Source organism: Hemitrygon akajei, chromosome 8, assembly GCF_048418815.1.
Source record: "Hemitrygon akajei chromosome 8, sHemAka1.3, whole genome shotgun sequence".
Classification (NCBI taxonomy): domain Eukaryota; kingdom Metazoa; phylum Chordata; class Chondrichthyes; order Myliobatiformes; family Dasyatidae; genus Hemitrygon; species Hemitrygon akajei.
In genome coordinates this window covers 11,057,730-11,967,894 of record NC_133131.1, presented here as the reverse complement: position 1 = coordinate 11,967,894, position 910,165 = coordinate 11,057,730, and the positions used below count along the sequence as shown (strand labels likewise).

At 44.7% G+C, this 910,165-nt stretch overlaps 2 protein-coding genes across 26 annotated transcripts; both read left to right on the top strand.

Moving 5' to 3' along the window:
* Window positions 1–15,130: 15,130 nt before the first annotated feature.
* akap1b (A kinase (PRKA) anchor protein 1b) lies at window positions 15,131–70,518 on the top strand. The gene is made up of 11 exons (XM_073053252.1): window positions 15,131–15,249; window positions 46,994–48,802; window positions 53,367–53,491; window positions 57,224–57,350; window positions 59,387–59,511; window positions 60,920–61,099; window positions 63,088–63,236; window positions 63,842–63,909; window positions 65,289–65,362; window positions 66,739–66,801; window positions 69,126–70,518. The coding sequence occupies exons 2-11, from the start codon at window positions 47,002–47,004 to the stop codon at window positions 69,186–69,188; spliced, it is 2,775 nt and encodes a 924-aa protein (XP_072909353.1). The 5' UTR covers window positions 15,131–15,249; window positions 46,994–47,001; the 3' UTR covers window positions 69,189–70,518.
* Window positions 70,519–245,676: 175,158 nt separating this feature from the next.
* On the top strand, window positions 245,677–867,081 carry msi2b (musashi RNA-binding protein 2b). 25 transcript variants are annotated; one of them, XM_073053228.1, is made up of 18 exons: window positions 245,677–245,936; window positions 246,260–246,300; window positions 246,672–246,753; window positions 247,136–247,220; window positions 254,903–254,944; window positions 440,438–440,530; window positions 579,204–579,252; window positions 666,062–666,144; window positions 687,378–687,492; window positions 715,805–715,879; window positions 731,078–731,128; window positions 777,298–777,414; window positions 782,736–782,828; window positions 821,061–821,237; window positions 848,098–848,160; window positions 850,533–850,741; window positions 858,556–858,637; window positions 866,827–867,081. In XM_073053228.1, exons 1-17 carry the CDS (start codon window positions 245,875–245,877, stop codon window positions 858,595–858,597), a joined length of 1,479 nt encoding a protein of 492 aa, XP_072909329.1. In that variant the 5' UTR covers window positions 245,677–245,874; the 3' UTR covers window positions 858,598–858,637; window positions 866,827–867,081. The 25 variants fall into 25 exon arrangements, with proteins under 25 accessions (XP_072909329.1, XP_072909332.1, XP_072909331.1 ...); XM_073053231.1 differs by having other exon boundaries at window positions 731,075–731,128; window positions 850,584–850,741; XM_073053230.1 differs by having other exon boundaries at window positions 245,678–245,936; window positions 731,078–731,119.
* The last annotated feature ends 43,084 nt before the right edge of the window (window positions 867,082–910,165 follow it).

Sequence of the window (910,165 nt, the reverse complement as noted above, 5' to 3'; positions counted from 1 at the left end):
AATGCACAGCTCAAATTCTTCTCCAATGATACTCTTACCAGTGTGACTAGTTCAATTAGTATGCAGACTGAAGTTACCCATTATAGGTCCAGTTTCCTTCTGGCATGCCCCTGTTACTTCTCCATTTACGTCTTGGCCTACTAAGTGACAATGCTTTGGGGAACTGCAGTTTACTCTCACCCACACCCTGCTATTGTTTATTTCCACCCAAGTTTATTCATATCTTGATGCACACCCAAATAACTTCCTTCAAAATCAACACTACCTCACCACCTCTTGCTAGTGAGGGTCTTGGCCCAAAAAGATGTTGCCTGAATTCTTTTAGCATTTTACGTGTGTTGCACAAAATTTCCAGCATCTGCAGAATCTCTTGCATTTCACCTCCTTTCCCCCTTTTTAACCTATTCTTTTGAAACATTGAATAATCCAAAATACTAAGTTCCCAATTCCTACAGGTCAGGAAGCATCTGTGGAGAGAGGGATAAACAGTCGACGTTTCGGGCCGTGACTCCTTTGAGCTCCTCCAGCATTTGGGGTGTGGTGTGTTGCTCTGGGTTTCTAGCATCTGCAGAATCTCTTGTGTCCCAATTCCCAAGTCATCCTGTAACCACACCTATGAGATCAAGCACCGCCGTACACCATCGGCATCTATCTGCTTACTAATGCGTCACAGAAAACGAGTGGCAGCTGTGAAGGGAGGGACTGAACAACCAAAAGACTCTACCACAAACCACAGCCACCACTTACTCCTGCCCCACTGCATCAGACTGGCCCGATCTCTACAGTCACCTGAGGACAGCCCCTTAGAAGAATATCATACTCAAGTGATCACATTACTACTAAGGTCACAAATGCCGCATGCATTCAGACAAAGAGCCTTAATCTTTAACTTTTCTTAATTCTTACTTAGGATTCTCTTTCTACTCTACCCTTTTGCAGACATTTTCTGCCTTTTCCTTTTACATGTTAATTTTCATTCACCCCCATCATTACTTTGTGCTCCCATGCGCTCATTTCCTTTTGATTCAATTAAACTTTCCTGTCCAATCAATAAAAGCACTCTACTGTCCCAGAGTCAACATTTATCCCTGTGCCTTGTGTAAGTGATGCAGGGCAATGTGCGTTCTTAAACTACAAAGGGTAGCAATGAAAATTCGAAGTCCCACAAACGGATTTTAATTAAAATAGGCAATGACACTAAAGAGTTGATGCACTGCAATAAATCAACCATGATAGGATGGAAGAGCAGACTCGATGGGCTGAATGGCCTGATTCTACTCCTAGGCCTTACAGAATGACTGGCACTGCCTTTGGACTCTGTTTCTGATAGGTTAAGTTTCATTAGCAACACACACAATGTGCTGGAGGAACTCAGCAGGTCAGGCAGCATCAAAGGAGGGGAATAAACAGTCGGTGTTTCAGACCGAGACCCTTCATCAGGACTGGAAAGGCAGGGGGAAGGAGGACAAGCTGGAAGGTGGCAGAGGAAGCCAGGTGGGTGGGGGGGGGGGGGGAAGAAGTAAAAAACTGGGAGGTGATTGGTGGAAAACATAAAGGGCTGGAGAAGAGGGAATCTGATGGGAGAGGAAAGTGGACCATGGGAGAAAGTGGAGGAGGAGGAGAACGGAGGCAAGTAAGGGGTCAGAGTGGGAAATTTAAGGGGGAGGGAAGAAATTACCAGAAGCTGGAGAAATTGATGTTCATGCCATCAGGTCGGAGGTTACCCAGATGGTATATGAGGTGTTTCTAGCTCCATCATGGCAGTACAGGAGGTTATGGATCGACATGCTGGCCAGCAGGAAATCCTGCTGTTTGTGGACAAAATGAACACCCAATCTAATTCAGATTTCACCAATGTAGATGCCACTTCGGGAGTACCAGATACAGTAAACAATCCCAACAGATCCACAAGTGAAGTGCTGCCTCACCCGGAAAAACTGCTTGGAGCCCTGAATGGAGGTGACTGGGCAGGTGTAGCACTTCTGCTTGCAAGGATAAGTGCCAGGAGGGGCAAATGGACAAGGAAATCACAAGAGGGAGCAATCCCTGTGGAAAGTGGCAGAGAGTGGGGCGGCAGGGGGAGAGCAAAGATGTGTTTTGTAGTAGGGTCTAGCTGAAGGTTGTGGAAGTTCTGGAGAACGATGCGCTAGATGTGCAAGCTCAAGGTAGGCGAGGACAAGAGGAAGTCTATCCTTGTTAAGACAGCAGGAAGATAGGGTAAAGGCAGAAGTTCAGGAGATGTGGGCAAGGACAGCATCAATAGGGGAAGAAGGGATATCCCATTTTTTTGAAGGAGGGGGACATCTCTAATGTTTTGGGAAGGAAAGCCTCATCCTGGGAACTGATGCAGCAGAGACAAAGGAAATGAGAAAAGGGAATAGCATTTTTACAGGAGAGAGGGTGGAAAGAGGTACAGTTAAGATGACAGTGGGAGTCAGTAGGTTTATAAAAGATATCGGTAAACAGTTTGCCTCCAGAGTTGGAGATGGATTAAGAAAGGAGAGGGAGACATCGGAAATGGACGGTGAATTTCAGGACAGGGCGGAAGCTGATGAAATTGATGTGCAGGAAGCAGCACCAATGCAGTCATTAATGTAGCACAGAAAGAATTGGGGAGCATTACCAGGGAAGGCTTGGAACTTGGACTGTTCTTAAGTAGCCAACAAAAAGGCAGGCAGGGCTGGGGTCCTGGGGCCTATGGTGACACCGTTTGTTTGGAGAAAGTGGGAGGAGCTGAAAGGGAAATTGTTGAGTGTGAGGACCAGTTCTGCCAGACGGACAAGGATGCTGGTGGGGGGGAAGGAACTGGCCAAGTCTCTTGCTGAAAAAGAAGCGGAGAGCTTTAAGGCCTTCTTGATGATAGAAGTGTAGCCCCCTGGTAAGCCTCAGGCTCACTCAGCTCGCTTTCATCTAGGGGGAGCGGCCTTCGGCCCCGCCAAACTGGGTAATCAGCTGGTGTGGATGCTGTGTGATGTCCCCGCCCTCGCCAAATAACAGACAGTACACCATATGCGATTAAATAATTACACTTTATGGATCTTACTGGAACTATATACATAATAGAGATACAATATAAAAGGAAAAGTAAAAGGTGCCAAACTTATCAAAGTTCAACCACTTCGTGCACAACCGTTGGAGCTCAGTTAACAACGTCTTCTTACCACCATTCGATCCTCTCCGACCTCCTCGACCCACCGCCTGTGACCAACAACGGTGGTCAACCAGACGCACCACACGAATCTGTCCTCGTCTCCTCTCCTCACTGAAACCCTGGGCCTCAGACCCCCGCTCGGGGTCCGTTCCGTCGCCCAGCTTACAACATCGCGGCTTCTCTCTCCAGCCCCCTCACGCCTTCTCCTCCAAAGCCCGCGCAACACTAGCTTACAAACCCACAAAAAAGAATAACATCCATCCCAATTGGTTAACAAATGAATACAATTCTCGTTATCAGTAATTATAACCCAAACAAACTGCAAGAGAAAGCTCTCTCTCACCAGTTAACATAACAAAGAAGCATTTTTACTTTTAACAAAGAAGCCATTTCATTAGCCTTAGCAGTAACATAAAAGAAGAAATCCCTTACAGAAGTGTATAGGGACTGGACAACCATGGTGAAAATGAGATGGTCAGGGCCAGGAACTGAAAGTTGTTGAGATCAAGATCATGTGAAGTGTTGCGGCTGTAAGTGGGAAGGGACTGAAGCAAGGGGGGTAAAATGGACTCAAGATGTGTGTATCAGTAGGGCAGGAGCAGGCAGAGACAATAGACCTAACCAGTTTGGTTTTATTATGCTGTTTTTGAATCCAGGAGCTTAAGTTCTGTGGAGTTCCACAGAATTGTGTCTTCTGCTTTGTCCTTAATATTCCAAAACTTAAAAATCTTAATGCAAACATAGTTGGTTTGTGTAAAACTTGTGTTAAAATGATTGGTTGGGCTCGGCCCAAGCCCTGCACCGACGCCCTTTATCTGTCAATGGACGAAATATTGAAGTTTATGCCAAATCTAATCTTCGCTTAATTGCAGAGCTCAGAAGCACGTTATTTTTAAATGGGGCACCAATTAAATATTTGCTATTAATGTTTACTTGGGCAGCCAGTGTTCACTGAATGATGAAAGAGGGACATAATAGGATGAAGTAGAAAATGAAAGCAAACAGTAGATCAGCCACATATAGGTTTACAGGCACACAAGGGATGCTGCAGATGCCGCATATCTGAAGCAACACACACACAAAGTGTTGGAGGCACTTAGCAGCCAGGCAGCATCTATCGAGGAAAACGAACGGTCAATGCTTCAGGCCGAGGACCTTCATTGCTGATGACACAAAGGTTCGGGGTGTTGTGGATAGTGTGGAGGGGCTGTCAGAGGTTACAGCGGGACATTGATAGGATGCAAAACTGGGCTGAGAAGTGCAGATGGAGTTCAACCCAGATAAGTGTGAAGTGGTTCATTTTGGTATGTCAAATATGATGGCAGAATATAGTATTAATGGTAAGACTCTTGGCAGTGTGGAGGATCAGAGGGATCTTGTGGTCCGAGTCCATAGGACGCTCAAAGCAGCTGCGCAGGTTGACTCTGTGGTTAAGAAGGCATACAGTGTATTGGCCTTCATCAACCGTGGGATTGAGTTTAAGAGCCAAGAGGTAATGTTGCAGCTATATAGGACCCTGGTCAGACCCCACTTGGAGTACTGTGCTCAGTTCTGGTCACCTCACTACAGGAAGGATGTGGAAACCATAGAAAGGGTGCAGAGGAGGTTTAGAAGGATGTTATCTGGATTGGGGAGCATGCCTTATGAGAATAGGTTGAGTGAACTCAGCCTTTTCTCCTTGGAGCGATGGAGGATGAGAGGTGATCTAACAGAGGTGTATAAGATCATAAGAGGCATTGATCGTGTGGATTATCAGAGGCTTTTTCCCAGGGCTGAAATGGCTAGCATGAGAGGGCATAGTTTTAAGGTGCTTGGAAGTAGGTACAGAGGAGATGTCAGGGTAAGTTTTTTACGCAGAGAGTGGTGAGTGTGTAGAATGGACTGCCGGCAGATACGATATGGTCTTTTAAAAGACTCCTGGATAGGTACATGGAGCTTAGAAAAATAGAGGGCTATGGTAGTTCTAAGGTAAGGGCATGTTTGGCACAACATTGTGGGCCGAAGGGCCTGTATTGTGCTGCAGATTTTCTATGTTTCTATGAGGACTGGAAAGAGGGTAGAAAGTTGAATGATTTATTTATTTAGAGATACAGTGCAGAACGAGCCCTTCCAGCTCAACGAGCTGCACCACCCAGCAACCAACCTATTTAACCCCAGCCTAATCACAGGACAATTTACAACGATCAATTAATCTACTAACCCGTACATCTTTGGACTGTGGGAGGATGCTGTCAGCGAAGAGTACATTGACTGGTTGCATCGCAGCCTGGTCTGGAAACAACCAATGCCCTTGAATGGAAAAACATACAAAGAGTAGTGGATATAGCCCAGCCAATCACTGAAGCCTTCCCCACCAATGAGCATGTCAACACAATGCACCACCGAAGGAAAGCAGCATCCATCATCAGCACAATCCACCACCCAGGCCATGCTCTCTTCTTGCTGCTGCCATCAGGGAGAAGGCACAGGAGCCTCAGGACTCACCTAACCAGGTTCAGGAACGGTTATTACCTCAACCATCGGGCTTTTGAACCAGCAGGTGTTCAACGTCACTCGCCTCATCAGTGAACTTTTCCCACAGCCGTTGGCTCACTTTCAGTAATCTTCATCTCATGTTCTTGATATTTATTGCTTATTTGTTTATTATTTCTTTTTTTGTATTTGCAGCTTGTTGTCTATTGCGTATTAGTTGTCTGTCCGTGCTGTTGGGTGTTGTCTTTCACTGACTCTATTGTGTTTCTTGGATTTACTGAGTGTACCCGCAAGAAAATGAATCTCAGGATTATATATGGTGACCTATATGTACTTTGATAATAAATTTACTTTGAACTTTGAGTTGAATTGATAATCTGATTCTGAAGCTTTAAACCCAGGCTCTTCTTGGTAGTTGTGTTCCAACTGGCAATGAGTCTTTAACCCATTATTTCACCTCCATTTTCACCCTCAAAGACTGAGCATCTCTCCCTAAACCTGATGGAAAATATGGTTTCTTTAAGAATAATCTGTGGCTCAGATCTCCCCGATTGTGACGTCTGTATCAGTTTTCTTGAGATACACTATCAGAGGTTTTTTTTGTAGCATCTCTTCTGATTACTGCATGGCATCTGACCTTGAGTGACTTGGGAATAAGAACATTAGAGATAGGAGCAGGAGTCGGCCATCTGGCCCATCGAGCCTGCCCCACCATTCAATAAGATCATGGCTGATCTGACCATGGTCTCATCTCCATCCAGACATACTGTCAGTTCACATGAACCATTGCCTCAATGTTAGTGACATTGATGAGATGCTGGTGTTTGAGTGGCATCAGGCATTAACAATGTTATTGTCAAATTAGTGGGAAGTTAGAGGATTGGGAAACTTAAAAACCAAAACAAGGCAACTAAAAAAGCCATAAAGGGAGAACAGATGAAAATATGAAGGTAAGCCAGCCAACAGTATCAAAGAAGATACCAAAACTTTTTTCAGGTATATAAAGAGTAAAAGAGAAGTGAGAGTGGATATCAGACAGCTGGGAAATGATGCTGGAGAGGTAGTGATGGGGTTTAAGTGAACAGTAGACAAACTGAGTAAGTATTTTGCATCAGTCTTCACTGTGGAAGACACCAGCACTATTCTGGAAGTTTGAGAGTGTCAGGAAGCAGAGTTGAGGGCAGATGCTATTACTAGGGAGAAGGTGCTCGGGAAGCTGAAAGGTCTGAAGGTAGATACATCACCTGGACCAGACGGACTACATCTCAAGGTCCTGAAAGAGGTAGCTGAAGAGATTGTGGGCACATTAGATCTTTCAAGAAGCAATAGATTCTGGAATGGTTCCGGAGGACTGCAAAATGTCACTCCACTCTTCAAGAAGGCAGGAAGTTAAAAAAAAAGGAAATTATAAGCCAATTAATCTGACCTCAGTGGTTGGGAAGATGTTGGAGCCGATTGTTAAGGATGTGGTTTCAGGGTACTTGGAGGCACTTGATAAAATTGGCCAAAGTCACCATGGATTCCTTAAGGGAAAATCTTACCTGAGAAATCTGTTAGAACTCTTGATGAAATACCAAGCAGGATAGATGAAGTAGAATCAGTGGATGCTGTGCATTTGGATTTCCAGAACGCGATTGATAAGGTGCTGCACATGGGACTGCTCAACAAGATGGAGCCCATGGTATGACAGGAAAGATACTAGCATAGACAGAGCATAGGCTGATTGGCAGGAAGCAAAGAGAGGGAATAAAGGGAACCTGCTCTTCTCAGCTGCCTGTGACTAGTGGTGTTCCACAGGGATCAATGTTGGAATCACTTCTTTTTAACTTGTATGTCAATTATTTGGATGATGAAATTGATGGCCTCGTGGCCAAGTTTGTGGTCAATACTAAATGAGTAGAAGCTCGGTTAGTGTTGAGGAAGCAGTGAGGCTGCAGAAGAACTTGGACAGATTAGGAGAATGGACAATGAAGTGGCAGATGGAATACAGACTCAGAAAGTGTATAGTCATGTCCTTTGAGTAAATAAAAGCATAGACTATTTTCAAAATGGGAAGAAATTTCAAAAATCCGAGGTGCAAAGGGACTTGGGAATCCTTGTGCAGGATTCCTTAAAGACTAATTTGCAGATTGAGCTGGTTGTGAGAAAGGAAACTGCAAAGTTGGCATTTATTTTGAGAGGATGAGAACATGAAAGCAAGGATGTAAAGCTGAGGCTTTCTAAGGCTTTGGTGTGGCCTCACTTGGAGTATTGTGAGCAATTTTGGGCCCCTTATTGAAGAAAGGATGTACGGACATCGGGGAGGGTTCAGAGGAGGTTCACGAGAATGATTCCAGGAATGAAAGGGTTATTAATGAAAGAGGAGCATTTGATGGCTCTGGGCCTTTACTCACTGGAATTTAGAAGAATGGGGTGGGGGGGGGGGAATCTCTTTGAAACCTATTGAATGTTGAAAGGACTAGATAGGGTGGATGTGGAGACAATGATTCCTGTGGTGGGGGAGTTAAGGACCTGGGGGGCACAGCCTCAGAATAGAGGGATGTCACTTTAGAACGGAGATGAGGAGAAAATTCTTTTGCCAGAGGGTGGTGAATCTGTGGAATTCGTTGCCACAGCGGCTGCAGAGGCCAAGTCATTGGGTATATTTATGGCGATGGTTAATAGGCTCTTAATTAGTCAGGGCGTGAAAGGTTCCAGGGAGAAAGCAGCAGATTGGTGTGGGAGGGAAATGGGTCAGCCATGACAAAATGGCGGTGTAGACTTGTTGGGCGGAATGGCTTAATTCTGCTCCTATATTTTAGGGTCTAAATTCAGCTGCAGAGTGGCAACCTAGTTAACATTCAATACTTGTTCAATCTATCTTTTTAAATGATAATCTCACAAAAGCAATGCAAATTCAAACCGAAAGCAACCTCACATAACAAATAAACTGCACAGTCTCACCAAATGTTTCACAACCCGAACGGCTGATAACAGCTCAACCCTCCAGAACGTAGCAATTCAGAACTGCAGTCACATAAAGCAATTCAGTGTGATTTAATAGATATGATGTATCTACCTTTAACCCGCAGTTCGGTTGCTAAATCTAAAGTTGCTCCTTAAGAGCTGGATTGCAGCTGATGACAGGTTTCAAGGTGTTTATAGGACTTGGGGACAGTCGAGGAGAAGTTACGGGCATCCTCAGGTGGCGTGTTTGAGGGAGGTGTTGATTGCTGGAGAATGGCTGGACACGGAACTTCAGAGTCACAGAGCACCGCAGGAGAAATAGGCCTTTCAGTCCATCTAGTCCATGCTGAACTGTTATTCTGCCTATTCCTATCGACCTCACCATAGCCCTCCATACCCCTCCCAGATGTCCTGATTGAACCCACATCCACCACTTACGCTGGCAGCTCGTTCCACACTCTCACCACCCTCTGAGTGAAGAAATTCCCTCTCAGGTTCCCCTTAAACATTTCACTTCTCACCCTTAACCAACGGCTGCTAGTTCTAGTCTCACCCAACATCCGTGGAAAAAGAGTGTAGCGTCGCCAGTCTGAAGCCTGTAAATGTAGAAAGAAGAAAATTATGGGTCATGAAACACGACTATCGGGGAGATTTAATAGCTCTGTAAGGAGGAGAAAAGACTTGAGAGTAAAATGGAAGTTCCATCAATTATTGTTGAAACAATACAACTGGTAAAGAGCAGATGATCTTTCTTTCACCTCTGGGTATTTGCTTGGTAATCCAGTCCAGATCATGGGGATGAAAGAAATTCCAATCACCCCTATCCTCACAATCAAATTGCATTGATTCAGGTACTCATTTCATATGTACTGGAACTCAACTAAAGTGATTGGTAAACTGGTTCACTATTGTCACATGTACTGAGTAAAAGTTCCTCCCGTGCCTTGTTTGGTACATCAGGCAACGGCCTTGTCGTTTCTTTAGCCTTTGTCTGTTTTACGAGGCCCAGTTGCTAGCTCAGTTTGTTGGGCTGGGAGGGCTTGTTACCGTGCTGTATCTCTAAGTACCCAGCATGGACGGAAAGCGTGCAAGGACCCAGCTGGATTTGAACTCAGGACCAACACAGGTACTGAGGTACAGAGAGAAAAACTCATCTTGCATACCGTTCGTACAGATCAATTCATTGCAAGCAAGTACACAGCAACCCCCCTGACCCTGAACACCGGTGCACAGCAGGGATGTGTACTGAGCCCACTCCTTTATACTCTGCTCACCCCTGACTGTGTCCCTGCCTATGCCACCAGCTCCTTCATCAAATTTGCAGACGGCACCACAGCGATTGGATTAATTACAAATAACAACAAAACAACATACAGAGAGGAGGAGCAGAAGCTATCTGACTGGTGCAATAAACACAACCCTTCAATCAACATCAACAAAATGATCATTGATTTCTGAAGATCAAGAAGGTATGGACAAGCTCCACTACTCATAGACAGTGAAGCAGTGGAGAGGATCTCCAGCTTTAAGTTCTCTGGAGTGAACATCCCAGAAGGCTCCCTGAGACCATAAACACCTCCTTGATAGCAGGGCCGACTCAGCAGCACCTGTACTATCTTGAGATTAAAGAGAGCAAATCTGCCCCAAAAGCTGCTGGTGAACCTCTATCGATGTGTAATCGAGGGCATCCTGACCTTCCTGAATGACACCAGTTGCAATCAGATCCACCAAAAAGCACTTCAGCGAGTGATCAGGACTGCACAGAACATCACTGGGACACAACTACCAGATATGGAAACCATTCACAACTCACCATGTCTATGGCAGGCTTGTGAAACCACGATGGACTCATCCCATCCCAGTAACCATCTGTCCAAACTCGTACCATCCCGTAGGACTCATCCCATCCCAGTAATCACCTGTTCAATCTCCTCGTATCCAGCACGAGATACAGAAACATCTGTATCAGACAGAAAATGACCTTCCCCCCCCCAGCACAACTGAATAATGCCCATCTTAGAGAGTTTTTAATTCAGTTGTAACTTAGATGTCATTCTAAATAACTCTGACATTATTTTAAATTTAGTTATTGTGTTTTCAGTAATTGAATCGTACGTTGTTTTGCACTGAATGGAGTAGCACGGCAATCTCATTGTCCTCAGCAATGACAACGTCGTAGCTAACTTCAACAATGCATTGAGTTAGTGCTTGGTAAGACAACACAAATCAGCCAGACCATGAGGCACAGAGTCATCAGGAAGTAGATCATTGCGAGCGTAAAATCGGAGGAGGCATTCTCGGAGAAATGCACAGTAGGAATCATGGAGGTTGTTTGGGAAGCACCTGCATGGAGTTCTTTATCTCATTGAGACTGGGAATGGATGGTAGGGTGAAGGAACCATGGTTGACAAGAGAGACGGAACGTCTAGTCAAGAGGAACAAGGAAGGTTTAGGAAGCAAAAATTCAACAGGGCTCTGGAGCGTTACAAGGTAACCAGGAAGGAGCTTGAGAAAAATCTAGAAGACAGAAGAAGGCTTTGGCAAATAGGATTACCCAGCACTGGAACAATGAGCTAAAGAGATACTGTCCCTGTACTATGCTGTTCTAAATTCTATTTGGTTTCATCTAGAAATTGTACAAAGATTTTACAGGTTCTGCATAGTTTGGGGACACAGTTTAGAGATTTATTTCAGTCAAGCGACTGGTAGTGTGTGGCTGTTTTACTTTCCACCTCTCCATTCGTATCTGTCTTTTAGCAAGTGAGAGTTCGCAAACAATCTACTCCCAGTGCCAGCCAGGAACCAGCTAACAAGAAATTCCCCCGTCAGAGAGCAGTGGGCATCGCTTTCCTCTCAAGGTGCACATCACAATTAACACTTTATAAAATATAGTCTTCTCGATGAGTAGATTAAGGAACATAACCCATCAGAAAATTAACTTTGAGCTGACTTACTCACTGTCCCTGATTATCAATAGAGAATTTATTGTACTGTAATTCTGTAGAGGAGCAGCAGATTTCCAACAGTAGTATTTCTGTTAATTATTATTTTGAAGGCAGCACTTTATTACATTTGAAGATAAGATATACTCATGCAAATATCATTTGATCTTTTTTCTAAGTAACTCAGCACTCTGATCAATGGTGGTCAAACAGCATCTGTAGGCTGTGCTAATAAGACAATTGTGATCATCTTGGGAAATGACAATAGGTGACAATTTGAGAAAGCTACCAATCACCCATGATGGATTCAACCATGGAGTCGGGTCCCTATCCAATTACAAATGATACTGTCCCTAAACCCAGTTGGAGTGTGGGCAGGACAACTCAATGAGACTGCTGACTAGGTGACAAATTAGAAACATGATTACTCAGGCGTAACCTTGAAATGATTCGAGGAAAGTAAAGGGGGAGATGTCAGAGTTTTTACCCAGAGAATGATGGGTGCATAGCACACTCAGCAGGGATGGTGGGAGAGGCAGATACATTCGGGACTCTTAGAAAGGCACATGGATGAAATAATGAAGGGCTATTTATTTTTATTCTGTTTTCCAGCACAACAAGCTACACTGCCCAGCAAACCTCCTATTAAATTCTAACCTAATCACAGGACAATTCACAATGACCAATTAACCTACTAACCGGTACGTCTTTGGACTGTGGAAGGAAACTGGAGCACCTAGAGGGCAACCCATGAGCTTATAGGCAGGATATACGAAGTTTTTACAGACGGCGTTGGAATTGAACTCCCAACTCCAATGCCTAGAGCTGTAATAGCATCGTGCCAACTGCTATGTTACCGTCGCACCCTTGGGAGGGAAGCATTAAAGTGGATTAAAGGGTTGGCACAACATCACAGCAAAGGGCTTGTACTGTGCTATTTCCATAACGCTTGGCAAACTATATTTAAGACAAGCTCTTCGTGTCGGTTTTTTGTTGCAACACCACTCAACCAGCTGATCTATCATACTCCTGTACGCCTCCTCAGATTCCGCCAACAATACCTTCAGAATATGCTTCCTCTTTATTGCAGGCTGACGCCAACAAGTGGGTCACTTGTTCTGAAAGGAATACTCCCCAAACCAAAGTTTTTATTATTCCTTATGCTATTTCTTATCTATCTTTTCCCACTCTGTCTCTATCCTGTGTACACATAGACAGGGGTAAGCCTTTTTCACTGTCAAGCTCCTCCACTTTTACCTTATACATACAATGACAAGCTTCGGACTTGTAGTTTTTGGGATGTTGTTAGGCAGTTGTCCAGGGCATGAGTTTACTAAAGCTCACTTTAACCTTCACTTTTTGGTTTGGGTCAGTTTAGAGTCATAGAAAAGTACAGCCCAGGCACAGGCCCTTTGTTCCTTCGAGTCTGTGCTGAGCCATTCGAGTCTGTTTACTCCCATCAGCCTGCACCGGGACCATATCCCTCCATACCCCTACCATGCATGTAGCTATCCAAACTTCTCAAACGTTGAGATCGAGCTTGCGTGCAACACTTGTGCTGGCAGCTCATTCCACACTCTCATGACCCTCTGAGTGAAGAAATTTCCCCTTGCGTTCCCTTTAAATCTTTCAGCTTTCACTATTAACCCGACCTCAGTGGAAAAAGCTTGCTTGCATTTACCCTATCCATTGAATATCTTTGAACAGCTTGAATCTGTTGCCGACTTTCTCCGCATGGTACCGACACTGTAGAGCCCCCCTTTATTTCTCTGCTATTTGATCATCCCCTTGTTCTCTACTACTGTGCTACCGAAACAAGAATTCACCATTCCATGTTACCGAGCAAAAGCAGACAACACAGACATCTGCGAAGGAAGGATCCCCGAATCGAAACATTAACCCATCTCTCTTTCCACGGTTGCTGAGTTTTCTCACCATTTCTGTTTCAAATTCCCAGCATCTGCAGATTTGTTTTTTGGAAATATTGACTGTTTTTCTCTCACAGATGCTGTCCAACCAGTTTCTTTTTTTTCCTGCTTTTTGTTTCAACTAATATTTCTGGTTTGTGACACCTGAATTCATTTTCAGCAGGCAAGGTCGAAGTTATAATTATTGTCACATGCTCAAGTACATGTATGGATTGAAAACCTTACAGGCATGTAACATCGGATAAGCTGAATTCACGAGAAAAGCAAGTTATGCACATTTTGTACAAGAAAAAAATACAATTAGAAGCAAACAAAAAGCAAAGGTGATATTAGTGTGAAGACTTGAGTGGAGCAGCAACACAGAGGATGTGTACAAGAAGGGCCAGAATCACCTCTACTTCCTTCAAAGACTGAGGTCCTTTGGAGTATGCAGGCCTCTCCTTCACATGTCCTACCAGTCTGCTGTCGCCAGTACAATCTTCTACACGGTGGTGAGCTGAGGCAATAGCATGGATGTTAGCATCATGTTAGCATGGATGATGCTAACAGGCTCAATAAACTGATTAGAAAGGCAAACTGGACACACTGGAGGCTGTGGTAGAACTAAGGACCCTATGGAAAATCCCAGCAGTTCTCTGCATGCCACCTTGGCTGAACAGAGGAGCACTTTTCAGTAATAGACTAAGACAACAGTGCTGCTCCAAAGAGCGCTATATGAGGTCATTAGGCTGTATACTGAATCAAACTATAGCCGGGGAAGATGACCTTCTCCTGTTAGATTGTTATTAACCTGTGTTTACCAGAGCTCTGTTTACACACTCTGCTATTGCAGTCACCCTGCGCAATACTGCCTTCACTTATCTGGACAGTCTGAATGTGCTCCCATTATTGTATAATATTATGATAACGCTTGCGCTACCTTCTTATCAGTGTGATCTTGTAATCTTTGACTTGTAAATCTTGTACATCTTATATTTACAGTAACTCGTTTTTTTTCATACTCCTATCCTAATACTTGTCCATTTGTGCACTTGTAATGCTATGTGACACTGCAATTTCCTTTGTGATCAATAAAGTATCTACTCCCTATCTCTATCTAAATGGTATTTGTGTTGCTATACCTTAATGAGTAGGTTTTTTCAACGATTGAATAGTTGAAGGGAGGTAGTTCTTCTTTAATCTCCTGGTGTGGGACTTCAGGCTGCTATGCCTCCTGCCTGATGGTGAGAGGCTGTTTCTCGTTCCATAATGTCATGACTTTCCACGAAGTCATGAAGTTAAACAGGTCCTTCAACCTAACTCATCCGTAATAACTAAGTCCAATTTGGCTCATATCCTTCTAAACTTTTCCTATCCAGTTACTGCCCATACGACGCCGAATTTCCTCGTATTTTCTATTTTATCTCGTCATCTACCCTGCCGAGTCCCTTCAAGACCCAGTGCTCCGACTCTGAAGCTCACAAACTTATTTCCTTTAACCGGTTCCGCGCCCCGCAGCCCCTAACGCCTCGGTTTTACCAAGCCAACCACTGATTGGACAGCGGGTTTGGGCCTCTCCTCCAATCGGAGCCTCGCGCTGAGTTCTCGCGTGAGATTTCCTTCCTCTGCAAATGAGATCTCGCTCGGGGTAGGCGTGGCCTGAAGTGGGGATTTCTGGAGACGGGTAGGGACGGTGGGCGTGTCCAAACGCGAGTTCTCGCGAGAGGAGGCGGTGGCTGCATTAGCGGTGTCTGGCAGACACGTGCAGGCGGCGGGCCGGACAAGCGGAGCGCGGGACGAAGCGGTGTTACTGCGGTAACTGAGTGGCCCCGTGAGTACCGCGACCGGGCCGCCAGCATGAGGGATTGCCGGCCGCCGAACCGAGCGCCTCCGCTATCCCCCGGCTGCCGGGAGGGGGAAGGGGCTTCTCCAGGGTGCGCACGTCACTCGGGGTCCCGGCTGTGGCCTGTCCGCTGCTCCAGGCCTCTCACACTTCACCCCTGGGTGTCTCCTGGCTGTTCCTGGCCCACCGTCTCCCGGGTCCGCCCGGGGACTGTGGCTGGACGGCTGGCAGCGCCCTGTGCCGCAGTGACCCCGGGCTTCTGTATCCAAGGTCGGTCTGGGCCCTGGAGTCGGAACACGGCCGAGTCCGGGGTATGGTTAGGCGGCTGGGGCTGGCGAGTACTGGCCGTCTGCTTAAGGCAGTGTGGAGTCTGGTCTAACTCCCTCGTACCACCTTCCTCCCCGACAGGCTTTCTTACCATTGTCCCTCTTGAGTGTTGTAGGTCACTGGACCGCCCCCGTTCACCTTCACCGGCACCGACGGCAGAACGGCCCTTCTGCTTGCATTTTCAAGTGATAAAAGTCCAAGCTCGCTGGGAGGCTGCACTGAGTGGGTGGTGCTTAGAACCCCTGGCTGCTGAATTTGGGTTGGAGCCATTTCAAGTATTCGTCTCGTCTTTGTATTTTAGTTGATGGAGTGAAGATGCGACTCTAAATGGTTAGGGAACAGTTGCCTTTACTGCCAGCTTGAAGTAAACCGTATAAGTACTTGGAACAAAATAAAACGAGCTATTGCAGGAGCTCAGCAGATCAGACAACAGGAAGAGGGGTGTGGGTAGTGTGGGTAATTGTATTGAATTGGCTTTAGATCACAGGCAGGTCAGTTTTTCTCAATTACAATATTATCTCCTTAATCTAGATTTCCCTTTAAGCTGGCGAGTCCCTCTACTTGCAAAATCATTTGCATGACTTTTTGCCTGTAATCAGTGTATCATTTCTTTCCCTCTTGGGGTTGAGTTTTGTTTTGGCATGCCCTGGTCTGCCCTTTTTTTATATATTAACAGTGTGCCTGCAGCTAAATGTATTCTGCTATTTTGACTTCATGGTTTTGGTTTTAAGTGCAGTGATGTCTTATCATGGTCTATAGTACATTGGACAGATAGTGAGTGGTGTCTTAAATTGGAAGCAGCTGCCTTTTGTCATCTTTTTAAGCACTTGAAAATAGTAACTAAAATATTGACCTCCATTTGACAGTTAAACCATTCTTGGGTTCTTAAACACTTTAGTTAATTTGTTCATGTTATTCTGATTCATGTGTAACAAATAACTGTTAAATCCCAAGCATCGTTTAAAAGATCTTTCTCATGGGTACCAGTTTTGAAAGAGCACCATCTTTAAAAAGTCTGTTTAGCATTATTTTACCAATTGGTGGGAAGAGTCCCCTTCTGAACGGTTGTCTTAAGTTTTTATGCAAATCTGACTTTGGCTGTTGCATATCAGTAAACTTGGGTCAGACAGCAGGAAGAAGGGAATGGGCGGTCATGGGTAATTGTGTGGAATTGGATTTAAATCACAGGTCAGAATTAATACCACCAGCATGTCGTGAAATTCATCTTTGCTTAGCAGTACAATACAAATTGTAGTGGAAAAAATGTGAGTTGTTAAACTAAGTAGTACAAAAATAGATATTAAAAAGTAGTGAGGTAGTGTTCATGGATTCAAAGTCCTTTCAGAAATCTGATGGCAGGTGAAGAAGTTATTCCTTAAATCGCTGAGTGTGTGCCTCCAGGCTTCTGTACTTCCTCCCTGATGGTAGCAATGAGAAGAGAGTGAGTGATGGGGGTCCTTAATGATTGTTGCTGCCTTTTTCTGAGGCATTGCTCCTTCAAGATGTCCTGTTGAATGGTCTTTAGGTCACAGACAGGTCAGCATTTTCTAATTAAATTATCTCCTTAATTTTGAATTCCCCTTAAGTTGTTGAGTCCCTCAGTTTGAATATCAGTGTGTATGTCTTGATGGATTAAGAATTGAAACTAATTTACACAGGGCATTTAATTTGAAACTTATGGAACATAGTTGTCCTGGATTCTTTCTCAGCCTTTTGGCTAAGGTCATGTGTAGTGCAGGTTGGGTGAAGGAAATCTGTAGAAGCAAAATACTACAGCTGCTGGAAAGCTGAAGCAAATGCTGGAAGCACTACAATGTACATTTTTTTTTGAAAAAAGTTCATTCTGGGTTATTTACTGTTTCATTAAACATTTTGAGATACTTTTGGAGGCTGTAGATTATTCTATAAAATTGGAATGAAGATGCTGAGACTTTTCTCCTCTGGTCTAGTCAGGTGAGTTGAAGATGGTGGGTACAACTTGGTATACAGATTTGCAAAAGTCCTTGCTCATCTTTAGATAATTGTGCACCACCTGTTTAATGTATTAAAACCTTAATACATAATAGGTAACTGATATAGGTAAGCCATTGTCTTGGGATTGAGACTGATCTCTATTTAGGGTAGCGTGGTTTATTTGGAAGGTGGCTCTTTTTATTGATATCAGGTGTCTGAGATAAAGAACATTCAATTCTGTTGCATGCCATATCACTCAGTTATCTTTCAGTAACTACACTAAACTTCTATACCATTAAATTTAATTGCTGTTGAAAGTTGGCCTGTCATGTCTGTTCTGGGTCAGTATCGTGGCTGCACGCAGAATGACGTGGGCATCTGTCACACTGGTATTCATTTCAGTTTACAAGTGCTCAAATATAGCTTATTCCTCTGTATTACCAGACAGTAATAATCTGCAGGCCTGTAACATTAAAAATCATTACAGTTGCTGAGCCCCATAAACGAAAGAGACATTTGTTGCCACAAATGACTGGAGGCCAAGTCATTGGGTATGTTTAAGGCAGATGTTGAGAGATTCTTGATTAGTCAGCATGAAGGGATATGGGGAGATTGGGGCTGAGAGGGGGAATGGAGCAGCCATGATCCATTGAATACTTTAACCAACTTCTCCCACTGTACTGTTGAAAGTCAGGAATTACAAGGGACTGAAGTCCCACACCAGGTTCAAGAACAGCTGCCTCCTTCAACCATTTGGTTCTTGAACAATGGGCAAAAGCTGAGTCACTACAGTTCAGCAACAAGGTGACCTCTTTGTGCAAAAGTGGATTTTGTTTTTTATTCTAATTTACCTTTCCTGTAGAAGAAGATTGTATGATTTGTGTAAATTATATGAATACTGCATCTGTTCATGTGTGTACTTGTGTATGTAACAATAAACTTGATTTTGAATTTTTTGCCAAGTCTACTTTGACAGCAATCATTAATACGAGACTCCAGATGCTGGAGAAACTCAGCAGGTCAGGCAGCATCTGTGGAGAGGAATAGGTGTTAACGTTTTGGGCTGAGACCCTTTATCAGGATGTCTGACCTGCTGATTTCCTCCAACAGTTTGTGTTGCTTTACTTTGACAGCACCTCAAAACTCTTGGCATTCACCACAAATCATGACAGAGCAGGATGTCTGGAAGAACATCCACTGACTGGATTTGTTCCTCGTGTGCCTTTGTTAAATATTCTTTCATTATTGCTGTACCTAACTACTGGCACTCCTTGTGCAGTTACTCCAGGCGAGTATTTTTGCTGAAGGACAAAAGTTTATCGTTGAATTCCTGGGAATAAATTAAAGGCTGATTGGTCCATGGATTCTCCCTTCCCCTTTTGGGAACCTGGTTAAGATGAAAGCTTAGCTGCTGCAATATTCAAGTGTATGTCCTGTGGGCTTGTCAGCAGTTTGAATCAAATAGTTAACACAATTATGTATTGCATAAGCATTTAAAATGGAAATAGTTTTGGAGTATATTGTAACACTGGCCCTGATGGGGAAAAAAAGATGGCAGCCATAATTGAGGTAAGGAAGTTGGGAGCTGGCAAGACATTGATCTCCTGTGAGCAGAGTTTAGAACAAAGCAATGTTACTGACATACAGTGGGAGATTTTTTTTTCAGAGCACAGAACAAAGATGGAGGAACTAACCCAGTAGCATAGAGATTACTGCAATGCTACTATGGCTCTTGGTGCCCGAGTTCAATTCCAGTGTACTTTGTAAGAAGTTTGTACGTCTTTCCCAAGAGCTTCATTACCTTTCCCTCTCAAGGTCCAAAGATGTTGTCATTGTAAATTGTCATGTGATTAGGCTAGGGTCATATGGGTGGGAAGGTCCTGTTCTGTGCTGTATCTAAATAAATCAAGTTCCTCACCAGGTATGAATTGAGACTTTAGTGAAAAGGTTAAGATGGGTGAGGTCAGCTCAAGGTTATGCTTGCTGAAGGGGGCTGGTGTTTGTGCATACACAGCTCATAAGATGCATAATTTCAATGGTCTCCAGGCCTTTATTGTTAGAAGCTGTTTCACATCATGCTGCTGGATGTAAGTGAAGCTGGCCATAAGAATTCTCATGTGATTAGTTTTTGACATCTTCCAGCATTTGGGAGGGCATCATCGAGCTGAGGCTGTATTACAAGAAACTTTTGAACTACTGGTAGTGCTGTTGGAAATGCAAGATTACCAGGCACGTACTTGAGCCCGGTCACTCCTACTGTGGCTTAGGCTGCTGACATCGGCTTGCTGGAGTCCTCTGTCCTCGGACGATCTTTCAAATTGTTCTCGGGTGTAGCCGATCTCAACGATCCTTCCCCTTCCAGGGATGAGATCTTTGGAGCTTCTGTTGGCCGTTCTCTAGCCTGGGTTTTTACAGAATGGAGTTGCTAGTCCCTTGTTCAACCCTTTCGTAGTTAGGTGGAGTTTCCAGGCAAGTGGAGTGGGTAAAATTAATCCTCTAAGTGGAATCATTTGTGCTGTTGAATTTGTCCAACTTTATTTTTCTATTATATATGCAAACGACCTGGTGCCACATCCCTTGGCCTTGAAGTGGCTCGTGAGTAGATGTTTACACCTGCTGTAGAAGCATCCATGCTGTTCGCTTTATAAAGAACTTGGAAGAATGTGTACTCCTTTGAAAGCTTATGCAGCACACACTAAGAACAGACTTATTACTAAGCTGAATGAAACATGTTGCTTTCACAGAGCACTGAATCAGCGATGCAGATGATGGTCATACATGTGTTTTGAATGGCTTTCCGCTCCTGATGTACTGGACACAACATCTTGCACCATTTCATGATGCAGTACCACATCCTCTCTTTGATAATAGATGAACTTTGTGACACTAAATCAGTTATGCTCAGTGGTTGCACGCATTATTTGTAAACTCTCCCACTCCACTAAAATGATTTGGGTAAGATTAATACAACTACACCAATCGATATCTTAAGGGGAAATTGACAGGTTTGTTACAGGGCAGAATCAAGAGGGGACCCTGTAGATGCAAAGAGTTGGATTTCAAGAAGGCATTTGATGGTTTGCAAAATCGGTTCATGTTAGCGTGAATTGAAGACATTTACAGTAAGAGTAAATGGGTGTTCTCAGAATGGAAAGACTAAGGATCAGTTCTTGGCCTCAAAAACTTGCTCTCTTTAAAAAGGAAGATTGAGTTGTAAGCTATCCATCTTTGCCAGAGATGGAAAGAGGCCTTGAACTGAGAATATCTGGACTCTGCAACAGGATTTAGAAAGCTTGATTGGGTAAAAGCTAGGCAGATGAGTTTAAAATAAGAAAGTGTTGTTCCTTGATATTCAGTAAGATGAATCAGAAAGAAAGTTAACTAACTGGACATGCAGTAGACCTGTACATGAGTGGTGTACATAAATACCTTATTTATGAACCAACTTGCCTTTTGATACAATAAAAAATTCAGAAAGCAAATGGCCTTTTTGGGAATTTAGAAATAGTTTTACAATACTAGTGTTCGTAAGGTGTGTAGGACTGTGATTTTGCATAAGGATTTTCTGTAGTACAGAAAGGATTTGCTAAGCTGTTTCATGAATACAGAAGTTGCCTCATCACGACTTAAAGCTAGACCTGTAGCATGAGGTGGTATTTTTGAGAGGCAAGATCTTACGAGTCGAGAGGTGGGCGTTGAGATTCCTCCACAAGTGGAAGAGTTGAATGGGGGTAGATTTGTTGGAATTTTTTACACTCATGGATCTCTAGAATTCTCTACCCTGGAAAGTAGTGGTGACTGGAATATGGGACACATTTAAAGATTGTGGAATTGAAGTCAAAAGGAATTCACACCATTTGGCCTTCGGAAGTGTGGGAGGGGGAAGAAACACAATTGTAATCAAAGTGGAAAAACTTTGGAAAAACACAACATTGAAGGGATTGCATTTGGGCATATGGAAAGTTTTTTGACATAGACCTTTATGGACAGTGTCAAATGTCCCTTGTCAATGTGGCCAGTTCCTAGTTACTGAGTCCATCCACTTAATATCTTCCCCAGTGACAGCACAAAACCTTTGTAAGATCCCAGTAAATAATAAACAAGAAATTCTGCAGATGCTGGAATCCAAACCAAAACAGAAAATGTTGTAAGAACTCAGCAGGTCAGGCAACATCCACAGGAACAATCAACATTCAATTACAATGAAAGGGGAACATGACAATGAAATAGTTGGGGGAGGAGGATAGCTGGAAGGTGATTGGTGAAGCCAGGTGGGTGAGAAAGGTCAAGGGCTAGAGAAGGAATCTAATAGTGAACCATAGGAGAAAGGGAAGGGGGCAGGGGACCCAGTAGGGGGGGGGGGGGCTGAAGAAGAGGTAAGAGGCCAGTGTGGGAAATAGAAGAGGAGGGGAGGGAGGGATTTTCTAACTGGAAGGAGAAATTGATGTTCGTACCATCAGGTTGGATGCCACCTGGACAGAATATCGTGTGTTGCTCCTCCACCTTGAAAGTAGCCTCATCATAGCACGAGAAGAGGCTATGGACCAGCGTGTCAGAATATGAATCAGAATTTAAATGTTTGGTCACTGGGAAGTTCAGCTTTTGGTGGGTGTACAGTCTCTGCTTGCTAGTTCCTTGAGGTGAAATCTTATTGGAGCCCAATGGATAACTTTTACATGATCTGTCTCTCTTCTGGTGCTGGACTCTGAGCAATGAGATTACTTTGAGGCATGCACTTAAAATTTCAGTTTCAAGGCAAGACTATTTGAACTACAGATGTAATGAGTCATGTAGTTCTGGCACATACTTAAGCAGTTGGCCTAAATTTTCTTGTCAGCAGCAATACATGGAGCATTAAGTTGATTTTTTTGTGGTCTAGGTAGTCTGGTTACAAAAATGGAGTAAAACCTGTCAATTGACCAAAGTGGTCCTAACCCAAACCTTTTGTGAAAATATTAGTCTCTGGTTGTAAGTATTTTGTATGATTTTTCTATTGAGTCGCCTGCTAAGGGAGCTTGTGGTTTTTCATTTGTTTATTTTAATCAGAAGAACTGATGATGCAATATTATGGTAAAATTTTCTGACTTGGATACTGCTGGCCACAGCCAGGCATATTCAGTTTTTGAGAATTCCTTTCTCGACCTCTCAACTCGCATTGTGAAGCACTGAAAGAAAGCATGTATGAAGCGCAGAATGTAGGTGGCTGTTGACAAGTGACTGTACAAATTTGGTAAATGTTGTGGAGGAAATTGAGTAACGGTGTTTTGGGAAGGAAATATGGTAAACTGTCCAGCCAAAGACTAAACTACTTTTGCGTTTCCTTGTACACTGATTTTAAAAAGTATTCACCTCCCCTTGGAAGTTCTCATGTTTTATTGTTTTACAATATTGTATCACAGTGGATTTAATTTGGCTGTTCTGACACTGAGCAGAGAGGTCTTTCATGTCAAAGTAAAAAGAGAATTTCTACAAATTGCTCTAAATATATTACAATTTTTAAACAAAATTATTGACTACGTAATTACTCATCCCCTTCAGGTCAGTATTTAATAGATGCATCTTTGGCAGCAATTACAGCCTTGAGTCTGTGTGGATAGGTAGGTCTCTATCAGCTTTGCACACCTGGACAATGCAATTTTTCTCCATTCTTAAGAAAACTGCTCAAGCTTTGTCATATTGTATGGGGATCATGAGTGAATAACCCTTTTCAACTCCAGCCATGAATTTACCACTCCAGGACATTAACTTTGTTGTTTTTAAGCCATTTCAGTGTAGCTTTGGCTTTATGCTTCGGGTCATTGTCTTGCTGGAAAACAAATCTTTTCCCAAGTGGCATCGATAGGGAGAAGCGCTGTCGACGTTTCAGGCCGAGACCCTTCGTCAGGATGAAGGGTCTCGGCCCGAAACGTCGACAGCGCTTCTCCCTATCTATGCTGCCTGCCCTGCTGTGTTCCACCAGCTTTTTGTGTGTGTTGTTTGAATTTCCAGCATCTGCAGATTTCCTCGTGTTTGCTCTTTTTCCAAGTCATAGTTCTTTTGCAAACTGCATCAGGTTTTCCTTCAGGATTTCTCTGTATTTTGCTGCATTTATTTTACCCTCTACCTTCACAAGCCTTCCAGGGCCTGCTGTAGTGAAGCATCCCCACAGCATGATGTAGCCACCACCATGCTTCATGGTAGGGATGGTGTGTTTTTGATGTTCGGTGTTTGTCTTATGCCAAACATAGACATACTGATGGCCGAAAAGCTCAATTTTGGTTTCATCAAATCTTAGAACCTTCCAGCTGACTTCAGAGTCTCCCACATGCCTTCTGGCAAACTCTAGCCCAGATTTTGTGTGCGTTTTTTCAACAGTGGCTTTCTCTTTGCCACTCTCCTATAAAGCTACAACTAGTGAAGTACCTGGCAACAGTTGAATGTGCAGTCTCTCCCATCTCAGTCACAGGAGCTCGTAACTCCTCCAGAGTTGTTACAGGTCTTTTGGTGGCCTCCCTCACTAGTCTCCTTTTTGCATGGTCACTTGTTTTTGAAGATGGCTTTCCCTAGGCAGATTTGCAGCTGTACCATATTCTTTCCATTTCTGATTGACTTAACTGTACTCCAAGAGATAGTCACTGACTTGGAAATTTTCATGTATCTCTCTAGACGTGCTTTTGAATAAACTTTACACAGAGTTGCTTGGAGTGTTCTTTTGTCTTTGCGATGTGGTTTTTAATCAGGATACAGACTTGCCAGCAGTTGGACCTTCCAGATACAAATGTATTTTTTTACTACTGTTAGTTCTCCAAAAACAGATCTCCATTTAACTAACTGACTTCTAAAACCAATTGGCTGCACCATTGATTTGATGTGTCATATTATAGAGGAAGAATATTTATGCAATCAATTATTTTGTTTTGTATTTGTAGTTAGTTTAGATCGCTTTGTAGAGATCTGTTTTCACTTTGACGCGAGTCTTTTTCTGTCGATCACCGTCAAAAAAAGCCAAACTAAATCCACTGTGATTCAGTGTTGTAAAACAAATCAAGAAAACTTCCGAGGGAGGGTGAATACTTTTTATAGGCAGTGTACATGAGACAAAGTTAAGAGCTACATGAAGCTTCTCCTTCCACCCAAATGGGCTTGACTCTAAATTAGTTTTGCATTAAATTAGCTGAATTGCAATTTATCTGCTATTTTCACTGGACAAGAAATCCAAATATAACGTTGACGTTAATTGCAACGTGGATGAAGTATAAAATGAGGGAATTTTTTTAGACTCAACGTGAAGTTGCTGAGTTAATGTTTGGTGTACTGTGTACAGTTTTACTCACCAAATTGAGAAGGAATGTTCTCATAATGGCAGCAGTTCAAATTCCCTGGGTTGGGCATGTTAGTCCTGTTTAGATTGAAGCATAGATAATGAAATATGAGCTTAAAATCTGTAATATTGTGGGCTGTAATAAAGGAGATATTGGGAGGATGTTTCAGTGGGTTTTGCAAGCCCATTGCTCTCAACCTTAAATGGACTTTGTTTGAAAATAACAGGAGATACTGAGGGGCATTTTGGAAAATTCGATTTTCATGAATATTGGGAGTGTATTAAGGACAATCTGCCAGTCTAATTAGTAAAATCTGCAGTACAAACAAGCCAACTGCTTATTGCGTCTTCCTGCACTTGTTCAGCCATTCTCATTGTGGTCTATTCACATACTCTTCTATTGTATTCACCCGCTTCATGTTTACTAGTTTCCACCTTGCTACACTTGTCATATCAACTATTTGAAGTAATAGCCTCATTCTGTCTAGGTGAAGGGTCAATGGTCCTTGAGATGGGTGAATTTTATCCATTTAGTTATAAGTAAACAAACACTTGGTCACTGACCCTTAGTTGTACCTTTTGCAACTTTGGACAAGAACCTTTTGGCACCATTTTTGACCAGCCTTTGAATGAAATCAGACCTGAAGCTCAAGCTTTTGCTTACCTGCCATCAAAGCCATATACACAGAAAAGTTCCTGAAAAAGAGCCAGTAACATCATGAAAGATCCTTTTCACATGCTTATTGACAGTTTGGAAGTAGTTTGTTTAAAATAAGACTCCTTTTGCCTGGAAGAAAACGTTCTGACTTGTAATAGACAAACAACTGGCAATTTGCATTCATGGTGATACCAATTTAAAGTTTGGCTCTATAAATTTTATATTCTAGTGATGCACAGTAGTGCATCCTAACATGTTACATCACTGTGGTACTGAAACTACACAGCGACTACAGGAAGGCTCTACAGCTGGTAGTCAAAATGCCCAGTAAGGTAGGGGAGAGAGTTCAAATTGGCAGGTGATGTGCAAGAAGCTGGGAGGCCTCTTTCAAAGTTTGTGGGAATTTCTTGGGCAAGGCTGGATTTCTTCAGTGGTTGATGACTGCAGTCCTGATTCTGTATTAGTTGTTTGGATGGCTATGACAAGATTGCTAAGAAAGTTTCTGAGGGAAGCAATAGTGGAATGATAGTCCATAATATTTTAACATTTGGGTGTCAACTTTAATATGCATTCACTTCCTGACAGTGTCAGAAACTATTATGAAAAGCAGTGCATCTATTAAATATGCATTGGCGCCCCTTTCTGCTGTACATGAATACATGTCAAACTTTAAATTCTGTATATTAAAGTTCATGGGATGTAGGTTAAAAGCTCAGCTCATTGTTTGCAAAGATAATGTTAATATTTTTTGAGATTTATGTAATTTCTGTGGTTTGTAAATCCTTGGTCAAACAAGACAGTTGGCCTTTGGGCTGTTAAAGCTTCCCAAGAAGTTCACTTTAATAGTGAAAGGCAAAGTAGTTATCACAAGCCTCTAAGGTACAGTTCCCATGAAATTAAGACTTTTTGAATACATCAGTTGTAATTTGTTCCATGTTTATTTATAAGCTTTTCAGAGATTATGTGATGAGGCAGAATGGAGTTGTAGATAAGCACTACTGTGCTGCTGGTTTATGTCATGTGGCAATAGGTTGCTTTGATATGATGAATCCATTGAATGTCCACAGTTTGGTATTTGTTCTGTCCTCTTCTGCTGGGAGCTGTTTTGTAATGTAGGCTTGTGGTTACTTGGACATCTCATTATCCCCCAACTTATTTTTTTAATCATTAACTAAAATTAGTAACTTCAGTTTGTATTCCATTTAACTCTTTTTGTAAAAAAAAAAGTTGAGATGAGCCCTTTAGAAAGTGGTTTTGTGTAACTTGGGTCATCAGCAATGTGCAACTGCATCCAGCAGGAGGCACTGTTAAAGTGAGTTGAGTAAATTGCCCTTTAGCCAGTACAGAGAAGACCCAAGTGTGCAGGATCAGGTTACAGATATTAGAGTCGCAAGTAGATGAAGAAATCCACCAGAAAGCACACGAGTCCAATTATCACCCATTACTGTTAATTTTAAGACTAAAGTGCCTGGCATTGATGTTTTTAAAGCACTTTTATTCACATACATCCTTGATTCTACTTGCCAATGAGAGATTTTATTGGAAGATTAGTTATACAACTTTGGTCTGTTGGAAGCTTGCTAATCTAAGAAAACATGAGAGAGTGTGACTTAAAGGTAAAATGGACTAATTCAGGAATTTGGGTAGACCAGGAGCAATGGAAAAGATAGATAGATACTTTATTCATCCCCATGGGGAAATTCAACTTTTTTCCAATGTCCCATACACTTGTTGTAGCAAAACTAATTACATACAATACTTAACTCAGTAAAAAATATGATATGCATCTAAATCACTATCTCAAAAAGCATTAATAATAGCTTTTAAAAAGTTCTTAAGTCCTGGCGGTTGAATTGTAAAGCCTAATGGCATTGGGGAGTATTGACCTCTTCATCCTGTCTGAGGAGCATTGCATCGATAGTAACCTGTCGCTGAAACTGCTTCTCTGTCTCTGGATGGTGCTATGTAGAGGATGTTCAGAGTTTTCCATAATTGACCGTAGCCTACTCAGCGTCCTTCGCTCAGCTATCGATGTTAAACTGTCCAGTACTTTGCCCACGACAGAGCCCGCCTTCCTTACCAGCTTATTAAGACGTGAGGCGTCCCTCTTCTTAATGCTTCCTCCCCAACACGCCACCACAAAGAAGAGGGCGCTCTCCACAACTGACCTATAGAACATCTTCAGCATCTCACTACAGACATTGAATGACGCCAACCTTCTAAGGAAGTACAGTCGACTCTGTGCCTTCCTGCACAAGGCATCTGTGTTGGCAGTCCAGTCTAGCTTCTCGTCTAACTGTACTCCCAGATACTTGTAGGTCTTAACCTGCTCCACACATTCTCCATTAATGATCACTGGCTCCATATGAGGCCTAGATCTCCTAAAGTCCACCACCATCTCCTTGGTCTTGGTGATATTGAGACGCAGGTAGTTTGAGTTGCACCATATCACAAAGTCCTGTATCAGTTTCCTATACTCCTCCTCCTGTCCATTCCTGACACACCCCACTATGGCTATGTCAGAGTGTGCGATGTGAAGAAAAAGATATTTTTGAAATAAAACATAGTTTTGCATCTCAAATATCTCGATTTCTAGACTACTTTAAACTTCATAAGAACCTGCCAATTTGCTCAAGATCAATGTGGTGAGAACTGGGTCAGTTCATTGATAAGGAATGAGTATTGTTGGGGCACAGGATCCCTTTATTTTGACAGTTTTTTAGTCGAGAGGCATTAGACTTGTACTGAGCAGGAATAGAACACTGGCATTTACTTTCCTGTCTTTCCAGGATTCTTCAAGCAGACTTTCTCAATTTTAGTAGTATCTTAAAATGTGTTTAACATTTGGGCAAGTGAGATGCATTTGAATTTAAAATCTTGCTGCCAGATTTCAGCAGGAAATCAATTTCATTAGAGATGATTAACTGCCTTCCAGAGTGTTTAACTGTTTCCCAAATCTTCTCAAGTGTTTGTCACAAGCTGCCATTTCTGAATGGTAGGAAGAGAAGGAATGTACAAATAACTTTTGCAAGCTTCTATTTAATCAGATGGTTTGCTAGAATGGACCTTCTGCAAATATGCTGCTTTTGGTTTGTGCAGTTAATGCTTTGAAAATCATGCTACATTTAATCCTGTGTTGGATAAGCATGCTGATGACCAGAGAACAATTATGATGTCCCTGTGCAGTTGTAATTCCTGATTGCGTTTTTTCCCAAAGCGGTGCCTCTTTGATTCATACCCTATATTGAGCTTGATTTAAAAAATTCATCTCTGCAGTTGGTTTCTTCCAGTTTGTCACTGATCTAGATTGCTAGGAGGGTTTCTTGGCAATCAACCCGAAACCTGTATCCTAGTTGTTTTCAGTTTTTTTCCCCATCAAGTTCCTTGGGACAGTGGTAAGCATTTTAAAGTTGGCAGTTTGGGTGCTGGGGGCATTGAGGTTGTCACAATTTTGTCCCTTAGTAGAATGAAAAATGTTGAATTTTGATTAACTTGCTGCCTCCATTTGAGATGACTGGTTCTGAGTGCAAAGTACTGTTATTGATGTGTTCAAGATGAAGGAAGCTTGTATTGGGCACTAATTGACTAATCCCTCTGAAGCTGTCCTTTTGAAAAGACTTGCTTTGATGTAATGTCCTTAAAGAACTGCTTGGAGATATTCCCAGCTAAGTTTTATTACTATAATGCAAGAGCTACAGGAAGTGCCCACAGTTGTTAATGATCACATTTACCTGTCTAGTGATTAAGGAATGAATACTAGACAGGATATCAGGGGTAATTCACTTGTCTGGGAAAGTAATGTTTTGAGATGTCATTTGTGACAGCATTGGTTAATAGCTCAATTAAGATATGGCATCTGGGTAACATTTCCACCTCCAATCTGCACCCCCCCCCCCCCCCCTTACTGCTGCTGAATCTCAGGCTAGAATTCTTTGGATAGGATACTGCATTGGGACTTGAACTTAGCAACCTTCGATTTTTTTTTTTTGAAACCAAAAGTAAATCTTCCAATCCAATTAGTCTGGACTCTCAACACATAATTCTCAGGACCAATGGCACTTGTGCCTGAGGTGTTTCAACTCCTAACTGGCCACAAACACCAACCCCACTCTCTAATTAAATAGGACACCACAGCAGCATAATAGTGTATTACAGGTAGGGGTGCCGGAGTTCTTACCAGTGTCCTCTGGAGAATGCATGGGTTTTCGCTGGGTGTTCTGGGTCCCTCCCACAGTCCAAAGATATATTGGGTCATTGTAAATTGTCTTGTGATTGGGTTAGGGTTAAATCAGGGTTGTCAAGGGTTGCTGGGCAGTCTGGCTCAAAGACAGAAGGGCCTATTCCACACTGTACAGTGCCTCTAAATAAATGGTGCTAGCCCAGTGTGCTTGCAATAGTATCTGTAAGTCCAGGGCCATCCACAGAAATAGGTGGAATACCAGAGTAGTGATTGCATAAAGCAAAAGTGATCTATTGGTTTCTTCAAATTGATTTCTCCATTTTAGACACGTTGGCATGCCGAAGGGATTACTCAGACTTCAGAATGGTCTGAGCTGCTCTAATCTTGAGCTAGATTCCTCTAACTTTTTAAATGCTTTGTTTATGAAAGGTATTTTTGGGTGTGGCAAGTTTAAAGCTGAATACCAGATATTCAGGCAACAGGGCTCTTCTATTAATGAACTGCAGTGTGATTTATTACAACTGGTACAACTTGGTGAACATGATTTGTCTTAATTCTATTCTGTTTGTCCTGAAACAATCAATAATGAAGTAATGCTGGTGTATTATTTGGTTTTGGTACTGGAGGTCCTGGATTTGGGAAAGTCCAGGAGTGCTGCTAAGCATGGCAAAAGTATTCAAGATTGTATGCAAGTGGCCAGACCAGATTTTAAAGGTCTGTTTTTTTTTTTAAATTGTACCATGGGTTCAGTTGATAATGGTAAAAAAGTTCAAGACCACTGACAGTATCCATAATAGATTATTGAAACAACATTAACCAGTCCTCTTCCCTCAGTATCTGTTTAGTATACAGGTCTTTTTTTCCAAATGGGACTTCTCATTAGGCCTGGAGAATGCTGGAGAAATTGGTGTTCCACTTTCTGTAGTGGAGTGCACTGAAAATTTTTTGTCACAGATTTGTCTTTGCTTTCACATTTCACTGTTTGAAAGTGGATCTATAGTATTTCCCCCTTGGAGCTAAATATATTGAGAGGTAACTTATTTGCCTAAGTGCACAACTTCATTTTGTTAACTTGGATAGCATTAGCCAGGCTAGTCTTTGTTATTCCCAAATTAGTCATGATTTCAGTAAGGTTAATTTGTCATGGTTTGAATATGCATGGATGTAGTTTGGCATTGTTGGACAAGTTCATAGTAACTTGTCCAAATTTCAAATTGATTTTGCTTTGAAGAAAAACTTGTTCCTGAATTCTGTAGATGGACTTTGCACAGCAAAGTGCTGTATAACATTCAAATAGTGTTTTAGCTGTTCAATATTAAATGGATAGCAGGCAAAGACTTTGCTCTTTGTATTTTAGTTCTTGGCTATGTACTAAATTGAAAGTGTTTGCATTGATATTTTAAAAAATTGAGTGAGTTGAAATGTTTTTAAGCTATTTGATTTTTAAAATGTAGTTAGTAACTTGTAACCCTGCTATTAAGATCTTTTTTGCTGTCAAACATTGGAAAGAAAGGAAGCAACAGATGTTGTAGCAGACTTGTAAACTGAAAACAGCATTGCTTGCCGAAGAAATTGTACATGTGCCACATTCTGGTTGTCACAACCTCCATTACTGATGCAGGAAGACTAACGAATCAGATTCGAGCTGTTCGTCCATGAAAGTCATCTTTTAATTCTTGCCAGGATGAGGTAACTCTTATTGGAGTATAAAAGTATAAATTTTGCTGTGTAACCAAAACTATGTAGTCAGTTTTGAAACTTGCTATTTGTTATGCATGTACCCAATTTAGTAGGAGAATGAAATCCTAAGAATGTAGAAGACAATGGTGTGTTAATGAGAGGTAGCCAAGAGATGTAGATTAGAACATGATTAAGTCAATGGGTAGAAACAGTAGTGGCAGGATGTACGTGTGATACGCAACTATAGACCGATTGCATATGCTAATGCAACTGGACCAGGAGATTGCTATAAAGAATGCTGTGTCCGGAGATCGGTGGGCAGTCAGCGACTAGCTCAATGACTGTCTCAGCTTTGATTTGCAAATTAAAGTTTAATACTTCTTGAAGAATCTTCTGCGTCTCCTGGTCGTTTGTGGGGCACAAAAAACCACGACAAAATTGGCGATCGCGGCAGGACCGGAAAGAGACCCGCGGAAAGGAAACGGCAGATTGGGGACGCTTCCCAGTCCTCTAGGGACCCCCACAAGGCTAACAGAATTAAGGGTGCACCCAAACAAAAGGTAAGCGCTTTTTGCAACAATTTGGACTAAGAATTCTGTTGGCTTTGGGGAGGTCTTGGAGTCTCAGAAGTGTGGAACCACTGCCGAAGTGTCTCTCCGGTCCAAGAATCTGGCAGAATTGGGGGTTAACAGGAGGCTCAGAGGATTGATCAAGAACACTGCAGTGAGGGTAAGTACAAATAAGTTAATAAGAAGTTAAGTTAAGAAAAAGTCCACGTGGTGTTGGTAAATCCCTGTGGGTACCGCTTCGTATGAAACGAAGGGCTGAACGGGCAGGGAAAGGAAAATAGAGAAAATCCTCATGGATACCGCCTTAAGAGATAAGGGTCTGAATAGACGAGGTGCAAAGAGCAAGTTCTGTGGGTACCGCTCTGAATAGAGGTCTGTACGGGCAGAACAGAATAGACTAGGCATAGAATTAGAGTAAATAATATTATCCAGTAAATGAACTGTGAATCTCTGAAATACCTTTAAAAAGAGAGAATAACATGACAGGTAAAGAAACAGCAGTAGAGATTCTGAGCAAAAAATTCCCATTAAATAAATGAGATCACAAAAACGTCAGAAAAATGGGAAAAAAGAACCAAAAACCTGGTCACAAAGTGGCCAAGAGAAGGAACGTTTAATGTAAGTTTGTGCGAAGAAATGGAGGGACTAATTAAAAATTACAAACCACGACACTCTCAGGGTGGATGAGCAACACCTCATTGTGCCTGGGTAGGCTCCAACCTGATGGCATAAACATCGATTTCTTCTTCTGGTTCCCTCTATTTCCCCACTTTTGCCTCTTCTCGATTGCCAATTACCTCACTGGAGCCCCTTCTTCCTTTTCTCCTATCGTCCACCCTGACAGATTACTTCCTCTCCATCCCTTTACCTTTCCCACCCAGCTGACTTACCTATCACCTTGCTGTCCTCCTCCTCCTACCTTTTTATTCTGGTGTCTTCCCCCTTTTTGGTCATGAAGAAAAGTTTCAGCCCGAAACGTTGATTGTATAGTCGACCCTTCTTATCCGCGGGTTCTGCATGCGCGGATTCAACCAACCGCGGATCAGGAAAACCAGGAAGTTCTCTCTCCAGCACTCGTTGTTTGAGCATGTACAGACTTTTTTTTCTTGTCGTTATTCCCTAAACAGTACAGTATTAACAACTATTTACATAGCATTTACATTGTATTAGGGATTATAAGTAATCTAGAAATGACTTAAAAGTACAGGCACTCCCCGGGTTATGAATGAGTTCCATTCCTGAGTCCGTCTTTAAGTCGGATTTGAAATCGGAACAGGTACATCTGGTATTATTTAGTGTCAGTTAGTCAAATGTTTTTCTTAGTATATAGTACATATTTTACCTTTCTATGCATATAAAACACTTAAGAAACATACGTATTTCAATAATTAAACCACTGCATTGCTTAGTAATAATTGTAGCTTTTGTCGGGTCGGGGCCTTTCACATGCTCCATTAAAATTGTTCCGATCGTTGACAGACTGTAGCCAAACACTTTTCCAATGAACAATGGCATTTCACCTCTTTCCGATTGCTTTATTACTTCCACCTTATTTTCAATCGCGATTGTGATTATTTTCGTGAACAGAAACACCGCGGATTCAGAGCTACGCTGGGTCCTAATGCCCACCGCTCCGAACATCGTAAATAAAGTCCGGGGTTCCGCTGCGTCCTAAAGACCACCAGGTTAAATAAAGAACTTGAACATCAGCGATTTTTGGTATCCGCAGGGGGTCTTGGAACCAATCCCCCGCGGATAAGGAGGGCCGACTGTATTCATTTCCATTGATGCTGCCTGACTGAGTTCCTCCAGCTTTTTGTGTTGATTTGGATTGTGATTTCCAGCATCTGCAGAATTTCTTGTGTTAATTGACTGCAAAGTGCTTTCAGATGCTCTGAAAGCCCCCTAGTGCTGTAAGAAGGAAGTCCTACAGTGTCGATATATACTGAATAAGATGTTAAATAATTCCAGGCTGGTATAGTGTTGTGAGATCTTTCTGAACAAGCTATTGGCCCTGATTTTGTTTTTTTTAAGAGATATAACGTGGTAACAGGCTCTTTTGGCCCAATGAGCCCATACTGCCCAATTGTATCCTTGTGACTGATTAGCCTGTCTGTCTTTGGGGTGTACAATCAGAGCACCCCAAGAAAACCCTCGCGGTCATGTCGAGCATATAGACTCCTTGCAGACAGTAGTGGGAATTGAACCCTAACCATGCTATTGTACTGCCTCATAAATATTTATTGCTCTCTTAATATTTATCCTTCCTCACTAAAACAGATCATTGTTACTAGTGTAAGAAGTTCCTTAACTAATTAGATACCATTCTACTTAAATTACAACAGTGATTACATTGCAGTAAGTTATATGGATGTAAAGGTAAAACTGCAGATGCTGAAATAACTGAAAAGTTATTTTTGGATCAAATACCCTTCAGAACTGAGAAAGTTGGTCTCTGTAGCTTAGAAAGGGTTGGTGGTGGAGAGGAATAGCAAGCACAAATAACCAGTCCTGATACAAACAGAAACTGATACTGTGTCCCAGGTATGTTTCTCAATTTGTTGAGTCTCTCAATTGTGCAGGAGGCTATAAACTTCAGTGTAGGAAGGTGAATTCATATAGCAGGCAACAATTCAATTCACTTCCTTATTCTAAATCCAGTTCCTCCTGGCAGGACATATCATTCACAAACCCAAATCCAGACTCTGGGAACGGACTTTCTAATCTGACCTTTGTCATAGCAAGGTACAATCCTGTGGATAAGAAAAAGATTCATGGTGTCTCAGCCACATGAGAAAAATAATTCTGTGGGAATCCTTGGTCCACCACTGCTCAGTGGAGGTGTGTGGGATGATATTGAGAACCTTGTTCATAGATCAGCATGTCAAAGGTTGGTGTACCTGGTGGAGCAAGTGCATCACACACCAGTCAAGCAACTACAATACCACTCAAGGTAGTGTGTAGCTTTCTCACTGGCCCCATCAGTCTCTCCAAGAGAAGACAATTATCACATCAGGTGTGACTGGGATGCTGTTTTTTTTATTTCGCCTCCTTGTAATCTCATAAACTGAAGTAGTCAATTACATATGCAGCTGTATTGTAGTATCACATGTGAACATTTGTGGGATTGTAGAGACGCATCAAGTGGCTGCTTCTGAATTCTCTCCACAAAGCTGTTAAAGGGTTCCACTTCAGTTATTTCCCATTCAGTGTTACTTTAAAGAACTACCACTTGTATCTTTGCCTGCTTTTAAAAGCATTTTTTTTTCAAACATGAGCACAGTTCCTTCTGCATTACCCTGCACATTTATGATGTGTTGCACAACTTCAGTTGTCTGCATAGTCTAGTTGTCGTTTTTTTTTATTGCTGGTACGAACAGAATTATTCCTGTAGTATCTTCTGTAGCCTTTAATCATCCTAGGATGTTGCTGTTGCCAGTTGTTAGCTCTGTCAAGTGTTCTGTAATGTAGCTGTGAAGAGGCTTTGTTTATAAAATCAATTGTTTCACATATATTCAGATGCTCATTCCATAGATGCTTCCTTTGCCTTGTCCCACGTTTTGATCTTGACCTAGTAGTGAGCAATGTATGACTTGTGCACGTACATGCTTATCTACCCAAGTGTGAGTACATTATATTTAAGGGAAAATTTCAAGCAGTAAATGGTCTGTGTGCTGCTTTCCAAATCTTGTATTGTGCTGGAAAATTCTTGGAGCAGTACTTAGAATACTCAAACGCTCGTCTCCAACCAACTCTTCAGTTGTAATATTTGCATAAACTGCTTATGGAGTGATCTCAGAAGAATCCATTTAGCCTTCAGTAATTAGATGACTAAAACTTAAACTAGCAAACTTGTCTGCCTTTTGTTTTCAGTTGATGGTCTTGTATGCACTAATTTGCAGTCTGCTGTCCTGTTCTTGAGCCTTAACTTCATAGATCCTATTGATATTCTTTAATAACTGAATTTTCTCAAATTTCTGAAGAACTTTGAGCTGGGCTGTGTAGTACAGTTGTCTACGATGTCAACTTGCAAAGCAGTGCATAACGTATGTGCTATGGAGTCACAATATTCTGCAAGACATCTTTTTCTTAGGGCAGTATTTGAGTTTGTTGGATGAGTATTCAGAGGATCATTGTTGCCGGTCATGTGTGTGCCTGATTCAAAAGTAGTTGCAGCTAAAAAGTGTGGAGAGTCCTGAGATTGGAATCTAGCATTGCGCTTTTACTCTAATGCTTCAAATTGAAAGCATTTTTTAAGTACAAGTTGTATTTTCACACAGATGCTTTACTGCTTGAATTTTTCCCACAAATGTGGAATAAGTACTTGAAGACAGTTCTACTCACGTAAATTGTTAACACTGAGCCAAATACTCGCTCTGACCAGAAACTGGATATAGAACTGGAATTCAAAATTGCAAATATGAAGAATCTTCAAATTAATTTGTAACAGTGAATTTAAAAGAATAATTCTTGACTGATTATAGATAGCAAAATCTATGGACCTAAGATGGTATTATGTAAAATTTTGTAATCTGTACTTCGGAGTAACGTGCCTCTCATCTAAAAGGGAAAGGAATGCACTTCCTTTTTTAGCCTGCAGAGCAGAGTATTGCTGACTGTTTTGGAAGTGAACACAAGTTTCCATTAATAAGTTGATTTGAACTGTTCACTTTGGACTAAATGGTACCTAGATGCACAAAGTGCAGTCAACAGCCCAGAGTTTAACATTCAGTTTATTCTGTACTTTCCAATGAGTTATTTTAACTTCAAACAAGCTATTTAGCTATGTGAATATAGATACCTACCACTCTTGTAAAAGTGGTGAAATCTGCTACAGTGGTCATTATAGTAGCATATTTATTTGTGCTGCGATGTGGAAACCTGGTACAAGCTCTGTGCTCTAGTGCCAGTGATCAGATACAAAACTCCACTCCTGCTGTGGTGCTGAGAACTGATTGCAACCCTTTCCTGTTGACTCCTTGTCCTCTGTCCTTGGCTGCTAAGCTGGAGCCCTAATTTACTGAATTCCTAATGGTAAAGAGATCAGTGATCACTGATATAAAGTTGTGCAGCCAAACAAGTATGGGAGATGGCTGCTTCAGGTTCAACAGGAGATGGAGAGATGCTGTAGGATTTGGGCAGTCTGATAGTTACTCCTGTGGCCCACACTCTTGTCAGCAAGGGTAATCTAGATCCACCTGTACTTTCCCCAATGTGTCCCACACTAGTCCTCTGGCAGATTTTTGACATTGGAGCAGACTGTTCGTTGTGCAAACGTGCCAACGTAAGGTTTTGTTCTATGATCCTTGTGGACAACAGTAATGGCTGGGATATACACCAAATTCCCACCATGCACCCTATCAATACCTGATTGACTGCCATGATCCTGCCATCAATTGCTGCTGGTAGATGATCTTGAGGTTCAACAAAAGGACCTAGTCAGGCAATTTTGGGAATACACTGGCTGATCTAATTTAGTGTTCAGGTCACTTGAATCAAAAAGGTGGCATTTCCTGTGCAGCATGTAAACTTATTTGTGGTTCAACTTTCTCATCTTTCTGTATCCCAAAGAGCAGTAGGAGTAAGCAGACAAGACACTAGCAGTATTTTTCCATTTGGTTCTGTGCTGTTGGTGTGGGTTGAGGATCCCTGTGCAATGCTGTCCCATTAATATGGTTGGGGAGCAGGCTGTCATTTAAACTAGTGCCTGCATTTTCTAAGCCTAACGTCAGACTTCATTTAAAGCAGGAATGAAGTTATGTCGAGTATGGTTGTATCTTGTATGGGGATGCAGTTTTGTGACTAAATCTTGAAAATGGGAATAAGCCATTTGCAGATGTCTATTCTATATCTTTTCAATTATTTCCAAAGGGAAACATGACAGCTAACTTCTGCATACATAGCAAGTTCCACAGTATCAGTGTGAACTGACCAGTTAATCTGCTTTCATTAATCTGCATTGCATGTTAGATTGGCCCAAACTATGGAAAAAGTGTTCTTAAAAGTGGGAGCATTGATTCCTCAGTTAACATCTCTTGCTGTATTGTAGTGTTAGCCCAGGTCTGTAGTGGAATTTGAAACCACATTCTGACTTGGCCAGTGTACGGCTTTGTTTTCCTCTTTTAGGTTTCTGATTTGGTGTGAAATGGCTTGCTGTCATGTTTGAGGGATGTAGAAGTTTTTCTGTTCAAACCTTTCTCAAAATATAACTTGGAGTATAAAATAAAATAATAGAGCTTATTTTTGCGGTTTCTAAGTATATGTCACCATGTACTACCTTGAGATTCATTTTCTTGAAAGCATTGACAGGAAAATTTAAAAACAGAATTTGTGAAAAGCTAAAGGACTGACAACCAATGTGCAAAAGGAGGCAAATGGCAAATAAACTATTTAAATATATACTGTATCTAGTGACATGTATTGTATATAATATGCACTAAGTTGAGTTGAACTGACAAGCAGAACAAAGATCAAATGAACCCTTAATATTTGCTCAAACAACACACACAAAATGCTGGTGGAACACAGCAGGCCAGGCAGCATCTATAGGGAGAAGCACTGTCGACGTTTCGGGTCCCCCCTAACATATCCCTGTAGAAAGAGGAAAAAAGAATGCCTGGATATCGGAAGATCCCCACATGCTCCATGGAGTTCATAATAGCTTTAGTATATATATTTATTTCTTTCCCCAAATAACCAATAATTTTATCTTCGGAGCACCTATATATTTAATCCTATCTTTTGTAAATAAGGGTGCCAAATTTTCAGAAATATTTCATATTTATCTCTTAAATTATAAGTATTTTTTTCAAATGGAATGCAGCTAAGCTATATCTATTTTCATTTTAATGTATGTTAAAATTGGGGGGACATCACGTGATGACGTAGGATCGAGACGCAGGGACCCAGCTCTCCCGTAAAAAGTTAATAAATTAATGTTTAAATGAAGAAAAGTTAGTCAATACTTTCTAAAAGTTACTTATAAACGACTCCGGACTGTGTCAAGCTATGCCTCAAAGAAGGAAGATGAAGAAAACTAATACCGGGAAGACTACGCAAGTTGGAACAAGAACAAGGCCCACGTCTACCGAGGAACCGCGGTCTCAGGTACATTATATCACCGGCGATACGGAACAGGAGACTGTGGCAACATTGGCCACAGGAAAAGACCACCGTGAGCTGCGCAAACACGAAGGATGGAGCATGCGCAAACGGGAGCAACAAGAACTACAAAACCCAGCTACCACTGCAACTGAAAGTGATAGCGAATCGGAGGGAGAGTCAAATCTCTCGGAAGGATCAGCTGAAGAAGGAGGCAAAAGTCCTAGAAATATAGAAAAGACTTTGAGGCAAATAATGTGTAAATTAAACACATTAAAAGTAATTAAAAATAATCAAAAAATACTCGAAAAAAATGACCAATATGGAGACTATGCTTGATAAAATGGCAAAGAGACAGGAAAAAATGGAAAAAAGAATTACGGACTTGGAAACTACAACGGAAGATATGGTTGAAAGAATGGACAAAATGGAAAAGGAAAATACTGCTTGGACATCAGAAAGAAAACAATTTATGGAAAAAATTGATAAGCTTGAAAATCTCAGTAGACGAAATAATATTAAAATTGTTCGACTTAAAGAAGATATAGAAGGAGAAGATCCAATAAATTTTTTTCAAAAATGGATCCCTGAAAAATTGAAAATGGAAAGAGAAACTCCAATTGAGATTGAAAGGGCGCATAGATCTTTAAGGTCAAGACCTCGAGCTGATCAAAACCCACGATCAATTTTGATAAAATGCTTACAATACCAAGACAAAGAAAAGATCCTGAAGGCCGCTGCCCAAAGTGCCAAAAATAGAAACGGGCCATTGATGATAGCAGGGAAACCAGTTCTTTTTTATCCGGATATAAGTTACAACCTGTTGAAGAGAAAGAAGGAATTTAACCCAGTGAAAAAAGCCTTATGGGAAAAGGGTTATAAATTTACAATGCGTCATCCAGCAACACTGATAATTTTTTTGGAGGAGGGAAAATTTTTTTTTTCCGATTATCGAAAAGCGGAGGAGTTTGTACAAGAACTTCCATCTATTTGCTAATTACACATAGAGGCTTCCAAACGTAATGGATTAAAGATGAAGATAGACCCAAGGAACAGAAGTGATGGGACATTTATGGATATTATAGAAGAGAAGCAAAATTTTAGAAATACTAAATGAGAACAGTATTTTTTTTCTCTTCTTATACATATACTGTAGATGTCGGATTATAAGCCGCTACTTTTTTCCCACATTTTGAACAGCTTTGAACACTGCGGCCTTTACTACAGTGCAGCTAATGCATGATTTTTTTTCATGCCGCCAAAAACATTTTGCCTCGTAACAGTAGACCAATAAAATTGATGAGTAGTTCAGAGGTCCAATGAAATTGTACGATAAATCAAGCGCACTTTCACAATTAAATTATTGTAAATCAGTCATTTGTACTCACCCTCATCAACATGGAAAACACTCGAAGAAAAGCATTGTGCTGCCTTTATGGCAGTTATTTAGTTTATAATATTTTCGCTTAGTAATTCATTTGTTAGTTAAAGTTAGAAGTGTTTTAACTATATTTGTTTTCTGTACTACATCCCGGGTTGCTATGACGTCACACCCGGTTTCGCCGCGTCTTGTGGGAAATACCGGTTTGCGATAAACGGGAAGGCAGGGGGCGAGCGGCGGAGCGGCGGAGCCAAAACGCTGCTTTTAAGTTAAAGGCGATCAATAACTTTTCCTGGTAGGCTGCAGTATATATATTTTTTACCAGTCGTTAGGAGATATTGGAATGTTGTTCAGTAAAAAAGTATACACAACGTATATTTAAAAGTAGCCGCGTTACAGGCACGGTTCGAAAAAAAGCATTTGCAATATGTTATTTGTTTATGTTACCATATGGATTTAATTAAAAGTTAAAAAATCCTCACGTGTAATATCTTTCTGTGTAAATATCTCATATTACAACGTGGGACACCTGCGGCCGAAAATCCGGTGCGGCTTGTACAAGTACAAAATTGATTTTATTTCTAAAATTAGAGCCAGCGGCTTTTAATCAGGTGCGCTCTGTAGTGCGAAATCTATGGTACTTTTTTATGTCGCATGGGGCTGGGAGGCTGTGGATCGAGTTACTGCGGGATTCACGTGTGTAATCATGGCGGTTGCCATGACCCGTACAACGGAGGGGGGTAATGTTGTGTTTTTTTTTTCCACAACATTAGTAGGGGGGTATTTTGTTTTTTTTTCTTTATATTTTAATTTTTTTCTATTTTTTTGCCTGGATGATTGGTGGGGACACACATAGCAACATGGAGATTTTTATAAAGATTTCCCAGGATACCACGTAAGTGGAAAGATTAGGTATTATTATAGATTGGAGTAATATAATTTAAAAAATGACTAATCTACTAAATTTTTTAAGTTTTAATGTTAATGGGCCAGTAAAAAGAAAAAGAATTTTAACATATTTTTTAAAAAAATGAGAACTCCGTGGGGCATGTGGGGATCTCCCAACATCCAGGCATTCCCTTTTTTTTTCTTAATTTTTTTAATAGGGATGTTAGGGGGGAGGGGTTAAGGGGAGGGGGGCTGGGTAACACTTTTTTTTCATACACTTATTCTGTAACTATTTAAAAGCAATAAAAAAAGTTTTTTAAAAAATGTATGTTAAAATTCTTTTTCTTTTCACCAGTCCATTAAGCCCATTAACATTAAAACTTTAAAAATTCAGTAAATTAGTCATTTTTTAACAGGGTTACTCCAGTCTATAGTAATACCTAACTTTTCAACTTTCGTAGTATCTTGGGGGATCTTTTTAAAATTCTCCGTGTTGCTATGTGTCTTTCCCCCCTGATTGTCCAGGCAAAGAAAGAAAGATTAAAGAAAAATAGATTATAAAGAAAAAAATAACAAAATACCCCCTACTAATGTTGTGAATTAAAAAAAACACAACATTACCCCCCTCCGTTGTACGGGTCATGGCAATTGCCATGATTACACACGTGAATCCTGTAGCAATCGATCCGAAGTTCCCCCAGCTCCCCCGTAACATAAAGTATATATAAGAGAGGAAAAAATAATATCACTACTCTCGATTAATATTTCTCAAATTTTTACCTTTCTCCCTTGTATCATATAATTAAGAATATATTTAAATATTCTTCTGTCCTTAAACATCCATCAGCTTCATTCACTGTCCCTGTCTTCATCTTTAATCCATTTCACTTTTAAATCTTTGGCTGTGGTTAGCGAATATTTGGGAGTTCTTATGCAAATTCTTCTGCATCCCGATAATCAGTAAAAGATCTTTTTCCGTCATCCAAAAAAATGATCAGGGTTGCCGGGTGACGCAATATAAATTTATAACCCTTTATCCATAAAACCTTTTTCGCTGGGTTAAATTCCTTCTTTCTCTTCAAAAAGTCATAACTTTTATCAGGATAGAAAAGAACTGTTTTCCCTTCTATCATCAATGGCTCGTTTCTCTTTCTGGCACGTTGGGCAGCCGCCTTCAGGATCTTTTCTTTATCTTGATATCTTATGCATTTTATCAAGATTGATTGTGGGTTTTGATCAACTTGAGGTCTTGATCTTAAGGCTCTGTGAGCTCTTTCAATTTCAATTAACTGGGTTCCTTCTTCCATTTCCGGAATCCATTTTTGAAAAAAATTTATTGGATCCTCTCCCTCTATACCTTCTTTAAGTCCAACAATCTTAATGTTATTTCGTCTGCTAAAATTTTCAAGTACATCCACTTTTTCCAACAACCATTTTCTTTCTGATGTCCAGGCAAAAATATTATCTTTCATTTTATTCACTCTATCAATGGTGTCTCCCGTTATTTCTTCCAAGTTTTTAATTTTCTTGTCCATTTTGTCCTGTTTTTTCATCATTTTATCAAACATAATCATATTTTTAATATCTTTTTATTACTTTTAATGCTTTTAATTCATACATTATTTGCACCAAAGATTTTTTTCTCCAATATCACCTCCAACCTCTTCCTGTTGCTCTTCTTTGTTTGTCTCTTCATCTTCGTCTGATTTATCCAGAGAATCTGATTCCACCTCATATTCACTGTCACTTTCAGTTCCGATCATAGCTGGGAATTGTAGTTTGGGTTGCTCGTGTTTGCGCATGCCCCTTCCTTCTTGTATGCGCAATTCCTGTTGCTCTTTTTTTTGGAATTGGTTGATGTTGCAGCAGTTTCCTGTTCTGTATCGCCGGAGGTAAAATGCACTTTCATGGCAGCCGGCCTTGATTCTTTTCCAACTTGTGTTGTCTTCAAAGCAGTAGTTTTCTTCTGCTTCTGTTTAGGAGACATATCTTAAGACAATCCTGAGTAGTTTATAAGTATTTTTTTAAAAAGTATTTACTAACTTTTCTTCACTTAAACATTATTTTACTGTTTTTTTACGGGAGAGCTGGATTTCCACGTCTCGATCTATGTCATCACGTGACGTCCCCCTGCAGTTTGCCAGTTGAGCAAAATTAGTATCTCTAGCAGCTAAACAGTCTTCTCAGTTTCAGTCAGTCACTTAGAGATGGAAGAGACTTCCATCTAATGCTAATTATAGCCTTATTTAGTTAATCTAGTGATACAGTGCAGAACGGGATCTATCAGGCCAATAAGCAGTGCCACCCAGCAACCCACCTATTTAACACTAGCCTATCACAGGACAATTTACAATGACTAATTAACACACCAATCAGCAAGTCTTTGGATTGTGGGAAGAAGTGGAACCACCCGGAGGAAACTCGTGGGGCCATGGAGAGCGTACAAACTCCTTACAGACACCACTGGAATTGAACTCTCAGCTCTGCCTCCCTCAGCTGAAATAGTGTTGCGCTAACCACTAGCTACTGTTTTGCCCTTTTTTGAGCTTGGTGCTTAACAGCCACTGTTAAAAGTACAACTGCAAATTTATACATAAGTTTCCCCAGGCTCAAATGTGATGACTATATAGTTTAGTCTATGGCAGTATTAGTCAGTATGCTAGGAAAGACTGCCTTAATTCCTTTAATTTATCGTTGTCATCTGTCTGATGGTAAATAGAGCCTGGATGTAACAAGTACTTGAAATTTGGTAATCCAGCAGTGCAGTTCCTGGTGCTCCTGTGAAATGTGAGGCTAAATTGTGGAGTAAGCCCACAGTCTCGTGAATGGACAACCATACAATCCATTGAACCATGGCTGATAGAGTAAACTGGCATTCGGAAGGAAATTTCCTACTTTTCCACTCATCCTGTTTGTGGCTTGATGAAACCTGGCAACTGGCCTTTTCTGCTTTGAATGCATCTGAATATTTTAGTTGACGAGCTGTTGGTCTTAGAAATATATTGACACAGTCTATCCATTCAAAACAGGGGATAAGTTTATCTGTTGACCTCCAGCTACTCTGGACAATTAGTTCATTTTTCCCATTTTATTTAATGTGGTTGCAATTATCTGTGGATAGTTTGTTAGTAGGTTACTGCCTGTTAATGCCATCAGTGTTTAAGGCAGCAATGGAGGTACTCCATCTGTCTGTCCTTGGCCATCTTCTCTATTGTGTCCCAAGTGTGGTTCTGTCCCTACAGTATGGTGCCAAGTTGTCTTTGGTATCCCATGTTTCCTCCACCCTTCAATGATGTCTTGATGGAGTTTGCCTCTCTTCTCATGATGTGCCAATCCACATTTAGCATTTCCTCATGGTGATTGTCGCCATGTCTTCTTGATGACACTGAAGAGAATAGAGCATTGTTGGAGATTATTTTTGGCTAGAAAATATGTAGGGTCTTCTGGAGGTTCATGGTGTGGAATGGCAGCTTGGCAAGGTTGCTCTGTCGTACACCAGCATTCTGACCCATGCAAGAGGGTGGACAGAACACAGCTCTGGTATGCCTTCATCTTGGTGTGGATGCTGTACTTGGTTGGTCCCCATATGTTTGAAGATGATCTTAGCTTTGAATCTGCACTGGATTCGTCCTATACTGCTGAATGATGCTGCCCAGGTAAGTGAATCTGCCTGTGCTGGATAAATCAAAGCCATGTTCCTCGATGACAGAAGGACACTCTACATTGTGGGTCCTGGTCTCGGTCTTTCTCTGGCTGACTGAGTCCAGCCTGTCCACCAGAAGTACACAGGTACTGAGTTGTCTTTTGCTTCTGCTGGTATGTGTGATAGTAATGCGAGGTCATCTTCAAAGTCAAGGTCTTCTAAAGTAGCCAATAATGCCTCTATCTGTCAGCCACCAAGTTAAATAGTATTTGTCTTCAGTTCAAATTGCAGTTTCAGACTGTGCTGGTGAAATTAGCATAGATACTCTGGATAAGTGGGATAATTTTGGAATGGATCCCATATGATTTGACAATTTGCCAGGGGCTATCCCTGTTACTGCCTTTTCAAAGTCTATGATATTCATACAGAATTGTCTGCCATTTGTGCACTGTTCTATGTTTCACAGCGTGAATGTGAATAGTTTGTGTACTTAGTAAAACTGGCACTATTTTGGACACAACTTTCAATGTTAATGAAAATAGGTTTGTATAAGCTGTAAAACTCAGGTTTTTCACTATTTTTACTCAAAGCAGCATTTTTTGGTTTAATGTATTGGGGTATCTTTGTATTAAATCTATAACTTTCCTATTTATCTGTGGATGGGGTAAACTCCAGAGGTGATCCTTGATTGGGGCTTGAAATTTGAGCTATTACCTCTGAGCAAGCCAAATCTCGGCTGTTATTTGTACAGCAAAGTTTGGCTAATTGTAACAGGCTGCATGTGTGCTATTTTTCTATAGTTTTTGCAAGCAATTATTGTATTTGGGTGAAGGAAACCTTGAACCTTCAACTATATGTGTAAATACACTTTAAAGCAGTGTTATAGGTTGAGAGCATAACAGGAATTGAAGTTGATTTGGAGTACATAGAATATCACCGTGCGACTTGTATGTTCAGTTATGAAATACTATGTAAACATTTCAAGCTGTTGCATATTACTATGCTTAGTTACTTCATAACACCTTTGTCAGCTCTTGTTCACTAGGCATGGGGCCATTTGGCATTGAATCCTTGCACTGCATTGTTTAGTGGCAAATTACTTTATTAGGCAACTGCTGAAGTTTTCTGAATTTTAACTAATCTTCGTGGGTAAGATCTTGCCCACCAAGATCTGTTAAAATTCAGGAAACTTCAGCAGCTGCCTAATAAAGTAGTTTAGCTGAATATGCATAATTATTTGTATTATGTCCCTTGAATCTTATAAGCAATGATTTTTGCATTGCAGTGAATTTTTGAATAACTGAACAATGCAACTACTATGAGAATTTTAGGAATTCTTCCCCATATCCCAATCAATAGGTTGAATATGACCAAAGAGATAACTGATCATATTTTGGTTAGCTTCTCCATTCTCTCCTAGGGCTTATTTGAGTTTTAAGTATAGTAAAACTATCATAATCCCCGATCTAACTATTTGGAAATCTTTACCACAGCCCCTCTACTGCTTTAATCTGGCTTTCCACTCTCACTCATGTTATACCAGCTATTGTTCTTCCCCCACACACATGCTTCTCAACTTTTCTCTAGCACAAGGGTTCCCAGCCTGGTCTGTGACATAAAAATGGTTGGGAACCACATTGTTTCTCTGGATATCAACATTTGCACTTGTGTCCAGATGCCAAACCAACACTATTAGAAATCACTTGGAAATCAATTCACTTGCTCCTTCTTCCTCATTGCTTTTTGGCTTATTTGGGCCATAGTTCCCACATTATATTTAAAATGACCAGCCCTCATTTCCTGTGCTCCCTTCAAACTTGCAGGTTCACTGGAAAATATACTTTCACGGCACAATGTAGTGAAATGAGTGGGGTATTCAGAGACTAATGGTCCAACAAATTCTTCAGCACCACAGACCTCAACATGTCAGATTGGCTTGCACTGCACAGTAATAGTTCCAGATTTTAATACTGTATTTTCAAGATGTATAATAGAGATCAAAGATTTCCTTCTGAGCAACTGACCATTTACAAAGATCATTTTGTTTTTCAGGTCCCGCGATGGTTCTAAGATTTCGTAATGTTTTTCCGTACGCCCTCCCTGGCGTGTTGGCCCTCTTTGGCTGGTGGTGGTACATCACCCGGAAGAAAAGCCGTGCAAGTAGCTGCAATAAACAGCTTCCTGCTGTGCCAGAGAAGAACAAAAAGATTGGGGAAGAGAATCATGCTACTGTAGAGGAAGGCACGAATGAAACGGTCACTGCTGCCAAGAAATATAACCAGAAGGAAAGTACAGCCAAGTTGCAAGTAGTGCCAACTGTACAGGCTGAAACACTAGGAAAACCAGATATTGCTGCAAATTTGTTCCGGGATGTCAGTGCAGAAAAGAATGCTCAGAAGTTAGTTCTGGACTCATCTCAAACCCAAGAAGCTCTCTTCATGCCCAATGTGCAAGGCCCCATTCAGGTATCACCCAAGCTTGAGAAGGATGGTTACCTCCATCAAATGATGGATAAAACCACTATTGGTTCTTTGGAAACGCGACAATCTTCAGTCTACAATGTTACGAGTTCTCCATTCTCTATTGCAAAGTCTTCTGATAACCTAGAAGCCAAAGGAAAAATTGACAAAACTTTACCAAAACTCACTACAGCAGCTCCAACAGAATGTGAACATCTGGTGTCTGATCACCATTCCATGGAAAGGCCTGAACCAGAAGGTGAAAATTCAGGAAATACAACAGAGCCAGCATGTTTCAAAACAGCACTCAATAGTGTTGGTATTAGTCCCTATTTAATTCAAGCTGGTCTTTGCCAAGAATCTGAGCAGGGAAGCCAATTCAGTAAAGAAGCTTGCTTCACTGATGACAGTGTGTCCACTGAACCAATTGACAAACGAGTTAATCTGGATAAGATTGAAGAGGCTGCTGCAGATTTGATCTCAGAGGTAATAATGGCTGCCAAAGAGGAATTGTTTTCTTCACGGCTGGGTCCTTGTGCAGAGGGAGAGTGCACAACTGGAGTGGAAAATAACAAGCTGACAAATTCCACGGTATTGCCTGTGGCTAGAGATGCACGTGAAGTATGTGCTGAGTTAAGGGAGGTCACTGAAGAGAACTATAAGACAGAAGTAACACCAAAGAGCATGATTCCAAAGGAGAGGGCAGCTAAAGACTTGACTGAAGAGATCTGTAAAGATGAAGAGCAAGGCCATTCCAGAGAGTTAACCACCTCCAAAGTACACGGCAACTCTTTGGAAGAAGCTAATCCAGTAGCAGAAGATTCTGGTTTCGGTGTCTGTCTCTCAGAAGATGGAGTTGATGGAGAATGTCTATCCCAAGACAATGTGGGTCCTTGCAACCAAGAAAACCATAAAGGCTCGTTGAGTAATTGCCAGGCAACCAACGTTCAAAGTGAACTGACTTGCAAGGAGAAGCTTGGAGGGCCAAAGATGTTATCAAGTGAAACTAATGTGAAAGAAAGTGTTTCAAAGGATTGTGCTAAAGTTGCACCTGGGAGCACAAGTCAGGTGTGCACAGAGGAGTTGCAGCCCAGTACAGTTAATGACAAGTCTTCAGAGGAATTGAACATTGTCACAGAGGATTCTGGATGCAGTGTTTGCTACTCAGAAGATGTATCTGGAGGAGATCTGCCACTGAGTCTAGTAGAAAGCACACTAGAAAATACAGACACACTACATAACTCTGTAGCTGGAGAAGATTCCTTGGGGCAGGATCCGAAACATGGACATAAATCTACACTACAGGATGACACTAAACTCTCACATGCCAATGGAGGTCAAGAGGAAGCTGCTGATGGGGCTTCCCACTTTCAGCTTGAAATGGAGTATGATCATTCTGGAGGTAAAATAATAAACTTACCTTAGCAGTAATGTAAATGAGTCTATAAGGTGCTTCTGGTGCATCACGATCTCTTTTGGTCAATTGTCCCAATTAGAATATTCTTCATTCTAGTAGTGTACTCTATCTTTGTGGAAGTGTATGCATAAATCTGGGAAGAGTTAAAATCAAGGAAGTGCTGGTAGGATTGTGAGTCAACAGCAAAACAACCTTTCAGTAAAAAATTGACCATAAGCCCATATTATATAGGAGTAGAATTAGTAAATTTGGTCCATTGCCATTCCATCATGGGTGATTTACTATCCCTCAACTCCATTATCCTGCCTTCTCCCCATAACCCTTCCTTGCCCCATCAGCCTCCACTTTAACCCCAATGATTTGCCCTTTACCACCATATGTGGTAATGAAATTTTTAAAAGCTATTCTAAAAAGTGTCAGATTTAAACTCTGTTCCTGGTTGGGAGATCAACTTAGTTTTCAAAATTAACCATGAGGTGAGGAAAACCCTATGGAATTGTTCCCAGAACTGTTCAAGCCTTCGGTTGTCCTCAAACGTTTTAATAAATCAGGCAAATGCATTGCTCTTAATTGCAACCTTGTCAAACTGCAATATATGAACACAAACTTCTATGATTTGAATCAGTTGTATTCACTCTCCTTTGCCTCCCAGGAGCATTAGTAATAACTCTGTTAAAATAGCCTTTTTACTCAGTATTTTTACTGTATGTTGATTTTAGGCAAACAGCCTGGGTAGATCAGGAAAAGACTTCAGCTCACTTTATCTATGCTGGCCATGATAGCAATTAAATGAATTCCATCAACCTGAACATAGTCTGTTGCCCTCTTCCCTGTCTGTTCATGTCTTAAGATACTCTTAAATGTTGCTATCATAACTGCTAACACCTTCCTTGGCAGCACATCCCAGGCATCTACTGCTAAGTGTGTTTAAAAAGAATTTGCTTTGCTCATCTTTTAAACTTCGCCTCTCACCTCATGCCCTTTAGTGCTTGCCATTTCTACACTGGGGCGGGGGAGACCATCTGCCCTATTTGTTTCATTTAATGCACTTCTGTCAGGTCACCCCCTCGGCCTCCAGAAGTAAACAATCCAAGTCCAATCTTTCATGATAACTAATACACTCCATCCTGGCATCATCCTGGTGACCCTCTTCTGCAAGAAGGCATCGTATTCTTACTAGTGCAGTGAAACCATAATGATTTGCACAATGCTACAAACATGGACCAACTGTGCTTTTGCACCATTGCAATATGACCTTTACCTCTTGTACTCTATAGTCAATGAAGCAAAAGTGCCAAACACACCATGTGCCATCCTAGCCACTCGTGCTGCCACCATTGAGAGCTATGGACTTGTACCCCAAGATTCTTTTGTACATCATTTCTCACAGGATCCTGCCATTTACTGTTAACTTATTCCTCGTGATGCATTTTTGAAGTCAATTACCTCATTTTGTCCGTAACAGGGCTTGCCCTTTCCCTAGATGTCCTCTTGCTCCTATAGAATGCATTGGGATTCACCTAGAACATACTTAAGGATATTTCATGGTCCCTCTTGACCCTCCTAATTTTAAGTTCTTTCTGCTTTTTATTTGTCTGATTTCAGCCTCCTAAACTTCATACTACCTTTAACTTTTTGATCAAACTTATAATATCCCCTCTCAGGGTTCCCAACCTTTCACTGAACATACTGTTTCTGAATTCCACTTAACTGGCTTTTTTTATATTTAAAAAAAAACACTCCCTCATGTCAGATGTGGATGTACACTCAATCTGCTGCTCCCAAAACTTTCAGCCCGAAACATTGAATGTTTATTTTGCACTCCCCCTTCGACGTAGATGCTGCCTGACCTGAGTTCTTCCAGCATTTTGTTGTCCTCAGTCAACTTTTAGTGTGATTAGCCTTCCCCCAATTCAGCACTTCCACCTCAGGATCAGTATTCTCCGTAACTGTGAAAACTTGCAGGATTGTGATTGCTGTTGAAGCTTCATTCACCTGGCCAGCCTCGTTTCCCCAATAAGCTCCTGTGTGGTCAGGTCTCTACTTGGACTGATTACATGTTTTCAAGAAACCCTGGATACGCCTACCAAATTCTGTTTACACTAAGAAGTTGTCTACATAAGGGAAGTTAATTTCACTGAATAAAATAGCCCTCTTTCCACATCTTTCCATAATCTGTATGTCTTGCTAGCTCCTAGTGATTTGGAGGCCTATAGTGTAACACTGTTATTGTGACTGCTCCATTCTTACTCGAGGTTCTATCAATTGATGCTCTGTTAATGCTGCCATGGAAGCAGTAGTGCTGTTGGATGCACTTTTTAATCCTCTAACCAAGGAAAAGGAGACTTGCAAGTTTAATTTTGTCATTCAACTGTACATGTGTATACAGCCGCAGGGTCCAAAAGGTGCAACAAAAAGTCTGTTTGTCACGTGCTGCACCTAAAATAATGCAGTATTATAGGAAAAAGTATTCTGTAGATGTATAAGTTGACAAAGTGCATACACAACATATAGCTAAATATACATAATATTAATAAATAATACTGTCATAAATGTGTGCTGAGCGGTAGCAGTGTTCATAAATCTCTCAGCCTGGGGGAAGAAGCTGTTCCCTAGCCCTGCTGGGGGGGGGGGGGTCCTTTTTTGTATTCTGGGGTGCCTTCTACCTGATGGTAAGAGGTCAAAGATTGTGAAATGGATCGGCGAAGTCTTCACAATGCTGAGGGCTTGAACGCAAAGCTTCTGATGCATGTCCTGGATGCGGTCCATCAGTTAATGTCCTTTTTCATTCTCACAAATCTCTTCCACTGCTCCCCTGATTTTTGTCCAAAGGTGAATGAATTGCAATTCTGCTCACTGAACCAGCAGTCAAGCAGATGTTTGATCAGTGAATATATAGAAATTGTACCAAACCTTTTTTAAATTGGTGCTTGGACATCTAAAAGTCCTATCCTAATTCAGGCCAGGTTATAACTAAGAGCTTGCCAAACTTTCAATAGGATCTCTTGTTTTCCCACTCGTGCAGTTTCAATTAGAGAAACGTTTAAGATTGAAGCATCTACTAACATTAACTTCAGTAGCCTATTTATTGCTGTCATTGAAACTAGGGAAATTGGTTTCAAATGCTAACAAGGTTGTTTCTGATACACAATGAATACTTGGAACTGATTTATCAATTGGGTGACTGTAATGGTCAGACATGCTATAAAAAGAGTAAATGAAGCCATTGGCTTTCTCGACAATGTCTCTTGATTATGGCCAGAACTCCATTTCCCAGCTTGGTACATCAGTACTAGGTCAGTAACAATATAATATTGTATTTGCTTTTGTATTTCACAATGCAAGCTTTGCTGTGAGCTGATCTGTTAGGCACCCTGTTTGAGGTTCAGGTTTAAGAGCAACGTGAGCCTTTGGCAGTTGTTTGTGGAATTATATCCCTGTATTTCATTGGTTTTTTTCTTTCAGAGTCCTTTTTTATATAAATGGACTTCCTGAATTTTTATTGTCTACTATACTGCCATTACTTGCAGCTTAAAGCATAGACAAGTTATTCAGTTCAGTTCTGTTACACTCTCCAACTGAATCATTTCACTGCTGTTACTCTGTTAATTGCCTTGGCTTTGTTATAGAATGAAATTCACAAGCCAAGAAGCATTTAATTCTGTTGCAGTTCTATGTGAACTGAGATTCAGACACCCAACCATCAGATTCCAGGTTTACTTCAGTGCTCCCCCTTGATGACCCTCAACTGCGTTGCTTTAGTTTTCCTTTTGGGGAGATGCATCTTGTATAAACAGTCACCAGGGAGGGAAAAACTGAAGCTAGTAGATAAAGAAGTGGTTTATTCAACAAAAACGAACAGCAGGCATCTTAATGAGACCCTTTCAGAGGAAGAGGCCTGATCGACACAATGTTATGACATATGCTAAAGATCAAAGGAAAATTCTAAATTTACAATGTATCTACAATGCTTATTACATATAACTTTCACACCACCACCTTCATACCCAGACACTAGGCAACCAAAATGGATGTTAGTAGTCATTATCTGGTGTTTCAGTTAATTGCCCAGAGCTGCATTTTAAATTTAATCCATGTTCAGGTCTAAAGATTGGTTGCTGAAGTTAATATTTTGCTATACACCCCAAGTTCAAAGATGTGTTCCAACACATCTCTAGGTTCATCCAACAATCAATTTTGGTTGCTTGATGTGATCTATGAATGATAATGGCTTTCTTTGTAGTCTGTACCTGCACCTGGTCTTTAAGATGGAAAAGAACCTGGCTCTGACAAGTGCAGATAATCTTTGATTCTTCTATGTAGTGGCAGTGGAATGTGTTTATATACTGTCAAAGGATGCTATTGAACCTCGATGTTTGGTAGTGTTCAAATCTTGGTATTCCACCAGTCTAGCCAGTTACTGAATGCTGGGGACTGCACGACTGCATGCTGCTTCATGATAAAACAATGACATTGTTCTAAAGTTCTTAATATATCTTTGCTAATTGAGTATAGTTTCTGGATAACTTAATTTTAATGTGTTTGCCAGCTTCAGATGTAAATAGCATGGATTCAAATGACAGTGGCTGTACAGCAGGTGGTGCAGAATGTCAGAGCAGAGACACTACGAAAGGCAAAACTGAACTTATCATCTGGGAGGTACAGGTGCCAAAGGTAAACTACACATTTCAATGTTGAATTCCTGATGTTCACACATTGTCATATGCCTGTTGATCGACTAAGCAATCAAGTTTACTTAAGAACTAGGGCTTCTTATTTGTCCCTGAAGGCTTCCTTAGCTGAATTGCTTCTGACACTTAGTCTGTTTATTTCGGTGTGACCCCTTGTTTGAATTCTGAGTGATTAGTTTTCAAATCTGCTGACTAATTGGAGCAGATGCTGGTCAAGCTCAAATGTTTTTTAAAAAATACACTGAGGTCACCTTGTGGAAAATGGTTGCTATTGCAAATAAACTTCTGAATCGTGTATAAGCTGGACTTGCTGACACCATTCTGGTGATATTGCTGGGTGACGGAAAGGATAGAGCTGCAAAAGGAATTGGAGTGTTGTTTATTTGTTCCATGGACTGCAGTCATTCACTACAACTCTGCTAACTGCTTGGGCGGTTGAATAGTAAAGGCTGTTTCTGTCTCAGCTGTCAATGAGCCACGATAGACTGAGATTAGAAATATAAACTATTCTTCAGATGTTGGAAATCCAGGCAACAGACAAAATTACCAGAGGAACTCTGCAGATCAGGCACCATCAGTGGAGGGGAATAAGCAGCTGATGTTCCAGGCAGAGGCCCTTCAGGACTGGAAGAGTAGGGGGAGGAAGCCAGAATAAGGTGGAGGGAGGAGTAAAGCTGGCAGGTGAAGCCGGGTAAGAGGGGTAGGGGGTTGAAATGAGTAGCCTTTTATCTTCTCCCATCCACCACCTCCTGGCTAAAGGAGGAGGAATCTGATAGGAGAGGAGACTGGACCATGGGAAAAAGTAAAGGGTGGTGGCACAAGAGTGAGGTGATAGGTAGGTGAGAAGAGAAAGGGATAGGGGGGAGCCAGGATTAGGGAATGGGGGGGGAAGAAGGGGGAGAGAAATTATTGGAAAATAAATCTGCAAGCTGTCATGTTGGAGGGTACTCAGAATGAGGTGTTTTTCCTTCCCACTGGGGTGGCCTCATCATGGCCTTGGAGGCCATGGATCAACATCTTAGAATGGGAAGTAGAGCGCTAAAACGGGTGGCCGCTAGGAATTACACTCGTACACACGAGGAAATCTGCAGATGCTGAAAATTCAAGCAACACACACAATGCTGGTGGAACGCAGCAAGCCCGGCAGCATCTATGGGAAGAAGCACTGTTGACATTTCGGGCCGAGGCCCTTTATCAGGACTAACTGAAAGAAAAGATGGAAAGAGATTTGAAAGTGGGAGGGGGAAACCCGAAATGATAGGGGGGGGGGTGAAGCTGAGAGCTGGAAAGGTGATTGGCAAAAGGGATACACAACTCGAGAAGGGAAAGGATCATGGGAGGTGAGGCCCAGGGAGAAAGAAAGGGGAGGGGAGCACCAGAGGGAGATAGAGAACAGGCAAAGAGTGATAGGCAGAGAGAAAAAAAGGAAGGGGGGAATAAATCAGGGATGGGGTAAGAAGGGGAGGAGGGGCATTAATGGAAGTTAGAGAAATCAGTGTCCATGCCTTTTTTTAAACAAAGGGGCTTCCCTTCCACCATCAACTCTACTCTCAAACGCATCTCTCCCATTTCCCACATGTCTGCCCGCCACCCCACCAGTCTCCGGGTCCAACGTATAATTCTGTAACTTCCGCCACCTCCAACGGGATCCCACTACCAAGAAATCTTTCTCTCTCTCCCCCCTCCCCCCCACTTCTGCTTTCCGCAGGGATTGCTCCCTACGCGACTCCCTTGTCCATTTGTCCCTGTCTTCTCTTCTGTTCCCACCCATCTCCCTCCTGCCACTTACCCTTGTAAGCAGAACAAGTGCTACACCTGCCCTTACACTTCCTCCCTCACCACCATTCAGGGCCCCAGACAGTCCTTCCAGGTGAGGCGACACTTCATCTGTGAGTCAGCTCGTGGTATACTGTGTCCGGTGCTCCCGGTGCGGCCCTTTATGTATTGGTGAGACCTGACGCAGACTGGGGGACAGTTTCGCTGAACACCTATGCTCTGTCCACCAGAGAAAGCAGGATCTCCCAGTGGCCACACACTTTAATTCCACGTCCCATTCCCATTCTGATATGTCAGTCCATGGCCTCCTCTACTGTCAAGATGAAGCCACACTCAGTTTGGAGGAACAACAACTGATATTCCATCTGGGTAACCTCCAACCTGATGGCATGAACACCAATTTCTCTAACTTCCATTAATGCCCCTCCTCCCCTTCTTATCCCATCCCTGATTTATTTATTCCCCCCTCTTTTTTTCTCTCTCTGCCTGTTCTCCATTTCCCTTTGGTGCTCCCCTCCCTCTTTCTTTCTCCCTAGGCCTCCTGTCCCATAATCCTTTCCCTTCTCCAGCTCTGTATCCCTTTTGACAATCGCCTTTCCAGCTCTTAGCTTCATCCCACCCCCTCTGGTCTTCTATCATTTCAGATTTCCCCCTCCCCCTCCTACTTTCAAATCTCTTACTAGCTTTTCTTTCAGTTAGTCCTGACAAAGGGTCTGGGCCCAAAACGTTCTTCCTATAGATGCTGCCTGGCCTGCTGAATTACACTTGTGCTGCTGTTAAAGGAAGGCAAAGGAAAATTGTTTCAAGATGTGGATAGTTGCCAATTTCACTAATGTTGGGTTGACCAAAGCAGCCTGCATAATCAGAGCCTGCTCACCATGGGCATTCTCTCATCAGGCAGAAAATACAAAGCTTGAAAGCACATGAAGGACAGCTTTTGCCCCACTGTTAGAAGACTATTAACAGATTCCCTAATATAGTAAGATGGGTTCATGACCTCAGTCTACCTTGTCAAGACCTTGCACCTGATTGACTATTGTATTTTCCCTCTAACACCTTATTCTGCACTGTTTCACTTTGGATGTCTCAACTCAATGCACTGTTGTACTGAAATGATCTGTATGAATAATATGCAAGAAAGATTTTCCACTATTTTGGTACATGTGACAATTTACCAAGGTTGATTTAAATGTGAAGTGAATAAATTAAGCTTGGTGTCGGTTTACTGTTAATGGTCCTTATTAGTTTGGAATAGACTTGCCATAAGCATGGAGCACTACCCAGGAAGAGGTCCTTTGGCACACAGTCGACCGTTATGCTAAACTGCACACCTGCTATTGATTTGGTGGGCCAAAGTACCTGTTAGTGCTGTACGAAAGATCAAATTTCAAAAAGGTGGATTGGCTGACTTGAGCAGTTTCACGTGTAGATTTCACACTAAAGTTGAAGGAGCTGTGGGATTAATCTTGTATTCAACTACTGTGTCATCTACCTACAGGAAAGACAAGGTTGAAAGAGTACAGAAAATTTGCAAAGATGTTGCCAGGTCTGGAGAACCTGAGTTATAAAGAAAGATTAAATAAGTTAGGTCTTTATTCCTTAGAATGTAGGAGATTAAGATTTGATAGAGGTATATGAAAATGGGTATAAATAGGGTAAATGCAAGCAGGTTTTTCCACTGAGGTTGCGTGGCACTACAACTAGAGGTCATGGGTTAAGGGTGAAATTTTGAACATTGTGAAGGGAAACTTCATTGAGGTTTGTGAGAGTGGAACAAACTGCCAATGCGAGGACATTAAAGACGTGTGTGGTGATTGTATTGCAATTAAGGACACAAGATCTTAGTAATGGATTTGAAGAAGTAAAGTTTTTGTGGTAACGCTTACGGGCAGAATGTTCTGCCTGTAATTTTCTAATTCATGTACTATTCTGTTCACAGCATCTGGTTGGACGGTTAATTGGTAAACAAGGACGGTACGTGAGTTTCTTGAAGCAGACCTCTGGTGCCAAGATTTACATATCCACATTGCCTTATACACAAGATTTCCAGATCTGTCATATAGAAGGTAGGTCAGGAATATGTGTCTGTTACGCACAGGCAAGAACTGACTGAGTGCGAGATGTCTGCCAATAAAGATTCGAGTTTATTTATTGCATGTACATTAAAAAGTCAAGTGAAATGCATTATTTATGCTAACAAACCAATACACCCTTGTGTGCTGGGGCAACTCAAAAGTGTCACCACACATTACCATAGCAACATAGCCTGCCCACAATGCTCGACAGTTATGGTGATAATCGAGCCTCTTGAATCAGTTGAATCACTCAGGACTTAAAATGTCTATGACTCATTTACTGAAATGTTCAGCCGTTAATTTCTCAAAGACAATGGCTTTGTACTTGACGGATGTTTTGATCTGTGCTCTCAGTTCTAAAGGCATTGGTATATTGGGTCTACTTTTATGGGTTGTGTAATTAATGAGACCAGGGTAACCAAATAGTGCTTGAGCATCTGTTTAGAATTCCTTGCTTAAACTTCATTGCAGTTTACAATGCTTAAATAAGATCATGACAGCTTAATGCCATAGGAATTGATGTTGGAGTCTTGTTTTATATTCAGATCATTAACAAGCTATGGCCTAACTAACATGCTTGGCAGAATTTGGTGTAATTCTCTGTATATTAGACACCTACTTAAAGGCCACAGGATCAGAATTAGTCCATTTGCTTAGAGTCCAGCCATAATTCATCATGGGCGATTTGGCCTCTCAACCCCATTCTCTTGCCTTCTCCCTGTAACCTTTGCCTTTACAAAGCAGACTTTGCTTTAAATATACCCAATGCCTTGGCCTCCACAGCCATCTATTGCAATGAATTCCACAGATTTATCACTGTCTGGCTAAAGAAATTTCTCCTCATCTCTGTTCTAAAGGGATCTTTCTTTTCTGATGCTGTGTCCTCTAGTCCTAGACTCTCCCACTATTCAAAACAACCTCTACATGTCCATTCTGTCATCTTTCAATATTAAGTCATTTTCAATGAGATACCCCCCCCCCCACCCCCGCCCAGTCTTCTAAACTCCAGCAAGTATAGGCCCAGGTATACATTAAAACTTATCATTACTGGGATCATTCTCATAAACCACCCGTGGACCCCTTCCAGTGCCAGTGCACCCTTCCTTGGATATGAGGCCCAAAACTGCTCTCATACTCCACATGTGATCTGACCAGTGCCTATAAAGCATCAGCATTACATCCTTGCTTTTGTGTTCTAGTCCCCTCGAAATGAATGTTGACATATTGTATTTACTTTCCTTACTACCAAGTCAACATGCAAGTTATCATTCATTGAATCTTGCACCGGGACTCCCCAAGTCACTTTGCACCAGATTTCTGACACTGCTTCCCACCTAGAAATTAGTTTACACTTTTATTCCTTCCACTAAAGTTCATGGCCATACACTTTCCTCCACTGTTCCATCTGCCATTCTCCTAATCTGTCCAAGTCCTGCAGATTCCTCAACATTACCTGCCCCTCCATCTATCTTTGTCATCCACGGAGTTGGCTAGAAAACCAGCAATTCTGTCATCTAGAGCATTAACATATTATGTGAAAAACAGCACACCCAACTGCAAGGCAACACCAGTAGTTACTGGCAGTCAACCAGAAAAGGCCCTGTCAAGAAAACCCTCAAAAACCTCATCCATTCAGTAATCTCATTGATTTTGCCTTGCCTATTGACTTGAGGGACAAAATATTAAATGAGGTAATGTGATTTTTAAGTGAAATAACTTAAGCCAGTAGTTTTACAAATGCCTTCACTCTGCTGCCCAGTCTTAGAAGTTAAGGATTTAGCTGCAATTGCCAGCTATCGTTGTGCAAGCACTATTGCTTGAGGTGCTGTTTTTCGCATGAGGTACTAAACTGAGTAAGCATTTGTTTGCTGAATTGGAAACACTAAACATCATGAAACCATGTAGAAGACTTTTCCAATAATGTAGTCAACATCCTCTGCCCTAAATTATCTGGTTATTTTAAAGACTTGCCACATTTACTTATTTGACAAAACTGAAGTTAAATTCCAAGTTTTTATTCTAAACAGGGAATCAGCACCAGGTAGACAAAGCACTTGACCTGATCGGAAAGAAGTTTAAAGAGCTGGATCTTACAAACCTGTATGCTGCACCTCCATCTCTGACAATACCAGCACTGCCCATAACCTCATGGGTAAGTATTAACTATGTTAATACTGAAACATTAAGCCTAATTATGTTGCAATGGATACAATATACAATTAAAAGAAAAAAATTGTGTACCTTCTGCAATTACCCGATGATCAGACCACATTTTGAGTATTGCAGACAACCTGGTAATTGCAAAGGGTTCAAACTTTTTCTTGCAACTAGTTTTTTATGGACTTGGCTATTTAATAATATGCAGTAGATTTTCAATCTGTTCTTTTAGGTTTCTGATCCGTGAGTTAATATTCTAGTTAAAAATCCTTATTTGTAATTGCCTAGTCCATTGTGTCAGATAAGATAGCTGAACCTGTTTTCAAATTGTATGATTTCTGCTCAAGAAAAATGATAACTGAACTTCCAGCAAGTTCACAATCAAAATCAGTTTACTCTTTGTTCTCAGGAAAGCTTTGGAGCAGTGAGAAAGTAGTTGAAATGTCTGAACTTAAATTCTTGATGCTTTAGACATAGTATTTGTCAATTGGATCGTGTAGGTATGTCTTAAATCTTGAGCTCACAAGACTAATTCCAAAATGATTGGTGTTGTACAATCGATGTAGCATTAATAACAAGTTTGGAGGGGGGAGCAATATTTTTCAGCCTCTTCCTGATAGATAATCTGAGATGTTACTTATTTTGAGGTTGCCAACAGTGTTTGCAATGTGCCAAAGAATAGCTTTGAAACATAGAATCAAAAGTTTACTGCTGGGTACATAGGTTAGCAGAATGGATGGTCTGCCACAATTAACTTGCTTGAATGCCCAGGTCAATGAGCCATACATTTGTTGTCTTGTTTATGGGTTCTGAAGAATTGGGAGAGACCAAGCGGGTATAATTTATTTTCCCCCTGTGATAGAGGGACCTGAATGCTTCAACTCTTAGGATCTCAGGCTTTCCAATCCAGATGCTAAAATACAATTGTTTAGTGAACTGGAGAAATTAGGAGTAAATTTAAGGAATAGAAGAATGTATTTGACTGAGGTGTTGAGGCAAATAACCTTATTTCAAATGTTGAATTCATCTGAGTTTAGAATGGTTGTTTTGACTTGTATTGGCTGTAATGTTACAGAAATTAACTGAAATGTGATAACTATTGAAAGCATTTGTAGACAACTGAATGTCACCATTAGTAGTAAGCTTTTTTTTAAAAAAACAAGCACTTTTTAAAAAAGCTGCTTAGCAGGGGATGGCCTCAATGTGCAGTGTGAAAAGGTTGCATGCTGTGAGTTTTCTGAAGGTCGGTTGTCAAGTGAATTATTGCACATTTAAATTGTAGGTTTAAATTATAGGGGGCCTTCATGCCAAGCCTGAAAGCTTGAAATTAAATGTCTAAATGTACATTGATTGACCTGGCAAATTCTGGTTTTAGTGGCTTAAGTTTTAACTGTTTTGCACAGCTCATGCTTCCAGATGCTGTATCTGTTGAAGTGCTGGTGGTGAATATCGTCAACGCAGGGCATATGTTCCTGCAGCAGCACACTCATCCAACGTGCCACGTACTACGTAACATGGATCAACAAATGTTTCTTGTTTACTCTCAGCCAGGAATCCCAACACTGACACCTCCATTAGAAGTTAAGTATTTTTTCTTCGCTAACGTAGGCATAATCTGAATTTAAGGTAGAAGCTGTGTAATGTAAAACATATTGACCAGTCCATGGGACTCATCTTGTTCAATGGTCTTTCATGACATGTACATGGGTCAAAAAATGGTATTGGCCAAAATTTGCACTACTTGTATACTTTTCTCAAGTTGCTACTTCAAATTATTTATCTAGAAGTCTTTAAGAAGTAATGAAGCAAAAAGTTTAAAAACTGTTTACTTGACCACTGAATTTGGGAGAATTGCTTTAGTTTTAAGATCAATGATAAATTGCCACGGTGCTTGCCATTCTTTGCGTATGGAAGGAATAGGTATTGTATCTTGGCAACATTAAATGCTACCTATATCATTCAACTTTGTGCTGTATATTGTGCCCAGTTGCATCCTGCATGTTTCTAACCGGTTGTAGTATCTTGGAATCATGTGGTTTGGTGTCACTGAGGAAACATCCCATGGTATCTTATGAAGCCCTATGGACCTTCCTCCCTCACTAGTGGAGTTGCTGCTTTGCTGACTTAGATTCAGGGAGCCTAATTCCCTTGCTCTTTTCAAAATGCATCAGGAAGGATTGCAATTTGATTTTTTTAATCTGCTTTCTCATATTGGTATCCCACTACCTCCCTGCTCCAGGTTTCTCCAGGGTTAACTTTCAGTGGTGCTTTTATTTCTAGCACTTGTCTCTTTGCAGTCAGTGCTTTATTTCATTGGCAGCCTTGGTGCTGAGTGTAGTTTGATAGCCAGTCTCAAAGCATGATATGCCAGTAAGTTACCCTGTACCATTAAGTGCAGTCATTTTCCAGGAGTCAGGTGATACTGTAGAAACTTGGCTTCTGTGGATGCATGTTGCACTTGTCTAACTTTTGCATGGTTTACCACTGGCATGTTTGATTTCATTATCTTGAGAGTTAGCAACCTGGGTGTGAAAATGACAGAGCTATCTAATTGGGCATGATCGCAGTGTAACAATGGGCAGCACTGTAGTTAGACTACAGCTCTCAGCTCCAGTATCGCCAGCATCAGTCTTGATTTCAGAATCAGGTTTTTCACTGACATGTTGTGAAATGTACCATTTTGCAGCAGTATAGTGCAATACAAAAAATACTGTTACAAAAAAATATATTTAATGAAGTGCAAAAAGGGCAAAGTGGTAATGGACCATTTAGAAATATGATGGCTGAAGGGAAGAAGCTGTTCATAAAACATTGCTCGTGCACCCTCAGGCTCCTGTACCACCTGCCTGATGGTAGTAATGAGAAGAGGGCACACCTTGGCGTGTAAGAATCCGTACTGATGGATGCCACCTTAAGGCACTGCCTTCTTGAGGATGTCCTCGATGGTGGGGAGGTTAGTGTCTATAATGGAGCTGGTAGAGTCTACATCTTTCTACAGCTCTTTCCCAACCCTGTGCATTGGAGTCTCCATACAAGGTGGCGATGCACCCAGTCAGCTGTTATGGTACATCTGTAGAAATTTGCTGGAGTCATACCAAATCTCCTTAATGACCTTTGTATGGCCACATAATTTTATTCCGGATACCCTGATTTCCTCCTGTACTGTATTGCTGTGGCATGTGGATTGATCAGTTAATTGCCCATTGTAAATTGCCCTCAGTTTGAAGGAGAGTTGTAGAGTCTGGAAGGAACTGAGAATGCAGGAGAAAGATATGTAATGAAATGGCTGTGCTGTCAAAGGAGTCAAAATAGCTGTTATCACAAGGATAATAATACAAGTCATGATATGGGCAGGTTTGGTGCTGCAGTACAACATATGGTTTTCATAATTATGGTGGTGCTACTCAGTCCCATAGTCCGAACTTGCAATGATCTAATTTGCAGGTCTGCTCTCATCACTGTTCGTCTGTCATAACCTACTAAAGCACCATGTCTTGCGTAACTGTTTGCTTTCACTGCCTTTACACGGATGCAAAAACAACTTGGAATGCTTCTCTTTACTCCTACAGTTGGTATAATTTGTGCAGCTCCAGCAGTAGATGGGGCTTGGTGGAGGGCCCAAGTCGTTGCTTTTTTCGAAGAAACAAATGAAGTTGAAATTCGCTATGTTGACTATGGTGGCTACGAACGAGTTAAAATTGAAGCATTACGACAAATCAGGTGATGTACCTATTGTGCTTAAGTTTATAATTCAACCAAAGGTAAACCAGTAGGAGCCCAAATCTGTTGTTTTTAGGTGTTATAGCCAGGTACTTGAAGTCAAGACAGTGCCTCAGCTTTCATTCTCAAAATACAGCTAAATCAAAATTGATTATTGTACCCATTTCTAGTCATGGATGATAGATGTTAATTTGAGGTTGCCAACTCATCGTCTGCTCACGCACCTCATTGTTAATTTCTATGCTTCATTCTTAAAATATATATTTTACATATTTGTCATTGTTACCTATGTAGATGCATCAGTGGGGGAAATATCTTCCAAGTGGGTCCTCATTAGCTGAAATTGTGGGCCTCTTTATATATCTGGAAAATTAAGAATCCTCACCTAATTAAAATTAAGAATTGCTGTACAAGTCTGTTACAGTAATATGGTCTGGTGATTTTAAATTGAAGAACTTGGCTGTTAGGTTCTGTGTACTCACCTAGCTCAGTGAGTACACACTAAATCAGATGGTTGTCAATTTGAGCCCCAATTGAGACTTAAGTTAGATTGATGTTTAATGCAAACATATGTATTTGCTTTTTCACACTTTTTCTTTGCATAGGTCTGACTTTGTGTCACTCCCTTTCCAAGGGACTGAAGTCCTGCTGGATAATATAATGCCCCTCCCAGGTAAGAAGTCTGCGCCAAGCCTTTTCAAAGCCTATAGTGGAAAATTGTACTTGTCTTTAGGTTCAAGTCATATGCTGCTCAAGTGCCTCTGCCTCAGTTGCAAGTTAATGTTTAATTTTTGCACTACTGTCTACATAATAACTGTGCTGGTGTGCTGAGCGCCAAAACTTACCAAATTCCCAAGAATTCACTCAGCAATGTGGCACCTCTTCACTGTTTGGAAGGGGCAAGATCTAAACATCAGTCTAGGCAGGGGTGCTGAACCTATGGCAGGCATGCTCAAGATGGTACATGCAAAATTTTATTGGCACGCAGTGTTGCTCCTCAATTCTTAAATCCCACCCAGAATAAAAAGATACATACTTTTACTGCTATGTGTTTTTGAGTGAACTAATTCATTAATCAATGATAATCTCTGCTGAAGTTTATAATCAGGTGTGAAAGAAATTTTTAGATTGTGAATTTGGCGCACTCTGGAAGGTTTGCCATCGTGGTTTAGGATCTGCAGCTGTTCAAATGTTGCATATACAAGTTGTGTTTCTATTCGTTAATTCATTCATCCAGTGGCAGTATTTTGCTGTTCCTCTTTTGTTTCCAGATTTACATCCTGGAACTCCTTCCCTACACAGTTCAACATGATCTCAAGCATACTTAATAATGGGCAGTTGACGTTGGAGTAGCTAGCAATGTCCCATGGATATTTTAGAATTTCACAAGTGTTAAAAGTAAATTTATCAAATACATAGGTCACCATATGCAGCCCTGGGATTTGTTTTCTTATGGGCATACTTAGTAAATCCAATAATCATAATAGAATCAATGAAAGATCACACCTGACAGTGCAGACAAACTGCTAGTATGAAAAAGTAAGCAATAAATATTGAGAACATAAAATGAAGTCCTTGAAAGTGAATAGGAGCTGGTAAACCAGTGTCACAGGGATAGCGGGCACAATGCATGCCTGTACAGGTGTGCTGTGGAGGTTTTCCTGTCTGCTGTCATGTAGAACCTACTCTCTCGGCATTACAGAGGCTACAAAGAAAAGAGCCATCAGGACCATCACAAAGGCTGCTGTGTGAACTTGCAGATGAGCGTGTGAAAGGCACGAAACACTCGATTACCCCAGGTTTACATCACTGATATAGGTTGTGGAAACAGTTTAGTGATGGGAGAAGTAAAGTTGTCCCACTGGTTCAAGAGCTTGATGGTTTAGGGGTAGTAACTGTTCCTGAGGCTCCTGTACTACCATCTTGTTGGCAGCAGCGAAAAAATAGCATGTCCTACATAGTGGAGTAATGCATTTTATCACTATAATAGGTCGATACATAACTTGACACCCCCTCAAATAAAGATCTGTGACCTTGTTACTTACTTTACAGGTGAGGACCACTTCTCAGATGAAGCAAATGCTGCGATGGATGAAATGACACGTGGTGCAGCTTTACTTGCCCAGGTGAGAATGGCTCGAAAGGTAGTTACTGGCTTTTCGAACTTGGAATCTGGTATTATGGATATTTTTAAGGAATGCCATTTCCCAGGCAAATTCAAACAGCATTGCTAAGTATGTGCACAGCAATATGCCTTGTTCCAATTCCACTGTGTGTAAATGACTATCAGAATACAAAAACATCAGTAGAAAATGGCCATTTATCTGCTTGTGGCAGCTCTACCAATCAGCAAGGTCATGTTGATTCTTGTACCTCTGCACTATTTGCTAGTATTCTCTTAACTGTAGGTTTTTAGATATTGTCTTGGATAGACAATGCTTGGTGAGTCTATTTCCATGGTTCTGTAGAGAATTCCAAAGATTCATAAATGTCTGTGTGAAGCAGTTTCTTTACTGGCACATTTCTGAGCTCTGATTCCACAATCAGAAGAGCTCATTCCTGCAAATAAATTTTAATGGGATCACCTCATCCTTTTATGGAATATAGACCCATTGACCATGTTCTGATTTGAGACTACTTGACAATTAAGTAAATGTTAACTATTAATAGACTTTTCCCTGTTTATGTAATGGATTCTAGGAAGCAGTCTTGTTTCCATTTCATTTGATAGTCCTTTCGCTGTAATTGATTTTACTGTTAATTGGGTCTGAGTGATGTTGAGGAAAGTGGAGCTCAGAAATCTTGAATGAGATTTTCTACTGTTTGATAATGTCACCTTGTTTACAGAATGAATAAAGGAGAACTTTGGACATGGGGTTTCATAACTTTGGATTTCAGCAATTTTGTAATGGTTTGCCCAGAAAATTATTTCCACTTTTTGTTTCTACATCCTGCTCTGGTAAACTTGGTTGTGTTTCACAGATTGACAGGGGCCCCATTTAATTTTAGTCAAATGTGTGACTGGTTTCAGTTAATGAAAAGTGGCTTCAATTCATATTTTTCTTAGAAATTTTTCTAAGTTTATCTCTGAATCTACTGGATTTTCTCGGCGGCAGGTGGGGGTTGATCAATATTTTAGATTTCAAGGAGTGCTTGCTATGTATCAGAGCAAAGTTCATTCTGGTATAGTCAATATAATATATAAAAGCTGGTCTTCATTTATGCATGAGACAAAGGTCAGTAAATCAGTTACAAAATCACAAACTAATTGACTAGTGTAACTTTCCTATATCATTCATCTTTGTCCACAGGGGCTTCCTCCAGGTGCTTCACTTCCTTGCATGTTCCAGTTAGTAATTGGTAATTGTGTATTTGTCCTTTGATTAGGCTAGGGTTAAGTAGGTGTGCTGCTGATTGGAAGGGCCTGCTCAGTGAGGCACTGTACTTTCAGGAACTCTTTAACGATTTTGGTCTGGAGATTAAATTGCTGTTTTTTTTTTAGGTGACTGGTTATGACAACAGTGGCACACCTCTCATACACTTGTGGAGTATAGCTGGTGATAAGGTGAGTTGAGTCTCATTTGAAGTGTTAAGCTGTATATAGGAAAGGAAATAGTGATAGGAAAATAATAATTAACTAATGTAATTACTAAAATGGTGCAGTTTGGAGGTGTTAATGCTTCCTTTTGAATGAGGGATTGGTATTTTATCCTCAAGGTTTAGGTTATTTAGCCAGCTCAGAGTAATCTCTTTTCCTCACTTATTTCCCAGTAACTATTTCCTCATGCATGTTCATCAATTCCACCCCAATTCTCCTACACTGAGTCAGCATGTCATTGAGATATGGGAGAAGACTGGTGTGGCCAGGGAAACCCAAATATTCATATTGAAGGTCAGAACTGAACCTGAATCGTTGGTGTTAAAATAGCCACTCCTCATTCCTTTGCATTCTCTTGGCTGTATTGTAATCTTAAGGATTTGATAAGTTTATTCCTAATTGTCAGATATTATATATGGGGTCTTTTTAACACCTTAAGTTGTTAATTACACAAAATTCATATAGTACTAGGCAACATGGTGGCACCTTAATGTTGCTTCATAGCTCTAGGTAGCTGGGATCAGTCGTGACTTCAGGCACTGAAGTTTGCATGTTCTCTGGCTGAATTTCTGCTGGGTCATCTGGTTTCCTGTCCCAAAGGTAAGTTGGTAGGTTCAAAGTAATTTTATTAAGATGCATATATCTTCATACACAACCCTGAGGTTCATTTTCTTGTGGGCATTCACAGTAGATACAAAGAAACATTGAATCAGTGGAAAAATTACACACAACAAAAATGGACAAACAGCCCATGTGCAAAAGACAACTGCAATTCTAAAAAAAATAATAAATAAGCAATAAATATCGAACATGAGATGAAGGGTCCTTAAATGTAAGATTCATTTAAGGTTGTGGGAACAGTTCAGTGTTGCGGTGAGTGAAGTTACCCCCTTTGGTTCAAGAGCCTGATGGTTGATGGGTAATAACTGTTCCTGAACCAGTAACTGTGGCTACTGTAAATTATCCCAATGTAAATATGTGTCAAAAGAAAGTTGTTGGAAGTGAGAAGCTCGGGTGGGGGAAAATGAAACTTGACATTTAGCTGCTGGGAGCCAGCATTGATCAAATGAGCTTAATCGCAGCAGCATCATGTGTTGTAGAAAGTATAAGTATTTTAATTTTCCTTGAACAATCTTCAGTTATTTGTCTTGACCTTTAAAAATGTATTCTCTGAATTCATGGCTTCAAAACCATCACTTCCTAATGGCTAAAAATCAGAATTATAAAGGTGAGGTTTGGGTGTTTAGTGCATGTGTCAGGTGAGAGCTGGAACCCCATGATGCTGTTGAAATAATCTGCATTTCTGTACAATAGGTACCTTTATTGTAAACAACTAGTCATTCTATTTGCAAACCATTCCAGTACTGGTCTCTTTGGAGTTAGCCCGTCAAGGTGCAAATCCTTGCTCACCTGGAACCTATATGTGCGCTTGGGGCCAGGGGGAGTCTAGGACAAGAGGGCACAGTCTCAGTACAGAGGGCATCCATTTAAAACAGATGCAGAGAAATTTCTTCAGCCAGAGGGTGATGAATTTGTGGAATTTATTCCACTAGCAGCTGTGGAGGCGGGGTCATTGGGTGTATTTAAGGCAGAGCTTGGTAGGTTCTTGATTGGACACGGCATTGAAGGTTACAGGAAGAAGGGGCTAAAGGGGATAAAAGATCAGCCATGATTGAATTGCAGAGCAGACTCAATGGGCCAAATGGCCTAATTCTGCTCCTATGTCTTGTACAGTCCTTGTGCATAATATCCAGTAAAGTAGGTTTCTTTGTCAAATATGGGCTTGACCGTGTATTGAAAGCTTGATGGTTTAACCATAATGCTATAGTCCACTAAATTTCCAAGAGCTTTTGTGCTGAAATCACAGTTTGAATTAAGATGAGGCCTTGATAGAAAGGATGTGGAGAGGATGTTTACCATGGTGGGGGAGTCAAAAAGATCAGAGGTGCCGGCCTCTGAATAGAAGAGGGACATCCAGTTAGAATGGAAATAAGCCAGAGGAGTTAGTCTGTGGAATTAGTTGCCACAGGTAACTGTGGAGGTAAGTCATTGGGTATATTTAAGGCAGATTAATCAGGCCATGAAGGGATATAGGCAGGAGGTTGGGGCTGAGGAAAAATCGATCAGCCAAAATGAAATGGTAGAGCATTTCCTTATGGTGTATGGGTCATTAGATTGGATCAAATTTAAGTAGTAAAGGCTATATTGATCACACCTGAAGATGCCTAGAGAACTGTAGGAAGTGACCTCTGTTTCTTGTGGTGAATAATCTTTTTCATTTTCCCCTGTAGGTCCTGTTGTTAAATAGATTCCTGGTGGAAAAAGGACATGCACAGTGGATGGAGAACTACTAGTCTGCAGCTGGAAGCCATTTTTCTAAAATCATTTTGCACTGCATTGTAATTCAATCATTTGCTAGCTGTGCAGATGTGTATATAAGTCACTGTATTAATATTTTGTAAGATCTCACAGTACATAAAGGGGACTTTTTTCAAAGTTATGGAATCTATAGGTAAGTGATTGTCACTTAATTGTCATGTCTGATTAATTTGATATTTAAGAGAAGCCTTATTGTCATTGTACAGAATAGTTTTGCTAGATGACTTGAATGGAATGAAATTGTGATCAATGAGTTTGCTACTTGGTTGTACAGACCTGTAAAAAGCACCCAAAAAAACCGACAGAATTCAGCTTGTGTGGCGTTTTTTTTTATTGTAGCTTGGAGCTTTGCTCATTTGTTTTGTCATTTGTAATTCTGTATTTCCAGTAAGAAGGCACTGAAATAATTTTTCTCTGATTTGAGGATCTAATGCACACCAGCTAGAAAAATCTTCTGGTGTGATACAATGTTGTGGGTTAAGGATGTTCACACACAATCTGAAGTGATGCTTCTTTGCTATTTCTTAGTTGGAACTGCTGTCCTTCAGAGGTTAAAACCAAAGCTTTGTGATATACAATCCCAAGAGACTAGATTTCCATAATAAGTTAGAATTCAATTTTAAAATACCTAGATGGGGCAAACACCACAGTAAGATGACATGAATTACTATTTACAAAATATATATTTTGGGGGAAATTCCATATAATTTCTTGCATTCATTTTGGCCAGTGGAATGATCCTTTGTCTAATAGTGGTTGGTGGAGGAAGCTTATTGCTCCTTTAGTTCTAAAAAAGTATAGTACTGTTAAGCTAGCCACTTTGCTAGCTGCCCTAGTTTGCCAAGATGTGGTTTTAGATTTTGATAGTTAATGTAATTATAACTGGGCATATTGATTCAATGTATCTTGCAGTATTTTACCTGCTAATTTGTTCATGCAGCCTAATCTGCTTTGAATTTGTATCCTGAGTTTATCCTTCCAATTAACACCTGCTAAAATGTGCTGAATCAAATAATCGCCCATTGGCTCCACTCTTATCTAATTACCTCATGGTTCATCTTTGAATTTGCTTTCTTTGTGGTGTGATAAAATTGTTTTTGGGATTTTGTGAGAGCTTTGTAAAGACTTGTCATCTATGGATTTTGCTGTTATCCCAGCATTCTACCTCTTTTACCACATTGCTTCAATATTGAAAGTGACAAGTCTTTTACTAGCCCCAGGCACCAAGTATATCAGACTATTTATTCATTGTGTATGTGACATCTATTTTCATTCAATGTGTAATATACTTTGTTTCTCAACACAGTTTCATGTTTCAACCTAATTTGTGTAAAGTTGTACAAGCTTCTAGTTGCCTTTTAATTTAGCTGGGTTATAACTAGGGTTGTAGCATCCATGCAGTTTTGTATAATTAAGACTGGTATTTATCTAATCTCTTGGACAACATCAAAACTTCTCGTCACACTGGGTGGATACCTTCTGCAATTGTAATGCAGCAAAGTCATTTAGCAAACTCAACCCATTGAGAAGAGTTGCAATTTGTTAGTAATGTTGATTCAAGCCCAGACATCACATTTGCAGAGTCAAGACAGCAGGCACCATCTTCATTCTTGAACACCTGTGGTGTCATGACTCTTGTTTTCAAATTAAACTGTGAGTGAATGGGTACAGTACAGCACTTGAGCTACCCATCTCAATGAAGAAAAACCTGTGAATGGGCTGGAGCTGGCCTGCAGGATTGAAGTAGGTGTCTCCTGCTAGTGCCTCCAACTCAGTACATATGTAGTTTTATTCTTTTTCAGCCCATAACTGGTCCCTCTAAACTTGCCAATTTGTTACATCACAACTCATCTTTGTTGTCCTGTGTCATATGGCATGGGTGATCATGATCTTCCATCTGTCTTTAATCTGAAGTTGCAATAAGCTCAACGTTTGCATATCCATCCCATGATGTATCTCATGAATGTCGTGTGCTGTCAACCTCAACTTTTTCTTCTATCAATTTATTTTTTTGCCATCTCTGCAAGATGTTTGAGCTTCTTTCCTTAGTACGTGTCCCAGAACTTCCAGCTGCCAGTTCCTGATTGATATCTGCTCTCCTCTTTGGCTTTAAACAGCACATCCTCATTTGTTACTGTCCTTCACAATAGTTTCACCATTCTCCTCAAAAATCCCATTTCCACAACTTTGACTCTATCCTCGCTTTGCTTTGATATTGTCCAACATTCACTCCCATCTGTTGGTGTGGAATGAACATAGCGCCATAAGAGTTTCATACCCATAGAAATTGTTATTTAGTATCTTGCATTTAGCAATCCCAATCCTTCTAATTTCAATATCAACCCTACTGCCAAATGTTATTGTACTCCCTAAGTAGTTAAATTTAAACGTTTAATTGTTTTGTTGCCCACTTTCAATTTGCATTTCTGTATTTTTGGCAACCATACATTGGCAGTCATCCTGCAGTTGATGGTCAATTGTCTCTTTGCACTTCCTGCAACTTTTTAGTATTCCTTAGGGCTTCTTTATCAGCATTGTCATATGTTGTTCAAATTTTAACCGCCAATGATCACGCTTGGAATACTGCTAATTTCTCTTAGAATCTTCTCGCTATAATGGTTGAATAGGTTTTGTGAGATAACACAACACTGTCTGACTCATCTTAATCTGGACAAAATCACTTGTCTCATTTTGAACTCATTCCTGCTTATTGTTCACAATACAAGTTTCTTAATGATTCTGATTATCCAAGTCACTAGCATCACAATTAGGAGGATTCCTTATTTCCTAAGCAGCATTTCACTGACTCCTGCTCAAGAGCTGGGTATTGGTATTAATAAAATATTTAGTACAGGAGGATTTTCTTTAGCCAGGGCTGGTGAATCTATAAACTTCTTGGCACAGACAGCTGTAAAAGCTGAGTCATTGAATGCATTTATCAAATTACACTTGCTGACATACAGAACGTAGAACATTGCATCAAGGAACCCAGTGTTGTGCTGAACCAGCTAAAGTAAATTTTTAATAACCCAAAAACAAATCTTCTCCCCCATCTTCCTTGTATTCATGTGCCTATCTTAACATCTCTTAAGAGCCTTTAATGTATTAGCCTCTAATGTATTTGCCTCTACCACCATACCAGGTAGCAGATTCTGAGTTAAAAAAAAAAACTTAACCCTCACATCCCCTTTGAACCTACCCTCTCAACTTCAATGCATTCTCTCTGGTATTAGACATTTCTTCTGTGGCAGCAATACATAATTTTAAAAAAACAAAGTGAGGTAATACTCTGGACCACCTCAATGGTAACAATGAGAAGAGGGCATAGCCTCATGGGTAGGGTTCCTTTTGAGGTATTGCCTTTTGAGAATGTCCTCCGCTTGGGAGGTGAGTGCGTATAAAGAAGCTGCCTGAGTTCACAACTTTCTGCAGCTTTTTCTGATCCCGTGCATACCAGACAGTGATGCGACTAGTTAGAATGCTCTCCAAGGTATATCTGTAGAAATTTGCAGAATCTTTGGGTGTCATACCAAGTCTCCTCAAACTCCTAATAAAATATAGGCTGCTGCTATGCCACCTTTGTAATTGCTTCAATATGTTGGGGCCCAGGATAAATCTTCTGATACCCAGAACTTTTAAAAAAAATTTAAATAAAACATGAAACAGACCCTTCCAGCTATGCTGCCCAGCAATCCCCCCAATTTAATCCTAGCCTAATCGGGACAATTGACAATGACCAGCTGGTTTGTCTTTAGACTGGGAGGAAACCCACGCTGTCATGAGGAGAATGTGCAAACTTCTTCCAGGCACGGCAAGAACTGAACCCAGGCTGCCATTACTGTAAGGTGTTGTGCTAACCACTGTTACTGTGCTGCCCCACTTGAAGCTGCTCACCCTTTCCACTTCTGATCAATCAATGAGGACTGGTGTGTATTCTTTCAATTTCCCCTCAAGTTCATGATCAATTATTTGGTCTTACTGATGTTGAGTGCAAGGTTGTTGTTCCAACACCACTCAACCAGCTGATCTATTTCGCTCCTATACAACACCTCATACCATCTGAAATACTGCCAACAATATTTGAGTCATCGGCAAATTTATAGATGGTGTTTGACCTATGCTTAGCCACACAGTCATGAGGCTAGAGCAGTGGGCTAAGCACACCTCCTTGAGGCTCACCAGTGTTGGCTGTCAGTGAGATGTTATTTCTCTCTGCATTGATTGGTCTCCCCATGAGGAAATCGAGGATCTAGTTGCAGAAGGAGGTACAGAGGCCCAGGTTTTGGGGCTTGTTGATTAGAACTGAGGGTATGATTGTGTTGAATGCTGAGCTGTAGTTAATAAACAGCAGCCTGACTGATGTAGGTGTTATTATCATCCAGGTGATCCAAAGCCTATTAGAGCCAGTGAGACTGCATCTGCTGTAGACCTACTGTGGCGATAGGCAAATTGCAGTGTCCAGCTCCTTGCTCAGAGTTGATTTTTAGCCATGACCCACCTCTTAAAGCACTTCACTGTAGATGAGTCCCGCTGGATGCTAGTTGTTGAGGTGGCTCACCCTGCCCTTATTGGTATGATTGTCGCCCTTTTGAAGCAGATGGGAACCTCCAACTGCAGCAGTGAGATTGAAGATACCCTTGAACATTCCCGCCAGTTGGTTGGCACAAGTTTTCAGTGACCTACTAGGTACGCCATCAGGGCCTGATTCCTTGTGAGGGTTCGCCGTCATGGAAGATGTTCTGATATTAGCCTCTGGGACACATCACAAGGGCACCAAATGCTGCAGGGATTCACGAGTCTAATTTTCTCCCTTTCAAAGTGTGCATAAAAGGCACTGAGCTCATCTGGCAGTGAAGCATCAGAGCTTTTCATAGGGCTTACAAACCCTACCAGAGCTGGTGGACATCCGATTCCATCTCTAACCTCAATCTGATTTGATTTTTTTGCTCTTAGAATACCCTTCCATAGGTTGTACCTGGACTTGTATAATTCTGGATCACCGGTCTTGAATGCCACAGATCTAGCTCTTAGCAACCTATGAATCTTCTGGTTCATCCATGGCTATTGGTTTGGGTATATCCAGTGTTCTCGTAGGCACACACTCATCCAGAAGTCAGTGACAATGGTGACAACTCATTCAGATTGGAAGATGGATTCCTGAATAATGTCCAGCCTACTGACTCAAAGCAGTTCTGTAGGAGCTCTTCTGCCTCCCTTGACCGTACCTTCATGGTCTTCACCACTGGTGCTGGGGTCCTCTGCTTCTGCCTGTACGCTGAGAGTAGAAGCTACAGCTAGGTGATCAAACTTTCCAAAATGTAGATGTGGGAGAGCACGGTAAGTGTTCTTGATGGTGGTATAACTGGTCAAATGCATTGGCTCCTCTGGAGAGGGTATTTGGGGAGAAGCGGAGGTTGACCTAAGAAAGCCACAGCAGTCAGGTGCCTGGCTCTGTTGGGCAGAGAAAATTGAGGGGTGGGAGAAGATGCGAACTGTAATGATGAGGGATTCGTTAGTTAGGGGAGCAGAAGATTCCATGGTCAAAAACGAGATTCCCGGATGATATGTTGCCTCCCGTGTGCTAGGTTCAGAGACGTGTCAGTTTGAGTCCATAGCATTCTTAAGTGGGAGGGTGAGAGGCCGTGCCTTGTGGTCCATGTGGGTACCAATGATGTGGGTAGGAGGGCTGCTAAGGTCCTCAAAAGTGAATTCAGCAAGTGAGCTAAGTTAAGGGACAGGAACTCCAGGGTTGTCATCTCCAGGATTGCTACCTGTGCCACTTGCTAGTGAGGCCAGAAATAGAAGGATCATATAGTTTAAAATGTGGCTAAGGAGTTAGTGCAGGAGGGAGGGTTTCAGATTATTGAATCATTGAGCTCTCTTCTAGGGACATTGGACTACTGAAGTGGTGATTTGTTCCTGAACTGGAGGGGGACTAATATTCTAGCGGGAAGGTTTGCTAGTGCTGCATGGGGTGGGGGGGGTGGGGGAGAAAGGAGGTTAAAACTAAATTTGCAGGAGGATGGGAACTAAACCAAATGGTGGAATAGTTGTGCAAAAAGATATTGTTAAGCCTACATACAAAGTCAGGAGTCAAAAGGCCAAGCATAGTGGGACTAACATTCAGACCTGCCTATATTTCAATGCAAGGAGTTTTATAGGAAAGATTTGGGGCATGGATCATCATGTGGAATTGCAGGCGGGGCAGAACTGGCAGCTCAAATGTTACACTGTTCTGTTGCTTTAGATGTGATAGAGTGAGAGGGATTAAATGGGGAGGGTGGCATTACCAGTCAGGGAAAATGACAGCAGTGCTCAATCAGAACAGGCTTGAGCTTGTCCAGTAAGGCTTTGAGTAGAACTGAGGAATAACAAGGTATGATCCTGTTAATAGGATTATATTATAGACCATCCAATTCACAAGATTTAGAGAAGCAAATTTGTCGAGATCACAGACTGTTTAAAGAAGCGTAAGTTTCTGATAATACGTGATTGTAACTTTCGACATTGACTGGAACTCCCATACAGTAAGAGTTGGATGGGAATGGGTTTGTCAAATGTGTTCAGGAAAGTTTGCTTAACCATTGCATAGAAGTCCCAACTAGAGAGAGTGTGATGTGAGATTCAGGAATTATTGAAAAGAATAGGTCAGGTCATTAGGTTGAGATTCTATCACCATCACCCAAGGCAGTGTATTTCAGGCGCCTACCACTCCTTGTGTATATACAAAAGAACTTTGCCCCAAGCATCTTTGAACTTGCCACCTCTCACATTAGATGCATGCCCTTTGGTATTAGACATTTCAACCCTGAGATAAAGATGTTAGCTTTCTATCAACACCTCTCATCTTATAAACCTCTCATATCTCTGGTCAGCCTCTGCTGCTTCAGTTTGGAGCCACTCTAGATATTTTTATGTCTGACATGTTTTTTCCCTTCTGATTTTCTTTTTTAAATGGTGCAGAGGGTAGAATTAAACTGCAAGGATAACAAGACCCTGATGAGAGTTCTATACAGACTCTAAACAGTAGCCAAGATGTGGGCTACAAATTACAACAGGAGATAGAAAACTTATGTAAAAAGGGCAATACTACAATCATCTGAGGGATTTCAATCTGCAGGTAGATTGGAAAAATCAGGTTGGTGCTGGAAACCAAGAGAGGGAAATTGTAGAATGCCTACGAGCAGCTTGTGGCCGAGCCCACTAGGGGAATGGCAATCCTGGATTGGGTGTTGTGTAATGAACCAGATTTGATTAGGGAGCTGAAGGTAAAGGAACCCTTGGGAGCCAGTGATCATAATGTGGTAGAATTCACCCTGCATATTGAGAGGGAGAAGCTAAAGTCAGAAGTATCAGTATTATAGAAGGGAATTTGAGGCATGAGAGAAAAGCTGGTCAGAATGGATTGGAAAGGACACAGCAGGGGATGACAACAGCAATGGTTGGAGTTTCTGGGACCAACTTGGAAGGCATAAAAGCAAGAGAGGGTATATAATACAGCAAAAATTAGTGGAAGTTAGAGGGATGCAAGTTTTTTTAAAAAACAAGGCAACTAAAAAGCTAGCCAATAATGAGGATGCAAAATGTTTCTTCAGACATGTAGAGTGATAGACTGCTGAAAAATGATAACGAGTGAATCTGCAGATGCTGGAAATAAATAAATAACCCAAAATGCTGGCAGAACTCAGCAGGCCAGACAGCATCTATGGGAGAAGGTAGTGATGACGTTTAGGGCCAAAACGTCGTCACTACCTCCTCCCATAGATGCTGTCTGGCCTGCTGAGTTCTGCCAGCATTTTGTGTTTTTATTTGCTGAAAAATGATGCTGGAGAGGTAGTTAGTAATGCTGGACAAACGTAAGTACTTTGCATCAGTCCTCGCTGGAAGACACTAGCAATTGCCAGAAATTAGAGTATCAGAGCAGAAATAAGTGTAGATACTAGCATGAACAGAAGATTGGCTGACTGGCATAGGCAAAGTGGGAATAAAGAGAGCTGCCAGTGACTAGTGGTGTTCTGTAGGAGTCCGTATTGGGACTGTTTTTGTATTATATATTAGTGATTTGGTTGGCAGAATTAATGGCTTTGTGGACGATACAAAGATGGGTGGAGGGGCAAGTAGTGTCGAAGAAGGAGGAAGTCTGCAGAAGGACTTGGACAGATTAGGAGAATGGGCAAAGAAGTGGCAGATGGAATATAGAGGAGTGTATGGTCATGCACTTTGGTAGAAAGAGTAAAGGTCTAGACTATTTTCTAGATGTAATGCTTTATAAAGTATTGGTCAGACCACACTTGGCATGTTCTGAGCAGTTTTATGTCCCTCATTTCTAGAAAAAAAAATGTGCTGGCATTGGAAGGGTCCAGAGGAACTTCATAAGAATGATCCTAAGATTGAAAGGTCAACATATGAGGACCTTCTGATGGCTCTAGGCCCGTACTCACTGGAATTTAGAAGAGAGAATGAAGGGGGGATCTCATTGAAACATATGAAGCTGGATGGGAGGAGGACGTTTCCTAGGATGGGAGTCTAGAACCAGAGGGCACAGCCTCAGAATTGAGGGACATCCATTTGGAACAGGTGAAGATGAATTTCTTTCGCCAGAGGGTGTGAATCTGTGGGATTTATTGCCGCAGATGGCTGTGGAGGACAAGTCATTGGGCAAATTTAAAGTGGTTCTTGATTAGACAGGGTTTCAAAGCTTATGAAGAGAAGGCTGGAGAACGGGGTTGAGAGGGATAATGATTGACATGACATGATTGAATGACAGAGCAGGTTCAATGAGCCAAATGACCTAACTGCCCCTGTCTTAAAGTCTTAAAGCACCCAGGATCCAGATTCAGATTTATTTAAGTCATTTGTGTTAACAACCACCACACAGAAGAATGTGCTGGAAGTCCACACAGTCCAGCACCAACATAACATGGAAGCAGAATGAAGAAGATATTTCAGGTCAATAATTTTATGAAGGAGGAATCACTAACTTGAAGCTCTTTTTCTTTTTCCCTAACAGATCTGATCTGAGTGCATACTTTATACTCAACTATTTCTCACGTACAGTGTATTCATCTTTTGCAGCGTCTCGCTTCATTAATGGGTCATGTCATCCCATAGTTTGAATAGCACCATACTCACTGGCCATTTTGAGGTACAGAAATGGGACCAGGTGTGTTGTGTTGTAGCCCATCCACTTCAACGATCAATGTGCTGTGTTCAGTGATACTCTTCCACACACTACTACTGTTGAAATGTGTGGTTATTTGCCGTACTGTCGTCCTATCAACTTGAACCAGTCTGAACGTTCTGCTCTGACCTCTCATTATCAAGGCATTTTCACCCATGGAACTACCACTCACTAGCTGCTTCTTTTTCTTTTTTTTTGCACCATTCTCTGTAAACTCTGGAGATTGTGTGTGAAAATCCCAGGAGATCAGTTTCTGAGATACTCAAACCCACCCCATCTAGTACTAACAATCATTCTACTGGCAGTCACTTATATCACATTTCTTCCCCATTCTGATTGGTCTGTGCAACAACTGAATCTCTTGACCACGTCGGCATGCTTTTATGCATTGAGTTGCTGTTGCATGATTGTCTGATTAGATTTTTGCATTAATAAGCCGGTGTTCACTGGGTGTCCACTGAGTGTGTATTGGTTCAGTAGCACGAGAGTCCAGGGGTTGCTTTCTCTGTATACAGTGAACTAAGTTACATGTGCTCCCCTTTTTTTTGATTGGCTGAATTCAAAGATTCTTTAAGATGAGCCACAGCATTAAACAAGCTGTATTTGCATAAAATATATATTCAGTAATCTTTGCATTCAGGGCAATCTGTTTCTCTGTGCTTTATTAAAATATGCAATTAATAATCCTAACATGAGCCTTCTTTTGAAGATGAGTTGCTATTGCCACTGTAACGTAATCACAGACCAACATGTTGAAGAGGCCTCTTTAAATTTATCTCTCTCAAGCCCTTACTGATAGTTCCTGTCCTTACTGATTGTTTGAAAACGTCTTTTTCAATGTGAGGTCCTTTCTCATCATTATGGTAATGGAGGCTTGGATTTGTCTGCCTACAAACTAAATCTTTGTTGTTATCTGAACTTGCAGATCTCTTAATTACCAGTTTGTCTCAAAAATTGGGCAGTATATTTACCTTGAACTTAGTTTCGATATTGAAATTTACTTGGCCCCTCGCAAGCTGGATTGTTGTCTCAAATCTTCACACAAGGTGACAGGGTAAAGATGAATACATGGAAATTGTATTCTGCCTCTGGTCTGTACAACTTAGTATTGGAACTGCTGAATAGTTTTGCTTTTGAGGTACTACAAACCCCATTTCCAGAAAAGTTGGGATATTTTCCAAAATGCAATAAAATCAAAAATCTGTGATATGTTAATTCACGTGAACCTTTATTTAACTGACAAAAGTACAAAGAAAAGATTTTCAATAGTTTTACTGACCAACTTAATTGTATTTTGTAAATATGCACAAATTTAGAATTTGATGGCTGCAACACACTCAACAAAAGTTGGGACAGAGGCATGTTTACCATTGTGTTACATCACCTTTCCTTTTAATAACACTTTTTAATCATTTTGGAACTGAGGATACTAATTGTAGTAGATTTGCAATTGGAAATTTTGTCCATTCTTGCTTGATATAAGACTTCAGCTGCTCAGCAGTCCGTGGTCTCCGTTGTCTGATTCTCCTCTTCATGATGCGCCATACATTTTCAATAGGAGATAGATCTGGACTGGCAGCAGGCCAGTCAAGCACACGCACTCTGTGTCTACAAAGCCACGCTGTTGTAGCCCGTGCAGAATGTGGTCTGGCATTGTCCCGCTGAAATAAGCATGGACGTCCCGGGTAGAGACGTCGCCTTGATGGCAACATATGTCTCTCTAAAATCCTAATATATGCCTCAGAGTCAATGGTACCTTCACATACATGCAACTCACCCATGCCGTGGGCACTGATGCACCCCCATACCATCACAGATGCTGGCTTTTGCACCTTTCGCTGATAACAATCAGGATGGTCGTTTTCATCTTTGGCACAGAGAACTCGATGCCCTTTTTTTCCGAAAACTAGCTGAAATGTGGACTCATCTGACCACAGCACACGGTTCCACAGTCCTTCGGTCCATCTGAGATGAGTTCGGGCCCAGAGAACTCGCCAGCGTTTCTGCATAGAGTTGATGTATGGCTTCCTCCTTGCGTAATACAGTTTCAAGTTGCATTTCTGGATGCAGCGACAGACTGTGTTAAGTGACAATGGTCTTCCGAAGTACTCCTGACCCCAGGTGGCTATAATTGTCACAGTAGCATGACGGTTTCTTAGGCAGTGCCGCCTGAGGGCTCGAAGATCACGCGCATTCAACAGTGGTTTCTGACCTTGCCCTTTACGCACTGAGATGTCCCTGAATTTTGAATCTTTTCACAATATTATGTACTGTAGATGTTGAAAGACCTAAATTGTCTGCAATCTTGCGTTGAGAAATGTTGATTCTGTAGAATCAATGATAGAAAAATTGAAGCCCCCCACCCCTCCCTTTGCACAAGCAGCAGTAAAAGCATCATTACCCCCGCCCCCACTTGTGCCAGCAAAGCTTCCCTAAGAGACTCTATCCAGAGTCCATCAAAACTACAGTCCATAACCCAGCACTTCGCTATCTCTGTCCAACGAGGAGGAGAGAGAGGTCATGCCTACAGCAGTAAGCTTGCTGTTCCGATGTTACAATCTTCCCTGTCACTTCTCCAAGCCCCTGAGGACTGGCAGGCTCTCACTCTTTATCGAGAGAGGGAGAGAGAGTGATCTGAGAGAAGCCAGTGACTTGCAAACACACCACCTGCTGTCTTGGCGTTTGTGATGTTCATCTCCCTCGACACTTCAGTCAGTGAATTTGGCAAGGAACCGGGTCATCCATGGGGTTACTCAACAACTTCTGACCTCCCAGTCCCGAGGGCACAGGTCTTCCAGGCTGTTCCTGGAGATAGCAAAGCACTAGGCCACACAGTCAGTCCAAAACCCCATTGCTTGCTAAGAACCATAGTTTGAACTGCAGTTCACAAACTCCGACAGAACCCCAATCACCTTGAAAAGAAAAAGACAAGGAGAAAAATAAGGTGTTTAGTGGACGAACTAGAAGTCGCCTGGGTCTAATAAAATTTGCTGCCACCATCTTTCCTCACTCCTCCCTTTCCTATGAGCAATTAAAATGCTGAGATGTGTTTTCCCCTCTGATGGTATCTTAAAGCTGAATGCTTCAAGTGATAGCATGTAGGCTTTCATTTTTTTTAAATTTGGAGATGAAATTACACAGTGGAAACATTTGTCCTTGATATGCACTTTTCCCCCAGTCACTCTTATTTTCAAAGTTAAACTTAATATCTCATCGTTTCCCTTCTCTCTATGCACATCACCTCTCCATAACCAACTAATTGACATAAACACAAAAGACTTTGCAGATGTGGGAAATCCAGAATAACATGAAATGCTAAGGCAACTCAGCAGATCAGGCAGCATCTATGGAGTGGAACAAAGACTTGGCACTTCAGGCTGAGACCTTTCATGAATGGTCCTGGTGAAGGGTCTTGGCCCGAAACATTGATTTTTTTTCCCTTTCCATAAATGCTGCCTGATCAGCTAATTGACATGTCTATTTACATTTGCTCGTTTCCTTGCAAAATGCGGGGATTGGTGCAGATAGCTTTCCTAAAGTAAGTTGTTAACCACATTGTATGATGTTCCTCCAACCAGTCTAGTTTGTGCTGAAACACCCTTTTGCACATCTGGCAGAGTTATGCTATTTACACTTGTCATGGAGGTGAAGAATAGTTCTTCTGATCTTTTAGGAGGGAAACACTACATCAAAATTCATAATGGTTGGCATAACACTTACTGCTCAACATCAGAGTTAAATTCCAGTGCCTTTTGTAAGAAAATTTGTACGTCTTTCCCAGGAGTGCATGTGTTTCCTCTGGTTTCCTTCCACAGTCCAAAGACCTACAATTAGTCATTGTAAATTGCCCTGTAATTAAGCTAGGGTTGGTCGCTGGGTGCCGTGGTTTGATGTACTGGAAGGATGTACTGTACTGTATCTCTAATAAATACAACTTTAAAAATTGCATTCCCTCTGCACCTCAGACTGATTTAGAGGAACCAGGTGTTATCCAACTTGTTCTAAAATAAGTAATACAAAGGATACAGAGAGTTTGAGAGATGCCTCCTATTTGCCAGAAGCTGGATAGGTAAGTCTGCTTGATTGTGGAGTTATGGCCATGAACTAATGAATTGGAGCATGGGTTAAGAAAAGATTCAGTACCTCTTTGGGAAGACTGGAGATGGAGGATGCTGAAGATTGAGAGGTGGGATAGGAGAGAAAGGTTGATGGCTCCCAAGTGCATGGATAATGAGGGAGCGGAGATGTTAATAAAATTCAAGAGTTCACAATTGAGCTGCTGCAGAGTTGGGGGTGGATATGGGGATATATTGTGATTGGGAGATGGGTCAAAAGGGAGATTTTGTCATTGTCATTGGGTATATTGGGCAACATGGTAGCATAGTGGTTAGCACAATGCTTTACAGTACCAGCAATCCAGGTTTTGCCTATAAGGAGTCTGTATGTTCTCCCTGTGGCTGTAGTTTCCTTTGGGTGCTCCAGTTTCTTCCCACAGTCCAAAGACCTGCTAGTTGATTGTCCCGTGTTTAGGCTAGGATTAAATCAGGGCTTGAAGAGCCAATTACATGCTGTATCTCAATAAATTAGCGGTTGATAGGTTCTTGATTAGTCAGGGTGTCAAAAGTTACAGGAAGTAGGTAGGAGAATGGGGTTGAGAGTGACAATAATTCTGTCATGATGGAAATGCAGAGCAGACTTAATAGGACAAATGTCGTAATTCTGCTCCTATATTTTATGGTTTTAGATATTTGTGAGACGAGGGAGGATGATCAAGTTCAAACTACATCACCATATTCTACCCTGCAACTCGTTTTCTTGAAGGCATTCAGAATAGAACAAAAGTACAACAGAATCAATGAAAAACTACACAGCAAGACTGACTGACAGCCAACGTGCAAAAGACAAAAACAAAATAATAAATAAATACTGAGAGCATGAGATGAGTCCTTGAAAGTGAGGCCTTAGGGTGACAGTTCTGAATTGAGGCCTACTGAGTGGGCAGTGTCCATGGACTGAGGATGAATGATGATTCTGAGAACAGGTTGTAGAAGAAATATTAACTGAGAAGCAAGAAAGGTTTGAAGCGCTCATTCCCAAGATAATGGTATTTGCCATCAGATGGCACAAACTCGGACAGAACTATTACACCAAGCCTTCATACAGGGCTTCAGACATCGTTTTTACCCGACTTTGTGTTCACCTGCTAAATCATTCAACAGTGTAGTCTAAACAAAAGCAGAATTAACAGCTTTGCAGACGGCAGATTAGACTTTTAGCTTTTAAATGGGTTGTGGCTGCATGGAGGGTGGCAGGGGATTGATTGAGTGCGCCATGAGTCTTTGGGCTGGGATCTGAACTGCAGTTAAGTATTAATGTGGCTCGGGGCCCCGGAGCCCTACATAATGGAGCTAAGGTCCACGCCTGAATTTAATTCGGTGTAGGTTGGGCGATGAACACTGTGGAAAGTATTCTCCCCATCCCCCACCCCTTACTTCTCCATGCAGGCAGAAGACAAAGTTGAGGAAATGCTCAGCGTGAGTGCTCCGCAGGTAATGGAACTTTATAAATGCCGACTGTCACGGCTGGTATAGGTGTCCTGGAATCCTGTAGCTATGCACAGGACCCCATGCAGCTGCCGAGATCTAGTACAGTCTGCTTGCTCTTTGAAATAGTAACTGAGTAATTGTGCTTAAAATAAATCTCGCTTCACGGCCATCTGTATTTATCAGCGAGAGCCTGCTCTCAATGATGAAGTCAGTTTTGTGCACCCAGATTAAACATTGCCTGCTGCATTGGAATGAGAGTTTAGAACAAGGGACTATAATGGGGGGAGCACCGTAGCATGGCCAGCAACGAGGGTTCAATTCCTGCTACTGTCTGTAAGGAGTTCGTACATTCTCCCCGTGACTGTGTAGGTTTGCACTGGGTGCTCCTGTTTCCTCCCACGTAGTACTATTCTGTGACTCTATTTGATCAGAGTAGGTAGTTTAATTGGTTTGGCATGGACTAGATGGGTTGAAGGGCCTGTTTTATGCTGTACTTTTCTTTGACTCTATTCTAAAGATACACAATATGGGTTAGGTTAATTGGTCACATGGGTGTAATTAGGCGACATGGGCTCATTGAACCAGAAAGGCCTGCTATCGTGCTGTATCTCCAAAGTAAATATAATGAATTTTGTGTTGGGCTATTTGGAGCAAATCAGGACATTCCCACACATGCCAATAAGAATGTCAAATTTCATGCCTAACACTAGACACTGTGGGGCGGATGGGGACTAAAAAGTTAGAAAAATAGAGGACTATGCGGTAGAGAAATTCCAGGCAGTTTCTAGAGTAGGTTACACGGTCGGCACAACACTGTGGGCTGAAGGGTCTGTAATGTGCTGTAGATTTCTATGTTCTAAGTAACTTTAAACCTGAGATCCCATTCAAAGATTGGTTGTCCATCATAGCCAATGATGGATGAAACCTGTGAAGGGAGAGTTTTTAAAGCAGAAAAGACACGGCACTGGGGCAGTTCCACTCTCTCGACCACGTCCAGTGGGACAAGTAGTCATCAGCACTGGGGTCTTCCTTGGTTGTAGTGGATGACCATGACTACTTCTGTACCTTCTCATCCCTTTGCTGTTCACAAAGTGTTGTAGAACTGCCTCCCTAGCTGTTGGCTTTCGCCGTTGGAATACTCAACAGACTGTTCAACGTGGTGGAAAACCATGGTTCAGATCTGACCTTTCACTGGGTTGTAGGTTGGAAATTGCATACAGGGAAAGGTGCCATGATCTAATGGAATACCAGGATGGACATAAGACAGAAGTCCCACCACCATGTTACAAATATCCATCTGCAGGTCATTATGACAGGTTTAGACCTGATGCACAGGTACAGTATATAAAGAGCTCTGTGATATTTGAACACTACTTAGCAGTATCAGAGTTCTGGTCATCAGGGAGTCTGGAGTCGAGGCCTGGAATTCATTGGTGAGTCCTGGTGTCAATACCAAAGGTCGATGGCCGATCAGAAGTCGAGGCCTGATGGATTCAGGGCCCTGACTACTGTGAATCCACTGGGGAAGTTGAAGCCCAATATCTGCGAATCTAAGTCTACTGGAGGTCAGAGATTGCCTATCCTGGGGCTGGAGGGCTCTGTGGATGAGTGGGCTGGTGGGAGGGAGGAAATGAGTTTGTTTTACTGTTCTGTCGCTTGTGTTCTGTGTAGTACTGCTAAGCATTGTGGGCATGCTACATTGGGGCCAGAGTGCGTTGCAACACTTGGGGGCTGCCCTCAGTATACCTTTTGGTTGTGCTGGTTCCTAATGCAAGTGGTGTGTTTCAATGTGCATATGATAAATCAATTTAAATCTGCCCCTACTTCAAAGACTTGTGCAGGCAGGTACTGATAGAAGCTCTACCTGAATCTTTACACCATTGCTTTTTTTGACCCCCTGGAGAATGATGTAGTCAGAAATTACCCACTCAGGGATGATGCTCAGACTGATGTTGACCTTTGTCTGGAAACCACTAGCAAACGTTACAAGATGTCACCTGGCACAGTGGAGCTCAAGACAAACAAAAGGTTGTCTGCTTGAAACGCAGATCTAAGTTTTGCCACTTCATCACGGTGAAGATGGCTTTTAAAAGGGTACAGATGAGAATTACGTCCACTTCACCATGTTTCATGGCATATGGCTGATTGCTGTAATTACTGCTTCCCTCCCATAGCGGCTGATAATGAGACCATTTCCCTGCTGAGTGAATTGTTTGTGGTCGGATTGGATCGTGCAGCTGTCCACCCAGAAGCCAAACATGCAAGAAGGGTGCACTTAACAGAACTAAAATGCAAAGTTGCAAACTTTGACCGGCACACAGAAGCAATATTAATCTCCTTTCCTCTGGCAGCCAATGTGTTCGTCAGTAAGTGAAATATCAGAAGATAACTGGGCGCTAATACATTATGCAATTTGTTTCCTCTCTCATTTTAAAATTACTTCTGGCCTTTAGCAATACACATAATATGCTGGAGGAACTCAGTAGGTTGGACAGCATTTATCAATAAACAGTTGAAGTTTTGGGCCGAGACCCTTCATCAGGACTGGAAAGGAAGGGGGAAGAAGTTGGGGGAGAGGAGGAAGTACAAGGTGGCAGGTGATACGTGGAACCAAGGGAAGGGGGTGAAGTAAAGAGCTGGGAAGTTGATTGGTGGAAGAGAGAAAGAACTGGAGAAGGAGGAAGCTGATAGGGGAGGACAGAAAACCAGGGAAGGGGTAGGAGCACCGGAGGGAGGTGATGGGCAGGTGAGAAGAGAAGGTGCAAGAGGGAACCAAGAACGGGGAATGGTGAAGGAGAGGAGGGAAGTTTGAGAAATTGATGTTTGTGCCATCAGCTTGGAATATAAGGTGTTGCTCTCCAACCTGAGTGTGGCCTTATTATGGAGGAGCCATGAACTGGCATGTTGGAATGGGGAAATAGAATTGAAATGAGTGACCACTCATTTAAACCAAATTGACTAAAATCGAGTCAAATTAGGAATTTGACTTGGATAAAATATAGGTGCCCGAGAATTGAAAACTTAGGTTCTATTGTTCCACTGCCAGGTGAGTGTAAATTTATGCACGTTCTATGATAAAAAGGAATTAATAATGAAAAAGTTGTCACAGAAAATAAGTGCAGAGTGATGCATCTGCTCCCAAAACGGTGACATATGCTTGATCAATGTGATCATTACATCACAACCTTCATTGGGAATATTTTCATTCATTCATGAAGTGGGACATACAAGAATTAGTTACGTCTGCCACCTTGGAAAGGCTATCTACGCCAACTGGTCCCACCTTGCAGAGAAACTTGACAAGACAGATACCGAAATTATTAGGTTGATAGATATAAAGCTTTGGGTAACCTGGATGGATGAAAAATAGTCATATTGAACAGTACAGTATTGAAACAGGCTGTCATGTTTATCTATACTAATCCCACTTGTCTGCTTTCTTTCCATATCTCTCTATACCTTATTTATTCAGGTACCTGTCAACATGTTGGCTAAATGCTGTTACTGTTCCTGCGGCTGCCTCCACCTCTGGCAGTTCATTCCAGATGCCAGCTACTCTTGTGTCAAAAAATTACCCCTTAAATTCCCTTCTCACCTTAAAAATTATTCCCTCTAATTTTAGATGACCATAAGACATAGCAACAGGATTAGGCCATTCTGCCCATCAAATCTGCTATGCTATTCCAGCATGGCTGATTTATTATCCCTCTCAACCCCATTCTCCAGCCTTCTCCCTGTAATCTTTGGTACCCTTACTAATCAAGAACCTGTCAATTTTCACTTTAAATATACCCAATGACTTGACCTCCACAGCTGTCTGTGGCAATAAATTCCATAGACTTGCCACCCTCTGGCTAAAGAAATTCCTCCTCATCTCCATTCTAAAGGGACACCTCTGGTCCCTTTTGCTGTGCTGTCTGGTCTTAGACTCTCTTACTTTTGGAAACAGCCCCTCCACATCCGTTCTATCTAGGCCTTTTAATATTCGATAGGTTTTAATGAGATCCTTCCTCATTCTAAACTCCAGTGAGCGCCAGTCCAATGCAAGGGTAATACATTGATTATCTACACCAGCTATCGGCCTCCTTTACTCCCAGAAAAAGAAACCTCCACTTTATCCACTCTTTCCCAATATCTCAAGTTTCCTTCTGATCTACATGCTGGACAACGATATTCACAAAATCTTTGAGAAGTAAACTTTAATGATTACATGCTCATTAGTCGAGTGACAAGTTTATCTTCATCACACTCTGCACACATCTCTGAGTGGATTATAAGCCAGCTTCATTGTACTGGAGAAATGTTGGTAGCCACTTTGCACACAGCATAACCTCTACATTCAGCAATATGTTAACAACCAGATTATCTGTTTTGAGCAAGGGGTGAATGTTGGCAGTGGGGACTGCATCCCTAACTTTATTCAAAACAGTATTGTAGGACCTTTGTTTGTCCCTCTGTTTAATGCCCCACCTGTAGAACCAACAGCTCTTCACAGTGCAGCATTACTGCTTGTTAATGCTCCACTGTACCCTGGCAAGAGGGGGCCAGGAAAATCTGGGAAACGTAAGCCTGCAGGTAATACTTTGTTTATTCCAGCCATGGAGAGGGGTGCCCGTAGACTCACTTTCAGGGACTCTGCCTCTGTTATGTATGGATTGCATGGATCCAATTGTATGTCTTTATTTTCCTGTGGGTGACGGAAAGAAAAGGAACCTCAAGGTTGTTTATGTTATACGTACTTGGAAAATAAATGTCCTTTGAAACAGGAGCAGGAAATGCCGGGGAAACTCAGCAGGTCAGGCGCATCTCGGGAAAGGGAGGTGGTCAACGTTTTGGGTTTGGAATCTTCCACTGGAAAAAGTTGAAAGTTGTTCTTTGACCTCTTATTGATCATTGGGTCGTGCAGCATTGAAACAGGCCGGTCAACCCAACTCATCCATGCCAGCTGTGAGGTCCAGCGAGCTGTCCCATCTGCCTGTGTTTGGCCCATAGCCTCTAAACCTATCCATGTACTTATATCTAGATGGCTTTTAAATGTAGCTAATGCATCTGCATCAACCAATAATTCTGGCTCGCTTTGACAATTGCCAAGGGCTCTACAAGGGAGTCAGAACATGTCTGTCTCTGGCACATACTCCCCGTTGGTGCCACTTGAATGAAAATGGGAGCGCACTATTTGTACGGAAGAAGACAATTCCTTGCTACTCTGTGCTATGGCTGATTGGAATATACTTTGTGGCAATGGCATGTAGATAAACCAAGATACTAAAAATATTCCCCCTTTCTTTAATCTTCCTCAATGCAGTGCAATCACAAATAATCAGACTTGTTTGCTTAATAACAGATGATTCCCCTTAAAAGCAACCACAATCAAAGCACTTTAAACGTAATGGAAATAGGAATTAGAATTGGTGCAATTTTCTGAACAGCTCAGTCTTCCTAATTAATTAGTGCTTCAGAATTTCCATCTAATAGGTGCAGATGAATAAATCCGTGAGTCCAGTAAGAAGATATTCGTGCCATGTGGAGCTCAGTATGCGTTAGGTACCGGACTAAAATGTTATTTGTGTGTGTGTGTGTGTGTGTGTGTGTGTGTGTGTGTGTGTGTGTGTGTGTGTGTGTGTGTGTGTGTGTGTGTGTGTGTGTGTGTGTGTGTGTGTGTGTGTGTGTACACATAGACATACACACATACATTTATATATAAAATATATACACACGTATGTGTTATTTTTTAACTAGTCCTCTGAAGTTAATGCTGCAATGTTATCTTAGGGTACGGTACTGGTTAATTGGACTTCACCGTTTTCATTCCTGAGGCTGCTGCCTCGATGAAGGGCAGAGTTACTGAACAAGTGGACTCATTCCAACACAGGTTGTTATTTACAGCATGAGCATCAACTTCTCTAACTTCTGGTAATTTCTCCCACACCCCCTTTCCCACTCCCCATTTTGGTGTCCCTCAAACCCCTTCTCTTCTCACCTGCCCGTCATGTCCCTCTGGTGCCTCCCTTCCCTCTCTCCCATCTCGCATTCTCCTGTCCAATCAGATTCCTCCTCCTCCAGCCCTTTACACCTTTCACCTATCACCTCCCAGAGTCTGTCCTCGCTCCCTTCCTCCAACCACCCGCCTTCCCCGTCACCTGCATTCACCAATCACCTGCAAGCTTACACTCCTCCCCCTCTCTCCACCCTCTTATTTTGGCCTCTGCATCTTCCTCTCCGGTTCCGATGAAGGGCTTGAGCCTGAAATGTCAGCTGTTTATTCCTCTCCATAGATGCTGCCTGACATGCTGAGTTCCTCTAGCATCTTGTGTATATTGTAGTTTACCAGAATCAGATTTATTATCACTGACCAAAGTGACATAAAATTTGTTGTTTTGCAGCAGCACAATACAAAGACATAAAATAACTGTAAATTACAAAGATAAATAATGTATTCCAGATAACTGAGCCAGTGCATTTTGGCCCCATTAAGTGGCTTTCCCAATTAGACAAGTTTCAAGGAAATAGTTAAAAAGGTATATAAAAAAGGCAAACTGTGTAATAAAATAAAATATGGAACAAATTGGAACTATAAAACTATATTAGTTCCTAATTGTTATTAGTGGAGGAATTCATCCAGAGTACACAATGAACAGTGTAGATAATAGACTTCCTTCATACAATGTATTCGATGATTGCATTCTCCAAATCTTCATTTTCATTGTAACATTCAAGGAGATTGTCTATACCTTCAAATTCTTTGTAGGTCTCAACTTGTTGAAGTAGTGAAACTGTTTCCTGATCACTCCCGGACATTTCTGGCATCTCTGACTCTGTATGCTTGGAACCATAGTGAGCGAGACGGTTCTGAATTGTCTGACTGATTATTTCTCGTGAACCATCAATGACAAAAATCACTGCTTTTTGAACACAAACATATACAACTGACACTATTTAAAAGCTGTTCACTTTACGTACAGTGTAGCATCTAAAGGCTACACAAGTGTACACTAGTTAGCCCGCACACACTTACAGTATGTGGCCGTTAGACGGTTCAGCAACAGTCTCATGTCCCCATTAAGCAACATAGTGCATCAAATAAATGAGGGGGGATCTCAGAAATTTTCTCGGTTAGTTTTTGTTCTATAAAAGTTGTCCTAAGTAAGTGGCTGCTCTGATGAACTGAAATCCATTGTTCACGTTTTCATGGGTGCGACAGAATCTGATACTGGAGAGAAAGAAGTTGTTCCTAAATCATTGAGTGTGGGTCTTCAGGCTCCTGTACTTCCTCCCCAATTCGGTAATGAGAAGAGGACGTGTCTCAAATGGTGAGGGTCCTTATTCAAGCACTGCCCCTAGAAGACGTCCTCGATACAGGAAGGGCCAAGCCCCTGATGAAACTGACTAAGTCTACAATGCTCTGCAATCATACGCATTGGACCTTCCCTACTGGGCTGTGATGCAACCAGTCCAAATGTTTTCTATTGTGAACGAAATAACTTTTGAGTCATTGCTGACATACCAAATCTCCACAAACAAGGTGTTGAACTGAGTCCATACCCAAGTCAATATAAAATTGTCACAGCAAGTTGTAGGCTATTCAGCCCAAAGAGTCGATGCTAGCTCCTGATGGTGCAGTTCATTCCCTTGCTCTTTTCACAGTAGCCTGGCAAAATATTGTCAACTTCCTGTTCATATTCCATTTAAAATTCCTGATTTCCACCACCCAATGCATTGCCCATAACTAAGATACCACATAATAAAAAAAAAGAATTCTATTTTTAGGCATGCTTGCATCTCTTAATGATTTAAACCGGTTTTGCATGGTTGAATGGATTTAACCCAAGAGAATTCCAGCTTCTCCCGTAAACACGAGAGATTCTGCAGATGCTACGAATCTTGAGCAACATGCACAAAATGGTGAAGGAGCTTGACAGGTCAGGCAGCATTTATGGAGGGAAGCAAACATTGAGATGTCTCGGGCCCTTCATCAAGACTGGTGAAGAGTGTCAGCCTGAAATATTGACTGTTTGTTCCCCATCCATTGATGGCCCCTGTCCTGCTGAGATCCTCCAGCATTTCGTATCTAACCTTACAGCCGAAAATCCCTCATCCGTGGAACTAACTGTTCTAATCGATGTGAAATCTTCACACAATCTACAATTGTGATAATTGCTAGTGAAATTAATTAAAAGTAATCACTTCAGTTTAAACCAATAACTGTACCATTACCTGAAATCTCCACACAATCTGTTAATGTTAATAAGTGGTGAAAGTCAATGAAGGTTGTCATTCCTTAATGGAAACAATAACATATAACAGAACATTACAAGTACAGGCTGTTCACCCTGTGTTGTTGTGCCAACCTTTTAACCTACTCTGAGAACAAACTAATCCTTCCCTCCCACATAGCTGTCCATTTTTCTATTATCCATCTGCCTACCTAAGAGTTTCTTAAATGCCCAAATATATTAGGGGCATTTAAGAATCTCTTAAATGGCAGGGTGTTCCTCACACCCACGATTCTCTGTGTGAAGAACTTTACCGTAGAGATCTCCCTTGTACTTTCCTCCAATCACCTTAAAATTGTGCCCCCTTGTATTAGATATTTCTGCCTAGTTGTCCACTCAGTTAATGCCTCTTATCATCTTGTCCATCTCTATCGTCACCTCTCATCCTTCTTTGCTCCAAAAGCAAAGACTTTAGGTTGCTTAACCTTTCCTCATAAGACATGCCCTATAGTCTAGGCAGTATCCTGATAAATCTCCTCTCTAAAGCTTCCAAAATATCTGTACCATTAACTCAGAATCAGGTTTAATGTCACTGGCACGTGTCGTGAAATTTGTTAACTTTGTGGCAGCAGTACAATACAATACATGATAAATACAGAAAAAACTAAATTACAGGAAGTACATACAGTATATGTATATTAAATAGCTAAGTAAGTAGTGCAAAAATAGAAATAAAAAAGTAGTGAGGTAGTGTTCATGGGTTCAATGTCCATTTAGAAGTCAGATGGCAGAGAGGAAGAAGCTGTCCCTGAGCCGTTGAGTGTGTACCCTCAGGCTTCTGTACCTCCTTGATGGTAGCAATGAGAAGAGGGCATGTCCTGGGTGGTGGGGGCCCTTAATGATAGATGCTGCCTTTTTGAGGCACAGATCCTTGCAGTCTTGGATACTACGGCGGCTAATACCCGTGAAGGGGCTGACTAAGTTTACAAGTCTCTGCAGTTTACTTCGATCATGTGCAGTAGCTCCCGCCCCCCCCCACCCCCCCCACCACCTGCAGCAGACAGAGAATGCAAAATTTTATACACGTGCACCTGATCTGTGGTGGAATCACATGTTCTGAAACAAAAAGACATGTACTTTTTTTTTAAAAATGAGTGTTTTCAAAATTTTTGAGCTGCTGTAAAATGATTGATGACTAGTTTTATTCCTGTGGTGCAGATGATTGTTACAATCCCCTGGTGTTATTTGAGAAATTTTTCTCAACATCCTGGCTAATACTCTTCCCTCCGTCAACACCAATGAGAAAACAAATTATCTGATCATTTATCAATCAAATTCCCTCTGTGGTTTCTTAAGTAATTTCTATGATTTATTTTGAGTGAAATTTATTGTATTTGATGTTCTTTGGAACATTCATGAGAAAAATAATAGTACTGGTGTGAAAAGGCAGCAGGGGTCCTGATTCATAGCCTCCATCCTTAAATAGAACAATTGCCTTCAGATCCCCGTGGATCGGGTAGGTAGGTAGAACTTGTTTTAAGAAGAAGGCACTGAGTATTTTTTTTTTCCTTATTAGCTGTGGCATAGAATATAGGATCAGTGCCTATCAGGATATCAGAATATCAGGATCACGGACGATGCTGAGGATGTTCTACGAGGCTGTGGTGGCCAGTGCTATCATGTTTGCTGTTGTGTGCTGGGGCAGCAGGCTGAGGGTAGCAGACACCAACAGAATCAACAAACTCATTCGTAAGGCCAGTGATGTTGTGGGTGTGGAACTGGACTCTCTGACGGTGGTGTCTGAAAAGAGGATGCTGTCCAAGTTGCATGCCATCTTGGACAATGTCTCCCATCCACTCCATAATGTACTGGTTAGGCACAGGAGTACATTCAGCCAGAGACTCATTCCACCGAGATGCAACACTGAGCGTCATAGGAAGTCATTCCTACCTGTGGCCATCAAACTTTACAACTCCTCCCTCGGAGTGTCAGACACTCTGAGCCAATAGGCTGGTCCTGGACTTATTTCCACTTGGTATAATTTACTTATTATCATTTAATTATTTCTGGTTTTATTTTGCTATATTTCTACTCTATTCTTGATTGGTGCAACTGTAACAAAACCCAATTTCCCTCGGGATCAATAAAGTATGTCTGTCTGTTTAAACTCAATGCCAGTTACAATACAACCTACACTCAGTGGCCATCTTGTTAGGTATAGGAGTGGAACCTGGTGTAGTCTTCTGTTGCTGTAGCACATCCACTTCCCGGTTCAGAGATGCTCTTCTGCATGCCACTGTTGTAACACATGGTTGCTTGTTTTTAGAAATGTATTTGATAAGGTAGGCTGGTCCAGGAGCATCAGACACATGGGATGCAAGGCTGAAATCGGATCCAAAACTGGCTTGGTGATAGGAAGCAGTGGGTGGCTGTGAAAGGTTGCAGTTCTATCTGGAACTCTGTGGCCAGTTTGTATCACAGGAATCGGTGCTGGGACCTTGGCTGTTTGTGTGTAATAATCAACGATTTGAATGTGAATGTAAGGATTAACTTTATTTGCCGTAAGTCTGGGGACATCAGTACTGGGCCTCGACGCAAGTGGTCCCAGCTTCGAATCCGGCCGGCTCCTTGCACATTTTCTATCTGTGCTGGGTTGAATGTCGAGCTGGCAACTCAGCCTCGGGAAAAAAACCAGACAAAATGCCAAAGAAATGTCTTGTTTGCTGCCCGATGCGCCCCAGGGCACAAAGAGGAATAACAACATGTACAGGTATTAGGAAGTTGCTGTAGTGGGATGGTCAGGTCGCGACATGCAAACGATAATATTCAACTATAATGAAGAATAAAGGATTATTTAAAAATAAAGTTAGAAGTACAGATCTGAAATAAAATGTGCATAAATACCAGCATGTATTTACAATGTAAACAACTTTAAAAAGATTGGTTTAAGTGTTTACGGTGCAGCACAGCGACTGAAGTAATAGATAGAGGAGGTGACTAACTAGAATGGTTGATCAGATTAACTCCCTGGGAGAAGAAGCTTTTCAGATGGTGCGAAGATTTGGTTTTAATAGCTCTATAGCGCTTTCCAGAAGGGAGCTTTTGGAACGGGCAGCTTGCCGTGTGGGTGGTTTCCACAATGATTTTATTTTCCTGCCCACTTCTTTGACCTGGACACGTACCCGTCCTGCAGTGACGGACGACTGCAGCCAATGACCGTCTCGGCTGACCTGACAGCTCACTGTCATCTTCGTACGTTGTGAGGGGACGCCGCACCAAGCCAGACAGTAATGCCTGAGGTGAGGGTGCTCTCTACGATGGCAGTGTAGAATGGGAACTGATCTACTAGGAGTTGGCATGAGTATGATGGGCCAAATGGCCTCCTGTGTTGTGATAAATCAGTTTCATTTGCAAAATATCTGAAATGTTTTTCTTCTTATAGTGGGATGATTAGAGGAATCATTAGCAAATTTGCAAATGTTGCAGGAAGGAAGGAAGGAAGGCTGATTAAGGATGTAAATGAGATGGGAAGTTGGGCTGAGTGCCGGCAGATGCAATTGAATCCTGACGAGTGCAAGGTGAAGCATTTTGCGAAGTCAAATAGGAACAGGTAAATATTGGGGCAATGTGGAACGTTAATGAATAGAGGGACCTTGGGGTTTAAGACAATAGTTCTCTATAAGAGTCGCGTAGTGGGATAGGATAGTGAAGAAGGCAAATTACTTGCTTATCTTCCTAGGTGAAGGCACAGAATATAAACGTAGGGATGCTATGGTGCACTTTTACGGCCCACTGTTTAGACTGCATTTGAGGTATGGTGTGCTGTTCTGGCCCATTATAGGAAAGATGTGGTTGTGCTGGGGAGAGTGTGGAGAAGATTCATAAGGATGTTCCTTGGATTTGACGACTTCCTTATGGGGAGAGATCGAGCAAACTGGGATCGTTCTAGCGTGAAGGAGGATGCCAAGCATCCTGAGAGATAGATAAAATGCAGTGGTATATAAAATCCTGGAGAGGTATATAAAATATAGAATCATAAGCCATACTTAGAATGAAGAGTCAAAATACCTTCCCCATGTGGGGTGTAGTTTTATTTTGAAATTGTTCTTTCAATGATGTGGGCTTCACAGTCTGAGCCGACATGTAATTGCCCATCACTAGTTGTCCTTGAGAAGGCAGCAGTGAGCTGCTTTTATTGATTTAGAGATACAGTGTGGAACGGGCCCTTCAGCTCCAGTGAACTGTACCGCCAAGAAACCCGTCTATTCTAACCGCAGCCGAACCACAGGACAATTTACAAAGACCTACTAGCCTTCACATCTTTGAACTGCGGGAGGAAACGGAAGCGCCCGGAGGGAACCCGCGTGGTTCGTGGGGAGAACGTGCAAACTCCTCACAGAATGGCGCCGGAATTGAGTCCCGACCTCCGGAACTCCCCGAGCCGTAACCGCGTCGCGCTGACTGCTACGCTGTCGCGGAGCAGGTCGTGACGTTACTACAGATTGTGGCTGAGTTCATTTCTGATCATGACACAGTGCATTGAGGTAGAACAAGGCAAAACAATAATAATGCAGAATAAAGAGTAACAGCTATGGAGAGAGTGCAGTGCAGGTAACCAATAAGGTAGCAGATCATAACGAGGTGGATTGTGAGGTCCAGGGTTTATCTTATTGTACCAGGGAACCATTTAATAGTGTTATAACTGCAGGGTATAAGCTGCCCTTTGAGAGCCTGGTGATACATGTTTTCACTTACCCAATGGAAGAGGGGAGGAGAGAGAATGTCCGGGCGGATGAGGAATTTGATTACGCTGGGTGCTTACTAAGGCAGTGAGAAGTTTAGACATAGAGGGGAGGCTTGTTTCTGTGATGTGCTGAGCTGCGTCCTCAACTCCACAGTTTCTTGTGGTCACAGGCCGAGCAGGTGCCACACCAATCCAGCTAGGATGCCTCCTGTGGTGCATTGATCAAATTTGGTCCATGCCGAATTTCTTCAGCCTCCTGAGGATGTAGAACCATTGGCGAGCTTTCTTGAAAAGCAGGAAGCACTTACATCCGACTTTCCGGTATCTAAGAGGTTAGTTTGATATTAGATCCAGGTATGAGTTACGCAGAGTCAACACCCCACTGTGAATTTGTTGAAGTCACTTGAGATGGCTTGATGAAAGCTTTACAACGGGAGGTATTTGTCTCTGGCTGGTGAGCACATAACGCTTTCTGCCACTAGATGGCGGAATTACACCAGCCGCCAGTGCTCACAGATGCACCCAACCTTCAGGCTAGGTTTGACCCTCAAAAGCCATGCGTCTGTGAGTTTACTCGTTCCAGCCTCTTTTACTTCTCATTAAGTAAAGCAGCTGATGAGGCTGGGAATGCAGATTGAAGAATTTAAAACACTTTTGAAAGAACTTGGAAGAACTCCAATTGTTATTGATGCATCACGCTTGGTGTGGCAACTGCTCTGCCTGTGACCGCAGGAAACTGCGGAGGGTTGTAGACACAGCTCAGCGCATCACGGAAACCAGCCTCCCCTCCGTGAGCTCTGTTTACACATACTGCTGGTCAACGTAACCAAAAACATTCTGTATTATCCCTCTCCCAACAGGCAGAAGGAATAAAATTCTGAAAGCATGTAGCACATGGGTTAAGGACAGCTTCTGTCCCGCTATTGAACAGTCGCCTATTACAATAAGATGGAATCTTAGTCTTCCTCATTGTGGCCTTGTGCCTTATTGCCTACCGGCACTGCACTTTCTCTGTAACGCTTCATTCTCCATTCCGTTTTAGTTTCCGCTTGTACCACCCCGACGCACTCATCGTAAGGAAATGATCCAGCATGTTCTTTATTGTTCCCTGCTACATTTGACAATAATAAACTAATTTATCAGATTTCTGGTTTGTGATTCACCAAAAGCCGCATGCTCGCACGTCAAGAGGTTAAGAAGGCAATCAGTCTGTCGGGCCTCATTGCCAGGAAGCTGAGTCTCCTTGGCTGTGATGAGACCATTCCTGAAGTGCCTTTTTGCTGGTCTGACCTCCAAACCTGACGGAGGATATACTCATTGGAAAACAAACTGCTGGAGGAACTCAGCAGGTCCGGCAGCATCTGTGGAAGAAAATGGATGATTGGTGTTTAACACTGAGACAGAAAGAAAACATAGAAAATCTACAGCACATTACAGGCCCTTCGGCCCACAATGTTGTGCTGACCATGTAACATACTCTAGAAGCTGCCTCGAATTTCCCTACTGCAAAGCCCTCTATTTTTCTAAGCTCCATGTATCTATCTAAGAGTCTCTTAAAAGACCCTATTGCATCCAGAGACACTTCACCAGGACTGAAGATTGGGGGTCTTATAAAATAAAACCTTATTTTATGCCGATACCATTAAGCAAGCGGTCCACGGACTCCAGGGTGGGAACCCCTGACTTGGATGTATACAGCAAGCATTCAGTAAATGAATTTCTGTACTGAAAGATCAGAGAGAATGAAATTGGTCAATACTCACTGACATTTAGAAGAATGAGAGGATGTGGAGGCCGACGAGCCTGGTGACATTCATTTAGAAGTGATCTGAGCAAGGATTTCTTCATTGGGTACATTGTGAGTCCTTGGAATTTTATGATCCAGAGAGCTGTGGTTATATTTCTTGATGTTTTACTCACAAAGGGAATCATGGACTATGAGGATGAAGCAGAAAGTGGACAAAATTCTGGAACAGCCTTTATTCTATTTAAATGTTGGAACCAACTAGAGGGACCATAGTCAAAATCAGAATCAGGTTCAGGTTTATTATCACTGACATGTGTCTTGAAAAGCTTTGATCGGAACAGCACGACAGTACAATACATAACAATTACTGTATGTTACATAAATGCTATAAAGTATGAAAGATGACTAGCAAGGTAGTGTTCGTGGGTTCATGGACTGTTCAGAGATGTGATGGCAGGGGGAAAGAAGTTGATCCTAAATAGTTGAGCATGCGTTTTCCAGCTCCTGTACCTCCCCCCCGAGGGTAGTAACGAGAAGAGGGCGTGTCCCAAAGGTGAGGGTCCTTAGTGATGGATGCTACCTTCTTGAGGCACCACATCTTGAAGATGTCCTCGATGGCGGGAGGGTTGTGACTTGATGGAGGTGGCTGAGTCTACAACCCCGTGCAGCCCCTTGCGTTGGACCCTCCATGCCAGGCAGGGATGCAGCCGGTCAGGATGCTCTACACCGGACGTCTGCAAGAGTCAATACCTCCTCAAGCTCCTAATGAAGTAGAGCCGCTAGTGTGATTGCTTTCGAGGCAGGATTGAGAATAACTTGGACTTCTTACTGCCGTGGTTACACTGTGGACGTGGCTTTGATCGCTTCCCCACCGGTCTATCGCTCCAGCACATGCCTGGTTAATTCCAGTTTTGCCCACGTTGGAACCGGAAGCGGTATTGGTTTCTGCCTGGTCTTCACACAGTGGCGCGATCACAGAGTGGGAGTGTTGGCAGAGCGGAGAGGCTTGTGGGTTTGCACGGAGTTATTCCGAGGGGTTAGGCCAGCCGCGGATCTCCGGCTCTGGACTGGAGCTCAGTTCTTCCCTCTTCTTTCTCTGAAGTAATCTGAAAGCTGAGCGAGGCAGGAAGTCTGAATTGTGAATCGGATTTCCCAGAAACCTGTCAACACTTCCATCCCCAGAGCAGTCCATTGGTCTCAAGCAGAAGAAGGGAACTCAGTCGGCCTGCATTATTTCACTGAGTTGTCAGTGTCCGTTATCCATCCAAGCATTCATTATATTATTGTGGGTCGCTTCTAGTAGTTAAAAACAGATCTTGCAGGCTCGAGCATCCTCACTACATCTTGCTGGTAAGAGGAGCGAGTTACAAATCACCTGTCCATCTTGGAATGGGACAGGGAACCGCAATGCAAGTGTGTTCACCTTTTATGTCTTCATTTACTTTTTATCAGTAATTCCTTCACTCTTCCAATATAATATTATCCTGTATTTGAGTCATATAGATGCTTAAGAGACCTGGACTATTGACACTGGGAGAAATTCAGAAATGGAAGTGTTTGAATTCTGTCTTGTCTGCCATATATAAAATCCTGGAGGAACTCAGCAGACCAGGCAACATAGAACATAGAAATCTACAGCACATTACAGGCCCTTCGGCCCACAATGTTGTGCCGACCGTGTAACCTACTCTAGAAGCTGCCTAGAAATTTCCTTCGGCATAGCCCACTATTTTTCTAAGCTCCATTTACCTATCAAAGAATCTCTTAAAAGTCCCTATTGTATCCACCTCTACCATCATCGCTGGCAGTGCATTCCACGAACCCACCACTCTCTGTGTGGAAAAACTTACCTCTGACATCCCCTAAGCACCTTAAAACTATGCCCCCTCGTGTTAGCCATTTCATCCCTGGGAAAAAGCCTCTGGCTATCCACATGATCAATGCCCCTCATCATCTTATACACCTCTATCAGGTCACCTCTCATCCTCTGTCGCTCCAAGGAGAAAAGGCCATGTTCACTCAACCTATTCTTGTAAAGCATGCTTCCCAATCCAGGCAACATCCTTGTAAATCTCCTCTGCACTCTCTCTATAGTATCCATACCCTTCCTGTAGAACAATGACCAGAACTGAACACAGTACTCCAAGTGGGATCTGACCAAGGTCTTATACAGCTGTAACACTACCTCACAAGCTCTTGAACTCAATCCCACGGTTGATGAAGGCCTTCTTAACAACACTGTCAACCTGCACAGCAGTTTTGAGTGTCCTATGGACATGACCCCAAGATCTCACTGATCCTCCACACTGCCAAGAGTTCTACCATTACATAGTATTATATTCTGTCTTCAAATCTGACCTACCAAAATGAACCTCTTCACGCTTATCTGGGTTGAACTCCATCTGCCACTTCTCAGCCCAGTTCTGCAGTCTATCGATGTCCCGCTGTAACCTCAGACAACCCTCCAGACTATCCACAACACCCCCAACCTTTGTGTCATCAGCGAACTTACTAACCCATCCCTTTTGCTTCCCCATCCAGGTCATTTATAAACATCACAGAGGAGGGGGTCCCAGAACGGATCCCTGCAGAACACCACCGGTCACCATCCTCCATACAGAGTACAAACCACCTACAGCCACACTTTGTGCTTCTGTGGGCAAGCCAATTCCGGATCCACAAAGCAAGGTCTCCTTGGATACCATGAGGTCTCAAAGCAAGGTCTCCTTGGATACCATAAGGTCTCAAAGCAAGGTCTCCTTGGATACCATGAGGTCTCAAAGCAAGGTCTCCTTGGATACCATGAGGTCTCAAAGCACGGTCTCCTCAATACTTTCTGAATGAGCCTTGCCTTCCAAATGCATCTATGGAAAAGAGTGAACAGTCGGCGTTCCAGACTGAGACCCTTCATCAGGACAGGCGTGGCGGGGAACATTCTGAGTGGCTACATCACTGTCTGGAGACGCCAATAAGAGGCTTCAGATGGTTATAGACTCAGCCAGCTCCATCACAAGCTCAAGGCTCCCGACCAGAGGACATCTTCAAAGATGGTGCCTCAGGCAGGTGGCACCTATCATGAAGGACCCTCACCACCTGGGACATGCCCTCTCCTTAGCACCAGAATCTGCAGGTGTTCTCGTGTCTGCCATATGTACTGTTTTACCTCACTCAGTACATATGTAAACTTATGTAGGTTTAGCCTGGGCTTAGTCGGTCTTGGACACAGATTGCTTTGTTACTTAGGGAGTTATTACAGTTTCAGCGACTCGGGATTCCACTCTGCAAGGAGTTTCTATGTCCTCCCCATGACCGCACGGATTTCCTCCGGGTGCTTCGGTTTCCTCCCACATTCCGATGGCGTATGACGGGTTAGCGGATTACTTGGTCGCGTGGAGGTAACTGGGCGGCGCCGGCTCGTTGCCAAGAACCTGCAGATGGTCCCTGGAGCTTTCGGACCACAGGGAATCTCAAACCAGACGCTGCTTCAGAGGGCAGAGCACAATATGTCATCGAGAGTCAGAATCCGATTTAGGCCACCGACAGAAGCGTGTTGTTTTGTGGCAGCAGTGCTGTGTAGGCATAACACATTCCAGTAAGTTATAATAAAAATAAACAAACAAACAGTGCAAAAGAGGAATGGTGAGATGATGTATATGGGATCATGGAACATTCGGATGGTGGAGGGGGAGGAGAAACTGTTCCTAAAACGTTGAGTGTTTGTCTTCCAGCTCCTGTAGAGGGCATGTCCTGGGTGGTGAGGGTCCTTATTGATGGACACCATCTTTTGAAGATGTCCTGAATGGTGGAGAGGCTTATGCCCCTGATGGCGCTGACCGAGTCTGCGTCTCTTGCTGTTCTGTGCACTGTCTCCAGACGGTGATGTAACCGGTCAGGGTGCTCCCCAGGGTACACCTGTTGGAATCTGCTAGGGTCTTTGGTGACAGACCAAATCCCCTCCTGCTTCTGATAAAGTATCGCCACTAGTGTGCCTTCTTTGTGACTGCATCAATGCGATGGGCCCAGGATGGATCTTCAGAGATGCTGACGCCCAGGAGCTTGGAAAACTCTTGCCCTTTCCTCTGCTGACCCCTCGATGAGAACTGGTGTGGGTTCCCTCAACTTCCCTGTCCTGAAGTCCGTACTCAATTCCTCGATGTTGAGGGCCGGGTTGTTGCTGCAACGCCACTCGGCCGGCCGATCTATCTCACTGGTGAAGAGGAGGAGGTAGACGCGGCTGTGGAAAGGCAGTGCCTTGGGCTGGATGCCAGCTAGGAAGAGTCAAAGAGACAGAGCTAATGGCTCACAGTGAGGGACTGGTATTAAATTAATCTATTCTTGTTACCTGTACCAAGATACAGCGAAGCGCTTTTGTTTGTATGTCATCCAGACAGATTATTCCATACGGAATTATGTTGAGGAAACATAAAGGAAAACAATGCAAGATATAATGTTACAGTTATGGAGAAATTAACTGTTCGCAAGTAAAGCAGCTGTGGGGCGCTCAGTAGCATGGTGGCTAGCACAACGCTTTACAGTACCAGCGAACTGGGTTCAATTCCCACCACTGGTTTGTGCGTGACCGCATGGGTTTCCTCCAGGTGCTCCAGCTTCCTCCCATAGTCCAAAGAAATACTGTTTGGTAGCTTAATTGGTCACTGTAACTTGTCCCGTGATTAGGCTAGGGTTAAACTTAAGTTCATAAGAAATAGGAGCAGGAGTCGGCCGTCTAGCCCATCGAGCCTGCTCCACCATTCAATAAGATCATGGCTTATCTCCACCTACTGGCCTTCCCCCCCATAACCCTTAATTCCCCTACTATGCAAAAATCCATCCAACCTTGTCTTAAATTTATTTAATAGTAGCCTCCACTGCTTCATTGGGCAGAAATCGGGGGATTACTGGGTGGCACGGCCTGAAGGACTGGGAGGGCTTGTTCCACATTGTGTCTCGATAAACAAATAAAAAAATAAATGGATGGATATCTGGATAAATAGATAGATAAATAGACTGATAGATAAATAGCTAAAGAGCCTTTCCAAGGTGGATTGGCAGATCAAAAGTTCATCTCTTAGTACACGAGAGTTCTGTTCGAGAGCCTGATCACCGTGGGATGGAAGCTGTCCCTGACAATGGTAGTGCATCTATCTTCTACCCATAGAGACGGGAAGTTAAGAGAATGACCAGCATTGGGAGAGGTCCTCAGTTATGTTGGCTGCGTTCTGAAATGGAGGCAAAGTCCACGAAGGGGAGGCTGAATATAAAGAAGCCTGACATTGTAAGATTAGCTTTACATCTGCTCAGCAACGGTTAGTCAAAACTGCCCAGTGCATCACTGGCACCAGCCTACCTGCCATCAAGAGCAGACACGGGTGTGGCTCGGTAGCACGCTGGTCAGCACGACACTCTACAGTTCCAGCGACCCGGCTTCAATTCCCGTCCCGGTCTGTAAGGAGCTTGTGCGTTCTCCCTGTGATGATGTGGGTTTCCTCCGGGTGCTCCGGTTTCCCCCCACAGTCCGAACGCGTATCAGTTGGTAGGTCAATCGGTCATTGTAAATTCTCCTGGGATTAGGTTTGGATTAAATCAGGGGATTACTGGGTGGCTCGGCTTGAAGGGCCACATGTGCCTGTTTGGTCTTGTATCTTGATCAATAAATATATAGAATGGTGGTGGAAAAAGTCCAGCAATATCTTGAAGGAGCCCACTCACCTTGTTCATGGACTGTTCGTCCCACTCCCATCAGGGACGAGGCTACGCAGCATCCACACCAGACTAAAACACAATGACTCTCCCCAAGCAGTTAGACTGATCAACACCTCCACCCACTAACCCACTCCACCAACCTCACGTGCAGACACCCCTGTGCCTAGCATCACTTTATGGACATGCATTCAATCTGTGCGCATAAGCTGTCTGATGTATTTATATTTGTTGTGTTTCTTTGTGCTACATCGGATCCAGAGTATCAATTATTTTGTCCTCCTTTACACTTGTGTTCTGCAAATGACATTAAACAATCCTGAAGCTTGAATCTTCGGTGCTTTCTCTATGGATGCCATCTGAGGCATGAAGAAAATTGAATGAATGAATTTAAATATATAATTATAAGTTAATGCAGTCCGTGTCCTTGAGGTGATTGGGCAATCGTTCTACTTTATTTTTATTTCTATCTGCGAAGAAGCCGGAAGCTATTAAGCCTATAGTTATAGAATAGATAACTTGTGTATGACTCATAATCTATAACTATAGGCTTAGTATCCAGTATGTTATAAAATATTGCTTGCATTCGTATTTGTAAGAAAACATTATCTGACAGAGATATAACATTTCTGTTTATCTGTGGGACGAGATATACAAACCAGTGGTTTGCACTCATAATGTACCTTCAAAACACATTGCAAGGCACTTAAGAGAATCATTATCAAACACAATTTGACACAAAAGCACAAAGGAGATATTAACATGATACTCTTGCAACGGTTTGCTGCTAATGGCCAGAGATTAATTTCTCACCATTTTTTGCCACCATATTCCATTCTTCACAAACCGGGAACCTCAGGAATGAAAATAACTTTAATCCCGTTAATAAAAAGTTCACTCGGTGGCCACTTTATTAGGTACACTCGTACGCCTGCTCGTTAATGCAGATATCTAGTCAGCCAATCACACGGCAGCAACTCAATGGATAAAAGCACGCAGACATGGTCAAGAGGTTCAGTTGTTGTTCAGACCAAGCGTCAGGATGGGGGAAGAAGTGGTGATCGAGGTGATTTTGACCGTGGGATCCAGTGAGCGGCTGTTCTGTGGGCGAAAACGCCTTGTTAATGTGAGAGGTCAGAGGAGAATGGGCAGACAGGTTCTGGCTGAGAGGACAGTAACAGTAACTCGAATAACTGCACATTGAACCTTGAAGCAGATGAGCTACAGCAGCAGAAAACCATAAACGTGCACTCAGTGGCCACTCCATTAGGTACAGGAGGTACTCTGAGTGTGAGATGCTGCTACCTTTGGCAGAGCAATGAAAGAGGCCCAGCTCACCAAGTTCCCATTTACACTAATCCAACAACCAGGCCTACCTTTCTTTTTTCTCTCTACCTTCTCTTCGACTGTCCCCAAATTCTGCCGTTCACTTGGAGCAACTTTCAATCTACCCACAGACCCGCATGTGTTTGGACGTGGGGCAAGGCCTGCGTGGTGACAGGGAGAGAGTTCAAACTCCATGCCAGCGTGACTAGAGGTCAGGGTTGAACCTGGGTCACCGGAGCTACAGGGCGGTGAATCGACCAGCTTTGCGATGGTCTTCGCAGTGGAGGAAGAAGAGAATAGACCAGACACATCAGTGGACCTGTATTTCAAATAACGATGAGTCGGCGATCAGGAAGGGGATGAAGAGCTCAGAGTCCTGGTGTCATGACAACAACCTTTCTCTCAATGTCAACAACAATAAAAGGGCTGGTCATTGACTTCAGAAGGGTGGGGGTGGTGCACGATACACATGCTCCTGTCTACTTCAATGGCTTTGGGGTTAAGGGTTGAGAACTTCAAGTTCCTCGGACTGAACACCACAATCGTCTGCCCTGGTCCAACCACGATGACGTCACAGCCAGGAGAGATCGCCGATGCTTCTGCTTCCTCAGGACGTTGAAGAAACCGGTAAGCACCCGCCCGTCGATTCTTACCGATTTTTATTGATGACCCATAGAAAGCTTTCTGTCTGGATGCATAATGGTTTGGTACGGCAACTGCTCTGCAAGTGACCACAAGAAATTGCAGAGAGCTCGGCACTCCACGGAGACGAGCCTTCCCTCTACGAAGTCGGCCTTTACTCCTCAGTGAAACAGCCAGCATCATCACAGATACCACCCAGCCTGGACTCCCCTCTCCCTTCAGGCAGAAGATACAGACGCTGGAAAGCACATAGCTTCCATCCCACTGTCATCAACGTTTAAAGTGCATTTATCGTCATAGTGTGTATACGTTACACAATGTTGAGATTTGTGTCCTAACAGACGGCCATGAAACAAGAGAAAAAGACGGTCAACCACACAGTGCGCAGAGAGAAAAGAAAGGCAAATCGTGCAAACAATAAAAGTAAGCAAATAGCACTCTGGACGAAAGGGAGATACGGAGCATGGAGCAGCCCACAGCCTCACCTTCAGTTAAGCACAGACTGCAGTAAATGAGCAGAACTGGCCCACCCTTGTCTCTGGTCCCAACGCGCTCGCCTGGCGTTTAGATTGTTCAAACATCGGGTCGTTCCTGGCTCCGAGACCCATGCTCTGTTGCATCGATACGCTTTGGGCCCGGACCCCTCCGCCGTGTTTTGGCCTGTACCCGATCTTTCCAAATCGGCCTGGCTCTAAGATCGATCAAACCTCGCTCGGTTTAGGTGACCACGTGACAACAGGGACTCTTTGTCCTCACAATCTACCTCATTATGGTCTTGCACTTTACTGTTTTCTTGCACTTTTACACTTTTACACTAGCTTTTACACTTTATTCTGATCGTTACTGTTTTATCTTGATCTAGCTCAATGTACAGTGTAGTGACTTAATATATTAACAGTATGTAAGACGAGCTTTTCACTGTGACATTAATAAACTAATACCAATAGCAAAGAAAAGTTAAAAAACATGGAGAAGCTGTACAATATTTACAATATAATGGAGGAAATATTAAAATTAAAAAATCCCCAATCTCTAGAACAGAGTAAGGAAATATTAGATGACTGTCCAAATCATTACAAGAGATTCTGCAGATGCTGGAAATCCACAGTGACACACACAAAATGCAGGAACTCAGCAGATCAGGTAGCGTCTATGGAGAGGAATAAACAGTTAATTTTCAGGCCGGGACCCTTTATACGGACCTGCTTATCTGCACAAGCTGGGAAATTGACAGTGTCATTGAAGAGGTTAAATGGTTGCAATGAAGATGATGCAGATGTGTCACTCAAGTGAAGTAGTTAGAAATGAAAAACAAAACAGTGCAGATGCTGAAAATCTGAAATAAAACAATAAATACTGGAACATACTCAGGTCTGGGTGGCGGGGAGCAGATGCATCTCTACAAAGGAGGTGTAAAGCGCTCCTTCACTCCTCTAGCCTGCAGGTCACCCTTGGGCAAAGTGTACCACCTGCTTAGGCCAGATCAGGGTCACATAAAACCATGGGAGCAGGTGATGGATAATTGTATGAGCAGCCAATATATATCACAAGTCCTGGTTAAACGACTACTGATTCCAGGCAGACAATCCCTGGAGCGTACTGATAATAGTTGTGGTCACCTATCTTGTAAAGACACTGCCCAGAAGAAGGCAATGGCAAACCACTTCTGTAGAAAAATTTGCCAAGAACATGACACTGCATATAATGAACGAACATCAGGTCAGACAACTGTGGAGAGAGAAACAAGGTTAACATTTCAGGTCAATGATCTTTCAATAGATCTGGAAATGCACTCAACTGATGAAGGGTATTGGCCTGAAACATTGACTGTTAGTTCCTTTCCTTATACGCTACCTGATCTGCTGAGTTCCCCCAGCATTTTTAAAACTAAAATAAACTTTATTCTTAAAAATATTTACAAGACTAATCTGTGCAATGCCCTTTTGTTCTTTATATTCATAGTCAATGCTTTCAGTGTCATTCTGTTACATTCAAATTCAAGTTTAATTGTCATTCAACCACGCATGAATTACAGCCAAACGAAACAGTGTTACTTCAAGGCCAAGGTACAAAACACTGTGCCAACCGTCATACACAGCACAAAGCTTATATAGCACATGTGAGATAGCAATACAGTCACACAGAAAAAAATATAGTCCAAATCCCTGAGTCCAGCAGACTGCAGTTGGACACACTATGGCTTGTCTTCTGCTGAGTGAACACTGGGGGGCAGCACCAACTCCATCATGGACACCGTGCCACGCCGGCACCGCCACTCTGCTGGGATGCCAGACTTCGATGCCTCCCTCTGAGCCGCTGCAAACAGGCAACACCCCGGCTTGAGGCCTAGTCCTTGCTACAACCAAGGCCATGCAGCTCCCTTGCTGCTTGCGGATAAGCCAATGAATTAGAGTTGCATAATTCCACACCGCCAATATACGACAGCGTCGCGCGATCACCAGAAAAGCGACTAAAACCATCGCTCACTGCGCACCTCCTTCGCACGCTGACGCAGGCAGCGTCACGGCCCATGCCAGTACCAGCTCCTTCAGTTTCTCAGCCAACGAGCAACTTGCCGATCGCTCTTAATGTCCAGCAGCACCTAGTGAATGTAAAATAAATACATTTAGAAGAGACAGTAACACCTTTGGCTGACCCAGTAGAGGCTGCTGTGCCTGAGCGTCCATCTAACTGGAAGATCTGACACATCAGTAACACTGCCACCACTCGTGTGACCCCCTGAGCTGGTAGATCACCTCTCCTATAGTACCGCCCTTTCCAGTAGCAGAACCCTGTATTGTGGCCTCCGGCTTTTTGGATTTGGATTTTGGCTCTGGATTTCCAGCACCTGCAGAATTCCTTCTGTTTAGGTAGCAGAGCTAGAAAAGTGAGACCAGGATGGTCAGGATGGCTTCAAGTTCAAGTTTACTGTCACAGGCACACGTAGGCAGGGTTATAAATGCCATAATATTAGCATTACAGCTATGACAAAACAAGTAAGCATAAATATAATTTATACATAATTAAAGTAACAAAATAGAGGAGTCTAGGACCAGAGTGCACAGCCTCAGAATTGAGGGATGTCCCTTTAGAATAGAGATGCATAGAAATTTCTTTAGCCAGATACTGGTGAATCCGTAGAATTCATTGCCATTGATGGCTGTGGAAGTCAAGCCATTGAGTATATTTAAAGCGAAGGTTGACAAGTTCTTGATTAGGCAGATTATAGGGAGAAGGCAGGAGAATGGGAATTGAGAGGGATAATAGATCAGCCTTGATGGATGGCAGAGCAGACTTGACGGGCTGAATAGCTTCATTTTGCTCCAATATCTTCAGGACTAAAATAAACCCTAATGACATTAGTACAAGTTGAGCGAGAGAAAGGAGGTATACTTTGAGGTAGTGTCAGGGTTTTCCAGCTCAGCTCAAGAACTCGATGGCAGAGGGGGAGAAGATGTTTTTGAACCTTGAGGTGTGAGCCTTCGGGCTCCTGTACCTCCTGCCTGATGGAAGATTGAGAAGAGGGCGTGGCTCAGATGGTGAGGTCCTTAATATTGGATGTTGCCTCAGTACTTGTTCAAAATTGAACCAGGTAGAAAAAAAATCTAAAAGGTGACCTGGCTGAATTAGCGGCAAAGTTTTCAACGTGTAAGATGAAGGCATCAGTGGCCATTTTCTACATGGAGCCATGGAGAGGCTGTTATAGGACTCCACATTAGAAATAGGCAGCAAAAATAAAAGTTTGAGGAATTGGAGTTGACATAGAGTGGGATTTGGTTAGATAATGGTAATAGGAAATATGCTATCTAACCAAGGACGTTGTCAGGACTTGGGGGCCCCAACTTACATGAAGAGCTTGTCCAGACTGTAGGAGATTGAGGAGGTGTCTTGATGGAGCGATATAAAATTGTGGGTGACATAGACAGTCTTTTTCCCAAGGAAGGCATGCTAAAAAACAAAAGGACGTAGGGGAAAGATCAGAGATGACAGGTTTAAAAGAGACATCGGGGCAGCTTCTTTGAAGATTAAATGTTAACTTTATTTGTCACACATACGTCGAAACATTGAAACAATCAGTGAAATGACTTGTTTGCATCAATGACCAGCACAGTCTTAGGATTACACTGGGGTCAGCAACTTTAAATTGTTCAGGGTTATTATTTCAGAGGACCTGTCCTGGGTCCAGCATGTAAGTACAATTATGAAGAAAGCACCACAGTGCCTCTACTTCCTTAGGGGTTTGTGAAGATTCAGCACAATATCTAAAACTTTGACGAAGTGCTAAAGATGTGTAGTGGAGAGTGCATCGCGACCAGGTATGAAAACACCGAACTCTTGAATGGAAGATCCTACTAAAAGTAGTGGACACGGCCCAGTCCATCACTGGGCACATCTACATGAAGTGTTATCGCAGGAAAGCAGCATCCATCATCAGGGATGCTTGCCACCCAGACCACGCTCTCTTCTCACTGCTGCCATCAGGAAGAAGGTACAGAAGCCCCAGGACTCACACCACCAGGTTCAGGAACAGTTATTACCCCTCAACCATCAGACTCTTGAACCAGGGGGGTAACTTCACTCAACTTCTCTCGTCCCATCATTAAAATGTTCCCTCAGCCTATGGGCTCACTTTCAAGGACTCTTCATCTCATCTCTTCAATATTTATTGTATATGCATTTATTAGGAATATTTCTCTCTTTTTGTGTTTGCACAGTTTGTTGTCTTTTGCACACTGGTTCAATCACTTGGTGCAGTCTTCTATTGATTATATTATGGCTATTAAAGATTTATTCAGGATCCCCACAAGAAAACGAATCTCAGAGTTGTATATAATGACATACATGTACTTAGTAATAAATTTACTTTGAACTTTAATGAGCTGCCAGAAACAGTGGTTGAGACAGGCACATTAGCAACATTTGAAAACCATCTAGATAAATATGTGGATAGGAGAGGTGGAGAGGTTTAGGGGGCTTTGGGCCAAATGCGGGTAGATGGGAACTGCTTACTGGCTAATGCAGTCAGCATGGATGGTTTGGGCCAAAGGGCCTGTTTCCAGGCTGTATGACTGACCTTACAATTCTAGTTTAAATAATGGGTTGGTCAGTGTGACCAGTTGTGCCTGCCAGGGATACACTTATCAAAAACTTGGATGAAAGGATGAAGCCATATATCCAAAATTATTGCACAAATGTGGGGAAAAGGTCAGCATTTAAGGTTAGACCTGAATGTCTCCTGAGTTTTGTGAAGCTAGGATCCATGAAGCAGCTCTGAAAGGTTGTGACTGGGTTGAGAAGCAATCGGAAAGGCAAATGGAATGTTAGCCTTCTTTGAACTTTGAACTTCGAACTTTGTAGCAAGGTTTCAAGAGTGCAGAGAGTTCAAATGTGTCCTGACAATGCATAAAGCTCCTGAAAGTTTACATTAGGAGTATTGCATTATGACAAGTATTAGGATTAGTAAAGTATTAGACAGCAATATTCTGCAACAATTGCAGTTTGTTGTCTTTTGCACACTGGTTGAACAACCAGCTGGTGTAGTCTTCCTTTGATTCTGTTATGGTTATTATAGATTTATTGAGTATGCCCGCAAGAAAATGAAACTCAGGATTGTATATGGTGACATATGTGTACCTAAAGATGTTACTAAAAATACCCCTTCTGAGGTAAATTGTGTTAAATTATCGCTGCAAACAGTGAAGGGGCAAGTTTGAGGGATGAGCCAAGATGGTGTGTTGCAGAATCATTCCAGGTGGAGTTCCGATGCCCATATGACTGGCCTGGGAGTAAGGTTGGATCGCTCCAGGCCCCAAAAGGAGAAGTCAGGGCCCGGGCGGTAAAGTTCCGATGCTCGTTCAATTGGCCCGGGTGTGAGGTTGGATCACACTGGACTCTGACATGATCTAAAGAGCTTGACAACAGCTTCGGGCTGGGCGATGGAATCTACCGGTAGGCCCGGAGCGAGCCGCTGGACAGCGTGGTCTAGGTGCCGAGTCCTTTGAAGTAGCCTGGTCCTAGAGTGAGGTACAATTCACTGTTTAGACAATTTAAACACTGGCCCAGATCAGAGATGAGAATTGATTTCACTCGCTTTCCGTAATCTTCACTCCTCTTTCCAGGGTGCTGGAGCCTTTCACTGCTCCGTTGTTTGGTCAGTTTAAATGCCAGCTGAAAAGACAGGGGTGTCCATCAGGACGAGAGTCTATTTCGCTTGTTATTCGTGATGGTCAACTCCATGGCTCTGAGGCTATGAAGGCTGCCCCAGCTGCTGTGCTCCATGCCAGCTAATGTGATGAACTGATAAGCAGGCTCTGGGCCTACTCCAGGCTGCTCTGGGGTTTGGATCTGAGGTCTCAGTTTTGGCTCGGAATGCTTCAATTGGTTGCATGATATTTCATTTTTTAATCTTTTTCTTGATGTGAGAGTCTTACTTTAATTTTTATTCTTTAAAGTGGATTCTCTCAACTTTCTTGCTTTGTGGCTCCCTGTGAGCCAGCAAATCTCAAGGTTGTATAATTTATATACACTTTGATAATAAATGAATCTTGAATCTTAGCTAATAAATTTACTTTAATGAAAGTAAATTTATTAGCTATCTTTAATGAGCTGCCAGAAACAGAGGTTGCAATGGGCAGTTTTGTGGGTGTGGAATGAGCTGCCAGCACAAGAGGTGCAGGCAAGCCCAATTTCAACGTTTGAGAGAAGTTTGGACAGGTGCATAAATGCTAAGGATATGGAAGGCTATGGGCCGGGTGCAGGTCGATGGGAGTAGACAGTTTAAGTGGTTCAGTACAGACTAGATGGGCTGAAGGACCTGTTTCTGTGCTGTACTTTTCCACCACACACAAAATGTTGGAGGAACTCAGTAGGTCAGGCATCTGTGGTGGGGGAATAAACTCGACACTTCCGGCCGAGACCGTTCCTTTCCCTCCATAGTTGCTGCCTGACCTGCTGAGATCCTCCGCCATTTTGTGCGTGCTTCTCAAGATTTCCTGCACATTGTGTCGCCAGTTTTGTGTTCTCGACAAGCTGACTCATTTCTGAAGGTGGTGGACTATTCGTAGAAGCTCTCCCTAATGGCTACCTTCACAGGACTTCCAGATGTTTCCAAGAGGCGTGTTAATACGTCCCACCCCAAATATTATTCTGGAGCCCTCAAGCTAGTAGCTCTGGATATACGCTGAGAAGCAATAATGACAAACACAAGCCATTCTGCAGAAGCTTATTCCACTCCATTTCATATTCCGTCTAGGGAGCCTCCAACCTGACAGCATGAACATCGATTTTAACTTCCGGTAATTTCCACTGGCAGATGGAGTTCCACCCAGCTAAGTGTGAGGTGGTTCATCTTGGTAGGTCAAATATGATGGCAGAATGTAGTATTAATGGTAAGACTCTTGGCAGTGTGGAGGATCAGAGGGATCTTGGGGTCTGAGTCCATAGGAAGCTCAAAGCTGCTACGCAGGTTGACTCTGTGGTTAAGAAGGCATACAGTGCGTTGGCCTTCATCAACCGTGGGATTGAGTTCAAGAGCCAAGAGGTAATGTTGCAGCTGTATAAGAACGCTGGTCAGACCCCACTTGGGGTACTGTACTCAGTTCTGGTCACCTCACTACAGGCAGGATGTGGGAACCATTGAAAGAGTGCAGAGGAGATTTACAAGGATGTTGCCTGGATTGGGGAGCATGCCTTATGAGAATAGGTTGAGTGAACTCGGCCTTTTCTCCTTGGAGTGATGGAGGATGAGAGGTGACCTGATAGAGGTGTATAAGATGATGAGAGGTATTGATCGTGTGGATAGTCAGAGGCTTTTTCCCAGGGCTGAAATGGTTGCCACAAGAGGGCACAGTTTTAAGGTGCTGGGGAGTAGGTACAGAGATGTCAGGGGTAAGTTTTTCACTCAGAGAGTGGTGAGTGCATGGAATGGGCTGCCAGCAATGGTGGTGGAGGCAGATACAATAGGGTCTTTTAAGAGACTCCTGGATAGGTACATGGAGCTTAGAAAAATAGAGGGCTATGGGTAACCCTAGGTAGTTCTCTAAGGTAAGGACATGTTTGGCATAGCATTGTGGGCCGAAGGGGACTGTATTGTGCTGCAAGTTTTCTATAATTCTATCCATTCTCTGTTTTTCTATTCCCCATTCAGGCTCCCCTCTTACCCCTTACCTTCTTCTCACCTGCCCATCACCTCCCTCTGGTGGCCCTCCTCCTCCCTAGCTCCACTCTCCTCTCCTATTAGATCCCTTCTTCAGCTCTTTCTTCTGCCTATCACCTCCCAGCTTCTCAGTTAATTTCCCCCCTCCCCCACCCACCTACCTCCCCCCTCACCTGCCAGCTTGTACTCTTTCCCCTCACCCCCCTCTCCTATTCCGGCTTCTTCCCCTTTCCTTTCCAGTCTCAGCTCGAAACGCCAACTGTTCCTTTCCCTCCACAGATGCTGCGTGACCGGCTGACTTCCCAGAGCAACGGCAATGTTGTGCTCCAGTTTAGCACTTCTGTGTAATATTTTTATTTTAACTGTGCAGCATAATGTGTGCATATTCTCCATCTTCAAGCACCCTCTCCATAAGGACGTCTCTTCTTGCTGCTGCAGATGGAGAGAAGACACGGGAGCCGTGGGTCCCACACCTCCAGGTTCAGGAACGGCCTTCAACCATCAGGCTCCTGAACCAGAGTGGATAACTTCACTCAACTCAACTCTGAGCTGATTCCACAACCTGTGGACTCACTTTCAAGGACTCCACAACTCACGTCTTCAGTATTATTTATTTGTTTTTGCAAATGCGAGTGGGTTGTTTGTCAGTCCTTGTGTGCAGTCTCTCATCGATTCTATTGTACTTCTTTGTTCTACTGCGAACGCCCGCAGGAAATTGAATTTCACGATGACATCTACGCACTTTGATAATAAATTTACTATGGACTTTGATCTCCTTTGACTCCGTAGGACACCAGCAGGTCAGGCAGCCGTTCACACTCACCCACGCCACCAGACTGCAAGAGCATTCCTTCAGCAGCGCTTTGCAAACCTCCAAACCCCTGGCTTATACCACCTGGAAAGGCAAGAACCGAGAGGAGCTGTCAATACCACCACCTCCAGGTCGTACCCCCGACCAGCTGGTAAATATATCACTTCTGGATTTAAATCTAGAAGGTCCCTATCTATCTTCAGTGAAGGACTACAGTGCTCCAAGAAGGCAGCCTGACAACACTTAGTTAGTGCAGGTCAGGCCCTTCAGGCCCAACGAGCTGTACTGCCCAACAACCCATCTATTTAACCCCGGCCTAATCACAGGACAATTTACAATGACCAATTAACCTACTAACTGGTGCGCCCTTTAGACTATGGGAGGAAACCCTCACATACCTCGGGGAGGATGTACCAACTCCTTACAGGGGAAGCTGCATTTGAACTCCTCACTCCAGCGTCCCTGGGCTATAATAGCGTTGCGCTAACTGCTACACTACACACATGGATGATAGAAAAATGTGGGAGGGAAGAGTTGGATTGATCTTACAGTAGGTTAAAAAGCCAGCACAATATTGTAGGCTGAAGGGCCTGGACTGTGCTGTAATGTTCTATATTCTATGCTCTATCTATGGGCAGTATGGTTATGTAGTGGTTAGCACAATGCTTTACGGTAACAGTGACTTGGGTTCAATTCCCGCCGCTGTCTAAGGAATTTGCACGTTCTCCCTGTGGTGTGTGGGTTTTCCCTGGGTACTCTGGTTTCCTCCGACAGTCCAAAGACGTACCAGTCGGTGGATGAATTGTCCCGTGACTGAGCTAGGAATAAATCAGGGGATTGCTGGTCGGCACGACTCGAAGGGTTAATTCCGCACTGTACGTCAACAAATAAATAAATGAACTCCTTCTCGAGCGTTCAAGATGCAAGATTCAGGATATTTTATGGTCATTCTTCAGTATGCTGGTTTAAAGGAGGACAAAACGATTGTTACTCCGGATACGGTGCAGTGGGTTGATGTTAGGTGGCAGGGATGGTTACTGGGTGGGGGTGCTGGTCAGCCTGACGGCTTAAGGGAAATAACTGTTTTTCAGTCCGGTGGTCCTGGCGTGGACGCTGTGTAGCCTCTTCCCCAAAGGGAGTGGGACAAACAGTCCATAGGCAGGGTGGGTGGGATTCTCAAATCTCTGATTTACTTACAGCCCGTTACACCGCTGGTGTTTAGGACAACAATAAAGGTTCCTTCACCTCTGTCTGTGCAGAAGGATTCTTCATTGCTGTTTCTGTAACAATTGGTTTTCGACCAATCAGGGCTGTTAGCCCTGAGCTGAACCCCCGAACTTGGAGGATCAGTGGACCAATATTAGCCTGACCTCTAGCCTTTGACCTGTTTGGCATGGGTGACCCTACCAAGAGCCAAAGCATCAAGCCCTGACTCCAGCCAATTGCTCTCTGGGTCACCGAGGCACACAAGCCTCCAAACAAACTAGGGATTAAATACTACCTTTTTCGTAGATGCCAAAATCCTGCACATGAATTTTAAAAAAGGCCAAGTGTAAGGTGATATGTAAATGCAAGCTTTTCTAAAGCACAATTTGCTGTAATCTATTTGGATTTTGATAGCAGCCAGTATGATAATGAATAATGCGGTAGGTATTCAGTCTTCATTCAGTGGGCTGTGCACTCTTACTGATTTGTGAAAGCTCATTTGTTTGTCGTTAATATGATCAGTTTCACAAGGCTTTCAGCAGCTGCATTCCCAGTTTGCAAAATACGTACATGAGACAACAGCTGTTGGCATGAAAACTTCTTTACTGAACCTCCCCAGATGGTAGTATATCTGATTCCAGGAACGCTGTGCCCGAACTGCCTCCTGCCATTCATATCTGCCAGCCTCGGTGAATCGGCCACAGAATGCCGGGGCGTTTCACACAAAATGCCGGAGGAACTCAGCGGGTCAGGCAGCATCTCTGGAAATGAATGGTCGCTCGACGGTCCAGGACCAGGGGACCCTTGCTAAGGCACCCGGTGAGCAGCCCACTGGGTCCATTTAGGTCATGGACATCGGCGAGTCCAGAGGTTCGGGCGTCCATCTCGTCAGCGAACCTGGAGTTCGGCATCCCGACACCGGCTGGTCCGGATGTCAATGCCGAAGAGCAAAGCCCCAAGGACAGTCGGAAGTCCGGGTGTGAGTCGAACCCCGATGGCTGAACGAGTTGAAGTCCTCTGGGGGAATTGGAGGCCCATAGTCTGTGAGTCCAATGGACAGCCGGAGACTGGGGGCCTATCTCTGGTTGTTGGACTGTCTGTGTGTGTGATTGAGCAGGAGGGGGGATCGGGGCTTTTTTATTTGACTGTTTGTCGTGTTCTGTGTTGTTCTGCCAAGTATAGTGGGTACACTACGTCATCCTTAGGTTGAGTTGCTTGTTAAAGCAAACAACACATTTCACTGTATGTTTTGATGTACGTGTGAATCTGAGTGTGAATCAGCCCACTCCCTCCAATATCCCTTGTACCATCTGATTGCGGAGAAGCATTCTTTTGACTATTTTACGGATGAGTAATGCTCCTGTTGTACCAAGACAACTGCTTGTGTACTCGGTGTCCTATCAAATATCTTAGAAACTATGCAAAGAGAGGAAAAAGTAAATGTTAGAATTCTCTCAGCGGTTTAAAGTTCAAAGTAATTTATTATCAAAGTACAGTATATGTCATTTTCTTGTCAGCATTCGCAGTAGGTGGGCATCTTTGATGAGTTGGGTCGAAGGGCCTGTTTCTATATTGACTCTATATACTGAACCAACAAGTGGAGAATATTCTCTTGCACCCAGGACATGTGCTTAGAAACATCTGAAAGACCCTGCAAGCTTGTTGCAGAGTCAAACCCTGCCTGGTTGTGTCAGCGTGCTAGTTATGTGAGTGATCCAGTTAGATTTCTGATCAGGGGGGGAATTCAGGGGTGGCCTTGTCACATTAAACAATCCCAGCACCATCATAGAATCAATGAAAGAATACGCCCGACAGGGCGGACAAACAACCTGTGGGCAAAAGACAGCAAACCGTGCAAACGTAAAAGAGAGAAAAATTAATGACAATAAATAAGCAATCAATAAAGAGAACGTCAGGTGAAGAGTCCTGGGAAGTGAGTGCATAGGTTGTGGGAACATCTCAATAATGGGGCAAGTGAAGTTGAGTGATGTTATACCCACTGGTTCTGATGGTTGAGGGGCAGTAACTTCCTGAAGCTGGTGGTGCAAGTCCTGAGGCTCTTGTACCTTCTTTCTGAGAGCAAAAAAGAAACGGGAGCGTGACCTGAGTGGTGTGGATCCTGTTGATGTAGGCTGCTTTCCTGTGACAGTGCCCCTGTAGGTGTGCTCAATGGTGGGGAGGGCTTTACCCGTGACGGACTGGGCCCTATCCACCTCTTTTTGCAGGATTTTCTGTTCAAGGGCATCGGTGTTTCCATCCCAGGCTGGGAGGCAGCTACACACCATGGAAAGGAAAGTTGGGTCAAGAGACAACAGGATCCAGGTGAGGGGAGGTGATAGGCTGATGGATGAGGGAAGAGTGTTAATAGTGTCCGGAATGGAATAGAAGGAGGAAAGAAAGGGCTACCGATGATGGAACCTGACAAGAAAGGAAGGTGGAGCATGGAAACAAATAAGGGAGGCGGGAAATACAAAAGATTCTGCAGATGTTGGAAATCCAGAGCAACACACACACAATGCAGCACCCTTGCTGAAGGGTTTCGACTGTTTTTCCCTCTCTGTTGATGCTGCCTGACCTGCTGAGTTCCTCCAGCATTTTGGATTTTTTTGTCTTTGAAATGGGGCTTGAATCCACATCCATTTGGATAGGTCTGGATTACTGCCTGCAAAGTCACAGCTGAACAACGAAAGCACTTTGTTCTCAGAGAATAACTTAGAAACACATGAGACGCTGTCATTTTGCACCTAACAGGGTCCTGTAAACACTGACAGGATGAAAAGCCAGTTAAGCATTTTGATTGTGTTAGTTGGAAGAGGGAATTTCACCAGGACACAAGCAACATCTCCTGCCCTTATGCCCCACTCTGGTGCAGAAATGAAATGTCACCTTAGATTACACGGTGGGCTCCTGGAATGGGATGTGAATGCAAAGCCTTCTGATGACTTATCCGAAATCAAATCATTCAAAACTACACAATACAGAGCATCATTTCTGGGTGCATCAGGGCAAATGAGCACAAGAAACTGCAGAACGATGTGGATACAGCACACTGCAGAACGATGTGGATACAGCACACTGCAGACCACGGACTCTGTCTGCACTTCTCGCTCCTCGGTGTATCGATGTACTTAGTGCATATGCCTCAGTGACTATAATCAAAGATCCCAGCCACCCCGACATTCAAAGCAAATTTATTATCAAAGTACTTATTGCATATTCATGAGTAATGAGATGAAAATGAGTTCCATTTTCTTGTGGGCATTTGCAATAAATATAGAGAGACCCAACAGAATCCTTGAAAATCCGCACAAAACAAAAACAGACAAATAACCAGTGTGCAAAAGACAACAAACTCTGCAAATACAAAAAAGAGGAAATAAATAAATAAATAAATAAACAAACAAACAGATAGATAGATAGATAAATAAACAAATAAATAAACAAACAAATAAATAAATAAGCAATAAATATTGAGAACATGAGTTGTGGAGCCCTTAAAAGTGAGTCCCTGGGTTGTGGGATCAGTTCAGTGTTGGGGTGAGTGAAGTTATCCATGCTGGTTCAGGAGCCTGATGATTGAGGGGTAGCAATTGTTCCTGAACCTGATGGTGTGAGTCCTGAGGCTCCTGTTCCTCCTTCCTGATGGCAGCAGTGAGAAAGGAGCATGACCTGGATGGTGGGGGTCCCTGATGATGGATGCTGCTTTCCTGCGACAATACTCTGTGTAGATGTGCTCAGTGGAGGGGAGGGCTTTTCCCGTGATGGACTGGGCTGTATCCACTACATTCTGTAGGCTTTTCCATTCAAGAGCACTGGTGTTCTCATGCCAGGCCTTGTTGCAACCAGTGAGTATATTCTCCACCACGTATCTATAGAAGTTTGTCAGTGTTTTAACTTCTTCTAGGAAGTTTTTGCCTTTATTGTAATTGCACTCATGGCTGGACCCAGAACACATCCTCTGAAATGATAACGCAGTGGAATTTAAAGCTGCCGACCCTCACCACCTCTGACCTCTCCCCCCCCCCCCACCCCCCCGGTGAGGACTGGCTCATGGATTTCCAGTTTCTTCCTCCTGAACTCAATATTCATCAGCTCCTTGGTCTTGCTGACATTGAGTGAGAGGTTGTTGTTGTGACGCCGCTCAGCCAGATTTTCAAGCTCCCTCCTGAGTGCTGATTCATGACTGCCTTTGATTCTCATTTCCCCACTCCCCCACCAGGCAGAAGATACAAATGCCTGAAAGCACGTCCCACCAGGATCAAGGAGACCTTCCACCCTGCTGTCATAAGCTATTGAATAGCTCCTTAGTACAACAAGATAGTCTCTTGACCTCACAATCTTTATTCTATATTCGGTTATTGTCCCACCTCAGTGCACTGTGCAATGATCAGCTCTGTATGGATGGCATGCAAGACAAGATTTTCAATGAGTGTTGGTACGTGTGACGGTAATAAACCAATTCCAATTCCACTCATAACTTCATACCAGTTCTGCCTGTCGCAGGAAAACAGCATTCATCATTAAGGACCCCCCACCACCCAGGCCATGCTCTCTTCTCGCTGCCTCCATTGGGCAGGAGATACAGCAGCCTCAGGTCCCACACCGCCAGGTTCAGGAACAGTTATTATCCTACAACTCCTGAACCAGTGGGGATAACTTCACTCATCGCGACTCCGAACTGATTCCATAACCTAAGGAGTCACCTCAAGGACTCTGTTCTCAGTAATTTGTATCCATCTATCTCCCACTCTCTCTCCCTCTCTCTCTATCTATCTAATTTATTTGTTTGCTTATTTATTTATTGATTATTTTCTATTCGCACAATTTGTCTTCTTTTGTACATTGGCTGCTTGTCAGTCTTTGTTTATGTACAGTTTCTCATTGGTTCTATTGTATTTGTTTATTTTCCTGTGAATGTCTGCAAGAAAATGAATCCCAAGATGGAATATGGTGACATATTTTACATACCTTGATAATAAATTAATTTTGAACTTTGAGGGATGCAGCTATAGTTTATTCGGATTTGACGAGAATTGGCGATGATACTCCCATATTTCTATATTGTGTGTGATGTCTGCATGTGCCTATTGCTCTCGGGGTAGGTGGGATGTGTTACGGAGCTGGGATGTGCTGCTGCAGACAAGTTGCGACAGTGCATTTTGAAGATGGTGCACTGCAGCCATGGTGCGCCAGAGGTGCAGGCAATGAGCTGGGCGATGTGGCAGGCTGCCTGGATCTGGGTGTTCAGAAAACAGGCTCCTCTGACCCCCACTGCTATCCACACAGTTCTCACTCACCTCACTTTGACTTCCCGTACATCCCTCGCCACATCCATGACGGAGGAAACCAGCTCTGATTATTAGGGGGCTTAGGATCTGTATACATTCAGTGGCCACTTTATTAGGTACACCTGCTCGTCAATGCAAGTATCTAATCAGCAAATCGTGTGGTAGCAACTCAATGCATAAAATCATGCAGACATGGTCAAGAGGTTCAGTTGTTGTTCAGACCAGATATCAGAATGGGGAAGAAATGTGATTTAAGTGACTTTGACTGTGGAATGATTGTTGGTGCCAGACGGGGTGGTTTGAGTATCTCAGAAGTGGCTGATCTCCTGGGATTTACACACACAACAGTCTCTAGAGTTTACAGAGAATGGTGTGAAAAAACATCCAGTAAGTGGCAGTTCTGTGGGTGAAAATGGCTTGTTAATGAGGGAGGTCTGATAACAACAGATTTTGCAACATAAGTGAGTGATACTAAACCTGATTCTGAGGAGAGTGGCCAGACTGGCTCAAGCTGACAGGAAGGTGACAGTAAACTCAAATAACCTTGCGTTACAACAGCAGCATACAGGAAAGCAACCAGGAATGCACAACACGCAGAACCTCAAAGTGGATGGGCAGAAGACCACGAATGTACACACAGTGGCCACTTTATGAGCTACAGGACGCGCCACTGTGTGTAGATTAACTTGCTACAGGTCAGGGGACAGGTGTAAATGGAGCCTCTGCAAAGAGCGATGGCTGACCCCACTATTGATCGGTGCTTGTGCGGATTTGTTATAGAGATTGCAAGGAGGTGTGAATAGCACCTGCGGAGAGGTAGAGAGCTCCCTCCGGAATGATGTCCAGCTTGTGTTTTTATAATATTGCTTGCCCAAGTATCGCAGATCAAACAAAATGCAAATTGTGCTGATATGAAAATAAAATGTGCACAATTGCAAAATCTTTTAAAAAGCTATTACTGTATATCAGCCACTGAGTACTTTAATAGGTTCTGAGGGCACTTTCAAATTTCCACAATTCCCTTCACATGTGTTAAATTGCTTCATTGATTTTATATGTTTCTTCCACTTTCTCTGCATGCATCGTCTAATTTTTTTTTGATCGTGATAGCAAATCTCCTGTGACACCGCTTACAGTAGGTTAGTGAGTGTACTATTTCCTGCGTGTGCATTGGCAACTCAAGATCAGCGGTAGGGTAAGCGAAGAAAAACTGCAGACATTGGAAATCTGAATTAAAGCATCTGCGGTGAGTTACTGTTACAGCCCACTAATCCTTCACTAGGATTCAATTTTCAGAGAAGGATTCTTGATCAGAAGTGTTAAACGTGTTTCTCTCTTCACAGAAGCTGCTCGATCTGCACGTATCCTCAGATTTGGCATTTTAACTTCAAAGTTCAAAGTAAATTTATTATCAAAGTACGCATATTTTATGTCACCGTAGATCCATTTTGATTTTCTTGTGGGTATTCACAGTAGAACAGTGAAATATGATCGAGCCAATGGGAAACTACTCACAAAGTGTCATGGTTCTGGTTGGCTGTTCCCCTTTAATGCTTCTTTCTCCCTGATTATGCCCTAATTTCAGTCATTAGATCTCCATTTGCTGCTAGTTTACTCAATTACAGTACACCTGGTTTTCATCAGAGACTGTGGAATAAGTACGATGGCGTCACTGTCACAGGTTGCCAGTTTGTTGGTCTATTCCCATGTGATAACTTCGTTTCTCGGCTGCTTAGAACCGTTTGTTCCAAGTTCAGCTCCAGTTTCAAGATATCCCATGAAAACCCCGTCTCCGTGTCAAGACTCCATATCAGAGCTCCGTGTCCAGATTCCTCCGGTTTGCTGTTCGACGTCCACGTCTGCGCCCGCATCCCCAACTCAATCTCCGTGCCCGTGTCCTGCACTTGGGTTCTCCTCAGTCGCTCTGTGCAACAGAAAGACTGACAAATAACCAATGTACAAACTAAAACAAACTGAGCAGAATTTTAAAAAAACTGAGAACCTAAGATTTAGAGTCCTTGAATGTGAGTCCATAATCTATTCTATAATTTCAGAGCTGTTCTAGGCTCAGGAACTGTTAATACTCTACAGTCCCGCGGCTCCTAACCCAGCATGCATAACTTTATTTATCACTACTCTCAACCAGTGCTTGAGTCTCAGTTCCACTTTCAAGGACTTTTTACAACTCACGTTCTCAGTCATTTCTGTTTGCACAATTTGTCTTCTTTTGCACATTGGTCAGTTCTTGCATAGAGTTTCACAGATTCCATAGTATTTCTTTATTTTCTTGTACATGCATGCAAGAAAATGTATCTCCAAGAGGACCACAACCTTGTCGTAGGGTTTAGAGGCTTGTGTGCCTCAGTGACCCGGAGAGCTGTGTTGGCTGGAGTCAGGGCTTTATGCTTTGGCTCTTGGTAGGGTCACTCATGCCGAACAGGTCAAAGGGTAGAAGCCAGACTAAGAGTGGTCCACCGGTCCTCCGGGGTGGGGGGGAATCAGCTCAGGGCTAACAACCCTGACTGGTAAAACAAAATAGTTGCGGAAATAGCAGTGAAGAATCCTCCTACATCCGAGTGCGACGGTATTCCTGAGTCTCCACCCGGAACTTGCATGACTGACAGTAGTGAAAAGTTAGACGAAGCTACTGACACGATGAAGGAAGTGTGGAACATGCCAGAGATGGAGGACCTTCATTGATGCCCTAAACGCTAGCGGCGTAATTGGAAGGAAGGAAGGAAGGAAGTAGAATATAGTAACAAACTTCTAAAGTTCAAAGGAAATGTTATTATCAAAATTTATTATCAATGCTATTATCAAATGCTACTATCTCATATATATATGAGTAATTTTCTTGAGGGCATACTCAACAGATCTATAAAATAGTAACTACTGTATAACAGGATCAATGAAAGATCAACCAGGGGGCAGAAGACAACAAACTGTGCAAATGCAAATAAAATATAAATAAACAGTGGAAACATGAGATGAAATGTCCTTGAAAGTGACTCCATTGGTTGTGGGAACATTTCAATGATGGGGTAAGTGAAGTTATTGAAACATATATGTACTTTGATATACTTTTCCATTTTGCACAGTCGCTCTTCTTTTGCGCGTTGGTCGTTTGTCAAGCTTTGTGTGTAGTTTTGGTTCTATTGTGTCTCTCTGTCCTGCTGTGAATGCCTGCAATAAGATGGATCCCAGGGTGGCCTACGATATGCATACTTTGATAATGAGTTTTACTTTGATTGACTTCTTGTGTTGCTCAAGGTGTCCAGCACCTGCAGAATCTCTTGTATTTAAGACTTCCCTCTTAATGACGTTCCTCCTAAGGCCGGGAAACCAGAAGTACACGCTAACTCTAAGTCACCAACAACTTGCAGATTTCACCAACTTCAGTACTCAGTGTTCTGGCTGATGAACGAAAATGTGCCAAATGCCCTCTTCCCCAACCTGTCCACCTACATCACGGGTGGATAGGAGAGTTTTACGATGGAGCTGTTGCTAACGAGAAGCCGATGGGTTAACATCGAGAGTCTGGACAAGGACAGCACACATATGGATGACTTCAATCTTCAGGGGTAGCAATTTGTAACAAAGCAAAACGGGTTAATTTAAACTGAAGACACTATTCACACCTAGAATTTCAAATTAAAGAGCAAATGGTATTGTCAAACTTATTTGCTGGAGGCCAAGGACTACTCTGTTCTGAGAGGAGATCTCACCTAATCTAGTGTTTCTGTCTGAGGTGTCACCTATCTATTACGTGAATTACAGAACAATAAAATTGTAGTGCCGAAGGCCTAAAAATGTGAAAACTGATCTCCTAAAGCACCACTGTGAATTTGTCCTCCAAAAGACACACAGTGGTGAATTTCTTCAATAGGGATTAGAAAGAGTCGGTGAATGATGCTTGAGCCTCCGTGTTTAATAAGAGCTAGGCACTTTGCTTTGACATTGGTGTCAAAGACTTGGTGCTGTGATTACTATGACTCTGGATTGATTTAAGCACTGCAAATTAAATTGAATTGAATTGTGTTAAGCACAATAGCAAACAGGTTACAATAAATTAGAGAATTAGCTGTTGTACACCCAACAATTGGCTCCTGAGCAGATAATGCCTTAATATAAAGAGAAACAGTAAAACCGTTCTTAGTCAGTAGATAGACTGGAACTTATTTTAGATGATTGGTGGGAAGAAAGACTTTCAATTATACTGGTTTAGAAATTCAGCTGCTCAGAACTCAAGGGATTAAAACAGATTTAGGTGTTTGGATTTCACAAGATCAGGACGTCCGAAAACACTTATTGGCAAAGTAAGTAATTTTAATGTGTAGTCACAATTGCAGTGTAGAACAAAACAGTCAAGTCAGGCGCAGTAAATTTCCTCAAAGAGGAATTCTGATGACGGGCAGATAATCTATTTTAAGGGGATAAATGTTGCCTAGGAGACTAGGAAGAACCCACCTGCACTTCAAAGTACAGCACTCTAGATTCTTGTCCACAAAACCCTGCAGGGGATCATAAGCATGACACTGAGTGGAAAAGGTTGCAGTGGGATCTGGACCAGCTGAGAAATTGAGTTGAAACGCGCAGGTGTGGAATTTAATGCAGACAAGGGTGAGGTGTGGCACTTCAGGAGGACCAACCGCTCACGGTGAGTGTAGGGCGCTGAGCAGAGCGGAAGAACAGAGGGATCTGCGATTACTGATCCATAATTCCTTGAAAGTGGCATCACAGGTAGACAGAGCCGGAAAGAAAGCTTTTGGCACATTGGTCTTCATAAATCAAAGTACTGAGTGCAGAAGTTGGGATGTCATGTTGAGGTTGTATTGTAGAAGATGTTGGTGAGGCCTATTCTGTAGTATTGTGTGCAGTTCTGGTCACTGACCTACAGGAAAGTTATCAAAAAATTAAAAGAGTGCACAGAAAATTTACAAAGGTGTTCCCAGGACTTGAGGACCCGAGTTATAGGGAAAGGTTGAATAGGTTAAGACTTTACTTCCTAGAACATAGGAGAATGAGGGGAGATTTGATATAGGTGTGCACAATTATATGTAAGTTAAATTGTTAAGTTAGGGCTTTATTGTCATTGCTGAGGACAACGGGAATGCAGTGCTCAATACAAACCAGCATATTGGCAATTCAATTACTAAAACATAATGACTAAATTTAAAATAACATCTGAGTTATTCACATTGACATCTAAGTTACAACTGAATTAAAAGCAAGCGACTTGAAAATGAAAAGGAACAGTGGCTGCTCCATTCAACTGTTGCACGTGTCCATGTTATAAAACACACTGTTAAATATAAAATGGCAACAAGCATTATGCCCAGGTATTGGACTTTGAGATTGCCCATAGTGCATATGGACGTTGGGTGGGTGGGGGACGGGATTGTTCTGTAACTCCACAGTTCTGGGGAGAACGATGTCCGTGCACAGATGTTTCTGTATCTTCTGCTGGACATTAGGAAATTGGACAGGTGATTACTGGGATGGGATGAGTCCTACGGGATGGTAGGAGATTGGACAGGTGGTTACAGGGATGGGATGAGTCCTACGGGATGGTAGGAGATTGGACAGGTGGTTACAGGGATGGGATGAGTCCTACGGGATGGTAGGAGATTGGACAGGTGATTACTGGGATGGGATGAGTCCTATGGGATGGTAGGAGATTGGACAGGTGATTACTGGGATGGGATGAGTCCTACGGGATGGTAGGAGATTGGACAGGTGATTACTGGGATGGGATGAGTCCTACCGGATGGTAGGAGATTGGACAGGTGATTACAGGGATGGGATGAGTCCTACGGGATGGTAGGAGATTGGACAGGTGATTACAGGGATGGGATGAGTCCTACGGGATGGTAGGAGATTGGACAGGTGATTACTGGGATGGGATGAGTCCTACGGGATGGTAGGAGATTGGACAGGTGATTACAGGGATGGGATGAGTCCTACGGGATGGTAGGAGATTGGACAGGTGATTACAGGGATGGGATGAGTCCTACGGGATGGTAGGAGATTGGACAGGTGATTACAGGGATGGGATGAGTCCTACGGGATGGTAGGAGATTGGACAGGTGATTACAGGGATGGGATGAGTCCTACGGGATGGTAGGAGATTGGACAGGTGATTACAGGGATGGGATGAGTCCTACGGGATGGTAGGAGATTGGACAGGTGATTACAGGGATGGGATGAGTCCTACGGGATGGTAGGAGATTGGACAGGTGGTTACAGGGATGGGATGAGTCCTACGGGATGGTAGGAGATTGGACAGGTGATTACAGGGATGGGATGAATCCTACAGGATGGTAGGAGATTGGACAGGTGATTACAGGGATGGGATGAATCCTACGGGATGGTAGGAGATCGGACAGGTGATTATTGGGATGGGGTGAGTCCTACCAGATGGTAGGAGATTGGACAGGTGATTACTGGGATGGGATGAGTCCTACGGGATGGTAGGAGATTGGACAGGTGATTACTGGGATGGAATGAGTCCTACGGGATGGTAGGAGATTGGACAGGTGATTACTGGGATGGGATGAGTCCTACGGGATGGTAGGAGATTGGACAGGTGATTACAGGGATGGGATGAGTCCTACGGGATGGTAGGAGATTGGACAGGTGATTACAGGGATGGGATGAGTCCTACGGGATGGTAGGAGATTGGACAGGTGATTACAGGGATGGGATGAGTCCTACGGGATGGTAGGAGATTGGACAGGTGATTACTGGGATGGGATGAGTCCTACGGGATGGTAGGAGATTGGACAGGTGATTACAGGGATGGGATGAGTCCTACGGGATGGTAGGAGATTGGACAGGTGGTTACTGGGATGGGATGAGTCCATCGTGGTTTCACAAGCCTGCCATAGACATGGTGAGTTGTGGATGGTTTCCATATCTGGTAGTTGTGTCCCAGTGATGTTCTGTGCAGTCCTGATCACTCGCTGAAGTGCTTTTTGGTGGATCTTGTTGCAACTGGTGTCATTCAGGAAGGTCAGGATGCCCTCGATTACACATCGATAGAGGTTCACCAGCAGCTTTTGGGGCAGATTTGCTCTCTTTAATCTCAAGATAGTACAGGTGCTGCTGAGTCGGCCCTGCTATCAAGGAGGTGTTTATGGTCTCAGGGAGCCTTCTGGGATGTTCACTCCAGAGAACTTAAAGCTGGAGATCCTCTCCACTGCTTCACCGTCTATGAGTAGTGGAGCTTGTCCATACCTTCTTGATCTTCAGAAATCAATGATCATTTAGTTGATGTTGATTGAAGGGTTGTGTTTATTGCACCAGTCAGATAGTTTCTGCTCCTCGTCTCTGTATGTTGTTTTGTTGTTATTTGTAATTAATCCAATTGCTGTGGTGCCGTCTGCAAATTTGATGAAGGAGCTGGTGGCATAGGCAGGGACACAGTCAGGGGTGAGCAGAGTATAAAGGAGTGGGCTCAGTACACACCCCTGCTGTGCACCGGTGTTCAGGGTCAGGGGGGTTGCTGTGTACTTGCTTGCAATGAATTGATTTGTACGAACGGTATGCAAGATGAGTTTTTCTCTCTGTACCTCAGTACCTGTGTTGGTCCTGAGTTCAAATCCAGCTGGGTCCTTGCACGCTTTCCGTCCATGCTGGGTACTTAGAGATACAGCACGGTAACAAGCCCTCCCAGCCCAACAAGCTGAGCTAGCAACTGGGCCTCGTAAAACAGACAAAGGCTAAAGAAACGACAAGGCCGTTGCCCGATGTACCAAACAAGGCATGGGAGGAACTTTTACTCAGTACACGTGACAATAGTGAACCAGTTTACCAATCACTTTAGTTGAGTTCCAGTACATATGAAATGAGTACCTGGATCAAAGCAATTTGATTGTGAGGATAGGGGTGATTAGAATTTATTTCTTCCCTAAGATTTGGACTGGATTACCAAGCAAATTCACAAAGGTGAAAGAAAGATCATCTGCTCTTTACCAGCCGTATTGTTTCAACAATAATTGATGGAACTTCCATTTTACTCTCAAGTCTTTTCTCCTCCTTACAGAGCTATTAAATCTCCCCGATAGTCGTGTTTCATGACCCATAATTTTCTTCTTTCTACATTTACAGGCTTCAGACTGGTGACGCTACACTCTTTTTCCACGGATGTTGGGTGAGACTAGAACTAGCGGCCGTTGGTTAAGGGTGAGAAGTGAAATGTTTAAGGGGAACCTGAGAGGGAATTTCTTCACTCAGAGGGAGGTGAGAGTGTATATCAGAATTAGGTTTATTGTCACTGGCATGACATGAAAGTTGTTAACTTGGGAGCAGCAGTTCAATGCAATGCACGATAAATATAGAAAAATCAATCAAGCAATCAGCGACAGTAAGTTTATACATGTATATTAAATAGTTAAGTTAAAAATAGTGCATATTTAAAAAAGAAATTAAAAAAATAAGAAGTGAGGTAGTGTTCCTGGATTCAATGTCCATTTAGGAATCGGATGGCAGAGGGGAAGAAGCTGTTCCTGAATGGCTGAGTGTGTGCCTTCAGGCTTCTGTACCTCCTCCTGGATGGTAACAATGAGAAGAGGGCATGCCCTGCGTGTTGGGGGGGGGGGGGTCCCCAATGATGGACACCAGCCTTCGGAAGATGTCTCGGATACTACGGAGTCTGGTGCCCAAGATGGAGCTGACTAATTTATCAGTGATATTAAAACCGATTCTGACGAGGTGGAACTTCGGCCTCACAATCTACCTCATTGTTGCTTCCCAATTTATTGTTGGCCTACACTGCAATTTCTCTGTAATTGTAACACTCTACTCTGTAAATTGGAAAATTCTTCCATTATCGTCACATGCACCAAGGTACAGGGAAAAACTGGCTTCATTTCTTAGAGTTTATTTACTTAGAGATACAGCATGGTAGCAAGACCTCCCAGCCCAACAAGCCGGTACCACCCAATTACACCCATGTGACCAATTAAGCTACTAACCCGTAAGTCTTTGGGTTGCCGGCCGGTGCTGGTACAACGTTACGCTAACCACTGTGTTACCGTGCCACCCAATGCCATCCATTCAGATCATTTCATTATGACACTGCATTGAGTAACTCCTGCCTGATGGTGCCCGTGCCTTTACAAACCCAACTCCCCGCCACCCACCTACATGAAGAATAATTTACAGTGGCCGATGAACCAGATCCTCTTTGGGATGTGGGAGCAAACCGGAAGGTATCCTTACCCGTATCTGCTCCACCAAGGCCAAATCGCTCTTGGCCTCCACTCCATTCCTCATCACACTTTACTTCAGCACGTTGCAAGGACGTGGCAGTGGAACGAACCCAAGTGCAGAACACGGGTGTGGAGGCAGAGTCGGGAGGAACGTAGCGAGCGTGGAGTTGGTATCCAGGAGCGATGCTTGACCTAGAACTGGTCGTCCTAAGAACCATGAAACAAGGTTACTCACACTGGAGTCGACCAAGTCTGAGATTCATGCCCTCGTCCAGCGCTGGAGTCCCACGTCCTGCCCCCACGTCCAGTCCTCACCTGGATCCGGAGTACGAGCCCGAGTCAAGACCCAGGTTCCGGGTCCCTGTCCGGTCTCTGGCTCGGAGTCCTTGTCCAGGTTCCTAGTTCCAAGTTCTTCGTCCAGGTCCCACTTTCCTACTCTAGTCCTAGCCCAGGCCCTGTCTCCTAGTCTCGTCCAGGGCCTGTGTCTTGTCCAGCGTCGTTTCTTCCCCACTTCCCTCGCTTTCTTGACACACCTAGTCCTCTCCCTAGTACTTCAGTGTCTGTGTCTTGCAGTTGGGTCCGTTCCCTATGCCCACCTTATGACACACCATGGTCCGAAGATTTCAGTGAGTCAGCCTTCCCAGCTCTGTGAGCGGAGTGTCCCAGAGACTCACAATCCTCAGAGAAGAAATTCTTCCTCATCCCCATCATAAGTTTAAGGGGGACCTTCGTCTCTCAGGGGTGGTGGGAGTGTGGAATGAGCTGCCAGTGCAGGTGGTGCACGCGAGCTCAATTTCAGCTTTAAAGAGAAGTTTGGGTAGGTACGCGGATGGTAGGGGTATGGAGGGGTATGGTCCAGGTGCAGGTCGATGGGAGTAGGCAGTTTAAATGATTCGGCATGAGCTAGATGGGCTGAAGGGCTTGTTTCTGTGTTGATTCTATGACTGCAAGAAAGTGACATCTTTTCTGAAACCAGGCCAAACCTAGCTCTGCGTTCCACTCTCGGGGGTCCTCACCACGTCATCTGAATGATCTGTGTCAGTCCCACAAAGTAAGTCAGCAGCTTCCAACAAGAAGCTTGGCCAACACAGGCCTTTCATACAATGTCGTCAGACAATTCTATGCCAATTATTTTTATTTTGGAGACACAGCACAGTAACAGGCCCTTCCGGCCCAACGAGCCCGCTCCGTCCAAGACACCCATGTGACCAATTAACCTACTATCCTGTATGTCTTTAGACCGTGGGAGGAAACCAGAACACCTGGAGGAAACCCAAATTGTCGCTAGGAGAACGTAATTCTTTACGGACAGGAGCAGCAAGTGAAACTGGGTTGCTGGCTCTGTAACAGCATTACGCTAACCGCTACCCTACCCTGCCGCCCTAATTATTTAAATGGAGACTTTCATAACGGCACCAACAAGTGTAATGAAGTGGGAAGATGTAGCATCTCACCGAAAATGCTGGGAAAACTCAGCAAGTCAGGCAGCATCTATGGACCGGAATGAACAGCCGATGTTTCGGGCTCAGACCCTTCAGCTGGACTGGAAAGAAAGGGGGCCGAAACCAGAATAAGGTGGAGGGGGAGAAGTATAAGCAAGAGGGTGATTGGCGAGTGGGTAGGTGAGGGAGGGGTGATGATGTGAGAAGCTCGGGGGCTGGGGAGGGGTGATAGATGGAAGAGGAAGGAATCTGATAGGAGAACACAGTTGACCATGGAAGACAGGGAAGGGGGAGGGGAACCAGAGGGAGGTAATGCCCCATCTTCTTCCCACTTCCTCTTCAGTCCCGATGAAGAATCTTGGCTCGAAATGTCGACTGTATATTCCCCTCCAGCGATAATGCGCTGGTCATGAGGACAGGGAAGGAGAAGAGAAGGGGTGACAGGGCCACCAGAATGTGGGAAAACAAAGGGAGGAGGTGTACTTTGGTCATAGAAAGATCCCAGAAACAGCAGATAATCTACTAGACGGCCAATAGCTTTTGAGCAAGGCTTTCAGCGATAGAAACTTTTAAATGTAGTTCTGTCATACCTGTGGGGAATACCTATTACAGGAACTGGTCAGTCTGGCTTTTGGGAACATAATGTACATTGTAGAGAGGAATTTTGCATGGAGTTAATTGTGATGTTAATCATTTGGTGTCCATATTTGATTAACGTTGGGTGTTTACAGGCCTGCAGGCAGGTCCCATGGAAAACAAGAACTTCCATGGATTGATCTATTGCTCAGCTTTCAAGGTAATTGAAAGGATCAAAGGATACACTTTGTGTTGAAAGGACAGGCAGGAAGGCATAGGCGGTGGTGTGGCTGCATTGGTAAAAGTTGGAATTGCATATTTAGAAAGAGGTGACATAGGGTCAGAGAATGTTGAATCTTTGTGGGTGGAGTTAAGAAGCTGAAAGGGTAAAAAAAAACCATTTTGGGAATTGTATATAGCCCTCCAAGTAGTAGCTAAGATGTGGAGTTGAGATTGCAAAGGGAGCTGGAAAAAGCATGTATTAAGGGTAATGACACAATTGTAATGGGAGACTTCAATATGCAAGGGGAATGGGAAAATCAGGTTGAGGTTAGATGGCAAGAGAGGGTATTTGTTGAATGCCTACGAGGTGGCTTTTTACAGCAGCTTGTGCTTGAGCCTACTCGGGGAAAGGCTATCTTCGATTCGGTGTTGTGTAATAGCCCAGATCTTATTAGGGAGCTGAATGTAAAGGAACCTTTAGGAGACTGATCATAATATGATTGAATTCACACTGAAATTTGAGAGGGAGAAACATAAATCAGATGTATCAGTACCACAATGGAATAAAGGGAATTACAGAGGGATGAGAGAGGAGCTTGCCCAGGTGGATTGGAGATGATACTGGCGGGGATAATGGCAGAACAGAGGCGGCTGAAATTTCTGGCAAAACTTAACAAGGAGCAGGATAGATATGTCCCACAGAAGAAGTTGCTCTCAAATGGCAGAGGTAGGCAACCGTGGCTGATAAGGGAAGTTAGGGAATGCATGAAAGCTAAGGAAAGGACACATAAGGCAGCAAAAGTGACTGGGAAGTTGGATGATTGGGAAACCTTAAAAATCCAACAAAAGGCAACTAAAAAAAACTATAAGAAGGGAAAAGAAGAATATTTAAAGTGTGCTTTCAGTTATATAAAGAGTAAAAGGGAAGTGAGAGTTGATATTAGGCAACTGGAAAGTGATACTGGTGAGGTAGTAATGGGGGACAAAGAAATGGTAGATGAAATTAATGGGTACTTTGCATCTGTCCTCACCGTGGAAGACACTAGCGGTGTACCAGAGGTCCATGAGTATCAGGGAGCAGGAGTGAGCGCCATTGCTACTACAAAGGAAAAAGTGCTAGGCAAATTCAAAGGTATTAAAGTGGATAAGTCACCTGGAGCAGATGAACGACATCCCAGAGTCCTGAGAGAGGTTGCTGAAGAGATAACGGATAAATTGGTCAGATCTTGCAAGAACCACTTGATTCTGGCATGGTCCCAGAGGCCTGAAAGATTGAAAATGTTACTCCACTCTTTAAGAAGGGAGGAAGGTGAAAGAAAGAAAGAACATTATAGGACAGTTAGCCTACCCTTAGTGGTTGGGAAAATGCTGGAGTCTATTATTAAGGACGAGGTTTCAGGATACTTGGAGACTAATGATAAGATAAGTCAAAGTCTGCATGGTTTCTGTAAAGGGAAATCTTGCTTAACAAATCTGTTACAGTTCTTTGAGGAAGTAACAAGCAGGGTGGACAAAGAAGAGGCAGTGTCATTTACTTGGATTTTCAAAAGGCATTTGATAAGGTGCCACATGTGAGGCTGCTTAACAAGGTAAAATCCTATGGCATCACAGGAAAGATACTGGCGTGGATAGAGGAATGGCTGACAGGCAGGAGGCAGCGAGTGGCAATAAAGGAGGCCTTTTCTGGTTGGCTGCCGGTGACTAGTGGTGTTCCTCAGGGGTCGGTATTGGGACCGTTACTTTTCACATTGTTTGTCAAAGATTTGGATAATGGAATTGATGACTTTGTGGCAAAGTTTGCGGATGATACGACGATGGGTGGAGGTGTAGGTGGTGCTGAGGAAGCAATGTGATTGCAGAAGTACTTAGACAAATTGAAAGAATAAGCAAAAAAGTGGCAAATGGAATACAGTGTTGGGAAAAGTGTCATAATGCACTTTGGTAAAAGGAACTATAGTGCAGACTATTATCTAAATGGGGAGAAAGTTCAAACATCAGAAGTGCAGAGGGACTTAGTCCTCGTGCAACACACCTAGAAGGATAATTTTCAAGTTAAGTCTGTGGTAAAAAAGGCAAATGCAATGTTAGCATTTATTTCAAGGGGAAGAGAATATAAAATCAAGGAGATAATGCTGCAGCTTTATAAGACACTAGGCATACTTGTAATATTGGCAACAGTTTTAGGCCCCATATCTCAGAAAGGATGTATTGTCATTGGAGAGAGTCCAGAGGAGGTTCAAGAGGATGATTCTGGGGTTAACATGTGAGGAACGTTTGGAAGCTTTGGGCCTGTACTCACTGGAATTTAGGAGAATGTGTGGGGACCTCATTGAAACCAACTGAACGTTGAAAGGACTAGATAGGGTGGATGTGGAGAGGATGTTTCCTATGATGGGGATATCCAGAACTAGAGGGCACAGCCTCAAAATTGAGGGGCGACCTTTTAGAACAGAGGTAAGGAGGTATTTTTTTAGCCAGAGAGTGGTGAATCTGCCACTAAGCCAAACCCGTGCGTATATTTAAGGCAGAAGTTGATCATTTCCTGATCGGTCAGGGCATCGAAGGTTATGGCGAGAAGGCAGGTGTATGGGCTTGGGTGGGATCCGGGATCAGCCATGATGGAATGGCAAAGCAGACTTGATGGGCTGAATAGCCTAATTCTGCTCCTGTGTCTTATCATCTTATGTTAATGTCTTAGTTAAAGCAGTCATCCTGTAGGAGGGGATGCTGTGGCTCAGTAGGTGGCAGATTCACCCCTGAGGTAGATGTCTGTATGTTCAAGACACACTCCAGTGCTTTAGCAAGTGGGTGTTGCAAATTCCTTTCGTGCTTCTCCCCCTTCCTTTCCAGTCCTAATGAAGAGTTTAACCCTGAAACGTTGACTGTTTATTCAGCTCCAGAGTTGCTGCCTGACCTGCTGAGCGCCTCCAGCATTTTGTATGCGTTAGTCTGTAATTTGGGTGGTGGGGTGGGGACACATTCTCCACCAAAAGAGGTGTAAGGCGCTCCTTCCCTCCGTTAGCCTGCACCTTTGATCACCTGCTTAGTACCCCCCCCAAGAGTCATTCTGGAGAGTGTTGGTAATGGCTGGGGTCACCCGTCTTGTAAAGACACTGTCCAGAAGAAGGCAATGACAAACCACTTCTGTAGAAAAAATTTCCAAGAACAATCATGGTCATGGAAAGACTGTGATCATCTATGTCATTATGACATGGCACATAACATTGATGAGAATGACTCTGCAATTTCCAAACGCTATCTTTGGGAGACATTTAAACCAAGCATCTTTTCGTTATCTTACTGGACATAAAACATTCCATATTTTTGTGCTGAAGAGCGCCAGGAGAGATCATTCATATTTTCGCATGACATAGAAAGAGGCTATTTTAAGAGATTCTGAAGATGCTGGAAATCCAAGCTACACACACAAAATGCTGGAGGAACTCAGCAGGCCAGGCAGCAGCCAAGGAGGGGAATAAGCAGTCAATGCTTCGGTTTGGGACCCTTCATCAGGACTGGAAAGGAAGGAGGGAAAGCCAGAATAAGAAGGTGGGTATGGGCGAAGGGGGAGGAGTACAAGATGGCGGCTGATAGGTGAGACCAGGTGAAGGGGAAGGTGGGTGGGTGGGGGAAGGGGGGGTTGAAGTAAGATGGGAGGGGATCTGTGGGAGAGGCTATTTGGCCCATCAAGTTAATGCCAGCTCTCGTGGCATTCCCATCATTCCGATTCCCCCACTTATTTTCCTGTAACTTACTGTCTCTAGCATGTCCATCAACTCCTGCCAGTTCTCCTGACATCCTTCTACACACCAATTAACCTGACAATCGGCCCTCCTTTGTGATGTGTGGGGACACTGGAGCCTCTGAGAGAGACCCACAGAGTTAGATGCCAGAGCAATGGTGTCAGAGGTCAGGATCAAGGCAGGTTCACTGGAGCCGTGTACTGGGGCCGACTGACCTTCAACTGGGAGTAAAGAATCTGCTTAGGGAGACGTTAGTTAGACATCCAGATGACGTGACCTATCCATGCAAATTGGTTTTGCTTTATCATGGCCGAGATGCTGTCCATGTTGTCCTCCTCTACATGTCAATGACCTCTGGCCTCCTCTACATGACAATGACCTCTGGCCTCCTCTACATGTCAATGACCTCTGGCCTCCTCTACATGACAATGACCTCTGGCCTCCTCTACATGTCAATGACCTCTGGCCTCCTCAACATGAGAATGACCTCTGCAGACACGCGAGGACCCTTCGGAGAACATCGTACTCGACTTGAGTGATCACAGAGCAAGCAGTGTCAGCGGCACTAACACTGTGGGGCACTAACCCTCTACATTACTGAGACAGATCTGTCTGATCGCTGCCTCAGGGGTTTCTGGTACAAATTGGCTCTATTTCCTGTGTCACAATACTTCACTGGTTGTAAAGCCACTCTGGGACTTTGTAAACGATGCAATAGGTACTCAGGTCCTTTCTTTATGAGAATTTTGCCTTTGATCCTCTGGGGCTGCCACCTCAAGTGGTGCATGCGAGCTCGATTTCAATGGGTAAGAGAAGTTTGGACAGGTATGTGGATGGTCGGGGTATGGAGGGCTATGGTTTGGGTGCAGGTCAATGGGAGTAGGCAGTTTAAATATTTTAGCACGGACTAAGTGGGCCAAATGGCCTAAATCTGTGCAGTATTTTTCAATGACTCTATCAGGAATACCAAGCATTAAAACAAGTTGGATTAGCCATTCCCTCAGAACTTAAATTAAAGTTGGTTTTCTGTTGAAGAATCCGGTCCCTGATCCACACGTTACTTTGTCTTCAGCTCCTGCAGAACGTGGATCTGGTCCACGTTTTGGGTCTGACCACTATTTCATGCAGTGATTATCAGAAAGCCACTCAGCAGGTCGAGCAGCATCCGTGGAAAGGGAAACAGACTTAGCAACTTCTGTCGGAACTGGGAATGGAAGGAAAATGAGTTGGCTTTAAGCTGCAGAGAAGGTGGGAGGAGGGATGGATAGGACAAAGGGAATATCCATGACAGGTGAGGGCAGGGTTGTAGTGAGGATAAGCCGTTGAGCCATTGGGAGAAGTTAAGAGGTGGTATTATAGGCAGGGAAGTGTAATGTTTTGCAGATACAAGATTTTTTTAAACAATATTTTTATTGAATTTTACATATATTTCACATTTACATATAAACAATAATAATAATTAAACTAAATAGTGAAACATGTCCTCATGTTTTTCACAATCATTAAAGGAAAAGAGATATAACATTTCACATACTTCACATATTTAATAAAGAAATAAGATAAAAACACATCAGAAAAAAAGGTAAAAACACTCAACAACACACAGCTGTTTCAAAATGACTCTGCACCTTGATGTCCAAGAAACTCCAATAAAGGTTTCCACACATTTTCAAATTCTCCTGCCCTTCCCCTGGTTATGTAACTCAGTCGTTCAGACTATATCTGAGATTGTTGGAGTAAAGGTTCTTCACCGAGCAAAAATGTGTGCACTAGGTATTTATCCAAAGAGCTTCACTGTTAGTCCAAAACAGTCAACTTTAATCGACTTTGGACTCCTACAGGCCAGGAGGATGATAACTTTATCTTGGAGAAAAAATGGATATACCTTCGATACATGTATGGGTGAAGGCGATGGCATCTTGTGTTATATTGCAGATACAAGGGTGGTGGAACGTTCTCAACAGGTGAGGCTGAATTACAGGTGAGAGATAAAAACCAAGTCAATGATACATATTTACAGCAGAAATGGTCAGTTGTGATAGAGAAAGTGTAAAGGACTACCTGATGTTGAAGATTTCATTACTGGGTCTGGAAGGCAGCAGGTGGAAGATAAGGTGTCCTTCCTCAAGGTTCCACTGGGTCATTATCACAATACAGGAGGGGGCAGACAGGGAGGTCAGAGTGAGAGTGGAATTAAAGTTACGGGCTCTGGATCACCCCTCAGATTCTCTGCAGGTTTATCATTCAATTTACTTCAGGATTCTCCAGTGGTGAGGACACTACACAGTGAACATTGAGTTGGAAGAAATGTAAATGAGACTCTGCTTCACCTGGAAAGTCCGGGTCTCCCTGGATGCTGGGAAGGGAAGAGGAGGAACAGCGGGTGACCACTTGGGAAAGTGTCGTAAGAAAGGGATCAGTAGGTGGGATGGATTATGGATTAACAATGGGAGCTTTCCCTTCAAATACTGAAGGGCAGGAAAAGATACACTACTGTGCAGAAGTCTTAAGCACGTTACTCCCCTGGCGATCTTCAATACAAAATATGGAATGTTAGCGCTGTAATAGCAGCCGCTATGCTGAGGCTAGGAACTCAGGAGCACAGAAGAACACGACAAAAATAATTGCAAGCAACGTGCTGGAGGAACTCAGCAGGCCAAGCAGTATCTATGGAAAAAAGTACAGTTGATGTTTTGTGCCGAGACCTGGGGAAAGAAAGCTGAGGAGCAGATTTACAAGGTGGGGGGAGGGGGAGAGACAATGTGATAGGTGAAATCGGGAGGGGGAGGGGTGCAGTAAAGGGCTGGGAAGTTGATTGGTGAAAGAGATATAGGGCTGGAGAAAGGGGAATCTGTTAGGAGAGGAGAGGAGGCCCTGGAAGAAAGAAAGAGCGCTGGAGAGAAGTGATGGGCGTACAAGGAGATAAGGTGAGAGAGGGGAATGGTGAAGGAGTGGGCGGGGGGACAATACCAGAAGTTTGAGAAATCAATGTTCATGCCATCAGGTTGGAGTCTGCCCAGACAGAATATAAGGCGTTGTTCTTCCACCCTGAGTGTGGCCTCATCACGACAGTAGAGGAGGCCATGGATTGACATATCAGAATAGAAGCGGGAAGTGGAATTAAAGTGGGTGGCCATTGGGAAATCCAGCTTCTTCTGGCAGATGGAGCGTAGGTGCTCAGTGAAGTGGTCTCCCAATCTATGTCAGGTCTCACTGATATACAGGAGGCCACACCAGGAGCACCGGACACAGTATGTGACCCCAGTAGACTCACAGGTGAAGTGCCGCCTCACATTGAAAGTCTGTTGGGGCCCCTGAATGGTAGTGAGGGAGGAGGCGTAGGGGCAGGTTGTTCCGCTTGCAAGGATAAGTGCAGGAGGGAGATCAGTGGGGAGGGACAAATGGACGAGGGAGTCTGGTAACACACACAAAATGCCAGAGGAACTCGGCAGGTCGGGCAGCATCTACGAATAGGAATAATCAGTCGATGTTTTGGGCACAGATCCTTCATCAGCAAAGCACTCGGCTCACTCTCACAGGTGTGATTATCTCATATTAGCAACCACGTTTCCGATTGTAAAGCAACACTCAAAAGGGACAAACAGAAACAGCCGGGTAATAAATAATGGAACTAAAGAAGACATTACATTGTAATAATAATCCTTTTACAGATACACTATAGTTACAATATAATGCAAAAGTCTAGGGGAGATACTGTATATGTAGCTGGGGTGCCTAAGACTCTTGCACGGTACTGTAGTAATTCTATGTATTGCACTGTACTGCTGTCACAAAAAAATCATGACATATGTGAGTGATGATAAATCTTATTCTGATATGGGTCTCCATTTCGGACTGAGAGTGGGAAGGGGGCAGGGAGAGGGGAATGATGGTTGGGAAAAGGGGAAGGGAGAGAGGAGGGGGTGGGAAGCAGCAGAGAAACATTCTGTAACGATCAATATATCAATTGTTTGGAATCAGATGACCTTGTCTGGGGCCTCCGGGCCGGCTGCGTCTGCACCCACGCCACCCTTCCCCCACCCCTGCACTATTTCTCTCCCACTTGTCCCACACCCCTCCCACGGCACTCCACCCTCACTAACACCCTTTACTCCTGCCAGATTTACCAACTCGCTCTCCGCTCCACGTCGACAAGTACAGGGCTGTGCAAAAGTCTTGGGCGCCCTTGCTATTAATATGTGCCGACAACTTTTTCATGGTACCCTACAGCTGAGGGGGGAGTTCCGTCGCAGCGGATGAGGAAGTAGACACTGACTATTTCTGGGGTGGAAGTTGAAGACCAGGGGAAATATGTTCAGGAAGGAGGGGATGGGAACAGGAAAGAGGTCCCATTGCTCAACAGGTCAAGGGATCTGCCCACAATGGAATCAGGGATTAGAATCAGGTTTATTTTCACTGATACATTTCATGAAATTGTTGTTTTGGTCAGCGGTGCAGTGGAATGTATAAACATTACAATAAATGGCAATAAGACAAATATAGATAATGCAAAAAGAGAGCAAAGTAGTTAGTTAGTATTCGGGGTTTGTGGACCGTTCAGAAATCTGATGATGGGAGGGGAATGGCTGTTCCTAAAACATCAATGCGTTGTCTTCAGGCTCCCATATCTCCTCCCTAATTGGGAAGATAATCACTATGGTAGAAGGACAGCCAGTTGTATAAAAAAGCAGACACTTTTTTTGCGTTTAAAATATTGCATTAATTTTATGGCTACGCAACTATAAGACATAGGAGCAGAATTAGGCCATTCAGCCCATTGATTTGACTCCACCATTCAATCTGGCTGATTTATTGTCCAACTCAACCCCATTCTCCTCCCTTCCCATAATCTCTGACAATCTTACTAATCAAGAATCTATCAACGCAAACACGAGGAAATCTGCAGATGCTGGAAATATCAACCTCTCTCAACCTCCGTTTATATATACCCAACAACAACACACACAAAATGCTGGTAGAACACAGCAGGCTAGGCAGCATCTATAGGGAGAAGCGATGTCGACGTTTCGGGCCGAGACCCTTCGTTTATATATACCCAATGACTTGGCCTCCTCGGACGCCTGCATTACATCCTATTTTTTTTATATTCTAGTCCTCTCAAAATGAATGCTAGCATTTCATTTACCTTCCTTACCGCCAACTCAACCAACAGGTTTTGGGAATCATGCATGGGACTTCCAAGTCCCCTTGCACCTCCGATTTCTGAATTTTCTCTCCGTTTAGAAAATTGTCTTTGACTTTACTCCTACCAAAGTGCACGACCATACACTTCCCTACGCCCTTCTCCATCTGCCACTTCTTTGCCCATTGTCCTAATCTGTGTGTGTCCTTCTTGGACACGCGATAGACGGGTAGGGTTTGGACTGTGATACGATACTGCGTGCTTTCTGTGGAATGGTGATTGGGTTTACCAGCACAGAGTGTATTATCTTGAAGGTGTGTGCTAGGTTTGAGCACTGGGAAAAGTTGGCTCCTATTCTGTTGACTGATATCAGTGAACGTACATTATGTTGGCACCTCAGTGGGTGGTGCTGCTTCTGTGAATGTATCTTACTGCTCTGCTGGAGGGTAATTTTGGCTCGCAAAAGGATAGCTGCAAGAAACCTGTCTCCAGCTAATAGTGAACAGGCACAAGGCAAAGCTCATCTTAAATCTTCACTCCTGCCAAGGTTGGAAATGAAAACAAAATGCGCAAGCAGGTTTAGCGTAAAGTTCAGCTCATGCCAAAGTCTACAATCAATCCCACACTGAGACCCACTGTGGCTCCACGTACCATTCTTACTTTTGCCCTGTCCAGTGATACAACCACACAGATGAGACTGCTCATCAAGACCTGGTCTCCCCCCCTCAGATAATAGTAAAAAGAATTATCTCTTGGTAAATCTTTCATCAAAAGCAGAGTTCTCCTCAGTTTCCTGTGTAATATTTTGCTCTCCATCAGCTTTAAATCCAGACTTGTTTGCTTATCTCAGGAAAGAGCTTTTGGCACGTTGGCCATTGAAAATCAAAGTACTGAGTGCGTGGGTTGGGATGTTTCGTTGAAGTTGTACAAGACATCGGTGAGACCTAATTTGGAGTATTGTGTGCAGTCCTGGTCACCTAACCACAGGAAAGGTATTAATAAGATTGAAAGAGTGCAGAGAAAATTTACAAGGATGTTGCTAGGACGTCAGGACCTGAGTTATCGGGAAAGGTTGAATCGGTTAGGACTTTAATACCTTTGAGTGTAGGAGGATGAGGGTAGGTTTGTAAGAGGTATACACAATTATGAGGGGTATAGATAGTGTAACAGTTTTTCCACTGAGGTTGTATGAGACTAGAACTGGAGGATGAAAGTTGAAGACCCTGCAGCGGATAGTGAGGTCAGCTGAGAAGATCATCAGGGTCTCTCTTCCTGCCATCACAGACATTTACACCACACGCTGCACCCGCAAAGCAAACAGCATTATGAAGGACCCCACGCACCCTTCATACAATCTCTTCTCCCTCCTGCCGTCTGGGAAAAGGCACCGAAGCATTCGGGCTCTCACGACCAGACAATGTAACAATTTCTTCCCCCGTGCCATCAGACTCCTCAATACCCAGAGCCTGGACTGACACCAACTTACTGCCCTCTACTGTGCCTATTGTCTTGTTTATTATTTATTGTAATGCCTGCACTGTTTTGTGCACTTTATGCAGTCCTGGGTAGGTCTGTAGTCTAGTGTAGTTTTGTTGTGTTTTATGTAGTTCAGTGTAGTTTTTGTATTGTTTCATGTAGCACCATGGTCCTGAAAAACGTTGTCTCGTTTTTACTGTGTACTGTACCAACAGTTATGGTCGAAATGACAATAAAAAGTGACTTGACTTAAGGGTGAAAGGTGAACTGTGTAAGAGGAACCTGGTGGGGGGAATCTTCACTCAAAGGCTGATGGGAATGTGGGATGTGTGGAAGTGGTGGATGTAGGTTCAATTTTGACATTTGGGATGAGTACATGGATGAGAGGTCTACGGACCATGAGCAAGCTGATGGGACTTGGCAGAATAACAGACTGCCATAGACTGATGGGCTGAAGGGCTTTCTCTGTGTTGTAAGGCTCTATGACTCTCTGTTACTTTGACATATACAATGAAATAGGGCTGTGACAGATCAGTGAGAGGCATTGATCGTGTGGATAGTCAGAGGCTTTTTCCCAGGGCTGAAACGGTTGCCACAAGAGGGCATAGTTTTAAGGTGCTTGGAAGTAGTTACAGAGGAGATGTCAGGGGTAAGTTTTTTACTCAGAGAGTGGTGAGTGCGTGGAATGGGCTGTCGGTAATGGTGGTGGAGACGGATACGATAGGGTCTTTTAAGAGACTTTTGGATAGGTACATGGAGCTTAGAAAAATGGAGGGCAATGGGTAAGCCTAGTAATTTCTAAGGTAGGGACATGTTCGGCACAACTTTGTGGGCTGAAGGGCCTGTATTGTGCTGTAGGTTTTCTATGTTTCTATGAAATGACTCGTTTGTGTTTTCAACTAATACTACCTTAACAATATGTTGGGGGCAGTCCGCAAGCATTTCAGCACCAACTGAATATATCCAGCGTGTTTGCAGAACACACAAGCAACAAGAGCAATGCAAACAAGAGAAGGTGTGCAGATGCTGGAAGTCCAAAGCAATGCACACAAAATGGCGGAGGAACTCGGCAGGCCGGGCAGCATCTATGGAAAAGAGTAAACAGTCGACATTTCGGGCCGAGATCCTTCATCAGGACTGGTTTAATATCTCATTACCATGGATAGTTGTGGAGGCCAAGTCATGGGGCATCTTTAAAGCATAAAGCAAGGGCAGCAAAGGTTAAGGGGAGAAGGCAGGGCAATGGGATTAAGAGAGAAAATAAATCAGCCATGATGGAAAGGTGGAGCAGATCTGATGGGCTGAATGGCCTAATTCTGTTCCTATGACTTATGTTCTTATGAACAACAACATTACTGTTATGTTTTGTAACTTCAAAACATTGAACTAATTCAAAGAAGACGTGGGAGTTTGGGAATGCGGGTCCAACTTTGTACTTTAAGCAAGCTGCGCCCGTATCACGTGGTAACACGATGATGCATGCAACTCACGTATTTTTCATATAACCAATAATAAATTATTTAAATGAATGCTTAATCAACCAATGTACTGTATACACAAGATTGCTCAAGCATTGTTTAGATATTAAATACACAACAAATACTAAATAATTAATTAATTAAAGACTATTAATTAATAAACAGGAAGACATCACTAGAACACACCGAGCGCCGGAGGGAATCAGTGGCTCAGAGGGGATCCATGGAGGAAAATGGAGCTCCCATTTGGATTGAAGGATTAGAGTGAAGAAAAAGGTTGGAGCAAGTGGCAGCAGGTGCTGGAGAGGGCACGAGGAGAGTGGGAATAGTAACAGGGGTGTGATAGGCGGGAGTGACAAAGGGCCGAGGCAGCTGGAATTTTACGGGAGAGGAAGGCTGAGCGTGGAACGAAGGGAGTGAGGCGGAGAAGGCAACATAAAACCTCACCGGTCCATTTCCCTCCACAGGTGCCGCCTGACCCCGGTGAGTTCCTCCAGCCTTGTTTCGTTCTACTGTCCGTCATCTCTTGTGTCCCCGTTTTACTGGTTATTTAGGGATACAGGCCCTTCTGGCCCATCGAGCCCACACCTCCCAATTACACCCACGTGGCCCACTAGCCTACTGATCCAAACGTCTCAGGAATGTGGGAGAAAACCGGAACACCCGGAGGAAATGCACGTGGACACGGGGGGGTGGGGGGGGGGAAACGTAGAAACTCCTCACAGTGGAATTGCTGGAACGGTAATAGTGTTACGCTAACCACTACGCTACTCAGCCGCCCCTTCCTCAGGCTGTTATATTGTTATTTTACAGAGGGTTTGCAGTAAGCAAACTGTGAGAGCATTAATGGTGTTATATCTGGGCATCTTGCTGAGGTAATCACTCGTTCCTGTTGCTGCCTCTTGAATATTAAGGAGACAAATCCCTGTCCTAAGGCCTATTTTCGTGGCCTTAAAAAGAGATTTTTTGATGCCTTTAAAAGATAACCAGGAGGTCTTCTGATGTTTTGTAATCAATCCGACAATATTTTTCAAGGTATTTCGCTTAAGAAGGCTGAGTGCAAGGAAACCAATCAATCCAAGGATCTGACAATTTACGTCTAAAAGTTTTGAATTCAGGTAGCTATAAAGATAATGGATGCATTTGTTATCTTTCAAATTACTTTAAATTTTGGGTGTTTCCTATTTTAAACGGGTGGCGGGTGGAGGTACATATCTATCAACAGAGGTACAAGGCGCTCCTTCCCACCGCTAGCCTGCAGGTCACCCCCGGGCATGGTGCAGCACCTGATTAACCCTTCACCCTCCCACCCGATCAGGGTCACATGGAGCCAAAGGAGCAAATGGTGGATGGTCATATGAGCGCCTGGTATACATCACAAGCCCTGGTTATGCGACCACTGACCACTGACGCCAGGCAGACAATCTCTGAAGCGTATTGATAACGGCTGGGGTCACCCGTCTTGTAAAGACACTGCCCAGAAGAAGGCGATGGCAAACCAGTTCTGTAGAAAAATTTGCCAAAAGCATGTCAAAGACCACGATCACCCATGTCATAAGACACGGCACATAACGAACAAACCTATTTAAAAATTTGATTTGATGATTTCACTGTTTAAGAGCGGGGGTTGGGGAGAGAGAACCATTAGCCTTATGCAAGGATTAGAGAGAATGCTGGAATCTATAATAAAGGATATAACACAGACACCTTCTGATGCACCATCAATAACTCTCGGAGACGTGAGGTGAGATATAGGCTTTTATTGGCTGGAAGAAAGAACAAGCAGCAATTGACCACCACACTACATCCTGGAGACTGAGGCCGGGGCGGAGTCCCCAATCGCCTTTATACCGGGGTCCGTGGGAGGAGCCACAGGAGCAGTCAGCAGGGGGGGGGGGGGCGTCCAGACAGGTATATGTAGTTCACCACACCTTCAAATGCGCAATAGGTTTGAGTAGAGTCAGCATAAATTTAAGAAAGGAACATTATGTTTGACTGATGCTCTGGAGCGCTTTCTGTTGAATAGATAAAGTGGAACTGGCTAATATGGTGCAATTGAATTTTCGGAGAGCCTTTGATGAGGTCTCAAACAGGGGACTGCAGAGCCTCCACTTCCTGAGGAGACTGAGGCAACTGAGGCTCTGCCCCCTGCCCCCCATTTTACAGGAGCACCATTGAGAGTGTCCTGACAAGCTGCATCTCCATCAGGTGCGGGGGGCAGACAAGCGTCAGACTGGAAGCCCCCACAAAGGACTGTGAGAACAGCCTGAGAGGATCATTGGGATCTCCCCACCATCCATCAGAGACATTTTTCAGGAGTGGGGATCCCCTGCATCCATCCAGCGTCCTCTTTGACTTTCTACCATCAGGCAGGAGACTCTGAATGATAAAAACAGGAACGCTCAGGATGGGAAACAGTTTCTTACCTCAGGCTTCTGAGGTCCCTGCCGCATCGCATTCAAAGTGTCACCGGCTAATTTGTACTGTACCCTGCAATATTTAAATGTCTGCACCTTACTTTGTTTATTTACATGTAATTCGTTTGTAGATTTAATTCTTACTTTCCCAAGTTGTCTATGTGTTATGTATACCACTGTGCTTTACACCCTGGTTCAGTGAACTGTTGTCTCTTTTGACAGTATACATGTATAAAGTTAAAAAGCAATAAACTTGACTTGAAAGGTTAGAGTGCACAGAATTAGGGGTAATTTAGTGAAAATTGACTACTGGGCAGTAATCAATGAATGGGAATAAGTTGATCCTCCTAGCCAATCAGGCTGATTGGAACCCAACTGTTCACAGAACATAGAATAGAGAGTACTACGGCACAATACAGGCCTTTGACCCACCTTTAAACTTACTCTAAGATCAATCTAACCCTTCCCTCCTACATAGCCCTCCATTTTTCCATGTGCCTGTCTTAGAATTTCTTAAAAGTCCCTAATGGATCTGCCTCCACTACCACCCCTCACAGCCCATTCCACTCGCCCACCACTCTCTGTAAAAAAAATTTACCTCCAATATCCTCAGCTATGCTTTCCTCCAATCACCTTAAAATTGGCCATTTCCGTCCTGGAAAAAGCCTCTGGCTATCCGCTCGATCTATGCCTCTTACCCAGAATTGGTTATCGGCCAGTAATCAATGAACGACAATGGATTGATCCTCAGGCGGAATGGATCCCACCTCTTCATATCAATGATCTGGAAGGGTTGTGACCGAGATGTCAACTGTCCATTTCCCTCCATAGGTCCATACATGCTCCCATTGAGTTCTATGCAATGTCACACAAGCTGGATAAGATTTGACCCCTTCCCACCACACGGACAGCAGCTGATCTGCTGGGAAAACTTCATCCATATCTTTTCTCCTTTCCACGTCCCTTTGTTTAGCCATGCTCTCTTCACACTGCTGCCATCAGGAAGGAGGTACAGGAGCCTTAGGCTGCACAACACCCGATTCAGGAACTGTTATTACCCTCCAACCACCAGCATCTTGAACCAGCTTGGATAACTTCACTCACCTACAACACCAAGCTGCTTCTACAACCTGTAGACTCACTCTCTGTCACGTTCTCAGTATTCATTATTTATCACTCTTCTTGTATTTGCACAGTTTGTCTTCTTTTGCACACTGATGGTTTGTCGGTCTTTGTGTGTAGTTTTTCATTGATTTTATTGTATTTCCTTGTTCTACTGTAAATGCCTACACGAAAATGAATCTCAGGGTTGTATATGGTGACATATATGTACTTTGATAATAAACTTACTTTGATTTTGTCTTTATCACTACACTGGCCCGGTTATTACTCTCCAGCCTGGTCTGCTGGCCTGCTCCCACCCTATGTAATTTACTGAGCCTAATCTCCTGCATTCACTTGTTCTACTGTCTTCCATCCTAAAAAGTCTGATTTTTAGATTCCTTGTCCCTCCCTTCGCAACCTTCAAAACTTTGTAACTTCTTCCAGCTTTTCCTGCCTTCTGGATCTTCATGTTCTTCAACCTCATGAGCATCTACAGTTTTTAATCACTTCCCCACTGATTGTCATGTCTTCAGACACCTTCATCCTAAGCTTTCTGACCCCTCGCCTAAACCTGTCTCCCTCTGTACCTCTCCTCCGTCAAGATGCATGTTAGATCTCTTTGGCCATTGCTTTCACAGCTCTTTCAAGATTAACTTTATTTCTCACATAAGCTTCGACACATGCAGTGAAATGTGTTGTTTGTGTCAATGACACACACAGTCTGAGAATGTGCCGGGGGCAGCCCGCAAAACTTGCCAACATAGCATGTCCACAACTTAACTCTAGCTGGTACATCTTCGGAAAATGAGAGGAAACTAGGGACCCCAGAGGAATCCCGCACACAAATATGGGGAGAACTTTTAAACTCCTTTCAGACAGCATCAGGAAATGGACCCGGATCGCAGGACGCTGTAAAGCATTATGGTACTGTGCCACACAACTTGTTATCAAACTTGTGATTAACAATACTCCTATTAAACCCCCACCTAGCAAGATTTCAATGTCTGGTACTGTTAGAAATTGTTTTTTTTTTGTTTTTGTACTGATGCAATTGAGATATTTCTGTGATTTTGAGTTGAAATAAACCATCAACCCATTAGTTTTTTTCACTGAGTTTTCAAGTATTGCTCTGGATTTCCAGTTCTCTGATGTTCTTTTTAAAAAAATTGTCTATGCTAAGGAAGTAATTGGCAAAAGTATTTGATTGACAGGACACTGCGTAACAAGTATTGAGCTGAGTGAAATTGATGTTTGTCTAAAACTTTCTCACTGATTACAGAATGGATTCATTATAACTGTCAAAATGCTTTCTCATTGTTGTCAGCTGTAGCTCGATGCGTAGCAACCTAGATTTGTTTTGGAAGGGTGTGCGCTCAACTCTCACTCCAGAGACCTGATTGCAACGACCTAATATAATGCTGAGTACTGTGCTGAGTATTTGCCTAGTGGAGCCCTGCCCTGGAGTTACAGAGCATTACAGTGCAGAAACAAGGCCTTGGGCTCATCTAGTCCGAGCCAGACTGTTATTCTACCTCATCCCTTTGATCCACACACGGACCATAGCCCTCCCCACCAATGTACTTACCCAAACTTCTCTTAAACGTTGAAATCGAACCCACATCCACTATTTCTGCCGGCAGCCTGTTCCACGCTTTCACCAACCTCTGAGTGACGAATTTCTCCTTAAATAGGTCATCCTTCACCCTTAACCTATGACCGGTAATTCTAGTCTCACCTAACCTTGGTGGAAAAGGCCTGTCTGCACTTATCCGATCCATACCCCTCATGATTTTGTCAATTCTCTCCACCATTCCAAGCCAGCACACTGATGTTTCTACTTCCTTAGAAGGCCATGGATATTGGGTCTGTTCCTGACGGCCCTTACCCATCGATGGTGCGTCTTTCACAGAAGTATCCTCCCCAAATGTACCACAGCCTGGTGTGGCAACAGTTCTGCCTAAGGCCACAAGAAAATCCAGGAGCTGTGTAGTTCCCTGTTGGAACTCCCTCTTCCCAACACCCTCAGAGCCCTCAAACGGTGCCTGGGCTTCTTTTCCTATTACGCCCAATGGGTCCCTCACTACGCAGACAAGGCCCGCACCCTGGTCAAGTCCACCACATTTCCCCTCTCAGCCGAGGCCCGCGCGGCCATCAACCGCATTAAAGGGGACATTGCCAAAGCAACGATGCATGCGGTGGACGAGACCATTCCCTTCCAAGTAGATCGCAGCGACAGACTCGACCGCCTGATAGACTTGACTTGTAAATGTACTTGTAAGAAACTTTGCCCCGTGGGACTCTCTTTTAAAACAAAGGAGGGGTGAATGTGGTAAACTATGTATACCTGTCTGGACACGCCCCTCGGCTGACTGCTCCTGTGGCTCCTCCCACAGACCCCGGTATAAAGGCGATTGGGGCACTGCTCCTCCCTCAGTCTCCAGGATGTAGTGGGCTCCCTTTTTGCTGTTAATAAAAGCCTATCGCTCGCCTCCCGTCTCCGAGAGTTATTGATGGTGCATCAAACTGTGAACAGGCAAGTGGCCAACACAACCAAGGACTCCTCCCACCCCGACTGTTCTGTCTTCCACGTTCCCTCCTGACAGGCTTGAGAGCGAGAGCCACCAGGCCCAACGACACCTTCCTGAACATCAGGTTCCTGAGTGGACCTGAAGGTCAGTTCTTATTCTCCCAGCCTCCCGCGTCGAGGCCCTTGCACTTTGTCTACCTGCGCTGCACTTTCTCCGTAGCTGCATTACTGTATCTGCACTTCTTAATTTTTTAATTTACTTACAGCTACAGCAAGGCGATAGACCCTTCTATGCCATCGATTCACAACCAGGTGACCAATTAACTTACCAACGCGTACAAGTTTGGACTGTGGGAGGGAACTGGAGCACCCGGAGGAAATCCACAGGATCGCAGGGAAAGCGTACAAACAGACTGGGGCAGTGACTGAATCTGGCTCTGTGATAGCATACATAAACACTACTATTTTATTCATTTCGCTGCCTCCATATACTTATGCACAGAATGATCTGTCTGGAAGACAGAAGCTTTGATCTGTATCTCTGCTCATGAAGCAGTAATAAAACTAACCAGACTGTCTCCAGGTACCATGGCGACAAATTCCCCCATCTGTCCCTCCCACATCGCGGTGGGGAAAAGAACCATAGGCACGAGGCCTTAAAAATAAAACTGGCCAAGCATTCTATAAGGCTGCTCTTGGGAGGAGGGAACTCATCAGAGTCTGTAAAATATTTAACGCTGGAGATAAAATAACTACAGGCTTTCAAGGTGAGTTAGGGCCCTGAGACAGAGACAGAAATGTGAAATGTCCATTTAGAACAAATTGCACAGAATGTGAGTGATAAATACTTAGGATGATCGACCAATACAGGTAATAGAGAGAACTCTCTGAGTTATTCAAAATACAATTAGTTGTCATGATGGGAGAGTTAATCGAGTTGAGGGGGAGCTTCGATGAGCCAAATAGTCTTTTATCATCCCTGACCTTCTCTATGTTGTACCTCATCTATAATCTCGATTGTCAGCATGAGCTGGGTTCCAAGTTGTGCAGATTCAAAATCTGTAGCTTCTCTTCCTGCTTTCCCTCGCTTATCTCTGCTTTTTGAACAGAGCTGTAGCCAGGGCACTAACCTTCAACACAAAGCAAGCTCTGTTGGTCGGTCTGTGGGTGACACTGGCAAGGCACTCCACTCACTTCTCCAAGGACACCGGGCGCCACGCCGCTGGCAGGGTTCCTGTGGGCAAGTGAGACCGACTGAGCGTTTGCAGCACATTCTGGAAATTATTTTTCAGTGCACTCATGGCAGGTAAACCTGGATCTCGAACTATCTCAGCAAAGAGAAACAGTAGATGTTTTCAATCTGTGAGAACTCAGCGACATAATGGGCAGGGAGAAGGGGGTGGTGGAGAGAGATAGAGAGAGGGAAATAGGGGAAGGAGGGGGAGCGAGGCGGGCAGAGAGGGAGGGAAGTAGAGAGAGAGAGAACAAAGAGAGAGAAAGAGTACCTCGAACCACTAACTGAGACAACGGCTGATCAACCTCAGAACCACATTCCCTATTTCAAAGGATCAAAGGTCCAACTTAATGTCAGAGAAATGTATACAATATACATCTTGAAATGCTTTTTCTTCGCAAAACATTCACGAAAACAGAGTGTGCCCCAAAGAATGAACAACAGTTAAACGTGAGAACCCCAAAGCCCCCTCCAGCTCCCCCTCCCGCACATAAGCGGCAGCAAGGCAATGATACCCCCTCCCCCAGCAAGAAAACGCACCCGCTACCAAGCACAAGCGTGAGCTAAGCGGTAGCAACAACACTGGCCTTGCAGTTACCCTGAAGACAATCGCATTTCATCCGGCATTCGACAAACCACAGGTTCTCTCTCTCCCTCATAAGGGAGAGGGAGGTGTCCCCCATTTTCACAGCGAGCGGGAGACATGACAACAGCCAGCTGGCTTACGATGTGTTAAAAAGTCCGTTTCGTTGCTCTTTACGAGCGCTGTGCCTGGCGATCGCAAAGATCTTGGGTCTTTGGGCCCAGAGCTAAAGACTTTCAGGCCTCCACGACGACACGAGTCTTCCTGCTGTGACACCAACCCTCGATCCGCCCGGCTCCAGAGCCCTGGGTTCTTAGGCTTCCGAACACGAGGCCAACGCTCAGGCCGAACCCTTAGCGTGCCGAACACCAACGGCTGGTCCTGCAGCCCCAAGAATGGTCCCACTCCCACAAAGAACTGAAGTCTGTGTGTAACTCCAGGTCAAAAGAAACCTGAAAGGGAAAAATAAAGATATGAAAGATGGAAATGGAGCTGTTTCTAAAGATGCAAGCAAAGGAGTCGCTGTTTAGCACCATCTTAACTTATTTCCCTTACTATCTGGAAATATATCAAGTCTGCGTTTTGGTTAAACCCAGTAACTAAGGCTCCACTGCTTAAGGAGAGCAGAGAATTCTGAACGTTCCACACCGAAGACCTTTCTATCTCCAACTTAAATTTTGGAGTAGGTAACCCCTGGTTTCAGTTTCCTCACAGACTGGTGAGTTCCAATGTTTGTGAGTGGCCCAACGAACTCTAAAAAATTAGACGGTGGGTGAGTGGTGATTGAGACACAGTGAGACGTTGTGCTTCGGTCTGGACTTGGGACCATATTGTAGTGTAATGGTTACTGTACTGAATAGAAGCTATAGCCACAACCCTTCCATTTGCTTTTTGCTGTTGTGTGGTGAACTTAACCCAGAAAGTCCCTCTATCCAACGTCCTTACAAACCTTTGTCAACGTTTCCATTTCAATTATACTGCGAATTGGTTTGCATTGAATCAGCATTTGAAATTGTATATCACAGGGGATGAAAACGGAAAACTCACTTTCAAGGACTCTTCATCTCATGTTCTCGATATTTATTGATCATTTATCTATCTATCTATTTATTTATCTATATATATATATATTTATTTATTTATTTATTATTTCTTTTAGTATTTGCACAGCTTGTTGTCTTCTGCACTCTGGTTGAAGCCCATGTGAGGCGGTCTTTCGTTGATTCTGTTATAGTTATTATTCTATAGATTTATTGAGTATGCCTGCAAGAATCTGAATCTCAGGGTTGTATATATTGACGTGTATGTACTTTGAATCGAACTTTAAACTGTGCTGAAGGTTTGGGTATCGCTGCATCTTGACTTGCTGGCAAATGGAGCTAGCTCAGGTGGGTCAGCATGGATGAGCTGGGCTGAAGGGCCAGATTCAGTGCTTTATAACTCTATGGCTTGCTACAGCTTGCAAAGAGCTCCGCATTCTGACATTTACCCATCGGACTTCAATCACTGTCACTTCCATGTCTATGCACAGCTATTCTTAGCATCTCGAGTCCTTGATGCAGACAGCAACTTCAGCCCTGTTAATTTATAAAATATCTTCTGCTGTTTTAGTCCGCGGATCTTAAGGGGATGCGGCTTTAGTTACTGGGAACACAGAGAGGTTGGAACCAGCTCTGAGCTGCGATTTTTGTTTTCACAATGAATTTGAAATCCCTTTGTCACTTTTGGCAGCAGAGGCAACAATGCAAATGGATGCCCTGTTTGAAAGTATCTTACTTAAGTGAGTGGCATTTAGACCTGCAAATCCACAGATCCACTCACCAATAAGGCACCCAAATCTGCTTGTCCCATTATGGGGAGAACGTAGAGGTTCTGGAGAGGGTTCTGAAGAGGTTTGCCTGGATTAGAGGGGTGTACTATGAGAAGAGATTGGACAAAGTAGGGTTAATTTCTCTGGAGCAGAAAGGGCAAGAGGAGACCTGATAGAAGATTATAAAATGTTGAGAGCTAGAGATCGAGTATATTTTCCTCAGGATTGGTTCCCAGCCTACCATTAACCGAGGGGTCCATGGACTCCAGGCTGGGAACCCCTGATCTAACGCTAGAGGTCATAGCTTTATGGCAAAAGGGGATAGTCGAAAGGAGGTGTGTGGGACGAGTTTCTTACACAGAGTGGTGGGTGCCCGGAATGTGCAGTCAGGGGCGTGGTGGGGGGGGGGGCAGACACATTCCAGGTGTTTCAGAAGCTCTTAAAAAGGCACGTGAAAATGTAGAGAACGAAGGGATATTGACCGTATGCAAGCAGAAGGGATTAGACGTGAACTTATTGAATAGCAAAGCATGAACAATGAACCAGACGACCGACTCCTTCCCCTTGTTCTTATGTTCTCAAATGACCTACCTTAATGTTGAGTTGGTGACTCCTGGCTCCCGGGGCCTCAGACATTGGAAAAATCCACTCCACTGCATCCATCCTGTTCACCAATTTAAGAATATCGTTTTTATTGACATTCATTCCAAGCAATGGTCCCCTGAGTGGCCAAGGATTTACTGAGAATAATGTGGTTATAGTCTATCTGTCAGTTTTCATATCAAAGATACACAGTGAAGATCACAACAGAGCTCGAATATGAAACCGCTGAAGTGCAGTTGCTTGCTCTTTGAAACAAAAGTAAACTTTATTTCATAGAAAAATCACTATAAAGATGTTTATACAATTCCAAATGCATAGAAACAAATTGTATGGTTCAATATTAGGAGATTTACAAGGATGTTGCCGAGACGCAAAGGACTGAGTTATGAGGAGAAGTTGAGCAAGCCGGGACTTTTTTTTCAATGGAATATGGGAGAATATCAAGATTCAAGATCGTTTAATGTCATTTCCAAATCACAAGTGTAAAGGAGAAGAAAATATTGCTACTCTGGATCCAATACAGCACAAAAGAAACACGGTAAAGTAAAACAGCACACCCTGGGTCTCAGCCCTAAATGTCAACAAGATTCATTTCTGTAGATGCTTCCTGGCCTGCTGAAATCCACCCGGCATTTTGTGTGTGCTGCTTTGGATTTCCAGAATCTGCAGAATTTCTCGTATTTACAGTAAGATAAAGAACGCAGCAATAAAAAATCACAATAAATATAAATACATAAGATAACTTATATACAAAGATTGTCTGTACGTCCATAAAGTGACGCTAGGCACAGGAGTGACTGTACATAAGATGACTCTAACAGGAAATGATACAGTAGTGGTGGGGGGTTGCTGAACAGCCGTACTGCTTGAGTCTGGTGGTCCTGGCATAGCCTCCTCCCTGATGGGAGTGGGACAAACAGTCCATGAGTTGGGGGTGGGGGGGTGGGTACGAGATCCTTCATGATGTTACCGGACTTCTTCCGGCACCTTTCTGCATATTCTGTGTGTCCTTGAGGGCAGGTAGGCTGGTGCCGGTGATAGAAACATAGAAAATAGGTGCAGGAGTAGGCCATTCGGCCCTTCGAGCCTGCACCACCATTCAGTATGATCATGGCTGATCATCCAACTCAGAACCCTGTACCTGCTTTCTCTCCATACCCCCTGATCACTTTAGCCACAAGGGCCATATCTAACTTCCTCTTAAATATAGCCAATGAACCGGCCTCAACTGTTTCCTGTGGCAGAGAATTCCACAGATTCACCACTCTCTGTGTGAAGAAGATTTTCCTCATCTCGGTCCTAAAAGGCCTCCCCTTTATCCTTAAACTGTGACCCCTCGTTCTGGACTTCCCCAACATCGGAAACAATCTTCCTGCATCTAGCCTGTCCAATCCCTTTAGAATTTTATACGTTTCAATAAGATCCCCCCTCAATCTTCTAAATTCCAGTGAATATAAGCCTAGTCGATCCAGTCTTTCTTCATATGAAAGTCCTGCCATCCCAGGAATCAATCTGGTGAACCTTCTCTGTACTCCCTCTATGGCAAGAATGTCTTTCCTCAGATTAGGGAACCAAAACTGCATACAATATTCTAGCTGCAGTCTCACCAAGGCCTTGTACAACTGCAGTAGAACCTCCCTGTTCCTGTACTCAAATCCTTTTGCTGTGAATGCTAACATACCATTTGCCTTTTTCACCGCCTGCTGTACCTGCATGCCCACCTTCAATGACTGGTGTACAATGACACCCAGGTCTCGTTGCATCTCCCCTTTTCCTAATCGGCCACTGTTCAGATAATAATCTGTTTTCCTGTTCCTGCAACCAAAGTGGATAACCTCACATTTATCCACATTAAATTGCATCTGCCATGAATTTGCCCACTCACCTAACCTATCCAAGTCACCCTGCATCTTCTTAGCATCCTCCTCACAGCTAACACCGTCGCCCAGCTTCGTGTCATCCGCAAACTTGGAGATGCTGCATTTAATTCCCTCGTCTAAATCATTAATATATATTGTAAACAACTGGGGTCCCAGCACTGAGCCTTGCGGTACCCCACTAGTCACTACCTGCCATTCTGAAAAGGTCCCGTTTACTCCCACTCTTTGCTTCCTGTCTGCCAACCAATTCTCTATCCACATCAATACCATACCCCCAATACCGTGTGCTTTAAGTTTGCAGACTAATCTCCTGTGTGGGACCTTGTCAAAAGCCTTTTGAAAATCTAAATATACCACATCCACTGGCTCTCCCCTATCCACTCTACTAGTTACATCTTCAAAATGCATTGGACATTTTGACTACCTGTTGTAGACACTTGCTGTCTGCCGCAGTGAGGTTTCTGTACCAAACAGTGATGCAGCATGTTAGGATGCTCTCTGCTGCACACCTGTAGAACGATGCGAGTCTGGATCTGCGTAGTCCAGCTCTCTTCAGCCTCTTCAGAACGTAGAGGCATTGGCGAGCTTTCCTGATTGCGTAGGATATTCCAGGGGTGATCATATAAAGGCGTATAATATCACAACGGGCTTGGGCAGGGTGAAGATAATGCTTAGATAATCAAGAACCAGAGGACATAGGTTTAGTGTCAGAGAGGAGAGATTTAATTGGAAACTGAGGTGGTAACTTTTTTACCCAGAGGGCGATCTATATATGGAAGTGATCGAGGCAGGTACACTAGTAACATTTTAAAAGTTCTTTCACAGGGACACGGAATATACTTGAGACACAGATGGATGGATTTTTGCGTGGCAGGGTAATTAAGTGCTGTGGGAAAAAGGCAGATTGGTGGAGCTGAGTCCATGGCCAGATCAGCCACCATCTTATTGAAGGCTCAACAAGCCAGATGGCCAACTCCTGCTCCTAGTACTTCTTTTCTTCAGTATCCTAACCTTAATTAGCGTGGATAGGAAAGGTTTAAATGGAATCTGGGCCAAATACGGGCAAATGGGATTAGCTTAGATGGGAATTTTGCTCTGCATGGACGAGTTGGGCCAAGGGCCATGTTTCCATGCCCTATGACCCTATGACCCTATGACTCAATGACTCTAATTGCTCTTGGGCATGGAACAATTTTAATTTTAATGAATATCGCTTAGCCAGACCCTGTCACTCTGTGTGAAGGCGCAGACACACACAGTTGGGATTAGCACTACCCAAGGCTTTCTTCCGTTGTCACGTTCTGTAGACCAACCCTCTCCTCCTTGCAGGAATGTGTCCCACAGCAGATACGTATGGGGCCCTGGAATGTGCTGGTTGGCAACACCAGCTCATAGATTGTTCCTCCTGCAGGAAGACGAGGAACAGCCGTCAGTGGGGTCAAGGTCTGAGTGTAAACTATAGAAGCAGGAATAGGCTGGATACTGTCCCAGTGAAAAATAATACTTACTTTTAGAACACAGTACAGGCTCTTCAGCCCAAGATATCTTGCTAACCTGTTAACCTACTCAATCTAATCCTTCCCTTCCATTTTTACTCATCTGTGTGTCTATCTCTAAGAGTTTCTTAAATGTCCCGACATCTTCTCTTTATTCCTCTTCATGCCAAGCTCCTCCTGCATTTTGTGTGTGTTACTCTGGATTTACAGCATTTGTAGAATATGAGCATTGATTTCTCTAACATTCGGTAATTTTTCTGCCCTTCCCCCTTCTTCTTCCATTCCTCACTCTGGCTCCATCTTCTCTCCTCCTCAGCTGCCTATCACCTCCAGCCGGTGCCCCTCCTTTCCGCCACTGAACTCTCCTGTCATGTTCCTTCTTCGCCGGCCCTTTGCCTTTTCCGCCTATCACCTCCCAGTTTCATACTTCATCTCCCGCTTGGCTTCACCCATCACCTTTTAGCTTGTCCTCCTTCTCCTCCCCACTACCACATTCCTGTTCTGACTTCTTCTCCCTTCCTTTCCAGTCCTGATGAAGAGTCTCAGCCCGAAGCATTGACTGTTCAATAATTTCCATAGACCTGGAGTTCCTCTAGCATTTTCTGTGTTTAACTGTAGAATCTCTTGTATTCTTAAATGTCCCTAATGTTTCTACCCCTGCTATCACCCCTGGTTTAGCAGATGACGTACAAAATTGAAAGTCTTATGACCACACTAATGTTATTTTGGATTGATAGTAAGTCTCTGGCTTTCTGACTGCATTTCTTTTATAAAGAGCAATGTGCTTGTCAGGCACTAACCAGCTTGTTGAGAATACAACAGTTCTTCCCACCATTCTGGCTGTTACAGTCAAATCCATTTATATGCAAATTCCATTTAAATACGAGGTACTTCTGAATCATGATATTTTCTCCCTCCCCCCCCCCCCCCTTGTGTCAATGTCATCGCAATGAGTCTATTACTTATTTTTCTGGAGAACTGTAACAGATGGAGTACAGAAGTAATAGAGAGACCCAAACAGATTACTTTTTTTTTGAATGCTTTACTCTACTCAATCTCTTAATTTTTGCTGGGTTTGACATCTCTTCCCATTCTCATTTACATGGAGTATAGAACATAGAACATTACAGTACAGTACAGGCCCTTTGGCACCCAATGTTGTGCGACCTTTTAACCTGCTCCAAGAACCCTTTGCTCCCACACAGCTCTCCATTTTTCTATCATCTATGTGCCTATCTAAGAGGTATGTAAATTTCCCTAAGGTATAATATGCCTCTACCACTGACCCTGACACTTACCACTCTCTGATGTACCCCCCCATACCCTCCTCCAATCTCCTTAAAATTCTTTAGAACATAGAAAACAGAAGAGTACAGCCCAGGAAAAGGCCCTTCGGCCCACAATGTTGTGCTGAAGCAATTAAATTAGTAATCAAATTGTCAGGGTCCCGATCGTTAATCCCTTTGTCTTGCTCCTAATCTCCTTTGATTAAGCCTTGATTCTGATCGTTAATTTCCCATTTACTGCTAATTCGCTTTGATGACAGCACACCTGGTCTCCGTCAAGAACTGCAGAATCAGAACTGCGGCGTCACAGCCACTAGTTGCCAGTTCGTTGGTCTTTTTTCCTGTGAGAGAACTATGTTCCCTGACTGCTTAGAACCGTTTGTTCTAAGTCTAGCTCCTGTTTCAAGGTTGACCTATGAGACTCTGCTTCTCTGCGTCAAGGCTCCATATCAGGGCTCCGTGTCAAGATTCCTCTTGTTTGGTGTTTATGCCCGTGTAAGCATCTGGACTCAATCTCCGTGCCTGTGTCCTGCACTTGGGTTGGCTTCCTGTGCTCTTGCAGCATAAATAGCCAACTAAACTACACAAGGTCCATAACCCTCCATTTTCCTCACATTCATCTGTCTATCTAAATGACACTTGAAAGTCCCTGATGATTCTATCTCTACCACCTCCCCAGACAGTGCAATCTAGGCAACTTCCAATCTCTGTGTGTAAAAAAAAAAACAACTTGCCCTTCACCTCTTAATTTACATCTTTGAACCTTCTCACCTTAATTGCATACCCTCTTCTATTGGAGTAGTATTCCTTTTGTTTCTTCTCTATGCATCTCTTTCCCCCACGTTAACCCACTCACATAAAATATCTTTTATTTCTGGTCTTTTCAATTTCTTTCCCTTCACGGTACAAACTTGTATGGAGACTGAATGGAAATATGTACTTTCTGATTGGCAAGTTATGACCCAGTGAATCTTTGTCATGAGCCCTGCAGGCCTGTGTGGTGAGCCGTAGAGCATGGGGCTGTAGGGTTTCTAGAGCATCTCTATTTTTTAATTGCTGTCTTGTCCAGAGTCTTTCAGCCCTCGTGCTTAATCTTGTCAAGTTTGTTTTGATTGGTGAGGGTTTTCTGCACACTGATTATTTGAAGAGGTCTCCGAATTAGCATTTATTGTGGGGGTCCTTGTTTCGAGAATGATTCATCTCACAGTCGCTCGATCAAGTTCACCGATATTCTGTTGGAATTCCTATATATGAGCTCTTGATTCTGTTTCTGCATGGGAGTTTGACGTTCCTCTGCACCTGGGCTCAGTCGTTGCCAGAGATTGGGCTTCCAGCCACCGACCCCCAGCTTGGTGAGTTAACCTGATATTTTCCAGTGTATTAGGTACTCTTCCCTCAGAGTAAGCAAAGGTCCCAGTAGACATTGACACGTCAGAGGCAGTTGATTAATTTTGGGGAAATTAACGTTACGGGGGAACAGATTCAGATTAATTTATTCATCACACGTACAGAGAAATGTATCATTTGAATAAACAACTAATACAACCTAAGGACGTGCAGTGGGCGGCCCGCAAGTGTTGCCACACATTCATGGCGAACCTGCCATGTTTATTTTACCAAAACCAAGCCGCCCAGCTTCCGTTCTCATTGTGGTTGGTGGCGGGAAGCTCATCGTGAGTGCTGAACTCTGGAGATGATGTGGCCCTGCAGTAGTTACAGGAAATCACGTGCCTCCGCTATCGAGTTTACGGGGTAGTCAGCAGCTCACGGGAGATGGGAAAGTCCTGATCCATAAGGCAAGTGAGGCCAATCACTTCAAGCATGCAGTCATCTTTCCCCCAACAAGTAAACCCTCTAATTTGTCTGTTATGCCCTCCTGAAAACTGTACCTCATCTCTCAGGCAGGTTGTCTCTCAGACCTGCTCTTACAGTCTGCCTGATGATGAGTACTCACCCCCATCACTTAGTACACCTGTCTAATAGTCTTTATCCTCTCAATATTTATGTAACTACCATCCCCAATGTAACACACACACACACACTCTCTCTCTCTCTCTCACACACACACACATACACCCACAGACAGACACACACTCACACACACACACACACACACTCACACTCACACACACACATACACCCACAGACAGACACACACTCACACACACACACACACACACACACACACACACACTCACACTCACACACACGCATACACCCACAGACAGACACACACTCTCACACACACACACTCTCTCTCTCTCTCACACACACACACACACATACACCCACAGACAGACACATACACCCACAGACAGACACACACTCTCGCACACACACACACACTCTCTCTCTCTCTCACACACACACTCTCTCTCACACACACACACACACACTCTCTCTCTCTCTCTCTCTCTCTCTCACACACACACACACACACACACACACACACACACACACACACACACACACACACACACACACACACACACACACACACACACACACACACTCACTCTGCCCCAGTTCTGGTTTGTCTGGTTGAGTGCTCCCTGCAGTTTAGCTTCTGGCAAAATCCTCCTGTTATTCCCCATAGTCTGTCCACATTTCAATTTCTCTGTCCAACTCCTCCTCTGCCTCCAGTATCTTCCCCATCTGTCCATTACTTCCCACCTCACCTCGCTCGCCGATACCAGACCCCCAACAGTGTACTGGGGTCAGAATTCTCCCCGTACAACCCTTATCCACTGCACTCAAGACAAGGCTCCTCAGAATCACAATCAGGATCAGATTTATTGTCACTTCTACATGACAAAATTCGTTGTTTTGTGGCAGAAGAACAGTACAAAAACATCAAATTACTACAAATTACAAAATAAATAGTGCAAAAAGTTAGGAATAAGAAGCAAATCTCTGGCTGTCATGTAGCTGCTGAGCAGAGCCCACTCCCATCTGGATAAGCAGGGCAGCACGGAGAGGATCATGTTTTGTTGATTTCTCAAGTGCCTTCAATACCAGACGGCCCTCATTGCTGGGTAAAAGCTCCGTTCAGTGCTGGTTGTCACTTCCACTGTATGCTGGATAATGGACTACCTGACTGGCAGACCACAGTTTGTGCGGCTTCAGAGTTGTGTGTCAGACCTGGCTATAAGGTGCACTGGGGCCCCACAGGAGACTGTACTGGCTCCCTTCCTGTTTACCCTGTATACCTCAGACTTCAGAAACAAAACTGAGTCATGTCATCTGCAGAAATTCTCTGAATTCTCAGAAATAGTTGGGTGTATAAAGGGAGGATGGGAGAATGAATTCAGGGCCCTGGTGGAGGACTTTGTCACATGGTGCAAGCTGAATCATTTGCACTTGGAAGACTAAGCCTGGACTGCTCCCTGTTACTATTGATGGTGAGGACGTGGATGCGGTGAGGACCAACAAGTACCTGGGAGTGCACCTGGACAACAGACTAGAGTGGATCACCAACACAGAGGCTGTGTACAAGAAGGGCTAGAGTTGCCTCTACTACCTGAGGGAACTGAGGTCCTTAGGAGTGTGCAGGCCTCTCCTTCACATGTTCTAGCTGTCTGTTGTCACCAGTTCGATCTTCTATGCAGTGGTGTGCTGAACAGAGGAGCAACTTTAGTAATAGACTAAGACAACTGTGCTGCTCTAAAGAGCGCTGTATGAGGTTATTCTTACCCTCGGCCATTAGGCTCTATAATGAGTCAAACTACAGCCAGGGAAGTGATGACTCCTCCCATTAGACTGTTTGAGGTAAATTATTATTTTTATTCTTTCTTACTTCTCTTCTAATATTTATACATCTGCGCACTTATAATGCTACTGTGACACTGTAATTTCCTTTGAGATCAATAAAGTATCTACCTTTCTATCTATCTATCTTGATGAACTATCCAGAAATCTAGTGGAAGAGGAGCATAAACTGTTCCTGAATGGTTAAGTGTGGGCTTTCAGACTCACGTACCTGCTCCCCAAAGATTGTGATGAGAAGAGGGCGTGTCCCAGATGGAGAGGGTCTATGGATGGCTGCCACATTGGTGAGACGCCACCTCCCGAAGATGTTCTCACTGATGGAGAGGATTGAGTCTACAACTCCCTGTAGCCTTTTGCAATCCTGTGCATTGGAGCTTCCAAACCAGGCTGTGACGCAAACAGTCAAAATGCTCCCTACCACACAGTACAATACAATACAATACAAACATCTATTTGAAACAGCTCTTCTTATGCTTCTTTCTGATGTGCTATCTGTGAGTCAGAAGATTGTCCCTTTGGGTTGGAATCTCAGCCTATCAAAATACAGTATTGCTATTTTTACTGAAACAGCTTTGAAAGTAAATACAGCAATAGGAATATCATCATCAATACATCATTAATGCATCATCAATACATTAACAAGTTCATAAGTTGGTGGTATTCCACGCTCTCCATAATCTCTTTTCTGTGTGCAGTCAAATGAAATCTGAAGACTGATCTGGAAACTCCCACTTTCAAGCCTCCCTGTTTGGACCCACTGAAGGTCCCAGGTACGCATATTCCTTCGACTGACTGCCTTTCTCGCCGCTTCTCCCTGCCAGTTCTATGCGTTAATCTTTTCAACTATGCGGAGACATCTGCAGGCCCTATCTCAGTTTCTGCCGCAGCTCTGGGCCTCTCTGTCTTCTGCCTGCCATGGACCTCTCTGACATTTCATCCTCCACCATGCCTACAACCGCCAGTTCTTCCCTTCCTCGCGACCAGGAAGAATCGGAAGATCCTCCATATACAGACCATTATCCCTGCCTCCTCCCACTCAGACCTCAAATCGATCGGATGCCTCTACAGCGCTTCCTGTAAATGTAGTCAGTGGTGGAGAAGACTTTGCCTGTGGGGGAACTGGGCTATATCCATCATTTCTATAGTTTTGTCCATTCCTGGGCTTTGGTCCTTCCAAACAAGACCATGATGCAACCAGTGAGAAGTTTGCTGAAGTTTTTGGTGACATGCTAAACTTACACAAACTTCTGAGAAAGTCGGGGTTCCTTTGTGCCTTCTTTGTGATGGAACTTAATGTGCTGGTCCCAGGGCAGACCTCTGGTATGATAATGCCAAGAATTTAATGCTACTGATTCTCTCCACCTCTGATCCCCTAATGTTAGCGTGAGATCAATTAAATAGAGTGTACAATGATTCATATGTAGTCAAACTACAGGCTATTGTAGTATGCTGTAACTACTGCAGGGAATTTTGCATTAGAGCATGTTTCTTTGCAGGTATTTCGAAGAAGTTCCCGAGGGTGTGTATATATTTATGATATCGCTTCCATTATTCCCCTACCAACATAAAACGAGGCACTTTTAGAAAATAACCGACTGAACCCTTGGAACAGTGGCACCCTCTTCCTTGGCTCTCAGAGATACACTCAGTGGCCACTTTATTAGGTAGACTTGCTCATTAACGTAAATATATAATCAGCCAATCGTGTGGCAGCAACTCAATGCAAAAAAAAAGCACCTAGAACTGGTCAAGAGGTTCAGTAATTGTTCAAATGGGTAAGAAATGTGATCTAAGTGACTGGTCGTGGAATGATTGTTGGTGCCAGATGGGGTGGTTTGAGTATCTCAGAAACTGCTGATCACTTGAATTTTCACACACAAGTTTCTAGAGTTTATAGAGAATGGTAAGAAAAACAAAAAAAAGTGAATGGCAGTTCAGAGGGTGAAAATGCTTTGTTAATGAGAGAGGTCAGAGGAGAATGGCCAGACTGGTTCAAGCTGACAGGACGGTGACAGTAACCCAGATAACCAGGCATTACAACAGTGGTGTGCAGGAGAGCATCTCTGAATTCAAAACAGGTCAAACTTTGAAGTGCATGGGCTACAACAGCAGAAGCCCACAAATACACATAACATTCAGTGGCCACTTTATTAGATACAAGAGGTGCCTAATAAAGTGACTACTGAGTGTATGTTGCAAATTTGTTCCTAATGGGATCTCGAGCACCCTGCCCCGTGGGCCTGCATTTTCTGTACTGATTTACTTACGGTGGTCGAAATCCTAGGCTCAGTAGATTGGCAGGACAAATTGTGCCTCATCCCATTATTCTGGCACCATTCAGGATGTAGGAGTGGAAAAAAGTTCTAACTATACTGCAGGAAGCACCCACATGCAGGCTTAATGTCTGGATGTTAGAAGATAATTACCTTACTCTCTGATGCATAATTCACACTTTCACATTGCTCAGTTCATTGCATGAAAGTATTCAGTTGATTTATGTGACCTCTTTCATTTCAACCAATTTGCTGACCAGTTAGAACAAGGTTTAGCTTCTTTTATCTGTCAATCGCTTACCCTTGCCTCTCTCCCGTGCAGCAGAGTGGGAGGACGAGATGCTAATCTGACGTTCTAGAATCAGACATACGTCATGAAGTGTGTTGTTTTATGACAGCAGTGGAGTACAATGTGTTTGGGTGTCTAATGGCTCTGGACCTAAACTCGCTGGAATTCAGAAGACTGAGGGGGAATCTCATTGAAACCTGTTGGATGTTGAAAGGCCTGGATAGAGTGGCTGTGGACAGGATGTTTCCTATATGGGGGAGTCTGCGACCAGAGGGCACAACATCGGAATAGAGGGATGTCCATTTAGAAATGAGAAGAGGAGGAAATTCTTCAGCCAGAGAGTGCTGAATCGGTGGAATTTACTACCACAGACAGCTGTGGAGTCCATGTCATTGAGTGTATTTAAGTCTTATCAAGTCAATAGATTCTTGATAAGTCAGGGTGTGAAATGTTATGGGGAGAAGGTAGGAAAAGGGGTTGAGAGGGAAATGGATTAACCATGATCGTAAGGGAGAGCAAACTCGATGGACTAAATAGCCTAATATCTTTTTGTTACTTTATGTTTTTCTGGCAAATGTAGTGTAGTTGATGCTGTAGAAAGTTAAAGAAGTAGGGTAAAAACTTGCAGCAAAGCTTTTCACCCCCTGTGGATATGGGTATTTGTGCACTTCACAATAACCTCAAGTTCAACTTTTCAACCATTAATGCTTTGCCATTCCTTTAGAGATTTTGTCCACCATTTGTTGTAGCACTTAAGCATTTCTATTTTGTCGGAATCCTTCCAAGGGGGTATAATTTTAAGGTGCTGGGGAGTAGGTACAAGGGGGATGTCAAGGGTAAGTTTTTCACACAGAGAGTGGTGAGTGCGTGGAATGCACTGCCAGCGACAGTGGTAGAGGGGATACAATAGGGTCTTTTAAGAGACTCTTAGATAGGTACATGGAGCTTAGGAAAATAGAAGGCTGCGCGGTAGGGAAATTCTAGGCAGTTTCTAGAGTAGGTAAGTGGTCAGCACAACATTGTAGCCTGAAGGGTCTGTAATGTGCTGTAGATTTCTATGTTTCTATGTAACTCAATTTACTTACCCTGTCAACCCCATTAGCATACAGGAGAGAGATTGAAAGCCTGGTTGAACGGTGCCACAGAAACAAGCTCTCACTCAATGTCAGCAAAACCGAAGAGCTGATTATTGACTACAGGAGGAAGGACCTGGAGATCCCTGAGCCAGTCCTCGTTCTGAACTCACCTCAACCTATGAGAGTCACTCTCAAGGGCTCTACAATTCATCTTCTCGGTATTACTCTCTGTATTCCCAGTGCCCGCGAGGAGCAGTGTAAGCTGCCTTAACAACTATCAGCCTGTAAGTCTAGAGCAGATGCCATCTCAATGGCTCTCCACACAACCTTGGATCACCTGGACAATACAAATACCTAGGTCAGGATGCTGTTCATTGACAATGGTTCAGCATCTAACACCATCATTCCTGTAATCTTGATTGAAAAACTACAGAACCTGGGCCTCTGCAACAGGATCCCAACCGGAGGACAACAATTTGTGTGTATTGGTAATAACATCTCCATCTCGCTGACAACCAACACTAGCACACCTCAGGGACGTGTGCTTAGCCCACTGCTCTACTCTCTCCACACCCATCACTGTGTGGCTAAACATAGCTCAAGTGCCAACCATAAATTTGCTGATGATACAACCATTGTTGGCAGAATCTCAGACAGTGTTGACAGCGAGATATACCAGCTAGTTGGGTGGGGTTGCAGCAACGTCAGTAAGACCAAAGAGATGATAGTGGATTTCAGAAAGGGTAATACAAGGGAACACAAACCAAATCCTCACAGAGGGATCAGAAGTGGAGAGAGAGAGCAGTTTCAGTTTCCTGGGTGTCGAGATCTCTGAGGATCTAACCTGGTCCCAACATATTGATGCAGCTATAAAGAAGGCAAGACAGTGGCTACAGTTCATTAGGAGTATGAGCAGATATCGTTTGTCACCTAAAACATTCAAAAACTTCTACAGATGTACCATGGAGAGCATTCTGACTGGCTGCATCACTGTCTGGTATGGGGGGGTGGTAAGCTGCAGAGTGTTGTAAAATTAGTCAGCTCCACCATGGGCACTAGCCTCCATAGTATCCAAGACATCTTCAAGGAGAAGTGCCTCAGAAAAGCAGTGTCTCTCGTTAAGGACCTCCGTCACCCAAGACATGATCTATTCTCATTGTTACCATCGAGAGGGAGGTACAGGAGCCTGAAGACACTCAGCATCTCAGGAACAGCTTCTTCCCCTCTGCCATCCGATTCCTAAATGGACATTGAACCCATGAACTCTACCTCACTACTTTTTTATTATTTCTGTTTTTGCACTGCTTATTTTAATTTAACTATTTAATATATAGATGTATATACACTTTCTTTTTCTATATACAAGATTTTTTCTATATTTACCCATATATATATATATATATATATATATATTAGTATTGTGTAAAATGCCTTAAGTACATGTATATAGCTAGGGTGTCTAAGACTTTGGACAGTTCTTATTGCATTCATGATTGCATTTCTTACATTAATGGCTAGAAGATCTATTTTGTTGAATTGGAAAGAAATTAATCCCCCTACCATATTTCATTGGTTTTCTCAAACTTTGTTATGTCTAAATTTGGAGAAAATTAGAAGTGTTGTATTTGACCCTTCTATTAATTTTGAAAATACATGGAGACCATTTATTCAATATTTTCCTATGATGTAATTTGACCCTGTTCCAATCCTATTTGTTTTTTCGGTTTTGATTATACATATGTTGAGAGGATCGGAGTTGGCGACACCGATGATTTTGTACTTTTTTAATAGATACTATAAACAGCCCATTATTTAATTTTTTTTTCCTTTTCTTTTTTTTCTCCTTTTTTTCTCTTTACTAGTGTTAGGTTGTTAGATTAGTTTTTCTTAGGGTTAATTTTTTTTCCTTTTCTCTTTTCTGTTTTTTTTAATATATGATATATCTAGTTTTGTTCTGTTCATATGATATTTGTATCATTCATGATTTGGGAAGACTTAACTATATTGTAATTATTGCTTGTGTATCCTTTCATGTTCAGTGTAACTTTGTAAGTTTGCAATCCCACTATCTATGTATTAATCTTATCATGTTGATGTTGATAATAATAATAATAATAATAATAATAATAATAATAATAATAATAATGAGATTGAAAAAGAAAGACTTTGGACAGTTCTGTAATAATTTTATGTATTGCATTGTACAGCTTGCCACAATAAAAAAAATCATGAAATATGTGAGTGATGATAAACCTGATTCTGATATGGGTCTCCATTGTGGACTGAGAGTGGGAAGGGGATGGGGAGAGGGGAAATCATGGTTGGGAAAAGGGGAAGGGAGAGGGGAGGGAGCAGGAAGCACCAGAGAGACATTCTCTAATGATCAATAATCCAATTGTTTGGAATCAAATGACCTTGCCTGGTGTCCCAGGGCTGGGTGTGTCTGCACCTGCACCACCCCCCCACACTGACACCTTCTCTGCCACCTGTCCCATACCCCTCCCGTGGCACTCCACCCTCACCATTACCAACATATATATGTGTGTGTGCGTGCCATTAAACTTTTGCACAGTACTTTAAATACATATAATTATATTAACATATCTATTTATCATATTTATATTTATCTGTCTGTTTGTTAAAGTATGTATTTATTTGTTTATTTGTATTTTTATCTGTGCACTTCTGTTGCTTGTCAGTGTTTTTATCGATTCTGTTGTATTCCTTTGTTCTACTGTGAATGGCTGCAAGAAAGTGAATCTCAGGGTACCATATGGTGATATAAACATACTTCGATATTAAATTTACTTTGAACTTTGAACAAGGCCACTCTGCGTCACACATAGAGTATTTTAAGGCCCTGAAAGGTACCATTCAATTGCAATCTACTTCTTATTTTATACACAAACCCAGGTATGTGATTAAGTGTTTTGTTCGGTTCCAAAATTGCTTGTATTAGCAAATTTAGGCAGAAACTGTTGGATCGGTTACAGTTTGTGGTTAAATATTTCTTTCTGAAGTGGCTTGGATGGTGTACAACTCTGCTTTAATCTGGGAGCTGGCTTGCCTCAGGAGACCTCCACCTAGAAAGACTGCAGCGCTCTCTCTCTCTCTCTCTCTCTCTCTCTCTCTCTCTCTCTCTCTCTCTCTCTCTCTCTCTCTCTCTCTCTCTCTCTCTCTCTCTCCTTTAATCAATGGTAAGCACAATACATCCTTTAATTTCCTTCTACTTCCATGGCGCCTTCTTGCTCTGAAGCCACTAGCTTCTTGTCAATAAAGTGAAAAGTCAGATTTAGATTTAGATCAGAATCAGGCTTGTTATCACTGGCATATGTCGTGAACTCTGTTGATTTGTTGCAGTAATATAATGCAATACATTAAAAAACTATAAATTACAATAGGAAATATATAAAATTAAATTAAATAAGTGCAAAAAGAAATTAAAGAAAAGAAAAAAAAGTGTGGTAGTGCACATGGGTTCGTTGTCCATTCACAAATCTGATGGCAGAGGGGAAGCAACTGAAACGGTGAGTGTGAGTCTTCAAGCTCCTGTACCTCCTCCCTGAAGGTAGCGTGATTTAGATTTATTGTACGTCAGAACATACAGAGAAGTGAGTCATTTATGTCAACAAGGAACACAATCTGAGGATGACGGAGGGAGGAGGGGCAGCCCGCAAGTGTCCCCACACCTCCTAGCGCCAACATAGCATGCCCACAGTGCCCGGTAGAACAACACGGAACACAAGCTATTAAACCACAACAGCACAAACAAGCCCCACGGGGCCACCACTTCTCAGATCGCTTGTGTAAAGTTACTTCGGCAAATTCTTTGACTAAAAACAACGGCAATTTGCACTTAGAGTATATATCCTGCTGAATGTAGTAACTTGTCCCAAAGTTTGACTTTGAGTCACAAGAGTAAATATTAAGCAACACACGCAAAACGCTGGAGGAACTCAGTCGGCGTCAGTCTGAGGCGTCGACTGTTTATTCATTTCCACAGATGCTGCCTGACCTGCTGAGTTCCTCCAGCATTTTGTGTGCGTGTTGCTTTGGATTTCCTGTGCTCAGAGTAAATATTGAAGCTGGAGATGAAAAGCCTGTCCAGACAAATTGATTGTAAGGTACATCTGAATGGAAGAAATGGGGCAAATAGGTTTAGGGAAGGAGTTATTGCATTACACTGTACTGTTGCCGCAAAACAAGACATTTCACAATGTATGTCAGTGATAATAAGCCTTATTCTGATTCTAGGAATCAGATTAACATCACACGAGTGGGACAGTGCAATACTCCCAACCTGCTCAGATGGTGGAATCGGGGGTGACAACTACAGTATCTGCAGGAGGGATTCAGCCGGCCAGGTAGAATTTGTGGAGGGAAATGGACACTTCGACACTTCAGGTCAACACCATTTTGGGGCTGATGGTTGCAGAATAATGCTGTTTGCTCTCTCATTAACACAAATGAACTGTAATACCAACAAACAGTCTGCTGGGGGAACTCAGCTGGTCATGTAGCATTTGTGGAAGGGGAAGGCATTCAACATTTCTGGTCGAAACTCTGCATCAGGACTGTGAGTAAAGAGGGGGACTGAGTGGTCTAAAGAGAGATGCAGTTGGATAAAGTGAAAAGGTTCGGTCTACCTGCTCCACCACCTATCATCCTACACCCCTTCCTCAGACTACCAATCACCTCAGACTCCTGTCAGACTCAGACCCCTTCCCCTCTGCTCTTCATATTAACCACCTCCCCTCTCCGTCCTGATGCAGGCTATTGACCCGAAGCATCGACTGTTTCTTTCCCCTTTTTGACTCGCTGAGTTCCTCCAGCATTTGTACATGGAGCTTAGGACCTGCTACGAGTTACGTCGGCTGGAGTCAGGGCTTCATGCTTTGGCTCTTGGTGGGGTCATCCATGCCAAACAGGTCAAAGGGTAGATGCCAGAGTAAGAGTGGTCCACCAGGTTTGGGGGTTCAGTTCAGTGCTAACAACCCTGACCAGTTAAAACAAAACTATTGTGGAAACAACAATGAAGAACGCATAAACACTTCTCGGGCTTCAATCCGGGTCCTGGTATCGATTTTAATTGACGTTTCAATGACAAACTCCACCGCCTTCATCAGGGATGATGCCTGGGCATGTCTAGTCCGGCAGTATATATATTCATCTCCCATTGTCCATCTCTCCTGATTGGTTAGTCCTCAACCAATCAGGTTTCCGCTGTCCTATCTTGTTTAAAATTGTATTCCAGTTCTTACTTAAAGCAAGTCTCTGTTGAAATTCTTATTCTCTACTCTTATTTCAATGGCTTCCTTTACCAGGCAGTCTCAAAATCCTGATTGGTTGAGGACTAACCTATCAGGAAGGACGGTGACGGGAGGTGAGTACATATATCATTGGACTAGACATGCCTAGGCATCACCCCTGAAGGAGATGGCAGAACTTGTCATCAAAACGTTAGTTAAAATTGACAACTGGACCCGGCTGGAAGCCTGGGAAGAGTTTATGTGTCAAATTCGCCGGGAAAGCACTCGATCCTTTTTCAGCAATGAAGAAACCTTCTACATCCGAGTGGCCAAGGACAGACAGAGATGGAGGACCATCATCGCTGCCCTGAATGCCAGCGGTGTAATGGCAGTAAGTAGGCTAGGACCTTCACGGATCATGTCTACCAGCGATGGGGCACTTAACATCAAGATCAGAACGAGAAGAGATTTTCCATAGAGAGAGAGAGGGGTAATACCAAGCTGCTATGTAACAACAGGAAAGGGAAAGTTTAAAACTGGGCCATTAAGAGCCCAAATCAGAACGTGAACAGAATTTGGTGAGAGAGGATGAGGCCAGGTTGTATAGAGAGTGGAATGAGGAGAGCTGGTCTGGAGAGTCAGGCCTGGGTGTTTCTGATGATACAGACCAGGGGATTATTCTTCAGACACTGGAGACTCTAGGACGAGCCCAAATGTAATATGTATCATTGAAACCCAGTGGTAGATCGAATGGCTCCTCCAGACAAATGTCAATAAGTGCATTTCTGGTGAATGATTTCTGCCAATGAACCGAAAATATCAACAAAAAATATTGAACTTGTTAAATCAGATGGTCTGGGTTTCATGTTGGGAAGGAACACAGTGACCCACTGAAAAGCTTGTTGATAGTGGTGCATAGAACATTCTAGCACAGGACAGGCCCTGCCTCTACCACCACCCCTGGTAGGGTGTTCCATGCACCTGTCACTCTCTGTGTGAGGAAACTTACCCTATACTTTCCTCCAATCATCTTAAGATTACGTTCCCTGGTATGTCATTTCCATCTTGGCAATCCATTCTATCTTATCCCCCTGTCTACCTCTATCAAGTTTCCTTTGCTCCTCTTGGCTCACTCAACCTACCCTCATAAGACACGCTCTCTAATCCAGGCAGCATCTTGGTAAATCTTCTCTACGCTCTCTCAAAAGTTTCCATATCCTTCCTATAATGAGGTGACCAGAACTGAACACAATATTCCAAGTGTGGCCTAACCAGGGTTGTATGGAGCTGCAACATTACCCCACGGCTCTAGAAATCAAATTATTCTCATGTATACAGTTTATTCAGCAGGCTTCATACTGGCACATTTGGCAATAAACCAACATGGATCTGAATCTGACAGAGAACAATCTGGGGCAATGATTGTCTTTACTTCTGATTGAGTCTGAAAATGAATTAGAATTTATTGGTATTGGAATTAGTTTATGATTGTCACATGTATTGCGATGCAGTGAAAAAGTTGCCTTGCACGCTGTTCATACAGAGCAGATCATGACACAGTGCATTGAGGGAGGACAAGGTAAAACAATAACAATGCAGAATAGAGTGGAAAAGCCACAGAGAAAGTGACGTGCAGCTACATGACAACAAGCAAGACCATAACAGGGTAGACTGTGAGGCCAAGAGTCTGATAATACTGGTTTAGACACCGTCCTTGAGTCAGATGATAGGTGACTTCAGGTTTTTATCTGTGGTGATCATTCATTATGTGTCTTGTCATAAAACGTAGATAATCGTGGTATCTCCATGACCATGATAATGATGAGTGACCCCAGCCATTATCACTACCCAGAAGGCTGAGGGTAGCAGACACCAACAGAATCAACAAACTCATTCGTAAGGCCAGTGATGTTGTGGGAGTGGAACTGGACTCTCTGACGGTGGTGTCTGAAAAGAGGATGCTGTCCAAGTTGCATGCCATCTTGGACAATGACTCCCATCCACTCCATAATGTACTGGTTAGGCACAGGAGTACATTCAGCCAGAGACTCATTCCACCGAGATGCAACACTGAGTGTCATAGGAAGTCATTCCTACCTGTGGCCATCAAACTTTACAACTCCTCCCTCGGAGTGTCAGACACCCTGAGCCAATAGGCTGGTCCTGGACTTATTTCCACTGGGCATGATTAACTTATTATTATTTAATTATTTATTGTTTTATATTGCTATATTTCTACACTATTCTTGGTTGGTGCGGCTATAACGAAACCCATTTTCCCTCGGGATCAATAAAGTATGTCTGTCTGTCTGTCTGTCTGTACTCTTTGGAGACTGTCTGCCTGGTGTCAGTTGCATAAGGAGTTTGCTTAGCCAGTGCCACCTTGATGGGAACTCCATATTTTTTTTTACATTATTAAGTTCCCTGATCATCCCAGTGGGTGGTGGGGAGATACATCTCTACCAAAGTCCATCCATTTGCTAGCCTGCTGGTCACCCATAGGCAAGGTGTAGCTCCCTGATCAGGGTCGCATGAATCCCTGGGAGCAGGTGGTGGATGGTCGTATGAGCAGCTGGTTCATATCACAAGTCCTGGTTGGGCTACTACACAGGACCGAAAGAAGCTTCAGAAGGTTGTAAATCTAGTCAGCTCCATCTTGGGCACTAGGCTACAAAGTACCCAAGACATCTTTAGGGAGTGGTGTCTCAGAAAGGCAGCGTCCATTATTAAGGACCTCCGGCATCCAGGGCATGTCCTTTTCTCACTGTTACCATCAGGTAGGAGGTACAGAAGCCTGAAGGCACACACTCAGTGATTCAGGAACAGCTTCTTCCCCTCTGTCATCCAATTCCTAAATGGACTTTGAAGCTTTGGACTTTACCTCACTTTTTTTTAATTTAGTTTTTTTTGTTTTTGTACATTTTAAAAAATCTATTCAATATACATAATTGATTTACTTGTTTATTTATTATTATCTTTCATTTTATTATTTTTTCTCTCTACTGGATCATATATTGTATTGAACTGCTGCTGCTAAGTTAACAAATTTTACATCACATGCCGGTGATAATAAACCTGATTCTGATTCTAAACATCCCCAGAAAAGTGAAACATTATCCCTACATCTACCGCAATAATTTTATGTTTCACTGAAATCACCTCTCATTCTTCTAAACTCATGTGAGCCTAGTCTGCTTAATGTCTCCATACTTGAGGAAGGATATACTGGCTTTGAAGGCGGTGCAGAGGAGGTTCACCAGGTTGATTCCAGAGATGAGGGGGTTAGACCATGAGGGGAGATTGAGTCACCTGGGACTGTACTTGCTGGAATTCAGAAGAATGAGAGGAGATCTTATAGAGACATATATAATTATGAAAGGGAGAGATAAGATAGAGGCAGGAAAGTTGTTTCCACTGATAGGTGAGACTAGAACTAGGGGACATATCCTCAAGATTTGGGGGACTAGATCTAAAACGGAGATAAGGAGGAACTGCTTTTCCCAGAGAGTGGTGAATCTGTGGAATTTTCTGCCCAGTGAAGCTCTGGAGGCTACCTCAATAAATATATTTAAGACAAGGTTGGATTGAATTTTGCATAGTTGAAGAATTGAGGGTTATGGGGAAGAGGCAGGTAGGTGGAGATGAGTCCACGGCCAGATCAGCCATGATCTGATTGAATGGCGGAGCAGGCTCGACAGGCCAGATGGCTCCTCCTGCACCTTATGTCCTTATGTCTCCTCACTGGGTAATTGAGGAGAGACAACTGAAGCTAATGATCTGATCCATATGAACGGTATGCAAATCAAGCTTTCTGCTGTATTCAGTACATATGATAATAATAATTCAATTCCAATTCAAATTCCAAAAGCCTATCCCATGAAACAATCTGCTTAACTCCTTCTGTCACAGTATACCTTCCTCAGGTGAGGAGACCAGACCTGAACACATTACTTTCTTTGAAGATTCAGCAGGCCATCTAAAACTTCGACAAACGTCTATAGATGCCCAGTGGAGAGTATCCTGACTGGTTTGCGTCATGGCCTGGTATTGAAACAGCAGCATCCTGCAATGGAGAGGTCTAAGTTAGAGAGGGATACAACCCAGTCCATCACGGGCCCTCCTCATCGTTGAGCTCACTTACAAGAAATGCTGTCACGAGAAAGCAGCCTCCATCATTAAGGACGCCCATAATCCACGCCATGCTCTCTTCTCGCTGCTACCATCGGGAAGGAGGGACTGGAGCTTTAGTTCTCACACCACCAGGTTCAGGAACAGTTATTACCCCTCAACTACCGCACCTCTGAACCATCTTGGGTAACTTCACTCACCTCAACGCTGGACTGACTCCACAACCTATAGACTGGCTTTCAAGAAGTCTACAGCTCACCTTCTCAGTATTATTTTTTACTTTTTAAAATTATTTATTATATGTATGATTTCTCTTCTTTTGCACATCGGTGGTTTGTCAGTCTTTGTTATTTATAGTCTTTCATAAATTCTATTGCATTTCTTTATTTTCCTGTAAATGCCTGAAATAAAATGAAGCTCGAGGTAGTATATGGTAACATGTACATAAAATTATATTACTAATACACAGGAAAAAGTCTGTGTATTAAAAACGCACACAAAATGCTGGAGGAACTCAGCAGGCTGGGCAGCATCTATGGAAAAGAATAAATAGTTGACATTTAGAACATCGGGCAAAGAATATAGAAATCTGCAACGTTGTGCTGACCATGTAACCTACTCTAGAAACTGCCTAGACTTACCTACTGCATAGCCCACTATTTTTCAAAGCTCCTTGTACCTATCTAAGAGTGACTTAAAAGACCCTATTGTATCCACCTCTACCACCATCGCTGGCAGTGTATTCCACGTACCCACCACTCTCTGTGTGAAAAACTTACCTCTCTCATCCCCCTTGTACCTACTTCCAAGCATCTTAAAACTATGCCCCCTCATGTTAGCCATTTCAACCCTGGGGAAAAGCCTCTGGCTATCCATATGATCAATGCCTCTCATCATCTTGTACACCTCTATCAGGTCCGAAGGTCTTGACCTGAAACGTTGATTGTTATTCTTTTCCATAGATGCTTCCTGACCTATTAATAATAAATTTTCATTGAACTTCGAGCTGTTTGAGGTTTGGTAAAATGAGGACCCTGTATAGTTGAAATGATAGAAAGGTATTTTGTCCTGTTCTTCTCTACAATATGTCAAACTCTGAAAACGTTCACAAATCTCTGAATAATAAAGTAACACTCTCTAAAGCCAAGAAAGGCATTGCAACTATGAGCAGGAAGGGATTGCGTATTACAGGGACCATGAGTCATGAGTGTTACATTTAGACTAATTACATAGTAAGTAGCGAGAAGTTAGAATCAAGGAACAATTTTACCATTGGAGGTTCAGTCTTTTTAATTATGATAGCTTTTATAAGTATTATAACAAGTTTTTTGACAGCTATAATGTTCTTCATTAGCTGTGAATAAAGACTCTAACATGCTTATATCAGCTGCTAAATGAGTTCAGTTTCAAACGTAGTATGAATGTGTTCTCCCGTTGGCATGTATATCTTGGTGACTTCAATGAAACTGAAGGCAGTGTGGTGAATCATTTCCAGCAGCTCATTGCTACCGGAGGAAAACTACTTTTTCTCCTGTGGGGTGCCATCAGGCCATTCAGATATGAGAAGTCCATGATTCAATCCCTGCTCTGTATCGAGTAAGCTGGAATGAAGGAAGTGATAGACTTCGTATCACGCCGTTCACAACACAGTGTTTCCCAGTACCCTTTACAGCCAGCACGGGAAAACAGAGCAGCTTGTCCCAAAAGCGACGACGACATAGTGACCGTGGAGAAATTCCCTGCTTTTCCATCCATCTGGAAGATGCTCTGTTTAGTGTCTCCATCTGAAAAACAACACTTTTCCAACACTTCACTGCAACCATTTGGTTCTTAAAGCCATGTACACAACTCAGTACAGCAACACTTTCCACTAAGATGGACTTTGCTTTTTTTTATTCCAATTGTGTTATTTTAAGTACAATTGGAATTGTTTATTATTGTCGCATGTACTAAGGTACAGTGAAAATACTGTCTTGCATACTCCTCATACAGATCAAACCATTATAACCATATAACAATTACAGCACGGAAACAGGCCATCTCGGCCCTTCTAGTCCGCTTACTCTCACCTAGTCCCACCGACCTGCACTCAGCCCATAACCCTCCATTCCTTTCCTGTCCATATACCTATCCAATTTTTTTTTAAATGACAAAATCGAACCTACTTCTACCACTTCTACTGGAAGCTCGTTCCACACAGCTACCACTCTCTGAGTAAAGAAATTTCCCCTCGTGTTACCCCTAAACTTTTGCCCCCAACTCTCAACTCATGTCCTCTTGTTTGAATCTCCCCTGCTCTCAATGGAAAAAGCCTATCCACGTCAACTCAATCCATCCCCCTCATTATTTTAAATACCTCTATCAAGTCCCCCCTCAACCTTCTACGCTCCAATGAATAAAGACCTAACTTTTTCAACCTTTCTCTGTAACTTAGGTGCTGAAACCCAGGTAACATTCTAGTAAATCTCCTCTGTACTCTCTGTTTTGTTGACATCTTTCCTATAATTCGGTGGCCGGAACTGTACACAATACTCCAAATTTGGCCTTACCAATGCCCTGTACAATTTTAACATTACATTCCAACTTCTATACTCAATGCTCTGATTTATAAAGGCCAGCATACCAAAAGCTTTCTTCACCACCCTATCCACATGAGATTCCACCTTCAGGGAACTATGCACCATTATTCCTAGATCAATCTGTTCTACTGCATTCCTCAATGCCCCACCATTTACCATGTATGTCCTGTTTTGATTATTCCTACCATTATGCAGTGCCTCGAGGTAGAACAATAGGAGAGTGCAAAATAAAGTGTATCAACTACAGAGAAAGTGCAGTGCAGGTTGACAGTGAAGTGCACGGTCATAACAAGGGAGATTGTGAGGTCAAGAGTCCATCTTGGAAACTTAGTCCACTAGTGACGCTTAAGAGACTACTAGACAGGTATATGGAGGAATTTAGGTGGGGGGTTATATGGGAGGCAGGGTTTAAGGGTCGGTACAACATTATGGGCCGAAGGGCCTGTACTGTACTCTATTGTTCTATACTCTTATATTTTATCATGCTAGGGAGCTATTCATCAGTCCTATAACGGTTACCATACCAACCTGTTATGTATCCAGAGAGGGTGCTTTCTACCCTTCATTGATAAAAGTCGATAAGGGTTAATGGGGACATGGAAACTTTCTTTAAGCCTCCTGAGGAAGTAGAAGCTTTGGTGAGCATTCTTGGCCATAGTGTCTACATGGTTGGACCATGGCCAAGAGAAGCATTGTTCACTCATAGGAACTTGAAACTTCTCAACTCCCTCAACCTCAGCACTATTGATACAGTCAGGAGCATGTTCACTCAGCCCCTTTCTGAAGTCAATGACCAGCTCTTCTATTTTGTTGACCTTGAGGGAAAGGTTGTTGTCATGACACCATATTAACGAGCTCACTATCTTCTCCCCATCCTCGGGCTGATCATTATTTGAAACATGGTGGTATTATTTGCAAACTTGCAGTCCTCTGCCAAAGCCTGAGGCACATCTATATAGCTAGCGTGCCTAAGACTTCTGCACGGTACTGTATTTGTCAACGTGGAGTGGAGAACGAATTTATAAATCTGGCGGGTGCAAAGGATGTTGGGAATGGTGAGGGTGGAGCGCCATGGGAGGGGTGTGGGACAGGTGGCAGAGAAGCAGTGCCAGGAGTGGAGATGGCACAGGTGCAGATACATCTAGCCCTGAGACAAAAGGCAAGGTTATTTGATTCTAAACAATTGGTTTATTGATTATTACAGAACAGTTTCTACTGACAGGAGAAGGGGCAAAGGTGGGTCCTGGCGCCTTAAAACCAGTGCTTCGGGTTGACGGAGCTCGTCAGCCTGGGGAGGCAGTCCATCTAAGAGAGGGAAAACTCTGATTTCAGACCTCTGCTGCCTTGCAGCCATACCCACTCATGGGAAAGGCTTCGGGAATAAACCCCGAGGACAAATCCGGAGCTGGAGTCCCTAAGGCAGTCTGACATTGCCTTCAACCTCGTTCTGGCAACTCCTGCGACGACACTGGTGCCAAGCTGTATCGGCCCTTGCCCTTCCCTTGGACAACATCAGTTGCGTGGAGAGGGGAGACTTGCTGCTTGGGCAACAGCTGGTCTTCCATACAACCTTGCCCAGGCCTGCACCCTGGAGAGGACACAGATCCATGGTCTCACGAGACTAACGGATGCCTCTCTGACGCTTCCCACTCCCTCCCCTTTCTCTACCCCTTTTCACAACCCTAATTCCCCTCTCCCTGCCCACTTCCCACACTCTCAGTCAACAATAGAAACCCAGAACAGAATCAAGTTTATCATCACTCACGTATGTCATGAAATTATTATTTTTTGGTGACAGCAGTACAGCATAATACAAAAAAATCACTACAGTACTGTGCAAAGATCAAAGACACCCTAGCTATATATGTGCCTAAGACTGACAAAGTACTGTATATCTGGAGTTAATGCAGAATCTGGCCACACAGTAACGTGTGTACAGGGGGAAGAGTAGGGGTCTGAGGACACAGCCTTGTAGAGCACCAGTGTTTAGAATAATCGTGGTTGGAGGCATTACTGCCTGTCCTTACTGCTTGCAATCTGGAAGCCTGGGGTTCAGTTGCAGATGGAGGTATTAACTCGCGGGGTCCAGAGCCTGGAGATGAGTTTGCTTGGAATTATAATATTGAAGGTAGAGCTGTAGTCCATAAACAATAGTCTAATGTAGGTGTCTTACCTATCCGAATAATCCAGAGATGAGTGAAGGGCCAGGAAGATGGTATCTACCATGGAACTGTTTTGGCAGTAAGTGAACTGTAAGTGTATAACTTATATTTAATTTGTGTTTTTTTTTTGTGAATATTGTGTCTAAAGCCTGGGATGTCGCTGCAACTAAGATTTTCATTGCACCTGTGCATACTTGTACTTTTAAATATGACAATAAACTCAACTCTACTCCATCGGTGCTGTGTTGGACTAGTAGTGCAGGTTTTATGCTCAGGTCGTTGGGTGGGACTTGAACCCACAAAGTTTAGTGTCAAGAGCATTAATTACAGGACCTCAGTTAATAATGGACCATGGACCAGCAACTTACAGGAGTAACTGCCGGCACCTATCTTCACTTGAGTCAGAAGGTGGCCACATTGGTGAAGGATGCCCTAACTACCCGACCATTGGGTGAACCGCGTCCTTTGCCAGCTGCTTGCTGTGTAGCTGTATCATCCCCTGTTCACTGGGTAGTGTCAAACCTCAGACGGAGAGCTCCGGATAGGAAGGTTCAGTCTGATACACAAGAGAGTCGGGGGGATTTCTACAGGGTGGGTCTGGGGGGGGGGTGGGGGGTGGGGGCAGCGGGATCTCATGGTCACAGTGTCAGGGAGTGACATTGTCAGAGTGCTCTGCATTGGTATCGGCGAGAGGATATTGATCTTCTTACGGAAGGGTAAAATTGGCAGCAAGATTAATTTTTAAAAATGTTTTTGCATATACCTTTGATCTCAGGCCAGTGACAAATTCAGCTTTATCGTCCTGGGCATACACAGCCAGGATGCAAGTGCCATACAAATTAGCCATTTGCAACGGCAGCACAGCAGGTTACAACCACGACAAGTATAAGTTATGTAAATTAAATTGACATAAATTATACATAACCTACAGGACACGGTAAACAAAAACAACCAGAGCGAGTTGAGTAAAATACGGTCGGAGGTAGAATGAAAGTGTTTCAGGTCGGGTTAAGAACTTGGTAATACTGGGGAAGAAGTTGTTATTGAACGTTGAGGTGTGGGTCTTCAGGCTCCTGTAGCTCCGGTCTGATGGAGGCAGTGAGAAGAGGTCATGGCTGACATCAGAATGATGAATGTCAGCTTCCTGAGGCAGCCCCTCTTGTTGATGTCCACGACAGTGGGGAGAGGTGTACCTGTGTCGGATCTGGCTGAGCCCATCGCACTGTTGTGTTCCTGTGCATTGGAGTTTCCACACCAAACCCGCGATGCCGCTGGCCAGAACGTTTTCCGCTGTAGGTCTGTAGAAGCTTGTCAGAGTCTTCGATGGCGTGCTGAATCTCTTTCAGCGTGGGGAACTCTGGCTCCCCAACCCCCCCCCCCCCCATCTTGGGAAGCCTTGGTGCTGTCTGTCTGTTGTGACCTTACTTGGGTTGGGGTCGGGTATGAGTAACTTCCAACGCGAGGAAAGCACAAAACCAGGAAAAGTCTCCAAAAGCATTTCCTTGCCAATCATCAGGGAGGACCAGGCATTTCAGGTGAGCAGCATGGCCAGTGGCCAATCACGTGATCAACCCCAACCCCACCCCCGCGAGCCAATGATTGGTGGGTGGTACAGAGGTCAGTAGAGGCCCAGCTTGCCATTCTTGGGTGTCATGGTCTGGTCCGTGAAGTCCGCATTCCGGTTCATGGTCCGGTTCATCGTTCCTTATTCCAGGTTTTCCGGTTTTGTTCTGTTGGGTGCTCTAATTGAGGCACCTGATTCTCATTTTGGGCTGGCAACATAAATAGCTCCTGGGGTCAGCTTCATTGGCTGGACTGTTCCCTTCACCTTCCTCCTGAAGCTGTTGCCTGTATTGCTGTTAGGTTCTACTGCTGGAGCAAGACCAGAGCCTTGCTGTGTCTAGATAAGGAACTGTCTATTGTTGTTTGGAACTGTCTCTGTGTCCACGCCTTCACTAGGTAGGTCCAGCTGTTTGCTGCTACCTTGTGTTGGGAACTGTCTCTCTGTGTTCTGTGTACGAGTCCTGGCCCTATGTCCTGCTCCCTAGGAGGGGTCCTGACTCTGTGTAGAGCCCCGGCCCCAAGTCCTGTTCCTGAGGAGGGGTCCTGGCTTGGTGTGCCATGTCCCTGTGTTCCTGTCTCTCCCAAGACCACAGCTCTGTGTCGTCATGTCCTTGTGCCTCGCCCAGCCCAGGAGTACCTCGACCTGCCCAGGAAAGCCTCGAAGAACCCAATCCATGTCCAGTCCTGTAGCCATGTCATGCCTTTGCCTAGTTCCGAAATCCGAGCCCAAGTCAAGTCCCAGGTTCTGGAACCTTACCCAGGTTCTGGGTCCTTACCCAATCTCTGGGTCCTTACCCAATCTCTGGGTCCTTACCCAGTCTCTGGGTCCTTACCCAGTCTCTGGGTCCTTACCCAATCTCTGGGTCCTTACCCAGTCTCTGGCTCAGAGTCCAAGCCCAGGCTCCTAGTTCCCACTTCCTTGTCCTGGTCCCACTTTCCTAGCCAAAGTCCTAGCCAAGTCTGTGTTCTGTCCCAGCTCTAGCCCAGTCCAGTTCCCAGTACTTCAGTGTCTGTGTCTTTCATTTGGGTCCGTTCCCAGCGCCCACCTTTTGACATTGGGTGAGTGTCAAACAGATTCTTCAGGCCTGTAAACTGCAGTCATTGCACCTTGTGGCCCAAACCACCATCGTGGGTGGCGCGGTAGTGTAGTGGTTGGTACTTAGCAACTCTGGCGGTCACAGTTGGTGTTCTATTCCCACTACCGTCTGTGAAGAGTTTCTACATTGTCCCTGTGACCATGTGGGTTCCCTCCAGGTGCTTCAGTGTCCTCCCAATTCCAAAGACGTACGGTTTAGGGTTAGTAAGTAATCATGCTATGTTAGCACCGGAAGCATGGCGACACTTGCCCCAAGCGCACGCTTGGACTGCACCGGTCGCTGATGCAAAATGACGCATTTCATTGTGTACTTTGATATTTTGATGTACGTAAGACAAGCAAAGTTAATCTTTTAAACGATCTGTGAGTCATACAGTTGGTAGATATCCAAGTGCACCATCAGGCCCAGTGAAGACGGTCACAAATGATTTTAAACAAACTGGTCACTGAGTCCCTACGTTCAATTTGTGGTTCATGTCAAGTTCCAGTTAAGCAATTGTAGTCATGGTTGGATGAGGAATTAAGAAATAAAAGTATTCAGAACTCTGGACGTTTATGGGACAATGAGAATTACGGAATGTAAGAATTACAGTCTGACACTTCTCAGCTAGACTGAGACTTGCTGAGATAGTTGACTTTAGTTGTGGCCACAGCTGGAATGTTATAGAACATGGAATAAAGGACAGTAAAGCATAGGAAGAAGCCCTTCAAATTCAAAGTACTTTTATTGTTAAATACGTATGTAGTACACAACCCCAAGATTCCTGCAGACAGCCACGAAACAAAGAGATACCATGGAACCTGTTAAAAGAAAACATCAAACACCCAACGCACAAAATAAACAGCCGTGCAAATGGTAAATATCGAGCAAGTAACACACAGAATGTTAAACGTCAGAAGAGTCCTTGAAACAGTCGGGGAATGTTCAGATCTTCAGTTTAGTTCAGTAGAGTGCTGTGTTGTTCGTTGACAAGGCCACAGAGCCAGTCCACCCACAAAGCAAAATTGTGCAAAATCACTACCTAAGTCTTCCGCAAACACAATGCTAAATTAAACCAGGTTTCTTCTGCCTGCACATGGTCCATATTCTTCCAATCCCTGCATATTCCTATGTTTTTCAAAAAGCCTCTGAAGTGCCAGTATCATTGCTATGAGGCTACAATGGAACTCAAAGTGTGTGAGTAATGCAAAGACACATACAAAGACAATCAACAGGGTTCCCAACTTCTAGTCATGATCCAGACAGGATAAGATTGTTCTTTCCTGGATCTTTGGAAAATTAGAGTATTAATAAAGCAGATGACATGAAGGTTGGTGGTTTTGTTATAGGTTACAACAGGACATTGACAGGATGCAGATCTGGGCTGAGAAATGGCGGGTGGAATCCAATCTGGAAAAGTATGAAGTGATACATTTTGGAAGGTTGAATTTGAAAGCAAAGTACAAAGTTAATGGCAGTGTAGGGGAACAGAGGGATCTTGGGGTCCACATCCATAGATCCCTCAAAGTGGCTGCACAGGTTGATAGGGTGGTGAGTTCACTTTCATTGGTCCAGGTGTTGAGTTCAAGAACCACCAAGTAATGTTGCAGCTCTATAAAATTCTGGTTAGACCAAACTTGAAATATTGTGCTGAGTTTTGGTTGCCTCAATAGAAAGACATGGGAGCTTTACAGAGGGTGCAGAGGAAACTTACCGGGATGCCGTCTGTACTAGAAAGCTCGTCTTACGAGGATAGGTTGAGCAAGCCGGAGCTTTTCTCTTTGGAACGAAACAGGATGAAAGGTGATGTGATAGAAGTGTATATAACGATAAGAGGGAGTGATAGAGTGGACTGCCAGTGCCTTTCATCCTAGGGTGAAAAAGGCTAACATAAGAGCATTATACTTTTAATGTGTTTGGAGGGAAGTACAAGGGGGATGTCAGAGGCAGTTTCTTTACACAGAGAGTGGTGGGTGGAGATGGTAGAGGCAGAGGCATTAGGGATATCTAATTGTCTCTTGGATAGGAGCGCAGGTGAAAGAAAAATGGAGGGTTATGTGAAAGGAAGAGTTAGATTGATCTTAGAGTGGGTTAAAAGATCGACAACTTATCATGAGCTGAAGGGCTTGTACTGTGCTGTACTGTTCTATGTTCCACTATCTACTATGATGCTCCACAACCATAGAAACATAGCAAATAGGTGCAGGAGTAGGCCATTCGGCCCTTCGAGCCTGCACCACCATTCAATATGATCATGGCTGATCATCCAACTCAGAACCCTGTACCTGCTTTCTCTCCATACCCCCTTGATCCCTTTAGCCACAAGGGCCATATCTAACTTCCTCTTAAATATAGCCAATGAACCGGCCTCAACTGTTTCCTGTGGCAGAGAATTCCACAGATTCACCACTCTCTGTGTGAAGAAGTTTTTCCTCATCTCGGTCCTAAAAGGCTTCCCCTTTATCCTTAAACTGTGACCCCTCATTCTGGACTTCCCCAACATCGGAAACAATCTTCCTGCATCTAGCCTGTCCAATCCCTTTAGAATTTTATACGTTTCAATAAGATCCCCCCCTCAATCTTCTAACTTCCAGTGAGTATAAGCCTAGTTGATCCAGTCTTTCTTCATATGAAAGTCCTGCCATCCCAGGAATCAATCTGGTGAACCTTCTCTGTACTCCCTCTATGGCAAGAATGTCTTTCCTCAGTTTAGGGGACCAAAACTGCCCACAATATTCTAGGTGCGGTCTCACCAAGGCCTTGTACAACTGCAGTAGAACCTCCCTGCTCCTGTACTCAAATCCTTTTGCTATATAACCATATAAGTCAGAATCAGATTTAATATCACCGACATGTCCTGAAATTTGTTAACTTTGCGGCAGCAGTATAATGCATGATAAACATAGAAAAAAAACTGAATTATGGTAAGTATATATGTATATTAAATAGTTAAGTTAAAATACACAGTGCAAAAAGAGAAACACAGTAAATTTTAAGAAGTAGTGAAGTTGTGCTCATGGTTCAATGTCCATATGATACATAAACCTAATCACTAGCTCAGCATAGCAACACTAGAACCACTTTGCACTACAATGGCCATTCTTCATTGTATTGTTAATTTATGTTTTCTTGTGAATATGCTATGTGCCTTTGAGGCCATTGCAAGCTTTCCATTGTACCTCTGCATATATTTTCCTTATCGAGAGACCACAGTCAGCGCGGGTTGGCAATAACATCTCCGCACTGACAATCGACACAGGAACACTTAAGGATGCGCAGTGAACCTACTGCTCTACGCTCACGACACTGTGGCAGGGAGCAGCTCAGACGCAAGCTATAAACTCACAGGTGTTTTTGGTAAAATCTCAGATGCTGACGAGGTGTGCGGGAGTGACGCAGATCATCTGGTTGAGTGGTGTCGCAACTACAGCCTTGCAAGACCAAGGAAATGATTGTGGACTTCAGGAGGGGAAAGTTGGGAGGACGCACACCAGTCCTCACTGGGGGGGGGTCGGCAGTGGAAAGGGTGAGCAGCCTCAGGTTCCTGGGCATCAACATCTTGCTTGTTGAGGGATATGGGGCAAACACGAGCAAACAGGATCAGCATAGATGGAAAACAAGAGAAAATCTGCAGATGCTGGAAATCACACACAAAATGGTGGAGGAGCTCAGCAGGCCAGGCAGCATCTGTTGAAAAAAGTATAAAAGGTTCTGCGGAAGGGTCTCGGCCCAAATTGTTGACTTTATTCTTCTCCATTGATGCTGCCTGGCCTGCTGAATTCCTCCAGCGTTTTGTGTGTGTGGCTTAGCATAGATGAGCTGGGCTGAAGGGCCTGTTTCTGTAGGAATCGGTCAGGTGTTGGCCTCCAAGTCGAAAATGCCTCTATATTCTTGAGCGATAAGTCATACCATGATCTGTCATTTCTTATATGTGAGTTGCAATCAACAAGTCAAATGTGGAGGTCAGCCTAATTTAACAGGAACAATAAAAGTATTAGAAAAATGCCTGAGGGATTTCACAGAAACATCAACAGGCAGAAAACTGACCCCAAGCCAAAAATGACGCACCGAAACCTTGTGGAACTTGATTTAAGGAATACCTTGAAGAAAAATAAAAAGGAAATTCCAGAACTTGGGAATCAGACAGCAGAATGCCCGGGACAATGGGGAATGAGTTCCTCTGGCATCTTGTCTGTTGTTGCTCAGCACTTCCATCTGTCTATCTGTCCAAGGACGGCAAACAGGAGGAGCAAGAGCTGATCGCTGCTGCTTAGGCAAGCGGGTCCGGTTGCATTCTTCAAGCTGTGATCTTCTGAAACAGCCACTGAGCTGCTGGGATCTTCCTGCGACAGTAATATCTGAACCAGAACATGATCCCTTTCAGCCATAAGACGGAGGAGCGAATTTAGGGCATTCGACACACTGAGTCTGCCACGCCATTCCATCATTCCCTCAACCCCATTCTCCTGCCTTCTCCCCATTAAATTTAACACCCTCACTAATCAAGAACCTTTCAACCACCACTTTAAATATGCCCAACGATTTTATGTTATTTTTCATTTATTTAGAGATACAGTCCAGAACAGGCTCTGCCAGCCCAATGAGCTTCACTGCCAAGAGGCCCACCTATTTAACACTAGGCAGCTTACAACAACTAATTAACCTACTAACCAGTACCTCTTCAGACTGTGGGAGGAAACCAGAGCACCCGGAGGTGTTCCACAGGGAGAATGAACAAATCCCCTACAGGTGGTTCCGGAATTGAACTCTGGAACGCCCTGAGCTGAAATTGCGCCACTACACGACGGTGGCACCTCTCGACAAAAGGCAATATTTAGCCAATAGGAAGGGGACTACTTCCCCATTGGTAACCATGAGCTATCGAGAAGCTTTGCAGTAATCATAAATTTGTGGTCTATACTTAGCATCTCAACATTTCAGCATATAATTTATTGTCATCATTGATTCCTTGTGACGAAACCTTCCCCTCTGCAGTTAAGTACCTTTTTAGTCTTGTAGTGTTTTTCGATTCATCTTTGACAATTATTGCAATTATAACCTATACCAGGCTCTTAATTCTGCTGTAATGTTGCTTCAGAACTGCAAAATAATTCCTTTATTATAATTGCCTGTGAAGCACATGATTCCCTTGTTCAGTTGGAAATAAAATCACAAGAGCATTGATTTACATAACTTAAGGCAGGAATGGGAAAAAGACGTTCAACACATTCATCTCTGCCTGCTATTCAGACTCCTGTGCAGGGCAAACTACATGCAGTGGCCTCTTTATGAGATACCTCATAGTGTGACCACTGATTGTACGCTTATGGTCTTCTGCTGCTGCAGCCCATCCTCTTCAAGGTTCGACGTGTTGTGCACTCAGAGATGCTCTTCTGCACTCCACTGTTGTAACGTGTGGTTGTTTGAGTGACTGTCGCCTTCCTGTCAGTTTGAACCAGTCTGGCCATTCTCCTCAGACCTCTCTCACTAACAAGGTGTTTTCACCCACAGAACTGTCACTCACTGGATTTTTTGTTGTTGTTTTTTCACACAATTCCCTGTAAACGCTAGAGACTGCTGAAATCCCAGGAGATTGGCAGCTTCTGTGATACTCAAACCACCCTATCTGGCACCAACAATCATTCCAGGGTCAAAGTCACTCGGATCACATTTCTTCCCCATTCTGATGCTTGGTCTGAACAACAATGGAACTTCTTGACCGTGCCTGCATGCTTCTATGCATTGAGTTTCTGCCATGTGATAGGCTGATTAGATAACAAGCAGGTGTACAGATTCAAAGTTCAAAGTCCGCTTATTATCAACGTACGTATGCAGTACACAACCCTGATATTTGTCTTCCCCACAGACAGTCACAAAATAAAGGAGAGCCATGGAACTAACCCATTCAAAGAAAAACATCAAACAGCAACGCCCCCCCCCCCACCATCCATGCACAAACAAATTGCACGAACAGCAACTAAAAGGGCCCAAAAACACAGAATATAAAACACGAAGGGCATATTACAGGACAGACCATTGCAGGTGTACCTAATAAAGTGGCCACCGAGTGTATTTTCTATTTATAAGCCTATTTTAAGGTGTAAGTTTAAGTGTTTTGGTATCACAGCTTCAATGTACCTCCTAAAGTGGCCACTCTGCTTATCTCTCTCCATCCTGAAGAAATCTTAGCGCTATGGAAGTATTTGATCATCTGGAATATATCGTTGGAGCTGACTCAACTTTTAAAAGGGAAACTGGATATACGCATACTTGAAAAGGACAAAAAGAAACTGTGAGCCCGGGGGCTAAAGGCAGCAGAGTGGGACTAATCCAGCTCTCACAGAAACGCACACAGAGTGCCGGAGGAACTCAGCAGATCAGGCAGCATCTGTGGAGAGCAATAAAGAGTCCAAGTTTCCAGCGGAGACCCTTCGCCAGGACTGGAAAGGAAAGGGGCAGAGGCTAGGATCAGAAGGTGGAGGGACGGGAAGGAGTACAAGGTGAGGGGAAAGGTGGATGGGTGGGGAGGAGGGATGAAGTGAGAAGCTGGGAGGGGATAGGTGGAAAAGGTAAAAGGCTGAAGAAGAAGGAATTTGATTGGAGAGGACAGTGGACCATGGGAGAGTCAGATTCAGGTTTAATATCACTGGTATATGTCATGAAATTTGCTAACTTTATGGCAGCAGTACAAGGAAATACATGATAAATAAATATAGAGAAAAACTGAGTTGCAATAAATATATGTCTGTTAAATAGTTAAGTTAAAGTAAGTAGTGCAAGATAAACAGAAATAAAAAAGTAGTGAGGTAGTGTTCACGGATTCAGTGTCCATTTAGAAATCGGATGGCGGAGGGGAAGAAGCTGTTTCTGAATCACTGAGTATGTAACTAAAATGAGAATATTTGATCACTCCCATCATTTTCAATGAGAGCTGCAATTTCGGGTTGTCCGCGTTTGGCGCCCCGGAAGAACGGGAGTGGGGAGGGGAACCAGAGGGAGGTGATGGGCTGGTGAGGAGAGAGAAGGGGTGATAAGGGAGCCAAAATGAGGAATGGAAAAAAAGAGAATGGGGAGGGGAAGGGGGTGAAATTACCGGATGTGGGAAAGATCCATGTTCATGCCATCGATGGGCCAAAGGCTCTCTCTCTATGATTCCCCACTGTGAATCTGTGGGTTGCAGAGGATTGGTGCCTTTGTAGTAAACCAGAGGCATGGACTGGTCAATCTGGAGAACCACATTCAAGTCCCACAACGAGTTAAATGTCGTGAATTAATTTAAAATCCAGTTCTGGATTGTTGTAAAGGGAAGAAAAGAAGATGCATTGGGAAAGAAATCTGCTTTCGGCACCCAGCCTGGTCCAGGTATCTCTGCAAGCCCACAGTAAAGTGGCTGGCTGTTTTAAAAAGGCTGAGCTAGGCATTCAGTTCAAAGGCAGGGAAAGGTCAAGATGGCCTTGTCAGTGAAGCCAACCTTCCATGAATAAATTTTTAAAAGTTATACAGTGATGCTGATTAAAAATCTATTTAAACTTATGGGGCTGTGCTGCTCTCTAATACTGACTCCTGAGAAAATAGTGGTCATTACTTGTAATGAGTGTCACTTCAGTGGCCCATTTCTTATGTGAAGTCCCCATTGAATCATTATCAATGCCACAATCCCTTACACTTCTACTCCCTCCATCAATGGTAACAACTTTGATTTTTTAAAATCAAAATAAACTTTATTCATGATAAAATAATATTTACACTACTAAGCCATTCAATGCCTTTTTATTCTTTACATTCACACTCAACGGTTTCAGTGCTGTTCTTTTACACTCCTGCAATGCTGCCACTTGTGACACTCTGCGATGGTATACTATTACAGTAATGGAGGGGTTTTCTCGCACAGCCCAGTCTTTACCTCGCCAATGGCAGAAGAACCGTACACCATGGTCCTTCCTCGCCAAGCTTCAGAACGTCCCTCATCACGTACTCCTGCAGCCAGCAGCGTGCCTCCATGGGCATCTCAAGTCAAGTCACTTACATTGTCATTTCGACCATAACTGCTGGTAAAGTACACAGTAAAAACGAGACAACGTTTTTCAGGACCATGGTGTTACATGACACAGTACAAAAACTAGACTGAACTACATAAAAAACAACACAGAAAAAACAACTACACTAGACTACAGACCTACCCAGGACTGCATAAAGTGCACAAAACAGTGCAGGCATTGCAATAAATAATAAACAAGACAATAGGCACAGTAGAGGGCAGTAAGTTGGTGTCAGTCCAGGCTCTGGGTATTGAGGAGTCTGATGGCTTGGGGGGAAGAAACTGTTACATAGTCTGGTCGTGAGAGCCCGAATGCTTCGGTGCCTTTTCCCAGACGGCAGGAGGGAGAAGAGATTGTATGAGGGGTGCGTGGGGTCCTTCATAATGCTGTTTGCTTTGCGGGTGCAGCGTGTGGTGTAAATGTCCGTAATGGCGGGAAGAGAGACCCCGATGATCTTCTCAGCTGACCTCACTATCCGCTGCAGGGTCTTGCGATCCGAGATGGTGCAATTTCTGAACCAGGCAGTGATGCAGCTGCTCAGGATGCTCTCAATACAACCCCTGTAGAATGTGATGAGGATGGGGGGGGGGGTGGGAGATGGACTCAGCCTTCGCAGAAAGTAGAGACGCTGCTGGGCTTTCTTTGTTATGGAGCTGGTGTTGAGGGACCAGGTGAGATTCTCCGCCAGGAGAACACCAAGAAATTTGGTGCTCCTAACGATCTCTACCGAGGAGCCGTCGATGTTCAGCGGGGAGTGGTCGCTCCGTGCCTCAATAAGGCATCTCTCACCAAGGCAGTGATCTTCCAACAGCCCTTGATGTCTCTGGGAACAGCCTGTAGACCAGAGATCCTCTGTCTGGAGGAACCGTGGTACAGGTCCTGGCATCTTCCTCTACACCCTCTTTGCAAACCTCAGAGTCAGCAAAAAGGTGAGCTGCCGTCCGTTCTGCCATCCTGCTGGCAATACGCAGTGGCGGTGGCATCCGGGCATGCAGAAAGTCTCTGCCCAGCAGGGCCTCTCTCTCTGCCAGCCAGGCAAGTTCTAGGTCTGGTAAGGAGGCATTCTGCCAGGTAACATATACGCAGCCCTACACTAGAGAGCTGTGTAGTGTAGATTCACAGCTACACTATGAATGTAGCTGTGAATTCATAGCTACATGAATTTTTTGAATTCATGAATGAAGATTGGGTTCAAATTTTGAAAATTGTAAATTCTTTTTCTATATGTGCCAGTCACTGTCTAATTCAATTTAAAATTGTCCATCGTTATTATTTAACAAAGGAGAGACTATCTAAAATATTTCCTGGTGTAGATAATTATTGTGATAGATGTAAAACTGAAATAGCTGTTTTGTCACATACGTTCTGGTCATGTTCTTCATTAAAACTGTTTTGGGAATCTTTACGTTCTGCAATCTCTAAAGCTTTGAAAATTAATTTACAACCTAGTGGATTAACTGTTCTATTTGGAATAGTTCTGCATCATATTCAGGGTATTTCATCTTCAGATCAACATGTAATTGCATTTGTTACATTGTTGGCAAGAAGGGCTATTTTATTAAAATGGAAAGATATCTCTTCCCCTACATTAATTGAATGGTTTTCTCAAGTAATGGTATGTCTCAGCTTGGAAAAAATTAGAAGTAGAACTTTTGAACTTTTGAACCTCGATTTGATTTTGAGAGAAGATGGGGTTTGCCAAATATTACCGTTTAATTTGAATTATTCTGCATGGTTTCCTTCCAATTTTATTATCTTTTTTTTAGAAAAATGTGAACTGGTGGTTGATGAATTTTTTTTTCTATATATCTAGATGATGGTTAAACGTATTGCTTCCGGGGGTTGATTCCTAATGGGTTTTTTTGTAGTTAATGGGGTTTGTTTTGGTAATTAGATGGGGTTCTTCTTTTCCCCTTCTTTTTTCAATATATAATTTTTTTTCATTTTTATATTTTATGATTAGTTTTTTCTTCAGCTCTATTAATTGTATACATATTAATTTGTTGAAATTTTGTATTATTCTATAGTTGTAGAAGATTATGTATTAATAAAAAGATTTTTAAAATGAGAATGAGAGTTGGTTATAAGGAGAGGTTGGGGGTTTGCACAGTAGTGCAGAGGCTGCAGCCCAGGTCCATGTTCCACCACTCTGAAAGAAGTTTGTACGTTCTGCATTTCGATGGAATCCGCGTGCTCCGGTTTCTTCCCACGTTGCAAAGACATAGGGGTTAGTAGGTTCATTAGTCACAGGATGTAAGTGGACTGCACGGGCTCTGTTACGCTGCAGTATCTCAAAATAAAAGTAAACATGGATTGGAGAGTCTGAACGATAAGGAGAGGCTGGGGGTTTGCACAGTAGTGCAGTGGCTAGTGTAACACTATAACAGTGCCAACAACCTAAGTTCAATTCCCACCGTAGTCTGTAAGGAGTTTGTATGTTCTCCCCATGACCACGTAGGTTTCCTCCAGGTGCTCCAGTTTCCTCCCACAGTCCGAAGATGTCCCGGTTAGTAGGTTAATTGCTCACATGGGTGTAATTGGGCAGCATGGGCTCATTGGACAAGAACGTCTTGTCTCCTTGCTGTATCTTTAAATAAAAATAAAAGTAAAGAAACCCAACTGGAATTAGAGTTAGAATTGATTTATTATTCTACCATGTACTGAGATACAGTGAAGAGCTTGTCTTGCATTCTTTTCATACAGATCAGATCATTGTCTCACCCTGTCAGAGATACTTCCCTTGCTGTCCATTTCTGCTGAACCTCCTCTGCAACTTAAAACTAAATTGTTTTCTCTCTTTCCCAGCTCCTACCAAGATGATAATTTCTGTTTTTCTCTCCACAGATGCTGCCTGACCTGCCGAGTGTTTTCTTGTGCTTTCTGTTTAGGTTTTAATATTATACAGATTTGTTTCTAATCTCTGACCCAGTACGTAAGCTATGATTTTTAAAAAGATGCCTTCCATTTATATAACATCCTTCTTTATCTTAGGATTCCGCCAAATTTACTGAAGAGTGGTTAGATAGATAGATAGATACTTTATTCATCCCCATGGGGAAATTCAACATTTTTTTTTCCAATGTCCCATACACTTGTTGTAGCAAAAACTCATTACATACAATACTTAACTCAGTAATAATATGATATGCATCTAAATCACTAACTCAAAAAGCATTAATAATAGCTTTAAAAAAGTTCTTAAGTCCTGGCAGTTGAATTGTAAAGCCTAATGGCATTGGGGAGTATTGACCTTTTCATCCTGTCTGAGGAGCATTGCATCGATAGCAACCTGTCGCTGAAACTGCTTCTCTGTCTCTGGATGGTGCTATGTAGAGGATGTTCAGGGTTTTCCATAATTGACCGTAGCCTACTCAGCGCCCTTCGCTCAGCTACCGATGTTAAACTCTCCAGTACTTTGCCCACGACAGAGCCCGCCTTCCTTACCAGCTTATTAAGACGTGAGGCGTCCTTCTTCTTAATGCTTCCTCCCCAACACGCCACCACAAAGAAGAGGGCGCTCTCAACAACTGACCTATAGAACATCTTCAGCATCTCACTGCAGACATTGAATGACGCCAACCTTCTAAGGAAGTACAGTCGACTCTGTGCCTTCCTGCACAAGGCATCTGTGTTGGCAGTCCAGTCTAGCTTCTCGTCTAACTGTACTCCCAGATACTTGTAGGTCTTAACCTGCTCCACACATTCTCCATTAATGATCACTGGCTCCATATGAGGCCTAGATCTCCTAAAGTCCACCACCATCTCCTTGGTCTTGGTGACATTGAGACGCAGGTAGTTTGAGTTGCACCATATCACAAAGTCCTGTATCAGTTTCCTATACTCCTCCTCCTGTCCATTCCTGACACACCCCACTATGGCCGTGTCGTCAGCGAACTTCTGCACATGGCAGGACTCCGAGTTATATTGGAAGTCTGATGTGTACAGGGTGAACAGGACCGGAGAGAGTACGGTTCCCTGTGGCGCTCCTGTGCTGCTGACCACCGTGTCAGACCTACAGTCTCTACAGTTTATCAATTTAGGAAATGGAACAGCCAATCTGCACACATAGATCCTAGAAAAGTCTTATACAGATCATGATAATTCAACTTAATGGCGATGGTTGAAGGATAACTTCCCTGGTCTTTGGATGTTTATCATTCACAAACTGACAGATTTCATCCCAAAATGAACAGAGTGCCCATCCTTCAATGGAGCATCTTCCTGTGTTTCCGCACACATCTTGGAATGTTGGGAGTCTGTGTAATTCACTGCCCTGGAGACGTGTGGGATCTGGCTTAGCGAATATGTCAAAAGTCGAGAGATTCAGAGAGGATTTTGTCTGTGAGGAGTCAAGGCTTCCATGGCAAAAGCAGGTCATGGAACTGAGGCCAAGGGATGGCAGCCATGATGTTATTAAAACTTCTGATGCTCTGGTGACAGGTAAGCAAACTCTCATTTTGGGCTGCCCAGTTTCTGCCTGAAAAAAAAATTAATGATCAATCCTCAGGTAGCTATCACTGGGAGCATGGCCTGGGAAAATGGGACTAGAGTCCACCGTCACATCAGATTTCAAACACAGGAAAATCTGCAGATACTGGGAATGCAGAGTCGCACACGCAAAATGCTGGAGGAACTCAGCAGGTCAGGCAGCGTCTGTGCAAACAGTCAACGTTTCATCAGCGATTCAGGAACAGCTTCTTCCCCTCTGCCATCCGATTCCTAAATGGACATTGAACCCCTGAGCACTACCTCACTTTTTAAATATATTCTTTCTGTTTTTGTGTGATTTTTAATCTATTCATTACATGCTTGCTGTGATTGATTGATTGATTATTATTTTCTTCTTCTATATTACGTACTGTTTTGAACTGCATGACACATGCCGGTGATAATAACCCTGATTCTGATTCTGATCAGCACAGAATGGAAGGAGGAAGAAGCCAGACTAAACCACTTTCTTCAGCCAGTTGTCCCTTCCACCTGTCACCTCCCAGCTTCTTACATCCTTCCCACACTCTCCTTCCCTCACCTGCTTATCATCACTCCCCACAACTGCGTTCGCCCAACTCCTGCCAGCTCCTGATCCACCCCTATATATCAGCTCTCTCCTCTCTTTCTCTGCATTCCTGACAGAAGGCCTCGGCCTAAAACGCCAACTGCCCTTTACCCTCCACAGACGCTGCCCAAACCGTTGAGTTCCTCCAGTGCTTTGCGTGTCGGTCCAACCATTCGCCTTTCTCCTTACTCAGTGTATCTGCATGCTAACTTCCTGGGCTTCATTTACATGTACACTCAGATCCCTCCCCCCTGTAAGCAATATCCCACTTCTTTATTCTTCTGGATGACATTGAACATAAAACATAGAACGCTAGAGCACAGTGCAGAGCCTTTGTCCCACAATGCTGACCCTCAAACCTTCTCCCAGGTCAATCTAACCCTTCCTTCCCACATAGTCCTCAGCATTTTTCATTCATCCTTGTGCCTATCTAGAAGTCTCCAAAATGTCCCGACTATCTGCTATGTTTTGTAACTTCGAAACATTAAACTAATTCAAAGGGAACCAAGAGATCCAGAAAAGTGAGTCTAACCTCATGTTTATTTTAAGCAAATCGCGTACACATCACGTGGTAGTCTGATGACATGTGCAAGTCATAAACATACAATGAATTATTGAAACAAACAAGAATGCTTAAACAAACAATATATTTTTACATTACTACTGAAATATTAAATACACAACAGTATCTGCCTCTACCATCACCTTTGTCATTATATTCCATGCGCCTGTTAATTTTAAGCCTATCTCTGACATCCTGAGCCCCCCAGCCCATAGTTTCTTCAGATACATTAAAATGATGCCCTCTCGTATTAGCTATTTCTGCCTTAAGGGTAGTCTCTGGCTGCCCACTCTATCAATGACTCTTATCATCTTGAACATTTCTATCAAGGCACCTCTCAACCTCCACACACAAAATGCTAGTGGAACGCAGCAGGCCAGGCAGCATCTATAGGGAGAAGCGCTGTCGACATTTCGGGCTGAGACCCTTCGTCAGGACTAACTGAAAGGAAAGATAGTAAGAGATTTGAAAGTAGGAGTGGGAGAGGAAAATGCGTAATGATAGGAGAAGACCGGAGGGGGTGGGGTGAAGCTGAGAGCCAGAAAGGTGATTGGCGAAAGGGATACAGAGCTGGAGAAGGGAAAGGATCATGGGACGGGAGGCCTAGGGAGAAAGAAAGGGGGAGGGGAGCACCAGAGGGAGATGGAGAACAGGCAGAGTGATGGGCTGAGAGAGAAAGAAAAGAAAGGGAGGGGGAAAAAAACTAACCATATCAGGAATGGGGTTGGAAGGGGAGGAGGGGCATTAACGGATGTTAGAGAAGTCAATGTTCATGCTATCAGGTTGGGGCTACCCAGATGGAATATAAGGTGTTGTTCCTCCAACCTGAGTGTGGCTTCATCTTGACAGTAGAGGAGGCCATGGATAGACATATCAGAATGGGAATGGGACGTGGAATTAAAATGTGTGGCCACTGGGAGATCCTGCTTTCTCTGGCAGACAGAGCGTCCACCTCTCAACCTCATTCGGCCCAAAGAGAAAAGCCTATCTTCAATCGACCTATCCTCATATGACATGCTCTCCAGTTCAGGTGGTGGGCTGTAAATCTCCTTTGCTCACTCTCTAAAGCTCAGATCCTTCCTGCAAAGAGGCAATCAGAACTGAACACAATATTCCAGGTATGGCCTGACCAGAGGGTTAACCTTGTATAGCCCATATTGTTCTCATTCACCAGTTTAAATGCTGTTCTGTTATGGTTGTGATTCATCTAATTACATTTTAAAGAACTGGTTCCCTTTCCCCCGAGCGTTGGAGGGAAGCATTGTGGATAAACCAGTGACAGGTACTTTACAGCTGGCAGCTAAGACTCAAGGTTATGTGATGAAGCTCCAGGAAAAGAATGCTTGAGAAATCATTTCACCACCTTTATCTCTAAGGCCAAATAAACTCCCAGCCTTTTTGGCAACCTCCCACATCGTTAGACAGAATGAAGCAGAAGATGGCAGCCATTGTTCTGGAAATGCAGACACCCTAAGCCTTGAAGTTGTCTACCTTCTCTGCCCAAATCAATGCCTTCTAAAACTCAAGAGACTGCAGATACTGGAGAAGCACACAAATCGCTGGAGGAACTCAGCAGATCTATGGGGGTTAAATGGACGTTTGATGCTTCAGGTGGAGACCCATCATCAGGGTGTCTCCTTCCGAAACGTTGATGGTCCATAGATGATGCCTGGCCTGCGAAGTTCCTCTTGTTGCATCTTCTGAAACTGTGACCATAGCACCATAAGACAGAGGGGCAAAATGAGGCCATTCAGCCCATTGAGTCTGCTCCGCCGTTCCATTTAGGAACAGATCACAGCCACAGAGAAGTATAAAAGTATCACACATTTATTTATTTGTTTGCTTATTGAGATACAGAGCAGAATAGGCCTCTCCGGAGGTTCAATTTCCACCACTGTCCGTAAGGAGTTTGGACGTTCTCCCTGTGGTGCCATGGGTTTCCTCCGGGTGCTCTGGTTTCCTCCCACAGTCCGAAGACATATGGGCTAGGGTTAGTGAATAGTAAGCAGACGATGTTGGCACCGGAAACATGGTGGCACTTTTGGACTGACCCAAGCCCATCCTCATACTGTGCTGGTCATTGACACTAATGATGCAATTCGACTGTCTGTTTCACTGTGCATGTGAAAAATAAAGATAATCTTCAAATCAGACCTCTATCGTCCCTATCAGACCATTTTGGATAAATCTTTCAAAGACAAATGGCCTCCCTCCATCCCATTTGTCCCTGTAGTTATTTCTGTATCCGCGATTGTGGAGATGTCGGAAGTTATTGCGACAATGTTGTAATGAACTGGCCGTGGTACAGAGCATCACTTCACTTCGCTAACGTCCGCCGTCCAACTTTTGCAAACCCTGCTTGGGTTGAGATGTCCTCCGATCTTGCAAGCGTTTCTGTCACCATGCGACGGAACGTCGTCAGTGCACTGTCGATAGTGGTGTGCCCTCCGAGTTCTTGGATTTCAGGTAACTTTTCAATCAGGTGACTGGACGTCATTCTGGAAACTCAGCTGTGATGGGGGGAGGAAACGTCCTCACTGATTGGCTGTGCGGTGAACTTCATGCTTTGTGCTCTGGAATTCTGCCCGCATCAGCTCTGAAATAGAATCGAGGGCTAGCTGTTTGTTTACTGAATTGTTTGTGGAAAACCACGCTTCTCGGAACTCTCTTGCACGCCACGTGTTTGGTTGCGCCATGACTTTCACCGATGCCCAGTCAAGTTTCTGCCCCTCTCGATCTTCCTGTTTATGTAGAAGACTGACCATAAGACATAGGAGCATAATTTGGCCATTCAGCCCATCGAGTCTGCTCCGCCATTTTATCCCTCTCAGTCCCCTTCTTCTATTTCTCCTCATAACCTCGAACATCCTGACTAATCAACCTCTGCCTTAAATATGTACAACAACGTCATCCACAGCCACTTGTGGCAATGAATTCCACAGATTCACCACCATCTGCATAAAGAATCACCTCGTCATCTCTGTCCTTCTATTCTGAGGCTGTGCCCTCTGGTCCTAGACTCCCCCGCTATAGGAAACATCCTCTCCACGTCCACTCTCTCCTGGCCTTTCAATATTTGATAGGTTTAATTGACATCCCCCTCATTCTTCTAAGCTCCATTGAGTACTCGCCTAGCGCCATCAGACTGCCACTAAGAGAGCTGTCTTGTTGTTGGGCCAACAGAAACACACTTCTACATAGAATATCACAACATAGTACAGGCCCCTTGGCCCATGATGTTGACCTTTTAACCTAATCCAAGATCAATCTAACCCTTCCCTCCTGCATCGCCCTCCATTTTTCTATCATCCACGTGCTTATCTAAGAGTTTCTTCAGTGCCCCACTCTGCCACCTCTCCTGGAGGGGCCACTGCCACCATTCGAAGCACGATCTCTGTCACCTCTCCTGGAGGGGCCACTGCCACCATTCGAAGCACGATCTCTGCCACCTCTCCTGGAGGGGCCACTGCCACCATTCGAAGCACGATCTCTCTCACCACTCCTGGAGGGGCCACTGCCACCATTCGAAGCACGATCTCTGTCACCACTCCTGGAGGGGCCACTGCCACCATTTGAAGCACGATCTCTGTCACCTCTCCTGGAGGGGCCACTGCCACCATTCGAAGCACGATCTCTGTCACCTCTCCTGGAGGGGCCACTGCCACCATTCGAAGCACGATCTCTCTCACCACTCCTGGAGGGGCCACTGCCACCATTCGAAGCACGATCTCTGCCACCTCTCCTGGAGGGGCCACTGCCACCATTCGAAGCACGATCTCTGCCACCTCTCCTGGAGGGGCCACTGCCACCATTCGAAGCACGATCTCTGTCACCTCTCCTGGAGGGGCCACTGCCACCATTCGAAGCACGATCTCTGTCACCACTCCTGGAGGGGCCACTGCCACCATTCGAAGCACGATCTCTGTCACCACTCCTGGAGGGGCCACTGCCACCATTCGAAGCACGATCTCTGTCACCACTCCTGGAGGGGCCACTGCCACCATTCGAAGCACGATCTCTGTCACCACTCCTGGAGGGGCCACTGCCACCATTCGAAGCACGATCTCTGTCACCACTCCTGGCAGGGCCTTCCATGCACCCACCATTTGCTGTGTATAAAACCTACACTGACACCCCCTATACTTTCCTCCAAGTACCTTAAAGTTATGCCCCCTTGTATTAGCAACTTTGACCCTGGGAAAAAAGCCTTTGGCAATACAGTCAATCTATGCTTCTTATCATCTTAAGCACCCCGTCTCTCTCCCTCCTTCGCCCCAGAGAGAAAAGCCCTAGCTCAATCAACCTATCAGCTCTTCAGAGAGGGATTCTGCGTGTGATCAGAAGGCAGTGGGTTCAGGTGTAGGGAACATCCCTGGTAAGGGTGCATACTTAACCACCAATAGTCGGTCTAGTTTCACCCATAGAGGAGTTGCTAAAACAGGGGCTCCCAATCTGGGGTCCATGGACCCCTTGCTTAATGCTGTTGATCCCTGGCATCAAAACCCCTGTGTTAAAGCATTGCCTGAGAGACTATAGCCCAGGACCAAAAGACAGTAAGAGACAGGAGAAGGGAATAGTTGAAAATATCAGTAAGTTTTGCCATTAGTTCAGCCTGATATATTCATGTTAATATAATCAGGGCAGTTCCACTCAAACCATCTTCATGACTCCATTGCAATGTTGATTTCTGAGTGATTCTTGTATTAGTCTGGTATGGGCTGGGGGAAGTGGAGGTGGCTACTACCCAGGATCAAATAAACTGCGGAGAGTTGTAAACTTAGTCAGCTCCATCATGGGCACTAGCCTCCATAATATCCAGGACATCTTCAAGGAGTGATGCTTCAAAAAGGTGGCATCCATCATTAACGCCCCCATCACCCAGGTCATGCCCTCTTCTCATTGCTACCATCAGGAAGGAGGTACGGAAGCCTGAACGTGCACACTCGATGTTTCAGGAACAACTTCTTCCTCTCTGTCATCCGATTTCTGAATGGACATTGAACCCATGAACACTACCCCACTACTTTATTTACTTCTAATTTTGCACTAATTTAACTATTCAATATATGTACAGTAATTCACAGGTTTTATTTCTATTATTATGAACAGCATTGCACTGGGGCCACAAAGACAACACATTCCACGCCATATGCTGCTGATATTACACCTGATTTGAGTTATTCCATACACTACTAATCTCTTTTCGCTGCAAGTCGAAGCCAGGGCTGGATTTCAGACTGGAATTCTAATGTCAGTACATCCATGCGATTGTGTCAAAGTGCGCTGAAAAATAACTCACCTTATCTGGCCTTTCCAATGTGGCGAGTAAGCCAAAGTGACAAAACACTCCCAGAAATCTGATAAAAGATCCCTCACTGTTCTGGCCCATTCATCCTACAGATAGACTCAGTAAACATATTCTAGTTATCTGTCGGTGAAGGAAAGGGCTGTTAGCACTGCGCAATGTTCCTGCACGAGATGATGTATGCACAAGAATTTGTGTTATGAGGTGATTTTGATAACCATTAGGAACTGGGGAAAACCATTCGACTCTTTGAGCCAACTCTGCCACTCAATTAGATCCTGCCTGATTTGTACTTCAACTTCATTTTCTTGCCCAGGCTTCATTTCCCTTGAAGCTGCTGCCTAACTAATCTCAGCCGATTGCAGGTTTTGAAGGCTTTATTTAAGAACCCTTCGGCTGACCACTTTTCCAGATTGCAGCTAACCTTTGTGTGAATAAGTAATTGCCGATATCCACCCCCACCCCCCCGCCTCACCCCCGTAAATGTTTTGCTCCTGATAAATATTTGTTCTTTACTTATCGTGTTGAATCCTTTAAACAAATCAATCATCTGCCTCCTACCCTTGAAGGAATTACACGTCAAGTTTATGAAACCTGTTGTAATAATTTAACCCTCTGAGCGCTGGTAACATTTTGATATGTATTCACCGATTCCACCTATCAGTCCTTCCAATTATGAAGACTGTGAGCAGTTTCCAGCCCCTTAAATCAGAAAAGGTGTGCTCTCACTGGAGAGGGTCCAGAAGAGGTTCATGGGAAGGGTTCTGGGAGTGGAAGGGTTAATGCATTTGGTGCCTCTGGGCCTTTAGTGGTTGCAGAAGAGAAGAGAAAGAGGGAGGAGAGGGAAGTGCTGGTGATAGGGGAGTCGATAGTCGGAGGAACAGACAGGAGGTTCTGTGGACGTGAACGAGACACCCGGATGGTATGCTGCCTCCCAGGTGCCAGGGTCAGGGACGTCTCAGACCGCATCCACAGCATTTTGGAGAGGGAGGGAGAGCAGTCAGATGTCTTGGTACATATTGGTAAAAGCAATGAGGTCCTGAAAATAGAATTGAGAGAGCTAGGTAGAAAGCTGAGAAGCAGGACCTCCCAGGTAGTAATTTCTGGATTGCGGCCTGTGCCACACACCAGTGAGGGTAGAAACAGGATGATGTGGCAGATAAATGTGTGGCTGAGAAACTGGTGCAAGGGCCAAGGCTTCAGGTTCTTGGATCACTCGGATCTCTTCTGGGGGAGGTATGACCTGTTCAAAAGTGACGGATTGCACCTGAACCTGAGGGGGACCAATATTCTCATGCGGGCAGGTTTGTTAGAGTAGTTGGGGAGGGTTTAAACCAATTTGGCGGGGGGGGGGGGTGGTGGGAACCGGAGTGAAGGAACGGTTGGCGAAAAAGGAAAGATAGCATGCAGTCAGATTGCCAGTAAGGGTAGGCAGATGACAGGGCATAATTGCAGCCAGCAGGGTGAGTATCTGTGCATTAGGGGTGCAGAATCAAAAAGGGTAGCAAATGTAACACTCAGTGTTATATCTCAATGCATGGAGTACAAGAAATGAGGTGGATGATCTTGTTGCACTATTCCAGATAGTCAGGCATGATGTTGTAGCCATCACTGAATTGTGGCTGAAGGATGGTTGTAGTTGGGAGCTGAATCTCCATGGTTACATGTTGTATTGGAGGGATAGGAAGGTGGGCAGAGGGGGTGGCGTGGCTCTGCTGGTAAAGAATGGCATCAAATCAGTAGAAAGATGTGACTTAGGATCAGAAGATGTTGAATCCTTGTGGGCTGAGTTAAGAAACTGCAAGGGTAAAAGGACCCTAATGGCGGTTATATACAGGCCTCCCGATAGTAGATGGTAAGTAGACCACAGACTGCAACAGGAAATAGAAAAGGCGTATCAAAAGGGCAATGTTGTGATAGTCATGGGAGATTTCAACATGCAGGTTAATTGGGAAAATCAGGTTGGTGATGGATCTCAACAAAGTGAGATTGTTGAATGCCTACAAGATGTTTTTTTAGAGCAGTTTGTCATTGAGCCTACTCGGGGATCGGCTATACTGGATTGGGTGTTACGTAATGAACAGGAAGAAATTAGGGAGTTTAAGGTAAAAGAACATTTAGGAGGCAGTGAGCACAATATGATAGAGTTCAACTTGAAATTTGATAGGGAGAAAGTAAAGTCTGATGTAGCCGTTTTTCAGTGGGGTAAAGGAAATTCCAGCGGTATGAGAGAGGAGTTGGCCAAAGTAAACTGGAAGGAGCTGCTGGCAGGGATGACGAGCAGCAATGGATTGAGTTTCTGGGAAAAATGAGGGAAGTGCAGGGTTGATGTATTCCAAAAATGAAGAAATACTCAAATGGCAAAATAGTACAACTGTGGCTGACAAGGGAAGTCAAAGCTAATGTAAAAGCAAAAGAGAGGACATACAACAAAGCAACAATTAGCAGGAAGATAGAGGATTGGGAAGCTTTTAAAACCATACAGAGAGCAACTATGAGTCATTAGGAGGATAAAGATGAAATATGAAAACAAGCTAGCAAAAAGTATCAAAGTGGATAGTAAAAGTTTCTTCAAGTATGTAAAAACTAAAAGGGAGATGAGAGTGGATTTCGGACCGCTAGAAATTGAGGCAGGAGAAATAATAACGGGGACAAGGAGATGGCTGATGAACTAAATGAGTATTTTGAATCAGTCTTCACTGTGGAAGACTCTAGCAGTGTGCCTGATGTTGTAGTGTGTGGAGGAAGAGAAGTGAGTGCAGTTACTATTACAAGGGAGAAGGTGCTCAAAAAGCTGAAAGATCTAAGGGTACGTAAGTCATATGGAACCAGATAAACTGCATACTACGGTTCTGAAAGAGATAGCGATAGAGATTATAGAGGCATTAGAACATAGAACGTAGAAAACCTACAGCACAATACAGGCCCTTCAGCCCACAATGCTGTGCTGAACACATACTTACTTTAGAAATTACCTTGGGTCACCCATAGCCCTCTATTTTTCTAAGCTCCATGAACCTATCCAGAAGTCTCTTAAGAGACCCTACTGTATCCACCTCCACCACTGTCACCGGCAGCCCATTCTACGCACTCACCACTCTCTGCATAAAAAACTTCCCCCGGCATCTCCTTAGTACCTTCCAAGCACCTTAAGACTGTGCCCTCTCATGTTAGCTATTTCAGCCCTGGGAAAAAAAGCCACTGACTATCCAAATGATCAATGCCTCTCATCATCTTCTACACCTCTATCAGGTCACCTCTCATCCTCCGTCGCTCCAAGGAGAAAAGGCCAAGTTCACTCAACCTATTCTCATAAGGCATGCTCCCCAATCCAGATACTGCCTGACCAATTCTTCCATCATTTTAGCCCCAACTAACAATAAAACCTGATTTTATTTTCCTTCCAATTTGCTTTCGATAATGTGTGTTCTGGGACAAAGGGGTTCTCTGGCCTGTTTCTCTTTCCCCAGATGCTGCCTGCCTTCCTGAGTGCTTCCAGCATTTTCTGCACTTTTTGTTTCGGGTTTCCAACACCTGCAGTTAAAAAAAAATCCTCTACTGTGCATAATTAAACTGGTAACTCCTTTTCTTTCTCTGTTTGACATGCACAGGATGGTGAGGGGGCTGGAGGGAACAGGGGGTTGAGTTGGAGGCATAGGAGGAAGCAGAGCTACCCTGAATAATTATCTGACAAATCTACCTATTGTGAGATTATTATTTATTATCAAAGTACGTATATGTCTCCATGGACTACTCTGAGACTTGCTTTCTGGTGGACAAACAGCCAATGCGCAAAAGAAGACACACTCTACAAGTACAATAGATTAATAACATTGTGATATGAGCTTGAGCTTGAAAGTGAGTCCATAGGTCATGGAATCAATTCAGTGTTGAAGTGAGTGAAGTTGTCCACGCTGTTTCACCAGCATGATAGCTGAGGGGTAGTAACTGTTCCTGAACCTGGTTATGTGGGACCTGAGGTTCCTGTACCTCCTTCCCATTGGCAACAGTGAGAAGAGCACATGGCCTGGATGGTGGGGGATTTTGACGGTGGACGCTGCTTTCCTGCGACAGCTCTCCTTGTAGATGTGCTCAAAGATGGAGGGGGGGGGGGAGCTTTGCTTCGATGGACTGGCTCTATTCGCCACTCCTTGTTGGCGTTACTGTTCAAGGGCATCGGTGTTTCCATGCCAGGCCATGGTGCTGCCAATCAGGATACTCTCCACTCGGCATCTGTAGAAGTGGGTCAAAGTTTTAGGTGGCATACTGAACCTGTGTTAACTCCAGAAAGTAGAGGCACTGCCGTGCTCTTTGTAATAGCACGCACACTCATGTTTGTCCCATTGTTTTAGGAATGTTCACACATGCCCCTCCAATTTAAATTCTTGTGCATGTCTCCATTTAATCCAAAAACCTCATAACTGCTAAAGTTAAATAGCAATTGCTTTAGTCTTGCCAGCTCGCTGAAATGGTCTACGTCTCTTTGCACCTTAAAGTCAAACCCAGTTAAATCTATAATTTACTACAGCTGCCAGGACTAGAGGACCTGAATTATAAGGAAAGGTTGAATAGGTTTGGACTTTATTCACCAGAGCACAGGAGAATGAAGGGAAATTTGATAGAGGTATACAAAACTATGAGAGGTACAGAAAGGGTACATGCAAGCAGGCTTTTTCCGCTAATGTTGGGTGAGACTGGAACTAGAGGTCATAAGCTTAAGGGTGAAAGGTGAAATGTTTAAGGGGAACATGAGGGGTAAATTCTTCATTCAGAGAGTGGTGCGATATTGGATTGATTGCACCACTTAAGAGAAATTTAGATAGTTTGTGGATGGGAGGGGTCTTGAAGGCTATGGTCCAGGTGCAGGTTGATGGCTAGAATAATAGGTTTGCATGGACTAGATGGGCCAAATGGCCTGTGTCTGTGCTGTAGTGCTCCAGGATTATGTGACACTATCTGTTTCTCCTTCACTTCTATAATGAAGTTCTGTTCCCATACGTATGAAGGAAATAGACTCTGTCAAATTGCCATAATGTTAGGACCAACAGAGACATTACAGCTCGTGACCAGAAGGGAATGATGTCATACCTGGATATGGGCACTTAAAATAAAATATAAAGACAAGAATAGGATTTGCTTTATACCAAGCTTGGGGAAAGAATTACACTTGTATGCCCAAATGCACCCGCAATCTCGCTGCACTTGCCCTGAAGATGACAAGAACTGCGCCACATGGAATGAGCTGTTGGTTCAAGCGATGCAGGCGAGCTCAATTTCAGCGTTTAAGAGAAGTTTGGATAGGTACGTGGATGGTAGGGGTGTGGAGGGTTACGGCCCCGGTTCAGGTCAGTGGGAGTATGCAAAATAATATGTTGCAACAGACTAGATGGGCTGAAGGGCCTGTATCTGTTTCAATGACTCTAGGTAAGGTAGCCTCCTAATCCTTTTCTATGAGTTGGCTTTGCGATGCAGCTGCCCAGAGCCCAGCATTCCGTCCCTCCCACAAACTCCAAACCACCTTCGTGTAAATCCGATTGACTTCTGAAAGGTCCCCTGGACTCTGAATACATCACCTTGTCAGATAATGTGTCCTAGATCTTAAACATCCTCCGTGAGGAACAGAAAAAAAATCTTCTAATTGCCAGTTATTTTAAATCCTGATCGGTGATTACTGACCTACTTGCCAGAGGAAGTAGTTTCTCCTACTTGTTGGCAAAATCCTGAGCTATTTTGAGGCTTTCGAACCTATAACAGGAGTTCATGGTGGATTGTTGGTCACAGAACCTGTTCTACTGCTCTGCTGTTCAACTGGACAGAATTGCCTCCCGGTTAAAGACTTCTCCACCCTAATTTTGAGGCAAAAGGGAAATGAGGAAAATCTTGATGCAGCTAAATTAAAATTTGCCCCTTGGTAGCATGGTGGTTAGCACAACGCTTTACAGTACCAGTGACCTGGGTTCAATTCCCGCTGCTGCCTGGAAGGAGTTTGTACGTAGGTTTCCTCCGGGTACTGCAGTTTCCTCCCACAGTCCAAAGATTGGTACATCTTGATGTTGTAAATTGTCCTGTGGTTAGACTAGGATTAAATCGGGGATTGAAGGACTAAAGGGCCTGTACTGCTTTCTGTCTCGATAAATCAAATAAAGAAAAAATGGCACGTCAACTGTCATACTCAGTGCCTTAACCAGTGAATGTCTTCTGCTTTCCTTGCCACCACCTCCACTTGTGTTACCGCTGCTAAGAACCCGTGTACTTGCACCTCAAGATCCCTCTGTGCATTAATATTCCTCAGGCTTCTGCCATTACTTCACCATTTGCTGCATTAGAATGCCGCCCCTCACACTCGCCCAGATCCATCTTCACCGGCGTCTTCTCTGTCCAAATTCCCAATTGATCTATATATCCTGCTGCGTCATTTGACGACCTTCCTCACTATCTACTGCCCATCCAACTTACCAGTTAGAACATCTACATTTTCACCCATAGCATTAACGTCATTACAGATGGATAGGGACACCTGAAAGACTTGCTGCCGTTCGTGGATCATTCATGCCCACAGTCACTACTCGAGTATGCAGGGGCTACCCATAGAATCCAAACTCCAGTGGGAGCCAACTCCCTCAGCACAGGAGGTTAAATAATAAAATGGATTTGGGATATGGCTGGTGATGGACTGCTGCTTTGTGAGCTTTTCTTTAAATAAGAAGAGGGATGCATTTTAGGAATTAATAATTCCTCCTTATGTGAAATATTTAAGGTCTGTAAGGTTGTTACAGCTGGGGGTGGTAATGGGGATAAGCTCAGATTACCTGTTAAATGCTCCCAGTAGTGTGTGTCTCAAACAGCCTCTCACAACCAAGTCCAGTTCCTGGCCTTCACGTCTGGCTTGGCTACTAGGCTTGGCAGAACCTCTTCTACTGACAGGAGAAGGGGCAAGGGCAGATTACTGGCACCTTAGAACCAGGCAGACAGGGCTCATCAGCCATGTTGGCAGCTCACCTCGGAGAAGGAAAACTCTGATCTCAAACCTCGGCTGCCTTGTGGGCATACTCAATCGTGGGGAAGGCTCTGAGAGCAAAACCCAAGGGAAAATCTGGAGCCGGAGTCCCTAAGGCAGAGTTCAGCGCTGACTGACAACTCCTGAGGCCAAACAGTACTGGTCTCTGCCAATCCTTTGGATTTATCAGCTGCATTTTAGAGAGGGAGGCTACTGCACGGGCCACAGCTTGCTCTCCATATTGTACTGCCTTGGTTTACATATCATGTAGACCTCTGGGATGAAACAACCATGGTCGACCCTGGCCAATGAAGGGACCTCTTAACATTCTTGCATATTGTCTTAAGTTCAAGGTGAATTTGTTGTCACGTGCACAAGTACAGTGAGGTACGGGTACGAAGAAAAACTTATTTGCTGCAGCATCACAGGAATGTAGAACATTGACCAGTACAGCACAATTCAGGCCCTGCGGTCCACGATGTTGTGCCAACCCTTTAAGCTGCTCCATAATCAATCCACACCAAGTTTTTTACCCACCTACACAAGTCCCATTCACACAGACTCACTCTGTATTCTTCTGTCTATTTAAATACCTGTCTAATTGTTTCTAAAATGTCATGACTGTAGCTGACTCCAACAAATATCTCCTCTGGTCGTGAGTTCCAGATATTAACTTCTGTATGGAAAAAAAAAATTCCCTTAAATTCTCTTAAATTTCCTTCTGTGTGCTCTCTTCTTTTTTGATACTCCTTCACTCATTCACTATGTGCCTTGTTCAGTCATAAAACTGGTACCATTACATTCATTCATTCAATCGTTATGTGCCGTGTCATATATATTTGACTTCACCACGACTGTTCTTAGCAAATTTTTTACAGAGGTGGTTTGTCATTACTTTTTTTCTGGGCAGTGTTTTTATTAGACGGGTGGTCCCAGCCATTGTCTGCCTGGCATCAGAGGTCGCATAACCAGGACTTGTGATATGCACCGGCTGCTCGTACGACCATCCACCAGCTGCTCCCATGGTTCCACGTGACCCTGATCAGGGGGTAAGAGGTGGGCTAAGAATGTGCTACACCTTGCCCAAGGGTGACTTGCAGTCTAGCAGAGAGAAGGAGTGGCTTACACTTCCTTTGTTAGAGACATAACTCCACTCCGCCACCCTTCCTTCCCACATTGCCCTCCATTGCTTCTTTATCTGTGTGCCTGTCTTAAATGCCCCTAATGTATTTGCCTCTCCCAACAGCCCTGACAGCACATTCCACGCACCCCAACTCTCTGTGTAAAAGATCTACCTCTGACATTGCCCCCTATATGTTCCTTAGGCCCCCTCATATTTAGTCACTTCCACCCTGGGAAAAAAATCACTTTATCTACGCCTCTTATCCTCAAGTACGCCTCTATTGAGTCATCTCTCACTCTCCATTGTTCTAAAAAGAATAGCTCTAGCCTGCTCAACCTATCTTCATAAGACATGCTCCCTAATCCAGGCAACAACCTGGCCAATCTGCTCTGCCCCCTCTCTAACGCTTCCCCATCCTTCCTATAATGAGGCAACCAGAACTGAACCCAAGTGCAGTCTATCTAGAGTTCAAAGTTCAAAATAAATTTATTATCGAAGTACATATATGTCACCATATACAACCCTGAGATTCATCTTCTTACAGATTTTCTCAGTGAATCCGTAATAGAATCAATGAAAGACCGCTCCGACAGGGCAGACAACCGGTGAGCAAAAGATCACAAACTGTGCAAATATAAAAAGAAAGAATTAATAATAGTAAATAAATAAGCAATTATTATCGAGAATATTAGATGAAGAGTTTTATAGAGCTGCAACATTACTTTACAACCCTCGACCTTTGAACTCAATACCTTGACAAACACACCATCTTAACCACCCTATAACTTGCGCTACCACTTTGAGCGATCTATGAACCTGAACCCCAAGATCCCCCTGTTCGTCCACACTGCAAAGAATCCTGTCATTAGGCTTGTATCACTTCACTTGTTTCTGGATTAAATTGCATCTACCACTTCTCAGCTCAGCTCTGCATTCCATAAACTTCTACACTATCCACACCCACCAACCTTCACGTCAACTGCCAACTTACTAACCTTTCACTTCCTCCTCCAAATCATTTTTTTTAAAAATCACGAAGAGCAAGGGTCCCAGAACAGATCCCTGTGGAACACCACTGGTCACAGCTCTCCGGGTAAAACATACTCCACCTCCTATCACAATCTGCTCTCTGTGGGAAAGCCAACTCTGTGGGAGAGCCAAGTTTTGCTGGATCCCATGCAGGTCACTTCATGAATATGATGTTTACTGAAGCTGGTGGTGTGGGACTTCAAGCTTCTGAACCTCCTAAGTTGCATCAGGATGGCTAATGGCATTGTCAAAGATGGCTGCATCCTTGGCCATTCCCTTTTCTCTCTTCTACCTTCCAGAGGAAGGTACCGGAGCCTGAAAGCCCAGAAGACCAAACGCAAGAACAGCTTCTGACCAGTCTCCTCTTTCACACCTTCCTGCTGGTGGTGCTGCCAAGTTCGAGATTATAGACGGATTTATGGAGTTAAACAGCACAGAAACACGCTCTTTGGCACAACTTGACCATGCCACCACAGCGCCAGCGACCTGGGTTTAATATTGCTGATATCCGCAAGGAGTATATGTGTTCTCCCCATGACCACGTGGGTTTCCTCCACGTGCTCCGGTTTCCTCCCACAGTCCAGAGACGTACGAGTTAGCGGTTAATTGGTCACAAGGTGTAATTGGACAGCTTGGTCTCGTTGGGCTAGAAAGGCCTGTTACTGTGTTGTATCTCTAAATAAATAGGTAGATAAATAAATAAATCAATAACTAGATAAATAAATAAATAGACAAACAAACAAGTCCATCTACACTAAAGACACTTACCTGCATTTGACCCATTTCCTTCTTCATCCAGGTGCCCGTTGAAACGTATTTCAAACAATGGAGTTGCGCCCACCTTTAGCAGCTCACCTGGAGACTGGTTTTGAAGGGATCGGGTGCTTCAGTGCCCTTCAGAAGCTGTGCCAGTGGAGGTGAGAAACATTTACTGCCCCAGGAACAGGGAAAGTCTAGGATCAACTCTTTTTGCCACATACGTTCACACGTGTCAGGAATTTGCTGTGGTGTGTTGGTGTGACATGCCAACAACAGACAACAATTACAAAGCATAAATAATTATATAGGAAATAATGTTAGAAGTTAAAGCACATCATCATCATGGCTTGGCTTCGCAAACGAAGATTTAGGAAGGAGGCTGCCCCTTGACGTGGGCGTGTCCTTTGGCCTGCGCAACGGTTTTTTAGGTGGAGTGCAGTGTGCGGGGTACTGGCTCCACCCTTTACATCTGGGGTTCATCTGACATAGCCTAGCAAGCTGGGACAGTGACAGTGAGGTCCTCGGGTCGTAGGAGTTACGTCGGAGTGTCCTTCTCCTAGGTGGATGGCCTGACAAGCCAGAGTTGTCCTTCACTTAGGCCGGCTGCCAACCAAGGCTAACGAGCCCAGCCTACTCATCCAGTTATACCGCCGGACACTCGGACACGCCATGAATTAGCAAGCTCGTTGGAAACGGGGGAGGGGGCACCAACGAGAAGGTGTTGCTACGGACGCAGTAGTGTAGGAGAGGCCATTTGCAGTGGCCTCCTGCCTAGCAGGCCAGACAGTGACCACGTGGCGATCACTACACCGGGAAAGGAGAGGTGATGTATTGCGCATGCACTTCCCCGGGGTGAGCGGGACGTCAGGCCCCCGGTTAAAGCGCAGATATGGAATAAAATGTGCATAAGTACAGCATTTATTGCCAATGGTAACATCATTATAATAAGTTGTTTGAAGTGCTTACAGTTCAGAGCAGTGACAGGGTAATAGATAGAGAGGGGTGGGGGGCTAAATAGATTGGATGATCAGATTAACAACTGGGGGGGGGTGGGTGTGAAACTTTTAAGATGACATGAAGTTCTTGCTTCTGAAAAGCCCTGTAGCGCTTTTGGAAAAGGCTACTTTGGATGAGGGTTGTGTGGTTTGGGAAGACATTAAGTGCTCATATTCATGGTCCTTCGTGACTTGTGGTTGATGGCAGCAGAGGTCAGCTATGGGCCACACCCAGGTAATGAACAGGTTCCATTTTTATAAACGTCCATCTCAGTCCTTTAATTAGACTTCTCCAATTACGATCACGTTAGCTTCTTTTTGTGCTATTTCATTTTACACTGCTATACCATCAATTGTTTTTGCCTTTGTCGGTGTACAATCAGTGGCCACTTTATTAGGTACTCCTGCTCGTTAATGCAAATATCTGATCAACCAATCACGTGGCAGCAACTCAATGCATAAAAACATGCAGACATGGTCAAGGGGTTCAGTTGTTGTTCAGAACAAACATCAGAATGGGGGAAGAGATGCTATCAAAGTGACTTTGACCATGGAATGATTGTTGGTGCCAGATGGGGTGGTTTGAGTATCTCAGAAACTGCTGATCTCCTGGGATTTTCACACAGTCTCTAGAGTTTACAGAGAATGGTGTGATTTTTTTTTAAACACCCAGTGACTGGCAGTTCTGTGGGCAAAGATGCCTTGTTAATTGGAGAGGGCGGAGAAGAATGACCAGACTGTTTCAAACTGACAGTAACTTTAAGAGCCACATGTTAGAAAAGTGGTGTGCAGAAGAGCCTCTCTGAATGTACAACACGTCGAACCTTGAAGTGGACGGGCTACAGCAGCAGAAGACCGCAAACATACATTCGGTAGCCACCTTATTAGGTACAGGAGGTACTTAATGAAGTGGCCACTGAGTGGTATTTGTTGTTAGATCTTTATATCGGAGGTAAGTTCAAAGGAGGAGTGGAGGGCAAGTTGCTTCTTTACACAGAGAGGGTGGTGGGTGCCTAGCACGCACTGGCAAGAGAGATCATGGAGAAAGATATCGGACAGGCATTCAATAAGCACATGAATGTGCAGAGAGTGGAGGCAGAAAGGATTAGTTTGGTTAAGCATTTACTTACTTGTTTAATAAGTTTGGCACAGAATAGTGGGCTGAATGGCCGTTTCCTGTGCTGCACTGTTCTGTGTTCCATGGTCCACGTTTAGCGCACTACTACCATGGACACTGGTGGCCCTGTGAGCCTCTGGTCAGCAAGGAATTTCATTGCACCCTGGTGTATGCGACGATAAACTAATCTGGTTCTATCCGAATTCCTCTCCCCCACGGACGCTGCTCCGAAGTTTCTCCAGCTGATTGTTTCTTGCCCCACATCAATGCATCTTCAGTCTTCTACCTCTCTGTGGAGGAACATGAAACCTCAGAACCTCTCCCTTTCTTCCTCCATCAAATTTCCACCGCCATTTATCCTCCGGAGTAACCCCTTCCCGAACAGTTTCCATGCTCCTGGCCAACCTTTGGAAACCCAGTTAGACTCCTGCCCTCTCTCGGGGTAGGCGTCAGAGATCTTACAGTACTAGTTCAAAGGGGGGGGGGGGGAGAGATACTCCCAGTGTCGCAGGAGACGTTTATCAATGTCGCCAAAAAGGTGACTGTGGGATCCTGCTGTGCGCACTTTGGTCGCCCTCGTCCCTACAACGAGGACTCTGCTCTTCAGAGTCACTTGCCAGGCTTTGAAGCTTGGGGACTGTCTGGTAAAGGACACAGAAAGGGGCTAAAGGTAAAGAAGAGGATGAACCTTCATTTTCTGCCTGCTCTTTGGTGAATGCACACACCGGACATCAGTCGAGGCGCGTTAACAGGGGGCGGCGGATGATCTCAGCGAATAAGTGGTCACGTGGAGGCAGTAGCGGGGTCTGGAGACCAGTGAGGAGGTGGTCTCAATGAGATGGGGTTCTTGACTCCCTTCGGGCACTTAAGTTCAACGCTGCTAAATGCAGCGTGAGCGGATCCTCAGAAAGAGAATGCTGATATGAAGTAAATTATAGCAGTTAACAACATCTCTGTAACCGGTGACATGAAATACAAATTAGCTGAAGAGCTGTGTGGTTGTATAATGTCATTCTGAGGAAGGATAAAAACTCGCGCGCTCCGAAAATTAATGATAGATTTGTAGTAAGTTTTTTTTTTAAACAATTGTAATTAGTTTTTGCCATGGTCTAAAACAGTTCCAAAGAAATCTTTTTTTTTTAATGGTGCAAATTGACTCCAAATTATTTGTGGTAATAAGTTTGTGAAATGAGTTTGTGCTCTTTATAACCCACAGTCAGTTTGGCTCTGAGCTTCAGTCCGTGGTGCCGGGATGTTTCACAGAAACATTGGGAACAAGTAACAACAGTTTGGAGTGATTCCTACTGCCGCTCTGGATGCGAGAATCCAGAGCAGAATGGCAGTGTAGTGGTTAGCACAGCACTTTACAGTACAGGCGACCCTGGTTCAATTCCCGACACTGCCTGTAAGCGGTTTGTACACCGTCACTGTGAGGGGTTTCTCCCACAGTTCAGTGACCTAACAGTTGGTAGGTTAAATGGTCATTGTAAATTGTCCCATGGTTAGGCTCGGGTTAAATTGGGGGACTGCTGGGTGGCGTGGCACAAAGGGCTGGAAGGGCCGGGTTCTGCACTGTATCTCAGTAAATAGAATTATATCAATGAAGTGTTAAATTCTCAAGTGTCATGGTTTTAAAGGCAAAGCTGCAGCTTGACTGTGACCGTATTCACTCGTAGAACCAGTAACAATCTCGGGTCCTTACTTGGAGTACTGTGTGCGGTTTGGGTCACCAAATTACAGGAAGGATATTAATAAGGTTGAAAGAGTGCGGAGAAGGTTTACAAGGAAGTTGCCGGGACTTGAGAAACTGAGTTACAGAGAAAGGTTGAATAGGTTAGGACTTTATTTCCTGGGGTGTAGGAGAATGAGGGGTGATTTGATAGAGGTGTATAAAATTACGATGGGTATAGATAGAGTGAATGCAAGCAGGCTTTTTCCACTGAGGCTAGGGGAGGAAAAAACCAAAGGATATGGGTTAAGGGTGAAGGGGAAAAGTTTAAAGGGAGCATTAGGGGGAGCTTCTTCATGCAGAGAGTGGTGGGAGTGTGGAATGAGCTGCCAGATGAAGTGGTAAATGCAGGCTCACTTTTAACATTTAAGAAAAACTTGGAAGGTACATGGATGAGAGGGGTATGGAGGGATATTATCCAGGTGCAGGTCAGTGGGACTAGGCAGAAAAATGGTTCAGCACAGCCAAGAAGGGCCAAAAGGCCTGTTTCTGTGCTGTAATGTTCTATGCTTCTATGGAACAGGTTGATGGAAACGTTGGACAAGTATGATACAAAACCCATGCCATGGGAGAGTTTGCATTACCCTAAGCCCAAGTCTGTCTCTGGTTTTTTTATATTTTAGAGATCCATCTGGGTAACAGGGCCCCTTCCAGTCCAGAGAGCCTGGACTCTCAATTACAACCTACTGACCCTCCTCGTCTCTGGAATGCAGGAGGAAAGCGGAGTACCCAGAGGAGACGCCCGTGGTCACAGGGAGAACCTTCGAACTCCTTACAGAGTTGCACAGGGGCTGCAGATGCTGTAGTAGAATTACGCAAACCGCTACACTGCCACGTCGATCCCAAATTCGAAGTGTGATTGCTCTTTGTACAGGCATTTAGTGAACCGCAGTCTGAAGTCACCCTGTGAGATACCAGCGCGTCCACCCTTCACATATCTGCCCCAAATTCTTCTCACCGTCGTTTTATCTGAGGCTTAAAACCAAAGTGGTGTGGTGTGTACATTTGTACGCAGGATGCCAGGTTTAAACTCTTTTTCTCCATTGTAAAACTTTCACAAACAAGTTGAATGAACCGACACCTAACAGTAGGTCAGGCCAGAGGAGGAAGGAAGTATCCCATATATTCCCACCGCTGTCTGTAAGGAGTTTGTATGTTCTCCCCATTACAGTATTGGTTTCCTCCGGGTGCTCTGGTTTTCTCCCACAGTCGAAAGATACACCAGCTGGTAGATTAATTGAACTGCCCTGTGATTATGCTAGGATTAAATCAGGGGATTGGTGAGTGGCACAGCTCAAAGGGCTGGAAAGGCTTATTCTGCATTGCATGTTACTAAATATATTACTATACCACTTGCATGTCTGGAGTTCATGAGGAAACAAAGGTGTAAAATACTTTTTAACTATAATTTACACTGCAGAAGTACAATGACATTTGCTTAACTCTGCACATTTGGGTACATTCCCCCTTTAACACTTCAATTGAAATAATCTTTTCAAAGTACCTTTTCAACAAAAATTATTTTAGTGTCATATTTACTAGTGTGAACTGTTTGCCCTGCGTGATGAACCGTTTCCAAAGTTATCATCTTCCTAATAGTTCCTGCTTTTAAAGGGACACTGTCCCTTTCTGTCTCTGTACTGGGACACCTCTTAACTCAGTGTAATTATGAATAGTTTTACTGCATATATTCTAAGATTATAGTAAATGACACTAAATTGCATCTAGTCCAAATGGACTAATTAAATAATTACTTCCAGAGACTTTGAGATTAACCCTCAGGAGGTGATTTTGTTGGATCCTGAGCTGCTGTGCAGAATACACTAGAGATTGAACTTAACTCTCAATATGGCCGCTCAGAGTTGAGTCCACTTACAGAAGAGTTGATTTACTTGTCTATTAGTGTTGCAGTTCTGTCCCCTTGATTTTAATTTGCTCCATCTTGGCCTCAATTGTCAAGGTGCTAAGTTAGCCTCTCTCTAACTCCACTAAACCAACTTCTCTGAACAAGTTTTGGTCAGTGGTTTTAATGTCCCGGGGTGGGGGTAATTAGTGTGAAGCTTTACTTATCGCTTTGGTGATGTTGCTACTTTCACCCATTTATTCTGCTTATCGCTACTTTGGTAAGTGTACTTTGAATCTCCCGCTGTTGAAGGCGGTGCATATAAATGCAAAAAATCATAAGCACAAGAGATTCTTCAGATGCTGGAAATCCAGAGAAACACACACAAAATGCTGGAGGAACTCAGCAGGTCAGGCAACTGTCTGGTTTCTTCCTCTTCCTTTCCCCTCCCGATGAAGGGTCTCGGCCCGAAACGTCGATTGTTTCTTCCTCTCCACGGGTGCTCCCTGACCTGCTGAGTTCCGCCAGCATTTTGAGTTACATATAAATGCAAATCGTTATCGTGGGCAGTCTTCCTTGCCTCGAATTTCCTCTCGCTTTGTCTTGCATCACGTACAGGTAGGTCAACTGCTCTGGCCGGGATCGTAAGGAATCGTAAAGAGTTATGAACACATCCTAGTCTATCACACAAACCAGCCTCCCCTGGACTGACTGCCTACGCTTACTGCAAACTCAGGGGAGGAGCCAACACAATCAAGGTCCCTTCCACCCAGGTCATCCGCTCTTCTCCCCGCTCCCATCCGGGCAGAAGATACAAAGGTCTGAGAGCCTGCCCCCACCCAACACAAGGACAGCTGCTATCCCGCTGCTCGCAGGCTCCCGAATGGAGCTCTCATATGCTGGAGATGAGCTCCTGATCGATCCCTCCATCTGCCTCACCTTGGCCAAGCCACTTCAGTTTGTTTACTTGCACTTGTCTCTGTAGCTGCTGCACTGTATTATGAGTAACAGACGTACAATGCTGGAGGAACTCAGCAGGTTTGCCGGGAGATCAAGGAGCCCTGCCGACTGGCACGTTCCAGGCTGCAGGAGTACGAGCTGAGGGATGCACTGGAACCTGGGGCAGCCACTTCAAAAGCTCGGTGAGGAAGGACACCGGTGTAAGGCTATTCTCCTGCAGGAGAGGGTGGCCCTCCCAATTATAACCCCTCAATCATTAAAGTATTTAATATAAATCTCCAGAGTGCCACATGGCTGGTGACAGAGCTACAACTGTATGGGAAGCATTAACCGTATACAGGTGTTCCCACTCCCCCATGGGTAGAGTGTTCCCATGAAACCTTTCTTAAGCCGAAATGGCGTAAAGCAAAGAACCATTAATTTAAATGGGAAAAATTTTCCTAAAAGTGAAAATCCTCTTTGTAATGCGAAAACAGGTTACTAATGTAGGTCTTTTGTAAAAAGCGAAGTGGTGTAAAGCGACCATTCGTAAAGCGGGGGACACCTGTACATAAAGAATGGAAAGATGTGGAACGGTTTGTCCTTGCAAATAATTTTTAATTGTAAATAAGATTTATTTTGTTTAAAAGAAAGACCTCAGCAGGTCAGTGGAGAGGAATAAACAGTCGACTTTCCAGGCCGAGAACTTTCATCGGGACTGTAAAGGAAGGAGGAAGGTGGTGGTGGTTGGGGAAGGAGTACGAGCCGGACGGTGATAGGTGAAGCCAGGTGAGGGGGTGGGACAATGAAATAAGAAGCTGGGAGGAGGGAGGTGGAAAGGGTGAAGGGCTGGGCTGAAGAAGAAGGAAACTGATTGGGAGGAGAGTAAGCCATGGGAGAAAGGGAAGGAGGAGCAGGGCACCAGGGGGAGGTGCCCCTCTGAGGAGAAAAGAAGAGTTAAGGCGGGAGAAACAGAGTGGGGAATGGAAGAATATATTCTGCCCTTTGCTTTCTTTTACTTCTTCGACATACTCATCATGGTCCGGGTGGCGCACGAACAAAACAGTTTTTTCACTCTGTCTCAGCACATGCAACCATAGTAAACCAAAGCACCAACGTGCCATTACAACATCAAAGGATTTGTGTAATCATTACCACCTTTAAAAAATGAACCAAAAACCATGCTGTATAGAGTTTCAGGCCAAAGCTGTACTGGTTAGTGGGCTGGCTGAACATTGTAAATTGCGTTTGATTTGTCTAGGGTTAAATAGGTGGGACGCTGGGTGGTGAGGTTTGTTCGTTCTGTTCCATGTTGTATTTCTAAATGAACTAAAATTACCTCCAAGGGTCTTGTTAAACACCACACAATGGGCTTTTCAGAACAGCAAATGAACACAATGTTGTTATTCCTCTCTCCCTCTTCCAATTTTTTGTTTGTGACTTATAGTCATTTCTGTGACTTGCACTGTACTGCTGCCGCCAAACAGCAAATTTGATGACACACTGCATGTCAGTGAGACCAAACCTGATTCTGATTTCTTACAGCAGAGTTATCGTGAGCTGCGAAGGAACCAAAGCACACAGCCATCATTTAACAGCTCCTGATAACCATGCTCCCGTCACCCTGGACAGGATCAAGCACAACAAACAATAATGTCGATGTCTGGTATCACCGGGCTTTGTGTAAAGGCGCTGTGGATTTTGATAAGACGCTGAGAGCTTAACAGAAGGCTGTTGACTCCTTTTCTGTCTTTCCTCTATCTATAACTGTCATTTTATTCATTCTGTCTTCCCTTCTCTGTTATGGATTAATTTTGTCTCTGCATTCCTGAAATATAAACACATTACTTCTCACTCTCAAAATTCAAAGTAAATTTATTATCAAAGTTCATATATGTCACCATATACAGCCCTATTGTTCACTTCCTTGCAGGCATTCGCAACTGATACAAGAAACACAATAGAATCAATGTGAGACCACACTGAAAGACAGCCAGTGTGCGAAAGCCAACAACTTGTGCAAATACAGAAAGGAAGAGAAGCTGAAATAATAATAACAAATAAATAAGCAATCAATATCTAGAATATGAGATGAAGAGTCCTTGAAATTGAGTCCATAGGTTGTGGGAACAGTTCTGTGATGGGGCAAGTTAAGTTGTCCCCAGTGGTTCAAGAGCCTGATGGTTGAGGGGTGATAACCGTTCCTGAACCTGGTGGTGTGAGCCGGAGGCTCTGGTACCTTCTCCCTGATGGCAGCAGCGAGAGGAGAGCATGACCTGGGTGGTGGGGGTCCCTGATGATGGATGCTGCTTTCCTGCGACAACGCTCTGTGTAGATGTGCTCACTGGTCAGGAGGCATGTACCCGTGATGGACTGGGCTGTATGTACTACTTTTTGTAGGATTTTCTGTTGAAGGTCATTGGTGTTTCCATACCAGGTTGTGATGCAACCAGTCAATATACTCATCACCATACATCCATAAAAGTTCGTCAAAGCTTTAGGTGTCATGCCGCATGTTCACAAACTTCTAAGGAAGTAGAGGTGCTGCCATTCTTTCTTCATAATTGCACTTATGTCCTGAAGCTCCCAGGACAGATCCTCTGAAATGATAACACTGAGGAATTTAATGTTGTCGGCCCTCTCCACCTCTGACCCTCCAGTGAAGACTGGCTCATGGACCTCTGGTTTCCTCCTCCTGAAGTACAAACGTTTGTAATAATCTTCTCCTTGGTCTTGCTGACATTGAGTGAGATGTGGTTGTGGCACCACTCAGCCAGATTTTTTGTCTGTAAGGAGTATGTACATCCCCCCTCATGACCACCCGGGTTTCCTCCGGGTGCTCTGGCTTCTTTCCACGTTCCAAAGATGGACATGTTAGTAGGTTAATTGGTCACGTGGGTGTAATTGGGTGGTGCAGGCTCATTGGGCTGGAAGGACCTGTTAGCATGCTGTGTCTCTAAATTAAAAAAAAATCTCTAATAAATCATGGAATTAAACCATTCAAAAACTTAAATTTGGTTGATAGTATGAGTACAACTCTGACCTCAAAATCCATAACTTGTACCTCTCATTATATATTGCGTATAAAGGATGGAACGTTCACATTGATTGTGAACTGACACCGTAAAAAAGGTCAGGTTAATCGTCTCTGACCAATGAAGAATGTAATCCATGTTGGAATTAAGGAGGCAGAACTTTATGGTACATTTCGTCAGAAACTCTTTTCAAAGAGAATTGGGCAGGTACGTGGATCAGAATCAGAATCAGATTTAACATCACTGGTATATGTGGTGAAATTTTTTGCTTAGCAGCAGCAGTACAATGCGATACGTAATAGTGGAAAAACCATGAATTGCAGTAAGTATATATATTTACTAAATTGTTAAATAAGTAGCGCAAACATAGAAATAGAAAAGTAGTGAGGTGGTCTGCGTGGCTTCAGTGTTTATCCAGAAATTGGATGCAGAGGGGAAGAAGCTGCTCCTGATAGGAAATTTTGGAAGGTTATGGGCCAAACACTGGCAAATGGGAAAAGGCATTTTCACACACAGAACTGCCACTCGCTGGATGTTTTTTTGTTTTTCGCACCATTCTCTGTAAACTCTGGAGACTGCTGTGCGTGAAATTCCCAGAAGACCGTAATACCATAACACGTAGGAGCAGAACCAGGCCATTCAGCCCATTGATGCTGCTCCACCATTCCATCATGGCTGATCCCAAATCCTACTGAAACCCATACACCTGCCTTCTTGCCATATTCTTTGATGCCCTGACCAATCAGGAAATGATCAGCTTCTGTCCTAAATACACCCACGGACTTGGCCTCCACCACAGCCTGTGGTAGAGCATTCCACAGATTCACTACTCCCTGGCTAAAAAACTCCTCCTTACCTCTGTTATAAAAGGTCACTCCTCAGTTTTGAGGCTGTGCCCTCTAGTTCTGTATACCCCCGCCATAGGAAACATCCTCTCCACGTCCACCCTAACTGGTCCTTTCAAAATTTGGTAGATTTCAATGAAATCCACCTTCATTCTCCTGAATTCCAGTGAGTACAGCGCCAACACTGCCAAACGCTCCTCACATGTTAACCCCTTCATTCCCAGAATCATCCTCATAAACCTCCTCTGGACTCTCTCCAATGACAACACATCCATACTGAGATATGGGCCCCAAAACTGTTGACAACACTCCAAGTGCGGCCTGACCAGTGTCTTATAAATGCTCAGCATTATCTCCTTGCTGTTATATTCTATTCCCCTTGAAATATATGCCAACATTGCATTTGCCTTCTTTACCACAGACTCAACCTGTAAATTAACTTTCTGGGAGTCTTGCACAAGGACTCCTAAGTCCCTCTGCACCTCTGATGTTTGAACCTTCTCTCCATTTAGATAATAGTCAGCACTATTGTTCCTTTTACCAAAATGCATTATCATACATTTCCTAATGTTGTATTCCATCTGCCCCTTTTTTGCTCATTCTTCCAATTTGTCTAAGTCCTGCTGCAAACACATTGCTTCCTCAACGCTACCTACCCCTCCACCTATCTCGGTATCATCTGCCAACATTGCCACCAAGTTATCAACTCCATTAACCAAATTATTGACAAACAATGTGAAAAGTAGCGGTCCCAATACAAACCCCTGAGAAACACCACTAGTCACTGGCAGCCAACCAGAAAAGTCCCCTTTTATTCTCACACACTGCCTTCCACCAGTCAGACATTTCCCTATCCACGCCAGTATCTTTCCTGTGATGCCATAGGATTTTATCTTGTTAAACAGCCTCACATGTGGCACCTTATCAAATGCCTTCTGAAAATCCAAGCAACCGACATCCATTCCCTCTCCTTTGTCCACCCTGCTTGTTACTTCCTCAAAGAACTCTAAAAGATTTGTCAGGCAAGATTTCCCTTCACAGAAACCTTGTTGATTTTGACTTATTTTATCATTAGTCTCCAAGTACTCCGAAACCTCATCTCGCCTCCAACATTTTCCCAACCACTGAGGTTAGACTAACTGGCCTATAATTTCCTTTCTTTTGCATTCCTCCCTTCTTACAGAGTGGAGTAACATTTGCAATCTTCCAGTCCTCCGGGACCATGCCAGAATCAAGTGATTCTTGAAAGATCATGACCAATGTATCTGCTATCTCTTCAGCAACCTCTCTCAGGACTCTGGGATGTCGTCCATCTGCTCCAGGTGACTTATCCACCTTAAAACCTTTGAGTTTGCCTAGCACTTTTTCCTTTGTAATAGCAATGGCACTCACTCCTGCTCCCTGACACCCACAGACCTCTGGCCCATTGCCGGTGTCTTCCACAGTGAAGACTGATGCAAAGTACCCATTAAATTCATCTGCCATTTCTTTGTCCCCTATTACAGCATCATTTTCCAGTGGTCCAATATCAACTCTCACCTCCCTTTTACTCTTTATATAACTGAAAAACTTTTAGTATCCTGCTTTATATTATTGAGTAGTTTGCCCTCATATTTCATTGTTTCCCTTCTTATAGCTTTTTAAGTTGCCTTTTGTTGGATTTCAAAAGCTTCCCAATCATCCAACTTCCCACTCACTTTGGTTACCTTATGTGCCCTTTCATTGCAGTCCTTAACTTCCCTTGTCAGCCATGGTTCCCTACCTCCACCATTTGAGAACTTCTGTGGGACATATCTATCCTGCGCCTTGTGAACTATTCCCAGAAACTTCGGGCATCTCTGCTGTGCTGTCATTCCCACCATTGACTGGACTGCCAACACAGATGCCTTGTGCAGGAAGGCACAGAGTCGAATGTACTTCCTAAGAAGGCTGGCGTCATTCAATGTCTGTAGTGAGATGCTGAAGATGTTCTATAGGTCAGTTGTGGAGAGCGCCCTCTTCTTTGTGGTGGCGTGTTGGGGAGGAAGCATTAAGAAGAGGGACGCCTCACGTCTTGATAAGCTGGTAAGGAAGGCGGGCTCTGTCGTGGGCAAAGGACTGGAGAGTTTAACATCGGTAGCTGAACGAAGGGCGCTGAGTAGGCTACGGTCAATTATGGATAACTCTGAACATCCTCTACATAGCACCATCCAGAGACAGAGAAGCAGTTTCAGTGACAGGTTACTATCGATGCAATGCTCCTCAGACAGGATGAAGAGGTCAATACTCCCCAATGCCATTAGGCTTTACAATTCTACCTCCAGGACTTAAGAACTTTTTAAAGCTATTAATGCTTTTTGAGAAGGTGATTTAGATGCATATCATATTTTTTTACTGAGTTAAGTATTGTATGTAATTAGTTTTGCTACAGCAAGTGTATGGGACATTGGAAAAAAAAGTTGAATTTCCCCATGGGGATGAATAAAGTATCTATCTATCTATCTATCTATCTATCTATCTATTATCCACCTTTCTCCTCTCTCGTGCCTCTTGTCATTCCCTTTATTCCATTGCGATACCGATACATATAACTTACGCTTCTCCCTCTCAAATTGCAGTGTGGAATCAGTCTTATGATGATCACTGCCCCCAAAGGGTTCCTTTACGTTTAGCACCCTAATAAGATCTGGGTTATTACACAACACCCAATCTAAGATAGCCTTTCCCTGAGCAGGCTCAATCGCAAGCTGCTGTAAAAGAGCCATCTCACAGGCATTCAACAAATTCCCGCTCTTGTGATCCATTTTCTGGATACTCAAACCATCCAATTTAGCACCAACAATCATTCCAGGGTCAAAGTCACTTAGATCACATTTCCTCCCCATTCCGATGTTTGGTCTGAAGAACAACCGAACGTCCTGGACATATCTTGCTTTTATGCATTGAGCTGTTGCCACGTGATCGACTGATTAGTTACTTGCATTAACGAGCATGTGTACAAATGGTCCTAGTAAAATCACCACTGTGTATATGTTGGTTAGGAATCAGTACTTTTCCATTACACACAAATCTGTTTGTATTTAACTTCCTTTCCATGATATTTCCGTGAGCAGACTTCTGCAGAGATCAAACGTGTAGATTACGTGAGCACTAATGCACTCTTCAAATGAAATCCTGCAGAAAATAACATTAAACCTCTGAAGATGTATAGTGTGTATTGAATCCCAAGTCTTAAAGAAAATCTTTTGTTTATTAGACCAAAAGATACAGGAGCAGAATTGGGCCGTTTCTGCTCTGCCGTTCCATCATGGCTGATTTATTAACCCTCTCAATGTCATTCTCCCCGTAACCCTAGACACCCTGACTAATCAAGAATCGATCAACCTCCACTTTAAATATACCAGTGACTTGTGGCAGTGAATTCCACAGACTCACCACTCTCTGACTAAAGAAATTCCTCCACATCTTTGGTCTAAAGGGACTCACCCACTATACCATTTTCTTATATTGGTTGGCATCCGTCAGTCCCACGAGACAGTGGGTGATGATGATCATCATCACAAGCCTGGGCAGAAGAGATGGAGATCCTGAGACGTTCTTGTTTTCTATTCTTATATAATCACTCCATATAATAATGTATATTATTAAATATAATATAATAAAGGGTGGGTGATTCCCTTTTACAAGGACAACAGATAGTGGATTTGGCCCAGTATATCACCGGTGAAACCCTCCCAAACCATTGAGCACATTGACATGAGACAGTGTCGTAGGAAAGCAGCACCTATCATCAAACAGCCTCACTGCCCGGGCCGTGCTCTCTTCTCGGTGCTTCCAACAGGCAGAAGGTACAAGTGCCTCAGGACTCGCACCACCATCTACTACCCCTCAACCATCAGGCTCTTGGACAAAAAGGGGATGACTACACTCATTGCCCCGCATTGAGATGTTCCTACAGCCAACTGATCTCACTTTAATGACTCCTTATTTCATTATCTCACGTTCCTTGTTATTTATTGCTATTTATTTATATTTGCACTTGTGCAGTTTGTTGTCTTCTGCCCTCTGACTGATCTTTCACTGATCATTAACATTCTATAAATTTGCTGAGTATGACCACAGGAGAATGAATCTCGGATGTATACGGTGACATATACGCTCTTTGATAATAATATTTACTTGAACTTGATAATTGTTGGATATGGGAATAATAAATATTAATGCAGTCAAAAGAAGAGCTCAAGCTGTTATATTCTTTACATAATATTATATAGAAATTATATTCTGTTGATTCCTTCATTCATTGTATGGTTCAAAATTGCTTGATGCTTTTTACACATTGTATCCTCACACGTAGTGTTACCTTGAAGCTTGAATCCAGGTAAAGGGTTTTGGCTCAAAACATTGCCTGGTTATTGTTCTCCATGGATGCTGCCTGACCTGCTGGGTTCCTCCAGCGCTTTGTGTGCGTTGCTCTGGATTCTGAACATCTGCAGAATCTCTTGTGTTTGCGTGCTACCTTTAAACAATGCTTAGACCTAAAGCGATGATTGGGCTTATCAGCATTCGGCAGAGTGTTTAACTGTTCACGTGTGTGCAATGCATTTGGAAGTTTCAATGGGTAAACTGTGGTAGTGAGTCATAATGATGAGGAAGGTATCAATTTCCTGACCTTGGGCTCTGTAGTTCTTTGATGTTGTTGCAGTCGGTCCGGACTGTTTGGGAATCAGCCAGGATCCCTACTGCTCGTCATTTTACAGTGCCCACTGCTTGAAGACGCACGGTTGATTTGGGGTGAAGGTGGCATTAGATTTCCCAGTGAAATTTCTGAAGCTGGATATCCTGGTGACATTGACTGCGTGGATTCACACATGAAGGTTAACCACTTGTGGAACGCTTTCTAGCCCTCAGCTCTTTCCTTAACTTTGGGAGAGTGAAGACAGATTAAAAACTCAGGGAAATAAAAAAAAATCTCAGCAGTAATTAAAAATAATATGTAGAATGAGAATCAGGTTTATTATCACTCACCCATGTTGTGAAATTCGTTGTTTTGTGGCTGCAGTACAGTGCAGCACATAAAAATACTATAAATTTAAGTAAGAAATATTTTAAAAAATTAGTAAGACAAAAATTCAGCAAAAATAGTGAGGTAGTGTTCTCAGGTTAGTTCACTGTCCATTCAGAAATCTGATGCTGGAGGAGAAGAAACTGTTCCTAAGACGTTGACTGGTGCACCTCCTCTCTGGTGGTATTGAGAAGAAGGCACATCCTGGGTGGTGGGGTCCTTAATGATAGATGACGGCTTCTGGAGATACCGCCTTTTGAAGATGTTCTTGATGCTCTAAGTTCAAAGTAGATTTATTATCAAAGTACATATATGTCACCATATTCAACCCTGAGATTTATTTCTTGTGGGCTTTCACAATAAATAGAAGGAAACACAATAAAATCATGAAAAACTACACACAAAGATGGACAAACAACCAATGTGCAAAAGGCAACAAATTGTGCAAATACAATAAAAAAGAGAAACAAAATAACAATAGATAAACAAGTAATAAACAATCTTGTGAACAGGAGTTGTTGAGTTCATGAATGTGAGTCCATAAGTTGGGGAATCAGTTGGGATCTCACCATTGGTGTGGGTGATGTTGTCCACCCAGGTTCAAGAGCCTGATGGTTGAGGGGTAATAAGTGTTCCTGAACCTGGTGGTGTGGGTCCTGAGGCTCCTGTACCTTCTTCCTGATGGCAGCAGCGAGAAGAGAGCATGGCTCAGAGGGTGGTATTCCTTGATGATGGATGTGCTTTCTTGCAGCAGCATTCCTAGTAGCTGTGCACAATGGCGGGGAGGGCTTTACCTGTGATGGACTGGGCTGCGTTCACTAGCTTCAGTAGGCTTTTCTGTTCAAGGGCATTGCTGTTTCCATACCAGGCCATGATACAACCGGTCAGGATACTCCCCACCGTGCATCTATAGAAGTTTGTCAAAGTTTTAGATAACATGCCAAATTTCTGCAAAATCCTAAGAAAGTAGAGGCACTGCCATAACTTCTATGTAATTCTGTGCTGGCTGAGGACAGATCCTTTGAAATGAAAGTAATGAGGAATGTAAAATTTTTGATGTTCTCCACCGGGGAGGCCAGTGCCCATGATGAAGCTGCCCAAGTTTGCAACTTATTTGTTACTACTAATTTTATAGAGGCAAGAAATATAGAATATAAAGTAGAAAATGCTAGATGTCAAGTTCAATGTTCAAAGTAAAATTACTAAATGGCATATATGTCACCAAATCCTACCCTGAAATGGATTTCCTTGCAGGCATTGACAGTAGAACACAGAAGTACAATCAATTAATGAAAAACTACTCACAAAGACAGACAAGCAACCAATGTGCAGAAGAACACAAACTGTGCAAAACAAAATAAAGTAAATAAATAATACTGAGAACATGAGTTGTAGAGTAGGTAGCATCTGTAAGAGAGAGACATTGAGATCTGTTTTAGTTTGGTGACATTATCAGATGGCATAAAGAATGAAATGGGAATTTGAGCCAATTCTATAGTCACCCAGAGATTGTGATCTAATGATGTATTACTAAACACGAAACTCATAAAGTGTTTTATTTGGTTTTCTTCTCAGAAATGTAGGCTGGAACTTTGCCAGACTGAATGGATGATGTGTCTTTCCTCTGCTAACTGTACGGTTTGAAGTGAATTGAGTTAGACATAGTCTAAAACTCATTCCCTCCAGGACACCGCACAGGGCTACCTCGAACCTGACATTAATTGATAGTTTCATTCAGAAGACATACAGAATTTCTAGTTTATGAATTTGAGAAGTTCACACTAATACAGGATTTGGTGGTTGTTACACTAGGGAAAGAGACAGCCTGATGGCCTGTAGCACAACAGCGCCAACATACCTCACTTCAGGTTGGAGAGAGAGAGATACTATTTACATTTTTCATGTTATCCCTGAAGCTGCAAGGTCTGTGCATCGTTAGTGGAAGTCCAGGAGTTAGTAAGCATTATAATTGACCACATCGTGAACATAGCCATGGAGTTCAGTCAACAGTGGTGATGAGCTAAGCCAGGCAGTGTTTGTCCCACTCCCATCAGGGGAGAGGCTTTGCTGCGTCTAGGTCAGGACCAGTCCAAAGACCTACCATTTGTTAGGTTAATTGGTCATTGTAACTTGTGCTATGATTAGGCTAGCATTAAATTGGGGGATGCTGGGCAGCGTGGTGCAAAGGGCTGGAAGGGCCTATTCCATGCTATATCTCTATAAATAAATAATTATGTACAGTGGTATAGGCTCCATCTATTAACCCACCCCTCCACCTCCCCCACCACCATTACATACACATCACTGAGCATCGCCTTGTGCACATCCAATCAGTCTACGTATAGAGCAGTTACTTGTACATGGTGCTTGATATCATTGCTTTAAATTTAATTATTTAATTGTGTTCTTTTATTGTCTTTATAGGCCGCATCAGATCCGGAGTAAGAATCATTTTGTTCTCCTTTACTCTCGGGTACCAAGGAATGGCAAAATAAACAATACTGAATCTTGAATGCCCCTTTTTCACTGGGTCTTTGGCTACTGCCAGCAGGGCAGTTGGAAGTTTGGATAATGAAGCTAACTCTGAGCCCCAGCGTTGTCTTTGGGCATTTACATTTGACACTGGAGGAAGCTCATGGAAAAAAGAGAAACTGTAAGGAGGTGGACTTTCAGAGAAAGGAGTTAGTCCAATGAGTTTCTATTGCTTTTGCTGATGGATCATAAGTAGAACCAATAAATTTTTTACAGAACTGAGAATTAGTCCCCCATAACAGTCTGAAAGTAAGTAGGGACTGCACCTAGAACCTGTGTTGTTGGGAAGGCATTGTGAACATTAATGAAGCTCGTAGTAATTGATCGGTAGCCATAGGCTTAGTGTGTCGACAGCCTGACCATACTTGTGCTAGAAAGTTAGGAAGCCTACAACAATCCTTGGTTAAACAAGGTTAATGAAAGGAAGTATCATCCAGATTTCATTCCTGATCCCTAGCCTGCGATACCAGTGGGATACAGTATGGCTTTGCTCAGCCATGATTTACGGCCTATTTTCCTTCCTTGTTCAGCACTGCAGCTAAATAATTGATAAATGGTGAAAGTACGAGAACATGGCTGGACCAGAAGGTTAAGAGATCTAGGATGAATCTGCTGCCTGACTGACTCCAGTTGATAGGGTTGTTAAGAAGGCATATGGAGTGTTGGCATTGACTAGTCAGGGGATTGAGCTCAGAAACCATGAAGTGATGTTACAGCTCTACAAAACCCTGATTAGACCACACTTGGAAGATTGGCTTCCCTTTTGGTCGCCTCATTACAGTAAGGATGTGGAAGCTTTAGAAAGGGTGCGGAGGAGACTTACCAGGATGCTTTTGGTCTAGAGGTTGAATGAACTCGGTTTTTTTCTCTTTCAAGCAAAGGAGGATGAGAGGTGATTTGATAGAGGTGTACAAGATGATAAGAGACATAGTTAGAGTGGATAGCCAGAGACATTCTTCCCAGGGCGAAAATGGCTCAATACGAAGGGGAATAATTTTGAAGTGATTGTATGAAGTATGGGGGGGGGGGGGGGGTGGTGGATGTCAGAGGTAAGTTCTTTACACAGAGATTGCTGGGTGCATGGAACGCTCTGCCAGGAATGGTGGTAGAGGCAGATACATTAGGGGCATTTAAGAAACTCTTAGACAGGCACTAGGATGTTTGAAAAATTGAGGATTATGTAGGAAGGAAGGTTTAGATTGATCTTAAAATAGGTTAAAAGGTCAGCATAGCATTGTGGGGCGAAGGGCCTGTACTGAACTATAATTTTCTATGTTCTATAATGTGTTATCAAACTGGATCTAAAACTAGCTTGGTGATAGGAGGCAGATGGCACAGGTCAATGGGTGATTTTCCAACTGGAAGTTTGAAATCAGTAGTGGACTGCAGGAATTGGTCCTGGGATCATCATTGTTTGGCATACGTACAAGTGCTTGGATGAGAACATACACTCAGTGACCACTTCATTAGGTACACGTATATACCTTCTTACTAATGCAAATACCTAATCAGCCAATCATGTGGCAGCAACTCAATGCATAAAAGCATGCAGACATGGTCAAGAGGATCAATTGTTGTTCAGACCAAACATCAGAATGAGGAAGAAAAGTGATCTAAGTGGCTTTGACCATGGAATAATTGTTGGTGCCAGAAGGGGTGGTTTGAGTATCTCAGAAACTGCTGATCTCCTGAAATTTTCACACACAACCGTCCCTACAGTTTAGAAAAATAGTATGAAAAAATAGAAAAGCATCCAGTGAGTAGAGGGTTCTATGGGCAAAATGAGACATCAGTGGAGAATGGCCAGACTGGTTCCAGCTGAGAGGAAGGAACCAATAACTCAAATAACTCAAAAAGTAGCTCAAATAACCATTTGTTACAACAGTGGTGAGCAGAAGAGCATCTTTGAACACACAACATATCGAACCTTGAAGTGGATGGGCTACAGCAGCAGCAGACCATGAACAAACACTCAGTGGCCACTTTATTAGGTACAGGAAGTACCGAATAAAGCGGCCACTAAATATAGATGATGACACTAAAATTGGTGGATTAGTAGGTAGCAAAGCAGGTTGTAAAAAGGACACAGAGGTTCAGAGATCAAGTGGCAGATGGAATTTAAACCAGACAAGTGCGAGGGCATGCATTTTTGGATATCAAATGCTATCAGGACATATGGAATAAATTGTCGGACGTGGTGATTTACAAGAAGAAGCTTGGAAGTTCATGCACACTTATTTGCTCACCTGTACTTGGGCACAGGTCGCCGACAGCAGCTTGTCAGAGTCCTCTGCCCTGGACCAGTCTTTCAATTTGTCCCCAGGTATTGCCCATCTCCTTGGTGTATCCTTTCTCTCCCGGAGATGAGGTCTTTGGAGCCTCTGCTGTAATTTCTGCAGCACTTGTGTTTTTATGGGATGGGGTTGCTGGTCCCACGCCCAACCCTGCCTTTTACAGCTAGGCTTGGGACTGTCCATGGCGAAATTGGGAAGCTCATAGCTCCCTGAAAGTGGCATCGCGGGTGGATAGGGTTGATACGAAGGCATTTGGCATTGAGTACAAGAGCTGGGATGTCATGTTGCAGCTGGTGAACATTGGTTGAACCACATTTTGGCTGCTGTGCACAGTTCTGCAGGAAGGATATGGTAGCATTAGAAAGGGCGCAGAAGAGATCCATCAGGATGTTGGCTGGATTGGAGGGCTGTTGTTATGACGAGTTATTGAACAATTGAGTTTATTTTCACTGGAACATAGGAGGCTGGGGGTGACCTTACTGAAGTTCGTAAAACTGTGCTGGGTGTGGATAGGGTAGGTAAGGTATTTTTCCTTCAGTAAGAGGAATATATAACTAGAGGGCACGGGTTTAATGTGAGAAGGAAGACTTGAGGGGAAAGTTTGTAATATAATAATGCAATTATCAATTCTTTATTACTATCTGTGATTAAATAATGAAATGTTTTAGGATGTGGAGCATGTTAAAACAGGGTTGCTGAACCTCCTGGTTATGTGTATAATACCTATGTTTCATCTTGATCTCAGGTGTGCATTCTGAGGTTTGGCAGGACCAAACAGATCCAGGGCAAATTAATTCATGAGTGACTCCTGTCTCGTGGTGGAAGTGGTTTCGGTGAAAAGAAATGACTTGAAGCGTATAGAGATTATGAAGGTAACGTATCCCCCAGTTGTTACATTTCTTCATTCAGCAACCCGCAGTTTGCCAAATATTGTGGCTTGACTATATGTTGAGTTCTTCAAAGAGGTTGAGGAGGGAGGTGGTTGCAGTGACCGTGGAAATGAACCAAGATTTACAGTCATAGGTAGATTTTAAATAATAAATTAGAATAAGAAGGGAAAGTCCCTACAGGTCTCTCAGAGAATCAGGTTGGTCCCAATTGCTTTGTAGCCAAGAAGGAACTTCTCCGCATTTGATCTCTGTTATAATGACAGGCAGACTTCACACAACAAAGAGCAATATTATAATGAAAAAATCATTTTCATTCTCTATGTTGATTTAATGATAAATATTCAGAATAAGAATCGAATTTGTTACCACTGAGTTATATGATGTGAAATTTTTGCGGCAGCGGTACAGTGCGAAGACATAAAGCTACTATAAATAACAGAAAATAAATAAATAGTACACAAAAATGATTAACAAGGTCATGTTCATCACTTCATGGATTGTTCAAAAATCTGATGGCAGAGGGGAAGATGTTGTTCTTAAATTACTGAGTGTATGCCTTCAGGCACCTGTAGCTTCTCCCCGATGGTAGCAGTGAGAAGAGGGCAGGTATTAACAAATACGAGTAGATCCACGGATGCTAGTTAGAAATGCAAAGCAACACGCACAAAATGCTGGAGCAACTCAGCACTTCAGTGAAGCGTCTACGGAAAACAGCAAACAGGCCATGTTTCAGGCCGAGACCCTGAAAGGAAGGGGGAAAATGCCCGATTAAATGGTGGGAGGGGAGGGGAAAGAGTCTAGCTGGAAGGTGATAGATGAAGCCTGGAGGGTGGGAATGGTCAAGGGCTGGAGAAGAAATAATCTGGTAGGAGAGGAGAGTGGACAGCAGGAGAAAGGGAAGGAGGAGGGGACTCAGGGGGAATTAATAGGCAGGTGAGAACAAGTAAAATGTCAGAGTGGGGAACGGGTGGAGGGAAATTTTGTTCACGGGAAGGAGAAATCGACATTCATATCATCCTTTAGCAGGGTACCCAGATGGAATATAAGGTATTGCTCCTCCACCCTGAGGGTGGCCCCATCTTGCCGTGGCCTCAAGAGGAGAGCATGGATCGACACATCGGAATGGGAATGGGAATCAGAATTGAAATGTATAAATTGTATAAAGGGCATGCATTAACTCTTTCTCAACGCAGTACCATTGAATCTTTTATGTCCAGTGCTGTCCTTAAAGTTAAGTCTGAATTCTTATAGTCAAATCCAAAACCTCTGACTGAGAGGTTAGAGTGCTACCAAGTTAAAGTCTGTCCCGAGCCTTATAGGCTCATCAGGCCAGTGCTTATCTTCCCCCGTGGCATGAAGCGCCTGAGAGTACAAGACTTTCCTCCAGATAATTTGCCCGTCTGTCGCAAGGTTAACACCCAGCATTTTGCCGGTACCCATTTTCAGCTGGGTGGAATGGAGCAATGTGTGGTTAAGTGTCTTGCTCAAGGACACAACACACTGCCTCGACTGGGGCTCGAACTCATGGCCTTCAGATCGCCAGTCCAACACCTTAACTGCCTGGCCACGCTGGTGACAGAAATGAAGCCATATCAAACTCAGTGCACGAATATGAGGCAGGGTCATGCACAGGGGGTTAAATTTAAACCTTTTCTGACAGATGTGGTGAGGCCCTAATGATCATTGGACTGGTCAGTTCCTCTGTCCCCTCATCAGCCCCTCCCTGCCACTCCATCCTCTGTGTCTCCAATAAGAGACACACTGTTACTCCAGCTCAAACACTGGGACATCACAACAAACCTTGTGATGTTTGTGGATCTACAGAATTTCTACATTGCACTGAAGAAAAAGTGCAAGCAGATATAAAAAAATAATATTAATTAAGCTGGTAACATAAAAGAAAGAATTGAATATGTAACCACAAAAGATTTGGCAGCTGCTGGAAACCTTGAACAACACACATGAAAAGCTGGAGGAACTCAACGGCTCAAGTCACTTCTATGGAGGGGAATAAACAGTCATCGTTTCATCAAAACTGGTGAAGATATGATTATATAATTAATTATATGATTGAAAGCAATTTAAATTAAGTGAGGAAATGATAATATTAAAAGAAACATTGGAAATGGGAGCATCAATAGTCTATTCAGTCCCTTGGGTTGCTCTGCGAATCAACATTGTAATAAACTACATGAAACAAAAACCTTTTTTTGCACTATTCTTATATACCCGGACTTCTATCCAGTATCCAGAAATCCACCCTTAGGTAGAGTCCTAGAGTTCTGCAGTACAGACAAAGGGCACTCTATTGGTCCATTTTAATGACCAATGTTTTAAATACAATCTATGTCTGAGCCTCCACAGAAATCTGTGGCAGAGAATTCCAGGTTCCCTACACTCTGAGTGAAGAGTTTCCAGATTCTCTAATAATAATAATAATAAGTACTTTATTGATGCAGAGTGGGAAATTATTTCATTACAGCAGCAACATTTAAAACACACACTTAACAATAATGATAAATAATAGTAACAATAATAATATTAACTAATAAAAAAGTACAGAATAATAATACCCACAGTAACAATTTACCAATGTGCATTAATAAGTTACAAAATAATCAAGCAGAGACTATTGTACTATATGATTTGTGTTCTCTTGTCGCACAAGATGAACTGTTGTATATGCTTATTGCATTTGGTAGGAAAGATTTTCTGTAACGATTCTTGTGACACATCAGAGAACTTCTGCAAGTGACAAGACTTAGATTTGAACAGGAAGTCTGAATCTGAGATAGGACAGTCCGTCTGAAGAGTTTCCGGATTCTCTACCCGCTGGGTGAATAGTTTCCAGACTCTATACCCGCTGGGTGAAGAGTTTCCAGATTCTCTACCCACTGGGTGAAGAGTTTCCAGGTTCTCTACCCACTGGGTGAAGAGTTTCCAGACTCTCTACCCACTGGGTGAAGAGCTTCCAGGTTCTCTACCCTCTGGGTGAAGAGTTTCCAGACTCTCTACCCTCTGGGTGAAGAGTTTCCAGCTTCTCTACCCACTGGGTGAAGAGTTTCCAGATTCTCTACCTGCTGGGTGAAGAGTTTCCAGATTCTCTACCTGCTGGGTGAAGAGTTTCCAGACTCTATACCCACTGGGTGAAGAGTTTCAAGATTCTCTACCCACTGGGTGAAGAGTTTCCAGGTTCTCTACCATCTGGGTGAAGAGTTTCCAGATACTCTACCCTCTGGGTGAAGAGTTTCCAAATTCTCTACCCACTGGGTGAGGAGTTTCCAGCTTCTCTACCCTCTGGGTGAAGAGTTTCCAGATTCTCTACCCACTGGGTGAAGAGCTTCCAGGTTCTCTACCCTCTGGGTGAAGAGTTTCCAGATTCTCTACCCACTGGGTGAAGGGTTTCCAGATTCTCTACCTGCTGGGTGAAGAGTTTCCAGATACTCTACCCTCTGGGTGAAGAGTTTCCAGACTCTCTACCCGCTGGGTGAGGAGTTTCCAGATTCTCTACCCGCTGGGTGAAGAGTTTCCAGATTCCCTACCCTCTGGGTGAAGAGTTTCCAGATTCTCTACCCACTGGGTGAAGAGTTTCGAGGTTCTCTACCCTCTGGGTGAAGAGTTACCAGATTCTCTACCCTCTGGGTGAAGAGTTTCCAGATTCTCTACCTGCTGGGTGAAGAGTTTCCAGATTCTCTACCCTCTGGGTGAAGAGTTTCCAGACTCTCTACCCGCTGGGTGAGGAGTTTCCAGATTCTCTACCCGCTGGGTGAAGAGTTTCCAGATTCTCTACCCGCTGGGTGAGAGTTTCCAAATTCTCTACCCGCTGGGTGAAGAGTTTCCAGGTTCTCTAACCTCTGGGTGAAGAGTTTCCAGATTCTCTACCCGCTGGGTGAAGAGTTTCCAGATTCTCTACCATCTGGGTGAAGAGTTTTCAGGTTCTCTACCCTCTGGGTGAAGAGTTTCCAGATTCTCTACCCGCTGGGTGAAGAGTTTCTAAATTCTCTACCTGCTGGGTGAAGAGTTTCCAGGTTCTCTAACCTCTGGGTGAAGAGTTTCCAGATTCTCTACCCTCTGGGTGAAGAGTTTCCAGGTTCTCTAACCTCTGGGTGAAGAGTTTCCAGATTCTCTACCCTCTGGGTGAAGAGTTTCCAGATTCTCTACCCTCTGGGTGAAGAGTTTCCAGGTTCTCTAACCTCTGGGTGAAGAGTTTCCAGATTCTCTACCCTCTGGGTGAAGAGTTTCCAGATTCCCTACCCTCTGGGTGAAGAGTTTCCAGATTCTCTACCCACTGGGTGAAGAGTTTCCAGGTTCTCTAACCTCTGGGTGAAGAGTTTCCAGGTTCTCTACCCTCTGGGTGAAGAGTTTTCAGGTTCTCTACCCGCTGGGTGAAGAGCTTCCAGATTCTCTACCCACTGGGTGAAGAGTTTCTAGATTCTCTACCCGCTGGGTGAAGAGTTTCCAGACTCTATACCCTCTGGATGAAGACTTTCTGGATTCTCGACCCTCTGGGTGAAGAGTTTCCAGATTCTCTACCCACTGGGTGAAGAGTTTCCAGACTCTCTACCCTCTGGGTGAAGAGTTTCCAGCTTCTCTACCCACTGGGTGAAGAGTTTCCAGACTCTCTACCCGCTGGGTGAAGAGTTTCCAGACTCTCTACCCGCTGGGTGAAGAGTTTCCAGATTCTCTACCCGCTGGGTGAAGAGTTTCCAGATTCTCTACCTGCTGGGTGAAGAGTTTCCAGATACTCTACCCTCTGGGTGAAGAGTTTCCAGACTCTCTACCCGCTGGGTGAGGAGTTTCCAGATTCTCTACCCGCTGGGTGAAGAGTTTCCAGATTCTCTACCCGCTGGGTGAGAGTTTCCAAATTCTCTACCCGCTGGGTGAAGAGTTTCCAGGTTCTCTAACCTCTGGGTGAAGAGTTTCCAGATTCTCTACCCTCTGGGTGAAGAGTTTCCAGATTCTCTACCCTCTGGGTGAAGAGTTTCCAGGTTCTCTACCCGCTGGATGAAGAGTTTCCAGATTCTCTACCCACTGGGTGAAGAGTTTCCAGGTTCTCTAACCTCTGGGTGAAGAGTTTCCAGGTTCTCTACCCTCTGGGTGAAGAGTTTTCAGGTTCTCTACCCGCTGGGTGAAGAGTTTCCAGACTCTATACCCTCTGGATGAAGAGTTTCCGGATTCTCGACCCTCTGGGTGAGGAGTTTCCAGATTCTCTACCCGCTGGGTGAAGAGTTTCCAGAGTCTCTACCCGCTGGATGAAGAGTTTCCAGATTCTCTACCCGCTGGGTGAAGAGTTTCCAGATTCTCTACCCGCTGGGTGAAGAGTTTCCAGATTCTCTACCTGCTGGGTGAAGAGTTTCCAGATACTCTACACTCTGGGTGAAGAGTTTCCAGACTCTCTACCCGCTGGGTGAGGAGTTTCCAGATTCTCTACCCGCTGGGTGAAGAGTTTCCAGATTCTCTACCCGCTGGGTGAGAGTTTCCAAATTCTCTACCCGCTGGGTGAAGAGTTTCCAGGTTCTCTAACCTCTGGGTGAAGAGTTTCCAGATTCTCTACCCTCTGGGTGAAGAGTTTCCAGATTCTCTACCCTCTGGGTGAAGAGTTTCCAGGTTCTCTACCCGCTGGATGAAGAGTTTCCAGATTCTCTACCCACTGGGTGAAGAGTTTCCAGGTTCTCTAACCTCTGGGTGAAGAGTTTCCAGGTTCTCTACCCTCTGGGTGAAGAGTTTTCAGGTTCTCTACCCGCTGGGTGAAGAGTTTCCAGACTCTATACCCTCTGGATGAAGAGTTTCCGGATTCTCGACCCTCTGGGTGAGGAGTTTCCAGATTCTCTACCCGCTGGGTGAAGAGTTTCCAGAGTCTCTACCCGCTGGATGAAGAGTTTCCAGATTCTCTACCCGCTGGGTGAAGAGTTTCCAGATTCTCTACCCTCTGGGTGAAGAGTTTCCAGACTCTCTAGCCACTGGGTGAAGAGTTTCCAGATTCTCTACACTCTGGGTGAAGAGTTTCCAGGTTCTCTACCCTCTGGGTGAAGAGTTTCCAGACTCTCTACCCAATGGGTGAAGAGTTTCCAGATTCTCTACCCTCTGGGTGAAGAGTTTCCAGACTCTCTACCCACTGGGTGAAGAGTTTCCAGACTCTCTACCCGCTGGGTGAAGAGTTTCCAGATTCTCTACCCGCTGGGTGAAGAGTTTCCTGATTCTATATCCTCTGGGTGAAGAGTTTCCAGACTACCCTCTGGGTGAAGAGTTTCCAGATTCTCTACCCGCTGGGTGAAGAGTTTCCAGATTCTCTACCCTCTGGATGAAGAGTTTCCAGATTCTCTACCCACTGGGTGAAGAGTTTCCAGATTCTCTACCCACTGGGTGAAGAGTTTCCAGATTCTCTACCCACAGGGTGAAGAGTTTCCAGGTTCTCTACCCTCTGGGTGAAGAGTTTCCAGATTCTCTACCCTCTGGGTGAAGAGTTTCCGGATTCTCTACCCTCTGGGTGAAGAGTTTCCAAATTCTCTACCCTCTGGTTGAAGAGTTTCCTGACTCTCTACCCACTGGGTGAAGAGTTTCCAGATTCTCTACCCTCTGGGTGAAGAGTTTCCAGGTTCTCTACCCGCTGGGTGAAGAGTTTCCAGACTCTCTACCCATTGGGTGAAGAGTTTCCAGATTCTCTACCCACAGGGTGAAGAGTTTCCAGGTTCTCTACCCTCTGGGTGAAGAGTTTCCAGATTCTCTACCCTCTGGGTGAAGAGTTTCCAGATTCTCTACCCTCTGGGTGAAGAGTTTCCTGACTCTCTACCCACTGGGTGAAGAGTTTCCAGATTCTCTACCCTCTGGGTGAAGAGTTTCCAGGTTCTCTACCCGCTGGGTGAAGAGTTTCCAGACTCTCTACCCATTGGGTGAAGAGTTTCCTGATTCTATATCCTCTGGGTGAAGAGTTTCCAGACTCTCTACCCTCTGGGTGAAGAGTTTCCAGATTCTCTACCCGCTGGGTGAAGAGTTTCCAGATTCTCTACCCTCTGGATGAAGAGTTTCCAGATTCTCTACCCTCTGGGTGAAGAGTTTCCAGATTCTCTACCCACAGGGTGAAGAGTTTCCAGGTTCTCTACCCTCTGGGTGAAGAGTTTCCAGATTCTCTACCCTCTGGGTGAAGAGTTTCCAAATTCTCTACCCTCTGGGTGAAGAGTTTCCTGACTCTCTACCCATTGGGTGAAGAGTTTCCAGATTCTCTACCCTCTGGGTGAAGAGTTTCCAGGTTCTCTACCCTCTGGGTACAGAGTATCCAGGTTCTCTACCCTCTGGGTGAAGAGTTTCCAGATTCTCTACCCACTGGTTGAAGAGTTTCCAGATTCTCTGCCCTCTGGGTGAAGAGTTTCCAGTTTCTCTACCCTCTGGGTGAAGAGTTTCCAGATTCTCTACCCGCTGGGTGAAGAGTTTCCAGTTTCTCTACCCTCTGGGTGAAGAGTTTCCAGACACTCTACCCTCTGGGTCAAGAGTTTCCAGACTCTCTACCCTCTGGGTGAATAGTTTCCAGGTTCTCTACCCTCTGGGTGAAGAGTTCCTAGATTCTCTACCCTCTGGGTGAAGAGTTTCCAGACTCTCTACCCTCTGGGTGAATAGTTTCCAGGTTCTCTACACTCTGGGTGAAGAGTTCCTAGATTCTCTACCCTCTGGGTGAAGAGTTTCCAGACTCTCTACCCTCTGGGTGAAGAGTTTCCGGATTCTCTACCCTCTGGGTGAAGAGTTTCCAGTTTCTCTACCCACTGGGTGAAGAGTTTCCAGATTCTCTACCCTCTGGGTGAAGAGTTTTCAGATTCCCTACCCTCTGGGTGAAGAGTTTCCAGATTCTCTACCCTCTGGGTGAAGAGTTTTCAGATTCCCTACCCTCTGGGTGAAGAGTTTCCAGATTCTCTACCCACTGGGTGAAGAGTTTCCAGATTCTCTACCCTCTAGGTGAAGAGTTTCCAGGTTCTCTACCCACTGGGTGAAGAGTTTCCAGATTCTCTACCCTCTGGGTGAAGAGTTTCCAGGTTCTCTACCCTCTGGGTGAAGAGTTTCCAGGTTCTCTACCCTTTGAGTGAAGAATTTCCAGATTTTTATCTCTGGGTGAAGAGATTTTGTTCTTGTTTCAGTTGTAAATACTCTTAGTTTAAGATTGGGTCCCTCCTCTTCAATGCTGTATAGCTGGAGGTAACATCCTTACCAAATCTTCTGGCAAGCCCTATAGACCACATTACATTACAGATGAAATCTAATGTTGATCTGCTGTAATGTTGATGCTGTAATGTCTATAAGTCTGGACTGGAGGCCATGGGTGGCCTCCGCTGGGGTTGGAGGCCTATGTTTGTGAAGGGCTGAGAGGATGGAACAAGAAGTAGTTTATCTGTTGCTGTCAGGTTTTATTTTCTTGTTGCTTGCTTGTGTTGTTCTGTGTTGTGTTGGCGTTGAAATGCGTGAAGGCACTTGCCCCCTGTACATCCTTCAGCTGTGCTGGTTGTTAACACAAATGACGCATTTCCCTGCATGTTTCAGTGTACATGTGATAAATAGATCTGAATCTGAATTGATGTATTAACGACTTTTGGATCATTGGCCAAAAAGGAACCCAGGAGAACAACTTGTAGAAATGTTTATTGCTAGAAGGCAGTGTGAATCTGTAGGATCTGTGCTGCAGGAACTCACCAAGGCTACTCAGACAAACCTTTGGAACCCTTGACCTCTACCAGCTAGGACAAGGAAGGAGGCTTCACCGAGTCCTCCGAATCACGTGTTATCCAGACTTTGAAATATTCAAGATCAGAATTCAGGATTGTTCATCAGCATCCTTCAGCACACAGGTGTAAAGGAGAACAAAATGATTGTTAAGCTGGATTAAAAAAAAATACACAATAAGCACAAAGAACACAATTTAAAAAGTCCCCTCCCCCAAATCTCAATAATTATCAATATAAAAACAACTCTGTAGAAACAATGTACATATAACTGTTATAGACAGTATATACCAGTTACATATTGTATTTACATAGAGTGATTGTATATACATTAAGTGGTGGAGGTGTTGATCAGACTGTGAATAAACACCACTGTAAATACAGCACTGTTCGTTCACCACTGTTGGGTCAGAATCACAGAACTTTCTTTCTAATGGTGTTTTGAATATAACCACATTCTTGTGACTCCTCTCTGGCAAAGGAGTCCAAAACTGGAGGGCGTGGACTTAAGATTGGGGGGGGGCGGAGATTTAAAAGGGACCTGAGAGGGAACGTTCACACAGGATAAGTGGGTATGTGGAATGACCTGGCAGAGGTGGGGACAGCTGGAAAATAGTTTCATGAACACAAGAGATTCTGTAGATGCTGGAAATCTTGAGTAGCATCCACAGAGTGCTGGAGGAGCTCAGCAGATCAGGAAGCAGCTGTGGAGAAGAATAAACAGTTGATGTTTTGGGCTGAGACCCATCATCAGGATTGTTACACAGTTTGGAAAGTTTAAGAGGGATATGGTGAAATATGGGTAAATAGAACTAGGTTAGCACAGACAAGACGGGCAGAAGGGCCTGCTTTCATGCTGTATAACCCTGTGACTGCAGTGGCTCATCACCGTCGCCACTTTCTCAAGGCTGTTTGTGGGTGGGGAATGAAAAGTTGCCTGAGCTTGTGGAACCTGCATTCCATGGATGAATGGGAAAGTTACCTCCCCTACACAACTGGAGAAAGCCTCATGACTACCCTTCGAATGAGGAATGATGTCATGTCTGTGCGGGAGATTTTAGGAGAACATAGAACTCTAATTGAAGAAGAGTTTGGAATTATTCTTAGCGTCCTGGCCAGTATCTCTCCCTGAAACGTCAGCAACAGTTGGTTATTCGTCAACGGCGGTGTTTGGTACAGCTAACGGCTTTTTCTTAACCTGTTAGAACTAGGACATTTTAACCTATGTCGAAGTACTTTCAGATATTTCTGAGGTGGCGTGGGGTTCTGTGTTAATTTAGAATTTCCATTCATTTTGTGAGAGGAGGGAGAATATGAGGCAAAACTTTGCTCAGATCTTCTAAAATAGACAAAAAAAAGTGTGGGAAATAGTGGAAACGAGAAAAACGAGGAACGAATGGGGAGTGAAAATATCTACACTTCCATGCCACAAGGAAACTGTCACCGTGTTTACAAACAACCGCTAACAATGGCTATATCGGCTTAATGGCGAAAAATATATCGATTTCCCTAAGCTCGCTTTATTTCGTGTGACTTTTGCATTTCAGCGTTTGACGGAGTAGTTAAAAACCGCTTGCTGGGTTGAAAAGGGTGTGTAAAACAATACTGTTGAAACTGTACATGTTTCCCCTCACACGATCGGAACATTATACAATAAATATATTTTACTGTATGCATTAATACAAATAATCCTGCGCCCTCGCAATCCTGGTAAAGCCAGCCTGCCAACCCGCCACTCAGACTTAAAACACAGGATTAATTCAAGGAAGCAAAATCTGTGGTAACAAATCAGTGCACAGTGAAATTCCAGGCTTCTACACCGGGCTTCCAACTGTAAGGCTGGAGTGGGTTTTCTTAATATTGGCTGAATAATCAATGCTTTGTTCTGTGCTCATTCTTGAGTAAAAGAATCAAGATTAGATGGAGCCGGAAGGAAAAGACAGTGGGGGAAAGAAGACGTTGTAAAATAGTGTAATTAAAGTCTAAAAGGGCGGCTCGATAGGAAGATTAATTGCGTTAATCACCCACATGCAACAATTCATTTGTCCCTAGCGCGGGGGCTGCAGATCCAGATGTTATTTAATGTGCAACCGATCTTTCACGGTGGATTTTATTATAAAGCACTTTCTGGCGAGTTTGAAATCACTTGGTTCGTTTTTTCAGAGGCGACCTGTCAATCACACCTCTCCGGGACTGCAGGCAGATTCGACGCCCTCCCGCAGTTTGCACCGAACGGTGAGAAGAACAGAGAAAGAAAAAACTTCTTTCAAATATATTTATTTTTTGCAAAGTATCTTTTTTCTCTCTTCCCGAACTGTTGTGCAATGACGTCATTTGCATCGATGCCGCTTTCCATGACAACGGGGCGCGAGCGGACCAATGGCGAGGCGCGCAGGCCGGCTGTCAATCAAACGCGGCGCCGCTCTGACGCAAGGGCCGGGGTGGGAGGGTGTGTGTTTGTGTATTTTTTTGGCGAGGCGGTGGGCGGAGTCTCGGCGCGAGCTGGTGCGGGAGGGAGGGGGAGGGCGACAGAGGGAGCGAGGGTCAGCGATTGACAGCCACGGCCACCAATCGCCAGGCACGGCGGCGCGGCGGCGCGCGGGACGCGGCCAATGGGCGGCGGGCGGTGGGGAAGGCGACGCTTTCGGTCCACGGGCTGAGAGAGGCAGCTGGGGGGCGTGGCCTCGGCTCAGTGCCCGCCCACGTGGGGGGCTCAGGCAGCGGCGGCGCTCGGACCGAGCTGATCCCACGTGTGACGAGCTCATTCTCGGCTGCGAGTCGACTCTCTGAGCGGGGCTGATCTCTCTATTTTTTTGTGGGGGGAGCTCCGCGCGTGTGTCTATGTGTGTTTGTCCTTTTTAGTTGCTAGATCATGGAGGCAGACGGCAGCCAAGCCACCTCTGGCAGTCCCAGCGACTCGCAACATGACCCAGGGTATGTTCTGACCTGACTTTTATTTTTGGTTTTGTTTCTGTCTCTCTCTCTCGCTCTCTTCCTCCTCTCTGGAGACTCTTTCCCCTGCACCTAGTTTTATTTTAAACTGCACTCTGTAGAATGGGCAGGCCCCTTTCTTCCACCTCTCTCCCTCCCTCCCTCCTCCTCTTTCCTCCTACCTTTCCCTCCCTCCCTCCCTCTCTCTCTCTCTCTCTCTCTCTCTCTCTCTCTCTCTCTCTCTCTCTCTTCCTTTTTAGCTCTAAGTTACACGTCAAAATGGCCGATCTGACATCTGTGCTCACTTCTACTGTGTTTCCCCCCAGTAAAATGTTTATCGGCGGCCTCAGCTGGCAGACATCACCAGGTAAGCGAGCCCGGGCAAAGTATTTCTCAATTTATTTCTAGCGCTTTTTAAAATATAAATAACCTTGCAATGGAGGGGAGGGGAGGGGGTGGGGAGGAGAGGTGGGGTGGGTGATGAAGGAATGGGAGGAGAGGAGGTGTGAGGAATTGAGCGATCGCTCTTTAGTTCCAGTTTTACAAGGTTGTTTTTGATTGCGGCCGGGTTATTGTAATGGTAACATCATGGAGTTCCTTTGGTCCTCTAGACGACCCCTACGTTCAATTATTGTCTCTTAAGTGCATCTGAAATCTCCCACTGCCAACCTAGTAACCGGCTTTCCTCCTTGTATTTTGTCTCTCTCTTCCTTTCTTTTCAAATTTATATTTTTACAGACAGCCTTAGGGACTATTTCAGTAAATTTGGCGAAATCAGAGAGTGTATGGTAATGCGAGATCCGACCACGAAACGATCCAGGTAAGATCGCGAATTTTACTTTATTTTTTTTGTTGTTGTGGGGAAAGAATTCACGGATTTAAAACAAGTTTGATATTGATTACATCCTGAAGACCGAAAGTGCGTCCGCTTATAATTGTGGCTCCGTTTCCAACCTGAGAGTCTTTGAGCAATGAGCTTATTTTTTGACATTGTCCTGATGTTTGGAGGTGATACTTTGTGTATATCAGCTTCGCATTTTTTTCGCTACATTTGTAGCCCGTTCTCTCTCTCTCCCTCTCTCTCCCGCTTTTCCACGCTTCGTTCCTCGAAGCGATATTTTGATACTTGTATTTTTTTAACCCCTCTTCCTGTTGCACGTTTAGAGACTCATCGTGTTCTTGTTTCTTTGTGTCATTTTCAGAGGCTTCGGTTTCGTTACGTTTGCCGATTCTGCAAGTGTAGATAAAGTCTTAGCTCAGCCCCATCACGAACTAGATTCAAAGACGGTATGTTTGTGTGTTTCTGTCTCAATTTCCTTAAGTGTAAAATTGTAATGAGCTGTTCCCCCCCACCCTCTCTCTTAAGGTCATTTATGCCCGGTGTGTCTTTTGTTACTGGAAATCAAAAATATCTTCCAATATTGGGTTCAAATGTGAAAATGTACATTGCTACATCTTGAGTTAGTGTTGCCCCCTCTTTAAGAAGGAAGATACGTTTGATGTCCTGCCCAGCCTTTCGGAACATCTTAACTGTCACCCCTCATGTCAGCTACATAAATTGACAATCAAACCACCCAGTGGTCGATTAAATTGCCTGTTAAATGGAGGTCTTGCAATTAAATTCTAATCGCTTTCCAAAGCGGTACGATCAAGATGAGACGCAAATGGCAGACGGTAAGGGGTTGATTCTGCACCGAAGACAGACAAATTCCTCCCCCCCCCCCTTTCCAAGAGATGCGGCTCTCCAACTTGGAGCAAGCAGAAAGTTTACTGACACCCCGAGCTGAGCCTGACTGTGAATCGCATGAATGAGTTGCTTGTTGACCATGCTTTGTTCTTGTGTCTCAGCATTTGTTTAGTGGCGTTCTATACCCTTTCGACTTTGTTTTAAGATTCAGGGCGGGAAACCGATCTGTTGGGGTAATCACCTCGAAAGGAGAGCCTGTTGTTTACAGTTACATTAACGTTTTATTTAGGTAATGACAATCTCCAGAAATAGTTGTTTTTTTTCTGTCTAGTGCCTTCTAGAAGACTAGTTAGTTTAAAATATTCTTCCTGCGTAGTTAGAGCTAACTAACTAATCGTAGTTTCAAAAATAACTAGTTCATAAATTTGCAACGTAATGATTTAGACAGTGCTAATGTTTGTAGTTTAAAAGACGAATGACACAGAAGGCTAGTCATGAGTAGATCATCCATTTCTAGTTTTAGCACATTTTCCCAGTCCCTCTTTTCCCCCCCATCCTCCCTGTGTGTGCCGCGCAATGAAAAAAAATTATTCAGGGTGCGAAATTGGTTTCTCAGGCAACTTCTGCTGACAGTGGGTGAGATAATTAAAATTCCCCACTATTTTAAATTCTGTTTGGTGGACTGGATTAGGTGCCCTCGAACCACACTAGGTATCGGACTGCACGAAGGAGATTGAGTGTTTAGAAACACCTGGGTGTTGAGAACATTGCAAACGTGTTTGAGTTTAGTACATAGTTCTCACTGGAGCATCGCTCCTACTTAAAGGAACTGTGGTACTGACCTGTTTTAAACACTAGAAGGTGCACACTCTGTGTGTGTCTGTATGTGTACAGTTTTTTTTATTAATTTCTTTAAAAGTCTTTAAAATGTCAGTGGTTTCTTCTCTTCTACTTTTTGGCCTCTCTGCTTAGACTGCCCCAGTAGGAGGGCTGCATATTCTGTGCCGCCACTGTTCCCTTTGGAGTTGGGTGCTCGTAAGAGAACCAGATCTCTTTGTGATTGTAATATAGTATGTTGGAACTAGTGTCTATTGAGGAAGTAATATTGTTCCTACAGCATATCTAGTTTGCTTCTGATGTGATGGTTATCTTTTGGATTAATTTATTCTACTGAAAATGACCACAAGACATAGGAGCAGAATTAGGCTATTCGGCCCATCAGGTCTGCTACCCACGGCTGATTTATTTATTGCGATTCGGTACAGAATGGGCGCCTCGAGCTGCACGATCCAGCAACACTTGATTTAACCATAGCCTAATCAGGGGACAATTTATAATGACCAATTATGCTACCAACTGGTACATCCTTGTACTGTGGGGGGAAACCCATACAATCACAGGAAGAACGTACAAACTTAGAGGCAGCGACGGGAATTGGACCCGTATCGTTGGTACTGTAAGGTGTTGTGCTGACAAGTATGCTACTGTGCTGCCCCACGTTATCCCTCTCAACTCCATTCTCCTACCTTCCCCCCCCCATAACTGTTGATGCCCCGACTAACCAGGAACCTATCAACCTCTGCTTTTAAATTTACCCAGTGACTTGGCCTCCACAGCCGTCTATGCCTATAAGTTCCGCAGATTCACCGCCCTCTGGCTAAAGAAATTCCCCTTCTCTGTCCTGACAGGATATCCTTGTTTTCTGAGGCTGTACACTCTAATTCTAGATTATCTCACCATAGGAAACATCCTCTCTATGTCCACTCTGTCCAGGCCCTTCGATATTTGATAGGAGTCATAGGTTAGGTATTCCATGGTGCTGGTCCTGCATTGTACTTACTGTGGGGTTGAAGGGATTGTGGAATTGCCATGCATTTTGGTTATTGCCTAGACTCTAGAGAGTCAGGTTATGGTGATGCTTTCCGTCAGATCCTATATAGGAGTATAGTTTGGTGTGGCTTATGGGGAGAGGTTGTGAAACTTGTGTTTGAAGCTGAACCCATATGTATCCTGTGTAGATTCACAGGCTGGTGCCAGGTTTTTCCAGGTTTATTCCCATGCAAGTGATTAGGGCAGGGACCGGTCTGGATCATATGCTTTGCTGGTTACGGTTTCATGCTCTGATGTTGCTGTAAGAATGAGATTTTTGCAGGTGGAAGTTTACACCTATAAAGACACTTCCAGCAGAGATGATTTACCAGCATGTGCCTGGATTGGAGAGCGTGTCTTGTGCATAAAGGTTGAGCGAGATTGGGCTTTTCTGTCTGGAGCATAGCAGGATGAGAGGTGTGCAAGATGATAGTAGATATGGATCAACTGGACAGCCAGAGACTTTTTTTCCAAGGTTGAAAATGGCTAATACAAAGGGGGCATCATTTTAAGGTAATTGGAGGAAAGTACAGGGAGGTAAGTAACTTTCAGAGTGGTGAGTGCATGAACCACACTCCCAAAGGTGGGTGATAAAGGCAGATACTTAACGATCTCTAAGATAGACACACAGATGATTGAAACATAGAGGGCTAATTTGGAGGAAAGGATTAGGTTGATCTTATAAGTTGGCACCACATTGTGGGCCGAAGGATCTGTACTGTGCTATAGTGTTCTATGTTTTGTGTAATAATGCACAGGTAATCTGTACAAACGACCTCCTGACTTTATTTCAATTTCTGTAGAAAGATTTTAATGACGAACAGAGGCCTCTTTTTGGGGGGTTTGTATTGGTTAGTTTCCTGAAAGTGGTAAAGAAGGACATGTGGCAAGCTTGCCTTCATATGTCAGGGCATAGAGTAGAAGGTTTGTGATGTGACGCCGCAGCTCTACAGAACACTGGTTAAAACTGCATTTGGAGCAGTTCCGGCTAGAACGTCGTAGGAAGTTGTGATTGTCCTTGGGAGAGCGCAGATGAGTTTCACCAAGACTTTGTCCGGATCTGAGGTCTGTGGCTATGGGGGAGAGATCGGATAGGCAGGGCCTTGTGGAGGGTCTCAGACTGAAACGTTGCCTCTTCATTCTTAACTACATAGATGCTGCCTGATCCACTGTGTTTTACTCTGGGTTTCCAGCATCTGCAGAATCTCTTGTAACTAGATAGACAGTTTGTTTCCCTGGAGGCAAGGGGGACTGAGGGGTGACCTGAGAGAGGTGTATAAGATTTTAAGCGGCAAAAATAGCACAAATCAGAAATCTTTTTCCTGTGGTATGGGTATCAAACAGGGTGGTGGGGTGGAGATAATGTCTCTACCAAAGAAGGTGTAAGACGCTCCTTCCCTCCGCTAGCCTGCAGGTCACCCTTGGGCAAGGTGTAGCACCTGCTTAGCTCCTGCGATCAGGGTCAAGGGAGCAGGTGGATAGTCATATGAGCAGCTGGTGCATATCGCAAGACTAGATTATGCGACCACTGACACCAGGTCAGTGAAGTCTCTGAATAGTCTCTGAAGACTATTGATAATGGCTAGGCTCACCCATCTTGTAAAGACGCTGCCCAGAAGAAGGCAATGGCAAACCACTTCTGTAGAAAAAAATTGCCAAGAATGATCGTGGTCAAGACTTTGATTGTCTATGTCACATGACATGGCACATTAACGATACGAGTGAAGGGGTATTGAAAACAAAAGTGCATAGAGAAGACAGATTTGTGAGAGATTTGAAGGGAAAAGTTTTTTTCCCCCTGCACAGAAGTTAATATCCGGAACTCACTACCAGAGGAGATATTTGTTGGAGTCAGCTACAGTCATGACATTTAAGCAACAATTAGACAGGTATTTAAATAGACAGGGCACAGAAGAATACAGATTGAGTCTGTGTGAATTGGATTTTTGCAGAAGGGCAAAAAACTTGGCATGGACGTGGTTGGCTGATACCCTCTAGAGCCATGGGAGGGATGTGAGGGGGCTGTATTTGATTCTCTTTCAGACCACTTGGTAGATGCCAATCCATGCCAGGGTTAATCGATTCTGCCCTGTTGGAGCTGTTGAGCTGGAATTTAGTTCTGTCAGGGCACTAGAGGAATCTTAATGCTTCCTCCCTGTCTCTCCACCACTCCCCCCCCCCCATTGTTCTTGCCCTGACACTGATTTATTAAGTAATTAACTTGCAGCAAACTGGGCAAAGTTGATGAGATTGTGGGAAGAATTTGGGGGGGAGGGGGAATTGAATCTTATAGGATGAATATGAACAGGTAGCTGATGGACTTGCTGGGTCGAAGGACCTGTTCTCGTGCTGTTTTCTAATTCTAAATGATGTTCCTACCAAGGTCCTCTCCTTTGTGAATTTGTTGTTTTGTTTTTGAAGCGTTGTCCCCGTTATGTCAGCAGCTGGTTCCCGATATTTAGAGCATTATTTAGAATGGGGTTGATAGGTCAGCCGTTATGGAATGGTGGAGCAGACTCCATGGGCCGAATGGCCTAATTATGTTATTGTTATGAACATAGAACACTACAGCACAGTAAAGGCCCATCTCTCTCTTCCCCACCCCCACCCACCTCCACAATGTTGTGCCAACCTTTTAACTTCTCCCGATCAATCTAATCTTTCTATCCCACATATCCCAAGATTTCTCTTTCATCTGTGTGTCTATCTAAACATCTCTTAAATGTCCCTAATATATCTGCCTGGCAGGCGTTTCACTCCCTCACCACTCTGTGTAACACTAAATGAATGAAAGAAACCTGGACTTTCTTCCAATCACCTTAAAATTATGTCCCTGGATTTAGCCACTTCAGCCCTCAAAATAAAGTTCTCTGGCTATCCATTTGATCTATGTTTCTTATATTAAAAAAAATTGTGCTTTACCTGCTGATCTGCAGCAGTGCACAGTTGAATCTAATAATGTGCACATTAGAGCATTGTCTCCCAACCAATCCCTACCTCCACCCCAGCATATTTCCCCCCCACACTCCCCATTTTCCAGTGTGAAATTACAGTCTGCATTCATTAACCAGAGAAATTCTGCAGATGCCCAGATGCTGGAAATCCGAGCAACACACACAAAATGCTGGAGGAACTCAGCAGGCCAGGCAGCGTCTATGGAAAAGAGTAAACAGTTGACGTTTTGAGGAGCGGGAGGTCTCAGCCCGAAATGTTGACTGTACTCTTTTCCGTAGTTGCTGCCTGGCCTGCAGAGTTACTCCAACATTTTCTGTGTGTTGCTTTCATTGACCCCTCTGAGATATTGAAACTGATTTATATTTTTTTAAAAAATTGGATCGCGACTTAATTTATTGTCATACAGTGCGGAGTAGACCCTTCCCGGCTCTTCAAGGGCAGCAATCCCCCAGTTTAATCCTCATCTAATCACTGGACAGCTTACACTGACCAATTAACCGACCAACCGGTGCGTCTTTGGACTGTGGGAGGAAACCCGAGCGCCCGGAGAAAACCCACACAGTCACGGGCAGTGATGAGAATTGAACCCGTGTGGCCTGCACCATAAAGCGTTGTGCTAACTGCGGTGCCCCCCTGCAGTTAATATCTTTCTAACTGTAACTCTACATCCTGCATTCTGACCCAGTGTGCAATTTGAAGGACCAGGCATCCAAGAGGGGTTGGTAGGGTAGTTTGTTTTGTGGCATTTCTGCTGGCCCTATGCCTGTATGTACAGAACACCGAGCCACAAGGCTCGGAAGTTCCCAGTCTGCGTGGTGAATTTCTTGTGCTCTTGGAGTGGCGGTTCAGTGGGAAACTTGCCAGGGTCCTGGTGTCATTTCTGCCAACTGCCTCTGCTGGAAGTGAATTTCTATGGTTGCCAGCAGAGACAGGCTCAAGTGCAGTTATAACTTTCCATGGATGAATAGCCGGGGAGTGTTTGTGTGGGAGTTAATACCTTGTTAGTTTAACTTTTGAAGGGTGACTGGGCCCGGAGTGTCCTAGTGTCCCACTAGGACTCAGTAAGTTTCAGACAGGTGTGGGACAAGATGTTCAGATGGGAACTTTTTCACTAAAAGTTAGTTATGCATGATTTGGAAGTGAGAGAGTGCCAGTGCTAATACAGCTTCTATTTAAGAGTTATTCTGGTGAAAATACACACAAGATTCTGCAGATGCTGGAAATCCAGAGTTACACACACATCTAGCGTAGTGGTTAGCACGACTCTTTGCAGTACCGGTCACCTGGGTTCAATTCCTGCCGCTGCCTGTGAGGAGTTTTCACGTTCCACTCCTCACCGTGTGGGTTTCCCCTGGGTGTTCCGGTTTCCTCCCACGGTCCACAGGTGGGGGGTTTGCGACCAGCATGCGGTTAAGGAAGAGAGTTTCAAAGCTGGGGGGAAAAAATGTCAAACAAATCGTGAGTCAGTTGTCATCAAGTATTAAACAGATTCTGCAGATGCTGGAAATCCAAAGACCCACCACTTGGTAGGTTAATTGGTCATTGTAACTTGTCCCATGATTAGACTAGGGTTAAACCAGGGTGGGGAGGTGGGGGAAAGTTGCTGGGCAGCACAGCTTGAAGGGCTGTACCTCAATAAATAAAAATGCAGGAGGACTCAGCAGGTCGGGCAGCATCAATGGGGTGGGTGCGCCACTCGGGTATTACAGTGTAGATGGAATGGATTGGGAAGAGCTATGTACTTTCTGTGCAAGGAAACAGGGAGACTACCCAGATGCACGTTGGCAGTGAATGTGCTTGTGGAATATGCTGGTGGGGGTTTGCAACCAGCATGTGGTTAAGGAAGAGGTATTCAAAGTTGGAAATAAAAACATCAAATGAATCATGAGTCAGTTATTATCAAGTATTAAACAGATTCTGCAGATGCTGGAAGTCCAGACTAATGCGCACAAAATAATGGAGGAACTCAGCAGGTCAGACAGCGTCTATCTGAAGGAATTAAAAGTTGACTTTTCAGGCCAGGACCTTGCATTAGGATTGTTGAAGGGTCTCGGCCAGACACATTGACCCTATTTCTTTCCATTTTGCGTATTGCTCTCTTGCAGGGGAGTTGCCAAGTCCGTCTTAATTCCACAAGCAATGACTTAATTAGCTCGTAAAGTTCAGAATGCATAACCCAACAGGAAAGAGAAGGTTTGAACTTCCTTGATCAGCAATTACCATTGAGTTAAACAACCGGCCACTAAATAGCATCAGGGCTTAAATAATCTCAGCCACGGTCTTTTTAAAGGAAAAGCAGCGTGGGAAGTGAGCAGTAACTAGTTCTCTGTGATGGTTGGGCCTTGCCTTAGAGGTCTGTTCTGTGTTCATTGCCTGAGAAACCCGTGTTAGTATGAAATGGCCTGAAGCACGGATGCTGCCAATGGTTTCCTCACTGTTCTCTGATTTGCTTCAACAGATTGACCCAAAGGTTGCATTTCCTCGAAGAACACAACCCAAGGTAGGTTGAAGGTTCATTGCTTTCAGTCTCTTTCCTGGTTCTGCCTTTCTTCCAGGGCACAGTGATGTTTTGGCAATGCTCTGTTGGAGTGAGTTAGTTTCCTGAGTTGGTGATGAATTCTTTTAATGATTGTGCCCACTCCGAGGTCCTGAGGTGCTATGTTTGTTTGTGTTTTTATTTTATTCTGATTTGCAGCCTTGTCCTGTGGCTTCTCAGCCGTTAACAAGCTAAATGAGGCTGTTTTACTTGCTGTCGTGATTTATTATGCAACTACTTTGAGGCTTCTGATCTTGTTGATGTATAATGACAAGAGATGGATTAATGCTCTGTGTTTAGGCTCAATTAGTGGGGAAAAGGTTGGGGCTGGGGGGTGTTGGCAAGAGTTGGTGCGGAGACCCTGCTAACAAAGGGTGCATTGCCTACTGAACCATGGCCGTCCTGTGAGGATGGGGCCTGAACTTTCTGGTTCCCTTTGACCTCTTGGATTGAGAGGGTCAACATGTGGAGTTGCTTAATGTTTGGTGCTTGGCTGATAGGATGTGAATGGGTCGGGGGAAGATTATGCAAATATTCTCGGAGTCCGATTGCATTAACTATCAGTGACTTTGAAATAATTGGAGTGTTCATGCAAGGGTGTGTTTCCATTGTTCTTTTTATCATAAAAACAATCATCTTCTGGCTATTGTTGAGTAGAGGCAGAGTTTGGTTTACACTTTGTTACTACAGTATATATGCAAAGCATTGTGATGCAGTATAATGACATGTAGTGCCCACCATTTAACTTGGCATCTGCACAATGTTGGGTTTGGGGGAGCAATTACACTTGTTGTATCTATACCGCCCAGAATGGGGAGTCTCTGACTTATTTTGCAAGTGATCGTCTTTAATAACCAGCAGCGATACCACCATTTCACAAAGCTGGAAGCCGCAAGGGGCTACTCTGCATTTTTTTTTAAAGAGTAGGATAATTTTTGAGTGTGTAGTTTGCTCACTAACCTTTTAATGAGGGGAGTACCCCCCACCCCTTCAAACAGATTCCTGGGAATCACGTCTTTTTGTTTAATGGGACTTTTACACACCAGTAACCGCCCATTGAACATAATGCGATGGTAATGGAAAAAAAACTCGCTCAATAGCCCTTGTGTGAATAGCACTGAAATGATGTTAATGTGAGAACTGTTTGATCTGCGATGCTGTGTTCTGCACACTGAGCTCTGTACAATGTGTAATACAACTGGCTGTGTACGAGGAACTGTATATAAACCTGTACTTGGCTTTGTAGTGGCAGCTGAGCAAAGTTGGGTGCATGTAGCAGCAATTAAGTGCTTGAGATGGGAGCATAGATCAGTACATCATAGTACAGGCCCTTTAGTCCACAATGTTGTACTGATCCTTTAACCGACTCCAGGCTCAATCTTATCCTTCCCTCCCACGTAGCCCTCCATTTTCCTTTCATTTATGTGCCCATCTATGAGTTTCTTAATGTATTTGCCTTTACCACCACCTCTGGCAGAACCTGCCACGGTCCTGCTGCTCTCTCTGTTTTTAAAATAAAAAACACACACAAACTACCTCTGAAGTTCCGTAAGACACAATGAGGCCATTCAGCCCATCAAGTCTGTTCTGTTTTCTATCAAGGCTGATTTATTATCCCTCCCCGTAAACTTTGACACCCTTACTAATCAAGAACCTATCAATCTCTGTCTTATATAAACCCTGTGATGACTCCACAGCCATTTGCGACAGATTTCAGCTGTCTCCCCCCACTGCCTTACTTTCCTCCAATCATCTCGTCTCCACCCTGGTAAAAAGGCGCTGACTAGGAAAGGCTTTGCAAACCTCCTGAGGCAGATTGTTTGGCTGCCCATTTAATTTCTCTGGTTCAGCTAGTTTATAGGGTTTCTATAAACCAGCATTGTGCTTTAACCCTTGGGATGCTTCATTGTGGGAACGCAGTGTTCACCAGCGGGCAATGAAAGGCCAAGCAGAATGAGTAACCACAGCTAGAAAGCGACTCCATGGGTTGTGACTGCGTCTGCTGGGAAGTTTTCTCTGGTGAGGACTTGTGTTAAAATTGATAAGGAATAATTTCAATACCACGGGAGTTTGGTTGCTTTCCTAGTCTCTACGGTCATGTGGCATCGTTGGGCAAGATGCTTTTCTCTCTGGAGATGCGAGACTGCAGGTGCTGGAATCAGGAGCAGCACACGGGATGCTGGAGGGAATCGGCAGATCAGACGGAAAACGGGCAGTCGATGTTTCGGGTTGAGACCCTGTGTTGTTCACTAGATGCCAGTCCAGTGCCGCCAGTGTAATGCTTCCTTATTGCATCCTTGGAGGTTGGGCTGCCTCAGAACTGGACAATGCCACTGACTTCTGTCATGTTGCTGGTGAACTTAATTGTGCCCAAACACTTCAACCGTCAGCCTTCTGAACCAGCCATGGATAACTTCACTTACCCCAACACTGAACTGATCTCACCACTGGCAGACTTGCTTTCAAAGAATATATAACTTGTTCTCAATATTATTTATTTACCGTTTATTAATATTATTTTGCTTTTTAATATATTTGCACATTGCTTGTTTGTCAGTCTTTGCTTGTAAGTAGTTTTTAATTCGATCTGTTGTATTTCTTTGTTCTCTTGTGAATGCCTGCAAGAAAATGAATCTTGGGGTATTTTCTGGTGGTATATAGGTACTTCAATAATACATTTTGTTTTAACTTTCACATCTCCTTGTGTGGTGGTAGTGGAGGGGTGAAACTCCCCAAGGCATGTCCCACATGAGTTCTTCATCGTGCAGCAAGCAACCTGCTTGTGTGCACGTGCACAGTGAGATCCCACTGATATTCTGCCGCGGGATGATCAGGGCAGGCTAGAGTTCTTCCTGCCCACCGTCACTTCCACTTGTGAGGACACCCCTGTAGTGTTCACCTTGATTAAATAAATCACACCAAGTTGACACTTCAGGCCAAAACCCTGGTGAAGTTTCTGATGACGTATTTCAGCTCAAGATGTTGTCTGTTTGTCTCCCTTCGTGGATGCTGCCTGGCCTGCTGAGTTCCTCTGGTGTTTTGTGTGTTACTGTGTAGACTGGGCTGCTGGAAAGAGTTCCTGTGGTCTTGGGCATGGTGCCTCTTGCATTTCTTCTGGGTCGACAGACAGAGCCTTGGTTTAATATTGCACCTGGCTCCTTGTTATTAAGGGCCTCAAAAGTTACAGGGAGAAGGCAGTAGAAGGGCGTTGAGAGGGAGAATAAATCAATTATGATGGAATGGCAGAGCAGACGTGATGGGCTGAATGGCCTAATTATGTTTCTTTGTCTTATGGTCACTTTCAGTGCAACTTACATTAAAGAAAGCGACACAAGTGGGTCTAACACAGGAGACCACTGCTGTCATTTGAGACCTTTTTCAATTGAAAGACTCTCAAATCCAAGAATAGACTTTCCAGGTTCTTCTCCTTTGAGTCAGAGGTTCAGTCTGTTCTGTGCAGGTGTGTTTTGGTCCTTTCTACGTCGTCTTCGGGGCGCAGACCTCTATAGGGTTAATGCTCGGGGCTCTTTGTCGGCAATAGTGAGTGTGAACCGTGGCAGCTTTTTTTGTTTTGAAAGGAGAAAGCAGTTGGCATTTGGAAAGGAGTATATTAGCAAATTAGCTTGCTTTTCTGGGTTTGCAGATGTTAAGTCAAACTATCCTTCGCTATGGGAGTCTGCTACTACTTTGCTATTCTTGAGAGAAGACACATAGATAGCCAGCCCTTGCTTAAATCGGCCCCACACCCTTGGAGGTACGTTTAGATGTGACTAGCAAGCTGAAAATTCCCTGACAACCGCGGCTGCTTTTAAGTCCTACCTATACATCAGAAATGAAGCCCAGCTTCCCACTACCTTCCGAGACCTCCGCCTTCTACACCTGTATCCAATTTAGATTTCCTTTGAAGTCTTCTGTATTCTATATGCGCACATTTCTGTGTATTTTTTTTTAAAAAATGTTGTCGAGAAGCCTTTTTAAAGTAAAGCTGGGGCGACCTGGGTGCATAAATCAACTTTGTGCAGTGAACGAGACAGAGAAGTAAGGAGTGGTGGAGCGCTTGAGACTGGTCGCAGGGAGTTGGGGGGTAAAAGGACACTGGGGAGGGGAGCTTAGGTGAGCTTGTAAAGCTTTTTGTTTAGCACCGGATCCAGCTTAATTTCCCACAGTTATTTTATACAGGGCTTACAATGGGACTCTGGCCCAGAGAGAGCAGACAGAACTAGAACTGGGGGGTGGGGGGGGGGGCGAGGAGGAGGGAAAAGCTAATGTTGAGTGACAGTAATGAGGTTACTAGATTGGTTTTTGTATACGTGCACTCTATGATTTTTTGTTTCCTTTCTGGTGTGGTGGGAGTGCACGAAATGTGAGCTGTGTTTTTTTTTCCTCTCTTATTCTCTCTTCTGTTTGTTGTTTTCAAAGATTCCAATCGGGACAGTTTCTGTTGCTGACCCATTTTGCTTGCGGAGAGAACAATGATTTAGGAGCTGTGGTTTGTCTCGTCCAGCTACCTGCGCGCACAGCTCCACATCTTACCTTGATGGATAGCCCCAGTGGTATGCCTGTATAGTCCTTGCTGAATCCCCCACTCCCTTCTGACTTTAACTCTTTCACTCTGGCACTTGTTTGTAAGTACAGCAGAGGCTTACTGAAGACCGAGGGGTTAATGAATGCAGACTGTTATTTGCAAAGCACTGGTGCTCTATTGGTTGTGGGCCCTGAGCATAGCCTTTCCTCGATCCTCCTGAGATTTAAGTGAGGGGTGATGTAAGAGCACGGGATTTAATTCCGTTTCTGCACTGTCTTCAGGGTGCTGACTAAAGAGTTCGAGCAAACTCGCCATTTGTGCAAATGTTAGCTGATTTTAATGATCACGTAACAGTTTAAAATAACGCTGACGCAAGAGCATTAATCATCCCTTTTAAAGGTAGTCTGTGGAGGCAATGCATCTTCCCAGGTGCATTTCCCTGGTAATGGAGCGGCTCAGATCCAGAGGTTTCTAAGCTGACTTCTCTGCAGATGTTGCTGGGATATTTCAGTGGGTTCATTGAGAGCATTCTAACTGGTTCCATCGCGTTTCTGGTAGGGACAGAACAAGTTGCAGAGGGCTGTAAACTCAGCCAGCTCCAGCATGGGCACCAGCGTCGAGGACATCTTCAAAAGATGGTGCCTCAGAAAGGTATTTACATCATTAAGGGCCCCCATCAGCCATCCAGGGCATGCTCTCTTCTCATTACTGCCATCAGAGAGGAGGTACAGAACCCTGAAGGCACACAGTCTTTAAGAACAGCTTCTTCCCCTCTGCTATCAGAGTTCTGAATGGACAATAAACCAGCCCGTGTACACTGCCTCACTATTTTTGATCATTTTTTGCACTAATTTTGATATATCTTGTAATTTATAGTATTGTTAATGTGTCGTACTGTATTGCTGCTGATTATCAGTCCACTGAAGATGAGGAAAAATAGTGGTAGGCTTATGCAGAACCATGCGCGCACACACAGAGTCAAGCAGCATCTGTGGAAATGAATAAACAGTCGACGTTTCGGGTTGAGACTGCGAGTCCTGATGAGGCGTCATGACCCGAAATGTGATTTGCCCATTTCCCTCCTTGGATGCATTGCTCCAGCTTTTTTTTTAAATTTGTCACTGGTAGTTATTGAATCTACTCTTGCAATCTAGAACATGTTTGTTCAGATTGTATAGGGTTCAGTGGCAACAGGACGAGAGCAGGTGGCATCAGCAATCGTGAGTGTAACTTTGGAGAGTGTGGTGACGATTGTGGGCTGCCCCCAGAACATCCTTGAGTTGTGTTGGTTTTTAACGTAAACAGCAGATTTCATTGTGATGCACATGATAAATTAATCTAATTTGAAGTCAGTAGAGCTCGAGTATATTATTGGCACCATATCAGTGTATTGACTTAACTGATTTCCTGTACCTGTACTGAATGCTGTTGTGTCATGGAATGGCTGAGTATTTGCCTGTATTGCTTCAGGTTTTGGATGGCCTACTGAAATCCTATGGGCTTTCTCTCCCTCGTTGCCAATTACTTGGGGGCTATTACCTCTGAGTTTGTTGCATTGGGTATTTCTGACGTAGGGACTTGTTTTCTTTTGCCCCCCCTGTAGATCTTCCACGTTGTCACTGTTGTCTGCAGCAGCTTCACGCTAGTGTCTTATTGACTGACGTGTGATTGACAGTAGCACGCAGCTTCTGTCAGCCCTCGGCTTATCCCCATCTCTGGACGGCATTGCTCATAAGGAGAGCTGCAATCATGTGCGTTAAAAATAACTCTATTATCACCTGACGTTTTCACCCGCCCTCTTCCCCAGAAAGATGTACCAACATTGGGAGGGGCTGAATTTTTAATTAGAGTAAGGAATTTGCTTTTGTAGCATTTCCACCTCTTGGGTTTTAAAGTGCGATCATCAAAATGGCACCTTGGATTGTCAGAAAAGATCCTGCAGATGCTGTAAATCTCATACACACACAATGCTGGAGGAACTCAGCGAGTCAGGTAGCATCTGTGGAGAGGAATCAATGTTTTGGGCTGAGGTCCTTCATCAGAACTTCACTGCCTGCAGCGTTTTGCAGTTGCTTCGGAATTTTGTGTGCGTGTGATGCTCATTTGCATTGGCAGTTGAGTGGCGGTTGATGAGTGCTTGATTCGTAAGGGTGTCAGAGGTTATGGGGTTAAGAAATCGGCCATGATGGAATGGTGGAGCAGGCTCAATAGGCCAGGTGACGTAACTCTGCTCCTGTGTCCGATCTGAAACTTCGGTTTTCAGGTGCTGCCTAACTCACTGAGTTCCTCTGTTGCTCCAGAAAGCATGGTTTATGGACTGGCGGCCAATGTGTGCATCACAGCCATCTTTTATTATCTTACCAGTATAATCCACACCTTGACTTAAGCTCTCTCACTGTACTAATACTTGTGATCTTCAGCCTTCCTTTCACTTTGTGCTTGTGTGCAATTTTCACCACTGTCACTAATGGGGTGTTGCACGAATGTGAAATGCAGCACTGGGATGAGATACCAAATACTTCTACTATCTTGGATGGGAGCATTTAAAGACAAATGAGTGGATGGTGGTGGAGTTTGGGGGGGTGGTGGGAAGAGTCACCAGCAGCACTGAAACAAGTGTATCTGGTTTTTGGTTTGTTGTTCTGTTGGCTGCTTCAGTTCCTAGACCAAAGCGTGAACGACCTTCACAGAGCAAGGTGGGACACCCATGGCTTGACTTCCATAATTGAGGACCTCCTGTCCAAAAATTCAAATTAACATTTATGATTTATTGCTGTCACATGCACTGAGATGCAGTGAAAAGCTTGTCTTGTGTACTGTTCGTACAGATCAAATCGTTACACAGTGCATCCAGCTAGAATAAGGTAAAACCATAACAATGCAGATCTAAAAGTTACTGAAGTTCAGTGTAGGTACATATAATGTGCAGAGTCATAATGATGGAAATTAATTCAAAGATTCAAAGTACATTTGTTATCAAAGTATGTATAAGTTGTACTACCTTGAGATTTGCCTGCTCACAGGCAGCCGCAAAGCACGAGACCTGGAAGAACCCAATTAAAAAATCAAAACCCATTGCGCAGAGTAAGTTGGGGGGGGGAAGCAGAAGTAAGGCAAACAAATCAAAGCAAGCAGCAGCATTCTGAGCCAAATTGAGTCTGTAGACCCAGAGCAGCTGGAGTAGGCCCGTTCTCTCAGTTCATCATATGGCAGGACAAATTCCCTGAAAGCTCGCAAGCACGAAGCGCGTGGCAGCCGGAGCAGTTTCTCGGCCTCAGGGCCAAGGAAAGCAGAGTAATATGTCACAGAGCAGAACCGGTTCGATCCTTGCACCTGGTCCCGACACACTGCCTTTTCAGTCCACCTGGCCTTTTATTTAAATTGTCCAAGCAATGGGTCCCCCCCCCCCCCCCACACTTGGATTGTGAAGATAGCGTCCATCTTATTGTACAGGCGGTCTGTTCAAGAGTCTGATAACAGCGGGATAGAATGTGTCTTTGCGCCTGCTGGTGCGTGCTTTCAGGCTCTCGTATCTTGTGCTCAGTGAGAGAGGGGAGAAGGGAGAATGTCTGGGGTGGGTGAGGTCACTGATTGTGCTAGCTGCTTTACGGAGCTAGTGAGAGAGATTCCCAGAATGCATTGAGGGGAGGCTGGTTACAGTGATGTGCTGAGGCTCTCTGCTGTGTTTTGTGGTCACGTGCAGTGCGGTTGTCACACCAAGCCGTTAATGCATCCGGATAGAATGCCTTCTATGGTGCGTCAGTTTTAAAAACTGGGAAGGGTGGAATTGATGATGATCAAACTTGGGGTGCGATGTCACTCTTCCCTCTTTGAATCTGCACAGTGCTCATTTTGTCAAATGAATAACGAATATCTTTTCCGCACATATTTGCTAACCCCCCCACCCCCACCCCCACCACCAGCTGAGATTGAATTTCAAATGGCTGGTTCTTCCTGGATTGATTTGTGCACTTCTTGTTTGAGGAGAGAAGGTGATAGATAATGGGAGGGCACTGACTCTGACAGGTGGTGGATGTCTCTGGGGAAGCCATTAACTTTGTATTAGAATAGACTTATTGACTTAATCGGAAAGGAGGCTTTCAAAGATGCTGGAGAGACAAATGGAATGATGAGTATGCCTTTGGTATGTACCATATTTGTTATCCATTCTGTGCTCTGCTGCACACGTTACTTCAATGTGCCCCCCCCCCCCATCTTGTGCAGATATGGTAATAGCTTCCATTAGGGTGATGTGATGGTCATCTGGCCAAAAGAGCTTCACCTCTGCACTTGATACAGCAAAGAAGGTGCTACTCTGGAGTTTTGAACTCCACGCTCTCCAATGGCCATGGCCTTTCTCGGCTGCTTGGGTACACCATTGTGGCCTTAGGATCTTGGAGAAGTTCTGTAAATGTATATAAAAAAAAACAGCTGTGGAGGAATGGTACAGAGACGGATGATCTCTCTTGCCAACACATATCTATGGGGGGACAAAAAGTAGAGTCGATATTTTAGGCTGAGATCCTTCAGCAGGACGCCTGAAACATCATCTCTACCTTTCTCCATAGATGCTGCTTGGCCTGTTGAGTTCCTCCAGCTTTTTGTGTGTGGTTTCTAGCATCTGCAGATTTCTCTTGTTTGTGATCTCTCCTGAGCGCTTTTTTAAAAAAAAGTTTAACTATGTGTTTGTGATTGGGGGAGTGAAGGATACAGGTAGAAATGAGGTGATTTATCAAGAAAGCAAGTTGTTTGATTTGTCTTTTTTCAAAATATAGAAGCAAATACCATTAAGTAGAGTAGTAGGAACCATGGAGTACACCTTGTTACATTTTGGAATTTCCATTAATGATTTTTGTGTGGTACTCCTGTTGTTATTCACCCCTTTTGAGTTCATCAGCTTCCTGTTTATCGTCTTGGTTATGTTGATTTCTGCATTCCAATGTTATCATTTCTCTGGAGCATATTGCTGTTTTTATTACTTCCCCTTTTCCTTCTTCCCCATCAGTTGTTTTGGACTCTTGATGAGGTGGGTGTTCATGGGCTGTAGGTGCTGCTCGGTATTCCCCTTATCAGTATATCGAGTTTGCTCCACCATTTGTTCATGGTTAATTTATTTTCCCTTCTGAACCCCAATCTTCATTCCCCTTAACATTTGCTACCCAGCAAGAACCTATCAACCTCAGTTTTAAATGTACCCAGTCACTTGGCCTCCAAAGCCATCTATGATGATGAATTCCACAGATTCACCACCCTCTGACTAAAGAAATTCCCCCTCATCTCTGTTCCAAAGGGTCTGACCAGTGCCTTATAAAGCATCAGCATTACTTTCTTGCTTTTGTGTTTTAACCCTCTGGAAATGAGTGTTAGCATTGCATTGTCTGGCTCAGCTTCGACTCAACCTACGAGTTAACCTTCAGGAATCCCAAGTCCCCTTACACTTGTGCTTTCCGAGTGTGCTCCCTGTTTTTTTAAAAAATATCCTTTATTCCTTCTATCAAAGTGATTGATTAAGCATTTAAAATATCACTCTGGTTGACTTTAACTGGCTCAGCATTCGGTCTGGGAGAATTTCTAGTCTGCATGTTTGTAGCGCATGGGGGTCATTGACAAAGACCCTTTCAATGGGTAAAGCTTGTATCAAATTGTGGTACCGTCGTCCATCTTGCATAGTGGTCCTGCCTTGCATCCATTATTGGTTCTTCCAGCAACCCTGTACGTGCACGAGTGAACTTTTCAAAACTTTCTTCCTGGGGTCTGTCAGTGGGGAGAGAAATTGAAAAGGTGCAGTGATGAAGTTGTTGATCTTGCTGATCCTCTGTGAAGGCCGGTTGTGGTGTTTTGCCTTGAAAGGCATTTATCTAAAGTACTTTCCAGTCAGTGTAATACCTTGGAAGCTCAACACGATGTAGGAAAATCAGCAGCAAGTTCAGCACACAGCTAACTTCCTAGACGGTGGAGTACTAACAACATTATAAAGGCATTAGTCAGACTGCATTTGGGGCATTGTGAACAGTTTTGGGGCCCCTTATTGAAGAAAGAATGTGCCGGCATTGGAAACTGGCCTGAGGAGGTTCAAGATAATGATCCTGTGAATGCAAGGGTTAACATAAGGTGAGTGTTTTTGACGTTCCTTGGTCTGTACTTGCTGCAATGTATAAGATGGATCTCATTGAAACCTATTGAATATTGAAAGACCTAGAGAGAATGGATGTGCAGGGGATGTTTCCAATCGTGGAGGAGTCTAGGACCAGAAGTCTTGGCCTCAATACAAGAACGAGATGAGGATTTTCTTTAGGCACAGGGTGTTGAATCTGTTGTTAGACAGTTGTGGAGGCCAAGCTGTTGGGTATATTTAAAGCAGAGGTTGATGGCTCCTTGGTTAGTAAAGGTGTCAAAGTTTGCGGGGGAGAAGGCAGGAGAACGGGGTTAAGAAGGATAATCAGCTATGGTAGAACAGCAGAACAGACTCAAAGGGCTGAATGGACTAATTCTGCTCCTCTGTCTTATAGTCATGTGACTAGGCAATGTATCGAGAGAGGAAGAAATACTTGTTGGAAGCTGGAGAGAATGAACCTGCGCTGCTTCCAGATGCGGTCTTTTGCGTGTATCTGAGGCAGTCACACGTTGACATTACCGAATGTGACAGACCTTCAGTGCTGCACTTGTGCCAGCTGAAGGTTTTATTCTTGACTCTGCAGTGTGAGTTCAGCACCCAATCTCCTTATCTTTATCCTTATCTTTTTGGTTCCCACTGCAACATTGGAATGATCTTTTGTAAAGAAAAACTCGCATAAAAATCTGCAAGGTGGAAGTGTTGCGCTGTGCAGTAGATGGGGCCATGGTGATGACCCCAAGTCCAGATGGTGATGTTAATGAATCTCTGCTGTTGGTGCCGCCTTAGCCTGGGTGCTCTGTGTTTTCCTCAGTGGAGGTGTAGTTGTTGAAGTCAAAAGAGATACCTCTTCACCCTCTGCTTTCCCCCCCCCCCCCCCCCTTTCCAGGGATTATCTTGAGAGCTAATCTTCCCCAAGCCATTTTGTTTTCCCTGCCACAGTCTCTCTCAACTTTCCCCTCCTCCTCGGTGCAGCTGGGGAATTTATGAGCTTCGCCACATGATCTTGCTTTGTTGCCGCCTGAACTTCTGATTGATGCAGGCTGCCTCTCCTGCGCCGTGAATGTGCACTTTGTGACACAGTTTGTGCCTGCGTCTCCTGTGGGTTCTTGATGGCTCTTTCTGCGGATGCAGAATCACGTCGGCTCCCGTTGTGCAGGCTTATTCTTCACTTGCTCAATTACCATACGAGCTCTGCACCCCTTGTCCCTGTTGTGCCTTTGGCTGGAAGGTGATATTACATTTTTTTTTAAATTGTGCATTTATATACCATGAGGTGATCTGATACGTTTAGCTTTTTGGTATGTTAGGTAATAGAGCTGTATGCAGTTTGTAAAGTACCCAATCCAACACCCAATCTGCTCTGAAATGCAGTTGAATCATAGGAACTTTACTAGTGCTGAACACAGCCACCTCTCTTTGCTATAGGAGCAGCTTAAACCTCAAAACCAGTGAGTGGTCAGGGTCGACCATGGATGTTGCATCCCAGCTGTCTAGACGCGCAAGCCTCGGCAGTACGATATGGGGCAAGCTCCTCCTCCTCCACGCATCTGAACCCAAAGCGTCACAGGGGTTGTATTCAGTGTTGGACTCATCATAGGACTGCCTTAGGGACTCGAGCTCTGGATTTTTTTCGGTGGGGTTTACTCCTGAAGCCTTCCCCATGAGTGGGTATAGCAGCAAAGGTTTGAGATCAGAGTTTTCCTTCTGGATGAGCCCCATCTGTTCGAAGCGACTGGTTTTTAAGGTGCCAGTAAACCACCTTTGCCTGTCCTTCTGTCAGTGGAAATGGTTCCTCTGGGCTTAGTAGCTAAGCCACACGTGAAGGCCAGGAGCTGGACTTGGTAGTCTGAGGCTATTTGAGGTGCATGCCATTGGAAGCGTTTAATAGGTAGTGGGAGCTTATCCCCATTACCACCCCCGGCTATAACAGCCTTAAGGTTGTTACAGAAAATGATGGAGAAACTCTTCAGGCCAGTTAGCATCTATGGAAAGGAATAAATAGTTGATGTTTCAGGCCAAGACCCTTCATCAGTTCTGATGCTGCCTGACTTGCTGAGTTCCTCCAGCAAGTGTAGAATCTCCTGTGTTTGAAACCAGTCAGATGTCGTTAAACATTAAAATTGCCATTGGTGGTGAAATGGTTTTAATACTGTTTTTTAAAGCTGAAGATTAGCTTTTTTTTTGTCATATGTCTGTTGAAACATGTCTATTGGTTTTCTTCATTTGGTACAATTTTGACCCGGAATGTTTTTCAAGAGCCAGTAACCCTGGTTGAAGGCCATGTGACATCAATACATCATGTGGCCTGGGACAGGAGAGGCTTATTAATCTTGAGAAAGCATTACTGCCACGTGCATCTGCCGTGTTCCTGGATCGGAGTCTCTGAAGATATCACTGAGACCAGGTGTTGACGTAGAGGTTGCATTGGCAAATGTTGTTTGTGCTTGTCTTGCAGAGTGGAGGAGCGTTAACCATGGCGGTGCCAAGTGCCCTTCTGCCCTTCTGCAAGGTGGCACGGCAGAGTCGTGATTAGCACAACGCTTTACAGTACAGGCGACCCGGGTTCAATTCCCGCTGCCGCCTGTAAGGAATTTGAACTTTCTCCCTGTGACTGCGTGTGTTTCCTCTGTGTTCCAGTTTCCTCCCACGTATCAAGGATGTACTGCTTGGTATGTTCATTGGTCATTGCAAGCTGTCCTGCGAGTAGGCTAGGATTAAATCTGGGGATTGCTGGGTGGTATGCCCAAAGGCCCAGAGGGTCCTATTCTCCACTGTATCTCAATACATTTATAAGTCCTTAAAAACCTCCTCTTTCAAAATTCAAAGTCAATTTATTATCAAAGTACATCTATGTCACCACATACGACCCTGAGGTAAGTTTTCTTGCAGGCATGCTCAATGAATCAGTAGGATAATGACCTAAAATACCAAATCTATAGAATAATAGAAAGACAGTACCAACTTGGGTGTTCAACCAGGGTGCAAAAGACATTAAAGCAGTGGTTCCCAGCTTTTTTTATGCTCTGGAGCAAAGGGGCTGTAGACCCTGGGTTGGGACCCCCTGCCTTAAAGGGAAATTGCATGCTGTAGATTCCAGTGAGAGTAATTCGAAAGAGGTGCATTTAGAAGTATTGTCTGTAGCCCACAGACAATCCTGGTTTATCGGTGACAATCTTGTCTTTCCCCCAGGGAATGGAAAAAAGAGATTGCACTTTGAACAGCGTGCATCACACTTCCAGTGAATCCTGGGCGGAATTGCGTCCAGTGGGGTGTGAGCATTCTGAACGTACCAGCATTTCTCTGGGTGCGGTCTCCATCTTTTACATTGCGAATCCAGTCAGGTCGCAGGGTGATTCATTCTGTGGTCGCGGGGCAAGCTTGCTTGGCTTGGGAGAGACGGGTGACTTTGGGGCTATGGTTGCCTGGGATGCCCGTCTCAAGAGGTTTACTGTGACTGTGCACAGCAAGATCCCACCAGTAGTGACACTATCAGTTACTCAACTGAGACTTAAGAGGCTGCAGATTTTGGAATCTAGCAGCGTACAAGTTGCTGGAGAAAGGTCACCTGTGGAGGGGGCAAATCTGGCTCCCCTCTGATCTCTTCTCGTGGTCACCTCACCTGGTGCCTTCCTCCTTTTCTCCCATAGTTTACCCTCTTCTCCTTTCACATTCCTTCTAAAGCTCTTTACCTATTCCACTTATCACCTCCCAGCTTTTCACTTCGTACCTGGCTTCACCTATCACTTTCCAGCACGTACTCGTTCCCCTCCTCTTTTACCCCCCACTCCTTTCCAGTCCTGATGAAGAGTCTCGGTCTGAAACCTCAACTGTTCCTCCAGTATTTTGCGTGTATTATCTGTGGTGGGGAATGAACAATCAATGTTTCAGTTATTAAATGGTTTGTTTGTGGCTGAGCCAAGATGCTTGAAAGCTAATTTGTGCCCGTGACTCTAAACCCATTCAGCTGTTATAGTGTGGTGCCTTGTCAATGATGTCAGTGCATTGTGGGTAGGTGGTTAGTAATCTGCTCGGATCAGCGGTAGGAGAACGTGCTGAGATTTCTGTCTCTGATTTGCTAGTATTATGTTGACCGTGGCATACTTGGAACATAGCAAAGCAAGAGTGGTATATTGTCAGAGCAGATGGTATTGGCCACAATGTGGCATAATCTGAAGAGTTGATGGTGGCGCGGGAGAATAGGGTGAGATTGGTCAAATGGGTGACGTAGACTCAGTAGTCTGGGGTCTCTGTTTCCCAGGGGACAAACACAGCATTTCGTATAATGTGTTGTTACCAAAATCTAGGATGCAGATGAGTGAAAGCTTTGCATAGTTTTACATGAAGGAACTGAAGAGGGGTAGTGATTTGTTTGCAATTGCTTTCAAATGTTCTGTTTTGCAAGTCGATTCGTGTTGAATCTTGCAAGGTGTTTGTAGCCAGTAGCCTGATGGAAGCATGTCCATTGAATGCCCCTCATACTGATTTTACCCATCTGAGTTCTGCGCTCTCCTATTGCTCCATTAGGACGTCTGCTCACAACTGTCCTTCACTGCTCTACTCAGATAGGCAAGTCAGTAGACATGGTCACGTAGGTTGCTTTATGCTTCATTGAGTGTTCTGTATAATGTTATTCAAAGGTATTTTTAAATTTCAAATTAAATTTACTATCAAAGTACATTTGTTACCATGTGTTACCTATGGGCATACTCAGCAAATCTATAGAATAGTAACTATAACAGTATCAATGGAAGATCAACCGGAGTGCAGAAGACACACACTTTGCAAATGCAGATCTAAATAAATAACAATAAATAAAGAGAACATGAGATAGTCCAGTCCTTAAAGTGAGATCATCTGTTGTGGGAACATCTCAATAGATGGACCAGTGAGTGCAATTTCTTGTGGGCATTCACAGTAGATACAAAAATACAATAGAATCAGTGAAAAACTGTACATGACAAAGAGTGACAATCAATGTGCAGAAGATGACAAATTAGGCAAATACCAAAAAAAAACAAAATAATAAGAAAATAATATTGGGAACATGAGTTGTAGAGTCCTTGAAAGGTCTCTCCTGTCATAAACCCCAACATTTGTTAAATCAGAACATGATTTTGGAATAGTTTATTGCTTATGTAAAGCTTGCAAGTCTTAGGCTTTGAGGAAGTGCAAATTTTTCTTATCACAGTAGTGAAACAATTTACAAATTAATATATAGTATCTTAACCTTGACCAGTGACTATTGGACTCTTGTTCATTGTCCAGTGTATGCTATATACACTCAGTCCCCACTTTTATTGGGTACAGAAGTGGGCCCCAATGTGGTCTTCTGCTGCTGTAGCCAATCCATTCAAGGTTTGATGTGTTGTACATTCAGAGATGCTCTTCTCTGCACCACTGTTGTAACACAGTTATTTGAGCTACTGTCACCTTCCTGTCAGCCTGAACCAGTCTGGCCCTTCTCCTCTGACCTCTCTCAGTAACAGGCTGTTTTTACCCACAGAACTACTGCTCACTGGATGTTGTTTGTTTCTTGCACCATTCTCAGAAGATCAGCAGTTTCTGAGATACTCAAACCACCCCATCTGGCACCAACAATCATTCCATGGTCAAGGTCACTTGGATCACGTTTCTTCCTCATTCTGAGGTTTGGTCTGAATGACAACTGATCCTCTTGACCATGTCTGCATGCTTTCATGCGTTGAGTTTCTGCCACATGATTGGCCGATTAGCTATTTGCACTAGCGAACAGGTGTACTTAATAAAGTGTAGATCAAGGGTTCCCATACTGGGGTCCATGGACCCCTCGGTTGATATTGAGGCTCCATGGCATAAAAAAAGGTTGTGAACCCCTGGTGTAGATGAACCTTTATTCATTGTCCAATGTGTGTTTATGTACATGGACTCTTCTTAATTGTACGGCAAATGTTTCACATTCTAATAAAACCTTGCAGTTTGGATATAATTGCTGTGTGTAACTCAAATGAGGATAATCCAGACATTATCTAAAGTTTAATTGAATGTTCAAACTCAAAGTAAGAGATTACAGTGTATCATAGGAAACATTATATTATATTACTGTAAACACTTGTGGTGAGAAACTGTTCCCCCTACGCCCCTTGGATTCAGAAGGTTTTGTGAAATTCTGTACTGCATGTGGACGTCTGCTCTGTGTATTAACTTGTAGCCTGCTTGGGGAAATAAGTGTGTCAGTCAGTGCATACCAAGTTAGCAATGCCTTGATTTTAAATTCTCAATCCCGTTTAAAAATTTCTTCTTGGTATTCGCTCTCGCTGCCTCTATGATCTCTGGCATCGCAGCAGGCTGCTTTATCTGTGCTCCTCTAATTCTGGCACTTGGTCATCCCCAAATTTAGTTGCTCTTGCAATTGGCACTCGAGCCTTCAGCTGTCAAGGCCCTGAGCTCTGGAATTCCCAACCTAAACGTCTCCTCTCTCTCTCTCTCTCTCTCTCTCTCTCTCTCTCTCTCTCTCTCTCTCTCTCTCTCCCTCTCTCTCGCACTCCTTTATGATTGACATTTGCTGTAATATGTCCTTTGTGTCTTGGCTCCATGTTTTGTTTGATAATGTTTCTGTGAAGCCGCTAGGTGTGTTTTGTATGTTTTAGAGGTGTTGCTTTGTTTATTGTGTGTCACTTAGGTCTTGCTGTGTAGGCTGGGCCACTGGAAGAGTTGCCATGGTGCCTAGGGGGTCTCTTGCATCTCTTCGTCCAGGTAGATGGACCCTCAGTTTAATGTCTCAAGTTCATTACCACATATAGTTGTGGAGGCCAAATCATGGGGTATAATTAACGCGTAAAACAAGGGCATCAAAGGTTAAGGGGGGACGGCAGGAGAATGGGATTGAGAGGGGAAAATAAATCCGCTATGATCGAATGATGGAGCAGGCGCGTTGGGCTGAATGGCCTAATTCTGCTCCTATGTCTTGTGCTCCTTAGTTCCCTCCACCCTTCCAAAGACATTAGGGTTAGTGAGCTGTGGGCGTGCGACGATGGTGCCGGAAGTGTGGCGACGCCTGCGGGCTCCCCCAGCACATCCTCGAACTGCGTGTGTTGGTCGTTGACACAAACGGCATTTTTCACTGTGTTGCGATGTAAGTGTGACTAATGTCGATCTTTTCATTACACCCGTGTGCACGTACATGTGTATACGGCAATAAACTGGACTGACTTTGGATCACGCAGTGTCTCATTTGGAAAAGGGGAGACGTGTGAGAGATGGGTTGACACACAGCTGCAAGTTTACACTTTGGTTTGATGGGTGAGGTGTGAAGTATGTTTCCACAGGGCATAAGGAAGACTTGTACTTCAGTAGATCGATGAAATTCTGCAGGTGCTGGAAATCCAAAGTAACACAAATGCTGGAGGAGCTCTAGGATTAATTTTCTTGTGGGCCTTCACAGTAGAACAAAGACTTCTGTGCGCCAATTGAAAGAGAAGTCCTTGGGAATGGGACAGACTCAATTCTCTTGGGCCAGTATGGATTTAATGGGCAGAGTGGCATCCATCTATGTCTTTGCGAACCGTGAGAAAATACGGAGAGATAGACAGAAAAGCAGATGGGTGCTGTGTGTTTTAATATTTTATTTATATTGTAAGTAGTCGTGTCTGTATGTGTGGGTTTAATTATGGATTGTACGTAAAGATCCATTAACTGCACACATCACGCTACCATGTGATACGTATGCACTTTGCTTGAAGTAAACTCAAAGTTACACCTGTATTTTTGGACTCTCTAAATTAATTTTATGTTTTGAACTTGCAAACCATAATAATGGGAGTGTTCCCAGAACATGGACAGGGAGGAGGATGCAACAAAGGAAAAAGCGGAGATGAGCAGAGAGGTATTCACCTGGTCCTCAGGCCTGTCACTAAAACAGATCGTCTAGTTAGTATCACATTGCTGTTGTGGTAGCATGCTGCCTACAAACCGGCTGTGAAGCTGCGTTGCAGTCCTCTGTCGGTCAGGGTTGAACATGGATGTTGCGTTCTAGTTTTTTAGATGGGCAAGCCAGGGCAGTACGATATGGAGAGCAAGCTGTGCCCATGTAGCAAGCTCCTGCCCTCTACGCAGCTGATGAACCCAAAGGAAAGGCAGAGACTGATACAGTGTTGGCACCAGTGGCATCGTAGGAATTCCCAGTCGGTACTGAACTTGACGTAGGACTGCCCCCTTGGGGACTTCAGCTTCAGATTTGCTCCTGAAGTACTCCCTGTGAGTGGGTGCGGCTGCAAGGCGGCGGAGATTTGAGATCAGAGTTTTCCTTCTGCATGAGTTGCCAATCATAGCCGATGAGCCCCATCTGCCTGAAGCGACTGGTTTTGAGGCTTGTAACCTGCCTTTGCTCCTCCTCTTGTCGGTAGAAACGTTTCCGCTGGAATTAGTAGTTAAGCGAAACATGAAGGCCAGGAGCTGGACGTAGTTGTCAGAGGCTATTTGAGTCACACACCATTAGAAACATTTAATATGTAGTGGGAGCTGATCCCCATTATCAGCCCCAGCTATAACAACCTTAAGGAACCAACGGCTGCCAAGCTGAGGAAAATGCCTACTTTACAAAATTTCTATGGTTGTAGGATATTTTATGGTTATGAAAACTATCGTAGAAATGTAAGTCTTTATTCTCGCCTTTGGTAGAATGCCTGTTGTACATCTTTGAGCTATAAAAGATAGATTGCATACGAGGAAGGGGCTTAACATTCCTGTGATGGTTGCGTCCATTAAGAGATGGCCTGTTGGTTAGCACTGATCACAGTATTTTCTGTAATTGGAAGTCCTGAGGTTGAATATATTCTGGCATGGTGCTTGGGAGGGCACGTAGTGTAGTGATTAGCACACCACTTTATAGTACAGACGACCAGGGTTCGATTCCTGCTGTTGCCTGTAAGGAGTTTGTATGTTCTCTCTGTGACCACGTGGGATTGCTCCAGTCTTGTCCCAAAATCCAGAAACGTACCAGTTGGTAGGTTAATTGCACATCATAAATGGTGCCATGCTTAAGCTCGGATTAAATCAGGAATTGCTGGGTGGCCTGGCTTGTAGGGCCTGTTCTGTGCTCTCTCTCAGTAGACCATGGAGTGATGAGGCTAATGGACCTTTTGCCCCACAACCCTCAGTGATTCAGATTCAAACCTCCGTGCAAGCTTGTATAGAATTTTCCCATTCTCCCTGTAACCACACGGGTTTCCCTGCACACCCCAGAAGACATGCGCTGGTGTGTTAATTGGCCACCAAGTGGCAGAATCTCAAGAGAGTTGAGATAAACACAGTAGTCTAAAGGGACTGTTCCTGTGCTGAGTGCCCAATTCTGTGACAATCCTCTCTGACACCAGCAATGATGGTGCTTCATTCAATTCCACTTCACAGAGGAATTCGAATTGGAATCGTCTGTAATATCACTGACATGACGAGATTTTTTTTTGTTTTGCAGCGTTATTAGAGTGCAATGCCAATTTAAACAAAAATTACAAATAGGAATGTACTTTTGGTTTCTCCTGTATCTAATAAAATGCCACTGAACATGTATTCTTCATTATTTGCTGCTGCAGTAAATTCTCTTCAAGGTTTGATATGTCATGAGTTCAGCGATGCTCTTCTGCACACCACTGTAGTTATGAGTTGTTGCCACCTTCCCATCAGCTTGAACTAGTCTGGCCATTCTCTACCAACCCCTCTAACAAGCCTTTTTTTTTTGGCTTACAGACCTGCTGCTTACTGCATATTTTTTGTTTGCATCATCTTTTGTAAATTTCAGAGACTGATCTCCTGGGATTTCCATCCACAACAGTAATTTCTGAGATACTCAAACCACCCCATCTGGCACCAGCACTCTTTCCACAGTCAGAGTCACTTGCATCACATTTCTTCCCCATTCTTGTGCTTGGCCTGAGCAACAACTGAACCTCTTGACCATGCCTGCATGCTCTTATGCATAGAGTTGCTGCCACATTATTGGCTAATTAGATATTTGCGTTAACGAGTAGGTATACCTAACAAAGTGGCCACCGTATGTGTATAATTTTAAAAATAGTATAATATGAGTAGTGGAAAAATAGTGAGGTAGTTTTTCGGGTTGGCCATTGTCCGTTCAGAAATCTGATGGCAGAGGAGAAGAAGCTGTAACTAAAATGTTGAGTATGTTTGGGCTCCTGTACCTCTTCTCTGATGGCAGTAATGAGAAGTGAGCAGGTTCTGAGTGATAGAAGATGCTGCTATTTATTTATTTATCTATTTGTCTGTCTGTCTGTCTATTTAATTATTTTTGAGGCATTGTCTTTTGAAGATATTCTCAATGGTGGGGAGGTGGCCCATGATGGAACTGGCTGAGCTTGCAGCCCTTTGCACCCTTTTCTGATCCTGTGCAGTGGCCCCTCCATACCAGGTGCTGATTGCAACCAGTAAGAATGCTGTCCACTGTTCTTCTGCAGAAATTTGCTGGAGCACCTGAAGTCCTCAAATTCCTCTTTGAGGGAGAGATCACCTGATATTAAAAGCCCTTCCAAGTAGCTGGTGGACAGAGCCCTGGAAATGCAACACACTAAACATTTCTGAACATTTTATTAGCTTATAATAAAATCATAAAGGAATTGTAGCAGCTCCAGCTAAAATAATTCGTAACAGAATGGACACATCAATCACTGGTTAAATATAGGCCATTTACTACACAGCTGAGTGGTTGGAAGATTGCAATATTTTTGGTCATCTATAACTTTGGCCATCCTTTATCCGACTGCCTGCTCTTTTCTACAGGGGCCTAATTAAAAGTGGAGAAATTGTGTTTTCCCCATTGCCCCTTGCAGAGTCTGCGGATGTAAGCTTTTTTCCTACTCTTAAAGGTTATGGATTGATTTCCGTTCAAATGCAATGAAACCTGTTCAGTTCTGGCACCTGCCAGGTCACTCCAAAGAATTGAAAACTCGGATTCATGCTGAGGTAAAACGCAGCCTTTAAAAAAAAAGAAGTGCTATTGGAATTTTGCAGGTGAAATTCCTTTCCGAACAAAACTTGGCATTATGTTTGCTCTCTGTAGACCTGGGTTAAATAGATTAGTGGTTTCTTGCGTCACTCTAGTGGTTCATTAGGACAGTAAGTCAGTGAGACACACTGCCTGGTAAGTTCCAGATTGATCCTCGCTGAATCCACGTGATTTAGGTGTGTTGCGATCAAGTTTGGTTGTTTTGGCTTCTAAGGAGGCCACAACTATCAAAGTTTGTATTTGTTTTCTGTGTAATTCATTTTGTTCAGAACGGTTGGCACCACTGGCAAGGTCTTTGTTCATGGTCCATTGTTTACCAGCCTTGAAGCTGGTGCTGATCCACTTTCATGAACAACTGTGATGCTCCCACTGATAGGTGTCGAGCTGTGAGTCATGGCTCAGACTTGAGCTTGTTTTGGGGACAGTGCAGGGAGTTGGAGGCCAGGTTAGAGTTTAGGACCAGGGATGAGGGGCAGTAAGTGAAGTGTTGGGGGCCAAGAACCGATGGCGGAGGTCCTGTGATTCCCCAGGGGCTGGGTTACAGACCCTGATGACAAAGACCAGCATTACATGTGATTGGTGTGCTCCAATGACGAGGGCCGGTGACCATCCCTTCCCCTTGGTGGTTTAGAGAAAGGAGACTGTGTGTGGATGGGAAGCTGAGCAAGGGATCAACGGGAAGGGGAAAATGCTGAGAGCTCTTTTCAAAGGATGGGAAATAAAGTCATAGAGTCTGGCACTCAGAAACTGGTCATCCAGCAAGCCTTGTCCAAACCAGCAAGCAAGTGTTCATCTGTACTAATCCCATTTACCAGCACTTTCTAGCCTGAAATGTTGGACTGTCTATTCCCCTCCATAGATGCTGCCTGACCTGCCAAGTTCCTCCAGCATCTGTGGACTCCTGTGTTATTATTTCATAGGATCTGTCCTGGGTCCAACACCCACATGCAGTTATGAAGAAATTATGGCAGTGCCTCTGCTTCCTTAGGAGTTTGCGGAGACTTGGCACGATATCCGCAACTTTGACAAACTTCTGTAGATGTATATTGGAGAGTATATTGACCTGCTGCATCCCAGCCTGGTATAGAGACATCAATGCCCTTGAACAGAAAATACTACAAAAAGTCGTGGATATGGCCCAGTCTTCCCTACCACTGAACACATCTATATAAAGTGTTTTTGCAGGAAAGCAGCGTCCATCTCAAGGACCCCCACCACCCAGGGCATGTTCTCTTTTCATTGCTGCCATGAAGAAGGTGGTTCAGGACCCTCGGGACTCTCACCACCAGGTTCTGGAGCAATTACTCAACTAACAGGCTCTTGAATCCAGAGGGGATAACTTCACTTGCCCCATCATTAAAATGTTCCCAAAAATAATGGACTCACTTTCAAGGATTTTACATCTCGTGTTGTCGATATTTATTACTTATTTATAATTATTATTTCTTTCTTTTTGTATTTGCGCAGTTTGTTGTCTTCTGCACTCTGGTTAAACCCCAAAGTTGGGCAATTTTTCATTGATTTTGTTATGGTTTATTTTTCTATAGATTTATTGAGTATGCCCACGAGAAACTGAATCTCAGGGTTGTATGTGGCAATGTGTTCTAAGCTCATTTATTATCGAAGTACGTAGGCAGTATCCAACCCTGGAATTTGTCTTCCCCACAGATGGTTATGAAACAAAGAACCACAGAACCAACCAGTTCAACATCAAAGATCAAACTCTTTTTTACTCACCACCCACCTCCCCAACCTCAGCCAGCACAGCTCTCCAGGTCATCGAGGCATGCAAGCCTCCATACCCTACGACACATCATTTGTGGTCCCCTTGGAGGGTATCTCTCGCAACCTTCCCAGGAGGCTATGCATCTGCTACGGGGACAAGCTTCTTGCTCTCTGTTACCCCTGTGCCTCTCAGAATTTTGTATACCTTCTTGGTTATTACCTACGTATATCCGTGCTCCCAAAGCTCATCATGGTTAATTTCATCTTCCACTGATCATCTGTTGATTATGAATAAGTAAGAAAACATCTTTGCAAAAACAAAAGTTTCTTACGTACAATAATTCCTTGATTTATGAACAATTGATTTAAGGGTTTCCAATACACTGCCATTAACTAATGTCTCTGATTTACTGTTATTTTTGACGCAGTTCACTTGGTCTTTTGTTTTATGAAATTTAGTACAATGAAACGTTTTCCAGGAACGCCGTCTCTTTCATAAATCAAGCCATTATTGCATAGCTCCTTTCATCACTGCCATCGAGATTACCTTTGTTTGTCACATGTACATCAAAACATGCATTGAAATGTGGTCATTTGCAACAAATCAGATCAGCGAGGGTTTGCGCTGGGATGCGGGAAGAAACCAGAACACCTGGAGAAAACCCACACAGCCAAGGGGGAGAATGTGCAAACACTTCATTGCTGTCTCTAACTGTTGCCATGTAGTACACCCAGCGACTTGCTTGCACGTAGCAAGCTGCCGAAAATGCCATAATGAAATGCCTTTTATTCAGACAATTTTTATATTTGAAAATTCATTTCTGGGAACAGGTGTCATCGGCCTGGCCTGCAGGAGCATCCTGTTACAATCCTACTGGTGAAGCTGCTCCCACAATATAGTCAGGGTGTCAAAGGTTATGAGGAGAAGGCAGGAGAATGGGGATTGAGAGGGAAAATAAATCAGTCATGATTGAATGGTGGAGCAGCTCCTATGGTTTCCTGGAATTAGAGCCCAGGTCTCTCTGTTACTACAGGAGGGATGTGATGATATTCAAGAGGGTGCACAGGAGATTTAGGAAGAGGTGGTTGGAGCTGGAGGATTGTGGTAAGGAAGGAAAACTGGCATTGATTTGGGTTAATTTGTAAAGGGATTTGGAGAGGGGTTAGGAGGAGATTTTTCTTTTCCCTCAGTGGTGCTGATTTGGAGCACAAGGAGACTGGAGCAAATTTATGCCTTAAGAAGTAATAGGGTAAAATTCTTACAACCCTCCATTCCTTGACTCTGTCTGTATGTGGGTGTGCACATACTTGGATAATAAATGTTCTTTGCTTGTTTGAATTTGATTATTCGACAATGCTAGCTATTCGGCACCTGATACTTTGGGCATAGGATCCCAGCTTCCCATTAACATACAAGGGTCCCTATTCCATGCTCCTGCCCCACTTGTTGAGGTCCAGTCTCCGCACTCCCTTGGATTTCAAGTGCTTCCGTTTCCCTGTACTCCCTTGAAATCTGCTGCCAGATTTGTTGGAAGCTTCGATTCTACTGCATATTGTATTTAAACATTCTTTTCTTTAAACTGTTTTTATGAAATAACATCCAAATGTGTGGGAAATCTGGCTGTCTAACAACACGTCGCATTCCAAATTCATGGGGTTTTTGTGCAAGGATGAGTATTGAAAAGTCTTAAACTTTTTGTATTTTTTGTATCTGATGTTCAAAACCAATTTTATTATCAAAGTAAATATACGTCACCATATACAACCCTGAGATTCATTTTCTTATGGGCATACTCAAAAGATCTATAGAATAGTAACTATGACAGGATCAATGTACGACCACCCAGAATACAGCTTTCAAACAGGGTGCAGACTGCAACAAACTGCAGATGCAAAAAGAAGAAACAACGAATGAACAAATAAATAAATAAATAAACAAACAGATAAACAAACAAACAAACAATAAATATTGAGAACATGAGACGAAGAGTCCTTGAAAGTGAGTCCATCAGTTTTGGGAATAGTTCAATGATGTGACAAGTGAAGTTGAGTAATTGTGTTGGATTGAATATCGGCTGTGATACTGTCCTCTTTGGCAGGAAGAGTTTTTTTTAAAAAAAAAACTTCTGAATGGTAAGCGATTGCGGAGCTCTGAAAAGTGCAGAGGCGCACCAGTGCATGATTTGCAATCTTTATATATGTGGGTACAGCAAGTAGGAAAGTTTGCAAAACTTGTACATCTCGAGGAGGAATTGATTACAGAAAGAAGGGGGTTTTGCTTTAGTTGTTTTGGCACATGGGCCAGACCACATTTGCAGCCTGTGTACAGTTTGGCCTCATTTTAATACAGGTTACCGATGTGACAGTGCACTGGAAGGAGTTCAGAGGTGCTTTACAAGACTTAAGGCCCACAGTGAGTGGGCTGTCTATTGAGGAAGGTTTGGATAAACTTTTGGGCAAGAAGAGCGGTGTGATGGGGTGGATTTGGAAAGGGCCTTTCCCATGTGGGAGAATCCAAATCCTAGGACAGAGGTCCCCAACCTTTCTTATGGCATAGACCACTAACTTTTTGAGCCCCTGTTGCAGTGGGGAGGGGGTGGTGGCTGGATCAAGGTTTTAAATTGGCTGCCACGTAAGATGGAAATGAGTTTAAGATCAGCTCTCAGGGGGTCATGCTCACGAGTTTTTGAAATACACTTGCTTAGAGAGCGTTGAAGCAGAGTTCTTTGAATAGTTGTAAGGAAGAGATAAATAGGTTATTTTTAACCTTCGAAGAGAAAGGTTAATGGGAGTGAGGCTACAACCATGATCTTAATGAATGGAATCGGGCCACGTTGTTTACTTGTACTCCCACACTGCCAGCTGTGGCGAAGAGGGCAGTGTGTGTGCCTCTGAGTCAGAAGGTTGTGGGCTCAGGTTTCATTCCAGGGATGTGAGTCTTCTGTTCCCAGTGCAGTCTTGAAGGAGTGCTGCCTTGTTGCCAGTGTTGTCTGTCGATAACTGGTAAGGTGAGGCTTCTACATTTGGATCAGTTTTTTTTTTATTGAGATACGGTGCGGAAGAGGCCCTTTTACCTAAGAAATAGGAGCAGGAGTAGGCCATCTGGCCTGTTGAGCCTTCTCTGCCATTCGGTAAGATCAGGGGCCGATCTGGCCATGAACTTATCTCCACATACCTGCCTTTTCCCAAAACCCTTAATTCCCCTACTATGCAAAAACTATCCAACCTTGTCTTAAATATATTTACCGTGGTAGCCTCCACTGCTTCACTGGGCAGAGAATTCCACAGATTCACCACTCTCTGGGAAAAGCATTTCCTCCTCATCTCCGTCCTAAATCTGATGCCCCGAATTTTGAAGCTGCACCTGCCAGCAATTCCCTTATTTAACCCTAGTCGAATCATGGGGCAATTTACCAATTAACCCACCAACCAGCACGTCTTTGGACTGTGGGAGGAAGCACGCTGTCACAGAGAGAGCATGCAAACTCCTTACAGACTGTGGGGGGCAGGGAGGTGGATTTGAACCCGGGTTTCTGGTACTGCAAAGCGTTGACCTATCCACTTTGCTTCCATTCCACCCCAATGTACATCACAGCATATAGTGATGGTGCCAGTTTGTGTTGACGGCCAACACGCTCTGTGGATTGGTTGGGGGGGGGGGCAGCCTGCAAGTGGCACCAAGCTTCTAGCGCCAGTGTAGCATGGCCACAACTTACTACTGGTAACCTCCACATCTTTGGAATGTGGGAGGAAACTGGAACCCCTAAGGAAACGCGCGCTATCGTGGGGAGAACATGTAAACTTCTTGTAGGCAGCGGCAGAAAATTGAAACCCGATCGCTGGCACTGTAAAGAGTTGTGCTACCTGCCCGCGAGGCTGATATAAAGTGTCCAAGAGTATTGAATACAAGAGCAGGAAGTTTGCTGCAGTGTTTGGGTCAAGAATTGTAACCAGGTTATTTCCTGTTTGCCTCATTGCTCTTTATGGGTGTTTGTTGTGTTCCCACTGGCTGTACAGCAGCTTAGCAAAGTGTGGGGTGCTATTTGGGCTAATTTGTTTGGCTTGACTCTAGTCCAGTGCTTCACCTATCCTTGTGTGGTATTGCCTTGCCTTTGTACTTGGTAATCACAGCAAAGGACTTCTCTTGCCAGAGGATGACCCCCCGGCTGGCCTGCCCCATGTACAGATAAGCTGGCATTCTAAAATGAGACACGGTCATGAAAGTTGTGCTTTGGCTTTGCCCAGCCCCTGTCGGGGAAATCGTGGGGTTGGGGGTACATGCTGAAGGAATGTATACCTTCACTGAATGGAGGACCCACAAAGGGAATTGCAAGTTGGAATGCAGACCACCGAATGGTGATGGATTTCTGACGATGTCTGTCTGTTTCAAAATTGTGCTGTTTTTGAGGGCTGAGCAGTTGTGTATTTCACTCCCGGTCTGATTCATACTTGGATCAGTATTTTTTTCCTTCTTTGTGGTTCCTCCACAAATAAAAGCAGTCTTGTTCTCCTCGTCATGAGGAAAGGCATTTCCCTGGATGAAAGGCGTCTTGGTAGAGGTGCAAACATGATCAGATGGTTGGCCTTTTCCCAGGGTGCAAGTGGCTAGTACTAGAGGACAAGTTGATTTGGAGGAAAGTATGGGGGTATGTTGGAGTTAGGTTTTGTATGCAGTGTTGTAAGTGCTGGTAGAGGAGGATACATTAGGGATATTTCAGAGACTCTTGGATAGGCACGTGAATGAAGAAAGAATGGAGGCCCAAGTGGGAGAAGTTTATCATAAAGTAGACTAAAAGGTTGGACACCATGGACGGCAGGATCCGAGGTCTGTTCTATAACTTCCCGTATACGTGGGTTCTAAAAGGTAGCTTGCTGTTGAAGATCTGCTCTGTCCCATCAATTCTTTCAGTGATGTCCCAGTCTAGGATTTGTGCAGTCATTTGCAGAGCAGTTGCCATACCAAGCTGTTGTGCATCCAGACATGGTACTTTGAGTTTCTTTTGTGTACAGGTTTTCTTTTGGTCTATCTTAATTTATCCCTCCATCCAGGAAGCTGTGCAGTTTCCCTGGTCAGTGATTGTGAAATGCCAACTGTTGTTTCTTCAATTTAGCACCTGGGATCTGTTGACTAAATTGTGTACTAAAGGACCTTTTTGAAGATGGTGTTAATTCCAGTAATACCGGAGCTGGAGCAATCATGTTTAACTGTTTGCCAGTCAGTCTGATTGCTGATCTCTTATCTAACTGCAAATATCTGCAGTCACCCTTGTACCAATACTAAAATCGACCCAGATCCAATTGCCATTTGCGAAAGTGGGCTGCTTCAGCCAGCTTATGAATGTTGTTGCTTAACCACTTCTCAAAGGCTTGGCTTTTTCATATATATTTTCCAATCTTTGTTACCTCTTGTGTATCTTCACATAATTCTGAACATTGATCAAATACTATCTCTTCCCCACCCCGAACCTAGGATGAGCCTCTAGTTTGTGCAACTCTTTGTAATTTAGCAGTTTTCTTCTCGTGCCATTGTTTATGCCAAGTTTAGGTAAAGTCCTTTGAATTTGTGTATTGATTGTAAACTTAGTTGCAGAGATAAACTCGAGATTCTGAAGATGCTGGAAACCCAGGGCAGCACAGGAGGAATTCAGTAAGTCAGGAGAATAAACAATCAACGTTTCAGGTGAGACTTTTCATCTAGACTGGAAAGGAAAGGGGCAGAATAAGAAGATGGGGAAGGAGTTCAAGCTGGTAAGTGACAGGTGAGATCGGGGGAAGGTGGGTGGGGGAGAGGTGGTCAAAGAAAGAAGTTGGCAGGGGATTGGTGGAAAAGCTGGAGAAGGAATCTAATAGGAGAGGACCATGGATAAGAAAGGGAAGGAGGAGAGGAACCAGAGGGTGATTCCAAGGAATGGAAAAAGAGAAGTAGGGAGAAGGGAGAAATTACCGAAGTTAGAGGAATCGATATTTAGGCGATCAGATTGGAGGCTACCTAGACAAAATGAGGTGTTATTCCTCCAACCGGAGATGGGCCTCATCACGGCAGTAGAGGCCATCGATTGACATGTTGGAATGGGAAGTCAAATTGAAATGGGTAGCTACTAGGAGATCCTGCCTCTTGTGGCAGACGGAGTGAAAATGCTTGAAGATGCTGTTATCGTGCTTTTGAGTTTGTCCTTTCTGTAACTTTCAGCAGCTAAACACCTCCTGCCGCTTTAGTGAGAGCCATAAGCCCTCGACCAGGGCAGGCGGGCAGACAGACATACTTTATTGAACCCGAGGGAAATTAGGTTTTGTTACAGCCGCACCAACCAAGAATAATGAAGAAATATAGCAATATAAAACCATAAATAATTCAATAATAATAAGTTAATCATGCCCAGTGGAAATAAGTCCAGGACCAGCCTATTGGCTCTGGGCAGGGGTGTCAAACTCATTTTAGGTCACGGGCCGGATTGAGCAAAATGCAGCTTCATGCAGGCCGGATCAGTCGGACGCGTGCGAACGCAGCTTTCGTTGCCTCCGTTTTTTCAGCCTGCTCTCGTGTGTCTCAGTCTCTGCTATAACTACAAAGTGTTTCACTTTACAAATTCCGTTTCTTATGAAGAAGACTGCCGAATAAACACTAAAAACCCTGAAAACCTGGTACCTGAATAAACTCAGCATTAGCCATATCATACGCCATAGGCGCTTCGATTACTGGGGCCAGCTTTAATAGTAATTAGATATTATCTCGCGGGCCAAAGATAGTTCCACCGCAGGCCGGATTTGGCCCGCGGGCCTTGAGTTTGACATATATGGCTCAGGGTGTCTGACTCTCCGAGGGAGGAGTTGTAAAGTTTGATGGCCACAGGTAGGAATGACTTCCTATGATGCTGATGCTATGGAGGCACTGTGTCCTCTTCTTCTTCTTTGAATGTAAAACAATTTCACAATCTTGCACATTAACGCGTATACTGTCTGAGCGTGGGGGAATGATAGTGGTATGTGTGAATTCTGATTTCAGGATGATGTAGCCTACCTGACTTAGAACATTTGGTTTTGTAGAAATGTGGCTCAGTTAGTCATAATTTTACCCCCAGAGTCAAAAGGTTGTGGGTCTAAATCCCGCTCCGGTGACTTGGAAAGGAAATGCTAGGCGTCAGCTTCAGGGCAGTAGTGAATGGGGGGGCTGCACTACGTTGGGTGCTGAGCCCTCAGCACAACGTTTGCCCAATTCCTGCTGGTTACCGACAATCCAGTGGAGGTATCAGGGTGGAGTTTATAACCATTCCCTGAATCACCGTTACCAAAATGAAGTGAGATGAGCTGCTCATTGTTGGTTAGTGAATTTATGGATGTGGGATGGACTATGGTAGGCTTTTTCGTTTTGCTGTTGTTGAGCAACAGGAGTGGACTTGGTGCTGCATGAGTACCAGTTCCTTTTTCTCTTTTTGGAACTTTGAGCCGAATGTTATCTGTTAAATTCAGACAGCTATTCCCTTCCTGCCATCAGGTTTCTGAACACATGAATGTCGCCTTGTTATCCCTCTTTGCGCTGTTTGTTTTTGTAATTTATAGTAATCTTTATGTCTTTGCATTGTACTGCTGCTGCAAATCAACAAACATCATGTCATACAAGTCAGTGATAATAACCCTGATTCTGACATGTTGGTGGGTGATGTTAGAAAAGTGCTCTCTCTGCATTACTTATTTGCTGAACAGAAATAGTTTAATTGAGTAGTTGCTGAAGTGGAATGGATTGATTGGGAATGTTCCCTCGTCAGCCACGACCTTCCATCGCTCTGTGCGTGTGTTTGTTTCTTCAAAATGGGCCCTAAGCTGATACTGAAGATGACAAAGCGGGAACGGCTGGAGATGAAAGCAAAGGTTGTTCAATCTGCCGGAGGTGATGAGGAGAAACGTGACAGGACACTTGAGGCCGAATGTTTCCGGGCTTTGCTTTACACTGGTGTACAGGGGAATTTAGAAACTAGTAATCTAGGCATCTCTGTTGAATATCCAGAAACTGCTATGTTGTTAATGGAAGTTTCACAACCCGGTTTAACATCACTGGCATATGTATGAAATGTGTTGTTACGCGGCAGCAGTACATTACAATGCATAATAAACTGCAAATTAGTGTGTGTTCGTGTGTGTGTGTGTGTATGTTCGTTGGTTCGATGTCCATTCAGAAATCAGATGGCAGAGGGGAAGAAGTTGTTCCTGAATCATTGAGTGTGTGCGTTCAGGCTTCTGTACCTCCTCCCTGACGGCAGCAATGAGAAGAGGGCATGTCCTGGATGAAGGGTATCCTTAATGATGGATGCTGCCCTTTTGAGGCGTTGCTTCTGTGAAGATGTCCTGGATGCTGGGGAGGCTCGTGCCCATGATGGAACTGACTGAGTTCACAACTTCCCACAGCTTCCTTTGATCCTTTTCCTGATCTGTACGCGTCTTCAGATCCACTGTGACGTGGTTCACTCGTGAACTACCCTTTGAAAGGGATAATTGGAGTTGGGCAGTACATGCTGACTTTGTTGGTGCTGTCCTCATTCTGTAAACTAATAAATAAAACTTAAGCTGTTAATTATCAAGTGAAAATCTTTTTTTTTTTTAAAAACCCTGCAACTAATGGAAATCTAAAATCAAACCAAAAAACGCTGGCGATACTCAGCAGGTCAGGCAGCATCTGTGGGAGGAGAGTCGGCTAACATTTCAGGTGGCGGGTGCATGGTCAGAGCTGCATGTTGCACTTGCTGGATGTGTTCAGTGAGCTTCAGCTCCCACAGGAAATTGCAGCTAATTTTCTAGTACATTTGGCCTGAAATTGATTAAAATGCATCAAAAGCTACTGTTTGTGGTTCTACAAGACTGCATCAGCAAGATCTTAAATTGTCTACAGAGTGATTGAGAAATATCTGCCATGGGTCGTGAGTTTTTCTCAGGCATGCTTAGATGTATGTCAGGAAGGTGAAACATTTTAGAAGCAAAGGGAGGGAGAGAGAGCCTTGAAGAGCTTTTCATTTCCAAAAGTCAGAACTAACATTTTTCCCCAGCTGAAAAACACTTTTTTTTTAAAAAAAAAAAATTCTCTTTCTAATGACAGTCATTCCACTACAACCATCAGGCTCAGGAACAGTTGTTACCCTACAACCATCAGCTTCCTGAACCAGCGTGGATAACTTCACTCACCTCAATTCCGAACTGATTCCACAACCTACAGACTCGCTTGCGAGGTCGTTACAGCTCTTGTTCTCAGAGTTATTCTCAGAGCCCAAGATCTTAAAGCACAAACTAACGGAGATGGGAGTAGACTCTCACATGGTGGATTGGATAGTGGACTACTTGACAGATAGACCTCAGTATGTGCGGTTGGGAGACTGTAGGTCTGACACAGTGGTCAGCAGCACAGGAGCGCCACAGGGAACCGTACTCTCTCCGGTCCTGTTCACCCTGTACACATCTGACTTCCAATATAACTCGGAGTCCTGCCATGTGCAGAAGTTCGCTGATGACACGGCCATAGTGGGGTGTGTCAGGAATGGACAGGAGGAGGAGTATAGGAAACTGATACAGGACTTTGTGATATGGTGCAACTCAAACTACCTGCGTCTCAATGTCACCAAGACCAAGGAGATGGTGGTGGACTTTAGGAGATCTAGGCCTCATATGGAGCCAGTGATCATTAATGGAGAATGTGTGGAGCAGGTTAAGACCTACAAGTATCTGGGAGTACAGTTGGACGAGAAGCTAGACTGGACTGCCAACACAGATGCCTTGTGCAGGAAGGCACAGAGTCGACTGTACTTCCTTAGAAGGTTGGCGTCATTCAATGTCTGCAGTGAGATGCTGATGATGTTCTATAGGTCAGTTGTTGAGAGCGCCCTCTTCTTTGTGGTGGCGTGTTGGGGAGGAAGCATTAAGAAGAAGGACGCCTCACGTCTTAATAAGCTGATAAGGAAGGCGGGCTCTGTCGTGGGCAAAGTACTGGAGAGTTTATCATCGGTAGCTGAGCGAAGGGCGCTGAGTAGGCTACGGTCAATTATGGAAAACCCTGAACATCCTCTACATAGCACCATCCAGAGACAGAGAAGCAGTTTCAGCGACAGGTTACTGTCGATGCAATGCTCCTCAGACAGGATGAAGAGGTCAATACTCCCCAATGCCATTAGGCTTTACAATTCAACTGCCAGGACTTAAGAACTTTTTTTAAAGCTATTATTAATGCTTTTTGAGTTAGTGATTTAGATGCATATCATATTATTACTGAGTTAAGTATTGTATGTAATGAGTTTTTGCTACAACAAGTGTATGGGACATTGGAAAAAATGTTGAATTTCCCCATGGGGATGAATAAAGTATCTATCTATCTATCTATCTATCTATCTATCTATCTTATTTGCGGCATTCTGTGATGCTCCACTCTAGTCAACTCTGAAGAAGTTCTCCAACCTATAGATTCACTTTCAAGGACTATTTAGAAACTCAGTATTATTATCTTTTTTTATTTGCACTATTTGTCTTCTCTTGCGCGTTGGTTGTTTGTCAGTCTTTGTTTATGTATAGCTTCTCATAAATTTTGTTGTATTTTCCTATAAATGCCTGCAAGAAAATGAATCTCAGGATAGTATATGGTGACATTTATGTACTTTGATAATAAATTTGCTGTGACTTGGACTTAACAGAGCAAAGTTTGCTTCGACAGTGTCCTGTGCTGAATGTATGAGTGAAGAGGTTGTCTCTGAAATTGCTCGACAACTTCTGATCGCATTTATTAATACCCATAGGAGGATCTGAACTTGGTATTCTGGCGTATGATCTGATTGCATTTCCGCAAAGCAGGACAAGTATTTACAACTTTTGAGAGTACGGTATCTTAATAGTTCTAAGCTCTCTTGAAGTCTGAGCAGTGCACTTTTAAAGAAAGATTTTTCAAACAAAGACACCACCTACCCCACCGGACTCTGCATTCCCTCATATCATACAGCAACAGAGATGCACTATTTTCACTTGGTCTTACGAATTTGAGTTTTCTGCCATTGGTGGCTCAGTTGTTGAGTGCATTTGAGGTTGAGAAGACTTGGATGGTTGGGCTTTGAATTTACAGGGTGTAGGGACTGTAGAGAATGGAAAGTGGACTTGTGCTGGAGGGGTAGCTTGAGGGAGGCAGTGGCACAGTGGTATTATCACAGACCTGGGTAGTAATCCAGAATCCCAACTTGGTTCGAATCCTACCAGGGCAGATGGTGAAAAAAGAAAATTTTGGAATTTAAAAATCTACTGTAAGTCATAGTCTATTGTAAAGACCTATCGGGTTCACTGTGGTCATGTAGAGAGGGAAATCTGCCACCCCACCTGAACTGGCCTACATGCGAGTACAGATTCACAGCAATGTGGTTGGCTCTTAAGTGTCCTGTGAAGTGGTTTAGCAAGCCATTTTGTCAAATAAACTGCTCAATCTTAGAATCAGAATCAGGTGTTTTATCACTGACATATGCATGTTGTGAAATTTATCGTCTTGTGCCAGCAGTGAAGTGCAATACATTAAAAGTATGACAAGTTATAATAAGAAATATTAAAGAAAATTAAATTGAGTGGTACAAAGAGCAAAAATTGAGGTCCGTTCGGCAATCTGATGGGGGAGGGGAAGGAGGTGTTCCTAAAGTGTTGAACACGAGGAGGGAAAGCTGAATGGATCACCTGGAATTGACCTAGGCACCGAAAAACCACAATGACGGAAACTGCCCTTTCAGAATAGCTCTCTGTTCCTTTGCTTGCCCCCAGGTCAGGATCCTAAAGCCGCCCTAAGATTATCGTGGGTGTACCCACACTTCATGGGTTGCAGTGGTTCAAGAAGGCAGCTTAAGGGCAACTAGGGACGGACAATGCATTGCTGCCTCAACCGGTAAAGTCCACTTGAATATAAGTGTATATACACGTACAGCATGGGCTGAAGGGTCTGTTTCTGTGCAGTAGTGCTCTATGACTCCAATAGCTCTTACTAACTAGCAAAGGAGCTTTCAGAATCTTTAGGCTGCACTCTTGTTCTGATATCTTGTTTTGATTTCCCAGTTTTCCTGGAACAGACACCTTGGATAGAGTGACAAGTGGCTAGGGGTAGAGAAGGTGGGGAATTCGTCCATCCCAGCAGCTGTCCAGCAATCTCCTCCTCCCTCTGCCGCTTGATACCCCGCCCCTGTCTATAGGACCTGCTGCTGTTACACAAGGGGGGGGAAACTTCTTCTCGTCTCCCAAGTGTATCCACTGAGGAAGTGGAGCCCTTCTTAGAGAGGCTGGGTTACAGATGAGAAGTGGCAGCATTGACTGTTTCCTTGCCAGCCCATGCAGTTATTGCCACATTTTGAGTGAAGCAAATAAGCCTGTTAATAGAGAGGCTATTTAAAGTTGGGGTTATGGGTGATACTACAACCCACCTTCCACTTCCTTGCACATATGTTCTACTTTCAGCAGACTATGTGTCATGTAAAGTGTTATAATTTTTTAAAAAAGAGATGCAGCACAGTAACAGGCTCTTCTGGCCCGTCAAGCCCACACCACCCAGTTATATCCATGTGACCGATTAACCTACTAACTTGTGAGTCTTTGTTACGTGGGAGGAAACTGGAGCACTCGGAGGAAGCTCATGGAGTCATGAGGAGAACGTACAAACTCCTTACGAGCAGTGGTGGGATTTGAACCAGCATTGCTGGTGTTGTAGTAGTGCTATGCTACTGTGCTGCCTCGGAAAAAATGTGTGCCAGAGCCAGAATGGCAGGTTAAACCTCTTGCTGATTGAGTTGGGCCACTTTGAGAGAAAGACAGTGGGCGATTGTGAAGATTCTGGTCCCCTGCAGCCATTTTGACCAAGGCAAGGAGAAGGCTATTTAGGCTTGTCTCGTTTGATCCTTGTGTTGCACTGTTCCAAGTTCTTTGTCACCTCTCCTAAATTACTTTTTCTTTTTTGTTTGCTGTGTTGACTGACCTGCTCGGTTTTGAGTTCTCCGTATTCTGTAGTAGATGCCGCTGAGTCCATCGCCAGAAAAGCTCTTCTCAGCATTGAGCACATCTACGAGGAGTGCTGCCACAAGAAAGCAGCATCCATCATCAAAGACCCCCCTCGCCCTCCAGGTCACGTTCTCTTCTCGCTGCGACCGTCGGGGAAAGTGGAACAGGAGCCTTTGGTCTCGCACCACCGGGTTCAGGAGCAGTTATCACCCTTCGTCCATCAGGCTCCTGAACCAGCGTGGATAACTAAACCTGCCGCAATGCTGAACTGGTCACTATGGACTCACTTTCAAGGACTTTACAACTTGTGTTCTCAGTGTTATTTATTTAATTTGTCTGTCTGTCTTTGGTGTAGTTTTTCATTGACTTTATTTATTTCTTTGTTCTACTGTGAATGTCTTCAAGGAAGTGAACCTCAGGCTAGTATTAAGGTGACATACATACTTTGATAATAAATTTACTTTGAACTCTGCTGCATGGACAGGGTGGTGGATTCTAGTTCCATGCAGCAGCCTGATAAATCCCGTGCTAAAATTAGCACAAGGTCTCTGCCTGGGCTGTAATGCTCATATGAGATTATCACCGAATACCAAAGCTCCTAAATTCCTGTCGGATGGCCTAATAAACTCCACAGACGCAGATCCCTGTTTCATACATGCTGTTTATGCTTGTATGCCCGTGTGCAGTTGCACTCAGATGCAGACTTTTGCTCTCCCTTGTCTTAAGGACCCTTGTAACCGCCTTATCCAATCCAGGGGAAAAAAAATCAAAGATACAGTGAGGTATTTTTCTGCACCATTAGGGGTGTGCATTGACGTACCCAGCAGGATAGATGGCTCAATTTCTGGTGTAATGATGCGTTTTTGACGGATGACACTTCACTTTATTCATTCAGGGGATGAGGGCATAGCTGGCTTGCCCGGTATATATCCCTCTTCAGCAGAATAACTTGTGTGGGCAACTGAGAAATGACCTCGTGCATGTGTCCGTCTGGAGTGATGGAGGCCAGTTAGAGGAGAGTGGTAGGTTTCTTTGCCCACAGAACATTGGTGAGCCAGATCAGTTTATAATTAGAATTTGCTAGTTTTACGATCGCCGATATTGATACTGACATTTTAAATTCCCTGTTTAATTGACTGAATTTAAATTCTACCCGGCTTCTCTAGTGGGATTTGAACTTGTCTCTCGATCAGGATCATAAATCTACATCTCCTGGATTACTAATCCAGTAGCAGACCATTATACTACCGTGCTCGCTCTTGTTCAGATAGGAGACAATTAATACCCTGCCACCACTGAGCTCTCGTTACTAAGACAGCGATCTGTTTACTGTTTACATTTTATCTGTGCTGCACACTATGTGCACTTTGAATTATATTTTTAACTTGTTTGTGGCAATGTTTTGTGTGATTGTGGGTGCACTGTGGTTCAGAGGAATGTTATTTCATTTGTTTGTAAATATGTCGAGTCAGATGACAATGAACTTGAATGCTCTTTCCAATTATTTCAATTCTGCCCATCTCCTTAACTCTCCAAATTCTGTTCATCATTCACCCCTGTGTTTGCTTGTTATTTCCTGTACATTTTGTGCATATTTTCAAATCCTTTACAGTGTCGCTTCTTCCTACTTCTGTAAATTTCCTTGCCCCACAGCCCCGTAAATCTGTGTGCCTGCCTCCTGATAAAGATAAAGTGAATTGCTTTGTTTACATCAAATCCACAGGGATTGTGTTGGGTAGCCTGCAAGTGTTTTCTCGCTTCCGGCACCACTGTAGCATGGAATGTGGGAGCAATTCGGAAGAAACCCACACATTCATGGGAAGAACGTGTGCACACAGTCCTTGCAGATAGTGGCAGGAATTCTGAACCCTGTTCTTCCAGCTGGTGCTGTAAATCATTGAGTTAATCACTATACTGTGCCATCTCATCCTTGGACTGTGGATCACTCCTAATTTTAATTGCTTCTGTATTGACAGTTCAATTCCCAAAGCCTTGAGCCCTCTTGTCAGTTCTTCAGGAAATGCAGCATTCCCACTCACTTCTGGAGAAGGAGCATTTGGGATAGGATTCAAAGCCTCAATGTATTGGGAGCACAGAAAGGCCCTCCATGAGGGGCGAACTACACGATCCATTCCTCCCACAGATGCTGGCTGACCTGCTGGCTTCTTCCAGCAGATTGTTTGTTGGTCCAGATTCTAGCATCAGCTGTTTCTTGAGTCTCCATTGTTCCTTCAGCCACCTCAGAATCATTCTTTATCCCTGGATGTACCCGAGAAGAACGGACTCCCACAGAGATTTGAAGATGTCTTCTGGGCTGTGCTTAGTTATATTGAGTGACAAAGTTCCTCCTGAATTTTTTTTTTCAGGATCAGAATTAGGTTTATTGTCACCGGCATGTGCTGTGAAATTTGTTAACTTGGGAGCAGCAGTTCATTGCAATACATAATATAGAAGAAAATAAAAATAAGTAAATCAATTACAGTATACATATTGAATAGATTAAAAATCGTGCAAAACAACTGGAAATAATATATATTTAAACAAAAGTGAGGTAGTGTTCACAGGTTCAATGTCCATTTAGGAATTGGATGGCAGAGGGGAAGAAGCTGTTCCTGAGTCACTGAATCCTTCAGGCTTCTGTACCTCCTACCTGATGGTAACAGTGAGAAAAGGGCATGCCCTGGGTGCTGGAGGTCCTTAATAATGGATGCTGCCTTTGAGACACCGCTCCCTGAAGATGTCCTGGGTACTCTGTAGGCTAGTGCCCACGATGGAGCCGACTAAACTTACAAACCACTGCAGCTTCGTAGTATCTGCATAATTCATAGTCACTGAGAGGTACGACATTGAAACAGGTCCTTTAGCTTATCGGTCCGCACCAACAATCCGCTTTTCTATCTAAATCCATTTTATTGTTCCAAAGTTCTCAAAAGCTCGTTCTAGATTCTGCCAGCAACTTCAGCAGGGGCAATTCACTGTGGCCAACTGATCTCCCAGCCTGCAGAAATTGGGATGTTGGAGAAACTGGAGTGCCTGACACAAGCCAACCTGGTCACAGGGCAAACTCTGTGTTAGCTCTTGCTGTGAGTCAGCAACACAACCAGTGGCACCGTGGAGTCCTGAGCACTAGAGGACAGGGAAAAGGTCCTTTGGCCCATCTAGTCCCATGCTGACCTGATACTCTGTCCAGTTCCATTGACCTGCAGCTGGACCATAGCTCTCCATACCCTTCCCATCCATGTAGTTATACAAACTTCTCAAGTGTTGAAATTAAACCCATATCCATCATTTCTGCTGGCAGCTCGTTTCACGCGCTCACCACCCCCTGAGTGAAGAGGTTACCTTAAATATTTCATTGCTTCACCTTTTATCCTTAACATATGAACTCTTAGTTCTAGTCTCACCCAACCTCCGTGGAAAAAGCTTGCTTGCATTAAGCCTATCCATACCACTCAAAATTCTATACCTCAATGAAATCTCCCTTTATTTGCCTATGCTACGAAGCTCGTGGCCCCCCCCCCCCATTCCCCTGGATTTGTACGTGGTGACCCCCTAGATTGGGTACATCGCCACCCTCGACTTGCCCTCTCAGCAACTCAACAAGGACCCACCTTTGTGGCCTTGTGTTCTCTGCACTTTTCTCCCCCAAGCTGTTGCGTTCTTTGTCAAGGTTAACGGGCTTGTCCCAGCTAGATGTTGACAGGTTGGAGGAAGGTCAAAGAGGCGCTTGATTGTCTCTCTGTCTCTCAACTGAAATGATTGGTGATAGTGACCTTATTTGTCTGCCCTCTCCCTCCTCCACCCCACCAATCTCTGAAGGACCTCCGGAAACCTTTCGCTAAAGATGAAATGCTATTCTGTCTCAAGAATGCTGTCCTTGTTTGATTCTTGTTGTAATCATAGACTAGTTTATCTGACTGTTGACATTTAGAGAGATCCCTGGAGAGTTGGGTGGAAGGGGAGGGGGGGCAGAAAGAATCTCCTGTGTTCAAGTTGGTGGAACCTTCCCATTTCCTTTGCTATTCTGCCCCTCGCGCTCTCCCTTTTCCCCCTTGCCCCTCGCATATGCTTTCTTTCCGGCTTCTCTATATTAGGGGAGGTGAGTGGCAGGGGCATTGCCCAAAAGTGGCTAACTGGAGCTCACCCCTGCCTCCTGCATGGCGGGGAGAGGGGTGCTCTTTACTGGCGGGTTTCACAGGGTGTGTAGCTTACAGTTGGGGGCAGTTCTACACTGTCATGGAATGACCTAGGTGTTTTGGAGAGAAAGAGCTTACAGTTAACAATTGACGTGAGGTCCTCTGGTTGGGGTCAACCATGGACGTTGCATCCCAGCTGCCTACATGAAATGCTACCAGAGCAGTACGATATAGAGAGCAAGCTGTTGCCGATGCAACAGGGTCCGCCTCTCTATATAGCTCATGCATCCAAAGGAACGACAGATTGATATAGTTGGTATCACACGAGTTGCCAGGCAGTATTGAACTCAACATAGGGATTCCACTCGGCTCCGAAGGCCAGGAGCTGGACCTGGTTGTCAGAGGCTATTTGAGGCTCACGTCATCATCATCAGCTGTGTCATATGACGTAGGTGACCGTGGTCTTGTGACCATGATTGTTCTTGGCAAATTTTTCTACAGAAATGGTTTGCCATTGCCGCCTTCTGGGCAGTGACTTTACAAGATGGGTGACCCCAGCCGTTATCAATACCCTTCAGAGGTTGTCTGCCTGGCGTCAGTGGTTGCATAACCAGGACTTGTGATAGGCACCATTTGCTCATACGACCATCTACCACCTGCTCCCATGACCCTGACCGGGGGTTGCTAAGCAGGTGCTACACCTTGCCCAAGGGTGACCTGCAGATGAGTGGAGGGAAGGAGTGCCTTTCACCTCTTTTGGTAGAGGTATATCTGTACCCTGCCACTCAAGACACACACTGTTGGGAACAATTTAATAGGTGGTGGGAACTTACCCCCTACACCCCCAGCTATGACAACTTTAAGGAAGCAAATGTCAACAATTAAGATGCTGGTGTAATATTTTCCCTCTTTATGAAGGAGCATCAACGTAGATGCTGCCTGACCTGTTGAGTTCTTCCAGCATTGTGTATGTGTGTTGCTTTGGAGTTCCGGCACCTGCAGAATTCACAGTGCTTAAACTTGTTTATCTTAACCAGATTGTCCTTTATTGTTAAAATACCTAAACAGTTTGAAGTCTTTTCCTTTCTGAAAACTGATGGGAACTTCATTACAAGGGAGATGTACTTGATTGAAGCAGGCAAACAGGGAAGAATACTGGTCAGTACAGGCCGACAGAGAAACACCCAAAGCTTTAGTGAGATTTATCAGAGTGGTATTTTGTGCAGTTTTATCGATTAGACTGAGAAACAGATAGCGGAGTGAAGTTTTATAGTGTCCTGGAGCCAATCTCCCAGCTGCTGCCTGACTTGTCTCTCTAACACTTTGCCCTTGACAGTTTATATTAAAACATATTTTGTCTATAATTTGTTGTGCCTTCTATTTTAAAGCAGTAACTAAATAGCAGCAGTGGTGAAGCAGCCAGATTTCCAATACGTACCTGCTTGTTCACAGGAACTCTCGTTCCGCGTACACGCCATGTCCAACAACATCCAATTTCTAGTTGGCTTTTGCCTGTAGCACACTCTGGATCGGGGAGGACAGAGATGCCAAATGTCTACGTGCCAATAGTCGTCTGATTGGATTCATGGAGATCTGTTTTGAGGGGAAGGAATAGTGTTACTCTTTGCTCACTCCCGCTTGCGTGTCAGGAGCCAGCCCTGGATTTGGAGCTCAGCTTGTTGGTAAGATCTGTATAGTGCTGCCTTTATTCTGGCATTGGACGTGCTGAGTTACAAGTTCAAATTGTATTTTGGCATCTTTCTGCAGCCAGTGTTTGTAACTGAAGAATTAACCATGACTACTTCAAAAAGGTGACCATGCCAGTGATATCCTTTCAGTAAGGAGCCTGCCACCTCTCGTAATCTATTAACTTCACAAGGCAGACGGCCGTGTAATTTTTTTTTCGGTTTGACTCTGACTGTAGATAGAGTGGTGGGATTTGTCAACATGGAGCAGAGAGTGAGTTTTAAATCTGGTGGGAACAAAGGATGTTGGGAATGGTGAGGGTGCAGTGCTGCGGGAGGGGTGTGGGACAAGTGGCAGAGAAAGTGCCAGGGTGGTGGGGATGGGGGTGGGGGGGGGGGTAAGTGCAGACACACCCAGCCCTGAGACACCAGGCAAGGTCATTTGATTCTAAACAATTGGTTTATTGATCATTACAGAATGTCCCTCTGGTGCTTCCTGCTCCCTTTTCCCCCTTTCCCAACCATGATTCCCCTCTCCCTATCCCCTTCCCAATCTCAGTCCACAATAGAAACCCATATCAGAATCAGGTTTATCATCACTCAGATGCCGTGAAATTTGTTTGTTTTTTGCATTAAACATAATGTTTTGTGTGTTTGTAATACATAAAATTACTACAGTACTATACAAAAACCTTGGGTACCGTACGTGTAGATATGTGCCGAAGACTTTTGCACAGTACTATAGAAACAGAATTACTGTTTGGCCCATCAAGTCTGTTCTGCCATTTGAACATGGCCAGTTGCCTAGCTACAGAGTAAGGCATAGACAATGCACACAAAACCTTGCGGGTTTTCCAGGGTAAGCACTGGTCCGTGCACTGCAAAGGTGACTGTCTGATGTTCTCCATTGCCAGTTGAGCATTAGGAGGGCTGTGGCTAAGAATCTGCAGGTGCAGTGAAAATATGGGCACACCGTCGGTGTGGTAGGGTGTTCTGTGAGGGTGGGTTCATGTCCAGGAGCCTGACGTGTACTGACTGCATGCAAATCTCTGGCGTGCTGTTCCTGTGCAGGTGTCAGCAAAGTGAGTGTGCAGATGACTGTAAAATTTGATTGCAGAGCTACTGTGTAAACTCCTGACCTTGTCTGTCTTTGACCTCAGACTGGAACCTGCTGAGATTTCTATCATCTTCTTGTGGGTATCTCTCTCTCTCTCCATAAGCCATTGTATTTCCACTGGAAAAGCCTCACAAAATCTCCCCCTGTCTTTATCCTTCTAATAACTTCAAAATCTAATTCCTGAAACTTTTGGTAGTCTTGTCTGCACACTACATTTTTTTTATATAGTACCCCTTTGTTTAAAGGATGCATAAATGACTTTCCGTTTTGTTTGGTTAAAATACATTGACCACAAATAATTGTTCAAAGTACATTTTATTGTTAAAGCTCATGTATGTCACCATGTACAACCCTGAGATTCATTTTCTTGTGGGCATCTCCTGTGTATACACAGTGAAATTCTTTTTTTTCTGTTATGTATTGTACTGTTGCTGGAAAGACAACAAATTTCATGATGTGATATTAAACCTGATTCTTATTCTGATCTATAGAATAATAACTGAAACAGAATCGGTGAAAGACCGACCCCCACCCCCAAAAACTAGGGCGTTCAAACAGAGCAGAAGATAATAAGCTGGGAGAATACAAAACGAAATGATAATAAAAATAAGCAATATATACTGTATTCAGAATATGAGATGAAGAGTCCTTGAAAGTGAGTCCATAGGTTGTGGGAACATCTCATTGGTGGGGCAAGTGAAGTTATCTGAAGTGCATTCAGTAGTCAAGGGACCGTGATATCTGTGGAAAGTTTGGCAAAAAAAACTGCAGATGCTGAAAAGTGGGTATAAAATTTAGTGGGTCAGGCGACATCTGAAGAAAATGAGAACTGATATTTTAGATTGAGGACCCTTCATTCTGATTAAGGATCTCCAAAATGTTAAGCGTTACTCTGCACGAATTCTGACTCCACCATCCGCTTTTATTTTATCCATAATGTCTGTCTTTGTTATTCCTTTCTCAAGTAGGACATTCAAGTAGAGATAACAAATATATCTGACTGTCTCATGCCTGTTGCACCTCTGTCACAAGTTATTTTTAAGTTGATATGTTTTTCTGAGGTTTTTAGTGAAGAAACCCAATAAACCAGCCCTTTAAGTATTTGCAGAATCTACACATTGACAGCAGGGGCTCAGTAAATAGTCGACACACAGGCAGAGAGACACCTGGAGGAACTCAGCAGGTCAGGCAGCATCAATGGGGGGGGGGGGATAAGCAGGTGACATTTCAAGCTGATACCCTTCTTCAGGACTGGAAAGGCATGGGAAAGAGCCAGAAAAAGAAGCTGAGGGGAGGGGATGGACTACAAGTTGGCAGGTGATGTGTGAGACCGGGTAAGGTGTCTCTGAAAGTTTAACCTCTGACCCTTTCTCTTCTCCTGATGTGCCCATCACCTCCCTCTGGTTCCCCTCCTTTTTCTTCCTGGGTTCACGGTCCTCTTCTCTGATTCCCCCATCAACCCTTTCACCTCCCTTACTCGCCCACATTTCCCCCTCAGCTGTCTGTGACAATGAAGTCTCGCATTCTTCTGTCTTCTTCCTGTAACCTTTGACACCCTTACTAATCAAGAACCTATCAACCTCTGCTTTAAATATACCCAATGACTTGGCTTCCTCAGTCAACCGTGGCAATGAATTCCACAGATTCACCACCCTCCTCATCTGTTCTAAATGGACGTCCTTGTCTTCTGAATCTGTGCCCTTTGTTCCTGAACTCCCCCACTACAGGAAACCTCCTATCCTCCCTACGTGCACTATAGGAAACATCCCCTCCAAGTCCTCTAGGCCTTTCACTATTGAATAGGTTTCAATTAAATATCCTCCTCTTCATTCTATTGAGCTCTAGTGAGTACATGCCCAAAGTCATCAGTAAATTATTCTGATTGTGTCAGCTGAGGGTGTGACGTGGACAGAACGTCATAGTACCATTATCCATTAGCACCATAAGATTGTTTTAATCCACTATTGCATGGAGATCTTAATGGTAATAACTGGGGTAATAGAGCAGTCTCACCGTAGATCACAATGCTTCAGGGTAGGAAGGAATTTGCATTCATGATGCACAAGTGATGATGTTTAAATACTTCAGTTAATTAAGCATCCTTTTAAGATGAGCACCATCCTGTTTGTGCTTGGGAAGATCTCACAAACAGCATTGCTTGGCTTGGGCATTTATTCCCCTCTTCTAGATGCTGCCTGATCTGCTGAGTGTCTCTGCTGCAGTGGGATTCCCAGCATCTGCAGTATCTCTAGTGTTTACGATTCCCATACTGCTTTTTGGTTGTTTTTGGGACACTTTCTGGGACTTGACCTCAAGCTACAAAAGACAGTGCCTCTCACAGTGCGGCATATCCCCTGAAACTGCACTTGGATCTTGGGTTTTGTGCTGGTGTTGTGGAGCAACGGAGCACAGTATTGCCACACTCAGTGACATTGAGCATCGAAGGCAGAATACTGAAATCTGTGTAGAAGGTCAAGGATGCTAATGAAGGAAGAAATGATCACTGTTGATGGAGAAGCCATCTTGGAACATGTACAGGGAGTTCAATTAAAAACAAATGTACATCACCTACAAATTACTGCTGCTAGTGAAATTTGTCATCTGTAGCTTCGTGCATACAAGAACGTGCCCGCACATGTACCAGGAAATTGAGAGTCGTGCTGTTAATTGATTCACATGGTGGGGTGTCGGTTTGCAGAGGGAAATCACAAGAAGGTCCAGACTTGAGAAGAATAAATTGCGGTGATGTTTGGTGACAGAGAACTGCAGTCCAATTATTATAATAGTGGGCTAGTAGATTCTTGCCATGTTGTAATTATTTGATGGCAGGTAATGGTGCCTGTGACAGAAGCTACAGTGCCTATTTTTTTTAAAAAGTATTCTTTTACCTTCGAAGTTTTCATTTTTTATTGTTTTACAACATTTAATTGCAGTGGATTTAATTTGGTGTTTTTGATACTGATCAACAGAAAAGACTGTTTCGTGTCAAAGCGAAAGCAAATTTCTACAAATTGGTCTAAATTGATTACAATTATTTAGTAGATGCACCTTTGGCAGCAATTACAGCCTTAGGTAGGTCTCTATCAGCTTTGCATATCTGGGCACTGAAGTGTTTCCCCATTCTTCTTTACAAAGTTGCTGAAGTTCTGTCAGATTGCATGGAGATTGTGAGTGAACGGCCCTTTTCCAGCCACAAGTTCTCAATTGGATTGAGGTCTGGACTCTGACTTAGCAATTGCAGGACATTGACTTTGTTGTTCTTAAGCCATTCCTGTGCAGCTTTGGCTTTATACTTGAGCTCATTGTCTGCTGGAAAACAAATCTTATTCCAAGTCGCAGTTCTCTTGCAGACTGCATCAGGATGTCCCTGTATTTTGCTGCACTTATTTTATCCTGTGTCTTCACAAGCCTTCCAGGGCCTGCTGTGGTGAAACATCCCCACAGCATGATGCAGCCACCACCATGCTTCACAGTAGGGATGGTGTGTTTTTGATTATGTGCGGTATTTGGCTTATGCCATACGTAGCATTTAGTCTAATGGCCATAAAGATCCATTTTAGTTTCATCAGACCATAGAACTTCCTTCCAGCTGACTTCAGAGTCTCCCATATGCCTTCTGGCTGAGATTTAATGTGAGTTTTTTTTTCAACAGTGGCTTTCTCTGCCATTCTCCTATAAAGCTGCAGTTGATGAAACACCCAGGCAACAGTTGTTGTATGCGCAGTCTCTCCCATCTCAACCACTGAAGCTTGTAACTCTTTCACTGTTGCCATAGGTCTCTTAGTGGTCTTCTTCACTAGTCCCCTTCTTGCACAGTCACTCAGTTTTTGAGGACAGCCTGCTCCTGGCAGATTTGCGGCTGTGCCCTATTCTTTCCATTTCCTGATTGACTTCCTTGTACTCCAAGGGATATTCACTGACTTGGAAATTTTCTTGGATCCATCTCCTGACTTGTGCTTTTCAATAATCTTTTTGCAGAGTTGCATGGAGTATTCTTTTGTCTTCATGGTGTAGTTTTTGCCAGGATACTGACTCACCAGCAGTTGGACCTTCCAGATACAGGTGTATTTTTACTGCAATCAATTAAAACACCTTGACGCACACAGGTCTCCAAAAACAGATCTCCATTTAACTAATTATGTGACTTCTAAGACCAATTTGCTGCACCAGTGATGATTTGGTGTGTCATATTAAAGGGGTGGGGGGGGGGTGAACACTTAATCAATTATTTTGTGTTTTAAATTTCTAATTAATTTAGAGGTCTGTTTTCACTTTGACACAAGAGTCTTTTTCTGTTCATCAGTGTAAAAAAAAACACACAACCCAAATTAGATCCATATTTATTCGTCAATACTGTGAAACAATAGGACATGAAATCTTCCGGTGGGTGTATACTTTTGTGGACACTGTTTAAGGATGAGGATTGCAGTGGTTGTGATGTTAGAGCATTTCTGATTGAGGGAATTGTAAAGGACGCTACTTAGGGCAAGTTTGCATTCGGTGAAGTGTGAATGAGAAAGATTAATAAATGTAGATGGGGTGTGTCTGATAGTCTTGCACTGAGGGTGTGGTAGAGATTCATGAATGAAGGTGGGGTATGTATGACTGTTCCAGGGAGAGCGATTTTTTTTTTCATGAGAAACTTCTGGATACAAGTTCCTTTTCATAACATGTTAATTAAATGTACTTTATCAATTCATGTTATTTATTTAGGAGGATTTGAAGCTAATAGTTCAGAATCTGTTTGAAAGAACACTTCTGACTTAAAACAGAAGAATTCTTGTCAAAGAGCAGCATACACAATGCCAAAGAACTCGCAGGTCAGGTAGCATCTATGGAAACAAATAAACAAACGGTCGACAGTTCAGGCTGAGACCCTCCGTCAGGACTGGAGATAAAGAGTAAAGAAGCCAGAAATAAGGTGGGGAGAGGGGGAGGAGTACAAGCTGGCAGATGATAGGCGAGACCAGGTGACGAGGGCTGGTGAATGGGTGGGGGTGTGTGTTGGGAACGAAGTGAGAAACTGGCAGGTGATGGGTGAAAGCAGGTGGGGGGAGAGAATGGATGGGAGAGATAAAGTGTGAAACTGGGATGTGATGGGTGGAAAAGAAACCCTTAAACTTCCAGATTTGCTTCTGGGAGTATAGCTGATCTCTTGCAGCAGTGTGACTCAGTTTAATGAGTTTACATTATTGAACATTAGAAAGGAGGGAACAATGACCAAAATCAATTACTCTGAGGAAACTTCCTTGTTTAGTTCATGTTGATCACACAGCTTTAAGTACTACACAAATCAGTTTGTTTTTAAAATTCTTGTGCCTGTTTTTCTATTCATATATGGCCTTGCTCATAGACTCTGCAATCTCTGCTGTCTTCCAGTTCTTACTTGTCCATGAATGTTACTGTCTCATCATTACTGGCTTTAACTTAAGCTGCCAAGACTTCTTTGGTCTGGCAATCCCTGTGGACCTTTTCTCCTCCCTTAAATTTGTTTGATACTGCTCCTTTGAAGAGCCAGGGATCGTTTGGTGTTAAAGGTGCTCACACTCCCTCCATTTGAGCTTGCACTGTCTTTACCTGATGCTGTTTGAGGAGTAGAATTGATGAAGGACACCGACACAACGAGCGGCTCATTAATCAGATTTCTGTAGAGGCTGGGAGGGGAGGGGTGAGGAAAGAGAGACACTTCAGAATCAGCTTTATTATCACTGACATATGACGTGAAATTTATTTTTTTGTGGTAGCAGTACAGTGCAAAGACGTGGAATCTATTAATTACAAAAAAAAGTGCAAAGAAAAAGGAATAATGAGGTAATGTTGATGGACTGTTCCAGAAATCCTCTGGTGAAGTGGGGACGGTGGGGGGGGGGGGGGGGTTGTGTGAGGAAGTGAGTGTGCGATGGTGGGTGATGGATTTAAACCATTCACTGTTCTGCAATGATGGCTTGATGGAAAGGAATTGATTATTTAGTGTGTAGGAATCTGGGACAAAGAAGAAAGCTGGTTTGCAATTTGATGAAGTTATTCATGAAGATGTCAGAGTGGCACAGCCTGAAGCTCATTTGCATAATGTATTCCGGTGGTGTTTTTTAGGCTTGTCTCTGAAGGAAACTGGGAAGGCCTGTCTTCAAACTAGCCCCAACCAAGGCTAAAGATACACTCTCAGCAGTCGCTTTATTAGATACACCATGATAATAGAATCATAGAGAAGTACAGCGTAGAAACAGGCCCTTTGGCCCATCTAGTCCATGCCAAAACCATTTAAGCTGCCTACTCCCATCGACCTGCACCAGGACCATACCCCTACCACCCATGTATCTATCCAGACTTCTCTTAAATGTTGAAATTGTGCTCACATGCACCACTTGTGCTGGCAGCTCATTCCACACTCTTATGACCCTCTGAGTGAAGAAATTTCCTCCTTGTGCTCCCCTTAAACCTCACCTTTCACCCCTGACCCATGACCTCCAGTTGAAGTTCCACCCAACCTCAGTGGAAAAAGTCTGCTTGCATTTACCTGTATATCTCACTCATAATTTTGTATACCTCTATCAAATTACCTCCCAATCTTCTATGTTCTAAAGAATATAGTCCTAACCTATTCAATCTTTCCTTATAATTCAGCTGCACCAGACATGACATTATCCTTGTCAATTTTCTCTATACACAACTTTTTTTTTTACATCTTTCCTGCAGGTAGATGACTAAAATTGCACACAATACTCAAAACTAGGCCTCATCAACGTTTTGCAAAACTTCAACATAACACCCCATCTTCTGTACTCAGTACTTTGGTCTATGAAGGCCAATGGGCCAAAAGCTTTCTTTACAACCTTGTCTACCTGTGACACCACTTTCAACAAAATGTAAGTATCTGATCAACCGATCATGTGGCAGCAACTGGGTGCCTGAAAATATGCAGACGTGGTCAAGAGGTTCAGTTGTTGTTCAGACCAAACATCTCAATAGGGAAGAAATGTGATTTAAGTGACTGTGGGTCCAGATGGGGTGATTTGAGTATCTTAGAAACTACTGATCTGGGATTTTCACACACAACGCTCTAGAGCAAGGATTCCAAACTTTTTTTAATATATGCCATGGACTCCATTAACTGAGGGGGTCAACGGGCTTTGGGTCGGAGCCCCTGCTCTAGGTTTTACAGAGAAGTGGTGTGAAAATCAAAAAGAAATCCAGAGAGTGGCGGCTCTGTGTGGGGGGGGGAAGAGGGATGCCTTGTTAATGAGAGGTCAGAAGAGAATGGCCAGATTGGTTCATGCTGACAGTAACTCTCATAACCACGCGTTACAACAGCGCTGTGCAGAAGAGCATTTCTGAATGCACAACATGTTGAATTTTGAAGTGGATGGGCTACAGCGGCAGAAGGCCATGAACATACACTCCATGGCCGCGTTATTTGGTGTAGGAGGTACCTGATAATGTGGTCACTGGGTGAAGTATGATGAAAGGTCTTCATTTTTTTCTTGCTTCCCCCTCCCACCCCCACCTCCTTGAAGTTAAGTATCCAGATTCCATTGGGGTTATTGCACTGCAAGTCGGGCTTGGCTTTTTGTTTGTGTGAGGAGTTTTTGGTCACTATGGTGACTCAACAAAAGGCGGTGTCCTGGCTTGACGTAACGTGGTTGCTGTGGAGTGGCCAGTTGGCAGGTGTAGCAGGGCCTTTTTGGTGAGGAGCTGGATTCAGAGAGGGCTGACCTTGACTGGCTTGTTGAGAGATTTAACTCTTTCAGCACCGAGCAGCCTCTCTGCTGGCAGCTCTGGCCAACTTTCCACACCTGTCAGCCCAGCTCTGTTAGGTGATAACTTCTGGGACCCATAAGACACAGTGGCAGAATTGGGGCACTTGGGCCATCAAGCCTACCATGCCATTTCGATCATGGCTGATTTATTTTCCCTCTCAACCTCATTCTCCTGCCTTGACCCCGTTACCTTTGACACCCTTGCTAATTAAGTACCTATGCTTTCAGATATGCCCAATGACTTGGTCTCCACAGCTGTCTGTGGTAATAAATTCCACAGATCCACCACCTGCTGGCTGAAGAAATTCTCCTCTCTTTTCCAATGGGACCATGGTTATTAACTCTTTAACACTTGAATCAAATTGGCTCCACTCTGATTAATCCCTACCTCAACTCTGTGTATGAGCAGGGTCAGTTGCCTTTTATATAGGGGAAAATGTATGTAAATAGCTGATTTAAACAAGCTGTTTCATTGAAAAACGCTGTACAGAAGGACACTGACCAATCAGATTTGAGCTTCATTCTCTTGACCGTGTTTGCATGCTTTTATGCATCGAGTTGTTGCCACCCAATTGGCTGATTAGATATTTGCATTAACGAGCAGATGTACAGGTTACCTAATAAAGTGGTCGTTGAGTGAATATGTCACCATATACTACTTTGGGATAGTAATTCATCCCCTTCTGTAATTTCAGAGGGCAGGTAAGAGTATCAGAGTGCATTGTGTGGCCAGTGGATTTTGGTAAAACTGAGATTAGTCTTGTTGACCCCAAGATCTAACGAATATTATTTGCTTGTCTCTATGTCTGCCCCAAATTTGGGGCTTAGATTTTAGTGGAGAGGGGAAGATTTAAAAGGGATCTGAGAGTCCACTTTTTACCATAACACATAGGAGCAGAATTAGGCCATTTGATCTGTTGATTCTTTTCCACCATTCCATTAATGCTGATTCCTTTTTCCCTCTCAATCCCATTCCCCTGCCTTCTCCCCATATCCTTCGATGCCCTTGCGAATCAACTTCTACTTTAATAGACCCAATGACTTGGCCTGAAAACTGTCTGTGGTAATAAAATCCACAGATTCACAACACTCTAGCTGAAGAATTTTCTCCTCATCACCGTTGTAAAGGGATGCCTGTCTCTTCCGAGTCTGTACCCTCTTGTCCTAGACTCTCGCACTACTGGAAACATCCTCTCCAATTAAGCAGAGGGTGGTGAGTATCTGGGACGAGCTGCCAGAAGTGAATGAATCAGGTACAAGGCTATCATTCCAGAAGCACTTGGATTGGTAGTGGAGAGGGGTGGAGCTTAAAAAAGCTATTGAATATTTAAAGGGCTAGATACAGTGGTGATGGAGAGGACTTTTCTTTATACTAGGGGAGTTTTGAACCAGAGGGGGTTGAACCTGTGGAATTCATTGCCACAGGCAGCTGTGAAGACCAAATCATTGGTTACATTTAAAGCAGAGGTTCATTAGTAAGGGTGTCAAAGGTTACAGGGAGAAGGCAGGAGGATTGGATTGAGAGGGATGGGCCAAATGGTCTAAATCTGCTCCTAAGTCTAATGGTCTCTGGATATCGCCATAATATAGGGACTAGCTGGGTGAGCATTGTTGTTGGCCTGGACTAGTTGCCTTTGAGGGTCTGTAGCTGTGCTGTACGACTGTATAACAATTTAGAATATAGGACAGCCCACTTCTAAACCATAGGCTGTTTGCCAGCCTTGTAAAGTTCATTCAAGTAGCAAATCCCTGGGCAACTGGCATTAAGGATACTTGGCTCTTAATTAGCTCCCAACCGGATTTCTCCTGTTGTCTCGACAGTGTCTAATGTGAGCTGCTGACTTATTTTCAGAGCCATAAATTTCAGTTTTGCTTAGTGCAGGCACCAGTAAATTTGAATAGTTTGTTCACAAGGCCTGTATTTCGTTTGTGAGACTTATTTCAGCCTGTTTTAAAAATTTTGATTCCCTTGGGCATCACCATGACTTCCATTTTAGATTTGAGGATTCTGTGGTGACTGATCTGATGAGGCCAGTATGGGACTTGCAGACTTGTGCACAGATGGGGCAGAAGGTGCTGACAGAGTGGGGGATGTAGCTGGATGAGTAGTTTGTGAGGTAGACGGTTTTACTATTCACGTTCTTTTGGCAAGTCCTTTTGCCAAGGACATTGAAGTTAGAGTTATCTTGAATGCTCCTCTGTTTTGGCTGCTGGTGGTGACGTCCATCTTGGTAAAAGTGTGACCATTTTAGAGAGAATTTCAGGGAAATTTCTGTACTCTGGCTGGTGGGCTGGGAAATCTGTGCTTCATAGTTAGCCAGCTAGGAATTCTCTGAGCATTGAATGGGGCTAGTAACTACTTGATCATCAAGGATTCGGCATCTGGTTGGGAAAGTGGTGTTGAGGTTGACTATCAGAGCTGAAGTTGAGTATCACCACAGGCTTGGGTCTGTACTTCTAATATTTACCACATTTACAACAGTCCCCTAAAATGTGGGGTTGTAGACCACAGAGCATCACAGCACAGTACAGGCCCTTTGGTCCATGATGTGCCAACCTTTTAACCTCTTCTAAGATCAATCTAACGTTTCCCTCCTACATAGCCCTCCATGTTTTCTATCATCCATGTGCCTTTCTAAGAATTTTAAAAAATGTCCCTTCTGTACCCTGGTGGCAGCAGCGAGAAGAGAGCATGGCATGGATGGTGGGGCCACGCATCCAGTGCCAGCATAGCATGCCCCAGAACTTAATAACACTAATGTGTACGTCTTCAGAATGTGGGAAGAAACCAGAGCACCTGGAGGAAACCCACGTGGTGCTGGGGTGTTTCTGAAGGGGAATGTGCTAGCTGCCTGCTGATCTGTTTCCATGATCCTGCTTTAAAAGATAAACGTGGGCCAGGACAGCAGGGAGAATTCCCTAGGAAGTGTGATAGGATTTTTTAAAAACTTGCCTGAGTGTCCAGGCAGTGCTTTGATTTGAAGCCTCCAGTCAGTACGACACGTACTCTCGGGACTTGAGTGGATTGAGCGATGAAGGAAAGAAAAGTGTTAAGTGCCAAAGAGTGGATCTTTTTTCAGAACTGCTTTTTATCACATTGATACAACGTGTGAACACATCTCAAGGAATGAAATGCCTACAAGTGCCTTTTGTGTATCCAGGAACAACTCAAAAGACCATTAGACTTCAGAGCAGAATTGGGCCATTCAGTCCATTGAGACTGCTCTGCCATTCGATCATAGCTGGTTTATTTTCTCCCTCAACCACATTCTCCTGCATTGGAGGATTGTGAACAGTTTTGCGCCCCGTATCTTAGAAAGCATGTGCTGGCATTGGAGAGGGTCCTGAGGGGGTTTATCAGAATGATTCTGGGAATGGAAGGACTAACTTAAGGGTTACTGTTTGATGGCATTAGGCCTGTATTCACTGGTGTTCTGAAGAATGTGAGAGGATTCACTGGAATCTTCCATATTTTGAAAGGCCTAGATAGAGTGGGCGTGGAATGTTCCCAATAGTGAGAGAGTCTATGATTAGAGGGCACAACCTCAGAATCCAAGGACACCTTTTTGTAGAACATAGAAATCTACAGCACATTACAGGCCCTTCAGCCCACAATGTTGTGACGACCATGTAACCTACTCTAGAAACTGCCTAGAATTTCTCTACCGCATAGTCCTCTATTCTTCTAAGCTCCAAGAGTCTTAAAAGACCCTGTTGTATCTTTAGAACGGAGACGAGGAGGAATTTCTTTAGCAAGAGCGTGGAATGGAATTCGTTGCCACAAATTGTTGTGGAGATGGTCATTGGATATATTTAAAGCAGAGGTCGATTGGTTCTTGATTAGTAAGGATGTCGAAATTAATATGGGGAGAAGGCAGGAGAATGGGGTTGAGATGGGAATATGTATCAGCCATGCTGGGGATGGCAGATGAGACTTGATGGGCTGTATGGCCTAATTTTCTCCTATGTCTTATGGTCTAAGTGCCCCCAAAGGATTGTGTGAGCTCTGACTGTTAGTAATGGAGATAATTTGCCTCCCTCCTGGTCCCAGGTGTACCGATAATTATGGTCAATTTGAATCAAAGTGCCTGAAGCTTTCAAAGTGAGGGGAGAGGAGGAGGGAGGAAGGAGCTGATTATCAGTGATAGAGAGACCCGGTGGTGGTGAATCTATGGCTGTGTGAGATGCTGATTAAGGTCGTCAGTTCTCCTTACCGAGTGATGAAGGAAACCACAAGGACAAAAGGCTTTGATCATAACAAGCTGAACCAAGGGGGCTTTCCATGGTATAATTTCTGTTTGGTTTTATTTCTTGGAAACATTCAAAGGCAGTCACTTTGAAACTCGCTGGCCCTGCATTTACTCGTTGTGATGGATTACCAGCTCACCAGGATTGTCCTCAAGTTTCCAGGAATGAAGGATTAGTCTCTTAATTACCGGGAAGCTGGGGAAAGAATCCACTGAACACTGAGGAAATTTGCCTGTGTTTTTATACCTCCTGCTCCTCTCTTCCCTTCTGAGCGTTAAAGTTTCTAGATAATATTTATAAAAGTAGTCTTGATTTTAAAAAATAAAGATTAATTTTAATTGCCGTATGTACATTGAAATGTACAGTGAAATGTGCCATTTTGCATCATTGACCAACGCAGTCAGAGGCCTGATGAAGGGTCTCTGCCTGAAACGTCCACTCTTTATTCCTCTCCTGAGCTGCCTGACCTGCTCAGTTTCTCTGTGTGTGTGTGTGTGATAACAGTGCATGGCTTTCTTTACCTTGTTCAGTACATTTGTAGTGTGGGCATGTTCTGCTGTATAGGACACTTGCCATCCTTGTGGCCCCTTAGGTGGTATAAAACTGGTAGCATTTGAGAGGCTTAGCCCCGTAATTGCCTAGCAACCAAAGCACACTGGACTGCGGCCCTTCAGCACAAACAAAGCCTTTGCGGTGTCTGTGCAGCCCTCGGCTTGTACTCCAGCAGCTGCGGAATGTGCTGTCCTTCCTCTACCCCAGTGACTTCCCCTGCGGACTCGTTGAGCGTGAGATACGGTGCTCCCACAATGGGACAGCTGGCCGCTGATCATCTGGACTTGCACACTTAAGTGCGGCATTTTAAGAGCACAGGCTCTGAAGGGAATCAGAATTGTGAAGAACTGATTTCTGAGGACAGAGAAGGCGACAGGAAAAACCAACATGGAAGAAAACCTGTTGCAGGGTTTGGTCAGGAGACAATTATTAAGTGTGGAGTACAAGTATTTTGTAGGTGTAGTCAGTCATTAAGGACTCTCCCCATCACCCAGGACATGCTTTCTTTTTATTGCTATTATTGGAGAGGGGTTACAGGAGCCTGAAGAGAGAGACATTTTAGGAGCAGCTTCTGATCTGATCTCAGCCATCAGATTCCTGAATGGACTATTACGAACCCACGAATGCTCCCTCACTAATTTTGATCTCTTTTTGCAAAACTTATTTAATTTTTCATGTTTATTTCCTATTGTAATTTATGGTATTTTTATGTATTGAACTGGACTGCTACAGCAAAACAACAAATTTCATGACACATTTCAGTAAAAATATACCTGCTTCTCATTCTAGTAGCAACTGGTCTGTGCAGGAAACCCCAAGTCGCAACTTAACCTTGTGCAAACCTTCTGAAAAGTTGCAGTGAATTTTTAAAAGACTCCAAATAGCCTTTTGAGGCCTCTACCCCAGTTAACACATTAGAGATTTGTGGGGTTGCTTTAGGTTTGGAATTGATAATGGCATCCGCTGTGTGAATAGTAAAAAAAACCTGCAGGTGCTGAAAATTTTAAAACAAATCAGACTGATGATGAGTCACAGACCTGAAGTTTTATAACTCTGTTTCGCTTTCCAAAGGTTCTCCTTGATCTGCCAGGTGTTACTGATATTTTCTGGTTTTACTTCTTACATGCAGTCTAGTTTTGTGGGTTTTAAGGTGGCTAATGTGGGAACAGTTGATTCTTCCACACGTGGGGCAAGGATGATCAGGTGGCTAGTTTGTAAGTTGGCTTGTTCCTTTCATCACTTGCACGTTGTTGTGCATCAAATATGGACTCAATATTTTCTCAAAATGCTTCTTGGATCAAGAGTACCAGCTGTCGGTGACAGCTAGCTGGGCTTAAAAATTAATTATGAATTCAATGCAGAATATGTGCAGATGTGCGATATTTTTTTTTAACATCACCGGCAGCACAGTAGCCTAGCGGTTAGCAAAATGCTTTGCAGTGCAAGCGACCCGGGGTTCAATTCCTGCTGCTGTCTGTAAGGAGTCCGTATGCTCTGCCCCTGTCCGCGTGGGATTCCACTGTGCGCTCCGGTTTCCCCTCTCGTTCCAAAGATGTGCGGGTTGGTAGGTTCATCGAATACATGGATGTTGCAGGGCGGCGTGGGTTCATTGGGCCAGAAGGGCCTGTTACTCGGCAGTCTCGTTGCTACCGTCTGGAGGGAGGTACAGAAGGCTGAAAGTACACACTCGACAATTCAGGAACAGCTTCTTCCCCTCTGCCATCTGATTTCTGAATGGCCTTCAAGCCAATGAACACTACTTCTACTTTTTGTTTCTATTTTTGCATTGCTTATTTTAATTTAACTATTGTATTTATATTGTATTTAACTCTTGTGTGTAGTTACTATAATCAGTTTTTTCCTCTTGCCATGAATTGCATTGTACAGCTGCTGCAAAGTTAACAAATTTCATGACATATACTCACGATATTCAACCTGATTGTGTGTCTCTCTAACTAATTTGCCTAGGCTTAACCAAATTTGAAAAGAAATCTCTGATTGCCTCTCTCCTTGTCTGGGAAAAGTTTAGTTTTAGAAACTGCTCTGCAGTAACTTGGATTTTTGAGGAAAAAATAAAATGACATGGAATTGAAGGGAATCGGGGAGCTGGGAGATTAATTGTCCACCGTACATTATTCTTAATGTGATGAAGACTGGTGGAAATTGGAACAGTTGATAGAAATGTAGGGGAATAAAATGGATTCAGGTGGGATTACTGAAAAGGATGGTTTAGGGTGAGTACAGATCAGACAGACCAGGGGCTTGTTTTGGTGCTGTATTTCTCTATGGCTGTATGACTCAACAGATTAGCAACATCTGTTGAAAAGGAAACAGTTAATTTTTCAGATTCTGGCTCATCTACCTGCGTATTTCCACAGATGAGGCCTGATTTGCCGAATGTTGGCAGTGTCTTATCTTAGACTTCCAGCATCTGCAATTTTAATTCGGAGTCCTTGGAAGTGAGTCCATAGATTGTAGAATCAGTTAAAGTGAGTGAAGTTATCCACACTGGCTCAGGAGCTTGACGGTTCTAGGGTGATAACTGTTCCTGAACCTGTTGGTGAGGGGCCTAGGTCTCCTGTACTTCCTTCCCGGTGGTCACAGCAAGAAAGACAGCATGGCCTGGATGGTGGGGGTCCTTGATGATGGATGCTGCTTTCTTGTGGCTGTGCTCCTTGGAGATGTACTCAGTGGTGGAGGGGCTTTGTCCGTGATGGCTGAGGCTGTATGTACCTCCACACCAGCTGTGATGCAATCAATCAATATACCCTCCACTGTGCATCTATAAAAGTTTGTCAAGAGTTTTAGGTGACATGCTGAATCTGCGCAAACTTTGTTTAAAAAAAAAATAAATTAGAGGCATATTCTCATTCTTCCTTTGATTTGTGAATTGGATTCTTACAGTAGTTGTTACAAATCAAGTTTCACCTTACTGCGATTATGCAGCATTACATGACACGAGTATTTGTTTGGAGAAATACAGGGCAGGTAGCCCCACTCTGTATTGGTCTGGCTAATTTTCTGTCTGCAGCATTGACTGTCCTGATCTTTAGTGAAGATGGGATCATGACACCTGCCAGTACTCCAGTTGTGATCGGCTGAATTCATCTGATGATCTGGCAAATTTCCATTAACAACTGCCCCTCCCCCCACCAACCCCGATCCTCCTTTTTAATGTATTGCTTGAAACATGCCTCTTTGTCCAGCCGTTACTTATTCATGGTCCTAATGTACAGCCAAGTTCACATCTGAAACTTTGGTGAACTTCTATAGAAGGATAGTGGAGAGTATACTGACGAGCTGCAGCACATCCTGTTATGGAAATAGTGATCCACTGGGATGGAAAGTCATGCAAAAAGTGGTGGATATGGCCCAGTCCATCACGGGTAAAGCCTCCCCACCACTGAGCACATCTTCACAGAGCACTGTTGCAGGAAAGCAGCATCAAGGACCCCCACCACCCAGGATCGGCTCTCTTCCCGCTGGTGCAGAAGATTCTGAAACTTTAAAACTCTGATATTGCCCTGCTCAGAGCTGGCAGATGTTCTTGTGATTGAGAGGCAGAGAGAAAGTGGGCAGCCAGAGGCGTTTTCCCAGGGTGGAAGTGGCTAAAACCAGGAGGTCCTAATTTGAAGATGTTTGGAGGATGTCGGAGGTAAGTTTTTTTGCACAGTGGTGGGTGTGTGGACTATTCTGCCAGAGGTGGTGGTAGAGGCAGATACATTAGAGACATTTAACAAACTTTCAGAGAGGCACATGGATGAGAGGAAAAAAGAATGTGGGCTATGTGCAAGGGATGGGTTAAGATTGATCTTAGCTTGGGTGTAAAAGGTCAGCACAACTTCATGGGCTGAAGGGGCTGTGCTGTTCTTCAAAAAGAGTAGCAGTCCTCTTCAATAAAGATGGCCTTTTTGTTTACCTTCACTGAATATTTTTGTAAAAGCACCCATTCAAAACACATCACTGAAAGCTGATGCTTTCCAGCTGAGGGCATGGTGGGTAAGCTGCTCTCAAGTACTGTCCCGATCCTAATGGAGACACTGGCATGTACTGCAGGCCCCTTGCTCAGCCCTGGACTGTGCCTGGTAATAACCCAGTGGCCTTTCAAACGGTGTTTATTTGGATCTGCTGCATACAGCAAGGTTTATTATCCAGCTTTAAGTAGGCCAGTGAAAAGAGGCTCCAAGTCCTTTCTGTATTTTTACAACTGCGACCTCTTTCAGAGAAGTGCCACGCTGCATTAAAATCCCTGCCGCTTGGGTACTGTCGGTGAAATATCTCTCTCAGCTGGATGGAGTTTAATGACACTCCAGAGTCAGTCATTCAGCTGAGATACTAAACTGGCACCTCTATTGTTTTCTTCTGGGGTAGGGCGATATTTTGAACAGTGGTGAGTTATCCTAGATTAGGATCTCGGAGGTGAAATGCTGATTCTGCTATATTCCCCACGGACACCGCCTGACCTGCTGAGTGTTAATAATTTTCTGTTTTGGAACAGTACAGGCAATTCTGCCCATGGGGCTTCGCCAAATAATGTCATGCCTTCCTCCTCCTGTTAATCATCCAGACCCCTCCATTCCCATCATATTCATGTGTCTATCTACATGCCTTTTTAAACTCTTATAAGCTGCCTGCTTCCACCGCTACCCATGGTAACCTGTAAAAGGCGCCTGCTGCTCCCCCCTCTGTAAGATTTAAAAAAAATGCTCTCCTGTTGCCTTCAAGTTCCACCCGTTCTCATCCTCTTCCCCCGCCCCCCACCACGTCCTCTGGTGATTGACATTTCTACCGTGTCTGCCCGTAGAGCTTGTACATCCTCTCCGTGACCACCTGGGTTTCCTCCAGGTGCTCCGGTTTCCTCCCACCGTCTAAAGACGTACCGGTTGGTAGGTTAATTGGCCATTGTAGATTGTACCGAGATTAGGCTAGGGTTAAATCGGGTGATTGCTGAGCGGCATGGCTCGAAGGGGCTATTCTGTGCTGTATCTGAATAAAACAAAACAAAAAAAATAATATGATTCTGATTGTCCTCGCTTTCTGTGGCTCTCATAATCTTAGAAGCCTCTTAATGGGTCTCCTCTCAGCCTCTGCTCCAGGGGGATCACCCAAGTGTTATTTCAGACTTCTAGCAACTGCATTTCTTTCCCCAGGTAGAACGTAGAGGGCATGACTTTAGAATAAGATACCTGGAACGTGCTGCCAAGGGTGCTGGTGGAAGCGTGTGCAATAGTGGTGTTTAAGAGTTATAGAGACAGGCACACGATTAGAATCGGTGCAGTCACTTGAGTTGAGTATCGTGTTCTCCTGAAGGGTTGTCTGTTGGTGGGTCCATAGGTGGCTTATCTGGGATCTGCATATTTAGGGTGGATTCTCTTTGTTTAACGTGGGGAGGCTGATGCAGAGACAGCCACCATAGTGTCCTTGACAGATCGGGGTCAGGGTCGAGTGGCATGGAGTGCAAGATGGCTGGGGACTCTACACTGCTGCAGCCTTCCTCCCCCCTCACTGCCGTCGCGATGTGTCGTCATCTTCCGCCAGCTCCACCGTTGAGGTCTCGGTCGGATTGAACTTTGCCCGGAGCCTCCCCTTTGAACTTGCAGGAGTTAAAGTCCAAACGGCGTTGCGTTCGGGTGCTCGGGCCTCGCCGTCGTGGCAAGGTGACGATGCTCGGAGAAGGGGCGCGTGAATATTCAGGGAATGGAGGGGTTTAGATCTACATACAGGCAGAAAGGAGTAGTTTAATTTGGCATCATGCTGGGCACAGATACCGTGATCTGAAGTGCCTGGTTGAGCTGTATCGTTCTGTGCAGTTTTCTGTTTTGATTTTTCAAATGGTCCCTGGTGCCCAGACTAATTGTTCTTCTCGGCTGTGTTACACACAGATGAACCAGTCATTTTTATACTCTGGGAGTGTATTGTGCACAAATTGGCTGTTTCTTAAATAAAGTACTTCATTGTATCTAATGCATTTGGGAATTTTCATAATTCTTGAAAAGTTACTGTTACAAATGAAGAACTGTGTAGAGTTTTCTTGTCATTCCTGTGACTGTGTGAGTATCCTCCGGGGCTCCAGTTACCTCCAATGTCCCGGAGATGTGCATCAGTGGGTTAATTTACCACTATTGGTTACCCCTGCAGTGTTGGTGAACGTGGGGCAAATGAAATGGGATTAATATAGAACATAGAATATTACAGCACAGTACAGGCCCTTCGGCCCCCAATGTTGTGCTAACCCTTTAAGCTACTCTGAGATCAATCTAACCCTTCCCTCCCACATACATCATTGTCATTATGTACTGTATTACATTGCATAGGTGATCAGTGTCTCCCATGACTGTGATTGTTCTTGGCAATTTTTTCTGCCAAGTGGCTTACCATTGCTGCCTTCTGGGCAGTGTCTTTACAAGATGGGTGACCCCAGCCGTTATCAATACCCTTCAGGGATTGTCTACCTGGCATCAATAGTCGCATAGCCAGGACTTAAGATGTGCACCAACTACTCATATGACCATCCACCACTTGCTACCTTGACTTCAAGTGACCCTGACTGGACGGGCCAAGCAGGTGCTATACCTTGCTCAAGGGTGACAAGCGGAGGGAGGGAGTGCTTTATATCTCCTCTGGTAGAGACTCATCACTACCCTGCCATCCTCCCTCCTGCATAGCCCACCATTTTTCTTTCATCCATGTGCCTATCTAAATTTCTTAAATGTCGCTAATGTGGGGGTTCCCAACCTCAATTAATATTAGGAGTCCATGGCATAAAAAACATTGGGAATCCCTGCCCTAATGTATCTGTCCCTACCACTCCTCCGTTCCATGCATTTACCACTCTGTTTAAGAGATAAACTTGCCTCTGACATTCCACCTATATTTCCTCCCAAACACCTTAAAGCTATGCCCCTCAGATTAGCCATTTCTGTCCTGGGAAGCAGTCTCTCGCTGTCCTTTCTAGTGTACGTGGGTAGTTAATGTTCAGCATGGACTTACTGGGATGAAGGAGCAACAACCAGTCTGCTGGAAGAACTCGGGTAGGTTGGGCTGCCTCTGTGGGAGGGGGGGAGGGATCGTCAAAACCCTGCATCAGGACATCATGACCATCTTATTCTGAAACGTTGACGGTTCCTTTCCTCCCGCGGCTGCTGCTTGACCTGCTGGATTCCTCCAGTAGATGAGTTGTTGCTCCAGATTCCAGCATCTGTCATCTCTTGTATCTCTGTCTGTGGGCCGAAGAGCTTCTTCCTCCGCTGTGTGACTCTCTGACTCTGTCTCTATGACTCTGGTCACGTGTTGGAAAGAAGTCATTATTGCTAACTCTAGTCAGTAAGCAAGTAGTATCTTCCTGAATGGAACGTTTCAAAGTTCAAAGTAAATTTATTATCAAAGAACGAACATGTCACCACACACTACTCTTAAGATTCATTTTCTTGCAGGTATTCACAGTAGAACAAAGAAGTACAATAGAATCATTGAAAATCTGAGATGCTCACCCAGTTGCCTAAACCAACGTCAAAAAATCTAATATTAATTTTGATTTAAGTTTTATTTTAAAATGGACTTATTTAATTGGACCCGGAGCTTGCTGAGCTGTGTACTGTTTAGGTTACTGCAGTTTTTAAATCACTTTAATGTGCTATTTATTAAAAATAAAAATTGCACATTGTACAGCCAATGACTCGGTCAAATGGATTTTTAATGGCATACAAAGGATTTGTCAATTGGAAGTGGCTAGTGAAAGTGAAGTGGTAATAGGGGGTCAGCACAGTGGGTGTCCACAGATTTTCAAAATCACTTTAGAAAAAAGGCGGACTCAAGAGGCTTGAATTATAGAGTGTATTCTAAACCACATATAACATAAACCTCTATTTAGCTGTAATGGGTGGTATTACTGTAACACCAGGTGCTGTGTGCCATAAAATTGTAAGCTGTTTCCAGCAATTGAAACTTGCCATGTTCTTTTCTGTGCTGTCTTTTTAGTGCAGTTGTAGTCTCATTGTTCAACTTGCAAATTCTGACCACAACTGTACATTAAGGATGTACATCCGTAACTGCAGCTTGACAGATGTCCACAGACACCATCGTTTTGAAGAGCGGGCAAATTCTCCCGGGTCTAATCAATCTCTGTCCCTTGCCCAGCGTCTTAAAGAGAGATCATTTGGCACACGCAAACTCACCACTGCTTGTGAGGTGTTTACACGTTTTCTCTCCCATGACTGCGTGGGTTCCCTCCAGGTGCTCCGGTTTCCTCCCACATTCCAAAGGTGTAGGAGGTTAGTGAGTTGTGGGCGTGCTATGTTGGCAGCGGAAACTTGATGACGCTTGCACATCAGCAAGTGACAACACTTGACAACACTTGCCTCCAGCTCATCAGACTTGTGTTGGTTGTTGATGCAAGTGATATATTTCACTGTGATCTTCACTTTCCTTTGAAGGACAGTATAGTGGTTAGTGCATCGCTTTACAGTGGCAGCAGTCACTGATCAGGGTTTGATTCCTGCCACTGTTTGTAAATTTTTAATGTTCTCCCTTTTGATTATGTGGGTTTCCTCTGGGAGCCCCAATTTCTTCCCACATTCCAAAGATGTACCGCTTAGTGAATTGTGGGCTGCCCAGCTCACTCAATTTGTCTTTTTTTTAAATATATACGCTTTTTTTAAGTTTTCCTGAAACTTTGGCTAATTGGGGCAGCCACCTAATTGGGCAAAAAAATGTACGGGTCCTAATGTGTCCCAGTTAACTGGAATCCACTGTGTATATATGTATATGTATGTGCGTCATGAAAGTAAAGGACAAAAATAGGGAGTTAGTGTTCAGGGGTCCATTGTCCATTCATAAATCTGATGGTGGAGGGGAAGGTGGTGTTCCTAAAACCTGAATGTGTGTCTTCAGACTCCTGTACTTCCTGCCTAATGGTAGTAATGAGAAGAGGGCATGTCCTGGGTGGTGGGGGTCCTTAATGATGGATACAGCCTTTTGGGGCATCTCCTTTTGAAGGTGTCCCTGATCCTGAGGAGGCTCATGTCCATGATAGAGCTGGCCAAGTTCACAGCCCTCTGCAGCCTTTTCCAATTATGTGCATTGACGTCTCTACAGATGGTACATCTGTAGAAATTTGCTCGGTCTTTGGTGTCGTACCAGATCTTCTCAAGTTCCTAATGAAATATAGCTGCTGGTGTGCCCTGTTCATAACTGCATCAATATGCCAGTCCCAGAATAGGTCTTCGGAGATCTATTGAGTGTCTGTTGGTTGTTATTGATGGAGGGCAGAAACACTCAGAAGGAAGAATAAAGATGTAATGGTGTCATCGTTACTTTTTCTCATCCAGTTTCCATTCCCCCTCCTAGGTTCAGCACGATGACTCAAGTGCCAAAGGCATGGGGCTCTGGTATTGGCAGCGATCCACACTTCTGCTCCCTTGCTTGTAGGTCCTGACCTGTGACTGGGCTCATCACAGGATCAGTCATCTGCTCCAACGTGTTTGCCCGCCAACATGCTTGAGGTGTTGACAGCAAGAGGAAATGCAGTCACTTAGCCCTGGGGCACCACCTGCTTCTGGCAGGTGATCTGCTATTTTAGGAGCCCTGAACTTCACCTGCGAGTTTGAATGGGCTGTCTACTGTATCCGTTGTTCCCATTGCGGCCTCCTCTACTTTGGTGAGATCCGGCGTAGTTCAGGCGGCTGATTCATTGAGCGCGTTCGCTCTGTCTGCCACACGGACAAATCTCCCGGTAATCAATTCAACTTTCCATTCCCATTCTGACATGTCTGTCTATGGCCTCCTCTACTGTCATGATGCCTCCACACTCAGGTTGGAGGGGCAATACTGCATTCCTTCATGGTAGTCTCCAACCTGATGGCATGAACATTGATTTCTCTTAATTTGTGGTATTATCTCTCTCTCTCTCTCTCTCTCTCTCCCCCCTCCCCCCATCTCTTTTTCCATTCCTCATTCTGGTTCCCCTCTTGCCTTTTTTTTTCTGCTCACCTGCCTATCACCTCCCTCTGGTTCCCCTCCTCCTTCCCTTTATCCCATAACCCACTCTCCTCTTCTATTAGATTTCTTCCTCTTGGCTCTACCTCTTCCACATCACCTCCCAACTTCTTACTTCATCTCCCTCCCCTATCCAGCCACCTTGCCCCTCACCTGCCTGGTCTGACCTATCACCTTCTAAGCTTGTACTCCTCCTCCTTCCCCCACCACCTTATTCTGACTTCTGCCCCACTACTTTATGGTCCTGAGGAAGGGTCTCGGCCCAAAACGTTGACTGTTTACTCCTCTCCATGGATGCTGCCTGGCCTGCTCAGCTCCTCCAGCATTTTGAGTGTTTTGCCCAGGATCATTCGAACTGCTTTGCAATTTGAAAGGATAATATTTGTATTCTACCTTTCACGTTCGTGGGAGTTCCCCAAGGTACCGCGTGGCCAATAATTCACGCTCTCATTTTGAGTAATTTTCATTACTTTATCTTTTTGAGCTGAAGTATTCCTCCGCTGCGCTCTTTCCTCTAGTTTAGAACCTAGCACTGTGTAGGCCCTTCAGCCCACGTGTTGTGCAGACCTTTCGACCTATTCTAAGACCAAATAACTGTTCCCTCCCACACAACCTTTCCATTTTTCTGTCATAAGTGTGCCTATTTAAGAGTCTCTTAAATGTCTTAACATATGTGCCTCTACCACCACCCCGCCAAAGTGTTCCACACACCACCTCCCTGTGTGAAGGGGGTAAAAAAGTTACTTCAGATATTTCTGCCCAATACTTTCTTTCATTCGCTTTAAGATTATGCCCTCTCATAGTAGCTATTGCCACCCTGGGGAAAAGGCTGCTAGCTGCCACTCGATCTATGCCTTTTTATCTTCTTATGTACCTTTCATCTCATCCTCCCTTGCTCCAAAGAGAAAAGCCCAATTGTTCAGCCTTTCCTCGTAGGACACGATCGCTAATCCAGACAGCATCCCGGATTAGGAGGAGAGGTGATTTCACACTGGGTTTGCTGGATTGAGCTCAATGTTGGTGTGAGGACATTTGGGGCAGCTGCCTGCTGAGGAGGAGAACTATGGGCAACCTGCAAGGTCCAACCGTGCCTTTTGTGCCCAAGCTGTAAGGGTGAGAGTTGGAGATACAAGGGCAAGCACGTGCAGGAATCTGGAGCAGCAGGTGAGATGCTGGAGGAACTCAGTGGGCCAGGCAGCATCCCTGGACAGAAATGGACAGTCAACCTTTCTGGTCGAGACCCTTCACCCAGAGTTAGGGTTGTGAATCGGGAATGCACCACGCTTGAGACTTTCTCAGCAGAAAGGGGCAGGCGATGCAATATGGGTTGGTTATCCCCCATTGTTCAGGAGCAGCTAGTTCACCTAGTTCATGGTATGCATTCCTCCAGAGAACAACCTGCTATCACTGAGCCTACCAATTGAAGTAAAATATAAATTGAAATATCAGAATCCTTTATTTTAAAAAAAATCACCAAGTGCTAGAAATACCAAACAGGTCGAGCAGCATCTGGAGTGGGGTTGGAGGGAGGGGGGAATGAATATTTCAGATAAAAGATCCTTTATCGGAGCTGCAAAAAGAGGATAATTCACAATCTGGCTATGGAATAACTCCATTGCATAGCCAGTCTACCTTCTGTCTTTACCCTCCTAAATTGTTTGAATGAAGCTTAACATAAGCTTGGGGAGCAGTAGTTCATCTTCCAGCTTGGCACATTTTAGAACCCGGGAGCCTCATGAAATTTGGAAATTTCAAAATTTCAGATAATTGGCGATTCTAGCCATGTAGCTCACACTGCCAGCTCTCGTGTTTATTTTCTTAGAGGTAATTTCAGACGTTATTCTTCCCTTTACGTCTCCCTAGAGCGTAGCTTCTCTTATTCACCTGTCTTTCCACCCTCTCTCAGCTGGGATCACCACTTCTTGTGTCATTCTATCTCAATGACTCTCTGGCCTTTTATAGGCATTTCTTTTTGTTCCCTCTGTGACTTTAAAGTTATTTAATCCTCAGCTTCTCTCCTGAGGAAATATCAAGAACCTGGAAGCGTTTACTGTTTCTCCTTTTAAAGATGTACCTGTAATATTTTGCCTTTAGAAAGTAAGAGACTGTTTTCTCCTCAGGCTAGATGATCTAGAGCCATTGAGGCTTGATCCTGGGGTCAGAAGCCAACTATCTTGGGAGCCAGCTGAAAGATTTGCTCACTGTGAGGATTAGAGGCTCTTTAGAATTCTCCAGCTTGGCGAGCTGAAGGTGCTGAGTGCGTTGTTTCATTGTTGAGATTTAGTGATTTGGACCCTGCAGGAATTAAATTGATATGGAGATCAGGTAGTAAAGTGGATGAGACGCAGGATTAGGGCAGTTTTGGGGCCCCTTATTGTGCTGGCATTGGAGAGGGTCCAGAGGAGGCTCACGAGAATGGTCCTGGTGATGGATTGGTCTAAGGCTTGCTGAGATTGACTTCTACCTTTGTTTGTAGTTTTCCCATGACCCACTTTACATGGCTTGAGTTTGCCAGAATACACAGCTCAGACTGCAGAGGTGAGGAGGAATTTCTTCGGCCAGAAGGTGATGAATCTGTGGAGGCCAAGTCATTGGGTATACAGGTGGCCCCCGTTTTTTTTGAACGTTTGCTTTCTGACAGCTCGCTGTTACGAAAGACCTACATCAGTACCTGATTTCGCTAACCAAAGAGGATTTTCGCTTTTACGAGAAAAAAGACGCCCACTTTATACGTGTTTACCCCAAGAAAGACTACCATGACCGTGAAGCCTTGTGCGGGCAGTTGTGCGCGCATGCATGTACGTGCCGAATTTTTTTTTTCTCCCAATCGATTTCAGCTCGCTGTCTTCCCGATTTTGATAAGTGAAACTACACCATATATAAAATACTTGTACTTTATATAGGCTGTATATTTATCATATCATTCCTGCTTTTATTATATGTTCGTGTTATTTTAAGTTTTATGTGTTATTTGGTATGATATGGTAGCTTATTTTTTGGGTCTGGGAATGCTCAAAAATTTTTCCCATATAAATTAATGGTAATTGCTTCTTCACGTTATGACATTTCGGCTTACAAACGGTTTCATTGGAAGGCTCTACTTTCGGATAGCGGGGGAAACCTGTATTTAAAGAGGAGGTTGATAGGAAAGGTGACAAAAGTTAAAGGAGGAGGCAGGAGAATGGGGTTGAGAGGGAAGATAGACCTAGAATTAGGGGTCATAGCTTAAGGGTGAAAGGTGAGTATATACGGGGAACCTGGGGGATCCTTTTCACTCAAAGGGCAGTGAGTGTGTGGGATGAGAAGTGGTGGATGTGGGTTCGATTTCGACATTTAAGTGAAGTTTGGATAAGTACATGGATGGGAGGGGTAGGGAGGGCGATGGTCCAGGACGGGATGAGGCAGAATAACAATTTGGCCTGGACTAGATGGGCCGAAGTACCTGTTTCAGTGCTGTAGTGCTCTGACTCTAAAACAGACATGATTGAATGATGGAGCAGACTTGATGGTCTCCGTAGCCTGTCCTAACTCCTCTGTTCATTGACCTACAGTGATTTCCAATCTGGTGATACCTCAGGATAAGGCATTCAGGAACAACTGAAGGGAACTTTTAAGACTGCCCCCTATAGCAGGGCCCCCAGCCTGGGCTCTGTGGATCTTTCAGGTAATGCTAGGGGTCCACGGCATGAAAAAGGTTGGGAACCCCTGCACTATAGTGTAGTGTATGTTACAGGAATATCTCCACTCCAATAACCTACAGAAGTCCCTGCATTTCATAGTTTCTGACATCTGTGCCATCATTGTACTGTTGGTGGGTCGACTTTGGAATACCTTTCCTAAACCCCCCCAGTTTGCTGTTTTGTTTTAGAAAACTGTATGGTCCCCCCTTTTTTTGATGTATCCATTTGAGGCTCAATATTCAATTATGCTAACATAATGGGTCTTGGGGTGTTTCAATGGTGTTATAAAATGATTATAATGATCAAAAGTGGTGCCAAGTTGCAGCCTCTGTTGAGATAGCGGCTTAACGCAGGGATGCTTTTGGGGACAAAGAGGGGCATGAGAGGTCAGGTTAGGGTTTAGGGACAGTGATGTCAGGGAGTTAAGAGGTCAGAGGGACCCCACAGGACTGTAACAGTTAGCACAACACTATTACATTTCAGGGCACTGGAGTTCAGTGTTCAATTCCAACTTCATCTGGAAGGAGTCTGTCTGTTCGTCCTCCCCGTGAATTGGGTGTCCACGTGAGCAGAAGGCACAATGGCTGGTTAGTTGGCTCTTTAGGAGTTCGAGCCTGTCATCAGTTAGTCCTGGGGGCCGATACCAAAGATCGGAGTCTGAAGGGCGATCGGAGGCATGATAGCCAAAGACCGGGGGTCTGCCTTCCAGTTGGAAGCCTGTTTGTGTGGGTGGGGGGGGAGAGAAGAACAGGGCTTGTTTTGCTGTTGTTGCTTCGTTTCTGGTTGTGTTACGTACTGTTGTGTTTTGTGTTGTTCTTTCGAACACGGTGGGCTTGCTATGTTGGCACTGGAATGTGTGGCAACATTTGTGGGCTGCCTCCAGCACATCCCTAGGTGTGTTGGTTGTTAATGCCTCACACTGATGTGTCTGAACTGAACTGGAAGCAGTTTGTCTGGTATTAAAGACAGCAGAGAAACAGGCCCTTTGGCCCATCTAGTCCATGCCAAACTATTATTCTGCCTAACCCCATCGACCTGCACCTGGACCTAGGCCCTCCCTACCCCTCCCATCCATGCATTTAACCAAACTTCTTTTAAATGTTGAAATCAAACCTGTATCCACCACTTCAGCTGACAGCTCTCACCACCCTCTGGATTAAGAAGTTCCCTTGCATGTTCCCCTTTAACACTTTACCTTTCACTCTTAACCCCATGACCTCTAGTTGGACCCATGCCCAACCTCAGTGGAAAAAGCCTGCTTGCATTTACCCCTCATCGTTTTGTATACCTCTATCAAATCTCCCCTCATTCTCCTGTGCCCCAGGGAATAAAGTCGTATCCTATTGAGTGTTTCCCCAAAAGTCAGGTACTGCAGACCTGGCAATGTCCTTGTAAATTTTCTCTGTGCCCTTTCAATCATATGTATATCTTTCCTGTAGGTAGGTTAGGCCTCACCAACATCTTCCACAACTTCAACATTACATCCCAAATCTTGCACTCGATCCTTTGCCTTGTGAAGGCTAATGTGCCAAAAATGTTTCAGACGTGGGACTGTGATCCATTCCAGCCATGGAACCTCCACCTAAGATGATGAAAACATTGAAGTAAACACCAGATTCTCATTAAATGGCTAACCCTGCTCCTTTTCCCCTCTAATGCTGGTGAAAATGACATGATGTATCTCGTGACTGAGCCCTCTGAATAAACTATGAGGAAATGACAGGAATATTTTTTTTCAAAATTGCCAAATTTGCATTCGACATTCCTGGACTCCCTGCCAATCAGCCCCGAGCTGTGTTTGGAAATTCTTGGCGTGTCACTGTGCGCCCTGTTTAAATTGTGAGGGGCCTTTGGAAACGTACTTGTGTTCCTGTAACTGATGGCTGTGGATGTATTTATGCAGGGCTCTGTCACTGGTACCAGTGTTCACTCTGTTTTGCCGGTGAGGATTTGCAGTGGCGCACAGCAGACGTCCCATCATGCAGGCTGGAGTCTGAAGGTCACCCAGCAATGAGGAATTCATGCAAAGCTTCCTTGAGTGTGACATCATCTTAAAGGGGAAGTGCACCACTGAAATCCCGTGCTGTCCTGTGTATAGATCTCTTTTCTCCAAGGAGTTTTCTTTTCTTGCATTTTTTTATTTTGATCCCCTTTTAACTTAGAATATAAAACATAGAACAGTACAGCACAGGAACAGGCCCTTCAGCCCGCAGTGTTGTACAGGACCAGCTAAAAAGTAAATTTAAAAAAAAACCTCAAAAACATATCCCTCCTGCTTAAAACAATGTCCACATCCGCCCATCTTCCTCATAGTCATGTGCCCACCTGACATCTCTTAAAAGCCTCAAAGGTATTTGTCTTTGTCTCTTAATTTCCCTTTCGATAGTCATAGAGCGTTCCGGCCACCACCTAAAGATTGGATGTGTAATGCTCAGCGGCTCACAGGCTATGGTCCAGATGCGGGTCAAGAGGACGAGCCAGATGAGGCAAAGAGCCTGTTTCTGTGCCGCAGCACTTTATCTCTTTTATATAGCGACCCAAACACACAAATCCAGGCGGCCTTGCTTCCCTGTCTGAGATGCTGTGGTGGGCAGGCTGTTAAATAATTGATATGATGATTAGCATTGGAATTTGTGAAACTTCAGCTGCATAAAGAGGGATTAAGCTTGGTCTTGGCTTTGGGTTTCTGTCGAAAGGACAGGAAAGTTAGAAGAGTAACAGGACTCTTGATTTATTCCTATGGTGGAAGTGTGCATCTACATACATTTCGGAATGGCTGAGCTGGCTTGGGATTGGATTTGGAGGGGAGAGTATCGGAATTAGGTTTATTATCCACTCCGTGTGTCATGAACTTTGCAGCACTGTGCAAGACAATGTGTACTTTAATTACATAAATGGTGCAAAAGCCAAACAATGGGGTAGTGTTCATGGTACGTTCAGAAATCTGATGGCGGAGAAGAAGCTGTTGAGTATGGGTCTTCAGGCTCCTGTACCTCCTCCCTGATGGTAGCAATAAGAAGGGGACTTGTCCTGGATGGTGAGGGTCCTTAATGATAGATGCCACCTTCCTGAGGTACCGCCTCTTGAAGCTGCTCTCTGGCACCACCAGGCGAGGGGGAAGGTGGATGGGTCGAGGAGTGGGAGGGCAATTAGCTGAGAAGCTCAGGGGCGTGATAGGTGGAAGAAATAAAGGGTTAAAGAAGAGAATTGTCACAGAAAAGATGCTGTTTGTATTTGCACCCACCTTGAGTCTGGCTTTGACACCCTTGTCCGAGTGATGGCTTCCCTGGCAGTGCAGTGCTCCCTAAATGGCGCATTGGGGCATCAGCCATGATCTCTGCGCGTGCTCTGCAGTAGGACTTGACTGTGCAACCTGCCGACTAGAGGCAGGGATGAACAGTTCACTGTGCCACAGACACAGGTCTAGAGTTAAATAATGGTGCCCTATGCAATGCACACAAAATGCTGGAGGAACTCAGCAGGTCAGAACAGTCTTGGCCCAAAACTTCAACTGTTTGTTCCTTTCCATAGATGCTTCCTGGCCTGCTGAGTTCCTCCAGCATTTTGTGTGTGTTGCTTTGGATTTCAAAGCATCTGCAAATGCTTAATGGTGCCCTGTGTTATTTCAAGCTTGTGTAGAAGGGAAGATCAAGTGCTAAATACTGGTCAGTCAGACCCTGCTGTAAATGGACCTTTTCTGGTGGGCTGGGAAAGAAATGGGGCAGGTTGTTGGCAGAAAGATTTTAAGCAAGCGGTAGCCCCTGTAATAAACTTAAAAACAAATGCGAAAAGCTTCTGGGTTACTGCTGAATCACCGTGCTGATGGAAAATATGGGAGCTATGGATCACGCTCACTTGATTAACTGGTTCGGCTCTGAGATTCTCTAGTTACACGAGGCGGCTCCCACACTGGCTGAAAGCCCAGCATGGCTTCCCAACAGCACTCCTGAAGCAGGAAGTTCGGGAGTGTGTCACACACAGAGCAATCATTGATCGCTGGGTGTTTTAAGGCAGAGGAACAGCTGGCATTCAGTGCATTCAGAGGCTGTCACACCCTCCAGGGGTTTCTGAACGTCATCCAGATCTCTCGAGTATTGTACATCCTTGAACAGAGGCTGAGCTTTCTGTTCTGAGGCTGCTGTCTTCTGTCTGTTTGCAGATGCCATGTTCTTTCCTGATCCGTCTTTCTTTTAATCTCTTGCTCCTGCCCTTGTTCCGCCTATTTTGTTTCCTCACTTTTAATATTTTACTTCCTTGCCAGCTTCTTGCATTCTCCCCACCTCCCACCCCTCACCCACCCCTCCCTCCCTCCTCGCCCACCCACACCCCTCCCTCCCCGTCACCCACCTCCCAACGTTCTCCTTCCATCCCAAGAGCTAATCTTTAATCTCCAAATGACTGCTGCACTTTGCGAGAGTCATATCAAGGGCACTCAAAAGGACGTGCACTCTTTTTCTCTCTCCCCCCCCCCCCCCCATCTTCTTTGAACACATGTTCTGCGCTGAAGTATATTTGGATGTGTGAAGGAGTCTCTAACAGTTAAAGCTCACCCAGTTACATGGTCCTGTCTTGGATTAATGCTCCCAAAGGGACAGCAGTGAGTGGTGAAGATGACACTCCAGGTGACCAGTGATGGGGAGAAAGCAGTTGTTAGAGTTTAGATTAATCACATGTACTGTATATTGAAACAGTGAAATGTGTCATTTGCCTTAACAGCCAGCACAATCTGAAGAAACAGAGATGAGCTTCGTTTGTCACGTGTACATTGAAGCTTACGCTGAAGTTTGTCATTTGTGTCAAATCAGCGAGGACTGTGCTGGGCAAGTGTTCCCGTGCTTTCTACAGAGCTTGCCGGCAACTCACTAACCCTAACCATGTGTTTGGAATGTGTGAGGAAGGTGGAGCACCCAGTGTAAGCCCACACGGCCACAGGGAGGATGTATAAACTCCTTACAGAGAGCGATAGAAAACCTTCTAAACACTGATCCCTAGAGAGATCCTTGCAAATACTTATAGACAGTGATCCTTTCAGAGGTGGGTGGGGGGGAAGGAAGACGAGAGATAGACCCTAGCCAGATCACAGGAAAATTTAGAATGACCAATTAACCAACCAACCTGTATGTCTTTGGACAGTGGGAGGAAACCCACATGGTCACGGGTAGAACATACAAACTCATTACAGATGACAGCGGGAATTGAACCCAGGTCGCTGGTACCGTTAAATATTGTGCTAAACACTGCGCTACCCGCACTACCCTGCCTCAATCACTGGTGCTGCAAAGCGTTGCATTAGCCGCTACCCTAAGATGCGCTGGGGGCAGTCTGCAAGTGTCGCCACACATTCTAGCGCCAGTGTAGTGTGCCCATAATGTTCAGCTGCACAACACGCAACCAGCATAGAATATGCAACAACAGCAAAAGAAACCATTTTCCTACTGCCCATGCCAGCCACACACACAGGTGGGCCGCCAACCTCTGTACAAACCACCTGTGGGTTGTGATCCCAGACTCATAGACATCAGGTTTCCAGCTTCTGAACCAGGGTACCATGTGCTGAATCCTCTTGGAATATGCTTAACATGGTTTAGGAACCTGATCTCTCCATTATTAGTTGTATCCATTATGTTTTCCCCGTCTCCCTCATTTTAATTCTCAATGGCCACTGTATTAGGTACACCTGTTTATTAATACAAATATCTAATCAGCCAATCATGTGGCACCAACTCAATGTATTAAAGCATGCAGACGTGGTCAAGCGGTTCATTTGTCATTCAGACCAAACATCAGAATGGAGGAAGAAATGTGATCTAAGTGACTTAGTGGAATGTTTGTTGGTGCCAGATGGGGTAGTTTGAGTATCTCAGAAACTGCTGATCTGGAATTTTCTAGAATTTACTAGAGTCATTGGATGCATTTAAGGCAGAAGTAGTTGGGTTCTTGATTAGCCAGGGCATCAAAGGGTATGGGGAGAAGGCAGGGGAGTGGGGTTGACTGGAAGAATTGGATCAGCCCACGATTGAGTGGCGGAACAGACTCAATGGGACGAAAGGCCTACTTCTGCTCCTATGTCTTACGGTCTTACAGAGAACGGTGCAGAAAACACAAAAATCCAGTGAGCAGCAATTCTGTGGGTGAAAGTGCCTTGTTAATGAGAGAGATTAGAGGAGAATGGCCAGACTGGTTCTAGCTGATGGGAAGCCAACAGTAACTCAAATAACCACGTGTTACATCAGCAGTGTGCAGAAGAGCGTCTCTGAATGCACAACATGTTGAATCTTGAAGTGGATGGGCTACAGCAGCAGAAAACCGTGAACGTATACTCAGTGGCCACTTTATTCGGTGCAGGAGCTACCTAATTAAGTGGCCACTGAGTCTATTCCTCCTCTGTTCGAATCTGTATCTCCTGTCTTTGGTTGTGAGCCTGTGTATGACACTTACCACAGGGTTAGGAGGGAGTTGGTTCACTTTCCGAGCCATAGAGGGAAAGCAGTATGGATACAGGTGGTGTCTGTTAGTTAATATGTTAAACTAAGGCTTTGCCTGATGAGAAGTTGTCCTTGGTGTTCTAGCCAAAAATTATCTCTTAACCGTTTTATCATAAAAACAAACTGGGTTTGTTATCGTGAACTGGCTGCTGTTTTTCCTATGAAGTGACTTCACTTCATTCCTTGTAAGGCATTTTGGGATGTTGAGGTCATGAAGGATACTCTTGGAATTCCATTCCTTCTCTTGTGTTCTCGTGCCCTTCTGCTGTCTCTTTGAGGCTGTAGTTCTGTGTTGGCAAGACTGTGGGTTGGAATGTAGCGATCGCATAGGGAAATACCAACACCTAATGGATTTAACAAGTCTTTGTTCACTGCCACGTTAGTGCAGCTGTACTCTCCCAGGCCTGACAACATTATCAGCCTCCAAGAGTCTACAGTGAGCATACTTCCAGTGTGGGCTTGACGATTGAGGGCTTGACTCTTAAGGTGGCTCCACTGTCTCCTGAAGGCTCTTTGAGCAGTTGCTTTCCAAAGTTCAAAATAAGATTATTATCAAAGTACGTAGGTGTCGCCATATAGCACCGTGAGATTCATTTTTGCAGGCTTTCAAGGAAAAACAACAGAATCAATGAAAAACTACACACAAACAAATGTGCAAAAGAAGACAAACTGCTAATATAGGGAGGTAGATGGGGGGGGGGGGGGGGTGAGGGGTAGAACAAGAGCTGTAGAGCCCTTGAAAGTGAGTCCATAGGTTGCTGAAACACTTCAGAGTTGAGGTGAGTGGAGTTATCTATGCTCATTCCGGAACCTGGTTGTAAGGCATACCTCATTCCTGATGGCAGCGGCAAGAAGAGAGCATGGTCTGGATGTTGGGGGTCCTGAATGATGGATGCTACTTGCGTTTAGTCCTGTTGCTGCAGGTTCGTAGTCCAACTCTGCCCGTTGGATCTTGAGCTGGAGAATCCGGTCTGGCGCTCTGCAGTGCGGAGAGGATGCTGCAGTGTTGCTTGACGTGCTGAATCAAGGCCCCATCTGTCTTGTGTAAAAGATCCCTTGGTATCTGCTTTAAGAGCTGTGGGGTTCTCCCTGGGGTACGGGCTAATGTTTATCACTCAACCCAACATCGCTATAAATAACAGGCTTACCTGCTCGTTATTATTCAACTACTCGTGGGAACTGCTGCGATTTTTGACATTACAGCAAAGATGACACTTCAAAACAAAATGTTTTATTATAGTCACATGCACCAGGGTACCGACCTGTCTTTCACACGGTCCATCACTACGTTGAGGTAGTACAAAGGGGAAGCAAAGTGTTGCAGTTACACAAAGTGCAGTTCAGGTAGGCGGTAGGCATGAGGACATAATGAGGTAAATTGTGAGGTCAGAAGTCCATTTGGTTGTTCAGTAGGTTGAAACCAGCAGGACAGACCAGACACTGCCCTCCTTGAGCCTTGTGGTACCTGCTTTCAGGCTCTTGTATCTTGAGGTTGTAATGTTCTTTTGGAATTCAGTTCTTATCTTGGCTTCTAGCCCTTGTCCTCTCTATATAGTTTTGCCCCCACCCCCCACCCCCAAATGTCATTTGCTCTCTGGTTTTTTTTCTTCTTCACTCCACTGCTGTCTGTAAGGAGTTTGTACGTTCTCCCAATGGCCGCGTTGGTTTCCTCTGGGTTCTCCAGCTTCCTCCCAAAGGCAGGTTAACAGGGCGGAATAGAACGACGTGGGCTTGTTGTACCAGAAGAGCCTGTTACCCTGCTGTATCTCCAGAAAAAGCACACACAAACAGAAATTTCTCTTCATCCTTCTCCCTCCAAACCCAGCGTATGTGAATGTTCTTGGGGCATTACAGCTGTCATTCATATGTGAGCATCAAGAGCCTATATTCTGTTGGGCGTGGTGTCACAGAGAGTCCTTGTCACGCTTGGCCAACACCCCACGCTTCCCAGGGGGGTGGTGCTGCTACTGACTTTCTGGAAGTTGCTGTTACAACCCTTCACCTTTGTCACAGGGGTGGGTGGAAAATGATCTCCCCATCATTGCCCAGAGCAGTGGGTAATGGGGCTCCCCGCTCTATAGACTGCATATTAGTACCACTTCATGTGGCTGGCAGAGACAAAACTCCATTTCTCAAGTGTAATTTTGTTTTTTTAAAAAAAAATAAAGATCTCATTTTGAAGATGAGAAGCTTATATGGACAGTAAGGCTTTCAGACAAAACACAACGTGTCTAAACTTGTCTCAAAGTGCTGCTTCATTATCCCCAGGCTCCACATAATTAAGCATAAAAAATAGATTATGTACGAGCCCACTCACTGAGATTTATTTTTGTGTAGCTCCTTAGTTACCTCAGGGTCCACTGATAAAATGCTCAATAATAATTTTTCTTTTTCCAAAAAGCAGATAAATATTGTCTAATAGATGCAAATGAATATACCTTCAGAGGCATATTGTTGGATATTATTTGAAAGCAACCAGTTTCACTGCCATTAGCTTTGTCCTCTTGCAATGGATGGATTGCCTTCAATGGAGTAGTTTTCCTCTTTCTTCTGTCAGTTCTAAGTAATATATCACGAGGTCAGTGATTTTCTGTGGGTTTTAGGTGCATGAGGCTAGTTTAATAAGTGAAGGCTTGGGCTTTAGACTTAAACTGGGCGTTGGATTCTGACTGGTTGAATTATGATTTGGTACGACAATCCAAATGTGCAGGAACACAAGAAGCTGCAGAGAGTCACATACTTGTGTCATGGCACGTCCCTCCTCCCGAGGCCTCCGTATGTTGTGGCCTAGCTGTCCAGACACGCAAGCTAGGGCAGTACGATTATGGAGAGCAAGCTCCCCCTCTGCATGCATCTGGTGAACCCAAAGGAACGGCAGAGACAGATACAGTCTGGCACCACCGGCGTCGCAGGAGTTGCCAGTCAGTGTTGAACTCGACGTAGGAATGCAATAGGGACCCCTGATCTGGATTTTTTCCTTCCGTAGTTTACTCCTGAAGCCTCCTCCATGAGTGGGTATAGTTTTCCTTCTAAATGAGCTGCCAACCACGGTTGACGAGCAGTCTCGTCAGCCCATTGGTAGTATGTACAGGAGTTGCTGCCTCAAGATGTACAGGTTACCCCCGCAATTCGAAGGTAGAGCCTTCCTATGGAAACCGTTTGTAAACTGAATTGTCGTAAAGCAAAGAAGCAATTACCATTAATTTATATGGGAAAAATTTTTTGAGCGTTCCCAGACCCAAAAAATACCCTACCAAATCAAACTAAATAACACATAAAACCTAAAATAACACTAACATATAGTAAAAGCAGGAATGATAAATACACAGCCTATATAATGTAGAAATATTGTATGTACGGTGTAGTTTCACTTATCAAACTCGGGAAGACAGCGAACCAAAATCGATTTGGAGAAAAAAAGTCGGCGCGTACACGCATGCACAAACAACTGTCTGCACAAGGCTTCACGGTCATTGTAGTCTTTCTCGGGGTAAACACACATATAAAGCGGGCGTCTTTTTTTCGTAAAAGTGAAGATCCTCATTGGTTAGCGAAAACAGGTACTAATGTAGGTCCTTCGTAACAGCGAGCTGTCGTAAAGCCAACGTTTGAAAAATGGGGGCCGCCTGTATAAGGTTTATAAGGAAGGGAAAATTTGTAAGGGTGTTGTCTGTACTTGAGGACTTGAGCAGTAGGTAAAGGTTGAATCGGTGAGGAATTTATTTTCTGGAGCGTGGGTGAAATGAGCTGAGATTTAATAGAAGTATATAAATTCTGAGTGGCATAGATAGGGTAAATGCAGGCTCTTTACCCTGAAGCCGATGGTCCAGGTGCTGTTTGTATGATGTCTGAATGATTTCCCAGCAACTGCAAGGGTTACTCCAGTACCCTCCCACATACCAAAAAATGAGCAGGTCATTTGGTTAATTGGCCTCTGAGCACTCCCTTGTTATTCCTTTTCCCACTTTATTTATTATTGTGATTTATAATAATTTTATTCCTTTGCACTGTATTGCTGCTGCAAAACAAATTTCATGTCATGTAAGTCAGTGATGATAAATCTGATTGTGATTCTCTGTAAATTGCTTGTAATATTTCCTTTTCAATTTCCTTCAAAGTGGCGTCACGGGTAGATAGGGTCATAAAGAGAGCTTTTGGCACGTTGGCCTTCATAAATCAGAGTATTGAATATGGGAGTTGGAATGTTATGTTGAAGTTGTATAAGATGTTGGTGAGGCCTAATTTGGAGAACTGTTTGCAGTTCTGCTCACCTACAGGAAAGAAATCGGTAATATTGAAAGAGTGCAGAGAAAGTTTACAAAAATGTTGCTGGCACTTGAGGACCTGACATAATTATATAGAGAAAGGTTGAATACATTAGGACTTTATTCCCTGGAGCTTAGAATGAGCGGAGCTTTGGTAATGGTGTACAAAACTGAGGGGAATAGATGGTGTAAATGCAAGCAGGCTTTTCGCACTGAGCTTGGGTGAGATGAGAACTAGAGATCATAGGTTAAGGGTGAAAGATGAAATATTTAAGGGGAACCCGAGGAACTTCAGTCAGGATAATAATGTGTGGGATTCGCTGCCATTGGGAGTGGTAGATGGGGTTGGATTGCAACACTGAAAGAAGTTTGGATTGGTACATGGATCAGAGGGGTATGGAGGGCTATGGTCCTGGTGTGGGTTGATGGGACCAGGCAGATTAACAGTTCATCCGTGGACTAGATGGGCTGAAGGGTCTGCTTTGTGCTGTGGTGTTCTCTGACTGAGAAAACAACAGCTACAATCATTTAGCACACAATTGGACCTTTTACTCTTGGTTTGAATTGTGCTCGTTCCTGCAAAAATTTGTTTAATTTTAGGCGCAATCTGTGTTGTTCTTGTGAAATGCTGCTTAAACAATGCCATTGACGCTGCTGCAAGTTAAGTTTTTCGGTTGCATCTCTGCATGCATACAACAAACTTGACCTTGAGTCTGTGCCAATCGGCAAGCATCCAGTTTTAGACAAAAATACCAGTTTGGCACAGACTAGATGGGCCAAATGGCCTTTTTCTGTGCTCTAAGCACGGATGAGTGGTAGGGTCAGGGACTGGAGGGGATGTAGATGGGATTATGGGGGCATTGTCAGCCAATGAGCATAGTGTCATCATAAATCCAGTATACTGAAGTGTCTGTTTCTGTGCTCCATCTTTCTGTGACTAAATGACTCTTTGACTTCCAATATAGCCTGCACAATGTCGGCATGACATGATGCCAAACCGTGCTGCTTGGATATTACCCATCATTTTAAAAAAAATTGTAACACCAAGTGAAAATGGAATTGTATGTATTCCATAATAAACTAGTTTACTTTCAAAGCCTTTTGAGCTGGTGTCTGTAGTCAATGGAGTATTATTGCAGAAGTCACTGCTGTAAGATGGGAACATTCAAATGCAGTTTTCATAAACAGTTATGCCATAACAGCTAGATTTAAAATAAAAATTGAGTCCTCTTGGGAAAACTTCTCTTCTGCAGCTGATGCCACGGGTTTTTTTTTTATGGCGGTGCAAGGAGTCGTGGTTGAACGTCCCACCTGAAAGGCAGCAGTCTCTGAGTGTTGGCTTCGAAAGTTGTGTATGAAGTGGGCAGCTACGAGCACAGTTCAAGGATTAGCCAGAGTTCTAAGACCATACAGCACAGGAGCAGAATTCAGCCATTTGTCCCAGCGAGACTGCTCCACCATTTGATCCCGACTGATTTATTACCTCTGCCCTGCCTTCTTCCCGTAACCTTTGACATCCTTACTAATCAAGAACCTATCAACCTCCGCTTTAAATATACCCGATGACTTGGCCAGTGAGTTTTAAACAGAATCGGGTTTACTATCACGGGTGTATGTTGTAAAATCTGTTGCTTTGCAGCAATAGGTACAGTGCAAGACTAAGTCACAAAAATAATGACACGGTGCCGAAGATGAGTGTCATGTTCATGGACTGTTCAGAAATTTGATGGCAGAGGGCAAGAAGCTGTTGAGTAATGTAGGTAAAAAGGGAGCAAATAGGGCAGTGCATTTGCAGTGAGAGAAGTGATGGATGTTGAAATCTCAAAGCTAAATTAAGAAAATAGTAAAAAGTTGAAGATGAGAAGAGAGGTTGGACAGGCTTTCTTGCATTGTTGCTTTGAGCTCTAGGGGCTCTCTGACCTTTGCCTGAAGTCGAGCAGGGGTGGATATATCCAGTTGAAATAATTCCTCTCTGCAGCTGGAAGATGTTTGGGGGATAGCTGTGGCTCGGTCTGAAAGAGCTCTTGCTTCTAAGCTGCACTCGAGCCTAAAAATTGCAGTACTGAAGGAAATCTGGACTCTCAGAGCAGACCTGTGACACTCCCTTCAAGAGAAATTTCTTTTTGGTTGCTTGACCGATGTTTTACCCCTTGGCCAGCATCACAAGACCAATTACCTGGTCATTAACATGTTACTGTTTGTAGGAGATAGCCATGCATGAATCGGCTGCTAATTTGTTGTCAAAGTGCATATGTGTCACCATATACTACCTTGGGATTCATCCTACAGGAAAATGCATACAACAGAATTTATGGAAAACTGGCAAAACAACCAGTGTGCAAATGAAGGCAAATTGTGGAAATAAAAAATAAATAATACTGAGAACATGAGTTGCAGAGTCCTGTGTAGTCTTTGAAAGTGAGTGCAGGTTGAAGAATGTGCTGACATTTGGAGAGGGTTCAAAGGAAGTTCACAAAAGGGATTCCGGGATTGAAAGGCTTATGATATGAGAAGTGTTTGATGGTTCTGGGCCTGTACTCGCTGGAAATTAGAAGAATGTCAGGGGGTGAGGTGTGGTTCTCATTGAAACCTATCGAATGTTGAAAGGCCTAGATAGAGGGCACAACCTCAGAATAGAAGGACGTCCATTTAGAACATAAATGAGGAGGAATTCCTTTAGCCAGAGGGCAATGAATCTGTGGAATTCATTGCAACAGATGGCTGTGGAGGCCAAGTCTTTATGTCTATTTAAGGCAGAAATTGATAGATTCTTGATTAGTCAGGGTGTGGAAGGTTACGGGGAGAAGGCAGGAGAATGGGGTTGAGGGGAAATGGATCAGCCACGATCAAATGGTGGAGCAGATATGATGGGCTGAAAGGCCTGATTATGTTCCAATTTCTATTGGTCTTATGAAGTTGGAAGGTGCTGTAGAAATTTCCTCAGCACATCCTTCGTTTGTGTTGGTTGTTAATGCAAATCTTGCTGGATGTTTCCATGAACATATAAATAAATCTGGATCTGAAATCTGAAAATTGCTCATCCTTGAAGAGATATTTCTCAACCAGCCAGCTGAGCTGCCTCAACATTGTTGGTTGTGTTGAGCTAAGCTGAGGCATTGTCTATTTAAAGGCAGCACCCTTGTGCAGAGAGGCAGGGAAGGAAAGGCTGAGGTTAAAAAAAATCATCTGAATAGAATCAAAGACTCCATAGATCTACTTCAGTCATTTGTACCACATCACAAGTAATAGAAAAGTATCTGCTAACCTTGATTCTGATACTGTATATCAGAGGTGCTGCTGTAAACTGAATGGGGATAATGCCTTTCATGACAGATTAGAGCCTTGGCATTAAGTCAGCTTTCTAGTTTGTGATGCCTTCTGTAATGTTTTTTTTCTCTCTATTCAGTGTTTCCTTTTTCATCCATCTCTTTTGTGACAGATAGCGCTTCTCATTTGCACAAAAGCTACTCCAAGGCTATAGTTACTGTCATCGAAACCTTTCCAAAGATCCGTGAGAGCTCTCCAGAGCTTGGAGAGTGAATGTCCAGGAGCTGGTGGGTGAAGCGCTGTGTTTCCTTTCAGAAGCTGCGCTATCAGCAGTTAAGGCCGGCAGGTTCACTAAATAGAGGTTAAATTGAATTTTTTTTTTAAAAAGAAGAGATTTATTGTCGTGCTGTTTCTAGCCAGAGTTTCATTGAGGACTCTCCTGACAGTGTTGTGAGCGCTTGAGGTTTCATTAGTCTCTGCCTGTCTTGCAAGGTGTGGTGACTCATGGGTGAAGAAGTTGGCTAAGTCAAGTCAAGTCACTTTCATTGTCATTTCGACCATAACTGCTGGTACGGTACACAGTAAAAACGAGACAACACTTTTCAGGACCATGGTGTTACATGACACAGTACAAAAACTAGACTGAACTACGTAAAAAAAAACAACAGAAAAAAAAAGACACTAGACTACAGACCTACCCAGGTCTGCATAAAGTGCACAAAACAGTGCAGGCATTACAATAAATAATAAACAAGACAAATAGGGCAGTAAGTTGGTGTCAGTCCAGGCTCTGGGTATTGAGGAGTCGGATGGCTTGGGGGAAGCAACTGTTACATAGTCTGGTCGTGAGAGCCCGAATGCTTCGGAACCTTTTCCCAGACAGCAGGAAGGAGAAGAGTTTGTATAAGGAGTTTGTAAGTCGAGGTTTTGATGGAATTAGAAGGGTGACAACAGGGGAATTGATTCGCCATCTTGGCCAGGGTTGGCTGCACGGAGACCGGTTTGCTTAACCGCAGATGCAGTGTAGGTCTGGATTTCTGAGGCACGGTGGTCAGGTGAGAAAGAAACTAATCAGGGTGGCTAATGAAATGTTGGCCTTTCCAACTGGAGACCAGAATAAAAGCTTAAGCTTGTTGTTCAACCATACATGTATAGAGCTAAATGAAGCATTGTTCCTCTGCTGTCAACGATTGACAGATTCACGTAAAATGCCAGGCGTGTGTTTGTCAGATGGTATAATGTGACTGGCTCATAATAATAAAACAAGCGGTTGTGTACACATGTGACACAGTATCAAAAAGGGATGAAGAGTGACCAGTGAAGGATGAGAATCTGTCTGAGGTGGGGAGAGGGTGGCAGGGCTTTCAGGTGGGGTGCACATGTATGCTGGGTGACAGCAGGGTGTTAAGCTGGGGAAAGAAGCTGTTACCCAGCCTTGATAGTTCTGGTTCTTGTGCTGCGGTACCTTCTGCCTGACAGCAGGAGGTCAAAGCGATTGTGGGAAAGATGGGAGGGGGGTCTTTGAGAATGCTGGAGGCAGTGCTTCTGATTTGTCCTGAATGGGGGGGGGGGGGGAGAGTGGAGAGAGACTCTGATGTTCAATAAGGTGGTTTCAAACAGTTACACAGAGCCCTGTTCAGTACACATCTGGAGTACTGAAAATGGATCAGTTTCACATCATTAAAAGGTTATGTTGGCTTGAAGTGAGTGCTGCAAAATTCAGCCGCATCTTGTGGGTTGAGTGGTTATAAAGAAAAAAGTGGGTGCGAGGTCATAGAGGACTGGAGGATGCCATTTAGCCCATTGTGTCTGTGTGAAATTTGGAAATGTCAACAGTTCCTTCTGCACAAGGCTGCTCGACCCACTGAGTTCCTCCAGCAGATTGTTTGTTGCTCCAATCCCCTTCCCTGCTCCGGGCCTGTAGCCTGACAGTTAGGGACTCTGCTGAAGGACCAGAACTTTCAGACAGTGAATTCCAAACCTACTAGTTGTCAATAATCTTTTAATTATAATGTGCATTTGTCACGTGTATATCAAAACATTGAAACATACAGTGAAATGTGTCACTTGTGTCAACGGCCAACACTGACCGGGGATGTTCTGGGGGGCAGCCAGCATGTGTTGCCATGCTTCTTGTGCCAACATAGTATGCCCACATTTACTAATCCTAACCCGTATGTCTTTGGGATGTGGGAGGAAACCCATATGGGCCAGGGAAGAACGTACAGACGGTAGCAGGAATTGAACCGTGAGCTGTGATCGTTGGCCCTGTAAAGCATTGTGCTAAACCTCCACGTTACCATGCCACCCCATGAATCCTATCAAATAACTTGACCCCTGATTACTGAGCTTTGTACTAAAGAACATGGGTGGTACTTGTTTACGCTTTTGAGGCCTCCTTCAATTTTGATAATTAAAACTTCCTTGAGTCCCCTTCCAAAGAAACCTACCTCAGCTCAGAGCATTTTTGGAGCAGGGGAGAGAAAAAAAAGCCTTTGCTGGAAATCTGAAGTAAAAATAGAAAGTGGTGGAAGCACTTGGTTGGTATCTGTGGGGGGAGAAAGCACAACAGCTCATCGTCACTGACTCTTCAACTGAACATGGCATGGTTGAAGTTGCAGAGAAGGGAAGGTGAAGTGTCCTTGACTCTCTTTTACTCCCCACAGATGCTGCTTGATCTTCTGAGTGTTTTCTGAACATTTTCTGTATAGTTCAGACAGCTTTTTACTGTAGTTCAACATTCTTAAAAACCTCTTCTGCATCCTTTGACTTTCCCCTGAAGTGTCAGATCTAGAGGACGTGCATTTGAGGTGAGAGGGGAGAAGCTTTAAGGGGAACGAGTAGGGCAGTTTTTTTGTTTTTTTAAGAGTATGGTAGATGCTGGGACAAGCTACCCAAGATAGTAGTGGGAACAGCTGCAATAGTGGTGTTTGGAAGCTTTTAGATAGACACGGTGACAGGAGAGACATGGTTCATGTGCAGGCAGAAGTTCAAGTTTAGTGTCATTCAACCATACATGTATACAGCTAAATTAAATACTGTTTCTCTGGGCCCAAGTTGCAAAACATAGTCACACACAGCACGTACAGTTATGATCCGGCACATACAGTCACAAAATAATATTATCACAAGCCCCTGAGTGGCATGGCCTGAAGATTGAAAGGTTGACGTTAAGGTCGAGGTGCCTTGACGTCAACCTGCTGATGTTCAGGCTGTGCCTGAAGAGATTTAATTTGCCATATGTTCAGCACAGACACTGTGGGCTGAAGAGTCAGCTTCTGTTCTGCACTGTACTATCTTCCAAAGAAATTATAGAGGCAATTCAAGATTTCCTGCAGATTTAGGAAGGAATTTATGAGGAATATGGAGCAAAACTGATTTTAAATTTTGTTTAAATCCCCTTTGCCCTCATTTTGGGTATTCCTGAGGGGAAATGTGGCCTTAATATTCTTCCAAAATCTGCCATCTCGCACTTGTCTATAATGATCACTTGCCAATTGCACGCCCACTCTGCCAGTTTATTAATGTCCTGTTTTGTCACGGCTTTCCTTCTCTGCTATTAGCTGTACCCTCCAATTTGATTCAGCTGCAGCTTTTGATGGAGAACGTCTGATTGCTTCTCCAAGGTGCTGTCACAAATGCATCCCAATCGTGGTTCAGTGTCCCGATCCCCGGGAATGCCATCTCGCAGACTAATTATGGGATGATTCAGAGACACTGATCCATTGATGGGAGTCAGCATCATGGCAATGGAAATTTAAATTCAAGAAATAAAATAAATGCACAATACCTGAGGGTTTGGGGGGCGGGGGGCTGAAATCTGACAGCAACTCTGATATCATTTGGATGGGCTAGTAGGACTTCATTCCTCAGAGTGGAGGAGGCTGAGAGGTGATCTCGTAGACGAGCCACAAATTCATGGGGCATCAGTAAGGTGAATGCATACAGTCTCTTTCCTAGGGAAATGGAAACGTCGCTGGAGCGAAAGAGGAAGAGGGGTGACTTGAGAAAGGCGTTCAAGATGATGAGAGGCGTAGATTGAGTGGACAGCCAGAGACTTTCTCTCAGGGTGGAAGTGGCTAATATAAAGGGTATTTGGTGAAAAGAATGGGGGGGGGGGATATTGGAGGTACATTCTTTACATAGAGAGTGGTGGCTGCCAGGGGTGGTGGTAAAGGCAGATACGTTAGGGTCATTTAAGAAACCCTTAGATAAGCAGATGGATGATAGAAAAACAGAGCGAAGGGTTATATTGATCTTGAAGTGGTCATGGGTCAAAGAGCCTGTACTATGCTATAATGTTCTATGTCCTTAATCACCCTCCCCTATATTTTCCTCCCATCATCTTAAAGTCATGCCCTGCTGTACTAGTGACTTACAGCCTGGGGGAAAATTTTTGGCTGTCCACTTTATCTATCCCTCTTATCATTTTGCACATCTCTTAACCTTTGCTCCAAACAGGAGACCCCCAACTTGTGATCTACTTCATCTTCATAAGAAGCGTTCTCTAGTCCAGGCAGGGTCCTGGTAGCTCTCCTCTGCACCCTCTCTAAAGCTTCCACATCCTTCCTACAATGAGGCGACTTGAACTGATCGCAATAGCCCAGTCCTGATGAAGGGTCTTGGCCTGAGACGTTGATTGTTTACTCTTTTCCATAGACGCTGCCTGGCCTGCTGAGCTCCTCCAGCATTTTGTGTGTGTTACAATAGTCCAAGTGATGGACGGTGACAGTTCAGTGTATGAACCCATTAAAGATGCAGAGTGCCCATACCTATGATGCAAATCAGGAGCCTTATTCAAGGGTACTGCAGCTGTACACAAAGCATCGCTGATAGGAAAATGGATTGGGGTGAGAGGCTCAGATTCTGATTGACTCCCTTGGGTGAACTTCCAGAATTTGCCAGACGTTCTCAGGAACCCGAGCTGAAGTCGATTGAATGGCTTTCAAGACTTCATTCATAGAAGCTTCCGAAGTGGGGAGGCCAGCCAGTACCACATGACTCTGAAGGTTATTTAGTGTTTGTTTTACAGTTGGATGCATTTCAGTTTCCCTGATGTGTGGGAGGTTGGAATTTTTTTTCTTCTCTCTCACTGGATGTGAATGAACAAGGCAGCAAGTGGCACTGAGCCTAGGCTGGGGGTTGCTGGTGTGCTGAAGTGTCTTTGAACAAAATGGGGACTCAAATGTTTCCTCGTTAAACCATAGTCAGGGCTCTGCACCGACCCAGGCAAGCCTTAGATAATTACTTGAACACTTTATTTCTAATTTAAATTGTGAGACAAGTTATAACAGGAGTCCAATTCAGCGATCGTTCACACCTCAGTACAGGTACAAACAAGATGGCTTCTTGGTGATCGCAGAAGTAATTAAAAATAAAATTAGATGGTTTTGCCAACTGTGATGTGGAGAATTGGTCTGGCTGCATGTCTGTACAGTCACTGTTTGTTTTGGCACCTTGCACTGGCCCCATGGTTGCAGAAGATGAACACAATGATGCTCAGTTTAAAACTGAACCTGGGGCAGCATCAGTCCTTGAACCCAGTGCAACACAAAATCCTGGGAGAATTTAGCGGGTAATGCAGCATCTATAGAAGGGAATAAACAATCGACATTTCAGACTGAGACCCTTCCCAGAATGTTCAAAGTTAAAGGTAACTTTATCATTAAGATTCATTTTCTTGTAGTTTACAGGAAAAAAGAAAAACTCAAGAATTTTGCAAAAAAAAGTCTTTGCATAAGCTTACAAAGAACTGACAACCAATGTGCAAAAGACAGACGATGCAAATGAAAATAACTGAAATGTGAGTTGTAAAGAGTCCTTGAAAGTGAGTCTGTAGGTTAAAGAGTCAGTTCAGTGTTGAGGTGAATTAAGTTGTCAGTGCCGGTTCAGGAGCATGATGCTTGCAGGGTAATAACTGTTCCTGAACTTGATGGTGGTGTGGGACACACAAGGCTTCTATGCCTCAGGCCTGGGGCAAGAGGGCAAGGAAATGTCATCCTTCTCTCCCCGTCCACTGCTCTGGAATGATTTCAGACTCTCCTCAGGGCACTGCAGATACTTCATGTGTCATGCAGATACCAATTTTTGAGGGAGATGGGTTGGAGGAGGTGGAGTGGGCTTTATGCTGTGTAGAGTGGCATTGTATGGAAAGAGGGGTAAGTATTGTACTGATAACACAGTGAATGGGGGGGGGGGTAGGCTTTTAATTCACTTGCAGACACCTTGTTCGGCCTTTAACCCTATACGTAGTGGCTCTCTCTGCACGGTCCACTGTCCCTTGTAACACAACTATTTTTGCAGAGAGTGTTGAACTTCACACCTTCGATGTGGTGACAGGTGTGGCAGCAGCAATGTGCTGTGAAGTCGGTGCCAGAGATGCATTAAACCAACACTACGATGTGAAGGGTTGATTTTTTTTGCACTTGTTGTAAATTTGGTGCTGCTGGGGGAGCAGAGTGATGACATTTCCTCTTTTCAGAAGTGATTTAGACTTCGCTACCTGGAGAACAAAGTGGTTGCTTCCTGTGGATAAAGTTTACTTTCTGTTATTCGTTGAGGAGTCCCGGAACCCAGTCACCTCGGTGCTGTTACTGACTTCCTGGCCATCCCATTAAAGCACCTTCCCAATACCAAGTTCAAGTTCCATTCGTGTATTCAGCTAAACGAAACAGCGTTCTCTGGGGTCAAGGTGCAAAACGCAGTACATACAGTCAGACCCATACTGCTTACAATGGCACATATAGTCACAAAATAATATTAACACAAGGCCGAGTTTTTTTTAATCATCTCTCAATGTCTTGAAAAAAAAGTCCCTGAGTGACACAGCCTGAAGATTGATGGGTGCATGGGATGTTGTCCTGGAGCCACGTTTCTGCAAGGATAAGCACATAGCAGTTCCTCATCTCCCACAGCAGACAAAGGCAATCCAACGTGTCTTCTAGGGAGCGAACACTAGAGTGCAGCACCTGTGGGAGGGCCAGCCTCAACTGTGGTCCCAACTTGGGGTGTAACTATTGGCTCCCCCCTACTGGAGGACTGAGGTCAGCTGTGATTGGCACCCTCTTTGTTTATCCCTTGCCCCCTCCACCACCATCTATTTGAAGAGGTAAAGCACCTTGGAGCCGGGGAAGTTCGTTTTGAAGTGTTGTCACTGTTCTAATACAGGAAGCATGGCGGTAAATTTCTTGCACAAACAGGGAAACGATGACCAGAAACTTTATTAAAAATTCTTTGGAACAGACTCGATGGGCCAAAAGGCCCGATTCTGCTCCTATATCCTGCGGTCTTAATGATAATGATTGAGGGACAAGTATTGGCATGGACAAGCAGGCATGCTGAGTCCTTTAAAAGAGTGTCAGGCGATCCCTTACGCCCAAAATGAAAAAGCACAAGTGAACTTGGATGTGTATACTTGGGCAGAGATTGATAAATACTTGGCTGGTTATGGTGAAGGCAGGATGGAGATTGGGGGGAGGGGAAGAAAAAGCAGCCACAATTCAATTATGGAGCAGACTTGATGGAGCAGATGCTCTAATTCTTTTCCTGTATTTTCTGGATTTGGTATAAAGGCGAGCACGAAACCCAGTACCTCCAGCAGGCTTGTACCTCCTCAACCAAAAGTAAATGATCACATTTTCTGATTGTTGCCGTAATTCTGTTTGTGAGAGACTGCAGCCTACACAGGAATGTTAACAGCACATTGCAGTGGTGACACGATTTGAAAACGCGTCAAGGTTCCCTGGTAAAACTAGGACCGAGGGGAAAATCTCTCCACTGCCTGGGGTTGCACAGAGCAGAAAGAAAGAAAGATTGTTTTTTTGTTGCTTGGGGGAAATCATGGTTCCTGGAGGTCACCACAGGAGTTTGTCAGGGAAATGTCCTAGGCTTGGCCACCTTCAGCTGCGCTATCAGAATCAGATTTGTTATCACTGTATTGTTTGGTGGTAGCAGTAGAGCGCAATAAAAGTAAATTAATGTAAGTTACAATAAGAAATATATTAAAAATAGATAAATATAGTGCCCAAAAAAAAAACAAAATTGAGGTAGTGTTCAGAAATCTGATGACGGAGTGGAAGAAACTGTTCCTTAAAACTTTTAGATGTGGGTCTAAAGGATCAAGTACCTCATCCCAGGTGGTAGTATTGGGAGGAGGTCAGAACCTGGGTAGTGAGGGTCCTTGAGTGTGTCCTCGAAGGTACAGAGGGTGGGAGGAAGGAGCCCTCTGCAGCTTTTTCTGATCCTGTGCATTGGCTCCTCCATACCTTACGGTGATGTAACCAGTTAGAATACTCTGTGTGGTACACCTGTAGCATCATTGACTCCCCTTCCGTCAGAAGGTCAAAAAGATCTTTATTTACTGTCTCTTTGTAGGCCCCGTCCTGGGCTGAAAATTGGCTGCACAATGGTCATCTCCAGATGGAGGCTGTTTATCTAGCCACCCTCGGGCGTGACCGTCACCAGGTACCCCACCGCTAAGCTCTGGGGTGACCAGAAGCCTAAAAGGGCAGACACCTAATGATAAGGATGAGTTTTATTTCTCACATGTACTTTACATCTGCATGTTTTCTCGTGTTTGTGTTGATACAGTGAAATGCGTGTTTTTGTGTCAGTGACCATCGCAGTCCGAATATTGTGACGGCCACTAGCCCTCACCCTGACCCGTCTACAGACTGTGGGAGGAAACCCACGCGGTCACAGGGAGAATGTACAAACTCCTCCTACAGACAGCAGTGGGAATCGAACCCTGATCAGTGATATCCGGCACTATAAAGCAATTGCGTGAACTGCTAGGCTACCATTTTACCCCGCTGTGTACTTTGGCTATAAGATCGAGTCAGAAGTTTGGTTTGTCTGGTGTGAGCAACTCGCCTACTGACACACAAGACTTTCCACTGTCTACCCACCACAAGTGCAGGGTCTCCGGGAATACTATCCCATCTGCCTTTGAGTAAAAGCACTAACATCAGCAAAGAAAGCGCATACCAGCCAGGGCAAAGTAGCCCAACTACTGGGCAATAGATCACCACCTAGGCATGTACTGCTTTCACCAATGCACTATCAATACTCCTACACCATTTCAACAGCCTCTCCCAAACCTGCAGTCTAGAGGCACCCAGGAAAGTCACACCGTCCTGCCACGGTACTGCTCCACCCCCCACAAAACTACAAAAATCTATTCACACAAAAAATACAAATATGAAGTAATTACAACACTGTGAACAAATTCAACTTAGAATGTGATTATTACTGTCTATAAAACAGGCATCTCCCTAGGGGGCCCTCCCTTTCCAAGGACACCTGGGCAGGAGCGTAAACTCGAAAGAGGCGTCTGGCAGAGCTCTCGACTGCCTAATGTAACACTTTTCCTTTGCTGGGATGAAATTGTGGAATCTGTAACAGCAGAGAGGGGGAGAGAGGGAGGGAGAGGGGGAGAGAGAGAGGGGGAGAGAGTCAGTCCTACCTCACATTTCTGCCTGACACTGTGGTAGTTTTGGAAGGTGGTTCATCAACAGCTACTAATGGACAACTGGGAGAGTGGTAATGATACCTCTAGAGGGGAGATGCTTTGGGTTGATCATGCCAGTGAGGAAATCTACACTTAGTGGCACTTTATTAGGTACCTCCTGTAACTAAGGAGAAGGCCACTGAATGTATGTTTTAGTGGGTTTTCAACTGCTGTCGTCCATCCACTTCAAGGTTCAACTCGTGCATTCAGAATTTTTTAGTAAATAAAATATACTTAATTCAAAAATAAAATTATATACAATAAATCATTCAATGACTCTCAATCCTTTACAAATGTTTCCATTACAATCTTTACATTTCCACACTTTTCGCCACCCAGGTGGCACTCTGTTATTTCATATTTACATACCCTTGTTGAGGGGTATACACCCCCCCCCACCCTTCAACTCCCGTGGGAGAAGAACCCTAAACTGTTCCTTCCCCACCGGGCCCTTGTGGTGGCTGCACCAAGTTTGAGTGCGTCCTTCAGCACGTACTCCTGCAGCCGAGAATGTGCCAGTCAGCAGCATTCTCCCACGGACATCTCCGTGTGCTGATAATACGTTTCGGGCTGACCAAAGAGCGTCTTTCACCAAGTTGATGATCTGCCAGCAGCACCGGATGTTGGTCTCGGTGTGCGTCCCCGGGAACTGCCCGTAGATCAGAGAGTCCTCTGTTACGCAGCTGCTGGGGATGAATCTTGACACTGTCCCTTCCATCCTCCTCCTCACTGCAGTCCTCCTGTGTGCATTCAGAGATGCTCTGAACTGAGTTGTGTTACTGTTGTAATGCATGGTTATCTGAGTTGCTGTTGCCTTCCTGCATAGGTACACCTATACACCTGCTCGTTACTGCAAGTATCGAATCAGCCAATCATGGGCCAACTACTCAGTTCATTAAAGCATGTGGACATGGTCATGAGGTTCAGTTGTTGTTCAGACAGAACATCAGAACATGGGAAGAAATGTGGTCCAAGTGACTTTGACAGTAGAATGATTGTTGGTGCCAGACGGGGTGGTTTGAGTATCTCAGAAACCCCTGGGATGTTGACGCAGAACATTCCCTTGAATTTGCAGAGAATGGCGAAAGAAACAAAAAAAAAATCATCCATGGAGCAGTTCTGTGGGAGAACATGCCTTATTAATGAGAGAGGTCAGAGGGGAATGGCCAGGCAGGAAGGCAACAGTAACTCATAACCATGCGTTACAGCCGTGGTGTGCAGAAGAGCGTCTTTGAATGCACGATGAGTTGAACGTTGAAGTGGTTGGGCTACAGCAGCAGAAAACCATGAACATACACTCAGTGGCCCCCTTAGTTACAGAATCAGTTTTGTTATTGTTGACTTGTGCGACTTGAAATGAGCTGTTCTGCTGCAGCAGTGCAGTGCAAAGGCTGAACCGTTGCTGTTTCAGGTCAAAGACCTTTCATCATTGCCTATGCTGGGGGAACCTTAAATTTATAGGTTCTTGTGAATGAGCAACAAAACACCTCAACTATTACAAGTTATATTTTGAGATTTTTTTGTATAATTTGTTTTTTTTTTGGTGCCTTTAATGCTCTGTGCCAGTGACGCTGCCACAAGCAAATTTTTCATTGCAGCTGTGCACACGTATACTTGTGCAGATGACAATAAACTCGTTTTAAAACTTCAAGAAAACGTATTGTACTTTCTACACTGTTACACCTAGGGAAGATGATGAGCACAGAGGATTCCTGGCAAAGCCTGCTTTTTTCACCCTCGCTCAATTTAAGATGTTGCTGCTGCATCATACCAGCTCTGGCGTGGTCAGACTGAACATTTGACGTGGCGAGAAGGAAGGTTCGTACTCGCCGGTGGAGCTGTAGTAACTGTCAAGCAGAACAGGCCTGTGAGAAGACCTTCAAACGGATGTTACTTTACAGACCCAGGTGCCTGTGGTTGCAGTCTGGCACTGTCTGCTCGTCATGGTTCCATCAGAAGAGACTGGCCCACAGCTGAAGGGCAGCTACGTTGCTTTGCGTCTGGGGGATTTGGGACAATCATGGCTGCAGTTGGCTCCTGGCCTTTGTGTGCAGAGTTGGCAAGGTTGGGGTTGTGTACATTTGTATTAACATTTTGTCTGGCATTTGTGTTCTTGCAGACAGACGCACACATTTGCACACACGACTGTATGCTTTTGTTTATTAGCTGTTAGAGATGAATGCCGATAATGGGAATATGCAGATCGGTGCAGTATTCAATTTTAGGAATGATCACAGCCACAAGACTCCATTTGAATCAAGGAGGGACCTGGTGTTGTACAGCATGGAAACAGCTCCTTCAGCCCAGCTGGTCCATCCTAACCCTTGTGCCCATCTATGCTAATACTGTTTTAAATTCATTTTATTTGTCACACAACCAACAAAAGTATCAGAAGATGCAGTGAAATGCACTGTTTGCAACAACAACCAGCACAGCTCAGCAAGTGCTGCCATACTCACAACTCACTAACCCTAACCTGTCTGTCTCTGGACAGTGGGAGGAAACCAGTGCACCTGGAGGAAATCCACACGCTCCTGGGAGTACATACAAGCTCTCTACAGACGGCGGTGGAATTGAACCCTGATTGGTGATCGCTGGCATTGTAGAAGGATTGTGCTAACCGTTATGCAGTACTCAGTTTTAAGTGTGATCGCAACCACAAGGTTATGGAAGGGTATAAAGTCACATAGGACTGGTCCAGGTTAACCAGCCCACTTAAGCTGGTCTTTTTTGCCTGCATTTGGCCCATATCCTTCAGAACCATTCCTCTCCATGTAACTGTCCAGGTGATTTTAAATCCTAATCAACCACTTCCTCGGGGAAGGTCCTTGGGGTGAAAATCCTGCCCCTCATGTTAATATCGAACCTCTCCCCTCTCATCCTAACCCTGTGTGCTGTAGATCCTGATTTGCCAACTTTGGTGGGGTGGGAGGGAAAGACTGTGTGTACATTGATCCTACCCATGTCTTTCATGATATCATACATCTCTACGAGATTACTTCTCATTCTCCTGCACACCAGTGAATAAAGTCCTAGCCTTCCTGACCCCTGAGTCCTGACAAACCGTAAATCATTACTGCAATCTTCTAGCTCGCTAGCATCTTTCGTACAGTGGGTTGACCAAAATAGAGCATAATATTCTAATGTGACCTCACTAGTATTTTATACAACCACATATGAGGGATTTTTAATATAAATCAGAAGTGCAAGGTGTCTACTGGCATTTATTTCTCAAGGCCAGCCTCCATTTAAAGCTGAGTCTTTGGGCTCCATAAGGAGGTGTCTTCCTCTACAGTGTTCCTACAGACCAGTAAGGGATTGCCTGCATATCCCAGTAGATCTCAGGACTGCAAGATTGCAGGCCCTGGCTGAGATCAGTGCTCCACCGTTTGAGACGCTTCTTATGGGAGGATACAGTTAGGTCGCATGCCCCTATCTCAATTCCCTTCAGAGAATAGTTGCCTTGAGGGAGCAGCTTCAGAGAAATGGGAGAAAACAGAGGAAGGAAGCGTGTGAAGAGAACATCCTTGCTCAACAGACAATCTGCTGGAATAACTTGGTGTGTCAGCACCACGTGTTGCCTGACCTGCTGGGTCTTCCAGCAACTTGTGTGTAGTTCCAAGTTCCAGCACCTGTAGTCTCTTGTCTCAAGTTCAAGTTTATGGGTGTACATTCTGTACACAGGTATACTGCCAAATGAAACGTTTCTCCAGGCCAAGGTGCATAACACAGTACATGTAACTCTCACACAACACACAAGGTAATATTATTACAAATAGATTATCAAGTATTAAAGTGCATTTATGACAAAATCACAAAGTAAACCATATACGTGACTGGCACTTTATAGATGACGAGACCTGGGTGGTGGCAGGGAGTTCAGTTGTCTCATCACCTGGGGGAAGAAGCTGTTTCACATCCTAACAGTCCTTTTCCTAATGCTGCGGTACATCCTGCCTGAAGGTAGGAGAGTGGGAGATCGGACGGATGGAAGGGATCGCTGCTCGAGCATCTTCGCACAACTCCCCTCAGTCTGGTGGCTTCATTGTACACAAAGTGTTGGAGGAACCCTCCACGTCAAGCAGCATCTGTGGAGACAAATGGGCAGTGAAGATGAAGAGTCTTGACCCTTCAGGACAGGTGAAGATGAAGAGTCTTGACCTGAAACACTGACTGTCCATTTCTCCCCATAGATGCTCCGTGTACTAGCATACGCAACCTCCTATGTCTTCATTGATTAGTAAGTTGGATTGCGTTGTGAATAAATATATCTTTTGTTTTTCTACCTAATGAAGAGCATGTTTTATTTTTAATTTCTGATCAATGTTACTGAATATGGAATTCTGAGTTGTATTGCTAGAGTACCAAACAAAGGAAAATGCTTGAAGGCCCTGTGCGTCATTGTTGAAAAGTTTCTTCAAATATTGTCCATGCATCACACAAGGATATAATTAAATATGATTCAGAGGCATCCGGATAGACACTGAGCATGTATTTATGGGGGTTTGATCTTTTGTAAGTCTATGACAGAATGTCTAACTTTCAGCAGGTTGGGAACAGGCCTGTCAGCTAGATTGCTGGTAGTCCATTACAATTCGCTTCTAAATACATGTCTGATGATTTAAAAATAGGTTTTTATTTTTTCCCTGTCGTCATTCAAAAATGTATCATTGGAGTGATTTGATGCCTAAGTCTTTGGCCTACCGCTGGTACCACTGCAACCGACCTCGCATTGTCCTTTGACCTCTATTACGATGGCAACGACTTCACCGAGCAGCAGTATTCGCCTTTCACGACATTCAGAGAAAGTTTATTATCAAAGTGTGTATATGTCACTGTGTACTATCTTGAGATTAACTTTCTTGTAGGCATTTACAGGAAAAATAAAGAAATACAATAGTTTATGGAAAAACTATACATAATTAGGACTGGCAAGTATCCAGTGTGCAAAAGAGGACAAATTGTGCTGAAAATAGATAAAAAGGTAAATAAATAATACAGAGAGCATGAGTTGAAAGTGAGTCTGCAGGTTGTGATGTCATTTCAGTGTTGAGGTGAGTGCAGTTGGCCACACAGGTTTGGGAGCCTGCTGGTTGAAGGATAATAACTATTCCTGGACCTCGGGGTGTGGGACCGAAGGCTCCTGTACCTCCTTCCCGATGGCAGGAGATGAACCAAAATATTCAAGGCCTTGTGACTTGTTGGCCCCCAGCAGGACTTGACGACTCTGGTGTTGCATGGGTTAATTGGATTCCCCTTATGTGGCTTTGCTGCAAAAAAATATTCCTGTGTCTCCTGTACTCATCCTGCCTGCCTTCTGCAGATATGTGATGCAAAATACACAGGCAAGGTACCCACAGAGCTGGTGGAAATAGTTTTGTTCCAGGGGCTTTGGGGCTGGTGGGGGGTTTTAACTGTTGACGCCCTAGCTCTACCTCAGCAATGGAACACTAAGGAGGACTTCTTACATTGCCATGGACTTGTTTCTGATTCTCTTTGCTTATTTGCACTGGGGTCTTGCTTTTTCACCGTCTATTTTTCACTCTATGGTATAATTTTGTGCCTCACATTTTATTTAGTGCATTGTCTATACCTACCTGCCTGTGATGCTGCTGGAAGCGAGGTTTTCATCGCAGCTGTACACTTCACCATAAAGAAGACAAAGTAGGAATTAGATATAATTCAAACACGCTCATTGAAGAATCAAAATATTAAGTGAAATACATTCAAGCAATACGCCCAAAGTGCTGGAGGAACTCAGCAGGCCAGGCAACATCTATGGAAAAGAGTTGAACAGTTGACATTTTGGGCTGAGACCCCTCAGCAGGGGCCTTCACCAATCCTGATGGAAGGTCTCCACCTAAAATGTCACTTGCGTATACTCTTTTCTGTGGAGGCTGCCTGGCCCGCTGAGTTACTCCAACATTTTGGACGTGTTGCTTGGATTTTCCAGCATCTGCGCATTTTCTCTAGTCAGTGAAATGCGCTGCTTTCATCAACAACCGACACAGTCCGAGGGTGTGCTGGGGGCAGCCCGCAAGTGCCACCGTGCTTCTGATGCGAACGTACGCGCCCACAACTTAATACCCCTAACCCATTAGCCTTTAGAATGTGGGAGGAAACTGGAGCTTTTGGAGAAAGCCTACACATTCTTTACATACAGGGGCAGGAATTGAGTACTGCTGACACCGTAAAGCACTTTGCTGCCATACCACTGTACTTGTGTACTTGGCAGTAAGCTCAAATTGGCCTGAAATATCGAAGAGGAAAAAGTTCACATTTAATTGTCATTCAACCATACATGAATACCTATGAATACAGCCAAACGAAACAGTGTTCCTCCAGCGCCGAGCTACAAAACACTGTACCGACAGTCATGCACGTCACAAGGCATATTTTGCACATATAAGATAGCGGAAAACGTAGCAGTTTACTCAAGGAAAATGTGTATGTCCCCAAGTCCCTGAGTGATATGTTTTTGCCATTCACACCCATGCACTACCAACTTCTAGGACATGAAGTTCTCAGCAGTCCACAGATGAATGGGCGCACGCAAGCAAGCAATCTGGCTTGTCTTCCACTTTAGCAAACGTTGGACAGCAACACCAACCAGAGGGGGGGCGGCCCTCCCCAACCCAGCACGCATGCCATGCCACACTGCCTCTGCCATCGCTCCTGCTGGTCTGCTGCAACAGGCAAGCCTGTGGCATGAGGCCTAGTCCTGAAATCGCACAGTTCCCCCCCCCCCCCCTTCATCTGCCTCACCAATAAGCAAGTGAAATGGACTTGCAGCATTGTACATATGATCAGTGTCCTGCGATTGCAAGAGCAACGTCTAAGATAATGACTCAGAATTGGACTGCACACTGCCTTTGTGTACTGACTCCGAGGCCTTCCTATAGCAGGCAGCAACATGGTGTGCACCAAGACCAGCTTCTTTCCCAGCAAGCAACTCACTGATGGGGTAGACATGTAGTACTTTAAGTTCTGAGCATCCAGCAGTGTCCTGTGATCATACAAAAGGCATTTTTTAAATAAAAAGACCAAAATAACCCCGAAGAGGTCACTGCATCTGGGCGGGCCGCTGTCTTACTGGGAGTCAGCAATAGAGGGGTGTACAGTCTGAAGATGTTAATTGATCATTGTAAATTGTCCTGTGATTGGGCTATGGTTAAAATAGGTGGGCTGCAGCTCATTGGGCTGGAAGGGCCTGCTCCAAGATGGATCCAGAAATACAAATAAATAAAATAAAGCCTTTAATTCTTAAAGAGGCAAGGGAAGACGGTGAAAGGCGAGATGTGAGAGTTTGTCGAGTGCTCACTGCTTTGTGCCTAGCAACATATTGCCGAATGTACCCTGGGCCTAAACAGAGGTGACTGCACAATGTGGGAACTGAGAACCTAAAAGTGGCAGGCCATCCGAGAGCAACTAATCTGCCGTTGGGAAAACTCTTTGCCCTTTGTTCTTCTGGGCACTGGGCTAGGCTGAGGACAGGGTTCCTCGGGCAGAAAGCGTGTTATTGTAGACAGTAAAGAGAGATTGATTGCATGTTTTCGAGAGGCATGGGCTGTGGAGGCTTGAACACGTGGGGTAGGGTAGTTGCTGGGGTGTGGATGTGTGTACGATAACACAGTCCCCACTTTGGTGGTGGTATTGGGGATGATGCCAAGACATTGGAGTCTCGAGGAATCTCTGTGGGAATGGTGTGTGGCTTTCCTCCTGTGGGGTTGCTGCTGAGAGTCGGGTGTCTATGGCTGCATGATTTATCACTTAATTTTTTGGGGGGGATTTGGGCCTGGTTGTATTTATTGTTCGTCCCGTACTGTCACTGAGAAACGGTGAGCTGCTGGTGAAGTTCTATTTGGTCAGCAGGGTCGTATCTTGCTTGACGAAAGGACGGCGTTCGTGTTACTGACTCAGGATGGTGTGTGGCTGGGAGGGGAGCCTGCTGGTGTGATAATGGATTCTGTTGGTCCTACTGGGGGAGAGGGGAACCCCCCCCCCCCCACCTGCTGGTTTGCTGCTGGAAGGGAGAGTGCCCCCTGCTGGCCTTGTGCTGGGGGAAAAGGTGCCCCCTGCAGGCCTCCCACTGTGGGAGCGGTGCCTCTGTGGGGCCTGTTGGACAGGTACACAGCTCTTCTGTGCCAACCTCAGTGAGAATGACGTGGCAAATTTTCACATAATCGACTTAAGTGGTTTGTTTCTTTCAACCTGCATATTGTGTGACCTTTTCACCCTGTTTATTACTGAATTGTTTTGTCACCACACTGTTTCCAAGTCAGTGAAAAGTCTTTGTCAATAGAAGAGGTAATTCAGCCTCGCTTACATTGCGTGTGGAAAGAGCATGTGGATGGCTCCTAATGGGCAGATACAAGCGTATTATTTATTTAAGCCTTCACCTCCCGGAGCAGGTGGTTGACCCTCGCCCTCCCACAGGGAGTACAAAGTTTGTGGGTCTATTCCATGGAAGTTAAGCTGATGCTCAAGGAAAAAAGAATATACCTGCATAAGCAACATCTGCAGCCCACTATTCCCCTCTGACCACAAATTTTCAAGCTGGGATTGGAAACTTTTAACCTAAGGAAACGTTACATTGGCTGGGGCATTCTTATTTGGAAACGCAGGAGGCAATGGGGAGATTTAATGAAGGTAAATTTCTCGCTACAAAGAGGTCAAAAACTAGAGGACATAGGCAAAGTAATTGGTAGAAGGTTTAAAAGGCAAATGATTAAATATTATAACACCTGCAGGTGGAAGATTCTGGAACTCGCAGCTGGAAAGATGGTTGAAGTGGAAATTCTTACACTGTTGTTCTTGGATGTGGCCCTCCCTAAACTGTCACTCGTACGATTGGAATTTTGGTAGAATTTTCTTTGCACTGTCTCCAGTGCATTCACACCTCTTCTCTTGTGTGGCCACAAATATAAGAGCTGAAAACATAGGAGTGTTAAGCTGTTTGGCCTAATCAATTCTGCTCTGCCTTTCCGTCATGGCTGATTTATTAACCCCCTCAACACTATTCTCCTTACTCCCTGTTAGGAGGACTCTTGGTATGTCACTTAAAGACTGGCACCATTTTCTCCAGATGTACCATGGAGAGCATTCTAAATGGTTGCCCTTGGTAACGGAGGGGCCACTGCTCCGGATCGGGAAAAGCTGCAGAAAGTTGTAACCTCAGCCAACTCCATCATAAGCATCCAGTACACTTCCAAAAGGTGAAGCCTCAGAGAAAAATGGCATCTGTCATTAAGGACCCCCTTCACCCAGGACCCTCGTTGCATTGCCACCATCAAGGAGGAGGTACAGGAGCCTGAAGTCCCAGAACAGTTTCTTCCCCTCCACCTTCAGATTTCTGAATGGATAATAATCCCTGTACTCTACCGCACTATTTTTTTTCTATTTTTTGCTCCTTTCGCTGTACTTACTTATTTTAAAATTTAATATATACTTTTATTGTAATTTAGAGTTTAAATTTTTTATGTATTGCAGTGCACTGCCATTGCAAAACAACTAATTTCATGACATATGCTAGTGATATTCTGATTCTGGTCTTACCCAACTGTGTTTCAAATATACCCAAAGACTTGGCCTCCTTGGCCATCTGAGGCAATGAATTCCACAGATTCACCACCCTCTGGCTAAAGAAATTCCTCCTCATCTTGTTTGAAAGGGTCTTCCTTTAATTCTGAGGCTGTTCTCTCTAGACTCTCCCACTATAGGAAACATCATCTCCACGTCCACTCTATCTAGACCTTTCAATATCAGATGGATTTCAGTAAGATTTCTCTCCCCCCCCCCCCGCCCCATTCTGCTGAAACTCCAGCGAGTACAAGCCCAGAGTCATCAAATACACGTGTTAACCCTTTCATTCCCAGGATAGTTCTCGTAAATCCCAAAATATGCGCGGTTTTCAAGCTTCGGCTTGACTATTGAACATAAATCTGGCATAGCCTTTGGATTGTTACGGTCTGTTTTTAGGCTCCAGAAGGAATGTTTAAAAAATTTAAACAGATGAGCTGCCTCTGTTTTGGGATCTGTGGACATAGCCCTCTGTTCCCCTTCATCTCTTGGTGTCCTCCCATTTAAATGGACATTTCCTTCTCTTGTTTTTCCCCTCCCCAGATCAACTGCTCAACCATTCTTTGGTTGGAATTCCATTTGCCAGTGCTTTTTGCCAAATAACCAGTGCAATGATACTGTTTTGCCATCTAGAGTTTCCTTTGCTGTTCAGGAGAAGTTATAAAGTTCCTGATACATCGACAAACTTTGATGTACCATTATATACAGATAATCATCTATCATCTGCAGGTTTCTTTCTCACATGCTTTATTTAAGCCTACAATTCAAAAACCAAGTAGTGATCCTTGGAACACCTTCAGTCATAAAAACGCCCATCACATAATACCTTTTGTCTTCCGCCATTGAATTGGTTTTGGATCCATTTCTCCCTTATGCCCTACAAAAGCTTACTTTTCCACAACACTCAATGTAAATTTATTATCAAACTTTATGGGCATTCACAGTAAATATGAAGAATCACAATAGAATCAATGAAAAGCTGCACACAAGGCAAACAAATAAGCATTGTGCAAAAGACAACAAACTGTGCAAAGGCTAAAAGAAAAAAAAACAAAGTAATAAATTGAATAAAAAGGCAGCAAGTATGGAGAAGGTGGGATGAAGAGTCCTTGAACGTGGGTCTACAGTTTGTGTGAACAAACTGGTGATAGGCCAAGTTGAAGTTGAGTGGTTGTCCCCTGCAGTTCTGGAACCTGATGGTTAAGGGGTATTAACTATTCCTGAACCTGGTGGTTGGGGGTCCTGAGGCTCCTGTACCACTACCTTCTTAGTGGCAGTAGTAAGAAGAGAGCATTTCCTGGATGGTGGGGGTGGGGAGGGTCCTTGATAATGGAATCTGTGTTCCTGTGATAGAGCTCCTTGTAAACGTGCTCAGTGGTGGGAAGGCTTTACTTGTGATAGACTGAGCTGCATCCATCACTTTTGGTAGGCTTTTTTGTTCAAGGGCATTGGTGTTTCCATCCCAGACTGTGATGCAGTCAGTCGGGATTCTCTCCACTGTACATCTATAGAAGCTTGTCAAAGTTTTAGATGTCATGCCAAATCTTCACAAACTTATAAGGAAGTAGAGGTGCTGCTGTGCTTTCTATGTAATGGCACTTGCATGCCAGACCCAGAACAGATCCTCTGAAATGATAGCACCAAGGAATTTAAAGATTTTGACCAGCCTCATGCTGAGAAGTTCAGTCCATCTCTCCAGTCATCTTCCGGGGATGTGCTTTATGGTCGCTCCCTGTAAATTGAAGTCTGTCCACCCTCAGTTACATGCGAAAGATTCCACGGCAATTTTGAAAGAAAGCAGGTGAGTTGTATCTGGCGTCTGAATAATATTTATTATATTAACTCTTTTAAAGCAGATGACTTGGCCTCTGTCACATTTTTCAAGGGGGGTGAGAGAGGGATTTACTCAGGATGACATGTTCCAAATACTGCAGCAATCAGTACAGTGTTTTTTTTTTAAAAAGGACATTGTTTGTCTGGAATATAGAGCATTGAACAGTGCAGCACAAGAACAGGCCCCGTGGCCCTTCATGTCTGTACTGAATATGTTGCCAAATTAATCTGTCTCTTCTGCCTGCACCTGATCCATATCTCAAAGTTGATCTAAGTGCATAGACAACACTGAGATTCATTTTCCTGTGGGCATACTCACCAAATCTATTGGAAAGTAACTATAACAGACTCAGTGAAAGACTGCACAACTAGGGCGTTCAACCCGAGTGCAGAAGCCAATGGACTGTGAAAATGCAGGAAGAGGAAATAATAATGAATTAAAAAAAAGCCATGAATAACACGAAAATAAGACGAAGAGTCTGTAAAAGTGAGTCCATGGGTTGTGGGAGCAATTCAGTGGTGGGGCAAGTGAAGTTATCCTCGTCGTCCAAGAGCATGATGATTGAACTGTTCCTGAACCTGGTGGTGTGAGACCTGAGGCACCTGTACCTTCTTCCTGATGGCTGCAGGGAGAAGGGGGCATGTTCTGGATGATCGGGGTCCTTGAAGATTGATGCTGCTTTCCTGTGACTTGCACTCCATGCAGCTGTGCTCAATGGTTGGGAGGGCTTTACCGTAATAGACCTGGCGGTGTCCACTACTTTCTGCCCACTCCCTGCTCTTTCATGTGTCTGCCTACAGTATTCTAAACACTTTTATTGGATTCTACCGCTATCCCTGGCAGCCAGTTTCGTTTCAGGCCTCTTTAAACTTACCCCCCCCCCCCCCCCCACCTAAAGTGCACAACCTCTAGTATGTGACGCATCAGCCCTAAGGGGGAAAGAAATTCTGACTGTCTACCCTATCAAAAGTTTTATATACTTGTTTTGGGGCTCCCCTCAGCCTATGAAGCTCCAGAGAAAACGATCCAAAGTTGTCCAACTTTTAGTTCATGCCATCTAATCCAGGCAGCATCCTGGAAAACCTCTTCTGTACCCACTCCAAAGCCTCGATATCCTTCCTGACAGGGGGCAGCCAGATCTGCACTCAGTAATCTGCACCATTTGGAAAGGAAGGGGAGAGATGGTATAGAAATAAGACTGTACATACAGACTTAGAGATCATCTGAACCAGAATGCATTTAATTATGTTTATTTTTAAGCTGACCACACTCTGTGCACCAACTGCGTTTCCCAAATGAAGCTTTGTGCTTTTGGGTATCTAGTAACATCAATAGTGCTAGATTATACAGTTTCATTTGAGCCTTGCCTTTCCATCAGCAGGACCTGGAATAACAGATCGCTGTCTAAACAGAAGGATCTGTGAGCCTCCAGCTCAGTGATGTACACCAATCACTGTCCCCAAATCCTCTGCTAATGTAAACTGGCGCTGTCCCACCGCACTCTGGTGCTGAGCAGGGATGAGGTTTAGTCAGCACAAACGAATGGAGTGCGGAGAGTGGGCTGGGAAAATTGCGCGGAGCAAAGTTGTTTGCCGAGTCGGGGCTCGGGTCTCTTCCCGCTTTGTGTGCTTTCGTGGCCAAGTGACCGATTCTGTGATTGGGCTGAGCCTGAGTTGCGAAGTGAATCCCATCTCCATCCCTTTCGTGTTATTGGTTCACCCCCAATCTTGGCACATCACTCACCGAGGAACTCCCAGATCCTCGTGTTCTCCAGAAGCAACGCAAGGAGACGTCACAGAATGGCACAAAATGGAAGGAGCCCATTCAGCCCATTGAGTCCATGCCGACTTTATGAAGAACAATCCGTCTGCTCCTATTTCAAATTATTTCCTTTCATGTGCGCAGGTTTGAACTATTTGTCCAGACTTGGTTTGAAAGGTGTGTTAAGTGTCCACTGAAATGGGCAGTATAATATTTAACACTAAAAACCATGAGGTAATGCTGCAGTTCAATAAAACTCTGGTTATACCACACTTGGAATATTGTTTTCAGTTCTGGTCATCTCATTATAGGAGGGGTGTGGAAGCTTGAGAGAGAATGTGGAGGAGATTCGCCGGGATGCTGCCTGGATTAGAGAGGGTGCTGAGGAGATTTACCAGGATGCTGCCTGGATTAGAGAGGGTGCAGAGGAGATTCACCAGGATGCTGCCTGGATTAGAGAGGGTGCAGAGGAGATTGACCAGGATGCTGTCTGGATTAGAGAGGGTGCAGAGGAGATTCACTAGGATGATGCCTGGATTAGAGAATGTGGAGGAGATTCGCCGGGATGCTGCCTGGATTAGAGAGCACGCCTCATGAGGGTCGATTGAACAAGCTACAGCTTTTCTGTTTGGGTGAAGAAGAATTAGAGGTGATTTGATGGAGGCGTACAAGACGATGGAAGTCATAGATCAAGTGGATAGTTAGAGACTTTTTCCCCCCAAGGTGGAAATGGCTAATACCAGGGGCATTAAAGGTGATTGGAGGAAAATAAAAGGAGGCTATCAGAAGTAGCTTTTTAACAGAGAGTGGTGAGTTTGTGGAATGCCCTGCCAGGTGAGGTGATAGAGCCAGGTATATTACAGGCATTTAAGAGATTCTTAGAAAAGCACATAAATGATAGAAAAATGGAAGGTTATATAAGAGGGATTGATCTTAGAGTAGGTTAAAGGGTCAGCATGCCATTGTGGGCCGAAGAGCCTGTACTGCATTGCAGTGTTCTATGAAGCATTGAGGGAGACATTTAAAGACTTGTACATACAGATGCAGAGTAACAACGATGAAGGTAGGCCTGATGACAGAAATGTGCATTGGATGGGGAAGCAGGAGAAGCACGAAGCTGCTGTCTTTGCAATCATGTGCACACTCACACGGGCATTAAAATCCTTTTCCAGAATGTACTTCTCCTAATCCTACGAGCAACTTGCCTCTGGGTGGAGTGGAGAGGTCACCTGGCAGTCCCTTTGGGTGGCGTGTTGTATGGAAATGCCAGAAGGAAACTAATGAGGTCTGTGATGTGGGAGTATTTGGAACCAACTCTGGACTGAAAGTTTAGAGAAGTGATGTTACCCACCTTGGCAAACACAAACAGAAGCTCACAAAATGTCTAATACTGGAGCATATGCATGTGAGTTGAGAGGAGTTAAGTTCAGAGGAGATGAGTGGGACAAGTACAGTATATTTTTTACTCAAAGTGGTATGCTCTTGGAATGCATTGCCGGGGTGGTGGTGGAGGCAAGTAGAAGAGAGACTCAAGAATGTGCAGGGCTTGGGGGGGATATATTCATTGTGATAGATAAAAGGGATCAGTTTAACTCCTAGTTCAGTTAGCTTGGCATTACATTGTGGGCTAGAGGACCTGCTCCTGTGCTATCCTGGGATGGCAGGACTTTCATATGAAGAAAGACTGGATCGACTAGGCTTATACTCGCTGGAATTTAGAAGATTGAGGGGGGATCTTATTGAAATGTATAAAATTCTAAAGGGGTTGGACAGGCTAGATGCAGGAAGGTTGTTTCCGATGTTGGGGAAGTCCAGAACGAGGGGTCGCAGTTTAAGGATAAAGTGGTGAATCTGTGGAATTCTCTGCCACAGGAAACAGTTGAGGCCAATTCATTGGCTATATTTAAGAGGAAGTTAGATATGGCCCTTGTGGCTAAAGGGATCAGGGGTTTCGGAGAGAAAGCAGGTACAGGGTTCTGAGTTGGATGATCAGCCATGATCATACTGAATGGCAGTGCAGGCTCGAAGGGCCGAATGGCCTACTCCTGCACCTATTTTCTGTTTCTATCTCCTAACTTTATCCAATCACGTGTAGTCACTACATAAAGCTTCAGTTCAATAGCATAGACTTAAACCTGCATTGTATGTAAATTAAAAAAACAATGGCTTCATGGGCTTCTCTCATGTGAAGGCCATGGCAAAGACAGACAGCTCTAATCAGTGGTTCAGATTCAGATCAATGTCTTTATCGCATGTACAGTACTGAGCAAAAGTCTTAGGCACATATATACAGCTAGGAAGGCTAAGACTTTTGCAAAGTACTGCTGTAATTTTATTACCTGTACCATACTGCTGCCACAAAAACAAATTTCATGGCATATGTGAGTGATGATGAGCCTGATTTTGATCTGGGTCTCCATTGTGGACTGGGAGTGGGAAGGGGGCAGGGAGAGGGGAATCATGGTTGGGGAAGGGGGGAAGGGATTTGGAAACACCAGAGAGACATCCTGTAATGATCAATAAATCAATTGTTTGGAATTGAATGACCTTGCTTGGTGCCTCAGGGCTGGGTGTGTCTGCACTCGCACCCCCCCCCCCCCCCCCCCCCAAGCCTGGCACACCACCTCTGCCGTCTGTCCCACACCCCTCCCTACAGCATCATATATTGACACATCACACGTACATCAAACTGTACAGTGAGATGTGTTGTTTGCATTAACAGCTAACAGCCAGAAGGTGCGCTGAGACCAGCCCACAGGTGTCACCATACATTCCAGTGCCAACATAACACGCCCACCATGTTCACTGGCAGTGTCAACACAACAGCAGTAAAACTAGCCCCATTCCTATTTCCCATTCTACCCACACACCCACCCACTCACTCACTCAAATAGTCTTCCAACCCCAGGATAGGCCGTCTCCAGCCTCCATTAGCCTAGTGAATTCACAGACATTGGGCCTCCAACTTCCCCAGTGGTCTCGCAGACTCGGGGCTTTTGAGTTCCGCTTGACCTACGGACTTGAATCTTCGCTATAGACCCCAGGACTCGCCAAGAGCGGGACCCTGACTTTCAATCTTCAATCTTCCGATTTGCTGATGACAGGATCCCGAACTCCAGGCCTTGAACTTCGAACTCACGCACCTAAAGGTTCCTGGCCCTCTTGCTCCCTGCTCACATGAGCCTCTGAGTCCTTCCTTATCTTTGTCTGCAGCACTTGTCCGCCCGACATCCATCCGCAGCTGTCGTCTGTCCCTGTTGTTGCTGGCCTTTGGAAACAGATTGGAGGCCTAAACTCAGGCGTGACCTTTCCTAAACCCTAATTCCCCTCTCTGACCCCAAAACCATCCCTGAGAACCTGAAAAAAACCCCACTAGGTCTAAAGCCGTGACCTTGACACAGACAGCAGCTTGGTGCCATCTTGACCATTTGGCAGAAGAGGAAAGTGATTCTTCTCCACAAACATTGGCTTGGCGAGGCCAGGATGTGGACCATCCCAATCTGGCACGTGCTTAAGCTTGCCAATGGCGCATGTGCTTGTGATGAGGGTAGGCTGTTAATGATTCTGTTGTAGTAGTGCACATGCTCCTGAAAAAACTGCCCTGTCCAATCACTTCACAAATTTTGGAACATTGCTCAGATCTGCGTTCATCATCTCTAGGAAACAAAGAAAACTTGTTTTAGTATTTCCTGGAATGTAATTGGAATTTAATTTATTATTGTAACATGTACTGAGATGAAGTGAAAAACTTTGTTATGCATGCCTTCCATAGAAATCATTTTGGCATTTTGGCAGTGAAAAGGAAAAGCAGTAACAAAAGACGGAATACAGTAGGCGCAAGAGATTCTGCAGATGCTGGAAATCCAGAGTAATGTAACACACAGACACCTGGAGCGACTTGGCAGGTCAGGGAGCATTGATGGAGAGGATGTGTTACTCTGCTGATCTGGGTGCTGGAGATCCAGATTAGCACACGCAAAATGCTGGAGGAACTCGGCAGGTCAGGTCAGTCTGTATTCCTCTCCATTGATGCAGCCCGACCCGCTGAGTTCCTGCAGAATGTAGGTTTTCAGTTCAAGAGAAAGCGTAGTGCAGGTAGGGAAATAAGGTGTAAGGGCCACAGTGCGGTAGGTTGGGAAATCAAGTGGTTATCTTTATCGTACAAGACCTCTTTGAAGAGTCTTCTAACAATGGGGTAGAAGCTATCCTTACGCCAGGGTGGAGTGTCCTCAGTCCAATTTGCCGGGGTGGTAAGAAGAAACAATGCCTGGGGTGTGTGTGTTTGACCATGCTGGTTGCTTTCCTTTGGCGGTGCCAAGTGTAGACATGGGTACTTTAAGACAGGAGCAGAGGCCGTTGGGCCCATTGTGCACTCCGCCGTTGCATCATGATCGATTGATTATCCCTCTCAACACATTCTCCTGCCTCGGAGGGAAATCTGCTTTTCCACGCTGTGTCCACAGCTACTCACGGTCTCGGCAGAGCAGTTGTCGTACCAGGCTGTGACGCTCCAGGTCGGATGTTTTCTGTGGTTAGGGTCAAAGGGGACTTTGCCTTTCAAGAAAGTAGAGATCTGGTGGGCTTTCTTGGCCATTGCTGTTACTCACCCTTAGGACGTAGGTGAGAAACAAGGTAAAATTGGTTATTTCCGCTTCCAAGACAGTTGTAGTGAGGCAGGGGTTGTAGCTGTGGTGTCCCACAGATATTGATTCAACATTACTTCCCAGAGATGTCCTGCCACCCCAGCAATAATAGCCCCAGCTATTTTGGTACTAGCAGGAATTGGGTCTCTGCTCAGTTATTGTGCTGAAACCTCTCCTGAGTCGTCTTGTTGCACCTCAGTGCGCTCCAGAAGATTTGGCAACATCAGCACCAGCAACAGTACTCATGCAGAATATTGGGAGCAGCTTGTACGGAAAGGCTCGGCTCGAGTCACAGTGAAGAAGCTGTTCTATTTTAGTGTATCATGCTGAGTCAGGAAGATTATTTGATTTTTTTTTAAAAAAGTAATCATTTTGCAGGGCCCTCTCCCCCTCCCACCACCCTCCCTCTCTCTCCCCACACCCCCCCCCCCCCCATCGTGTGTGCGTGCTCTCTCCCTCTATATCTATCTGTCCGTCTGTCTATCTATTGATATATTCATTATGGTTTGATAATCAGTTGCATCATTCATGTGTTGTAAGATTGGGAAGCCTGTCAATTTGAGTTTGGCAAATTGGAATCTTTTGTATTGATATGCCTGGAGCGTTATTAAAAGAATAATACCCCACAATTGATTTTTGTTTAAACAGAGAGTAATAATGGGCTCAAAAGTCTGTCACTGGCAACACTGGGTTGGTTTAACAGTGCTGCTCTGCGCCGAGTCATACCACAACACATCGCGACCTATAATCTTGTCGGGAAAGGTCACCTATCGTGGAGTTATTCTGTGGAGAAATGGCAGCTGAGCACCGCACTTTGTAGGTGGGGGGGGGGGGGGAGGTGAGGAGGACTGAGGAGAGATTGCAGAGATTTGTTTTTATTTGGAGATACAGCATGTCACGGGGCCTTCCAGCCTGATGAACCACACTGCCTAGTAACCCACAGTTTTAACCCTAGCCTAGTCACAAGATCATTTACCATGACCAATTAACCTACTAACCAGTAGGTCTTTGGGAGGAAACAGGAACACCTCGAGGAAACTGACATGCACACGCAGGAAAAACATACTAAGTTTGTTACGGAGGACGCTAGAATTGAACTCCATACTCCAATGTCCTGAGCTGTAATTGCTATGCTACCGTGAGATGAGCTAGAAAACAGTGGGAATTAAAAGCTTCAAGTGTATGGAGAAAATAAACCAACAGAGACTGTTCTCAGAAGAGCAGGAGAGCTTGTGAGAAGATTTGAAGGAGTTTATATTGTTGATAGTAAGAAATATAGTGGAATGATGGTTAAGTTATTGGGCTGTATTGTGGAAGGAGTCGAGAATCCTGCTCGTGCAGCTGGGAAATGTAAATTTTAATGTTTCTGTAACAAAATCTGGTGTTAATGGTGACAGTAAATTACTGCATAATATTCTAAAACCTGCCTTGTTAACCAAACTTAGGGGAAGGCACAATGAGACCGATCCCAGAGCAGAAGCAATATAATGCAGACTCCATTTTACTCAATAATAACCCTCTCTACACTGAGCTGCAGGTGACTCTCAATTCCCTTTTGAAATGATCAAAACCAAACCTTCCATAATTCCCAAAACTCTAATTGGGTCAGCCCGTAGTCGCTACTTTCTGTGTTGAGTGGCAAGGCAAACTTGGGTTGTTTTCTCAAGAGCAACGGAGGCTGTTGGAAGTCGGATAGAAGTTTTATAAAATTGAGAATTATAGATAAAGTACTCAGCTTTATCCTGGAGTTGAAATATCTAATACTAGAGGGCATACATTGAAGGTAAGAGACAGAAAGTTCAAAGGAGACATTGGGGCCATTTTTTATATATGAAGTATGGTGGATGCCTGGAATGTGTTCCCATGGATTCTGGTGAATGCAGATGGTTGAGAGGGTAAACTGCTTTAAGTTCCTCAGCATACACATCACCGAGGATCTCGTGGTCTGTCTGTACATACTGGCTGTGTGGTGAAAAAAGCACAACAGCGCCTCTTTCACCTCAGACGGTTGAAGAAGTTTGGTATAAGCCCCCAAGTCCTAAGGACTTTCTACAGGGGCACAATTGAGAGCATCCTGCCTGGCTGCATCACTGCCTGGTATGTGAACTGTACCTCTCTCAATCGCAGGACTCTGCAGAGAGTGGTGCGGGCAGCCCAACACATCTGTAGATGTGAACTTCCCACTATTCAGGACATTTACAAAGACAGGTGTGTAAAAAGGGCCCGAAGGATCATTGGGGGCCCGAGTCACCCAAACCACTAATTGTTCCAGCTGCTATCATCCGGGAAACGGTACCGCAGCATAAAAGCCAGGACCAACAGGCTCCGAGACAGCTTCTTCCACCAGGCCATCAGGCTGATTAATTCATGCTGATACAATTGTATTGCTATGTTATATTGACTGTCCTGTTGGATATACTATTTATTATAAATTACTATAAATTGCACATTTAGACAGAGATGTAATGTACAGATTTTTACTCGTATGTATGAAGGATGTAAGTAATAAAGTCAATTCAATTCAATATGATAGAGGTGTTTACGTCATATGGGCCAATGATAATAAATCTGATTCTCGATGTTCAGAGCATAGAGGGATAGAGACTGTGTAAGCAGAAGAGGCCATTAGCTTAATATCAGAGTGTGTATAAACTGTGTTACCATATACTACCTTCAGATTCATTTTCTTGTTAGATATTTACAGAAAAATAAATACAAAATAGATTATGAAAAAACTACACAAACAAGGACTGACACAACCAATTTGCAAAAGAAATCATGCAATTAAAAAAATATACTGAGTACATGAGTTGTAGAGTTTTGAAATTGAGTCCATAGGTTGTTGAATCAGTTGATTTGAGGTGAGTGAAGCTATTTATGCCGGTTCAGCAGCCTGATGGTTGAAGGCTGATAATGTTCCTGAATCTGATGGTGTGGTATCTAGGGCCTCTGTACCTCCTGCCCGATGGCAGCAATGAGAAGAGGCGTGGCCTGGGTGGTGGTGGGTGTGTGGGGATGGTGTAAATCCTTGATGGTGTGCATGTATTTAGAGAGAGAGAGTTCAGCTTGGAACCTGGCACAAATTCAAGAGGAACAGAGCAGCTCGGGCAACATCTGAGGAGGGAAATGGACAGTTGATAGTTAATATTTGGGATTGTGACCCTTCATCTGGGGAGATGCTATCTACGTCCTTTTATTACTTCATTTGCCTCTTCATTGAGCTGTTCCCACAACTTGTGGACTCACTTTCAAGGACTCTGTATCTCATGTTCTCAATATTTAATGCTTTAAAGTTAAAGTCTGTCCTGAGCCTTACAGGCTCATCAGGCAGGTCCTTATGCCGATTTCCGTGGCGTGAAGTGACTGAGAACCCCCCCCGCCCCTGGATAGGATGCCCGTCTATCGCCAGGTTAACCCCCAGCATTTTGCCGGTACCCATTTTCAGCTGGGTGGACTGGAGCAATGTGTGGTTAAGTGCCCTACTCAAGGATGCAACACGTTACCTCGGCTGGGGCTCGAACTCACGACCTTCAGATCGCTAGTCCAACACCTTAACCACTTGGCCACGTGCCGCACTATTTATTGCTTATTTACTATTATTATTTCTTTTTATTTTTCCTCAGTTTGTTGTCTTTTACACGTTGGTTGAACACCCAAGTTGGGCACCCTTTCATTGATTCTATTATGGTTATTATTCTGTTTATGGATTTCTTTTGAGTATGCCCAGAAGGAGACATGTATAGTGACATGTATGTGCTTTGATAATAAATTTACTTTGAATTAGCCCAGGTGACGGGTTTTTGACCTGAAATGTTGACTATCCATTTCCCTCCACTGAGTTCCTCTAGCATCCTGTTTTATTATTTTGCGAGCTTTATTTTGTACTTTCCCAATGGGTACAAACTCTCACTTAACAAATCCCTGTGTTCATCTTTATAACACTCTCTCTGGTTCCTTCATATCCATTTATAATCCTGTACGGGGACTCAAGAGTGACCTAACCAAAGTGACTCAACTGCATGTCAGTTCTCTTCCTCAAAAATAAGATTTTGCCTTTGGTAAGCCATTGTTTTCCAGCACTGCAACTATTTAGTAACTGGGATATTTTCAAATCTTTTGTTTGCCTACCTATTTTCTATGTAATATATGGCTGATTTTTTTTCCCTTAAGAAAGGTAACACTTCACCCTTATCTGGATTAAAATTCATTTACTGATTAAATGCCTGTTCAGTATTTGATTTTTATTGCACTCCTGGTAGTGAGCCGAGCAGAAGATTCAAAGAATGCAGGAGACCGCTGAGGCAACTTAACGGCAAATAGTAGAATCTGGGAAAATAAAGAATCTGGGAATAAAAGAAAAGCAATATTTTATAAGCAGTGAGAAACTGATAAAAGTCATAGAGTCAAAGAGATTGGAAACAGACCCTTTGGCCCATCTGGTCTCTGCCGATCAAGACTTCATCTGAGCTAGTCTCATCTGCGTATATTGACCCACATCCCTCTAAGCATATAGAACCTGCAGGGAAAATGAATCTCATGGTGATATATATGTACTTTGGACTTTGAAACCTTTCCTATCCATGTTCCTGTCCAAGTGCCTTTTAAATGTTGTTAAGGTACCCACCTTAACCACTTCCTCTGGCAGTTCATTCCACATACTGATCACTCTATAGATGCCTGGTGGGCTGCTTGCGTTGTGGCCTGGTATGGAGACCCTAGTGCTTCGGAACAGAAAGTGGTGGATACAGCCCAGTCTATCACAGGCAAAGCCCTCCCCACTTTTGCGCACATTTGCAAGGAATGCTGCCGCAAGAAAACTGCATCTGTCTGCCCATCGAATTACTTGTTTTCACAATTTGTCGCCTTTTGTACAGTTTTAAGTCTTTTTCAATGTATGTGTAATATGTGTGTGTGCCTAAGACTTTTGCACGGTGCTGTATTTGTCAGCGTGGAGTGGAGAGCGAGTTTGTAAACTGGCAGGAGCAAAGGACGTTCGGAATAGTGAGGATGGAGCAGTACGGGAGGGCTGTGGGACAGGTGGTAGAGAAGGAGAGCCGGTCGTAGGGGTGCAGACACACACCCAGCCCTGAGACACCAGGCAAGGTCATTTGATTCCAAACAATTGGTTTATTGATCATTACAGAATATCTCTCTGCTGCTTCCTGCTCCCTCCCCTATCCCTTCCCTTTCTCCCCAACCATGATTCTCCTCTCCCTGCCCCCTTCCCACTCTCAGTCCACAATAGAGACCCAGATCAGAATCAGGTTTATCTTCACTCTTATATGTCGTGAATTTTTTTTTTGTGGCAGCAGTACAGTGCAATACATCAAATTACCCCAGTACTGAGACTTTAGCAGAGTACAGTACATTCACTTTGATTCTCTGGGTGGAAAAACTTGCCCCTCTGGCTCGTACAAAATCTTACTCCTCTGACCTTCAACCTATGCCCTCTAACTCTTGATTCCCCAACCTTGAGAAAAAGCCCACGCATTCACCCCCTCTGTGCCCTTCATAATCTTGGTGCTGGTCATGCCTCGTCAGATGTAACTTTGCAGTGGCAAACAAACGGTATGTTGGATTTATCGCGTAGGAGTTGAAACACAAAAGAAAGGAGAAGTTAACGGAATTAGAATGACCCCTCAAAGCGATGCAATTTTGGTCCTGTGCCTAAAAGGGCAAGAGTGCCTGGATATCAGCAGGATAGATTATATTAGTTTAATTCCTCGGGTGAGACATAAGGACAGGTTGAAAATGATTGTTTTGTAGTTACATTGAAATTCAGAGGAGTGAGAGATGATCTCATGGAGGCATGCATTGTTGTGAATCGAATGATAAGTTAGAATGCTGAGACGCTGTTTCTTAGGAGATTCCAGAATTCAGGGGTGCAGGAACAAGATGAGGATTGAACATTTGGGACTGAGATGGAAAAGAAGTTGCTTTTTTACAGAGTTTTGGAGTTCTCCACTTCAGAGAAATATGGGCATTCTGTTGAATATATTCAAGGCTGTGATGAATGGGTATTTAAACACAAGGGGGGGGGGGGGTGAGCAGATAATCAGAGTAAAACACACAGAATGTTGGAGGCAGTACCTGCAGGAATGAATAAACAGTCAACATTTCAGGCAGAGACCTTTCATCAGGGCCAGGGGGTGGGGGGAGTACAAGGGAGAAGGTGAGTGGGGGGAGGGGAATGAAGTGAGAAGCTGGGAGGTGATAGTTCAAAAAGGTATCGGGGCTGAAGAAGGAGGGATCTGATTGAAGAGGAGAGTGGACCATGGGCGAAAGGGATGGAGAAGGGGTGCTAGAGAGAGGTTGTAAGTGAGGCGAAGAGATAAGAGGGAAACCAGAATGGGGAATGGTGGGCAAATTGCTAGAAGTTAGAGAGATCGACGTCCATGCAGTCAGGTTGGTGGCTACCCAGCTGGAATATGAGGTGTTGCTGCTCCTCCAACTTGAGAGTGGCCGCAGGTCAGTGGAAGCCATGGACTGTCATGTTGGAATGGGGATTAGGATTAGAATGGCCTCTGCGAAATCCTGCTTGTTTTGGATGGAGCGAAGGTGCTCGACAGTAGATATCAGGATGAGGGCTTGAACTGCAGGATCAGCTACATCTGATTCAATGGAAGAGCAAGCTTCTGGGCTGTTTTAATTTATTATGTTGTTGTGCTATTTGACCATTTATTCTTCCTAGATCTTTTTAAAAAAATCTGCGTCATCCAGGAGAATGGAAATTGAGAGAATTAATTCTAAAGTCTCAATCATTTATATAATTCAGCATTGTTCCCAAGGTGAACCCTTACCAAGTGATTTACATTGCTGCCAACTAGATCTCCATTGTGGTGCTGCTGCCCTGGCCCTGTATGATCTGATCTTGGTTGCTACCCTTGTGAAGTAAAAATAGAAAATACCACAAGTACCTGGCACAGTGGTACCCAACCTTTTTTTTTATGCCTCAGACCAATGCCTTTAAGCAAGGGGTCTGTAGACCCCATTGATCTAGCAGGCCAGGAAGCATCTGTAGTGAAAGAAAACGAGTTAACAATTCAGCTCACTGAACTGCTGAGTTTGGGCGTCTTGTGTTTTTACTTCAGATTTCCAGCATCTGCAAAGTTTACCTTTTTAATGAATTGTCACGGTGTATGTACCATCTTATCAAAGGCCTCTGGGAAGTCAAAATTATTATATATGAATAAATTATATATGCTGTTGTTTTTAGTTAAAGGATTCACTGTGGTTCATCAAGCAAATCCACTCTGTTTATTCATTACTCTGTTTTGGTTTTTACATATTTTTAACTCCTTTTTAGCAGGAATTCCATTATCTTTCCTTTGCATACATTAAACTGACCTGTCTTTTTGTCCCTGGATCTGTTCAATTTCCCTCATTAAATTTAGTTATGACGTTTATTCTTCACAGTCCCCTGGCATTACACCACATTCAAACAAATTATTAAACGTGATGGTGCATCTGCTATCTGTTCACTGGATTTTTTTTTTGCAAATTTACAGACGCAGTCCATACGGTTCAGTAGTTTTACCCACATTAATTATTTTAATGTTTCCTTTAATTTTAATTGTGATGATATGATTTCTGAAATTGTCTAATGGTTTCATGCTAACTTGATCTGCCTACCTCAAATCACTGAAGTCAAATAATAGTAAAGTAGCAGAACAATTAATAAATTAAACTATATGAAATCCTATGCCATATAGTTTATCATCAAAAGCTGTATTATGGTCGCTCTTGACTAGATGCTCCCCTCCTTACCATGTGTGATTCATTCCCTATTGCCGCAGCCTCCAATGAACCCTTCCTTGCTGGACTCCTTAAATTGTTGGTTTGAAATTAATCCTGCAAATGTCATTCCCTTCACGTCCTTCCCCACCTTTTGTGTGAAGTTAATTTCAGGGTAGAGGGATTATATGATTTATTTTGCCTTTTCCTCATTTCCCTGACTTTGTTTGCATCCTCCTTTCCGATCATTCTTTCGATCATTCTTCCGATCATTGTTTGCATTCTCCTTGCACCATTTGACGACACCTGATCAATGAGATTGACATTTGTATAATCTTCATCCAGATAGATTGTATATCTATCTCACCGCTGGTTGTAGATAGAACAGTATTACTCTCCACTGCTGTTATACCCACTTCAAAGAATATCACAGCTCTATTTCTGTTTTTGTTTGGTGCCTTCTACATTTTCTAAATGTGTGGTCCACTTCTACCCTCTCTCCTGATCTTTCCTCCTGGCCTGTCTAGTGTTTCTCAAGTATTTCTCCTTTTGAGGTCTCCACTGAATCTGTTCCCACTGCACCAATAAGTGCTACATTCTAGATTGCAACAACTCATTAAGATTGGGTATTTAGTTCTTTGTATCTACTTCCTGCTTCTGGATGTGGTCCTCAATGGAATGAAGGGGGGAGATTGGATGGGATGCATAGCAAGGAAAGCAGATTGATACCTAAAACCTACACGGATGGGCTTGCATGAATAGCTGGTGGATTCTTGCTGCTTAGAAGCTGAGCTCACACTTGGATTAAGGGTTTCACTGATTCTAGGGCTGAAAGGGTTGGTGGGGGAGGTGGCTACTAATTCTACTTTCACCTATGTAATTCAATTCCTCTGGTCAGAAGAGTGAAGCAAAACAGTCTTACTCCGTTTACACAAGTTAGTCCCGATGTCTGTCTGTGTATGTGGAATTCCAGCACTGACCATTGCATGAAACCAGCATCGACCTTCATTACCAACTCAACCCCCCCACTCCTCTGCATGCACCACAATGTGATAATGCAACCGCTCTTCTCTGTTTCCAATCTTATTACCAACTCAGTTGGCTCAGTCCACTGTGTAATGATCTCATCTGAATGAACAACATGCAGGACAAGGTTTTCACCATTTGTGATGATAATAAACCAACACCAGTATCAATTTGAGGAGGAGCAAAGTAATTAATCTCCATGTCCACCCTGAGAATCTTACTTTATTCATCTAAATTACTGAACCATTTCTCAGGGCTTTGTCACAATTGTGTGCAAATTGACTGATGCCTTTTCTGCATCTTTGGCTCTAAGCTTTAACTTTATTTAGAGATACTGTGTGGAATAGGCCCTTCCAGCCCTTCGAAAGACTCCGCCAGCAACCCATTGATTTAATCCCTGATCACGGGACAGTTTACAATCACCAATTAACCTAGCAACTGGTTGTCTTAGGACTGTGGGAGGAAACTTGGAGCTCCCATGGAGATGAACATGAAAACTCCTTACAGATAACGTTGGAACTGAACTCCGAATTTCGACACTCCAAGTTATAATAGCATTGCACTTTACCGCTACACTTTCTAGGTGCCCTAAGTTGTTGACGAAGCTGCTATGCAAATAAATATTTTCTTTTCTTTGAGTTTATTACTGGCATGAGCATTGAGTTCTCCAACTCCCCTCCCCCATCCCAGTTTCACTCTGCTGCCTCCTCCAGCTGCCTCTCTCATGATTCTGCCTTCTTCTACTACCCATAGTGCTTTCCCTTTACGTTCCTTCTTCACCTTTCCTGCCTATCCCCTCCCAGCTTCCCGTCCCTCATCCCTTGATCTTTCCCCTTACTGGTTTTTCACCTGGCACCTACCAGCCTTCTCCTTCCCACCCTCCCCCCCCACCTTCTTTATAGGGCCCCTGCCCCCTCCCTCTTCAGTCCTGACGAAGGGTGTTGGCCTGAAACATTGACTGCTCGTCTCCACGGATGCTGCCCGACCTGCTGGTTTCCTCCAGCATTTTGTGCATGTTGCTTTGACCCCAACATCTGCAGTGTGCTTTGTGTTTCTGTTTCCTTTGGGATCCTTGGTGAATATGACACATTCTGAAGTGTTTCCAGTGTGCCACCAGTTGTTTGGGAAACCGATCAATTTAAAGTTAATGGTTTAATTATAAAAATACATTTTTCATTTTCTAATTATCTTGTCTGTCTCCACCCCCTCCTCCTCCTCTTCGTCTACATGTGTGAGCGTAATTCATTTCCCTTCCCTCAACCCTAACCGCATGCTCCTGGTGATAGAGATTTCTTGGCATCAGAACTTGGATTGGCAAAGGCACGGTGGAGGAGCACAAACTGATGAAATGTCATCCAAATTGTGCGGAATATTCCGGATCCCTTCCAGAGCGCAGCATGTGTTACATTGCTGCTGCCTGGATTGTCACATAGAGAAGCAGCAATGTGTTTGTTTTAATTAGACAATCATATTTTTGGAGTGTGAAACCAAAATGAAAAAGTGGCTTGTGTTTTTTAATTATTACTAATATTTTGATTAATATTTTATCACCGTAGCGGCAGACGCCACTTACTGCCTGGAAGGATGAATGATGTTAGGAGAAGAGTGAGAAAGGTCCTTGCCTCTCACCACTTTGTACCATCTATCTCCCCTCTACATATTCTATCCTGAGGCAGAATGACTACCCTTCCTCCTCAGAGGCTGCCCGACTTGCTGAGTCTCTCCATCGGTTTGTATTCCCCTCCATTTCCATCGATGTCCCTTTTACAGAATAACTGGGACAGTGCAGGAGTGGGCTCTTCAAGGACATCTTCAAGAGGCGGTGCCTCAAGAAAGGCGACCTCCATCACTAAGGACCTGCGTCACCCAGCACAGGAATAGACTCCTTGAGACCATCTTCAAGGGGGGGTGCCTCATGTAGGCAGCATGGTCGCATAGTGGTTAACACGACGCTTTACAGTGCCAGCGACCTGGGTTTAATTCCCGCCATGGTCTGTAAGGACTTTGTGCGTTCTCCCCGTGACCGCGTGGGCTTCCGGTGGGTGCTCCGGTTTCCTCCCGCAGTCTAAATGCTTACCGATTGGTAGGTTAATTGGTCATTGAAAGCTGTCCCATGATTAGGCTCGGGGGGGGGGGGGGGGATGCTGGTTGGTGCGGTTCAAAGGGCCGGTAGGGCCTATAACATGTTACATCTCAATAAATAATTAAGTTGACAGATACATCGCCATTCAGCACAGCAGGAGGCCCTTTGAGGACGTAATTCAGAATCAGGTTTATTATCACCGGCATGTGATGTGAAATTTGTTAACTTAGCAGCAGCAGTTCAATGCAATACATCTTCTAGCAGCGAGAAAAAATAATATATACAATTAAACAAAATAAGAATAAATAAACAAGTAAATCAATTATGTATGTTGAATAGATTTTTTTTAAATGTGCAAAAAAACCCGAAATACTGTATATTAAAGAAAAAGAAAGATTGTCTTCAAGAGGCAGTGGCTCAGTGAAAGCAGCATTCCTCACTGCGGAGCCTCACTGTCCAGGACTTGCCCTCTTCTCATTGCTACCATCCAGGAGGAGGTGCAAGAGCCTCAAGACCCATATTCAACCATTTGAGAACAGCTTCTTCCCCTCCGCCTCCAGATTTCTGAATGGATAATGAACACTACTTTGTTATTCCTTTTTTGTTGTTATTGCTAGATTTTTATGCCTTTGTATTATACTCCTGCCATGAAACAACCACCATTGCGTCATATGTCAGTGATAATTCTGATTCTGAATCGGCTCAGGGTATTCTGCTGAAGTAATTATGCCAGAGATACTTAATCCCTTCTGCCTGCAAATGATCCATATCTCCCTAGACTCTGAATATTCATCTGTCTCTCTAAGAAACTCTTAAACGCCTCTACTACATCTGGCCCCACCTCCACTCTTGGCAGTACATTCCAGGTACCCACCACTGTGTGTTTCAAAAAAAAATTGCCCAGTAAATCTCCTTTGAGACTCCCAGCACCCCCCCAACCCCAACCTTAAACATGTCCCCTCTAGCACCAGACATGTCAACCGTGGGGAAAAAGATATTGGCTGCTCAACAATGATAGATAGATAGATAGATAGATAGATAGATACTTTATTCATCCCCATGGGGAAATTCAACATTTTTTCCAATGTCCCATACACTTGTTGTAGCAAAAACTCCTTACATACAATACTTAACTCAGTAATAATATGATATGCATCTAAATCACTAACTCAAAAAGCATTAATAATAGCTTTAAAAAAAAAAGTTCTTAAGTCCTGGCAGTTGAATTGTAAAGCCTAATGGCATTGGGGAGTATTGACCTCTTCATCCTGTCTGAGGAGCATTGCATCGACAGTAACCTGTCGCTGAAACTGCTTCTCTGTCTCTGGATGGTGCTATGTAGAGGATGTTCAGGGTTTTCCATAATTGACCGTAGCCTACTCAGCGCCCTTCGCTCAGCTACCGATGTTAAACTCTCCAGTACTTTGCCCACGACAGAGCCCGCCTTCCTTATCAGCTTATTAAGACGTGAGGCGTCCTTCTTCTTAATGCTTCCTCCCCAACACGCCACCACAAAGAAGAGGGCGCTCTCAACAACTGACCTATAGAACATCATCAGCATCTCACTGCAGACATTGAATGACGCCAACCTTCTAAGGAAGTACAGTCGACTCTGTGCCTTCCTGCACAAGACATCTGTGTTGGCAGTCCAGTCTAGCTTCTCGTCCAACTGTACTCCCAGATACTGTCATATCCCAATGCCTGTCATAACCAAATTCTACTTGATCTCCACTCAGCCTCTGATATTGTAAAGCAAGGGTTCCCCACCTTTTTTTATGCCTTGGGCCCCTACCGTTAACTGAGGGGGGCCATGGACCCCGGGTTTCTCTACTCTAGAGAAAATATTAACTGATCCCAATTTTGAGTATCCACCAGGTTCTCCATATCTGCTGTATCCAGTCCTTTCTAGAGCCTCAAGGGAGTGCAAATGCTGAAATCTGGAGCTACACACAAGATGGTGAGGAACGCAGCAGGTCAGGCAGCATCTGTGGAGAGGAATAAACAGTTGATGTTTTGGGCCAACCCAGTGCTATCAATTTTAATTCTGTTTCCCTTTCCCATTCTGACATTGGTCCATGGCCTTGAATACAGTAATGATGATTCCACTCTAGGGTTGGAGGAGCAAAACCTCATTTTCCATCTGGGTCGCCTCCAACCAGATGGCATGAACATTGATTTTTCTAATTTTTGGTATTTACTCACCCCCTTTCCCTCTTCCCCCCCCCCCCCCATTTTCCATTCGGCCTCCCCTTCACCTCTTTCCCTCAACTGCCCATCACCTCCCTCTGATGCCCCTCTTCCTTCTCCTTATCTCATGGTCTCCTATCAGATTCTTTCTTAAGCCCTTTACCTATAATTTTCCAGCTTCTCACTTCATCCATCCACCCACCCACTTTCCCCGTCACCTGGTTTCACCTGTCATCTGCCAGCTTGTGCTCCTTTCCCTCCACCCACCTCCTTACTCTGGCTGTCTTTCTAGGGTCTCATTCTGCAGTAGCTTTTTGTTTCTTTCCCTTGATAGATGCTGCCTGACCTACTGAATTCCTCCAGCATTTTGTGTGTGGTTTTACATCCATTAGGTTTTTAAACTCATATTGTGTTACTTCAAGTTGAGTTTATGTCCTAATGAGGGATCTCGGATCGAAATGTTGCTGCTTATTCCTCTCCATAAGATGCTGCCTGACCTGCTGAGTTCCTCAATGTTCTAGCTATCCCTTGTCTTTCTCATTCAGTTCAAAACCCAGCATTGTAAGTTCAAAGTATGTACCGGTATATGTCACCATATACTACCCCAAAATTAATTTCCTTGCATGAATTCACAGGTAGAACAAAGAAATACAATAGAATCAATCTACACACAAAGACTGACAAACAGCCATTGTGCAAAAAAGACAAACTGTGCATATACAAAAAAAACAACAAATGATGATGATAACAATAGTTTAAAAAAAGTTAACAAGTAAATAATTCTTGAGAACATAAGTTGTGGAGTCCTTGAAAATGAGTCCATTGGTTGTGTAATCAGTAGAGTGAAGTTATGCACGATGGTTCAGGAGCTTGATGGTTGAAGAATGCCTGAATCTCCTGCCTGATGGTAACAGCGAGATGAGTACCTGACCTGGATCTTGAGGGTCCTTGATAATGGATGCTGCTTGTGGCAATATTCATTGTAGATATGCTCAATGGTGCAGAGGGCTTTTCCTGTGATGATGCAAGATTTTCAGTCTCCACTAGCTCTTGTACACTTCCGTTCCCTGCCCATGAGGCTGTGGCTACCTGGGCAGCATAATAATATCCTCGGCTTCTCTGGATGTAGAGATTGAATCAAGAACCAGAAAAGCCTGCTTTGCCTTTGGTCAGCTGAAAGATCGAGTTTGGTCACAGGACATCAGGTTGGCCACCAATTGCAAGGTATACAGGGCCGTTGTCATTATCAGCCTTACTATACGGTTGTGAGATGTGGTGCCCATATCAGAGTCACTTACGCCAGCTTGACCAACTGCAGCAGCGTCACCCACGTTCTCTGACAAAGATCACCTGGTGAGATAAGGTCTCCAATACCGAGGTCCTCTCTCAAGCCGGACTGCCAGCAGTTTCAATCTTGGTGTGGTCATCCCGAATGCGCTGGGCAGGACATGTTGTCAGAATGCCTGACGGAAGACTGCCCAAGGACATCTTATACGGCCAACTATCCAGTGGTACCTGAAAACGAGGAGGCCAGTGACTACAGTACAAGGATGTTCTGCACAGGAGCCTCAAGAAAGCTGACATTCTCCCATCAACGTGGGAGGATCTGGCTCAAGATCGCTCACAGTGGAGGGACGCCATCGGAAAAGGTGTGGCCGCAGCTGAGAACAAGCTGATAGAGGCGACAGAGGAAAGGCACAGGAAGTGCCACAACAGAGTTTCTGCCCCTGCTGCCCCTCCAGGCCTCACCTGCCAAGTATGTGGCAAGCAGTGCCTGTCAAGGATTGGCCTGTGCAGCCACTGCAGGACGCACATACCAAACCCCACTGACTGACTGAGAGAGAGAGATTGAGGCTGTGGCTGATGGGAACATTTAGGCTGTGCACAAAAGCTCCTTTGAAAATCACGAGCGTGAACACTACAGAAAGTGAAGGCAGTTTGAAGAGTTCCCTTACTTATCACTCACTTCAGAGCAGAATGGGTTTGAGATACTTTGTGCCTCCCTTTCAATTCATTTACATGCCACAGAGAGTTGAGTGGTGTTAAAGCAGAACAAAAGGGAATCTGTTTGCAAAAGAGTTCTTCAGAAGAACCTTGATGCACACTTGGGCTGTGTGTATCTCGGGGCTTGTATTTGGATGAGACGTGCTGGTAATTAGCATGCAAAAGTTGCTCTCTGAGCTTCAGCTTGGGAACTGACTGATGCGAAAGCATGTTTGATGTGGATCTTAAGGCTCGTTGACGAAACATCTCCATTGCAGAGGAATACCTTAACGAGAAATAAGTGGCATTCAGTGGGACTTGTCAGAGTGAAGTTTATTATCGCTGTCATATGACGTGAAATTTGTTGTTTTGTAGCAGCAGAGCTGTGCCAAAGACACAAAATCTATAAATTACAAAATTAAATAAGAAGCACAAAGAAAAGGAATAATGAGGCAGTCTTCAGGGGTTCACAGATCATTCAGAAATCTGATGGTGGAGGGGTAGAAATCTGCTCCTGTACCTCTGAGTGTGGGCCTATAGGCTCCTACACTTCCTAATAATAAATGCATGCCCCAGACAGTGAGGATCCTTCGGGATGGATGCTGCTTTACTGAAGCATTGCATCTTAAAAGTGTACCTTAATGGTAGAGAGGGTTGTGTTGTCGTTGGGAGTCCACAACTCTGCAGTGTACAAAGACTAGGGGTTTGCGTGGTGAGATTGTAGGTTCCAGGCTTGGCGCCTGTCTGCAGAGAATCTCATGTTGCCTTGTTTTTATCTGAAAGTTTTCATGGGCTAGTTTAGAGAAAAATAGATCAGCTTTATTAGTCACGTGTTCATTGAAGTGTACAGTGAAATGTCAACGATCTACACAGTCCGAGGATGTGCTGGGGGTGTGTGAGTGTCTCCATGCTTCTGGCACCAATATAGCATGCCCACAATTTACTGACCCCTAACCCCCAGGTCTTTGGAATGTGGGTAGAAACAGGAGCGCCCGGAAGCAACCCACGCGGTTACGTGGAGAACGTACAAAACTCCTTGCGGACAGCGGCCAGAATTGAACCCCGATTGCTGGCACTGTAAAGGATTATGCTAACTGCTACGCTACCGTGCTGCCTCGGAACATGATGAAGAAATAATCAGGGATCATGGTAAGCACAGTCTTCAAAGTATAACCCACGGAGTTCCAGGTCCAAGCAGTCTGTAACTTTTGTAGTCTTAGATTATCCGGCCAGGGAATGGGCCATTTGGTCCACGGAGTTGTGCTGACCATTAATCCTCAATTTCACTTTAATCCTAGTGTATTTTTACTCTCTCTCAGTCCCTTCAACTCCACCCAGATTCTGTCAGTCACAATAGGGGCAACTTACAGCGACTAATAGGCGTACTGACCCACACGACTTTGGGATGTGGAAGGAAATCTGAGCATGCAAGCTCCACACAGAAAGCACCTGAGGTCAAGATTGAACCCGGATCACCCTGAGTTGTGAAGCAGCAGATCTACTCGCTGCGTGACTTTACCGCCCCTGGGCTTGTGAAAGGAATGTCTTTTACTTAGGTCACACTTTACACAACGACAGCACTTTCAGCACCACTTTGCTTTTCGAAATATATCAACTTTTATAAGTACACACATAGCAAGCTCCCACAAACAGTAATGGATTAGTGGCTGGCCAGTCTGTTTTCAGTGGTTGGGCTATGGAAGGCATCTCTGTATTTGTGCAGCAGGTATGAAAATAAAATGCATTCCATTGCCTCAAGGCACAGCTAGTTCAAAAGTCTTGATTTTTGCTCATCCCCGCTTTTTGGACTTTGCGTTACGATGCCGAGCTATGAAAGATGGTCGACATTGTACAGCCCTACGTGTTCAGAGCAACGCTGTCTCCCTGCTATCACTGAATGAATAAGAGAAGACAAAACCGTAAGGTCGTTCCTTTTTGCACCTTGTGGCATATCAGGCAGCATTTTGCCATATCCGTAGCATTCTGGCTGTTTATTATGAGGCTGAGTTGCTAGCTCAACGCTCAACCCAGCACGGATGGAAAGCGTGCAAGGAGCCGGCCGGATTCAAACTTGGGACCATTTGACTTGAAGTCTGGCGCTGATGCCACAACAACACCAGTTGGCTACATCGTAAGCAAAATAATTGAGGCCCCTGATACTTGGTTTGAGCAGGTCAGTCTGGAGAAACTCGGAAGCAAAGGAAGTTGAAGGGAGATGTGATGGAGCTGTGGAAGTTCCTGACTGGTTTTGAGAGAGTATATAATAGAGAGAAATTGTTTGTCTTTGGGCACCAGCTTAAATTTGCTACGAACCGTTTAACTTTAGACTCGGAGTAATTGGGATTTAGAATTCCCTGCCTACAAGTGTAATGAAATCGACCAGTCTTTTAGCAAGAGAATTGAGCGTAGTACAGCACAGTCCTGGCCTTTTGCCTCATGATGTTGTGCCAAGCTTTAGACCTACTCCAAGACCCAACCACTTACTCTTGCCCACACAGCACCAGGGTATGTGGATCCTGCACTGGCCTCTACAGAAACCTTAGGACCCACCAATAGACAACCCCTTGGGAGAATTTTATACTCAACTCGAGTTATCACACAGCTACTACTAGTACTCCAAGATCAATTAACCCTTTCCTCCTTATATATCCCTCCATTTTTCTTTCAACCATGTGCCTATTTAAGAGTCAGATGTCCCTCATGTATCTGCGTCTACCACCTCCCACTACTCCGGCAGTGAAGTACAGGCACCCACCACTGTTTGTGTAAAAAAAAAACTTACCTCTGACATCTCCCCCCCCAATACTTACCTCAAATCACCTTAAAATTACGCCTTCTTGTTTTAGCCATTTCTACCCTCAGAAAATGGCACTACCCGCACAACATCCAAACCTAATCCTAAGGTCCAAAAGGGGCACACACCCCCACAAATCGTTGGCACTTCCCGATTAACCCTGGCTTCAGCCCCACAAGCCCTAAGCACACCCCGATTAACCCTTGCTAAACCCCCACAAACCCAATGTTCTATGTCAGGAGAGGCAAGATTCAACAAAGGCAAGTGCTGGACCTGGTTAATGAAGGCGTGGGCCAGATCAAAGTGGCAGGGTCGCGTGAAACTGAATCTCAAGTGACGAGATCAAAAAGCACAAGAGGGCTGATTCGCCCACTGCCCACATTCTCTCACTGGCTGTCCACCCTATCTATGACTCTTGTACATCTCTATCAAGATACCTTTCAACTTCCTTCACTCCAAAGAGAAAAGCTTTAGCTCACTCAACCTACTGTCATAGGACATGCTCTCTAATCCAGGCAATATCCTGGTAAATCTCCTTTGAACCCTCTCTAAAGCTTCCACATCCTCCCTATAATGAGGTGACCAGAATTCTTCTCCCAACTGTGGACCAAGCAGGGTTTTATAGAGCTGCAGCATTTCCTCGCGGCCCTTGAACTCAGTTCCCCGACTGATGAAGGCCAACACACCACAGACATTTTTGAGAGTAATTTGCAGGACTTGGGAGGAAGAATGGGAAAGGACCTGGCAGGATTGATCTACAGGTAACCCGATGGGTCAAATAACTTCCGATACTGTAATAATTCCATGGTATTATTTATTCCGTGGAGTGGTTGGGATTGTGGATATTGGGAGGCCATCCTGTGTAACTTTCTAGCAAGATTAGAATATCCATTGAGTTCCTTGCATACATGACCATAAGACACAAGACCACAATTAGGCACACCTAGTCAGTTCTACCATTTGGTAATGGTTGATTGATTTTCCCTCTCAACCCCACCCTCTGGCTCCCCCCCCCCCCCCATAGCCTTTGACACCCTTACTAATGAAGGGCCTGATGAGATATTAAGAAGGCTCCATCTACCTGGAGAAAGAGATGCAGGAGACCTCTAGCCATTACTCCCAGCACCATAGCATCTCTTTCCAGTAGCTCAGTGTACACAGTATTCCAAACCACTTGTCAGCCTGGGTCTAGAAATTCTTCAGACCCTTTCAGATTCTCCCCTGAACTCTGAAGGGACATTTTTTTTTCATACTGTAATGGGAAATCTTGCCCATGCCCCATTCATCCCTGGCTTTTCATTTGAAGTGACAAACAAACCAGTATTCCACAAGTTACAGGACCGTGAATTCCTGTTAGTTGTTTAATGAGCACTGAATGTGCTCGCACAACCTGTTTGATAAATGGTAATTAGTTTATTATTGTCCTGCATAACGTGATACAGCTTTTGTTTGCGTGCCACGCAGACAGATCATTCCTTACACAAGTACTTCGAAGTGGTACAAAAGAGAGGGGGAAAAAATAAATGCAGAGTATCAGGTGACAATTCAGAATCAGGTTTGTTAACGGAATCAGAATCGGTTTAATATCACCGACGTAGGTCGTGAAATTTGTTGTCTTTGCGGCAGCAATACAATGCATTACATTATAGAACAAAACATGATTAACAGTTATTATATATATTTAATTTAACTATTAAATAAGTAGTGCAGAAATAGGAATAAAACTGTAGTGAGGTAGTGTTCATAGGTTCAGTGTCCATTCAGAAATCAGATGGCAGAGGGGAAGAAGCTGTTCCTGAATCACTGAGTGTGTGCCTTCGGGCTCCTGTACCTCCTTCCTGATGGTAGCAATGAGAACAAGGCATGACCTGGGTGATGGGTGGCCTGAATGATGGACGCCGCCTTTTTGAGGCATCGCTCCTTGAAAATGTCCTGGATGCTACGGAGGTTGGTGCCCATGATGGAACTGACTAAGTTTACAACTCGGTCCTGTGCAGCAGACACCCCACCCCCAAGACCACTCACTGACGCGGACAGCTAGACTGCTCTCCATGCCACACCTGTAGAAATTTGGGAGTGCAAATTCTGCACGGACATATGTTGTGAAATCTGTTGTTTTGCAGCAGTGCATCACCTAAAGATTGCTAAAAGTTGTAATAATATATACTGGCTCCCTTGTTCTGCATGTCTTTCTCTCTGAATTTGAGCTGTGTAAACCAGGGTTCTGCGATATCGCTCCTATGAAATGACCCCGACGAATTGTTCTGTCATATCCACCCAAACGGGCCTTAGGCTCAATATCTCGCTCAGAAGGATAACACTCGTAAACAACGCATGAACACAAGGTGCTGCAGATGCTGGAATCTCGATAAAGCACGCAGAATGTTGGAGGAACTCAGCAAGTCAGGCAGCATCCATGGAGGGGGAATAAACGGTGGACAGTTTGGGCCAAGACCCTTTATCAGGACTGGGAATGAAAGGAGGCAGAAGCCAGAATGGGGGGGGGAGAAGGAGGACAGGTTGGCAGGTGATAGGTGAGACCAGGTGAGGGGAAGGAGAATGAAGCTGGGAGGTGATAGATGAAACCAGGTGAGTAGGGGGAGGGGAAAAGAAGTAAGAATCTGGGAGGTGAAAGGTGGAAGAAGCAACTTGTTTTCTGTTTCCTTTTTCAGCAGCTAATGGCTCAGCCTGCTTCATAGGTAACTCAGCCCTTGGCCAGTGTTCAGATTTGTGAGTCAGTTGGAATTGTCGCTAATCGGAGGCTGTGGTGGAGGGGACGTAACCAGCCTCTCAGTGTATGTCACCAGTTAATTTCTGCCGGCTGACATTTCGTGTCCTTCCAGTAATTTAAATGAGGTTGTCCCTGGATTCTTGTAATTGACTCCTGTAACCAATGGCTTTCTCCTGCGAGTGCTCGTCTGAACAATATCACACAGCAAAGATTTATGGCAGTGGTTCAGAAATGTTTTGGTGTCACCCACTGCAGTGAGTAAGACACTCTGGGACGGTGCCAAGTTTGATCCAATCTTCCAAACCCTTGACATTTGATGGGATGTCGTGTTGGTGACGTTTCAGTAGTGGCTGTGTTTCATAAACAGTTCAACTCGACATCGATTGTGAACGCAATGGGATGTTCAGAGGGTGTGTTAGATAAATCAGTGGGAAATATTTGTTGTGCACTGGGATAGATGCTGAGCGAAGCTCTGGCTGTGCTGTTCCCTTGAGCACATCTGTGTCACTTACTTGTAAGATTTGCCCTTATGGTTCCCAATAACTCATAGCTGTGAAGGAATTGCAGTGAATTGTACCTTTGTGCCCTCTGACCGATACTGGCAAAAAGGAGAGCAGTTCTTCATTGTGCAGTCCCAACCACCAAAATCACCTTATGGCTGGCAGAGGATTCATTTCATAGGACATAGGACATAGGAGTACATTAGGCCATTTGGCCCATTGAGTCTGATCTGCCATTTCATCATGGATGATTTTCCCTCCTGTTCTCCTGTTTTGTATCCAGTGACTTGGCCTCCACAGCCATCTGTGGCAATGAATTCCACAGTTTCGCTGACCTCTGGCTAAATAAATTTCTCCTCATCTCTATTCTAAAGGGATATCCTTCCGTTCTGAAGCTGTGCCTAGACTCTCCCAGTATTGGAAACATCCTCTGTACTTACTCCCTCTCCCTCTCCACACACCTAGCACTCAGTGTTTTTAAAAAAAAAACTTAAATTAGCATCCCTGTCTGCTTCCCTCCAACCACCTTAAAATTATATCCTCTTGTATTAGCCATTTCCACCCTGGGAAAACAAATGTGCTTGTTGTCCACTCTATCAGTACCTCTTATCTTGCACACCTCTATCAAGTCATCTCTCATCCTCCTTCACTGCAGAGAGCCCTAGCTGGGTCAGCTTTTCCTCAGAAGACATGCTCTCTGATCCAGGCAGCATCCTGGTAAATCACCTCTTGCACCCTCTCTAAAGGTTCCTCAGCTTGCCTATATTGAGGGGATCAGAAGTGAACACAATACTGCACAGTACAGGCCATTTGGCCCATGGTGTTATGCTGACCTTTTAAACTACTCCAAGAACAATGTAACCCTTTCCTCTCATATTGCCGTCCATTTTGCGTTCATCCACGTGCCTGTGTAAGAGGCTCTGAAATGCTGCCTCTACCACTACCCCTGGCAGGACATTCCACATAACACAAACCACTCTGTGTGTGTGTGTGTGTGTATGAGGGGGAAGAAAATACCTCTGATATCCACCCCCCCAATTCTTCCCTCCAGTCGTCTCAAAGTTATGCCCCCTCATTAGCCATTCCATCCTGGGAAAAGGTCACTGGCTGTCCGCTCAATTTATCATCTTGTACACCTCTATCAAGTCACCTCTCATCATCCTCCGCTCCAAAGAGAAACGCACGAGCTCGCTCAACCTTTTTCTTGGAGGATGTGCTCCATACTCCAGGCAGCATCCTGGTAAATCTCCTCTGTACCCTCTCTAAAGCTTTCACATCCTTCCTATAATGAGGCCACCAGAAGTGAAGACAATACTGACTGCCTGCTCAGTCCATTTCAGCTGCTTCGCTAATTACCAAGTTTCCAGTCACCTTGTTCCAATTACTGGGTTCCTTTTAAATTTGTGTTAATTTATGTTGTCTTGCAATGTGCTCACGCTTGTAAGGTACAATTAATTCTTGCTTGGTTGTTTGTTCTACTTGTAACTTTGTTTTACCTCCAAGTTGACTAAACAGCCATCATCGCAGAACCTGGTTATTTAGTCACGACGCTGTTGCCCTCTGTGGGATCTTGCTGTGTAGATTAGCTGCTGTGTTTTCCGTGTTCTGACAATGTCTACATTCAAAACAGAACCTTGCTACCTGTCAAGAAGTGGAATTGACGGGGCAGGAGCTGAGAAGGGTCAAGGAGCGGGAAATATTCTTTCATTTTATAGCTCCTAAGCAGTCCACTGGTACCTCCCTTAGAGTTTAAAGTGCTTTCCACAGGAATGAGAAGGCTATTGGAATTGGTCTTAAAGGGATAAATATAGCATTTTCCGCTCAGTGGCCACTTTATTAGGTACCTCCTGTCTGCTCTCTTGAATGTGCACCAAATACCCAACAGTACTATCAGGCAGAAGATACAAAAACCTGAAAGCAGATGACACCAGGCTCAAGGACATCTTCTGTCCCAATGTTATGAGACTGTTGAACACACCTCATGAAGGGGGATCCCATTGAAACCTATCGAATATTGAAAGGGTTAGATGGAGTGGACGTGGAGAGGATATTTCTTATAGTGCGGGTGCCACAGCCTCAGAATAGGTAAATTTAAACCAGAGGTTGATAGGGTTCTAGATTAGTAAGGGTGTCAAAGGTTGCAGGGAGAAGGCAGGCGAATGGGGTTGAGGGATAATAAAGCAGCTTTTATGAAGTGGTAGAACAGACTTGATGGGCCAAATGGCTTAATTCTGTGCCTATTTCTTATGCCTTGTACAATAAGCTGGACTTTTGACCTCGCAGTCCACCTCATGGTGGTCTTTGCACCTTATTGGCTGTCTGCACTGTAACTATACACACAGTATTCTGCTTTCTGGCATTGCTTTTCCCTGTACTACTGATGTAATGAAACTATCTGTGTAAATGGCACGCAAAGCAAAGTTTTCCCCACTCCGTCTCAGTAAATGAGACAATAATAAACCAATTTACCATTTTAGTAGCAAGTTTGGATGTTATCCCTGCCGTCCTGGTTAATAGTGAAGGCCATTTCTAGTTTATCAGGCTATCTTTGCATTGCTCTGTATGGGAATTTGCCCTACAAGACCTTCCAGTAACTTGTGTGTGACAACAATCTTCTCCTCTGAGCTGAATTGGAAGCCAATCTAGCGAGGTTGTGGACAACATGTAACCCACTAAACTGGTTTATTTTACGCGAGCTACATGACTGAACACAGTACTATTTTTTTCAATTTATTTCAATTCAATTTATTTCACGTCAATATGTAAAATGGAAAATAAAAAAGTACATCACTCCAGCCCTATTAGTAAGTTAATCTCATTTCATCGGCAAGCAATGTGTAAAATTGGAGAGAAAATGAGCCTTCTCTGGCTCATTGACTGTTCAAGAAACAATCTTCAGCTCCTCTTTCCTCCCAGCTGGTAAGCAAAAAAAAACAACTTCACCCCATCTCTGGTCTCTGTCAATGATCAGTTTTCCTTGTCACCAATCAGAATTCCGTTAAATGTCATGAAATTTGTTGTCTTTGTGGCAGCAGTACAATACAATCATAAGAATAGGGGAAAGCATGAACTAAGTTAAAATAAATAAGTTGTGCTAAAATAGGAATTTGAAAAGTGATGAGGTAGTGTTTGTAGGTTCAATGTCCGTTCAGAAATGGGATGGCAGAGGGGAAGAAGCTGTTCCCAAGTCACTGAGTGTGTGCCTTCCCGGCCTCTGTACTTCCTTCCTGATGGTAACAGTGAGATCAAGGTGATGGGAGTCCTTAACAATGGATGTGGCCTTTAAAAAGATGTCAAATAATAATGCCACTGTAACGTAGCAGTCAGTGTGACTCTGTTACAGCTGGAGACGTCAAGAGTGAGGAGTTCAATTCCGGCGGTATCTAAGGAGTTTGCCCCCATGAGTGCGTGGGTTTCCTCTGGGTGCTCCAGTTTCCTCCAGCGTACAGATTTGTGGGTTAACTAGTCATTGTAAATTGCCCTGTGATTACGCTAGTGTTAAATTGGCGGGTTTGTTGGGTGGCGCGACCTGTTTGGGGGGGGGGGGGGAGGACCTGTTCCGTGCTGCATTTCTAAATAAAGCAAAAAGATTGTCCTGTGAATACACTGGTTTGTTTGCCTCTGATGCCCAGACAATAGATTTCAGGGAAAGGTCACTTAGTTAAATAGCCTCCAGTTACATAACACCGTCAACATAGCAATTAAATCAGGGATGGTTAAGCAGTCTGAATTAGAAAAGGACAGGCTCTGGGAGTTCACAATCAGCTAGGTAGGGAGGATATAGGCATCATTCAGGTCAGCATATCACCTGACCTGAGGGCGTAGGTTTAAGGTACGGGTAGGAGGTTTAGAAGGTATTTTGAGCATTAATTCTTTGACACAAAGGATAGTTGGAATGTAGAGTGCACTGTCTGAGAGGTTGGTGGGACTAGGTATTGTCACTACATTTAATTATCAAGACAAGGTTTTGAATCGTTACAGTATGGAAGTCTAAAGGAGCAAGTCTGTCACGAAGGACCCTCATCACCCAGGCCAGCCCCTATTTATTTAGTTATTTATTTATAGAGCTACAGTGTGGAAAAGGCCCTTCCGGCCCTTTGAGTCGTGCTGCCCAGCAGTCCCCTGATTTAACCCTAGCCTAATCACAGGGCAGTCTGCAATGACCAGTTAACCATCTTTGGACCATGGGAGGAAACCCACTTAGTCACGGGGAGGACGTACAAACTCCTTACAGGCAGCGGTGGGAATTGAACCTGGGTCGCCGGTACTGTAAAGCGTTGTGTCTCATCAGGCCCCTGTACCTCCTCCCTGACCGTGGCAATGAGAAAGGGGCAGCACAGCAGTGTAGTGGTAAAGTTCAAAGTAAATTTGAAGCTTGAACCTCAGACCTTGTATATGTTTACTTGGATAATAAATTCACTTTGAACTTCACCGCAATGCTACTGTACTGTCTCTCTCTCTCATTGCTTCAGTACAGCAGCCTGAAGAGACACACTCAAATGCTCTAGGAACAGCTTGTTTCCCTTCACCATCAGATTTCTGTCCAATCCATGAAAGCTACTTCACTTAGTCCTCTCTTTTTACACCGCTTATTAATTATATGTATATTTTATTGTAACTTACTGCAGTTTTTTTTTGTGAATTGCACTGTTCTGCTGCCACAGAACAACAGATTTCATGACATTATGTCACTGATAATAAACCTGATTCTGATTCCTGGCACTGAGATGAGTAGAGCCGCATGCTTGTTGGACATGATGGGCTGCCGAAGGATCGATTTCTGTGCTCTATGACTCTACAAACCAGTTTTCTTCCTGTCCTTGCATCTCTCAATATCTTCCATGAGCAAAAGTCCATCCTTATCGATTTCAGATGCTCAAAGGCAAAAGGCCAGTTGATTCTTTTGTGGAAGCCCTTCCCAATTTTCACCATTCTGTCCCTCCTCCCATGTTTCCGTCTCCCAAAACGCTTCGCTCCTTTCTTTTAGTCTGTGCAGCCGACTGCCAAACTTGTCAAACTGTGGTAACAACTTGCAGCATCAACTTAATGTTGGGATAAGAATATATCTTTTAACAGAAAAGGTACTAGCACAATGTCTTTCACAACATCACAGTATCACAAAGTGCTTTGCAATCGCTGGGTTCATGGAATTTACTAATGGGCTTCCTCGTCAATCGTTGTAAACTGACATGACATGAAAGATTTAAAGTCTAGCCTTTTTCACTCCAGGGGGGCCTAATGCCCTTTCTTTCAGTAGGTCTAAGGATTTTGCATCAGGCTGGAAAAGCATTAACTGGAACATTTTTTTCTAGTTAAAAAAAAAAGGAGCTATATAAATGCAAGCTAGTGTTGTTGCTGGCACTCTGAGAATTAATGTTCAATTTTAAAATAAAGGAATTAAATTGAAATAAAGATCCCTTCCAGGCCAATAACTGCACTGATCTGGAGACAAAATTCTCCTGTCAATGCACCATGCATAATTTATCAACCAACCTGCAGTGATAACATCACATTTGTTACACTGCTCGGTGCATTGAGAATGGAACGCACACTACAGGTGGCTACAGTAATGGATGCAAGCTGTACAAAATCAGGCAGAAAGGAGAGTAAAATTAAACCAATACATATTATTAAAAAAAAAGCAACTCCAGGGACAGGGATGTAGGATTGCAATCTAATTTTAGAAATCAGTCAATAGTTATAAACAGCTTGAGTTGTATTAGTAAACAGACAATGCAAACAGAACAAAAATGAGGAACTTTTACATTAGTCAGGTATTAGTAATCGCAGCCATACAAGCATTTCCAAAGGGTTTTCCCCATTCCTTCCTAGATATTTTTAAAGAATTTTAGACATAAAAACATGAAGAAATAGCCTGCTCTGTCATTCAATAAGATCGCAGCTGAACTTTTAACTCGGCGCCACTTTTCTTCGCTAACCCATTGTCCCTTGATTCTCTTAATATCCAGGAGCCCATCAATCTCATTCTGAAACAGACTCCTCAACTGAGACTCAATAGTTCTCTTCGTGTACAGAGTTTTAAAGATCGATTAACTTCTACCAGAAGGAATTTCCTCTCAGCTGATCTCTGAATGTCTGACATCCCGCTTTGAAACTGTGACCCCTGGTTTTAGACAGTCCAGTCTGGCAATACATCACCTCTCCGTCTACCCTTGCACGTCACTAGCTGAGTTTATTGTCAAAAGCACAAGCATTTGTATGCACAAGTGCCCTGAAACCCTTGCTTGCAGGGGCATCTCAGGCACATAGCAGCAGCACATAACATTCACGCAAATAAAATGTAAGCTATTATAAACTATATAAAATGGAAATAATTTGGAAAATGTGTAGCTCAGGTGGTTTATGGTTGAGTTGAGTTGTTCTCCAATCTTGGCAATTCATTTGCAAGCATTTCGTCACCATACGAGGAGACATCATCAGTGCACAGTTAAGTTGTGCTGTGTCCCCTGAATGGTTGGGTTTTATATACTTATCAATGAGCTGACTGGTCATCATCGCAGATACTCAATTGTGATGTAGGGAGAAGATGTTGTTGCTGATTGGTTGCCTGGCGAACTCTTGTGTTGTGATCTGGAATTTTGCCGGCACTGTCGCATAAATAGGATCGAGGTCTACATGTCTCTTTGCAGAATTACTTGCGGAAAGCCATGCTTCTAGGAATCCTCTTACGTGCCACGTGTTTGCTTGTGCTGTGACTTTTCACTGATGCCCAGTTGAACTTGTGCCCCTCTTGATCTTCATGGGTGGAGACAAGGGAGAGGTGATCACGCCGCTTTACAGCCAGTTGAACCTCGTGGATACTTTTCTCCCTGTTTGGCTGACGCAATATTTGTTGCACTCACCGTGTTGGATTTTGCAGACCACATTGGCCTTGTCCAGTAGCCTGGTTCTGAGCCGAACTGGGAGAAAACAACACACAGAGAAAAACTCAACCCAACTATTAATACCCAATCCTGGCAAGAAAGAATGCAATTAGAACCTAAAAGAACCAAATCTATTTTAGTGCAGAGGAATGTCAGCATGTCAGGCAGCAGCTATGGAGGGAAATGAACAGTCATCATCAGGCCTGAAATGTCAACTGTTCATTTCCTTCCATAGATGCTGCCTGACCTCCTTTATTCCTCCAGCATTTTGCATGTGTCACTCAAGAATTCCAGCATCCGCTGAATCTCGTGTTGATTTTAGTGCAAAGTCGTCTTAGTGTTGCTAAGCTCAGTTGACTTAGAGTTTTACTGATGTATTCATTTTGAAATCTCACCGTTACCCTCCCTGTGCAATTATGAAGTCCTGATGCACCTTTGGTTACGTGTGTTTTCCTGATTCTGGGTGCTTGTCCGTCGCTGAATTAAATTGCTGTTCCGATGCTGTGAAGTAACTGGTAACTGCTGTGGGTACAGTTCTGCACAGTTCCAGGGTGGGGGGGGGGGGGGCACGGCAGAAATCATAGTGCCAACCCACAATTTCACTTTGTTGGAACCTTGCTGACTGCACCTATTTCTTCACTGGAGCGCGTCTGAAATAAATCGCTTGAATGTCAGAGTTCTGTCACGCAAAATGTGACTCAGCTGTCAACAAACAGGCGATCAGTTTAACAGGAAGTGTCTGTATTTAATGATCAGGCTTCACTGATTAGTGCAAGGAACGGTGAGCTCATGGATGAGGCAAGGGGTAACGTATGTACTGTACAGAAGGTGGGAATTGTCTTCCCCTCCCTGAAATGGGGCATAATTCTGATTCAACAAAGAGGTCTCTGTTTCCCGCTCCTCCACCCCCCCCACCCCCAAGCACTTCACTGCTTCAGTGGTCTTCCTGGCTCTTTATAGCTTTCAAGGATTAGTTCTATTTGTCACACGTACATCGAATCATACAGTGAAGTCTTTCATTTGTGTCAAATCAAATCAGCGAGTATTGTGCTGGACAGCCCACAAGTGTCATTATGCTTCTGACGCTGATACAGCATGTCAGCAACTCACTAAGCCTGACTGAACTTCTTCTGGAATGTGGGAGAAAACCACAGAGTACCCAGAGGAAACTAGGACCAGAAGGCACGGGCTCGAAGTAGAGGAACATCCCTTTAAAACAGAGATGAGGAATCTCTTCAGCCAGACGGTGATGAATCTGTGGAATTTATTGAGCCGATAATGGGCAGGAGGCTGCAGCTGGTTTCAGCAAGCCCGAGCTGGATAGTCCCTCTTCTTGTGTGTCAATTAATAACACACCCTTTTAAGATTGTTCACTCCAAAGACACAAATACAATAGCCTAACCTGAAATTCCAGAGCAGCCTTTCGTGTGAAAGAACTTCTGGCTGTACTTCAGGGGAGATGTTAACTTTAGTGTTCTGGGTGGTTGTAATATATTGATCAGCATCAAAATTTAAAGATTTTATTTAGAGATACAGCGTGGACCAGGCCTTTCTGTCTGACACCGTCCCAGCAACCCACCTGTTTTACCCTAGCCCAATCACAAGATAATTTACAATGGCCAATTAACTGACTAGCCGGGACTTCTTTGGACTGTGGGAGGAAACCAGAGCGGCTGGATGAAACCCAACGTTCACGGGAAGGACGTACAAACTTCTTACAGAGAATGCCGGGATTGAGCTCCAAGCTCCAATGCCACGAGCTGTAATAGCGTCGCACTAATTGCTGCGCCACCGTGGCACCCCAATTAGTCACATGTACGTTGAAGCGTCGAAACATACAGAGAAATACTTTGTTGGTGTCAACGACCAAAACTGTCCGAGGAGGAAGATCTTCAATGGTGGATGCCAGGCCTTTCGAATTTCATACTAAATCAAATGCTGGAAGAACTCAGCTGGTCAGCCAGCAAGTGTAGAAAGAGAAAGCAGTTAACGCTTTGGGTCAATGAACCTGATAATTTCATAACTTGCTACTAAAGGGAAAGGAGAAAGATATAACCTGGTCACCAACCAATTTTAAAGTGACGACTTTAGTTTATTCAATCTCGGTCTCATCATAGCCGAGGTTAATTCTTAATCACTACTTCCTGCAAATGTGGCAGCTTACCATGGACAGAGTGGTATGCTGCCATAGTGGTTATTATAATGCTTTACAGCGTCAGCGATCTGACGATCGAAGTTCAATTCCCGGCAGGGCGTGGTAGGAGTTTGGACGCTCCCCCCGTGACTGCGTGGATTTCCTCCGGGTGCACCGGTTTTCTCCCGCATTCCAAAAGAGACGTAGGGGTTAGGGTTGGTAAGTTGTGGGCATGCTATGCTGGTGCTGGAAGCAGGGCACAACACTTGCGGGCGGCCCCTGGCACATCCTCAGACTGTGTTAGTTGTTCATGCAAGTGATGCATTTCACTGTATGTTTCGATGTATGTGTAACAATATGGAACAGTACATCACAGGAACAGGCCATTCAGCCCACAAATTTGTGCCGAACCAATTAAAAATTAAATTATTTTTTAAAAACCCCAAAAACTAATCCCTCCTGTCTACGCGTTGTCCATATCCCTCCATCTTCCTCATAACATACCTTAAAAGCCTCTAATGTGTTTGCTTTTGGGGTTTCCATACCAGGCTGTGGTGCAGCCAGTCAATATACTCTTCACTGCACAACTAATCTTTAGCTATAGAGTTCTACTTGCATCCTTCTCCTGATTCAGCATGTCAGTAGTCTCTGGAAAGAGCTCTGAAGAGCAAGAGGACAATGTGAGATGGTGCAGGACGTTAAGCTCTATGACTCACAATGCAGTAGAGTTGAGTGTCAAAACCTCACTCCCCACTAAAAACAGAATATCACTGTGGGGTGGCGCAGAGGGAATATGGCCTTACCAGAGATCTTTTGATTGAGACAGAGAGCCTGACTGCTCCTCCAAGGTGTCTCGTGCAACGTTGCCCAATAATTCTTGATTAACGCCACATTAGAACTGTCATATCTGCCCGTGAATAATCTTGTCATTTGTGGGGACTTGATGCGTGTAAACTGCAAGTTAGGGTCAACACACTGAAAACATACTGAAGTTTTAAAGATCAGCTTTATATGTCACATGTGAATCACAACATGCATGAAGTGCGTTATTTGTGACCGAGATGTGCTGGAGGTAGTACGCAAGTGTTGGTGTGCTATCAGTGCCAACATAGCATGCTATGGTAGCGCCTTACTTCCTTAGGAGTTTGCGAAGATTCAGCATGTCATCTAAAACTTTGACAAACTTCTGTAGATGTGTAGTGGAGAGTATATTGGCTGGCTGCATTGTAGCCTGGTATGGAAGCACCAGTGCCCTTGAACAGAAATTCCTACAAAAAGTAATGGATCCAGCCCAGTCCATCATGGATAACACTCTCCTCACAGCTGAGCACATCTACATGAAACACGGGAAAGCAGCATCATTTTATTCTAACTGGGTATGCCACCAGGAACCTGTTCTTTTATCCGAGCGCAAGGATTAGAGTGCACTTGGAGCTACATTCATTCATGGTCACTATAGCTCAGAAGGATGTGTTGGTCTTTGAGTGGGTGTGGCATGGAATGAATAAAAGATACCAATGCTTAAGGTGCAATTCAGAAGAGTTGTTGCAAAGACTAAGCTTACAAAACTTTGACCTTAGGTTATAGGATGATTGAGTTGAGTTGATTAAAGGATTCGAAGGGGTGGATGATGCAATTTCTTGAGTGGGTGATGGAAATGGGGAGGAACGAGGTTTAAAAGTACAACTGGATTCTTCCAGGGTGGTGTCAAAGTAAATTTATTATCAAAGTGTGTATATGTCACCATATACAGCCCTGAGATCCCATTTCTTGTAAGTATTTACGGGAAAATAAAGAAATTCAATAGAATTTACGATAAATAAAGACTGACAAACAACCATCGTGCAAAAGAAGACAAATTGTGGAAAAAAAATTAAAAATAATATTTAGAACATGATTTGTAGAGTCCTTGAAGGTAATAAGGTGAACTTGTCATGTATGGGTATTTGTAAGACTTCATGTTATGACACCTGACCAGTCAAACTGGATACGATTGGGCAGTTTCCCTGTCAATCAGCCAAGGCAAAATACTGCATATGCTAGAAATTTGAATTACTGGATCCACTCAGATCACACAGCATGCACAGAGTTTTAATTAATTAATTGCTCATTACACCGCTGGTGGTTGGGGCAGCAATGAAGGCCCATCTCTGGCTGTCCTTGGCCACGTAGAAGGATACTTCATTGTAGTTTCCATAACGATTTGTTTTTTGACAAGTCAGCGTTGTTAGCCTTGAGCTGAACCCCCAAACCTGGAGCACCAGTACCCATTGGCCTGTACCCTTTGACCTGTTTTGCATGGATGACCCTGTCAAGAGCCAGAGCATCAAGCATAAAGCCCCAAACCCAGCCAGTTCATTGAGGCATGCAAGCTTCCAAACCCTGCCACAAGGTTGTCGTCCTCTTGGAGGACCCACAGAGTATGAAACAGTTGGCATTTTGGACAGGTGACCTTTATCACTCAATAAAATACTACATTGCTGCAAATGTTTGCTATTGATTTTATGAACCTGATGTATATGTAATAATCTCCCACTCACTTTTTTTAAAGCAATTACCCAGCTTTATTGGAAGAAATTTCTGAAGTTTTAATTTCCTATGTTGCTTGTCTTCTCAGGAAACGCATGCAGTTTGTTTCCCACCCACCCACCACAAACACCTGTCCCCAAACATACCACCTCTTCATTTTTCACTTGTAAACTGTCTTATCTCCCCCATAATCACCTTGCCGTTCGTGGGAGCTAGCTACGTGTTTTGTGTCAAGTAACTCATCCCTACCTCCAACATACTGGCTGATTCCACGCTAAAAATAAATACAATAATTGAAATATAGAAGATACTCTTCCTACTGTGGAGAATTCAAAGTTCAAAGTAAAATTTATTATCAAACTTTGCATATTTTACCATATACTACCTTGAGATTCATTTTTCTTCCAGGCATTTACAGGAAAGTAAAGAGATACAATCATACAGCACTACAGCACAGAAATGGGCTGTTCAGCCCATCTAGTCTGTGACAAACCTTTATTCTGTCTAGTCCCATCAACCTGGACCATAGCCCTCCATACCACTCCCATCCGTGTACTAATTCAAATTTCCCTTAAATGTTGAAATCAGTTCCACTTCCACTGGCAGCTCATCCCACATTCTCATTTACTCTGAGTGAACAAGCTCCCCCTCAGATTCCCCTTAAGTATGTCACCTGTCACCCTTAACCAATGACCCATACTTCTAGTCTCAGTAGAAAAGGCCTGCTTGCATTTACCCTATTTGTACCCATCACAATTTTCTGAAGTTCTATCAAATCTCCCTTCGTTCTCCTCTGCTCCAGGGAGTGAATACAATAGAACTTATGTCAAACCATACATAAACCAAAAACTGACAAACAGCCAATCTGCAAAATCTGGACATGTCCCAACTGACTTAAGAACGTCAAGTGACATTGGACCAATTAAGGCCAATGGAGTTAAAGTGTAAGTCGTCCATGATGTAACTGAACATTGGAACACACACAAAATGCTGGAGGAACTCAGCAGGACAGGCAGCATCTAAGGAGAGGAATTATCTATCTATCCATCTCGTGGAATATGCCCTTCTGGCCCTTCAATCCACGCCGCCCAGCAATCTCCCGATTTAATCCTTGGCCAATCACAGGACAATTTACAATGACACACACAAAATGCTGGTGGAACGCAGCAGGCCAGGTAGCATCTATAGGGAGAAGCGCTGTCGACGTTTCGGGCCGAGACCCTTCGTCAGGACTAACTGAGAGGAAAGATACTAAGAGATTTGAAAGTAGGAGGGGGAGGGGGAAATGCCAAATGATAGGAGACCCCCTCCGGTCTTCTATTATTTCACATTTCCCCCTCCCCCTCCTACTTTCAAATCTCTTAGGACTAACTGGAAGGAAAGATACTGACGAAGGGTCTCGGCCCGAAACGTCGACAGCGCTTCTCCCTATAGATGCTGCCTGGCCTGCTGTGTTCCGCCAGCATTTTGTGTGTGTTGTTATTTGAATTTCCAGCATCTGCAGATTTCCTCGTGTTTACAATTTACAATGGCCAATTAACCAACCACCCAGAGCATCTTTGGACTGTGGGAGGAAACCGGAGCACCCGGATGAAACTCACACAGTCACGGGGAAAACGCACAGACAGCGGCTGGAGCGGAACCTGAGTCTGAGTACTGTGGAGCATTGTGCTAACCACTACGCTACCATGCTGAGGGATGATGAAGGGTCTCAGCCTGAAACGTCAGCACTTTATTCCTCTCCATCAGTGCTGCCCGACTTGCTGAATTCCTCCAGCATTTTGTGTGTGTGTTACCCAGCATTGGTAGAATCCCTTGAGTTTATGAACACCAGAACAATCTTGAGGTCCTCAGTGAACTCAAGGAATTAAACTTTGAGTGGGAATTGCAAGGCATTTCCTGGATTACTGATATAAAAGATGCAAAAGAGTTTTCTGTTTGGTTGTTCTCATTCACTTAGCTACTTCCGCAATGCCATGCTAATTATAACCTGCGCAGGGAACTCAATACGAGCTCCCATTACAAACATACGGATGTTTTTTTGACCCTCTGACATCATGTGCTCCATATGCCTGACTACTGTACCTTTGTTCTGTTGCTGTTTGCTTTTCCTGGCATCCAGCTCCATGAAGATTGAAGGGGAGGGTATGTTTGGGGCAGGTAATTGTGCTAGGTTGGGAAGTAAAGGTGATAATTGGCCAAAGGCAGCAGGGAGAGACAGTGACAGTCACCACAGATTCACAGCTTGTTTCTTAAGCACCACAGACCCTTTTCAGATCAGCATTGGATATGTTGCTTGCTGTGTGTGATGTTGCTTGCTGTGTGATGCTGAGAGCCAGGAGACGGCAGCGAACACATCTCAACTTCTAACTTGAAATGTACAGGGCTCTAACCACTCAGTTTGTAAAATAATGGAAATTTTCACCAAAGAAAATTGCCTTTCAGAACATTGTGCATTGATTTCAAGAGTTGGCAAGCTATGCTACAGCTCTATAGAACAGTGGTTTGGCCTCATCAGAAATATTCCATTCAGTTTTGTTTGCCCTCATCGTTCAGAAGGATGTGGAGGCTATAAAAAGGAGGCAGAAGAGGTTAGGTTACCTGTGATGCTGTCTGGTATCAGAGGGCATTGAATCATAGGACACTACAACACAGAAATAGGCCCTTCAGCCCATCTAGTCATGTGCTATAAGGGAATGGACAGATGAGTTGTTTTCTCTGGAGCAGGAGACCAGGTAGGTTTATAGCTGGTATCTTTTCCCATGGTTGCTATGTCTAATACTAGACAGAGTGTTTGTAATGTGAGAGGGGAAAGTTCAAAAGAGATGCATTGGGTAGTTTTATTTTCCACAGATAGTAATGGGTACCTATAAAGTGCAGCCAGGAATGGTGGTGGAGTCAGATACAATAGAGGTGTTTAAGAGACTCGTAGACAGGCACATGAATACGCAGAGAATGGAGGGATATGGACCATGTGCATAGGTGGCATTAGCATAAATAGTGTCATGGGGAGAAAGGGATGTTCTTGTGTTGCACTGTTCTACGTTAGGTTAACTTACAGTTTGAGTTGATGGTGAGGAAGGCAAATGTGATGTTAGCATTCATTTCAAGAGGACTAGAATATAAAAACAGGATGTAATGCTGAGGCTTTATAAGGCAGTGGTGAGTCCTCACTTGGAGTATTGTGAGCAGTTTTGGCTTCTTATCTAAGAAAGGATGTATTGACATTGGAGAAGGTTCAAAGAAATTATTTTGGGATTGAAAAGCTTATGATACGAGGAGCGTTTGATGGCTCTGGGCCTGTGCTTGTTAGAATTTAGAAGAATGGTGGGGGGGGAACCTCATTGAAACCTACCGAATATTGAAAGGCCTAGATAGAGTGGATGTGGAAAGGACAGAGGAGTCTAGGACCAGAGAGCAGAACCTCAGATTAGAGGGGCACCCATTTAAAACAGATTTTTTTTAGCCAGAGGGCGGTATATCTGTGGAATTCACTGCCACAGGCAGCTGTGGAGACCAGGTCATTGAGTATATTCAAGGTGGAGGCTGACAGATTGTTGATGGTCAGGGCGTGAAAGGTTATGGGGAGAAGGCAGGAGAATGGGGTTGAGGGGGAAGTTCATCTGCCATGATCAAGTGGTGGAGCAAACTCGACGGGCTGAATGGCTTAATACTGCTCCAATGTCTTATGGCCTCATGTTAAAAGTCCGTAGTCTCGTGCAGTAGCTTGCAGGTTTTGATCTGTGAGATACTGATCCTATACTCTTCTGGGGTTCAACGAGGATGTCTGCCTCCTCCACCTTCAGTATCTCTGCATGGCGCGCTGCCAGAAGAAAGCAGCCTCCATCATCAAGGACCCCCACCACCCAGGCCATGCTCTCTTCTCACTGCTGCTACAGGAGCCTCAGTTCCAACACCACCAGGTTCAGGAACAGCTGTTACCCTACAGCCATCAGGTTCTTGAACCGATGTGGAAAACTTCACTCACTTCCAAAAACACTACAGCTCATGTTCTCAATAACATTGATATACTGTTTGTTTATTTATCTGTTTGTTTATTATTAGTTTTTTTTGTACTTGTAGTTTGTCTTTTTTGCACATGGGTTGTTTGTCAGTCTTTCTGTGTAGTTTTTCATTGATTCTGTTGTATTTCTTTGTTCTACTGTGAATGCCCACAAGGAAATGAATCTCAGGGTAGAAAGTGGTGACATGTACGTGCTTTAAGAGTAAATTTACATAGAATTGTGAGCAGTGAATTCTGGACGCCCTCCAGCCTTTGGATGCAGGCATTTTTCCCCAAGCACTATCAATTGAATCTGTGCCCCTGGTTACATTGAACAGTGCAGCACAGGAACCGTGCTGAACATGATGACTAACTAATCCCTTCCGCCTACACATGATCCATATCCCTCCATTCCCTACATGCGTCTAAAAACCTCTTAGACAAAACTACCCCTTGCAGGCTATTCCAGGCACCCACCGATTTCTGTCTAAGGTAAAATAAACTCACCTCACACACCTTCTCCTGTCACCTAAAGGTATGCCTTCCAATATTCAATACTGCTGCCATTGGAGGGGGTCCGGAGGAAGTTCATGAGGTTGATCCTGGGAATGAAAGGGTTAACGTGTGGGGAGCATTTGATGGCTCTGGAAAGCATGGGTGCGGGGTGGGGGGGGGGGGGGAAGGAACCTTATTGTAACCTGTGAAAGACCGAGATGGAGAGGATGTTTCCATTAGTGGGAGAATATCTCACCAGAAGGCACAGCCTCAGAATACAAGGATGTCCTCGTAGAGTAGAGATGAGGATGAATCTGTGAATATTGCTGCCATAGACAGACGTGGAGGCCAAGTCATTGGGTATATTTAAAGCGGAGATTGATAGGTTTTTGATTAGTAAGAGAGTCAAAGGTTACAGCGGGAAGGCAAGAGAATGGGGTTGAGAGGGAAAATAAATCAGCCATGATGGAATGATGGAGCAGATTTGATGGGTCGAATGGCTTAAATCTGCTCCTATGTCTTATAGTCTCATGGGAAAAAATTCTGTCTGCCATACCTATGTATGTCTGCTTAGTGACATTAAAGAAAAAAATAAATCCTCCCATACAATATTCAGAATTTTAATGCATGAACGCTGAAACTCCTCGCCGCAGAGAGAAGTCACCAAGTTTATATTTAAATTTTCCCTGTTAGTGAGTTCTCCCTGTCGGTGCAATAAAATTCATGAGGGGAGGGTCACACAGGGAGCTTGGAGAAATACAGAAACGTATTCCAGTACGTGGAATAATGCTCCAGGTACTGTGTCACACAGTATGTTGTTGTGTCACACAGGCACGTTGTTGTGTCACACAGTACGTTGTTGTGTCACACAGTACGTTGTTGTGTCACACAGTACGTTGTTGTATCACACAGTACGTTGTTGTGTCACACAGGCACGTTGTTGTGTCACACAGTACGTTGTTGTGTCACACAGGCACGTTGTTGTGTCACACAGTACGTTGTTGTGTCATCACACAGGCACCGAAACGCAGGCGGCTCTGAATCCGAGCCTGTTAAGCTGCTTGGGTGTGTTGTCAACAGGTCCGATCCTTGTGATTGAGAATTTTGTTCTCTGATCTCAGGTGTTCAAAGACTGCATTCAAGTCTGCGATTTCTTTCCCCCCCCATATAAAAGATTAACGTAATTATTTTTAGAATATCTTCTAGCTAATTAGCCAATGGGAGCTGGCAGTGAACTCAGGTCATTGATTCTTCTCTCTCGAGTTTGAGCCTCTTATTTGCTGGTGAGGCAGTGAAGTGACTAATGGCCAGGAAGGCAGGGGCCTGCTCATATTGGTCCCTGTGTAGCATCATGCAATGTACATCATTACTTGTGAGTCTAATATTGGCTGCCATATAGAACTGAAATCTTGAGCTACCGGAACGTGCTTCAATGTAAATACGGTCTAGAGCAGGGGTTCCTATCCTGGGTCCATGGGCTCATTAGTTAATGGTGGGTCCATGACATAAAAATGGTTGGGAACCCCTGGTCTAGAGAAATTATGGAGTCATAGAGCACTAGAGCACAGAAAAGGCCCTTCAGTCTATGTAGTCTATGCCAGACTAATACTCCGTCTAGTTCCATTGTCCTACCCTCAGACCATACCCCTCCCAGCCATGTACGTCCAAATTTCTCTTAAATGTTGAAATTGAACCCTCATCCACCACTTTCACTGGCAGCTCATTCCACACTCTCACCACCCCCTGAGTGAAGAAATTCTCCCTCATGTTGCCTTTAAACATTTCATCTTTCACCCTTAACCCATGACCTCTAGTTGTAATCTCACACAACCAAGTGGAAAAAGCCTGATTACATCCACTCTAGCTATACACCTCATAATCTTGTACCAAATCTCTCCTTGTTCTCCTACGCTCTGGGGAATAAGGTCTCTGGTGAAAAGGAGGATGAATTAAACACATACGTCCTCCAGTGTCATGGAGGGAGTGAGAACATTTGCAGGATCAGTCTGCTGACTGCTTCCCAAGTGTATAGGTTTCATGCTTTAGAGAGGGTGCAGAGGAGATTTGCCAGGATGCTGCCTTGATTAGGAGCATGTCAGTTAAGGATAGGATGAGTGACTTCAGGCTTTTCTCTGTGGAGAGAAGGGTGAGGGGTGACTTTAATGTCCAAGATGATAAGAGGCAAGGATCCAGCAGATAACGGAGACTTTTTCCTGGGCCGGAAAGTGCTGATACCGGGGGGCGTGACTTTAAGGTGATTGAAGGGGAGTGTAAGGGGATGTCAGAGCTAAGTGTTTTACACAGAGAGTGGTAGGTGGTGGAGGCATAACTTTTAGATAGGCAAACGGATGAATGAAAACTGGGAACTGTTGGAAGGGTTAGATTGATCATAGAGTAGGTTAAAAGGTTGGCACAACCTTGAAAGGCCTGTAGTGTGCTATACAAGTAGTGAATTATGTTCTATGTTCTGGATTTATTTGTTGCATACATTAAAATATAGGCCGGCTGGTGACATCAGTGCCAGACTCCGGAGCGAAGGTTCCCAAGTTTGAACCCAGTCGGGCCGCTCCTGGACACGCTTTCCATCCGTGCCGGGTTGAGTGTCGAGCTCGCAACTCGGCCTCGTTAAATAAAAACAATTGCGCTGTGAGGACAAGGGGGGGGTGGGGACCACTCACAGAATCTTTCCTCCAAGACAGCCACTTGTTAAAAAAAAAGTGGTTGCTGAGGCTCTGGCAGAGTATGGCACACAAAAAAAAACATTAAAATATACAGTGGAAGTCGTTTGCCTTAAAAGTATGAGGATATATGTGGGCGGGGGCAGCCCGCAAGTCCTTAAGGTGACCTGACTATTGGTCTCGAGCCCCCATGATCCAGTTGGGGACTGGTGGCAAGAAGATAATGGGAATGCTTAGCTCCGTGCTCAGGTTGTACAGCTTCGGACCTGTGTGGGTGTTGCTTCATCCTGACACAGAGGTTTCTTGTATTCGTTGTTTTAACCCATTGCAAGAGACAAGCCAAGGTGTGTGCGCCGAGCATGGTGCCAAATTAACCATCCTTCCTAATGATGAGGTAATCAGGATTGTATGCAGTAGCTGAGGCCTAACCGGAGTTTTCTAAAGTAGCAGCATAACTTGCTGACTCTCGTACTTGCTTGTGAACTTGGCGGATCCTGTCATTTTGGTTTGAGGTTGCTGGTGCACTTTTTGCCAAGTGTCAAGCTCCCCCCCGATGAAGAAACTGCATCATCTTAACCCTGTGTGCAAAAGGTGTTGTCTCATAGGTCTTCCTATCATTGGCCTAATCGGGGATTGCCCAGTAATGCAGTCAGGTACATGAAATACAGTGCAATTTGTCACGTCGCAGAGACGTGTACACCAGGTCAACCCTCATACATAAGAATCAGTGCCCCCACCCAAAGTAATTTGTTGGCACGTGGCCAAGTGGTTAAGGCTTTGGGCTGGCGATCTGAAGGTCGTTAGTTCGAGCCTCAGCCAAGGCAGTGTGCGTGTCCTTGAGCAAGGCACTTAACCACACACTGCTCCTGCACGTTTATAGCCCAGTGGCAGCGGTTGGTGCAGTATGGGCAAGACAGGAACTTCGCCTGTTGGTTTACCCCAGTACTTAATGTACACAGGTATCTCCGTCAAGTGAATTCACAATGGTAACTGATGCTTTCTGTTCTCACACACTTCCGCTTAAATTCAGATTCAGTTTATTGTCATTTAGAAACCACAAATGCAACGCAGTTAAAAAAAATGAGACAACGTTCCGCCAGAATGATATCACAAAAGCATATGACAAAACAGACTACACCAGAAAATCCACATAACGTTTGGCAATCCCCAATCCAGAGTCCGGAGAGGCTGCTGCGTATTAATATCGCGTTACCATCTAGCGCGTTCCCCGGAAAGGAGCTCCAAATCCACCGGACAAAAACAAGACCAAAAACTAAAGCTACAAGACCTGCACAAAACCACATAATTACAACATATAGTCACAACAGTGCAAACAATAGCATAATTGATTAAAAAAAAACAGACTATGGGCTCAGTAAAAATAGTCCAAGATGTTAAAGTTCAAAAGAAATCACCACACAGTTTCCACAAGTCCCCAGGGTCCCGACAGACTCGCCATCCCACGCTGGCAGCAGAAGGGAACACCCCCACTATGGACTTCCACGGCACCGCCCGACTCAGCCTCACAGACGCAGCACACAATGGAAGCTCCGTCGAAACTAGCCTCGCAGACGCAGCACACACCGAAAGTGACCTGAGTCCGTTGAAAGGACTCCGTCTCTTTCGAACCTCTGAGCCAACGACCATCCCCTCCGGCACAGCTTCTCCGAGCACCATCCTCTGCCGAGCGTATTAAGACGGCCCCGCCAACGACCATCGGCAACGCGACCCCGAAGACTGGGGGCCTGTTCTTCCCAGCAGAGTCCCGGACCTCACAGCAGCAACGAAGAAGATCTTCCTGGAATTTCCCGATGTTTCTTTGTGCTTCCACGTCCATTTTCAATCGATTATGATTGTGCACGTCACCCCACTTCACAAATAACAGATAATCAGTTCCGGATTATATATTATTATTAATGTATGTACTCTTCAATTAGTCTTGTTACTGAGATGTTTCATGTTGTGACTTCTCAGTGTATTCCAACCCCGGTAGAGTTTTTAAAAATATTTTAAAGAGATTAGCTTTATTTGTCGCATGTATGGTGAAACCTGGATCCAATCAAACCGGCGAGGATTGTTCTGGAGACAGCCCCACAAGTGTCGACACGCTTCTGGTGCCAACCGTAGGACACCCAAAGCTCCCTAACCCTAACTGAACGTCTTTGGAATGCGGGAGGAAACCGGAGCACCCGGAGGAATCCCACATGGTCACGGGGAGAACGTACAAGCTCCTTACGGACACCGGCAATGTTAAGAGTACATTTATTATCAAAGTGCATGTAAATTATACAACCTTGAGCTTTGTCTGCTTACAGGCAGCCAAAGAACAAGAAAGCAGAAAGAATCCAATTAAAAAAAACAACACCTTAATGGGGAGGGAGAGGGAGAGAGAGAGAGTGAGAGGGAGAGAGAGAGAGTGAGAGGGAGAGAGAGAGAGTGAGAGGGAGAGAGAGAGAGTGAGAACGAACAAATCATGCAAATAATAAAGCAAGCAACAGCATTCAGAATGAAACTGAGTCCACAAGCCTGGAGCAGGCCCATGGCCTTTGTCTCAGTTCATCACGCAGAGGGGCAAATCACTGTGATGCTGAACCTGGGCAGCTGGCACTGTAATAGTGTTAAGCCAGGGGTTCCCGACCTTTTTTTATGCCATGGACCCTTACCATTAACCGAGGGGTCCGTGGACCCCAGGTTGGGAACCCTTGTGTTAAGCTAGCTGTTCTGTTCTTGCTTCTTGAGCGAGAAGGGTTGCGGGCTCAACCGTTCCAGGCTGGCACTGCTCGGTGCCCCAGTCTTTCAGGTGGAAGGTGCTGGAAGAATGGATCCTTACCCGTCCAAACGCTGTCTGAAGCTGAGAGAGGAAAGGCTCGGTGGCGATTGCTGTTGGTGCGTGTGCCGCTGCCTGTTTGCCCAGTGACCGCGGAACGGGACGTGGCTCCAGCGTCCTGTCGTTCAGCCTGCTGCTGATACACCATCGAGGTCCGTGGTTGAAGGGTGGCTGTTTGAAGGGCAGCCAGAACCTGGGGTTGTACGTCAGTTTAAAAAAAAACGCAGCAGCTGCTCAAGGAGAAAATTGCTTTGTATTTCCTTTGTTGCTGAAAGATTTTTTTAGATTTATTTTTTGGTGGTAGGGGTGAGGAAAGATTAGCTACAGTGGTATTTCTGCGAAGGCAATATAGATATCTTTGGGCATGACCTAGTGAATTAACCCAGTTAAGATACGAGAGTTGATGAAGCATCAGGAAAAATTTAGTCATTCAGGGTACCAATTCAGTGGCCCCAAGGTGTCCAGTTTCTCCAGTCCAAGCAGCCTTTCCCCTGATCGTGTGATAATTAAAGCAAACATATATTTGGAAACCATAGGGGTGGAGGATTTTAAAAAAATTATAGACATAAATAGTGGGGTGAAAATAGATGTGCCGGTCGATCGTGAGCTTTCTGAATGTCACTGATGCAAGACTAATGCTCTAATCCTCTGATTTCTAATGAATCCTTCTGTCTCATGGCCAAAAATAGAGCTGAATTTTCCATTTCTTCTGGGCCCTTTCTATAAATAAGGACTCTTTAATAAGCGCATCTGTGGATGTGAACTTCCCACTATTCAGGACATTTGCAGTGACAGGTGCGTAAAAAGGGCCCGAAGGATGATTGGGGACCCGAGTCACCCCAACCACAAACTGTTCCAGCTGCTCCCATCCGGGAAACGGTACCGCAGCATAAAAGCCAGGACCAACAGGCTCCGGGGACAGCTTCTTCCACCAGGCCATCTGACTGATTAATTCACGCTGACACAAATGTATTCCTAAGCTATATTGACTGTCCTGTTGTATATCTTACTGTACATACCATTTATTGCAAATTACTATAATCTGCACAGTGCACATTCAGACGGAGACGTAACCTAAAGATTTTTACTCCTCACGTGTGTGAAGGATGTAAGAAATAAAGTCAATTCGATTCATTTCAATTCAGTGTTGTTGTACCGTGTTCTCTCACGTGCATGGCTAAAACCAAAGGGAAAGTGGCGATTCTGGAATCACCAACGTGTCAGGAATGGGATTGCAAGACTGAATCACAAACAGTTCCTTGCAAGCAGAACAAGTGCTATGCCTGCCTCCACACCTCCTCCCTCACTACCATTCAGGGCCCCAAACATTCCTTTCAGGTGAAGTGACACTGCATCTGCAAGTCTGTTGGTGTCTGGTGCCCCCGGTGTGGCCTCCTGTGTATCGGTGAGTCCCGATGTAAGTTGGGAGACTGCTTCACTGAGCACCTATGCTCTGTATCAGAAGAAAGTGGGATCTCCCAGTGGTCACCCGTTTTAATTTCACTTCCCATTCCTATTCTGACATGTCCATCCATGGACTCCTGATGAGGCCACACTCAGGTTGGAGGAACAACACGTTATTTTCCATCTGGGCAGCCTCCAACCTGATGGCATAAACATCAATTTCTCAAACTTTCGGTGATGCCCCCCCCCCCCCCCCTCACCATTCCCCATCCAATTTCCCTCTCTCACTTTATCTCCTTGCCTGCCCATCATCTCCCTCTGGTGCTCTTCCACACATTTCTTTTGTCCATGGCCCTCTGTGCTCTCCTATTAGATTCCCCCTTCTCCAGCCCTGTATCTCTTTCACCAATCAACTTGGCAGCTCTTTACCAACCACCACCTGCTCCCATGGTTTCACGTGACCCTGATCTGGGTGGGGGGGGGCGCTAAGTGGATGCTGCACCTTGCCCAAGGGTGACCTGCAGGCTAGCGGAGGGTAGGAGCACCTTACACCTCCTTCGGTAGAGATGTATCTCTACCCCACAACCCAATAAGTACGTAAGATAGTTTATATGCACTGATTGTATGTCCATAATCTGACGCTAGGCATGGGAGAGTCTGTGCATCAGGTGACTCTGACAGGAAATGATAAAGTTGTGGCGGAGCAGTGGGTTAGTGAAGGTATTGATTGGCCTTACTGCTTGGAGAAAATATCCGTTTTTGAGTCCAGTGGCCCTGGCATGGGTGCTGTGTAGCCTCTTCCCTGATGGGAGTGGGACAAACAGTCTGTGAGCAGGGTGGGTGGGATCCTTCAGGATGTTACTGACCCTTTTCCATCACCTTTCCGTACACGTGTCCTTGATGGTGGGTAGACTGGTGCTGGTGATGCGTCGGGAAGTTTTGACCACCCGGTGTAGAGTGGTAGCAATTGTTACAAAGTCCAATTTGAGGACAAATGAGATGATTAGAGCAATTTGTGGCAGTACTGATTTTATTTTTATTTAAAAGTCAATAATGTTATTTGTTGTTAAGCAATCAATAATGTGATTTCTCCATCCCAAACACCAAATGCAGTGTGGCTTTGTGCCAAGTACTGTGAGAGTAAGAATGATGTCCTGGGGTATTATACTGGGAAAGATTTTGATGCAGATCCACATTAAAGGAGCTGAGTGTTTCCATCTTCTACCCATCGCTGCTCTTGTGCATAAACGTCTCGAACTTGGGTTGAATTTGCCCTGTTTAGTATGACGCATGAAATCCACTCAATCACCAGAGCCTGTCTGAGGCCCGTCAGCAGTGGAGAAGGAGAAGCTTATCCCATGCCCTCGGTACACCGAGTGAGCGTTGTTGTTGTTTCGTATGGAGAGAGAAGTTCATAAACGAGAGCTGGAGAGGTTCACGAAGTGGCAGATCGAGCCCCCTGCTGATCTGACCCGTGCTTGGTAAACAGATTCCCTTCTTGTGGGCACAACAGATAATGCAGATGCTAGAAACCTTGCAAAACGCACCAAGTGCTGGATTAACTCAGCAGGTCTATGAAGGGGAGTAAACGGTTGATGCTTCAGACTGTGACCCTTCATAAGAACTGGAAAGGAAGGGAGGGGGGAAGAAGCCACATTAAAAAAAAGTGGAGGGAGGGGAAGGAGTACAAGCTGGCAGGCGATAGGTTGAGATCAGGTGAGGGGAATGGTGTGTGGGTGGAGGAAGGGAGGGGGGGGTGAAGTGAGAAACTGGGAGGTGATAGGTGGAAAAGGTAAAAACATCTGTACCTTCTGTTGGGCTTGAAATTCTGCCCTGTGTTCTTTTAGGAAGAGAGACAACTAACACCGGAATATAGCAAAACGTGGCTTTATTGCAGAATTCGTAACTGGCACAGCGAATCCACGGAGTCGCTGGAGAAGGCGTTCTGTTTTCCCCTTACAATCTGCTCTTATTTATACCCCTTTTCCCCCCCAGCACACCCCGCTACATATTAGGTAATATCGGGCACTTGTGTCCATCTTATTGGCCCGCAGCCATATGCTCACGAGTTACCTGTTTCTTTTGTTTACTGAATCGCGTGACACTAATAGTATCGGTGTAGCGGGGTCCCCAGTTTCGCTCCCCCTCCCTCGCATTCCAGCCTCCTAACATTATGTGTGTTACGTGAGCCACTCCTGACCTGTAATGGCAGTCCCGAATTAACCCCAACACTAATTAACCCCGACACGAATTAACCCCAATACTAATTAACCCCAACACTCCCTCCCTTGGCCTCCCAAAGGCCACATCCCCACATCCCTTACAATCTTTTCCGCGCCTGCCGGGATCAGGCAGGGAGGTGAGTGTCCCCCAGCACTCTTTGGCGTGTCCTCCCTATTTGCACATCCTGATTTGTCCGACCTAGGGTCACAAAATATGGGTAGGGGTTCCCTAAACATTCGCAATTTTTACAAGTAGCATGCAACATTTCAGAAAACTTATTCAAAAACAACTCTCAATTTCCTCCTTGGTATGGCCCATTCCAGTCCGTGTTCTCCCATAGTGCGTCCGCTTTCGGGAGGGCCTCGGTCGCCCCTTCCACCGGGAACAAGGGTGCCTGGTACGCCGGTGGAGGTCCATCCTTTCCAGTCAAGGCTCGATCTATAGTTCGGACCACTAGGGTCCTGATGCAGGGTATGCAACAACAACCACACGTGATAAAGATAGCAATTGAAATAGACAGTCCCAGTGCCAACTGTCCAAGTAGGACCCCCCATTCCCCAAACGTACGTTTCAACCAATTCAGCACTGGGTTATTGACTCCTGATTGTTGCTTTAGCTCATTAGCCAGGGATCGCAATTTAGTCAAGCCCTTGGTTAGTGATCCGTCCGGGCCTGTATTGTTCGCTATGGTCATACAGCACATGTCACCAAACAGGGCGCACACTCCGCCCTTCTCTGCTAAGATCATATCTATGGCAATTCTGTTCTGCAGGGTCATTAGGGACGTCTGTGATAGCTGCTCGTGGACAGCTTCCGCGATGTCCCTGGTTAGATTAGCCAGCCTCTGCACGTTATAGTGGATCAGGTTGATCCGGTTGACATTTTTATTGGTGGTGATTGGGAATATGGCTGAAAAAAGTGGAAAGCTCTCAAAGCCTGCAGCTACCTCGTCTGCCAGTTTATATTCGTCCGGGATGTTTCTAGCCTGACCGATAGCATCGATCCATATCCCATCGGGGTTCCTTTCCCCCCTTTCAGTGAGCGCCCTCTTGTTCCTATACCACCTCCCGATTTCATCAGGGATTGGGTTGAGGGTGTAGTCCCCTGGATTCTTTGCCGCAATGAAAAGAGGTACATTTAGAGTGATCAGGGTGCAGGTCCCCTCCCAGTTTACAGGTAGCCAATTATATAGGACCCGTTTCCCACAGTACCACCAGAGGTCCGCTCTGCTGACAGTCAGCATGGTGGCGTTTTCGGTGCCAGTAAGACTGATCCAGGTAGAACACGCACTGTCAGGTAGGTTGCCCACTCTGTAGGGCTGATCCGACGGGGACAGGTTAGTAACGCAAGTGATGTTCCTGATCGGGTCCACCCTAAAGGCTGGTGGGGTCACATTGGCCGGGGCCATGGGGAAATAGGTTTCCCAGGACTTACACCCGGCAGAGGGGTTGGTTAGTGACATGAGTTCGAGGGCGCAACGGAAGGTGTCGTTTCCTTCCTCGAAGGGGCTGGGACTCATGAGGAGTGTGGGTTTCCCCGTAGCACATACCCAGCAGTCCCCTATCGCTGCCTGGGTGGTGTATTGGACCACTCGGTCAACCCAGGCGTTTGCTTCCACGTACCCTGTCTCAATTGCAATATACTCCCGGGGAGATATCTTATTCGTGTCCGAACTCTTTACCAGAACAGGGCTGGCTGTGGGACCCAATCCTGGGTCTGTGTGGGTTCCCAGATTGATCCGGATAATTCCCCATGGGTCTCGGCCTGTCACGTCCGCCCTTTATGATCAGATAGAGCACGCCCCCCGCCCCATGCTCCCTGACCTCTGACCCGCGACGAGTGGAGCAGGTCTGTGACGACTATCCCTTCATACTAAAAGGGTTGTGTATTTCTTCCTTGAGTGTCAGGATTAACGGATTCACTCCCTGCTTTCTTCCCCAAACAGAGCCCCTGTAAAGGCTCACCTTCCTCTTAAACTCATAGTAGGGTTTGGAGGACCCTCGATTGTTTGGCCTCTTATCCAGCCAGGACTGGTCTGGGCCTGTCCACCACCATACATTTATCCATGCGCTACACTCCTTTACCCATGCGCTACACTCCTTTACCCATGGGTTCGGGTATCCCAAGGTGAATGGACACATGTAGACATTATACCCAGTCCAGGCTTTCTTGTCGCCCCAACAGTTGATCACATCGCACAGGTCGAACTGGAATGTCCTACCTGTATGAGGGTCCGCATTAAGGATGATATTCGCTCCGCACGCATCTCCTCCCCTTCCCGCTTCGGCCATCGGCGCCTTACCTAGGAGCATTACTCCTACCCATATCAGGGTTTTCCATGGCGTCATCTTCCTCGGCTTCCTCCTCCTCTATGTCGGAATCGGGATCAATCGGTCTTCCTTTCTTTGTCCTGGAGCAGTGCGAGAAATGGTGCCAGTTATTGTCCCCCTCCCTTCTTACCTTTTAATGCCCTGTTGGAGACCTCGGTGACAGGGTATGGACCATGCCACCGTTTTCCGTTCCAGGTGAGCTTCCCCGGGCCTCGGAGGAACACTTCCACTCCTACCTTGATGGTGTCCGACCCCTGCGGCTGCTCACTGTTAGTTTATTGAACTCGCACAGTTATCAATTTTACCATATTTCTAAAAACTCTCATATACTGTTACTCAACACACAAATGTCTGAGTTTTCGGTAACTCGAAATTGAAGTGCTCCATGGCTCCCTAGTACACAGAGAGGATCAAATGTGGGACGGTCGCCTTTCAAAACCTGACCTTCGCGTGGGAGATTTCTCCTCTTAACAACCAGTCTAAGGTAGGCGCCGTCAGTATCCCTGTGTACTACGGTGTCCCGCGACTTAATTCTCCTCACTCCTGAGACTTTTATGCCCATCGTGGGCGGCGGGTACCCTCACTCAGAAGACTTTTCCACGGGCGGAGAATCTTCCTAAAAACAGATTAAGAGTTAGTACTTACCAGTCACGATTCTGCACCGGGAATGATCTCTCCCAGGGTAATTTGGGGTTGGTGAGGATCCGTCAGCAGACAAGATCTAACTCAGTGATTTAACTATCTAGTGGAAGTCTTAGATATAACAGGCACTTCCTGACCTTAGTCGAGCTTGCGGCCGCAAGTTGTCTGCTGTCGGACCCGCCAGCCTGTGTTGTCTCTCCCTCCCCACGTCGGGGTCACCAAATGTTGGGCTTGAAATTCTGCCCTGTGTTCTTTTAGGAAGAGAGACAACTAACACCGGAATATAGCAAAACGTGGCTTTATTGCAGAATTCGTAACTGGCACAGCGAATCCACGGAGTCGCTGGAGAAGGCGTTCTGTTTTCCCCTTACAATCTGCTCTTATTTATACCCCTTTTCCCCCCCAGCACACCCCGCTACATATTAGGTAATATCGGGCACTTGTGTCCATCTTATTGGCCCGCAGCCATATGCTCACGAGTTACCTGTTTCTTTTGTTTACTGAATCGCGTGACACTAATAGTATCGGTGTAGCGGGGTCCCCAGTTTCGCTCCCCCTCCCTCGCATTCCAGCCTCCTAACATTATGTGTGTTACGTGAGCCACTCCTGACCTGTAATGGCAGTCCCGAATTAACCCCAACACTAATTAACCCCGACACGAATTAACCCCAATACTAATTAACCCCAACACTTCTCACAGCGGAACAAACTCCTTCGGGCTTGAACAGTACATGGCTCTATGTGTGAGTGTATATCTGCCATGCAGCTGACAGCTTCTCAAACCCCAGGGAACTGGAGGCTTCTCAGGTCCTGGTGGATGAAGGAAAAATGGAGGGCTGTGTGGGAGGGAAGGGTTAGACTGATCTTGGAATAGGTTAAAAGGTTGGCACAACACTGTGGGCTGAAGGGCCTGTGCTGTGCTGTGCCGCAGTATGTTCTGTGTTGTAGGCATGCTCCCTGTCTGTCGGAATTGGGAAGCCCGATTCACTTGCGTAGCCACATTTGCAGGTCCTCCAACTCTATGTGGAGATGGAGCAGATAGGTCAGTGTCGGGGTGGATCTCTCAATATCTGAATATCCTGCCTTGTCTTTCAAAACAACACAAGATGGCCACTCAGCCCATCTTGTCTGTGTCCACCTGGAGGAATCCCATTAGTCTTATTCTCCTTCCTCCTTTCCCCCTGTAAGGGTCTCTGAGCAGCAAAGCAGACCCATGAATGTGTGGGCCTTCGAGCACTTATTTATACTAATGCAAATCTGAATCAGAATCAGGTTTATTGTCACTCGCATTAGTCATGATTTAAAAAAAAATTCTGGCAGTAGTACAGTGCGACTTACAATAATAAGATATTTTTAGATATTTAGAGAACCAGGACTGTAACAGGCCCTTCTGACCTAATGATCCCGTGCCACCCAATTACACCCATGTGACCAATGAACCTACTAACCCGTGCGTCTTTAGAGTGTGGGAGGAAACTGGGACAGCCGGAGGAAATCACATGGTCACACGGAGAACGTGCAATCTCCTTACAGATGGAGGCAGAATTGAACCTGGGTTGCTGGCGATGTGATAGCATTACGCTTACTGCTTGGCTACAATGCTGCCCCCATCTTAAGTTACAATGTCTGTCTAGGTACCATATCCGATGCAGACGTGGTGACTATGGTTTTCCATACAGATCTGTCCCTCGTTCTTTGGATGACTTCCATTTCCTCGATGTGTAGCCACCTGGCTAGGCTTTTGATGTACATAAGCCGAGGTCTTCCTCTCGGTTTGCTCCCCTCGATCTTTCCAGAGAGTGTGAGTTCATCTTTCCACATGATGTGTCCTAGGAATCTGCGTTGTCTTTCTCTCATTGTTGGTATGAGTGATCTAACTGCCTGGGCTCTTCTGAGAACGTCTTCATTTGATGTGTGTGTGGTACATTACATTTTAAAAAAATATTTTTTAGATAAGTTGCAATAAAAGTACATAAATAGCGCAGAAGTTGACAAGTGAGTAAGCACTCCTGCGTACGTGGACCATTCCGAAACTGAATGGTGGAGGGGACGAAGCTCCTAAATTGCTGAGATGTGTTTTGCTTCCTCTCCGATGGTAGATATGCAAAGAGCGCACGTCTTGGTTGCTGGATGTCGCCTTTTCGAGGCACCGGCTTTTGAAGTCTTTGATGGTGCTGAGGGTTGTGCCCATGGTGGTACTGGCTGAGCTTATAACTCGGCAGTGAAAAGCTGAACGTGATCTGAATCTCTATAGCCAGGTTTTCAGTACCCAACCACGTATACTGTCAGGGCCCGATGCTTTGTGAGGGATCACGCTCGTGAAGGATGCTTGGACAAGACGTAGATCGGAGGGCTGCTGAATGCTGTGGGGACTTACTCAGGTGTAGCGCTATTCCGCCTTTCACAGCCCACGTGGAAGATCTTGATTTCATCAGGGAGTGAAATGCCGTTAAGATTTAAGATCAGCTTTATCGTACTTTGAAACACACAGTCAAATGCGTCGTTTTGCATCAATGACCAACGCATTTTGGAGATGTGCCGGGGGCAGCCATGTTCCCAGCATCAACGGAGCATGTCCACCACTCTTTGGAATGTGGGAGGAAACCGGAGCAGCCGGAGGACTCCTTGTGGCAAGACATTACAGTCGGCCCTCCTTATCCGCAGATTCCGCATGCACGGATTCAACCAACCGCGGATCGGGAAAACCTGGAAGTTCTCTTTCCAGCTCTTGTTGTTTGAGCACATACAGAATTTTTTCTTGTCATTATTCCCTAAACAACACAGTATAACAACTATTTACATAGCATTTACATTGTATTAGGTATTATAAGTAATCTAGAAATGACTTAAAAGTACAGGCAGTCCCCGGGTTATGAATAAGTTCCGTTCCTGAGTCCGTCTTTAAGTCGGAACAGGTACATCCGGTATTATTTAGCGTCCGTTAGTCGAACGTTTTTCTTAGTATATAGTACATATTTTACCTTTCTATGCATATAAGACACTTAAGAAACATACGTATTTCAATAATTAAACCACTGCGTTGCTTAGTAATAGTTGTAGCTTTCATCAGGGCAGGGCCTTTCACATGCTCCATTAAAATTGTTCCAATCGTTGACTGACTGTAGCCTAATGCTTTTCCAATGACCGATGGCGTTTCACCTCTTTCCGATCGCTTTATTACTTCCACCTTATTTTCAATCGTGATCGTGATTATTTTCTTGAACAAAAACACCGCGGATTCAGAGCTGCGCCAGGTCCTAATGTCCACTTGTCCAGTGTGGCAAGTAATTCTATTCCACAAGGTTTAACCCAGCCCTGGTGGACTTCCTTCCTTTCCCAATCTGCTCTGGGCTCCCTTGGTTGATCACCGGCTATCCTGGCACACTTTGTGAAGGGGGTCTGGGGTTCATCGGGGCTTTGTGCTGATGGTGGGCAAGAACCCTGCTTCTATTCCTTACACTTAAATTATCCCAAGGAAGGCCAAAACACTGGAGGCAATGAGTTGGATGAGATCATAAATGACGTCTTGAGATTCAGGGGAGGGAGAATAGAGAAAGTCCTCATCATAGGGCAAAGGGGCAGGAAGCTGTGAGCCGAGTAGGTGGTGTGGATGGGAATAAACCAGCAATATCTTGAATGGTTGTAGTTGGTTGGCTAGGGCTGATCTTGTCCATTTAATTATTGAGAGTCATTGAGACACATAGTACAGCTCAGACACAGGCCCTTTGACCCACTACAGTGACAATCAAAATTGTTTAATGTCATTTCCAGTACATAGGCTTAAAGGAGAACAAAATAGTTGTTAACTTCGGATTCGATGCAGCACTGAAAAACACAATAAATATAAATATATAAGATAGCTTAAAAACATAGATTGATTGTATGTCCATAAAGTAACACTAGACACAGGAGTGTCTGTGCATAAGGTGACTGGCAGTGGTGTTTGGGGGTGTGGAGGAGTGGGTTGTTGGGTGGGGGTGTTGATCGGCCTTACTGCTTGAGGAAGGGAACTCAAAACAAGTCTGCTGGTCCTGATGTGGATGCTGGATGACCCCCTTCCTGATGGGAATGGGGCAAACAGTCCATCCACAGCCACCTGTCACCTGTCGGCCGCCTGTTCCCACCAAACCTGCACTAATCCCATTTAAAAAAATCTTCCCATGTTTTCTATTCTTCTCCGCGCTCCCCCCCACCCCCCCAACCCCACTGGTTAGATTCTACCGCTCACCCACAGAACTAGGGGCAATTTCCAGTGGCCAATTAACCTACCGACCATGGAAACTCATGCTGGAGAATGTGAAATTGTACATGCACCCCCCAAGGTCAGGACTGAACCCAGGTCTCGAGGGTGGTGAGGGGGAGCGTCTGTGCTAGCTGTGCCACGGTACTGGCCCAGGGCCGGTACAGACTCAGCGAAGGTGCTCCGTGCTGCTGACGCCTTTGGGAAGCAGAGACTTCCTCACTGATGGGGGGGTACTCACATGGGAGAAAAGCATGAGTTGGGGGGCAGGGGGCAAAGATGAAGGGAGAATGGACAAAATGGCATACAGCATCAACAAGACCAAGGAATTTATTTTGGACTTCAGGTAGCGGATGTCAAGAGAACACACACCAGTCCTCAGTGTGGGACAGACAGTGGAGAGGGTGAGCACCTTCAAGTTCCTGGGTGTCAACATCTCTAAAGATCTATTCTGGGCCCAAAATATTGATGCATTTCTGAAGAGGACGCAGCAGCGGCTCTGTTTTGTTTGGAGTTTGAGGCGATTTCTGCAGATGTACAGTGGAGAGAGGGCATTCTAACTGATTGTATCACGGTCTTGTATGGAGGGGCCACTGCACAGGATCAGGAAAAGCTGCTGAGCACTGCAAACTCAGTTACATCATGGCCTCCCCACCACCGAGGACACCTTAGGCAACGCCTCAAAAAGGCACATCCATCATTAAGGGCCCCTCTCCACCCAGGACATGCCCTTTTCTCATTGGTACCGTCAAAGAGGAGGTGGTACAAGCGCCTGAAGGCACACACTCAATGTTTTAGGAACAATTTCTTCCCTTCCGCCATCAGATTTCTGAATGGACGTACTATTTTTGCAGTGCTTATTTAATTTTTTATATATATGTTTCTTATTATAATTTATAGTTTATTTTATGCATTGCACTGTACTGCTGCCACAAAACCATGAATTTCATGGCATATGTCAGTAATATTAAATCTGATTCAGTAATGCCCAGAAACATGAAGTGAATTTTATGAATAATAAGCATCATTATGACTCTGTCATTGTTGAGGGACCTCCGCCATCAGATTTCCGAACAGTGAACCAACCCATGAAAACTGTCTCACTATTTTTGCTCAATTTTTTACACCATTTTTTTCCATGAAGCAATAAATTTCCTCACATACGTCAGTGACATTAAATCTGATTCTGATTTTGATTCTGATTCTGAAGGCGGTCTAAGAGTGTCTCGCAGTACTAGTCTCATGAGCTTGTATTCTGCATTACCAAAAATAATGCTGAAGGTATTTATTTCAATAAGAGCAAGCAAGCTTATCCTCTGCCAAGATTGTTTGTTCTTTTTGATGTTGGTGAATGATACTGAGTGAAGCAGTTTCTATTCAGATACCTCTTTCATTGGGCTCAGCTATTGAATACAGGGAATAAGATTTATAGGGTGTGTACAGCTTCTGTGGTCTAACTTTTGTCGTCTATCAGCAAGAGAGAATACACCAGTTTTCAAAAGCTCTGAAATGTTTTTGTCAGTTTGTGAAGAGAGTATTTTTCATGGATTTGAGGCCCCTTGCTTCCCTCTCTGTCATTCTGTGGTATTTGATAAGAAGCCACAGATCTTCCCTTCCTCATTGCCACGTTTTCCCTCCCCTCCTGTTTCTTCTTTTTGCATCTTTTGGGTCAGTCACATCTGTCCACTTCAGATGGACGTAGATGATTAAATGATGCTGTGCCAAAGGGATTGAGGCGAACATGTGACGCTAATATTTATCCCTTGTGCAACGTCATCAGAACAAGTAATCTGTCATCCCCTTGCTGTTTAGGGGCTTGCTGTTCACAAATTAGCAGCCACGGTTTCTGCATTCGGTGTTTTTCAAAGGAGTGAGTAAACTGCCTGCAGGGTCCTGAGATGATGTCTTTTTTTCCTTTTGTAGAATCATACTTGGAGTACTGTGCTCAGTTCTGGTCGCCTCACTACAGGAAGGATGTGGAAGCCATAGAAAGGGTGCAGTGGAGATTTACAAAGATGTTGCCTGAATTGGGGTGCATGCCTTATGAGAATAGGTTGAGTGAACTCGGCCTTTTCTCCTCGGAGCAATGGAGGGTGAGAGGTGACCTGATAGAGGTGTACAAGGTGATGAGAGGCATTGAGCGTGTGGATAGTCAGAGGCTTTTTCCCAGGGCTGAAGTGGTTATCATGAGAGGGCACAGTTTTAAGGTGCTTGGAAGTAGGTACAGAGGAGATGTCAGGGGTAAGTTTTTTACGCAGAGAGTGGTGAGTGCGTGGAATGGGCTGCCGGCAACGGTGGTGGAGGCGGATACGATAGGGTCTTTTAAGAGACACCTGGATAGGTACATGGAGCTTAGAAAAATAGAGGGCTATGGGTAACCTAGGTAAATTCTAAGGTAAGGACATGTTTGGCACAGCTTTGTGGGCTGAAGGGCCTGTATTGTGCTGTAGGTTTTCTATGTTTCATGAAATTTCTCACCACAGAGGGAGGCCATTTGGACCATCATATCTGTGCTAGTAGAGGAAGAGCTACCTGATCTGATCTCACTTTCTAGCACCAAGTCTGTCGTTCAGCAGATTACATCTCTTCAAGCATACACACTCAAGTAAATGTGATGAGGGTTACTGTCTCTAACTCTCTTTCAGACAGCCAAACCAGATGAATGTTTTTTTTTCATCTCATAACTTCCAGTTATGGCTATATTTAGTTGAGAATGGTTTCTAATCTCTCAACCCTCTTCCCTTCCAGTCTTACCCCAGTTCAAGCCCAACCATTACAGTTTCCTTTACCACTTAACTCCAACAGTCCCTCTGAGCACTGCCCGTCAATAATTACCTGCATTTCCTGCTCTCATAGATTGTGTTAGGCAGCTTGAGTGGTGTTATGTGGAAGTCCTGTCCTGGTTCTGTGTGGAGTTGGAAGATGGAAGTGTGCTGGCTCGGTAATGCAGGCAACAAAATCAAAAATGCCCCTCGGGCGTTCTCTTGCCGCCACCCTCCTTCAATGGGCTGAAGGTACAAAAGCCTGAAAAGCATGTACCAGCAGACTCGAGCACAGTCTTTGTCCTGCTGCTTTCGTTATTCAGTGCACTCCTGCTACAAGGAGAAGGACTCTTGATCTCCCAAGCTACCTCGTCATGGTCCTTGCACTGGATTGCCTGCCTGCGCTGCACTTTCTCTGTAACTGTAACACTTTATTCTGCATTCTGTTATTGACTTCCCTTGTACTACCTTGATCTACTGTGATGAATTGCTCTGTATGGATGGCATGGAAAACACAGATTTTCCCTGTTCCTTGGAACAGTGATAAACCAGCGATAGTGCTGGAGAGCCTCCTGAATCTTCACTGATTATCAACCACCCATTCATACTAATCTTACGTCAATCTAATTTTTAGTTTTATTTAAAGATACACCATGTTATCAGACCCTTCTGGCTCAATCCTGTGCCATCTAATTACACCCATGTGATCAATTAACCTACTAATCCACCTTTGGTTCTATTGCAAGAATGAATGAATCTCTGTCGGTCAGGGTTGACCAGGGATGCTGCATCCTCACTGTCTAGATTAGAAACTTGGGCAGTTTGGAGAGCAAGCTATTGCCCATGTAGCAAGCTTACCCTCTCCACGCATCTGATGAACCCAAAAGAACAGCAGAGACCCTTACAGTTTGGTACCAGCAGCGTTGCAGGAGTTGCCAGTCAACGTCAAACAATGTAGGACTGCCTTAGGGACTCCAGCTCCAGATTTTTCACTTGGTGTTTACTCCCAAAGCCTTCCCCATGAGTGGGTATAGCCGCAAAGCAGCGGAGGTTTTCTTCTCCTAGATGAGCTGCCAACCACGGCAGACGAGCCCCATCTGCCTGAAGCAAGCGGTTTTAAAGCAAAGCACCAGTAAACTGCCTTTGTCCCTTCACCTGTCAGTAGAAATGGTTTTGCTAGGCTTAGTAGCTAAGCCATATGTGAAGGCCAGGAGCAGGACTTGGTTGTGAGAGGCTACTTGAGGCGTACACCATTGGGAGCATTTAATAAGTAGTGGGAGCCTCCGGCTTTAACAACCTTAAGGAACCATTTTTTGCAAGAGCTGCCTCTAAACAGAGCATGGAACAGTACAGCACAGTACAGGCCCTTTGGCCCACTATGTTCTGCTTACCTTTTAACCTACTCTAAGATCATTCTAATCCTTTCCTTCTACATAGCCTTTCATTTTTTTGATATTTGCACAGTTTGTCTTTTGCACATTGGTTGTTTGTCAGTCTTTGTAGTTGTTCATTGATTATATTGAATTTCTTTGTTCTCCTTTGAATGTCTGCAGGGTAGGATATTGTGACATGTATTTACTTTGATAATAAATTTGAACTGGAACAGAAATCCATCACTTTAGATATAAGATAATCCATTGTTTACATTAGAATCATACATCCATTATATGCTGTGTTGTTTGACGTGGGCGATCATGGTCTATCCACGACTATGATTGTTCTTGGCAAATTTTTCTAGAGAAATGGTTTGCCATTGCTGCCTTTTGGGCAGTGACTTTACAAGGCAGGTGACTCCAGCCATTATCAATACTTCTCAGAGATTGTGTGGTGTCAGTGGTCACGTAACCAGGACTTGTAATATGCACCAGCTGCTCATACGGCCATTCACCACCCACTCCCATGGTTTCACGTGTCCCTGATCGGGGGTGGGGGGGGGGCTACACCTTGCCCTAGGGTGACCTGCAAGCTAGCAGAGGGAAGGAGCACTTTACACCTCCTTCAGTAGAGACGTATATCCACCCCATCACCCATTACATTAGAAAAGGGCTACATTTCACCTAATTCTTTATTGCTTAGCATGCACCTTGTCTGAGTTTGGGAAATACACTATTACATTTTATATTTTTTCTTGCTCTAAGAGCTTAGGCAGAGAAATGAGTTACTAGACTCTCGAAGTCCCGAAGAAGGGTCTCGGCCCAAAATGTCAACTGTTTATTCATTTCTTTAGATACTACCTGACCTGCTGAGTCCCTCCAGCATTTTGTGTGAGTTGCTCCAGATTATGAATGTTAGCTGAGGAAAAGGAAGGAAGGAGAAAACAAACTTCAAACTCCTACATTCATATGTTGGCCAAAAGTTGATGTTAAACTGGAGAGCCAGCCATGCTTAAACCACACGGCCTTGAAAATCCAGGGATTCAGAGGAAAAGGTATAGGTCCAGAGAGTACTCATTGGGGAGATGAAGCTGAAACTGGACCTAATCATGTTGTAAACATTGTTATAGACAACAGAACAAGTCATCCCATCTATTTCTTCCTTGTGCCTCTCCCACCAAACCACCATTTCCTATAGACTTACCACATTATTTTTAAGTGCAAATGTTAATACAACACAACATGCATATATCTGGTGTGTTGAGGCCATAAGAGCAGAATTAGACCATTTGGACCATCAAACCTGCTCTAGCATTTGATCGTAGCTGATTTATTTTCCCTCTCTACCCCATTCTCTTGCCTTCTCCCCAGACCTTTGACATTCTTACTAATGAAGAACCTGATGAGATGTTAAACTGAGATTCCATCTACCTGGAAGAAGAGATGCAAGAGACCCCTAGGCATTACACCCAGGACCACAGCAACACTTTTAGTGGCCTGGCTTGCACAGTAATACTTAAACAACACACACAAAATTGTTGGCCTGCTCTTTCTGAATAGGGCTGTCTAGAACTCCTGTACCCACACCATAAGTTGTACTGAGTCCCAGCCATCCAACACCAGGTAACTAATATTGGCTCTTGGTTAAGAAACACAAAGGTGTTCAAATCCTCTTCCTTGCTTTCAACTCTCTCAGTCCTCCCACTCCATGTAATTTCTTTCAGTCTTATAACTGAAATATTTAAGCAATATTACTGCTACACACAGGGATGGGCTGGTCTTGATCCTATTCTAACCCTTTCACACTTGATTGCCACTGCCACTCCATCTGCCCCATTTCCTCAAATAAAGCTATTGGTGTAGCCCACTATTCCCTTCTACTTATGTATCTCCAAGCTTTCTGAAGAAGGGTCTTGGCCTGAAACATCAACTGTTTACTCTTTTCCATAGATATTGCTTGACCTACTGAGTTCCTCCAGCATTTTGTGTGTGTCTTCATAAGTATACTTACTCCGTTGACTTCAACCACCTCTCCTGTTTGTGAGTTCTACACTCCCAACCATCTTTGCCCTCTTGCTTGTCCATTGATGGCTTGTGCTTTCAGATGCCTGGGCCTCGGCCTCTGGAATTTCCTAAATATTTACACCTTTCTATTTCCCTTTGCTCCTTTTAATATAGGATCAGTCTAAACTGTTTATTAATCTCCTGAAGTGCCTCGGGGCATTTGGCGAAGTTAAAGGTACATTTGTAAATGGAGGAACTTGTTGACACTGTGGGTTTATGACAGAAACAAGGCTGAGATTCAGACCATGGCATTATGAGGTAATCTGTCAAAATATTGTAGCATTTGTGGAATTGACAACTTTATTCAGGTTGAAATTGTTTGGTAAATTGGTCTGTTGAAAACACTGAGCAACACACGCAAAATAGCACCTATGGAGAGGAAAAGAAACAATTGATGTTTTGGACTGAGACCCCTTCATCAGAACTTCTGATGAATACTGAGTCCTGATGAAGGTTCTTGGCCCAAAACATTGACTGTTTATTCCCCTCCATAGATGCTCCCTGACATGCGGAGTTCCTCCAGCAATTGGTGCGTGTTGCTCAGTAACTCAGATCAATTTACCAAAAAAAATTTCAACATGAAGAAAGTTGTCCATTCCAGAATTGCTGCAATGCTCAAGAATCTCTTGTGCTCCTAAAAAGTATGACTTTTAAGGCAGTGTGCCAAGGGATAGAGCTCTTCTTCTTCGGTTGTCCATCGGAATCCAATGACGACATCCACTCCTTTAACGGTGAGATCTTTGATGACTATAGAGTCCTATCCTGGACCCACAAGTTCTTTTGCAGGTGGGACATGTATATGTGGTAGTGGTGGTGGTAGTGATGGCAACCATGGCTGCATTTCTCCTGGCTCCCTTCTGCTGTCTTCTGGTTGTTCTTTCCATCTCCAGAATACGAACCCCGTCCCTACACAGCTGTCGCCAAGTGTTACGGTCAGCAGCAACATCCTCCAGGTCCTCGGGTCTGATCTTACACTTCCTTAAAGCATTCTTCATCTGATCCTTATAGTGCTTCTTCGGCCCTCCAGCTGAGCGTCGGCCATGATGTAGCTGGCCGTGTAACACTGTGGGGTAGCCGACATGGGGGCATCCTTATCACGTGCCCCAGTCACTGCAGCTGACGCTGGATGATCATGGCCTCAATACTTCTGCAGTTTGTCTTTACAAGTATTTCAGTGTGAGGCACCCGCTCACGCCAGGTAATTCCCAGGATGCGCTGAAGGCAGCTTATGTGGAAGCACTTCAAGGACTTGACGGCTGTAGGTTACCCAAGCTTCACAGCCATAAAGGGATAGAGCACAGCACAGAGATCACCCTGGTTGCCTGAGGTTAGTTGAAGAGTGGGAACTGTCAGGGTGTACCTGAGAGTTATCCGTGTGTGAGCACTTCTCCATAATGCAACAAATTTACACTGCAAATGTGTGCAAAAGGAGTGTACCTATACGTCAGGCTGTATGGTGGAAAGGGAAGCAAACTTAATGATTCTGGTTGAAGAGCTTGACCAGCTGACCTCAACCTGAAGCGTTAACTTTTGTGCCAGCTTGATTTGCCAAGCCCTTCCTGTTTTTTTCCTGTTTTTTTTAAAGTCTCAAATTTCTTGCCGCTGTAGTGTTTTGATTTTCATGTTTTTGTGTGAATCCTTCAGATCTGGATGTAGCCCGCTGAGCCACTACCAGTATCAGAGAAAGATGCACGGTAGTGTACTGGTTAGTGCAGTGTTTTACAGTACCGGCAACCCGGGTTCAGTTCCCGCCGCTGCCTATAAGGAGTTTGCACGTGACTGCATGGGTTTCCTCCGGGTGCTCTGGTTTCATCCCACAGTCCAAAAATATATCAGTTGGTAGTTTAATTGGTCATTGTAACTTGTCCTGTGATTAGGCTGGGATTAAATCGGAGCTGGCTTGGCTCAAAGGACCAGGAGAGCCTATTCCACACTGTATCTCAATGAATAAATAAAAGAAAGAGGCCCCTTGATTCACCCCCACCCCATCCATGTCAATCTTTTAGCCCATCTGTACTAACCCTATTACATTAGAACCATAAGCTTCTCTGCCTGTACTGTTGAAGTGCCTGTTCAAATACCTTTTGATCATAGTATAAATTTTTGATCTCCAAATAAAACTAACAAAATAAATAGATATATGAATCCACCTGCATCGCTGGCAATGCGTTCTAGGTATCAACCACTTCCTGCGTAAAAGAAAAAAAACTTGCCCCTGTGATCAGATTTTATTTTGTTGCCTGGTCTCTATTCTAGATACCGAGATGATATCGCATGACATGCATTATAATTTTTTCACTAGGCAACTAATAGATTTTCTATAGACTGGACCATTAGAACCACCGGTTCAGATGCCACATGCATTCCTGCAGCCCAGAGTGTCTGCTGGACTTCCAGATTGTCTGTGTAATCCCAGATTCACTGTGCTTCTGTGGCAGGCTCTTGCACAAGACCACAGTTAATAGAAAGTAAATATTACCTCCCCACAGTCTTGTCAGTCTTATCCACACTGTGTTGGAATTTATTGAAATTCATCCTGTAATTTAGATAGGCTCTTCAGTCATAATGCCATTAAAGCTGAAGATAACAGTCGGCTGCACAGGAGTCTCGCAGACAACTCCCTGCTTGTGTGATAAGGCCTCCACCTTTCAGGACCAAGTTTGTTGAGTTCCACCCTGCACTGGTGTTGCCAACTTTTTAAGAATAATGTTTCCGAGTTTGCATCGGCATTCAAACTGTAGATGGGTGTCATCCCCGGGATCCAAAGCAGGAACAAACAACTGTTTTAAATTTATGTATTTAGAGATACAGCACGGTAAACCAGCCCTTCCAGCCCAACGAGCCCGCGCCGTCCAATTACACCCATGTGACCAATTAACCTACTGACCCTTTTATCTTTAGAAGGTGGGGGAAACCCAAGCGGTCATGGGGAGAATGTACGAGCTCCTTATAGACAGTGGTGAGATGAGCCTGGTTCGCTGGCACTGTGATGGCGTTACACTTTCCACCACGTTACCATGGCGCCCCTTCCTGGTCAGTATTTTTAAATGCTTCCAGGCTGAACATGGAAGCTCCTGCGGACGCTCTCAGAGCGAAGGCAGCATCCATCATCAAGGGTCCCCTCCCCTCCAGGCCAAGCACTCGTCTCGCTGCTAACCAGTTTTTTATCGATGCAGCACAGAAAGCACCCGATCTGGATGCCTCACGGTTTGGTACGGCAATTGCTCTGTCTGCGGCAGTCAGTTGTGAACACACTCAACACATCCGAGAAACCAGCCTCCCTGCCGTGGACTCTGTCTGTACTTCTCACTGCCTCAATGAAGCAACCAGCATAATCAAAGACCCCACTCACCCGGGGCATTCTCCCCTGTCCTCCATCAGCAGAGGATACAAAAGCCTATAAACACGTACCACCAGGCTCAATCCTGCTCTTATTACATTATTGAACATGGTTCCACAGTTGGATAAGATGGGCTCTTGATCTCACAATCTACCTATTGTCTACTAGCCCTGCACTTCCTCTCTCAGTGTAGCAAATACTCTGTCTTTGGTTGTTTAATTTTCCATTGTATTGCCTTAGTGCACTGCTAAAGTGAAGTGATCTGTGTGAGGGATCTGAGTGATCTGCCAGAACAGTTTTGCACTGTAAAGGTAGGTCACATCCGGAATTATTTCCAGGTAGCTCCTTCCACGCCGCTCTGACGTATTGGGAAGTCGCGTACTAGGCAAGTTACAGCAGTGGTTTGCCATTGCCTTCTGCCGGGTGAGGTTTTTTTTTCAAGAGAGCACCAGCTCTTAACGGGAGCGGCTGGATTTGAACTCCGGACCTCTCGCCCCGAGGTCCAGCGCTGATGCCACTGCGCTGTAGCTCAGTAATAAGGTCGGGCAGCATCCATTGCAAGGAGCAGTCCTTCATTTTCACTATGGATGTCCAGATATCACTATGGACATCCACAGTGAAAACGTTGACTGCTGCTTCCAACGGATGCTGCCCGACCTGCTGAGTTCATCCAGCTTATTTGTATGTGTTATTTGACCACAGCAACTGCAGTATACTTTGTGTTAGCTCAGTAATAAACCAGCCTGTATTTTAATATATTTAATATACATATATATACTTACTGGAATTGATTTACCTATTTATTTTTTCTCTTTCTATATTATCATTTATTGCCTTGTACCGCTGCTGCTAAATTAATAAATTTCTCGACACATGCCGGTGGTAATAAAGCTGATTCTGATTCAGTAGGGTGGCAGTGACTCGGTCTTTGTTGTGAATCAGACTTAATACCTCACAAAGTCCTGTATTTCAAAGTTTCAAGGTGCATTTATTATCAAAGAATTTATAAATCATACAACCTTGACATTTGTTTGCTCACAGGCAGCCACAAAGCAAGACACCCGAAAGAAACCAATTAAAAAAAAGACCAACCCCCCCCCCCCACCCCCCAGTGCCCAAAGGGACAGGGGGAAAAAAACACAAAACAAGTCATGCAGACAACTGAGGCGAGCAACAGCATTTCGAACCAAATTGAGTCCTTGGATCCAATACCCCGGAGTAGGCCTGAAGCCTCGGTATTCAGTTCATCATATTAGTGGTGCAGTTCGCTGCAAAGTTTGCAGACACGAAGCAGCCTTAAGGCTGATTTATACTTGTGCGTCACATCGACGCCATAGGTATCATGTACCCTACGCCGTAGGGTGACGTGCAACTTTCCAGAAAAGTTACTCATGCATCGCGGCGACACAGACCGCAACAACTGTGATTGGTCCGCTTGGCAGCATCGCATTTCCTCCTACGCATTTCCGGTTGCTTCTTCTCCGCCATGTCTGTAGGTTGTGCGTACACCGATACAAAATAGATGAACCAAATCATCAAATCCACCTGCTGACATGCGAAAATGTTTGAAATGCATTTCCTCGTCCATGTCTCTCACGAAGAAACTCAACACAGTGGCATAGAAGCCCCACTGCCAACTAGCGTCTTGGTGCACACCAGCACATGCTCGCTACGGCGTAGACTGTGGCGTAGCCCATACGCAAAAGTATAAATCAGCCTTTTGCGTCGTGGAGGGGAAAGCCCTCAGACTATCAGGGCCGGTATTTAAATTGTCCGAACCTCGCACTAGGACCTGGGCCTCGCCAGTGGTAAATCACTCCGTGCCCGGATTTTGCTGTCGAAGGAGCTGCTCTTGGCCTTTCCAGATCGGCTCAGCACCTAGAGCAATCCAACCTCGTCCGAGTCTCAGTGCCCTGCCTCTCCAGTATTTATTGGCCGGCATTTAGATTGTCTAAACTGCAGATTGTACCTCATAGTAAGACTCGAGCCTTGAACTTGCTTCAGACCTGAATTTCACTGCCGAAGAACTGTTCTTGACCTCTCCAAGTAAGCTCGCTGTTTAGAGCGATTCACCTTCCAACCTGGGTTAGCTGGAATGTGCATTGGAACTCCTCTGTCCCGTCTTCTCACTTCCAAATCGTTCACTCCAACCTGGACAGCTTCAACTCCAAGTGCATTGATTTTGCAGCACACCAGCAGGGCACATACTGCGAATTCGCTTTGCCTTCGCTCGGTTCTTCATGGTGATAGTTTACCACAACTTACTTTAAAAAAAAGTGTTATTGATAATGGTTTTAATTGAATTCCTTTGCTTTTGAACTACCAGCAAACCGGAAGTTTACTTTCTATCCTTCACCCCATCCACCGTACCTTGACTCTCCGATCTCTGCCCCAGTCCATCTGCCCACAACCTGTTTCTCAAGTCTGGCCTTGGCCCAGGAAAAATAAATATTTATCCGTTTTCTAGGGATTTAGGTATGACGTTGAGCAAGGACCTTCTGTCTAGCTAAACTGGTGGTTAAGCCAGCTTAGTAAAAAGCAGGATTTGTTTTGGAGATGTGTTTCCTTTTGAAGTCCTTCTAACACACTGCAAAACAAAACCATAAGACCATATGACATAGGAACAGAATTAGGCCATTCGTCCCATTGAGTCTACTCCACCATTCCATCATATCCCTCTCACCCCCATTTTCCTGCCTTTTCTCTGTAACCTTTGATGCCCTTATTAATTAAGAACCTATCAACTTCTGCTTTAAATAATCCCAATTACTTGGCCTCCACAGAAGCCAAAGAAAAATACTTTGCATGCTTATCTACCTGCCCTGCTGCGGTTGCATTGTGTGCTCTCGTGTAGGTTTTGTCTTTGTTTAGGCCATCGCTTAGGATTTTGGAAGAGGCTACTTCAACTATGTATTTTTATTATCCTTCTCAATCCCATTCTCCTGCCTTCTCCCTCTTACCTTTGACACCTTTGCTAATCAAGTACTGATCAAGCTCTGCTTCAAATATACCCAATGATTTGCCCTCATTATCTGTCTGTGGCGTGTACTGAATAGGGGAACAAAATGACCCACTTTGCAGGTGGTTGTTCTTTCAGAAGTCTTCCAAAACTTGTGTGTGAAAAAGACATAAACTGTGCGATCTCTTTCATTCTTACATTCATAGTCAGTGCTTTCAGTAGAGTTGTATCACATTCCTTAAAACCAACAGGACTGTTGCCACTCATGCACCCCGCCCGAGCGGTGGTACACTTCTACAATAATTGAGGAGCTTCCTCACCCAACCTGGCCCCTTCCTCTCCAGTAGCAGAAGAGCCCTACACTGTGTTCCTTCCCCACCGGGCCCTTGCGGTGGCTGCACCAGGTTTCAGTGCGTCCCTCAGCACGTGCTCCTGCAGCCTGGAATGTGCCAGTCGGCAGGGCTGCTCTGTGGACATCCGGATGTGCCGGCAGACCAAAGGGCGTCTTTCACAGAGTTGACGATCTGCCAGCAGCACTTGATCTCTGTGTGTGTGTGTCTCTGGGGACAGACCGTAGACCAGACAGTCCTCTGTCACGGAGCTGCTCGAGATGAGCTGTCACACGGGCCCTTGTATCTTTCTCACACCCTCTTTGCAAACCTACAGTCTGTAAAGAGGTAATGGTGCAGCTATATAGGACCCTGGTCAGACCCCACTGTGCTCAGTTCTGGTCGCCTCACTACAGGAAGGATGTGGAAGCCATAGAAAGGGTGCAGAGGAAATTTACAAGGATGTTGCCTGGATTGGGGAGAATGCCTTATGAGAATAGGTTGAGTGAACTCCTCCTTTTCTCCTTGGAGCGACAAAGAATGAGAGGTGGCCTGATAGAGGTGTACAAGATGATGAGAGGCATTGATCGTGTGGATAGACAAAGGCTTTTTCCCAGGGCTGAAATGGCTGGCATAAGAGGGCACAGGTTTAAGGTGCTGGGCAGTAGGTACAGAGGAGATGTCAGGGGTAAGTTTTTTATGCAGAGAGTGGTGAGTGCGTGGAATGGGCTGCCGGCAACAGTGGTGGAGGTGGATATGATAGGGTCTTTTAAGAAACTTTTGGATAGGTACATTGAGCTTAGAAAAATAGAGGGCTATAGGTAAGCCTAGTAATTTCTAAGGTAGGGACATGTTCGGCAGAACTTTGTGGGCCGCAGGGCCTGTGTTGTGCTGTAGGTTTTCTATGTTTCTAACTGTCTCATCCATACTAAAGTCATTCTGCGGGCAGTGTGCGATGGGGGAACTGATGGAGGGTTAGTTCTTTTAGTGAAACAAGTGGTTAGGTCTTGAGGTCAGGCCGACACCAGAAGCACAAGGGTAGAATGCAGTGAACCTGATAATGTCAGTTCTACGTTGCAGGAGAGTCAGGCCTGATACTGGCTAATAGCTGATTAATAGAAGATTACATGCTTGCCACATATTTACGACCTGCTTCAGAAAACATTGAGCTGTGCAGCACTTAACATCCATGATGGTATCAGGCAAGTTCCTGGTGCATGTAAGTGGATCTTTATCTCTCAGTGTGTGGTCTATTATTGGTCTGATAAATGTGTAAGTGTGGGAATATCTGATGTAAATGGGATATTTCCCCCAATCACTTGCAACTCAGTTTCCAGCTTTGCCTGATTGAAGAGGCCTCCAGAGATATACAAAGTTTTGAGGGGGCAAATGCAAGCGGGCTTTTCCCCCTACTTGAAGTTGAGTGAGACTAGAACTAGAGGTCATAGGTTAATTGTGACAGGTGGAATGTTTAAGGGGAACATTCAGAGGGTGGTGAGAGTGTGGAATGAGCTGCCAGTGGAAGTGGTGGATGAGGGTTCGATTTCAACATTTAAGAGAAATTTGGACAAGTACATGGATGGGAGGGGTATGGAGGGTGATCGTCCAGGTGTGAGTCAATGGGGCTAGGCAGAGACTAGATGGGCTGAGAGGCCTCTGTTGGAGATTTGAAGGGATTAGACAAAGTCAGAGCACTGTCATTCCTGCACTTTTGCTAACAGGACATATCCTATAACAACACACACAAAGGGACTATTTGATGGATCCCAAACACAAGAGATTCTGCAGATGCAGTGACACAAAATGCTGGAGGATCGCAGAAAGCCAGGATCATCTATGGAGGGGATTAAACCGTTGAAGTTTTGGACCAAGACCCTTGATCGGGACTGGAAAGCAGAGGGAAAGAATCCAGAAGGGTGGGGGGGGGGGGGGGAGGGAGGGAAGAGTACAAGTGGCAGGTGATAGGTGAGACCAAGTGAGGGGAGAGAGGGTGGACGTGGGAGTGGGGGAATGAAGTAAGCTGGGAGGTCATAGGTGGAAAAGATATGTGGTTAGAGAAGAGGGAATCTGATAGGAAAGGAGAGTGGACCATGGGAGAAAGGGAAGGGAGGGGACACCCTGGAGAGGTGATAGGCAGGTGAGGAGAAGAGAAGGGGTAAGAGGGGAGACAGAATGGGGAATGGAAAAAGAAAGAAGGAAGGGGGAGAAACTACCTGAAGTTAAAGAAGTCAGGTTGGAGGCTCTCTAGATGGAATATGTTGTCCTTTCCTATTGGTGCAGAACCCTTAGTGAGTGATGGGCGGCAGCCGTTGGCACTGATGTGGTTAATCCCAGAGGCTTCCTGTTGAGCCCGTGCTGAATATTTACAAGATTTTCCAGGATGCTGGATCATGTTAAAGCCAGAAAATTAAGTCAGGCAAGCAATTTAATACGAAGTAGGAGGGAGAATGCCCTCAAACAGTCTATGTAGTAAACTTCAATGATTCTGCTTATTATTGAGCTGTAATGATCTTCATTACAGAGTCTGGGTGAGCTGGTCTGTTTTGCAATTTTGTTTTCCCGATTTAAGTTTTCAGATGAAATTAATAAATTGAGCATTTACTTTGTTTACCAGTGGCCCTCGTTTAAATGGTCAGGGCCTAATTAGTGCATAGAGGGGTGTCTGGGAGTACTTGGAACAGCAGTACCCTCAGCCCTGGGCTGACTCATTCCTCTATACTTAGACTGCTGTAGTTGTAACGGTAAAGCTATTCGCTTTGCTCTGTGTATAATTACAGTTTTTTAAAACCTCCCTTGGATTTGTGTGGGCATAAACTGCCTCATTCACTGTTCATGTCATTCTGAACACTTACTGCACATATCTGCACTCATAGGCTCATGGGGTTTTATGGTGCGCAGAGCCCACTCTTCCAACCCAGACGTCTCCCCGAGCAGGTCCAATTTCCCTGCATTTGGCCCATTAACCCTCTAAACCTTTCCTATCCATGAGCCTGTATGAGTAGGCAACTTTTTTATACCCCTCCTTTACACTTACTATAATTCTTCTTTCTCATTCATTAATCACCCCTACATAACCCATAATTAACCCAATGGAATTTATTCTGTATTCAGCGGCCACTTTATTTGGTACACCTGCTGGATCGTGCAAATATCTATAATCAGCCATTCATGGGGCAGCAACTCAAAGCATAAAAGCATGTGGACATAGTCACGAGGTTCAGTTTCAGATCAACATCAGAACGGGGAAGGAATGTGATCCAAGTGACTTTGATGTGGAATGATCGTTGGTGCCAGATGGGGTGGCTTGAGTATCTCGGAAGCCGCTGATCTCCCGTGGTTTTCACGCACAACAGTCTCCAGAGTTTACAGAGAATTGTGCGAAAACCAACAAATCATCCAGAGAGCGGCAGTTCTGTGGGTGTGAATGTGTTGTTAATGGGAGAGGTCAGAGGAGAATGGCCAAAGTGGTCCAAGCTGACGGGAAGGCGACAGTAACTCAAATAACCACACATTACAACAGTGGAGTGCAGAAGAGCATCTCTGAGTGCACAAGTCGCCGAACCTTAAGGTGGATAGAACCTTGAACTCCTATGGTTAATAAAGTGGCCACTGAGTGAATATCCAGTCAGGATCAGAATCATATTTAACATCACTGGCATATATCATGCAACTTGTCATTTTGCTGCAGCATTACATTGCAACACATAGTAATAAAAACTATAAATGACAATAAGTGTATATAAAAACAAAATTAAATTAAATAAATACTGCAAAAGTAAAGGGAAAATGATTGATCCCACCTTTTTGAAGCTTTATCTTTTGAAGGTGTCCTTGATCCTGGGAAGGCTAGTGCCCATGGTGGGGCTGGGCACTAGTTTAACACTTTCTGCACCTTTTTCTGATGTTATGCAGTGGCCCCTCGATACCAGGAGGTGATCCAAACAGAATGGTCTCTGTGGTGCCCCTTAGATTTGCAAGTGTCTTTGGTGACATACCAAATTCCTCCCCCCCCCCCCCCCCAGAAACTCCTTATGAAATATAGTTACTGTTGTGTTTTCTTTAGATAAATGCATGAATATGTTAGGATAGATCCTCAGAGATGCTGACACCCAGGAACCTGAAAGTTCTCATTTCTGATCCCTCAATGAGGACTGGTGTGTGCGTTCCCTCGACTTCCCCTTCCTGAAGTCCACGATTAATTCCTGGGTCTTACTGACGTTGAGTACAAGTTTGTTGTTGTGTCACCACTCAACCAGCTGATCTGTCTTACTCTTGTACGTCTCTTCGTCACCATCTGGATTTCTGCCAACAATAATTGTGTCGTCAGCAAATTTATAAATGGTGTTTGAGTTGCGTCTAGTCACACTGTCATAGATGTCGAGAAAGTAGAGCAGTGGGCTAAGTACCCATGCATTAAGGAATGCCATTAAATATTTTACTATTCTAATTATTAGCTTGAAAAATACATTAAAAATGTAAGGGAGAATTTGCTATAAAGTTTGATTTCTGTAAATCAGGTCATTCATAATTTGTGATTCCATTGTAAGTGTCCTGTTATGGATTACTTCAGTCAGAGTTTCATTCTGACTGCTTACACACACCCTCTTCCTTGGAATGTACTCATCCAAACCAGTCTAATTCCGCTGGCTCTCTGGTCCTTCTGGGACAGGCAACCATGGTCTCCAGTTGTTGAAAAGTGGGTAAAGTTCCAAGTATTTCAACAGGTGATGTCTAAGCCACGAGGACACTGGGATACAGAACCTGGATAAAAATCAGTGGGTTAAAGTTTGCATCCAAAACTTTGCTACTTGTGTTTCAGCTTGCCCTTCCTGTTTCCATTCGCCCTCCAATCTGGTTGGACCAGAAACCTGCTTGGCTCTGGTTGGGCCAGAAACCGCATTGGTTTCTGGCCCAAGCACCTTGCATCTGCCCCTTTTGTTCTTGGCCTGTCCTAAACCCTGTGGACTCACTTTCACGGACTCTGCAACTCATATTCTCAGTATTATCCATTGTGTTTTTTTGTAATTGCACAGTTTGTCTTCTTATGCACATTCATTGTCTTTGTGTGTAGTTTTTCCATTTGATTCTATTGTGTTTCTTCACATCTACAGCAAATGCCCGCACAAAAATGAATCTCAGGGTGGTATATGGTGACATATACATACTTTGATAATAATTTTCTTCTGAACTTTTCATTATGTCAGGCTTTCTGAGCAAACAGGTTTCACTGCAACACTGAATGAAATGTAGTCATTGGAATCCAAGTTTTTCATATATGTCACATTTCAATTATGTCAACAGAACTCCCTTTGTAAGACTAAAATTCTGCAGATGCTAGTAAAGCAGAAATAAAAATAACATTGTTTTGTAAAATACTGACTGAGTATGATGGTATTTGTGAAGAGAAATGTCAACACACACGAAATGCTGGAGGAACTCAGCAGATCAGGGAGCATCGGTGGAAAGGAACATTTTAGGCCAAGACCCTTCATCAGGGCTGGAAAGGAAGAGGGAAGACCGAAACATCAATTATCTACGTCCTTGCCATAGATACAGCCTGACCTGCTGAGGTCCTCCAGCATTTTATGTGTATTGCTCTGGATTTCTAGCATCTACAGAATCTCTTGGGTTTATGGAATGTTTTAGGTTAAAATATGGTTGTGTGTGTGGGGAGGAGGTGGGAGGGTGCCCAGTCCTGCTAGCATTACAACAGGGTGACGGTTTGGTGGTTGTTGTGAAAGTAGAAAGAAAGATTTTCGGGAATTATACCAACCCTGAGAGATAGATCCTACCAGGAAGGACTGAGCAGTTTGGGAAACTATTCAGGAATAGCTTCTTCCCCTCTATCATCAGATTTCTGAATAGACATTGAACCCATGAGCACTGCCTTACAAACAGCGCACACAAAATGCTGGAGGAACTCAGCGGGCCAGGCAGCATCTATGGAAAAGAGTACAGTGGATGTTTCAGGCCAAAACCCTTCGGCAGGACTTCATGATCTCTCTTGTTTGTGATTGAACACAACCTTACAGCTGTTTTTTTAAAAATCTTTTTGCAGTACTTACTTAATTTAATTTTTTAAATATAAACTTGCTGTAATTTACTGTTTTTATTGTTAGGCATTGCAATGTACTGCTGCTGCATAACAAAGTTCATGACATATGTCAGTGATATTAAACATGATTCTGATTTGGATTTTGGCTTACTCGAGAAAAATGAAGACTAAAGTTTCTATAGAGATTCGTAGGACAGATATGGAGAAGGTGAGAAAGGGAAATTATATTGCACTTTCTGTGCCTTGATAATGTTCAAAGAAGTTGTTGTCTTTGAGGCTACGTTGACACACAAGATGGTGTGGCATTGTCTAAACAGAGTATGATGTGTGGGCAGAAGATCCTGTCTCCTGACCTTTTTAGATGTATGGAACTCTAGACAAGTGTAGCAACTACTGTTGCTTTGGGTGCCGGGATGGAGTGAACTTCTCACTCCCATCAGGGCAAAGATCTGTCCCTGGGGCATCCACTGTCTCTCTTGAATGTGTGTTGGTCCATCATGATCTCTGTTCTACCTCACCTGCCGCTGCTCCTTGTCCGTGTCTGTTGAGTTGTTTGTGAACACGCTTTAATGCTTGGCTCCTGATACATGGGTATTGTGGATGTCTTGGAAGGCAGCGAGTGAACTTGTCAGATTCAGTCATGCAAAGACATGTTCTTCTGCTGCCTGGCAAGATGGCCTCCGAAGGCGGCCAGCAACTCCAGCCTGGTACTGCACTCCGCCAAGTGGCAGCTTCCTTCTCCCGACTGAATTCTTTCCATCAGCAATGTAAGGATGGGATAAAATTGGCAGTCAAAGGATAGAGCTTTTGTTCCTCCAGAGCAGGGGTTCCTAACCTGGAGCCCGTGGACCCCTTGGTTAGTGGTAGGGGTCCATGGCATCAAAAAGGTTGGGAACCCCTGTTTCAGAGAGTGTGAAGGAACCTTGTAGCACTGAAGGACAGTATTCAGTACATGGTGCACATGCCAGCACACTAAATGTGGTAGACAGATATTCTAGAACTGTATTACCTTTTCCATCTGTCTCACTTCATTTCCTCCAGATTCTCACTTCATTTTCTCCTTCCTCCCTCACCTGGCTTCACCTATCACCTACCAGTTTGTACTCTGTCCACTCCCCCCACTTTAATCTGGCTTCTTCCACCTTCCTTCCCAGTCCTGATGCAAGTTCTCAGCCTGAAATTATTGACTGTTTTTTTCCCCCTCCGTAGACGCTGTCTGAATTTCTGAGTTCCTCCAGCATTTTGTGTGTGTCGACTTGATTTCCAGCATCTGCACAATCTCTTGCGTTTGTAATTCTATAATTCAGTCATTATTTTGCTGTCCAACCTTTCCACCCTCACTTAGGCTCCTTCTTGCTCCACTGTCCTCTCGTCACGACGCTGCTGCTGTGTGGTTCTTGACGAGTGTTTGCATTTCAGCTGGTCTTTGTCAAATTGTTTTTTATCACCTCCTCCTGGGTTCCCTCCTCCATCCTTTTCTCCTTCTGTCCTCTCTCCAGCCCTTTACCCTTCCCGCCCACCTGGCTTCACCAATTGCTTTCTAGCTATCCTACTTCTCCACCCCCAGCTTCTTATTCTGGCTTCTGCCCTCTTCCTTTCTGGCCCTGGTCTCAGCCCGAAGCTTCGACTCTCTATTCATTTCCATAGATGTTGCCTGCTGAGTTTCTCCAGCATTTTGTGTGTGTTGCTTTGGGTGAGACTAGAACTAGAGGTCATAGGTTAAGGCTGAAGGATGAAGTGTTCAAGGGGAACATGAGGGAGAACTTATTTACTCAGAGGATGGTGTGAATGAGCTGTCAGCAGAAGTGGTTGATGTGTGTTTATTTAAGAGGAAGTTGGATAAATGGGTGGAAGGGATATGGAAGGCTATGGTCCAGGCGCAGGTCGATGGAACTAGGCAGATTAATAGTTTTGGCATGGCCTAGATAGGCCAGAGGGCCTGTTTCTGTGTTTGTACTTTCTATGATTCTGTAGTGGGGGTTCCTAACCTGGGCTCCATGCCTGCCTCAGATAATGGTCAAGGTTCTTGGCATAAAAAAGGTTGGGGACCCCTCCTCCATAAATATCACTCCTGTTCTGGAATTTATCCTACAGTCATTTCAGTCTGAAAATTTAAAATACCTTTTATTTCATTCTCTTTCTGAATATTTTCTAATTTAAGAGAGCTGATTTGACTGAGCTTGAACAATGGAGTGTCTGTGCATCATGACATGTTCCTTGGACGGGTTATATCTAGGGTAATCAAACTTCTCTTCAGTAAATTATAAAAACTAAACTTTTTTTTGTCTTTTCCCAGATGGTCACTCGAACAAAGAAAATATTTGTAGGCGGATTATCTGCGAACACAGTAGTGGATGACGTAAAGCAGTACTTTGAGCAGTTTGGCAAGGTAAGAGTGAGTTAAGAGAGTGGAATGTGCAGATTTTAAACAGCAATGTAAATGATGAGAAGGACAAACTTCGTTGATTCAGGAGTTGGTACTTGTTCTCTGTCTATACTGTGCTCGAATCTGTGATTCCCAGCTACTGGAATTCCCAAAATCCTGAAGTTTATCTTAGGAGGAGTCTGCCATTCAATTCATTAAGCCAGGGCTTCCCAAGCTGGTGTCCATGGCGTAAAAAAGGTTGGGAACCCCTGCGTTAAGCTGTCCAGCAGGTGTATGGGTGAGAGCTGCCTTATCTCCATCCACCTGTCTTAGCTCAGTACATTTGGCTCCACCCAAGGCTTCTGTAGCTCCTTCCTGATCGCGGCAGTGAGAAGAGATCGTGATCCCAGCATCCAGGCCATGCTCTCTTCTCGCTGCTACCATCGGCAAGGAGGGGCAGCAGCCTTGGGTCCCACACCACCAGGTTCAGGAGCAGTTATTATTACCCTTGAGCCATGAGGCTCCCGAACCAGCGTGGATAACTTCACTCACCTAAACGATGAGCAGATTCCACGACCTACAAACTCACAGTTAAGGACTCTACAACTCATGCTCTCAATCAAATTAATTAATTGACTTTTGAATTTGCGCAGTTTGTTTTCTTTTGCACCTTCGGTTGTTTGTCCATCTTTGTGTGTAGCTTTCACTGGTTCTGTTGTGTTTCTTTGTATCTACTGTGAATGGCTGTAAGAGGATGACTCTCAGGGTGGTGTGTAGTGACATATATGTACTTGGATAATAAACTTAATTTCAACTTTCAATGCTAATTGGTGCCATACCTAGCAGAGAACAGTGGCTTTTCACCTTGAAGCTTATTAAATTGAGGAATTAATTTCATTTTGTGGGATTGGTCAGGCCTTGATAGTCACCTTGAGGGATGAGGTCAGTGGTAATTTATTAACAAGTGAGTATTGGAACATGTTGATGGCTTGGCTTTGGGAACACTGTAATAACGGGCAGGGTGGGGCATTGGTGTCTTGTGTCACGTGACCTGGTTTTCTTGTAAAGAACGAACACCCCACCTCCCCACTCTTTAACGAAGATTGCAATACTTTCTCTTGACATGGATGACGGTTTCAAACTAGAACCACTGACAAGTGGTAACTGTTCAGAGTGAGACTTAAGGTAGCTGCGCAGGGATTATGAACTAGTATTTATTTGTTCAACTGTGACTAGTTCTCTGTCTTTTCATTAGAGAATGTGGTTATTTCACTTGCAGAACAGGTTCTCAACACCCTTTGGTACAGGGTGGTAAGCCTATGGCAAGTGTGCCCAAGAATGGCATGCACAAAAATTTTGAAGACACAGAGCAAGCAATGGCACCCCTCAATTCAATCATCTCTACCCATAATAAAAAGATACATAATGATTATATTTATTGCCAAACCAAGTCACAAATGATTTTTTTTTACAATCCGAGAGCAGTGAGATGTTTTCACAGGAAGTGTCTCATACCAATTTAGTACCAACTAGTGGCTGTGAGAACATGTGACATTTGAATACCTTGCAGACCTGGTGGACATACCAGTATTTGGATAGTGAACAGTGACTGTAGCTATACTACTAAGAAATTGTTATTTTTCAACCGTCTCTTTAAAAGATTACTAATTTTTGAACAAGTTTTCTAAAATGCTTCATATATTTTAGTCTGTCTCTGTTATACTTTTAACAGTAAAGCAATGAATACACATTAATAAGAACAGAACTCATCCTTTTTCCTTTCAGAAGTCCATAATTATTGTTAGCATTTCATAAATCAATAATGATCTCTGCTCAAAATTAGCACAGCATTCAAAGTAAATTTATTATCAAAGTATATACAGTATTTGCAACCAATACAACCTTGTGATTCATTTTCTTGTAGGCATACTCAAGAGTATATTTTAGGAAGATTATCATCAATTTGGTATTTGGTAATCAACACGCTTGCAAAAGGTTCACCACCTCTGCCCACTATCCCCATCACTGTGTCATCACTGTGTCATCATCCTCGTGTTCTTTCAAGTTCAAGTTCTAGATTATCATCATTTGAGCACGTATGTGAATACAGGCCGGCTGGTGGCGTAGTGGCATCAGCACCGGACTTCGGAGCGAAGGCTCCCGAGTTCGAATCCAGCCGGCTCCAGAAACCTGGATGGGCCCCACCCGGTTTCAGATGCCCAAGACACGCTGTGCAATGAGCAATCACCAAAAAGATCGGTGCATGACAGCGCCCCAACGACTCCACTGGGACTTAATGTTTCAATGAATAGTGGCCCTCTGTTTAGACATAAAGACCGGAGATTCTGCAGATGCTGTTTTTTCCTGAATAATAATAATAATAATAATACACACACACACATCTAAATGAGACATTGTTCACACTGTGGCCAACATAAAAAGCACAGTACATCAGTACAGTCACACACAGCACATACATACGGTCACAAAATAACATGAGCACAACTCCCTGAGTGGCATGGCATGAAGCTTCACAGGTTGACATAAAATGAGAGTTGCAAGTTTATTTACGATAGTATAATGTCACTGGCACTGTTATAATGTTGTGAAATTTGCTGTTTTGTGGCAACCTTCAACCTTTTGCCCAAACTTTCAACCGTTGCTACCAAGGACAAGGGTTTCAGGAGCATGGGGCCACGGTCTGCAAATTCCCATTCCTTGATTGTTGCTAGTTTGGATGACCACCACCCCCTCATGGGCAACTACAGATGGACAGTAAATGCCCAACTAGGAGATGATCCACATCCAGAAACAGACCAGTCTTATAAATCCGGAGACTGCAAGAGCATGGCAGGGGCTTGGAGCTCTGTAACAAGCAGCACAACCCGAGACCTTCACAACTTAATGATCTTCTCCTGCTCTCATCACCAGAATACTTCCCACTTCCCCAAAGATGCAGCTGCAAGGTGCATGTTTATGAAAACAGTATAATGTTACTGGCACCTTTATAATAAAACAAGCAGTCATAAACTTGTGAAACAGCAGCAGTAAAAGATGAGAAATGTTGACCCAAGTTTAATGAACAAAGGCAGGGTCATGAGTTTAAGATCCAGAGTTTATGTGATATAAGTTATTGGTGGAATGCGGAACTAACTGAATCCTGAGGGTCACAGCAGGAAGCAGTGTGGACCAGGTCTGAATGGTGTCTCATTTGAAGTCTTCACTAATTAGGGATGCATTTGGAAGCATTTAAGTGACCACGGGCCTTAGCTGCTCCCTCATTGGGACATTTCGCAACCTCCCTTTAGATGCACCCTAAATGTTTAAAAGTTTAACTTGCCATTGGAATGCCCTTAACAGGGTATTTCTTAGGGAAACAAAATGTCAGCAGGCATTGCAATAAAGACATAATAAATGGACGATTTTCTGGCGTGGACATGCAGCGGTTGAATATTTTATTCCATAGTACCCCAGAGTCAGGTCAGTGGGATATCAAAGTTCAAAGTAAATTTATTAACAAAGTACATTATGTCACCATATATGACCCTGAGATGTGTTTTCTTGTGGGCATTCCCAGCAGAACAGAGAAATAAGATAGAAAAGATACACTCAAAGACTGGCAAACAGCCAATGTACAAAAAAAGACAAACTGCACAAATACAAAAAAAAGCTGATAATAAGTGAATGAATAATATTGAGAACATGAGTTGCAGAGTTCTTGAAAGTGGGCCTGCGAGTTGTGGAATCAGCTCCATAGGTTAGGAATATGAATTGAGTTTGAACTTGCTGTTGATTCGGGAGCGCAACCTTGACTGTTGACTTAATGCGATTAACAATCTTTTAGAATAAATCCATATATTGAGTTCATTTGCATAGTTGCTTCACTGAATGATCCTAATATAGTCTACGTATAGTGCTGTAGAATTTGAATGGGATATTTTTGTTGCTAAAGCTGTTTGATATGAAAGTATTGGTTTCGATGCTGTGGTTAGCAGCTGCATAGTACACAGGGTCAGACTAGAACAATATGCATTTTTAGTTCTTCTGATGGAGTGGCTTTCTCCCTGTAAATCAGTTTGCATCTGGGCTTGATTGCCACGTTACAGGGGCATCTAACCACCTACCATTATTACAGTCATCCTAAATGCACTCAATGGCCACTTTATTAGGCGCACCTGTACACCTGCTCGTTAATGCAAATATCTAATCAGCCAATCGTGTGGCAGCAGCTCAGTGTATTAACGTATGCAGGCATGGTTGAGAGGTTCATTTGTTGTTCAGACTGAAGATCAGAATGGGAAAGAAACGTGATGTAAGCGACTTTGTTGGTGCCAGACGGGGTGGTTTGAGTATCTCAGAAACTACAGGTCTCCTGGGATTTTTCACACACAACAGTCTCTAGAGTTTACAGAGAGTGGTGAGAGAAAAAAGAAAGTAAACAGTGAGCTGCACTTCTGTGGGCGACAATACCTTGTTAAGGAGAGCGGTCAGGGAAGAATGGCCAGATTGGAGTAATCTGACAGAAAGGTGACAATAACTCTAACAACCATGTGATACAACAGTGGTGTGCCGAAGAGCATCTTGAACATGTAACGCTTTGAACCTTAAAGTGGACAGGCGACATACAGCAGCAGAAGACCACGAACGTATACTCAATGGCCACTTGATTACGTTCCTCCTGTACCTAATAAAATGACCACCTAGTGTGTTTGTGCACCTATAAAATATCACAGGCGCTACGTGTTCGCATTCTTTCTGCCTCTTGTCACACACCAAACAACTTCAGTTAGACGTGAGCAAGAAACTGAATACAACCCTGATCAGTCCTGATGAAGGGTCTCAGCCTGAAATGTCGATTCTTTATTCCTCTGCACAGATGCTGACGGACCTGTGGAGTTCGTCCAGCATTTTGTGTTTATCGCTTTGGATTTCCAACTTCTGCAGAATCTCTTGTGTTTATGAGTAACTGAACAAAAAGCCGGTTTTGCAGAGTTGAACAAACTTAACAATGTGAAGTGACTTCAGGCCCTAAAATGACTTTCTAGCTAACAAGTTCAGAGTCCAGAGACTCTGCCGCAGTCAAAATGTACTCAGCGATCACTTAAGTTGCCATAACGCACCTGACTATGGACCAATAGCCAGGAACTGTGATTAATGAGCACATTTGGCTAGTATTAATATGGTGTCCCCTCTCTGTCCCATAAATGTCTGCAATTCATTCATCTTTGTCTTAACTTAGAGGTTGCTTCACAGATTTTGCGGTTAATGGGACACAGCAGGAACAGTGAAACACTTGCAAAAAAAAACTTCTTGGGTCAAGAGCAAAAGGAGTGGTTCTGATTGGCGTCACTTTCAGAGCATTGCATAGCCGTTCTGCACTGTATCATTCTGTAAATGCATTTCAGAGTGCTGCCAGGATTCAAGGACCTGGATTATAGGGGAGAGGCTGAGAAAGCTGGCACTTTATTCCTTAGAGTACAGGAGACTGATCAATGACCTTAAAGAGGTGTATGCACACAGTCTTTTTCCCAGGGAAGGGGAATTAATAACCAGAGTGCATAGCTTCAAGTTGAGAGTTGAAAGATTTAAAAGGGACTTGAGGGGCAACTTCTTAACACAGAGGGTATTGTATGTATGAAGTGAGCGGATCGAGCAAGGGATCCCAACCTTTTTAATGCCATGCCTCCCCTACCATTAACCGAGGGGTCAGTGAACCCTAGGATGGGAACCCTGAACAACGAGAAGTGTTTGAGGCAAGTACAATAACAACTTTTAAAAGACATTTGGTTAAGTTCATGTGTAGAAGACCCGGGTTCCATTCTGCTGCTGTCTACAAGAGCATGTACGTTCTCCCCATGACTGCATGGGTTTCTTCCAGCGCTTGTAGGTTAATTGGCCATGTGGGTGTAATTGGGCACCCACAGGCTCGTTGCTGTATCTCTAAATAAGAATAAATAAAAAGAGACAGTGTTAAAAAGACATTTGGATAAATGGATTACGGATAAAAAATGTTTAGAGGATAAAAGCCAAATGCAGGCAAAGGGGACTGGCTTGGTCATAATTGATAAGGTGGGCTGAAGGACCTGTGACTCTGTTCAATAATTCTGTGGTTGTTCTCCATGGACTGTTCCTCATAAAGACTCTTGATGGGAAAACAGTTGTGTTTTCTTCCTCCGTGCTGTCAGATTTCTCCCCTACCTATTTTGCTGTCATGTTCCTCGCATGAATCCATCCATAGCACCACTGCCAATGTGCCTCGTGGTCTATCACGGAAAGAAACAATGCTTTGCCTCATTTTGCCCCCGCAAGGTTAAAAAGAAGATGCTCTTAAACACAGGAAATTCTGCAGATGCTGGAAATCCAGAGTAACAGACACAGGATGCTGGGAGGAACTCAGCGGGTCAATGGAAAATGATAAAGAGTCAATGTTTCAGACCAAGACCTTCTGTCAGGTCATGAGAAGTCACTCACGTCACATAGGGTGTTTTTGATTTAGAGCACAAAACAAGTGCTGCCATTCCTCTTAAACGCTGATTGAATGGAGACCATATTTACCAATTTATTTATTGAGGTACAATGCAGAATAGGTTCTTCCAGCTCTTTGAGCCACACTGCCAATTTAACCCGAGTCTAATTACAGGGCAATCTACAATGACGAATTGTCATTTAACGGACCAGCCAGAAAAAGCCCACACAGTGAACGGGAGAATGTACAGTGGCAGGATTTGAACCTAGGGCTCTGGCACTATAAAGCATTGTGCTAGCCACTGTGCTACAGTGCCATCGCATTTATTTATAATATTTTATTTATTAATCTCCTTAAGAAGCCACAACTGTACCTTGGCTGCAGAATGACACAGAGCACCGCATGTGCAGCAGTCTGATTCTTGTAAAACTGCAACATGAGGCTCAAGGCAGATCTGTGGCTTTACTGGGAGAACGCTGATCTGTTTATAAAGTGATGAAGTGTATCACATAGCACCTCCTATAAAAAGTTCTTGGAGGATTCTAGTAACGATTTGACTTCCTACTTTGGCATTCCCGTGGAAGAACAGAAATTGTTAAAACATTGAGCTGCTGTACTGTTCCCTCAGTCTGGCCCTTCAGAACATTGGGTACAAGCTTGTTTAATGGCTCTCTGGGTCATTCAAAGGTTCATTTTTTTTCTACTCATTGTCAAAGTATGCGATGTACAATACAACTCTGATATTCGTCTTTTCCAGATAGCCATGAAATACAGGAAGATCAATGGAATTGATGAAAGAAAAAATATCAACTCCTCCCCACCCCCACCCCCGGCATAAAAGAGAAAAGAAACAAAATGCGCAGACTCCAGAATCCCCTACCTCCTGACCCAGAGCAAATAAAACAGCGACAGTAACAATCCCCTTCCCCCTCACTCACAGGGTGTTAATAACAATGAAAGGTCTCTCTTGTAAGGAACTGAGTAAAACAGTTGGTTTCAGCACTCGTTGGGTACGCAAAACATTCTCTGGCTAACTAATATTGTAAGAAGGAAGCATGAGACTTGAGGTGCTGGAATCTGAGCAATAAATAATCTACTGGAAGAACTGGGCAGGTCAAGCATTATCCATGAGGGGAAAGAAATTGTCAATGTCTCAGGTCAAGGTTCCGCTTCAGGACTCCCCTCCATGTAGCACCCCATCTCCGTACTTCCTGCTTCTATCTCTGCAATAGGGATCTGGGAATACAGATCCATAATTCCTTGAAAGTGATGTCACAGATAGGTAGGATCAAAATGAGAGGTTTTGGCAAATTGGCCTTCATAAATCAAAGCATTTGAGTACAGGATGTTGGGATGTTATGTTGAAGTTGCATAAGACATTGGTGGGGCCTAATTTGGAGTTCTCACCTACCAACAGGAAAGATACCAATAAGATTGAAAGAGTACAGAGAAAATTTACAAGGATGTTGCTGGGACTTGAGGACCTGAGTGATTGGGAAAGGTTGAATCGGCTAGGACTTCATTCCCTAGAGCATAGAAGAACGAGTGGAGATTTGATAGAAGTATACAAAATAATGAGTTGTATAGATAGGGTAATTGCAAGCAGGTTTTTCTCACTGAGGTTAGGTGATACTAAAGCTCAAGGTTATAGGTTAAGGGTGAAAGATGAAATATTTAAGGGAAACCTGAGTGAGAAGATTTTCACTTAGAAGGTACTGAGAGTATGGAATGAGCTGCCATTGGAAGTGGTGGATGTAGGGTTGATTTCAAAATATAGGAAAAATGTGGGTCAGTACATAGATGGGAGGTTTGGAGGGCAGTGGTCCAGATGCAGGTTGATGGGACTAGACAATAATAATTGGGCATGGACTAGATGGGCTAAAGGGCCTGTTTCTGTACTGTAGTGCTCTATGACTTTTGTTGAAATTCACAAATAGGACTGTCCTGGTAGACTCAAGTGTTTCTACTTGCTCTGTCCACTGAATATTCCTCTTCGTATGTGCATTACCCGCTCTCCTTTTGTCCAGTCTCTTCCCACTTGCATCCACGTCCCCTCCATTGGTCAGAATCCCTTCTGATTACCAGGCACTCTCCGTCTCATCTTCACCATGGATGTCCAGTCTTTATACTCCTCCATCCTTGAGGCTCTTGGCTTTTTTCTACAGCCAGTTGCATCCCACTAGTACTCTCATCTGCTTGGCTGTACGGAGGGTGATGGAGTGAGGAGTTCTAAGGCATCTGTTTGAATGCAGTTTCAACAAAAACACGTAGCGGAAGATATTCGGATAAGAATTTACGATGAGCCAAAGAAGTAGCATAGCTGACCAAAAAATTTGATTTAAGAGGTTGTTACCACCATCAAGGTGGTGAGACTCAGGGAGGGGAGGCTTTCAAATCTTTGGGTTCTGAAGACTGAGGGAAAAGCTGCTGGTGTTGGGGTAAAAGAAGTGAGGAGTATGCCTGAGATCAGCAACAGGGAAACGAGGATGAGGAGTCTCTGGATCAGAGGTTTGATGTTTAGGGACTTGGGATCGGGGCTTGACGTACAGGAAAACGACTTTGAGTTGACCAGCGTTGGGGCGCTGAGCGAATGAGATGTGTTGTAGCTGAAGACAGGGAAGTACAAGCTCAGATTGTTGGAGGTGGAGAGCCTGCCAGGATGATATTGGAACAGCGAAGTATGAAGATTGTTCTGGCTTGTGCTACTTTCTGCCCCGACAAAACTTTGTGCTTTCAAGCTGACAGGAAGGAAGCAAGAGGAATTCTCTCCCATACCGAGTACAAAGTACAAAAGGAAATGTTCCCATTATCAACAAAATTAAAGGATTAAGTGCTAACCCAGCCCTCAGGTAATGCAGTGTACAGCGTCTCATTAATGAGGGTCTTTGCCCTTCTGTGACTCATTTCCTCAATCAGCACTTCAACCGCAGTTCAGTTCATGGGTTTCTCATTTGTTTGAGGCTGGCCGTGGTTGATCTGGAGATATTCAAGTGATTCACTCTGTTCCTGCTATCCTTGTGAAACTACCTTTTACTCTGATCGTCTGTCTTTTGTAGCATGGGTTAATGGGCTGAGTGGCTCACCCTCAGTGCTTTAAGTTTCCACTTACAGCCTTTATCAGGGAACACAAAGGAGAAAATTCTGCCTCTTGACTGGGAAGAAGGAACAGGAGCCTTAGGTATGGGAATAGTTTTTACCCTTCAACCACAGCCCCTGATGACCCTTTGATTTTAGTCTTTGAGGCTGAAGTGAGAGCATCCTTCAGGAGGGTGAAGTCATGGAAAGCATCTGTCGCAGACAGGATACCTGGATGAGTACTGAAGATCCGTGCTACTCAATTAGCTGGAGTGTTCACTGATATCCTTAACCTCTCGCGTTAGCAGTCTGAGGTACCTACCTGCTTCAAGGAGGCTTCAGTTATAACAGTGCACAAGAAGAACGTGGTAACCTGCCTCAATGTCTGTTGTCCATTAGCACTTGCATCCACTGTGAAGAAGATTGTGATGAAGCACATCAGCTCCTGCCTGAGGAGCGATTTGGATCCACTCCAGTTTGTCTTCCAGCACAACAGGCCAACAGCAGATGCTATTTCATTGGCACTTCACTCAAGTCTGGAACAACCGGACAGTGAAGACACATGCATCAGGATGCTCTTCACTGACTACACCTCTGCATTCATCACTATCATCCCCGGGGACTGATCAATAAAGTTGGCCTCAGTGCCTCCTTGTGCAACAGGATCCTCGATTTCCTCACTTGCAGACCCCAGTCAGTTCAGATTGGCAACAACATCTCCTCCACGATCTCCATCAGCACAGGTGTTCCACAAGGCTGTGCGCTTAACCCCGGCTCTATTTGCTTTGTACTTAGGATTGCGAGGTTAAGCAAATCTCCAATGCCATACTAAAGTTTGCTGATGCAACCATTGTTGTGGGCCGAATCAAAGGTGGTGATGAATCAGCATTTAGGAAGGAGATTGAAAATCTTGCTGAGTGGTGCCACAACCACAACCTCTCGCTCAATGTCAGCAAAACTAAAGAGGTGAATACCGACTACAGGAGGAGGAAAGCAGTGGTCCTCGTCGGGGGATCAGAGGTGGAGAGGGTCAGCAACTTTAAATTCCTTGGTGTTATCATTTAAAAGGATCTGGCCTGGATCCAGCACGTAAATGAAGGCACAGCAAAGCCTCTACTTCCTGAGAAGTTTATGAAGATCTAAAATTTTGACAAATTGCTATAGATGTGTGATGGAGAGTATACTGACAGGTTGCAAAACAGCCTGGTATGGAAACAGCAATGCCCTTGAACAGAACATCCTAGAAACGGCAATGGATACGGCCCAGTCCATCATGGGTAAAGCCCTCCCCGACACTGAGCACATCTTCAAGGAGCACTGTCGCAGGAAAGCAGCGTCTGTCACTAAGGACTCCCACCACTAGGCTTGGGAAAATTATCACCCCTCAACCAGAGGGGATACCTTCATTCATCCCAACACTGACCTGACTTCACAATCTTAAGACTCACTCTTAAGGACTCTACAACTTGTATTCTTGATATTTCTTATTTACTTATTCTCTTGTTTGTACTTGCACAGTTTGTTGACTTTTGTACTTTGGTTATTTGTCTGTCTTTGTCATGTGTGATTTTTCTTTTTTTCTCTTGTGTTTCTTTGTATCTACTATAAATACTCGCTACTCTGATGTTGTAACCTTGAACGTAGAACCTTACAGCACAGAACAGGCCCTGCAGCCCCCAGTGTTGGCACAATATACACTTCGTCAGCATGAATGTGCTGCTTAATTATGATATAGTGGGCCATTTGGCCTATCGGATGCCTGTTGTCATTCCCCATCTAACAAAAGTACATAAAATCAGTCCCATACAGGAATAGACCCTTTAGCTGACAATGTCTGTGCTGCACACAGTAACTTTTAGCCTATAAGGTCAATCTAACCCTTCCCTCCCACATAGCCCTCCATTTTTCTATCATTCATGTGTCTATCTAAGAGTCTCTTAAATGTCCTTAACTGCCTTCACCAACCTTCATTGTAACACGCTCCAGTCACCTGCCATTTTGTGTTAACAACCAACACGACATAAGATAGCGCTGGGGGCAGCTCACACACATTCCAACGCCAACATAATGTGCATACATTGTTCAGCAGAACAACACAAGCAACAACAACAACAAAGGCACACTTGGAATATTGTGAGTAGTCTTGAACCCCTTATCTAGGAAAGGGTATGTTGGCATTGGTGAGGATCCAGAGAAGGCCCATGAGAATGATCCTGGAATTATGAGGAGTGTTTGATGGCTCTGGACCTGTAATCACTGGAGCTTAGAGGAATGTGGGCAGGGGGAAACCTCATGGAAATCTACTGAATATTTAAAGGCCTGGGTAGAATGGACGTGGAGAGGATGTTCAAAATAGTCTAGGATCAGAGGGTGCAGCCTCAGAGTAGGATTTCCCTTCAGAATAAAGGTGAGGAGGAGTTTCTTTAACCAGAGGGTAGTGAATCTGTGGAATTCATTACCACAGATCGCTTTGGAAGCCAAGTATATTTGAACCGGAGGTTGATAGATTCTTGATTATTCGGAGTGTCAAGGTTACAGGGAGAAGGCAGGAGAATTGGGTTGAGAGGGAAAGCAAGTCAGCCATGGTGGAATGGTGGAGCAGACGTGATGGGTCGAGTAGCCAAATTCTTACACCCTCCATTTATTGTCACTGGAACTGATTCCCTTGTGTTTGCAACCAAAGTATTGCCACCCTGGCATTCTGGTGGACCTTGGCAAAAAGTATTTACTGAGATGAGACCTATATTTTGCTAGATTCCACCCATGACAGCATTTGCACTTGGGCAGCTTCGGTTGAAATGTTGAAGGATAGTTTGTCACATCCTGGCAATGAATAGGGTCTTTGGGCTCTTGTTAATGAAGTCTTGTTGTCAGCATAGGAGGGATTGTCTGTAAAAGAATCTCTCTCTCTCTCTCTCTCTCTCTCTCTCTCTCTCTCTCTCTCTCTCTCTCTCTCCCCCTCTCCCTCTCCCTCTCCCTCCCCTTTCCCCCTCTCTCCCTCCCCCTCCCCTTTCCCCGTCTCCCTCCCTCTCTCCCCTCTATTTCTTTCTTTTTCTCTCTCTCTGTCTTTTTCTTTCTCTCTCTGTCTCTATCCTCTTCCCCCTTTCTCTTTTCCTCTCTCTGTCACCCTCTGTGTCTTTTTCTTTTTCTCTGTCTCTGTCTCTCATTTCCCCTCTCTCTTTTCCTCTTTCCCCTCTCATTATCTGCCTCTGTTTCTCTCTCTCCTCTTCCCCTCTTTTTCACTCTCATTCCTCTGCCCCCTCTCTCTTTCTCTCTTCCTTTCTCTTATTTCAAATAGGTGAGGCTGTTTACAAAAAAGCTCTGATCGTTTCTCTTGCCTCTATCACCCCCTAACAGCCTCTTCCACCCGACCGTCTCTCTCTTTCCTACAGCCCTGCTGTTTGTGTGAGGAAATGTTTTCTGATGTTAGCCCCCTTCCTATGGTTTTCACATTGTACAAGTGCCCTTTGGCACTGAGCTTAATTTAAAATCGATCTCCATGTAAGGGTATGTAGTCCAGAACCCCAAGCATAGGTGTTTATAGAGGTTTAAGTAAAAAATCGAGTCACTGTTGGAATTCTTCTGGCCATTCTCTGCAGTGAGATTATAAATGAGTTAGAAACCTGTCTCTGCCAGTACTTCATGTCAAAATGTTACTTTCTTGGAATGTATTAGTGAAGTGCCAGAGACGGAAATCCCTGCCAACCGAAAATGATTGATCAGATTTGCAAAATGTCTGTTATATAAAAGGGCATTTAGTAATCATGGCTCCTTCATATTGTATTTCAGTTTGGCCCCTGGCCTGGGAAGGTAACAAGATTATCCTTTACCTTTGTTTGTCATTCTGGTGGCTACAGGCTCACAATGATCTTTTGTACATCCTGGTGACGGACGAGGTGACTTGAGAATTTTGCTAACCAGTGCTTGAGCTCCCTGTCTTCCTTGACATTGGGAATTGAAAGTTACTGGACCGTGGAACACGTAAAAGATAAAAATCCCCACCCTAACAAGTACATGGTGGGAGCTAGGTGCCTCCTCCAAATGGTGTTTCACTCTCTCTCAATCTCTCCTTCACCCTCGCTTTTCTCATTCTCTCTCTCCCTACCTCACTCCCTCTCTCTTACTCACTACTTCTCTCCCTCCCTCTCTTTCTTTCTCTCTCTCCCTCTCTCACACACATGCGCGCGTGCGCACACGTGAGGTGATGAACCGAAGAAGCTGGATTGATGAGTCATATTTTCATGAAACATGGAACCAGGCCTTTCAGCCAGACTGGCCCTGCTGAATAAGATGCCCATCCAAACTAGTCCCACTTGCCAGCATTTTACAATCTAAATCTTTTCCCATCCATATATTTGTCCAGCTCTCTTTTTCCTATCCGTATACCTGTCCAGCTCTCTTTTCCTATCCGTATCCTTGTCCAACTCTCTTTTCCCATCCGTATACCTGTCCAGCTCTCTTTTCCCATCTGTATACCTGTTTTTTCCCATCCGTATACCTGTCCAGCTCTCTTTTCCTATCCCTATACAGGTGGCCCCCATTTTTCTAACGTTCGCTTTACGACAGCTCACTGTTAACGAAAGACCTACATTAGTGCCTGATTTTGCTAACCAAAGAGGATTTTCGCTTTTATGAAAAAAAGCTTTATACGTGTGTTTACCCCAAGAAAGACTACCGTGACCGTAAAGCCTTGTGCGGGCGGTTGTGTGCACATGTGCGTACGTCTGTATGCATGTACGTGCGTAGGCGTGTACAAGCCGAATTTTTTCTTCTCTAAATCGATTTTAGCTCGCTGTCTTCCTGATTTTGATAAGTGAAACTACACTGTACATACAATATTTCTATTTTATATAGGCTGTATATTTATCATATCATTCCTGCTTTTACTATATGTTCGTGTTATTTTAGGTTTTATGTTTTATTTGGTATGAATTGGTAGGTTATTTTTTGGGTCTGGGAATACTCAGAAATTTTTCCCATATAAGTTAATGGATATTGCTTCTTTGCTTTACGACATTTCAGTTTACAAACGGTTTCATAGGAATACTCTGCCTCTGGATAGCGGGGGAAACCTGTACCTGTCCAACTCTCTTTAAAAGTTGTTATGGTACCTGCCTCAGCAACTTCCTCTGGTAGCTCATTCCACATGTATGTGACACCTTCTGTGTTTTAAAAAAATATGCTCTTCAGGTTCCTATTAATTTTTCTGGTGTCATCTTAAACCCGTGTTCTCTACTTCTTGATTACTAAAGCTGGGTAAAAGGCTGAGTATAATATTATATTCTGCATTCTATAGTTGTTGCCCCTCATATTACCTCAGTGCAGCGTTGTGATGAAACGGATGCCTCGCAGAACAAAGTTTCTCACTGTACCTTATTACGTGTGACAACAATAAACCAATTTACTGATTTCCAGGAATGCCACATTACTTATCTATCTATTAGCACTGTTTTATCTTCTTTTGCACATTGGCTGTCTGTGTGTAGTTTTTCATTGATTCTGTTGTATGTTCTACTGTGAATGCCTGCAAGAAAATGAATCTCCCTGTAAGTAAGTAGTGACATATACCTACTTTGATAATAAATTTACTTTGAACTTTGAAACCTCAGTGCTTAACCATATTACCATATAACAATTACAGCATGGAAACAGGCCATCTTGGTCCTTCTAGTCCGTGCCGAACGCTTACACTCACCTAGTCCCACTGGCCCGCGCTCAGCCCATAACCCTCCATTCCTTTCCTGTCCATATACCTATCCAATTTTACTTTAAATGACAATATCGAACCTGCCTCTACCACTTCTACTGGAAGCTCATTCCACACAGCTACCACTCTCTGAATAAAGAAATTCCCCCTCATGTTACCCTTAAACTTTTGTCCCCTAACTCTCAAATCCTCTCCTCTTGTTTGAATCTCCTCTACTCTCAATGGAAAAAGCCTATCCACGTCAACTCGATCTATCCCCCTCACTATTTTAAATACCTCTATCAAGTCCCCCCTTAACCTTCTACGCTCCAAAGGATAAAGACTGAACTTGTTCAGCCTTTCCCTGTAACTTAGGTGCTGAAACCCAGGTAGCATTCTAGTAAATCTTCTCTGTACTCTCTCTATTTTGTTGATATCTTTCCTATAATTTGGTGACCAGAACTGTACACAATACTCCAAATTCGGCCTTACCAATGCCTTGTACAATTTTAACATTACATTCCAACTCCTATACTCAATGCTCTGATTTAAAAAGGCCAGCATACCAAAAGCTTTCTTCACCACCCTATCCACATGAGATTCCACCTTCAGGGAACTATGCACCATTATTCCTAGATCACTCTGTTCTACTGCATTCTTCAATGCCCTACCATTTACCATGTATGTCCTATTTGGATTATTCCTACCAAAATGTAGCACCTCACACTTATCAGCATTAAACTCCATCTGCCATCATTCAGCCCACTCTTCGAACTGGCCTAAATCTCTCTGCAAGCTTTGAAAACCTACTTCATTATCCACAATGCCTCCTACCTTAGTATCATCTGCATACTTACTAATCCAATTTACCACCGCATCATCATGATCATTAATGTATATGACAAACAACATTGGACCCAGTACAGATCCCTGAGGCACACCACTAGTCACCGGCCTCCAACCTGACAAACAGTTATTCACCACTACTCTCTGGCATCTCCCATCTAGCTACTGTTGAATCCATTTTACTACTTCAATATTAATACCTAACGATTGAACCTTCCTAACTAACCTTCCGTGCGGAACCTTGTCAAAGGCTTAGCACGAGCAGTAAAGGTGGATGTTGAGTTTCTCACTGTGCTTTGTTCAGGCCCGCTTAATGCCGACAGTGTTGAGAAATAAAAGGGCTACTTCTTTGCCATTTCTTTCACATTTTGTTGGAGTTTATGGAAAAGTGAAATACTGCTGATGCCAGAAAACAAGTAATATCGTGGAGATTGCTGAGAGTATTCAGCAGGTTAGGCAGCCTCTACAGAAATAAATGTTTTGAGTCCACAAGCTTCTGTATGGAGACAGTACAGAGAAGGTTTATGAGAATGGTCCCAGAAATTAAAGGATTAATGTATGAAGAGCATTTGATGCCCCTGGGCATGTACTCGCTGGAGTTTAGAAGAGTAGGGGTGGGGGGGAGAATCTCATTGAAACCTATTGAATATTGAAAGGCCTGGATAGAGTGGATGTGGAGAGGATGTTTCCTACAGTGGGGGGAGTCTAGGACCAGAGGACACAGCGTCAGAATAGAGCGATGTCTCTTTAGAACAGAGATGAGGAGGAATTTCTTCAGCCAGAGTGCGGTGAATCTCTGGGAATTCATTGCCACAGACAGCTGTGGAGGCCAAGTCATTGGGTATATTAAAGTACAGTTTAAAAGTTGTTGATTAGTAAGGACGTCAAAGGTTATGAGGAGAAAGCAGGAGAATGGGTTTGAAAGAGGTAATAAATCAGCCAAGATAGAATGGTGGAGTAGATTCAATGGGCTGAATGGCCTAATCCTGCTCCTGTGTCTTATGTATTCCTTCAATGTAACAAGGTAGTTGGCTCTCAGAAGAAATGTAACTGAAGAGCTATGAGATGTGTTACAATGTGACATGGTGACAAATAAATTGTTGCACATTTTTATTTCTAGCTGGAGATGTTGTTAAATGCCCAATATTAAAAGTAGCAAAAGTTTGCAAATGTGTCTACTTTGAGGTAACCCCTAACAGAAGCACGCAGAGATAAGAGGTTGGAAATGCAAAGTTGTTTAACATTGACTGACGCAGGAACCAAACCTCCTTTGAAATGCTGTGATGGAGACCAAGTCTCTCCTGCAACTCCTCAGCCACGGTTGAACGGAATAATTAGTTTCGAAGGCCTCTCCTTACTCAGCGGTTTAGCTTAATCAGCTTTGTCTGTGCTCAACAAAGTGAGCTTATTCTGCTAAGCTGCAATAACTCCTGTCTCTTTGTTGTTTTTTTGCAATTCATTTTCTCTCATATTTTGAGCCCTTTTTTCTTTGACTGTACAAGTCATTTCCAATCCAGTGGCTCACCACAATAGCTCCTTTATGAGGCAGCTGCACCAGTTCCCATGCCTCTTGTCTCCACTGCTCTCTTCCCTACTATCATACTCTCACATTTTCTTCCTCTTTCACTCTGCCTCTCCCTCTCTCTCTCTCTCCTTCCCCCCCCCGTGTCACTCTGTGCCTGTTTGCCTCTCTTACTGTCTTTCTCTCTCTCCCTCTTCCTCTTTTCCTCCCTCCCTCTCCCTCTTTTCCTCCCTCTCTCTCCCCCTCTTTCTCTCCCTCCCTTCCCTCTTCCTCTCCTTTCCTCCCTCTGTCTCCCAGTTACTATCTTTCTCTCTCCCAGACTCTGTCTCTCTATGTCTTTCTCTACCTATCTATCGATTTATTTCTCTCTTCCTCCTCCCACCCCAAGTCTCTGTTTACCAAATCTGTACGAGTCACCACCAGTGTTGATACACTCCTTTTGCCTGCTCTCTGAGTGAGTGGCGGTTGACACAACCGTCTAGGAATTCACTTCCTCGCCGGTCTGAGTTAGTTGGTGAGCCGTGTGTTATGAGGTATTGGGCACACAGATTTGGACCTGTTAAAATCTGCTCGGATTGGAGTGAGATCCAAGGATTTTCTCCTTGCTCGCTGGTTTGTGCCCCGCAATGCTGGCTACATTTCTGAGGCATCTTTATCCTAGGACATGACTCACCTGTTTTCTTTGAGCCTTTGGTGGAACATCGATTACAAGTAAAAGGAAAGTGAGGAGCATGTAGCCAAACCCCGACATCTGAGCACTCTTCCTTTTGAGTTGAAAATCTTCTGTAGTTTTCATTACTTACTTAGTTTGGAAACTCTAATATAATTTCAGCCACCAGAGAGTAACAGAGCACCATAGCACAGAAATCAGCCCTTCAGCCCATCTGGTCCATCGGTACTGCTGTTGTGCCTGGTCCCATCGGCCCACACCTGCACCAAAGCCCTCCCTACCCCTTCCATCCATGTCCCTAGCCAAACATCTCGGAGACATTGCGTTCAAATCTGCATCCACTGCTCCAGCTGGCAGCTCAAAGTTCAAAGCCTCACAACCACCTTCTGAGTGAAGAAGTTGCACTTTGCATTGTAGTCCTTTCCATCGATTAGACACAGTTTTTAATCCCCAGGGTTTGCATACTTTCATATGGGACAGGAGCCTGCTAACTAAACGTGCAGCAGGCATGGTAAAGCAGTCACCCTGGATGGTCATTATCTGGGTGTGCATAGTGGGTTACTAACCAGCAAAACCACCTCATTGTTCACAAGAAAAATCTGGTGTCATTTTTCAATTTATAAATTTTAATTAAACTAATAGTTTAATTTCTTCAGAATCAATTTCATTTATTTGTTTGTTATTTAGGCATACTGAACGTTACAGGCTGTTCTGACCCACAAACCTGCACTGCCCAATTACACCCATCTGACCAGTTGACCTAGTAACAGTGTGAAGACATGCCACTTCACTTAATTAGTCATTGTAAATTGCCCTGTAATTAGGCTAATCTTTACTTGGGGGGGGGGGTTCTGGGTGGTGTTGGGCTGGAAGGGCCTGTTCTATGCTGTATCTCTAAAATAGAATAAGTAAATAATCTTTGGCATATGGGAGGGAACAGGAGCACTCAGAGGAAACCCACACGGTCACGGGGAGAACGTGCAAACTCCTCACAGTCAGCGATGGGAATTAAAATGGCAATGTCGTATTGGGGAAATTTGGCCTGATTCCCAGCCTAGGTCAGGAGGATCAGGACTGTGATTAGACTGTGGTGAAGCTCCTTGGATTTCCTCAACAGTTAATGCACTTGATCTAAATGAAAGCCCCATAAATACTTTGGTTTCCCAAGCGAGACACCTGTCTAGCTTCAGATGAATGGGTTTTGTTTACTCTTTGACTCACTGTCCACCAAATACATATTGAGATCATTCCAATTTCCTTTTGTTGCTCCACTGTGGTGACAGTGATGAATCTGAAACTCTCTGAAAAATATCCTATCCAATTGGCTAGTTGTCCAGCAAGCTCCTGAGGGTTGAGGGGTAATAACTGTTCCTGAACCTGGTGGCGTGGGTCCTGAGGCTCTTGTACCTTCTTCCTGATGGTTGAGGGGTAATAACTGTTCCTGAACCTGGTGGTGTGGGTCCTGTGGCTCCTGTACCTTCTTCCTGATGGCAGCAGCGCAGATAATGGCTTGGATAGTGGGAGGTCCATGATGTTTTCCTGCGACATGCTCCATGTAGATTTGCTCAGTGGTGGGATGGGCTTTACCTGTGCTGGACTGGACTGAGCTAACTACTTCATTTCCATTCAAGAACATTGATCTTTCCATGCCAGGGTGTAATGCAACCAGTCAGTATACTCAACAGCACATCATCTATAGAAGTTTGTCAAAGTTTTAGATGTCATGTCAAATCTTCACAAATTTCTAAGAAAGTAGAGGCGCTTTTTTCATAATTTCACTTGCGTGCTGGGCCCAGGACAGATCCTCTGAAATAATAACACTGAGGAATTTAAAGTTGCTGACCCTCTCCACCTCTGATTCCCCTGATGAGGACTGGCTCATGGACCTCTGGTTCCCTCCTCCTGAAGTGGATAATCAGCTTCTTGGTCTTGCTGACACTGAGTGAGAGGTTGTTGCTATGGCATCGCTCTGCCAGATTTTCAGTCTCCTTCCTATATGCTGATTTGTCATGACCTTTGTTTCAGCCAGTGACAGCAGCAAACTTAAAAATGGCATTGGCACTATACATAGTCTCACAGTCATAAGTGTAAAGTGAGTAGAGTAGGGGACTAAACACTTGTGCGGATAGAGATTGTGGAGGAGATGTTGTTACCAATATAAACTGAATAGGGTCTGTAAGAGAGGGAATCGAAGATGCAGTTACATAAGGAGGTTTTGAGGCCTAGGTCTTGAAGCCTATTGAGTAGTTTTGAGGGGATGATAGTATTGAATGCTGAGCTGTGGTCAATAAAGAGCATCCAGATGTATGAATCTTCACTGCCCAGGTGTTCCAGGGTTGAGTGAAGAGCCAGTGAAATGGCATCTGCTGTGGACCTGTTGTGACAGTAGGCAAATTGGAGTGGATCCAAATCACTTCTCAGTCAGGACTTGATGTGAATCATCACCAAAATCTCTCAAAATACTTCATCACTGTGGATGTAAGTGCTACTGGGTGATAGTCATTGAAGCAGGTTACCTCATTCTTCTTAGGGAAACTGGTGTAATTGACACCTGCTTGAAGCAGGTGATACCTCAGTGTCTGAGCGAGAGATTGAAGATGTCTATGAGTGCTCCAGCCAGTTGATCAGCACAGCTCTTTAGTACTTGGCCAGGCACCCAGTCTGATGTTTTCCATGGGTTCACCCTCTTGAAGGGTGCTCTCACGTGGGCTTCAAAGACTGAAATCACAGGGTCATCGGGTGCTGTGGAAGTTAGTGAAGGCACCTCCATGTTTTGATGGTCAAAGTGAGCATAAAGGGCATTGAGCTTATCTGGGAGCGAAACCTTGTGATCACCTATGTCACTATGGCAAAGTTATTTCCCATGGTAGGGGACTCTAGGACAAGAGGGCACAACTTCAGGATTGAAGGATGTCCATTTAGAACTGAGATGTGGAGAATTACTTTAGTCAGAGAGTGGTAAATCTGTGGAATTTGCTGCCACAAGCAGCTGTGGAGGCCAAGTCATTGGGTGCATTTAGGCAGAGATAGATAGATAGGTCTTGATTAGCCAGGGCAACAAAGGCTATGGGGTGAAGGCAGGGGAGTGGGGATGACTGGAAAAATTGGTTCAGCCATGATTGATGGGCTGAATGGCCTACTTCTGCTCCTATATCTTATGGTTGCTTGCTTTTACTTTGTAGTAGCTGATAGCATTCAAGCCCTTCAAGAGTGTGACCATCCTTCAGTGATTCAAGTTTGATGCCTTTACTGATCAAGAACCTATCAATCTCTGTTTTAAATGAACCCAGTGACCTGACCTCCACAAAAGTTGGTGTGATCAGATTCCAGAGGATCTTTTCAAAAGTATTTGGACTTGTAGCTCCAGGAAAGGTCAGCGTAGACAGGATGGGCCATATGGCATCCCTTGCCGAGTGTGATTCCATAATTAAGTGGTAGTTCTGCCTTTTGCATAAGCAGAATGTTTAAACTTCAAAGTAAATTTATTATCAATATATGTATGTGTGATCATACCCTGAGATTCATTTTCTTGCAGACATCCACAGTAAAACAGAGGAATAAGATAGATTCAATGAAAATTTGTACACAAATACTAACAAATAACTAATGTTCAAAAAAGGACAAACTTGTGCAAATAAAATAATTAAAACAAGCAAACAAATAAATAGAGTGATGAATAAGTAAATAAGGAGGACCCCCCACCCCGAGAACATAAGTTATAGAGTCATATGCCATATCCAGAGCATTTTATTGACTCTCCTGACTACATTCTATTTTTGAGCCTGTAGCCCACCTGAAGTCAAAAGCAAGATGACATTTACAGGTTTCAAAGTTCAAGGTGAATTTATTATCAAAGTAATGTACCGGTATATATCACCATGTACTACCCTGAGATTAATTTTCTTGCGGACATTCACAGTAGAACAAAGAAGTACAATAGAGAACCGCTTCACACAAACTGACCAAACTACCAGTGTGCAAAAGAAGACAAACTGTGCAAATACAAAAATAGATAAATAGGTAATAAATAATAGTAGGAACAACTCCTTGAAAGTGAGTCTGTTAGTTGTGGAATCAGTTCAGTGTTGAGGTGAGTGAGGTTATCCAGGCTGGTTCAGGAGCCTGATGGCTGAGGAATGACTGTAGCAGCCAAGGTGGCAAAGAAGCACGGTAGAAATCCATGTTATTTCATTTTGATTAAATTAGTCTGAGAATCACTTGCAACCCAGATCAGGGTGGTGCTCTGAATCTGTTATTACTACAGCTCTTGACAGCTTAGGAGCTGTTATTACAGATGGAGGTCCATGGATGTCAAGGATGACATCTCTGCTGCAGCCAAATTGGCTGTCAGACTTCTGTTGCCTCTAATTTGGGGACTGGCTTCACACCAGTCATTGATGATGGTGAGTTGTCTATTTTGTTGTCTTCCCATTTCAACCCACCCTTCCTTGTTCATTTTGCTTCTCATCTCTAAAGTCACGTCAGACTTGTGTCGCTGCGTTCCTGAGGCAGGGCACCATGTCACGGAGTTCTCCAGAGGTGGCCTACCAACGGGGAACCGTACCCCTGAGCTGGACTGGCTAACTGACGGGTTTATGTTGCCCGGCTGACACTTTCCATTATCGGAGCAGGTTGTTGAAGGCAGTGGACTGGCTGGCTGGCTGTCATCTTTCTGTGCCATTTGGCCACACGCAACGCCACTGGGTTTCAGCAGCTAGTCAAGTTAGAATTGGTGCTGACCAAATTGATACCAGCCACTGGAAAATTTGGTTAGTATATCAAAGTAACCCCATGATCAAAGTAGAGATATATATATATATATACACACACTCACATCATAATTTTTTACCTGGAGATTCATTTTCTTGCAGGCATCCACAGGAAAACAAAGAATTGAATTGACTTTATTACTTACATCCTTCATATACATGAGGAGTAAAAATCTTTATGAATTACAATACAATAGAGAAGGGGTTCCCATCCTGGGGTCTGCAGACCCCTTGGTCAATGGTAAGGGTCCGTGGCATAAAACAAGAAGGGAACCCCCACAACAGAATTTATGAAAACCTTTACATAACAAAGACTGATAAACATCCAATGTGCAAGAGAGGACAAACCATGCCAATAATAAATAAAACGTGCTGAGACCATGGTAGCATTTACCACTGTTACCCTGACAGGGGCTTTCTGACAGGCTGCCGAGGAAGTTGCCTGTCTCAAGTAGTTGCTCTTTCCATTGATGCCAATAGCAATTTGCATTTCGATGGCGCCTTTAACGTAGTTAAATGTTCCAAAGCTGTTTTATTAAACTGAATTGAATTGCCAGTCACACTAGATGATATTGGACAGAGGACTATTAGCTTGTCTATTGAGACAGCCTGAAAGGTACAATGTTGTTTGGTCATGTTGGGTTAATGGGAAAGCATGTTAAAATCTACAGAAGCCAGCTAAAGTGAGAGAGGCTGGAAACGCAAGTTACTCTTTAAGAGTGAGTGAGTGAGTGTGTGTGTGTGTGTGTGCGTGTGCATGCACATTCATAGAAATGAAGGGGAATTTCTTTAGCTAGTGGGAAGTGAATTTGTGGATTTCATTGCCACGGACTGCTGCAGAGGTCAAGTGATTGGGTATATTTAAGGTGGAGCTTGATAGGTTTTGATCAGTCAGATCAATGATTACAGGGAGAAAGCAGGAGAAAGAAGTTGAGAGAAAAATTAAATTACCGTAGATTCCGGAGTACAGAGCGCACCTGATTAAAAGCCGCTGGCTCTAATTTTAGAAATAAAATCAATTTTTTAATTGTAAAGGCCGCACCGGATTTTAGGCCGCACCACTACTTTTAAATATACATACGTATCGGTAACACAAATTACGTTGCATATACTTTTTTACTGAACAGCACGAACAACATTCCAATATCTCCTAGCGACTGGTAAAAATATATATACTGCAGCCTACCAGGAAAAGTTATTGATCGCCTTTAACTTAAAAGCAGCGTTTTCGCTCGGGTCTGACGCGCTTGCGTAACGCGATCGGGTCTAATCGGGTCTGACGCGCTCGGGTCTTGCTTTTCTTCGAGTATTTTCCATGTTGATGAGGGTGAGTACAAATGACTGATTTACAATAATTTAATTGTGAAAGTGCGCTTGATTTATCGTACAATTTCATTGGACCTCTGTGAACTACTCATCAATTTTATTGGTCTACTGTTACGAGGCAAAATGTTTACGAGGCGGCATGAAAAAAAACCATGTATTAGCCGCTCTGGATTAAAGGCCGCAGAGTTCAAAGCTGTTCAAAATGTGGGAAAAAAGTAGCGGCTTATAATCCGGAATCTACAGTAGCCATGATCGAATGGAAGAATATAGACTTGATTTGCCAAATGGCCTTTCTCTGCTCCTTTGTCTTATGGTCTCACTCAGACTACACTGACTATATTTGAATGTTCATCCAAGCAAATTCCAGGAGGGTTGCAAGAACTCAGCTAGTCAAGCAGCTAAGGAAGTGTATGCTGACATATCAGGTCATGGTTCTGCCTCGGTCCTGATGCAAGGCCTCGACCAGAAGCATTAACATTCACTTTTTGCTTCCACAGATGTTGCTTGACCCATTGAGTTCTTCCAGTAACACACACAAAATACTAGTGGAACGCAGCAGGCCAGGCAGCATCTATAGGAAGAAGTACAGTCGACGTTTCGGGCTGAGACCCTTCGTCAGTTCTTTTGCTACATATTCCAGCATCTGCAGTATCTTTTGTCTTCCAAGAGGGAGGATAAGACACTGTGCTTTCAGCTGAAGGCCATGGACAGCCATTGTGTTACAGGTTTTAGGTTAAGTACAAACAAACCTGACATAGAATCGATCTTTCAGTGTAGCCATTGTCTCTTTGCCTCTGACATTAACATTTGCACAACGAAGAAATAGGCGATTACTGAGTCCACGTCCAAACACCAGGTTGGAATATTGTGGGCTCATTACTGTTACCAGGGAGGAGGTGCAGGAGCCTAAAGCCACACAATCAATGTTTTAGGAACAGCTTCTTCCTCTCTGCCATCAGATTTCTGAATGGTCCATGAATACTACCTCACTATTTTGCACTCTTTAAGCCCTATTTGTTTGTGTGTTCATTTATCTAACTATCTAACTTAATATCTATCTGTCTCTATCTCTGTGTCTCTCTATTTATCTACCTCTCTATCTATATCTATTTATCTATCTATCAGTCTGTGTCTATCTGGTTATCTACCTGTCTGTCTATCTCTCTGTGTCTCTCTGTCTATCTAGCTACTTATTACTGTAACTTACAGTCGTTTTTATGTATTACACTGTACTGCCTCTGTGAAACAACGATTTTCATTTCATATGTCGGTGATAATAAGTCTGAGTTTGATTAGAGCCTGGTCCCAAAGATGAGCCCCTGTCTGGAAGTGTGGTTAGGCTTTGACTAGGTCCACAGTCCTTCTCAATCTGGTCCAGACCAGGACCTGGTGTGGGCCTTCTTTTAAATCCCTAATGGAGGAGGATTTACAGTACTTTCTGGGCATATTTATGACCCTGTTTAAGCCGATCATTTTCTCTTAGTGTTACTGAAATCTCCTGTAGCACAAAATCAGTTACTTCCAAAACCTGCTTGTAAATCAGCCCACAGTACTGAGTAGAGATTGGCTGATTTTAAATTGAGGACCTTTTTCCTAAAACAGACAAATAGGGAGCTGGAATGGAAGATGGCAGTAATGATAAAATTCATGATGGGTTTCCAAGACCACGCTTCTGCCATGAAAACAAGAAATCTCTTTTTGTGTCTGCAAAACTCGTCATCAGGGCCTGAGCCTGAGATTGTTTAGCTGGAACCTGGTGTGTTTAACCAAGGGACTGCATGATTTAAGCACTGAACTGTGCTGCTAGCCTTATTATGACAAAGAGCTAGTGATCGGCTTCTGGCGATGGCCCAGAAACATACTGGCCAAGAAACGGTAGCCTTTACAGATAAACACAATGTATTGGGATCTTTTACATTCATCTTCACTGGCTTTTCTCCTGGGTGTCCGATAACGCTGCTGGTTCTTCAAGGATCAACTTCCTTCATCATATTCACTTACATGTCTTAGGAATTTGCTGTGGTGTGTTGTCCTCCTCTCAAATAGGGCCAAGGGGAGGCCAGCCAGATCACGTGTTCACTCAGTCTGTTTGATCTGTATCTTCATTCTACTGACTGTCCATCCCCGGGTGAGGAACGGGGTCAGCTTTCTACAGATATCCGTAAATTAATGTTTAAGGTTAAAGAAAAGATTACCTTTATAAGACCTTAAGGTATAGGAACAGAATAAGGCCATTTGGCTCATCAAGTCTGCTCCTCCATTTTATCATTTCATCATAGTTCCTTCTTGGCCCCTGTCTCCTCCCCATATCCCTTCATACCCTGACTAATCAAGAATCTGTCAACCTCTGCTTGAAATGTACCCAATGACTTGGCCTCCACACCTGCCTGTGGCAACAAATTCCACAGATTCACCACTCTCTGGCTAAAGAAATTCCTCCTTGTCTCCGTTATGAATGAACGTTCTTCTCTTCTGAGGCTGTGTCCTCTGGTCTTAGACTCCCTCACCACAGGAAACATCCTCTCCACATCCACTCTATCGAGGCCCTTCACCGTTTAATAGGTTTATATGTCATATGACCACGTGACTGAAATGCGTTTATGTTGAGAGTGTGCCGAGGGCAGCCTGCAAGCTTTTAGCACCAGCGTAGCACCCCCATGGGTTACTAACCCTAACTCAAATGTGGGGGGGGGGGGAGAAGCACTGGAGTGGAGGGAGAATGTACGCAGTCCCTCCGTGCAGTGGCGGGATTCGAACCCTGACTTATGGACGCTGGTGATGTGAAGTGATCGCGCTAGCTGCTAAGCTACCAGGCCTCCCCAGGATTGGAAAAGTGCACAGTCACTTGTTATGGTAACCGTGCCTCCACTCACCATTGTGCAGTGAATGGCATCGAAACCTTGTTCTACTGATATGAAAGAACGGTTGCTAAAAATAGAAAGAGTGGAGAGGGTGAGTGATGGATAGAGAGAGGGAGAGGGGGGAGTGGGTGGGAGAGGGAGAGAGAGGAAGCTAGTTCTTTTGTTTGAGTATAATGTATGTACATACAGCTCTTGAACTCCTCAAGTCATGCTCTCTCGAACTAGACTCCCCCACCATGGCAAAGTTGGTTCCCATGGTGGGGGAGCCTAGTATGAGAGGACATGACTTAAGGATTGAAGGGCGCCCATTCAGAACAGAGATGCGAGGAATTTTTTTAGCCAGAGGGTGGTGAATCTATGGAATTTGTTGCCACGGGCGGCAGTGGAGGCCAAGTCATTGGGTGTATTTAAGGCAGAGATTGATAGGTATCTGAGTAGCCAGAGCATCAACGGTTATGGTGAGAAGGCAGGGGAATGGGACTAAAGGGGAGATTGGATCAGCTCATGATAAAATGGCGGAGCAGACTCGATGGGCCAAATAGCCGACTTATGCTCCTTTGTCTTATGGTCTTGAATTTAATAATATCATGGGTACTTGATATGTAGGGGTGTCCATGAGTTGGGTGTTTATAACACAGGGAAGGCCTGTACCCACCTCTGTTGCAAACCTGTCAGTAACAAAATCTATAATTCACCACATTTAGATTTTCAATATGTAATAGAAGCATTAAAAAAGGAAAAGAAAAAAAATTTCTAGAGCAGTCCCACTGTGCCTTTAGATCATCCCAATTTCTGAAAAATGTAGAATTTGGCAGCCATCTTGTGTCTCAGAGATAACAAGGTGACAAAGAGCTGATGATCAGCTTCTGGTGATGGCTCAGAAAAAAATATTGGCCGAGAAACAGTAGCCTTCACAGTTAAACACAATGTAATGGGATCTTTTATATTCAGCTGAGAGCAGACAAGCCCTCTGTTTAATGGAAAAAAATATTAATTGAAATACAGTATATAGATTTTCAGGCCAATATATCTACAGTTGAAAAGTACAAAGCAGAAATGGGTAAGTTGTCCAGAGATGATGTTGGATCTCATCACTTATGGCCTACCTTAAATAAACAATACTTTGTAATCTTGTTTGAAGCCTCCGGTGCTCTGAAGGAGCAATCACTCTAACTGGGGATGGAGCCAAGTACGAAGATTCAAAGCTGTGTCAACTGATGAGTTAATTTCCTTTCTCTGCCAGATTGTCCCTTACACCTGCACTCGGCAAGGCTTCTGATCACTCTAGCCTGCTCCAGCCCAGTTCGTCACAGGAAAAGCCCTCCCCATCACTGAACACACCTACAAGGAGCTCTGCCGCAAGAAAACAGCATCCATCATCAAGGACCTCCACCATCCACACCGTGCTCTCTTCTCAACTCTACCAACAGGCAGGATGTAGGCCTTAGGTCCCACACCACCAGGTTCATGAGCAGTTATTACCCTTCAACCATCAGGCTCTGAACTAGTGTGGATAATTTCACTCATCTTCACACTGAACTGATTCCACAAACTATGGACTCAGTTTCAAGGACTCTAAAACTCGTGTTCTCGATATTATTTATTTACTTATTTATTACTGTTTTGTTTTGTACTTGTTGGTGGTTTGTCAGTCTTTGTGGCAAACAACCAATGTGTATTGATTCTCTTGTATTTCTTCGTTCTGCTGTGAATGCCCACAAGAAAATAATTCTCAGGTTCAAGTTTAATTGTCATTCAGCCACACGCAAACATCCATGAATACAGCCAAACCTAACATCGTTCCTCTTGTGCCAAGGTGCTAAACACAGCATCAGCAGTCGCGTACAGCACAAGTCACATACACAATAGCAGTAAACACACAGTCACACACGCGTCCTGTAGACTGATGGTGCATGGGAAGTTATCGGCAAGAGCAAGCCCGCAGCAGTCCGATTATCCGGCGTAAGAGCCGCTGAACACCATCCAGCTTGTCCTCCACTGAGTGAACACTGGAGGGCAGCACCGGCAGGAAGTGCCAGCCCCTAACCCAACATGGATGACCACTGTGCCACACCACCTCCGGCATTTCCTTCCCTGGATGGCCCACGCAGTTCCCCTGCCATCGGTGTTGGCTACAAATCAGTGAACTGGACTGGCAGTACTCTACCAATGTCCGACAGGGTCTTGTGATCACAAGCAAAACATCCAAGACAATCATTTCCACCATTTAATGGTCTGTGCACTGCCTTCACCCATTGCTTCCAATGCTTTCCTGTAGCATTCGGCAACACGTTATGCAATAAGACCAGCTTCACCACTGTTGAGCAACTCGCTATTAGGGTAGACCTGTAGTACTTGATCTTCTTAGTATTCTATAGGAGGCACTGTATTTTGACAATAAATTTACTTGGTACTTTGACTACTTTTTTCTCCATCCCAATTATTAATGGTCTCCAGACTTCAGCTTTCCTACTTCACACCTTCTTCCTCCTCCGTTCTGTAAACTCGCTCCTCCAAAACTTGAAGGGGTGACTTCTATTTTACATGGCATCCTATTCATCTATCTTCCCTGTCTTGGCTGATCTACGCTGGCTCTCAGTTAGTTAATGCCTCCATTTTTAAATTATTACCTTTGTAAATAAATCTCTCTATGATACTGTGCTCTCCGTCGTCTTTCCCAGTTTTATATGAAAGGGTTAATTAAGATCGAGACAGAAAAGTTCTTTCCACTGAAAAGTGAGATTAGAACTAGGAGAGATAGTCTCAAGATTTGGGGGAATTGATTTAGGATGGAAATGAGAAGAAACTGCCTTTCCCAGTAAATAATGAATCTGTGGAATTCTCTTCCCAGGGAAGCAATAGAGACTACCTTATTAAATATATTTAAGACACAGTTGAACATATTTTTGCATAGCAAGGGAATTAAGGGTAATGTGGAAAGGAGCTGAGTCCACGGCCAGATCAGCCGTGACCTTATTGAATGGTGGAGCAGGCTTTACGGGGAAAATGGCCGACTCCTGCTCCGATTCTTATGTTTATTTATGTCCTTATAATTCTCTCGTCCATTTCTGCTTATTTTCCCTGTCTCATCTATGCTCATCTATGGTTGTGCTTCTACTGGAGATAGCGTGACTCCTGGGATGAGGGCATCAATATATGAAGAGGTTTTGAGCAGATTTAAGCTCAAAGTAAATTTATTATCAAAGTACAAATATGTCACCATTTACAACCCTGAGATTCATTTTCTTGTGAAAATACTCAGGTAAATCTATAGAATAATAACCATAACAGGATCCGTGAAAGTCCGCCGAACTTCGGTGTTCAACTAACTATGCAAATACAAAAAGAAAGAAACAATAAAACAATAAATAAGCAATAAATGTTGAGAACATGAGATGAAGAGTCTTCGAAAGTGAGCCCACAGGCTGTGGGAACATTTCAATGATGGGGGAAGTGAAGTTGAGTGAAGTTATCTCCTTTGGTTCAGGAACCTGATTGTTGAGGAATAGGAACTGTTCCTGAATCTGGTGGTCTGAGTTCTGAGCCTCCTGTACCTTCCTCCTGATGGCAGCAGTGGACAGAGAGCATGTTCTGGGTGGTGGGGGTCCCTGATGATGGATGCTGCTTTCCTGTGTCATTTCAAGTAGATGTGTTTGGTATTGGGTAGGACTTTACCTGTGATGTACTGGGTCGTATCCACTACTTTTTGTAGGATTTTCCATTCAAGAGCAGTGGTGTTTCTATACCAGGCTGTGATATTCATTGAATTTTAGAATAATGACATCTTATCTTGTTGAAATATTGGATTCTGTGATTGACTCAAGAGTCTGCAGATGCTGAAACGAGACCAGCAAGGAACTAAATTATAGGGAAAGGTTGAATAGATTAGGACTTTATTTCCTGGAGTGTAGAGAATGAGAGGAGATTTGATAGAGGTATACAAAATTATGAGGGGTATAGATAGGGTAAATGCAAGTAGGCTTTCTCCTCTGAGGTTGGGTGGGACCACAACTAGGAGTCATAGGTTGAGGATAAAAAGTGAAATATTTAAGTGGGAGCTTCTTCACTCAGAGGGTGGTGAGAGGGTGGAGCATTCTGAGTGGAAGAGGTAGATATGGGTGTATTTTCAATATTGAAGAGATGTTTGGATAAGTACATCGATAGGAGAGGTATGGAGGGCTGTGATCCAGGTACAGGTCAATGCGACTCGATAGAATAATAGTTTGGCACGGACTAGATGGGTCAAAGAGACTGTTCCTATACCGTAGTGTTCTGTAGTGCCTTGTAAAAATATTCAACCCCCCAACCCTTTGTTCACATAAATGAGCATTGCAACCAGGGATTTTGATCATCTTAACTGAGAATTTTGATTTGTGAATCACATGCACCTTTTCCACAGAAGAGCCAAAAAAAAGAGGAAATTTGTAAAGCAGGGATTGCCAAACTGGTGCCTTGGTTATGATAGAGGTCCATGGCATATAAGAAAAATTGGGAACCCCTGTGGTAAAGCATGAAAAACTAAAAATTCAAAAACCAAAATGTCAACAGTTTGAAAGTATTCACCCCCCCCTTTGCTCAGTACTTAGTTGAACCACCACTCGCAGTTATTATAGCCGGTAGTCTTTTTGGATAAGTCTCTATGAGATTTGCACAATGTGATGGAGCAAGATTTGCCCATTCCTCCTTGCAAGATTGCGCAAGCTGTGCCAGATTAATTGGGGAGTGGTGGTGGACGGCAATCTTGAGGTCTTGCTGGAGATGTTCGACCAGGTTACGGTCAGTACTCTGACTCGGCCACTCAAAGGCATCTATTTTGTTAACTTGAAGTGACTCCATAGTTGTCCGGCTGAAAGATGAACTTCCTCCCCACTTTAAGTTTCCTGACAGAGGCCTAGCATGTTTTTATCCAGGATCTCTCTGTATTTAGCAGCATTCATCATCTCATCAATCCTGACCAGGTTTCACGTTCCTGCTGCTGAAAAGCATTGCCATAGCAAGATGGTACCTCTGCCATAGTTTACAGTAGGGATGGTGTACCTGACAGCTTAGTGGTCAGGCCAAACAGTTCCAGTTCACTCTCAGCTGATCACAACACCTTCTTCCACATCTTTACAATATCGTCTAAGTAATGCCTTGCGAACTCTTTATGGGCAAGGGTATGTTTTTTTCTTAGCCAGGGCTTCTTCCTTGCCACTGTTTTATAAATGTCCTTTTTGCGCAAGGCCTTAGAGACTGTGGAGCCATGAACTTCACCTCCAGTTGCAGCCCCTGACTTCTTCAGCTCAGTCTTGAATGCTTGTTGGTTTTCGTTTTAGTTCGGTTTGTTGATACCGTTGGACCTTGCAGAATGAGGGAAACTTATTCTCATGAATGCATTGAAAACAGGAGATCCTCCAATTTTCTATATCACCAAATTGGGTGAGTGGTAATGTAGGAAAATTAGCATAGAAATTACAAAAGGGATGAATACTTTTTTAGCCTAACAATTTTGGTTTTTAATTTTTAGCAAATTGTTGACAGGTTTTGGAATTTTTCTTTTGATTTGACATGTTGCACAAGGCTTTGTACGTTAGTTCAAAAAATCCTACTTCAATATATTTAAAATTTAGAAAAGGAGACAGTAAAATTTCTAGAGTCTTCGGTGATGTGGCAGGATCGGAAAATGTTTTGGATACTTTCCTGAGGCAGCAGTAAACACAGGTGGAGTTACCGGAGGGGAGAACGGTTTGTGTAATGGATTAGACTGTGTTCACAGCTCTCAGTATTGAGAGTTCAGTGTATCAGTATTCACTGACTGTTCAACCAGGATGGGGAGTTACACCTCAGCCCAACCTTCTGGAGACAGTTATCTGGAGGGTATGTTTGTGGATCTAGTCAGAGGCAAGGAGAGGACGATGAGTGGGAGAGGGCAAGAAACCTGGGGGAAGGGGAAGGGACCAGAAGGTAAGCAAATGGTCACCCCCCCCCCCCCAAACTTACTTCTCAAGTGCTGCAGGATGCTGTAATGAATGGCAGGTGAGGGCGAAGCCAAGCTGAGAATGGATTGGAACTGGAATTGGTTTATTATTGTCACCCACAGTGAAAACTGTGTCTTTCAAATTGTTCATACAGATCAGATCATTACACCTCTCTCTGAGGCAGAACAAGGTTATGCAGAATAAAGTGCAACAGCTACAGAGAAAGTGCCGGCAGACAAATAAGGTGCAAGATAATAACGAGGTGGATTGTGAGGTCAAGAATTCAACTTATTGTACTGGAGAACTTTACTGTTTGTATAACAACGGGATGGAAGCTGTCCCTGAGCCTGGTGGTGCTCACTTTCAGGTTTTTGTATCTTTGGCCTGACGGAAGAGGGGAGCGGAGAGAATGCCCAGGGTGGGGGGGGAGGGTGGGATCTGTGTGATTCTCGATTGAGGCTGTAAAGAGTGCAGTCAGAGTCCACAGAGTGGGGGGGGGGGGGCCTGGTTTCCGTGATGCGCTGAGCTGCCAGTTTTTACGCTCGTGCCTCAAGTTCCCAGAGGGTTGGTACATTCAGGAAGGAAGTGGCTGGGACATTTGTAATAGGGAGTCGCTGAGTGGTGGGGGGGGGCGGGGGGTGTAATCAGTTGCCTCACCGCAGTAGGTGACAGGAGGGTGGGTGAACACAGGGAAACAGTGGAGCAGAGGTATATTTGGAGAGGGAGTTAAGGGTGGCATCTGTCTGCCTAAGCAGCAGATAATGAAGGTACTCCGAATGTCAGAGCATTGCTCCCAAATGTTTAATTAGCTTTTCTTTTCAGATTAATGATGCTGCTGGGGTACTGAGACTCCAGGGCCAGAGGAGGGGTGGAAAAGATAATGGGGGTGTGGGTAGGGACAGTCTATCGTGCACCTGCTTGATAATTCTTCACCGTTTAATCCCTCAGTGTACCCCACCCCCTCCACTCCACAAGATGGCCCTTAGGTAGGCCGGTTGCCCTGATCTTTCCCCCTCCCTGACTAAATACCAGGCAGTAGTAGATTCCACAGATTTTTGAGGGAGCATTGGCTTCGTTATACTATAGACGGTTCTATACAAGGGGAAACCTGATAGATGTTTATACAATTATGAGAGGCATAAACAGGGGAGACAGTTATAATCTTATCCCCAGTGGTTTGCTCGTTATGTGCCGTGTTGTATAAGGTGGGTGATCGTGGTCTTTCCATGATTAGTTGCTTTTAGTAAATTTTTCTACAGAAGTGGTTTGCCATTGCCTTCTTCTGGGCAGTGTCTTTACAAGATGGGCAATCCCAGCCATTATCAATCCTCCTCAGAGATTGTCTGCCTGGCGTCAGTGGTCACATAACCAGGACTTGTGATCTGCACCGGCTGCTCATTCGACCATCCACCACCTGCTCCCATGGCTTCACGTGACCCTGATCGGGGTGGGAGAGGGCATAATTTTAAGGTGATTGGAGGAAAGTATGGGGGGGATGTCAGAGTTTCTAACACAGAGAGTGGTGGGTGCGTGGAACATCCTGCCGGGGTGGTGATAGAGGCAACAACGTTAGGCATATGAAAAATCTTAGCTGGGAGCATGGATAAAAGAAAAATGGAGGGTTGTGTGGGAGGGAAGGGTTAGATTAATCTTGGAGTAGGTTAGAAGGTTGGCACAGTATCATGGGTCAAAGGGCCTGCACTGTGCTAACTGGTACGTCTTTGTATTGTGGGAGGAAACTGGAGCACCAGGAGGAAACCCACATGCTCATGGGAAGAACGTACGAACTTCCTTACAGAGCACGCCATATCTAGATGCTTCAAAGGGTTAAGAGGTAGAGAGACCTACCATTTGTTGGCGACTGGCTTTCTATTTTTAATGCGGGTTGGAAAGGTGATCCTAGCTGTCAAAGTGTTAAATGCACACAGTAAGCACTGAAGATCTTATCGCTGTGGGCAATGCCTCAGGTCTTCATTAGCTGGCTTGCCATTTGCTGGTCATAACAGAGGAAGGCTGGCGGGCTACAGGTTGTCCCCACCGGTCATCTGAACCCTCACAAGAAATGCTGCGGCCACCACCAATGGACAGGAGCTCCCACGTGGGGAGGGGGCGGCCATTTTGAAATGAGAGGAGGCAGCTGTTAGGTTTTAATCTGTGTGTATTGTTTTGATTTTCCCTCTCTCTAATCTTATGTGCCTCTTAAATGAAACTTTCTTCCTGGTGGTGGTTAAACCCAGCTCTTATTGTATTTAGAATCAGGGAATACGTATGGTGCCGAAGGTGACCAATCTCAGCCAGCTGCGCTAGACCAGTTAAACATAGTTATGATCCTGTTTCCCTCCTGTGCAGGTGCACAGATCAGGAACTCTGACCCCTTAACTATGATGTTAAAAAGCAGTGGAGGCATCCTTTGTAAATGGGAAAAGCATTAATGGAGTCAGCATGGAAAATATATTCATGGCAATGAAGGAAAGGCCAAGGTCCAATCCAAGGTATTAGATTGTCAGGAATTAATCCAGAAATGGTCTCGGCCCAAAACGTTGACTGTTTGTTTTCCTCCATGGATGCCGCCTGACCTGCTGAGTTCCTTCAGCACTTTGTGTGTCGTGGCAGCAAAGCCAGACCAGAACAATTGCCGCCACCTGCAACCCGACAGAATTGTTATACTCGAGTGACGTGTCCCCAGCTCCGATGATTCCTCCAAAAGTTATATTATGTGTTTGATCTTTTAACAATTAGCAGATGTATGATCTGGAAATGATGAAGTATTAAGCATACCCAAGTGTAAGCTAAGCGCAATAGAGCGGTCAGCAAAAGATACGACATCCACCGGAGATGGCTATAAACTGCCACGAACAAAGCGCAAGTACATAACTTATTTCCATCGCTTTTAGCTTGCTCACACTCATGTGACTAGTGCTGTAATAAACATAATAAACACACAATGCAGATAGAGAACAGATGCATGGGTCCCACATGTGTGTTGCTCAGTGTTTCCGTCATCTGCAGAACCCCTTGTGTTTAGCAGAAACCTCTTTGCTAAGAGCGCAGTGAGGATGTGGATGTTACTCCCACTAAAAGTGAGGGATACAAGTGGTAGAGATGTTTTGACAGGGAATTCTGATGACTACAGGTGGGAGAAAAGATGAAAAGTATGTCCTTATGTATTTGCCTTTCCTCACTCTTCTCACCATGGCTGCCGTTTGTTTTTGCTTTGGGTGGGCAGGCATCTGTGAGGGAGGAGGAGCTGGTTGGTGGTGGTGGTCAACAGATTTGGTTTGTCGTGATGATTCTGTAGGGCCCTACTTACTGCTGTCTCACTCTGTGAGCGTGGAGAGGTCCCCAGAGCGCCCGAGTCTTTAAACTGATTTTCCATCTCTCCCGAGTGCCCATAGTCTCTGTGTTGGTCCAGTTGAGCAGCGCTGGACCCAGTATATGTCAGCACAGCATTATGGGCTGAAGGGCCGAAACTGCTGTATTGTTCTATGTTTATAATTCATTTGGAGTGGACTAGAATATAAGTGTAAGGATGTGATGCTGAGGGTTTGTAAGGCATTGGTCAGACTGCACTTGGAGTACTGTAAGCAGTTTTGGGCCTTTTGTCTAATACGCGCGAGCATTGGAGAGGGTTCAAAGGAGGCTCACAAGAATGATTCTGGGAATGAAAGGGTTAATATATGAACAAGCGTAAAACTGCAGGTGCTGGAAATCTGAGCAACACACACAAAGTGCTGGAGGAACTCATCAGGCCAGGCAGCATCTGTGGAAAAAAGAACAGCCGCTGTTTCAGGCAAAGGGTCTCAGCCCGAAACGTTAACTCTGCTTTTTTTTCCATAGATGCTGCCTGGCCTGTTGAATTTCTCCAGCACTTTATGTGTGTGTGTTGCTCGGGTTAACGTATGAGGAGTGCTTGATGGCTCTGGGTCTGTACTTGCTGCAGATTGGATGATTTGGTCGGGGGTGGGGGGGGGGGGAGAGTCGGGGTGGTACAGATCTTATTGAACCTATCGAATATTGATAGGCCTAGATAGAGTGGATGTGGAGGGGATGTTCCCAATAGTAGGTGAGTCTAGGATCAAAGGATACAGCCTCAGAATAGATGGACGTCCCTTTAGAACAGAGATGAGGAGGAATTTCTTTAGCTAGATGGTGGTGAATCTGTGGAATTCATTGCCACAGCCAGCTGTGGAGGCCAGGTCATTGGGTATATTTAAAGCAGCAGTTGATAGGTTCTTGACTAGTCAGGGCATTAAAGGTTATGGAGAGAAGGCAGGAGAATGGGGTTAAGAGTAATGGTAAATCAGCCGTGAAGGAATGGCAGAGCAGACTTGATGGGCCGAGTGGCGTAATTCTACCCCCTATGTCTTAATGGTCTTCACTTCAAATACTATTGATTTATTTTATTAACTAGAGATACGTTGTGGAACAGCCCCTCCCAGTTCAACAAGCCGCATTGCCCAGCAACTCACCTGTTTAACCCTAGCCTAACCACAGGACAATTAACAATGACCTATTAATTCATTAACTGTTATATCTTTGTACTGTGGGAGGAAGCTGGAACACCCGGAGGAAATCCACGCGGCTCACGGGGAGAGTGTATAAAACTCCTTCCATAGGTGCCAGAACTGAGCTCTGGAACACACCCGAGCTGTAATACCCGCCACGCTACCACAGGTGAATGGTCTCAGCCCATTTCCTTTCTTAGCTGCAGTCTGAGTTCCTCTAGTGCGTTTGTCCATGCTCTTGACTTTGAATTCCTGGTCAGACCATGATAAGACATAGGAGCAGAATTAGGCCGTTCAGTGATTGACTCCACGCCACCATTCCATCATGGTTGATTTATTATCCCTCTCAACCCCATTCTCCTACCTCTCCCCATAACTTTTGATGCCCTGACTAATCAAGAACCTGTCTATCTCCACTTTGAATATACCCAATGACCTGGCTCCACAGTCATCTGTGGCAATGAATTCCACAGATTCACTTCCCGCTCTAGACTCCCCCGCTATAGGAAACATCCACTCCATCTATGCCTTTTAAGATTCGATAGGTTTCAATGTGATTCCCCCCCCCCCCCACCTCGTTCTTCATCAAACTCTCCTTGTGCATTAACTCTTTCATTCCTGGGATCATTCTCATGAACTCTTCTGGATCCTCTCCAATTCTACTTATTTTGATCTAGTCCACTGAGAATTTACATGCCACTCTCTGCCAAGAAAGGCACATTCAAAATACTTAGTGGGATTTCCTTAGCAAATTACCAAAGGATCTGTGTGAGCCTTACAGCTGCCAATTAGAGTTTGACATAGCAGTCTCAGCGGTTCATAGATGTTTAATTCCTGTCGATGAAAGTGCAATAATAGAGAGGAGGGAGGGGGAAAAGTCTCTTTAAAAGCATTTAAATGCCAACTTGTCACAGCATCACAGATTGAACTGATAATAGACACTCCTCCACTTTCATTATATCCTTTCTTGGTAGTCAAGCACTTCACACTTTGAAGCAAGATTTGAAGTCAATGTTCCATTATCGTAAGAGGTTTAAACCACAGAAAAGGTGAGAGTCAAGGTCCAATAACCTCTCAGCTGTGGCCCCCAGAAAATTCTTAAGTGGAAGCCTGTTAAAAGTTAAGTGAGAACAATTTGACTCGCGAGTGATTTGTATCACCCAGTTAGCACAACGCTTTACAGTAGCAGCGACCGAGGTTCAGTTCCCGCCACTGCCTGTAAGGACGTTCTCTCCTTGACTGTGTGGGTTTCCTCCAAGTACTCTGGTTTACTCCCACAGTCCAAAGTCGTACCAGTTGGTAGGTTAATTGGTCCCAAGATTAAACTAGGGTTAAATCGTGAGTTGCTGGGCAGCGTGGCTCAGAGTCTATTCCGCACTGCATCTCAGTAAATACATAAACTCAAGGTTTGATGCATCTCAGGGGGTTGGGGCTTGTATTCTGGACTGATATGATGCAGATGGTGAAATAGGGAGGGCTTGGGTTGCTGTACAGTGATGTGAGCCTGGAGTCTGTCTACCAGCTGAAGTGGTTTGGGTGGAGAATGAACTTCCATCATGATATCTGAAGTGGGAATTATTCCTGATTCCCTGGCCAAGGACGAGAGAAGGAGGTTGGTGTTGGTTTATGTATGGTTATGGCTGCATGTTCGTGGGTGCACTGATTAACTTCTGTCTGCATGTGTCCCAGACAGATAATTACATTGAGGTAGAGATATGGATAATTACATGGAGGGTAGAGATATGTCTCTACCGAAGGAGGTGTAAGGCACACTCCTGCCTTCTGCTAGCCTGCAAGTCACCCTCGGACAAGGTGTAGCACCTGGTTACCCCCCCCCCCCCCCCCCCCCCCCAAATCAGGGTATGTGAAGCCATGGGAGCAGGTGCTGGATGGTCATATGAGCAGCTGGTACATATCCCTGGCTATGCGACCACTGACACCAAGTAGACGATCTCTGAAGAGTATTGATAACGGCTGGGGCCATCCGACTTGTAAAGACACTGCCCAGAAGAAGGCATTGGCAAACCACTTCTATAGAGAAATTTGCCAAGAGACATGCTTGTGGAAAGACCATGATTGTCGACATCATAAGACATAAGTCTCCTTAAATTTCCCGATGCTAACTCTGAAAGTCCTTTGGACCTTACCGCCTTTAATAATTTAGTGTTGTTTTGATATTTGCTGTGAATGTGGTTCATTTTGTGAGTGTGTGTGCACGCGCACTAATCACCTTGTTGATGTAATCGAATGACCTCAAGCCCTGGGTGAAATGCCTTTGTCGGGCTGTGAAAATTTGCCAAGTGTGATCCAAGGTAGAGCTTTTTGAGGGAACTGTGGAATATCACAGTGCATTGCAATCTGAGGTAGCAGAGTTTGATCAGGGGGGAGGAGCCCATCCCAGTCAACCTAATAATGTGAAGGAGAAAGCTTCCGACTTCAGTTGGTAGGTTGTGGGTGGGGGGGCATTTCCAACCTGGAGATCATACAACCTGAACATTGCTTTTAACTTCAAGATATGAAGTTGAATAATCTTGTTTAGAGAGAAGCAGACTGTATTTACTTTAGTAAAGGAACACTTTGAATGACCTCATCACTCATAATTAGAAGTTCAACCTGCAGCATGGTAGCCTAATGATTAGCGTAACATTTTACAGCACCAGTGTCAAAGGTTACAGGGAGGAGGCCAGAGAATGGGTTTGAGAAGGGAAAATAAATCAACCATGATTAATTGGTGGAGCAGACTTGATGGACCGAATGGCCTAATTCGGTTCCTAGGTTGTATGGTCAGGAATTCAGCAGCCATTTTGCACATAGTAATTCAAGTTCTTGTAAATGTCGTGATTTTATTTTGCAGCAGCAACAGTACATTCTCTGCCTATCTGACAAAGTAAGAAGGAGCTCGGTGTATGTCTCTTCTGAAACACTGTACCTCTGAGAGTGCAGAGCTCCCCCTCATCTTTGGGATTAAACGTGAGGGCATGAATGTTACTAGAGTTACCAAAAGTTACGTAACTCAGCCAGCGTCGACCTGCAGTGTTTCTGTCAGGCACGTCACCTTTCCCGTCCTATTCAGCAGTATTGGAGATTGAGAGAGTGATAGCAAAAAGATGGAGGCCATTCAGCCCGTCGAGTCCATACTGGTTTAATGTAAGAGCAACGTAGCTACTCCCATAGCTTTGGTTTCTCACCATAGATCTTCAAATTCTTTTGTTCATGCAGCTTGTGTTGGAGTGCTACAGATGGACCCACTGCTCCCGTGGGTGCAGTCTGTCCCTAACTGCCCTATGTGTCTCAAGACTCTTCGTCTTGTCACTTTTGCTTCCTTTGACTTTATTTCTAGGTCTTCTGGTTCTTGTCTCCTCTCCCAGTGGGGACATATCCATCCATTGCAGAATCATGCATGCGATTGGCTCAGGCCATTTTCTGGGCCAATCAGAATTAGGGAAGTTTCCTCCATAAGAAAATTGCTTCTCTGCACAGGAGCCTGACTATTTGTCATCTCTGATCAACCATGGTTTATAACAGTTTAAGACAAAAAAAAAAGCATCAGAGTGTTTTCCTTTGCAGAATAAAGATCAATTGAACTCCAGCTGACCTCACCCTCAGCATTTGTCTCACGATTAAACTTTGACCCCAATGTTTACTGAACAGCAGACATCTAGGAACACCTTAGCAACGGGAAAGTGCCTTGTGTATTTTACAACATGCCAAGCTGTTACACCCATTAAATATTTCTAATCAGCTTAATTGAAATGAATGGCCTGCTCTTGTTCTGAGGAGATCTGATAAAGGTCCAGATGAAGAGTCTCGGTCTGAAATGTCAACGGTTCGTTCCTCTCCATAGATGGTGCCTGACCTGCTGAGTCCTCCAGCATTTCGATAGTAAAGCATAACATTTGATAGACAGAGGAGACTGCAGATGGCGGCAACCAGTGTAACACACAAATGCTGGGGTGAACCAGAGGGTCAGGCAGCACCTGTGGGGGGAGCTGGAAAGTCTACATTTTCAGTCAGAAGGGTCTGATAGTGGCCAATCACTCAAGAACTCACCCTCTGCTGCCAGAGGAAGATGGAGGAGTCTTCCTCGCACCGCAGGGTTTGATTGATGCGGCTCACGGCCGTGGACTCGTTTCTGGAGGACTCTGCGGTTCATGTTTCTGATTACTTTTCGTTTTGCTGTCTTGCGCATTTGATCGGAGTTCTTCAGCACGGACTGGCTCTGCAGCTTGCAGTCAACAAACGACACAGCATTAAACTGAACTCAGCACTCCTAGACTGTTTTCAGAACTCTGCGGTTTGATGTTTAATATTTTGCGTCTTATTCGCTCTCTTTTTGCTATTTGAGCCATTTGGTTTTTTTTTCATGTGTTGGGCGTTTGATGATTTTTTTGAATGTGTTCCATGGTGATTCTTTGTTTCATGGCTACCTGTAGGAGAACAAATCTCAGGGCTGAAACTGTATACATACTTTGATAATAAATGTACTTTGAGTATTTGAAACACCACCCTCCTGAACTGCACCCTCCTTTTTGGTTCAAGTTCTACTTAAAACTATTTACCATGTAAAATATACATTCATCGTCTGACTGCCACTATCCTACTGACTTTGAGAGGTGAGGGGTAATTTTGGCGCAGTGACATTCTTGCCTGACATCTGTATATGTATACATCTATATATTCATCCTTACTGCACTTTACGCCACTGGTATTTAGGGCAGCAATGAAGGTCCTCCATCTCTGTCCATACCGTCACACACATAGGTAGAAGGATTCTTCCTCATTGTTTACGTAACAATTGTGTTTTTCCAGTCAGGGTTGTTAGCCCCAGGACTTGAGAACCACTCTTAGTGTGGCCTCTACCCTTTGACCTGTTTGACATGGGTGACCCTACCAAGAGCCAAGCCATAAAGCCCTGACTCCAGCCATCTTAACTCTCCAGGTTATTGTCAAGGTTGTGGTCCTCTTGCATAGAATTGGTGGGGAGGCAGTGGGAGTATCCTTTACCCACCCAATAGTGAGCAAACTGCACGGATTTGTGAGCTTGGACATGGGAGGATTTGACAGGCTGATATTGATCTTCCAGTTGACAGGCTGATATTGACGTTTGGTGAGTTTGACAGCTCTGGCAAATTTACTAACACTAACCTATATGTCTTTGGAATGCGTGAGGAAACTGGAGCACCCATAGGAAACCCATGTGGTCAGGGGGAGAATGTCTCCCTGTTTTGCTCTTCAGTCGGTTTTTAATTTCTATTCAATTTCCTGTCTCTTCTCTCTGATTGATGGAAATGTTCCTAAGGCCACTTGTTTTTTTTCGAAGGAGAGCGGAGAGGAAGAACTCTCTGGTACACTAGGCAACATATATCTTGCAGCCAAATTGTCTCCTTGTTTCCGAAAATTTTGAAATGACTACATTTCAAAAGCTTTTCTCTAGCTGGGAAGCAGTCTGGAATCTTTAGAAAGATGCTGGAAGAATACTGGACTATTTTCCCCCCTCCTTATGTTCTCTTTTGCTCTTTTCTCCTGCACACCCCACTCCTCAGTGTAAATCCCCACCCTGGGGAATATTTCAATATCCTCGTGCTGGAAGCAGTAGTGGTTCTGACTGTGCAGCAATCAGCGGGACGTTTATTGAGTGAAGGCTGGTTCCTGTTGGATGCTGGGAAGAGAGCCCTGCACGCCTGAGCTTGTCGGCCAAAAGCAGTGGCTGATAAAATGCATCTCTTTGTTCCGTGTCCCCAGAGGAAGGTGACGTTCTCACATACTGATGAATAACAAAGTAGGGTATTAACCACAGCAAGAACCTCTTAGTACTAAGTGCTGAATCTAATTAGTGCAAAGGTTGAAGAGGTTATTACTACAGTAATGATGATGCAATCCCAGTGCAATTAATTTTAGCTCAGGGTCATTTTACCTTTTTTTCTCTGTTTTCAGAAAAAGCAAATGACAATTTTTATTTCCATTTGTCACCTCCAACAAGGAGCTCTCGTTAAACAAATTAGATTTATTTCCACAGTCACTGCTTTAATGTCAAGTGTTTCAGGGGCCAGACAATTTGTCCTTCAGTACAGACCATCCCAGCTTACAAACACCCACTTTAAGACACCTCTGTACATGACCGAGATCCCATAATATTACTTAATACCAAAAGTCCGACGAACGCACATGAGCGAGAAAATCTGCAGATGCTGGAAATCCGAGCAATGCACACAAAATGCTGGAGGGACTCAACAGGCAAGGCAGCATCTGTGGAAAAGAGTATGGTCGATGTTTTGGGCCGAAACCCTCGTACGTGGGTTTGTTCCTATGAATGGCAGGTCTTTTTTCTCTCCAGTTTTACAAATTGCTTGGTAATTTTAGTGGTGCGGTAATGTAATGTGTAATAAGATTGCGGTTCAATTCTTGCAAAGTCTGTAAAGAGTTTGTTTTAACTTTCTCTCCCTGACCATGTGGGTTTCCTCTGGGTGCTCTGGTTTCCTCCCACATTACGAAGACGTACAGATCAGGGTTGCTAAGTTGTGGGCAGGCGATGTTAGCACCGGAAATGTGGCGACACTTGAATCCCCAACATATCCTCGATGCGAAAGAACATTGAAACTCTATGTTTCAATGTTTATGTAACAAAATAAAGCCAATCTTTAGAGATGCTCGTCTTTAATTGTGTTTTCTTATGTGTTTTGAAGCACGGTTACTGTACTGAGTGATTTTTGTTACATCTACTAACTTGTGTACAAAATCCTCTTGTTGGTAAAAATAGGACCTGTTTGTACAGGGTGGCCTGTACCAGGTACACTGCTGCCAGGAGATTGTCCATCCCAGGGTCATCGTGTAGTGCCTGCCGCCCGGCATCTCCAACCATTTTTTCTCAACGCGTCAGGAGGCACAGGAGACAAGAGAACTGTCTCAGTGAGCTGCCAGGCTCTCGGGAGGTCCTAACCGTGTGCAAATAGTTGACCTTTAACTAGCAACAGCACGGCCATTAATTAGTCTGCCCTTTTTATCCCTTAGCTGAAGGGGATTTATGCCTTAGTCACGATTGTGGAGAGATTTTGAATAGGCTGCCAGGGCTCCTGTTCGTGGTGTGTGTAAACTGGACATCAGTGCATTATGCTTAAATCCCCAGTTGGTGCCAAGCAGGGTCCAGGGGTGGGTGGGATGGATGGCTAGGTGCTTGTGAACAGAGAGCCTTTAGTCTCTTGGGCAGACTGGGCACAGTTGGTTCAGCACACACAAAATGCTGGCAGTCAGGCAGCACCCATGGAAATGATTGAACAGCCGATGTTTTGGGCCAAGACCCTTCTTCAGGACTGCAAAGGAAGGAAGTTGGTTCAATTTGGCCTATTGCTGGTGCAGCTGTTTGATGGAGCAGAGATCTGGGTGCGAGTTTAAGATGGTCGCAATTCAAAGTAAATTTATTATCGAAGTATCGCTGTATTCTACCCTGGGATTTATTTCCTTATGGGCATACTCAATGAATCCATAATGGAATAATTATCATAACAGAATCAATAAAGGACCTCACCATGGTTATGAGCATGATTCACTGGGCAGGTCATTCACAGGGCATAAGACATAGGAGCAGAATTAGGCCATTCAGCCCATCGAGTCTTCTCCATCATTCAATCATGGCTGAGTCATTATCTCCCTCAACCCATTCTCCAGCCTTCTCCCCTAAGCTTTGGCACCCTTGCTGATCAAACACCTATTAACCTCTTCGTTAAATACCCCCAATGACTTGGCCTCCATCGCCGTCAGTGGCAATGAATTCCCCTGATTCAGCGCCGTCTGGCTCAAGAAGTACCTCCTTACCTCTGTCTAAAGGGATGCCCTTGTCTTCTGAGGCTGTGCCCCCTGGTCCTGGGCTATCCCACTACAGGAAACATCCTCTCCATGCCCACTCTCCCCAGGTCTATCGATATTCAATAAGTTTCAATCAGATTCTCTCCTCATTCCTCCCAGGCATGCACCTGATTCTCTTGTACGGGGCCTAGGTGATACCAAGGACACGCTGGAGGTGTGCGGTTCTATTCGGCAATTGTTTTCAAACTGGCCATTGTATAAACCCTGTAATTACATATACTTTGTCATCATGAGCTAAACTGACAGAATAGGAGTCATCGAGTTGCAAAGCTCGGGAACTGACCTTTGGCGCAACTGGTCCACGCCAACCAAAATGCCCATCCACTCCGACTTATCTGTTTTCGGCCCTTAACCTTCTAAGTCCTTCCTGCCCACGTACCTGTCCAAGCATCTTTTAAAAGTTATTATTGTTCCTACCTCCACCACTTCCTTTGGCTTTTCACTCCACATCTGTGTAGAAAGAAAAGTTGCCCCTCATGTTTCTCTTAACTCTCTCCTCTCACCTCAAACCCTAATTCTTGATCCTCTAGCTCTTGATTCTCAAACCCTGGGGAACAAGCTGTGTGCATTCATCCTGTCGATGTCTCTCATGATCTTATGCACTTCTAAGAGCCCACCTCTGTTTCTTCTATACTCCAAGAAATAAAGTCCTAGCCTGTCTAACAATTCCCAATCATTCAGTCCCATGAGATCTGACAACATTCAGCACTGTTTACAATCCATTAATACCTTTCCTATAACAGAGTAATCAAAATTGGACACTATACAAAATATTGTAAGACCACAGTCATGTGGTCTCCAGCATCTTGGACTGTTATACTATAGCTTCCCAACTTCTATACTCAGGGCCTTGACTGATGCCAAAAGCCTTCTTCACCACCCTGTCCATCCGTGACTCCACTTGTGCGAGCCTTTTGAAAGATAGCCACTGTGAGATGTTTGGTCAAGATTACAAGGGGCAGTGTGGTATCAGAAAGACTTTACTTTGTTTCTATAAAGACGGTTGGCTTGTTATAAGCTGACCTGCTGCAGAGTTGCTGGTGTGAGGTAAAAGGGAATCCACAGGAATTAATCACCTGGACAGTTGTTTGTCAAGTTGGTTACTCAGATTTGTTAGTGAACTTTTAATAGCTCTGTTGACTGTTTCATGGTTTGGGGAGGACATTTTAAAAAGAAGTTTGCAAACCTTTCAGGGTACTAGCATGGGACTGTGAGTGTTATATGGAAATGGAGGTGACGGAACACATTGGGGTCAATCCTCATGTTCCCCATTGCCTCCACGGACTGGCACAGGTGTTCCGCAGGTTACATCTGACTTCCCGGGTGTCTTGCAACCTTCAGTAAGCTGGTTAATGTTCAAGCACAAGAGGTTCTGCAGATGCCGGAAATGCAGAGCAACATACACAGACACGCAAGATGCTGGAGGGATCTCAGTGGGTCGACTAGCGTCCATTGGAAATGAATGAACAGTTGGCTTTTCAGGCCAAGACGTTGACTGCTTGTTCCTCTCCGTTGATGCTGCCTGACCGGCTAATGTTTGTTGCATTCACTCTTTCATGATCTCTCCACAGCAGCTTGCGACTGTACGGTGGAGTGTAGAATAGTACAGTGCAGAAACAGGCGTTTCGGCCATGATGTCTGTTCCAACCTCGATCCTGTCTGCCTGCACATGGTCCATACCCCTCCATTCTGACCTGTTCAGGTGTCTGTCTAAATACCTCTTCAAACACTACTATTGTACCTGCTTCAAACACTTACCCCAGCACATCCCAGGCACCTACCTACCACTCTGTGCAAAATAGAAACATGAGAATTTAAAAAGTTATTCAGTACCTTGCCCACTTCTTCTGGCTCGGGTTGTGAATTCCCTCCTTTGTTTTTGAGTTGGCCCTACCCTCTCCCTAGCTTCTCTCTCGTTTTGTGTTGTATGAAATGCCCTGGGATTTTACTTACTCCGACTTGCCAAGGTCATTTCATGGCTCATTTAGGCTCTCCTGATTTCCTGTTTGAGTTCGTTCCTGCTTTCTTTGTAAACCTGAAGGCCCCTGTTGGATTTAAGCTTCCTAAGCCTTAAATTTTGTTCAGTAAAGCTAATCTTTAAGATCATTTAATCTTCTCCTTTTCTTGACTAAATTTACATCTCTTGTTATCCAGGGTTCCCGAACCTTGTCAGCCTTGTTGGTCGTCCTCATTGGAACATGCTGGTTTTGAACTGTGAACAACTAGTCTTCAGCTGACTACTACGTGTCAGATGAAGACTTGCCCAATTAACTCAGCCCCCTCACCCCCTCCTGAGCTGCTCACTGAGTGGAGTTGTGACATTCTCCCTGATCGGTAATGCCATTCTCCCCCCACTCTCATTCTCTGTCATGTCTGAAATGTTGAAACCCTGGAGTTCCCCTCTCAAAATGGCCACAACTGGATGCTTCTACTCACTAATCAAGGCTCTAAGTTCATCTGTGATATTCTGACAATGTGATAACATCAGCGGTTGAAGGGTCTTTTCTGTCTTTTATATCTATCTATCTATCTATCTATCTATCTATCTATCTATCTATCTATCTATCTATCTATCTATCTATCTATCTATATGTGTGCAGTGAGGAATAGGCCCTTCTGGCCCTTTGAGCCACATCATCCAAAGATCCCCAGTTTAACCCTAGCCTAAACACGGGACAATTTACAACGACCAGTTAATCTACCCGGTACGTCTTTGGGTTGTGGGAGGAAACCGGAGCACGCGGAGGAAACCCGCGCGTACAAGCTCCTTACAGACAGTGGCGGGGATCGCTCAGTGAAGAGGAATGAGCTTTATTTGTCACACGCCCACCAAAAGCTCGAAGCGTACGGTGAGATGCGTTGTTTGCCTCAACAACCAACGCAATCTGAAAACGTGCTGGGGGCGGCCTGCGAGTGGTCCTGCTGTGCTTCCGGCACGAACACAGCTTGCCCGCAGCTTAATACCCTTACTGATCCGTACGTCTTTGGACCCGGGAGAAACCCACACGGTCACAGGAAGAACATACAAACTCCTTGGAGACAATGGCGGGAATTAAATCCTCGTTGCTGGCACTGTAAAGCGTTCGGCTGCCTCACTTGTTACACCAGGCATCCCACGCGTGCTGACTCCCACTCCATCGTGTTAGACACCTTGCGATCTTGGACAGAGTTATGTAGAAAGTAGGTGTGAAGTGGTCACTCGGTCCAGCTACTGTACTTCACACTTTACAAAGCCTTCCCATCTTTCCTCGTCAAAATCTATTATTGCGACTCACTATTCCATTCTCTTAAATGTGGGGGTGAGAGGTGCACACAAAGTAGGACACCACGATAGCATAGTGGTCAGCGCGACACTATTACAGCTCAGGGCATCGGGAGTTCAGAGGTCAATTCTGATACCATCTTTAAGAAGTCTGTCCATCCTTCCTATGAGTTTCCTGCCGCATCCCAAAGATATACCGGTTAGTCGGTAATTGGTCACTGCAAACTGTCCTGCGATTAGACTAGGGTTGATGGGTGGTGCAGCTCATTGGGCCGAAAGGGCCTGTTCTATTCTGATTCTCTAAATTAATAAAGATCATCAGAAGCATCGATAGGGTGGACTGCCTGTGGATTTTCCCCAGGGCGGAAACGGCTAATACGAGAGGGCATAATTTTAAGGTGATTGGTGGTAAGGAAAGGAGGGATGTCACAGATCAGGTTTTTACACAGAGAGTGGTGGGCGCATTGAACGCAGGGGTTGGTGCTGGAGGCAGATACATTAAGCAACTTGGATAGGCATGTGGACGAAAGGAAAATGGAGGGCTTAGTACGAGGGAAGAGTTAGATTGTTCGTGGAATATCCAACATTGTGGGCCAAAAGACCGTACTGTGCTGTTATGCTCTGTGTATCTGTGCCATTTACTTCAAGTCACTCCCCGTGGAAGTATAATAGAGGCAGCAGAGAAAGGTATTTCCTCTGTGACGGGAGGGTGGCAGGGAAGTGTATCTTACACTATTTATTTATTTTGTAGCTTACAGTAATTTTTATGTCTTGCACTGTACTGCTGCCACGAAACAACAGGTTTTGTGACATATGTCAGTGATAATAAGCCTGATTCTGATTCAAGAGCACACATCGATGCTGACTGTCACATGAATATACTCTTTCATGTGCACATTTTCACAGCCATAAATATTCATATCCTTCTTATCCTAAGATTAATTTTTAACTTTGTCACATGTACATCGGAACATCAAAGTTCAAAGTAAATTTATTATCAAAGTACATATATATGTCACCATATATACAACCCCGCGATTCATTTTCTGGTGGGCATACACCGTAAATCTGTAGAATAATAACCATAGCAGAATTAATGAAAGACTACACCAACTTGGGCATTCACAAAACAACAAACCGTGCAAAGCCAAAAATAAATAAATAAACAAGCAATAAATATCGAGAACAGCAGATAAGAGTTCTTCTTGGTAGTGGGTCGATTAGTTGTGGAAACATTTCAGTGATGGGGTGAGTGAAGTTTGGTTGATGGTTGAGGGGTAATAACTGTTCCTGAACCTGCTGGTGTGAGTCCTGAGGCTCCTGTACCTTCTTCCTGATGGCAGCAGCGAGAAGAGAGCGTGGCCAGGGTGGTGGGGACCCCTGATAATGGATGCTGCTTTCCTGCGACGACATTTCATGTGGATGTATTGTTGGGGTTGGGGGGGAGGGAATGGCTCTACGTCAAGAGATACAGTGAAATGTGTTGTTCCGTGTTAACGGCCATCACAGCCCGAGATGTGCTGGGGGCAGCCTGCAAGTGTTATCATGCTTCCAGTGCCTGCGTACCATATTTTCCGCATGTGTGTGCGCGCGTGCGCACACACACACACACAAATTGTAATTACATCTTTCAGGATGTGCTCCTTCAAGCAGCCATCAGATAGTTAATCAGTCTGATGATACACTTGCTATGACTTGAAGTGTTTCTGTGTGAGTGTACTGTCAGCAGAGCTGACATAATGACCCAAGGGGAGGGGGGAGAGTGTTGCTGATTGTGTCACTGGCAACTCTCGAGGCCAAATCAAGAACCTAAAGGAACTGGCTCAGTGGGAAAGTAAAGGCACATGTCTTTCCCCTCCCGACCCTGACCAACTCCACCTTGTTCAGTAAATAAAGTGGTTGTCGTTATAGGACTACATTTGCCTGGTTTGCTTTGATGCCACTTGAAAACAGAGTGAGAGGTTAAAAATAGCAGATGGTGTCCTTTGTATAAATAGCACCATGCAAATGTTCTTGCTCTCTTGTGACTCATTGTGCAGCCTTCCTCCCATTGGGTGATGTGAGTTTTGCAAGACCCGCCCCCCCGAATAAATTAAATTGCCCCAGTAAAGTATTTTAAGCTTCCTTCAAGGGCATACATTTATTTAGACTACCGCCCATGGGCTGTACGTCACTGCTGATGGTCGGGTGTTGTTCTGCTGCACCAGCTTCATATGTGCACAGCTTTCATCTTGTATTACACAAGGCAAGGATCCAATCTGTTCTGACAGTAAACATTACGCAGAGTGTTGCCTCTTTGCTTTGTCAGGCTGCAGTGTTCCAGTAAGGTAGCAAAACTTATCCGCTCAGCTCAATTCCATCAAATCTTACTCTGTACCCTTTTCCACCTGCACCGTACCTAATCATCTCCTCTTGCATGAGTGTTGGCCTGTTGTGCGAGATTGAGAGATCATAAGATGTAGGAGCAAAACTAGAGCCCATTCGGCCCGTCAAGTCAATTCTCCTGCCTTCTTTCCATCACCTTTGATGTCCTTACTAATCGAGAGCCTACCAATCTCTGCTTCAGAAGAATGAGGCGTGGTCTCATTGAAATCTATCGAATGATGAAAGGCCTTGATAGAGTGGATGTGGAGAGGATGTTTCCTATGATGGGAGAGTCTAAGTACAGAGGACACAGCCTCAGAACAGAAGGCGTCCTTTTAGAACAGAAATGAGGAATTTCTTTAGTCAGAGGATCCTGAATTTGTGGAATTCATTGCCACAGGCAGCTGTGGAGGCCAAGTCTTTATGTATATTTAAGGCAGAGGTTGATAGATTCATGATTAGTCAGGGCATGAAGGAATATGTGGAGGAAATTGAAGCTGGGAGGGAAATAGATCAGCCATGATGAAATGGAGGAGCAGACGTGATGGGCTGAATGGCCTTATTCTACTCCTAAATCTTATAGTCTTAAGTGTACCCAATGACTTCGCTTCACAGCCATCTGTGGCAATGAATTCTGCCCATTCACCACCCTCTGGCTAAAGAAATTCCTCTTCATCTCTGCTGTAAAGGGGCGTCCTTTTATTCTGAGGTTGTGCCCTTTGGTCCTAGACTCGCCCACTACAGGAAACATCCTCTCCACATCCACTGTATCTGGGCCTTTCAATATTTGATAGGTTTCAATGAGACCCCTCCTTCACTCTTCTAACTTCCAGGCCTAGAGCCATCAAAGGTTAATCCTTTCATTCCAGGGATTATTTTTGAGAACCTTAACTGGACCTTTTCTAATGCCAGCACATCCTTTCTTAGAGATGGGGCCCGAAATTGCTCACAGTGTTCCCAAGTGTGGTCTGACCAATGCCTTATTACGCTTTAGCATTGCACCCTCCCTTTTATATTCTAGTCATCTCAAAATCAAGGCTAACATTGAATTTTTCTTCTTTACCAGAATCAGAATCAGGTTTATTATCACTGGCGTGTGTCTCTTGAGATTTGTTAACTTAGCAGCAGCAGTTCAATGCAATACATAATATAGAAGAAATAATAATAAGTTTATCAATTACAGTATATGTATATTGAAGAGATTAAAAATCGTGCAAAAACAGAAAGAATATAGATGAAAAAAGTGAGGTACCACTGACACAACCTGCAAGCTAACTTAGGGAATGCTACGCGAGGCTTCTGGTGCTAGTCCTACACATCTGTAAAACAAAATCATTGTTGCTGGGTTCATTGTATTGCTGTCTGGGTGAGAAGGCAGAGCCTTACATAAAGTTCTGAAATGTTTACCAGCCAACTCTGGTAAGGTCACATCTGGGGTATTGCATACCGTTTTGGTTGCCCCACTGTAGGAAGGGTGTTGAGGCTTTGGAGAGGGTGCAGAAGAGGTTTAGCGGGATGCTGCCTGATTTAGGGGGCACGTGCTATCACGAGAGGCTGGATAAACTTGGGTTGTTTTCTCTGGAGTGGCGGAGACTGAAGGGAGATCTCTTAGAGGTTTATAAGATGAGGAGAGGCATAGATAGAGTAGACAGGCAACATCTGTCCCCCAGGGTTGAAATGTCTAATATTAGAGAGCAAGCATTGAAGATGGGGGGAGGAAAGGTAGGTTCTAGGAGGATTTGAGGGGTAAGTTTTTTTACTCAGAGGGTGGTGGATGCCTGGAATGCTTGGTATGGTGGTAGAGGCAAATACTTTGGAGGCTTTTAAGAGACATTTGGATTGGCAGATGGGTGTAAGGAAGATGGAGGGATATGGACATTGTGTAGGTAGGAGGGATTAGTGTTTGATTTGCTTTTTAGCTGGTTGAGCACAACACTGTGGGTCAAATGGCCTGTTGCTACACTGTGCTGAATTAGGTTATTTCAGTGGTGCTTTCACTGACTCATGAGACCTTCACTGGATCCTGGAAGGTGTTGACACATTCCGTTACAGAGGTTCACAACCTTTTTTATGTCATGGACCCCTTCCATGAAAATGGGGTCCATAGACCCTAGGTTGGGAATCCCTGTTCTATCAAATCATCTCCAAATCCTGACGAAGGGCCTCGGCCCGAAACGTCGACGGCGCTTCTCCCTGTAGATGCTGCCTGGCCTGCTGTGTTCCACCGGCATTTTGTGTGTTGTTGTCGTCCAAATGTTGATATTCCCTTGAATGGTGGGCCAGTCGAACTAGCCCTTGAAATGTAGACGGTATCGTTTTACTCTGCTAAGTGCTGATGTCCACAAATGCAGAATAACACAGAAACCTCTCTGAGCTCATCAACCATTTTCAGAAGGTGTTGGCCCTTTTCAGAAGCCTGAACTGTAAAACGAGTGGTCAACAGTAAATAAGTATTGCATACCTGGATCCCGGATAAAGTCTTTTTGTGCCAAAAGCTGTAGATTAGTTGTTCAAGTCTAATCTCTGATCTAATTTAGACAATTAACTGAGATTAGAGTCTGTATTTATTAAGTTGAAGGGTGGGGTGGGGTGAAGATATGTCTCCATAAAGGAGGTGTGAGGCGTTCCTTACCTCCACTAGCCGGTAGGTCACCCTTGGGCAAGGTGTAGCACCTGCTTCCCCCCCCCCCCCCGATCAGGGTCATGTGAAGCCATAGGATTAGGTGGAGGATGGTCGTATGAGCAGCTGGTGGATATCACGAGTCCTGGTCGTACGACCACCGACACCAGGCAGACAATCTCTGAAGAGTATTAATAATGGCTCCGGTCATCCATTTTGAAAGACACTGACCAGGGGAAGGCAATGGCAAAGCACTTCCGTAGAAAAGTTTGCCAACAACAATCATAGACATGACAGATGGAAGATCCTGATCTCCCCCATCATGCAACATGGCACATGACGATAATGATTTATTATTGCCGTTCACTTTATTTCAATTCTTTTTATTTTGTTTTTCCATCTTTTCGATGATATTGGGTGAGACTGGAACTAGAGACTAGGGTTAATGGTGAAAGGTGAATATTTAATGGGAACCTGAGGGGGCATTTCTTCACTCGGCGAGAGTGTGGAACGAGCTGCCAGCGAAAGTGGCGGATGCAGGGTTGATTTCAATAATTAAGAGGAGTTTGGGTGGGTTCTTGGTTGGGAGGCTTATTGATTGCTATAGTCTGGGTACAGGTTGATGGGACTGGGCAGATTAATAGTTTGGCAAGGACTAGATGTGTCCAAGGGCCGCCTTCTGTGCTGTAGTGTTCCATGACTCTTCGTTTGTATCTATCTCCCTGGGCTGATTAACAGGAATGAGATATTTCTTTTCTCACCTTAAGCTCATCATCAGATGACTGTAACTGACCTTCCAGACCTGTGGCCCTCTCAAGTGCACATCTTGTGTGAGAACTCTGTTCTCTTGTGCATATGCCAAGAACTCCTTCTGAGTTTAGAAGGAAGAGGAAGGGGGGGGGGGAGGGATTTCATTGAAAACTACAAAATGTTGAAAGGCCTGGATAGGATACGTGAGTGGACATAGAAAGGACGTTTCCTATAGTGGGGGTGTCAGACAAGAGAGCCCAGCCTCAATACAAGGAGGTCCCTTTAGAACAGAGATAAGGGGGAATTCGTTTAACAGGAGGGTAGTTAATCTGTGGATTTCATTGCTACTGACGGCTGTGGAGAGCAAAGCCATTGGGTAGAGTTAAAGTGGAGGTTGATGGGTTCTTGATTAGTCGGGGTGTCAAAGATTACGGGGAAAAGGCAGGAGAATGGAGTTGTGAGGGACAATAAATCAGCCATGATGGAATGTTGGGGCAGACTCAATGGGCTGAATGACCTAATTCCTCTCTCATGTCTTATGGTGTTGTGGAATCAGCATTGTCCAAAGTCTCTTGCTTTAGACTTGTGCATGGGATGTGTTTCACAAGTAGCCTGAAATGGTCAAAAGAGAGACCTGATTGGCATCCCGTTCATTCGGGAGGAACTTGGGCCCAGAAGAGAGGTTTGCTCTGGCTTTTATCTTCCCACTTTCATATCTCTAATCCACACCAGAATGTTCGCTGTTCTGTCCAGATGTCTACCCAAGGCCCCTGCCTGACTTCAGTGCAAGGCTGAGGTGTTTGTTCTACTACTGCTTCCTCTGATGGGGCTGGAGAACACCGAGTTAATTAAAGGACTTTCTATGCAATCCTTAAGCTTTAATCATGTTGCCATTTCCGCCAGCACTGTTTAAGGAGGTGGATTAGAGCTGAACTTCAAAGCTGCGATTCGTTTGATGTGTTTTGAATGAAGCATCTGCTGAATACTGGATGTTCAGATGTGGAGATGCTCTAAGATGGCTGCTTGCCCGAGCCAGTGTATCTCTAGTTCGCTGCATGTTTCATGCCTCAGTTTGGAGGATGTGTCTCTGTGAAGAAGAGGAAAGCCCTTAACTCTGAGTGGAGTCATTGGGACGCCGTCATGACGGCGTTTCTTTTAGCAGGCTTTCTTGTTTTTATGAGGCCGAGTTGCTATCTCGACGCTCAACCCAGCACGGATGGGAAGTGTGCGAGGGAGCCGGCCGGATTCGAACTCGGGAGCCTTCACTCCAAAGTCCGGCGCTGATGCCACTAGGCCACCAGCCGGCTTGATGTGTCTCTGTGCCCAGGATTATTTCTTAAATGTGGTAATTGTTCGCCACTAGTAATCATTTGGAAGAAATGGGGGTTGAAGTGGTCTGTGGCCAGAAGGCAAGAATCAAGGAAGAATTTAACAACTGCATCTGCACAGCTTTGACCTCTTTAATGTTGAGACTTGCGACTGAGATTAGCTGACAATGTGTTTTGCACGTTGGTTGTTTGTCCATCGTCGTTATGTGAGGATCTTCATTTATTCTGTTGTGCTTCTTTGTGAATGCCCACAAGAAAATGAATATCAGGCTGGTACGTGGTGACGTGTATGTACTTTGATAATAAATTTACTTTGAACTTTGAAGTTGATGAGTACGTGTTCCAGCCACAGTGGGTAGATATTAAGCAACTCACACAAAATGAGTTCCCCAGCAGGTCAGGCAGCATCTATGGAGGAGGATAAACAGTTGGTATTTGAGGCCGAGACCCATCATTAGGATTGGAAAGGAAGGAGGCAGAATAAGAAGGTAATGATAAAAAGGGTAGTTAGTAAATTCAGAATAGAAGCTTATGTCTCATCTAACTGAGAGCATGCTGAGTCCCAAGAGATTCTGCAGTTGCTGGAAATCCAGAGCAACATGCATAAGATGCTGGAGGGGAGTAGACAGTTGAGTTTCAGGCTGAGATGCTTCTTGCGGCGGCACTGTAGCACAGCGGTTAGTGTAACGCTGTCACTGCACCGGTGATCCAGCTTTAATTCTGCTGCTATCTGTAAGGAACTTGTACATTCTTCCCACGTCAACGTGGTTTCCTCTGGGAGCTCTGGTTTTCTCCCGGTTTCCAAAGACGTGCAGGCTAGTAGGGTAATTGGTCGCGTGGGTATAATTTGGCAATGCAGGCTCTTTGAGAAGGAAGGGCCTACTATGGGGTGTATCTCTAAATCAGGGGCTCCCAACTCGGGGTCCACGGACCCCTTACTTAATGGTATTGATCCACGGCATAAAAAAGTTTAAATAAAAATTTTTTAAAAATATATATATAAATATATGAACTGTGACCGGAGAAGAAGGAGGCAGAAGTCAGATTAAAAAGGTGGGAAGAGGGGGAGGAGTACAAGCAGGCAGGTGATAGGTGAGACCAGGTGATGGGGTAGGTGGGTGGTGGGGATGAAGTGAGAAACTTTCAGGTGATAGGTGGAAGAGGTTAAGGGGATGAAAAAGAAGGGATTGGGTAGGAGATGACAGTGGACCATGGAATAAAATGAAGGAGCCAGAAAAGAATGTTGAGTGTTTTCTTTTGACTTTGGTGCCATTCTGGAGTATTTTGTCCTAGTTTTGAAGGTCGCAGCTGGTTGAGTGTATTTGAGGGGCTCTGTAGGTTAAGTTGGTAAGGTGCTAGTATCTTTCTGGGCACAGTGCCCCTCTCCTCAGTGAGAGTGATGGCATGGAAATAGAAGGAGATGGAGGTGTGTGTGTGTGTGTGTGTGTGTGTGTGTGTGTGTGTGTGTGTGTGTGTGTGTGTGTGTGTGTGTGTGTGTGTGTGTGTGTGTGTGTGTGTGTGTGTGTGTGTGTGTGTGTGTGTGTGTGTGTGTGTGTGTGTGTGTGTGTATCTCTGTCTTTTGGTGCCACCTGTCAGACCAGGCCTGGATGTTGTCCAAATCTCCAGCTTAGGCTGGTTGGAGCTGCTTCGTTAGCAGAGGCAAGCAAATCCCATGTTTACTCTGACCGGTATCTGAGTGCTACCAGCTGTTGCCAGGGCCTTTCTCAGGGAAAAGTCCAACTTTACACAGAGCTTTGCAGCTAATGAGCGGAACTGAGTGCAAGTTCATTGTCATTCAACTGTATACATCTACACTGTCAAACAAAACAATGTTCCTCTGAACCAAGGTGCATATAACTCACAAATAATAAGGTGCGTTTATGACACGTCTGAAAGTAGACGGTAAAATGCTGCTTGCTTTTCTTACGTGATGAGACCTGGGTGGTGCCAGGAGGTTCAGTAGTCTCTCGGCCTGGGGGAAAGAAGCAGTTTGCCATCCCAAGAGTTCTTGTCCTAATGCTATGGATCTACCTGTCTGATGATCAGGGGTCAAAGAGATTGTGGGGTGGATGGGAGGCATCATTGACAATGCTAAGGGCCCTGCCTACACAGCCCTCCTAGCAGCTCAGGTGGGTGGAAGAGAGACCCTGATACTCTTCTCAGTAGTCCTTGCAAGCCCTTTTTAATGAATCCTGAGATTTTTTAATTTATGAAAGAGGTTGATGTGTTTTAACAGTGTGGGGATTGTGACAGTACCTCTGCTTGAAGAGTGATCTGAAAACAAGCAGCAGTCAGTGTAACATTATCACAGTACAGTCGGCCCCCCGCAGATACCGAAAAGCACAGATGCTCAAGTCCCTTATTTAACCTGGCTCAGTGCGGTGGACTTTAGGACCCAGTGGAACCCCGGACGTTATTTAACATCCCTCAGTGCGGTGGACGTTAGGACCCAGTGGAACCCCGGACGTTATTTAACATCCCTCAGTGCGGTGGACGTTAGGACCTGGCAGTGCAGCTCTGAATCCGCAGTGTTTTCCGCTCATGAAAATAATCACGATCACGATTGAAAATAAGGTGGAACTAATAATGTGATCGGAAAGAGGTGAAAGCCCATTGGTCATTGGAAAAGCGTTAGGCTACAGTTGGTCAACGATCGGAACAATTTTAATGGAGCATGTGAAAGGCTCTGCCCCAATGAAAGCTACAACTATTACTAAGCAATGCAGTGGTGTAATTATTGAAATACATATGTTTCTTAAGTGTCTTATATGCATAGAAAGGTAAAATATGTACTATGTACTAAGAAAAATGTTTGACTAACTGATGCTAAATAATACCGGATGTACCTGTTCTGACTTCAAATCTGACTTAAAGATGGACTCAGGAATGGAACTCATTCATAACCTGGGGAGTGCCTGTACTTTTAAGTCATTTCTAGATTACTTATATTCCCTAATGCTTTGTAAATGCTATGTAAATAGTTGTTATACTGTATTGTTTAGGGAATAATGACAAGAAAAAATAGTCTGTACATGCTCAAACGACGAGTGCTGGAGAGAGAGAGCTTCCGGGTTTTCCACGGTTGGTTGAATCTGTGCATGTGGAATCCGTGGATAAGGTGGGTCGACTGTAACAGCTGCAGGAGCAGAGTTTGACCCTTGCCGGTGTCTGTAAGGAGTTTCTATATACTCACCGTGACCCTGTGCTATTCCGGGTACCTCTGAGTATTCCGGTTTTCTCCCACATTCCTAAAAGGCATACGGGTTAGGGTTAGTGAATTGTGGGTATGCTGTTGCTGGCACAAGAAGTTTGACAACACTTGTGGGCTGCCTCACTGATTTGATTTGATGCAGAATGACACATTTCACTGTATGTTTAAATATACATGTGACAAATAAAGACAATCTTTAAACATCTTTAAGAAAATCTTTAAGACAGCTAATAAATTCAGGAATTACCCAGTTGTGTCTGCATGTCCATCTATCTGTCTGTCTACTGTGCAAAAGTCATAGGCATATATGTATGTCCTGATGAAGGGTCTTGGCCCAAAACGACTGCTTACTCTTTTTCAGAGATGCTGCCTGGCCTGCTGAGTTCCTCCAGCATTTTGTGATGATAAACCTGATTCTGATATGGGTCTCTATTGTGAATCAAGAGTGGGAAGGGAGCAGGGAGAGGGGAATCATAGTTGGGAAAAGGGGAAGGGAGAGGGGAGGGAGCGGGAAGCACCAGAGAGACATTCTGTAACGATCAATAAACCAATTGTTTGGAATCAAATGATCTTGCTGGATGTCTCAGGGCTGGGTGTGTCTGTACTAGCACTTTTTCCTCTGCTACCTGTCCCACACCCCTCCCATGGCGCCCTACTCTTACCATTTCCAACATCGATTGCTCCCACCAGATTTACAAACTGGCTCTCTGCTCCATGTTGACAAATACAGTATTGTGCAAAAGTCTTAGGCACCCTAGCCATAAATATATAGACTTTTGCACAATACTGTATCTATCTATGTATTTATCAATCTACTTACCTACAGTACCTGCCTGGAGGAAACCCTCGTGATGACGGGGAGATTATACAAACTCCTTAGAGTCATTGGTGGAAATAATAGAACAGGGGTCACTGGCGCTGTAATAGTGTTACACTGACCGCTATGCTGCCGCACCACCTGAAATAGTCTGATGATAATGTAGTGATGACACGCAAGATTAAAATTGTTTTCAATTCTTTATTGGTTATGTGCTTTCACCCTTGGGTTTTCAATCTGCAATTACCTGGAGATTAGTTTCAACACCCAGAGTACCCTGGAGAGGATGTCTGCAGTATTTTAAAGCAACCTCTTTCTTTGATGGAAGTTACATTGGTATTTACACTCTTCGGATTATTTATTCTACAAAACGTACCTGAAATCCACAGTGGTCAGTGTTAGCTTAAAAGCCAAGTCATCACGATTGATTGACTGGATTCAGAGTGTCAGGGAATTAAAAGGGGGGAGGTGCTGAAGTAAGAGTTATTTTTCTAAAACCTGCCCGTGCAATATCTCAAAGAACTGAGGTAAGTTTATAATAGTGACCTGACTCAGTTATTTTAGTCTTTGATTGTTGGAGGAAAGGTCAACAGTGCTGCTTTCAAACGGGACACAGTGGCCCCAATTTACTCTTGAGTGATGTTGAACAGAACTGGAGTGGTGAACATTGACACTCACAGACAACAAAGATGGTCAGAGGCGGAGTTCACCTCCCTGCCAGACGTGTGATGTAGTTGCATTTGGGCTGAAGCCTGCTTCTGAAAATTGATCTTGGAACGAAGTTTCAGAAATGGATCTCACCGCATGTGTCACAACAGCAGATGTTCACAATGAAAATGACTTCTCAAAGCCAGCACATCGCCGGATTAAGTTTGGGTGTGGAGGTTTCACAGTAGTCTGCCAGCATCAAGGTTGAATGAAATATTAACAAATTCCCTTGGAACTTCAGAAATCTCTGGAAAAAGGAATTATAAAGCTTGTGGGTGTGTTTGGTTCTGTCTTGTCCATTATTTGAGCCACTTATGACCTCCTACCAATTCCTCAAAACCTGAACCAGTGGTGGGGAGAAGACCCCACTTGTTCTCTTTGTCAAGCACCTGGATCACTAAAGCACATTTTAACAGGATGCACCACGAGCCTCAGCCAGGGGTGGTATACTTGGCGGCATAACCAAGTTCTCAGACAGCTGGCATCAATCTTGGAACAGAGGCAAACCACCGTAAACGCTCTCCCACAAACATCGGCAGGAAATATCCACATTACATGATTTGTACCAGCAGGCCAGCCTCCAGAGCACCAAGTAACATCAAACGATATAAGCATTCTGCATGTTGCTCGGGATTGGAAAATGGATGTGGACTTGGAGAAAAAGCTTGTGTTTCCCCCAGACATTGTGGCTACAACACTCTGGCCAGACATAGATAGTCCCGTGGTCCACAACAACCAAGCTGGCATATGTTGTGGAATTGACAGTACCATGGGAAGATGGCGTTGAAGAAGCTTATGAGAGGAAAAAGACCAAGTACTCTGAACTGGCAACTGAAGCTGCTCAGAACGGCTGGAAGACCAAAATTTTCCCGGTAGAAGTGGGATGCAGGGGATTCGTTGCTACATCTACGACCAGTCTGTTGAAGAAGGTGGGGGTGAGCGGTTGTCTCCCTCCAACAAGCAATCAAGTCCTTGTCAAATGCAGCAGAAGAAAGCAGCAATTAAGAGTTGGATTAAAAGGAAAGACAACAACTGGGCTGCAAGATGAAGACAGGAGGGTACGGAACTGAGTGGGGTGTACCTGAGACGCCAGGTAGCACCGTTGAGCCCTCTGGAGACGTCATGGGCTTATCAACGAAACGCCAAAGAAGGAGGGTGCCCACCTGATGACCCCGATGATGTAGCTACCCTCCTCATCACCACTCCAAGCCCACTGCCAACATCGAGAGTGCCGACTTTATCATTGGGTTTGAAACATCAAGTCCTATTAGCTTTACTCTACTGAGGATTGCTGGGAAATCCTCACCCTACCCTGGAAAATCTGTTTGCAAGCTGATTATTATAATACAGTTTAGAAAGGGCTGGAGATTTTTTCCTATTTATTTATTTATTCAGAGTTACAGCGTAGAGCAGGTCCTTCCAGCCTAACGAGCCGTATCGCCCAGCACCTCCACCTATTTAATCCTAGCCTAATCACGGGGCAATTTACACTGACCAGTTGACCTAGCAACCGGTACGTTTTTGGACTGAAGAGAGGAAACAGGAGCACCCGGAGGAAACTCGCGCGGTTCATGGGGAGAACGTACAAACTCCTTACCGACGGCGCCGGGAGCCACCGATCAAGGATAATCAACGTACAAAGAAACAGGAGAGGTTTTGCACTAGTAGAGCAGTAGCACAGCATGCAGGGGTGGTCCCGGGAGAACCATAAAACATCATAATGCTAAACCTGTTACCATATTAAGTACACTTGTAAATGGTATTTAAATCTCTCATAACAATACACAATTATGCAAGTGACCAATTGACTAATTGACTAACTCTTGCTAAGTAGGAGGGGTCAATTGCTTTGTTGTTGGAGGGCAAATCTTTCCCACCCACAGTTGGTTAGAGCGGTTTGATGTGTTGGTTTAATGCTGCCTTTCACCGGGAATGTGATGTGTGAGGAGAAGCCTTTGGAATAGTTTGCCAGGGCTTCATTTTGAACCAAGGAATATAGCTGAAGTGATCTTGCTGTTCTGGAGTTTGGACTTCAATTCCAGTGCCACTCTATAAGTCCTCCCCATGGGATGCGTGGCTTTCCCCCGGGTACTCTGGTTTCTTCCCACAGTCCAAAGAGGTACTGGGTAGGTTAATTGGTCATTGTGAATTGTTCTGTGAACAGGTTAGGGTTAATTGCGTTTGTTGGATGTGGCCAGGGAGGCGCTGCTCACAGGGCCTACGCTGTGCTGCGCCGCTAAATAAACAAGCAAGCAAACAATTAAACAACATTCATAGCCTGGCGAGGACAAACTGCTGGAGGAACTCAGCAGGTCAGGCAGCATCTGCAGAGGGTTAATTATTTATTCATTCATTCATTAGTTCACTCATTCGTTCAGAGATACGTTGCGGAACAGGGCTTCCAGCCCAACAGCCCATCTGCTTAACCCTAGTCTAATCTCAGGATAATTTACAACGACCAATTAACCTACTAACCGGTACGTCTTTGGACTGTGGGAGGTTACTGTAGCTCCCGGTGAGAACCCACGCGTATCATGGGGAGAGCGTGCAAACTCCTTACAGGTGGCACCGGAATTGAACTCCAAACTCTGGAGCGCCCTGAGCTGTGACAGCATCAGTCGATCTGTGAGGTATCCCCGCTTCTCTGTACTGTCATGAGTGGAGCACGCTTCCATGCCAGGTTCAGCCCCCCTCCGCCCCAGTTGTGGGAAGCTGCCACAGCTTGGACAAGAAGTTTGGTGCTGGAGCACAGTTGGGAAAATTGGAGGAAGGAAGATCTGATATTCAGGGCTTCTGTGAAAATGCAAAAGTTCAAAGAGTCAAAGTACATTTATTATCAAGCCACATATGCAGTGTACAACCCTGAGATTCATCTTCCCACCAACAGCCACCAAACAAAGAAAACCATGGAACCCATTCAAAGAAAAGCATCAACCTCCCCCCCCCCCACAAAAAAACAAATTGTGCAAATAGAACGAGAAACACAGAATATAAAACACAAAACCGAACGAGTCCGGGCATATTCAGTTCAGTTTGGTATCTGTAGGCTGCCCCGATCAAGATCGCCCAAAATAGCAACAAAAAAAGATTGACCAGAAGCAGAAACACATCATAACGTGAACTACGGAGTCCAACCCACAATCTGATTTTACCAATTCTTTTGTTCCTGGTTCCATCCTGGGCAGTTGTCATCTTGCTGGAACTTTGATAACTGAAGAAGCATGAGGGTGTGACCTGGCCAAGGACATTACCTGGGGTCACTCTGTGACCAATGTCCCCTGAGGGCTTTGTCTCTTCCCCAGGCCAAAGGTGGCAGTGGGGAGGATCTTGGAGGAAAGGTGAGTGGGCAAGGAAGGGAGTGGGTGAGCCAGTGCCAGCTTCACCGCCATTCACAACTCCTTCATTTAGCGTTTTAGCGATTGCGGGGTAAGATTACAGGAAGTTCCGCGTGGCAACACCCTGACCTTGGGGTTAAGTGAACCTGAATTCCATCGAAGCTCGGCATCGGGTTTCAGCTTGAGGAAGTCTTCCTGTGCACAGTTGTGCTTTTTTTTTAGAAACTAATCCTTCAGATATTTTCTGGAGACTAATGGTGTGAGAGCTGCCAGTAGACCATCAGTCATGGAATACCTTCCTCGTGCCTCCTGTTGTTTTTAAACAGGTGTTTAAAGTTTACATCATCAAGAGGCAAAATCTCATTAAATCTAATTTTTGATTTATGTTCTGCCAGAATCTTTGTGCAGTCTCTCCTTTCTCTAGTAATATTTTCTGCCTCTCTTTTCCATCTCATTTACAACAGCCCTATTCATTCCTGTTCTCTGCCCTTCTATCACCTTCTATTTCATTCATGATTGCCCCCTTACTCCTACTCATTCGCCCCCCCCCCCCGTCCATTCCCTTCATCTGTCTGTCCCCTCCCTTGCCCATTCATCTATGTCCTGAGTTCCACCTCTTCGACTGTTCTGAATTCCATGCCTTGCCCATTTGTCTTTCCTCTAAGTCCCCTCCCACCCCCTGCGGAGATCCCCCCTCTGTATCTGAACGCATCACTCTCTGTAGTTCCACTCTCCCACTGACAGGGCCAGGTGATAGCGTGCTGACAAGCGGATGGGTTGTTTCCTGAACTATAAATCTCTCTTACGCTCTGCTCTGGGTTTAGTGTTCGGGGGATGTTAGCGAGCTGCTTTTCTCGCCTTGTTTCGTTCAATAATAAATGTCCTCAGTTGCTGGCTGCAAATACTAGATGAGAGAGTGAGACGAGCGAGAGAGAGGTCACAGCTGAGAAAAGATACAGTATCACACACATCTACCTTCCCCCTGCCAGCTTGTCCACCTAACCCCCTCCCAATCTTCATATTCTGTCTTCTTCCCCCTTAAGTTCCTGTCCTAATGAAAGGATTCAGCCTGGAGAATCAACTGTTCATTCCCCTTCGTAGACGCTGCCTGACCTGCTGAGTTCCTGCAGTAATTTTCTGAATTTCCAGCATCCGGACTTCCAGCATGTGCTGAAACTCTGGTGTTTAAAAGATGCAGCATTCCCAGACCGGCTGCCACCACTTCCCAGGAATACTGCCTCCCCTATAACCGGTCCAGTCCTCTGTACGGGGATGGAAATGACTCAAAGTAATCGTCGTTCAGTGACAACAGACCTGTAAATCAGGTAGAGCACTGTCACCTCGGACCTAAGTCCCCCCGCGAACAGACAAGCACCCAGTAGAACAGCAGATGCTGGGTGCCCTTCCTGTAGTCCAGCTGCCTGCTGCATCCGATCTGCCCACCTGACCAAGCGGGACTGCCTCTAACTTTGATCCCTACTCAACACTCCAGTCTACACTGTGGTGTTGCCGAGGGGGCCACATTATTGTGGGCAGAGCTCTTCGACAAGGGATTAATGGCTTCACTGGATGAATTTGAAGACAGTGAGTGAGCTAGGCATCAAATTTTGCCTCTACTACGTGCACTGATTAATGGAGAGATAGATCCAAGACTCAGATTTATTTATTACGTGTAAATCGAAACATAGAGTGAGATCTGTCATTTGTGTTAAAAACCAACACCCCTACGGATGCGCTGGAGGTCGCCCGTGAGTGTCGACACACATTCCCGGCACCAACATAACATATTCACAATTCTCAGCAGAACAACACAGAACACATCAGGCAACAAAACAACAATGCAGAACAAGCCTCGTTCCTCCCTTCCACCCACCCACCCATGCACCTAGACTGTCCTCCAGCCCCCACGACTAGCCACCTTCAGACTCGGGCTCACAGATATTCAGCTTAGACTTCCCCAGTGGACGAAGAGGTTGGCCATCTCAGGGCTCCGGCAATAGGTCTTGACTTCTGGACTTCTGATTGACCCTTAGGCCTTAATCCCAGGCATCGACCCCAGGACCTGCTGATCACCAAACACTAGACTTCCTGTTGATGGGACCCCAAACATTAGGCATCGAACTCTGGCCTCACTAATTCACGTACCTAGTAGAGAGCCCAGAAACAGACACTTCAGCTCACCGTCCACTCTGACCATCGAACACCCATTTACACTAATCCTTCGCCATCTCTTGTTTTTAAATTCTCCCCACGTTTCCCCGATCATAATCATAATCAGGTTTATTATCATGTCGTGCAATTTGTTGCTTTGTGGCAGCAGTACAGTGTAAGACATAAAAAAATTACTATAAGTTAGTAAGTTAAGTTAAAGTCTGTCCCGAGCCTTATAGGGTCATCAGGCCGGTCCTTATCTCCCCCCGTGGCATGAAGCGCCTGAGACCCCCCCCCCCCACCCCTGGATAGGATGCCCGTCTATCGCGAGGTTAACCCCCAGCATTTTGCCGGTACCCATTTTCAGCTGGGTGGACTGGAGCAATGTGTGGTTAAGTGTCTTGCTCAAGGACACAACACAGTGCCTCGGCCGAGGCTCGAACTCACGACCTTCAGTCCAACACCCTAACCACTTGGCCATGCGCCACAGTAGTTCAATAAGATGATAGATAGTTCATTCATTCGTTATGTACTGTGTCATATGATGTAGGCGATCTTAGTCTTTTCAGGACCACGATTGTTCTTGGGGAAAATTTTTCCGACAGGAATGGTTTGCCATTGTCAGTGTCTTTGGAAGACAGGTGACCCCAGCCATTATCAATACTGCCTGCATGGCATCAGTGGTTGAATGAGCAGGACTTGTGATATGCACCGGCTGTTCATATGACCATCCACCGCCCGCTCTCATGGCTTCACTTGGCCCTGATCGGGGGGTGTGGGGCTGAGCAGGTGCTACACCTCACCCGAGGGTGACCTGCAGCCTGCAGGTTAGCGGAAGGAAGGAGAGCCTTACACCTCCTTCGGTGGAGATGTAGCTCCATCGCGCCACCCAAAGAGAGATAGTGCTAAAACAGGTGGAGGGGAAGAAGTTGTTTCTAAAATGTCGAAATGTGTCTACAGGTTCTTGTATCTCCTCCCTGTTGGTAGCAATGAGAAGAGGGGCATGTCCTGAGTGATGGAGGCCCTCAATGATGGATGGCACCTTCTCGAGGCATCGCCTTCTGTAGGCATCCTTGATGCTGGGGAGACTAGTGCCCAAGATGGAGCTGGCTGAGTTTACAACTTTGCAGATTTTTCTCATCCTGTGCAATGGCCCCTCCATACCAGACGAGTGACGCAACCAGTTAGAATGCTCTTCGCCCAAAAGGTGCTTTTTAAAGAATGCCCACATTGCTGCATTTCTGATGTCCTGATGAATGATCTCAGCCCAAAACGCTGACTCTTCATTCCTCTCAGGTCGTGGATGCTGCCTGACCTTCTGAGTTCCTCCAACATTTGTGTACGTATATTGCTGCGGATTTCCAGCATCTGCAGAATCTATTGTAGTCATGATTTTTATTTCACCATTGATTGAGATGTCTGCCACATTTGCAGTTTTAGCCCAGGCGTGAGCATGACTTAATCTGAGCCTGTCGCATGCTCTCTTCTCTGAATATAGGGTTATTTAAACTCCAGCTGTTTTGTTTGTTGAATAGGGTGTAATTTCAGAGGTGACCAGCAGGGGGACCTTGTTTTGATCAACTTTGCACAAGGTCTTTACAATGAGATCGGGCGTCAACTTGGGGAAAAAATTAACACCTGTTTTGCTACAGTACCTGTTGCAGTCTCGGGATGTCCAAGAGTACTTCTGCAGCCAATTCATTAATTTTGAAGTGTAGTCACCTACAACAAAGGAAATATGAGCAGCCAAACGGCACACAACGAGCTCCTGTGGTCAGACATAAATGAGGTAAATGAGCTGGTACACTTGTGTAAGGTTGAGATCGTTATTGGCCAGCACCTCAGATTTAGACCCTGACCTCATGTCTTGAACATCAAATTCTGCTCCCCTCATATCCTTTTTTTCTCCTTATCCCACTGGTCCCCTTCACCCCATCACTTTCCCTTTTCCCCCACCTTCTCGATCTGCCCATCACCCACACACGACTCGCAGCGGTTCCCCTCCCCATCTCCTTCCCTCTGTTCCATGCTCCTCTGTCCTCTCTTGTTAGATTCCATTTTCTTCAGTGCTTTGTCACTTCCACCTCTCACCTCTCAGCTTCTGTCATCACTCTCACTCTCCTCCTCCCTCTTCACCTGCCTATTACCCTCCCCTCACCTGGATCTACCTGTTACCTCCCAGTTCCACCCCTTCCTCCATCAGTTTACACTGGCTATCTGGCCGCTTTCTTCCTGGTCTTGATGAAGGGTCTTGGACCGGAAATGCTAACTCTCCATTTCCCTCCATTGATGTTGTCTGACCTGTTGAGTTCCTTCAGCTTCTTTAATCATTTTCGGCCTGGATATTTTCCCTTCCCCCTCAGATATGCAGAGTAACACATACAAAATGCTGGAGGGACTCAGCAGGTCAGGCAGCAACTGTGGAAAGGAATAAACAGTTGACGTCTCAGGCTAAGGCCCTTCATCAGGACCTATCCAGTCCTTGGACTGTGTATCTCATTCCCTCTTCATTGCATTAGAGCTGAAGAATTCTGCGCTGCAACTTCCTGCCATGGGATTTGAACCCAGTGCCAGATGGGTTCAGAAGCAGAGGAGCTGTGTTGGTGGTTTGTTCGGAGTGGGTGGTCTGACCACAGGTACAGCTGCCCAGTCTGGTTCAGCAGGAGATCAGAGTGGGACATCGGTCCCAGATGGATGTTTGGACAGACACACTCATGGAGACTCACTCACACTTAGACACGCATAAATAAAGACTTCTTACTCTTGTATAAACCCCTCTCTTGCAGTAAAGGCCAGTGTTCCAATTCAATCCTGCGTCTGCATGCTAATGTTTGGCGCAGAGTGACACATGGATTTCTCCGTCCTACCATTTTAAACAGTGCTGTTTTTTTTGCCGTCCAAGGTGTACGATCTAACATGTCCTCTCATTTTCTACCTGCCATCTTTCCAGTCTACACCTGTATATGCTCAGTGACTGCTTCATCTGGTACCTCCTGTATCTAGTAAAGCGGTCACTGAGTGTACGTTTGTGATCTTCTGCCGCCGTCAACCAGAAGAGAGGATGTGTGTAAGGATGTCAAACAATGACCCAATCTGACTGCAGCAATCCATGACAGGACATTACAATGGAATCACAAAGAACGTTATAGGGGAGTTCCACAATTGTTTTCATAGAAAACAATTTTTATGCAAATTCTCCTTTGCATTTTAAATAATTTTTCAAGTTCATAATTGGAATAGTAAAATGTTTCATGGTTTTCCTTAATGACTGGATCTACAGTCAGTGGCCATTTTGTTAGGTACCTCCCGTACTTCAAAATGGCCACGGGAGTAGTACCTGGTGTGTTCTGCTGCTGCAGCCCATCCTCTTCAAGGTCAACGTGTTGTGCATTCAGAGATGCTCTTCTGCACACTACTGTTGCAAGGTGTGGTTATTTGAGTTACTGTCACCTTCCTGTCAGTTTGAACCAGTCTGGCCATTCTCCTCTGACCTCTCTCATTAATAAGACATTTTTCACCCACAGAGCTGCTGCTCACTGGATTCTTGTTTGTGTTTTTCACACCATTCTCTGTAAATCCCAGAGACTGCTGACCGTGAAAATCCCAGGAGCTCAGCAGTTTCTGTTGGGCCCTTCCGGTCTCAACAATCATCCCACAGTCAAAGTCACTTAGATCACATTTCGTGACCATTCTGATGTTTGGTCTGAACAACAACTGAACATCTAGACCATTTCTGCATGCTTTTATTTATTGAGTTGCTGCCGCATGATTGGCTGATTAAATATTTGTATTGACGAGCAGGTAGACCTAATAAAGTAGTCACTGAATGTATATGCCTTCAAAAATTTTTTTTTTGTCCTCCCACAGCTCACTTTAAAGCTACCTCTGTATTACTATCGGACTATACATCTCAGGATATTTCCCTGTTTGTTTCTGTATCATTCTGTTTGTGTACGTGGACCTCTCGAACAGTATTTTCTTTCTGTACTCTGTGTGTTAGTGAATGTACCTTTCAGTATTTTCAGAAGGGGCTGAATATTTGATGAACGCTAGTGTGTATGCGCGCGTTAGTATCTGGGTGTTACAATATCTCTTATGTACGTTGATAACTGTACCTGTGTCAGTCTTTGTGTCATGATGTGCTGGTGCGTGTGAATGAATGCATATGTCTGTTAATGTGTGTGCATTTTGGTTGGATTGAGTCCACTTTCTATAGAGACTCTGCTCTGTTAAGGCCCTGTTTTCAGCGTGTGGCCCGGCTGGAAGGGGTAGTAAGGATTAAGTGCAAAATAATAACTCACACACTGGGTTATGTTTGTCCTGTGCCTGAGCACCAAACTCAGAAGCAGCAGGGATGAGGGAGGCAGAGGGGAGGTGTACGCTCCCAGACTGGTGTTCGTCAGTGAAGGTATTGTCATACACTCGGTAGCCACTTTATTAGGCACGCCTATACATCCTTTACAGGGAATGGTGCCGAAAACAAATATTACCCAGTGAATGGCAGTTCTGTAGGTGAAAATGCCTTGATAATGAGAGAGATCAGAGGAGCAACACGCACAAAATGCTGGAGGAACTCAACAGACCAGGTAGCAACAAATGGGAAAAAAAGAGAAAAACAGTCGATGTTTCGTAATGCAAAATGCTGGTGGAACACAGCAGGCCAGGCAGCATCTATAGGGAGATTCCTTCATCTCGGCCCGAAACGTTCACAGCACTTCTCCCTATAGATGCTGCCTGGCCTGCTGTGTTCCACCAGCATTTTGTGTGTGTTGCTTGAATTTCCAGCATCTGCAGATTTCCTCATGTTTGATGTTTCATAATGAAAAGTTTTAAGCCTCGGCCTGAAACCCCTTTGGATGTGCCAGTTTCCTCCCACGTAAGAAATAGGAGCAGGAGATGGGCCATCGGGACTGTCGAGCCTGCTCCGCCATTCAATAAGATCATGATCAAGTTCCACAGATGCACGGGTTGGTAAGGTGTGCGCATGTTATGTTGACGTCGGAAACATGGCAACACTCGTGGCCTGTCCCCGGCATTTTCTCAGACTCTGTCGGTCATTGGTGCAAACGATGCATTTCCCTGTATGCGTCGATGTTTGGATGCACACGTGGCAAAGTAAAGCTCATCTTTTGTCTTCTGTCTCCTTGTCAGCGGCGTTCCCAGACCAGAGTTATTCTTATGCCAGCATCTTTATATAATGATTGATGATCACCGCAGACCTATCTGTGCAGGTGCTGAACTCGTTTATGTCGTAATATTTGCTGCTGATTCTAACAATTCCATCTTGGCTAATAACTATTGATTAATGTGTTAGGAAGCTGTATGGAAGGACACTGAAGAGTAGTGTGTGGAAGTGTTAATGAACCATATGCAAAGATTGCACTGTGTCTGTGTGCAGGGGCTTAATCTCCCCGACTGGGTCAGCTCTGGCAACTTGAGGAAACAGTGAAAGTTATTACTGGTGCTCCAGTGATCTGTGCTGATGATGTTCCAGGAAATTTTCCAATTCCATTCCTACCTCCCTTCAGGCTATGGCTGCGTGTTTGCCGTTTCTGTGGCTCTCCATGCAGGGATGTTCAAATCGTCATCTTCTTGGGCTGTCCATTGGGGTTTGGGGTTGAGGAAAACTTCAGTCCCAGTTCTGAGGGACATATTTGAACACATATGCACACACTGATGTGTTCTGACTACACACACACACACACACACACACACACACGCGCACGCACGCACGCACGCACACACACACACACACACACACACACGCACGCGCACACACACACACACACACACACACACTCACTCACACTCACACCCCCCCCCCGAAATAGCAACTACTCTGCACATGACCACAAGTCACCCTCTCTCATCCAGCAGAAGAGACAAAAGCCTGAAAGCACACACTGCCAGGCTCAAGGACAGCTCCTATCCTGCTGTTATCAGACTCTTGAACGAACCTCATGTATGATGAGGTAGACTCTTAGCCTCTCTTGGTTGGTGCGACTGTAACGAAACCCAATTTCCCTCGGGATCAATAAAGTATGTCTGTCTGTCTGTCTGTCTCAATCAAAGGCTGAAAGCTTTATTTAATATCACAGAATGTGTACAGTATACAACCTGAAATTCTTCCTCTTCACAGACATCCACGAAACAAGAAACCGCTTAGAATGTATGATAGAAGCACTGAAGCTCTGAAGCCCCCCTCCCCTCCCTTCGCACAAGCCGCAGCAAGACCTCAACCCCCCATCTCCACTTGCGATAGGAAAAGCAACCCCCCCCCAACTCCCACCGTGCATGTAACAGCAGCCTCCCCAAAGAGTGCTTGATCCAGATTCTGTCAACACTACAGTCCACAAGGCAACCCACTTCATTCTGGTCCTGCCCCTCGTCGTATGCCTGCACTGCCCTTTCTCTGTCGCTGTTGCACTTTATTCTGTGTTCTGTTCTGTTTTCACCTTGTTCTCGCTCAGTGCGCTGTGCAATCACCTGATCCATACGAACAGTGCGTAAGATAACCTTTTCACTGTATCTCTGTACATGCAAGAAGAAGAGTAAACCAACCCATATACGCGTATGTGATTCTGGTGGTTAAAGCTATTCACATGTAAAAGGAAAGGATGGAAAGGGATAGGCAGGGTCTGCCAAAGTTGGGGAGCTTCAGAGCCCCAGCCGTTGCGGGACTGGCGGGACTGTCATATGTTGAAAGATTGGAGCAACTGGGCTTGTATACACTGGAATTTAGAAGGATGAGAGGGGATCTGATTGAAACATATAAGATTATTAAGTGATTGGACACACTGGAGGCAGGAAGCATGTTCTCACTGATGGGTGAGTCCAGAACTAGAGGCCACAGTTTAAGAATAAGGGGTAGGCCATTTAGAACTGAGATGTGGAAAAACTTTTTCACCCAGAGAGTGGTGGATATGTGGAATGCTCTGCCCCAGAAGGCAGTGGAGGCCAAGTCTCTGGATGCATTCAAGAGAGAGTTAGATAGAGCTCTTATAGATAGCAGGGTCAAGGGATATGGGGAGAGGGCAGAAATGGGGTACTGATTGTGTATGATCAGCCAGTGAATGGCGGTGCTGGCTAGAAGGGTCGAATGGCCTACTCCTGCACCTATTGTCTATTGTCTAATGCCTGACTAGATTCTTAATTAGTCAAAGTGTCAAAGGCCATGAGCATAAGGCAAGAGACTGGGGTTGAGAGGGAAAATGATTGAAAGGCAGAACAGACTTGGTGGGCTGAATGGCCATCAATACTTCTGCTCCTCTGTCTTATGGTCTTAAGGTCTTCCCATGAAGGGAGGTGAACACTGGTGTCAAAAGGGATGAAGTTATCTAGGAAGTGCTGTAGTCTCGTGTTGATTGTCTGGCCCATGGAAATAGAACCTGCTCTTTTCACTGGCTTCAAAAAAATGAGTACTTGAGGGTCAGGACAACCTTTCATTTTCGAGCTCCTAATTAAAAATTCCTGGATGCTTTTTTGAATTTTTGAATCCTGATGTGCTGGCTGGAAGACTCATCTTCTGAGAATTTGTAAATAGGATGAGATTGACTCTGCTGTGACAGAATTGGAATTATGTAGTGGATGAGAAGGCCATTTGGCCTAGAGTTCCTGCAAAGAGATATACAACGAGACTATTATTAATCCTTCAACCGTTACTCTGAGTCAGTATCATATAGACAAGGGGTTCCCAACCTTTTTTATGCCATGGACCCCAGATTGGCAATCGCTGATATAGACTTTCCACTCAGGTGTGGATGTGGTGGAATAGTGAATTACTTACTGGGCAAGGATATAGTGTCCGGGATCGCTGATGAGCGATATATCTGGTGGCACGGTACTGTTGCAGTTAGCACAGCAATCACTGATCTCCATCGCTGTCTGTTGGGAGTCTGTATGTTCTCCTACTGTGTTTCCTCCAGGTGCTTCGGTTTCCTCCCACGTTCCAAACGCATATCGTTAAGGTCAGGGTTAGTAAGTTGTGGGCATAATACATAGAAGCAGAATTAGGCCATTCAGCCCATCGTGCCTGCTCTGCCATTCCGTCATGGCTGATCCCGGATCCCACCGCTTTGTTGGGGCCAGAAGCATGGCGACACTTGCGAGCTTCCCCAGCACGATCCTCGCTGATTTGATTTGATGCAAATGACGCAGTTACTACAGTTAGATGTACACGTGGCAAATAAAGCTCACCTTTTATCTTTAGTTCAAATACATTCACGGTTGGAGTTAGATAAATCCAGAAGGAAAAGGCACGTCTGGTTATGGTGGTCCATAAGACCATTTAGTATGTGATCCACTAAAGTCCTCCAGGAAAATAAATTTTGTGTTTGTACCCCTTTTGAGTGGAGGAGGCAGAAAATGGACACGAGTCCACAGTCCATAAAGGGCTAAAATGAAGCGTAGGTTTCTGGTCAGTCCTCATCTGATTCTCTGTGCCCTACGCTCAGATGTATTCCACACGTCCACATCCTGCAGGCTACAGAACTGAATACCTGCTGCCCTCCGAATAAAGAAGTTTCTCCTTGCTACTGCTCCCACTACTTTACTGTGTAGAAGAAACATTCAAAGATAAAGTTAGATTAGCTTTACTTGTCTCATGTAGTGAAATATGTCGTTTGTGTGAATGGCCAACACAGGTCTGAGGTTGTGCTGGGGGCAGCTGGAAGTCTCATCACATTTCCGGAGCTAACGTAGCATGCCCACAACTTAATATTCCTTGACTTTGGAATGTGGGAGGAAACCAGAGCACCCAGAGGAAACCCACGCGGTCATGGGGAGAATGTACAAACTCCTTACAGACAGCAGCGGCAATTGAACCCTGACCATTGATTGCTCGCGTTGTTAAGCATTCGGCTAATTGCTATGCTCCCACCACCAGGTTATGCCTTCTTCTCATTGCTACCATCAGGAAGGAGGTATAGGAACCTGAAGGCACACACTCAACGATTCAGAAATAGCTTCTTCCCCTCTGCCATCAGATTTCTGAATGGACAATGAACCCATGAACAGTACCTTACTACTTTTTTTAATTTCTAATTTTTGCGCTACTTATTTAATTTAAATCGCAGCATACGTTTATAAGTTACTTTTAATTTTTAAGTCCTCTCTGCATCTTGTGGCTTATCAGGTGGCAACCTTGCCGTTTCTTTAGCATTTTGACTTTTTAACGAGGCCGAGTTGCTAGCTCGACGCTCAACCCAGCACGTATGGAAAGTGTGCGAGGAGTCGTTTGGTTTTGAACCCGGGATCGCTCGCCTCAAAATCTGGTGCAGATGCCACCACACCACTGGCCAGCCTTTATTTGTAAGTTACTGCACTGCTGCCGCATAACAACACATTTCACGATGTATGCCAGTGATATTAAACCTGCTTCTGATGTTACCGTGTTATCTTTTACCCACATCCATTCATTAACTGTGGTTAACGACTATCCTACCAGTCAGAGACTTTAGCATGAATTGACACTTGTGGGATTAGAATTAATTTTCATTCTTATTGCTTTAGAATTGTTTCTTTTTGAAACTTTATTCCTGCTTCTAATTTTGCCTTTACCAGTGAAAAAGTTTCTTTTATCTACACCTATCAGTTCCCACTAGTCATTTGAATTGTTTGCTTAAGAGGCCTTTATCCAATTCCTCTTTTCACAGTGACTGTCGAATCTACTTCCACTGCCGTATCGGGCAGGGTGTTCTACTTCACAGCGTCCGAGGTAACAATTCTTCTCATTGTCCTCTGGTGCCTTGCCAATCACATCAAATCTTTGTCCTCTAGTTACCAGCCTCTCTGCTGCTGGAAATCGACTCTCATCATTTACGCTGTACACTTAGAAACCGATGCACAGCTGCGCTCTCTTTCCTCTGTCACGACGGTTAATTCATGGCAGAGGCTGTGCAGGGGATGTTCACGGTTTGGAATTACTGTGTTTCAAGTGTCGATGAAAATAGATCCCATTTCCTTTCTCTCCCCCACTCATTTTACTCTCCTCTGCACCCCCTCTCCTCCTCCTACCCAGTACCCCTCCTTGCCCTCTTCCCCTTCACTCTTCCATCCCCTCCTCTACTGCCCCCAGCCCCACTCATTCACTCCACACCCTCCCCTCCCCAACCCTGCACTTCCTCTTCTTCCCCGACTCCCTCGCTCCCTCTCTCCCGTCCTCATCCTCATTCTCCCTACCCTCTCCTTCTCGCACTCCCCTGCTCTCCCAAAACTGCTTTTTTTTCTGCCCTGCCAACCGCATCCTCCTTCTCTCCCCCACCCCCTCGCTCCCCGTCCCATCTTTCTCCACTCCGCAGCCCCTTTTCCTGATTCTCCCTGCCCAATCCCCTACCCCTCATCTTGCTCTCTCCCCAGCCCCTGCTTTCTCCTCTCTTCTCCCCAAACTCTACTTCACCTTCTTTGCCCCACCATCCACCACCTCTTTCCCTGAAGGATCCTCATTTTCCTTTATCCCCCTCCCTCTCCCGAAGCACGCTGCTCTGCCGCTTCCAAAATCCTCCTTACCCACCCGCCCTCTCCTCCTCTTCTACCCCCCAACCTGCCCTCTTCCTCATCTCTCCAGCCTCCCTCACTACTCTCCTACCCCCTCATCTTCCCTTTCCCTTGTGGCTCCCTGCACCTGGCAGCTTGAGAATTTAGGTACCTTAAATTGGACTGTGCTTATTCTGGCCAATCCCCACACTATCCTTGCTCTGGAGGCCCTGCTGACTGCTAAAAGCCCTTGAACTGTCTTTAAACAGCTGCAATTAACAGGAGCATTTAAGGATTACAAAGAAATTGAAAATTGGAATATTTATTTTGACAAACATGAGAAAATCTGCAACACGCAGTAAATGCTGGAGGAACTCAGCAGGCCAGGAAAAGAGCGAACAGTCAACATTTTGGGCCGAGATCCTTCATCAGGACTGGAGAAAAAGAATGAAAAGTGAGAGTACGAAGGTGGCGCGAGGGGAGGAAGAAATCTTTGACGGCGTGTCACTCCCACCCTCTGTCCCGCACAGTGCGGCACTCCCTCCATCCCTCAGACAGTGGGGTCATCCTGGATCCCTTAAATGAATTTGAACCCACAGCTCAAAAAGGCAAGCATGCTCATCAGTAATGAAAAGGGACATTAGTCTGGTCCATTCCTCACCCTCGCCTGCACTGAGTTCTTCAACGTGTTGAAATGTGGGAATCCAGGGGGAATGGATTCCTCTGATGACAAAAGCAGCGATCCATTGCGTAACGTCCTGGTATGGAAGCACCAACGCCCATGAACGGAAAAGCATACAAAAAGGTGGTGGATACAGCCCACTCCATTGTTGGCAAATCCCTCCCCACCACTTACTGCATCGACAGTGAGCGCTGTCACAAGAAGCAGCATCCATTTATCAAGAACCCCCACCATCCAGGCCATGCTCTCTTCTTGCTGCTGCTGTCGGGCAAGAGGCACAGGATCTTTAGGCCCCACACCAGCAGCTTCAGGGACAGTTATTAACCCTCCACCGTTAGGCTCCTGAACCAGCGTGGATAACTTCACTCGCCTCAACTCCGAACCGATTCCACAAACTGATTACTAACTTGGTACGACATTGTGGGCTGAAGGGCCTGTTCCTATGCAATGTAACCTACGGACTCGTTTTCAAAGACTCTACAGCTCATGCTCTTCCTATTTTATTTATTTTTTAAATTTTTTTTGTGCTTACATAGTTTGTCTTCTTTCACATGTTGTTTGTCCTTTCTGTGTGTGCAGTCCTTTACTGATTCGATTGTGTTTCTTTGCAACCATTGTGGATGCCAGCAAGAAAATGAATCTCAGGGCAGTGCATGGCGACGTAGGCGTACTTTGATAAATTTAGTTTGAATTTTGAACTCCAGTTGATGGCAGCTTCTGACAGGAGGAATGATCTGTGGCTAATTTCTTTATATGAGGTTGCATGAGGGCTTTGTTTCCACTTCCTGCACAGCTGCTCTGGAAACAAGCTCAACAACGACTCTGTCAGACGCCGGCCTGAGTCGTCCTTTATCTCCGCATCTGCTCGCCCATTACAAATTGCTGTCATGTGCAGAGGTGTTTTGGCAATGGTCACCATGGAAACATTATTTAATTATGACAGGTAATTACTAACGGACATGTAGATGCTTCCCTCCCCCCCCCAGGATGAAAGGTCTTTCCCAGATTCCCCCCCCCCCCCGCCCCCACGAGGATTTATAGGAAGGTTTTCGAGGAGGATTTGTTCTTTCATCCTTTAATTCTTGGTTGGTTTGTGCAGTGATGGTTACAGATTAAACCAAACTATTCTCCCCACACCTTCTCCTCAGGCTCATTGCTGGAATGGGTTAGAGTGACACCTACGCTTCCTCACTGATGAGGCTAACTCTGTGTACTGGTGATTCAACTTTGTGCGGGTAGTACATCTCTCACTTTATATTATTTGTCTCGCACTTCGCTCATTGTCACCATAAGATTAGCTTTATTTGTCACATGTACATCGAAACATTGAGAAATACAGTGGAATGCATCATTTTGTGTCAGCCACCAACGTGGTCCAAGGATTGGGCTGGGGGCACGTCACGCTTCTGGTGCCAACAGAGCATTTTACCCCTGGGGCAGTTTACAGTAGCCAGCGAACTGAGCTGCCAACATGCCTTTGAGGTGAGGGAGAAGCCAGAGGAATGCCAAGTCATTGGGTATTTTTTTTAAAGCAGAGGTTGATTGGTTCTTGATTAGTCAGGGCATCAAAGGTTATGGGGAGAAGACAGGAGAATGGGGTTGAGAGGGATAATAAATCAGCCATGGTGGAATGGTGGAGCAGACTTGAAGGACTGAATGGCCTAATTCTGCTCCTATGTCTTATGGTTTTATGGAGGGCTGTGGTCTAGATGTAGGTTGTTGGGGCTAGGCAGAATAATTATTCAGCACCTCACTTGGTCTCATCTGTCACCTGCAACTTGTACTTTTTTCCATCGCCACATCTTATTCTGGCTTCTGCCCTCTTCCTTTCCAATCCTGATGGGACTAGATGGGCCGAAGCGCCTGTTTCTGTGCCTTCGTGCCCTATGACCTTATGACCACTCAGTCGCAGGGAGATCATGCAGACTCCACAGGGACAGCCCCTGAGCTCAGAATTGAAGCTGGGACTGTGGAGTTTTGTGGCGGCTGCACTGTTCTGCTTGCCGCCTATCGCCATTTCTGGATGTTCGTTAAGCATCTTGCATTTCATGCCGATCTGAGTTTTTGGGTTCACTGCTGCTGTTAGAATCGAATGGTCGATGTCGGTGGTCGTACACAGTGCATGCCAGTCTGGTTATCTTGCCGCTTCGTTTTGCTTCCCATGACATCTTGTTTTATAACTGGCCTCAAAACTGCTTCCTTTAGTTGGTTGTAACCCAGTGCCAATGAGGGCTGTTTCCTGATAAAGGAGGGACAGCTCTTAACACGTTACTTTCCTGCAATAAAGCTTGTGGTTAACGACATTGAGTGGGCTCTCTTAGATCTGCGAGAATTGGTATTTGGTTTCCCCCTTCCTTGCTGTTTCGAAAGTTGGTAGAAAATGTGAGACTTGCATTTCAATAATGCCATGCTCTTTCACGTAAAGGTAATCTGTATTACAAGTATAGACTGTGACTCTGGGTGACCTGCCAGCTTGAACTCCTTCCTATCCTCTCACCTTCTTATTCTGGATTTTGCCCTCTTCCTTTACAGTCCTGATGAAAGGTCTTAGCCTGAAGCACGGACTGCTTATTTCCTTCTATTGTTGAGTTGCTCCAGCATTTTGAGTGTGTTATCCTAAGTGAGACATCCATTTTTCTTTGAAAGAGTTCCCAGGCATCCTTTCTGTCCAGTTAGGACAAACGATTGTCCGTCGCACAGGATAGCACTCCCTCAGTGCTGTACCTGAACATCAACCTGGACTTTTGTGTTTAAAGGCTCTGCAGTGGAATTTTTCAGCTCTAGAGTAAGGAATACTGTCCACTGAGGTACAGTTGGCATCCAAGGAAGGTTCGAAGGGGTTATGGGAAGGCCATGGAGTCTGATGTACAGAAGCAGCACCAACACCCCCCATTGAAGTCCAAACTCACTGAGATGAGGTGGCCAGAGGGTGGCAAATCTGTACAACTCATTGCTTCAGGTGGCTGTGGAGGGCAAGCCATTGGGGTATGTTTAAAGTGGAGGAGAATGGGGTTGAGTGGGAAAACAAATCAGCCATGTTCGAATGGTAGAACGGACTCAGTGGGCCGAATGGCCTAAGTCTGCTCCTATATCTTATGGCCTTCTGGTGCTGATGATCCAAACCTCCTTTATCTCATGCTGGAAGTGTTGGTAGTACATTGAATGGTATGGTGTTACACCTGTCATCAATCTATCTCACAGCCTGGCTGATGGTAGCAGCTGATGCACCGAGGGGCCAGGGGTTTGCACTGGTGATGGGGCCCCGGTGATGCATCCCAGCGACAGGCAACTGTTGACCCTTAGGCGGAACAGAGGACCGAGCGACGCCCCTTTCAGCTTCCCGAGCCTGCGCCGCCATGGAGTGAGGTCATGGCTGATGCAATGGAGCTGTTCCCACGAGTCACAATTATGCTCCAAGAGTGAGGCTATTGGCAGCCAATCACAAGCCCCAGTTGCCCTCCTCCCATCCAACAATAGCCTAATTGTGTCAGCGTTGTCACAAAACATTCCCAGCACTAGCTCAGCACTTTGCTTGGTTAATTAATGTTCAGACATTTGTAACTTGATATAACGTACATTTGCAACTGAATAAAATGATTTTTGTAAGCGCAGAGCATTGTAGCTGCCCTTAAATATATTAGAGAATAGATTTTGGCCAGAATGTTTAAACTGGTGCCCAGTGAGACAGAGTTTCTGACGTGGAGGATACATCCATTGAGAGTGTTTCTTTCTTGCTAAATCTGCATTTTTTTGCAGTGTCTTTCACTGCCTCATGATGTCTCGTGCTTTGTGAGATCTCCTGAAGCCATGGGCAGCACAGAGGTCTAACAGTCACTGTGACACTTTACAGCGCTAGCGACCCGGGTTCAATTGCCGCCACTGTTTGTAACGAGATTGTACATTCTCCCCGTGACCACGCGTAGGTTTCCTCTGCGTGCACCGGTTTCTGCTCACATTCCAAAGACGTACGATTAGTAGGTCAATTGGTCACATGGGTGTAATTGGGCGTCACAGGCTCATTGGACAAGAAGGGCTGTCACTGTGATATACCGTGATATATCTCTGAAAAAAGCCACTGTAGGAAAAGTGATAGCCACTCTGTTGCTCAGTGCACCTGGACATGTGAGCACTAATGGGCTGTCAGTGAGGTAATAATCAGGTAGCCCAGTTTAGTGATGTTGAGTGAGGGAGTGGTATTGTCCTTGGACACTCCTTTGAGATCTTTTGTATTTACTTAGCAGAGCGGATGACGTCATAAAAGGCTTACAGCACAGAAGTAGACCCTTTGATCCATCTGGCCTATTCTGACCAGGATGCTCTGTTTAAGCTGGTCCCATTTGCCAAAACATGTCTCATATTGTTTTAAATCTTCCCTATCTATATAACTGTCCGACTGTCTTTCAAAAGCAATTAATCTTTTGCCTCAATCACATCCTAAAGATTAAACACTAGCTTAAACACTACCACATCCTAAAGATTGAACGCTAGACCCTGGTCAGACCCCACTTGGAGTACTGTGCTCAGTTCTGGTCGCCTCACTACAGGAAGGATGTGGAAGCCATAGAAAGGGTGCAGAGGAGATTTACAAGGATGTTGCCAGGATTGGGGAGCATGCCTTACGAGAATAGGTTGAGTGAATTTTCCCTTTTCTCCTTGGAACGACGGAGGATGAGAGGTGACCTGATAGAGGTGTACAAGATGATGAGAGGCATTGATCGTGTGGATAGTCAGAGGCTTTTTCCCAGGGCTGAAATGGTTGCCACAAGAGGACACAGGTTTAAGGTGCTGTGGAGTAGGTACAGAGGAGATGTCAGGGGTAAGTTTTTTACTCAGAGAGTGGTGAGTGTGTAGAATGGGCTGCCGGCAACGGTGGTGGAGGCAGATACGATAGGGTCTTTTAAGAGACTTTTGGATAGGTATGTGGAGCTTAGTAAAATAGAGGGTTTATAGGTAAGCCTAGTAATTTCTAAGGTAGGGACATGTTCGGCACAACTTTGTGGGCCGAAGGGCCTGTATTGTGCTGTAGGTTTTCTGTGTTTCTTTATTTGTCAGACGTGCATTGAAACTTAACAGTGAAATGCTTAGTTAAGGCTCACGAGGGAAGAGCTCAAGACATCCCTATGGGGAAAAAATTGCATTTAATGGAGGGGGGGGGGGTTCGGTGCAAAAGAATGGGATGAATAGAATCTGGCATGGTAATGCAGTGGTTAACACAACGCTTTCCAGTACAGGTGACCCGGGTTCAATTCCTGCTGCTGCCTATAAGGAGTTTGTACGTTCTCCCCGTGACCGTGTGGGTCTCCTCTGTGTTCTCTAGTTTTCTTTCACAGTCAAAAGATGTACCGGATAGTAGGTTAATTAGTCATTGTAAATTGTCCTGCGATTAGGCTAGCGCCAAGCTGGGCGCCATGGCTGGAAAGGCCTACTCCACGCTATATGCCAATAAATAGATAAATATCACTGACATGTGCCATGAAAATTGTTTTGCTGAAGCAGTGCAGTGCAATACATAAAAAAACACTCTAAATTACAATAAGAAACATATATTTCAAAGTTAAATTAAGTAAGTATGCAAAAGGGAGCAGAAATAGTGAGGTAGTGTTCATCAGTTATTTTGTTGTCCATTCAGAAAGCTGATGGCAGAGGGGAAGAAACTGTTCCTGAAAAATTGAGTGTGGATCTTCAGGCTCCTGTACCTCCTCCCTGACAGTAGTAATTGAGTTCCACTTGCAAGGTGCTAACATCAACTCAAAGGGCTGAATGGCTAAACATTGCTGTGCCACGTTTATTGGCCAGGAGAGATTGGCTGCCCGTAACCCATTAAACCGGACAATGGTGCCCCCAGAGTGACAGTGGCGGCTTCACAGTTGCACTCGTCGTTGGTGCCACTTTGTCCTCAGTGGGAGTGGGCTTCTAGCGGGAAACCCAAATCGTTTTCCCCTGTAGCAATGCTTCAGCGAGATCCTGTGGCGGGGAAAAGCAGTGCGCAGATTTGAAAAGGCCCACAGAGAGGGCCTGTGTTCCAATCCCACTTCAGCACAGAACCCCACTGTGTGTGTTTACACCGCTGTGAGAATTGAATCAAATATTGCTGAGTGACCCTGCCCTGGTGCATTATGTGTTATTACTTTGTAAACGGCCAGATTAACAGATGAATTACACTGTGTAATTAGCCTGTGAACTTTGTTTCAAAACAAGCAGTAGCTCTCTATTTACTGCTAATATCATGGGTTTTTCAGAACGTTTCTATGTACAATTAATATTTTTCTATTAATAAACTTGCTTTGCCAATATTTGAAGTGCATTTATGTGTGTGTGTGTGCGTGCGCGTGTGTGCACGTGTATCTCAGAGTTTATGTGCATCAATGCACATACCTGTGTGTACATGTACATATCTATGTCCTTAGATGCAAGAGGTACTGCAGGTGTTGGAAATCTAGAGCAATACACACAATGTGCTGGAGGTGCTCAGCAGGTCAGGCAGCGTCTTAGGATGGGAATAAACATTTGGCGTTTTGGGCCGAGATCCTTCATCAGAATTGAAGCATCATCTGTTTATTCCCATCCATAGATACCTGCTGAGCTCCTCCAGCACGTTGTGTGTGTTGCTGTATACTTATGTGCCTGTGTGTATACATGCAGGTGTGAACGCCTGTGTACATTTATGCACTGTGCTTAATATGTAGTCTTCTGCAGGTGCAGGTCTTTTAGCACGCGTGTGGTCTTTGTACATGTATGTGCAAGTTTTAGAAAGAGCTTCTCCCCCCCCCGCCATCAGATTTCTGAACAGTCCGTGAACACTACCTCACTATTTTGCTCTCTTTTTGCACTGCTACTGCAAAACACCATTGAGCACATCTAAGTGGAGCGTTGTCACAGGAAAGCACCATTCATCATCCCCACCGCCCAGGCCATGCTCTCTTCTCACTGCTGCTGCCATCAGGAAGAGTCATTCAGGAACAGTTATTACCCCCCAACCATCAGGCTCCTGAACCAAAGGGGATAACTTAGTCAGTTTCACCTGTCCCTATCACTGAACTGTTCCCACAACCTGTGGACTAATTTTCAAGGACTCTTCGTCACATATTATTGATATTTATTGCTTATTTATTTGTTTGTTGTTATTATTTCTTTATTTTTGTATTTGCACAGTCTGTTGTCTTTTGCACACTAGTCTTTCGTTGATTCTGTTATGGTTATTGAGTATGCTTGCAAGAAAATGAATTTCAGGATTGTATATGGTGACATATGTACTTTGATAGTAAATTTGCTTTGAACAAATTTCCTGACATATGTCAGCAATAATAAATCTGATTCTGATTATAGTTTGTGTGAGTTTGTGTGTTTGTGTGCTTGTGTGTGTGAGTTTGTGTTTGTGCGGTTGTGTGTGCACTTGTGTGTATGAGGTTGTGTGTGTACGCTTGTGTGTGTGAGGTTGTGTGTTTGTGTGGTTGTGTGTGTGCGCGCTTGTGTGTGAGGTTGTGTGTTTGTGCGCTTGTGTGTGTGAGGTTGTGTGTTTGTGCGCTTGTGTGTGTGAGGTTGTGTGTTTGTGCGCTTGTGTGTGAGGTTGTGTGATTGTGCGCTTGTGTGTGTGAGTTTGTGTGTTTGTGCACTTGTGTGTGTGAGTTTGTGTTTGTGCGGTTGTGTGTGTGCGGTTGTGTGTTTGTGTGCTTGTGTGTGTGAGGTTGTGTGTGCACTTGTGTGTGTGAGGTTGTGTGTTTGTGTGTGTGCGTGCTTGTGTGTGTGAGGTTGTGTGTTTGTGCGCTTGTGTGTGAATTTGTGTGTTTGTGCGCTTGTGTGTGAGGTTGTGTGTTTGTGCGCTGTGTGTGTGAGTTTGTGTTTGTAGATAGATAGATAGATAGATACTTTATTCATCCCCATGGGGAAATTCAACTTTTTTCCAATGTCCCATACACTTGTTGTAGCAAAACTAATTACATACAATACTTAACTCAGTAAAAAATATGATATGCATCTAAATCACTATCTCAAAAAGCATTAATAATAGCTTTTAAAAAGTTCTTAAGTCCTGGCGGTAGAATTGTAAAGCCTAATGGCATTGGGGAGTATTGACCTCTTCATCCTGTCAGGAGCATTGCATCGATAGTAACCTGTCGCTGAAACTGCTTCTCTGTCTCTGGATGGTGCTATGTAGAGGATGTTCAGAGTTATCCATAATTGACCGTAGCCTACTCAGCGCCCTTCGCTCAGCTACCGATGTTAAACTCTCCAGTACTTTGCCCACGACAGAGCCCGCCTTCCTTACCAGCTTATTAAGACGTGAGGCGTCCCTCTTCTTAATGCTTCCTCCCCAACATGCCACCACAAAGAAGAGGGCGCTCTCCACAACTGACCTATAGAACATCTTCAGCATCTCACTACAGACATTGAATGACGCCAACCTTCTTAGGAAGTACAGTCAACTCTGTGCCTTCCTGCACAAGGCATCTGTGTTGGCAGTCCAGTCTAGCTTCTCATCTAACTGTACTCCCAGATACTTGTAGGTCTTAACCTGCTCCACACATTCTCCATTAATGATCACTGTGTGTGAGGTTGTGTGTGTGCGCTTGTGTGTGAGGTGTGTGCACTTGTGTGTGTGTGTTTGTGTGTGTGCGCTTATGTGTGTGAGGTTGTGGTTCTTTGTAAGAGTACATTGCTGGTTACCTCATTATCCATTATTTGCACAAATTTATCTTGTACTATAGATATTCTTACATCCTGCTGCCACAAAACAACAGATTTCACGACATACACTCAGAGGCTGGTGTGGAATTAGGTACAGAGTGGAATCCGGTGAGGTGTTCTGCTGCTGTAGCCCATCCACTTCAAGGTTCAACGTGTCGTGCATTCAGAGATGCTCTTCTGCACACCACGGCTGTAACACGTAGTTACCTGAGTTGCTGTTGCCTTCCTGTTTGGCCGTTCTCCCCTGACCTCTCTCATTAACAAGGTGTTTTCACCCACAGAACTGCCACTCACTGGATGTTTGTTTTTGTTTCTCACACCATTCACTGTTGTGCATGAAAATCCCTGGAGATCAGCAATTTCTGAGATACTCAAACCACCCCATACAGCACCAACAGTCAAAGTCACTGACATCACATTTCTTCCCTATTCCGATGTTTGGTCTGCACAACAACTGAACCTTTTGACCATGTCTGCATGCTTTTATGCATTGAGTTGCTGGTTAGATATTGCATTAGCAAGCAAGTACCTAATAAAGTGGCCATGGAGTGTATGTCAGTGATTAAAAAAGATCTTTTATGACTCTGATTTATTTGTGCAGGTGTGTGTACAGCTCACGTGCATTTATGTGCACTGGGCAGCTGATTCGCTTTTATGATCAGCTAATGACATAAGCAAAGTGCTAACTGGTTTCAGCTCTTGATGGAGGAGAACTTGGCCTAATTTGTGTGCAGGCTCTGCCCAGTATTGAAAGAGTGTTTACACCAATTATCCACACATAGTGGTTAAGCTGAGAAAAGAGGTTTGCATTAGAATGAAGAGCAGGGGAGGCAAAATGCACCATCCATCACAATTAATGCCATGCGGCAGCAAGATAATGGAAAGAGATAGGAAGCAAGTTTGTGCACTGAGGGTGGGGGGGAATTGTTGGTCAGTTCCTATTAAGTAAGCAATATTCAGGCTGTGGAATATTACTCACTGCAGGCTCTTGACACTATCCAATATTGCCGCGAGCTATTCACATTAAAATATATCATGTATGGCCTGTTGGAACCTGAGAACTGCTTTAATAGAGAACAGTTTGGATTTTTTTTTGCGCTTAAGCCTTCATTCTTCTGGAGAGCTAAGGGGGATACTGTGTGGTGGGTGGAGGGGGTGAGGGGGGAGCCGCACTGCTGAACAGGGTCCGCTAACGGGGGACTGCCTTGTTGGAGGTCTGGACTCACCGTCGGAGAAGATGGCACTGTGGGAGGGGAAGAGCTGAGGGTGTCTCACACTGTGGGAGGGGCAGATCTCAGGGTGCCTCACACTGGGGGAAGGAGAATCAGGTTTAATATCACTGGCATATGTTGCGAGATTTGTGGTTTTACAACACTCATACAGTACAATACATAATAATAAAAACTAAATTACAGTAAGAAATATATATATTGAAAAATAAATGGAATTATTCTTGCAAAGAGAGTGAGAATAAAAATTGAGGTAGTCTTCACGGGTTCATTCTCTGTTCAGAAATCTGATGACAATGGAGAAGAAGCTGTACCTGAAATGTTGAGTGCGTTTCTTCAGGCTCCTGTACCTCCTCTCTGCTGGTAGCAATGAGAAGACGGCAGGTCCTGGGTGATGGGGACCCTAAATGATAGATGCTGCCTTTTTGAGGCATCACCCTTTTGAGGGTGTCATGGATGCTGACGGAAGTACCAACCTCAGGATGAGACCTTAAATCAAGGACCTGACCTCTAGGTCTGGTAGGAACACAAAAATATTGACGCCATTTGTAAGTGGAGCTGACTAGCTCTGAGAGTGGCACCACAGGTAGACAGGATGGTGGCGATGGTAGATGGCCCACCTGGTCAGTGCACTGAGTGCAACATTTGCAAAGGCATGTGGACTGGCACGTGGACAGCAAATGCTTAGAAGAGTCAGAATCAGGTTTGCTTTCACTGTCTCGTGTGAGTTGAAATTTGCTATTTTGCAACAGCAGTGTAGTGGAAAGCTGTACAGTAAAATTACTATCATTACAAATTAAATAAATAGTGCAAAAAAAAAGGAATAACAAGGTAGTGTTCCATCTGTTCAGGGACCATTTAGAAACCTGATAGTGGAGGGGAAGATGCTGTTTCTGAATCATTGAGTGTGGGTCTTCAGTCTCTTGCAGCTCCTCCCAATTGTAGTAACAAAAGAGAGCATGTCCTGGATGGTGAGGGCCTTTAGCAATGGATGCCATCTTCTTAAAGCACCATCTCTTGAAGATGTCTTTGATGGTAGGAAGGGTTGTGTCCATGATGGAACTGGTTGAGTCTACAATCCTCTGCAAGCCTGGAGGCTCTATCTCAGGTTGTGGTGCAATTAGCCAGCTCTCCACTACACATCTGAAGAAATTTGAAACTGACTTTGGTGGCATATAAAATCATCTTAAATTACTAACAAAGTATAGCTGCTGGCATGCCTTCTTCATAATTGCATCAATATGTCTCACCCAGGATAGATCCTCTGAGATGTTGATGCCCAGGAACTTGGAACTGCTCGTCCTTTCCACTGCTGATCCCTCAATGAGGACTGGCGTGTCTTCCCTCAATCTCCCCTTCCTGAAGTCCACAGTCAGTTTCTTGGTCTTACTGACGTTGACTGCAAGGTTGTTGTTGCAACACCACTCAACCAGTTGATCTATCTCACTCCTGTACGCCTCCTTGTTGTCATCTGAAACTTTACCAAACGCTGGTGAATTTATAGATGATGTTTGAGCTGTTGTGAGTCTAGAGAGAGTAGAGCAGTGGTTTAAGCGCACATTCTTGAGGTGTGCTGGTGTTGATTGTCAGCGAGGAGATGTTATTTCTGATCTGTACTGACTATGGTCATGCGATGAGGAAATTGATCCAGCTGAAAATGGTCAAACACGGGTAGATTGGGTTAAAGAGCTGTTTCCGCACTAGGAAATCTGCCTCTCCCTTGTGTCCTGTGACCAGTCCTGCCACCTGTACAGCAGAGGCATAAATACATTACGTAGGACAGGTACTGAAACCCTTCTATATCTCAACTGTCTTGTTCAAGTTTGAGCCTGACTTGGCAGCTTCCCTTCAGATGACCTGACCTGCTGAGTTCCCCCAGTTTGTCTTAATTGCTCCAAGTTTCCAGCCTCTGTAGTTGGTTGTAGTCCCCGGCCCCCATCCAATGCACATCGCACTCCCCACCATTGTGATACAGAGGGCGCTTGCAGGCAGAAAGGCAGAACATAATTATGAGCTGCCAATGGACAACGAGGGAAGGCAGGGACATGAGGGAAGCTGAACAATTTGCAATGACTTGCCCTACCGAGATCAGAAGTAATCATGAAGTTTCATTGCTCTAATTGCACGGAGACCTCCGGGCCGTTTTTGTCAGGAATTGCGGCTGATAGCATCTGAGTTTGGGTGTGGCAAGTCAGGCTCAAACATTAACAAGGCAGTTGAGATACAGAAGAGTTTCAGTACCGTGACCCACTACCTAATGTATTTATGCCTCTGCCATACAAATGACAGGACTGAGTCTTGGCTTTACCACCGGGAAAATCTCGTCGATTGATACGAAGATAGGTGGAGGGGTAGGTGGTGCTGAGGAAGCAGTGTGAGTGCAGAAGAACATAGACAAATTGGAAGAACAGGCAAAAAAGTGGCAGATGGAATACAGTGTTGGGCAATGCATTCTGGTAAAAGGAACAAAAGTGCAGACTGTTATCTAAATGGGGAGAAAATTCAAACATCAGAGGTGCAAAGGGACATAGGTGTCCTTGTGCGAGACACTCAGAAGGTTAATTTACAGGTTGAGTCTGTGGTAAAGAAGGCAAATGCAATGTTGGTATTCATTTCAAGGGAAGTCGGATATAAAATCAAGGAGATAATGCTGAGGCTTTATAAGACACTAGTCAGACTGGGGTATTGCTTGGAGTGTTATCAATAGTTTTGGGTCCCATATCTCAGAAAGGATGTGTTGTCATTGGAGAGATTCCAGAGGAGGTTCACGAGGATGATTTTGGGAATGAAAGGGTTAACATATGAGGAGCATTTGGCAGCTTTGGGCCTGTACTCACTGAAATTTAGAAGAATGCATGGGGATCTCAGTGAAACCTACCAAAAGTTAAAAGGACTAGATAGGGTGGATGTGGAGAGGATGTTTCCTATGGTGGGGGTATTCAGAACTAGAGGGCACAGCCTCAAGATTGAGGGGTGACCCTTTAGAACAGAGATAAGGTGGAATTTTTTTAGCCAGAGAGTAGTGAATGTGTGGAATGCTTTGCCATAAACAGCTGTGGAGGCCAAGACTGTGGGTATATTTAAGGTGAAAATTGATAATTTCCTGATCAGTCTGGGCAGCAAAGGTTATGGCGAGAAGGCAGGTGTATGGGGTTGAGTGGGGTCTGGAATCGGCCATGATGGAATGGCAGAACAGACTTGATGGGCTGAATGGCCTAATTCTGCTCCTGTGTCTTATGGTGTCTGTGCAGGCAGAGGGAAGGTCAACATTTTGAGATGAAACCCTACCCCACCAGGAGTGACTATAGAGAGAATATAGACAATGCAGGGAGGTTGGATTGGTAGAAAGTCTGGTGTTTATCTGTGAAGACTTGTGTTGGATTTTGTGGAGAAGAGGACTGTTGTGTCTAGTTGGTCTGGCCACCCATGTTTCGTCCCATCCATCAGTTGGACCAGTGGGCGTGCAGTTCTGGTTACCACACTATAGGGTAGATGTTTGATAAAGCTAGACAGAGAAAGAACATTTCATTGATAAGTGGATTAATAATTCCCTTTGGCTCAATCATCAGGCTTTTGAACCACAGGGGATAACTTCACCCAATCCCACAACCAATGGATGAAGACTCTTCATCTCACATTCTTGATATTTATTGCTTATTTATTTGTTTTTATATGTGCACAGCTTGTTGCCTTTAGCACCCTGATTGAACACTCAAGTTGACATAGTCTTTCATTGATTGTACTATGGTGATTACTCTACTGTGGATATATAGACTTAACTTAAAGATTTTTACTCCTCACGTATGTGAAGGATGTAAGAAATAAAGTCAAATCAATTCAATTAATTTCTGAATTCAATTGTGTATGTCTGCAAGAAAATGAATCCCAGCGGTGTATGTGGTGACATATGTGTACTTTGATAATAAATTTACTTTGAACTTTGAAGAGGTAGCCTACGAAGTAGTCAGGTTCGGTGGTATGACACAGGCTGCAGAGAAACTTCTAGAAAAATACAAAATGAGCCACACTACAATTACTGGAAGTTTACTGAACAATTACACTCATACAAGTGGTTGTACAAACACATAAGCAGCCATGGAACAAGTTGAAGTATGAGAAAAACAGCAGTTTTAAACTCTAATGCAACAGGGTGAAGGGTGTGTTTTCATGCTGTTTAATCATTATGAATCTATTATCTAAGCCCAGTTTTTCTCTCTTACTGTTTGGTTGACTGAGCTTGGGTGGAAATCACACCAGTTATTATTCCCCCCGTTCACTGTTCCAAAGTCGCAGCTGCTGTTGACGGGTGCTACAGCTTGGGAGGAAGGGGGATTTGTTTGCTTTATTTATTGAGATACAGTGCAGAATAGGCCCTTCCGGTCGTTTGAGCCATTCCACCCAGCAATCCCCCGATATAATCCTGTCCTCGGCAGAGAGAGAGAGCCTGTCTGAGATAACAGTGATGGTTTGTGGACTGTAGTTTTCATGGACTGGTTCACGGTCTCTTTGGGGGGGGGGGCTTCTGCTGTTGCTTGCATAGTAGGAGAGGTTGGGGGAAATCAGTACTTCTGCTGGCACAATTGTGGGGGGAGTACTTTCGCTGCTGCTTGTGTGAAGGGAGGGGTGGGCTTTGATGTTTCTGTCATTCATTCCATGGGGTTTATTGTTACATGCATGTCTGTGAAGAGTACAAATTTCAGATTGTATACTGTGCACTTCCTCTGATATTAAATGAACCATTGAACAGTTTATATAATGACCAATTTAGCCTACCAACCAGTACGTCTTTGGACTATGGGAGGAAACCAGAGCACCTGGATCAAGCCCACGTGATCTCGAGGAGGACTTACAGGCGGCGGTCACTGATACTAAAAAGTGTTGTGCTAACCGCTACCCTACTGTGCCGAGAGCAGCGGGTTCGCTGAAATGGTTAAATGCCATCCTCCAGTTGCTGCTAAATCTGGGAACTGGTCCATGGGAATGTTTGCATCGAGCCAGCCCGAGCGTTTCTGAATTGAAATTATTGCAAAGAGTTCTAAAAATAAGCAGCAAGAGCCGACTGGTGGTGCAGTTTACTGCATGTGACGCATCCACTGCCCTGCAGCACTTTCTAGCCTCCCCTGTGTGTTTGGGGATTGGCAGGAGCCACAGCTTAGGCGTGAGGAGGAAGGGTGAGTGTGGGGGTTGTGGAGAGGAGAGGAAACAGACGAGCAAGGCGTGAGATAGTGCAGATGCAGACAGCTCTCCATCCCAAACACTTGGGTTTCCCATGTCATTTATCTGCCTGCCATGCTCGAGCAGCCAGCTCTCCCCGTAGGAGGTGGAAGGCAGAGGGTAACCTCCTCTCTGTCTCTATACTGCCTTCGCTCTAGCTTGTGAATAGCTCTCGAGAGGGATTTGGTGCAGTTGAATGGTATTTCCCGTGCCCTCCCTCTACCACAGAACAGCTTCATAGATACCTCCTGAACCTAACACTGTGGCCACTGAGTGTATGTTCGTGGTCTCCTGCTGCTGTAGCCCGTCCACTTTGAGGTTCGACGTGTCGCACATTCAGAGATGCTCTTCTGCACACCACTGTGTGGTTATTTGAGTTACTGTCACCTTCCTGTCAGCTTGAACCAGTCTGGCCTTTCTCCTCTGACCTCTCTCATTAACAACGCATTCACACCCACAGAACCGCTGCTGTTCACTGGATGATTTTTTGTTTTTCACACCACTCTCTGTAAACTCTGGAGACTTGTGCGTGAAATTCCCAGGGAATCGGCAGTTCCTGAGATACTCAAACCACCTCAATCGAACTAGCAATCATTCCATAGTCAAAATCACTTGGATCTCATTTCTTCCCCATTCTGATGTTTGGTCCAAACAACAACTGAACCTCTTGACCATGTCTGCATGCTTTTATGCATCAAATTGCTTTTGCATGATTGGCTGGTTAGATATTTGTATTAACAAGCAGGTGTGCAGATGTATCTAATAAAGTAGTGACTGACTATATATTTCTCATCATAATTTATAGTATATTTTATATTTAGCACCGTACTGCTGCCACAAAACAGCAAATATGACCTATGTCAGTGATAATAAACCTGATTCTGAATTAGAGTCAAGTTATCACCATCTATTGGAATCTTCACTTCTAATGTGTTTTGTTCTGTGACTAAGGCCTGATTCACTAAGGCTCGTCTCTTTACTTGAAGCTCTCTGACATATACTAGCTCCTGGTTAATGAGTATCTTCAATTTAAAATTCCCAGACTTGTATTAAGACCCACCACCAACATCCCCCCCCCCCCCCCCCGCGCATACACACTCACCGCCATGTCTGTAATTGTCCGTGGTGAGGTTGAAACTTCTGCACTCTCCCGTCTCTCACCTTTCCTAAATTTGATCACTCCATCGTTAGAGGCCATGACTTCAGTTTCCACTTCCTTCCTTAAATGTCAGCAAAGACCCCTGTAAATTTCTATTGCATCACTGTCTGGTCCAAAGCATAGGATGGCAAGAGGCTGCACAGAGTTGTAGCCTCAGACAGCTCCATCACACTCCTCCCCCACCAGTGAGGACAACTTCAAGAAGCAGTGCCTCAAATAGGTGGCATCCATCATTAAGGACTCTCACATGCTCTCTTCTCGTTACTGCCATTAGGGAGGAGATCCAGGAGCTTGAAGACCCACACTCATTGTTTTAGGCCAAGAGAAAATCTAAATGCTGGAAATCTGAGCAACACGAGCAAGCCGCTGGAGGAACTCAGCAGGCCAGACAGCATCTATGGAAAAGAGCCACTTCCGCACAATTTATTTATTTTATATTGTAACAAAGTGATTTTCAGGTCTCGAAATGCACTGCTGCCACAAAAACAACAAATTTCACGACATATGTCAGTGATTTAAAAAAAAATGATTCTGCTGCTTTTCCCCTTTGAAGGTTCTCTTTAAAATTTGTTGATTCTCTGTTCTAATATCTCTTCGTGGGATCAATATCTTTGTTGGGTAAAGCTAGTCCTGCCAAACTCCTTGCTGGGTTAAAAATCACTAAATGACTCCAAGTTTTGCCTCTGTTCCTGGATTCATCTTGTCCTCCCTGAGAGTGTTGGATCTTTGTTCCTTTGTTCGCCAGCCAGATTGAAAAGTCCCCTAAGCCTTTGTATTCGCAGTCTGCCATCCAGTGACTTGAGGGCAAGTTAGTGCGGCCAAGTCCCTGTCTGGAAAGCTGCAACAGCAAGGGAGGAGGAACTTGCCTTAATGTAAATACAGTCTCCAAATGCCACACTTTGTAGCCAATGAATCACTTCAGTAACATATTATAGGCAATTTACAAAGAGCAAACTCTTGCCAACACCACTCTGAATCAGAATCAGGTTTATTATCACTGACATATGTCGTGAACTTTGTTGTTTTGCGACAGCAGCACAGTGCAATACAATAAAAAAACAATAATTTTATATAGATATAGATAAATTAAATGGGTAGTGCAAAAAGAGAGCAAGAATAGTGAGGTAGTGTTCATGGGTTGGTTCATTGTCCATTCAGAAATCTAATGGCGGAGGGGAAGAATATGTTCTTAAAGCACTGGGTGTGTGTCTTCAGGCTCCTGTATCACCTCCTTGTTGGTACCAATGAGAAAAGGGCTTGTCCTGGGTGGTGGGGGTCCTTAATGATTGACGGTGCATTTTTGAGGCATCACCTTTTGAAGATGCCATCAATGGTTGGGAGGCTCGTGCCTATGATGCCAGTGGCTAAGTTTGCACCCCCCGCGGCTTTTCCTGATCCTGTGCAATGGCCATTACATACCAGACAGTGAGGTACCAATGAACATGCTCCCCGCTGTACATCTGGAGAAACTTGGTATTGTCTCTGTTGATACTTGGCAATTTTTTTTTCAAATAGTGTTGTTTGAGGATTATATATTGGCCAGGACTTTGGGTTAAGGACATGGTTCTTTATAATAAGGTACAGAATCTTAATTATACCCAGGATAGCCTTGGTGTAAGGATTCCTCTGACAGTGCCACAGCTCCACCTGTGTTTCAGACACAGGAATCTGCAACAAGAACCAAGCCACTGGATGAACTCAGTGGGTCAGGCAGCATCTGTGGGAGGAAATGGACAGTCGGCATTTTGGTTTGAGATCCTTCATCTGGACCCGAAACGACGCTTGTCCATTTCTCTCAATCGGTACTGCCTGACCTGCTGAGTTCCTCCGGAGGTTTGCTTTTTCAGTTCCTCTATGCCGTTCTCCTGCTTAGATTTGTGTTGTACTCCAATCACGTCCTTCATGCAGCCTTTGAAAGAGCCTCATTGTGCGCTCTGTTCTGTGAGTAAAAGAGCCCTGGGCCTGTTCCATGAATAAGAGAAACTTTGAACTCCACCGGAAAACCACGAATACCCAACAGTGATGGCAATGTAAATTCGGCTGTGATATCAGTTACTTTTGGCCATCGCGTAGGGTGACCTGTGAGCCTCAAGAACACGTCCTCTCTTTCCGTTTTCTGTGACGACTGCACAAGGCTTCCATTTATGGTTGCCATTAAAACGTAGAGCCTGGCGCCTCTTCTCCCACCTGGCTTTAAAGCACCCTTTTTCTCTTTTGTGCTTTGTGACACAGGCAATGGGCTGGGGATATGTCTCTACCAAAGGAGGTGTAAGGGGCTCCTTCCCTCCGCTAGCCTGCAGGTCACCCTTAGGCAAGGTGTAGCGCCTGCTCAGCCCCCAGATCAGGGTCATGTGAAGCCATGGGAGCAGGTGGTGCATATCACAACTCCTGGCTATGTGACCGTGGTTGCCAGACAGAGAATCTGTGAGGGGTATTGATAATGGCCGGGGTCACCCTTCATGTAAGGACGCTACCCAGAAGAAGGCAATGCAAACCACTTCTGTAGAAAAATTTGCCAGGAGCAATGATGGTCACGAGACCGTGATCACTCATCAGGGGTGTCAAACTCATTTTAGGTCATGGGCCGGATTGAGCAAAATGCAGCTTCATGCGGGCCGGATCGGTCAGACGCGTGCGAACGCAGCTTTCGTTGCCTCCGTTTTTTCAGCCTGCTGTCATGTGTCTCAGTCTCTGCTATAACTACAAAGTGTTTCACTTTACAAATTCCGTTTCTTATGAAGAAGACTGCCGAGCAAGACCACCGAATAAACACTAAAAACCCTGAAAACCTGGTACCTGAATAAACTCAGCATTAGCCATATCATACGCCATAGGCGCTTCAATTACTGGGGCCAGCTTTAATAGTAATTAGATATTATCTCGCGGGCCAAAGATAATTCCACCGCGGGCCGGATTTGGCCCGCGGGCCTTGAGTTTGACATATATGACTCACATCATATGGCACAGCACATAATGATGATGACTATGATGTTTTGTGATGATCAATAATTAGTGTTTAGTTTCCATCAATAATTCTCGAGTTGCACTTGATCATGGATTCTTATGCCCCGCATGAGTACCACAGACTCAAATCCCAGAGCCAGTGATTCATTTTATTGACTGATTATCCTCTCTATCTCCTTTGTCCATGAAGGTTCTTCTTTGTCTTACTGATTTTGAAATGCTTTCTACATCTGATGAGTGTTGAATGGCTCAGGGCCTGTGCTTGCTGGAGTTTAGAAGAACGAGAGGGGATCTCATTGAAGCCTATTGGATATTGAAAGGTCTAGAGTAGACAGAGTGGATGTGGAAAGGATGTTTCCAATAGTAAGGGAGTCCAGGACAAGTGGACACACCCTTGGAATTGAAGGATGTTGCTTATGAACAGAGATTAGCAGAAATTTCTTTAGCTGGAAGGTGGTGAAACAGACGGTTGTAGAGGCTAAGTCATTGGATATATTTAAAGCAAAGGTTGATAAGTTGTTGATTAGTAAGGGTGTCAAATAGTATGGGGAGAAGGCAGGAGAGTGGGGTTGAAAAGAATTATAAATCAGCCATGATGGAATAGCAGAATAGAATCGATGGGCTGAATGGCCTAATCTTCTCTCTTATTGTTTTATGATTTTATGGTCTATCTCTGATCTCAGTTAGTGGAATCACATGGGGTATCATTGTAATCAGTGTGAAGTAAATTGAGAGACATTGATTGAGTGAACAAGCAAAACTCTTGGCGAATGGAAGTCAGTGCAGGTGAATACAGTATCATCATCTTTAAACAAAAAGAACAGGATATACTCTGATTGCTGTTGGAAAACTGCAAAGCAAAAAGAATGAGGCGATCATGGACAGGTGCAGAAAGTGATTAGGAGAGACAATGGAATGTTGGTCATGAGCTGTTACTGTGCTGTATCACAAAATAAAAGCATATATTATATATCTCTGCAAGTGTGTAGTGCAAGGCAGTGATATGATGTTACAGCTGTTAAAAGCCTTGCCTTGCCTGGGCCACAACTAGAGGAGATATGGAAAGAGTGCAATGTGGGTTTGCGGATTCATTGTGTTATGCCATAAAAACGTAAGATACAGGAGAATTAGGCCATTTCACCCGTTGAGTCTTCATCTCACCCACATGGTCACAGAAGGATCATACAAACTCCTTACGGGTGGAGGCAGGAATCGAACTCCGATCGCTGATCACTGGGGCTGTAAAGTGATTGCGCTAACCACACTACTACCATGCCACCCAGATTTGGAGACTACCCCAGATTTGTACTATTTTAGTGCAGAGTACATGTTTCCAGTGACATAACTATAAAGGTTATTATTAATCTCTCATTTGTCCTAACCTCGCTACCAAACCCCCCCCTTCCGTTCTCTTGCAGTCTCCCTTTAACCCGTCAATTCTTTTCAGCATCACTAAAGCCTCTAATTATCCAAAGGTCAATCAGATTGATATATTTAGCCTGGGATACTTAGTTTGTATGAGCCGATGTCTTTAATTTTGCCAGTCTGATGCTCAGATTGGGGTTGTGGTTAGGAGAGGCAGCATACTGTCCAGTGAAATCATTTGGGTAAGTATTTATCCTCAAGATTTTCTACCACTCAATCAAGTCCCTTCTCAGTTTTCAGGCTCCAGCAGATCCAAGTCTAACCTGTCTAATGTTTCCTCATAACAACCCACCTATTCCATGTGTTAATTTAGTAAACCAACTCTGAACAGCTGCCAAAGCATTAACATCCTTCCTCAGATAAGGAGACCAATAGCTGTCACCCCAGGCACTTCCTCAGGGTCACTGATGACTTGCTTCCGCTCTGGATCGAGAGGTCAGTACAGGGGATCTGTAGACTCTTCCATAGAGGGGCAGGAGATGTCCGATGGGTGATGGGTGAGCATTTGGAGAGGCCTTGTGTTCCTTTCACTGTTTACACGTCATTGTTCCCCCCCCCCCCCACCCCCCGCCGTGTGTTCCCAACACAGGCCATCCCTGGATGAAGACTACCCAACTTTGAACACCTCTACATAAATTGTTAAATTGAAAAGTCTACTGTACTTACATATTGTGTATTTTTAAAGATTAGCTCTATTTCTCACGTGTATATTGAAACATACAGTGAAATGCATTGCTTGCATCAAATAAAATCAGCGAGGGTTGTGCTGGGTAGCCTGCAGGAGTCGCCAACATTGCATATCCACAACTCACTAACCCGTACTTAAGTCTTCAGAATGTGGGAGAAAACTGGAGCTCCTGGGGGGAACTGGTTAGCATAATGGCAGAACTATACTCTCTTTCTCCCTCCATTTTTAGAACTGTTCTTTCAAATTAGTCTGATGTACTTTTGATTGGGTTACTTTCGATACTGTGCAGGTATGATTAACATCTGGAGTGTTTTACAGTGAAATGTGGCATGTGTGTCAACAACCAACACAAGGCCGAGAATGTGCTGTGGCAAGTGTCGTCTGGTGCCAGTATATTCACCCTAACCCGTACGGCTTTGGACTGTGGGAGGGAACCCGTGTGATCGCAGGGAGAATGTACAAACTCCATAAAGTTGGGAGTTGAGCCTCAGTTGCTGATCAGCGATGCTGTAAAACGTTGTGTTAATTGCCACGCCACTGCACCGTGCCAGGTTTTAGGAGGGCGAGGGGTTTTCAGCTGGACAAAGATAAATAGGTGCAGAGCACCCATAGAACACCCCCACCCTCCTGGAAGCTGCTCTACCAGAACCACACAAAGTGGAGGAGGAGGAGTAATCTAGAAGGCTTTGAGAATCTTGAGTCCTTGTGTTTGGGAGCCTGCTGAAACAGCTGAAGGAACATACCACCTCATAGACCCACCTTCCCCACTGAGTTCCTCCAATCCCATCTGTGGAAGAGATTGCATTTTACAAATTGACCTTACTTGCCACCTTCAACCCTTGTGGAGAGCAGAAGCAGGGTGTCCTCGATCTCGGGGCCCAGTAGAAGTACAGCAACCCCACCCACCCCATCCTTTACGTTCAATTCATCAAGCATAGCGTGGCTCAGTGCAAACATGAATTGTTTCATCTGAAACCAAGGTTGTTAGGGTGGCACAGTAGTGCGGTGGTCAATGCATCACTTTACAACGCCGGTGATCACTGATCCAGGTTCAATTCCCACCGCTGTCTGTAAGGAATTTGTACATTCTCCCAGTGACCTTGTCGGTTTCCTCCCACATTCCAAAGGCGTAGGGATTAGTGTTAGGGAGCTGTGGACTTGCCATGTTGACGCCAAAAACATAGTGACACTTACACCTAGCACGTCCTTGGACTATTATGCATGTTGATGCAAAATAACACACAGTACAGTCTTAGGCACACACATATGTGTATATGTATAGTTAGTGTGCCTAAGAATTTAACACAGGACTGTAGTAATTCTATGTACTGCACTGTACTGCTGCTGCAAAAAAACAAATTTCACGGCATGTGTGAGTGATGATAAACCTGATTCTGATATGGGTCTCTATTGTGGACTGAGAGTGGGAAGGGGGCAGGGAGAGGGGTATCATGGTTGGGAAAAGGAGAAGGGAGAGGGGAGGGAGCAGGAAGCACCAGAGGGACATTCTGTAATGATCAATAAACCACTTGTTTGGAATCAAATAACCTTGCCTGGTGTCTCAGGGCTGGGTGTATCTGCACCCGTGCCAACCACCGCCTCGACGCTCCTTCTCTGCCACCTGTCCCACACCCCTCCCACTGCACTCCACCCTCACCATTCCCAACATCCTTTGTTCCCGCCAGATTTACAAACTCGCTCTCTGTTCCCTGTTGACAAATAGAGTACTGTGCAAAAGTCTTAGGCACCTTCGCTCTATAATATGCTTCAATGTATATGTGACAAATAAAGCCAATCTTTTATCTTTTTTCTCTTTATATCCTTAACCCGCTCCAAATATGACATGATTAAATCACACCAGCACTTTTATAGTGAGGGAGGCTCACTGCATCTACTTAGTGGTAGGACAGGAATAAATCCCATTGGGGAGGGCGGGTGGGGGGGGGGGGGAATCTGTGTTATTGGTGAAGGGGCAGAAACGACCAATGTGTGGGTCAAAATCCCGTACAGGGCTCCCGTTAATACTGAAAGCCCAGGCCTCCTAAAGCAATTCGAAAGTGGCAATTTTGATATGAAATGTGATCATTTAACCTTTCCCGATCCCAATCCTCCAAGGAATATCAAAACAGGCCAATAGCCTTTGGCTAACTGTACAGTACTGATTATTTTCTTGTCTATGAATAATAAGGATCCCTGATGTGACTGACATTTTGCAATCATCTGGCTGAGCAGCTGGGTGCACTCCTACAGAAGATGCTGTTTCTTTTAGTTATGAAAGCTCTGTATGTTTATTATGATACTTAAATGGTAGAAATATCATGTACGCTGGTCAGCATCCAAAAGAAAAGGGACGGGGTTATACTGATTGGGAAAGTTGCTACACCGTCAGAGGAGGTGGTGAAGTCAGATGCAGTTGTGACATTTAGGGAACGCATAGACACACCTAAATAGAGGTCTCTGAAAGGCCAGGTAGAGTTGACGTGGACTAGATGTTACCTATACTGGGGGGAGTCCAGGCCCAGAGGACACAGCCTCAGAATAGAACAGGAATGAGGGGGAATTTCTTTAGCCAGAAGGTGGTGAATCTGTGGAATTCATTACCACAGACGGCTGTGGAGGCCAAGTCACTGGGTATATTTAAAGCAGAGGTTGAATAGGTTCTTGATTAGTTTGGGCATTAAAGGTTACAGGGAGAAGGCAGGAGAATGGGATTGGGAGGGTTAATGGACTGGTGGAGCAGACTTGGTAGGCTGAATAAACTAATTCTGCTCCAATGCCTTATATTCTAAATAGGAAGGGTATAGTAGGATTTGGTCTTACTTTGGGTTCAGGAGTGAATGGATTTAGGAGCAGCAAGGCATAATGTTGTTATAGCACCACAGACCCGCCTGTTGGATAGGACAGGAAGCTGAAATTGATGGTGTCAATGTTAGAGAGTTGTACAGCACAAAACAGGCCCTTCGACCCACCGTCTCCATGCTGACTCTTTTGCCATTTACAGTGTTTTATTTTTAGAGATACTGTATAGCACGGTATCAGGCCCTTCTAACTAAACGTGCCCACGCCACCTGGTAACTCCCATGTGACCAATTAATCTTTGGAATCTTTGGACTGTGGGAGAAACTGGATCACCCAGAAGAAACCCACATGGTCATGGGGTGAATGTACAAATTCTTTACAGACTGAGATGGTATTGAGCCCAGGTCACCAACACTGTAATAGTGTTATACTAACTGCTACGCTACCATATCCTACTGATTTAGGTACATCTAAATGCCCCTTAAATGTCACAGTTGCATCTGACTTCAGCACTTCCTCTGGCAGAACGGTCCAGATATCTCCCGTTCTCTCTGTAAGAGCACAGACGTCTTTAAATCTGCACCTCACATCTTGTATGTATGCCCTCCTGTTCTCAGTGTTATTTAATGGAGGGGGTGGATGACTATGATAATTATACCATGCAGACGGGTAAGCTCTGGTCAATATTCATTCTTAACACACTCCTCAAGCCTTAAAATGCTGGTACCTGTGGGACCTTTTGTATTCAGAATGGCTGCTGTCTAACCTTAAAAATGGACTTTATGGAGTCATGGTGCACTGCGGCACAGAAAATGGCTCCTCGGCCCACCTTCTCCATGCTGACCTGCTTTTCTGCCTAGCCCCATCTACCCAGTCTCGGATCTTTGCCCTCCAATTCATGTACCTGTAAGACCGGGGTTCGATTCTTGCCACTGTCTATAAGGAGTTTGTACGTTCTTTCCTCCGGACGGTCCAGCTTCCTCCCACATTCCAAAGAGGCATGGATTAGGGTTAGTGAGTTGTGGGCATGTAATGTTGGTGCTGGAAGCATGGCTTCACTTGCAGGTTGCTCCTAGCACAATCCTTGGACCGTGTTAGTCGTTGATGCAAACAGTGCATCTCACTGTATGTTTCAATATGCATACGACAACTAAAGCTAATCTAATCTATCCTGAATAAAGTCATAGATGATCTGATCGTAACTTTGTCTCTGTATGCCTGTCTACCGAAGATATCCTTCATCCTCTTGCTTATCAAGGATTAATCCATCGCATACTTAAAAATATTTAGAGACTCTGCTTGGGTGAAGAGAGATTCCAAGGCTCCCAATATATAGTGAAAAATAACTGGCTAATCCTTGTATTAATCGGATAACCCCGCACTTTAAATGGCAAGCCCCTAGTTCTAGATGTTCCCACAAGAAGAACTCTCTCCACATCCACACTGTCAAGGCCCCTAAGAGTTTTGTGGTTTAATCATTCCCCATCTTGCTCTTTGAACCCCAGTATATCCATTCCATCATCATTGCTAGAGCTATCCTTAGATCTTTCCTTAGCCTCCAGGATTGGAGACCCCGAGAGGCCTTGTCATGGGGTTGGAAGACAGTCTGAGTGGGTTTAAATTTCAAAGTAAATTTATTATACAAATACATATATGCTACCATGTAAAACCCTGAAATTCACTTTCTTGCAGGCATACTCAATAAACCCATAATATAAAAATAACAATAATAGAATTAATGAAGACCTCATCAACTTGGGTGTTCAACCAGTATCCAAAAGACAACACGCTGTGCAAATACAAAAAATCATAATAAGTATATAACAATAAATATCAAGAAAATTAGATGAAAAGCCCTTGGAAGTGAGTCCATAGGTTGTGGGACAATTTCAGTGGTGGGGCAAATTAAATTGAGTCAAGTTATCCCCATAGGTTGTTGGATCTGTGTTGGGGTGAGTGAAGTTATCCTCTCTGGTTCAAGAGCCTGATAGTTGAGGGGCAATAACTGTTCCAAAACCTGGTGGTCTGAGCCCTGAGGCTCCGGTACCTTCTTCCTGAGGGCAGCCGCAAGAAGGGAGCATGTCCTGGGTAGTGGGGTCCTTGATAATGAATGCTGCTCCATGTAGATTCTCTAAATGGTGGAGATGGCTTTACCCATGATGAACTGGGCCATATCTACTACTTTATGTAGGATTTTCCATTCAAGGGCATTGGTGCGTCCATACCAGTATGAGATGCAACCAGTCAGTATACTCTCCATCACACATCTATAGAAGTTTGTCAGAGTTTTAGATGTCATGCCAAATCTTCGCAAACTCCTAAGGAAGTAGAGGTGCTGCATTGTTCTTTTTTTGTAATTGCACTTACAAGCTGGGCCCAGGACAGGTTCTCCGAAATGATAGATCACCGAGGAATTTAAAGTTGCTGACCCTCTCCACCTCTGATCTCCTGGATCTCTGGTTTCCTCCTCCTGAAGTCAACAACTCCGTGCTGTTGTTGAGGTGGTTGTTGTGACATCACTCAGCCAGAGTGGGAGGATGAGAGAGGGCTTGCTTTCCTCTTGTTGTCTTGTTTTGTTGTTGCTGCTAATGTTGATATGCTGAACATTGTGAACATACTGTGTTTGCACCAGAATGTGTGGTGACACTTGGGGGCTGCCCCCAGCACATCCTTGGGTATATTAACACAAATGACCCATTTCACTCTACGTTTTGATGCACACGTAATAAATCTGAATCTCCACGTACTCGCGTCTGTGTGTTGGTGTGCTCGGTATTGGGCTCTGTCGTGTGTGTGTGTGTGTGTGTGTGTGTGTGTGTGTGTGTGTGTGTGTGTGTGTGTGTGTGTGTGTGTGTGTGTGTGTGTGTGTGTGTGTGTGTGTGTGTGTGTGTGTGTGTGTGTGTGTGTGTGTGTGTGTGTGTGTATGTGTAGATGTGTTTTTCGTGTACCAGCAATGACTGCCCACATTCTGCAGGTTTTGCCTCGTGTGTGGGTGTGTTGGTGTGGCAAGAGCCAGTGATTTACGTGCACAGTGTTTCCAGAAACACTGGCTCCCCTCCAGCCATACTTGGAAGACTGTGTCTAATTGGAATCCAGAGATTTGCCACTGTTTTGAATCTCTGGTGCTCACAGCAGATGTGTTTTTGCTCCTCGATTCTCCTGTGGGCTCTTGAGTGCACGTAGCAGAAAAGTAATATTTTTAGATGTCAAAAGAAAAGCTTTTAGAATAAGATCAAGTCAATAGAGAGATTTAATCATGGAACCATGTAGAAGAAATATGTGCTTGTTTGAAAATTGATACCTGGAAATAGATTTTTTTGGTTCTCTTTTGGTGTTAAATGGCCCAGATAGGTGCCTGTGTGGATCTCCCAAAACACCATGCGAAATTGGGCAGAAATGGTGCTAAACACAACATAAAGTGTGTGGCACTCTGGTTCATAGTGGGAGCTTGTGGCTGCTGCATTGATTGCTGGATGAGCAGTCAAACCTTAAAACATCTCTCTATTAGAGCATTAGAAATATGAGCAGGAGTCACCCATCTGGCCCATTGAGCCTGCTCTGCCATGGCCGATCTGGCCATGGACTACGATCCACCTACCTGCCTTTTCCACATAACCCTTAATTCTTCTGTTATGCAGAAATCTATTCAACTGTCTCTTATGTGTATATTTAATGAAGTGGCCACTATAGCTATGCTGGGCAGAGAATTCCACAGGTTCACTACAGTCTGGGAAAAGCAGATTCTCCTCATCTTTGTCTATTCCCTTGAATCTTGATGTCATATGCCCTAATTCTAATCGATACCCCTACCCAGCTGGAAGCCCAAGAGGAGTTTATTTTCCCTAGTTCTAGTTCCACCAACCATAGAACATTACAGCACAGAAACAGGTCTTTTGACCCTCCTTGGCTATGCCAAACCATTTTTCTGCCTAGTCCCACTGATCTGCTCCTGGACCATATCCCTCCATACACCTCTCATCCATGTAACTGTCGGAAGTTTTTCTTAAATGTTAAAAGTGAGCCTGCATTTACCACTTCATCTGGCAGCTCATTCCACACTCCCACTACTCTCTGTGTGAAGAAGCTCCCCCTAATGCTCCCTTTAAACTTTTCCCTTTTCACCCTTAACCCATGTCCTCTGGTTTTTTTCTCCTCCCCTAGCCTCAGTGGAAAAAGCCTGCTTGCATCACTCTATCTATATCTATCATAATTTTATAAACCTCTATCAAATCTCCCCTCATTCTTCTACGCTCCAGGGAATAAAGTCCTAACCTATTCAACCTTCCTCTGTAACTCATTTTCTCAAGTCCCGGCAACATCCTTGTAAACCTTCTCTGCACTCTTTCAACCTTATTAATATCCATCCTGTAATTAGGTGACCAAAACTGCACACAATACTCCAAATTTGGCCTCACCAATGTCTTATACAACCTCACCATAACATTCGAACTCTTATACTCAATACTTTGATTTATAAAGGCCAATGTGCCAAAGCTCTCTTTATGACCCTATCTACCTATGATGCCACTTTTAGGGAATTATGTATCTACTCCCAGATCCCTCTGTTCTACTGCACTCCTCAGTGTCCTACCATTTACCTTGTATGTTCTACCTTGGTTTGTCCTTCCAAAGTGCAATACCTCACACTTGTCTGCATTAAACTCCATCTGCCATTTTTCAGCCCATTTTTCCAGCTGGTCCAAATCCCTCTGCAAGCTTTGAAAACCTTCCTCACTGTCCACTACACCTCCAATGTTTGTATCATCAGCAAATTTGCTGATCCAATTTACCACATTATCATCCAGATCATTGATATAGATGACAAATAACAATGGACCCAGCACTGATCCCTATGGCACACCACTAGTCACAGGCCTCCACTCAGAGAAGCAATCCTCCACTACCACTCTCTGACTTCTCCCATTGAGCCAATGTCTAATCCAATTTACTACCTCACCATGTATACCTAGCGACTGAATCCTCCTAACTAACCTCCCATGCGGGACCTTGTCAAAGGCCTTACTGAAGTCCATGTCGACAACATCCACTGCCTTCCCTTCATCCACTTTCCCGGTAACCTCCTCGAAAAGCTCTAATAGATTGATTAAACATGATCTACCACGCACAAAGCCATGTTGACTTTCCCTAATAAGTCCCTGCCTATCTAAATACTTGTAGATCCTATCTCTTAGTACTCCTTCCAATAATTTACCTACTTCCGACGTCAAACTTACTGGCCTATAATTTCCCGGATTACTTTTAGAGCCTTTTTTAAACAACAGAACAACATGGGCTATCCTTCAATCCTCCGGCACCTCACCTGTGGATACCAACATTTTAAATATATCTGCCAGGGCCGCTGAAATTTCAGCACTAGTCTCCTTCAAGGTCCGAGGGAATACTCTGTCAGGTCCTAGGGATTTATCTACTGATTTGCCTCAATACAGCAAGCACCTTCTCTTCTTTAATCTGTATAGGTTCCATGACCTCACTACTTGTTTGCCTTATTTCCATTGACTCCTTGCCAGTTTCTTTAGTAAATGCAGATGCAAAAAACCCATTTAAGATCTCCCCCATTTCCTTTGGTTCCATACATAGCCGACCACTCTGATCTTCAAGAGGACCAATTTTATCCCTTCCTATCCTTTTGCTATTAGTATACCTGTAGAAGCTCTTAGGATTATCCTTCACCTTGGCTGCCAAAGCAACCTCATGTCTTCTTTTAGCCCTCCTGATTTCTTTCTTAAGTATTTTCTCGCACTTTTTATATTCCTCAAGCACCTTATTTGCTTCTTGTTGCCTATGTATGTTATACATCTCTCTCTTCTTTATCTAATTTCCAATATCCCTCAAAAACCAAGGTTCTTTATTCTTATTCACTTTGCCTTTAATCCTGACAGGAACATACAAACTGCACTCTCAGAATTTCTCCTTTGAAGGCCTCTCACTTACCAATCACATCCTTGCCAGAGAACAACCTGTCCCAATCCACGCTTTTTAGATTATTTCTCATTTCTTCAAATTCGGCCTTTTTCCAGTTTAGTACCTCAACCTGAGGACCAGATCTGTCTTTGTCCATGACCGTAGAAACAACTTTCCTGTCTCTGTCTATCCCTTACATAATTTTATTTGTTTCTGTATGATATCTCCCATTCATCTGAATTCCAGCAAGTGTACTGCCAGGCAGCTCAATCTTTCCTTGACCGCCTCATCTCCAGAACCAACCTGGTCAACTTGCTCTGTGCTGCCTCTAAAGCCAGTACATCTCTCCTCAAGTAAGGAGACCGGAGATGCAAGCAGTACGTTGTGTGCAGCCTCACCAGTACCAAGCACAGTTACAGCATAACCTCCCTGCTCCTACAGTACTTTCAGGCACCTCTACATAGCTAGGGTACCCAAGGCTTTTGCACAGTACTGTGGTAATTTTATGTATTGCACTGTACTACTGCTGCAGAAAAAACAAATTTCATGACATATGTGAGTGATGATAAACCTGATTCTGTTATGGGTCTCTCTTGTGGACTGAGAGTGGGAAGGGGGCAGGGAGAGGGGAATCATGATTGGGAAAAGGGGAAGGAGCAGGAAGCACCAGGGAGACATTCTGTAATGATCAATAAACCAATTGTTTAGAATCAAATGACCTTGGCTGGTGTCTCAGTGTCACACCCCTGCCCCCCACCCTGACATTCCTTCTCTGCCCCCTGTCCCACACCCCTCCCTCGCGCTTCACCCTTGCCATTTCCAACATCCTTTGCTCCTTCCAGATTTACAAACTCGCTCCCTGCTCCACATTAACAAAGCATATAACTGTGCAAAAGTCTTAGGCACCCTCGCTATATATATATATATATATCTATCTATGTGCCTAAGACTTTTGCACTGTACTGTAACTTCAATCTCCCAAGGGACCAATGTCCCTTTTGCCTTCAAATCTCTCCAGATTCAGCTACTCGCCTATGTACTCAGAATGCCCACTTAACCTACTATCCTAATTCTTTGGCTTGTAGGAGGAATCCTCATGGAATGGGACCCAAGCTGGAGCTTGGGCTGGGCGGAGGTGGGATACGCCACAGGAGGTTAATGCTTACCTTTTCTTTGCATCTTCCCTCAATGTCCTTTTCATCAACTGCAGTTGTAAGGGTTGGTTTATAGCTACAACAGGCACGAAGAAGGGAAACGGACTAGGTCTAGATCTAGATCCAACCTTCAAATTCAATTCAAGTTTAGTTGTTATTCAACTATACACGAATACCCATAAATACAGCCAAACGATACAGTATTACTCCGAGGCCAAGGTGTAAAACACTGTACTTACAGTCATACACAGAACAAGGCACATATAGCACTTATAAAATAGCAAGCACATATAAGATACCAGTAAAATACAGTCACACAAAAATACCTCAACGTCTGTTACAAACATCACACGGTAAAAGACATCAAGGTTGGACTCAAATCACTGGTCATGTTCCATTTCCCTTCTTCATTCCTGCTGCACCTGTAAACCAACCTTTACCCAATATCTGCGAAAAGGATGCTGGAGAGAAGATGCAGGAAAGGGGGAAACATCAGTTACCCGTGGTGTGGCTCTTGCCTCCATCCAGCCCAATTTGCAACCCAAGTCCCATGCTCTTTTCTCGCTGCTACCATCAGGTAGAAAGGGGTACAAGAGCCTCAGAACTCACTCCGCCAGGAGTTCAAGAGCAATTACTACCTCTCAGCCATCAGGCTCATGAACAAATGGGGATAACTACTCACTCACTCACTCACACTCTTACACTTTTCTCTCATCCGATGCTACCTGACCTGCCGAGTGTCCTCAGTTTTTCTGGTTTTTGTTTTGTTCGTAAGTCAAGGTTTGCTTCTACAATCACGAATAAGAGAAAATCTACAGATGCTGGAAATCCAAGCAACACACACAAAATGCTGGAGGAACTCAGCAGGCCAGGCCGCAGCTATGGAAAAAGTATAGTCAACGTTTCGGGCCAAAACCCTCCAGCAGGACCTGCCACAGGGTTTCGGCCCAAAATGTCGACTGTACTTTTTTCTATCGATGCTGCCTGGCCTGCCGAGTTCCTCCAGCATTTTGCGTGTGCTCCAAGAATAGGATTCCTGGATTGGAAGCCTTTACCTCCTCCCTGTATCTCCTGAGTTAGAGCAGAATTTGGATTAATATGTGAAAATATCAGTGGTGCGACATATTCTGTAGCTGAGCGGACCTGTCACGTGTAGAACAAGATGATGACTCTACCATTACTGCCGTTTGTAGACACTGTCTCTTTTTGTTGCTGTTAAGGAGACTGTGACCTGTTTGCATGTGACCTGGCATTTTGTTAAAGCCTGGATTAAAGCGATAACAAAACTTTTGTCCGGGGAATGTTTGGTTACAGCTGAGGCAGCTTTTGTCTGACCACAATGGCTACAGTTAATGTGCACGGCAAGGCTTGTGCAGTAATTAGGTGAAGCTGAACAGAGAGAGACTTTGTCTACTGCCTGAATGTAAAGGAGGTATTGTGATGTGTAATCCTTTCTTAAATCAGATCATTCTCATGCTGTGTGGAGATATTGCACAGGTTAAGCCGCTGTTACTGGGAGCTGATCTCCATCTAAGTACAAAACAGCTCAGAAACAGGCAGCCCTTCAAATCCCCGGTTAGATTTCAATTCGTCGATGTTACAGAGAAGTGACACATGCTTGGTGAAAAATCCTTCCTTGTAGCAAATTTACCATTTCATCTACTGGGTGGTGTGGCAGCGTGGTGGCTAGCACAAGTGTTTTACAGCGCCAGCGATCGGGATTCGATACAAGGAGTTTGTCTGTTTTCTGTTTGACCGCACGGGTTTCCTCCAGGTGTCCAGTTGCCACATTTCAAAGCGGTGTATGGGTTGGGGTTTTCGTGTTGTGGGTATGCCATATTGACGCCAGAAGTATGACGGTATTTGTGGGCTGCCCCCAGCGCGTCCTCGGACTGTGTTGGTCAATGATGTAAAGTGATGCATCACTGTATATTCTGATGTAGAAATAAAACTAATCTTTAAAAGACCGTTAACATTTCCATGCTAACTAAGCCACACCACACCCCAGGCGGGAAATAGTTCAGTTTTAAATCCCTCACTGTATATTCAGATATTTCTCTAGGGTCCCCATCTTCGCTCTGTAGCTCTTCCTCAGCCCTACCTGGGATCTCCTGGCTCCCCAAAATCTTGACCTCTTACTTGCATTTGATCTTCACTTCCGTGACTTTGAGGTAGTGGCTCTTGCCAAGTCTGTGACCTTTCTGATCCACAGCAAGGTACTGCCTTTGCTGACGCTCTGACATTTCAACAACAAATGCTGGAAATCCTCAGCATCTGTTTAGAGTGAAACAGAACTGCCATTTCCAGTTGACAACCTTCCGTCCCAGTCTTTCTCTTCTGCCTGACTCAATTCCAAGCATGGTCCTTGGGATCTTTAAGTTGCCTGCTGCCTTTTGGGTATGCAAACTGGATTAAAGTCAGCAGGACCTGAATTCCAAAGGGTCTCCACCCAAAATGCCCACTTGTCCATTTTCCTCCACAGATGATGCCTGGCCTTCTGAGTTTCTCCTGTTGTTTATTGCGCCAGATTCGAGCATCTCAAGTCTCTTGAGTCTATGTAACTGGATTTCATAAGACCATAAGACATAGGAGCAGAATTAGGCCATTCAGCTAATCGAGTCTGCTCCACCATTCCATCATGCCTGATTAATTACCCCTCTCAAACCCATTCTCGTGCCTTCTCCCTGTAACATTTACTAATTAAGAACCTATCAACTTCCGTTTTAAATATACTCAATGACCTGGCCTGCACAGCCGTCTGTGTTAATGAATTCCGCAGATTCACCACCCTCTGGCTAAAGAAATCTCTCCTCATTTTTGTTCTAAAGGGACGTTATTGTATTCTGAGGCTGTGCCATCTGGTTCTAGACTCCCACACTACAGGAAACATCCTCTCCACATCCACTCTATTTAGGCCTTTCAATATTTGATATATTCCTCCTCATTTTCCAGCCAGGTTCACAGGGATCTTGCCTCCGACCAGCTGCAGGTTGGTTGCTAGTGTGTTAGCTGCTATTTGCCGATGGATCATATTAATCTTTGCCTACTAATCCAGGAAGCTGATCCTGAAATCTTTTCAGGATGTGTAAGGCACCGGTCCAATCTGGGTGATATTCACACCTCCACTTGGGAGGCGGAGGTAATTTTAGAGAGTGTGACCTGCCTGCAGAATGGCTCCTGGTTTGTGTGCACAGTCCTGAAATCAGATCTCGGTGTCCTGGAGTAAGTGGCACTACAATGAATTACCTGAGACTGGTGGCGTAGTAGCATCAGCGCTGGACCTCGGGGCGAGGGGCCCCGAGTTCGAATCTGGCAAGCTCCCTTTGCACGCTCTCCATCTGTGCTGAATTAAGAGCTGGTGATCTCTTTTTTTAAAAAAAACTCACCCAACAGAAGGCAAAGGCAAACACTGCTGTAACTTGCCACGTACATGATTTCCCAATATGTCAGAGCGGCGTGGACCAAATCGTCCGCCAACTGGAAACTCCAGATGCGACCTACCGATGACGACGATCAGGTTAACCCAGAGGATCCCAATGAAACATCGGTTGATGCTCCCCATTGTGGTGTGGGGCAGAATTTCAGTGTTTTAGTAGGATGTGGATAGATCTCAGAAAAAGTTTGGATTGCTCCATTGAAATGTTCAATTTTCACTGGGTTTGATTTCTGGAATTGCCCACCTCATTACTCCCAGCAAAAAGAGAGGAAGAGATGGCATTGGGGTGCTGGCCTCGTGATCTCTGCCACTCACTTGGTCTTTCTTTATGCAAAGTCAAAGTTTGAACTGCATTCTGAGTGAGGAGTTGCAAATCAAACACTTTGACATCACTCATTGTCCTGAACCAAGCACTGACGTGATTGCGGACTTTTCTCCAGAACGTGTTGAACATGAAAACGCCAAGCTGGTGAAAACTGGCAGGCTGGAAGCCACACTGGTTCGTGGGTCAGGAGCCTGAGTGTGGGTGCACAGCGAACAATGGGATTGCTTGATGATTTTCGACTATTCTGCCAGTCACTGCCCACCCAGGACTGTGGTGGCAAGAACACGGAGGCATTGGGGTCCCTCAGAACCCCTGCAGCTCCCTGTTACCCCAACTGGGCCATCTATCAGCCATTCTTTCCTTCTTGTCGTCTGAATCTTGGAAGAGGGTTTAGGGGACGTCTTCCCCACAGGGATTACAATTGTTCAGGAGGACTACAGCCAAGAGGAGCAAGAGCAGACATCAGAATTATATTGTAAATCGTCATCGCCTTTGATGCTGTCTGGAAGATTAATCCAGCTGCTCTTATTCTGTAGCTGTTTGTCTCCTCAAATCATAAATACAAGAGCTTCTGCAGACGCTGGAGATCTTGATCAACACACACAAAATGCTGGAGGCACTCGGCAGGTCGGACGTCTATGGAGAGGAATAAAGAATTGATGTTTGAGGCAGAGACCCTTCGTCAGGACTGTAAAGTAAGAGGGGAAAAGCCAGAGTAAGAAGGTGCTGGAGGGAAGGGAAAGGAGTACAGGCTAGCAGGTGATAGGTGAGGGGGAGGGTGAGTGTGCAGGAGAGAGAGGATGATTAAGAATCTGGCAAATGATAAATAGACGAGGTAAAGGACTGAAGAAGAGCAGATCTGATAGGAGCGGAGAGTGCACCATGGAACATAGGGAAGGAGGATTGAACCAGCTGGTGAGGCGACGAGAAGGGATTAAGAGAGGAACCAGAATGTTTTAGTTATAAGTATTCCCCTTCAAATGCCGTGGTTGATTTTAGACCCAAGAGATTCTGCAGATGTTGGAAATCTTGAGCAACACACACAATGTACTGGAGAAACTCAGCAGATCAGGCAGAGTACAGGGGTGAGATATACCAGTTAGTTGAGTGATGTCACAGCAACAACCTTGCACTTAATGTCAGCAAGGCCAAAGAGCTGATTGTGGACTTCAGGAAGGGTAAAACGAGGGAACCACAAAGCCAATCCTTGTAGAGGGATCAAAAATGGAGAGAGTGAATAGTTTCAAGTTCCTGGGTGTCAGTATCTCTGAGGATCTAACCTGGTCCCAACATAATTGACGCAGCTATAAACAAAGCAAGACAGTGGCTATATTTCATTGGAAGTTTGAAGAGATTTGGTTTGTCAACTAAAACACATGAAAACTTCTACAAATGTACTGTGGAGAGCATTTTGACAGGCTGCGTCACCATCTGGAATGGGGGGGGATGCTACTGCACAAGATAAAAATAATTCGCAGGAACTTGTAAAATTAGTCAGCACAATCAGCCTCTGTAGTATCCAAGACATCTTCAAGGATCGGTGCCTTGGAGAGGCAGCATCCCTCATTAAAGATCCCCACCACACAGGACATACTCTCTTCACACTGTTACTGTCCAGAAGGAGGTACAGAAGCCTGAAGGCACACACTCAGTGATTCAGGAACAGCTTCTTCCCCTCCGCCATCTGATTTCTAAATGGACACTGAACCCGTGAACACTAACTCACTACTTTTTTATTTCTTTTTTTTGCACTACTTATTTTAACTTAACTATTTTATAGACATATATACACTTACTATAATTCAGTTTTTGTTCACTATATTTACTTATCGTGTATATCCTTGTACTGCTTCCGTTTAGTTAACAAATTTCACGACATATGCCAGTGATATTAAATCTGATTCTGATGTTTGGAGGGGAATAAGCAGTCCTCCATTTCCCTCCAGAAATGCTGCCTGACTTGCTGAGTTCCTCCAGCATTTTGTGTGTGCCGTTGTGGTTAATTTTGCTTATCCTGAGCTCTCTGGAGAGCTGTTCATGTGTTGATACTCTCTCTGCAGTGAAGATATTCCACTGACCCTTTCTTTCAACCTTCTGATGACTAACACAATGCTCTCTTGCTGCTGACTCATTCCTTCTGCTCCTTTATAAAAATGTTTTTTCTTAACCTGGCGTCAGTAACAAGAATAGCATTTACTCCCCACTCCTATTTGCCCCCATGACGACGTGGTGAGCTGTTTTCTTGCATTATGTTGGTTGGATTATTGTTCTGACATCTATTGAGGTACAGTGAAAAGCTTTTGATTTACCCGCCATGCAGACAGGTAATTTCTGTACATAAGGCATCGAGGGAATAACAGAATGCAGAATCTTGCCGCGGTCTGTAATGAGTTTGCACATTCTCCCCATGAGCACGTGGGTTTCCTCCAGGTGCTCTGGTTTCCTCCCACATTCTGAAGACGTACAGATTAATTGGTCGTACAGGTGTAATTGGGCAGCAAGGGCTTTTTGGGCCAGAAGGGTATGTTACCGTGTTGTCTCTCATAATAACAGTAAATAATATATTATTTGCAGTTACAGATTAATTGCAAGTAAACACGTAAACAAGTGCAAGGGCTGCAATGAGGTAGGTCGGGAAGTTCAGATTCAGATTCCGATTCAGTTTATTGTCATTTCGAAACCACTAATGCAATGCAGTTAAAAAATGAGACAACGTCCCTCCAGAATGATATCAACAAAAGCACATGACAAAACAGACTACACTAGAAAATCCACATAACGTTTGGCAATCCCCAATCTAGAGTCCGGAGAGGCTGCTGCGTATTAATATCGTGCTACCGTCTTAGCGCGTTCCCTGGAAAGGAGCTCCAAATCCACCAGACAAAACAAGACCAAAAACTAAAGCTACAATACCTGCACAAAACCACATAGTTACAACATAGATAGATAGATAGATAGATACTTTATTCATCCCCATGAGGAAATTCAACTTTTTTCCAATGTCGCATACACTGTATATACACTGTATACTGTATATAGTTACAACAGTGCAAGCAATAGCATAATTGATAAAAAAAAAACAGACCATGAGCACAGTAAAAATAGTCCAAGATGTTAAAGGACTGCAAGTTCAAAAGAAATCACCACAGTTTCCACAAGTCCCCAGGGTCCCGACAGACTCGCCATCCCATGCCGGCGGCAGAAGGGAATACCCCCACTATGGACTTCCATGGCTCCGCCTGACTCAGCCTCGCAGACGCAGCACACAATGGAAGCTCCGTTGAAACCAGCCTCGCAGACGCAGCACACACTGAAAGCGACCTGACCTCAGCGGACTCCGAGTCTGTCGAACCTCCGAGCCGATGACCATCCCCTCCGGCACAGCTTCTCCGAGCACCACCCTCTGCCGAACATATTAAGACGGCCCCGCCAACGGCCATCGGCGACGCGACCCCGAGGACTGGGGGCCTGTTCTTCCCAGCAGAGTCCCGGACCTCACAGCAGCAGCAGCAACAAAGAAGGTCTTCCTGGAGATTTTACGATGTTCCTCCGTGCTCCCACGTCCGTTTTCAAACGATTATGATTGCGCGCGGCACCCCACTTCACAAATAACAGATAATCAGCTCCGAAGTTGCTCTTGCCAGTCAGGCAATCACCAGATATGAAAGAGACACAAGGGGTACTGCAGATGCTGGAAATCTAGAGCAATACACACCAAGTGCTGGAGGAGCTCAGCAGGTCAGGCAGCGTCTGTGGATGGGAATACACAGTCAGCGTTTGGGGCCAAGACCCTTCATCGGGACTGGACGTTTCAGGCCGAGACCCTTCATCTGGTCCTGATGAAGGGTCTCTGTCTGAAACATCGACTGTTTATTCCCATCCGTAGACGCTGCCTGAGCTGCTGAGCTCCTTCAGCCTTTGTATGCAGAACGAAGAGAACATTGTTAGTGGTTTTCATAATCGTAGAACTGAGATTTAAAAGACCAGAGCAATTATACTAAAAGCAATGAGTGTATCTGCGTAGATTTGCCATGGAGCCCAAGTCTACCCAGAAGTCCAGACCCAGTGTCTGCGAGTCCACGTTTGCTGGAGGCCAAAGACAGTCTGTCCTGGGGTGTGGAGGACTGTATGTGTGTGAGTGGGGAGGAACGTGGCTTGTTTCAATGTTGTTGCATTATTGCATGGTATATTCTGTCTTCTTGTGTTCTGTGTTGTGGCCATGCTGTGTTGGCACCAGCAAGTGTGGCACACTTGCTGACTGCCCCTGGCACATCCTTAGATGTGTAGGTTGTCGATGCAAATGATGTTTCGAAGTACACGTGATAAATAAATCTGAATCAGTCACTAGTAATCCCTGTAGTAGTGGCATAGTCCCTCTGGTGAAGAACATAGAAATCTACAGCACATTACAGGCCCTTTAGCCCACAATGTTGTGCTGACCATGTAACCTACTCTAGAAACTGCCTAGAATTTCCCTACCCCATAGCCCTTTGTGTTTCTAAGCTCCATGTATCTAAGAGTCTCTTAAAAGACCCTATTTCCTATTGGTACTTCATTTGATTTACAGACAACACCACAGAGGAAAAAGTTGCTCCACAGGTTCCTATTAAATTTCTCTCCTCTCAACCTAAATTGATGCCCTCTAGTTCTTGATTTCCCAACCCTAGAGAAAACATGCACATATTACATTCTGATTGAGAAGCAGTTCCTGGACTTGGATTTAGAGACGAAGCACCAGCAGTACATTTACAAATTAGACTAGTCTGTGACTTGGATGGGGGCTGAAGATGGTGGCTTTTGTTGCCCTTGCCCTCTTCCATGGTAAAAGTAATGAATTCGGAAGATAGTCCAGGAGCAGCAAGTCAGAAACACGAGGGCTTCTTCCCCCTTCCTTTCCAGTCGTGATGAGGGATCTCGGCCCGAAATACCAACTGTTTATTCATTTCCATTGGTGCTTCCTGAACCAGCTGGGTTTTCCCAGCATTTTGTGTGAAGTAGCTTGGGGTGGTAACTGCAGTACCCTTTAAATAGGTTATTGGTGAAGTAAGTGCGACTCTATAAGCCTATCAGTGACACCTTCCATCAATTTGCCGATGATTGAGAGTGGACTGATGGGGAGCTAATTAGCCAAATTGGATTTGACTTGCTTTTGGTGAAAAAGACAAATCTGGGCAGTTTTCCATCGTGTTGGGTAAGATGCCAGTGCTGTTAGTGTGCTGGAACAGCTTGGTTAACTGCACAATTAGTTCTGGAATGCAGGTCTTCAGTGCTACAGTTTTAGCTTTGACTTTAACATTCACAGGATGGGTCCCTCTGCTCACAAGGAGGGGGACTTTCCTGGGACCCCTGCTTCCTGTTAGAACATAGAACACAGAGCAGTACAGCACGGTACAGGCTGAATGACCCACAATGTTGTGCCAGCCTTTTAACTTATTCTAAGATCAATCTAACCATTCCCTCTTACATAGACCTGTATTTTTCAAGGATCAAGATTTAACTTTACTCATCATATATATTTCTATAATCCACGTGCCTATCTAAGAGTCACTTAAATGTTCCAAATGTATCTGCCTCTACCCCCAGAAACCCTGGCAGAGTGTTACATGCACTCACCACTTTCTGTGTAAAAAAAAACCTACCTCTGACATTCCCCCCCCCCCCCACCCATACTTCGCTCCAACTACCTTAAAATTATGTCCCCTCTATTAGCTACTTGCGCCCTAGGGAAAGTCTCTGGCGACCCACTCTATCTATGCCTCTTTTCACCTTGTGCTCCTCTTTAAGTCAACCTCTCACCTTCGCTCCAAAGAGAAAAGCCCTAGGTGTGTGATTATCCCTTAACTTCACCACTGGACTGTAGAACTTCGATCGGATCTGTTGGTTGTGAAATCCATGTATCTCTGTCCATTATGTACTGCTTTGGCAGTTCAGCACCTGCACACTTTGTGTTGCACTTGCAGTTTCTCATTTTATGTGCGTCTGATTCTGGTTCCACCTCCAAGGATGCCCCATCATGACCCCCCCCCCCCCAGCTTGATAGTAAACAGACAATGTGGGGGATCTGATTGAAACCTATAGATATATATATATGTATATATAAAAGTGTGTGGCAGCAACTCAATGCATAAAAGCAGCAGACGTGGTCAGCACGTTCAGTTGTTCAGACCAAACATCAGAATGGGGAAGCAATGTGATCTATGTGACTTTGACAGTGGAATGATTGTTGGTGCCAGATGGGGTGGTTTGAGTATCCCAGAAACTGCTAACCTTCCTGGGGGGGGTTTTCATGCACAACAATCTCTAAGAGTTTACAGAGGATGGTGTGATAATCAAAAAAAACAGCCAGTGAATGGCACTTCTGTGGGTGAAAATGCCTTGTTAATGAGAGAGGTCAGAGGAGAATGGCCAGACTGGTTCAAGCTGACGTCACAGCAGTGGTAGAACGCACAACATGTCGAACCTCGAAATGGATGGGCTACAGCAGCAGAAGACTATGAGCAATGCACGCAGAGGCAACTTTATTAGATTTAGGAGGTGCCTAGCAAAGTAGCTACTGCGTCTATGCATACTTTGATAAATAAGTTTAACTTTGAAAAACAGTGTGCTCCTTTCATGGCTTCCTAGTTCTTTAACCTTGAGTCTATTTTTTTAAGATGTAATCACTGAAGTGTGGCAGACTATGTATGCATGGCAAGTTCCCACACACGGCAAGGTGTTAATGATACTGATAGAAAGATAAATTTTAGTCAGAGCACCTGGAGAACTACTTCATTATTTTGCTCTCTTTTTTTTTCCTCGGCTTATTTGCTTTTTATATATTTCTTGATGGCTCTGGGCCTGTACTCGCTGGAGTTTAGAAGAATGAGGGAGGATCTCATTGATACCTACTGAATATTGAAAGGCCTAGATCAGAGGTTTCCAGCCTGGCATCCATGACTTAATGGCATTGGTCCATGGCATAATAAAGGTTGGGAACCCCTGGCCTAGATAGAATTGATGTGGAGTAGATGTTTCCAATAGTGGGAGAGTCCAGGATCAGAGGACACTGCTTCACAATGCAAGAACATTCCTTTAGAACAGAAATGAGGAAGAATTTCTTTAACTAGTGGGTGGTGAATCTGTGGAGTTTTCTGCCATTGGCAGCTTTGGAGGGCAGGTCATTATGTATATTTGAGGTGGAGGTTGATAGGTTCTTGATTAGTCAGGGCATCAATGGTTCTTGGAGAAGGCAGGAGGATGGGGTTGAGAGGGATAATAAATCAGCCATGATGGAATGGCAGAACAGACTCGATGGGCTGAGTGGCCTAATTCTGCTCCTATATCTATGGTCTCACCGTAATCTTTTATGCTTAGCACTGTCCTGCTGCTGCAAAGCATCAAATTTCACATTTGCTTGATATTATAGCTAATTCTGATGCTTAAATCCAGAATAGCAGCTGGCTGCTTTGATTGGTGCTCCGTAACACCCCCTGAATCTTCCATTCCTCTGCCCCTGTTACTGGAGTCTGTCCTCTCTTCAGAATGCACTCAGGCAACTTACTGAGATTCCTCATAGATCTCTGAACTCTTCCGGCCAGTTCCCAATGTCAACAGGTGTATGTGAATTTGCATTCTATGCTAACTTGGGGAAAATGCCCCTTATTTCTTCAGTGTTATTTGAGTAAACTCTTGTAACTCCTTATCCACAAGCTTTAAGATGATAAGATTCAAGACTGTTCAATGTTATTTCCTATGCCCAAGCATTAGGGGAATGAATTAATTGTTATTCTGGATGTGATGCAGCACAAAATAAGATAATGACAACATCTAAAAGTTACACTCAATAAATATAAATGCATAAAATAGCTTATATCCATAGATTGATTGTGAGTCTATAAAATGACGCTAGGCTGTACATAAGGTGACTGATGGAAAATAATAAAATAATGGTGGAGTTAGTGGGTGGAGCTGTTGATCAGACTTACTGCTTAAGTAGCTGTGTTCCTGGTGTGGATGCAATGTAGCCTTCTCGCTGATGTGAGTGGGACAAACAGACCATGAGCCGGGTGGATGGGATTCTTCATGTGGCCTTTTTATCTTCTTGAGGGTAATCGGTTAATAAATGCCAGTCTAACCCATACCCTGGAGACAATTAAAGTAACTCCTATTTTCTCGTTCCTCATCTGCTGCTATAGATTTCCCATTAAAGTGCATCCACACATTTTGCTTCTCTCTATAGCCACATTCTCATTCCCTGATTAAAGAAGTTTAACTTGAATTTCTGATGTTTTCTGATCCTTGGCCCCCTTGTTTTTTTTCTTCTCTCTCTCTCTCTCTCTCTCTCTCCCTCTCCTTCTCTCTCCCTCTCCTTCTCTCTCACTCTCCCTCTCTCTCCCCTCTCTCTCTTCCTCTCCCCTCTCTCTCTTTCTCTCCCCTCTCCCCCTCTCCTTCTCTCTCTCCTCCCTTCTCTCTTCTCCCTCTCTCTCCCTTTCCTTCTCTCTCCCTCTCTCTCCCCTCTCTCTCTTCCTCTCCCCTCTCTCTCTTTCTCTCACCTCTCTCTCCCCCTCTCCCTCTCTCCTTCTCTCTCCCTCTCCTCCTTCTCCCTCCCTGTTCGCCCCATGACTGCGTGGGTTTCCTCTGGGTGCTCCAGTTTCCTCCCACGTTCCAAAGATGCCTGGGTTTTATTTAATTAGAGATACAGCACAGCAACGAGCCCACCCTGCCTTGTTACAGCCATGGGACTGATCAACCAACTAACCTGTAGGTCTTTGGAATGCGGGGGGAAACCGGAGCACCAGGAGGAAACCCACGGCGTCACGGGGAGAATGTACAGATTTGTTCAGACAGCCGCGGGAATTGAACCCAGGTTGCTGGCGCTGTAATAGTGTTACACTAACGGCTATGCAACTGTGCCATTGTGGGCATTCTGTTAGCGCAAGAAGCATGGTGACATTTGTGGGCTGTCTCCCACTGCATTCTCAGGCTGTGTTAGATATTGATGCAAAAGGACGCTTTTCACTGTACATTTTGATATTTTGATGTACGTGTGCAAAATAAAGTTATCTAGATTTTACTGCTGAGCCATCAGAGGCAGGGGCTTGGGCATTTGCCCTGGTGTGGGGGTTCATCAGTTTTACAAACTGGGTCAGATTCTAGGTGGGTTGGGGATAAATCCTAACTTCTTGCTGCCTTTGGAATCCAAGCTGCTCTCTGGCCTTCCTGTTGTGACCTTGCTCTCCCATCTCAAGCCTTCTACTATTTCTGCCTCGGCTTCTCTCCTCATCTCACGTTCCTGCTTCCCCACCACCCTCTCCCCTCCATCATTCCAGTTTCCACTTCTTCTTCCTCTTGTACACATAGTGTGAACGGTATCGTTTGCGTTAACAACAAGCGTCGCCGCACATTCTGGTGCCGACATAGGAAGTCCACCATGCTTGACAGAACAATGCAGAATACAAGACGAGCCCCGTTCCTCCTGCCCACCCACCTACTATGCACAGTCCTCTAACCCGAAGACCATAGAACACTACGGCACAGTACAGGCCCTTCAGCCCTCCATGTTGTGCCGACCCATATAATCCTTTAAAAAAAGTACTGAACCCACACTACCCCATAACCCTCCATTTTTCTTTCATCCATGTGCCTGTCCAAAAGGCTCTTAAATATCCCTAATGTTTTAGCCTCCACCACCATCCCTGGCAAGTCATTCCAGGCACTCACTGTGGTGAACTACATATACCTGTCTGGACACGCCCCTCTGCTGACTGCTCCTGTGGCTCCTCCCACAGACCCCTGTATAAAGGCGATTGGAGGCACAGCCCCTTCCTCAGTCTCCAGGATGTTGTGTGGTGGTCACTTGCTGCTTGTGCTTTCTTCCAGCCAATAAAAGCCTATATCTCACCTCACGTCTCCAAGAGTTATTGATGGTGCATCACTCACAACCCTCTGTGTAAAAAAACTTACCCCTGATGTCTCCCCTAAACTTCCCTCCCTTAATTTTGTACACACTCCAGCCTCCAATTGACTCACATTCCGACTGGGAAATCATTACACATTTTAGAATGGGGAGTGATTTTAAGACGATAATGCCCCGTTTTCTACTCCGCTTCTTCAGTCTCCTCCCGTTTTAAGGACCGTGTCCACAGGCTATGGCGGATTATTGGGTCAAACTGCTCGTGGACCGCAGTGACCGATGAATGCCTTGCAACTGGATGATAGTGTTTTAGTTTCTAAAGCAGGGAACCAGCACAGCAGTAGCATGTGCAAGTGCCACAGAGTTGTTGCGAGAAAAATCTGTTGATTTATTTTTGCCTTCTTTTATCACCAGCTTTGGGAATATAGTGTTTGATGAGATTGTTTTATGATTCGCTTCTGCAATGGGGGGGAATAAATCTTGCTGAAAGCCACCTAGAATCAGTTCCTACAGAATCAAATAGTGAGACTTGCCATGATGATCCTTTCAATCCGTACATCATGAGAAGATAAACCGCTAGCTAAGCCCTTCACTGGACCCTCTGAACCATGCATACCTACACAGTGGATGTTGTCAACGAGGGTTGCTACGACAGTGAGCGAGGGTTTCCTGTACAAGAATCGACTTCATTCACCACGTACATTTACACTCGTTAGGGATTTGCTGTGGCGTGTTGGTGCTATATGCAACAAAAAAACAACATTCAACAATTATATTAATAAATAAACAAAACAAGTTACATTTACTTCTTCCAGCTATCCCCCTCCCGCTCCACCCACTTACTTATTCTGTCGTCTTCCGCCTTTCTTTCCCGTCCTGAAGAAGGGTCTCGGCCCAAAATGTCAACTGTTTATTCATTTCCATGGGTGCTGCCTGACTTGCTGAGTTCCACCAGCATTGTGTGTGTGTGTGTGTGTGTGTGTGTGTGTGTGTGTGTGTGTGTGTGTGTGTGTGTGTGTGTGTGTGTGTGTGTGTGTGTGTGTGTGTGTGTGTGTGTGTGTGTGTGTATGTTGTGTGTGTGTTGTTTTGGATTTCTAGCGTCTGTAGAATTTCTCATGTTTATGTTTTACTGAATGCTGGTGATTTTGCAATCCAGAGGTTCAGAAGTCAAGAATGAGATATAGAACCTGCTGCTTACCGCAGTTTTATTAAGTGTTACAGGAACAAAAAGAGCAGAGAACAAAGAAATGGTGGTTGTTTCATATAAAGAGACAAACCCTAACTGAAAAGATAGCAGCATTGCAGTGGTAACAATTAACCTATAGAACAGCCAGATTCAAGAGGCATGACTTGAAGTTTAAGGGCAGATTTGAGAGAGGAACATAAAATTATGAGGGGTATAGTTAGGGTAAATGCAAGCAGGCTTTTTCCGCTGAGGTTGTGTGGGACTACAACTAGAGGTCATGAGTTAAGGGTGAAAGGTGAAATGTTTTTAAGGGGAACATGAGGGGGAGCTTCCTCACTCAGAGGGTGGTGAGAATGAGGAATGAGTTTCCAGCGCAAGTGGTACATGCAGGCTCAATTTCAACATTTAAGAGAAGTTTGGATGGATACATGGATGGTAAGGGTATGGAGGGGTATGGTCCCAGTGCAGGTCGATGGGAGTAGGACACTTAAATGGTTTGGCATAGACTAGATGGGCCGAAGGGCCTGTTTCTGTGCTGTACTTTTTTATGACTCTGTAACACATAGGGCATAGAAAATTATGGCATAGTACAGGCTCTTTGGCTCATATGTTGTGAAGACCTTTTAGCCTAAGACCCCCTTTCCCTCCTACGTATCCCTCCATTTTCCGATCAACCCTATCTTAGAACTTCTTATATCTTCTTAATGTACCTGCCTCTATCAGCATTCCTGGAAGGGTGTTCCAGGCACCCACCTCTCTCTGTGTAAAGAATTTACCTCTGACGTCCTTCTCCATGAAAGCTAGGAAGCTTCTAGAAAAATAGAGAATCAGCTATACTACAGTTCCTGGAAGATTCGCTGAACAGTTAGACATGTATTCAGTAGGTGATTACATAGAAATACAGGTCTGTGCAGACGTCGTAGGGGTTAGCATTAGTGAGTTGTGGCCTTGCTATGTTGACACCAGAAATACTTGTGGGCTGCACCTAGCACATTCTTGGACTGTGTTGTTTGTTGACACAAAATAACACAGGACTAGGCACACATCTATATAGCTAGGGTGCCTAAGAATTTTTCACAGTACTCTAGTAGTTTTGTGTATTGCACTGTACAGTTTGCCACAAAAAAAAAATTTCATGACATATGTGAGTGATGATAGACCTGATTCTGATAAGGACTTCTATTGCAGACTGAGAGTGGGAAGGGCAGGGAGAGGAGAATCGCAGTTGGGGAGAGGGAAAGGGGAGCACCAGAGAGACATTCTGTAATGATCAAGAAACCAATTGTTTGGAATCAAATTACCTTGCCTGGTGTCTGCACCTGGCCCTGGTACTCCTTCTCTGCACGTGCCCCATACTGTTCCCACGGCACTCCACCCTCACCACTTCCAACATCCTTCACTCCCGCCAGATTTACAAACTCGCTCTCCGTTCCGTGTTGACAAATAGAGTACTGTGCAAACGTCTTGGGCACTGTAGGTGTACTGTATATATGTGCACAGGACTGTCAAGCAAGGATAAGGAAAGCTAAACTACAAGGAAAATGTAAGAAAAATAACACTTTTACACCCTAATCCAACACTTTGTTTGTGTGGTTTGAAGCTGAGCCATTTAATCCTATAGCTCGGATGATGGCCCCAGAGCTGCCCTCACGTATCGCTCCCCAGAAGCCTGTCCCTTCCAGTTTTGGTCACTGTGTTTCTAATCACTACGGGTAGACAGCAGGATGAGGGATGAAGAAAATGAAGGACGTGGAAGTTGTTGGAGATCCATTGGTATCGCCAAGGTTTGCGCACATATGGAGGATGTAGTTATAGAAAGTGAATTGAGACTTGGGGGGGGAGGGTGGAGTTTGAAAGCAAAGATGACCCATTCTGGCTTCCCTCTTGCCTCTACTCCTCTCCCCACCTGCCAGTCACCTCTCTCTGGTGCCCCTCCTTCCTCTCTCCCATGGTCCACTCTGCTCTCCTGTCAGATTCCTGCTTCTTCAGCACCTTTACCTTTTGCACCCATCACCTCCCAGCTTCTTCTTATCAACGCACACCCACCTTCCCCTCACCTGGCTTCAACTGTCACCTGCCAGCTTGTACTCCCTTCCCTCCCTCCCTCCCTCCCTCCACTTTCTTATTCTGGCTTCTGTTCCCTATCCAGTCCTGATGAAGGGTCTCAACCTTTGACTGTTTATTCCCCTCCGTAGGTGCAGCCTGACTTCCTAAGTTTCTCTACCTTTTTTGTGTGTGGTTCTGAAAGCAAGGATGATTGTTCTAGATTGTTGCTGAACACTCAGTGGGCAATTTATTAGGTACTTCCTGCACCTAATGATGGTATCTCCTGCACCTAATGAAGGTATCTCCTGCACCTAAAGAAGTGGCCACTTAGTGTGCAGCAAATCTGGCACCAAGTCAAAGTCACTTAGACCACACTTCCTCATTCTCAAATTTGGTTTGAACGACAACTGAACCTCTTGACCATGTACATTGAGTTGCTGCCACACGATTGCCTGATTGGATATCTATCTGCATTAACAAGCAGGTGTGTAGATGTACCTATTGAAGTGCCCACTGAGTGTGGGCTACCTGGTGATTGAAGAGAAAACCCAACTGAGGATCTGGTTCTGCTCTGGTCTGGGTGACTGAGGCTTGAGGGCCAAGTGTGAATAACAGCCTCTCAGCTGAAGCTGAGGTCATCACCTTTAGGAGACGACAGGAGAGGGCGAGGGGGCAAACATTAAAAATGGAAAATTCCTCCTGGTTCTACTGTTTGAGAATGGAGATATCCAATTAATTAGGAGCAGCAGTGTGTCTGTGCTGATGTAAGATTGATAGAGTCAAGGGAGTGATTTGGGAGTTGAGTAAGCCGTGCTTTGGCAGTTCTGATGTGGCTGCTAAGTACAGATGCTTTCGATCAGCTGTTTCACGAGCACCTTTTCAGCCGTGACATAGGATTAGGCTCGTGTTTATCCAAGTGGGATTGGCAGTTATTGACTGGCATACTAAAAACTCCTCTTTAATTCTCGGCCAGAGAGTTCAGGGGATTCGAGCACCTGGCTGATTTTGGAGCAAAGCATGACAGGAAGTTTCTAGCCAGGCTTGACTCCTGCTGTTAACTGAGTATTTATGATGCCCTGACCAACAGCAGGAGATCTTTCGATTCACTGGGGAAGGAGCAGAATGTAAACCATTGACTTAAATGTTCATTATTGTGTAATTCTCTCAATTACTTGCCTGGTTGGTGGGAGTGAAGGTTTTGTCAGTGATTATTCTGCACTCAGTGGATGGGCTACAGCAGCAGAAGACCACGATGTACATTCAGTAGCCACTTTATTAGATACCTTCTGTACCTAATAAAGTGGCCACTGAGGAGTGAACGTTCAAGATCTTCTGCTGCTGTAGCCCAACCACTTCAAGATTCGATGTGTTGTGCGTTCAGAGATACTCCTCGGCACACCTCTGTTGTTATCATTTGAGTTTCTGTCATCTTCCTGACAGCTTGAACCAATCTTGCCATGCTCCTCTGACCTCTCTCATTGACAAGGCACTTTCACCCACAGAGCTTCCACTCACTGGATGTTTTTTTTTTGTTTTTTGTTTTGCGCCATTCTTTGTAAACTTTTGAGACTGTTGTGCCTGAAAATCCCAGGAGATCAGCAGTTTCTGAGATACTCAAACCACCCCATCTGGCACCAGCAGCTAAGGTCACTTAGATCACATTTCTCCCCCATTCTGATGTTTGATCTGAATAACGACGGAGGCTCTTGACCATGTTTTCATGCTTTTATGCATTGAGTTGCTGCCACGTGGTCAGTTGGTTAGATATTTGCATTAACGAGCAGGCGTACAGGTGAGTCATTGAGTGTATGTGTCAAATTTCACGTTACACACAGCCACTCGGCCCATATGGTTCATGCCAGTGTCCGTGCCTTTATGAGCCACCCCAGCCCAGCGCGATAGCCTTCTCTCCTGCGTTTGTCGGTATCGATGCTTTACGTTGCAGTTGTTCCCCTGAACCCAACTTCGAAGTTCAAGCCACTCGGCAATCTTCCATGGAATTTCCATAAGACATAGGAGCAGAATTAGGCCATCAAGTCTGCTGCATCATGGTTGGCTTATTATCCCTCTCAATCCCATGTTTGTACCCTACTGATCAAGAGCCTCTCAACCTCGGCTTTAAATATACCCAATGACTTGGCCTCCACAGCCATCTGTGGGATTGAATCCTACCGACTCACCACACTCTGGCTAAGCTAAATACATTCTTCCTCACCTCTGTTCTAAAGGGGCGTCCTTGTATTCTGAGGCTGTGCCCTCTGGCCATAGACTCTCCTCCTCTTAAAAGTATCCACTCTACTTAGGCCTTTAAATAGGTTTCAGTGAGATCCTCCCACCTCCCCCATTCTTCTAAACTCCATCGAGAACAGGCCCAGAGCCATCAAACACTCCTCATATGTTAACCCATTCCGCTGGACCCTCTCCAATGCCAGCCGTTCTTTTTTAGATATGGGACCCAAAACTGGTTGCAATACCCCAAATGTGCTCTGACCAATGCCTTACAGAGCCTCAACATTACATCCTTGCTTTTATTTAACAGTCCTCTCGGAGCTCCTTGTGGATTTTTGTATGCTCTGATGCACATTTATGCCCCTGCTTCTGATCTAATCTCTCTTGTGAGTGGAAACTCTCTCCTCTACCTCAGCCGGCCCTCTTGGGATTTTAAAGGACTCATCTGTTGTATTATTCTTTGCTAAGTGTTCTATGTTAAAAATCTTTGCTGTACCTCTAATGTTTTATGTAACGTTGAGTCCCAGAAATGTGAGATTTTCTAGGCGGCTAATCTATATTGTAGGTGTGATGTATCATAGCCAATGTGTGTTCACGTCCTGAGTCTGGACATTGAGGGCTTTAGAGTAGCCACTGATTCCTCTTGAAATCGGGTTAATTACTCAGTGAGCTCCCACCTTCAGCCTCCTCCCATCACCTTCTCCGAGACCACCGCCTATTCACGTAAACAGAGGGTTGTGCAAGGGTGCCTCATGGACTTCTCTCTGATCCTATTGCCCCCTCGGATGGGCAGTGGCAGTAGACAAGTGGAAAAGAGAGGTGGTGAAGGAGGGAGAGAGAAGATTGAACATAGAACAGTACAGGCCCTTCGGCCCATGGCATTGTGCTGACCATTTAACCTTCTCCAAGATCAATCTAACCCTTCCCTCTCACACACAGTCCATTTTTCTTTTAGCCATGCTCCAAACTAGGGGTATAATGTACCTGCCTCTATAATCAGCCCTGGCATTGTGTTCTGTGCACTTGCCACTCTCTGTGTAATAAAACTACCTCTGACTTCTGCCCCCATACTTTCCTCCAGTCACCTTAAAATTATGCCCCCTGGTACTAGCCATTGATGCCCTGGGAAAGAGGCGCTGGCTGTCCACACAATCTACGCCTCTTGTCATCTTATCTGTCAAGTCGCCTCTCATGCTCCTTTACTCAGAAGAGAATGGCTTGCTCAGCCTTTCCTCATAAGACCTGCTCTCTAATCCAGGCAGTAAATTTCCTCTGCACCCTCTCTGAAGCTTGCATCCTTCCTATAATGAGGCGACCAGACCAGAACACAATATTACCCATTGTGGTCTAGCCAGAGTTTTTATAGAGCTGCAACATTACCTCATGGTTTCTTGAACAGAGTCCCCTGACTAATGAAGACCAACATACCGTGCACCTTTTTGACCACCCTATCGAGGGGTCAGTCGAGTTGGAAGTTAGGCTGGGGCTGCTGTGGGTGTGAGTCATTGATGTGGTGGTCACTCTGTAACAGGTGACCTTGCAGACTACCCCTGTGCCTGCTGGTCCTTGGCAACACTTCAGGCAGTGAGCGGGTCAGCTTTATTTTCACAGGCTTGATTGGGTCCAATTGATGAGAGTTCTATTGAGGTCAGGCAATTACTGCTGGGACGCACGCAGTCATTAAAACATTTAGTCACATCTTTCATCAGCAGAGACGCGAGGACTTTGAGAGGCGGTGGGCTGGAAACAATGGCATTTATTTGAGGTTGGGGGAACTTGCGTGAAATGTTAACCCTCTGCTGCACACAGCATTAGGCTGGAAAGAGAGATAATTTCTCTCTCATGGAAAAAGACGTTAAGTTATTGAGCAGAATGAATGATCAGCAGCCAAGCTCCAAATCCAACCCTGAGTGAACGAACAAAAGTGGACAGGACTGCCCCCATCCTTTCCTGTCCTGTAATGCTGCATCAAGCCAGATTTTCATCGTTCAACATTCGCAAAATGCTGGATGATCTCAGCAGTTCAGTCAGCATCTGTGGAGGGAAGCACTCTCCTGACGAAGGGTCTCGGCTTGAAATGTCAACTAATCATTCCTCTCCATAGATGTTGACTGACTTGCTGAGTTCCTCCAGCGTCTTGTGTGTGTTGCTCAAGATTTCCAACATCTACTGAATCTCAGAGTTGTCTTCAGTATGTTCTTCCTTCATTTCCCCTATCAAATTCCCACTTCTGCTTTCTCCCTTGTTTGTTCTTTATGTGCCGTGTTGCATGACGTGGGCGATCGTGGTCTTTTCATGACCATGAGTGTTCTTGGCAAATTATTCTACAAGAGGTGGTTTGCCGTTACTGCCTTCTGGGCAGTGTCTTTACAAGACGGGTGACCCCAGCCGTTATCAATACTCCTAAGATATTGTCTGCCTGGCATCAGTGGTCATCGTATAACCAGGACTTAATCACATGACCCTGATTGGGGTTGCGGCGGGGTGGGGGAAGCAGGTGCAACACCTTGCCCAGTGGTGACCTGGAGACTAGCGGAGGGAAGGGAGTGCCTTACACCTCCTTTGGTAGAGATGTATCTCCACTCTAGTGACCTTTCTAATGGAAGGTCTTTATTCCATTTTTCCTTGTGGATTTATTAGTGACTATTTCGTATATTCTCGGCAACAATCCCTTCAAATTGAAATCAGTTTACACTACAGTCTTCCCCAATGTGTAAGAGAGCCTCTGCCTCCACACTCTTTTCTAATGGTTGTAATTTTTCATCCATTTTCTGCTCCCACTAGTGTTTTTTTTTACAATATTTATTTACAGATACAGCACAGTTACAGACCCTTCTGGCCCAACAAACCCAAGCCTCCCAATTAACCCACCAACCCATACGCCTTTGAAATGTGGGAGGAAGGCGGTCCACCTGGTGGAAACCCATGTGGTCACAGGGAGAACGTGCAAACTCCTTACAGGACTGCTGCGGGAATTGAACCCGGGTCACTTTTGCTGTAGAAGCGTTAAACTAACCGCTATACTGCTGTGCCGTCCCTAACGTGAGGCCAGAGCTCTGCACATCGGTAGAAGTATTTTGTCTGACTTTGATAATGTAGCAGGAGGTCAGTAAGGGAACTGGGCAATATCACCATCGTGCAGTAAAATAGGTTGAAGTGCGTTGCCGGTGATAAGTGGAGCTTAGCCCTGCATTTAACCCTCCTGCACCCAACATGGAAACGTAATTCTGTTACTGCCTTGTATCCGAGGTATTTTGACTCTAGATTCAGTTTAGTTTGCTGTTGATGCTGAGGGTGTTCTACGAGTCTGTGGTGGCCAGTGCTATCATGTTTGCTGTTGTGTGCTGGGGCAGCAGGCTGAGGGTAGCAGACACCACCAGAATCAACAAACTCATTCGTAAGGCCAGTGATGTTGTGGGGGTGGAACTGGACTCTCTGACGGTGGTGTCTGAAAAGAGGATGCTGTCCAAGTTGCATGCCATCTTGGACAATGACTCCCATCCATTCCATAATGTACTGGTTAGGCACAGGAGTACATTCAGCCAGAGACTCATTCCACCGAGATGCAACACTGAGTGTCATAGGAAGTCATTCCTACCTGTGGCCATCAAACTTTACAACTCCTCCCTCGGAGTGTCAGACACCCTGAGCCAATAGGCTGGTCCTGGACTTATTTCCACTGGGCATAATTTACCTATTATTATTTAATTATTTATGGTTTTATATTGCTGTAGTTTTACACTATTCTTGGTTGGTGCGGCTGTAACGAAACTCAATTTCCCTCGGGATCAATAAAGTATGTCTGTCTGTCTGTTTATTGTCCAATACACTAGGGTGCAATGAAATTTCTTGCTCACGTGAAGATCACAGGGTTAACAATACATGTAGAAATCATAAATACAGCAACCCACACACAACAACATAATGATGCATCGTAGTGCAAGCTGAACTTGTGTAAAAGGAAAGGCTAATGTGACAATAATGGTTTGTGGGGTCATGACGCAGTCTAGAATTTCAGAAGATTTTAAGTGGAGCATTTATCCATAATGCAGGTTGGTAGGGAAGGCAAATGCAATCCAATGTTAGGATTAGAGGCTTAGAATATAAAAGCAAGGATGTAATGCTGACATTTTATAAGGCATTGGTCAGACCACAGAGAATTGTGAGCTTTTTTAGAAAAGTTGTGTTGGCGTTAGAAAAGGTCCTGAGCAGGCTCATGAGAATGATTCGGGAATGAAAGGGTTAAAATATGAGGCTTGTTTGATGTTGCTAGGCTTGCAGTCACTGGAGAATGAGGGAGGACCTCGTTGAAACCTATCAAATATTGAAAGGCCCAGTGGGGGAGTCTAGGACCAGAAGGCACAACCTCAGAGTAGAGGGGTATCCATTTAGAACAGGGATGAGGAGGAATTTCTTTAGCCAGAGGGTGGTGAATCTGTGGAATTCATTGCTACGGAAGGGTGTGGAGGCCAAGTCATTAGGTGCATCTAGAGCAGAGATTGATAGGTTCTTGATTAGTCAGGGTGTCAAAGATGACGGAGAGAAGGCAGGAAAATAGGGGTTGCAAGGGATGCTAAATCAGCCATGATCAAATGGGCTGAATGGCCTAATTCTACACTATGTCTTATGATCTTATGGGTGGTTTATCTCCACTGCTATTTCTATTAAAGCTCTGGCTGTACATCATCAGGTTCTAAGAATTTATCAGATTTCAGCTCACCACGTTCTCAGATGTGTAAGGAGTTTGTAGGTTTTCTCCTTGACCACATGGGTTTCCTCCGGTTGCTCCGGTTTCCTCCCACAGTCCTAAGACTTATCATTTGGTAGGTCATTGTAAATTGTTCCGTGGATAGGCTATGGTTAAATTGGAAGTTGCTGAGCAGCGCGGCTCAGAAGTTGCTCCAGTTTCTTCCCACGTTCCAAAAACATTTGGGTTAGGATTAGTGAGTTGCAGGCGTTCTATGTTAGATCCGGAAGCGTGGCGACACTTAAGGGTTGCCCAGCGCAATCCTTGCTAATTTGACTTGACACAAAAGGCGCATTGCACTGTAAGTTTCGATGTGTGAGTGACAAATAGACCTAATCTCCTTTAAACTTCTTCTGTATGTACCAATAGAAGCTCTTAATGAATTCTTAATTCTCTCACGTATTTTATTTTCCCTTCTATTGTTTTCAATGTTTGGGTTATTTGCTAAATTCTAAAATGCTTACATTACTGTTTCTCTGCAGGCAACTTTATAAGCCTTTTTGTTAGATTTAATAATAATAATTCAGTAATTTTTCTGATGATTCATGGTTGGACCATGTCTTCTGTTGTGTTGTTTTGCCTTGAAGGATATTTGCTGCAAATCATTATTCCTTATAAATCCAAAGAATATTTCTTGCAAATATTCTTTATGCGTTGGCTAGAGCTTATCCACTCTCATGACTTTTGAGGTAGGGTGTCAGGACACTGTCTGGATTAGACGAAATGTGCTACGACGAGAGGTTGGACAAACTTGGGCTGTTTTCTCTGGAGTGGTGGAGGCTGAAGGGAGAACTGATAGAAGTTCAATAAGATTATCAGAGGCATTGATAGAGTAGACTGGGGGGGTGGGGGGGGTCCCATCCTGGGGTCCATGGACCCCTTGCTCAATGGCATTGGTTCGTGGCATAAAAATGGTTGGAACCCCTCAAGTAGACAGACAATATCTTTGTCCCAGGGTTGAAATGTCTAGTAGCAGAGGGCTTGCATTTAAAGTGAGAGGGGTTAATTTCAAAGGAGATGTGAGAGGCTAGTTTTTTTATACAGAGAGTGGTGGGTGCTTGGAGTGTATTGCCCTGGTTGGTGGTAAAGGCAGATACATTAATCAGAATCAAGATCAGGTTTAATGTCACTGGCAAATGTCATGAATTTTCTTGTTATGCTGCAGCAGTTCTTTGCAATACATACTAATGAAAACTATAAATTGCAGTAAGAAATATATATACATATTTAATTTAAAAGTTAAATTGAGTAAGTAATGCAAATAGAGAAAAAAAGTAGTGAGGTAGTGTTCATGGGTTCAATGTCCATTCAGATTGTCCATGCAGAGAGGAAGAAGCTATTCCTGAATCATTGAGTGTTTGTCTTCAGTCTCCTGTACCTCCTTCCTGATTGTAGCAATGAGTGATGGGTTGATGGGGATCCGTAATGATGGACGCTGCCTTTCTGAGGCACCGCACCTTGAAGATGTCCTGGATGCTGGGGATTCTGAAGGAGATGACTGAGTTTGCAACTATCTTCAGTTTATTTCAGTCCTGTGCAGAAGCCCCCCCCCCCCCCCCCCTCCATACCAGACAGTGATGCAGCCAGTTCGAATGCTTCCCATGGTACATCTGTAGAAATTTCTGAGTGTGTCTGGTGACATTCCAAATCTCCTCAAAATGCAAATGAAATATAGCCACTGTCGTGCCTTCCTTATAACTGCATCGATACGTTAGGTCCAGGATACACCCTCAGAGATGTTGACACCTAGAAACTTGAAATTGCTCACTCTTTCCACTTCCAATCCCGCGATGAGGACAGGTGTGTGTTCCCTCATCTTACCCTTCCTGAAGTGAACCATCAATTCTTTGGTCTTACTGACGTTAAATGCAGGGCTGTTGCTGCAACACTACTTAACAGGCTGATCTATCTCGCTCTTGTACACCTTAAAGACTTTTAAGAGATGTTTAGATAGGCATTTGAATGTGAGGAAAATGGAGAGATATTGACATTGTGTAGGTATAAGGGATTAGTTTAGTTGGCCATTTGATTACTAATTTAATTGGTACAGCACAACATTGTGGGCTGAAGGGCCTGTTCCTGTGCTGTACTGTTCTATGTAGTGAATGCAGTGGGTGAGGTAGGTAGCACACACAGCCAATGACAGTGTACTGGTAATGGAGGGACAGCATGTTTAATAAGTTAGGAGGAAGGGTGGCCAGTCACCGGAACTACTCTGTTTTGGATGGTGTTGAACTTCCTGAGTGTTGTCCACACAAGTGGAAAGAGTATTCAGTAATCTTCTTACTTATGCTGTGAAGACAGTGGTCAGACTTTGGGGTGTTTATCACTCGCAGCAAGGCACTTTTTCTCTAACCTACTTTGTAGCTACAGCATTTATTTGGCTGGTCTGGTTGAATTTCTCACCAGTGGTGGCCTGTGTCATAGTAGGGAGCATGGAATTGTCTTTGAATGAGAAGAGTATTTGTCAGACTGCCCTTTATTGGAGGTAGGCTGGGAAACACACACAAAGTGGGAAAATATTATTTACCACCCTTTAGCCAGTTCAGATTCAGATTGATTTAGCACATGTACATTGAAACGTACAGCAAAGTGCATCGTCTGCTTTAACAACGAACGCTCTCACGGATGTGCTGGGGCAGCTCACAAGTGTTGCCACATGTTGGTAGCGTAGTGGTCAGCACAACGCTTTACAGTACAGGTGATCCGGGTTCAACTCCCGCCACTGCCTGTGAGGAGTTTGTACGTTCTCCCCGTGACCATGTGGGTTTCCTCCGGGCTGCAAGCAGTCAAAGTGCTACGCCTCCCTCACCTCCACTCTGATCCTCAAACAGTCATTACAGGTGAGGAAACACTTCACCTGCAAATCTGCTGGGGTTGTCTATTGCATCCAGAGCTCCTGATGTGGCCTCCTCGACAATGGTGAGACCCGTTGTGAATTGGGGGACCGTTTTGTCGAGCACCTCTGCTCCATCCACCTGAAGCAGACTATCCGAGTGGCCAAGCACTTTAATTCTGATTCCCATTCCCGTTCCAACGGTGTTGGTCCATGGCCTCCTCTTGTGCCACAGTGAGGCACTCTCAGCCTGGAGGAGCAGCAACTGAAATTCTCTCTGGGTAGCCTCCCACTTGATGGCATAAATATAGACCTTCCAGTAAAAAAAACCTTCCCCTCCTCTCTTCTTCTGTTCCCCACTCTAGCCTCTTACCTCTTCCCACCTGCCTATCATCAGGTGCCCCTTCACTTTTCCTTTCTGCTGTGGTCCACTTTCCTCTCCTATCAGATTCCTTCCTCTCCAGCCCTTTACCTTTCCCCGCTCACTCAAATCTTCTAGCTATCCTCCTCCTCCCCCACCTTTTTATTCTGGTGCCTTCCCCCTTCCTTTCCGATCCTGAAGAAGAGCCTAGGCCCGAAAACATTGACTGTACGCTCATTTCCGTGGATGCTGCCTGACCAGCTGAGTTCCCCAGCATTTTGTGTGTATTACATTAAGTAAGCCTATTACTGAATGCTGAATGGGAGAAAGATTTAATTAAAATGGATTTTTGATCCCATCAGATCAAACATCAGATTCTTCAATGAATGTGAAAGGTGCAAGAACAACATTAATAGAAGGTCAGGGAAGTTTCTCCCCAGTATCATGGGGATATATTTCTCTCTAAATGAATCAACAACACCAAGGCAGGTAATCTGCTCATTATCATCTTCCTGTTTATGGGCACTTCCTGCATATCGCCTATATTATATCACATTAACGTACTTCCATGCCTGTGAAGCACATTTCCACATCTGTTTAAGTGTGTCTGATCAAACTGTTATGGTGGAGACAGCTGCCGCTTTCTCCATTAGCGAAAGTGCTGGGGAACTGCTCTCTTAAATGGACAGCGCGCTCCGTCTAGGCAAGCTCCGAAAGGTGTCTGGAGACGCTGCGATGGGAGGACGATGCAGACGCAGACAGACACGCTTGGGCTGCAGGTGTGCGCCTGGGATTAAGCACTTGGCAATCCATTATTGCCCAAGTCGGTCAACAGTGAGATGCAGTGTTTTCAGATAAAATAAGATCCAGGTTGCAAACCACTGAAGTGAAAAGAAATTGAGTTGTTATTTCACACTGAAGCTCACAGTAAGAATTGGACTTTCTTTTTGCATCAAGAAGCATCCAGTGTCATTTTATATAAGAGTCCGGTAGCTGCACAATAGTCGGATTTGTTGCGTGTTATTTAACACTGCTCTCCATCCCCTCCAGAGAATTTCCCCTCCATGTCCAGGGGTCTTGTTTCCTATCATGCTTGGATATGATGGGTGACCTTTGCCCTCAGCTCTGAGTTGGCCAGTCCTCATTTGTGTGAGTGTGATCCAAGTCTTTCTTTCCCAAAGAGTGAGCTGGATAGTGATCAGAATAATCGCACCACCTTCACACTATGTTGTCTTCACCCAGAATGTGCCCTCAATTGAGATCCCATCTTGAGATACACCAAGGGTCAAGCTTTCGGCACCTTCCTATCCCATTTCAAGTTCAAGTTCAGTTATCGTTCAACCATACTATACAATAATACCCTTGAATACAGCCAAATGAAACAGTATTACTCCGGGGCCAAGGTGCAAAACACAGAGCCAGCTGTCATACATGGCACAAGGCACATACAACATATGTAAGATAGCAGCAAACATACAGACACGCAAAAAAAAATTATTTAGCCTGAAAGACGTTCTACAGATTGATGCGATTGCTGGCAAGCACAAGCCTTCAGCAATCTGAAGATGAATGCATGTACGAACGTAATCCATCTTGTCTTGCACTGAGCGAACACTGGAGGGCAGCACAGATGGGAGGGCCCAGCCCCCAGTCTAGCATGGACGCCATGCCACAGCTCCTCCCGCGTTTCCTCTCCCGGGCGGCTGCAACAGGTGAGCCCACGGCATGAAGTCTAGTTTGTGCTACAGCTGAGGCCACGCAGCCCCCTTGCCATCAGTCTCAACCATACACCAGTGAACCGGGCTTGCAGTGCTGTGCGTTACCAATGTCTGATGGGGCCTTGTGATCACAAGACAATCTGTCGCTGTTAGGCTGCACACCACCTTTGCACAACGACTCCCAGCGCCTTTCTACAGCAGGCAAGAACACGGTCCACACCAAGTCCAGCTCCTCCAGCTACCCCACTATCAGCAACTCACTGATGGGGGTAGACCCAATGCACCACAGTGTCTTTTCAATTGTAAAAAAAAAAGACAAAAACTCCTTGGGTTAGTGGAGAGGTCGTTGCATCCAGGCATTGTGCCATCTTACCAGAGGAGTTTGATTGCATGTTGTCATACATTCCCTTCAATTCCCATTGGTCAGACTAGAATCCTTCAGAAGAGGCGGGACAGTCTTGAGAAGATTATACCAAATCACATCAAGGTTCTGATGCTGTCTCAATTGGGTCAAATAGTTATATTAATTAAACCCTATGTATGGGAGGTTTGGTTGTTACATTTAACACTTGTAAGTGTATTTTTTTTAGTGCAAAAAAAAAAGACCAAGAAATAGTGATATGCTGTGTTCATTGTCTGTTCAGAAGTCTGATGGTTGTGGGGAAGAAACTGTTATTGAAATGTTGAGTGTGTGTCTTCAGGCTCCCAATTCTTCCCCTCTGAAGAGGGTATATCCTGTGTGTTGGGGAGTATTTAATGATGGATACTGCCTTTTTGGGGCACCGCCTTTCAAAGATGTGTTCGATGCTGTGGAGGCTGGTGCCCATGATGGAACTGACTAGTCTACAGTCCTCTGCAGCTTTTTCCAATCCTGTGCAGTGGCCTCTCCATACCAGGCAGTCATGCAACCAATCAGAATGCTCTCCTCAGTATATCTATAGAAATTTGTGAGAGTCTTCGGTGACCAACCACATTTCCTGCTATAGCCATTGGCATGCCTTGTTCAAAAGGTCCAGGATAGATCTTCAGAGATGTTGACACTCAGGAACTGAAACTGCTCACCCTTCCCACTGCTGACACCTCGGTGGGGACTGATGTGTGTCCTCTTCACTTCCCTTTCTTGAAATCCAGTATTCCTTGGTCTTAATGATGTTGAGTGCAAGGCTATTGTTGCTGCAACACCACTCAACCAGCTGATCTATCTCACTCCTGTACTCCTCCTCAACATCTTCCTTTTGTCCAAAGTTTTGCGCCTGTAGTCCCAATCCTTGAAACATCTGTTATTAGAAGCATCGCCCTAGGTAACTCCACCAGTCATGATTTTGCATACCTCGTGAGATCTTCTCTCAGCCTCCTTTGTTCCAAAGATTGCTTTGAGGTTTTGCCTTACTGATCTTTCTAAGAGTTGATTTAACCTGAACTCCTTTATGTATTGCAGGTAGAGGATGCCATGCTGATGTTTGATAAGACAACAAACAGGCATAGAGGTAAGAGAGATCTTCAGCATATCCCTTGGCTAATGTGAGCCCATACACACTTGTGCACTACAGAGGGGTTGGGCATCTGCATTCTTCAACCTTATGGGGTGACAGCCAATTTTGATATGAACTATTTTTGGTGCCAAGATAACAGGGCAGTAGCGATATCCCATCCCACACACACTGTATACCTGACACTAACTCAGTTCTTACTGAATTGAAGAGATACGGCAAGTGGATCAGGAGGACCGAGAGTCGGTGGCGCATGTTTGTACAGAAATAGCTTGGGTGCCCACTGGAGAAGCCAGGCAGTCACCAAGTGGCGGGTTCAAGCCAGCCTCATGTCAGTACGGAACTGCCACCTCATAATACCATTCAAATAATCTTATATTAACACCATCTGACATTCCGATAAGGGATGTCTTCCATATTCTTGCTCATCAGAGGGAGTTTTGGAGCTATCACAATGAAGGTGCTAAATATCACGAGAACGCGGATCCAGATTTGGTGATATTGATGTTAATGTGGGCTTCCACCTTTCAATTTGTTTTGTATTGTCTGTCTGATGCAATTATGCACAGATTCATGGGCTGACTGCTACCTCCTGCAAAGTACCATTCAGTAATATTATTTGTATTAGTCTATTATTGTCATGAATACCAGGATACAGCGGAAAACTTTTGTTTGGATGCCATCCAGGCTGACCCACCGTAGCTGCAGTTATGTTTTGTACGTAAGTTTCCTGTGGTGGTTGAGTCTTGGACCAGAGGGCACAGCCTCAGAATAGAAGAGCAACAGAGATAAGGAGGAATATATTTAGACAGAGGATGATGAATCCGAGGAATTCATTGCCACAGAAGGCTGTGCAGGCTGGGTATGTTTAAAGTGGAGGTTCACAGGTTCTTGATTAGTAAGAGTGTCACAGGGGAGAAGGCAGGAGAATGAGGTTTAGAGTGATTGTAAATCGGCCATGATGGAATGACAGATCAGACTTGATGGGCCGATTCTATCTTGTGTCTTATGGTCTTGTTGAGGTGCTGAAAGGGAGAACAGAGTGCGGATCAGAACACTCAAAAGGCTGGAGGAACTCAGCAGGTCAGGCATCATCCAAAGAAAGAAATGGGAGTTTCGGGCCGAGACCTTCCATCAGGAGTGGAAAGGAAGGGGGCAGAGGTCAGCTTGAGAAGGTGGGGGAAGGGGCAGCTGATTGGTGAAGCCAGGTGAGGGGGAATGAGGTGAGGATGTTGCATTCACAGCACAAGTGTAAAAGTTAAAAGTGCAAGGGACCCTGATGTTCAGGTGGTCAGCATTTCATTGTGATAAAAATCTAAAGATTAACCTTATTTGTCACATGTACATCAAGGTATACAGCGAAATGTGTCCTTTGTGTCAAATCAAAGCAGCAAAAGTTGTGCTGTGCAGCCCACAACTGTTGTCATGCTTCCGACCCCGACATATCATGTGCACAACTCGCTAACCCTGACCCAAACTTCTTCACTCTGTGGGAGGAAACCAGAGCACCCCGAGGCTGGACAGTGTTACTTACTTTATCAGTTCTGAGTTGAGGTGAGTAAAGTGTTGGTGGGGGTCTTTGACAGATGCTGCTTTCTCGTGGCAACACCCCTTGTAAACATGCTCAGTTGTGGGGAGGGCTTTGCCTGGTGTGTGCTGGTACAGAGCGTTCGTTATGCTGGTGTACCTCTGGGTGGTGTTTATCACAGTCACCACTCCTTTGCCAGGCAGCTCCTCCAGTCTGCTGTTGACAGAGACTAGACAGCTCCCATTGCTAGTAGACCTCCAGTGCCAGAGCTTGCCGTGAGCATCTGCAAAAATGTGACATCAAAATTGTGACAGGAACTATGAGTGGTATTTGGAGCCACATTTGTAAAATACTTTAATTTGCCCTACTTGCTTCTAAAATGGTTCTCCAAGGAGTCAGCAAAAGGAACAGCATGTTAGAGAGCAGGACTGACATCTCAGCTGATTGAAATGTAGATTAGAGATTGTTTTGCATTGAAACAATATCATTTATTTTTAGAATATGTTTTTGATAGGATAAAAGCGGAGTAGACTGAAATAATTTTGATCTCCCTTTTACAAAGGAAAGCCTGACTTTAAGCACAGGCTGTAATCAGCACACTGTTATTAAATATGGTTTATGCAGAGGCTTTGAACAGTCAGGAGTGTATGTTAGCAGTAACAGACATGCAGAACCGTGCATCCAGGTGGAATTTGTGTCATACAGCATGGAAGTATGTTCTTTGGCCTGACTGCTTCATGTCGACCAAGACGCCCATCTAAGCTGCATCAATTTGCTCATGTTTGGCCCATAATCCTCTGAACCTTTCCCATCCATATAGCTGTCCAAAGTTCTTTTAAAAGTTGTTATTGCACCTGCCTCATCAACTTCCTCTGGCAGTTCATTCCATATATGGACCACCCTCTGGATGAAAAAGTCCAAGGTGTTCCCTTGTCCCTTGCTAGCTTTCCTATGTCCTTCCTGGCTACCTTGTAACTCTTTAGAGCCCTGTCTGGTCCTTGCTTCCCAAAACTTAAGTATGCTTCTTTCTTGCTCTTGGCTAGATGTTCTGCTTCTCTTGCCTTCCTTCACCCTACCAGCCGATCCCTGAATCAATGGAACCCCCTGCAAGTGCTCCCTAAATTCCATTTATTTATTTATTGAAATACAGCGTGTAATAGGCCCATCCGGCCCTTTGAGCCGCGCTGTCTGGCAATCTCCTGATTTAACCCTAGCCTAATCATGGGACAATTAACCTACTGACCGGTACGTCTTTCGACTGTGGGAGGAAACCCATGTGGTCATGGAGAGAATGTACAAACACCTTACAGGCAGCGGCGGGAATTGAACCTGGGTCGCTGGTATTGTAAAGCGTTGTGCTGACCACTATGCTACTGTGCCACCCTACATTTCCACAGTTCCATGAGTACTTCTGTTTCCATTTTACACATACAAATTCCTGCCTAATAGCATCATAATTTGCCCTCCCCCAATTAAACATTTTCCAACGCCATCTGCTCCTATCCCTGTCTAAGGTAACGCTAAAGGTCAGGGAGTTGTGGTCACTGTCTCTGAAATGCTCACCCACAGAGAGATCTCGTAGATTGGAGATATTTGGCTGCATAGATGCATCTAGAGAGTAACTAGATCAGGATAAGCATAAGGAGGGGTAAAGACCAGATAGATTGAGGTGAAGTAGGGTTGGACAAGGCTTGGAGCAGAAAAGCTAGTAGAGACCTGTAGGGCCAAGTGGCCAGTTTGTGATCAGCACATTCTGTGCAACTCAGTGCTGACATTGGTCACTTAAGGGCGGAATATGTGTGAGTCGATTGATCTGTGTGAGGCCTATGACGGAGAACAGCACGCTTACAAACCAGGACTGACACCACGGATGATCTAAATGTAGATGAGCAATTGTTTTGCATTTAAATAATAAAAGTTTATTTTTAGATAGTAAGGCATCTCAGGAGGAAGGAATTGGCAGAAATCATTTTAATATATCTGGCAAAAACACTCGCTTTCAACATGCTGTGAAGATTATAATAGATTCATTCTTTTAAACATAAATGAAAATGTACTTTATTGCTATTGAATATAAAGATACAAATTAAATAGAGCAATGGCCCCAGAAGATTCAGAGCCGTTTCTGTCAAATTGCATGTTTGCTGAAATGTTCGCCTGCCATTATTCACTGCTTCAGAACAGATTTCTCGCAGCTAAATTTAGACTTGCTCCCTCTTTGTCTGTTTAAAAGTTATCTCTTATTTGTGGTGTATCTCTGCCCTCCAAACAGAACCTTACATTTCAAAGTGAGTGCTCTGAAGTTTCTGTGTCGAGTTTCCTTTGGTGTTAGACGGTTTTCTCTTGAAGGTATAATTGCTGTCTGTTTTTATTGACGTATAGGCCCTTCCAATCCTTCGAGCCACGGCTCCCAGCAACCCCCTATGTAACCCTAGCATAAGCATGGGGCAATTTACAATGACCAAGCAACTGGTACGAATTTGGAATGCGGGAGGAAACCCGAGTGGCCTGTACTGCAAAGCGTTGCGCGTACCATTTGCACTACCGTGCTGGCCCTGCCACCACTGGTCATCCCCTGTGGACAGTAGTGGTCCAGAGCTACTCTGCACGCTCTGACACACGTGCTTTCTTGTGGCACCCCTTTCCCAGTCTGGGCAGCATAACAGCCTTCTTCCATTCCCCTCGCCCTCAGCTCTCTGTATCCCCGGTATATAAACTACTTGCTCAAAGAGGAAGGCCATGCAAGCTTCAGTCCTTGGTTTTACAAGCACATTGTTGTTACCTTATTGGAACCATAAACCTATAAGGATGCGCCAGTGTGCATTCGCATCATGATAGGGGTACTTAATGTGGGTAAGTTAATAAGTAAGTACAAAGGTCATTAAAAAAGGTTGGAGTAGGTTAAAAAGTCAGCACAACACCTTGGGCTGAAGGGCCTGTACTGTGTTGTATTGTTCGATGTTCTACCGTCCTGACCCCAAAGCTTTGGAACAGAGATGAGGAGGAACTTCTTTAGCCAGAGAGCGGTGAATCTGTGGAATTCATTGCCACGACCAGCTGTGGAGGCCAAGTCATTGGGTATATTTAGTGCGGAGGTTGATAGATTCTTGATTAGTCGGGATGTCACAGGTTACAAAGAGAATGGTGTTGAGAGGGTTAATAAATCAGCCATGATTGAATGGCAGAGCAGACTCGATGGGACGAATGGCCTAATACTGCTTCTATGTCCTATGGTCTGACTTTCTTGTTAGGGGCAACCATGATAAAATGTATTGACACTTTAGGGGAAAAATACTTTTCTAATCCAGGTACACCTTCAGGGAAAGAACGTGTGGCTCTTATCCTCTGAGACAGACTGCAGTAATATGCAGTAATATGGTTCTCATATGTGAATGATCAAATTAAATGTAACCATCCCAGATCTTCAGTGCCCTGGGACACAATAAAATCACAGAACTAATTCAGAGCAAAGGGAAGCACAACTCTGTTGACAGAAGCAGGGAATTTTCTAATGACCTTTGTTACTGCCCCAGTATCTGTGTTTATATCGTGCTTGCGAATCCAACTGGGCCAGTTAAAGACAACATACAGTAGTGGCTGTGCCCCTAGTCTCACTTCAAAGTCAAAGTCAGGTTTATTGTCATGTACACAAGTACATATATGCAACGAAAATCTTGCAGTAACATTGCCACATTGCCTCATATAAACAGCATTCACAAGAAAAACATAAATTATACCCGATTTTTAGAAGAAAGAACACAATTCGAGCAAAAAAGGTCCATTTTAGTAAATAGTGATCGAGGTAGTCAGAGTTGGAGTGAGTGCAATTGTGCCAGTCAGTTCAAAAACCGAATGGTTGAAGAGAAGTAGCTGTTTGTGAACCTGTAAATTCAAGAATCAACACTGCAAATTGTGGATTGGATTACTTTAATTCTGATTTTACCCTGTACAGTTTGGCGCGTGCTGTGAGATAACGATTCTGGAAATGATTCCTAAGCCATCTAGACCTTTTCCCTTATTGCCTGCCAATTATATTTGACTCAGCAGGATTAGGCAGGTGAATAGGCTGGCCACAAGAGCAGTACCCTGGAAATAACTTTTCCCAGGCTGGAAGTGGTAAATACAAGGGGGGCATAATTATAAAGTGATTGGAAGTTAGGAGGGATGTCAGAAGCTCATTTCTAACCTGTTATTATATGTGCTGTATGTGATATATATTAATGTGTAAAATGCTGAGGCACATCTATATAGCTAGGGTGCCTAAGACTTTTGCACAGTATTGTAGTAATTTTATGTATTGCACTGTTCTATTTCTGGGAAAAAATACAAATGTCATGACATATATGAGTGATGATAAACCTGATTCTGATATGGGTCTCTATTGTGGACTGAGAGTGGGAAGGGGGCAGGGAGAGGGGAATCATGGTTGAGAAAAGGGGAGGGAACGGGAAGCATCAGAGAGACATTCTGTAATGATCACTACACCAATTGTTTAGAATCAACTGACTTAGGCTGAGTCTGTCTGAACCCCCCCACCACCCCAGTACTCCTTCTCTACCACCTGTCCCAAACCCCTCCCACGGTGCTCCACCCTCACCATTCCCGACATCCTTTGCTGCCGCCAGATTTTAAAACTCGCTCTCCGCTCCACATGAACAAATACTAATATGTGTGTGTGTGCGCGCGCACCAAGGACTTTTGCACAGTACTGTATGCATTGTGTTTTGGCACCTTGATCCCTGAGGAGCATTGTTTTGTTTAGTTGTACAATTGAATGATGATAAACTTGAACACAATGCCAGGGGTGCTGGTGGAGGCAGATACATTAGGGACATTTGAAAGACTCTTGATGATAGAAAAATGGAGGGCGATGTGGGAGGGAAGGGTTAGATTGATCTTGGAGTAGGTTAAAGGTTGGCACAACATCATGAACCGAAAGGCCTGTACCGTGCTGTATTGCTCTATGTTTCTGACCCCGAAGTTTTCCACCAAGCCAGGGCTGCGATGGAGTGGATTTCACCTGCACGGGTGAATGCACTCAAGAAGCCTGAATCTATCTACACAGAGGGTAGTTGATACCTGGAATGCACTTGCAAGAGGAGGTGGTGAAACTGGGTACAGTTCAAGAGGCATTTACACTGTAACTCGAATGGGGATGGAAGGAAGCCATTCTGAAGCAGGAAAAAGGGGTGGCCTTGACGTGTTGATCTGTGTCTGTGCTGGACACCTCTACAACAGTGATCCAACAACCTCTGCGACAGCGATCCAACAACCTCTGCGACAGCGATCCTACAACCTCTATGACAGCGATCCAACGATCTCTACGACAGCGATCCAATAACCGCTACAACAGCGATCCAACAACCTCTACGACAGCGATCCAACAACCTCTATGACAGCGATCCTACAACCTCTACGACAGTGACCCAAGCATGTGTAGGTTGTCAGGTTAATTGCTCATTGTAAATTGCACCTCGAGTGCAGGTGAGTGGGAGTGGCTGATGAAAAGGGATTAATGTGATATTAGTGTAATTGGATGGTTGTTGTGGCCATGATGGGATAACAGTCTGTTTCTCAATGCCTCCCTCTACTTTGCTTAACAAGAATGGATCACTCCTGGATCTAAACATGACTATCGATCTAGCAGCAGTAGCCATTTGCAGCAGGGACTTGCAGACCTCTGCCCTGTTTTGTTTCCACTGATTATCCACCGTTTCTGCTTCTGTCGGTACTGTTGGTAAACCAACGCAGCGCTGCACTTCCTTGTGAGTGTCTTCTCTAGCCTCTTTACACAATGGCTCCCATTCACGGGCTGTCTTTCAGTGCTGTTGTTCCTCCCTGTTTGCTTAACCTCACTCTTTTGTTGCCATAACACTCTGCTTTTTTAAAAAAAAAATTCTGATTAGTAATTGTTTAAAAGGCGACATGTTGGTGACGTCACTGATTCAGTGGGGCGAGAGACTTGGTTTGGAGCTCTGGATTTCTGTTGTTATAGGGAAGGAATTCATTCACTGATTCAAGATTCATGACTGTTTAATGTCATTTCCATAAATAAAATTTCAAGAAAGAATCACAATAGGCTAAGGAAGGCAATAATAATAAAAACACACTAAATATAAATGGATAAGATAGCTTATATAAATAGTTTGATTGTGTGTCCGTAAAGTGACGCTAGGCACTGGAGTTTCTGTACATAAGGTGCCTCTTACAGAAAGTGATAAAGTAGTGATGGTGGGTGGTGCGGAGGGGTGGGTTACTGGGTGGAGGAGTTGATCAGCTTTACTGCTTGGGGAAAGTAACTATTTTTGAGTCCAGTGGCCCTGGCGTGGGTGCTGTGTAGCCTCCTCCCTGATGGGAGTGGGACAAGCAGGCAATGAGCAGGGTTGGTGGGATCCTTCATGATATTGCTGGCCTTTTTCCGGCACCTTTCTTTGTAGATTCCTTGATGGCGGGTGGGCTGGTGCTGGTGATGCAGTGGGTAGTTTTGATTACACATTTGTCCGCCGCAGTGTGGTTTCCGTACCAAGCAGCGATGCAGCGTGTTCGGATGCTCTCTGCTGCACACCTGTTGGATGACGAGAGTATTGATGTGCAAAGTCCAGCTGTCTTCAGCCTCCTCAGAAAGCAGAGGCGCTGGTGAGTTTTCCTGATTGTCCAGGATGTGTTCTGAGCCCATGAGAGGTTGTGCACTCCCAGGAGTTTGAAACTGCTCGCAGTTTCCTCTGATGTAGAGAGGGGTGTGAGTGGTGCAGATTCTCCTGAAGTTGATAACTATCTCCTTTGACATTGAGGAGGAGGTTGTTTGCCTGGCACCAGGCCTCGAGCTCTTCCACGTGCTCTCCATAGGCCATCTCATCGTTGTTGTGCCATCGGCAAACATCACAGTGTGATTACTTGGGTGTTTTAGAGGTGTAGCGTGTGCAGAATTGTCGTGCCTGTACAGAATAATGTGCAGACGTTAGTGTCCAATTCATTTTTCTCGATATCAAACCGTCCTTCGTCCTTGAATACTGTCTGATTCTTCCCTTTCCCGCACCTCCTCCCTAGAGCACTACAATCGTCGAGGACCCCTCATCACCTGGGACATGCCCTCTTCTCATCACCACCATCACAGAGGAGGTGCAGGAGCCTGAAGAACCACACTCAGTGTTTTAGGAAGAGCTTCATCCCCTCTGTCATCAGATTTCTAAATGGTCCGTGAATCCAGGAACACTACCTCACGATTCTGCTTTAGCTCTACCTATCTACCTACATACCCACCTACTCCCAGACCAGTCTACCTATCATCCTACCTACCTACCCGTCTACCCACTAACCTACCTACCTAGCTAGCATACCCCACCCAAAGAGAAAATCTGTCTGGGAAAAAATCTTCAACAGAAGATTTCAGAGTTGAAGTTGATCCATTTACATTGGGCAGGAGTTTGGATGGTCACAGAGCTGTGAAATTACAAGATATTTCAGCCGCAATCTATTTGAATGGTGGGACAAGCTTAGCACATGAAATATTTGGATAGGTCAATAACAAGGTGTTTTAATGCCTATTTAACCTTTATGAAAGGGAATTTTGCAGCGTTCTGGGGTAAAATCAAAGGTATTTGTTTGAAGAGTGTTCTGAAAACAGTGCCAATTGTAAATAGCTGAAATACATGATTATCTCCCATTGTACTGCACAGTGCCTTGTGATGTTTGAGCAAATGAGAGACTCTGCCTCGGACGTGACCATACTTCGGAGATGATCAGTACAACACTGCTGTGGATTCCAGAGCTTGCTGGAAAATACTCTGCTCAAGTTGAATAGGAGTAGCTCTGGGCTACTTGTCCACCTGATCCTCCACGATCTTTTCTGGCAAAGTTTGGTGTGCCGGGCTGTCTCTGAACTTGACGTTTGTGCGACAGTGTTCATGTGCAGCTCCGGAAATAATTGAGTCCTCTTTCAAAGAGGGACAACAGGTCTCTTATCAGCAATTTCTCTAACCTCCAGTAATTTTCCCTCCTTCCCCCTTCTCTCTTTTTCCATTCAAGTCAAGTCACTTTTTATTGTCATTTCGACCATAACTGCTGGTACAGTACACAGTAAAAACTAGACAACGTTTTTCAGGACCATGGTGCTACATGAAACAGTGCAAAAACTACACTGAGCTACATAAAAACAACACAGAAAAAAACTACACTGGACTACAGACCTACCCAGGTCTGCATAAAGTGCACAAAACAGTGCAGGCATTGCAATAAATAATAAACAAGACAATAGGCACAGTAGAGGGCAGTAAGTTGGTGTCAGTCCAGGCTCTGAGTATTGAGGAGTCTGATGGCTTGGGGGAAGAAACTGTTACATTCCCCATCCTAGTTCCTCTGTCTTCTGTTCCATCGTTCTGTTCTTCTCACCCGCCTGACACCTCCTTCTGGTGCTCTCTCCTCCTTCCCTTTCTCCCTGTTATGTATTTGCAGAGCAGGAACAACCACGGAGCAGTAGGATTAAACGTCCTTACTGAGTCACGTTAGTAACTGCTCTGGGCAACTGATAATGTGGGATCTCCAAATCAGACCCACTAAGATGAAAACAGAGAGAGCCCTTCACGTGTCGGAGACACAGTCGATTGACTGCATGATCGGCCAGCTGCATGCGCACTAGCTACATTCTTGCAGTCAATCTGAGGCTCCCATCTTCAGCTCTTCACCCTTTCCACCGATCAACTCCCAGCTTCTTACGTCATCCGCACTCCCTCATCCACCCACCCTATCCCTCACCTGGTCTCATGTATCACCTGCCAGCCTGTACGCCTCCTCTCCACACACTGACTTCCTCCCCCTTCCTTTCCAGTCCTGATGAAGCACCTCAGCTCAAAGCCTTGTCTGCTTATTCCCTTCCATAGATGCTACCTGACCTGCTCAGTTCTTCCAGCGTTTATTTGTGTGTTACTCAAGATTTCCAGCATATGTAGAATACCGGTACCTTGTGTTCGAAGATCTTGTGCTTATTTAATTGAGCTAGTGGTGTATTTCACTTTAAAACTGGAACATCAGCAAAACTTCCTGACCTTGTACGCAGTGGAGGTCAACTCAACAAGACTTTGAATGCTAGATGCAATAATTGCTGGAGCAAGGCAGGGATCAGGGATTGGAGAAGATGAACTTTATACTCACTCCTCACTCGTTAGTTCAAGGTCTCCTCCTTTTCTGAGCTTCTCCTTTTGATAAATATTGGGTGCCCTGGGTCAATATTCATTCCCAGTCAACAGCGCTAAAAACAGATCACCTGGTCATGTTTATAAACCACTTGCTACTTTCCCTGCAAGGCAACAGTGACCATTTTTCAAAACTGCTCTTCTGACAATAATCCAGCTTTAATTAAGTGAATCTATTTGAAAAAAAAATGATAGAGTCTTTAAAAAGTACAGCACAGAAACAGGCCCTTTGCCCCCTCCAGTCCATGCCAGACCATTTAAGCTGCCTGCTCCCATCAACCTACACTGGGACCATAGCCCTCCATATCTCTGCCGTCCATGTACCTATCCAAACATCTCTTAAACTTTGAAATCGAGCTCGCATGTACCACTTGTGCAGGCAGCCCATTCCACACTCTTACACCACCCCCTGGGTGAAGAAGTTTCCCCTCATGTTCTCCTTAAACTTTTCACCTTTCATCCTCAACCCATGACCTCTAGCTGTAGTCCCACCCAACCTCAGTGGAAAAAGCCTGCTTGCATTTACCCTATCTATACCGCTCATAATTTCATATGCCTGTGTCAAATTTCCCCTCAGTCTTCTATGTTCCATGAAATAAAGTCTTAACCTAGTCAATCTTTACTCATAACTCAGGCCCCTCAGTCCCTGTGATAAATGAGCGAGTCTCTGTTTTTAACGGTATCTCCTTATTCTGGTTTCTCCCCCAAGAAGGGATGGCATGGTAGTATAGTGGTTAGCAAAATGCTTTACGGTGTCAGCGACCTTGGGTTTATTCCCGTTGCTGTCTGTAAGGAGTTTGTACGTTCTCCCCGTGACTGTGTGGGTTTCTTCTGGGTGCTCCGGTTTCCTCCCACGTTCCAGACATTCAGGTGAGTAGGTTAATTAGTCAGATGAGTATGATTGGGCGGCATGGATTTGTAGGACCGGAAGAGCCTGTTACCGTGTGGTATGTCTAAATAAAAAAATAAACAAGTAAGCAGAATGCTCCCTGCATTCACCCAGAATCACACAAGAATTGCTAGCCTTGGAGAATAACGCTGTATCTTCAACAGGGCCAGTTGGTTAATTATTGTATTGCCTTAATTAACTGGATACATTGCACTGGTTTTGAATGGGAGGCGCAGATAAATCACGGTAGTATCAATCGCAGTCTCCGGGAATGTGCGATGGTGCATGCCCATCACTTGATAGGTGGCCACTAACTGTAGAACAACATCATGAAGAATGCACAGGGGACGTAGCTCAGTGGAAGCTTGTCAGAGCATTCTTGCACGCTCTCGGTAGCATAAAAAAAGACTAGTTTTGGTATCTTAAATTTTAAAAAAAGCTTTAAAGGTAATGTTGCCGATGTCAGATTAAGGGCACAGTAGCACAATGGTAGCTAAAAGAGTGTCTAGATGCCTGGAGTACTCAGCTGTCAACAAATTCAACTCCGACAGAATTTAGACAACGACCATTAAATCAACTCAGTGGCCACTTTATTAGGTACACCACACCTGTTCGTTAATGCAAATATCTAATCAGCCAATCATGTGGCAGCAATGCATAAAAGCATGCAGACATGGTCAAGAGGTTCAGTGGTTGTTCAGACCAACATCAGAAAGGGGGAAAAATGTGATTTAAGTGACTCTGACAGTGGAATGATTGTTGGTGCCAGACAGGGTGGTGTGAGTATCTCAGAAACGGCTGATCTCCTGGGGTTTTCATGCACACAAGTCTCCAGAGTTTACAGAGAGTGGTGTGAAAAACAAAAAAAAATCCAGCGAGCAGCAGTTCTGGGGAAAAAAAAACGCTTCGTTAGTGAGAGAGGTCAGAGGAGAATGGCCAGACTGGTTCAAGCTGACAAGAAGGCGACAGTAACTCAAATAACAACGCGTTACAACAGTGGTGTGCAGAAGAGCATTTCTGGATGGACAACACATCGAACCGTGAACTTTATAGCAGCAGAAGAGCGTGAACATTAGATACCTCCTGTACCTATAAGCTGGCCACTGAGTGTGACTCTGGATTGGTCTCAGTAATAATGACGTGAAGCTCTTGCTTTGTTGTAAATACCCATCTTGGCTGGAAGGGAGGTGCAGTAATGAAGCAGTTAGTGTAATACCTTACAGAGCCAGCTGAAAGATCAGGGTTCATTTTCCGCGGCTGCCTGTAAGGAGATTCTATATTCTCTCCCTGATCCCAGTGGTTTCCTCTGGGTGCTCCAGTTTCCTTCCATGTTCCAAAGACGTATGGGTTAGGGTTAGTAAGCTGTGGGCGTGCCGTGATGGCACCGGAAGCATGGTGTCACTTGAGAGCTGTCCCTAACACATCCTTGGACCATGTTGGTCGTTGGTACAAAATGACGCAATTCACTGTATGTTTCGACGTAAATGCGCTGATCTTTAAATCTTGAAATCTTTAATCTGTTTGCACATTAGGAGCATAGTCCTGTGTCATAGAGTCGTACAGCATGGATCCAGGCCCTTCGGCCCATTCAGTCCATGCTGTCTAATATGCCCTTCCAAGCTAGTTGCATTTGGCTTATAACCTTCTGAACCTTTCCAATAATGGTTGCCACAGAGCAACCGAATTGCCATAAAGCTCCATCTGGTTTGTTAATCTCCTTCAAGGAAGGGTACAGTCTGGCCCATATGTGAATCTAAACCTTGGCCCTCTTGAGTAGCCACTTGGGGCAATAAATTCTGACTTTGCTCGCACCTAGCGAAGAATTATAAAGAGTCTGTCTCACCAAGTAGTGGGTTAACTTCACAAAACACATGCACAGATATCCTTTTTTGTTACAACGTACCATTTCAGAGGCACATCTTAAGAGGCACTGAGGCGATACAGAATTCAAATGGCTTTGCACGAAGGACAAAAAAAAATGTAACTGAGTGGAGATTGAAAAATTGATGGGATAGATCTCATTATTGCGACACTTAGCAGCGCAATCAAAGGTTTGGTCTGTTTGTTCCCTTGACCCCGTGGGAGTGAGACCTGAGAGTCAGTCAGGTGTATTAATAGACCTGGGTAGCAAAAGACCGTGGTTGGCCTAATTGGCTGCCGAACGCACAGCAGCTGTGCCAGATAGGTGAGGCCAGCTGTGGGGGCAACTGTGCGCGCGCGTGTGGAAATGGGTTTGATAAATAATGAATTAGTGGAAATAACCAGCTGCTGCCGGGGTCATGGGAAGCTCCCTGGGCATACGAGCTTGAGAGAAGGTTGTGTGGCCAGTGGTGTTCTGCGGAACCTGTTGAGACAGGAGTGTGTGTGTGGGTGGGGGTGGGAAATGACCTTTTTAACCCCCATAAATGGGCAAAAGATTTAAAGGTCTGAGGGGAGCCGGGAGATTTTGTCTGCGCAGCTCCTACAGCTAAGAAATTTACTGTCATACAAGAAGAATTTTTTTTAAAAAAATTTCAGCTGCATTGTGCGCAGTTGGCAGAGAGTACTACAGAGATTGATAATGCAAGGTGGGCTCTCTGACATGAGAGACATTGAGCAAGTGTGGTAATAAAGAGCAGAAAAAAAGACTGCAGAACTGGAAATCTGAAATATAAACAGAAAATGTTAGAAATAGTCATCAGACCAGGCAGTACCTGCAGAGAGAAAACCAGGCATTCTCGGCAGTGTTTTTTTTCCCCCTGAGCTTATTATAAAATTGCACTTTTGAGGGGATTTGTTGGGTTGATATGTCTCCCACATTCTTTTGTAGCTGCGGTAACACGTCAGAGGTTGCTTCATGCTTCGCCTGACCTTTGTGCTTTTGGGATTAATGCTTTCTCTGCCAACGTTTCTGCTGTTTGAGGGGTCAAAGTCTTAAAGAAGAGTCAACCACATAAGGAATGGCACGAGCACACCATATGACTCTCAACTCAGTTGTGCCATTGAACACGATCATGGTCAATCTAATCAGGATCTCAGTTCCACACAAGCCTTGACCTTCTCCATTGTCAAAAATATCTGCTGATCTGGACCTAAATGAGCTCAGTGACTCTAGCTGCCCTGGTAGAGAATCCTAAAATTTGACAATTTCCTCTTTCTCTCCGCCTTCACTCCTTGGACCATAGATGCTTCTTCAAAGTCTCTAACCGAGACTTATAATCCCTTATAATCTTCCCTCTCTCCCTCCCTCAGAATTTTGTCTTCTTGCTAGATGGTATTTGGTACTGGTTAATTATGGTTACTCTGATATGTTTAAAAAAAAAACTTTAGATTGTATACCGTCCAAAAAGGTCATTCCATATGTAAGTTCATCCAGGTGGTACATCATCAACATCATGTGCCGAGTCGTGTGACGTGGGCAATGGTAGTCTTCATGACCATGATTGGTCTTGGCAAAATTTTTCTACAGAAGCCTTTGCCTTCTTCTGGACAGTGACCTTACAAGATGCGTGACCCCCAGCCATTATCAATACACTGCAGAGATAGTCTGCCTGGTGTCGTTGGTCGCGTAACTAGGGTTTGTGAAATGCACCAGCTGATCATATGACCATCCACCACCTGCTCCCATGGCTTCACATGACCCTGATCGGGGGGCTAAGCAGATACTGCACCTGGCCCAAGGGTGACCTGCAGTCTGGCGGAGGGAAGGAGCACCTTATACCTCCTTTGGTGGAGACGTATCTCCACCCCACCACCACGAGGTAGTACAGAAGGAATAAACAAACTGCAGACTATTGTGTTATAATTCCAGAGGAAGTGCAGAGTAGGTAGACAAATAAAGTTTGTGGGAAGATGAGTCACAGGGTTGTACACTGCATACATACTTAAATAATGAATGTTCTTTGAGTTTTCAGATTGGGAAAATCAAATGTTCATCTTGTGTTTTAGTGGGTGAGAGGTCGGTTCAAGAGTCTGATAAAAATGGGGTAGAAGCTGTCCTTGAGCTTGGCTTTTGTATCTTCTGCCCGGTGGGAGAGGGGAGAAGAAAGACTGACTGGGGTGGGAGGTGTCTGTAATTATATGGGCTGCTTTCCCAAGGCAGCGGAGAATATAGATGGAGTCAATGGAGTGGGGGGTGTCTGATCAACTGCTCTTCCCAAGCCTGCAGTCTCACACCGGTGATGTCCTTTTACTTTTTTGCTACCATTCTCTGAGATGAGTCATTCTGGGCTATACTGGCGAGGGGAAGTTCTTCCTCTGCTCCTCTGGTGTACCACACCAGTGCCGGCAAGTGACCATCGCCTCTGTGGAGTTCGGTGAGGCAGAGCTGGCGAGGGGAGTGCGGAATGCTGCCTCCAAGGAGGAGGATGTGGCGAAGGAGCAGCTGTCTCGTCACCTGCCGCATTCGCTCCCATTTGCATTTTGATTGAGCGCCCAAATAGTGTGGGGAGTGAGCGTGCGATATTATTGTAATGAGGAGTTAGCAGATAAGAGGAACAACACAGCAGAGAGTCATTGCAATGAGCCTCATCTCCCTTTAATTACCCTGACAACACTCGCTCTCAGAGCCAGACGATTAAATGGTGGTTTCAGCAGAAACGCTTACACTGTTTTGTTCTCCCTTCCAAGAAAGGGAGAGAAAAAAATTACCAGTGCCAAGATTTCTATATAAATATATTAATAAAATAGGTAATAAACTTGTTATAATATAAATGGTCTATTATCATAATCTTCTTTAAAATGGTTATTACTATGTCATGATATGATTTTTTTTGAAAAGCGAATTGAGTTTGACAGTTCGTGAGCAGAATGACAGGCTTGTTATTTTTTTTCTTTTTTTGTAGTTTTTCTTTAAGTGAGTTTCTCTGGTGCAGTACCTACCTGCTGCCTTAATACCACAGCTATGGATGGGTAGGGGGTATGGACATTAGCTCTCGTGCATGTCTGAACTTCGCCATTTCTTTTTCACCTCACTACTGATGACCGTTCCTCTCAGCTGTAAACCACCGTCTCTGAACATTGACTGTCCATTCCCCTCCACAGATGCTGCCTGATCGACTGAGCTCCCCCTGCTATCCTGTTTGTTGCCCCACGGCTTGTATCTTTACAGCTCCATTCAGTGTAGATTCTTCTTTTAATTCCCCAATTCCCACCGTTATTGGTCTTTTTATTTGCAGTTTGATCTTTGCCCTGGAGGGGTAGGCCGGACCCTCGAGTTTTTGATTAGCTGCGTCTGCATTTCTCCTTCAACACCTAGAGATGGAGGATGGTAATTAATAGGCTGGAAGTTATTTTGAGCAGTGTCAGTACTTCTGTCAGGATAATAAGTGATGATCTTCACAGGCTGTCAGGCCCTAGGGAGGACGCTTCCATTTTGTTATCGCATCTGACAGGATGGGTTGGGGGGGGGGGGGGCGGGTGTGTGTGTGTGTCACTCCCAGAGGATGGCATTCGTACCCTTTACCTTAGGCAGCCTCTTCCCAGATCAAAAACGTGAAGCCCACAAAATCTCGGTCCCAGCTGAGGCTTAGCTTTAGAATTCTTCCTCTTCTTTCCAAATCTGTCCGCTGTCCGTCATCATGGAGTCACACAGGCTTTCGGCCCACCTGTGTGTACTGATCCCATCTGTCAGCACTTGCTCTGCAATCTCCAGACCCTTGGTGATCTAAGTGCTGGTAAAACCATAAGACAAAGGAGCAGAATTAGGCTGCTACCCCCTACCCCCACATTCTCAAGCAGTGAGTTCTGGCTGATCTCACTTCCCTCCTCCCATTCTGCACTGTGGTACATGTGCTCTGGCCAGTAATTCATCCTTCAGCCTGGATCCAGACCAGGCTCTGGAAGTCGGAGGCCCAGAGGCCTGTCCTAGAGTTGAAGACGCAAGGTAGGGTGTGTGTGGGAAAAATGGGCTTTCCCCCCTTCTGTTTTGATCCTGATGAAGGATCTTGGTCTGAAACGTCAACCGTTTATTCCTCTCCTTAGATGCTGCCCGACCTGCTAAGCTTCCCCTGCTGAAGGGCTTGTTTCCACACTGTACATTTCTGTGAAGATGCCCTGATAAGTCTCAAGTTTAACGTGGACCTTGTTACGTCTCTTGCAGACATCTTGTGCCCTTTTTACAAGGACATTTCTGAACCTGTCATGTTTTATATTTCATAGGACTACCAATATTTCATTTATTTCTAAGCTACATTTGGCTTCCCAAATTGCCAGGGTCAGACATATGTGAACCTACAATCTCCTTATGATGAGGCCAAGTTCTGGGATTATCCGCACAGTATCATAGACGCCATTGCATCTGAACACATACAGCCTCTGTCAGAGATGTGACCTTCAGCTAAGTTAATTCTCTGATGTCCTAGTGGGTCTAATCAGGGAAGTGTTCAGAAGGAAATGAGTAGCTCTGATGCCCTTACCAACACTTGGCCAATGATCACTCACAACGAGTTACTTTTATACATCACATTTAATACAATAAACTATTCCAAGGTGCCTCACTGTGTTATGAAACAGAATTTTAAAAATGTAATCAGTGGGGGAGGTGTCTCTCTTTGAGGGAGAGGGCCCAGAGGAAGTTCACAAGAATGATCTTGGGGATAAAAGGGTTAGTGCTTGATGCCTCTGGGCCTGTACTCACTGAAGTTTAGGGGAATGGGGGGGGGGGGTGGAATCTCAATGAAACCTATGGAATGTTGAAAGGTCTAGATAGAGTGGATGTGAAAAGGATGTTTTGTTTAGTGGAGTAGTCTAAGACCAGAGGGCACAGCCTCAGAAAACAAAGGTAGTCCCTTTAGAACAGGGATGAAGAGGAATTTCTTCAGCAAAAGGGTGGTGAAACTGCGAAATTCATGGCTACAGACGGCTGTGGAGGCCGTCATTGGGTATAGTTAAAGCAGAATTTGATAGGTTCTTGATTAATAAGAGCATCAAGAAGCCAGAAGAATGAGGTTGAGAAAGATAATAAATCAGCCATAATGATTTGGAGGAGCAGACTCACTAGTCCAAATGGACTAATTCTTCTTCAATGTCTTATGCTTCCAGAGCTCTTTAAAGAAGTTGCAGAGGTATATGGAAGGGAGTTCCAGAGATTTGCTGTTGAAGGACAGCCATCCATTGAGGAGGGACCAAAATTTCAGAAAATACAAAAGAACAGAACTATGAGAAAGCCTACCCGATCTGTGTTGGCCATCAACCAACCACTTATATTAAACATACATTAATCCCTTGTTATTTCCCCCTTATCTTGTCAAAGCAGTGCAGGGATGAAGGCTTGTTCTTTGAGGAAAGACGGAGTAGATTGGATCAATGCACAGTGATCTCAGCGGGATGCCGGGCTAGAATGGGTCATGGAGACAGGAGTAATTGAGCCGTGCAAGGATATTGAACAAGGGCATGGTGCCCAGTGTGGAAAGCAGCCCTGTGAAAGATGTGGCACGGTGCTTAATATAGGTGGAGCTTTTGAAAGCACTTCCCAGTTCCCATAAGATTCCTCTTCCCCACATCTGAAATGAGAGTAGATTTACTTTATCGAATAACGTCAGAGAACACAGAACACTGTGTTCCCTGTTTGAACACAGACCGGTTAATTCTCAAACACTGGACATTCCACAGATGTTGCAAATCCAGAGGAACAGAGCAGCTATGGAGAGAACTGGATAGTAGGACATTTCAGGCTGAGACCCTTTCACTGTGCCCTGATGCAGGGTTATTGACTGTCAGATTTCCACAGAGCATTTCCACTCAGGATGGTCGATACCAGTCACTTGTGAAATGAGCTCGAACCATCAGAGTTGAGAGGTTCTCATCTCCTCTTCCCACTCCAGCAGCTGAAGCTCATGATCTGGTGGAATACTATTTTTTAATCATCAAATTAAAGCTTATTCATGAGAAAAAATATATACAGGAATAGACCACACAATGCCTTTTCATTCTTAAATTCAGAGACAATGTGTTAAGTGGTGTTCTATTCATCATTCTTGTTACGTGCCATGCCATATGACGTGGGCAATCATGATCTTCCATCCCTCTTTCTCTTCTTATTCTTTTCTCCAACCATGACCGTGATTGTTCCTGGCAAATTTTTCTACAGCAGTGTCTTTACAAGACGGGTGACCCCCAGCCATTTTAAATGCTCTTCAGAGATTGTCTGCCTGGTGTCAGTGGTGGCATAACCAGGACTTGTGATATGCACCAGCTGCTCATATAACCATCCACCTCCTGCTCCCGTAGCTTCACAAAACCCTAATTGGTGAGGAGGAGAGGGTACTAAGTAGGTTCTACACCTTACCCAAAGGTGACCTGCAGGCTAACGGAGGGATGGAGTGCCTTACGACTCTTTCGGTGGAGATGTATCTCTCCCAACTCCAGCCACCCAACTGTTCTATTACATTCCTTAAAACCAATAGGACTGTTGCTACTCATGTGGCCCAATAAGGTGGTTATGCTACTACAGTAATTGAGGGGCTTCCTCACCTAAACTGGCTCCTCCGTTTCTAGTACAGAAGAACCCTACTTTGTGCTCCTTCCTGGTGAATGCTATGTGATTGCTGCATTACCGTAGAGGCTGCCGGACTGCTGAGTTCCTTCAGCGTTTTGTGTGTGCGTTGCATCTGCCGAATCTCTTGTGCTTACAATATCACAGGCACTGTTTTTTCCAAGGAGCAGTAAAGTTTGTGGGCCCATCTTCCCCTCTCTGATACAAATAAGGTGCCTTGGCATAATTTTAGGGAACTCACTTCATGTTCTTACTGCTCTTTATTAATTAACATCACTCAAACAGATTAATTTATTGCTTGTGGCAACTTAATGGTAGCTGCATTTCCTAGATAATTAATATGACCATAAGTCCTGAAGGTAAAGAAGGATTAGGCCATTCGGCCCATCAAGTCCACTCCGCCGAGCCATCGTGTCTGATTTATCGTCTCTCAATCCAGTTCTCCTGCCTTCTGTCCATAACCTTTAACACCCTTACTAATCAAGAACCTGTCAACCTCCACTTGGCCTCCAAAGATATCTGAGGCAATGAATCCCAAAATTTGAGATGCTTTACTTAGTTTCCCTCGTAAATCACCCATATTTGACTACGATAATAAATCCATTTCCCACTCTGGTTGTTATAGTAAATTCTGAGTGAGGGAAATGACTGACTTCATACCTGGATATAGGTACCCTTCACTAGCTGACTCCTTAATTTTCTACAGGAGTGTGAAGACTCTTTTACACTTTTGTTGAATATTGCTTTTTGTGCACAAGTACTTTATAGCTATTAAGTATATTGTGTTGCCAGGAAAAAGTGAAAGGCCCTATCAACTGCAGATGGTACCAGATTGTCAAAGTCACTGTGGTTTGTACAATGGCTTGACTCACTTCATTATGGGTCAAACTGGATGATTAAATGAGATCTATGGGGCATCTTCTGCAGTGATTACAGGTAATTGAAATAATAAGACTCTTGGGTGTGAAATAGTTCCTCAGGCAATCATTCAAATTAAAGGCTCTGTGGTGAGGTATTTTCCATTTCTTCACTGACCTGACATAATTGGGCATCGTGGCTGTCCTGACATTACTGTTTCTGCCCACGTTCGAGTCCATATTTGCTCTAGCGAGTTGGGGCAGCAGCTCGTAGTCAAGTTTGTTGTCGTTGCATGGGACAGGCTGAGTGGAGTGGCTTTATTGTTTTATCTTTATTTAGAGATATAGCTCGGTTGCAACTCAACAAGCATGCGCTGCCTAACACACCCATGTGACCAATTAATCTACTACAAGCACAAGAGGTTCTTTAGATGCTGGAAATCCAAAGCAACACACACAAAATGCTGGAGGAACTCAGCAGGCCAGGCAGCGTCTATGGAAAAGAGTACAGTCGACGTTTTGGGGCAACACCGCTATTTTGGACGGAGAATGAAAGAGGAAGGTGCTAGAATCTACTACTGCTATCTACTAAGCCTCGCGCCTTTGGAACGCGCGAGGAAACTGGAAGAAACCCATATGATCACAGGAAGAACGTACAAACTCCTCATAGATGGTGGCGGGAATAGAACCTGGGTTGCTGGCGCTGTAATAGCATTACATAGAAGCATAGAAAGCCTACACAGAATACAGGCTCTTCAACCCACAGTACTGTGCCGAACATGCACTCACTTTAGAAATTAGCTGGTGTTACTCATAGCCTTCTATTTTTCTAAGTTCCACGTACCTATCCAAGAGTCTCTTTTGTATCCCCCTCCACCACTGTCACCAGCGGCCCACTCCGCGCACTCACCACTCTCTGCACAAAATACTTACCTCTGACATCTCCTCTGTACCTACTTCCAAGCAGCTTAGGATTGTGCCCTCTCGTGTTAGCGAACCACTACTTCACCATGCATCCTCAATACGTCAGCATAGCGGTTAGTGTAGTGCTATTACCTGCTCCCTGACACTGATTGTATGCTTAGAAGGTGAGTCAAGGTACAGCATTGGGTCACCTGTGACAATGGGTACGTTCTATGCCAAGGCTGCCCTGGTTAATGTGGTTTCAAAAAAATTCCCTCCCACTGTCCTCTTCTTCTGTTCCCAACTCTGGCCTCTTACCTCTTCAAACCTGCCTATCACCTCCCCCAGGATCCTTTCCTCCTTCCCTTCATCCTACAGTCCACTGTCCTCTCCAAACAGTTTCCTTCCTCTCCAGCCCTTTATCTTTCCCACCCACCTGGCTTCACCTATCACCTCCTAGCTATCCTCCCTCCTCTCCCCCTCCCCACCCTTTTATTCTGACGTCTTCCCCCTTTCTTTCCAGTCCTGAAGAAGTATCTCGGGCCAAAATGTCGACTGTTTGTTCATTTCCGATAATGCGGCCTGACCTCCTGAGTTCCTCCGGCATTTTGTGCGCGTTGCTTTGTTTCTAGCAGTTGGGACGGTGAGGGTTTGGATGTGAGTGTTGGGGACTGGGCTGTTTGGTGACTGATTCCTCGATATGTAAAGGGCCTCGATAGAGTGGATGCGGAGAGGACCAGCGGGCACAGCCTCAGAATGGAAGGGCGTCACTTTATTATGTCCTCATTTAGAGATACAGCACAGTATTAAGCCTTTCCAGCTTAATGAGCCTGCTCTGCTCAATTACACCCACGTGACCATTAACCCGGTAACCCGGATGTTGCTGGAATGGTGGGAGGAAAGAAGGATATCCAGAATACCAGAGGAAATCCATACGGTCAGTGTGAGAACGCCAAGGGGACAACGGCAGAAACGAACTCGGGTTGCTGGCGTGGGATCCCACATGATCTCCGTGAGAACACCACAGGGACAGCGGCAGAAACGAACACGGGTGCTGGCGCTATCACTGAGTTACGTGACCATGCTGCCCATCCTTAGAGCAGAGGTGAGGGGGAATTTCCTCAGCCAGAGGCTGGTAAAGCTGTGGAATTCATTGCCACAGGCAGCTGTAGAGGTCAGGTCATTGGGTATGTTTAAAGTGGAAGTTGATAGGTTCTTAATTAGTAGGGGTGCCAAAGGGTACAGGGAAGAGGCAAGAGAAGGGGGTTGAGAGGGATAATAAATCAGCCATGGTCAAATGGTGGAGCAGACTCAATAAGCCAAATATCCTAATTCTGCTCCTGTGTCTTAATGTCATACATTAGAAGCTAAAACACTGCAGTTTCACTGTACTTACGAGTTAACGTATCCTGAGTTATAGCAAAAGGCTGAATAGATTAGAACATTATACCCTGAGGTTTTGGAGAATGAGTGGAGATTTGATAGAGGTATACAGAATTATGAGGGGTGTAGATAGGGTTATTGCAAGCGTACATTTTCTCAGGTTGGGTGAGACTAGAACTGGAGTTCATAGGTTTATGGTAAGAGATGAAAACTTTAAAAGGAACCTGAGTGGGAACTTCTTCAATCAGAGGCTGGTATGAGTGTGGAACGAGCTGCCAGTTCTACTGTATCACTTAAAAGAAGTTTGGATAGGTACGTGGATGAGAGGGTTGTGGTCTGGATACAAGGAGATGGGTCTCAGCAGAGGAGCAGGTCAGCATGGGACAGTATGGTAGAGTAGAGAAGGATATGGTAATGAGCAACTAAAGAAAAGACAAAAACATTTTCAATTTTTCCCACTCGTTCTCTGGAGGCAGGGAAGGAGGATACAATTCCCATTGATAGCTGTGAAGAGCAAGGTGGCCGGATGCTCCAATCCTGCCTGCAGATTGTCATCAAAGGGTCTGCACTCTAAGGGATGGTGACACAGCCCCTTCTAAGGTGATGCCAACTTTCCACAAGAATCTCTGAGCTCCAGGGTTCATAATTGTTTAATGTCATTTCCGGTACACAGGTGTAAAGGGGAATAAAATCATTGTTACTCTAGATCCAATGGAGCACAAAAAAAAACACAATAAGACATAGATCACAATATGGAAAAAAAAACACAATAAATATAAACACATAAGGTAGCTTATATACATAGATTGATTGTATGTCCATAAAGTGACGCTAGGCACAGGGGTGTCTGTACATAAGGTAACTGACAAGAAATGATAAAGTAGAGCTGGAGGGGTGGGTTAATGGGTGGAGGTGTTGATCAGTCTTACTGCTTGGGAAAGTAACAGTTTTTGAGTCTGATGGTCCTGGCGTGGATGCTACATAGCTTCCTTCCTGATGAGAATGGGGCAAATAGTCTATAAGTAGGGTGGGGTGGGAGGGATCCTTCATGCTGCTGGCACCTTATTCCAGCACTTTTTTGTATAAATGTCCTTGATGTCCGGTCAGGCAGTAACACGGTCCAAAAGGTTAAACACAAAAACTGATTCAAACACAGAGCTAACTAACATAAACTAAAGTCATTCTAAAGCTGGGGAAGGAAGTTCTTTCATGCTCTGGGTGCTATTATAGATTTTCCGTCAGAAGCCCAGGCTCTGAGTACCAGTGCTGAGGTAATGGGAATACATTTCCTCAGTAGTTGCTTGTGGAGTTTTGGCTCATTGGCTTAAATGTATTGAACTGGAGAGAGTTTCACAGAAGGTAATAAATAGGTAAGCTCAGTGATCATTATCAGCACAGAAGAAAGAAGCTGCATGGTTAAGAAAGGTTTGAGTTCCTGTTAACCGTGGTGTCCACGTTGATATTTCAGTGAATTAGTTTTGGGCATTAGTGGTGCATGTCAACCCCCATTAACCCTGGCCTGCTCAGTATTTCCATTACTGTCTATTTTTACATCATGATCTCTGATGCAAGTTCGCTCTCCTGCATTTTTACTGATGGGGAGAGGGGATTAGGTATTTATTTCTGGTCCCCAGTGTTACTAAACATGAAGTGCCATCTTCTTGTTTTGATCCCCATTGTGCGACACCGTAGCGTAGTGTAGCGCTTTGCGGTGCCAGCGACCCCGGTTCCATTCCCACCACTGACTGTGAGGAGTTTGTGGGTTCTCCCCGTAACCGTGTGGGTTTCCTCTGGGTGCTCCAGTTTCCTCACACTTCTCAAACGCGTACATGTTAGTAGGTTCATTGGTCACCTGGGTGTATTTGGTTGGTACAGCCTCTTTTGGGCTGGAAGGGCCCGTTATTGTACTGTATCTGTAAATTAGGAAAAGGTTAAAAAAAAAGTGTGAGGTCAAATCACAAAACAAGAGAAAATCTGCAGATGCTGGAAATCCGAACAACACACACAAAATGCTGGAGGAACTCAGCAGGCCAGACAGCATCTATGGGGAAAAAAGCACAGTCAACGTTTCAGGCCGAGATCCTTCGGCAGGACTGGAGGAAGAAAGGCTGAGGAATAGATTTAAAAGGTGGGAGGGGTGGGGAGGGGAGAGAAAATAAGTGTGAGATGACTTGAGGGCATCCCGTAACCAACATCTGTCCATTACAGCCAGTCAAAAGGTGGACTCCTCCCCCCTAGGTCCACAGTGCTTGACGTGGCAACCTTGGCTACTTGGAGCTCTGGTGTGATTTAGCTTTGACTGACCCCATGCTGTTTGGGGAAGAGGGAAATGACTTAAAAGGGATCTGAGGGTAATGTTTTCACACAGAGAGTGGTGGGTGCATGGAAAGAACTGCCAGAGGAATGGTTAAGGCAGGTACAGTAGTATCATTTGAGAAGCACTTGAAAATAAAAGCAGTAAGCTTATGAAAAAATAGAGTTTAGGAAAAACCAGACGTAAACAAAGACTGAAAAAAAAGACAACCAATTGCAAAAGTAGACAAATTGTGCAACTAAAGATTACTGACAACATGACAGGGAATGGAACATGTGTACAGGTATTTCGGAAGATAGGTTCTTTACGGGGAATGAGAGATCTTTCATCACAAACTACTATTGCCAGACTCTGAAGTATTTCAGTATGGAGAACAGCGAGTTAATAAACTGAACACTGACTGGTACAGAGAGTGGGATTAGATTAGTTTGTGTCCTGTGGAGAGAAGAGTGGTCTTGTCATCTTGGGCTGAATACTCCGTAGCTGTGGTAGGACAATTTCCATGATTGCATATCAACAGTTGGGTTCAATTTCTCAGGAAGCCTTTGTGATATTCACTAAGGAAAGCTTCATGCGTCCTGCTTGAGTTTGAGCTATTGGCCTGTCCAATCATTCTCTGCAAAAAGCTTATCTGATTGTTATTACAGTAATGAATTTACTGATTACCCCCCCGATTTGACTGACTTAACTGTACCGACACTGTTGCAAATGAATTTGCAGAATCAGGTGGATTATCACTGACATATGTCGTGAAATTTATTGTTTTGCAGCAGCAGTACAGAGCTATACATTAAAAATACTATAAGTTAAAATAAGAAATATATGAAAAAATAAGTAGTGCAAAAAGTGAGGTAGTGTTCATGGGTTCACGGCTCCATCTTGGGTACTAGCCGACAGAGTACTCAGGTATCTTCAAGGAGCGGTGTCTCAGAAAGGCAACGTCCATTGTTAAGGACCCCCAGCGTCCAGGGCATTCAGTGTTCAGTGTTAAACCCTTGAACACTAGATATTATTTCTGTTTTTGCACAATTTTTAATCTATTCAATATACGTATAATGTAATTGATTAACTTATTTATTATTATTTTGTTTGTTTTCTTCTATATTACGTATTGCATTGAACTGCTGCTGCTAAGTTAACAAATTTCACGACACATGCCGGTGATAATAAACCTGATTCTGATTCTGAATCATTCAGAGGAGAAGATGCTATTCTTAAAATGTTGAGAGTGTGTCTTCAGGGCCCTTAATGATGGATGCTGCCTTCTCGAGGCATCGATCACCTGTTGAATATTTCCTCGATGGTGGGGAGGCTAATGTCTGTGATGGAGCTGGTTGAGATTACAACCCCGGCAGCTTTTTCTGATCCTGTGCAGTGGCCCCTCCATGCCAGACAGTGATGCAACTCGTTAGAATGCTCTGTATCTTTGGTGACGTACCAGATCTCCTCCAGCTCCTAATGAAATATAGCCTTCTGTGCAATTGCATCAATATGTTGAGCCTAGAATAGATCTTTAGAGATGTTGACGCCTAGGAACTTAAAGCTGCTCACTCTTTCTACTGCTGACCCTTCAGTGAGGACTGGTGTGTGTTCTCCCATGTGAACAGCTTCCAGGATCAGCAGCAGCAAGCTACGTGCTGGTTCAATGTCACTGGCTCTGCGGCCCTTATTCAGATCAGAGGTTCCCTGCGTCTGTGTAGCATTTGAGCCTGTGTGGACCATACACTGAAACGGATATAAACTGTCCACGGCTGTGATACTTGACCTCCAGCCTGCTGAATCGAAGGTGGTGACGAACCAGTAGGGAGATTGAAAATCTGACTGAATGGTACCAGAGGAACAACCTCTCACTCAGTGTCAGCAAAACCAGAGAGCTGATTATTGGAGGAAGAAGCTGGAGGACCATAAGCCAGCCTCCATTACGGGTACGGGGTGGTTTGGGTCAGTAGCTTTAAGTTCTCGTTGTTAACAGATCAGAGGATCTGTCCTGGGACTAGCACGCAAGTGTCATCACAAAGGAGGTAGACCTCACCTCTGCTTCCTTGGAATTTTACACTGATTTGCATGTCACCAAAAACTTTGACAAACTTCTATAGGTACACAGTGGGGAGTATCCTGACTGGTTGCATCTCGGCCTGGTACGGAAACACCAATGACCAGAAAGTGGTGAACGCAGCCCAGGTAATGCCCTCCCTAGGCATAAGAGTACATTTACACGGGGCGCCCCCACAAGAAGACATCGAGGACCCCAGCATCCAACCCATGCTCTCTTCTCACTACTGCATTGAGCAGGAGTTACAGAAGCCTTAGGTCCCACACCACAGGTTCAGGATACCGATCACAGCACAGTAGCTTAGCTGTTAGCATATCGCTCTACAGTGTGCTTCAATTTCTGCCGCTGTATATAAGGAGTTTGTATGCCCTCCCCGTGACTGTGTGTGTTTCTTCTGGAGGCTCTGGTTTACTTCCACGTTCCAAAGACATACGGGAGGGAGTTAGTGAGTTGTGTGGGCGTCCTAGGTTGGCACTGGAAGCATGGCAACATTTGCAGGCAACGTTCCCTCTGGTACTTCTTACAGCTGTGCGGACCAACCATTGCGCCGAGCAGGAAATGTTTTATACAGTCAAAATCTGTGCGGGACTTTGAATGATTTTTAAAATAATACGCATACTATGAATATTTAGAATGAAAATTGAAGACTCGCATACTTTTGATTTTGTTTATGAATGGATGGGTATAATGAAATACAAAGAAAGCCTTTCACTTCTCTAAAAAGCTTTTTCCAGCTGCGCGGCAACGAAGGTTACGTACGTGCGCGGGATCGTTGTGCGGCCACACACTTGCACAGCTTAGAGGGAGCGCCCCCAGCACATCCTCGATGCAAACGGCGCATTTCACTGTATGTTTCAATGTACATGTCATAAATAGATATAATTTAATGTAATCATGGTTTGATTTTTTTTTTACCCTATTCTCCCCTTGTTCTCGCAGCCTTCGACGCCCTTACAAATCAATAACCTATCAATCTCTGCCTTAAATACACCCAGTGATGTGATCTCCACAATCCTCTGTGGCAGTGAGTTCCACAGATTCACCACCCTCAAGCTGAAGAACTTGCATCTCAGTTTTAAAGGGATATCTCTCTTCTGAGGCTTAAACCTCAGATCCTCGACTCTCCTACACATAGAACTCCCATAATATCTTTGAATTCAAAAGTCTGATGTACTTACATGCATTTGTTCCTGTTGTGCAAACATTAGGACTAGTTTCCTCTCTCTCATTTGCTTTCAGTAAATGTTCTTTCTTATCAGTTTTATGTGCTCTTGAGACCATTGTTACAATACTGTGCAGGTGTGGTTACCATATGGCTAATTGGTCGGTTGGTTTATCAATGTCACCGGTACCAAGGTGCATTGAGAAACTTTGTTATGCATGCTGGTGATGGACTACAGGAAGAACGAAAACAGGCTAACCCCTGTTGACATCCATGGCTCTGGGGTTGAGAGGGTGAGCAGCTTCAAGTTCCTCGTTATACACATCACCGAGGATCTTACTCGGTCTGTACATACTGGCTGTTTGGTGAAGAAAAGGTACAACAGCACCTCTTTCACCTCAGATTGTTGAAGAAGTTCAGCATGAGTCCCCAAATCCTATGGACTTTCGACAGGGGCACAATTGAGAGCATCCTGACTGGCTGCATCACTGCCTGGTATGGGAACCATACTTTCCTCAATCGCAGGACTCTGGAGAGAGTGGTGCGGACAGCCCAATGCATCTGTGGATGTGAACTTCCCACTATTCAGGACATTTGCAGTGACAGGTGCATAAAAAGGGCCCGAAGGATCATTGGGGACCCGAGTCACCCCAACCACAAACTCTTCCAGCTGCTACCATCCGGGAAACGGTACCATAGCATAAAAGCCAGGACCAACAGGGTCCGGGACAGCTTCTTCCACCAGGCCATCAGACTGATTAGTTCATGCTGAAACAACTGTATTTCTAAGCTATATTGACTGTCCTGTTGTATATCTTACTGTACATACTATTTATTACAAATTACTATGATTGCACATTGCACATTTAGACAGAGATGTAATGTAAAGATTTTTACCCTTCATGTATGTGGAGTATGTAAGAAGTAAAGTCAATTCAATTCAATTCAGATTGAATTCAGTTCATTTCAGCAGTGCAGGAGGAAACAATAACAGGATGCAGAACAAAGTGTTACGATTGCAGAGAAAGTGTAGTGCAGACAGACAATTAGGTATAAGGCCGTTGCTAGATAGACTCATTTTCATGAACTTCAGTCGTTTGCTTGCTTCTGTTTGCACAATTAGATTTTTTTTGCACACTTGGTGTTTGATGGTCTTTTTTTTAATGGGTTCTATTGGGTTTAAGACCATAAGATATAGGGACAGAATTAGGCTGTTTGGCCCATTGAGTTTGTGCTGCCATTTCATCATGGCTGACAATTTCCCTCTTAGCCTCAATCTCCTACCTTCTGCTCGTATCCCTTCATGTCCTGACTAATCAAGAATCTATCAACCTCTGCCTTAAATATACCCAATGACCTGGCCTCCACAACCACAATGAATCTTTGTTGTGTGGCTGCCTGTAAAAAGATCAGTCTCAAGGTTGTATATAATACACATTCTTTGATAATAAGTGTACTTTGACCTTTGTGAGTACAAGAGGCCACCTTATCGTACTAGGGAATAGTTTGATAGTTTTATATCAGCAGCTTAGAAACTGTCCTTGGAGTTTGGTAGTGGATGCTTTTAGACTTCCGATCTTCTGGTCCAATGGTAAGGAGGAGAAGAGAGAATGCCCAGGATGGGTGGGATCTTTGCTTGTTTTGGCTGCTTTACTGAGGCAGCAAGAAGTATAGACCGAGTTCATGTTGCACGGGCTGGTTTCCATGCTGTGCTGAGCTGCGTCTACAACTCTCTGCAGTTTCTTGGGCTGAACAGTTGACGCACCAAGACGTGATGTGTCCAGGTTCGGTTAATTTTGTGTATTTGCGGACTGACAGACAAAATCGACTTGCAGAATTGGAACCTCTTTGTTTTCCAAGGATGGAGTGTATCCCGGTGTGTGGCGGAGGTCACTCACACATATGACTAGCAGTAGGTGCAGTGAACTGCAGGAATTGCTCGAAGTAGTCACGTTAGAAGACGGCACATGGTCACTTAGGCCAAATGTGTGGTAGTGGACCTTGATAGTTTCCATAGTCCTGAATGAAAGAGAGCATATCTGAAACACAGGATGGAGCTACGTCAGTGCTGTGCATTTCATGGAAGAAACAGTGGACGGTTCCCACATCCCTCTCTTTTCTCGTATCTTCACTGACACCCTTTAAGTGAGGGAATTTCATACAGGTCTGTCTTTCCTTGAGTATCTCCATGGATTCCAGGGATTCCACAGAAGCGTAGTGGTTAGAGCAATGCCATTGCTACTCGGGGTGTCAGAATTTGGAGTTGATTTCCAACGCCATCAGTAAGAAGTTTACACGTCACCCCTGTGAGCGTGTGGGTCTCCTCTAAGTGCTTCAGTTTCCTCCCACATTCCAAAGATGGACCAGTTAGTGGGTTAATTGGATGCTGTTAATTGTCCAATGACTAGGCAAGGCTGAATGCTGGGCGATGCAGCTCGTTGGGCCGGAGGGGGCCTGTTCGGCGCTGCATCTTGAAATAAATAGTTAATGCGTGGACAAAAAGGGTCCTTTGTAAAACTATAATAGGAGCCCCTGATTAGAGACTTGCAGCGTCTGTTGCCATTTCGAAGCACGAGGATTAATCTTATCAGCTTAAGGTGTTGGCATTTGCTATTCAGCCATTGGTAGCATTACTCTGAATCCGTGAGAAGATGTACTGATACCTTGAGTGCAGGACAGCACCATGCTAGTAGGCCTTCACCCTCTCAGCTCCAGCAACCTGCATTTGATCCTGATCACTGGTGCTTGCTTTATTGATTGATTGAGGTACAGGTTTCCCCTGCTATCCGAAGGTAGAGCATTCCTGTGAAACCGTTTGTAAGCCGAAATGTCATAAAGCGAAGAAGCAATTACCATTAATTTATATGGGGAAAACTTTTGAGCATTCCCAGACCCAAAAAAAATAACCTACCAAATCATACCAAATAACACTAATATAACAAATTAATAACAAATTAACACTAATATATAGTAAAAGCAGGAATGATATGATAAATATACAGCCTATATAAAATAGAAATATTGTATGTACGGTGTAGTTTCACTTATCAAACTCGGGAAGACTGAGCCAAAATCAATTTGGAGAAAAAAAATCGGCATGTAGATGCATATGTACGTACATACGTAAGCACGTACACGCACGCACACACAACTGCACGCACAAGGCTTCACGGTCATGGTAGTTTCTCGCGGGGTAAACACACGTATAAAGCGGGCATCTTTTTTTTCGTAAAAGCGAAAATCCTCTTTGGTTAGCAAAAACAGGTACTAATGTAGATCTTTCGTAACAGCGAGCTGTCGTAAAGCGAACGTTCGAAAAACGGGGACCACCTGTACAGCATGGAGAAGCCCTTCCAACCCTTCAAGCCAGACCGCCCAGCAATCTCCCAATTTAATCACAAACAAGAGACAATCCGCAGATGGTTGCCCCAATTTAATCCTAGCTTAATCACAGGACAGTTTACCATAACCAACTCACCTACCATCCAGCATACCTTTGGACTGTGGGAGGAAATCAGAGCACCTGGAGGAAACCCATGCTGTCAAGGGGAGAATGTACAAACTCCTTTCCAGGCAGTGGTGGGAACTGAACCTGGGTTGCTGGTACTGTAAAGCACTGTGCTCACCACTACGCTGTCGTGCCATTCCCATTCTTCCTAGTGTTTCCCTAGGAGTTTTGGTTTCCTCCTGCTGTTAATTACCCCTTAAAGAATCATGGGGAAGCTGAGGTGCATGAGCAACAGTAAGTTACACACTACAGGAAGATAAGCAGAAGGGCGATAGCACTGCTCCTGAGAGCTAGCATGAACCCAATAGGCTGAATGGCCTCCTATCTTTAGTAACACTCACAAAATGCTGGAAGAATTCAGCAGGAATAAATAGTTGACATTTTGGGCTAAGACCCTTCATCAGGACTGAAAAAGGATAGGGGAAATAGCCAGGATGGGTGAGAGGGGGGATGAAGTAGAGTGATAGGCGGAAGAAGAATCTGATAGGAGAGGACAGTGGGCCATGGATTATAGGGTAAAGGGAGGGAGCATCGACTGATGAAGTGTCTTGGCAACGGTTTATTCTTCTCCATAGCTGCTGCTTGACCTGCTGAGATCCCTGGCATTTTGTGTATGTTATTCTGGCTTTCTAGCATCTGCAGAATCTCTTGCATATATCCTTGTTGTGTTGTTACCTGCTTATCACTAATCACACCCTTTCTCCAGAATAGCCAGGGTTTCTGCCTGGAGTTTTCAGTTTTGAAATTAACCGCAGTAACATTCAGTTTTGAATTTGTAGTCAGTAGCCTTGTGGACCAAAGTGGATTTCCCAATCCGGTTTAACTGTAGTTTGCCCAGTTCAGAGTTCAATTCTGGCACTGTCTGTAAAAAAGTTTGTATGTTTTCCTTGTGACTGCACGGGTTTCCTCCCACATTCCAAAGGTGTGGGAGTTGTGGACACGCTATATTGGTGATGGAAGCATGGTGACGCTGGCGGGCTGCCCTAGCCATCGTTGCTAATTTGATTTGATGCAAACAACGCATTTCACTGTATATTTGGATGTACATGTGACCAAAAAAATCTAATTTTTAATCTTAATTTTGGTGACCCTATACACACAATAAACCAGGGGTTCCCAACCTTTTTTTATGCCGTGGACCCCTACCATGGACCCCAGCTTGGGAATCCCTGCTGTAAACCCACATAAATGAGGGACTCACGCCGAGAGTTAGCACTGGCCCCTGGAAGCCAGTGCTTCTGTGTGTCTATGCTGGTAGATTTTCTCCAAAAATAAAACCTTCAGCTAATAATTGATAAAAGCACAAAGTAGCCCCAACAACAAAAAAAACACACTCATTCAGCAAATAGCCTGCCAAGCATCGTGTGTATCAGAGAGTCGTGATTACACTGATTGGCTGCTGCTTTCCTCTGATAAGACCACTGATTGCTCCGTTTTGATGTGCTTCTCAGTAATGGCCTCGAAAGCTTCCAGAGGCTGGAATAAAAGCAAGGTTGGTAGGGCCAGATGGCGAGGTATTCTTTTCTTAGCCCGCTTTGACTGTAATGTGTTCTGACAGGTGCCTTCAGTTAATATAAGCAGTCGCTAGACATTTCTGTAAGAATAATGGATTAAGGTATTGTATCTTGGGTTTTATATTTGTGCTACCTAAATTGGGCCTTTTTATGTTGTTCTACACAAACCGATTCGATTAAAAGAATCCAGTTTCTGTTCAGTGCCAGTTTGAGCCGATAACCCGTTGGCATAACTTTGCTGAATTTTTATGGTTGACCTCCGGGGTGCCCGCCAGTAAACAAGAGAGTGAGTTGAGTGAGTCGAAGTTCAAAATAAATGTATTATCAAAGTACTTAGATGTCACCATTTACAACCCTGAGATTCATTTCCCTGTGGGCATACTCAACAAATCTATAGAATAATAACTATAACAGAATCATGAAAGACTGCCCAACTAGGGCGTTCAACCAGTGTGCAGGAGACAACAAGCTATGCGGGTACAAAAGAAGAAACAATAATAATAAATAAATAAGCAATAAATATTGAGAACATGAGATGAAGAGTCCTTGAAAATGAGTCCATAGGTTGTGGGTATATTTCAACAATGAATTTGGAACAAATTTTTACAGCCCACAGAACATCACTGATGTTTACCTGTGATATTTCGTTGATGTACGGCATGCAAGAAGGCCCTTCAGCCCATCAAGACCATGCCAACTGTTTTGCCCATATACAGTAATCCCATTTGCCTTAATTAGAACCATATCCAGGTTCACATTCGGACCACCAGTTTCAGGAACAGGAACCCTTTACCCATCAGGCTCCTGAATCAGTGTGGATGATCAGCACTGAACTGATTCCACAACCTATGGATTCAATTTCAAGGGCTCTGTAACTCATGTTCTCAGTATTATTTACTTATTTATTCAATGATTTATTGATTGTATTTGCACAGTTTGTCTTCTCTTGCACATTGGTTGATTGTCAGTCTTTGTGTGTAGTTTTCATTGACGCTATTGTATTTCTGTTCTACTGCGAAGGAAGTGAATCTCAGAATAGTATATGGTGACATATACTTTGATAATGAAATTACTTTGAATTTTGTAATCTTCTATGCCTTGCCTATTTAGCTGTCTGTCTAAATATAGTTGTTCAGCCACATGAGGTGCTTCAGTCTGGCCTAGGTGTGGTTGGTGAATAGGACTGGAGGTGGATGCTCTTCATGTACCTACGCTGCGGTTAAGACAGGTTGAGACAGAAGGAAGTTCAGCTGCATTACAGAATGGGTTTTAGCGTCTTTTCATTTAAGCCTTTTGGGATACAGGATTAGCATCCATGAGCACAAAGTTGGAAGCTTCAGGAATTAGTCTCAAAACTGGAAGCTCTGGAGCTACGGGACAAGGTTAAATAGTTTAGGACTTTATTTCCTGGACTGTAGGAGAATGAGGGGAGATTTGATAAAGTTATACAAAGACATGAGGGGTCTAGATAGGGGAAATGCAAGCAGGCTTTTTCCACGGAGGTTGGGTGAGACCAGAACTAGAGGTCATAGGTTAAAGGTGAAAGGTGAAATGTTTAAGGGGAATGTGCGGAGGCACTCCTTCACTCAGAATGTGGAACGAGCTGCCAGCGGAAGTAGTGGACACACATTTGGTTACAACATTTAAGAGAAGTTTGGAAAAGTACATGGATGGGAGGGGTATGGAGATCTATGGTCCAGGTGCAGGTCAAAGGGACTGGGCAGAATAATGGTTTGGCACAGACTAGATGGGCTGAAGGGCTTGTTTCTGTACTGTAGCTCTCTATGACTGGTGAATCTGGTTAGATTACCAGTATTTGCGGACATCTTCTGTGACTTGGTAAAAGGCTTAGTTCTTATCTTATCAACAGATCTGTATGCTCTTCATCTGTCACTTTGATTTATGTGTTGCCTTGAACATGGCAAAACAGCTCAAGGCCCTTGAAGTTCAAATTGTCACTGAGTGACTTAAAGAGATATTAGACCAAAGGTCTGCTTAAAGTGGCAGGGTTTGAGAGATGTATTAAAGATGAAATGGGTGAGTTAGAGAGAATTTGGGGCTAGTTTCCAGGAATTAACGGTTCGACAACTGCAGGCCAGCAGTGATGCAGTTGTTAATATTGGGGACGCTCAGGAGACTGGAACTGGGCCACCAGGGCTGTGTTGGAGGAAGTAGGTTTGGGGAGGTGTGATGGGGTTTGAAAGTGCAGTGGGCAGGGATTTGCGGAGGTGGCAGGGTGGGGAGGTGTGATGGGGTTTGAAAGTGCAGTGGGCAGGGATTTGCGGAGGTGGCAGGGTGGGGAGGTGTGATGGGGTTTGAAAGTGCAGTGGGCAGGGATTTGCGGAGGTGGCAGGGTGGGGAGGTGTGATGGAGTTTGGAAAGGCAGGCTGTGTAGGGATTTGTGAAAGTAGCAGGGTGATGGGGTTTGGAAGGGCAGGGTGTGCAGGGATTGAAATCCCTCACTATGGAGGATAGCAATTTTCAAATTTGACTAGTTTTATTATTTGTTAGCGTACATCGAAACAAACAGTGAAATGCATCGTTTACATCAACGACTTTGTACCAGGGGCATCCCAAAGGCATCACCACGCTTCTGCTGCCAACATAGCATGTCCACAATTTACTAACCCTATCCTGTACTCCTTTGGAATGTGGAAGGAAATTGAAGCACGCTCAGAAGGAAAATGTACAGACTCCTCATAAACAGCGGTGAGAATTGAATCCTGATTGAATTTACAGCTAGCGATGAAGTTATTGGTAATTTGCCCTTCCATTCTGCCGGTGGGAGGGAGATGTTGACTACAACCATGACTATTAAGGACAACATGGTAGCCTAGCGGTTAGCGTAACGCTATTACAGCGTCAGCTAATGGGGTTCAGTTCCGCCGCAGTCTGTAAGGAGTTTGCACATTCTCCCTGTTACTGTGTGGGTTTCCTCTGGGTGCTTGAGTTTCCACTCAAATTCCAAAGACATATCGGTTAGTAGGTTAATTGGTCACATGGATGTAATTGGATGGCACAGGCTCGTTGGGCCAGAAGGTCCTGTTACCTTGCTGTATCGCTAAATCAGGGGTTTCCAACTCTCTTCATGCATGGATCGATACCATTAAGCAAGGGGTCCGTGGGTCCCAGTTTGGGAATCCCTCCTCTAAATAAAATAACTAGCCTTCTATCATCTCAACTCTGCTCACTGAACTTTACCATGATAATGCAACCCCTGGGCTTTTAAAATGTCATTCCTTGCCACCACCGAGACCCAAGCTCTCTGCCCAAGTGAAGCAGAGAATGTCGGGCATAGGAACAACCCCTTTGGCCAGTGATGGCTGTGCTGAACAAAGTGCCAAATTAAATTCAGTCTACTGCCCGAGGGAGCAGGCACAGCCTTGGTCAGAAGGTGGCATTGAAATGTGACTCTCCCTCATTCTGCACTGGGTCTCGATCTGGATTGCTCAAGTCTCCAGCTTGAACCCATAGCTTCCTGCTCCGAGCTCCAATTAAACTTCCAGCTCAATGTGCTGCTGCATTTTGTGCTGACAGTGTTGGTCTCCTTTCTGCTGCAGAAACCAGATACAATTTTATCAACTGCTTTGGGAAAAGCACCTCTGTTCAATCCATAAGACTGACCCTGAGCTGCTTTAATTCTCCATTCCACTTTCACTGACTGCTCTGGTTTTGATTTCTTTCATTGGTTCCTCAGGATGTATGGTGGAACAGACTCGATGGGCCAAATGGCCTAATTCTGCTTCTGTGTTTTACGTGGACTTATGATTCATGCCGAGAGGTGACATGTTGGCACTGAGGGGTTATTTCATCCTGTGCAAGTTGCAGCCTTGATCACCACACTCTACGGGTTATTCCACAAGCGTTTAATGTTTATCAGACCCAGGCCTTTAAGTGTTTTTAAAAGTATATGTGAATATCTTTAAACTGGCACCAGACTCCATCTAGTGGCCTCTGGGTGTGCATTGATATTTTCATGTATGATCAAGTTGGATTTTCAGCTGTGTTTGTGCCTAGTGCACACGTGTGTGTGTGTGTGTGTGTGGGGGGGGGAGAGGGGCACTATGGGACAGCACGGTAGTGTAACGGCTAGCGTAACACTATTCCAGCTCCAGCGACTTGAGTTCAATTCCTGCTGATGTCTGTAAGGAGTTTGTATGTTCTCTCTGTGACCGAGGGTGGTGTTTCCTCCTGAGTGCTCCGGTTTCCCCCTGTGTGAGGGTTAGTAGGTTATTTGGTCACATGGATGTAATTGGGCTCATTGGATCGGAAGGACCTATTACTATGCTGAATCTCCAACTTAAAATTAATAAAATTACATGATGCACAGGGTGTTAGAGAAATGGCTTGTAGAGAATAGGCAACCTTCCTGTCTCACCCTACCTGGCTCACCAGGGTTTGTGGCTGCCCTGGGGTAGGGGAATGTGGCTGTTCATCATGAGGTAATTGAGTGAGCCAGTTTGTGATGGGACAGAGAGTCATGGCATCTGTAGTCCAGTGAGGATGGGGATGAATGAGTGGATTCAGAACTCGTCACCAGTTACCTGTCTCTATCTGTCAAGCTCCTCGCTGTGTGCTAATTAACAGCGTTGTTCTCAGTGACACAACACAAAATGCCGGAGGAACTCGGCAGGACAGGCAGAATCATGAATAAACAGTCAACTCTTCCTACCGTACAGAGCTGCCAAGGTTGGAGGTCATACTTCGAACGACACGGGCATAGATCACGCTGACTCCCAGGGGAACAGTCCTGTCACTGATGACGCGTCTCGTCCCGAAATGCCGATTGTTTATCCCCCACTGAAGATGCTGCCTGGCCTGCTGAGTTCCTCCAGCACCTTGGGGTGTTGCTTCGGATTTCTAGCATCTGTAGAATCTCTAGTGTTTACAGAATTGTTCTGAGTTCTGATATCTTCCTGGGTGGTTATTCACTGAGTTTGCCCGAGGAGTCAGCAGCTTGGCGTTAAGGCTTAACTGTTGGGGGTGGGGGGAGAGCATGAAAGAAATTATGCAAGTTTTTCTCTACAATAGCAAGGGATTTGACTTCAGAATCTCCTCTACTGCGCTTGAACCAGTGTCAGACATGGTTTTGCCCCTGATCACCATCTTTGGCATGTAGGGGGTGGTGGGTATGTGGAATGAACTACCAGAGAAAGTGGTTGAGGCAGTACAGCAACAACATTCAGAACTCATTTGGATATGTACATGGATGGGTGGGGGGGGGGGGTGATGGTGGTTAGACAGATATGGGCCAAATGCAAGGTGATGAATCTGTGGAATTTATTGGCACAGATGGCTGTGGAGACCAAAACATTGGATATACATAAAGCAGAGGTTGATGGGTTCTTGATTAGTAATGGCGTCAAAGGTCATGGGGAGAAGGCAGGGGAATGGGGTTGAGGGAGAAAATAAATCAGTTATGATGAAATGGTGGGCTGAATGAGTGCAATACAGGAGCAGTCTGTGGGGTGTAACGCATTTAATATTGAAGACACTGTTGGGAGTAGCGGACCCTGATGCTTTTGCGATCCGAAGGTTTTTCTGAAGTAAACAATGAGGTATAAAACTTGTTGCTTACAGTTGTTACAGGAGCAGAAAATGAACAAGAGAGAGCTGAGAGAACAAAGAAAGGACAAAGGAAAAAGAAGTTGTTGCTCAGACTGGAGATAAAAAGGATTCCAGTGATAACAATTAACCTGTAAAATAGCCAGATTCCAATAATGTCACACCTGCTACAGAAAGCTATAGAAAAACACAGAATAATTGCTGGAAAACTCATAGAGCAATGACATGTATATGGGTGGTTATTTAAAAACACAAGCTTGTATAAGGAGGTTAAACTACAAGAAAACTAACAATTCTACACCCCCCGATCCAACAGCAGTGCCAAGGCTAGTGCTGTATGGTGATCTGGCTCAGGTGTTTAATGGGAAAATGTTGATGCTCCGGCTTCAAAACCTCAATGTACAAAGTAAATTTATTATCAAAGTTTCTATAGCACTGTGCAAAACTCTTAGACATATATATAGCAAACACGAGGAAATCTGCAGATGCTGGAAATTCAAACAACAACACACACAAAATGCTGGTGGAACACAGCAGGCCAGGCAGCATCGATAGCTGCTGCTGCAAAAACAATCATGGCATCTGTGAGTGATGATAAACCTGATTCTGATCTGATTCTCTATTGTGGACTGAGAGTGGGAAGGGGGCAGGGAGAGGGAAAAGAGGAGGAGAGTGGGAAGCACCAGAGAGACATTCTGTAATGATCAGTAAATCATTTGTTTGGAATCAAATTACCTTGCCTGGTGTCTCAGGGCTGGGTGTTTCTGCACCCGCGCCACCCCCCCCCCCCCCCCCCCCCACCCTCGACGCTCCTTTTCTGCCACCTGTCCCACACCCCTCCCACTGCGCTCCACCCTCGCCATTCCCAGCATCCTTTGCACCCGCCAGATTTACAAATTCGCTCTCCACTCCATGTAGACAAATACAGCACTGTACAAAAGTCTTAGGCACCCTAGTTATATATGAGCCTAAGACTTTTACACAGGTGTCCCCCATTTTACGAATGGTTGCTTTACGCCATTTCGCTTTTACAAAAGACCTACATTAGTAACCTGTTTTCGCATTACAAAGAGGATTTTCGCTTTTAAGAAAATTTTTCCCATATAAATTAATGGTTCTTTGCTTTATGCCATTTCGGCTTAAGAAAGGTTTCACAGGAATGCTCTACCTTTGTTAAGGGGGGACACACCTGTACTATATACAAGGGTGATTGATAAGTTCGTAGCCTAAGGTAGAAGGAGTCTATTTTTAAAAAACCTAGCACATTAATTTTTCAACATAGTCCCCTCCTACATTTACACACTTAGTCCAGCGGTCATGGAGCATACAGATCTTGGACCTCCAGAAAGTGTCCACAGATAGGTGATTGATAAGTTTGTGGCCTAAGGTAGAAGGAGATGAGTTATACAGCTCTCATTACATGCACATGAAGTTCAACTCTTTGAGTGATTATGCAGAAAGTTTGAAGTTAATAACTCATCTCCTTCTACCTTAGGCCATGAACTTATCAATCACCTATCTGTGGACACTTTCTGGGTGTCCAAGATCTGTATGCTCCACGACTGCTGGACTAAGTGTGTAAATGTAGGAGGGGACTATATTGGAAAAATAAATGTGCTAAGTTTTCTAAAATTGACTCCTTCTAGCTTAGGCTATGAACTTATCAATCACCCCTCGTATATATTACTCTGTACTACTTCCAGATTCATTTTCATGCATGTATTTGGAGGAAAATAAAGAAATAAATAGAATTTATGAGAAACTGTACATGAAGACTGACAAACAAACAATATGCAAAAGAAGACATCATGAAAATAATTTTTTTAAAGTAATGGGTAATACTGGGAGCGTGAGCCGAGGAGTCTGAAAGTGAGTATGTAGATTGTAGCATTGAGTTGAGTAAAATCGTCCACAGTGGAATAAAGCAAAACCAACATGGCCTTTCTATCTCTCCTCCAACCCCGTACACCTCGTGGATAATTTCACTCCCACAACACCGAACTGATCACTGAACACAACCTACGGACTCATTCTCAAGGACACTACAACTAATGCTCTTAGTATTAATTGTCTGCCTATTTATTGTATTTGCGCAGTTTGTCTTTTGTACACTGGTTGCTTGTTTGTGTGCAGTGTTTCAATGATTCTGTTGTAGTTCTTTGTTCTGCTGTGAATGCCTGCAAGAAATTAATCTCAGGGCAGTATATGGTGACAGAAACGTACTTTGATAATAAATTTATTTTGAGCTTTGGACCTTGAAAGAAGATCCTGCATTTCTGTAGCACCTTTCACCAGCTTATTCCATTGCCGTGTGCTTCACAGCCAACAGAGAAGCTTTGAAGGAAAACACAAGAAGCGTTTGTTCCTGGGGTGCAGTACAGGAACATTGTGTGGTAGCCAAATAAAGATTCCTCACATGGCTACATGGCTAAGTTTGCAGGGCACCACTTCCACCAAGCCCCTTGGGTTGTTATGTAGCATTAAAGATGCTGGTCAAAGTTAGGCTGTTGTTGTCGGGCTGGCTGCACTGAGCATGGAAAATAGAGCTGTGCTGTTGAAAGAAATCAAACTGGCAGCACTGCGGCTGATTCATTCTCTTTATCTGAGTGGTGTTGATCTTTTCACCCCTCTTCCAATCGTTGTTTATCATCTTGACAGAATAGGTGCAATCCTGCACCATTAGAGCTCTCAGTCAAAACCGTGCGTGTGAGACACTCTGGAGTGCTCCTTTTCTCCACACAACACAGGCAACGCTGGCAGCTGGGTGAGATCTTTGAAAATCCTGCTTTCTTCTGCATCAAAGCTTTGCGTGCACAGGTTTTTTTTTCTCAGTGTTGATCTCTGTTGGTCTTGACATCTGATCCTTTGGACAGTCGTGTAATCAAATGTAGTCTTGTTTCAGTGTTGCTGTTTCCCACGTGACTGCTCCTAGGTTAGGGTGGGAATGGAATTGGAATTGGTATTCTCATTCCCATTCCGACATGCCTGCCCATGGCCTCTTCTTGTGCCAAGATGAGGCCACCCTCAGGTGGATGAACAACACCTTGTATTCTATCTGGGAGCCTCCAGCCTGGTGGCAAAAATATCGATGTCTCCTTCTGATATATAAAAAAGTTACCTCTCCCTCCCCTCATCCACTTGCTTGTTTGTGTGCACCCTGTTTCCATCCAAAGGGTCAGTGTGGACATGGTGGAGGATTACAAGTACCTGGGGATACGAATTGACAATAAACTGGACTGGTCAAAGAACAGTGAGGCTGTCTACAAGAAGGGTCAGAGCCGTCTCTATTTCCTGAGGAGACTGAGGTCCTTTAACATCTGCGGATGATGCTGAGGATGTTCTACGAGGCTGTGGTGGCCAGTGCTATCATGTTTGCTGTTGTGTGCTGGGGCAGCAGGCTGAGGGTAGCAGGCACCAACAGAATCAACAAACTCATTCGCAAGGCCAGTGATGTTGTGGGGGTGGAACTGGACTCTCTGACGGTGGTGTCTGAAAAGAGGATGCTGTCCAAATTGCATGCCATCTTGGACAATGACTCCCATCGACTCCCTAATGTACTGGTTAGGCACAGGAGTACATTCAGCCAGAGACTCATTCCACCGAGATGCAACACTGAGCGTCATAGGAAGTCATTCCTGCCTGTGGCCATCAAACTTTACAACTCCTCCCTCAGAGTGTCAGACACCCTGAGCCAATAGGCTGGTCCTGGACTTATTTCTCCACTTGGCATGATTAACTTATTATTATTTAATATTTTCTGGTTTTATTTTGCTATATTTCTACACCATTCTTGGTTGGTGCGACTGTAACGAAATCCAATTTCCCTCAGGATCAATAAAGTATGTCTGTCTGTCTGTCTGTTATCGCTTTCCCCCAGGTCCCCTCCTCTTTTCCTTTCTCCTATGGTCTACACTCCTCTCCTATCAGATTCCTTCATCTGCAGCCCTTTACCTTTCCTACCTACCTGTCTTCTAGCTATCCTCCTTCTGCTCCCCCCACCTTTTTATTCTGGTGTCTTCCCCCTTTCCTTCCAGTCCTGTTGAAGGGTTTTGGGATGAAACATTAACTGTTTATACATTCCCAGCATTTTGTGTGTGTTGCTTTGATTTCCAGCATCTGTAGATTTTCTCTTGTTTGAGTTCCTCCATCATTTTGTGTGTGTTGCTCTGGAATTGGTATTCCAGAGTAAATTTATCATCAAAATACATATATGTCACTGTCTACAACCCTATAAGCATACATGAGAGCATACTCAATAAATCCATGATAGTATAATAACCATCATAGAATCAATGAAAGACCGCACTAACTTGGGAAAGCTGTGTCACTCTCTGGAAGTGAGGTCCATCTACTGTCCTCAGGAGCCTTGGCATTGGCTGTGGCTCTACCGGTAAGTTACCAGATTCAAAGGCTGGGATCCGCCAGCCAAAGACCCGGGTTCAAATCCATCATGGCAGCTGTGGAAATTAAATATATCTAATCATCTGAGATTTGGGGCAGAGGAAAAAAATAATTCAATCATGAAAGCCCGGATGGTTCAAAAAAACGTCCTTCGGTGGAGGATGTGTGCCGTCCGTTCTGTTGGAGGCATAAGGCTCTACAGCGCAGGAAAGGAGTTCAGTTCCCGCCACCGATTGTAAGAAGACTTATGTTCTCCCCACTACTCGTGGGTTTTCCTCTGGGTGCGCTGACCTTCCAAAGGCATATGGGTCAGAGTTAGTAAGTTGTGGGCATTCTGTGGAAGTGTGGCAACACTTGTGTCTCCCCCCACCCCTCGTCCCAGCACATCCTCAGCTTCTGCCAGTCATTGATGCAAAATAATACAATTCACTTTATGTTTCGATGTACATCTGACAAATAAAGCTAACCCTTAAGGTCTTTAATCTCCTTCCCAAATATAGAACATAATAGCACAAAACAGGCTTTTTGGTCTATGACGTTGTGCTGACTTTTTAACCTACTCTAAGATTAATCTAAACCTTCCCTTACACATAACCCCTCCATTTCTTCTGTCGTCCTTGTGCCTCTAGAGTCTCTTAAATGTCCCTCATGGTCTGCCTCTACCACCATCTCTGGCACAAGTCCCACACACCCATCACTCTTTGTGTAAGATCCTTACCTCTGACATTTCCCCTATACTATCCTGCAATCACCTCAAAAATATGCCCCCTTGGGGGCATAATCATGCAAACCTGCCTACATGACTCGCACCAGCCAGAATCCCTTCCGTGTGGCTAATTCTGAAAGGGCTGTTCAAGCCTCTACGTTCAGGGACAATCAGGGGCAGTCAGTAGTATTGGCTGACAAGACCAAAATCCCCCAAAGTTACGTATTTTTTAAGATTTCTGCTTTTGCTGCCCAGTGTAGACGTGATCGGTTGACTCCCCCATCACCCATGCCTGGAAAGTCGATTGATTTAAGTATGTGTGTTTCATGAAATGCGCGTCATTTTGCTGTTATGACTGCTCCTGCTGAAGAAAGAAATTAATGAGCGAAGTCTCTGACCTTCCACTCAATAGATGTTTTCGCTGTAGTTTGTAAAAACTCTCATTAAGCAGATCCTGCAGGTTGCTGTAACTCATGTGGACTTTGAGATATGTCACTCTTGACTATTTAAGTAATAATGTAGACTTGCTGTAATTGTGGAGATCCTTTAAACTCTGTAGACATTGCTGTAGTTTGTGGGTGTTTTATTTTATTAGAAGCAGTAGGCTGCTGCACTTATGGCGGCTTTACAAATTGAATCTGTAGACGTACTTTTTGGATACTTCAAAGTGCGAGTACAAAGTACATTTATTATCAAAGTATGTATACATTATACAAGCTTGAGATTCATCTCCTAACAGGCAGTCACAAAACAAAGAAACCCAAAAGAACCTTTATAAAAAAGACCGTCGAACACCCACGTGCAGAGAGAAAATAAAGAAACAAGTCATGCAAACAACGGAAGTAGGCAAATAGCATTCAGTACCAAAGTGAGCGCACATGCATGAAGCCTGGAGCAGGCCACGGCCTCAGTTCAGTGCAGTGCTGAGTAAACGTCGCGGAATAACGAGCAGACTTGGCCCAACCCTTGCCTTTGGTCCTGACACCCTGCCTTTTCATGCTGGCCCAGCACTGGGTCATTCCTCACCCTTGGATCCAGGCCCTCTCACTTGGATATGCTCCGGGCCTGGACCCCGCCGCCACATTTCGGACCGTACCCAACCTTTCCAAATTGGCCTGGTGCTTCGATTGATCGAACGTTATTCTCGGCTTAGGTCAGATTTGAGACGCAGCAAAGTCGGGGTGAGTGAAACCAAGGAAGAGTTGAGGCCCGCCCACCTAAACCAGAGATTCCCAACCTGTTTTATGCCATGGACCAATACTATTATGTAGGGGGTCCACGGACACTAGGTTGGGGACCCTTGGTTTAGGTGGGCGGGCCTCGAATCTTCCTTGCCTCCACTTACCCCGAATTTGTCCCGACCTCACCTCAGCATTGCCTCGCAGCTGCTGACTTTGACCCTCAACACTTCCACGCCTCTGCCTGCCTCTCCATTGTTCACAGAGATAGTTTACCTTAGACTTTACCAGGAAATAAATGTTAGTAATAAAGTCGTCACTACCTCCTCCCATAGATGCTGTCCGGCCTGCTGAGTTCTGCCAGCATTTTGTGTTTTTATTAGTAATAAAGTATTTAGTTGTATCGTTTGCCAGTAATAAGTAGTCTCTGAGCATCACCAGTGCCGTCTTAAAGCAGGTCACTTAGCCTCACAACTAAGGCTCTGTAGACAGTTTGCAAACAGCGTAAGTAGCCTCTGTAGATTGCTGTAACTCATGGAGCACTGTCACAGGAAAGCAGCATCCATTATCAAGCATCGCTACCATCCAAACCATGCCCTCTTCCCCCTACTACCAATGGGCCGAGAGTAGTAATAACAACAACTTTATTTATATAGCACCTTCCATACATTAAGATGCAGGCTCAAAATGCTTTACTAAGAGTATAAAGATAAATCAATATAGTCATAAAGATACGAGCCAAAATTAAAAATCATAAATAAAGACAGACATTATATAGAGTAAAATTAATCAAATATACCAAATTATATAAGCATAATCAACATCAACAGGCATTAAGTAAATCCTATAAGCAGGCCAAATTAATGTTTTTGGAAGTGTTCCGAAATGTTGCAAACTACCAGCCAGTCGGCTGAATATTCCAGATCTTTTGGTGTATAAGAGCAAAAGGGCGTATATAAATGACTCTAAGAACACTAAGCAAAGCAGTATTCATGGATCTAAGATTACGATTAGTGATGTAAGGGGATAGACACTCCAAATACACAGAGGAGCTAGATTATTCAGAGTCAAGAGTATTTTAAAATTGATCTAAAGGATGCAGGCATCCAAATGACAAAGCCAGTGAAATGTGCTCAGAATTTTCTTTTTTTGCCTAAGATTCTTGCTGTTGCAAGGTATGGGAACCTCAGGCCCCACACCACCAGGTTCAGGAACAGTTATTACCCTTCAACCGTCAGGCTCCTGAACCAGCGTAAATAACTTCACTCACCTCAACACTGAACTGATTTCGCAATCTGCAGACTCACTTTCGAGGAGTCCACAACTGGTGTTCGCAGTATTATTTCACATAATTTGTCTTCTTTGCACATTGGTTGTTTGTCAGTTTTTATTTATGTATAGTTTTTCATAAATTGTATTTCTTTATTTTCTTGTAAGTGCCTGCAAGAAAATGAATCTCAAGGTAGCACAGTGGATTCCGGTTAATTGGGCCCATCAGTTAATCGGGGCAGCTGCATATTTGGGACAAAGAACAAAAACAAATCAAGAAAGTTGCTAGGAGTCCCTTCATTTATTTAGGATACTATGCTGCTTAATTGGAGCAGGAGACTTGCCAAACAGATTCTAACCAGCATCAGTCACGTGCACTTGTGTGGCTGTTAGATGCTACACCATGCTCAAAGTGAACTATTTTTTAAATAGCGTTGGTGATGCCAGAAATGGTTGGGAGTTCCACTACTTCAACAACTTAGGAACTATGAAGAATTTGAAGGTATTGACAATAATCTTGAATATTACAATGAAAATGAAGATTTGGAGGATGCAATCATCAAAAGCATTGTACTAAGGCAGTTCATTAACAGCTCTAGGTGTCTGCACTGACTTTGTTCATTGGGTCCACTGGATAGATTCATCTGTTAATAACTATTAGGAACTAATACACAGTTTTATATTACTGAAGTACTATTGGTAGTGTTCTAATTTGCTCTGTATTTCATTTGTTACTCAGCTTGTCCTTTTTATACCTTTTAACTATTTCCATGAAAGTTTGGCTAATTGGGGCAGCCGCTTAATTGGGCTATAAAGTACAGGTCCTGATGTGTCCTAATTAACTGGAATCTACTGTATATGATAATGTATATGTACTTTGATAATAAATTAGCTGTGACTTGAACTTTAAGGTAGACTGTGTGGTTCATGGGGATGTTTTAGCTGAGGACATAAGACTGTTTGCCGTATTTTGTGCTGACTCTAAGTAGCCCATGTAGACTGCTGTAAGTTGTGGAGGTGTTTCAGATTCTATATCCGCTGTAGAATGTGGAAGCTTTTTAAATGCACTCTGAGGACACTTAAAGTTCACAGAGACCACGTTTATTACAAATTGCTGTACTTTATCAAATAGGCTCTGAAAGTAGGCAAAATGTCTGTAAATTAATCATTTGCTGTAAGTTCTGTGCCACCTGCAACTCATTTCCTGTTAATATGCCAATAAACACTCTGGCTTTTAATATCTGATAAATGCAACTGCGGTTCATCTGTTAATAAAGCACTATTCTCACCTGCTGCTACCTTGTAAAGATAACAATTTTCCCTTTGTGCATTGACCATCAGGTACAAAAGTTCAAAGTACTTTAATTATCAAAGTGCATATATGTCACCGTATACAACCTTGAGATTCATTTTCTTGTGGGCATTCACAGTAAATATAAGCAACACGATAGAATCAACATACAACAGGGTGGACAAACGATCAATGTGCAAAAGAGAACAAACTGAGCAAATACTGGAAGAAAAACGCATAAGTAAATAAATAAACAAACAAATAAGTAAGCAAGCAATAAATGTGGAGAACATGAAGTGTGTCCGTAGTTGTGGGAACAGTTCATTGATAGTGCGGGTGAAGTTGAGTAAAGTTATCCCCTCTAGTTCAAGAGCCTGATGGTTGAAAGGTTTCACAATATCTGTGTGAGCAATTTAATAAAGTGATGTTTACTGCACACTAAAAAAACATAAAATGCTGGGACTGCTCAGTAGGTCAGGCAGCATCTATGGAGAGTGAAACAGCGAATGTTTCAGGTCAAAACCTCATGATAAATAGCAAGTTAGAAGTTCATTATGTTATCAGAGTATGTATACAGAATACAATGCTGAGGTTTGTCTTCTCCTGATAGCCATAAAATACAGAAAACCTTAGAAGAAGTTGAAAGAAAGACGTCAATTCCCGTCCCCACCAGCACGAAAAGAAAAAGAAACAAAAGCTCACGATCCCCAAACCACCTAACCCCTCCCTCGCAGAGAAGCTATCAGATCACCCACATGGAGAAACAACAAAAGATGTCAAACCCTAAACCCCAAGCCCACCAATTGGCAATAAGAAAGAATGGATGAAAACATGGAAAAGAACATAGAACTGAAAGAGGCCAACATAAACTACAGTCCGATCCATAAACTGCAGAATTTCAATAACATCTCCGAGAGCATTGACTCATAGTGAAGCGACTCGTACCCATCTGAGGCCAGTGACTCGAACTAGCAGCTCGTCAGAGGGCAGCGACTCGAACCCAGCGGCCTCTCTGAGAACTGCTTGCTTTCCTCCTCATTTGCCGTGATGTTTCAATCTTCATTCAGTCAAAGACAATTTATTATCCAAGTACGTCTACATCACCGTGTGCTGCTATCTTGAGATCCTCTTTGTTGCAGGCATTTACAGGAAAATAAAGAAATACAATAGAATTTATGAAAAGCCATACACAAAGACTGACAAACAAGTGTGCAAAAGAAGACAAATTGTGCAAATACTTTTTAAAAAAGTAAATAAATAATATTGAGAACATGAGTTGTAGCGTCCTTGAAAGTGAGTCTATAGATTGTAGAATCTGGTCAGTGCTGAGGTAAGTGAACTTATCTGCATTGGTTCAGGAGCCTGATGGTCGTGGGGTAATAACTGTTCTTGAACCTAGTGGTGTGGGACCTAAGGCTCCTGTACCTCCTGCCCAATGGTAGTAGTGAGAAGACAGTATGGCCTGGATAATGGGTGTCCTTGATGATGGGTGCTGCCTTTTTGTAGCAGAAATCCTTATAGATGCGCTCGAGGATGAGGGAGTGCTTTCCCTGTGATATACTGGGTTGTATCCAGTACTTCTTGTAGACTTTTCCATTCTTGGACATAGCTGTTTCCATACCAGAAAGAAAAGTTACTTTTGAGTTACAAATAGGTGACATGGTGCTGATAGGGCAAAGAGGATAACCATGATAGGGTAGCTGTGCTAATAAGCAGTTTTTATGTTATATTGTTTTTAAATGCTTACCTGTATAAACTCAGAGGCCATTTGTTAGGTACCTCCTGTACCTAATAAAGTGTCTATTGAGTGTATGTTCATTATCTTCTGTTGCTGTAGCCCACCCACTTCAAGGTTTGACATGTTGTGCATTCAGAGATGCTCATTTACACACCACTGTTGTAACACGTGGTTACTTGAGTTGCTTTCGCCTGCCTGTCAGCTTGAACCAGTCTAGCTGTTCTCCACCGACTCACTCATTAACAATATGTTCTTGTCCACAGAACTGCCACTCACTGGGTGATTTTTGTTTTTCACACCACTCTTTGTCAACTCTAGAGTCTGTTGTGCGTGAAAACCCCAGGAGATCGTTAATTTTTGAGATACTCAAACCACCCCATCTGGCACCATCCATCATTCAAGTCAGAGTTACATAGATCACATTGCTTCCCCATTCTGATGTTTGGTCTGAACAACAACTGAACCTCTTGACCGTGTCTGCAGGCTTTTATGCATTGAGTTGCTGCCACAATTGGCTGACTAGATATTTGCATTAACGAACAGGTGTACCTAATAAAGTGGCCACTGAGTGTACAGTGTACGTGATTGTTCAGTGAGCATTTTCAGCTGTCTTTGTATTTTACTGGAAGGTTCTTTGTTTCAGTGGCAGGTGTCACGTTACTTAAATCTGGCTATTTTATTGATTAATATTATCAATGGAATTTCTATATCAGTTGTCTGATATAAGGAGACCTCACTACTTCGATCTTTCTCTTTTCACCCACTCTTTCCCTTGTCTGCATCTCTCTCTTTGTCTCTCGCCATCTTTCTTCTCCCTTTGTCATCCTTGCTTCCATTATACTAATAAAATGATCATAAGCAACAGATCTTATGCCTACAAACAAGCTGGATGAACTCAGCAGGTCGGGCAGCATCCGTTGAAACGAGCAGTCAACGTTTCGGACTGAGACCCTTCGTCAGGACTGCTCGTTTCAACGGATGCTGCCCGACCTGCTGAGTTCATCCAGCTTGTTTGTACGTGTTGATTTGACCACAGCATCTGCAGTGTACTTTGTGTTTAGACCTTATACCTCTTATTCTTAACTTATGAAGAATCTTTGGATCACTAAAGCTTCAGGAGCCAACACTACCTTTCCTTTCACTTTGCTTCAACTTAAATCTAACCTGTTTCCTCATTTTCCCAGGTCTGATGGCAAGTCTTCGATCTGGAACGTTCATTCGCTTTCTCCTCCACAGATGCTGCCTGATCTGCTGAGTATTTCCAGCATTCTCTACTTAATTCCAATTTCCACCATCTCTGAATCAGAGTCAGGTTTAATATCACTGACGTAGGTCATGAAATTTGTTTTGCAGTAGCAATATAATGCAATGCATTAAAAATGCTATAAATTACAATGAGAAATATAACTCTTTAATATGTATACATATTCACTATAATTCACAGTTTTATGTTGATTATCGTGTATTGCATTGTTCTGCTGCCACAAATTTCACAACATTTGCCGGTGATATTAAACCTGATTCTATTCTGATGTAAATTTAAAAGAAGGAAGTCATGCAAAGCAAGGACAGAAGTAGTGAGGTTGTGTTCATGGGTTCGTTGTCTGTTCAGAAATCTGATGTCAGAGGGGAAGAAGCTGTTCCTGAAATGTTGAATGTGGACCTTCAGGCTCCTGGGCCTCTTCTGTGATGGCAGCACGTCCTGGGCAATAAGGGTCCTTAACGATGGATACTGCCTTTTTGAAGATGACCTGCATTTTTTTGCTATTTTCATTTACGTTTACAATATCCACTAGAATTGTATGACTGACAATTACAGTTCTCAGTGTTCTTGAGGGAAAACCAAATAAAAGCAGGTCAAATAAATTGTGTTATTTATTTATTTGTTTTGAGGGGAAAATGTGGGACAGTCCTTTCTGGTCCAACAGGCTGCACCGCCCAACAATCCCCCCGATTTAACCCCAGCCTAATCACAGGACAATATACAATGACCAATTAACCTACTAACTGGTAGGTCTTTGGACTGTGGGAGGAAACCAGAGCACCCGGAGGAAACCCACCGATTCAAACTCCTTACAGATGACATCGGAATTGAACTCTGAATCCTGACACCCTGAGCTGTAATAGCATCACACTAAAGGCTGATTTATACTTGTGCATCGCATTGACGCTGTAGGTAACGCATACCCTACGCCGTACCTACTCCGTACCCTATGCCGTAGGGTGACGTGCACCTCTCCAGAAAAGTTATTCACGTGTCACGGTGACACAGACCGCAACAACTGTGATTGGTCCGCTTGGTAGCATCGCATTTCCTCCTACGCATTTCCGGTTGCTGCTTCTCTGCCATGTCCGTACACCAATGCGAAATAGATGAACCAAGTCGTCAAATCTACCTGCCGACATGCGAAAGTGTTTGAAATGCATTTCCTCGTCCATGTCTCTCATGAAGAGACTCAACACAGTGGCATAGAAACCCCACCGCCAACTAGCGTTTTGGCGCACACCAACGCATGCTCGCTATGGCGTAGAGCGACGCAGAAGTGAAAATCAGGGCTGTGGCATAGCCCGTACGCACAAGTATAAATCAGTCTTAACTGCTGCGCTATTGTGGCGCCCCACAGTGTATGTTAAGGGTGAGGGGAAGGAGAGGTCAGAGGTAGGTTTTGTGGTGTGTACACGACAGAACTGTTCATTGGCCTAGTTGTATATCTTTGTACCGCTGTGCCTTTTTCCTTTTCTCAGTAATCTCTCGTCATGGAGTTTGTTAATGAAATCATTCAGCTGCCATTGCTACTTGTCTTTTAGATTCTTGTTAACACAAGCAGGTTTATATGGATGGCAGTACTTCCTTAACGGCAGACTCTGCACTTCACTGAAACATAACACACTGGGAGGCTTGATGGGGTGGAACTTGAGAGGCTGTTATCCTTGGCTGGAGAATCTGGAACTAGGAGTCAAGAGGAAAATGCGGAAAAACTTTTTCACCCGGAGAGTGGTGGATATGTGGAATGCTCTGCCCCAGAAGGCAGTGGAGGCCAAGTCTCTGGATGCATTCAAGAGAGAGTTAGATAGAGCTCTTATAGATAGTGGGGTCAAGGGATATGGGGAGAGGGCAGGAACGGGGTACTGATTGTGTATGATCAGCCATGATCACAGTGAATGGCGGTGCTGGCTAGAAGTGCCGAGTGGCCTACTCCTGCACCTACTGTCTATTGTCTAAGAGTTCCAGGATAAAGGGTCAGCCAAGTGGACTGAGATACTGAGAGATATTTTCATTTTGGAGGGCTCTGAGCTTTAGGAACTCTTTAGCCCAAAGAACTGTGGAAGAACACATAGTCATCAATACAGCTGATCCAGGAGCCTATTAGTTGCAGGCCACAGCCACAGTTCAGCGCAAAGGCGAGTAAACCTCGTGGACAAGCGAGCTGAACACCGCTGCATCCCTCTCCTTTGGCCCCGACGCCCGGAGATTTTCAATCTGGCCCAGCACTTAAATCGGTCAAGCCTCGGGTCATTCCTCGTTCTTGGACCCGGGCCCTGTCGCTTTCACTTACGTCATAAATGCCTCCTACTATTTGTAAACTTATTGGTGGTCTTGTTACTTTATATGTTATGTGTGTGTTATAGGTACTGTGTTGTGCATCTGGGTCCCGAGGAACATTGTTTCATTTGCTGGTGTACGTATGTACGGTTGAAATGTCAGCAAACTTGAACTTAACATCTATCCTTTGAGGATAAAATGGATCCAGTGCAAATGGAGTTGGTCAGCATTGACTCAGTAGACTGAAGCTCCTATTTCCATGCTGTGTACTGGATCGAGGTCTGAGCGGTACAGAACACCCTCCCAACCTTCCAAGCCCCAGTGTGGTGAGACTTGACACGGTGGAGCCTGCCTGTGAGGTAGAATTCCTTGTCTGTTTGTGAGGGAAATTGACTGCAGAAGTAGGGAGATTGTGTTCAGCTATATTAGGCATTGGTGATATAGTGATAACATCTTTAGAGTTTTGGTCTCCATAGATAAAGAAGGATGTGCATAAATACATAAGGCCAGGGGTTCCAACTTTTAATGCCATTGGACCCTTACCATTAACCGAGGGGTCTGTGGACCCCAGTTTGGGAACCCCTGCTTTAGGCAGTTCAGGGAAGGCCTACTGGTCTGATACCTAGAACTGCAGGTTGACGGCATTCATCACTAGGGATCTGTGTCAACCATGACGTGTCCTCTTCTCATTACTACCATCAAAGAGGAGGTACAGGAGGCTAAAGGCACTCAACATTTTAGGAGCAGCTTCTTCCCCTCTACCATCAGGTTTCTGAATGGCCAATGAACCCATGAACACTACCTCACTATTTTTGCACTGCTTATTTTTATATATTTTTTAAATTATAATTTATATTGCATAGTACTGCTGCTGCAAAACAACAGATTTCAGAGCATAATACTAAACTATTCTGAATCTAATTCTGATTTTGATTATGAGGAAAGGTTGGACAACTTAAGTTTGCTTTGACTGAGATTTAGAAAAGTGAGGGTGGACTTGATTAAAACATACAAGATGCTGAGGGGTCAGAGTCAGAAACAGGCCCTACAGTCAACAGGTCCTCCATCTCACCCAGACTGTGGGAGAATTGTGCGATAGTCCATAACCTTGGGTCACTGTTTGAAAATGAGAGGACTCCCGTTTATGACAGGTGAGGTGAAATTTATTTTCCTTCTGAGGGTCGTGAGTCTTTGGAAATCTTTTCCTGAAAGCGTGATGGAAACAGCCTCTGGATATTTTGAAGGCAGAGGTAGGAACTTGATAAACATGGTGCTGAAAGGCTACCGGAGGTAAATGGGATTGTGGTTACAATCAGCTCATCTAATTGAATGACAGAAAGTGATGGAAGGGTTTTTCAGCTCCTTACCCGTGTGTCCGTAGAGTCGTACGGCAGAGGTCAATAGATTCTTGATTAGTCAGGGCATGAAGGGATACGGGGAGAAGGCAGGAGATTGGGGCTGAGAGGGAAGTGGATCAGTCATAATGAACCGGCGGAGCAGATGGTGGGCCAAACGGCCTAATTCTGTTTCTATATCCCACAGTCATTCAGCATGAAAACTGGCCCTTCAGCTCATCTTGTCCAGGCCAACCAGGGTGCCCATCTCAGCTCGTCCCATTTCCGCATATTCGGCCCATGTCCCTCTAATCCTATCTTATCTATGTCACAACCATTTCCTCCGGCAACTCGTTCCACACATGCATCAACCCCTGCATGAAGAATTGCCTCTCTGGTCACTTTTAATTCTTTCCTCTCTCACCTTAAACCAGTGCCTTGTAGTTTTTGATTCCCTTTCCCTCTAGGTCCACCCTTCAGACTCCCACACTATGAAACTGGTGACCCAATCTGGTGTAAGAGGGAGAGCGGAGATGATGGAGGTTGAAAACTCTGTTGTCAAGGAAGACTCCTGTACTCGGTGAGGGAGATGCTGTCACCGAGTGTGTGCAAGGAGCTTGTTTGTCTGGTTAAACGTGCTTGACATCGGTGCACAGCAGCAAGGCTCGCCAGCTGGAGAACGCTGTACATTGTCACTTGTGACTCAGTGTGTACTGTCAGCCCTGACTCAGAGAGCCATGGCGTAAGCAGCAGGGAAACAGGTCCTTTGGCCTAACTGGAAGATAGATTGAGCAAGTTAAGACTTTCCTCTTTGGAGCGAAGGAGGGTTGGAGAAGACTTGATGAAGAAGACTTCTCAACTACCCTGAGGTGGTGAGGGAAGTTAGCTCAATGCAAGCACTTCCTTTAGAGTCATAGAGGAATTCAGCACAGAAACAGACCCTTCGGCCCTATTTGTCCATTCTCACTAATGAACTCACCTAAGCTAGTCCCATGTGTCCTTCTTTGGTCCATATCCCTATAAATCAGGGGTTCCCAACCTGGGGTCTATGGATTCCTTGGTTAATGCTAGGAACGTATGGCATAAAAAGGTTAGGAACCCCTGCTCTAAACCTTTCCTATCCATATACTTACCCAAATTTATTTTAAATGTCAATATTGTAAACATCTTAACTACTATCTCTGACAGTTCTATATATGCACACACCACCCTCTGCTTGAAGAAGTTACTCCTCTAGATTCTTTCAAATCTTTCCCCTCTCACTTTAAGCCTACATCTAGTTTAGATACCCATTCTCAGGGAAAAAGGGCTGAGTTCATTTGCCATCTGTATTATACACCTCTATAAGGTCATCCCTCACTCTTCATCATTCCAAGGAGTAAAGTTCTAACCTGTCCAACTCAGGCCATCAACTCCTGGCGACATTCTTGTAAACCTTTGGAACTGGCATTGACTTACTATTGTCATGTCTACCAAGATATGGTGAAAAGCTTGTCTTGCATTCTTTTTTGCTCTCTTTCCAACTTTGCATTCCCGTTTCTTGATTCCATCTCCTTAACCCCTTCCGGTGTTGATGGGACTGACACTGCCAAATGCTGATTCCTTGCTCTGCTCTCCAAGCACTCAGATCAAGCCAAGACTGATCATTATGGAGACTACCCACCCTGCAAGCTGCCTTTTCCAAAAGCTCCTTTCTGACCTTCTGGAAAACACTATAGGGCTATTAAAATAAAAAAAAATTAATGCCATTTTCAAAGTTTCTTCCTCCAGGCAGTTAATCAGATCAATCATTCTAGGTAGACCCCCTACCCCCCTCTGGGGTGGTGGAGTAGAGGTATACGTCTCTAGCAAAGGAGGTGAAAGGCACTCCTTCCCTCCACTAGTCTGCAGGTCACCCTTGGGCAAGGTGTAGCACCTGCTCAACCACATTCCCTCTTACCCCGGTCAGGGTCACGTGAGCCCGTGGGAGCAGGTGGGGGATGGTCATCGGAGCAGTTGGTGCAGATCACAAGTCCTGGTTATGGGACCACTGACACCAGGCAGACAATCTCTGAAGAGTGTTGATAATGGCTGGGGTCACCAGTCTTGCAAAGACTCTGCCCAGAAGAAGGCAATGGCAAACCACTTAGGTAGAAAAATTTGCCAACAACAATCAGAACAATCATGGTCATGGACAGACCATGATTGCCCATGTCATACAACAGGGCACATAATGATAATGATGGTGACCCCCCCTCTCCATCACCACACATTATCCCCGTCACCACACTGCACTTTAAACCACATTTATAGTGTTGTTTACATTGTATATTAGCTAATATTACCATTAACAAATAACATTGTAAACACATGTGGTATTCATATATCTATGTACATTTTATTCTGTAACCTCTAATTTTATTTTTGTTAAATAATTCTTTATTCTTTATTATTGTTGAATGCCATCATTTTTGTTGCATGTCACATTCTGACCAACAACACCACAGCAAATTCCTATTCGATTTACCATATATGGTGAATGAAGTTGATCCAGAAACTATCTGTGACTCAGGAACGTGATTTGTAGTTGATGGGGGTGGGGGAGTGGAGAACGTGAATGGTGAGGGTAACACGGTCAAAATACCAGAGGACCTCAGCAGGTCAGGCAGCATCTATGGAAGGGGATATCGGGTCAATGTTTCAGGCTGAGACCCTTCATCGTAACATCAAGCAACACTGGCAAAATGTGAGGCCGTTTGCCCCAATGCTTCTCTGCTGCTATGGTTTTACATCCACTTAAGAGAAGCAATAGGTCTCTTGGTTTAACACACGCAGAATTCTGGAGGAACTCAACAGGTCATATAGCATCTATGGAAGGGACATTTGATGTCAAGACCCTTCATCAGGGCTCATTTGAACATGAACTTCATTGTCCTGATTAAGGGTCGCAGCCCGAAACGTTGACTCTTTAATTCCATTCCATAGATGCTGCCTGACCTGCTGAGTTCCTCTAGCATTTTGTGTGAATTACTCAGGATATCCAGCATCTGCAGAATCTCTTGTGTAGATGGCGAGGGGTGGGTGGGAGGAACCAATGACAGTAGAACTATCTGAGGACATGGAGTGGACCCCACTCATGAAAGGACCGTGATCTTGCCTTAACGTTGAGAAATTTCATGCCTGACCCCTCTCGCCCTGAGGCAGTAGTGCTTCATTTTAATTCAATCTGGCATTTTCTCACAAAGTCAGAGGAAGCAAAAGTAGGAGAATTAAAAATGAGAGTCCGCTGGAAGTATTTTTCAAAGGTTTATTAAAAAGTGGAGAGGCTGATTTGCTGTGTGATTTTTCATTTCTTGTGGACATGATGTTGACAGTTCTCACAATAACGTTTAGCAGGGAGCACCACTAGGTTTCAGGGGAGCATAGAGGCAGAAACATTCTGACTTGGAATTGCACAGAGACTTGGAAATACAACTCAAGCTGAAACCCCAGAACAGAGTTGGGGGAGTATGGGGCCTCAGGGGTGCAGTCTTTCAGATGAGTTTCAATGGGTCCTCCTCTCCCTCTCGCGAGCTGCTGTCGGAGGAAAGTGCAGGAGTGTTGGGATCCGCGTTGCAAGGATTGATCGGCGAGTCTGTGGACTCATTTGAGCATTCATGTTGTATGCGTTTCTAAATTCTGGTTACTTTTTTTTTCTCGCTGTTTTTGAGTGGTTTGATGCAGACTGGGCACTTCAGCAAAGAACAGCCGGGGCGGCCTGCATTGGCTGGCGGTGCGGCGCGGCACTGAGTGGAACTAAACTGAACGCTACCGGTTCGGCGTTTGATATTCTATCTGCTGTCCGCTGGCTTTTTGCCGGTTGCACAATTTGTTTTGTTTTGTGCGTTGGGTGTTTGATGTTTCCTTTGAACGGGTCCCATGGCGTTTGGGTGTTTTGTGGTTGCCTGCGGGAGGACGAATCTCAGAGTTGTATTCTGTATACATACTTTGATAACAAATGTACTTTGAGTCCTTGAATGAAGGGTCTCTGCCTGAAACATTGTTGATCATTCCCTTCCATCTGAGCTGCTGAGCTCCTCCAGCATTTTGTGAGCATTAAATCACTTCAGCAGATACACTGTAGAATCATAACCAGGAGGTCCTGTTACAGCTCTATGAAACCCTGGAATATTGTGTCTGATTCTGGTCACCTCATTATTGTAGGAGCGTGGAAACTTTAGTGAGGGTGCAGAGGAAGTTTACCGGGACGCTGCCTGTACTAGAGAGCGCACTTTATGAGGATAGTTTGAGCGGGCTAGAGTTTTTCTATTTGAAATGGAGGAGGACGAGAGGTGACTTGATAGAGTCGGACAAGATAATACACGGCATAGATAATACGTGGATAGCCAGAGACATTTTCCCAAGGGAGAAATGACTAATATGAGGGGGGGATAATTTTAAATTGATTAGAGGAAAGCCTCGGGAGATTGCCGGAGGGAAGTGAGGGGTGGGTATGTGGAATGGGAGGGGGTGATAGAGGCAGATACATTTGAGATAGTTGACAGACTCTTAGATGGGCTTACAGGTATGGATGATGGAAAAATGAAGGGCTTCGTAGGAGGGAAGGGTTGGATTGATTTTAAAGCAGCTGAAAAGTTAGACACAACATTGTGAACCGAAAGGCCTCTACTGTGCTGTAATGTAATCATCGTAGAAAGATCGGGCCAAGTGGCCTCCCCCTTTGCTGTGAAATTTCTCTGTCTCTTTGGATTGAATCAGAATCAGAACCAGGTCTATTATCACCGGCATGTGTCGTGGAATTTGTTAACTTAGCAGCAGCAGAACAATGCAATATGTGATAAGAAGAAAGAAGAAAACAGCAAATAAGTGAAAAAGTTACAGTAAGTATATATTTTAAATAGTTAGATTAAAAATAGTGCAAATCAGAAATAATATATCCTAAAAAAGGTGAGGTAGTGTTCATGGGTTCAATGTCCATTTAAGAATCGTATGGCAGAGGGGTAGAAGCTGATCTGTGTGCAGGAGGGAGGTTGTGTCAGAAGGTACTTACTCCAAAGTCATCGTTGAAATAGGGCATCTGCTCAGCGTGACAGTGCTGTTTGTCAGATAGCGCAGAAACAGGCCTTCAGCCCAGCTGGTCCATGCAAGCAGCGACATCCTTCCAAGCTACTGCCATTTGCCAAAGTTCAGCCCGTGACCTAAACCTTGCCAGTCCATGCACCTGTCCAACTATCTTTTAAGCGGCTTCTTTGTTTTGCATAAAACGGCTGCTGACTTTTTTTTAATTGGAAGCAAACTTCAAGAGACTAGATTATTGGATTTTGAACAAGTGGATATTTTGCTGGAGGAAGTGAGCAGGTCAAGAAGCATCTGTGGAGGTAAGGGGGGTGGTGGATGTTTCACGTTGAGAGTCTGCTTCAAGGGTTGAATCAGATCAGTCCTGATACAGGGGTGTCTCGACCTGAAACCTCTGCCTCCACAGATGCTGCTTGACGTGCTGGGTTCCTCCAGAAGCTTTGGATGGGATTCGCTTTATTTGTCACATGTGCATCAAAACATGCAGTGAAATAGTCAAGTATGTCGTTTGTGTCGATGGCCAACACAGCCTGAAAGTATCACCAGGCTTCTGTCACCAACACAGCATACCCACAACTGATAAACAAGAGAAAGTCTGCAGATGCTGGACATCCAAAGCAATGCTGGAGGAACTCGGCAGGCCAGGCAGCATCCATGGAAAAGAGCAAACGGTCAACGTTTCGGGCCTTCTTCGGGACTGGAAAGGAAGAGGGGAAGACACCAGAATAAAAAAGTGGGAGGAGAGGAAGGAAGATAGCTAGCAGGTGATAGGTGAAGCCGGTTGGGTTGGAAAGTAAAGGGCAGGAGAAGAAGGAATCTGATAGGAGAGGAGAGTGGACCACAGGAGAAAGGGAAGGAGGAGTAGCACTGGGGGGAGGGGTGGGTGATAGGTCAGAGTGGGGAATAGAAGAAGAGGGGAAGGGAAAGGAATTTTTTTTTACCAGAAGAAGAAATTGATATTCATGCCATCAGGTTGGAGGCTACCTAGACGGATTATAAGGTGTTGCTCCTCCAATCTGAAGGTAGCCTCATCTTGCACAACAGGAGACCATGGACCGAAATGTCGGAACGGGAATGGGAATTGGAATTAAAACGTTTGGCCATTGGGAAGTTCCGCTTTTGCTAGATGGAGCGGAGGTGTTCGATGAAGCGGCTCCCCTAATTTACAACAGTTCTCAGCGATGTAGAGGAGACCGCATCAGGAATACTGGACACAATAAACGACCCCAGCAGATTCACAGGTGAAGTGTTGCCTCACCTGGAAGGCCCACAACTTATTAACCCTAACCACTTACATCTCTGGAATTTGGGAGGAAACCAGAGCACTCAGAGGAAACCCATGTGGTCACAGGGAGAACGTACAAACTCCTTACAGACAGTGGCAGGAATTGAACCCTGATATTACTGCTAACACTGTAAGGTGCTAGGCTAACTTCTAGGCCACTGTGCTGCCCACTCACTTGCCCTGTATATCTCCTTTACACTTCCCTCTCTCTCACTTTAAATACTTGTCCTCTAGTACTTGATATTTTTACCCTTGGACAAAGATTCTGCCTGTCTTTCCTATATCCGTGATAAGTATAGACAAGTTAGCTTAGTCCACACTGGGAATTTCTCAATCGTAATGAGACACAGGACAAAGCGCGGGGCTGCATCTCAGAGATGTAACCTGTCGTGAAGTGCAGAGATGGGGGAAGGGGGTTGCTTTCAGAACCCACTGCTGGGCCCTTTACTGTCACTTTAAGTGTGAAGAGACATCCTGTCTGATTTACACAGGGCAGTAATATCATGTGATTCCCTGCATATATAGAGGCTCCCGGGAGCCTGTCACCCCGCAGAGATGATTGCGATTGTGTCTGATAGAGTAATGAAATGTCAGTCTTCATCACTGGTGACAGGCGTGCAGAAAATCCAAGTCAGCACAGCAGTGCACATTTAATTATATATTAAAGGTGCAGCAGGGCCGATTGCTAATCAATTTAAACGGACTGATAGCTCCGTAGCAGCTCCCGGGGTTGGGAGAGGTTACGGCCTGGAATAAAAATGCAGCATCCTGTAGTTTGAATGCAACATCGGCAGGAGACAGACGGGGAGAGAGAGAGAGAGAGAGTGTGAGTGAGAGAGGCTCTGAGTCTGTCAGTGAGGGAGAGCGTGTGAGTGTGCATAGGAATGTAAGTGTGAGGGAGCTTCATGTGTTTGAGAGTGCGAGTGTGAAAATCTGTATGAGGGAACGCGTGAGAGGAGAGAGTGTGGCTTGTGTCTGAGAGACAGCATGAGTGTGTGTGTTTGTGAGAGAGTGGTCATGTGAGAGTGTGTATGTTAGAGCGAGTGAGATTGTGTGCAAGTGTGTATGAGTGAGAGATGGAGTGAGTGTGTGTGTGTGTGTGTGTGTGTGTGTGTGTGTGTGTGTGTGTGTGTGTGTGTGTGTGAGAGAGAGAGAGAGAGAGAGAGAGGGAGACCAAGCATGAATATTCCTGAAAGGGAGCGTGAGTGCGAGAGAGTGAGTCTGAGTGTTTGTGTGTGTGGGTGAGAGAGTCTAAGTGTGTATGTGAGAGGGAGTGTGTGCATGAGAGGATGAGCATGAGTGTGTGTGAGTGTATACAGACAGACATACTTTATTGATCCCGAGGGAAATTGGGTTTCGTTACAGTCGCACCAACCAAGAATAGTGTAGAAATATAGCAAAATAAAACCCAGAAATTATTAAATAATAGTAAATTAATCATGCCAAGTGGAAATAAGTCCAGGACCAGCCTATTGGCTCAGGGTGTCTGACACTCTGAGGGAGGAGTTGTAAAGTTTGATGGCCACAGGTAGGAATGACTTCCTATGACGCTCAGTGTTGCATCTCGGTGGAATGAGTCTCTGGCTGCATGTACTCCTGTGCCTAACCAGTACATTATGGAGTGGATGGGAGACATTGTCCAAGATGGCATGCAACTTGGACAGCATCCTCTTTTCAGACACCACAGTCAGAGAGTCCAGTTCCACCCCCACAACATCACTGGCCTTACGAATGAGAGAGGGGGTGTGAGTGTGGGTGAGAGAGTTGAGTGTGTACGTGAGAGGGAGTTTGAGTGTGAGTGAGAGTCGAGTGTGTACTTGAGAGGGAGTGTGAGTGAGAGTTGAGTGTGTACGTGAGAGGGGGTGTGAGTGTGAGTGAGAGAGTCGAGTATGTACGTGAGAGGGGGTGTGAGTGTGAGTGAGAGAGTCGAGTATGTACGTGAGAGGGGGTGTGAGTGTGAGTGAGAGAGTCGAGTATGTACGTGAGAGGGGGTGTGAGTGTGAGTGAGAGAGTCGAGTATGTACGTGAGAGGGGGTGTGAGTGTGAGTGAGAGAGTCGAGTGTGTACGTGAGAGGGGGTGTGAGTGTGGGTGAGAGAGTCGAGTATGTACGTGAGAGGGGGTGTGAGTGTGGGTGAGAGAGTTGAGTGTGTACGTGAGAGGGGGTGTGAGTGTGAGTGAGAGTCGAGTGTGTACTTGAGAGGGAGTGTGAGTGAGAGTTGAGTGTGTACGTGAGAGGGGGTGTGAGTGTGAGTGAGAGAGTCGAGTATGTACGTGAGAGGGGGTGTGAGTGTGAGTGAGAGAGTCGAGTGTGTACTTGAGAGGGAGTGTGAGTGTGAGTCTGTCTCCTCCTTCCCTCTCACTGGCAGAGAAGTGTCACAGTATTTGCTGTCATCTCAGCACCTCTCCGATGTGCTTTGTTCAGAACAATTGTAGCACTGATATGCGAGGGAATGCCCTGGCATCCCTTGTTGCCTTGGTGACGGCTCTTGAGTGTCAGGTGGTGGTGTAGTTTGAGTGGGGGAAAGGAGAGAGAGCACAGGGCAGGTCATACAGCAAGTGCCTCCCAGGGCAGTGAGGGAGATGGGATGTCAGGCCAAAGGAGGTATGAGCAGGGCTCACTCAGTAAGGTGCACGGTCAGTGAGAAGTGAAAGAGAGCAGGTTTCGGGTTTTCACCAAGGCTGTCCTTCATAGAATTGTGCTCATTTCCAGAAGGTCATTCTGCCTAATCTGCAGTGTATAAAATACAGCTTCCCAGCTCACACTCTCTAACCCAGCAGTTTGCTCCTCCTATAAGGGATTATCCAAGTATTTTTTTTAATGTAAAACAATACAAACAAGACGTCCTGACGAAGGGTCTCGGCTCGAAACGTCGACAGTGCTTCTCCTTATAGATGCTGCCTGGCCTGCTGTGTTCCACCGGCATTTTGTGTGCGTTGCTCAAACAAGACGCTCAGCCGGTCTCAAGCAGCGTCAATCGAGGGAAATGAACAGTTGACACCACGGGACAAGTGCTGACTTGCACGCTGCACCCTGACCAACGCACCACAGCAGAATCCTAATACACGTAAGTGTCTGTGGTGAATAAGGTTGACATCAGGACCTCCCTCCGTAAGTGGTAGCCTAGCAGTTAGTGCTTCGCTTCACAGCACCAGCGACTGGGATTCAATTCCCACCACCGCTGACTGTTTGTACGTTCTCCCCGTTTCCTCCCACAGCGCGAAGACGTATGGTTTAGTTGGTCACGTGGGTGTAATTGGACGGTGCGGGCTCGTTGGGCTGGGAAGGCCTGTTACCATGCTGTATCTCCAAGTTTTAAAAAATTAACATGCTGCCTGATCTGATTAGTTATTCCTAGTGCGTGCAGTGTTCCAGATCTCCAGCATCTTCAGTCACTCTTGTGTCTTCACTTTATAGTTGTGAGGGTTTCGGCTGCCACTGACTTTTGAGGCACAGTGCGTCCTTAAAAAAACTTTCCCTTTGTTCCCTTGAATCCTCTAATTTCTTGGTCTTTTTCATCTAAGGAGAAAAAGAACCTCCTTCCCTACCCCATTTGGGTTCCTCCTTTTATAATCTCCTCAATCACCTTCTACAAATCCATGGTTTTGAACAAGACCGCTATTGCCAGCAGATTTTCCTCCAAGATGGATGGCACCCTGATTTGGAAATCACACTCAATGGTCACTTCATTCTGTACCTAATAAAGAGACGACAAAGTGTATGTTCGTAGTCCATCGACTTCAAGGTTCAACATGTGCGTTCAGAGATGCTCTTCTGCACACCACTGTTGTAATATGTGGTTATTTGAGTTACTATCAGCTTCTTGTCAGCTTGAACCAGTCTGGCCGTTCTTCCTCACCTCTCTCATTAACAGGGTATTTCCGCCCACAGAACTGCTAATCGCTGGATGTTTATTTTTGCTTTTCGCACAACTATCTGTAAACTCTAGAGGCTGTTTTACGTAAACGTCCCGGTTACTGAGATTCTCAGACTACCCTGTCTGGCACCAACAATCATTCCACAGTCAAAGTCACTTAGATCGCATTTCTTCCTCATTCTGATGTTTGGTCTGAACAACAACTGAACCTCTTGACCGTGTCTGCATGCTTTTATGCATTGACTTGCCGCTACATGATTGGCTGATTTGATATTTGCATTAGGAAGTAGGTGTACCTACTGAAGTGGCCAATGAGTGTTTGACCACTTGACCTCACAATCTACTTCATTGTGACCTGCACCTCATTGTCTGCCTGCGTTGGTGGCACAGTGATAGGAGAGGCGCGGTATTATAGCGGTTAGAGTAGAGCTTTACTGCACCCGCTCTAAGATCTGGGGGTGGGGGGGGGGGGGGGTTAATTCTGCCTGTATGTTCTCCCAGTGACTGTGTGTTCCTCCCACATTCCAAAGATGCACAGTTAGATTAGGGTTAGTAACACACACAAAATGATGGTGACGAGAGGGCGTACAGGAGCGAGATATGCCAGCTTGCTGAGTAGCGTCGCAGCAACAACCTTCCATGAACATCAATAAGACCAAAAAGGCTGATTGAGGGCTTCAGAAAGGGTAGGGCAAGGGACCACGAACCAATCCTCATGGAGGGATCAAAAGTGGAGAGAGTGAGCAGTTTCAAGTTCCTGGGTGTCAAGATCTCTGAGGATCTAACCTGGTCCCAACATAGCGATGCGGTTATAAAGTAGGCAAGACAGCGGCTATATTTCATTCGGAGTTTGAGGAGATTTGGTTTGTCACCTAAGACACTCAAAAACTTGTACAGATATACCATGGAGAGCATTCTGATGGGCTGCATCACTGGTATGGGGTGGGGGGGGCACTGCACAGAGTCAAAAGAAGCTACAGCAAGTTGTACAATTAGTCAGATCTATCCTGGGTACTAACCTCTGTAGTATCCAAGACGTCTTCAAGGAGCGTTACCTCAGAAAGGCAGCGCACATTACTCAGGACATGCCCTATTCTCATTGTTACCATCAGGGAGGAGGTACAGAAACCTGAAGGCACACACTCAGTGATTCAAGAACAGCTTCCTCCCCTCTGCCATCCGATTCCTAAATGGACATTGAATGCATGAACACAACCTCAGTTTTTAAATATATTATTTCTGTTTTTAAAATATTTTTAATTTAACTATTTAACATGCATACATACTGCAACTGATTAACTTATTCTTTTTCTTTGTATATTATCACGTATTGCATTGTACTCTGCTGCTGAGTTAACAAGTTTCACGCCATATGCAGGACATAATCCTGATTCTGATTCCGAAAATGCTGAAGGAACTCAGCAGGTCATGCAGCGTCTACGGAACCGAATAGTCGATATTTCAGGCCGAGACACTTTTTCAGGACTGAAAAGGAAGGGGAAAGGTACCAGGATAAAAAGATGGGGGAAGGGGAAAGAGGCTAGCTGGAAGGTGATAGATGAAGCCTGGTAGGTGGGAAAGTCAAGGGCTGGAGAAGAAGGAATCTGACAGGAGAGGAGAGTGGACAGTAGGGGAGAGGGAAGGAGGAGGGGACCAGGGTGAAGTAATAGGCAGGTGAGAAGAGGTAAAGGTCAGAGTGGGGAATAGTGGAAGGTGGGGCCGGGGTTGGCAACAAAAGCATAGTGACACTTGTAGCCTGCCTCGGACTTTGTTGGTCATTGACACGAACACACATTTCACTGCATATTTCGATGTTTTGATGCTGTGTGCTATCATCGCTGTATAGAGAACTCCCACAAGCTATATTGAGTTGTCTGAATTCTGAACCAGGTTCCACCTTGATGTGTTTTTTTAGATGCTAACAAAATCTAAGGAATGCACACATCGAAGGAAATTACAGATCACCACTCAGCTATCTTTTAAAACAAAGTTAGCATTTTCTAAGGAAACACCAAGGCTATTATTATGACGTGCATGAGTTAAAATCAAGAAACAATGTCAAGAAATCACTGAGGTATCATTAACTTGATGGCAGCGCTTTAGTATCTAATGGCTTTAAAGCCTCCAACGTTTTGATAATTGAAAAGATATTTGAGAGCATTCCAAGCACTTGGCTCGATTCTGGCTGGTCTCTCAGGCAGCACTTAGGGCCTGCAGAGCCACAAGTGGCTATCAGAAATTGGCAGCTTTGGTGGAAGGGGGAATAGGAAAGTTTTCAAAAATCCTCATAGTCCCAAAAGAATCTAGGCTGAGCCAAGAACAAAAAAAAAATCCAGGACAACTCCACGTTGAAGCCAAGCCCACCGCTGTTGAGTTGCAGGTTATTCAGTACATTTCCCATTTCCTTAGCTGTTTGTAATAGCTCCCTCAGGGACATCGTCCTTTCGCATCACAGTCTGGTATGGAGGCGCCAGTGCACAGGATCGAGAAAAGCTGCAGAGGGTTCTAAACTCAGCCAGCCCCATCATGGGCACTTGCCTCCCCACCATCGATGACATCTTCAAAAGGCAATGCCTCAAGAATGCCCACCACCCAGGACATGCCCTCTTCTCTATACCATCAGGGAGGAGGTACAGGAGCCTGAAGAGACACATTTAGAAACAGCGCCTCCACATTAGATTTCTGAACAGTCCATGAACACTATATCACTATTCTTGTTCTATTTTTGCACCAGTCATTTATTTTTAATATATTTTTCTTAATGTATTTTATCATATATTTTATGCATTGACTACTGCTGCCATAAAGCAGCAAATTTCACAACATATGTCAGCGATAATAAACCTGATTCTGATTCAGATTCTAATTCTGCAGTGAAAAGTCTGTTAACCTAAGCGCCCTCTAGCAAGCTCTGCTCTCCTCGTCTCTCCAGATCTTACAGGAATTCAAAATTCATCCACTGATGGGAAGAAATGCTTTGGGAAACTGAAAATAAATAGACTTCCCAAAAAGATATTGGCTATATGGAAGAAGGAAGTCAAAAATTGCCATCTGTGTGGTGAAGGTGGCTCACTTCCTGTGGAACATGGGCATATCCTTGCCCGATTGGGAGGATGGGGACGAGCACCGGGACAGGGATCGTTGGAGGATCCGAGAGGGTCGTGTGACAGTATCTCCAGGAATCCATCCCATCAGAATGTGCAGCACTACCATCCCAACTGGAATGGAGTTTTCCTGATAAAGTTGAGTTTACTGTCATACGCACATATGCACCAATACAATGAAATACTGTTCCCTAATCTAACTGACATGTTATAACCAATTCACATTATGGAAACATAAGACATAGGAGCAGAATTGTATTATATCAGAACTATCTCTGTTTATTGTTGAAAGTCATCCAGGCAGCTTATTCCAGATCACAACTTGTGTTTTATTAACAATAAGGTCCTTCTTCTAGCCCCCGGCACGTGTGTCAATTATCTTAAATCTGCCCTGTTCTGTTTGCCAGTAGAAAAGAAATGAGTTCTGGGTGATTGAGACTTGCATTTCCATAGTAACTTTCTGCTCATTTTAGAAAGATTTATTTGACACATGTACATGGAAACCTACAGATGAGGTGCCAGGGCAGTTTGAAAAGGTCAGGGGTGTTGGGGCAGGAGGTGAAGGACGGGCTGATTCGGATAGCTGCTCCGCGAGTTTGTCTCGGCTCTGCGCTGAACTGTGGGACTCGCTTGCGGACTTCAGAATGCTATTTGCTTTTGGGTTTTTTTTCTCTCTGCACATTGAGTTCGATGGTCTTTTTTTAAATATGGGTTCTTTTATTTTCTCTCTGCACCTCGGGTGATGAACGGTCTTTTTTATGGGCTCTTGGGTTTCTTTGTTTTGTGGCTGCTTGTTAGGATATTAATCTCAAGGTTGTGTAATGTATACATACTTCAATAAGGAATGTACTTTGAATTTAAATTGACTACATACATGAGGAGTAAAAATCTTTACGTTACATCTCTGTCTAAATGTGTAATGTGCGATTAATAGTAATTTGTAATAAATGGTATGTACAACAGGACAGTCAATATAACATAGAAATACAATTGTGGAACAGTTTGTGGTTGGGGTGACTCATGTCTACAATGAACCTTTGGGCCCTTTTTACACACCTGTCTCTGTAAATGTGAATAGTGGGAAGTTCACAACTACAGATGTGCTTTGCTGTCCGCACCACTCTCCGCAGAGTCCTGCTATTAAGGGGAGGTACAGTTCCCATACCAGGCAGTGATGCAACCTGGCACAATGCTCTCAATTGTGCCCCTGTAGAAAGTTCTTAGGATTTGGGGACCCATACCAAACTTCTTCAACCGTCTGAGGTGAAAAAGGTGCTGTAGTGCTTTTTTCACCACACAGCAGATATGTACAGACCACGTGAGATCCTTGGTGATGTTTATGCTGAGGAACTTAAAGCTGTTCACCTTCTCAACCCCAGCTCCACTGATGTCAATAGGGGTTAGCCCGTCTCCATTCCTCCTTTAGTCCACAACCAGCTCCTTTGTTTTTACAACATTGAGGGAGAGGTTGTTTTCTTGACACCACTGTGTCAGAGAGATGACTTCTTCTCTGTAGGCTGAAATGCATCATTTGTGTCAAACCAGATTGGCAAAGATCATGCTGGGCAGCCCACAAGTGTCGTCATGCTTCTGGCACCAACATAGCATGCCCACAACACACTGACCATAACTGTATGTCTTTGGAATGTGGGAGGAAACTGGAGCATCTGGAGGAAACCTACACAGTCATGGGGAGAACTTACAAACTCTACAGGAGTCAAAATAGTCACAATTTTAAGATAAGATCCTCGTAGCCATACTTCCACAGAGGAAATCCTTCCCAGCAAATCCATCCCCATCCGTCCTACTGCTGATCCAAATGTTCATTCGTATGGGGTGCCCATGACACAGGTGTTCATAACCTGGGAAGGACCTGTAATCAGTTTTGATAATCTTGATTAACACTAGTGTGGATTACCTGGGATAATTAGATCATAGAACATAGAACAGTACAGACTCCTTGGCACACAATGTTGTGTCGACCTTCTATCCTCCTCCAAGATCACAAGTGCAAGTAGGTCTGCAGATGCTGGAAATCCAAAGCAACACACACTAAATGCTGGAGGAACTCAGCAGGTCAGGCAGCATCTGTGGAAAGGAATAAGCAATCAACATTTCAGGCCAACACTCTTCTTCAGGACTGAGAAGAAAGGGAGGGGGTAAAAGATGCCAGAACAAAATGTGGGGGGGAGGGTGTGGGGAAAGAGATTAACTGGAAGGTGAAGCAAGGAGGGTGGGAAAAGTCAAGGCTGGAGAAGAAAGAATCTAAAGGAGAGGAGAGTGGACAATACGAGAAGAGGAAGGAAGAGGGGACCCAGGTGGAGGTGATAGGCTGGTGAGAAGAAGTGAAAGGTCAGAGAGGGGAATAGAAGAAGGGGTGGGGGAAATTTGTTCATTGGAAGGAGAAATAGATGTTCATGCCATCAGGTTGGAGGCTACCCAGACGGAATATAAGGTGTTGCTCCTCCACCCTGAGGGTGGCTTCATCTTGGCACAAGAGAAGGCCATGGATCGATCCATTGGAATGGTAGTGGGAATTGAAATTAAAATGTTTGGGCACCGGGGGAGTCCCACCTGTGGCAGCTGGAGCGGAGGTGCTGAACAATCAATTTAACACTTCCAAAATCAATTTAAAACTTCCCTCCTGTGTATTCATCCAGTTTTCTTCCATTCATGAGCCCACCTAAGAGTCTGTTAAATGTCCCTAACTTATCTGCCTCTAGGAACGTGTTCCATGCACCCACTGTCCTCTGTGTAAAACACCTACCTCTGATATGCCCCCGATACTTTCCTCCAATTCTTTTAATTTTTCCTCCTCTTCTTCTGCTGTCAGATCTTTTTCACTTGTAATCTCATATGAAAGGCAGTACCTCGGACAATGCAGCAGCTCCTCAACATTGCACTGAAACGACAGCCCAGTCGTGCATTCTAGTTTCTGTGCTATTGGTCTCATTTCGTGGATGTCCCATTCACTCTGTGAGGTGGTTGCAGAGGATTGCAAAAGACTGTTCTACCGCCACTGAAGCAAGGCCTTTCAGACAGTCGGATTTTGCAGTGTGCACGTTGGCTGCTGTGTTTCACAGTGACCAGATATCAGTCGTTCTTCACTGGCTCCGAGGCGCATTGGGTTCTTTCGATGATAAAGATTAATTTTAGTTGTCACACGTCCATCGAAACGTACAATAAAATGTGTTGATTCTGCGTCAATAACCATTACAGTGTGAGTATGCGCTGGGGGAAGCTCAGATATTACTATACTCCTGCTGGCATGACTAGAACTTACAAGTCCTAACTGGACGTCTTTGGACTGTGGAGGAAACACATGTGGTCAAGAAGAGCATACAAACTCCTTAGAACCAGCAGTGTGAATTGAACCCAGGTTGCTGGCAACGTAAAGCATTACGCTAACCGCTGCGCCAGCTCACTGCCAGTCCACGTTACTCTGGCGCCAATACTGTGAGGCTATCTGCAGAGCTATCAAACAAAATGTTCTTACTCATTCATGCCAGACTGTGAGACAGAAAGCCCCCTCGGGGTTTTGATTCACAGCTGTGGACCACCGCAGCTGTTGGCTGTTTGTGTCATGGTGTTATCCCATGCACCTACACTCCTTTCCCAGCCGCTTCCCCCTGAATGTTCAGCTCCAGTCTCTGTCCCCTGTTCCCATCTGGAAGCCTCACTGTTAACTTTTTCATTTCCTTCGTTCCTGCTGCCTCTAACTCCCAATCCTATTCTCCCGAAGGCACGTTCCCAGATCCCAGATCTCGGCCCGAAATGTCAACTGTACTCTTTTCCACAGATGCTGCCCGGCCTGCTGGGTTCCTCCAGCATTTTGTGTGTGTTGTTCAGATTTCTAGCATCTGCAGATTCTCTCTCGTTTCCCAGATCCCATCTTCGGGTTTGACCAGGAGCCAGTCCTTACACTGTATCGCTGCTATTTAATGAATCCATCCAGCTTTTCCTCATTTCTGCCCTCTGGCTGTGTTGCCCACCTGATCTGGAGCCTCTCCCATGTCCTGGTGTACCACACCATCGAGCATATCTACAGGAGTGCTGTCACAGGAAAGCAGCATCCATCATCAAGGACCCCCCCCCCCCCCCCCCCCCCCCACCATCTAGGCCATGCTCTCCTCTCACTTCTGTCATCAGGAAGGAGGTACAGGAGCTTTAGATCCCACACCACCGGATTCAGGATAACCTCAGTCACCTCAACACTGAATCTATTCAACAACCTATGGACTCACTTTCAAGACTCTATAATTCACGTTCTCAGTGTTATTTATTTCCTTTTTCTTTGTATTTGCACAATTTGTCTTCTTTTGTTTGTCGGTCTTTATTTATATGTAGTTTCTCATTGATTTTATTGTATTTCTTCGTCTTACTGTGAATGCCTGTAAGAAAATGAATTTAGGGTAGTTTATTATGGTGTGTACGTACTTTGATAATAAATTTGAACTTTGAACCTGATCTGGTGTAAAAGCGGAAGTTGGTTCTATCTGTAACAAATTGTACCAAACCTGGTTCACCCTCAGGAAGGTTCGATGACATCTCACACTGCTGGTCTCGGAGATCAGATATAGGCACAGATACAAAGGGAAACTTTCGACTCTTAACTTGGTCTCCTGCTGTCACTGTCATTCGCTTCCTCACTTTCACCTCTCCCTCTCAGGCTCGACTCTCTACCTTTGTAACATGAATTCTTTTGACAGACATTAACCAGTATCGAGTGCAGTTGAAAAGGCCGATAATTATAATTAGTTTTTGCACCTGAAAAGTGCCGGCCAGCCCATCCTATGTGACAGTGTGTGAGGGAGGGAGGGAGGGAGGGAGAGAGAGAAATTTCTACCCTTCTGGGGCACACTGAAGCAACTTCTTCATGTTTACAAGTAGTGGGCTTCATCCAATCCACAAACTCAAAACTCCTCCCACAGCAATTTCTTGGTTTTTCTCTCTCCTTCTGTCTCCCTTTTCCATATACAGCTGTGACCAATTTAGAAGCACTTTACTGACTCTTTCAGTGGCCTCAGTTTGTGAACAATGCTGTGTATCCTTTCTCTAGAAATGAAACCATCTTCTCAGCAACTGGCCCCCTCAGACCTGCCTTCATCTCCTCTCTTGCTGGTGTTATTAGGCTCCCCAGCTCCATACTGATTATCTGTATGTAGTACATTAAGATGTCCTAACATGAATAAATCCAAACTGACACGTTGACCGTTGTTACTCTCTATTTTCTCTCTGTTTCACTCTTTCCCTCTCTGTCTCCTGATGTTTTCTTCTGTAACTTTGTTTCTGTCTCAGACTGTCTGTCTGCCTGTTTTTTTCTCTCTCACTCTCTTTTCTGTCTGTTTCTCTGTCTATCTCTCTCACACATACTGTACACACTCCTGTCTATATTTTTCTCTCTATGTTTGTCTGCCTATGTCTCTGTCTCTCCTTCTCTTGCTCTCTCACACACACAATCACATTATTTGTCTGTCTGTCTCCCTCAGTCTCTGTTTGTCTGCCTGGTTCTCCCTCCCACTCCCCTCCCCCTCTTTCTCTCTCCCTTCCCCCTACCCTCTCCCTTTTTGTTGCACTGTAAATGACTCCCTCCCACATCAGAGGCTGAACAGGCAGGTAGTGTGACAGGAAAACTGTGTCAATTCTGCCACTTACTTGTTGTGCTAATTAATAAAGGAAAAGGCACTTTTAAATTAACTTGCTGCCATTTATATATAAAAAACAGCATATGTGAGGGGGTTGTGAGGAAAATTATTAATACATTGTCTGGGATTCATTGTCTTCAGGAAAAACAGAACCAGTCACTGTTTTCAAAGGGAAGAGGACAGACAACAGAAAGAATAATTTGTAGGAAAAGCCAGGAAAGGGGATTAATAGGAATGCTGTACCAGATGTTAGCATAGAATCTGTGGGCCAAATGGCTGCCTGTTCCACAACAGTGATGCTCTGATACAAACTGAATACAAAAATCATAAATACACTTGTGTAAGCACTTCTGGCAAAGTGCATGTCCGTACACTTCCCTACACTATATTCTCAGTCTGTCTTAAGTCTCCCTGCTTCCTCAATACTACCTACCCCTCTACTTATCCTTGTGTCGTCTGCAAACTTTGCCACGGAGCCATCAATTCCATCATCCAAATCATTGACATGTAACATGAAAAGATGTCTCAATACTGACCCTTGCAGAACACCACTAGTCACTGGCAGCCAACCAAAATAGGCCCCCTTTATTTCCACTCTGCCTCCTGCCAGTCAGCCAATCTTCTATCCATGCTAGTATCATTCCTGTCGTACCACAGGCTCTTGTAAGCTGTCTCATGTGGGGCACCTTGTCAAAGGCTTTCTGAAAATCCAGGTAAACAACATCTGCTGACTCTCCTTTGTCTATCCTGCCTGTTATTTCCTCAAAGAATTCCAACAGAATTGTCAGGCAAGAATTCTCCTTAAGGAAACCATGCCAACTTTGGCCTATCTGCCTCAAGTATCCTGAAATCTCTTACTTAATAATAAACTCCAAAGCCTTCCCAAACACTGAAGTCAGGCTAACTGGCCTAAAACTTCCTTTCTTCTGCCTTCCTCCCTTCTTGAAGAGTGGAGTGACATTTGCAACTTTTCAGTCTTTTGGAACCATTCCAGAATCTAGTGATTCTTGAAAGATCATTACTAATGCCTCCCTAATCTTTTCAGCCACCTCTTTCAGAACCCTGGGTCCAGGTTGTCTAGTCCAGGTGACTTAACTATCTTCAGCCTTTTGTGCTTCTCAAGCACCTTCTCCTTAATAATAGCAACTACACTCTCTACTGTCCCCTGACACCCTTGAATTTCTGGTATACTGCTGGTGTCCTCCACAGTGAAGACTGATGCAAAATACTTATTACAAGTTTGTCTGCCATTTCTTTGTCTCCCATTACTACCTCTTCACCGTCATTTTCTTGCAGTCTGATATCCATTCTCACCTCTCTTTTACTCTTTATATATCTGAAAAGCCCTACCCTCTGAACCACACATTCATCTGCACTACCATCTGATTCCTGCCCTTACTAGCGCATGGCACTGAGTAATCTGGAGATTACTGCCTAGGAGGTTTTGGTCTTCAGCCTCTTCCCTATCTCCCTATACTCACTGCACAGGACCTCTTCTCCCATTTTACCAATGTCAATGTGCACCATGATCTCCAGCTGCTCACCCTCCCTTTTGAGAGTCTTCTGCAGCTACTCAGAAACAACCTGGACCTTAGCACCTGGGAGGCAACACACCATCGTGGCTTCTATTTCACGGACACAGAATCTGCTGTCCCTCCCCCAATATTCAGCATGTTTGAACCAAATTCTCTCCTCGTTCTTCTGAACTCTGGCTTGTACAGGTCCAGAGCCATCAAATGCTTCTTGTACGTTAGCCCTTACATTCCTGGGATCACTCTTGTAGTCCTTGTCTAGGCGCTCTCCAATGCCAGCACATCCTTTCTTAGATAAGGGTCCCAAAACTGCTCACAATACTCCAAGTGTAGTCTCACCTATGTCTTATAAAGCCTCAGCAATTAGACCCTTTCTTTATGTTCTAGTCCTCTGGAATTGAATGCTAACATTGCATTTGCCATCCTTACTACTAACTCAACCTGCAAGTTAACCTTCAGAGATCCCTACATAAGGACACCCAAGTGTCTTTGCACCTCTGGTTTCTGAATTCACTCCCCATTTAGAAGATAGCCTCCATCTTTATTCTTTCTAACAAATTGCATGGCCATACACTTCCCTACATTGTATTCCATCTGCCACTTCTTTGCCCATTCTCTTAATTGCCCAAGACTCCCTTCTTCCTCAATGTGCCTGCCCCTCCACCTATCTTTGTATCATCTGCAAACTTGACCTTTAATGAAGCTGCCATTAATGAGAACAATAAGAACTGAACAGAGCCAGGTTGGCATCTTCCACCCCTCCCACCTCTCCCTTGCTAGTGGCAAGTGCTGGGGCCATTGCTGAGATAGATTCTGTGAGACAGGGCCAGGTTGGCATCTTCCACCCCTCCCACCTCTCCCTTGCTAGTGGCAAGTGCTGGGGCCATTGCTGAGATAGATTCTGCGAGACAGGACCTATTGGATAAGGAAGATTTCAGATGAGAGTGTACTTATCTTCAGTTTGTTTCAAAGATTTGAAGGACATTTATTATCAAGGTATGTATGGAGTATACAACTCTGAGATTAGTCTTCCCACAGTCAGCCACAAAACAAAGAAAACCATGGAACCTGTTTGAAGAAAACACCAAACACCCAATGCGCAAACAAAACCAAATCACACAAATGGCAAAAGACATCAAACGGCAGACATTGAACAGTCCAGGAATGTTCAGTTCAGTTCAGCTTGGTGACCACAGGCTTCAGAGCCAGTCCACCCCAATCAAAATCACACAAAAAAGGAATAACAGCACCAGAAACATGTATAACAGGACTTTACAGAGTCCAATCCACAAAATGCATTGACTACACTTTGCCAAAGACCCAAGACTCTGGCACCATCCTTCAGCAGCGTTGAGCAAGAGGGAGAGAGAGAGAAACTGGTCAAATGTAGGGACCCTCCTCTGGCAGCTGTGAGTGAGTGAGAGAGAGAGAGACCAGTCAAATGCAGGCGCCCTGCTCTGGCACCTCCAGCAGCAGTGAGCGAGAGCGAAGGAGATAGGGGAGATGCTAATTGTACAGGTCGCTTAGTGGGGGTTATTTGTGTAATATGAGACGATTGTTTTATTTTCCTTGTTTTCGTCAGCCTACGTACACGAGCTCTATGATGAGAAGTTAACTCCTCACGGTATCATAGTGGTAGGTGTACCAGCTCATCACGTCAGCAACCCAGATTCGATTCCCACCACTGTCTGTAAGGAGTTTGTATGTTCTCCCCAGGACGGTGTGGGTTTCCTTCAGATGTTCTGGTTTCCTCCCTCATTCCAAAGACATACGGATTAGACCAGAAGACCATATATAGGAGCAGAATTAGGCCATTTGACCCATCGAGTCTCCTCCATCACTTCGTCACATCTGATCCATTTTCCCCCTCAGCCCTAATCTCCTTCCTTTTACCCTGTATCCCCTCATGTCCTGACTAATCAAGAATTTATAAACCTCTGCCTTAAATATAGGATTAGTAAATTCTGGGCATGCCAAGTTGGCACCAGAAACGTGCTGACATTTGCAGCCCATCCTCGGACTGTGTTGGTCATTAATGCAATGACACGTTTCACTGTATGTTGAAAAATAAAGTTAATCTAATGCTCATTAGTTTTTGTTGAGCACCAGATCCTCCAGGCCTAGATCGCAGCACTCAGTTTTCAAAGGGCTATGGCCACAAACCTGGATTTCTCCCTTTCTAAGTTTAATTTCCCTGGTAACGGCCCAGTCAATCCCTGGCTGTTGGCTGCCACTCGCACCAGACTCTTCACTTCATTACTCCTACCACTGTCACTGGCCCCCTGTAGTCTTGCCTCAGTGCATCACTCCGCCATTCCCACCATTGTCAAGGTTGCTGCCCTTGCAATTTTTCAGGGTGTGCGAGGACTCAGTTAACTCAAGCACCACTTTGTCCCTCTTCCTTCTTACCTTGGCTTGGCGGGGAGCAGCTGTGTGTGGCTGCACGTTGTGAGGAACGCAAGTGAGGCGGGCCGAGGTCTTGCATGAGGACCAAAAGGCTAGGATTTAGGGGGGAGATGCCTGTAGGCCATTCAACCCCTCCTGTCTGTTCAGGTATTTGCTTTGAACTTTGAACTTTAAGCTTCGAAGGCATTTAGTGACCGCACCACTGGCTCCTAACCTACTATTGTCTCATTTCAATAACGAAAGCTTCTCTTACTCAGCTTTAAAGTTAACTGATCAAGTGAAGAATATACTTTTGCAGAAGCGGTTTTGAAGTTTCCACCGTTACCTGTGGGTGGGAAATGTGCCCCATTTCAAAGACACAGAGGGTCTCGCTCTAAAACATCGACTGTCTGTTTTCCTGACCTGCTAAGTTCCTTCAGCTTTTTTTTTTGGGTTACTCCAGATTCCAGTCTTTCCTGTGTCTCTATAAAAACAGCACTTCACCTGTGAATCTATTGGGGTCATCTGTTGTATCTGGTGCTCTCAACGTGGACTGCTCTACATCGATGAGACCCATCGTAAACTGGGGGAACTTCAAAAACCCAATTTCCCAGCGGCCAAACATTTTAATTCTGGTTCCCATTCCTGTTCTGACATCAAGGTCTATCGCCTCCTCTTGTGCCAAGATGAGGCCACCCTCAGGGTGGAGGAGCACCACTTTATATTCCATCTAGATAGCCTCTAACCTGATGGCACGATTATCAACTTCTCTTCCTGGTAAAAAAAATCCTTCCCCCTCCTCTCTTCTATTCCTCACTCTAGCCTTTTGCCTCTTCTCACCTGCCTATCATCTCACCCTTCTTCCTCCTTCCCTTGTTCCGATAGTCCACTTTCCTCTTCTATCAGATTCCTACTTCTCTGGCTCTTTATCTTTCCCACCAACCTGGCATCACCTTCTAGCTGCTCTCCTTCCCTACACCCCTTACCTTTTTATTTCTAGTGTCATCCCCCCTTCCTTTCCAGTTCTGAAGAGGGGTCTCGGTCCAAAACGTCGACTATTTATTCATTTCCACAGAACGTAACAGCACAGTCCAGGCCATTCAATCCAAAAAGTTGTGTTGACCTTTAAACCTTCTCCAAGGTCAATCTAACCTTTCTCTTTCCATCTTTCGTTCATGTGCCAATCTAAGAGTTTCTTAAAAGCCCCTAATGTATCTGCCTCTACCACTCTCTGCAAAAAAAAAAAGCCCCTAATGTATCTGCCTCCACCACTCTCTGCAAAAAAAAACATACCTCTGGCATCCTACAGTCAACATTCTGTTTCCTTTTCACTGTCTCGATGAACCCACCTATGGAATCAGCTGTCTAGAGCGCACACAAACAAATGTTCCTCACTGTATCTTGGTGCCTGTGACAGTTATAAACCAAGACTGATTCCAATTCCAATTTGATTGTTAGATGAAGAGATTGCAGACGTCTCTGGGGTGAAGGGACAAGCAGAAAAATGATGGGCACGTTGTAGAGTGAAGCTGAGATGATGGCATTAAGATGCCAGTCTAGGGGTTAAATTCCCATGGCCACTTCTCTGTCTAAATTGTTGTGAAAAGCATGTGACGGTGTTAATCATGTTTGCTGCAGGCATGCAAATCAGCCGTTGTAGCCAAGGCACCTTGGTGTTGGTGTCTGTCCAGTTACAGCTCACGAACAGCTCAGCTGTCCGCTCGCATTGGCCTCAAATGCTCTGCGGCAGATGGTGCCCTGTCTGTCTTGTTGCCACCAAACTGTAAATTAGACCACTGCGAATCCTTCGCAGGATGCTGAGGCTGACGGACTGCACCCCAGGCAGTTGTGCCAGCTTCTCGTGAGGCTGCAGAGCCCTGTGATCGCACAGCGGAGGTTGCCCAGTGTGGGACAGGCACGCATCCTGGTATACAAGCTTCGGGAGTTCTTGATGCTAGTTCCTACTAGCTTCGCTCCAGCTACTGTGCCAGTCGGGATCTCCCAGTCACCAACCGTTTCAATTCTACTCTCATTCCCACACCAACTTGTGTGCCCATGGCCGCCTCTACTGCCAGGTTATGGGCAAACTCCAACCTGCGGCATGAACACCAAATTCCCAAACTTCTAGTAACCATTCTCCCCGTTCCTTTCCCCCCATTTTTTTCACTCTCTCCTCATCCTATCTTTCCTCTCCTCACCCTGTCCACCTGCTCATCACCCAGTTCCCACCTGTTATTCCATGCTCCACTGTCCTATCAGATTCCATCATCTTCAACCTTTTGTCACTTCCACCTATCACCTCCCAGCTTCTGACGTCATTCCCTTCCTCCTCCTTCCTACATTTCCTGGATCCACTACCAGCTCTTGCTCTGGCCCTCCCCTCCACTTCTCTGTTCTTGCTATCTCACCAGTCCTGATGAAGACTCTCGACCTGAAACGTTGACTGCACGTTTCCCTCCATAGATGCTGCCTGAAATGCCAAGTTCCTCCAGTGAGTTGTGTGGTGCTTCCCCTACTCTGCATCTGTTTGTATCACCCAGGGACAAGTGGAAAGGATGGTTTGGGGAAAGCGAATGGATGTGAGAAGGTGTGCTGTGCGTTTTTTTTGCAACATTCTCTGTAAACTGTTGTGACTGAGACTGTTGTGCATGAAAATTCCAGCAGCTTCTGAGATACTCAAACCACCCTATCTGGCACCAGCATTCGTTCCACAATCGGAGTCACTTAGATCACATTTCTTCCCCATTCTGATGTATAGTCTGAACAACAACTGAACCTCTTGACCATGTCTGCATGCTTTTATGCATTGAGTTGGTGCCACATGTGTAGCTGATTAGGTATTTGCGTTAACAAGCAGGTGTGCCTAATAAAGTGGCCACTGAGTTTATAATTGCTAAGGGCTCAGAAGGGAAGCTATTTGACTCATCAAGTCTTTTCTGGTTCCTGTTCCTTTCCCTGTAGCTCTGCAAATTATTTTCCCTCCAGCTTTGAAAGCCCTGATCTGATTCTGTTTCCAAGATCTTGGGGTTTAGAGGGTAATTTTCCCCTAGATTTCTCCGCCCCCCCCCCCCCCCCCCCCCCCACCCCGGGCCGGCTCAGCTCCTGGACAGGAATTCTGATCACAGCTGACACAAACCATCCTGCCCAGGTTAGCCGGCTGCATTTGTTTCTCATTCTGATTTATTCCTTCGGTGCCCCTCCCACGAGGTCCGTTCACACCACACCCCTCCTTTCCCGTCCCCGCATGGACCTCAGCGTCTGAACCGGAGCCAAGCTGAGGCTGGCGATCCCCATCACGGTTTTCTGAACCTAACTACACAGGATGTGCAACACTCACTGATGCCTGTCTCAATATGGATTAACGCTCCCTGATACAGGGCCCAGATGGCCACTGCAACCCAACTGTCCCATCCACTTAGCATTATGACGAGCCGGCTGCTAGATTCTGTCTCCAGTTCACTCACGAGCTCTTGTTCTACTCAGCAGGATCCTTTTGAAGTCGGTGGGGGTTGGAGGGGGGAGTGTCTCGCGAGATCCCCTTCACAGGCAAGGACAGTGCTTAAAAGTAAAGTGGGTCTGATCGGCAGCTGCTACCTTGTGTTCATGATCACTAGCTGGGTGGTGTGTGTGTGTGTGTGTGTGTGTGTGTGTGTGTGTGTGTGTGTGTGTGTGTGTGTGTGTGTGTGTGTGTGTGTGTGTGTGTGTGTGTGTGTGTGTGTGTGTGTGTGGTGTGTGTGTGTGTGGTGTGTGTGTGTGTGTGTGTGTGTGTGGTGTGTGTGGTGTGTGTGTGTGTGTGTGTGTGTGTGTGTGTGTGGTGTGTGTGGTGTGTGTGTGTGTGTGTGGTGTGTGTGTGTGTGTGTGTGTGTGTGTGTGTGTGTGTGTGTGTGTGTGTGTGTGTGTGTGTGTGTGTGTGTGTGTCAGTGTCACCCGGAGGGAACCCACGGGGAGAATGTGCAACTCCTTACAGACAGCGGAGGTCGCTGACGCAGAAACAGTGTTACACCAACTGCTAACAGCAGCAAATACAGGCTGTAAGTTCTCACCTGTTGCAACAAGACACATGCTTTTGGGTTGAAGGATGTGGATGGGGCAGCAGGGATTGGAATAACATCTTGATCTGGTATTTCCTCTGCACCATAATCTCTTAAAAACAGACAAGCCTTCACATTCACTGTTACCTCACAGTCACTTGCTTCCTCTCTGATGCATTATCTGCACTTTTACACATGCCGAGTCGAGTTGGGTGCTGCATCAGACTCGACCTCTCCTGCCACTTAGTCATGCATGCAGTAATGTCTCCGTCTGTGCTGACGCTCTCTGGGTCAGACACGCGCTGTAATCTCACTGAGCATTTTGCCAGGATTTGCCCTGTTGTCCGGAAACCACAATAATCTGTGTGAAAATGTTTTTACCACCACCCCTAGTTTGATCCTCTGTAGGTTCAGTGATGATTGCCTCTTAAACCCGATGGAAACCCACTGAAGTGTCTTTTCCCAGAGAGATCAGATCAGTGTTGGTATCTGGTGCTTTTGGCTGGGTTAGGGTTAGTAAGCTGTGCACATGTAGGCACCGGATGCATGGCTACGCTTATGGGCTGCCCCCAGCACATCCTCGGATTGCCTGGGTCATTTATGCAAGCAACGCATTTCACTGTACATTTCAATGTGGATGTATATAGTGCCTGTAAAAAGTATTCACCCCACCACCTGGAAGTTTTCATGTTTTATCATTTTACAACATTATTGAATCACAGTGGATTTAATCTGGCTTTTTTTGACAATGATCAACAGAAAAGACTCTTTCATGTCAAAGTGAAAAGAGATTTCTACAAAGTGATCCAAGTTAACTACACTAAATTCAAACTAAAAAGGTGGGGTGAATACATTTTATAGGCAATGGTTCAATGGTTCCTTTATTGTATACATCAGAGAATGTATACAATATACAGCCTGAAATTCTTACTCTCCGCTGACATCCATGAAACAGAAGAAAACCCCAAAGAATGAATGGCAGGAAACTGTTAGAACACCAAAGCCGCCCCTCCTCCCACGCACAAACTGCAATAAAACGTCAACTCTCCCTTCTCCCCCCCCCCCATTTGTTCCAGCAAGAAGCACCCAGTTAGCGAGCAATAGCAAAGCCCTCAGATAGACTATGATTAGCCTTACCTTTAGTTGTCACGTGCACATTGGCTCCTGGTGCCAAACTGTATCCGTCTCTGCCGTTCCTTTGGACTCATCAGCTGCGTGGGCAACAGCTTGCTCTCCGTATCGTACTGCCCGGGCTCGTATAGACAGCTAGGATGCAACATCCGCGGTCGACCCCAATCAACGTCGAGTCAGATCAGCAAGGGTTGCGCTCAGCAGCCCGCAAGTGTCGCGTTGCAGCCTGTGGGCATGTAGCATGCTGACCCTGGCCCCTACGTCCTTGGAATGTGGGAGGAAACCGCAGCACCCGGAGGAAAGCCACGCGGGGCTGAGTTGGGTGGGGAAGCACATTAAATATTGTGTTAGCATATCACCCCAGGAAACCACAGGAGAGGCAACAGTGATATAGGTTCTAAAAATGTAAATTAGTACTACTTAGTGCATTGTCCATGGATGAAAAGGCTTTGGGTTGTCTATTCTTGTATGTTTTTCATTATGAATAAAATTTGTTCTGATTAAAAAAAGTTAGAACTTGAAGCTGCAATGAAGAAACACACCCTTGGTTCAGCTGCCGGAGGTGGAGTGGTTAAGTTCAGGGATATAAACCCCTGAAATGGAGGAGCATTGCTATCAGAGGCTGAAGAGGGGAGGGAAATTGCAGAAGTAGGGAGGGTTGATAACAGGGGTGTTTGAAAACCAGAAAGCAAATTCTAATATGGGACTTCAAGGGCATAAATGCAGATTCATTGTGATCATAATTTCACCCCAGTGTCAGAACTCACTCCTCTTAGCCATAAAGGAGATTTTGTGAGGGTACAACATACTCGCAGTCCACTAAACAGATTTATTTTCAATAATGTTCTGTTGATAACAACACATTTTAAAACATAACCTAAGAGGTTAATCTCTGTTCTGTCTTTTGCAAGCTGTAATGCGCCCTAAGTGTGTGCAGTTATAATTAAATCTAATTATGCAGTGTGTGGAAAATGCTGTGTAAAACTGCTAGGTTTAACTCGGCTGTTGAGCACTTAGTGAAGCTTAGCTACGGAGCTGCTGATGCGTCAGGAGTGAGAGCACGGACTTGCGGCTGGCGTTGCCGGGATCCAAGAGCTGCCTTCAGTGGACTCTTGTCTGGCAGCAGACGGATTGCCCGGTCTGGACCATACCGGCTGTGCTTTAAAGGGGCCACGTCCCCTTTTGTCAGCCTGCCCAGACGCTCGCTCCCAGCGAAATCTCAGGACGTGGGCTTAATTTCCTGTTTGCCATTTTTAGCTGACAGGATAATGTGCTCTCATTAAATTTCTGTCTGTACTCTTTTAATGTGTTTGTAACCCACTTAAAATAAACCTGATGCTGGGGCGGTGTTAATTCAGAACAGGCTGAGGTTAGTCCCACTCTTGCCCTGTGAGGCAGTAGAGATGGAACAACCTGGTGGTGGAGCAAGACTTTGAGAACCCAAAGTAGTCAGAACTTGGTCAGTGACTACCAGAGAAATGTCCCACTCAACCCAGTGTCTGTTACCAGTAAGTAATGTCCATTAAAGAAAGACTTCAGATTCAGTTTTATTTATCACATGTACATCAAAACACACAGTAAAATGCATCGTTTGCGTCGATGACCAACATAGTCCAAGGACTGTGCTGGGAACAGCCCGCAAGCTTCATTCGCCAACGTAACCTGCCCAAGACTCACCCTAACCCAGATTCTTAATTAGGGCAGAAAGGGATTTGAGAAGAAGGCAGGAGATTGGGGCTGAGTGGGAAATGGATCAGACATGATGACATGACAGTGCAGACTCAATGGGCCAAATGGCCTGATTCTGATCTTATATTTTCTTGTCTTATGGAAACTGGAGAACCCAGAGGACACCCATGAGAGAACTTACCAACTCCTTACAGACAGCAGTGGGCATTGAACCCAAATCTCTCAGCTGGTGCTATAAAGCATGTTGCTAACCATTATGCTGCACTGGGATGAGCAAATACAGTCTCTAATTAAAGAGTCGACAAGAGTCTATGAAAAAATGGGTGTAATAACCAGTCTAATCTATCTGATGAGTGTATTGGTATTACTGATGAGGGTGGAGTCTCTGGCAGAGAGAGGATCCCTCTGTCTGTGTTGAGTGTCTACATTACTGCATATGTTAGGGATGTGGAGATGGGCTGGGACCCTACAACACAACACAGAAAGGTCTATTTACTCAATAGGTAGAGCCTATTTACTTCACATAATGCATCAAACAGTCTGCAGAGTCTATTTGAAAAGATTTTCCATAACGGCTACAGCTAGCTGAGACTCAGGGTAGCTGTTTCCCAGACTGGTTTTTCCTGTAAACATGATGGTGGAAAGTCACACACAATATTAATTGGTGTTGAAATCAACCTTGGACGTTTGAGTCAGAGGTCACAATTATTGAACAAGGAGATCCCAGTGTTAGAATAAACCAACAGCCATTTGGGACTGAGATGAGGAGAAGCTTCTTCCCTCGGGCTGTTGAATTTCTGGAATTTTCCAACCCAACACAGTCATTCAGGGATCAACAGTTTTCCAGATATCAAAGAAGTTGAAGGCCTGAAAATTTTGCAGGAGTAAAATGTTCACAATTATTGTATTGGATAGTATGGCAGGTTTGAGGGGCTGAATGGCCCATTGCTGCTGTCTCTTCTGTTCTACCAGTCAATCACTGTTGCCTGATCTCCAGGAACGACTAACCAAGGAGATAGGCAATGGGAGATCGCCATGCTTCGCAAGCACAATAGCCTTAACTTTGCAGATGCCACAAATAATGGTGGAGTTGTGGATAGTGTAGAAGGTTGTCCTAGGTTACGATGGGACCTAGGTAGGGTGTATAGCTGAGCTGAGAAGTAGCAGAGAAGTGTGAAGTATTACACTTTGGAAGTTCGAACTTGAAGGCAGAGTACAAGGTTAGTGGCAGGATTCTTAAGAGTGTGGAGGAACAGAGAGATCTTGGGGTCCAAGAGAATAAATCCCTCAAAGCTGCTGTGCAAGTTGATAGCGTGGTTAGGAACATATGGTGCGTTGGCCTTCATTAGTGAGTTTAGTCAAGAGCCATGAGGTAATATTGCAGCTCTGTAAACCTCAGTTTCGACCACACTGAGAATGTTGTGTTCAGTTCTGGTCGCCTCATATGAAAGAAGTGGAAATTTTAGAGTTGGTGCAGAGGAGATTTACCTGTGTAGAGAACATGCATTATGAGGAAAGGATGAGTGAGCTCGGGCTTATCTCTTTGAAGCAAAAGAAGGTGAGAGGCAACTTGATAAAGGAGTGTTCTAAGAAGCAGAGATAGAGTGACAACCAGTGCCTTTTTCCCACCGTGGTAATGACTAGTATCAGAGGACATCTTTTTAAGGTGAGTGGAGGAAAGTTTAAGAGAGACATCAGAGGTGCTTATTTTACACGCTGATTGCCAATCCCTGATTGCCAATTCCACACCAGTCTGTGTGGAACACCTACCTCTGACTGACTTATGCCAGGAGTGGTTGTCAACGTTGACACTTTGGGGATGTTTAGGAGATTTAGATAGGCATGTGGATGAAAGAAAATGGGAAGGAAGGGTTAGATCATGGAATGGTTTAAAAGGCTGTGGGCCAAATAGCCTGTACTGTGCTCCATTGTTCTGCATTCTGTGTTCCATGTTAACTGTATGCTTCTGTGTCTGAAAATTGCCTGAACAGGAAGCCCACAGAGGCTAGGGCATGAAAAAAGATAGACAAGCCAATTATTTCATGATGAGTGAGCACACCGGGGCAATTGTTGTCCACTGGCTGTGTATTCTTAACCTTCATTATATGTTAATAGTCCTTGGGAGACTAATTAGTGCATGTGAGTAGCTGGAGATTAGTGGCTGGGTGCAGGAAGTACCTGCCTAATCCCCAGTCCCAAGCGAGACCAGCAGCCTGGGTGGTCCTCGTTAGACAGCGGCAGCTAACGTTCCTCTCCCCTTCTCTTTCCCTCTCAGGATTTGGCTTTGTCACTTTTGAAAATGAAGAAGTTGTTGAAAAAGTCTGTGAAATCCATTTCCACGAAATCAATAACAAAATGGTAAGTTTCCTTATCTAATAAATCAATCTTAATTTTTAATAAATTTATTTTATAAATCCTTTTCTTCCCCGCTGCCCCTCTCTCATGCCTGCTGAGAGCTGTTGCAAAGGCGTTGTGTGGGATATCCAGAAGGAGGCTCTTGGTGTGGGCTGGGTGTTTCACACTCACACTCTCTCTCTCTCTCTCTCTCTCACACACACACACATGCACACGAACACACACGCACGCACGCACTCACACTTAAGTACGCACGCACAAATTGTCAGCACTCACCAAAATACGTGCACATTAAAATACCTAAAGGCAATTCAATATGCACACAGAACTTATTTATTTACTAACCATTATGCCACTGGTCTTCAGGGCTTCCTTCGCCATGTCAGCAGTTTCGTCTCAGTTTTCACTACCGTAGTTACGTAAGAGACTCAGGAATACCATTGCTCACGGATGTAGAAGGATTCTTCATTACTGTTTCCATAACAATTTAGTTTTACCAGTCAGGGTGTTGGCCCTGAGCTGAACCCCCGAACCTGGAGGACCAGTGGATCACTCTTAGTCTGCCCTCTGCCCTCTGCCCTTTGACCTGTTTGGCATGGGCGACCCTACCAAGACCCAAAGCATAAAGCCCTGACTCCAGCCAACACCGCTCTCCGGGTCACTGAGGCACGCAAGCCTCCAAACCAAGACGAGTTTGTGGTCCTCTTGGAAGATACACATAGAAATATGTGTAAAAATACTTTTACAGACAGTAATATAAATAAACACGCACTTTAAAAAATCTCACAGACGCTCACATGTAGACAAACAACACGTGGCAAGGAAGAGAAACACGTTGAAGAGGTGGTGAGAATTTAAGCAAAGGGGTGATATGTTAGAAGCTAACAATGGGTACATGGATTGGAAATACGGATACGGATCAAAGTGGGACTAGCTCGGGTAAGCTCCTGTGACAGTACGGATGAGTTAGTCTGGAGGTCCATGCTAAATAACTCTGTTTCTAACACCCTGTTATTATCCACCTGCTTTTGAATCATCAGGAGTATTTGAAATGTGAAATCACTGAACTCCAAATGCCCCGTTTATGAAATAAGTTTTCAGTACTCCCCGGATTGCAGCTCCTGGTCTCCACTTTTAAACTTAAGTGGGCGTGCGATCCTGTGAAATTGTGTCCCAGCTCTATCTTTGCTCCATCATTTAGTGATGAACTGTGACCCTTTGTACAGTTCATACATTGCTGTGTGGGCAGACAGATCAGAGGTGCCCAGAACACAGGACAAATTACTCCCAATTAATCTTGGGGGTGCGGGGGGGTTATGAGGAGTGAATACTACTGGGTTTAGAATGTAGAACAGTACAGCTTAGAGGCATTGAGTCATAAATGATACAACACAGAAAAAGACCTCTCAGCCCATCTAGTCTATGCCAAACTATTGTGCTACCTAGTTCCATTGACCTGCACCCGAGTCACAGCCCCCCCCCATACCCTGCCAAGGCCCTCCAACCCAGAATGAAATGCTAGTGTCACCTCGTTCCTTCTATCCGTTAATTCTCTGCCTGTCTATGAGACTCTTAAACACTTTTCTCATATCTGCCTTCATTACCACCCCTGAGAGCACATTACCAGCTTCCACGACTCCCTGCATCAAGAAAACAAATTGCGTGTCTCTTTTGAACTTGTCCCCTGCTACATTAGATACATGTCGTCTAGTACACCTTTTTTTATGTCATGGACCCCTACCTTTAACCGAAGGGTCCGTGGACCCCAGGTTGGGAACCTCTGGGCTAGTATTGGACTGGAATGTTGTCTGCCCCCTCGTGGAAAGAGCTCATGATACCATTTAGAGGGTCAGGGGAGTTATCCCAAGGGTCTGGGTTCTTCACCAACACCGGTGAACGTTTTGAGTTTGGGAAATCTGTAATAGAAAGGGGAGGTTTTCCTGGTGGAGTACATCCTTTCCCCAACATTCATGTCAAACCCGCAGAATCGTTCATCATCCTGAACATTCGGAGGAATAAATGTTGAAGAGAGGCCAGAGAAAAGAAATCTGATTTAACTTGTTCGGGGAGACACAAGAGACTGCAGACGCTCCGGAATCTGGAGCAACGCCAGGCTCCTCCAGCTTTTTATACATTAACTTGTTAGGGTTCCTGCTAAATCCTGCAAGGAAATTTGGGACTTGATGCAGAGGGAGCTGAGAATTAGCAACCGTGTGCAGGAGCTGAGGAAACTAGAACAAAGCTTTCAGGGGAATCCAGGCGGTAGGATAAAGAACACACACAAAATGCTGGTGGAACGCAGCAGGCCAGGCAGCATCTATAAGGAGAAGCACTGTTGGCGTTTCGGGCGGAGACCCTTCGTCAGAACTAACCCTTCGTAGGATAAAGATTTCTTCGTCACATGTACAGCGAAACGCAGTGAAATGTGGTGCTTGCGTCAACGACCAACACAGTCCGAAGATGTGCTGGGGCAGCCCGCAAGTGTTACCACGCTCCCAGTGTCAGTATAGCCTGTCCACAGCTTACTAAACCTAATCTGCACATCTTTTGGAAGGAAACTGGAGCTCTCGCAGGAAACAGATACAGTCGTGGGGTGAATGTACAAGCTCCTTACAGTTAGCGGCAGGAATTGAACCCCAATCGAGATCGCTGGCGCTGTAAAGCATTATACTAACCACTACCATGTGAAAGCTCCCAGGTACATCCTGGAATGAAGATCAAACAGGAGTGGTACCACTTGAGCAGATATTAAGACAGGTGGCAGACACTTGATCTGTAAAAAAAATAATTCTAGAAGTGTTTCTTGGAGAACAGGTGGGGAAGGATTGCTTATTTCACAACGGGCCGTTGTCGCCCGCTGTAAGCTGGTTGTACCCCCAACACCGATGCAAAATGCCTCCGTTTTGTTCAAATGCCTCGCATCTTTGCTTGAAGTTCCACAGACCAGAGGTACCTGGTTTTGGCCCAGAGAGTAAAGGATGTAGAGGAGGGAACATAGAGTTGTCACTGATTAACTTGCATCTGCAATCTGTCCTGGCAACATGCTTGGATTTCACAAGGAAGGCAGTGTGGAGCAGGAAGATTGTTGTGGGAGTCTATTTTGCCAGGTCAGTGGGCTGAATTATGCAAGCGTGTACTCTGTGGATTTTAGCACAATGGTTTAGAAAGCTGCTGTGAATCATGTTACATATCAAACACATGATAATGAGCTTCCAAGAGCACGGCTGACGGGTATAGTGTGGAAACTACCTGCTGCACTCACAGTTGCTTCACCCTCGCCAATAATGTACTGCAGGGAGCCGCAGGCTGAGTTTTTTTTTATAATTGCCTCATTGAATTTTAATTTTAACTTGCAATTAAGAAAAAAAAATCACATCAAATGATGTTCCCCTTTAAAAACCATATGGTCACATCCCTTCTGACTAATGTTTCAGAGATTAAGCTTCTATTTCTATTACCTACAGCACTCAGCAGAGGCCACAGGCTTGGCAGAGGCTAGGCCCAAGGGCTGCAGTGCTAACTGCAGGCCTTCAGTAAGCCTTGTAGATCCTCTACTGAAACAGTGAGCAGGCACATCAGCTTGTCTCCACTCACAATCCTGTTCCCAACCCTCCCCCACCCCCAGCTTTATTTGTTTGGGGCAGTAGCATCAGAGATAATTGGTAGGCCACAGCCTGGGCCCGGAGGAACCTCAGTACAACCAGGTGATGGCCCAACACAAACCAACCACAGAACAAATTCCGAATCAGCACATTTATTCAAATATTTATTTTTAAACACATTGACATCTTTAAAAAGGGATTAAGCACAGAGAGATCCCATCTGGTTCACCTTTGAAGATATTACTCCAAGCCTGCCTCAAGCTGGGTTCAGATATGATCACAGTGGAGAGGAGATTGAATAGAGATGTATATGATCATAAAGAGTGAACGTCGGGTGAAATTGTTCCCATTGGCAACATTGCAAGGACCAGGAACAGAAATTGAAAGTGAGTAAGAGGGGATCCAAGAGGAAATGTTTTTTTCAGGCAAAGGAAACCTTACTGTTTGTGCAAGTGATGAAGGCAGATACTTTCACAGCATTTAAGAAGCATCAGAATCATCAGTGCATTGAAGGATCAGTGTAGATGGATTTTGATGGTCGGCACAGACATGGTGGGCCGAAAGGCCTGTTTCTCTGCTGTATGGTTCTATAAGACCAGTTACGATCCAGACTCACTGTTGTAGGAGCCGTGGACATAGGACTTTCCAAAGGTGAGTTGGAAAGACACATGAAAGACAGTGTAATAGTGCTTTTGGCCAGCAGATAATCTGGATATTGGAGAGGGGGAGACTTCAATCAGGTCCACTGCCCGAGGATAAAAGGCAGGAGCAGGTCGCAGCGGTGTAACAGGGCTTTGACCAGTGGCCAGTAGGCGTCTGGGATTGATTAGCAAGAGCAAATTAAAGGAAGGCAGGGGCAAGTGTTGTCTGAGTGGACATAGTCAGAGTGGTGACCTTAAGGCTTTAGCACTTCAAGGCTTCAGCGAAGAGAGGCTTAATTCAGAGAAAGCAATGGAAAGAAAAGTTCAAGTTTCTTCCTTCCCTGTATCTGCTCAGCTAGGACAATAGGGATGCGAGGCAGGATAGTTGAATGCTCCTCTTGCAGGATGTGGGAAGGCAGGGAGATCTCCAGCATCCCTGACCGCTACAACTGCGAGAAGTGCATCCAGCTGCAGCTTCTAACAAACCGCGTTAGGGAGTTGGAGCTGGAACTGGATGAACTCTGGATCATTCGGGAGACTGAAGGGGTGATAGATAGGGCGTAGAGAGAGAGGTAGTTACACCCAAGGTGCAGGACGCAGGAAACTGGGTGAGAGTCAGGAAGGGGAAAGGGGTTAAGGAACCAGTGCAGAGTCCATCCCCCTCAACAACAGGCATATCACTTAGGATACTGTCTTCCGAATGACCTAACAGAGGAAAGTCACAGTGATTGGGTGTCTGCCACTGAGTCTGCCTCTGTGACTCAGAAGGGAAGGGGGGAGAAGAGGCACGCTGTGGTGATAAGGGGATTTGTAAGTAGGGGAACGACCGTGAGTTGTGTGAGCGAGAATGAGATTCCCGAATGGTACGTTGCCTCCTGGGTGCCAGGATCCAGGATATCTCAGACTGAGTCTTCAGCATTTTTAAGTGGGAGGTGAACAGCCAGAAGCTGTGGTCCATTTAGGTACCAATGACATGGGAAGGACGAGTGATGAGGTTCTGCACAGGGAGTTAGGCACTAAGTTAAAGGGCAGGATCTTCACAGTTGTGATCTCAGGATCGCTGGCCTTGTCATGTGCTAGTGAGGCCAGAACTGGGAAGATTATACAGTTTAATACGTGGCTAAGGAGTTGGTACCAGCTGGTGGCGTAGTGGCATCAGCGCTGGACTTCGGGGCGAGAGGTTCGAAACCAGTCGGCTCCCTTGCACACGCTCCACCCGTGCCTGGGTTTAGTGTCGAGCTAGCAACTCGACCTCGTTAAATAAAAACCTGGAGAGGGATGGGTTCTGCCAGGTTTCAGATGCCCAAGTTTCAGCGTACGATGAGCAATCACCAAAACGACCAAAAAGCTGTCATGACAGTGCCTCGATTTTTGGATCATTGCACTCTCTTCCAGGGAAGGTGCGGCCAGTACAAAAGGGACGGTTTGCACCTGAACTGGAGGGAGACTAATATCCTAGAGGGAAGGTGTGTTAATGCTGCATGGTTGGGTTTAAACTTGAGTTGCAGAGGGATGGGAACCAGAGTTCCAGAGCAGTTAGTGGAGTGATTGTTTAGACAGATGTTGGTAAGACCTCAGACAAAGTTAGGAATCAAAAGTTTGAGCATTGTGTGAGTAGTGTCCTCAGCTGTGAATATTTCAATGCAAGAAGTATCGTAGGAAAGGCAAATAATAGTGCTGAAGGATGAGGGAGCTGGTTTACAAAACAGAGGCAACGTGTAGTGAGGAGAGGCTATTGATGGAGCACAATTGTAGTCAACAGGACGAGTTGCGATGGAAAAGGTGGACAAAATCGAAAAGGGTGAATACAGGACTGAGGGTATTGTATCTGAATGTGTGCAGTACACAGAATAAGGTAGATGAATTTGTAATGAGAAAATCTGCAGACGCTGGAAATCTGAGCTATGCACACAAAACGCTGGAGGAGCTCAGCAGGTCAGGCAGCATCTGTGGGAAAAAAGTGCAGTTGACATTTCGGGCCGAAACGTTGACTGTACTTTTTTCCACAGATGCTGCCTGGCCTGCTGAGCTCCTCCAGCGTTTTGTGAATGAGCTTGTAGGGCAGTTGCAGATTGGCAGGTATGATGCTACAGGCATCACCGAATCACGGCTGAAAGAAAATTATATCTGGGAGCTAATGTCCAAGGATACACGTTGTATCGAAAGGAAGGCAGAGGGGGTGGCGCTGCTCAGTTGGTAAAAATGAAATCAAATCATTGGAAAGAGGTGACATAGGCTCGGAAAGTGTTGAATTATCGTGAGTAGAGCTAAGGAATTGTAAGGGTAAGAAGACCCTGATGGGAGTTGTATACAGACTCTCCTCCCCCCAAACAGTAGTAAGGACGTGGCCTACAAATTACAATGGAAGATAGAAAATGCATGCCAAAGGGCATTGTTAGAATAGTCATGGGGGGGGGGGGGCTTCAATATGCAGTTAGATTGGGAAAATCAGGTTGGTGCTGGATTCTGGGGGGGGGGGGGGTGATTTCTAAAATACCTACGAGATGGCTTTTTAGAGCAGCTCGTAGTTGAGTCCACTAGAGAATTAGCTATTCTGGATCGGGTCTTGTACAATGAACCAGAATTGATTAGAAGTTTAGGGGTAAGTGATCATAATATGATCAAATGCACCCTGAAATTTGAGAAGGAGAAGCTAAAGTCAGATGTGTCAGTATTACAGTAGAGTAAAGGGAATTACAGAGGCATATAAAGTAAAATTGGATAGGTATATGGACAGGAAAGGAATGGAGGGTTATGGGCTGAGTGCAGGTCGGTGGAACTAGGTGAGAGTAAGCGTTCGGCATGGACTAGAAGGGCCGAGAATGGCCTGTTTCCATGCTGTAATTGTTATATGGTTGTATGAGGGAGGAGCTGCCCAGAATTGATTGGAAAAGAACACTGGCAGGGGTGACGACAGAGCAGCAATGGCTGGGATTTCTGGAAGTAATTCAGAAGGCACAGGATATTTACATCCCAAAGAGGAAAAAGTATTCTATATGAAAGATGGCACAACTAAAGCCTGCAAGAGAAGTCAAAGCCAACATAAAAGCCAAAGAGAGGGCATATAATAGAGCAAAAATTAATGGGAAGTTAGAGAATTGGGAAGGTTTTAAAAACCAATGGAAGGCAACTAAAACAAAAATTTAGACGATAAAGATGCAATCTGAAAGTAAGCTAGCCAGTAATATTAAAGAGGGTACCAAAAGTTTCTTGAGATACATTAAGTGTAAATGAGGGGCAAGAGTGTATATCAGACCACTGGAAAACATTGCTGGAGAAATAGTAATGGGGGACAAGGAAGTAGCAGACAAACTAAAGTATTTTGCATCAGTCTTCAGTATGGAAGACGCTTACAGTATGATAGAAGTTCCAGGTGTCAGGGGGCACGAAGTGTGTGAAGTTACCATAACTAGAGAGAAAGTTCTTGGGAAACTGAAAGATCTGAAGGTAGATAAGTCACCTGGACCAGATGCTGTACACCCCAGAGTCCTGAAAGAGGTGGCTGAAGAAATCGTGGAGGCATTAGTAATGATCTTCCAAGAATCACTAGATTCTGAATGGTTCTGGAAGACTGGAAAATCGCAAATGTCTCTCAAGAAGGGAGAGAGGCAGAAGAAAGGAAACTATAAACCAGTTAGTCTGACCTCAGTGGTTGAGAAGATGATAGAGCCAATTATTAAGGATAAGGTCTCAAGGTACTTGCAGGCACATGATAAAATAGGCCCGTGCCAGCAATGTTTCTTCAAGGGAAAATCTTGCCTGACAAATCCGTTGGAATTCTTTGGAAAAAATAACAAGCAGGATAGACAAAGGAGAATCAGTTGATGTTGCGTACTTGGATTTTAAGAAGTCCATTGATAAAGTGGCATACATGGGGCTGGTTAACGAGCAAAAAGCCTATGGTATTACAGGAAAGATAAACCAGGGGCTGATTGGCAGGAGGCAAAGAGCGGGAGTAAATGAGCCTTTTCTGACCAACTGCCAGTGACTAGTGGTGTTCCACAGGTGTTTGTGTTGGGACCGATTCTTTTTACATTATATGTCCATGATTTAGATGATGGAATTGATTGCTTTGGTGCAAAGTTTGCTGAGGATATGAAGATAGGTGGAGAGGGAGGCAGTTTTGAGGAAGTAGAGAGGCTAAAGAAAGACTTAAACAGATTAGGAGAATGGGCAAAGAATATGAAATTGGGAAGTGTACAGTCATACAATTTGGTTGAATGGGTTGACTATTTTACAAATGGAGAGGAAATATAAAAAAACTGAGGTGCAAAGGGACTTGGGAGTCCTCGTGCAGGATTCCTTACGGGTGAATTTGCAGGTTGAGTCAGTGGTGAGGAAGGCAAATGCAATGTTAGCATTCCTTTCAAGAGGACTAGAATATAGAAGCAACAATGTAATGTTGAAACTTTATAAAACACTGGTGAGGCCTCACTTGGAGTATTGTGAGTAGGTTTGTGCTCTTTAGCTAAAGAAAAGGATGTGCCAACCCTGGAGAGGGTTCAAAGGAGGCTCACGGAAGTGATCCAGGATTGAATAGCTTGTCATATGAGGAGCTCTGGGCCTTTATTCATTGGAATATAGAAGAATGAAGGGTGATCTCATTGAAACCTATCAAACGGTGAAAGGCCTTGATAGAGTGGATGTGGACAAGATGTTTTCTATGGTGGTATAGTCTCAGACCAGAGGACAGCGCCTCAGTTAGAGGGGCGTCCTTTTAGAACGGAGATGAGGAGGAATTTCTTTAGCCAGAGAGTGGAGAATCTGTGGTATTCATTGCCAGAAGCAAACTGTGGAGGCTATGCCTTTATGTATATTTAAGGCAGAGGCTGATAGATTCTTGATTGGTCAGAGCATGAAGGAATACGGGGCGAAGGCAGGAGTTGGAGGCTGAGAGGAAAGTTGGATCAGCCTTGATAAAATGGCGGAGCAGACTCAGTGAGTCAAAGGGACTAATTCTGCTCCTATATTTTATGGTTTTATAAAAAGAAAAGGTTGCAGGAGAAAGAATGTGGAGGTAAGCTGATGGCATTGTTCTGCAGAACACATCTAATGGGCTGAATGGTTTCTGCTGCATCATTCTGATTCGATTCTGTGGCTGTCTCCTGTCTCCTGCAGGCACGGTCTCTCTGTGTATCACCCACCCACTCTGTCACACATCTTACTTCATCAGCCACTTTCACTTCATTGTTTGCACATCAAAGTGAAAAGAGCCACAAAATGCTGGGAATCTTTTTTTAATGCAGAAAATGCAGGAAATACTCAGCAGGTCAAGCGGCATCTGTGGGAAGAGAAACAGGTTAACATTTCAGGTTGGAGACCCTATGTCAGAATGGTTCTGTTGAGGTCTGACCTGAGGAGTGTTTCCCATCCTTTCTGCTGTTATTCTTTGCTTAGAAACTTTGTTTTGCACACCCAGTCTCTATCACTCTCACACCCTTCACTGTTGTTTTGCACTCTCACACTCTCACTCTGTTGCCTTTACTGTAGTGAAATATTTTGAGTTATGTGTACTGAGGCTTTATAAGGCATTGTTCTGACTGCACTTGTGGTATTGTGAGCAGTTTTGGGCCCTTTACCTAGGAAAGGGTGTGCTGGCATTGGAGAGAGTCCAGAGGAGGCTCATGAGAATGATCCCGGGGTTGAAAGGGTGAACATATGAGAAGTGTTTGATGGCTCTGGGCCTGTACTCATTGGAGTTTAGAAGAATGATCTCATTGAAAGCTGTTGAATATTAAAAGCCTTAGATAGAATAGATATGGAGAGGATGAATCCTATATTTTTCTGTAGCGGGGGAGTCTAGGACCAGCCTCAGAATACAAAGACGTCCCTTTAGAACAGAGTTGAGGAGCAATTTCTTTATCCAGAGGATGGTGAATCTGTGGAATTCATTGCAACAGGTGACTGTGATCAAGTCACTGGATATATTCAAAGAGGGGATTAATAGTTTCTTAATTACTAAAGGTGTCAAAGGTTATGGGGAAAAGGTGGAGAATGGGATTCAGAGGAATAATACATCACCCATGCTGGAATGGCAGAGCAGACTTGATTGTCCGAATGGCCTTGAACAGAGTTAAATCTGAAGCACTAAATAAGGCCGGTGACAGATGTAAACAGTGGGGCAGGTGGATAGATAAATTGTTTGACTGTGATCTGTGTGCATGTCTGCACATCTACTAAACAGCTTGCAAAGGCTTAAGCTCATCACACTCCCTGACAGTTTAATACAGGACATAGAAAGGCAGTGTCTGAATTCTGGTTCTTTTAGTCTCATGGAGGACAAGAAAGCTGGCTTTATTGTGTGTTATAAGTGTTGGAATCCTGCATGGTCCCATCTAGAGCAGGGAGCTGCTGCAACTCTACAGGATACTGGTGAGGCATGCAGTTCTGGTCTCCTTACTTGAAGAAAGATATACACTCAGTGGCCACTTTATTAGATACTCCTGTATACCTGCTCATTAATGCAAATATCTAATCAGCCAATCACGTGGCAGCAACTCAGTACATAAAAGCATGCAGGCATAGTTCAGACCAAATATCAGAACGGGGAAGAAATAAGATCTAAGTGACTTTGACCATGGAATGATAGCTGGTGCCAGATGGGGTGGTTTGAGTATCTCAGAAACTGCTGATCTCCCGGGATTTTTATGCACAGCAGTCTAGAGCTTATAAAATACGGTGCGAGAAACAAAAAGCCTCCAGTGAGCGGCTGTTCTGTGAGCGAAAATGCCTTGTTAATGAGAACAGTCAGAGGAGAATGGCCAAACTGGTTCAAGCTGACAGTAACATGTTACCACAGTGGTGCGGAGACCAGCATCACTCAACACACAACACTTCAAACCTTGAAGCAAATGAACTAGAGCAGCAGAAGAGATTGAACATCCACTCATTGAGTTTTCAGTATATACAAACTGGAAAGAAGGGAGTTAGTCTATGAGGAGAAATTGAGTCCTGCCTCAATGACTAACGTTCAGTAGCTTCTACATCCACAGTGATGAAGTGTTTGTATCTGGAATTCAGACAAATGAGAGGTGATCTTTTAGAAGCATATACAGTTATGAAAAAGATAGATAAGATAGAGGCAGGAAGATTGCTTCCACTTGTAAACAAACTTCCACGACTTGCCAAGGGCCAGATCAGAGGTATTCAATTCTGGTGACAAGAGGCCCAGGTACGATCTCCAGAAACCCGTCTCACAAGTGAAGTGGCAATTCCGAACTAGAATCAATGAAGGATACTTTCTTCCCAAAGAGCTCAATGCCTTCTATGCTCGCTTTGACTATCAAAACATAGAGGAATTCTCCTCTGACTGTTCTCACTAACAAGGCATTTTTGTTCACAAACTCTCACAGCCCCTGATGATCCCGTGATCTCAGTCTCTGAGGCTGACGTGCAAACAGCCTTCAGGAAGGTGACTCCACAGGAAGCACCTAGCCCAGAAGGGTTACCTGGCCAAGTATTAAAAACCTGTGCTTATCAACTGGCTGGATGTGTTCACTGAGATCTTTAACCTCTCGTCGGTGCCTAAGAAGAATGTGATAACCTGCCTCAATGACTATCGTCCAGTAGCACTTTACAGTGCCTATAAAAAGTATTCACCACCCCCCTTGGAATTTTTCATGTTTTATTGTTTTACAACATTGAATCACAGTGGATTTAATTTGGTTTTGCTTTCACTGTTTTCATATTGACACTAAAGAGTTTCTCTGTTGATCATTGTCAAAAAAGCCAAATTAAATCCACTGAGGTTCAATGTTGTAAAACAATAAAACGTGAAAACTTCCACGGGTGGGTGAATACTTTTTATAGGCACTGTACATCCACAGTGATAAAGTGTTTTGAGATGTTGGCAATGAAACATCAACTTCCGCCTGAGAAGTGACTTGGATCCGCTCCAAATTGCCTACTGGAGTGACGTCCATCTCATTGGCTCTTTACTTAACCCTGGATCATCTGGACAGCAAAGGTGCATATATATCAGGATGCTCTTTATCGTCCACAGCTCAGCATTCAATACCATCAAACCCTCAAAACTAATCAATAAGCTCCAAGACCTTGTCCGCAATACCCCCTTGTGCAATTGGATCCTCGTTCGGATTGGCCGCAGTATCTCCTCCACAATCTCCACCAGCACAGGTGCACCATAAGGCTGTGTGCTTAACCCCCCCCCCCCCCCCGATCTACTCACTTTGCACTTACGACAGTGTGGCTAAGCACAGCTCCAATGCCATATTCAAGATGGCTGATGATGCCACTGTTGTTGGCCAAATCAAAGGTGATGATGATGATGTATCAGCATATAAGAGGGAGACTGAAAATCTGGCTGATTGGTGCCATAACAACAACCTCTTACTCAATGTTAGCAAGAACAAGAAGCTGATTATAAACTTTAGGAGAAGGAAACTATAGGTCCATGGAGGATCAGAGGTGGAGAGGGTCAGCAACTTTAAATTCCTCAGTGTTATTGTTTCAGAGGACTCGTCCTGGTTTATTAGGTACAGGAGGAGATAATAAAGTAGCCACGGAGTTTGTATAGGAAGTGGAAAAAACAGATTGATTCTGGACATGAGGAGATGAGCCTATGAGGAGAAATTGAGTCCCTAGGACTACACTCACCAGAGTTCAGACAAATGAAAGAAAGAGAGTGAATGGAAATTGCAGTTGATGATATCTCAACACGCTGCTCCTGTTAGGCACTCTCCACATCACAATTCCTTTGCATACCCATCTTTCACTTCTGCTGTACTAGGAAAACCGATTGTACTGCTATTTGCAATTAGAACATTCCAAGTCCTCTGTCAGTGTAGCATAGCAACTATAATATGCAGCTAAACATCTACATAATGGGAGGAACATGCTTGTCTCACTGATTGGGCTTCTATCTGGTAATAGAGCTTCGAGTGCAGATCAGATCAAAGCCTACATCCGGGGAGCTGTTTGTAACAATCTTGTCTGTGTATTTGGCTTGTAAATTCTACAGCACAAAGGTAGCGAGGGACGTGGTTGCTAACAACATCAGACTGTGCTAATGAAATGTCTTTGTCCTGTTTCATTTGGGGTTTCTCATCTGCGATCTCCTTGCAAACTGTAAATGAAAACTGGAGCAGAGAGAGAGAGAGAGGGAGAAAAAAGAGGATTTCTGGATCAGTATGTTTAATAAAAACTCATTTCTTTGCCTTGTGAATTATAAAAAAGAAACCCATTTGTTCCCCTGAATCTTTCTATTCCCTGCCTTAGAAATTGTTTTAACCTAGGAATTGCTGTTACGGAGAGATTACTTCTAAATTTCCCCCAAGTGCCCTCCCCAGCATGAGGGAACCTTTGGCCAATCATATCGTGACTTTGCAGACTGCTCAGCAACAAAATCTCCCACTGGACTCCCCAAACCAAGAGGAAACTGTCAACTGACATCATAGTCTCCTTCAGAACCTGTACCCGTCTTCATCTTTTTGCTTTATCAGCGGGCTATGCGAAACCTTGTGAAACTTGTACAACAGGACGTTGTGACACATACGCTGGACTGCCAAAGCAAAAGGGTGCAAGGATGCCACCGCTCACAAGCCGAGGTGTCGGAGATACATTCAACGCTAATAAGGAAAGCTGGCAAGACAGCTGGGTTGGAATGTCAAACTGTAGGTCTCATTAGCAGACAAACTGTCCCAGAGATGTGAGGCGGGAAGAAATTGGAGCTCTGTTCAAGGTGGATGCTGTACAGTGGGGCTGTAAAGAATAAATATCTCTCGTATTAAAGGGAAACCAAGCACCACAAATGGAATAGCTGTTCTGGTTATTCCCCATGGACGGACAGCTGTTCAGCGCCATGAGGAGGAGTGATGGTCATCAGGTCAATGAGACTCTATCATTTACAAAGGGAGAGGAAAGCAAAGCTGTAAGATTAAGCTAGATAAATGGTCTGTGTCTGCCCTGATGAAAGGTCTTGGCCTGAATCGTTGACTGTTTATTCCTCTCCATTCTAGGACCAGAGGGCACAGCCTCAGAATAACAGGACGTCCCTTTAGAACAGGGATGAGGAGGAATTTCTTTAGCTATAGGGTGGTGAATCTGCAGAACTGATTGCCACAGACGGCTGTGGAAGCCAAGTCATTGGGTATATTTAAAGTGGAGGTTGGATGATAGGTTCTTGATTAGTAAGGGTGTCAAAGCTTAACGGAGAAAAGGCAGGAGAATGGAATTGAGAGGGAAAATAAATCAGCCATGATGGAATGGGGGGGACAAACTTGATAGGTATTTTTAAGTGTTTACAGTGTAGTGACGGGAGTTATAGGTAGATGGAAGTGGGGGTGGCTAGTTAGAGTGATTAATCAGATTAACTCCTTGGGGGAAGAAACTTTTAAGACAACATGAAGGTTTTTTCACAGCTCTATAGCACTTTCTGGAAGGGAGCTTCTGGAAAAGGCAGTTTGCTGGGTGAATATTGTCCATAATGATTTTTCCTGACCGCTCCTTTGTCCTGGGCACATACAGGCTCTGAAGTAATGGTGGACTGCAGCCAATTACCCTTTCCACTGTCCTGACAGTTATTGCTGATCTCATAACCTGCTCTTAGATCAATCGTGCCCTTCTCTCCTATATAGCTGTCCATTTTTCTTTCATCCACGTGGATCTATCTACACACCGTTTCAGAAACCTCTCCTGGACAAGCCTTAGAAATCCTGCCCCTTCTCAACCTTCCACTCCCAACATGATCTGAGTTAATATCGGGGATGGTGAAAGCTCTCACTGTCTGATTATCTGGATGCTCCTCTGCGATTTCCCCCAACTATCTTTTCCTCCTGCTCCCACTGACTCTGGCACTGGTCCGCACACCCTCAGAGAAGAGACGGCCCTTTTTAAATTTCTATCCACCAGGCCTCATTTGAGGAATTTGTGGCATGTCATTTTTCTAAAGAAGGGATTCGAACCAAGTTGCCTTCAGTGTAAGCGACCCGCTTCCCTCTTCCTTACATCTTTGATCTGGTTCCCTTCTGCCCCCTCACCTTGAGTTAATGCTCTTCCAGCAAGCACTAAAGTCACAGTAAAATTACATATACTGAAGTGCATACATGCCACCATATACTACCTGGCAGTTCACTCACTTGCAGGCATTCACAGTCAAGCAAAGAAGGTCAATAAAATCAATGGAAACCTACACACAGACTGACGAACAACCAACGTACTAAAGACAAGCTGTGCAAATACAAAAATAAACAAATAATTATTAAATAATACTTGGAACATGAGTTGTAGAATCCTTACCTCTTCACTGAAGTAACGGATTCCTTGCCTAATATTAAAATGTCATTTACATTTCTAATCCCCCCTCCCTTCTCTAAAGATTCCATACCCTCTAATGGTGAGTTGCTAGTCCAGCCCATTCTCTCAAATGCACCTCCATAAAGGCAACAATATATTCCTTTCTGCTGATCAGTGCTTTCAGTTCATCTCTCTATCTTGTCGAGCTACTTCTATTCATTGCTGCAGTTCAGCCTTGTACTCTTCCCACATTTCTTACCATGTCCATGTTAACCCTGCCTCCTGGATGGAATTCCTACCATTTTCCTACTCTGTACGGCCCATTCTCCAACCAGGTTAGTTTAAGACCACTCCCCTCGGGATGATGGACCTGTTCTGGTTCACGTGTAATCCATCCAGTTGATAGAAGTCCCAACACTCCTAGTGAAACTCTCCCTTCAGCCACACGTTTATCCAACCTCTCCCCCTGTTCATATGTAGTAATGGAATCAGGTTTATTATCACTGACGTGTTGTGAGATGTGTTGTTTTGTGACAGCAGTGCAGTGCAATACCTAAAATATATTATAATAGGAAATATACCTATAAAAAATTAAATAAATAGTAATAAGTATTAAAAAAAATTAGTGAGGTAGTGTTCATGGGTTCATTGTCCGTTCAGAAATCTAATGAGGGAGGGGAAGCAGCCATTCCTAATAAGTTGAGTGTGTGTCTTAGGCTCCTGTATTCTGGTGGGATCAGCATTTGAGGTCCTGCTGCCTGGCTCTCTATATGATCTCAGCCCTCCTTTTATTGTAGTTCACATTGTTATGCTAATGTGAACCGAACGCCTGGCTTTGCACTCCTCCAGAGTGCCCCGCAACCATCCCTGGAACAGCAGCCCATCCTGGGCTCACACCTATGACTGCAGAAGCATGCGGCTGTTCCCCTCATTATTGAGTCCCCTCCCGCTGGCCTCTCGCCCCTTCCCACAGGAAAACACTTGCCTCCACCCTCTTACATCACAGATAAGCGGTCCTGAAGTAGGTCACTAGATCCTAGGTGGTGGAATCTGGAGCTGCAAAACCTGCTGGAAGAGTTCAGTGGACTTCTTTGGGGGAAGAAATTGTCGACATTTCAGGTCATCCGATGCAGAGTTTCAGTCTGAAACGTCGACATTTCTTTCCCTTTCACGGTACTACTCGATCTGCTGAGTTTCTCCAACAGATTATTCACTGGTTCTGATGTGTTGCACATGTCTCAATGCTGTTTATTTACTTTGTTTGTTTGTCAGTTTGTTTCTTTATTTGTATTTGCACAGTTTATCTTCTTCTGCACATTGGCTGTTTGTGGTCTTTGTAGTTTTTCATTGACTCTGTTGTATTTCTTTGCTCTATTGTGAATGCCTGCAAGAAAATGTATCTCTGGGTTGTATGTGGTGACATTTACAGTATGTACTTTGGTAATAAATTTACTTCGAGCTTTGAAATGAGATGCACCCAAGGCGTCCATGACCTCCCTCTTCCATTTCCTCTTGCATTCTTTCCCTATCTATTTACGTATGTTACAGGAATACTATCTCTGTTTCATCCATGTAACTCACGGCCATCCAAAGCTCCATAATGCCTCCAGCTGCCACTCAAGCACTAAATCCTGGCACTCTGGTCAGGACAGTAACACGTCCTGTTGATGTATATCTAGTCAAACCATTAACTGGTCCTGTAGGTGTATGCCTGGTCAGACCGATAACACATCCTGTAGACTTGTGTCTGGCCAAACCATTAACAATTCTTGTAGATGTATGTCTGGTCAGACCGGTAACACTTCCTGTAGACATATGTCTGGCTAGACCAGTAACACTTCCTGTAGACGTATGTCTGGTCAGACTAGTAACACTTCCTGTAGACGTATGTCTGGTCAGACCGATAACACATCCTGTAGACATATGTCTGGTCAGACTGGTAACACTTCCTGTAGACGTATGTCTGGTCAAACCAGTAACACTTCCTGTAGACGTATGACTGGTCAGACCGATAACACATCCTGTAGACGTATGTCTGGTCAGACCGATAACACATCCTGTAGACATATGTCTGGTCAGACTGGTAACACTTCCTGTAGACGTATGTCTGGTCAAACCAGTAACACTTCCTGTAGATGTATGCCTGGTCAGACCGATAACACTTCCTGTAGGTGTATGCCTGGTCAGACCGATAACACATCCTGTAGACTTGTGTCTGGCCAAACCATTAACAATTCTTGTAGACATATGTCTGGTCAGACTGGTAACACTTCCTGTAGACATATGTCTGGCTAGACCAGTAACACTTCCTGTAGACATATGTCTGGTCAGACCGGTAACACTTCCTGTAGACGTATGTCTGGTCAGACTGGTAACACTTCCTGTAGACATATGTCTGGTCAGACCGGTAACACTTCCTGTAGACATATGTCTGGCTAGACCAGTAACACTTCCTGTAGACATATGTCTGGTCAGACTGGTAACACTTCCTGTAGACATATGTCTGGCTAGACCAGTAACACTTCCTGTAGACATATGTCTGGTCAGACCGGTAACACTTCCTGTAGACGTATGTCTGGTCAGACCGATAACACATCCTGTAGACATATGTCTGGTCAGACCGGTAACACTTCCTGTAGACATATGTCTGGCTAGACCAGTAACACTTCCTGTAGGTGTATGCCTAGTCAGACCGATAACACATCCTGTAGACTTGTGTCTGGCCAAACCATTAACAATTCTTGTAGACATATGTCTGGTCAGACCGGTAACACTTCCTGTAGAGAAGTCATCTAACCCGCCAAGAGTACCTCACAAGTTCCACCTAATGCAAGGCATACAACACAGAGGACTGAGTTGCCGTGTCAAACTCATAATTTAAAAAAGATTCGCCTTTTGAAAAAATATAGTTAAGAATTAAGCTCTTGGTAATCCAACCCGATCTTCCACTGCTTAATCACTACTACCCATTAGGCAGGAGGTACAAGAGCCTTAAAGTTCAAAGTAGGTTTATTATCAAAGTACATACATGTCACCATATACAACCCTGAGTTTGTTTTCTTGCGGGCATACTCAATAAACCCAATAACCATAGTAGAATCAATGAAAGGCCTCATCTAATGGGGCAGACAGCCAGAGTGAAAAAGACGACAAGCTGCAAATGCAAAAGAAAAAAAAGGAAATTAAAAATAATAAATAAATAAGCAATAAATATTGAGAACTTGAGATGAGGAGTACTTGAAAGTGAGTCCATTGGTTGTGGGAACAGATCAGTGATTGAGTGAGAGAAGTTGAATGAAGTTATCCTCTTTGGTTCAAGATACTGATGGTTGAGGGGTAATAACTGTTCCTGACCCTGGTGGTGTCAGTCCTGAGGCTCCAGTATCTTCCTCCTGACGGCAGCAGCAAGAAGAGAGCATGGCCTGGGTGGTGGGGGTCTCTGATGATGGATGCTGCTTTCCCGCAACAACACTCCGTGTTGATGTGCTCAATGGTGAAAAGGCTTTACCTGTGACGGACTGGGCCGTGTCCGCTACTCTTTGTCAGATTTTCCATTCCAGGGCATTGGTGTTCCAGTTCCAGGCTGTGATGCAGCCAGTCTATATTTTCTCCACCACTCATCTATAGAAATTTGTCAAGGTTTTGGATGTCATGCCAAATCTTTTCAAACTCCGAAGGAAGTAGAGGTGCTACCGTGCTTTCTTTGTAATTGTACATGCGCTAAACCCCAGGACAGGTCCTCTGAAATAGTAATTTAAAGTTGCTGACCCTCTCCACTCTGATTCCCTGATGAGGACTGGCTCATGGACCTCAGGTTTCCTCCTCCTGAGGTCAGTTATCAGACATTGAGTAAGAAGTTGTTTTTTCTGGCTCCATTCAGCCAGATTTTCAGTCTCCCTCCTGTATGTTCATTTGTCACCATCTTTGATTCGGCCAACAACAGTGGTGTTCAGCAAACCTAAATACTGCACTGGGGGTCCCACACCATCAGATACAGGAACAGTTGTTACCCTACAACCATCTATGTCTTAAGCCAGCATGGTTAACTTCACGCACCTCAACTCTGGAATGAGTCCACAACTTAGACTCATTTTCAAGGACTCTACAACTTAATTTATCCATCTATCCATATATTTAGCCATTTGCGCAATTTGTCTTCTTTTGCACGTTGGCTGTTTGTCAGTCTTTGTTTATGTATAATTTTTCATAAATTCTATTGTATTGCCTTATTTTCCTGTAAATGCCTGCAGGAAACCAATCTCAAGGTAGCATAGGGTGGCCTATACGTACTTGGATAATAAATTTACTTTGAGTTTGACGTAATTAACAAAAACTAATCACACTTGGGGATCCTGTTCCACTCCAAATTCAGCTTACAAAAATGCAGAGTCCTAGCGTTTCCTTTGTATAATGAACCTGTCACGTTCCCCTTCAGATTTTGCAATAAAAGGCTTTGCATTTTTAGCAGATACTCTCCGTGAACTGAGGTCAGGAATTTAAGGCTGGGACTAAGGGAAGTAAGATTACCCTGAGGGGGTCGGATGAGGATAGGTGGGTAGAGGCTCGCTTGGGAGTACATACACCAGCTAATGTGGTATACCTTCTGTGTAATTATCTAGGCAGAGTGATATGAAAAAATTGTTTCAGTGCATGCACAAAGGAATAATGTGCATTGTGATACTGTCATTGTAGCGACAGAAGACTGACACTTGCTGACTGGTCCCCTACAAGTATTTCCTGTCAGAAACTAACTCCTGTTAAATCCCTGCTTTGTTAAGACGTTCCGGCGTTATGAACAGGATCAGTACACATTCTGTCTGTGCGCTGGCTTGGATTTAGAGGTCTATAAATAAAGGTTGCTGCAATAAACTTGTCATTTTCTAACTCAAAGCACAAAGCAAGTTGACTCACAAGCTCCCATTACCTGAGCTGTTTGTCAAAAAAGCAAACACAATTTAAATTTGTTTGATGTAATGCTTTTCCTCGTTATCTCCTGGTTGTTATTTCTGAGAAAATGTAATTCCATCTCAGGGGCCGTAGTTCCTGCTGCCAATCTCTGCCATCAGAGGCTTGCTGTGATTCACCAGTTCTAACCCTTCCACTTCTAGCTGGAGGGCTTGGACGTGACTGGCAGAGTCTGTACTACAGAGGGCACTGGGACTAATTGGTTGGCTCCACCAGCAAAGGCATGGAGGGGCCTCCTGTGTTGTCTCTCATTCTCAATGTCTTCACGTTTTCAGGCCGTTCACATCCAAACGAGCAGAAATGTTCTCCGTCGAAATGGGATGGCACCATAGCGCAGTGCTTAGTGCATCACTCTGCAGATTTGTACGTTCTCCCATTGACTGCGTGGATTTCCTCCGGACGCTCCAGTTCCCACCCCACACCCAAAGGTGTACGATTAGAGTTAGTGAGTTGCGGGCACGCCTCGTTGGGTACGTCACACAGGGTGCGCAGCCAGTTGCTAAACTTGAGCCAAAACTGGCTTGGCCTCAGGAGAAGGATGAGACAGTGGAGAGGTACTTTTCTGTCGGTGACCCAGAGTCCTTGTATACATCAGTGTTGTAAATGCCAACCGCGATGCCACTTTCAGCCCATCAACTGGCCAGGTTGCTTGTTCTAATGCTTTTCTGATGATGTCTTGTATTTCTGTCTCCCCCCCCCCCCACCCTCCCATCCCTTTCCCTTCCCCCAACCTCCTATCCCTTTCTCTTCCCTCTCTCCTCCCCTCCCCCAACAGGTAGAATGTAAGAAAGCACAGCCGAAGGAAGTAATGTTCCCCCCCGGAACTCGAGGTCGTCCACGGGGCTTGCCTTACACCATGGATGCGTTCATGTTGGGTATGGGTATGCTGGGTAAGGTCACTCTTCTTCATGTCTCGGGGGTTGCGGGCGAGGGGCTGGCTGTCGACTCTTGGTGGGTTTAATGTGGTCAAATAAACTACGAGCATGTGGCTCATTGCTGAATAAACCACATGGCTGAATAACAGAGATCCAGCGTGAATACAAGCAGAGTTGCAAAATTAAGTAAAATGGATAATTATCAGCAGAGGCAGGGGGAATCTCTGATTTATTTGTCTAGATTGATTCTGTGCCTTGCCTCGGCTTACACACACACACACACACACACACACACACACACACACACACACACACACACACACACACACACACACACACACACACACACACACACACACACACACACACACACACACACACACACACACCTGTTTAAGTTGAACCTTGAGATTTTGTGTGTGTCTGCAACACACAGACTCGTTCCAAAGTTCACCTGTAAAGGGCATCAGAAACTGCTTTAGTTCCGACACCAAACATTCCCAGTGTTTGTAACCCAGAATCAGTAGATCCACTTTGATTTCTCAAGTGCAGAGGGTCTCACAACTGTGCCAGAAACTGCTCCCACGCTGGCTTCAATTCCACGTGTATCCCGTTCTCAACTGACTGGTCTTGGACAATCTATCCTCTCTCAGTCCCTTCCCGTGAGTAAGACCACTGTCCATTTCGGGTCAGCCAACTCAACTCAGCTCCCTCAATTGCCATTAGAATCCTGTATCATTAAACTCTTTACAAAATACTCCAGTGCTACATTGGAATAGCAAAGGCAATACTACAAATTACATGTAACATACATTTGGACAGGTACTTTGCCAGGACTTGAGGATTTAAGTTACAGGGCAAGGTTGACTAGGCTGAGCCTTTCTTCCCTGCAGCGTAGGAGGGTGAGGGGAGATTTGATAGAGGGATACAGGATCATGAGGGGGTATAGATAGGGTGAACGCAAGCAGGCGTTCTCCCCGGCTGAGGTTGGGTGAACCTGGGACAAGAGGCCATGTGTTCAAGGTGAAGGGTGAAATATTTAAGAGGGAATTTCTTCACTCAGATTATGGTGGGAGTGTGGAATGAGCTGCCAGTGGAAGTAATGAATGCAGGCTCGACTGCAGCCTTTAAGAGAGGATAGATGCACGGATGGAAGAGGTATGGAGGGTCCATGGTCCAGATTCAGGCCGATGGGACTAGGCAGATGTTCAGCTAGATGGGACTAGATGGGGTGAAAGGCCTTTTCCCACGCTGGAGTGCTGTATGGCTCCTCGGATAGGACGGGTTTAGAGCAACTTTTTTATAGCATGGACCCCTACCATTAACCGAATGGTCCATGGGCCCCAGGCTGGAACCCCCCCCAGTTTAAAGTGATATGGCCTAAATGTAGGCAAGTGGTCGGAGCTCAGGTAGGCCATTGACTGTGTAACTCTATAAATGCTGGACCTTTGCAAGAAACAGTTTCTATTTATTAGGCACCCTTAATGTAACAGAAGGGCTGCAAGGCGTTTCCCAGGAGTATGATATTTGAAGCTACAATGGGGCAAGACGCCTCATCACAAAAGTAATCGTTGTTTACAAGTGCCTTATCCTTTGAGAGGTCGCGAGGCAGGGAATTTCAGAACCTAGGTCCTTGACAATTGTACACATTCACTGGTGGAGTAACTCTGGGATTCCCTGGAAGCCGGAACTGAAGGAGTGCGGACATCCCAGGAAGTTGTAGATGATTCCAGAGATCAGGCACCACGGTAGCGTAGTGGTTAATGCGACACTATTACAGCTCGGGGCATTTCGGAGTTCAGTTCTGGTGCTGTTCTGTAAGGAGTCCCTGTACGTCCTCCCCATGGAATAAGTGGATTTTCCCAGCTGTTGCAGTTTCCTCCCACAGTCTAAAGATGTACCAGGGAAGTTAATTAGTCATTGTAAGTTGTCCCGTGATTAAGTTGGGGTGAAGCGGGGTTGCGGGGTGCCTCAAAGGGCCTTCTCCGCGCTGTATCGTTAAATGAATAAAGAATTCAGTACGCTTGAGAGACTGCGGAGGAAGCAGTTGAGTGAACAAAGTTCTGTGGAGGCGGGAGGTGGTATAGGTCTGTCAGCAGACACGTTGGAGATTATGATCATGCCAGTGAAGAGCAGGACGAGGGAACCAGCTTTCTCAGTGGCCCACAGGTGAAATGAGCCTCCCTTTCGAAAATCACTGCTGCTTTGTTCAAGCGCCGGGATATTCAAGATGATAAAGGACCTGACAGGGAAAGGGAACTGGGGAGTCCAGAGCAAGATGAAGTGCCCTTAAAATGACAGCCAGGCTGTTCAAGAATGACGCCAGGAAGCATATTAGACAATGGAAACTCTTCCCCCTTACTGTACAAAGCTGCTGAGGTTAGAGATCTTACTCAGAATGACACAGAGAGAGACCAAGCAGGAGAGAAATCCGGTCGCCATTGATGGTGTCAGCCTGAAATGCCGACTGTTGATTCCCCTCCACAGATGCTGCCTGACCTGCTGAGTTCCTCCAGCAGTCTGTGTGCATTGCTCTAGGTTTTCAGCATCTGCAGTAACTCCTGCGTTTATGAATCCTGCCCTTGCATTTCCACTTCTCCTTGTTTCCCTGTAGTTCAGCTTCCCTCCTGCAAACCCGTCAACTGTTCTTGCTCTTTAAGGGCCGGCACAACATTGTGGGCCGAAGGGCCTGTACTGTGCTGTACTATTCTATGCTCTATGATTCTTTTACCATTTAGGGCAGGGGTTCCCAACCTAGGGTCCACGGATCCCTCGGTCATTGGTAAGGCTCCACAGCATAAAAAAAGTTGGAAACCCCTAATTTAGAGTCATTTACAGCAGTTGGTTAACCAACCAGCACGTGTTTGGACCAGAGCAGCCCGACCAGCCCCACATGGTCAAAGGAAGAACTTATATCGCAGCACTGGATGTCAGGATCAAACCAGGGTCCCTGGAGATGTCAGGCAGCAGCACCAGACACTGCATCTGCTACACTCCCCTGTTAGATCCTGTTGCTATTGTGATCCAGACGTTCTTTGGAAGTCAGGAACAAGACATAAAACTTGTTGTTTACGATTGTTTTCGACCTTCTGTCCTTTTAGAAGGATAGAACAGACAGAATGCCAGAGTGGCCTCCTGTTGATCCTCTGTTCCTACCAGCAATGCTCATTTTGTTGCTCAGGTAGCCTGGCCTCGGAGGGAAAGGCCTGCAAACTCACATCGTTAACTTCACGTCACTTCAGGTCTGGCTGGGCAGAGTGGGAAAGCAATTGAGCAGGCTGCAGTTTGCTGGAAATGTCTCTCGCTTGAGAGCTTGCAGTGAGAGGTGAGGGATTTCAGATTACAGCAGCTGGCTCTGGGGCCCAGTACATAATACATATGGGATACTGAAATCACTGGGAGTTACATGGGGAGGAAGGGATTAAAAAAAAATCTGCTGTGATTTATATAGGTGAGCTTATTTGTCACTTGTACATCAAAACGTACAGTGAAATGTGTTGTTTGCGTCAAAGATGTGCTGGGGGCAATCCAGTGGAGTCATCACACTTCCTGCGTCAGTATAGCATGCCAGCAACTTACTAACTGTAACCCGTCTGTCTTTGCAATGTGGGAGGAAACCACAGTATCCGGAGAAAACATAACCGGTCACGGGGAGAACATACGACGGTGGGAATTGAACCACGATGTTACAGATGGCGCTGTAAAGCGTTACGCTACCATGCCAAACCACGCGCCCCAGGATGTAGATGTAGAACCATAGAAAATCATGCTCTAGAAGGAGGCCATTCAGCCCATCACATCTATGAACATAGAACATGGAACAGCACAGGAACAGACCCTTCGGCCCGCAATGTTGTGCTGAACCAATTAAATTAGTAGTCAAGTGGCCAGCTAAACTTATCCCTTACGCGTACACAATGTCCATCTCTTTCCATTTCCCTCAAGTTCATGTGGCTGTCTAAATGTCTTTTAAAAGTCCCTAATGTATCTGCCTCCACCACCCCAGGCAGGGCATTGCAGGCACCTACCACTCTCTGTATAAAAAAACTTGCCCCTCACATCTCCTTTGAACTTACCCCCTCTCATCTTAAATGCATGCCCTCTGGTATTAGGCATTTCAACCCCGGGATAAAGATATCTGCTTTATCTACACCTCTCATAATCTTATAAAACTCTATCAGATCTCCCCTCAGCCTCTGCCGCTCCAGGAGTCCGCTCTGCCTAATGAACTTCTGGCTTCCATTTGTGGCGGCTGATATCACTGGTTATTCTACAGTTTTCTGGGTGAGGCAACTTCAGTCGTCATCTGGCTGCTTTTTAAACACAATGTTTGATTTTGCCTCCACCGCCCATTCAGGCAACAAGTCCAGTCCCTCAGCACCTTCTCCATGAAAAAGTTACTCCAAATCTTCTCCGTCAACCTTACATCTCTGCTCCCTCCTGTCGGTTCTCTCTAACCATGGCTAAATTTCCCCTCAACCCTCTGTCCCGAAGAAAGCCAGCCTTAAACAATAAAGAAGATACTATCTACTCGCTGCTACCTTTGGGAAGGAGGTACATGAGCCTCAGGTCCTACACCACCAGGATCAGGAACAGTTGTTTCCCTACAACCATCAGGCTTCTTAACCAGTGCGGATAACTTCACTCGCCACAACACTGAACTGATTTCACAACCCATGGACTCACTTTCAAGGACTCTACAACTCACGTTCCCAACAATACACACAAAATGCTGGAGGAACTCAGCAGGCCAGGCAGCATCTAGGAAAAGAAACCCTTTGTCAGCAAGGGCGTGTTCATGTTCCCGATACTATTTACATCTAATTCATTCATCATTGTTTGTATTTGCAGTTTGTCCTCTTTTGCACACTGGTTGTTTGTCAGTCTTCGTTTGTGTGTAGTTTTTCAGTAATTCTATCGAGTTTCTTTGTATCTACTGTGAATGCCTACAAGGAAACGATGGTGACATATATATTTTGAAAATAAATTTATTTTGTTCTTTGAACTTTTGAAGTCAACCCAAAACCGCTAATCCCATCTCATAACCAAACCGCCGCAGCCTCAGGTCCCAATGATACCTTTTCACAAGTTGACACGTCCTTGCCTGAGGGTGCCTTTTATTGCTTTAGTAGAAATTGGGCCTCACTTGAAAGGCCAACATGTTTTAATCATCCCTAATTGAACTGAGTGGCTTGCTCAGCCATTTTGGAGGGCACTTGAGCAATCAAACGTGTCAGTGGGTGTTCAGTCATATCCAGGCTAGGATGGGTGAGGACAGCGAGTTCCCCCTCTGAGGGAGGTTATTGAACTTGATAGTTTCCTAAGACAATGTATGAAGGCTTGTGGTTATTGTATTCAAGGCGACCTGATAGTGGTGTGGAAAGGTGATAAGAGACATAGATAGAAGACAGCCAGTGCCGTTTTCTCAGGGCTGCAAGGATAATACCAGAGGACGTCCTTTTAAGATGAGCGGAGGAAAGTTTAGGCGAGATGTCAGAGGTAGGTATTTTGTTCCAGAGAGTGCCAGAAATGCACAGTCAGGAGTGATGGTAGAGGCAGATAGCGGTGAAAGAAATATAGAGTTATAGGCTTTTAGAAAGGAAGGGTTTGATTGATGGTAGAGTAGGTTAAAAGGTCAGCACCCATGGTGGGATAAAGGCTCTGTACTTTACTGTATGTTCAATGAAGTTCTTTTAAAGGCTGATTTGTACTTCTGCATCAAATGAACACTGTGGGTGCGGCGTAGCTGCGTAACCTATGCTGTACCCCACGCCATAGCCCGACGTGCACCTCTCCAAAAATGTAACTGCGTGTCGTGGCGACGCAGACAGCAACAACTGTGATTGGTCCGCTTGGTAGCATTGCATTTCCTCCTGTCTATAGGCATTCTGTGCGTACACTGATGCGAAATAAATGGTTGGAGACAATGAACCAAATCGTCAAATCTACCTGCCGACATCCAAAAATATTGGAAATGCATTTCCTCATCCATGTCTCTCAGTGGCCGGACAGGCACAGAAAATTCACCCTCCTTCTGCCTCAATCCGTTCATTGGTTGTACATACCATCTCCTTCGACGTCTTCTCTCTTTTCTGCGTTGCAGTAATTTCAATAAAAGTAACCCTTGTTGAACATTTATTAGCTCCAACTCCAACATGATGCGCTCTGTCGCCATTGGAAACCCCACCGCCAGCTAGCGTTTTGTCGGTGAATTGCAGAGCGACGCAGACACACCAACGCACAGGTATAAATGCTCACAATGACGCAGGCCACTTACGAAGGCTACGGCTTAGGCTACTACGCAGAAGTATAAATCAGCCTTAAAAGGTTGTCCAAATTTTAAATTCTGCACTGCCACAGCAGGATTTGAACTGGTATTGTTGGTGTAGGTCTTTGGATTGCTCCTTCAGACTGCTCGGATATCGACCGAGATTCACCATCTACTGACACTTCCTAACCAGCCCCAGGCCGCCCTGACTTCCTCTTTGCTTCTCCCTCTCCGATGAGAGTCAGCGATCCGGTTCCTCCCTCCTTTGTGGTTCTGGCTGGATGGTGGAACTCTTCCCTGAGCGTCAGTGAGCCTCAGTCCCCGCTGCATTCACATCCCACGCACCCGTTCCTTTTGTCCACTGCTGCTGCTGGAGAAAGTGCTGGGACACCTTCAGGATCAGCTGACTCGGGGCATGGTAACATAGGGATTAGTGAAACACTATTACAGCACCAACGATTGGAGTTTAATTTCCGCCACTGTCTGAAAGGAGTTTGTACATTCTTCCCGTGACCCCATGGATTTCCACTGGGTGCTCCGGTGTCAAAGACGCATGGGTATGGGTTAGTGAGTAGTGGGAACATGGTGACCCTTGTGGGCTGCCCTCAGCACATCCTTGGGCTGTGTTGGTTGTTGACATGTACAATGTCCTGTGTGTGTTAATCAAAATGGCTTCTTTGGCTTGTCAAGAGTAGGAATGCTTCTTTGTCTGATAAGTGTTTCTCTCGCAGTTGTTTAGGTTTAGACTTGCTGATATGGGGATTGTATTCATTTGTTAACCAATGGGGAATGCTATTTTGTCTTGTGAGGCTGGAAGCTTGGGGGGGTTTTCGCGGGTTTATGGGTGAGTGTTACAGACACAAACAACGCAGTTCACTGCAGCATTTCACATCCGTTTTGTAGCTAAGCTGCCAAATCATCTTTATCAGGAGCAGGCAAAGACAGAGTCTTCAACACTCCCTGCACTTCAATCCATTTCTTATCTGGAAGGAATTGTCCCATTTTCCTAAAGATAAAGGTTAGCTTTTTATGTCACATGGGCATCGAAACATTCAGTGAAATCAACGAGGATTGTGCTGGGCAACCACACTTCCGGCACCAACATTTCATGCCCACAACTCACTAACCCTAATAGTACGTCTTTGGATTATGGGAGGAAACCAGAGCACCCGGAGGAAACCCATGCAGTCAGGGAAGAACGTACAAACTCCTCATAGACATTGATGGGAATTGAACCCTGATCTTACAGCTAGCATTGTAACGGTGCCACTCTCCCACTCTCAGCCCCTGGTGGTGAACAGTATTGTACCTCTCCCTGTCTCAGCCCCATTCTGTCAGTCTGAGTGCCCTGTTTCTTATTGTTTCCTCTCTTCTTCCCTCACCTTCTCAGCCATCTGTTTTCCTTCTTCTCCTTTAACTCCACCTCCTGCATTTTCTTTTGACCGACTATTTCATCTGGGATTAGATTATTTTGTCTGCTATTTCTAGGACAGAGCCAACCAGTTCCTCTTCTCTCCACTATCTTAAAGTCACTCAAGTGTCTCTTTCAATCATTGGAAATCTGATGGAAATGCATTAATGCTGTGCTAAAAATAGCCATGCACCTTTCTTTTCTCCCAATTTTTATGACTATCTACAAATTCTATTTCTGTGTATTTGCCAACTATTCATTTTTCCATCCTTTCTTTTCTCTTTTTATATACACTCAGAGACCACTTTATTAAGCACCTCATTCACTCAATAAAGTAGCCACTAAACTTACCCAATGGGGCGAGAACCTTCATCAGGACTGAAGGAGGGTCTCAGCCCGAAACGTCAGCTATTTACTCTTTTCCACAGGTACTGCCTGTCCTGCTGAGTTCCTCCAGCATGTCGTGTGTATTACTTTGATTTCCAGCATCTGCATATTTCCTCTTACCCAATAAACTGCGTTGTGTGAAAATCCCAGGAGATTTAGCAGTTTCAGAGATATTCAGACCATCTCGTCTGGTACCAGCAATCATTCCACATTCACAAATCACTTAGATCTCACTTCTTCCCCATTCTAATGCCTGGCCCGAACAACAACTGAACCTCTTGACCATGTCTGTGTGCTTTTATGCATTGAGTTGCTGCCGCATGATTGGCTGGTTAAATATTTGCATTCACGAATAGGTGTTCCTAATAAAGTGGCCACTGAGCGTCTATCTCCCGTGTTTTTCTGTTCTGTTCTGAAAACATTTTTTATTTTAATTTTTAATGGAAAAATACCGAGTAGACATGACTAACAGGAAACTTTGTGCTAATGCTTAAGAAACCTGTGTTAGATGCTTCTCCTGCTGTTATAACGGGGTTGAAATAAATCTTCATAAGAGTGCTGGAGAAGTGAATTCAATATAAGCCTGTTAAAACGTACACGTAATAAGTCTCCCTGCAGAAATATCTGCTATGCTGTTAACAGCTTTAGTTGTGAAGTAGCCAACCCTTGAACATTCAAATGGTTTTACCTCAGAGCACTAAATTCATTTTTCAAACACAGCGTCAGCCTGACTACGTTGGGCTGGTAACCAATTTCTTTTATTGACCCAAGTTGTCTAAACGACTTGTTAAATCACAGAAAACAAGACCTTGGCAAAGGGAATTGGGCAGCGAAATATAAGGCAGGAGTAAAATTGGATTTTCTAAATAATGATTTGGATCATTCATTTTATTTGACCATCAGTTTCTCACCTGCTCACTTGCGCATATACTCAGCAGCTACTTTATTAGGCACTACCGCTCGTTAATGCAAATATCCAGCCAGCCAATCGTGTGGCAGCAACTCAGTACATAAAAGTTGTTGTTCAGACCAAACATCAGAATGCAGAAGAAAGGTGATCAGAATCAGAAACGAGAAAAGCTGCGAGTAACCACGCATTACAACGGTGACGTGCAGAAGAGCATTTCTGAGTGCACAACACGTCAAACTTTGGGGTGGATGGGCGAGAGTAGCAAAGGACAAAACATACACTCACTGGTCACTTCATTGGGTACAAGAGGTACCTCATAAAGTAGCCACTGAACATATACAGTGGTCTTCACACACACGTACATTCTTTGTCAAAATTACGGTAAATTTCACAGTTTTCATCCAACTTTAACATCAGAATCAGGTTTAATTCCACCTGCATATATCATGAAATGTGTTAACTTTGTGACAGCGGTGCAATGTAGTGCAAAAACATATATTAAAAAATGTAATGATGTAGTGTTCGTGGGTTCAACGTCCATTCAGAAATTGGATGGCAGAGGGGAAGAAGCTGTTCTTGAATCGCTGAGTGTGTGCCTTCAGGCTTCAGTACCTCCTTCCCGATGGTAGCAATGAGAAGAGGGCATGAGGGGGTCCTCAATGAAGGATGCCACCTTTTTTGAGGCGTTGCTCCTTGAAGATGTTTTGGATACTATGGAGGCTAGATGGACAGATCAATACTTTATTGATCCCAAAGGATATAACAGTGTCATAGTAGCATCACAAGTGTACAGATATACAAATTAATAAAAAATAAGTCACCTCAAACAGGATGGGGTCATCACTTCCCTGGCTATAGGTTGTCTCATTATAGAGCCCAATGGCCGAGGGTCAGAATGACTTCATATAGAGCCCTTTGGAGCAGCACAGTTGTCTTAGTCTATTACCAAAAGTGTTCCTCTGTTCAGCAGAGGTGGCATGCAGAGAGTGAGAAACATTGTCCAAAATTGCCAGGATTTTCCGTAGGGTCCTTTGTTCTACCACAGCCTCCAGTGGGTCCAGTTTGACTCCTATAACAGAATCAGAATCAGGTTTATTATCACCGGCATGTGATGTGAAATTTGTTAACTTAGCAGCAGCAGTTCAATGCAATACATCATCTGGCAGGGAGAGAAAATAATAATAATAAATAAAATAAAACATAATTATAAATAAACAAGTAAATCAATTACGTATATTGAATAGATTTTTTTAAATGTGCAAAAAACAGAAATACTCTATATCAAATAAGTGAGGTAGTGTCCCAAGATTCAATGTCCATTTAGGAATTGGATGGCAGAGGGGAAGAAGCTGTTCCTGAATCACTGAGTGTGCGCCTTCAGGCTTCTGTACCTCCTACCTGATGGTAAACAGTGAGAAAAGGGCATGCCCTGGGTGCTGGAGATCCTTAATAATGGACGCTGCCTTTCTGAGACACCACTCCCTAAAGATGTCCTGGGTACTTTGTAGGCTAGTACCCAAGGTGGAGCTGACAAGATTTACAACCTTCTGCAGCTTTTTTCGGTCTTGTGCAGTAGCCCCTCCATACCAGCCAGTGTCAGAATGCTCTCCATGGTACATCTGTAGAAGTTTTCAAGCTTATTGAGCCTGTTGGCATCACCCGTGTTAATGCCCCAGCACACCAGCACATAGAACAGACTGGCAGAACATGTGAAGACGAGGCCTGCACGCTCCAAAGGACCTCAGTCTGCTCAGGGAGTGGAGGCGACTCTGGCCCTTCTTGTACACAGCCGCTGTGTGGGTGATCCACTCAAGTCTGTCATCCAGGTGCACCCCCAGGTACTTGTTGGTCCTCACCCCATCCACGTCCTCACCATCAACAGTAACGGAGCAGTCCAGGCTTAGTCTTCCTAAAGTCCATCACCATCTCCTTTGTCTCACTGATGTTGAGCTGCAGATGATTCAGCTTGCACCATTTGGCATGCTGGAGCTGACTAATTTTATCACTCTTTGCAGCTCACTTCTATCCTGTCCAGGAGTCTCCATACACCTTCCCCCATACCAGGTGGCGATGCAGCCAATCAGAATGCTCTCCACGGTACATCTGTAAAAGTTTTTGAGTGTCTTGGGTGACATTTCAAATCTCCTCAAACTCCTAATAAAATATAGTCAAGTTTACTGTCATTTCAGTACACAGTAAAAACAAAACAACGTTCCTCCAGGACCATGGAAACTACAAAACTACACTCGACTACGTGAGACAGCACAAGGATACACTAGACAATATACCTGCACAGGACTACATAAAGTGCACAAAACGAGTGCTGAGCAGTACAATAATTAACAAACAAGACAATAGGCACAGTAGAGGACAAATTACAATATAATAACAAATGATGTAGATGTTAATCTGGACTCTGGGTATTGAGGAGTCTGATGGCTTGGAGGGAAGAAACTGTTGCACAGTCTGGCCATGAAAGCCCAAATGCTTCGGTACCTTTTGCCAGATGGCAGGAGGGAGAAGAGTTTGTGTGAGGGATGCGTGGGGTCCTTCATAATGCTGTTAGCTGCTGTCTTGCCTCCTTTAAGAGATGTTGAAGTTGTTGAAAAGTAATGCCGTTAAATGTGTTTTGCACTGTGCTGCTGTCACGAACCAGATATCACAGCATCTAAGTCAGTTTCAGTAATTTGATTGTCATTCAGATTCAAGATTCTTATCCAGGACGGGAGATCATTGTATCTGTTGTAGTTATGCATCACATCGACAAAGCCAGCATTCATTACCCATTTTCAGCTCTCCCTGAGAAAGTAGTGAGAATGACTAAGCCCTCTTGTTGAAGGTTCTCCTACAGTGCTGATGGATGGGATTCCGGAATTTAGATTCAGTGAGGATTGACATAGTTCCAAGTGAAAGTGCTGTACAAACCTGCCAGGACACACTTGTGCCTGTTCCCCTGCCCTCTTGGTTACTGGAGACTGAAAACACAGGCCACAGCTCAATTAAACTGACTGGGAGACTTCGGGCCTCGGAACTAGGGGAGAGAGCAACGGGAGTTGTTGCTTGCCGCTGACTGTGAGGAGTTTGCACGTTCTTCCCGTGACCGCGTGTGTGTTTCATCCTCCCACAGGTCCAAAGGTGTACCGATTGGTAGGTTCATTGGTCGTTAGAAATTGTCCTGTGGATTAGGGTAGGTTTAAATCGGGATTTCTGGGTGGCATGGTTCGACGGGCTGTATCTCAATCAATAAATAAGTCAGTAATAGATTCAGATGAGGAGGAGAGTGTAAGGACACAGACAGATAGTGAGAGGCAAATCAGTAAACGCAGACTGTTGGCTACCGTGAGCCTTGGTTAGACGATGCCAATTATTTGCTTTGTAAACACAAACAGATTTGCTGTTCTGTCATCCTAATCGTCCTAGTCTGGTGTTTCAACATGGAACAGAATGAGATGTGATGAAGCTGTGAAACGCTCTGCCTCGTTAAAAATGTAGGCATCGTGAGACCATAATACATAGGGGATTTAGGCTGTTTGGACTATCGACTCGGCTCCGCCATTCCATTGTGGCTGAATTATTATCCCTCTCAAACCCCATTCTCTTGCCTTCTCCCTGTAACCTGTGACACCCTGATCAATCAAATACCTGTCAGCCTCCACTTTAAATATACACATTGACTTGGCTGCTACAGCCGTCTGTAGCAGTGAATTCCACAGATTCACCACCCTCTGACTAAAGAAATTAATGGAGTCATTAAGCACAGAAATAGGCCTTTCAGCCCATCTAGTCCATGCTGAACTATTATTCTGCCTAGTCCCATCGAGCTGCAGCTGGACCATAGCCCTGCATACCACTCTCATCCAAATTTCTCGTAAGTGTTGAATCTGACCAGCCACCACTTCCTCCTCATCTCTGTTCTAAATGGATGCCCTTGTACTCTGCTCTTAGACTCCCCCACTATAGGAAACGTCCTCTCCATGCCCACACTGTCGAAGCCTTTCAGTATTCAATAGGTTTCAATGAGATTCCTCCCATCATTCTTCTGAATTCCAGTGAGTACAGGCTCAGAATCATCAGAGGCTCCTCACATGTTAACCCTTCCTCTCCCCGGATGATCATATGGCTAACCTCAAATAAGAGAACATCTGCAGATGCTGGAAATCCAAGCAACACACACAAAATGCTGGTGGAAATCAGCAGGCCACCAGCTGAATAGCCTTTTATGTAGAGTAAACAAGTCGATGTTTTGGGTTGAGACCCTTCATCAGGTCTGGAGAAAATGGATGAGGTCAGAATAGGAAGGTGGGGGGAGTGGAGGAAGAAATACAAGGTGGTAGGTGATGGGTGAAACCGGGAGAGAGGGAGAGGTGAAGTAAAGAGCTGAGAAGTTGATTTGATGAAAGAGTTAAAGGGCTGGAGAAGGGGGAATCTGATAGGAGAGGACATCCGCAAAGGAAACAGCATTATGAAGGACCCCACGCACCCCTCATACAATATCTTCTCCCTCCTGCCGTCTGGGAAAAGGCTCCGAAGCATTCGGGCTCTCACGGCCAGACTATGTAACAGTTTCTTCCCCCAAGTTATCAGACTCCTCAATACCCAGAGCCTGGACTGACACCTTGCCCTACTGTCCTGTTTATTATTTATTGTAAATGCCTGCACTTTTTTTGTGCACTTTATGCAGTCCTGTGTAGGTCTGTAGTCTAGTGTAGCTTTCTCTGTGTTGTTTTTTTTATTACATAGTTCAGTCTAGTTTTTGTACTGTGTCATGTAACACCATGGTCCTGAAAAACATTGTCTCGTTTTTACTGTGTACTGTACCAGCAGCTATGGTCGAAATGACAATAAAAGTGACTTGACTTGACTTGATAAGGCCATGGAAGAGTGGGGAAAGGGGAGGAGAATCAGAGCAGAAAGAGAGATAGGGATTTGCTATCAGACATTCTCTTCTGCTTTAGAACAGCTTGCAAGTATGCACTGGATTTAACATTGTAAAACATCCCAAGGCATGACTGGGAAAACCTGACATATGGAGACATTCATAACAAATGTAGGAGCTATGTGTGGGAGTCAACATGCTCTGCTACTCTGATAAATTAAAGATGAACTTAAACTTGTACAGCAAAACATACAGGGAAGTGTGTCGTTTGCAACATTGACCAATGCAGTCCGAGGAAGTGCTGGGGGCAGCCCGCAAGTGTGCCCATGCTTCAGGTGCCAACGTAGCATGCCCACAACTCACTAACCCAAGTGGTACATCTCTGGAACGAGGGAGGAAACTGGAGCACTTCGAGGAAGCACACGCGGCCATGGGGAGAACATATTAACGCCTTACAGATGTTAGTGGCTGGAATCGAACCCCAAGCTTGCAGCTGGCACTGCAAAGTGATGCGCTAACCACTACACTACTGTGCTGCCCTCAAATCTTGTTTAATAAATCCTCCCCTCTCACCTTACACCTGTGCCCTCTTGTTCTAAAATTCCTACTCTGGGGAAGGGACCGTGACCACTGGACCCCCCCCCCCCCCCCGATTTTTTAAATATTGATAAGGTCACTCCTCTCCAAGAAAAAAAACAATTCCAGTCTATCCAGGTGCCCCCCTTAACTCAAGAATTTTGGTCTTAGAAACATGCTTGTATACTCTTAATTATTGTATTGATTTTAGTAAGGAACTGAATTCTGGGATGTATTTGATACACATTTCTCTGACATTAATTGTACCTATTGAACAAAATGCCAGCATAGGGTTTGTCCGCAAGGAGGGAGGGAGCAGGTGGTGAGGACTGAGTAATAAGGGATCCAGAGCATAAACCATTGACAGCTGAATAAACAGCCACTGGTGATGAGATGATTAAAACTGGGGTGACATAAGAGGCCTTCAATTGGAAGAATACAGTAATCTTGGGGTGAGGCGGGATGGAAGGATGCTGTGTATATTTACCAGCACAATATCTAGATTCTAGATATCTAGATTTCATTGGTTAAATTACTCGGGGAAATACTGAAATTTAGATTTTGCACTCCCCAAATGTAGTAATTTTCAACATGTGACACGGAACCGTCAGTGAGGCAGTATTTCTGGTGATTGGTAGTAGACGGCTTTTCGGAGTGAAATTGTGAAACAGTTCTATACACCAGAGGGTGATTGAAATTTAAAACTCTCTTCTGCCTGGAGGAGATTAAACCAGATTAATAGTTGATCTTAAACCGGAGACTGATGGTGCTTGAGTTAACCAAATGTGTTAAAGGTTTTGAGGGAAGTTATGTGTCTCATTGTGAATTTAGATCACTGCGTGTGGGGACTGGCTCATTGGCACCATCTTATATTCTGGCTGTTATTGGGTGGCATTTCCAGTTTGTTCTGCACAGGGAGTGCATTTGGAAGCATTGTTTTGTGGTCAGTTGATGAAATTTGCTGAATAAGCTTGAAGCAGATAGTGTGCCCTAAAGAGGACAGTGATGAGTCAACATTCAACAAATCCCGTTTATCACCTGAGTGTGCACTTTCTGGTGAGCTCTTGAGCAGGTGCTTGCTCCGTGAAAGTTACTGATAAAGATAATGGGTGGAGCACATTATTCCACAGCTCAAGGATTTGATATTTGTATTGGTAAAGATGGGAAACTAAAAAACTATTCCAAAATCAGAATCGGGTTTAATATCACCGGAATACATAATGAAATTTGTTGCTTCGTGGCAGCAGTACGTGGCAATACATATTATCATGATTATCAATTTCAATACTAATATAAAAAATTAAATTCTTCTTCTTGGGCCCTGAACTCCCGGTGGAGCCTAGTCCATAATAAACTCACATCTCCATTGTCCTCAGTTCTGAGCCAGTTTCTCCAGGGTGGACCAATTCTGCCTCGTTGTCTCTCCTTCATGTGTTCTTTGGACGTCCCTTTTTCCTCTTCCCTTGGGGATTCCATTTTAATGCCTGCCTGGTGATGTTGGTTGGCTTCCTCAGCTGGGGACAATCCACCTCCATTTCCGTTTTGCATATTTGTATCTCTGTTGGTGTTTCCCACGGTGTCTGGCTGGTTCCTTCGTTAGCCCATCTGATGTTTAAAATCCTTCTCAGACACTGGTTAATGATGTTATGATACGGCAACAATGAATATAGAATTGAGACAGGTTTTTTTATAAACAAATAAAACATTTATTAAACACTGCTCAATAAAAAACCAAAAGTAAACAAACGACTAACTTAACCGGAAGTTAACTGCTATACGGCAACTCGAACAGTTCCGTGATGAATGCAAAAGTCCAGATAACTTACACAGTCAATTAGGAGAAACTTTCCTGAAGTAACGAATTCCTCGACGACGTGACGTTACTGCTGATCCCAGCCGAAATATGCCTTGCCCGAAGGATTTACGACAAAGGAAGTAAAATGGCTTAAAGGCACTGACCTTTCCTTGGCGAATACCGCTGCATCCAGCTCCTTCTGCTTTCACAATGCAGGAGCTAACAGGTTTCACAATCCAGTAACCTGGATGCAGGTTACTAATTCCTCGAACGAAGATTAAATAAGGTCAATCCTGTATTACTGCTGACAACACCAACTTTTCTCGATCCTTTGGGTTTCTGTACTTCCATAAATCTTCACTCTCCGATTAGACTAGACTGGCGGTATTGTAGCGACACTGCTGGCAATGACTTTTGTGACTTAAGGCAGAAAGTAAAACTCCACTTTAAAACAAAACTGCGTCATGAGACGAATACGCAGCATAACGGAGTCACTGACGAATTAAACCACGGACTGACCTGCGTCACAGCAAGGCTTTCCCCTTTTATACCTGTTGAAACAGGCCATCACATGACCTCTCACTGGCGGGAAATTACATCACTCCACCATCACAAGATCATTTCATCATGCTCACCAGATACTCAATTACATCATGGTCATGTGTCAGTCACAAGATACCCACAGGGTATGTAACAACGAAAGCCTGCAGTTTTTGTCACGTCTTCTTTCTTTATCTCTAGTTCCAGAGCTACATAGGGGCACTGTTTTAACATCTGAGTTGAAGGTTCTGATTTTGGTTTTCCTTGCTATGACTCCGGATGTCCACACTTCCTTTAAGATGTTGAAAACTACTCTGGCTTGGTGATCCTGGCTTTGACATCCTCATCCTCTCCACCAAATATACTCGCAAAGCTTCCAAGATAGGCAGAGGAGGTCACTTCTTCCAGGGTTGTATCTCTCATCACTCTGGGCCTATTGCCGGTGCAGTTTATCTTCATCACTTTCATTTTTATCTACATTTGGTCTTATGGTGGAGTTAGTGGTCAGGAGTGTTGATTTCTCTAGCATCTGTTGGTTAGAGCTAGACAATAGGGCGATGTCATCTGCAAACTCTAGTTCATCAAGTTGCTGCCACGTAGCCCACTGGATTCCATTTTTCACTTGTCCGTGTCATAATCCAGTCTATTGCCAACAGGAACCGGGAAGGAGCCAACAAACATCCCTGCCCAGTGTTGACACTGAAACTTTCTGACAGCTTTCCTGCATGTATGACTTTGCATGCATGTTGTTTCAGAATACCTGAAGATATTGATAAATTTCTGCAGTATTCTATAATATTTCTTAAGTTTCCATAGAGTGTTTCTGTCTAAGCTTTCTCTTAGTCAATGAAGTTGACGTAGAGAGAAGTATTCCAACGATTGACTGCTTTGTGATTATTCTTAAGGTTCCTATCTGGTCTGTGCAGGAGCGATCTTTCCTAAAAGGTGCTTGTTGGTCCTGTAATGTTGTGTCAACAACACGTTGAAGGCGTTGCAGAATAATCCTGCTTAGCACCTTTCCAACCACAGACATTAAGGATATACCTCTGTAGTTTTTACAGTCTCGTAAGTCACCTTCCTTAGGAAACTTTATTATGTGACTTTTCTTCCACTCTTGAGGCGTCTCCTCTTTGTCCCAGATGTTGCAGAACAGAGTGTATCGGATATTTGCCAAAAGTTTAGGGTCTGCCTTCAATGCCTCTAATGGTACGCTCTCTGAGCCAGCTGCTTCTCCTGGTTTAGCCCTTTGGTTGCCTGTATGATTTCCTTCTTCGATGGCTTGGCACAGTTCACCTCAAAGTCTGATGGTACATCGGGAATTAAAGGAGAATCCGGAGGAGGTGGTCTGTTCAGAAACTGAGCGAGATACTGAGCCCAATGCTGGAGCTGTTCGTCTTTAGTTAGGATATTTCCATCTTTATCCTTCACTTGGGTGTCGATCTGGTTGAGTTTGCCAGCTAGCTTCTTGATAGTGTCATATTCCCATTTGCTGAGGCTTCTTCTGCTTGGCACGTAAGGATGTTGATGAGCTCTCTGCTGTCCCTCTTGATGTTACTACTTGTGGTTAGCTGCTAAAATTTGCTGAATAAGCTTGAAGCAGATAGTGTGCCCTAAAGAGGACAGTGATGAGTCAACATTCAACAAATCCCATTTATCACCTGAGTGTGCACTTTCCGGTGAGCTCTTGAGCAGGTGCTTGCTCCGTGAAAGTTGCTGATAAAGATAATGGGTGGAGCACATTATTCCACAGCTCAAGGATTTGATATTTGTATTGGCAAAGATGGGAAACTGAAAATTTATTTCAAAAATCAGAATCGGGTTTAATATCATCAGCATACGTTTGTTGCGTTGTGGCAGCAGTACATTGCAATACATGGTAATAAAAACTATAAATTACAATAAGAACTACAATTATAAATTGTAGTTACAATTATAAAAATAAGTAGTGCAAAAAGAGAGGGAAAAAGTACTGGGGAAGAGTCGATGAGATCATTGTCTATTCAGAAATCTGTTGGCGGAGGGAAAGAAGCTGTAGCTGAAACGTTGAATGTTTGCCTTCAAGCTCCTGTTCCTCCTCCTTGATGGCAGCAATGAGAAAAAGGCATTTTTCCTGAGTGAAGGGGGTCCTTAATGATGGATTTGACGTGCCAGGCAGTTGAAGGAACTTACACAGGAGTACTAAATGTTTGGAGCTGACTACCCTTGGTACACAAGCCCAAAAATGATCAGCTCAGTCTGTCACAGAATGTTTATGATTTTGAAATCTGTCAGATTATTATTATTATTATTATTATTATTATGTACAATGCAATGGTTACAGTAATTTCCTCCACTTCTCCTGCTTGCACCTCAGGAGGAATCTCTGAGTCGTGGAGTGGGTATTGCCAGTGGTTTATTCCTGTCACTTGCACCAGGACATGGTAAAAAAAAAACTTGATGCTCCACAAATCTGACCTGAAACCTTCCCTGGGTGCAGCATGGTTATAATAGATTTGCCAACTCTCCAGCTCCCCTGGACCTTTCAGGAATCAAGGATAGTTGCTGGGAGCAGAAACTGAGTTTAAAAAAAAAACATAAGGGTGTTTAAACAAATTCTTTGCCCTTTGATTCTAAAAATGACAAAGACTGGAAAGTGAAAGCTCTTTGACTAGCCAGGCATCTGAAAGAACTTATGACTATACCTGCAGGAATATTAGATGTTTGGAGCTGACTACATTTGGTACCCACAGGCCAAAAGCTCAGCTGAGTCTGTTTGCATCTGTCACAGAGTGTTTATGATCTTGAAATCTGTCAGATTATTATATACAACACATGGTCCCTCCACTTCTGTTTCTTGCAGCTCTGGAGAGATTTCTCACTTAAGGAGTGGGTGTACTGTATTGGTATTTGGTTCACTATTGTCACGTAGTGAAAATCTTGTCTTGCATACTGTCTGTACAGATCAAAACATTGCATGGTGCGTTGAGGTAGTACCTGGTAAAACAGTAACAATGCAGAATTATGCAGTGGGGCGGCGTGGTAGCGTAGTGGTTAGCACAATGCCTTAGAGTACCAGTGACCCTGTTTCACTTCCCGTCGCTGTCTATACGTTCCTCCCCGTGACCTGTGGGTTTCCTCCGGGTGCTCCGGTTTCCTCCCACAGTCCAAAGACGTACTGGGTGGTAGGTTAATTAGTCATTGTAAATTGTCCTGTGAGGTTAGGGGGGGTAAAATTGGGAGTTGCTGGGCGGCGCAGCTTGGAGGGTTGGAAGGGCCTATTCTGCGCTGTATCTCGATAAATAAATAAAGTGTAACAGGTACAGAGAGAGTGCAGAGAGCAGGTAAATAATAAAGCACGAGATCATATGGACTGTGAGATGTAGAGTCCGTATTATCCTACAAGAGATTTGTGTAAGAGTCTGTCTACAGTGGGATAGGAACTGTCCTTGAGCCTGGTGGTACACGCTTTCAGGCTTTTGTATCTTCTGCCCAATGAGAGAGGGGAGAAGAGAGAATGTGGGTGTACTGACATGATTCCAGTTGGTTACAAGGACAAGTTGCAGAGACCTGGGTTAGATTCCTTTAACCATATAACCACATAACAATTACAGCACGGAAACAGGCCATCTCGGCCCTTCTAGTCCGTGCCAAAAGTTTACTCTCACCTGGTCCCACCAACCTGCACTCAGCCCATAACCCTCCATTCCTTTCCTGTCCATACACCTATCCAATTTTACTTCAAGTGACAATATCGAACCTGCCTCTACCACTTCTACTGGAAGCTCATTCCACACAGCTACCAGTCTCTGAGTAAAGAAACTCCCCCTCATGTTACCCCTAAACTTCTGCCCCCTAATTCTCAACTCATGTCCTCCTGTTTGAATTTCCCCTACTCTCAATGGAAAAAGCCTATCCACGTCAACTCTATCTATCCCCCTCATAATTTTAAATACCTCTATCAAGTCCCCCCTCAACCTTCTACGCTCCAAAGAATAAAGACCTAACTTGTTCAGCCTTTCCCTGTAACTTAGGTGCTGAAACCCAGGTAACATTCTAGTAAATCTCCTCTGTACTCTCTCTATTTTGTTGATATCTTTCCTATAATTTGGTGACCAGAACTGTACACAATACTCCAAATTGGGCCTTACCAATGCCTTGTACAATTTTAACATTGATTTGAACTTGGAGATCTGAGCGGTGGTTGATGACTTTGAACTGATGAAGGATTTGAGGGAATTTTTCTTTGGGAGGGAATGATCTTAAAATTGGAACAGCTTAGGGAATGAAGTCAGGAAGTTCTTTACAACGTTTGTGTGGAATTCTCCCTCTGTAAACGTTGTGGATCAATCAAAATCCCACAGTGAAATGGAGGTCCTGTGGCCTGGTTTCCCAGAAAACCTGCTGGTATCCAAATAGTGCTCTCCTACCAATTAATCATTACTCTTCCCCCTATTGATCACCACCTATACACTCCAGCAAGGATTATAGAACCATCACCTGCAGGCTCAGCAGCATCACTACTGACCCTTCAGAATGAGAGTCAGTGACAGCTTTATTACCACTGACATACGTGGTGAAACTTGTTGATCTGCAGCAGTACGGAAACAAATTACTATAAGTTACTATGAGAAATGTGAAAATGCAAATAACGTGCAAAAAGAGAGCAAAAGTAGGTAAAAAAAAAAAAAAGTGAGGTAAGAAGTGAGCAAAAATAGGTGAAAACAAAATGGTGAGGTGAAGAGAGAGCAAAGAGAGTGAGGTCTGAAGGACAGGTACCAGACTTGGGCAGTGGCAGGTGTTGGGAGAACCAATTCCATTTCATGAATTTAAAGGTGGAATTTAAGGGGCTGAATGGCTCATGCCAGGCACTGAAGAACCGCTGCTTCCTCTCCCAGTCTGGTCTACCTCTGACTCCAGCTCAACGCAAGGGGACAACTCGATATGGCCAATGTATCCCCCCCCTGTTGAGCGCAGTCTTGGAGTGAACATCTAGGGGTGTTCTTATGGCTTAAAGCAAGTCACCCTTCCCCTGCTGCACGTCAGCTTGCAACAACTTCCTCCTTTTCAGCTCTTGTTCTTTCCTCTGTTATAGCCGGTGTTTGTCCAGTTTGGCAGCAGGTGTCATAACAAGCAGACCTGTCAAGAGTGGCATCAAGCAACAAGGGAAATTAAAAGTGGAAAGAGAAAAGAGGTCCGAGATAAATGTAACAAGCTTCTTTTTTTAAAAGAAGCCATGAAAAATTAATAACCCATTAAATGAGCGTTGAATTATTAATCCACACTATCAAACGCCTGCTTAAACGACACGGTCAACATCTGTGCCTTTTCTTTTACTTTCGTCCCATTAGGAATTTCTCTGTCAAATCACACTTAACCTTTCAAGCTCTGAATCATCAGGCGTCCTGTAGAGGAGCTTCCGCCTTGATCTAAACACACCCGTTGTGGCCGTGCAGATGACAAGCAGCGGTTGGTGCAGGGGTACTCTCATACATCCTTCAACCCAGCTACCCCTTCACATTCCCATCTGGCCACCAGACATCCAGGACTGTAGAGTACCACAAACAAGGGAGAGGTCAAGTAGAGGTGCCAGGGATCCATGGGAGCGGGCACCACAGGCAAAGAGTTCTTGACCATGTAGCATCTAAACTCCTGGCGAACTGGGTCTAAATGTGAGGCTCTCACAAAATGCTGTTTGAACTCAGCAGGCCAGTTGACGTTTTGGGCCCAAACCCTTTGGCAGTCCTGGCCTGAGGAGTTCCTCCAGCATTTTGTGTGTTGCTCGGATCTCCAGCATCTGCAGGCTTCTCTTGCTTGCTAAATGTGAGACTAATTAATCTGTATGTTTATGTTTCCCTCCCCCCCCACCCCACGGGGCATGGTTCACAGGGAGTTTGTCCACAAATTGTTGGCAAGGGTGTCCTCAGTAGTCGCAATAGCAGCTCCCCAGTTAGCATTGGCTCAGAGGTTGGGAGTTCAGATCCTGCTCCAGACACAAAGGCACAAGTTGTGGCCTGGTGCTCCTGTGTGTTGTCAGATGAGCTAATTAGAGGTGTTAAAACTGAAGTCCCATCTAATTTTTAATGGATGTTTTCAAAGGGAAGGGGGGTGTGATATTGGTTTATTATTGGAATGGAGAGCTTCTGAACGTGCTGCATCACTGTGTAGTCCCGAAAATGCACTGTAGTGGACAGGAAGGCTATACACCAGGTAGTTAAAACTGTCCAGTGCATCAACGGCACCAGCCTACCTTCCATCAAAGACATGTATACAGTACATAAATGTGCCAGGAAACAGCCAGCAATATCATGAAGGACCCCACACACCCTGCTCATGAACTGCTTGCCCCACTCCCGTCAGGGGTGAGGCCATGCAGGGCCACTAAACTCAAAAACAGTTACTTGCCCTAAGCTGTCTCCACCCATTGACCCACCCACCAAACCCCACCATCACCACATACACGTCACCTAGTGTCACTTTAGGTCCATAGAAACTGAAGGTATACAGCAGTTACTTTTACTTGTACATTCTTTCAAAGGAGTGTTTTTATATTTACAGTATATTTATTGTGTTCATCATACTTATTGTGTTTTTTATTCTGCATTTATAAGACATAGGAGCAGAAGTGGGCCATTCTGCCCATCAAGTCTGCTCTGCCGTTTCATCATGGCTGATTTATTATCCATCTCAACCTCCTTCTCCTGCCTTCTCCCTGTAGACCTTGACGCCCTGACTAACCAAGAAGCTATCAACCTCAACTTTAAACATACTCAATGACTTGGTCTCCACAGCTGTCTGAGGCAGTGAATTCCACAGATTCACCACTCTCTGGCTAAGGAAATTCCTCCTCATCTCTGTTCTAAATGGACACCCCTCTATTCTGAGGCTGTGCCCTCTGGCCCTAGACTCATTCACTTTAGGAAATATTCTCTCCACGTCCACTCTGTCGAGGCCTTTCAATATTCAATAGGCTTCAATGAGAGCCCACACACTTTCTTCTAAACTCCAGTGAATACAGGCCAAGAACCATTGAACACTCTGCATATCTTAACCCTTTCATTTCCGGAATCGTTCTTGTGCACCTCCTCTGGACCCTCTCCAATGCCAGCACATCTTTCCTTCGATGAGGGACCCAAAGCTGCTCACAATACTCCAAGTGCAGTCTAACCAGTGCCTTCTAAAGACTCAACATTACATCCTTGCTCTTATATCCTAGTCCTCTTGAAATGAATTCTAACATTGCAATTGCCTTCCTTACCACCAGCTCAACCTGCAAGTTAACCTTTGGGGAATCCTGCACAAGGATTTCCAAATCCCTTTGCACCTCGAATTTTTGGATTTTCTCCCCCATTCAGAAAATAGGCTATCCCTTTGTTCCTTCTGTAAAAGTGCATCACTGTACTATATTTCATCTGCCACTTCTTTGTCCATTCTCCCAATATATCCAAGTCCTTCTGCAGACTCCCTGCTTCCTCAACTACCGACATGTCCCTCCACCTATCTTTGGATTGTCTGTAAATCTGGCCACAAAGCCATTAATACCGTAATCCAAATTGTTGACATATAACATGAGACAAAGCGGCCCCAGCATACCACTAGTCACCAGAGCCAACTAGAAAAGGCCCCCTTTATTCCGACCCTTTGCCTCCTCCCAGCCAGCCCATCTTCCATCCATAGCTGGAGGACATGCTGGAGGAACTCAGCAGGTCAGGCAACATCCATGGAAATGAACACACAGTCGATGTTTAGGGCCACGACCCTTATTCAGGACTGACTGGAAAGGAAGGGGCAAAAACGCCAGAATAAAAAAGGTAGGGGGTGGGAGGGGAAGAAGGATAGCTAGAAGGTGATAGGAGAAGCCAGGTGGATGAGAAAGGTAAAGGGCTGGAGAAGAAGGAATCTAATAAGAGAGGAGAGTGGACCTTTGGAGAAAGGGAAGGAGGAGGGGACCCAGGGGACATGATAGGCAGGTGAGAAGAGGTAAGAGGGCAGAGTGGGGAATAGAAGAAGAAGGGTGGGGGAGAGAAAAAAGTGTTTATACTTAGGAGTGTTTATATCGAAGGAGAAATCGATATTCATGCCATCAGGTTGGAGGCTATCCAGTCGAAATATAAGGTGTTGCTCCTCAGCCTTGAAGGTGACCTCATCATGACACAAGAGGAGGCCATGGACCTTCTTTTGGAATGGGAATGGGAAATTGGAATTAAAATGTTGGGCTGCCAGGAAGTCCCGCTTTTGGCGGATGGAGTGCAGGTGCTCGACAAAGCAGCCCCCAATTTACTACAGGTCTCACCCGTGTAGTGGAGGCCACATTGGGAGCACTGGATACAATAGACAACCCCAGCAGACTCGCAGGTGACGTGTTGCCTCACCTGGAAGGATTGTTTGGGGCCCTGAATGAAGATGAGGGAGGAGGTGATTGGGCAGGTGTAGCACTTTAGTTGCTTGCAGGAATAAGTGTGGGGAAGAACGAATGGACAAGGAAATTGCGGAGAGAGTGATCCAATCTTATATCCATGCTGTTATCTTTCCTATTATACCATGGGCTCATATCTTGTTAAGCAGCCTGATGTGTGGCACCTTGTCAAAGGCTTTTGGAAAATCTAAGTAAACAGCATCCACTGACTTTCCTTTGTCAAAGAATTCCAACAGGTTTGTCAGGCTAGATTTCCCCTTAATGAAACCTTGCTGACATTGGCCTACTTCATCATGCACCTCCAATTACCCTGAAACCTTCTCCTTAACAATCGATTCCGACATCTTCCCAACCACTGTAGTGTGTAGGCCTCCGTTAGTCTCGATAGACCATGGATTTGCACCTTGAAAAGTTTCCAGGGCGCAAGCCTGGGCAAGGTTTTTTTGTTATGGAAGACCGGCAGTTGCCCAAGCTGCAAGTCTCCCCTCTCCACGCCACCGATGTTGTCCAAGGGAAGGGCATTAGGACCCATACAGCATGGCCCCGGTGTCGTCGCAGAGCAATGTGTGGTTAAGTGCCTTGCGCAAGGACACACACGCAGCCTCAGCCAAGGCTCGAACTAGCAACCTTCAGATCACTAGACGAATGCCTTAACCACTTGGCCACACGGCGACACTATCCCAACCACTAAGGTCAGACTAACTCGCCCATAATTTCCTTTCCTCTGCCTCCCTGCCTTTTTGAAGAGTGGAACCATTCCAGAATCCAGTGATTCTTGATGGATCATTACCAATGCCTCCACAATCTCTTCAGCTGCCTCTGGCATCTAGACCATCTGGTCCAGGTGACTTTATCTACCTTGAGAACTTTCAGCATCCCCAGCACCTTCCCCTTAGTAATAGCAACTATACTCACATCCGGGTGCGATCCAGAGTAACTTGTGTACTAAAGAATGGCAGTAAACAATCTTGAATCTTCATTTGCCACATTTACCAAAAAACAGTGTGAAGCTTTTGTGTGATCAGTTACATACATTATTACACTGGGGTAGTGAAAAGAAAATAGAATGCAGTGTTGTACTTACAGTGGAAGTGCAGTGCAGGTAGACAAAGTGTAAAGGTCACAATGAGGTTGTTTCTTTTGGTTGCGTATGTGTACCTACTAAATGTAGTGGATACAGCCCAATCCATCACAGGTAAAGCCCTCCCCACCACTGAGCACATCTACACAGAGTATTGTCGCAGGAAAGCAGCATCCATCATCAGGGACCCCCACCACCCAAGACATGCTCTCTTCTCACTGCCCTATCAGGAAGAAGGTACAGGAGCCTCAGGACTCACACCACCAGGTTCAGGAACAGTAATTACCCCTCAACCATCAGGCTCTTGAACCAAAGGGGAAACTTCACTCAGCTTCACTCGCCCCATCACTAAAATGTTCCCACAACCACTCGACTTGCTTTCAAGGACTCTTATCAAATGTTCTCGATATTTATTGCTTATTTATTTTTTATTATTATTTCTTCCTTTTCATACCTGGACAGTTTGTTATCTTCTGCACACTGGTTGAACGCCTAAGTTGGCGTGATCTTTCATTGATTCTGCTCTCTCTGGTTATTATGCTAGAGATTTGTTGAGTATGCCCACAAGAAAATGAATCTCAGGGTCGTACTTGGTGACAGATAATAAGTTTACTTTGAAATTTGACTTAGATGACAATAAATTTGACCTTGAGAGCCAAGGTTCATTTTTTAAGTGTTCTTAGTATTAAGGTATAGCCAACGGGGGGGAGCTGCTGACAGCAGCCACCGGTACTGGTCGATGGTCAATACAGAGAACAGTTAGAATTGTGGTGAGGTACAAGGTATTCTTCATACTCCTCATCCTTCAACAGCAACCTTCAGAAGTTGCCTTCTGTGTAAATTACCCCCTTCCCTCTCCCTGTATCTTTGATCTGGTTCCCTTCTCTCCTCTCGCCTTGGCTTAATACTCTTCTAGCAAGTGCCAAAGTCACGGTAAAATTAAAGTACATATATTATGTAAATATATTATACCATTTACTACCGTGAGATTCATATTCAAAGTAAATTTATTATCAAGTACATATATGTCACCATATACAACCGTGAGATTCATTTTCATGCAGACATTCTCAATAAATCTATAGAATAATCACCATAACAGAATCAATGAAAGACCACCCAACTTGTGTGTCCAGTGTGCAGAAGACAACAAACTGTGCGAATATAAAAATAAATTATTGATAATAATAAAAAAGATAAACAATAAGTATCGAGAACAAGAGATGAAGAGTCTTTGAAAGTGAGTTCATTGGTTGTGGGAACATTTCAGTGATGAGGCGAGGGTCATTATCTCCTTTGGTCCAAGAGCCTGAAGGTGTGGGCTAGTAGCGATTCCTGCACCTGATGGTGAGTCCTGAGGCTCCTGTACCTTCGTCCTGATGGCAGCTGCAAGAAGAGAGCATGGCCTGGGTGGCGGGCATCCCTGATGATGGATGCTGCTTTCCTGCGACAGTCTTTCATGTAGATGTGCTCACTGGTGGGGAGGGCTGTACCCGTGATGAATTGGGCTGCATCCGTGACATTTTGTAGGATTTACAGGACTAGTAAAGAAATGCAATAGAATTTATGAAAAACTATACATAAACAAAGACTGACAAATAACCAATGTGCAAAAGACCGATTGTGCCAATAAATTTAAAATAATATTGAGAATATGAATTGTAAAGTCTCAAAAGTGAGTCTGCAAGTTGCAGAATGAGTTCAGAGTTGTGGTGAGTGAAGTTTGGTTCAAGCACCTGATGACTGAAGGGTAATAACTGTTCCTGAACCTGGTGATGTGGGACTTAAGGCTCCTGTATCTCCTGCCCAATGGTAGTAGCAATGGTGGGGGTCCTTGATGATGGATGAAGCTTTCTTGTGACAGCATTTCATTTCAATATGCTTAACTACAGGGAGGACTTTGCCTGTAATAGACTGAGCTGTATCCACCTTCTGTACCATTTTCTGTTCCTGGGCATTGTTGTTTCCATAACAGTGAGAAGAACGAGACAAATAGGGATTACTATCATGTTGTTTCTGACACACCAGCCACAACTTCCCATATTACCCTTAAACTGACACTTTTTCTTTCTTTTAAATACTGTTTTAAAGGTTACCCAAACTTTGTTGCAACGTACGGTCGTGGATACCCAGGATTCACACCAGGCTACAGCTACCAGTTCCCAGGTATGTTGACCCTCAATTCTATGTCCCATCACCCACCCTTTCTCCACTCCCCCCGCTGCCTCCCACTACCCCCGTCGATTGTCGGATTTCTGTGACATTCCTGCTGCTACCGGTCACTCGATCTGTTCCACGTGGACGTTCTTCCTTCGGTTCCAGGTTCTCTGCTTAGGAAGAAGCTGCGCTGACGCGGATAATTTTGCTCCAGTATCACATGTGGCACTTAGTTTTGGTTAATTCTCCCTTTTCGATCTCCCAATGCCAAATTTTGTTCCAGACCAAGACAGCAGTGAAGATATCCTTTTCCTGCCCTTATTCCTGTTCCCCAGCCTCTCTCTCTCTGCTGGCCTCTGAAGTCCTGATCCATCAGCACTGTCCCAGCCCTCCTGTGGATCTTGCTGTCTTAGAAATCCCAAGTGTCAGTGGTACTTCCTTCAAGTTCAACTTTATTGTCATTCACCATACACATGTATACAGCTGAATGAAACATGGCTCCTCTGAGGCCAAAGCATTAAACACAGTACATACAGTTATGATTTAGCACGTACCGTCACAAAATAATATTAACACAAGTCCCTGAGTGGCATGGCCTGAAGATTGACATAAAGTGTGAGGTGCATATTTATGTTAGACAGTATAATGTTACTGGCACAATTATAATAGAACGAGTAGTTGTATAAAATGTGAAACAGCAGCAATAAAAGGTGAAAGGTGGCCAGTGCAGGGTGAGAGTCTGTCTGTTGGTTGGTGTGTGGGGGTTGGCAGGGCATTTAGACTGGGTGTGCATGTGTGCTGGGTGGCACCCTATCTAAATTGTCATATTACTGAGCAGCATTTATTGACAATACTGTGCCAGAGATGCAGGTATTACAGGATTAGGATTTACAAGAAACTTGCTATTGAACAGCAAAGAAAGTCAGTTTACTTGGAAAGCAGATTCTGTTTAAAGAGCAGAAAAGACACAACTACAGCAACTCTCCCAGGTAAATGCAGGGTGCCACCTCCAAAAAAAAAGCAGTGAGTCGAGGATAATCACACAAATTGTGTGCATAAATCACAACCCCACTCACCCATGGCAGAGTGCCGCCCACCATTGGGAATTACCCAAGCGTCTGCTGCCTGCCAAGGCACAAAGTGTCTAGAACACGTGGAATTCGTTTGTAAAGCGCAGCGTTGACGAGGCAGGTTTAGATTGAATGTCGCTGACTGTGAAGGGGTGGTGGAGCTTCTCGAGTTAAGTTTTAGGTGGGACGGACATCACAGAGCAGATAAAGATGCGCATCTGGGTGTCAGAAGAATATTTTGTATACCCTGATGCATAATCATGAGGATAATTTATGTTGGAGTTGTTTAAGATGTTGACGAGGCCAAATTTAGAATATTGTGTGTGGTCTGGTCACCGACCTACAGGAAAGATATCAATAAGCTTGAAAGAGTGCAGAGAAAATTCACACAGATATCGTCAATACCTGGGTTACAGTGATAGGTTGAATAGTTTAGAACTTTATTGACTGGAGTGCAGGGGAATCGGGAGGGATCTTACCGAGGTTTTCACATTTCTGAGGGGTATAGGTAGACTGAATAAATGCAGGCCTTTTTCCCCTCAGGTTGGGTGTGACTAGAACTAGAGGTCATTGGTTAGGGTGACAGATGAAATACTTAGGGGAATCTGAGCAGAAGCTTCTTCACTCAGAGCATGGTGTGAATGGGGAATGAACCACAAGCTGATGTGTTAGAAGTTGGTTGAATTGTAACATTTAAGAAAGTTTGAATGGGTGAGAAAGATATGGAGAACTGTGACCAAGATGTGGGTAGGTGGTTAAGTAGCACAGACCAAATGAGCCAAAAGGCTTGTTTCTGTGCTGTAGTGCTCTGTAATTCTCAAACTCTCTCCTCTTGAGGGTAGTTACAGTTAGGAAAAACATGATCGTTAGACTACCTGTAGTTAGGAGAAGCCTGACCCTGTGGATGGTCAACGTGGGCTGAAGGGCCTGTTTCTGTTCCATTCATTCATTCCCCATTCACCTCCACTGTATGAAAATTTGAATGGAATGAAGTGTTTCCATCCATTAACATTGAGCACGATTCCTATGGGGAAGTGTTAGCATTTGTGTCCAAAACTCACTGTCCAATTGCACACTACTCCCAATATCTGTTCCTTCAAAATAAATTTATTATCGAAGTACATACAGTACTGTGCAAAGTTCTTGGGCACGTATATATATAGCTAGGGTGCCTAAGGCTCTTGCACAGTACTGTATTTGTCAAAGTGCAGTGGAGAGTGAGTTTGTAAATCTGGCAGAAGCAAAGGATGTTGGGAATGCCGAGGGTGAAGCAGCACGGGAGGTGGCAGAGAAGGAGTGCCGGGGCAAGGATGTTGTGGGTGCAGACACACCCAGCCCTGAGACACCAGGCAGGGTCATCTGATTCCAAACAATTGGTTTATTGATCATTACAGAATGTCTCTCTGGTGCTTTCTGCTCTCTCTCCTCTCCCTTCCCCTTTTCCCAACCATGATACCCCTCTCCCTGCCCCTGTCCCACTCTCAGTCCACAGCAGAGACCCAGATCAGAATCAGGCTTATCATCACTCACAGATGTCATGAAATTTGTTTTTTTTTGCGGCAGCAGTACAGTGCGATACACAAGATTACTACAGTACTGTGCAAAAGTCTTAGGCTCCCTGGCTGTATATATATACCTGCGTCTTGTGCACAGTACTGCGTATGTCACCATATACTAGACTGAGATGCATTTTCTTCTGGGCATTCAGTAAATACAAAGAAACACAATAGAACCAATGAAAAACCACACTCAACAAAGACAGATAAGCAACCAGTGTGCAAAAGACAACAAACCGTAAAAATACAAAAAAAAACAAAAAAATAAAATGAGTAATAAAATATCAATAATATCGAGAATATGAGTTGAATAGTCCTTGAAAGTGAGTCCATAGATTGTTGGGGTGAGTGGAGTTACCCTCTCTGGTTCAGGAGCCTGATGGTTGAGGGGTAATAACTGTTCCTGAAGCTGGTGGCTGTACATCACCAAAATACATCCACTCTAATCACACTGTGCTTGTTTTCTACTAAAGAGTTAGTCTGAAGCAGCTGATTAAATAACTGGGTAGCTTACATTTATTATTAATATCTTACAGACATGCTGAGGTAGCCAGAATATTTCTTGCTAACAGACCAGTTTATTAGGGGTCAGCAGTGCAAAAGGGGTGGTTTATTTTGTAATAAGCATCCTGCCCAATTTAATCATGGTTGTGGAGGCCAAGCCATTGGCTATATTTAAAGCAGAGGTTGCTAGGTTCTTGATTAATCAAGGCATCAAAGTTTACGGGGATTGAGGCACATAGTATATCAGTCATGATGGAGTGGCAAAGCAGACTCGATGGGCTGAATGGCCTGGTTCTGCACCTATGTTTTATGGTCTTGATCGATCCACCCTAATAGAACGTAGAAGGTAAGAGTCAAAGTCAAGGGGTTGGGGGGGGGGCTTAATCCACAAGTCATTTTCTGATAAGTATATACTGTATTGATACGTGTTTTAGAGAATGATTCTCTTATTCCCCGGTAAAATGGGATTTATAGAGTTTGGATGTTAACTTCACAAATATATTAGTGAAAAAAGCACAATGAAAGTTAGAGTCAGCTGGTTACTATCAAGGTTGTTGAGATTCTTAGATCAGTGATAATGTCAAAAAGGATGACTATTTAGGTGAGCAATGAGGTTATTAAGGTATCCAATCTGCTCATTGATTGGATTGGTAATAAGTTTACTTGATAATCAATCATCTCAATGTCAATAACACTCTTATGATATCTAATCAGTACAGTTATGAGGTCACTAGAAATGTCTGGTGAGGTAACTAATGAGGTTATTAAGATATCCAATCAGCTCAGTGATTGGATCCATGATGATCCGCAATAAATCCACTTGATGTCAATGGCACGCATATTATCCAATCAGCACAGTGATGAGGTTACCCAACTGATTCAGTCGGTATTTTGATTAGATGCCCTGAGTAACATCAAATACATCAGTTATGAGGTGTCTCAGAATAACCAGTCAGCTTGGTGATGGTGTATGGCACCCTGTTTGACTCTGTGTCGTGAGGATGAATTTGCTCTTGGGTGACGCAGGGCTTTCACAGCTAATGGTAGGGCTCTGGACAGTGTTGTAGAGCAGATGGATGGTTTCCTGAAAGTGGAGTCACATGTGACAGGGTGGTAAAGAAGGCTTTTGCCACACTGTCCTTCATCGGTCAGGGCGCTGAGTGTAAAAGTTGAGGATTCATGGTGTGGTTGTACAGGAGGCTGGTGAAGTCATACTATGTTCAGTTTTGATCACCCTGCCTTTAAGGTCTGATGTTATTAAACTGGAGAAGTGCAGAAAGGATTTACAAGGACGTTGCAGGACTTGAGGGACTGAGCTGTTGGGAGAGGGTGGAGAGACTAGGACTTGATTGTTTGGAGTGTAGGAGACTAAAAGGTGATCTTCAGTGATCTATGAAATCATGAGGGGCATAGCTGGGGTGAATGCACCTAATCTTTATCCCCCCCCCCCCCCCCCCGTAGTAAGGAATCCAGAATTAGAGGGCACAAGTGTAAGATGGAAGGGAAAAACTTTAACAGGATCTTGAGGGTATATATGTGGAATGAACTGCCAGAGGAAGTGGTTAAGGCAGATATGCTACTAACTTTTCAAAGTCAGTTGGGTGGGTACATGGATAAGAAAGGTTTAGATAGCTATAAGCTAACATGGGAGTAGTTTGGGACGAAGGGTCTAGTTTGGTTCTGAATGAGTAGCCACTGAATTCTACTTTACTGAAGTAATTGAGCTGAATCCCAGAGGAAGGATGCAAGTGTGCTGTTTTGATGTGCTTGTACCTCATGTGACCAGGAGACATTCCTACTCCTCTGACTATTCTACAGTCACTTCTGGGCTAAGTTGACTGAGGTAGGGCTTTTCTCTTTGGAGCAAAGGAGGATGAGAGTTGACTGGATAGAGGTGTACGAGATGATAAGAGGCAGACTTTTTCCTAGGGCAGAATGGCTTATACCAGGGGCATAACTTTAATGTATTTGGAGTAAAAGAGCAGGGAGGATGTCAGATATAGGGAGGGTTTCTACGCTGATAGTGGTGGGTGTCTGGCTTCCCCACCACTTATAGTAGAGGCAGATACATTCAGAAATCACGACCTAGAAATTTGAGGTGTGTTACAAGACTTGTGCTCACTGAATTTATGTTGGGGGTGGCACGTTAGCGTTGTGGATAGTGTAACACTATCACACTTCAATTCCTGCCACTGTCTGTAAGAAGTTTGTATGTTCCTCCCACATTCCAAAGATGTACAGGTGAGGACTATTAAGCTGTGGGCATGTCGTGTTAGCACCAGAAGCTTGGTGATGCATGTGGGCTGCCCCCTACACAATCCTCAGTCTGGTTTGGCCATTGACACAGGTGGGCGAATATGGGACTAATGACCATACTTTCAGAGTTGGCGGTTGCCTGTTTAAGGGACATGGGAGGAGGAATTCCTTATCTAAGGGTTGCGAATCTTCACAGTTCTACCCTAGAGAGCCATGGTGGCTGCCATTGAACATTTTCAAGGCTGGAGGAGGTTATTGGACCACAGAGGGGGGTGAACGTTAAGAGAAACAGACAGGAAAGGGGAATCAAAGCCAGTACACCATTTTGTTTGGCATATAGGAGGGACTAGGAGGATTCAGCCTGATCACATTTCCTATGAATATGCAATGACAAATCCGGCGACAATCAAGTCCGTTCCAGCCATGGGGCCAGAGCTTCCCTTCTTTGCTAACCCAAACCTCAGCGTTTGCGCGTGGACGTAGAACTTGCTCAACTCTGCTTCTTGGGAATCAGCTGAGTCTTATTCACACAGAATTGGGATGGCACAACAGCATAATGCTATTCCAGCGCTGGCGACCCAGGTTCAATTCCCACTGCTGCCTGTGAGGAATCTGTACATTCTCCCCATGACCGCACAGGTTTCCTCTGGGTGCTCTGGCTTCTCAGTAAATACAAAGAAACACAATAGAATTGTTGAAAACCACGCCCAACAAAGGTAGACAACCAACCAACGTGCAAAAGATGACAAACTGTGTAAATACAAAAAGCCAAAAAAAACCCAAAAATATTAATAAACAACGAAGCAATAAAGCTCGAGATCATGAGTTAACGAGTCCTTGAAAGTGAGTCCAAAGACTGTAGGGGCGAGTGAGGTTATCGGCATTGGTTCTAGAGCATGAAGGTGGAGGGGTAGTAACTGTCCCTGATCCTGGCGGTGGGACTTGAGGCTCCTGCTCTCCTTCCCGATGGTAGCCATGAGAAGAGAGCGTGTCCTGGATGGTGACTGTGCAGGTTTCCTCAGGGTGCTCTGGCCTCCTTCCACATTCCAAAGATGTATGGGTTTGTTGGTCGCACGGGTGCAATTGGGTGACGCAGGCTTGTTGGGCCAGAAGAGCCTGTTACTGTGCTGTATCACCAGATAAATAAATCTCTTTCAAGCGACCACTTGTAATTGTCCCTTCTGTTACTTCCTTCTCTTGTCTCTGTATGCCAGATGGCCCCGGTCCCCTGTAAAGGGAAGCACTGTCCTTCAAAGACATTTCTTGCCTGGGCTGCTGAGCCTTTGCCTTGATGCAACCTCCACAGCCACACAAGGTAATAAGAGGATCATTCAGGCTCGTGCGACAGTAATGAGCTAACAGAGTTGACCCATCAGTTTGCCAAGGCAGATCATTCTATTTGCCTCTGGTAATAGCCACACAGTGAGGTAATTGTGAAATGTAATTCTGGATTGCACAGGGAGCTTGTGTAAATATTTGTAATAATCCCTGGCCGCTACGCTCTCTCTGGAGAGTTGAGGGCACTCTTTCTCAGCGACTCTGTGCATTTAATGTGGAGTGGGTCTGCTTCTCTCTTACACACCTGGTTGCTTTAATACAACACAGTATTTAACCATATAACATATAACCATATAACAATTACAGCACGGAAACAGGCCATCTTGGCCCTTCTAGTCCGTGCCGAACGCTTACTCTCACCTAGTCCCACTGACCCGCACTCAGCCCATAACACTCCATTCCTTTCCTGTCCATATACCTATACAATTTTACTTTAAATGACAATATCGAACCTGTCTCTACCACTTCTACTGGAAGCTCGTTCCACACAGCTACCACTCTCTGAGTAAAGAAGTTCTTCCTCGTGTTACCCCTAAACTTTTGCCCCCTAACTCTCAACTCATGTCCTCTTGTTTGAATCTCCCCTACTCTCAATGGGAAAAAGCCTATCCACGTCAACTCGATCTATCCCCCTCATTATTTTAAATACCTCTATCAAGTCCCCCCTGAACCTTCTACGCTCCAAAGAATAAAGACCGAACTTGTTCAGCCTTTCCCTGTAACTTAGGTGCTGAAACCCAGATAACATTCTAGTAAATCTTCTTTGTACTCTCTCTATTTTGTTGATCTTTCTTATATTTTGGTGACCAGAACTGTACACAATACTCCAAATTCGGCTTTACCAATGCCTTGTACAATTTTAACATTACATCCCAACTCCTATACTCAGTGCTCTGATTTATAAAGGCCAGCATATCAAAAGCTTTCTTCACCACACTATCCACATGAGATTCCACCTTCAGGGAACTATGCACCATTATTCCTAGATCACTCTGTTCTACTACATTCTTCAATGCCCTACCATTTACGATGTATGTCCTATTTGGATTATTCCTACCAAAATGTAGCACCTCACACTTATCAGCATTAAACTCCATCTGCCATCGTTCAGCCCACTCTTCTAACTGGCCTAAATCTCTCTGCAAGCTTTGAAAACTTACTTCATTATCTACAACGCTACCTACCTTAGTATCATTAAATACCTTACTATTTAATCGGGCTCCCTCTCACAACTGCACTCAGTATCATTCCCCAGTGATATCATTGGTATTTCCTGCAATGGAGTTTTACAGGTTGAAGAGTCAGCCGTCAATGAGCCTTGGTTTCCAATTTTAACATCCACTGAAGACTGGAAGTGCCATTTCTCTGGGCAGAAATGGCAAATATGAGGGGACATTGCTTTAAGGTGATTGGAGAAAAGTATAGAGGGGGGGTGACAGGTTTTTTTTACACAGTGTTGGGTGCATTGAATGCACTCCCAGGAGTGGTGCTAGAGACAGATACATTAGGGGCATTTAACAGACTTTTAGACACATGGATGAAAGAATATTGGAGGGCTATGTGGAGGGAAGGATTGGATTGATCTTGGAGTAGGTTAAAAGGTCATTACAACGACGTGGGCCAAAGTCCTTTACGGTGTTAACGTCAGTTTTCCGAATTTGAATTCTGTACAAAGGTTACCGATTCCCAGTATTCGTCAAAATTTTGCGTCTTTAAGCAAGATACTCCCATAGTTCCCTCAGTGAAATCACGTCTTCAAAGACTGGCTGAACAGAAAAAAATAGAATTGTGTTCCGCATTAATATTCAGAAAACAAAAAAAAACCAGGGAGAGGGAAAACCTAATGAGTTGGAAATTCTGATTACTAAACGACAAATTGGGTTTGCTGATGTTCCCAATTACACCCATGTGACCAATTAACCTGCTAACCTGGACGTTGTTGGAATCTGGGAGGAAAGCAGAGGAAACCCATGCGGTTATGGGGCGAACGTACAGACTAACCTACAGACGGTAGCAGGAACTAAATTCTGGTTGCTGGCACCGTGGTAGCTTTGCACTAACCGCTACACTACCATGCCACCCAAAGTTTAGCTCTGCCCCCCTTTTTTATTTGTATTAGACTCAGGAACACACTCACCAGCAGCTGGAAGGAGCAGATCTGTTTAACTGGAAGGAATCGTGCATTGCAATGCTTAAAACTTGGCTGTGTGAGAACTATTTGCCTGCCTTAGGTGTGTGTCACTGCAAAGGCAGAAACTCTCACATAACATCACTGTAACTGGACCAAATGTGTCCATTGTACACAGCATAATTTATAACCAACCATCATCTCCTCCCCATCGTTTATTGGCTGTTTTTGGTTTCGTGCTGATCAAATGAATGAGCATCAATTATATATTGATATATAATATTTAACTATATTATGAATAATCATCCACCACCTGTTTCATTAATGATTTATTTCTTTAAATTATAATTTCTTTGGGTTCTTTTCCTTTTGGGGCGATCACACCATTAATTTCTGTTCTTATTTCACTTTTCAGACTGTTTCCAGATATCACAAGATATTATTTTTATCAACTAATTATTTTTCTGTTGCAAATTAGTGAGGTTTCCAACAGTGTTAATGAGAGTCTGGGTGACTGGTTGTGATTAATTGTTGCCTTTTGCTGTAATTATCACTAATAATAACTGCCTGGGCCCATCACCTCTTTTATATATTTCTATATATACATATATATATTTTTTAATTATTTTTAAAGCACATTCCATCAGCTGTCCACCATTTTGCTTCCTGCATGATTTAGTAGCTTCTAATTTAAAAGCTTGTTTTATTTTTTCCTTTATTGTATAAATGGTTGCTTTCTTGTTCTTCTCTTTATTCCATCAGCTGCGGACAGTGTTGGCTATCTACTTCCATATTGACTGAATGACATTCCCTTCTCACAATCTTTCAGCTTTTTTTTTAAGAGTAAAACTTACTGATTTTATAGCAGTCCCTAAAGCAATGTGTTATAATCTTTTTGAGGATGTTCCTCTTTGTCAGGGGTTCCCAACCTTGCTTTATGGTATTGGTCCATGGCATGAAAAAAGGTTGGGGACCCCTGCTTTAAGTTAATGGTTACGTTTCCCTGGTCTCCATATCTCATAGTGGACAAGCTCTGCATGGAAATGCTCTTAGATAAGAGGGAACCAGCCTGGGCAAATATAGGTGTTTGTTTCTCTCTGTGGTAGTGATTATGGTTCATTTGGGGTCTTAGCAATCCTGGATGACTTAATTTGATTTTTCTTCCTTGGGATGTGGGTTTGGCCAGGCAAGACCAAGTTTTGTCCATATGGGCTAGTAGGTAATTGGCCACTGTACATCACCCTGTAGTATGTAAGGGAGTGGTAGAATCTGGTGGGGGTGGGGGGAGACATAAAATGGGATCGGTCCAAATGGGTGTCATTTGGACTGAGTCTCCTGTTCTGCTGTTTACCATTTCCTGGAGTTAGAGACTTGCTGAATCAATTGATGAATCAGCCAACATTGTTGTGGTTCCAGTGTTGCACATAGTATTAAATAAGGATGATAGTTATCCCTCTATACCAGGGGTCCCTAACCTTTTTTTTATGCCAAGGACCTCTACCGTTAACCGAGGGGCCTGCAGGCCCCAGGCTGGGAAACCCTCCTCTATACCTTCAAAGGGTTTTAATGAATCAGATGGGTTTTTCTGAGTGCCCAGATAGTTTTGAGGTCACTGTTCCTGATTCAGTTTAGGTTTAATGAATTAAGTTTGAATTTCTCAGTTGCTATGACAGAATATAAACTTGCTCCCCCCCGCCCCCAGTCCGAATCAAAGTCCGGTTAGCAACCGATGCGCTTTCATACTTCCCCTCCCCCCCCCCCCCCACCCCCCCAAGCTGTGGTCACAGTTCCTGATTCAGTTTACATTTAATGAATTGTATTTGAATTTCTCAGTTGCTCTAGTGGAATATGAACTTGCTTCCCCACCGGGATCAAATTCCAGTAAGCAACCGATGCGTTTCCATACTCCCACAGCTTTTAGGATAGACTTAACTGGGCAGGAGTTTCAAGCCTGCGCATTATGCAATTTCACTGTGCTGCTAAAAAAACTAACGGCTTAGGGTCAAGACCAAAGAAAACAGCAGAAAATGCTGAAAGCAATCAGCACCTGCGGAAAGAAACACAATTAAGGTTTCAGGTCCAATGTCTTCATTAAAATCTTCCTATTCCAATGAAGGGTGTTCCAGCTGAAGTATTAACAGTTTCTGTTTCCACAGATGCTGTTTGACCTGCTGAGTTTTCCCCCCCCCCCCATTTCAGATTGCTTTTATTTCAGATTTCCATCATCTGCAGTTTTGTTTTGGTTTCCTAAATGAGTAACAACCACTGGGGCATGTTAATTGGCCTTATGGAACACCATCGAGTGTTCTGTCCCTTCACGAGAGAGGGGCGATTTAAAAGAGCTGGGGGGGGGGGGGAGGGGGCGGCAAAATTGGACCTCTTTTAATGAGAGGTTATGCCATAATCTTCAGGGACTATTTTTTTTAAAGAGTGGAGGTAAATCAACACTACATGAAAGAATTGTGAGAAGTGTGATGTGAGTTAAAGGATTAATTGTACATTTTAAAAAAGTCTCCCTTTTCTTGGCGGACTGAGGCTGTGTTCTATCACGATTAACATTTAAGGTGAAACTATATAAAACAAAATGGTTCCTTTTTAACCCTGTGGACTCCTGTAGCTTGGGGCCAGTAAATGACCAAACAGTATTTTTTCGTAACTAGTGCAATCGAGCAGTAAATAGGACTTAAAATCATTCACATTCTCAGCAAAATCCAGTTGTTTAATTTGGCTAACTTTTTTTTTTGGTCGGGACCTCCTGCTCTTGAGCAACTCACTTTATGAATCCAGCTCAACAGAGATTGCTGAATGGATTTGGTCATAGTCTAAAACCTTTAATGAGATCAGTCCACACAAGCCAGCGAAAGGAAAACTTCTTTTTTTCGCTTTTGAAGGTCATTTAATTAAAAGTCACGGAAGCTAAACAAGCTGAAATTATCATGTCAATCTATTCCTGTTAATTAAACATGCTTGATGTAATTAATTGTGTAGTTTGAAATAGTATTGACGACACTGGGCTTTTTTTAATGTGTATGTTTTACTTTGTAAAGGCACTGGTCTCTTTACTGCCTCACACTCTGTGGCAGTAGAACCCTAAACACTGATTGCTGTTATGTTTAAAACTTTTAATTTTCTGTTAAAGATTGAAATGGTCCCATTCTCATTTATCTGTAAACTTCGTTCATGTGTTCTGTTTTAAATTTTACTTTTTTTTAAAAAAACTGGGCGTATTTTTGCTGTACATAGATAGACAAATAAAGATAATATCCTTCAATAAATCTCATGTAGTGTGTGCTGTGTGCTGTGTGCGTGCTCCTCTTTTACTGCACTTTTGATTTGTTTTGACCATTTAACAGACAGCAGCCTCTCTCCTAACCCCAACTCCCCACCCCCCTTCTCCCCACCCATCTGTACTATCACCTAGTGCAGAGGTTACCAGCCTGGGGTCCACCAACTTCTCAGTTACTGGTAGGGGTCCAAGGCATAAAACAGGTTGGGAACCCTGATTTAGTGTCATTCTGGGTACAATTGGAATTGCTTTTAATTTAGAACATAGAACAGTACAGTACCGTACAGGCCCTTCGACCCACAATGTTTTACTGGCCTTTTACCTAGTCTGAGATCAATCTAACCCTTCCCTCCCTCATAGCCCTCCATTTTCCTATCATCCAGGTGCCTATCTAAAGGTTTCTTAAATACCCCTAATTTACCTGCCTCTACCAACAACCCAGGCAGATTTTTTTCTATCATTCATGTGCCAATTGAAGTATTTCTTCAATGCCCCTAATGTATCCGCAACCATCACCACTCTTGGCAGGGCATTCCATGCACCCACCAGTCTCTATGTGTAAAGAACTGACACCCCACCTAAATTTGATGATAATTTAAAAAAAATAATCTTCATGAGCTCTGAATGTTACAAATCAAATGAGTATGTTCATTGTTATAATATAGGAAATTAACAGTAGATACACAAGCCAAGGTCCCACCAATGTTGGCCACTTCCTTTTAAAATGGGATGCCGGCTATTATTCCCTTTCCTCAAAATAGTGCCATAGAATTGTACATCAACCTGGGCGAACATTAATGGGACGGCATCTCATGGGAGACAATTCCTCCTGCCGTGTCCCTATCATTTAGTCCCATTAAGCCTAGCCCAACGACGTTGTGCTCAAACCTTTGGAGTGTGACCACAATCCAACCGAGAGGCAGAATTAAGGCCCAGTCAGCCACTGGGAACCAGAGCTCACTTGAACCTTGCTTGGGAAGGTAGTGGAGGTGGGGAGGGTCTGAAATATCACCCTGTGTTCCCAGCCTAATTACTGCTGGTGTTATCTTCACCGCAGCCCAGCTCAGGGAAGAACTGTGGTCAGGTGAGCTTCTTTGGGTGGCTTTCACACTTGACTAACCCTGCACTAACTTCCAGTGTAAGTTCATGCAGGAGGAATGGTCACTCTAGGCCAGACTGTGTCCCAGCGTAAGTAAATCCCAGTGTCAAGCTCAAGATCAGCACAAGATTGATCCTGGTGCAACACATCCCGTGTAATGTTCCTAGTGGAACAAGAATCTTGTAGAGGTGTTCTGGTTAGTGAATCAGAATCTAAAGCAGGTTTAATGTCACTGGATTATGTCGTGAAACTTGTTTTGCAATAGCAGTACAGTGCAATTCATCAAGTACTATTAATTACAATAAGAAATATATATGTTTAAATTAAATTATAGACTCAATAAGAAATACAAAAATATTTAAAATATAAATTAAGTAAGTAGAGCAAAAAGAGAGCCAAAAAAAAGGTAGTGTCCATGGGTTCATTGTCCATTCAGAAATCTGATGGCAGAGGGGAAGAAGTTGTTCCTAAAAAGTTGAGTGTGTGCCTTCAACCTTTTGTACCTGGGTGCTCATGGTTCTCCCTAACTTGAGTTCAAATGTTCCATAGCTCACTCTAATATAAGGGGCTACATGAATTAGGTTGTAATGTTAAGCTTGATTATTGATCTGGCCACTTCAGGAAGGGGTCCAGTGAGGGGTCCAAGGAATCTGGCTGCCGCGAGATAACCTTTCGGTTTCTCAGTGGCATGGATTTTAAAACCAGCAAAGCAATGTCCTTCTTGGCTCATTGACAGTTCTGTGCCCCAGTCGCCCACTGCCCCCTACTCTCTTCCCCCCCACACCCCCACATCTTGACATTTCAGAGCACACGTGCTCACCCTGTGTCTCTGAATTCCCCTGCTCTCTCTTTAGAGAAATTATCTGCCTGTTAAATGGTTAAGTTTCAGCAAAGAACCAATCAGCTTTACTCTTCACGCTAAATTTGACCCAATTCACGCTTCATTTAAAGTTGAAATTTGAAATTTATTCACTAAACAAACACCCTCATCAAATCTTGCATGAATATTATTTGCATGAAACTGGCATTTGCTTCATTTGGGTTTGATCGATGCTTGTGCATGTGTGTGTCTGTGTGTCTGTTTTCTCCCCTCACGTACTCATTTCCACACAACAGTCACACACTTTACACATCTACAGGTGGGCCTTCCTGTACCTCATCCCCCAATTCCTCAGCTTTCCTGGCTTCTGCAGGCTAACTGCACCACTGCTTCCTCAACATCTTTGTATGAGATGCCCTGAGCAGAGGCAACACAGCTCCAAGTGTTTGCAGGGAGTTTGTCAGTATACAAGTCTCAAGTCTGATCCAAACATCCAGTAAGTTACTGATTGCACTCACACTCAGTGGCTACCTTGTTTGGTAGAGGGGGTACCTAATAAAGTGGCCACTGACTGTATTTTGTATGTTCATGGTCTTCTGCTGTTGTCGCCCATAAATTTCAAGGTTCAACATATTGTGCATTCAATATTTCCAGCATCTTCTGTTAGTGTCTCAGAGGCAACCACCGATCCACTGCTGTAGAACAGAGATGGACTCTATATTATATTATTAACTGGCACCCATGGGCCTGAGCAAGAGGTCAAATTACACCGTAGCAAGCTTCTAGAACACAGAACAGCACAGCACAGAAACTGGCGTTTCGGCCCACAATCTCTATTCCGACCACGATGACACATTAAACCTGCATCTACCATCTCCGCTGGCAGCTTGTTCCACACTTGTATGTCCCTTTGAGATTTTCCCCTTGAACATTTCACCTTTCACCCTAAAGGTAAAATCTCCACTTCTAATCTCACCTGACCTGAGTGGGAAAAAGCCTGCGGGCATACACCCGATCAATACCCCTCATAATTTTGTATATCTCTATAAGATCTCCCCTCATTCACCTGAACTGGGGGGAGTAAAGTCTTAACCTACTGAACCTTCCCTGGAATTCAGGGAATGATGTGAAATATGTTGTTTTACAGCAGAAGTCCAGAGCCAGTGTCAATCAGCCAGGATCCCGTGGAACGGTGGGGCAGGTTTGAAGGGCCTAATGGCGTACTCCTCCTTTTGTTCATTCCCGTAGATGCTACCTGAACTGCTGAATTCCCCCAGCCTTTTGTGTGTGTTGCTCGGGTTTCCAGTGGCTGCAGAAACTCTTGTGTTTACTCCCGCTCCTGTTTCCTGGTGTTCTTGTGTATTTGAATGGCGCAGCTACATGGGAATTCAGTAATGCGGAGAAGGGGTTGTTCTGCTTAGAGAAGATTAAGGAGAGATTTAGTAGAAGTATTCAAAGCTTTCTAAAGTAATATCCAGAGGCATGGACTATTGATCTGAAGACAGGAGTTCAAATCCCATCATGAAATCTAAGGATGTTAAATTAAATCAATCTGTAATAAAACCAAGCATCAAATGACAGTGAAGCTCTGGAAATGTCATAAAAAAAACCCACCTGGTTCACTATTGCCCTTCAGTGTTGACCATCTTTCAACACTTTGATCTGTAGGTGACTCCATTCCATTTCTCAACCATCCAAACTCTGCGTCACCTCAGTTCTGAACTGATTCCATGACCTATGGACTTTCAAGGATGCTACAGCTCGTGTTCCCAGTATTAATTGTTTGTCTGTTTGTTTAGTGTTGTGCAATTTTGTCATCCTTAGAGCGGAGAAACAATAAATTCCATCTGGGTACCCTCCAACATGATGGGATGAACATGGATTTCTCCTTCTGGTGAACGTTCACCCCCCGCTCCCTTTCATTCCCCACTCTGATTTATCACCTCCTCTCACTACCTATTACTCCACCCTGGGCCCCTCCCTCATTCACTTTCTCCTATGGTCCACTCTCCTATCGGATTCTATCTGCCCCATCCACCTGGCTTCACCTATCACCTTCCAGCTTGGCCTCTTTCCCCTCCTCCCCTGGCATGTTCCCCCTTCCTTCTCGGTCCTGAAGAAGGGTCTCAGCCCAAAATGTCGACTTTGTATTTATTTCATTCGTTGCCTGACCTGCTGAGTTTCTCCAGCCTTTTGTGCGCGTTGCCCTGGATTTCCAGCATCTGCAGAATCTCTTGTGTTCGTCAGTTTTGTGTGTAGTTTTTCACTGATTCTGTTGTGTCCCTTTGTCCTACTTTGAATGCCTGCAAGAAAGTGGATCTCGAGGTGGTATGTGCTAACAGATATGTACTTTGAAATAAACTTGTTTGAATTTTGGACCTTCAGCCGCCCACTGAAAGGGTTCAGCAAGGTATTCACTCAAGATCACTCATCAACATGTAATAAAAGCAGCTTCTGCAACCGACAGGCAAACCCTGTGATTAAGTAAATAGCGCATAAATTAGGTAAATAATTAATGCATTAAACCATTGGATTCTTTTGAAGAAGGATTTAGCCCAAGCTGCACTGCAGTAGGTGAAGGTTATGGGGAACTGAAGAGATCGCAGTGGCATAGCAGGTAGAGCCGCAGGCTCACAGCTCCAGAGTCCCTGGTTCAATCCCGACCTCGGGTGCTGTCTGCGTGAGCTCCTCCAGTTTCCTCCCACGTCCCAGAGACGTCCCATTTGGCCATGACAAATTGACACATACTCTGCGAGTGTGTGATAAAATTGGGGACATTTGATGGAAGAGCATGGAGAATCAATGGGATTAAAGTAGGACTAATGCAAGTGACTGGTGGCTAGCAGAGACTGTGGGCTGAAGGGCCTATTAAGTCTCAATGAATGAATAAGGAGAATTTCTCCTTAGTGATGGAGGATACCAATGTAAGTTAAATAGCAAAGGACCAGAGGTGAGGTGAGGAATTGCTTTACACGGTGAGCTATTCTGAGCTGGAGTCCACTAACTGAAAAGGCCCTGGGAGCATGTTGAGTAGTTTTTTTCATTTGATGAGCAGGACCATGAGGAAGGGGTAAGGATGTAGGAGTGGTTGGCCAGCTCTACCGAAGATCCAGCAGAGCCACGATGGGCTGAACGGCCTTGTTCCTTGCTGTGTTATCTATGCCTCTTGGTAGGTGGTGCCCATTCTGCTGAATAAACAGAAGGCCGCACAAAATTGGATTCGCACCCCCCCCCCGCAGAGTCGCAGGAGATTTCAGTGTTAGTATCCTCACCTTGTCCTACTAAAGCAGCAACGTTGCAGCAAGCAGTAAACTGGAACCGTGCACAGCTTTGCAACTAACAAGCAAAAGCTATGCAGTTGTGATCCTTCACCAGACAGCATTAGGAAACAGGCAATCGATGTTCCAGGCTGAGACCCTTCAACAAGCAGCATTCCACATTCTGAGTGAAGAAGTTCCCCTTCAGGCATATTTCATACTTCACCCTTGACCTATGACCTCTATTTCTAGTCTCATCCAGAAGTCAACAGAGGTGTGTTCAAAGAGCCCCTGTATCAAGGTGCTGAGATGCGTCTACAGATTATCGTAGCCAACTGTTGCATTTGGCTTTGTCACAGAATTCTGATGCAAGGGCCCTTTCTTTAATGTTTCTCAGTAGGTCACAAGGAAATTGTATCTCATCTTTTTTGGATCTTGCACGTTGCCAGTGCCAATATTAATCGGCTGTCTCCTTCATGGTTGGCTCATTCTGCAAGCCTGGGCGAGTCACCTTATCTCACGGTCTGACGATTTGCTTCAGGCTTGGAGCACCTATGCATAAAGAACTGGTTTCTCACTGTATCCTGCCTCGCTTGAAGACAAAAGTTTTCAATGGAATTTTTTGTCAGTGAATGCGTGGTCACTGTTTGATTTTCCCGAAGTCTGCATATTTCCTCAGACTCTCTGTTTCTCTCACCCTGGTCCCTTCCTCGTGCACCTTCAGCTCCCTTTACTCCGTTGTGTTACCTGTGCCCTCAGTTGCCTGAGAATGTTTCAATATAACATCATAGAACACTACAGCACAAAAGCAAGCCCTTCAGCCCATCTAGTCCATGCTGAAATATTAATCTGCCTAGTTCCATCTACCCAGATCTGGACCATATGCCTCCATGCGCCTCCCATCCATGTACTTATCAAGCTTCTCTTAATTGCTGCAATGGAACCCACATCTGTCACTTCCGCTGGCAGCTCAATCTACCCTCTGAGTGAAGAAGTTCCCACTCATATTCCTCTTTAATATTTTGCCTTTCACCCTTAACCTATGACCTGAGATTCTAGCCTCATCCAATCTCTGTGAAAAAAAATCTGCTGGCGTTTACCCTATTTATACCCGTCATAATTTTGTATCAATCGTTTGTGATGTGTCGTGTCATATAACGTTTACGATCACGGTCTTTCCTTGACCATGATTGCTCTTGGCAAATTTTTCTACAGAAGTGGTTTGCCATTGCCTTCTTCTGGGCAGTGTCTTTACAAGACGGGTGATCCCAGCCATCATCAATACTCTTCAGAGATTGTCTGCCTGGTGTCAGTGATCGCATAACCAGGACTTGTGATATGCACCGGCTGCTCATACGACCATCCACCTGCTCCCATGGGTCACATGACCCTGACTGGGGGGCAAAGCAGGTTCTACACCTTCCCCAAGGGTGACCTGCAGGTTAGCAGAGGGAAGGAGCACCTTACACCTCCTTTGGTAGAGACATATCTCCACCCCATCACCCCCAATATTTTGTTCCTCTATCAAATCTCCCCTCATTCTCCTAGGCTCCAGAAGATAAAGTTCTAACCTATTCAATCTTTACCTATAACTCAGATCCTTAAGTCCCAGCAACATTTTTGTAAATTTTCTCTCTACTTTTTCGATCTTACAGATATCTTTCCTTCAGCTAGGAGACCAGGATATGTGTGACCTTTTTTCTCAACAGAAAATTGGTGTCTGCAGTAAATTATTAGAACTCAGCAGTCAGATAAGAAGAGAGTTGGGTCCAAAGAGGCTCTGTAAGGAATCTAGGATCCTCTTCTTAAAGCAATTATCACTTCACATCCACCCCCTCCTCAGGAGCCAAAATGAACAAAAACTGGTACCTCCCCTGTCTCTAGGGTTGTCTTTTTAACTTAAGTAATGACTTTTTTTTAGTTTTTATTTACTGAGAAATTAAGAAAGCTTCATATTGGGTTTGGATAGAACAGCAGACTAGAATACAAATGTAGTTTTTGAAAGGTAGAACATCAAACATTTAACAGCACAGTTCACGCCCTTCAACCCGTGATGTTGCGATAACTTTTTAAGACCCATCTAACCTTTCCCTCCTACATAGCCCTCCACTTTTCTATCATCCATGGGCCAATCTAAGAGCTTCTTAAATGGGTAAATAATAGGTAGCTATATAAAAAGTTAAGTCACAAGAGAGTGCAGACTGAATTCCTGAGCTGGAAGCAAGATGCTGGAGGAATTAAGCAGGTCAAGCAACATCTGTAGGCATGGTGGTTGGGGAAGTCAATAATCGACATCTCGGATCAAGGCCTTTCCTCTGGGGAAACTTTTGCTGAGATCTGAGACTAGAAGGCACAGACCCAGTGGGCTGAGTGGCCTCCAGTGTCAGAGAATGGGCTATACTGGCTGCCGTGTGCAAACCCCTGGCTTTAATGCTTGTTGCTTGATAAAATGAGGAAGGATTGCTTCCCTCGCGCTGCCTATGGAGGTCCCTGCGATGAACTGAAGAAGGCAGGAGGCTGGGAGAGGGTCTGTTTCCAATCTGTTTGGCCTGACAGTTTGGGGTGATGGTGGAGCTGAGATAGATGAAAGGAAGTAACCAGGCTCTACAGAAGCTGGCCAAGTCATTAAAGAGATCCAGCTGCAGACCCTAATGAGGATGCGAAGGAGCTTGACAAATACATCGCACTAATGTCACAGGCTTTCTAAATGTCACATTAGCATTTTTGACACTTCTTCTCCATTTGCACTGATGTAGTAGGTTCCTTCAGTAAGTTAGGGAGGAATTGGGTTGATGAGATTGCATGAGGCGGAGGAAGTTATTGCTTTCTCTCTAGACTAGTTTATTACTGTCACACATACTGAGGCACAATGATAATCCTTGCTTTGCATGTTATCCATAGGGCAGCATGGTAGCATAGTGGTTAGCTCATCGCTTTACAGCAGCTAGCTGATCGAGCATGGTTTGATTCCCACCACTGCCTGTAAAGAGTTTATATCTTCTCCCCGTGACTGCGTGGGTTTCCTCCAGGTGCTCTGATTTCCTCCCACAGTCCAAAGACGTACGGGTTAGGGTTAGTGAGTTGTGGGCATGCTATGTTGGCACTAGAAGTATGGTGACACGTGTGTTCTTCCCAGCACAATCCTCGCTGATTTGATTTGATGCAAATGAGGCATTTCAATGATATCCCACCCTCAATATTCTAAACTCCAGCGAGTATAGGCCCAGAGCCTTCAAACACCCCTCATAGATAGGATAGGTTTCAATGAGATCCCACCCTCAATATTCTAAACTCCAGCGAGTACAGGCCCAGAGCCTTCAAACACCCCTCATAGATAGGATAGGTTTCAATAAGATCCCACCCTCAATATTCTAAACTCCAGTGAGTACAGGCCCAGAGCCTTCAAACACTCCTCATAGATAGGATAGATGGTAGGAATCCTAGAGGTTTGCTTTGATGTACATGTGACAAATAAAGCTAAACTTAAAATCATTCAGATAATTTCATTACAATAGTGCATTGAAGTAGTTCAAAGGAAAATAACAACAGAATGAAGTTTAGCAGAGAACGTGCAGGCAGACAATAAGGTGCTAGGCCATGACAAGATAGATTTTGAGGTAAAGAGTTGGTCGTATTGTACTAGGGAACTATTCAACAGCCTTATAACAGTGAGATTGAAGCTGTCCATGCACCTTTCTTGTAGGTTGTTTCAGGCTTTTGTACTTTCTGCCTGATGGGTGGGTGAGAACGAGAGAATGCTTGCGTTGGGTTGGGTCTTTAATTATGTTGGCTGTCTTACTGAGGCAGTGAGACGTGCAGACAGAGTGCATGTGGTGTTTTCTGGGTATGATGGCCTCTGCTACTGTTTGTCTTTACAGACTGTAAGTCATAGAGTTGTACAGCTCCGTAAACAGGCCCTTCAGCCCATCATTTCATACTGTTGTACTTATCTGTTCTAGTCCATTTACTAGCATTCTGTGTCAACTGTTTATCTACATGCTTTCTAAACGTTGTGAGACTCTCTGCTCCACTATCACCTCAGGCAGTGAGCTCCTTATCATATCACTCTCTTGAATGAAAAAATACACCTCTGATCTCATCTAAACCTCCAACTTATCACCTTATACTTTTGTCCTCTTGTTTTTGACACCTCCACAAGGGTTAAAGATTCCTACAGTCTACCCTATCGATGATGCTTCTGGGCCTGTACTCGCCAGAGTTTATAAAAGGGGGGATGGGATCTCATTGAAACCTACCCTCTCTATTTGGGGTGTTTGATTGCTCCTTCTGCCACAAAAGGTGGGAATTCTTGATGGTCACCCATTTCAATCTGACTACGCATTCTCATTCCAATATGCCAGTCCATGGCCTCCTGTACTGTCAAGATGGAGCAACTCCCAGGTTGGAGGAGCAACACTTTATATTCCATTCAGGTAGTCTCCAAACCAATGGCATGAACATTGATTCCTCTAACTTCCCATAATTCCTCCTTGCTCCCCCTTCTTTTGTTACCATTCTGGCTCCTCACTTTTCACCTTCTCCTCACCTGCCTATCACCTCCCTCTAGTACACCTCCTTCCATTTCTCCTATGGTCCACTCTCTCTCCTATCAGATACCTCCATCTTCAACATTTATCCTCTTCCACCTATCACCTCCCAGCTTCTCACTTCATCTCCATCTGCCCCACCCACCCAACTTTCCTCCCACCAGGTCTCACCTATCACCTCCCAGTTCGTACTCCTCCTTCCTCCACCATCTTCTAAGTCCGGCTTCTTCCACCCCCCCCCCCCCCCCCCGCACTTCCTTTCCAGTCCTGCGGAAGGGTTTTGGCCCGGAATGTCAACTTTCAATTCCTCTCCATAGATGGTGCCTGACCATCTTGTGTGCGTTGCTCTAGATTTCCATCACCTGCAGAATCTTTGTGTTTGTCAGTTGGCCTTCACTCACACTGTCACCTGGCAGCCTCCAGCTACCACCTCCCGGCCTCTTGTTAATATTTCCACCTTTCCCTCCCCGGTCCAGTGGTCAGGGTTGAACGAAGGGCACTGGATCTGTGAGAAAATGGTCTTCCAAACACGCCATTGTTTATTATTTATTCGTGGGATGTGGGTCTTGCTAACATTTATAACCGTTAACCTAAAGATAAGAAGTGGCGAACTCGGCCTTGAGCCACAGCAACCCCTGAGTGATGCTTCTGCTGAATTTTACCATCCGTGGTTAAACCACCCATGATGTAGTTTGCAAACTTCTGGTCACCTCATTGTAGGAAGGATGTGAAAGCTTTAGGGAGTGTGCAGAGGAAATTTACCAGGAAGCTACCTGGACCACGGAGCATAGGAGGGGTGATTGATAAGTTCGTGGCCTAAGGTAGAAGGAGCACATTTATTTTTCAACATAGTCCCGTCCTACATTTACACACTTAGTCCAGTGGTCATGGAGCATACGGATCCCTTCTTTGTAGAAGTGGTCCATGGCAGGGGTGATTGATAAGTTCGTGGAGTTGAGTTATTAACTTCAAACTTTCTGCATTATCAGTCAAGGAGTTGAACTGCACGTGCGTGTAACGAGAGCATCTTGGACCTCCAGGTGGTCCACAGCAGGGGTGATTGATAAGTTTGTGGCCTAAGGTAGAAGGAGATGAGTTATACAGCTGTCATTACATGCACGTGCAGTTCAACTCTTTGAGTCAAAATGCAGAAAGTTTGAAGTTAATAACTCATCTCCTTCTAACTTAGGCCACAAACTTATCAATCACCCCTCGTAAATGATAAGGGTAGGTTGAGTGAGCTCAGGCTTTTCTCTTTGGAATGAAGGAGGATGACAGGTGACTCGATAGAAGTGTATAAGATGATAAGAGGCATAGATCAGGTGGAAAGTTATGGCTAATACCAGAGGACATAATTTTAAGATGATTGGAGGAACGTATGGGGGGGATATGAGAGGTGGGTCTTTTACATGGAGAGAGGTGGGTGTGTGGAACACCCTTTCAGGAGTAGTGGTAGAGGAAGATACATTAGGGGCACTTAAGAGATTCTTGGATAGGCACTTGGATGATAGAAAGACAGAGGGCAATGTAGGAGGGAAGGTTAGATTGATCTTGGAGTAGGTTAAAAAGTCAGCACAGCTTTGTGGGCTGAATGGCCTGGACTGTGCTGTAATGTCCTATGCTCTTTGTTACAACTTGCTTCTGCTTGGTATCATGACCATCGCACCCATAGTATTATTCTGCTGATGAGATGCACCTATATGTCCCCTGAAGACCAAAAAGGCTTATTGCTGTAAATACGACTATCTCAAGGTCAGCTAGAGGCTAATTGCTTTTAGTTGGATTGAGGCATTTTTCAGGAAATGATTGGAGTTTGATCATTCTGTTTTGGACGTACTGTCAAAAAGTGTGGAACAGTAATTTTCACATAGAGTGCCTGAAATCTGAGCGACACAGCTCAGTTTTTTCCACAGTCCCGCTCCAGGCGTAGGGCTGGTAAGGCCGGGTTTATCATAGCTTGGAAGCAAGAGCACTGAGCTGAGCCTTTCTGAGACCGAATGGTCCATGACCCCATTGCAGGCCAGCAAGCAGAGGAAGAGGGTCAGTGGTAGAAGTTGATGAACCACTGATGTAGGAAGGGATTTACATGTAGTCCACTGAGTTCAACACAATTCAATTTAGGAAGCAGAGTTCCTGACTGCATAAGTACCAGGACCTCTGTGTTGAGAGAGCAACATTCCCAGAAAGCTACTGGCAATGCGATTTTCATAATGCAAAATCATAGCATCTGCACATGTGCCAAGTGATGCGAGTTGAGAAAAAATTGGCAAGTAAATTCACTGTGAGTATATTTTTATTTTGTGTATCAGATTATTTTGGTAGTGATCTGTGAAGTCTGTAAGGCCTAACTTCCATTACTCAGACTCCTGTTACATAAGGGTCACCTACAGTAGAGACAGAGAAGAAACATAGAAAACCTACTGCACAATACAGGCCCTTCGGCCCACAAAGCTGTTCCGAACAGTAGCAAATATCTGACCCCACACAAAATGCTGGAAGAACTCAAAGTTCAAAGTAAATCTATTATCAAAGTACATATATGTTACCCTGAAATTCATTTTCTTGCAGGCACTTACAAGAGAATAAAGAAATACAATAGAACTTTTGAAAAACTATACATAAGCAAAGTCAGATAAACAAATAATGTGCAAAAAATATATACAAATTGGATAAATAAAAGATATTTTTGGAGCATGATTTGTAGAGACCTTGAAATTGCATCTGTAGTCCCGGAAGAAGGACCTTGGCCTGAAACGTCAGCTGTTTATTCCCCTCCATAGATGCAACCTGACTTGCTGAGTTCCTCCAGCATTTTACGTGTGTTGCTCAGGATTTCCACCATCTGCAGAATCTAAACACGAGATGTGGTCGCCACAGCAGCATAGCAGTTAGTGCGACGCTGTTACAGAGAGGGGCGTCAGAGTTCAATTCTAGCGTCCTCTGTGAGAAAGTTTGTACATCCTACCTGTGAAATGTGTGAGTTCCCTCCCACAGTCTAAAGACGTACTGGTTAGTAGGTTAATTGGTCATTGAAAGTTGTCCTGTGATTAGGCTGGGGTTCAATCGGTGGGGAGCTGGGTGGCACGGCTCGTTGGGCTGCTATTCTGTGTTTTATCTCCAAACTTTTAAAAATCTGTTAATCCGTAGAATCTCTTGTTTTTAAAATAACAGACCTAGCCTGATTTTGACAGACAACAAAGACCATTGTGACTCTGGTATATTTTTATGGAGAGGTATGGTGCACAGATTGAGTAGAGGAAGTAGGAAGGTTGCGTATTTTTTTAATGGCAAGAGGTTGAGAGGCGTTGGTGGTCAGAGGAACATGAGTGTCCTTAAACATGACTCAATATAAGTTAGTGTGTAGATTCAGCAAGCAACGAAGAAGGCCAGCATTACCACCAGAGCATTTGAAGAGTGGAGACTTTGTACTCCAACTATGTTGGACTCTGGCGAGACTTCATATGGAATATTGTGTTTGGGCCTGATAACCCCAGCTAAGGAACAATGTACTTTTGCAATAGAGGACGCGCAGTGATTCTCACTTTGTGCTTCGGATGACAGGTTCGTCTGTGAGGAGAGATTAATTTCACTAGGTCTGTACTTGACTTTAGGAGAATGAGAGGTGATCTCGTAGAGCCATGCAAAATTCTTCAGGAGCCTGACTGATGGAGGTGACTTGTTACAGAGGTTTCAAAGGTACATTTAATGTCAGAGAAATGTTTACAATATACATCCTGAAATGCTTTTTCTTCACAAACATCCGCAAAAACGGAGGAGTGCCCCAAAGAATGAACGACAGTTAAACGTTAGAACCCCAAAGTGCCCCCCCAGCTCACCCCCCCCACATGAAAGCAACAGCAAAGCAACGATCCTCCCCCCCCCACCAACAAAATAAAAGCATTGGCACCCCCCCACCGAGCACTGAAACGTGTAGCAAAGCTTCAGCAAAGACACAGACTTGCAGTACCCCAAAGGCTGCTCGTTCACCTGGTATTCAACATACCACAAGGCTCTTTCTCCCTAATAAGGGAGAAAGAGATGTCTCCGTTTCACAGGTGTACAAGCTGATCGAGTGGACAGCCCGAGACTTTTTCCCAGGGTGGGAATGGCTAATACGAGGGAGCGTGATTTTTAGGTGACTGGAGGAAAATATAGAGGGGTTGTCAGAGGTAAGTTTTTTTACACAGAGAGTAGTCGGTGAATGGAGCGCACTGCCGGAGGTGGTGGTAAAGCCAGTTACGCGGGGGGGGGGTGCATTTTAAGAGAGTCTTAGAATGGCACACGGGTATCAGAAAAATGCAGAGCTATGTGGGAGGGAAGGCTTCAAGTAGGTTAAAAGGTTGGCACAACCTTTGGGCCAAAAGGCCTATATTGGGCTGCAATGGTCTGTGTTCTCAGTGTGGGGTGTTGATTCCTTAGCAGGAGTGTCTAGAGCTGGGGATCACAGTCTCAAAGTAAGGAGTTAGCCATTCAGGGCAGAGAGAGAAAAAGAAATTTCTTTGGAATTCACTATCCGAGAGGACAATGGATGTATTGTCACTGAGGACGTTTAAGACAGAAGGTAGCACTGAGTTAAAACATTGGCCATGATTTTATTGAATGGCGGGTATGAGGAGCTGACTAGAGGACTGTCTCTCCTGTTCTTATGAGGAGGAAATGCGACAGGAAATAACAATGATACAGGAAACACAATCTTTCAGAACTGATGGGATAAAGTGCCACATTTGGACAGTGGCTCAGGCAGGACGCACCTTCTCCTTCCCCTCGTTTATGGGCAATAAATAGAGCCAGCATCATCATTATGTATGACATGGCCTTTCTACAGAAGCAGTTTGCACTGCCTTCTTCTGTCACCCGTCCTTTCCATTATCAACACTCTTCAGAGATTGTCTGCCTGGCGTCAGTGGTCACATAACCAGGACTTGTGATATGCACCAGCTGCTCATACGACCATCCTCCTCCTGTTCCCGTGGCTTCACGTGACTCTGATCGGGGGGGGTGGGGGGGAGGTGGGAGATACCCAAGGGTGACCTGCAGGCTAGCGGAGGGGGGGGGGGGAGCACCTTGCACCTCCTTTGGTGGAGACGTATCTGAACCCCACCATTCAATCAGTAGAGTAGAACACACAAAATGCTGGAGGAACTCAGCAGGTCAGGCAGCATCTATGAAAAGGAATAAGCAGTCATCAGGACTGTAAAGGAAGGAGGAAGAAGGTGGGGTTGGGGAGGGAGAACAAGCTGGCAGGTGACATGTGAAAGCAGGTGTTTGGAGGGGGGGGGGAGTATGAAGTAAGAAGCTGGGAGGTGATAGGTTCAAAAGGCAAAGGGCTGAAGAAGAAGGAATCTGATAGGAAGGGGAATTGGACCATGGGAGGAAGAGAGGGAGAAGGGCCATGGAGAGGTGATAGGCAGGTGAGGAGAAGTAAAGAGGGAAGTGGGAGCCAGAGTGGGGAATAGAAGAAGAAGGAAGGGGAAGGGAGATATTGCCAGAAGTCAGAGAAATCTATGTTCACGGACAATATATGTCGGTGGTGTCAGCAGCCCACATCCTAAGACATAGTGATGCAATTGGGTGACTATGTCTATGTTCACATATGTGCCATAGATAGGAAAGCTCACCAAAACCTCCTCTTCCTCAGGAGGCTAGAGAAATTTGACGTCCCCTTTGACCTGGACTAATTTCTATTGATGCACCATAGAAAACATCCTATCTGGAAGTATCTCAGCTAGTGATGCACCCTCTTCGCTCTCTGTGTGAAGTACTTAACTTGGACATCTCCACACTGACCTCCAAACACCTTAAAATATACCACCTTGTATTTGCCATTTCTGCCCTGGGAAGATATCTCTGGCTATCCACTCGATCTATACCTTTTATCATCATGTAGGCATCCGTTAGTCTCGAGAGACCATGGATTTGCGCCTTGGAAAGTTTCCAGGGCGCAGGCCTGGGTAGGGTTGTATTGGAAACCGGCAGTTGCCCAAGCTGCAAGTCTCCCCTCTCCACGCCACCGATGTTGTCCAAGGGAAGGGCAAGGGCCGATACAGCTTGGCACCAGTGTCGTCGCAGAGCCATGTGTGGTTAAGTGCCTTGCTCAAGGACACAACACGTTGCCTTAGCTGAGGCTCAAACTAGCAATCTTTAGATCACTAGATCAATGCCTTAACCACTTGGCCATGCACCAACACATCATCTTGTATAGCTCTATCAAGTCACCTCTCATCCTCCCTTTTTCCAAAGAGAGAAACCCTAGCTAGCTCAACTTATCATCATAGGACATGCTCTAAAATCCAGGCAGCATCCAGTGGTAAATCTCATCTGCACCAATTCATATATATGTGCATATGTGTCTGGTTATATTCATGTACACATACACTCAGTAGCCATTTGTTAGGTACCCCTGCTCGTTAATGCAAATGCCTAATCAACCAATCATGTGACAGCAATTCAATTCATGGTCAAGAGGTTCTGTTGGTGTTCAGACCAAACATCAGAACGGGGAGGAGACGTGATCCAAGTGACTTGGACTGTGAAATGATTGTTGGTGTCATTTGGGGTGGTTTGAGTATCTCAGAAATTGCTGATTTTCACGCTCAACAGTCTCTAGAGTGTGCAGAGAATAGTGTGAAAAGCATCCTTTGAGTGCGATTCTGTGGGCAGAAATGCTTTATTAACGAGAAGGGAGAGAGGAGAATGGCCAGACTGGTTCAAGGTGACAGGAAGGCGACAGTAACTCAAATCAAACAGCCACTTTTTACAACAGGTATCTCCTGTACCTAATAAAGTGGGCACTGATTGTATATCCAAATAAAATGTATAAAAAATACGCATAACATCTAACCACATATATCTGATGTATAAATCGATGGAAGTGTTTGTCAGAGCTAGATAAAGGGCCACTTAAGTTACCTTAAATTTCTCATTATAATGTAAATTACGAACAGTTTGAGTGACATAATCTTAGCTCGACGTCCAGATGCCCCAGTCCTTTCCAGTAGGTCAATCTGTGTTTCGGTGCACTGAATTGTTCAGGGGCAGATCTCAGCGGGAAGGGGGTGAGAGGGGGAGGAGGTTCAGTCCCACGGAACAGCACAGCCGAGCGTCTACCCTCTGAAGCACAGGCTCCCTCACTGAGTCCGCTTCAGTTTTTTCTCTCCAATATTGACCTTCAAGCTGGAAGGTTTTTCAAGGCCATTTTGTTCCGTTGCTGGGGCAACTGCATCAACACCGCACAATGGGCAAACGGCTGAATTCAGATAAACAAGAGTCTTCCCATTGCCGTCCTGGCAGATAAGGATCTCTCACAGATTGGATTGTGAGGCACAACTAAATGAGGAATGATTAGTTTCGAAGCACATCAGTCCCGGTGTGTCTGCAAGATTGTGACATATAATCAGTGTGCTTTTTTTTTCCCCTCTTTCCAATGATATCATTCTCATTTTGAAATAATCTATAAAAAGCCGTGTGTCTGAGGGAGACTTCATTAACTTCTTATGTCCTGGCGCAGGTTAGAATGAGCCAAATAGATAACACAGTGAGACAATACGCCAGGCTCAAAATCCCTTTGATTTCGGAGAGGGACTTGCCCGCCTCACTAGCTGTTCATATTGTGGCTCCCCCCCCCCCCCCCCCTTGGCCAACCCACCTTTGTCTGAGTTATCTTGACCCCAGAGATGAAGTATTTTGATTACTGTTTGTGACTGGTGTTAGTGGAGCTACAGAGCTGAAATTCCACATTCCCTCCTACTTTGATTGCAGTCAGGAGTACGGAAGGAGTCCCTATCCTGGGTGGTAGCCATATCATAGAGACAATGAGCTCAGAAACAGGCCCTTCAGCCCATCTAGTTTGTACTGAACTGTTGTTCTGCCTGGTCCCATCCGTCCATACCTGGACCATAGCCTCCATACCCCTCCCATCCAAACTTCTCTTAAGTATTGCAGTTGAACCCACATCCACCACTTCCACTGGTAGCTTACACCATTAAATATTTCACCTTTCACACTTAACCTATGACCTTTAGTTCTCGTCTCACCCCCCCCCCCCCACCCCCCCAGTGGACAAAGCCTGCTTGCATCTATACCATTCAGAATTTTGTATCAAGTCACCCCTCTTTCTCCTACGATGAAGCTCAATGGAAGCAAGTGTGAGGCGACAGAGCGCTAAGGAATACCCAGAGAGAATGAAAGGAACGACAGGCAAGCCAAGGTTCTTACTTCTCTGCTGAATCTGGGGATGTTTGAACTGGGTCCTGGGCAGCTCAGAATCAATGAAAACCAGCCAACACATTCTTCTGGGCGGTGACTTTACAAGATGAGTGACCCCAGTCATTGTCAATCTTGAGAGATTGTCTGCCTGGCATCAGTGGTCACATAACCAGGACTTGTGATATGCACCCGCTGCTCATACGACTGTTGGCCACCTGCTCCCCATGGCTTATCAGGGAGGGCTGAACAGGTGCTATACCTTGCCCAAGGGTGACCTGCAGGCTAGCGGAGGGAAGGCATGCCTTACACCTCCTTTGGTGGAAACAAATTTCTACCCCGCCACCCGTCATTAAAAGACATTTGAGCAGGTTCGTAGATAGGAAAGGTTTAGAGGAATGTGAGCCACTGCAGGCAAATGGGACTAGGTTTGGCGGACATCTTGGTCAGCATGGATGAATTGGGATGAAGGACCTGTTTTTGCGGTGTGTGATTCTACGACTATTTATGGGGGTGACGTAACAGTGCAACGGTCCGAGTAATGCATTTAAGGCGACAGCAACCCAGGTTCAGTTCCTGCCACTGTCTGTGAGGAGTTTTCTGTGTCTTCCCCATAACCATGTGGGTTTCTTCTGGGAGCTCCGGTTAGCAGGTTAATTAGTCACATAGGTGTAATGGGATGGTGCATCCTCATTGGTCCAGAAGGGCCTGTAACCGTGTTGCATCTCTAAATAGAATCAATAAAAATGTTCCACTGGCCTCGAGCAACAGGCTCTGATCTCAGGCACTCAGCCTTCCCACCCCCAGTTGGATCATGCAAGAGCCGCAAAGAGAGAGGCTCTTCGGCCCGTCAGATTTGGCCTAGGTGAGAAAAAAAGTCAGCGGACGGACTCCGTGAATGGATAATTAAGGTTGTTGGCCATCCTTCCTTCCCACCCAATATCTCTCCTACTAACCCGATACGACAGAGGGGAGCTGGGGAGGAGCAAGACTATTGCAAATCAGATTCTCTTCGATGCCCTTCTTCGGGGTCCCTGCACCGAGAGGTGCTGAGGAGATTGATGTGAAGTAGCAGGAGTCCTCAGGCTGGTCTGCCCTCCTCCCGATGTGAATGTGGGATGCTTGGTTGAAATTCGACGGGCAGGCTGAATTAATGCAGTGCGACGGCGCTGTGTGTAAGGTGTGGGCACCAGGGAGAGATGGGAGAGGAAGGCCGGGGCCAGAGAAGGTCACCTCCCTCTGTGTCACGCCGCATTATTAAGACACTTAACCACAGGCCTGTCATACAAAAAACCATAAAAGGCAGAGCGTCAGAGCTCGGTGACCCTTGATGAGAGCAAACAGGATTGACGCAATTAGGAAGGGAGTGAGACCAAGGGGAACCTGAGGGAATTATCAACTGTCTGAATTTGTGTGGAGGCTTTTTATTTCGGTACAGTTGCAGTGTCAGATCCCATTTCAGTTTCCTGGGACTTTTGACAGCCCGATATTAAAGTATGTGGTGAGATTATAAAGGTACATTCTCACGTTTTTTTTTGTTGTTGACTGCTGATGTGTAAGTCCCTCACCAGCTTTTGTTCCAGCCCTGATTGAGATTTTCCTTCTCTCCAACTGGACCAGTTCGCTGTTGTAGCTGTTTCCATGACCCTGTCCGATTTTGGCCCCGAGCTCCACACTGACCATTTGGGAACTTCATTCCTCCCCTCCCCTCCCCGCCACCACCACCATCACCACCATTCCGATCATCACACCACACCCTAACCTCACCTGCCCCTACCCCCTGCATCGGCACCCCCACCCTCCCGGTGCAGTGTCCTCTCATGGAGCAACCACACTGACCCGAACGAGGCTCCTAGCAACAGCCAGTCCCCCGCGACAGAGACAAAAATAGCCAAGAACGAACTCCCCCGAGCTGGAACTGCAAGGTAGCACAGAAGACTGATTTCTGTCTGGAGGACCATCACTTTAGCTGTGATCATTTAAGATCGATTTCCACAGTCTTGCTCTCGGCACAGTCATTTCTTATGTAATTACTGTGTGAATGAGCTAACAGTGGCCACAGATCAAGCTGCTTAATATCTAATATAGACTAATATTAACAAAACCTAATAATCACCAGCTAATGTGGTGGCTTTAATGACTATTACTCAGCAGCTAATCTGTGCTACATGGTCTTCCAAGCCGATTTAACAGTGGCAGGGAGCGGGCCTTCTGTACGCTGTCAGGGAGACCGCACTGAGGTGTGGCGAAGAGTGCTTGCCACATCTTCAGGGATGGCACAGAGAGCAGCTGGTGCTCTGACGCCATGACTGTCCAGCAAGATCCCACAGAGAGGGCAGAGCGACCTGCTCTGGCCGGGGGGGGTGGGGGGGGGGTCGCAGATCGGGGCGGCAGCCGACTCTTCTTTGGGTGTCGGCCGACAAGCTCTGCGGTGATCCCGTCACCTCAGCCCCACCCCCACCGCAGCCGACACCAGCCAGTACCCCCCCGCCACAGCTGTCCCCACCTCTCTGTCCAAACCTTTACCTGATACCCAAATGAAACACTGAATGTCGACTTGAGCCACCTGGTCCCCAGCCTCTCTGCTTCTGTGGAAAAGCTCTGCATATTTACCAAATCCATAAGACGTAGGAGCAGAACTAGGCCATTGGGCCCATCACGTCTTTCTTTCTTGCATGGCTGATTTATAGAACGTAGAATAGTACAGCACAGTACAGGCCCTTCGACCCACAATGTTATGCTGACCCTTAAACCCTGCATCCCATATATCCCCCCACCTTAAATTCCTCCATATACCTGTCTAGTAGTCTCTTAAATTTCACTAGTGTATCTGCCTCCACCACTGACTCAGGCAGTGCATTCCACGCACCAACCACTCTGAGTAAAAAACCTTCCTCTAATATCCCCTTTGAACTTCCCACGCCTTACCTTAAAGCCATGTCCTCTTGTACTGAGCAGTGGTGCCCTGGGGAAGAGGCGCTGGCTGTCCACTCTGTCTATTCCTCTTAATATCTTGTACACCTCTATCATGTCTCCTCTCATCCTTCTTCTCTCCAAAGAGTAAAGCCCTAGCTCCCTTAATCTCTGATCATAATCCATACTCTCTAAACCAGGCAGCATCCTGGTAAATCTCCTCTGTACCCTTTCCAATGCTTCCACATCCTCCCTGTAGTGAGGCAACCAGAACTGGACACAATACTCCAAGTGTGGCCTAACCAGAGTTTTATAGAGCTATTATCCTTCTAGACCCCATTCTCCTGAATGAAAATGAATCTAGGATAACATATGGTGACATATATCGACTTTGATGATAGATTTAATTTGAACTTAAGAACTTTATGTAGTATACAATAGCAGTTCGGCAGAGGTCCCTGGTTTAGTGACACGGGGACCTGGTCTTACTACCTTCTGGGCAGTAGATGATGAGACCTGAGATAAAGCTCAAGTCTCAACATCAGTTGGACATTCAGCTCAGGGCTCTGGTATGTGCAGGCATGCAATAAACCAACATGGAATATGTTGAGCCTTCACTGACACCTCCTCAAAACCAACTTGGCCCAACCCCAGAGCCCCTAATGTAATACGGCACAAAATCTGACCCGACTCATCCCTGCCAACCAAGATCCCTACTAGGTCTTGTCCAATTTGCCTGCACTTGGCCCATAGTCCTCAAAATCTTTAATATCCACGTGCCTGTCTAAATGTCTTTCAACCACTGTTTATGTACCTTCCCTTACCACCTCTTCTGGCAACACGTTCCGTACGCCCACCACCCTCAGTGTGGAAAAACTCGCAGCGGTCAGTGTAACGGTTTGCAGCGCCAGCGAATGGGGTTCAGTCCCTGCCGCTGTCCGTAAGGAGTTTGTACGTTCTCCCCGTGACCACGTGGGTTTCCTCTGGGTGCACCGCTTTCCTCCCACAGTCCAAAGACGTACCGTTTAGGGTTAGTAAGTTCTGGGCATGCTATGTCAGAAGCACGATGACACTCGTGGGCTGCCCCCAGCACATCCTCCGACTCTATAGGTTGTTGACACAAACAATACATTTCACTCTATGTGTCAATGTACGTCTGAAAAAGAAAGCCTATCTTTAAAGCTTAAACTTTCCCCTTAGGTTCCTTTGAAATCCATTTCCTCTCCCTTAGGTTTTGGATGCCCTCTACCATGGGAAAAACCTATCACTACCTTGTCTATGCCACTCACGATATTTTACACCACTTGAAAGCCACAGCTCAGCCTCCTGCCCTCCAGGGAGAACAGTCCAGCCTGTCCAGTTTCCACTTCTAACTCAAAATGCCCAGGTGAAGCATGCAGATGATACGTTTGTATATCTGTGCACTTGAGAAACCGAGTCCTACATCGTTATTGAAGTGTACAAAAGAATGCCCCTTACAAGAAGCATTCAGAAGGGAAAGGTCTTCGACCAATCTCCCCACCTTAAAATACAGCTCCCCCTTCCGATCATCAGGACCCTGGAAAACATGGAACGTTTCCCATTACTCGGAGGCCAGGGCAGAATCCCGACCACCTCCCATGTTCCCTGGCTGCCTGAGGAACCGAATGTTCCACGATCCAGATCCCAAATTCAGGACTGGGCTCAGGGTGAAGAAAAGATGAGTGACTCTGGAGACACAGGAGACCATAGATGCTGCAAGCAAACTGAGTCTGTATCAGAATCAGGTTTACTATCACTGGCATTCTCTCTGCCATGAACTTTGTTGTTTTCTGGCGGCTGTACAGTGCAAGGCATGAAAATCACCACAAGTTGCAGAAATAAGTGAACGCCGCAAAAGGACTAATAATGATGAGGTGGTGTTCAGAAACCCAATGGCGGACGGGAGGTAGCTGTTCTTAAAATGTTGAATGAAGGGCTTCAGTCTCCTGTACGTCCTCTCTGACGGTGCTATCTGCCAAGGAACTCAGACTCAGGTTTAATACCACAGGCATATATCGTGAAACTTGTTCTCTTTGTGGGTCGGGCAGCATCTGTGGAGGCATAGCAAGGGTTGACATAGCTGTGTTTTACAGAATGCAGAACATTATGGCACAGTACAGGCCCTTCAGCCCACAATGTTGTGCCAACATTTTAACCTACTCTTAGGATAAATCTAACCCTTCCCTCCCACAAAGCCCCCTATTTTTCTGTTATCCATCTAAGAATTACTTAAATGTCCCTAATGTATCTGCCTCTACCACCACCCCTCACCCATCACTCTCCATGTGAAAAATCGATCTCTGACATTCCCGCCATGCTTTCCTGCAATCACTTTAAAATTATGCCCCCTCAAATTAGCCACTGCCACCCTGGTTCAGTTTGGGACACCACACGATGTCTGCACTGCGGTACGTTGCTGAAACAGACTGCTTCAAACGCTTGGAGCTGGTTAGAGTGGATATAGCGAGGATCTTCCCAATGGTGGGGGGAGCCTAGAACCAGAGAGCACAGCCTCCGAATACAAGGATGTCCCTTTAGAACGGAGATGAGGAGTTTCTTTAGTCAGTGTGTGGTGAATCTCTGGAGGCAAAGTTATTGGGTATATTTAAGGCAGGGGCTGATAGTTTCTTTATTAGAAAGGGTGTCAAATATTATGGATAGAAGGCAAAAATCTGGAGTTGAGAGGGATGATATATCAGCCACGATGGAGTGGTGGAGCAGACTTGATGGGCCGAATGGCCTAGCTCTGTACCTATGTCATATGGTCATAGGGTGACTATTTTATGTCATAATCCTCAACGCCATTGGTCAGCAAACACCTGTCTGTCTCAGAGTCATATCAATAATTGATCCAAAACTTCACTGACGTTTGCAGAAAAGGTGCCCATAGCAGTGACATCTCATTTGACCTGCATAGGAATTTAGAGTTGGAGGGAAGCAGTGCAGCGGCCCATCGGGTACCAATGACGTAGGTAGAACACAGAAGGGTTACATTCTCCTACTGTTAAAGCCACTGACACAGAGCAGAGAGAAGGCAGAAGGCTCTCATTCTCCTACATTTAAGAGCAGTGTCCCTTCCTACCGGACGCCATTGGTGGAGGCCCAGCCAGTGAGTGCGGTGGGATCAGGGAGAGGTTCGCCGTACTGGGCCCACTCGCTGGACTGAACAACAGGCTCAGCAGAGCTTCTTTGAAGCTGCAGAGAGCTCCTTTTCAGCCTCCCACTCAGAAACCCGACTGAGAGCCAGGACCTTGGACTGTGTCGGTGCCAGGAAGCTGCCTCTCGCGCAGACACAGAGCGAAGGACACAATATCCTTTTCACAATCCTTGAGCAGATTGAGTTTGATCAGCCCTGAGCATTGTCCACTGGAAATTGCCTCATTCTCTCACACACAGCTTTTCATCAGTTGCTGTTAAAGGAACTATTTTGTTGAAACTGAGCCAATTTAAATTTCTTTTTCTATCACTTTTTCTTCTCTCTGGCACCCCGCCCCTAGAGTTCTCCTTTCCAGACCTTTACCTCAGCTATACTGTGTACTCAGCTGATTCCAGAGTTTGTTCTATGAGCTTAGAGATGTGTACACACAAGAGATTCTGCAGATGCTGGACATCCAGAGAAACACAAGTCAGGCAACATCTATGGAGAGGAATAAAGACCTGACATTTCAGGCTGAGATCCCTCATCAGGACTGGAGGGGAAGGAGAAAGAAGCCAGAATAAGAAGGTGGGGTGGGAGGGGAAGGAGTACAAAGAGGTAAAGAATAGAAGAAGAAGGAATTTGATGGGAGAGGAGAGTGGAGCATGGGAAAAAGGGAAGGAGGAGGTGACGCTTTCTGTGACTCTCTGTATGTAATGTTGCAATATGCAACAAGTTTCCCGCTCCAGTGCCAGATTTGTCTCACATCTTGGTCACATAAGGGCACAACAAACAGGAGCACCAGTTGGCCAGCTGGCCCGTCGAGCCTGTCCCACCATTCAATAAGATCATGGCTAATCTGACTGTTGACCAAGCTCCCCCTACCTGCCTTTCCCTCACAACCCTTAATTCCTCCGTTAGCCTAGCGGTTAGCATGGCACCATAACAACTCAGGGGGTTCCAGAGTTGAGAGTTCAATTCTGGTGCCATCTGTAAGGAATCTATACATCCTCCCTGTGGAATGCGAGGGTATTCCCCAGAGCTCCGGTTTCTTCCCACGGACCAAAGACGTACTAAGGCAGGCTAGTTAGTCATAGAAATATAGAAACGTAGAAAGCCTACAGAACAATACAGGCCCTTCGGCCCACAAAGCTGTGCCGAACACGTCCTTACCTGAGAATTTACCTAGGGTTACCCATAACCCGCTATTTTTCCAAGCTCCATGTACCTATCCAGGAGTCTCTTAAAAGACCCTATTGTATCCACCTCTGCCACCGTTGCCGGCAGCCCATTCCACGCACTCTCACTACTCTCTGCGTAAAAAATCTTACCCCTGACATCTCTCTGTACCCACTTCCGAGCACCTTAAAACTATGTGCTCTCGCACTAGCCAATTCAGCCCTGAGGAAAAGCCTCTGACTATCTACATGTTCAATGTCTCTCATCATCTTATACACCTCTGTCAGGTCACCTCTCATCCTGGTAAATTATCCTGTGATGAGGTTAGGTTTAATCCGGATTGTTGGGGGTTGCTGGGGCAGTGCAACTCAAAGAGCCGGAAGTGCCTACTCTGCGATGTATCGCTAAATTAAAAAAATAATTAAAATCTACCGATGGTTCAATGGTAGCATTCAATATCAGAGAACATATCCAGTATACAACCTGAAATTCTTACTCTTCGCAGTTATCCACAAAACATAAGGAAAACCCCAAAGAATGAATGACAGAAAAGCATTAGAACCCCCCCCACACACACCTTCCGCCATCTGCCTCTGTAAAAGCATCAGCCCCCCCCCACCACCACCAACACCCGCCATGTAAGCACTAGGACCCACCATGCAACAACCGGAGTCTGAGTGCAGCTGTAGATCACGTACTCCGACAGGAACCCCGTCACCTTGAAAAGGAAAGAAGAGGCGCTAGAGAGAGGAATTTAAATTGTTCCACAGGTGTGCTGGAAGAAGTCGCCCTTTGGCGCCATCTTTAGTGCCTCCCTCTAACTGAGTCTTAAGTATATTTAGTGAGGTAGCCTCCACGGTACTCTCTGGGAAAAGCAGTTCCTCCTTATCTCCGTTGTTGAGTATAAGGTTGTTGTTGCGACACCACTGTGCCAGCTCCTATGCGTCTCCATTTCACTCCAAGTCGCGGGAGTGCGCTGTCCCAGAGGGCCACGAAGGCTCGGCGCTTGTTTTTATTCAGAGACGTGAAGGTGTCTGGCTATGAGATATGGGAGGAATATGGACAGGATGGTCAGCACTACGCTTTACAGTACTTGGACAACCCGGGTTCAATTCCCGCCGCTGCCTGTAAGTACATTCTCCCCATGACTGCGTGGGTTTCCTCCCACAGTCCAAAGACCTACTGGTTGATAGGGTGGCTGGTCATTGTAACTTGTCTAAAGGTTAGGCTCGGGTTAAATTGGAGGTTGCTGGGCGCCCTGGCAGGAAGGGCCTGAAAGGCCTACTCTGTGCTGTAGATCAAGGAATAAATGTGGATGAGGTACTAGATTATCCAGGATCTTACTGAATGGCAAGGGCAGGCAGCAGGGGCTGGGGTGGTCCAGTCTCCTCCTGTTGTCTCTTTAAAGGCTGAGGTGTCACAGATGACAAACAAAACAAAGAGAACGCTTGAAGAGATCAATGATGATTGTTGTCAGGCAGAATCTGTCCCAGATATATAAACAAAACGCTGCAACATTTGGAGTGTTTGAAGGCCGGGGGGAGCGGGTTAAAGAAACCGGTTAAGGGAAAATGTTTTTGAAAATGATTGGGCAGAGTTCGAGAACGATCAGTCTGACAAAACAAGCCAGTGCGTTTGCCGCCACAGATGGGAAAAGTGAAGGAACAGAAGAGGTTAAAGCAGCTGAAAATAAATTCATTCAGAGAAGACAGGAGAACTTGAGAAGCATAGCTGTATAAAATGACTTTGTAATGTGTTCAGCTGAATTCATGAATAGCCTGATTGAAGTTTTTTTTCCCCTTTCTCATTGTGAGATTCAGCATATGTTGAAGGTATTTCCGATTGGGTATGTGATAGTTTTGAAATCTTTCCTTGATACTCTTACAAATGGCTCTCTGCCTCTTGAAAGCCAGACCAAAGTCACTTGTTCCTTTTAAGCTGCAGCTGTAATATTTTAATACTTTAGAAGATGAATTCCCCTCCTCCTACCATTACTGACAGTCTGGCCTTTCTTTGTAGATGTAGAGTGTGAAATAGAGCGCAGAGCCGAGTCCTTCGTGTGCTGACTCTGCACCAGCCACTTCCATTAATCCTACACCATTCACACTTGATTCTCACGACACTCTCACCAACTATCCCTGCCCCTCGCCAACACTATCGAACGCCTACGCACCGGGGGAAATTCAGCGGTCAGTTCAACCCGCCTACACACTCGGGGCCAACTGACACCTGTAAGTTACCCTCCCAACCTCAGCATCTAAGGCAGTGGTTCCCAACCTGGGGTCCACGGGCCCCTCGGTTAATGACAGGGGTCCGTGGTATTAAAAAGGTTGGGGACCCCCCCTATCTAAGGGATGTTATTGGGAACCAGACAAGGCAGAGGAAATCCACATCTCCACTCATACAGCACCAGACTCAGAATCAGGTTTATTATCACTGACATTTATCATGAAATTTGTTATTCAATGGAAACAGTACAGTGCAATACATAAAATATTACTGTTACAAATAGATGGATAGGTAGACTGATAGTGCAGAAGAGCTTCGATAGGAGCTTCTCTAAGAATTTTGTTTTGTTCAATAGACTCTGTTCCTTTGGACAGAAACATTCTCAAAGACAGACGGGTGGATGAAAGAAGATGGATGCTTATGTGGGAGGGAAGGGTTAGACTGATCTAGGAGTAGGCTGAAATCTTAGCACGACATTGTGGGCCGAATGGCCTGTACTGTGCTGTAACGTTCCACGTTCTATGTTTCTGGCCAAGGGAACAGAGTCTATTGGACAAAACAAAATTCTTAGTAATATTATTAATTCTGAAGTCAATAAAGCATCAGATTAGTTGCTGGATTGGAAATGCAAGGTGCCAAATACCATTAGCCAATAAGTGCACAAGAGAGCTGTGTAAATTGACTAGTCGACTGTTAATCAAGTTGTGATATTGGCTAATACTCACAGGAGCTGCACACTTTTAACTGGGTACTGTTAAACGTGGTGGGTTTTTGAGAACATTTTCCATGCAGTTGAATTTTTGGGCAAATGTCACGAAGCAGTATTGCCTCCTGCACTTTCAGTGGAAGGACGTTAAAAAGGAAACACGTGTTTATAATTCAGTGAGGGAAAAGCGCGCCTTTGGTGAGTGAGAATGAGAGTATCGGCTCATTTCTGTCACTGTAGGGACTGATGGCCAGTTCTCACCCATTCAGTCGTGGTGCGAGGTAGAGTCCTTTGGCAAAGATTGTGAGTTGGGGAAGCGTAACATGGATTCAAATTCCAATGGGTTGTCTTCATGAACAGTTGCAATAGTCTCTCAATAAACAGCATGGGCTGTACACAGACCTGTTTGTATTGTGTATGGAGCAGTATGTATTTTACATGGAACAATATGTGTTTAACTGGGAACGGGACAGAAGAGTGTTTATCTGTGGAGCAGTGTGTATTTTGTGTGGAATGGTATGTTCAAAGTAAAATTTATTATCAGAGTACATACATGTCACCACATACAATCCTGAAATTCATTTTCCTGTGTGTATACTTAGCAAATCTTTAGAACAGTAACTGTAAACAGGATCAATGAACAACAAACTGGGCAGATGCAAATATAAATAAATAGCAATAAATAATGAGTATGAGTTGGCGCGTGGCCTAGTGGGCAAGGCATCAGACTAGTAACCTGAAGGTCACTGGTTCGAGCCTCAGCTGAGGCAGCGTGTTTGTGTCCTTGAGCAAGGCACTTAACAACACATTGCTCTGCGACGTCACCGGTGCCAAGCTGCATGGGTCCTAGTGCCCTTCCCTTGGACAACATCGGTGGCGTGGAGAGGGGAAGGCCTGCAGCTTGGGCAACTGCCAGTCTCCCATACAACCCTGCCCAGGCCTGCGCCCTGGAAACTCCAGGCGCAGATCCATGGTCTCTCGAGACCGACGGATGCCACCACACAAATGAGTATGAAATGAAAGAGCATGTAATAACTAGATAAAGAGTCCTTAAAGTGAGACCGTCGGTTGTAGGTACACCAGAAATAGAATGAGTGTTATTATCCCCTTTTGTTCAAGAGCCTGATTGCTGAGGGGTAGTAACTATTCTTGAACCCAGTGGTGCGAGTCCTGAGGCTCTTATACCTTCTACCTGATGGCAGCAGCGAAAAAAGAGCAAGGCCTGCTCTTTGTGTGTTTGTGTGGGGAATAGTATGTGTTTTGTGTGGAGCAGTGTGTGGTTTGTGTGGAGCAGTGTGTGTTTGTGTGGAATGGTATGTGTTTAGGACAGAACAGTGTTGTGTGTGGAAGCAGTGTGCATTTGTACATGGGCTGGTGTGTGTTTTGCTTGGAGCAGTACACCGTGATCTACGTGGAGCAATGTCTGTTTTGCACGGGCAGCGTGCATTTTGAGCACAGAGTGATGCTCGTAGTGCTTGGAGCAATCTGTGTAAAGGATGTGACCTCCGTATACTTTTTAACGGCCTCACATGGAGCTGATGATCGCAAGCCGCCGTCTCCATCCACAGGAAAGCAATGAGACTGTGAATATAGATGGGGACAGGGACTGGCCCGTTGATGTTTGCAAAAGGCCACAGCACTCACATTCTGAACGCATGAGAAAAAGTCGTTGCTTGTACACAAGGTCAGAGGACACCAGGGAGAGTAAGTATGTTCGGGAGGTTGGGGGCGAGAAGGAGAAGCCGAAGACGTTGGATGTGTCTTGTTACATTTTATGTCAGTTCAGTGCATCAATGAATTTCCAAGATGGCGGCGGGACGCAGCTAGTAGCGGCCACTCCGGAGCTGATTATCTGTTATTTGTGAAGTGGGGTGCCGTGCGCAATCATAATCAATTGAAAACGGACGTGGGAGCACGGAGGAACATCGGGAAATCTCCAGGAAGACCTTCGTCGTTGCTGCTGCTGCTGTGAGGTCCGGGACTCTGCTGGGAAGAACAGGCCCCCAGTCCTCAGGGTCGCGTTGCCGATGGCCGTTGGCGGGGCCGTCTTAATACGCTCAGCAGAGGACGGTGCTCAGAGAAGCTGTGCCGGAGGGGATAGTCGTCGGCTCGGAGGTTCGATGGACTCGGAGTCCGCTGCGGTCAGGTTGTTTTCGGTGTGTGCTGCGTCTACAAGGCTGGGTTCGACGGAGCTTTCATTGTGTGCTGCGTTTGCGAGGCTGAGTCGGGTGGCGCCGTGGAAGTCCATAGCGGGGGTATTCCCTTCTGCCGCCGGCGTGGGATGGCGAGTCTGTCGGGACCCTGAGGACTTGTGGAAACTGTGTGGTGATTTCTTTTGAACTTATAGTCCTTTAACATCTTTGGACTGTTTTTACTGTGCCCATGGTCCGTTTTTTTATTAATTATGCTATTGTTTGTACTGTTGTAACTATGTAGTTTTGTGCAGGTCTTGTAGCTTTAGTTTTTGGTCTTGTTTGTCTGGTGGATTTGGGGCTCCTTTCCGGGGAACGCGCTAAGACGGTAGCGCGATATTAATATGCAGCAGCCTCTCCGGACTCTGGATTGGGGATTGCCAAACGTTATGTGGATTTTCTGGTGTAGTCTGCTTTGTCATGTGCTTTTTGTGATATAATTCTGGAGGAACGTTGTCTCATTTTTTAAACCGCATTGCATTTGTGGTTTCTAAATGACAATAAACTGAATCTGAATCTGAATCCATCATCAAGTACCTCCACCATCCAGGCCACACTCTCTTCTCACTACTGCCATCAGGAAAGAGGTACAAGAGCCTTAGGTCCCACACCACCAGGTTCAGCAACAGTTATTACCCCTCAACCATCAGGCTCCTGAACCAGTGTGAATAACTTCACTCCCTTTAGCTCTGAACTGATTCCACAACCAATGGACTCACTTTCAATGACTCTACAACTCACGTTCTCAGTATTATTTATTTATCTGTCTGTCTATCTACTTATTTATTTATGTAGTAGTAGTGGTATTGTTATCTTTCTGTATTTCTGCAGTTTGTCTTTGTTTGCACAATGGCTGTTGGTCTGGCTTTGTGTGTAGTTTTTCATCGATTCTATTGTATTTCTTTGTTCTACTGTGAATGCCTGCAAGAAAATGAATCTCAGGGCGGTAATATGGTGACATATATGTAATTTAATAATAAATTTACTTTGAACCTTGAACACCCCAAAGCTCTTCATAGTGTGGACATTGCTGTAATTGCCACAGCCATTGGAACACAGCAGCTCCCATATCTGTACTGCGGTAATCTCTTGTCACCAGTGTTAATTAAGGAAAGAAATACTGGCCAGAGCACCCTGCTTCGCAATGAGAGATGGGGAGGAAAGGGCTATTAAAGCAAAAACTTCACGCCATCTTAAAAGTTTCTTCTCCCAGCCGATCTGATCAACCATTCAAGTTAGACCACTCCCCCCCCATCTACTACCTCAGTCGCTGCACCTTAAACACTTTAAACCACATTTTATAATGCTTTTCATTGTACGTACCTGCTGGTGTTTATTTATGCATATTTTATTCTATATCTGTACTTCTAACTTCATCTTAATATAATTCTTTATTCTTTAATTGTTGAATGGTGTTTTTTTGTTCCATGTCATGTCAATGCACCACAGCGAACTCCTAAGCATGTAAGTGTATTTGGCGAATAAAGTTGACCCTTGATCCTTGAAAGAGAGATGGAAATGGCAGTTGTCAAGGGATCTGCTCAGAAAAATAGAGTCTGCTTGTCAGTCGGTGAATGAGGCAGTGCATGTGAGTTCTCGGTACGAGGAGCGATTTAGATACACTCTGTCTGAGTCAAGTTCTCTACCAGAGAAACATTTCACCTGTTCACTGTACAATATTTTGCCCCTTCCTGGCACCACACCAACCCTATGACTAGGCACAGTGAGTCTAACCTTTACAATTGGTAACCTTTCTCCAGTCTCTTTATACTGAGATCTCCCACACGGGAATAAATAGCAGATGATAAAGCTGGATTTAAAGTTCAGATATTTACAAAGAAATGGAGAATTAGCATGTTCTGTTGTTTGCGGCTGTCTTTGGGGGAAAGCGTTTTATTCTTAGCCATTGACTGTTTTCGACCTTATTGTAACGGGGGAAGGCAGGCTGTTGGTTAAAGGACAGCATTTTGCAACAGCCGTGGGCTGAATTAATGTCAAGGAGGGTGACATTCAGAAATCTCTCTACACTGTGTACCGTCTCTACAGGATGTATTGCAGCCACTTGCTGGGCCTCGTTTCTATTGCATCCACCTTTCAGGAGGGATGAGGTCAGCAAATAACGCTACTCGCCACTGCAATAGGGACATTTTAGGCTGATCTGCCCCCCTGAATGACAGACTGGCAACCAACAGAGGTGGGTGTTAAGAGGCGATTTGTAGGAGGAGGGAAGTTTCGAGAGGGAACTCCACAGAGACACCTGAAGGGTGGTAAACAGAAAGATTTACAAATCTTCTTGTAAAAGAGAAGATTTACAAGGATGTCGCCTGGATTTGAGGGTCTGAGTTATAGGGAAAGGTTGAATAGGTTAGACTTTATTCACTGGAGAATGAAGAGATGTTGACAAACTTAGGTTGTTGTTTTTGGAGCAGCAGAGGGTGAGGGGAGACCTGACAAAAGTTCATAAAGTTATGAGAGGCTGAGACAGGTTAGACAGCTGGTAACTTTTTCTCCTGTTGAGAAGGGAGAGGGTGATGCATGAATGGACAGCATAGTACCTTAACATTTTTATTGCGCCAGCGACCCGGGTTCAGTTCCTGCTGCTGTCTGTAAGGAATTTGTACGTTCTCCCCGCGACACATGGGTTTCCCCTGGACTCTCCAGTCTCCTCCCACATTCAGAGGAAATATGGGTTGTTTATGGTTAGTAAGGTACTGGCCTGCTACCTCAGTGCCAGAAGCGTGGAGACACCCGTGAGCTGTTCCCAGCACCTTTTGGACTCAGTCGGCCACGAGCGCAAACGCAGCACTCCACTGTCTGCTTTGCTGTCCTGATGCACGTATATGGCAAATAAAGCTAATCTTTTTTTTAAAAAATAAGATTTTTACGGAGCGAGTAGCAGATGCTTGGTGTACACTGCTGGGTGTGATGGTGGAGACAGGTACGACAGAGGTGTTTGGGAGGCTCGTGAGTGTGCAGAGGGTGGAGGGAGGTGGACTGTGTGCAGATGGAAGGGATCGGTGTAATCAGGTAGTCTCCAACCGGATGGTATCAACATCGATTTCTCTCACTTCCAATAATTACTCCCCCCGCCTCTCTTTTTCCATTCCCTATTCTAGTTACCCTCTCACCTCTTCTCCCCCCCACCCATCACTTCCCTCTGGTGCCCCTCCTCCTTACTTTTCTTCCATTGTCCACTGTCCTCACCTATTAGATTCCTCCTCCTTTGGGATCTGGCATATTGTTTTGGGGCAGAAGTATAGTGCAATACACAAAAAATTCTAGTAAGATATACAGTCCTGTGCAAAAGTCCTAGGCACATATATATAGCTGGGGTTCCTAAGACTTTTGCACAGCTCTGTGTTGTCATTGGGAGTGGAGAGTGAGTTTATTAATCTGGCGGGAACAAAGGATGTTAGGAATGGTGAGGGTGGAGCGCCGTGGGAGGGGTGTGGAATTGATAGCAGAGAAGGAGTGCCGGGGCCGGGGTTGGCCTGAGACACCGGGCAAGGTCGTTTGATTCCAAACAATTGGTTTATTGATCGTTAGAGAACGTCTCTCTGGTGCTTCCCGCTCCCTCCCCTCTCCCTTCCCCCTTTCCCAACCATCATTCCCCTCTCCCTGCCCCCTTCCCACTCTCAGTCCACAGTAGAGACCCACATCAGAATCAGGTTTATCATCACTCACATATGTCATGAAATTTGCTTTTTTTTTTGTGACAGCAGTACAGTGCAGTACATAGAATTACTGTAGTGCTGTGCAGAAGTCTTAGGCACCCCAGCTATATACTGAAGACTTTTGCACAGTATGTCTCTCTGTACATATAATTAAATAAGTAGAGCAAAAACAGAGGGGAAAAAAGAATGAGGTTGTGTACAAGGGTTCATCGATAGCACTGATAAGTGACAACTGCTTGTGTGCAGCTCCGACAATCATCAAATATTCCCGTTTAGCATACTGCGGCTGGTGGGGTGGAGGTATGTCTCTACCAAAGGAGGTGTGAGGTTCTCCTTCCCTCCGCTAGCCTGCAGGTCACCCGTGGGCAAGGGGTAGCACCTGCTGATCCCCCTGGTCAGGGTCATGTGAAACCATGGGAGCAGGTGGTGGATGGTCGTATGAGCCTCCGGTGCAGATCACAAGTCCTGGTTATGGGACCACTGACACCAGGCAGACAACCTCTCAAGACTATCGGTAATGGCTGGGGTCACCCATCTTGTAAGGACACTGCTTAGAAGAAGGCAATGGCAAACCACTGTAGAAAATATGCCAAGAACAGTCATGGTCATGGAAAGATCATGATCGCCCACAACATACGACACAGCGCATAATGACACTGATGATGACAGCTGAAATCCACAGTTATGGATTCCTTCTTCTTCAACCCCTTACCTCTTCCACCAATCCCCTCTCAGCTTCTCACGTCACCATCCACCCTCACCTTCACCTGGCCTCACCTATCTACCTGCCATCTTGTACTTCCTCCTCCCCAGGTAGTAGAGCCAGCTCCTCAGGGAACCAGAGACCCCGGTTCAGTCCTGATGTCCGGAGCTGTCTGTGCCCTCTCCCTGCAATCGGTGTTTAATCCCGATCTCCGGGCCTGTCTGTGCCCTCTCCCTGTGATCGGTGTTCAATCCCGATCTCTGGGCCTGTCTGTGCCCTCTCCCTGCGATCGGTGTTCAATCCCGATCTCCGGGCCTGTCTGTGCCCTCTCCCTGCGATCGGTGTTTAATCCCGATCTCTGGGCCTGTCTGTGCCCTCTCCCTGTGATCGGTGTTTAATCCTGATCTCCGGAGCTGTCTGTGCCCTCTCCCTGCGATCGGTGTTTAATCCCGATCTCCGGGCCTGTCTGTGCCCTCTCCCTGCGATCGGTGTTTAATCCCGATCTCCGGGCCTGTCTGTGCCCTCTCCCTGCGATCGGTGTTTAATCCCGATCTCCGGGCCTGTCTGTGCCCTCTCCCTGCGATCGGTGTTTAATCCCGATCTCCGGGCCTGTCTGTGCCCTCTCCCTGCGATCGGTGTTTAATCCCGATCTCCAGGCCTGTCTGTGCCCTCTCCCTGCGATCGGTGTTCAATCCCGATCTCCGGGCCTGTCTGTGCCCTCTCCCTGCGATCGGTGTTCAATCCCGATCTCCGGGCCTGTCTGTGCCCTCTCCCTGCGATCGGTGTTCAATCCCGATCTCCGGGCCTGTCTGTGCCCTCTCCCTGCGATCGGTGTTCAATCCCGATCTCCGGGCCTGTCTGTGCCCTCTCCCTGCGATCGGTGTTTAATCCCGATCTCCGGGGCTGTCTGTGCCCTCTCCCCGCGATCGGTGTTTAATCCCGATCTCCGGGCCTGTCTGTGCCCTCTCCCCGCGATCGGTGTTTAATCCCGATCTCCGGGCCTGTCTGTGCCCTCTCCCCGCGATCGGTGTTTAATCCCGATCTCCGGGCCTGTCTGTGCCCTCTCCCTGCGATCGGTGTTTAATCCCGATCTCCGGGCCTGTCTGTGCCCTCTCCCTGCGATCGGTGTTTAATCCTGATCTCCGGGGCTGTCTGTGCCCTCTCCCTGTGATTGGGTGGGTACCCTCCCACATTCCAACGTCATGCGGGGTGGTGTGTTAATTGGCCTGGAGTATGGGTGAGTGGTGAGTTCGTGGGACTTTGGGGATAATAAAGTGGAGTTAGTGTAAGATTAATGTAAGTGATGTTAAATGTTTGGCACAGCTTGTTGGGCTGAAAGGCCTGTATGAAACCATTCAGAGGAACCAGAACGTCGTTGTACACATCCTTCCCGAGGGGCTGTGGAGATGAGCTCTATTAAAAAGATTGCCAAGACAGTCTGCGGTGTGTCAGCCACTTTTCCATTGTCCATCAGTCTCCTTCTGGCTGTGGTGGCCTCTCCTCTCACTGTCTTTCATCACCACGACGACAGCTTGTTTCCGGATCCCCCAGCAACGGACTCCTGGCCCCTTGGCACACAGGCCCTCCCTCAGTACCGTGATTTGAGCTTGGGAACTGAAGGGTGGTGGTGTGGGGGGGGGGGGGTGGAGTGTGGTTTGGAAGGTAGGACTCCCTCACGCTTTTCCCCCTTCCCTAGCAACAGCAGCGGTGAAGCAAAAATGCGAAAGAGCTGCGAGAGGGGAAGAGCAAGTGGAGAAGGAAATTAAGACTCTGTAATCCCTCTGGCATCTGCTTTTGTTTAGTCAGGCCCCTGCTGGCTGTCTTGCCTCTTCATCGAGAGCGTGAGGCAGCAAAATGAGAGAAGGAAACCTCTTGGCACATCCTGTGGCAGATCCAATAGTGGCCTTCAGGGCAAGAGGGCAAATGGCTGCAGGGATTGGTAGCACAGAAGGAGGCCATTGGGCCCGTAGTAATCATGCCAGCACGGCAGGAGCAACTGATTCTAACTTTGTGTGTAAAAAAGGGAGCGCGATGTTTTACAGCAGACTGCTGTAAAATCAGAGCTAGAATCGGGCTGCTGTCTGTAAGGAGCCTGTCCGTTCCGCCCGTCACTGCATGGGCTTCCTCCCGCATTCCAAAGACGTACAGTACAGGTTAGTGCTAGTAATTCGTGGGCATGCTATTATATTGGCACCAGAAGCGTGGCGACACTTTCAGGCTGCCCAGCACTATTGTCACTGATTTGATTTAGGCACAAAACTGTGTGTTTCTGATGTACCTGCGACAAATAAAACTTCCCTTTAAGATAAGTTGACAAGCGAACGATATCTGTGCTGAACATGATGCCAGATTAGGTGTTACCTGCATTTGATGTAAAGAAATGTCATGAATTCAGCTAGGTTGATTCAGGATAGTTCAATGTCATTCCCAGTACACGAGTGTAAAGGAGAACCAAATAATTGTTAACTCCAGATCCGATGCAGCACAAAAATAAAACACAATTTATATACTTATATACATGATTGATTGTATGTCCATAAAGTGATGCTGGGCACAGGAGAGTCTGTACGTAAGGTGATTGACAAGAAATGATAAAGTGGTGGAGGACTTCCTGCCTGTCACACTGCAGTTTCCGTACCGTGCAGTGATGCAGCATGTTAGGATGCTCTCTACTGCACGTCTGTAGAATGGCGTGAGTACCAGTGTGCATAATCCAGCTCTCTTCCGCCTCCTCCAGAAAGTAGTAGTGTTGGTGTGTTTCCCTGATTGTGGAGGGTGTGTTCTAGGACCATGAGGGGTTGTGCGAGGCATGTCCTCCCAGGAGTTTGAAACTGCTCACAGTTTCCACTGCTGTGCCACTGATGTAAAGAGGGCTGTGAGAGCTACGAGTTCTCCTGAAGTCGATAATCTTCTCCTTTGGAGGGCTGACTTGGAGGAAGAAGTTATTTGCTTGGCACCAGGCCTCAAGCTCTTCGACCTCCTCTGTAGACCACCTCACCATTGTTGGTGATGAGACTCACCTCTGTCATGTCACTGGTGACCTTGGGTGTCTGGCCATGTGGTCATGTGTGAGCAAATACTGAAGAGTTACTAGCAGAATTAGGCCATTCAGCCCATTGAATCCTTTCTATCATTCAATCATGGAAGGCCAATAACACGCTCTTGGCTCTTGGGTTCACAGTCATAGAGCACTATGACGCCGAAAGAGGCCCTTCAGCCCATCTAGTCCATGCCATGCCCAGTCCCTTCGACCTGCTCCTGGTCAGAGCCCCATAGACTCGGGACCAGAATCAGGCCATTGAGCCCATTGTGTCTGCTCCAACATTCCATCATTACCAATTTACTGTCCCTCTCAACTCCATTTTCCTAATTTTTCCCCATAAACTTTTGTTGCCCTTACTAATCAAAAACCTATCAACCTCCGCTTTAAATATAGCCCCATGGCATGGCCATCTGCAACAGTGAATTTCAAATTTTCACCACTCTCTGGCTAAAACCTGGAGAGGAGATTTACAAGGGTGTTGCCTGGTCTGAGTTATGGAGATAGCTTGAACAGGTTGGGACTTTATTCATGGCAGCAGAGCAGAATGAGGGGGAGATGTTATAGAGTTATGAGGAGCTTTTATTAAGGTGATTGTGCACTTTTTTTCACATGGGGGGGGAGTCAAGGGCACAGGTTTAGGCTGAGAGGATATTTAAGAGTTTCACTCCATGGATATATAATGGAATTTCTTCAATGGTTTCAATATCTCCGTTAATCAATTCAAACATTTCACAAGAACGTGATGTAGTAGCCAGGCTGTTTTCCGCAGAGAGACAGCTGATGGGTGACTCCACAGTCCTTTAGGGTCATCAGAAGGTTCGGTAGGCTTGACCGTGAGAGAATTACTCTGCTTAACAGTGCAGCCAGAGCCCAATAGCAGAATCAGAACCAGGTTTATTATCACCGGCAAGTGACGTGAAATTTGTTAACTTAGCAGCAGCAGTTCAAAGCAATATGCAATATCTAGCAGAATGTAGATTAAAAATTGTAGAAAAAAAATTAAAATAATAATAATAATAAACAAACAAGTACCCGGTAAGTGAATTACGTATATTGAACAGATTTTTAAAAAACATGCAAAAACAGAAATACTGTATATTGAAAAAAAGTGAGGTAATGTCCAAAGATTCAATGTCCATTTAGGAATCGGATGGCAGAGGGGAAGAAGCTGTTCCTGAATCGCTGAGTGTGTGCCTTCAGGCTTCTGTATCTCCTACCTGATGGTAACAGTGAGAAAAGGGCATGCCCTGGGTGCTAGGGGTCTTTAACAATGGATACTGTCTTTCTGAGACACCACTCCTTAAAGATACCCTGGGTACTTTGTAGGCTAGTACGGAAGATGGAGCTGACTAGATTTACAACCCTCTGCAGCTTCTTTCGGTCCCGTGCAGTAGCCCCCCCATAGCAGACGGGGATGCAGCCTGTCAGAATGCTCTCCACAGTAATTAATAGAGAACACAGCCACATCCTCTTTGCTTATCATCCATAGTGTATCGTTCCCTGAAGGTGGAATCTTATGTGGATAAGGTGGTGAAGAAAGCTTTTGGTATGCTGGCCTTTATAAATCAGAGCATTGAGTATAGGAGTTGGGATGGAATGTTAAAATTGTACAAAGCATTGGTGAGGCCGAATTTGGAGTATTGTGTACAGTTCTGGTCACCGAATTATAGGAAAGATGTCAACAAAATAGAGAGAGTACAGAGGAGATTTACTAGAATGTTACTTGGGTTTCAGCACCTAAGTTACAGAGAAAGGTTGAACAAATTAGGCCTTTATTCTTTGGAGCGTAGAAGGGTGAGGGGGGACTTGATAGAGGTATTTAAAATTATGAGGGGGATAGATTGAGTTGACGTGGATAGGCTTTTTCCATTGAGAGTAGGAGAGATTCAAACAAGAGGACATGAGTTGAGAGTTAGGGGGCAAAAGTTTAGGGGTAACACGAGGGGAAATTTCTTTACTCAGAGAGTGGTAGCTGTGTGGAACGAGCTTCCAGTCGAAGTGGTAGAGGCAGGTTCGATTTTGTCACTTAAAAAAAATTGGATAGGTATATGGACAGGAAAGGAATGGAGGGTTATGGGCTGAGTGCAGGTCGGTGGGACTAGGTGAGAGTAAGCATTCGGCACAGACTAGAAGGGCCAAGATGGCCGGTTTCCGTGCTGTAATTGTTAGATGGTTAAAAATGTGACAAACATCTGGAGATGTACAATGGAGAGTATCCTGAGAGTGTCACAACCCAGCAAGGATACACCGATGCCCGAGAATGGAAAAGGCTATGAAAAGAGGTGGGTAGAGCCCCGTCCATCACAGGACACCATTAAGAACATTTACAAGGAGCCCTGCCACAAGAAATCAGCATCCATCATCAAGGACCCCCACCATCCAGGCCAGGCTCTCTTCTTGCTGCTACTATCAGGGAGAAGGTATAGGAACCTTAGGCCCCACACCTCCAGGTTCAGGAACAGTTATTCCCCAACAACCATCAGGCTCCTGAACCAGCGTGGATAATTACACTCATCTCCGCACTGAACTGATTCCACAACCGACATACTCACTTTCATGGACTCTACAACTCATTCTCTATTACTGATTTTACATTATTTATTATCTGCATGATTTGTCCTCTTTTGCATGTTGTTTGCTTGTTAGTCTTTGTTTCATGTAGTTTTTCATTGATTGTATTGTATTTCTTTGTTCTACTGTGAATGCCTGTAAGAAAATTAACCCCAAGCCAGGATATGGTGACATATCCCTACTTTGAACCTGAACTGTGAGTGGAAAAGGATTTGGAGTCAGGCTGAGTTGAGGAAGTTTCTACAAAGGTACTGGTGGAATGTTTGTGGAACAAATACATTTCATTGTAACCAGTCCAACATATTAACAATTGCCAGCATAAAGCCAGTAATTTCTTGTGTGAATGTCTTCAGCAACTATCATAAACACAACACACATAAAATCGTATGGAAACTCAGCAGGTCTGGCAGCACCAATGGAAGGGAATAAAGAGTCGATTTTTCGGGCCAAGACCCTTCATCAGAACTGGAAAGGAAGGGGGCAGAAGCCATAATAGGAAAGTGGGGGGAGGGGGGGAAGGAGTACAAACTGGCAGATGATGAGTGGGGGAGAGGGGAAGGGGGGAATGAAGTAAGAAGCTGGGAGGTAATAGGTGGAAAAGGCTGAGGTTGAAGGAATCTGATAGGAGAGGACAGTGGACCTCGGCCACCTCTTGTGCCCCGTACCTTAATTGTCTCGTTATCATCTCCATCTCCCATGGGTTAAGTCAGTGCCAGCTTGTGCAAGGGCTGGTGTGGCCTGTTGTTGAGGTAGCCGCTGTGTGCATTTGCTAATTTAGCTGATTTGACCAGGAATGAGTTAAACGAAATCTCTCCCGGACCTCATCAGCGAATTCCCAGACGGAGTCCTGTTTTCCCAGGGTTGTGAAACCTTTGAAGTCCCTACGACAAATGCCCTTCATCCTTACGCAGTCTGCTCTGACTATTTGAAGTAAGTTTATTAATAAGCTTTTGTGTGCTAATGAAGTCGTACATCTGTTTGAGTCTGTCAAACGGGTGGAGGTTTTCAGAGAGAAATGATGGGAAAAGGCTTGTGTTTCCACGGTAACCCTCGTGGCCATGAGGCCTTCCAAAGCCTTTCGCAGCCAAGGGAGGGCCCTCTGCAGTCCAGTAAAGGTTATAAAATGGGAAATTGGCAGCAGTCAATTTGCGCACAGTAGGCTCTCGTAAATGGCAATGTGATGATTTCTTTTTAGTATGGTTGAATGAGGAATTAATAAACGCCAGAGCAGAGGTGGAAAATTCCCCTGCTGTTTAAAATAGAGCTGTGGGATCATCTCTGTCCACCTGAAAGTGCAGATGTTTCAGTTTTATATCTTATCCAAAAGACTGAAACTTCCAACAGTGTTGTATTCCTTTGTGCTGCTCCACAGTGATACTTCAACACACAACCTCATCTCAGAGCTCTGACCTGCCTTCATATCATTAACTCTTCCATACTGAGAGAAAAGTAAATCCTCCCGCTTCATTCGGGGACAATATCTCTTTAATTTCTTTCCAACTGCAAGGCTGGCTTATGGCGCCCGAATAAATCTTATAAGCCCCCTCAACTGCTCAACAGTGGGGAACCCTAACACCATTAGCGACGGAATAGTAGCACAGTTGGTAGGCCCACTGCCTCACAGAATCAGGGACAAGTGTTCGATTCCCACGTCCACTTTGGGTGCTCTCCCTGCGACTGCAAGGGTTTCCTCCAGGTGCTCTGGTTTCCTCCCACGTCTCAAAGACGTGCAGGTCGGGAGTTTAATTGGGCCGTCTAAATTCCCTGCACTGTGTGGGTGAGGGAGCTGAGGGGAATGTGAGAAAAGGAACCATGGAAGTGGATCTTCAGAATCAGAATCAGGTTTATTATTGCTGGCATATGTTGTGATAGCTATAATTTTCTGGCAACAGTACTGTGTAATACATAAAATTCATCATTACGTTGTGAAAAATACATATACAAAAATAAATGGTGCCAAAAAAGGACAAAATAGTGAGGTAGTGTTGATGGATTAATTTATTCTGTTCTGAAATCTGATGGCAGAGGAGAAGAAGCTGTTCCTGAATTGTTGAGTGTGTGTCTTCAGGCTCCTGTACCTCCTCCCTGATGGTAACAATGAGAAGAGGGCATGTCCTGGGTGGTTAGATAGATAGACAGACAGACAAAACGACAAATCATGAGGTAGTGTTCATGGGCCGTTCAGAAATCTGGTGGCAGATGGGAAGAAGCTGTTTCTAAAGCACTGAGTGTTGTTCTTCAGGCTCCTGAAGTTCCTCTCTGGTAGCAGTAATGAGAAGAGGACGTGTCCTGGATGGTTAGATAGATAGATAGACAGAGAGAGAGTGAGAGAGAAGGGAGTTGCAAGGTAGCGTTCACGGGCCATTCAGAAATCTGATGGCGGAGGGGAAGAAGCTGTTTCTAAAGCGTTGAGTGTTGTTCTTCAGGCTCCTGTACCTCCTCCCTGATAGCAGTAATGAGAAGAGGACATGTCTTGGGTGGTTAAGATAGATAGACAGAGAGAGAGAGAGAGAGAGAAGGGAGTAATGGGAAGAGGCCATGTCCTGGATGGTAGGGGTCGTAACGGTCCTTTGACTCATATCCCTCTAAATTTTTCCTGTCTATATCAGTTCTCCCACAGACAGCTCCCCATAAGCATAGTGATGAACAGATGGCCAGTTTCCTCAGTGATATTAAGTGATGGAGAAATATTGGCCGGGACATGCTGGAGGCCTCCCAGCTCTTCTCTGAAGTAGTGTTTCAGTATTTTCACAGAGGGTAGAAGTGGCCCTGGTTTAGCGTCTCATGCAAAGATAATCAATACTCTACTGGACTGTGTTCAGGATGCTGACGTTGGCACCTGCTATTGCTAGATCTGCTAGACTGGTGCAGTTTGTGACTGTGATTGGAAAGATATATTTGTATATACCCGAGAGATTCTGCGGATGCTGGAAACCTTGAGCAGCCTGCACAAAATGCAAGAATAACTCCTGATTAAAGGTGTTAGCCCGAAACGTCGAGTGTTTATCCCCCCTCCATGCTGTCTGACCTCCCGGCCAACATTTCAGATCATAAGACATAGGGGCATAATTAGGCCATTCGGCCCATCAAGCACGCACCGCCATTCATCATGGCAGATTTATTATCCCTCTCAATCTCATCCTCCTGCCTTCTCACCACATCCCTTGATGCCACTAATCAAGAACCTATCAACCTTCCTTTTAAGTATACGGTACTCAGTGATTTGACCTCTATAGCCACCGGTAGCAATGAACTCCACTGATTCACTACCCTTCTGGCTAAACAAATTCCTTCTCATCTTTGTTTTCTATGGATGTCCGTCTCATCTGATGCTGTGCCCTCAGGTCCCAGTCTCACTCACTACAGGAAACATCTTCCCTGCATCCACTCTATCCAGACCTTTCAGTATGCGTTCGGTTTCAATGAGATCTTCCCTCTTTCTAAACTCATCTGGGTACAGGCCCAAAGCAATCAAATGCCCCTCATGCATTAACCATTTCACTCCTGGAATCATTCTCATAAACTTCCTCTGGACCCTCTGCGATGCCAGCACATCTTTTCATAGATTTTATCAGGTGCCTCCAAGTACCCCTTCAGTTCATCCTTAATAATGAATAACATCTTTCCAACCACTGAAGTCAGGCTAACTGGCCTACAATTTCTTGTCTTTTACCTCCGTTCCTTCTTAAAGAATGGAGTGACATTTGCAATTTTCCAGTCCTCATGAACCACTCCAGAATCTAGTGAAAGATCATATAAATGCCCCCATGTTCTCTTCCGCTACCTCCTTCAGAACCCTGGGGTGTATTCCATTGGTCCAGGTGATTTATCTGCCTTAAGACTTTTCATCTTCCCAAATACCCCCCTTGGTAATAGCAGCAACACTCACTTCTGCCCCCTGACATTCTTGAATTTCTGGCATAGTGCTAGTGTCTTCCATAGTGAAGACTGATGCATAATACTAATTAAATTCTTTCGCCATTTCTTTATCCCCCATTACTACCTTTCCAGCATCATTGTCCAGTGGTTCAATATCCATTCTTGCCTTCCTTTTGCTCTTTATATGTCTGAAATAACTTCTGGTATCCTCTTTTATATTATTGGCTAGCTTCCCTTCATCTTTCATCTTTTCTCAGCTTATGGTTTTATAGCAGCCTTCTGTTGGTTTTTATATGCTTCCCAATCCTCTACCTTCCCACTATGTTTTGTTATATTGTATGCCCTCTCATTTGCTTTTATGCTGTCTTTGACTTCCCTTGTCAGTCACGGTACTCATCATCCATTTAGAATACTAGTTTATCTTTGGGATCTATCTATACTGCATCTTTCGAACTGTCTCCAAATATACCAGCCATTACTGTTCTGCCGTCATCCCTGCTAGTGCCCCTTCGAATCAACTTTGGTCAGCTTCTCCCTCGTGCCTTTGTAATTCCATTTATTCCGCTGTAATACTGATACATCTGCCTTTGGCTTCTCCCTCTTGTGTGAATTCTATCATATTATGATCACTGCTTCCGAAGGGTTCCTGCCTTAATCTCCCCAATCAAATTTTGTTCATCACACAACACCCAATCCAGATTTGCTGATCCCCTAGTGGGCTCATCTACAAGTGCTCTAAAAAGATATCTCTTAGGCATTCTACCATTCCCTCCCTTGGAATCCAGCACCACCTGGTTTTCCAATCTACGCCCATCGTGACATTGCCTTTACATGCCTTTTCTATCTCCCATTGTAAATTCTGTCCCACATCCTGGCTTGGAGACTGATATACTACTTACATTAAAGTCTTTTTACCCTCGGAGCTTCTCTACTCTACCCGCAAGGCATCTGTATCTTATAATCATGTGTCATCTAACTCTAACCTAACCATCAGCGTTCGATTTCATTTTTTACCAACAGACCCACCCACTCTATCTACCTACCTGTCCCGTGATACAAGGTGTATCCTTGGACGTAGGGTTCCCAACTACGATCTGCTTTCAGCCACGACTCAGCAATATCCACGATGTTGTACCTGCCAGTCTCTAACTGTGCTACAAGATCATCTACCTTATTACGTATACAGTGTGCATTCCAAATATAACACCTTCCATCCTGTATTCATCACCCTTTTCGATTTTGCCCCCACGTTACACCTCAAAGCACCCCACTAACTGCAGTTTTGCCCTATCATCTGCCTGTCCTTCCTCGCAATCTCACCACACACGGCCTTTGTTTATAAACCAGCGGCCCCATCCTCAGCCCTATCACTCTGGTTCCCATTCCCCTGCCAAATTAGTTCAAGCCCTCCCCACCAGCTCCAGCATTCACCCTCCCCCTTTAGAATGCTGTGGACCCGATCTGACACCTGGGAGGCAACATACCATCCGGGTGTGCTTTACACGTCCACAGAACCTGCTTTCTGTTCCTCGAATTATGGAATCCCCTATCTCTGCAACACTCCTCTCCTCCCCCCTTCCCTTCTGACCCTCAGAAACAGACTCAGTGCCAGAGACCTGCTCGCTGTGGGCTCCCCGGTTGGTTGTCCCCCTCCCCGAACAGTATCCAAAGCGGTGTATTTATTATTAAGGGGAACGACCATGGCAGTACTCCGCACAGGCTGCCTGTTCCTTTCCTCTCTCCTGACAGTCAGCCAGGCACCTATCTCCTGCAACCTAGGGGCGACAAACTCCTTTTTGTTCCCATCAATCACCTCCTCGTTCTCCTGAATGAACCGAAGGTCATCGAGCTGCAGCTTAACGTGGTCTCTGAGGAGCTGCAGCTCCAGTTCCTTAATTCTGTCTCTGAGGAGCTGCAGCTCGGTGCACTTCGAGCGTGTGTAGTTATCAGGGGGAATGGATTACTCCCAAAGTTCCTATATCTCACACAAGGAATACCACTAACTCTAGATCCATTCTGAGCACAGTAACTATGTACTGACAGAGAAAAAAAATTACTAGAAACTTACTTACAACCTCCACCTATGCCTTGTTGAACGGAAGTTGGACCACTTTAACACTGTGCAATACTGAGGGAGTGTGGCACTGTCGTTTAGTACAAGTTACCATTGCTAACTAGTGGTTGTTAATGACCTTCAAACATGATCATCTCTGATTAGTGAGGGGTGAACACAACTGCCACCTGGTGGATTATGCTGATAGTGCAGGATATTTCTAAGGATTCAAAGTACATTACACAAATGTGGCAGTCTAATTAACTTGACAGATCTGAAACCCAACCAGAGTTTGAAGTAAATTTATTATTCAAGTACATATATGTCACCGTAAACAACGCTGAGATGTGTTTTCTTGCGGGCATACAGAGTAAATCCAAGAAACTCGCTAGAATCGATGGAAGATCGCACCCAACAGGACAAACAACCAATGGGCAAAGGACAACAAACTGTGCAAACACAAAAGAGAAAATAATAATAATAATAAATAAACAATAAATATCAGGAACATGAGATAAAGAGTCCTTGAAAGTTGAGTCCATAGGTTGTGGGAACAGTGGATGGAGTGAGTGAAATTGAGTGAAGTTATCCCCTTTGGTTCAAGAGTCTGATGACTTGGGGTAGTGACTGCTCCTGAGCCTATTGATGTGGATGCTGGGGCTCCCATACTTTCCTCCTGATGGCAGCAGTGAGAGGAGAGCACGTCCAGGATGGTGGGTGTCCCTGATGATGGATGCTGCTTTCCTGCGACAACGCTCCGTGTAGATGTGCTCACTGGTTGGGAGGGTTTTCCCCGTGTGGACTGGGCCATACCCACTAGTTTCTGTGGGATTTTCCATTCAGAGACACTGGTATTGTCATACCAGGCAGTGATGCAATCAGTTAAAATGTTCCTAACCGCGCATTTATAGAAGTTCGTCAGAATTTTAAATGTCATCCTGAATCTTCACAAACTCCTAAGGAAGCAGAGGTACTGCCGTGCTTTCATCTTAATCCATTTACGTAAGCGCTGGATCCAGGACAGATTCTCTGAAATAACATCAAGGAATTTAAATTTGCTGATCCTCTCCACCACTGATCCCCCAGTGAGGATGGCTCCTGGACCTCTGGGTTCCTCCCCCTGAAGTAATAATCAGCTCCTTGGTCCTGCTGACATTGAGTGAGAGGTGGTGGTTGTGACACCGCTCAGCCAGATTTCCAATCTCCTTCCTACAGGCTGATTCATCAGCCACCTTTGATTCAGCCAATGACAATGGTGTTGTTAGCAAACTTAATTTTGCCATGGGAACCAGTGCTTCGCCTCACAAACATAAGTGTAAAGTGAGTAGAGCAGGGGCTAAGCTCACAGCTTTGTGGTGCACGTGTTATCAAACTTGTCTATGTTTTCCCATTTCATATTTGAAATGAAAAGTAAAGCAATATTGCCTCCCTAAGAAAGAATAACAGCAGCGGAGACATTCCAGAAGAGATGCACCCTCCTAATTCCAAGGAAGAAAGGGTTGTCCCATCAAAAGAGGCTAAGGAAATTGGAGTTTAGAAGAATGATAGATAATTTTATTGAAAGGTTTAACATCCTGAGGAGTTATGAGAGGGAAGATGTTTAACTTTTTTCACAAGTAGGGGAGTTTTGAACAAGGTGACGGGTTACAAATTAAGGGGGCAGATATTAACACTGGGATGCTAAGACTGTCTTTGCACAGAGGATGGTAAATTCCTGGAAATTTTGACAGCGGAGAGGTTACAAAAACTAGATTACTGGAAGCACTTAAAGGGGAAATGAAGGGCTGTGTACAAAAGTATGAACGTACATGTGAGTATTTAACTGTTTGTGTTTGTCATAGAGTCAGACATTTGAGAAACACAACCTCCAGTCTAATTCATCCAAGGTGCTTTCCTGGGCTAGACCCATTTGTCTGTGTTGGCCCAAATCCATCTAAACCAAGGCTTCCCAACTTATACAATCAACTAATATCATTAAACAAGGGGTCCATGGACCCCAAGTTGGGATCCCTGGCCTAAACCATTCCTATCCATTAATCTGTCCACATATTGTAGAGTCAGTAGCTACTACAATAGTTACTGTAGTAATGAACAGGCCCTTCATCCCATTTAGTCCATGCTCACCTGATCTTCTGCCCAGTCCCATCTACCTGCAGCAAGACCTTCAGACTTCTCCCATTCACGTACCTACCTGAACTTCTCTTCAATGGCATAATTGAACCTTCATCTACCATTGGGTGTCTTTAAGGCATAGATTGTTGATTGGTAAGTGGGGGGTTAGTGTTACGGAGCGAATGGGGTTGTAAAAAAATATCAGCCGCAATTGAACGACAGAGAAGAGTTGATTGGCTGAATGGCCTAAAGTACATAGAATAGTAAAGCACAGGAACAGGCAATCCTGCCCACAACGTTGAACCAAACTAATTAAACCTGTAATTAAATCCCTAACTAACTAAGCCCTTCTGCCAACACAGATGCCTGTATCCCTCCAGTCTCAGCATATTCACGTCCTATCGACACCTCCATCGCCCTTGTCTCCACCATCACTCCGACACCTCATTCCAGAGACTCTCTCTGTGAGAGAGAGGGAGAAGGAGAGTGAGAAAGAGAGAGAGAGAGAATGAAGATTGAGTGAGAAAGAGACAAAGAGAAGAAGAGAGAGAGAGGGAGGACAAGAGAGAAAGAGACAGAGAGAGAAAATTGGAGAGATAGTGAGAGAGAATGACTGGGGAAGAAAGAGGCAATGAGAGAGAGACAATAAGGGAGAGAGACAATGAGAGAATGAAGAATGAGAGAAAGTGAGGGATGAGAAAGAGAATGAAAAAGAAAATGAGAAAGAGAGAGAGAATGTGAGAAACAAGATTCAGGATTCACTTATTATTAAAGAATGTATAAATTATACAACCTTGAGATTTGCTTGCTCAAGCAAATAAGAGAATGAGGGAGGGAGAGAGAGTTAAGAGAGGGAAAAGAGGAAACCGCATGAATTCTGCTCCAGTGTCTTGCGGTGCTGTGCCTGTCCGATGAATTTACACCGCTCGTCTCTCTCTTCCCGCTGTACGCAGGCTTTCCCGCAGCAGCCTATGGCCCAGTGGCAGCAGCAACGGCAGCGACGCGAGGCTCAGGTAGGGGCACCCGCGGAAGAGGCGGCTACGTGGCATACCCTCAGAATGTACGGGCAGGTAAAGCTCCGTTGGAATTCTGTGTGGCTGCAGCTGTCCATTGTCACTTTCTTGTCGGGTCTCTGTCAGCTCTCGCTGCGCTCTTGGGGGTGGGGGGGAGGGTGGGCTCACCCAAAGCCACGAGCTCCGGCCTGGAATGCTAATGTCCCGGTTCACGGCAACAGGACAGGCCCTAGCTTGGCACGTCGTCGCCAGGGAGAGTGGGCTGACCAGACTATTTGGCTTGTTTCAAGAGTTATGGTGTGCTTCTAAATTTAATTCCTATGCCAACGTGTGCTGCTTGCAAAGATAAAAATGACTTTCCTAGATTTTGGTGTGCTGGTTTTAACTGTGGTGCTGAGCAGTGATTGGCCAGTTACTGGATCAGGGCCCGTTCATTCCCATGCTGCTTCTTTTGGGAAGCAATAGAAAAGATTCTGAGGGAGCAAAGATAATTGTTGCCCCTTTAGCAAGTCTTTCTGGCTTAAGTGAGAAGACCTCCCCTCTCCCTCTTTTGCTTCATTCCATTCATCCCACTCCTCGCCTCTCTCTCTCCTGTATCCGTGCTTTCCGCCTCTTCAAGCACCGTCTAAATTTGAGTCTTTCTCTCTCACGTACTTGCTTTCTCCCGCCAACCTTCATCCCCTGTTCCTCCTCTCTTTCACCCCACTTCCTTTGTTGTCACCTGAGTCCCTAAGCCAGCTTCTCACTCGCTGTTCTCTTTGCAGATGTATTCCTTTGCCTTTCCCATTGTCCCTTTCTTCACTTCCTTTCCCCACCTTCCCTCCTCGTCATCTTTTTTAACCTCTGCCTTCCATTCTCCAAGCCCCTTCCCCATCTCACTTTCCCTACCCCTCACGTCTTGGCCTGCCTCCCCTCCCTCCATTCCACACCATCCCTCACTCGCTCTCCCTCTCCCTTTCTCTCTCTCCTCTCTCTCTCTCTACCCTCTCTCTCTCCCTTTCTCTCTCGTTCTTTCCCTCTTCCTCTCTCTCTCTCTCATTCTTTCCCTCTCCCTCTCTCTTGTTCTCGCTCACTTTCTCTTTCTTATCTGTCTCATTCTCTCTCTATCTCGCTCTCTTTCTCATTCTCCATCACTCGAATTCTCTCTCAATTCTTGCTCTTATTTTCTCATTCTGTCTCGTTTGTCACTCATTCTAATTCTTATCTCTCCTATTCGCTATCTCTCTCATTCTCTCATTCTTTCTCAGTCTCTCTCTCTCCCTATTCTTTCCCTCCTTCCCCTCCATATCCCCCCCCCCCCCCATTAGTTGTCCTGCTGCCATTGTCCTAACCAGCTAACCTGGCTCATGAGTGCTCTGCCCAGAGTCAGTAGAGATGACGTTAAAACTTGCTTCCATTATTTAATTAGAGTGCTTTTGGTGCATTTTTAAATATATATACTAAAGCATTTGAAAATTCTGTGCCTGAACCATTTAACGATGTTGACATGGGTATTAATATCTTTGCAATATACTGAACTTTGACAGCCATGAAGCTGGCTCTGGTTGGCAGATTTGATGGACTACAGTGGTTCCTGATGTGTACTGGGTGCTGGGATGAGGGCTGTCTGCCAAACTCCACAAATTATCATTCCATTCTAGTTCAGCCTCACGGGGTTAGGCTGAATATTTCGCTGACTAGCTCCGGACAAAGCTTTAAGTCCTTCTGAAAGGGACTTGGCCACAGTTCATTGCATTGTCTGCTGTGTCCCGGTGGAGTAAAGCCTCATTCAGTTGCTGGAGAGGGCACGTAATGCTCTCCTTTGACACAAACCCCTATGTGGCCACTTCCCAGCCTCCGTCTCGGAGGGCCAGTGAACAGGAAGCGATAGGCAGGCACTAGGATCACACACGCCACTCCAAAGTGTAAGGACCATTCTCACCTCCCATTGTCTGACTCAAATCACAGAGGGACAGCCACAGCACTTCACACACTTTGACTCAGAACCCCTCTTTGTTACCAAGGCAGCCATTTTGTATCGGGTAGCCATTTTGACCCTCTCTTTCTGGTGGACCTACTTGTTTTCCTGCTTGGAACTGAGGGAGATTACCCATCTGCTGAGTGAGGGTATACCCTAAGTCTGAGGCATCTGGTGAGGAAGGCCCTGAGGTCCACACAACATGACGGCGTGCCAGAATTGGGAAGAGTATGGTGATACCTCACTGTCATTTGGGAAGCTGGCCCTTGTGAGAAGACCTTAACTTATTGCATGTTAAAAAAAAAAGTCATCACCCTTCTGCCCCTTTAGGATCCGGACTATCTCCCACTTCCTAGCTACAGGGCACCGAGAACAGCTGATGATGGGTGGGGTAGGGAGGTGGCTGGTCAGAGTACTTTTTCTCTAAGCTGCAGAACAATCTTCTCTTCCTGTTTGTTCCAGAGGTGAGAATGTCCCAGCCTGGACAGAGTCAAACTGGGCTTCCACTCTGGCACTTTCTAGAGGCAGATGGGAACTGGATGAAGGAGGAGAAACTTGATCCTCTCTTTGTCATTACATAGTGGCTATGAAAAGTATTCACCCTCCCCCCCTTGAAAGTTTTCATGTTTTATTGTTTTACAACATTGACTCACAGTGGATTTAATTTGGCGTTTTTTTGACAGTGATCACCGTGTCAAAGCGAAAACATCTCTGCAAAGTGATCTAAATTAATTACAAATATAAAACACAAAATAATTGATTGCATAAGTATTCACCCCCTTTTTAATGACACAGCAAATCACTAGTGCAGCCAATTGGTTTTAGAAGTCACATAATTAGTTAAATGGAGATCGCCTGTATGCAGTCAAGGTCTGTAGTAAAAATACACCTGTATCTGGAAGGTCCAACTGCTGGTGAGTCAATATCCTGGCAAAAACTACACCATGAAGACAAAAGAACATTCCAAGCATCTTCGCAAAAAAGGTTATTGAGAAGCACAAGTCAGGAGATGGATACAAGAAAATTGCCAAGTTTTTGAATATCCCTTGGAGTACAGTTAAGTCAGTCATCAAGAAATGGAAAGAATATGGTACAGCTGTAAATCTGCCTAGAGCAGGCTGTCCTCAAAAACTGAGTGACAGTGCAAGAAAGGGACTAGTGAGGGAGGCCACCAAGAGATATCTGTGGAGGAGTTGTAAGCTTCAGTGATTGAGTTGGGACAGACTGCACATACAACTGTTGCCCGGGTGCTTCACCAGTCACAGCTTTATAGGAGAGTGGCAAAGACAAAGCCAGTGTTTGAAAATAAAACTCAAAAGAAATATCAGCTATAGTTCGCCAGAAGGTATGTGGGAGACTCTGAAGTCAGCTGGAAGGAAGTTCTATGGTCTGATGAAACCAAAGTTGAGCTTTTTGCCCATTAGACTAAATGGCATATGGCATAAGCCAAACACCGCACATCATCAAAAACACACCATCCCTACCGTGAAGCACGGTGGTGGCTGCATCATGCTGTGGGGATGCTTCACTGCAGCAGGCCCTGGAAGGCTTGTGAAAGTAGAGGGTAAAATGAATATAGGGAAATCCTGGAGTAAAATTTCATGCAGTCTGCAAGAGAACTGACTTGGGAAAAGAATGTCTTTCCAGCGACCGTAAAGCCAAGGCTACAAAGGAGTGGCTTAAAAACAGTGAAGTTAATGTCCTGGAGTGACCAAGTCAGAGTCCAGACCTCAATCTAATTGAGAATTTGTGTCTGGACTTGAAAAGAGTTGTTCACTCACGATCCCCGTGCAATCTGACAAAGCTTGAGCAGTTTTGTAAAGAAGAATGGGGAAAACTTGCAGTGTCCAGATGTGCAAAGCTGATAGAGACCTATCCACACAGACTCAAAGCTGTAATTGCTGCCAAAGGTGCGTCTACTCAATACTGACTTGAAGGGGGAGAGTAATTATACAGTCAATTATTTTATGTTTTAATGATTGTAATAAATTTAGACCAATTTGTAGAAATTTGTTTCCACTTTGACACGAAGCAGTCTTTTCTGTTGATCAGTGTCGAAAAAGCCAAATTAAATCCACTGAGATTTAATGTTTTAAAACAATAAAACATGAAAACTTCCAGGGAGGGGGGTGAATACTTTTTAAAGGCACTGTACAATCTTGCTTTACGACTCCACTTTACCCGACCAGCTCTCCTGTTAGGTAGTGACTCACTGGAGGCCTTTCAGCCCATTGTATCTGCTCTGCTGGAACAATGCAGCAGTAATTCCACTATCCTGCTTCCTCTCCTTGTCTACGGAAGTTACATCAGCTCCTCTCCCATCGGAGGCAGCGGACTCTGCCTTAATCCTAGCCCCCTGCAAAATATGTTGAACTTGCTCGATGGAAATGATTCCAACTAGCTGTTCAATTCTTGGTGCAATAATTTCCCAGTTGGTGGAATTGAGAAGTATCTCGGAAGGATAAAATTCTTGCTCCTTTCACACCTCGCTCTGGCTGACTCAAGAGACAGAGAGACACACGATGCTTCTCACTGTTTGGCCTAGCACCTCTTACCGTAGCGGGATGTCTGCAGGACAATGAAATTCCCGGCCTTTTGGATTCCCAGCGGTGGGAAGGTACTGAGCATTCACGGGTATGAAAGGGAAGAATTGATGCTTTCCTGTAAGGATAAAGGTGAACTTTATTTTGTCACATGTACATCAAAACATACAGTGAAATGCATTGTTTGCATCAAATCAAATCAGTGAGGGTTGTGCTGGGGCAGCCCGCAAGAGCCGCCAACATAACATGCCCTCAGTTCACTAACTCTGTCACACCCGTACGTCTCTGGAATGTGGGAGGAAACTGAAGCACCCGGATGAAACCCACACGGTCCTGGGAGAACACGGAGGAAACCCGCACAGTCACTTACAGACAGCGACGGGAATCGAACCCCGATCAGTGATCGTTGGCACCGTAATGCAGTTAAGCCCACCGCCATGCTATCACCCAGCCCCGGAAATGAACCTTGACTCGCCCACACCTTAGTGTGAGCTTTAATGGAAGAAGCTGAAGAGTTGAGGCATCATCTTCATCACCTCATCCTCAGAGCTTGAACTTTTAAGTTTGCTCATGGAAGGCTGATGGGAGAAGAAGTGAGGGTGGGAATAAAGTGATGATGGGGAGAGAGGGAGGGGAGGGAGATCAATTCATCTCCACAAACAAACACACTGGAAAAAAAAAATCCCATCCCATCATGGGTCTGGAGTATTGGCTTATTTTCTGTAGGACATGCCCTCTCAGGACCCCTGGGCTGTTCCCTCAGATCTGCCAACTGGAACATAATCAACGTAAATACATGACTCTGTCGGTAGGTGTGTGAGTAGTTATGTCTTTTTGTTGTTTTTTTTTATTCCCTCGATTGGTTGGGCCGCTGTGAGAGAGTGTTTCTGAGGCAGTGTTTCCCACCTCTCTTTCACTCGGACCTGCGCACCTCCATCTCAAACACTCTACTGAGCGTGCTCAGCGGGAAGGTTTGTCCTTGCCTCTTAATCCTGTCACATGTCCAACTTCCAACGTTAGCTGCATGTCGCTTGTTCTTTACATGAGAGAAAAACAACACACTGCACAAACAAAGAAATGAGAAACATTCATACCTACTTGAGAGAAATGTCTATTTTTCGTTCAGTTCTTGCACCCTTTTTTATTTCAATTTCTTTTTGTTCTTCAGCTCCTTGTCTCCAGTTTCATGAAACATCTTCCTCTGTCCTCTCTGCCTGCATTTGCCTCTAGTTTTGTATGTTTCTTTTCTGCCTCTGGAGCTGAGATGCATGCTTATGTGAGACGTAGTTGGCAGCTCCTATAACCATCACAGTGCCAGATCTTCTCGGTACCCAGACCATTCATGTGTTGGACTAAATCCCCCTTTGACTCGTTCCCAAGTATGGAGCCTGACCCCATAACCCATCCCCTCCCCTTCTCCCCCCGGAGACTCCACCCTCTCAACACGGGACAGGCAAAGCTGATGTGATCAATGATACACACTTGGCATGGCTTCAGCTAATCCCAGTGATCACTGAGTAGACAGGCCAACGCTGGTTCCTGGTCCTGTCCCAATCATATCTGCAGTCAGTAGAAGTGGGGTAGTATCCTTGCTACACTCTTCCCACACCCTTACACTGACCTGGGAGTGGGGAAGTCAACAGCAAGGTCTTCTTCAGCCTTCACATATGATCTTGACAAGTTCTGGTGTCAACAGGTGTTGCGGGACTCAGGACAACGCTCTCTTGAAATATTCCTCAATAAGGAGATATTCTCTTAAGGGGGAAGTATTCTGTAGTAGGGAGATAAATTTGTTGTAATTACTCAGTAATGCCAAGTTTAAAAACCAGAAAGTGAGATTGTGTTGTTCAACTCAATCTTTGTAGTGGTCATACAACCGTAAATTGGGCCATGGTAGAATGGCAGTGTCACTGGGGAATAATATATCACAAGTGTTGTACACTACTAGATGGCATAGATTTATGAATTTGAGATACTTGTATATTTAAAGTTCACAATTTGTATTTTGCTGCTGTTTGAATTATATCACCATTAGCCCATCATGCCATGTCTTAAAGAAAGGGCTTAGGTACAAGTATATTGGACTGGGGTCAGAATCTGGTGCAGTCAACCACCTGAACTTAGCACTGAGCTGAGAGTGGCCGTGGGGAGTCAGGATGCACTTTGCATCTGGCTCCTCACCCTGTGGTTGACTAATCAATTGTGTTGAAAGGGATTATCAACCTGGATGGGGAAAGAAGAAATGCTTCGTGAGTTTGTCCTTCATTTTAAGCAATATTTATATCTTTAAAAAAATTTTTACCTGTTCAATGTCCTCATGCATAATTTCAACATTCATAACTTTTTTTTATATTTTGGCATATTTAAACCTGTCTTGGCTGTTTTTAAATGCTTTTGAATTTCATGGACATTTGAAAACAGTCGAGGCAGTCCTTGATAACAGTCAGCTGCCAAGGCCATTCAGGATGGCTGAAGACTGGGCATCAGGATCTGCCACCTGAGCCCAGTTGCCTCTTGGGGATTGCTCCAGCTCATGAGGTAGCCATGGCATTGACACCTGGTCTCTTCGACCATGAAGGCCTCTGCAGCTGTGGGCGATTGCTAGGCTGGGAGTAGCAAGTGTGAAGGTGGGGGTGTGTACGTTGAGACAATCCAATCCCTCTTCCTTCACATCCTTTCACAGACTCCTGGTTGTCTTGTGCCACCAGCCCTCTTGTTCTTGGCCAGGAGAGCACACTTGCATGTCAGCCAGTGAATTGTGATTGCTCAACAACCACTGTGTTCTACCTTCAGCAGGGTCATGCTAATTGCCATCTCATTGATGGGTACTGCAGAATACTCAGTTTCATTCCCCTTATCCAGTGCCTGCACTGTTATTGATTAAGTGAATAGGTGGTTAACTCTGTACACGTTCACTACCCATTGGAGAAAGGCAATGTTCCCTTAACCAATAACATTCACTGTTATTAATTAAGTGAATAGGTGGTTAACTCTGTACACGTTCACTATCCATTGGAGAAAGGCAATGCTCCCTTAACCAATAACATTCACTGTTATTGATTAAGTGAATAGGTGGTTAACTCTGTACACGTTCACTATCCATTGGAGAAAGGCAATGCTCCCTTAACCAATAACATTCACTGTTATTGATTAAGTGAATAGGTGGTTAACTCTGTACACGTTTGCTACCCATTGGAGAAAGGCAATGCTCCCTTAACCAATAACATTCACTGTTATTGATTAAATGAATGGGTAGTTAACTCTGGATGCATTAACTACCCATTGGACAAAGGCAATTGGTGGTGGTGGTGGGGGTGTAAGATGAAGAGTGGTGAAAGAAAGGCAGATCATAAATACCATCATTGACCCATTGAGTCAATAGCCACATTCGGTGCTAAGTTGTTCCTTAGTTTTCTCTCTGATTCTCAATAAGACTGAAGACTTGTGTTTACTTTGCCAACCCTGAACAAAATTGATTATGGGAGAACAAATTCACTGTTGTTTCCCTGTCACTAACTGGTTGCCCTGGTTTATACCTGGTAGACTTCTTATCCTGAAGCCAACCTCCAGGCTGCAACAAGCTGGGAGGTCTTCATGCACCCTTGTAAAATAGGGAGCGGTCCTTTTGAACACCATGATTAAAGGACTAAAATGTTTGAAAGAAAGCAGTTTCCTGGAACCAATACTCTCATCAACCCTGTCTAATAAAAAGGAAACCATACAGACAGTAAGTGGGCAGCGGTGGTGTAGTGGTTAAGTTATTGGACCAGCAGCCAGAGTTCTGGTCCATTGATCTGGAGACAGAAGTTCGAATCCTACTGTGGCAACCAGGGAATTTAAAATAAACTAATTAAATACAAGTCACTCATAGAACTATTGGATTGTTATTAAAAACCCAACTAGTTCATTAATGTCCTTTAGGAAATCAGTTGTCCTTACCTGGACTGCCTACAGATCTGTGGCTGAATTTGACTGTGCAGAATCAGACTTCACAGGAGATGAACAGTAAATGCTGGCCTTTCCTATAATATTACTGTCTTCTGAGGAATAAATGAAACCAAAATTTAAAAAACCAGAGACTGAAGCCATACTAAAGATACAAGAATGCAGTGAACTATTCAGTCCCACAAGACTCTTGCAGGATTTAATGTAATCTAGGATTGTCCGTGAACCTTCTTGGGAGGTGCAGAGGGACTTGGAATTCTTAGTGCACGATTCCCTAAAGCTTTATTTGCACGTTGAGCCGGTAGTAAGGAAGGCAAATGTGATGTCAGAGGACTTGAATATAAAAACCAGGATGTAATGCTGAGGCTTTGTAGAGCATTGGTCTTATATTTGGGGTATTGTGAGCACACTTGAAGTATTCTTTCAATAAATGTATTGATTAGTTAGGAGACTGTCAGAGAGAGTAGACAGAGTGTTGGCTCTCAACAGCTTGGCATCTGTGCACATCTGTCTGTTCGTAGTAAGGTGACATTCCATGAGAACAGAAGGCACCACGTACCCAGTGGTGGGGTGGGCTGCTTGGAGATTTGACACTCGGTGGTGACACTCTCTCCAAAACAGAGGGGCAGATATTAAACCAAGTGTGGAGTTCTAGCTTAATGCCCCGACAGTACAAGATCAAAAAATAGGGGTCAGTATTATCAAGGCACTGGTGAATTAACAAGATCAGAAGTGAGCTATGCAAGAGCATCATACATAGGAGAAGGCATTGAACCCTTCAGATCTGACCCCCTATTCATAAGAATGTGAGAACTCAGCAGGAGTAGGCGTTTGGCCTGTCGAGCCTGCTCTGTCATTCAATAAGATGGTGGCTGATCTGGCCATGGACTCGTCGCCACCTACCTGCCTTTTCCTTACTTACAGTAATTATTTACTTAGTCCATCACACCTTCTGGGGTATAGGGTGCCGACAGCAGCTTGACAGAGTCCTCTGTCCTGGGCCAGTCTTTCAAATTGGCCCCAAGCATAGCCCTTTTTTTTGACGTAGCTGTCCTCCCCCAGGGATGAGACCTTTGGAGCTTCTGTTGGCATTTCTGTAGCTCTGGGCTCTTATGGGATGGATTTACTCCATGCCTAACCCTGCTCTTTTTGTGGCCAGGCTCAGGGCCATCAAGGGGGAGTGGGGGGGGTTATTTTCCCAATAGCCTTTAATTCATTAGCTATGCAGAAATCTATCTAATGGTGTCTTAAATGTAATTACTGAGGCAGCCTCAGCTGTTCTCTGGGCAGAGAATTCCACAGGTTCACTAGTCTCTGGGAAAAGCAGTTTCTCCTCATCCCTGTCATAAATCTATTCCCCCGAATCTTGAGGCTGTTTCCCCTATTCAGTGTCATGCCCAAGATATTTCCCTGTATAATCGTTCGATCCTTCTGTATTAACTATGAGCTTGCAGGGTAAATGTTGTCTCGGGGCCTTATACATGGAAGTAATCCTTCCCTGTTCTTCTACTCTAGGCTCCTTGTAACCACTCCCATACCCTGACCCTTCCTATTGGCATGCTGTTTTTTGTCAGCCTCCCAGACTTCATGCTTATTACATTTGTAAGCAATGTTGTAAGGTTCACCCTTGAATCTGAAAATAGTTTGAATCACTTTAGTTGGGTCTTGATCTTGTAAACAGGGGACATCAATGAAAGATCAGGAGGAATTTCTGAAAAACTTAGAGTAGGGCACCAAGATCTTCCCAGTTAACAGAGCCCATTATTAGATCCCTGGAGAAGACAGTTTCAAATTATTAATTGTATTATCCTTACATTTGGTCTCTTAACGTTTTCCAGCACCATTCCTGGATGTCTTGACCCTAGTGCAACGGCAGAGAGCACACGTTTGCAAATGGGCTTCCTGTGTTGTAACCCACTTCCTGATTTGTGCCACTCTTCAGTGCCAGGTTGACCTGGTCACGCTACCCCTCTACGCTCAGTGTCCACTTTATCAGGCACACCTGTACACCTGCTCGTTAATGCAAATATCTAATCAGCCAATCATGTGGCAGCAGCTTAATGCATAAAAGCATGCAGACATGGTCAAAAAGTTCAGTTGTTGTTCAGATCAAGCTTCAGAATGGGGAAGAAATGTGATCTAAGTGGCTTTGACTGTGGAATGATTGTTGGTGCCAGACAGGGTGGCTTGAGTATCTCAGAAACTGCTGATCTCCTGGGATTTTCATGCTCAACAGCTCCTAAAGCTTTTGTTCCCAACCTGTGGCCCATGGTCTCCTCAATTAACGGTAGGGATCTATGGCATAAAAAAGGTTGGGAATACAAGTTTACAGAGCAAGGTGCAAAAAAAAATACAAAAACTATCCAGCGACCAGAATTTTCTGTGGGCAAAAATGCCTTGATAATGAGAGAGGTCAGAGGAGAATGTCCAGACTGATTCAAGCTGACAGGAAAGCAACAGTAACTCAAATACCCACGTGTTACAACAGTGGTGTGCAGAAGAGCATCTCTGAATACAAAACACATCGAACCTTGTAGTGGATGGGCTACAGCAGCAGAAGACCATGAACATTTACTCAGTGGCCACTTTATTACTATAGGAGGTATCCAATAAACTGGGTGTGTATCTCTCACCTGTCTTTCTGTACACCTCATCCTGTTGTGGAACTCTCTGGTCCACCGTGAGGGTCATTTGAGATCTTAGTCACGCCTGTCTGCCCGAATTACACTGAGCAAAAGGAAGATTGATTGTCATTCCCTGCTGTTGCTCAGTTGTGTACTGTGAGAGCAACAAGAGGACATTGAGGGTTGGACATCGTTATATCTCTGTGAGATCTAAATCAGGGGTTCCCAACCTGGGGTCCATGGCATTAAAAAAAGGGTTGGGAAACCCTAATCTAAATGAATTTACAGGATGGTGAATCTGTGGAATTCGTTGCAACGGACAGCTGTGGAGGCCAAGTCATTGGGCGGAGGTTGATGGCTTCTTGATTAGTAAGTGCGACAAAGGTTACAGGGAGAAGGCAGAGAACGGGTTTGAGAGCAATACTAAATCAGCCATGATGGAATAGCGGAGCTGACTCGATGGGCCAAATGGCTTAATTCTGCTCCTATGTCTTGTGGTCTAATGAAAGGATTCTCAACCTGGGGTTCACGGACCCCTTGGTTAATGGTAGGGGTCCATGGCATAAATGGGTCTCTGTTGTTTCTTCATTGGGATTGTTTTACTGGTGTTAACCACCTGATAGGCCATTAACCTGTTATGTATTTGATGCCTAGTTTCTAGTTTCATTAAATGATAGAATTTGATTAGCTCATTGCTAATAATCAATCAATAGTTTGTTGGCCTGGTTAACTCATTGCTGGTTCCATTCATTCATACGTAGTTTAAATAAACTCAAAGCTGGTTTGCTGCTTTGACTTGTTCTGTGGTCAGAGTTAATTCAAGTAAAGATTTTTTTTTAAATAACCAATTAGCAATCACTGTTCGTTATGTTTCATCAGTCATTCAGGGACTGACTCTAAACAAAATGACTGAACAACCTCTACATTTTAGATTAAACTAATGAGATGTCTTAATCACACTGCAGTCTCTGAGCAAACAGTGACAGTGGATTGAGGGAATTTAATTCTCTGAACATGACTACCAGCAAATAATGAGTGAAGATTCAGAAGTGGCAGTGCTGAGTGCAAAGGCTCCAGACAGAGGCAAGCAGCTGGAATACTTGGCTGAGAGCAATTGGACATTACTCAATCGGGTGGAATTCTCCAAAGAGAAACCTTTTGGAGGAGAGATTTGATTGGCAGGTGTTCTGCATTTTGGAATAATTGAGGAAAAAGAGAGGGGTGTGATAGGAAAGCACAGCAGTGGGGATTAATTGGCTTGCGTAGCAACCCTTTATGGCTCTTAGGGTAGGCCGAGAGTTGGGAAGTCCATTCACATCTACTTGTTTCTCCGTGTCTTCTGAAGAACTGGCCCTGATGTGGTTATTGGTCTGTAGAGAGACAGAAGAAGTTTAAAAAAGACCTTTATATTTTTAGTTGAAAGGTTATTTTTTTTAGCTTGTATCACCTGCAGGCTTTGCACAACATTTACTAGAAAATCTCCGCAGGTCAGGCATCATCTGTGGAGAAACGGTCAATATTTCAGGTCTATGACCTTGATCTGACCTGCTGGATCTTTCAGGCATACTGTTTTTGCCTCAGATTTCCATCAGGGAATTATACACAAGCGGCCACTTTATTAGGTATACCCATACACCTTGTTCATGCAAATATCTAATTGGCCAGTCATGTGGTAGCAATTCAATGCATAAGAGCATGCAAGCATAGTCAAAAGGTTCAGTTGTTCAGGCCAAACTTCAGAATAGGGGAGAAATGTGATCTAAGTGACTTTGACTGTGGAATGATTGTTGGTGCCAGACGGGGTGGTTTGAGTATCTTAAAAACCGCTGATCTCCTGGGATTTTAATGTTGAAAAGTCTCCAGAGTTTACAGAGAATGGTGTGTGAAACAAAAACCATCCAGTGAGCAGCATCTCTGTGGGTGAAAATGCCTTGCAAATAAGAGAGGTCAGAGGAGAATGGCCAGACTGGTTGAAGCTGACAAGAAAGCAACAGTAATTCTAATAACCATGCATTACAACAGTGGTGTGCAGAAGAGCATCTCTGAATACACAACACATTGAACCCTGAACTGGATGGGCTACAGCAGCAGAAGATCATGATCGTGCACTCAGTGGCCCCTTTATTAGGTAGAGGAGGAACCTAATAAAGTGGCTCCTGATTGTGGCATCACATAGCACAGAGACTGGTCCATGCTAACCAATATGTCCATCCAAGCTAGTCCCATTTTCCCCATAACTTTATAATTTTTTCCAGTTCAAGCAACATAGAACACAGAGCATCACACACAGTACAGTCCCTTCAGACCACAATGTCGTGCTAGCCTTTTCGCCTACTCCAAGAACTAACCTTTCCTTCCCCCATAGTCCGTCATTCTTCTTTCATCCATGTGCCTGACCAGCTGTCTTTTTTTTTAAAGTTATTATTGTTCTTCCTTCAACTGGCGCTAGAACTTGTGGCGAGTCTGACACTTGCGGGCTGCCCCCAGCACACCCTTGGATGTGTTGGTTGTTAATGCAAGTTCTGTATTTCACTGTATGTTTCAATGTGCATGTGTAAATAAATCTGAATCTGGACCACTTCCTCTGACAGTTTGTTCCACAAACACAGTACCCTTTGTGTTTTCTTTTTTAAAAAGTTGCTTCTTCAAGTTGCTATTAATTCTTCTCCACTCCCCATCACCTTAAGCCTGTGCCCTCTGGTTCTTAATTCCATAACACTGAGAAAAAGACTTGAGTGTATTCACCTTGTCAGCATTCTGTGTAAAATAAGTATTCAGCAAGAGAGCCGAAGGAAGTGCAGGGTTTTGAGAAGGGTATTCCGAAGCAGAAGAAGGGAGACAGAGGGTTAATTGCATTAGGAGCAGGCAGCCAGGTCTTAGTTCGAAGGAGGTCATCGATCCAAGACATATTAACCCAGTTCTGCAGTGGTGACCCACTCCGTTACCATAGCACCTGCTAAATATAATTCAGAATCCAGAATTCAGAATCAGTAATATTCACTAACATATAGTATGTCATGAAATGTGTTGTTTTGCGGCAGGAAAACAGTACAATACATCAAATATAAATTACAATATCGAATATATAATAAATAAGCTAGTGCGAATGAGAGCAGAATTAGTGAGGTGGTGTTTTGGGTCCATTGTCTGTTCAGGACTCTGATGGCAGAGGAGAAGAAACGGTTTCTAAAACATTGAGTGTGTGTATGAAGGCTTCTGTACCTCCTCCCTGAAGGTATTGAGAAGAGGGCATGTCTTGGGTATAAAGCAGTTCGGCTGTTGTCGGGGAGTGGAGGTGCACAGTGTGCTGGGGTTCAGTAGTATCTTATCAGGCAATGGATTTGAGCAAATCACAACGATGTTTGACAATAGACCTATACTTCATCACATGCAGAAACTTAACATAACCCATCAGAAATGCCGGTGTGCTCAAGAACTGAGCCAATACCAGCCGTGAATTATTTAATAACAAGCTTTAATCTTTAATGAGAGAGAGCGTGTCATTGGCCACTAAATCAGAAAACTCTGGATTATTCAGAATGATAATTTTGTTATAATTAATACAGCATGCATTTGCAATTATACATTATTACAAGGTAAAATGAGTTAATTACAACAATTTCCTTCTTGCTGTGTCAAGTTATCTAGTTGCGACAGGAGTGTTTAATTGCCCACAACCCAACCCTTGCACTAACCCCCACAACAGTCTGCTAATAACTCCATCCCCTTTAAAAGTTCGATGTGAATTTATAGTCAAAGCACATATATGCCACCATATACCACCTTGAGATTTATTGTCTTGCAGGCATTCACAGTAGAACAGAGAAGTACAATAGAATCAATGAAAAACTACTCGCCAAGACTGACAAAGAGCCAATGTCCAAAAGAAGACAAACTGTGCAAACAATAAATAGATGCTTTAGGATAGGTGGATAGATAGATAATACTGAGAAAGTGAGTTGCGAAGTCCTTGAGAGTGAATCTGTAGGTTGTGGAATTAGTTCAGAGTTGAGGTGAGTGAAATTATCCGTGTGGTTCAGGAACCTGTTGGTTGAAGGGTAATAACTGTTTCTGAACCTGGAGGTGTGGGACCTAAGGCTCCTGTACCTCCTTCCTGATGTCAGCAGAGAGAAGACATCAACCTTCTACTGCACGATGTTAGATTGCAACCATCTCTCTGTGGACAGCTAGTCAGGCGGGCATTGCTTTCAGATCTTCTCAAAACTCAAGAGTAAAGACTGACTAATGTCACTCCCAGGACATGACTAAAGGAGTACAATATAATTGTTACTCTGATCCAGCACAGCACAAAAGTAAAACACAATAAGATAATGAACTTAATTTTTTTTAAACAACATAAATATAAATACATAAAATAGCTTGTGCATTGAGTTTTAAGTCCTTAAAGTGATGATAGGCGCAAGAGAGTCTATGCATAAGGTGACCCTTGACAGGAAATGATAAAGTAGTGGTGGTCGGGGGTGTGGAGGGGTGATTTAGTGCGAGGAGGTGGTGCTCAGCCTTGGGAAAGTAACTGTTTGGGTCTGGTGGTGCCATGTAGTTTCCTCCCTGATGGTAGTGGGACAAACAGCCCATGAAGAGGTTGGATGGAATCCTTAATGATGTTACTGGCCTTTTTCTGGCACCTTTCTGCATGTCTCGCCTTGATGGTGGGTAGGCTTATGCCCGTAGAGGAATTTCTTTAGGCAAGAGATGGTGAATCTGTGAGTTTTTTTTGCCAAAGACTACAGTGGGGTTGAAACCATTGGGTATATTTAAAGCAGTTAGTTGATAGGTTCTTGATTAGTATTGATGTCATAGGTTATGATGAGAATGGGGCTGAGAAGGAAAATAAATTAGCCATGGCAGAGCAGGTTCAAAGGGCCGACTGGCTTACTTATGCTCCTATGTCCTGTGGTCATTTTGTGTGTGTTGCTCAAAATTTCCGGCATCTGCAAGATCTCTTGAGTCTCAGGACCTCATGCTGCTTCCCAGCTCAAAACTTGCACCATCTCCTTACCCCCACAGATGCTGCTGGAACCACTGAATTCCCTCAGTTTTATCTTGCTCAGTTCTACCATTATTCTTTACTTCTGTCTCTATTATACTTGTGTTCTTCCAGTATTGTTGGTGGAACAGTGGTGTGTGGGAGAGAAAAGCGTAGACTATTTTCCAAATGGAGAGAAAATTAAAAAATCTGAGATTCAAAGGCACTTGGGAGTCCTCGTGCAGGATTCCCTAAAGGTTAATTTGCAGGTTGAGTCGGTGGTGAGGAAGGCAAAGGCCGTGTTAGCATTCATTTCCAGAGTGTAAAAGCAAGGATGTAATGCTGGGGATTTATAAGGTTCTGGTGAAGCCTCACTTGGAGTGATATGAACAGTTTTGGGTCTCTTATCTAGGAAAGGATGTGCTGACGTTGGAGAGGGTTCAAAGGAGGTTCAGGAGAATGATTCTTGGATTGAAAGGCTTGTCATATGAGGAGCGTTTTATGGCCCTGGGCCTTTACTCACTGGAATTCAGAAGAATGAAGGGGGATCTCATTAAAACCTATTGAATGTTGAAAGGACTCATTAGCGTGGATGAGGAGAGGATGCTTCCTGTGGTGTGGAAGTCTAAGACCAGAGGACACAGCTTCTGAATAGAGGAATGTCCATTTAGAACAGAGATGAGGAATTCCTTTACCCAGAGAGTGGTGAATCTGTGGAGGCCAAGTCATTGGGTATATATAAGGCAGAGGTTGGTAGATTCAGGGCATGAAGGGTTTCGGGGAGCAGGCAGGAGATTGGTGCTGAGAGGCAAATGTATCAGCCATGATGAAATGGAGTAGACCTGATGGGCCGAATGGTCCTTTTCTGTTCCCATGTCTTAGGGTCTTATGCCTTACATATTTCCTGACTTAATGATTCAGCCACTAACTGTGTGTGTGTGTGTGTGTGTGTGTGTGTGTGTGTGTGTGTGTGTGTGTGTGTGTGTGTGTGTGTGTGTGTGTGTGTGTGTGTGTGTGTGTGTGTGTGTGTGTGTGTGTGTGTGTTTGTGTGTGCTTCATGACAGGTTAGGGAATTATCAGGAATTGTTCTGGTGATAGGTGAGCTCTCAACAGGGCTAGTTTGCTCTGGTATCTGTGTTAATGAGAGAATCCTAAGAGACTGTGCGGGCAGTGATGCCAGTGCCTATAAGGTTCCCACCCACCCCTCCCCCCCTTTGGTGTGACTTTACAACGCATCTTCAGCTGATCCCTTTCAAATTACAAGGAACTTATTTAAATTAGGGTCGCATTTGAAAAGGAAATTGAGTTCTACGAGCAGGAGATGCCTTGGGCAGAAACATAATGGGCCTTGTCAGCAAGCAGAGGCTTCGGACTTGGGGGCTGGTGGAACACAGAGGCTGGACCAGGGTTATTGCCCAGGGAGCCTCTCCACACAGTCACACAAGGGCAGTGAGTTGTTCCCCTTCCCATCTATCTGCTGGCTGCGGAAGATCTCACAGCCAAGGCTGAAAGAAAAAATGGGAGTGTTCTCTCCAGGGTCTCGGCTTGCTGCAACTGCCATGAGGATAACTTCACTGATTCTGCAACTAATAGACTCATTTTTAAGGACTGTAACTCATGCCGTGAGTATTTTTAATTCGCGTAATTATTTTATTATATTTTATATATTTGTCGTCTGCATACTGGTTGTTTGTCGGTATTTCTGTTTAGGTCCTCATTGATTCTGTTGCATATCTTTGTTCTTCGGTAAGATGAACTCAGTAGTATGTGGTAAAGTAATTTGATAATAAACTTACTTTGAACTTCGAAAAGAAACTATATTATTACTGGGGAAAGCTACAGAGATCAGGTTACTGGCACTGCACCTGGGTAGGAAAGAGGGAGAAAAGGGAATCAGTAGTGATAGGGGACTCAGTAGTCAGGGGAACGGACAGGAGAACGGGACACCCAAATGGTATGTTGATTCCCGGGTGCCAGGGTCAGGAGTGTCACGGATTGCATCCATAGCATTTTGGATGGAAGGGAGAGCAGGCAGATGTCTTGGTTCATATGAGTACCAATGACACAGGGAGGGAAAGAAATGAGGTCCTGAAGGGAGAATTTAGGGAGCCAGGCAGAAAGCTGAGAAGCAGGACCTACAGGGTAGTAATTTCTGGATTGCTGTCTGTGCCACGCGCCAGTGAGGGTAGAAACAGGATGATCTGGCAGATAAATGTGTGGTGAGAAGCTGGTGCAGGGGGCAGGGCTTCAGGTTCTTGGATCATTGGGATCTCTTCTGGGGGAGGTATGACCTGTAGAAAAATGACAGATTGCACCTGAACCCGAGGGGGACCAATATTCTCGCAGGCAGGATAGTTAGAGCTGTTGGGGAGGGTTTAAACTAATTTGGCAGAGGGATGGGAAGCAGAGTGAAGGGACTCAGGATAGGGGGATGGTAAAAAAACAAAGATAGTGTGCAGTCAGTCTGTCAGGGCAAGCAGATGATGGGACGAAGTTGCAGCCAGCAGGGTGAGTATCTGTGCGTTAGGGATGCAGAATCAAAAAGGATAGCAAATACAGAACTCAAAGTGTTGTATCTCAATTCATGGAGTACAAGAAATGAGGTGGATGATCTTGTTGCACTATTCCAGATTGTCAGGCATGATGTTGTGGCCATCACTGAATCATGGCTGAAGGATGGTTGTAGTTGGGAGCTGAATCTCCATGGTTACACGTTGTATCGGAGGGATAAGAAGGTGGGCAGAGGGGGTGACGTGGCTCTGCTGGTAAAGAATGGCATCAAATCAGTAGAAAGATGTGGCATAGGATCAGAAGATGTTGAATCCTTGTGGGTTGAATTAAAAAACTGCAAGGGTAAAAGGACCTTGATGGCGGTTATATACAGGCCTCCCAACCTGTATATAAGTGGAAGTGGACCACAGATTACAACGGGAAATAGAAAAGGTGTGTCAGAAGGGCAGTGTTATGAGTGTCATGCGAGATTTTAATATGCAGGTTGATTGGAAAATCAGGTTGGTAATGCTCTCAAGAGTGAGTTTGTTGAATGCCTAAGAGATGGCTTTTTAGAGCAGTTTGTCGTTGAGCCTACTAGGGGATCGGCTATACTGGATTTGGTGTTGTGTAATGAACAGGAGTCAATTAGGGAGCTTAAGGTAAAAGAACCCTTAGGTGCCAGTGATCACAATATGATTGAGTTGAACTTGAAATTCAATGTCTGACGTAGCAATATTTCAGTGGAGTCATGGAAATTCCAGTGGTATGAGAGAGGAGCTGGCCAAAGTAAACTGGAAGGAGCTGCTGGCAGGGATGACGAGCAGCAATGGATTGAGTTTCTGGGAAAAATGAGGAAAGTGCAGGGTTGATGTATTCCAAAAATGAAGAAATACTCAAATGGCAAAATAGTACAACTGTGGCTGACAAGGGAAGTCAAAGCTATTGTAAAAGCAAAAGAGAGGATATACAACAAAGCAAAAATATAGTGGGAAGATAGAGGATTGGGAAGCTTTTAAAAACCTATTGAGAGCAATTAAAATAATCATTAGGAGGGAAAAGATGAAATATGAAAGCAAGCTTGCAAAGAATTTCAAAGTGAATAGTAAAAGCTTTTTCAAGTATGTAAAAAAAAAACCTCGTTTTATAATATACCTAATTGCTTTTATCTGGCAATGAATGGCCAGATTCACCATCTTCTGGCTAAAGAAATTCCTCCTCACCTCTGTTCTAAAGCTTTATCTGACCTGATCTTCTCCCTCTTAACTGCATGGTGAGTCCTATCAAATTATGATCACTGCCTCCTCAGGGTTCTTTTAACTTAAACTTCTTAATCAAATTTGGTTCATTACACACCCAGTCCAGAATTGCCTTTTCTCCTAGTAGGCTCAACCACAAGTTGCTCTGAAAAGTCATCATGTAGGCATTCTACAAGTTCCCTCTCTTGGGATCTAACACCAACCTAATTTTCCCACTCTACATGCATATTGAAATCCCCCATGACTATCCCCCATTGCCCTTTTTACATGCCTTTTCTATCTTCCATCGTAATTTATACCCCACATCCTGGCTACTGTTTTGAGGTCTATATATAACTCTTTTTACCCTTGCAGTTTCTTAACTCTCCCCACAAGGATTTTAAATCTTATGATCTCAGGTCACCTCTTTCTAAGGATTTGATTTCATTTTTTATCAACACAGCCCACCCCAACCCAATGTTCCCTCTAATTTGTGATGACCAGTCTGTGCAAAAATCTTGTGCTGTGCAGTTTTTCCCCAGAGACAACAACAAGTGCAGACTGAATAACTTCTTCAATAAAAACAGTATAAAATATGCAGGCAAATCATCGCAAGTTCATCAGAAACCGGAAAAGGAAATGTGATTGTGTGCGATCGTGAAATATACTTAACATGTCAATGAGGTAGAGGGTGACAACTTTTTGCGTGCAGTTTAATTCCTTTGTGCGCTTGTAGCAAAAGATGTATGCACACAGATGCGCACACACCTTAGAAGGTATATTGCCCCACCTCCTCTGCCTACCTGCCATTCCTTTCGATACGATGCATATCTTTGTGGATGTTAAGCTCCCACATATTATCTTTCTGCCATGACTCAGTGATGCCCTCAACATCATACCTGTCAATCTCTAACAGCACTACAAGATCATCTACTTTATTCCGTACACTGTGTGCATTCAAATACAACACCTTCAGTCCTGTACTCATCACCTTTTTCAATTTGGCCCCATGTTACACCTCAGCTCATCTCACTGACTGCAATTTTGCCCTATCATCTGCCCGTCCTTCCTCACAGTCTCACCACACACGGCAACTACTTGAATAGCAACTGTCCCATCCTCAGCCCTGTCAAGCCGGTTACTATCCCCCTGCCAAATTAGTTTAAATGCTCCCCAGCAGTTCTAGCAACCCTACCTGCAAGAACATTGGTCCGCCTTGGGTTTAGGTGTAACCTGGTCTTTTTTGTACCAGCCATACCTTCCCCAGAAGAGGTTCCAATGATCCAGAAATCTGACACCCTGCCCCTTGCACCAGTTCCTCAGTCACTCATTCATCTGTACCATCGTCCTCTTCCTGCCCTGGCTAACACGTGGCACTGGGTGTAATCCAGTATTACTACCTTGGAGGTCTTGTTCAACAGCCTCTTCCCTAACTCCCTGTACTCACTGCCTAGAACCTCTTCCCCCTTTCCACCTACGTGTGTACCATGCCCTTCGGCTGCATACCATCCACGTTGAGAATATTCTGCAGTCACTTTGAACATCCTTAACCTGGGAAGTAGCACACCATCCTAGTGTCTCTGTTGTGACCACAGGATCTCCTGTCCGTCCCCCCGACCATCGAATCTCCTCTCACTGTCGCTCTACCTGACTTTACCCTTCCCTGCTGAGCCTCAGAGCTGGTCAGAGTGTTACTGGCCTGGCTGCTGCTGTGGTGCCCTGGTAGGTCATCCCCCCCAGCCCTCCCCAGCAGTATCCAACGGGGTACACTTGTTGCTGAGGAGAATGGCCAGAATCAAAATCAGGTTTGATATCGTGGCATATGTTGTGAAATTTGTTGTTTTGCAGCAGCAGAACATTGCAATATGAAATAAGAACTGTTAATTACTGTAAGATTTGCATATATGTTTTTAAATTTAAATAAAGTAAGTACTGCAAGAATGGAAATTTAAACAAGTAGTGATTGGTTTCATGGGTTGAATGTCCATTCAGAGGGCAAGAAGCTATTCCTGATTAATTGACTGTGTGCCTTCAGGTTCCTGTACCTCCTCCCTGATGGTAGCCACAGGGGAATCCTTCACTATCTACTTGCACCCCATACTTCTCCTGGTGGTCACCCACCTACTCTCTAAAGCCCGCACTCCGGCTGTGACCACCTCAGAAAAAGTCTCATCTTTGAGGTTTTCAGCCTCTCTGATGGTCCTGAGTACGTCCAGCTTCAGCTCCAAGACAATTTAATACCCCAGGGCTGGATGGTGTACGAGTCACGCTACACATGGCTCCTAGAGGCAGCATGCAGGAAAAACACCTTCAAACCCTTCGCTCCTAGTAGCCTTTTTGTAGCGGGTGATATTTTAATGCAAGTGACGGTTAGCGAAGAGACTGTGGTCCTGTTTCCATGGCTACAGAGATTGTCTCATTTGGTTTACAGATGAGCAATGTCTACCCAATTAGAGAGGACTAAAAATAATGCAACCCTTTGCTGCCGATTAGTCATTAATATTAATGAAAGAACTGTCAAAACTGTTGTAAACATTTGATGTAAATCCAGTTAACCGTGGCAGTGGTTGCACAGAGTGAGTGCATCAGCAGGCTCAAAGTAAAGAGACAGCAAGTCCAATCTATTCATGACTCAGTTTGTTACTGAACACTTGTCTATATCTTACATACCCTTCTGCTATTGGAAACATTCATCGTTGGAACCACTGTGATTTTTCACTGCCTTACCATGATGCCTTGAAGACATTAGAGCATGGGTCTAGGTTGAGACAGTCTCCGATGAGAGGAGACTGAGTAAGGATGAAAGAGCAGCTTTATTTGTCACATGTACATTGAAACGATGAAGCCTACAGTTTGCATCAATGATCAACACAGTCCAAAGATTGTGCTGGGGGCATTTCACCCGGACCCCTGGGTTGTTATCAATAGTCCGTGTTGAATAGGGTGATCTGTTTTCAATCCCTGTATGAGATCCGTACGAAATCATGATAATAACACTGATTCCCGTTGGACTTATTTTCCAGTTCAGAGCCAACAGTGTGGAGGCGATTGCAAAGGGTACCTGATGTTTTCATATCTGCCAGGCAACTGATCACCTTATCATTTGTGTTGTGTCCCCTTCCCTCCCATTTTGATCTATTTGGCAGTGCCATTTCTTGCCTCTGTATCTTGGAGCAGGAGCCATCACTGGGTCCCTTCATTCGATGTGATCATGGTGATCTTCACCGGCCTCAACTCCTTTCTGTACCAATTCGCCAAATCCCCCAGTTCTTCTGTGAGTGCCCCCCCCCCCCAATTGGTGGAGGTCAACCATGGACGTTGCATCCTAGCTATCTACGTTGTTGGTGCAGCACCGTCTATGGCTGAATAGAGAATCCTACAAAAAGCAGTGAATACGGCCCAGTCCATCACGGGTGAAGCCCTCCCCACCACTGAGCACATCTACACGGAGCATTGTCACGTAATAGCAGCATACATCATCATGGACCCTCACCACTCAGTACATCAGGAAGAAGGTACGGGAGCCTCAGGACTCTCACCGCCAGGTTCAGGAACAGTTATTACCCCCCCAAGCACCAGGCTCGTGAACCAAAGTTAACTTTACTTGCCATCACTAAAATGGTCCCACAACCTATGAACTCATTTTCAAGAATTCATCTCATGTTCTCGATATTAATTGGTAATTTATTATTGTTATTTTTTTTTGTATTTGTACAGTTTGTTACCTTTTGTAGACTGGTTGTATACCCATTTGGTGCAGTCTTTCATTGATTCCATTATGGTTATTGGATTTATTGAGTGTGCCTGCAAGAAAGTGAATCTCAGGGTTGTAAATGGTGACATATATGTATTTTGAGAATAAATTTACTTTGAGCTTTTAACTTTTGAATGGGACCGGTGTGAGAGTGGCAGTCTTTGTTGCAAAAGTGGCCTCAACTCTGCTGGAGATGGAGCATTCCTTTCTCTTGCTGCCACTGTCAGGAATTTTTCCTCACCTGCCTTAAGGTGTTGTTCCAGAATGCTTCTCCATCTGGTGCAGTCGACTGCAGGTTCCTTCCAGGACTCAGGTTGATGTCCAGCACCTTCATGTCCCGCTTGCAGACATCCTTGTAGCGCAGCTGTGGGCGGCCAGCGGTTCTCTTGCCTGAAGCCAGCTTACCATAGAGGATGTCTTTAAGGATGCAGCCATCCTGCTCAGTTTTTCAGTTATTTATCTATCTCCACCTGAAATGTACTGAGCACCTTTGGGAACCGAGAATTCCAGAGGTTCACCACCTTATGAAAAAAATACATTTATACATTCTCTGTTTAGATGTTTTGTGGTTTTGTCCCCTCATAGAGTCTTAGAATAATAGAACACTACAGAGCAGAAGTGGGCCCTTCGGGCCATCTAGTCTATGCTGAAATGTTACTCTACCAATTCCCATCAACCTGCACCTGGACCATAGCCCTGCATACCCCTCCCATCCATGTACATAAGAACATAACATAAGAACATAAGAGATAAGAGCAGGAGTAGGCCAATCGGCCCCTCAAGCCTGCTCCGCCATTCAACAAGATCATGGCTGATCCAATCTTATCTCTAGTTTTCATCGAATCCCACAAGGCAACAGTGCCAACCAACAGGGCACCATGCCGCCCATTTTATTTTATTATTCATCCCGCCCAAACCCATGTGATCACCCGGGGAAGAAAAACCGATTTGCCAATTGAGGAGAAAAAATCTGGAAAATTCCTCTCTGACCTATCCAGGCTATCGAAAACTGGTCCAGGAGATCACATGGCTGATCTAAACCTAGCCTCATGTCCACTTACCTGCTCGCTCACCGTATCCCCTAATGCCATTTTTATCCATACTTATCTAAACTTCTCTTAAATATTGCAATAGAACCTGCATCCACCTTCTCAGCTGGCAGCTCGTTCCACACTTACAACAGTCTCTGAATGAAGAAATTACCCTTAAATATTTCACCCTTTTCATAACTATCCTACTCATGAAAACTTCTCAATATCTACCCCATCAAGCTGTAGCCTCAGCCAGAGTTGAGTGAAGACCATTTTCAGTCCTCTGGGGCCGGGTTCTCCTTCCCCAACACCTTGTTCCGATGGCAAGGCCCAGGCCCAAGAACACATCGACACAGCAGGGCCCAGGTCCGAGAGTGAGAAACGACTTGGGGTTTGGCCAGTTTAATCAATTGGCCAGATTGAAAAGGTTAGGGTGTTGAGTCTGGTGGAGAGGGACAGGCCGGCATTCAGCTTGCTGCTCTGTGAGACTTTTTTTGTCTCTGGGCTGAACTGAGGCGATGGCTCCCGGATCGCCTGCCGTAATGAAAGGTTTTGTGGCTGTGGCCCACTTTTGTGAACTTCAGTTCTGAATGTTATTTGTTTACTTTTATTGTTTGTACGATGTGTTTTTTTCTGCATATTGTGTGTCTGACAGTCTTTTTTTTTAAATGAGTTCTATTGGGTTTCTTTTGTTTTGTGGGTGCTGAAAAGAGACAAATCTCAAGGTTGTATATAGGACACATACTTCAATAATACATGTACTTTGAACTTTGTTCCACTGCCTGCTTGTGCTGAACCATTAGTGATTAGGGAAGATTTGGGGGAACAGTAGTGTACCTAAAAGATCATGGGCAGATCTTGTCTTGTCTCAGCAAAGTAAATTTATCACCAAAATACATGTACATCACCATATACAATCCTGGGATTAATTTTCTTGCAGTCATTCACAGTAGAACAAAGGATGCAATCGGATCAATGAGAGACAAAGACTGACAAACTACCAATGTGCAAAACAAGACAAACTGCAAATATATTAAAAATTAATAATAAATAAATAATATTGAGAACATAAGTAAAGTTCTTGAAAGTGAGACATTTTGTGCTGAGAAAAGTGGGAAAGTGTTGAAAGTTTGCTCCTACCCTGCTGCTTCCAGAAGTTCCTGGTGATTGGGTTCTCCAAGCATTGATTTCATGAGGAGTAGAACGTAGAAGCAAGGATATACTGCTGAGGCTGACCACCTTTGCAATGCTGTGAGAAGCTTTTAGGTCGTGTATCTAATGAAGAATGTCTGCAGGAGGTTTACGGGAATGATCTCAGCAATGAAAGGCTTAACTTATAAGGAAGGTTTGATGTGAAGTTTAGCAGGATGAGGGAGAATTACATTGAGAGCTACCAGATACTGAGTGGATATGGAGTGGATGTCTTCCTTAGCAGAAGAGTCTAGGATCCGAGGGCATAGCCTCAGAATAAAGGGTCATCCTTTTAAAACTGAGATGAGCAGGAATTTCTTCAGCTAGAGGCTGGTAAATCTGTGGACTTTGTTGCCTGTAGAAGCGGTTGAGTGTATTTACTATAGAGATTCATAGGTTCTTGATTGATAAGGGGATTAAGATGAAAGGGGAGAATGTGGGAGAATGGTGTTAAAAGAAACAATCAGCCATGATTGAATGGTGGTGCAGACTCAATGGGCCGAAAGGCCTGATTCTTTTCCTGTAATTAAATTCCAATGCATTTCATAGGCCGGTGGTGAGGCAGGCCTCAGAATCCTAATTTTCGCCTCTTTCTGGATTGTTTGTTCACTATGTGCTGTGCCATATGACGTAGACGATCATGGCCTTTCCATGACCATGACTGTTCTTGGCAAATTTTTCTGCAGAAGTGGTGTGCCATTGCCTCCTCCTGAGCAGCGTCTGTACAAGATGGATGGCCCCAGCCATTATCAATACTCTTCAGAGATTGTCTGCCTGGCGAGAGTGGTCGCATAACCAGGATTTGTGATATGCACCGGCTGCTCACACGACCATCTACCACCTGTTCCCGTGGCTTCATGTGACTCTGATCAGGGTGCTAAACAGATGTGACACCTTAAGGGTGATCTGCAGGCTAGCAGAGGAAAGGAGCACCTTGGTGGGGCACCCAGAATTGTAAATGTAGAGCATCCCATATAGATGTCATACAAGGTAACCAATTCCCCCTTTAAGCGTAGACCACCTTATTCAACTAGGACTATTGAGAACAACCCAGGGTTCTGGGTGAAACATTCTGTTTATAGCTTTGCCAGTGAAGCTGATTCACATGAGCTTTGCAGAAGAGTGCCGGCATGTGTCCTGTGAGTAAATAACTCGCCACGATCATCAGGGCTTTTCTCACCTGTTAACTATTCCACAAAGAGCTCACTTGGATCGAAAGGAGCTACAAGAAAGTCGTAAAGTTAGTCAGCTCCATCTTGGGTACGAGCTTCCATTGTATCCAAGACATCTTCAAGGAGCAGTGTCTCAGAAAGCAGCATCCATTATTAAGGATCTGCATCACCCTCTTCTCATTGCTACCATCAGGACGGAGGTACAGAAACCTGAAGGCACACACTCAGCAATTCAGGAACAGCTTCTTCCCCTCTGCCATCCGATTCCTAAATGAACGTTGAATCCAATATCACCACCTCATTTTGTTTCTGTTTTTCTATTATTTCTGTTTTTCCTCTATTTTAAATTTAACTAGCTAATATACATACTTACTGTAATTGATTTACTTCAGTTGTTTTCTCTATATAATCATGTATTGCATTGTGCTGCTGCCGCTAGGTTAACACGTGCTGGTGATAATAAACCTGATTCTGATTCTGAACTACACAAACCGTGCCCAAAACAATAATATACAATGTACTGAGCGAAGAGTTTGTGGCATTAATTGAATCTCCTGTTGTCAGAGGGATCAGAAAGGATGGTGCCTGTCTGGCAGTGGGATTACCACTGACACACACCAGGATTGTTTAGACTATATATGGAGTCCTTAAATAGTTCTTGGCGGCTGCTGCTGCTTTTCAGATCATTAAATCAGTGCGGAATGAGGTGGAGAGTGCAATGCGTGCGATACCATTTTATTACTGTGAGGATTTCAAAGATTTAAAGATTAGCTTTGTTTGTCACAAGTACATCGAAACATACAGTGAAATTTGTTGTTTTACGTTAACGACCAACGCACCCCGAGGATGTGCTGGGGGCAGTGTTGCCGTACTTCTGCGCCAGCAGTTTACTAACTCTAATCTGTACATCTTTGGAATGTGGGAGGAAACCAGCGCACCCAGAGGAAAGCCACGTGGTTTCGGGAGAGCGTACAAATTCCTTCCAGATGGCAGGAATGGAAGCCAGATAGCTGATCACTGGCACTGTAAAGCACTATGCCAACTGCTATGTCATTGTGCCGTCAATGAATCTTGCTCTGGCTGTGGGTTTTGAGGAGTATTGGGCTGCAGACGGTATGAGATATGTCCTGTTACTTTGAGCACTATCGGGTCATCAGGAGTAGTGGACATACAAGGGACCACAGATGCCACAATCTGAAGCAGCAAACAGGAAGGTGGATGAACTTGGCAAGTCAAGCAACATCTGTGGGAGAAATGAACTGTCATCATTCTGGGTTGAGACTCTTCATCTGGACGAAAAGAGACAACGTGAAGTGGTTAGCCAGGGATTCCCAACCTTTTTTATGACATGAACCTATACCGTTTCCCCTGGGTTTGGGGAAATGATAGAAAAATGCTGGCAGGTGGTACATAGGTCCAGGCAAGAGGGGGTTTGATAGTCAGATGGGGGAGTGAAGAGCAGAAGTAGTGACAGGGGCTGGGAGGTGATATCAAGAGCTTAGGCTGTAGATGCTGTCAGAGAACTCAGTTTTGGTACAGGAATGGCCAGAATTCAATGTGTTATCGTTGGCCAATAGCATGGCATGGACACGGAGAGAGAGAGAGAGAGAGAGAGAGAGCTGTTAAGTTCTCCTCCAAGTTTTCCTCCTGCCGTACTAGCACAGACACTGCAGGTTTCTACAAATGAGCATTCTAACTGGTCACATCACCGTCTGGTGCAGAGGCGCCAGTGCACAGGGTCAGAAGGTGTAGATAGTTGTAAACTCAGCCAGCTCCATCGTGAAGAGGTTCAGGAGCCTGAAGACACACACTCAGTTTTTTTAGGAACAGTTTCTTGCCCCCTGCCATCAGATTTTTGAATGGTCCATGAATCCTGCCTCACTATTTAGCTCTCTTTCTGTACTGTTCTTTAAAATATCTATTCTTTTTGTAATTTATAGTGATTTTTTTTGTGTTTTGCATTGTACTGCTACTGCAAAACAACAAATGTCACGACATCTGCCAATGATAATAACCCTGATCCTGGAAATCTGGGTGACCCAACACCAGCAAATCCTGTTGGGCAAATTCCCGACAATTTTACCACATGACCCCTCTCCAGTTAACAACTATGTGGTACCCTGCTTCCTGGGCTTTGCTTCCAAGGCTAATTTCCCCCTTCCTTGTTTTCCAGGCCTGACGTAGGGTTTCAGCTCAAAACATTGACTGCTTATTCCCATCCATTGATGTTATGTGATCTGCTGTGTTCCTTTGAGGGATTGAGGGGGGATCTTATTGAAAAGTATAAAATTCTAAAGGGATTGGACAGGCTAGATGCAGGAAGATTGTTTCCGATGTTGGGGAAGTCCAGAACGAGGGGTCACAGTTTAAGGATAAAGGGGAAGCCTTTTAGGACTGAGATGAGGAAAAACTTCTTCACACAGAGAGTGGTGAATCTGTGGAATTCTCTGCCACAGGAAACAGTTGAGGCCGGTTCATTGGCTATATTTAAGAGGAAGTTAGATATGGCCCTTGTGGCTAAAGGGATCAGGGGGTATGGAGAGAAAGCAGGTAGAGGGTTCTGAGTTGGATGATCAGCCATGATCATACTGAATGGCGGTGCAGGCTCGAAGGGCCGAATGGCCTACTCCTGCACCTATTTTCTATGTTTCTAGCATTTTGTATGTTGCTCCTGATTTCCCATTCCAACTGGTTCAGATGTCACCTCCTACCAGTGATCAGCTTCCTGTCCCAACAGGCAGCCTTTCTTTGTAGCCACCTCCAATGTTTCAACAGCCAACAAGCTAAAGTGGTCAAAGAAGACAGAAGGCCACACGAGTGAATCTGCAGATGCTGGAAATAAATAAAAACACAAAATGCTGGCAGAACTCAGCAGGCCAGACAGCATCTATGGGAGGAGGTAGTGACGACGTTTCGGGCCGAAACCCTTCATCAGGAGTTGCTTTGTCCACTCTTCCCTCCTCCCATCTGCTTATCATTCACCCCCCCCCCCCCCCCACACCACCCCCCAGTCTCAGAACCCCTCCAGTGAAAAACTGCCACTTGGCCCATCGAGGGAAAGTAAGTGCCTGCCACTCGGCCCATTGAGTCCAGACTGCACTGACTGAGGTCAAGGCTGACCCTGATCCGTATTTCTCACCTGAGCATTTTAAGTCCCAGCAACATATTGGATAGTGACAATAAACCACCCAAGTGTCTGAGGGAAGTCCTGCAGAAGGGAAGAGGATGGGAGAGAATGTTCAGAGGCAGCGTAGAACAAGGACCAGGTTCAGGCAGACGGGAAGATCCTGTCCAACCGCATGTCAACCCTTCGGGGGTACAGACATTGGTCAAAGAAAGTTTCCAAAAGTAGCTTATTGCTTGGATCTTCTCAAAGCACTATGTGGGTAGAGTGATCGTGTGGCATCTCAGATGCCAGCAAATCCCCATCAGACCATATGACAAAGGAGCAGAATCTGGCCTCTTGGCCCATTGGGGCTGCTCCACCATTTCATCACCATCCTCTTGCCCACCCCCTCTGACGCCATCAAGAACCTGTCAACCACAAACAAGAGAAAACCTGCAGATCCTGGAAATCCGAGCAGCGCACAAAATGCCGGAGGATCTCAGCAGGCCAGGCAGCACCCGTGGGAAGGAGTACAGTGGAAGTTTCGGGGCCGAGACCCTTCTTCAGGACCGGAGAAAAAGAAAAGATGAGGGGTCAGAGTAAGAAGGTGGGGGGAGAAGAGGAAGAAGTGCAAGGTGGTAGGTGATAGGTGAAACCAGGAGTGGAGAGGGGGGGAGTGAAGAGCTGGGAAGTTGATAGGTTTTCCAACCCTGTATCTTTTTCACCAATCAACCTCCACTTTAAATATACCCAATGGCCTGGCCCCCACAGCCATCTGAGACCATGAATTCCAAAGATTCACCACCCTCTGGCTACAGAAATTCCTCCTCATCTCCGTTCCAACTGGGTGTCCCTCTATTCTGAAGCAGAGCCTTCTGGTCCCAGGCACAAGCCTTCTCTTCAGATGTTTGCCGTACTTAGACCTGAGACATAAATAGCTGTTGGCTGTCCGGGGAGGGGCTGCAATGCTTGCTTTAGTCAGGGCAGTGCCCATGCCTGTGGACCCCCCCCCCCCCACGAGAGGGTTTGTTTCAGTAGGTGGGTGCTTTGCTCTGAATGGGTGCAGTGTGGGGTCCTGCTGCGGAGTCCAACCAACTTATCAAGCCCTCCTCACGCACCACGAGGGCCATTTCTGCCTGCCCTCGTCAGCCTTATGAAACTCTAGTTAGACTACACTTGGCATTTTGTGTGCAGTGCTGGTCGTCTCACTGTTAGGAAGCAGTCAAAGTACGTTTATTATCAAATTTCATATATGACACCTTGAGGTTCATTTTCTTGCGGATATTTGCATGAAAATAAAGAAATACAATGGAATTATGAAAAACTATATAATAAGCAAAGACTGACAAACAACCAATGTTCAAAAAGAGACTAATTGTACAAATAAAAAAATACTAAGAACATGAGTTGTAGATTCCTTCAAAGTCAGTGTGTCGGTTGTGGAACCAGTTCAGAGTTGAGGTGAGTGAAGTTATCCACACTCTTACAGGAGTCTGATGGTAATAACTAGAAGTGGGAAGCTTTAGAGAAGGTGCAGATAAGATTTACCAGGATTAGAAAGCGTGTGTATTCCAGGAAGTGTCCTGGTACATCTCCTCCACACCCAGACACCATCTGAGACACGTGGGAGCTTGTTGTATGAGGAAAGCAGGAGTGAGCTAGGGTGTTTCTCTTTGGAGTGAAGGAGGATGAGAGGTGACTTGACTGAGGTGTCATAAGATGATAAGGGGCAGAGATCGAGTGGGTGTTCTTGCGTGGGTGGGAGGGAGAGAGGAATGGGGCTTGTTTCAGGGACGTGGCTTTGTTGCCTGCCATGTTCTGTTTCACTGTATTCTGTCGTTCTGGTGAGTATTATGGCCATATACAGTGCTGTGTAAAGGTCTTCGCCACATATATATAGCTAGAGTGACTAAGACCTTTGCTTAGTACTGTAATAACTTTATGTATTGCACTGTACTGCTGCCAAAAAAAAAACAAATTTCATGAGTGATGATAAACCTGATGTGGTCTCTATTGTGGACTGAGACTGGGAAGGTGCAGGGAGAGGGAGAGGGGAGGGAGCAGGCAGCACCAGAGAAACATTCTTTAATGATCAATAAACCAATTGTTTGGAATCGAATGACTTTGCCCGGTGTCTCAGGACTGGGTGTGTCTGCACCCACGCCACTCCTGCCCCTGGCACTGCTTCTCTGCCACCTGTCCCACACCCCCTCCCGTGGCGCTTCACCCTCGCCATTCCCAACATCCTTTGCTCTCACCAGATCTGCAAACTTGCTCTCCGCTCCGCATTGACGAATTCAGTACTGTGCAACAAGTCTTGGGCACTCTGGCTGTGTGTGTTTGCTTTGTTCCTCTCGGTGCCTTGCGGCGCATCAGGAGGCAACCTTGCCATTTCTTTAGCATTTCTCTGTCTTTTACGAGGCCGAGTTGCTAGCTTGATGCTCAGCCCAGCACATGGAAAGCGTGCAAGGAAACGGGCAGATTCGAACCCAGGACCAATCTCCTTGAAATCCGGTGTGGAAGCCACTACACCACTGGTTGGCTTTTACACGTATCGTTATCGTTGCAGAGGATCATTTCACGTAAGTGCCATTACGAAGAAGGCAGGGCAGCGCCTGTACTTTCTTTGAAGTTTGTGCAGATTCAGCACAAAACCTTGACAAACTCTAGTGGAGAGTGTCTTGGCTGGTGGCGTCATGGCCTGGTACGGAAACACCAGTGCGCAAGAACAGCGAAGCCTACAAAAAGCAGTGGATGCAACCCAGTCCATCACTGGAAAAGCCCTTCTCACTACTGAGAACATCTAAAAGGACCACAGCCACAGGAAAGCAGCCTCCATCATTAAGGACCCCCCACCATGCAGATCACGCTCTCTTCTCGCTGCCATCGTCAGAAAGAAGTCCCACACCGCCAGGTTCTGGAGCTGTTATTACCCCTCAACCATCAGGCTCCATGGATAACTTCACTCAACTCTGAAATCATTCCACAACCTGTGGACTCACTTTCAAGGACTCTATACCTTTTGTTCTCAATCTTATTTATATATTATTTTAATTAGTTTTTTAATACTTACACAGTTTGTCTTTTGCGTGTCCATTCTTTGTCGGTAATTGTGTGTTTTTTCATTGATTCTGTTGTATTTCTGTGGTCTACCATGAATGCCTGCAAGAAAACGAGTCTCGAGGTAGTATATGGTGACACGCACGCTTTGATAATACATTTACTTTGACTTTGAACTTTGCTACGTTGGCACTGGGATTTGTGGCGACACTTGCAGGCTGCCCCCAGCACATCCTTGGTTGTGTTGGTGGTTAACACAAGTGACACATCTCACGGTGTGTTTCTACATACCTGTGATACATACATCTGGGTTTCAGCCCGAAACGTCAACTGTACTCTTTGCCTGTTGAGTTCCCTCAGCATTTTGTGTGTGTTGCTCGGATCTCCAGCGTCTGCAGATTTTCTCTTGTTTTGTGATCTAAATCTGAGGAGAGAGGGGATGGGACCCAGCCCCACATTTGTTGGCTGATTTCTTTTGCTTTTAATTTCAGTGCTAAGTGCCTTCAGATGGTTCCCCTGCTCAATTAATTAGCCACTTCACTGGGAACTGTTTAAACACCCAAGGGCATGGAGCCTTAAACACTCACATCAGAGAAAAAAAAACCTTCAAAGCCTTTCAAGACCATCTGTGTTATTTGAAGCTGCTCAGGATGGACTGGGTCCTTGCAATTGTGTGGTGACCCTGTGAAGCCTGATGAAGCTCTTGTCAAAATGGGACTCTCTTTCCTGCATCGAGCTAAACTAATTCAGTGAATAATAAGTATCATGGCTCAGCCTGTAATGCTATCGTCCAGCAATCATCCAGGCTTGATTAGCAGTAACAAAGGGAAATTGACGGAAAGATTACTGGAGCCCAAGAAAAATATATACTTTGTTTTTTAAAAGAAAGTAAGTACAGTGGGAGAAAATGTCTGCCTTTAGAAAGAGAAACCTTGCAAGGCGAGCACATTAGGACCAACACACAAAATGCTGAAGGAACTCAGCAGGTCTGGCAGCATCTGTGGAGGGAATAGTTGACATTTTGGGCCCAGACCCTTCATCAGGACAGGAGAGGAAGGGGGAAAGACAGCAGAATTAAAAAGGGGGAAGAAGAGTAAGGAGGTGATAGGTGAGACCATGTGAGGGGGAAGGTAGGTGGGTGGGGGATATAGGTAGAGGCCTGAGGAAGATGGAATGTGATGGTGGACCATGGGAGAAAGGGGAGGAGGTTCAATCACCAGAAGGAGGTGATGGGTAGGTGAAGAAAAGGGGAGAGAGAGGAATCTGAATGGGGGGGATGGAAAAAAGAGAGAAAGGGAGGGGGAGAAGTTGCCAAAAGATAAAGGAATCAATGTTCATACCAAAAGATTGGAGGCTATCCAGGCGGAATACGAGGTGGTGTTCTTCCAACCTGAGAGCGGCCTCATCACGCAGCAGAGAAGGCCGTGGACAGACGTGTCAGAATGGGAATGGGAAGAAATGGGTGGCCACCGGGAATTCTTGCCTGTTGCGGCAGACGGAACGAAAGGTGCTCGACGAAGCGGTTCCCCCGATCCACGTTGGGTCTCCCTGATGCAGAGGAGGCTGCACCGGGAGCACCAGGTGCCACTGATGATCCTGACAGACTTGCGGGTGAGGTGGTGCTTCATCTGAATTGAATGTTTGGGGCCCTGAATGACGGTGAGGAAGGACGTGAAGGGGCAGGTGTAGCAATTGCACATTGTTGGTACATTAAGATCTTGTGCAGTTCTATCGCCACACTGCCATGTGGATATCAAATCTTTGAAGAGTCTGCAAAGGAGATCTCCCAGTTGAGAAACTTCAGGTACTAGGTCCCTAACGCTTTGTGGTAAACATCAGTGATTTGGCCATATCTAAAGAGTGAATAGATAAGACATAGAAGCATAGAAAACCTACAGCACAATACAGGCCAAAGTTGTGCCGAACATGGCCCTACCTTAGAAATTACTAGGCTTACCCACAGCCTTCTATTTTTCTAAGCTCAGAGACAGAGGACTGAGCTCTGGGTGTGCAGTTGACAGAAAGTAAGTGATGGCTTTTAGGCTAACTCATTGGGACAGCTTAAAAGCAGTAGGTGGTGGAAGATTGACATAACAGATCAGGTTCAGATTCATTTATTTATCACACGTATGCATCGGGGTACGGTGGCTGGGTGGAGATACGTCTCTACCAAAGGAGGCGAAAGGCACTGCTTCCCTCCGCCAGTCTGCAGGCCACCCTTGGGCAGGGTGTAGTATCTGCTTAGCCCCCCGATCAGGGTCACGTGAAGCCATGGGAGCAGCTAGTGCAGATCACAAATCCTGGTTATGTGACCACTGGCGCCAGGCAGACTGTCTCTGAAGGGTATTGATAATGGCTGGGGTCACCCGTCTTGTAAAGACACTGCCCAGAAGAAGGCAATGACAAACCACTTCTGTAGAAAAAATTTCCAAGAACAATCATGATCATGGAAGGACATCAATATGACATGACACATAAAGAACAAATGACATAAACATCAGTTCTGCCAGTCAAGCCACAGTGGACGGGTCCGGTTCCTACACTATGGGAATGCCGGGATTGTACTGGCTAGTTTGTGCAGGAGATTCACCAGGACATTATCTGGGATGGAGCGTTTTAGCTGTAAGAGGAGTTTCTTTCCCATAGAGATGGATGTCCCTAGCGGGAAGCTGACTGAAATATACCAGCATAGCCTGCCCACCATGTTCAGCGGAAAACACAAACAGCGACGGCAGCAGACATGCCCCTTTATTTTCTACAGACAACTAACCCTAACCTGTGGAGAAAGAAGAGCACAGTCGATGTTTCAGGCTGAGACCCTTCAGCAGGACTGATGACGGGTCTCGGCTCGAAACGTCGCCTGTACTCTTTTCCACAGATGCTGCCTGGCCTGCCGAGTTCCTCCAGCATATTTTGTGTGTGTGTGTGTGTGTGTGTGTGTCTCTCTCTCTCTCTCTCTCTCTCTCTCTCTCTCTCTCTCTCTCTCTCTCTCTCTCTCTCTCTCTCTCTCTCTCTCTCTCTCTCTCTCTCTCTCCCCCCCCCCCCTCCCCTCCCCCCCCCCCCCCCCCATTTCCAGCATCTGCAGATCTTCTCACGTTTGTGACCCTAACCTGTATTGTCTTCGGAATGTGGGAGGAAACCCAGGCAGTCAGGAGGAGGATGTACAGTGGCGGGAATTGAACCCCGACTGTTGGTTGCTGGCAGTGTAATAGCATTACACTAACCACTATGGAACTGTGCCGCCCCTGGATTCTATACTGTCTCTAACGAAGGCAAGCGTCCTCTATGCCTTCAGTACCACCCTTGCCTACCTGTCGGCTACCTTCGAAGATCCTTGGCTATGAACAACAAGACATCCTCAGCACTTTCTAGAGCCCTACCATTCACAATGTACCGTACATCACAGCCTTGTTTGTCCCCTCAGAGTGCATCTCCCCACATCATTCAGGCTTGAATTCCATCTGCCACTACTTGTCCTCCTCACTGTCTGATCAATATTATTTTGTAACGGCATATTATCCTCACTATGAACAGCACCACCAATCGTTGTGTCATCTGTGACCATTCCAATCATAACCTGCTACTTTCACTTCAGTTCATTAATGTGGTTCCAGCACTGATCATGTTGAGAATACCAGGGGTCACAAACCCCCAGTCACAAAGCCATTATCTTCTGCTTCCTGTCACCAAGCTTTCGTTAGGGACTTTCAATCCAATCTGTCAGCTTGCTTTGGATCCCCTGGGCTTTTGGCGTTGTTGTCGAAGATCTTTCTGAAGTTCATCAAATACCCCAGCCTCTTGGACACACTTAGCCACCTCCTCAGAAAATTCAATCAAATTAGGAATCATCTCCCCTAATAAAGCCAGTCTGACTATTCCTATTCAATCCAAGCACAGATTACTGCTCAGAATTTCTTCTATTTTCCCTACCACTGATCTTAGACTCAGTTGCCTACAATTGCCAGATTTACCCCTGCTGCCTTGAATGAAGGCACCATGTTTTCCAGTTTAACCGTTTTTTCTCTGTGAATGCGAAGGCAACCTTTTGCTGAGTTATTTTACTTCTTGAGCACTGGAGATGTAAACAAGTAAATATACGTGCTCGTGAAATTCCAGTTTGTACCTTAGGTTAACGGCCCGGTGCCTTCCTGGTTAGGGTGAGGGTTAGGGTTAATGGGGCAGTGTAGGGGACCTCTTCTCTGAGCCAGAGGATGTTTGATCATTTCTGTTGTAGCTTCAACAATCTCCTCCCTTGGTTCCCATAGCAGGTTGCGTAATATGCACAGATGGGACAACTCGTAGACATAGAGGCACACAGCCCAACAAGGTGAAGGTCTTTGTGAAGTTGTCTCAAAGGGCCTGTACCCATGCTGTGTCGCTCTGTGACGATATTGTGTCTGACTGAGCTGTCGACATCCCTGAATACTTTCACCTCGCCTGTATTGCAATATCTTGTTTCTCTGGTTTGCGTCGTGGCATAAAATAAGAAATAAATGCCAAGTGTTTTCTCACCACCCGTGATAGAGTTGAATCTCAGAAGCGGAGTAGGTGGTCCTTACTCCGAGCTTCTATTTAATACTACTGATCTCTGCATACATAGGACCATCAGAGGTATGGGTAGGGTCGAGAGCCAAAATCTTTTCCCAGTGTAAAAAATATTTTGCCGGATCTGGAGTCCCTGAGTTGTATGGAAAATTATGACTTTATTCCTTGGAATGTGGAAGACTGAGAGGAGATTCAATAGAGGTATAAAAAAAAATTAGGAGGGATTTTGGTAGGGTAAATGTAAGCAAGCTTTTTTCACTGAGGTTGGGTTGGACTACAACCAGAGGTCATAGGTTAAAGGTGAAAGGTGAAAAGTTTAAGGGGAACATGGGGGGAAACTTTTTCACTCAGAGGGTTGTGAGAGTGTGGAATATTTAAGAGAAGTTTGGGTAGGTACGTGGATGGGAGAGGTATGGTCCACCACGGTGCAGGTCAATGGGAGTAGGCAGTTTAAATGGTTTTGGAGGGACTAGATGGGCCAAAGAGCCTGTTTCTGTGCCATTCTTTTCTACGACTCTATATCATAAAGAAGAGAGGCTTCAGGTGGGTGGTGGGAGTTTTAAGGGGGATCTGAGGGGTAAGATTTACGTTGAGAGTGGCTGATACCTGGAATGCAGTGGTATCATCACTGCATTTAAGAGGTATTTTGACAGACTTAAATAGGCATGGTATAAGACCATAAGACATAGGTCATCAAGTCCGCTCCACCATTCCATCACGGCTGATTTATTATCCCTCTCAACCCGATTCTCCTGCCTTCTCCCTGTAACTACTGACAACCTTACTAATTAAGAACCCTTCGACCGTTGCTTTAAATATACCCAATGACCTGGCCTCCACAGCCAGCTGTGGCAATGAAATCCACAGGTTCATCACCCCCGGCTAAATGTAGTAGGATATGGACAATGCAGGCAAATTGGATTAGCACAGCTGCGCAAAAAGGTTGGCATGGATGTGATGGACGAAAGAACCCATTTTTGCAGTGCATATCTCTGTGACTCCATGCAAAGGGCAGATTGTTTTTTGATGCACGTAAACGTATATGGCAAAGAAATTTCATCCTTGACCCTTGCAAGTCAGAATTTGGAACGAGTTAGATAGGTATCTTATGGATAGGGGAATCAAGGGATATGGAGACAAGGCAGGAACCGGGTATTGATAGTAGATGATCAGCCATGATCTCAGAATGGCAGTGCAGGCTCGAAGGGCCGAATGGTCTACTTCTGCATCTATTGCCTATTGTCTATTGAGTTCCGATGAGGGGTCTCAGCCTGAAACGATGACTCTTTATTCCTCTGCATGGACGCTGGCCTGACCTGCTGTGTTCCTCCAGTATTTTTTTGTGTGCTACTCTGGATCTGCAGAATCTCTTGTGTTTAGAATTTGGAATGGTCAGCCTTCCTGTTTCAAAAGAGATGGGATGTAATTCCCTGCTGATATCCGATGTGTTGTGGGTTGACAAAAACATTCTGGGTGGCCTTCCTCTCTCTTCCCACCACATGGTTCCACAGTTTCAATACTCCTGGTGTTTGATTAATGTTTTCCACATCCTCCTTACATTGGACTGAACGCCAGGTTCTCAGACACAGCCACTCTCCCAGCACGTCCCACTCACTGTTCTTTTACTGAATCAATACTTTAGCGGTTGTTTATTCCAGGGTTTTAGAGAAGTTCAACTTCAAGTTTATTGTCATTCAACCGTGCACATTTGTACTGCCAAATGATGCAATGTTCCACTGGTCCAAGGTGCGCACAGTGCATACAACTGACACACAAGAAATGAAGTAATATTGCCACAAATAAATTAACACATAATAAGGTGCATTTAAGGCACAAGTTTAAGAAGTAAACAGTACTGGCACTTCATACGTAGTGAGGCCTGGGTGGTGACAGGGAGTTTAGTAGTCTCATAGCATTAGGGAATAAGCTCCTTTAGTTTTATTAAAGCTTAATTAAAGTTCTTTAATTTTCTTTAATAAGTCCACTGACCATTGCAGATGCAAACAGTGTCATGCACTGCCTTGGGATGCGCTCGGGTCGCAGTTTGGGCTCCTCTGCAGAGGATGGGTAGGGTATCCATTGCCTCTGCCACTAATACCCGAATCACTCCCCTGCAGCGGGCCTCCGCCCCCTCCCATTACGGGCGTCCATCTTCATCCCGTGGGGAGGTCTCAGGTTTTGCCGCAGTCCCCCCGGTGTGACCAGAAAGCTGATCTTTAATGCAGAAGCCTTCCTCTGTTTACAAGCTAACCCTTACTTCCTTCTAGGAACAGGTTCACCGGCCCCACTGATTTGAGGGGTGATGGTTATGCTGGCAATAGGTGGGGTGTTGCCGGTGAGCAAGCAACACTCGGGCCCCGTAACCCATAACAACATCTCTCTGCCAGTGTCGGGCAGCGAACAGCCACAGTTCCCACCTCTGTCTCTTGGTAGGACTTCCCATTGTAAGCCAAATGGAGGCTGGTAGTTCCACATCACCAAAGCAGATTCACATCTTTCCATTCCAACTACCCCATTCAAATTATATGTTATTCTTCTATAGAACGTGGGCTTGCGAGTCAAGCCTTCAGATTCAGATTCACTTATTTCTCACCTATAAATCAAAGCATGCAGAGAACTGCGCCATTTTCATTAACAACCAACACACCCAAAGATGTGCAAGTGTTACCTCACATCCCGACGCCAACATAGCATGCTCACCACGCCTGGCAGAACAACACACCAAGTGACACAGCAACTACAGCAAAACAGGCCTTGTTCCTCCCTCCTGTCCACCCTCCCACCCGCGTACACGGTCCCCCGGCCCCAGGGCAAGCCTGGACTTCGAAGGGCTTGGATTTGACCCCTTAAGCGGTGTAGACGTGAGGTGGCAAGCCGCTAGTTGACTGAAACAAGGTGTGCGGTGTTGCATCGAGTACACTCGTCTCCGAGGACAATAGGTGCTGATTTTCCTTGTCATTACGTATTGAGGAGCAAATTTAATCGATCAGTAAATATACCATCAGGGGGCAGAGGAAGATCTTCCTCACCTTTGAAGCCTTTGGTTTTGCACCTGTTTTCTACATGTACCATGCACGTGTCACTCAGCATTCATAAATGCAGTAAGACTTCTTGGTTAATTAGTGGTGAGAGTGTGGGGCTTGCTGCCACGGGGGTGGTCTGAGGAGAACTGTGTGAAGTCATTTTCAGGAGAAGCTGGAAACGTGCAGGACTGCGCGTAAGTCTTTGGCCATATACTGCATATATAGCTAGGGTGCCTAAAGCTTTTGCCCAGTCAATGTGGAGCGGAGAGTGAGTTTGTAAATCTGGCGGGAGTAGAGGATGTTGGGAATGGCGAGGGTGGAGTGCTGAGGGAGGGACAGGTGGCAGAGAAGGAGTGCCAGGAGCAGAGGGTGCAGACACACCCAAACCTGAAATACCAGGCAAGGTCATTTGACTCCAAATATTGGTTTATTAATCACTACAGAATGTCGCTCTCCCTTCCCCTTTTCCCAACCATGATTCCCCTCTCCCTGCCTCCTTCCCACTCTCAGTCTGCAATAGAGACCCAGATCAGAATCAGGTTTATCATCACTCACATACTTCATGAAGTTTGGGGGGTTTTTTGCGCCATACGTAAAATTACTACAGCACTGTGCAAAAGTCTTAGACACCCTCACTATATATGTGCCTAAGGCTTTTGCACAGAACTATAGGTAGAGGAAAAGAAAAGAGAACTTCCCATGACAGGTGGAGAGCAAAACAAGATAGGTCAGCATTAGGTGTTAAATGCTCCCAATATTGTAGATCAAAGCACTGCAGACACCAGAAACCTGAAATAAAAGCAGAATTTTATTCAGATGTTGATCAGCTTTTTTTTTGACATATATACATTGAAACAAGTTTCACGGCATATGCCGGTGATATTAAGCCTGATTCTGCTGAAACAAAGTGAAACGTGTTGTTTAGCATCAACGACCAGCACAGCCCGAGAACGTGCTGGGGGGCAGCCCACGAGCATCGCCACGCTTCCGGTTCCAACGTAGCACGCCCACAACTTACTAACCCTAACCCCTACATCTTCAGAGTGTGGGAGGTAACCGGAGAACCCGAAGGAAACCCACGCGGTCACAGGGAGAACGTACAAACTCCTTGCAGATGGTGCCGGGAACTGACCCCTGATCTTCCGATCGTTGGCGCTAACAGGTTTCCCCTGGAAAGCGTTGCACTAACTGTTACGCTACCATGCCACCCCAGAGCACTCAGCGGGTCATGGAAAGAGAAACAAAAAAATAAATGACAGAGGTGGTGCTGGTCCATCTTCTCGAGTTGCGGCGGTACCGGTGAAGGTGCTCCCGCTGCGCACAGTACGTGGGGAGGCAGTTCAGGCGCTTAGGCACAGTGACGGTGAAGGACCAGTGCTGTAGTTCCAGCTCAGGATGATGTGTGGCTTTTACGGGGAGCCTGCGGGTGCTGGTGTCAAACTGCTCTTGCCCTCTTGGTGGGACAGACTGTGGCTTTGGGGGATGCTGAGGAACGTTAATGGAGTTTTGGAAATGAATGTTTTGAGAGGTGCGTCCATGAACTGGAGAGAACTTGCTTAACCTTTATCAAGTCATTCATCAGTTACCTGTATTGTTCTGGCATCCAGTCGCCGTGTCTCCCCACCTCCCACCTTTTCTGTGTTGAAGGGGTCCATTTTGTTGCCACTGCCTGTCACCTGACTCCTGACCACGATCCCAGATCGTGGATTTGATAGTGGGTTGCTGGGCAGTGCAAATCCCTGGGCCAGAAGGACCTATTCCACACTCTATCTATGAATCAATCAATAAATAAAATGAGATAAACACATAATCTTCCACCCATAGTTGGTGGCAGTGTCCCAAAGTGTCATTGGGAATCCCATTTTTACACTAACCCATTATATTTGACTCACATTTCCATCAATTCCCCTCTCAACTGCATGCCAGGGGCAATTTGCAGTCACCAGTTAACCTACAGATCCTCAAGCTTTTCAACAAGTCAGGGAGCATCTATGGAGGGGGATGAACAGTCGAGACCCTTCATCGGGACTGGACAGGAAGGGGGAAGAAGGTGGGGGGGGGGGCGGGACAGAGAGGCTTGAGATCAGGAGTTCCCAACCTGGGGTCCATGATTCCCTCGGTCCATGGCATAAAGAAGTTTGGGAGCCCTTGCCGGGGATGATCTCGCACTTGGTCGTTTCCCTGCACGGCACTCTTTTGGTTGCTCTAACACTTCATTCTGCATTGTCATTGTTTTACCTTGTTCTACCCCAGTGCACTGTGTAATGATCTGATCTGTGTGAACAGCCTGCAGGACAAGCTCTTCACTGTATCTTGGTACATGTGACAATTTAAAAAAACCAATGGCAATAAATGGCCTGCACTCCCTCGCTACAGGCTTCGTCTTCCTGAGGTATTGCACCAGGCCCCACTGTAGCTACAAATATATGACCCCTAAACCCCTTAACCAGGCAAACCAGCACCGATGTAGAGTCCACCAGGAGTTATTTGGTGTGGCTTCATAACATGCCCAGTCAAAGGGGCAAGAGAGGAGAGTGAGCCTCGTAGAGTAGGCCTCAGTGTGTGAGCAGCCTACTGCCATTAACACACGTGGAAGCCCTGTCTGTGAAGTAGGATCCTGCTGTGACTACCAGAAGATCACACCAGCAGGCCCACTGAGATAGGTACTCGCTGACTGGAGACAGCATTGGCTTTTGGATTAACTCAGTCACCGTTCTGCCAGATCTGATGCACAGAAAGAGTGTGCCCGTGCAGGAAACCGAACTCGCCTTCAGTTGTGGCCGGGTGCCGGGGTTCAAAAGGATGGGAGATTGGGAAGCTTGAGACAGAATGGGAATACCTGTAACAGGGAAGCCTCTTTACTGCCCTGGGAGTCGCCTACACTTCCGTACGGAGTAGTTTCAGTCTGCTGTGTGTCCGTGTATTCTGCTTAAACCTCAACGTTGTATTCTTACTGTGATGTGGGCTGCGGTCCAGCTCTGTGGTGAGTCTCTGTGCCGCTTGGACAATGATTAAAGGTCCCCCCTGTGTCCCGCAGGGTTCCCCGATTACGGTTTCTATTCCACGCCCGGCGATCAGCGGGCTTCGTACTCGTTTGCGGACTACAGCTCGGTCGGACTGCGGGCCACTCAGATGCTACGCAGTGAGCATATTCCGGCAGCGAGCAGCCCTTCCCTGCACCACCTGTCCAACCCGGATCAGTTTAAGAACCCAGGTTTGTGCTACACATTCATTTCCTTCGGCGGTGGGGGCGGGGCGGGTGAGGCCGCGGGGAAGGCGGGGGGAGGGGGAGAAGTTGGAGGTGGGAGGGGTGTCGACAGTCTATTCTCTTGGTCTAAGTGGGGGCCCAGGAGGCCGGGTCTAGTCTGTTCCAGTGTGGGCTTGGGGGGGGGGGAAACGGGACGGGATAGTGGAGCAGAGGCTTTCACACTTGTTCCACAGCAGCATCGAATCCCTTCCCTCCTCGTGTAGAAGGAAAAGTGAGCGATGGATGCCAGGAAAACATATTGCTATTGTTGGTGCGTGTGCTGGAAATAGAGCAACTTCTCCTTCCTTGCAGTGATACTTTGCCTTTGTAAAACCTCAAAAACAGTGATTTTGTATCATTTTTCTGTTATTTTAGAATGCAAATCCTTTATTTCTAAAACCAAAGCAATGCTGCGTTGTGTCCTTCTGATCGTGTTGTTGAAGGACGTCCATTTCGGGTGTAATTGTCATTCAACCGTACACATGTATACAGCTAAACGGAACACTGTTCCTCTGGGCCAACACAGTAGGCGCAGTCACACACAGTCACAAAACAAGTCCCTGAGTGGCGTGGCTTGAAGATTGACAAGTTGAGGTGCATGTTTCTGTATAATGTGACTGGCTCTATTCGAATAAAACAAGCAGCCATGTGCATATGTGAATCGGTAGCAATAAAAGATGACGTTGACAGAAAGGCAGCATGGGAATATGCCTGTGTGTTGGGGAGTGGGGGTGAGGGCGTGGTAGGGCATTCAGACGGGGTGTTGCAAAGTCTAACAGCCCTGGCGGGGGTTGGGGTTCTTGTCCAGCCTGACAGTTCTTCTGCTCTGACGGCAGGAGGTCAGAGCGTTTGTGGGAAGGATGGGAGGGGGTCTTTGATAATACTGGAGGAACTGCGTACGCAGTGTTTCTGATTTCTGTCCTGAATGGGGAGCTCGGGGGCGGGGGGAGTGATATTTTCAGCAGTCCTCAATAACCATTGCAGGGACTTGCGATCTGATACACCGCAATTCCCATACCAGGCGGTGATGCACTTCCAGTGGTGATCTGGTAGAATAGGGATCTCACATGGTTGTGATGTCACACAGGGTTAACATGGTTTCTTTCCCTTTCAATGATAGCTTAGTGACTGTCTCATCTGTGACCCATCTTACCTCTCCCCCCCCCCCCACTTCATCGTTCCCAATCCCCGTCATATTGGAGTGTGACTACAGTGTCAAACTCTGCCTGGGTCCTAAGAGCTGAGCCCCAGGACATGTCCACAAAGATGCCGATTACATTGTCCCTACTCCTATAACGCACGCACGCACGCACACACACACACACACGCACGCACGCACGCACGCACGCACGCACGCACGCACGCACGCACGCACGCACACACACACACACACACACACACACACACACACAAAATTCTGGAGGAATGCGGCCCAAAACATTGACTCTTCATTCCTCTCCATAGACGCCGCCTGACCTGCTGAGTTCCTCCAGCATTTTGCGTGTGTTGCTCTGGATTTCCAGCATCTCTCGTGTTCATGATTTCCTGCTTTTATAGAGCCTGTTTCTATTTCGCCTGAACTTCTTGTGAGCATCAGCCAATATTGTCTGGTCTGGTGCAGCATCCTCTCACAATAAGTGAAAATTACAGCGAACCGTCAGGACAGCCGGGAAAGGACATTGTTTGCAATCTACCATCACTGCAGGGCTTGTAGGGCAAAGAAGCAGGCTGATTGTGGAGACGGCACAGTGTCAGGAAGTGTATGGCCATGCACCTTGATAGAAGGCACAAAAGTCTATTTACTAAATAGGGAGAAAATTCAAAAATCCAAGGTTCAAAGGGATTTGGGAAACCTCGTGCAAGACTGCTCCCTAAAGGTTAACTTGCAGGTTGAATCAGTGGTGAGGAAGGTGAAAACAGTGTTAGCATTCCTTTCAAGAGGACTAGAATATTAAAGCAAGAATGTAATGCTGAGGCTGTTCAAGGCCCTGGGTGAAGCCTTGCTTGGACTACTGTCAACAATTTTGAGCCCCCATTTTAAAGAAAGGATGTGCTGACATTGGAGAGGGTTCAGAGAAGGTTCACGAGAATGATTCCGGGAGTGAAAGGATTTATCATACGAGCAGCAGTTGAAGGCTCAAAGAATGAGAGGGGATCTGATTGAAACCTGTTGGATGTTGAAAGGCCTAGTTAGTGTGGATGTGAAGAGGATGTTTATTTTGGTGGGGGAGCCTACATCTACTTAGAACAGAGATGAGGAGGAATTTCTTTAGCTAGAGGTTACTGAATTGTGGAATTCATTGACACAAGCGACTGTGGAGGCCTATTCACTGGGTGCATTTAAGGCAGAGATTGGTAAGTTCTTGATTAGCCAGAGCGTGAAAGGTGATAGAGAAGGCAGGAGAAGGGGAATTGAGTGGGAAATGGCGAAACAGACTCAGTGGACTGAATGCCCTAATTCTGTTCCTATGTCTTATGTTCTACCCACCCTACACACGGCCTTTTCCAAACACTCCCTTCCAGAAAGCACTATAAAGCTATTAAAACAAAAACTGCAGGCCATTTTAAAAGTTTCTTCCCTCAAGCAGTTAATGTGATCAACCCCTCACCCCCACAATACTATTACCCCTTTCTCTGCACTGTAAACACTTCAAAACACTTTTTATAATGCTGTTTACCCTGTAACTACATGCTGGTATTATGTATTTATACACATTTTATTCCATGTCTGTACTCCTAACTTTATTTTTATAAAATTCTTTATAATTATCGAATGCCGCTTTTTTCTTGTTGCGTGTCATGCCGACACACCACAGCAAATCCCTAATCCATGTAAACGTACAAGGCGAATAAAGTTGAACAAGTTCTGGTCGCCTCACTACAGGGAGGATGTGGAAGCATTGGAAAGGGTACAGAGGAGATTTACCAGGATGCTGCCTGGTTTAGAGAGTATGGATTATGATCAGAGATTAAGGGAGCTAGGGCTTTACTCTTTGGAGAGAAGGAGGATGAGAGGAGACATGATAGAGGTGTACAAGCTATTAAGAGGAATAGACAGAGTGGACAGCCAGCGCCTCTTCCCCAGGGCACCACTGCTCAGTCCAAGAGGACATGGCTTTAAGGTAAGGGGAGGGAAGTTCAAGGGGGATATTAGAGGAAGGTTTTTCATTCAGAGAGTGTTTGGAGCGTGGAATGCACTGCCTGAGTCAGTGGTGGAGGCAAATACACTAGTGAAGTTTAAGAGACTACTAGACAGGTATATGGAGGAATTTAGCGTGGGGGGTTATATGGGAAGCAGGGTTTGAGGGTCGGCACAACATTGTGGGCCGAAGGGCCTGTAATGTGCTGTACTATTCTATGTTCTATAAGTCCTGCTGAAGGGTCTCGGCCCGAAACGTTGACTGTTTACTCTTTTCCATGGATGCTGCCTGGCCTGCTGAGTTCCTCCAGCGTTTTGTGTGTGTTGGTTAAAGCTGACCCTTGACCCTTGTACAACACTACCGCCAACAGCCCTACCATCCACCCACTGCCAGTGAGTCAATATCAGCTCGCAGAGCAACCCTATTCCCCTCTAAATTTGATAGAAATTAATAAAACAAATATAATATAGTATAAAAAAACATATTGCTTTGTGGCCAAATTGCAGGCACCAGCCCACAGATGTGGCAAGTCTGTTGTCACTTGGATCCCTGTAACGCTCTAATACCTTGTCATCTTATGTACAGACGCTTCTGTGCTTAGTGTCACAATCAATCTATGTACTAAGCTGTCCTATGAATTTATATTTATTGTGTTTTTTATTATCCTGTTCTTTATCTTGTGTTTATTTTGTGCTGCATCAGATCTGGAGTAACAATTATTTTGTCCTCCATACACTCCTTTCTACTGAAAATGACATTAGACAGTCTTGCGTGTGAAACATCTTCCTTCCCCCAACATAGCACAGAGTCAGCGTGCACAATAGCACAGAAGCAGGCTCTTCGGCCCATCAAGTCCATGCCGACCCACCATTCTCCCCAGTCCCGTCCACTGCAGCCGGATGATAGCCCCCATGCCCCTCCCATCCATGTACAGGAGAAAGGAATATTCAGTATTAGAATTAGAACTTACTTAAATCTTACATCCATTCCACAACGTGAGGGAGTCAAAATCTTCGCATTATGACTAGGGAAGGGAGGGAAGGGGTTAAACCCACCCCTTACATTGCAAGAACGGATGTCTAGTCACTTTGTATTGTTAGGGGAACGTTGTATATCTGTCTGGGGCTGCCTAGGGTGAGAGTAATTGCAGTGGTAAAGTGGTTAACGTTTCAGAGTTACGACCATTGCCAGAAGTGGAAGTGGCAGCTCATCTCGTGAAAGGCCGTCGGCCTCAGATGATAACCTTCTGTCTCCAGGGACGCTGCCCAGTGCCAACCTGTGATCTCGGGCTTCCAGTCGCTGCAGTGACTCACTCCGCCTTTGCAGCGGGTGCTTCGTGCAGGACTCGCACAGAGGAGCCGCAAAGCACTCGGCCATTTTGGGAAGAGCAGTCTGCTGCTGAGGCACGAGGTCCGGGAGTCAAGCCTCACTTGTTCTTGGCTAACACAAGAGGGCTTAATTTTAAACTGATTGGAGGAGGGTGTCGAGGGGGTGCCAGATGTAAGTTCTTTACACAGAGAGAGGTGGTAACGGGGCACGCCCTGCAGGAGTGGTGGCATACTTTAGGGGCTTTTAAGAAACTCTTAAATGGGCACGTGGATGATAGAAAAATGGAGGGCAGTGTAGGAGGGAAGGTTGGATTGATCTTAGAGTAGGTTTAAAGATGTTATGTTCTATGATGTTCATAGAATATGGAATATAGAAGATTAAAGCAAAGTATGGGCCTTCCGACCCATGATGTCATGCTGACCTTTATAAACCTACTCCATGGTCTATGTATCCCTCTCCTCCTACACCGCCCATAACCTTCCGTTTTTCTTACACCCATCTGCCTGCAGGAAGAGAGGCAGGGAAGGATTAGATTGCTCATAGAGTATTCAAATCGATCGGCACAACGTTGTGGGCCGAGGTGCCTGTGCTGAGCTGCACTGTTCTATGTCCTCACTCCAGACATTTGCATCCATAACTCGGACAGTTGCTCTAAGCAGGTTTGAGGGGCTGATTTTTAAGCATCCGTGTCCGTCAGATGTGTCAGCTGGATGGAGAGTCCGGAGGGAGTAGGCACTTGCCCATCTCCGTATCCAATGTCACCAAGCAAACATACGTCCCTTTGTTAAAACATACACCTGTTTGTTGTTCGTGGGATCTTTCCAGTTGCAAGATGGATGTTGTCTCCTTATGTAATAACTGCAACTATACCTCGGAAAGCTATTAATCAACTGTGATGCATTGCGTCAAGTGTTGTTGGGATGCAATTTTGTTTTACTACTTGTGGTGAAGCGTTGAAATGAATTCTTCCAGAATCCGAAGAGTTAAATTAGTTGGCAAGATTGTGCTAGCAGCCACATTTCATGATGACATGGAGGCCTTTCAGCCCATCAAATCAATGCCAGCTCATAGTGCGATCCATTCCCCCACTAGGTTTCCCTGTAACCATTTTTTTCCTCACATACCCAGCCTCTCACCCAGATTGTATCCACACACCGGGAGAAATTACAGAATGCCTTTAACCTTCCGACCTGCACTTGTGGAGGAAACCAGAGTACCTGGATAAAGCCCGCATGGCCACAGACAGAACATGCAAACTCCTGACCAACGGTACCTGAGGCAGCAGCTTTACAGACTGTGACACTCCTGCCTGTTAGTTAACACTGTCTTCCCCAAACTGCTTTGATCCAAACTTTCATGATGCTGCTGGGATCTAGTAGGGTGGAGGGAGATTAAATGTCTCTGCTGGTGGGAAACTTTGAGTGGGTCTGAATCAAATGTTTGGGACAAGGTTTTTCAGATATTCCTTTGCCCAGTTAGTGATAGAATTGGAATCCCCAGCCATTAGCTAGACAAGAGATTCCACAGACGCTGGAAATCCAGAATGACACATACAGGTCGGGCAGCATCTATGGAGGGGAATAAACAGTTAATGTTTCAGGCCGAGAGTCCGTCACCAGCACTGGAAAGGCCCCGTTTCTTCAGTGTTTCATGTGTGAGCCACTGATTGATATGGTTTAAGGGAATTTGGCCAAATGTGAATTTATAGAGAGGTCTTTGAAAGAGATGGCAGGCTTGAGGGATTGAAAACCATTTGCTGTGTCCTGATGTGTGTAAATCTGAGCCATGCATTTCACTGATGCGGCTCAGATTAAAACTCAAAACCTCCCTCAGCTGCTGCCAACACAACCGAGCGCAGCCGATTGACCTGTAAGTAAAGCACGTGGCAGAAGCAGCCTCCCCTCCGCGGGCTCTGTCTATATTGCGCACTGCCTCAGCAAAGCAGCCAATGTATCCAAACCCTCCAGCCACCCCGTCTTCTCCCCTCTCCCGTCAGCCCGAAGATACTCGTAAGGAGTTTGCACGTTATCCCCGTGACCGCCTGGGTTTCCTCTGGGTGTCCTGGTTTCCTCCCACCGTCCAAAGTTGGCCCCGTTGGTAGGTTAATTGATCGTTGTAAATTGTCCCGTGATTAGACTAGGATTAAATCGGGGGATTGCTGGGCAGCGTGAATTGAGGGGCCAGAGGGGCCTGCTCCACGCGGTATCTCAATAAAATAAATACAAAGGCCTGATACCAGGTAGCACCAGTCTCAAGGACAGCTTCTGCCCCTTTGCTGTAAGACTATTGAAGGGTTTCCCAGTAGGACAAGATAGGAGGCATCCCATCTCGATGCATCGCAGCTTAGAATGGCAACAGTTCTGCGTGTAACCACCAGAAACAGCTGTTGTGGACACAGCTCAGTGTATCCACAAGTTCAGCACATTACGGAAACAGCCCCATTGTTATAAAACTCTTAACCTCGCAATCTACCTCACTATGATCTTGCACCTTATTGCCTAACCGCACAGCACTTTCTCTGCAGTTGTTACACTTTATCCGTTACTGTTTTAACTTGTTCTACCACAATACACATACCTGGAGAGGGACGGGCTCCGCCAGGTTTCAGATGCCCAAGGCACGCCATGCGATGAGCAATCACCAAAAAGATCGGTGCGAAAAGCTTGTCATGACGGTGCCCCGACGACTCCACCAGGAGTTAAGGGTGCACACACACACACCACAATACACTGTGTAATTATCTGATCTGTATAAAAAGTATACAAGATAAGCTGTGACAATATAAGTATGTGACAATAATAAAGAAACTCCAATATTGATACCAGAGCGTCAATGTGTTAGAGCTTGTAGTTGTTTCAGTATTCAACCCAAAACCAGCACGTAGCGTTGATCCATTGAGTCACAGGGAGATGCACTAGGGGACAGGCCATTCAGCCCATAGGCTCTGCACTGACCACCAGCCACCCATTTACGCTAATCCCATTTTTTATTCTACCCACATTCATATCAACATGTCCCTCTCCCAGATTCCACACTCACCAGCACACGAGGAACAATTTAAAGTGGGCAGCTAACCTATGTGATTACACTGGATGCTTTACTGAGTGGCCAGCTAACTCAGTATCTTTGGGATGCAGGAGGAAGCTGGACCGCCCATGGGAAGCTCATGTGGTTGCGTGGAGAGCATGCAGGCTCCACATAGACAGCACCTAATGCCGTGACTGTATTCGGGCCACTGAGGCACCAGTGCTAAAGGGTTCGGTTTGGATAAGCAGGCTTCTGACATTTAGCTTCAAAGGTTAACTTTATTTGTCGCTTGTGCATTGAAATGTTGAAACATACGGTGAAATGTGTCATTTACAACAACGACCAACACAGTCCAGGGATGTGCTGGGGGCAGCCGTCAAGTGTCGCCATGCCTCTGATGCCAACGTAGTGTGCCCACAACTTACTAACCCTAACCAATAGGTCTTTGGAATGTGGGAGGAAACCACGTGATCTCGGGGAGAAAGTACAAATTCCTTACAGACGGCAGGAATTGAACCCCGATCTTCCAGTCACCAGCGCTGCCAGGCATTACACTGCTGCGCATCCCTGGGCAGGACCGTGGCCGTGTTGACTTAACCCATGCCAGCACGGTGTCCCTAGTCTGATGCAGCAGCATAAAGCTCTTCTCTCTCGTGAGAGTAATTCGGTGGCCTTAGGCGTCAGTGCACCGTGATGGGGGACAATTAACCCACCATTCAAAGTGACAAAGAACTTCTGGGCAGTGAATAAAGCAGAGGTCTTGACCATGTACACTTGGCTCAGCCCATGCCCATGTCCATCAGGGAAGGTTTCATGTAGGAACGTATGTGAGGCTCCCTGCGCTGAGCAGGAAGAACAAAGGATCCAGTCACCAAAGAGGGTGGCAGTAGAAACACTTGATCTTCTGAAGGAGGCCTTTCAGAAGTTCGGTAGTACTAAATATGCCCTCAACAAAAGCCATCATGATGCTTGGTGATGTCACCATGGCAAAATGGAGCCGGGTTTTTCCATGAGCAAGCAGCTGCACGCTATTTAACCTGTTTCATCTCTTTAACTCCTAGATGGGCACATGGACGATAGAAAAATGGGGGGCTGTCTAGGAGGGAGGGGGTTGATTGATCTTAGAGAAAAGGTTAAAGGGTCAGTACAACACCGTGGGCTGAAGGGCCTGTACTGTTTCTATGTTCTCATCCATCCCATTTGTCCTGATTTTTGGTGTTGGTTGTGGTTTATTGTCTCGTGTACCAAGGTTAGGTGAAAAGCTTGTCTTGCTTGTGTAAGACCATATGATAAGAGCAGAGTTGGGCCATTCAGCCCATCAAGCCTGCTGTCCCATTTCATCAAGGCTGATCTTTGGAGATATAGCAAGGAACAGCCCTTACAGGCTTTCTGGCAGCCCCCGATTTAACCCCAGCCTAATCACAGGACAATTTACAATGATCGTTAACCTAGTAACCAGTACATCTTCGGACTGTGGGAAGAAACCAGAGCACCCGGAAGAAACCCAGGCATTCCACAGGGAGGCCATTCAAGCTCCTCACAGAGAATGCTGGGTTTGAACTCCGAACCCTGACGCCCCAAGCTGTAAGACATGACACTGCTATGGTGCCCCACTATCCCTCTCAACCCCAGTCCTCCTGTCTTCTCCCCACAACCTTTGACACATTTACTAATCAAGGAGGTATCAACCTTCATTTTAAATATTCCCTGTCTATGGCAATGAATTTCACAGGTTCACCACACTCGGACTAAAGAAGTTCCTCTTCATCTCTATTCTGAGGATGTGCCCTTTGGTCGTAGCTTCTCCCACTATTGGAAACATCCTCTCCATGTCCACACTTTCTAGACCTTTCAATATTCAATCGGTTTCAATGATATACCCCGCCCCCCACAATCTTCGAAACTCTAGCGAGTAGCCAACAAATGCTCCTTAGATCAGATCATTACACAGTGCCTTAGCTAGAATATGATAAAATAATAACAATGCAGAATAAAGTATAAAAGCTACTGGAAATTTTTCTTTACTTTAGCCGTTTCTCAAGATGTTGGAGTCACCAGCAAAGGCAGTGTTTGTTGCCCATCCTTCATTGCCCTTGGTTGGATAATAGTGACCTTACACCGATTGAATCACTGCAGTCTGAATTCTGCAGACACTTTTCCTCGAGTAATTTCAAAAATGATGATGGTAACATTACTGAGCAGCAGGCTAGCTAACAACCCTGAGCTTATAATTCATTCCAGCCACAGGAATGAACTGATCTAACCATCTTACTTTAATTGGTTCTCAAGACCAGTGACCTGCAAATAAAATACTCAATAAAGTAAATAAAACCTACCCCAGCCTGCTTACTTAGGATACCATCAATATTATTCACGATGTGGACTTTATTTAATGAGTCAATACATAATTTATATCACAAGATCAGGGCAAATCGAAAACAGAAAATTCCAGGAATACTCGCCAGATGGGGCAGAATCTTTGAAAAGGGAATCAGATTTAGTGTGTCAGATTGTCAGAAGGTCTCCGATGACCCAAAACACTAATTCATGCTTCTCCTACCACAGACGCTGCCTGACCTTCTGAGTATTCCAAATATTTTCTGTTATTATTATCAGATACCTGGCATCTGCATTATCTTGATTTACAACACCAGGGGCATTTAGCTTCCTAGTCCAGTCTTGTTGCTTCACTTATCCTGCAATCAGTGTCCCTTCTGCTTCCTTCTCCTCTGTCTACATATCCAGTTTCCCCTTAAAATGACTTCGGACAGTTCACCTCAGCCAGTTCCTGTGGCAGCAAGCCCCAGTCTCTTACTACTAATTAAATAAAAAGTCTTGCTGGGTTTATTGCCAATGTCCTTTCAATCAGGAGCCCTGGCTTTGGAGTCTCCTCCTAAGCAAAGACCTTTTGGAGTAGAGGTTCCCAAACATTTTTATGCCATGGACCCCTGTTTGAAAGCTATACGGATCAACCACCAGACATCAAGTTTGGAATTGGTTTTTGCCCATATCTACCAAGATATAGTGAAAAGCTTGTCTTGTATACTGTTCACATGGATCAAATAATTACACAGTGCACAGGGGTAGAAAAAGTTAGAAAATTAACAATGCAGAATAAAGTGTAACAACTACAGAGAAAGTATAGTGCGGGTAACCAATAAGGTACAAGGTCATGACAAGGTAGATTGTGAGGTCAAGAGTCCATCTTATTGTATTAGGAAACCATTCAATAGTCTTATATCAGTAGGGTAGAAGCTGCCCCGAGCCTGGTGGTACATGCGGTCAGGCTTTTGTAATGTTGCCCTGTGGGAGGGGAGTAACAAGAGAATGTCCTGGGTGGAGCCTGACTACTGATCAATCCTTGCCACTAGTAGAGCCAGCAGTAGGGAATACAGTCACTGGCTCCCAAGTAACAGTAGGGAATACAGTCACTGGCTCCCAAGCAACAGTTGGGAATACAGTCACTGGCTCCCAAGCAACAGTAGGGAATACAGTCACTGGCTCCCAAGCAACAGTTGGGAATACAGTCACTGGCTCCCAAGCAACAGTAGGGAATACCGTCACTGGCTCCCAAGCAACAGTTGGGAATACAGTCACTGGCTCCCAAGCAACAGTAGGGAATACCGTCACTGGCTCCCAAGCAACAGTTGAGAGTACAGTCACTGGCTCCCAAGCAACAGTAGGGAATACAGTCACTGGCTCCCAAGCAACAGTTGAGAGTACAGTCACTGGCTCCCAAGCAACAGTTGAGAGTACAGTCACTGGCTCCCAAGCAACAGTAGGGAATACAGTCACTGGCTCCCAAGCAACAGTTGGGAATACAGTCACTGGCTCCCAAGCAACAGTTGGGAATACAGTCACTGGCTCCCAAGCAACAGTAGGGAATACAGTCACTGGCTCCCAAGCAACAGTTGAGAGTACAGTCACTGGCTCCCAAGCAACAGTTGAGAATACAGTCACTGGCTCCCAAGACCACTTACTCATTAATAAACTATATATTGGGTGTCCTGGTTTCATTTGGCATTCAATTCATTTTGAGTGCCCCAGTCACACAAGTGTCCTTGTCACCTTTGGTGCCTTAGACGTATTGATTCAGATCAGATCAGATTTATTTATCAAACATACATCAAAACATACAGTGAAAGCTTTGTTTGCGTTAACAACTAACACACCCAAGGATTGTCTGGGAGCAGCCCACAGGTGTTGCTTTGCCACACACATTCTGGCACCAACGTAACGTGCCCACAATATTCAGCAGATCAGCACGATGACAGAACAAAACACGACAACAGTAGCAAAACAAGCCTCTTTCTCACGCACACTGACAGATCTCCAACTCAGTACTCCCTATTGGATTTTCCTGCCACTTTTGGTGGCTTTAGTCATACTCACAGTGGGTCTCCTAGTCTCATTGGATCCGTTAATCATATTTGCACCCTAGTTGCATGAGGTGTCTTGATGGTATTAAGTGTCTGAGTCACGTTGGTCACTGGAGCTGCATTGGGTGTCGCAGTTACAATGGGTTTTCTCGGCACAATGGGTATCCCCATAAAATTGAGCATCCTAGTCATATTGGTGTCCTGAAACCACTCACCAGATCAGTCCGAAGCCCTGCTCATCTCACTATATTAAGCGGTGCTCAATATATCCCGCTATTTATGACAACACCGGAAGATGAGATTTGACCAGAGGAAAGCAAACAGTTCTGTAACTCCACAGAGAGGTCCTGGGTTTCCAGCAGAAACTGATGTCTGCTCAGACACAACATGAAGACCCAGCTTCTTATTCATTCACTGAACTTCAGCAAGGCCAACAGATATTGCCCTTCCCTTATTAGACCAGAACTGCCCATTCAAAGTAAATTTATTATCAAAGTACATATTGTCACCATATACAACCCTGACATTCGTTTCCTTACGGACATACTCAGTAGACCCATAATAGAATAGAAGTCATAATAGGATCAATGAAAGACCACACTAACTTGGGCGTTCAACCCAAAAGACAGCAAACTGTGCAAATACAAAAAAAATGATATAATGACTATAAATAAATAAGTAATAAATATCAAGAGCATGAGATGAAGGGTCCTTGAAAGTGAGTCCACAGGTTGTGGGAACATTTCAGTGATGGGGCAAATGAAGTTATCCCCTTTGGTTCAAGAGTCTGATGGTTGAGGGGTAATAACTGTTCCTGGTGGTGTGAGTCTTGAGGCTCCTGTAACTTCTTTCCATTCGGAGGAACAATTAACAATCAATCACATAGGTGGGCCTGAAGGTGAGAATTGGACAAGGGCAGCCGATTTTCCTTACTAATGGAAGTGGGCCAACTGTTTTGCATTCCTCAGAAACAGTATGTACTGATAATGGTATGGCCGGCCGGTGCAGAGGTGATCGGGTGCCATGGTAGCGTAGCGGTTAGCACAACGCTATTGCAGTCAAAGCGTTCTGGAGTTCAGAGTTCGTATCCGGCGCTGTCTGTAAGGAGTCTGTGTACATCCTCCCCTTGGATGCGTGGGTTTTCCTCGGCTGCTCCAGTTTCCTCCCACAGCCCGAAGACGTACCAGGTAGATGAATTGGTAATTGTCCTGTGATTAAGTTAGGGTTAGTTGGGGTTGTGGGGTCACTGGCTCGAGGGGCCGGAAGGTCCCACCCTGCGGTGCATCGCAAAAATTGAAAAGTAGTCCCCTCACCCTTCAAACTTGGTGGCCACAGGATTCATTTTCTGCACAGAAATAGCCCGTGCCCTCTGTAGGCTTCTGGAGAATTAATCTTCATTAAGAGAAGCTGCTGTATGTCACGGTCATGTACCTGTACAGCTCATGAATAGGCCCTTCAGCCCATCACCCCCATACCGACCCTTATGCCCCTCAACATCAATCCCATTTGCCCACGTTAGGACCATATCCATCCGTACCTTGCCCTACTACAGTGTCTTGTGTAAACACCTCAGTGTATCTGATTTCACAATCTCCTCTGGAAGCATGTTTCTGATATCACGCACTCCCTGTGTTTAAAAAAAAACTACCTTTCAGATAATCTTTAAAACCCCTTCCTCTCACCTTAAAACTACACCCTCTTGTTCTCAAAGTTCAAAGTACATTTATTATCGACGTACTGTACAGTGTACAACCTTCAGATTCACCTTCTTACAAGCGACCACAAAGCAAAGACACACCATAGAACAAACACGAGGAAATCTGCAGATGCTGGAAATTCAAACAACACACACAAAATGCTGGTGAAACTGAGTGTGGATTCATCTTAACAGTAGAGGAGTAGAGCAGGATCTCCCAGTGGCCACACATTTTAATTCCACATCCATTCTCATTCTGATATGTCTATCCATGGCCTCCTCTACTGTCAAGATGAATCCACATTCATCTTGAGGTTGGAGGAACAACACCTTATATACCAGCTGGGTAGCCTCCAACCTGATGGCATGAACATTGACTTCTCTAACTTCCGTTAATGCCCCTCCTCCCCTTCTTACCCCATCCCTGACATATTTAGTTGTTTCCCCCTTTCTTTCTCCCGAGGCCTCCCGTCCATTGATCCTTTCCCTTCTCCAGCTCTGTATCACTTTCGCCAATCACCTTTCCAGCTCTTAGCTTCATCCCACCCCCTCCGGTCTTCTCCTATCCTTTTGCATTTCCCTCTTCCCCCACTACTTTCAAATCTCTTACCATCTTTCCTTCCGGTTAGTCCTGACGAAGGGTCTCGGCCCGAAACGTCGACAGTGCTTCTCCCTATAGATGCTGCCTGGCCTGCTGCGTTCCTCCAGCATTTTGTGTGTGTTGTTTGGTACACCATAGAACCTGTTTAAGAAAACACCCACACAACAAGACCATCAAACATGTGAGAAAAGAACCAATCACACAAGAAACAAAAAGGAAGCAAATGAAACGCAGAATGTTAAATCGCCAAGTCCCCAAAAGTGATTCCACAGCCCTGAGCTGCTGAGGCAGGTGAGACCGATCCGGGAGCCAATGGGCCACTGTCGTTGATTCACTCAGTTCAGTGCTCATGTCGATGGCTGCAGGCCACAACCGTAAATCCAGTTCCGAGCCGAAGCGCCTCGATCAAATCACACCAATACTAAAACATGTTCAGCACTCGGGTCATTAAATGTCAAACCGCAGCTGATCAAAACTTGCAGCACCAGACCCAAGACTCCAGCACCCTCTGCTGGCAGCAGCAAGAGGGAGACCATTAGGCCATTTGGCCCATCGAGTCTCTGCCATTTCATCGTGCCTGATCCGATTTTCCTCTTAGCCCCAATCTCCTGCCTTCTCCCCATGTCCCTTCCTGTCCTTCTCCCAGGTCCTTTCCTGCCTTGACCGATTGAGAGACTGGTCAGTTGCAGGCAGTGCGACGTTGAATGCCGCTCGATATGAGGAAAAGAATTTCATTAGCAACTTTATCCAGGCCACATCCTATACACCATCTATTTGCTCCCTCTGCTCTTTAAATTAACCTAATTTTCTGACTAATTTGAATTTTTATGGTGTATAATTGACTTTATACTGTCAACCATTGAATCGTACTCCACCTATTAGCTGACCAGACCACAGAATTGTCACTAAATGGGAAAGCTAATTGTTTCATGATCAAAAAAGTTCAAATTTAAAAGTAAATTTCTTATCAATGTTCGTTCATTTACTACACTGAGATTCATTTTCTTGTGGGCATTCACAGTAGGACAAAGAATTGCAACAGAATCAGTGAAAAACTGCACACAAAGACTGACAAACAACCCATGTGCAAAAAGTAGACTACAAAAAAAAACTAAATAATACTGAGAACAGGAGTTGTAGAGTCCTTGCAAGTGAGTCTGTAGGTTGTGGAATCAGTTCAGTGTTGAGGTGAGTGAAGTTATCCACGCTGGTTCGGGAGCCTGACGGTTGAAGGGTGATAACTCCTCCTGAACCTGGTGGTGTGGGGCCTAGGCTTTTGTACCTCCTTCCTGATGCCATCAGTAAGAGGAGAGCATGGCCTGGATGGTGGGGTCCTTGATGATGGATGCTGGTTTCCTGTGGCTGCTCTCTGTAAGTGTGCTGAATAGTGGAGGGGGTTTTGCCTGTGATGGACTGGGCTGTATTCACCTGCAGTTTCTGGAACCACTCTCTACAAAGCTACCACCTTCCAACCCTCCATCTGCAGGAAATACGATAGCACAGTCTCTGGAGCAGCATTCAGAGTTCTGATCATTGATCCGGATACACGGGTTCAAATCCCATCACAGCAACTAGGAAATTTTAATTAAAGTGATTAAATAAATGAGGAGTTTTTAAATTAATATCTGTAACAGTGACCATGAACCTGTCAGATACACATTCAGGTTATTTATTACATGAAAACACACAGAGAAAGGCATCTTCTGCATTAACAACCAACGCAACCTGAGGATGTGCTGGGGGGCAGCACACTAGTGTAGCCAAACATTCCAGCAGCAGCAAAGCATGCCCACAGTGCTCAGCAGCACAACAACGGGAAAACAAGCCCCGTTCCTCCTTCCCACTCACCCTCATACACGGACACTTCTCCGGCCCCAGTTTCCAGGCTTTGACATCCGGACACCTGATTGAATTTTGGGACTTTGATCTTCAGAATTGACTCCTGGTCAAGCCAGTGACAGGAACCCCGACTCCACCGGCCTTGCTGACTCACCAGCCCTCATGCCTCCTGCTTGCACGCACATCCAATCCCAGGACCCACCAACCTGGGACAGCCTGACATCCACAGGTGTCCTTTGTCACTGTCACGGAACACACTTGGCTCACCAGCGTTCTTCAGGGAAGGAAATTTGCCCTATGGGTGTTGGCCTGCCACTGTGGTTAACTCTTACCCCATCTGTTCAGGGGCAAAGAGAGAGAGAGACAATAAATGCTGGTATTGTTGCAAGACTGAGTAAATTAAAAATAAAATTAGATCAGACAGCGGAAGTGGTGGATGCAGGTTAGATTTCAACATGTAGCAGAAATTCTGATAGTGATGCACCATCAATAACTCTCGGAGACGTGAGGCGAGATATAGGCTTTTATTCGCTGGAAGAGAGCAGTCAGTAGCAAGAGACCACCATACAACATCCTGGAGACTGAGGGAGGAGCAGTGCCTCCAATCGCCTTTATACAGGGGTCTGTGGGAGGAGCCACAGGAGCAGTCAGCAGAGGGGCGTGTCCAGACAGGTATATATAGTTCACCATAGATAGGTATATGGATGGGAAGGGTATAAAGGGCTGTGGTCTGGAACTAAGCAGATTAATTGTTCAGCATGGACTAGATGGACAGAAGGGCCTGTTTCTGTGCTCTAGTGTTCTGAAATTTTATGACTCTCTGAGATGATAGAAAGACCAGGCAAGTAAAATAGTTACACACACAAAATGCTGGAGGAACACAGCAGGTCAAGCAGTATCTGTGGAAAGGAAGGGGGAAGATGACAAAATAAGAAGGCGGGGGGGTTGGGGAAGGAGTACAAGCTGGCAGGGGAGAGATGAAGCCAGTTGAGGGAAAAGGTAGGTGGGTAGGGGAGGGGAGATGAAGTAAGAAGTTGGAAGGTGATAGGTGGACAAGGTAAAGGGCTGAAGAAGAAGGAATCTGATAGGAAGGATCGTGGACCGTGGGAGAAAGGGATGTTACCAGAGGGAGTAAATAAAATAGTTTTTATTCTTACTGGGCAACAACGAACTAGCTCTCATAAAATAAAGAAAAGGTCCCAATAGCCAAATGTGCTTTAAAAACAGGTTAGCGATGAAAGTTTCTGCCTCTTTAATGACTTCTGCCTCCTTATTAATATCCATGAAGGCATTTAAGGGTGGAATTTAATTATATGCATCTATTACAACTGCTGGGCCTGGCTTTTGAGATTTAATCAGGCACCTCTCTGTGTGTAATGAATCTACATAGGCACACATCTCCCTTCAGCTTGGAGGTTTAACAGGGCGGCAATTGCTGCAGTAGCAATGCTCACGATGCAAATTATGTTAATCACCTTTAAAAGTGTTTATGAATCAGATAAAAGCTAAGGAAACCATTTACATATTGTACTCCTTAAATAATGGACGTAGGGGGCAGAGTTGCTGGGCCTACGCCGTCTGAAGTTTGGAAGAACGTGTGGTAATTTCATTGAAAAAGGGATTGGTTTTATTGTCGTGTTTACCAAGGTACAGTGGAAAAACCTATCTCATATACTATTCATACAGGGCAAATTATTACACAGCCCTAGTGACCCAGGTTCGATTCCCGCCACTATCAGTGAGGAGTTTGTTTGTTCTCCCTATGAGCAAGTCGGATCTCTCCGGGTGCTCTGGTTTCCTCCCACAGTCCAAAGGCGTATGGGTCAGTAGGTTAGTTGGTCACATGGGTGTAATGGGCAGTGCAAGTGCGTTGGGCTGGGAGGGCCTGTCACTGTGCTGTGTCTCTAAATCAATAAATGAACCGCGCATTGAGATAGAACAAAGTAAAACAATAACGATGCAGAATAAAGTGAAACAGCTGCGGGGAAAGTGTGGTCACAGTAGATAAGAGGTACAAAAATGGTAACGAGGTACATTGTGAGGTCGAGAGTCCATCCTTATCGTACTAGGGAACCGGTCAATAATCTTACAACAGCAGGGTAGAAGCTGTCCTGAGCCTGGTGGTACGTGCTTCCAGGCTTTTGTATCTTACGCCGATGGGAAAGGGGAGAAGAGAGCATATCCTGGGTGGATATGCTGGCTGCTTTACTGAGGTAAGCGAGAAGTACAGACAGCCCATGGAGGGGAGGCTGGTTTTCGTGATGCGCCGAGCTGTATTCACGTCTCTCTGCAATTTCTTGCAGTTATGTGCAGAGTATTTGTACACCAAGCTGTAATGCATCGCAATGATCTTTCTAGTGGGCCATTTGGGAGTCTGATAGCAGGGTAGAAGCTGTCCTTGAGCCTGGTTTTCAGGCTTTTGTATCTTCTGCCTGATGGGAGGGGGGAGAAGAGAGACTGAGGTGGGGGTCTTTGATTATGCTGGCTGCTCTGCTGAGACCGTGGAGGGGAGGATAAGATGCATCAAATTCACTTAGCAATCTGGTGTTGGAACGCTTTGACACATTGCAAGCTGCTGTCTCTGTTCATCATTCTTTTGCGGGGTGGATGCCCCAGGATGTTGTCCCCTGGCTGGGTCATCGAGATCTGCTGGGCTGGGGCTAGTGGGCCCAGTCTTAAAATAGAGTCAACCACTCTTGTAGAGTTGAGAGGAAATTTCCTCTGGAGTCTTTGTTGACATACCAACATCCCTCAAACCCCTACTGAAATACAGCCACTGGTGTGCCTTTGTCTTAAATGCATCAATATATTGAGCCCAGGATAGAACTTCTGAGATGTTGACACGTAGAAACGTGAAACTTCTCACCCTTTCCACTGCTGTCCTTTTGCATACACCCTGTATCAGCCCCTTGACCAGTGCTTTGAGGTATGCCTCATTCCTTTGAAAGGGGCAACTCAATACCATTATTCAATTTGAACTGGAAAAGTGAATGGTTTATTTGTGTACCTACAGTGCCTATAAAAAATTATTCACCCCCCCCCCGAAAGTTTTCATGTTTTATTGTTTTACAACATTGAATCGCAGTGGATTTAATTTGGCCTTTTTTGACACTGATCAACAGAAAAAGACTCTTTCGCTCTTTTGTGTCAAAGTGAAAACAGATCTCTACAACGTGATCTAAATTAATTACCAATATAAAATGCAAAATAATTGATTGCATAAGTATTCACCCCCTTCAAGTCAGTGTTTAGTAGATGCACATTTGGCAGCAATTACAGTTTTGAGTCTGTGTGGATAGGTCTCGATCTGCTTTGCACACCCGAACACTGCAATTTTTCCCCATTCTTCTTTACAAAACTGTTCAAGCTCTGTCAGATTGCACGGGGATCGTGAGTGAACAGCCCTTTTCAAGTCCTGCCCAAATTCTCAATTGGATTGAGGTCTGGTCTCTGACTTGGTCACTCCAGGACATTCATTTTGTTGTTTTTAAGCCATTTATCAGTAGCTTTGGCTTTATGCTTGGGGTCATTGTCGCTGGAAAGCAATTCTTCTCCCAAGTCACAGTTCTCTTGCAGACTGCATCAGATTTTCCTCCAGGATTTCCCTGTATTTGCTGCATTCATTTTACCCTCTACCTTCACAAGCCTTCCAGGGCCTGTTGCAGTGAAGCATCCCCACAGCATGATGCAGCCACCACCGTGCTTCACAGTAGAGATAGTGTGTTTTTGATTATTCAGTGTGCTAGGCTTATGCCAAATATAACATTTAGTCTGATGGCCAAAAAGCTCAGTTTTGGTTTCATCAGACCATAGAACCTTCTTCCAGCTGACTTCAGAGTCTTCTACATACCTTCTGGCAAACTCTAGCCGAGATTCCATGTGAGGTTTATTCAACAGTGGCTTTCTCTTTGCCACTCTCCCATGATGCTGTGACTGGTGAAGCACCTGGGAAACAATTGTTGTATGCACAGACTCCCCCATCTCAGCCACTGAAGCTTGTAACTCTTCCAGAGTTGTCCTAGGACTCTTGGTAGCTTCTCTCACTAGTCCCCTTCTTGCACAGTCACTAAGATTTTGAGGACAACCTGCTCAAGGCAGATTTACAGCTGTGCCATATTCTTTCCACTTCATGATGATTACTTAGCTGTACTCCAAGAGATACTCAGTGACTTGGAAATTTTCTTGTATCCATCTCCTGACTTGTGCTTTTCAGTAACCTTTTCACGGAGTTGCTTGGAGTGTTCTTTAGTCTTCATGGTGTAGTTTTTGCCAGCATACTGACTCACTAGCAGCTGGACCTTCCCGATACAGGTTTATTTTTGCTACAACTAGTTTAAAACACCTTGACTGCACACAGGTCTCCAAACACAGATCTCTACTTAACTAATTATGTGACTTCTAAAACCAACTGGCTCCATCAGTGATGTTTTGATGTGTCATAATAAAGGGGAGTGAATGCTTATGCAATCAATTATTTTGTGTTTTATAATTTAATTAATTTAGATCACTTAAGTGTCTTTTTCTCTTGATCCAAATTAAATCCACTGTGATTCAATGTTGTAAAACAATAAAACATGAAAACTTCTGGGGGGGGGGGGTGAATACTTTTTATTGGCAGTGTTTATTTAAATTTATTTTAATAAATATATTTATTTCTATAAATGTAATAGATGACATGGTAGTGTAATGGTTAGCTTAATGTTATTACAGTAACATTGATCCAGATTCAATTCTCTGCTGTCTGTAAGGAGTTTGTACGTTCTCCTTGTAACCACGTGGGTTTCCTTTGAGCGTTCCGGTTTCCTCCCACAATCCAAAAGCATATGGGTTAGTCGGCTATTTGGTCACATGGGTGTAATTGGACAATGTTGATACGTTTGGGCTGGAAGGGCCTGTTACCGTGATGTATCTCTAAATAAATAAAAAAATGTAAATACTTTACTGTTTTTTTAGTTTATATCAGTTAAATATGCTTATAAATAATTACTATTTTATAAAAGTAATTTAAATTTTCTTCATTTAAAAAAACTTGTGAATAGTTCTGATTGTCAGAGATATTTTGAAGTAGTTGAACACTTCGACAGCAGGCTTGTAAAATGTTCATGGTCGGGCCTCAGGATCTGTCACGTAAGGCGTAGTTGCCACCCACAGATCAGCCTCCAGCTTCACCTGACCCAAGGGGGTGCAAGTGGTCAGTGTGTCCACAGAGAACAAACTAAAGGCACAGTGTAAGTGTGATCCGACCCACTTCATTGAATGACCTTCCCAGTATGGTTGCTCCTTACCCTAGTGTGACTGGGAAGGAGATAACACAACAGATGGTCAATCAACACCATTTGATCCAGTAATTAATGACTGGCTGTAGTTCCTTCTCCAAGCTATTGCTGCTCGGCTGCAATAAGTTATAAAGTGATATCCACGTTCTCCCCCACCCGCCCAAAACTCCGTCATAATGACACGTTGTCATTTATTAATCCAATAGGACAAATTTGGGAGTATGATGCTGCAATAGTCAAGATCAGTAGTTCAAAACCACATCTCTAATGATACAAGTTTAAACATTTAGAGATTAGCTTTACTTGTCACATGTTCATCAAAGGATCCAAAGGTACGGTGATATGTGTTGTCTGTGTCAACAACCAACACAGCCCAAGTATTTGCTGAGGGCAGCCCACGAGTGTCGGTATACATCTGACGCCTATATCCACAGCCCACTAACCCATCATCTCTGGGATGTGGGAATCGGAGTAGCTGAAGGAAACCCACGCAGCCACAGCGAGAACATAAAACTCCTTACAGACAACGGCAGGAATTGAATCCCAATCACTGGGGCTGCAAAGCACTTCACTAACCTGTCATACTCTTATCTTGAATCCCACTATGGCAGTTGGGGAATTCAAACTGAAATAAATATGTTGGTTTAACTTATGTTTTTAAGAAGATATATTAATGGTGTTGCATCTCTGGCATTCTCTAATCCAGACAATTGTGGAGGTGAGATCACAGGAAGAAGATAAGTTTTTGAAAGGTCCGGATATTAAAGGGAACTAGCACAGAAGATTTGAGGCCTAGTGCAGATCAGCCATGATCTGGGATAGGCTCGGAGTTGGGGGGGAGGCTGGGAGAGACCAAGCAATGTCTCTTTCCCCTGCGTTCTAGTGTTCTCAGTAAACATGAACATGGAACTCCCAGACTGTTATAAATGTTACTGTTCTTCACTAACTAAAGATAAAAGATTAGCGTTATTTGTCACAGGTAGATCAATGCAAAGTTTATGTCAACAAACAATACCATCCGAAGATGTTCTGGGGGCTGCCCACGGGTGTCGCCACACTTCTGGCATCAACGTAGCATGCCCACAACCCATTAACCCTAACCTGTACGTCTTTGGGAGGAAACCAGAGCACCCAGAGGAAACCCACACAGTCACGCGGGAAGAAGTTGCAAACTCCTTACTGACAGGGGTGGGAATTGAACCCCGATTGCCTGCGCCATACAGCATTACAGCAGCCATTATGCTACGGTGCCACCCTTCAGGGAAGGAAATCTGCCCCTCTGATCTGACCTGGGCTGTATCTAAACCCATGGCTGCCAATTCTTAACCTCCCACTGCAGTTCAGAGGCAATCAGGGAGGAGCAAAAAATGCTGGTAGTGCCAATGATGTCCACCTGGCCTTGGAGAGCGTTCAGAGGAGGTTCACAAGGATGATTCTGGGAGCGAAAGGATTATCATACGAAGAATGATGGCTCTGGATCTGTGGATGAGGGGGGGGATCTCATTGAAACCTTTTGAATGTTGTAAGGCCTAGATAGAGTAGATGTAGAAAGGATGTTTCCCATGGTGGAGGAGTCTAGGACAAGACGGCACAGCCTCAGGTTAGTGGAGCGTCCATTTAAAAAGAGATGTGGAGAAATTTCTTTAGCCAGAGGGTGGTGAATTTGTGGAATTTGTTACCACAGGCAGCTTTGGAGGTTGTTGGGTGTACTTAAGGCAGAGTTTGATAGGTTCTTGATTGGACATGGCATCAAAAGTTACGGGGAAAAGGGCAAGGAGTGGTGCTGAGGAGGGGAAAAAAGGATCAGCCATGATTGAATGGCAGAGCAGACTCGATGGGCCAAATGGCCTAATTCTGCTCCTATGTCTTATGGGCTTATGGTCAATAAAGGCAAGTAGTGTTGGGCCAGGTTTATGAAGGGATGGGCCAGGTCAAAGTGGCAGGGTCAAGTGACACTGAAACTCCAGTGACAAGATCACGAAACACGATGGGCAATTTTCCCACTGCCTGCATGACACCCTATTTTTATATTCAATGGTTAGAGACCAATGATACAACTAAAGACTGCCCTGGGACTACGAATGTCAGAGTTTAGACACAAAACTTCCTTCATATGATTAAATTCAACAGCCCAAAGTACATATATTCAGTTGTTACCATGGAACATTGGCTGAACCGATTTCCTCTCTCTCTCTTCACTTACAGCAATATTTCTCCCTTATTCGGGCTTACTTTCCTTTTGATGCCATTCATTACAATGGTTACTGTATCGAGCAAATTTTACGTACTTTTGGAAAAGTTGACTTATAGACATCTATGAAAACAGAACCCATTCATTAACGGGGAGGGGGGCAGCCTGTAGCTGACCTCCATGTAGGGCAATGAATCTGAACACTTAACGTCATCTCAGACATGCACCCCCATGTCTCCCAATGATCCTTATGGTCTCAGGATCTGAAAATGACCTGCAGGCGGCCTTCAAGAGAGTGAAACAAAGGAAAGCATCAGGTCCAGACAGAGTACCTGGCCAAGTACTGAAGAACTGAGCTGATTAACTGGTGTATTCGTGTATATTTTCAACCTCTCGCTCCGGCAGTGTGTGGTACCCACCTGCCTCAAGCAGGCTTCAATCATATTGGTTCCCAGGAAGAGTGTGGTAACCTGCTTCAATGACTATTGGCCAGTGACACTTACACCCACAGTGATGAAGTGTATTGAGAGGCTGGTGTTGAAGCATATCAACTCTGGTCTGAGTGGTGACTTGGATCCTCTCCAATTCACCTACCAAAACAGCAGGTCTACCGTAGATGCCATCTTATTGGCTCTTCACATAGCCCTGGAATATCTGGACAGCAAAGATGCAAACATCAGATGCTCTTTATTGACTATAGCTCAGCATTCAATACTACCATCCCCTCAAAGCTAATCAGTAAACTTCAAGACCTGGGCTTCAGTATTGTAATTGGATCCTGGATTTCTTCACTTATAGATCCCAGTCAGTTTGGATCAGCAAAACTATCTCCTCCACAATCCCCATTAGCACAGGAGAACCGCAGGGATGTGCACTTCGTCCCCATGTTCTACTCACTTTATCTTTGTGACTGTGGGGCTAAGTAGAGCTCCAACACCATATACAAGTTTGTTGACAACACCACCGTTGTGGGCTGTATCAAGCATACAGGAGGGAGGTTGAGCATTTGGCTGAGTGGTGTAAAAACAACAACCTCTCACTCAATGTCAGAAAGACCAAGGAACTTGTCTGCAGACTTCCGGAGAGGGAGGGAGGTCCATGGGCCAGTACTCATCGGAGGAGTAACTTAAATTCCTGGGTGTCACTGTCTCAGAGGACCTGCCCTGGACCCATCATATGAATATTATTGCTGAAACAGCACGACAACGCCTCTACTTTCTCATGGGTCTGCAGAGATTTGACATGTCATCAAAAACCTTGGCAAACTCTCTGGATGTGGCGGAAAATGTGCTGACTTGGCTGCATTACAACCTGGTATGGGAACACCAATGCCTTTGAGTGGAAAATCCTACAAAAGGTAGTGGATTCAGCCCAGTACATCATGGATAAAACCCTCCCAACCATTGAAACGCTGTCATAGGAAAGCATTATCAGAGATCCTCACCACCCAGATCATGCTTTCTTCTCACTGCTACCATCAGGTAAAGTACGAGAGCCTCAGGACTCGCACCACCAAATTTAGGAAAAGTTACTACCTCTCAACCATCAGGCTCTTAAACAAAAGAGGATAACTGTACTCATTCTGTTTCTGGTGTTCCCACAACTGATGGTCTCACTTTAAGGACTCTTTATCTTGTTATTTATTTATATCCGCATTTGCACAGTTTGTTGTTCATTGATCCTGTTCGCAGTTACTGTTGTATAGATTTGCTAAGTATGCCCACAAGGAAAAGAATCTCAGGGTTGTGTGTGGTGACGTGTATGTACTCTGATAATAAATAGAACTTTGAGCAACTAGAACTCTCTCCCTATTCTCAGTGCAGTAAATGTTCTACATCTCCTCTGGCACTGCCACTGTGACCTATTGCACACTTCAGAACCAGTTGCTAGAGGAGCCGCCTGAAGCACGTACGATTCCATTGTTTGAAAGAAACTTGGATGGGTGCTGGATAAAACATGTGTAAGGGGGAAATGGTCCAAATGCTGGCAAATGTTGTTTCCTATAGTAGTGGGAGTCTAGGACCAGCAGGCACAGCCTCAGAATAAACAGGGGTTCCCAACCCGGAGTCCATGGATCCCTTGCTAATGAACATAAAAACGTGAGAAATAGGAGCAGGAGTCGGCCATCGGCCCCGTCGAGCCTGCTCCGCCTTTCAGTAAGATCATGGCTGATCTGACCATGGACTCATCTCCACTTTTCCCCATAACCCTTAATTCCCCTACTATGCAAAATATCTATCCAACCTTGTCTTAATTATATTTACTGAACTGGTTTTTATTAATGGTATAGGTCCAAAGGTTGGGAATCGCTGGAATAGAAGGACATCCCTTTGGAACAGAGATGAGGTGGAACTTTTGTAGCCAGAGGGTAGTGAATCTGTGGAATTCATTGCCACAGTTGGCTGTGGAGGCTAGGCCATTGGGTATATTTAAAACAAAGGTTGATAGGCTCTTGATTAGTAAGAATGTCAAAGGTTACAGGGAGAAGGCAGGAGAATGGGGTTGAGAGGGATAATAAATCAGCCATGATGGAATGGTGGAGCAGAGTCAATGGACTGAATGGCCTCATTCTGTTCCTGTGCCTTATGATCTAAATGGGATTAGTGTAGATGGGCTTCTTGATCAGTGTGGACAAGTTGGGCCAGAAGGCCTGTTCCATGTTGTATAACTCTGTGATTCTATGACGGAAGGTTTGTCCCTGGGTAGGAAGAGACCCACAGATAGTCTCTTCCCAGTGTCCAAGAGTGATGTGCCTGTCTCGGGGAGAGCTGGAACCTTCATGGTTCACCAAGAGGTTGAGGGAACTTAATATGACTCAGAGGTAACTGGGTTTCCTGGCAAGAGCCTGGCATGACGCAGAGTGGATAGAGAAGGAAAGGTTGAGACAACCTTCTCTGTCATCCCTACTGGCAAAGAACAATAACATCACTGGCTATTTCTAAAGAGGTTTGTCATCTTGTTGGTTAGCTGGGAGAATAGGGACATTGTAGAGGAATGGGACCAGCTCCAATTTGCTGAATAGCCTCAAACGAGGGCCTTCTCCCCCCCCTTCAGATGCGTGCGTTTCCTAGGGAACAATTGTGTAGTAGTGACATCACGCTCGGCGTAAAGCAGCAGGATCATTCCTGGGGTTTTCAGCAAGATGGCAAAGGCGTTCTGGATTCTTTTAAAAAATCGTGGTGTGTCAAGCAATTTATTGTGAATTGGTGGGGGTTGAGGGGGTAAAATGGGGAGATGCGTGTGACGGTGGTACAGTCAAACCTGTCCTAATGGTCACCTTGATTCAAGGCACCTGTCTGCTGCAGCCAGCTCTTCTCCGAACCAACAGATTTCTAATTTAATTAAATAGGGTCCACACCAGGATTAAACAACCAGCTGCTAGCGTGGCCCCAACCTCTGGTAAAAATGACAGGTAAGCAAAGTAAGTAAATTGGATCCTGCGTTCTTAGACATTAACTCACCCCGTTAGGATGACCACCCTGGGGGCACAGGAGTTGAAGTGGGGCATCTCCTTAATTACCCTCCCCTACCCATCTGGAACACCTCTAAGCACTCTCATCAACTGCCTACTTGGTCCAAGCCCCCCCCCCCCCCACCCCGAAGGTGACCGTTTATAACAGGTTTCACTGTAATCTGATGCAGAGCTTCATTTCGGTGAGCAGAGTGCCCCATGTGGAGCTTGGTTGGGGGTGGGGGGGTAGAATGGTCTGGGCTGGGATGGGCGGTGGAGGTGTATTGCTACCATCGGGGAATGGAGAGGAGACTCGGTGGCAAGTCGAACCAGAATCTGGGCTCATCCATTACCTGCTCCGGGATTACCAGGAGGAAGGGAGACTGGAGATGGCAGAATACTCGTTCCTTTCGGCAATGACATCGTCGACGTCATGGATTTGTGGATTCTAGCCGGCACGTGGACTGGTTTAGGGTCAGCAGAGGACAGAGGTCATCCCGTGGAGGGGGGGGTTGAGGAAATGGTAGAGTTGAGTTTGTCTCTCTCGATCTTGAAGTGTCTGGACTTCTACACTGAACAATAATGTGGCCATTTGAGAGGGAGCATAGGTTGAGGTGCCCCATGTGGACTGGTTAACTTCTCAGCTCTGATTTCTGATCTTCACCTTTCATCCTCACCCTCCCACCAGCGCTAAAAAGATTAGGTTACTTTCCTCATAGTTGTCATGGTAACTTTTTTTAAATGTAACGACCCAGCAGGAAGTGGCAAACAAACAGGTTTGGCTGGGCTAAACTTGGTTCGAGATCGAATGTTTCAAACTTTGATGTGAAGTACTTGGCCCCCCCCCGGAGGAGGTTTGGGTTCCTGAGGGCCATGGTGGTCCACCAGCTGTGTATGTTTCCTCCGCCCAGTGTGAGCTCCTTCAGTGAGAACGCTGGGATGTAACCCCTGGCCATCTTCTCCTCCACCAGCACGTCTTCATTGGACAAGGAGGAGAGAAGATGCGTCGATAGTTTTTTGAAAGAGGAGCTGGCTCCTCTTTGAAATGTCCAAAGCTGGGTTGCTTGGTTGGCAAAGCAGGACCAATTTGCCACCAAGTGACACGAGACAAGTTGGGACCTGCCGCAAGTGTCTTCTGAAGACGTTGGAGCTTCCCGCTCTAGTGGCTGTGTGAGACGAGGACACAGTTAGGGTGAGCAAAGCCCCTGCTCGGCCCCTCTACACTAGGTCCGATATCGGTCCTATTTAGCTCTGTTTTAAAGGAGAGCCAGTCAGGTTTTGGTGGGTGTGGGGTTGTTAACCGGGCTCTCGGTTCACTGTAGTGTCTGCCACTCCATTACCACAGCTGTTTATCTCCTACTTTGGGATGATCTCTGTCTTCCTCACATTCTTGCTCTTTCTCTCTCTCTCCCCACCCACCTCCCTCTCCCTCTCTCCACCCCACTTCCCTCTCCCTCTTTCCATCTTTCTCTCTCCATCTTTTCATTCTCTCTCCCCACCTCCCGCTCCCTCTCTCCCTCTCACTCTCCTTCTGTCCACCCCTCCCTCTCTTCATCTTTTCCTCTCACTCTCTCTATCCACCTTTCCATTCTCTTTCTCTCCCCCCACCCTCTCCTCACCTCCCTCTCCCTTTCACTCTCCTCTCCATTTCTCTCTTTCTCTCCCTCTCTTTCCCCTTCCCTCCCCTCTCTCTGTATCTCTCTCTATCGCTCTTTTTTCCTTGGTGACATTCTCTCCCCACATACGCCCCTCTGCCTAGCCACAGAAAAAGAAATCTCTTTCCCTGTTTACTCTCCCGGAGAGGACGGAGGAGCTGAGGGTGGAAGGGAGGGGTCGATTAAGTGAGCCCAGCCCTCATGCAAACCAACCCGTCTACCTGTGAACCCAGTCCCAGAACCGCCGCCTCTTTGCACTAGACTCTAGATCCTGTTCACCGTAGCTGCCATTTATTAACCTGCTGTGTCATAAAACACTAGCTCCTTCGTAGATTTGCATGAGATGTGAATGCTGACTCATCGTGGCCTGGTCGACGGACTGTTACCTCTGCATGAGCATCAGACCTGTAGTGATGGAGGGCAGACACAGTGGTGTCTGTGTCGGGTGACTGCTTCTGAGGAGGGCTAGTGGGGGGTGGAGGGGTGCGTGGGGCGGGGTCTTCCGAGCTTCTTAGCCGTAGTGATGGGCTGACTCTCGTAAGTACTGCTGTTGTCTTATCGCATGGCCTTGGATTGAGTGTTAGACAATTGGGCCTTAGCCTGTTGTAGTATTTGGCTTTTTTACCTTGTGCATGCTAGGCCCGAGCCTCATCTCCCAATTTATTCTCTGCACACCAGTCCTGAATAGCTACAGCGCTCAGCCGAATTATGGCGCCCCTGCTTCCCCAGTAGGCACCAACCCTGCCCGGCATGGTGGATTCCCTGGAGCCAACAGCCCTGGCCCAGTGGCTGAGATCTATGGCACGGCCAGTCAAGACTCTGGTGTTGGTAACTACATAAGCGCCACCAGCCCCCAGCCTGGCTCCGGTTTTGGACACAGCATCGGGGTAAGTGAGTTTTTGTTTCACCCCCACCCTCCACTCCCATCACAAACCCCAACCCTCTGCCTCCTCACCCCCCCCCCCACCCCTGTTCTATCCGTTCTTGCCTAATACAAGCACTTGGTCTGAAACTAAACTGTACTGCCTTAGACTAAATGAGACAATTACAACCATGACCTCTGACCAAAACTGATGCCTTCCTTTCATCGGCTGCATGGCTCTTTGAAACCAACCGATGTACGCCTACGTGCACGTCCTTAACGTGCTTGGTAACCATGTCTGGTGTAAATTTAAGAACCAGGCCAAAGAGAAGGACGATTTACTCTTCTCCAAAAAGAGAAGTGGCAATTTTAGCGAAAGTCAATTAATCAGAGGAAAATGCCTGTAAGTCTGGTGAATGAGATTCGTATGGACATCTCCTGTGGCTTTTATCGAGGGCCACTTTACTGAGCTCAAAGGGTTCTATCCCGTTGTGAATTATTCCTCCCTCTCCAAAAGCCAGAACTCCACAGCCCACCTTGGGGATGTCCTTAGGAATGAACACTACATCCCCCATTCTGGATGCAAGGCAGGGTCAGAGGTCATGGGGACTTTTATCTGGAGTGTGTTATCTGTGTCTCCTGAGCAGCTATGTTGTTGTATTTTCACTTTCTTTTTCTTAGTTTAACAATGTAATTGTTGATTTGAATGGGTTTTTTTTAGGGGGGAGGGAAATATTTTGAGAAAAAGTGTGAGAGATATATTTTCAGTGTGTGTGGATTTTATAAGTTCCATTACGTACGTTTTGTCCTTTAGCTGTTAAGCCATGTAACGGTAATAATTTTCATATCCAAGGCACAGGCGTCCTGTACAGGTATATAACAGAAAGTCTACGAGGTACAGTTAGGGCACACATCCCATGTGGATGAATCACAATGTCACACTCCAGAAGGTTCAGTAACTCTAACAATTAATACTGAATGTTTGTTGTTTACCTTGCAGTTTATTTTTAATTAAATGCATGGTTAGCATTGCTTAAAGAAAGGGAAACAAAAATATTTCTGTCTGAAAAATTAAGCCTGAATCCTAGCCTTGAAGTAGGATGTTGCACATGATAAATTTGGTATGTGAGCCAGTTACAAGACAAAAAAAAATTATCTGTTACACCCAGCATGAACAGGGGATTGTTAAATGTTACACCCAACATGAGAGGGGGAACATTAAATGTTACACACACCATGAGGGGGACATTAAATGTTACACACAACATGAGAGGGGGAACATTAAATATTACACCTAACATGAGGGGGGGAACATTGAATGTTACACACAACATGAGAGGGACATTAAATGTTACACACAACATGAGGGGGGGGATCATTAAATGTTACACACAACATGAGAGGGGGAACATTAAATGTTACACACAACATGAGGGGGGGAACATTAAATATTACACCTAACATGAGGGGGGGATCATTAAATGTTACACACAACATGAGAGGAAGGATATTAAATATTCTGAGCAATGGGAAGTGGGAGAATATGAAACCATTATGCACAACAGGAGGGGGAGAAAATTAAATGTTTTACACAACTTGAAAGAGGGTATATTAAATATTTTAAGAAATTATTCAGTGATACATTGCAAAGTAGGCCATTTCCCCCCTTTCAAGCCACATTGCCCCGTTGCTCCGATTAACCCTAACCTAATCACAGCACAATTTACAGTGACCTATTAACCTAACCACTACGTCCCTGGACTGTGGGAGGAAGCCAGAGCACCCAGTGAAAACCCAGGGAGAACGTGCGGGAACTCCTTACAGAACAGAGCCGGAATTGAACTACGAACTCGGGAATATGCAAAATGTGAGGGAGAATATTAAATACTTTTCACAACACAAGAGGGGGTATATAAACATGTTCTGAGCATCATAAAAGAAATATGAAACTGCACACAATGTGGAAAGGGGAATATTAAATATTATACACAACATGTGAGGGAGAATATTAAATCTTTTTCACAACAGAGGGGGAGTACAAATATTTTTCACAACATAAGAGAATGAATGTTAAACTTTACACTTACCAAGAAATGGAGAGTTTTAAATGTCACAAACATCACGTGAGGAGGAATATTAAACTTGATGTATATCACAAGAAGGGGAATGTTAAACGTTACACATAACACGAGAAATAATATTAAATGTGACAAATGACATGGAAGGAGAAAGAGCATAATGTACAACATTATATGTTGCACAGGACAAGCTTTATACTATGTATAATAGTGGATTGTTGGACATTACACATACCTGGAGAGGCGACATTATACAATGTTATAAAGGCAGAGACATTGAACATTACACAGAACAATAACTAACCAGGGCCGCTGTAAGAGGCAGCACTGTTAGACCCCTGCTTTGAGCTGTCTGAACCTTTTAACCATGTGAAGAGGACCTGGTTTAAGTGCCCACCACATTTACAATTAAGAATAAAGGTCAAACTGGCGTATGTGCTTCTTCATTAAGAAATTAAATACATAATATCACCTCAGATCTCAAAAGTAACGCCAAAACAGATTGGTTATGTTTCGGATCAAGTCACGATATGATTTTGTCAATGCGATTTGAATTGGCAAAGCGACAGAAATGCTTTTGTTGCGTTTTCCTTAAGGCTTGTTTTAATGGATGACCTTATACTGTGTGCAGCATGTGTGGCTGAACGATTGCCTTACTGATAATCCTAGTGGACAGTGTTTGCGTTGGTCTGTGGAGGCTGTGATCCCAATCCCGCTTTAACTTTCCTACTGGATTTACCCCTCCCCCCCCCATCCCCCAGTTACACAACCCACATTAACGTCCTTGTTTGCTGAGTCTGACTCCTCAGCGGGGAGGACGGTCTCATTCATGTACTTGCCCCTTAAATGTTACAATTGAACCTGCATCTCCCATATCCGCTGCCAGCTCTTCCCACACTGACACCACCCTGTGAAGTTCCCCCTCAGATTCCCCGTAATTATTTCACCTTTCACCCTAAACCCTCGACCTCTAGTTCTAGCCTCACCCAGCCCAGGCCTATCAAAACAACTTCCTTTACTGTGACGGTTGGTCAGACGTTGCAGTTTGCCACTCCAGAGGGTCTCTGCTTCGATTGATTTTATCTACTTCAACTGTAAACACCCCACCCAGTGCCATGTTCAACCTGCCCCCGACTCACCTTTCCCCCCACAAGTTCCTCCTCTGACTCCATCCCTCAACAAACATGGAGATCACTACAGCTCAGACTCAGCCCTTCGGCCTATCTAGTCCATGCAGACCCAGTATTTTGCCTATTCCCATCGACCTGCACCTGGACCACAGCCCGCCATACCCCTCCCATCCAAGTACCTAACCAAATCTTTCTTAAATCTGACGGTGGGACCCACATTCACCACTTCTGCTGGCTGTTCATTCCACACTGACACCGCCCTGTGAAGCTCCCCCTCAGATTGGCCTTAAACATTTCACCTTTCACCCTAAACCTGTGACTTCTGGTTCTAGTCTCACCCAACCTGAAGGTGAAAAACCTGCACGCATTCACCAGACCTACACCCCTCATGGTTTTGTATATCTCTATCAGATCTTCCCTTCATTCTCCTGCACTCCAGGGAATAAAACCCTAACCTATTCAACCTTTCTCAAGACCTCAAGTGCCAGCAAGATCCTTGTAAATGTTCTCTGCACTCTTCCAAGCATATTGATACCTTTCCTGTAGGTAGGTGACAAAATACTCCAACATTTCAAAAATATCACCGACATTTTATACAATTTCAACATGACATCCCAACGCCTGTACTCAGTACTTTGATTTATGAAGGCCAACGTGCGAAAAGCTCTCTTGACAACCCTAAGTACCTGTGGAGCCACTTTCAAGGAATTATGAATGTGTATTTCAAGATCTCTTTGTTCTACCACACAGCCCTCAGTTCACTGAGTAAGACATGCCCATCAAAGTGCAGCACCTCACACTTGACTGCATCGAATTCCAGCTGCCATTTATCCACAAGGCTTACAGAGAGGGGGCTGCTGTAAGTCTTGGAGCTGCGTCCTGTTTTCGATACTAGTGAGGACACGAGCAGGTGCCAGCTAGTGAGTCTGCTCTGCTGTTCCAGTTTCCGCCTCAGCCCAATTTTCCCTCAACCCCCCCCCCCCTGCCCTCCGCCCTCCAGCCTCCGAACATCACACCATCTACGTCTCGGCTACACACAACAGTCCAAAGCACCCCATGGAGAGAACTCCTAATTTTCACAGCCATCTGAGTGAAGGACATTTGCCTTATCTCACGCCTAAACAGGCCGTCACCCTGTCTGTTCCTCCCAGTTCTAGACTCTCTAACCTGAGGAAGGAGTCTCTCAGCACCTGACTCCGTAGACCCCAGCACCCCAGAACCGAATATATTTTGATGAGGTCTCCTCTTTATTCTCATACCAAAATCCAGAGCAAATGGGCTTGTTCTACTCAGTTGCAATCCAGCCAATATAGACCAATAACATGAAATGCTGTAGCTTTGGAATTGAAACCTGCCTCTTAATTGTACGTGTTTGTGTTAAGATGCTATGCTCTGATATTAGATGTGTTGGCATGAACCAATAGTAGTAATGAGGAGAGGCTGTCAGTCCTCACGAGGGGGTTCCTTTGCAAAGGTCCAGCAAACCAGAACGTCATGGGGCCACAGCCCCGTGAGACATTCCATGCCGTCCCTTGGCGGGGTAATTTATTTCCCAGGTTTAGTCACCCCCCCTGACAAGAGCAGCAGGATTTGGTGCAGGTGTCCTGTGATAGGACATCACCAGGATCCGAGCCATCCAATCTTCAAACTTCTTATCTCCAGAGAAATAATCTCCACAGCCGCCACCTTTCTCTTCACTGCCCTGTTCCATTAATTGATTTCCGATGTGCCCCCAGAAGCCGACCCCTCACAGCTTTCTAACTAGAGCATCAAATGTCTCCTGAACCTTCTGGTGCTCTCCTCACAAGCTGGTGGAGGAACTCAATAGTTAGACAGGAGGCAAATAGAGAGTCAATGTTTCTAGTCGTGACCCTTCACCTGCACTTACTAGTGCAGCCTCTATTTCCACTGCAGAGGTTCTGAAGGCCTTTCCAAGTTTCAAGCCACTGGGACAGCTGCAATTTATTGATGGTTCATTTGGGGGATCCAGCCCATTGATGGCCAGTCTCCCCTCTTCCTTGCTCTGTCTATGATATACAGGGCGCAGTGGCTCGATCATTGAGATGGCACTTGCCACTGGCATCGAGGAGATGTGGGCACTCTCTGGGACCCCCACTGGTGGGAAGGCAGTGAGAACTGGAATGGAAAGAGAGGCAGGAGTAGGCATACCCCATCTTTGTCAGCTGACCACAGAAAGCCCACGGACTGTCAGCCAACTGAAAGTGAAGGCTGATCGAGCCCAGGTCAAAACCAGGAGGACTTTGGTGGGGCTACTCGCCCGTTGGGAGAAATTATCAGGCCAGAGGGGATTGACAGCCTCTCCAAAGTGTAATGCACTGAAGAAACGGTCGGTTCACAGTCGAGAATGCTCGGAGGCCGGAGCTCCAGTGCCGTGTCTCCAGGCTAGCCAGCAGCTTCATCTCACTATCATGTGTCAATGTTGCCATGATAATTCCTTAAATGTAGGCACAGGGCCTCAAACCTACAATACAGGAATTCAGCTCCAGTATATAGAGATTCCAGGACCTCATGAGCACAGGGCTTCAGGTCCATAATATACAGGGGTTCAGGTCCATAATATCCAGGGTTCAGGTCCCTAATATACAGGGTTCAGGTCCATAATATACAGGGGTTCAGGTCCCTAATACACAGGGGTTCAGGTCCATAATATCCAGGGTTCAGGTCCCTAATACACAGGGGTTCAGGTCCTTAATATACAGGGTTCAGGTCCATAATATACAGGGGTTCAGGTCCCTAATACACAGGGGTTCAGGTCCCTAATACACAGGGGTTCAAGTCCATAATATACAGGGGTTCAGGTCCATAATACACGGGTTCAGGTCCATAATATACAGGGGTCCAGGTCCCTGATATACAGAGGTTCAGGTCCCTAATATACAGGGTTCAGGTCCATAATATACAGGGTTCAGGTCCATAATATACAGGGGTTCAGGTCCGTAATACACAGGATTCAGGTCCGTAATACACAGGGTTCAGGTCTGTAATACACAGGGGTTCAGGTCTGTAATATACAGGGGTTCAGGTCCCTAATACACAGGGGTTCAGGTCCATAATATACAGGAGTTCAGGTCTATAATACACAGGGGTTCAGGTCCATAATACACAGGGGTTCAGGTCCACAATATACAGAGGTTCAGGGCCATAATATACAGGGGTCCAGGTCCCTGATATACAGAGGTTCAGGTCCCTAATATACAGGGTTCAGGTCCATAATATACAGGGTTCAGGTCCATAATATACAGGGTTCAGGTCCATAATACACAGGATTCAGGTCCATAATACACAGGGTTCAGGTCCATAATACACAGGGGTTCAGGTCTGTAATATACAGGGGTTCAGATCCATAATATACAGGGGTTCAGGTCCCTAATATACAGGGGTCCAGGTCCATAATAAAGCTGGGTTCAGTCCCTATTGTCGAGGGTTTTAAGTCCCTATATACCGCTCCGTTCCCATAAATACAGAAATACATGTCCCTGATATGTTGAAGTTGAGGCCTTAAAATACAGAATACAAATCACTATTACACAGGATTCCAGCTCATAATATTATCTGTCTTTAAAACACAAAGCTTCAGTACATTGGGATTCAGGCCTGTAACCTAAACGGGTTCTGGCACTTTGTACAGGGTTCATGTCCATAATAATTGTTCAGGTCCCCCATATACAGGGGTTCAGTCTCCTAACGGACAGGAATTCCAGTCTTAAATATATAGAGGTTCCACTCTTTAATAAACTGGGTTCAATTGTCCCGTAGACAGGGGTTCCAGTATTAATGAAATAGGGTTCATCTCCTTGTGTATAAGAGTTCCAGTCCCCCATATACTGGTGTTTATCTGTGTTAGGGGTTCACCTTTCTAAAACAAACCAGTTCAAGCTCCATTGTAGGGAGAATCAGGATCCCGGTATCATGTTGTTTCTGAAGCTAAAATCTGAGGTTTGGGTCCCCAAGATACAAGGATTCAGGTCTCTCAAAAAGAGTAGTGCAGCTCCCTGATGTACAGACCTGTTAATCCTTACCACAGTGTGCTGAGCACATCTGCAACCATAGAACTTTTAAATAACACATTTATTTCTTAAAAATAAGTACCTTCTGGAATTACACAGACATTGCTAATCGCCTCGATTAAAGTGAGAATGTGTAGAAAATACAGCTCCATTTTCTGTAGGTTACATGCTTATAGTGAATATAGTGGGCTAGAAGTATTATTTACCTGTTACCAAGGTAATAAACTGGTTTAGGGTACAGTTTAAAATTCCAGTCCTTCTCCTACCTCAGTCAAAGGGTGGCTGTATGGGAGGAAGATGATTGAAGTAAAGGGGAATGTAATAACAGTTTCTATTAATGAGCAATGATTGGATCTTTGGTGTCTACAAATCCTCTTTGTGAAGGTTTTCCCATTCCGCACCAATGTTAAGCTACTTTGAGGGTGATAGTTAGAGGGATTCGATAACGATACTCGATCCGATGCCCAGCCATGTCCTGTAGCTTAAGTCTTCATTCATATTAGTATTTTTTTGCAAGTTTTTGTTTTGAGAAGAGAGAAAAATGTGTCCTTGTTTATGAATATGTATTAAGCACTGACAGACTTAATAACTGTGCAATTTTAGGGGCCATTGATTGCGACTGCATTTACAAACGGATACCATTGAAAGCAGACAGGTGTTGGTTGGTTGCCATCTCAGGTTTGAGGTATTAAATGTTATATATTCCATCCCATTCCCCTCCCTTTGCTTTTCCTGAGACAGCTAAACCCTGTCAATGCACATACTTCCATTCTTTCCTCCGTATCTTACCTATTCATTCCCTTTTCCGCCGTTTAAGCTTTTCTCCTGTGTTAGTCAGATCAAGGAGGAGGGTTCCCAAAGGCTTCTGGACCTGGATCCACCGTGACTGAATAATGCTCGGACGGGCGAGGACTTATCTGTGAACGGGTGTTTGAGAGTGATATATTGAGATAATCCAGTTCTATAGGGAAATAGAAGGTGTAGCACTTGGCGTGGTAGCATGGCGGTTATCAGAATGCTTTACAGCACCAGCAATCTGGGTTCAATTCCGCACGTGGGTGTAATTTGGCAGCGTGGGTGGGAAGGGACTGCCACCATGCTGTATCTCTAAGAAATGCACAAGGGAAGACAGGTTCAAATCAGGGGCTCCCAACCTTTTTTATGTCATGGACCCCTACCATCAAGCAAGGGCTCTGTGGACCCCAGGATGGGAAAGCCCGGATTTAGATAGTGTATGAGTGATTGCAACATCGTGGTTGGGAAGGGCTCCATTTATGGTTGGAAGAAAACCAGTTGAGTTCCCCCCAGCCAACACTTCCCCCTGAATCCATCTGGGAAAACAGGGTGTGATGTCATTGTAGGGGAGCTTAACGAGCACAGAGTCCGTTATTTCTATTAATTTCAAGCTCCTTTTCCCTAGTTTAGCGCTATTTATTTGCTTATTTGGAGATACAGCACAGAACAGGCCTTTCCGACCCAACAAGTCACACCACCCAGCGACCCACCTACTTTACCCCAGCCCTGGGGTACCCAGTGGGGGTACGCAGACCACCATGGGATAAAAGGGGTTGGGAACCCCGATCTGGCCTAATAACAGGACAATTTACAATGACCAATTAACCCACTAATCTGTGCCTCTTTGGACTCTGGGAGGAAACCAGAGCACCCAGAGGAAACCCACACATTCAGGCGGAAGACGTACGGACTCCCTACAGACGTCGTTGGAATTGAACTTGGAACCCTGATGCCCTGAGCTGTAATAGTGTCGTGCTTACCGCTGTGCTAACGTGGTGACCTATCTGTGACACCCACTCTTTATAGAAGGTCCACATTTGAACAGATACAGGACAAACTCCCACTGTTCAGGAAGGTCCATGTTCTACCCTTGGAGACGTTCGTAATGGAGAGGCAGTGCCAAGGTTAAAGGTCATTGCCATAATGACATAGGGAGACCGTAAAGATTCAGCTTCGAAGGCTTGATAAAGAATGTGGAGGGTAGAGGGAGACAGGAATTCCACAGACCTGAAGGAGTAGTGTACTTAGAGCTTGTGAGAAGGAAGGAATCAGTTTAGTGCAGGGGTTCCTAACCTGGGGCTACAGACCCCTCGGTTAATGGTAGGGGTCCGTGGCATAAAAAGAGGTCGGGAAGCCCTGGTTTAGTGAGATGAAGAGGGGACAATTCAGAGGAGTGCACTATGTTTCAGTTTTAACCAGTGAACACCCCAAAATAACACAAGGGACTCTGCAGATGCTGGAAATCGAGAGCAGCCCACACAAAATGCTGGAGGAGCTCAGCAGGTCTGGCACCATCATTGGAGAGAAATTAATGGTCAGCCTTTCAGGCTGAGGCCTCCAGTCCAGATGTTCCTTCCTCTCCATAGGTGTTGCCTGGTATGCTGAGTTCCTCCAGCATTTTGTGTGTGTTGCTCCTAACACTCCAAAGCCCTAATTGGAAATCTTAGGTTTTACTTTAACACCAGTAAAACTCCATTCCAGCAGAAAATGTCAATCTGAGCCTACACGTTCATCTCACCCATCCAGAGGTCGAGTGTGTTCTCGCTATATAGAAACCCCTCTTATTTGTGGAATGCACAGACAGGGTCAGAGGCATGATGGAGATGACCTGGTAGACAGCTGCAACTATTAATAAGTTAACACGACTTGCATGTGTTGTTTGTATTACTGATTTCAGTTCACCCAGACAATGTGACACAGCTAGTACAGTTGGGTGATGACCCAGGTTCGATCCTGACCTCCAGCTCAATGTGTGTTGTGTGTGTAGCATTCGCACGTTCTTCCCGTGACCGCATGGTTTTCCCTCAGAAGTTCCAGTTTCCTCCCAGCTCCCCAAAGATGTGCATATCAGAAGGTTAAAAGGCTGCTGTAAATTGCCTTTAGTGTGTGGGTGAGTGGGAGAATGTGAGGGCAGGTGAAGGGTAAGGGTAAAGGAAAGATGAGATTGCTGTAAATAGCTTGTTGGTGGCCAGTTTATTTTTAGCAAGTTTTATTGTCAGGAATGTCTAATATCACTTCCTGTGCACAAGTGTAAGGAGAAGGAAATAATTATTACCCCGGATCTGAAATAGCACAAGAAAAAAACACAAAATGTAAAGAACACAATAATAAAACAAAGCATAAATAGATTGATTGTATGTCCATAAAGTGACTCCAGGCTGTACGTAAGGTGAATGGTGGGAAACAATAAAGTAGTGGTGGAGGTGTTGATCAGCCTTACTGTTTGGGGAAGGTAACTGTTTTTGAGTCTAGTGGTCCTGGTGTAGATGGTACATAGCCTCCTCCCTGATGAGAATAGGACAAACAGCCCATGAGCAGGGTGTGTAGGATCTCTCATGATGTTATTGGCCCTTTTCTGCCACCTTTCTCTTATATATGTCCTTGATGGGGGTTAGGCTTGTGTCGGTGATGCGTTGGACTATCCGTTGTAGAGCCTTCCGTCCACTGCAGTGCAGCTTCCGTGCCAAGCAGAGATGCAGTTTGTTAGGATGCTGTCTACTGCACACCCGTAGAAGGACGTGAGTACAGATGTGCAAAGTCCAGCTCTCCCCAGTAGAGGCACTGGTGAGCTTCTCTGACCGTGTAGAATGAGTTCTGCGACCATGAGAGGTTGTGTGTGACATGCACCCCCAGGAGTTTCCACTGCTGTGCTGCCGATGTAAAGGAGGGGTGTGGGTGTCGCAAGTTCTCCTGATCAATAACCATCTCCTTTGTCTTGTTGACATTAAGGAAAGGGTTAATTGCTTGGCAGTGGACCTCGAGCTCTTTCACCTCCTCATAGGCTGTGTGGACTCTGTGAGGGACGGGCCTGTTTCTGTGCTGTATTTCTCTCTCTGTCAACACAATGCAGCCCTTGACTGATTTTATTTTTTGATAACTGAAAACACCTGCTATTGCTGAACCTGCTATTGAGAAAAAGGGAAAACGTAAACGTTGCGGAATTTGAGCCCAGTGCGGAAGTAGAACAGCAGTAAACTGTAAGCCAATTGTACGGAGCAAGGCAGCAGAAATGGTTTCCACTGGGAAACTTCCAGCTTGCTGAAGAGTGGCTGCAGCATGACTCAATTTCCCGGAGAAAAACAACGGAAAATTATCCAGCGTTCCTGGCACGATCCTGCCTACGAGTGGTGTAAATTCCCCATCTTCGTCAGTAACAGCAACCTGCATCAACGGGATATTTAATGTGACATTTGTTGTCACAGTCAAAGTGCACTAGGTCACAGAAACAGGCCCTTTGGCCCATCTGATCTATGCCGAACTATCATTCTGATTAGTACCATCAACTTGCATATGGACCATAGATCTCCATGCCCCTCCCATTCATATACTTGACAAAAACTCCTCCTGAATGTTGAAATCAAACATTACTGTTGAAAGCGGAGTGTCCAAACACTGGACAGAAGTCCACTGGAGCAGGACTTTCTTCAACACCGATGGCCTGATTGGGAATGAGAATCAATAAGCAGTCTTCCATTCACCCGGGCGATGATAGAGAACCCTGTTCTCTAACAAATGTCTATCACTAAAACACCTGAAATGGACATCAAATGCTGCCGGCAACAGGGAGTGCCGGTCCTACCCAGTCACCAGCAGCCCCTCCCAACAAGACCTGGGCTCCAACCTTTAGATTCTGATCCCCATTCTGAACACCCCCACCACAGGCAGAACTCACTTACTATTGATTCCCCTTGGTATCCCTGTGCACTAATGCCAATTTGTGTATTGTTTCCAATTATTGGAACTTTTCTTTCTAAATCTTTCCCTGCCAATTAGATCAAACTGACTAATTTGAAGTTGTGCCCCTTTGTTGAACAGTGTTCTGGAGAAGATGGCTAGACTTCCCGTAAGTTTTTCCAATTAGTCCAATTCCCCTTCCATAATTGTCTATTTTTATCTTGGAATGATCTACGATCTTACATATTTCTTAACCCATACGATATATTATGATTATTGCTCCCTAGATGCTCTGTCACTGATAGTTGTCCTGGCTTGTTTCCCAGACTGAGGTCAGAGTCAATCGTACAGCAAGGAACCAGACCCATCGGTCCAACTGATCCATGCCAACCAGAATTCCCATCTGAACTAGACCCATTTGCTTGAGTTTGCCCCATATCCCTCTAAATCAGGGCTTCTCAGCCTTTTTTATACCATTAACCAAGAGGTGCATGGTGCTCTGGTTGGGAATCCCTGCTCTAAATATTGCCTAACCGTATACACATCCAGTTACTTTTTAAATGTTGTTCATGTACTTGCCTCAACCATTCCCCTGGAAACTCATTCCATATACTGACCACTCCCCAGTGAAAATGTTGTTCCTCAGACTGCCATTGAGTCTCTTCCTTCTCACCTTAACCCTGTGCCCCTGCATTCCCAATTCCTCAGTCCCACGATGCCACTTCCTTTGTTGGGTCGGAAACATAACTAAATAATATATTTCTCCTGAATCCACTTTGGGAAACCCCTCCCCCATCTTTGACTCATGAGTAATTCATTCTTGGGGACCCACTTTAGCACACCTCTGCAGCTTTCCCACAAATCTGCTGCTGGCTACCAATCCCACGAGTTGTATCTCTTGCTTCCGAACTTCAGGTGGATTCTCATAAAGCTCGGCTTCACTTGTCACACAGATAAAATGTTCCGATGCGCCAACAACCAACGCGGTCCAAGGGTGTGCCAGGGTCAGCCTGCAAGTGCCACCGTGCTTCTGGTGCCAACGTAGCATGCCCACAACTTGCTAAACCTAACCCATGTGACTTTGGATTCTGGGAGGAAACCAGAGCACCTGGAGGAAACCCAGGCGGTCATGAGGACAGTGTGCAAAGCCTTGTCTAATAAACTAACGGCATTTACATATATGTATCACAAGCCTACCTTAGGACTCTTTGACAATTCGTATGCTCACTTACATATGAATTGTAGCATTTTACTCGGCAGCCTTCCCATCAACTTACTCCAGGTTCAAGGACGCACACCGGAAGCAGTTTGCAGCCTGCAAATCTTTGGGATATGGTTGCAGCTGGGAGAACGTGCAAACTCCACACAGAGAGCACCCGAGGTCAGGTTTGAACACGGACCTCTGAAGCTGAGAGGCAGTCGCTGTGCCTCGGTGCTGGCTGGGAACTCCTTTCCAAATGCACACTCACCAGAAAGGCTGCAACAGTTAAAGAAGCAGCACACCTGTCGGAATTAGCATTAGAATCAGAATCAGGTTTATTACGTACTTATTGAGATTCAGTGCAGAATAGGCCCTTTCGCCTATTGGAGCCACACTGCCCAGCGATCCCCTGATTTAACCCTAGCCTAACCACAGGTCAATTTACAATGTCAGAGGTCCGTTTTTCACACAGAGAATGGTGGGTGCGTGAAATGCACAGCCAGCAACAGCAGTAGAGGCGGATACAATAGGGTCTTTTAAGAATCTCTTGGATAGGTACATGGAGTTTAGCAAAATAGAGCCCTATGCAGTAGGGTAATTCTAGAGTAGGGTACATGGTCGGCACAATGTTGTGGGCCAAAGGGCCTATAGTGTGCTGTAGATTTCTATGATTCTATGACCAATTAATCTTTGGACTGTGGGAGGAAACAGGAACAGCTGGAGAAAGCCCACGGGGTCACGGGGAGAACGTACAAACTCCTTACAGGCACTGACATCTGTCAGGAGATTTGTTGTTTTGCAGCAGCAATACAGTGCAGTACGTAAAATCAAGTCAAGTTTATTGTCATTTCGACCATAAACTGCTGGCACAGTACACAGTAAAAACAAAACAACGTTCCCCCAGGACCCTGGTGCTACATGAAACAACACAAAACGACACTAGACTATGTGAGACGGCACAAGGCTACACAATGCTACGTAAAACAACATAAAAACTGCACTAGACTACAGACCTGCACAGGACTACATAAAGTGCACAAAACAGTGCAGAACAGTACAATAATTAATAAACAAGACAATAGGCACAGTAGAGGACAAATTTCAATATAATAATAAATGATGTAGATGTTAATCTAGACTCTGGGTATTGAGGAGTCTGACGGCTTGGGGGGAAGAAACTGTTGCACAGTCTGGTTGTGAGAGCCCGAATGCTTTGGTACATTTTGCCAGCTGGCAGGAGGGAGAAGAGTTTGTGTGAGAAGTGCGTGGAGTCCTTCACAATGCTGTTAGCTTTGCGGGTGCAGATGTCTGTAATAGCGGGAAGAGAGACCCCAATGATCTTCTCACCTGACCTCACTATCCGCTGCAGGGTCTTGCGATAAGAGACGGTGCAAAATATACTATAAATTACAATTTTAAAAAAATATATAAAGATAAATAAGTAGTGCAAGACGAGAGCAAGAATAGTGAAGTAGTGTTCGTGGGTTCATTGTCTGTTCAGATGTCTGACGGTGGAGGAAATGAAGCTATTGCTAAAACATTGAGCGTGTGTCTTCAGGCTGATGGTAATGTGAAGAGGGTATGTCCTGGATGGTGGGGTCCTTCATGATGGAATAATGCAAAGGGCAGATCCCAACAAGTCACCCTCATCCTGTGAATATACTTTAAAAAGGTTGCTAAAAGGGAGAACGTTGGTGTGAGAAATAGGAAAGTGAACAAGTGTAGAAGGCTGGAATGTGCTCAGTCAGGAAATGAGGTGCTCACATTGGGCTTTGTTGGAAAGGTGCGGGAAGTCGAAACAGAAGTGAGATGGTGATGTTAAAATGCTTAGCAAACAGAAGCTCAGTGACAAAACTTTCCAAATGAATGTTCAAATAACACTGTCTCCTCAGGATCATAAAATGATAAATGCAGATTAGAGCTCTTCAATTAATGATTTTCCTCAGTGAGTGAGCAAGCAGGATTCCTACCAATTGGTACCTGGGCTTATTGTTGATAAACTGAAAATCTTTGAGTGCCACCCAGACGGATCATTCCATATACTCCGTCAGCACACCGAGGTAGTACAAGCGGAGAACTATAACAGAAGGCAGAATCATAAACACGAGAGATTCTGCAGATGCTGGAAATCCAGAGCGACACGGGCAAAACGAGGCAGGAACTCAGCAGGTCAGGCAGCGTCTGCGGAGGGGAATGAACAGTCAATGTTTTGGCATGAGACTCTTCATCAGGACTCCTGATGAAAGGTCTTCTTGGCCTAAAGAGTTCATTCCTCTTTATAGATGCTGCCTGACATACTGAGTTCCTCCAGAAGTTCTTGCTTGCTCCACGGAATCCAGAATATAGAGTTATAGTTCCCGAGGAAAAGCAGTGCAGGCAAGCAAAAGGCGCAAGGCCCGTATGGGGTAGATTTAGTGATCGTATAAAAGGCCTATTCAAGATTCTTACAACAATAGCTGCCCTTTAGCCTGGTGGTACCTGCCCTCAAGTTTTTGTATCTTCTGCTCGATGAGGAGGAGGAGACCGGCCAGGGTAGGGGGGAATCTATGGTTATGTTGTCTGCTCAGGCAGTGGAGGGGTAGACGAAGTCCAATCAGATTTGCATAAACGAGACACAAGCAATTGCGGATTACTGGAATCTGGCTCCACACACAAAGCACTGGAGGAACTCGGTGGGTCACCAGCAGGTGGAGCCGCTGAGTCTCTCCAACACTTTGAGGAACTGCATGAAGATCTTTCTGCCTGTCTCTCTCTCTCTCTCTCCGCCACTCATAGAACATGCTCTTGTATATCTCTCCTCCCTCAGTTCTAAATTCTTTTTGCCTCTTATCCACCGTAGATCATTACATTGTTGTGTTTTTATTGTGATTATTTAATTGCTGGCTGGCGATGTGCTCATTAAAATGACATGATCTTATTGTCCTCTCTGCCTCCACTTTATCTCCTACCCCGACCCCCATCCTCTTCCACCTTCTCCCCACCAGAGTTTATCTCTAGGAGCTCAAGGCAAGCCCGGGCGACCTTTCTGACTGGTCCCAGATTCAGGTGATGTCATCAAAGCGAAGCAGAAGCCTAAAGATAACGAGCACTACATATTTCTTCACTGAGCAGCAAAAGCTGGAGGTGGCTTTCAGTGGACATAATGTGTTAGAACTTGCATCATCTCAGTGGTCTACTGTATTATAATAATCTTAGGATTAAAAAAAAGAGAAAATGGCATTTTAAATGATTAATAATAATAGTCTTTTTAGTGTTTCTTGATTTATTTTGAAATTAATTTTGAATCACAGATTTTTTGCCTCCTTTTTGTGTTATGTAGTGATGTAGTTCTTAGTCTGTGTATTATAGTTCTGAAATACCATTAATTCTGCACTGTAATCTCTTCAGACTTTGTGTGTGTGTGTGTGTGTGTGTGTGTGTGTGCGTGCGTGTGTGTGTGTGTGTGCACACACATGCACTTATCTGTCTGGGAAAAAGCTTCCTATCCCTGTTAGTAACAGCCCCTCCACCACCCGCTCTCACCCCCTCCCACCTGTCCTGCTTCCACTAACCACCACCCCCTCGCCCCTGGGGTTTTACTGATTTGCTGGAATGTAAACAAGGGAGAGAGAGAGAGCAGGGGAGGTCAGGGACATTGGCTGAGGTGAAGTTAATACTGGTAAAGGAGGCAGTGGAGATTGTCTTCTTGTTGGAGGGAGGGTGAGTGGTGGGGACATTGGGTGAGTTACTTTCTGGAGACACTGAAACAGGACAAGGGAGAATCTGCCCTGCTTCTTAATGTTAACGTCAATAAGGAGCAGAGAAGTAGCTTGACGAGCAACCAGAAATAAATCTATTTTTTTTGTTCTGTGACAGTATCTTAATCAGCTCTACTTTTGGCAATAAGGTCGGGACTGTGAAAATTCTTTTCCTGATCGTTTTTCTATAAGTGCCGTTTTCTCACATTTTTTGAGGCTTTTATTGGGTCGCCGTTTAAAAAAAAGAGGTGTTTGGAGATTATTTTATTGTTGTTGTGAATTCTCGAATACTGTAAATAACAATTCCAAGTAGCTGGATTTATTCTATTCAAAGAGAGAGAGAATGAGCGAGAGAGAGAGAGATGGGGTACAAATATTTGGGGTTTGGTTTTTTTGAAATTGGTGCTGCTTTAGGGTAGTGATGAACTTGACGAGATAAGGGTTCTCAAACTGGGAGTGAGTTGAGAATCCCGCCAAGTCTGATCACCCAAGCTGCCCTTGGAAGGTACCTAGTTCAACACTGTACAGCCTGCTCTGCAGTTATCTCCAATAGAACTGTTGACTGCCCTCAAATCATTACGTTAGTTTCCGGTCGGTTTCAGGCCCAGGCCAACACAAGAGAGACAGATGCCTTCAGCTGTTAGACTGGCGTTACCTCAATTGTGTAGTTTTTAAAAAAGAAACCAATTGAATATTTCACATCAGGAATGAAAAAAATATTTTTCACTTCATTGTCTGAAATAGATTAAATTAAATGCTAATTTATACGAGATTCAATTAATTAAATCATTAATTATTTTATGAAAAAGGGGAAGGCTTGGAATTTCCCTTTTAGCCTTGGAATTAACTGTAGCCTTTTAAATTTTTTTCACATTTCAGGCATTCTATTTTCTCTCCTTAATCTAAATGTTAGGTAAGAACCCTGCCTTTGGAAGTGTTGCCTGTCTAACCATGCCGAGTGGCAGCACTACTCACAGACACCTTTTATCCACGTACTGAAATAGTGCAAAAACACGAGTTATTTTACGAATACCTCAGTGCTGTATTGGTTTCAGCATAGAAGCATTCTAAAGATTAATTTATTGTAGACGTAAAGATAATTAAAAATTTAAAAAAAACATTTTTGCACTGTGATTAGTAGGAAGCAACTGACAATTCCTATTTGCACATGTTCATTACTTGGCATTTTACCTTTGCTCACCTTCGACAGGGGGGCAAGGTGTGAAGGATATTCGAATTTCTTTTTTTTTGTAAACATTTGTTTTTTTAATAATTAAATTGGGACAAGTAAGGCTAGGGTGGCATCTTGTTCGGTGGAGCAATTGGAACAGGATTGATAAAGGTTAAGTTAAAGAGTCTTACTACCTTTATAAAGCAATGCCACATCTTTAGTTTTAAAGAGACAAATAAGTAACACCTTGACACGCAGAAACTGGTACTAAAGACCCTTTGTTAACACACTGTTAAATAGTTGAGAAGACTATTACAAAGCGTAGCTGCTGCACTCCTGAATGACTTTGGGTTTCAGACTGATACAAGCCTGACTAGGGATCGAAGCCAGTGTCTATCGTGACGATCATATTATTACAACGTTAGATTTTTGGTGGATTCTTGACAGGGTTTTTTTTATTTTCGTTAGAGAAACCCCTGTTTTATTATTTTGCCTTCGGAACAACTGGTTTGTAAAACGCTGAAAATGTTTGAGATTTTTGTAAATGAGAAAAGACTTGTTTGAGGAGTGAAAACAAGAAATAATAATACACATTTTAAAAGTAAAAGGTTGTTCTTGGAATTAAAGTGGTTCCCTAAATTCAGATTACAATTAGGGAACATTTGTATTGATATACATACATAATATAAATATATATATTATATATATTTTTGGGGGGTTGTTGATAATTCTGTACTGTATTTCCTAGATTATTTCATTAACCCTTCCTTCCCTTTCACATCACGGAGATAAATTTCCCCTCCTGCTAACACCACCCCCCCCCCCCACTTCCTCCTCCTCCTCTGCCCCATTCCTCCTCCCCCAGGTCATTAGACATCGATGTATTTTTTGCTAGTGTGTACAATTGCTATTGTTCTGGAGTGCTGTCTTTGATGCTTAGCCTAGTGATTTTTAAGACAAAATTAATTCTCTCTCCAATAATAAATCTTGTGTTAGTAGTAGATGTATTGTAACTTTAAAAAAAAGTTTAAAAAAAGCTTTTTTTAAAAAAAAAAATAAAAGTTAAATACAAACTATTAGATGTAGTTAAGTGAGATCTAGGACCGGTAAGGATAGGATTTCCTGTATTTAATAATTAATAATTAAAAGATAAAGGCAAATACTAACCATAATAATGTTGGGGCAATTCTGCTGATCTGACGTGGTTTCAATGAACCAAAGCTTTCATAAACATTTTAATGCTGGCCAATTGGAAGGCATTAAGTGGATTCCCCACCCTTGTCTCTTAAAAGGGTCGCCATACTACCTTAAATGCTAATGCTAGATATGCAAGACTGGGTTTTTATTATTTTTAAGAGGGACGCAAGCTATAATTATGAAAATGATTTTATTAAGAAAAGAATCCATATTTTTTTAAAAGCTCAGATGAAATTGATAAAAAAAAGTGATTGTGTGATAAGTTTTAATGTTTATATACACATAAACCACTGTCCCAGTGACCCACAGCACAAATATTTTTCAAGAAATAAAGTATGTTTTGACGTGTCTGCCTATATAGTAAGGTTTCCTTTAGTTCTCACTCGTCTAAAGCATTGGGTTTGTTAAGGTTTTTTTTGTGACTGAGTTCTGTCACTTTAAGACAGTCCATATGGTTTATTTTTGATTTTTAATTTGATCTGTAGCTTGGACTTTAAGGTAGCATGGCTCTGTAATTTGCTCAAGTTTTATTTTTCATTGTACAGCAGTTAACAGCTGATGAATGTCATACATCTTGCTTAGGCTAGTTTCAATTCATTGGGTAAGTGTTGGTGATTTTGTTCCTTTGACCTGAAAGGTGTTTGACTAAACTTGCTGATTGGACTTGGAACATGAGGTGGCAGGGCCGGACGTGGGCAGGGGACCCAGGGCAGGTCACCGTGACGGGGAGGTTCTGGGCACACTCTGAGTCCGGTGACCTTCGTTCCATGTGGCACGCTCAAATCATGATAGCCCCCGCCTTAGAGTGACCGCCCAGGGTTTAAAATGGCGGACGGTGGGGGTGGGGGTGGGGGTGGGGGGGATACTGTGACCAAGGTCACACAAGATTTGGAATCGGTTCTGGGTTGAGATGCTGGGCGTGTCACCCCTTCCCCCCCACCCTTCCGCATCTGGTCTCAGTAGCTCTATTGTTGTGGCATCAGGGAATGAATTCTTTGGCTCATCGTGACCTATTTTTCCTGGAACTGTCAGTGAACTTCTTGGGGGCATTCTGAAGAAGTGTAAAGGCTCTGTAAAATCTAACCCTTTAACTTCTGAATTGCACATCTATTGGCTCTTTCAACTGGACATTCCAGAGTTGGCAAGCAGGATAAGCAGGGTAGATTTGTGGGGAAGTGAAAGTGGCCTGGAACTGTGTATTGGTGAGGAGGTGTTTCATGTGTTCAGGACAAAATTGGCAGCACTAGTGATTTAACTGTAAGGAAATTCAAGTTGCTTCCACTCCTAAAGACATCCCTCCACTCGCACGGAGAAGACCAGAGAGTGGCTCTTGTGTAGAATGCCTGCACAGTGCACTGATTAGAGCCCCGTGACCAGCTCCGCCTTTTGACTGAAGACCTGAGCAGAGGCCACACAAGATGCAGCGTCTGCCTTTCCTCACTGTGTTCCAAGCCTCCCTATCTCAGTTCAGAGGACGATGTCACAGTCTCCTTCCCTGGTGCCGTGTAATTTGTTGTCAGAGTATGTATATGGCACCCGATACAACCCCAACATCATCATCTTGCAGGCATTTACAGGAAAATAAAGAGATGCGATAGAATTTATGAAGAATTATGCGTAAGGGAAGACTGATAAACAGCCAACATGCAAACGAAGACAAATTGCGCAAATGGAATATAAGCAGTACTAAGAACATGAGTCTGGGCTGTGGAGTCCTTGAAAGTGAGTCTGTGGGTTGTGGAATCAGTTCAGCATTGAGGAGAGTGAAGTTATCCACTCCAGCTCAGGAGCCTGATGGTTGAAGGGTAGGAACTGTTCCTGATCAACACGTACGTGTTGATTTGACCACAGCATCTGCAGTGTACTTTGTGTTTACTATTCGGAACTGTTCCTGAACCTGGTGGTGTGGGACCTGAGACTCCTGTACCTCCTACCTGATGACATTTATGAATTAGGACATGGCCTCTCTTGCTGCCTGTCAGTACCCTCACGGACTGCATCCCAGTTACCCTTCCTCACCCTGGGCAGAAATGATAAACCAGGTTCGTCTTCCTTGAAACTTGTGATGCTTTGGGGCAAGATGCTGGCTTCCAATATTGAGCAGAAGACTGCGGTTCCAATGAAAAGGCTTTGTCCTTGGACAGGGGAGGTCTTTGACATCCACCAAGTGCCGATAGAAGGCCTTCATCAGGACCAATGCCCCTGCATTTGTTCTCTTTCCCTCCCCCACCACTTCTTCATATAATCCACTGGCATTTCATCCACAGAATTTTTCAACAGGTGGTCAACCGTCAATCTGAAGAGGACAACTCCAAGTTGTTTGCTGAGGGAAGGTTGGATGTTGGGGTCTGGTGGCAGTCCTGCTGATTAGCTGGCCACAGTTCTGCTGTTTCTGCTCACTAGTTTCTTTGCCCGGTGTTGTACGTTCGGGTTGCAGGTGGAACGATGAAGGTTTGTGAACTGCCTCTGATAACGTGGTGCACGGATGTAGGGGAGCCCAAGACATTTTGGGTGAAGCGTAGGGAAATAGAGGCGAGCGGGTGGACTATCGGTGCACAAGGCACTGCAGATGCTGGAATCTGCTGGAAGAGGCCAGTGGGGTGAGGGGCGGGGAAGTAATCGTCAGTGTTTCAGTCAGAACCGTGCAGGGTCTCAACCTGAAACCAGAAACGCAGACAATTCCTTCCCTTCTGCCCCCCCCCCCCCCCCCCACTCACCCCACAGACGCTGCTCGGCTCACTGAGCATCTCTAGCAGGTAGTTTCTCTTGGTGGATTATTCTTGGGTGAGCTTTCCTCACATTTCCACATTCCATGCTGAAAAATTCCTCTCTGCCCCAACACAGACTCAACACCATGACACTCCCCACAACTCCCTACCCGGTGCAAACCACCTCCATAGCTGTCTCCAGGTATCAGCTGTCCAGGGTTCAAATCCCAATCTGGGGAACTCGAGCACAAAAGTCCGGGCTGTCTTAAATGCCCCCCCCCCACCCCTCATGGAGAATATGGTGCCATCCTTTGGGTGGAAGGTTCGAACCCAGCTGCCTCAACTCATTCAGCATTGACTAGATGGGCCGAAGAGCCCGTTTCTGTGCTTGAAGATTCTATGAACAGATGAGGAAGGTCCCATGGAAGTTTTGCCCATCAGATATGAATGTCACCTGTCATTATCACGTCGTTAGTGGGATCTTGCTGTGCAGCAATGTGCTTCCTACATTGCAGCCAGTCCTACGCAATGAAAGTACTGCCGTGGCCAGAGATTCGTGGAAGACGCTACAGGACCTGTGGTCGTGTTTGAACTTCCCTGGCTTTTACACAACCTTGTTGCTAATACATCACACCAGGCTTCCTGGGGGCTGCGGGGAGTTGCACATCTCGTGTCCCCCCCCGTCACCACAGTTCTTCCCAGACCTGGACCTGGAGATGGAAAGCTCCAGCCAAAAGAGAGTGCTTCCCTTAATCATCGGCACAGCAAGTGACGACGTCGGGCAACGGTGCTTGTGTGGCACACCGCCACCTGCAAGACGAGAGTGGGAAGTTTTGCTGGTCGCCGAACCTTGTGTTCCTGACTATTTCAGGTAGTAAATACTCAGAAAGTACTAGGAGTACTTTCTACACACCTCCCACCTCGGTGACTCCTCTCTGTAACAACAGAATCTTGTAAACTGCGGATTTCTCTACTGAAAGTAAATGAACATTCAAAGAGTGTCGGATGCCAAGAAAATCAAGAGACATGAGAACTGGAGAAGGGAATTGTTCCAGAGCACAGGATGGTGGCTTTGGTAGTCTGGATCACCAGCTTTATTTCCTGTCAACAGCTATGGGCTTCCACTGACCCCACTGCCTTCCATAACTTTGCAGATCTTGGGAGTGACGGGCACTGAGAGACCAAGTTCACCTTTGAAGCAGGGTAGGAGTAAGAGTTTAAAATCGCATGCAAAGTTAAAGCTAGGACTCTGGGAGCCATTGGCCACTGTCTCACTGCATTCTCCACCCCAGACGCTCTACTCCGAGTTAGGTTACGGGAAGCAAGGCGGAGGAAAACATTTAAGGATGTGGACAGAATCTCCTGGAGGAAAGGCTACATTCCCAGTGATTCCCAGAAATGTCTGGCCCACAGTCGGCACGAAGCGCAGAGGGAGCAGTTGGGGTGATGTCAAGAACCTCGAGTCCCTGCATCAGATGCACTCAGAAGTCCTCAGTAAGCTTCTCAGAGAATACCTGCTCCAGTGGGGCATCTCCCGTTGTGTCTGTGAAAGACCCGGGTAAATGGAACTAACCCAATTGGGCAACTTGTTCAGCAGGGACGGAATGGGCCAGCAACCTGCTTCTGTGACGTATAGCTCTTACCACACGATGGCTCAGATCTCGACCCCGTCACCCACCCCAGGACGCACAAGGCCAGTGTAATCCTCCATCCCGAGGAAGGAGATCCCAAATGTTCAATAGTCTGAAGAAACTTCTGATGAAGGGTCTGTGGTGAACTACATATACCTGTCTGGACATGCCCCCCCGCTGACTGCTCCCGTGGCTCCTCCCACAGACCCCGGTATAAAGGCGATTGAGGCCTGAGCCCTGCCCTCAGTCTCCAGGATGTAGTGTGGTGGTCAATTGCTGCTTGTTCTTTCTTCCAGCCAATAAAAGCCTCACGTCTCAGAGAGTTATTGATGGTGCATCAGGGTCCCAGCCTGAAACGTCAACTGTTCATTTTCCTCCATTGATGCTGCCTGACCTGCTGAGTTACTCCAGTGTTTTAACATAGAACACCACAGCACAGGCCCACGGTCCTTTCATCTACTCCATGATCAATCTAACCCTTCCGTCCCACATAGCCTTCCATCTTTCTATCATAATGTGCCTACCCAAGAGCCTCTTAAGTGTCCCAAAGGTGTATCTACCTCTATCACCAACCCTGGCAGCACGTTCAATGCTCCCAACACTTTCTGTGTAGATAGGAAACTACCCCTGATATCCCTCCCTAAACTTTCCTCCAATCCCGTTAAAATTATCTCCTCTGGTAGTAGACATTTCCACCCTGTGAGAAAGGAATATTCTATATGTATGCTTTACCCCTAAGCTGCTTGGTTCGTTTTGACCGGCCCCCTCCTAAATCTCAGCAATCCATTCCAAAGTGAGGCATGGTGGGACGTGCTGAGGTTTCAGAAGGCAGCACCAAATGCAAAGTTGCTTTCACACACAGACAAACAAAAATAAAGAACATCGCTAAATCCAAGCACAGACAAGGACTCAGTTTCCCCTCTAGGTTCCTCTGCCCGAATCAAACTGCCGCTTTCCTTGTCCCGTTGCCTCCAGATTGTTTTAGACTGAATCAGGCTATCACTGACGTACGTCGTGAGATTTGTTGTTGTGTGGCAGCAGAACAGTGCAATACATAAAAAAGTTACTACGGTAGAATACGAAGTATGGTATAAAAATTAAATTAGTGCAAAAGAGAGCAAGAAGTGAGGTAGAGTTTGTGGGTTCCTGGTCCGTTCAAAAATCTGTTGGTGCAAGGGAAGAAGCCGTTCCTAAAACATTGAGTGTATGTCTTCAGATTCCTGCACCAGCTCCTTGATGGTAGTAATGAGAAGAGGGCATGTCTCAGATAGTGAATGAACGCCCTTAATGGGCAATGCTGCCTTCTTGAGGTATTGCCTATTGAAGATTTCCTCGATGGTGGAGGAGGCTGGTGTCCATGATGGAACTGGCTGAGTCGACAAGCCCCTGCAGCTTTTTCTGATCCTATACAATGGCCCCTCCATGCCAGATGGTGATGCGGCCCGTTAGAACGCTCTCCACTGTATTTTGCTTTGGTGACATACCAAACCTCCTCAGCTTCCTAAAGAAGTAAAGCTGCTGGCGTGCCTTGTTCGCGATTGCATCGATGTGTTGGGCCCAGCATCCATCCTCAGAGATGTTCACTCTCGGGATCTTGAAGCTGTTCACCCTTTCCACTGCTGATCCCTCGATGAGGACATGGTGTGTGTTCCCTCGACTGCCCCCTCCTGAAGCTACGCTTTGTGTTCCCTTCTCCTGCAGCTGGGGAAGCCGTCAGCAGTCACCACGAAAACAAGAACTAAATCACCATCTTCCTGTGAATTCCTCCCTCAGAAAAGGAACTGTATTGAGAAACCTTCGAAGTGATTTTTACTGCTGAGGTGAGCAATGGTGGTGCTGAAGGTTTTCTGCTGTGTCTGCCCATCTGGGAGTACGATGGACACAAGAGATTATTTTTGCCTCAGGTAGCATCAAAGATGGGATTTTGGCCCCATCAGCTGGGGCTGGATTGAATTGCTGTCCCCAGTCCCAAGGGGTGACGCACTTACATCGTGAGCCAAGTGTCAATTCAGAGGCTCGGATGCAGTGGCCTGGATGTCCGGCTAAGGCTGTGCTGGGGTCTTTGACCTTATTATGTTAATATGAAGACCACCCACCTGCATCAGGTTGGGAGGTGAGGTCTTCCCTTCGCCTTTGAGATATCGCAGCACTTTAGATGCAGGAGTATTTGGAGCTTGTATTGTGCCATCTCTCTGCACAGACCCACTGTGAGATACACTCCATGCCCCCCTCCCATTCCTCTGAGGTTGACCTCCGAATTTGCCATCCCCTGTCTTTGTGGAGACACAAGGGGCTGCAGACGCCGTGTGCTTTGAGCAACACACAAGACGCTGGAGGAGCGCAGCAGGTCAGGCAGCATCTGTGGGGGGGGAACAGTCATCGTTTCAGGCCGCGACCCTTCACCTGGACCCAAGAAGTCCAGATGAAGCATTGGCTGACCGTTTCCCTCCGCGGAGGCAGCCTGACTCGCGGAATCCCTCCAGCATTTTGTGTGCATCTCTTCTCCTTTATCCATCGCCTGTCAGGATCTTTCCGGCCACATTCAAGAAGGTCGCCGTCAAGTGCATTATGGGAAATGCTGTGGTCAGGAAAGGCTCTGCATGAATGAAGGGTTGTACTTATTGAAGTTTTATCCCGGTTCTGGTGAAGAGCAGGTGATAACAATGGACATTCTTTTGATTGTTTTACTAATCTTAGCTCCCAGGCCGAGAATTAATCTCATGCTCCCTGCACGATTGTAACCAGTGAATTAATCATTGCCAGCTGGTGGGGAGTGGAAGTTGCCTGCTGACAGACCAACTTCTTCAGACTGACATGGGTGGGAAGAGTCCTGTTGACTCAGTACATTGCTGGGAGGGAATGGTCACGCCGCTGGTGGTCAGCGAGAGGTACAGTCCTTAGCTTGCGTAGTGCTCCTCCCTCCATTTTAGCACAGCTCTCAACCCAGCTGACTCAGAGTTAAAGACGGCAATGGTGCCATTTGACCAGTCTACGGGTGGACTGGCAGCAGGGACAGATGTTTGGTCACTGTGACTCCCTCCCATCCCCCCTGCCCCTCCGATCTCACCTCACTACTGAAGTCCAAAGCAGCAACACTGTAAACACAAATTGTGAAGGCATCTTTCAGGTCCCTGTGTACGGCTAACTAAGCCCTGTTGTAAAATATGTGGATGGGGCTCTCTCACATCACAGATGGGGAAAGTATAATTTTATATTTGTATTTTCAAAATAATAAAAAAAGTTTGTGAAAGGTTTCCATCCTCTACGTGGTCCAGAAATCAATGTGTTTGTCCGAAAAATTAAAAAAATAAAACTGTTTTCAACTCAGCTCTTGTCAATGCTTTCGGTGTTAGTGTGCTGGGAGGTGGGGGCGGGTGGTGAATGTCATTCAAAATCTCCAACACATCTGGTGTATCATTCTCCACAACTTCCGCCATCTTCAATGGGATCACCTTTCCATACCCTCCCCCTCGGTCCTCCGCAGGATCACTCTTTCCGTAACTTACTTCTGCACTTGTCCGTCTTCGTGACTTTCCTCTGCTCTCATCCCGCTCTCTGTGACTTTCTCCGCTCTTGTCCCTCTGTGACTTTCCTCTGCTCTCATCCCTCCCTCCGTGACTTCTCTACTTTCATCCCTCTCTCCATGACTCTCTCTGCTCTCGTCCCTCTCTCTGTGACTTTCTCCGCTCTTGTCCCTCTGTGAATTTCCTCTGCTCTCATCCCTCCCTCCGTGACTTTCTCTGCTTTTGCCCCACCCCACTGATTCGCCCCCCTCCCGGGCATTTATCCCTGCAGTAGCGTTAATTGTCATTTAACCTTACACATGGACACTGCCGAATGAAACATTGTTCCACACAGTCACACACCGCACAGGGCACATATAACGCATTGCGACAGCAAAACAAAACGTTACAAAACATAAGTATAGCCCAAGTTCGAGTGTCAGTGTCCTGGTCAGTAGGGTGATGGTGCATGGGATGTTGTCCTGCACCCATGTTTCTACAAGAACAAGCACACAGCAGTCCCTCAACCCAGCTGGCTCAGAGTTAAAGACAGCAATGGTGCCATTTGACCAGTCTACGGGTGGACTGGCAGCAGGGACAGATGTCCCCCAGCTCCTGCACTCTCACCTCACTACTGAAGTCCGAGGCGGCAACACTGTAAACACAAATTGCAAAGGCATCTTTCAGGCCCCTGTGCGCGGCTAACCGAGCCCTGTTGTGAAATATGAGGATGGGGCTGCCATCATGCACTCGTGTGGTCGGAGGTGAACTCAATCCAGCTTCTGCCCACAATTGGCAGATTCGGGTCTGCCACAAACTCCACCCAAATACAGAGCCTGCCTGTTATTAGTTCTGCTTAGGTTCCCAGCCTTTTTATGCCACGGACCCCTATTATTAATCGAGGAGTCCGTGGACTCCAGGTTGGGAACCCCTGTAGACACTCCATTCACTATCCACTCTGCACACAGACTCCACCAGCTTTCGACTTTGCCAGTAAGACATAGTACCATTCAGGCTCTTTGGCACTCAATGTTTGTATCAAGCTAAATAATCTCCTCAATGATAAATTTAACCCTTCCCCCTCCACGTAGCTACCTCCATTTTTCTTTCATCCGTGTGCTTGTCTAAGAGTCTCTTAAATGTCCCTAATGTTTCTGCCTCTACCACCACCCCCAGCAGAGTGTTACAGGCTCTACCATCGTCTTTGCAAAAAAACGAACTCTGATATCTTCCCTAAACTTTCCTCCACTCACCTTAAAACAACGTTCTCCTATATGAGCCATTTCCACCCTGGAAAAGAGGTACTATCTGTCCTATCTATGCCTCTTTATGATCTTGTACACCTCTTATCAAGTCGCCTCTCATCCTCCTCCATGCCAAAGAGAAAAGCTCTAGTTCGCTCAACCTTTCCTCATAAGGCATGCTCTCTAATCAAGGCAGCACCCCAGTTAATCTCCTCTGCGCCCTCTCTAAAGCTTTCACTAGAAATGAACACAATACTCCCAAGCGTGGCCTAATCACGACTAACCAGAATTTATCTGACGGCACGGTGGCGTAGTGGTTAGCAAAAAACTATACAGCACCAGCGACCCAGGTTCAATTCCCGCTGATGCCTGCGAGGAGTTTGTACGTTCTCCCTGTGACCACATGGGTTTCCTCCGGGTGCTCCAGTTTCCTCAGCAGTCGGTCGGTTAATTGTCCTGTGACTAGGGTAGGATTGAATCGAGGGCTTGCTGGGCGGTGCAGCAAATCCACACTGTACCTCAATAAATAAATAATTCTTCCTAACCACCCAGTCATCTTCAGTGGATCTATAGACACTTACCCAAAGATCCTTCCGTTCCTCCGCACTGTTATGATTCCCGCCGTTCACCTTGTACTCTGCCTTTCAGTCTGATCTTCCAAAGTGCATCTCACTTCACACTTTTCCAGACTGAATCCACCTGCCCCCGCTCCGCGTCCTGTTGTAACCTTTGACAACCTTGCACTGTCTGCACCACCACCAGTCCTTGTATCATCTGTGAAGGACCGACTTATGTAGTTATAAACTGTCCACTCTATCGTGCCCATCATAGAAAGCATCCACCCTGGACAGGCAGGATGTTGCAAACATTCGCTCTACAAACAGATGGGTTCCCCTGATCTTATTAAATTCAAAAATCTGACATGCATACAGTACTGTGGAACATGTAAAAAAAATCTGTAAAGTGAAGATGCTTTCAATAACAACAAAAAGTTTCTAACTCAAAAAAATTACTATCAAGAGTAGTAGACAGTAAAAAACTAAACCAGATCAATATTTGGTGTCACCACCTTTTACCTTCAAACTGCGTCAATTCTCTTAGGTACACTAAAAACACAAAATGCTGGCAGAGCTCAGCAGGCCAGACAGTATCTACGGGAGGGGGTAGTGACGACATTTCGGGCCGAAACCCTTCATCAGGAGGGTTCATCATCCTGATGAAGGGTTTCGGCCCGAAACGTCGTCACTACCTCCTCCCATAGATGCTGTCTGGCCTGCTGAGTTCTGCCAGCATTTTGTGTTTTTATTTATTTCCAGCATCTGCAGATTCACTCGTGTTGCTCTTAGGTGCACTGTTGTTTCATAAGAAAATCAGCTGGTAGGTTGATCCAAGCATCTTGGAGAACTTGCCACAGTTCTTCTGCAGACTTTGGCTGTCTCGCTTGCTTCTGTCTTTCCAGGTAAACCCAGACAGCCTCGATGATGTTGAGATCAGAGGTCATACCATCTGAAACCATGTAAAATTATTAGGGTGCCTAAGACTTTAGCACAGTACTGTACGTACTGAAATATCCTCCATTTGTAGAAACAAAATGGAAGTCTGTGCTGCAGGCTTTTGATAATGGACTCACTATGAGCACCAGAAACAGTTTACACACAAATCCCATTTTTAGTCGTCGTTCTTTCTTAGCGGTCTTATGCACTTTTGAAGCCGTTCATTACAACACTGGAGATGTGATTACCACCACACCTGGGTTAGTATAGCGGTTAGATTAACACTGTTACTGTGCCAGTGACCCAGGTTCAATTCTCGCCACTGTCAGTAAGGAGTTTATTCATACTCCCAGTAATTACATGGGTTTCCTCCCACATTCCAAAGACATACCAGTTAATAGATTAATTGGCCATATAGGTGTAACTGGGTGGTATAGGTTTATTGGTTTGTAAGGGCCTATTATCAAGCTGTTTCTCTAAATAAAAAAGTGTGAATTCTGTAAATTTTCAAGTTCTCCAAAATCAACTTACAGACATCTATATAAACAGAATCTATTCATTACCTAATAAGCAGACCCAAATGCCTAATTCTGTTCCTATGTCTTATGATCTTAAGTCTAAACTGTAAGTGAAAGTTAAAAAAAACACTGCAGATGTTGGAAATCTGAAATAAAAACGGAAAAAGCAGGAAGCACTCAACAGGCCAGGGAGCATCCATAGAGAGAGAAACACAACATTTCAGGCTGAAGACCTTACCCCTGCACTGAGAGTAACTCACATTTTCTATCTTTCCCAGTTCTGAAGCAAGGTTCTCAACTGAAATGCTAATTCCCCTTCTCCCTCCACTGATGCTGGCTGACCTGCTGAGTGATTTTTGTTGATACTGAACAAGTGAATCGATCATTCTGTCGGGTGGGGTGCCCAGCCACTCTGCCCTGCACCGGTTTGGAGGGATACTCCAGGCGTTCCTCACCCTTTGCCTGAAGAAGTTTATTTTAATTCCTCACACTGATTTACCTGAATGGTTCTGGTCCTCTCACTTTGCCTGATTTCAAATCCTGTTATCCAAACGAAAACACCATCCCTGACAATGAACTGATTTCATTCTCGCAGACGTCCATAATTTGATTTTGTTCTTACATCGGAAAATACACAAAATCACACAATATGGTGATCGCAGCTCCACAGTTTGGTAAAGAACTGCATCAAAAATACATAAAACTGATAAGAAAGAGAAATTTCAAAACTAGTTCTGTTTGTAGAAACCAAAGTACACTCAGTGGCCACTATATTAGGCACAACTCTACTCCTCATTAGTGCAAATATCAAATCAGCCAATCACGAGGAATAACTCAATGCATAAGAGCATGCAGACATGGCCAAGAGGTTGTTGCTCAGAACAAACATCAGAATGGGGAAGAAATGCGATCTGAGTGACTTTGAATTGTTGGTGCCAGATGGGGTGGTTTGAGTATCTCAGAAACTGCTGATCTGCGATTTTCATGCACAATTCTGTACAGTTTGCAGAGAATGGGGCAAAGAATTAACAAAAGTAAACAAATCTGGTGAGCAGCAGTTCTGTGTTTGAAAACACCCTGTTAATGAGGGAGGTCAGAGGGGAATGGCCAGACTGATTCAAGCTGACAGTAACTCAAATAACCGTGTGTCACAACACCAGTGTGCAGGGGAGCATCTCTGAATGCACAACACGTCTAACCTCAAATTGGATGGGCTACAGCAGCAGACAACCACAAACATACACTCAGTGGCCACTTTACTAGGTACAGGAGGTACAGAATCAAGTGGCTACTGGGTGTACATTGGGCTTTCAAATTTAACAATATTATGGAAGCTCCTTTATAAGTCACGGTGTCCATAGATTGTGCATTGTTCAAAGTGCATGCATGTCATCACGTCACCTTGAGATTCCTTTTCCTTGCAGGCATTCACAGTAGAACAAAGAAACACAACAGAATCAGTGAAAAGCTACACACAAATAACGTGCGAAAGAAGGCAAACTGCAAATACAAAAAGCAAATAATAAATAAATAGTAATCCTGAGAATACGAGTTGTAAGGTCCTTGAAATTTTGTCCATAGTATTAGTCCAAGGGTGGTCCTGCAATCTGTTTCCTGGTTTCAACAGGCTTCTCCCTTATTGCTGCCGTGTGCCAATATTCAGAGATAAAAATGGGGAGCAAATTAAGCCAGTCACCAATAAATCCACTGGCATCCAGGAAAAGCTAGCTTGCCAAAGAATGGGAATGGGGAACTTGCTCCTACAGGGAATGAGCGTCATGGGGAGGGTGGAACGAGCTACCGGTGGGGGATGAACAATTGCAACTTCTCAAAGCATGAGAGGGCAGCTAAAGTAACGTGGGAGGAAGGATCAGCTGTACAAGAACTTCAAAGATAACCTGAAGGGCACCTACATGGAGCTAAGGACCAGCTGCACCAGCGTCCGGGATTTAGATGCTCAAACTCCCTGGAGTACGGATAACTGATGTGGCCCCTTTAAGGGCTCAGGACGGCCCTGCTAATCATGTTCTGAGCGCCCAGAATTGAGTATTTAAGGAACACCTGCTGAGGTTCAGTGCTCAATCGTAAGCCTAATTGGGATATCGTCTCGTGTTTGTTTTGAGCCCAGATCCAGTGTAATACCATGTCTCAAACCTTGCTTCAGATATCCCAGCATTTGGGTCCAGTTCATCCTCAGCAAGGACTCTCATCACAGTATAAAGGGGAATAGTAATGCGAAGCTCAAAGTAAATTTCATATATTACCCTGAAATTCATTTTCATACAAGCATACTCAATAAATCCTTAGAATAATAACCATAACAGAATAAATGAAAGACCACACCAACTTGGGCGTTCAACCAGTGTGTAAAAGACAACAAACTATGCAAATACAAAAAGAAAGAAATAAAATAAAGAAATAAGCAATAAATATCGAGAACATGAGATGAAGAGTCCTGAAAGTGAGTCCATTGGTTGTGGGAACAGTTCAGTGATGGGGCACGTGAAGTTGAGTGAAGTGATCGCCTTTGGTTCAGGAGCCTGGTGGATGAGGAGTAATCACATTGTGGACCGGAGGGCCCGCACTATGCAGTCTGTCTGTTCAATGTTCTATATTCCATGAACAACAGAGAACAGTACAGGTGTTTTGGCCCATGATGTTGTGCCAGCTTTTTAACCAACTCCACGATCAAGTAACCCTCCCCTCCTACACAGCTCATAACCCTCCATGTTTCTTACACCCATCTGCTTGTGGGAAGAGAGGCAAGCAAAGCTCAACGTGGGCTCAAAAAACAGCACTTCATCTTGGCACAATGTAGCCTTCAGAACTCAGGTTTCAGGTCACTGAACATGGGATGTAGAACAGTACAGTGCATGGTGTCGTGGAAATCTTTAACCTGCTCCAAGATCAATCTAACCCTTCCCTCCCACGTAGCCTTCCACTTTTCTATCATCATTGAATGGCGTCATTCAATGTCTGCAGTGTGATGCTGAAGATGTTCTATAGGTCAGTTGTTGAGAGCGCCCTCTTCTTTGTGGTGGCGTGTTGGGGAGGAAGCATTAAGAAGAAGGACGCCTCACGTCTTAATAAGCTGATAAGGAAGGCGGGCTCTGTCGTGGGCAAAGTACTGGAGAGTTTAACATCGGTAGCTGAGCGAAGGGCGCTGAGTAGGCTACGGTCAATTATGGAAAACCCTGAACATCCTCTACATAGCACCATCCAGAGACAGAGAAGCAGTTTCAGCGACAGGTTACTGTCGATGCAATGCTCCTCAGACAGGATGAAGAGGTCAATACTCCCCAATGCCATTAGGCTTTACAATTCAACTGCCAGGACTTAAGAACTTTTTTTAAAGCTATTATTAATGCTTTTTGAGTTAGTGATTTAGATGCATATCATATTATTACTGAGTTAAGTATTGTATGTAATGAGTTTTTGCTACAACAAGTGTATGGGACATTGGAAAAAATGTTGAATTTCCCCATGGGGATGAATAAAGTATCTATCTATCTATCTATCTATCTATCCTTGTGCCTGTCTAAGAGTTTCTTAAATGCCCCTAATGTATCTGCCTCCACCACAACCCCCAGGGCGTTCCATGCACCTATCACTCTCTGTGTGAAAAAAACCTGCTTCTGACATCCTCCCTATACCCTCCTTCAATCAATTTAAAATGAGGTCCCCTCAAATTCATCCCCCGAATAAAACATTTCACCGTATGTTTCAATGATTAACAAATAAATCTCATCTGATCTGTGGAAGTTTGTGAACAGAGGTTTTTGGTGTGGGTTTAGACAGGGGTAGCAGATGTGGTTACCATAAAATCCTCTCTGCTTCACCATTGTCTTTCAGGCAGAGAGATCTTCCCGTCCTTTCCTGATCTGGCTCACATATGACCCCAGGCCACAGTGCCCTCCTCGGCAGACCACTTAGGTCCAGTTCAATGGGTACTCACCTCACCCCAGCGCCATGGTAGCATGACGGTTATTTACTTACTACCCGTTACGCCACTGGCATTTAGGTCAGCATTGAAGATCCTTTAAGGATCCTTCATCGCTGTTTCCATATCAATTTTGTTTTACCAGTCAGCGTTGCTAGCCCTGAGCTGAACCCCCAAATCTGGATCACTCTTAGTCTGTCCTCTCTCCTTTGACCTGTTTGGCATGGGTGACCCTACCAAGAGCCAAAGCACAAGGCCCCGGCTCCAGCCGACGTAACTGTCCAGGTCATTGAGGCACGCAATGTGAGCCTCCTGGACAAACGTGGTGTTTCGAGCAACACTATTACAACTCAGGGCGTCGGAGTTCGGAGTTCAATTCACCGTCTCCTGTAAACAAGATTGTACATTCTTCCCATGTACGTGCGTGTTTCCTCTGGGTGGGTGCTCCGGTTTTCTCCCACAGGCCAAAGACGTTCCGCTTGGTAGGTTAATTGGTCATTGTGAATTGTCCTGTAATTAGGCTGGGGTTAAATTAGTTGGCTGCTGGGGGGGTGGGGGGGGGCTCAAAGGGCCGGAAAGGCCTGCCCCAAATAAATAAGAAAGACTTTTTTTTTAAAAAACCTTTTTTCTGAAGAGTGACAATGGATCCAAGAAAAGAGGACAGGATTCCAGAGGGAATGTAAAAAAAAAAATCTCATTTAAATTAAATTAATTTATTTTACCCACGATCTGGGTTAGATGAACCTTTTGCTGAAGGAAATGAAAATTAACAGGAAATATCACAAGGATTCTGTCAGAAAATGAACAAAGATCCATCAGGAAATATCTTATTACTAACATTGTTCTTGCGTTTCACTACAAGAAGAGGTTTGCTGATTTGCGAATCTTTAATGTGGACATATCAGTGCAAGAGGTTCTCACATAAATCATTAATATTCTGTCCTTAATGTGGTAAAATACATTATTCTCATCAAAATGCTCCCTTTAGTGATGTTCCAAGAGGGCCATAACTTTGTCGTAGGGTTTGGAGGCTTGTGTGATACAGTACGTTGGCTGGAATCAGAGCTTTATGCTTTGGCTCTTGGTAGGGTCACCCATACCAAACAGGTCAAAGGGTAGAGGCCAGGCTAAGAGTGGTCCACCGGTCCTCCTGGTTCAGGGGTTCAGCTCAGGGCTAACAGCCCTGAATGGTCAAAAAATAATTGTTACAGAAACAGCAATGAACAAAGGCAGAGATGGAGGACCTTCACTGCTGCCTTAAACGCTAGTGGTGTAATAGGCAGAGGATTTCCTTTAGTGAGATTCAGAAGTTTGATAGAACTTTGATCAGAAATGTCACTTTTGAAGGAGACCTTAAAAGGGAAAAAATAGGCAGGGAGGATTAAAGAGCGTATTGCAGAATTCTGGAATTGGATAATGTGACAAAGCTCTACCTTAGGTCCATAGTCCTGACCACAACCTCGAGGAGCCAGCATTCTCTCGAGGGGTTGAAGGGCCTACTTCTGCGTTGTGGGAAGTAATGAAATAAAGTAATAGGGGAGCTTCGCTTGCATGAATTGGCCGCTGCATTTCCAACATTACAGCAGAATTTGAAAGTGTGTCAGTAGCTTCAGGACTTCTTCGAGCATCCCAATTCCCCTGCGACATATTCTCTCTTGCATTCCCAATCTCTCCCCCAACTCTTAGACTGGCCGCCTACACTGGGGGTCATTTACAGTGACCAATGAACTTTCAAGCATGTCCGTGGGATGCGGACGGAAACAGGAGCACCGCGACGTCGTAGAGAACACGTTCAAACTTCACACTGCCAGCATCGGAAGTCATAATCAAACCAACGCCCTTAGCAGTTCAGGTCTTTGATGAGACCTTAAAGTGAGGTTTAGCTCTGCCCTTGCAGTTAGCCATCTGAGCTCCATGGTATAATGTAATTATGTAAGGGGAGTCTGAGGGGAAACGTCCTCACACAGACTTGTAAATTCACAGTTTACACGGATGTTGCCAGGACTTGAGGATCTGAGTTACAGGGAAAGGTTAATTCCGTTAGGTCTTCATTCCCTGGAGTGCAGGAGACTGAGGGAAGAAACAAAACTATCAGGAGTAAAGATAAGGTAAATGCAAGCAGGCATTTTCTCCTCAGGTTGGGTGAGACCAGAACCAGAGGTCATAGGTTTAAAGTTCAAAGAGCATATATGTCACCACGTACAGCCCTGAGATTCATTTTCTGTCGGCATACTCAGCAAATCTATAGAATAGTAACTGTGACAAGATCAACCAGAGGGCAGAAGGCAACAAATTGTGCAAATACAAATATAAATAAATAGCAATAAGTAACGAGATAATGAGATAAAAAGTCCTTAAAGTGAGATAACAACACACACAAAATGCTGGTAGAACACAGCAGGCTAGGCAGCATCTATAGGGAGAAGCGATGTCGACATTTTGGGCCGAGACCTTTCGTCAGGACCCTTAAAGTGAGATCATTGGTTGTGGGAGCATTTCAGTGATGGAGTAAGTGAGTGTGGTTATCCCTTTCTATTCAGCAGCCTGATGGTTGAGAGGTAGTAACTGTTCCTTAACATGTTGGTGCGAGACCTGTGGCTCTTGTACCTTCTACCTGATGGCAGCAGTGAGAAGAGAGCCTGGGTGGTGGGGGTCCCTGATGACGGATTCTGCTTTCGTACAACAGCGTTTTGTGTGGATGGGCTTTACACTAGCTTTTGTAGGATTTTCCAAAGGTAATGATGCTTCAGTTCTTCAGTTTGCGTATAAGGAGAAGGTGGGAGTGGAGGATGCTATCACGTATTTGCTGCACAAATCACTCTCTCACCTAGAGGGGGTCAGTTGTGCTGTGAGGATTACATTCCTTGACTTCTCTAGTGCCTTTAACACCATCCAGCCCAAGATCTTAAGGCACAAACTAACGGAGATGGGAGTAGACTCTCACATGGTGGATTGGATAGTGGACTACTTGACAGATAGACCTCAGTATGTGCGGTTGGGAGACTGTAGGTCTGACACGGTGGTCAGCAGCATAGGGGCGCCGCAGGGAACCGTACTCTCTCCGGTCCTGTTCACCCTGTACACATCAGACTTCCAATATAACTCGGAGTCCTGCCATGTGCAGAAGTTCGCTGATGACACGGCCATAGTGGGGTGTGTCAGGAATGGACAGGAGGAGGAGTATAGGAAACTGATACAGGACTTTGTGATATGGTGCAACTCAAACTACCTGCGTCTCAATATCACCAAGACCAAGGAGATGGTGGTGGACTTTAGGAGATCTAGGCCTCATATGGAGCCAGTGATCATTAATGGAGAATGTGTGGAGCAGGTTAAGACCTACAAGTATCTGGGAGTACAGTTAGACGAGAAGCTAGACTGGACTGCCAACACAGATGCCTTGTGCAGGAAGGCACAGAGGCGACTGTACTTCCTAAGAAGGTTGGCGTCATTCAATGTCTGTGGTGAGATGCTGAAGATGTTCTATAGGTCAGTTGTGGAGAGCGCCCTCTTCTTTGTGGTGGCGTGTTGGGGAGGAAGCATTAAGAAGAGGGACGCCTCACGTCTTAATAAGCTGGTAAGGAAGGCGGGCTCTGTCGTGGGCAAAGTACTGGAGAGTTTAACATCGGTAGCTGAACGAAGGGCGCTGAGTAGGCTACGGTCAATTATGGATAACTCTGAACATCCTCTACATAGCACCATCCAGAGACAGAGAAGCAATTTCAGCGACAGGTTACTATCGATGCAATGCTCTTCAGACAGGATGAAGAGGTCAATACTCCCCAATGCCATTAGGCTTTACAATTCTACCGCCAGGACTTAAGAACTTTTTAAAAGCTATTATTAATGCTTTTGAGATAGTGATTTAGATGCATATCATATTTTTTTTACTGAGTTAAGTATTGTATGTAATTAGTTTTGCTACAACAAGTGTATGGGACATTGGAAAAAAGTTGGAATTTCCCCATGGGGATGAATAAAGTATCTATCTATCTATCTATCTATCTATCCATACCAGGCTGTGATGCAGCCAGTCAATATACTCTCCACCACACATCTATAGAAGGGTAAAAGATTCAAGGGGAGTCTGAGGGGGAAGGTCTGATGTGTGGAAGTGGTGGATGTGGGTTCGACTGTAACACATGAGAAGTTTGGATAAGTACGGTACAAGGGTGGTCTGGTGGGACTAGGCAGAAATTGGGTCAGCATGGACTAGATGGGCAAAGGTTCTATGAGTTGTAGTGCTCTATCTAGAAAACAAGGATGTCTTATTCTGTTCTTGCTAACAGTTTAAGTGCTTATGCACACAGAAATATGGTTCTGTTATTGGAATCCAGCAGCTTAGACCTAGAATGGGTAACTCAGCACGACTTTTTGACCAGGCTGTGATCTACAATGATATCCCCGATAGAAGTTTATACAATTTTAAGAGGAGTGAATTATTTTTTTTAAAATTGCAACTTTCAGATTATAGCGTTTTAAAATTATAAACATCCTTGTTTTATAGACAGAGAACTACAGCACAGAAACAGGTCCTTCAGCCCATCTAATCCATGCTGAACTCTTACTCTGCCTCCCATTGACCCACACCTAGGGCATAGCCCTCCCACCCATGTATCTATCCAAACTTTTCTTATCTGTTGTAACTGAATCCACATCCACCACTTCCCCTGGTGTCGAAATGTCTAGTACTCAAGGACGTGTATCTAAGGTGAGAGGGGGAGAGTTCAAAGGAGCGGATGGGACAAGTGAGACAGAGAGCAATGGGTTTCTGGAATGGACTGTCAGATAGGCTCATGATTGAACACAGAAGAGTGGGATCTGGACATTGTGTAGGCAGTTTGGTAATGTGTCATTATCGTAATTAAGATTAGTTTTACATGAACCTCGAAACATACAGTGAAATGTAAATTAAAAGCAGTGAGGATTGAGGACGTGCAAGTGTTGCCACACTCTGGCACTGACATAACATGTCCGCTATTCATTAACCATAGCCATACCTCTTTAGAATATGAGAGCAAACTGGAGGAAACACACGCGGTCATGGGGGAATCGTACAAACTCCTTAGAGACAGTGGCAGGAAGCCCCTGCCACAACTGAGCACCGCTGCAATGGGGCACCGTCAAGGGAAAGCAGCATCCATTATCAATGACCCCCTCCACCCAGGACACGCTCTCTTCTCGCTGCTGCCATCAGGAAGGAGGTACAGGAGCCTCAGGACCCACACCACCAGGTTCAGGAACAGTTCTTACCCCCCAACCATCAGGCTCTTGAACTGGAGAAGATAACTTCACCCAACTTCCCTCGCCCCATCACTGAACCGTTCCCACAACCTAACGGACTCACTTTCAAGGACTCTTCATCTCACGCTCCCGTGATTTATTGCTTGTTTGTTTATTATTATTACTATTTCTTTATTTTAATTTTGAGTTTGTTGCCTAGTGCACGTTGATTGTTTGTCCTATTGTGGCTGGATTTTCATTGATTTTATTTCTCTCTTGTATTTACTGTGAATGCCCGCAAAAAAGTCAATCTTAAGGTGGTCGATGTACTTCGATAATTACTTTGAACTTTGAACCCAATTAGCGACTGGGGGCACTGAGGTAGTGTTACTTTAACCTTGGTGCTAACATTTTATGCTGAACAGCTTGTTCCTGGTCTGCACTGTTTTACGTGTGAATAAGGGGCACCCTAAACAGGGAGATTAAATCTGGCTGTTCTCATATTCCTCCTTATGGGATCTTATTGTGCATAATAGGTTGCCGTGTTTCCTACATTCAGCCACCATTTTATTAGGTACGTCCTGTGTATGTCACTGCGGGTACGTCTGTGGTCTGCTGCTGTAGCCCATCCACTTCATGTTGTGCATTTCGAGATGCTCTCCTGCACACCACAGTCGTAACATGTGGTTGTTTCAGTTACTGTCGCCTTCCCGTCAGCTTGAACCAGTCCGGCCGTTCTCCTCTGTCCTCTCTCATTGATAAGAACTGCCACTCTCTGATGTTTTTCAGTTTTTGCACCATTCTCTGTAAACTCTAGAGACTGTTGTGTGTGAAAATCCCAGGAGATCAGCAGTTTCTGAGATACCCAAACCACCCCATCTGGCACCAACAATTGTTCCACGGTCAAAGTCACTTAGATCACATTTCTTCCCCATCCTGAAGTTTGTTCTGAACAACTGAACCTCTTGACCATGTCTACGTGCTTTTATGCATTGAGTTGCTACCCCACGATTGGCTGATTAGATATTTGCATTAATGAGCAGGGATGCCGATGTACCTAATAAAGTGGCCACTGAGCATATCTTACTTACACATATCATGTTTTCAAGGATCTGAGATTGCATGAGGTGCATTAGAATCACAAACCCCAATAGAACAATATTATTCATTATCAACTGCTGGAAACCCACAATCTACCCATCACCAGCACCAGCCTACTCAGTATATCAGAAAGTGCCAGGAAGGACCGGTAACATCATGAAGGATCCCATCCACCCTGCTCAGGGACTCTTCATCCCACTCCCGTCAGAGGGGAGGCTACGTAGCATCCATACTAGGACCACCAGACTCAAAAACAGTTAATTCCCCCAAGCAGTAACACTGACCAACACCTCCACCCACTAACCCACCCCTCCACCACTACTTTACTACTTACTGTCAGAGTCAAAGTTCAAAGTAAATTTATTATCGAAGTACATATATGTCACTGTATACTACCCTGAGATTCATTTTCTTGTGGGTATACTCAATAACTCTCTGTACTACCCTCTGCAATTGGATCCTCGACTTCCTAGCCAGAAGACCACAGTCTGTGTGGATTGGTGATAGCATATCCTCCATGCTGACGATCAACACTGGTGCACCTCAGGGATGTGTGCTTAGCCCACTGCTCTACTCTCTCTATACCCATGACTACTTTCTCTGCATCCCTGACTGTGTGGTTAGGTACAGCTCAAATGCCACCTATAAATTTGCTGATGATACAACCATTGTTGGCAGAATCTGAGCTGGGGATAAACTGCGCAGGAGCGAGAAATCCCAGCTAGTTGAGTGGAGTCACAGCAACAACCTTGCACTCAATGTCAGGAAAACAAAAGAGATGATTGAGGGTAAGACAAGGGAACACGAACCAATCCTCACAGAGGGATCAGAAGTGGAAAGAGAGAGCAGTTTCAGTTTCCTGGGTGTCAGGATCTCTGAGGATCTAACCTGGTCCCAACCTACCAATGCAGCTATAAAGAAGGGAAGACAGCAACTATGCTTCATCAAGAGTTTGAGGCAGATTTGATTTGCCACCTAAAACACTCGAAAACTTCTACAGCTGGAGAGCATTCTGACAGGCTGCGTCACTGTCTGGTATGGGGGGGGGGGGGGGGGGGGGGCAATTGTGCAGGATCGAAAGAAGCTGCCGAAAGTTGTAAAACTAGTCAGCACCATCATGGACACTAGCCTCTGGCATCTTCAAGGAGCAGTGCCTCAGAAAGGCAGCGTCCATCATTAAGGACCCCCATCACCCGGGACATACCCAGTTCTATAAGGAGAAGCACTGTCGACGTTTTGGGCTGTGACCCTTCATCAGTCCTGACGAAGGGTCTCGGCCCGAAACATCGACAGCGCTTCTCCCTATAGATGCTGCCTGGCCTGCTGAGTTCCACCAGCATTTTGTGTGTGTTGTTTGAATTTCCAGCATCTGCAGATGTCCTCGTGCATGCCCAGTTCTCATTTTTTACCGCCAGGGAGGAGGTACAGAAGCCGGAAGGCATGCACTCAGCGATTCAGGAACAGCCTCTTTCCTTTTCCGTACAATTCCTAAATGGAACCCGTAAACACTAACTCCCTTTTTTAAATATATAATTTTTGTTTTTGCACAATTTTTAATTTAACTATTTAATATACATAAAAAAGTATATATATACTTACATATATATATTTTTATATATACTTACTGTAATTTATTTTTCTATTTTATTATGTATTGCATAGTGCTACTGTCGCTAAGTTAACAAATTTCGTGACATATACCAGTGATATTAGACCTCTGATTCTGAATAAATCTGTAGAATAATGACCATAACAGAATTAATGAAAGACTGCCCAGCTAGGGTGTTCCAACCAGAGTGCAGAAGACAGCAAACTCTGCACATCCAAAAAGAAAGAAAGAAATAATAATTAAATAAACAAATAAATACTAACAACATGAGATCAAGAGTCTTTGACAAGTGAGTCAATTGGTTGTGGCCTTGTGTGCAGACGTTCCTGTGATTGGCGTCACTTTATGGCTATACAATCAATCTATGTATACAAACTACTTTATGTATTTATATTTATTGTGTTTTTTTTTAGTATTATGTTCTTTATCTTATTGTGCTTTTTTTGCGCTGCATCGGATCTGGAGTAACAATCATTTTGTGTTCCTTTACACTTGAGTACTGGAAATGACATTAAACAATTTTGAATCTTGAACGTAATGCCCTGAACAGTCCTTTTAGTCCAAGAGCATTCAATCAGTTATGTCATTAAAAGCAGATTCATGCTTCAGGAAAAGGCAGACAAATTTTTTTTTAATATATAAAAAATGTCCAAGGAGTCTTTACAATGTATTATTGAAATGAGAACTGAGGTATTGATGAGGGAGATTTAATGTTAAAATTACCTGCCAGATTTAGCATTTTGGTACAGATAAGAAATCATCCTAAGGGCGTCATTTATTGATTTTATGGGCGATAGACTTTGACATCTAATAACGGGAAACATGTTCTACTGTCAGGGAAGTGAAAAGAGGTAAAGATTCCTCACAAAATGAAATGCTAAAATCACTCGGATTCTGACGGACGTCTGCTAGGAGGTTAACACTCCAGTTACAGTTGGAGCTGTTCATACTCCTGATAATCTTTCAAAGGACAGCCTTGCAGAATGCCAGCATTTTTCAGACACTTATCTTTTCGGCGTGTTGCAGACAGTGAGAATTAAATCGCAATGTGTGGAAGAAATATTGATCAAACAAAGCGAGTTCTCTCCACTTCCAAATGAAGCTTGAGATGGAGGGGCAGTCAGAGAAAGACTGATGTGGGTGTGTGATAAAATACCTGCTATTGTGCTCCTAATCAGTTGGGATATAAACAAGGAGGGGTTTCTCCTGTGAACGTTGAGGCTCCTTATATCTAGAATTTCCATGTTTATATTCTACTGTAGAAAACTGACAGCTCAATCTCCTGTAGGAGATACAGAAACATTTTAGCGAAGATATTAAGACTGATAAACACAAATACAACAGGCACTGCAGCTTCTGGAAGTGTAGAGCACACAGAATGCCGGAAGAGCTCAACAGGTCAGGCAGCATCTATGGTTGGGAATAACCAGTCCACGTTTCGGGCCGAGACCCTCCATCAAGGCTGAAAAACAGCTTCTCCCCGAGGGCTGTTGTGAAGTTGAATAATGCTACACCCCAACTTGCCAATGGCCTTTGAATGTTATGGACCATCAAAGTCACTATTTGCATGTAGAATATGGGATTTTTTTAAAAATGAAGCCGTACCACATGTGCTGTAAATATCTGTTTTGCACGGACTGGAGTAGCACTGCAATCTCATCTTGAGCAAAGACAATAAAGTTCTATTCTATAACACTCTTCTATTCCGATATCACTCCAGTACAGTTACAAAGGAGGCTTACACTCAAAGGCGCGTCAGTTTACGGTCCTACACACAAGTACACGTGTGCACAGGCACACAGAGAAACTTACTTGCAGCAGCACCACGGGCACGTAGCAACAGATAAGCAATTTTAAAAAATCATAAATTAAACATATATATTTACCCAGTCTTTACAGGAAATAGCTCAATTAAAACACAAAGTCCACTTGAGTGCGGAGTGGTGAGAGTGGAAGATTTCACTGCTGGTCTGCTGAGTTCCTCCAGCAGTTTGCGTCTTCCCTCAGATCCCCCCCCCCAAAAAAAAACATGCGTTACAGTTTATAAAAGAGTTCAAATCAGCTTTACCTGTAACCTGAAAACTGAAACGTACAGTAAAATGCGTTGTTTGCATCAACGAGCAAAAGGCGTGCTGGGGGCAGCCCACAAGTGTCGCCATGCTTCCAGAGCCAACATAGCATGCCCGTAACTCACCAACCCCTCCATCTTTGTAACGTGAGAGGAAACCGGAGCACTCGGAGGAAGCCGACAGGGAGAATGCACAAACTCCACTGCGACATCCGGTAGACCGCTCACAGAACTTCTTCTCTTAAATGTGCCTCTTCTCCTGAACTGCGATCAATTGCAAAGTTCAAAGTAATTTTATTATCAAAGTACGTATGTGTCACCATATACAACCCTGAGACTTGTTCTTTGCAGGCATGCTCATTAAATCCAAAAACCATAATGAAAGTCCAGCCACAACAGGACCAACAATCAATGTGCACAAGGCAACAAACTCAAAATTAAAATAAAGAAATAGTAATAATAATAAATAACTAAATAAATAAGCAATAAGTCTCGAGAGCGTGAGATGAAGAGTCCTTGAAAGAGAGCCTATAGGTTGTGGGAACGGTTCAGTGATGGGCAAGTGAAGTTGGGTGAAGTTATCTTCTCCTGTTCAAGAGCCTGATGGTTGGGGGTGTAATAACTGTTCCTGAACCTGGAGGTGTGAGTCCTGAGGCTCCTGTACCTTCTTCCTGATGGTTCCAGTCAGAAGAGAGCATGGTCTGGGTGGTGGGATCCCTGATGATGGATGTTGCCTTCTTGTGACAGTGCTCCATGTAGATGTGCTCATGGTTGGGCAGAGATTTACCTGTGATGGACTCGGCCATATCCACTAAGTATAGTAGGGTGTTCTTTTCAAGGGGATTGGTGTATTGATACCAGGCCATGATGCACTCAGTCCACCACGTATCTATAGAAGTTTGTCAAGGTTTTAGATGTCGTGTCGAATCTTCGCAAGCTCCCATGGAAGTAGAGGTGCTGTCAAACCTTCTTCGTAATTGCGCTGGTCCTCTGAAATGATAACTCAGGAATTTAAAGTTGTTGATCCTCTCCACCTCTGATCTCCTGATGAGGACTGTTTCATGGACCTCTGATTTCCTCCTCTGCAGTCAGTAATCAGCTCCTTGGTCTTGCTGACATTGAGCGAGAGGTTGTCGTTGTGACACCGCTCAATCAGATTTTCGATCTCTTCAGCAAATTTTCCAATATGCTGATCCATCACCACCTTTGATTCGGCCCACAACAGTGGAGTCATCGGCAACTTTGAATGTGGCATTGGAGCTGTGCTTAGCCACACAGTCATAAGTGTAAAGTGAGTAGAGCAGGAGGCTAAGTACGCAGGCTCATGGTGCATCTGTGCTGATAGAGATTGTGGAGGAGATGTTGCCAATCTGAACTGACTGGGATCTGCATGCAAGGAAATCAAGGATCCATTTGCACAAGGGGATATTGAGGCCCAGGTCTTGAAGCTTATTGATTAGCTTTGAGGGGATGATGGTGTTGAATGCCGAGCTGTAGTTGATGAAGAGCATCCTGGTGTACGCATTTTTGCTGTCCAGATGTTCCAGGGTTGAGCGAAGACCCAATGAAATAGCATCTGCTGTTGTAATGGTAGGCAGATTGGAGAGGATTCAAGTCACTTCTCAGGCAGCAGTTGATGTTTCATCTCCAACCTCTCAAAACACCTCATCACAATAGTAAGTGCTACTGGACGATAGCCTGTAATTTCAATTTTGTCAATGTTTTTTTGGGTAACCTGGAGCTTACGCTGTCCTCCGAGGAACTCGGCGAGGCTGGCAGTCAAGTATACAGCCATCGTTTCTCAACAGCGGAACACGGTAAGTTCCATTACTCCTCACTGATTAAAGCATCGATCGAGGTTGCAGTCGACGAGGACGAGAGCAGAAGACAAGTAGGTGTTTGGTGCTGTCTGCCTGCATTTGACCGTTCTCCCTCTCACTGCTGCTGGAAGTAGGTGCAGCTTCAATCGCATCTGCGGTGTGGCTCGTGGCCATGGGATTCTTTTTTGGGAGACCCCGTGGTTTGATGTTTAATATCCTCAGTGCCGTACGCCTTCCGCAGTTGTGGACTCGTTTTTGGAGGACTCTGCGGTTCATGTTCCATGTGGTTCTGGATACTCTCTTCTGCCACTCGTGCGATTTGATCGAGGCGCCTCAGTGTGGAAATGACTCGGCGGCTGAGGCCTGCAACCACTGACGCGGAGGCTAAACTGAACTGACTCCGCGGCTGAGGCCTGCAACCATTGACACAGAGGCTAAACTGAAATGACTCGATGGCTGAGGCCTGCAACCATTGACGCGGAGGCTAAACTGAAATGACTCGGCGGCTGAGGCCTGCAACCATTGACGCGGAGGCTAAACTGAAATGACTCGGCGGCTGAGGCCTGCAACCATTGACGCGGAGGCTAAACTGAAATGACTCGGCGGCTGAGGCCTGCAACCATTGACGCGGAGGCTAAACTGAAATGACTCGGCGGCTGAGGCCTGCAACCATTGACGCGGAGGCTAAACTGAAATGACTCGGCGGCTGAGGCCTGCAACCATTGACGCGGAGGCTAAACTGAAATGACTCGGCGGCTGAGGCCTGCAACCATTGACGCGGAGGCTAAACTGAAATGACTCGGCGGCTGAGGCCTGCAACCATTGACGCGGAGGCTAAACTGAAATGACTCGGCGGCTGAGGCCTGCAACCATTGACGCGGAGGCTAAACTGAAATGACTCGGCGGCTGAGGCCTGCAACCATTGACGCGGAGGCTAAACTGAAATGACTCGGCGGCTGAGGCCTGCAACCATTGACGCGGAGGCTAAACTGAAATGACTCGGCGGCTGAGGCCTGCAACCATTGACGCGGAGGCTAAACTGAAATGACTCGGCGGCTGAGGCCTGCAACCATTGACGCGGAGGCTAAACTGAAATGACTCGGCGGCTGAGGCCTGCAACCATTGACGCGGAGGCTAAACTGAACTGACTCCGCGGCTGAGGCCTGCAACCATTGACACAGAGGCTAAACTGAACTGACTCCGCGGCTGAGGCCTGCAACCATTGACACAGAGGCTAAACTGAACTGACTCCGCGGCTGAGGCCTGCAACCATTGACACGGAGGCTAAACTGAAATGACTCCGCGGCTGAGGCCTGCAACCATTGACACGGAGGCTAAACTGAACTGACTCCGCGGCTGAGGCCTGCAACCATTGACACGGAGGCTAAACTGAACTGACTCGATGGCTGGCACTTCTGCCAGGGAATCTGCGATTTAATGTTTGATATTCCGTGTGTTACTTGCTCGCTTTTCGTTGATTGCGCAATTTGTTCTTATTTCGGCACGTTGAGAGTTTAATGCTTTCTTTAAGTGGGTTCCATGGTATTTCCTTGGATCATGGCTCCCTGTGGGAGGACGAATCCTAGGATTGCAAACTGTATACATTCTTTGGTAATAAAAGTACTTTGACTGGCAGGGAATCAAACCCTGCTCTTCTGATCATCGTCATGATAAAGTGTTCCACTAACGGCTAAGCGTAGGATCTCAGTTTTGCATTTGCAAGGCTGCATCACTGGGGCTGAGGACCCAGTGAAATGGTTACCTGGTAGCCTGGCTCACAAACAATGGATGGCAAGGATGATCACGATGACGATCAGTAAAGTTGCCAGCTGAATTTGCTCAGCGTCACTCTCCTCCCAGCCCATCAGTGCACATCAGGGAGGCGTCAGATTTATAGGTTGGCTCTTATTTCATCCCCCCCCACCCCCTTTATTGGCCTCTATTTCTAAACATGACAATTCACATCAGCTCCCTCTCCCTCAACCTCTCACACTCGTCCCTAGCCCTGAATTTCATCCATGCTTTGATGAGAAAGGTGCATCTTACTCTCTGATCGGTGGCGTACTGGCAACTCAAGGGCGGAGCACACTCACAGCTCGCTGAGAATGACCTCGGCCCTCGTTACCAGCTTTCCTTTGATCCACCGTACTCACTTGAGGTTGTCCAGAATGCAAGGCTCAGAACACAAGGGCGTCCCTTTAGAACAGAGACGAGAGAAAAACTTCTTCAGCTTGAGGGTGGTGAATCCGTTGCCACAAACGGTTGTGGAGCCACTGGGTGGGGGGTTGATGGGTTCTTGATTAGCAAGGGCATCAAAGGTTATGGGGAGAAGGAGAACGGAGCTGAGAAGGAAAATAAATCTGCTGTGATTGAATGGTGGAGCAGATTTGATCGACTGAATTCTACTGCTATGTCTTATGATTATATGGTCTTAACATAGCACTATGGCAGCAGCTTCAGCTCCTGTCACTGCTTGTAAGGAGTTTATATGTCCTCCTCGTGACCATGTGGGTCTCCTCCAGGCACTACAGTTTCTTCCCACATTCCAAAAACGTACAGGTTAGTAGGGTAATTGGTCACATCCGTGTAATTGGGCAGGATGGGCTCCTTGAGTCAGAAGGGCTTGTTAACAGTGGTGATTCTCCAAATAAATAAAATAAACATAAATAAATATTGATCTGCAAGAATCTGAAGGAGAGATCACAAGAACCAAGCTTCACATTGCAAGGGCACCGTGCTGCTGAAGCACGGATTGGTGTGAGGACGTATCGTTAGAGGCTCATACGTTAGGGTGGTTGGAGAAACTCTCAGATATGATGGGAATGTGGAAGGGAAGGGTTAGATCGACCTTAGAGCAGGTTAAAAAGCTGGCTCGACAACGTTGGCCGAGGGGTCTGTACGTTCTATTTTCAAACAGGTTCAGCTGGTTGTAGACCAGCTGGTATCAAGAAGGAGCAGATACCAACAGAGGGATGACGTTTCTGCTCCGATGATCCAGAACGTGCATTCCAATCCTACCATGGCAGCTGGGATTTAAATTCAATTAGTCACAGAAATGTGGAGCAATGCTACCATAATAATAATAATTGCCTTAAACCATTGGAAAGGTGCAACTCTTAATCTGGTTCAGTGATCTCCTTTAAGGAAGAAGTCTCGTCATTCCCCGGCATGGGGCTGAGAGTGCCTCTGTACCTTCTCCTTTTCCCAGTGACTTCACCATTAGGAGGCAGCAAAAAATCTGAGGATTCAGCACAATATCTAACTCTTTGGAAAAACTTCTCTACGTGTGTGGTGGACATTGTATCGACTGGTTGCATTACAGCCTAGTGTAGAAACACCAACCCCTTGAACGGAACATCCTAAAATTGTAGCAGATACAGTCCAGTCCATCACAGGTAAAGCCCTCCCCACCAGGGAGTGCATCTACATGGAGAGCTGTCGCAGGAAAGCAGCATCCACCGTCAAGGACCCCCAGCACCCAGGACACGCTCTCTTCTCGCTGCTGCCATCAGGAAGGAGGTGCAGGAGCCTCAGGACCCATGCCACCAGGTTCAGGAACAGCTATTACCTCTCAACCATCAGGCTCTTGAACCGAAGGGATAATTTCACTCGCCCCATAACTGAACTGGTTCCCACAACCTATGGACTCACTTTCAAGGACTCTTCATCTCATGTACTCGATATTTATTGCTTTTTTTCCCCCTTTTTTATCTGCACAGGCTGTTGTCTTGCTCACATTTGTCTGTTCAGTTGGGTGCGGCCTTTCATTGATTCCATTATGTTTCTTGCACTTATTGCGTACGCCCGCATGAAAATGAATCTCAGAGTTGTATATGGCGACATATTTATGTACTTTGATAATAAATTTATTTTTTAACCATTTTCAGATCAGAATCAGGCTTATTACACTGAAATATGTTGAGAAAGTTGCAGTACAGTGTGCGTGCGTGCGTGCGTGCCCGTAACTCCTGGTGGAGTCGTCGGGGCACCGTCATGACAAGCTTTGTACCGGTCTTTTTGGTGATTGCCTATCGTTTGGGGCATCTGAAACCTGGCGGAGCCCATCCCTCTCCAGGTGATGCTTTGCAGTACAGTACAAAACATAGAACTTACTCTATGTAATAAGATCTGAGACTCTTGATTTCTAATTTCTGCGTTTGATTACCAAATATCAATTATTAAAAATAGTATCAGGCTTATTATCAGTGACATATATCAAGAAATTTGTTGTTATGTGAGAGCATACAGTGCAAGGCATAAAAATTACTAGAAGTTACAAAAAATAAATGAACAGTACGAGAGAAGAATAGTGAGGCAGTTCTCATGAACTGTTCAGAAATCTGATGGTGGAGGGGAAGAAGCTGTTCTGAAGACATTGAGTGGAGGTCTTCAGGCTCCTGTACCTCCCTGCTGGTGATAGTGAGAAGAGGGCATGTGCCAGGTGGTGAGGGTTCTTCGTGACGGATGCCACCTTCTTCAAACACTGCCGACTGACGATATCCTCGGTGGTGTGTCCGTGATGGAGCTGGCTGACTTTACAGCCCTGTGCTGCACCTTTTGATCCGGCGCAGTGGAGCCTCCCTACCAGATGGTGAAGCAAACAGTCGGAACGTGCTCCGCAGTGCTCGCGGTACATTGGTAGAAATTTGCTAGGGTCTTCAGTGACATACCTAATCTCCTCAGACTCGTGCCCCCTTCGTGACTGCATCAATATGTTGGGCCCAGGATACGTCCTCTCCGTTGTTGAAGCTGCTCACCCTTTCCACCACCGAACCCTCATCCTTCTGGCCTCCTGGTGCAGTGAATTCCTATTCCACATTTCTCATGGGGTTATGCTATTGGAGACCCCACTTGTCCTGTTGGGCCTGTGCCAGCTCGCAGTGCAAACCCTTCCACTTCTTTACTTCCCCCTAAACCTAAATCTCCAGGTTCCTGTCAGCTCTGCTACCCACCTACACTGAAGACAATCTCAGATACCCAGCTAACATGCTCATCTTTGGGATGTGGGAGGAAACCGAAGCAGTTCCAGAGGAAAACGTGCAAACACCACACAGACAGCAGCAGAGGTCAGAATTGAACCTGGGTCACATGAACTGGCACTACTGGCTGTGGGAACAATACTAAATGGGACATAGGTCCTGAAGAATGGTCTCTGGCTGAGACATCATCTGTTCATTTCCCTCCATAGATGCTGCCTGGCCTGCTGAGTTCCCCCAGCACTTTGTGTGAGTTATAAATGATACGTTTGAGAGGTTGCTCGGAATACGTTCATGGACAGAGTGGAAAACGTGATGGCAAAACCAGGTTTGTTATCACAGACATACACACAATGGCCACTTTATTAGACACAGGAGTGGACTCCGCTGCTGTAGTCCATCCACATCAAGGATCGACGTGCTGTCCGTTTAGAGACGCTCCTCTGCACATCACTGTTAGAATGCGTAGGTATTTGAGTTACTGTCAGCTTCTTGTCAGGTTGAACCAGTCTGGCCATTCTCCTCTGTAAACTCTAGAGATTGTGTGTGAAAATCCCGGGAGATCAGCAGTTTCTGAGATACTCAAACCACCCCATCTGGCGCGCTGGGCACCTATAACCAGTACCAGAGGACGTCTGTTTAAGACGAGTAGAGGAATGTTTAGAGGAGATATCAGAGGTTTTTGTTTTACACAGAGCATAAGACACACTGCCAAGATGGTGGTGAAGGCTGATACAATAGGAAAACTCAGAAGGATCTGAGGCACATGGATCTAGGAAAAATGGAGGGTTATGATCAAAGAGCTAGATTGATCACAGAGTAGTAGAGACCTGTTGGTAAAACATCGTGGACCAAAGTGCTCGTACTGTGCTGTTCTACCAGTCATTCCACAGTCAGAGTCACATTTCTTCCCCATTATGGTCTTTGATCTGAACAACTGGACCTCTTGATCATGTCTCCATGCTTTTATGCATTGCTGCCACCTCATAAAGTGGTCACTCATGTGTGTTATGAAACTTGTTGTTTTGTGGCAGCAGCACCTCAAAAAATCATTAATTTATAAAATTAATACATTTCATTTATTCACTATAAGTTACAACATTTTTGTTAAAGTATAAAATAGGTCATTGGTGATGCCATGCTAATTAATATATAATTAGTAACCTCTTCTCACTTGCCTATCACCTCCCCCTGGATCCCCTCCTCCTTCCCTTTCTCCTATCGTCCACTCCCCTCTCTTATCAGATTCCTTCCTCTCCAAACCCTTACCTTTCCTACCCACCTGGCTTCACCTGTCACCTTCTAGCTGTCCCCCTTCCTGCCCCCCACCTTTTTATTCAGGCATCTTCCCCCTCCCCTCTCAGCCCTGATGAAGGGTCTCGACCCGAAACATCGACTGTTTATTCATTTCCATAGCTTCTGCCCGACCTGCTGAGTTCCTCCGGCATTTTGTGTGTGTGTTACTAATTGGGCTTCTTAAGCAACTATTAATTAGCAATTAATTGCTGCTGTTTGCAAACTGGATATTGACATTCCATCTCTCTGACAGCTTAGTAAAATCTAACATGAAGGCCCTGGAATTTAATGAACTGCCCAGCAAATTTGGCACTGACACAGTGAAGCTTTGGATCAAAAAAACAACAGTTCTCAGGAACAGAACGTAAACTGTTCAGCCTGTACGTGGTATGACAAGTACACAGAGCCTATCTCTCAAACCCAGCTAAAAAGTCTGCCAAAAAAAGAAGAAAGCATTTGAGGTTGAGAATACTTCTGAGGAAGGATTCAAGGAAGGTGAACCTTTTGATAGCATGTGCCCAAATTAGTGATAATCTTCTAAAATATTCTCTCACATCCCATAGTAATTTTGAAAAGAGATTACCACTGATTAAGGAATTACTAACAATAATTACAGACCTGTTTAAGGGCCCTGTTACTTATTTACGAGTATTCACTGTTTTATTGTTAATAAGAGTGTAACAGATATATCATCATCATTATGTGCTGTGTCATATAACAGGGGCAATCTCGGTCTCATGACCATGATTGTTCTTGGCAAACTCTTCTGCAGAAGTGGTTTGCCATTGCCTTCTTCTGGGCAGTGTCTTTGCAATTCAAGTGACCCCAGACGTTATCTCTACAGACACTGTCTGCCTGGCTTTAGTGGTCACATAACTAGGACTTGTGATCTGCACCGGCTGCTCATACGACCATCCACCACCTGCTCCCGTGGCTTCACATGACCCTGATTGGGGGCTAAGCAGGCGCTACACCTTGCCCGAGGGTGGATGCAGGCTAGCGGAGGGAAGGAGTGCCTTACACCTCCTTTGGTGGAGACGCATCTCTGCCCCACCTCCCCATAACAGAGACAGATTGAAATAAATGAAACATTTCAGAAAACCTTTTTAGAAATTAATATTAATCTCTTTAAAAACAATTGAAAAATAACATCAGTTCTAAATACATAAACACAAGAGATACTGCAGATGCTGGAAATCCAGAGCAACACACATAAATGCTGGAGGAACTCAGCAGATCAGGGGGCGTCTATGGAAAGGATTAAACAGTTGATGTTTTGGGCTGAGAGCCTTCATCAGGACTAGCTCCACCAGTTCTAAGCTGTTTGGTAATTGTAACCATTTACTATCCAAATACTGATATGTAAACCAGGCCTATGGGGATTTTTGAATGTCTTGCATGTTCTCACATCTGCCCAGCTGACACCAAGCCGTCGCAAGACATTTCCTGTGAAAATAACTCACTGCTTTTGGGTTGTAAAACATCCTTTGCCGCTTCACTTTAGCACAAAAAAAAAGACATTCACTATGTATCTTTTCTATTGCCGGCTCATTTTTAACATTTTAGATAAACTTGGGCAGGTACATGGATGAGAGGTGTCTGGAAGGATATGGTCCAGGTGCAGGTCAGTGGAACTAGGCAGAAAAATGGTTCGGCCCAGCCAAGAAGGGCCAAAAGGCCTGTTTCTGTGCTGTAATGTTCTATGGTTCTATTATGGGTGGAGTTTAAAGAATCGACGGGCAGCACCGCATTCCGCGTGCCAGTAAAATTTTTGCATGTGCCATCTTGGGCACGTGTGCCATTGGTTCGCCACCACTGAATTGAAGGCTAAGGTTATGTAGGATAAATTGATAGGCCCGAACCTGTGGCCAAGTAACAACTTGTCCTCACACAATAAACCAGCAGTTACCATTGTCAACTCCAGAGAACCTGGGACTCCGGAGTGCACCCCGTTCTTGGACCAGGTAGTACGTGTACAGGTGGTCCTGGACAACATTACCTTGCTGTTCTTTTTTCGTTCTATCATGTATTTCTTACTTTATAGTGATTTTGAGCTTTTACAGTCTACTGCTGCCCACAAATAACAAATTTCATGTCCATATAACCAAGTGAGATGAAATCTGATCTGATTCTGAGGTCGGATCCTGTGAAGCCTCTTTCCATTCTTCAGGCAGGGAAGAGCAGACCTAAGAACAGCAACACACACAAAATGGTGGAGGGGGTCAGCAGGACAGGCAATATTTATGGAAATGAATGCTTTGGGCCAAAACCCTTCATCAGGGCTGGAAAGTTCCCCTTTGCTTCCAGTCCGAATGAAGGGTCTCAGCCCAAAAAATCAACTGCGTATTCCCCTCCATTGGTGTCGTCTGACTTGCTGAGATCCTTCAGCATTTTGTGTGTGCTGCTCAAGATTTTCAGCATCTGCAGAATCTCGTGTTTATGATTTGTCCCTACAAACAGCAAGTTTTAATATTACAGTTGTTACGAATGTGACGCAACTCTGAGGGGCCGAAGGGTACAAAGTCGCCCCCTCCTTTTTTGAGAATCGCAAGATCGCTATTAATTCAGGTCTGGGACCCAGGAAATGAGAGAGAGACACACGGAATCCACAAGGTTTGGAATGTGTCCTGGCCTCAGCGAAACAAAGCCACTGATAATGGCCATTGTCTCTTGGAGACGGAATTGTGTATTGAGTACTGTACTATTCATTGAAGCCCCTCAGGGGACGACCAGAGTGGGCTGGTGAAGGGATTGCATCATCCCAACCTGATTGACATCTGAGACCCCGTGAGTAAGGATAAAAGAGGGTCTGGGGAACAACCCCTTCAGACGCACCAGGAGAAACGCTAGAAATCCCGTGACAGCGTTTAATAGCGACAGCCAGTGGGGGCTCGTGTGCGTCCTTCCCTTGCCTGGGATTGGCGGGCTCACCACAGAAGAAAGGCTTTAGCTAAAGGAGAGGCCACGAGTGAACGGCCACACCAACGGGACTCTCGACGGATCAAAATCATAAAAGGAAAGCTGGCAAGTTTTTCTCCAAATCTCTCTCTCTCCAACCATTGCAAACCCAGCGGTCCCCAAAGGCTACAGCCTGCATGAACTGAGTGAACTTTATATTTCCATCGGACAATACATTATCCCCAGACAACGATAGAGCGTATTTCTTATTGATTATTATTATACCCGCACTTTTAGATTTAGTATTGATGACATATATTATCTGTATATTGGCATTGATATCATTTTTGTGTATTTTTTACTAATAAATACTGTTAAAAATAGTATCATCAGACTTCAGCGGACCTCTCTATCTTTGCTGGTAAGTGACCCAGTTACAGGGTTCGTAACACAGTACTGTACAAAAGTCTTAGGCACATATACTGTATATATAGTAGCTGGGGTGCCTAAAACTTTTGCACGGTACTGTACTTGTCAACGTGGAGTGGAGAACAAGTCTGTAAATCTGGCGGGAGCAAAGGATGCTGGGAATGATGATGGTGGAGAGTGTGGGATAGGTGGCAGAGAAGGAGTGCCATGGACGTGAGAGGGCACGAGTGCAGAAACACCCAGCCCTGAGACACCAGGCAAGGTCATTACAGTCCCTCTGGTGCTTCCCACTCCCTTCCCCTTTTCCCAACCGTGATTCCCCTCTCCCTGCCCCCTTCCCATTCTCAGTCCACAAAGGAGACCCATTTCTTGGTGTTCACCTGGTGGAGAATCTCACCTGGTCCCTCAACACCAGCTCCATAGCAAAGAAAGCCCAGCAGCATCTCTATTTTCTGCGAAGGCTGAGGAGAGTCCATCTCCCACCCCCCATCCTCATCACTTTCTACAGGGGCTGTATTGAGAGCATCCCGAGCAGCTGCATCACTGCCTGGTTCGGAAATTGCACCATCTCGGATCGCAAGACTCTGCAGCGGATAGTGAGGTCAGCTGAGAAGATCATCGGGATCTCTCTTCCCGCCATTACGGACATTTACACTACACACTGCATCTGCAAAGCAAACAGCATTATGAAGGACCCCACGCACCCCTCATACAATCTCTTCTCCCTCCTGCCGTCTGGGAAAAGGCACCGAAGCATTCGGGCTCTCACGACCAGACTATGTAACAGTTTCTTCCCCCAAGCTATCAGACTCCTCAATACCCAGAGCCTGGACTGACACCTTACTGCCCTATTGTCCTGTTTATTATTTATTGCAATGTCTGCACTGTTTTGTGCACTTTATGCAGTTCTGGGTAGGTCTGTAGTCTAGTTTTTTCTCTCTGTGTTGTTTTTACATAGTTCAGTCTAGTTTTTGTACTGTGGCATGTAACACCATGGTCCTGAAAAACGTTGTCTCATTTTTACTGTGTACTGTACATAGCAGTTATGGTTGAAATGACAATAAAAAGTGACTTGACTTGATCAGAATCAGGCTTAACAGCGCTTACATATGCCATGAATTTTTCTGTGGCAGCAGTATAGTGCAATACATAAAATTACTAAGTACTGCACAAAGGTCTTTTTGGCTACATACAAGTGCCCAAAACTTTTGCACAGTACTCTGTATTTGCTGTAATATTTTGTAACCATTCTGAAGTGTTCTCATCTAATTTTATAACCCTTGCACACTACCAGTCATGCTGACTGACCCAGGCTTTCTGACCCAACTTAGTGCTGGCCAGTTTGTTAATTTGCGAACTTTCATGGGTGATGTGACCAAGCTAACAGAAAGATTTTTGAAAGATTGCAAACTCGAGAAAGTCTTCAGATGCCGAAATCCGAAGCAACACACACAAGATGCTGGAGGAACTCAGCAGGTCAGGCAGCATCTGCGGAAATGGATGAGCAGTCAATGTTCGGGTCGAGGCCCTGCTTCAGGATTAGCTTCGCTCACCACGTGTACATCAGAAATGCGTCGTTCGCATCAAGTTAAATCAGTGAGATTCGTGCCGGGCAGCCCAGAGGCGACACCATGCTTCCAGTGCCGACGCAGGATGCCCACAACTCACTGACCCTCACCCGTGCATGTTCGGGGTGTGGGAGGAAACTGGGACCCACGCGGTCACAGGGAGAACGTCCCACAGGCAGCGGCGGCAATTGAAACCCGATCTTAGAGCTGGCGCCGCAGAGCGATGCGTAGATCACTACGCGCACTGTGCCGCCCGTGCTAACACAGAAGAACGGTCTCAACCCTAAACATCAACTGTCCATTACCCTCCACGGATGCTGCCCGACCCCCTGAGATCCCCCAGCAGCCCGTGTGCTGCTCCAGATTCCAGCAACTGCAGTCTCTTGTGTCCAAAGTGACATTATATTCTCTTTAAAATTAGATGACAGTAAGCGTATTCTGAGCAGCTGTTCCTCTGTCACACCTTTAAATTAAGGATGATAAAATACTTTCGGCAGTTATTTTAATCTAATATGCAGAGCCAAAACTGCTGGAAAGTTAAAACAAAAGAGGAAACACAAAAGATTTGCATTTCACTAGTAGCTTTTACATTGTTTTTTTAGGACAGCCGGGTATAAAATGGATTCTTGCCACACAGTCTACCTCATTATGATCTTGAACCTCATTGTTTACCAGTCCTACAAGGTTAGGGCTGTGATCAGTAACCAAGACTAGACAGCAGGGCCATCATTCCTTCTCAGACACTGGTAGTGAAGATTTTGTTGAAATACCAGGGAAATGGTTGTGGAAGCAGACCCATCGGCCCATTGTTCCTGTACTGGCATTTTGAAGGACCTGTATTCATAATCTCACGACAATATCATAGAATCATAGAACAGTACAGGACAGAAACAGGCCCTTTGGCCCATCTAGTCCATGCCAAACTATTAATGTGCCTCGTCCCATCAATCTGCACCTGGACCATAGCCCTCCATATCCTTCCCATCCATGAACCTATCCAAATATCTTTTAAATGTTAAAATCAGACCCGGATCTGCTGGCAGCTCACTCCACACTCTCACCACTCTCTGAGTGAAGTTTCCCCTCATGTTCACCTTTCACCCTTAACGCGTGACTTTCTGTTCTAGTCTCACCCAAACTCAGGGGAAAAATCCTGTTTGAATTTACCTTATCTATGCCCCTCATAGATCCCAATCACTTGCTTAAGCAATTGCTATTGAATCTGCTTTCATCACCTCAAACATTCTCTGACCAATCACAGACCCGTGACACTCAGTGGCCACTCTATTAGCTACACCAGCTCGTTAACGCAAATATCTAATCAGCCAATCATGTGGCAGCAACTCAATGCATAAAAGCATGCAGATGTGGTCACGAGCTTCAGTTGTTGTTCAGACCAAACATCAGAATGGGGAAGGTACGTAATTTAAGTGATTTTGACCATTTGTGCCAGACGGGGTGGTTTGAGTATCTCGGAAACTGCTGAGCTCCTGGGATTTTCATGCACATTTTCTAGAGTTTACAGAGAATGGTGCGGAGAACACGAACATCCCTGGAGCGGCAGTTCTGTGGGTGAACACACCTTGTTAATGAGAGAGGTCAGAGGAGAATGGCCAGGCTGGTTCAAACTGACAAAGGGTGGCAGTAACACAACTAACCACACGTTACAATAGTGGTGTGCAAAAGATTATCTCTGAATGCACAACACGTCGACATTGAAGTGGATGGGCTACAGCAGCAGACCACAAACATACACTCAGTGGCCACTTTATTAGGTACCTAACAACGTGACCATGAGGTGTATTCATACCCTAGTCCTGCTTTTGGCAATTACCCTTAATCTCAGTCATATAGAAACATAGAAAACCTACAGCACAATACAGGCCCTTCAGCCCACAATGCTGTGCCGACCATGTACTTACTTTAGAAATTACCTAGGGTTACCCATAGCCCTCTGTTTTTCTAAGCTCCATGTACCTATCCAGGAGTCTCTTAAAAGACTCTATTGTATCCGCCACCACCACTGTTGCCAGCAGCCCATTCCACGCACTCACCACTCTGCATAAAAAACTTTCCCTGACATTCCCTCTGTACCTACTTCCAAGCACCTTAAAACTGTGCCCTCTCATGTTAGCCATTTCAGCCCTGGGAAAAAGCTTCTGACTATCCACACGATCAATGCCTCTCATCGTC

Coding starts and splice junctions, on each gene's coding strand:
- akap1b (XM_073053252.1), top strand. CDS start 47,002: ATGGTTCTAAGATTTCGTAATGTTTTTCCGTACGCCCTCCCTGGCGTG. Junction 63,237..63,841: donor GAAGCATTACGACAAATCAG/GTGATGTACCTA, acceptor TTCTTTGCATAG/GTCTGACTTTGTGTCACTCC. Junction 66,802..69,125: donor GGAGTATAGCTGGTGATAAG/GTGAGTTGAGTC, acceptor TTTCCCCTGTAG/GTCCTGTTGTTAAATAGATT.
- msi2b (XM_073053227.1), top strand. CDS start 245,875: ATGGAGGCAGACGGCAGCCAAGCCACCTCTGGCAGTCCCAGCGACTCG. Junction 247,221..254,902: donor ACGAACTAGATTCAAAGACG/GTATGTTTGTGT, acceptor TTGCTTCAACAG/ATTGACCCAAAGGTTGCATT. Junction 731,129..777,297: donor CCCGTGGAACGGTGGGGCAG/GTTTGAAGGGCC, acceptor CGCTGTACGCAG/GCTTTCCCGCAGCAGCCTAT.